This window comes from Ambystoma mexicanum, chromosome 6q, assembly GCF_040938575.1.
Source record: "Ambystoma mexicanum isolate Mex_15411 chromosome 6q, UKY_AmexF1_1, whole genome shotgun sequence".
NCBI lineage: Eukaryota > Metazoa > Chordata > Amphibia > Caudata > Ambystomatidae > Ambystoma > Ambystoma mexicanum.
In genome coordinates this window covers 153,367,941-154,430,745 of record NC_090937.1, presented here as the reverse complement: position 1 = coordinate 154,430,745, position 1,062,805 = coordinate 153,367,941, and the positions used below count along the sequence as shown (strand labels likewise).

General features: G+C 46.1%; 2 protein-coding genes and 2 pseudogenes across 3 annotated transcripts; 3 read left to right on the top strand and 1 right to left on the bottom strand.

Moving 5' to 3' along the window:
* Positions 1-248,017: 248,017 nt before the first annotated feature.
* On the top strand, positions 248,018-758,997 carry CDKL2 (cyclin dependent kinase like 2). 2 transcript variants are annotated; one of them, XM_069630571.1, is made up of 13 exons: positions 248,018-248,341; positions 363,995-364,185; positions 554,517-554,711; positions 586,352-586,530; positions 595,235-595,347; positions 615,093-615,232; positions 646,211-646,299; positions 699,734-699,863; positions 702,839-703,128; positions 718,927-719,020; positions 748,598-748,715; positions 748,954-749,060; positions 758,282-758,997. In XM_069630571.1, exons 2-13 carry the CDS (start codon positions 364,018-364,020, stop codon positions 758,339-758,341), a joined length of 1,683 nt encoding a protein of 560 aa, XP_069486672.1. In that variant the 5' UTR covers positions 248,018-248,341; positions 363,995-364,017; the 3' UTR covers positions 758,342-758,997. The 2 variants fall into 2 exon arrangements, with proteins under 2 accessions (XP_069486672.1, XP_069486673.1); XM_069630572.1 differs by having other exon boundaries at positions 248,021-248,341; positions 702,839-703,122.
* On the top strand, positions 665,516-665,988 carry LOC138515689 (jupiter microtubule associated homolog 1 pseudogene; annotated as a pseudogene).
* A 62,413-nt stretch (positions 758,998-821,410) lies between the features above and the next one.
* Positions 821,411-829,274, top strand: LOC138515180 (zinc finger protein 280D pseudogene; annotated as a pseudogene).
* A 30,773-nt stretch (positions 829,275-860,047) lies between these two features.
* Positions 860,048-931,311, bottom strand: LOC138515463 (uncharacterized). The gene is made up of 3 exons (XM_069630290.1): positions 930,966-931,311; positions 880,734-880,829; positions 860,048-861,116 (listed from the first exon to the last, which is right to left on the bottom strand). The coding sequence occupies exons 1-3, from the start codon at positions 931,036-931,038 to the stop codon at positions 860,422-860,424; spliced, it is 864 nt and encodes a 287-aa protein (XP_069486391.1). The 5' UTR covers positions 931,039-931,311; the 3' UTR covers positions 860,048-860,421.
* Positions 931,312-1,062,805: the final 131,494 nt, after the last annotated feature.

The window sequence follows — 1,062,805 nt, the reverse complement described above, 5'->3', positions numbered from 1 at the left end:
ATTAGTGACCTGTGTTAACTCACATAGGCATAATACGTTCCACACAAATACAGTGCTGGCACATGCACATTACACGCTCTCAAAGCTTTTAGTTCCCAACAGCGTGTCTCAGAACATGTGGCTCAAGTTCGCCGCACGTGGCCGAAAACATGTTAATAACAAACGCTGCGTGCGTTAATGGTAATGGGTCTTGGTAGCCAAAAGTCAGGCTGGTTATATGCGGGGGGAGCGCTGCTAAGCACTTAGCTTTTGTCCCTTGCAGGGGACGTAATATGGTTGGGCGGTGCCCCCTGCGCGAGCCCCTCAGCGAACTGGATGTCCCAATGCTCCTCTGCTTGTTTTGCGCTCTCCCCCCGCTGCTGCGCTTCAGATTCCCATGTAGGGAGTAGCCGCAATGGTTTGGCCGCACTTATCTGTTGTGAGCGAGGGGCCGGAATGCTGGTTCCTTGGGGCGTGGCCCCTCGCGTAATCCCCGTCGGCAGGTGCTCTGCTGGATGCGTCCGTTCTGGTCAGGAGCTTAAGCACAAGCCCTGTGCCTTCATTCTGCGTGCATGCGCGAGCCCCTCCCAACCTGGGAGTGGAAAAGTATTTCCTGGCCCGGAGGCTGCTGGGAGTTGTGGTCCGGCGAGCCTTCTGCCTGCAGAAGGGACGGAGAAGCCTCCTGTAAGGCTGGAGGCTGTTCCTTTGGGCTTGTTTTGTGTCTGATTCCTCTGTGCCCTGGGCCTCTCACTAAGCCCTGACTCCCCCTTACAACTCCCTGTACCCTGACAGTACTCCCCCGCGCACGGAAGAGCTCGGGTTTGGGTTTCTCAGGATGATTTTTGTGGAATTGCCTTACTAGTCTAGGGGCATGCACATTGTGTGCAGGCTCCCAGGAACGTTCCTCAGGCCCATACCCAACCCAGTCCACCAAATAGTATAACCCATCTGGGCGACGCTGTGCATTCAGAATTCCCTGGACCTCCATATTCAGGATGCCCCTGAACTATGATTGGCGGTGGTTTTTCAGTGCGAATGGATGGCCGGGCTGGTTTCAATAAGGACACATGAAAAGTGGGATGAATTTTCATTTGTGGGGGTAATGCCAGCCTCACTGCCACCAGGTTAATCACATCCAAAATAGTAAAAGGACCTAAAAACCTTGGTTGTAATTTACAAGGTCCAGACAACTTAATATTTCGGGTTGACAACCAGACCCTGTCGCCCTGTTGGTACCGGGGACTTAATTGTGCTCCTTTTGTCAGCATAATGCTTATATGATGTCTTTGCGGTGTCCAGATTTACCTGAATATCCTTCCAGACCTGCTGCGCATAAACCTGACGCCCCAATAGAGTGGGTAGATTTGTAGACTGATCACCAGATCTGGTTGGCAATACTCTAGGATGGTATCCATATGCACCAAAGAAGGGCGTATGCTTGGTAGAACTATGCACAGTGTTGTAAGCTATTTCTCCCAATCAGACATATTGGACCCACGACACTTCGGTATTGGCTGCATAACAGCAGAGGTATTGTTCTAGACCTTGATTCATCCGTTCGGTTTGGCCGTCCGTTTCCGGGTGATAACCGGATGATAGGCTGACCTCCATCCCGATTAATTGGCGAAACGCTCGCCAAAATCGGGAAGTAAATTGAGGACCTCTGTCCGTGATAACACGTGTGGGTAGACTGTGTAGGCGAACCACATGATGTAGAAACAAGTCTGCTAGCTCACATGCGGTGGGAACTCCAATACATGGAATGAAGTCCCTCATCTTGGTGAGGGAGTCCACAACCACCAGGATAGAGGTGTATTTTTGTACTGGTGGCAAATCTACAATCAAGTCCATAGTGATTGTAGGCCATGGAGCCGGTGGCGTTGGCAATGGTTGGAGTAAGCCAACTGGTTTCTGGTGACTGGCTTTTTGTCTGCTACAAGTGCTGCATTCCGTCACGTAAACCCGCACATCACGAAGTAACGTAGGCCACCAAAAGTGTCTGGAAACGTTCTGCTGGGTTTTAGCAATACCAGGATGTCCGGCTAATGTAGTGTCATGACACCAATGTATCACTTCCTTTCTGAGTGCTGACGTAGGTAAATATAAGGCCTTAGCGTAATATGGTACACCATCTACCAATGTATGTTTCGGGCCTCTTGAACACCACTTTTGCAACTCTTGAGCAGACATGGCCTTCAACACGTCGTCAAAGATGTTCGGTCTACCCACTAGTCCGACTATCCGGGTGGGCGGAATTATAGAACGAGCCTCACCTACGCTTTTTGTCTCTGGCTCCGGATATCGAGATAGGATATCTGCCTTCATATTGTTTGCTCCTGGGCGATATGTAATTAGAAAGTCAAAACTAGAGAAAAACATTGCCCAGCGTAATTGGCGGGGGCTTAGTGTTTTTGCAGTTTTAATGAATTGTAAGTTCCTATGGTCTGTCATGACAATGACCGTATGGCGGGCTCCCAACAGGTAATGTCGCCATTCGTCGAACGCTGCCTTTACTGCCAATAATTCTCGGTCGGCTATGGTATAATTAATCTCAGCCGGTAACAGTTTTCTAGAGTAGTATGCCACAGGGTGTAATAACCCTGTTTTGGGGTCTCGTTGAGATAAGACCGCTCTTAAGGCATAGCTTGTTGCGTCGGTTTCAACTATTTATTTATTTGCATTTGCTAAGCGCACTTGCAGCCCATGAGGCATCGAGGCGCTGCTACAGAGGAGAAACAGATTTAAGATTACATTCGGGTGCAGGAGGCTCTTAGTTACAAGTTAGCAGGCATAAAGGCAGAAACAGGTTAAAGTCACACAAAGAGTCTAGTTTTGATAGCCTTACGAAAGGCAAGGTGGGACTCGATGAGTCTGAGGTGAGGTGGCAGGGCGTTCCAGTGCGTGGCTGCAAGGGTGGGGAAACTGGAGCCACCAGCACGCACTTTCCGAGAGGTAGGCCTGACAATGGTGTTGGCGTAGAAAGATCTAAGGAATGGCTGGCTGAGGTCAGGATGGCGTAGTATTGGTACGGATGTAAAGGCAGACTTCAATTGCTGAAAACTTTGTTCAGCGGCTTTATCCCATACAAACGTCTTTCCTTTCCTAAGCAACGTTGTAATGGGCGTCACCAGTTGCGAGAAGTTCTTAATAAATCGCTGGTAGAAATTGGCGAAACCCAAGAACAATTGTACTTCCTTCACGGATGTAGGAGCCGCCCAGTCGATCACTGCTTGCACCTTTTTCTGGTCCATCTGTACCCCAGATGGTGTCAAAGTATCCCAGGAACTCCACGGTGGTACGGTGAAATTTGCATTTCTCAAGTTTAGCATATAGGTGGTGTTCCTGAAGCCGCTGTAATACTGCCCTGACATGTTTAACGTGTTCCTGCATGCTGGTGGAATATATCAAGGTATCATCGATATAAACCACAGCAAACGCATCTAGATACTCCCGTAACACTTCATCTAAGAAGTGTTGGAACGCTGCTGGAGCATTACACAACCCGAAAGGCATCACCTGGTACTCTTACAGACCGAATTTGGTTCTGAATTCGGTCTTCCACTCATCTCCAGCCCGCACTCGCACCAGGTGATAAGCCCCCCCGAAGATCCAATTTTGGGTATATTGTTGCGTTCCAAACTTGATCGAGCAATACTAGAATTAGCGGCAAGGGGTACCGATTTTTAATCTTAATACGATTGATTCCTCTATAATCGATACAAGTTCTCAGGTCACCCGTTTTCTTGGGCACGAAGAATAACGGCGACGAGACTGGTGAGTTGGAATGTCTGATAAAACCACTTTTCAAATTGGCATCAATATATTCTTTTAGGTGCGCTGTTTCTGCCTCCGTTAGGGCATACACCAGACTACAAGGTAGTACCGCCCCGGGTTCTAAGTCTATACGGCAATCAAAAGGCCGATGGGGTGGCAGTGTCTCAGCCGATTTTTATTTATTTATTTTATTTATTATTTTTTTTTTACTGAACACATCTTTGAACCCCTGGTATTCTGGCAGTAAGTTGTAAGTGATATTCAATCAACACTACAGCCAAGTCAATGCCTAGTCTGGGATGCTGAGGAAAACCCTTATTAATGTATTTTTATGTCTAGTTCAGTACTCTGGATGACCAACCTTGTATAACACCCCCCTCTTAGAATCCCCCTGACCCCACTGAGCCAAGAAGTAGGTTTGTTTTGCAAATTAAAAGGTTTATTTGAGATTTAAACAATATATCTATATCACACTTTATAATAAATTAATATCTGATAGTACACTTAGACATATGATGATCAACAATGGGTAATCTGGCACTAACACTTCTTTACAATCAATGAGGAGTTAGTATAGGATGGATAAAGTAGCAAAAATACTTTTATGATTTCAAGGGAAAAGCAATGAGGAATAAAATGCAGTACAGAAATACTTGATATGATTTTAGCAAAAGATAAGAGAATCACTTTTTCTCTGGCAATTCACCCCCCTCCCTTATGCAATGTAAGACATGGAAGGAGATGGAAAGAGGAGCACACAGTTCTCAGTAATGCAATCAAATACAATACGAAATTCAGTCCCCCCCCCCCCCCCCAGCAAGCTTAGAGGAAACAGGTAGGAGTTTGAAACACAAGCCCAAAATGCTTTTTAAATGTAGCAATGGATGGGAAAAGGTGCCAATGATTTTAATTCCCTCTAGAGATTCAGGGTGTGTGGGAGATGCGTGTTGGTATTAGTTCAGGCTCACTTTAGCAATGCTCTGAGTTATTACCAGGTTGCAAACGGATTTTAACAAAAGAAAGAATGGAGCTGCTATTTTGACAAGTGGAGAAATTGAGCCCAAATTGTGGTAAATTTCGCGAGTGCGTGTCTCGCGATTGCGGTAAAAGTATGAGTAGCAAGGTTCTAGGCTTGTTGGAAAGCTTCGATCCTAAGCTTTCAGAGGAAAGTTAAATCTTGTTCCTAGCCCAAACGGTTCCAGAGATACGGACGATTAAGAAAGGTAGATTTTCGGATTTAAAGTAAAACTCAAAATGACAGGTGATAGCTTGCAGCTGCAGAATTGACAGGTGACCGTTGTGCAGCTTTAAAAATAACAGATGACACGATTTCTCGGAGGCAGTTCTACTTAGGTTAAAATAGTTTGGATTAGATTATTTTAACTAAGAGATTGGTTCTGCTAGGTACTCACAATATAAATGTGAACTAGGCCTCGTCACGGATCTGGTCAACACGTCCGGCTGCGGTTCTGTCTGCTCGGCGGGTCAATCAGGCACTGGTTCTGCTCACAGCGATCTGGGTCTGCTCTGCCGGTCTAGCCTCTCTGGATTCAGCGGCATCTGGTTCTGGATACTGCTCTGCTTTCCGGTCCGGATCAAGTGGATTCTGGATGTAACACTGCTTTCTGGGTACTGGCAAGAGTTCTTGGCAAAAGAATTCAAACAGCTCGCCCGGCTGTGGAATAGTTTGCAAATGATTTTAAGGTTGCTGAGAAGAGTTCTCAGTTTAGGCCCTTGCTTTAAGTTCTGAAATAAAGTTCTGGTCTTTGGAGATTGATGGATTTGAAGTCTGGATCTCTGGATGTGAAGTTGTCGGTCAGCATGCTCCGCAGCAAATGGAATTGAATCTCTCTACCTGTCCCAGCAGTCTCTTTTTATGTGTTTTGAAAATGGGTGTGTGCCTGGGCCTAGCTAAGCCTGCCCCTCTCTACTTGTCATTGGCCCAATTCTCCCCTCTCCCATGATTGGGGGAAGGAATGGATTGTCGGAGTGATGCTGTAGATTTTATGGTCGGAGGAACCGCCCCTGGTCAGTTTGCCCACAAATCTATATCTGATTCAAATACATCTTTCCCAGATATACAATTTGTTGAAATTACATGTGCACATTATATATTCCTTATGGTCCATGCTTGTCCGCCTCTTATCTTCCTGGGGGGTTGCATTCAAAAATGACATGTCGCGCTTTTTAACTGGTTTTGCAATATCGGACATTTACCCAAAATTACACACATGTGCGCAAGGAGTATGGACATTAATTGATGAAGTGTCAGATTTTTAACATGTAGACATTTGGAGTGAGACCCTATTTTCCGCTAGCAACCCCCCAGAATACACCACAGGGTCCTAACGCCTCTCAAAATGTTCACAGAAATATCACAAAAATAATATTACTTATAATTCTGACAAGTCCGCACTATGAGTTATCTATCTTTTTAAAATTATGCCCTGGTCAAAAAGGGGTGTGGCTTCCCACATCACAGGGTGGAATAACTGGTTTATCCACTTCCCCCAAGCTCAGCTGCTAGCAGAGGCACTGCCCCTCCCAGTTTCCCCTAAGAGGAAGCCACTTTACGACGCCCCCAATATAACATTTGCCTGAGTCAAGGGAGTTGCATTGTTCTGTTCCTTCCAGTTCCCAGGTGCTCCACGCCTAATCTAATCAGAGAGGTGACGACTCCTTTTGGCAAGGGGCAGCAGGATGCAGCTAGGCCTGGAAAGAGTGGCTGAACAGGTTTCTCCTGTCGGGGGTAGTTGTCAGGCAGCATCCAGTTTCACTAAGCCAGGTTTCAGCTAAATGTCACTTTTTGTTCCCAGTTTTCTACATTCAAATCAAACTGACAATTTGTACCTATACATTGAATAATTACTTCCTTCAAGTCATTTCAGAATATGGTTTTAAATTCTTCCACCTCTTAGCAAGTCTTTCCTTGGTCTGGTTTTGTTCCATTTGTGCAGTTTTATTTTAAAACGCCGGCTTTCTGATAGTGGTGAGTACTGGTAATGCAACCATTTTTGGGATTAAGAAAATGAATTCCCCACAGTTCTGGGTTGCTTTTGACAATCAGCATTGCCATTCCCAATGGTTTCAAGCTACTGTGTGTGTGTGTGTAGCCCAATGGTGGTTAGGCAGTGCCCTCCTGTGCTCACAACATAGGCAAAAATGGGTGGCAGCCTATTCTTCATGTTTTCCCTGTGCACTCTCTGGGGAGTTCTGCCCATCATGATGTTTTCCATGCCAGTACTGCAGAGTTTTCTGCACAGTTTTTGTGGTCGGGCTCGGATGCATGGGTAAAAACATCCCACAAAGTTACTGGGATCTGATGCCTCTGGCGGCTATAGTGGGCTCCTGAACTAAGGGCAAGGACAGGACCACCTTAGCGCAATGTGTACGGCAGTATGGAGAGGACATGGATATCTTACCCTTGGACCCAATCCACCAGGGGGTTATGTTTTGTGAACCAGGGCAGACCCAGTAGAACACCAAACTGTGGTGCTGCTATCAGGTCAAATTGGATGGCCTCGCTGTGATTCTGTTGGCTACAAAGTGTCAAGGGTTGAGTGCAGTGTTATGGGACCTGAACTCAAAGCTATCATATCCACCGCCCTTACTGGTTCCGGTACCCTCTTCCTACACAAGGGCACTCCCAACTTAGCCGCATATGAAACGTCCATGAAGTTACCCTTGGCACCAGTGTCTAAGAGTAAATTCACCTTAACTTTGTGCGCCCGGAATTGCAAGACTCCTGACAGTGATGTGGGGGGCATAATTCACAAAACCTGAAACTGGGCTAACTTTTTTTTCAGGGCTCGGCTGTAGTACCCCTACAACCGCCGAGGCGTTTCCCTGCGCTTTAGGTTTCGTTGGGCAATCTTTGACAATGTCCTGTGATCCCACAGTACAAACATAGGCCCTCCTTACGCCGTCGTTCTTTCTCGTCTTTAGTGAGAGGACCCCGGACTGACCCAATTTGCATTGGCTCATCCCCGCTTGATTTCTCCGGGGCCCGGGTCAAATGGGTATGATCAAGCCTGACTACTGGACGAGAGTCCCCCCGTTTCCTATCTCCCCGTCGTTCCGCTTGACGATGATCTAGACGCAATGCTAGGTCTATCATTGCTGGACAGTCTCGGGGTTGGGGGTCGACCTGTGCTATCAGGTCCTTCAGGTCGTCACGAAGACCCTGATAAAAGAGTGACATCGTTTTATCTCGGGGCCACTCTGTCTCCGCCACCAGTCTGTTGAATTGAGTTACATATGTGACTAACTCCTTATTGCCTTGACGTAGGGTAAGTAACTCCCTGTCTTTACACATAGAGGCAGCTTGACGATTAAAGATCTTACCGAACTCATTTTGGAATTCAACCCAGCTGTAAAGAACTGCGTCATCCCTTTGCACTAAAGGATTCGCCCAAGCCGCTGCATCTCCTGTAAGGTAGGAGATCACAAAGGCTGTCCTAGCCTGGGTTGAGCGAAATGCTGAGGGCTTGGTAAGGAAATGAAGATGCCATTGAGTCAGGAAGCTTTGGTATTTCTGTGGATCACCGGAGTATCTTTCTGGGGGAGCTAATGGAACTATGGACTCTGGAGTTACTTACTTGGACAGGAGTGGGTGCAGTAGCACCACCCGGAAGGCTCGCAGTCTGGGCAGCTAAAGAACATACTTGGACGGCCAGGGTAGCATAGTCCTGTCTAGTGGCAGTGAGCTCAGCTTGTAGGTCCTGTAGGACCTTGGTTAATTCTGCCATAACCTAGCTGGGTCTTGCCACTCGGGCACCTGTCACACTTGGGCTTGTGCTTCTGTCCCGGCTCCAAAGTCCAGGTGCAGGAGTGGCGCGAACCAACTACCCCCACTGCGGTCTGAGCACCTGCAAGACGAGCTTACACAGGCCGCCGAGACCCCAGCAGGGAAAGAGGGTTATGATCTCGTTGGTTGGATGGGTCTCAAACAGAGGGTAACCGGAGTGAGGGTTAGGAGAGGGGAAGTGGACAGGCAAGGGGACATATAGGAAAAAACAACAGTAATATATGCACTATCACACCAACACACTGTTTTACAATAACTTTTGATGCAAAAGGCACTTAGCTCTGTGGTTGAGTGCTGGCCTGCCTCCTGCCTGCGCACTCTCAGGTCCGGAGTTCGGAGCAGTTCCAATGCTGCAAGAGTTTTAGCATTAGTGACGTGTGTTAACTCACATAGGCATAATACGTTCCACACACATACAGTGCTGGCACATGCACATTACATGCTCTCAAAGCTTTTAATTCCCAACAACAGCGTGTGTCTCAGAACATGTGGCTCAAGTTCGCCGCACGTGGCTTAAAAGGAGCTAGATCCATCGTGCCGCCAAAGTTTTGCCGCACGTGGCCTATATCAAGCACTACGTGCTGCCAAAGTTCGCCGCACGTGGCCGAAAACATGTTAATAACAAACGCTGCATGTGTTAATGGTAATGGGTCTTGGTAGCCAAAAGTCAGGCTGGTTATATGCGGGGGAGCGCTGCTTAGCACTTCGCTTTTGTCCTTTGCAGGGGATGTAATATGCCTGGGCGGTGCCCCCCTTCGCGAGCCCCTCAGCGAACTCGATGTCCCAATGCTCCTCTTCTTGTTTTGCGCTCTCCCCCCGCTGCTGCGCTTCAGATTCCCACGTAGGGAGTAGCCGCTCGTTCGCAATGGTTTGGCCGCACTTATCTGTTGTGAGCGAGGGGCCGGAATGCTGGTTCCTTGGGGCGTGGCCCCTCGCGTAATCCCGTCGGCAGGAGCTCTGCTGGATGCGTCCGTTGCGGTCGAGAGCTTAAGCACAAGCCCTGTGCCTTTGTTCTGCACGCGTGCGCGAGCCCCTCCCAACCTGGGAGTGGAAAAGTAGTTCCTGGCCCGGAGGCTGCTGGGAGTTGTGGTCTGGCGAGCCTTCTGCCTGCAGAAGGGACAGAGCAGCCTCCTGTAAGGCTGGAGGCTGTTCCTTTGGGCTTGTTTTGTTTTGTGTCTGGTTCCTCTGTGCCCTGGGCCTCTCACTAAGCCCCGACTCCCCCTTACAACTCCCTGTACCCTGACATGGGCGATGCGCGTGGCAGAGCCGAGATGGGCGGGGTTGCGGCTGCGTGCCGGGCCCCATGCAGAAAGAGGAAGGGCTAAAATGTTTGAAAAATTTTTGGATGCTTTTTACAAAATGCTCCGGTCCCATCCAACAGGACGGAGGAATGTCCCAGAAGTATGAACGAAAGGGGACTATGGACTAGGAGTAAGGTGGTCGCTACGGTGAGTAACCTGGTTAGTCATCGCCTTAGTGATCGTGGCCAGATACGACCGGGATCATTGGTACAAGATGGCTCCGCTCCTGGATGTCCTCCCCGATCACACCATCACTGTGGCCCTGGACATTGCAGACACAGGTTTCCGCGCAATGGGAAACGGTTTCTCATGCTCATGAATATTCCAGTCTTCCGGCTGGGTATCCTCGGTAAAGAAAAAAGTCAGTTTGTTTCACTTCTGAACTGTCTTGCTCCTAACATCCAATCACTGGTCTCTGGGTTATACTGCCCCCAGCAAATGACTGCCCTCTACCTAAGTCCCTCCTCTGGCAGCCATCTTCAGATTTTTACCACATGTTCTAGCGGTGGGAGTCCTCGTGATTAGCTCTTGGGCTTTTTACTGCATTTTGTGCTTTTTTTTTTTTTTTTCCTCTCCATAATCTTACACTATTTTTCAGTCAATCGAGCCTCAAGCTCCATCGACACATCCGATTAACAGGGACAGTTTTTGGATTTTCCAGCGCCCCTCAAGGGCGGAATTTCTAGTTAAGATTCCAGAAGATTCTTGAGGCCTACCTTGCGTGGACATGGCAGAGAAGGCCAACTCGATGCCCATGTTCAGGATTTGCCCAGGATGCCCAGGATGCGGCCTACGGAACATCTACTCTACGATAGGTATTCCCTGTGTCTTTATTGCCTGCATTCGGACCGAACGCATGTGGAGGAGGACTGTGCTTTTTGCTAGGAGATGGTCCACTGCACCGTGAAGTATCGATGCAGGCATCTCACTGAGTGGCTCCAGGCCAAGGCCCCTGCTACGGGTGAGTCCCGGCAGCATGCCTCCCCCAGCCACAAGAAGAAAACTGAGCGGTCTTCGAAGACCTTTGAGGGCGCCCCGGCGACGGGGGCCCTACTTAAGGGTAAGCACCACGAGTCCCTGGGCACTAGTAGCACAGTTGCGATGGGTTCCCCGGTGTCCAGGGCGAGCTCAGTGTCTCCAGCACCTTCAACCACGAGCCAACGCTCAGGTTCGGCGAAGAGTAAGTCGGACCACCCGGGTAAGCTTCTAGAGAAGCCCTGGGTGAAGGCCAAGGGAGGAGAGGGGGGCGCTGACCCCACCCCCCCAAGGCGAAGGCCTCTAGCTCGACCAAGGTCGTGAAGGTCCAGATTCACCCATGAAGCCTTCCATTGAAGTGGTGGCGTCCCTAGCAAAGGCCGCAGACACAGGTTTGCAGGGTGTGGCCCCCAAGGCAAGAGTTTCCCTGCCAGGAGGGAATAGTCTTTTCAGCCCATAGATGAGACACTGGAGAAGGCGATGCCCATCTCCCTGAAACTGTCTCCCTGGTCGCAGAGAAGGGGGGGGGCATGCTAGTCCTGCAGGGCACAGACCTCTCCTATGAGGAGGAGCTTCCTACTCTCAGACCATTTTTGGAAAAGAAGTTCGTTGAGGCAAAGTCCTACGGAAAGGATCCTGATGGAGACGTCGAGACCGACTAGGAACAGGCCGTGAAGGATTTGGAGAACTCCCACACCGCTGCCTCTGTCGCTCCCACTTCCGTCACCTCAGCAACCACCTCAACCCCCAGCTGACATTTCAGTGGACATTCTCCAGGCACTTCACACCCTGTGCTCAGATTCGGACGAGGATGCCCGTTCTGCTGACGGAGGATCCTGCGGCACCAGAGGATTCCGCGGCACCAGGGCCATCGGGCGTACCCCTTACCAAGAGGAGAGTTCACCCTCCTCTGCCTTGTTGCCCCCCCTCCACCGAGGGAGGATACGGACCTGGGCACGGCGACCATGGGCACAGACGGCAGGTTAGGAGACCTCCCATCTCCGCCACCCAGAGCCTCACCGCCCAACGAGATGGGCTTGTTCCATGCCATGTTCTCTAGGGCCTCGGACCTGTTACAACTGACCCCTGAGGAAAGGAGTATTTCCTGTACCAATGCTGCAAGGCGAAGAGGAAGACCTGTGCTGTCGATCCCGCTGTTAGACGACATTTGTGACGAGGGACTGTCCCTTATGAAGAATCCGTCCTTGGCCCTGGCAAAGAGGGACTGGTACAAAAAGTACAGGGTGCCGAACTCTGCACCCAAGTGTTTGAGGTCCCAGCCTTCCCTGGATTTGGTGGTCGCAGCGGCGAGGGAGAAATCTTCTTGCTCTTCTGCGTCAACGACCCTCCTCCCCTCCCCCAGACAGTGAGGGGAAGAAGTTGGATGCCATGGGACGAGTCATCACATTGGCAGTGATGACCATCAAGGCGGCGCAACACCCTCGCCATCGTGACGCGCTACGACGGGGAGCTCTGGTTTAAAATTGTTTCCCTCCTTGACTTCCTTCCCCATGATGAGCGGAAGCGTTGGAGATCCTGCAGGAGGGCGAGGTGGCATCGGACCATGCCATCACCATGGCCACGGACCTTGCCGACACTGGGTTCCGCCAAATGGGCACCATTTGCCTTTGTCGGCAAGGTTGGTTAAGAGCTACTAACTTTCACCAGGATGTGCAGTCGTGGGTGTTGGACTTGCCCTTGGGGGACCATTTGTTTGGCAAGACCATGGACGAGTCTCTTCAGGCCATCAAGGTGGACAACGAGACGGCTCATGCCTTGGGCACGCTTCAGCAGCGCCGGCTGTCCTTTCGGATTTCCCAGGGGAAACCCCAAGGTTCCTCCAAAGGCTGTGGAAGTTCTTGGTCCAATCGTTCTGCTCTTCGGCCCAGGAGGCATACAGGAGCCGCAGGAAGTCTGGAGGAGGTCGCAGTTGTCGACAAGGCCCCCAAGGCGGCGTCTCCATGGCAAAGCAAGATTGAACCGGCTCTGACGTCGGGCCCCCAGCTACGCACCCCGGTGGGAGGTCGGCTGGCGAACTTTGTCACCGTGTGTAGCAAGTCATCTCCGACTGTTGTGTGCTGGATGCTCTGGCCCACGGACACACTCTGGAATTCCAACGAAAGTGTCCTCTCATACCACCAGTGGCCAGGCAGTAAAACCACTTCACTCAGCTTCTGCTGGAGATGCGGGCCATGCTGAGGAAGGGCACGATGGAGCTTGTTCCAAAAAGGCTCTGGAGTGTACTCTCTGTACTTCCTCGTCAAGAAGACAGGCAGTTGGAGGCCCATCCTAGACCTCTGCAGTCTGAACAAGTAGATCAGATCCCATAAGTTTCGGATGGTCACCCTTCAGCACGTGTTAGGACAGCTGGAAGAAGAGGATTTCCTATCGTCGCTAGACATGGAGAATGCCTACATTCACATCCCCATAAATAAGGGGCACCGCAAGTTTCTGCGCTTTGTGGTCCAAGGGCAACATTACCAGTTCAAGGCCCTTCCCTTCGGATTGATGTTGGTGCCAAGGGTTTTCACCAAGTGCCTGGCACCAGTGGCGGCGCGGCTGCATCTACGAGAGATCCGCGTTTACCCTTACATGGATGACTGGCTCATTGGAGTGAAATCGAGGGAGATCTCAGTCGCGCACGTAGCTAAAACCGTCCAGCTGCTGACCGAGCTGGGGTTCTCAGTTAACTATGGGAAGTCTTGCTTGGTGTCATCGTAAGACTTGCTGTTTTTGGGGTCTTGGCTCAACCGTGTCATGCCTGGCGTCTCCATCAGAGGAGGGGATAGCGGCCATTCTGGGCAAGGTACACCGGCTGTTGACCCTGAAGATCGCAAGGGTGAGGTCCATCAAGTCCCTTCTCTGCGTGATGCCGTCATGCATATACCTCATTTGGCTCTGCAGGCTGCGGATGCAGCCACTGCAAGAGTTCCTCAACGCCCGATGGATTCAGTTATCGGGAAGCTTCGAGGACAAGATCTCTAGTCAGGAATTTCCGTCGAGCGATAGTGGTGGGGAGTCTGCATCTGTCGGTGGGCGCAGGCTTCCAGACACCACCTCATCAGGAGACTGTCTCGACGGACGGCTCCCTGAAAGGATGGGGCGCGCACACCGTAAGTCTCCAAGCAAGAGGCCTGTAGCTGCAGGAGGAGAGGTTGTTGCTTATCAACATACTGGAGCTGCAGGCAGTGTTTTGGGCCCTCAAGTCTTTCCTTCCGTCCCTCAAGGGCAAGGTGATACGGGTCTTCATGGACAACACCACGACAATGTTCTACATCCGGAAGCAGGGGGGCACCAGATCCCCAGTGATCTCAGAGAGGCGCAGGACCTATGGCAGTGGCCCGTTGCCCAGTGGATGTTCCTCGTCCTGTTTGATCTGGCAGGAGTGAAGAACACCATTGCTGACTCGGCAGGGCTCTTGCCACGAGTGGGAGCTTCGGCAGGACCAAGTGGATCTTCTATTCTGTTGATGGGGCAATCCCCACCTCGATATGTTTGCGATCTGTCAAGACCGACAGACAGCCTGTGTCTTGGGCACTCTAGAACAGCACTGCATGTCCTTTTCATTACTCGGCAGGGAAGTCAAGCAGGTCTTTGAAGGGTTTTTGCAGGGGCTCATCCTCTTCCTGCCAACCCTCCCATTCCACGACCCAGGAAGCCAACAGGCGTTGCTCCAAGGACTTTGGAGGTGACCGCCGTCATCCCCAAGGCTCCCAGGGCGGCGCACTAGCCTCCAAGCAGGACTGAAGCGGCCAATATGTCGGTCTCCCATCCCCGCGCCCCAGTGGAAGGCCGGCTGGTGGATTTGGTCAGCGTGTGAGAGACCATCTCCACCGATCGATAGGTGCTGGACGCGCTCTCGCCCACGAACACACTTAGGAATTTCAACTGAAGTGTCCGCGAATACCACTGATGGCCTGACAGGAACACCATATCCCTCAGCTGGTGCTAGAAGTTTGGGCCATGTTAAGAAAAGGGGCGATGGAGCTGGTTCCAAAGCGACTGGGGCTCCAGAGTTTACTCTAGATACTTTCTAGTAAGAAAGAAGACTGGGGGGCATTCTTGATCTACGACTAGTCAAAGTACATCAAGTCCCAGAAGTTCAGGATGGTCACGTTGCAGCACGTGCTCAGCGAACTGGAGGAGGGGGGAGACTTTGTTGTTGGATCTAGAGGACACATACTTGCATGTCCCCATTCACTTAAAACATTGTAAGTTCCTGCACTTCGTCGTACAAGGGAAGCATTACCAGTTCAAGGCTCTCCCCTTCGGATATAAGTCGGCGCCCAGTGTCTTCACCAAGTGCCTTGCTCCGGTGGTGGCCCATCTATGACTCCGGGGGTGATTCATGTGTATCCTTACAACCACGACAGGCTCATCCAGGCCAAGTCAAGGGACATTACTGCCGATCACACGGCGAGGACCGTCCGGCTGCTGACGGACATGGGGTTTGTTCTCAATGAATTATGCAAAGCCCTGCTTGTCTCAATCGCAGGACGCACTGTTCCTGGGACCCAGACTTGACAGTGTCCTGCCTGGCAGCGCCATCGGAGGAGAGGATAGCGGCCATATTGGGCTCACCGCAATGCTTGTTAGCACTGAAGGTCGCCACAGGAGGACCATAAAGTCGCTGCTCGGCATGGCATGTATATACCTGATCTGGCTCTGCAGATTATGGATGTGCCTGCTACAGGAATTTCTGGATGCCCGTTGGATCCAGGGGTCCAGATGCTTCAGGACAAAATCCCACTCGATGAGTGAGTTTGGGCGATGAGTTGGTGGGGCGTGCGCTCCAACATCGCTGGAGGCACGGACTTCCAGAGCCCCCTGTACCAGGAGACGGTCACGATGGATGCTTCCCTGGAAGTATGGGAGTCCACACTGGAAAGAGGCTCAGGATGTTCCTCATTCCGTTCGACCTGGCAGGAGTACAGAACACCATCGCTGACTCTCAGCAGGGAGCTGCACTCTTGCCACGAGTGGGAGCTTCGGCTGGATCAAGTGGGCACAGATTTCCTCCAGTGGGGCAGTCCCCAAATCGATCTGGTTACGACGGCACTTGGTGTTTGTTGCTGGAGGTTCGCCAGCAGGTTTCCCCAGCTGGGGAGCATGGAGGACGCATCCTCCTTCCCTTGAAGGCCTGTTTCTGTACGCATTTCTCCTGTTACCGCTACGAGTCATCAATCAACTCAGACGGTACCAGTGCAGGATGATCCTCATCACACCAGCATGGCTGAGTCGGATATGGTATCCGGACCTTCTCAGCATGTCGGCGTCCCCTCCAGTCAAGCAGTCAGTGGTCGCCGATCTTCTGGCTCCTGCAGCATTTGAGTTTGGGGGTTATACTGCAGAGAGGTCCTCGCCAGGGCCAGAGCGTCGTCGACTTTGAAATGCTACGGATACAAATGGAAGCGTTTTGTGACTTGTTGCTGGTCGCAGAAGATGAACGCTGTGAGGGTCATGGCCCCCCCAAGTTCTTCCTTGTCATTGGCTAAATCGGGGTTGGCACACGCCTCCATCAAGGTACACCTGGCAGCTATCTCCCGCTATACCCGATCTCCAGGACGATCTTCCCTTTGGTCGCACCATTTAGTCAAGGAGTTCATCAAGGGACTGTTCCATTTGTTCCCGCCGGTGATGGCTCCGGCCCCGATGTGGGAACTCAACGTGGTATTGACTTGGCGTGCGGGAACTCCATTCGAGCCTATGCATCAAGCTCTGCTCAAGTTTCTGTCTTGGAAGAGTGCTTTCCTTTAGTCCATCGCCTCTGCCAGAAGAGTAGGCGAGATCCAGGCCCTGTCCTGCAAGCGGCCTTATTTGACTTTCCACAAGACAAGGGTTGTGCTTCGGCAGCATCCCTCCTTCATGCCCAAGGTCCAGTCGGAATTTCATCTCCACAATCCCTTGGTGTTGCCTGTGTTTTTTCTAACGCCTTTGTCGCCCGCTGAGAGGACTTTGCACTCGCTAGATGTCTCGAGCACTGAAGTTTGTGGCCCACACAGTTTCAGGAAGACTTCAGCTTTTTGTGAACTTTGGCCCTGTGAACCATGGCAAGTGCATGTCCAAGGTTTTCATTTCCAGGTGGCTCTCCGGCTCCATCACTCATTGCCACCGGTTGGCAAACCGATCGCTGCCTGGCCATCCGAGAGCCCTTTCTACCAGAACGATGACTGCAACGACGGTATTCCTGTCTGGTGTGCCCCTGCTGGACATATTCAGGGCTGCTACGTGGAGATCGATGCACACCTTCATGAAATTCTACTGCGTCGACAAGGATTCCAGGGAGGATTCCAGAGTCAGCCAAGCAGTGTTGTGCAACCTGTTCTCTTGAAGGTGAGCCTGGTGAGGAGGTAAGAGATTGCTATTGTTGAGCTTTGCCACCTCCTGTTGTGTAATTATGTACTGCTGTGTATTCTTTATTCATGAGCATGCGACAGAAGGTACAAGTTAATTACCTATAACTATTCTCCAGCATGGGTCTGCCATGGATTCACATGCAAACCCTCCAGCCTGCCCTTTTGTGGCTCTTCGGTTGGTCCTACTGCCACTTTAAGTGCTACCAAATCTCAAGATGGCTGCCAGAGTAGGTGTTTGGGGAGAGGCCAGTCATTGGTTGGGGGCAGTATGACCCAGAACTCAGTGATTTGTTTATAAACTGTCTTTCGCCTATAAAACAAAGTGAAACTTTTATTTTACTGAGGATTCCCAGCCTGACGATGAATATTCATGAGCATTTGAATCCATGCCAGACCCATGCTGGAGAACAGTTACAGGTAAGTAACGTTTTCCTTATAAAGGAAAGGACCTTTCTACATTTCCACTCTCCTAAAGTTCAGCTCAGCAAAGTGTTTTCGGGCAAAGCGCGTTGTACAGAGTTCAGTGTGATAATGGCTCGGGTCTTGAGAGCTACAGTACATTCAATCGCTCACCAGATGTTTTGAACTATGGTTTGCATGATCGCCAATGACTGAATATGCTGGCATGGGATGATGGAAGTTGTAGACCAAAACATCTTGAGAACTGAAGGTTGCAGATACCTGAGCTAAGGCATGGTGCAGCTAGCCCTTTAGTTCAGGATTCAGTTTCACTGACAGTTATCCACTGTGCTCCAGCAGTTCAAATAAGGTTATCTTTAGTTTCTCTGAGCCCCCAGTAGTCTTGTCTGTATTGAGCAATTTTAGACAACACTGTTCCTGCTGTAAATCCTTCAGGTTAGTTGGTGTTCCAGCCATAGAATGAGTTGCTCAGCCGAGTTTGAAATTAAGATTCAATCTGCAGGAGCTAAAACCAGCGCCTGGGTGTCTGGCATCACCCAGTAGGCAGGAGCTACCACTGGGGAACTAGGAGTATACCCGGCGCATTGCAAATCTAACTTCCACATGAGGTGCACACTTGAACTTTTTGTTCATTATGTCCGATGCATTAGGTTTCATTGTGTACCAGATGCAACTTAACTAGTCTTTAACAATCCTCAAATACTCAGCTAATGTCTCATATGCATGTTTGTAAGCCACCGGTTGCCTGGGAAGTGAAAAGTAGCTCTTGCTAGCTGTTGGTTTCAAGCGTACCAGGCTTTATTGGGAAAGAAGCGGGAGATGAATAGTTTCCAGCAATTTCAAACCCTGCTCAGTATCCTGTGAACTGGCTTTCGGGGAGTAGGATTCTGTATGTGGGTAACATAGCTGGCCTTATGGGGTCAATGTATGCCGTTCCTGCTGGTTGCAACGGAGGACTAAATATTGCTGAACATTAGAAACCAATCTTCAAGCGGAGTTCAGGGCATATGTCGCAGCAGAACCTTCTTCCTCATGGAAGTTTTGTTTCAGGGTGCTTTGAGAACATTCCTATCAATTGACAGTTATGATACAGAAAGCCGTGTCTTGCATCACTCGGGAGCTGAATTGTAGACATGACCACTGCTCTGCTGAAGTTACAGGTATGAGCATATATTTTTAAACTTCTACTCAGCCCCACACTTCTACTAAACCAGCAGTGATCTCAATCGTATAGGTAAAATGGGCACACCATTGAATAGCACCCCTTCACCTTTTTAAAATAGCATAGGCCAAGGGCAGGCTATACTTTTCAAGAGGGGTGTGAGTTAACATATCGCGCATCTTAAACATTACTGTGGTACCAAAATAAAATGTCTAGTGAAGGCTCTATAAAAATGAGTCTAACCTAAAAGTACAAACACTAATAGACCAGCCCAGACAATTAAGGTAAGATAAAATATGTAGCTTTTTAAATGAATTGGGCACTCTGTTGCAGAGTGAATTACATTTTTATTTAATTGATTTATAAAGCGTCAATACAGCAAGTTGTGGTTCAAGGCGCTACAAGACAAAAAAAAGGGGGTGGGGGGATGAAAGTAACAATAATGGTCCTGCTAGGCATTGTGACCTTAGGATCAAGAAGTGGAGGTGGGGAAGGATATGGCCTCTGGGGCTAGGCAAGTGCTAAGAGGGGGGGGGCAGGTGGCCAGGGAATGCAGGGAGTAAGGTTCACATGCTAAGTGTGAGGAGGGCCTGGTGCCCTGTAGGACTAAGAATGGGCCAGGCTGCCAGTCCACTGCGGGAGAGGGAAGGAAGAAAAGAACTGGGTTTTGAGGAGCTTCTGGAATTTAAGGAGGTCCGGCTCAATCCTGAGGATGACAGGAAGGCCATTCCAGAGGGAGGCTCCTGCAGAAGAGATCTAAACCCCCACCCTGCTTGAAAAAAAACACCTGGCCTGCAGAGAGTTGTAGATAGAAGATCAAAGGGCTCTAGCAGCAAGGTGTTCAGGGAGAGGGGGTTTGATGTAGCGGTGTCCCAGGCCCCAGAAAGCCTTGTGGATGATGCAGAGGGTCTTGAACATTATCTTTGCAGCAACCGGGATCCACTGGAGAGATTTGGTCCCAGGGCTTGAGGCCAAGGAGAAGTCTTCCAGTCCTATTCTGGATACTCCGCTCCGATAGCACAGCGAGTAGAGCGCTCACTTTGACATCTGTGCAGACTGCTGACGCAGGTTCGAATCCCGGCAGGGCCAAACTCAGCCTTTCATCCTTCGGAGGTCAATAAATGAGCACCACACAATGGGTAATAAGCAGCGCTCAGATACCCAAGGGTTCGTAGCCCTATATAAATGCTAAATTATTATAAGTTGAAGGGGGCGACGAAGGGAGGATAAAGGCAGATTAAGGAAGAGGCTGTTGCAGTAGTCCAGCCTAGAGACCAGAAATCTGGAGACATTGAGTTTCTGGGGGAAGGTGAGGAAAGGGAATGTCTCAGGAGGTGCAGCTGAAAGTGGGCCTTCCTGGCACGGTCTGTGATGTGAGCTGAGAAGGAGAGCGATGAGTCTAAGATGACGCCAAGGTTTTTTACCTCACAAGGGTGAGGGAAGGGGACCCATGGAGGGTAGGAGAGCTGGGATCCCAATGAGAAGGATCTTACTGGCATTAAGGCCGAGATCGTTAGCGCACCAAGACTGAATAGTAGTCAATCTGGTTTGAGGGAGGAAGAGGAGGCAGTGAAGGGAAGCTTGAAGGAGAGCTTGCCGTCTGCTTAGCACAAAGTGTGGAGCGAAGGCAGAGATAAAGTTGGTCAGAGGGCCATGGTAGATGTTGAAAAGCCTCAGCGATGGGATAGATCCTTGAGGGTTGGCCCATTTGGAGAGTGATGACTGAGAAAAAGGCCCAATTGAACCTAGGAAAGTCGGTCAGAGAGGAAGGTGGTCAACCAGTCCAGAGCCAGGTCTGTGATGCCAAGGGTATCAGAGCTGATTTAGAAGGTTGCCACGGTTGACTGTGTCAAGGGCAGAGGACAGATCGAGAAGTATGAGAATGGAAGGAGTTGGAGTCCAGATTAGAGAGAGAGTCTTCACGGGTGTTGATGAGCCCAGTTTCTGGGCCCTTGACTGCTCCTGAAGCCAGACTGATGGTTATGGAGACAACCAACTGATTGTGTGGTGGGTTAGTTGGGAGATGGCCAGCTTCTCCAAACTTTTGCTCAGGAAGGGGATAATGGAGATAGGGTGGTAGTTGGCTGGACGGAAGGGGTCAGCAGAAGGCTTTTTGAGGGGGGAGCATAAGAGTGCTTGAAGGGTAGCGGAAAGGAGCCCGTGGCAAAGGAATGATTGTAGAAATCAGCCAAGGCTTGTGCAAGGAGGGCAGTGTTTGCCTTGATGGTTCTGGAGGGAAGGACCTGTTTGGAGGAGACTCTCATAGCAAGGTCTTGTCTAGAGACCTTGTCTGGTGCTATGGGCAAGAAGGAGAAAAGGAGAGGGGGTTGGGGGGGGGGGGCAGAGGAGGCCTGTCAGCTGAGTTTTGTTTTTAAGAAGTGGGCGGCCAGTGCAGTGGAGTGGATCGGGATGGCAGAGAAGTGGGTACTGCAGTAGGATTGCTGAGTTCTTTGCAGATTTTGAACAGTTCAGCCGTGTTGGTGGCCTCAGAAATGCAGGCTTGGATATAGGCCGCCTTCTTCGAGTGGATGGAGATTGTATTGCCTTTGGAGCAGGCCAGTCTGTTGGTGTACCTGAAGCCTGCCACTTTCACTCATCAACTGGCATTTTGGAGAGGCTAGGTCTGAGTCATGTGTTGCGCTTGCAGGCAGGCTTAATGGGGATCCTCATTACCAGGGCAAGGATGCCCAAAGTGTTGGAGATGGAGAGATGACGGTTAGCAAGGGCTGTGTTTGTGTGAGTATCAGTGGCTGAAGTGGGAGCGGGGAATGAAAGTGGTAGCAAACGCAGCAACTGACACTTGCTTCATCGGTCGAATGACAGAGGATGAGACTGGCAGCGCAAGCAAAGGCTTAGAAGGGGGACCCAAGTGACAGGAGAGCATGGCCAGACCAAGAAAGAGGTGTAGTGAGGGGGTTGGATAAGGACATGTCTGAGATTAGAGCATCCAAGGTGTGGCCGGCTGAGTGTCGGAGCAGAGGGAAGAATGATGATGGAAAGAGTCGGATTCTGTGGAAGAGTCCCGTGGCCACATCAGGCGAGCCACTGTGAATATTGAAATCTCTGAGGAAGTGTTAGGCAAGAATTGATGTAGTATCCCTGTGGGAGACTACACAACACTTGGTGTTAGGTGACACACCTGTCTAATCGATTGTTTCCTCCAATGTATTACTCATCTATGACATGTAATGTCCACAGCTGTGCTGCTTTGGAAAAAAAAATCGGCAGAGGGTGCCCTGCGTTGATGGCATCAAGTCGATCTCCCTCGAAGGCCTCTGTGGAGGGTGATGTCATCGGATGTTATAAATAGCACGTACCGCACCCTTACCCTCAGTTCTGTTTTTTTTCTGGAAACGTGTTTGCTTCGTAAAACTCTGCGCGCCTTGTGGTTACTGTTAAGCTATTGTATTATGTCTTCTACCCTAACGACCGTGCGGTCTGGCTTCAAGAAATGATGGGACTGCGGCTCCAAGATGTCGATCACGGATCTGCATCAAATTTGTCTGGTGCCTGGGCGAGGGCCATGCTACGGATGACTGTTCGTAGTGACAGTCGTTGACTGCCAAGGCCTTGCGGGAACGTAAGGGGGAAATTGAAGGTAGGCAGGATGTCCAAGCCCTGTAAATCTAAGTCTGCTGGTCTTTCAACTGACGAGTTGAGGGGACTCTCCTCGTCCGAAGAAGTCCAAGAGCTCTGTCCCGCAGTGGTTCGCGCCACTCCTCTTCTTCGAGGCGGTCCAGGAAGTGACATCACCATTCGCCTTCCTCGTCATCTTTGGACAACGCCTCCCTGAAGGGGGTGACCTGCCCCCCCAAATCATTGACTCCAGAGGAGTGGGATGCTTTCCGTGTACAGATGTTGATGCTATTTCAGTCCCAGGGCACAGTTCCGTCCGCGCCTTCTGACTAAGCTGGCAGGGTATGGTCTCGGCTGGATACTTGCGCGCCTTCGGGCCTGGGTGTACGGCGTGATAAATATCTGGAGCCTTCAAGGCCCCGTTCGGACAAGGTGTTGGGTGATCGCCAGAGACATGCCAGGTTGCGGTCTTCCCTCTCCGACAAAACCGTTGAACCCTGCAAAATCTTCGCCCTTGGAGGTGTCACCACCATCAGTGCTATGCCAGTCGGGTGCACCTGTTGGGTCTTTGCCCCCGGTCAGGCCCTCGAAGCTGTTGTTGCCGTCGACGCCATCTCGGCTGAATTTACTAGTGGAGGTCCCTGTGACTGTGGACCCTCTGAGGAAGGCTACTTCTAAGTCTGTGAAGACTGTAGCTGAGAAGTGTACTCCTCTCCCAAGGAAAGACTTCTTTAAGTCTCTCCAAGACATTTATGAGGACGAAGAAAGGTCGGAGGAGGATGTTGGTCCTTTTGGTCTGCCTGGTGTTCCGGAGTGTAATTTCTGAAGTGTCGGATGGACGATCTGTGTAAGTGCTTGCATGATGCTGGTGGCCTTGACACTTCCCCCCTGAGATGAAGTTTGGTAAGCCGCATCCGGGGGAATCATGTAGACTCCTCTTATCAGAGATTAATGTTGAGAGTTGTGGAGTACCTGGGCTGGGCCAGGCCTCCGATGCAATTTGATCAAGATCTTAGACATTTTGGTCAAGGTTCGTCCACTGACCCAGTGTTGCCATTTCTTGTGGCGTTGCAAAAGAGGGTGGCTGTTACTTGTAACACCCTGGAGAGTATTCCGGCGGTGAACAAGTCGTTAAAGAAATAATGCCCATCCTGTAGCGACCCCAGCTACCTGTCCACACACCCCACTCCGGAGAGTTTGGTTGTTCAGGCGGCTATGGCCACCTCCAAGCAGGCAGCGTACCCTACCATCCTTCCTGATAGGGATAAGAAGATGGATGGATGGATGGGCACGCAAGGTATATTCTGCTGGGAGTATGGCGTTGAAATCGGCCAACTCCACCTGTGCCTTAGCAAAGTTTTCACACACTGTGGCATTGCATCTCTTTAGCGGCTGGGCATATTCCTGAAGGGGAGGAAAGGGATGGCGTTCTGGCTATTGTGAAGGATGGCAAGGATGCCATGTTTGAATCCCTCCAGTCTCTGTTGGACACTGCAGATAGTGTCAGCAGGTCCGTGGCTACGAGCACCGTGATGCGCAGGTTTGTGTGGTTGCAGAAGTTCGGGTTTGCACCAGATGTGCAGACTCATCTTCTCAACATGCCCTTTGACGGGTCTCCTTTGTTTGGCAGCAAGGCTGACAAGAGCTTTGAGGTTGCAGACCTCCAAAAGCAGTTGCCAGATCTTTGGTTCGACAACCTCAGCCTCTTTGCCTTGAGGCGCTACTGTTTCAAAACCGTTTTGTCTTCTCAATGTTCACTGGTAGGTGGCAGGCTGTCTCAACATCTAGAAGAGTGCCGAGCCATTACTTCAGATGCGTGGGGCTCTGGAAACAACAGCTACTGCCTTCCTTTTCTACGACAACCTCACGACAATCGACTGGGGAAGCGCTCTTTGAGGGTTCCGGATCCCCTCCTTGTACAGGAGATTTTAATCCTGCTATAAAAAGGCACTATGGATCCAGTGCCTGTGGCGGAGAGAAACGAGGGTTGGTATTCCCCATATTTTCTTATTCCCAAGCAGGACCGAGGACTGAGACCCATCTTGGACTTGAGATACTTGAACAAGTTCCTCAGGAAGGACAAGTTCAAGATGGTCACTCTCTCAGATCCTTCAGGCCCTCCGACTGGATTGGTTGGTGTCATTGGAACTGCAGGATGCTTATTTTCATGTGCCAATCCATCTCAAGCACAGGAGATACCCGAGGTTCACAGTTGGCGGCTCGCACTCAGTTTCTTGTCCTGCCATTCAGGTTGACCTCCACCCGAGCGTCTTCACCAAGCTCATGGTGGCGGTAGCAGCGCATCTCGGGAGAAGGGATTCACATCTACCCCTACCTGGATGATTTGCTGATCAGGGCGCGTTCTGCTGAACAAGCCTTGGATCATCTCTGCATAACCTGCCACTGCCTTCACAAGCTGGGCTTCCTCCTCCAATTTCAAGAAGTTGGATACAACGCCTTACCAACAGATCCAGTACATCGGAGCTGTGTTGGACATGGTCTTGGGGATGTGCTCGCTACCCAAGGTGAGGGCTCAACACATTCTCCATATGGTCACCAAATTTCAACAAGCCCAGAGTCTTCCGGCTTTCGAATTCTTAAGGTTGCTCGGCCTCATTGCATCCTGCATTTTTCTGATGCCAGAGACCTGGCTGAGAATGCAATCCCTTCAGTGGGCTCTCTGAACTCAATGGTCCCAGGTCTCAGGCAAGATGTTGGATCTCCTTCATGTTCCGGTCAGGGTCTCCCAGGATCTTCTGTGGTGGGCCAGCGAGTTCAATCTCATGAAGGGGGAGCCTTTTTGGCAACTGTGGCCGGAGGAACAGTAGTGACGAATGATTGCCTCACAGGGTGGGAGGGGAGGGGGCTCATGCCAACGGTCTGACCATCGACGGTCGTTGGTCTCCATCAGTCGAAACTACACATCAATCTTTTGGATCTGAGAGCAATCGGGCTAGCACTGAAGGGTTTCCTGCCGTCTGTACAGGGAAAAAATGTCCTGATAAGGACGGACAGCACTGTGGCCATGCATTACCTCAACAAGAGAGGTGGTGTAGGGTCACTCTCTCTGCAGGGAGGCAATGCAGCTCTGGTTCTGGGCAATTAAAGAAGGAATTTCCTTGACAGCCGTTCATCTGGCCGGAGAGAACATGGTGGTGGACACTCTGAGCAGGCAGGCTGCAGTCGTATATGAGTGGGAACTTGCTCTGGAAGTCCTTCAGGAGATCTTTTCCCTTTGGGGAACCCCGCAGGTGGACCTGTTTGCGACTGGTGCCAACTGGAAGTGCGATGGGTACTGCTCGAGGGAATTTCCTCCGAGGAGTTCTAGGAGACGCGTTAGTGGATTGGTTATGCCCGCTTCGCTACGAGTTGCCTCCAATCCCCATCATTCCTCTAGTTCTCAGGAGGATACAACGGTTCGGGACCCGCTTAATCTCCATTGCTCGGGATTGGACCAGGAGAGCGTGGTACCCGGACCTTCTAGACATGTCCATCTGTCCTCCAATACGTCTTCCCAAAGAGAGGATCTTCTCTCGTGATAGGAAGGTCTGGTTCTCCATCCAGAGGTCCAGACTCCACCTTCATGCATGGTTTCTGAACGGTTGAGATATAAGGATTGGGACCACCAGGATGATGTCATGGAGGTGTTGCTTTCGGCCAGGCAGCCAGCAACAAACTCCCTGTACCGTTGCCGTAAGTTTTGCGACTGGTGCAGAGGAATGAATGTTGATCCTTTTCCGTGCTCAATTCCGGAAGGACAGGGTTGTGTTGCGTGTACCTCTTTCTTACCCAAGCTTGTGTCAGAATTTCATTTGTCAGAAGGTGGTGCTCACTGCCTTCTATCCTCCGCATCCTAGTAAGGACGAGGAGAGACTCCATAGGTTGGATCCTAGGAGAGCATTGAGCTTTTATCTTTCTAGAATGTCTAAAATCAGAGTGGCCGACCAGCTCTTTGTGGGGTATACTGGACACCGATTGGGCCAGATTGTTTCTAAACAGACCTTGTATAGGTGGATCATCCTCACTATCTCGGAATGCTACACTTTGGCTGGCAAGGACCCTCCTGAGGGCTTGCAAGCTCATTCCACCCGGTGTATGGCTACATTGACAGCCCTGCAGAGGGGTGTACCGGTAAAGAACATCTGTGATGCTGCAACGTGGTCTTCCGTACAATGATTTACTAATCATTACTCTCATGATACTGCCCATGCTCAGGATGTTGCCTTTGGTAAGGCAGTGCTTTACTCTGTAATTTAATTGGGTATGTCTAAATTCTTCTCCCTCCTCCACTCATGAATACTGCTTTGGGAGTCTGTCATAGATGAGGAATATGTTGGAGGACACAATCCATTCGAAGAACAAGCTACTTACCAACTGGTAACATTCTTTCGACTGAATGTTCCTCCAACGTATTCCTCATTGCCCTCCCAGCCTACTCCTCTATAGAATTTCCCATGCCATTACAGCTTTCGTTCCAACAAGGCTAAGTGCAGTCTGCCGTATTATGGACATGTGTGCCACACGTTGAGGGGGGAAAAACATGAACTGAGGCTACGGGCACCGTGCGCACTAGTTATAACATCCTATGACGGCACACTCGACAAAGGCCTTTAAGGGACATGCAATCAACGCAGGGTGCCCTCTGCTCAATTTTTTTTCCAAAGCAACACAGCTGTGGATATTACATGTTATAGATAAGGAATACGTTGGAGGAACATCCAGTCAAAAGTACGTTACCAGTTGGTAAGAAACTTGTTCTTTGGTATAGGCCTGTACTACACACCTTGGTAGTGTGACTGAGCAGCCAGGCTGATCTCAAGAGGGGTACATTAGAGCTGTAGCAAGGAAATTCGTAAATACAAGTAACCAAGTAACACACAAGGTTTTAGTTAAAAATAGTTATTTACTTATTTAACATAGTTTTTAAATGAGAATTCTTTAAAAAGGGCACTATATGTAAGAATCAAAAATGCTTTTCCAGAATCATCACAAAGCTAGTAGGTACTCTTTAGTGATGTTTTTTTTTACACACTTCCTACACTCTGAGGTGACTTGACTGACTAGGGCAGTAATGGCATTTATATATCACCAGTACTCTTTGTAGATTCTGAGGTTTGAAAAAGGTTAAGAGAAGGAACACGATTAAACCGGTTCTCAGAGCATGTGAGAACTTGAATCTTCCAATGAAGTCTAGACAAAAACCTTCCCCAGCAATAATAGTTTAAAACCAAGTGATAGCCTCTGATGGACAGTAAATATCAATGGCAAGTGGACTAGAAGGGAGCCAGGACAGCTATAGTCAATTGGAGCACAGTCTATGGTGCTGATGCACTTCTTAGATGACCGTCTTGCACAAAGTTAGAGAGTTTGTTGAAGAAAAATCACTGTAGGGTCACAAGCTGTTACACTTGTGAAGGGTAGAGCTGAAATCAACTCTAGCAAAGTAGCTACTGCAAGTCTCAACTGAGAAGAGCGTAGCTTAAGACACTGAAGTAAGTACCTCAAGTTGGAACAGTACCTTTGGTTAGAGTGGTACAGCTGATTTCTGTCTGGTTGCAGTTATCCAGATCCTGGGTTCCTGAGCCTCAGTTGTTGGGGACAAGAGGGAGGCCGTCTGGAGGACTCCTGCAGCAGCAATTCGTAGGTTGGTGGCAGCTACAGGCTTTTGAGATCAGCAGCACATTTTCAGCGCTCTGTAAACTGCACCACCATGGATATTTGATACTGGTTGGGCTTCCTTCACTGCTTGAGCCCTGCACTCTGGCGAGGGAACTCGAGCTCTGGTTGTGCTGCTTCTGGAGAGTCCTTAGACTCCTGGATCTTCTGGCTGAATTGCAGACGTTGCACTAGACTATGGATTTCTTGACCCCTGGCACTCTGTTCCTGCAGCAGCAAAGAAGTACAGCCAGTCAAGGAAGGTGGTCCAGTGGAGCTTGTCTCTGGTTAGTTGGTCCCACTAACCCAAGGGAAGAAGTTGTCCCCTCCGGAGCTTCTTGTGTCTATCAGAAAAAGGAGTTTCAGCACAGCAGCAGGGTTTTTGCCGGGCAATTCCAAAGTCCAGGAGGATGCAGCAAGCTTAGTTCACGGTTTCTGTCAGGTGTGCTTCCCAGTGGTCTACTCGGCCTCTAGTCCCAAAACCCTCGACTTTTAAGCAGCTTTCTCCCATTCATGCACAGCCTAGACTGGCATTCAAACAGCAGGGCCAGCCAGCCAATCGGGACTAGGAGCATTCACGCATTCCTAAAGACAAAGGACAGTGGAGTTTCGGGAACCTCCCTCACTTCCTGCCCTTATAGACACATTGGAGCCACAGGCGTGTTTCAGTGCTGAGCCTGCCAAAGGCAAAATGAACAAAGGGCTCAAACCTGGCTTGGCATGCAGAGTATAACCCAAGAAAGACCTCGCAAACAGAAAATGGTAAAAAAAAGATGACTGGGCCATTTTGACAAAATGGTCACCCATGGGTGCTATACTGCAGCTGAGGATTCAGCCTGCGGTAGAAAAGCACAATGCTAGGAACAGTAAACCACTGCCACCAGCCATTTAAAGTAGTGAGGGTAACATACAAAATGTAACATGAGAATGTAGGTTAAGGGGCTACTAAGTAACCCCCCAGCACTCAACATAAGATGGTGTGTGTTGGACCTACAAAGAGAAAAGGTAAGTGAAGTCAATTTCACTTTACTATTCTTGGTAACAGTAGTTCACACAAGAAAAGGTATTTAAACCTTATGAGAAATCTAAAGTATTTCTGTGACACTGCACTGAAGGTGCTGTGTGTCACCATACAAAAAGTAGATGCCTATGGAGTTTGTCAGACTCCAAAAACAGTGGAAACACATAATCCAAATCAGGTCAAAACACATGGGGGGTGGCGGGGATGGGTTAAGGTCTCACTCACTGCAGGGTTCAAATGAAATAATCCTGAATTCCAGCAAAATAGCTGGGAGTCTCTAAGGTGGGAGGAAATGAGCACTAACGTGAAAATTCTCCCTAATAGTAGGGAGGCACGATGCGCAAGAAGTCGGGCAGCAGAGACCACATACTGTTCCGCCAATGTCTTATTCACGTGACTTGAATAGATAAAGTAAGTTATTCGCCTGGGACTGCAGCACATTGATGTATAGGATCCACTTCCTGGTCACATCTACAAAGAATCTGCTTTCTGTTCACATCAGGCAGAGAGGAGCCTCTCCTTGCTCATAACCTGTAGGTAAACCGGTTTCACTTCCAGGTTATGGAATCTACCAGAATAGCCCCAAAATTGGAACACTACATCAAATGACGAAGATCTTCTTAACCACAACTTCAAACTGAAAGGGGAATTCCAGTTGAAGCATTCCTCCATTAAAAAGGTCAAATCCGGTGCATACTCTGCACCGTCCACACCTTGTGACCTAAGATGGCAGTGTAATATTAGGTCTACAGATATAACTGTGTGGGTACCTGATTTCAATATAGCCATGTTCTACAGCTGCTCTCCAGGTCCTGGCAGTGAAAATAACACTCCTTTTGATTTTTGCACCACAGTCTGCTCCCTGAAATTAAAGGATTGCTCGTACCTTTCTGCTTATCCACTCATGGGGCACCCGTGTTAGTCCTAACTCGTAACCAGACTTCTCTGTTTGGTGGATTCCACAGATAATGCCGCCCTCTTTGAGTCCCCAGCTGCAAAGTACTGCATAGGTGGAGAGCCTGATGCACAGCTCCACATATAAATTGTCCTCATCTCGCGTCTCTGCAGCATTCTGAACTTCCCTCAGGCAGTTGCAGCAATCTGCCTGTAGTTTAAGATGGTTGTGCCCCCTGTCTTGCCTGACTATTCCTGTCTTTCGACCCAATGTTCAAGCACATTGAGGTAAGATAGTCTGTGGGTTGGCGTGCGACCCTGTCTAGGGTCTTGAATGGTAAATTAGGTTCTTCTGCCCTTCCTATCCCAGAAGTTTGCCAGAGCGTGCCTACTGGAAATGGAAGCCCCTGAAAGTAAGTCCTGATTTACGATTGGTCAAGCAGTCCTTGTCAAAAGATGTCCCTTCAAATGGAAGTGGGTGAGGGGAGGTTCTTGCGCCCTACCTTTTCTTTAGCTTTACTTCTATGGAAGAGATCTTTGTGCCGACTACCCCAATAAAGTTCCATTTGGAATCTTATTTGTGCCAATCAAGTTATGATATGGCATTTATAAAGCGCCTATACACAAGTGTTTCAAGGCGCGATGAGGCAAGGGAGGGGGAACAGGGGAAGACATAACTATCCTACTAGGCCAGGTGTCATTCAGACCGCAAGTGCATGGGAAGGGGGAAAGGGGAAAGGGAAAAGTGCGAGGGTGCAAGGGGAGGGGAAAGTGCAGTACATGGGATAGAAGGATAAGAATAATAACGGCCAGCTAGTGGCAAGTGCAAGGTAAGTGCAGGTATAAGTGCAGGTAGGGGGACTGTAGGGATACAGAAACAGTCTCCAAGTGCGGGGTTGCCATGTAACCAGTGCAGTTGAGCAACTGGCAGGGCCGGGCATGTGAGCAGAGAGGGAGGCCATGTAACCAGTGCAGTTTCATCCGGAAATCAGCAGGGGAGAGGAAGAGAGAAAACAGAAGCAAAGAGGAAGGTTTTGAGGTGCTTCCGGACTGGGGATGGTTCTCAAGTTTCAGGGAGGCAGGAAGGCTGTTCCAGAGGGAGGCCCCTGCCGAAGAGAGAGATCTACCACCAACTCGTTGCTTGGAGAAGCCACTGACCCTGAGGGAGTTGGAGGCGGATGAGCGAAGAGCTCGGAAAGGAAGATATTTAGGAAGAGAGAGTTGAAGGTATTTCGGCCCCAGCCCACAGAAGGCCTTGTGGACAATGCAGAGGGTTTTGAATTTAATCCTTGCAGCCACTGGGAGCCAGTGCAGCGATTTCAGGCCTGGACAGATACAATCCCTGGGCTTGAGGCTAAGGACAAGTCTTGCATTCCTGTTCTGGATAGGTTGCAGAGGGCGGAGAGTAGAGGCAGGCAGATTTAGATAGAGGCTGTTCCAATGGTCCAGCATAGAGAGAACCAGGGCTCTGGAGAGAGTGAGCTTCTGGGGGAAGGTGAGGAAAGGAAGAATACCTCTGAAGAGGTGCAGATGATAGTGGGACTTCTTAGAGACGTCAGAGATGTGAGGACTAAAGGAATGGGGAGTCGAAGATGACCCCAGGGTTTTTTGACTTGCGGGTGGGAGCAGGAAGAGGGCCAAGAGAGGCAGGCCAGAGAGCTGCAGGGAAGAAGGGAGTGGGTGTGCAGATGAGTAGAATCTGTTTTACAAAACACCAAAAAACACTTGCACGCCAATTTTCAATCAGAATTCCACAAAGCATGGGTAGTAGCCATTCTTAACGTAGGTTAGTAATATTTAAGGTGCAGGGGAGAAGGGCTCAGCCTTGGTATCTAGGCCGGAGTACAATAGAGAACAAGAAGAAATCCATATTATGGAGAACTGCGTCCCCTGCACACTTTCAAAAGGGCCAAAGGCCTAAATGGATTAAACGAAAAAGAATTTTTTAAAAAAATACTCAGCAATGCAATTTAGTGTCTCTTTAGGTTTCAGAGTTCCAGTGTGTAAAGGTTCAAAAAAGGAAACATTCCAGAAGTCGTTTTCTTTAGAGAAAGATGGTCTTCTCTTATTTATTGATTTTTTTTTCTAGTTGCCCAACGCGTTTCGAGATAACATTCTCTCTTCATCAGGGGCTTATGTTTCAAAATCAAATGTCACAAGCATCTACAAAAAACATATATAGAAAATAAATCCGATTCAATCATCTTATCCCAAAAAAATTTCACACCTAAATGGTAAGAACTCATTATGCCTCAAACAGCTTAACTTGTCCAAGCAGAGCTTAATTTTAAACAGTGTTTCTATTTTCAAAACCTAGGATTAGTTCAAGATGGATAACGTATCCTTTGTGTCATTGGCTGTCTAGAGATACCTTGATCTCAAACATTTAGTAATCAAACGTTGTTTATAAAGAAAATAAGTGTATTAACAAAGGCCCATCTTGTGTTAAAAAAGATGAAAAGATAACAGGGTAAGGTTTAAGTTGTACGATCTTACTTAGACTATGTGAATCTAAAGGTATTTTAGAAAAGGAGTAAGAGAGAGGAACTCGCCCTTCTTCAACAATCTAAAAAAGGGAAGCTCGGTGCCAGGGCTGGGAGCTGGTATTCTCCCTGGTGAATATGGTTCAGTGGAGACAGACAAGTCACAAGTAATGAAGGCCAGTAACTGACTCTTAAAAAAGGAGTGCGTAATTTTAAAGTGTAAGAAAGAAAGTCTGAGTGTGCAAAGATCAGTTAATGATGGAAAAAGGATAAAGGGGCATCCATATTACCCTGTGTGTACAGACGGCTGTCCCAGAGAAGCAGTCAGGAAGCGCAGCTTTCCGACTGCTTCCGCTGCGGCTCTGTTTTTATATGTTGAGTGGGTCCTGTGACCATCTTTCTCTAAAGAAAACGACTTCTGGAATGTTTCCTTCTTTTTTGAACCTTTACACACTGGAACTCTGAATACTAAAGAGACACTAAATTGCATTGCTGGGTATTTTTTGAAAAAATTCTTTTTCGTTTAATCCATTTAGGCCTTTGGCCCTTTTGAAAGTGTGCAGGGGACGCAGTTCTCCATAATTTGGATTTCTTCTTGTTCTCTATTGTACTCCGGCCTAGATACCAAGGCTGAGCCCTTCTTCCCTGCACCTTAAATATTACTAACGTACTTTAAGAATGGCTACTACCCATGCATTGTGGAATTCTGATTGAAAATTGGTGTGCAAGTGTTTTTTGGTTTCTTAGTTTTAGTTTCCCACTGAGGTGGGTTGGTATCTATATATAACACTAGCACCCAGTAGATAGAACATGTCATTTTCAAGTATCAGCACATTAACAGATAAATCAGCCACAACTTTAGCTTTCACAGAACAGGAAGCCACAAGAATTTTAGGATTGATCAAGGACACAAGCAAAGTTACATCATTGGATAATAATCCAGAACGCCTAATTCAAAAACTAGAACGCCTCATAAGAGATCTCGCAAAAACTCCACGCAACTACACTTGCCCAGTACTATAGAGCCAAACGAATCCCACGAGGTTTGAGAATCTATCTCAAAACAACCCTCTATAAATAATTCGTCAACAGATGGGAACAGATCCTTAACAAATGCTCATTGGACCTGATTTTACTTACCATAGAAGAACTGTCTAAATCGGTACTAACACTACAACAGGAAATAGAAGAAGTCACAGTACAATTGTCAAAACTCAAGACCGAAACTGAACTTAAACATATCTTGGAAGATACAAATAACAAATTGGGCGCATACAAACAAGACATAGAACAATGCAAGATCAGGAAATTTCGCTGTGACGCCTTGGATTACGCCAGAGATATTGTCTACTCATGGCAGGAGTTCTACGCAAACAGACCAAAACCAAGGAGACCACAGAGACCCCACAGTACACCAGATAGCAACACCAACAGTAGTGAAGTACTAACTGGTGAAGCTGAGGACAGAAGCCATCCTCCAGCAGCAACAACTTCGACTGGCAATTTGAACCCAGAAACCCTTGAAGACTCAAGACCAGGACCTGCAACGGACATATAATCTCGTCCTTTTTTAGGAAACGTAAAACAAGACGAGGACAGAAGAAAACTACGGCAGAAAAAGAAATAAACAAAAACTTGATCAATATTTCATCTAAGCAACTCACCACGGCACAAATTGAGACATTAAACTTAGGAATTTCCTTCATTCCAACCAACTCCACTACCTTCTTTGAAGAGGAAGTTAATTTGTTTAAATTAATAAGAAAGGTGGAGCTAAAAGTATTCTTTAACAACATTGGGGAGAATCTACAACCTAGGGAAACTCCTAGGTATTTGGAAATGAAAAACAAGAGTACCTTTCACCCTCAGGTGAACCACCCTCTTATAAATCTGTTCAAACAAAAAACAATGAAGGATCTAAAACATATCAAATATGTTCCTCCCCAAAAAGCATAACATCAGGAAACACCAACTAAAAATCATAAAACAACTAGCAGAGGACAACACTCTTACTCTTAAACAGGCGGACAAAGGGGGTGCCCTGGTACTCATGGACACCACACTTTACGACAAGGGATGCATGAAACTCCTAGAGGGTGACCGTACTTATAAACTACTTGACAATGACCCAGGATTAGGAACAATTGCCATTATTCAAACAACGGTGGATAAAGCTGAAACCATGAATTGGATCTCTGAGAAAACAGCAGACTACCTAATCCAGAAACACCCTGTTACTCCGGTCTTTTACGGACTCCCAAAAATACATAAGAATGCCAGTGATCCGCCATTCCACCCAATAGTTGCAGGAACTGACAGCATTTTCCAACCTCTAGCTATCTACCTGGATACAGCTCTTCAACCACTTGTACAATCTATAAGCACATACCTTAAGGAAACTACACATTTTTTGAGAATTCTTCAATCATTACAGTTACCAGAAGAAACTCTACTACTGTTTACAATGGATGTGAATAGTCTATATACTTCCATCCCGCACCTAGAAGGGATTGAAGCTATGGAATGGTTCTTGCTGTCCCACAGAGAAGTCAACATCCATAAAATTTTCACTTTAGAACTACTGCACATCATCCTCTACAATAATTACTTTAGGCACAATGGACAATACGATCTACAAACCTCGGGTACCTCAATGGGGTCTTCAGTGGCCCCATCCTATGCTAACGTCTTTATGTACCACTATGAGAAAACGCATGTACTGGACAACCCCAATTGGAAAAACAAAATACTAATCTGGTTAAGATATATCGATGATATATTTGGAACTTGGAAAGGTACTGAAACAGAGCTTCTTGAATTTTGGAACTGTTTGAACACTTGTAACCCCAGAATAGGGTTCACGATTGAAATTGCTAAACCTGCGGTCAACTTCCTTGATGTCACATTGGCATACACAGGCACAAACATTAAAACTAAGATTTTTCGGAAACCAACAGATGTGAATAGTTGCCTACACCACATGAGTCACCATCCGAAACACTTGAAAGATAATTTACCTTACAGCCAACTACTGCGCGTCAAAAGGATTACATCAGACACCAACACACTACAGGATGAATATAATACCATGAGAAGAAGATTCCTGGACAGAGGATTCCCTCCAGATACGATCAACAAAGCTATCGAACGAGCTGAAACTCATGACAGAAATGCTCTCATACAAGGGAAACAGAAGACGGAAGAAGAAAACAACTTAATACACACGCCCAAATTCTCAAGCCAGAGTTTTCAAGTTAAAAGAATCATTCATAAAAATTGGGAATTAATTAAATCTGACGAAACTGTCAACTATTCCCTGATCCACCCATGATGGCCTACAAACGAGTAAGGAATTTTAGAGATCAATTGATACGAGCAGAAAGAGCCAAACCAACAACACAAAGGATGTTAAACCTAAAGTTGGCACTTTTGCCTGTCTACACTGCCAGCACTGTAACAATCTGATTAAAGGTGATCACATACGTCACCCACAAACAGGCAAGAAGATTTTCCAAAAGAATTTTGCGACATGTGACGCAGAAAATGTCATTTATGCGATACAATGTCCCTGTGGAAAATACTACGTTGGGAAAACCAACAGAAGGGCCAAAGACAGGTGGACGGAGCATAAATCATGCATAAGAACTAAAAACTCAAGTTCACCCGTCTTCAGACATTTCCAAGACATGAGACATAATGTCTCTCAAATGAGACTAGCAATATTAGAAGTCATAAGTCCGTTTAGCAGAGGGGGCAATTTACCTAAATTATTGGCACAAAGGGAACTGTTCTGAATCAATAAACTTGATGCTATGACTCCCCTAGGACTAAATGAAGAATACTACTTGGGTCCATTCCTGTAGGCATACATTCATATTGCACATACAAAGTCTACCTTTAGTTTCCTTGAATCTCACCACTATGCGCTTGTGATTATGATATAAATGTTCTAAGTAGAGAAAACAAAATTTGGAACGTTATAAATGCCTATTGAGATCAACACAAGATTGTACGCCCATCTGTCTTGGGGTTAGACAATATGGAAAAATGACTTCTTCCAATTATTTTTATGTAAAACATTTTTTATGTGATTCTGCTTCTATGTGATTCCACTCATGAAGATTTTAATATGAACCCTAAAGCTTTTTTTCTGTTTCTCGAATAACCTGTCTCTACAGGCTTTCTACCTTCCCTACACGGGAAGTATTACACCCTCTTTTATCCATACACTCCTAGCTTTCATCTTTAGTACCAACATACATTCGCGAAAAAGGTCATTGACACATACTTGACATACCCTACCAGATGGGTAGCACGGGTGGCGTCACTAACTCTGACGCCAATTGAAAATGTGTGCATTTTGTAATGATCTTCCCTACAGACTTTTTTCAACAAATGAGTAATACTGGCGTCGCTCGCGCGAGTGACGTCTTCACCTCTGATGCTGCTCGCGTGTGTGGGTGATGCCGCTCGCGCGCGCGGCTGACGTCGCAGGACCCACTCAGCATATAAAAACAGAGCCGCAGCGGAAGCAGTCGGAAAGCTGCACTTCCTGACTGCTTCTCTGGGACAGCCGTCTGTACACACAAGGTAATATAGATGCCCCTTTATCCTTTTTCCATCATTAACTGATCTTTGCACACTCCGACTTTCTTTCTTACACTTTAACATTACGCACTCCCTTTTTTAGGAGTCAGTTACTGGCCTTCATTACTTGAGACTTGTCGTCTCCACTGAACCATGTTCACCAGGGAGAATACCAGCTCCCAGCCCTGGCACCGAGCTTCCCTTTTTTAGATCTTTTTTAGACCTCTCTTACTCCTTCTCTAAAATACCTTTAGATTCACATAGTCTAAGTAAGATCGTACAACTTAAACCTTACCTTATCTTTTCATCTTCTTTTTTAACACAAGATGGGCCTTTGTTAATACTTATTTTCTTTATAAACAACGTTTGATTACTAAATGTTTGAGATCAAGGTATCTCTAGACGGCCAATGACACAAAGGATACATTATCCATCTTGAACTAATCCGAGGTTTTGAAAATAGAAACACTGTTTAAAATTAAGCTCTGCTTGGACAAGTTAAGCTGTTTGAGGCATACTGAGTTCTTCTTACCATTTAGGTGTGAAATGTTTTTTGGATAAGATGATTGAATCTGATTTATTTTCTATATATGTTTTTTGTAGATGCTTGTGACATTTGATTTTAAAACATAAGCCCCCGATGAAGAGAGAATGTTATCTCGAAACGCGTTGGGCAACTAGAAAAAAATCAATAAATAAGAGAAGACCATCTTTCTCTAAAGAAAACTACTTCTGGAATGTTTCCTTCTTTTTTGAACCTTTACACACTGGAACTCTGAATCCTAAAGAGACACTAAATTGCATTGCTGAGTTTTAGTTGAATTTTTTTTTGTTTAATCCATTTAGGCCTTTGGCCCTTTTGAAAGTGTGCATGGGATGCAGTTCTCCATAATTTGGATTTCTTCTTGTTCTCTAGAATCTGTCTTACTAGCATTAAGGCAGAGGTCATTGGCTGCACACCACACCTGGATAGCAGACAGTCACAGATGAGGGAAGGAGAGGAGGAGGCCGAGGGTAGCCTGAAAATGTGCTGGGTATCATCTGCATAGCACTGAAAATTGGGGCAGAGGGCGGCGGTGCGGTGGGCAAGGAGTGCCAAGTATTGGTTGAACAGCCAGGGAGAGAGGTTAGATCCCTGCGGGACACCGCAAGTAGAGAAAAAGATATCTGAGAGGAAGGACCCAAGTTGGACCTGGGAGGGTCGATCGGAGAGGAAGGAAGTCAGCCATGCCAGAGCCTGACCAGTAATACCTAGGTTATCACGGAGGCGGTTGAGCAGGATGGCATGGTTGACCGTGTCAAAGGCAGAAGAGGTCAAGCAAGATGAGGATGCAAGGGCTGTTGGAGTTGAGGTTGGAGAGCAGGTCTTCACGAATGTTCAGGAGAGCAGTTTCCGTGCTTCTGGTGGCTCTGAAGCCAGACTGATGGTCATGGAGCCAACCAACAGATTCAGTGTGGAGATTAAGCTGGGAGATGGCCAGTTTCTCCAGGAGCTTGCCCAGGAAGGGAGTGATGGAGATTGGGCGGTAGTTAGCCGGGCAAGAGGGGTTGACAGAGGGTTTCTGTGATTTATTTGGGGAAGGAGGATTCTCCCTTAGTCATTTTCCCACAGTGCATTTGTCAATTTCAAACCTTCTGTAAAGGTTCAATCCTGGCTGCTATAAGTCATTACCTACCGATCAGTCCAGAATGCTTTGTCTGCAGGAAAGTGGAGCACAGAAATGGTCTCTTCAGCTACCTAAAGCCCCCTCTCTCCTGCCTGCCCTACGGCAGACTCCAGTCATTAGCCCCCGCTGTGTTATACCCATTGTGCTGTTCACAGCTTTCTTTGACGCTATGATTCATAGCGGCCCTCTAGGGTCAGAGCTTGTTCCTCTGGGAAGGTGTCAAGCTATCCCAGCAAGTAACAGAGGGAGACTTGGGGGCTGGGCCAAACCTCCTGTTAAGTTTTGCATATCTATCCATGGCTGGTTTACGCTGGACTGTTGCAGTACTTGCTGGAAAGCCACTTGAATAAGCACCTCAAATGGCATTGCCCATTTATAATAGTAGCTTCCCAAAGGCCATTATAGCAAGCGAGCTATAGCTTTATATGTATCCATCTCAAGGCCTTGGAGGTACAGGTCGCCAGAATTTCATAGTTTCTCATGCTTCGAATTTTTCCCGTCAGGCTGGAAATCCCTGTTACGTTAATAAAGCAGTTTCTATTGTAAGACCAGGCACTGCACTCATTTTAGTGCTCTTTTAGACTCCTTTTTCGGCCACGTGCCCTTCAACCAACAGCATTCCTCTTTGCACTACCCCTGGAGACCATCTTCAGGTTCTTTACTGCAAGTTCAGAGCTGGGAGACCCCTCAAAAGATCTCACTTTATTCTGCGTTTTCTTCATCCTGCAGCTTTCTATTGTGTAGTTTTGTAGCTTCTACATTCTTGGTACTCCCTGAAGAAGGGCACACGTTTACTCTGTGTTCCTTGAAGTATGCTGTCGCCTCACCATGACTGATCCAAAAGAAAGCCTTTTCAATACCTGCTCTACTTGCAGATTAAATAACATTTATTTAGAAGACTGTCATGAGGAATGTTGTATAGCCTTTTTCCTGACCACTCCATCGATTTCTTGTTCCATTTATCAGTCTTTGTTAACGGAGTGTTGCAAACGTAATCTAGTTTGTGCTTCTAGAGCCTGATTTGAAGTGACATTTATCTGAGCCGACTCGATTTATTTTATTTCATTATTCAAAGGTATCCTGAAATGAATGGCTTGAAGCATGGGTTGAGGCACCTTTCCCAAGAGCATGTGCCTTAGAGTAAAGAAAGAAAAAGGGTGATCGGGGCATACGGCGATCTCGTAACTGGGGCGGCTACAGAGAGACTCACTGTGCAAACCCTCCCCATCTTCCAAGTAAATTGATGGGCCCTATGACCTACGAGAGAAGCCTCAGGCTATGTGTTGGTCCCTGAAATAACCTATACGAGAGCCTAGTCTATGCTAAGGCCATGTTTGATTGCTTCCTCCATAGGAGAGTCAGTCCATGAGGAAGCCTTGATCTACCACAGGGTTGTCTATGAATGGCCTGATCTACTACAAGCAGGTCTATGGCAACTCCCTCTGAGGGGTCTAGTCTGCAGCAGCCTCCTCTGTGAGGCTTTTGTCTAACAGAGGCCTGGTCGACGACTGCTTTACCAAAGTCCAGGACTCTACCAAAGTCCTAGTCTGTGGGATATGTATTCTATGACAAACTTGTTTTTAACAAAATTGTCTGTGAGGGGTTTGGTCCCTGGCTTTTTAACATGCCTATTCTAATCTGCTAGTGGTCTATGCATGACACTCATTTGACAGTGATTTAACAAAGACCTTGTCCTCAGCAGCTTCATCTGCAAGATTCTTCATTGTCAAAAACCTTGTGTACTAGCAGCTTCATTCATTGCAGTCCTCTATGAAAGGCCTTTGTGCAGTATGACCTGGAGCGTGACAAGTGCCAGATGGAATTGCCCATAAACTATCTCAGATCCAAATAACTGGATAGACTCAAAGAATATTTCAAAATACTATATTATCAGCTCAAATAAAGTAGGGAAACCTGGTGACCAGTCAAACTGCAGCTCGGACACACTGTGAAATTTTGAATATACAAAGGCTTTATACTTCAATGTACATCAGCTATGACATCGCCTAATCCCTGATTCTCTTCAATATCTACATCTGGCCTCTTGTGTGTCTTATCCGCCACTTCGGTGTCCGGTGCTACTTGTATGCTGACGACATTCCGATCCTGATCCGCTTAGATCTAGATCAGGCTGAGATGTTGTCACGCCTGCGGGGGTGCCTGGCTTCCGTGGGGGAGAGCATGAACCGAAACTAGCTGAAGTTGAATGGGGATAAGAAGGAGGTGCTTGTGGTGGGCTCTCCCCCCGATCCTTCACTGTGGGTGTCTTCTTCCTGGCCGCCTTCTCTGGCTCCCCTTCCTGTTCCGGCTGACAAGGTGAGGAATTTGGGGGTAATAATCTCGGCTTCACTCTCTATGGAGTCCGAAGTTGCTGCTGTTTGTAAAGCAGGGCCTTTTCATCTTAGAATTCTGAGGAAGGTTCTTCCACTGTTACTTCCTCATCTTCATTCTCCAGTAGTGGCTGCCCTTGTGCTTAGTCTGCTCGACTACTGTAATTCTCGATCTATCCCAACATAAGGGTCTTATTCAGCGGCTTCAACGACTACAAAATATGGCTGCTCGGGTAGCCACTGGCTCCTCCTATGGTGCCCATATAGCCCCTGTGTTGTGTTTGCTACACTGGCTGCCGGTTGCCCAGCGCATAGTTTTTAAAGCTCTATGCCGGGTCCACCGTACTTTGCATGCTCAAGGTGCTGAATATCTGTGATGAGTTCTCCCGCTATCTTCCTACACGGTCCTTGCGTTCGGTCACAGCTGGCCTTCTTGTTCCTTTGTTTCGATGCTGATGTATTGGTGGTTGTGCTTTTTCTGTTGCCGCTGCTCGTCTCTGGAATAGCCTTCCCTTGTTTATGAAAAATTCGGTAAATTGCTTTACCTTCAGAAAGGCCTTAAAAACATATGTTTTAGTAGCTGACTGTGGGCTAGGCTGCTCTTTCCCTAGTCAGCGCCATGATGCCCTAGGGTGAACAAGGGCTTAATTAATTTCCTTTACATAACTTCTTATGTTGCAAATAGTAAAACCTATTGTGTGGAAGGATTGGTTAAGGGAACATATATACCCATTTATTGTTTAGGTGTTAGTAACATAATTTGCTGCCCCTTATATTGTAGGCATGCCTCGAACGACCTCTAAATATGTATAATGCAGAATAACAGCAGCGGGCCGGCTTCTGCAACATTGTATAGTACACTGCTACGTAGACTCTGGGGATTGGTTGGCATTCTCTCCCAACCTTGGCCTTTCGGCTTGTTGGCAGCATGTGAGCAAAACGAAACACAGGTGCGGGGAATAACGTCAGACTACCACCCACTTGGTCAATTAGCCTACCATCTCATCAGTTGAGCCCTGAGCCAAAGCTTCTTTGTAGTTGACCTTGCTGACTGTTCTCTTCTCTGGGACTTCTAAGGGAGTGTAGGTACAACATGGTCTTCAGTTAGAGCCTAATGAATAGGCCTTGTGTTTGAGTCTTGAATCACCTGTGAGGAGACTACAATTTTGTCCTTTTCATCCTCTTATTTGATGCTATTTAATTCAATTATACTGGTTGCTATTACTCCTCTTGGCCTCTGGAGACTTGGTTGTTCCATCTCACATATGCTTTCTGCGTTCTTGATTGTTCAATGTTTGGCACTTGCAGATGTTTTTTTTTTCTTTGCTTATCTAAGAGCAATATGTCATGCATATGTAGCCTATCCTCTTTGACTCCCCTTGTGCCTTGCAATTATTCCTTGATATGGCATCCTTGATCCCAGGCCAATAGACCTTCTTTATTCTTTGCAGAAAGCTGTTTTTTTCCAGCACTTTTCAGCTCTGCAGCCTTGGTCCGTCTCTGAGGTAGTTTGGTCATTCTTAACACTAGTCAGACATCCATATTTTGCTTCATGGCTGCTCTTATTGCGTTATATTTTTGTTTGCAGCAAGCTTTTATATATCTTATCTACCTTACAATTCTGCTTATATACATGTATTGAGCCTCTTCTCACTTATCTCCTCAATGAATATGATTTTTGTCTCTGCGTCAATGTTTCTCTTATTACTTCAATTACATCTTTGTTCATCAAGTATTTGCATATAGTTTCAGTGTGTCACTTTACTGTGGTCTAACTTCTTTTATAGCTCTTCTACGCCCAGTGATGCTTGCAGGCATCCTTTCATCACATCCGTGTGAGGGTACATTCGGTATGGTTGTCTGAATGCCTAACATCTCTTGTATCTTTGTGTTGTTGGAATGATGCCTGGTGTCACTTGCAGTGCTTTCTTGCTGCTATTCCAGTGTGGCGGAGGTGAGGGGGTGCGCACTAGAGATGACTTGTACATCTTCCTCTCCATTTCCCCTACTGGTCGAGTCCTCGACCACCTCTTCATCTTTTCTCCATAATTCGTAATCCATAGCTTTTGTCACCCCACCCCTCCCCCTCAGGTCACCTGCATTCTTTATATGTTCATCCACACTCCCGGTCATATGGCAACAGTCTCCAGTTGGTTGACAGAATACCCAACGGCCCACATAGTTCTTATGATCCTTGTGGTAGTAAAACTTCATTCCTTAGGGTCCCAGTGGACTTCCTTTCAGGTGCTTGCGAGTGGTGCTTTCAGTCCGTGTGCTCATCAGTCACAGCATTCACATCAATCATTATCTTCACCCAATAGCTTTCTTTGCTGTATTCTTACATTGTCCTATAATTATTCTTAGAAGACAGAATCCTAGCAATACAAACACGTATTGCTCCAAGCAGCTGGAAGTTATTTGCCAACCCACCCCTTCCTTGAAGTGATCTTAATCTTTGCTATCCTTTCTTTAAGAAATCTGCTTAACCTTTCACAAATACCATTCACCTGTGGGTTATGGGCAGAAGTGAACTTGTGCTTGATACCTAATAAAGGGGTTATTTGTTCAAATAACGAATTCATAAAATGTGGTCCATTATCAGACTGCAAGACTTTGCACATTCCCCTTCAGGAAAGTCCTCCTGCACGAGAAACCTGGTAGCACATGTTGCATCTGGGTGTGTACATCGACCTGCCTCAATCCATCTGGCAAAGGGACATACTACTAACATGTACCTATATTGATTACATGTTTGCAACATATCCAAATAATCTATATGTAGATGCTGAAAAAGGACCATTAGGTCTTGGGATTTCTCCGCTCACTGGTCTCAGTGTGTCCTTTGAATTTCTAGCATACAATGCAATTGACAATAAACTGTACTACATGTTCTAATACGTTTTGGAAAACCAATCTTCTGCGATAATGGCAGCAAGATTATCTCTAGTCGTGTGCACGGGGTAGTGAAGCTGCTCCAGCACTACCTTCAATAATGCTAGAGGCATAACTGTTTTTCCAGTGTCATCTTGTCTCCATAAAGCCTCAGGGGGGTGGAATAAAACACCCCTGTCTCATCCATAAACATTGGTCGTCTTGTGGGGCTCGTCCTTGTAATTCAATTAACTGTACAATGGATAACCTATTAAAACCTTCCTTTTCCATCATATTGCCCTGACACTTGCTTAACACTTTTTTTTTGTAATCAGAAATTATTGGGAAATATGCTGCCCTTTTGGCTCCAATGTCTGTGGCTTCATTTCTGCGAAAAATCATGTCTGCCCTTTTAGTATGGGCTGCACACGTCACCATGGTGATGGCCAGTGGGTGCTTTAGTGCCCTATTGAGTTTATCTAATTGACACATGTTGTACTGGTGTGCTGTCTGTGCGGAGGAAGCTCCTCCTCTTCCAGTGTGACAATCCTTTGTGTACAGTTGATGTCACATAAGTGCAGTCTGAGTACACTGTCACTTCCTCACCCTCATTTTTCTGGTGTGCGGCGATAAGCGCCACAAATTCTGCAACTTTTGCTGAACAATGTGAAGGCAGTCTTGCACTTGTCACTACTTCAAATTCACCACTCCTATTTAACTTTATTACTGCCGGTCCTGTATATGTCTCTCCCGTTATTTGGTCAATTTTCAAAGAACCGTCAAAGAGAATTTCCCCCCTCCCTAGAGCATTTTCCCTAACCTGGAGAATATTATCATGAATTTCAGTATATGTTCAATCATGTACATGGTTCTCCTTTCCTAATGGTTCTTCTATAAATGTGGCTGGATTCACTACTCTACATCGACCAATTTTTATTGCTGGGTTTGAAATAATTACCTTCCTAAATTTGCCACTATAGTAAGCTAATGGCAGATGTCCATGTTCTAATGTTTTCTGCATGAGAACTGCAGTCATTACTTCATTTGAATGTGAGAATAAATAACTCTTCGTTATAGTCTGGAATTCCCAATGGGTTGTACACATTGAAATATTGGAAGAGATGAAAATGGCAGTCATCTCATCTGTCCATGTTCTCTTTTGTTTACCTGTGCTTTCTTAACTCCTTTCAAAAGTGGTCCAATATGTGTAGTATAATCAAACGCAGGCCCTTCAATAATTACATATGCCTAAATGTTGTTGCGTTTCCCTCACTGCCTCTGGTTTAGGAGTCTTCATGATTGCTTCTGCTCTCTCCAGTGTCACTTTTCTCCCTTCTTGAAAGATTAGCTGTCCTATGTACAGGACCTCTTCCTGGCTATATTGTAACTTCTTATCTACTTTGTATCCTTTCTCTGCTAGTATGGTGATTAGTTGAACTGAGTCTTTTCTGCACTTTTCTTCTGTCACTGCACACTAGTATATCATCCACATACTGAATTATTAGACTCTCGAGTACATTACCCAGGTCCATCTAGAGGACCCTGTCAAAGATAGAGGGGGACTTCCAGTACCCCTGAGTAAGTCTCGTATGTTTCCAGTGTGGATTTCTACACGAAGACAAAGTCAAAACCTGTCATTTTTCATGAAGGGGGTATTGAGAGGCATTTTTTAAATCTGACAGTGAAATATTTGGCTGTGGCGGGAATATTGCACAATATCGTAGCCGGATTCGGAACCACCGGAAACTCTGCTTCAACTATATTCTCTAGCATGGGGTCTGGCATGGATTCACAAGCTCATGAATATTCCCAGTCGGGCTGGGAATCCTCAGTAAAGAAAAGATTCACTTTAAAAATGGATTTCAAATGGATTTTGTCCTCCAATGTATTACTCATCTTTGACATGTAATGTCCAGCTCTGGCTGCTTTGGAATTTATTTTTCGGCAGAGGGCGCCCTGCGTTGATGGCATTGAGTCCATGTCCCTCGAAGGCCTCTGTCGAGGTTGACATCATCCGATGTTCTAAGTAGCACGCACAGCGCCTGTTGGCCTCTGTTCTGTTTTTCCGCAAACATGCTTGCTTTGTTGAACTCTGCGCACCTCGTACTTCTCAAGTACTACTGTTATTAATATTTATCGCCATTGTCTTAGTCTTCTACCCCAACGACTCATCATTCTGGCCTTTAGATTTGTGAGGAGTGCGGCTCCAAGATGTCGATTACGGATCCGCATCGGGTCTGTCTGTGGTGCCTGGGTGAGAGCCATGAGATGGATACCTGCTCGAAGTGTCGTAGCATGACGGGGAAGGCCTTGCAGGAATGGCTGGGGAAGTTAAAGGTAGGCAAAGTGTCCAAGCCCCGTAAATCCCAGCTGGACTTTCGACTGATGAGTTGAGGGGTGACTCTCCTTGTCGGGGAAAAAAGCAAAGTGTTCAGACCCGTAGTGGTTCCCACCACTCTTCCTCCTCGTCGAGGCGTTCGAAGCGAAAGCAGTGTCGGTCGCCTTCCTCGTCTTTGCCAGGGACTACCCCAAAGACGGTGACCTGCCCGTCCAAAACATCGACTCCGGCAGAGTGGGAAGCTTTCCAGTTGAAACAGGGCAAGGCTCCGTCTGTGCCTTTGGTGGAAGCCGGCAAGGAGCAGTCCCGGCCTATACTTGCGCTCCCTCAATCCCAGGTTCATGGCACAATCCATATCGAGCGGCCTCGAGACAAGGTATCGAAGGATCACTCGAGACGGAGAGAGAGGTCAAGGTCTCTGTTGTCGTCGGAACCTTCTAAACCCTCAAAGCCATCTTTGGTGCCTATTGGGTCTTCAATGCCAGTAAAATCTTCGGTGCCGTTGTTGATGCTGACACAGTCGACACCGATGGAGCATAGTTTACCGGTCAGCTTCCAGGTCCTGTGGATCCACCCAGGAAGGCTGTGGCTAAATCGAAGTTGACACCTTCGACGCTTTCTAAGCCTCTTGGATCCATGCCAGAAAAATCTTGTCCCCCTTCCTAAAAGATTTTTTTTTTTAGGAACCTCACTTCAATTTTTGGAGGGGAGTAACATTTGGATGAGGAGGATGCCCCCTTGGGACTCCAGTATGGTACTCCTAATGTGCTGGAGTGCCTCATTTCTGAGGAGAGCAGGGTGCAGGACCTATGACACTTTGCACAATCCCAGTGGTATTGTTACCTCTCCGGAGTTGGAGTTCGGCAAGCTGGAACCTGGGACCATGCCGACTCTTCATATCAACACCTTATGTCTAAGGTGGTAGAGTACTTGGCCTGGTCCAGGCCTCCAGTGCATTATGATCGAGATGATCTTAAAGATATTTTGGATAAGGGTCCACCTACGGACCCTATTACCTTTCCATGTGTCTCTTCAAAAGAGGGTGGCCAGGAATTGGGAGACCTCGGAGACTAATCTGGCAGTGGACAAATCTCTTACACAAAAATACCGCGCCTCCAGTACCGACCCTGGCTATCTGTTCCAACACCCCACTCCCGAGAGTCTGGTGGTCCAGGCAGCTATGTCTACCTCGAAGCAGGCCGCGTACCCTACCATCGCTCCTGATAGAGACGATAAGCCAGTAGATGGATGGGCGCGGAAGGTATTTCCGGCGGGGAGTATGGCGTTGATATCGGCCAACTCCACCTGTGCACTTGCAAAATGTTCGTACACTCTGTGGGAGTGCATCTCCATGGCGGCAGAGCACATTCCAGAAGGGGATGAGAAGGATGGCTTTCTGGCTATTGTTAAAGACTGCAAGGAAGGCATGCGAGTCCCTGCAGTCTGGATTGGATTCTGCACATAGTTTCAGTAGATGCATGGCTACGAGCACTGTAATACGCAGGTTTGCGTGTTTTTGCAGAAGTCAGGTTTTGCACCTGATGTGCAGGCTGGTCTTCTCAGCATGCCATTTGATGGGTCTCATCTTTTTTGGCAGAAAGGCTGATGAGAGCCTTGATAAGTTGCAGACCTCTAAGGCAGCAGCCAAATCTTTAGGCTCCGCTGTTAGGCAACCTCAGCCTTTTCGTTCCAGCGGACAACTGTGGAGGGGTAGATCTTTTTGCTACTACTCATTTGGAAGGGCAAGAGAAATGGCCAGCGAAGTTCCCTCGTGGAGAACGAGATAGAGTTGCCAAGTCTGCTCCAGCAGCACCCTTTGTACCATCGGCCACTGCAACAGCTGCTTCAAAACTGCTCTGAAGGCTTCAGTCACAGTTATCCAGTGGTGGGCAGGCAAGCTGTCTCAGCATCTTGAAGAGTGGCAAGCCATTACTTCAGATGCGTGGGCTCTGGAAACCATAGCCCACAGACACTGACTTCCCTTTCTTCTAAAAACGCCTCGGACCAATCCACTGGGGAAACACTCTTTGAGGGTTCCAGATCTGCTCCTTGTGCAGGAGATTTTAACCCTGCTTGACAAAGGCGCTATAGAACCAGTGCCTGTGGCACAGAGGAACAAGTGTTGGTATTCCCCATATTTTTTGATTCCCAAAATGGACGGGGCACTGAGACCCATCTTGGTCTTGAGATACTTGAACAAGTTCCTCAGGAAAGACCAATTTAAGATTGTCACTAACCTGGCTAACCTCCGCCCGAGGGTTTTCAGCAAACTGATGGCGGTAGTGGCAGGAGCGGGGGAATTCACGTCTACCCCTACCTGGACAATTGGCTGATCAGGGCACGATCTCCGAAACGAGCCCTGGATCATCTGTTACTTTCCACTCCCTTCACAGATTGGGCTTCTCCCTCAATTACAAGAAGTCCCATATGACACCTTCCCAACAGTTCCAATGCAACAGGGATGTGTAACATGTCTTTGGGAAAGAGCTCGCCTCCCAAAGTGAGGGCTCAAGACATTCTTCAGATGGTATCCAAATTTCAGAATGCCCAGAATCTTCCAGCATTCGATTTGAGGTTGCCCGGCATCATGGCATCCTGCATTTTTCTGGTGCTAGAAGCCCACCTGAGAATGAGATCCCTTCAATGGGCTCTAAGAACACGATGGTCCCAATGGAAAGATGTTGGAAAGATGTTGGACACTCTTCAGATTCCAGCCAACGTCCCACAGGATCTTCTGTGGTGGGCATGTGAGGCAAATAGTCTGTGAGAACCTTTTTGGCAGCCACGGCCGGAGATTACAGTAGTGAGAGACGCATCTCTCACGGGGTGGGGAGCCCATGCCAACGATTTGACAGTCTGCGGTCGTTGGTCTCCATTGGAGTCCAAACTACATATCAATTTTTTGGAGTTGAGGGCAATTGGACTAGCTCTGAAGGCCTTCCTTCTGTATGGGGAAAGAATGTCTTGATAATGACAGACAACTCGGTGGCTATGTATTACCTCAACAAGAGAGCCGGTGTAGGGCCACTACCACTGTGCAGATAGGCAATGCAGCTTTGGTACTGGGCAATTCAAGAAGGAATGGCTATCGGCTGTTCACCTAGCCGGAGAGGAGAACACAGTGGCGGTTGCTCTGAGTAGGCAGAGCAGTCCCACACAAGTGGAAACTGGCTCAGGAAGTCCTTAAAGAAATCTTCACCTTTTGGGGTACCCCTCAAGTGGATCTGTTTGGAACCAGTGTCAACCGGAAGTTATTGCTACAGGGAATTAACTGCAGAAGAAGCTCTAGGAGACGCGTTTGTGATGCACTGGGAGTTTCCACTCTTGTACGCGTTTCCTCCAGTCCCTGTCATTCCTCACGTGATCAAGAGATTGAGAAAGTTCGGCAAACACCTGATCCTAATTGCCCCAGATTGGGCCAGGAGGACGTGGTACCCAGGACCTTCTAGACATGTCCATCTGTCCTCCAATACCTCTTCCCCAAAGAGTGTAGCTTCTCTCACAAGATGAGGGTCGGGTTCTCCATCCAGAAGTCCATATTCTCAACCTTCACGCTTGGTTTCTGAAAGGTTGCGATATAAGTATTGTGACCTCCCAGATGATATGGAGGTGTTTCTTTTGGCTAGAAGACCAGCAACAAAATCTTTGTGCTGTTGGAACAGGTTTTGCAACTGGTGCAAGGAAAAGAACGTGGATCCTTTCCTGTGTGAAACACCGGATGTACTGCCCTTAGCTAAAGGCTGTCTGATGGTGCTATCCATTTTTAAGCGTGCGTCAGAAGAATGTTCTCATTTCAAAATCCCTTAAGTGACTCAATTTCTGAAAGGATTCACTAATGTGTATCCTTCATCTCCCTTCCAGGTTCCGGTTTGGGACCTAAATTTAGTTTTTAAATTCTTTGTGTGCACCCTTTGAACCTTTGCACACGTGCCCTCTAAGGTTAGCCTTTAAAACCATTTTATTGGTTGCTCTCATCAGCACAGAGTGAGCGAGTTGCAGGTACTGTCAGTAAAGCCACCCTTTACAGCCTTCTACAAGGACAAGGTTGTCTTGAAGGTCAAACCTTCATAATGCAAATCATTTCGGATTTTCATTTGAACCAGAAAATTGTCCTGCTCTTTCTTCCTCCTTACCAGGGTGAGGTGGAAAGACTTCATAGGTTAGATCCTAGAAGAGCATTAAGCTTTTACATTTCAAGAACATCCAAAATTCGGTTTGACAATCAGTTGTTCGTAGGGTATACGGGACACAAACTAGGTCAGGCTGTTACCAAGCAGACATTATCTAGTTGGATAATGTTGGCAATTTCTGAGTGCTACAGGCTTGAAGGGAAAGACCCTCCTGAAGGCTTGCAAGCTCATTCCACTAGGGACATGGCTACATCTACAGCCCTGCAAAGGGGAGTTTCTATTAGGAATATTTGTGATGCTGCAACGTGGTCAACAATACACACGTTCATAAAACATTATGCCCTGGATGGTTCCCATTCTCAAGATCTTGCTTTTGGCAAGGCAGTCCTTTGCTCTGCCCTGGAAAATGTATAATATATAGAATTCTACTCCCTCCTCCAATTATAAACACTGCTTTGGGAGTCTGTCAAAGATGAGGAATACGTTGGAGGAACATCCAGTCGAAAGAAAGTTACCAGGGGTAAGTAACTTGTTCTTCTCTTATTACTTAAAGTACATCTTTGTTCGTCAAGTATTTGCTTATCGTTTGTGTGTCCTTGTGTCTTCTCTTCTTGATGTCACTTTGCTCTGGTCTGACTACTCTTATAGATCTTACGTCCAGTGGTATATGCTGAAATCCTTCCACCATGGTAGTACAAGGGTACATTTGATAGTTGTCTGAGTGCATAATGTCTCTTGTATTTTCGATGCAGTATTGGGATGATTCCTGGTGTCACACAGTGCTCTTTTGCTGCCATTCCAGGTGAGGGGGTGTGCACTAGAGATGACGTGTACATCTACCTCTCTGCACCTTATTTGCAAGCGTCATCGTCCATGACAAATTGATGTGTGGGATGCCTAGCATACATATGAAAAGCCTTGTCTGCGACTTAGCTGCTAAAGAAAGGAGGGCCTCTGCTAAAAAGCTTACTGCTTTGCATCAAAGGGCTAAAGGCATTCTTTGTCCACATTTTCATCTGAAAAGGATGCGTGGATTGAATGTGTAGCACCAAAGGAGATCCAGGTTGAATAACCATGTAGACATTCGCTGCAGGTTTTAGACTTTTTTTAAAAAACAAGCCGCAAACCTGTAGCCCTTGTCTCACTGCAGCAGGAGTTGAGAAGGTCTAGCCCTCCAGTAAATGTCGGATGAAAGGAAAATGCTTTTGGATATAAAATTCTAGCACCAGCAGTCACCACTATACAGATTGCAAACTCACCAGACATCTTGTCCTGATCTAACACATAGGGCATGTATTAAGTGTGCTGCTGGGCTTCCTGCATTGGGGTGACTGGATTGAGCTGTGGAGGCTGTTTTGGGCTGCATTATTCATTCATCCTTTATAATGGATTCCTTCCTCCCACAGATTCCTCATCTCCACCTCCGAGCGCAGCTGCTTTTTGGAAACTTTGTGCAGCCGTGGGATGTAGCACGGCTCTGCCTGGTGCCTCTAGACATCCTACACCGGTTAGGACTTTGAGGCTCGTTTCTGTAGAGGTGCTGTGCCCATAGTTCATTTTTTTTTTCAAGCTCTCTGCTCGATTTAGGAATATCGTGTTGAAGTTCTTAGATTTTCGTTTTCCACATCCTGCTTAAAACCTTGGGTTTTCAAACCTGTTGATTGCTGACCCGGGATGTCCATTTGGATTCTCATAAGATCTGTCTTTGTCTCAAGAGGAACAGCACTTTCAATTGTGGGTTGTGCCAGTCGATGCAAACCCAAGGCACTTTGTGAATGTATGCCAAAATTGTTCACCATTCCCCACAATGATAACTGTGACAAAGTGACTTCTTTGCAGTCACTGGGTGCAATATGCTGTACCAAAGAACAAACCCTGGTCTCCAAGGACAAGAAAAACAATCCCAGCAAGAGGTCTTTGTTGGGGAGTTTTTCAAATGTCCACTCACACTTGGGATACCAGGCTCCAACTCTTTGTATAGACCTTAACCACACACGTTTTGTTGGTAGCATTAGTTGAGCAGCCATGCTTATCTCAGGAGGGAGAAATGGCTGTAGGTGGTACAAAGAACTTATATACACAGGCCCAAAGAAACTCTGACACACTAAAGTGACATACAAATAATGGTGTATTTAATGTATACACGGTAAAGGTAAAAGTTGAGTACTAGTACACACAATAAATAATTTTAGAAAAACCAATGCATTATTCAGTGGTAAATCACTTTTATAATACCTTTAGAATTGCATACTGCCTTTCTAAAAGTAAGTAAAACTTTTGTAATAACTTTTCAGAATATCTGTTTCATGTTACAATGGATGAAACCAAGCCAACATAAGCAGGTAAATACGTGCCTTTATTTTCAGAGGCCTAACGCTTCAGAAGTGTTACGCTCACCTGGCTCCCAGAGGCGCGTCGGTCGTACCCGGACAGCTGCGGTCTCCACCCACGTGATGCGTAGTGCAGCGATGACTGACTGGATCTGCCCTCCTAATCTTGTCTGCTTAACCCGTAGAAATATTCTCCTGCGAGTGGAGAGATGGATTTAGCCACTTGTGGATTCAAGTGATGGCACCCCCACAGTCCTCCCCAACTAATCACCTCCGAAATGCCCTCACAGCAATCTCACCTTATATTCTTGAAAGATGAGCTCTCCATACTGCGTGGATTTGCAGGGGCGCGTCGATTCCAGTTACTTTACTGGTTTGAAGGCTCGGGAGAGTTCCGGAGGGTATTGACTCTGAGGTTCCTGGTGAGGACCAGTAAGTATTAAGTTCATAGAGTTCAATATGTCCGATGTTCACTCTTGTTCCCCCTTTCCTTTCTTGTCTTGCAGCTGGCTCGTGAAAAGATGCTCATGTGGCAGCTGGTGGCGCTCAGGTAAGAGTCTGTATTAACCGGCGCTGTCCGGTAAATGTTGCACGAGGAAATGTGGTGTTTTGTCTCTTTACAGATGCGCCATGTGAAAATATGGAGAGTCACAAAAGGATGCCTCCGGTGGTAAATCAGTTAAGTCTATGGTGGTAAGACTTATATTTGTTGATTCCCTCGGCTCACCTTGTGGTTTTCTTTTGTCTCCTAGGTGCTGAAGTTCGGCGAAGAAATGGAGGCAGCGCCGACCCGAAGGATGCTGTGAAGACTGGTGAGTATGGCGCGGCACTGCAGCTGGAGGTGTGGCGCATGCAGAAATGATGTTCTTTACAGGTCCGGAGACCAGATGGATCCAGAATCCGGTGTGGAATAGAAATAAGTTCGTTTTCTAACCTTGTCCCTTTCTTTCCTCTTTGTTTTAGGAGCTACGGATTTGAGGCGGGCGTGGCAGAAGACTGGATGCTGGCTGCAGGCACGGTGAGTGTTACGCTGCTGGATGCAGAATAACGCGAAGTCGGGTGTGGTTTAAATAGCCTCAAAAGTAGTTCCAGGTAAGAAGTCCCTAGAACCACACCCGAGTAAAAAAATAGTCCCTGTAGAAAAATAGTCCCTTTCAGACGTCATGTTGGATTGGAGTCATTTGCAGCATGGTCTGCCTGAGGTAAGTAATGAATATGAGCCTGGTGCCTTAAGCGCCAGGACTGATTCCTACTATGAGCCTGGCGCCAAGACTGAACCCAGATAGCCCCTAGCTGGGGCTGCTCAGGTTTTACTAAATGTCTAGATGCCTGCTCCCGGGGCTGATGGGCTTGGTCCGGATGCCTGGCGGTAGGCATCATGACAAGAAGTCCGTACTTGGCTAGTTATGAGTCTCCAGATTGCAGGCCGAAACAGATGTTCGGTATAAATTGGTGCAGTCCAACTGGTGTGGAAGTTGACAAAGTACGTCTGTTTTAATATCAGTTATCTGAAACAGGGAGTTACAATGAACATCCCATTGATCTGCTCACTCAGCGAATTTCATAAAAAAATACAACATTTATAGTAAAAACCCATCATTGACGTCAATCTACGTGGCAAACTACAAAAACCTACTTGGGGAAGTGATAGGTTTAAACGGAACATCTAGGTATGCGTTTCATACTTGTTGGGAAGGTGATTGGGTCTCTAACATCGGGTGGCGTAACTAAGCCCTCCTGTAGTGCTGGTCACTACGAACGTCATCAAATGCACAACGTCCTATTGGTTATACAAACTATAGGGCTCTTTATTACATGTTCCTCTACAATTGGTTGGCACCCTTGCACCCCTCTGCATTATTCCACACACGCTAGCAGCACACAGGCTGGAACCAAGGTGCTGGTGGGCTGGTCATAACCATAGCTTCCTACCTCATTAACCTGTCGTCTATCATCACTCTTGCCGTCTGCCAGTCAATTAGCCCTTTGAACATTGGCCTTGGAAATGTTCTCTGTGCCTTAGGGGAAAAAAAGGGAGTAGAAGCATACTGTCTCTTGGTTTCGATACAGCTCAACTCTATTTTTATCCATCCACGTGACTAAGTGACCATGTTTCAGAGCTTTTCGGTATTTGAAATACTATTAAATGATGAACCTCTGACATCTTCAATGTTCTTGCTCCTCACCTCAAACGGGAGTTTGTTCGTTTCGCACGTTTTGTAGCTACTGCATGAACATGCAAGCTCAGTGGCCTTGACTTTCTGGTGCTGGGCCAGCCAAGCTCTTCTTGAATTTACCTCTGGTATTAATAATTTTCCAACTGTGCCACACTGAAAAAGGCCTGTCTATTTACTGGGGCCAAACTCTGCTAAAGTGTGTTGTGGAACATCCATAGTCTATACATTCCTATGCATGTATGTTGGCACATCGCTGCAATCTATTCAATACGTAGCCAGCCTAATACTTTGTGCACTTGTGTTACTGCATCTGTACAATTGTAAAATGACGATGTTTTATTCATTGTTTCTGTAGCATAAGCATCTTCATCTTGAGCCCAAAATGTTGCTCATCTTTAACACCTCCTCCTTAGATCTTCATAGAATGCTTACATTCTTCAGCCTCTTGTCTCTTTCCTGGATACGTCCGCTCGGCTTCGCATGACGTCATCAATCTTCTCTTGCTTGTTTTTCACACTTCTTCCGGGATTTCATTCAAATGTCAGTCATATTCTCGGGAGTGCATATATGGCTTTCTTAATGGGTATCTTACTTCCAGGATTCTTTTTGGTATAGGTACTCTCACTGGTACGGCACGTGTCTCACACTTTGGCTCCCAACATATAGGCATCATGGGGGCAGAGCTTTGAGTGGGGCTACTTGGCTCCACCTCTACATTAGGTAACCCACCTTTTAATATAGGCCTGTACTACACAAGTTGATAGTGTGACTGAGCAGCCAGGTTTCTTTTAAGAGGGGTAATGTGAGCTGTACAATGAAATCAGTAAATACAGGTATGCAAGTAAACACTTACACACACTAGGTTATGTAATTAATATTTATACACAAATATATTTTAAACATTCTTTAAAAAGCAGTAACATTGATCCCAAGTTAGGATTAAATTCAAAAAGATAACAATAAAGCAGGTGAGTACTTCATTCATATGTTACATTTTCCAGTACCACTGGTGATGTGAGTTGAGGTCAGTATAACACTTATTTTGTATCACCTTTGCAGTATTTAGTTATTAAGGAGGGAAAGGTTAGGGTTAGATCAGAACAGAACAGACTGGTATTCTACAAAAAGTTAGATTCTCCCAAAGGGATGCAGGCAGTCATTTATCCCAGCATTAAGAGTGTTCAACAATTAAAACCTGTAAGGGTACAAGCACTGCCAAAGCCAATAGGTTCAGAAGGAGGCTGTTGGGGAGCCAGCACAGCCCAAGTCAATAGGCAAAGTCAAAGTTCTGATGCTGCTCTTAGAATAATGTTCATAAAAAAGTTGGTTAAAAAAGAAAGCACAACTCCTCAAGAGGAGTCACCTTAGGAAAGCACAAGCTGGAAGGCCAGTGCAAGTGAGTTGAGGTCAACTTTGAGTAGAGTTAAATCGCACTCCCAAAGGTAGGAAGCCCCCCCCTATCTTTTATGTCATGGGTGTTATTCTTAGCAGTGCACGGTGGTGGCGAGAGTTATGGTTGCTTAGCTTACCATAACTGGCGAATTTCAGGGGTTTTTCGGTTTTACTTGTAACCATAACGCCCCTTTAACAAAGTTTTTTCACTTAATTTGATAGGTTTTTAGTAGCACAACTTAACCATGACGTCCCCTTAAAGTTTTTTCATTGAATTTCATAGGTTTTTATTAGTGCAACTTAACCATAACGTCTACGAACATCTGACTTCATTGCGGACCTTCCGGAAGTGCCACATGACCATATGTTGGCGCGCGGCATGATGACGTGTCCGAGAACCCATCCGCACTTCACGATAAGATCCGTGCTTCGCGGACAGTTCGGATCTGCATTTTCTACTGATCTAGGAACTTTCAACTTCAAAATTTCCCTTGCACAGCTCCAACACCTATTCCTACTCGTCCATTAACAATCTAGTACACAGTACATACTTTTAGCAAAACTGCTATTTATCAAGAGACACCACCACTGCTGTAATCAAGGAGCATGAGAAACACTGCCCCCTACCTTAGAAATAACACACGCGCAACATTTTCCCCTGTCCACCTGCCCCTCCATATTAGTGTTTGATGCCTCTTCCTTCATTTCCCTCCCCCCCTTTCGTTCAAAGCTCTCCTGCCCAAAAAAAAATGCATCCGAAAACAATACAAAAAAGTTCCTTTAGGAACCACCTTTCACAGTTATATAGAACTAAAAAAAACTTGGACTCCATCTACTTTATATTTCTCAGTAAAGTCCATAGACTGAATAAGATTTTCTAACATTTCCATTTGCATTTTGTGTTATTCTAATGGCGATATTGTGGTGTTTATCCCCCGTTCCAGGGATGGAACGGTGGAGACCGGCCTGGCAGCCCAAGTTATCAGCCCAAGCGAAGCGAGGGTGGATAACGAGGTCTCCGGACCATTATCACCCCATTCTAGCCCCTCTAATGGGGGGGATGAAGGCCATTGGCACCCTAGGTTCCCAAAGTGGGAACCCGGGGTGCTAAAAAAAAAGGATTTTTCTTCCTGCACCGGGACGCCGCAGGAAGGAAAATCCTTTTCCAAGATGGCCACCATGGAAAGGGAAGGCGGGGTTCCGTACAGGGCCCCTCTCCGCTTTCCATGGCAGCCTGCAGAAGGCGAAAAGAGAACCCTGTGACCATATTACTCAAGCACATTTTTCATCCCTTTTTAAAACCTATCCCACTTTCGAATAACTTTACCACAAAGCCAGTCCCAGGTGGACATGGCCAGTAGCCTTATTGTCTGGATCATGACCTTATTCCATGACCCGGACCATCCGGCCACTGTCCATGGCCACAGGCTACACCTCAGTCAGCAAAGGTAAATCACTATTTTTTGTACCTACATTATGACACTTGTCAAAAAACAAAATGCATTCAGACTTTACGAAAACATTTATATCTAGATCTATAATCTCTTTGCAAACCTTTGTGTAGATTTGTCAAATGGCACCACATTTATAAGCCTTTACAATATTTTGGGACCCCCCTCTAATTTTGCCTCCTCTTGACAAAATCCCACCAAACTTGGCAAAAACATTTATTTCGAATGGACTGTGTCCTCCCACGTATTCCTCATCTTTTAATATTCGTGTCCTGTCAGCTTTGCTGCTTCAGAATTATTTTTTTTGGCAGAGGGTGCTGTGCACAAGGTCGTGGTGTCGATGTCCCTTGACGGGCTCTTTACCGTGTTGACGTCACCATCAATACAAATAGCTCGTGCCGCGCCCGTTGGCTTCAGTCAGTGGTCGAAGTGTATGAAAAGAAGTGGAACTTTGTTCCCTGCCGGTCTGCACCCACTCCCCACAAAGCCCATCACCACGTCCCCTCCCACACACATTACACACCCCAAACACTTGCACCTGCTATTTAAGGGAACGTTTAGTGCAGTGCACTGAAAGTGCAAGTTTCAACTTCTTCCTACACTTCCATTTTGAAACGAAACCATTCCGGAACGGTTTCTTTTCAAAATAAAAGAATAGGAGCTGTAAAAGATGATTTTAAAAAGTAGAGGAGCACCGCTCCCGCCACTTCGACCACTGACTTCAGTTCCGTTTTTCCGATTGCTTCGCTCTTGAACGGCGCACTTAGAAATTTTCTGAAGAAAATTTCATCTTCATCTACCCCTTCTACACCCAAGACGGGGTTCAAAAAATGTATCGACTGCGGTTCGAAGATGTCGATCACAGATGCTCAACCTATTTGTCTCTGGTGCCTAGGTTCAGACCATCGAACCGGCGAATGTCGCTCCTGTCAGTCGATGACGGAGGAGGCCCTTCATGAGAGGAAAGGTAAACTGGCGGTGGGGCGGGAAGCTTCTAAGGCCTCCTCGAAGGCCTTGTCTAAAAGACATAAAAAATCGAGTGATTCGAAAGAATCTGATTGTCATAGACACTCTTAAGAGGTCCCAATATTGTAGTAGATCGAGACGCTCTTCATCTTCCTCTTAAAAAAGAGTTAAAAGGAGACATAGATCTTCCTCTTCATCATCCGATACATCTACCGAATTGGTACGATGCCCGACTAAGACCCATTCCCCAAGAAAATGGGAAGATTTTAGAAGGAAGATGATGGAGGTCTTTGAGAATGCGGCCTCAACCCCCTCAAAGAAGCCTCAAAAGAGCCAGACCCCGGTCGCTCCATCGGACGACAAAGGGAAGTCAGGAATTACTGTGGTAAAACCCAGTAGTATGAGTGAAACTCGTAAAACTCGAGTCAACGCTAAGTTGTCGAAAGATTCCCTAAGAATCGAGTGTTTCCCCGACACCGTATAAAAAACAGAAGTCGTTGAAAACATCTGCGACTTCATCGGCGCCGATGGCTTCGACATTGAAGCCTAAATCGTCTTCGATGCCTTTGTCGAAGACACCATCGGTGTCCTCAAACACTCCTTCAATACCATTGAAGGTTCCTTCGATTCTTTCGACCAAAACTTATGAACAAGACAGGAGTTTTACTCCTTAACCAAAATCAGACTTCTTTAAGTCTGTCTTCTATATTTGAAGAAAGTGGCTCTGAAGATGAGGAGGTTTCTCCTTTTGGAGTACAATATGGTTACTAGAGGTCCCAGAAGAATTAATCGATCCAGAATCGAAAATGAGACCTGTGTGACACTCTTCACTCTGCTAGAGGCATTGATACATCACCTGAGCTGGAGTTTGCTAAACCTGACCCTGCAGAACATGCAGATTCAGGGTACAGGAGTTTAATGAATAGAGTGGTCGAATACATGGGCTGGGGTAGAGCCTCACCCACTTTTGATCAGGATGATACGACTGACTGACATACTAGATCGGGGCCCCCAGAAGGATCAAGTTCTACCCTTCCATAGGACACTTCAGAGAACGGTAGAAAAGAACTGGGAAGCTCCTGACAACATTGCTGCAGTAAACAGTAATTTTCTTAAGAAGTATAGAACTTCTACTTCTGATCCTGAGTATTTAAACAGGCATCCCACTCCAGAAAGTCTGGTAATTCAAGCTGCAACAACCTCAAGACAGACTGCATATGCATCTATCCCTCCGGATAAAGAGGATAAGAAGGTTGATGCTTGGTCCCGTAAAGTTTTTACTTCGGGTAGAATGGCTCTAAAGTCAACTAATGTCACCTGTACCCTGGCCAGGTTTACCCATACCCTGTGCGACTGCATTTCAGCGGCGGCTGAACATATTCCGGAAGGAGTAGAGGGAAGGCTTCCTGAATATTGTCAAAGACAGAAATAAGGCATTGGGGGAATGTCTCCAGTTTGGACTGGATACTGCTGATGGTATCAGCAGATCCATGGCTGCAAACACAGTGCTACGCAGATTTGCGTGGTTGAGGAAGTCGGGGTTTGCACCAGATGTGCATGCCAGACTTCTCAACATGTCTCGTGATGGCTTGAGGCTGTTTGGTAGTAAGGCTGATGAAAGCCTAGAAAAACTACAGACCTCAAAAGCGGCAGCTAAATCTTTTAGCACCTCTAGACAGCCTCAAACCCTATTAGGGCTCATCTTCCTGGAGGGGTCGTTCTTTTCGGTACTACTCTACCTTTTGGTAGAGCAAGAGGACCGGCCTTTCAAAGAGGCAAGAGAAATGTTGCTCGTGGTGGACGAGGAAAGACTGCAAAGCCAACCTCCGGAATGGCATCTTTGCCCTCAGCCGCTCCTGCAGCCGCCTCCAAATCACTCTAAGGCCTTATCGCACAAAATCCTGGTGGGAGGAAGAATCTCTCAGCATCTGAAAAAATGGCAGAGCATTACTTCAGATGCTTGGGCACTGGAGACAGTAGCTCAAGGTTACTGCCTTCCCTTCCTAAAAAGGCCTCGGGACCATCCACCGGGAACCAACTCTGTCAAAATTCCAGACCCGCTCCTGTTGCAGGAAATTTTAATCCTGCTAGAGAAAGGTGCAATAGCACATGTACCTGTAGTGGAGAGGAAAAATGGTTGGTACTCCCTTTACTTTTCTCATCCCAAAGAAGGACAGAGGATTGAGACCCATCTTGGACTTAAGAAACTTGAACAAGTTCCTCAGGAAGGACAAGTTCAAGATGGTAACCCTTTCTCAGATCCTTCAGGCTTTCCAACTCCAAGACTGGTTGGTATCATTGGACCTTCAGGATGCTTACTTTAATGTGCCAATCCATCCCAAGCACAGAAAGTACAAGAGGTTCGCAATTGGCGGTTCTCACTATCAGTTTCGAGTTCTGCCATTCGGGCTGACCTCCGCCCCAAGGGTTTTCACCAAACTGATGGCTGTTGTGGCAGCGAGTCTCAGGAAATGGGGGGATTCACGTCTACCCCTACCTGGACAATTGGTTGATCAGAGCACGTTCTCCTGAACAAGCTCAAACATCTGTCGATCACCTGTCACTTCCCTCAATTTCAAGAAGTCTCACATGATACCATCCCAAAAGCTCCAGTTTATCGGAGCAGTTTTGGATACTTCCTCCGGGCAAATCCTCGCCCCCTGAGGTGAGGGCTCTCCACATTCTGCAGATGGCAACACAGTTCAAGAATGCCCAGCATCTGCCGGCCTTCGATTTTCTGAGGTTGATCTGCCTCACAGCATCCTGCATTTTTCTGGTGCCAGAGGCCAGATTGAGAATATCCCTTCAATGGGCCCTCAGAACTCAGTGGTTCCAGTTCTCGGGGAGTATGTTGGATCTTCTGCAAGTCCTGAGCGCAGTGCTCAGGATCTACTATGGTGGGCTTGCAATGACAATATCCTCAAGGGAGTGTCTCTTTGGCAACCATGGCCGGAGATAACAGTAACGGACGCCTCACTCACTGGATGGGGAGCCCATACCAATGATCTGACAATCAGCAGTCGTTGGTCTCCATTGGAGTCCAAACTACACATCAACCTGTTGGAACTGAGGGCAATCGGACTAGCGCTGAAGGCCTTCCTGCCCTCTATACAGGGAAAGAATGTCCTAATAATGACGGACAACATGGTGGCCATGTACTACCTCAAACAAGAGAGGAGGCGTAGGGTCACTACCACTGTGCAGAGAGGCAATCCAGCTCTGGTTCTGGGCAATATGAGAATGAATCTCTCGATCAGCAGTTCACCTGGCCAGAGAGCAGAACACCGCGTCAGACGCTCTGAGCAGGCAGAGCACAGTCTCCCACGAGTGGGAGCTAGCTCAGGAAGTCCTTCTGGAGATCTTCACCCTTTGGGGAACCCCTCAAGTGGATCTGTTCGCCACCACGGTAAACCGGAAGTGCGAACAGTACTGCTCAAAGGAATTTCCTCAGAGGAGCTCTAGGAGATCTGTTTGTGGTGGACTGGAAGTTTCCACTTCTGTACGCGTTTCCTCAGTCCCCCTGATTCCTCAAGTAATCAGGAGGTTGAGAAAGTTCAGGAAAACCATGATCCTAATTGCCCCAGATTGGGCCAGGAGGACGTGGTACCCGGACCTACTAGACATGTCCATCTGCCCTCCAATACGTCGTCCGCAAAGTGAGGATCTTCTCTCGCAAGAGGAAGGTCGGGTTCTCCATCCAGAGGTCAAGACACTCCACCTTCACGCATGGTTTCTGAGAGGTTGAGATACAAGGATTGGGATCTTCCAGATGACGTAATGGAGAGTTTGCTTTCGGCCAGAAGTCCAGCAACAAAATCTTTGTACCCATGTCGGAACGAGTTCAGTAACTGGTGCAAAGATAAGGATGTGGACCCTTTTCAATGTGGCACCCCAATGGTGCTCTTTCCTATTGCATCTAGCCAATCTGGGGCTCCAGATCGGAACAATTAAAGGATATCTAGCTGCGCTGTCCATTTTCAAGCACTCCTTGGAAGAGGTATCTTACTTCAAAATTCCATTGATAATTCAATTCCTGAAAGGGCTTACTAACGTATACCCTCCAGTACATTTTCATGTCCCAACTTGGGATTTAAATCTAGTACTTAAGTTTCTAACTTGTATACCTTTTGAGCCTCTGCATTCTTGTCCCTTGAGGCTTTTTACATTGAAGACTGTCCTTCTTGTAGCCTTAATATCAGCCCGCACGGTTAGTGAACTACAGGCTCTCCTGTAAATCCCCATATACTACATTTTACAAGGACAAGGTAGTTCTTAAAGTTAAACCATCATTCTTACCAAAGGTAGTTTCTGACTTCCATTTGTCACAAAAAATCATACTACCAACATTCTACTCTCCTCATTTGGGCAAAGAGGAGAGGTTTCATAGACTGGACCCTAAAAGGGCTCTCAGTTTTTACATTTCAAGAACGTCAAGATGACCAACTTTTTGTGGTATATACAGATCATAAATTGGGTTTAGCAGTGACAAAACAAACAATATCCCGCTGGATCGTTCTGGCTATAATTGAGTGCTACAGATTGGCAAGGAAGGATCCCCCAAATGGACTTCGGCCCATTCCACTAGGAGGATGACTACTTCTGCGGCTCTGAAGAGGGGAGTCCCTGCAGCAGAAATTTGTTCAGCTGCAACATGGGCATCAATGCATACCTTCATCAAGCATTATTGCTTAGATGCCTCTTCCTCCAATGAGGGTTTATTTTCCAAGGCGGTATTTCATTCCGTCCATGAGAACAATAACCAGTACTCCCACCTCCAAAATTACCACTGAGGACTACGTGGGAGGAACATCCAGTCGAAAGAACGTTACAGTTGGGTAAGTAACTTGTTCATCTAGATTACGGGTGTACAACATACGGCCCGCGGGCCAAGTGCGGCCCGGCATGTTAATTTTTGCGGCCCGTGGCAATTGAGGACTTTTCTAATCGAGAGCAGCCCGCAATTAGCAACGGCCACCCTCCATCATGAAAGTCTTTGTTTGACTTTCCTTTCTCATTTGAACTCAGCAGGGCTGCCAGAATGCAGGTTCTGCTCCCTGGAGTGAGGTGTTCAAGTTGGCTAGATTGCCCAGGGCAGTTGGCTGTTGTCTCTTGTAAAGGAGTGGGAAGAGCCATAAACATGTAAATACCCAATAAAGTAGTTTGGAGCACCCATATGCGCCTGGGGTGATGGCTGCTTTCCTGCCTATAAAGAGCTTTGAGAGTCAGTCACATCCCTGTGTGTGCTGAGAAAGACGCATGCAGAATGGGCTTTTATGCAGCGCCTGCTATGGTGTCTACATGTGGTGTGCACATCACTTGGCCTCAAGTATACATAGCTAACAGCGGGACGGCTCCAGTAATTAATAAATATTCCCCTGCAATAGACATACCCCCAGCTCTGGTGTATTCCACACGATCCACGCACACACCTAAAAGCATTGTGCTTTCATTTAAAAAGGAATGCACATATATATATAACTGGGATATCTACACGATAGCGGACAGCTAGCATTATCCACGCATGTTTTCTGCATAACAGACAAACCTGCTGAACAATAGTGAATGGCACCAACAACGGATATATGTAAAAAAAGTAAACCATGTCAGAGGTCGAAGTGGACGGGAAAGGTGATCCCAAACTTTTTATTTTTAACTTTTACTGTTCCTATACTTTTATTTTAAAAGTAAACCTTTCTGGAATGGTTTAGTTTTGAAATAAACGTATAGGAAGAAGTTAAAGCTTGCACTTCAATGCACTGCACATTCCCATAAATAGCAGGTGTGTTTGGTTGGGGATTTGGATTGTGTGTGGGAGGGGGCGCAGGGAATGGGTTTGTGCGGTGCAGACCATCAGGGAACATAGTTCCACTACTTCTTTTAATACACTTCGACCACTGAACAATGTAGGATGCACAGTGCGGAGATATTTTGATGCCAATGCCATTTAGCCGACTCCCAAAGGAACAGCCATCTCTGCTTTTCTGATCTGCGTCCTTGAATTGTTTTTGCCCTAATCCCCTCACCTCTCTTGTGTGTGCACAAATGGAACAGTTCACGATTCACATCACCTGTTTTATAGCAGATCCCTCATAATCCACACTTATGTGTGTTGAGGGGTGCCACCATGGCATTCTAAGCATCCTCCTCAGTAAGAACACTTACTACCAAAGGCATGGGGATGTTTTTTTGGGGGGGTGAGGAGGCATGGGGATGGTGTTTTGTTTGTGGGTGCATAGTGTTTGCTTGAGCGGTGGGTGTCTAGGGGCATAGTGTTTGGAGAGGGGTGGGTGTTGTGGGGCATAGTGTTTGGTTGGGGGTGGGTGTCGTGGGGCATAGTGTTTGGTGAGGGGTGGGTGTCATGGGGCATAGTGTTTGCTTGAGGGGTGCATGTCATGGGGCATAGTGTTTGGTTAGGGTGGGCGTCGTGGGACATAGTGTTTGGTGAGGGGAGTGTCATGGGGCATAGTGTTTGGTTGGGGAGTGGAGGCAATGGGGCATAGTGTTTGCTTGAGGGGTGGGTTTCTTGTGGCATAGTGTTTGCTTGAGGGGTGGGTTTGCTTGAGGGTTGGTGTCTTGGGGCATAGTGTTTGCTTGAGGGATGGGTGTCTTGGGGCATTGTGTTTGCATGAGGGGTGGGTTTGCTTGAGGGGTGGGAGCCATGGGGCATAGTGTTTGGTTGAGGGGTGGGGGCTATGGGGCATAGTGTCGCACTCCAAGAGTGAACCCAAAAATAAAGCTAAAGCAGGAACAGTTAGATGTGTACATCCTTTGCTTTTTGTGTAAACCTGACTCAACGAAGGCCATACTCCTCTTGGGCAACCCAACTAGCAAAGTATAGCAGTCCAAAATAATGGAATGCCCAATCACGTGCCAATAAAATATATATAATTTATTTAAGCAGACGATATGCAATAACTAAACAAATAACAATGGAAAATGTGTAGTACAAAATAGAAGTTTGAAATACAAATAGAAATCATTACACCTCAAAAACGTATTATTTTTCCATGTGTTTAATAAAAATTGGGTTGAAGAAGCCTCCTGCCACGCCCCACCACGCCTACCGCCCCATCCACATTTACTTTTTGGCCCACTATAGCCATCATGTACGGTACTTTCGGCCCTGTCAAAATCACTTGCGCACCCCTGATCTAGATCTATTATCAGTTTGCCAAAATAAGTGTAGATTTGTCAAATTGCACCTAATTTCTAAACCTTTACATTATATTGGAACCCCCTTCTAATTTTGCCCTCCCCCTTGACAAAATCCCACCAAACTTCGCAAAAACATTAATATCTAGTTCTTTTATCAGTTTGCCAAATTAAGTGTACATTTGTCAAATGGCACCTCATTTATAAGCCTTTACGTTATTTTGAGACACCCCCTCTAATGTTTCCCCCTCTTGTCAAAATCCCACCAAACTTTGCAAACCCATTTGGAATCAGGAAGGGAATATAATTGCAAAATGTCATGCTGTTTCATTGAGTGGTGCCAAAGTTATATGCCATCCAAAAACTGCCCCAAACATCTGAAGTGTCCCCGAACTTCTCAGGACTGTTTGTGAGCATCCGAACTATTTGCGGACTTTAGCGGCAAAAAACACCGTTTTTTTTGCTTCTTGCAGCCATATTCCATCCCATCCTCATCACCCCTCACCTCCCCAGAGATTATTTGATAAATTTGACAAGTGTAATGTGTTTTTTAATGTTACCGCGATGTCCGCGGACACCGACCGATGTCCGCGAATCCAAGATGGCGGGCTTTTCCAAAAATCTGACGCACCTCACACCTCACTCCAGCCAATCAGTGAAAACGTTGCCTGTCCGCAGACATGACGCAAGCCGATTAGCCAATCTGTGTCCTGTCCGCGGACATAGATATCACACATTTTTTTTTTTTGCCTTATGTTTTGGTCATTTAAAAAAAAAAAACTACTGGGTGGATTTACACCAAATGAACAAAAAAGCATTTGTTGTCAATCCGTCCAGCGGTTTGAGCTGTAGGCGTGAGCAAAGTTTTTTCCCATTATGTCTATGGCGAGAAAAGACATTTTGGGACCTCCTATAACTTTTACCTAAACACCACCACTCCCCCCCCTCCCCCCACCCCCCTACCCCCCAGACCGAACCTCACCAAACTTTGCAAAAGAATTCAGAGTGGGCCATATACTTTTTTTGCAAAGTTTTGGTGAGGATTCGTCCAGGAGGAGCAAAGTTCTAAGCCACCCAAAAAGTGCTCTTCCTATGGGATTAGCAATTTAACCATAACTACATGGCCGCTAACTGCAGGCCATGATATTATATATAATTACACGGCCCGTCGTAGCGGCCGTATAGTTATGGTTAAGTTGCTAAACTCCCAGGAAGAGTACTTTTCCGGCGGCTTATAACTTCGCTCCCCCGGGAGGAATCCTCACCAAACTTTGCAAAGAAAGTATATGGCCGGCTCTGAATTTCTTCGCCAAGTTGGGTGTGGTTTTGTGCAGGGGGGCAAAGTTATAGGGGGTCACACTTTTTTTTTTTCTTCCATAGACTGAATGGGGGAAAAACTTTGCGCATGGCTACAGCCCGAGCGGCTGGACGGATTTTCACCAAATTTGCAGCAGGGGCTTGGGTCAGAAAGCGTGCTTTTGTGTTTGGTGTAAATCGGACCAGTACTTATGTTGCAAAGGACTGAAATGTACGTCCCAAATAATGTGTAATATCTGGGTCTGCTCCGTGTACCCATTTCCCTGTTCGCTGCGGCCTGCGGTACGCTGTGCTGTCGGTGAACAGTGGATGTGGTTGGCTGGAGGGAAGCGTGCTCTGCGTCAAATGTTTTGGGAAATGCCGCCATGGTGTATCGGAGTATAGTGCGCGGAAGGTGTTGCAAAACATGGTTTGCAGGCACTGGTGGGTGGAAGAGGGTGAAGCGAAGAAATTGCCCATATGTTGTGCTGTAGCCTAGGGCTGCCAGTGGTTATGTTGACTTTGTGCGTTTGCATTGTTTTATGGCGGTGGGTTTGTGGCGAAATGTTCCCATGCTTGGCTGCCTTGCCTTGTAGTGGTTGTGGGGAAGGGGTAGTTTTTTCAATGCATGGGCAGAGGCGTCCGGCCTCCCCTTGCACCAAAGAGCTTAGGGCTTGGCCACCACCCCCGCAATTGAATGCTTCCATGCATGCAGCTACTCGCATATACTTAATTGGTGGGTAGCTCCACAGGCGACTATCATATTTTGCTGAGTGCAGGCAGGCTGCAGTGGGGATGGGAGTGCATTGGATATACTATGAGGATATTTGCAGTCGGTTTACTCTGTTGTGTCTGCAAAGTCTCTACTGGCTTGTGTGCATGGTTAGGGGCCTTGCATGTAACAGTACGTGCAGTGGTTGGAAGTAGGTCTGAGGAAGTTGTCATGTGTGGGTCCATTAGTGTACGCACTATTGCCTTCTAGTGGATGTACAAGGGCTAGGCTTTTGGGTACATAGGTGGAGGCCCTAGGCCTCTGTACTCAAGAGGCTAGTGCTTGCTCACACCCTTGCTTCAAGGAAGTCCGTTAAGACATTGAAGGTTTTTTTTTTTTTACCAGCACACTTTTGCCATATGGACCATTCACGCAGCTACTGACATAAACTGCATCAGTGGTTAGGTGCACAACGGACTGTCATATTTTGGTCGTGCTGGGAGACTGCATTGGGGATGGTGAGTGCATTAGAGATAATGAGGATATTTGCTGTTGGTGTACTGTGTTGTGACTGCAAAGCCCCTACTGCCTTGTGTGCATGGCTACGGCCCTTGGCCCTAACAGTGGGGGCACTGGTTCGAAGTAGGTGTGAAAATGTTGTCTTGTTTGGATCAGTCGATGTTCCCATACGTACCTGTAGGCAGGAAGGCTCTGTGGCCACACATTCCCATGCATGCCTCTATTGCGTTGCAGTGGGTGTGTACTAGGACTAGGCTCTTGGAGGTATGGGAGGAGGCCGCAGGCGCCGCATGTACCCAAGAGGCTAGGGCTTGGCCACAGCCTTGCTTCAGGGAGGGCAGTAAGACATTGGCACATGGAAGAATTTTTCATCATCAGTTTTGGGATATGGACCTTTTACGCAGCTACTCACTTATACTTCATTTTGGGGGTGGGGGAGGTTAGGTGCACAGATGGCTTTAATTTTTTGGTGCGTGCAGGTAGACTCCATTGGGGTTGGGGAGTGCATTGGAGGCAATATGAGGGTATTTGCAGTGGATGTATTATGCTGTGTTGTGGCTGTAAAGGCATATTGGCTTGTGTGCATGGCTTGGGCCCTTGCACCTAACAGTGTGGCCACTGTTTGGAAGTAGGTTGGAGAATGTAGCCTTGTTCGAGTCTGTTAGTGTACCCATACGTACCGGTAGTCTGGAAAACTACGTGGCCACGTGGTAGTATGCACGCCTCTATTGCTTTCTCGTGGGTGTGTTGAAGGAGTAGCCTCTTGCGTGTGTGGGCGGAGGCTTAGGCATCTGCATGTACCCAGGAGCCTAGGGCTTGGCCACAGCATTGCTTCTGGGAGGCCAGTCAGACATTGGCACATGGAAGGAATTTTATACCGTCAGTTTTGCAATATGTACTTTTTACGCAAGTACTCGCATATACCTCCTTGGCGGGCAGCTGTAGAGGGGACTATCCTTTTTTGGTGAGTGGAGGCAGACTCCATTGGGAATGGGGGGTGCAGTACAGGCAATATGAGGATATTTCCAGTCGATGCACTATGCTGTGATGTGCCTGCAAAACCTCTACTGGCTTGTGTGCATGGCTGGGGCCCTTGGACCTAACAGGCTGGCCACTGGTTGGAAGTAGGTTTCAGAATGTTGCCTTTTTTGGGTCCATTATTATACTGATTTGTAACTCCAGCGTACGCTCTTGGAAATATGTATGTGTCCTGTGGGTGTTCACTATTACAGAATGGTTGTGGAGGACATTTTACAGTAGGTACACCAGTAGAGGTGGTGTGAAGTGCCTGCACTTGCATATGGTATGCGTCATTGGCCTTGTTGCCATTCAGCGACTGAGTTCTCACCATTTCAGTTTTGTATGGTGTGCCTCTCATAATGCCCTGTGCTTTGAGAGCGAAGGAAGATATTGCGACATGACATGAGTTAATAAGCATAGTTACGTGGCCACATGGTAGCATGCACGCCTCTATTGCCTTCTAGTGGGTGTGTTGAACGAGTAGGCTCTTGGGTGCATGGGCGGAGGCCATAGGCCTTCAAGTACCCAGGAGCATAGGGCTTGGCCACAGCCTTGCTTCAGACATTGGCACATGGAAGGAATTATTTTACCGTCGCATTTGTGCGATATGGACTTTTTACGCAGGTACTCGCATGCACTTCATTGGTGGGCAGCTGTAGAGGCGACTATCTTTTTTTGGTGAGTGCAGGAAGACTCCATTGGGGCTGGGGAGTGCATTGCAGACAATATGAGTATATTTGCAGTCGGTGCGCTATGTTGTGCGTCCAAAAACCCTATTGGCTTGTCTGCATGGCTGGGGCCATTGGACCCAACAGGCTGGCCAGTGGTTGGAAGTAGGTTTCAGAATGTTGCCTTCTTTGGGTCCGTTCTTATACTGATATGTAACTCCAGCGTACACTCTTGGAAATATGGATGTCTCCTGTGGGTGCTCACTATTACAGAATGGTTGTGGAGGACATTTTGCTGTTACACCAGTAGAGGTAGGGTGAAGTGCCTGCACTTGCATATGGTGTGTGTCATTGGCTTTGTTGCCATTCAGGAACTGAGATGCCACCATTTGTTTCGTATGGTGTGCCTCTCATAATACCCTGTGCTTTGACAGTGAAGGAAGATATTGCGATATGACACAAGTTAATAAGAATTACACATGTAAAGTATGGCTAATATACAGACCAACCACATACATTTGCAGCTGACATTATCCATGCTGTTAAGTATAGCCAAATACTGGACGGCAGGCCATCTGACTGTTAGCTTTGTTTTGCGTACTTGTTGAGATGGCCAATTAAACACGGTTGGTGCTTCTACTGTATGCAGTTGTAATGTGTGCTTTGCTTCCATTACCTATGTGTGTGTGTGGCATACACCATTGCAGCCGTCACTGACTTTACTTGTGGATAGTCGTTCCTCACGGCGTGCACTCCAGGAATTGTCTTTATGTGCGTGCCAAGCGTAGCACACTGTCATGTGAACGCCGAGCTCTGGAAAGGAACAACATAAGCAAAAGCAGACCTGCACACACAGAGCATGTGGTTCCAGAACATTCCCATAGTTTAGTAACACCACAGTGAATTGTTTGAAGTGCTTTATTTTGCTACAAAATGTTAACGACAATGTGTACGTTGGGTGCATTCACCCCTCTTTTATTTCGCAAACAAGACTCTGACCAATGCTGTCTGTGCACTTCTGCACTTCTGTACTTCTGTTCTTGTCTAGCAAAGTGGGACAAGGAGTACTTGGTGGGCTGTGTGGAACAACACATTTCATTTTCAATGAAAGGTAGACAAAGTAGCAGCTGGTGCCTCTGGGATGCCTTGCAGCATAACGTTTTGCAGGTTGGTTCGTATTGCTGGAACCGCAAATGGACATACCGGCCCATATCGGTCGGTCCAGATAATAATGATGGAAAAGAAATTGCTTATGGTAATCTTCCAGTGCCTGGTCCTCTAACAGTGTACTGGAATGTGGAAGGGGTGGCACGCGCAGTAATGTGCAAGATATCTGAGAAGAAAGAGGAATAAGAGTAGATGTAAGTAGCCGGTATTAGTGGCACCGTACAGAACAAGACTTTGCAGGAAAGATGCAGTGATAGATGGCTGCCTCATGGACCATGTACTGTGTGTTAGTGGGTAGGGTCATATAACCCCACTGTCTTGCTCTGTTTTGTAGGCGATACTGTGATTGTACGGCTCCACACAAGCAAAATGGCTTGGAAATGTGGCCACCAGATGCTCTTTTGCTGTGTTTCCTTTTTACAAAACCTAGTGGTAGCGAGTGTTGTTTGACCCATGGCACAATGTGTCTGTCTGCAAGAACTCTCATGGGGTCACCTTAGCTTGCTGGAGAATGGAGGAGCTGCTTTGCTAAGAAGTGCGTGAATGAAATGTGAACTGTCGATGTTTGTGTGCCGGTTGACCGCTGTGTGCACCTGTGGCATTTATAACGTTCAGTACACTGAGGGTGCGTAGACCTAGTAATTGTGTCAAAGGGCATAGAAAGGGCAAAATGGGGACTGTAGCACTGCACGAGTGAGCAGAAGGTGTGGTGTTTTAGTGCACGACTTGTGTTGCCTTTTCGTCTTGCCCTTTATGTCTGCATTTGCAGGGGGTGGGGAAGAATGGTACGAAAAGGAAGTACAATCACAGTTGCAATATATGGGGAATGGTGGACACATGGCACTGTAACGGCACGTCCTCAGTGCCGTCACAAAGCTCCGTACAATGTAGAGAAAGTGTGCGGTAGAGTAAATGTATAAATATCCATACAGAAGAGCAGCTTAATACTTTTTATTCCTAATACACATGTGATGTAAAGTTGTAGTAGCATAACTTTGGCAAATTCCATGCTTGTATTGGGTGGGTGAGAAATGGCAGTGTACGGCATATGGGATCCTTGCAGACTATCTTTGTGGCCCGTGGGCAGAGCAAATGCAGTGTAAGTTATGTATCCTTTTTTGGTATACTTCCATACAATGTCTGACCTTGGAGCTAAACCTGCTTTCCCCTCAAGGCTGTTTTACAATGAGCGTGTGTCCTGTTCAAGTAGAGGTATGTTAGGTTTTGCTTTCTGGAGATGATGCTGGGGAAAAAAAAGGAATCAGTTGGCAACGTGTTTCGATTTGTAGCATGCATTTACGATTGTTGGCAGTGTCATTACGGTGAAGGTAGTATGACGCACAAGTAGAGATGATGGTGCCGTACACATGATGCTGTGAATGCACAGATCGGAACATACATTAAATGTGCTTTTAAAGTGCCTAAGGACCAGTTGTATGTGCAGTATGTTACGAGGCAACGGTGGATGATGGCAGATTGTGTATTTGCTGCCTCAGAATACGTGGGTGGGTGGCCCATCGTACGCATTTTGGTGTCGTGCAGCATGAACCTGTTTGGAGCTGCCATTCAGCAAAGAAAAGGAGTTGGTGTGCACGGTCGTCACACAGTGTAAGGGGGTTATAGTGTTCAAATGGTGTTTCCTTTCCACAATAAGAAGGGGAAATAGAAGTTTGAAAACCTGAGCAGTAACGCAGTGGTTGCAATATGGCTGCCGAGCTATGACCCATGCACTGCACTGAAATATGCGTTGGATACCTTTTTTTGAAAGGGTGTACATAACAATGAAAATGACCCAAGGGGCTACAATGTGCCAGTGGAAAGCAAGGAGCCAAATGTTGCAGCAGTTACGACAGTTACATAAAATGTATGGATGCATTCATCAAGTTGTATGGTTGTGATTGTGCAGATTGTCGGGTAGGTTGCTGTAGTGTTGTTCATTCAGTGTGTCCACTTATTATAGGCTTAGGTGACCAGTGTACGTAGGAAATAGGTTATGTATTGTGTGGAAGAAATGGCAGCCAATGTCAACTGCAGTGGCTAAGGGGTAGGTGGGTGTGTTATGTGTGGGGTTAGTGGTATGTGACTCGATGTTTGTATGCATAGTTGTACAGTGCAGCAGTAATTGTGGGCAGGGTTTATAATGTTGATTGCATGGCTGGAGGCCCTACACTGTACAGGGTTCAGTGAAGCATCTAGGGCGAAGGTGCAAGCTGCGTAGTTTAATATAGGTGAGCATTGCAAATGGTGGCATTGATGTGTGTAGCAGAAATAAGTGCACACGTTGCACTGTAGAGATGAATAATACTTGTTGCAGACTTACTGTTTGGATCGAGTAGGGCCTGTACTGTGTTTTGTGTATCGAGTGTGAAATGTGGTCCTGGTTGTTGCATGATCTGTGGGAAAAGAGAACAGAACCTGTTAGCGCAGGTATTTTATTAGTTTGCAGTCCACTACATGGCATACATTTTTTACTTTGTGGACCCTCATAACTAGTACTCCCTAAGTACTATGCTTGGAACCAGTGTACTGTGCAATGAGCACTGTTCCTGTGTTCCAGTGCATAATCATTGGGACTGTGGGGAAAAAAGAAATCCATGCTGGATTAAAAAAAGTCCACATTTCATTGCTACTATGGTGAACAATGAATAATAGTCACGTTTGAGTGGTGACAGCACTTTTTAAAGTGTACTCTTGACGTAGGAGGAAATGTAAGGGTTTACGATTTGTGTCTTATATATGTTGGTAGGACAGGTGGCGTTGTATAGCAGGTGGTATTTTGTAAATGTTTACCTGCTTCCTTTTTGTACTGCTGTTTCTTTATGCGTTTGGTTGTTGTTGGTGGTTTGCAAGTATTGTGGCATTGTACTGTGCTAGTGCAGAATTCTGAAAGTAGTTACGTACCTGTTGACGTACTGTAACTGCTCATACTTTGGAAGTGTTTTACAATATGTTTGTAGCACTATAGTTGTTGAAGGTTGAGTTGGGGTGTTTGAATGCTGTGAATAACATTGTTGTATTCTTGTTGCAGTTAGATACCAAGTGGCGTATTCTAACTGTTTACAGTGTCCCATTCATAAAGGGTACGTTTAGAAGGTTGTGCATTCCTGTTGCTACCTGGACATCTGTTTACTTTCTGAAGCGGTAGTGTACCATTATGGAGTTACGTGATGATAGGTCCATATGTCTTGGAGTTCTATGACTATTCCTGGAGAACTGGTGACTGTTTTGCATACGTGATGGTTTCAGAGGATAGTTTTGAACTCTCATACTTAGCACTTTCCTTTCCATGTATCCTGTGGAAAATACTGCTACTGTGATTTGTGTACACATTGTTTGTGTATTCATTAGGTTCATTGGGGATAGAGATGTCCAACACACACTTTAGTGCATTTCGTCAATGCTCGCAGTATGCAAAGTTCCTTTAGGTAGATGGTGTGGAAGGAAACATTTTTTTGTCCACTTACAATGGTACTGGTTGGTGCTGGGGAGTAAGGTATAGTAGGTTTGTACATCAATGAGTACATTTTGGCTTCAAGAATATTAAGTAGGCATTTGCAAGATTTGCAGGTAATCTCAGCTTTGGACTGATGGAAGTATCATTGAATTCCCACCATGACCATTGCTTTCTAATGTATGCAGCCATAGTGGCCTCCATTGGTTGAGTCGCCTGTGTGGTAGATTATTGCTGCTGTTGTGAAGGTATTCTTGCCAAGTGATACCTTTCCGTGTGTGAAGGCAGTAAGTTTGCAGTTGTTTTTGGTTCCATCAGCATTGCATTTTAGGAGCATTAATATTACATATTGACTATGTGTGTATATGTAGCATCAAACGAATATCAGAATTGCACGACGTACACGTGCTATGGTTTGCATTTTGCACCAGTTGTTGAAATGGAGTGACAGTTGGGTATTGATATGTACACAAAACATTTGTTAGGGACTTGTTCCTGAATGACATTGTTGCACAGAGTGCATGTATGTTTCCACATGTAGGAAATGTGAAAGATTTCATTTGAGTGTTTTTCCTTTCCAGTATTTGTAGTAAGTACATTGGAAATTCCTGTGGATCTTCTTGTCGGTTTAAAGTGAATTTCACCATTCCAGCACTGTAGTCCAATTCTTGCCTTATTCCTGAAACACTGTAAATGGTGTCAGGATTACTTACTGCATTTCTGTGAAGTACGAGCATTTGCAAACACAACTGGTCTGCCCCATTTAAATAAAATGTTCCACAATTGCTGGTATGTGGAATAGAACATTCAATGTTAGATTTGCATAGGAATTAACACCTGTTGCATTGGGAAATTTGAATGGGCCAGGTACTTCTGTGTCTGAACACTTTGATGGAAGGGTACGTGGTTTCTTTGCAGAGGCATTTATTTTTGTAGGTGGAGTTGGGTATGGTTTCTCTTTTTGACTCCTTTTTGTATGTGCTTTTGGTAGTTGTAGTATGAGTTGCTTTCATTTTTTTTTTTTTTTCAAGTTTCATCAAACTTTATTTAAATGTAAGGATGGTGTAAGGCCTAATTTTCCCTATAACTAATTTGTGGATTTCTATATCTTAAAACGAAGGATCGTCTGATTCTGTAAGTCCAAATCAAAGTTCCGTCTGTGTCCCAAAACTTATACTTGTCCTCACATCTATAAATAAAGTGTGGGATTTCTCTTAATCAAAATAGTGATAAAAAATAGTCTTAGCTGCTCTCAGTTCAAGTTCTTCTTGGGTCTTATACTTCAGGCTTATTGTAGTTCCAATAGCTGTTGGTCTAACCAATTTTCTGTTAAATCTTGGAAGTTCCGTTCCCCAAGTTCAATTTAGTACAGTTCACAAAAAGGGAATATTGAGGTTTGCTTCCCCAAGCCGTTTCTCAGTTCTTTAAGTTCTCAGGTTTCCCTTCTCCACGATTGCACTGTAGTACTCAATGGACTTGATTGATTGGTTTGTTATTTCTTATGTGCCTATACACAAGTGTTTTTTTTTTTTAAACTTGTATTTATTAGTTTTACATAGATATTTACATGAAACGAAGCAAGAACAAAAGGAAAAACAATATAACTTTGAATCTTATAACATTCCCTTCCCCCTCCACCCTCCCTCCCCTCGGGTCGGATAGAATCATTTTGTCCAGGGTTCCTGTTATGCGTTGAATATGTCTGAGATTTTTATGTTGTGGGGGCACCATTGTTCCATAAAGTCTGACTGGAGGTATTGCAGGGTCTCTTCCCATTCTTTTACAAATTTGTCTCCTGTTCCTTGAAGTTTGTGAGTAATTTTCTCCATTGTTATATGGGCCCATACTTTCTGTAGCCAGGTATAGGTCAGTGGGGTATTTTTGTTTTTCCAGTTCTGCGCAATGGTGGTCCAAGCTGCTATGAGTAGTCCCATGAAAGATCTCCATTGCGTTTTGCTGTATTGCCTTGCTGTGTCGTCTCTGATTCCGCAGAGCCACACTTCCTCCCCCATCATCCCCACATCCGGGAATATTTTGCCCATCTCGTTTTTCACTTCTTCCCAGAAGGGTCTAATGCCTTTACAGTCCTGCCATATGTGTCTCCATGTTCCCACTTCGTCACATCCTCTCCAGCAGTGGTTGGACGTGTTGGGGTACATTGAGTGGAGCCTCTCTGGTGTGTAGTGCCACTGTGTCATAACTTTGACCCACATCTCCCTAGTTTGTGCCGACCGGGTCATTCTGGGGATCTGTTTCCATAGGTCCTCCCATTGTTTATCCGTTGGTTCCACCCCTAGTGTTCTGCCCCATTTTATTCTGTATGACCACTTAATGCTTTCCCCTTGTGAGTTTATGTATTTGTATAGAGTTGATACCCACTTTTTTTCCCCCATGTTGGATATGATGTGTGTTTCGAACCCTGTAAGGTCCCTGGTTGCTGCCTCTGTGATTATTGAAGAGTTTAGCCAGTGCTTTAGTTGTTCATACCTATATCTATCGCTCTTAGGGATTTTCGTACCTGCCAAGCACGACTCCAGGGAGACGATTTCCATGCCCTCAAACATCTCGCCTATTTTAGTAATGCCCGCCTTCTCCCAGGTGTCATATGCCCCTTGTTCCATCCCCGGTGGAAATAGTGGGTTTCTACAGATGGGTGTAAAGCGTCCAACTGCCGTGGTCATTATGCCTTTTTTCGTTTGGCTATCCCATGCTTCCAGCGTGGTTTTCATAATTTCGCTTAGCCTTAGATTTTCGTGCCTGTGCTGCCTCTGTTTCCAGAGAAGTTCTACTAGTGGGGTCCTTGCTACTGCTCTATCTTGTTTGGCCCATATCTGTTGCGGATCCTCCCCCACCCACTCCCTCAGAACTTTAAGCTGTGCTGCCTGGTAATATTTTCTAAAATGGGGGAGCGCCATTCCTCCTTCTCTGGTTGGGGCCGTGAGTATCATCCTGGCTATTCTCAGTGTTTTCCCTTTCCATATGAAGGACAATACTATTTTTGTTACGGTTTTGAAGAACGTGTCTGGGACCCCCACCGGGAGCGCCTGAAAATAATATAGTACTTTTGGGAGGATGGTCATCTTAATTGATTGTATTCTACCCCACCAGGCTATCTGTAGTGGGTTCCATCTATTTAATTCCTTTCGGATGTTTGTAATTAGCGACGGGTAGTTTTCCCTGTAGAATTGTTCTATTTTTGGGGGTATATTTATTCCCAGATATTTAATGCCTTTCTGTTCTATCTTAAGGTCCAGTTTTTTTGCCTCCCTTTCTATGTTAGTTCTATCCCCTGCCAGGATGAGGATCTCTGATTTTTTTCTATTTATTTTTAGGCCAGAGATGGCCCCATAGTTTTCCAGTTCTCTAACTGTAGCCGATAAAGTGGATTCAGGGTCTTCTATAGTTATTAGAATATCGTCCGCATACGCAATTACTTTGTGTTGCTGGCCCGCCATTTCTATCCCTTTAATGTGTATTGACTCCCGAATTTTAATTAGGAGGGGTTCTAAAAGGAGAGCGTACAGTAGTGGTGATAGGGGGCAACCCTGTTTCGTTCCTCTTCTTATCGTTACTTTGCCAGTGAGCTCGCTATTAATGGCTATTCTACTTGATGGGGAATTGTAGTTTGCTCTGATACTCGCTATATATTGTTCCCCGAACCCCATGGATTCCAGTATCTTAAACAGTATTGACCACTCCACTCTATCGAACGCCTTCTCGGCGTCTACTGACAGTAGTATCGCTGGGGTGTGGGTTATCCCTATTTTCTCGACCAGATGGGCTAGCCTCCTACTGTTATCGTGGGTTTGCCTGCCGGGAATGAAGCCTGATTGATCCTCACTTATCAGTTTAGGAAGGAGCGGGGATAACCTTGTTGCCAGGATTTTCGTATATATTTTTGCATCTAGGTTGATTAGGGAGATTGGTCTGTATGATGCGGGGTTAATTGGGTCTTTGCCTGGTTTGTGGAACACCAGCACCTTCGCTTCATTCATTGTGGGGGTCACGTTGCCAGTGTCCTTGAAGGAGTTTAGGAGTTTTGTTAGGATCGGAGTCAATATGTCTGCATATTTTTTATAAAATGGGGCCGTGAACCCATCCGGGCCTGGAGCTTTGTTACTTGGGAGTCCTTTTATGGCTTTATTGACTTCCTCTTCGCTGATAGGGGTCTCTAGTGCTTGTTTGTCTTCTTCTGAGATTTTCGGGATCTTTAGGGCCTGTAAATATGATGTTTGGGCGTTAATATCGGGGTGTTCTGTTGAGTAGAGCGTTTGATAATATTGCCTCAGTGTTTCCCCCATGTCGTGCGTAGAGGTTTGACTGACCCCTTTCGCATCGCATATGGCCTTAATCGTTGTTTAGTTTTGTTTCGCCCTCAATTGTCGCGCTAGGAGTCTGTGTGCTTTGTTCGCTCTTATATAATATCTCTGTTTCAGATAGAGTAGATTCCTTTCTGCGCCCTTCGTACGTAGCATCTCTAGTTGGCCTTGTGTATGTTTCAGTGATTTTTTAATATCTTTGTGGGTTGAATCGTCATCTTCTCTTGGATCTCCTCAATTGTTTTTTCCAGCTCTTTTTCCCACCGATCCCTTTGTTTATCTCTCGTGGTTTTCATCGCTATCATCTTCCCCCTCAAGACTGCTTTAAACGCATCCCAGACTGCGCTCATTGCTACCTCCCCTGTGTCGTTTTGTAAGAAGTATTCCTCTATCATTTCCTTTATGGCCTCCCTTGCAACTGGGTCATGGATCAACTCTTGCGGTAGCCTCCATTTCCATAGCCCACTCTTCCTCCCTGGGAGAGTCACGTCCAACCATAGAGGGGCATGGTCCGAGAGGGTTATAGAGCCCTTATCCAGCCCTTGTATCTTTCCCAGCAGTCCCACTGACACCCAGAGATAGTCGATTCTGGACATAGAGTTGTGGACATGTGAGAAATATGTGTACCCCCTCTGTTCGCCTTTCAGTTCCCTCCAGACATCATTCAGAGCCAATTGGTCCATTTGCTGTTATAGACGTTTTGATGGTGCCCCCTGTCCATGTATGTTTCCTGTGCTCCTATCCAGCTTTGGGTTCCATGCCAAGTTAAAATCCCCCCCATTATCACTTCCCCTCTAGCGAAATCTTCCAGTTTCTATAGTGCGCTTCTGAGAAAGCCATCCTGTCCCTGATTGGGTGCATATATTGTGGCGAGTGTTATGCAACATCCTTCTATTTCTACATTGGCAAAGGCGTATCTTCCTTCCTTATCGGTTATGTCTAGTAGTGTTATGTCCTTTCCTTCTTTTATCGCTATCAGGACTCCTGCTTTTTTCTCTGTTGTCGTTGCCTGTGCCCATATTTTGTATCCTTTTATCCGCATTTTGTGCTTATCCTTAGTTTTGATATGGGTTTCCTGGAGGAGTAGTACATCCGCCTTCCCACTTATGAATTGTTTCTCCAGTTTCGCTCTTTTTGTTGGGTGGTTCATGCCCTTAATATTGTAGGTCATAAGGCGTATCATCCCCATTCTATTTTGTTTGTGTGCCATTGCATCCGGTCCCCTTCTGTTCTCGATTCAACTCTTTGATTCTTCCGATCCCTTCCCCTCCCATGAACTTCCCTTCCCCCCCAACTTTGAACTTTAAACCAATTAACCTGTCCCCCGAGTAGGGCTAGGGTTCCTATTGTCGCTTGGGCGTTGCGCCCTTCGCTCCCTGCCCTCCATATCCTCGGGGGGGGGGGGGGGGTATGTTGTGGGGATTCCTAAACCCCACTGAACCATTTGTCTTCACCTGGTTCCAGACCGTTGGGTCTCGACCAGACCGCCCTCCGTGAATTGTCCGTTCCGCACCGTTCCCATACCCCCCCCCCCCCCCCCGACTGGGTCTCTGTGACAGCGTTATCGTGTCTGTCCCCCTGGCATGTTTTTCTTTTGTTTCTCATGGTACCTTTCTCCGGGTGTCTCTCCCCGTATTTGCCTTCTTCTGTCTGCTGGATTCCCAGCCCATAGGTTTTCTCGTTCGTTCTCTCCTGTGTGGCCTCCCCCTGCTCCATCTGCTCCATCTCTTCATCTTGTAGTCCCATCGTGCTGAGGCCTTCTTCCAGTGTGGTCACTCTTTTCTGTTTTCCTTCCCATGTAAACAGTAACCCAAATGGGAAGGTCCATTTGTAGCGGATTTGTTTTTCTATTAGTGCTTTCACCAGTGGGGCCATTTGCTCTTCTTTTTTGAAGGGTTATTAGTGCCAAGTCCTGATACAGTTGGATGTCTTGCCCATTCATTTTAATATGTTCCAATTCCCTGGCTCTCCTGAGGATCTGTTCTTTCTGCGGGTAGGAGGACAGCGCCACCAGGACATCAAGTGGTCCCACCCTGTGAATTCTGTCGACTCCGATATCTTCGATGTCTTGTGTTCCCAGAATGTCTCTGAACACCTCCTGCACCGCTTCTTTCAGGTCTTTGTCTAGCACTGATTCCGCCATGTTCTTTATTCGGATGTTAGAGCGTCTAGAGCGGTTCTCTAAATCCTCACATTGTAGTTCCAAGTTGTGAATGAGTGTCACCAGGTGTTCTTGCGTTTTGCTTGTTTGTCTCGTGTCTTCTTCAAGACTTTGCACCGTTCGTTCCACTATATCTGTTCTTTCTTCTAGGTTGTTTGTCAATTCTCATGTCTTGTACCGCTTGTTTCATTTTGTTCTTCATGGATGTAAATTGTATCTGGATTGTGGACATGAACTTTTCCTGGAGGTCCATGAACCAGGTTTGCATGTCCTCCCTGGTCAGTGGTTGCTGTTGTTGGGATAATGGTTCTGCCTCCCCTGTGGAGTCTCCCTGGTTTCTCCCTCTCGGTTGTGGCGTCCCCTCTGTTGACCACATTTGTAGGATATCGGCCCCTTGTTTCGCTGTTTGGGGAGTCTGCTGGATGGGGTTCCCCTTTCCTTTTGCTCTAGACATGTTAGGGTGCTCAGTCAGATAGACCACGTGGCTCCTGCGCCCTCTTGTAGCCCTCCAGTGGGGCCTCCTCGCTTCTTGTCCTCCGAGATGTTTCTCCTTCCTGGGTTTCCCCCCTTTCCTTGCCCCTGTCTTGTGGGCCTTGGGTCCAACCTGCGTGGGTGGCGGGGGGGGGGGGGGTTTGCGAGGTGAGTCCTTGTGTCCCGGGGGAAAATCTAGTTGGTGCCGGAGAGGGGTCCCCCCCCCCCCGGGGTATGTGCGCACGGGCGGGCGCCTTATTTCTGGGCCTCCCCCTGGGCCGGCTCACCTTTAGTGCCGCGTCCTCTGTGCAGGGCGGCCCCCGCGGCTCCTCTCCTGCGGTCCGCCCTGTTCGCGCTGTTTTCTCCCGGCGCCGTATCTGCTCCGCTGCACACCGCTCTCCCCTCACCTCGGGGCGGTGTGGGGTGGCGTTCTTTGGGTTCCGCTGTGTCCCCGATCCCGCTCTCTCGCTGACCGGTGCCTCTGAGTCTCCCGTCGCCGTGCTGGACGGCCCTCTGCGACGCGGGAGAGACTCCTTCGGCCCCGATGGGGGAGGGGGCGGCCTGCCTCCCTCCTCGTGTTTTCGGCGGCGCACGCTATCTCACTGCGCCTGCTTCCTCGCCGGGAGGGGTGTATGGGGGGGCAGTTTGGTATTCGGGGGGGAGCGAAGGACGGTCCGTCACGGCTTCGGTCGTGCTATTTTTGGCGCCCCGGGCGGAGCGTGGTTTAGCTGCGACTCCTCACCCCGGCGGCCATCTTGGATCTATCGCTTTCATTTTTTTTGATGGTACTGTTGCCAAATCATTTACAACTTCTGATTGAATCAGCCTTCTTTTCGAACCTATCGGTTTCTGAGGAATAGGGTACATTTTCAGATAGGGTGTGTACAGTGCACGTAGTCTATTGTACTCTATGATGCAAGGAATGTCTGCTCTGACTGCAGTTACATCTAAATTCACTAGATACAGTCCTTCCAGTGTACGTAGCTGTGACATTGCTACGTAACTCATGCCTTCTTTAAAGACTGCTGCCAATATCAATCAATGCTTGATCTAAGGTTGGCACTTGCGACATATGAATAGTTGCTGCAGAAGCTAGCAACAGCGGAAACTGTTCTCTGTGTACATGTGTGTCTTTGAAAAGAAGTAATTGTGCCGTTGTGTGTCCTATAATTTTGACTTCTGAAAGTTTGTCAAACTTGATGGTTACAAACTGAATGCTGTTGTCCCATGGGTATGTCTGGAAGCCTACAACTGTACCAAGTGCTCCATTAACTAAACCTTGCTCTGTCAATGTTGCCCTTCAACATTGTGTCAACTGTAGAGTTATGTTAAACATTTTTCCAAACCAGCTGTGTTGGAGATGGAGTTCTCTAAGGTTTGTAGTCATGCTATGCTTTGTTGACACACGGGTATTGTCATACCGTGTACATCCAGTTTGTCTGTGGCATGAATTTGCACTAGTGGTTGTTTTTGCAGCATTGTTGCATTAAATTGTGCACTGCTTGCTATAGTTGGCATTAAGGACATACAGCTGATATATTTCTGAGCTAGTTGTTCCATGACATTAGTAGCACGTGTTACGCCCGTACAGCTCATGGATGCGTCTAGTATTGAGAGTAGACTGCGCCTCCTTTGATAGTACACCAATCCGTATGTTTTTTTAAATGTTGGCGTAGGTGAGGTCTGCAGACTGACGCATTAGTTAGTTCTCTGTATTGGAAAGTTTGCCAGAGATTTACATTCCCGGTGCTTCCAAGACTTTTACGGCGCTCTTTGTGTCCTAAGGTTTTGAAGATAGGTTCACCTTTGACTGGTGTTAATTGAAGGAGATCTCCGAAAACAATCACATGTTTTCCTCCAAAGAGTTCTTCGTAGTCTGTTTTAAGGAACTCTTGCAATCAGAGGTGAATCAAAGCCTACATTAGGTTGGAAACCATGCTCACCTCATCGATTAGGAGCATTTTCATTTCTTTCAGAACTCTGCGTAGCTCCATAGCCGATTCTGCTGAAAGTTTATAGTACTGTAATTTGTTTTGGTGTTCTACTGGAAGGAGTAGCAATCGGTGTAGAGTGACTCCACTTATGTTCTAGGCAGCCAAACCTGTAGTGGCGTTTACAACAGCAGAAAGGTCGTTTGTTAATTGTTGGAGGTATTTACTGAATTTTTATTAAGAATGTTTTACCTGACCCAGCTTATCCACTTACATTCAGCAGTACAGGTTTGTAGTTGTCACAGGTGCAAGTTTTAATTTCGTGCTGTATAGCATGTTCAATGGTTTCACTTACTTCGACAAAAATGGTACACTGTTGTTTAGTTGGGATTTCAGTACTGCCAACTCTTCTGCACAGTGCTCATACTGAAGCATAGTGGTGGTTACTTCCGTCATGGCTAATTCTGCCTCATTTGCTATGAGTGGCTGTCCAAGTGGTTCTTGGCTGCCTGTTTGAGAAGGTTTACTGCTCTCAGAAGTGTCTACATTTAGTTGTGCTTGAAGTTCTTCTTGTTGACGTTGTCCAATATGGTTTTGTACCGTGTAAAGTTTTCATCTGTAATTTCACTGGCATTGAAAGCATCTTCATTGGAGGTGTAGGTGGCTAATAAATCTTCTATTCTCCATGGTTTGAAAAGCTGCAGTAGAGCCATGTAGCACAGTTGTGTTGAGTTTTTAATGACAACTTCATATGATTAATTAGGCTGCGTTTGGTAAGTTTCACCAGGCTGCCGTCACACCTTTCCACTCTGTATCTACCTTTTTCCTCATTTGGTTTAATGTTGTTTTTGAATGCAAAGTTTTGGGCTATCTGGTACAGGCACAAGGCTTCTAAAGTAATATTCCCGTTCGGGTAATATGTGGCCAATTCTTCAAAATGTCCTGTCGGGATTGCTTTTGGCTATTTGTTTGTACGTCTTTGTACGATTGAAGTACTCTTTTTCTGGATGCAGCAGGGCCAAGGCTTACTCACACTATGTCAGATTTCCTATATAAGGCGGGGCCAGTTAAATAGTCAGCGGCTTCGTAGCTGCCACATTCTCTATGGGACAGCATTTTAATGCCAAAGCTGTACAATTTCTGTGCCAGTGTTTTGTCAAAGGATATGTCATCCCAGAGGTCTTTGAGCTCTGTTTTCTCTGCTTTGGTTAAGAAGGTGGTGACATATTGTGCAACTGCAGTGGAATTGTCTGCAATGTACTGTACATCAACTTTGGCATTCCATAAAAGGGCAATAATTGCATAGTAATCAGTGATGTACCTTGATGCTTCGCTCCTTTTTATGCACTGTCTCCTTAGATTTTCCTTTCACTGTTGAACCGAAGACATGAAGCCGTTTACTTGGCCTGTTGTTGAAACTGGTCTAGGGAAAACAAAGCGGCATTTGGTGTAGTATTTGCCTCTGTTCTTATGTGCGTCGGCAATACTTGCCACACTTGTGTCTTTGGAATAGCAAAATTTGTGCTTGTAGGTCACTGTGTACTTTCCGAAGGGAATTTTCACAAGTGGCGTATTTGTGAATGAACTGCAAAACCGATTCATCACTCTCCTCACCAAATTTAGAAGCATTCTCAATGCACAAAAGCATGTGGATGTGTGGTGCATCCCTGGCTTGATATTCTTTTCTCCAAAAGAAGTGTTCCACATCTCCGAGGGGAGGAAGTGCTTTATTGCAAAGGAAGTGCAGCATGGCAAGGACGCGATGATGATGAAAGTAGCGTGAAACATTCACTGGATCGAGAGAACAAAGCACTCCTGGTGTTTTCATGTCTACACCTGTTTTGTTTTTGTTTGCTATGCATAGGAAAGTGTGCAAGTCTTCCCATGCATAATCTGCACAACTTAAAGTGACAAACCATGTGGGTGGCCCAAGGTTGCATAGCATACACCGTACATCTGCGTGCCGTCGGAACCAGTACTCTTTCGTAACGTGCATGTTTGCCAAGAGATTTGTAATGCTTCAATGTAAAACTTAATCTCTCGCATTTTTTGAAGTAGCTGTGTAGCAGACATGTTTTGAAAATGGGAACCTGTTTTTAATGTGTGGGCAACTCCATAACACAGCGTCGCCAGTTCACTTTCAAGTGCAGGTGGAATACGTACTCCACGTTCTTTCTAAATCTAGGGTCTTCAGAATACATTTGTAAACGGGCCGTTATTTGTGGGCCTCTCATCATATCTTCCACCTTTTCCAGTCGGAAACAGTAGAGGAAAGGCTTGTGCCTCCACACTCCCCCCCCCAAATACTAATTGGTGCTCCATTGCCTTGCCGCATTTGATATGTTTCTAGTGCATCGTCTATCGTGGTTTTGGAGTGCAGTGGGTGAATTGCATAGTGGTCTAAAATATTGGAGGCTGCACTAAGATCTAGATATTTAAATTGGCCAGTTATTGAGTCCTGCGTTTTTTCTGTTTCTCTCATGTTTTCTTGAACATTTATGTCCTTGTAGTATTCATTGTTTTCTTTAAGGTATTGCAACGCTTCCCTAACTTTGGTGAAGTCCACTAGTTGCTACCAATTTTTTTTTCTTTGGTAGGTACACCATTTACCAGGATAACCAAAGATGCTTGTATTTGCCTTTGCACTCATAGAGTGTCTACATTTTCTTTGAGATCTAATGGTAAATAAACGACTTTACCATGAAGGCCTCAGTAATTTGGTGGGAGGCAATTTTGCAGTTTTCAGTTGAAGTTGTATTATTGCTTGAAATAAGTGCACGGTTTGGATTATAATGGTATTATAAAAGTTAAGCTGCTGCAGTGCCTTTGGCAGTGGTAATAGTTCCAAATTATTACTAATGGCCCGTGAATCCCTTTGGTTATTGTCAAGTTTTGCAGTGCAGTATGTGCACAGCATGGAGGCGTTTGTAATTTCCTATTTGTTTTCAGCTGTAACGTACAGAGCTAATTGAAACCATTGGGATTCCTCATTGCCTTCTATTTTCTGCATTATATCTATAGTTTTGGTGTTCTTTCTATAGAAAGTTCTACGAACACACACTTGGTTTGGCATTTCAGCAGATGTGATTTTGAACTTTTGTATTTCTTTTCTGTATGTGTGATATAAAAAGTTGATAGCTGCACTGTTGTCAGTATTGTTGTCTGAAAATGCTGGAGTTTGTAAGTGCTCTTCAGTTCCACAATATTTCCTTTGGATGTGCTCTATTTCATCAAGCACTTGTTTGGCTGTACCGTGTAGGAGAATATCGTTTAAATGTTGGAGTGCTAAAGCTGGACTTTTTGCATAGTACAGTTTGTAATCTAGATGTCTGACTGTTAAATGGTGGGTTGATAACATTTTGATACAGTGGAGGGTGCTTTTGCAAGCAGGCCAGAAATACAGGCTAAGGAATGTCCTCATATTCCAGTGTAGTTGCGCACTGGACAGGAGTCCATAGTTTGTAGTATTTTTATTTTGTCGTGGCCTTTGATATACTGATTGAGGAATTGCTGCAAAGATTTGATTAAGCATTGGTGAACGTTACACATTGATGTGCAAGGCCATTTGTAGGTGAGGCGTGTTGCTTTGGTGGAATGGAGAGTGCCGTCTGAGTTTGATGGGGATATTTCTGGAAGCAGTGTTTCCTCTTCCGTCATGGCATTGTATATCTTTTCATACCCTCGTCCACTCCTAAGTAAGGCAATTCTGTTTGTTCTTGTTTGTATGATTCTTCATTGAAGTATGGCTCTGTGTTGGTGGTGTGACTCCACTCACCTGTACAGATGTGGCCAAAGGTATTGTAGGGGAGGGGTGGTCCAAGGGACCCCCCCCCTGGCCTGCATCTCCACCCCAGGTGAGGGCCATGGCTCATCAGGCGTCCCCTCCTTACCACTAGGGCCCAGGTGGTGGATGGCTCACCTGCTGAAGACATTGCCCGCACGTATTAAATTTAGCTAGGCCTCAGAAACCATTTTTTGTCTGTTAGAGATGGTGTGAGCTCAGCGCGCTGTAGCGCGGCCCCCACCTTCAGAAAGTTTGTCCTCCTTGTCTCCGCAGCACCATGGCAGATCCGCTGCAAGCCCGTTCCCACGAACAAGACGGGCATGATCTAGCGTAATACATTAACATTGTAACAGTTCACCTTCCGCAGTGTATCGCTGCTCCCACAATGACCCGGTCAGCAAGGCCTGGGCGATGGGAAGATCTGTAGAATGGGCATCTGCTGAAAGCAGACAGGTACCCGAATATGAATGTAAGGAACCACTTTTAACACATGCATCCTCTCCATACAACCACTCTTACTAAAAGAAACCTGTGAAATTGTGTAATTATCGTACATGACACCAGCCGTAAAGGACCCACACCCCTGCAGTGGTGTGCAAATGATAAAAGCATTTCCGGGGGATTATTCTTCATAAGTTTCATCGAAAGCCCTACACCCCGCGGTCCCGCGCCACAACTGAACTGATGCTGCTAGGGTACACAAGAAAACGAATGTAACCATACGACGGGCACATGTGAAGAGTGTGCGAGAATGCACTCGTCACACGTGTATGTCTAAGCCCCTCACGTGCCACCTCCGCCACGTACAGTGGCGAGCTACTTTCTATGCACCCCACCAACCCCGATACTACCTCACTCACTGCAAATGTATATGCAAATAACTAAATACTGTAGTTGTTAAAACATAGTGTACGAATAAGGTGCTCAGACTGGGTATAATCGAGACACATCCAGCAAAGTTTAAATGCATGTTTTAAAATGATTTGAATAAGTATTAAAGAGTGTTCAAATGTTTGATGTTTTTACCTAAAATCGGCAACACACGAGGGAGATACCTTTGTGAAATGCATGCAAGGCCATTCCCCCTCCCACCCTGCAAAGGCTGCCAAAGACATGAGAGCAGAGGGCCGCGCTGCGCTACTCCGCCTCCCCCAACCAGACTGGAGCCGCTTCAAAGATTTGTAGCCCCCTCTGCAGCACCCAAGGCCACGGCCCGCCACCTGCATTATTTACAGCACAGCAGTAAACCTCTGCCTGAACACCCACTTCCAAAGGCGCCCCCCTCGTAAACCCCATAACCCACCGGATCATCTTAGACCTATGGCCCTGTGCAATCAGGACACCCAACACTTTGACAACACACAGCGGCACATCCATAACAACTTCTAACAAGACAGAAAGACCTGTACCGCCCGTCCCAGGCCCTGAAGCTTAGCTCCTCGACCTATGGCCCCAGTCAACAGGACTCTGGTAACCACGTCCTGACGTATTACCGCCAGACCCCTCACAAGGTACATTCCTCCTGTGTTGCGTTAACCTGTAGAATAACCTATTGGAAGATTTACTAAAGAAGATAATACTGAAATGACTGAATGACTGCGGTGTGCATGGCCTAGGGCAAATAAGTCAGGAAAAGACATTAATCTCTGACACTGGCCGCGATGGCTCAACAACACCGCCCAGATGAACTCTGCCAACCTGCCAGGCCCTGCCCAACCCACGAAGCTGCCCAGTGACGTTCTCCAGCCACGGCCAACCACATCGCAGCAGCACCTATAGTTAGTCGTCGCCACCCAATCCCATTGAACTTGTGCCCCCTATAGTGTGTAGGTTTTTATGACGTTTTTTGTAAATATATACGCCTGTCTTTGCTATTGTCAGACGGAGCGCTCTCGGAGTTTGCAGAGTTCTTTGCATGCCGTATTCTCATTGATAAACTCCCATTTAAGCTCACCCGCACTCTGTCTTGGCCTTATTCCCGATTTGGGAGTGTCCTTCATTGTCTCTCATTGTGGGGAGGATCGTGCTGGCTGGGGACGCATGCCTTCAGTGGTGACCCCGAAAGCGTGATTATCATCATTATTATTTCCGGACCCAACATTACCGTCCCCTTTTGGCACGAGAATCTCCGGTCGAAAAAGGGATACGCACGGTGAGCCGGCTCCGGGAGGCTGCCCGCCAACGGCGACCGGTACACTAAGAAGTGTGCACTCAAACGAGAGAGGGTACGGGATCCCGGTTGAAAAATCCCCTTTGAGTACCGCTCGCCGGAGCCGGGGCTGACTGTTGAGCTGACGGTGACACTGCCTGGACGGACCCAGTTTCGGAGACTATCGGTTCAAGACGGGCACGTGAGTACTGAGTGCGAGCGATTGTAAAGGGAGTGGGGGAAGAAGTGTAGGACAGGGAACGAAGAGGGGGTACGCAGATCTACTAAGGATCATCCTTAAAATTTTCCTTGCTTTTTCTTTGCATATGGCCATTCGGATTAAGAGGTGAATAAGAGATAAAGATGACGGGAACCTAGCTCCGAAAGGGGGTGGAAGGCGGCGCCGCATAGTGCTATCTTGACTAGTACTGGGAATATATGAAGAAGTGGAATATAAGATAAAAGTGCTCAGCAAAAGGGGGCACTGAGAATATATTAGTGACCGCTTTTACTTCTTTCTTTTCTTTTTCTTTAGGGTTAGGGGGAAAATAAAAAGTGAGATTAACGCAAACTTAAGGAGAAAGTAAGAGTCCTACTAGAAAAGGGAAGAGTAGACATATATATATATATATATATATATATATATATATATATATATATATATATATATATATATATCCATAGATCCAAGTAAGACGGACAGGGACAGCCGGCTAGGGAGGAAAGGGAGGACGGCGTGAATTGTGAATAGTGTTACCAAGAGGGGTGTGCACCTCGCATGTGTCAGACGACAAGTTGATGTTGTGAATGTGTAAAACGGCTGTGAATGTATAGTAGTTAAATGGTCATGGTAAGTGTGACCGGATAGAACTTTTGAAGACAAAAATGACACGGTGAAGTGAGTGGGTACCTTTTTGATTTCCGGATTGATATTGTCACAATAAATGATGGCTTGCTCTTGTATGTGCCCCCCAAAGAGAATAGAATAGAACCTGTGTACAGCCAGTTTCGTATTGCGCAGACAAGGGGGAGAGCACAAAGGAGCCCGTTATTGATTGTGAAGCAAAAAACAAAAATAATATTGATAATACACCTACATTGTAGTTGCAGACACACAGGCACACACAAGTACTAGGAGGGCACAGGGATGGGGGCCGAAACACCCTTATCACATATTTGTAAGAATCTACCAGGGTACGCGGAGCGGATTAAGAAATATCACGACCAATGGATAACCGAATTGAAGGGAGAGGGGTTACCCCAGATATGGCCCGAGGGAGGGTCGTTTGATAAAAGTGTTCTGGATATGGTGGCCACATGTATTTGTTTGAAGTACAAGGGGAAGCAGTTGCAAAATAGGAGAGAAGTATTAGATCTCTGGAGGTTATTTGAAGAGATACCACTGCCTAAAACACCAGCATTAAATCCTGATCGCCCATCCACCACAGACAACCCACTAATGATACAGAAAGATGTTAAGGAATTGTCAAGTGTAGCGCCACCAGTAGAGGTAATAAGTTTGTACCCGATATTAAACAAGCCTGTGCCCGCAGAAGGATACAGTGACCCCACATATGTGCCTCCCCGGACAGCTACTACACCCCGCCGGCCCACGGCACCCCTGCCATATGAAAGTACAAGGGAGCGAGCCCAGGTAAGTACGCAGAGAGTGGACATAGAGAAACTCACAGATGATTTACAATCAAGGCTCTCAATAGCGAAAGATGAGCTCTCGAGGATAAAAGACATATGCGAGCAAACAGCACTCAATGCGGTTCGATCAGGGCGCACGTCTAGAGCGCCAGGTGAAAATAGAAAACCTGAAGAGGGGTGGAAAAAAGGTGAGATACTGTTCAGAATTGAAGAAGAACCGACACAAATAATTGAAATTGGGACACGAGAGGGAGATATCGACAATGAAGAAAGGCCACTGGGGGATAGAGAGGAATTAATATGTGATATAAGGGACGAGTTAGAAGAAAGCGACAGGTTGAGCGTGGCAATGGGAGGAGGAAGCGAAGGGGGGGATGGTGCATGTTCGATGAGAACCCTGGATGATGAGTGGACGGGGCGATTGAGGAACAGAGTGGGGAAAATGGCATCACTGGCGACCTCAGCAGCCAAAACGGGTCCGGATGCAACGGTAAAAGGAAGACTACAGCTCCCGTTGATACACAGGGGAGGAGGGAGGCTTAACTACATCCCATGGGTACAGATGAATAAGGCCAATTTATTGAAGCTATTGCCCCCGTTATCAGGAGGGGCAAGTAAGTGGATATATGCCTTTGAGAAACACACTGTTGGGGTACCCCTAGCAATAGGAGATGTGAAGAGCTTGCTTGTATCAGCAGTGGGGGATCAGGCTGAGAGAGTATGGGTCAAGGCCGGTTTCCCGGGAGTAACATTAGACTGCGACCGCCATGATGGGGCCTCCTTTAACACAGTGCGTGCAAGGGTGTGGGATGCCTTGCGAGAAACGTTTCCAGATACGCCAGACTTAGTCAGTAATGCAGTGTACAGTGAATGACGGGGAGGAGGCTATGGATTACATTTTCCGGGTCCAAGAGATGTGGAGAGCAGAAACGGGCACGCCCTGGTATCAATTGACATCTTTATTTTACTTCGTTATAAAAAGAGGGCTCCCCAAAGAAGTGCAAAAGGCGCTCGACAAAATAGCAGGTATTGAAGCAAAGGGATGGCCTGAGATTCATAGCATAATAGTACACCATTGTAAGCGAATAAAAGAGAGGGAGAAGGAGGTGGCGCAGAAAAGATTGGCAGACGAGGCAAAGTTAGTACAGACAAAGTTGGTGAAGGTTGCAGCAGCAGTAGCCGCGCTCCCACACAGCAGGGAGGGAGATGACGAGGAGGAGGGGCTGATAGCAATACAAGGAAGGATGGCAACTAATTGGGTTGGAGCAGGACAGCGGCAGTGGAGTGAACAGGAGCAAGGCGGAGGTCCACAGTGGCAAGAGTGGACCCCTCGAGGGGGACGAGGTGGGTACAGAGGCCGGAGAGGAGGTGGACAAGGATATGGGGGAATGGGAGGAAATGGTTGGCAGGGCCCTAGAGGCGCACAAGGGAGTTGCTGGAACTGCGGACGGTGGGGGCATTACTCTAGGGAGTGCAGAGCTAGACCCAACAGTGGGTTCCAAGAGGTAGAACAGTATGGCCACCCTCACCCGAGGAGCCCATATTGTCTTCCAATGGGACAACAACAGCTGAGAAACCCAGGCCGAGGTGATGCTGAGCAGCAACAGGGGCACCAGTATAGAACACAGAACCACCCCCAAAACAACGACAATATGCAGTATGCGCCAGGCAACCCCTTCGCGACAACAGCAAACGGGGCCCCCGTACCAGCACCTTACAACGGCATGTGGGTGGTTTCAGGAAGTGTCTTTAACCAGGGGGGAGCAATGAGACACCCCGCATAGGACAGCCCACAGAGAACACTTGCGTGTCCAGTTCTGTCTACAACCTACAATGCAGCAGAGGAACCATTGGTAGGGGCGCAGATAGGAGACAAGCAGTTCATATTCATGGTTGATTCGGGAGCGGAAAAATCATGTATCAGAGAGGGCCGGTTCCCGCTACCTAGCCGGAAGTTAGAGACGCAGGGGTTCTCTGGGGCTGTAATTGAAGTTCCTTACACAGAAGCATTGGATGTAACAGTGGGGGGTAAAACTGTAAAGGCACCCTTACTGTATTATGAACACTCACCAATAAATTTATTAGGGAGGGATCTCCTGAGTAAACTTAACATGACCATATCATTTACCGAGAGAGGAATAGTGTGTTCTACACCCGGGATATGCCCCTTGCGTGCGATGTTGGTAGTGCAAGCTTACACAACCACACAGGAGATACGAGGGCTGCCGGAAAATGAGGAAATGTTTATTGAAGGGCTAAAAACTTTGACCCACATACTTCCAGAACTAAGAAGAATGGACTGGAGGATCCCAGGGGAGTTCCTCTTCGGCCCCATAGTGTGTCCCGACACAGCACCAGGATCAGTGGTATCATTAGACTTGCATGCTGTACAGGTGTCAGCGAAAAGGATCGCTGCAATTGGAGTGGATAAGGAGGGATGCGAGTGGCGTGCAGTGCTGTGTACGAATGCCAACATCGCCCTACGAGAGATAACAGATGAGGATCTCTTTTCAGACACAGAAGGGGATGGTGAGATAGTAATGGAAATAGCGATGCCCTGTGACATTTTGATTCAAGCCAGGGAAACACCCGTCCAATTGATGGCAGTGGTGGGAGCACCGCCGTCGTTTTTTGACGACGACATGAGGCTTGTACCAAATAATTTGTGGACAGCAGGCCCCCATGATGTCGGGCTGTTGCACGGAGTACAACCTGTGGTAATAAAACTAAAGCAAGGTGCAATTTTACCCCGAGTTAAACAGTATCCACTGTCCCGCGAAGCTGAAGAAGGGATAAAAGAGACAATAAATGCATTACTAGCACAAGGGATAATAGTGCCTTCAAACTCCCCATGTAACACATGTATCTACCCAATCAAAAAGGCAAAAGGAGGGTCTTGGAGGATGATACAGGACTTACGCCCCCTAAATGATGTAATTCAGAAGGAGTTCCCTCTTGTCCCGAACCCTGCATCAATACTATGCAGCATCCCGAAAGTGGCATCACATTTCACAGTAGTAGACTTGAAAAATGCGTTTATACCCCTGGCTGAAGAGAGTAGATACCTTACAGCATTCACACTGGGGGGTAAGAGATATGAACACTGCAGACTACCACAGGGATACTGTGAGAGCCCGAGCATATTCAACCGCATATTGCATGAAGACTTGGGAAACCTATCAGCTGAGAGTACGATTATTCAGTATGTAGACGATATATTAGTATGTGCACCAGACGAGGCAACATGTAGAAAAGATTCAACAACGCTCCTGACTTTACTGGCCAACAAGGGGTACAAGGTAGACAGGGAGAAGCTACAGTACTGCCTGACTGAGGTCTTATACCTGGGACAGCTCATATCAAAAGATGGAAAAAGACTAATTCCCGACAGGGTAGAAGCAATAAGATCAGTAGGAGAACCCGCAACAGTGAAAGACATGCAGAAATTCTTGGATGTGCAATTATTGCCGCGCATGGATATTAGACTATGCAGCATACACGAAACCCCTCCTACAAGCACTCAAGGAAGCACAACAGGATAACAAAAAAATAGAATGGTCAGAAGAAATGAGTACATCATTTCAATCATTAAAAGAACTAATTTCAAGCCCTACAGTGCTAGCAAACCCTGATTATGGACGCGAATTTTACCTATTCTCACACTGCAAGGGAACACTCATGACAGCTGTACTGACACAAAAGACATCCCTAGGACACAAGCCATTGGCTTACTATAGTGGTACTTTGGATGCCGTGATGCAAGATCATCTCGCGTGCGAGCAATCACTCGCTGCAGCCGCGTTCGCGATTGAAAAAAGTGCCACAATAGTAATGGGTTGCCCTGTGACATTGTTTGTGGAACATTCATTATTTGCAATACTCGAGAGGTCAAAAAGCACACTGACAACACAGCGGGCGACAGCCTACGAGATTATATTGTCTAGCGCCAACATTCATGTGGTAAGATGTAAGACAGTGAACCCCGCCACATTCATTACAGAAGCATGAACACTAGAGGACATGCAGGACCACGATTGCGCGACCTACACAGGAGAAAGAGGGGAGGACGCAGTGGTGTGTGAGAATGCTCTGAGCGAGGGGGAAGTGTACTTCGTGGATGGGTCTGCATCTATTGACGTGGACACAGGAGAAAAACATGTCGGCATGGCAGTGGTGAGGCTAGAAGACAGTGAGTATGAAACACTAGTGCAGTACCGCCTCCCATCACACTACTCCGCACAAGCAGCAGAACTAATTGCGCTCATAGAAGCACTACATGCAGCAAAAGGTTGCGCAGTGACAATATATACAGACTCAGCTTACATGACAACGACAGTACATGGAGGACTAGCAAGATGGGGGCGTAGGGGGTTTCGACGGGCAGACGGAACACCAGTACAGCATGCAGAGTTGTTGAAAGAGTTAATTGAGGCCCTGCAAAACCCTACTGCAGTAGCAATAGTAAAGTGCCAAGCACATACATCCAACACAGACGTTGTCTTTGGGGAACGCGGCAGCGGACGCCGCCGCCAAGGAGGCTTCGTATTTTCAGAAATATGACGCAGGTGAGTACATGCTGTGGCACAAGACAACCGAAGAGCCCCCAGAAGGGTACAACATGATGCCCATATCACAAATACTCAAATTGGAGGAAGGAGCTAGCGCAGACGAAAAATTGATGTGGACTAAACGAGGGTGCAGCAGGTCGGGAACAGACTTGCTATGGCGGCAAAATAGCTCAGGGAAAGTGGTGATGCCCATCCAGTTACTAGAAATTGCGTTTCAACAACTACTCTTCCCCGCACATAATACCAAACAGCACATTGCAGCAGAAATACAGGAAGAATGGTTCGTGACCTGTCTCCAGGAGCACGTATCTCGATTAGCAATGGAATGCACAACATGTCAGATCTACAATTCAGGAATGACACTACGCATACTCCGGGGAACAATTCCTAAACCCACTGGCCCATTCAGAGAACTACACATTGACTATGCAGATATGGGGGAAAGGTGTAACGGCGCACGGTACATGATCGTGGTTGTGTGCCCATTTTCAAGGTGGGTGGAAGCTGGACCGTGTGCACGGCCTGATGCTAAAAGCGCCGCCAAGTTCCTAGTAAGGGAAATGTTCCCGCGCTGGGGAATTTGTGACGTGATTCGCTCAGACAACGGCACTCATTTTGTGAATTAACTTTTCAAGGAAGTCACTACATTATTGGGAATAAAACATAAATTGTGTTCGATTTATCACCCTCAAAGCAATGGCGTAGTGGAAAAGATGAACTGACTGTTAAAGGGCAGGTTATCGAAACTATGCTTTTCATTGAAGAAAAATTGGATATACTGTCTGCCCCTCGTGCTATTTGAGCTGAGAAATCAGCCAAGCAAAGATCACCATTTGTCCCCGCATGAAATCGTGACTGGGAGACGAATGCACACAGCGCACTCCCCACTACGCGAACACTCAGATGCACACAGGAGCGCCGCGATATTGGGAGAAGAGTTCACGGACTATCTGAAAAAATTAACAAGGGCAGCGCGCGTAATATCAAAACAGCTCTCCCCACCCTTCACTAGAGAGGAGGGAAACATAACAGGGTCTGTCACAGAGCCTGAGCAGCAGCTACAGCTAATGCCGGGCGAACTAATTTATGTCAGGAGTTTTGTGCGTCGATGGAATGCACCACGGTTCCACGGCCCATACGAGGTAGTATTTGTAACGCTCACCTGATTCTCGCAGAGGCGCCGGTCTTGACTGGGCGACTACCGTATCTTCAAAGGTGATGTGCAGCACCCAATTGGCTCTTTGGGCTGGACCTCTGTGCCATGTATGCCTGACGTGCAGAGTAAGATGTCTGCAGATAGAAAATACGGGGTTAATGAACTGGGGTTATTGGGGTGTCCCTATCTCTTTCCTCTTCTCCTCTCCTGTAGACCCCCACAGGTTAACGCTCTCACCTTAGGTAAGTGAATGCCGAGCTCTCCATCTGCCTCGGGGCAGGGTGCTGTAGCCAGTTTCTTCACTGGATAGGTAGCGCAGGCCTCTTGACTTCAGAGGACTGCTGTCCGTCGTTTACTGCACTAACGGTAAGTTTCGAGTAACTCAAATGTCTTTAAAGTCTTTAATAATGATGTCTCTTGTTTTGCAGGGTTCCGGCGATGGCGGATGACGGGCTGAAGTGAGTTGAAGATGGAGCCCGTGTGATGAATAGAAGCACCTGGAAGCACGTAAGTAAGCGCTTGTTGCCAGCTTCACAAAGCGCTCTAACTGTCTTTTTATTTTGCAGGTACAAGTTCGGAGCGGCTGCAGAGTGCCGGGATACCCACTGGGTTAGATGTGGAAAGGAGTAATGGCACGTGAGTATTAAAGTTCCCCAATGTCTTTAAACGCACCTTGTTTTGCCTTTCAGATGCGAGATGCAGCGCCGACGGCCTCCGGAGCGTGCAAAGAGTTGGTAAGCTTTTGTCTTTCAGATGCCAGAATGCAGTGTGAAGACCTCCGGAGCGCACGAAGAGTAGGTAAGCCTTTGCCTTTCAGATGCCGGAATGCTAACCTGTTCTTTCTTGTCTTTATAGGTGTTGCTGAAGACTGGATTCAGGATGGTAAGCCTTTTTCCTTAGGCCCAGGACCGGATGCAGAAGACACGATGAGCGTTCTGCTGCAGAGGGTGCAGAATAACGCAAAGCAAGATTCATCCACCGGGTGTGGTTTAAATAGCCTCCTGTAGTGCTTAGGTGTCTCCTTCCACAGTCACGCCTAAGTAAGAAAAGAGTTCCTGGTAAAAAAAAAGTTCCTGCCTTCCAGAAGAGTTCCAGTGTTCTGAATCTAGGGAGTGGCTCCAGCCCCACCCAACAGGAAAAGTAGTTCCAAACAGAAGAGGATCAGAGGCTCAACTGGCAGGCAAGTAAGCAGCATGGTCTGCTGCAGGTAAGTCCACCCAAGCATTATGAGCCCGGCGCTTCCGGCGCTGGGACTGGGCATATTTATGAGCCTGGTGCCACTGGCGCCAGGACTGGGTCCAAAAGGTCCCAATTGGGACTGGTTGGCACTCGGAACCTGGGTTATGGATCTGCTTCCAAGGGAGTTGGGAAAACCCTGACCTTTTGGAAGCAGAGATCATGACAGTATTCTGCACGCCCACAGCTGTAAAAGTGAAGGGTTTGAGGTATTGGATACACTTGACAGATGTGCGAAGAGCTTATAATAATGTGCAAGAGGCAGATGAGGAGGCACAGACAACAGCAACCGATTGAGCTGAACAGAATGTCTGAATGTTAGCTTGAGTTTGTGCGTCAGCTATGCACGTGAATGGGAAAGTGACTGATGAAGTATTGCCGCATTCTCTTCTTATACACCACTGGGAAAGAAAAAAAAAAAGGGTTTTTTTTTGTTTATATATAGTTAATGAAGTGATCGAATTATGACATGTTTACACCCTTGTCTGTGAATACCCCTCCCCGCAACCCTACCCGCTCCCATTCCCCGTCAATATATATATTGGCACTCACGGTGCCAACAGAACGTTTACATGCATGCACTTAATGCACTTTTATATCTCAAACAGGAACTACCATGGCATCTAACAGGCAGCCTGCAACGGATAGAATTAGTAGAATGAGAGAATTATTAGATGAGAGATGTAGCTATTCGTATGAGTGTGGATTATCTGTATGCATTACGATGTTTTTTATGCTAATGTTTGGTCTGATTACATATTGGTTTATAGCGTTCATCTCTATCGAGATGAACGAGGGGGGAGGGATTAACAGCACCACTAGGACCAATGTAACTGCAAGTGTCACTGTAAGGGAAGGTGATTTTCTGGTATGGGACGGAGCTAAACTTGTATGGGGATATCGTACCACACCATCCAATGTTGTCATATTAGAAAAGAAAGAGCCACAGGGTGGAACGCAAAACAACACAGCATCTCCACCAGTGATGTATAGGTATAATGCTCGCAGTTTAAATGACCGAAGCCCGTCTGCCATATCATGGTTGTATAACACCCCCACTAGCCAACCTGCCCCTACCCTAAAAATGACCTGCAAGATAACGTCAGGGACGAAAAAGAAAAGCTGCTAGCAATACACGAAATATTATATGATGCATGGGCCACAGGGGGCGGGAATGGGAAAGGGGGGGTCTATTCTATCCCTCGCCCAGGGAGTTGGGAAGTACATGAGGAACAAGAACAACAGACGGAGGAGGGAAGCAGGGAGGAGAAAGTATGATGAGTACTATGAGCTAGGTTTAGATAAGATGGAAGACCCACGACACCCCCACCAAACAAATAAATGGTATGCGGATATGAGCGCTACAGCTAAACAAACAACAAATGAGAGCTGCTATGTCTGCTCCCTCATTCCTCACGCTTCAGGTACACCAAAAGTATTGCTACCCAAAGAGTTGCCAATTATAGATGCCCAATGTCTCCTTCATCTCACGTTATGCAGGATTAAGAACACCTTCCAGGCACACGAAGTTACTTTTCAAATGCTGCAGAACGAGAAGACGTGCTACCCAAAGACGGCAGGGGTGATATGTTTGAAAGAACCGTTTTTTGTAATACAAGGGACACTTTTTTCTGATAACAAGTGGAAGGATGAAAAAATAATGTGCAAGGCGGAAGCACTGAGAGGTGTGGCACCAGAGAAATTGCAGTGGATAGAAGAAACATGCACACCATGTGGAGAGAACACATTTCGAAACTAACTTGGGTAACCGCCATTGAAAAACCCTTCAAACTACAGGGCGAAATAGACTATGAACTATGTTTTAAAGGACAGGGGAAGACCTCCATGGGAACAAACAAGAGCTGTAACAAGACCCTCACCATCCCGGATCTGAGAAAAGGGACAGCGGCCCTTATGGACACGTACTGGGTATGCGGCAACCAGGCATACCTACATGGAGTGGCAGCTGCTCAATGGCCACTCTACACTCAGCCCTAATGGTAATACCAGAGAGCCACATCGACGGGAGCAAAAAGACACAGGAACGTCTGCAACAGAGTGCAGCCCAGCCAACTGCGGAGTCGCAAATGTATGTCCTATCCTCCAGAAGCAAGGGAGAAGTGCTTACCCGCAACAGACGTGCATCAAACTACATATCAAAGGAATCATCAGAACTATTGGCCCAGATCCCAGATAAATATCGATTATTCAGCTCAGCAGAAACATTCTTTGCCTCACTGGTCTCAAGTGTTCAAGCAAGAGCAAATGCAAAATGGCTCCAGATAACACGCTGGGAACTGATTCAGCTGGCTAACAACACTGAAGAAGGGTTCAATGTAATCAAAGTGGAACTGAGGGCTTTACGATTGATGACTATGCAAAACAGGTATGTCCTGGACCTGTTGACGGCAATGGATGGAGGTGTTTGCCGAAAAATAGGAAGTGCCTGCTGCACTTTCGTACCTTCTGAAGACGCAGAAAATGGCTCCCTGTCCCATGTGATCGAGGCAGTCCACAGCCTAGGAGAAAAAATGAAAATGGAAGGTGGAGCAGAAGACAGTACATGGTTCGATAACTTCTTCTCCTGGGTCCCCTCATGGCTTGGAACAACTGTGAAATTTTTGATGCCAGCTGTGGTGTTCCTCCTTTTAATTTTTTGCCTGTGCCAGGTGGCCCTTCGATGTTGTGCTAACGCAGTACCTAATGGTGCAATGATGATGGTGACAATGGGCAACACTCGTGGGACAATACAAAACATGCAGGAAGTGCAGGTGCAAACAGGAGCAGATGACACACCAAGATATCAGCTAGTGCCTATCTATCACGACAAAGATATCATAGATAAAGCATGGCACACCACCATTAGAGAGCCCCGTGTATTAGAATGGTACCAGGAGGTGTGGGTGGATTTGGCGGGAGATGGCGGATGTATCTACCTGACTTGCACCCCAGATGAGTATGCCAGAAGAGGGGAAAGCCTACGAGGGGTGTGCAGAGCATGGATGCCCATAAAAGGCACACCTGCATGGGATGAGGCAGTGATGGAGGAAGAAGAATGTAGGAGGTTGGAGGAGTTAAAGTATTCGTTACTTAAGTAACGAAAGGGGGGAAATGTAGGGGAGGGGTGGTCCAAGGGACCCCCCCCCTTGCCTGCATCTCCACCCCAGGTGAGGGCCATGGCTCATCAGGCGTCCCCTCCTTACCACCAGGGCCCAGGTGGTGGATGGCTCACCTGCTGAAGACATTGCCCGCACGTATTAAATTTAGCTAGGCCTCAGAAACCATTTTTTGTCTGTTAGAGATGGTGTGAGCTCAGCGCGCTGTAGCGCGGCCCCCACCTTCAGAAAGTTTCAGTCCTCCTTGTCTCCGCAGCACCATGGCAGATCCGCTGCAAGCCCGTTCCCACGAACAAGACGGGCATGATCTAGCGTAATACATTAACATTGTAACAGTTCACCTTCCGCAGTGTATCGCTGCTCCCACAATGACCCGGTCAGCAAGGCCTGGGCGATGGGAAGATCTGTAGAATGGGCATCTGCTGAAAGCAGACAGGTACCCGAATATGAATGTAAGAAACCACTTTTAACACATGCATCCTCTCCATACAACCACTCTTACTAAAAGAAACCTGTGAAATTGTGTAATTATCGTACATGACACCAGCCGTAAAGGACCCACACCCCTGCAGTGGTGTGCAAATGATAAAAGCATTTCCGGGGGATTATTCTTCATAAGTATCATCGAAAGCCCTACACCCCGCGGTCCCGCGCCACAACTGAACTGATGCTGCTAGGGTACACAAGAAAACGAATGTAACCATACGACGGGCACATGTGAAGAGTGTGCGAGAATGCACTCGTCACACGTGTATGTCTAAGCCCCTCACGTGCCACCTCCACCACGTACAGTGGCGAGCTACTTTCTATGCACCCCACCAACCCCGATACTACCTCACTCACTGCAAATGTATATGCAAATAACTAAATACTGTAGTTGTTAAAACATAGTGTACGAATAAGGTGCTCAGACTGGGTATAATCGAGACACATCCAGCAAAGTTTAAATGCATGTTTTAAAATGATTTGAATAAGTATTATAGAGTGTTCAAATGTTTGATGTTTTTACCTAAAATCGGCAACACACGAGGGAGATACCTTTGTGAAATGCATGCAAGGCCATTCCCCCTCCCACCCTGCAAAGGCTGCCAAAGACATGAGAGCAGAGGGCCGCGCTGCGCTACTCCGCCTCCCCCAACCAGACTGGAGCCGCTTCAAAGATTTATAGCCCCCTCTGCAGCACCCAAGGCCACCGCCCGCCACCTGCATTATTTACAGCACAGCAGTAAACCTCTGCCTGAACACCCACTTCCAAAGGCGCCCCCCTCGTAAACCCCATAACCCACCGGATCATCTTAGACCTATGGCCCTGTGCAATCAGGACACCCAACACTTTAACAACACACAGCGGCACATCCATAACAACTTCTAACAAGACAGAAAGACCTGTACCGCCCGTCCCAGGCCCTGAAGCTTAGCTCCTCGACCTATGGCCCCGGTCAACAGGACTCTGGTAACCACGTCCTGACGTATTACCGCCAGACCCCTCACAAGGTACATTCCTCCTGTGTTGCGTTAACCTGTAGAATAACCTATTGGAAGATTTACTAAAGAAGATAATACTGAAATGACTGAATGACTGAGGTGTGCATGGCCTAGGGCAAATAAGTCAGGAAAAGACATTCATCTCTGACACTGGCCGCGATGGCTCAACAACACCACCCGGATGAACTCTGCCAACCTGCCAGGCCCTGCCCAACCCACGAGGCTGCCCAGTGACGTTCTCCAGCCACGGCCAACCACATCGCAGCAGCACCTATAGTTAGTCGTCGCCACCCAATCCCATTGAACTTGTGCCCCCTATAGTGTGTAGGTTTTTATGATGTTTTTTGTAAATATATACGCCTGTCTTTGCTATTGTCAGACGGAGCGCTCTCGGAGTTTGCAGAGTTCTTTGCATGCCGTATTCTCATTGATAAACTCCCATTTAAGCTCACCCGCACTCTGTCTTGGCCTTATTCCCGATTTGGGAGAGTCCTTCATTGTCTCTCATTGTGGGGAGGATCGTGCTGGCTGGGGACGCATGCCTTCAGTATCTATGCTGACATTGCATTTGTTTCGAAGTAGTGCTTGCAATTTACCAATTAATCTTGTTAGTGGTTTCATTCTGTTCAAAATTACTATGAACAATTTCTGTTTTACGCTCATTGTATTCTATACAAGAGCATCTAGGATGACTTTTCTTTGGTAGGTTTTGAGAGTTGAGTCTGATTGCTGCCCTCTATTTATAAGCTTCTGAAGGACTCTGTGGTTGAACATTTTTTGTAACATTACTTTTTTAGAATGCTTGCTTGTGGTTACATTACCATTTGTACGTGCTCTCTTAGCAGTAGTGTGCGTTGCATTGTAATTAGTAGTTTTCTTTTCATTTTCACATTTTGACAGATCAACTACACTGTCTTTACTGGTAGATACATCAGTTTTCCTTATTGACTGAATTGCCTCTTCTCCTTCAACTTTCTGTTCACGGTCAGCTTGCAGTGCATGGCTACTTTGTGTTTTGGGTTGCGTGGCTCTTTCTGCGTTGCTTTCTACAGAGTTGCAGTTTGGTAGGCATTGTGTAGTAGCAGTTGGTGAAGAAAGGGAAGTGTGGTTGTGCAAACATTGAAATATATATGTGTGCAATGTGCATTAGTGGGTGAATAGGAGGGTAGGCGTTTAACTGGAATTGTGTTGCTGTGCAGTGGTGTCTAACTTTCGGTTGGGGACAGTATCTTACTATGTGGGGATTAGTCTAATGGTGGTGACATGAGAACACTGAGCACCTGTAGAGGTGTCATCAGTAACAATGAAGTACATACTGGTGGATGGCTGCACATCTATGTGCTACAATACAATAGTGTACTCTTCTAGTAAGACATACAACGGGTATTGTACATACTTTGTTGCTTGCTGAGGATAGGCTTATTGCAGGCTGTAATTTGAAGTGCACACTACAGTGGCTTTCCGGAGAGAGGTGGGTACTGCACCTGTATAAAAAGTTGGTAACAACATGTTGGCTAATGGAATAGTGCTTACATTTGTGCAAAACATTCTTCAAAACTATAGGGGGATGTCTGCAGGAAGAGTGTGTGTGTGTGTGTGTGTGTGTGTGTGTGTGTGTGTGTGTGTGTGTGTGTGTGTGTGTGTGTGTGTGTGTGTGTGTGTGTGTGTGTGTGTGTGTGTGTGTGTGTGTGTGTGTGTGTGTGTGTGTGTGTGTGTGTGTGTGTGTGTGTGTGTGTGTGTGTGTGTGTGTGTGTGTGTGTGTGTGTGTGTGTGTGTGTGTGTGTGTGTGTGTGTGTGTGTGTGTGTGTGTGTGTGTGTGTGTGTGTGTGTGTGTGTGTGTGTGTGTGTGTGTGTGTGTGTGTGTGTGTGTGTGATGATATGGATGGACACTTGGGAGCCTAAGCATGTTTGTTAAGGGGTTAGGTGGATTATTTAGGAGTGTATTGTATGACTTGTTATGAAACACGTGTGAGTATTAGTGTAGGCGTATTTACTTTCAAAATGCATTACTTTCCATTGTGGCAGGATGACAAAAAGGTGCGGAAAGATGTGCAGAGCGCAAAGCAGAATGTTTTTTGTGTGCGTTTGCATGCACTTCTCTGCATATGTATGCTTGTTACATGAGTGCGGGCTTTTGGGCTTTAATTTCCTTATGCAAATTTATGACTGTTACTGTTGTGTATGCACACATTTTTTTTTTTATTGCTGAACTACTCTTATGTATAATGTGCGGAAGGAAACTGTCGTTATGCTTGCAATGTATGCACTTGGATTAGTTTGGTGAGAAAGGCTGCGTGATCATTATGTGCTTTTGTTTTAATTTTTTTGTTTTTTTACAAATTTGATAGGTGGGTTAATCGGGGAAAGCATTGTAATATTGATGGACCAAAAGAACAGAGTAACCGTTTCAATATACCAATGGCTGTTATGTGCAAATGGCAACTTTGCCACCACCTACTGCTGTAGGACCCATTTAATGGTAGCTGATGGGAGAAATAACAGTACGGATTTTGAGTACATTATGGAGATTCACTGCTAGGTACCCTGTTGCTACAAACTTATAATACATTGGCCTCTGTACTGTACAAAAAATAGTAATACCTCTAGGTGTGGTGATGGGTAGCGATGCAGAACTCGTAGATTGTTTTACAGTACCTTCCCATGCAGGAGCTTTTGATTTACAGGACATTTGACCTCTGCGTGTTTCACGGTTGGCATGGACTGTTCAATAGATGTGCTAGCGTTACATGCACAATTATTGTATGTAATTGGTGGATGGGTAAGTAATCGTTTAACAGTAGCCAATTAGGGAGTGCTGGTAAGAGTACTGGAAAGTGAAGGACTGGCCCTGCTTTCCTGAGGTGCGGCCCTCACGGTAGTTGGCCAAAGCGCATGTGCTGCATGCTGTCCTTAATATGCTTGTCATGGAAATGGAACTAACGATTAATGATTCTGGTGTATCTATGCTTTTCTGTTCCATGCTAGGATGTTCTTCTGTACCCATGAGAACCGTAGTGCTTCTAGTGTGATGTTTGTCAGTAATCCCCCCCCCTATAGAAATTAGTCCTTTGCACAATGTACGCTGCAGCCACTTGTGTAGTAATGTAAGGAGGAAAAGCGGAGAGCAATCCCTAACAAGGAGCACACAAAAAGGTGTTTCTTAGCAAAATTAGAACAAAACACTTCACACAACTTCCACCAAGACACCCATTTTCTATGACGCTTAAAATGTGTTTGTGCAGTCCCCCACACAGGGCAATATGTTTGTGAAAACCCCGCCGTTTGGAGGTGTGTACGGGCTACTTCCGGGTGTCTTCAGGGCGGCTGCAATGGAAATGGGACTGTGCAGGAGTTGGGAATGGCCAATATGATTTCCTGGGTGTGGTGTGTAGCTACAGATTGTGCCAGAACATGTGTTTGCAAATAGGAGTGGAGATGGCTACGGGTATGGTTGTGCCATTCAGTAGGCAGACTTTATGGTTTTTGGGCGACTCCTGGATATATTGGGTACAAGTTTACGCAGAACGCTGTGCACTGGCAGCACACCTTGGGTTCCATAATGTTGACATGCACTGGCACGGAATCCGTGGGATGAAGTGGGTCCATGTGGCTCCTTTTGTTCTAGTTTGGTGACTCTCGATCATCCAGATATTATTATTGTTCATTGTGGAGGGAACAGTTTAGGGCATGTTAGCGGCATTTCACTGCGGTTTGCAATGAAGGAGACATTTCGGCAACTCATGGAAATGTTTCCAATTTCACACACAATTTTTTTCTCGCATTGCCCAGAGACCGATGTGGCTGCATTCTTCCACGTGTGGGCCACAAATGGAGAAAGCGTGGCGCAATGTGAACAAGGCTGTTTGCACTTTTTTGCACGACGTTGGCATGTTCTCCTTCCACAATGAAAACATTACATTTCGTAGTACCACCATTTTTCGTTCCGATGGAGTTCATCTGACTGATGCTGGCAATAAGCTGTTTCTGCGTAATATCCAAAATGCAGTGCAGTGTGGTTGTTCACCAATTCCAAGGTTGCAAACACAAACGGCACAAAGGTTATTTTCAGAGCCACCACTTCGTTTTGCAAATGTGTACAATGCTTTTGCCCGAGTCCCGCTGCCCATTGTTGCCATCTCTGTACGCGGCGCCCATAGGCTGCACCACCGCCTGCATGCTTTCAACTTCTATTTTTCAACGGTGCAAGGTGACTCTGATATATATATATATATATATATATATATATATATATATATATACACACACACACACACACATATACCCCCCCCCCCCTTTTCTGGTTCTGTAGCATTTTTTCTGTTATAAGACACGCCACAAAAGCCAGCAATGGAAGGGAGATTTGGCAAAGGTTACCAATCACAGGGGTAGGAAATTGTACATAGAGAGTAGATGTGGGGTGCACCTCACTTGGGTAGGGGGCACTCTTTGTCATGCTCCTGGACTGAAGCCTCAAAAGCACTTTGAAAATGCCCCCCCTACACAGTACTGGGTCCCGGTATATGCACAATACAGTGACCTTTCAAAGGTACGAGTCTGTTGTGTATGTCCTCCAAGGCTTCTTGCGGGAGGCGGTGGCCCACTAGAGTGTCCCTAGTGGTGGCAGGAGCAGATGCGGAGAATGCTGTAGAGGAAAATAAATAACATACTGCCTGCTTGGAAGGGGACAACCCTCCTAACAGCTGCCTGGTGGTTTGCTTTCAGGTGCCACCGCATGGAGGTGGTGCCGTAGCTGTACAAGCCAGGTTTTCCACGACTGAGTAGTATGTTGCACTCAGTGCATTATACATGGTTTGCACAAGATTTTGCCACATCTCCAACGGTCCTAAATAGTTTCTACACCCACGACGCACCCTGGATCTAGGCAATGGGGATTCCTTATACTTTATTCTGGTTTCCTTTTTGATGGCCCTCCACTTTATGATGCCTGTTCCCTTGCTCAGGACCTTCAGAAGGAGGTGTTTGTGGTGAGGGTGTGGGTGCTCCGGAGTCGGAGGTAGTAGCCGAAGCTCTGGTGGCCGTTATTGGGAGAGGTACTTTGCAGGCACACAATTGGTGCGAAAGCAATTTCTGCATGAACCAATGTGGACTGCTGCTCTTCTCTGGAAAGCCAAACGGAAATTGCAGCACACTTGTGGGGTGTGCCCTTTTATAGAAGTGTTGTCGAGCATGTGCCACCACAAAGTGGGCCGAAGTGTTTCCCTACAATACCTACATGCAGAAGGAAGAGTGTAGGATCTCTAAGGGTGCACTCTCACTGTAACACTCCGAAACACTTCATACATTGCAGAACATTGTCCTTTTGATGTGCACGGATCTGGCTTGTGTCCCCTAAGGAATGATGCCTGTCTGCGGGACGTATATTGGCTGTGATACTTTGGCCACGTGCATAGCTCTCCTACGGATACTCTTCCCATCCCCGGACTACTTAAATGTACGGCACATGTGCATTGAACATTTCTACATAAGATTGGTATGAGCATGATACAGTAGGTGGAATGTTTATGTGCAATGGTACTCGCAGGACGTGGGTGAGCGCTTCCACCTACTACAACTACATCACATGTTTCTTCGCATATCATGATCAGGGACACTTTTACCAGGTGTCACAGGACGAGATACTCATGTGCGCAGTTGTGCGACCGAGAAACGTGTGGTCCTGCAACTACTTACAGGTGGTTCTGTGCATGCAAACGTGGCCCGTACTGGTGTCCTATGGATGCTTTCATTGTGATTGCGCATAAGGAAGCCAGGTGCAGCAGTCATACGAATCCTCCATTTTCCTCACTTGCAATCATCCTCACTAGTGCTGTGCCCTTCACACTTACAATGGCCTTCTTAAAACAAAGGAAAAAGCACATATACAATAAGTATACATTCACATATCAATGTTTATTAGCAGACATTCATAGCACTATTTGGGAAGGGAGACCGGAAACGGATACATATACTGGGGATTTTGCCATTTCAACAAGTTGCTGGTGAGGGGAAATGGAATTGAGGTCTGATCGAAGCGTCTCTCATGACATGCAATTTTCGGGGATGGGCGGCTGGCAAATGGGGAAGGCGGGCATGTGCAAGTCGGGCAGTGATATCTTATTTTCCCCATAATATGTTCTTCTACAAAAAATTTAAAGGCAGCATATTGGAGGAGCAATTCATCCATTTTGGTGCCCAGGTGGTGTTCTTTTATATGTCCAGCGTTTACTTCAGTTTCGGTGGCCGTATGTTGCTGTGCAAAAGGTGCCGCTTCTGGTCTACTACTTTGCATTCCCGTATGTTCTGTTAAATGACAACAAATGTGGTTAATTTACATGAAGCACTACATTGTACGTGTTTTACTGTTGCCACCACGTCCCCTACCTATGGGATTACTATGCTCATTCATTTCGTCATGCAGGAAATTTTCCTCCAGCTATCCTCCTTGCAGTAACTCATTCCCTTTTCACAGTGCGGCGGGTAGCAATGGGGCTATCGCCCTCACTTATGTCTTCATGTGGAAAATTCTCCTCCAGCCATTCTAGGGTGGTAGCCATTGCTGCGCACAAACAGAAAACAGCATGCTTTCCTACTATTGTACACTAACGGGCCTGTGCGTTTACAACATAAACCTTTGTGTACTCACCACGTTGCACTGAAGTTTTGCTCTCGGATGTCTCAACCTGTCTCTTCGTCCTTTGTTCGATTGTGCATCAGGTGTGCAGTAACAATGAAGAAGGCAAACACTTCTGTTGTTGCTGCTTTTCATTATGCTACATACCCTATGCCTTTGCGCTCTTTGTTGCGAAAGTACACATTTTGTACAGCTACTGCATTTTCCCTTCTCATTCACGCACTTGCTGCTGTTTCTATATGTCTTTTGTATTTGCTGCATGTTACCACTTTTTTGGACCACCCCTCCCTTTCTCGGCATGTTGGGCTCCAACCGATGTCCGCAAATATACGCAGTGTTCCCAACCACTGTGGGTATTAGTATAGAGCCACTGGCTTCCGTATGCTGCACAGTACATCTATACAAACTAATCGTATCTTGTTAAAAATTCATAGAATTTAGTGAAAGAAACATTATTAAAGGGATGCTATGGTTCAGTTGCGCTACTAAAAATGTGTCACCTTTACTGAAAAAATTAGGCTAAAGCAACATTATAGTTAGTGCCCTACTAAAAACCTATGAAATTCTCTAACAAAAAACGTTAAAGGGATGTTATGGTTAAGTTGCACTACTAAAAAAAAAACTATGAAATTCAATGGAAAAACATTGTTATAGGGGCGTTATGGTTACAGGTAAAACCAAAACCCGCCAGAAATTCTCCAGTTATGGTAAGGTACGCAACCATAACTCGCGCTACCACTGTGCACTGCACGGACTAACCCCCATGACCTCAAAGATGACATCACAAATGCACAGCAGCCTTAGATGTTGGGCCTTTGTAGGTGGGCTGGCTTTCTGCCTGTCGGAGAATCAGGTTGGTTTAAGTTGATGGCTTCAGTCAATCCACGTGCAGGCTTTGTGATGCGAGCAGACTGCAACAGAAGTAAATGCCAAAATTCATATGGTGGCCATCTTTCCATGTGGAATTCCTTGTGGTTTAATTTACAAACGGAATGTGGCTGGTGAGCGAACAATTCGCTTTGAACTTGGCGCGGCTTCAGATAGGAAATAGTATGCTGGCAACAGAAGGATTGTGTGAATCCACACAATCCACGATTATTTTAATAATAACCAGCTGCTCGAGCTAGGCGCTTCACAAAGCCTACGGTCTTAGCTCATCAGGGAGCGGGTGCTGAAAGGATGCAGGCACTGTCCCTGCAGTGTGTAGGGAGCTCTTGCTCCTAGGGCTGCTGATACTGCTGTAGAGGCTCGGGACATGAGCCTTAGAAGTTGGGCCTTTGTAGGTGAGCTGGCTTTCTGCATGTCGGCGAATCAGGTTGGTTTAAGTTGATGGCTTCAGCTGATCCATGTGCAGGCTCTGTGATGCAAGCAGACCGCAACAGAAGTAAATGCCGAAATTCATACTGCGGCCATCTTTGCATGTGGAATTCCTTGTGGTTTTCTTTACAAACGGAACGTGGCTGCTAAGCGAACAATTCACTTTGATCTTGTCTGCGGCTTCAAATAGGAAATAGTATAATTGCAACAGAAGGATTGTGTGAATCCACACAATTTGCGATTATTTCAATAATAACCAGCTGCTCGAGATGGGTGCTACACAAAGCCCACGGTTTTACCTCATCAGGGAGCGGGTGCTGAAAGGATGCAGGCACTGCTCCTACAGTGTGTAGGGAGCTCCTGCTCCTAGGGCTGCTGATACTGCTGTAGAGGCTCAGGACAGGAGCCTTAGAAGTTGGGCCTTCGTAGGTTATTCTGATTACCATGAGAAGGTACACCAAGAGCTGAGAAACATACGGATCCCAGGCCTGGGGAGATCAGTTCTAGCCAATCACAGTTCAGACTCATGAGGGTGGGTAGCAACAGGCAAGAACTAATGTTAAGGCCCTATCCCTGCAACTTTGTCTAGAGTTAGATAATTGGGGATGGACCAGGCCAGCCACCTGACATGGGAAAGCCAGTAGACGAACATGTATAGTGTTCGCTATAAGTGTACTATTACTCAATACCCAATCCCAGACTATAGGTTTTCGGTAGAGGGACCCAGATTGTAGTGTCACTCTGATGTCGGGAAGATACAAAACTGGCCTGCGAGCCAGGAGACGCTGAGCGGTCCTCAGTTTTCTTCTATCCTTGTACGGATCCCTGTTGGTTTTGGCTATAATGAACTGCAGTTTGAACTTGCTGTCTGTCTGGGTCTACGTTCCTTTTGGGGGTAGGTGTTGGGGCCTTCCACAAGTTCCTTGAATCCGCGAACTCCAATTAGCCTTCGAACATACCTGGGAGTTTGTCCCCAACAAAACTAACTGACAAGAAATGGAGAAAAAAGAAGACTGGGCCATTTTGTGGAAATGGTCCCCCTTGGATGCAGCACTGCAGCTGAGGTATCGGCCTGCAGATGTCACCAGGTAGTAAAAAAGAAACCATCGCCACCAACCATTTAAATGAGTTAGTGTAACAAAATGTTACATGAGGAATGAGTTAAAGAAGTTACTATGTAACCCCCCTGAGCACTCCATATAGTGTGGTGTGTGCTGGACCCATAAAGGTAAGTAAGACGGGGGTCATTTTACTATTCTTGGCGACAGACGTTCACCCAAGAAAATGTAGTTAAACATTAAGAGAAGTCCAAGGGATTTCTTAGTGGCACTGCACAAAAAGGTGGTTCGTGTCAAAATGCAAAAGCAGATGCCTAAGGAGTTCACCAGACTCCATAAAACAATAAAAAACATTGAAAATCATAGTCGGGAGAACACATGAGAGAGTGAAAAAAGTCCCACTCACTCAGGAGTTAAAATTAAAAAGCCCTGAGTCCAGCAAAATAGCTGGGTGTCTCGAAGGTTAAAGGGAATTGTCACAGAAATGAAAATCCTCCCTAACAGGTAGGCACAAACTGTAGAAAGTTCAAAATGTTCCATACAAAGTCTTCAGTAATAAGTAAGTACACTTTGTTGGAAAAAGGGGTCAGGGACTTTGTGCAAGACACTCCGAAGGCACACAGGTGTTAGGCCTGGGTAAAAGGGGAATGGGCATACTCCCAAACACAAGAATCAGTGCTCCAGCAACACAATCAACTCTAGGTAAGTTCTACCTAGAGTTGGTTGAGTCTCACATTACCGTACAAGTGAATAAGGGGTTGCAGCGCAATGCCCCCACGATGCAGCAGCAGACGACGACCTGGTCACCTGATTCTTGGTCAGTCAGACGAAAGAAGGAACATTGGAGTGGATCTTGCAACAGCAGTTGAGTGAATAGGCTCTCAGCATTGGATTCTTCTCGTTCTGTGGGTTTGGCAGCTTTTGGGAAGCACTAGTGAACAATTTCTGCACGGTCGATTCATCTCGCTTTCACGGTCCAGCACTCTAGTGAGAGGACGTCCAGGAGTGAAATCTTACCTCCGGTGGTCTGGAAGGAGTCCACCAAAGTTTCAGAAGGATTCGGTCTTTGGTAGACTGTGCACTGCACAGTGGCCACAGGTCCCTAGGTTTTGGCAGTTTGCAGCCTATGAAGGTCACAGATCGTCGTGGAATGGCTTGAAATGCAGGTCATCTCAAGACTGATTGGTTCCACTTTACTTTTACTTTAATATATTTATATAGCGCATCCATGGACCCGAGGGCGTTGGGACGCAAACAGAACAGAAACAAATATAGAGGCAATTCTGGCGCAGAGCCTCCTCCAACTACACTACCAAGGAAATCACATAACCATGTTTTCAGTTTTTTCTTAAAACAAGCTAAGGACTCCAGACCATGGAGATCTGCAGGGAGTGACAGAAAAAGCTCAATTTTCTGGCTTCTTAGTCTTACTTCTTGGTGAGAATCAAATAGTTTTGGGTACTGGACCTCAAAGATAGACTGTTCATTTTATTTGAGATAAGAACTTGCAAGTAAGTGGGCATTAAGCTAAGTCTACATTTAAAGGTGATCACCAAGAGATGAAAGAGGGGCCGTGCAGCTACAGGGAGCCAGTGCAAAGACCTTCTGCTGGCCGAGACATGCTTGTGGCGGGATAATCCCACCTCTCCCGCATGTTAGTGTCCGCTTTACTAAGCCCAATCAAGAGACTACTACAATAGTCTATTAGTGGTAGAAATCCAATCAAGGGTATGACCAAAAAGGTGCGTCAGAACACAAACCTTTTGTTCAAATTCCAATTCCCTAAGGGCCAGCTCCAAATCCACTGCCAAAGCATCATCCAGATGAGCCAGCCAAAACATTAAAATTGCCCATTAGGAGAAATCTCGAATTTGGCTTTAGTATGGCTAACAAGAAATTCAAGAGAGTTGATATTAAATGCTCTGTGAGAGAAGGTCTATAAATTAACAGAAGATTAAGAGTCGATTCCACGTTGAGACCCACCTTAACATGCAACAAATCTATGCCTCCCATGGTTACGCTTTTTACTTCCCATGTGCTTAGCTCAGCTTTATAAATCAGGGTGACCCCACCCCTGACCTTCCACTCTATCCTGCCGAACCATTGTGTAACCTTCAGGAATGGCTAGATTGATAGAGGGACTGGCAGCGTTCAAGCCCTAGGTTTCTGTCCATGCACAAATGTCTAAATTGTTGTGTTCAATATAAGTGCATACTTCAGGGGCGTGTTTAATAAGTGATCTTGTATTTAATAACATGCATGATAGTTGATGAACTGGGGAAATATGGCGAGCAGTGGGTGATTTCATGATAACCTCCCCCTCCTGGATTTGCTTGTTACAGTTAGCATTCCCATGAGATGTCACAACCTTGCACATCTTCCCTCTCGGTGACCCCAATTCATGTGATAAATCGCCCGACTCAGAATCTCTAGAGGTAGAGGACAACTCGGAGACCGGTAGTTGATTTAGTGTGCATGGCAGAGCTCTGCAACAAGAAGTGTTCATAAGTAGCTGGGCACATACTGTAACTTCGGCAGCAGGTGCTGTAGCTGGAGCTTTGAAAATGTTTCTAGCTGCTGAAAATGCAGCCAATGCCTCAGCAATCCCCATTGCTAGTAGGTGTACGTGGAACGAACATCCCCATCTCACACCCCTAACACGGACTTAGCTATTCGCGCGCCGGCGCTCACGCTCTACCAGTCTAAAGGGGAGCGTCATCCACTTCAGCGTTCTCCTGATACTTGGAAGAAGTGGTCGAGCAGCAGCGATTACACAGAAGGCTTCTCAGGTTCTCTGGAAGCGGATGTGGGCATCTCTGCTACTTTCTCGTCGATTCTTCTGTTCTGTTCTAGGGATCAGAATATCTTCAGCCTCAGGATCTATGCTTTTTATGCAGGAACCCAGCCAATCTGCACCGTTCTAGCTCTGGGTGGTGGCTTTCCTTTCAGGGCAGCCAGCTCCCCAGTTGGAACTGGTTCCAGATAGACATACCAGAAGACAAAGAACAGCAGAGTTTCAGAGTCTTCCCACGTTTGCTGTCCTCAAATACACTAGATCCTTGGCGGGCTTCACAAAGGATTTCTGCCGAAGACAAAAGTCCAACTAGGATCTCCCCCACCCAGTACAGCAGAAGGACCAGGAAAGGGACAAGCAAACAAGAAATGGTGAAAAAAGAAGTCACAATTTTGGGTCAAATGCTGACTCTTGCACTACCGCGGTCTTAAGTACAGCCTGGGAGTAAAAATTGTGAAAAATTAGGTAGGATAAAAGCACTGCTGCCAGCCATTCAGATTAGTTTGTCACTTGACCAAATGTTAGAGGAGCAGCGAGAAAGGGGATACAATGTAACCACTCAGCACGTCACATAGAGTGGGGTTTGCTGATCTTACAACAGAAAAGATAAGAAGGATATAACATTCCTCCCTGCCCCTGGGAACATAGGTTTGTACAGGGAAAATAACAGACAATAAAAAGATAGGTTCTCACAAGGAAAATAACATAAAATGAAAAGGGAATCACAATGAGCTCAGTCACATTGCACAGAGTGTGCTGTGTGGCAAAGGTCAATGACAGATGCCATGAAACTTGGGGCAGAGCATTTCTACAAGAAGAAGGTATAAAAAGAAATACAAAGTATCCCAATAGATGGGTACAAGAATGGAAGTGTGTGGAAAAAGGTTCCCACTCACTCAGGGGAACAGACCAAAAAATCCATAAGTTCAGCAAAAAGGGCAGGGGGGACTCTTGTGTGCCAGAGATGCTCCATAAAAATGAAACTCTACCTAAAAGTCTTGTTTCCCTGTTGGGGTCTTCAAAGCATTCATTCTTCTTGCTCATCTATACTAAAGAGTAACAGATCCAGGGACACCCGAGGATTGGGTACCTCAGGTATCTTTCCCCACTCAATCCCCCATGCTGAAGGAATGCAAAGGCTTTCAGCTCAAGATGCTCGATGTATTTGCCAAGGTGCCAGTGGCTTCGGCCCCAGCATTGACTGATTGGCTCCTTTGGTGCTGTTTAAGTCACCAAACTTAGACGAACTGGCAATGACTCCACAGGACATTGTGGCCATATGCCTTTTGGAAAAGCAGATAAGGATCCATCTACTGGCTGGACAGATCAGTCTGGCGACCATCTTCTGGCCCAGCCCTAATCTGCGGCGCTGTAGTTCCTCTCTAGTCAGCTCCACTCCCTAGGTATGCATTCCTGTCTTGCTTGAATAAAAATGTATGATAAAGGGGATCACAATTCTGGGATTGGAACCCCTACACCCATGGGAAGTTGGGGACTTTCCAGAGGAATAATATGGCGACAGTGGTGACTTGGTGGATCTCGCTAGTGAGTTACAAAGTACTCGTGGCATGATGTCAAGACTGGAGGGCAGTTATCTGTACTCCTGCCCTCTATATGGCAGAGTAGAAGCACAGAGCACCCCGGCCAAGATTCTCCAAGCGGTGCCAATGGATGAGTAATCATGGCTTAAGCTCTCAGTAGGCGATTCAGGCTGGTTCTTAAGTACAGTGTAGTCCCCATGACCCCACAAAGGAATGTCCACACACTGTTAGTGATAACATAGTTCTTTATATAAATAAGACTCAGAATATACATACACAATAACACACTTTGTGCTCACGCAATACTAAAATGATAACTGTGGTATCACAAAGATATTGTACATATTTAACTCTTGATTCCATTAAAATGCCCCAACTGCTGACAGTCCCAATGTCATACAAATCAAATAGTAAAGTGAATCAACAAGAGACACATGAAGGAAGACACGCTGGGTTAAACAAATGGCAGAGTACTTTGTCCCGTTACCCAGACAAAGTTCTGTATGAGGATCCCCCCCACCTGGGCAACCTGTAAATAATGTGTATCAACAATCCCAGTCCATATATTGTTTAATGTAGTCTTGGTTCCTTCTAAAAAGGTTCTACTACCCCAATGTACCTGGTTTAGCAGAGTTCGGGTCATTGACAGATCCTTCTTGAATGAGCACGCTCAATGCAGGAGCCACGGATTGTCAAGATTCCTCAAAGAAAAGGTGAACGATGTCGAGGCGGCAGCTTCGGTCCTTGCGGTGCTTGTCGACGATCGGTCGTGGACGTCCTACAAAGATGAGAAATGCGGGGAACCTTGATGAGTTTGTTGCCTCAATGACGAACATAGGCCCAGCAAGGGTGTCGGTTCATCAGCGTTTGGTGTCTGCGATCAGGACCCGACCACAGCTGGCTTTCGGATCTCTTTCAGTGTCTTTGTGGATTTCGGTCGTGGGAAACCCACCGGAGGATTCTCCTTGGTTCATCAGCGACCTTGTCTTTGTCCAGCGGGACAAAGCAGTTGACGGTGATGAGCAAGGGAGTCCTTGATTTCAAAGTGTTTTAGGGAATGGAACGTTGTGACTCCGGTCGACGAGGTTACAGTGGTCCTCCGAATCTCGGTCGACAGTGGCACTTCACTTCAGATTCCTCAGCGGTATCCGTCTCAGGGTGGCAGCCTTTCGATGACTGACTTCCAGGGAGCCTTGGTGAAGGTTAGCTGGTGCACAATGTTCCCTCGTAGCTCGGGAAGAGGTCTCCTAGCCAGGTCCTCTCTTGGATCAGTCCTTGAAGGCATGACCACTTTCAGTTTGTGATCAAGGAAAGCTGCAGCAATTCTTCTTCTTCCGGCTTCGAGAGTAAGCATCAAGTTTCGACTTCAGCTTCTGAACAATTCCAGTATGTGAGTGGTCCCCAAATATACTGTTCTGTCTCTCATGCATACTGCTGGGCCAAGCTCAACAGCCAATCATACAGAAGGGCATTCAGCAGGCAGGTAGCCAATCAGGTGCACAGTGCGTTCAGGCCATTCTTCTCCATCCAGACACTCACAACAAGGAATGTGGATTGGGACAAGTACCCAGCCATTCAGCACTCCAAAATGCATTCATACCAATTTCGGGCAGGGCTGTCTCATTCATTGTGTCACACCAGAAACCAGGCATCCATAACCTGAAATGTATATTGGTCACACGCTCCATTCACCCCATTCTCATCCCCAGCATGTACCCACAACATACAGTCACTGGAAAGGCTCCAGCCAGTCCGTCCTGGACTTCCCCACAATACCATATATGGAACTTGCAGCCAGTCCGGGGAAGGGACGGAGTCGGGGCTTCCCATGACTTTGGGAAAACAAGGTAACGGGCAATAGAAAGCAAGAGGCCACAGGGGCCATCTTGTCTCCTAACTGATTCCAATGGCAGGGTCTGGGTATCCCACAATGGATACTCGGAGCACCTGTAAAATTCAGCATGGAACTGCCACCAGCCCATACTCTGCTCTGTGGGCCACACACAGGTTCCCAAAAACATAAACTAGTGGTACAGGGTTGTACCCCCACCCATGGGTGCCATACAGGTTTCCCAAGGGTCTGTTCACCACAACCAAAAAGAGGAAGAGCTGCACTGCCAGGAGTCCCACATGGACCCCTGTGCAGAAAATAACACCAAACACATGATCAAAGGAGTACAGGACAAGGGCATGGAGGCCCTGTTCCTCCAATGCATTTCCAGAACTACACATGAACACACCAGAATTGGGCATGTTCCCTGCTCCCACTCCATGAAAGCCTTGGGCGACTTTTCAGTGCCTGATGGCAAAGGTTGTGGATACTTTTAGGGTTATCGGTCCACTCTAAACCGATGATGCATTATGAGCTGATGGACATTCTGGAGGAAGTTTCACAGAGACACTACTGCTCTTTAATCAGGCAGTAGAGGGGCCAGTCTTAAAATTGTGGTCTAAACTGGCCTTGCTCTTCTATGGTGGACTGGGACCTACCAAAAAGCACAGGGCAGCTCTGTCTCACTGGCAATTCCTGTATATTGCGTTCTCAGAGCTTAGTTGTCCAGGCAGCCATGGAAAACCTGAATACATCTTCTTTTCCATCTTTGCCTTTATCTGAGGGGCAAGACACTGGATGCCTGGGGAAGAAAGGTATTTGGTTCAGGCAGCCAAGGCATACGATCTATCAATGCTTCCTGCGCCATGGTAACATTTTCTTTTGACTTTGGTCCATTTCGCAGATTGCTGAACACCTCCCTGCTGGTGACGTGAGTGATGGTTTTGAAGCCTGATTGAAAGATGGCGATGACGTTTCTTGTCAGATCAACCTGTCTGGTCTGTATATCGCGGACCGCATGGCACGGACTATGGTCACTGGAACATTGTTAGAGAGACTCATGGCTGAGGACACCTGGCTGTGACCCAGATGTGCAAGCAAAACGCCTCAACATGCCATCAACCTCTTTGGGACGAAGGGCTCTGGGCCAAGCAGTCTGGCAGCAACACATGCAGATGCGGTGATTTATATCTGTTTGTGTTTTGTGCCCAAAGGGACAGAAGTCTAGCTCTCTCTGGTGAGCACAGGCAGCGTCGTCCTAACAGGGGTCAGGGCAGAGGTGCTTCTAGGGGAGGTAAATAGTCATCTGTTGAGCCTTCAGTAGCTCCCTGTCCAAAGCCCCTGTGAATCAGACTTCTACAACCATTCTCCAACGGGAGGCACATTTTCCTGCTTTTGCAAGGAATGGATTCTTATCCCCTATGATTCCTAGGCTTTACAAGTCATCCACAAGGGATACGATCTCCCTTTTGCTTAACACTCTCAATACCATCTTTTGGACAACCAGTTCTTGCCTCCTTACGCCCGCCTACTGGTAGAGGTTCATCAGCTTCTAGCGAAAGTGGCCATAGATTTGATACCCCACTCAGAACAAGGAAAGTTTTAGTACTCCACTTATTCTTTGGTGCCAAAGGAGGATTGAGGCTTATGTCGACCCTTGTATCTGCGGCTCTTGAACCTGTGCTTATGTAAAGTCAAGTTCAAAATGGTAATCCAAATCTTCAAGCATTCCGCCTGCATGATTGTTTGGTATCCCTGGATCTTTAGGATGCTTACGTCCATGTGCATATCCACAAGAAGCACAGGAAGTAACTGATTCAGTACACTACCAATCGCAATACAAGGTCCTGCTGTTCAGACTTTCTTCAGCACGCATGGCCTCCACCAAGCTACTTGCAGAATTAGCAGCTTGCCTCAGAAGGGAAGGCATCCATCCATGCCTTTGCCTATCTGGATGACTGGCTCATCCCAGCTCTAGAAGGAACAAGACTGTACTGGGCCTGACAGACAGCACAGTGGCAAAGCACTAGCTCACCAAACTGGGTGGTGTACTCCTTGCTTCTGTGCCGAGAAGCAATGCGTGGGACTGAGGTTCTGGAGAACAGATCTGTGCGGTAGCTCATCTGGCCAACAGTGAGAACGTTATTGCAGATGCCTTGATCAGATGGACATTGACCTCGCACAAGTGGAGCACTTTCAGGAAGTTGAGGTATTCTCCTGTTGGACTCCTCATTGACCTCTTGGTTTCCGGTGTGAACCGGAAGTGCAGATGGTTCTGCTCCATGGAACTTTCATTACAGGGAGCTTTGGGGGGGTCTCTTTGACAGCCGAGTTGAATTTTGCCCTGCTTTTCTTCTGATCCTTCTCATAACAGTGGTTCTCAGGATGCCACACCTGTTCAGGTCCATGATTATGATCGCTCTAGACTGGTCCCAGAGAATATGTTCCTGGCAGTTGCTAAACATGTAAATTTGCCCTTCTTTTTGCTTTCTGCAGAGTGCGGACCTCTCCCGAGCGGAGGAGCCAATCTTGAACACGAACCTCAAAAGCTTGAATCTTCATGCTTCGCTGCTGAAAAGTAGAGGTATAAGGAGTGGGATCTGTCAGAGGGCATTCTAGACATGTTGCTCTCTGCTAGGAAACCCACCACCAAATCAGTTTATGCCTGCAGATGGTCCAAGTTGTAGACTTTGTGCCGGGAGAGAGATCTGGATCCTTTTACAAGTTCCCCAACCTTGGTTCTGGATTTTCTGCTTTCTTTGGCGAGATGGGCATGCATATTGGACTGTGAAGTGGTGTCTTGCTGCTGTTTTGGTTTTCAAGCAGGGCTTCAAGTATGTAGTCACTGCAGGAATTACATGAACAAGGGGAATCATTAAAAGTTTCTCCCTGCCAGTTGTGTGTTAAATCATGGGACTTAACACTAAGGGGGTAATTCATAGAATTTAGCGCACAAGTGGCGCACGCAGCTGGCACACAGTGTGCGCGTGCAAATCTCTACACCAGCTGCGTGCGCTAAAATCCATTTCCACGCACAGCGTATTCATGGATTTTAGCTACCAAAACCAGCCGTGGCGCACAGTGGTGCAGCGACCCTGCAGCAGCGCCAGTTATGCCCCTCGTGCAGGGAAAAGCCATCGAAATCCCCAATCCAGTGCAAAGGGCTGCACTAACCCTGTACCAGTACGGCAAGCAGGGAACGTGTATTACTGGGGTTCGCGGGAAGTTTCACACGCCAAAGGGCCTGTGCGAGTGGGGTACGTGTATTACTGGGGGTCGCGGGAAGTTTCACACCGATTGGCCCTGTGCGAGTGGGATACGTGCGTTACTGGGGTTCGCGGGAAGTTTCACACGTGATTGGCCCTGTGCGAGTGGAGTACATGTATTACTGGGGTTTGCGGGAAGTACACACGCGAAAGGGCCTGTGCGAGTGGGGTACGTGTATTACTGGGGTTTGCGTGAAGTCTCACACGCAATTGTATCCGGGTACGTGTATTAGTGGGGTTCGTGGGAAGTTTCACACGCGAAAGGGCCTGTGCGAGTGGGGTACGTGTATTAGTGGGGTTTCTGGGAAGTTTCACACGCGAAAGGGCCTGTGCGAGTGGGGTACGTGTATTAGTGGGGTTCGTGGGACGTTTCAAATGTGAAAGGGCCTGTGCGAGTGGGGTACGTGTATTACTGGGGTTCGCGGGAAGTCTCACACGCGATTGGATCCGGGTACGTGTATTTCGGGGGTGCACGGGAAGTTTCACATGCGAAAGGGCCTGTGCGAGTGGGGTACGTGTATTACTGGGGTTCACGGGAAGTTTCACACGCGAAAGGGCCTGTGTGAGTGGGGTTCGTGGGAAGTTTCACACGCGAAAGGGCCTGTGTGAAGGGGGTACGTGTATTACTGGGGTTCGCGTGAAGTCTCACACGCGATTGGATCCGGGTATGTGTATTTCGGGGGTTCGTGGGAAGTTTCACACGCGAAAGGGCCTGTGTGAGTGGGGTACGTGTATTACTGGGGTTCGTGGGAAGTTTCACACGCGAAAGAGCCTGTGCGAGCGGGGTACGTGTAACTGGGGTTCGCATGACGTCTCTCTCGCGATTTGAGCAGGGTACGTGTATTTCAGGGGTGCGCGGGGAGTCCTACATGTGAATTGGCAGTGTGGGTCCTCCCAGGTGTTCCCTCTACACCCTCCACGGCCCCTGCCGGCAGCCCACACCACAGGGGACTACCCTGCACCCCTGGTCATGTCCCGCAGGCAGCCCATCCGCCATGGGCATGCCCCCCAGCCAAGCCACATGTCAGCTTGCACTACTGATCACCAACTCATGTCCCCCAGCAACCCCCCAGCAGAGTGCGGGGCACCTGCCAGCAGGCCCCCACTCATGTCCCCCTGGACCCCCACCCCCCAGCAGTGCAGGGCACCTGCCAGCAGGCCCCCACTCATGTCCCCCTGGACCCCCACCCCCCAGCAGTGCAGGGCACCTGCCAGCAGGCCCCCACTCATGTCCCCCTGCACTCCTACCCCCAGCAGTGCAGGGCACCTGCCAGCAGGCCCCCACTCATGTCCCCCTGCACCCCCCAGCAGTGCAGGGCACCTGCCAGCAGGCCCCCACTCATGTCCCCCTGCACCCCCACCACCCAGCAGTGCAGGGCACCTGCCAGCAGGCCCCCACTCATGTCCCCCTGCACTCCTACCCCCAGCAGTGCAGGGCACCTGCCAGCAGGCCCCCACTCATGTCCCCCTGCACCCGCACCCCACATCAGTGCAGGGCACCTGCCAGCAGGCCCCCACTCATGTCCCCCTGCACCCCACCCTCCAGCAGTGCGGGGCACCTGCCAGCAGGCCCCCGCTCATGCCCCCCTACACCCCCACCCCCCCAGCAGTGCGGGGCACCTGCCAGCAGGCCCCCACTCATGTCCCCTTGCCCCCAGGTCATGACGATCCTCAATCATGGCCCTTATGGCCAGTCTCCCCAGCCCAAAGACCCAACCAAGTATTGCATCCACCCACATAGAAAAGGCAATTACATGATACAACCCCAAAGGCAAGTATGTAAATGAACATATGTCCGTCACACACACACAATGGGTGTAAGTGAATGTGAAAACCCATATCATGACATGCATGAAACCAATGAGATAATACCACACATCGAAGTATGAAGAAAAAGATTTATTAATCACAACATGAATGTAATTAAAAGAAAACACACAATGGGAATAATTAAAGAAATGCTGCATGTCCGTAAAAGAATAAAAACAAGAAATCATAATCCAAAGAAATCCAAAAGAAATGGTGTCCAAAGTCAGTCCAACAAAGCAAATCCAAGGGAAAACATAGTGAAATCCATTGCTCCATGGTGAAAATTAAAAAAATGAGAATAATGCAATGGTGAACTATGTACAAATGAACAATCCAGGGTCCATGAGCCCAACTGATGAAATGAAACCTACCAAAAATACTACCTAATAAAAAACTATATACAAAAACGTGGTGCATTGTCCAAGCGCAACCAAAATAAAAATGAAAAGGAAAGGAAACCTAACACTATCTAACTATATACAATGGCGGCGGGTAAGTCCTGCGGCTCACTCTGTGGTGTCCGGGCCAGGGCATCATCGAACTCCATGTCGATGTCCCGGAGGCAGGCCTCTGCCCTGGCCCTGAGATCTCGCAGGGAGGCACTCATGGCCTGTTCCAACTACCTGTGAGTCGCCTCGAGGCACTCTGCCCGCCTCAACGCCCGACGCATGGAGAACTCCACCCTGACCATGGTGAGCCACGCCTCTTCCGCCCGCCGCCGCTCCGTATCTATGCGCTGACCCAACCGCAGCCACATGGAAGATGCCTGCCCCCCTGATGTCGATGGCCCCGAGCCATCATTGCTCCCCTTAGAGCCTGCCCTTGTCCGATGATGCCTGCACATCCTCCATCAGCTGGTCTCCAGTTGTGGTGTCCACCCCTGCTGGACCGCCGACTCCCGACTGTGGCAGGAATGGGATCTCCACCAAGCTGGCTGTGTTGGTCAGGCCAGGGCCACGGGGGGCCCTGGTGGAATCTGGGCCGGAAGACGGCAGGGAGAACGACTGGCGCATAGTCTCCACAGAGGAGGAGAGGTCCGCCAGACTGCGCGTCACATGTAGGAACCCACCAACCAGGGCCCCTCCCAACAGTGCCACGACGTTGCTCTTCGTGATGACGTGCGTTCTCTGCCCAGGAAGAACGCACGTCATCACGAATGTCACGCGTGCACAACGCGACACCAATCAGGACGGATCCCATACATTCATGGGACCCCTCGTCCGCAGGTAGTGGAGAGGCAGATGACATGGCACTCTCCCCTACCTGCGGACGGGGCCTCCCTGCTGGTGCATGGTGGTGCAGTCAGAGGGTCAAGGACAGGGACATGCACAGGCCCCTCTGCGGTGACCTGTGCTGCCTCCTGACCCTGGCCCTGGACTGCACCACTTGCACCAGTGCTACTACCCCCACCAGGCCCCATGAGAGGCTCAGTAGCGGGCTCCTCCTCCTCTGTGGAGACCACCAACCTGGATGTCTCTGTACCGTCTTCCGCCATTGCAAGCCCCTGTGGGGACTCACCTGGCCCTTCCGCCACAGCCGTAGTGGCAGATGCGGCACCAGCCCCCTCGCTCCCGGATGATGGCAAGTCCTGGGAGGGTGGCTGGGCCTTGTGTCGCCGCCCAGTGGAGGCATCCCCGCTGCTTGGCTCCACAGCGCCGTCTCCGCCCTCTTCTTCACTTGACGCTGTGTAGAGGGAGACCTAGAACACAAGCATCAAGCACAAGCATCAAGGTGCAGTACAATATTCCCCTAGACAGAAAGAAATAACACATGAGTGGCAGTGTCTAACGTCACTTCCATCCTGTCCCTCCACAACACATGGGTGAATGCACGCAACACACATGCATGAACAGGCATGGCGCCTGCAATCAACATCAGCATCCATGTACAACGGCCTCTATTAATCTAAATGTTGCCTTCAAACTCGCATGCATCCTGGCTCACACTGATCCCATGCACATACATCACCGGAGGGTCATGCATCATGCCTTGTACACCACAGACACAGTGGATAGACACAGTGCATACAACGGCGACCGCACTGCATGAGTGAATATACACATCATCACGGACATGTGTCATGAATCCATGGCGTATCGAAGTCAGGCACACTTCTCAGACACACACATGTGCACCATACATGTACATGACAGCAGCACCCATCCCTCACACCCCCACCATGTGCAAGAACAGACACTGGCATGCTTTCATGTGTGCATTTGCCATACAGCTCCCCATGTAGCATTGGAACTCATGCACCAACCATGTGGTTTGCACATTACTGGTCTCACATGCATGACCATGATGCCCCTGCACACACACATCCATACATGGCCCATGTCACACATACAGGCAAGTATCAGACTACCAGCACCCTGCAACATGCCCTGTCTCGCACACCAATGCTTGCCTATTTACCGTTCAACTCCAGACGGGTCTTCCTCTGAAGGATCTGGGCGTGGAGTGCTGGGCATACATGTTCCAGGACCCTCATCTGGATGTCACTCATGCTGACCCGGTTCCATTCCGTGAGGCGCCGGGCCTTGTGGAGGGTCCTGGACCTGAAGTCCTCCCAGCGCTTCTTGACGTCGCGGGTTGCCACCCCCTCCACGTTGATGGCAACCACTACGTCGTCCCAGATCCTCTCCCATCCTTCCTTGTTGGCGCGTGATGTTCCAAAGAGGGCATCATAATGCCCCAGGACATGCTCCACCAGGACACCAACTTCCTTCACACTGAAGCTGGTGGCCCTCTGCCTCTCTGGCTGGGGGTCGCCAGTGGTCCCAGATGGTGTTTGCCCCGACATGGCGACCCCCCGAGGCAGGCGTGGGTGGGCAACTGGGTCCTGGGGCTGGGCTGTGGAGCGATGGTATCCCAGTCGGGAGTCTTCTGTTCCAGCAGGGGTGGACACAGCAACTGGAGCCCTGGCTGACGTGCAGGCACCAAATAGCAGGGCACGTGGGCAGCAGGCAGCCCGGCAGCAGCAGATGGCAGGTGGGAGCGTGCTCGGGGCTCTGGGGGGCAGGAAAATGGCCTTCAGGGCAGGAGCGTGGTCTTCCGTGTGTGTACGCGTGGCCAGCTTTATATGGAGTGAATTGGCACGTGAAAAAAGTGCACGTCGGTGTGAAATCCGAGGAAAGGCCCTTAGCGCGTAAGCGCGTCTGTGACGTATCGCGCACGAGCGTTGCCCTGGCACGAGTTGAAGATCCCATGTGGCTTTCCATTGCTCTGTACGTGCTTTTCGTGGGGTGCGGGCGTGTGTTTTCCAGCCGTTGGGGTTCACACGCTATTACTTCACAGTGGGTGGGTGTTGGCTACGCGTTCTTCTACACACATGGCAGAAGGTGAGTGGTATCCCGCTCGTCCAGGGCCAATCGCGTGTGAAAATTCCCGCAAACCCCAGTAATACACGTACCCCACTCGCACAGGGCCAATCGCGTGTAAAACTTCCCGCAAACCCCAGTAATACACGTACCCCACTCGCACAGGGCCAATCGCGTGTAAAACTTCCCGCGAACCCCAGGAATACACGTACCCCACTCGTACAGGGCCAATCGCGTGTGAAACTTCCCGCGAACCCCAGTAATACACGTACCCCCTCGCACAGGGCCCTTTCGCGTGTAAAACTTCCCGCGAACCCCACTAATACACGTACCCCTCTCGCACAGGGCCAATCACGTGTGAAACTTCCCGCGAACCCCAGTAATACATGTACCCCACTCGCACAGGGCCAATCGCATGTAAAACTTCCCGTGAACCCGACTAATACATGTACCCCACTCGCACAGGGCCAATCACGTGTAAAACTTCCCGCGAACTCCAGGAATACACGTACCCCACTCGCACAGGGCCCTTTCGCGTGTAAAACTTCCCGCGCACCCCCGAAATACAGGCACATGCTATTTTTCACACAGTGGGTGTCGTGTTTGTCGCGTACCCCTTTTTTTTTTACGGCCATACTCGCGTACGTTTTTTTTTTTTGGCTCCTGGCTGCCACACCGTACTACGTGTCTCATTTTTGCACCCACGTGGGCTACTGGGGGGCGCTTGTCTCTTTTTCTTCTTTCTGTGGGGTGCCTGTGTGTTCCGTGCACGTCATTTATCCTAGGGGGCCACAGTATGGGACATTCATCATAGCTGTAAATACGTGCTTTTTATTTGCGCACACTTTTGTAATGCGCAGGGACGCTACCGCCTGCCTTCGTGTGGCAGACGTGTTTAGGCCTGTGTGTCTTTGCCCGTGTGCGGGTTTGCCCTATTCGATTCCATGAATACGTGTGGTTCGCGTGCGTGTGGGTGTTCCGTGTACTTCCCAGCAGTACTTCCCCAGTTACGCCTTCTTTTTCATGCGTTGTTCCCCATTCCGTGTGTTACTCCCCCGTGTCCCGCCCCCTTTTTGGTGTGTGCGCGGACGTAGAGCGCTTTACCTGTGCGCGTTGCGCACGGCGTTTGAGCTGTTGCAAAGACGTGTGCGCCCGTGTGCGCCACGCTCGGGTTTGGCGCACATCCCAAGGAAAACACGCACAGGGACTTCCATGAATCGTGCGTGTGCGCCTGTTTTTTCATGCTTGCGCCAAGATTTTCAGCGCACGTTTGTTCCATGAATCGGCCCCTCAATGTAGTGTTTCTCATGGGTGCTCTGTTTGAACTTAACAATTGAGCAGTCAAGTTTGAATATTCTTGTTGGTTAAGATTACTCACTCGTTATGGGGGTTTTGATGGTTTCCATCACTTCTGCTAGACTGATAGTGAGCTCCAAGTGTTATAAATTAATCATCCCTACTTGGTTTTCACCAAGAAAAAGCTAACTTTGGAAATGTTAAGTTGTATCGCATTTGTATAGTGCCTAATGCCACTGGTATCGCCTCAAAGCACAGTGGGAGAAAGCCCTTAGAGGACAGAGGTATGAGAATTGAGAAGAGGATTGTAGTGCATTTTAGCCACCATGAAGGAAGGTAGGGTGGCTAAGTGTTAGGGAGAATTCTCTGTTTAGGCTGAATTTCCTAACCTAGTGAGTCCCCCAGCAGCTTTGCTGGATTTCTGGAGTTTGTTTTTTTCCATCCTGCCAAGAGTGGGACTCTTTTTCTCCCACTCTTGGACATGTATGTATGTAGTTCCTTTGAATGTCAATGTGTTCTATGGGCTATGGGGTCTTTTACTCCATAGGGTCTCATATGTTTTTCTATTTGTGTTACACCGCACCCTACGTGCCGTAGCACTGGGGCGTCCTAGCGGACCCCCACCATAGACTCCATACCCGGGGACTGACTACTGTCTCCCCGGGCATGTAAAGTCACCATTGGCTTTACTAGACCTAAATTTACTAACAGAACTAGTACAAACCATCTTATTGTGGACGTACTAGTAGGAGTAATTCGATTACTCCTGGATCTGTTATTCGAGGGGGCACTGTCCCGTCCCCCCTCGTCGAGTTTTGGCTGGTGGCAGTGGAAACTACTTGTTATGTTCGACCCCGAACATAACCCTATGGGATTCGTCCCATTGTTGGAGATTGATACTTTTCCTCGTTTAATCTCTAACGTACCACCGGTCTACGTATCTTAAATAAGTTTATCGGATGGTATTTTCTGCCAGAACTCTGTTTGTAAAATGGCGTCTGTGTTCGTCTCTGACTCCTTAACCAAAGGTTGATCCCTTTGTTCCACTTTTGGCGGGCCTCTGGACAGAGACCCTCCAAAGTGGTGCCATTCTGTGTGGGTTACTACAGGGGTGTGGGAGGGGGTTTAGGCACCCTGGACCGAGTTGCCTTGCCAACTCCGGTCGCACTCTGGAGTGATTGGCCCAAGTGGTGAGCCTCCCCGCATGTGTTGATTGACAGCTAGGCTGAATGAATGGGGGTTTTCTGCATAAAAGCAGGGCTTTTGGGACTGGATCTTCAGAAGTCGCCACAGGACCTAAGAATCCGACGAGGGTAACGCTGAGCCGACCTGCACGATGACACCTCTGGTGGAGCCCTGCGGAACCGACTCACCACTTCCCGACGACAGAGGAGATCTCCCTGCCGGAGAGTCTCTTCCCCTGACTGGTGGGAACAACCAGTCCCCTTTGCTTTTTATTCGCCTCAGGACGCAGTGGTCGAATTGCCCGTGCAGAGCACCTCGGCAACCGGATAGCCATTACCCCTGTACCGCGACCAAAAGGTGGTGCCTTGTGACGGAGCACTCCGCGGCTGGTCTATTCCCTGGTGGTGCACCGGACTTCACTTTTCTTCGACGACGAGAACATCTCTACTCTTGGCAAAGACCCGACGTGCATCCACCACCAGGAACAACTGCCCCCGCCGGAGCTGCCCTCCACACCAAGGTACCGTGTCCGCCTGCCTTCCCTTTCGATCGGTTCGAGTGAGGTGTCTTAATCCTCTCCTTTCCGTTGGGTCGCCTCCAAGCTTTCTCACGTATTGTTCTGAACTGGTACAATCTGCCGATAACAATTTGCTACAACGACTCGAACGCATTTCCACTAGAGACTTTTGGGACATATCGCCTTGCCTCTCTCCGAGTGGGCCTGGCCTCTGAACTTTATGATCTATTGTGGTTCTTGTCTTCTTGCCTTGCATTTTTCCCGTGAAGTATTGAACTGTGTTGATTTCGTAACCTGCCTATTTTCTTTCCCGTCTTAACTAATATTAGAGTGCCATCTAGGTTGAGGCATACACCTCTGTCTGTAAATAAGTGGTGCCGGAAAAACCTAGACTTGTCGAAATATTGCTAGGGGGATTGATTGTTTCTTCTTCGTAGAGTAATTGTGTTTGATTTGTTTGCCGTGATAGTGCCATAGTGTTTTTGATAGATTTTTCGTTATAAATAAATACCTTAATATCTTTACACTGAGCCTCGGTGCGTGTTAGCTTGTCTTACTGTGAAGAATTGCCCTAGGTTGTATACTCCACATACTGCTTAACTCTTCTTGAGAGAGGTCTGACTGCTCAGGCACAGCTACCAACAGTGAATCTGTGTGGTAAAGACTGCTACCAAGTGGGTTTACTGCCAAACACCTGTAGTCCTAAATCTTTTGCAGTGGTCCCAGAGGGAACTGCACAGGTTTCCGCCTAACACTAAGTCCCTACTAGCGACCCATGGAGATTTGGCTAGTGGATGGGTGATGTGATAGACTGTCGGAGTAGGTGAGTCAAGGCGACTGTGCCCAGCTGGAGCAAATTTTTGTTGTGGGACTCCGCTGTAGTCTAATGGGAGAGGTGATATGCTTTATGGAGTGGAGTAGTGAATTGCTGCTGCTATATGTGGGTGATTGGCCGAGACCCAAGCGGGATACGGCTATGTCGATTGAGATTGAGTGCTATGCATACCAGAAGATACCTATACGATTAAAAATGTAGTCCTACAGCACTATCCCTGTGGGAAAGATGCTACATAGCACAAAACAGTAGCTAGGTTCAAAATATGGCTAGATTCCAAATACCGGCATATGGCACTATCCCGTGGAAAAAGATGCAAGGTAGTGACACAAAATGTAGCTAGGTTCACAATATAGGCCTACGACAGTACTACATGTACACACAAATTGGTGTTCCTTACCTCGTTGTTGCAGCAGGTGGGGGTTGTGGCATGGGTGCCCAAAGCAAATGGGTGATGGAGCTGCCCTTTGCCCAGGCCTGCAGCCGGCTGCCTAGGTAAGGCTGCCCTGGGAGGAGGGCTAAAATAGGTGTTCAGGTCTCATGACCCAGAGCCCCAATCTGAGGATGCGAGGGTGGGCTTTGTTAGGGGGCGAGAGAAGCTTGGACTCGGCCTTAGGCCCAATTATAGAAGTGCTGCAGCACTCTAAATAAAATAAAATTGAACCAGGCCCTGGGTGGGAAGCATACCTCTGGGGGTTGGAGGCCCTTGCGATGTGCATGCAGGGGCTCTCTGAGGCAGAAAAGTGTTCACACACTCTGGAGTGGGATAAAAGTAAACTCATCCCCTTGCCCACTCACGTAGCCCAACAGTTGGATCGCATAACTCTGAAAGGCCTGCTGCTTGTGAAAGGCCGGTAGCTCAGCACAGTGCGAGCATTTCATAAATGATCTACTACCACCAAAGCTGCCTTCCCCAATCCACTGTTCCCTGCCTATGCCTTTCGAGCAAGCTACCCAAGCCCTCCCCAACCAACCCTTGAAGAGCACACAAGGATTTGATAACCTTCCTTTGTAGTGGCCTTTTGAAAGGAACAAGCATCCCAGTCCCACATTTACCATCCAACTGTAACATTCCCAGTACAGAGCGATTGATTACTTCAAAATAATGCATGCATGCCACTGTCTAAACCTATTCAGCTTCCCTAGTCCTCCAACATCTTAACATAATAGAAGGGCCCAGATCGAGTCTCCCTTTTTTGGTGGTCATGAGTTAGTTCCTGGATAACCAGTGGATCAGTCTAGATCATATGCTGTGGGTCAAATCCTTTAAGCAACCTGGATCCAGATTATCCTAATTGGCAGAGACTCACTTGACACAGGGACTTTTTTCAGTGAAGGGTGCCAAAGTAGCAAGGAGCTAAAGAGTGTCATCAAGCAGAACAGTGTTAGCGGTAGAAATGCATGCTGCATGATCAGGAGGAAGCATGTGCGTATGTTTTTCAGTATATATCACTTTGGTCATTCGAATAGAGCAACTGCCTTTCCGTTTTTGCTGCCTAGTTGCTAGGTATCCGTTAAAATCAACATTGCAAAAAACAAATGCCACTGAACATGCTGGGCAGTTCAGCATTGCACCGTGGGGAGTCCCTGTAGTTCACAGTGGTCAGAGTACATGGACACACTTTGCACCAAGGAGATGAAAAACATAATTCCTTGAATGCAGCTCTTATTGCCAATAATTTGTGCTCCGTAATGGTGTAATTTTTCTCTATCACTATCAGGTGTTGGCAATACAAATCCACCGGATGTAAGGTCAGAGTGGTAGGGCATTGTTGCGATAGAACCACTTCAATGGTGACTGCCCAGGCATCAGCCTGCTCTAAGAAAAGGATAATTTTGGTTAGGACAGTTGTAAAAGCTGGTTTCAGGGTATGAAAGGCCTTTTGTATGGCTTTGGTCCATAGGAAAGGAACCAATATATGTGTCAGAGGAGCCACTATCGCTGGAAATGAGCTAATGAACCTCCTATAAAGGTTTGCAAACCCTTTCACTAGGGATTTTACTGATGTCGGAGTAGGCCACTCAAGATCCACCTTCACTTTGTTGGTGCTTATCTGTTCCCCACTTGGTGTCGACACAAATCCCAGGACTACACCTGTTTCGCATGAAACACATTTTTCGAACTTGGCATAGAGGGAATTCTCTCTGTAATACCATCCCAAAGTGTTGGACAAGTTGCTCCACTGTATCAGAATAGAAAACCATGTTGCCCATGTATATCACGACAAAGCTGTCTCATCACCTTGAATATGTCATTCATGAAAAACTGACAGTTGGCAGGAGCATTACATAAACTGAACGGCATTATGAAGTGCTCAAAAAGGCAGTACTTGGTTTTGAAGGCCGTTTTGCATTCATCCCCTTGTCTCATCCACACCAAGTTGTGAGCGCCCCTCAGGTCCAACTTTGTGAATACCACAGAAGTCTGTAATTGATCCAGTAACACTGATATTGAAGGAAGTGGATACTGTTTTTTTTTATTGTGAATGTGTTTACTACACATTAGTCCATGTAGTGCCTTACATTGCCTTTCTTCTTTGGCACGAAGAAGAGTGAGGCAGCAGGTGAACAGGAATGCCTTGGGTGTCTGTTTTGGAGGTCTTTTCTATTTATTCCTTTAGGACGTAATTTTCTTTCAAAGTAAGGTAATAAATCCTACCACTTGGAATCGTTGCCCCATGTGCTAGGTTTATGGGACAGTCGTAACGTCTATTGACGGCATCAGCAGGGGTACCTGTTCTGCTTGCATTTTTCGAACATGTCTGAAAACTCATGGTATTCTATCAGAACAGAAGTGACGGATGCTTTGGAAACCGCTGCGATTGTAGGTCACCCAGAGATCAAAACTTACCATGGGGATGTGTACCCTCCAGTGTCACATGCCTCATCTGTCCTTGTGTTTCTATCATACCAGAAGAGACTCCTGTACATGCAGCTGCTCCCGTTCATGCAAGGGTGCCTCTTACCCCACTGGAGACCAGTGAAAGGCATGGTCTCAGTCCCATCATGGCGGCAGCAGACGACATAGTGCTTCACACTTTAGATACCAGGCAACCAAGCGGGCCAGACATCTTCTGCCAGCCACCCCTTCTCTTTGGCACCACAGGGAAGGGAGGGTGGTTTGGGGGGCACCTCATGGCATATTTACATCAATGGAAATTACTACAGACAATGTGTGCTTTCCATAATGTTCTTGGGGAAGTCTTTGGAAATTGGTTGCAAATCACCAGCTATGCCCCCCGCCCCCTCCTCCCCCGACCAATCTCAGACTGGAAAACCTTCTGGACAGTCTACTACAGGAAGTCAAGATGCACTTGGGCAAGCAGGTCATAGAGCGAGTTCAAGTCAGAGAAATCGAGAAGTCTACTCTCACTATTTCTTGATGTGCAAGATGTCCGGGGATTGGAGGTCTGTTCCTGGACCCCAGATTTACAAACAAATTCCCATTGTCCCGTTTTGTACATGCAAAGGATTTTAAGCTGAATTCAAAAGGCAGGCTTCCTCTAGTCCCTAGCGATGGAAGATGTTAATTTTTAGTTCCCAATTCACCCACGAGACCACAAGTTCCTGTGCTTTGTTGTGACAGAACATCATTCAGTGCAGGGTACTTCTCTTACTTCAGCCTGAAGTCAGCAGCAAGGTTTTCACCCATTGCTTTGCTACAGCAGCTGCCCATCTCCGGAGGAAAGGGCGGTCAGTCTGTGCCTAGACAATTGGTTAATCCGAGCACCTTCTCTGCAACAGTGAGAGCACCATACTCAGCTGGTGGAGGAGTGTCTGACATTGTTGGGCTTAACCATAAACTACTGCAAGTTGTCGAAGTTTCTGTCAAGGGCTGCTGTCTTTCTGGGAGAGTCTTGGATGCTACAACCGTGCTTACAAAGCCCTCACAAGAATGCCTTGGAAACTTGAGGTACAAGGTGCAGACACTAAAAGCGAACGTCAATGCCATCCGAGTCTTCAAGCCTCTCCTTGGGCACACTTTCATCACGCATCCCCCTGGTCTGCAACTGCACTCTTCAAGCACCCACTGCACTCGTTTCAGAATGCCAGGTGCCACCAGGTGTTAGTAGGTTCAGAGGACAAGATCCGTTTGATGTGAAGAGGTACGCAATAACAAGTGCCTGCTGCCGAAGTGAAGACTCCATGCAAATGGGTGCTGTTCAGGGACGTTCCCTTATACCTGTCTGAATCTGCAACTCCATTGCAGAATCTGAGCAGGGAGGTGCAAGTCTGCCATGAGTTAAACCAAAAAGTGGGCCGCATATTTCAAGTCTGTGGTCAGCCTAGGATAGACCTGTTTTCCAGCAGATTCCCACAGCATGGCACCCTTGGAGAGATGTTCTCCATCTCATGGGCTGGCAAGCTCCGCTGTGTATTTATGCCTTTTTGTAATGCTCCCCAGTGTGCTGCAGATTGTAAGGAGGCATCCCGGCAAACTGATTTTAATTGCATTGGCTGGCCCCAGGTGATACTGGTCCTCGGACCTGCCGTTCCTGTCACGCACAGCAGATTGGTATTTGTATTTGGTTTATTTATAAAGCGCAACCAGGCCCAGGGGCATACGGGCGTGTACGTTTTTTGATCATGTTACATAAGAGTACAGTTACATTAGCAAGCAGTAGGCAACAGTTACAATGGTTGCGGTTACAAATAAATACATACATTGGTATTACAGGTACAAGCATACATGTTGCAAGTAAGGCGGTGGGCCGAAGGTAAGACAGATAGTAATATTATTTACAATATGGACAGTGGGTAGGCAGTAAATCTAAGCTCTAAGATGTTAAGCTGTCAATGTGTCCAGGTCATGAAGCCAATGTTTGGTGTTGCGTTTAAATAGGTTGAAGGCGGTTACAGACCTGATTGGACCAGGTAGAGTGTTCCATAGCTTTGAGGCTTGTACAGGGAAACTAACTCCTCCCGAGTTATGGAGTTTGAATCTTGGTATAGACATAGGGTCTCATTACACAGACGGCGGTGGGCCAAGGTACTACTAGCACCTTGGTCCATGCCGGTAAAATACCGGCACCGCCTTGGTGGAAAGGGGAATTACCGCCCTATTCCAAGGTTGGTGGGGCGGTAATTCCCCCTTCCCCCATTGCCCTTTCCCATTCCCATTTTTGCCCCATAGGGCATAATGGGAATGGGAAAGGTGCTAATTACGGCACCGCAAATTGCGGTACCGTAATTGGCTCCCTGGTCCCTTGGCGGGTTGGTTTTTAACGCCTGCAAAAAGCAGGCGTTAAATTCTCCAACCCGCAAAGGGACCTCCTAGTAAGGCGGTAAGGGTTTACCGGTACCGGTAAAATACCGGTAAACCCTTACCGCCTACCGTGTACTGAGGCCCATTGTGTTAACTTGAGCTGTTCTAAGTGGTCTTGTAGATGTGTGTGGGGTAAGTTGGTTAGAGATGTAGGATGGTGCGAGGTTAGCCCTGGCTTTGTGGCTAAGGGCAAGAGCTTTGAGGGATATTCTGTGCTCTATAGGGAGCCAATGCAGATTACGTCTAGTCTCAGAGATATGCGACTTCTTAGGGATGTTGAGGGCTGCCCTAATGGCGTTATTTTGAGTTGCTTGTAGTTTGTGAATACTTTTGCGGCTAGTGCCCAGGTAGAGGGCATTACAATAATCTACTTTGGACAAGACTAACGTTCTAGCAAGAGTAATGCAGTTGGGAGTGGAGATAAACGTCCTACATGCGGTAATAAGTTTACATGTGTAGGTCTCCTGTTGATCTTCAACCTATTGTCACGGGAAGGAATCAGGGCATTGGACCACGACGCATGGTTCCTCGACCTCAATGCTTGGCTGCTGGACATATGGAGTTTGGGTGTGTAGGTTTAGCGAGGTGTGTGCAATTATCCAACCAAACGGTGGAACAGTGTCTCCCAACAGGAAAGACCAGACTCTCCAATGTAAGCGTAGCAAAGCAGTCGGGCTTAAATTCAGGAGGGAAGAAGGTATAATTAGTCCCAACATACCCCACACAAGAACACCCTACACTGGTATACTGTTAAAATATACACTTTATTATAAGGTCATACATACAATATTTTATGGGGAAAATAAGTACTAAAGTTATACAGAACAAATGGAGCAGAGAGTAGATTAAAAACAACTAGTTGCACTAAGATCGCTCTTGGGAGTATGAAACGTCACGCACTTAGATGGATGTTTTTGGTGGTGGGAAATATATCGTATGTCAGAGGTGAGATCCTTACAATACCTGCAAGGACATGCCACAGGGCTGGGCCAAGACTTGTGGGCGGCCTGGCACTGCATCTTATTAACACACGTGGTTCATTTAGAGCATTACACCTACAAGGTTCAGCCCACGCATGATGCTCCAAGATACTTGTTGGCCCTCATAACTGCTTAGGTTAGCCATTGGAATGCACTGTGGTTACATGCTAGTATTACTTGATTTTGCGCTTATTGGACTACTTGGCTAGTGTCTGTAGAACGTGGAAGGCATGTTGTAGCTTTGTCTATTTAATTTACTTCCCTATTGCACTTTGAGAATCCATTTAGCCTGGTCCTTTCCATGGTAGCATGGCTGCACCTCCTAGAAGATTCTCTAAGACAACCACCCTATCGCCCTGGCAGACCTAGGGGTAGCCGGCCATATTGAAGAAACTCCACCTGAAATTAATGTGTGTATAAAAACCCTTTTGTGGACATCTGGCGCAGGCACAGCTTGCCATCCACGCACTCTAGAATGCAGCTACGGCTATGACAAATTCGGTCTAGCTGCTCACATAACCTTTATTTTTTGCACTGAAACACCAGCCTTGTCTCAACACCTCTGCCATTAGAATACAGCAACATCCTACGACATATCCCGTCTATCTGGGTACACATCAAGTCTCCCGCACTAGCACTCTGTCATGACCACCGTCAGCACCACCCCACATACTTGACCTCTTAGGCTGCTTACTGGAGCCTCGCCAGCATGCCTGAGTCCTAATTTCGTCCAAAAGCACACATGCAGCTTAACTCTTAGAACTTTTCCCCATACCTGGACTTTGGTCTACGCAGGCTTTCCTACCACAAAGCGCGTTGAGGCCACACAAATGGGAAAAGGCACTATATAAATGACTACAATACAATACAGTAAAGGCCGAACTCAAACCTTAACCTAAAATGTAGGCCCTATACTAGTGGTAGGAACTATGCATATAAGCTTTCAGATGCAAGTTAATAAATAGAACCCATGAGAATATCACACACAATAATGATGATCATGCTCGGGATCTGAAAGTAGCAAACAGAACGTTGTACAGGCTTCTTATTACCTTCTGCATGAAGTGTTATACTTAACACATAGGCATATGACACATTATAGCACTTAGATGTTGAGCACAGGGGAACACAAAACTCACAGGGGAACACAAAGTCAAACACAGCCAGGTTGACAACCAAAGTCCAGGATATATTTTGGATAGACAGTTCATAGGCCCACGAGCGCAGATATTGCAATCCAAGAGGGAAACTGCAACAACACATAGTGATACAATGTATATACTATGAGGGAATGTAATGTAAGGATTTACAAGTCCCTAGTTGATCAGGGGAACTTTCTACAGATCCAGGGCTTGGTGAGAAACTTCAGGGACCTTTAGGGGGGGATCCTAGAAAAATGTCCCAATCAAGGTGAGCACTGGTAAGAGTTCCAGTGTTGATAACAGTGCCCTATAGGAAAAAGCCAGGTAAGTCTGTTTCTTTCCACAGGAACCAAGAAAAAAGCAATCGACACCAGTGGAGACCCAGAAGAAGAGTTCCGGTGGAGGGGTCTAGACCCAGCAGCCCAGGAGCAGAAAAGCACAGCCGGATTCAGCCCCCAATGTTGTCCAAATGAGAAATGCCCTAGCTGGGAACCTGCAGGATCCAACGACTACAAAACACGAGGACCCCCGAGACAGTGTCCCTGGAATAACCCAAGAAGCAGAGCCCAGAGATAAGAACTTAGTGGTTGCTTCCAAAATTAGGTTTCCAGGAGAAGAAAGAACGTGGTAAGTAACAGATTATTTTTAAAGGGTGAAGTGAAGGTTCCGGTCACCCAGGGATTCGTACCCCGAGCCAACGATGGCCCAAAAGAACAATCATTTTTCAGTGGAGTGGGACCCACCATCCAGAAGTAGAATCCATGACGGAAATGGCTCCAGGAGGATGGAGGAACATGCACACTGCAGACCCTGGCGAATCAGAAGGCAAATGTGGTCAGCACACTAGCAAAAATAATCCCCTGTAGCAGGACATGGGTGATGGTGACCATAGACGACCCCTGCAGCTAGATTTGGCGGGTATGTGGAGTCCCAACACCTTTCCAGGCAGAGGCAACTTCCAAAATCAGCACGATACTCCTTGGTGGGAAACTGTGGTAAAAGGCTGTAAAACAACACAGAAAACTGCCCTAGGATGAAAGCCCTGGCCCCAGCAACGGAGGATCACCTAAAGTACGACGAGGAAATCTCAGGACTGGCACCCAGCAGCCAATGATCCAAACCAGAACTATGCCCCGATCCACTGAATCCAGCCAGTATGGTCAGAAGAAGGCCTAGAAATGCAGTAAAGTCAGGGAAATTGCCTACAATCTTCGAGCAGTAGAGCAGACCTGTTAATCCTCCAAATATCCAGCAGCTCTGACCTCTAGAACGGGGCTTCCTCTATATATCCTTTAAAATCACAGTGGATGGCTTTTGCGAGCCCACGCATTCCCATTAGAAGAATTACAACAAAGTTGTGGTGGCCAGCCATTCAGGTTGGCCTCACAAAGCACCACACACTCGGGCCCACGCCCATAGGAAGTGCAGTGGTCTGACCAGGGCCAGGAACTGGTCTAAACCATTCCAAACCACCACGGAGGCTGCCATCTTGGGCGCAATTTAAGGCTTGCATTGTGGTTTCCCTAAACAAAGGAAGTCCCCTAAAACAAAATGGCAGAGAGTAGGCCTTTAACAGATCCATTGGTACCTCAATGGCTACCATAAGGCACGTTGGGCTACTAATGCGGCTAATCGGCTTGCACCCCTGGTAAAGCGAAAACTAAATATTAGCTGCCACCAGCACTACCCCCTAAAACCAATGTAGGGTGAGAAAATCACACTGGGGCAGAAATGGTGTGCCAGAGACACCCCGTGGAACTGGACACTTTATGGGTGGCCCAATTACCTATATCTTAACTATAGAAAAAAGGGATCTAGTGGCAGAGGGACTTCTGTAGAGGGTACTTCTGTAGAGGTTCCTCTGACCACCAAAGTAAATGTACCGCCCCACCCCGAAAGTTTGGGGGGTGGCAAAAATAGTGGTTCCATAAAATGAGACAGCAAAATCAAAAACATTGAATTCTGCCCTACCATTAGACATACCTCCAGAGGGCAGGCACATACTCTCCATGGCTAGAGCTCCTCCCACTATCAAATGCTGCGACAAAAGTGGAAAATATGCAGCATGTGGTGTGCAAGAAAGCATCAATCCAATCACAGGTCAATCTTCCCAGTTGCTGCTCTACCTGTTCCATCTGGCAAAACGTGCCTTGTCCCATTTGTCTTTCGTCACATGGGAGCTTTTTCACTGTACACCTGGGCTTCAGGTGTGATATTTTTGTGCTTTACAAGTTTGTTCAAGAAGTTTGTGATAGGTCTTTTCAGGACGTTTTCACTGGTGCACAAGTTCAGTCCATTATGGAGCGCAGTACAACCCTCACTAGGTTGATGTGCCAACAGTTTGATCAAAAGTAGAAAGAGCAATACTGACCAACAATTTGTCAGAGACTGGGTGAACCTCCAAATGCTATATCTTGTTACTTTCCCAATTGTTCCCCTTGTTACTTTCACAATTACTCTCTCAAATTGTATTGTATTGTAGTATTTATATAGCACCTTTTCCTATTTGCTTGGCCTCAAAACCAAACCAGGATCTCGATTTCTTTTTTTTTTAAAAACTTTTTTTAAAATTGATTTTCATAACAGTTAAACAGTGGTCAATAGTACCATACTCCTGCAATATCCCTCCGCCCTGCCCTCCCCCCATCACTCGACGGCATTGTACACACAGTAATTATATCCTAATCCTTGCGCTTCACTGCATCTTATTTTGTTACAATTCGCAAGGCCTCAATGGTGATCTTCTATCATCATCATTCTCCAATTGTTTTCGCAGCTTGGAGATAAACTCAGTCACAGTGGGTTACACATCATTAATATCCTTCTTGTATCTCTTCCACTCCCGTTCTTTGTGTGGCTTTCCCCGCCTATCGCACTGGGGTTCATTTATGGTGAGCCCTCATCTTCCGACAGCCTGGTTCGTTTCTAGTCTGAGTAGTATTGTCGGAGAGGGGACTAATAGTCGATTGGTCGGCTACTGGGCGCTAGTCATATCTGGGTTTGGAACTCCAGCTATCTAGCAAACCCAGGTGTGTTACGCTTCCCCCATGTTCTGGCTTTGAGATACCTTGCTGTTACCGTGGCCATCCCCATAAACTTTTTCTCCCCTCGGGAGCCCTCCCCAACTAGTGTCAACAGCCATACTGCCGGTGTATAGTCCCATTTTGTCTACAACATCTCAGACATAGCTTCTTCAATCCCACCCAGAAGGGTGTTATCTGTGGGCATTCCCACACCACAGGGTAAAAGTCGGCTGCCTCTACATTGCATCTCAACCAGGAGGAGGACCTTTCAGGGTATATTCTGTGCATCTGAGCTGGGGAATAATACACTTGGTGGAGGAATTTGTAATGGATTAGTCTAAACCGATTGTTTATGGACAGGTTGCGTGTTTGCATGCAGATAAGTTTCCACTGCTCCTTGCTTATTACCTCCCCTAGAGTGCTTTCCCAGTTGGTCCTATACCTCTGTTCCCGTGTGGCCTTCTTCTCCCTAGTCAGCTTGTATATTGTGGACACCAGTTTCTTGGTTGATAAGGGTTTGAGTACGTATTACAGAATGGGATGAATGATTGGTGCCTGGGGAAATGTGGGCCATTTAGGTCTTAGTTCTTCCCATATCCTATAGTACATAAGCAGGGTCACTGCCATCCATTCCCCCTTTGTTCGTAAGTTTTCGCAGGGTATAAACTGTCCTTCATGCACCAAGTCTCCTAGTACTTGGATTCCCAGCTTTTGAAAGTGGTTCTGGAAAGATTTCTCGTGTGTGAGCGGTATCCCGTGTATAGTGTATATTTTGAGGTCCCGAGAATAAGCCACCCCTGTGCTGGTTAGGCTAACAACCTGTTCCGAGGCTTTACACGTTACCACCGTAGGCTGAACCTCTGTCCTTGGTGCCCCATAGCATTCCCACCAGGTCATCCGTGCATGCCACTGCCTTCGCCAGGAGATGGGGATCCTGTAGTATTCCAGTTCTATGCCAGTTCTTTACTTCATTACCGTGTATGGGGCACCCTGCCTACATGTGTGTGAGGGAGTGCGTGAGAGAGAATGTTTACTTTGGAAGTTAGAGAGATTGTTGGAACGTGGAGGCATGAGTGAGGAACGGGTGAACGGAGTGAGTGGGAGCAGTGCAGGGCGCCGGGTCTCGTTACAGTTTATGAAATAAACTTGGAGTTGCACTTACGTCTCGCCTGGGTTTGCACAGACACTTCAGATCCCCAATCTGCTATGTCTTGGACCTGTGCTGTTAGGTAGTACAGACATGGGTCTGGGTACTCCAGCCCACCTTGATAGTATGGCTGAGTGAGAATGTCGTAAGATATTCTGGCGTGTTGGCTTGCCCAGGCTAGTCTTATCAAGCTTTTGGTGTGGGCGCAGAGGTTTTGGGGGGGCCAGATGGGTACATTATTAAATGTATAAAGTAACTTGGGTAGTATAACCATTTTGGCTAGTGTGATGCGTGCTGCTTGGGGAGTATCCATGATTCTACTTTATGTTCCAGCTGTTCCAGTGTTTTTGTGTAGTTGCCTGTGTAGAGGCCTCCCACCGTGGTAGTTAGCAGGACTCACAGATATCGTATTCCTTGGGGGAACCATGGGAAGTCTACCCCAATGTCAGTCTGCTGTCAGGCGGTAGAACCTCGGATTCGTTCCAATTGATTCTCAGCCCTGAGAGTTGCCTGAATTTACCCATCTCTTCTGTTAGAAGTGGGAGATTTAATCTAGGATGTTTGACATACAGCAAGATATTGTCCACCTCTAGTGAGATGATATTAAGATGCGATTGTATTCGTATACCACGATGGGCATGCAATTCTCTAATGTGGCAGGCAAGCGGTTCCATCACTAGTGCAAACAATATTGGTGAGAAGGGCCAGCCCTGACGTGTTCCTCTTGTTGGGTAGCTATAATCTGACGCTATCCCATTCCTATACACTGCCACTATGGGGCTGTGTACAGGAGCCAGATCCATCGTATATATGTTAGACCAAGCCCCGAGCAGCGGAGAACCTCAGAGGAAAGGTCACTTGACGGAGTCGAAGGCCTTTTCAGCATCCAATGCTACTATAGCCATATGGACTTCGGGGTTTACATCATGCATGAGCTCAAATAATGCCTCAGGTTATGCTGTGTTGATCGGCCAGGAATGAAGCCAGCCTGGTCCGTCAGGACCAGTGCTGTACTATGTGGGAGTAGCCTGTCTGCCAGTATTTTCACAAGGATTTTATTATTGATGTCAATTAATGATAATGGCCGGTATGATGAGAATTTTTGGGGGTCTTTTTCGGGCTTGAGAAGCATGGTTACTAGAGCTGTTCTCGTGGAGTCCAGAAGGGTTCCAGTCGCTAACGCGTTCTCATACATGTCATGTAGGCTATGGAGCAGGAGGTCTAAATAAGCATTTATAAAATCCTGCTGTTATGCCATGGGCTTTGCCATTCGGAAGAGCGAGTATTACCTTACGGATCTCCTCGTCTGTTATGGGGGCATTTAGTGCTCTACCTTGCTCGGGGTCCACCCATCCAAGGGTCACCTCCTCCAGGTTCTCTATCATCGTGCCATGCCCCGATTGCCCATAGTATTCTCGAAAGACACTATTGATCCCTGCCAGATCTTTAACGAGGTGGTTGAGTTGGTCTTCAATTTCCAAGGTGGGTGTGGTTGTTCTTGTTTTATGGCCATGCTAGCGTTTTACTGGGGCGGTCCCCTTCTCCATACCTTGCTGCTGCTATCTGGTGCCCCTTGAACCTTTTCTCTCTAACTGTCAGTTGGCACAGTTCTTCTCTTTGTACTCTCAGGGATTCACGCATGTCACCCGTATCTCGTGTCCCCTGCTCATTCTCCAGTTTTTTAATAGTTCCTTCCAGCTTGTGCATGGTCCTAAGTAGGGCTTTCAGTACTACCCCCTTCCTTGGATATACAGCATCCCCTCACATATACCTTAAAAGTCTCCCAGATTATACCTGGGTCCGGACCCGGGTCTATGTTGGTTGAGAAATAAGTCTGTATGTCTTGGCTGATTTCTTCCTGGAATTCCCCGTCCTTTAAGGCCGTGGCTCTAAACCTTCAGCATAAATGTCTCAGGGGATCCATCGGGCCAGTCAACTGGGCTAGGACTGGCAAATGATCCCAGAGAGTGCAGGGAAGTATTTCCGCCTCAGTTATATTTCTAGCTATGGTGGAATTGGTCATAATGTAGTCAATTCTTGACGAGCTGCCATGGACTCCAGAAAAGAAGGTGTACTCCCTATTAGTTGAGTACATTTCTCGCCATACATCATGCAGGTCATGATCTGTTGCTATAGCTGGCCTTGTCTGTGCGGCGCGTGGAAGGGTCTGCTGTACTGTAAAGGATCTATCTTGCTCCAGTGTGAGGGCCACGTTGAAGTCTCCAAACCAGATGATATCATACCCTGGGAACTTGTGTATATGGTTGGCACATCTACGGAAGAACTTGGACGAGCAGCATTTGGTGCATAAATGTTTATCAACAGAACTTTAAACCCAAGGATTTCCCCAGCCAGTATTATACTCCAGCCTTCTTCGTCCCCTCTCTGTTCATGTAATCTAAACTCTAGGGAGTTGTGTATGTATATGGCCACCCCTCTGGAATGCGTAGTTTATGAGGAGGCGTATCTCTGTATGCTCCACCTGACCAGCCGGGGGAGGGGTGCCTCCCGGGCTAGATGAGTTTCCTGTAAGCATAGTATGTTTACATTATGGCTCTTACTGTAATTTGCAATTAGCTGGATTTTCTTCTGGTTGGTGAGGCCTTGTATGTTACAGGTCATTTTTGACAATATGCTATTCAGCTTCTCATGTGTGGTGGACATACCCTTTGTGTATATTGTAAGGTTAAGTAGTCCACTTCATTGTTCATTCGTGTCCCCACTGTGTGCTGTTCCTCTGGCCTTTCCTTGTAATCTATCGCAGTTTTAGTTGGATATCTCTTTTGTGCATGTATCATCGAGTCGACCCCCATATAACCGGTATCGCCTAACCTATGTGAATTACCCTTCATCTCAACCCCTGTTTCCATCCATCTCCACCCACACCAGAAACAATAACCTACAGGCTCCCCCCCCACAACTTCCACACAATAACATGTTTCAACCGTTGCACAGTGTATGCGAGTAGTGAGGCACCGAGAGGGGCCGGTGTACTCCTTGTGGTGATAGCCAGTGTCTAACATTCCATGCCCCGATCCAGTGCCCCAGGAGCTCTTGCAGTTAGGCCCCAGGACATTTTACTATGTTGTGTTTGCTTAAAAGGATATATCAATGACTTCATGGCGAGTGTCTCGGTGAACCCCCCCAGGTCTGGGATATTTGTGGCAAATCGTTCGGCCACTTCTAGGGAGGTGAAGAACATTGTCGAGCCATTATGTTGTACTCCTAGCATAGCCGGATACATCATTGAATACCATACTTCTTTTTTACGCAGAATATTCTTGACAGCTTTTAAGGTCTTTCGTTGTTCCTGGACTGACTGGCTGAAATCTGGAAAGAGCCGGATCGTGGACGATTCCCATTTCAGTTCTTTCTTGTCTCTTGCGACATGGAGTAGGGTATCCCTGTTCCTGTAGCTGAAGATTCTAGCGATGATGGGGCATTCCGGGGTTCCTGGAGGGGGCCTCACTGCTAATGAGCGGTCTGCCCGCTCTACCATATACATATTTGAAAGTGGGGGATTCTCTAAGATCTCAACTAGAAGCTTCTCCACAAATTTCTCCTTGTTTCTATCTGCGTTGATTCTGGTACTCCCAGGATGTGGATGTTATTCCTCATTCTTTGCTGCTATTATTTTTTTTTTGTAAACTTTTTATTGAATTTTGCAACAAGACAGAAACAGAGAAGTAAAACATTCCCTCCCACCTCCCCCCATCCCTTATAACGAGCCATCCAGACCCAAATCTTCTTTCTTCAAGCCAGTTCTTCCACCTTATTGGAGCTCAAGTAGTATCAGGAGCTGCGGGCACCACATCACTCTGTAGTCATTTTTAAGAAAGGCCATCACCTCCCCCCATTCCGCAGCAAAGTTTTGCACTTTATCCTCCATGGCGTAAGTTGCCCACTCCATAGCTACTATTTCCCAGATTTTCCGTAACCAGTCCTGAATCCGGGGGATCTCATGGCCCCTCCATCTTTGCGCTATCAACAACATTGCTGCAAGCGTCAGGATCACTTTAGCTTTCTCCCTTCCTCTGCTTTTCCCCTTTTTCAGGAGTTTCTGAAATGCCCAAAAGAATCTGCTTTGGCGTTCGTACATCGTCCTGATCAAAAGCCTGGTTCTGCTCCCTTTGTACCTCCTCCCAGAAGGGTGCAATCTTGGGGCACTTCCACCATATATGCTCTGCAGTGCCTGCCATATTGCATCCCCTCCAGCAATTACCCGATACTGTGGGGAACGTCCTATGCAGCCTGGCAGGGGTATAATGCCAGCCAAATAAAATCTTATACCATGCCTCCTGAAGCTGTGTCGCCCTAGCCAATTTAGGTATCCGTCTCCACAATCTTTCCCACTCCGCCCTACTGATGATTCTCCCTAAAACCTTTTCCCATTCCAGCATGTACGCCCACTGAGGATCCGAAGGAGAGCTATTCAAAATCTTGTAAATATTAGAGATAAGGCCTTTCGATCCATCATTGGTTAGAAGGAATTTTTCAAAAAGTGTCGGTTCCCTAGTTGCCGCCCTCCTGACTCCCGGGTGTAGTACCCATGCCTTATCTGTGCATATCTCAATCTTTCCCTCTCCTGTATAGCGAATTCACGTTTGCAATCATCAAACGACAATATTTCTCCCTCACGAAACATATCACATAACTTTGCACAGCCACCCTCCCGCCACTTCTCGAAAGCACCCCTCTCCAGGGCTGGGGTGAAGATACCATTACCAAAGAGGGGGGTAAAAGGGCATGGATACGAAGTGATACCCTTAGAGCCCACCAGCCTATCCCAAGTATCTGCCATGAGTCTAGTTATGGTACTTTCATAAAGGTGCCGTGGCCTATTCTCTTTGGGGAGCCAAAGCACTTCCGATAAAGCGCGGTGAGCAACCGCCCTATCCATTTTCACCCAGAGCTTATCTTGCTGGTTTTCGTCCCCCCATCAACCACTCTCTAATAATGCGCAGCTGAGTAGCCTCATAATCACATCGAAAGTTTGGGAGCGCTAGGCCTCCTTCACTCTTGGGAGCCATCAGCAAGTTACCACCCACCGTAGGTATCTTCCCTTCCCAAATAAATTCTTTGGTCAGTGTCCCTAATTCCTTAAAAAAACTCATGGGAACCGGTTGAGGGACCGCTTGGAATAAGTACAGAAGTCGCAGGAGTGTTACCATCTTTACCGCTGCTAATCGCCCTAACCATGAGACCCTAAGACTACTCTACCTTTGGAAATCCCGTTTAATTGCTTTGAGGAGAGGGGGAAAATTCGCTGCATACCACCCTGACAGAGTCGCCGTAATCCTTACCCCTAGATATCTGTTCCCCCCCGGACTACACATGAGATGAGTGCCCCCTTTTAGCTCGTCACGTTCCTTTGCCCTCAGGGTCAAGTTGAGGACCTCCGATTTGGTAGTGTTAACTTTTAATCCTGAGGCCTCCCCAAACTGTTCCAGCAAGGACAAACTATCTTGTAGCGATGCTCATGGGGCTGTCCGCATAAGCAGCATATTGTCCGCAAAGGCTGCAACCTTGTGCTGGTCTCGTCCAAACGGGATACACCGTATGTTCGGCGCTTCCCTAATTGCTTGCAACAACGGTTCCAAATAAATCTCATAGAGGATTGGGGATAGCGGGCAACCTTGTTTTGTTCCCCTCTGGAGATTGACCTGCCTAGTGGCTAACCCATTGACCATTATTCTAATCGAGGGAGCCTGATAATTGGCCTGCACCATGGTCAGAAATTCCCGCCTAATGCCCATCTTTTCCATTACGCGGAACAAGAAGGACCACTCCACACGGTCAAAGGCTTTTTCCGCGTCTAACGCTACCAAGACCGCAGGAGTGTTCGTTCGCTGGACCTTTTCTACCAAATGAGCCACCCGTCTGATGTTATCGGCCGTTTGCCGACCTCTGACAAAGCCCGCCTGGTCAGGGTGGATCAGAGGTGGGAGAATAGCGTCCAGTCTATTAGCCAAGGTTTTTGTATACATTTTTGCATCGACATCGATTAAGGCTATAGGTCGATAGGCCGCTATCTTCTGGGTCCTTATTTGGTTTGAGAACAAGGGTCACCTTCGCTTCCTCCATGGACGGGGCAATTCTACCCAATTGCCGAAACCAATTGAAGAGAGAGGTCAGGTGGGGGGCCAGCTGCCTGATGAACATCTTGTAAAAGGCTGCGGTAAAACTGTCCGGACCCGGGGCCTTATTTTTCGGGAGGGCTCTAATCACCCCTCGAACTTCCTCTTCTGTAATTTCTCGGTTAAGGGCGACTCTCGACTCCCTATCAATTTCCCTTAATTGTACCGACTGTAAGAACCTGTCCTGCGCATCACCAGGGGGGTTTTGGGACGCATATAGGGACTCCTAGAACCCCGCGATGGCCTCCTGTAATTCTGCCCTTTTGGTGACCCTTACCCCCGGGCCCACTTTCAGCGCAGTTATAGCGTTCTGTGCTCTTTTTCTCCTAAGGAGACGTGCCAACAGTGTATCCGTTTTATTTGCCTTTGCATAGAATTTCTGTCTTACTGCTAGCAAAGCCCCCTCAGCCTTTTTGGTAATCAGGAGTTCCAGCTGGCTTACTGCTTTCCTATATTCCCACATAGCCACCCAGGAAGGGGTCATCCCCGCCGCCTGCCTAGCCGCTTCCACCTCAGATTCAAGTTGAGCCTCTAAAGCCTTCGAATGTTTCACGCGGAGAGCAGTTGCAGCAATTAAGTCCCCCCTGATAGTGGCCTTAAACGCATCCCAGCGTACCCCTTCTCCCGTATCCTTCTTTCGATTAAAAGAGAAGGTCCCAATCCTCTCCTCTATGTCGCAGCGAACAGCAGGGTCTCTCAGGACTGACCATGGAAATTTCCAGCCCCACACTCCCCTCTCCATTCTACCCAGGTCTAGAACTGCTGAGACTATCTTATGGTCCACTATCCCTATCGGACCCACATTCACCTCTCGAATACCTCCCACCAGTCCCACTGAAACCCATATATAGTCTATTCTAGATTGCGATCCATGTACTCCCGATAAGAATGTGTAGCCCTCCTCCTCCCCCTTCAACTCTCTCCACACGTCCTTCAGACCCAACCTCCCAATCCTCTCCTTCAATTTGCTATTATTTTTTGACGGATTGGTGTATGTCAGCCATCTCATGTTGCAATATAGCCACTTTATCTTCGCCTTCTCCGGTTCTCTGTTCCGCCTCTGTCATTCGCCTGCATAGTTTGTCAATCTGTACTGCGGAAATATCCACCTTGCATGTGAGCCAGTCTATCGTTGCCCCCAAGTTGTCAGTTCTGCTTTTCAAGGCCAGTAGTGTCTGGTTCAGGGCTGACACGCCCACTTGGGCCGTTGTCTGGTTCTGTTGAGGAGGAGTGGCTGGCTGTCCTTGATCCGCTCGTGCGAACTGTTACATTTTCACCAGTTTTTTGGGGTTGACTATTATATTGCTGAGTTTGCTTCTCGGTCTTTATGTGGAGCAATATCTCGTCCACCTGATATGCTGAAGTCGGGTGTGTCTCAAACTCCAGCGGTGCTCGGGGATGTTGGCGGCACTAGCAGTAATGGTTACCGGTTCGTCTAAACTCTGTCAGCCGCCTCTGTCTCAGGAGCGCTTGCGGTCCTCGACCCGTCTTTCCCTGTCCATTCCGTGCAAATTGATGTACTTTCAGAGAGTTCTGAAGTCTCATCCGTGTTTAGTTGGCCCTATGGAGTAATTGCTGTCTCTTGTATTATCCAGGGTCTATTGGGTTGGTTCTAGGAAGGTATTGTGACTGCCCTGGGTTGTCTGTTTTACCGACTCTGTTTAGTATTCAGTGCTCGTTGCCCTGTGATCAAATGTCTGCTTGGAGTCGCTGGTGGGGTCCCCCACTTCCACCAGCCCATCCCAGCTACTGCTGCTCCCAGTCATTGCGTCCCCTCTGTCCGGGCTCTCAGCGGTGTTCCAGTGATCCCCACACAGCCCCTAGGGGATCAGCCCCGGGGTCCTGCGTGGTCCCCAAGGATTGTAAGCTATGGTGATCCTCAGTGGTTGTTACTGCAGAGGCTTTGGCCGCCTAGGTTGCCTCCCCACCCCCTGTCTCGCCAGTATGGTTGCATGTGGGGTTCTGCTGCCAGCTATTCAGCACTGCACGCTATCCTCCTTATGTTGCCCTCATTTCTATCATTGCGGCCCAGGTATGTTGTTTCAAGGCACAGATTGCTCTTCCGTGAAGTCACAGCAGCCCAGACTAACTAAGTCGGGATCTTGGGTTGCCGGGTGTCACCTCACTTTTCTGGCCTGTTAATTGTGAGGATCCCTGCGAGTGGTGTCCCTGCTGTGTATTGTTGTTTCAGGGTTCCTTCCTCTTTACGCTGCCTTTTGTATGCCTAGAGCCCTCTTGAGGTAGCCGCTCGGCCTGGTCCACCAGTTTTATGCACCGGGTGCGGGTGGGCGCATCTAGCGTGGGAGCTGTTTGGCTGTACAGGTAAGGGGACCCCCCCGCCGCGTGGTAGATATTCACTTGCTCGCGTGGCCTTACTCTGCTATATTGGGGCGGGAGGGGCTCACCTTCTTTTTCGGAGCCTTTCTGTTGGGATCATATGTTTTCTGAGTTTTCAACCTGCCATCATTTGTTGGTTCCTGGGCAGGCAGGACCAGCCGTGGTGTGAGAGGCTGTCCTCACGGCAGCTATCTGCGTGGTCCTCCTTCGCCGGTCGCATTCGCTATCTCCTGTATGTAAGATGGGATTGCACACTGCTTTTGCCACAGTCAATATTCCCTGCAAGCTGGTGTTTGCAGTTTCCACTGGTATCACTGCCAGGGGCCGGGTTGGCCCCTCCCCCACTCGCTCGTCCTGCGCTACGGAGCTTCGCCTCGACACACTTGTAGCATCTCACCGGGGGTTCGTCTCGTGTCGTCACTGCATCAGGGTGTGCTTCAATATTTCATAAAGCCGTTCTGCAGTTCCCCGGGGTGGTTGGGTCAGCTGGAGGGAGGATTTTTAGAAGGATTTCTATGCCGTTTCCGGACCTTCTCAGTCAGCGGCCATCTTACTCAGCTGCGCAACAGGGCCCCCCAGGATCTCCCCTTCTAACATATTAGCCGTAGAGGACAGAGTCTAACAACATAAGCTTGCCGGTACCGTTGTTTCCAGACCGGCAAACTACGAGTTCTGCAAGCATTTGCCTTTCAGCCCGCCAGGTCTAACCTGGCAGGCGGAATGGCACCCACGAGCAGAAATCGACAGAAGCACCGGCACCATTCACAAATGGTGCCGGTGCATCCGGACTCCCCATTCCCATTGAATCCAATGGGACTCAAATGGGAATGGGAGGTAATATTTTTTGCCACCCAGGAATGGCCAATTACCGGGTCTGCCAGGTATGTAATGCCCCGTTAATTGCTCATTCCCGGGTGCCAGAAAATTCATGACTCTGGTGGCAGCCGTGCCGGCATTTACCGCCACGGCTACCGCAAGGGTCATAATGCATCGGATCTATATACAATAAAAGCCTGTTCTCGTTCATAAAACGGTATTGTCTAAATACTTTATTGTTGACATACAGAAGTGTTTATATGATTTGAGAGAATGATTGAAGAAAAAAAAGTAGTAACAAGACCAAGGGCCTCATTAACAAGTTTGCTGGTCCGGAAACAAGGGTGCTGGTAAGCTCACCGACATCCTTGTTTCTGGACCGCCAAAATAGGAGTCTGCCTGCCGGGGCAGCTGTGCCCAACAGGTCTGTCTCTGCCAGGCGCAGCAGCCTAGGTAGGCAGACTGGTGACGGAAGCCCAGCATCGTTAACAATTGTGCCGGTGCTTTTGAGTCCCCACTCCCATAGAGTCCTATCGGAAGGGGGACTTACATTTTACCCGCGCCTGACTTCCCGGGCCGCCGGACTTGGAATCTCCCATTGGCACTGGGAAGTCAGGCGCCGGTAAAATGACTGCCAGACTCGTAATGAGACCCCAAGACTTTGGAGGTTCACCCGGTTTCTGACAAAGTGTTCGTCAGTATTTCTCTTTGCATATTCATAACCCCAGGTGCTTGAAAATGTGACGTACCTTTCAGCAGCAAAGGTACACCCACAAGCACACACACGCTGTAACTCTTTTTGCCAAAGGGTGCTGTACAAAACATCTATGTTTAATAAATAAATCACTGGGTTTACACTTAAAATATGAATATATAATTATTATATTTATCACATTTTATTGGAAGTTCTCTGGAATTGTAAGGATAATGTTTTATGAAATGTTTTTCTGCTTTCGAATTGAAATTTGTGTTTAGTTGTGGTGATATAAACTGTGATGTATTGTTGTTTCATGTTTGTGTATTATGATAATGTGTTTTAGATGCACTATGCGTTTTTAAACATTTCGGTCTTAATCTTCTACTGTTTTAATTCCTGTATTTTAAACATTAATGTCTTCTGTTGTATATACAAGGCTTCACAGCCACATGTATATGATCCAAATAAAGAAATAAATCCTTGCCTCACCTACATAAAGTCTCCAATTCCCTTATACACCAGAAACCCCATTAAATCACTTTTTTCCCCACTGACAATTAATTACATGTTTCACATTTCAACCATCTCATTTGCCCTATCTCACAAGTGTAAGCACCAGATTTTGTTTCACAAATGAAAAGGACCCGTGGCACAAGTCATCATTTGGCCTGTCACCCTACAGTCAGTGCTAAAAGGGTTGTACACTTTAACACTCTAGGTTAGTGTTCATTTTGTTTTTGCACAACACACTCCCTACCTTTGTAAATGTTTGTCACCATGACCATAACCACCTGTATTCATTCGACCAGCTAAAGTTTTGGATCTAAGATCAAAAGGTAATGATATATTTTGCTGTGTTTTCTTTCTATAGATGGAGAGTTTTAGAATAACAAACATTGTGGACATGCCTAACACCCATGGCTCAGACATCCTAAGAGAATTATACATATATGCTGTAAATGTATAATTACTGTGCGTTATTTCATTTAACCCTAAGCCGCCTGCCCCAAACGTGTTACTGTGTCACAATGCCATGAGAAACATTTACATGTATAGGAGGCTGTGTACTCATGCAGAATAATCTCTCAGCAACAGTCTGCAAAAAATGCACCCAGTTTTACGTGAAAATACTTGTAAAAGTTTTGAGTTCTCAACTTAGTTTACAGCCTAGCAAGATGAATGAGTCCTTAAAATTCCCCGAAAGGTTGGCTTTTAAAATAAAGTGCAGAAGGAACATGCCATGTGGAGGCTGCACTGTATGTATTTTGTGAGGTTGTTGGCACTTTGATAATTAAGAGACATGAACCTTTTAACCATAAAACTGGTGTTCAGTAAAACCATGTGGCCATTTCATAGGTGTGTGATCAAAAGTAAATCCCCATTAACATATTTGTATTGTGTAACCACAGGTGGCTTGTGAAAGCTTATTGGGTACAATACCTCTAAAGTAGCACATTAGCTCTTGGGGTTAAGGCGCCTGTCACTGGCATATATCTATCGGCACAAAAGTCTTGATATGATCATTTATTTTTGCCATTGTTTTATAAAGCCACCATGCCATCTACATGTCACTCCTGGTTACTTTTAGCGAAATACGTTTCAAAACAATCCATCAAGTTTTGCTTTTGTGTTTATAGCGAGCAAGTCCCTACCAAGCTTTAGAATCCTTTGCACTCATTGACACCCGATGACCAGAGTTTGACCAGAAACACAAACCTAAGTAAACATCAGAAACCTGTGTTCCTGCAGCTTAGTAGTAGCTAGATATGGATAACCCACCCCATGAACCTGCAAGACAATGCGTCACACTTAAAAACTGGTGGGGCCCCCATCACACCCTGTAGCGCCGGCTGGGGGACCCGCCCTCCATCATCCTTGGTTCTTGCTGGCCCCAAAAGCAGATGTGGTGTGTTACGTTAGATGCATCAATTGCCATAAGTCCAACAGCTGCCAGCTGACACAATTCACATCCAGAGACTCTGCCGGCTGTGCCATACATCTGTTGGGTACATGATGTCACTAAACATACAAGAAAAATATAGAAACAGAACATCTTTTCCACTGTGTGTTGCAATGTCAGCGTCAACATATGAAATCCAATGTAACAACCAAGTACAGAACCCCTAAGAAATTTAAATTTCAATCTGTTTATATAAAAGAATCATGCCTATCGCACTTCACCAGATGTGTGATCTCTTCCACATACTCAAACCCTGTCAGGGCCAGCCACCCCAACTATAAATTCTCATTGGGACTCATTACAAGTTTGGCCTGGCACGCTGCCGACAAACGTGCACATTTTTCCGGCCCCTGGCAATGGGGAAATACCGAGCCATTACAACCCTGGTGGACCCTGTATTTCCCCATTGCCAGGGGCCAGAAACTTTTATTCCCCATTCCCATTTGAACCCCCATAGGGCTCAATGGGAATGGGGAGGTCGGATGCACCAGCAACTTTCAGAATGGTGCCGGTGCATCCAACATGCTCTGCTCGCAGGTGCCGTTCCGCCCGCCAGGTCCAACCTGGCGGGTGAAAAGGCACCCGCGAGCAGAACTCGCAGTTTGACGGTCTGGTAACTACGGTACCAGCAAGCTTACTGATACCGTAGTTACCGGACCAGCAAACTTGTAATGAGGCCCATTGTCTGCATTGTCAATATTCTATAAAACACAGCGAAGGATAAAAACTAATTTAAATTGTTAGTCGCCCAATATTTTTTTACTACAGTTACCATTAAATAAATCTACAATGCCGGCAGTTTGTACAACATAAATTGTGGCACCAGCGTTTCAACCGCCTGTGTGATCTTTGACAAGGATATGAAAAACCGCCCCTTGTCAGCATTGTCAATATTGTGGAAAAGACAATGCTAAAGTTAAAAACTGTCATTTAAAATGCTAGCACCCAATAACACACATCTAACTCAGAATTAACAAAGCACACATTGCAGCTTGCTCATGTAAAAATCGAGTCCTAGCACTGATCTTCCCTGCACACACAAAATAGACACAAATGTTTATTGCTGTTTTGTAGCCAGCGCCAAAACTGTGTCAATTGTGCAGCTTGCGGGCACACAGCAAGCGCTGTCATTTATACCGCTTTGCTTCCACAAAACAAAAATGCAAGTTGTAACACACACTTAAAAATACGTAGTGCGCCCAGCACCATATACAGCACAAAAAGAGAATTTAACTCAAACTAAAAAGGAGACATCTTTTACACCAAACACTGCTTTAAGAAATATTAAGCAATAATATTGCAACTATAGCAACACACAGCGTGTTGCAAACAGACCAATTGCGTCCTAGTACCAATTTATCAAAATTAACATTTCCATCTCCTTGTGTGAAAATATCTCGGCTGCAGCACTTCACCAAATGTGTGATCTCTGACACCTACTCAAACCCTGTTGTGCCCTGTCTGCCAAACTATAAATCCACATTGTCAGCACTGTCAATGTTCTATGAAACACTGCAAAAGTTAAAAACTGTTGTTTACATTTCTAGCACACCCTATCACATATCTAACTCACAATTAACAAAGCACACATTGCAGCTTTCACATGTAGAGAACAAATCTTAACACTCTAAACCTTCCCTAGCACCCAGAGCGCTTCGTTTGCACAAAACAAAATAATTTCAACTGTAGCACTTTGTCCAAGCCCTCAGTCTAAATCACAAATATAGCTTTTATATTTTTGTGCTGGTTGATGCATCAAAACAGGCAGCAAATGCTCTCCCTCTCTAGGGTGTGAAACACCCCTCATAAAATTGCTTAAAACATAGTGCCACTCATTTAAAATGTAAAAGAGCGTTGTGACTAAATGTTACAGAAAATATTCGGAATAAACTGCACAGCATTTTAACACTGAAATCTTAAGCTCGGTTTATACCGAGTCCAACCCTAATAGCATATTTAAAATCCTAAATACATTATCACAGAATTGTACACATTCTTTTTTAAGCTACACACGTGTCTTTAAATGCCAACAGTTGTTTTAATTTGAAAGTATATACAAGACACCTTATTTTTTTTATTCCTGGGCATAATCTGCTTAAAAATGACTAGGCCTGTTTTCAGTCAATCAAAAAATGGTCCATAGGCGCCCCTCATTGAGAACGAAGACGGCTACATGACCTGTTCTTTGGGAAGGTACCCACTGAAGAGTCTGCAGCCACACTTTAACTCACTGTTCCTTTCACAGAAGGGAAATATTAATTTGCATATCAGTCTTTGTCCCGCCCACATGGGCAGTCCAGCACCGAAATGCTATGATACTCTTCTGAACAAGAGTACCAGCAGCAACCCCAGACATGTGTTTCAGCCTTGTTGAGCCTCATCAGTGAGGTGGGGATGTGCCTCTCTAAGCACAGTGAGCAAGGGGTCCACGTCTGGATGACGCTAGGAAACTTAGAGTGACTAAACCTTAGTCCCTTAAAAAATAAAAAAACAGTTAATAGGTGCCCCTCTTTGAGAACGAGCAGGGCTAAGAAAACAGTTTTTAGTCAAAAGCCTTCCAGGGGGTCCACTGGGCCAAATAATAGGTTTCCACACAAAGCTGCCGGAAGTTCAAACCAATTATCCACACTGCAGGGAATCAATCAGCAGGGCCTGGGGTTCAAAGCGATATTTCTGTTGGCTTCCAAACTCTGCTTTTAAACACTAAGGCCGTCATTCACTCTTACTGTTTCCTTATCAGCACTCCCTAGTTTGATATATTTTTGCAAAAGCATGGCCCATCCTTGTGCAAAATCCTTATCCACGAGCATATTAATATATTTGTGTTTACTTTGCAAAAATTGATCTTTATAACAATACTAAAGTTACCTAGCCAGCTCTGACTAGTCATGGATAACAATATTTTGTATTGCAGGAACCCTCCCATATCCCCCGTCCAGCCTACCATGCCTTATCAGGCCCGTCATCTGTCTGTTTGGCTGCACTGGGCGAAAATGTAAAAGTCTTGAGTTTGGCAGATAAAAACCCCCTACCCACCCTGCTTTACAGCTGATCAGCGTTGTCATTTCTCTCTGCATGCCCCTGCAGCCCTTTTAAACAGCATTCATTCTAAGAGAACCGGGCTGTGTGCACATACTGTCCAGATCAGCAGACTTGTGTGTAACTCTAGGGAAGACACTTTCTGCTCTGCCATTTATATTTTGCTATAGCAATAGTTTTGACTTTTGTATAACTGTGCTGAAGACACTTTTACTTATAAACGAACCGCTTTCATTATTTAAAATAAACATGCATTGTCAACCTAAATAGTTTGACTTTTGTGTAGACTCTGTGCTACATACTTTGTGCTCTGTCATTTGTATTTTGGGCTGCCAGTCTCTATTTTGATCATCTGGAATGCTATAACGCCATCTATACTATGTACACACTTTATGTCCAGTTCATATAACATTGACATACATTTTATATCAAAAGTGATATCAAAAACGTTTGCAATCAAAATGTTTACGGCGAGTTTATATAAAAATGTTATTCATGTTATATAAAAAATAATGTGTACATACTTTTTTATATACATTTCTATGTTAAAAATATTAATGTTTAGCTATATAAAAAAGACATCAAAATTGTTCTCATTTTCCGCTTCCTATCACAGTAAAAGCCAAACCTCTCTCTGACATCATCAGCAAGTCATGCCGCAAAACCCTAAGTTCACAGTCCCTGTCTTCAGAGCTCACTTCACCGTTCATAGTCGACCAAGCAACACAACATGCTTCTCCCCTGTTTGCATATTTTGTATATAAAATGTACATTAAATTGATATCAAAACCATAACAAAAAGGGGCAGGTCTAAAGGTACAAAGGGGGCGTGCCCACCTGTCAAAATGAGGCCCCCTTAACTACTCACTAGAAATGCCTGACTCTCCCCCATTCTCTTACAGGTATTTATTCCCAAAATGAACCTGGTCTTTAAAGAGACACACTTGAGATCTGCTTCATACAATTGTCAAGCATAATTTCTCTGATTGCTAGTATGGTGTTACGATCTGTTTTTCCTCACAGGACATGTGCAACTGACCTTAAAACAAATCCCCAATGTTTCTTTCTGAACAGACAGTGTGGAATATTTTAATAACTGAATATGCCAACTGAAATTACCTATAATCAAATGTGTCCAGCTGGTTTTTGCAATATGGAGGAATTGTAGGAGGACTCATTAAGTGTGAACCAAAAACGTGCAACTTTCTCCTGACGACGTACGCAGGTATGTTTTTTTTTTCATGGCAGATGGACAAAAGTCTAATGTAAAAACTTGGGCAAAGTACTCTCTGGTGGTCCTACACAGTGAGAGGTACTGGTTAGTATTGTAGAGCTCGTTTACTCATCTGACATTTCCACTGAGGGTGCAGATTTTGTCTTCGGTCTTAAAATACCTGGATTGTGCCAGGGTTCTTAAATTCTATAAAGTGTTGTTCGAGTTGGGATTAAACCACAGGATTAACGAAGTGGATGATAAACCAAAACAATATGGACCTGGGAATCACACATCTAAACTTCCTTGGTGGTGGGAACTTGCTTTTGGTGTTCTGAAGAGTTGCAAGTAAATTGTTCTCGCTGGTATCCCACAGAACAAAGCACGATCTACTGGTTATCCTATTTGTGATCATTCTCCCTATCCTTGCTTAAGGTACGCACTGTGGCAGTGCTCACTACTGGAAGTCACGCCACCTCTGTGACGTCTAACCTTCTCTCACCACCTTGCCTTAAAAGTTCAGTAAGAAGTACGGCCTGACGGCTTCAAGTTCCAGGTCATTTTGGAGTCTACTCCTCATCACTGACCAAATGCACTTGGCACATCCTGCTAAAGAGGCATTTGTTATGAGCGTGAAGGCAAGCTTGTGTTTCTGTTAAAAAATGTATCAGAAGGTGCCTGCCAATCCTCCACCTTGCTAGCGTTTAACTTTAAGGACACCTGCTGCGGATCAACTTCGCATCCTGCCAACTGGCGCTATTTGGCATCAGTGGTCGAAGTGAATGGGAACAGTCGGGATCGGTGGTCCACTACTTTTATTTTTTACTGTTAACAGCTCCACTACTTTTTGCAACTATTTTCACCTTCTGCAACCCTTTTTTGTGAAGTTAAAGGGGAAGTTTGCTCAGAAATTGTGTTGTCCAAATCGATCGGGCATGTATTTTTATTCATACTGAAATCAATCTTAAATGTCCTATGCATCTTACCTTAGTTCCTCACATTTACACACGCCGCCATCTTGTGCTAATCTTATCCGTTGATACATCGCCCTAAGTTCACGTGCCCTCGCGGCAAGAATATAGATTGCGCGCCCCTCAAACTGACATCACTTGTCTAAATGATATGCTCCACCTATTTTCATGACATTGGTGCCCAGCATAGCTAAACGTACCCGGTCACCACCCACATCATAATGTTACCTAATGCAGAACCAGGAAGATAAACACACATCCTCTCCCAGAGTGAAACATTTATTTCTTTCCACGAATAGAAGAAAACATTTATTTTGAAGAAAAAAATAGTCTGCAATGTAACAAGTACTTTTATTTTCACATAATGCTCAAAATAGAAGATTATGTCCAAGAAAAAATTATAACTTTAGCCAATAGAAGTTATAGCTAGCGCTTTGAATGTTTTATATAAGTTCCACATGAAATGCTGATTGCAGTCAGCGATCGATTAATCCGTGTTTCATTTCTTCTATTTTCCTTGTGTCCTTATGTTACATTGCTGATATTTCTTGAACCCACATGGTGTTCCATTAGTCAGAAGATAAGGGGTCGTTTCACTTTCAAACATAACGCCTTCACATCAGCTCGTTTTCACATCATAAACACTGACAGGTTGCTCCTTATTGCTGTTACCGCTAAAGGATAGATTGGCCCCTGGCGATCCTCCCACATAATGGTAATCAAAGAAGCCCCGTTGATGATTATTGTCCAATGTTGATTGAAGAACATCAGACGGGAGCTGGAAACTATGGCAGGCGTGGGGGGGGGGGGGGGCTGAGGGGTCTATAGCCCCGGGTCTTTTGGTTGTAGCCCCGGATAGAAGCTCAGGGGTTACAAACAAAAAGGCTAGCTAGCCCCCAGTCCTGACAGTCCCAAAACTAGCATAGCCCCAGATCTTTTCCAGACCTAGTAACACCCCTGATCTGTACCAAATAGTGTTTTTAGGCTCCCGCTAGATCGGTGCACCTTGTCGCCTTTTGCACCAAATAATGTGCCCTTGCCCGCACTCCACACATAGAATTGGCTTACTGATTCACGCAGGACAGGTCCTGTGCCCACCCTGACACTATATATCTGTTCATGATGATCGCAACACAATTAAGGAGCCCTGTCTACCACGATCAACATAAACTTCAAATGGCCACTGTACTCCCCACCTCGCATGGGACTAACCACTATGCATGCCGCCAATCCCCTCACCCTTATTCATGCCAACCCACATGCCACACCTTCTATGTCTGATCCTAACAAGGCTTCCCCCACACCCCCTGCTCCAGACATAAAACACTGTGATGTATCTCCCACACAAAAGGGAACTACCCTTGACACCAGGCCCTCTAACACTAATGCTAAACTCAGGAGGCATTCCAACAAGCTGCCCACCCAATAAAAGACCACTAGAGACAACCCCTCTAAAGCTCCTACCTCGCCCCACCAAACCTGTCAGAGCACACACCCCTCCACTCAGCTGCGCCCTCATCAATTAGGGCCTGATTGGGCAAGGCCCACCCAAAATCTGTAAATGCCCACTCAGCAGCACTGTGTGGACATTTACAGATGCTAATGTCACTACGGTGGGCCCAACTATATTAGCTAATTAGACAATCCTGGCTACGCCTCTGTTACCAGCCACAATCTAGACCTCCTCATAATTAGCGAATCCTGGCTGCACTAAGCTTCCGGCCCAGCACTAGCCCTCGCAATGCCTCCCGGCTACACAATATTTAGGCGAGACCGCCCACACCTCAAAGGAGGCTGGGTGCCACTAATAGCTAGAGATTCCATCCCAATCAGAAAGGTGGACAGTGAGATAGGAAACCACTGTGATAACTTGCTCCTCAAGCTAAGACCATCCCCCAACTGTACAATTTCCCTACACATTGTCTACCACCATCCAGGACCTACCACCAACTTCCCGGCCTCCTTACTGCACCTCATAACTGACAACCTTAAGAAAACCACCAAAGCCATTCTCTCAGGAGACCTCAATCTCTGCTTAAATGACCCCAATGACTCGTCAGCCAAATTATATGATATGGCATTTATAACGCGCCTATACCCAAGTGTTTCAAGGTGCGACAAATCCCTAGATAAGTCCTTGGCAACTCTAGAGTTCAAACAAGCCATCACGAATCCCACCGACACCAAAGGTTGCACCTTCGACTGGATAGTACACCACAACTGCCATCTCACTATTAATTCTAACTCCCCCCTTCCTTGGACTGACAACCACATCATCCTCTTCGATCTGTCACTACCAAGGCCACTCTCCAGCCAGAGTTTCCCCTTCCCCCAGCACTCACAAGGCACTCCTGCCTGCTTACCAAAGAAAAGCTCATCCCCTACCTATCAGTGCCTGCCTTTAATCCCCCTTCTTCTAATGATGCTGAATCTCTAGCACACACATTCAACAGCATCATCACCAAAGCAGTAGACTCCATCGCCCCCTCACTTCGAGGAAAGCCAAACGTACTAAGCACACCATAGCCTGGTACACCCCCGAACTCCTGGCTGTACGCACCATGAAAAGGGAAGAGCTCTCTATCTGGAAAGCCAAACCTAGTGATGCCACTAAATTAGAGTTCAATAAAATAGCCAAAGAATATAAAATGGCCATCATTGAAGCCAAAGCCACCTCCTTAAACACTAGTATAGCTAACGCCAAGTCTGACACCAAAGAGATCTTCTCTGTATTCAGAGAGTTAGAATCTCCTTCCACCCTCCCTCCTAACCCCTCACAATCCTTAACCAAAGACGAAGCCTGGTGCAATAGCATCCAATCAGCCATGCTGGACAAACTCAAAACCCTGCAGAATAAAATCCAACTATCTCTGAACCACAAAACCCCACAAACCTCAAGGGGAGTGAATATCCCCTCTTCGCCTTGCAGGCCGTCACTGAAAAGGAAGTAATTGATCTTCTTAATTCCATCAAACCAGCCAACTGCAAAAGGGACATTTGCCCCACCCATCTCATCAAAGAATGCGCATCCACTCTTGCCCCCTTTCTCACTGCATTCATCAACACTTCTTTCGCCACGGAGCAGGTTCCAACCAGTCTTGAGGAAGCCCGGGTACGCCTACTCCTAAAGAAACCCTCGCTTGACCCAACCAACCCAGGGAATTACAGACCCATCGCCACAGTTCAATTTATACTAAAGATCTTGGACAAAGCAGCATATCTCCAAGTGCAAAAGTTCCTTGAAACTAATAACCTTCTCGGTCTCCGCCAGTCTGGCTCCCCCCCCCCTGGCCACAGGACCAAAACAGCCCTGCTAGACCTAAAGAATCAAATGGATGACATTCGAGACGCAGGTAAACCAGCCCTCCTCCTAGATCTGTCGGCAGAGTTCAACCTCGCTGACCATGACACCCTTTGCCATCACTTATCCTCTGCCGCCAACTTCTCCCCTAATGCCACAGCATAGATCACTGCATTGCTCAAAGATAGAGCCATGAAGGTCTTCTCCGACCAAGCCTGCGCACACCCCAACATCATCAAATGTGGTGTTCCGCAGGGTTCCTGCTTTTCACCCCCCTGTGTACAATATATTCACCAGGCCATAATTCCTCATCCTTGACGCACTAGGCATCACCTACACAAATTACGCTGACGACACACAGGTCCTCATCCCTCTCTTAGGCGACTACGACTGACACCAAAACCCTCAACTCAATCTACGCCACCATCCAAACATTGATGGCAGAAAACTGGCTTTGTCTAAATGGGTACAAAATTGAACTTCTAATAGTTCCCTGAAACCCAATGACCAATATAATGCGTTCACCATCAACAAAGTTAAAATATCTGTCTCCCAAGCTGTTAAAAAACTTGGAGTCTACTTGGACTCCAACCTATCCATGCCAAGACAGGTCATCGCCATAGCACCCTATGCGGCATAGCACTCCAAACTACTAACTGCAGCTAGACCCTTCCTCCCTGAGCAAAACTGCCTAACCATCGCCAGAGCCATAATCTGTGCCCGCCTTGATTATTGTAATGCCCTCCTGGTAGGCTCTTCCACTAATACCATAGATAAACTCCAGGTTGTCCAAAACAATGAGCTCAGGGCTGCCATTGGCATCCCCAAAAGAGACCACATAACAGCCACAAGGAAACGAGCCCACTGGCTCCCCATCAAAGAAAGGATCATCTTCAAAACCTTGGCACTCACACACAAATGCCTACACAACAAAGCCCCCATGTATCTCTCGCAAAGAATCTCAAGACCTCACACTGCCAAACCCACCAGGAACCCTTACACCAACAGAATCGCAGTACCTAAGGTCTTTAGGACACGCGTCGGGGGCTAAAGCTTCCCCTTCATTTCCGCCTCCCCCTGGAACTCGCTACCACCTCACATAGCCTTCCGCAAAGCAATCAAGACCATGCTTTTCGTATGAACCTGCCTTCACCCTTTATGACCGGGTATTCATGGTTCCGCTCACTGTATCTATAAATAACTCCTGCAACTAAAAGGAAGTATTGTTCTGTCTGCTCGTAACTTCTACGCTTATTGTAACCAGTAGCAATCTTTGTACCATGTATCTAAGACATTTCCTTTGACCAGCACCTCGATGCCTCTGGGCTGCTAGTGCACTTTATAGATTTTTATTTTTTTAAAGTAGCCATTTTATAATGAAATATACACTTTCAAATATGTTAGCTACCAAGTTACGCTATAATTCAGTACCAAACAAAAATGATGAGCCACACCACACGGAATGAACACAGATGTGAAGATGGGGGGAGTAGGTCACACCATGTCGTGCACAGTAGTAGTCAGACCCCCGAATGGGAGGGAGACCCAGGTGCCCCCGTTTCCCATAGCAGACCCTACTTGACATTAAGGACAGAGATAGGAACGTCTTAGGTTGAACCGCAGGCAGAGGGCATTATAACTGAAATGGAAAGAGTAGTGAGCGAACAGATACCCCCGGGAGCCCAAGGGCACATGGAAAATGTTCTGCCCCCTGCCTTGATGGTGTACAGGGATGCAATGGCGGCTGCACCCCGGATATGTCATGGGGCAAAGCGGTGTAAACATCATTAGCTTGAACACAGGTTGTGGGTGCAAGTGTTGGAGGAGTAATCACCACAATATAGGCCACCTTACAACCCACAACTCTGCACAGAATATATGATTGCGAAAGGCACAACAAACCGCAAGTGCAACACTTGGGTAGTTATAGCATGCAGTATAAATATTCTTCAACATAACATAGTATGTGCATTCTTTTCATCAAAAAAGTGCATTAGTCGGTCACATAGTTAGTCATCAAGCACACATGCCATTTTCCATCGCCCAAATATTATGTAAAGTTTATGCTTACATAATTTCAGGGTGTTCCATTCTCTCGATGTCAAGAAGAACAACCGCTCCGAACAACAGATCTCAGAAATAGAAACTGAAGTTTCATATGTCCACCTTCAATATAGTCAATGTTATCAATTCTTTGTGTCTATTCGACACATTGGGCCTCATTATGACTCTGGCGGTAGCCGTGCCGGTAAATACTGGAACGGCTGCCGCCGGAGTCATTAATTTTTTGCGGCACCCGGGAATGGGCAATTATCGGAGCATTACAGTCCCAGCGGACCCGGTAATTGCCCATTCCCGGGCGCTGGAAAATATTACTCCCCATTCCCATTGTCCCATTGGACTCAATGGGAATGGGGAGGACGGATTCACCGGCAGCATTCATGAATGGTGCCAGTGCATCCGTCAAGGTCTGCAAGCGTGTGCCGTTCCGCCCACCAGGTCAGACCTGGCGGGCTGAAAGGCACCTGCTCGCAGAACTCGTAGTTTGTCGGTTCGGAAACAACAGTACCGGCAAGTTTACCGGTACTGTTTTTTCCGAACCGGCAAACTCATGAGGTCCATTGTGTCCTTCGAACTGTTACTGCGTTTCATTCAAGGACAATGCAAACCTGTATTCAGTAATTTAAGCAAGTGAGGGGTAGGTTTATGTTTTGGAGAAAGAATACCACAAACAAAGATACAACATAAGACCTTGCTTCTGACACGTGGTTTAGAAAACTAAGGCTAAAAACAGAAATTTACAATATGTGCATCTACAGGAGAGCGGTAACACACCAGAAAATGATGTATTGCTGTAACCTCTGGGGCTATCTCTGCGCTGTAAGAACAGGAGATCCTTACCCTCTTCTCAATGTGCCGCACTCTTTCATGGCCCAAAGCATACCCCTGTGCCTAGTCTCCTACAAACCTACCGACCTTCATTACTAAGTCCCTGTTCCACCCTCAATTTGCTTGTTCACCACCTACATTTCTGGCATATATTGTACGCCTCTTACTATAATTCCTGTATGTCCGTTCAAGCTCCCTTGCGCAGCTGAAGCAGCCCTGTGTACCATCAGGAGATACTGGGTGAGATTGCGTGCTCACACTACATATATATCCTGTGTGTTTATTCTCATGTCAAGTAGCCACACACCACAAGGTGGTGCTTTAGAACACTGTGTAGTCCTACCACTGGTGACTCCCAACTCATGCAGGGATGTTAGCTCCACCAGACGGGTCGACATGGTTGGGACTGGTGCACAGGGGGCACTGGCAGTATCTGGGCCGGAAGGCGCCCGTGGCAGACGACTGGCACACAGAGGAGCAAGAAGAGGAGGGGGTTGCATAAGTGGCCAGCCTATGCATCTAATTCGAGACAAGGAATGCTGCTAGCCAGTTCAGGAGATGCCAGACGTCATTGTGATGATGTGCAAGCCCACGGTTGCAAGCCTGTACATCTTCACGAATGACTGCGTACGCCTTGAAATACCGGCTAGCAGGGGTTCCACTCTGTCTCGAATGGCAACATCCGCAGGCAGTGGGGTGTTGGTGGAATCAACCGAAGCCTGCGGATGGGTCTGGCCTGAGGCATGCTGGCAGGTGCATACTGATGCAGGCGCTGGCCCGGGGATAGGATTTGGCACAGGCCCCTCCACGGTGACCTGCACTGCCTCACGCCCCTGAGTCAGGACTCCACCAGTCACACCCGCAACACCAGCCCCTCCGGGCCTCACGGACTGGGCTAATATGGCCCCCTCCTACTCCTCTTCCCCCGCCAACCTGGATGCCGACCCCAGCGTCTTCCGCCATGGATGGCACCTGTGTGTGCTTACCTGCCTCCCCTCACTGCTGACGAGTCCACATCCACCTTCGCCCTCTTGGACCTACCCTCAGCAGCTGGGACCGATGTTTGAGACGTGGCACCAGTCTCCTCGTTCGCCGACGATATCGTGTCCAGGGGGTGTGACTGGACCCTGCATCTCTGCCCGGTGGAGGCATCCCTGCTGCTTGCTCCACAGCACTTTCTCCACTTCTTCCAACGCAACTGTGGATAAGGAGACATAGAACACAAACATCAGGGTACTGCACCGATGTGTGTTTGGTACACAAAATATGCGCATGAAGTACACTGCTAAAGGGTACAACTATCATCACCATCCACAACACACAGGTACATGTAATATACATACATACACATACATGTAGGTCCTTCACACCAGAAAATCCCACCGGGGACATGGCACTTTCACAACCTATCAATTGCGCATGCTACACACACATGCATCACGGGCCATACACATGTCATGCTCACACATCACCTGACCATCCTCAAGCACTGCAATGAGCTATCACATCAGAGTCCCCTCAACAGCAATCACGCATCAAGACTAGGTCACACATTGACATGCACCTGTTACATCCATCCAGGAGTGATGGCCAGTCACACAGTCACATCTTAGACACATCCACATAAACACTATGCATGTTCATGATGTTGACAACACCACCCATCTGTGACACCTATAACACAGGCACATATCAGACACATGTGACAAAGAATGTGCACGTCGTGAAATGCTGCAGTACAACACACAATGCAAAAGTAAGACCATTGAAATTACACATGGTTCATAGAACACATGTAGAGCACTGTCTGGGACATGCACACAGACATCCGTACAAGAGGCATACTTGCTGTAAGGCCAAGGTGCACACTCCCACCATACATCAACATTCACATGCACTGTGGAGTACAGCAACACCCAACGACTCCAGACAGAGCTGCAAATCGCTGATCTGGGTGTGCAGCGCCAGGTAGGACCCGCATGTCGGTGCTGTTAACCTGGCACCTGCGCCCCCTCCCCTCCTGTTTGGCACCAGCCTGGAGGAAGCTCAGGGCCTTGCTGTGGGTCCTGGATTTGAGGTCCTCCCAGCGCTTGTGCATGTGGTGTTAGTCACAGGGCGCCACCCCCTCCGCATTGATGGCACCCACAATCTGGTCCCAGATCAGCTTCCATCCTTCCTTGCTGACTTGCGTTGGTCCGTGGAAGAGGGCATCATAATGCTCCAGGACATGCTTCACCAGGACGTCAACTTCCCTGGCTGTGAAGTTGACAGCCCTCTGCCTCGCTGCCGTGGGGTTGCTACTTACCTCTGAAGATCTTGTTTCAGACATGCCAACCTCTGAGGCAGGTGTGGGTGGGCAAGATGGTCCTGGGGATGGGCTGTGGAGTGGTGGTGATGTTCTGGCACGTTGGGAGTCTTCTGAATCAGCTGAGGTGGTCACAGGGCCAAGGACAGGATCACTGGCAATGGCTTGAGAGCAGTCACTCAAATGGCAGGGCAGGTGGGCAGCAGGCACACACAGTGGCCGGGCAGCAGCAGATGGTTTGTAGGAGGCAGCTCAGGGCAGTAGGAGGCAGGTAAAAAGGCTTGCAGGCAGGAGCGTGGGTCTTCCGTGTTTCTCGAGTGGGCAGCCGGAAACAGAGCAACGGTTACTCTGCGCATGTGAAATTAGCGCGTACATGTGAAATCAGAGTAAAGGGCCTAATCGCATAAGTTACGTGACACGCGCTGGCCGTTGGGCATTGGCGTTCAGATTCAGGATAAAGGAGTTTGTAGGAGAACATTACACCGCACGTGCAAGTTGGAGCAGACGGACGTGTGGACTTCGGAGATTTTTGGGGTGCCATGCATTTTGTTCACTACTGTGGCAGTGCAAACTTCTTATTTTGGTGGGGGATTTGCCTCTGCGCACACTCACGTATATTTTATTTTTCTGAGGTGAATGGTGAGTGGCGTACACATTATTCATACTCTGGGTGCCCCTGTGTATCGCGTACCCCCATTTTTAACATCACAGTGGCTTTCGTGTACTGCGTATGCATTTTTTTGTGTTGCTGGGTGCCACAGCTTATTGCGTAACACTTTCGTTTCACAGGAGCTACCGAGGGGTCATTTACACGCATCTTTGATATTTGGGGTGCCTGTGCGTTAAGCACCCCCTTAATTTTTTCACCAGGGGTAATATTGAGCCTTGCTGGACCACACTAGTATGTATTACATCACGTACCCTGCCCCCTCACTCCCATTGCCCAGGACAATTGCTTGTTCGGCCTCCCATTGTACAAATCCATCTGTACCATGGTTGGGAAAGGCCCCAAGAGGGAAAGGTGGCAGAGGTGACCAGGGTTGGGGACGTGCAGAGAGAGCTGTGCACCACCCCCAACAGGGTCAGGGAGCTGCAGGTGATGCTGCTGTCCCCTGCACCCAAGGTCAGGGAGCTGCAGGTGATGCTGCTCTCCCCACCACCCATGGTCCGGGAGCTACAGGGGCAGCTCCTGTCCCCAACAACCAGGGTCAGGGAGCTATAGCTTTATCTGCAGTCGCCCCCTCGCCCCCAGGTACACGGACACGGAGGGGTAGCTGATGGCCGTGTGTCCAAGGAGAAGGGACTTCCCCGCAAAAGACCTGAACCCAGCACCCTGGGTCAGTGATCTGCAGGGTCATCTGCTCTCCCAAGCACCAAGGTTGAGGCAGCTGCTTCCCCCAACCGCCAGGGTCAGGGAGCTACAGCAGTATCTGTAATCGTCCCCACCAGGTACATGGACACGCAGGGGCAGCTGATGGCCGTGTGCTCAAGGGGAAGGGACGTCCCCGCAAAACACCTGGACCCAGCTCCCAGGTTGAGGACCTGCAGGGCCAGTAACTGACCCAGGATCAGTGGGTGATGGCATGGCCCAGGCCACTAGTGATCCAGCCCCTAATGCCCTGAGTGGTCTCAGCCACACGGGGTCTGCACCACCTTCCAAGAGGCAGAAGCGTGCAGAACAGGGAAAGGCTCCATCCCAAAACACAGCAAAGGAGACCGCCACGTTGATGAAGAGGCGCTTCAATGATGAAGTAATCAATTTCCTTGTGGACTACGTGCACGCAAACCACCGTGACACGCTCACGCAGGCAGGGAGCACTCGTACCCCTGCTCAGCATATATGGTCCACTGGCAGAGAGTCACAGATGAAATTAACGCTGTGGGCAATGAGAGGTGCACTGCTCGTGAGGTCATGAAGCAGTGGAATGACCTTCACCGTTGAACCAAACACAAGCTGGGTGCCAACTTCGCCTCTGCTTTGGTGACTGGAGGTGGGTCACCACAGGAGGAGGAGCTCACTCCACAAAAAGAGGCCATGAGCAAGTTGATTCATGTGGATCAGGTGTAAGGCGTGGGAGGCCTGCCAAATTATGAGGAAACGTCTGGTGAGTGATGAAGCGTGTGCATCCTGAATATGTGTATGTAGATTGAATGAATTGGTATGATTGTGTGGCACTTCTGCCTGCATTTGTATGACTGCCATGGGTGAACCATGTCATGGTCTACTGACTCGTGCTTAGTGTACTGCAGAGCGCATACAACATATGTTCTGCACACCGGTTTAACATGGCTTTGGGACAGAAGTCATTCACAACCGTCGGATACTAAAACACATTTCCAGCGTGCCAACACAAAGTGGCATCTGGCTATGTACATCAGTGATGTTAGTGATTCAGCTATGCCAGTCAAGTGCTTGTGTCTGAAGCACGTGATATACATCATGATATGATATGATGTTTTATTTGTATCGCGCTCGTACACAAGTGTTTCACAGCGCACTGCATCTAGTAGAAATTCCATCCACACATGTCCATAGATGGTTTCATGCTACACTTACCTTCCATGAACACTGTCAGCGGGCGGTACATTGTGCCATGAGTGACATAGCATTTTACTACACTGTGCAAATTCTTGCTGCAGCTATGGCACTGACCCCCTTGTAAGAAATGTGTCTGGAGTCATCCATGTTGACCTGCCACACTCAACACCCCCCACGGGTGCATGGCCCTGTCTCTCTTGTGTGTCACTGTCCCCTCTTCCTTTCTCCCAGCACATGTCATCACTCTCTCCACATCATACACCTGGGACACCAAACATGTCTGTTGCCAATGTCTGCAGTGCTTACATGGTCAGGGACATGGGATGTGGTGGCAAGTCTGCATACGCCATGATTTCAGGGATTTTTGTACATAGTGTGTGAATGCAAATTATGGCATGTTAACATGCATGTAAATGTGTTGCAGGACAGCATTGTGTTGACAATTCATGTAGTAGATGCAATTAACATGATTCTTCTTGTCTTTATGTGTCCATGTGCAGGTGATGAGCCACCAGATTCAGGGGAGGAGGTAGAGGAGGAACGGGAGGATGAGCCCCAACAGAGCACCAGTGGAGGACGTGTTGTGGCAGCCCATGAGAATCCACTGGTGCTTCAATCCATCCGGGGCATGAATCAGTATGAGTCCACCTCCAATGATACCAGTGGCTCTGGTGGTGAACCGGATGTCCATTCCTCTATGCTGTCGTAGGTGAGTGCATCACTGGATGGTGCTGATGTAGCCCGTGCGTCTGCAGGGGGTAAAGTCCCCCCACAGGGCCAGTCAGTGTTGCCATGTCCATCTGTGGTGGTTACGGCTACAAGGCCATGCTGCACTCTATTGGCTTCCGGTCCTGAGACGGATGACCAAGGGAGAGATGCAGTCCCGCAGCCACAGACGGTGGCTTCACATCAAGGGCCATGCTCCCTTGGGTCCGACAGGCATGGGGTGCACACACGTGGTGGACGTGTCGTGGCTGGGGAGACAGTGTGGGAGCACACCATGTATAGTGTTGCACAGAAACAGGGTGCTTCCTATGAGATGTTACTAAGGGCATGGATAGGGAGGCCAATTCCATGTTCTCCTGACAAATACAGGTAGAGCACCAGCTGCAGGCATTGCAGTCCAAATGCTGCTCACACAGGCTGCACATGGATGCCAGCAACAGGAGCCGATGGGCCGAACTGAGGTATCTGCAGGCATCCCTGCTTGCAGAGGGTCGAGCCTACAGGGAAGCCCTGAGGCGAGTTTCTGGCACTCAGAGCTTCAATGGAAGTGCTAGAGGCAGCCCGCAGTACACAGTACGAACAGCAGATGCAACTGTTGACTCATACCATCTCGGAGGAGCTCTGTGCATTCCGTGAGGTGTTTCATGCGGACTTCCAAGGCTTCATGTTGCAGATGCATTCATCTGGGTCCCCCCTGGCCACTGCCATGGAGGACCAGGCCAGGCCCATACGTGGTTTACCTCCCTTATCACTACCACCTTTGCATTCTACACAGGAAGGAGGCGACGGCAGCGACAGCCCTCCCAATCCATGATAGCTGTGCGGTCCATTTACCCATGGAGGGAATAGTTTTTTTCAACATCCACACAGATGGGTATTGACATGCACCCTGCCCCACCCCTCCATTTTGGACATTTTGTTTTCCACACCCCCCCTCGGCCAGATGTTGGCAAGTAATATTTTGTTTTAGCCTTTCCTGGTTGTTGACTGTCATTTTTTGCATTGATTGCCCATGAGTTATGCCATTAACTCCTCAGGGACTATACATGTGCAGTGGTGTACGTGCAGGCAAGCCTAGTGATGCCATCTAGCATGTTTGCATGGAGGTGCACAGGATGGCATGTGCAGGTAATCATAGCTTTGTTTTTCCATGGCACGTGGGTGCTGTGTCAATTATACTGCACAATGGGTGTTTTTAATATGTTCGCCCACGTTGTTCCAGTAATCCGTGTTGTGGGGGTGACTGCTGTCCTGGCTGAGACATCCTGCACCATTTGAAGTCCACACTCCACATGCCCTCCACCAGACAATGTATTTCCTTTAACAAATCAGGAAACACTGACTGGTGAAGGTCATGTGGTATTTACAACATTCAAACAGTTATTTGGTAAGCATTTGCTCTGTCTTGCATGTTGGGCTTGCTTCATTGTTGGTCATCTTTGCTGCATGTGTTGGTTCTCTTATATGTCCTTTGCATGCTCACATGGCGTTGTGGTAATTTGATTGGAGGTCATGTCACTGTGTAAGCTACCTAGGTGGATACCTCAATGGGCGCACCGACTGTGCTGTGCAGCTTGTCATTGTACATCGGTAAACCAGATTATCAAAAAGGTAGTTAGATATTGCAACAGTGTGACCTTAGAAACAAGTTTTCCAAAAATATAACACATTTTATTTAGAGAATTATAATTAACAACACAGTAATAGCATCAATTTTAACACTACAGTGCATGCATAATCAAAACTATTATAAAAAGCAATAGTCTTGTGCCACTATGTCCTTAGTAATGGGAAACAGAGCAGTCAATAAACTCTATTAATTGCAAAACAACATCAGGGTTGTTGAATAGTTTTTGTTGTTGACAGATTTTGTTAGATAATTCACATGCCTTTCTAGTTTAATCAATACTAGAAAACGTGACTCAACATGTTTCAGTTCTCGACGTGGGTGGGGAACATTCATCAGGAGCTAAGTCACTTAGACTAAGGATACAGTAAAAACATGGTAATTCTTCTATTGATGAAGATTATTTTCAAATTTGAATATGGTCAAACTGTTGGGAAAAAACCTAGAAATAGGGTAAGCTATGATTGCAAATTTTCCTAATTACAATCTAATATTGTATAGGCTAGAGACTGGTATAATGTTACCTGTTCTAGCGAGTGGATGTAGTCCTTAATTCGGTGGTCCTTATAAATATAGGGTGCCGTCTAGAGACGAAATCGCTGGTTTTCACAGATTCAGATCTAAGAAAATACATATCCTCCTTTGTAATTTATGATCACATTTAATCATTTGTATAATCTCTAGCAGGCAGCAGTCAAATGCAATGTATTTTTGCCCCTTTAAAAGCCAATCGTCCTGCAGTACTGGAGTTTGCGAATCAATGGTGGTGGGCAATTCCCCCAAAGTAGGAATACTGAAGTTGAGATCATGAGCAGATTCATCAATGAATTGCTAAGATTCTTCATGTATTTTGGGATGTGATATTTCTACATGAATTGGAGAACCAGGAATATTTGAATATTTCGTCAGTTTACATTTTTTAGAGGGTGTAGATTGTGTCATTGTGTTTGCAAACAATTCTGATATCTTATGTGTCTTCAGTTTCATCTATGTGACGTTTTGCAATGTAGCAATGATCCGTGATTACTTTCCATGGCTCGCTGGTTACATTACATTCATATTCCGGCCACTGGACAACTGAATCAAGACTCTGAATTTTGACTCAAAAAGTAGTTGCTCCATAGTTACATCCGTTTGGCAAGCAACATAATTGGTTTCTGTTGTTGTCTGAGTCTTTATGCTCCTCTTCCTCCTCAGCCTCAAACATATTGAAATAAAAACATGCTCAATTTATAGCACACATACAGAAGATACAATTTACCAACTAAAAACTTTGAATATCAGAAACATATCCACTTAAAAACTTCTCCTAAACAAACGGGTTTGTTCTCTACCCTTGTTTTCTTTATTTGCTTTGAAACAGTGGACTTTCATGTTGAACACTTGGAACGTGTGACGTTTTCAACATATATATTTTACATTTCACCTGGTAACCTACCGAGATGTTACATGGAGTTGATGTGATATCCTGAAAAACATAGTGATTAAAATGTTGCCTCCCAAATTAGTTTGCGCTGTAATGTTTTCTTTTGAATTTATTCTGCCTTGGGTAGGAAGTTAAAAGTTTTCGTACAGTGAAATGTTACATGCAATTCAATTTCATAGTATGTTTTTGGGGAGGTTTTACTTTCATTGTTGCATGTCTATGGGCGATAAATACAACAAGGTTGTTGGTTGATTTTTTTGCACTTTTCTAACAGTATTGCACATTTTCTTTTAAACACTTATGTAAATTTCAAACCAATAAAGTAGATCCACAATTCCAATGAATTACAAATTCTAACTACGCATACTTCATACTCCGGACCATCTAAGTTCCAGCATCCCCCTATAACATAGTAATTGTTTGAATACAGATGTGAAAGCAAAATTAAAAAACATCAGATGCAGACGATGATCCATATTGAGAGACACTCCTACACAACACTTTGTGTCAACAACTAATATTATACATAATAATCTTCAATATGGTTCAATTCGAAGTAGGCCACATGCATGTATTGTTGAGTTGCATATAATGGATCAGTATAAAATAATTACTTGATAGGTGAGTGATGTTGCTGTTGACTCTTGAATAGTGATCGATGATGAATCTTGCTCCTTTCTTTTATGTATATAATCAGAAAAGAGTCCAATTGAAAAGGTACATTAGTATTATAAATGTGTCCACATCCAATGTTCAAAAACATTACTGCTTACATGTGGCTTTGTCTCACCATTGGGATAATCGACATGTCTGTGGTTTTCTCATTGGTGAAGGTATGCACTTCCATCAGTGAGCTCTATGTAAAGAAAGACATGTTAACCAACAAATTAAAAAGAATTTAGTGAAAGGGGGGATAGACAAAGTAGTCTAAAGTGAACATTTTTAAAAGTACAGTGCTTTGAGTCACTAGAGCAACTTGTATAATATAACATTGATGTAAAAATTCCCCAAAAAGTCAAAATGGTCATCATGTTACCTTTTCCCCACACTAATTCATTAGATTGCAAGATCATTTAGAAGACATATGTATAGAGGGCACTCTTTTTATATATGAACATACATAACAAATTCTTCGTCCACTACTCACCAGAACCAGCGTGTGCTAAAATTCTGTTTGAACTGCATTGGGAAGTAATTTGCTACAGTGTCTGGGGCAACTCTTTTTAGTGTAGTGGGATGCTTCGTACATATCGTCTGAGAATTGGATGCTGCAGATGCGGAATGGATTTCCCCTCAAGTCTTCCAAGACATCCTTGGCTCTGCTTTGAATCTCGGACAATGGAAATCCACTATTTGAACGCCATCTTCTTATTAAATCTAAATCCTTTGGGAATAAATGCAGGACTGTGCCAGCAGTTTTGACATGGCTCACAGTAGGGCAATCAAAAACTATACATGAAGGCATTCTTGAAATGTCCCTGAGATCTGTTAAAGAAATATAAATCATTATTAAAATGTATAAAGTATCACTTTGAGCAAAGCATTGATCACATAGCTTTGTTTGTAAACTTTGTATTCATTTAAAATAAAACACTTGTCTAATTATCACAGTGATCAAAGTAGTCAGAGCTCATTGTTATACCGCAAATTGTAACGTATTACTAGTGCTTTCAATAAACATGGCCACGAAACATTACATTCTGATACAATGCTCTGCAAAGAAATGTGCCAATTCAAGAGATAAAAATACATAAAACTTTCGATAATGGTGAACTCTTTGAGATAAATTAACCCCTTAAGTGCCAAGGACGAGTATACTCGTCCTTTTTGCATAGACTTGCATAATAGCCTGGCACTTTTAAAATGAGAATACGGTGTACATTGGGTATAAAACAATACAAACTTTCCGAGCGCGATCGATGAAACTAGAGAACTAAATAAATAGTTGACTAACCCTTACTTGGATGCACTGATGAGCTGATTGAGCAAACCTGGCAACAAGTAGATCGATGGCAATATACCTTGTGGATTGCAGAGATGTTCCCTAGTGAACTATCAAGGTGTTTAGAAAGACTTAGAAAAGTGGGTGTGTATGTGAATGTGTGACGGGTTCATTGACACCCACCAAGCCTCAATGCCAATGTTTGACATCCTCATACCCATGCACCCAGCCCCCTCACGAGCGCATGGTAATAGGTGCAAACTGCTATTGATACTGGTGGGGGATGGATGGGCATGAGGCGAGCGCAATAGGCACGGAACAACGTTCAAGGGATACATACATATGTTGATTGCGGGGATAGGGTCCTCAAAGGAGAGCCTGGAGACACTGGGTTAGGGGAGGCCATGTGGACAATGGTCACAGTGCGGTAAACCCCTTTGAGGTTTAAATGGTGTTTGGCACTTTGAGCGTCCCCATGTACCCAGCCCCCTTGGGAGAGCACGTCATAGGAGCGAACTGCCATTGATACTGGAGGGGGATGGATGGGCATGAGTTGAGCGCAAAATGCCACCAAACTTCTTTCATGAACCTCCTAGACCATTGGACGTGTTGTTGACTTACTGAAAAATTAAAACAACTATTCATTTGAATGCTTTTTTTTAATTTACTTTGGTAATATAAATGGCACAAACAAACTACAAATTGTATATTATGCGGTTGCGTTACTGTGTGTAAAAATCCCTTGCACTGTCTGCTGTCACTGGGGAATTTCACGTGAATGGCTCGAAGGACACAGGCGGGGATTACTTGTTGAAAAAGGAATCCAAGCCTTCCATTAATCCACCATGTAAACGCACGATATGCCACAAGCCTGTACCACCTGTGAGAGAGAAACACAAATATTTTACAAGAATTAACCATATAACTGTACTTATTTAGTTTGAAATGCCATTTGAAGTAATTAGAAATTAGAAGCAAGAACAGTGGGGGACCTGAGGAAATATTGTTTTTAATTTCGAAATGAAAGAAACGTAATTGTTCAGATGTTACATCTAGTGATGAATACTCTCATTTTACATTAGTACGAGAAATGTATTCAAATTACAGAAAAAACAATGTGTCTGTGATCGATGGAAGTTACAATGATGTAGGAGAACAACATCAAATGTTAGCCGTCTCAGTTGTCAAACATACATCAGATCTAGAGTAAACGTAATCATTACTTGGATTACGAGGGCAAACCTTTGCTCGAAGTTCATGCATAAGGACCATCATCATCTGCACCACAGATCTTGTGAGGCAGGTCACCCTGAGGTCATGCAGCTTGGTAATGCAGAGTTTTCTCAGCAGCAGCAGTTCTCCAGCTTGGTTGGCATAACCTTGCAACCATCGCAGGTACACCAGGTGGAAATGTCTTCCATGCGAATGGGTTCAGACTCCAGTGATTCATCATCATAACTCTGATACGATTCTGCATTGTTTCCACTTCTTTCACTTGAAATTAATTCCTCCTCTGCATATTTGGGCTTGCACTGGTATGGCTGTATTGTTGCCATAGTTCCTGATTATTGAATAAGTACAAAATCAAAAGTCAGAAAAATAAAAATGTGTTTGTTGGTGTACAAGAAGTACTGTTAAAGAAGGAGAAGAGAACACACTGCCATGTTACAAAAACCCACAGTGCAAAGACATGAAAAAAAGGCACAAACTATGACATTTCGCATTCACACACGTAAAGAATAAGCCTTGTAAAAGTACAATTTAAATATGGTTTGGCAAAGACATTTGCACATAATATAAGAAATGTTTAAACAAAGAGCAACTACTGAGTTCAATCAGTTCAGATAGTGTAAGTACCTGTTTTCAGGGTGTCGAATTAGGAAGATAGCTGAACAGAGCAGAAATAAGTCACAGAGGCTTGAAATGAAATACACTGACATGAAGGAAAAAGAAACACCAATGTTGTGTGATCAGAAAGGGGTTGTTTACAATTTTCGAGGAACGAAGTGTCTTGGCATTTCCATGTCAATAGATTGCGCACAGAGGACGTTGACATGAGACGTGTATTGGATTTGTGAAAAGGGGCGAAAGCGCCTAGTTATGTCAGTTTGAGAGGCGTGCAATCCATATTCTTGCCGCAAGGGCCCTTGAACTTAGGGCGATGTATCAACGGATAGGATTAGCACAAGATGGCAGCGCCAAACCCGTTGTTTTTGTATGAGTAAATGTGAGGAAAACTAAAGTAAGATGCATAGGACATTTTTTTTAATATCGATTAAATTATGCTTAAAAATATAAGCCTGATCAATTGCGAAAATAACATTTCTGAGCGAACCTCTCCTTTAAAGCACACTTCTCGACTTTACCAGCCGATATCAGTTACAGGTAAAGTGAAATCTGTTTCAACTCAATTGGCTGTGAACAAGCATGACTGCAACGATTGAAAAATGTGTTGCACATTGCTCCCTTCCTTCCGACTCTGACCCACACCAGAGTCGTAGTTCCATGATTCTTTCGATACACTTCTACCACTGTTTGGCATAGATGTACTCCTGCACTGATCTTCTGTGCGGCCAACAGTGTGGGACCGGGAAGACAGGAGTATGTTGGTTGTTACAGAAATATGTTTTTTTAAAACCAATGTACATGCTTTCATCTTGAAGTGGACATATGACTTGAACATTAATTGTTGTCTCTGGGAGGTATGCATAATGTGTCACCCTATAGCTGCCTGCGATTCAGTGAATACGTCATTTACATATGCCAACCTGGGTCTTTTAAAATCCTTGATTTAGCCAGCATACACACCCTTCTTGCTCCTTACCTCCTGCTTGCGCTCAATTCTGTGGCATATGCAAATCATTCCCAAATCCTCTATTTTGGTATGTTATGTTCATATCCTTCTTTAGTAAACCATTAGGATAGGCCTATTTAATGCCTTCTTTGTTTATTACTTGTAGGATGTGTTCCAAAAAGTGACGGGCCAGGGCTCTCTGTGCAGTTTTAGTTTCAAAACATAGGGTGTGTATGTGGGAATGCTTGCAAAAGTGCCTGTCAACTCTTGCTCTTCTTCTCTCACCTCGGGTCATTTTCTCTGTTGGGAGGTGTTAAGATGGATTTCCAAACTCTGGCCTGGTGGGCAGATGTTTAGGAGGCCACCCTAGTTTAGTGGAACAGGGGGTAACCTTCTGGACAAACCAGACCAATCTACAGTAGCTTGGCAGGCGGTCAAGACTAAGTCTCAGGAGGGGAGCGAATGATCGGAAGCTCACAATGAGCACACATGGTTAAACTCCAAATATTACTTTTAGGCAAGTGTATATCAAAAATACATTTATTATAGGCCTTATAACTAAACCCGAATAAACCACAGTAATAATAAACAGTTACCACACACGCCTTACTCTATTTATCATATTTACAAATGCGTTTTGCCTAATGCGGATAAGAGGGAGAACACAACCACAACCGGTAAAGGAAGAAGTAATTTAACACAAATACCACAATAGGCAGTTCTTCAGAGTCGATCTCTAACCAATGCAGTCCAGCCCTACGAAGTGGGGAGCCTTGTGCTCAAAAGTACAGCAGTGTGTTAACAACAAGCGGTCCCACGTAAGCGCAAAAACCATTCCACTTCAGAGAGCTGTAGCAGTTCAGGAAGGGGCTTGATGCGATGAAGAATAATTCCCTATTACTCGAAGAGGTTCTTCCCTTGCAGGTAGAGCAATTTTTGGATTTTGGGAATAGCTAGGGAGCGCAGGCTAGCCCAGCTAAGGGGAGTATCTTTTCAGGGATTCTCATGCGTAAACACAAATGGCTGTAAGTGATGCAAGTACTCACCAACCCTCAACACAGTCTGGGCCAAACTTCACCAGTGTAGTCCACGTCGCTTGTAGGTTCAAGCCCTGCAGTTGCACATCGCTCCGGCACTCAGCGGCTGCAGGATGGGACGATCATCCGTGATGGGACAGTAGCCTTCTCTCAGCTCTCGATGAAGAAAGGAAGACCATTCCAGTGCAGAGTGTTTCAGGGCACAGGGGGGCAAGTATGCAAGGCTCCTACAATGACCGTCACCAGAGCAGGGCGACAAAGGGACTGCAAATGCTAGCGGCGTGGTGCACTATCATGAATCGTGACCCAGAGGAGATAGGACAACAATTTGTGGTGGGAGAGGACCCAGCAGCGCAAGTTAGTGATTCCCAAAGTATTGCGTCTCAACTCAGGGCACTCTTAGACGAAACCCCGGGTTCAAGCTGCTCAGTTCACTGGTTGGCCCAGGAACACTTCCGAAGAGGCTCTTTTCGAAGGTAAGCAGGAGGTGCCAAGAGTAGTTGGTCCCACTACTCAAAAGGGTTGAAGCGCCCTTGCAGGCCTTCTGTGATCGATACTAAAGCAGGGGTTTGACATGACAAGAGGGGGGCCAGGGTGCCAAACCTTTCAGCATGTCTCCGGCGGTTCCACTGGTCTGCTCTTTTGTTTCAGGATACTTGGCTCCTTCTGTAGTTGTGAACCTCAGTTGATGGATGCAGAGCCCCTTCTCTTATCCAAGAATCGCTCTGCGCTCAAATCTGGGATAGCCAATGGAAGATCTGCTCTCATGCATTCACACCAGGTGTGGCCCAATCATGGCCCACGGTGGTTCCAGTCATTCAGGCCTACCAGACATACTGGCACCAGTAGTGTGGATTGGGACCAGACAGTCCCAACCTACTTCCTGGGCACTAGCACACGTGACATGCAGGTGCCCGTGAAAGATGCAGTTTTTGCAGGAGGCTGCATGCCCAAGTAAGGAATACCCGGGTCTTTCGACCTGGGGGTCGGCAAAGGGACAAAATGGCCAAAGAACAGAACAAAAGGCTTCATGGCACAGACATTTTCACCACTGGCCACAGTGTTGGGCTAAACGCTGTAAACGCCATATGGTCCATCAAAAAGAATTAAAAATACTTTAATAGTAAACTCCTGCTACCAGTTAGTCCTAGGCACACTTGTACAATCACCCCAAAATTCCTAGATGGTGGTTAGGGCCATAAAACAAAAGGAACCCTATGTGCGCTGCTGTAAAGTACATGGCACATAGATAAAACGTTACCAAGAAATGGCAACATAGACAAAGACTAAGGGAAACATAGTTTCCCAGTACCGACAGACTGAAGGATGTGTCAATTTCCCCATAACAAACTAGCAAAAGCCTATGGAAGTCCAGCTGAAGGCTGTGCTCCATTGGAAAGAAATCGGGTTAGGTAAGCCAAACAAAATCAAAAAGTTTGGGGTGTGCATAAATGGAGGGAAAATTGCACCTAAGGGAAATCTTTCCTAACACTCGCCCCTCCCAAACCAATGTCAGAGGGAATAAATCCACCCCTAGATGAGTCTCATGTTCAGGTCGACTAACGATTCTGGACAACCCATCAGCGTTGCTATGTTGGACTCCTGGCATGTGCTCAATGGTGAAGCCCAAACCTTGCAGGCTTATGGACCACCTGAGCAACTTCGGATTCTCTCCCTTCATGTTCACTAATAACTGCACTAATAGGCCTACAAACTGCATTGATAGGCCTCTCTCTCACTATACAGGTCTACCATGTCTAGCTGGGGTTCTGTCCCTATTTGCACTGTGTGATACTAGACTGCATTGATAGGCCTACAAACTGCATTGGATGATATTTAGACTGAGTTGATAGGCCTCTCTCCCAATATACAGGTCTCAAGTCTAGCTGGCATTCTGTCCCCAATTGCACTGTGTGATATTAGACTGCATTAATAGACCTACAAACTGCATAGTACGATATTTAGACTGCATTAATAGGCCTCTCTCCCACTATACAGGTCTCCCAGGTCTGCCTGGGGTTCTGTCCCCAATTGCACTAGGTGTTTTTTCAGATTGCATAGATAGGCCTCTCCACCACTATACAGGTCTCTCGAATTTAGCAGGGGTTCTGTCTCCAATTTGCACTGTGTGATTTAAGACCGCATTGATAGGCCTCCAAAACTGCATTGTATGGTATTTAGCTTGCATTGATAGGCCTCTCTCCCACTATACAGGTCTCTCGAATTTAGCAGGGGCTCTGTCCCCAATTGCACTATGTGATATTTAGACTGCATTGATAGGCCCCCAAACTGCATTGTATGATATTTAGATTGCATTGCTGGACCTCTCTCCCACCATACAAGTCTCTCGAATCTAGCTAGGGTTCTGTCTCCAATTGCACTATGTGAGATTGGACTGCATTGTACTATATTTAGATTACATTGCTGGGCCTCTATACCCACTATATAGGCCGCGCAAATTTGGAAGACATTCTGTGTCCAGACTGCATTGTGTGATATTTAGATTGCATTGATTGGGCCTCTGACCCACTGTGCAGATCTCCCAGATCTAGCAGGGACTCTGTCTCCATTAGCACTGCTCGAAATTAGATTACATTGATAGGCGTATCCCCCACTACAAAGATCTTTCAAATTTTGCTGACCGACTCACCCTAAAGTGAGACAAACCCACTAGTGAACTACTGTGGAGTGATACTCCAATTAGGGGCTCATGCCTCATAAGGCGTTATTCCTAGCAGCACCCCCCAACCCACTCTTCAATTAGGAGATACCCTTCTCAAACCCACATATCTAGCTCACCACAGTGAACCGCGTCCAGGGAGACGGTCACTAAAGAGAGCCACCGACTAATCCTATAACCCATAACCACCTCCCCTACCCTCTCAAGACAGCGACTGAACCAGTCGGCAACATCAACTGGAATACCACCTACAGACAAAGCCCAAACTAGTAGCGGACAGCCCTCCACACCCACTACTACACCACAAGACAACCAGACCAAAATAGAACCAACTGGACATTGCCAAACAAAGACTAAACAACTCCCAACCTTACAATGCAGCTGAAACGACCCATTCCGAGGGAAAGAACAAGAGAAGAAGAACAAACACTCCAGAGCAGCAACAAAGAAAGAAAACTACAGAACACAACCCCACAGACAAGAACAAAAATCGAGCCAACACTGAGAGAAGAGACAAATCCCTTTACTTAACTACATACCTCGCTGACAACTGGGCTCCACAGCAAACCAACCCGACGCTAGAAGCAGCAACATCAAATAACCTAACACAAGCACGTAGAAGAAGGATGAACAACACAAAATACAGCAAACGCACGACTGATGCGATAACACCCTACATCACCAAAACAAGAGGAACTTCCAATCAACAACCACAACCCCCGGAAGATGAGCCTGATGAAAACAAAAATCCAAGACAGAACCTAGAGGAACTCTTTGAAGACGCAGACACCCCAAAACCTACTGCCCAACAAGAGCTCGACCAGGAAGGAAACCTCAACACTGATCAGAAGACGACCTCTACTAGAAAGTCCAAACCAAACAACACTTCCAAACGTCACTGCAATTTAATAAACGCAAGATCCATGTCAAAACACTCAACAGAGATCTTCGACCTACTCGATGACAACGGCATTGACATCCTGTTCATCACAGAAACATGGCTGGACGACAACTACAAAATCACACTCCAAAGCTGCCTTCCAACCGACTTCAAATGCTTTCAAATAAACAGGAAAAACAAAAAAGGAGGAGCCATCGCAATAGCATTCAAAGAACACATGAAATTAAAAACGGATGAACCACTCAACATCCTCAACTGCAAAACCATGGTAATACACCTAACAACGAGCCCAAAAACCAACATTACATTCATCCTGGTGTACAGACCACCGACATATGATGCAACCTTCGTTGACAACTTCATAGAAGCCATCACCAACTTAGCCATCAACCACGAACACCTAATCATCCTAGGGGACTTCAACATCTGGTTTGAAGACAGTCACGTCAACTCCCATAACTCACTGACTGAACAACTAGCTACCATGAAACTATGATAACTAGTCAAAGGGGCAACACACTCGGCAGGACACAACCTTGATGCAATTTTCACCAATGAAAAAGTCATCACCACGGCACCGCCGATACAAATACTGTGGAGTGACCACCTCATCCCATTCATGATCACCATGCCCACCCAAGTATGCATCCAACCTCCTAAACTCACAGCCACCACAAAAAGAAACTGGAAACACGTCAAAGAAAGTAACCTATTCGAACAACTGGAATTAACCAAGCCCTCAACTACAGAACTAGAGTTAGCTGACCGAGACGGGAAAGCAGAACTACTACACAAATGGATTGCAGACACAATAGATACGATCGCCCCTGAAAAACCTTTCGCCCCATCAAAAAAAAGAGCAATAGCAAAATGGTTCACCTGTAACGCTCACCTGATTCCCACGGAGGCGCTGATCCCGGCTGGGCTGCTATTGTTTCTTCAATTGAGAAGCGTAGAGCTCGGACGACTCTCAGGACTGGGCTTCCTCTTATCGAATGTCTGACTTGCAGGGTAAGTTTTCTGCAGGTGGAAGAAAAAGGGTTAATCACCGTTTGATGGGCTTCCTTCTCCCACCAATCGCCAGTTTGTCCCACAGCCTAGCTTTCTACTTGTCACGGCGAGCTCTCACCTTAGGCGTATAAATGCTGAGCTCTCCATCCTGCGTCTGGTGCAGGGGTGCGTGGATTCCAGTTACGTCACTGGATGAGTTCAGTGTTGAGGCTCAAGTCTTTTGCGGCCTTAGTTGTGGCACTGGTGCTGGGATGCCGAAGAGCGATGCCGCCGTTACTGCACGAGCGGATGCCTGTAAGTATACTGTAGTCTTTAGGCTTTAAAAGATGGGCACCTCAATAATGTCCCTTTTCCTTTGTTTCAGGCCTCGGGATGCTGTGGGCGTAGTTTTCCGTTGCTGCTGCACGTGCCGATGCACGTAAGTATAATGTTCGTTGGCCGCTTTTAATGGCACCTCTAATAATGTCCTTTTTGTAGTTTTCAGGTGCCGGGATGCTGCGGGCTTTATATCCGTTGCCACTGCACGTGCCGATGCACGTAAGTATAATGATCGTTGGCCGCTTTTAATGGCACCTCTAATAATGTCCTTTTTCTAGTTTTCAGGTGCCGGGATGCTGAGGTTGATGCAGCCGCTTCTGCGCGTGCAAAAACTGGTAAGTTAAGATGAATGCGACTGCCTTCACCCGAACCCCTTTTTAATTATGTCCTTTGCCTTTCAGGTGCAGAGAAGCTGCCGAGGAGAAGGCCGCGGTTAGCTCCGTTGCAATCACGGATGGATCAGGTAAGCGGGCGCGGCTGCGAGCGAGTTGCACTTTTCTAACCTTATGTTTATTCTTTGCAGGTTTTGCCGGTGACTGGATTCCGGGATTTGTTAAGTATTGTTCTGTGTCTTTCTTCATCCACAGGTTGCTGCGCGGAAGCTGAAGATGACTCTGGACCTGGAATGCAGGAGCCGACTCGGTGAGCATCCTGCTGCTGCTGCAGAATAACGCAAAGCACGTGTTTTCCATCGGGCGTGGTTTAAATAGCAGAGAAGTGCTTCCAGTGTGTGTTCTTCCACCGGTTCCACCCAGGTAAGAAAATAGTTCCTGAATGGAGGGAATAGTTCCTCCCAGCCCTGATGGCTGGGGACTTCAACCAGACTGGATTGTTCTGGGTAAATATGCAGCATGGTCTGCCTCAGGTAAGTCCACCCAAGCATTATTACACTGTTTATCAATATGAGCCCGGCGCCGGGACTGAAACCCTTCATGAGCCTGGTGCCAAAGGCGCCAGGACACGGTCCAAAGGGCCCCTGTAGGGGTCTGCTGGGTCCGGATTAGTGGAAGACGGGTCTGCTTCCGAGGGCGCTGGGCCAGTCCTGGCCCCTCGGGAGTAGCGCCCATGACAGCACACCCCCCTCAAGCCCCTCCCAAACTTGTCCTCCCCGGGGGTTTTGGTTTATCGGGAAAGGTTCGGTGAAATTTCTGGACTAGACGAGGAGCATGGACGTGGTCATAGGGTTCCCATGACCTTTCCTGAGGTCCGTAGCCTTTCCAGTCGATTAGGTAGAATAGCTTCGATCTGATGATTTTAGAGTCCAAAATGTCTTTTACTTCAAATTCGGGCTCCCCATTCACTTGAATGGGCTCTGGAGGATTGGTCAATCTGGTTCCAGGTTGCATGGGTTTCAAAAGAGATACGTGAAATACAGGATGTATTCTCATATGGGTTGGCAATTCTAATTTAACGGCCACTGGATTAATTATGGCCGTAATTGGATATGGTCCCAGGTATTTGGGGTTGAAGGTGCGAGGCCCTTTAAGCGATAAATGTTTGGTGGACAGCCAGACTTGATCCCCAACCTGGTATTGAGGGGCATTGCTTCGGTGTTGATCTGCTCCTTTTTTGTACCTCTCTTTAGCTTGTTGTAGATGTGCAGTCGCTTCCTTAAAAGCTTGGGTAATAACGGTGTGCAATTGATCCACGGCGGGTGTTCCAAGATCTTGAGGTGGATCAAGGTTGGAGGTTCGAGGATGAATCCCATACAAGATGTAGAAGGGACTCTTCCTGGGACCCGAATGAACTGAATTGTTGTAAGCATATTCAGCTATCCAAAGGATGTCCTTCCAGTTACTCTCCGACTGTCGTAGCATACATCGTAAATATTGGTCGAGAGTCTGGTTTGTTCTCTCGGTTTGCCCGTCGGTCTGGGGATGATGGCTGGTCGAAAGTCTTACATCGATTTGAGCTAATCGACAACAGCTACGCCAAAAGTGGGAAATAAACTGGCTCCCCCTATCTGAGATTAGTACTGACGGGAAGCCGTGTAGCCAGACGATGTTTTCAAGAAATACTTTGGCTAGGACTGATGCTGAAGGTAAGCCTTTTAGCGGAATGAAGTGGGCCATTTTAGAAAACAGGTCCACAATAACAAGAATGGTGTTGTACCCGGAACAGGAGGGTAAGTCTGTGATGAAGTCCATGGAAAGGGTATGCCAGGGACACGGTGGGATGTCTAATGGTTGCAGAAGACCAGACGGCCTCTTCTTCTGACCCTTGTTTTGAGCGCACACACCGCAGGACATCACAAATTCCTTTATGTCTTTTTTCCACGAAGGCCACCAGAAGTGTCTCCTCACCTTTTCTGTGGTTTTGGCAATGCCAGGGTGACCCTCAATTAATGAATCATGATAGCAGGAGATTACCTGTCTTTGTAAATCGGCGTGTGGTAGAAACAATCGTCCTTGGAAATAAGGCAAGTCATTGCTTACAGTGAAATCTTTTCCTTTTTGTAACCAGTTCAGTAAGTCTGGTGAGGTTACAAGTTGTTTAGTTTTTTCTTCAATATCCTCAATGGATTGTGAAGAAATCAGACCCACGATCCTTTGTTCAGGAATTATTGGTACAGGTTCTGGATTGGCAATGTTATCTCCCATTCCAATTCGGGAAAGAGCATCTGCTTTGCCGTTTTTGTTGCCGGGGCGATAAGTGATCACGAAGCTGTCTGGAGGATTGAGCCTTGGCGGTTTTCAGATACTGCAGATTTCGATGATCGGTGATCACTGTGACGGTGTGTCTGGCCCCGAGGAGATAATGCCGCCATGCCATAAAGGCTGATTTAATCGCTAGAAGCTCTTTGTCTGTGATGGTGTAGTTGATCTCAGGCGCCGAGAACTTCCGAGACCAGAATGCCACAGGATGCAGTTGGTTAGTCTCTGGATCTCTTTGTGATAGGACTGCTCCCATTGCTAAGCTGGAGGCGTCGGTTTCAACGATGTAAGGGAGGTCCGGGCGTGGGTGTTTCAGTATTGGCGCCGAGGTGAATTTAGCCTTTAGCTCTTGGAAGGCTTGTTCTGCTTCTGCGGACCATTCAAAGCGTTTATTTTTTCTTAAGAGGGCGGTGATGGGTTGTACCACTCGTGAAAACTCTGGAATAAATCTACGGTAAAAATTGGCAAAGCCTAGCATGCTTTGAACGCCTTTCACGGAAGTAGGAGACGGCCATTTGAGGATAGCGTCTACTTTTCTCGAGTCCATGTGGACTCCTTTGGGTGTCAGAATAAATCCCAAAAATTCGACCTCAGTGACATGAAAAACACATTTTTCGAGCTTGGCAAAAAGTTTATGTTGGCGAAGTTTTTCAAGGACCGCCCTAACATGATTTCGATGGTCAGCTTCTGAAGATGAGTACACAAGAATGTCATCTATGTAGACGACAACGCAGACATCAATGAGCTCTCTGAGGACATCATTCATAAAATATTGGAAGCCTGCCGGTGCATTGCATAGTCCAAAGGGCATCACTTGGCATTCAAATAGCCCATACTTAGTGCGAAAGGCCGTCTTCCATTCATCTCCTTCCTTGACCCGTACCAAGTGATAAGCTCCCCGGAGATCAAGCTTAGTATAAATACAGGCGTTTTTTACCTGGTCAAGGAGTTCTGGGATCAGAGGTAAGGGGTACCGGTTTTTTACTGTTATCTGGTTCAGAGCACGATAATCTATACAGGTTCTGAGGTCACCTTCTTTTTTTGGTACGAAGAACAGAGCCGAGGATGCAGGGGACTTCGACGGACGGATAAAGCCATTGGCCAGGTACTGGTCTAAATACTGTCGCAGATGAAGGTTCTCAGGCTCGGTAAGGGCGTAAATCCTACTGCAAGGGGGAGTTGCACCGGGTAGCAAATCTATCTGACAATCGTATGATCTGTGGGGTGGCAAGGTGTTAGCCTGTTCCTTTTGAAAAACATCTTGGAACTCTCGATACTCTAGAGGTAATTGTGGACCGTCAGCCGTTACTGACGCTAGGCCAATGTTGGGTCGTGGATAACAAGTTGGTGTACACTCTGGGAACTTTATCGTCTTTGCTCGCCAATCAATCTGAGGATTGTGTTTCTCCAACCAAGGAATCCCTAGAATTACTTGGAATTGAGGAGCCTTGATCACGTCGAACACAATTACCTCCTGATGCCCGTCTTGGCCTAGTATCGTCACTTCAGTAGTGGTATGGGTCACTGGTCCGGAGGCGATTTCCGTCATCCACCGTGGTAATGACGTATTTAACCACCTTTGGACAAAGAGGTAAATTCATCCTGGAAGCCAATTCGCGGTCCACATAATTTCCAACTGCTCCGCTATCAATGTATGCCTTAATTGCATGCAAACGATCCGGTTGCTCTGGGTTTACGAGGACCATTGGCATTATGAAGTGCGAGGTCAAAGAACTGGTTTTTACGCTCGGCAAGTGGACCTCTACACTTGTCGGCCGAGGTCGTTTCCCGGCTCAGGCTTTTCAGAACTCTTATCAGAAGCTCCCACTGTCTTCTTAGGTGGTTTCACCGGGCAATCTCGAAGAAAATGTCCTGAATTTCCACAATAGAGACATAGTTGCATTTGTCGTCTCCTGTCGCGTTCTTTCTGGGTTAGGGGACCCTTTACAACCCCAATTTGCATAGGTTCGACGGCTTCAACTCCTTTGGTGTGACTTTGAGGCTTAGGGAACACTCGTGTTTCAAACCTGGATCGATCCGCCTTTCTGTTTTGTAGTCTGTGATCCAATTGGACCACCAAAACAATGTACTCTGAACAATCCTGAGGAGGATTCACTACCTGGGCAAGGACGTCTTTGAGTTCGCCACGCAAACCCCTGTGAAAAAGCGTGATTCTTTTGTCCTCAGGCCATCTGGTTTCCACGATTAGCCTATTGAATGATGCAATGTAGGCCAAAAGATCTTGATTGCCCTGTCGTAGGGAAAGGAGTTCGTTGTCCAGGGCCTGCCCCTGGGAATGCCTTGCAAAAAGTCTTTCCATATTTGCCTGGAATGTCGGGAAATCACGAAGGATCAGGTCATCCTGTGTAACCAGAGGGATCGACCAATCAGCGTCACTGCTGCTAAGATACGAAAGCACAAAGGCTACCTTAGTCTGGTCAGTCGGAAAGGCTGCAGGTCTACAAAGAAAGTGCAATCGGCATTGATTTATAAACACCGCAAACCTTTTAGGGTCACCAGAGAAGCGTTCAGGCGGTGCCAATGGCACATTTCCGGGTAGGTTGATTTGAACAGGATTGGCTGAAGCCGCTGGGATATAGCGCCCTCCTGAATTAGGTAGCGGGGTTTGCCCCGCTTGTGTCTGTAATAACTGTCTGGTGAGATCATCAGTTCGTTCTTTTGATATTATCAATTCCCTCCTAAGGGCATTCGTTTCCTGGCGGGCAGCATGAACTTCAGCTCTTAATTCCCCTAATAACTGGGCCAGTTGGTCTGTGTCGGAAGTTTCCATAGCGCCTGGGTAGGAGGTTATTGGTGGGCTTCGCGTTCTGTAACGCTCACCTGATTCCCACGGAGGCGCTGATCCCGGCTTGGCTGCTATCCTTTCTTCAATTGAGAAGCGTAGAGCTCGGACGACTCTCAGGACTGGGCTTCCTCTTATCGAATGTCTGACTTGCAGGGTAAGTTTTCTGCAGGTGGAAGAAAAAGGGTTAATCACCGTTTGATGGGATTCCTTCTCCCACCAATCGCCAGTTTCTCCCACAGCCTAGCTTTCTACTGTTCTCGGCGAGCTCTCACCTTAGGCGTATAAATGCTGAGCTCTCCATCCTGTGTCTGGTGCAGGGGTGCGTGGATTCCAGTTACGTCACTGGATGAGTTCAGTGTTGAGGCTCAAGTTTTTTGCGGCCTTAGTTGTGGCACTGGTGCTGGGATGCCGAAGAGCGATGCCGCCGTTACTGCACGAGCGGATGCCTGTAAGTATACTGTAGTCTTTAGGCTTTAAAAGATGGGCACCTCAATAATGTCCCTTTTCCTTTGTTTCAGGCCTCGGGATGCTGTGGGTGTAGTTTTCCGTTGCCGCTGCACGTGCCGATGCACGTAAGTATAATGTTCGTTGGCCGCTTTTAATGTCACCTCTAATAATGTCCTTTTTCTAGTTTTCAGGTGCCGGGATGCTGCGGGCTTTATATCCGTTGCCACTGCACGTGCCGATGCACGTAAGTATAATGATCGTTGGCCGCTTTTAATGGCACCTCTAATAATGTCCTTTTTCTAGTTTTCAGGTGCCGGGATGCTGCGGTTGATGCGGCCGCTTCTGCGTGTGCAAAAACTGGTAAGTTAAGATGAATGCGACTGCCTTCACCCGAACCCCTTTTTAATTATGTCCTTTGCCTTTCAGGTGCAGAGAAGCTGCCGAAGAGAAGGCCGCGGTTAGCTCCGTTGCAATCACGGATGGATCAGGTAAGCGGGCGCGGCTGCGAGCGAGTTGCACTTTTCTAACCTTATGTTTATTCTTTGCAGGTTTTGCCGGTGACTGGATTCCGGGATCTGTTAAGTATGGTTCTGTGTCTTTCTTCATCCACAGGTTGCTGCGCGGAAGCTGAAGATGACTCTGGACCTGGAATGCGGAGCCGACTCAGTGAGCGTCCTGCTGCTGCTGCAGAATAACGCGAAGCACGTGTTTTCCATCGGGCGTGGTTTAAATAGCAGAGAAGTGCTTCCAGTGTGTGTTCTTCCACCGGTTCCACCCAGGTAAGAAAAGAGTTCCTGAATCGAGGGAATAGTTCCTCCCAGCCCTGATGGCTGGGGACTTCAACCAGACTGGATTGTTCTGGGTAAATATGCAGCATGGTCTGCCTCAGGTAAGTCCACCCAAGCGTTATAACACGGTTTATCAATATGAGCCCGGCGCCTATGGCGCCGGGATTGAAACCCTTCATGAGCCTGGCGCCAAAGGCGCCAGGACACGGTCCAAAGGGCCCCTGTAGGGGTCCGGAGTGCCCCTGTAGGGGTCCGGAGTAGTGGAAGACGGGTCTGCTTCCGAGGGCGCTGGGCCAGTCCTGGCCCCTCGGGAGTAGCGCCCATGACATCACCCCACTATTAAACACCATGAAAAAGAAAAACAAAAAGATGGAACTGGAATGGAGGAATGAATACAACCCAGACAAAAAACACTGTTCCAAAAACAAATCTGCGCATACAAGATGGAAATTCAAAAGGCGAAGAAAAGGCATTATGATGACAGAATCACCAATGCCACCAACACACAAAAAGAAATGTTTAACATCATTAAAGAGATGAGAAACCCACCAGGCTGCGATAATACCCCAACCCCCTCAGAGAAACTTTGCAACGACCTGGCAGACCACTTCAAGAAAAAAAAATCAATGACATACGACAAACATACAAGAGCAACCAACCAACCACGACATACAACCAAAAGAACCTAACACAGAACCACAGCACAAACTCAAAAACTTTCCAGACATTTCTGCAGATGCATTCGCAATGCTGGTAAAACGCAGCAAGAAAGCTGGATCACCCATGGATCCCTGCCCCCCCGGACATCTACAAATCAATCCTCACACAAGGAACGCCAGCAGACTACAGAAACCTTCTAAATGTATCTCTAGCAACAGGGACATTACTGAGGATCTTCAAATCGACATATATCAAGCCACTTCTAAAAAACATTAGTGGCGATGTAGAAGACCTCTCCAACTACAGGCCAATCTCAAACATACCCTATCTGGCAAAACTCCTGGAAACCTACGTATATAAACCTACCCAAGAATGTGTTGAAAAACACCACCTGCTAGACCAAGTTCAAGTCGGATTCAGACCAGCAAGAGGAACGGAAACAGCACTTCTATCCATCTGGGACGACCTAAAAACTCAAACACAACCTCAGCCCTTATTCTGCTCGACCTCTCCGCAGCCTTTGACACAGCCATAACACCCTGACTAGAAGACATAGGCATAACAGACACGGCACTACTCTGGACTAAATCATTCCTAGCAGACAGAACGAAAACCGTATGGATTAAACCCTTCAAATCCACTCCAAGAGTTAACGACTGTGGAGTGCCACAAGGATCTTCACTATCACCACTATATTTCAACATCTACCAGACTCCAGTCATCAAAATCTTCAAAAAATACAACATTACTTGCTACAACTACACAGATGACACTGAAATCATCTACCAAATCAAAGACTCCGAAGCGGATCATTCAGCTCTAATCGACTGTCTGAAAGAAATCTTCAACTGGATGAATCCCAACAACCTGAAAATCAACCCAGGAAAGACAGAAATCATGATCATATCCAAAGACCAAGAGAACGAAACCGCCATCCCGTGGCCAACGGAATTGGGAACCGCACCAACACCATCTTAGGTAGTAAAAAATCTGGGAGTCCTGATGGACAATACCCTAACCTTAGACCCACAAATAAATGCAACAGTGAAGAAATGCTTTTTCCTCCTCCACACGGCAAGAAGAATCCTACCTTTCCTCTCCTTCACGCACAAAACACTCACTATCGTCGCACTCATGTCAAGAATCGACTATGCAAACAGCCTCTACCTCGGAATACCAGAATACCTCCTGAAGAAACTACAACGGATCCAAAATGCAGCAGAAGACTACTCCTCAAACTATCAAGAAGAGACCATATCACTCTTGCCCTAAAAACACTACACTGGCTCCCAGTAAAACATCACATCACCTTCAAAACCATGTGGATAACGCACAGGGCAATCAGCGGACAAGGAGCAGAATTCCTACAAAAGAAAATAACAATCTACAAACCAAAGAGGCCCCTCCGATCCAGCAACGAAATCCGCCTGGAACTAAAACCATACCTTAAGAAAAAGCTTGGAGGCACCTCCTTCTACCACCTAGCCATAATAACCTGGAACAACATCCCAAAAGAGATTAGAAACACCGAACATCACCACAAATTCAGGAAATTACTAAAAACCTGGCACTTCAAGACCACAGACTCAACCTGAAAATCGAAACAACAGAGAAAAAGGATGACGGGACTGGAAAGGACACTAACATCCCCAGAAATGACAGGGAAGCTCCCGCAATGCGGGTTGGTGACACCGGATACAATGAAACACAGGTGACACCCATTGAGACGGAGTCAACTATCCCAGCCAATCCCATCTTCACTCCGCCTCAGTTGCTACCATGTACCAAAATATCAATTGAATTGCAGAGACACTGGCAATCACCACACAAGCTGAGTGGTGGACATTGGCAGGTGCACTGGCCACAAGAGCAGGAAAGGAGGACAGGAGGGGTTGTGATGGAGGCTGGTTGAGGTGGGGGCCAAATGTGAAAGGGACCTTAGTGCAAGATGGGCCCAGATCAGGACAGAGGAGCATCAGGAGACACTTTGCAAACCCAGCGCCTCAATTCAGGATAGAGATGCCAACTAACCAATTCTACTAACAATTTCCACCTCTGCACACACCTCTCAAACTCCATACCAAACACAACCACAAACCTACAGCAGAACAAACCGCACAAACTTCACTACATTGCAACAACAAAACAAAAACACACATAGACTTCCACAACAGGACACGACGACTACCGGCCGCAAACACCCCAGGCCCAGCCAACGAACCCACCTGGCTGTGGCCCTCAACGGCACATCACTGCTCTCTTGCACTTTTCCTGCTTCCTTCCACTAACTCACCCTCCCTTCCTCTTCCAGAGCCGCCAGTGCGCCAGGGGACCACTTCGGTGGTGATAGTGCGTGGTACAAGGTTTATAGTGATATTATTGAAAATATTTCACCGACAATCAATTATTTAGAGAAAAAAAAATGTTGAATGTAAATATGTCGACATTACATACTTATAATTGCAATGGTCATTTTTCCGAGAAAAATACATTTGAAATAAAATTCGATAAACCAATGCCTAACTTGTCAAAAAAAATAACGTTGTCATGGGGGGTTTCCCCCCCAACCTCCCCATTACACACGTAACCCTTGCACCCTCCGCAACGATCACACAAATAATACGCATTATAAGTGACGGAAAGCACATAAAATAACGATACGAAGGGTTAAACGAGTGAGTAGAAGCCAAGAGTAAAGCACCTTACATGTACATTGACAAACAATTTTGAAACCCAAGTAGCATATGACTTTTTAGAAGCAATAGCTTATAATATAAAGTGTTAATCTACTCACCATTTCGAAAATCCACGTTACTCCATGCATCATCCAAAGTAACCGAAAATTCTTGAGAAACGATGCCAAGGTACGTATCCAAAATAATGAAAATTAATCTAGGAAGCATTGAAAAAACAAAAAAATACATTCAAAACCATTCCACGAAGAACATCCATAATCCATTCAAGGAAAAAAAGTTGAAACCAAGCAACCAATCCAGGGACAAAATCCATAATCCATTCCAGGGTAAAAAAAAAAAGTAATCCGGAGTCCATAAAAAATGAAACCAAACAAAGAAAAATGAAAAAAAAACATTCCACAGAAAAAATCCATAATCCATTCTAGTAATCCAAAAGTGCAATCCCAAAAACGCGTGGAGTACAAAAAAAAAATCAGAAAAAAGAAAAATCCAGAGAAATGGGAAGAGCAGCATCGAAGACACCCGACGGTAACAAATGGACTTTCAAAATGGCGCTTACGCACGCCTTATGCACGCCTTACGCATACGTAAGAGTTGCACAACGAACTACGTTTTCAAAAGTACTATTATTAATATACATTACAACATTTTATACAATTGCACCATCTAGTGGTGAAAAAAAATAACAGTTACATGCAATACATTTTTTACTTACCTGTTCAATAAATTATTTAATATTGTCAAATATTGTATTTCGAATTATTTGAGATAATGTTTTTTCGAAATAATATTTTCGAAATATTAAACTTTCAAAAATATTACATTCGAAAATGTAACTGGATACTGCGGTACAAATGTCCTTTAACATTAACATTCATTAGCCACTTTAAGGGCTTTTGGTCAGTTTGCACAGTGCAGTGGGTCCCATAGAGGTAGGGCCTCTGCTTCTTTAGGGCCCACACGACAGAGAAACATTCTTTCTCTACAGTGGACCACCTGAGCTCTCTGTCCTTAAGCTGGTCACTAATAAATCCAATTGGGTGTTCCTTGCCTTTCTCATCTACCTGTGATAGTACAGCACCTATCCCAGTTTCAGAGGTATATGTCTGCACAATAAAAGCATGTTTGTAGTCAGGGGCCCTGAAAACAGAGGCCTGGCACAGGGAGTCTTTTAAGCCATTGATCTTCTTGGGTTTCTTTGGAGTGGTGAGAGCAGTCTGAGGGGCAGCTGTGGTATGAGCCGCCTGCACCACTATTCCCAGGTGTTTCACATGTTCTTCCCAGGTGACACTGAAACTGCTATATCATCCAGATATGCTAAGCAGAATTCGTCCAACCCATTGAGGATATGATTCACAAACCTTTGTAAAGTGGCAGGTGCATTCTTCAATCCAAAGGGCCTTACCCTGAACTGGTAAAGGCCCTCTGGGGTTGGGAATACTGTCTTCTCCTTGGCATGTTCTGCTAGGGCTATTTGCCAATACCCTGCAGTGAGTTCAAATGTGCTTAGGTACTTGGAGGCACCCAAGGTATCCATCAGCTCATCAGTTCTAGGTAGGCAAAGGGTGATCATCTGTCCTGGTGACAGCATTCAGAGCCCTGTAGACCACACATAACCTTAGTTCAGTGGTACCGGCCTTTGGCGCCAGAACCACACAACTGGACCATGGACTACTGGAGGGGGGCTCAAACACCCCAAGATCCAACATCTAGTTGACCTCTGTTTTGATGTTGGATCTCACCTTGTCTGACATCCTGTTCCCCCTACATTTGGTAGGTAAACTATCCCTTGTGTCAACTTCATGTTTGCACCAAGGTGTCAAACCAAGAGCCAGTGATAACAAGGGGGAGAACTGCCTCAGCAAAGTTCTTACTTCCTCTTGTTGGGTTGGAGTCAGGTTAGGGGCCACTTTGACACCTTCAAATGGAGCCATCTGAAGGGCTACTTTGGAAAAAGTCAGGAAGAGGTTCTGATTCCTCCTCTTCTATGTCAGATGCCAACAGTAGTGCAGCTATTTGAACCCTAGGGATGAAAGCCTTCAGCCTATTTATGTGGAACACTTTGGGCATTTGACCTGGTCTCCAAAGGTCCACTAAATAGTTGAGCTCACCCACCTGCTCCACGAATGTGTAAGGGTATTACTACTTATCCTGTATGTCTCTAGGCCTTATAGGGTTCATAATCAGGACTTCTTGGCCTGGGGTGAAGTGAATACGTGAAGCCTTTTGGTCATACCAATGCTTTACCAATGCTTGACCTGCCTTCAGCTTATCACTGGCCTGAGCCATCAGGAGGACCACTCTCTTCCTTAACCCCTGCACATAGCCTACTACATTGGTAGTGATAGAAGGGGCAGGGAGCTCCCACCCTTCCCTATGACCAGTGGTCCCCTTACAAGGTGACCAAAAAGAAGCTCAAAGGGGCTGAAACCAACACCATCCTGAGGTACCTCTCTGTAGGCAAAGAGTAAGTATGGTAACAGGAGATCCCACTTTCTCCTTTGGGGTTCTTCCAGAGCCCCAGTCATGCTTTTGAGAGTTCTATTACACCTCTAAACCAAGCCATTTATTTGTGGATGATAAGCAGATGAAAACATATCAGTGACCCCACACTCTTTCCACATGGCTTGCATGTACTTGGACACGAAGTTGCTGCCTCTGTCAGACACAACTTCTTTAGGGAAGCCAACCCTAGTCAAAATTCCAAGTAATGCTTTTGCAACTGACTTGGCAGTCACAGTCTTCAATGGGATGGCTTCAGGATATCCGGTGGTATGATCAACCAGCACTAAGATAAACCTATTGCCAGAGGAGGTCTGAGGGTCAGGGGGACCAACAATGTCGACCCCTACCCTTTCAAATGGCACCCTCACCACAGGGAATGGCACAAATGGAGCCTGAATTGTTGAGCCACTTTTACCAGAAATCTGACAAGTGGCACTCCTCCTACAATGGCCTTCTACCTATACCCCCATTGTGGGGCAGTAGAAATGCATGGATAGCCTCTGCTTGGTTCTCTTGATCCCAAGGTGACCAGCTATAGGAACTTCATGCACCAGTTGAACGAGGAAGGGTCTTACTTCAAGGGGGACCACCAACCTTCAGTAGACTCTGTGGGCTCACTGTACAGGAGCCCACCTTCCCAATAAATCACATGTTTCCGAGACGGTTCACCCTCAAGATGGGAACAGGCCTGTCTCCTTGGGCCCTCTAAAGATGGGCACTCACGTTGGCCCTTACTAAACTCTTCCCTATCAGGACCACCTTCAACCAATAAACTTTGGAGTTCAGGATGGTCAATGGTGTTGAGAATTTCAGGCAACACATCTTCCTCGTCAGGTTCAGGTGCTTGGCCAACTACCTCCACCTCGGTGGCAGGTGAGTTAGGAGGGATATTCTCTTCCCCTCTTCTGAGTATTTTGACTCTCTTAGCCTTGGGTTTCCCCTTTGGCTTTGTCTCAGCCTTGGACTTGGCCAGGGCAGCCTTTGTTTGTGACCTTGTGCATGGTCTTTCTGCTGTGTCCCCCACAAGTCCTATGTCTCCGAGGGCAATTCCCAGCAGAACCTTTCCAGGGACCTGCCTCTGTACACTCACAGGATTTACAGGCATTACTGGGAACATGAGAGGGGGGCATCAGATAACTTGGTGGGCATCAAGGGAGCACTGTTCGGCTGGCCCCACTATCCCTAAGGGCAGGAGTGTCAACTCCATTGATGAGCACACTCTTTATAGTCCTTGGTATTATCAGGAATACTAGCATAGGCCTCTGAAACTCTAGGCACCCAGGGATACTAAGACTACTTCAGACTCTATGCCACTGGGGAAGGAGTCTGAAGAGAAGGATGCCCCTGTGACAATGTCTTCCTCCTCATAAGAGGGGAAGGCCAGACTCGCAGTGTGGACCCTCAATGTTTTGACCTTACATCTGCCCCCCCCCCCCCCTTCACATGGTCACTTGCTACACAGGCCACACACGATCCACTGGGTTTTGGGACATAGGGAGGCTTTCTGTAACCAGAGCTATGCTTGGAAGGATGACTACGACTTTTCGGAACATTCTCATGTGACTTACACTTATGCTTTTTGTGGCACTCATAGGGGGATGATTTATCAGTACCCCTGCCCTCCTTATCTTTGTATTGTTTCCCACTCCTCCTGCTTACCAGGAGCAGGTGTGTCCTTAATGGACACTCTGTGTGACACCCATACATCTGCTTCAATTGCTAACTTCTTTGGATCTATTTTCTTAGAATCAGCCGAGTGCTGCTTAAGCTCAGGGGAACAAGACACACAAATATGTTCAATCATGACTAAACAAACCATACCCTCAAAGGTGGTGACTTTATAACCTTCCACGCAGCTAGTCAAGTTTTTCAAGGAATCAGTTACACATGAGACCCAAGTATTACCTTCTTTCTTTTTGTAATCTCTGAATCTTTTCAATTATTGGGCAGGAGACTTCCCAAACTTTAAGACCAGTGTTTGCTTCAATTTCGCAAAGTCTTTTCTGTCAACTTTTGACATTTCCATAAAATGGCACTGCAGCTAGAATGGGGTAGTCGACTGAGCAACCATGCAATCCTATCAGCATCCACAACATCTTGCATTTCATATGCATACCTAATTGCAGTTAACCAGTCCTTGATGTCATTCATGTCATAATACATTCTAAGCAGATCTTTTGGAAACCTTGGATGAGAGGAGCAACCAGACCCATTACAAGATCCTCCAGCGGAGCCATTGGAAGCATGTAATTTGGCAAGCTCCAACTGGTGATCCCTGGCCTGCTGTCTCTCTGTTTTCTCCGGTTCTAGCTTAGCTATGCGGAATTGAAGCTACTTCTCTTAAACAGCAGCTCTTGTCTTTTGAATTCTAGCATGGCCTCAGCCTCAGAGCCAGCAGACGAAATATGGGACTCTACATCATGCCTACCATCATCAATCTCCTCCATGATGGCAGCTACAGTTCTCTCAGCACCTTCTGCAATGTCATATGAGGGAAAAGCTGCGATTTGGGTTTCCTGCCATTCCATGATCTTCTGGATAATTTCAGCGTTTGTGCCAGAGGCTGACGAGCCTCTTTCTGCACAGATCTTCCTTAACGTTTCGGACTTGGAAGCACTTAAAGTATATTAGCAATTACTTCCATGCTATAAGTGACGCAAGTGGCTTACAGTTACATTAACAAAGGTCACTGTGTTTCTTGGTTAAGTATAACCTGGGTATTTCATCAGTGCGCAACTGTCAAAACTACCCAAATCCTTCCTCCCTTCCTCCTCACCTTTGCCTTCGTGGGCGTCTTCCTGTAGAGTAGCCCTTCTTCTCCTGCGTGTTTCCTTAGGCTCTTTAGTTTTCTTTTTCTCGTGTAAATAAGGTCGGTCTCCACTGGAAGCCACGCTGTTGGGGAGAGAATCCCCCAGAGAGCGAGGCTCCGCAGGGAGACCGTCCTCCAACAGGGAAAAAAGCCTCCCGGCAAAAACCCTGTGCTGAATTGCTGGATTTCTGGATTGCCGGCTTGCTGGTTTGCGGGATTGCTGGATTGCGGGATTTGGAAGGAGACCTACTTCCCTCTTTGTGTAGTGCCTGGGTTCCGGACGAGAAGCCTCGAGGAATCAGACGCACTCCTTTGCCGACAACGAGGTAGCAGCCGGGGGATATAACCAACGGAATAGTCAGGGGAGGCAAGAAGGTAAGAAGCGAGGAAGCTGGAGCTGAAGAGGAAGTTCCGATACACGGGGTGTACGGACGAAGGAGAGCGGAACAGGAGAAAAACAGGTAAGAACAAGGTAGTTGAAAGTAATGAAGACAGAGCAGCAACTGAAGGGACGGTCGCGGGAGAGAAAGTCAGAAGCAAATAACGCGGAGCGTTAGCTCACAGAATGAAAATACACTAGCGTTGGCAGCACGGAGAAAGAACCGAAGGTGCAACGCGAAGAACGCCAGCACCGTCTCCAGTATAAGGAGTGGGCGGCCATCTTGAAAAAGCACTAGACCGCGCACTGCGGAACGTTGCAAGAACGTAACGACCCATTCAATGGCGTCTCCATGAGTGCCACAATTTCCATTGGGGAAGCATGACAGCAACACTGGGTACCTCCGATCTTATCCCACTGCTGTACACCAATTTGTTAAGATGGATTTCTAAACTCTGACCTGGTGGGCAGACCTCTACGAGGCAACCCTAGTTTGGTGGAACAGGGGAACCTTCTGGACAAACCAGACCAATCTACGGTAGCTTGGCAGGTGGTCAAGACTAAGGGCCTCATCACGAGTTGGGCGGTATCCGGGCACATATAACGCCGAACCACGCCTCAGCATATCTGTCCCACTCGGGGTGACTACAGTAAAACAAAAGAGGTGATGGCTGGAAGGTTTAGAATTAATCTTAACCTCTGGCACTGCTATGAGCAACACTCCAGACCATTGTTCTTTGACTGCTAACTATGCAGGTTTATTAGTGTGAATGTGCGTTACACAAGCATAAGCAAGTAAGTGAAATAGCATCAATGACAAATAATAGACATCATTTTCTGATTTTCATATCACACAGTGTCATCTCCTTGACTGCTGTCTTTGGAATCCATGTTTTTCAATTCTATGCTGTTATCTATAAAAGGTGTTGTTCTCTCGTTGCCGATGTGAAGTGAGTCCGTGTGGTAGTTTTGAAGCAGCACCAGAGACGGCATGAACAAGAGAAAATAATAACTACAATAGTAACTGGCAGGATTGTCCACGGGGTTGCATTGCATTTCATGTGAAACCTAGTGCACTGAAGGATTGTACTGTGAGCTAGATCAAATGAAGCTTTCTCCCGAATACTTTTGGCTGTTATCACCTACACATTGCTTTTGGTCGTCGGGCAGTTTTTGTACTTCTGCCAATCATTTTCTAAGTTTGGTTTTTAGCTGTTCAAAACTGTTTGTATCTGTACATTATTTCTTATTTATATATGTGAGTGTACGTATATTGATTGACGTAATGTGTTTGTGAAAAGTCAGATTAATGACTGTACCACAATAAATAATTAGAAAGAAATGTGTCTAAGTTTTCCCATCGATTGCGAACCATGGCAGTCGAAGTCTACTTGTAAATGAACTTCAGGCAGCACACTTTGTGATTCACGGTCATTCTAATTAAGGAAAACTTAACATCGAATTCAAGCTTATTTCTGGGATGCACACAACTTTCATTCTATAGAAACATTATAGTACCCTTCGGCATAAGCCCCTTGGCTATTCCCTCCCTGCAGAATTTGCCCACTATGGATAATATGTGCGCAATCTTTATTTTCGCCATACATGTTTAGTTGCTGTTGTATATAGTTGTTACATAGACCCTTGATTATATGATATTTGTAAATGTCGTACATTTTGTATCTAACTGCGCATACTTTGTGTAACTATTTTGTGTAAAATATTGTATGACCTCTATGTAACTGCGTAACTAAGCTGAAAGTATTCTAGTACCTTCTGCACCCTGATGCCCTTGGGTCTGGCGCGCATTACAAATAAAGAAACAAACAAACTTTGTAAAGTCCAGTCAGTGCCGATGGCAATCTACAAAGCCCGATTTCACCCCACTGCACTCAGTGTGTAGCTGCTCACATCGTCTGCAATCTCTGCCTCCCAGACATCTCTGTGGACAATCTAGTCCCATCTACAGCGTGTTTCTACAGAATTGCAGGCCTCTCGTTGGCCCTCGTTGTGATAATGTACATAAGATGAAACTAATGATTATTCTACTGGAACTTTTCCACAGCATCTGCTGCACGGGGTACATCCAGTTACAAAACCTGTGAGTGTCGACCATGCTAACTTTATATACTCGATTTACCCAGCATTGCACTGATGCAATATTTAAATAACCAACACACATTTGTTGTATATTATAACTTCTCTTATGCTACACCATTTATACATCAGTGTTGTGCATCAAATCCTTCGATTCTTTCATACATATATACTGATATGCAGAGTTTGTACTAGTCATACAATATATTCATAGTAACCCAACGACTTTGACATATATTTGTAAAACAAAATACATTAATCAAATCAACATTTCTGTTCATGTTCAAGCAGCTTAGTTACACATCGTTCTACGAAGAAATCCATGTTGACCCCACCAACCGACTCAAGCAACATATAGACAACAAAGTCGAGAAAGCATATAAATGAGGCTGGTTCACCAAGGGTGAGTCTAAATATCTGATCGCTACTAATCTAAGTACTCCAAATTGTACACAATACCCAAAATTCACAAAACCCTGGTAGACCCTCCAGGAAGCCCTAACATGTCCGGAACGGGTTGATTCTTGAACCCCTTTCCATATTTGTGGACTACCATCTGAACCCTTCTGTATTAGAGATGGCTTCCTATATACAAGACACTACACAAGTGATTGATCTTATAGAATGGTTTCCTTTCGAAGATAAAAATGATCTGGGCCTGGACATAGTCTCACTGTACACTAGGATCCCACAAATGGCTACCATTGACATGATCGAAGAGCTACTACTAAATGTAAATGGCATACAGGCCACCCTCCCAAATCATTCATCCTATGGTGTATGGATGTTTCCCTCACAGAGAACTACTTTAAGTTTAATAACAAGTTGTTCCACCAAACATACAGAACAGCCAGGGGTATCTCAGTCACACCAACTGTTGCCAATCTATATGTAGAACTCCTAGAAGCTAGTATTATTTTGTTAGAAATCAACCCATACCTAGGCCACATCAAGTTATGGAAACAGTACATTGATGACATTCTACTAGTATGGAATGGCGACTAAGGCTCCTCTGATGAGTTCTTCACATGGTTAAATACCCAGAACCCCTTTTTAAAATGTACTTCAAACTAAGGTGTTTCCGAAAGTCTTTTTTTTGGACAGCTCTATCGTAGTCGACCCTGTTGAAAAAATTCTGAAAGTAAGACCTTATCATAAGGCAACAGATACAAATTCTCTTTTGCTTTTCTCTAGATGCCATTGACGTCACACTAGAGAACATTTACCTTTTGGCCAGTTTTTATGGCTTAGATGTAATATCACTGCCAGATCTTCCTATGACACCGAAGCCAAGAACCTGAGCAGCAAACTGCTACAAAGAGTCATCTCAAACAGATTGTGTAGAAAGCATGTACTCATGCTAGTAACAATAACAGGGAAGTCCTTTTAGAATACAGGACCAAATCAGACACCAATGATGACATAGTATTTGACAGCACCTTTAACCATTTGTCTAACAAAATAATCAAAATCATTAATAAGATAAGAATTGGCACATTCTAGAAGGTGGCAGTAAACCTTTACGGCATCCTCGCTGTGCTCGCAAAAGACGTACAAACCTCAAGAATCTACTGACTCACAATGACATCTACGAGCCCGACAGTAGACAGCTGAGTATCACAGAAGCATGGGGACTTCCAGAACCCACTGGACATACCCCCTGCGGCTATTGTAGTTGTTGCGCTCAGACAAGCAGGACATGTGAGGTTGATATTGGTCTTCAGAGAAAATGGGCACAGAGACTATTAACTAACTGCAACACCAATATGGTTGTGTACGCTACATGGTGCCCATGTTATAAAACCTACCTTGGCAAGAAAGAACGCAAAGGTAAAGTAATAATTAGTGAACCCAAAAGTTGTGTTAGGAACCACACACTCAATGCCCTCCTTTTAGGTCACTTTACATCAATGGAACACTGATGCAAACTTTACAGTGGACAGTGCTTCTGAAAATCTGCCCCAGTGACAATATATCTGCAAACAAAAAAAGACTGTATGAACAGGAACAGCCCTTGATTGTTCTTACTAACAGATGGAAATGGTGTTAATGAGTCTATCGATTGGTTTACTATGATCTTGTTACTTGTCTTTATTCATACACTACTGCATCCTACTACCATCTGGTAACACTATTTCGAGCATCTTGGACGTTATTACTAGTCCACTGTCTTAAGCCCAAAACAACTGGCGTGCACACTCTTTTGATAAACACGCGTGCTAATGACGGTTAATTACATTTCTTCATGTCGTTAAGAATTTACAGCTCACTTTCTTCTTGAGCACCACAACTGTCACCGTAACCCTAGAATGTTCACTATGATAATCTTACACTGTAAGAGTGTATACCTACTTCGGTGCAGAAGTATCTACTCTAAGATGGCCGACTAATTACATCTCCTCACCGATTTGTGAGCTGATATTTGTCGCCTTGACAATGAGAGGCCTACACCACATGTAACTATGGCTGTTTAGAAGGTGAACCAGGGGGATAGGTTAGATTCCTGGGGGACACCACAAGTAGAGAGAGAGTGATAGCGTAGAGAAAAGAACCAAGTTCCACTTGGGAAGGACGATCAGAGAGAAAGGAGGCAAGCCAGGCCAGGGTCTGATCAATGAAGCCAAAGCGGCCCACTGGCCAGTCAGAAACAAGCACAACAATAACTATAATTGTTCTTTTATAACACGCTTAATACCAGAGATTGGTTTCTAAGCGCAGGATCGGGATTCAAACCTGCGTTGCGCTGCGTTGTCTTGCTTCCAAGACAAAAGCGTTGCCCTTGAGCTATCCCCCTCCCGTAATAAGGCACAAAAGGGAAGTTGAGCGGAAATAAAAGCAACAAGTGCCCTGCAAAAAATATAAGTGATGCCTCCTAATGTTTCAGTAATATCTTCCTCCTCCTTAGCCTCGCCTTTCTTCTCTGTCAATGCTCGTTGTTGGTATAGTTTTGCTGTCGGAGTTGGTGAAGTAAGCACCGCTCCTTTGTCCTATGTCTTTCTCTTTATTCTTTTAAATGTATTTCTCAGTCTTGCACTAGTAGCTTCTATGCCCTTAGTTCTTCATTCCCCTCTTTTCAAGCCCTCTGCAAAGCACTTTAGGAAAAGAAATTCACATTCTTGAGGCTTTACATTTTTTTTTTCGTTTGAACTCAGTGCATTTTAGCTCAAAGACTTTTATTAAATCCAATGTTCGGTCTACAAAAAGTATTATCACACATTATGAAATTCCATTTTTCCAGAACTTTACAAGACTCTTGTTGGTAATTTTTATACATAAAAGATGCTGTGCTGATCGATGTAGGGTAGTCACATCTGTTGATTGGTTTGTTCACATTTTAAATTGAGTTCTTATTCCTTGGTCCTATTTCCAATTCTTCCAATTTTCTAGCAATTTGTTCTCCAGATTCTTTGTTAGATTCCATACGCTGTTACAAGATAGGATCGTAATTAATTTGCCTGACAGCACTCTCGGCTCTTTTTCCTCCCATGTATCCCCACTCTGCACCGGTCCCACAATTATCTCTACTCATTTATAATGTATACCTATTTTATGTTGTTAATTTTTTTAAATAGATATTTATTCTGACTCTATCCCGAATCGCCATTCGTTTCCCATTTGAATTCTTTCACCCCATCTGCATTTACTGGTGCTGCCTTAATGTAAATTATGCAGGTTTTCACGCAGCCCAAGAAGAAACACCAACCTTCATGGGCAACCCTTTTAGAGGTTTCAACTAGGCCTCTTACCTATCCTCTGTGTGCACACAGTGGTTCAAAGGGAAGCTATCTGCTACTACTGTTACTGTCTAAGCTGGGCATGGCGATTTGGAAGTCTGGTGGCACCAATTGATGAATTCTGCACCACATCACCGAATAATCCAATAGGAAAACCAGCCAGCAAAGGTAGAGACAAGGTTTATTTCAATAATTTTGTGCAGAATCTGGCATGGAAACCGGCAAAGTATCCCTATCACAATATTGTGGAACATGAGCACACAAACCTCTGTTTTTTTATTATAAGGTTTTACAGAGTAACCCTTATACAGAAAAGTCAGTGTGACAAATTTACTCCGCTACATTCACAATTGCAGATCATATGTACTTCGAGATCCCAGCTTTACAGCACCATTCAGGCCCTCCAGGCCCTGTACAATTCTGGTCGGACTAGTCACATGGTTTAAACTACCACTTTTAGCAAATCTTCCATTCTCCCAATCACGGGCAGATCTGACACCTTGTGCCTGCTTGACTGTTGTTCCGGTTCTCATTCGGTATGGCCGACCTTCAGTGATGATGTTGAGCAGGGAATCTGGGTAAACCTGAGCATGGGCAGTGCCTGAGGTAACATACTCACAACCTTATGGGCGTCTGTGTGTGTACTAACCGGTTGGCCTTCTCTTTGGGCTTCTTCGCTATCATGGTTGTGGCCTCTGTGTCAGAAGCTATCACAGCTGTGGCTTTGCCCTCTCCATGGCTTATTTACATCCTTAGCTCATGCAGGGATAAAGGTAAAAAGTGTTGCTAGCCTCGACAAATCGTTGAAGGGCAAGATGGCGTCCTCCAGGTCTGTAACTTCACTCTTGATTGTTCCTTTCACAGTGACCTATGCCAGGCTGCTTTTGTGAACTTAAGAATGTGTCACAAGTCTCTCCCCTTCTCACCTGTTTCTCCTTACTTGTGACCTTCTTGGAAGTGGCTTCCTTCTTTCTTACTGTCCGGGACTTGTATAGGCCTAGACGTGGGTCTTCGGAGTCCAGCGTGAGGTTTGTTGCTTTCCACAAGGAAACGTTCAGAATCCAGGACGAGGAACCAGGAAGAAGATGAGCCGGCTCGGAAGGAGCCGAAGCGCTGACTCCGAGCAACAAGGTAATTCCAGGAATAGAACCACGAAAAGAAAGGGAAAGGGAAAGGGAAAGGGAACGAAGGAGTACCAGTAAGGAAGGAAACAAGGAATCAAAAAAGGAGCACAAAGCGAACTTCGGAAACGCTTGTCTAAATACACCAAGCAGTAGCATTGAGACGCACAGTGCTGCAGAGGCTAGGCCCTTTTCTAGGAAGCCGAACGTAGCATGGAAAGGCTGGTGTGCAGCGTTTCGGAACTGTCGGCCATGTTGGTAGAACCGCAGAGTTCACACTGCGGTGCATCATGGACCATGAAGTCCAGAATGGACGAATTCGGCGGTTCATGACAGCATGCCTCCTCCTAAGCCCTGCACCTCCGGGTTTGCCTGGGTGGATCCGATGATATCTTTGTAATAAACGTGGGGCATTCATGTTTGAGACAGGTTCCCAGGTGCGCTCACTGGGAGGGTATCCTTTCCATTCAACCAGATACTGTAGTTGGCCTCGTCTGTATCTGGAATCACATATCCTGGAGACCTTGAATTCAAGTTGATTATTGATGAGCACTGGAGGGGGTCTTCGAGCAGTTCGGGTGGATTGTACAAATGGTTTTAGCAAGGAAGTGTGGAAGACTGAATGAATCCTTTTCCAAGAATCTGGAAGCTGGAGTCGGTAGACTACTGGATTAATGATTTCTTTTATGGAGAAGGGTCCATAATACTTGGGGGCCAGTTTGTTTGGTTGTAGATGTCGAGGAAGAAGTTTTGAGGACAGCCAAACCTTGTCTCCCACCGTATAAGAAGGGCTTGGTCTTCTTTTGGTGTCTGCATAACGTTTGACATCTTTCCTGGCCTTTTCCAGTCGTTCCTTGGCGTCTTTGTGGACGTTGATTAATGTTTCGATCCAGGAATCAACCGCAGGGACTGGCGTTGGATGAGGCAGAACTAAAAGAACGGGCTGGTTTTGAGACTGAATGATCTGAATTGTTGTAAGCGAATTCAGCTACAGGTATCAGAAGCGACCAATCATCCTGGACTTTGGTGGAGAAACAGCGAAGAGACTGCTCTAGGGTCTGGTTGACTCGGTCTGTTGCTCCATTGGTTTGTGGGTGGTATCCTGAGGACAACGTGTGCTGGATCCCCAATATCTGACATAGTTGTTTCCAAAATTGGGATATGTATTGGGGTCCTCTGTCGGAGATGATTTTGGAAGGTAGTCCACAAAGCCTGAATATGTGTTCCAGGAAAATCCCAGCCAATTCAGATGAGGATGGTAGCTTGAACAAGGGTGTAAAGTGAGCCATATGTGTAAACAGATCGATGGTAACCATTATGGTCGTGTATCCTCTGGATGGGGGTAATTCCACGATAAAATCTGTGGCGATGATTTCCCAAGGTCGTGTTGGCATTGCTGGTTGGTGTAAGATACCTGCTGGGCTTCTGTTATCATGTTTATTCTGGTTACAGATTGCACAGGATTGGACATAGGTTCTTACGTCGTCTTTCATCCATGGCCACCAGAACTGTCTGTAAAAGATGGAGGGTGGTGGTGATGCCTCGATGTCCTGAATGGAGGGTATCATGGCATAGTTTTGCAATCTTACGTCTCAGTTCTTGTGTGGGTACTGCCAGCTGGGTTTCCTTGAAAAGATATCCGTCTTTCAGCTGGAGGTTCCTAGGATTGCTCCCTTCGTAATCGTTCCAGAGTTCGGAAGAAAGTGTTTTTGCACGAATGTCCTCCAGGAGAGAAATAGCTTGAGCTACAAATAAAGAGTCAGGAAACATCTTGGGAAAGGTCCGTGCTTCGAGAGGCTCGTAGTCAGGACGTCTCGACAAGGCATCAGCTATGATGTTCTGTGTTCCAGGGAAGTGAAGAATTTGAAATTGATATTGGCCAAAAAGGAAGGCCCAACGGGCGTGACGGCTGTTTCTGCACTCCAGGGATTTTAACACTTGTAAGTTCCGATCGTCCGTACGAACTTGTACTGGATGTTTGGCACCCAAAAGGAGATGATGCCAGTCAGTGAAGGCTTGTTGGATGGCTAACAACTCCTTCTCCAGGACGGAATAATGTGTTTCACTGGGAGTCAAGGTGCGGGATAAATAAGCAATGGGATGTTCCGTCTTGTCCTCAAGTTCTTGTTTTAAGACTGCTCCGATGGCATAGTCGGAGGCATCAGTCTCAACCAAGAAGGGTCGATCTATATCAGGTTGAGCTAGGATGGGAGCTCAAGTGAATTCCAGTTTCAGTTGTTGAAATCCCGACTCCTGAGCCGAGGACCATTGAAACAGAGTGTCTTTCTTTAAGAGTGTTACAATAGGGTGTACAATGTCAGAAAACGTGGGTATGAATTTTCTGTAGAAGTTAACAAGTCCCAGGAAGGACTGAATGTGTTTCACAGTAGTGGGAACAGGCCAAGACAGGATGGAATCAACCTTGGAGGGATCCATTCCGATACCCTTGGAACTCAGGATGAACCCAAGATAATGAATGGTTGATACATGGAAAAGACATTTTTCAGGTTTGGCCAGGAGCTTATGTTCACGGAAATGTTGTAAAACTGCTTTAACTTGTTCTTGATGGTTCCGAGGTTCCTTGGAGTAAATCAGTATATCGTCTAGATATACAATGATGAAAAGGAACAGCATGTCAGAAAAAACCTGCTCTATGAAGCGTTGGAATACTGCGGGGGCATTAGCGAGACCAAAAGGCGTTACCAGATACTCAAAGTGGCCAAAAGGAGTTCTGAAGGCTGTTTTCTACTCATCGCCTTCCTTTATGCGAATGAGATGGTAGGCACCCCTGAGATCGAGTTTAGTGAAGATGACAGCACCCCTCACTGCCTCCAGAATGTCTGAAATAGGAGGTAATGGATAGCGGTCCTTGAGGGTGTATTGGTTGAGGCCAGGGTAATCCAGACATGGTCGAAGTTCCTTGGAGTCTCTTTTAGGGACAAAGAAGAGAGAAGCACCGGCTGGAGACTTGGAAGGTCGAATAGTTCCGTTTGTCAAATTGGTATCCAAATATTCTCGGGGGCTTTCTTTTCCAGTTCAGACAAAATGAACATTCTTCCAACGGGAATCACTGCTGAAGGTTCTGTATCAATTGCACAATCCTCAGGTCTGTGAGGTGGAAGAGATTGAACAATGGCTGCTGAAAACACTTCTGAGTATGTTTGGTATGCCTGAGGAATTTGGATAATGTTGGAGACAGTTACGGACGGCTGCTGGGGTTCCTGGGGGTCTTTTGAAGGACTTGGCAATGTGGCAAGAGATAAACAGTGGGACATGCAATGTTCAGAACCGAGAAACAAGGATCCCGCTGCCCAATTGATCTAGGGATTGTGCTTCTGTAACCAAGGCATGCCCAAAACCAGGGTATAATGAGCCGATTTAATGATGTCAAATTTGAGTATCTCCTGATGATTGTTTATTGACAGCAGTAAGTCCTTGGTTTGGTGGGTTATGGGTCCAGAAGACAAGGATCTGCCGTCAATGGCTTTGACAGGTTGTATTATCCCTTTGGTTTCTGGTGGGATGTGATCTTTGACAACCCAATCATGGTCTATGAAAATGCCTATGGCATCACAGTCCACTAAAGCCAGGATGGGGTAGGATTCATTTTTGGAAGAGGATATGACTGTTTGTAGAATCACAAGAGTGTTCTGTCCTGGAGATTTCAAGGAGGGAATAGATGAGAAGCAAGCATCATTCACCCGAAGCTGTGCTCTGCCTAGGATCGGGAGCTGGTGTTTCCCGAACACTGAGGCGGCGCTATAGGACATTCTCTTACAAGGTGTTTATCAGAGGCACAATACATGCACAGTCCTGTATTAATCCTACGGATCCTTTCCTGGGGAGAAATAGGTTCTCGGAAGGCTCCTAGTTGCATAGGTTCAGGGTCTTAGGCTTGCGTAGCAGTTGCTTCTTTTGGGCAGGGATAGCTTGTGGCTGACTTAGGAGATGTTGATTTAGATTTACTCTTTTCCGCCTTTCTTTCCTGGATCCGGAAATCAATCTGTAGGAAGAGGTCCATAAGGGCTTGAAAGGAGCTTGGGCGAGCTACTCTAGCTAATTCATCCTTTATCTCATAATTTAAACCTCTTCGAAAGAGTGTAAAGCTGGCTTCCGGGGACCAATCAGCTTCTTTAACTAGCTGTTTAAAGCGAGTCACATAAGTAAGCATATCCTGGGTCCCTTGTTGGAATTCAAGCAATCTTTCCTGAGCACTGTAAACGAGTTCAGGGCGATCAAACATGGCCTTAAGGTCTTCCACAAACCCATCGTAATCATCCAGGAGAGCATCACCAGCATTGACTAAGGGAGTTGCCCAGGTTAAGGCATTGCCCGTGAGATGAGATATCATGAATCCAACCTTTGCTTGTGGGGTGGAAAAATAGTATGGTTTGAAAGTGAAATGTACCAAACAAGAATCTAGGAAGGCATGTAGATTTTTTGATGATCCGTTGTATTTGTCCACTACTCCCCCTAACAGGACACTTTCCTTGGCAGCAGAGTCTCGAGACAAAACCAACTGCTTTAATGCAGCATTCTCAGCCTTAAGGTTTTGAACTTCAGTGGTTAATTCTTGCATACCTCTCATGAGGTCCTTTACTGCGGCTTCCATGCCTGTCCTTGTATCAGGTTTGAGGCGTCTCAATCTGTCACAAGTCTCTCCCCTTCTCACCTGTTTCTCCTTACTTGTGACCTTCTTGGAAGTGGCTTCCTTCTTTCTTACTGTCCGGAACTTGTATAGGCCTGGACGCGGGTCTTCGGAGTCCAGCGTGAGGTTTGTTGCTTTCCACTAGGAAGCGTTCAGTATCCAGGACGAGGAACCAGGAAGAAGATGATCCGGCTCGGAAGGAGCTGAAGCGCCGACTCCGAGCACGAGGTAAATCCAGGAATAGAACCACAAAAAGAAAGGGAAAGGGAACTAAGGAGTACCAGGAAGGAAGGAAACAAGGAATCAAAAAGGAGCGTTTAGCAAACTTCGGAAATGCACGTCTAACTACACCAAGTAGTAGCTCGGTGCCGCGGAGGCGTGGCCCTTTTCTAGGAAGCCGAACGTAGCGTGGAAAGGCTGGTGTGCATCCTTTCGGAACCGTCGCCCATGTTGGTAGAACCGCAGAGTTCACACCGCGGTGCATCATGGACCATGAAGTCCAGAATGGACGAATTCAGCGGTTCATGACAGACTGGCCACAGATCTTTATGTTTGACATATATGCCTATGATAAAAGGGTTGTATGACTGAACCACTAAATATATAATGTGCATTGGGCTTGCTGCTTATTTATTAAATTGTTTGTAATCATGAACCATATATACCCACTTGGGGACAGCCTCAGAGTGTGATTGTGGGAATCTGAACCTGAGAATAAAATATCTTTGACATCTGCCATTCAATGAGGGTACAAACAAAACAGAGCTAATTGAAGCAAAGAGGCTTAGAGAGAAATCAAGTGCCACATATTCTTAGAGAATTATAAATCTGGGATGCCATCCAGACTTGCAGGTAGATCCTAAATCAAGAATATTGTGAAAAATCAAAGGATCAGCAAGGTTTACCAGTTCGGTTGACTGGTTTTCTATATGTGCTTGTTGATAGCAAATGGCTATTTTTCCATTTGGGACTATGGAGAAAAGGGAACATGCTGACCAGAGAAAGTAAACATGTAAGTCATTTTAATATTGTTGCTGAGGCAAATGTTTTGAGGAATAATCGTGACTGTGTTTAGTAGACAATGGCCCTCATTAGGGTCTGGCAGGAATGTGAAAAAAGTGGCAGTAACGGAAATGCCAAAAATGTTACCATTCTGCCAAATTATAGGTAACATAAATCAACTGTAATTCCACTGGTGCTAATTCAGCTGAATGAATTAAGAACAGAGCAATAAGCACCCAAAAAATACTGATGCAAATTCCGCCAGTGCAATTTCCTACCGCGGGATTAGCTTTAAAAAAGGCAGCGTTAATTCCACAGTATTTCAAGATGAAATACTGCAAAAATACTGCCAGAAAAGATGGTCATTCCTCCACAAAATGGGCACAGTTGCCACCACCAAGCAGGTGAGGAGAATTCAGCCAGGTGAGGAAGGGAACCCACGCGTGCACCCAATAGCATACTACGGGTTATGTAAGGGACCCACCTTTCCCAAACACACTTCCAAACACCAGGCAGTCTCTGGAAGTTGAAAATTACGACATACCGGGACTCCTACTGAACACTGACCTACAGAGGATAGTGCAACAGCAGCAACAACGAAGCCCACCAGGGCCAAGGTGTAGGATAAGTGTGGCAAGGAGGCTGTCCATTACCTGAGTCAGACCATCTCCCGGGTCCCTGATAGATGCACAGTTGATATCACCTAAACCAGCAGACATAGCAGACCTCCTCACCCTCATCCAGCCTGACATTGAGAGTGGGATAAATACATGACTAGCTATGCCACCTCTGCTCAAGGTGGTATGTGTACTGCACTCCTGTGCCACTAGCACATAGCATACTGTCGGTATGCTGCTTGGCATGTCGCAGCTGTCATTTTCCAAACTGCTGAGACAAGTGCTTGGCGCACTAATGAAACACGTGCAACATCACGTCTCTAGTCCCACCACCCCTGCAAAAGTGCATGCCACAGGGGTTAGATTCTATGCCACTGCCCACTTTCCCAATGCCATAGCAGATTTGGACTGCACACATTTGCCATTGGTGGTACCCCAGGCCTCAGGGCATGCATTTTACAATAGCAAACAGTACCATTTAATGAATGTACAGATCACATGAAATGCTGATCTCACTGTGAGCCACAGATGGGCCCGCTTCCCTCGTTCAACTTACGACGCCATGGCTTCCTTACATGGATACCCACAGAGGACAGCACACTTGGTTCCTGGGTATGTAAACACAAATGTACATGTGGAAGTGTATGTGGGTTGGGGAAGATGTGCCAAATATATACCACTCATATATAGCACAAACCTTCCTGGGGCATGATCCATATGTCCATGACAACACTCCATATCATGCCACATCCACTGACTCACATTGTAGCACTTTGGCTGAAGGGACTACATGCGCCAGAATGTGCATGGTAACAAAACAGGAATTGCATTGTATTGCTATAACCCCACCTCACACCTGCCCCCCCCCGCCCAAGATGGTAGAAGAGAGAAAAGCATCCCCTTACTCCTCATAGTACACAGCTGCATTGAGACATCCAGTACAGCAATCTAAAACACTCACATCGGCACCCATCCAAGTGTTAGGGATCACCCTTTACTCGGACAGCCTTCAGAATAAGATTGCGGTCTCTACACTTAAACAATCTTGCGATGATTGGTTGTGGTGGTAAGCCTAGTACCGCTCTTGGAACTACAGATCAGTGTGCCCGCTCAACTTTGAATTGCTGCGACAAGACCGGGCTGCTCACCAGGTCTGGTAGCATTCTCTCTAGAAATGTCTCGAGATGTCCTGTTTGAGTCGTCTCTGGGACACCCAGGTTTCGGATATTGTTGCATCGTGATCGACTCTCAAGATTCTCCAGTATTGATTTGACCTTCTTTAGTTTGTCCGCCATTGGTGGGATAGCTTCCTGCACAGCTTGCAAACCGTCTTCGAATGTACTGATTCGTTGTTTCACCTCAGTCATGTGGCTGCATAGCTGATCCAGTTTAAGGTGCGAGGCCTCCGCTTTGGTGTCTAGTGCATCCAATTTTTGGTCCATAGTAGCTAAGGAGGCCTAGAGTTGCTGCAGGATCCGTGTGATTTCATTTTCCGCTTTGGCAGTCCCAGTTGGGTCCATTGCTTGATCCAATATGAGGGTTGAGTGTGTAGGTGGGGCGGGTGACAAAGCAGCATCGCTTTTGGTAAGCCATTCCAGTTGAGAGTGTTATTTGCCTCTGCCAGTCATATTTCTTTTAGTGGGGTTGCAGATGCTTCTCCTTTGTCATGACTCGTGGAGTGAAAAGAAACAGAATGACAAAGCCCATCAGTATATATTTTTCTACAAAAATTCTTTTATCAGTACCTATTAAAGAGATTTATTTATATATATTTGTTACGGTTCTGTTTAAAAACTGTCTCTCCCTCAAGGTCACTGCTGTTGATTCACACACCAGTCTCTTAGCACCTGTACCTGTTGTGTCGTCAGACCTTAGAGAGAGGGGTAGTCAGTCTGTTATTCTGTTTCTTTTCTCCCTTTTGTTTCTTTTCTCCCCTGTTTCTTTTCTCCCCTTTATCCTCCCTGTTTACAGACTTGACCCCCCGATAACAAAAAATTTGGGAGTACCCATTATTATACCATGACTCGTGGAGTGCCTGTTGTATTTCTGCACCCACTCCTTCCTAGCACTCGTACTTCACACTGGAGACTCGCTTTTGCACCCCAGGTCTGCTCAGTAAGTGTGACAGTTCTGTTCGTATTGCATGTGGGAGCAAAGTGCAAGTGCTGTGGGGCACTGGCCACCCTTGGTTGATAGCATCTTCCCCGCACCAGTATAATTTATTTAAATGGGGTGGCGGTGGAATTGCTTATGCCCCTATAGGCGTACGGAGTGCGGCCACCATGCTCTGTTCTTCCAAGCGCCTGTGCCCGCGCTCTCTGTGAATTGTAGGGTGGGCCTGCCAGCTCTCTTCTCCTATCTTTTTTTTATGAGCAATGGCTGCAACTGCAGATTCCTCACGGGGGTCTGTTGTCAGTGTGGTCCTTGTGTCTGTGGGATGATTTTCTTCGCTCCGGTCTTGGAGGGGTGGAACGGTGCTCCGTCGACCGGGCGCCCGCCTCCATTTCTCTCGCTACAGGCTGCAGTGCTCTTGGGTTGTTCAATGGGGAATGGCGGGATTCATCTTTCCGGGCTGTTAGTCCCAGTTGCATTGTAGGTGAATCAGCGCTGTGTGGTCTATCGATTCCCTGGCTCCAGCGGACCTTACGAGTATCCAGTGCGTAATGTTTCTCACTTCTTTAAGATGTTTTCTTTATGATTTTGTATGACGTGATACGGGCAGCTCTAAATGGATGCTGCCATCTTGGACATGGCCCTCTAGCCCCCCCCTGTTCCCATAAGCACATCCAAAACGCCACAAAACCACAAACATTTCTGCAGAGGTTGCCATGCGCCAAGTACCGTGTGGGATGTGCAGGGTAGATTGAGGGTGCAGAAATGGGGGTGTATACATATGCTGCAGAGCAAGATGGGCACAACTCATTCGGCAGTGCCAGCTGCAAGGGGCTCCCACCTCGATGGCACTTGGGTGAACCCACTTTGCTTTGTGAAAGTCAAACGCCATCACCACATACTCAGGATGGATGAGCACCCCTCTAACCTATATGCCACTGAACCAGTGTCATCTCATTTTCAGGTGACTCTGGCTACCTGCAAATATCAGGAAACTGTGCCACCACAGAAGGTGACCGGCAACAAGGCACACTTGAGCACCACGGTGTGCATAGAGGGCACCTTTGAATTTTTTAAAGCAAGATTCAGTGTCTCCATTGGATCTAGAGTGGAACACTCATGTACTGTACATAGAAGGTTGTTAAGGTCGTCCTTGTGTGGAATGTTCCATATAATGCACCTCACGAGGAATGATCCAATACCTGCTGATGGGGACATGAACAAATAGGAAATCACTGATACATACCCAAGTATCAGTGACAATACACTATTCAAAAACAGGATACACCAGGGTAAATTCAATACAATTGAATAAAACAAATTAATATTAAGTGCCTCTAAAGTCAGAATAGCAAACAACAGATGAGGTAAAACAGCAGCAGCATCTGAACACACTGTGATGAAAAAATACACATCTTTAATGATATCACAACAGCCTAAATATGTCCTTTATCAAGCACAATATTCTGTAAAATTCATTGCTTGTTTCAACACCAATGTGAAAACAGAAAAAGACCTGTCACTCTTTTAACATATTGGTACAAACAAGATACATATTGAATCATTAATTACTTTATTGGCTGCCTAAACAAATACAGGGCTAGAAAATCACACAGAAGATTAAAGAATTGTTTAACTTAAAAAGGGGATCAATACCTTCCGATGCAAATTAGAGGGCAGAGGATCACACTGAAAACTGAAAAGGACCAACTAGTTATGCCACTAGACTGGAAATGTGGCCGCCTTGATCAGGATTAAGGTGCATGGATGAGCAGTCAAGGCATAGGGCCTCATTCCAAGTCAGATGGTCCGGTAATAAAGTGTCGGTATTGATGTATACCAGCATATTACCGTACCGGCCGACTACAGATTTGCCGTTCGGGCACCCGAGTTACCTCCAGCTAAAAGTGTCTCAGGAGAGTGTGACTAGGGTGAGGGGCCCTTAATGAGTCCAAACAGAATAGCACCCAATAATTTAATTTAGACAGTCAATTATGAAAATACAGTTATTTATTTTAGGCCTTTAGAACACACTGAAAAATGAAACTAGCAGGCAGTACAATCACACAATACTCTATAATACAAATATATATAATCACCATTAGGTTCACTTAATAGACATCATCAAATAACTTAATCAAGCAATGCAGGTAAATAATGTAGATGCTGTAAAACAATGGCAACCAGCCACAACTAAAATATCCTAACTTTAGAAGGGCACACCCTAAGAGGAATGGAGCCTTGTGCCCAAAGGTTACAGGGTAAGCCCAGGGTTTCTCACAGGTAGGGTTCCTCTTTAATAAAGATGCAATGGGCTTGTGGTGGTAATTATTTTCTTACTATTTAAAAGTTCAAGAGCAACTTTCCCAAGTCAACGACCAAAGGCGAGTGGAAGGCAGACAGGAGACCAAGGGACTTGTAGTCCTTCTTGCAGCTGCTTCCTTCTTCCTCTCTCGGCCCGCCTGCTAGCCCTCCCACCAACCCTGATTGGCCCATTTTCTCTTGGTATTTGTTAGCAAGACTCCAGGCCCTGCAACATCAACCCGTGCACTGACTTTAGCTTGTGGTGCCATCGGGTAAGTGCACCTTTTTCCTCTTTGCTCAAATACTAGTTTTGGTATATTTATTATTTAAATAGTATTTTCTGCGCTCTCCTGCGCCATCTCTCACCCGCCATAGTCCTTCTCCCAACCACTTCCTTCTTCCCTTCTCGGCCCTCCTGCTAGCCCTCCCACCACCCCTGATTGGCCCGTTTTCTCTGGGCAAGTGTTAGTAAGGCTCCAGGCACATCAACCCGTCCACTGGCTTTAACTTGTGGTGCCATTGGCTATGTGTGTCTTTTTCCTCTATGCTCAAAACTAGTTTTGGGGTATTTTTGATTTAAATAGCATTTTTTGCACATTCCTGTGCCATCTCTCACCCTCCGTAGTCCTTCTCCCATCTGCTTCCTTCTGCCCCTCTCGGCCCACCTGCTAGCCTTCCCACAACCCTAGAGTGGCCCACTCTTTCCTTCTAAGACACTTTCCCAGGGAAGCCCTCAGCTAAGGGTCGAAGGCAAAGGGCAGCTCCTGAATAAGCCGCTCCAGTCCGTGTTTGCCCGATGCGAGCTTCAGCAATTACTGTATTTCATTAAAGCATTACCACTATTATTGACTTACATAACATAACACACCATTGTCAGTCAGACAGACAGTAACTTCCAATCAAGGTTGTGTCTCAAATTTAGGTATTTGTCAATTTCTGCTGTGTCTCTAGTTAGGGCATTTCTCCCACTGTTGAAGGGGAGAAACGTGCAGAAGGAGAAAGATGCGAAACGCCACCTTCAATCCATACATCTCCAAAACCCAAGAGAACCTCTGGCAACAACTAGATACAGAAGAGGAGCCAGAAGAAGTCATGGACCCAATACGAAACCTAGCCAACCTGCTCAATATGAAACCGACCTAACAGAACACAACCTACATCCCAAGGATAATGAGGAAAATCACTAACAAGACCACACAAATATGCAAGCAAGAACAAAACAGAACACTCTAAAGCAATAAATACACTGCAATCTAATCAACGCAAGACACCTTTGTAGACGAAGTTATGAACCTGGCCATCAAACATGGTCACTTGATCATCTTTAGGGACTTCAACAGAATGTTCGAAGAAGAAAACATGAACTTGAAGAAATCACTTACTAAACAGCTTGAAACAATGACACAATGACAGATGGTGAAAGGAGCAACACACACAGCAGGACCCACTCTTGATGCAAACTTCGCCAATAATAAAATGTTCTCAATTGCACCACCAATACAAATACTATGGAGTGACCACCACATCATACCCATCATGATCCAATTACCATCAAAAGCATCCAAAAAGACCGACAAGAATCCCCCAATCTGGAAGAGAGACTGGAAAACCATCAAAAGCAGTAACCTGGAAGAACAACTAGAATCCTCGAAGCCATCAATCCCAACCTTGGACGCAACTGTTTTAGATGACTAATCAGTCCTAATCCAGAAATGGATCATAGAAACAATGGCTAGCATCTCCCTGGAAAAACCCTTCATCCCATCACAAAAGAAAGCAGTGGCAAGATGGTTCATGCCCCACCTCAATATAATGAAAAAAAGAAATCAAAAACAAGAACAAGAATGGAGAAAAAACTACAACCAAGCCAAAAGAATAACTTATGAAATATTAATATCAGCATACAAAAAGGAAATTCTTAAAGCAATAAAGAAATACTACGACAACCAGATCACAAAAGCAACCAACACTCAGAAATAACTATTCAACATTGTAAATTAGATGATAAATCCCCCTGAATGCAATAACACACCGGTGCCTTTGCAACAATTATGCGATGATCTCGCAGATCATTTTATGAAGAAAATCACTGACATAAACCGGATCATACAAAGTAGATCACTCAACCAGACCGTGCACCATCTGCTACCAACCCTGGGACCACAGAACACACTGAATAGCCTCACCCAAATATCAAGAGAATAACTATTCATGTGATGTATGTCATGCAAATATGCTTTATAATATCCGAAAAGGTCTTGCACTCACCTGAATCTGAAGCAGCAGTATTGAGGCTTTGAGAATCTTCCTGGTCACCCTGTTCCTAAGACCGGTTCCAGGAACACAGGGCTTCCAGGGAAACCCTCTGGGGAAGAAAACCCTGGGTCTTCTCTGGTTGGATTTGGAGCTTGTCAGCAGCTTAGGGTTGCAGCTTAGTCTTGAATGGGATGGGATCTCAATTTCCTTGTAGTCTGGAAGTGGTAAACTGGAGGAAATGACAGGAGATAGAAATAAGTAAACTAAGGCTCATAAAGGAAATACAGCAAAGCGAGCAAAGGCTGAAGAAGACTAAATACCCCTTCTGACATGGGTGGTTGTTCAAGAAGGGCTTGGTGGTTGAAGTCGGTAAAGAGAGGAACCGACGTGTGTCTAAAAGAGACAGATGTTAGGATTTGAAAGCAGTGAACAAGGTATACGGCAACAGGAAAGTGGAAAGTTCCCTGCCTACCTGTTGCTTGGCAACGGAAAGCTATGCTGGTAATGGCGGCGGACTCACCGAGAGATTTGTAAGATTTGATGCTTCTGTTGCAGGTAAGTAAACGAGGAGCTGCTTGCTTGAGCACTTGTGAGGAAGGACGCTGAATATCAGGCGTCCGGAAGATTACAAGATGCTGGAATGAAGCGTAGTGAAAGCTGTGGCGATCCGCTAGAGGAGGGAATCATGCGATCGCTATGAAATATTTCAACGCAAGAGGCTCTGTGTAGGGAATCAATATGAGCAGTTCCAGCAGACGTGGGCGGAGCCATGCCATTGCTAGAGTCCTGGACAACTGAAAGGCTACTGCAGTGCACCTGCCCCATCTTGGGAGGGTGCCATAAGGTACAGCCCTCCTGTCTCCACCTATGCCACAACGACCAGCAGAATCGATGCCTCAAGACAGTATGCCCCCTGCAAAAGGGAGACCACCCCCGGCTGCCGGGGTGAAACAGGTGAAAACGGCGGATCAGGTGGGGGGCATGCAGAGCTGAAGCCGGTTCCCATGAATGATCAGCTGGAGAATAACCCTTCTAATCAACCAAGTATTTCAATGTGCCCCACAGGTATCGGGTGTCACAAATGCCAGCAACCTCATACTCCGGGCCAGAAGTCGTGGAGATCGGAGGAGGGTGAGGAGCAGATCCACGACCAAAGCAGTCAGGCACGTTCGGCTTCGGCTAAGACACATGAACCACAGGGTGGATTCGAGACCAGGACGGTGGTAGTTGCAAAAGAAAGGCTGCCCCCCTCCCCCGACGGGCCAGGATGCAAAAAGGTCCAAAGTACCTGGGAGATAACTTGGAGGGCACAAGATGTCGGGGCAAGAACCTAGATGCCAGCCATACAGAGTCACCGAAGGATATGACGGGCATTGGAGAGCGATGACGGTCTGCATACAACTTGACACTGTCCTCGGCGACTTGAAGAGCCGACCTGGCTGATTTATGAGTCTGCTGGATACTGGTAAGTAAAGCATCCAAATCTGGAATCTGCATGGTCGGCGATGCACCAGTCGGGAAGCTGGCTGTGGAAACCGTAAGTACAATAAAAAGGACTGGACTTGAGTGAGTAATGCGTCGTATTATTGTACGCAAACTCGGCCAAGGGCAGGCGTTTGCACCAGTTAACCTGTGCCGCAGAGATGTAGCAGCGGAGGTAACCTTCCAAGGTCTGATTGAGCCATTCCGTCTGGCCATTGGTCTGGGGGTGGAAGCCAGAGCTAAGAGCCATTTTGATCTTCAAAATGGCACAAACATGTTTCCAGTAGCGTGACGTGTATTGTGAACATCTGTCTGAAATAATGGTCTGAGGTACTCCATGTCTAGAAAACATGTGTTCGATAAACACTTGAGCCATCCGAGTGGCAATGGGCACTCTAAGCAATGAAACTAATACAGCTAGCTTGGTAAAAGAATTGATCGTCACCATGATGGTGTTACAACCCCTGGAGTTTGGTAAATCCACTATACAATCTGTGGAGATAATTTGCCACAGCCTATCGGGTAGAGGCATACAAACCCGATCCCCCAACTGGGATCTTGGTCTGTAAACATATGGTACAAGATGAGACATACTCCTTGACATTGAAAAGCAATGTAGGCCACCAAAAGTGTCTTCGCAGTAGGCTGGTTGTACCAGTGATCCCACAGTGACCAGCCGCAGGAGAATCATACCACCAACTGAGCACCTTTTTTCTTAACCCATCACTGGGTAAAATGACTGTCTGCCCATGGTACCAACATTCTTGATCCACTACCAGATTGTGATCTGACTGGAATTGAGGGTTGAGGGTCTCAAACGTAGAAGTCTCCAATGCCACCTTTTGTAGAAAGTCTTGCACCAAATTAACAAATATAGCCTTGGGAAATATGGGTTCTGAATGAAAACGCAGAAGTGGGATAGGCTCCTTCTGGGGCAGGGCATCTGCTCGTAGGTTGATCTTGCCGGGAATGAAGGTAAATTCAATGTTGAATGGGGAGAAAAAGTGCACCCAACAAGCTTGATGGCTATTTCGTGTCTGTGCATACCGAAGAGCCTTCAAGTTGTGGTGGTCGGTATGAACCTCGATTGAAAACTTAGCCCCCAACAGTAGATGGCTCCATTCTTCGAATGTTCTCTTAATAGCTAACAACTCCTTTTCCAAGACAGTGGGCCTCATTACGAGGTTGGAGGTAGCCATGGAGCTATTAGCCTCCAAAACCTCCAAAACCCTTACGACTCCGCCCTGGTGAATGGAGCAATTAACGGTCCATTCCGAGGTCGGAGGGACCGGTAATTCCCCATTCACCAGTGCCATTCCCCATTCCCATTTGAGCCCCGACAGGGCTCAATGGAAATGGGGAAGGTGCTAATAACGGTAACGCAAATTGCGGTACCATTATTAGCTCTAGAGTCCCTTTGTGGGTCCCTTCCTTAACTCCTGCAAAAACCAGGCGTTAAGGAAGGACCCGCAAAGGGAACTCGTAGTAGGGAGGTAAGGGATTACCGGCACCGGCGCCCTTACCGGTGCCGGTAATCCCTTACCTCCCACCTCATAATGAGGCCCAGTGTAGTTCAACTCCGATGGAGATAGTGTCTTGGCTAAGTAGGCAACTGGACATTCGACCCTCTGGGCATTTTGCTGAAGCAGTGCATGTTGCCTCTAGTGCATGTTGTGAGGCGTTAGACTCTAAGATGAATCTTTTCGCCTGATGAGGGAATTGAAGAATGGGAGCAGAAGTGAACATTGTCTTGAGGGTCTCAAAGGCTTCTTGGGCTTCCCTGAACCATAGGAATGGAACACCTTTTTTAAGTAGTTGGGCCAGAGGCTGAACAATATCAGAGAATGCCGGGATGAAGAGTCGGTAAAAATTTGCAAAACCCAAAAAACATTGGACGTCTTTAACTGAGGTTAAAGGAGGCCAGTTCAGAACTGCAGAGACCTTCTCCAGATCCATTGAGATCCCTTCTGCAGATAGAATGTAACCTAGGTAGTACACACTAGTCTGATCAAACTCACACTTTTCGAGTTTGCAAAGGAGATGGTTGTTCTTTAGATGGCTCAATACTTCTTGCACATGTCGAGTATGGTTCTCCTGGGATGAGGAAAAGACCAATATATTGTCATGGTATACCACAACATAATGGAGAAGTATGTCAGCAAATATATGATCCATAAATTGTTAGAACACTGCAGGGGCATTGGACAGGTTGAATGGGCATCACCCGGTACTCATAGTGCCCAAATGGAGTGCGAAAGGCAGTCTTCCACTCATCCCCCCACCGTATCCTGATGAGATGATATGCCCCACGCAGGTCCAACTTGGTGAAGATTTTAGAGTCTTTTACAGTTTCGAGGATATCTGGGATTAAGGGCATAGGACACCTGTCTGGGGTTTATGGTCTTTCCAACGAAAATGTTCCATCGAAGTTAAATACCATCTAATTTTTCCATCGAAAACTGTTCCATCGAATTCCTATACATAAAGTGCCAAGTGTAAATGCATCGAAACCCTTTCATCGAATATCGTTATCTTATTCAGACCATGGAAATCTATACAAGGGCGCAGCTCAGTGGTGTTCTTTTTAGGAATAAAAAACAAAGATGCCGCCGGGGGTGATATAGACTCTGCGATCAACCCATTGCGTAGGTTTGTCTGCAAATACTCTGAGTACCTCCTTCTCTGTGGCTGAGAGGATATACATTCTGCCGAACGGCAGGGCTTGATCCGGAATTAGGCCAATAGCACAGTCATCCATGCGATGGGGAGGTAACTCTGTGTATTCTGATATAGCAAAAACATCCTGGAATGGAAGATAAGGCTCCGGAATGTCTTGTACATGGTTAAGGATCGTGGCAGGGGATGGCCCATTGTCCGCTGAGGATGGGATATGGAATCCAACGGCTTCACGGGGTAGACAATGCGATAGACAGAATTCTGACCAAAGAAAGAAGGATCCAGCGGTCCAGTTAACATACGGATTGTGTATCCACAACCAGGGCAGACCCAGAATAATGGGGTAGTGAGCAGTCTTTATCAATTCCAGAATGATTTGATCCTGGTGGGATGACATAGACATTCTTAGAGAAAGAGTATTTTCCTTGATAGGTCCGGATGTGAGCAGGCTGCCATCCACACTTTCTACAGGGACGGCCACTGACTTCAAAGCACGAGGGACCCCATGTTGTGCAGCCCACCGATCATCCATGAAACAGCCTGCGGCCCCACAGTCGATTACTGCAGGCACTTGCATTATTTCCAAGTTATCCCATGAAAACGCTACTCATACCACCATCATGATAGGGTTCGATTGATCAGAAGGGAAAGCAGATATTTTAGTAATAGGGGAACCAACAGTTTGAACCCGACCAGCGGTTCCCCTCATGGTGGGACACTGGCGTTTCCTGACTTTCGGGGTGGTGCCACTGGGCAATCGCGGAGTAAATCAGATTTATCTCTGCAATACACGCATAACCCTAAAGTTCGTCTTCGGGTTCATTCTTCAGGGTTTAAACATGCTCGGGCAGAACCCAATTGCATAGGTTCTTCCGATACTACAGGCCTCCCAGCGGGAGGGGTTCTGCTAGATGTAATGGAAGGTTCGAGAGAGGCTTGGGTGTATCTATGTTTCCGTCTTTCTGCCTGTCTCTCGTGCATACGGTAGTCTAGTTGCATTACTAATGCTATCATCTCGGCTAGATTGTGAGGTCAGGGTACCGAGAAACGTCGTCTTTCAACTCCTCGTTAAGCCCCCTACGAAACAAGGTGACTAAAGCATCATTTGGCCATGACGTATCAGTTGCCAATTGTTTAAAACTGGTTATGTAGGAGAGTAGATCCCGGGATCCTTGCTTAAAATCTAACAGACGTTCTTGAGAAGCTACAGCTATTTCCTGTCTGCCGAACATGGCTTTTAAACTATTTACAAATGCTGGAAATGAATCCAGAAGGGGGCTGTTTGTAGTCACTAATGGTGTGGCCCATGCCAAAGCTGGGCCTGCCAAATGAGCAATCATATGGCCGACTCTGTCACGATCAGTAGGGAAAAAGGCCGCCTTGAATGTAAACTGAACCGTGCAGGCTTCAATAAATTCTTTTAATTTATGTGCGTTACCGTCAAACCTACTCCCTGCAAGGGCACCTGGGGGAATCTCAGAGCTCTGGGGATAGCGAAGCATTTGCTGTCGAGGAACAGCATTTTCTTGTTTGAGAGATTGAACCTCTGAAGTGAGGGACTGCACTGCAGCCACCAACTGCTGCATTTTGTAGGTCGCATGTCGTGGTGTTTTTCTGCTTATCTTCCCTTATAAAGTCCCTTATTGTTGTGCACGTTCTGACTGGCCGAATTCTGCCCTTGGTTCCCATGTAATAACAAACACACACATGACCTCATGCTGTCCCCTCCTGTCATAGCCCCTCCAATCCGAATGTAGCTCCTGAAATCACTAATGATTCTCCATAAAGACTTATGGTTTCATGCAATACTTCCTGATTGAAGTTGTGGCAGGCCAATCACTGTGCAGCTTCTACTGCTTCTCTAAGAATCAGTGTCATCACACCACTAGGTTTAGGATCCTTCCATGACCAACTGGCTGTTTTTCCCCTGCGTGCGCCTTCCCGGAACCGGAAAGGCACTGCTGTGGGAGAAATGTGGCTGTGAGGACTCTGTTCAAACAGAACAGGCTTCTCTGGAGCATGTATGACTCCACGTTTGCAGACACTTTACTGTTGGATTGAGTGCTGTGACTCACCCTGAACTATGTGATACATTCTCAGAGATTTCATGCTCCAATAACTATCACAGACATCAAAGGCAAAGTTCCATAATGCAAACCTCTGTGTTCTCTTATGTTCTGAAAATGCTCTTTGTTATTTTATGCACAGTTGCCAGCAACCCACATTAGTGCTATTATTTTTATATAAAATAAGGGTGAATTACTCACTGATTTAATGGTTTATGTGATGGGTGAGTGCTTTATTTACAGACAGTGACTTATGTATTTACAAACCGAGCCAGAGAGGTGAATTTACAATGTGTCAGACTGGTTGCAAACAAGATCAACTGAGAGCATGCTGTGTGTTCCATAATACCTGTCTGCACAGGCCTCAAAGTGTGTTGCTTGGGCCATGTGGCCCAATTAGGCTGCACCCCAGACCTAGGCTCTACCCACTTCATAGATGTCAAGCCATTACACCTCAGTTTGAAATATTAGTTGCTATCCTTGAAGTCTATGAGCATGATGCAGCAACACATCGTTTTCTTTTATGTTGATGGCTAAATGTCCTAAACGTCATGCATAGCAGGAAACCGGAGGTTTTGGCACACACTAAAAGCAAAGGTGTAATCAGGTCATCTGGTTATGGAGATCATTCGAAACAGAAAGTGCTGAACGTATGCACATTATTCTATGCAGGCTAGAATGGTATCCTTTTGGGTTAACGTGTTTCTGTGAGGATTTTTTGCGATTTGTGTATTTTGAAAGTCATCTCTATAAGGCTGTATTACTGCAGCCTTGAAATCCAAAAGAGTAGCTCTCTCATGCAGACAATGGGGGTCCTTACGAGTGCGGCGGTAAGGGGTTAACGGCGCCAGTAAGGATGCCGGTGCCGTTAACCCCTTACCGCCGCATTACGAGGTCCCTTAGCAGGTCCCGCTAAGGACAGCTGGTTTTACCAGCCGCCCTTAGCGGGAGCCCCTAAGGGACCAAGGAGCTAATAACGGGCCCGTTATTAAAGGGCCCGTTATTAGCTCCCTCCCCATTCCCATTGAGCCCTATGGGAGCTTGAATGGGAATGGGGATGGGTATTTTGAATGGGGAATTACTAGGTCCTCCAAGGTTGGAATGATCCGGTAAGTCCCCATTCAAGGGACCCGGAAACGAGTTTGGAGGCAGCCATAGCGCTCATAGCACCATGGCTACCTCCAAACTCGTAATGGGAGGCCCAATGTGGTGGGCTGGCTCTACTATTCTTATGTACACCTGGTCTACCACGATGCATACCAGGCCCAATTGTACACCCAAGGTTCCCCCAGCTCTTTTGTTTCTGAATCATGTTTTTTGTGGGGTGTATGTAGTTTGGTGGAGGATGTAATGGATGGTAGGAATGCAATGTATATTTATGTCTCTACAGTATATCCTTGTGTCCTCAACTATTCTGGCAGCCTTCTTAGCGCCTAGTTTCCTAAGGGCTTGGTGCGCTCTATAAATAAATAAACTAAACTAAACTAAACTTCGTCCAGTCATACTTATGTTCCTCCTTCCAAACCCAGTCTTTGCCTCCCACATCACAGCCCTACTCGCTGCAAGGCACAATGAAGGGTCCTGGGTTTTATTTGAAACTTTTTTTTGTTTTGGGGGGGATGTAATTGGTGGGGGATGGCATTTTATGGTAGAGTCGTAATGAATTTTTATTTACAAGAGATCCCTGTGGCTTGGTTTGTTTAAGGTTGGGGAAGATAGGAGTTGTTATTTGAGTACAATTAACCTGATCCTACAAATTAATGTGTCTGGGCTCCTTCATTAGAATGGCAAGACTGACTCGCTGGGGGAAATACAGAAAGATGTATTGTAAGGACTGGGAGAAGACTGCAGCGCTCAAAAGCTGGACCCGGCCTGATCAGGGAGACAGACTAAAACTGCATGCAGATTCTGCAAATCGTAAAATATGTCACCGCCATGCTGACTTGATACAGCAAAGATACAGAGAAGCACAGGAAAAATGGCATGCCTTTTTATCTTCACTGCGTCACCCCAGGTTAGGCATTTCGACTGTGCACCAACCGAGGGACCCTTCCCTGCTCAAGACTGACCTTCAAATGACCTGTTTCATTGCATGCCACACAGCAATCAACTTAGTTAATCATCTGGGAGAGCTGGATGCAAGTTCATGTAAAGAAGGCATCAAGTTGCATGTACAAAGTGTACGGGCTTAACAAAGTCGTCTGACCGTGGATGCTAGAGAAACTCATTAAGGACAGTGGTAATTCTTCATATTCTCTGGTCATTGATCCGGGCAGCGGTGTAACCACACTGAAGCGGTTGCGCGTTCTTGTCCAGTACTTCAGGCAGTCAATGAACAAGATCATTTCAACCTTTCTGGGACTGGTCACTTTGGAAGATGAGACAGCAGAAGCCAAAGCACTTCTGTAGTTTCTTGGAAACATTGGCCTGAGGTTCAGCAACTGCCTGGGGATTGGAACGGATGGCTACAGTGTCAAGGACAGAAGGCACGATTCAGTGTATACACTGTGTCATTGGTGTGATTATAATGATGCTGAGTGTGTATATTTTGTGTAGAGGACAGTTACCTACTATGATTCCATTTCCTTTTTTGGTATAGGGGTATAGACTACATGTGGGTCTGTGAGCAACAACATAGTGGACTGCATCTGGGATGCTGATGGCATCAACATTGAGGACTCCATTGGAGGTGTGCGACTTCACTGGAATTGTCGACAGTGACTGATATCTCTATTGTGATAGAGTTCTGTTGTGGATTTATTCCATTGGCTAACTTGCCCTACTGTGAATAGATCATTGGGGGTGAGTAGGCATGTGTCTACAGCAATGAGACACTTTTTGACAATAGATTGTCTTGTATTAAATGAAGAGGGTTGACGCTCATCTGATGACTTCGTATGTATGTTTTTTAGAATGAACATTGGCTTTTATGGTTCCAAGAAGGGCTGAATTACTATCGGGAGCCCTACGTCCTGAAGAAGGTCTTTGTGACCGAAACACGTGTCGACGACCTACAGTGTACCTCTGGAATAATTGGAACACTAGAGTTTTTTCCTTGTTTTGACACCTGAAATTATAGGCTGGGTCATAAATATAGGAAAACAAGAGCAATAAGTATAGTTTATATTGCCGTGATATGCCAATAGGTTTTATTGTTGAAAGTATGGGGTAATGAATGAATGTGTGAGTTACGAATGTTGAATTTATAATATGCATTTGGTGGTTTTATGATTTTATATCATACATACATCATTGAAGTGAAAAATTTATATTAATGAAATAATAAACAATCTGTGTGAAAGTTAATAATTTGTTGCGTCTTCCCATTCCACTGGTCCATTTCCTTTTGACTATACAAGGCTTGGCCAACAGAACCGGCACCGCATCCTCAAAAAGTGTGTGCATGGCATTCCATTCAGCTGTGTGCAAGCAAAGCAGTTGAAATGTTACTTCTCAATTTGGAGTTTCTTGTGGGCAGTACCTACAACTGGGTTTCGTGCAGTGCACGGCAGCAAAGGAAGTACACGAAGATCAATGCTCTCATTCGTGTACTTCGACCACACACTGGCTTTCCATCTACGACTGTTGTGTGGCGGGGGTTTACAGCAGGAGGATGCACAGACTCCATTTCCAGTTGAGTGGGTACCAAGAACTGTGATTTGATGCAGAAGTTCTATATCAAATATACTGACCACATGAGCACATTATAGTTGTCCTTTCTTACACCAATTCTGCAGTTTTTATGCTTAAACTAAACTCTTCCATCTGGAATATCGCAATGGATTCAAAATGTTGGACTGTCTGCAACACTTCTAAAGGGCAATAATTGCAAGAATTCACATCTCTGAATGTACCCCTCCATCTGCTGCAGACCTGATTAATATTGATTTAGAAGATTCCAGCAATCACTTGCTGACACCTGCAATTACATGTGGCCCACTGTTCAACACTGCACTCACAGAAAGTGCCATCATCAATTAGCATGTTCTCTCAAAGGAAGATGCAAACTTCCTTCTTGAGGCTGCCAAGCAGGTACAGCAGAAACTACTCGAAACTGTGGCTGTGTGGAAGTCAAAGGCTGCATATATCCATGCTGAAGCTGTTCCATGAAGATTTTGGGCTATTGGACAACCAGTATCAAGCTGTTTCATTCCAGGACTGGAAAAAGAACGAAGACAGGTAGGCAACTGAGTCATGTGTGGACTTTTCATCTTCACAGATGCCAGTGGAAATCAGTGCTTTAAGGAACTGACCTTGTTTTTGCCCTATTATAACTAGTGATGCCACTAATGCTGACGTTGAGAGAGAGTTCTCACAAATGAAACTTGCGAAGTCCAAAGTATGGAACAAAATGAAGCAGCAATCAGTGGGCAGCATTCTGAACATTCGTTCTGGGTTACTAAGGCTAGGGATTTTCTGCTTGAACTTTAAGGGAAGCGCAGAAATGCTGAAACAATTTAGTAAGCATATGTACACAACTAGAGAGGAAACGGAGGAGGAGGAGGAGGAAGAGGAGGAAGAAAAGGAGGAAGAAGAGGAGGAAGAAGAAGAAGAGGAGGAAGAAGAAGAAGAGGAGGAAGAAGAGTAGGAAGAAGAAGAAGAGGAGGAAGAAGAGTAGGAAGAGGAGGAAGAGGAGGAAGAAGAGGAGGAGGAGGAAGAGGAGGAAGAAGAGGAGGAGGAAGAGGAGGAAGAGGCGGAAGAGGCGGAAGAGGCGGAAGAGGAGGAGGAAGAGGAGGAGGAGGAGGAGGAGGAAGAGGAGGAAGAAAAGGAGGAAGGGGAGGAGGAGGAAGAAGAGGAGGAAGAAGAAGAAGAGGAAGAAGAAGAGTAGGAAGAGTAGGAGGAGGAGGAAGAGGAGGAAGAAGAGGAGGAGGAGGAAGAGGAAGAAGAGGAAGAGGAGGAAGAGGAGGAAGAGGCAGAAGAGGCGGAAGAAGAGGAGTTAGAGGAGGAAGAAGAGGAAGAGGAGGAGGAGCGTCGCTTCCACTGACAGTTCCACCAGTAACCAGAGGGGCTGCAGTCAGGATGGGCGCAGGCTAGACGGGTTACGTAGTATTGGGCAAGAGGGCCAGCGGACCAGAGGGGTGGAAGACCAGAGGATCTGAGAGGTGGCAGACCAGAGGATCAGAGGAACGACAAATGACAGGGCTGATAGGAATAACTTGCCAAGGTGCCGCAGATCACAACTGAGCATGAGAAACTAATTGCTGTAAAAATGCTCACGGAGCAGCGGATCACAAGAACTGGACTCGAGATACTAATTGCCATAAAAATGCCCAACAAATGGCAGATCACACAAGAACGGAACTTGAGACATGTATTGCCATAAAAATGCCCCAAATGATGCAGATCACAAGAGCAGAAGAGACACTGTCAGAAAATTCAAGTGATAATTAAAGTTTTTTCGTTCTGGGCCTGATCATGAGTTGGGCGGTAGCCCTTAAATGCAGCAGTAACGGTATTACCACTGCATTTAAGGGTCCACCCAATCTCGAGTCTGGCGTGTTTACCCCGCTAGGAGCTGGGGGTAAACACACCAGAATAATGCCAATTTCCGGTGCAATTACTTCCAGCAGTGTTATGGTACAGTAATTGCACCGAACATTCCCCATTGGGTCGAAGGACTCAATGGGGAGTGGGGCGTAACAGTTAGCACCCAGCCCGTGATCCGGCAGTAATAATGCCAGATGGGTGGGTGTGAAACGCAAATAAAGTTGGGCGGTATCCCAGCCGGGATCCCACCCAAATCGTGATCAGGCCCATGTCTATAGCCTCTATATGTGCTTATGCTATTGTGTTGCGTTTCTTACTTTTGAGACCTATCCGCTGTGTCTTAAATGGGCGCTTGTTTTATTCAGCTTTCTTGCATTGCAGTTAGCTTGTTTTGGACTTGTTTTAAATGGGCATACAGCTGATTGTTTTCTTCTGACCTGGCAACACTGGGCAGAAATGGCCACGTTGATGCAAGAACATGTTATGTTATGTTATTTGGCATTTATATAGCGCTCTAAATATTATTGGTATGACCTCAAAGTGCTAGTAGGTTGAACGCCCTCCAGGACCACAGTCCAAATCAGTTGAGAGAGTAGGGTGTAATAGGGTACTTGGGTGCACCTATTATCTGTTCAGCTGATGCGAATGCCTGATGGTAGCTGCATCCTAGCATTAGGTGTGGTGGTATTTGATATCAGTTGAATGTGTGCAGTCTGGAGGGAGTTCACCAAGACTGGGGTTTGGTTGTGTTAGACCTGTGTAGGACGCTTATGTGTGCAGCTAGACCCTAATTTTGTGGGTATAGCTGCGTTTTATCAGAATGTTAAGTTGTTCATGGAGTATTTTTTGTATGTGAGTAGAGAGTGAGCATAGTGGTAGGAGAGGTGAGTGTCTGGGTCGGGTTCTGATCTAATGAGATCGGTATTCTGGATTTCAAGCGTGCGTTTTTGATTGTCACGTTTAGAGTCAACTTATTAGTGACTTAATAGGTGCTTTCGGTGGCGTCATTGCTCCTGATCTCATTGAACATTTTTCATCGGGTTGTAGGTCTCATTCGCCTTAGATGTCTTAGTCGGTTTTATGGAACTAGACAGGTTTTTAGAGCTTTGCAGAAGGTCATGTGGTCTTGGGTGTGTCGAATATGAGGGGGAAGTGAGTTCCACAGAGTTGGAGCTACGGTTGAGAAGGCGGATCCTCCGATCCTGACAGAATTAGAGTTTGGAATCACTAGAAAGAGGGCACTGCTTGATCTTAGGGTGCGCAAAGGGAGGTAGGGTTGTGCTTCTCTTGTATGTACTTTGGGCCGGCCTTGTGCACTGCTCGGTGGTTAATGCAAAGGGTCTTGAAGGTGGCTCTTTGTCCGACTGGGAGCTAGTGCAGTGTTCGGAGAGCAGGTTAGACGTGGTCTCTGTGTCCCAGGGAGAGGAGGAGTTTGGCGGCAGCGTTTTGGGCTCTTTGGAGTTTGAGTTGGTATGCTGTTGCTCCCAGGTAAAGGGAGTTGGCATAATCCAGTCTCGACATAACAATAGACATAACAGCAGCAAGTCTGTTGGGGTACGAGAGGTAAGGAAAGATGCGTCTAAGATCTTTGAGGTGGTAGTGACAGCATTTTGAAGCATTATTGATCTGGCGGGTGAGGGTTAGGCCAGAGCCCATCGTGCAGCCTAGGTTTTTGACTATATCGGAAGGAGGGGGTGGTGGGCCGATGGAGGGTGGCCATGGAAGCGGATGTGGGAGAAGGGAAGTATTGCTGCATACCATGATATCAAAGGACAAGCTAGTAAGCATTTTACCGATTACTGCTATATTATATAATTACAGAAGCTTGCTGAAGGAAATATTATATCTCACAGAGGCAGGAATCCCAATAACGAATGCCCTTTTTGTAAATACCTTATTATAATCAATAATGTTACCCAAAGAAATCTCAATCATAAAATGTGTAGCTCATGAAACCCCAGAGATACGTCAGTCCTGGGAATGCAATTGCAGGCGAAGCCGCAAAAAAGACTGCACTTTCCTTTGAGACCTTAGCAGTGAATATGATGCCACAAAGGCAAGAGCAGTAGAATAATCCACCATGTGACACACTTGAATACTTACGAGAAATACAGCTGCAAGCTTGAAAAACAGAAAAGAATGCGTGGAGCAGAGCTGGATGTTCTCTTCACAGCAATACATTTTTGCGTTTGCATGAAGAACATTAGTGTCTCCCAAGGCACACCAATATTACTTTGCCGCCCGAATGCTACATTGTGTAGCACGCGTGGCAAACGGGGGGGGGGGAAGGGGAGTGGTGATATCACAGACAAGGAAGGAATTGCATGCTTCAGATTTTTCACAAATTGCACAACAATTAGTCCGCCAGTGCTTGATCTGCCAGCAACAAAACAAAAGTGGAACGGTGGAACACCCGACTCAATGGGTGGTCTCTATATAACTGAAGTGTGAATTTATTAGTATGCCGATAGTAGCAGGCCTGCAGTTTGTGTTAGTAATTGTGGACATGACCTTGAACTGGGTTGAATCATATCCGACACATAAGGCAGGCACACAAGCTGTAGTGAAGGCATTAATGCATAATTGTATCCCCAGGTTCTGGGTGCCAGTAAGTATAAAGAGGTGCACACTTCATCTGTAAACGAATGCAGAAGCTGTGCAACGCACTACATATACTGCAGAAGCTCCATTGCTCTTATCACCCACAATCAGCGGGTTTGGTTGGCAGACACAATGGCATTCTTACAAAGTTGAAAAGATACGTGGTCAGTGCCTACATGTCAGAATGGTATAAAATCCCTCCCTCGCCACTTAACCAAACAGTGTGACCCTGAGCAAAGCTTTTAATCTCACCGTGCCATATCTGCCAACATTTGGAGTTGCTAGAAGTGATTACATTTGCAATGTAGGCCGCAGTGGATGCTATGAAAAAAAGACCAAAGAAGGCCTCACTTACAGTTTACCAGACCATTATGTAGCACTGGCAAAGCCAACAAGTATGGTTTATGCGTAGTTATGCGGTTTTCTTTGTTAAAGCATTCACCATACAAAGAAGCATTTGTGGTTTCCAAATCGGTGGGTTGCTCATATGATCCTGTTTGCATTTCCAGTTACTGATGCTTATTATTGAGATGAATTGCAGTAAATAAGAACAGATACATATATATTTATGGTCTTTAGTGGATTAAGAGCTTTCAATTGAGTCAAAAATTGACAAAAATTGATGACATAGCAATAAATGATTGCAGCAAAATCTACATGAGTATACTTTACCTAGACAATAAACATACACATGAGCTAATGAAAGTGAATTCTTTTTTGCAATATTTAGCTCAACCTTTCTGTATGTATTACTTTTGAGTACTTTAATTACAAGTTAACCAAAACAGATTTTGAACATAGTACAATGTTTTCATAATGTTGGGTGCGGGTTGTGATGCTGAGTTTGCAGTATGGGGGTTGAGGGGTGAATTTTTGTATTTCTCCCTGGGTGCTATATTGTCTAGAAACTGTGCTTGCTGTGCAGCATTGCAGCTCTCAGTGTTGTGGGACCCTGCTAAGTGTGGCAGTTCTCGTTAGGTTGTGCGGTGGGGAGTAAGTCTCTGCTTGTTGTTGGACAGTGCATATATTGTGCCGTCTGCTTTCAGAATGGCAAGACAAAGGGCTATGTAGTGGAGTTAGGCCCTACAGTGTAATAGCTTCTTACAAGTAGCTGCAGGCTGGGGTTCTTCTGGGCAGGCACTGCACGGTGACAGCACACTGCAGCGCTGGAGCTCCTTGTTGTGTGCAGCTTCCTGCTGTTTATGGGGTACGTGCTCCCTGGTGATGTTGCATGTCAGTATCCCTGCAGTGTGGCAGCTTCCTGCAATGTGGGAGGTCCCCAGTGTGCTGTTCTTTGAAGTGTAAGTGCAGCCTATGGTTGTGTGACTGTACCTGTAACATGCAGTATGGCATCCCTGAAGGGTGTGATGTAGTAGCTGAAACCTTTGGTTTCGATGTGGCAGTATGGGATGCAGTGTGCTGTGCTGTGTTCGTGCTTTTTGACGTTGCTGTGCTGCCTTCCCTGCACAAGTGACGGCCTGCTCTTTGCAGTGTGGTAGCCCTCAGCAGTGTTTCCTCTTCTTGTAGTGTGTGTATAGGTGCTGATTGGGATAACTGTGGGACAGGTTCTGCAGTATGGTATTTTCCTACAGTGTTGCTACAATCTATGGTGTAGTTGGGCAGTTCCTAGCATTATGTTATTTCCCTAGAATTGTCTGTTCAGCCGTAGTCTTGCATTGCTGTTCGGTGCCTCCCTGCAGTGTGTCCTACACTGTTAGAGCTCCTTGTACAGCGGCTGGTGCTTGCATTGCAAAGCTGACATCAGATTGCATTGTGTGAAGTCTCTTCAGTGTGTTAGTTCCTTGCGGCATGACATCACATCTTCCTACGTTTTCTGGTGCAGTCGGAGCATTGTGTTGCTGTTGGATTGCTCTGTGCACTGTTTCAATACCCTACAGTTATGTGATGTCTACGGGGACCCACTCGTGGTTTTTACGGTCCCGCCGGGCAGTCAGCAATACAGAGACATGGGCCCTCATTACAAGTCAGGCGTTAACCCTTAACGCCTGATTCACACTTTAACGCCTGCTTTTTGCAGGCGTTAAAGTCCAAGGCGCTAAGCGACCTTGGTGCTTATTACGGCACCGTAATTTACGGTGCCGTAATTAGCGCCTTCCCCATCCCCATTATGCCATATGGGGCAAAAATGGGAATGGGGAAGGGCAAATGGTGAATGGGGAATTACCGCCCCACTCACCTTGGAATGGGGCGGTAATTCCGCCATCCACCATGCCGGACTCAGGCATGGACCATGGTGCTAATAGCGCCGGACTTGTAATGAGGGCCATGGTACACAGCACATCCGTCATCCACCATTTTCTTTATTCTCCACAACTGAACTACCTATAGGAAACGTGTTTCCTGCCAGGCAGATGATGAACATAAAGAGGGGCGCGGCGCCCCGGGAACAACTAGAACATTACATCTCCCCCCCCACATAAACCATAACATACTGTTACTCATTCTATTTCTTCAATCCACCTCGTGGGTCGACGCACAACCCTCTTAGAAGGACTTTGACTACAGGGTGGCTCTGCTGCTTCATAGTTACTGCGATCAACAATGTCCACATTAGCTTCCATGTAATCGGAACAGCCGTCCAATGGATAGTCTTCACTGAGTTCGTCTTCTGATGATGTCTCCTCAGTGAAAGGCTGACCAACCTTTCTGAAAACTGATGAGTTCCGGGTGATGGAGAGAGCATCATTCTCTGCTGATGCCATTGACCTTTTGATGTCCGTCATTTGCAATGGCTTAGGGTGAAATGCAGGCATGTCCTTCTGGGTCTGTCTCTGACGCACCAGCAATGTGTCTCCTACATGGATGTCATGCTCTCGTGCTCTGCTTCTCTTGTCATCATAGTTTTTCATCTTGTGCTTTCCTGCGCTGGCACGTGAAGCAGACTTGTGCGGATCTTGCAGTTGAACGTGATTGGTCTCCAGTACGTATTTCCCGTTAGCCAACGGACAAAACAAATCAACTGCCACCTCGTCCCATACATTCAAAGGCATAGGAGTCATCCGTAAAGGTTGAGGGAACGTGCGGGGCACCACGGCTTTGCATATCAGACAGTCTTTCCAGGATCGCATGTATCTTGGGGTCCATGTTGAGAAACCACACATTGGTCCCCAATTGCTGCTTGGTGGACACAAGTCCCCTGTGACCCACATGTGCAAGTTCAATGATTCAGTCCCGTAAAGAGAGGGGAATGCTGATCCTGTTCTCTTTGAGAATTAACCCCTGTGCTGACATGGGCAGCACATACCTCATGAGCATGAAAATGCGCATCCTCTCCTGCTGGCCGTTATCAAGCACGGCTTCTCCGCACACTGTGGTGCGCAATCGTCCTGCGCGGATGTTTTCTTTAATCAGCGACAGCAGTTCTTCTCTCTCCATTTCCTTGACATTTTCTTGAATCATCAACACTGTTGGGAGAGCCTTGTTCACCAGGTAGTTGACATACTATCTGCCTTGGCGGTTTGCGCCTCAACTCCCGCCGGGAGCAGAAATCGGGAGTGGAAATCAGCAGAGTTGTTTTTCCTTGCCAGGTTTGTGCACAATGTCGAAGGAATACACTTGACAGAGGCCACACCGAATACATTTGGGAAGCATTTTGGCATTGGGCTGGCCATAGATGGTGGTGAGGGCCTGATGATCGGTTACAATGGTGAATATCTTTCCGTACAGGAACAGATGATAATGCTCACAGGCCCACACCACAGCCAAACCTTCTTTCTCTGGCTGTGAGTAGGCATGCTCAGTACTTGACGGCTCCTGCTGGCATAGGAAACAATGCGCTTTAGTGAGCTGGATCCTTTATTGTACTGCAATAGTATGACCCCTAGGACAACAGGGTTTGCGTCCACCGTGACCTCCTTCTCCAACTCCGGGTCATAGTCAGACATGCATGCAGCCCATGAGATTCGAGATTTTTTTTCTTGGAATGCATCTTCCTATTCATGGGACCAGAAGAACTCCTGTCCCTTTGCTCTGAGGAGGTGCAAAGGTGCGCTGACGGAGGCAAGGCCATTAGTGTACCTCGTGCAATAGCTGCCTATCCCGAGACAGAGGATGGTGTGAATATGTCGATCAGTGCCTGCACTTTTGCTGGGTCTGGTTGCAAACCATCACACGTGAAAATGTGGCCAAAGAATTTCAGAGTGTACTTGCTATATTCACATTTGTTGAGCTTCACAGCCAAATGTGCACGTTGTAGTGCCATGCAAACCTTTTGTAGGGTGTCACTGTGAGCTTCTTGAGTGGCCCCAAATATCAAAATTCAATCGCTGTAGTTTAAGCACTGAGGAACGTGCTTGATGACCTGGTGAATCTGATTTTGAAAAGTTTGGCCGCAGAGGACGCTCCAAAGCTTAGTCGTTTGTACCAGAACAACCCGACGTGTGTCATAAATGTGGTGATGTATCTACTGTCTGGGTGTAACTCCAGCTGATGATAGCCTTTGTTTAAGTCTAATTTGGAGAACACCTGAGCACCCTGCAGCAGGGGAATCATATCAGTCGTGCGAGGTGCCTTTTCTCATTTTAGAGCACACGTTTTAAAATAATTGGGTAAAAAGCCAAGCAGTTTGAAAATGGGTCTTGTTTGGTAACTCATCAAAGAAATCCAATAGATGTAAGTCACCAACAGTGCACAGGAGAATTTCTCCAACACATTTTCATGATGCCTTTTCCCACAATAGATGGAAGTATAAAACATTTTCAGACTGGCTCTGCCCATACATTTCCATGCTGACTGCACCATTATATCCTATTATTCCCATATAAGAACATACTTATGTTTGCTTTGTGCATAATGCCAGTAATGATACTATAAGAAAACATGTCCATGTTTGTTCAGCCAATATATGGCAGTGTCCCCACGTAAGAACATACTTCAGTTGGCCTTACCATTAAATATGCATGCCAAAGTATGAAAACATGTGCAAACTGGCTGTACTAAAATGCCAGTTGAGCTATATAATAACACTTATCATGCTTGCTTTATCAAAGATGCCCAATACAAAATATCATACCACAAGAAATGGCTAGACTTGCTGCATTGAAATGCCGGGCTAGCTACATATTAACACTTACCAGGCTTGCTTTATCAAAGATGCCCAATACAAAATGTTATGCCACAGAAAGAATAATGCCAATGAACATGCTTGCATTATCAGAGCTGCCCAATATAAAACATTATACCACAATAAGATATGGCTAGGCTGGCTGCATTAACATGCAAGTCTAGTTACATAATAATGCTTATTATGCTTGCTTTATCAACCATGCGCAGTAAATATGCCATGTCTGGTCCATGGTGCCTCGCAGTCAAACATAATCACATTTTATAGCGCATAGATGCCAAGAGAACACTGCCATGCCCTCCCCTGAAGCTCTGAGCGCCTCACAGGCAAACATTAATTGTGTGCATGCAGGGTGCTGGGGGGCCCAGTCATGGTATTTTTTACTGGTAATCTATCAGATGCCCATTAATAAATGGCATTCCCTCCCTCATTGCCCTCCAGCACCGCACATGCAAAAGAAATCAATTGTGTTTTTCCTCCGAGGCGCTTGGTGGGCTTAGAGTTCAGGCTTGACATTGCATATGAGGCGCTAGGAATCCCAGCGGACTGGGCTGCCATTTTTTACTGCGCACTGGGGGCACTGGGGTAAGGCATGTTTTTTATTACTGGACATCTGTCATAGATGCCCAGTAAAAATAATGTCAAACCTGTCCCCTGGGTCCTGTGCTCCTCACACACAATCAATGTGGTTATGTGTGTATGCCAGGCACTGGGGGTATAGGGGGCACGGATGATATTTTTTACTGGTCATTTATCATAGACGTCCAGTAAAAAAAAATACCATGCCTGTCCCCTGGGCCCACAGCGCCAAACACACACACACACACACCTACAGCATGCACACGCTGTCTCATTCACAGTCACGAGCACCCATCATGCACTCACTCATAACACAAGCATACATGCATCCACACACATATTTAAATAATAAATAAATGGACATACAAACACACATTTACACAACATACACACAGCAAGCACTCTGTCTCATTCACACAAGCACCCATCATGCACTCACTTATAACACAAACATCCATGCCTCCATACACATATTTAAATAATAAATATACAGACACGCACATGTACACAACATACACAGAGCAAACACTCTCTGTTTCATTCACACAAACTTCCATCATGCACTCACTGATAACGCAAGCATACACGCATCCATACACATATTTAAATAATAAATTAGCATACAAACACATACATTTAGACAACATACACACTGCAAGCACTCTGTCTCATTTACACGAGCGGCCATCATGCACTCACTCATAACACAAGCATACATGCATCCATACACATATTTAAATAATAAAAACATGGACATACAAACACACATTTACACAACATGCACACAGCAATCACACTCTCATGTACATCAGCATCCATCATCATACATTCATTCACTTAACAACACAAGCATGCACACATCCATACGCATAATTTAAATTAAAAAAACAGAACATAAACAAACTTACCTTCTGCCGCGGGTCTTTCCTCCCCTGCCTAGAGGGGCCTGAGCGTCGGTGACGAGATGCCCCACTCCAGCCCTCTCTGTCTGTGAGCCATGCAAGGCTGGGAAGCAAACGCCTCCAGAGATTTGTGAGTTAAGCGAGTTGCACTTGGCTATGACATGTTTGTACTGGTTAGATATCTTTTGAATTCTGCATTGGTGGATTCATTGGGTTTAGAGTGCCAGTTTGCTAGGGCGTTGCGCTTGCTGGTGCATAGAGCCTGTAGTTCATCGGTGAACAAGGAGTTGGTGGGCATGGATCGTTTTCTTTTTTGTTTTCAATGGGGGCTATGGCAGTGACAACTCTGGCGAGAGTGTCAGAGTAAATATCTGCGAGAGTGCTAGGGTCGCTTGAGAACGGGGGCTTAAGTTCAGTGACTTCAAGGAATGGGCGAAGGTTGTCCTTAGTTTATTGTTTGGAACTTCTAACCTCAGCTGGAGGAGCATAGGTAAGCATTTAAGTGGTAGGCCTGGTGGGGATGGTGAATTGGATGCAATTGCAGTCAGTCCATGGGTAAGCAACATTGGACGTAACGAACGTGGAGCAGTTATGGTCTGCTACCCAGTCTGGGGTGTGGCCTTTGCAGTGTTTTGCGCTGTAAACTTTTTGTTTGAACCCAAGGTCTTTCAATTCCTTTTATAAGGCAGATGTTGCTTTGTCATTGGGGTAGCTCAGACCTAAGTTTAGGCCGCCGAGCAAGATAGTTTTAGTAGAGTTTTTTTAGGTTGATACTTACTATGTGAAGGAGATGACGATGGAAGTTTGGTGCTGACCTTGGAGGCCTATATGTGAGGTGAATATTGATGGTGCAGTTGGGGGATAATGCTAATTTAGCTGAGAGAAGGTCCGAATTACCATCCCATGGTTGGTGGCAATGCCTGATGGACAGTGTGTCTTTGGCGATAAGAGCTACTCCCCCTCCTTTAGATATTTGTCTGCTCCGTGAATGGAGTAGCCATGTGGTAGGGCTAGAGAGATAGCTGGGCCAGATGCTTCGTGGAGCCAAGTCTCCGTGATGGCGAGTAGGTCTAGATTGTGCTTGGCGATGAGGTCATTAATTTCCAGCGCATGGGTGGAGAGCGATTGTGCATTTATGAGAGTGCATTTGATGGCGGGCGAGAGGGTGTTTTTTGATGGGGGTGTGGTGTGGGGGAGGCTGGTGGGGTGGATGAGGGGTATAGTAAGGGGGGACTGCGGGTGGACTGGGTTCTTGGTGAATGAGTTGCTCTTGTGATGTAATTTGGTGGGTGGGATAGGGGTGTTTTGTTGTGGAGTGACAGCAGTTATTACTTGTGGGAGGAGAAGTGTCTTGTTCATGATAGTGTGGGGGGTGCATGAGCCTAGCTTGAGGTTCCTCTTGGTCGTGGGGCTGGGGAGGCTGTGTGTGATATTGGGTTCAGTACGTGACCTGAGCCTGGTAAACTGGACGCTTGATTGACTGGGAGGCTGTGTGTGTGAGTGGGGCAGAGAGGGGGGCATAGCTATGTGGGAGTGTGTGTAGGTGGTGGGAGTGATGTAGGTCGGCTGTGTTGGTGGTTGGTATTAGGGACTGCATGGAGGTGGCTGCAATGAGCATTAGTGAGAGCAGGGTTTATCCCCTCAGGGTGGAGTGGTGTGTGCACTGCAGTGATGGCGTATGAGTGATCAAGTGCGTGATAGGATACATTGGAGATTTATTAATTGCGTGTGCTCGGTGAGCGATTGTGGCTAGTCTCTGCTAGTGGTCTGAGAGTGTGAGATAGAACGGGGAATTACTCTAAGTCAGCGTGTGGCTGGTGAACGTAGGTTATAAAGTGGTGGATAGAAGTGAGACCGATCAGTGGAGCACAGTACAGTGGCTGATGATCAGTAGGACCAGAATTGACAGCTGATGCAGTGGCTAGTAGTTAATGGGGAAGCAAGCAGCAGCTATTGCAGTGGCTAACCATCAGTTACAATCAAACAATGGGGCCTCATGCACCGGTTGCTACAGTGGCAGCATTCATGGGGAAGCAAATAGTGACCGGCACAGTGGCTAACAATCAATGGTAATCAGTGGGGCCTCATGCGGCGGTTAATACAGTGGCAGCATTAATGGGGCAGCAAACAGTGACAGGCACAGTGGCTAACAATCAATTGCAGTCCATAGGGCGGCATAGCCGGCTGATACAGTGCCTAGCAGGCATTATGGCAGTTATTCATTGTCTTGGGCATGAGATGCGGTAAGGAGTGATAGGATATATTGGCAACACTATTTGTGGAAACAGGTTGGGTGCACCTGAGGGAGATGCTAGGGCACTAGAGCATGTCGGGTGGGTAAAGACTTGGTGCTGTTACTGCGGATGTGAGGTTACCAGCATCTGGGAGTGCTAGGGCTGCGATGGTGCTTGGTGACGAAGGACGACACTGGGAGCAGGAAGATAACTTTCAAGGGAAAGTGCGTCGTGGCGGAATGAGGGAAGGAGTACCTTGTATCGTGTGCCTTTGATGAAGTGCCGGCTCCCACCTTCCGGCGCTGTAGTGCTCAGGAAATGGGCAGCTCAGCCAATGGAAGGCAATCACCTTCACAAGAGGTTGCTAGGCAACCAGTAAACAAATGACGTGGCAGCCATTTTCGGAAGCTCCTCGTGTTCGGACAAGATTTCGGATGCCCAAATCAGCAGATGGATCAATATGGGGGCAATTGGGTGCCGGATGACGCTTTCCAGCAGCTCAGCTCGGGATGCAGGGGGCAGGGGGCGAGCCCTAAAGCCCCAAATGGGAAAGCAGATTTAGGCAGAAACACAAAGCGGTTGTGTTTGAAAACGCTGCGGTTTTTCTTTCTAAGTTTCTCATGCTCGGAGGAGCACCGGAGACCCATAGTGAAAGCAAAGGCAGGCAGAAACACAACACGGTTGTGTTTACATGCCGCAGTGTTTCTGCCTAGATGTGCTTTCCCATTTGGGGCTTTAGGGCTCCTGACGGGGAGCCCTAGAGCCCCAAATGGGAAAGCAGATTTAGGCAGAAACACTACGCGGTTGTTTTCCGCAATGCTAAATGCTGCAGTGTTTCTGCCTAAATCTGCTTTCCCATTTGGGGCTCTAGGGCTCCCCGTGGGGAGCCCTAAAGCCCCAAATGGGAAAGCAGATTTAGGCAGCAACGCAACGCAACGCGGTTGTGTTTGAAAACGATGCGGTTTTTCTTTCTAAGTTTCTCAGGCTCAGAGGAGCCTGAGAAACTTAGAAAGAAAAACTGCAGCGTTTTCAAACACAATAACGTTGTATTTATGTTTGTGGATGCTTCAAAAGCTACCGCAAACATAAATACAACATTTTTAAAGCTGCGGTTTTATTTCTAAGTTTTCCTGGCTCCTCCAGCCCGGAAAACTTAGAAAAAAAAACGCAGCTAGTGCTTATTTTTTAAAAAAAAATAAACAGCACTTACCAAGATGCAGCTGCAGCTTTTCTGCCTGTAGTCTCCGGTCCGCGTCCTCCGAGTCCAGGCACCATTGAAGGAAAAGCCACCCAGTGGTAGCTTTTGTTTACTACAGCTGGCTGGCTTTTCCTTCATTAGTGCCGCAAAAGCAAAAGCCAGCACAGGCGGGCATCCATTTCACAAAATGGATGCGCCCATGTGCTTGCTTTTGCACATTTGTGAGCTTGAATTGCTAAAAATTTTACATAGGGACTTGGAAAAAAAAAATGGCAATCGTTTTTTTTTTTTATATTGCCTATCTATTTTTGAAATAAAACATTTTGGGTGAACCATTCCTTTAATAGTGTTGTCCAGTGGTGTGCTTTTGGGCTTTGAGGTGAAGTATGATGCCTTTCCGGGGAGCTCCTCCTGCTGCGATAGCCTATGGGGCGTAGACTTGTGACCCTCAGATTTTCTTCCTGTGTATCATCTGTTTGATTTGTACAGGATATGGGTTGTTTGACCTAAAGGAAATTACCTACTGCCGAACTGACCTATTTTCCTTGGTCGAATTTCTTTGATCTACGGTGGGGGGAGACCCCTCTCCCCTGCATAATGCAGGGGGACACCCCTGCAGCACACCCGAGAAAAAAAAACGGGGGCTGCGGGGCTGGGGCTGAGGAGGAAACCCCTGCAGCCTTCCGTAAAAATAAAAAAATAAAAAAGAAAAAGAAAAAAGAAAAGGACCCTGCGGTGCCGATTCCCGATCATGAAAGTGAAAGGGAACTGGCACCGAAGGGACACAGAAGAAAAGGTAAGTAGGGTTTGTTTAGGTTGGGGGTGTTGTGGGGTGTGGTTGTGGGTGTGTTGTGGGTGTGGGTGGGGGTTTGGTTGTGTAGGGGTTTTGAATGTGTGTTCGCATGGGAAATGTACAAACCTTTTGTGGTTCATACCTTTCACATGCAAACTTTTCCGTCGCGGGAAAATCAGCCACGGTTGGATCACGTAGATCCGTTAAATTGTCTGTTTAATTTTACAGGGAGAACTGTGGCAGTGGAGGTACATGGTGCATCCAGGCTGGAAGGGCTGTCAGAAACCACAAGTGACTGTGAAGTCACTGAAATATGACTGCGGCAGGGGTATAACTTCTGATGCGCCAAAGGGCAAGTGGAAGGTGATGGGAGGAGGGTAAAAAAAACATTTTAAAAAAGTTAAGTGATGGGGTGAAGTGAAAAGTAAAGTGAAAAGGGAAGTGATGGGAAGGGACGTGAAAGTAAGTAAAGGAAGTAAGCAGGAAGGTAAAGTGGGGGATTAGGGGAGGGGGTGGAAGTGGCTAAAAAGCAAAAAGGTAGAAGTGTGCAAGGAAACAAGTTAGTTTGGGAAGGGGCAGGGGTCTAAATGCAAGGCAAAAGGGTACGTCAGCTGGGGGAGGTTGTAGAGGACATAGAGGTTGGAAACAAAGGAAACAGGGAAAGGGGGAAGCGAGGGGGGAGACCAGGGGAACCCCAGAGAGGCGGCGGGAAGAGGGATGAAAGGCTACAACCCAAGGATCATGTGAGAGGTACAGAAACCTGGGGACGCAAGGAAAGCATCGAAGAGGACAGCGGTTCAGGGGAACGATGGGGAAGAAGGCAACGCCACGGGGGTGAAGAACCAAGCAAGAGGGAAGATTACAAGCCACCGGAGAAGCGACAAGGGGCAAGGGCAGGACACATGGGGAATATCAGGGCAGGAGCTCCTGGGGAAGAGGACAAGAATGCAGGTTAAATGGGTACTGGGGGTAAGATATCAAGGCGCCTAGGTAACCGGGTAAGGGCATAAGAGGTCGAGAGAATGGAAGATGAGTAACAAGTTAAAGCACCTCGGGATAGGAATAAGAGGAAAGAGTAAGGCACCCGGGAACAGGTAATGTGTAGGAGGTTGGAGCCTGGGGGAACTAGGAAGAGGTTAGGCACTCGGGGATAGGAGTACGGAGTAAGAGGTGTATGCGTTCAAGACACTGGGCAATGGGGATTTGTGTTATTAGACAGGAGGCCAGGGAAATGAAGGACAGTGAAAGAGGACAAAGCACCTGGGCAAAGTGTAAATGTGTCAGAATGGCTAGTAACCTGCTGGTCGCAGGAGGCAGGCCCGTTTCTTGTCCCGGGCGAGGCTGGCAGCTGCCTGGGGCACAATAGCCCCGGGGGGCGCAATTGCCCTGCTGCCTGGAGCCTCTGGGGGGGTGAAATTCCCCAGTATGTGTGGCTGCGCATTGCTTTTGGGAAAATTCAGCGGGACAGGTGCAAGCACTATCCCTTCCTACTGTAATGTCACATAGTACGCAAGTACTACGTGACATTACAGAAGTCAGAGGCGCCCTCTGACCACTTTCGCTCAACTTGGGGTGGGGGCATAAGCACAACAATTAAAACACTTCAGGTCCCCCTGCAGCTAAAATCAACCCCTCCCATCACAATGCCAGCAGGAAACTTCTAATGGTGGGCCATTAGTCACTGAATGGTTTTGTGCTGGCATTGTGATGGGGGGGAGGGGCAGTGTCGTGTGGGGAGTGGGCATGCATTGTATGCAGTTTTGCCTCTCCCAAAATAATAGTTTAAAGCAGCGCCATTTCTTTCATGCTGCTTCTTTTCCAAACTATATATCAATTCCACTTTAAATAATCAGGTCCATGTATCCTTATAACAAGTCAACAGTCAGTCAGACTCGACTGTATCAAAGCATACACTTGATTCCCATTCAAAGAATTTTAAAGTGATTGTTTATTGGGTTCAGTCAGGTGTCTCCTTGTCATTGCCACTTTGGCTTAGTTTGCCTCCAAACCCCCATCAGTATCTTGTGTTCTTTGTTGGTTGTAAATACTGCATCCTAGGTCATATTCATGGTCTCTTGGTGTGCCCAGTCCTCATTATCTGCAGCATAAGTGGGACTGAGGGCATAAAATTGTCTTGGGCACCAATGAAAAAGTGGCCCACCGTTGCAAATGGCAATTCATTACATGTGTGACGGACTGTTTAACTTTGGGTGGGAGTCCCTTAACGGTGTCGTTTGGAATAGGCGCGCAGGGTGCGGTGGGAGTGGCACGCAGGGTTCAGTGGGAGTGGCGCACGGGGTGCGGTTAGGGGGGGCGCATTCCTAGTGTTCCGCCCTGGGAAGCAAATGGATTAGAAACTGCCCTCGCAGGAGACCACCTGGGGAAAGTACACATGTATAAATAAGGGCACGAGCTCAGAGCAGAATCCTGATGCTGCACTGCTGAAACCGAACACCTGTAAGTTACCTCCTGCCTAATAAAGCAGCTGCAGCCTTCTTCCACCCACAATACGAGTCCTGTTAACATTATTGCAGGTGGGCAGGGGGCACATGGGGCCAGAACCAGGTGGAGACCAGCAAGGACGGAGAAGGAAGTGGTACTCAAACAGGGACGAGGGCCCTAACGTGGGCTGTTGCGGCCAAGAGGGGCGCGGAGCCCGGGAACAAGTTGCAGCTCCACACACAGAGGCTGACAGCTAACATCAGGCTGTATTGGAGCTTGTATTATGTGTCATTGTGGCAGCCCCCTGCAATGAGTATCTCTCCTGCACCTGGCAAAGTCCAGCATCAATGAATCACTGCGGCAGTTCCCCCGCAATGTATGGAGTCGCAATTCATGACAGTGTACTGCGTAGGTGCACCCGGCGTCTGCCGGGTGGCTGCGTGTGATAGCAGCTTCGCGCAGTCCCGTCCAGTGCGCGGTGTAGTAGCGTTAGAGTGGCTTTGCTATGGTACAGGCGCTGCACGCTTGGCTGACTCAGCAGCAGACACTCGCTTGTGTGTACACAGAGGAAGGCATCTGTTGCTCTGGGTAACCCCCGCCCCCTCCTCCCGCGGTCCCCGTAGGATTAGCCTGACTCTCACACAGAGAAAGACACTGTGCTCGCCGGAAAGCAGGCACGACAGCAGCGCATTGGAACGAAGACCTGGATTTTTTTTTTGTTAAAACCGCCGAAAAAGAAGTTTTGTTCTGTTTGCTTGCCCGGAAAGAGCAAGGAAAATGCCCCAACCCCACCAGCAGCGGACAGTGCCACTTGCCCGGCTCTGAAGTAGAGGAGACCAGCTGCCTGCCTGAGACCCAGAGGAGGGCGTGCTCGCTTCAGGTGCGATCTTGTTTATATAGCGCTCAACATGGTTGGACAATACCTTCTCGAAGCGCCGCCAAACTGCGTGCTTGTGTTCGCATCTCTTAGCGTTTGCCTCGTTGGGACGGAGACTGGGGAGGGGGGAAGTGTGCCGTTGCTCGGAGCGGGAGGAGGGGGGCGTGGAGAGACGCGTTGGTCCCATTTATATCCCAGTGAGATTTTGGGGACTCAGAAATTCAGTTAAGAGGGCAGATTTGTTTCACGAGGGCTCGGGCGGGGGATTTTTGGACTTGCCTCTCATCTTGCAGTGAATAATGTTTTTAAAGATCATTTCGAATCAGTTTCCAAGTAACACAACAGCTCTTAGGACCACACCATTATGGGAAATTGATTACTTACTAAAAGACCAACATTGAACACCCACAAAGACTACTATGCCCTATCCCAGCGGGTCCCCGACGGTTTCAGCAATGAAAGCTACATCCGATCAATGCAAATTAACTAGAGTTTCTAAACAAAGCACAGCCATAGTGCACTTTCATGGAAAGGGCACCGTGGTTGTCTTTTTAGTTTTGGCTATTAGGTGGCAAGCTAAACGACTGCATTGGAGCGCAGCTACTAGAGAGATGGCAGATGAGAAGGGGCAAACAGCTTGTGGGAGTTGCTCGGCTACTTGTCCACCCAATGACTGCCCACGCCATAGTAATTCCTATGGCCATACCCACCCACTGCCTGCCCCTCGCCGGCCACAACATATCATACCGGGATCTTTTTGGGGCTAGCTATATCAAGCAGTAACATCAAACGTTGTGCTCGAAGGACCTGCCCGTGTTCTTTCAAAGCATTCTTCTGAAATTGAATGGCTTAATCAGGGCTGTAAATGCGCTACTGATGTAATAAAATTGTCTTGACCAGGTCTGCCTTCGACCATTTAATTTTTAAGCAGTATGCATGTCCTTCACCGAAGTCCTAATAAAAACATGCCTTGGCAAAGCCAAGAGTTTTGGTTAAATTAGTGGCGTGCCACATTGTATAATATATGGCACTTTGGGGAATAGCAAACCATGTAATGTATTCCCTCCAAAGAGCTTAACACGCTTATCTGCGGCCCAGCCTCCTTCTTCCTGTGGACTGCTCGTTTATTCACTCTTTACAGTCACCTCTCCATGCATTTTTGCATGATTGCTTCTGTTCTTTACACATAATTAGAGTTTAGTGATCATGCCATCCACATGGAGATTTGTAAATATGTCAACTTCTCCTAAAGATTAGACCTGCCTAACAGGGAAGTGACCTTGGGGGAAAGCTGGATTTACAGGGTTAGGATTGCGTAACACTCAGGAGGCAGATGAACTCCCAGGGGCTGATCTGCAGACAAGGGTGGACTGGGAACCAAAAGAGGCCCTGGAAACAATGTTCAAAGTGGCCCCATATTGCACATTTTCAGCAAGCCCAACCTTTTTCCTGTAGGAAAAATGTGGAAATAAAATAGGTTAACACAGAAAAGAGGCCCAGGGTGCAGAGGCCTACGGGACCTCTTCAGAGTTCCCTATAGGCCAGTCCAGCCCTGACTGCAGAGGCGTTTTGCAGTGGGAATACCCCATTGGGAGGCTCTTTGTGAATCAGGCCCTGCGACTTTGATGCGCTCCCATAGTGTTGGTATCATACTCTATAAAGATCAGCCACATTAAAGCTATAGTGAACTATATCCATCTCACCTTCCTTGGGTTACAGGAACACAAATAATTCATATTAACCTTTAGTAAAAAAAATACGTTGGCATCTTCCGCATTCGCATTTCACTCAAATAGTTAAGACCTTTGCCTTTAACTAAGCTTCCTGTCTGTAACAAGTGCCACAATGCCTCCGGGCTGCTGCATGCTCTACAAATCTGAATGAATAAATAAATAAGACTACATCTCTATTGCACAGAGTGACTGGTAAAAGCACTTACAGGCAGCAATTGTTAGGTATTATTTCTTGTGCAATTTAGAAACATAACAGTTTATTTTATCACTGCAACAAGTAAGTGATCCTATAATGGAAATGTGTCTGCTTCTTAAGTTAAAGAAAAAAAAAACACAGACAGGCAAACTCTGCAACTGTCCAGGAATCAAACATCTATACACATGTAGTTTATTACCCCACATTTCGCTTATATAGTGGTTTCTTTCTTAGCCTTATACTTGCAAAGTGCTGTATATGGCTTTGTTGGCATTGTTTGGTTATGTATCCACCCACTAACTGTCCCTGGCCATATTAATGGGGCCATTCCCACCTCTGAGCTACCCCACCCCACCCAAACAATCCATCTTCTGGGATCTAAGCAGTAACATCCAACTTTGTACAGTATGGGGCCTGCCAGTGTTATTTCTAAGCAATCTAAATTGAGATTTAAAGTCTTAATGGCCACTGTAAATGTGCTACTAGTGTAATCAAAGCGTCTTAACCAAGTGTACATTCAGCCACTTGTTTTATAAGCAATACGTGTGCCCTTGCATCTGTTCCTTGTAATGAAGCCCTGTAAGTATTGCCAACAGATATGGCTTCTGAATAGGTATTAGCTGGGCGTTACAGTGCAGCCTTCCCACTGATCCGTGTAGCCCCCACTTTGTTTCCCCCACCTCTGTTCCCTCCTGTGTGCGCTTCTCTCGCCCCCCCATTGTCCATATTCGGGAGTGTGTTGTGTGAGCTTCTTACTTGCAGGTCCCCTGAACTGCCTTTGTACACCTTATACCTCTCCATTGCAGTCCTTCTCTGGTGAACACAAAAGAGAGAAGAGAGGACTCTTGGGTCATAGGGTATTCCGCACAGTCCACTTTTAGTAGAAGACAAAGAAAGAGGACTGCTGCCTAATTCCTGCCTTGTCACATTTTAACTTGCTCTGGCAATGTCGGAAAGGCGGTACTGCTTAAGGCATCCAGAGTGCTTGACACTGGCGCTCGGTGAGCTAGCTACCTGCAGACAACGGATATGGAAAATGCCGGGGAGTCGCTCCCAGCCGAGGCGGTACCACACAGCAGATGTAGCCAGCAATCAGAGCTGGCTGCATCTTTGTCGTCCTGGCCAACTCTTACTCTGCAGCAGCCAGATTGATCGCAAGTGCATATGAGTCGCAATGATTAGAAGCGCACTGTACACTGAGAAAGATGAAAGAATAGTGTGTGCCTTCATCAGAATCCCATCCTTTTCATGAACGATGACGCAACCCTATCAGGATATTTAGGGGTCCCTGTTTAGGAAATGCTTTCCTACAAAGAATGTTGGTGGAGTGATTTTTTTGTGAAATTGTGTTGTGCTATGTACTTTTCTAGCAGATGCTTCATTGTATGTAATGAAGAATTTTGTAAAAGGCTTTTTGTAACTTTCTAGCAACTTCGATACACTTGGAGGACAGCCAATAAAACGAGGTATTGGCCGACTGTTAAACATTTTGTAATAATCTGTATGGTAACGTATAGTTATTGTGTTTGATGTGATATGGCATTTACAACGTGCCTATTTTTTATAAATATGTTTTATAGTTTGTACACAAACTCTTAACATTTTGTCCTTTCGTATTTGTTAACATCTGAGTGTCTCTTGTAAGGCAAAATAAAAATAAAAGGAATAAAAAGCATAAATTCAGCAAATCAGTAGATGTACGGGGAGGTAGGACCAGAATCCATTCAGTGTCTATTCCCCATCGTTTCTTTTTTCCATAATTTTTGCCCAGTACTGCATAGTTCTGAAAATCAATCGGAAGCACCTTCCGCTCAGGATCTGGTCCCATTTTTCTTGCGGTTCATATCTGATCAGATCATTGGGAAGCACCTGTCCAAACATGTTCCTTGTTTCCGCGAGCTTTAGACAATCAATGAACAGGTGGTATAGTGATTCGGTTGTAGTGGCCTCTTTACAGAATCCGCAGTACCGCTCTTGCGGAGAGATTTGTCTTGTGTGGGCTAAATACTCTCTGGTTGCGAGGATGTTTAGCCTAAATCGAAGAAAAGTATCTCTTATACGTGTACAAGGGATTTTTTGTGTGTATTTTGGTGATTCGTTTGTTGCTCTGATGTCGTATCGCGAGTATAAGGCAAGTTTGTAGTTGCTTTGGGCTTCTCTTGTTTGTATCCAATCACGTTCTCGGAATTGTTTTTTTTTTTAGCTTTCATTGGTCTGTTAATCAACATCTCAGAACTTATGTCATAGTTCTCCAGAATTTCAAGGCAGAAATCTTTCCATCTCAGTACCGTTGGAGTCATTAATTCCGCTCGTGTGTTTTTCAGGATTCTAATTGCCGGGATGTCTTCCATTGTTATAGTCTTTCTATTTAGGGCAATATGCTTCCATTCGGTTAGTGATTTTAGTGACTGTGTTGCTAATTCGTGCCGAATTCGAATTGCTGGGTATGTTTGCAGAAGAGATAATACTTTCCTCCAAAATATACCCTCAAGGTTTGTCCATATTGGCCTGTGGATATTCAATAGGCTCTCACTTCCATGGGTTAGAACCAGCATGACCTTTTTAGCCTAATTCATGGAATTATTTGCGTGAAAAACGCAGATTTGTGCGCTTTCTGCCCGAAAATCCCCATACTTCAAACAGGGATTTTCGGGCAGAAAGGCGCGCAAATCTGCGTTTTTCACGCAAATAATTCCATGAATCAGGCTGATAGTTTGTAGAACATGAGGATGGGTTTGAGCGAAAACTGACCCTACTTTTTGTGGATGATGAGCCCCTGTCGAACTAGTGAAAGACTTTTGTTTTTTAGGTGCTCTGCCCATTGTGCTTCATTCTGTGACTGATCTATGCAGGTTCCGAGATATTTGATGGATTGCACTTTTTCGAGTCTTTTGTCATTTATCACAGGATGGTAAGTTTTTTTCTTGTTTTTTTCATGGTTAGTGGCATTATTTGAGTTTTTGCTGTATTGATTGCTAGCTCATTGTCCTTGACATATTCCTCAAGAGCCTTCAGTCTCCTTTGTAGGCCGGTTAAGGTTTTGTCAAATAAAACCAAATCGTCGGCATACAATATATATGGTATGGGTGTTCCATGAATTTTTGGCGGATTTGCTATAATGTTTGCTTGACTTTCTTGGATGTTGTCTATGTAGAAATTAAATAGTGTGGCAGCTAAGGGGCAGCCTTGCTTGAGGCCTCTAGCTGTTGGAAGGGAGGCTGAGACTATGCCATGGGCTGTTAATTGTACTTTCACAGAGGTGTTACTATACATATAGATGATCGGTTCTAGTATTTCGGTGGGGCATCCCCAGCTGTGTCGTTTGTTCCACAGTTTATTTCGGTCAACACTATCGAACGCCATTTGTAGATTAATAAATGGCGCATCAATATGGCTCCCAGTTCTGATGGCTTCCTGCTTTATGACATTTGGGATTGTTAGATTTATGCTTATTCCAGTATTTTTGACAAATCCCGTCTGTGGAGAGTCATAGATGTTTTCCTTAGCGGCCCAGTCAGGAGCATGGACGCAAATATCTTGCCTAAAGGGTCGAGCATAGCTAAAGGCCTATAATTAGTTGGGCGGTCTTTCCCTCCCTGTTTGTAGACTGGAATCAGTGGCGCTGTGTTCCAGGTTCTGGGGACTTTTTTCTATCCAGATATGATTTTGAATAGTTCCATGCATAGTTCTGTCCACTCTACCGTGTGCTGATTGATAGTAAAGTTGCTCAATACATCGGGTCCAGGTGCCGGTGAAGTATTCAGATGTTTAATCTGCTTCAAAATTTCTTTGTGGTCCCATAATTTAAACCACTCATGTGTTGTGTGGTGTGTAACATGAATCTTGGTTCTTGCCGTGTCGCTGTAAAGTTCGGTAAAGTGTTGAATCCATATTTTTTCTGGCACTTCAGATGATAATTGTCTTTGATTTGTCGCAATGTTATTTAGCAAATTCCAAAGTTCTCTTGTGTTTTCATTACCCAGGAGATCAAGGACTTGTTCTGCATCATTCTGAAGTAATATGGATTTCATAGATTTTATCCAATTGCAATGTTGTTGTCTCAGTCCGTGGACAATTTGAGGTGCTGTAGTTGGATCTTCTCTTTGCGCTTCCCTTATACGTTTGCGTAATATTTTTTTCTTGATGTTGATAAGTTCTAAATTGGCATGATTATGGGATGAGTGAGGTTTCACAGTCGCCCTTTGTTTAGTTTGATAGGGGAGTAATAGTCATTCGTAGTTGATTTTGCTTTCCGGTGATGTCTGTGAAAGCTGGAATTTTTTCTTCACTGTGCAAGCCTGGGATGTCGGAATTCGCAGTCTGTTAGTTGCTGCTTTGATTTCGATTTTGGTGTTTGTTTCTTTGTTTGAACATTGGAAATTGCACATCCAGGAGAGAGAGATCTTGACGTGATCACTCAGCTTCGTCAGTATTACTGTTAACTGTGTGGCTGTGATCACATATATATAATCAAGGTATGCTATTGATGTGCCTCTCGACCAGGTGGGTTTTGGTGGGATGTCTCCTTTTGTACTCTCATTTAGTAGGGTTAGATTTCGTAATTCCATCTCTCTTGTCCATAATTTAGTTCTTTTGTCGGCTCTCAGGGCTGGTGTTTTTTTTGCCTGAGGATAGATGCATGTTCATATCTCCACATATGATCACATTGGCATGAGGATATTTTGTTCTTGCTATATCTATATTGGTAGTGATTTCGTCTATAAATTCAGTATCAGATATTGCTCTAGGGTTCCAGTATACGTTCAACACTACTAATTGTTCTTTTTGTTACAACGTGCCTATACACAAATGTTACACAAGTGTCCCTGTCAATACTTCTGGAAAGTCCTCAAGGCATAGCAGGGCCATCCCCCAGTACCCCCCGCACTCCCCCATCCCCCACAAGGTTCAAGACATCATGCAATGGCTACACATACCTAAGATTCACAAGGACAGATGGTGCATATTTGGAAACACAAGATCACATTTATTAGAGTCATACACTATTTTGGGGGCGGTCCCAGCCCTAAGTAAAGTTACATCTCCTTAGATTTCTAAGGTGGCCCATTGGTATGTTTGGTTTGTCATTATCCTATAGTTCCCGGGGACACTTGTCACTTCCGGTTTGCAGAGTAGCGGACGCCCGCTTCTGATTATAAACTGTCAAGCAATAATTCTTGGGGACCACTGAATCTCGTTAATGAGGAGTCTCAGCTTTCTATAAAGGACTCAGTGCCCATTGTCTGAATTTGGCTCGCGTGTTGCCATCGGGAAACCTCCCACAGCCGAAACCGCAGCGTCAAACTCCTCCCCGGCTAGAACCGCCCGTAACTCCTCCTGTGACAGAAAAGAAAAGTTAGCAACCGTACACAACTTATGAACAAAAGAAGCTTGCGATTTACACCCTTCGAAGTCTGCTGAACAGAATAAACAATCAACAACCTCCTTAATTACATATAAATGAACCAATCCCTATACCCTACTCAGTGAATAGCAGCTACGTACTCCTACTATCCTGCCTAAAGAAGTGAATTAGGCAAGCAGCCCCCTTGCCTTATAACTACTCCCCGGATGTGGCTGGGAGGAGGCGAGGTGTAGGTACCCCCGGGGGGCAGAAGGCTGGCCCGCTATGCAGGCTGCCCCTCTAATGCCCCCTCTGGGGGTTGGTCAGCCCCTTAGTGGGGTTTTGAGGTATTATCCCAGTGTAAGTCATCATAGCACAGCACATTGATGGGAAAACCTTTTTGAACGGGACTACTCTTAATTTAGTGGTGTTGTGGGATTTAGGAGTTAGGATGATTTTTTGAGTGTTGACGAAATTCTACTCATACGCATTGGACAAAGGCAATGAGACAGATGGATTATCACTCATCAAGGCTTTTCTTAATGTTGAAAAGTTGTGTTTTAAGGCCTCTCCCAAACGTAATTAATTTTTCTTCAGTGCTTAGGTGCTGGGGGAGGGAGTTCCAGAGCATAGAACCCTGTGCAAGGAGGGTTCTGCCATCTAATCAAACATATTTGGCCTTATGCCTTATGGATGGTTTCAGGTTGTGAGAGTCGCATCCCTTGTGTCTTTTTGGCTGTTTAGGCTGGAGGACATGGAGAGGCACCCAGAGGTTTGGTCGTGTAGTACCTGGTGGGTCATGCAGAGGGTTTTCATTTAAAAACGTTTCTTCACCAGTAACCAGCGACAGGCCTTCATTGTAGAAGTCATATGGTTGAAGCACGGGAGGTTGAAGATGAGTTGTACACATGGTTTTCAATTTGGTGCTTGCGTAGTATCTTTTCAGTTCTTCTAGAATGTCTAGTTTGGGTGCTTTTCTCTACTTACTGAGGTCGGAAACTTGAATAATAGCTATTAAGAAGAATGCTCGCTTCCAGGTGATATGTGGTCCAGGAGGGCACCACTATTCCAAGGGCTTTCAAGATCCACCGGAGTCTGAAATATGGTCCCATGTTTTAATCAGATCTGAGGATGCGCGCTTGCTTTCTTTGATGGCCTGTAATGATTGCCTGATCAAGCCTTGGTGGGGCAATAGCGGCAGCAAGAGAGGCATTGTCAAGCCTGGTGATGAGCGGGGCCACGATTGGTAGACTGACTATTTTGGAATTGTGTTTTTACTGCAAACGGTATCTTTCTTTAAAAAAAAGGATCTTTCACGATTTTGTAAGTGTTAACAGAGGTAAGTACTCTGAAAGGCGTCTAGTCATCGGGCTCTGTGTTGATCTCAGAGCCTCATGTTGTGGTTTTTTCCAGTCTGGCTAAAATGAAAGCCCTGAAAAGGGACAGCAGGTTCTCATGGAGATGCTGAGTGGGAGTAGTGGCTATCCTGGACTTCTGTGGTGTCACTATTTCCCTATAAATAATGAGCGAATCTTTAGTGGTATTTGTGCATTTTGTATCACAAGCCTCGAAATAAACCGTAGCAAGTTATCTTCTGTATTTCTAAAATGCAAGCCTGGGATTTTCCAGGGGTTGGGCTTGGGTCCCAGGGATATCTGTCAAACCGAAGGGTCCCATGTACCGTACCAAATTGTCTAGGGCCATCCTCATTTCCTCTATCTTGCTGTCATCTTTCAAGGGAGTTCCATAGAAGAGTATCTGATATTTGCCTTAAGGAACTTTACATTTTCTGTTGTTGGTTCCAATGTTTCCTAGGCAGTGTGACACCGCTCCTTGATAAGCCCAGAATATGTCCTCTAAAGTCTATAAAATGTCTCACTGTCAGCAAATTTCCAAAGTGAGGCAAAGCTAGAAGTTCCCGGGTAATCTGAGGCGCTGCTGAGAGTTGAGCTTCATCAGAGGTTTGAAGGAACAGGTCTCTCAGGCTGCTCTGAAAAGTGGGTCTGGCTCAGTGCTGCGACCGGCATAGGTCACGTAACCTTGCAGTGATGCAGGATCAAGTCCAACACCAAAAACCCCTGAGGGAGTGGGGTTTCATGTTTGCCCACTGGGAGATTCTTAACAGCTATAGTAGACAGGCATCTGGGGCCCAGAAGCGCTTAATAAATCACTGCACACGCCTCATAGCCAAAGCTGCACAGCATTGCAGAGAAGGGAATCCATGGAACCTGGAAGAGAGAGAGCTCAGAAGGTAGCAATCTTTAATGCCCTGCTCTGTGATGAGTGTAAGTGGAGGGAGATGTGCCACACATTGCTGAAGTGCTCTCTGAGTGGCAGGGGGTCTGCAAAAGACAGGGCAGTGGCTGGCATTGAGAGCTTAGTCCGGAACTGGTTTGTAAAGAAATCCTACGCTGTGCTCAAAAGGCATTGCTTAATTTAGTTTATATTGTATGGGGTATATATTTACTACAAGTCTGGTCCTGAGGGGCAGTGGAGCTGTTTACATTAGACAAAGATACATGTAATGAGGCATATGGGTTGTGTAGACACCCTGCAGTATTCAGTTCAAAACTTTATTATGGTGATAAAATAAGTGATTTAGTAAAGGAAACATCCCCATTTACAACCCATTTCATGATATAGAATATGCAAAAAAAAACAAGGGTAAGGGAGAGAAGGCTGAATAATTTAGAAAATAGAGAAATGAGACACAACAGGAATCATTATAAAACTTCGGCAAACAAATAAGCTCAAGGTCAGAAATAAAAATACAATAATGATCAATAATGTATGTGTGTGAGAAGCATAACCATTTTATCATAGAATTACCTAAAATAGTGATATACTAAAACCTCAATGTTATACTAATGTGGTAAATAGGAATACATTACAAGTACATTAATACTGTAAAAAATGTTGAGAATTCAAACAACTGTTAATGATTCACATAAATTAGCACCTAGCCCATTTGTTTTGTATTGTAGTTGTTATTTATATAGCGCCTTTTCCCATTTGTGTGGCCTCAAAGTGCTTTGTGGTAGGAACGCCCTCATGGACCGAAGTCAGTTATGGGAACATTCTCAGAAAGGCTTAAAGTACGTGTATGCATTTGGCCAAGATTAGGAATTAGGTGGGCTGGCTATGCTCCAGTAAGCAACCCAGGAAGTCAGGCATGGGGATGGGTGTTGAGGGAGGTCACGGCAGAGCGGTAGTGCAGGAGACATGGTATGTGACCAGCTAGACCGAAAATTGTCATAGGTTGTTGCTATATTCGAATGGCAGAGGTGTTGAGGCAAGTCTGGTGTAAGGGTGAAGTGGTTAAGTGTCCAGCTAGACCGAATTTGTCGTAGTCGTAACTGCATTCTAAAGTGTGTGGATAGACAGCCGTGCCTGCGGCAGATGTCCACCCAAGTGGTGCATTTATACATACCTTAAGCTCAGATGCAGCTTATATTTGATGTCACAGTGTCATCTGTGGGGAGAAAACCTGTTACCCTCGTAGACTCTTCTAGGCACTATGGACAGGCTGCCCTCAAGCCTATTAGGCGCAATAGACAGGCTGTCCTAGAACATCTTCTAAGTGAGACATATAGGCTACGGTAGGATATAGGATTGTTAGGACAGATTTTCTATACTCTGGCCCCAGGCTCAGATGTATAGAAGGCCAACCTATATTGTAACAGGGACAACTCTGAGAGCTGTAGCCAAACCAGTTCAAGGTATCAGTGACAAGCCGTCTAGGTGGTGAGCTTGTAAAGGGTCCACAATGAGTACACACAATGGGAGTCATAAATTACACTAAGACAATATGTACAAAAATACAGTTATTTATTTATGGCCAAACAACACTATGAAAGATGACTAATAACAGGTAAAAGTATCACACAACACTAATAGTAGAATACATATATACAGCCACTAGAGTAGGGTATAATACAGATCAAACCCCTGTAAAGGAAAGTACAGATTAGATCATGCACTACAGGTCCACAGAGAATTAGCCCTAGCTTCAAAAGTCCTTCCCTAAATTGTCTCAGGCCTTTTGCCCAAAAGGTCAGGAAAAGTTGTGACACAGTTTGTAACACTGGAAAAAATGAAGGTAGGATCTCTGGGGTCCAGTGAATGATTCCAAGAGTTAGAGGACAAGTTATACTAATCAACAAATGTGCCCCCAACTTTCGGAAGGCTTGTGCAAGCAAGCAATGGCAAAGCCAAAGTGTTATAAAAGTTTGTAAAAGTTAGCAAAACTTTTAAAGGGAGTTTAGGGGGCAGGTAAGAATCACTGTAACTCAACCCTCACACACCGATTCTTCACACGACTTGGCATGTCAATGGAAGAAGGTCTGAGGTCACTTTTCCCGCCATCAGCCTCAGCCCTTGATTTGCAGGGGTTGCAGGTTCGAGAAGATCTCTGGTCGGTGTCTTTGGCTGGTGCAAGGACTCTCGGTGAAACAATGCAGAAAAACACAATGCAGGACCCCTCTCAGGGCTGGACTCAACACAGGGGAGCCATTTTGGATGGGGGTCACCACAGCACAGCAACGCAAAGGGACAAACTTGTCGCGGTCAGTCGTTCCCTCTCGGGTCGCCTTCAGGCTAGGACTCTGAAATTTCCCCGAGGTAAGTCTTGTAGGACAAGCTGAGGATCCCCCAATTTCCAGGCCCCAACTCAGAACAGCGACGTCGGTAGCACGGTAGCCCAGACTCAGAGCTGGTCAGCCACAGGGCAGTCCCAGGGCACTTCCAAAGGCTCTTCTTCACAAGGTACTGAGTAGACGTCAGGAATGGATGTTCCCTCCCCTCCAAGGGTCGTATCACACTCGCAGAGCTGCTGGGGATTGGCAGCAAGACAGGGCTCTTCCAGGACAGCAGCAGAAGTTGGTCGCGAGGCCTCCTTCAACCCAGCTCACTGGTCTCCTCACTGGTCTCACATCTGGACAGAAGTCTTAGATCCTTCAGGTTTCTCCAGGATCTCCCTAGAGTGGGTGCAAGGGTCCTCTTCCTATCCCAAAAGCCAGGTAAGAGCATAAACTCCCACTAGCCAATAGTAGAACCTGCCCCCGCACACAAACCCCAGCAGTGGTCCAATCAGGACCACTGGCGGGAACACTCATGCATATCACTCATGCACACTGAAACCAGTTTGTGGATTAGGACCAGACCTTCCCAGTCCACATCCCGCCAGCAAACACACATAGCCCTCCAGTAGCCTGCCAAAAGCCTCTGCTTTCCCGGTAACTGGAAGTACATATAAGGGTTTTCCTGGCCTTACATGCTAGGAAGAAGGCTATAAAACAAGATGACCAAAGGACAAGCGAAAAACCATGTGGCATGGCATGTTTGGTTACTAGCCACAGTTAGTAGCCAAACACGATAAACATGTTAAGGCTAAAACAAAAGGCACAAAAAAATAGTAAAAAGGCACTGCTGCCACCAGCTTGTCCATTTTGCACACCTAGAGTAATCAAAAATCCTCTGAGTGTAAGTCTAGGGTGAAAGAAATAGTGTGTACCCCATTGGACTGCATTGTAAGATGAATTGTATAATGACAAGTTACTAAAAATAGTGACAAAGTAACTAGACTAAGGGAAACAATGTTTCCCAGTACTGACAGCTGCCTGAAGGACATGCCAGTTCCCCCATAACAGATGAGCAAAAGACTGTGTAGTGAACTTCACGGTAAAAAGTACAGGTCAGGTATAAAAATAAAAGCAAAATGTTTTGGGGTCCATAAAAATGGAAGGGTAAGGTGCAGTAAATATAAAACTTTCCTAACAAGGATAATAGGATTCTCTAAGCGCAATAGACAGGTTACTGTTAGTCTTGCTAAATATCTTTCAATTTCTATAGACATTACCCACAGGGATCTATTCAATGTAATATCATGGATACCTGCATATAACCACTGTGCGTTACACTGGCTAACTTAAGCATCTATAAGTGCAATGGAGGGCTACTGATATATCTTCGAGCGTAATGGGCGGGCTAATATAAGGCACAACACAAGAAGTCTAGTCCCTGATTCATCTAATGCCACACACTGCCCACCCTCCGATCCATACAGCTAATACAGTTTTTCTAAGTGAAATACAAATGGCCAGCCTTCAAAGTTCTTCAAGTGCAGAAGGTGGGCTAAACCTACAGAATTTCTTCTAAATGTAGTGCATGTGCGGACCTTTCCAATTCTTTAAGGACAGTACAAATGTTAGCTTTCTCAGTTCTTCATGTGTAATGTGTGTGTCAACCTACCCAATTCCATCCACGTGCAATACAGGTGCTAGCCCACAATTACCTCTAGTTTCCTACCCCCAAAATGCAACTAAGTGCAATACGTTTTCTACCCCCAACAATCCATCTAAGCGTGTCACCTTTCCTACACCAAAATCTATCTAAATGCAATGCATTTCCTACAACCCAATAATCCATTTAAGTGTGCCACCTTTCCTACTGCCAAAATACATCTAATTCCAACACATTTCCTACCTCCAAAATACAGCTAAGTGCAATACATGTTCTACCCCCAGAATCCATCTAAGTGCGACAGCTTTCCTACTCCCAAATTACAGCATAGCACAGTTGGATCAGTACAATATCATTAGCATGCAGTAGTATTAGAGTGGTAAGGTTGTGCCTGTACACAGTAATGGCTGTGCTCACCTCCCGCATCAACCTTACCTTAGTTGTTGCTGCAGCATGCTCCAACAGGTGTCCATGGTGAAACGGGCAACAGGGTACATGAGCTGCCTACAGCAGAGCTGCCCTTAGCTGCGGCCCTTCGCTGGCTTCCCAGGCACTGCTGCCCTGGGCAGGTAAGAGAAGAGGGAATGTTGCAGACCCATGACCTGCACCCAAACCAATGGGAGCGGGAGGCAGGGAGCGGGAGAGTAGAGGAAGGCTTCAATGGGAGGAGGATGGGTCAACAAGGAGCAGCAACAGTGCTTTTTTGACCAAAACTAAAGCCAAAAAAACTAAACGAAAATGGTGATACAAGCGGCAGGGCAGCGGAGGCAACATTGAATTTACACTAAATAAAGCCAAAAAACTAAACAAAAAGGGTAGCACAGGCGGCAGGGCATGGGAGGAAACATTGATTTTAAAAAAAAATAAAGCCAAAATGAAACGAAAACGGAGACACAGGTGGCAGGGGAGGCAATATTATATTTAGACAAGATGGACCCAAAACTAAATCGAGAACGAAATCGCAGGCACCAGCAGAGACTTACTACCAGTGTCCTGGTACCTATCATCAAGGAAATGGAAAGCAAAGAGATATCAGAAGAACTCCTAACCCTTTGCCCACAACATGCCAAAATCAAACTTCTCCGGAATGACTGGATAAAAACGATCCAAACCAAAAATACCTACAAACAGACTCTCCAATGCACCAAAGACAACAGAAAAATACATGAACCACCGCCATACCTCCAAATGTTTCCAGATCAAACCATCAGAACAACATTTCTAAGAATACGTTTAAACATCTTACCGACAAACTCATACCTGGCAACAACGAGGCAGATTGCTACCACAAACAACCACTGTCGATTCTGCAATGTTGAAACAACGCCAGAAACTCTATTCCATCTGATGATGGAATGCCAATCACTCTCATGCCAACACAAACCATTTGGGGCCTTCTTTGAGCTCTCATCACAACAAATGAACACAGAAGAAAGATGGGCCGCCCTACTCAGCGGGCAAAATAACAAATACACATACACAATCACTCTCTTTCTCAGCACTATACTGGAACTCAATAGAAGAATTCCCTGACACATATTTCAATCAATACTCTTTCACACTCTAAAGAAACAGATGAAAAAGTTTATAAATAAACTAAATCATCAAAAAATAAAAATAAACTACCAGTGTCCTGTGTCCAGCACATGACAGGGCAGAACATATAGAACATGTTACTGGTGTTTTCTGTGAAGATACAAACCACCTTGTTCTGCAGCTGGGGTTTGAAAGACTTGAGGGCCCAGAACACTGCTCTTAACTCCAGCACATTGATGGGAAGGTACTTTTCCTCTGTTAATCAGATCCCTGGTCTGGAACTCTCCTGTGGGCTCCCCACCTTTCCAGGGATGCATCTGTGGTCACAGTGACTTCATGTGCTCAAAGACAAAATTGGCCCCACCATTGGTGAGATTGGCCGAAGGATGGTGTGAGGCAAATTTGGTCTTCCCAGGACTCAGATACCCGTTACCAAGGGGCATCAAGGAACTCCTGTAGATACCTCATTAGAGCCTGCAGTGAGGAATTAATGGGCATGCATGATGGCATTATTCCCAGGAGGGATTTTATTGCTTGCACCGATGCAATGTTGAGGCTCGATAGTTGTTGGACCTTGTTCAATATCATCCTCACTCTCTCCTCTGAAGGCATAGAGACACACGCAAAAGTGTTGAGATGTGAGCCCAGTTGCGAGTAGGATGCAAGCATGATTCATCAAAGTTCACTAAGAACCCTAGTGATGTTAGACACTGGATGGCACTTGTGGTTTGTTGCGATGCCAGTGGTAGAGATGGGGTTTGTGCCAACCAGTTGGCCAGATATGGGTAAACGTGGATGCATGAATGACAGAGGTGGCCCACAACTGGAGCTAAGCATTTTGTGAATACTCTTGGTGCTGATTTCAGGCTGAAAGGCAGAGCTTTGAACTGATAGTGTCTTCCCTGGACTTGAAACCGAAGGAAGAGTCTGTGTCCCTAGTAAATGGGGATATGAAAGTAAGCATCCTCTAGCTCTAGAGGGGAAAGAAAAACCCTTTTTTCCAGTTGGTCCAGCATGTGTACCAGAGTTACCATGTGAAATTTGCGACTTGAGGAATGTGATGAGTCTCCTGAAGTCTAGTATTGACCTCCATCCTCCTGACCTCTTTACCAGAAAGTATCTGGAGTATACCCTGGTGCCTCGGAGGTGCGGAGGAACAGGCTGGATTGCCCCGTTGTTTAGGAGGGACTCTACCTCCAGAAGAAGCAAATATTGATGTTTTTCTGCCTGGAGTACCACCTCCTTCCTCATTTTGAGTGCGGAACCAGCTCAATCGTGCTTTTTGCGAGAAGCGGATGGACCTCCTCCAGGATGACAGCTGGGTTTTTGTGAGGGTTTGGGCACCCATGATCAAGCTCTTAAACTTATATCTTGTTATTTCCAATACCATGTATCTCAAAAAGCAGACAATATATGCAGCATTTATGGATGTTTGATCAGCATCCGACAAAGTCAATAGGACTAAACTGTGATGTATATTAAGAGCAATGGGTTGCACGTAGGACTTGGTCAGTATATTGTTGCATTTCCACACTGATAATAAGGCTTTTGTACACTTAAGTGCAAAGTGCCACTGCACAGCATGGTTTCTGATATATTCTAGTATTCAGCAAGTCCTTTTTTCACTTTATATTAAAGAGCTATATAATCATCTCATAGACTGTAATGCTGATGTATCCCTTCTAGGTGCTATTCCTATAAGGTGTTTGCACTCGAGTCACGGAATGGTTGGGAGGTATTAAGCAACACTCTGTGAGCAGGAGCAACGTGCAGTAAATAATGGGAGCAGAGCCAGCTTACAATGCAACTGCCTTAATTGTACCTCTGCTCTAGTAGCCCCTCCTTCCTCATACCTGTGCCATGTCTTTATTCTTCCTCCTTTAAGGTTGTCCTTGGTTTAAGGAGGACTGTCCTTAATCACTCTACAACATCTCCCCCTACTTATCATCTTTGTGAGACGACTGTTCCTTCTACCTTCTGGTGGTCTTCTGGGTATTCAGCGTGTTCTTTTCCTTGCTACCTATCCTTCATTTTCTCTTCTGTCCTTACTCATGTCTCTCACTTTAGGAATGGCCTCTGTTTCCGCCTCTGCCCTTTCGTCCAACTCTTTCTCTTTCTCCTTTGCACTGTTATAATTTCTCTCTCCCTGATGCTCTTGTACATTCTTCTCTCCTGCTTCTTCACAGTGTAGCCGAGGTCTCTTCTTTTCTTTCCTGGCCCCTTTGCTCTATTCTTCCACTTTTGTCAAATGTCCCTCTCCTTCTTGTATCCTCATCTTCCTCCATTTCATTACCTCCCTCACCATCTTCTGTGATCTTTATTAGATCAGTCAGTAGACCTTATGTTTTGTCCTCTCGCGTTCTTCCTCTTGTCTCTTTTCCATTGGTGTTACTTTCCCATTGTTCCCTCTCTTCTGCAGCAGATCTCTGTTACTTCTGCCCTTGACTCTTGTTTACACTGTTTATTCTCCTTTCCTGTGCCTTTAGGAGCACCCCCATTTGCTTTAGCCTTTGCTCAGACCTTATTACCACGGTGTGAGTTGGTGCTGGTGGTACTTCACCGGGCAGTGGTGGATCAGCGGGTTGTTGTAGAGCACTGTTTGTCCTCTCTCTTGAACAGAGGTATCTGGATGGCAGAGGATCTTCCATTTCTTGGAGTGCTGCCGTAGGAAGTCCTACACACTCTGTATTTTTCACCATGTTCATCTTTCCGGATGTTCTCTGGACTAATGCTCTCTATTGTGTCTTTTGGTTGTGCTTTCTCTTTGTGTTTTCTCTTTGTGTCTACTGGGCGTGCACTTTATCTTACTTTCTGGACTTCCTTTTTCGTGTGTCTCTGTGCCCTCTTTAAATATGTGTTATCTCTTTTTATTTCTTCAATGTTTTCTGGACCAGCGAGGGCCTGGTGGTCTTTTGGAGGTGAAGGGTGAATAGACTCTTGTTGGCTAGGGACAGTGGCAAATTAGCATGGATGCAGTACTGTCTGGGTGCGGAGTCTCGAGTCCTGGGCTGCTGAAGTCACTGGAGGCCTTCAGGGGTCTTCGCAGAGCAGACCTACTGTTGCAGTATGGGACCGCTGGCTGTCTGGGCGGAATACCTGCGTCGTAGGTGATGTGGGTGCTAGATTTACCCTATTGAAGGATTGGTATCGCGCAGTCGGTGGGCTACCTTCACGTCTTCTTCTGTTGTTGGACGTCAGAGAGGCCGCAGCTACATTTGTGTATGTGGCAGACAACTTTATTTATTGCTGGCGTTGGTTGTGTGCCGTGGGAATCCCCCTTTGTTGCAGCGGTCTTCCTGCGCCTCTACTACTGCGGCGGTACATGTTAGTACATTGTGCACTGCCGTCTCCTGCTGTGCGGCGGACTGCTGTCTTATACTCCTGTGGCGGGTTGCCATTTATGGCTCATGCGGTGGACTGCCATCTGTTTTGAGGGGGATTGCCTTCTCTTATCTCTGGGCTGATTGCCCTAATAATACTCATGCATCGGCTGACTGCCCCCTCTGCATTCTTTTTCTGTCGTGGTCCTTTCCCTTCAGGGTGCGACTTCCTTTGTTATTTATATATCCCTCAGGATCGACGGAGGGCGGACTGTCACGGTCTGCCGGTTTGCAGATTGCCCCTTTCCTTATCTCTGTATGACGGATATTGGCAGAGGGCAGAGTACCTTTCCGTATATCTGCCGGCGACTTCTTTCTCTGGATGCATGCCCTGATCGCCAGATCAATTTTGGAATTTGTCTCTTCCTCGTTGCCAGTTGTTTTGATTTTTGCACTCGAGTTACGGAACGGAGGGAGGGATAAAGCAACTCTTTGTGAGCAGAAGCCCACAGCAGTAAATAATGGGAGTGGGCCAGCTTACAATGCTCTAGCAGCCCCATCTCTTCCTCCCCCATCCCTTTGCAGAGTCCTTCTTTTTCTTCCTTTAAGGTTGTCCTCAGTTTAAGGAGGACTGTTCTTAATCACTCTACAACATAAGATTCTTAATATATGCAGATGACAGCATCCTGATTGCCAGAACCCTGCCCTGCGTTCATTGCAACATCTAATCATCGCTTACATGGATTTTATGGGTCAATTGGATTTGTCAATCAACGCCTCCAAGTCAGCTAGTCTGGTCTGTCAATCAGGCAAAAAGCGATTAAAACTACCCATGTTTAGATCTGGGGAGGAAGCCATTAAAATCTGTGCAAGCTACGATTACTTCAGCTTTACCTTTACATCAAGGCTGAATGAATTGATCCACCCAGAGAACCAGAAAATCAAAATTTTACAGAGTATTGCGGGCTTGTCAAACTTTGCTGGGTCATTCAATCTCAGAGATGATATTTAGAGTTTATTTTGCAAAAGCTAAAACTGTATCAAAATATGGGGCACTATGCTTACTTGGTTTACCAACTCTGCTCCCACATTTACTGTTGATGGCGAACTTGGCACATCACATCTCGAAGATGAATTAAGAATAGAACCTGTCATACTTTGGTTTAGGGTCTGGCCAAAACCAAAGAGCAATTCTTTTGCAATTAATGTAAACCATGTTATCGCCTCAGTGGCGCAAATCACCTGTCAATCAATCCCTTGGATTATTTTGGCTCTTGCCAATGCAATCAATTGTTTCATTACCCAAACTGTTATTTCTATGGCTAACTGCAAAATGTTTCGAAAGAATATGGAGTCAGTCCTGAATCTGGAATGAAAACTGAAGGAACTGGGCAAAGTGTCTAACCGTGCACTCATTGTATTGACATCTAACACAAGTTTAGAATATTTGCTATGGACGAAGTACCAGAACGAACGTGCCTTGATAACAAGGACTAGGTGTAACCTATTACCATTAAGGGCAGTTACTTGTAAACGGCCTTTAAACTGTCTAGGCACTATGCATGATTTAAGGAAAGCTGCTTCTTATGTGATGGTATATTAGAGGACCTCACCAATTTATTTTTCTGAAATCAGAAAGGCTACCACAAAACTATTACTTCACCAAATGCACTTTAAGCAACGTAGACCAGCCTTTCTTGTTATTGTTGATTTATCCTCCTCTGGTAGCTTGGATATTGCTTTCTTATTTGCGACGTGCCTTGAAATTGAGAGATAAATTAATGAATTCCATTTTGTAATTTATATATTGTTTTAACGTGTTTGTATTTTCTGTGTGATAACTTTATGTGATTTTCACTTATTGTATATTAAAGTGTTGAAGTTTTTGCTGTTATTGGCACTTTGACGGATATCATTTATCGGGATAAAGTTTTTTGACGGACTAAAATATGTCTGTGGGCAAGCTGATGAATCCTTGGTTGGTGGTAGGGAATGACTTGGGCTGTGCTATGTGAGGAGATGGTAAGGGAGGCAATGTGGAAGAGTATGGCCAGGTGACTGTCTCTGTGTGAGGGACGTGTTGTAAGCAGCTCATACAATTAAGTCTAGTGTTGCCCCTGTGTGCTTGTGGATATGATCATGTGAGAGATGAAGTGTAGTGAGGACATTCTTGGTAGACAATCTCTTGTAAATCTGGTGCAGGTTTGTTGACTGCTTGACATGCCGAATGTAGGTGCTGCCTGTGGTTGAGCTGAAGTCTTTTGTGTAGTCTTTATTTCAGCTGCAGTCGAAGGTGATAAGTGAGTGATGCATTTGTAGCGTGGTGAGTATGTGGGAAGTTTTATAGAAGATGACGCAGTTGGATTAGAGGGTAGCACAAGGTCTTGGCAGGAGGCAAATATATCAACACTGCAACAGTCAAAGTCCTATTTAATGTTAGGACCTCCTGGAAGACCTGGCCCCTTGCACCCCTACTTCTGGGCTGACTCTGGCAACCATGGTTGACTCGTCGTTATCTGGAGGCTCTGGTCTGAGTCCACACTTTACCTCATGTCTCCTGATCACTTCCTGTTAACAGGAACCGCGAGGAAAGACATGCGCTATGGATGATATCCAAGATGGCGATCTTCTTGGGACGTTTCACCAATACCAAGATGGCTGCCACGAATTCGATGCTGCATTCAGGAGCACACAGATTCTATCACATGATAGCTCCTGCCATAAAGAACTAAACAAACAGCGTCTTGCAGTCCTGCTAAGGCAACAACAGTTATGTCTTGTCATAGATATTTAGTGTTTCTTGAATATTTTCTCTGGTTGTTTGATCATTTCTCCAGGGTACAGCGCTTTAGTGAGTTGTACAATATTTCCTGGACCTATTTTATGAACCTGGATTTACATCTGCAGTTTCTGGTTGTTCTCCCCTGGGTCCAGTGAGCATAAGGAGATGACTCCAATCATAGAAGGAGGTAGAAGTACCGGTCCTGTCATGTTCTGGTTAATCCTCCACCGTTGTCATCCCACTATAACTCTAGAGTCCTGTTGCCAGACTCACATGAGGTGCATCATATAAACCGCCTCCTTAGGTTAGCCTCCAGTGCATGTCCCCTTATTCGTCACTGGAGGTTTACCTTAATAGCGGGAGGGGGCGGGGGGCTACAGACTGATTCTTCCTTGGCTTCCAGAAGCACTGCTCAGCTCCCTTGTGAGTATTCAAATAATACACAGGTCATAACCGTTAATTCAGTTGAGAGTTGTGAACGTGATGAAATCCAGAGCCCGCTAACCCATCCTGTGGCACATGAAGAGCCTTTTCCAGTTGAACATCTAAATGTCACCAGATGCCCAGTAGAACCCTTACGGAAATCCCACTTTACTGGTGACACATATATTTGTATGGATATAGGCGCCTGCATATGGGTTTTGGAATATCCTGCTAAACATTTCATTTGCTTCAAATTGCACCTTAGTGTTGGTTACTGCGTTTGATTGCTTTGGTGATATTTTTCTTTAACCATTAGAATTCCTGTTCTTTTTTTCTCCTACACATATACTGTAACGGGCAATATCCAAAACATCTTATGCCTTCAGAGGATACAGTAAAAACTATTTGAAACTGCCTGACAAGATTTTCCAGTTAAGAGGGTGTGGCAGGCCGAGCAGTGGCGTGCAGCATCCTCATTCTTCCAGAAAGCTCCCAAACACAGGCGACCTACTCTTAGACCAGCTCTACCTGTATATGCCCCTGTAGATGCCAGCCTGGGAGGCATGCTGGGAATGCTGGAATGAGACTGTACCATTTGCGTCCTGACCTGTCCATTCGAACATGGCTGACTAGGTGTATCCCTTACCCATCTCTATGCCTCCCATATGCCTTAATTGTCTTCCATATCCAGAATCTGCATAGCAATTATTGTAGGGTAGCATCACTAGTTGGAAAATGCGCGCTTTCCCTTGAAAAGGAGGTGGGATGTGTCACCTCTCCTGGAGGGGTCTTGTAAGAACAAGCAGGCGGGGTGTGCCAAAGTGATGTCAGCGAGCTGCTTTCGAGTAAGGGGCTTTCTGCTGTCCATGTAGCTCCCATATGCAACCCTTTGCTCATGTTAATGCAAGTATCCAGTGCTCCAATTTCCCTTGTGGGCACCCTCAGCACTCCAGATGTTTTGGTCTACAACTCCCAGGATCCCTCATCCTCGACTATACTAGCTAGAGCTGATGGAAGATGTAGGCCAAACGATCTGTGCCCAATCCTGCAGTCAAATTTAGGCTTGCTGATATCTACCAGGGTCCCTTTTGTACATCCAGCCCCCCTAGTTACGATAGCATATACCTAATAATGTTTGTTAATGTGTATTCGATGTGTATCACTCACCCTGCAAACTATATTGCCTCTTGGTGGAGGTGCTTTCCAAGTATTATGGGGGCCAGAGGGCATTTACAGTGACTGGGGGGGAGTCGCTCCACGATGGAAGAGTGGGCTTAACGGAACAGTTGGGCAAATATATCGCCCTAGAAAGCAGGCAGTGAGCCTAAAGGCCTCATTTCATTTCAGGGGTTGCACATCTAACTATCAGGTTTGTGTATATGGGAACTGAAACTCTCGTATTTGTAGTGGATTGCCCAGGCTGACACAATATTGACAAGCTTCGAGCCACCCTAAAACTCAGATGTCTAGGTTCCACAGTCAACAAACAGCCTTACCTGTAGGCAGCACCAATTCCTCCAGACGTTACCAGGCGCCCCACCTTTTGCACATGACGTTGGTGAATGTCTATAAAGAACCCCATTGACTCAACAGAGCCAGAGGGCAGTTAGAAAGTGGGGATCCTAAAAGTCACTTGGATGTCTTAATATGCTAGACCTACTAGAGAGTAGGCCGCTCACCGAATGTCATTACCCTGCGACTTGACAGTGTTAAGTGTGCCTTTCTTTAAAAAACGAAGCTAGGCGTTTTCCATCGGAGCCACTTTGGTTTTTCTGTGTTTAGCGTGCCTTTCCTTAAAATCGAAGCTAGGCGTTTTCCATCTGAGCCACTTTGGTTTTACTGTGCCTTTCCTTAAAGTCGAAGCTAGGTGTTTTCCATCTGAGCCACTTTGGTTTTACTGTGTTTAGTGTGCCTTGCCTTAAAATCGAAGCTGGGCGTTTTCCATCTGAGCCACTATAGTTTTTCTGTGTTTAGTGTGCCTTTCTTTAAAAAACGAAGCTGGGCGTTTTCCATCTGAGCCACTTTGGTTTTTCTGTGTTTAGTGTGCCTTTCTTTAAAAAACGAAGCTGGACGTTTTCCATCTGAGCCACTTTTGTTTTTCTGTGTTTAGTGTGCCTTTCTTTAAAAAACGAAGCTGGGCGTTTTCCATCTGAGCCACTTTGGTTTTTCTGTGTTTAGTGTGCCTTTCCTTAAAGTCGATTGGTAACTGGAGGGATAGCCCACCAACGACAGAACAATGGGCTAGTAGTACTTGGTTAACAAGGGGGTGTCTGTTCTGACGTGTAACGTTTTAGGGGCGGGACTACTTCCTGATTCTAGTAGGCCCAAGTAATTTCTATTGTGTCCAAGGAAATACAAAAACACTGTAAATGTGAAGATGTACATGAAGTAGTTCAGACAAAAATAGGTATCATATATGCAGCTTATAAGTTTATTTTGCTGTTGGGTGCATTTAGTTAATCATGCATCAGTGTTATTAATAAAAGACTGTTTGTACCGAGAGCAAACAAATATGCAAAACAAATTTTTCATAAAGAGATACTTGGTGTGCCGGAGGTTAGAACACAGTCTTAGCCATATCCTCACACCATTATAATGGCCAAATTAATTGGCAAAAAGCAATAAAACAAAAAGTAGGGTAACCACCACCATTAGTGACAAGTGATTATCGTGTGTTCAGATGCAAGACAACCCAAGACAAAAACATTAAATCGGAGAATTCTTGGTTGTCTGTAGCCAGGCTGGAGGGTGACCTAACACGTGGTCGACGTCTAGATTTAGATCAAAAAGGATTATAGGACCAAGAGGGATATGTGGATATTGGTCCTTAAGACGTTTCGGCTGGTAGCCTTCATCTTGGGCCTGGAATAGGTCTCCCTAGGATAGAGATATGGGGACACTATTAATGTCTGAATCAGGAGTTAAAAACTATTGTTTATTTAAAAACACAATCTGTTCCAAGAATATGGTACACCACAATAAAATCAAGGACAAGGGAGATACAGAACTGACCTTGGGGGCTGCGATGCTGCTAGATTCTGTGGATTATTTGTGGCACACAAGACAAATAGGGTGCAGAGTTGAGTGAGCTTCTGGGCGTTAGTGGCAGGCCGAGAAAGGCTACAGGAGTCAGAAAAATATGCAGGAGTCAAAAACATATAGTACAGGGTAGTACAGGCTGATATATAATGACTGTGAAGCGTGAGAGTAGCGGGCGCTCACCTTACTGGGTATTTTCTGTGTCCAAAACTACTGGAGAGTCATGGGAAGCCGGTATGTAGGCCAAGGTCAGCAGAAGTCTGACTGCAACGTGAAGACTGCTGGTTAGAGCCAGGATCGTTGTCTGGTCTGCGTTAGTAAGAAAAAATAAACAAAGGGAAAAAATGGGGGGGAGTAAAAAATCCCGATTTGTTGTATAGGTAAAGTATTTCAGAAGAAAAGGGGTTCTGATTACCTAGAGTTGAATTCAAAGTGTGCTGCCGTCTGGCGAGTAAAATCGCGTGGGCAGCTTACGAACGGAGCGCCACGTTCACTTGGGGAAGCTATCAGCAGTAAATGAAGAAGAGAAAGAAAACAGCGGTGCTGGGTGCGCATGCGTGCCGCGAGTAGTATTCGGCGGTTGCGCATGCCCAAGCCTGAACTCCTGTAGCTTTGCCGAGCGGGCCTATCAAAGGATGGAAATGCTAATCGCTAACGCATGCGTGTTTGGGAAACGTGGTACACATTTCAGTATGTACACGAAGGGGACTGTGTCCTTGTTGTTTTTTATGAGTAGCAATGAAGTATGGGGACCAGTTCTTTACGGCATCCAGTTAAATGAGAGTATGGTGAGTTGCCACCAAACGTGGTCTCAACAAGAGGGCAGGAGAATTGACAGGTAACACAGGAGGAGGTGAGTATGGCTCTAGTTTGTGTGTTTATCTGCTGAAGTGTATGGGATCTATCTCATTGAGGCCGTTGGTAGTGCTTTTGAGTTTAAATATCCACCACGCTTCTTTGTGGTTAAGTGAGTTGGTAACGTTACTTGTGTTCGGTACTGTGTCTGCTATCCACCACAGGATATCGTCTGGACCATGATGGTTTTCGATGAAATGTTCTACCATTGGGGCAGATGCAGACTTACATCGGATTCGAGATCTATGTTCACCGATCCTTTAGTTGATTTGTCGGGTAGTTTGCCCCACGTAGCGAAGACCACAAGGACATTCAATAATGTAAACTACATTAGCTGTTTTGCAGTTTGTAAACTGTCTGAGTTGCCAGTCTTTTTCACCTATTCTGAATGAGGACATTTTCTTGGTGAAGCGGCAAACCGTGCAAGTGCCACAGGGGTGATGCCCCCTTATTTCCCGCATGTTCCAGAGCGTGGATCTTTGTGACTTCTTCTCTAGTCTGGCATGTGAAAGCATGTCTTTAAGATTCTTGGGTCTTTTAAGCGCCATTCGTGGAGTTTTTTCTTCAGGCAGGCTCAATTGTACCAAAGGCCAGAATTTTTTCAGTAAACCTTTGATTTTGGTTGTATCAGGGCCAAAAGTAGAGACAAATGTGAGGATATTCTCTTGCTCTAGATTTTTGACTCTGGGTGTTAGCAGGCTTTCTCTCGGTGTATATTTTGCTCTTTTTATGGTCCGCTTAACAAGTTTTTTGGGATAACCTCTTTCTTGGAGCTTACTTTGTAGTTTAATGGCATGTTCTTCAAATTTTTCCATCTCTGTGCAGTTGCGTCTTAGTCTTAAGAATTGTCCATATGGAAGGTTATCCCTAAGATTTCTTGGGTGGTGGCTGTTGTAGTGAAGCAAAGTATTCCTCTCAGTCTCTTTTGTAAAAAGATCACATTGTAGTTTGCCATTTTTGACTAGGATGGTGAGGTCCAAAAAATCGATGGCGGTATTACTCTTTTTCATGGTGAATTTTATTTCTTGGGTCTGCATGTTGATCCACTCAAAAAATGAGGTGAGGCTGTTTTCATTCCCATTCCATATTAAGATGACATCATCGATATATCTGTACCATGAGGAGATTTGATCTTGGAAAGGGTTAGAAGTGTTCATGACGTGTTGCTTTTCAAATTCTGCCATAAAGATTATCGCCAGACTCGGGGCAAAGGCGGCTCCCATTGCTGTCCCACTTGTTTGAAGATAATAGTCATCATCAAAGGTGAAGAAGTTGTTGGTTAGTGCAATTTCTAGCAATTCCACTATAAAGTTGGTTGGAACTCTTCTCTGGGTCATATAGTGGGTTAAATGGTGTCGAATGCACTCTATAGCTGCTTCTTGTGGGATGTTAGTGTAGAGGCTAACTACATCCATGGTTACTAGGATTTCCTGTTCACTGTTGAATTGACGTTCTTCAAATTTTGAGATAGTGGACATAGTATCTCTTATTCATTATTGAATGTCCTTGTGGTCTTCCCTACGTGGGGCAAACTACCCGACAAATCAACAAAAGGATCGGTGAACATAGATCTCGAATCCGATGTAAGTCTGCATCTGCCCCAATGGTAGAACATTTCATCGAAAACCATCATGGTCCAGACGATATCCTGTGGTGGATAGCAGACACAGTACCGAACACAAGTAACGTTACCAACTCACTTAACCACAAAGAAGCGTGGTGGATATTTAAACTCAAAAGCACTACCAACGGCCTCAATGAGATAGATCCCATACACTTCAGCAGATAAACACACAAACTAGAGCCATACTCACCTCCTCCTGTGTTACCTGTCAATTCTCCTGCCCTCTTGTTGAGACCACGTTTGGTGGCAACTCACCATACTCTCATTTAACTGGATGCCGTAAAGAACTGGTCCCCATACTTCATTGCTACTCATAAAAAACAACAAGGACACAGTCCCCTTCGTGTACATACTGAAATGTGTACCACGTTTCCCAAACACGCATGCGTTAGCGATTAGCATTTCCATCCTTTGATAGGCCCGCTCGGCAAAGCTACAGGAGTTCAGGCTTGGGCATGCGCAACCGCCGAATACTACTCGCGGCACGCATGCGCACCCAGCACCGCTGTTTTCTTTCTCTTCTTCATTTACTGCTGATAGCTTCCCCAAGTGAACGTGGCGCTCCGTTCGTAAGCTGCCCACGCGATTTTACTCGCCAGACGGCAGCACACTTTGAATTCAACTCTAGGTAATCAGAACCCCTTTTCTTCTGAAATACTTTACCTATACAACAAATCGGGATTTTTTACTCCCCCCCATTTTTTCCCTTTGTTTATTTTTTCTTACTAACGCAGACCAGACAACGATCCTGGCTCTAACCAGCAGTCTTCACGTTGCAGTCAGACTTCTGCTGACCTTGGCCTACATACCGGCTTCCCATGACTCTCCAGTAGTTTTGGACACAGAAAATACCCAGTAAGGTGAGCGCCCGCTACTCTCACGCTTCACAGTCATTATATATCAGCCTGTACTACCCTGTACTATATGTTTTTGACTCCTGCATATTTTTCTGACTCCTGTAGCCTTTCTCGGCCTGCCACTAACGCCCAGAAGCTCACTCAACTCTGCACCCTATTTGTCTTGTGTGCCACAAATAATCCACAGAATCTAGCAGCATCGCAGCCCCCAAGGTCAGTTCTGTATCTCCCTTGTCCTTGATTTTATTGTGGTGTACCATATTCTTGGAACAGATTGTGTTTTTAAATAAACAATAGTTTTTAACTCCTGATTCAGACATTAATAGTGTCCCCATATCTCTATCCTAGGGAGACCTATTCCAGGCCCAAGATGAAGGCTACCAGCCGAAACGTCTTAAGGACCAATATCCACATATCCCTCTTGGTCCTATAATCCTTTTTGATCTAAATCTAGACGTCGACCACGTGTTAGGTCACCCTCCAGCCTGGCTACAGACAACCAAGAATTCTCCGATTTAATGTTTTTGTCTTGGGTTGTCTTGCATCTGAACACACGATAATCACTTGTCACTAATGGTGGTGGTTACCCTACTTTTTGTTTTATTGCTTTTTGCCAATTAATTTGGCCATTATAATGGTGTGAGGATAGGGCTAAGACTGTGTTCTAACCTCCGGCACACCAAGTATCTCTTTATGAAAAATTTGTTTTGCATATTTGTTTGCTCTCGGTACAAACAGTCTTTTATTAATAACACTGATGCATGATTAACTAAATGCACCCAACAGCAAAATAAACTTATAAGCTGCATATATGATACCTATTTTTGTCTGAACTACTTCATGTACATCTTCACATTTACAGTGTTTTTGTATTTCCTTGGACACAATAGAAATTACTTGGGCCTACTAGAATCAGGAAGTAGTCCCGCCCCTAAAACGTTACACGTCAGAACAGACACCCCCTTGTTAACCAAATTTCCTTAAAGTCGAAGCTAGGCGTTTTCCATCTGAGCCACTTTGGTTTTTACTGTGTTTAGTGTGCCTTTCCTTAAAATCAAAGCTGGGCGTTTTCCATCTGAGCCACTTTGGTTTTTCTGTGTTTAGTGTGCCTTTCCTTAAAGTCGAAGCTAGGCGTTTTCCATCTGAGCCACTTTGGTTTTACTGTGTTTAGTGTGCCTTTCCTTAAAATCGAAGCTAGGCGTTTTCCATCTGAGCCACTTTGGTTTGACTGTGGCTTTCCTTAAAGTCGAAGCTAGGCGTTTTCCATCTGAGCCACTTTGGTTTTACTGTGTTTAGTGTGCCTTGCCTTAAAATCGAAGCTAGGCGTTTTCCATCTGAGCCACTTTAGTTTTCCTGTGTGTAGTGTGCCTTTCCTTAAAATTGACGCTAGGCATTTTCCATCTGAGCCACTTTGGTTTTTCTGTGTTTAGTGTGCCTTTCCTTAAAGTCGAAGCTAGGTGTTTTCCATCTGAGCCACTTTGGTTTTATTGTGTTTAGTGTGCCTTTCCTTAAAATCGAAGCTAGGCGTTTTCCATCTGAGCCACTTTGGGTTTACTGTGGCTTTCCTTAAAGTCGAAGCTAGGCGTTTTCCATCTGAGCCACTTTGGTTTTACTGTGTTTAGTGTGCCTTTCTTTAAAAATCGAAGCTAGGCGTTTTCCATCTGAGCCACTTTGGTTTTACTGTGGCTTTCCTTAAAGTCGAAGCTAGGCGTTTTCCATCTGAGCCACTTTGGTTTTACTGTGTTTAGTCTGCCTTGCCTTAAAATCGAAGCTAGGCGTTTTCCATCTGAGCCACTTTAGTTTTCCTGTGTTTAGTGTGCTTTGCCTTAAAATCGAAGCTAGGTGTTTTCCATCGCAGCCACTTTGGTTTTACTGTGTTTAGTGTGCCTTTCCTTAAAATCGAAGCTAGGCGTTTTCCATCTGAGCCACTTTGGTTTGACTGTGGCTTTCCTTAAAGTCGAAGCTAGGCGTTTTCCATCTGAGCCACTTTGGTTTTACTGTGTTTAGTGTGCCTTGCCTTAAAATCGAAGCTAGGCATTTTCCATCTGAGCCACTTTGGGTTTACTGTGGCTTTCCTTAAAGTCGAAGCTAGGCGTTTTCCATCTGAGCCACTTTGGTTTTACTGTGTTTAGTGTGCCTTGCCTTAAAATCGAAGCTAGGCGTTTTCCATCTGAGCCACTTTGGTTTTACTGTGGCTTTCCTTAAAGTCGAAGCTAGGCGTTTTCCATCTGAGCCACTTTGGTTTTACTGTGTTTAGTCTGCCTTGCCTTAAAATCGAAGCTAGGCGTTTTCCATCTGAGCCACTTTAGTTTTCCTGTGTTTAGTGTGCTTTGACTTAAAATCGAAGCTAGGCGTTTTCCATCGCAGCCACTTTAGTTTTACTGTGTTTAGTGTGCCTTGCCTTAAAATCGAAGCTGGGCGTTTTCCATCTGAGCCACTTTGGTTTTACTGTGTTTAGTGTGCCTTGCCTTAAAATCGAAGCTAGGCGTTTTCCATCTGAGCCACTTTGGTTTCACTGTGTTTAGTGTGCCTTGCCTTAAAATCGAAGCTAGGCGTTTTCCATCTGAGCCACTTGGTTTTTCTGTGTTTAGTGTGCCTTTCCTTAAAGTCGAAGCTAGGTGTTTTCCATCTGAGCCACTTTGGTTTTATTGTGTTTAGTGTGCCTTTCCTTAAAATCGAAGCTAGGCGTTTTCCATCTGAGCCACTTTGGGTTTACTGTGGCTTTCCTTAAAGTCGAAGCTAGGCGTTTTCCATCTGAGCCACTTTGGTTTTACTGTGTTTAGTGTGCCTTTCTTTAAAAATCGAAGCTAGGCGTTTTCCATCTGAGCCACTTTGGTTTTACTGTGGCTTTCCTTAAAGTCGAAGCTAGGCGTTTTCCATCTGAGCCACTTTGGTTTTACTGTGTTTAGTCTGCCTTGCCTTAAAATCGAAGCTAGGCGTTTTCCATCTGAGCCTCTTTAGTTTTCCTATGTTTAGTGTGCTTTGCCTTAAAATCGAAGCTAGGCGTTTTCCATCGCAGCCACTTTGGTTTTACTGTGTTTAGTGTGCCTTTCCTTAAAATTGAAGCTAGGCGTTTTCCATCTGAGCCACTTTGGTTTGACTGTGGCTTTCCTTAAAGTCGAAGCTAGGCGTTTTCCATCTGAGCCACTTTGGTTTTACTGTGTTTAGTGTGCCTTGCCTTAAAATCGAAGCTAGGCGTTTTCCATCTGAGCCACTTTGGGTTTACTGTGGCTTTCCTTAAAGTCGAAGCTAGGCGTTTTCCATCTGAGCCACTTTGGTTTTACTGTGTTTAGTGCGCCTTTCTTTACAAATCGAAGCTAGGCGTTTTCCATCTGAGCCACTTTGGTTTTACTGTGGCTTTCCTTAAAGTCGAAGCTAGGCGTTTTCCATCTGAGCCACTTTGGTTTTACTGTGTTTAGTCTGCCTTGCCTTAAAATCGATGCTAGGCGTTTTCCATCTGAGCCACTTTAGTTTTCCTGTGTTTAGTGTGCTTTGCCTTAAAATCGAAGCTAGGCGTTTTCCATCGCAGCCACTTTAGTTTTACTGTGTTTAGTGTGCCTTGCCTTAAAATCGAAGCTGGGCGTTTTCCATCTGAGCCACTTTGGTTTTACTGTGTTTAGTGTGCCTTGCCTTAAAATCGAAGCTAGGCGTTTTCCATCTGAGCCACTTTGGTTTCACTGTGTTTAGTGTGCCTTGCCTTAAAATCGAAGCTAGGTGTTTTCCATCTGAGCCACTTTAGTTCTCCTGTGTTTAGTGTGCCTTTCCTTAAAATTGAAGCGAGGCGTTTTCCATCTGAGCCACTTTGGTTTTTCTGTGTTTAGTGTGCCTTTCCTTAAAGTCGAAGCTAGGTGTTTTCCATTTGAGCCACTTTGGTTTTATTGTGTTTAGTGTGCCTTTCCTTAAAATCGAAGCTAGGCGTTTTCCATCTGAGCCACTTTGGGTTTACTGTGGCTTTCCTTAAAGTCGAAGCTAGGCGTTTTCCATCTGAGCCACTTTGGTTTTACTGTGTTTAGTGTGCCTTTCTTTAAAAATCGAAGCTAGGCGTTTTCCATCTGAGCCACTTTGGTTTTACTGTGGCTTTCCTTAAAGTCAAAGCTAGGCGTTTTCCATCTGAGCCACTTTGGTTTTACTGTGTTTAGTCTGCCTTGCCTTAAAATGGAAGCTAGGCGTTTTCCATCTGAGCCACTTTAGTTTTCCTGTGTTTAGTGTGCTTTGCCTTAAAATCGAAGCTAGGCGTTTTACATCGCAGCCACTTTGGTTTTATTGTGTTTAGTGTGCCTTTCCTTAAAATCGAAGCTAGGCGTTTTCCATCTGAGCCACTTTGGGTTTACTGTGGCTTTCCTTAAAGTCGAAGCTAGGCGTGTTCCATCTGAGCCACTTTGGTTTTACTGTGTTTAGTGTGCCTTTCTTTAAAAATCGAAGCTAGGCGTTTTCCATCTGAGCCACTTTGGTTTTACTGTGGCTTTCCTTAAAGTCGAAGCTAGGCGTTTTCCATCGGAGCCACTTTGGTTTTTCTGTGTTTAGTGTGCCTTTCCTTAAAATCGAAGCTAGGCGTTTTCCATCTGAGCCACTTTGGTTTTACTGTGGCTTTCCTTAAAGTCGAAGCTAGGCGTTTTCCATCTGAGCCACTTTGGTTTTACTGTGTTTAGTGTGCCTTGCCTTAAAATCGAAGCTAGGCGTTTTCCATCTGAGCCACTTGGTTTTTCTGTGTTTAGTGTGCCTTGCCTTAAAATCGAAGTTAGGCGTTTACCATCTGAGCCACTTTGTTTTTTCTGCATTTATTGTGCCTCGCCTTAAAATCGAAGTTAGGCGCTTTACACCTGCTGGCACTTTTCGTTTGGATGTGCTAAGTGTGCCTCCTTCTTTTACCCTTCTCGCCCCCTTCCTCTCCTTCTATGTGTCTCTTGCACTTATTTGCTCTTTGTTCCTCTTACCCTTCACCTTGCCCCTCTCTCCTTTCTCCATGTAAAGCTCTTGCATTATTGTAACGACCGTCAGGCACGTGCAATATTTTTTGTCTTATGTTGTAATAGTTTGTATTCCTCCTGTTCTATGCTGTACCACTAAGCGCATAGCACTTGCCCATTCTGAATTACCAATGCCTATTAAGAACGTTCATCTTTGTTCTCATCCTCCCTGCATTGGAGTGCTTTGAAACGCTTGTTAAGTGTATAGGCGCTATATAAATGACCAATAAATACATAGAAAATGTGCGAGGAAGGACAGTCGGGGATTCACCTCTCAGGGTTTGGAAGCGACACACTCAGTGCAACACTTAGCTGTGTCTATGTGCACTCCCCTTGTCCCCACCAGTGGGGTAACGTTACAGAAAATGTTAGGGGGGACATGGCATCTAAAGGAAATGGGCCCCTTCCAAATGAGGGGGACAAAATGGTGTGCCACGAAAGTTGGAGGGGGATGGACAAACACCCTTGTCCCCCCCTAAAATCATGCCCATGGTTCCCACCCATATAGCAGCTCCATTTCAGAAATATGACTCAGGTGCCCCCAGTGCCCATGGCTAGTATATGCTCAAGAAGCATAAAAAGTGCTAAAATGCAAGGAGAGTATGACAGGATCTGTCATGTGATTTCTGAGCTGGTGCAGCTAGCTTGCTCTGTGGAAGGGCCTGGAAGGCCTCTGTGGTAGGAGATCTTCCCATTGTGGGCCTGGGAGGCGGGACTGCATGCATTGGCCATGGTCTGAGGTGACTTTCCTAGATAAAGAAGGTACGCATTGTTTGAACTCCTAGTATGCTACTTGTGTTTTAAAATATGCCCTCTACGTAGAGCTATGCTCTCTTGCAACCGGGCAACAGACAGGTCCCTGGAGTTTCTCTCCGCGAGGCAGTCATTATTTTTGGAATTGTAAGTTCACCTGCTCTTTGACTGACGACTCGTGGAGTGTATAATTGAACGTTAGTGACACAAACCGTGGCTCTTCCTGGAGATGAGTGCTAATAAACAAAAGTGAGCCACCCCAACCCTCCATAGGCAAAATGTTAATCAAAGCTGAAAGGGCTTGTGAGCTGAGGGCACTAGCAGGCTGATCAAGATAAATAAATCCTTCGACAAATGTGCTTCATGAAGTTCTTTTTCCTTTGTGCGCCTCCAGCTGGTGCTTCCAACATGTTTATTATGAGCTCACTTAGCGCCCACTCTTACTGCTGGCAATGAGCACTGCCAAACATTGCAACACCATTTGGCTGGGGGGGAGGGGAATTCCGGAATGGTGACTGTTTTCCACAGAGACGTTTGAGAGGCCGTATTCAAAAGATAGAGTTTCGAATCATACACCTTTATTGGACTGTCGATTTCCTGTGCACCAATTGGTGGCTCGTGAGCTGCCTTCACAGTGACAACCTCCTCTGCCCTGGCGTGGCATGCATCACCCTTCACGTGTAAGGCACACTCAGTTTACCAAACTGAGCTCTAAGCCCCCTCTCTCCTTACTATTGTGCAGCCGGCTGTGGGAACACGGCCGCCTCACAGGTGCTGGGGGTCCAGCACCCTGTTGGGATTTCCGGGGGTCACCCGTTACTATTACTGCAGGGCGGGACCCTGAGAGGCCATAGGGACATGGCCTGGGTGCCAGGGGCACCATGGATGCCGGGAGCATCCTAGATGGAGGCGCCTGGCCTGGACCCAGGGCACCAGGCTGAGCTGGGCCGCCCAGACCAGCAGGGACCTGCACGACCGTAATCACACACTGTGGGCCTGCAGGCTAGGGCTGCAGGATCGTGACCACATGGTGTAGGCCTGCAGGCCCAAAGTGAGAGACAGAGACAACAGACCCATTCTCGGAGTCTGCAGCCGTTTTGGGGCACGTGCATGCAGGGGCTCCTTTTATTATGTCAGGCCATGACACAGTCCTGGCCCATCTTAAAAGGGCAATACACTTGGGAGGGACACACCATCTTAAAAAGCAACACACTTGCAAGGCTCACACATAACACTCCTCCTTTTTCATAACAAACACAACAAATGTTTCTGAAAAATAAATAACCTCCATCCCCAATACAGAACAACAATATTTATACCATTTGGGAATTGTAGGGTAGACTAGTCATAGGACAGACCAATGATACACACTTAGGGACTCAGGTAGTTGCAGACATAGAGCACATATTGAATACTAAACATATTCAGTGGGTGACAGTTGGGGTTGGCGAACTACTGGTGGCGTGTTGGCAGTTCTACCACATTTTACAAAACCCTTTATTAACTGGGGGTAAGTGGAACTTCAACCACTGAATGACGTCATTGTTAGCTGCTGTTACCATTTAGAGCATGCCTACAAACTACAGGAGCAGAGCTTCACATCCGTTTTACTGGGACCACTTTAAGCATATAATTTACATGTAGGCTCACAGCATGTAAACTCATGTTTACTGAGTCTTCTTCGAATATTTGTAGGACTGCAGGAGACCAGTTCACTTTACATCAGTGTCTGATTGTCACTACCAGAGGTCAAGGGGCCTCATTCCGAGATTGGAGGTAGCTGCCTCCAATAACGGTACCGAGTCCGCCCTGGTTCAATGGGGACTTACCGGTCTATTCCGACCTTTGTGGGACCGATAGGGCTCAATGGGAATGGGGAGGGCGCAAATAACGGCCCGGCGCATGACAAGGCCGTTATTTGCGCCCTGGTCCCCTAACGGGAACCGTAAGGTACGTTTGGTCCGACCATTCGTACCTTACAGGTCCCGTTGGGGGACCTAGGAATAGGGCGCAAAGGGATTATCGGCACCGGTGTCCTTACCAGTGCCCGGTATCCCTTTGCGCCAGGGTCGGAATGAGGCCCAAGGTCTGTTGATGGCACAGTTCAAAGGCCGGCAAAGCTGCACCTGGGAGTGGCAGGGGCCAAATCGGCTTAGTCCCTTAATGTTGGGGCAGGCAGAAAGACACGGGTAGCAGGGCGTCTAGGCTGCGCCCTATTCAGGCTCAGTCAGCCCCTTGATGTTGGGGCAGGCAGCAAGACGCTTAGTAGGGTGTCTAGGTTGTGCCATGTTCAGGCTCAGTCAGACCCTTGATGTTGGGGCAGGCAGCGACACGCTTAGTAGGGCGTCTAGGCTGCGTCACATTCCGGCTCAGTCCCTTGATGTTGGGGCAGGCAGCGAGACAGTTAGTAGGGTGTCTAGGTCGCGCCACGTTCAGGTTCAGTCCCTTGATGTTGGGGCAGGCAGTGAGACGCGGATAGCAGGGCGTCTAGGCAGTGCCACATTCAGGCTCAGTCCCTTCATGTTGGGGCAGGCAGAGTAACACTAGTGGCAGGGTTTGGGGTAGTGAGATAACGATGTTAAGGGTGTCGGCCATGCTCCCCCAGGCAGGAGTTGTTAGCAGGGCACTGCTGGTAGCAGAGGGAGCACAAGCACTCAATGTTGAGCTGCTAACCTCATGTGTTTCACCTTGCACATGTTCCAGTTGCCGTCTTGAGAGGTGGAACTTCAGCTGCTGTGTGCCCATTGTATGTGCTGTCAGGCGGGCGTACACTCATTTTGCTTCTCCAATGCATGAAGTGCATAGATGTTTCCACTCCATGTTGTTAATGCCACAAGTGGGTGGGAAGCTGCCTTCAAATGTTCACCAAATTCCGGTTTACAAGCATGGGGTGAGGGCTTGTGCTTAGGTGGAATGTCTGGAACTCTATCACTCTTTTAGGCAACCTCAAATACTTGTTAGCAAGCCATAGACCTGAAAGACTTGTTCTGAGCTCTGTGCATCCAGGATGTAGGGGGCATGCTGGAGGGAACAGTCACAAGCCCACTTTATTGATCACTGTCACAGGGGCTCCTTCTGCTGGATGTGTGTGCACCGCGCAACTTACTGCCTTTCCAACTTTGCCGCACATACGACCCAGGGACAGAGAGCGCTGGCACAGCAGGGTGCCCTTCAGCTCTGCCACGATGCACTGCAAGCTCCTCTTCTAGATGAGCTCAGATGACAGGAGCAGGAGCCCCGGGATCGTTAGAGGGCCATTTGCATCTTTTTTTTTCTTTGTCTCATAATGGAGCGCTGTTCAATTCACAGCTGTGCGGCCCAGGATATTTTTGTGCAGCGCCTTTTCCCACAAGCTCCAGACCGGAGCACTTAATGATGTTGACCGCCTTGACGGCCCAGGATCTTTATTCCTTTCTGTAACGGAGCTGCTGCGATATTCACTGCCGAGCTGCTCGAGATAGTCTCTCCCCCAGTGGGGCTCTGTCCCTGAGTTCCGACACGGGAGCATCATTCATCTTTCACCGCAGAGTAGCTGCGGGATGCTTCGAGGGCTCGGCACTCACCTCCATACTGTGGCAGAGGCCACTTGGTGTCTTCACAACAGCGCTCTCCTTCTTGGGGGCATATTTCTTCTCTGCGGCAACAGGCAGAGTCTCCCGCCCAGCAGGACTCCGCAAGGCAGAGTGCGGGAGATAGCGCCAGCAGTACTTCTTTCGCTTGGGGGCCTCGACCCCTGAGCAAACACCACCTTCTCCTTAGCACCGACACTCTCAGTGGGGGCATGGCTACATAAGCTGCTCACACACCCTGCTTCCCCCTTTTTCCTACCCGCTACTCTCCTCCCTGTGAGCCCGCCCCACCTGCAGCCCAAAATGAGAGGCATGACCAGTTGACTGAGTGGAAGTAAAATTGCTGCAGCAAGCTTTATTAGCGTACATAAAGTTAGGAGGTAACTTACAGGTGTTCCGTTTCGCCGCTACCCTCAGGATTCTGCGCTGAGGAATAGCATCCTAACCCCCTCACCCCTTCCGGTCCTTGCCGACTCGTCAAGGGCCCCATCCCTCCTTATCCGTCCCTCTCTACCCTTTGGCCATTTTGATTTCATTTTTCATTTTTTCTTTTTTCATTTTTCTTTTCATTTCTTTTCTTTTCCCCTTTCTATTTAACAAAACAGGAAACAAGGACAAGAGACTGAAAACACGTGCCTGAGCCCCATGTATTGGGCTCCCTGGCCAATGCTTGCGCCCCGTCGCACCTGGGTGAAGTCACCCTCATCTGGGCGGTGTGATACGTGGCCGTGAGCCCGCCTCCCGACCCCGCCGTGCCCAATGAGGGAGTCATCACTAAGGGGGGCCCCCGCCAATGCCCATTCTTCAAATGGCACGGGAGCCTGGTGTTCTTGTGGCAGGAGCTCCGACTGCTCAGCTGGGCATTTGTCTCAGTTAGCAGGAGTAAAATAAACTACTTGGCGGATGCAGGCTGACCCTCACGCTGGTCGCACAAGCAGCCTCTTCTCAAAGGGCCAGGACCATGGGGGGATCCGCCAGCAGGGTGCTGGGCATCCCCTCTTCTTCCAGGGAACGCCGCAACAGAGGCCAAGCGGGCTTTCCGTTCCCTCCTTCTTTTTTTCTTTAATATGAGGGGCAGCAGGGGAAGAGGCACATCGCGGGGGTTTCTCTCCCTTGGTGCCATTATTGTGGGTGGCTGTGGGCACCCAGCCGGCCTCACAGGTGCATACACTTACCATACTTTGATAACTGTGGTATTCCCCCTCCCTTAGGACTGGAGGTGTGAATGTGCAGGCTTCTAATCAACAAACAACAGACAATGTAAAAATGACAAACAAAAAAGATTTACTTTCCTGGGTGTTTATTCATACAGCGGATCTAACAAAAAACAGATTGTGTGTGTGTGGCACTTGGTTTAGCTCGAGATTGTGTACAGCGCTCTAACTAATCTCTATACACTTGGGCTTCTTCCTTGCTCACAGGCTTTACACGCTTAACTCGATAACCCTTTGCGTGCCTCTCCCAGATGTGAGGGCTGCACAATCACTCTGTTGAGCTACAGCCTCCTTCAACATGTTGTTTCTTTTTACTTCATCGTTTCCTCTTAGATGATAGAAGAAAAACATCTGCTTTTCCCAGGGAAGCCGCTGCTGCCCCGCTCCTCCAAAAAAAGTCCCATTGAAAGTATACGGACTCTTATGCAGATGGCCTTTCCTCACACGCAGATGACGTTTCCTGGGTTGCTGGTGGTGGGCACCGAGAACCCGTGTACTTGCCGCCCCTGGTAGGAGGCCATTTCCTTGGAATTAAGCTTTTTGGATCTATAATCGGTGTTCACCAGCACATGTTTCTGTTCTGGAGGAACTCCATCAAGTGTGCCTTTTAATTTGACACCATGCATTTCCCAGCCTTTTATCCCTTGCAAGGCATATGGCATACTTCTCTATTAATATCTCAAATCACATTCCAATGCCAGCCACCAGCATTGCTCCCACAATCTTTGTTTGATGAAGGTCATCCGTGGATCATGAGCTAGCTAGAGCAGGATGGAGAGCTTGGCCATGTGGGGAATGTGTACATCTGATTCTACTGAAAGGTCAGTTGCCAGTTTCCAGTACATTGGCAGCAAGGGCATGGTCTTTTTCTGATGACAAACCTTCTGTCATATAGGTGATGATGGCCCATAGAGCAATATCCTTTTGTAGTGAGTGTGTGTGCCCTCTGGCTTTCAGATATCCCGCTGAGGGTGACATCTGTGGCATCTTAAATGCATGTCATGAGATATTCATGTCTGCTTCCGCTGGTGGGGGTACTGTTTAGTAGTGGGAGACATGATAATCTGTTTATAGGTTTGTTCATCCCAAAACTTATTTTTTTGGTTTACATTTGTTTATTGGCATTTAAAGAGACAATATCACGACAGAAGGACAGCTATATAGATTTACAGATTTCTTCAAAGCCCTAACCAATTTACATAATGAACCCAATAACAACTTGCCTGCAACTGTCGCTGCACATATAAACCTACTACAACCTATAGCAGGAGTATCGGTTGAGGTATAGATCATCCCATCTCTACCAGTATACAAACCCTGTGTCAGACACAGCCATCTAGACCTGGTGCCCCTCACTAATCCCACATATGTCAGGAACCGCCCAGACCGCACTCCATACTCCTCAACAACTTCAGGGAATTCCAATAGGGTACCAGCGCAGACCATATCTCCCCATAAAGCAACTCCCATGGGTTCCAAGCACCTCCTGATAGTCTGAGATTCCCCCCTCACTCAAGGTGGAAACCAATGGCACATTGGGAGAGTAAGGTTCCTGCACTCCAAATAATTTCAGAGTCCTACACCAGAGTGTCTTCCCCAGTTTCAAAAGATAGGGATAGTCCATAAGCCTTCTGGCGTACAAAGACAATGGGGGTCATTACGAGGTAGGAGGTAACCATGCTGCTATTAGCGGCATGGCTACCCCCTTACCGGGTAGCGGGTCTGGGTTCCTTGAATGAGGAATTACCAGGCCATTCCAACCTTGGAGGGCCCGGTAATACCTCATACAAGGAACTCGGACCCGATACATCCCCATTCGAGCCCCCATAGGGCTCAATGGGAATGGGGATCATGTTAACAACGGGCCCATTAATAACGGGCCCGTTGTTAGCATTAACGGGCATGTTGTTAGCATGTTGGGCTGCTCGCGGGACACGCTAAGGCCGCCTGGTAAAACCAGGCGTCCTTAGCGGGTCCCGCGAGCAGAACTCGTAATGAGGCGGTAAGGGGTTGGAGGCTCCGGCACCTTTACTGGTGCTGTTAACCCCTTACCACCAGGGTTTCAATTGACCCCCAATGCATCCTTCTCTTTGAATGACTGAATAGCCAATGTCATCAAGCTTGTGTCCAAAGTTGACTCATCTGATAAACACCAAGAGACAAAATGAATCTGTCCCACTAAATAATACAATTCAAAGTGAGGTAATTTAATACCCCATCCTCATAACTCAAACAGAGAGTGTCCAATGACATTCCATTTCCTCACAGAAATTCCCATAACTTAATATTCAAGAACCAAAGGAAATTCCTAGGTATATTAAATGGAACATCCGTAGAGTGGTACGACAAATGTGTTAGGACCACCACCTTCACCAAAGCTGCTTGGCTCTTCCAGAACCCCAAAGACCTCTCTATACCATTCAATAGTTTCACAGTGTTATGTTCGTGGGAGAGCCTTATCTCCCAACATATATTTAACCCATAATATTTAAAGGCTTCAGTAGTCCTTCTCAACCCCAACTCAGTTAGTTGAGAACCCCCTCGCTCCACAAGCACTGTAAGCAGAAAAAGACATGACTTTCTGCAGTTTTTTACAGTTATCCCAGAGAGCTCAGCAAAATTGTAAAATACCTCAACGGCTTATGGCAAATTACTCTCCAGATTCCTGACATACTGCAATATATCGTCCGCATAAAGGAAAATTACATGTCTAGAGCCGCATATCACCACACCAGCCTCAGCAAACTCTTCCCTGATATACTCTGCCAATGGTTCCAATTCCAGTATAAATAGCATAGGAGTTTATAGCAAACAAGAATGGACCAGTAGATATGGATATTTTTCAAAACATAATATTACAAATTTTAATCAATAAACACATCTTTCATTGTTACATGCAATGTTTTAAAAACCATAAATAACAATTCATCATCATATATTTAATCTATACTTCTCTCATTCCCAACTCACACATTCATTCAAAATCTTTCTTAAAAAACAAACAAATTTGGCTCTTTCCAGAAAATGTATCATACACTTAATACATATATTTCTACACACAAAATTTCAGTAATTGTCTGCCCAGTTTTGCTTTCAGGTGTTGTATTTTTCTTGGTCAAATAATTAGCCCAAGTATCTTTTATAGTCGTCGACACGTGTTTCGGTCCAATATAACACAATTTGCTGTTTTTAAATCTCAAGACCTTCTTCAGGACGTGAAGTGCAGACAACTGCGTCTGCCCTTGTGTTTTGGAAATGTATGCGCCAAATGTCAAATCTAAAAAACATACATAAGATACCATCAGTGTCCAGTGTCATGCCATATTATTTAAACTTTTGTGACTGTTATTGTCATATGTATAGCATCTCAACACACAAACCTACTCACCACTATGTGTCAATTCACAAATGGGCAACTAGGTATACAGAATCAATCCTTCACGGAGTCAATGGTATAATCAAGACCTATGAAGCAAACAGAGACACGCCTTAGTTCTCTGTACCAGTAAAAATGACTTATGGAAGTAAGTAATTATATGGACATAAAAAGTCTAACTTACAATTCTTCAATGTTAATCTGCACCTCAGATAGATGTTCAATGCTTCAAAAATCTTGGCAGAAAGATGAAAAACATATTTTTTTTTCTCAAAACTTTTACTCCACAGACCTGTGAAAATTAAACAGATCTGTTGTATATGCTGTCATAAGTATATGGTGATATTTGCCTAAAATACTGGATTCACAATGGGGGAGATGTGCACTCACCGTGAAAGTTTCTACGGACTGTACAGAAGTTATAAGTGTCAAACAATTCCTCAGCAACCGGCTTCCTTGGTTAAATACACGAGGCTGTTGGGAATAGTATATAGTAGTCACAAGAGTGTTTCTCTCTGATAACATAACACAATTTATTAATTGCATTCCCTCCATATTCAAGAATTAACTGAACACCTATTAGGCTTTTATGGTTTTTACAGGCTACAAAAGTAGCCATCTCAAGACAACCAACTGTCGATGGCTAAATGGAGTATCTCTCAAAAGAGAGATACCGTCCTGAAGCAGCTCTAGCGTAAAATTAGTATCTGTTCAATGTAATCATTTTTCAAAATGCCTTTTCATGCAAACGAAAAATAATGCATTCACAGTTCAGTACCGCCTGTGCATGTAGAGCATTGCACGGGTAACAGTCCTTCTGATATATGCGCAAATTCAGGCAGGTGCCGCTAGTAAGAAAGCGGTGAATGGAACACACATTTAAAACCGCTGTGTCTGCAGCGTCCAGTCTACCCACCAGTATAGCAATAAGAATTCTACAGTCCTAATTCAACATGGATGGGGGTCTATATGACTTACAATGGTCTTGGTGCTTCCCAGGCTTGAGGATTGGCACAATCAGAGATTCTATCATTCTATATACTTAGATGGAGCACTCTACACTACATAGCCTTCTGATACACCTCTAAAAGCCTTGGGGTGACCAGCTCATTATAATCTTTATAAAATTTAGCTTGGAGTCCATCACCACCTGGATTTTTGCCAGACTGCAAAAACGAGATCACTGTCCTTATCTCTCCTTCTGTCAATGGATCTTCCAGAAGGTCAACTTTTTCTTATGACAATTGGGGCAACGTAATCTGGGATATCGTGAATTCTATCTCTGTAATATCATCTAATCTATTGTGCTTGTGTAGTATAGTATTTTAGGAAGATCCGATTAACCTCCATTTGAGACTGCCAGACCTCCCCACATATATCCACTGCCCAACATATCATAGACCAAGGTGTCTCTCTTTGGCACAATCAGGCAATCACTCTACCAGTCTTATCCACCGGCTCATGGAGTTTTTCCACATATACCTCAACGTCGTACTTGCCCAGCCTCTCCCAGGCACCAATGCATTGTTGTCCGAAGGCTATCAATTCCTCCTCTCTCCATTTTCCCATTCATTGACCCTAAGTTTTCCAGGTGACCTATCTCAGCTTCAATCGTGGGTATTTCAGTGAGTAGAGGCTTCCTGACTCCCCCAGCCTTAGCTGTGGCTTTTCCCCTCATCACCACTTTAAAGGATTCCCACAGCATGTCATTGGCCTCCACGCTGCCCACAATTATCTCCAAGAATTCATTAAATGTATCTGCCACATGGACTCTGAATGCTTCATCTGTCAGTGCCTGCTCCCTCAATGATCATATCGGAAAAGGGGCCAGAACGCTACGTGTCTGCCAGATAATAAGTAAAGGAGTATGGTCTGACAGCGATCTACTCATATAGCTTGCATTAAAAAACGTGTGAACGTGTTCCATCTCCGTGAATAAATAGTCTATGGGCCTCATTACACGGTAAGCGGAGGACCAAGGTGCTATTAGCACCTTGGTCCATGCCGGTAAAATACCGGCACCGCCTTGGAGGAAAGGGGAATTACCGCCCTATGCCAAGGTTGGCGGGGCGGTAATTCCCCCTTCCCCCATTGCCCTTCCCAATTCCCATTTTTGCCCCATAGGGCTCTATGGGAATGGGGAAGGCGCTAATTACGGTGCCGCAAATTGCGGTACCGTAATTAGCACCCTGGTCCCTTTGCGGGTTGGTTTTTAACGCCTGCTTAACAGCAGGCATTAAAGTACCAACCCGCAAAGGGACCTCGTAGTAAGGCGGTCTGGCAAGGCTTGGGTGCTTACTCGAGAGACTCTGGTTGATCCTGCGTTGCATGAAACTACTGATACCAGAAGGCCCTAGGAGAGCCGTGAAGAAAAGGTCAAAGTGGTCTTACAGAGGTCTAGCCAAACCCCCTGTCCACTTGAAAGTCTTTGCCCTGCACATAATTGGGAAGCCGAGAGAAATGCATCTCGCATAGTGAGTTCAAGAGAAAGACTGTATGATTGGCAAGAGTGGACACGTCGGAGGGATGCCAGTTGAAAGGGGCAAAGTCTAAAATTCCAGATGAACATTGTGTTGACAGGAGTGAACTCGGTAGAGGGATGTCTACAGTGAATTGTTTAAAAAGACATTAAGGCTTGTGAATGCCACAGGTGAAACTGTTTTGTGAAAAGCCGTAGTGAACCTGACGTAGGGAGGCAAACAGTCGAGAAAGTAAAACGCCATCACCCACACCCATCGACCTGTGAATGCAACAGAGAAAGTCTCTGAATACATGTCAGAGTGAACCCGACAGAGGGAGGCTGATATTCTAGAGGGGTCTGAGCCCGCAAGAGGGGACCCTGGGGTGAAGAAGTATCACCGAAGTAGAATTAGAGAAAAATGTGGAACTTTTGTTGAACTTTTATTTGTTATTTTTGAACCTGTCAGACCCTCAGAAACAAGAAACCTAACTAACAAAGGTCCCAATATCGCTAAGAACTTCTTGTGGATATGAAAAGTCATCACCCAACGTGCATACATCAGGTCCTCGGAGGCAAGAGACTTTTTGTAGAAAAGAGATGTAACCATCGAAGGTCCTGATAAGCTGAGAGCGTAACTGTTGTTTTGTGCTAAGAAAGCTCGAGCGTGTACTGTGCTCAGGAGTCCTGCTCTGTCCCGTGCTCAAAACATGGGGAAGGGAGACCCCCGGCTAACTATCATTTCTGAACACTTCTTTCTTTCTTGTGAATCCTATCACACACTCTTTTTGCTCGAGACCACTCTCTGGTGGTTTCCCTTATTGTGGAGCCATCTTGGCAGCCCAGCACAGTTTCTCCTACTCCCACAGCCCCCCCGCCTCAATCCCTGCAGATCGCTGGTCGGTAATCTGCAGGTGTACACGTCCTTAGTAGTATATCTTCAAACACCAATCAAGCATTCACGCCCTGATGCTTGTCTGGTGTTCGGCATGTAACAAAACAATATAAAACAAAATAAAATAAAATAAAAGTAGCACAAACCATGGGGAAAAAGGATCTTTATGTTGGGATCTGCAAGTAGCACCAGGAGAACACGTTCTCACGGCATGCTGGCTAGCTATGCCCTATCCAGACTTGTTTTCTACTGAATGAGAACCCTTTAAGTTTAGCGGCAAACCTGGAAAAGGTGCAACATGGCTTTCTTGGAGCATCAGAGGCGGGGAAATGAAGAAGGGACTTGTGGTTTGTAAGGAGGCCGAAACGACGACCCCAGATAATGCCAGAAAGTGTTATGTGCGCCACATGCATGCCACTATCTTTTGCTGTGACCGAGTAACGTCGAGAGGGATTTGGAGGTAAACGCTGCAGTTGACTCAGAGTCTTTGGATGTCTTAAGGAAGACTGCCTTTAATACCCATATACTAGCATTTACCATGAGTATAGTGTGCTTCTGGTGATCAAACAGTTAAAGACATGGGTAGGTGGTAAGATCAGTATTATCTTGTTGAATGCAGCTGTCATTCCCGGTAAAATGTGTCGTTTTCTTGAGAAGAGCACTGAGGGGCTTTGTTTTTTTCAGAGACTTTTTGTACATATTTTGAGTAGTACTTCACTATAAAAGAACGAATTTGATCTTTGGTCATGAGTTGGGGAGCGTATTTGATGGCTGTCACCATTCTCAACTTCAGGGGTGTGATGTTCGCTCTGATGCCCAGCCTCGGCTGGTGTGCGCGGGCGGGCCTGTTCTGTTGAAGGTTGGGTTTCGGGTGAAGTCTGTTGAATGCTGCCACTGTCATAACGTTCACTGTTGCGCCAGTGTCAATGACCACTTTTAGTGGTTCTCCATTGGAGAGAACGGTGCACGACGGTCTTTTCCTCTGTCGTGACCGATGTGGTTCTACTGCAGATATTAGGTGTATGCGATGTACTTGTCTGCTTCCCTTTTTCCGTCTTCCTTTGTCCCTCCTTTCGGGGGACGTACTGCTGTCGCTGTCGTCGCTGTCGCTCGAATCTGGGGACCTTTGGGATTCGTCGACGGCTCTGGCTTTTCCTTTGCGTGCTTGTTAGTGGGAGGATTCTCTGGGCGCAAACTTTTTCCGGCGTTCTTGCGTCTGGCGCGGGGCTGAGTCTTTGTCAGGCGGGTTGAGACAGACCGCGGCAAAGTGGTTGAGGCGATTGCATTTCCTGCAGGTGGATCCCCATGCGGGACAGGAATCGCCTTTGTGCCACGGGCCTCCGCACCATTTACAGCTCTTGTCCCGCCCTTGTGGTGGGTGGGGCTTCAGACCCTGCCTCGTGCGAATGTTCTGGTGTCTGGAGATGGCTGCTACGTCCTCTGCGGGTCCAGGGTTGTCTAGTGGTAGTCTCTGGATTGCTGGTTCCATTACCGCTACCTGGTCTTCCGTCTGCTCGCGGAGGTGCGCCATTTCGAGGAGGCGTGGCAGGCGTATGTTTCTTTCAGATAGTATGGCCCTTCTCAATTTGTCAGAGGATATTCCGTTGATGATCTGGAGACGGATGGTGAATTCTTCGTCCGGGAACTCACAGCCTACTGCCATTTCGAGAAGGCGACCGTGGAATTTGTCTACTGTCTCTTTCTCCCGCTTCCTCGCCATGCAAAAGTGGAAACGTTCGTAGTCTGGGTTGAGATCGGGTTTGAACATGTTAGTGAGTGCTGATCTCGCAGCGTCATAGTTGTCTGTGTTACCGCGGTTCGGTGTGGCGTTGAAGAGGTGCAGGGCCGCTGCTCCGATGTTGAGTAGGAGGAAAGTGCGCATCTTCTTCGGCATGGTAATGTCTCTGGCTTCGAGGTGCATCTCAAATTGTTGAAGCCAGATTTCCCACCTGATGGCAGCACCCGTGGTGAATGGGTCGATAGGCGGCATGAAAGTTGTCTGTGTTGGGTCGGGATGTTCATTGGAGAAGCTCCTCCTGGAGGATGAACTCATGCTGGTCCTCACGGGGCTGGTGCTTGGGCTGGACATGTCAGTTCTCTGCGTGTTCTTCCTAGAGTTGGGGTGTAGGCCTTGGGTGGCGCTGCTAAAAGTGTCGCTTTAATATCGCAGGGGCCAGTGCAGCCGGCATGTATTCAGCTGCGCAGTACCTGCTTTGATCCGCCAGACTTCTCCAGGAGGTGCAGGAGGAGTGTTGAATGACTTTATCCTTGCTGCGTGTGGGAGCCCCTGTCTTGATCATTTGCGGGGCTTCAACCAACTTGTGCAGACATTATGCACAGCCGCGTGACGTCCGCTGCGTGTGGCTGTGTCGGAGGTGTTGCGTTGGTGCGCGGCTCCGCGTGAGGAGGAGGCGCGGATCCGCGTCGGGTTTGGGATCGGCTTCGTCGCCAGTGTGATGTTCGCTCTGATGCCCAGCCTAGGCTGGTGTGCGCGGGCGGGCCTGTTCGGTGGCGCTGCGGGGGAAGAGCCGCAGCGCAATAAACACACGACTCGTCCGTGCGGTGCCTAAACCCGGACTGGCATTATCACGCCAGTTCCGGTGATTCCTTTATTGCCTCCGTGTCACGTGACCCTCTGCGTAGGGGCACGTGACACCACAAGGGGGATACGTCTGTGTTTTAAGTATTCGAGAGACCGTTGGAGGGAGACTCTCTTAATTAATGGTTATGCTTACATCGGGTGTTCCTGCACACCACAACATTGCACTGAAAGTATAATAGTCTGGAAATACATCTAAGACGATGAGACATCATGTGCGGAAAAACAGATGCTGCTGAAGACACATCTAATGGTATGTGGGTACATTGATTAGTTCCCTCTGGTGTAACAAATGATGTTAGGTGTTTGAAATCTGGGTGGCGATGTATCTGAAAATACTCATTCTTGAGATCAAGTTAAAAGAAATACTTGGCTTTGTCTAACTGTAGTATGAGATTTAAAGTGTTGGTAAGGGGTAATAATCAGCAATGGCATTCGCGTTGAAACTGCGCAGGCCCCCAAAGAGTTGCAACCATTTGCCATCTGTTTTTTTTGTGAGAACAGTGAGATTTACCCATTCTGTAGCTCCACCCGTTCAATCAACCCCTCCTTTTCCATGGTTCTCAGGAGGGTCTGTCACTGTTTTGTACCAGTGAGTGGTACTGGAGGCACATTGTTCCTCATTCTAAGTACTGTGGTGTGGTAAAAACGGTGGTAACATGGAAGTAATTCTGCTACTAGGGAAAAGGCTGGAGGAAAATCTGCCACCTTACCTCCATAAAATCAGCAGAATTCCCACCAGCGGAATTACCACTGGTGGGAATTCTGCAGGAATATATATGGAGTCCAATGAAAAATGGATATTTACACAACCTACCACCACATGTAATCCAGCGGTAACTCCTCTAGATCAAGTGGGCATAACGGTAATTCCATTTGGCAGTATTGTAGTGAGTTCACAAACTTGATATGATGCCTATTGTTTTGAACGGGATGGGCGCTTGTTCGTAGTTGAACCTTCTGTAGGTATGCAACATATGTTCCACTTCAGAGTGCAAGACCATGGCATATTTAGCAAGCAGTTCTTAACATGATGATTGCTGCACTACGAATACTAAGTCATGCCTGCACAGGCCACGATGAAGCGAGACTTCATCTTTTCCTCCCTAACATCGAGGGACCTTTCTTTGGCCTATAGAGTCTTCTCACTGCATATCTACTTTTACATTCGAACTTGACAGTGTGGTATCCTAGCAGTTGTATTTTCTGACCTTTGTAGGAACACAATTGAACATTTTGCGAGATAAAAAGGTACATTTTTAGCCACAAAACTGCATTTATTGCAACATTTTTGCTTCACATGTTTTATTGGCTGGAGGGTGCTAGAGAGACAGGGTGTAAGAGCACCAGGTTGCAAAAAAGAGAGAGATTAGCGCCATGGTTGCTGCCGGTATTTTACTGAGTCCGCCATGGTGAATGGCGGAATTACCGCCCTATTCCAAGGTGTGTGAGGCGGTAATTCCGCATTCACCATGGCACTTCCCCATTCCCATTTTTGCCCCCATAGGGCTCAATGGAAATGGGGAAGGTGGTAATTACGGTACCGCAAATTGCAGTACTGTAATTACCTCCGAGATCCCTTTGCCGTCCTTAACGGCTGGTAAAACCAGCCGTTAAGGTAGGGACCCACAAAGGGACCTCGTAGTAAGGCGGTAAGGGTTTACCGGCACTGGTACCCTTACCGGTACCTGTAAACCCTTACCGCCATCCGTGTAATGAGGCCCAGTGTGTGTGAGACTGCAAAAAAAACCAGATGATCACTACTTGCACCTTTTTTATGTCGTTTTTGCTATCAAATTAATAAAATCCCAGATGTCCCCACATAGAAAGAACAGTGCTTGCTTTGCTCTACTTTTTTTGTTTATTGTGCAAGCCTATGATATATCATTAATGTATTCATCCTTCTGTTCTATGTTTTCCAATTCCCCTAGGCAACTGCACTACCTCCCACTCACCAACATCCCCCACTCAAAATTCTCCATCATATCTTGCACTCCCAAACCACTGCCTGTGCCAGTCATGCGCTTACTTACTTGCTCTGTCACACTACTAACTGGCAACTCGCACTTCTCTGTCCCCACTCACACTGTTCAGATACCCCTGCAGTCCACAGTCCTTTATTCTTTCTCACTCCTCCACCTCGCACCCTTTCTCCCATCTATCGTACTCTTCCTCCAACCTTGCTCCCTACCTCCGGCCCACAGCTCCCTCTATTTCTGGCACACCACTCCCACTCTGTCTGACCAACCGCTCACCCTCTGGTTCTCCCCTCCCTCTCTATTTTCTGACCCACCCCATCATAGGTGTAGCCAGGGTAGGGCCTCAGCCGGCAAAGGCCCACACAAAATCTGTAGATGCCCACTCAGCAGCACTGTGCGGGCATTTACAGATGTTAATGTCACTGCGGTGTACCCAACTACATTAGCTTCATGCCCCACTTGTTAGACAATCCTGGCTTCGCCTCTGCCCCGCATCCATGTCTACATTCTGGCGCACTTCTAGCTCTCTGGCCCACTGCTCATTCTATGGCCGACCACTCGCTCTCATGTTCATTGCTCCCCATCTGGCCCACTGCTCTCCCCGTCTCTCCTTTCCCCCCCCCTCATATGGAGACAAATTTTACATTTTGTTAATGGAGATTTTTTCTTTTAAAGGCCTTTTAAATGCCATTTTTGTGTGTGTTTTTGCAATGAATACAGAAGAGCCAGCTTAATGCTAGATGAGCCTAAAACTGCTTTTATACTTTCTTGCTCGTATAAAATTAATTTAGTTTGGCAATAATGGCAATTGCAACAGACCATTTTGTTATTTGTGTGCGCTTTATAAAATGGTTAAAGAATCCCTCTCACCTTTTCTCCTGGCCGTTTTTGAATGTTGGCTTGGTGGGTTAATGTGCCAGCTGCCATGATTTATGTGGAACCTGCGGCTAGAGCTCTGCTGCACGTTCTTAATCCACTGAGCTATTCCAAGAATTCACTGGATTTGAAAGTTTAAAACAAGTCTTGTAGGGATATTTTTACAGCTGCTTTAAAAACTAACTTTTTCAGAAATTAAATGATCATTGTCACGCAAGATGGGCAAGTGGTTAAATACACATGTTGTTAAAATCTGAACAGCTTGACAGTTGCTGGATCCAATTTTGTTAAAACTAGCTCAGCTTTTCATCCGTTCTAGGTCAAAAAATGTATGATATATAATTGAGAAAAATGTCATTTTAGCCACGGATAATTATTTTAATATTGGAGATTGTCTTCAAAAATATGAATATAGGTCCATTAAAAAAAGAACTGCACGCATGATGTTTTTTCTCCTCTATTGCTATTGTACTACAGTTCTCATATCTATACAAAAGCCGCGTCAAGCGAGTGGGGCTTCTACAATGTGGGGCTTCAAGTCCGTTTTTTGCTTCAGATGAAGGTGGCAACCCTATTTCTGGAGTCGGTGGAGCTGGACTTGGTGATTGCACGTTCCCATCTTGTCTCCACTGTGGTATTGTCACTCTTAAGGACTGGCGGTGTGGATGTGCAGGGTCTTCTAATAAGTGAACACAAGACAATGAACACATCTTGATGCCCAAGGTGAGCCTACTCAATCACCCTCGAACCAGCTTGGAGGGAATTACCAACCTCAAGCCTCTGGAAACTGTGCTATCATGCGCAAAAGTCAATTCAGACCTGACTTTCCACAGCTGTTCCAGCACTGTTCTGGCAGAAGTCGTTCGCTTGGCCAGACCAGCCAACGCAGTGGCTGCGAACTGTCAAGTGGTTAATAACCACTGAACAGGTTATCAAGCCTTGTTCTATCGAGAGAGGGGCGCCCGCTACCTTTGTAAACCAAATTTCAAGGAACCTGGGATTGGTAACCCTAGGTCTCCTGGGGGCAACCAGACGTGGTCTCCCTCTCACTGTGCTTAGAGAGGCATCAGCTTCACCTCACTGATAATCCCCAACAAGGGTGAAACACATGTATGGGGTTGCTGGTGGTACTCTCGTTCAGGTTGGAATTGCCATTGCATTTCGGTGCTGGACTGCCCCTGGGCAGGACAAAGACTGATATGCAAATGGATATTTCCCATCTGTGAAAGGCACAGTGAGAAAAAGCAGTGGCTGCGAACTCTCAAGTGGTTAATAACCACTGAACAGGTTATCAATCCTTGTTCTATCGAGAGAGGGGCGCCCGCTACCTTTGCAAACCGCATGATTTGCCATGGTTTGCAACTCTGAGGCATGGACTCAGTCCAAGGCTCCCTTTGCATCAGAGCAGAAGTTTGACAGCAAACACATCTTGATGCCCAAGGTGAGCCTACTCAATCACCCTCGAACCAGCTTTGTGGGAATTACCAACCTCAAGCCTCTGGAAACTGTGCTATCATGCGCAAAAGTCAATTCAAACCTGACTTTCCACAGCTGTTCCAGCACTGTTCTGGCAGAAGTCGCTCGCTTGGCCAGACCAGCCAACGCCCATTTCCAGTCCCCCTTTTTCACTCCCTCCTATAGGATTCTGAAGCAGTCATCACTCCCAGACGCCTCTCAAAGTTCGTCTATAGATATCGAGTTTGGCCTAGCAGCTTCAGATACCAGACAAACAAAATCTTCAGTCTACACAGCCTGCTGATCAGCGATGGAACAATAGTTGGTTGGATGTCTTGATCAAAAATAGTCTGTAGCGTTATCATGGCTAGGGCGATAGACCAACTGCACTTGGTAATCCAACAACACCAGCATCCACTTTTCAATCCTGGAAAGTGGCTTGGACGAAGTTTCAGCCATGGTAGGAATCAGGGGCCTATGGTCCATGACCACGATTACAGGGTCACCATAAATATACAGGTGAAAATGCCAACTCCAAAATGCCGCCAGGGTCTCCCTTTTGATCTGAGAGTATCGCTGTTCAGTCACCGCCAACTCCCTGCTGGCAAACGCCAATGGCTTCACACAAGCTGACCTGTCAATCTGGGTCAACACAGCCCCCAGGCCAAACATGCTTGCATCCACAATCTCCTCCGATGTCATCTCCAGGTCGAAAAACGCCATGGTGTTGTCAGCAGTCAGCGCATTCTTCATATCCTCAAATGCTGACTGCTTGAGGGGAGACAACCTCCACAAAGTGTCCTTCTTAGTGAGGTTGCTCAAGGGCTCTGATATTTTTGCCAGATCTTTGATGAAGTGACCACAGTACGTTACCAGGAAACTCTGCACCTTGGAAACATTTTCTGGGGGGGTCTGGCTTCCTTAATGTCCTTCATCTTGGCCAGATCCGCTGCGATTCCTCCTTCCTGGAACACAAACCCGAAGAATTTGAGTTTCTTTTGCATGAACTCACACTTCCCCTTGTGCAGAGTGAGTCTTAGTGTCCAACACCTTCTCCAGCCTTTCCAGGTATTCACCATCCGACTTGGAAGGAAAACAAATTGCCACCTCTACTGTTTAGAGTGCCAGGGATGCCAGCCAGCGCGCCTCTGACAGAATTTTGAAAACTTTTGCCACGGAGGACACCCCAAAACTTAGTCTCTTAGATCTGCAGAGCCCCTCATGGGTGGTAAAAGTTGTAAAGTACCGACAATCTGGGTGTAGAACCAACTGAGGGGTACCCAGCTCTGAAGTCCAGCTTGGAGAAGAATACTGCCCCCTGTAAATCTGCCACAATATCATTTATGGTAGGTGTTACATGCCTCTCCCACTTGATGGCTTTATTGGGGAGGCGCATGTCCACACAGATGCGTACTGAGTCAGGTTGTTTCTGCTTACGAGCCACCACAATTGGGCAAACCCAAGGGGTGGGACCTTGCACCCGCTTGATGATGTCTAGCTTGACCAGTTTGTCCAGTTCCTTCTCAACCTTTTCCCTCAGATGAAATGGGACTTTTCAATGTTTAAGTGCCATAGACTGCACTGACTCTTCTATTTGTAAGCGGATTAGTTCCACTTTCAGCAGCCCAATCCGTGAAAACACATCTGTGAACTTGGTAAAACAGTGACTGTACACCTTCCTTCTAACACCCCAAATGTGAATTTTACAATTTGTAGGGATTCCGCCACAGCACAGTTGAGGAGCTTGTCTTCATTGACCTTGGTGACATAAAATCTTGCCTTGATCTTCTTCCCCTCATGCATGGCAATCGAGGCAAATATCCCCCCAGGAGAAGGGGAGTTCCGCCACTGAGTGTAAATATGCACACTTTGGAGTCGCCCAATTCAGGCAGACCATCAAGCGTATAAAGGGTTTACCACATAATATCGACAAAAAACCAGAATGCGCGTTCACTGTAGATTCGTCATTAACCCAGAAATCGAATGCCATAATGCGGAACACGGATAGCAGGGGTTGCAGGGATGTCCCCTGCTCCCCCTACTTGGCATTATGGGCTTCGGTTGGTTGCAGGGGTGTTTCCCGCTTCCATAACATTGGAAGCAGGGGACAATAAAAACATTTAAAAAATTGAAAAAAGCACCATGTGAGGCCAGCTCAGACCCACATTAGTAGGAGGGAACTGGCGCTGCAGAGGTACAGGAGAGTCAACGGCACACTTCTGTGTGTGCTGCCAAAAAAGGTAAGTGGGGAGGTTGGGGTAGGGGAATGCAGGATGGCGGATAGCGAATTACGTGATCACTGCACAATGGGATTTTGCGATTCGATATTTTTGGATTCGCAATTACCCGATGCACAGTAATCACGTAGATCCTTGTATCATACTTTGACTGGGCCACCACATTGACTGGCCACACACACCTCACATCGAGGCTGGCGTTTCCTCTTATGTTTGATGACCTTCACACTAGATATGAAGAACACATGCTTCTCATCTTTCTCCACCTTGCACAACAGCTCATTCTGCCCCTCGACTGCCTCTACCTGGCAGCCTTTTGTGGCTGTCTTGGGGCAAATGGCAGAGGTCTGGCTGGGCCTCTAGGCAGGGCAGTAGGCACAAGAGTGCGGCACACTCTTGCAAAGTGTTTGGAAATTCCCCTCCTTCCACACGGGTGGCCTTTTGCTGGACAGTCTGTGTTATGCGGCAAGTCATATCCACACTTCAGGGGAGGCAGTGTTACTTCAGCTCCTTTCTCTGTCTTGGGCCATATCTTTTTTTTTACGGGTCTAGGCGATGTTTGTCTGCCCATGGCACACACGTCTTCCAATTTGATAATCTTCATGGCAGCATCCATCTTGAATGCCCTAACATCTGCCAGCTCGTGGGACTAGCCCATCTCAAGGATGCGAGCCAACGTGATGCCAGACTCCCTCAAGATCTGCCTCCTCATCTTGCTTGAAGAACAGCCCTGTAGTAGCTGCTGGCGAATAACCTCGTCCTCATTGTTTCACCCGCAGGATGTTGCTAACTGCCTCAACTTGCCATGAAGCGCATCTAGTGACTCATCATCCCTTTTGCTTGGCCGAGCACATGACAAATCGTTCGTAATCCATATTCCCCATCGGGATGAAATACTCCCTCAGCACCCCTCTGGCCGCTAAGTATGAATCATCTATGGATCGCAAAGTCTTAGAGATCTTATGCACTATTTGACAAATATGAAGGTATTCTCACATCTAATTCCCTGGGATCCTCTGATCAGGGGGCCAGGGAAGAGCCATAGCACTTAGATCCCGACCCTGGGGGTGTTATGTTATGTTAGTAGAATTATTAAGCGCAACAATCGCCCGAGGGCATCTTGGCGCTAGGATCAAAGTAGCCTGCAAAGACAGTATCAAATCTGATTTAGAAAAGAAGAGTCTTCAGGGAGCGGCAAAAGGAGAGGTGATTATCCATTGTGCGAAGGGAGAATGGGTGAAAGTTCCAGGCCTTGGCTGCAGCAGTGGAAAATGCTGGACTACCTATCCGGGAATATTTTATCCGGGGGACCTGAGTCGTTAGCAAAGATTGAGAGCAAAGTGCCCTGGAGGGGACATAAGCACAGAATCTTTCCTGGAGATATTCAGCCCCCAGTTTATAAAAAGCTCTGTGGACAATACACAGAGATTTGAACACCACACGCTTTCCAACAGGGGGCCAGTGTAACGAGGAGTCATGTGAGAATCTAAAGGGGGGTGGAACACAGCTCTTTCAGCCATATTCTGCAAGAGCTGGAGTCGACGAATCAAATAGGCAGGTTGAGCCAGATGGAGGGCGTTAAAGCAGTCGATACAGCTCATGACTAGAGCAGATACGACAGGAGCATGGAATTGAGAGGGAATAAACAGCAGGACTTTACAGAGGGTTCATAACTTGAGATGGCCAGCTTGACAGACAGCTGCCACCTGGTCAGACATTGACAGAGATGCCGAAATTTTAACGCCAAGATCTTTCACCACAGTAGCCGGCACCGGACAGATATTGAACAAGATAGGTGATAACGCAGAGCCTTGTGAAACTCTGCATGACAGAGGCACTGGTTTGGAAGAAAAGAAAGAGCGAAAGATAGATTGAGTGCAACCAGAAAGAAAAGAAGAAAACTAGGCCAGAAAGACCTGCTGAAGACAATCGCGCAACCAGGGTGGGGTGGTCCACGGTAACAAAATGCTACTGATAGAGCTAATAGAATCAGTTCCCCTATGTCACCCTAGATGGGCAAGGTCACCTATCACAGATACAAGAACAGATTCCGTGCCCTGACGGGGCTGGAAACAAGATATAAAAGGGTAATAAAATAGAGAAGATTCACGAAAAGAACTCAGTAAAGGAGACACCAAGGATTGGAGCAGATTCATAGAGAAAGAAAGAAGTGAAATAGGATGGAAGTTACACAGAACTGCCAGATCCAAAGAGGTTTCTTTTAACAGAGGGATCACACGCGCATTCTTCAGGTAATTGGGAATAGGGCCTGAGGAGAGAGAGTCATTCACGGCTGCTGTGACTCAAGAATTGATATCAACCGAAATCTCTTTAATAATGGAAAGAGGATTGGGATCCAGAGGGGAATCAGATTTGAGCTTATTCATAGCAGACAAAACGTCTGAGGGGGAGAAAGTCAGAAAAGTGGATCCGGTTGAATTTGGAATGATATTTGAGGAGGGCACAGTAGACATAGGAAGATGAGGGCAGGACCCAGTAATCTTGCTCCGAATGGTGGGGATCTTTTCATCAAAAAAAGATTGACAAGTAGTCACAAAGATCCTGTGACGGAATAATATTTGAATGTGACTGAGCAGATGAGGATAGCGACTGAACTAGACTGAATAGCGCCTTATATTGATTAATGGCAGCTTCAACCTTCCTGCTAAAATAAACTTGTTTAGCAGAGAGCATGGCCTTCTGTTATACCCATTTGGCTTGGCGAAAGGAGGGCTTTGTCAGCTGGGCCATAGCTAATTCTCCATTTCCTTTCCGCCTGCCTGCGAGATAGCCTAAGAGATTTAAGGTCATCAGTGAACCAAGGTTCAGATGGACGGGTTTTTAATATGCAGCGCTTAATAGGAGCAATAGGGTCAGCTGCCTTAGTGAATGCAGCAGACAGAGTGTTCAAATTACACTAATCGGATAGAGCGCAGTGAGAGACAATTTGAGTTGCTAAATCTTGATGAGAGGCAGAGTGCCAGCTGTGCTTCCTGGATGGTCGTCCAGGTTGTGGTGACAGAGTTGTCGGTGACTGCACTGAGAATGGAACAGCATGATGGCCAGACCAAGAAATAGGAAGAGCCGGAGAAACAGAGATGGTAGTTACCGGGGCAACAATGATATCAATGGTATTACCCAGCCGATGGGTCGGATAGGTGACATGTTGGATTAAGCCTAAATCCAGTAAGGATGCTAAAAAATGAGATAACATATGCTTGCTAGGTTTTTAAGATAGAAGATTAAAATCGCCAGCAATGAAAAGGTTAGAGTTTTTCTACTGGAGTTCAGACACAAAAACTGGAAAGTCATTGGAGAATGCCCTGGTCAAGACCAGGAGGGCTATAGAAAGGCAAAACATACACAGTAGAACATGCAGATGTTTGAATACGTGCCAGTTGAAATTCCATTTTAATATTCCATTCAATCACAATAGGAGTAACTTTATTAGAAGTTTTAAAAATCCACACAATACCTCCCCCAGAATGGAAGCGGAGACAGTCGTAATGCAGAATGGCATAGTCTGGAGGGAGAGCTTGTATGACTGGGGGAATCAGAGTGGTTGCAAAGCCAGGTTTTGGAAAGGCAAAGCAGATACGATTTATGATCGTCCATGAGATTATAACAGTCATGAGCATGGGCTACCAGGAAACGCGTATTAAGTAAGAAAAAGGTCAGATGAGAGTCCAAAGCTCCACAGGTAAATGTCGTACTTGGTGGGGCCTTACTAAACCCTGGTAGAAAAACGGTAGAGTCAGGAGCTATGTTTAGTAGATCAGACTGGGACATATTACAAAACACATTAGGGGGTAGGCCCAAGGCCTGGTCTGCGCACAGACGAGCACAGACGGGCTTGACTTAGGTGCGACCTAGGCGTCCAAGGCTTTTGTCAGCTGCGCTTTCTACCCAGCCACTCATTATGAATGCACTTATTGCTCTAGGCAAAACCCTCCCACTGAGGGAGAGTAGACAGTGAGAACAGACCGGAAAGCAGCGTGTGTGAACAGGAAGCCAGGCCCCTTCCAGCTGACAGGCGGCAAGTACAAGGAGACAAAGTTTAAAATGCTGGTCAGACAGAAGAACAGCAATTAGGCGTCCAGCCACGCGCTTGCATGCAGAAGTGTGCTAAAAGGAAAATAAAACAAATAACCTCAAGCCGAGCTGGCCGTTCCTGATGATCTGTTCGAGTAGAGGCAGGAGGTTCTGCTAAGAGCAGAAAGATGCCAAACCCCTCCCACTGACGGGGGAGTAGACACTGAGAACAGACTGCAAAGCAGCATGTCTGAACAGGAAGCCAGGCAACTTCTAGCCGACAGACGGCAAGTACAAGGAGACACATTTTAAAATGCTGGTCAGACATAGGAACAGCAATTAGGCGCCAGTCACCCGCCTGCAAGCAGTAGCGTGCGAAAAGGAAAATAAAACAACCTCCAGCCGAGCTGGCCGTACCTGATGGTCCGCTCGAGTAGAGGCAGGAGGCAGGGATGTCATTTAGGGATTGCCACGGGTCGCAAATGCCACCTCTGACGTCTCCCTTGCTACCCCTGGGGTCTCCCTTGCTACCCCTAAAAAGAAAGTGTTATTTTTGTTTTTAATGCAAGATCCTGGGCTTTGGCCAGCACCATGTGGCTATTTGCTTCTGGTGTGGCTGGCTTTCTTGTTCGGGCCTCCTAAAAAACATTTCTTAAAAAGAACAGGGGTTCCACAAGTCTGACACTTTCAGCAGTGACCCTAAATAAGAAAGAATGGGAATACCAAATCATTTGTATTTCTGGAATTCTGTACAGTAATTGCGAGAGTCATTAAAGGTTTATTTCAGACACACTTCAGGGGGTGAGCCACTGATGTAGTCTGTACTTAAACACCCCAACTCAGCCTTTCTTCCTTCTGAGGTCGATAAATGAGTATCAACAAAGGTTAGGTGATATTGTATGTATATTTGTTCTATATAAAGCGCTTAAGATTAAGTGCTATATAATAAAACATCATTATCATTTGGTCATGGACGTCTTCTTGAATTCACTACACACTGATCTTAATGATGCATATGGTGATCCATTCTTGTATGAAATGTATATCACATTATAGTGATTTCGTAACCATATTTTTCATACTGTACTTAGGAACAATGCTATGTGATGCCACATCCTGTTTTGCAAGGGGTCAAAGGATGTGTTCTATCGCTTCCCATGATGGCACTTTGGGGTGGGGTCAAATGACATCACTTCCTGTGATGTTATCAGAGGTCAAGGGTTGTGTGATGTCACTTCCGCTACCCCATGCATTTTGGTGAAATGACGTCTCTGGCAGGAGGAGGTTTTGCTAAGAGCAGAAAGATGTCAAACCCCTCCCATTGAGGGGGAGTATACAGTGAGAACAGACCGCAAAGCAGTGTGTCTGAACAGGAAGCCATGCACCTTCCAGCCGAAAGGCGGCTAGTACAAGGAGACAATGTTTAAAATGCTGGTTGGACAGAGGAACAGCAATTAGGCGTCTGGTCTCCCGTCTGCCCACAGTAGCGCACTAAAAGAAAAAAAAACACATTACCTCCAGCCGAGCTGGACGTACCTGATGGTCTGCTCGAGTAGAGGCAGGAGGTTCTGCTAAGAGCAGAAAGATGACAAACCCCTCCCAATGAGAAGGAATAGACAGTGAGAACAGTCAGCAAAGCAGCGTGTCTGAACAGGAAACAAGGCACCTTCCAGCCGACAAGCAGCAAGTACAAGGAGACAAAGTTTAAAATGCCGTTCGGACAGAGGAACAGCAATTAGGCATCCAGTCACCTGCCTGCACGCAGTAGCATGCTAAAAGAAAATTAAAAAAAATAACCTCCAGCCGAGCTGGCCGTCCCTGTCCCTGATGGTCTGCTCGAGTAGAGGCAGGAAGTTCTGCTAAGAGCAGAAAGATGCCAAACCCCTCCCACTGAGGAGGAGTAGACATTGAGAACAGACCGCAACACAGCATGTCTGAACATAAAACCAGGGACCTTCCAGCCGACAGACGGCAAGTACAAGGAGACAAAGTTTAAAATGCTGGTAAGATAGAGGAACAGTAATTAGGTGTCCAGTCACCCGCCTGTATGCAGTAGCGTGCTGAAAGGAAAATAAAACAAATAACCTCCAGCCGAGCTGGCCATACCTGATGGTCTGCTTGAATAGAGGCAGGAGGATTTGCGTGGGGGTGGACAAGCAAGGGTGGCTCACCTGTGTGTAGGGCCCTTGGGGAGTGTAGAGAGGGTGCCTGATGGGGAGACATGGTATCCCCCCATCCTAATAATGCCCTACTCTCCCCTCCCTTATCCTTTATGGGCTATTTTCAGTCTTACTACTACATCAACCCTTTTAAATTCCCTTGAGTACTGGCAGGAAGAAGAGGCAACTAGGAGCAATCCGGATTTCCACATGTAAATACCACCTTGGTACTGTGACGAAGAAGAGAGGTTCGAGGCCTGCAGCCAGAGAGATCCGGCATGTCCTTCTAATAAGTGTACACAAGGTCAGGCAATTAAGAACAATTTGTTTCACCTGCACACCATTAACACTCAGGGAACATATAAAGGGACCTCACCACATTATACTTATAAATGCTTCTGATTGGGGGTGGTAAATATCTGATCTCATCCCTACTAATGATCTAGACATATTGGCAATCTCAAAATCTTGGCTATACAGTGCCTCCGGCCTTGCCCTTGCCATCCCACCTGTCTACACTATCCTGCGGAAAGACAGGACAGATGGCAGGGGAGGTGGCAAGGCCTTCATAGCTAAGAATTCTATTGCACTCAGAGAAATCGACCCCCCCCAACAGTGAGTTACTCTGCATCAAGGTCAACACCACTCACACAACCACATTTACCATCCACCTCCTCAATCGAGCCCCGGGATCCACCTTCGTATTCGAGGAGAATATCCTCCATCTCCTTTCTGAGGCCAAACACGCCTTAAAATACTGATATTGGGTGACTTTAACCTCAGTCTCCATGACTTAGATGACACCAACGCACTAGCCCTGGCCAACTCACTTACAGAATTAAGTTTTGTACAGCGCATACTCCACCCCACCCCACACATACTAAGGGAAGAATACTGGACTGGCTGGTAGACCTGAATTGCCATGCATCTGTCACAACCAACCAGCCCTGCCCATGGACTGACCACAACATCATCCCCTTCTTACTACCCATCACCGACCCCTGCCACACCCAAGCCTCCCATCCCCCTCCCCTCCCTAGCAACCCGCAGCACTAAAAACATGACCAAAGCCTGTTATCCTACTACTGCTGGATGAGCTACGTCATACCCCCGCACAGTAATATCTTAGTAGATAAATACATCAATAACCTTACCAATGCTATCAAAAGGATAGCCCCTCCCTTACTCAGAGAAAAGCCAAATCAATCCTCCACCATAATTTCTAGTTCTCCCCTGAGCTCAAAGCTTTGCGTCTCCTCAGGCATCAAGAGGAAGCCAAATTTGATAGCCACCCCACAGAACTAAACAAAACTAACTTCACCATGTCAGCCAAAACTTAACAAACAAGCAATAATTCTAGGGGAAAAAACGGCACACGACTCCAGCATAGAAAAAGCTAAATCAAGTTCAAGAGAGCTCTTTACTATTCTACAGGTACTTGAATCCCCTTTCCCCAAGCCAACCAACTGCTCCTAAGATAGCACTTAGTGCAGCAATATTATAAATGTCTTTCTCCAAAAAATGTACACCCTCCAAAATGATCACTGATAAAAAAAATGCCCTCAGGACGCTGACATCTAACTCCACTGGAACCACACTCCCTCAGCCCGACGCCCCTCTATTTAGCTTAAATCCGACCAAAACCCTAGAGTTTTCCCAAATCATCAAAGGCCTCAAAACCTCTCACTGCAAGGGTGACATATGCCCAGCCATGGTCATTAAAGAGTGCCTTGAAGAACTGGCACCTTTTTATAACGGCCACCATCAATACCTTCTTCGCCTCTAACATATTACCCCACAATCTCAAAGATGCCTGGGTTCTCCCGCTTTAAATAAAAAACAACTTTACATCCTAACATCCCCACTAATTACCGTCCCATTAACATAGTCCCTTTCTTGCTAAAGATAATTGACAGGGCAACTTATCTCCAGATTCAGAGCTTCCTAGACACCAACAATCTATTAGGCTTATGACAATCTGGCTTCCAGCTGGGCCACGCCGTGGAAACCACCCTACTCGACCTAAACAATCAACTTGACTAAATCAAGGATACTGGAAAGTCAGCAGTCCTCCTACCGCTAGATCTGTCCACAGCCTTCGACTTGGTTGATCACGACATTCTATGCCATCACCTTGCATCAGCTGCTCATTTAACACCAAACACCATCGCCTGGATTGCTTCCTTCCTCTCTGAAAGAACAATGAGAGTGTTCTCCTCTAATGCTACAGCCCCATCAGCCCCAGTCACTTGCGGCGTCACTCTGGGTTCCTGTGTCCCCCCCAACACTCTAAAATATTTTTAATAAGCCTCTATTTAACCTTCTAGATGGCAAAGGAATCACCTACACAAACTATGCAGACGATACACAGGTCCTGCTTCCCCTCACGGGAGACTACATGACTGACTCTCACAACCTCAGCACAATCTACCACTTCATCCAGGCCTGCATGGCTGCCCACCATCTTTGCCTGAATGACGAAAAACAGAGATATTGCTGGTTGACTCGCACCCCACACTTAAAAAACTGTGCCCCTCCTACAAAACCTTCACTTTTGACAGGAACTGCATCCAAGTCTCCACGAATGTAAAAACCCTAGGTTTTTACCTAGACTACGGTATTCCTCTATAGGCATGCCAACGCCATTGCCTCATCCGCTGGCCACGCGCACGTCAAAATTAATTAATTAATTAATGCTTGCAGGCCCTTCCTCACTGCAAAAAATTAATTATCCATCGCCAGAGCACTTATTGGATCCAAACTGAACTATTGTAATGCCTTGTTTGTCGCAACTGCCATGCACAACATAAATAAATTCAAAATTATTCAGAACAATGCCTTAGAGTTGCGCTTAACATCCCGAAGAGAGATCACATCTCAGCCGCCAGGAAAAAAGCGAACTGGCTCAATATCCAAGAGTGTATCACCTTCAAGTCACTTACCATCATGCACAGGTGTACTCTGCACCCAAGTATCTGTCTAAAAAAATCACCAAGCCCCACTCCACTAGACCAATGCTCCTTGCATATGCTAACTTACTCACTGTGCCAAGATTCAGAAGATCCAAGTCAGGGGGCTCCAGTTTCTCAGTCCTGGCCGCCAAGAACTGGAACGCTCTCCCCCTACACCTCAGTTCAGAACAATCTTATTGGTCCTTCAGGAAACACCCCAAGACCTCGCTATTTCCCAAATAAATGACTTTTTAGCCTGCCCGCCAGCCCAACTATTGATCTACCTGTAACCTGTAATTTATGCCTGCAACCTATGCCTGTAAATCTGTATTCAGCGCCTTGATGCCCCCGGGTTCAGTGCGCTCAACAAATGCAAATAAATAAAAATAAATAAATAAATAAATAAGTGGTTTCTAAACTGTCTGTTAAGAATGATCGTATGTTTTTGTGTCCAGTTTCTTTGAGTCTTTTAATTAGTGTTCTGTGGTTGATGGTGTCGAATGTAGCTGCGATGTCAAGGAGTAAAAGTGCTAAGGTAGGGTTTTTATCTGTGGATATTCTTTGGTCCTCTTAGATGGATATTAGTGCTGATTTGGTGCTTCTCATAGGTCCAAAACCGACTTGTGAATATTCTAATTGAGTGTTAACTTCCACATGCATCAACAATTGACTGTAAACATAGCTTTCTAGAATTTTGGCTCCTTGCGGAATGCTTGAGATGGGTCAGTAATTGGAGGGGTCACGTGGGTCCTCTGCTGTTTTTTTTATAAGCAGCTTGATGTAAGAAGCTTGAAATGCTCTTGGTGCGATTCCTGTTTTAAGTAAGTGTTAGGCAATAATTGATGTGGTCACACTTTGTGAGACTACACAGCACTTATCTGCTTGATATTAAGTAACCCACCTTTTTGTATGGGGCTGTACTACAAAAGTTGGTAGTGTGACTGAGCAGCCATGCCTTTCTCAAGAGGGGTGCATGTGAGCTGTAAAGCTGTAGCAATGACATTTGCAAATACAAGAAGCCAAGTAACACTTATACTCAAGGTGTCAGTTATTTATGTATTTAACATCAATTTTTAAATAAGCATTTTTTAAATAAGCATTCTTTAAAAAGGGCAAGAGATCTAACAATCAAATATACTTTAACATACTTTTCCAGAATAAGCATAAGCTTAGTAGATACTCTTTAGAGATGCTTTTTACACACCTCCTACAACCAGAGGTGACTTAATTCACATGGATAGTGATGGCTTTTATATATCACTAGTACACTTAGCAGATTGTGAGGTTGCAGAAAGGAAAGGTTAAAGGAAGTTAAAAGGTTAAACAGGATCTCAGAGCCTGTGAGTATACTTAAATCTTCCAATGAAGTCTAGACAAAACCTTTCCCAGCAATAACAGTCTAAACACAAGTTACACCTCTGAGGGACAGAAAAATATCAAAGTCAATGGACTAGAAAAGTCTGCAGGGAGCCAGGACAGCCAATTGGAGCAAAGTCTATGGAGGTGAGGCACTTCGTAGTTAATAAAAGTCTTGCACAAAGTTAGAGAGTTTTGTAGAAAATCACTGTAGAGTCACAAGCTGTTACACTTGCGGAGAGCAGAGCTGAAATCAACTCTAACAAAAGTAGCCACTGCAAGTCTCAACTGAGAAGAGCAAAGCTAAAAACACTGAGGTAAGTATTCCAAGTCTGAATAGTACCCATGGTTTGAAGAAGAGTGATCCAGCTGGATTCTGTCCTGTTGCAGCGATGCTGATCCTTGGTTCCTGAATCTCAGTTGTGGGGATAAGAGGGAGGACGTCTGGAGGACTCCTGCGGCAGCAAATTGGTGGTCGTCTGCAGCTATGGGCTCTTTTCGGATCAGCGGCACTTCACAGTTTCAGCACGCGGGAAACAGCACCACTGCAGATCTTGGATACCGGTTGGGCTTCCTTCACTCCTTGAGTCCTGCACTCTGCTGAGGGGACTCGAGCTCCGTCCGTCCTGCTTCTGGAGGGTCCTGGCGAACAGCCATGCCACTAAGTGTCTTCATCAGCATCCTTAAAACCGTGCAACGAGTGGGTTCTGTGCTGTTTTACACTCTCATTATTTTGAGGTACACATAATATTGTCTGTTGTAATAACGTATATGCAGACTAGTCTGTACTATCTACTTTAAACAGAAGTGCCGCTAACATGATGCTCTCTCTGATCCAGGGAGTGCTTCATGAATACAGCGTCTTGACTTTGTGGGACCGCTTATTTTACCTCCATTGCTATTACTGGCACAGCAGATCCTGGAGCCATGTAACACCACCCCTCGGTCTCTTTTTCCTAAAATTAAGGATTATGTAAGTGAATCTATTTCCCTTTTTCTTTTCATGTAACTCTCTACAACACTGAGCGCTGAATACAACATTCGGTTGTTGCAGCAATTATGCAACAGATCACAGATCTAGTTCAACCATAATAATGCACAAGACTAATGATATGGTTACTTTATATTTATTTTTATAGTGCCTTTCCTGTGCTCCCCTGGACGAATACACCTTGATGCACCTTGCTTCAGTTATGCTGCTCAGGGTCTTCTAGGTTTTATCGCCAGAAGTCATTCATTGACCCTATGCGTTCTCTTCACACCTGATCCTATGATTACAAGTAAGAGGTCGAACCACTTTGTGTGACACACTGTTCTGTCACCTACTTATGTCAGTCTTTGTAAAATGGTTGTTTTAACCACTTGGTGTAGACAATAAATAGATGTTACAACTGTCTCTCATTGTGAAACAAAGGTCTGTTAAATACTAAAACAGTCTGCCAATATGAGAATATTTGTTCAGCTAGTTGTTTACACAAACTGCATGGAGATGTAAAATTACAGTGAAGTGTTTTAAATCACATGTGGTAATCGCATATGTATATATGTATTTCTTTAGATCTATGATTCCAGTATCACACCACCCACAAGGCCCATTGTGAAGAAATTATCTGTCCTGAAGATGGCTACAATATCCACCCTTGTATGGACATCTGAGAAAATGTCCAATCTAACACTTGGCTGAAACATGTCGACTTTTCATATCTCAGTAAACGTCTAAAGTTAGGCGCTTCTAAAACTAGTATATAGGACTATAGGGTGCATTTATTTTACCCATCCAGTCTCTTTTTTCTTGTTTGTTTTTTCTTGTTTGTTAATTGGTCACCAATTATTTTAAGTCTACTACAGATGGAGGTTTACATCTGTTCATTGGGAGCTTGGTGAGTGGTTTCATTGCCAGGGTTTTGATTGTTCTTTCTGTACCTTACTGCTGCATTAATTGCCTACTGGTTTTGAAATGAGTGGTGATATATTTGCATAGTTTTTTGGTTGGGCTTGGTGCTGTACTGCAAGATGCAAAGTATCGCATCTCAATGATTTTGAGTTCTTTGTCTGTATGAGGGGCCTTGCTGATGCATTGGGAGTAGTACAGTTTCTTTGCTTTGAGGATTCCCAGTTTGTAGTTGCATCTCTGCCTTTGGTAGGTCATTTTGGGGCTCATTACAAGTTTGCCCGTATCCTGGCAGTAAATCTGCCAGTAGACCGGCAAACTGTATTACTATTACTGGCACTTGGTCGAGTGGAATGTCCACTGGATTCCAAATGCCCGGTGACAGTGTTACTCCGCATTCCATTTAGGACTCCATTGGGGAGTTTCAGGTATAACAGGCGCCGGTGTTGCAGGTGCCTGGAACACTGGTGTTTTTGCCCGTTAAGTGGCAAAATGGCCTCCAGATTTTAGCCGGAGGTCTTTCCAGCCACCTCAATGGCAAACTCGTAGTTGACCGGTGTGGTGACGTGCTGGTAAACGTTATCAGCGGCACGTTAATATTGCACCAGCCAACACGTAATGAGCCCCTTTGCCTTGTTTATAGTGTTTCTTCTGTGTCTTTTCTAGAATTCAAATTCCACTTCTAGTGTTTTCAGAGATGGTGTGTACCATCTTTCTGCCTTCCTTTTCTCTGAAACATGATGCGTTTTAAATGTTTTGAGGGTGTCCAGTGCATCCGTTGTCCAGTTCTGTAATTAAGGTCTGATTCATCGGGGGTTGGTTTGTGCTTTTCTATTAGTGTTCTGAGTTGTTCAAGGTTTAGTGTTTTCCAGCTTCTCCTTGCAGGGGTAATTTGGCATTTGTGTGTTGTCACTTTACGCATTAGTCTGTTGATAGTAAAAGGTATCACAGTTTTTGAATGGGCAGAGAGATGGTTGTCAGGACTTCTTCACAGAAGACAGCATCATAACTGTACTATGGTCGGTCGGCAGCACTCCCGAAATTGGCAATCCAATGCTGTTGGAGTCGGTTTCTTTACAGATCGTGGTGTGCTTCCTTGGGTTTTGTTTCTTGTCCTCAAGTTGTCCCTTGTCTGTCCAGTTTTATCAGGTCGGCTGCGGGTGGTGCCAGGGGTAAGTGGAGAGGTCACGTGAGATGTAGAGTGTTTTCGCTCTGACTTGTATCCTTGCTTATTCAGAGGCATCCATCTTATTGTTCTTGGGTGTTGAGAGGACAAGGCGTTCGGTGGATGGTTGGGAGTTGTCTGTGGTGTGAGGAGGCTGTTTATTGGATAGTTCCCTTCTGGCTCGACTATCTTTCGTTGAGCGTCTGATCTTCGAGTGCACTGTTTTACCTGTTGCATAAAATCGTGTATGCTAGTAATAATTTCCATGGACGCTAGATGAGAGACTCGTTTTCCTTGATGTTTGGGTGACGTGTTCTACTGTAAAAGAGGCTGTATTCTTGTGCAAAAGAGTGCAATATGGCTGTATAATGAGTTGTAAGGGATGGAGAGAAGCATATTGAAAAATTACTTTTTGGGTTGGATGAGATATTTCTAGCATACTATGAAATGATTTCTCTGCCAGCAGCTGTAACCTTGTCACGTTACACAGTGGATTCTCTGTAAGCAGAATAGTTTAATCCAACTAATCAGTAGTGTATCTGGTGGCTATATTAACCAAACTAAGCTATGCTTTCTCTGCCAACAGAATCGAAAGTGTTCTAGCTGAGCAATGGTTTCTAAGGCAGCAATGAGAAATCAATCTGCTTGTATTACAGACTTTCTGTCAGCAGAGTAAATTGATCAGGTTATGCAATTAAGAGATTTTACCGGGGGAACAGTTATTATAGCTATGCAGTGAGTTCTCTGGGAGCAACATCAAATTGTTTGGCTACACAATTAAAGCTATCCAACAGCTAAACAATTAATCTGAATAGGCAGTTAAAACGATCTGATACCACAACAAATTAAATTAGCTATGCAGTGGACTTTGGAAGCAACATCTAATTTGTTGCCAATACAATTACAACTCTTTGACAGCCGAACATACTAATCCAGATATTCTATGGGTAATATTGTGGCAGAACAGATTAATCTAACTGTGAAGTGGATTCTTTAATAGTACAGTAAATAATAAATGTGACTAAGCAATGGTTTCTGTGGCAGAAGGCTCAGACACGATGGCTACATAATTACGATTCTCTGGCAGCAACTGAATGTATTTGTCTACGCAAAGGTTTCTTTCGCAGCAGATTACAATAATGTAGCTATGCAGTGGAATTTCTGGTAGCAAAACAATCTGGCTAGGCAACTAAAGTTATCTGGCAGTAAAACATTTCATCTGGCTAAGAAATTAAATGTATCTGGCAGCAAAACAATGAATCTAGCAGGGTGGTGGATTCTCTGGAAGCAAAACCATTTGGCCAAGCAATTAAAATTAGCTGGCACAGAACAAATAAATCTAGCTAGTAGATATACAGTGACTTCTGTGGTAGCAAAGCAAAAAACTTCTGTGGGGCTGTTAGGCAAAGTTTGTATGCAGTCCCCTCTGGAAACACTACACACAATTATGACTACAGGTATAAGCAAACCAACCTTTGGTATAAGTCTGTACTACACAGTTTTGGTAGCGTGTTGAGCAGCCAGGCTTATCTCAAGAGGGGAAATGTGAGCTGTAGTGGAGTTACACAAATATTCACAGTTACAGGTATTCAAACAGACCCTTACACTCAAGGTTTCTTTGATAAATACTTATTAATTTATTTATGCCAGTTATAAAACATTCATTAGAAGGAGGCAATTATATAATAACACAAATATAATTTAATACTTTTCAAGAGGAGTAAAAGGCAAAGGTTATCAGAACATAAAAGACTACAATAATTCTTAGACAGTGTAGATACTTTGAGGTCACCAGAAGAGTCAATTCAATAGGCTATGCCAAAGTCAATGGGCTAAAGTCTTGGATAGGATAAAGCCGTTCTGGTAATTAAACTGAAAAGTCTCTGCACAAGTTCTTAGAAGTAGTTTGCAAAAAGAAGAATCATATGTTGGGTCACAAGCTGATTAGGCCTGCGAGTTGCAAAAGTTTCAATCACTTTCACAGTGAGAGGTACGTTCTCTCGGTCTTGTTTTACAGTACCTTACAATGAAGAAAAAGATGCAGCTGATGACTTCTCTTCCTGGCAGTTCCTGCAGATCTCGCTGTTCCTGGGCCTCAGTCGCAGGGACAGGAGGGAGGACGTCGGGGGCTCCTGCACTTGGACTGGTCAAAGCTCGCAACTGGCAAACTTCAATTTCAGTGGCTGTTTTGCGTTTCAGCTACCGCACTGGTAAGAACGCTGGTCCTGGCTGTCAAGGTGGACTGTCCTTGCTTCAGAGGTCCCACACCCAGCTGAGGGGGTCAGGCTTGGTCGGTCTGACATCGTGGGAGTCTGGAGGATCTTCCAAACGTTTTTGACCAGCTTACAAGTAACGCACACAATATGGTGTCCCTCTCCCTGGCTCTACGGAGTCCTGCGGCACTCTGAGGAAATGCAACCAGCTCAGAGATAGGTGTCCAGGTGGCTTACTTGGGAGTTGATTGGTCCTACCAACTGAAAGGGAGAAGTCGTCCTTAGCAGGGCTTCTCTGTTGATGTGAACTTGGCGATTCAGATCTGCAGCAGGGCTTCACCGGGCAAACCAACGGTCCAGGAGTTGCAGCAGCCGTCCTCTTCAAGCTCTTCTTTGGTTCCTTCGTTCCAGTGGTCGAGTCTGTCTTCCAAGCCAAGAGACTCGCCTTTTATTCAGTTCTCTCTCATTCATTCCAGCCTAGCTGCCACTCACCCAGTGTGGTGGCTGTCCTTGCTGGACAGTCACCAGCCAATCATCACAAAGTGCATTTGGGTCTCCTAGGAGACAACACACAGGAAGTTTCGGGCACATCCCACACTTCCTGCCTACCCAAAACCCTATGGAGCCAGAGGCGGTCTTCACTCCTGAAGCCCACCAAAGGCGAATGAACAAAGAGACCAAACCTGGTTTGGCACGCAGAGAAAAACTCTAGAAGGACCTTTCCATAATGACATGGTGAAAAAAGAAGACCGGTAACCATGTTAGCAACAATGGCTGGGCGTCATCTTGAAAAACATGGCTCTCGCGATTTAACATTACTGGAGCTACGAATAGTTCGCGGTCGGGAAAAATCATGGTTGATCGTTGTAAAACCACTACCACCAGCCATTCTGAGAGGAAATTGTAAAATAGGGTGTGCTGGTTCTAGACATGCACAGGGCTAAGTGAAGTCAATTTCACTCCACTTTTCTGGGAAACAATAGTTGACCCCAGATAAGCTAGTTAAACCTTGGGAAATCTAAAAGACTTCCCTGTGTCACTACACTGAAGGAGCTGTTTGACACAAATGAATACAATGATGCCTATGGAGTTGTTTAGACTCCATAACCAAAGAAAACACACGGGTAAAACACATATCAAAATACATGAGAGAGTGGGAAAAAGGGTCACACTCTCTCCAGGTAAAAAATCAAGTCCTCAAAATCCAGCAAAGTTGCTGGGGGTATCTAAGTTGGAGGGAATTAACACATTCTTTGAGAATTCTCCCTAACAGGGGCAGCAGAACAAAATAATCTCACAACAAATGAGTCGATCTTCCCAGTGAATTCTACGGTAGGAGACCAATTGATGTAGCTAAACCAATGAACCTATCTGGCAGCAGTACACATTAATCTAGGTGGGTAGTGGATTCTCTGACAGCAACACAATTAATTAATCTGGCTATTCAATTACGTATTTGACAGAAAAATAATGAATCTGGCTGAACAGTAAAATGTATCCAGTAGTGCAATAATGCTGGCCAGTGGATTCTCTGTAGGCAAAACGAAGTTTTTTTTGGGTGCAGCAGGACAACACAATCTGATTATGCAAGGAATCTATGGCATCAGAACAAATTAATCTGTCTAGTGGATGTCTAGTGGATTCTCTGGTAGGAAACCAATTGATCTAGCTAAACAATTAAACATATCTGGCAGCAGTAGGAGTTAACCTAAGTGTGTGGTGGACAGTAAATTAATCTGGCTAAGAAATTACATTTATCCATCAGGAAAACGATGAATCTGACTTGGCAGTTCAACTCATTTGGTAGAAAAACAATTATTCTGGCTAAACAGTTAAATGTACCCGGTAGCACAATACATTAATCTAGCTGTACAGTGTATTCTTTGGGACCAAAATATTTAACCTGTCTAATCATCTAAATGTATCTGGCATAAAAAAGTAATCTAGCTGTGTGGCGCATTCTCTGGAAGCAAAAAACGTTATCTGGCTCAACAAATACAATTATCTGGCCACAATATAAATTTAACTAGCTGAGAAGTAGTTTCTCTGGTGGCAAAAAATTAATCTAGTTAAGTGGTTACGTTATCTAGCAACAATACACATTAATCTAGTTTTGAATTCTGTAGCAGCAGAACAATTAATGGTCTACATTTATCTTGCAGCAAAACAAATTAATCTAGCTGTGAAGTCGATTCTCTGGCAGCAAAACAATCAACCCTGCTAAACAACTGAATTGTATCTGTCAACAAAACAATTAATCTATCTATAGAGTGTATTCTCTGGTAGTAACACGATTAATCTGGCAAAGCAACTCAAGGTAAATCAGATTTGGTACAGAGAAAAAGGTATAATGATTATGTGTACTTCATTTTAATGGATGTTGCTTTTAACTGTGTCCACTGTTAGAAAACAATGTTCACATTGATTATGACATTTCAGTCTTTTCATAGTTGGCTTTTCTGAGTGGGAGGACACTGCCGGGAAATTGCACCTTGCAAATTAGCATTTTGTTTGCCATTCGCAATGCTTTTTTCAGGTGCAAATACCAAATTGCTTACTATGTGAATGGTATTGTTTGTGATGGATAATGCTTTCACAGATTGCTTGTAGGCAAGGGCGCAACATGTGCTGATCGCAATTGGGCCCCTTTTTTTGTGGACACAAGGCAATCACACAAGACAAGACCCACCTTTCTATTGGTTTGGTCAACGCCAAATCAGCTAACAAGAATTCTACAAACATTTAAAATACAATAGATGAATTTGATCTCCCTAGCCATCCCAGAATTGTGTTTTTTAGGCAACTTCATTGCTTTGCTAGAGGTCAATCTTCCACCCGGATACAGAATCCTTTGCGAAAATAGTCATGAGAAACCAATGGGAGGTATTGCTATCATATTTCCAGTCTTCCAAACATCCGTGAGTCAAACAGCTGATCAATGGAAACTTTACCTTCACCTAACTAATATTATACTGACCACCAGATCATGCCTCCACTTTCAACGACGAATGGTCAAACCTACTTACAGCTCATTTGTTGATGGACAGAATCTGAATATTAGGAGATTTTTACCTGTCTGTCGACGGCTCCACAGGCAAACTGATGCAATATCTCATCCATATCATTAATAAAATGGGTTTCCCAAAGCTTTTAGGGCTCCACCCTTCGGCAAGTCCCACCTTGTACTTGATTGTGCTTCAGAGACTTCACAATTGAGGAAGTTAATGTGGTGAGACCATTCTGGTCGGACTACCTCCATGATTATATGACACATGACTATCCCACTCTACCGCCCCTGCAATGACACCATCACCTTTTGACCAACTGCTATATCCTACAAACCAACGAAGAAGGTCTCACAGCAGGCCTTCATTCAAGCTTTTAACCCTCTGCTAGTTAACAAAATGCTCAAAATAAGCTTGAAGGCACACTGAATATGCTACGATGGGACACCACCAGGGCCCTTAATCTCTAGGCATCTGTAGTTCACATAAAACCCAAGTTGGACCTATAAACAACAACCAACAAATGGTTCACCACTGATTTGCCAGACCTAAAAAGAAGGGGCAGAAGTCTAAACAGGTGCTGGGAATGCTCCAAAAAGACATGGTATCACTTACTTATAACTTACATGAGAAGTTATCAGAAAGCAGTCTGCCTCAGAAAGAAGGAGTATTATGTCACGAAGAAGAGCGGCTCCCACAAAAGTCAGAACATTAGAAGTGTAGTTGAGCTCTGCATGGGGCTTTGGACATGGAGGAAGTTTCAACAATAGGCAATGCATTTATTCCACTATGGTCCCTTAAAATTACCCAAAGGTCTCATGTGGTTAGGTTTTACCTCCAGGGGCTCATCCCCATATTACCCCCAGGCCCAGCATCACAAAGCGATTAGCGACACAGATTGCCCTTGGATGCCCCACCATCGATACACAAAGTCAGGCCTTTGTCACAATTACCAAAGACTGAGTCACCGAGGGCTGCACTTATTCTCGGAAGATCTTCAAGAACTTTATTGAACTGGCAAAATCAGACAAGGTGAAATCCAACATAGCACTGTTCCAAAAGTTAAACGACATATCTTCCTTGTTCAACAATAAAGTAGTAGCCATCAAGTGCAAGGTCAGCGCCCAGTATCACATCTTTAGTTGGCACTACAATAAACTGTTCTTTCACCACATTCATGCACATGGCCTGATCACAGCAGTGCAGGAGGAGAACGCTCCCCATGAAGAGGAAGACCCTTGTCCTGATGTAGCAACACATTACGACTCTTGGCCCAAAGCCTACCTCCTTTGTAGTTTCTCACTATTTGCTAGCACAGTCCAAACCTTTCTAAAGACTACAGTCACAACTCCATTCTTCTAAGCACCCAATGCTGACTGTAACGAGGTAGCCAATTTTCAAGTGATATCAAACCGCCCAATCAGAAACAAAAACGCTCGAAAATATAGTAATCTGCCAACTAAGAGTGACCAATCAGGGAAGCCCCCACTCACACATTTACCAATCCAGATGTACACCTTTGAGAGTGAGTGAAAGTCCCTCCTAAACATTAGGAAGGGGATAATGAATAATATGGATGACAATATAGCAGTTGCCCTTATAGTACTTGAGTGTCCGCTGTATGTGACACAGCCGGATACAATATCTTGCTCCATCATTGGCAGTGCTAAGTGAGAATCGCAGACACGTATTCTAATCGATAGCCTCCTTTCTTGACAGCTGCGCTGCAAAAGTATGGCCCGCCATCTGCATCTAGTGAAAAGGCTTGGAATGTTGGCATCATCCATGTTGGCAAGCAAACTTAGGAACCAGGTCCACTTGCTGTGGAAAATCCTATCCCTGCCTGACTTTCATCACAAGTGCGACGTGATTAGGTCGCTGATAGTCTCCTGCTTGTACTACTGCATCAAACTGAGCATCAGCCGAAATACAAACTATACAAATCAACTTCAGGTAATTTGATACATCACAGCTCTTTTGATAACTGGCCTGAAGAAAGTTGGCCATGTTACCCCAGGATGAACATCTTATGATTGCTCCCTAAAAAAAGGGATGACTTCAGATCTGTAACCATTATACATAGTGCCTACTGGAACTCTAGGCCTATATACCTGTAAGATCTGATCCAGCACTACAACCAGTGCTCCAGATAACATTTTTAAGTGGGTGTATTTTACTCCCTATTTTTTTTTAAATTGGGAGTAAAATGATTTTTTAGGGACAAAACATGTCCAGTTCTCAATGGGAGTGTTTTAATAGCAAGTATAAATATGTTTTAACTGGGAAATGGAAATGTTTTTATAATAATGTATTTCTTTGCACCTAGCTATGCATACAGATTAAAAGATACATGTTTACTTCTTCCAAACACGCAGTAATAGCAGTTTATTCCTGTGGTACTACGTGCACTGCTGGTCTAAATATATCCATGGAGCTGTGTGAGTGAAAGCAGGGGCATATGGTCAGATGTGTCTGTTTCCCAGGTTTTGTTGGCAGTATTTTTACTCCCAGTTTTTTTTTGGGGAGTATTGGCCTATTTTTAGGGAGTTAATGGGGCCGGTACACCACTTATCTGTAGGGCTGATTACAACCCATCAAGGAAAGTCAGGTCTGGGACAATAGAGCTAGCCGAGGCTGCCAAACCAAAGAAAATTCACTGTCAATGGAGAATTTTCCCTCATCCAGGTCCGAAGAAGTAGGATGCACTCCCACCGAACCTAAGACCAGAAAATATATTTTGCTGCTTTAAAAAGACCCTGAAATCTTTGGTAGTCCTCCAAGTCATCCCTTTCCAATCAGAGTAGATGACATCAGGAACTGCCCTGAGCTCTGAACTTCATTGTCTCTCATCAGCCTCTGCTCCCCCGCACATCTTCATGTACCCGGCCTCCCAGATCCTGATCATCCATGAAGTGCAATTCATAACCTTACCAATGTGACCATCCTGGACCTCACTATGACTAGCCTTCAGCACTTACCTGGAATGCCCTCTAGGGCTTTTAAGAGCACGTATTCTTATGTTATATGTAATGTTATGTATGTTCAATTGTATGTCCATGGCTACTGGAATGTAATCTGGGCTTCTGCAGAAGGAAGCATTTCCTCCCATACTACACTTCGTCCACATCCTGCCGTCTGGTTTCCAACTCCCCACCTCGTTCACTGTGCGCATTGAAGAGGTTATCTCTACATGTATCTGATACAAAACTCCAATAGTATGGAATGAAACGAGGAATTGAATTTGGTTTAGAATTCCACAGATCATTTGAGAAACAAGAGAAACCAAGACGCAGGCTCACGGAAGAGAGGTTCTTAGACATAATCCATGCAACGTGACGGGCGAGCATTCTCAAATGATCGCAACACAATCTAATTTCTCCCGGCAGAGCCTAAACAATATGATGTCTGGCGTTGGCATATTACTTCCTGGCATTATCTCAGACGCTTGTTAGTAAGCAGGACACCTTTGCTACCAACCACCCAAAGACTGTATGTGGGGGCGAACTGGGAACCAAAAGAGGCCCTGGAAATAATGTGGCCCCATATTACACATTTTCAGCAAGCCCAACCCTTTTTCTATGAGAACATTTGGAAATAAAATGGGTTACCACACAAAAGATGCCCAGGGTGCAGAGACCTAACGGGACATCTCCAGAGTTCCCTATAGGCCAGTCCACACCTGACTGTATGCAACAAAAGAGATTAGGTTAAACACATTTTAAGCAGCAAATCTTCCAAAATGTTAAGAGGATTTGCTACTGTAATGAAACATAGCTGCCACCTGGCCCATGTCACGAGGATGTCCATCAACCAATCCTAAAATTATGCCAACAGCACCTTGCATTCTGGGCCATGTAGACCCATACTAACTACAATTCCAAGCACTCATACTGCCTTTGGGTAAAAAAGCCAAGATTGTTATAAGGTGGCTCTCATGACAGGGCGCGTGTTGGCAACTAAGAGAAAAATCTGCTCTAATTCGGCCATCCTCGTTGTACAGCTCTAAGCAGTGCCTAGTGCTGCGTCCCTTTCCATGTGCCCTATTGATGATCACGTATGAAGCACCTAAAAACCAACTCAAGACGTTCCTTGCCATGCATGAGGTTATCCAGTCCTATTTTTTCTTGGCTCTCTGGGACTTGTAGTTTTCCTGAATCTAACATGGGAAAGAAAAAACTACAATTGCAGGGAAAAAACAAGCCTGCAGTTATTCACCAACACTACACCGTTCCCGGGAGCAAAGTAAAGCAGGACGCATAATAAACTATTTCCGCCCATGCTCACCTTAGAAACTTTATCAGGTGACCTTTTGTGGTCAGACAATGAGAGGGTTTTCAATTTCTCATGGGGATTCAAGGGAAAGAATAATGGGCATGTAATAGGAGCAAGGAATGCCAACATTGGAAACGCCAATAGTTTTCACTTTGGAAAAGTTAAAATGTTTTCTGTGTTACCATATTTTGCAATCGTATGCCCATGCAGTCATACCATTTACTGGGTACTGAAGTGATTTCCCAGGTGCTATCATCATTAACCATGTGTTGCCATCATATACTCACGTCATGTGGCAGTTATTGCCATCAAATGCTAAGGCGCTCACATGATTGCCAGGCATTGCAAGCAAGATCAGAGACTCAACAATTTCCTAGGCATTCAGGTCATGTGCCTAGTTTTGTCATCAAATGGCCAAGCACCCCATCATGGTCTTGGGAGGATAGCTCAGCAGCAACTTACTCGCCTTGGAAGCAAGATGACACGGGGCAACACAGGTTCGATCCCCGGGTCGCGCTTAGAAACCTCTGGGTATTAAGCGTGTTATAAATAACCTATCATATCATATCATTTGGCAGGCATTCGCATCATGAGACATATCACATGCCAGAGACTGCAATCAAGGTACTGCCATTATATATCCATTTACTCCCATCATTTGACAGGCATAGTCATCATATGCCCAGGTACTGCAATCATATGCCATGTATAAGTTCAAACACCATGTGCCAGGTTTTGCCACCAGATTTCCAGATACATCATATGTCAGGTATTCCTGCCATTTACCATATATATGCATCATATGCTCAGGTATTACCAGTGGTCGAAGTGTACGAAAAGAAGTAGTGGAACTATGTTCCCTACTGTCCTGCACCCATTCCCCACAGACCCCATCGCCGCGCCCCCCCCCATGCACAGTAAAAAACCCAAAACATGTGCTTGCTCTTTAAAGGCATGTTCTAGTAAAAAAATGTATTTAAAAAATAGATAGGCAACATAAAAAAAAAATACTAGCATTCTCTTTTTTAAAACTGGGAAAGCAGATTCAGGCAGAAACAACGCGGTTGTGTTGGAAAACGCTGCAGTTTTTCTTTCCGAGTTTCTCAGGCTCCTCCGAGCCGGAGGAGCCTGAGAAACTCGGAAAGAAAAACCGCAGCGTTTTCCAACACAATAACGTTGTATTTATGTTTGCGGTCGCTTCAAAAGCTGCGATTTTATTTCTAAGTTTTTCGGGCTCCGCAGCTAGTGCTTATTTTTTTTTAAATAAATAGCACTTACCGAGATTCAGCTGCAGCTTTCCTGCACTGGTCTCCGGTCCCCGTCCTCCGCAAACAGCACTAATGAAGGTAAAGCCACCCAGCGGTAGCTTTTGTTTACTACAGCTGGCTGGCTTTTCCTTCATTAGTGCCGCAAAAGCAAAAGCCAGCACAGGAGGGCATCCATTTCACAAAATGGATGCGCCCATGTGCTTGCTTTTGCGAATTTTGAGCTTGAATAGCTCAAAATTTTACATAGGAAGTTTTAAAAAAGAGAATGCTAGTATTTTTTTTTTATGTTGCCTATCTATTTTTTAATAGATTTTTTTCATGCCTTTAAGGAAGCTTCCTGTGCAGGGCACTGAAAGTGCAAGTTCCAACCTCTTCCTACACTTTTATTTTAAATTGAAACCGTTCCGGAACGGTTTCTTTTTAAAATAAAAGTATAGGAATGGTAAAACTTAATTAAAAGAAGCAGAGGAACACCACTCCAGACCACTCCCGTCCACTTCGACCACTGGGTATTACCCTCGTGTTCAGCTATCGCCATCATTTGGCACGTAACGCCAACCAGTAAAAAAGGCAAATGCTGAATGGGGTTTGCCGGAACATCCGGCGAGCAGGGACATGACGCTCTTTGAGAGTGGTTGGTAGCAGGAGACTTAGGCAATGTGTATACTCGCTGTACTGTTGGCACGTGTGCAGGGAGGAGTTTTCCCCCCAGTGCACATGTCCTGTTGTGACGTTGGCAGCGGGAGAAACGCTTCATATACAGACGTTGATGAAGATGGGCACATGGCTGTCCTCTATTTTTCTACGAAACCGTGGAAAGAGAAGATAGACTATAATACCTCCTTTGATGGTAGCACTAAAGACCAAAGTGCGGGTCAGCGGTTCTGCAGTGCGGTGCTCTGTGGAATGTAGTAGAGGCCCTGTATTGAACGGTTGAATGTCTGCTACATCCCTTGCTTTAGACTTGATGCACATCCAGACTATCCCATCAACATAATCCAGATTACCATTAACAAATGCCATGTCCTGGCTGGCTGTTGATGCACGATAATTCAGCACCCCAAAGCACAATCAGAGGCTTGCTCCCTAGCACATATGCATGCATTCATAACTTCATTTGCACCCGGGGAAGGGCTATTGGCCAACCAGGTGGCTGGAACAACAGGCGAGAATATACATTCTCCGCCACAATGTTCCATTCAACCGAAACCCTTCCTCGGGTGGCGCCATTTTTCTTTTATGTGGGGACGCATCTCCCTGTTACCTCCCACCCCCTCCAAGTCCCCCAAAACAATCCCAACCCCTTCCGCACCCCTTCCTTCTCTACCCACTTACCTGCAGGACCAGAGCTTTATGCTCCAGTCCGCTTCACCTCCTGCTCTGGCCGTCACCATAGAAATGGAAAAAGGTACTTGGTCCATTTTCCCTATGGCAGCAGCCATTTTGGGGTTCATTCATTTTTTTTCCTTTGGAGATTAGCGTTGTTTACGGCAGCCAATCTCCAGGAAAAAATAGAAAGCCATTCGCACCCCAGATGAACCCTGGGGTGCCAATGGCTTTCACGCCCCTGCAGAGGAACAGACCTACCAAGGCTTGGGCTGGTGGGCCGTTACCAGTTAACGGCCATGTCCATCCCCCACTGCAGGGGTATGAAAGTCATATTAATTTCTAGCATTCATACACACATTAATTTCTTTCACTTGCACACACATACAGCAGGCGCTCTTTCATTCGCTTGCGCACACTTACAGATACAAACACTTGCATGCTGCTTAGACACATACATATATATAAACCTACATACATACATATCTGTGGTTCCCTTATCTGGACGTTGCCTTACACGATGGCCCTCTGGCTCCTGGGTAGAACAAGTAGGATCTAGGAAGCAGAGAGAGTTTCCTGGATATGGAGCTGGAGCACCTCCTTCTCACGACCTAAGAAGGCCTAAATGTGCGGGTAGGCACAGGAGCGCACCACCTATGCACATGTAGATCTGCAGTTCCCCAGGTTGCATCCCCAATGGGCCATGCAAGTATGGGAAGAAAAAAAGCATCCAGCCTTGAATGGCTCATTAAGCATGCACGCTGTGGGGAACCTAAATTGTCAAAGGGAAGTCAATGTTCCCTTGGACAGTTAAAACCAGTCCAGAGGTGCATTGGAGCACTTTCGCTGAGCTGGCTTTGGCTCATCCATGATGGGCAAAGGTTGCAGGTTGGCACCCATTTTGGGCAAGCCGCCCCTGTGATATTTAATCCCATTTCTGAAAAACCATAATTTCAGAAAGTTTAGGATTAAGGGCTGTCTCTAATTTGGGTTTATTCCCATTTCAGAATTTGTCTAATTTTGGCCATGGCCATAGCATGTTTTCTAGGATGGCAGTTTTATGACACTTTTCCCAACAATCTGGCGAGTCTCTGAGTCTCTGAGGCTCGGACTTGTGACCATTCTCAGAGAGCTACAATCCTGTGTAGGACTTTAAACTGGATTTTCATTTTTTTGCAGGTATATTGAAACTTTGGCATCATATACCAGAATGTTACAATATCCTCTTTCTATCCTTCAAGTCTTTCTCCCAGGCAGTTGTCTTGGCATCATTTGTTATGACTTATTGACAATTAACATAGTCTAAAAGGGATTGATCCTGGGTGACTTGCCATCTACATCTCTAAAATTGTCCTCTCAGGAGGCCAATTTATGAGCGACCTACATTGATCCACCAATCTTTCTCCAAATGCCCACTGTCATAGGTGCCCCAGCCATGCCGATTTTGGAAGATGGCACCTGCAGTTTATTTATCTAAGGTTCTTATTTAGTGTGAACAAACACCATAGTGTATTAGAGTGCAGAACAGATAAAATGAGTATAGCCTTTTCAATTTTTCAATAAAATATATAAAAACAATCCCATAAAATTGCATATTAAAACAGCAAGAGAGAAACCATATGTCACAAAAAGGTTATGTGAAGCAGACATCGTGTTTTTACACAAATATCAAGAATAAATGAGAACCTCAAAAACCCCTTAAGTACCAAAGCAATTTTACTATAATCAGGACTTAACATTTCTTTTCCGAAACTGAAGCAGTTCTTGGACCTGGTGGATCCGGGGGAATAGAATGCCAGCAGGTTACTGTACACTCAGTGAATGAGCGTTTCAAAATTATGAACTACTAGAATCTATGGACTTTTAGCTGTAAAATCGCTTGGCTCTCTAAACCCTTGCTGGTGGTGGTGACTACCAGCAATAGCCAGCTCAGAAGCTAAATAACTGGGAGAAAGAAAATACATGACTTTATGAGCCAAACAGGCAATCTTAATTCTAGAACCTAGTGGGAACATTGCAAACCTTGCCATGAAGGCCCAATATCAGCTGCACCTCCTCAGAGGCATCCTTTCCTCACCTTCCCCCAGAAACTCAATGTCTCCCGCAACAGCCTCTTCCTCAATCTTCCTTTATCCTCCATTCGCCCCCTTCAACTAATCCAGAATAGGACTGCGAGACTTATCCTTGACCTCAAGCCCAGGGACCGCATCTCTCCAGCCCTTATTTCTCTCCACTGTCTCCCGGTTGTTGCTAGAATAAAATTCAAGACCCTCTGCATCACCGACAATGATGTCTGGGGCCTTGGACCCCGCTACATCCAACTCTCACTCCCTAAATACCTCCCTGCTAGAGCCATTCATTCCGCTAGCTCCAACTCTCTGCAGATCAGGCGCTTATCTAAGCAGATAATGGGGGGTAGATCTCTCTCCTCCACAGGCTTGAACCGGATCTCCTTAAGTTCCGGAAGCTCCTCAAGACCCTCCTTTTCTCCTCCTCCTTTCCTCTCCCCATCCCCTGCTTACACCCTCTTTCTGCTGCAAGTACTGTGTGCCGGGTTCCCTCTGAGTACTACAGGCCTCCAGGCCCCACTCCTCCCAGTTTTTCCCTCCACTTCCTTGCACTTTTTATGTGGACCCTCATCCCTGCAATCCCTGGCACTTGTCCTCTGGCTTCCCATTTGCACTTCCACCTCTCCCCTTCTCCCTTCCCACCCTAGCACTTCGCATATTGCGCAGACCTGCACTTCCTCCTTCTCCCTCGCACTTCATGTTCTGCACTTGCACAATCCGAATGTCACAAGCCCTAGTAGGACCGTTATTGTATCTTTCTTCCTTGTTTCCACCACCCTCTTTTTTGGTCTTGTGGCGCCTTGAAAAACCATTTGTTGTATAGGCACCTTACAAATATCCAATAAATAAATGAATAAATAAACCAGTGTAGTTGAACTAAGTTGGGGATAATATGATTGACCTTCCTAGCCCCAGCAACCAACCTAGTAACAGAATGAAGAAGTGCCTTCGGGAAAGTGAGAGTGAAGAAGGAAGTGACAACATAAGCGGTGTATAAACAAAACTGAAACGAAGAAACAAAAAGTTTAATAGATTTAAGGGAATGAAAATAGAAGTTGGGAGCCTTCCCTTTAGCATTAATGTGGGGGGAAATAAAAGGGGAGGATCAAGTGTGATTTGTGATAGGGATTTATAACACACTACAGACAAACTAAATTGCATCAAAGCGCAAACAATATATACTACACAACTAATACCAACTTCATGGAGACACCATGCGCCAAGGTATCATACTAGCAGAACAACCGAGCCTTAGTGGCCTCCCGGAATTGCACAAAACTCTCCAACTCCAACTCAATGGTAGAGCATTCCTTAATTATGGGGCAAATCAACGGTTTCCTCTTTGCACACAAATAGAGGTAGGGATGAACCAACAACATATTATCTGTCAAATGTAAATCATTGTCCAACATCCAAGTTTCTACCTCATCCAGACATTACACGAAAGCATAATTTGTTCACATTACTTAGGCAATATGACCCAAAGAAGGGGGCCATTACCAGACAGGTAATGGCCCCCTCCGAGGGTCATATTGCCATTAAAAGTCTGGCACGTTGTACCGGGGTCCTAATTGCAATTTTTTTCGAGTCGAGAAACAGTGCTGCAACTGTTTCTTGACTCAAGAAAAAAAAATCAAAAGAAGTGGCCGTCGGGGGCTTGGGAGAAGGGATTACACATAGTCCCTTCTCCCTTTCCATGTCAGCCATTGAAATTAATGGAACACGTATAAGGGACTGCAGGTAGTCCCTTCTCCCTTTCCATGGAAACGATGGTCAGGATCGGCACGAGATGCACGCTGCAACGTCGTTGGGATTACCATCAGGTAAAGGCTCCTAAACGCACCAATCGGTGTGTTTATTTTATTTACATGTTGCTGCATCGGTTACTAATGTCAGTTAGATGCAGATAAATCTGAGTGTCGTCAGTGAATGCATGAAAACCTCATTTATATTTTTCCAAAATATCAGAGTGGTCTCATATAAATGTTAAACAGCAACAGAGACAGCGGAGAGACATGAGGGACAGATAAGGGTCAAGTTTAACCTGTTGTGTTCTATCAGCCAAGAAGGATTTAAACCCTCTGGCCGCTGAGTCTGAGATTTTAGCATGTCTCTCTAAATGGGGGATCAGGATCCCATGGTCCAATGTGTCGAAAGTGGATGATAAGTGTAAAACACAAGGATTTAACAAAAGAAGCAAAAAGTCAGCACACATTGAATAGGCTCTCCAGACAACCAAGTAATTATGGAATTCCTAGGCAATTCCTGGGAAAACAAGAGAAATTCAGTCTTTGATGTATTTAGTTTAAGGAAATGTGACGACAGCCAACTCTCGATCCCCTCAAAGCAATCACATAGACAATGCACATTGCCACTAAATGTAATTCGGTGGTACAACGGGTGTCATGAGTATACTGCTGCATGGAGATGCCTCAACCAGAAACCAAATCCCTCAGCAACTGCATGTGTAAGTTGAAAAGAATGGGTTACATGATTGTAATTCGGATGGGTTATTTATAATGCGCTTAATACCCAGAGGTTTCAAAGCGCGGCCCCGGGGTTCAAACCTGTGATGCTCCATGTCATCTTGCTTCCAAGACGTGTGCGCTGCCCCTGAGCTATCCACCCGAGATAAGACCTTGAGGTCCCCAAATGACATCAGGAGCTGGTCTGAGCACTCCCAACCTATGACAAACAGCTCTTGATGGTTGTCCAAGTAGGACTGAAACCACTCAAGATCCCCTCTTGCCCTCCCTGTGTACATCTGCTGTTGAAGGATGTCCAGTACAACCCAGTGGCCAATAGTGTCAAATGCAACTGAGAGATCCAGTAACACCAGCAAAAGGAAGCTACACTGTCAAGCACATGATCGATATCGTCCAGGACCAGCAAAGTGGCCATCTCAATACTGCAACCAGGTCAGAAGCCAGATTGAGAAGGGGCACGGACATGCTACCCCCTAGCCACCTGTACAAGTGCACTTAAACTACAATTTGCCGAAACTTTCCAATGAAAGGCAGTTTTTTCAGCAGTTTTCATATTCTAGAAGAGCTTCATCCTTTTTATTGCGCTTCAAATCCTTCTAGGCCTGTAACTAGGACATGATCTTTTGGAAACATAGCCCAAAGCAATATGTGCTCCACCATGTCCACTAACCTTCAGATTTTCCCATCAAGCTCCAACAACAAAAACAACAACAACAATTACGGGATGTAATTATTTCCCCAGCTCCTCGCATTAGATGCTATGAATATCTTCACTAGATGGTTTTATCACTAAATCAACACATATTTACCCTTGCAATATAGTGAATTTTACACTCATAAATAGAAACACATGAAGAATGCTTCCAGTATCTTGTTCTACATTTATGTATGTTTATTCGCCTGTAGAGATACAATACTGGCATTAAAAAAATAGTCTAGTAAAAAATATACATGTCCCAATATTAGCAATACAGTATTTGAATAGAGACTGTGAGAAGCCTGAGGGTACTCTCACATTTTCTCCCCCGAGATCCTTTCTTCAGGTGGCCATGTAAGGGCCATCGGTTTTGGATCTTGACCCAGAGGGTGGACAAGTGAGGGAGGATCACCTCAGTGGAGGGTCCTTGGGGATTGGACAGAGGGTATATGAGGGCGAGACATGGGGCCTCATTACGAGGCTGGCAGCCGCGGAATGGACGGTGCCGGTACGGCACCGGCACTGTTCATTCCGGGCCGGCACATTACGAGTTTGCTCACGGGTGGCGGTATGCACGTCTGGGCCAGACCAGATGTGCACACCACCACCCGTGAGCAGACCAGGATGCTAACAACAGACCTGTCATTAACGGGTCCCTTGTTAGCATCCTCCCCATTCCCATTGAGACATATGGGGGCTCAAATGGGACTGGGGATGTACCAGGTCCGGGTCCAGAGAAAAGGGAATTACCGGGCCTGCAAAAGTCGGAATGGCCCGGTAATTCCCTTTTTTTGGGACCCGGGCACGAGTTTGGAGGCAGCCATGCCGCTAAGAACGGCATGGCTACCTCCAAACTCGTAATGAGCCCATGGTATCCCCCCTTTCCTGATAGTAACCTACCCTCCCCTCCTTTAGCTTTTATGGGCTATTGTCAGTCATATTCCCGAAACCCTTGTAACTCCCCTGGGAGTACTGTGAAGATTAGGAGCAATGCAGATTACCCAATGTAAAGTCCACTTTGGTACTGTGTTGAAGAATAGAGGGTTGTAATATTGTAATATATAAAATATAACATTGTAATATGTTTTGTTAGATATGAACAGCTATTTAGTTGAAATGAATTCAAAGATAGTTATTTACTTCTAAATTAATGTATCCTTGTGTTTGTAAATTGATTGTTTTCACTGGAAAATACAAATATAGAGTAAAAAATCACCTGACTCCCTGTGGCCTTCTCCAGGGATTAAACCTCTCTCTGCTCATCGTCAACATTTAACTGACCCCTTTGATGAGGATACATTTTATGGGCTCGCCTGTTACAATGCTGCAGATGATACAAATAGTATACAAAATGACAGATGACGGAAACTCCACCACCCCTCTCAGCAACTGCCTCATGTGTATAAGCAAATGGATGATAGCCAACTAACTAAAACTCAACACAGACAAAACAGAAACAATGATAGTTACACCTCGCGCCATAGCTGAAACACCTCTACCATGGCCTTTGGAAATAGCCCTAAACCCTATAAGGCGATCAAGACTTGAGGCATATTAATTACAAAGGACTGATGCTGTAACCATGCAATAGTCAAAAAGGACTTCTACCATCTCTGCTCTGTTCGACGGATTATGCCGTACCCCTCCTTCATGCACAGAGCGTTGGCTGCAACATCCTAGATTCTTTTAAAAATCACCTACTCAAATAGCATTTACCTAGGTATACCTCACAAAGAAACTTCAACAAATCCAAAACACAGGATTCCACAGGCAGAAAGCAAAAGAAAGGATACACTTTAAGGCACTTGAATTACGCATAGTGCACTTGAAGGTCAATGGGCAGAATTCCTCAAAAACAAGATTTGGCCGAGAAAGACACAGAGACTGTGCCTTGTAGTAGCTAAATCCTGGAGCATGCTACGAGGGAAACTGGCACCCTACAGGAACCCCTGAAATTCAAGAAAAGTCTAAAACCTGGAACTTCAATGCTTAACAGACAGAAAGTTTACCCTACACCTATCAAGCAGATGATATGACACTTCTGCCTAGAACACAACACGTGGCACTCAGGAAACTATAACAGCTAGAAGACGACAGATTAAGGCACAGCCAAAACCTAAAAGAAATCCTTCCCAATCTCCCAGAATATCTAAACCTCTACACAGGACATCTTCACGCAACAACCACCAGACCAAACACCTCTTCCCATAACACAACTGACAACAAGACCAATATTTGAAAGCACTAAAGGAACCCCAAGAACAATAGCCACTTTTTTACTGGCCCTTAATGTCTTTTCACCATACTCACCACAAATGCAAACCAGCCAGTTGCACAAATAAAATACCCTCCTCCTATACTTCGAACATTACAAACCTAAACCTCTGATTACAACCAACGTACTCACCCCCTGGCCAATGCATGCCACACTATAAGTGCAAGGCTACCCCTCTGCACACACAGCCTATAATGCCACCTACGTTTCCTCCCTAAAAGCTTACAAGATTCCGGCTCAGCAGGCTACCTCCGATCTGCAACCTCAGCACAAAGCACTGCAATCTTACCATTCCCTCTGCTCCCAACTAACCAAACCCACCCTCCACCAGAGTGCCTTGATACTATGCAAATTGAAGTTGTGCATGATACAAATCCTCATAACATGACATAAGTTGGTTACTGGACAGCTAGATGTCCTAGGACATCTGAGGGGCACCACAGCCCAACCCTCAGTCCCTCTAGTTGCATTATGGAAGAGGTGCACTCCTGGAAATGACTCTGCGTCTTCAGGAACTATGAATGAATACTCAAAGTGGCCAAGAGGGATAAGCCCTTATGCACCTAAAAGCACTTCTTCTGACGGTCGCCCCCCAAACACCTTCAAAGTCCTTGACTTTGATGTGCATACACGCTACAAGGCCTTACGAGATGGTAATCAATAATCATTTGGCTATGATAAAGAGTACCACAGACATCAGCTATGGCACGTATGCCTGCTACCCCAGGAGACTCATAAGAAACGATGTCCTGAAATTGATACCTATTGGAAAACTGTCTGGGAAGGTGATCTTTGAAAATGTAAGGCAACAGCTTATCCCTGACCTTACTGCCTACAAATCTCCAGAGACCTGTCCCCCGACCATATGAACCAACCCTGGAGATTGTGATTCCAATGGCCACCTGCTATCAACATGCTCTCAACAATGCAGACCAAAGGGACGTGAAACAAACAGCAAAGAAACACCAGGTCCCATTTCCTCATCTGGGACTCCATGTGAATCCCACCACAGGAACTTTCCAGTAGGTCCAACCTTCATCAAACCGAATGTTCTGACTGCTCCACCCACCAAACCAAAAAAAAAGTTTCAGAATTCCCCCTTTTCCAGTACTAGACAAGTAGGAAAATGGGGGCACGCCACAAAACGTTTCCCAATGGCATAGTGCCTCTAATCAATGGACACAAACTAGTGATTTGCAGCCGAGCAGGGTAGCGAGGAAGACACCTGCTGGTTACAACCAGATCTACAAGAGAACACAGATGACACTGGAGAAGGGAATATTTAGGACAATGACAATGGGAAGGAGCTATCATCTATCCCTCGAACTAGATGGTCAAAAGATGCTGGCTTTATTAGACTCAGAGAGACAGCTGTATGAGTGAACTTCGTTTACCCAGAGCAGTCAATGCTGAAAAAGTTAGCGCCTGTATTGTGTACTCATGGATACCAGGACCTTTATCCTAAATCCCAATTCCACTTCTGGACAAATATGCATCAGTTTAAGGCGGAAGATACCAAGTACTGATCTACACCAGTTTCATACTTGGATTCCACCAAAGTCATCCCTGCTCTGTTTAATTAAATCTTCTATTCCTGCTTCAGACATCCGCTCTGCTGTGCAAGCGCTAGTTCTTTCTAGCTTAGATGGTGGCAATGCTCTCTTGACGGGTCTGCCCACTTCCTCCTTAGCCCCTTGCAAGAAAGTGCTCCACTCAGCCGCTCGTCTGATCACTGGCCCGCAGATGTTTGAGCATATTACTCTGTGCTCGGTTTCTCTTCACTGGTTTCCTGTTCATCAACCTTCTTTGTTTAATTCTTGCTGCATTACTTATAAGTCTGTGGTGCTGGGTCAACCATCTTATTTGGCTAAAAGGTTGATTATTTGGGGTGGTTTCCAGTCGACCAGGAGTGCAGAGATGTTGTGATTGGTGATCCCCTTGTTGAGCATGCCTGTCATTCAGCCCAGGCCTTTTCTTCAGGGTCTGCCCTATCTTGAAACTCCTTTTCTCTTTCGATCAGACTCATCCAACCTTACTTGGCTTCAGGAACGCTGTGGAAACACATTTTGTTTGTATAGCTTTCCTTAACTGAATTGGTTTGACTTTGTTCTTATTCTGGTTTCTTTGTAAATTCTTGCATTTTAACTCATTTGTGTTCACTTCAGAAGCCCTGTTTAGGATTAGGCATAGATAGGATTTCTCCCAACCCCCTTATTATGTTGAGATAAATACAAGTTTATGATCAATAGTTAACATGCCACTGTGGCTGAGACTTACTCTCGATTCCTTAAACCTGTAATAAATCATTATACTTAGATCTCCAGGTGAAATGATAAGGGACAAATGTGGTCCTCGCCGAACCTCCAAAAAAAGAGCGTTAAATTATTTGGAAGAACATAGACACTTGTTTCAAATCCGACTGAAATAAAGAAAACTTATTTTTACAAAGTTGCTGTGAGACCCGAGAAGTAGTTCTAAAATATAGGTTGCATAGACATCTTTCTATGGATATCGTAGCAAAGAACGAAAGAAGAAAAGAATGCATGTTTACTGCGCGTTCGGCAGTAAACGAAAATGACGAATTCCCATTATACCATGCAATGGGAGCGGGGGATCCAGGGGTGTTCCCCGCTCCCCTTGCACGGTATAATGGGTTGAGGGGTTGCAGGGATGTCCCTGGATACATTAAATGTAAAGCGGGGGACAAATGAAGAAAATCCCAAAAGCTCGCGTTTCAAAATGTGAACAAGTCGGCGCCGCAATTTTGTAACTCGAACTTTTGGGATTTTTTTTTTAACGTATATCACTTTCTATGAACATTAGAGGTAATGATGACGTGTTAGCAAAATATTTAGCCACATTTCCAAACACATATTGGTATAGGAAATGTATCCGTTTTAGATGTAACTTATTAACAAGAGGGGAAATATGCACTTTAAGAGGCCTTCAACCCAAAGAAAACGATAACTGCCAATATTGTAAAGTAGAAAAATGAAAAGGACATTTATATCACTTGGTCATTGAGTGTCCGGCCCTAAATGAATTAAGAAATAACACATTCTATACATTTGTACATTCAGCCGAGTGGCTAACTTCAGACTATTTTTGGCATTGAGTTCTAACAGGAAATTAAGTTTCATTAACTATTGCATTGACCACATTTCTAAATACTATAACTGTATTGAAAGTATATTCTGTTTATATTTGTTGGGACTATGAAGAATCCAGGTGATTAACTAATGAATTTTCAAAGAAAAATCCACCATTTTAAAACGGTTACTTAAGGATTGGAAAATGTCATTAATTGTAAATAAGTAAAACCCAATGCAAATTTTGTAAATAGCACCTTTTTTCTTTCCTTAATCTGACTTTCTACTTTGAATATGAATACTCTGTCTCTTTAGCTATTGTGCAAGTTAAAAAAATGTATTTGTACCGATTGTCTTTTTGTCTTTTGATATGTGTGAAACATTTCTTTGTAAACTATAACATACTAATACACAATAGAAAAAGACAGACGCAATTACCATGAATATTTGTATTGATGTGATGGCTGTAAGACATAGGGCCTCATTACGACCCTGGCGCTCCCATAATGAAGGGTGCCTGTATGGGTCCGGCACCCTTCATTACTGGAGCGCCTATTACGAGGTTCCATTTGCGGGACTCGGAACAGATGTCTGGTAAAACCAGACGTCCTTTCCGGGTCCCGCGAGGGGAAGAGGGAGCTAATAACGGGACGTCAGTAACGTGCCCGTTATTAGCCACCTTTCCATTCCCATTGAGCCCTAAGGGGGCACAAATGGGAATGGGGAATGGTTCCTTCAAGGAGGAATTACCGGGTCCTCCAATGTTGGAATGACCCGGTAATTCCCCATTGAAGGAACCCAGTATTGGAGCCCGGTATGGAGGCAGCCATGGCGCTAATATCACCATGGCTACCTCCATACTCGTAATGAGGCCCATAGCCGATCCAGTATGTCTTATAGTTCAGTATTGTCCTGTGGGAGACCATATGTGACAAAGATACAGAATGAGTCCCTCGTCGAAGTGACATTTTGAGAGTTTTGCACAGAGATGGTTTCTCTCTGGGACATACACGTATGATAACAACGAAACAGTTATTTTTTTTAAACCAAAGACTTTCATTATTTCCATTGACAATGTTGTCAGAATATATTGGGTTTCTTGAACAATACTTGAACTTTTGTCATTAGTGCCAATTACATAACTCTGTTTATTAACACAACGTGGCAGTTGGGGAGGTTCTAAGATGTACCAATTCACTTAAGCAGTTGGTAACTCCCATTCCAAATTCCCACATGCATTACGTCTCTATAACCCAACTAGCCAAATAGGGCCCTTTCCTCCAGGTTCCAGCATGTGCCCATGCAGTAAAGGCTCAACCATTCTCTTTATCACAGTGTGATATTTGGGAACTTTCACTGCAAGTTCTTCTTTCTCACAATTTGACAACTGGGTACTCTTAATCCAAGTTCCAGTTTATGTTAGTTTGCTTTAATAGTTTGACAATTGTGAGCGTCCACTCTTGGGTTCTAGCATGTTCTAGCATGTATCACGTCTCTGTGTCCCCATTCGATATTGAGAAGTCTTGCTCCGAGCTTCAGCATGCATTACTCCTCTTTCTGACAGTTTCCTAAATGGGCGTTTTCAAAGTCCCAACATCATTTGTTTTATTCACAGTTTGAATTTCACTCAAAGATTCAGTGTGCTTTACTTAAGCTTTTCAGATTAGGATCGAAGGCTGTACTGGGATGTATGGGCCCGAAGACTGAGTTAAAGGAGCAAGCGTGGTAAGGGCATTTAATGAGGCATGCACAGTATGGCCCAAGGTATAGGTCTATAAAGCTATTTTAACTCTCCATCCCTCATCTGTTCAATTCCAAGTGGTTACATGTATATTGACAGTGTATTTTGTCTAATTGATTCTGTTCCCAGTGAGAAGGGAGGGTGTACTGTTTGACAGCCCATTATTCGAATTAGAGTGTAAGTAAACACTCTTGGAAGTTGGTTTTGCGGATTCATGATGGCGGCCTGCAGTCTGTTGCTAAAGTACGTAGTAATGTGCCAATGAGGAAAGCCTGTGCTGGAGTTTTTTAAAACATTATTTTAACTGTAGGAGAGCACTGCGGAGGCCCGGCGTTTGTCTGAACCATCCCGGACATGAGGGGTGTATGTGATGAGAATCTGCCAGTCCAGCAGGAAATCTGAGTGGGAAGGCTGAGTGGGCATTAGAACACCGGCATTAGTAGTGGAGCTTGGGGTGCACCGGTCAGGGGCGTGGGAGACACATACAATCTGGGGGGGATAGGGGACACCTTGGGGACTTGGCTTTCTTTATTTATTGTGTTTTAGTCAAAGAACTCGACTTTTCACAACATTACAATTAAAATAGTAGTAAGTATTAAATTACAAATATCATCACTGTATACAGGGGCGTAGGAGACACATCAAATCTGGGGGGACAGAGGACATCTTGGGGACTTTGCTTTCTTTATTTATTTATTGTGTTTTAGTCAAAGAACTCGACTTTTCACGACATTAAAATTAAAATAGCAGTACGTATTAAATTACAAATATCATCACTGTATAAAACAAGAGAAAAGAAGAAAAGAAAACAGAATAAGATTAAAGGATGCAGCAGCAAAGAACATGTCCTTTATATGTTGCATTTCTGGATTTGTCATCTGACTATGAGCTCATGGTAAGAGAGAGGAAACAACAATTACTTCCAGTGGGCCACAGCTAGGACGCCAGCTCGTTAAGAGGCAGATCACTTGTAAGTGGATTCCTGCCAAATAAAGGAGTTGCAGCCTTTTCTACCAACTGCAAGTTGCTACTTTTTTTGTGTGGGGTAAGGAGACTTGTGTGTCTCTTGGAATGGAAGGATGGCGGTTTCAAAGAAAGAGGAAATCTTGCTTGTACCTCTGAGTAAGCCCTGTTATTGGAGTAGAGGGACCAGGTGTGTGATGTTGCTGCTTTGACTGTCCTCCGGGAGGTGGGGGGTACAGCAAACAAGGAGGATTAGCGATCGCAAGCCCACCCCCTTATAAGCACTCCCCAGGTCTGCAGCCGGATGCGTCGGACCCGGGGGATGCCTAGAAAGTGGGGTGTATGTGGACCCAGGGGGTGGCCAGAGGGGCAGCCCGCTATGTGGGCTGCCTCTCTAGCGCTCCTGTGAGGGCCAGGCCAGCCTCTCACGATGAGTCTGGTCCCTCTTACTCCATTTCATTCTGGCTTTAGAGCCTAGCCTTTCTTTGCCTTTGTTATTCTGAATGCAGAGCTGGACTCTGTTTCTTTCTTGTTCAACATTTGCTACAAAGCCTGATCTATTTGATTCTCTCATATGTTACCAGGACGGCAGAGCATGGGTCCTCTGCCCTGTTACACTATTCAAAGAGCCCCTCTGACCTTTCTTTGCCTCTCCCTTGTCTCACTGCTTGCTTGCTTAATACATACATCCTTGCTTGAACATTGAACATATTCTCCCTAACACAGCAATGGCAGCTGCAGCCTGTCTTAACTGCTATTTGTTCCGTGTCTTGAATTGGCCTTTTATTTCCGCTATACTGACTGCCGGGGAAAGGCATTTGCCAGTCACTGCCATAATGGTTCTACCTGGCCATAAGAGGGCAACAGCTAGCCAATATTGGAAGAATATGGGCATAATATGCCAGAGGCTGGCAACTGCCTTCCTAATGCCTACACAAGAGACACAACTCTTGCCTTTGTTTCTAACAGTAATTCAGTGGATGAAGAAACGCGAGAAAACACATATTGCTTATGAATGAAGGGGATGATGTCACACTTGGTTAAGACATTTTGATCATGCCAGGAGCTAATTTCCAGCTGCAGTTACGCTATTACCTTTTAGACTTCTGGCTTTAAATAATGTTAGTATCACCTGGAAAACACAGAGGTTGCTCAACAGGGTTCCTGGAACACGAGGGGTACCCTACTCATGGGCATGGATGATTGGAGGGCATTCTTGCCCTGGTTTGGAGCCTGGCCCTTACAGCAATGATGGGGGGGGGCTATTACTTTTGGTCGTACGTACCCTTTGAGGGTGGGCAGGCATTGCCTCCTGCTTTAGCCCACTAACAGCTCTGCTTTGCAGCTTTATCACACATACCGGTCAGCTGGCATGTATCTCAATGCTACTAATGTTATCAGCCTCGGAAGTCTGGAATCCTTTGCCACATCAACTAGGGTACAAGCCTTGCCACCTGAGACTTACCCATGTCTGAGTCGACATCTGTCGCCCTGTGGGGAAGACACACACAGAAAGAGCAGGGCACAGTGCCCTTGTGGGTTTTTCACACTTCTTCCTCGGGGTAGCCACAATTCACTTAGCAGAGAAAGTGGCACATTCTGGGCAACATTCTCCCACTTTGACAATGTTGCCTAAAGAGCTAAATTGGCCATTTGAAATACCTCTGTCATATTATTATTGTGCAATCCACACTGATGGGTTTAAGCACCTGTTTAATGTGAGATGACAATTAAGGGCATTTGCCAACAACCTCAAGAAGCACAGGACACCCTCTTACCAGCGACATGCCATGCTCACTCATTCTGATCACGGATTGCCATTTATCTGGGGTCAGGTTAAATGTATGTATTTATTTACTACATGTGTAGCATCACGCAAAACCCACAAGCATCAAGGCGCAAAGTTAACTGCATGGAGTGGACCACTTCCATTGGCGCAAGTTTTTACTTTTCTGCCACAAAATTGAAGATTTTAGCGTAAAAGGCAGGTGAAATCACATTGCTTTTCCACTCTGGAAGAGTGTAAATACCTTGCACAATTAGCGATTGCTGGCGGAATTGACAATGGCTTCCTTTGGACTCCGCCCGCTTTTACCAGGTTTAATTTCCAAGGAGATCCCAAAGGAATCCCTTTCCTTATTTCCAGCATGAGAATCCATGCTGGCAGAAAGGCTGCATTTGTCTGGTGGAGCGGGAAATACAGGGGGTCCTGGTGTGTCCACTCGGCTCCGAAACTCCACCCAGAAAATGCACGAAAATCCGGGCAATTAGAAAAAGCGACAGTAATAGTGTTTTCCACTGCTTTTTCTGAACCAATTGACCTGGAAAATGCTGTGTTGCATCGGAAGCTGAATGCAGGCACTCCGTATATTATCCCAACGGAAGATTAAGGCAGGTGCTGAACTCAGGTAAAACATATTCCTGTGGACAATCTGCATTTGGAGCATTAACTCACTGAGCTACCTTACAAATGATATCTCTTCTGGGGCTTTACCGTCTTAACCCCTTAACTGCTATGGGTATTTCTGCCAAGGCTTTTTTGGGTGATTTCGGTATGTCGCCATTCAATCCCTTGTAACTTTTTTGTTACATAAGATATCTCTCTGGCCCTTTTTTCCCCAAATGCAGGCGGTTGTAACGTTTCAGACTTTGCATTCTGGGGCGATTCGTGCAAGTCAGACCTCTGTGGATTCCCACGGGTGTCCTCTTTTCAGAAATGCATGAGGTTCCCTGTTTTCCTTGGTGGCTTCCACACCATAGGCCCAAATCTGTATGTTGTCCACATGAGCAAAATCTGCTCTGCCGAAAGGCTTGGAGTTACCAGGATACGCAGGATGGTAGGACATGTGTTGTTGGCGGCGTGTTTCGGTGGGTGTCCAGAGTGAAATGTCTGAAAATTTTGTTTTTTTCCACCACATTTCAGAGACATTTCCCTCTGCCCACCCACCGAAACACGCCGCTAACAACAGATGTCCTATCTTCCCGCGTTCCCACAGGTGTCCCGATGAAAACGGTACCTCATATGTGTGGTTGCACCTACCTGGGAGCAAAGGGAAAAGGCTAACCCACTGATAACCCCAATCCAGCAATCTGCCCCCAGGGAGGGCTACCTGAGATGCCCCCCATCCATTTGGGGCGGGGGGAGAGGGCCACCCCCTTTCCACTAATAACATCCATGGTGGTTCAGTGGACCCCCACACCCACCCAAAACAAGTTATAATTTGTCTGCCTCCGAGGGGGGGGGGCAAAACATACTGCCCCAGGCTTGGGGGGTGGCTCTGCCAATATTTGCAGTGGCCTCTCCCCCACACCCCAAATGGATGGGGGGCATCTCATGTACCACTTCCTAGGGGCAGAAATCACCTACATAAGGTGCCCCCCCATCCACTTAGGTTGGGGGGAGAGGGCCCCCTTTCAAGCACAAAAAAGTCCTGGTGGTCTAGTGGGCCCCACCAGGCCCCCAACCCCAACCCAAAACAAGTTATAATAATGTTTTTCCCCCTTCTCTAGGGGAAAATGGACACATGCGTGTTGCTATCAGCCCCCAGGGGGGGTCAAAATGTACTGCCCCAATCTTGGGGGGGGTGGTTCTGCCAATATTTACAGTGCCCCCCACCCCAAAAGGATGGGGGGCATGTCATGTACCCCTTCCTAGGGGCAGAAATCTGCCCCCAGGGAGGGCTACATAAGGTGCCCCCATCCACTTAAGGTGGGGGGGAGAGGGCCACCCCCTTGCAAAAATCCCTGGTGGCTAGTGACCCCACCCACACCCACCCCCACCCAATACTTTTTGTTTTTGTTTGCCCCCTTCCCTGGGGGCAGATGATCACCCATCTGCCCCCAGGGTATTTCCCCCATGCTTTGGGGGACAGGGGGAGAGGGCAGTTTACATTGTAAGCAGCCCCTCCCCCCACTTCAAAAACAGATCCCTGTACGACACACCAAACATATTCTGGGGGGGATAAATGACATTACATTCCCCCACTTACAATTGTGGGGGGGATTTGTCCCCTCTGTCCCCCCATGTCCTATGCCCATGGCAGCAGTTCATAAAGCCTGCAGATTGTCCAATGAGAGAACGCCATCAATGTTCTGAGGGTTATAATATTGGTTATGATTGTCCAATGAGAGAACAGCATCAATGTTCTGAGGGTCATAATTATTGGTTATCACTGTTTAGCCCTTTGATTCCAGCATGTATTACTCCACTTGACTGTACATAGACCCTCGTATGATTTAGTAATGTTTGTTTTCTGGTTCCAGTGTATAGAATTTCTCAACCTGGCTTTACAGAGGACTGCACATGCTTTATGTCTTTGTCTCCCGGTTCCCCTGTGCAGGCCGTGCATGCTGAACTTTACAGATACGTTCATATGCTTTAGGATCTTTCTCCCCTTGGTCCACTGTATAGCGTGCTTCAACTTCAGGTTACACACACTTCTGCACGCTTTTGGATCTTTCTCACCAGCGCCACTGTGTAACTGTAGCAACTTGATTCTACAAACTCTTTCCCAGGGTTTAGGAGCTTTCTCTCCTGGCTCCATTGTGCAGTGTGTATCAATAGCTTTTCTGATCATCGACTGGATGGGTCTGGAACCACCTCTATGTTTCATGGATGCTTGTTCCTCCTCCTTTCCTTGTATTCCCCTTGGGCAGTTTCTTGAGCAACTGCTTCTCTCTCTCTTTGGTGGCGTACAGCCTTTTCCTCCCAACCACTGGCTACACTCCTTGATGCACTCTCCTTATCCCCTTTGTAAACGAGTAGTTCCCACCTAGGACGGGTCCTCTGTTTCTCCATCCTCTCTTTCTGCTGGGGTTTCACTTGTCAACTGCTGTTGCTTGTCTTTGCTCTTCCTCAGCAAATACTGATGATGGATTACAATGCAGTTGTGGACTTGCTTTAAAATATACTAAAAACATAAGGAATTCTTGTTCTGTCGGGTGGGTGGGGGTTAAGGAGCTTTGCTGTGGGTAACACCTGACTGACCCTAAAAGAATGAAGCTCGAGAATTGGATAGACAGAGTTATTAGATTGCATTGTATGACTCTTTCAGCAAGTAGAGTCTTTCATGACAAGAGGTTAACATAGCAGATCCTCTACAAAATACCATCAAATTCAAAAAAGATACAATACAAGATAAGTAAAAATACAAAATTCCCCCATAGATAAAACAATACAATCGTCTGCATTAATTTCAAAAGCATCGTCAAGTAAAAATAACCACATAATTACAGGAACTGGAAACAACTAAATAAACTCCAGTGGAGGGTTATACAAAGAGAGAAAGGCATACACTTCAGCACTCGCAGCCCCCTGGCAGATGAGCAAAGAGTCGGACAGCCTAGAGATCAGCGACCACCACTCTTGCTGGATCTTTGTCTCCAGGCCCCAAAGATGTTAATTGAGTGATTTATCTATCAAAATCCCCCAGAAGGAGAGATATTGCGGCATTAAAATTACAGAGGACACCTTCTTTCTGTAAATGCAGAGTGATGCATCTCGCCCTTAAATGCTTGTCCACCGGATAAACAAATAGGAAATGATGCACTTTTTCGTCCTCCGCCTCACACATGTTGCACATGGGCCTTGACCAACAATTCCATCTCTTCATGTTGCACAGGAATGAAAGAGTGTCTGCTCTGGCTAATTTGGGGGTTGACGAGATCTTTCAATTAAGGTTGGGACCCACCACAACCTACATGTATGGCAGAGCATCCTAGATGGGCCATCTTTGCCAACCCCCCCCCCGGCCTCCGACCCAATCTGATATCCTTATTCGCGCCAGTTTGTTAGATTTAAACTTGGCCAGTGGGGGCCTGTATGATTCATGGAGCAGGACAATATAGGCAAAGAGTGTGGTTGACACTTGCAAGCAACTCTCCTGCCTCAAATCGAGTTGGGATGGTGGATTCAAAAAGTTACTAAGTTGTTTGCGGTGCACATTTCTTGCATTTGACCCCATACATTTACAACAACTTCTCAACCCTACACAACATATCCAACTAGACCACAAACCTTCATCTGAAAAGGTTTCTCTGAAGTGGCGGGGGGGAGCTTGCCCCCCAGTGGCTCTTTCAGTAACCGGATTGGGACATTTGGGCTGGCGGCTCGACACAATTGTCCTCCTGGCAGAGGGACACCTTTCCGGTTCAGCACCCTCATCAGGGTGCTGAACGGGAAAGGTGCCCCGCTGCCAGAAGGACAATGAATCATTGTGCCCAGCCACCAGCCCAAATGTCCTGGTAGCGGGACACCTCCTGTTCGGCCACCCTCATTAACGATGAGGGTGCTGAACGGGAGGTTTCCCGCTGCCAAGACAAGGACGGTGCTGAGCAGGAGCACACCACATGGCAAGCAGGTGTCCGTGTCCCATGCCACTCTGAGCCACTGCAGCAGCTGAAGCCTGGAGCAGTGTAGGACACGGCAGTGCTCCTGTGTGCCCCTCCGGCTCCAGGTCTGAGTGCATTCACTAGTCTGACTTCAGAAATAAGTCATATAATTTCTGGAGTCGGAAAGAAATGATCTGACTTCTTTCTGAAATCGGACTAGTGAATGACTCAGGGCTGGAGCTGGAGGGGCACACAGGAGCACTGTCTGGTGACATCTTCTTCTGGGCATTTATGATAAACCGTTGGGTTTATCATACATGCCCATAAAAAAAGTCATGCCACAGTAAGAAAGGGCTAGACTGACTGCCCCCAAATGCCAGTCTAGCCAAGTAATAACGCATGGCATACTTGGTTTAAAACCGAGTATGATTTGTGTTATTACTTGGCTAGACTGCTTTTGGGGACAGCCCGGGAACGGCGCCAGGGCCTTTCAACTCTTTTAAATGAAAGGAGCCTCGAGCCTCAGGGGGACCCCCAGCAACTGCCCCCATTTGCCAGTCAATAGTCTTGTAAAACGACAATATTTCTCTATTTTCCTTCTGGGGCTTAAAATGTCTGCTTTGCAACGCTCGCATTACAAGCTGCATTCTCTCTTTTCCGACTGGATATACAGAAGTGTTATCACCTCATTGCCTTCTAACACTGGTTCCCTTACATCAGCCACTTGCTGACAAAGTAGGATTTAGAGCTCTTCATTGAGCCTTTATTGTTTACGCTGCCTGCTGGCTTGCCGTCTCGTGATAATCGGAGGCTATTAACCTGATCTTTGTCACCATTGTAATGTATGCACCCTAGGGGTGCCTCAGACTGTTTTCACTCTAAGCAGGGGGCCCCCGAGCCATCATGTTGAAATGGGCCTCCACACATCTTTAGCCCTACCTGGCGCAGCCAGTCTAGCTCTTACTGTGGCGTGAACATTTTTCTGGGCATCCATGATCAACCAAGTATGGTATGTGTTATTTATTGCCTAGTCTGCTATTTTTGGGCAGCCAGTCTAGCCCTTTCTTACCAAGGCATGACTTTTGTTCTGGGGATCAAGTATTTCTGTATGCTCCTGCACTGCACCCTCTATGCACAATAAGGAGCATAGCAGGAGCACGCTCTGTGTCCCGCTCCAGGTTGTTGACTTCACTGCAGGACCAATAAGGGGCAGATCCAAATGCAGAGCAGGAGCACACAGCTCCATGTCCCGCTCTTGTCCGAATGTTACAGGGAGAGGGTACGGAGTCAAGTCATCATATGGGGGGCAGGAACGATTGTGTGTCAGTTTAGTATAAATTTTCCAAGGTGCATTTGTGGGGAAAAGTAGCACAACCTTTTTTAAATGCTCGCCCCCTTTAGCCCCATCTTGCAATGCTGAATACTCCCCTGGTTACACAGTTATTCATCTCCATTTTCTTAAAGTCAACCTCTCCTATATTGGGAGAAAGAACAAAAATTCACAACCAAAGTAGCACATGCAAATTCAACCTACAAGGTTTATTCACGTGGAATATCTGCAAATGTATTCTGCTCGTTTAAACAATGTAAACAGCAGTCACACATCCCTCAGATAGTTTAGAGTTCATGAGCGGAAGCAGTGTGCGGCCTGCGGAGCATTCAACGTTAGCGAAGTCAGTGGTAGAAGCAGGGCCCCCAGGGGTTTTCTTGCGTCAGTGAATCTCTAAGACGGCAATTGCTTTATCCCTGAACGCCCATTAACGCAGAAAACCCTTGGGTGAGTGGTAGAAGTGTACCAAACAAAGTAGTGGCACTGTGGTCTTGGCAGGAGAGAGGGTAGGTGGAAGCATGGTGCAACATGTAACAAGGAAGGTGTTGCAGCCGGGGCATTCCAATATTATAAGTGACTAGTAACTAAGGCTCCTATTACAACTTTACACTTGCACGGGACATGAATGGACAAACCCCCTATATAGAATGGTGGATATGGTCGTAGAAAGTAGAGGAATGGAAAGCAGATTTTAAAAAAGTAGTGGAACACCGCTCCCGACCGTTCCCGCTCACTTCGATCACTGCCTTGGGCTCAGTCCAGGACGATTCCACCTCTCTTTCTTCTCTGCCCATTCATCCTGACAAAAGGCACCAGGGAATTCATGGAAGCAGTAGTAGGAATGAGTGCAACACTCCGACGAGAAGGTACTGTGATGATTAAGTTAGGACTCAAGAAAGAGTCTGGAAGCAGCTCAGATTGGCAGCACTGTGGAGAGCTGGGTAGGTGGGAGTGTTGTGTGTTTGAGTGGGAGGGTGTGAATTTGCGTGTGTCTGTGTGTGGGGGCATTTGGGTTTGTGCGGTGGGCGTGGGTCGGAGCGTTTGCATCTGTAACACCCTACTGAGAAAGGTTCAGGATGGCCTCGCCGTGGGGAGGCACGTGGGTCTAAAATGGGGTGTGGGGACTTATGATCATAATATAGGTGGAGTGTGGAACCTATGCGCATTATAGTTTTATAAGGCTGAACGTCTGTCATCTTCTATCCTCTGTCTCTTCCTGCCCCCTTTCCCTGGGCAAACAGGGAAGAGCCCTGTTTTGGATATTTGGGAGGGCCTGCTGAGAGGTGGCAGCTGGGACTTGGCACACATGCTGCACTTCCTTGGCTACAATGAGGCTTGTTCACGTTGCAGGTAACCGTGCCAGATGGGACTTCTACTGAAGGTGTCTCCAGGCCAGGATGCCTCAGGGAATCATTTAAATCAGACAGTGACAGCTAGAGCGTTGGTAGGCTGGGATAAGGCACCCTCTCTGTGTGGTATGAAAGACTTGATGTAATTGGGTGCCCAGAGTCTATTTTATCTATTTGTCAAATAGAATGAAAGGTGTATTTTGTTCTGGTCTACTCCAGGGGTCTTTGATAGGTTGGTGATAAGTGGTCAAAATTGTCATTTTTCGCCCATAGAGCAAATTTTTCCAATTAGTTGCTTTGGTTCCTGTACATATGTCTTGCATATCAGTGAACGCTGCATTTGCAGCACCCAATTACGTTCTATGTGATAATATCAGCATTGGACTACCGCCGGAAATTCAGGCTGGCGGTGCCATTCTCTTATTTTGTTGCAGGATGTCGCCCCACCACCCTTCCTACCTCCATCCATCCCCTTGCCCATTTCCCCCCTGTTTTGGGGGGCAGGAGGGAAAGCCGCCGCTGGCATTTTTGCTGGCAGTTTTTAAGTGCTGGTTTTATGACCTAATCTGGACTTTGTTTAACCAAAATCAAGAACACCCCAAGAAACATGTGCCAATTCCCATGTCATTTAAATGTTTATTGTTAAGAGTCATATGTTCTAGTAGTGGTGGTCACTGCTTTAGAACATAAAGCATAGCTCGATCAGTTTATGTGTGCAGCAACATGCATCTAGTAAACAGAACATACAAGGGCGGCAGCCAGACTTTGCAGCAGCAATGCCTATGGTGGGACTTGTTTCCTAAAGATGGTCTGAAAAGGCAGCCACAGAAAATTCCACGCAACATCCCTCACACTTATTCCATTGAGGCGTGAACCCTAGTATAGGTCAATAAGAGACTGTAATGCCTTGTGGGAACATGCTCTTACACACAGCAACACAGATGTGGCATCTGGTCGAGCTCTAGAACATAGCAATGAAGCCATCGGGCAGTAGTCATCATTGAAGCCTAATGATCTGTTTAGGGTCCCTCATCCAGTGTGATCTGGTCGGGATCCCTCATCAAGTGTGATCTGGTTGGGGTCTCTCATCGAGTGTGATCTGGTTAGGGTCCCTCATCAAGTGTGATCTGGTTAGGGTCCCTCATCGATGTGATCTGGTCAGGATCCCTCAATGAGTGTGATCTGGTTGGGATCCCTCATCAAGTGTGATCTGGTTGGGGTCCCTCATCGAGTGTGATCTGGTCGGGATCCCTCATCGAGTGTCATCTGGTTAGGGTCCCTCATCAAGTGTGATCTGGTTAAGGTCCCTTATCAAGTATGATCTGGTCGGGATCCCTCATCAAGTGTGACCTTGTTAGGGTCCCTCATCGAGTGTGATCTGGTTGGGATCCCTCATTGAGTGTGATCTGGTTAGGGTACCTCATTGAGTGTGATATGGTTGGGATCCCTCATTAAGTGCAATATGGTTGGGATCCCTCATCGAGTGTGATATGGTTGGGATCCCTCATCGAGTGTGATATGGTTGGGGTCCCTCATCGAGTGTGATCTGGTCAGGATCCCTCATTGAGTGTGATCTGGTTAGGGTACATCATCGAGTGTGATATGGTTAGGGTACCTCATTGAGTGTGATATGGTTGGGATCCCTCATCGAGTGTGATATGGTTGGGATCCCTCATCGAGTGTGATATGGTTGGGGTCCCTCATCGAGTGTGATATGGTTGGGATCCCTCATCGAGTGCGATATGGTTGGGGTCCCTCATCGAGTGTGATCTGGTCGGGATCCCTCATCGAGTGTGATCTGGTTAGGGTACCTCATCGAGTGTGATATGGTTGGGATCCCTCATCGAGTGCGATATGGTTGGGATCCCTCATCGAGTGTGATATGGTTGGGATCCCTCATCGAGTGTGATATGGTTGGGGTCCCTCATCGAGTGCGATATGGTTGGGGTACCTCATCGAGTGTGATCTGGTCGGGGTCCCTCGTCGAGTGTTTGAGCTGCTTGCATCATCACACCAGGCAATACACAATCAGCGACAAATTTCTAGAAATGTAGTTGACAGCAAAGCAGGATTAAGGACCGAAAGACAAAAGCGCCTAGAGGCTAGACTCACTGGTTTTGAAAGAAGCTGAATGGTTCTTCTTTTATGTTTTGGTGTGAAGACCATGCGGGGGTTATGTCTTAGTGTCATCACGACTTGCACCTTTCTTTTTCCCCCATCCCTTGCACTTGCACGATCTAAATGACACCTGGCCTAGTAGGATCGTTGTCTGTCTTCCCTCTGTTCCCCCTCCCTTGCCTCGTCACGTCTTGAAACACTTGTGTATAGGCGCATTATAATTGTCATATCATATCATGTCTGTGGTTGGGTCAAATGAGCGAATCCTGGGAGTCACTGGTGACAGTGGGGGGGCTCCTGCCTTGGGGCCAACTGTTCAGCAAACGCGCTTTGTCAGTGAGGTTTGGAGCAGGATTTCATCCTTCAGGAGTTTATTCCCAAAAGGTTAGTCATACTGCACGGGCTCCGGGTATTGATATGATATGATATGGCATTTATAACACGCCTATACACAAGTGTTTCAAGGCACGACGAGGCAAGGGTAGGGAAACAGAGGGAAGAGAGAGACAGGGATCCTACTAGGCCAGGAGACATTGAGAGTGCAGGGGAGGGGGGAAGGGGAAAAGTGCAGGGGGAAAGTGGAGGGGTCAGTGCAGTACATAGGATAACAGTAAAATAAATAAAGACAATAAATAAAAGTGCAGCCAGCTGGTGGCAAGTGCAAGGGTAAGTGCAGAACATCGGGTGTCAAGTGCTAGTAGGGGCTGTAGGGATACAGAAACAGTCCCCGAGTGCAAGGGTTGCCAGGGGGGCAGTGCAGGTGTGCAACTGGTGGGGGGTGGGGGTAGGTTACTTGGGCCCGAGATCAAAGGGTAGCCAGGTAACCAATGCAGATTCAGATTCAGTCTGAGCCCCTTCAATGTATCCTGCCCAAGCACCTCACCATGACCTGGGATCTATTTCAAAGCCTGTCCATCTAGCAGTTCACGGCACCGTTTTGCACCGTTTTCACATACAACCAAACAATAGTACATGTGAAGTGGCACACCTTCTGAGGTATGTGACCTAATTAGGACTGGGTCTGAGTCTGTTTGTGCTACTATTTCTCTGTTGAGCTTGTGTGCTGTAGTAAAATAATGAAAATACAATATGACCGAAGCCTGCTAAATTGATTCCCGTCTGGTAGCATGGGTCACTGTGTCCTGTGCCTGCTGTAAGAGCTATATAACTAGCACTGTAGAACCCCGATGCCTTCCAATCCCACCAATGACCCATGTCCTCTCTTTGTTTGGCCAAGAACTATGTTGACATCATGAGTAAAGCCCAGTAGTGTAGCACCTTACGCTGCCACTTCTTCCCTACCAGCATATGTTTGTTACGCAACAACACCTCTAAATATTCCAACCTGACCCCCCCACTCCGCTTTCACGAATGCACTGATCAAATATACCCAACCGTCTACCAGGATTTGACCAACCAATCCTGCAAAGAAACTGATGTATTGCTGTGAGGGCACCTACCCTCACAGCTTCCAACTTGCTCCCAAGAGATACCGAGGTGCCTCGAAAAAGCCAAGTGGGCTGGGACCGTCGGAGCTGGACAGCACAGGAGTGGGCATCTTCCTTCCAGTGTGATGCGTAGAGGCAGGAACGACTGAGGCGGCAGCAGCGCTTGGAACCAGAGGAACTCAGGAGAGATAAGGACCACTTAGCACCTGGACTTGCCCAGCGTCCTCTTACTACCCTCTCACAGACATCACATACCTCACTCCCCGCCCTCCCACAAGGCAGTCTGTTAGTTAATGACCCTGGTCAATGAAACGCTGGACTGGCACACAGGACTTGGAGTGTGACGAGAAAAACTTGGCTGATGGCAGGAGCAAGAAAAAAACACGGGAGATGAGGCTCTGGCAGACAAAGTATTTTGCGGGACTCATGGCAGGACAATGAGGTACCAATGACAAAGGATGTTGAGAGGTGAAGGGCAGGGCAGGGCAGAGAGACAGCTTTTTGTAGGCTGCTATTGAACACATAGGTGACTTGCATCTTCTGATAGGTTTGTGCAAAGATACTTAGACAGATTTATCCCACTCAGTTCCTGAAAGGAGCACTGAGACCTGTGGAGTTGGTGATCTGTGAGAAGACATGCACAGATTCCTAACACAACCCACCTATTGCTGGCCTCCCATGACTGTTCAAAATCTGCATTCAAATCATAAATTCTTCCTCTTCCTCTTCCTCTTCCTCTTCCTCTTCCTCCTCTTCCTCCTCCTTCTTCATCTTCGTCCTCCTCCTTCTTCTTCTTCTTCTTCTTCTTCTTCTTCTTCTTCTTCTTCGTCTTCTTCTTCTTCCTCCTTCTTCGTCTTCTTCTTCCTCCTCCTTCTTCGTCTTCTTCTTCATCCTCCTTCTTCGTCTTCGTCTTCTTCCCTATTCTACATTTCCAAGGCTGATGAGGATCAGAATCATTTGCCATTCTCTGAATTAAACAACAGTGTTGATTGAGGTAAGCACTAAATAGTGAATAGTGGGCTGAAGAAGGAAGGATCCGAAACAGAGTTAATTTTCCCCCTTAAAGTTGTTTTTTTAATATCACGCACCTGATACATAAAATAACACGAGAGGTATATGGTGCATCATACGCTAATCTAGCCTTGGCTTCCAGCTGTAGATGCGTCGCTGCCACCAGGAAGTCTCTGGTAGGTCTGGTTCCTCTCTCTTGAGTACCACGGTGGTGCAGATTTTCCCGCTTCTTGGCTGCTTTTAGGTGCGCACCTTCCAGCGGCGCCACTTTGGAGGTCAGGCAGGCACCAGTCCCTGGTGTGGAGCTGTGTGTTGCGTGCACAGAGAGCCACTGCTGTGCACTGGATCTCCATGCATTCTTTGTCTGCCTTTTTGCAGGCCTACTGCAGTGGTCTGGGGAGCCTTGTGTCCTTGATCTCCGCAGAGCTGGTGCTGTGCGGACAAAATGCATGCGCATGCATGCCATTTCCACACCATAGACAGATATCCTTAGAGATATATATATATATATATATATATATATATATATATATATATATATATATATATATATATGGAGATGTGTATATGTAGGGCAGGATAGGATAAATAAATCCAAACACCCTGAATGGGTAGCACTGGACTATGAACCTTTGATACTTTGGTGATGTACTCCAGAGAAATGTAAATAAAATTAATAAATATATGAATAGATTAACCCATATGTTATGTGATGTTAGGTTAGTAAGCTTTTATACTCCACAAAAGGGGCGTTGCTAGGGGGGGGCTAAGGGGCCTGTAGCCCCTGATCTTTTGGTTGTAGCCCCGGATAGAATCTCAGGAGCTACAGCCAAAAGACTAGCTAGCCCCCAGTCCCAACAGTTCCGAAATCAGCTTAGCCCTGGGTCGTTTCTAGACCTAGCAACCCTCCTGCTCCACAAATTACCTCCACGGTCTTACGTGCTGGCACCGTGTCTGGAAATTGGTTTGTGACAAACTTGGGTACGCAGACTGAGTCTTTTCACACCCCTGCATTCATTTGGGACGCACTCTTCGCTGCTTATATGCAGCTGGCCGGGAACGCCCTTAGCGATACCATGGGCCTCATTACATGGATGGCGTTGAACCATGGCGCTATTAGCGCCATGGTTCATGCCGGCAAAATACCGGCACCGCCTTGTTGGAAAGGGGAATTACCGCCCTATTCCAAGGTTGGCGGAGCGGTAATTCCCCCTTCCACCATTGCCCTTCCCCATTCCCATTTTTGCCCCAGAGGGCTCTATGGGAATGGGGAAGGCGCTAATTACGGTACCGCAAATTGCGGTACCGTAATTAGCTCCCTGGTCCCTTTGCGGGTTGGATTTTTAACGCCTGTAAAAAGCAGGCGTTAAATTCCCCAACCCGCAAAGGGACCTCGTAGTAAGGCGGTAAGGATTTACCGGTACTGGTAAAATACCGGTACCGGTAAACCCTTACCGCCATCCGTGTAATGAGGCCCCCATGTGTCCTTTTATTCAGGCGATGAAACGGGAGCGCAGCAGTCCGGTTCAGCGGGCGGGCACTCAGCACACAGAAGTTGCACCTCAGTTAAGCCTGTCTGTGATCGTTCGTGCGCAGTCGGTGCCCTGGGCCCTATGCAATGCTTTCCCTGCTATCATAGTGTGGTCTAGGCAAGATTTATTAGCGTTGGCTCCTCTAGCCATGGTACTGCCGAAAATTAGTCGCCTCATCAAACAAAGTAGTTCCCGATATGAAAGGGTTCCTGTTAATGCTTGCTCTTTGGTCGCACACGCAGCGTTTTGCCGCAATCTTCTTGTTGACTTAGCTCCGGAGGCATTCTACATTACGGAAACCTGGCTGAGGAATACTTCGGGCCGTCTGTAGTTCAGCTTTTACCGGAATCATATAACATCATTCGGTTAGACCGGGTGCCAGCCCACCCGGGTGGAGGTATTGCGGTCATTTTCAAAACTACGCTGGATGTTACCAGCGTACCAGTAATTCACTCCATTTAGATGGGAGCTCTTTTAATTAACATTTCTACTTCAGCTTCCTTAAATCTTAATATCATGCTGGTGTACTGGCCCCCTGGAATGGATACTCTCTTCTGTGATCAGTTTCTAGAATTTGCCGCCGATTTAGAACTGAAATGTCCTTATTTAATAATTGTAGGTGATTTTAATCTGCAATTTAATGCTCCACCCACTGTCTCCATGAAGCAATTTTTTGAAGCCATGAGCGATCTGGGCTTGGGTGAATAGATTAACGACCCCACTCACTCACTTGGCAACACGCTTGATCTGGTTTTTGCTAATGATTCCCTTGTGTCGACGTTTGCGCCTTTTCCCATTTTATGATCTGATCATATGGTTGTGCTTTTTTTAATACAGGCTAATAGTCCTCTTGCCAACCCTGAATGTGAATACCGACTAGGGCGCAGCTGGCATAAAACCTCAAATGTAGATATTGTTTCGAACCTTCAGGCTCAGTCTTCCACTTCTGATGCTATGGATTTTTCTGTTCTGACCCAGGTTTTTAGCTCGGGGGCCGACACACTGGCCCACTTACGTTGCGCAAAGTGGTAGGCCGGAAATGGCGGCTCTCATACTCCCGTTGTGATAAAACGGGTTTCTCACAGGCATCTAAGTCCTATCACCAAGCGGTTCATTCAGCAAAATGCATCTTCTATACTCAGAGGGTGAATCGGCCTAGAGAGCTGTTCTCACTGGTACAGTCATTTTCTTCTCGACCAGATACTACATCTAATGTTACCCACTCTCAGGCTTTTTATGATGAGTTAGCCTGCTTTTTCACCACTAAGGTCAATAATATACGGGACCAGATACCTTTGTCTGCTCCCTGTGCTGATACTAGGGATGCCACCATTCATGTCCTTATGTCTGAACACAAATGGTCTACTTTTCCCACCTTCTCTACTGAATCTTAAGGGACATCACACTGCATATGTCTAGTTGTATTACAGAAGCAGCCAATGACTCTTGCTGCTCGGGTTTTATTCCCACTGAACTCAGACAGTCAATAGTTATTCCACTCTTGAAGAAGCCATCTTTGGAGCCTTCTGTACCGGCAAATTTCCATCTTAGTTCACTTCTTCCATTTTTTATTAAGTTACTGGAATCTTTGGTTTCCCCCTTCTAATGTCTTTTCTTGAATACTCTCTTTTCCTCAACCCGTTCCAATCGGGTTTTCATCCTGGTCGAGGAACGGAGAGTGTGTTGGTCTGTGCATGATGAACTGCCCTTGGTGGCTGACCGGGGGAGAGGTGGTGTATGCCCTGATTTGATCAGATCTATCAGCAGCATTTGACACAGTTGACCATCGCGTGTTGTTAGACTGCCTCGCCCTGGCTGGCCTTTCGGGTCAGGTCCTCTCTTGGTCCACCTCTTTTTTGATGGACTGTAGCCAGACACTAACTCTCTCCTCCTTCTCCTCTGCTGCTACTTCTTTACTTTGTGGGACCCCTCAAGACTCTGCCTTGTCTCTGGCATTATACAACATATGTATACAGCCTCTTGTCTCGCTCATCCGCTCCCACATCTACCGGTGCTCAGGGGAGTTGCTAGGCCTGGAAAAGACCCGGGGCTACGCTGATGTCGGAACTGTTGGGACTGGGGGCTAGCTAGTCTTTTGGCTGTAGCTCCTGAGATTCTATCCGGGGCTACAACCAAAAGACCAGGGGCTATAGCCCCCTTAGCCCCCCGCTAGCAACGCCCCTGCCGGTGCTACTCCTGTGCTGATGCTACTCTAATCATCGTATGGCTGGACTCTACCCAGTCAGGCATAGCATCTCAGCTTAGGGGTTGCCTGGCGGCGGTGGGTAAGTGGATGGGTGACAACTGGCTGAAGCTTAACGGAGACAAGATGGAGGTCCTGGTGGTCTACTCCCCACATATCCCCAATTCTGTTCTCTCCCCTTTTGCGACAGTCTGGTGCTCAGCTTTTTGGCCTGCTGACTTTGGTCCTTGCCCCACATCTGTGCTCGAGTTAAAGAATCTGCGTTTCAAGTTCTCTTCTTCGATGTCCACTTGTGCCCAGGTATGTGCCATCTGTAAGACTGGGTTTTTTCAACTCAAAGTCCTGCGCAAAGTTCTACCTTTTCTTCCGGCCCAGGATAGGCCTGTGGTAACGGCCTCTTTGGTTTTTAGTCGATTGGACTACTGCAACTCTCTCTTTTTTTGCGCAGCCTCTATATCAATTCCGTCGACTACAGCTTCTTCAGAATCATGCTGCCCAGATTTGCACAGGCACACCATATGGTTTGCATAGTTCACCGGTTCTCCACTCGCTTCATTAGCTACCGGTACTACAGCGAGAGAGGTTTAAATAATTGTCCATTGTTTAGCAAGCCTTCTTCTGCCTGGGAGCGGAATCCCTGCAGGAAAAATTCCAGCCTTACCTACCAGCCCGCTTGCATCCTGCCGGTCCCTCATTACTGCTTCGAGCAGGTAGTGGGACAATCTTTTTCAGTGGCAGCTGAAAAATTATGGAACTCTATTCCATTCACCCTCCGTGCCACAAGTAACCATCTTGCCTTGCGGTGTGCACTGAAAACTTATCTGTTCTAATTGTTATGTGTTTCAGCCTTAGAACCCTGCTGTATTTCCTTCTTAGCACCAAGATGCCTTGACGACGAACACGCGGTTTATAAATAATAAATAACATAACATACAAACTAACAATTTTGAAAGATCTGAGGGGGTTGAGGTAGAGGGAATATTATTGTATAAGTAGGGGGTGACGTGTAGTGCGAGACCGTGGATCAGATCACATACTAAACAGAAAGAAGACATCCCATGTTAACACGCATTTTCAGTGATGGCTGTTTCTAGTACACTGGAGAGAAGAACTTCAAATTTGTGAAAATATGGTTGTGTGATGGACCCGAGATACTCTTGAGTTGTGGAGTGCAGATTGTGAGGGTGTGGAGTGCAGATTGTGAGGGAGCATTTAAGGCGCCCCCTGGAAACTCAATAGATATTATCTGGGACTGTGAGAGCAAAGAATTAGCTGTGTAAAAGGTGGATGCCGGGAACCACAGTGGAAGGTTGGGAACATGGAATGAGAAAGCGAAATCAACCCTCCCACACATGGCCTCTCAATGAGGGCAAAATCACCAATGGAACTCGTGGAAGGATTACCATGAGAAGCATGAGGGTGACTAACAGCTTGATGTGAAAAGGAGAGATTTGTAAAGCTTCTTGGTATGACTGTAATGTCAAGCGAGCCGACGACTATTACTCAGGTGATAAGGACTAATACCACCTTCTAAGGGCGTCACATGGAAAAAGGGATAAATTGAAGAAGGCTACTACCTAATGCGCAACCCAGGTACTGCAGTTGTGAATGATGGCAGATGCCGCGCCTAGACGTAGCTGTGAGTGTTGGCATGTACCTTGCTTGGATGCGGGGGTTTGTCAGCGATAGCCCGCATAAGCAGCTGGGTAGGATTGTGAATGACGACCATTGCCACATCTGTATAGACTAGCGGTTGTTGAATGAAGCCATGTCCGGACTGCATTGGGAATGCTATTGAAGCCAGATTTGGATGGAATCGCAAATACGAGCTAGCCACACACACAGACAGGTTCCAAAGGTTGGCAGGGACCGAATTTGGGCACAGTTGTGAATACTGTCGAGCGTCAGTTATGGAAGGGATAGTGAATATTGGCTGGTGCCGGAGCTAAATAGACATGCAGTGATGTTCGCGCCCCACACCTAGAAAGAACGTGGAAATGCAGCACATTGCTTCTAGAAAGCGATGCCAATAACCAATCCACTAAAAATTTCACCCTCCACATACACCTCTCAAACTCTAACCAAACACAACCCCAACCCTATACCACACCAAACCGCACAAACCTCACTACACCCCAACAACAAAACAAACCTCACATTGACTCGCACAACAGCACATGATGTCTACCGACCGGAAAAACATCCCAAGCCCAGCGAACGGTGCTAACTGGGTTGAGGCTGCCAACAAAACATCACTGCTCTCTTATACTTTTCCCGCTTACTCCCACTAACTCAACCGCCCCTTTCCTTTTCAGAGCCGCCAGAGCACCAGGGGACCACTCTGGTGGTGATAGTGCGTGGTACAAATATCCTTTAACATTAATATTAACATCTAAGTTTAATGGCCTTTGGCCTTGAACGATGTAACACAGAACAAAGGCGCGCTTCAATAGAAATACTAAACCTTCCCAGGACTTCTGCAATGAGCAGCTCATTGAAAAACAACACGATGAGGGGTCGAGTGACTTAGAGACATAGGACCTGATTCAAAAAGCTGGATTTTGCCATTGAAAAATGCTTTGTGAATCAGGCCCTCAATGTCTTAAAGTTCTCGTTTGGTAATATAATTCTAGAAACACAGAAAAAATGTGGGGTTTAGTGGCATACGGTCTGATGGTCTGATGTAATAATATAATACAAGAAGCAAGAAATGTACCGTAATGATAGATTAAATTGTGTAGGTTTTGTCTTTTCTAACGTAGTAGCTAATAGTTACATTGCAATACACTGCAAAATGGTGTGTTTGTGGCAGAGTAGCCTTGGACTCCACTATGGACAGCAAGACATGTAGGGAAACCACCCCCTGTTAGTACACAACGATATCACAATGCTTTTGACATTTCTCATAACTGGCTTGATTGATAAAGTGGTATCTAAGTTGCCATTATAGCATCTGTTTGGGACAGTGCACTGAAAATCTCACCAGGAACATAACATAATAGCATACAGCCGAGTCCCATGCTAGGTACAGCCGTGCACATAGTTTGGCTCTTTTGACTCTTCTGACTCTTTTAACAATTTATCACAGCACCTGTTCTCTCACCAGCTTCTTATGGGCTGATGTTAGGGACCTAGACACTCCCTACCTACCTTTGTTCTGGCTATACATTTCACTACTCCTTTCGTTACCGCTCAAACTCTGACTACTGTCTTCCAAAGGGCATTCATCCTCACAGCGCTTCGAGGCTATGCCAATGGTAGCAGGCGCTATACAAATACCACATAAAATAGCATAACATAACATAACATAACCAGAAGGGGGAAACATTCCTTTTCTTTATGGGTGACATTTTTCCTCCTACCCTGTGGCTGCCCTCTCTTGGCCCCCCACCTTCCCCATCCTGTGAGGCAAAAAACCTCAGGTCCTCTTCGATTCTTCTCTCTCCTTCTCCCCTCACATCTTGGACCTTGGAAGGCCCACATCCAGCTTCACCTCCTTAGATACATTATCCCTTTCCTCACTTTCCCCCTTTCAGACTTGAACTGGACCTCCTCATTATATTCTGGAAACTCCTCAAAACTCCACTTTTCCCATTTCGCTTCTTCCCTTCCTTGCTAATCACCCCACTGCCCCTGAGACTGGTGGCCTGGTCCTATGACTCACCCAGGATTCCAGGCCCTCTACCCAGTCAACACCCGCACCCTCCATTCCCACCGCACTTCCCCAGTAGGTTCCCTGCCTGGTGGCTGCACATCCCTCCTGGGGTTCATCCACCCTAGCACTTAGCCAAAGGCCTCCTCCCGGGCTCCCCATTGGCACTTCCCTCCCCCAGGCCCACCAGCACTTGTCCGTTCCCTCCCCCCATGCCCTCTATCTCCTGCACTTCTCTCCACTGCGCTTGCATGCCCAAATACCACAAGACCTAGTAGGACCACGATTGTGTTTACTGCTCTTGCCAATGTTGAAAAAATGACAAAACTAATTCCACTTAGTTCCATTAGATAAAATCAAACAAAAAAGAATGTCTCATCTACAGAGGCCACCGACAGTGTCAAGAGGCCATGCAAATGGCAAACGTGACACCATAACAACAACTGTCTGTCTCCTCCCCTTCTCTTACTTGTTTCAACCCCTCCCCCCTCCAGCATCATCTTAAATGTCGTCAGGCCTAGTACGATAGTCGCTTGTTTTGCTCCTTTCCTCCTTCCACCCCCCACCCCTGTTGTATTCTTCGGCTCTACCAGAAATGTCATTAGACCTAGTACGGTAGTTAATTTCATATTCTTGTTTTTGATGGCCATGTTAGAATGTCATTGTATTTTTTCCCTTGTTCCCTGCCTATTCCATATCATCTAGATTAAGATCTATGTAAATCATCGCAGTATGCCATACTTGGGAATACAAATCCAAGTCCTGATATTATAATTTGCCATTGTATATTATCCTTTCACCCTTGTATGCATACAAGTAAATCAACTTTTAACGTATACTAATGAAGTACAACCAGTAATCGACGTTGTTCCATATAGATTAAATGATGATATTTGCTCTCTTTGTTTCCTTTGTTATGCTCTAACAAACTGTCAGGTGCTAAATTCAAAATGCAGATTATGCTAAAGAAGGTATGGCGAAGGGCTCACTATATTTATAATCTATCTCTGATGTTGGAAGGATTGGGCTGGGCTAGTCTGTGCTTTTTGAGTTATTTGCTGTTCCTGTGGCAGCTGAGCTTGAAGAGGGAGTGAGTCAATATCTGAGTGGGGGGAATGCACTAATTTTAAGAATGAGGTCATGGACTATAATTTGATACACGTGTGTATTCTTTTATTTCCTAGTTATATTTATTTGCGCTTTATTTGTCTTGAACTTTTCCCCTTTTTGCTTCATCGACACACATTTTATGATGTAAACTATTAGCCTTGACAAAGCGCTGATACAAGTGCGAAACAAGTGTCATTGTTTCCATCATGTTTGTAAACTTGCTCAAGAAGTGCATCCCATAGCCTGACTAATTTGCTAGTAACTCTAGACTCTCATGCTGTTTTTCAGCTGCCAACTCAAAGGCCCCCGGGATGGAGAAATACGAGAACCTGGGACTAGTGGGAGAAGGGAGCTACGGCATGGTCATGAAGTGCCGGCACAAAAGCAATGGCAGGATAGTCGCTATCAAGAAATTCCTGGAGAGCGAAGATGATAAGATGGTGAAGAAGATTGCCATGCGGGAAATCAAGCTCCTGAAGGTGAGGAAATAAGGCGCATCCTGGCAGCTGCCCTTGCTGCATCACTTGGTATGGACCCTGGCTCTGTACGTAACATGTGTCTGCAAGTAGAACGGTGAAGAGTGTGTTCCCCAACTAAAGAGGTAGGCTAGATTGTCACATATAGATTTTTAAACACATATTTGAACACAATATACCCCGAAACCTATTTGCATGGAAATAACTTTTTTGCTATTTGCTCCCACGTTTAGACCAAGGCGGACAGGACCTTAAACACAAAACTTCCATTTATAAGAGTAAACACGCTGCTTAAATTACATTTAGCATCAGAAAAAGGTTCCTCAGGCTTTGAAATCTTGTTAGGCTTTCAGAAAAATACTTGTCATATTTATGATTGGTGTCTTTCAGGTAGAATGCTCTGCACCTAAAATGGACAACTTACCCAGAGTTTCTTTTCTGGTTGTACCTGATTTACGGGCATGGCTTATTTGTCACCCAGTACAACAGAGTGAACACAAGTTGTACTTGGTCATGTGCTCCTGTGTAGAGGGTATTAGCATAATTTAACTAAAAACATTTGACCTAAAACATTTGATTGAATTTTTTTGACCTTTTCTTATTTTTTTTAAATTTTTTATTTATTTGCATTTATAAAGTGCACAGAACTGCCCTGAGGCATCGTGGCGCTGTTACAGCAGGTTTAGGCTTAAACATAGCATAAGTACATAGTAAGAGAGTAAACAGTTGGTTGCAGTAGGAAGTTGAGATTAGAGGGTTATGCTTTGCTGTGGTTACAGTGCAAGCATAACTGTGCATGTGGTACAGAGTAACAGAGTTAACAGTTGATTGCAATAGAACATTGAAATTAAAGGGTTATGCTTTACTGTGGTTACAGTGCAGGCATAAATGTGCATGTGGATAGAATTTAGCAGAATAGAAAGGTTTTTAGGTTTTTTCTGAAGGTGACGTACGATTTTTCATTCCTTAGTGAGCTTGGTAAGGAATTCCAGTTTTTGGGTTCAAGGTGTTGGAAGCTGGATTCTCCAGCCCTGGATCTTTGGAATGTGGGAACATGGATCATGTTGGTGCGGTGGGCTCTAGTGGGTCTGGTGGAGGCTTTGGGGGTGATTCTTTCTGCGAGATAGGGCGGAGCATCCAGTGTGAGGCCTCTATGTGTGATGGCCATGGCATTAAAGAGTATCTGTTCCTTTACCGGTAGCCAGTTGGCATCTTTCCTTGCTTGAGAGATGTGTTCTCTTTTGGGAATGGTCAGCGCTGCCTGGAGCGCGTTGTTTTGCGTGATTTGGAGGTTTTTTATGTTAGGGGCGTAGGTGCCTAGGAAAAGGGCATTACAGTAGTCCAGTTTGGTACCTATTGTGGCTCTGGCGATGGATAGGCAGTTTTTGGTGGAAAGAAAAGGCTTAACAGCGTTTATCACCTTGGTGGTGAGCGCTGAGAAGGAAGCTATGGCGTTGACCTGTCGGGACATGGATAGTGAGGCATCTAGGTGAACACCTAAGGTTTTTACAGTCTTGGAGACTGTCATGGTGGAGTTGTCGATGTTGAAGGATTTGTATTGAGGGGAGAGTTTGTTGAGAGTTTCGCTGGTCCCTACTATGAGGATCTCAGTTTTATTCCCGTTTAAGCAGAGGCCGTTGCCAGCCATCCAGGTTTAGATGGCTGTGTACATTTTGGTTAGTGCTGTCACATCTTCCTCATAGGTCCCAGTTAGCGGGAGTAGTACCTGCGTATCGTCTGCGTAGTTGGTGTACGCTATGTTACGACAGTCAAGGTCATTGAAGAGTGGGAGGGTAAATATGTTGTAGAGAGTAGGGGCGGTACAGGAGCTTTGGGGGACGCTAGTGGGGGTTGCCGAGGCAGTGTCTGAAAAGACTTTCATGAGTCTGCCATTTAGAAATGAGGCCACCCATGTGATGGCTTCTGGGGAGAAGTGTGCTTCATTTTTTAGGTCCATGCCTAAGATTTCATGGTTGACAAGGTCAAAGGCTGCAGATAGATCCAGTAGGAGAAGGAGTGCCGGTTTGCCTTTGTCCATAATGTCTCCAAGTTGTATTTTTAAATCGAGTAGGGCTGACTCTGTCCCATGACCTGAACGGAAGCCTGACTGTCTTTTGCCAAGGATATGGTTGGTTTCAAGGTATTCCTGGATCTGCGTGTAGGTAACTTTATCCAGGATCTTGAGCAGGAAGGGCACTGTGGTGATGGGTCTATAGTTAGTAGCCACTTCAGGGTCGAGAGTAGGTTTTTTTAGAAGCGGGCGTACCCAGGCTTCTTTTAGGCTGTCTGGAACTGTGTTGGCATTGCAGGAGGCATTGATGAAAGTTTTGAGGAAGGGGGCGAGTGTTTCAGTGCAGTCTTTAATCAGACTGGCTGAGCATGGATCTCCCTTGCAATTGGATGGTTTAATCTTGTTCATTATCTCAATAACTTCGTGTTCTGTGACTTCCCTGAATTTGAAAGGGGTGGTGGGGGCTTTGGTGGGAGGGGGCCCTTTGCTGAGGGTGGGCAGGTGGTTAGTGGTGATGGTGGATTTGATGTGCTGTGATAGATTTTTGTGGTGCTCCTTAATTTGTGCTTGAAGGAGTTCGATTTTGTTTAACAGGGCTGATTGTATAGAGTTGCACCATGTTTGGTCTTTAACAATGTCTTGTGATTTGGTGGCTGGTGTGGTGAGTTCTTTGAAAATGGTGAAGAGTTCTTTGGATTTGGAGCTTGCGTTAGCAATTCTTTCATTGTAGGAGGCTGACTTTGCTGTGATTATGGCTTTTTTGTATTGGGAGGTGGTTTTATTGTAGGAGGATAGGGTGGCTGGGGAAGGAGATTTCTGCCAGGTGTTCAGTGTTTTTCTTTGCTGTGAGTGGAGTTCTTTGAGTTCAGTGGAGAACCATGTATTAGAGTGTTCCACTGTTTTGGCTTTTTTAGTCTGTAAGGGGGCGATGGCGTCAATGGCAGTGCTTATGGTGTTCTTGTAGATATCTGCCAGCTCTGACAGGTCGGAGGACTTGAGATCTGTAGACAGGATGTTAAGGTAAGGTATAATCTTATCTTTAGTAAGATTTTTGGAGCATCTTTCCAGTGCTGGGGGGATAGGGTTGGTTTTTTTTGTGTTAGATGCGATGGGGATGAGGAAGTGAATGATGTGGTGGTCTGACCAGGGAGTCGGGGTGATGGAGCTAATGTCGATGTGACAGTTGTGGTCGGCTACCCAGTCAAGAATGCAGCCTTTGTTGTGTGCGGGGGAGGACATTTTTTGGTCAAAGCCTAGTTCTTTTGAGGCTAGTGAGAAGGATTTGGCTGGCTTATCCTTTTTGTCATTGTAACCTAAGTTAAGGTCACCTAGAAGGATGCTTTTGGAAGTGAGTTTTAGGTTTTCTGTTAGGCGATGTAGAAGGTTCTCATGGAACTCCAATAGAGGGCCAGGTGGGCGGTAGACGAGGTTGAAGGTGATGGTGGAGTTGGGGTAGAGGGTGATTTTTATAGCTAGGGAGTCTATGGTGTCACCCAGGTTAGATGTGATTTGTCTGGCCTCTAGGTGATCTTTCAAGATGAGTGCTACCCCACCTCCTACTGAGGAGAGGCGGTCTTGCCTGATGATGGAGTAACCCTGTGGGACGGCAAGGTTGAGGGCTGGTCCTGCAGCGCTGTGAAGCCAGGTCTCGGTGATGGCTAGGATGTCGAGGTCCAGGTTGATTAAAAGTTCGTGAATTTCAGTGGCATGGGCAGGGATGGATCGAGCATTGATAAGGGCACACTGTAAGTTGTGTGTGTGTTGGGATGAGGAAGGTGTAGTGTTGAGTGGTGCAGGTGAAGCAGGGTTGGGGTGCGTCAAGGCAGGTGTAGGTGGGGATGGTTTGATCGTGAGGGCTAGCGTAGTTGAAGTATTGGGTGAGATGGGTGGAGCTTGGTGAGTGATACTAGGGTATCTTGAGCAGAGAACCAGGAGTTGGTTCCTGATGTTAGTGGGTCTATTGTAAGAGGTTATGCTAGGTGGAGGTGCTGTGGTGTTGCTTTTTGTGAAGAAGGAGGGTAGGAAGTATGTAGGAGGAATGTTGGAGGGAAGGTGGGTGGTGGATTGTGAACGAGGCATGGCGAGAGTAGGTAGGAGCTGAGATTATATAGTGGAGCCACTAGATACTAGGAGCGGCAGACAGCGAGGGGTGCAGCTACATGCAAAGGCAGCAAACAGTATATGGTAGGCCGTAGGGGGCGGGTGCGTCTAAGTGTGGCCAGATGCAAAAAGCATCTGCCAATGGCGGTTGGTATGGGCAGTTAAGGAGGGGTGCTGCTTGATGCAGAATGCAGCAGTGTACGGCAATCAATGCAATAGTGTGGGGGTCAAAGACTCAGGCACAGCTGGACTAGAGATGCAATTTGGCCAGCATAAATTCAGGCACAGGCTAGAAACAGATTGCAATATGGGAGTCAGTACTCAGGCACTTCTAGAATCGAGATGAAAATATTCAGGCACAAACTAGAAACAGATTGCAATATGGGGGTCAGTTCTCAAGCACTTCTAGAATCGAGATGCCAAAATTCAGGCACAAACTAGAAACAGATTGCAATATGGGGGTCAGTACTCATGCACTTCTAAAATCGAGATGCAAAAATTCAGGCACAAACTAGAAACAGATTGCAATATGGGGGTCAGTACTCAGGCACTTCTAAATCGAGATGCAGTGTGGGTGGCACAATTAAGGCACATTTAGGTATCAATAAACAAAATGGGAGTCAAAAATCAGGCATATCTAGTTTCAGGATGCAATATGCAAGGCTTGCAACACCGCGAGAGAAGTCATATTTAATTAAATATATATATGGGGGTGGGTAAGGGTATAGATTAGGTTGAGGGGAAGTGGGGAGAGAGGTTGCGGGGGTCTCCCCCCGTGCATTTTAGACCGGAAAAAAAGATCAAATAAATTTGATCAGATGTGATTAGGTCAAATGTTTTAGGGCAAATAGACCCAAACCGTTTAGATTAGTGTTCACTCCTTTGATGACATTTATTCCAGGTGTGCCTGGGTGATATGCAACTAATCCAAAAGCTTTAATACTTTGCATGAAGTACACGTCTCGATCAATTTCTGGCTAGTGTTGATGTTACTTCACTGGAATAATGCTTAAATACCGAAGGGGGCAAGCGAGGGGTTTGCTGGTGCTGTTGATTCGTTTTATTTGGAAGGTTCACCACCTAAAATGGTAACTTTGCTGGTTCTGTTTAATTATGAAAGTTAAGAACACATTACCTTATATGAAGATATTGATTTTTTCCAGACTAAAAACGGCAGCAAAAGCCAAGGGTAGTCAAAGATGTATATTGGCTATAAAGGAAAGTTAGAATGTTAATGCTAGTTTGCAGGTAAATGAAAGTATACATAGCTCTTTTGGAAAGCAAGATGCCAAATGAACACTTACAAAAAGGCTTACAAAAACAGTATGCAGTATTCAAGGAGCTTAGCCCAACATATTGCATGCGGACCGTCCAGTTATTCTGTGTGCGTGCGTTTTATCGCTGCTCATTTTGTTATATTGTGAATGTGGACACAATGTGGAATGTATCACTCACCAATGTATTCCTCTCACACTCCGCACCTTCGGAATGTAGCCGAAGGCACAGCCTCACTCCCAGAAACATCTGCTTTCACATACGGCTTTATACATCACCCGTATCATAAGAATGCAGCTACCTTTCACGACAACAAATTCAAACTGTAGCTACACACAACTGTCTATCTTCTTACAAACACCCTCCCGCTTAGCTCCTAGTATAACTCCTGCCACCCATCAGACCTGGGTGACTAGCAGGGTCTTGCCACCCTCTCATAACTGTAATGGCAGAAATGCACACACGCATAATAGCACCTCCAAACTACCCTTACCTCTGGACTTTGTTCCCGCCGAGGGTGCTCAACCACCAGCTTGTTGGTCCCATAATTATGAAAGGCGCTATATAAATGACGAACATGAATGAATTAATGAATAATGAGTCTAATTCATCATTTCCATGCGAAAGGATAACGAGATAGTCCATTTTACATACCTTTACAATGGTTCTACGTGCTTAGTTTGACAACTATTACATTCGACCTTGGTTTGGTCGAATCTTGTGGTACGCTTGAAATTCGTTTTTTTAAATGGGGGTTGCCTCATGCCCCTCTTGCCCCCCCTAGACCTCCCCGCGAGGCACACTAAACACACATATTAAGATGAGTAAGCAGAAGGTTTTATTCACTGTGAACCCACAATCAGCAATAGATGTGTCCCAAATGATTCCAGAAATCATGCCCGGCCTCATTTGACCTCCCTGAGCACTCATAGGAATCTGTCCGGTTCCGTCCAGACTTGACTGCGGTAATACAGCTATATGGGCATCCCAGAGTTCCCCAAAATACATCCACCTGACTACTGCTGTGACTGGCCAGGAGGGAGCACATCATGCCAGCACTGAAAACTCGACTATGGCTGCCTGTTAGGGCCAGGATATGCTTCCAGGCTCTGTGCACCCACTGTACCATTCACGTTAGACATTCATACCATGGAAGCCTATCAGTAGACGATAGTCTAGTAATTCAGCTCTTCTAAAGGTTCCACACTTCAAAAAGACTTGTCATGGTCGGAACGGCAAGGGAAGCTGGGGTATCCAGCAAACTAGATTATATCGGATCAAAATTATACGCAGGGTGTATTACACCAGGGCTAGGCTCTACAAGATAGAGAGAGGGCAACAGGCTCCAACTGTCTGAGATGTGGAGCAGAGGATGGCCCTTTATTTCATACCACGTGGGCCTGCCCATGGATATGGCATTTTTGGTGAGCAGTGCGGGAAGCAGCAGCGGGGGCCCTGGGGAAACCAGTGCCAGACTGCACCAAAGTTTTGTTTGCTGCATATATGGGGGTGGGGACTCAGACTTCTCTCGTAAGGCACTATGCTTGATCAAGATAGCGTTGATCGTCTCCAAGAGAGACATTGCTGCAAGCTGGGGATGCGCAGCAACCCTGGGGGTCTCCGTATGGCTAGAGGGAATGGACCACTGCTGTGACCTAGAACTGTGGGTGTATAGTGACAGGGGTTGCCCCCAGAAGCACAAGCACATTTGGGGGAAAGGGCAGGATATGAACTGATGATGAGGGGCGTACGGGAAGGGGGGACAAGCAACGTACTGTGGGTGTGGATTGTCGTGGTATCTGTGGAGGTTGTTTTGTAGCTTTTTTGTTTGAAAACTCAATAAATGGCGGCTTATCATTTTCAGTTCTGACAACCTAACTGAGGAACGCAATGCATAAATGACTTTGCACACAACTACTAGATTGTGCCACTTTTTGGACCATGCTTAAGACCAGACACTTCACCAGACCTTCACTTAATCCTGGCCTTCAACCAGACCATGCAGAGACCACTCACAATCATAACACAAACCAAAGGCGCCATCAGCACTTAACAGCTGATACCAGTCAATATCCGATGACCAAATGCCCACCGACATAAAGCATAACCCTGACCAAGGGACCACTTGCACCTGAGGCAACCAAATTGATGACCAACCTCCAGACAACAGGAAAAATGAAGTGTGGGAAAGTCACACACCAGAATGAGAAAACCATGGCAGAATCATGATTTCCTTATCAGGGCTGAAATCATAAAGCAGTTGCCCTACTGATCTTGACCAGCTGTGCCTGAGCTCCACTGCATGGGGTAGATCTTACCATCTGCCCCAATATTAGCATCCAGTTCTCAATTATGTTCCCGGTCGCCTTTGTGTCAGCTACACTGGCCCAATGTAGGGACCCCCATCCTTAGCAAACCCTACCTGCCCCACACTTCTCCAATGTGTTAGTTCACTAGCCCACTAACACCAAGCACATTCAACTTCAAGTCAACCTTTTGCTTTGCTCTTTACCTTCTTGCCAATCTCAACCCTAGCTTGACAGGTTTTGCCATGAGAGGCTTGCAGCATTGTTCAGTATTGTGCTGTGATGTAGGTGACCTAATGCTATGCTTTCAACCTGTGGCTAAGAGTTAATGCCCAACCTCACACTCTTAATGACACCTACATGGTGCTCTGCTAGCACTCACCCCCATCCCCAGCCTCATGCCAGCCAACCCTAAAATATAACAATTCCCCATGCAATATCTACACCCTGACCTTCTCCTTGACGTTCCCACTACACAGTGACTAACGGCCCTTAGCCTATCAATTCCTACGCCCATGCAGGGCGGGTTGATGTCTCGGGGCTCCTGCCTACACCAAGCAACCTAACCACACTGGAACATCATCCTGCACCACACACATTTCCCTGCATCACTTAATGCATACATCTTTTTGGTCAGTGGAACACAGATTGCTCAAACCTATTTTGCTTCCCAACAGCTGCAAGACATATTGCAAGATGTTTCTCAATTGGAAGACGCTTACTTATGTAGCCCCCGGGTTTATGTGGCACTGGTGCGTACAATTTAAACTTACCTCGATCTTGCAATGGGCCACACTGGAACCACCCACAATCCTAGACCAGCTGGTGAGGTGAGGTGCTGAGCAACCTGCAATTAAAAATTATCTTACTTCAGGAGATGGGCCACAGTTCTGGGTTCCTTGTCTCAAAAAAGGCATATTACACTGGAGGGGAGTGTTTTACCCTTTTGGCCTTATATATAAAAACAAGTAAACTGTTAATAGTTACACCTTCTTCCATCCACGGTATGCCCCCTTTCATTTATCCTTCTCATGGGTTGCCATTTACCCATTGAGGATAGAAGCTACCCTTGTCTGACAGCCTCCCTTATCAGGTGAACCTGAAGTAGGCTCCTATTCATACTTTTCTGGAACTCCCTTCCCTTCAATCCATTTTTGATTTGCAGTATTCACATAGATCCTTCCCCAGTATCTGCCAATTACTGAGCGGACCAAAATGGCGAATCCAAAAATGCTGAATTACGAGAGGCACATTCCCCCCCAATTATATGTGGGGTGGCGCGGTTTACGGTTATACAAAATATAACATGACTATGGTGGGGGGCTGTGGGTGGTCTCCCCTGCATATTTTTGCAGGTTCGGGGGGAAAAAAATCGGCATTTTTGGATTCGACATTTTGATTCACAGTAGTCACATAGATCCATATTTCCCCTTTCTCCCCATACACCTTTTTTTCTGTTGTGTTCACTTCAATAACCTTAGCAGCTGCAGTATGCTAGCCATTGTCAGCCCTAGTCCTCAAATGTCTGTCATACACTATTTACAACATCCCCACAGAACAGCATCTTCATGGTGAAACAATCAGCTGACCTCCAGCCAGGTTCCAACCCCCGCTCTGCCTTGGGTGACTGCCATGGGTTCCAGCATTGGCCTTTCAGGGGCTATGCTGGTTGAAGTACTTCTGTTGTTTCCTCAGTGGTGGTGTTTATTAGTAACAGAGCTAAACCAGCGTCACTTTCATCAGTCGCAGTGCAACACTTGGTTGGGCTGGTGGAGTTCTGTTGTTTCTTCTGTGGCAGTGTTTATTGATAAAGGAGCTAAACTAGCTACATTGTCCTCTGTAGCTGTTCGTTGGTGTCCCTGGGCTCTTAGAGCTCTTATTTCCCCTGTGGCAGTGCCTTGCTTGCCTACAGTGGGCTGGCGGTCACACTGTTGGGCTCTGGCTGGGTCCGGCCCGCCTGGGCAGAGCCAATGGCAAGCCGTCACACTTTGCTGCAGAGCCCTGGCCATGTAGGAAGCAAGGGCCGAGACGCCAGGTAAGTACTGCTTGTGCCACCCTACTCATGTGGCCCCGCGGAAGGTGTAGACCATCCCAGGTCCCCAGCAGTGCTGAAAGCCCAGCGCATGCCGCTGGTGCCATCGGGTTTCCTCATTTTCACCAGTTGCCCTGTCTGGCTCCAGGGCGGGTGGGCTTCCCCTCTGGCGACGCCACAGCCGTCTTCACCCGGGCAGCTTAGCGCCACTTGGCTAGGGACTTTTGCATCCTCCGGTCTGACCACTCTACCCCCGGCAGACTGCATCCTCACCGACCACGCCCCAGTTTGGGTATGCCTGCTCACATGCCCCGGGCTGGTGCATCACTCCACTGGGCTGCACACACTACGTGGGCTGGGCTTTCGGTTCTTCCAGGACAATCCGGTCTGGCCAATGGGTGGGCCGTGGCCTCCCAGGCCATTACATATATCTCAGGGACGCAGAACCAGGTGGGGGCATTATTTCCCCCAGCCCAGAGCCCAAACGCGGCCCGGGGCATCTGATACGCACCGGTCTTCAGCTGGCATATGCAGCCCAACCAGCCATCTCCTTGATGCTGTGCGGGGGGCGCTTCCTGTTCCTTGTTTCTCTGCTTCCTTCACCATGCTCTTACCCCCTATGATTGTTAAGAGCTCCATTGCTTTGCTAAGCCAAGTTTGCACTCAATAAGTACAATAATAATAATAATAATAATAATAATAATAATAATAATAATAATAATAATAATAATAATATAATATTGGGTTCAAATCCAGGCAGGGTTGAGACTACATTTCTGCCTTCCGAAGTTGGTAAATTGAGTACCAAGTACCATCAAGGAGATGGGTAATAGTAGCACGCAAGATGGCATTTGTCCTTAAGCACAGAAACCTGTGCACAGAATGTGTTGCTTCAGATAATCCATGCTGATGTGGGCCCATCTGGATGTGCATATCATCTGGTGTACTAGTAAGGTGATTTAGGCAACTTTTCGGATAATTTGTGACACTTCATGATCAATTGAAACATTTGAACGTGCCATTTTTGGGGCATTGTTGCAGAAACATGTTCTACTGGTATATTGTGGATGGTGCATAGGTTTGTTTGTTTGTTTGTTTATTTGATAATGCGCACAAAACCCGTGGGTAGCCAGGCGCAACAATTTACATGAAGCATAGGTAATGTGAAGGAACCCGTTTTCAAGTTGCTTTACAAATCAGTTCATAGTTCATTTTGGGGGTATTTAATCACCTATTGGGGTATTCCATGACTATTTCTAATAGTACAGTTACAAGTGGCCATTGTGTTAATTTTTATAAAATAAATGCTGGTAAGTAGCCATTTACAGCTATTCTGTTCATTAATCTAACTACAGAGAGAGCAAATTCTCCTTTGAAATTGTTCTTCAAAACCTTATCCTGTTTGACCCCTGTGATTGGCCAAATATATTTTAAAATACATGATAATCGACCGATTCGCTTAAATAGTGTTTCTTGGTGGATACTATAACCCGTTGGATTTTACTATAAGTATGCGTTTCGATTTGTATTGACACACATGTTGGCTCACAAGCAAAGCAAAACAAATTAATCAACTATTGTTTCCCTTCATTCATTAATATATGAAACACGTTTCATTTGCCATCCACCGCACCTCGTCTGGGGAGGATAGCTCAGGGGCAACATGCTCGCCTTGGAAGCAAGACGACATGGAGCAACACAGGTTCAATCCCTGGGTCTGCGCTTAGAAACCTCTGGATATTAAGCAGGTTATAAATACCCTATCATATCACCCTCATGCCACAAATATACGGTGTGGTCAATATGGAGTATTCGCCACTGGAGGTCTGTATGCCTGTGAATACATTTTTGACATTCTCAGTCTACACTTTTTTATTAACGGTGTATGACCCCCTTCAAAATGTCGACATGGATTTCCTGTCTCAATCATTCCAGAGAATTTCTCACTGCCCCATAACTCACCTTGCTAGGTCCAGTCATTTTACTAACCCAGATTGGTTACTGTCTTGGGATGCACAGGCTAGATTCCTTATTATCTTCTGGTCCTCATTTTTGTGCAGTTGCAAAATGGCCTAGATGTGGAAAAACCCACATAGACAAACACTCTTTGGGGTTTCCTGAATATGGACATTTTGGACCCTATTCCCTGCATGGATTTGGACAAAAGGCGTGAAATCTCTACTCACACTTAGCAAGGAATCTGCCAGCGTATCCTTCTGCTTCAAGATTTTGAACGACATGGGTCCTTGTGGATTGGAAGTTTTCTTTTGCACGTGCCGGGTAACTGTCTGCCCTGCTAATGACACTGGTAAATGTGCAGTAGAGATTGCAGTCACTTGTCAGTGTACACCAAAGGCTTAGTGAGTCAGCAGCCTGGAAAACACCTTTGCATCTGTGCATCCTATGCTGGATGGGTACTAGAAGAGAAAGAGGCATTGCCCGCTTGTTCCCCCACCTGCGGAGGCACAGTATCACAGAGTCGTGCAAACGGAAACACCCAGAACGTTTTTTTAAAAATGGTTGTATGGACCATTTGGCCGAATTTGACCAGTACTAAAAAATAGAAGCCCTAAATACTGAACATGTGGAGCGGGGGTGTCCTCTGCTCCCCATGTTAGGCATTATGGGCTTCAGGGCTGCGTGGATGTCCCCTGTTTCCTTGACATTGGAAGCGGGGGACAGAAAAGAAAAAAAAAAGCCGAAAAAAAAGAAAAAGGGACCCTGCCATGTCAGCTGCGACCCGCATTAGAGGGACGGAACTGGCATTGAAGGGATACAAGAGAGGCGGCGGCTGGAGAAAAGGTCAATAGGGGGGCCGAGGCTAGTGGCGCTATGATGTAAAGAGTGTTTTTTGGTTATTTGAATGCAATACGGTAAAAAGGTATTGTGAGAAAATCCACTACAGTCATTTTGCAGCTATTCTTTGGACTTCAGTAAAACAACCCAAATCTGCGCAAACAATGTGCAAGCATTACCAAACACAATGGTGCATTAACCAGTTAGCTATCTCCGGAACCACAAGTACCGGTTTGCTGCACACACCACACCTCTGAGCTGCCCACCCTGTTGCAGGAGCGTTAAGACGGCCCAGGAAAGTTCCAAATTACGCAGAGGACTTAGAGTCAATCCAAACTGGACTCAAAGACTAAGTAGACAAAGTGCAAGGCAAAATCCAGCTTTAGTATCTTGGTTCTCTGGGCGCGTCCATTACAAACAATGATTTAAGTAGTACAACTTTGTCATAAATGACGCCATCACATATTATCAGTTTACAAAAACTTACGGGGAGTTGAGATTGGTTGGTGGTGGTGGCTACATATACACTGAATAGGCTTCAAACATCTAATGGGGTTATACTTGTCTGATGGCTCTTCCTGAGACCACCCCTATATTGATAAAGGTTAAACTATGTCATCTCAACAATAGGTAATTGTTGGCAACTTACTTCATGGGTGGCATAACATTGGGGTTTATAATTGGTTGGCTTCTTGCTAACCAACCTTGGACAATTGACAGGTCATCAGGAAATGAGCCAGACAGATAGCGGGGGAGTGAGGCCCGTGGACTGCTCTTAAGTTACCATCCCTCATTCCTAGGTCATGACAACAGGCAATCTCTTTGTATTTGACCTTGTGTGGTGACTCGTGTGTGTGTGTGTGTACGTATAAGGAGTACAGCAGGTGACCGATTTGTGTTCATTTCTAATGAATAGGCAGTGTTCTTCAATTATTGGTCACGTCGATGGGACCATGTATGAAATGGAATTATCTCCTATTTATTGGGATTTCAGCTACTACTGATGTGTCTGCTGTGTTTTCTGTTGCCACTGGGGACACTCTTGAGTTATTCTTCATGGTGTCTTTTGACTTGCCGTGTTACTGCACCTGGTCTACAAAGGCTGGTTGTGCTCTTATAAATCTTTTATTAATCTGGGAGTATCCAGCCAACGCCCTGGGAGTTATTATCTTGTGCCTTCGGTCTTCCGCTCCGACCCTCCCTCATTTTCTTATAACCTTGGCACTAGTTGCCAACTCCTGTCTGAGCTCTGCACGGATATGTTTCTTGTGGATTCAGAGTTTCGAGTTCTCTTGAAGTCTTGAGGCCTCTTGTTTAATTAAAAGCATGCTGCTGCTTCCATTTTAAAGAAGAAGGCTGCCCCATTACCCTCTTGTCAGTAGGTGAGTGAGCTATATTTGCATATTGTGTATGTTGCATTCGCCTTATACATTAACGTTAGGCATGTTAGTATTGTTCATTTCCAGTGGATGCTATGTTAATATTCTTGATGTATAAATGCACATTTTGCCTAGTGTCTGTGTTTCTTCACATGGAGTGCATTGTGCTTCGTGTCTAATGCATGCACTTGTTACTGTCACACCGTTAGTTTCTGTTTTTGGCATCTGCAGCTTAAATGCTTTCTATGTACTGATGTACCTGCCTGGGATAAGGGCGGTACGGTTGCCTCAGTGAGTAACGTTTCTCACCTGTGCGGTATTGGGCCGGGGGAGAGGCAGAAGCTACATATGACATATTCATCTGCATTTCAACAGCAGTACTACCAGTTATTCAGTAATGGAGCAGCCACCATTGTTGACAGATTGATTGGAGCAGTGTGTGAGCATGGCCGATACGAGCGCCAGTGTTGTCACCTCACTGTTTTTTATGAAAACGTATAAGTAGCACAGAAGCACCTGCATAGCTTACCAGTTTCATGAATAACAATGAACTGGCCTCGGATGCAGAGTTGTGGCCAACTGTGCATACTACTGTTGCTTGTTGTGTTATAAAGTTGTCTGAGTCTCAGGCAATAAGCGTTAGTGTTCAGACCTGAGTCCCAGGGCTCAGCGCTGGCGAACACAGTGACAATGTAAGCATTGCTTGAGATAGTTCTGATAACTGAGAATGCAAAAAAAACGTGATGGGTGGAAACGCATGAGCTAATGCTTCTTCACCACTGGGATTTCCCCTGGGAAAACTTCCATTACCGTGTAGCTTATGTAAGTCTCAACGCAAGTGGATCAAGCAGGTGCAAATCAGTCTCGGCCTCCCTCCCCCACAAGGAGCAGTTCAGTCACAACCTCTAGACCATGTTCAGCCAAGACAGGAGCACACACAGTCACAGGCATATTTCATCCTAATCGGCCCTCAATGTTGTGGTTCAGCTGGAGCTCCAAGGTCCATCAAGCTCGAGACCCACGTCTTTTTCACGTAAGGAAATGCACGAAGAAAAATAAAATAGTGAAAACGCTTGATCTAACACTTCCCAACAATCGGGAATTCCTCTAGATAGAATTCCGTTCGATTATTTTTCGTTTGGCCTGTACCATTGCAGAAGGGGACCAACCAATCTCAAATCTGAACCCAATACCAACTTGTAATAAGATGTACATTCACTTTTAACTCTATTCAATCAACATTTCTGTATTTGAGGTTTTGGTGCGGATTTAAGGAGGCTCCAGTAAGTTCCGACAAACAATGATCATCTGAACTTCACCTTGCTTTATTTTTTATAAAGGTAAGATTTTATTAAGATCATGCCGGCCCTTGTCATCAAAATACAACACAATCTGAACATAGCATTGTTTGCCAGGAAGTTTAAGTGTTAGGCTGTTTCCCATTGAACACGTCATTGATTACACTACTTCGGTGATGCAGGATTGCAAGGGTATATTGTAACCGGCTGTCTTCATCTCTGTGTCTTGAATGGCATCACTCATTTATCAATCATTGGGTTGATTTCCATAATATGTACTTATTACATCCCTGTAAGCCATAATAATTTCATTTTCAAAAGAGGACTATTTTGGGTGCGAAAGAGTTTTCTGTTTGCACGCCTGATCGGTTGACCAAGGTTGATTTGTAGTCAAGGCACAACAGGTCAATTGTGGGCCCGACACTTGTCCTTTCCAAAGATTGACAGCCGGACGGCACACCTTCCCTGGAATCATTATCCAGAACGACAGCCAAAGACTTGCCTAAACATATATTGCCAAATGATATTTCCTTTGAGAGCAGCAGCCAAGTGGAGAGAAAGAATCTAAGTGATCCAGCCGCGGCTGACTTTACCACAGCCGGAACGTTTGCATGAGAAAGGTGCGAACTACCAAAGGTTTGCACCTTTCTCATGCGAACACACATACATGCTCACAACCACACACACAACACACCCACAACACACCAATAACACACCCCCCACCCACACCCTCAGCACATCCCCACCCACACCCCAACATAAACATACCTTACTTACCTTCTTCTTCACACTGGTTTCCTGCAGCGCCAGTTCCCTTTCACTTCCGTGATTAGGAACCAGCGCCTCAGGGTCCTTTTCTTTTTTCTTTTTTTTTTTTACGGGGGATGCTCTGGTTTCCCCCACAACCCCCGGTCACTATACTGTAGTCCCTGTTTTTTTGGTTTTTTCGCGGGTGTGCTGCCGGGGTGTACCCCGCAACACCTAACTCACTATACCACATATAGTGAGCGGGGTGTTGGGGGGACAACCCACAGCCCCCGCAGTCTTTTTTTTTATACTTACCTATAATGCTACCACCAAAGGTTCAAACATTTGGTGGTTCGAACCTTTGGTGATAGCATTTTTCGGACTTTAAGTCCAATGGAACTTTTGGATGTGGCCCGTTCACCGCATCCGGAGAGAAAGGCCATCCTCGTCTACGGATCGATTCTTCGTCTAATGTGATCTGACGGATGCGGTGCCTGTAAGAACAGCTTCGCCTTCCCAGCACAGCACTCATCCCTTTTAAGAGAAGTTCAGGGCAAAGCACGCGTCGAGGTGGGTGACCTGGGGTAAATCACTTCAATAATAAGTCTACTGAGTCTGCTAATGGTGGTTGCTGGTCTGTTAGCTCGGGACAGCAACAGAGGACCATTGTCTCAGGCTGAGGGACGGCTTTTCTATGTGGCAGCAAGTGGGCATTTGTTTTCAGAGGGCATTTGTTTTCAGAGGGCATTTTGGTTTTGACAGGTGCTTAGCGCAAGCCTCTGGATGTCTGTGGTGCAGAAAATCGGGTTTGGCGTGTGCCCAAGAAAACGCTGAGTTTCAGCCAAAACAGAGCTCTTTTGTTCCTTGAGGTGTAAGATAGTTGGAATTTGTAACTTTGCTGCAATGCGAACAGGGCTCTCATGCCAACTTGTTTGTATGGGTTAGTCCTCATAAGGGATTATTCTTGCAATAATTAATGCATGTACCATTTAAACTTGATGCACGTTTTGAGTCTGCAGTGGATAATTGTGATGTATAGTCATCTTTAGTCTTCTCCTCTACTGGCAACCCAAGTTGGAACTTGGGGTTTCCGAAAGTCTCACCATTTGCAGAATTCATTTATCCCAACGTTTTATTCAGTGCTTCGAAGCCTGGTTATTTTATGCATACCACCTGTATGGCAAGTTAGTGGTTCTTAATATGCATGGTTTAAACTCGTTGTATATCCGGCTAGTTTCTGATTAGTTCTAGAAACATCCACATATAGATTCATCAATCCATATGGCAGACCTCTAAGCTTATAAAACGTGATGGATTCAGGGGCGTCATTTCACCAAAATGCCAGGGGTAGAGGAAGTGGCATCACAATACCCTTGACCTCTGATGACATCACGGGAAGTGACTTCATTTGATGAACCCCGAAGTGACATCACCGGAAATGATGGAACACAACCTTTCACCCCTTGACAAAACAGGACGTGGCATCACATAGCATTGTTCCTAAGTACACTAGGGAAAATATGGTTATGATATTACTGTAATATGATATACATTTCATAAAAGAATGGATCACCATATGGATCGTTAATATCAGTGTGTATAGGCCCATATTACCAAATTACTGTTAATTCAAGCAGACGTCCAAGGCCAAAGGATAATAATGTGTTATTATATAGCACTTAACAAGCTTTATTTAGAACAAATATGCATACAATATCACCCAACCTGTGTTGGTACTGATTTATCAACCTCAGAAGGATGAAAGGCTGAGTTGGCCTTACCAGGATTCAAACCTACTACCTGCAGATCACACACACATCGCTGCAGCGAGCGCTCAACATACTAAGCTATATTATCAGCTATAGCTATTTTAATGGCTATAGTAAAATTAGCAATTGTATGTCTGAATGTTCTCAAAGTCAGAAAGCAAATTACACTGTGTAGTGGATACCATTAAACTGGTAACTGAGATTTAACAGTAGGCCAGATCATCTGCAGGTCTGGTGCAAAAAGTTGGCCACATGTCAACCCGCGTGGATCTACTTTTCAGGCTTCAGAGGCTGGCCTTACACGGCACCCCGTACTCTGGGCACTCATTACCTCATACATGCAAACAAACATCATGAACAGCATGCCATGGACAAAGGAAAGATAGACACAGTACAGCAAGGCATTCATTGAGGGACAATGAATTCAAGGGCCACTTTATGTGCCATGGTGAAACATTTCTACACAGTACACAAGTTTTTAGGAACAAAGATTTTGTCAAGTGACCGAGGACACCGAGATGGAAAGTCTTGTGATGATCGTAACAGAGACAACGGCGCAAAAAAACAATCTATAACTGCAACTTGTGAAAAGCAAAATTCATAGTCCAAAATGGATGCTTATTCTGCTCTAAATGCTTTTTGCATGTTGTTGTCTACATTGTGAATTTGAGGTGTTTAAGAACAGACTAAATCAGTGACTCACCCCAGTGACGTCATTTCACCAAAATGCCAGGGGTAGCGGAAGTGACATCACATAGACCTTGACCCCTGATGACATCACATGAAGTGATGTAATTTGATCCCACCCCCAAGTGACATCACAGAAAGTGATGGCAAACGATCTTCAGATTTTTTTTAGATGCATCTAGCATCTGTGTTTCCAGGTGCTCTAATTTCAGCCAGATATAAGAACCGAGGCACAAAGGGAAGCATGATTTGTCCACAATTACACATTTGTGGAATGCCATTTTCCAGATACGACGTGGGGTCTATATGTAAAACATACATAATGCAGTATTTCTAACAGGGTAACCGAAATCTGTAACGCAGGCTACAGCTAATGTATGAAACATCTATAGATCAGTTGACACAGAAGTATGTGTTATCTGTGGCATTGCTGTGTTAAAGAAGCAAAAAAAGCACTGACCTGAGGAGGAGTGCGCTGCTGTTTAACCAGGAGAAAAAGGCGGCACGAGTAAGGCCTGAAAATTAAATAATTGACCAGGATTTAGAATGAACAAAATTCCCTGGTTATAAATGTATATATGATTCAGCTACCACTACGATAGAATAAACCTATTAGACTGGTCTGCGTGCAGAGAGGGGAGTGCACCTGATAATGTTATCTTTGCTGCAGTATAATACCTGGAAATGTTTCTTTCAATATACCCAAGAGATCCCCATAGTTTTTATTATCTAAGCGTAATACTGGGTGCCAGAGGACTTTAAAAATAACACCATTTAATGTAATATCATTTCTGCACACATACATTCACAGCACATATTTAAAATAGAACACACCCACGAGTTGCTTCTCACTGGTAGACTTCAAGGTGCGCACTGCACACTACCCCTTTGGCACACCCAGAAGTGCCCTATGGCGTAGCACACAATTTGGCAGCTCCCCTGCGAGCCATGCTGTGTGCCCCTGTCTCCCCCCCAAGCTCTTTAACAAAGCACATGGCACGCCACACCCCATACCCAGCCCGGTCCGGACCACCACATTTGCGGAATGTCCATGATGATTATGCCGCTGCAGGGGAATGGACTACTTACTGCAAGTGAAAGACGTAAATATACTTTTCAATCAAAGCTTAAATCTTTAACGTAACATAGAGAGAAGGGGTTGGTACCTGGCCCACAAACATACCAGCCACCAGTAGTGGCTGGGGAGTTGTTTTTTTGGAGCGTGTAAATATTTGCCATAAGTATGTAATTGTGAATGAGCATAGTGAGGGAGCCCGAACTAACGAAAATGGGTTGGAGGGTGGAGGGGCCGGGGGGACTCACCAGAGTAAATGTTTTGAATAATGGGTTAAAATGGTGCATTACAAAGCACATCTGGGAAAATGTGTGTAACAGGCCAACAATCGGTTTTGTAGGGTGTAGGGTAAATCATGAAACAAGTACAATAGATGCAAGTCACCAAAAGTGCACAGGGCATTTCCCAATGCATTATCATGCTGGTCCCTGCAATATATGCCAGTATAAAAACATTTGTATGCTGGCTGTGCCCATACATTTCCATGCTGGTTCCACCAACATATATTAGTTTCCCCAAATAAGACCATACTTATGTCCGCTTTAAGACATTTTTCTATAGTGTAATTAATGGCACTGGGCACAAAACTGGCTCTGCCAATAGTACATACTCCCGTTGGTTTGGCCATTAAAAGTGACATGTCACAATAGGAAAACCTGTCCAAACTGGTTCCAATGTAAGCCAATCTAGACCCATAAGAACACTTATCTTGCTTGATTCATCATAGATGCTCAGTTAATAAAAAGTCATGCTACAGTGAAGAATATACAGCCACTATGCCAAAACATCAGTCTAGCGAGGTAACACTAGTTATCATGCTTGCTTTTTGAAAGATGCAAAGTGATAAATGTCATGCCACAGTAAGCAATTGCTACACTGACTGCACCAAAATGCCAGTCTAGCCAGGGAATGGCCCACATGAACTTGCCCAAAAATACCAGTAAAACATGCAAAGTCAATAAAGGATGTGGCAAAAATGCTCAAGTGATCTGCTCTCCCAGGGCCTTACACACACATGCATCCCCTTTCACCCACCGGTCACTGACCCATACATCTCCTCTTGCACTTGCTCACATTGGATTCACCACAGAGGCACACACCGAACCCCACTCAGAACATTCAAACAAAGACTACCACATGCATGCTCATTCACCCACTAGTCACTCACTCACACCTTCCCTTACATGCACTCATTGCATTCTCTACACAGGCACACCCACCCAGAACATTCAGAAACACACATCACATCACTTCTCATTCACCCACCAGTCACTCAAACTTTCTCTTGCATCCACGTATTGCATTCTCTACACAGGCACACACCTACCCACCCAGAACATTCAAAAACACACATCACTTCTCATTCACCCACCAGTCACTCACACCTTCTCTTACATCCACTCATTTCATTCTCTACACAGGCATACACCCACCCACCCAGAACATTAAAAAACACACATCACCTCAATTCTCATTTATCCACCAGTCACTCACACCTTCTCTTACATTCACTCATTGCATCCTCTACATAGGCACACATCCACCCACACAGGACACTCAAAAACACACATCACATCACATCACTTCTCATTCACCCACCCACCAGTCACTCACAGCGTCTCTTACATCAACTCATTACATTGTCTACAAAGGCACACATCAACCCACCAACCCAGAACATTCAAAAACACACATCACATCACTTCTCATTCACCCACCAGTCACTCACACCTTCTCTTACATTTACTCATTGCATTCTCTACACAGGCACACACACGTCCACCCACCCACCCAGAACACTCAAAAACCCACATCACATCACTTCTTATTCACCCACCCACCAGTCACTCACACCGTCTCTTACATCCACTCATTACATTGTCTACACAGGCACACACCCACCCACCCAGAACACTCAAAAACACACATCACATCACTTCTCATTCACAAGACCACCAGTCACTCACACCTTCTCTTACATCCACTCATTACATTGTCTACACAGGCACACACCCACCCACCCAGAACATTCAAAAACACACGACACATCACTTCCCATTCACCCACCATTCATTCACACTTTCTCTTACGTGCACTCATTATATACTCTGTGCACAGGTACACACCCACCCACCCAGAACATTCAAAAACTCACATCACATCACTTCTCATTCACCCACCAGTCACTCACACCTTCTCTGAAATCCACTAATTGCATTCTATACACTGGCAAGAACATTCAAAAACACACATCACATCACTTCTCATTCACCCACCATTCACATACATACATCTGACACACACTTCACACATGCAAAACACACATCATATTACAAAAAAAAGTCTCCTTATCTTTTTCTTGCAGCTTCGGTCTGTCCTTCCAGGCCCCCTCGGCGATCCGTGCTGCTCACAATCAGGAACCAGGAAGCTGCAAGAGCTTCCTGGTTCATGTAGCAGCCTCCTGGTTCCTGCATGTGAGCTGCAGGGAAGTTGAGGGAGAAGGGGTTGGAGCTGAACGTGGCATGTGCCACATGTCACAGTCAGCTCCAACCCTTACTGAGTGCCACCTGATGGGTGAGGACTGGGCCGGGGACCCACCAGACCTGGTGTGGCGGGGCCCCCCAAGCCACGGGAGGGCCCACTATACCTAGAGCACCTGTTTTTTTTGGCAAAAAAAATCTTTTTTTTAAAGATTTTTTTTAAAGTTGGGGTCGCAAAGGAGTCCCACGGTTTGCAACTGTGGCTCCCAGGAGTCGCAGTTGCGACCACTGTTGACTCCCAAATGATGTCCCTGACTCACACCCATTGGTGTGCCTGAAATAAACCTTTAATGAGTCTAGCAATTATTGTATAGAATTCCAGAAAGACAAATTATTTGTTATTCCTATTCTTTATTATTTAGGGTCACAGCTCAAGGAACCCGCTGCTTTTTTTAAGAGGCCTGAACAGGAAAGACATCCACTCCAGAAACAAGGAGCCACATGGCGCTGGCCACAGCCCAGGAGCTTCCATTTTATTTATTTTTAAAGGTAGCAAGGGAGACCACAGGGGTAGCAAGGAAGACCTCACGGGGCGCAGGTGCGACCCCTGGCAACCCCTAAATGACATCTCTGGATGGATTGACATCACATGCCACAACTCCAACGCCCTCTCTGAAGCTTTGCCATCGCTCTGTCGTTATACCGCAGTGTTCTGTTGAATGCTGTCATTATTTTACTCCAGATTGGACTCCAGCCATTAAGAAGATTGACCAATTTTGAGATGGGGCTCCAGGAGGAGTTTGGTTGTATGTCTGGGTATTTGCGGCTGTATGCTTGTGCTTTGCAGTATATATCACAGGGCTGTTATTATCACAGCGGTCCGTTTATTTCATGCTTCAACTAATAGGTTTATGCATCAGGGCCTGATGGATGAAACCTTTGCAGCCGATCACCCTGCTGTCTTTACAGGGTGTTATTGGAACTAACATGTCTTTAATGACCACATTTAATTCTCCCAATGCTCCTTATTTGTATGGCAGTCTATGGTACTTTTCGAGTATTTTTTAAATAATTTTTTTACTACTTTTTCTTGTTTCTCCCTCTCACATGTCATCCCTTCCTTACGCGTGAACGAGACATCATGAAGTCTCCACATGAAACGGCCCCGATGGAGTTCTAAAATGACTATAAACTTTTTCTAGAATCCCACAGAAACATACTTGACTTTGACTTAATCCCATTACGCAAAGTAATAAACATATAGCTTGCAGTTCTGTAACTGCGTTTTGCCAAGTTGATATTTTAAATTTACAAATAATACTTTTTTTGAAGTGATATCTTTTAGGGATGCAGGTGATTGGACCGAATCCATGTTTTTGAAAGAATTAAGTGACCACATTTTTTTTTACTGCGGGGGAAGCCTCCTACCTTTATTAATATCACTTACCCCACCCCCACAAATATTTTATTACAAAAGTGTTTTTTCGGTGAAAAATTAAAAAAACTGGTCACTTTTTCGTCGAAAACATTGGATTGGGTCACTTCGATTTTTTATATTATACAAATCAGTCCATATTCGATTTCAGATGTCTATGAATGTGGAACAATAATTTGGCAGATCCGGATTTTTTTTTAAATGGAAGTGTCATGTTACTCAATCAATTTCTGTTCAGTGTTAGTGAAAATAATGCATTGTAGATGAATAGGTATCACCAATGGAGATGTTTTCCACCCAGGGTTTCCAAGTGACATCATATACAACATATTATGGGCCCGATTCATGGAACTTTTTGTTCAACTTAAGGTTCAACTTGACTTTGCACTGCTGAAAAGTGGCTTGGCCCTGCCGACACAAACCCTGATCCATGGAACTGGGCAAAGTGTATTTTTGAAGTGCAAAGTCAGTGCATAGTAATTTTTGGAGTACAAAATAACTGCACTGACTTTCCACTGCAAAAATACACTTTGCATAGTTCCACGAATCAGAGCTAGTCTCTGCAGTGCAAAGTCACTTTGAACTGTGGAAAAAATTCCATGAATCGGGCACTATGTATTTATACAAAAAATATATGTAGCGCGAACATGGCTGACAAGAGCATCCGAGCACTTCACAAGAAACATGTACGATCTAGCAATTAACACGATATAACACGACAATTAAAACAATCCACAGAACATAAGCGAGGTTTGACCTGTCCATGATGGCAAGAAAAATGCAATAAATAACTGCTTTGCCAAGGCATTTCACTGCCACCCTAATGTCAGCCCCCATTAAAACACAAGTTCCCTTGTCTCCTGCAACCCCACATCAACTCCCTCAACGTTTATTTCTTCAAACTCCCGGTGCAAGATTGATCTTTGACAGAGCGAGAGCCGTAGACCTGTCACAGTGACAGGACTAGTGCTCCCTCCTGCCATGCAGAGACCTTACATGTCTGTCACGGTTGGCGATAGACCTGTCACGGTAATAGGCCTGCTGGCAAGAAGCCACTTCTCTGGCTGTCTCGGGCAATGGTGCCTCAGTCAGTAGCAGGCCTCTGACCAGTGACAGGCTCGTTGCCAAGCAAATATGTGGCAGTGATCTGTCTGATCCCGAGCGTGGCATCGGACTGGGAGCAGGGCCCGCAATCACCTCTGCTTTCCTCAGTCCTGAATAGAATGGTGGAGGCAACAACATATTTACTTGTGGTCTTAACATCAGGCCAGTGAGGTGTGATGCTTGTGTTTCACTGGTGTGACATCATACCCTTGGTATACAGCATTTGGAAATCTTTCCTGTGTATATTGGCCTTGTATGGGAGCCATATAGTACACAACAGAGTAACTCAATTGCTCAAGAAGCCGACTATTAGGCTTGCATACCTCCAGCTAACGCCCAATTTCAAATCGTCCATGGTTTAGAAAGATTAAGAAAAAGCTGGCTAAATTAAACATTGTTTTGAAAGTGGAAATGTCATCAACAACTTTAAAATCCAACTCAAGGCCCCCTAAGGAACCGAATTCACCTAGTTGACTAACTTAATGATCAACCCGCTGTTCTTAGCATCTTCAGTCTCTCTACAGTGTTGGTTACCTAGCAACCCAGAGGCTAATTTGGCATCACAGTCCTCCTCTGGCCTGGCTGACTTCCTTCCTCTCCAGCGGTTCCCAACCAGTCAAAGCAAGTCCTTCCTTATCACCCAACCCCACTCTTGACTGTTGAGACCCAACTGCTCCTCAGTAAGCCTCCTCTCTTTAATTCTTGTATGAGGCTGCTAGCAGATATTATCAGATTATTTCATCGGGAATTTCAAATGTGCACTGATGGCACACAGTTGGCACTCACCGCCAAACAAAACTCTGCTATGAACTATGGTAAACAAATGTTTCCTTTCATCTCTCTCCCCAGCTGCCTCAACTCACTGCAAGCATGGATGAATCTTTGCTATCACTGGAGATGGGTGACTCTTGCGCTAGGGCCTTTAACCACCCCCAAGCAAGTCAGTCCATAACCAAGGCATCCTCTTTGATGAAATCCTCACATTTCGCAGCCACATTAACCCGGCTCATCAAGTTATGTAATCTGCACCCAACGTTGGCATGCAGCATAACCCTTACATATCTTCCCTGCCAGGGGCCTCTCTCAGCAGAGTACCCATTCTTCAATTCTCAAACATGCCAATTGCCTGTACACTGATCTACTTTAGTCTGATTTAGCGCAAATCCAGGCCGTCCTAAACAAAGCTTCAGGACTGGTTTACAACACGAAAACCTATGATCACAACTCCCCAGTGTATGCTCCCATATCAAGTTCAAAGCCTTTTGATTCAGCCACATAATCAATGGCCATAATACCTAGGGAGTCCCATCAGGATTTGGCATGGAAAGACCACCCAGATCTTCAGGCTCAGCCATTTTATCCACCACTACATTTTCCAAACAATGCCTTGGGCAGAGGATCTGCAGGCTCTCACATAGGCAGTCTCCTGCATACAGGCGTGCAGGGCCTCAGTCCTTGCGGTCACTAAGATGAGCAAGGGATACTGGTCCATGTAAGGGACTCTCTTCATATCCTTTCTGTGTGCCAGGTGGACGCAGGACTGCGAGAGGGAAGTGCCGCTCAATGGGGAAGAGATGATCCAGAGCTGAGAAACCAGGCACAAAAAGGGCAAGTTTAGAGACTGGTTGTGTTTGCATACATGAGTGTTATGTGAATGCCGGTCTCTGTGTGCACGTGTGTGCACGTGCATAAATGTACACTCATGTTTATTTTTGTGTGAGTGCATTCAGGGGTCAGGCCTAGGCACCATGAAAACGTGGAGGTTCATGGCATATATTGGGTGAACCCTGCATGACAATGTGTTTACAAGGGAAATACTGGCAGGTGAGCACCTGGAGACCATGCAGTCGGCAGATCCAAAGACCATAACATATACTAGGCACAGCCAGCAAATAATGTGTTTGTACAATGGCTTGCTGCTGCCATGCATTGTAAACAACCAGCATAAACACATTTTTATAGTGGCAACACTGGCATACATTTAACACAGCTAGCATGAAGTGCTTTTTACAATGGCATGATGCGCTAATATTTTGGGTACCCCAGCATGGACATATTTGTGTAGTGGAAGTACTGGCATATATTGGGGAAAGACAACTTAATTTGTTTTTTACAGTGACATGCTGCATTTCTATGCTGGGCACAGACAGCATGGGCATCATTTTTACAGTCGCAATACTAGCATATATTCACACATCCAGCATGACGAGTTTCTTTTATACAGTGGAATGCTGCTGGCAAATATTGCACACAGCCAGTATGAAAACGTTTTAAAAGTGACAATACTATCGTATATTGGGCACAACCAGCATAATGTGTTTTTGCAATGGCATGCTACTGGCACATATTGGTCACAACACCATAGCAAGAACATGTTTTTACAGTGGCAATCCTGTAATATATTGGGTGCTGTATATATGACAACCTGCGTACAGGGAAATGTTACTATACATTGCAAACTGGCTGCATAACAATGTTTTTTCAGGGCAATCCTGGTATAAATTGGGCACAACTAGCATAAACATTATTTTACAGTGGTAATACTGACATATCTTTAACATTGGGATGAAGTTTATAAGGCAATCCTAACATACGTTGGGAACAGCCAGATTTAAAATATTTTCAAACATTGCCTATACAGCCTGCAAGAAGATGTTTTTATAGTGGCAGAGTGCTGTTATGTGTTAGGTACAGCCATCATGAAAACATAATGCAAACAAAATACTGATATACATTGGAAATACGCAGCATAATAATTTGATTTCATGCTTGAATGGTGTACTGTGCACAGCTAGCATTAACACACTTTTAGAGTGCCAATACTGTATTGATACAGGGAACAGTGATCATGAACATTTATGTTTACAGTGGCATGATAGCATATGTTGGACACAGCCAGCATGAAGATGCGTTTTTGCAGTGATATGCTGATGGTATATTTTGGGAACAGCCAGGATGAAAACGATTTTACAGTGGTAACAATGGCATAAATAGCATTGCAATTCTTTCTACAGGCAAAAAAGTCCTATTTCCGGCACACAGAGCATGAATATGTTTTTACAGTGACAATACTGAACAGAATTGGGCACACAAATCATGAAAATATTGTACAGTGACAGTACTCACATATGCTGTGTACTGGCAGCATACACATGTGTAACTGGGCAATGCTTACATATATTGTTCAGACATGCATCATGGAAATAACCTATTGTAAATTGTTTGTTTTGGTATACCCAATTGTTCAGAAATTGGCGTTGTAAAATGCCCCATTTGAGCCATTGTTTAAACAAAATGTTGGCTGGAGATCCCCGCCCCCCCCCAAATCCCCTAAATGTATTGGGATTGCTTGCGCCAATTCAGGGAAATATTACCCCCACTCTACTTGAAAAATTCACCAGCTGTAACTGTCTGTTTCACAAACGAATCCACAAATTATAAATGCTGAAAAGATGTCAACAAATGTATATGGACTGTGTGAATTATGCAGTGCTGATTATCTAATCTCTGCATGGTTCAGTCGATCACTGGTCGATGTAGGGACTTCTTCAGGAGGTACACTAGATGGTGGTGGCTTGTGTCAGCATTCACACCTAAAAGAATGTAGATATTTGAGAAGGGGGTTCGGTGGTGCAAAAGGAGGGGTTGTGTAATAGGTAGGGGAAGGGAAAATAACATGTAGTTCACTCTCTTAACTTTTAATGAAAAATGCTAGAAAAAGCCATAGGGGGCGCGTCAGAGGTGATTTTGCAGAGAGACATAACGGTTATAATACCAGTTCTAACTAATATGCAAAAGTTACTATCTGAGAGTGAACCACAAGGTATCCTCAATAAGCTTCTATGTTGTGACCTGTGTGCTTTTTGTTGTTATTCTGATTGCTAATGTCTGGGGCCTGGTATGGATCCTGTGCGTGACAGAAATGTTTGTTCAGGAATCAGTAAATCAGTCTTCGGACATATCCTATTGTAGAATATCATGTTTTTTTTCCACAGTGGGAGGCAGCCCATTTGTTTCAGGTTTTTAGGATTGTTTAGCTGCGCATTGCTGTCTGTGAATTCCAGCAAATAAACACCCACGTGAAGTGATCATGACATAACGGGTAGTGTAGAGGGCAGCTTTTCATAATGGGGTTTTCTTTGACCTGTTCTTGTTGTGGGATGCTCCTTAGCTGGGAATCTATGATACATGTGGAGCAGCTCCTGAGCGACGTCCTTGCTCTTGCAAGGCAGCATGCACTCCAGGGGCCAGGTTACAGAAACTTCACACCGGTGCAAGTGCAAAACTGCACGACATTAGCACAAGAGCAAAGTTTCACCTATTTCTAAAAAAACAGAGTCAGATTAGAAAACCATTGCACCATGACAAGTGCAGTTTGTCATGGTGTAAGCACGCGCCCTGCCCGCATCTTTGAGGAGGATCTGCGAATGTATTTACTATTTTTACAAGTCTATTTTCAAGTGATTGTTTAACTTTTTTCAAGGTATTGGGTTTAGACTTGTAAAAAAAAGTAAATACATTTGCAGATCCTCGTCAAACATTGTTAGGTACAACTTCACTTACTGCTATTTTACCTCTATATTTGTGGACCCCCAACTTTTTGCTTTTGTTTCAGCCTCCTGTCCTGACTTTTTGCCAGGGAAGCACAGCCTTCAGCTGCGCTCCACTGGGCTTCTGCTCATTGTTCTGGGGAATCTGATTTGTCCTTCTGACAGTCAGTACTGCAAAACATTGTTTCCCTTGGTTTTATGACTCTGTTGCCACTTTTGTCAATTGTATTTCAGTGCGCAAATTACATTATAGTACCTCACACTGGGGTCTTTGTATTTGCAGGCCCTAGACATCCCTTAAGGATTTTTTGGTAACTGGACAATGTACCTAGGAGTAGACTGGTGGCAGCAGAAGCCTTTTCATGTATTTTTATTAACTTTTACCGAGCCATACCGTGATTACCGCGTGTGGCTCATGTCTGTGGCTAATGTCCGTCCTGGCCCTGCCACAAGGTCTTTTGTCTTCTCCTATGGCCATTTGGCCCGTTGGCCTTCCCCTTGCTCTTTGTGACCCTGGGAGTCCTTATTTGGGCATGCATTTGCTTGCGAAAGCCAGTGCTTTTGCGGGCTAATGCATGTCACGTGTGTGGGTACCCAGGAAGTGGGCTGGGACTGTCTGGTTCCAATCCACACTACTGGTTCCAGGATGTCTGGTGTGCACGAGAGCATGAGAGCTGCAGTGGTCCCTGATTGGACCCCTTCTGACATGTATGTGTGGGGCAGATCTCCTCATTGGCCAGCTGGGTGCGAGCACTCACTGGACTTTAGGATATGAGGAGGGGCTTTGAGTGCAGACGTGCAGATCACCCTTAGTTCCAAATCGACCTACAAAGAGACAAGTATCCTGACAAGCGAAGCAGATTCAAGGACTTTCCGGAACCATGCAGAGAAGGTTTGGCACCCTGAGCCCACTGTTGTCCTGGTAGAGCCCTGCTTTGCGTTCGATCTCCGAAGACCTGCAAAGGTGCTTCAACCCTTTTGAGTGGTGGGACCAATCACTCTCAACATCTCCTTGGTGTCCTGCAAACAAGCCTTCTCGGAAGTGCCCTGGGCCCTCCAGTGGGCTGATCAGCTTGTACCTTGGCACCCGTGCTGGAGAGTTGCTATGTGGAGTTTTGGCTCAAGCTCACTGCAAAGCATCTTCTTGCCAAATCCTGTCATCCCTACTGCTTTGGGCCGCAAGAGTGCATCAGTCTGCGAGACTTGGGTGCGCCTGTGCACTTTGAAGCGTAACCAAAGAGGGGACTTCATATTCCAGGCCATCTTCTTCAAACCTGCCAAGTTTGAACTCGGACTGAGCTACGGGCGGTGAATAATCATACCACTTACCGGTGGCCCCTAGTTCATCCATACCATTTTTACACCCTAAGGATCCCTTATGGTCCTTGCATTGACTTGGGTGGCTCTTGCTTCCTATAGTCGTCCGAAAGGTCGGGACAGCTTTGTTGTTCATAGCAGACCTGCCTCCGACTCTTGGAACCGAATTCCTCACACTACAGTGTCCTTTTCTACCTTTTCCTTCCCAATGAATGTTGTCCTTTGTGAGCTTTACGCATCCACAAGCACTTTTACGCACAAACATAACATTGAGCACAAGGCTCCAATCTTCGTAGGGCTGGACCTCTTCAGTTAGGAATATCCATTTCTGAATTTGGCCATTGTGATAAATTTTGTTTGCTTTCCCTCCTCACAGGTTTTGGCGGGACTCTGCACTGACCAAAAAAGAACAGTGTACATATTTTACATGTATTACTGTGTTCTTCATTCTTCACTTGTGTTAGTTCTGGGCCTAATAAATTGTCTATTTTTGATAAACTACTGTTTTAGGGTAATTCTTGTCGTCCTACTGTGAGTCTTCATTCAAGACCTCACATCACCCCCACTACTCCTGAGATTTAGCCTTGACTGCTTTTCAAGCGACCTTGAATTGTCCTGGCTAACTTTGCAGAAGTGTTCCTTGTTTCACTAAACAAGGATGGCCTCCTGAACATCTGTTCACCAGAGCAGAGTTCAGAAATCCATTCTAACAGTCATTGCATAGGTTGGAGTGGGCAGGCTCAATCCAATGGGACAGAGGGGGGAGTAGCGTGGGCCGATGCTTGGGGTAGGGGGAATACTGTGTTAATTGGAGTGGGCACCATTGTCGAAGGGTTGCATAGTTTGAGATGGGCACTGCACCTCCATTGTTTGGGTAGAAGCAGGCAGGGACGCTTTGGGCCAGACAGTCAGACTGCATGTGCAAGCACTGAGATCCCATCCTATATGCTATTGCTGCCACAGCCACTCTGAGGAGCTCTGCTCTAGGCCGTAACCTAACACACCAGGTCCGTGCCCACCGACCGTCGAGCATTAAGCAATCTATCTATCCCCACCACTCCTCTCTCTCCACCGCAGCACAGCCTCTCCGATCTCCTCCTAAGTAACACCCTGCTGCCATGCTACCCTCTATTAAAGCAATCAATTTGCACACACCTTAACATGCTGCCCAGCTGCTCGTCTCGCCAGTCATCATTGTCGTCGGCACAGAGGAGCACTCAGTAATCAGAGCAATGCACTCTGAGGCCAGCCGGCAGCGGCTGCAGCCTGCTGGCCCCTGCACCTGAGAAGATATGTGTGCAGTGCATCATGTGATGCAAGTGAGGCAGGCAGGCAGTGAGCACACATAGACAGAAGGGCTGCAGTTCCACCACAGGTGGTGCCCCTCAGAATGCAGAGGCACGAGCCTGTACTGTCACTGGCCCGCCCAAGGCATAAAAGTAAGGTGCAGCCAGTGTGATGCAAACCACCCAGTGTTATACTTCGCACTGGCTGCCCTCGACTTTGGAAGCTATCCAGCCGAGTGTCCCTATGGAAATGATGGAGGATCGGATCCCATTCCTAGATGGCGGTTAACTACACACGGAGCTCAGTGATGTCATCGCACTTAAGTCCCGATCCAAAACTCTCAATCAGGAAACAAGAGGGGTTCGGGACAGGTAAGCATTGCGTTGCATTTGTCTTCGGTTGCTGAATGCTGTGTTCGTTCCTTACTTTCCGGCTCTTCCGCCATTGTTTACTGGCACTCTCGCCTCCCCTTGCTTCTCCCATGGTTTCCCTGCTCTGCTCTAGGCTCTCTGTCTCCCAGGATTCTTATTGCTTCCTGGTGTTCCCTCCTCCCGTGGCTCCTTGGTTCGCTCTTGGGCTGCTTGCTATTCGCTGCCCTGGACCAACCTTAGTGTTTGTTCACTGATGGCATCTCCCGCAGCTGCATCATCATTCCTCATTCACAGAGCCTCATACTCGGCAGTTGTTGCCAGAAGTCCTCCACTTGAAGTTACCAACGACATTCATTGAGACTTACCATGGCTCAGGGTTTTTTCCGCTGGAGTGGTTTTTTCCCTTTAGACCTGGCTCTCTCGGTGGCCCCTGCACCCCCTGATTCATACATTTCGGTTGCACAATGGCGACTTGGAAGGACAGCCCTTACCTCTTCACACCGAAGGATACCAAACTGAAGGAGATAAGGACTGCCACTGACACCCAGGCTGGCGCTGGATGTTCGTTTCATTCTCATAATTTTATGTATCCTTCTGCTCAAAACCAAAGAGGCCCTATACCGCGAGGCCTACCGAGGAAAGTCCTGGTGGCCCGGTGGCTAGTCCAACCCTGCCCTCTGCCTTCAGAATTATTTATACACAAAGTGTCCTGGTGTCAGGCTGCATGCCCCTGCTGCCCTCTAGCAATTCTTAGTGATCTCAACCCATTTCAGCTGGCAGGGGAAGGCATGGTCCCACAGTGTGTGGTCACAGCCATGCAGTCAATGCACTGATGACTTTTCCAAATACTCCAGGTGAAGTGTACTTTATGGCCCTCAGACTGATCTTGTGTCTGCCCAACTGCATAAAGTACCCCATTTAACAACCCTAGGACAGTGGTGATGGACTTTACTCATGCACCAATGGAAACCTTTTTTTCCGACAAAGGGCCATCAGTGCCAAGAGATTATAAGTGAGCACAGATCCTCTGTCGTGCATCCTGTAATGTTTTTTTCCATTCTGAAACACCTCCATCGCACTGCACTGATGCATAAAGCCAGCATCACTGTGAGAATCGTAGCTGGGGCTTGCATTTGGATCATTGTTGACACACCAATAATAGTTTCTGGGTTGAAAGTAGGGGTTTGGGGGGAAATACTTATTGGCTACTGGGAGGATGCCTATAGTTGAGGTCAGTTCTGTTATTCTGCTGCTGTTCAATGCGGCATGTATTTAATCCAGCTCTGTGAACACAATTTTACATTTTTTAATGGCTTTTCCCTGTCCTCCAACCTGCTTACTTGCCCACTTTGATTCTCATTGGGGTTCTCTCCAAACACATCTTTTCTGTGCCTGTGCCTCCACGCCCACCCATGCCTTTAATTATTGAGGGGCTCTCAAACCACTGCACTTCTTTTCCAGCACCTGCGGCGAACCCACACCTTCACTGGGCTGACACTATGCCAGCTTATATTTTCTGGGGCCCACATCCAAGCCCCCCACTAGCTCTGCTGGCCCCAGAAGTCTTTGCCCATTGTCCCCTTACTGTGCCTACTGCAGTGTACTATTTGGGAGTGACAGGATGCGCTGAACCCTAGCATCCAGCTCGCCCCTTGTCCAGCTCCCTATGCCCACGATAGGGGCTACACCCAGCATAGCATGCATAGGGAGTAGTGCTCTCCTTGCAACATTTCTTATGTGCGGCATCTACAGCATGCACATAAGACCTGAAATAATTGAAGTCATGTTAATCCCACTCCTTTGCAAAGTGCCATATAATGTGGGAATGCAAATATGTGTAATCGAAGTTGCCCACTGGCTTCCCCTGTGTTAAGTTTTCTTTGCCAAAGTCCTGTCTGTGACAATTCTTTAGAAGGCCCATCTGAGATAAACAGGTTTACACGTTTTGCCTCAAGTACCAAAGGTTTAGTAGCTGTGGACGAGCAGAAGCAACCAAGCTTAGATGAAGAAGGAGTAGGGCTGTGATGAGGCACACAGTAATCAGAGCATCCATTTAGTTCAAGGAAACTCATACACACTAGGAGTTACATAAAATAGGTATTTCTTTATATATACTAAAGCATGTAGCATTCAAATAAGGTAAATAGTATCACCTTATAGGAGAAATGTTGCAATATTGACAGAGTTAAATACTTTAGAATAGCAATAATGGCAATAAATCACATAATCCGACTTCCTTAAACATATATGCAAGCATTTAGAAACTTTTGATAACTTTTTATAACTTCAGTTTAGCCTATTTTAGGAAGTCCAACCATGTCTTAGATGAGTCTCACAATGCCAGAGGGGACACTGGGGCACCAGTGACCAAGGGCTGATGAATACAAGGCAAGAAAGCAGAGTGTAGGGATAAAAGTAGCAGAGTTTGGCAGAAACTCTTCAGGTTTGCAGGCTGTAATCAGTCACGTTTTACTTTATCAAGGCAATTAACATTTTCCCTAGCCTGGTTGCCCCAAGAACAATTGTCCTGAGGCAAGGTAGAGCACACTGTTGTAGCTCAAGGTACAGCTATCTGCAGCCACCAGAAGCACGGGATCAACAAAGCAATGTTCCAGGTAAGTAACTAGGAGCAGGACAGTACCTTCAAGTAGTGAAGCTGATGCAGCAGCACGATCCCCATGCTGCGGTGACCGCAGCCCCTGATTCAGGTTTCTCAGTCTTGGCGACAGGAATGAAGAACTTGGAGTGGATTTGGTGGTTGCTCTCATGTGGTCGGATGCCCAGCCAAGGACCACTGCAGTACTGGCTCGTTGTCGTCTTTTTCACAGCTCGGTTGAAGGACGGTTGTCATGGGGTAGACTTTGCTCTGCGTCTCTGTCCTCGTCTTGGCTGAGGTGACTTTTAGGAGCGGGATCTATTCTCTGTAGTTCCAGAAGGATGTGTGCAAAGTTTCAGATGAAACCACGCTTTGGAAGATGTTGCAATGCAAAATGGCATAGGACCCTGGGCCTTGGCGAATTGTGGGCATTGGAGGTTGCAGCTCTTCCAGGGATGGCGCAAAATACAGTTCGGCCCATTAGTCCAAGGGAGGAAGTCATCCACTTCGGGGCTTCCTTGTCACACAGAAATTGAGGTCGGAACAGCAGCGGTTACTCAGACAGCTCTGGCAGTCGCTGCAAGTGGCTTTGGACGTCCTTCTACTGCTTATTCATGGGAATCTTGGTTCCAGTGCTCGACTCTGAGTTCAAGCTCAAGGACCCTCAGATTTATCCCAGAACACCGGCTTAGTCCACCAATCACTATTCATGCACCATTCAAACTTGGGGGGTGACTGTCCAATGGGGGCATCCAGCATCCCAGTGCAAACTGGTACGAGGCAGGCACACTACTGCAGGACAAAGACCAGGGGACTTTCGGTCACCTCTCCCACTTCCTGTCCTCTCAGGCACTCAGAGAGTCTTTGCAGGCTTTCCAAGGGAAGCAAGCAAAAGACCCATCAATACCTCCCCACCATCTATTTACAAGAAGGATCAAGGAAGGACAAGTCATCGAGAACAGGGCTTAAAAAGTACAGCCACCATTTTAGGCAAATGGGGACCCTTGTGTCCCTTACTGCAGCTGTGAAGACAGCCTGCGACAAAAGTCCACAAAACGTTGTGTAAATAGGTACAGTACCACCAGCCTTCTAGATGTTTTTGTCACAGTAACTAAAACGTTACTGGAGAGATGAGAAAAGGGAGACATTGTTTCCCCTCAACATTCCAATGAAGGTGGAGTCGGTTGAGTATTCAAAATAAAATAAATGTGGGACAAAAGTGTTAAAATAAAAACATTTTATTGGAATCTCTAGGAACTCGCAGCAACACTGCACAGAAAGTGCTGTTTACTGCAATAGAAAAAGGTAGGTGCCAGAAAAATTGTAGGACATCATAAATCCATTAAAAAGTACAAAAAAGAGGTAAAAAGGGTTCCAAGGGTCAGAGTAAAAGGATGAGTGAGTGTGCACAAACGTTAGCACTCACTTGGGAGAATCAGTCCGAAAATCCATTAGTCCAGCAAAAATTCTGGGTAACTCATAAAGTAGGTAGAATTTCACTCTAGAAGGAAAATCTATCCAACACCCTGGTAAACAATTGTCTTGCACACAGAGCACATAGCAAAATGTTGTTGATCTTTCTCCTGATGAAAAACAATTCACACTTTTGATTTTTGTTGTTGACTATGACATGGCCTAGTAAGCACATCTGACAACAAGGGTGATAGTTGTGGTGTGTGCTCAGGTTGTCTGGCTATCACACACTGATAGTTTGCACTCTTAGATCTCACATTTTGTGTTTGAATTACATTGTATACAGCTGGGCGAGTAACATTGTTGTATCCTCCCGACTGTCTCATTGGAATCAGTGGTTTCCAAAATCATGTATTGCCACTGCCTGTAACCGTATGGCTCAGCATCTTTAACTTTATTGTTAGACTCACTTGATATGATGTTCCCATACCCTGTGCCTCTACGCTGTGTACTATTTCTACTGGCTCCCCATCCTCCACTAGACTGTGTTTTTTCCTATCTCATCATGTTCCTGTAAACTGTGTACCCTGTCTCTTGGCTCATCATGCTCCTCTATACTGTGTGTCGTGTCGCCTGCCTTATCACGCTCCTCTATACTGTGTGTTGTTGATCCTTGCCCATCATGCTCTTCTCCACTACGTGTTGTGTCTATTGGCTCATCATGCTCCTCTCCACTATGTGTCGTGTCGCCTGCCTTATCACGCTCCTCTATACTGTGTGTTGTTTGTCCCAGCTCATCAATAGAGGCAACATGCACACCTTCCCATTCTGCCCCTGAGAGAGTAAACTGAACCTCTGACCGCAATACCCGACGATATCCTACTACGAATCGTGCAACCAATGGTGATGAATGCAACATTGGTGCCTTCAATTTGCTATGAACATTTCTGGCTTCCCCAGTACCGGCAGCAGCTGGAGTGGCTGATGTAAAACGCTATCCACTGCATGCCTCCCACTTCACCATACATGATTAGGTGCTTCAGACATGATGTTGTCACTCAAGATCGTCATAACATAATTCTTTCCTGCTTCCAAAGAATTCAAAGACTTTTCTATGCAGACAAAAGTTATGTGGACTGGCCACAAAAAAATCAACCCTCACAGTGTAGTCATTGAATGCACTCTCTTGCCTATAACACTTTCTAATACTTTTCATTGGAAAAAAGATTACTTAGACTGTCATTAATAAAGAGAGTTCAAGGACTTTTCTTGGCATGCAGCAAGTGTGTGGATGACACACTTGGGAGAATAGTCACCCTATTCACCTTAATCTTACAAGCAAAGGCATGCGCGTTCTGGGGTTCTTTCCTCCCTGGGGTTGAGATGGTGGACTCAGTTACAACCATTGACTATAATGCCTCTTACCGCCCAGTAAGTCTAAGACGTTTCTACTCACGCAGAGAGCATGTGGACTGGCCACACAAGGAGGGCACTGCCAGTCAAAGCCACTTAAAGCCCTCTGTTGCCTACAACGATTTCTAAGGCTTATCATTGGCAAAAAGGTTTTCAAGACTTTTCATTCACAAAGAGATTTGGAAGATTCAGTGCCATGTGTTTTAGCATAAGCCTACATGATAAAATGACGCATGCGACGAGCAACTATCTTAGGTTGGCTTACAATGGAAGCATGTCTACGCCAAATGAACCTGACAGAAAAAGATGGGAAATCGGTGTGTACCACAAAGGAGTAAAGTACAGCAGTCTGGCAAAGGGCAAGCAGGTACACCTTCCCTAAGGCAACACACGAGACGCCTCCGGGGCAAGAGAGGAGAAAATAGATGTTGTGTGCTCGGGTCAGTTATCATGGGAGATGACCAAGAGCACGGAACTACACATGTTTTTGTATTATTAACAAGTGCTGTCTCTAGAGAAGAGTACTACTTGTGTTGCTATGACTATATTTATGAGCAGGGGACACAATAACCTACAGTGCTACATGCAATACGGGCACGAAACTATTGCAGAGTGTGTGTGTGTGGGTGTGTGCGCGCGCGCTGTAAGGCCAACGATTTATGGAGTTTGATTTGCGGCTGCATCTCTGCATTCTTTTGAATGTTCTTACTTGGTCGGATGTGTTTTCGAGTTCAATGGCCACCAGAGCTCAAAAGAGACCAATTCCTAATGTGCAAAACAAAGGGGGGGGGCTGAGAGTCTCTCTGCCCACACGAACAAAAAAGTATGGTTGAGACTCTATCGGGGGAAATCCACCCAAGAACAGGTCAATGGGCCGTGTTCGTACCGGTAGAGGGTTTCCCAGACCTATTCATGCAAATTGTGGGTACTTTGGGTTCTCACCCCAAGTTACCAGGGTAATCCAGACGCCGACCTCTTGCTCACTGTGCTAAGAGAGGCACAGCTCCACCTCACTGATGAGGCCCGACTAGGCCGAAACACGTGCCTGGGGTTGCTGTTGGTACTCTTGTTCATAGGAGATTTGCCTACCATTTCAGTGCTGGACTACCTATGGGTGGGACAAAGACTGATATGTGTATGGACATTTCTCCTCTGTGGAAAGCATAGTGAGCTAAAGTGTGATTGATACTCTCCCGGGGGCCCTGGGTTCTTCTTTTTTGGAGTACCCTTGTGTGGCGGTATGTGAGTAAACAACAGCTGTTTGGTAGGTACTTCTGTCTTTTTCATGGATTATAGCACCAGTGCACTGTATGGGTTTGCCTACAGGGTCATTCTGGGTGAGCATATTTGCCTATAAACAGAACCACACACATTTTTGGCTTTTTTCTTTTACAAAACAAGCTGAACTTTGTGGGTGTTTCCGGCAGTGATTCGGTAGGTTTGTTCAGAGAGGAATTGCCATAGCATTTCGGTGCTGGACTGCCCCTGTGGGCGGGACAAAGACTGATATGAAAATGGATATTTCCCATCTGTGAAAGGTACAGTGAGCAAAAAGCGTGTGCTGCAAACTCTCACCTCAGAACCGGTTATCATGCCATGTTCTCTCTGGAGAGGAGCGCCTGCTACCTTTTCTGAAATAGGTTTAGCTAAATAGTATGACCAGAGCTGCATAATTTGAATTTAGAATCAGTCTTTTGTAGGCAGAGGCATGCCATTGCACAGGAGCTGTGAATAGAATTTAGTTGCTGGGTGGGAAGAGCATGTATAGGATTTAAACATGTGCCATTAATTAAAAGCTCTGAGATCTGCCTTTAAACCCATTATCAACCATTGTGAAATTGTGATCATCAACTGTATTTCCATGCTATGTAAATGGAGGTTTTGGCGAGACGCTCACCAAGCGAACACCTGCGGTGCCCATGCATGTAATATCCAGCCTAGTTCCTAGATCCAAGCTGTGCTTGCTCTAAACCAAATTTGACTGTTTTCATAAAAATGTAAGTATAAAGGGTAGGCCAACATTTTTCTTTGCTGCATAATGAAAGCCATTTGACCCCGAGGCTTTAGTTATTTGACTCACCTCAGCCAGGGTCAGACTGGGACTTTACATTGGCCTAGGAACCAATGCAAACGCGGCACACAAGCCCAAATTGTGATTCGTACTTGTTCAGATAGGCTGTTTGAGTATTACTGAAGGAGGGGGTTTTAGTAATATATGTTGCAAATAGTGCATTTGAAAGCATTTTAGTAACATTGGTAAAACTAGTGCAGTAAACTGTCCCACTTTGGCCCAAAAAATTGCTCACACTAGAATGTTGAGACAGACAGCCATTTGGGCATTGCCGTGTTGCCATATAACCCATCCAAGCCTAGCCTCAGCTGGTTTCCTACTTAGGCTTAGTGATAGAAATCTCCTTTACAATTACTTTGAAAGTAGCCACTGCAAATGCTCTAAGAGATGCTAACTGATACCAACGTGTAAATAAAAGAGGGGAGTGAAGAGTTTGGAGGAGGACTTGGTATCTTCTGGAAAGGCAGAGATTGTGGAAGCTGGAGGTGAAGGATCATCTAGAGTGATGGAGGATTGGAGGGTGGAGGAAAGAGACCCAATACTATTGTGTCAGGAGGATGGAGGACATCTACAGATGGAGATCAAATGACAACGCCTGAAGAGGCAGGAGGATGACAGTTACCATAGTAGTAAATACGCTCAGGGAGTTTCTAGTGGACCAGGTAGGTACAGGGAAGACTTCAGGTGTAGGTATGGAATGCTGCAACCTCACTGGCAGTGAGGACGTTTTTTTACATGGATACTTAGGATGAAGGTGTCCCCAGAGCTCAGACCCCAGAGCAGGGAGGCCACCAGACGACTATAGGGACCCAGAGCCCAGTGCACCGACCTCGAAGTGGCAGGTCTCTGTGGCAGAAGCTATGCCAGTACGTCAGTCTTTTTGAGGATACCATCAGACTTATCTCTTTCCGAGGACTGTGGGCCTGGCCAGTCTATAATGCCAGATTCACTGAAAGAGGTCTAAGGACCCCCAAAAACCTGCAATCCACGGACACAAGGCAAGGGATATCGCTTGGACTTTGAAACTGGACAAGTTTCAGCCGAACCTGGAACCATGTAAGAGGCTCTTTCTTTTGAACCCAATTTGCTTTTAGAAGAATTATCTGGACTTTCTGTTGTTTGTTCTTGTAAATAAATCTTTAATAACTTTATAATTGTGTCAGATTCTTTGTGCTCCTGCTCGTGTTGGCCCATGGCAGTGTGTAGATGGGTGTTTCTGTATAGGTATGAACGTGTGTGTTTGTGTATGTGTGTGTGTATTGCCAATGGTGGTGTGTGTATCCCTGCAGTGCTGGGATGGTCTGTATATACAGTGTGGTGTGGGGTCATAGTATTTGTATGCAGGGCTGGAGTGGTGTGCTTCGGCAGTGTGGTGCTGAGGGCTGAGTGTTCTCTGGTAGAACCATTGTGTGTGTGTTGATCTCTTTTCCAGGGAGGTCTGCCTGCAATTGCCCATTTTGACCTATGGCTTTCTAATGCCCTCAGACCACTCACCACTTCCAGAGCTTATTCCCACCAACAAGTCCATACCCTCTGATGGATCAATCCTTCCTTAAAATCCCTCAAAACACTTAACCACTCTATGGAGCGCAAATGGTGGGTCAACCCTTCACCTCAGAACAGAGCCACCCATGCCAGGTTGATCAAGGCCTACAGGGCACAAATGAGGAAAGCATAAAAAAAAATCCTTCTACTGGAACCGAATCGCTAAGACCCATAACTCCAGTAAGGAATTACACAGGATCTTTGCAGAATTCAGCACTCTCTGCTCTACTCCCCATCCCCCATCTCCCTAACACTCTGCGATGCCATCTCGGACCACTTTTACACCATCGCTATAGAAAGAAACCACACCATCAGCACTGAACTAGCAGCGCTTACACCCATCTTGACTGTTCCCCTACCTGACACTCCTTCCCCCCTCTAAAGACTGGAGGGGGGTATCTATGGCACTACCTACTATATGGTTGGGGTAGAGGCACAGAGGCACCCCAGCCAAGGCTCTCAAAGGATAGCAATGGATGAGCAACCAAGGTTGAGACTCAAGGGAGGTGATGCAGGCTGCTTCTTAGGTACAGGGAATCCCCAAGGCCCCCACAATGGAATGTCCACACACTATGTTATGTGCTAACACAGTTCTTTCATTAGATACAATTAGGTTTAGGTGAATATATACATTTTATTAAAACTCACTTTGTACTCAGGAAACTCTATTTCAACAGTCAACACACGATATACAGTACTATGTGGTACCACAGTTATTCTTCGCTTCAGCAATAATGCACTAACTGGTAATTCTAGTAGCATGCACCAAAATTACTAAGCACTGTTTTAACTTCCAACCACAAAAGTGGGAATGCAGGCATATTATTCTAGAATACTGGCAGAATACTTTTGAGGATAGAAATGCAATTCTGTGTTGGGATCTCCCCACCTGGGCAACCTGCAATAAAAGGTAAGTCATACTTTCCTTTTATATTAATGCCCATTTATTATATGTTCATAAATTGTCTGCTTTTCTCTTTACAGGTGCCACCACCTCAAAGTACCTGGGAAACAACAGGGGAGCCGGGCCCAGGATGAATCTGGGACCCTTGGATGGACCATGAGGGAAGAAGCCCATCATCCTCGTCACAGTACCTTGGGTACCTTGGAAGGCGAAGAGTCCCTAAGCTTTAATAAATGATGCACCTCGTGGATGGACCCTCTCTAGAAGAAGAAGTCACTGGGTCAGTGCTGTCGAGCAGGAGAAGGGAATCACACAGCATCAGAGAGGCAACTGTGATGGTCTGTCGTGGTGGTCTCCTTGGTCGGGTTTCTACACCGGCTGTGGATGTCCAAAGAAGCTGAAACTCACTGTGGACCTCGCCAAGGCTTGGGATCTCCCAAGCCTTGTTGAGGTCCACAGTGAGTCCTTTGGCATTCATCAATGACCTTCAGTGGCAACAGATGCAGTGGCAGAAATAGGTGTCGTATTTCGGTAATTTGCAGTTGGCCGTCATTCGGTTCTTCGGTGCTGCAGCCGCAGCACGAATGACAGGATGGCTTCTGGCAGCTTGAACTCAAGCACTGGACTTCTCTGTGAGCAACCACCAAGTTTGGACATTCAGGATTCGTTCCTCGATTCGGAATGGGGTGGAAACCCACCAGCGGGTACTTCTAAGCAGGCAGAGACACTGGACTTCCCCAGTTGGATCATCCCTCATCTCCATTTGGGGTGACCTGAAAGGAACCCCAGACTCAGAATGCTGTCCTGCTCTTATTCTCCTTGACCTGACAGCAGCCTTTGACAGTATCGATCACAGCATCCTCATGAGCAGACACCACTCTCTTGGAGCCAGACGAATACCGTCAACCCGCACGTCAGACGTGTGTTTCAGAAAGAGGAAAATCAACATCAGAGTGCTAGCGACATACTTTGAAGTCTGCAGCACCAAAGAAGGGCTATATTACCCAGTACAGACAACGTGCGGAAGTACATGCATACTAACCACCCAGTCGCATGACGAAGTATTCCAATTTTTAAGAACACAGAGTTTCTTAAAACACTAAAATGGATGTCTACTTAGAAGACACATCTACTTAACCGACGAGGTTGAGAAGATCTTTAAGCCTTGGAACCTTTTGTCAGACTTCGAGTCGGTAACACCACTAGTACTCTTCTCTTCCTCCCCCTCCTCCTCACCTGTGTGGTCGCTGAGGTCTGGACTGATGGATCTCCGAGTCCAGTAGTCTTTTTCTTTCTTTGCAGGTCGTCCGTGTCTCCCACGAGACAAAGCCACAGCGGAGGCCAGATAAAAAGGCACCCCGCTGAGACCCTGGTCCCGGGAGGGACAAATAGGGGAAAAAGCCGCAAGCGGCAGAAAAAACCCCTGCTGAAGGCACCAGAGTCCTCGTGGAAACTGGGCTCCGTGGGAAGTAGATCCAGAGGAAACGCTGACAACCGGGAGGTGTAAAGAAGAAAGAAGATCGAAGCCAAGAGATTAGCGAAGCCGACCGAGAAGGGGAAGAGAAAAGCAGGCTTCACGGCAGGGTGGAGGAAAACATAGCCGAAGGAGGCAGGAAGCAGAGAATAGAAATTCAGAGCAGAGGAAAAAACTGTAGAGAAAATAGAGCGTACGCAACGGCGGCAGCGAGGAGAACAGCTGACGGAAAGGTTGCAACGCGAGACGCTGACGGGAGGCGGGGCCTAAATAGGAAGCGTGAACTGCGTGAAAAGACTAGACCAGGCAAAGGCGCTCGGCCATCTAAGCACGATATGGTGCTGAACCCGGGTCCTTGGCCACAGACGCCAGGAAGGGACGCGGCGCGTGACAGTATGCCCCCCCCTAAACTGAGAACCCCCGGGCTTCCCTGGAAGCCCTCTATGAAAGCTCCAGAGGAGAATGGGGGCATGGATATGAGAAACAGGCTCCCAGGAATCTTCAGCACTGGAGTAACCCTTCCAATGGACAAGGTATTCTAAGCGACCCCTGTGATACCTGGAATCACGAATACTAGAGACCTCGTATTCCTCGTTTATAGTCCCAGATGCAGGAATGGGGGAGGTACGGGCAACCCGGAATTATCCGCACTCCTCAATAAGGAGGCATGAAAAACGGGGTGAACCCACTTCAAGGAAGGAGGTAGGTTAAGGCAAAAGGTCACTGGGTTTATTTTGGCTGCGATGGAAAAGGGGCCCACGAACCGTGGAGATAATTTGGAGGGGCGAGACCAGCGTGAGAGGAATTTGGTGGAGAGCCACACCATGGAGCCCACCTTCCAATCGGGGACATCCCGACGGTGCCTATCAGCTTGTTGTTTGTACCCCCAGAGACTCTCAGATAAGCTCAATGTAGCTGTTCTTTGGGCTTCCTTCATCCGAAACAACACATCCTCCACGAGTGGCAGGGAGGAGTGAACTGGAGAGCGAAGGATTATAGATCGAGGGTGATAACCATAGGAACAGAAGAAAGGTGACATCTTGATGGCCGAATGTCTGGAATTATTATATGCAAACTCCGCCGTGGGCAGCAGAGCCACCCAATTGTCTTGTTCAGCATTTACATAAGCCAGCAGATATTGTTCCAGAGTAGAATTTAACCTCTCCATTTGCTCATTCGTCTGCGGGTGGTAACCCGATGACAAAGCCCTCTCGATGCCTAGGTTCTGACATAAAGACTTCCAGAACCGGGAAACAAATTGGTTCCCGCGATCAGACACAATCTTGTCAGGAGACCATGAAGTCGAAAAATGTCCCTGACAAAAACCTGAGCCATGGCTTCTGCTGTGGGTAGACCAGAGAGTGGTGAAAAATGAGCCATTTTGGTGAAAGAGTCCATGGTGACAAGGATACAGGAACAGCCTTGTGAGAGTGGTAGGTCCACAATGAAGTCGGTTGTGATATGGCTCCATGGATGAGTGGGAACTTCTTCTTGTTGCAAGAGGCCCACCGGTTTTTTAGTACAATATTTACTTTGTTTACAAATGGCGCAGGTCTGAACGAATTGTCTGACATCCTTAGTAAGACGGGGCCAGTAGAAAGTCCTTTGGACTAGCTCCAGAGTGCTAGTTAGCCCCCTGTGTCCGGCTGTTTCGTGATCATGGCACCACGAAAGGACTTTGTTCTGTAGTTCCTTAGAAGGTATCCACAGTTGGTGTCCCTTAAACATTAGACCATCCCTCTTGATTAGACCAATAGGTTATTGGTGACTAACTGTTGCTTCTTTGACTTGTTGTAAGAAAGAAGAAAAGGAAACCACGATCTTGTTTCAAGGAAACATCCTCTCCGGAGTGCAGGTGAGTTGCTTGGAGCCATAAGTTTTCCTGGAGAGGGCATCTGCAATGTGTTTTGACTACCAGGTATGTAAGTAATCAGGAAATCATATTGAGAGAAAAAGTGTGCCCAACGGGCCTGTCTGGAGTTAATACAATCCATAGATTGTAGCACCTGTAGGTTTTTATGGTCGGTCCTTATGATAAAAGGGTAGGTATTTCCTTGGAGCAGATGTCTCCATTCTTCACACGCCTTTTTCATAGCCAATAGCTCTCTCTCTATAACTGAATAATTGCGCTGGTTCTCAGTGAGTGTCTTTGACAGATAGGCCACCGGATGTTCTATGCCTTGGTGATCTTGAAGGAGAACTGCCCCTATGGCAGCGGACGATGCATCGGTCTCTAGAATGAATTGCTTAGTCTGATCGGGCTGTCGTAGAATGGGTGCCTGACAGAACTGCTCCTTGAGATGGCGAAAACTATCCTCTGCCTTTGAATTCCAGGTGAACGTTCCAGAGGATTTTTTCAAGAGGTTGGTAATGGGTAAAACAATGTTCGAGAATCCTGCTATGAATCGCCGGTAAAAATTGGCTAGACCTTGCTCTTATATATCTGTACCCCATGAGGTGACAGAATGAATCCCAAATAGGGAACAGAAGAAACCCCAAAAAGGCACTTCTCTCTCTTAGCCAAAAGATGGTTATTCTTGAATCTGGACAGCACTTCAGTAAGGTGTTTGGTATGGTCGAGCATGTTGTTGGAGAATACCAAGATATCGTCGAGGTAAATGACAACTGAAATAAACAAGAGGTCGGAGAAAATGTGGTCCATAAATCTTTGGAAGACAGCTGGTGCATTTACGAGCCCAAATGGCATTACATGGTATTCGAAGAGGCCGAAAGGTGTCCTGAACGCAGTCTTCCATTCGTCACCCTTCTTGATGCGGAGCAGGTGGTAGGCGTTCCGCAGATCTAGTTTGGAGAATATTGCGGCACCTTGGACGGCTGCTAGTATATCTGGGATCAGAGGCATGGGGTAGCAGTCCTTTTTGGTAACTTTATTAAGACCTCTGTAGTCGATACAAGGTCGCAGATCTGTGGAATCCCTCTTGGGGATAAAAAACAGTGGGGCTTCAGCAGGTGATTTGGACGGCCAGATGAGACCGTTGCAAAGATTGTCATCCAAATATTTCCTCAGGACATCTTTCTCCTTTCCCGACAGTGCAAATATTTTGCCGAAGGGTACCAAAGCGTTGGGTGTCAGGTCTGTGGAACAGTCTTCAGGTCTATGTGGGGATAATTCCAAAGGAGAAGAGTTGGCGAAAACTGCATCAAAGTCCTCAAGGATCTGCAAGATCGTATGGACTCCGACTGTGGCAGCAGGCTTACTAGAAGACGTCTTCACTGTCTGGTAGTTGACGCCCTGCAAACAATGTCTTTGGCAGTAAGTAGAGCTGAAATCAAGACGGTTGGAGGCCCAATCAATGTATGGATTGTGCTGACAGAGCCAAGTAATACCCAAAATGAGAGGAAAATGGGCTGCTCGAATGATGTCAAATGTTATATTTTCAGAGTGTTGGTGGATGGTGAGCAATAGTGGTTCTGTAGATTGGGTAATAAGTCCGGAGCTCAGAGGTTTACCATCCACGCCCTCCACCTTCTGTCCCTTTCCGGCGGCTCCACAATCCAGGAGAGCCAAAGCCTCAATCTGGTTCTCCCCGGTGGTGATTTGTACAGTGATGACCATGAGGCGAGAGTCTTCGGAGGAGTTAGAAGAATCGATTGACATGGAAACATAGGGACTATACAGCACCCCTCGACATCCCGTCCCTTCTAGGATCGAGGGTGTTCGTTTTCCGACTGCTTACAAGATAATTCAGGGAAATTCCTTACAGAGTGTCGGTCTGATCCGCAAATAGGCACATAGGCCCTGCTCCCTCCTTCTCTTCCTCTCTTCGGGAGTAAGGGAACGGCGTGTAGCACCTATTTGCATTGGTTCTTCAGTTTGTTTGAATGAAGCAGGAGGAAGAGGGGGTCTGCTAGGGAAGAAGGATCGGCTTCGCCGTTTCTCTTGTCTCCTTTCTGTCATTCGGAATTCGATCTGAAGAGCAGCTGTCATTAGACCAGCTAGTGATTCTGGACGAGGAGATCGGGCCAATTCATCTTTTAGATCTTCTCTAAGGCCACGCCGGAATAAGATGATCTGAGACTGTTCCGACCAGCCTGTTTCCAAGGCCAGCCTTTTAAATGTTGAGATATATGACATCACATCAGACTGTCCCTGTTGAACATCCAGCAGGTCTTCCCCTGCTGACATGGCGACTTCGGGTCTTTCAAAAGTACTCTTGAGAAGACCCAAAAAAAAAACATAGTCCTGTAGCACAGGGTCAGAGTTGGTTACCAGGGGAGTAGCCCAGGCCAATGCATTTCCTGACATATTGGAAATCATGAAGCCGACCTTGGCCTGGTTGGAGGTGTAGGTGCGGGGCCTAAAAGTAAAATATACTTTGCAGGCATCTAGAAATTCTCTCAACTTCTTCGGTGAGCCTTCAAACTTGCCTGAAGAGAGGGCCATGGGAGGTAAATCTGTGGAAGGTGGTTCCTGGGAGGCTATCATCTGTTTCAAAAGGGTGTTCTCGACTTTCATATTTTGCATCTCCAATGAGAGATTCTGGACCGCGACCACCAGTTCCTGTACATGCTCAGGGGTGGCCATTGTGGATAGTGGGCGTTGCAAACTTTCAGACTTCGAGTCGGCAACACCACTAGTACTCTTCTCTTCCTCCCCCTCCTCCTCACCTGTGTGGTCGCTGTGGTCTGGACTGATGGATCTCCGGGTCCAGTAGTCTTTTTCTTTCTTTGCAGGTCGTCCGTGTCTCCCACGAGATGAAGCCACAGCGGAGGCCAGATAAAAAGGCACCCTGCTGAGACCCCGGTCCCGGGAGGGACAAATAGGGGAAAAAGCCGCAAGCGGCAGAAAAAAACCCTGCTGAAGGCACCAGAGTCCTCGTGAAAACTGGGCTCCGTGGGAAGTAGATCCAGAGGAAACGCTGACAACCGGGAGGTGTAAAGAAGAAAGAAGATCGAAGCCAAGAGATTAGCGAAGCCGACCAAGAAGGGGACGAGAAAAGCAGGCCAGGAGGGGTGCCGTGAAGGCACGGCAGGTTGGAGGAAAACAGAGCCGAAGCAGGCGGGAAGCAGAGAATAGAAATTCAGAGCAGAGGAAAAAACTGTAGAGAAAGTAGAGCATAAGCAACGGCGGCAGCGAGGAGAACAGCTGACGGAAAGGTTGCAACGCAAGATGCTGACAGGAGGTGGGGCCTAAATAGGAAGCGTGAACTGCGTGAAAAGACTAGAACGCGCAAAGGCGCTCGGCCATGTAAGCACGATATGGTGCTAAACCCGGGTCCTTGGCCACAGACGCCAGGAAGGGACGCTGCGCGTGACACCTTTCAAGATCAGAAAGAAAGTTTCAATCTTTTATCTGCTGTGTCAAGTTTACCCTGAAGAAGTTCTCGCTGAAATCAGAATGATTATGATAGAACGAAAAATGTTGGGTATGAGAACTCTGTAAAATAAACAGCGTATAGAATCGTTGCAAACCAGCAATACTAGTACCTAGCAGGACTAACCAGTAGGATTCATGAAATAAGCTCAATCAATTATGTTTTTGCGATCTACCCTTGAAATAAGGGGGTCGTTTATTTATTTATACCTGACTGCGGAATTTAAGATGTTTTTTATAAATTTAAAAAAAACTGAACTATATAAATGTTAGACTTGCACTTTATATCACTTTGCTAAATCAATAATGAAAATTAATTCACTGCATTTCTACTTTTCTTAGATTCGTTTTAAGTAATTGCTGTATGTTTTTTTAACAAAATATTGTCTTTATGACCTAATAAAATTGTGTTATTTTAATAATTGTTTCTGTATGCACTCTAACAGTCTTGTACTCGTTGAGAGATTGTGGCTTGATATTCTATCGACAAGTAGGTATCACAACACACAGGCTTATGAGATTCCTTTAGTTGAGAAACATACGTAAGTTACCTAATGGGGATGAATCTTATCATCTTTAAACTAACCCCATAGTCTTCACTTGTGAAATGTTGCCACTCTCTTGGCATCATGGACTCTGCACCAAGATGGACCTCTTCTTTCCTTGCTAACCGATCACAAATCACCCTCCTCCCTCCCTACTCCTCTTCTCTCCACCCTGTCAGCAATGGGGTCCCAGAGGGTGCCTCCCTATCCCCCCTACTTGGCAACCTCTATCTGAGCCCCCCTGCTCTTATTCGCTCACATGACCTTACCCGCTACAGCTATGCTGATGACACCCAGATCATATTCAAGATCCCCAAATCCTCATTTTTCACTCGTCCTGACCTCGCCTCGTGCCTCTCAGAAATTGACCACTGGATGACAGCTAACCACCTCCTCCTTAACCCAGGTAAAAAAGAAATCATGATCTACGGCAAGATGACAATCCTTCCCAACCCACCAACTTGCTGTCCTACATAGCCCCCCCCCCACACCATCCAATTCTGTAAAGAACCTGGGATGCACCATGGGCGCCTATCTAACACTCTCTCACCACATCAACATTGTATATAGATCGTGCCATCTACACCTCCGCTTTTTCAGGTGCATCTTCCCCTACCTCTCACAGAGTCACAGCAATCGTGGCTATCATTCTCTCCCACCCAGACTACGCCAACTCTCTTTACGTGGGTACCCCAGCCTTTCAACTCAGAAAGCTCCAATGGGTCCGAAACTCTTCAGCCAGGCTCCTCCTTGCCCTCGCCCTGAGAGAACACATCACACCTGCCCTCCGGGTGTTGCACTGGCTACCCATAAGCCGACGGGCTACTTTCACAGCCAAGTGCATCACTCACTGTGCCCTCCACAAGACAGGCCCTGAATACCTTCAACACAAACGTACCCACTACCAACCCAATAGAAATCTGAGATTGGACACCGTACTCCTTGTGATCCCTCCTTTCAAAACCACTAGAATAGAGGGATCCTCTTTCTCCATCCAAGCTCCCACACTCTGGAACTAAATTCCATTTAGCATATGCCGCTTAGAGGACCACCTTGCCTTCTGAAAAGCCCTCAAGACCTGGCTCTTCACACCTGCAACCTGACAAACCCCTGCCTCACTTGGGATTTACCCATATATCAATTAGGCCATCGATGTATTGTTTCTCCGCAGGATCTCTCCAAGCAAGGTAGAAAATAAAACCCAGCATACCCCAGGACCTAACCCTGTGCCACATCAACGAGAACAATGAACCAGCTGGGGTTCAAGGGTCTGCATCGCACTCCATGCTCATGAATTCTAGCAGCAGGCACGGCCACCTACCTGCACACATCCTCTACCATACACCACTGTAAAACACAACACACACCGCTTCTGCCATCAGAATGCAGCTAAATTCCATTGAAGGTGCCCCTGAGGGACCCTCAAATGTGGAAACAAGGCACCACACACGAATAGATACGCCAAACACGGGGTTCTGTTCCCAAACTCTAGGGTTTATTGCAATACAAATAGTTCCAATTGGCCAAGTGGTCCCACGCCCCGCGACGTGTGTCTAACAGACCTCGGGGGACGCAAGCAAAAAAGAGTCGTACATCAGTTACATATATACAAAAGGAGCACCTTACAATCAGCAATGACACAATTGATACCGCCCCCAATTCATTTCCCTTTGAATTAGAGGCGATGATTGGCCATCATGACAAATATGACACTTCAGACCACCATATTTAGTAACGGGTTGCAATCTCCATTTTTACAGACACCATTCTTTTTTTGCGAGAACACAGCGTTTCTGTTTTTCATAGTCAAGCTGTGCGTAGGAGACTGGCACATACCAGGCCTTCCTATCTCTAAGTTTCGATTCTCGCTCTAGAAGTCAGCCCCCTCTCCGGGGCTTCACTGGGCTCAGGAAGGGGGGCCATAAAGAAGAACATAATTCAACTCTTTAAATGCTAGTTTCGTACATTGCTATTTTTTCAAGAGACTCGCTGGCATTCATGTACTGATTAAATACCTCGCTCCCTGTCCTCAAGGATATATGAGGGAGGGAATCGGGCATTTCTGTCTGGCTCTCCAGCGTGATGTTTCAACATGTTTTCGTAGCCTTGGACCATTGAAGCGAAATAATATCTACAGCAAAGCAGTTTTACATGAGGCAAAGTGGCAACGTTAGAGAGAGCAGAGAGAGAAAACAAAATGGCGATTCTGGTCATCTTAAAATGGCTTCACTCTAGTTAAACTAATAGCTATGTAATAACTAATGAATATATATTCTTACACTGTAAATGAGGCGGTTGGTCTTCGACCAAGCAATTATCATTCATTTCCGGACCCTCAAGGGGTACTTAGTTTTTCTGGACTGACAAACCCTCCTCTTGGCCGTAAGCCAAACGTCTCATCCATACATTGCATCCTCCTCCGACCAAGTATTTGGATTAGATTCAAAATCTGATTCAACTTCGGAATCATGTACTGTATTAATAAGAATATCAATTGCCATGAATTCTTTAATGGTTTCAGATTTGTTACTATGGCGAGTGCTTAGTTTAGTAATGCTCTTTTGTTTCATCATTTGTACACACTCTTCGCTAATTTCAGTACATATTATGGGGAGACAATGTATGCAACAACAACATGTCACAAATATTCCTAGGATTGCTACTAGGATTGCAAATAGTTTCCATCCCCAGGATCGCAACACTTCCCAGAACCAGGAGCTTCTGTTCAATTGCCAACCACCTTCAGGGGGATGAAGATCGGAACTCAACACATGCAATTTTCTTATCGCCTCAAAAATCGTGGGGGAGGAGTCACTTACAAATACGCAGCACGCTGATCCCACGATTTTGCAAACACTGCCGCGATCAACTAAGATTATATCAAGGGCCATTCTATTATGTAGTGTCATTAATGTAATTCCTTTTACTTCAAGAGTCATATTATATAATATACCAGTGGTTCCATTTATTGTTTCTTCTAATATCCTAGACAGTCGTCTTATGTTATAAGAGTTTATCGCCTGGCCCCAAAACGGCATGAATGATTTTGCTATGTCCTCTACAATCAACCCGTCTTCAATATTCAATATTCAATTTGGTTATGTCTGATGTTTTTAAAAGAAACACCCCATGGAACCGAAATCCCAAATAACACGTACCTCCCCAGTTCCTAGGTAACCAAGGATATGCTTTTTCTCCACATATGAAATAAACAGGATCTCCCACATATATTGGTTACACTTCTTTATCAAGGAATGCTATATTCCTGCATCTGGTAAATGTTCCTACCTGGAAAGAACCCTTTTTCTTTAGACAGAATGGGACAGAATGAGGGTTATAATTCACTGTATATGAAGGGGGTTCCGCATCCTTATTCCCATGTGGGTTCATGTGGAACGTGATCACAGAAGTTTTATAAGGTACAGACAATCTATCATGTGGCATTCTTGCTGGTGTAATTAATCGTCTTTTTTGGAACATGGAGAAACCCACCGGTTTCATAATTACTTCCTCGAATTCATTCATATTTGTTTTATCTAGTTCACCAGTTTCACTTTTGTTCCATTTCCCATAATATAGGGCACTCAGAGAAGCATAACATGCAGAAGTTAAGGGCAGGGGGTGTACATACCATCCTATTCCCTGACCACCATGCTGTGGCAGGTGGGCACAAACCCAACAATTATTTTTTCTTAGGATTGAGTGTGTTATATTCATTATTAACAGCAATGTTTTGTTCCCAAATCATTCCCTATGTTTCTCTTCCATTGGGGACAAGGTATAGGAAATCATATGGACTGGGCTTTCCATTGTGGAAATGTTCATCATGGGCAAAAGTACTTCAAGAGGGTGCATTTCCTCTAGGTACCATAACACTGTTATGGTCAACACTGGGGCTAATATACTCATTATGCACATTACTATGGTTAGACCCAACATACAATTCTTTCGACCATGTCCTTTTTTCACCTTATTATGTACTATGTTTAACTCGCTATGAGCATTGGTGCAAGAGGAGGCATTTGCAGGTTCCGACATTCTTCTCTCGTCCTTCTTCTTCCGCTGTGCTCGTTGTGAATATTGTTTGCTCTTGTGCTTCTCCGGATGTTGAAATAGTTCAATCAATGTCTACAATCCTTTAATGCCAGTTTTCTGTCTGCCTGGATTGCCTATTCATCTGGCAAAGCCTCCGTGCATTTTGCACATTGCTCTAGAATTTCAGAGCAGCTTCCTTTGTACCACGTGCACCCCGCTTGTTCACTCGGGTTCCTGACACATGGATTTAGCACTGAGGAGTTGCGTTTCGTGAGCTGTCTAATTTGCACAACTCTTACGCCACCCTCCTCTAGGCCTCCGGTTCCCACTTCATCCAAAAATAGGAAACAGAGGCAAGAAATTCACCAAGAGATGAAAAATGTGATCACTCCTTCTTTCTGCTCCGCAGGTTGTACCGATTTGCTCCTGGTAGCGTGTGATCAACAAATAGTGCGGGTGCACTTCCGGTCTCGAGCTTGGAGTCAGCCTGGGGCACAGTGGCAGATGATGATGGGTGCCCAGGTGACAATGCAGGCTGTGGCCCAACAGAAGATGGTGGGCGCCACAGAGGTATGCGTTTGAAGTCGGCCAGCAGTGATGCAGAATCTGCTGGACAATGTTGAGGCACTCTTTGCTCTTCCGTTTTTATGGCAATCTCATCAGGCTCTGTTCCAGGAGAAGGTAACTTCCGTGGCAAAGGACTGGTAATGGCATTTTCCGTTTCTGGAACCGCTGTTGTCTCTTTCTGGTCTTTGTCCCGATCAGTTGACGTATCGAATGGCGATGGGACTTTCTTGGCGTGCGTGGCATGAATCCACGCCTTGCGTCCATCCACGCGTAGTGCTGTCTGCGTGGTTAATAGTACCTAATACGGCCCACGCCACCTGGGTGCTAGCGATGTTTTCCGTTTGAAGTTCCTTATCAGCACCCAGGTGCCTGGCTCCAATGCATGTCCTGGGCCAGTATACCGCACCGGTAATGCCTCCTGCACCTGCTGATGAATCAAACGCAGTTTTTTTACTAACAAATTACAGTAAATGCTGAGTACGGGGTATTCGATCTCGCTCATTTTCCTCGGCTGAGGTGCGCACCACACATTCGCTGGTCCCCCCATTATGATCTCATAAGGGGAGAGCCCAGTTCTGGCCTGCACTGACGTTCGCATGCATAGTAACACTATTGGCAATGCATCTACCCAACTCAATTTGCTGCCTGCACAGATTTTACTGATCTTGGACTTTAGAATTCCGTTATGCCGTTCAATAAGACCGGCCGAACTCGAATGTCTTGAACTGTGGAATCTCTTATCGATCTGTAATCCTGCACAAATCTGTAATATCACTGCAGCCACAAAGTGCGGACCATTGTCCGACCATATGACACAGGGCAGACCAAAGCGAGAGAAATACTCTTTTAGCATTACTTTCGCCGTGCTCATTGCTGTGCAATCTTTCATCCCTGTATTTCGTCGGCGGTAGCTTCCGCCTGCATTTCTCTAACAGTTACAATTCCATTTTCTATCATGCAGGGCACTTCCTCCGATTGTACTGTCAACATTTTCGTATTCAAGTTAGTCGCAGTCTGTTTTGCAATTTTGTCTGCAAATGCGTTTCCTTTTCCCACGTTGCATGTCACCTTTTTATGCGCCTCGCATTTCATTATTGCCAGGTGCTTTGGACACGTAAGTGCAGACAGTAATCGCACAATCAGAGGGCCATGTTGGATTCTGGTCCCATGGGATGTTAGGAAACCTCTCTCGGCCCATAATCGGCCAATGTTATGAACTACGCCAAAGGCGTACTGGCTATCAGTATAGATATTTACACTCAAGTTCTCTGAAATTTCACAAGCTCTTGTTAAGGCAATTATCTCTGCTGCTTGGGCCGAGTTGTAAGGAATTCTATTACTCTCCACAATGCTTTTTAATGTGGTGACAGCGTATGCGGCAGTTGATGTGCCGTCAGGTAATTTAAAACAAGAGCCGTCACAAAACAGTTCCCCTTCTGGTTCTTTTAGAGGTGTATCACTCAAATCAATTCTCCCTTTTGTTTCTTAAACAATCATGGGGAGGTGATTCAGTCCCACCACTGTTTTCCCCGGGCATTGGCATTAATTCTGCTGGATTCAAAGCACTACACCTCATAATTTGGTTGTGGGCGCGAACAATACAATTTCATATCTAGTCAATCTAGCAGAGGTGAGGTGTTGCGTCTGCGTTCTATTGAGTAGACCATCTATGGCATGTGGCACTATCAAGATTAAGAGGCCGATTCATGGAATAATTAGCGCGGCGCAAGTGGGCAAAAACGTGCGAATCGCAGTGGAATAGCGAAAATCGCAGTGAACGTGCGAAAATCGCACGAAAAGCAGCGCACGTCGATTCATGGAAGGCCGTGCGCGAGAAAACCAGCGGATGTGCGATAAAAAGTGCGCGGCGCACGTTAGCGCACAGGCCATCTAACAGCGTGCGCCAGGTCACAGCGAAAATCGCACAGGCCACAGCGAAAATCGCACATAGCGCGGCGCACGCAATAAAAGTAGGCGGAACACGGGCGTAACACTCGGAATGGGGAACAACTTGCCAAAACGTGGGCGTCACGGGGGAAGTACAGGGCACAAGTGCGCGGAACGCCCACACGCTCGCCTACAACACGTATTCATGGAATAGAATAGGGGAAATAAGCGCACGCTCAAACCAGCGCACAGGCACAAACACGACCGCCACAAGAAAGGAGGCGGTAGCGTCTCTGCGGCTGTAAGAAATGTGCGCCAAAAGGTGCGCCAACAAATAGCACCTATATACTGCCATGATGAATGTCCCATACTGTGGCCCTCCAGGAAAAATGACGTGCAAAGGGGTACCCACAAACACGGACACCCGCTGACAAAAAATACGTGTGCATGTATACCGGGGTGCGCGGGAAGTGTCACACGCGATTTGCAGGGTACGTGCATCACAGGGGTTCGCGTGAAGTTATTCACGCGCGATCGGGCCTGGGGGAGCGGGCTTCGTGTATTACAGGGGTTCGCGTGAAGTTCCTCACGCGATCGGGCCTGGGGGAGCGGGCTACGTGTATAACAGGGGTCCGCGTGAAGTTCCTCACGCGATCGGGCCTGGGGGAGCGGGCTACGTGTATTACAGGGGTTCGCGTGAAGTTCCTCACGCGATCGGGCCTGGGGGAGCGGGCTTCGTGTATTACAGGGGTTTGCGTGAAGTTCCTCACGCGATCGGGCCTGGGGGAGCGGGCTTCGTGTATTACAGGGTTTCGCGGGAAGTTCCTCACGCGATCGGGCCTGGGGGAGCGGGCTTCGTGTATTACAGGGGTTCGCGTGAAGTTCCTCACGCGATCGGGCCTGGGGGAGCGGGCTACGTGTATTACAGGGGTTCGCGTGAAGTTCCTCACGCGATCGGGCCTGGGGGAGCGGGCTTCGTGTATTACAGGGGTTCGCGTGAAGTTCCTCACGCGATCGGGCCTGGGGGAGCGGGCTACGTGTATTACAGGGGTTCGCGTGAAGTTCCTCACGCGATCGGGCCTGGGGGAGCGGGCTTCGTGTATTACAGGGGTTCGCGTGAAGTCCCACACGCGATCGGGCCTGGGGGAGCGGGCTACGTGTATTACAGGGGTTCGCGGGAAGTTCCACACGCGAATAGCCTGGGCGCGTGTATTTCAGGGGTGCGCGGGAAGTTCCACACGCGAATAGCCTGGGCGCGTGAATTTGAGGGGTGCGCGGGAAGTTCCACACGCGAATAGCCTGGGCGCGTGTATTTCAGGGGTTCGCGGGAAGTTCCACACGCGAATAGCCTGGGCGCGTGTATTCCAGGGGTTCGCGGGAAGTTCCACACGCGAATAGCCTGGGCGCGTGTATTTCAGGGGTTCGCGGGAAGTTCCACACGCGAATAGCCTGGGCGCGTGTATTTCAGGGGTTCGCGGGAAGTTCCACACGCGAATAGCCTGGGCGCGTGTATTTCAGGGGTTCGCGGGAAGTTCCACACGCGAATAGCCTGGGCGCGTGCATTTCAGGGGTGCGCGGGAAGTTCCACACGCGAATAGCCTGGGCGCGTGTATTTCAGGGGTGCGCGGGAAGTTCCACACGCGAATAGCCTGGGCGCGTGAATTTCAGGGGTGCGCGGGAAGTTCCACACGCGAATACCCTGGGCGCGTGTATTTCAGGGGTGCGCGTGAAGTTCCACATGTGATTTGACAGTGTGGCTCCTCCCAGGTGTACCCTGTACACCCTCCACGGCCCCTGCAGGCAGCCCACACCACAGGGGACTACCCTGCATCCCTGGTCATGTCCCGCAGGCAGCCCACCCAACATGGGCATGCCCCCCAGCAAAGGCACATGTCTCCTTGAACTAATGAACACCAACACATGTCCCCTTGCACCCCCACCCCCCAGCACTGTGGGGCACCTGCCAGCAGGCCCCCACCCATGTCCAACTCATGTCTCCCACCACCCCCAAACCCCAGCCACCAGGGTCACCCTCCACCAGGGCCCCACTCATGTCTCCCACCACCCCCACCCCCCAGCACTGTGGGGCACCTGCCAGCAGGCCCCCACCCATGTCCAACTCATGTCTCCCACCACCCCCAAACCCCAGCCACCAGGGTCACCCTCCACCAGGGCCCCACTCATGTCTCCCACCACCCCCCAGCACTGTGGGGCACCTGCCAGCAGGCCCCCACCCATGTCCAACTCATGTCTCCCACCACCCCCAAACCCCAGCCACCAGGGTCACCCTCCATCAGGGCCCCACTCATGTCTCCCACCACCCCCACCCCCCAGCACTGTGGGGCACCTGCCAGCAGGCCCCCACCCATGTCCACCTCATGTCTCCCACCACCCCCAAACCCCAGCCACCAGGGTCACCCTCCATCAGGGCCCCACTCATGTCTCCCACCACCCCCACCCCCCAGCACTGTGGGGCACCTGCCAGCAGGCCCCCACCCATGTCCAACTCATGTCTCCCACCACCCCCAAACCCCAGCCACCAGGGTCACCCTCCACCAGGGCCCCACTCATGTCTCCCACCACCCCCACCCCCCAGCACTGTGGGGCACCTGCCAGCAGGCCCCCACCCATGTCCAACTCATGTCTCCCACCACCCCCAAACCCCAGCCACCAGGGTCACCCTCCACCAGGGCCCCACTCATGTCTCCCACCACCCCCACCCCCCAGCACTGTGGGGCACCTGCCAGCAGGCCCCCACCCATGTCCAACTCATGTCTCCCACCACCCCCAAACCCCAGCCACCAGGGTCACCCTCCACCAGGGCCCCACTCATGTCTCCCACCACCCCCACCCCCCAGCACTGTGGGGCACCTGCCAGCAGGCCCCCACCCATGTCCAATCCATGCCCCCCTGCACCTGGGTCCCAACATTCCCCAATCATATCCGTAATGCCCATCCTCCCCTGCCAAAAGGCCCAACCAACTATCACACCCACCCACATATCAAAGGCAATTACATGTTACACCCCCAATGTAAATAATGCAATTCAACACATGTCTGTCACACACAATGGCTGCAAGTGAATGACAAAACACCCAACATGACATGCCTGAAAGCAATGAGATGATACGACACATTGAAGATTAAAAAAATAATATGTATTGAACAGCAAATAAGAAAAAACACAAAGCAAATCAAACAAAACAAGATGAATGTCCAAGAAAAAATTATGAAAAATTAAAAGAAGCCAATCAAGAAGATAATCCTGGGTCCATGAGCCCTACCAAATTAAACCTAACTGACTACTAACTAAAAAGGGAACTATATACAAAAAAGTGGTGCATTGTCCAATCGCAACCCAAAAAAATAATCAAAAAAACAAAGGAAACCTAACCCTAACTATACAACTATATACAAAGGCAGCGGGCTATTTGGACGGCTCACTGGTTGTTGTCATGGGCCAGGGCATCCTCGAACTCCTGGTCAATGGCTTGGAGGCGGGCATGTTCCCTGGCCCCGAGGTCCCGCAGGGATAACGCAGTGTCAAGCTCAAACTCCCTGCGAAGACCCTCGAGGCACTCAGCCCGCCTCAGCGCCCTCCGCATGGAGTCCTCCGCCCTGACCATCGTGAGCCGTTCCTCCTCTGCCCGCTGCCGCTCCGCACCTATCCGCTGGCACAACCTCTCCCACACGGAAGCCACTCCCATTCCAGGGTTCTCCTGCCCTCCGGCCGATGCCTGCACCCCTGATGTTGATGGCCCCGAGCCATGATGCCTCCCACGTTGAGCCTGCTGCTGCCTCCGACGCAACTGCCTGTGCCAGCACGACGGCATCCCGGCTGATGGAAACCACCGACGCCGTCGTGCACGTGCCCTGCCCGATGATGCCGTCACATCCTCCATCTGCTGGGGTCCAGGTGCTCTGGTGTCCACCCCTGCTGGATCTCTGACTCCCGACTGTGGCAGGGATGGGATCCCCACCGAGCTGGCTGCATTGGTCGGGGCAGGTCCACAGGGGGCCCTGGTGGCATCTGGGCTGGAAGACGGCAAGGAGAACGACTGGTGGATAGCCTGCACAGAGGAGGAGAGGGCCGCCACATTGGCCAACACATGCAGGAAACCCCCGAACATGGCCGATCCCAATTGGGCCACGTCGGCACGGTGCACTTCGTGATGACGTGCGTGCTCCTCCCGGGAAGCACGCACGGCATCACGAATCGCAGCCGTGCGCAACGCGACCCCAATCAGGACCTTCTCCGCACGGCCAGGGGTTCCCACGTCCGCAGGTGGAGGGGAGTCAGGTGACATGGACATCCCCTCTACCTGCGGACAGGCCTGGGACGGGGCATCCCTGCTGGTGCATGGTGGTGCACTCACAGGGTCAGGGACAGCGACATGCACAGGCCCCTCCACGGTGACCTGTGCTGCCTCCTGCCCCTGGCCCTGGACTGCACCACTTGCACCAGCAGGGATGCCCCCACCAGGCCCCATGTGTGCCCCAGTGGCAGCCTCCTCCTCCTCTGTGCAAACCACCAACCTGGATGGCTCCTCACCGTCTCCCACCGTAGCAGGCCCCTGTGGGGGCTCACCCACCCCTTCCGCTGCAGCCGTGGGGGCATCCCCGCCGCCTTGCTCCACAGCGCCGTCTCCGCCCTCTTCTTCACTAGCCGCTGCGTAGAGGGAGACAAAGAACACAAGCATCAGGGCACTGTACAATGGTCCCCTAGACAGGAAGCAATAGCAGATGAGCACCACTGTCAAAGTACACTTCCATCATGTCCCTCCACAACACATGGGCCAGTCCAGGCAAAACACACACAGTAACAGGCATGGTGCATGCCATGGACATTTCCATGCATGTCCAATGGACTCTTGAAACATTCAATGATATGTAACTCACATGCATCATGCCTCATGCCCATCACATGCACACACATCACCTCAGTCACATCCATCTGGCCCCAAACACACCAAACACAGCGGATACAAGGGTAATTTTGCTGCTTTACTGAATCTCTGCATTGTCACACACATGTGTCATGCATCCATGGCATGCACAAGTCACAGACACGCAGGTCAGGCACACAGACATGGCTACCATATATGTACCTGGCATCAGCACCCATCCCTCACCCCCACCCATGTTCAGGTACAGAGACTGGCATGCTCTCATGTTCATAATCTGATTAGGGCTCCCCATGCGGCATTTCAACACATGCAACAACCATGTGCATCACACATCACTGGTCGCACATGCATTACCATGATGTCCCTGCACACATACATGCATACATGGGCTATGGCACACATACAGGCAAGTATCATAGAACCAGCACACCGCAACATGCCCTGTCTCACACAGTAATGCATGGACACTTACCGCTCAACTCCAGACGGGCCTCCCTCTCAAGGATCTGGGCGTGGAGCGCTGGGCGTACGCGTTCCAGGACCCTCATCTGGATGGTACTCATGCGGCCCCGGCCCCCCTCCACGAGGCGCCGGGCCTTCACAAGGGTCCTGGACCTCAAGTCCTCCCAGCGCTTCTTGATCTTCAGGACGTCGCGGGTTGCCACCCCCTCCGCGTTGATGGCAACCACACAGTCGGCCCAGATCCTCTGCCGTCCTTCCTTGCTGGCGCGGGACGATCCAAAGAGGGCATCATACTGCCCCAGGACATGCTCCACCAGGACACCAACTTCGGTGACAGTGAAGCTGGTGCCCCTCTGCCCCTCTGGCCTGGGGTTGCCACTGGTGCCAGATGTGGAAGTGCCCGACATGGCAACCCCAGAGGCAGGTGTGGGTGGGCAACTGGGTCCTGGGGCTGGGCTGTGGAGCGATGTAATACCAGTCGGGAGTCTTCAGTTCCAGCAGGGGTGGACACAGCAACTGGACCCCTGCAGATGGCTGATGTGCAGGCACCAAATGGCAGGGCACGGTGGCAGCAGGCAGGCAGGCAGGCAGGCAGGCAGCAGCAGATGGCACGTGGGAGGCTGCTCGGGGCACTGGGGGGCAGTAACTCGGCCTTCTGGGCAGGAGCGTGGGCTTCCGTGTGTTTTCGCGTGGCCAGCTTGATACGGAGTGATTTGGCACGTGAAAATCCTGCACGTCAGCGTGAAATCCGAGGAAAGGCCCTTAGCGCGTAAGCGCGTCAGCACGCATACGCGATTCTATTGGTCCAGAGTCCCTCAGCGCGTAAGCGCGTCTGTGACGTGACCCGCACGGGTGTTCCCCACTCAGGACGTGATGACGGGGCACACGTGGAGATACTGCACGTCAGAGTGTCATCGCGTGTAATTGGACAAAAGTGCACGTACACGCGATTGGCCTATGTACGTGTATTTAATGGGTGCGCGGCCACTTACACACGCAAGTACGTCAGCGAACCTGTATCCCGTGGTGCGTGTGAATTTCCACACGCTATTGGACTGGGAACAGGATTCCAGGGCTGCGCGGGTCACACGCTGTATCCCGTGGTGCGTGTGAATTTCCACACGCTATTGGACTGGGAACAGGATTCCAGTGCTGCGCGGGTCACACGCTGTATCCCGTGGTGCGTGTGAATTTCCACACGCTATTGGACTGGGAACAGGATTCCAGGGCTGCGCGGGTCACACGCTGTATCCCGTGGTGCGTGTGAATTTCCACACGCTATTGGACTGGGAACAGGATTCCAGGGCTGCGCGGGTCACACGCTCGCCTAGAACACGCGCTAAGCATAAATTGCGGACTTCAACAATAACAAGCTCAGACGCCAGGATGAACATACCGTTCCTAGCAGCAGTGGCAGTGGGCTACCAAAGGAGGAGGAGGAGGATAGTCAGGGCCAGAATATTCACACCCAGAACCAGCCTTTTCGGGATGCCTGATGACCAGGTGTATGGGAGGTACAGGTTTCCACCACACATCATACTGGACCTGGTGACTGAGTGGGAGGATGACCTCACATCACCCACCCTGTGCTCCCAAGCACTGAGCCCCCTGGAGAAGGTCCTCAATGTACTGCACTTCTTAGCCACTGGATCATTTCAGCGGACAAGTGCCATAGTGGGTGGGGTGTCACAGGCCACCCAGTCACGCTGCCTACACCAGGTCTTGAACATCATGACTGCACGCCCATCAGTCCGCAGGCACATATACCTGCCCAGAACACCTGCAGAAAGGCATGCTGCCGCCCTGGATTTTTACGCAGTGGCACGATTCCCCAAAGTGCTAGGTGCCATCGACTGCACCCATGTGGCTCTACGTCCCCCCAGGGCATCTGAGCACATCTATAGGAACCGCAAGCACTGGCATTCCATCAACGTGCAGGTAGCATGTAATGCCAAGGGAATCATCACCTCAGTATATGCCAACTATCCCGGCTCCACCCACGACAGCTTCATTTACCGAATGTCCACCCTAAGCCGGGACCTAGAAGCTGGGCGGCATGGCGATACATGGCTGCTTGGTGAGTATGTATGCCACTGCACATGCATGCATGTTGGATACTGAGCAAGGTCACAACCTCACCAATGATACCAATCCCCACCTCCACAGGGGACAGTGCCTACCCTCTCAGCCCCCACATGATGACGCCAATTCGGAACCCCACCACGCCACCCCAGGTAAGATTTAACACAGCCCACATTACAACCAGGGGCATAGTGGAGCGCACATTCGGAGTGCTGAAGTCACGCTTTCGCTCCCTTGACCGTTCTGGCGGGCAGCTGTTATACGCTCCCCCAGTAGTGTGCAGGATCATAGTGGCAGCATGTGTCCTGCACAACGTTGCAACACGCCGGGGCCTGGCCGTGGACATGGTGGTGGCCCCACATCCCCAACCACATGCACAGCCGCTGCGCATGGGAGGGGAAAGGGCACGGGGGGAGGCAGCCCGTACACAGCTAGTGGCTAATTACTTCACATAGAAATCACACCCCTGTGGAGTGCACACTGCCCTGGCACATTCCATCTGACAATCAATGATGACTCAACCTGACACTGATCCTGAATGTGTGGAGAATGAACCGGGAATTCCATGTCAGCCTGAGATTGTTCACCTGGAAGTGTCACAATGTGTGCATCCCTACCCACACAGACACCACCAATGCAGTTTTGTGAAGTTACACATTGAAGCAGCTAAAATGAATACCCACTTGCAAAATGCAACAAGAGGACAGTGCCATGTCAGCCAACCCCACCCCAGCACTGCCACACGACACACCGTGCCATGTCATGCTAATTGCAGGTAAACAAAGTAATCCCCACAACATGACATCACTCTCACTATGTACAGTGGCACTATTAGAAACCTGCAACACCTGAAATGCTCACAGCAATGCCGGACCAACAACATACTTGAGCACGTAGTACCATTAACATGACATCAAAAATGTAACATATTAGTAGTCTCACCACCTGGAAATGCCTGCACTCCCACCACTACCAACTGTGCAGTGTTGGCGCCATGTAGAGTTGTAGGTGCACTGCTGCCAACATGGTCCCCATCGCCAGACTAGAGGTCCTTGTGTGGACTTGAGGAAGGGACCTGCAAATTGGGAGGCAGACACAGAAGAAGAGTTACACATCAATGCAACATGCAGTGTACAACACAACAGCAATATGCACTAGGAATGTATACACAGTATTGACTACAGACTGGCCACACAGCTCATGGGAGTCCAACGTCACTGTGTAATTCACTGTCACTTGGGCACACCCTTTGCAAGCCCATGGAAACGGGAAGCAGGAGGGGTGTGTGTGACTCAAACCCAAGCATCTGAACCAAATACATTACAAGCCTGCATGTGCCCAGCCACAATGCAGCGTATGCCCACAGGAACCACGGAAGCCGACAGATCGGAGCCAACAGATCGGAGCCAACGGATCGGAGCCAACGGATCGGAGCCAACGGATCGGAGCCAACAGATCGGAGCCAACAGATCGGAGCCAACGGATCGGAGCCAACGGATCGGAGCCAACAGATCGGAGCCAACAGATCGGAGCCAACAGATCGGAGCCAACAGATCGGAGCCAACAGATCGGAGCCAACAGATCGGAGCCAACAGATCGGAGCCAACAGATCCTCCCAAAAAAATTGGGAATAAAAGAAATCAAAATAAAAATAAAAATAATAAACAATCAAAAATGGCCATTGATGGGCCCGGGGGGGTTGGGGAGGCCACCCAGGAGGTCCGAGGACAGGATGCACACCAGAACCCACCTGCGTGGATCCTGGGAAAATAAAACACCTCCATGGGCTCATGGCCCACACGGCTACCCTATTGTGGGAGTGTCACTGCTGTCGCTATTATCACCCTGTGCAGCTGCATCCGGAGGTGGTTGCACTATGGGAGGCAGCCCACGCAAGGCCCTAGTCTGCTCCTCCATGGCTGCAAGCATGCGGGTGTGGTAGGTCTGGTTCTGGAGGATGAGTGTGCGGAGGTCCCCATGCAACAACTCACGGGATGCCCGGACCTCCGCCCTCGTTGCCTGCATCTCAGCTGAGAGCGTACGGGTGAGACGCTCCAGCTGCTGTTCTGTCCTTTGGTGTGTTGAAGCCTCAAGCTCAACAAGAGTCGTCCTGAGGTGTAGGAGCTCCTGCCTCAGGGCTTCCCTGTGGCCCTGGGACTCAATGGAGATGGCCTCCTGCAGAGTCGCCAGTGCTGCCCGCCTGTCCCTGTTGGACCCCAACATGTCCTCCCTGTGTGACTGGCAGATGGAGTCAGTTGCCTGCTCTAGTTGCTCCATCAGCCTTTCTGGGGGGACAATGGAAGTGGCCACCCTATCCATGGCCTGAGCCATCATCTCGGATGATGCAGCCTGTTGGGTAGCCATACCGTAAATGGATTGCTCCCATGCGGTATTGCCAGGTGGCGTACGGCCACCACGTCGGCGGGCACCACACCTGTCTGGGGCAAGGCGAACTGCGCCTTGCTGTGCCGGCACTGCCTGAGGCTGCAGGACTGCATTCCCCCTCTGATCTGCTGGCCCAGGAACAGGATCAGATGTCGCGGAGTGTGACCCTGCATCCGTAACCACCGAAGGCGTAGCTGCCAACACTGACATCCCCATGGAGGGTACTGACCCTGGTGCAGGTGGGTGAGACAGAACAGAATCCCTCCCTGGAACACTCACCTGCGACGGCACGTAGGTCTCATCCGAATCAACACCTGAGTACAGCTCGGGGGAGGTGCAGCCAGAGACACCCCTTGAGAGCACGACCTGCAGCACTTGTGGGTTCTCCCCCACCACCACACCACGTCCCTCACTGGTGGTTGGTCGGCCCTGGGACACCTCCTGGGTCTGCACCATCTCCACAACCCCAGCAGTATCAGGTGCATCTTCCCCTGCAAAGACATGAAAACAAAGTAATGGAAACAGGCATTAGCACCATGGCACACATTGAGGGCTGAGAAGCAAGAGAACCAGTACTTGATTGACATGTCCCACATGACTAAAACCCTCCCATGCATGCACCCTCACTGCGTATGAAGTGCAGGCAAACGGCACACACTGATGACACCAAGATGGAAGATGAACAAATTTTCTGCATGCTGCCTGGCAGTGGCATCACACATTGGCCTGTGATTGGCAGGTGAAACACACATGCCATCACACAGATGGCATGTACCATTGCTATTGAGTGAAGATGGAGAGGAGGGCAGCACCTATTCATTCAGTCCAGTTCCCGCATGTAATAGCTTTTCTGATTCTAACAGGTCAGATTTTTCACCTGGAGCTGCCAGTCTGTAATGGTCAAATTGCACAGGGACATGTGTGTACAAATGATATGCAGGTAACAAAGTCACTCCCCTTTACCATACCCATGTCAGACATGTGACTAGTGGACAGCGACATGCCTAGTGAAAGTGGTGGAATGCAAACAAACTGACTGAATGAACAGTGAAAAATAAGCAAATCTGTTGTGTCAAGGTGACACTTCAAGGGCAACTGGCGTGCAGTTGTGCTAGATGTCTACTGTTGGCAGGAGGGATACTGCTATGGCCAAATGCAGCTGCGCAGGAAGTATTGCATGAAGCACATGGCTGACCCATACGACTGAGGCGCACACACTCTCTCCTGGCACCCAAACAGAAGCCCTCACACACACACCATGCACATGTATGACACACACATGCATGTGCACTCACCGGACAATGCCTCGTAATCAGCCAGATCTCCCACGCCTTGGATCTGTTCCTCCGTGACGTAGGTCCCAGCGACTGACTCATGTGGAGTGAGTTCCATGTCTACTACTGGAGACCCACCTCCAGTCACTAGAGTTGCGGCATGACTTGAGGCCAGCTTACTCTTTGCCCTGCGCTTTAGGTCATTCCAGCGCTTATAGCAATCATTGGCTGTGCGCCTCACGATTCCAAGGGCACTTACGATGTCCGCAACGGTCTGCCAGTGTGCCTGGCGTTGTGCAGGTGTGGTCTTGGATCCTGCAACAATGACCATCTCGTTGTCATGTCCGGACACATACTCGACAAGTGCATTCAGTTCGTCATCCGTGAAGCTGGGCTTCCTAGACGGGCCGGACTGTGTAGCCGTGTCTGGGGCATCAGCCTGTGCCGGACGAGCACTCTTCCTCTTCCGCTTGGAAGGTGGTGGTGATCCTGAGTGTCCTGCGCCGCTCTGGACACTAGGGGCAGGAGCCCTGGTGGACTCTGTATCAGGAGTGTGGGATTGCACACTCAGCATGGGAGTTGGTGCAGGCATTGGCTCGAGTGTGATGGTGTCAGGGGGAATGTCAGCAGCATGGACTAGGACCGACACTGTCCTGGCTGGGTGTGTGAGGGCTGGGGTGGATGGAGCCACAGCTGCCCCTGCAGCCACTCCGCCCTGCCTCCTTGGTGCAGCAGATGACCTTGCTGCCCCAGATCCACGTGGCATGATGGCATCAACGTGCACCAGCGCACGTGTCGTAGCCCTGCTGACCTGGAAGTCAGCCATGGAGTCAGCCAGGTCTGGTGCCACAATGGGCTGGTCCAACAGGGGCTGAGCATGGATGGTGTCAGCCACTTCAGCCTCAACGGGAGGGGGGGAGGGGGGGGAGGGGGGGGGGGTGATGGGTGCCCTTGACTGGTCCTCCACACATGGGGGGACAGGCTCACCCTGCAAGTTACGACCACGTCCCCTACCGGATCCACCACGGCCACCACTTGTGGCTCTTCCACCTTTGCCACCCTTACGGAATCCTCGCCTCCCAGCCATGGCACTGATATTAATGTGCGTATGGGAGTGGCTGTAGACAATTGTCCTGGGCAATTGGGGGTCAAAGGGGTTGGGTACCAGATGGTAATTGTACCCTAGTGCTCTAGCACGGCTGATTGTAACCCCTGGGGAAAGATGACGGGTCACGCAACGCACAGGAGGCCCAAAAAAGGGAGATGACGTGCACGCAACCCCTCCTAGACCACGTGTGCAGAAAGAAAAACCTGCACTACGCTGTGGCACCCAGTAACACAAGAATGAACGTATGCGTGTCACACGCAGCCTAGAATGACCTCTGAAGGGGTAGGCAACACACGGGGCAAGCACAGAAGTTGGATACGTGCGTGACTCACCGTCTGCCAGGTAAAAGAGCGTGAAGAATGAGCGCGTTTGGCTGGCTAAACCCCCGCCAAAAGAAGATGTGTACGCTGTCTGAGAAGACAGGACAACAGTAGAAGGGGACACTGTTTGAGGGAACAGGCCCAGGTAAACCAGTAAAAGAGAATAAAGAGAAAAAGCTGTCAGAGGTAACAGGGAATACGAACTGGAAACGCCGTGAAGTAAATCGCGTGTGAAACGACAAGAAGTACAGATTTCACCCACTCGCTCTCCACGAAAAGCACGTACAAGGAAATGGTGTTCTACATGTACCTTATATACAGGCCCACACGTACAGCGTCACTTACGCGGCGTGTACGTTCACCAATCACACGCTTTGTCACTCCTGCGTGTAGATCCATTTTCACCAATCACACGCTTTGTCACTTCTACGTGTACATCCATTTTCACCAATCACACGCTTTGACACTGGGACGTGTCACGCAACAATTTCCTGCACGTGCAGGTGACTATAGGCGCGCATATGCTGTTGACGGGTTTACGCGCTAAGGGCCTTTGCTGACGTGTGGGATTTCACTACCTATCAGGCTGTCCACGCGTTCACACACGAGAGACCACGCTCCTGGCCAGGAGGCGAAATTACTGCCCCCCAGAGCCCTGAGCACGCTCCCACCTGCCATCTGCTGCTGCCTGACTGCCTGCTGGCCACGTGCCCCACAGTGCTGGTGGGTGGGGGTGTTGGGAGACATGGGTGGGGGCCTGGTGGAGGGTGCCCCTGCACTGGTGGGGGTGGTGGGAGACATGGGTGGGGGCTTGGTGGAGAGTGCCCCTGGTGGCGGGGGGTGGTGGGAGACATGGGTGGGGGCCTGGTGGAGGCTGCCCCTGGTGGCGGGAGGGTGGGGGTGGTGGGAGACATGAGTGGGGGCCTGGTGGAGGCTGCCCCTGCACTGCTGGGGGGGTGGGGGTGCAGGGGGACATGAGCAGGTGTGCAGGGTAGTGCCCTGTTTTGTAGGCTGCCTGCAGGGGCCGTGGAGGGTGTACAGGGAACACCTGTGAGGACCCACCCAGCCTAATCGCGTGTGTAACTTCCCACGCACCCCTGTAATACACGTACCAAGCCAAATCGCGTGTGAGAATTCCAGCGCACCCCTGGAATACACGTACCCTGCTGAAATCGCGTGTAAAACTTCCCGCGCACCCCTGTAATACATGCGCACAGGCTATTCGCGTGTGGAACTTCCCGCGCACCCCTGAAATACACGCGCCCAGGCTATTCGCGTGTGGAACTTCCCGCGCACCCCTGAAATACACGCGCCCAGGCTATTCGCGTGTGGAACTTCCCGCGCACCCCTGTAATACATGCGCACAGGCTATTCGCGTGTGGAACTTCCCGCGCACCCCTGAAATACACGCGCCCAGGCTATTCGCGTGTGGAACTTCCCGCGCACCCCTGAAATACACGCGCCCAGGCTATTCGCGTGTGGAACTTCACGCGCACCCCTGAAATACACGCGCCCAGGCTATTCGCGTGTGGAACTTCACGCGCACCCCTGAAATACACGTAGCACGCTGGGAGACATGAGTGGGGGCCTGGTGGGGGCTGCCCCTGCACTGCTGGGGGGTGGGGGTGGTGGGAGACATGAGTGGGGGCCTGGTGGAGGGTACCCCTGCACTGCTGGGGGGTGGGGGTGGTGGGAGACATGATTGGGGGCCTGGTGGAGGGTGCCCCTGGTGGCTGGGGGGGTGGGGGTGGTGGTAGACATGAGTGGGGGCCTGGTGGGGGCTGCCCCTGCACTGCTGGGGGGTGGGGGTGGTGGGAGACATGAGTGGGGGCCTGGTGGAGGGTACCCCTGCACTGCTGGGGGGTGGGGGTGGTGGGAGACATGATTGGGGGCCTGGTGGAGGGTGCCCCTGGTGGCTGGGGGGGTGGGGGTGGTGGTAGACATGAGTGGGGGCCTGGTGGGGGCTGCCCCTGCACTGCTGGGGGGTGGGGGTGGTGGGAGACATGAGTGGGGGCCTGGTGGAGGGTGCCCCTGGTGGCTGGGGGGGTGGGGGTGGTGGGAGACATGAGTGGGGGCCTGGTGGAGGGTGCACCTGCACTGCTGGGGGGTGGGGGTGGTGGGAGACATGATTGGGGGCCTGGTGGAGGGTGCCCCTGGTGGCTGGGGGGGTGGGGGTGGTAGTAGACATGAGTAGGGGCCTGGTGGGGGCTGCCCCTGCACTGCTGGGGGGTGGGGGTGGTGGGAGACATGTGTGGGGGCCTGGTGGAGGGTGCCCCTGGTGGCTGGGGGGGTGGGGGTGGTGGGAGACATGAGTGGGGGCCTGGTGGAGGGTGCACCTGCACTGCTGGGGGGTGGGGGTGGTGGGAGACATGAGTGGGGGCCTGGTGGAGGGTGCCCCTGCACTGCTGGGGGGTGGGGGTGGTGGGAGACATGAGTGGGGCCTGGTGGAGGGTGCCCCTGCACTGCTGGGGGGTGGGGGTGGTGGGAGACATGAGTGGGGGCCTGGTGGAGGGTGCCCCTGGTGGCTGGGGGGGTGGGGGTGGTGGGAGACATGAGTGGGGGCCTGGTGGAGGGTGCCCCTGCACTGCTGGGGGGTGGGGGTGGTGGGAGACATGAGTGGGGGCCTGGTGGAGGGTGCCCTGCACTGCTGGGGGGTGGGGGTGGTGGGAGACATGAGTGGGGCCTGGTGGAGGGTGCCCCTGGTGGCTGGGGGGGTGGGGGTGGTGGGAGACATGAGTGGGGGCCTGGTGGAGGGTGCACCTGCACTGCTGGGGGGTGGGGGTGGTGGGAGACATGAGTGGGGGCCTGGTGGAGGGTGCCCCTGCACTGCTGGGGGGTGGGGGTGGTGGGAGACATGAGTGGGGCCTGGTGGAGGGTGCCCCTGCACTGCTGGGGGGTGGGGGTGGTGGGAGACATGAGTGGGGGCCTGGTGGAGGGTGCCCCTGGTGGCTGGGGGGGTGGGGGTGGTGGTAGACATGTGTGGGGGCCTGGTGGGGGCTGCCCCTGCACTGCTGGGGGGTGGGGGTGGTGGGAGACATGAGTGGGGGCCTGGTGGAGGGTGCCCCTGGTGGCTGGGGGGGTGGGGGTGGTGGGAGACATGAGTGGGGGCCTGGTGGAGGGTGCCCCTGGTGGCTGGGGGGGTGGGGGTGGTGGTAGACATGAGTGGGGGCCTGGTGGGGGCTGCCCCTGCACTGCTGGGGGGTGGGGGTGGTGGGAGACATGAGTGGGGGCCTGGTGGAGGGTGCCCCTGGTGGCTGGGGGGGTGGGGGTGGTGGGAGACATGAGTGGGGGCCTGGTGGAGGGTGCCCCTGCACTGCTGGGGGGTGGGGGTGGTGGGAGACATGAGTGGGGCCTGGTGGAGGGTGCCCCTGCACTGCTGGGGGGTGGGGGTGGTGGGAGACATGAGTGGGGGCCTGGTGGAGGGTGCCCCTGCACTGCTGGGGGGTGGGGGTGGTGGGAGACATGAGTGGGGCCTGGTGGAGGGTGCCCCTGCACTGCTGGGGGGTGGGGGTGGTGGGAGACATGAGTGGGGGCCTGGTGGAGGGTGCCCCTGCACTGCTGGGGGGTGGGGGTGGTGGGAAACATGAGTGGGGCCTGGTGGAGGGTGCCCCTGCACTGCTGGGGGGTGGGGGTGGTGGGAGACATGAGTGGGGGCCTGGTGGAGGGTGCCCCTGGTGGCTGGGGGGGTGGGGGTGGTGGGAGACATGAGTGGGGGCCTGGTGGAGGGTGCACCTGCACTGCTGGGGGGTGGGGGTGGTGGGAGACATGAGTGGGGGCCTGGTGGAGGGTGCCCCTGCACTGCTGGGGGGTGGGGGTGGTGGGAGACATGAGTGGGGCCTGGTGGAGGGTGCCCCTGCACTGCTGGGGGGTGGGGGTGGTGGGAGACATGAGTGGGGGCCTGGTGGAGGGTGCCCCTGGTGGCTGGGGGGGTGGGGGTGGTGGTAGACATGAGTGGGGGCCTGGTGGGGGCTGCCCCTGCACTGCTGGGGGGTGGGGGTGGTGGGAGACATGAGTGGGGGCCTGGTGGAGGGTGCCCCTGCACTGCTGGGGGGTGGGGGTGGTGGGAGACATGAGTGGGGCCTGGTGGAGGGTGCCCCTGCACTGCTGGGGGGTGGGGGTGGTGGGAGACATGAGTGGGGGCCTGGTGGAGGGTGCCCCTGCACTGCTGGGGGGTGGGGGTGGTGGGAGACATGAGTGGGGCCTGGTGGAGGGTGCCCCTGCACTGCTGGGGGGTGGGGGTGGTGGGAGACATGAGTGGGGGCCTGGTGGAGGGTGCCCCTGGTGGCTGGGGGGGTGGGGGTGGTGGGAGACATGAGTGGGGGCCTGGTGGAGGGTGCCCCTGCACTGCTGGGGGGTGGGGGTGGTGGGAGACATGAGTGGGGGCCTGGTGGAGGGTGCCCCTGCACTGCTGGGGGGTGGGGGTGGTGGGAGACATGATTGGGGGCCTGGTGGAGGGTGCCCCTGGTGGCTGGGGGGGTGGGGGTGGTGGTAGACATGAGTGGGGGCCTGGTGGGGGCTGCCCCTGCACTGCTGGGGGGTGGGGGTGGTGGGAGACATGAGTGGGGGCCTGGTGGAGGGTGCCCCTGGTGGCTGGGGGGGTGGGGGTGGTGGGAGACATGAGTGGGGGCCTGGTGGAGGGTGCACCTGCACTGCTGGGGGGTGGGGGTGGTGGGAGACATGAGTGGGGGCCTGGTGGGGGCTGCCCCTGCACTGCTGGGGGGTGGGGGTGGTGGGAGACATGAGTGGGGGCCTGGTGGAGGGTGCCCCTGCACTGCTGGGGGGTGGGGGTGGTGGGAGACATGATTGGGGGCCTGGTGGAGGGTGCCCCTGGTGGCTGGGGGGGTGGGGGTGGTGGTAGACATGAGTGGGGGCCTGGTGGGGGCTGCCCCTGCACTGCTGGGGGGTGGGGGTGGTGGGAGACATGAGTGGGGGCCTGGTGGAGGGTGCCCCTGGTGGCTGGGGGGGTGGGGGTGGTGGGAGACATGTGTGGGGGCCTGGTGGAGGGTGCCCCTGGTGGCTGGGGGGGTGGGGGTGGTGGTAGACATGAGTGGGGGCCTGGTGGGGGCTGCCCCTGCACTGCTGGGGGGTGGGGGTGCAGGGGGACATGAGCAGGTGTGCAGGGTAGTCCCCTGTTTTGTGGGCTGCCTGCAGGGGCCGTCGAGGGTGTACAGGGAACACCTGTGAGGACCCACCCAGCCTAATCGCGTGTGTAACTTCCCACGCACCCCTGTAATACACGTACCAAGCCAAATCGCGTGTGAGAATTCCCGCGCACCCCTGAAATACACGTACCCTGCTGAAATCGCGTGTAAAACTTCCCGCGCACCCCTGTAATACATGCGCACAGGCTATTCGCGTGTGGAACTTCCCGCGCACCCCTGAAATACACGCGCCCAGGCTATTCGCGTGTGGAACTTCCCGCGCACCCCTGTAATACACGTACCTGGCCAAATCGCATGTGAGAATTCACGCGCACCCCTGTAATACACGTAGCCAGGCTAATCGCGTGTATGACTTCCCGCGTACCCCTGATATGCACGTTACCCGCTTTGCGTTCCTTGTTTGGCAGCCCTGTAAACTGGTCCAGGGTTAGCGCAGCCCTTTGCGATGATTTAGCGATTTTGATGGCTTTTCCTTGCGCGAGGGCGTTCTTGGGGGCGTTACTGGCGCTGCTGCAGGGTCGCTGCGATACTCTGCGCCACGGCTGGTTTGGGAGCCTAGAATCCATGAATACGCTGTGCGCGGAAATCGGTTTTAGCGCACGTGCCTGGCGCACACAATCGCACGCGGACACTCTGCGCCAGCCGCTTGCGACACTTTTCTGCGAAATTCTATGAATTACCCTGCAACAAGTTGTGCTCCAATACCATCCCTTCAGTTTGTTTCACCGACGCAGCAGCCGCTGCAACAGCACACAAACATCGTGGTAGTGCGAGCGCTACAGGGTCCAGCGCAGAAGAAAAATAGCCGCACGGCCTATTTCTTCCACCTTGTTCCTGTGTTAAGACAGACAACGCGCCTCCTTCGTTCTCATGCACAAATAGCCTAAAAACCTTTTCATAATTCAGTGTGCCCAAAACTGGAGCAGAACTCAAAATGGTTTTTAGCGAATCAAATGCTTTCTGACACTCTTCATTCCACTGCAAAGGTACCACAGCATTTTTCTTTGTTAACTCCACCATTGGCTTCACAATCAAAGCAAAGTTCACAATCCACTGACGACAATATGAAGCCATGCCTATTATAGCTCTCACACCTTTCTGTGTCGTTGGGATAGGCATACCAGAAATGCTCTTTATTCTTTCAGGCGTTAATCTTCTCCCTTCCTTGGAAAGTAAGTAACCCAAGTAAGCTACTTCTTTCTGACAGTATTGGAATTTCTTTAGGCTCGCTTTATGGCCATGTGCAGCTAGATGGGTCAAATAGTAAAATAGTACCTTTTTTACACATCTCTTCCGTGTCAGCAGCGATTAATAATTTGTCAATGTATTGTAGCAATACACAGTCTGCTGGTAATTCTAACATGTCCAACTGCTCTTTCAATGCTCTACTATATATGCTCGGACTTTCAGTATAGCCTTGTGGTATGCGTGTAAATGTGAATGATCGTCCTCCTAAAGTGAAAGCGAATAAATACCTGCTTTCTTTGTGTACTGGAATGCTGAATAAGGCATTTTTTAAATCAACAACACTAAAATATTCTGCTGATGCAGGGATCATTGTCAAGATCGTAGTGACGTCTGGCACTAACAGGAATTGGGGATCTACCACTTAGTTCAGTGCACGGAGATCAAAAATAAAACGGTACGGTACCTCATTACCCCCTTTCTTGTACACCGGAAGAATGGGGCTGTTACACACGCTACCTGTAATTTCTTCAATCACTCCCAGTTTCACCAAATCAAAAACAATACTTTTCAATCCTTTTTCTGCTTCTGCTGAAATTTTATACTGCGGAATACGCGGTAGCATTATTCCTTCTTTCAATGTGATTTTTACTGGCTCTATTTTCAAACATCCCACATGATTGTCATTCACGGCCCAAATACAAGTTGGCACTGTACTTAATTCTCCTGTTAAAGGTTCCGTCATAAATACAGAAGTCGGCATAATCTGGGGAGAAATAGTCAATAATACCCCATCTGGTGTACAATGGATAACTGTACTCAGTTTTTTCAATAGATTTAATCCTAAAAGATTCACTCTACAATGCTCTGTTAAAAGAAATTGACAATGTTCAGTAAAAGGCCCTATTGTCACTGCTACTGATTTTGACTCGGGGTTCATTACTGGGGTACCTGCGAACCCTACTGAGATATTCTGTCGCCCTGACAGAGGTATGTCTGGAACCAAATGATGATCTATCGAGCACTTTTGTGCCCCCGTATATACGAGGAATCTATGCTCTTCATTCCCGATCTTCATTTCTACATAGGGTCCTTTCTGATTCACGGGAATAGACACTGGTTCCGACTCCTGTCCTGGGCTGTCCTATTGGGGTAACAACATGTCATCTGATGTGTAATCACCACTGTTATTATAGTATGCACCTGTCTGAGTATCAAAAATGTTCCCCCTTCTTCCTCTATTTCCCATTTGTGCACCTTGCTGATTTTGATTCTGTATATTTTGATTCGGAGCCTGGCCTTGATTTTGTGCACATTCCCTTGATCATTCTGATGCTGCTGCATATGATGTCTGTTATGACCATTTGTTCCTCCGTGCCCTCTATGAGGCCTTCTTTGACCATTTCCGCCTCTATTTTGCAAGTGCGGACATTGTGCCCGCCAGTGTCCTTCCTCTCTGCAATATGCACATTGGTTTAATCCCAAAGGCCCTTCATGCATACTCAAATTTCCCCTGTTCTGTGCATTTCCGCTTCCCCTGTTGTGTCCTGCTACCTGTTGGAGCAACACCCGTGTTTTTAAGTTTATTCTATCCTTCGCTTCTCTTTCTTTCTCAGTATTTACCCTGTTTTCATAATATTGAGCCATGTGTAATACTTCTCCTAAAGTTTTCGCTTGCCATGCGCTTTCTGATGTCATTATCAAATTTTGAATTGGAAGTATTAATCCCCTCACATATTTATCACAAATAACCTTTTCCCTGCTTCTGTACTGACATCCTGTCCACTGAAATCTGTAAATACTTCTGCGAATCTATTGAAATAATCTGTGGACAACTCGTCTTTACCTTGCACACACATCGTCATCTTGTCCCATTGGATTCTTTTCTCTGGGACCAGTTCTTTTAACTTCTGTATTATCCTTGCCGGTAGTGCTAACATATTTGCCCCTGGCTCTGCTCCCACTGCTTTATTTTTATCCTGCAATATTAAAATCGCCCACGTGGCACCATAGGCTGTCTCATCATCTACCTTTCTTATTCGTTTCCATATCTCTGCTGGCAAAATTACGGGGAATATTAGATCTATATCACCCATTGTGAACACTGATGACTGCAATAAGGACTCCACTTCTTTATAAAACCCTGGTGGATTTTTCCGTATGTCCGGGATTGTCTGTTTTATATTATTTACTTCCTGCCTGGAAAAGGGAACATGCACATATTGGGCTGTGTAATGTGCTGGGATTACCTGAGCTGGCGCATTGCCTATTCTGGGAGTCTCTACCTTTGGTACAAAAGTAGGGGGCACTTCTCTCATGTGGAAGGCCACACTCACTATTCCTCCCCCTTCCCTCTTATGCAACAATATTCCCAGATCGAGGGATAAGGCTGTCTCTCCTGTTCCCCGTTCCATCGCTCTCTTATATACCGCCAACACTTCCGGGATGCTCACTTTTCCCTTGCTTCTATCTTTATTCATTAAATACTCAACCATCGTTTGTAACGCTCTCCTTTTCATTGCTAAAGTGTATTCATCAAATATTCCATGTATTTCCATTGTGGGAATACTGGGATCTGAAATCCATTTTTGTGCCTCCCGCACACATACTTTTAGTGCTGCACTACCTTGGGCCGCTGGTAACGAAAATCGCCAGTCTCTACCCCGCTCAATATTTTTTTCTCTTATTCCCCGGTGTGGCGAATACTTCAGAATATTCTTCATCAAGTTCATTCTTCAATTCAAACAGTCTATCTACATGCTCTTTTATCTCCTCATCTCTCCCTCTACAACGGGCTAATGCATTCAAATCCAACAATCGTTGCGGTGCTAACTTTCCAATTAACTTTTTCCATTGTCCCGCCAAATATTCCCCCATGCATTCCAACAATACCTGCATTTCATTGTTCCTTCTGAAGTCACACAGTGACACTAGCGTGGATCCCTCATCATGCTTGTCTATATATATCTCTGCTTGTTCTTGCAGCTCACGCTTTCTTTCCTTGCTGATTGCGCTACGAGTTACTCTCATACATTCATTCTGCTCAATTCCACTCATGGGAGGGGCAGTCGAACAGTGGCACCCTCTTGATCGGAAGGTGTGAAGGGGCAGTGAGAGGGGGGCTCGTCTGTTGGGGCTGTGGTAATTGCAAAACACTCTGGGCTGGCTGGCTAGTGGGCAGTGCAGTGTCTGATGCAGCATGTGGTTGTGCTGGCGTTGTGAGGAGCTGAGCAACGGGCGGGGGTTGAGTGACAGCTACTGTCATAGTCTGTTTCGTTTCACTCCTCGGGCCCTGTTTTGTTTCAGTTACAATTCTGTTTATCAATTTGTCTGATGTGCCTAGCTCTCTTTATGGATATATGTTTTCTATGTTTAATTCATCGTGCCGCCTTGCCTTTCTCAAGCTGTTACTCCACTCCTCCTCCTCCTTCTCCTCAGCTTTCTCCATCTTTGATTTATGCCAACGCGCATGTTTCTCTCTACTTCTGTATCTGAGCATTGCTTCCCTTATCCAGTCCCTAAGGGTGTCAAGTGCCCCAGGGCATGCTCTTTTACTTATCAACACCTTTTCCAGGTTATCTATACGTCCCATCTCAAAACTCCCATCAATCGGTCACTGAAGATTTTCCTGTTTTCTGGTTTGCTTATGCCAAGTCTCACACAACATTATCGCTCCCATACCATACTTTATGTACATCTCATAAGCCGGCGTTCCTCCCGGTGGTGCTTCCTGGCCAGTTTCCAAAGATTGTTCACCGCAGCGGAAAAATCCCGCTAACGTGGACAATACCCCAGGCATGTTTTAACCTCACCCTTGGCTAATCAAACTTACCCTGGGTGTTTGAGTTTGCAAATTCAACTCTCAACCAATATCAGGATTACTTACAAATCGGGGTAAGACTCACCTGATCAACCAATTTGTCTTTCCAAGACACAATTCGTCAGTATACCAACCAATGATGTTGTGTCTGCGTATCTCGGCTCTGCCTTGTTTCGGGACCCTCGCCTCCTTGTTCGCTGGCCGGGGACGTGGATCAGGGATCAGCGGTGTGCAGATCTGCAGAAAGGAGTCTCATCACTTACGCAGGGCGCCCCGAACATCTCTCGATCCCGGTTCGATCGCTCCCGTCCTCGCCCTTCTTGTCGCCTTCCTTATTTTGCAACGTACACGATGGAACAAGTGGGGGAGGGTCCCTATTCGGGCGCCCTCTTGAAGGTGCCCCTGAGGGATCCTCGAATGTGGAAACAAGGCACAGTCATCACACACGAATAGATACGCCAAACATGAGGTTCTGTTCCCAAAATCTAGGGTTTATTGCAATACAAATAGTTCCAATTGGCCAAGTGGTCCCACGCCCCGCAACGTGTGCCTAACAGACCTTGGGGGACGCAAGCAAAAAAGAGTCCTTCATCAGTTACATATATACAAAAGGAGCACCTTACAATCAGCAATGACACAATTGATGCCGCCCCCAATTCATTTCCCTTTGAATTAGAGGTGATGATTGACCATCATGACAAATATGACACTTCAGACCACCATATTTAGTAACAGGTTGCAATCTCCATTTTTACAGACACCATTCTTTGATTGTGAGAACACAGCGTTTCTGTTTTTCATAGGCAAGCTGTGCGTAGGAGACTGGCACATACCAGGCCTTCCTATCTCTAAGTTTCGATTCTCGCTCTAGAAGTCAGCCCCCTGTCCGGGGCTTCACTGGGCTCAGGAAGGGGGGCCATAAAGAAGAACATAATTCAACTCTTTAAATGCTAGTTTCATACATTGCTATTCTTTCAAGAGACTCGCTGGCATTCATATACTGATTAAATACCTTGCTCCCTGTCCTCAAGGATATATGAGGGAGGGAATCGGGCATTTCTGTCTGGCTCTCCAGTGTGATGTTTCAACATGTTTTAGTAGCCTTGGACCATTGAAGCGAAATAATATCTACAGCAAAGCAGTTTTACATGAGGCAAAGTGGCAACGTTAGAGAGAGCAGAGAGAGAAAACAAAATGGAGATTCTGGTCATCTTAAAATGGCTTCACTCTAGTTAAACTAATAGCTACATAATAACTAATGACTAATGAATATATATTCTTACACTGTAAATGAGGCGGTTGGTCTTCGGCCAACCAATTATCATTCCTTTCCGGACCCTCAAGGGGTGCTTAGTTTTTCTGGACTGACACCATGACAAAAATGTGGTCTAGCTGGACACATAACAAGTCTCTTTCACTCACCCACACCCGACTACCTCACAGCAGCCATCCACATGCCTGCTCAACATGGGTTGCTAACTGGGACCTTGGCCTTCACCACCCAAGTTCGTATTGGCCACAGTGCACACATGCATTCTAAGCTTCTCTGGAAATTCTTTCCCATACCCTGGATTTCGATCCCCCAAGGGTGTTCCCTCACAGCACTTTGAGGCCATATTAATGGGATAAAGGAGCTATACAAATGACAAATTACATTAGATTACATTACACTGCTGTAGGTGATGTGTGAGTATAGCGCTACTGGTATGCTATGCTGGGGCAGTCTGTGTGTGTGTGCAGTGCAGTAGTAGAGGTAATGTGTGTGTACATGCTGCAACTGAACTTTATGTTAGGATAAATAGGCTAAATGATAATACTCTTGCCAACACAAATTCGTTTTTTGTGTTAGAATCCCCCATTGGATTAGGCTGGGAAAGTCGCCATTCAAAACTATTTACTACAGTCAAACAACACTTTGTATCCCTCCTCATATCCATCTCCCATCTATCTACATTCTCCTGCCCTTAGTTTTGCCACCACACATGGTGTAGCATATTAAACACAGACTCCACCCAGTCTAGCTGCTGTCAACACCCTCACTGCACCCATTGCAGCTTTCTCAACCTAGTGGCCTCCCTTGCGGTTAACCCCTCCCCCCCACAGCACCTCGACTCACTGGGTAAGCAGGGGCCCTCACATCCTACAGTACAGGGTGCCCCGCACATGTCCTGGGAGGCAGGCCCTCAGAGTAAAAAAAAAATAAATACATGTTTTTAAAATTAAAAAGCAGAAAAAAAGAAATAGTTTCTTTTTGAAGTTATTCTGCCTTCATACATTGTACCAGAAACCATTTCTTTATGAAGGCAGAGTGACTAGAACAAGTTACTATGGACCTGATTCACAGAAGCGTTTTATAATGGTGCAATTCCATTGGAAAACGCTTTGTGAATCAGGCCCTATTTCTGTATGAAGTCTGAGGGCTCCCTCACCCCATGACAAGGAAGCCTACAGGCTGGAGGCCTCCATGTTATGGAGCAGGGGCAGCCCTATGACTTCAAAAAGAAATAGTTTTTGTTTGAAGTCACTCTGCCTTCATAAAGAAATGATGTCTGTTCCCAGTTCGGTCCTTTAACGAAAATAATTTCTTTATGAAGTCAGAGTGACTTCAAAAAGAACGCATTTCTTTTTGAAGTAATGGGGCTCCCGTCCACCCCATGACATGGAGGCCTCCAGATCCTCTGCATATGACGAGACCAAGCATTCCTGGCTGCTGCAGGGAGCTGAAGGTCTCCTTCCCTGGACAAACAAATTAAAGGTAAGAAAATGTATTTTCTTAAATTGTCTGTGCATGCATTTAAGTGTGTGTATATATATTTAATGTAATGTGCATTAATGAGTGCATGATGCGGCCTGGGTATGCCTTTGTGTGTGTATGGTAAAAGGGTGCATACTTAAGTGTATGAGTGGATGGGTGTGTGTGTGTTTGCGTGTATGTGTATGGTGAATGGTGTGTGTGCTTGTGTTCAGGGGCTCAACAAAAACTACATTTTGTGGAGGGGGTTACCCTTCTAATGTTGGGAGAGGTGCTAACTTCACAGGTGGTGGGAGAGGGGCAAACGTATTTGTGTGGGGGCATCTAACTTCTTTACACATTCTAATGAGACTATTCTAGTGCAGCGTCAATGTTACAAGCGGTTAACTCTCTCCTTTAAGTATGAACGCACCCATGTATGGACTGCTGTGAGAATGAGTGGTCTCCTGTTCCCTTTCTACCCTTCCAATCACTCCCATGGCATACAAGTACTAAACCCACATCACGATTTCAACAACTAACAGTGACATGCTTTACGTGTGTTATCACCGGGCCTTTGTTGGGTTTACAGTTTTTATTTTCAACATATAGATTAATAACATAACACAGCAACATTCAATCAAATGTTCAACACTAGAATAATACATAAGTATACCAAACAATTGTTCAATAACAAAAGAAGAAGAAAGAGCAGTTGAAGTTCACAAATGATGAACCCGAATTAATCAATTTCAAAGTCAATCAGAAGAACTATGAAAGTATTACACATTAACTCGGGAATAATGCATGTAATCCTATTGCTATGGTAGCGCCAATTACCAAAGACATTACTTTGTTAATGGCTAAACCCAGGCACTGTTTAGCATCTGTGTCCTATTCTGTCCGGCAATGGCTTGGTAGGTCAGCCAGGTCCATCAACATAGCCCAATGTTTCAGGGGCTGGGAGAGAGGACTGAAGCCCAGTCAGATCAATTGTGATGTGCCACGCTTGTGTTTAATGCCATGATTACGTATTGGTAATCTTCATAACTCGTAGTCCCATTCCTCGTCCCAGTACTTGTTTATGAGGCACTCTGCCTCAAACACTCAGTGACTTTAATATATTAGTTGGTTTGCTCAGTGACATGAAGTCATTCTTTGCTCAGTCTAATGAAATCAGTGGGGTTTTTTCCAAATGGCAAAACAATGGCCCTCATTACAAGTCAGGCGTTAAGGGTTTAATGGCGCCGTCGGCGCTGTTAACCCTTAACGCCTGCTTTTTGCAGGCGTTAAAGTCCAAGGCGCTAAGCGACCTTGGTGCTAATTACGGCACCGTAATTTACGGTGCTGTAATTAGCGCCTTCCCCATCCCCATTATGCCCTATGGGGCAAAAATGGGAATGGGGAAGGGCAAATGGTGAATGGGGAATTATCGCACCACTCACCTTGGAATGGGGCAGTAATTCCGCCATCCACCATGGCGGAATCCGGCATGGACCATGGTGCTAATAGCACCATGGTCCACCTCCTGACTTGTAATGAGGGCCAACGTATTTTGTTGTGTTATGTTAAATGATTTATAGAGCTCATGATCGTCCAAGAGCATCTTGGCGCTAGACCAAAGCAAGGACTAAAAAGCAAGAACAATTTAAAACAGCGAGGTTTTCAGTAGGCGTCAGAACTGATAATTTATTTCTTTAAATAATGATTTTCAATGCTCCTGGGCGAAAGAGGCAGGTCATTGCACAGCTTGCCAGCAGCAATTGAGAAAGCACGTGCACCAACCCGAGATAGATGTAACCGAGGGACTGTGTTAAGACGGGCATCCATGGAACGAAGGGAGCGGCTAGGAACATAGGGAGCAAACTTCTCTCGTGAGTATTCCAGATCCTGTATTTTGCTAGTCATACACTTCATGATATTTGCTGCATCATCCTTTACCTGAATGAGCCCACAACATGTTCATGGTCTGTCTGGGCAGGGCTTAAGTATGCTTAGAGTGGTTGAAACCTTTGAAGGTGTGAGGTACGCTGTTTCCACATCCCAGCAGCTCCTTCTTGCAGTGCCTCTGAGGTTCTGGAGAAAGAAAAAGCCGAATTCATGTTCTTTTGTCTGCAATTTGTCACCCTACAGAGTTCCGTGCTTGCTTGTTCTGGCCCAGCTAAGCAATTCCACGTAGTTGATTTCAAACTATTAGGGCCACATTCATGGATTTTTTTTGCACGGTTGAAAGTGACTTTGCATTGCCGGCACAAACCCTGAATCATGGAACTGTACATTTTTGCAGTGCAGTCAGTGGAAAGTTATTTTTGCAGTACAAAATGAACTCTGCACTAACTTTGCCCTGCAAAAATACACTTTGCACAGTTCCATGAATCAGGGGTTGTGTCTGCAATGCAAAGTCACTTTTCAGCAGGGCAAAGTCACTTTGAACCGTGCAAAGAATTCCATGAATCAGACCCTTAATGTGCAATTCTGAAAAATAATCATGCAACTAAAAAAGCACATAGTGCAACTGTGTGATTTTTAAGAAATGCACACCTAACCGTATTCACAAAAGTGACCTGTGCATTTCTAGGGAGCTGCGCACCAGCGCTGGGCAGCAGATTTGCATACATTAGTGTCGGGAGCGCTTGCATGAAGCTAATGTGTAAATGGCTCCCAGCACTCACAGGGCCCATTTGCCTTTGAATATCTATTATTGTGAAATGCCAAAAATGAACAAAGCATGTCCCTGTTGGAGGATATAAAAGCAAGGGAAACAGCAGCAGTTCATACCGTTGCTCCACTTAAACTAAACACGTGAAAGAGTCAGAAATGATCCTCTCATGCATTGCGCATTCCCCTGCTCCTGTTTCAAAAATTCAGAGGGGAATGTTTTTGTTTTCTGTGTATGCCAAGTAGACCCCAAATGCGATTTTACAATGGCCTTTGAAATGTGCAGCAATGGTCTCTGATTTGCACATTTACATACAGGCATGTGATTCAGCGCCCTTTGTGAATTTGGCAGAAGGGCGATACACTAGCTCATTCATTCAAACACATGCTTCAAGAAAGTTTACAGAATCGTCCCCTTATTTTCGTCAGGAACGCTGCTGAGTCTGTTTTTTCCACATCTTAAATCTTTCTTTCTCTTTCCCCAAACCATGTAGTTTTAATATCTATTAAAGCCGCGTGTTGTGGGGACTGCAGCCTACCTAAAGAAACAGTCTTTGTTGCTATATTGTCATGCTGAGGCGGTGAAGCCTGTCCTGTCTTGAATTGCTTTACTCTGAGGGCAACTTAAGAGGGCTCTTTGTGTTTCGATACTTTTATAAGCCCTTAATGTATTTTATTAAGTGTCTCGTTTCAAATCCGTGGCATATTGTAATCGTTTTCATAATGAATTTGGTTAATGGTTAACTTCCGGAAGCAATGAATGTGAACTCGCTCCTTCTCAGGTCCTCATACTGCTCCTCTGTGGTTGACATTTAGCAACCCTTGCACAGCATGGCGGGGAGGGAAATCTTGTTTGCACGTGCCCTCTTATTACCAAAGGCTATTTTCAGGACTAAAATCAGAAGCGGTAGCAATAGCCTTGCATGCACAGCGATCGCGCCAAGAAAATAGCGCGTGAGGCATCGAAAGCAGACTCCCAGGCATTGCCTTGATCATAAGAAACTTTTGGATCAAATCTCACCTGTTAAAAACAAGGTAGGTTAAGATGCTTGATTTGTTCCTACTGGCTCTCTTCTAAAATTGTAGGTGTGGCTGAAAATGTAGTGAACACAGTCAGCCATCAAAGGGATACATTGGCCTGCCTGGTCCACTTTCTGGCATATGACGGGTCCATGGCCTAGCCAAGAAGGTCAAAATAATATCGGTGCAAATGCAATCTCTTCCTCTATGAAGAACCCTTCTGGGTCCTTCTCAGTGGCCAAAGAACTACATAGGCAATATTATCTGATCTATTCAGGGAGCGCAGTCTCTGGGCAACGCAACCCACCACAGTCATTTCCTGCTCTACTGACATATGCCCTTTCCGGACCTGATAAAGCCCTCTGTACATCAAATGACCTACATTGCTTCTCCTTTGGGACACATGAAGCCAGGGGCAATTCAGCCTCGGATCCACCCCAACACCACAGTCATGTGACCTTAATCTTGAGGGGTTCATGTGACTAGGCGAACACCAGCAACTCTTTGCACCTACAGAAAAGCCTTGTCAACCTGCTTCCGGCCAAGAACGCTCTCCTAAAGGTGATGTCTTCTCACAGCTGACATCAGCAATCCAGGTCTCAGGAAAAAGCTGCTCACCATGCACATGTTATGTTCTGCTGATGGTCCCAACACTACCCCCCAAGCATCACGTGACCTACGCCGCCAAGCATCATGTGACACAAAAAGCAATCCAGCCTTCACACTCGACAATGTGGTCCATCACCTGACTACCATCATGGTCATGTGACCTTGGCCTGAGGGGAATATGTGCTAAGCCCCCTTTCTAGGACCCTCACAGTGTATCATCGCCTGCATCTTTAGATAAGGTCATTTATAGCTAACGGTGCCTTAAACTTAGGGCATCTCTAGTCACAAGCAGCTGAGACAAGGGCAAACAGAGTGACTTCTGTTGGTCTTGTTAGGCACTGGTAAGGGACAGCAATCCTAGCCCAATCCATCCTGGTAAGAAAATACAATGTGCTTCAGGTCACTCTCCCAGTTCTATATCCCCTCCATCACCTGTTCACAAAAACACCCCCACACACTCAAGCATGTTATGGTATGTTGATTTATACTGAGAACCGCTACCACCCAAGGGCAGTCTCCAGATGCTCACTTGGCTCTGCAAGAGAAGATGGCGGGGTGTGTTAGTGAGGATATAATGATAGGATAGGTTCAGAACCAGGAGGAACGGGCATCTGTGAACATTGTCTTGCATGTGGTAGTAGGTTCGAGAGGCCCCGCATGTTGTAAATGTATGGGTAGGACTCAGTGCCTCAGATGTGTTCTAGTGTTTGTGTTGGGTGTGTTTCCTATGATGTTGCGGTGGGGTTTGCGGTTGTGCGCACCGGTTAGTTGTATACATAAGGGGTCCAGAGTGGCAGATGACTGTTAGGTGTTTGATTGGATTGTGGTAGTGTGCATTTCTATATATGTATATAATATATATAATGTATATATATATATATATATATATATATATATATATATATATATATATATATATATATATATATATATATATATATATATTACGCTTACAACCGTCCACCCACAAACCATGAAAAACTCACACAGTTTACTGATCATCAAGCCATGCTCCACACCTACCTGTCATCATCATCTCTCAATCTTCACCATTCTTCATTAACCATTTCCTGAACACACATTGCCAGACTTTCACATTGCACGAAATCAACAAAAATCCCCATTCCAATACGGCCATCTTTATCGATGAACTGACAGACCTCAACATGAAAGTATCATCAATTACAGTACCCTCTGAGGAGAACTTAACCCACCAGCAGCCCCTCCAATGACAACACAAGGAAAGAACGTCTTGGCACCCACAGTTCTTCCAACATGAAATAACTCATCAAAGAAGCAATTGACTTCAAGAGACGAACCACGCTCCACTTAGTCCTCACAGCCTCAGATGACATCAAATGCCTCACTGCCTTTCCTGTGAATTGGACAGAGCACTTCACAGTGCTATCCTGGTCAACCAAACAGCACCTCAATCCCCTTAAACAACGTTTCTGCTCCTTCAGAAATGGCCACATTAGTATTCCCGGATAATGCCTAGTCTGGTCAAAAGCCAACTCAAGGCCATCATCCAATGTAAGCACTCCTCTACTTTCTCGGAACATTACTTCAACATACACTGTCAACATCCATGTTAATTTGAAATCAAACATCAACAGGCCCAATATATCAGCGCCATCTTAAGAGCTGACCAATAGCAAGCTTGCCATCTGACACCAAGAAAATAAACAGGGTGAAAGATAATGCACTCTAAGATCTTGCTGTTGCACGGCACACAACACACTCATGCACATTTAGCCTAGTAGCACACAAAAGCAAGAACCTCTTCAAAACATTCAAGTCCTGCATCATTACATTCCTGAATATTCATCACCTGAATCAGTCGAGGAATGACAAGACTGATCAAATCAGACAAAACATCAACAATAGCAATCACATTAACAGGCATCTCGCTGCACAAAGTAGCTTAACGGATACACTTCAATCCCATAGCACAAGAAGCGCTCAGCTCCCCCATGCTACCTCCTGCAAACATATTAACTTCCCAGCCACCTTCATCAACACCCTGTTAGGGGAAGCCCTCAAATCCCACACTCTCATTGTCAATGCCTCCCTCCTTAAGGGATTTTGCATGACTCATTGAAGACAGGCTTGATGCTTCCTCTATGAAAGAAACCCAAACTTGACCCACACGATCGCGCAAAATATGAACTCATGCCATATCCCCCTCCATAACCCCCCAAAATTCTGCATAGAGCTAAACAAGAGACTCACCAAATTCCACCTCTTGGAGGATTATCCACCAGGATTCCTTTCAAGTTGTTGCACTAAAAAAGCCACCCTCCAACTCATCTACAATGCACTCCACATCATGCACCAAGGGGATCCTGTCCCACTGGTTCTGCTTCATCTCTCTTCCCAATATCCTCACCACAAGCATGTACTTGGACCTTGCCAGCCAGGCACAGCTGCAATATTGTGGAAATTAAGACGAATGCCCCAACTCATCTACATAGAAACCTAGCCGGCGTTGTTTCGAGGCAGGCTGGATTCTGATGGACTTTCTCTTTTTCCATGATCTTTTTACGTATTGCAGCCCTGAGTCAGGGAAAAAACAATCCAGTGAGTCTTGGGGTCAATTGCCCCTTGTCTGCCTTCCCAGGCCACCCTTGGTTGCTCTTTAAACAGCACGCTAATAATGACCATTTTTATATTCTGCAGCATAAAGTTATTTGTCACTTGGTTTTCTCATGTCACTTTCTTGTAATCTAGTTTCAAAGACTCATTTTACTCACTATGATGTCCTCATTTTCTGTGATGCCTCTTCCAGAGGAGGTATTAATACATGACAATCACAGGGCGGCGTACCTCCTTTACTACGACCAGCTTTTCAAATCCTAGAACCGGGGTCATAACGTAAACCTATTCTCGTACAATGAATACATGTTTTGGGATAATGCAAACATAAAGAGGAACTTGTTCATATTATTTCTATGTGCATGTGGGCAAGTCAGTGTTGGCGCAAGGATTTATGCTGCATCAGACGAGGAGCTTTTTTGGCACTGTCTCCTTCAGAATGGGACCAGATTCGATGTTTTCAGATGACACAATGGTGCCCTCGGGTTTTCCCCTGGTAGTGGCACCCTGGCAGCTGCCTGGAATGCCTTCCTTTTATCACTGCCTTTGGGTTCATGACTACAAGGAGCTCTAGAAATATTTGTTTTTGTCTTTGAAGTCTTGCATTCTTGATCTGATATCCGGGTTAATGAATCAGGAAAGCAGTGTTGAGACCTGTTCTTTTTTAATAAAGGCAGTGTGGCAGGCCAGAACAAGTCCCGACAAGCCCCAAGAAGCAGGCTTGGGCTTTGCATGTTCCTCACTTACTAAACCTGAACTTTACAAAAGGATGCCGAAACTCCAAAAAAAGAACAACAACATTTTGTTACTATGTTGTATGCCTGGAAGGCAACCTTTGTATAAAAGTAATTGTTTTTTATTCTGTTTCATTATTTTTATTGAGTATTATTCAACAGTACACAAACCTCAGACATCGACATTACAGCATCATCCAGCGAGTATTAGCTGTTATTACAATTCATTGTACATATCAGTAATCATTACAAGTCAGCATTTCCATTATAATTTGTTTTTTTAATAAAATGAATTATTTATGGCAGGGGAGTGCAACCTTTGGCTCTCCAGATGTTTTGGACTACAACTGCCATCAGCCTTAGACAGCATAGTGAATGGTGAGGGTTACTGTGGGGCATGTGGTGGGCACACAGCCGGTCTCACAGGTCGTGGGGTGCCCAGCACCCTGCTGGGTTGCCGGGTCAACCGGACTAAGTCGTTGCCGGGTGAGACCCTGATAGGCCATGGGGACACGGCCTGGGTGCTGGAGCACCATGGATCCCTGGAGCATCCGAGATGGAGGGTGCCTGGGGTGGATCCAGGGAACTAGGCTGATCTGGGGGGCCCAGGCCAGCAGGCACCTGCAGGACCGTGATCACATGGTGTGGGCCTGCAAGCCAGGGCTGCAGGACCGTGGTCACATGGTGTGGGCCTGCAGGCCTAAAGTGAGAGACAGAGACAGGACCTCGATTGTTGGAGTCTGCAGCCGTTCTGAGGCACGTGCATGCAGGAGCTCCTTTTATTAGGTTGGGCCATGACACAGTCATGGCCATCTTAAAAGGGCAATACACTCGGGAGGGTCATACATAACACTTCTCCTTAAAAGGGCAATACACTCGGGAGGGCCACACATAATACTCCTCCTTTTTCATAACGAACAAAAGAAATGTTATGAAACATAAATGATTCCCCTGTTACAAAACGACAATAATTATACCACTTGGGAATTGTAGGGTAGACAAATCATGGTATTAACCAATGATACATACATAGGGACTCAGGTAGTTGCAGACATACAACACATATCGAACACTCTATACATATTCTGCGGGTGACAGTCCTGGTTGGCAAACTGCTGGTGGTTTGTTGGCAGTTCTACCACCTTTTGAGAGACCCTTTATTAACCTGCGTTAAGTGGAACTTCAACCACTGAATGACGCAATTATTCGCTGCTGGCACCATTTAGAGCATGCCTACAAACTACGGGAGCACAGCTTCACATCCATTTAACTGGGACCACTTTAAGCATATCATTTACATGCAGGCTCACAGCATCTAAACGCGTGTTTACTGAGTCCTCTTCGAGCTCTTGCAGGACTGCAGGGGACTAGTTCACTTTGCATAATTGTCCGTTCAGGATAGTCACTACCGCGGGTCAAGGTCCGTTGATGACACAGTTGGAAGGCCACACCTAGGATCACCAGGGGCCACATCGGGTTTGCCCCTTGATGTTGGAGCAAGCAGCGAGACACGGGTAGCAGACTGTCTAGGCTGTGCCACATTCCGGCTCAGTCCCTTGATGTTGAGCAGGCAGCGAGTCACTGTTAGGAGGGTGTCTAGGCTGCGCCCAATTCAGGCTCCCCCAGGCAGGAATACCTCTGCATGTTGACAGGGCATGGAGTGGCAGCATGTTACTCACCCCGCTCTTCTGGTCGCACAAGCATCCTCTGCTTGGAGGGCTGCGTCAAGGTCAGTTTCACCTCGGCAGGAGATGTTCACTTTACTGCGGCAGGTGCAGTCTGTTGGGGGATGATCTGTGTGCTGCATTCACTTCAGCCTCCCCCAGTCAGGAGTGTTGACCCAGGCAGTAGTGGTATCTTAGTGCAAAATACCTTCAGCTATCCCTCCGCAAATACCTCCCCTCTCGAGCTCTTTGCTTCTCTACCTCTAACTCCCTCAGGGTCAGTCGTTTTTCAAAGAAACGAGCTGTGGGTAGATCTCTGTCTTCGACTGGGGCCTCCCCCTGGAACAGCCTCCCTGCCACTCTAAAACTTGAGGAGAGCCATCTCCGGTTCCGGAAGCACCAGAAGACCTTCCTCTGATCTGTTCTCTCTTGGCACTGTGCACCTGGCCACCCTCTGTCCTCCGTTCCCAGGTACCTGCTCACCCTGCCACCCTCCCGCACTGCCTCCGGGCCACCCCTTGCACTGGGGTCTGTATCTGTACCAATACAGCCCCCCACTCCCTTTTTCTTCCTGCACTTATCAGACCTACCCTGTCTGCTGCCTTAAACCTAGCACTTACAAATTGCTGGCTGCACTACCACTGTTTGTTGCCTTTATTATTTATTTATTTATTATTATTTATCTGTTTCTCCTCTGCTTCGCACTTTCCACTTCTCCCCCCTTCCATGCACTTTTCCCCTCCCCTCTCCCATGCACTTGCGCGTTCTCAATGTCATTGGGCCTAGTAAGATCGCTGTTTTGTTCTTCCCTGTTCCCCTGCCTTGCCTCGCTCTGAAACACTTGTGTACAAGCGCAATAGAAATAAAATATCAATATCAATGGAGTGGCACCATCCACCCTCCTCCGCCAGGCAGGAGTGCTACATGCACTTATGGTGCCAGGATGTGCCGTACCTACCCTTCTCTCAATTAATGGTGACTTCAGAAATGTCAGCCAGAATGGCAGAGTGCGTGCTTGTGCTCTTTTCACTCCCCAGGCACAGTTAGTGAACATGATACAGAAAACAATTGTACCATATATCAAGCTCCGATCCTGGAGCACTTTGTATTCCACCAGTTTGTGGGGCCAAGGAAGTTCAAAAGGGACATTTACTTTATTTAACAACACTTCGCCAACAGAGTGCTGCCTTTTTCCTTGTTGGTGTGGCAGTGGTGTTTTCTTAAGTTTTCCATTCTTTGTGATCACAATTAAGGTCACCGCTGTTGGCCCTGGGATCTTCCGATGGCCTTTTCCATTCTCAGCGCCTTCATGGAGCGCTTCTGCTGTTCACCACCAGCTGGCCCAGGATCACACAGGGGGCTGCGGCACAGCACACTGCTGGCAGGCACGGCCCCGTATTGCCGCGGGGTGCGGGACGCCTCTTCCTTCACTCTGAACCAGAGCATGCATTAATCACCACCCAGCGGCCGGGATTTCAATGGGGGCTCCGGCAGCACAGCGAAACACATGCTGACCCTGCCGTTGTTCTGGGAGCCCAGCAGTCGCCTCCTCTGATGCCGGGCGAGGTATCTCACTCGCTGGCAGAGGAGGGAGTCATTTAGTAATTGAAGTGGGCTGCCTCTTCACTCCGCAAGCGGGAGCCACTTTATCTCTCCTCGCTCCGGGGCACATCAACTTATCTGGACAGCTCCAACCCGGAGCATGGATACTTCACTACAGGCAGTGCCTTAAGTGGCACTACAAATCGAGCCGGGGCTCATCCAGGGGGCGTGGCCTAACGACGGGGTCCTGCTGGGCCATTAGGCCACGCCCCCTTGACAAGCCCCAGCTCAATGGGCTACTGGCACCCCTGCCAGGCAGCCTTTTGCAGAGATTAGCATCCTCTCCCCCTATGGGGGAGAGGATGCTAATCTCTGCATTTATTTTGTATAGGCTTGCCTGGCAGGGGACTGCGCCTCGCCTATTCAGCCTTAATGGTGGTGCTGCCCCTCGCCAGCTGGGGAGGGGCAGCGTCACCGATGTGACGTCCCGAGTGTGCAATGGGCATGAGCGAGCCTCGTTTGGGCCCGCGCATGCGCAATGGAATAAAGTAAGTCCGTGCGGCAGTTGCCGCCGGGTGATGCAACCGGCAACATCGTGTCTGACTCCTCTGTGCATGCGTGTGAGTGTGTGCGCATGTGTTTGGCCACCCACACCCGGCTGGGCCACACAACAACTGGCGACGAGGCGGGATGCCGCACGAGCGCTCGTGAAGCACATAGCACGTTGTAGCAGCGACGTCACGGCAGATGAGTCACGAACCCGGCGGGTGCATTCCGGTGACGTTTAGAAGCAGGAGCACAGTGGTAGCGGCCTGAGAAGGTGCTCGTGCGCCACTAACTCCATTTCGACCAATTTTTGGAATTTCTGGCTATCCTCCACGCCCAGAAGATGACCCATTGAAGGCAGGCACCACACGAAGGGGACCTGAGAGCAGCAAAATGCAACAAGGGGGCCACCACACGCAGTAAGAGAAGTGAAGGTACTTACAAGACCCTCCAGAGTCAGGTTTGCGGCCTCCAGCCCAGCAGGAGGTGCCTGTGCGACCTGTGATCATGTCAGACAGTGATGGAGAGACAGAAACTGCAGCGGTGGCGGCGAGAGCACAACAGGGAGCCCTGTTGCCCATGCAAGAATTTGATGTGTCAGGACCCCCTTCGAAATTGGGCCCAAGATGGCGGCTTTGGATTAAAAAACTGGATATGTACTTTACAGCAACGGGGATTAACGATGACAATGCAAAGAGGGCCACTTTGTTATACTCGGCAGGCTTAGAGGTCTTACGCATTTACGAGTCCCTCAACTTGCAGGTAGGCACATACGCCGAGGTGAAGAAGGCGCTGGAGAACTATTTCATACCGCTCTCGAATGTCGATTACCCGGCCCGGCTTCGAATGATGGCCACCTCTTGTCGATGGGACAATGATGAGTGCATGATACGTAATCAGGTTCTACAGGGTTGCAGTTCCAGCAAACTGCGGAGACAAGTGTTAAGAGAACCAGGCTGGTCCCTGCAGCAGATATTGGACAGTGGCAGAACATTTGAGCTGGCCGAGTCCAGAGGTGCGAAAATGGATGCGGCGGTGCGTCCAGGAGCATCGGAGGAAGCATTCGCCATGGGGAAACGTCGATGTCTAGAGACAAGTGGGGGCAGAGAAAGCAGGAAAGTCGCTCGACTGCGGGGTCCGACAGCATTTGCCAGCAATGCGGCTATGATCTGCCCCACTCAGAGGAATGCCCTGCCAAGGACAGGTCATGTGGCAGATGCGATAGACCTGGCCATTATGCCCGAATGTTTCGCGCCCCCGCCCCGGTGTAAGTGCAGAGAGGCCCGGCCAGAGCACGTGGCGGTGGTTCAAGAAAATTGCGAAGCATCGCGGCGTTGGAGCAGGAGATACAGAGGCTGCACATGGCAGAAGAGGAGGAGGAGGAAGAAGAAGTATTCTTCATCTCAAACATTGCTTCAGGTGCCAAGAACAAGAGACAGCCTAAATGCGTAGTCGACATCCAAGGGGTGCCGACGCAAGTGCTCATCGATACAGGTGCATCGGTCTGTGTGCTGGCCGCAGACCACTATAGGCGGATTCCGGGACCTCCGGCGCTAAGCACATCAACTGCCAAGATTTTGACGTTTGGAGGGGGCACCCCCCTGCCCATTGATGGCGTGTTTATAGCGCCGTGTCCAAGGACGGTATGACCATAAGGGCACGTTTCTTCGTTACCGATGTGAGCCATCACTCGTTGCTCAGCTGCGCAGCGTCCGAGGCCCTGAATTTTGTCCATTTCACGATGGCAGTTTATCAAATGGACATCGAGGTACTGCTAAACAAATTTACAGTCATTTTTGAAGGGGATGGAAAGTTGAAAGCACCACCAGTGCGGCTGCACATTGATAATACGATCAGGCCGACCGCCCTGAAGCACAGGCGGATTCCGTTCCACCTGAGAGAAAAGGTGGAAGAGGAGCTTCGCTCGCTGGTCAACAATGACATTATTGAGAGGGTGGAAGGGCCGACACCCTGGGTATCCCCCATAGTAGTGGCGCCAAAGCCGAAGCAGCCAGGGGCGGTGAGGATTTGTGTGGACATGCGTCTCCCCAATGCCGCCATTAAGAGGGAGAGGCACCTCACGCCAACGCTGGACGATATTATTGGCGAATTACAGGGAGCGAAAGTATTTTCGAAATTGGACCTACGAGCGGGCTATCACCAGCTTGAGCTCCACCAAGACTCTAGGTTCATCACCGTCTTCACGATGCACGAGGGGCTTTATCAATTTAAACGCCTGAGTTTTGGTATCTCCTCAGCGGTGGAGGTTTTTCAGAACACTATTAGAGGCGCACTCGCAGGCCTAAAAGGGGTGTTGAACATAAGTGACGATATCTTGGTGTTTGCGGACACAGAAGCCGAGCACATGAGAAGGCTCGAGAGCACACTCAAGAGATTGCACGACCTAGGCCTCACCTTGCACCGCCAGAAATGTGAGTTCCTCAAAGATCGGATTGGGTTTTTTGGGTTCATATTTCACGCAGCGGGAGTGTCACCGGACCCGGAGAAGATCAGGGACATTCGAGAGGCAGCGGCGCCAACATCCCCCACGGAGGTAAGAAGCTTCCTGGGGATGGTGAACTATTGCGGATGCTTCATCAAGGGCCTTGCTCCTTATCAGAACCCCTCAGAGCACTGACCAGAAGTGATGCGGTGTGGAAGTGGGAAGGTAAAGAGCAGGAGGCGTTTCAGGCACTCAAGAATGCCCTGTCGGATGGGGACACTATGGCCTACTTTAACCCCGCCGTGGAGTCGGAGATTGTCGTCGATGCCAGTCCGGTGGGAGTGGGGGCAGTGCTCTTGCAGCCGGACGGAAGAGGAGACATGAGACCTGTCGCGTACGCCAGCAAGGCCCTCTCTGATACTGAAATGCGATACTCGCAAATTGAGAGGGAGGCGCTCGCCATTTTGTGGGGCTGCCACCATTTTCGCCTGTATATTCTGGGAAAGCCGGTGATAGTGGTAACAGACCACAAGCCCCTACTACTAATACTGGCGGGTCTATCTTCGAAGCCGCCACCAAGGATTGAGAGGTGGATGCTGGCCCTGATGGAGTACGGGGTGCGACTAACGTACAGGCCAGGCACCAACAATCCGGCGGACTACCTGTCACGTCACCCCAACGCTGGAGGTACCAACAAAGGCGGAGAGGTGTCAGACTGCCAGGGTCTACTCTGTAATGTGGTGGATGGGGCACTCCCCGTAGCGTTGTCGAGAGCAACCATTGCCTCTGAGTCATCCAAGGATGAAGTTTTTGACATCACTAAAGAAGCCATTAGAAGTGGAGACTGGAAGGAAATGCTGCGCAACAACTCCCGGCGCCAGCAGGAGGCCCAGAGAGATCTTCAGGCACTCTGGCGGGTGAAGGAGGAGCTCTCAATCTCCGACGATGGTCTGCTACTGAGAGGGAGGCAAATTGTAATCCCGCAGACACTAAGGAAGCGGGTGCTTGAACTGGCACACATCGGACATCAAGGGGTGGTCAAAACGAAAGCGAGACTACGACCAAAGGTGTGGTTTCCGGATCTAGAAGAAAAGGTCGAGGGCTTCGTGAAGAGGTGTTTGGCTTGCCAGGCGGTGACCCCGGGTGAAAGGGCTCCCCCTATAAGCTCGATGGAACGGAGTGAGAAGCCGAGGGGGACAATCCATGTAGACTTTGGTTCGACGGGTCGGGGCATGTATTTCCTGGTGGCCGTTGACCAATGGTCGAGATACCCGGAGGTGGAGGTGGTAGAATCAACGGCAACAGAATTCACCACGAGGGCGTTCGACAGAATGTTTGCGGCACACGGTTTTCCAGAGATGCTCTGCTCCGACAACGGACCGCCATTTACCGGCAACCAATTTGCGCAATACCTCCGTGATAGGGGAATACAGCACCGCAGAGTCTCACCACTGTGGCCTCGCGCTAACGGAGAAGCGGAAAGAATGATGCGCACGCTGAATAAAGTGCTGAGGATCTCGGCCAACGGAGGTGACGACCTGCAGAAGAAGCTAGTGGAGTTCTTGAGGGAATATCGGACCACACCCCATCAGTCCACGGGTGTCGCCCCGGCGGAGGCCCTGTTTGGGCGCTGCCCCAGAGGAATGATACCTGAAATGGAGGGGAGGAGTCCGGGCGTCATAGACAATGAAAAGGTACGACAAGAGCGGGCCATACACAACCAGAAGGAAAGTGACAGACGAGGTCTGCAGGGCAAGGAGATCCGTGTCGGAGATTCAGTGCTAGTCAAGAACCGTCACCCCGAAGGAAAGCTAGCTCTACCGTTTGAACCGCACCCTTGGAAGGTCACCCATGTAAAGGGGACCATGGTGACAGCCGCCTGTGAGCGCGGTGGTCACGCGTAATGTATCTTTCTTCAAGAAGGTGGACACATCAACAGGAGTGTCCAGTGCCCAAGCCGTGCCCGCCCCGGCAGAAGGCCCTGAAGAGCTGGGCGAGGAACCCATAAACATCGGCGCCCCAGCGGCGGAGGCGAGCACGGAGACCCCAACAGTCACGTCTAGTTATCCCTCAAGAGTGTCCAGGAGACCGCCTGCCCGTCTCAAGGACTATGTGTTGGACTCAGGGGACTGAGGTCAGGAGATCCGTGGCTGTCAGTAAGTGACGGGAATAGACCTGCTCCCAGGTCGCTCCAGTTAATGTTCACGAAGTTTGCTTCATGTTGTTGTTTGTTGTTAAAGAAAAAAAGGGATGTGACGTACCCGAGTGTGCACTGGGCATGCGCGAGCCTCGTTTGGGCCCGCGCATGCGCAATGGAATAAAGTAAGTCCGTGCGGCAGTTGCCGCCGGGTGATGCAACCGGCAACATCGTGTCTGACTCCTCTGTGCATGCGTGTGAGTGTGTGCGAGTGTGTTTGGCCACCCACACCCGCTGGGCCACACAACAACCATTAAGGCTAAAAGGGTGAGGCCACTGGAAGCAGAGGCCTTTTTCCTAAAGACTGAAACGCCCGCGAATCCGCGGGAGATTCAGTATTTAGAAAGCAAGGCCTCTGCTTCCAGCGGCCTCACGTTTTCTCCATAATGGTGGCGCCGGCCCACGAGCATCCCTTGATTAAAGGGATGTCTCGCAGTTGCGGCACCACCATTACGGCTGAAAGGCCTTTTTTTCTGAAGCCTGATGCTCTCGCACACGAGCGAGAGCTTCAGGCTGTAGAAAAAAATGCCTTTTCGTGTAGTGACCGGGGCTGCCAGGGGAGATTAGTGGGCCCCGGCAAGGCCCCGCCTCAAAACGAAATTTCGGAGCCTGCCGGGGCCCAGCCCCAGCAGGCCCCGGCCCACTTGAAGCCCTGACTACAGGGGTATTTTATTCCTCAATCACGGCGGATGCCTCTCCCTCTTCATTTTACTTTGGAGCTCCGATCTCGGAGCTAGGCGCTTTCTCCTTCTGGTACAAGCAAACCAGATGACGTGGCGGCGGATGCCGCAGGGGCTATGTGTGCCGCAGGGGCTGGGGGTTCACATCCACCCCAGCCACATGACCACCCTCTTGACTGATGGCCGCGGCCAGGGTGACATTGCCGGCAGCGTGCTGGGGCCTCTTCTCCTGCCTTTCCATGCGAGGGTGGATGGCCCTTTCACCTTTTTCATGCAGTGGTAGATGCTGCTTACCTATCTTCCACCTCGGGCAGGTGATCACACCACAGGGCTCCTTCTTCCGCGTCGCCATTATTGTGGGGATCACCCAGACTTAAAGTCATTGCTGGGCAGGACACTGATAGGCCATGGGGATACGGCCATGGGGATCCGAGATGGAGGCTGCCTGGGGTGGACCCAGGGCACTAGGCTGATCTGGGGGGCTCAGACCAGGAGGAACCTGTAGGACTGTGGTCACACGTTGTGGGCCTGCAGGCCCAAAATGAGAGACGGACACAGGACTTCCATTATTGGAGTCTGCAGCCGTTCTGAGGCACGTGCCTGCCGGAGCTCCGTTTATTAGGTCATGGCCCATCTTAAAAGGGCAATACACTCGGGAAGGTCACAGATAACACTTCTGCTTAAAAGGGCAATACACTTGGGAGGGTCACACATAACAGGGGGAAAAGGGAGTCGTAGTACAAGACATCAGGAGATCTGCAGGTTGCAGACCCTTGTTTATGATGTCATCTGATGTTTTATCTCTATTAATTGACGCCCTAGTCTTTCTTTTTTTACTTTTTTATTTACATGTTTATTGATTTTAAATATAATACAACACAAAATATACAACCATTAAATGAGCATAAAACATAAAAACCAGGATCATCACATTAATGAATACACATTCCCTATAGGAAAATTACGGATTTGATACAAATCAGGAAACAACAGTCTTATAAATTTAAAAATCTGCCCCAGATTTGATCAAACAAGTTCATTTTCTTATCCCTGTATAAAATCAATCTCTCCATTCTGGATACTTGTTTCAGATCATCCATCCATTCTGAAATTGTCGGTCTATCATCACTTTTCCATTTTCTCAATAATAACGCCCTAGTCTTTCTAAAGGGAAATTGTGGTCCCTATGGATCTCGTGTGTTCCTTTCAGTGCAGTGTGCACGTTGGTCAACAGACCTAAGAACATGGGAGATATTGCAAATCCCCCTGTGCTATAAACACAATATGCGGTTCATTTGGTGTCCATGGCAATGTGTGTCTGGGTATTGAATAGCAATTCCTCCTTCTTACGTTCAATGAGTATAGATGTGTGCCAGCTTGAGGGGGTGGTGGCTTGGATAATCTGGAGCACCTGCATCTTGAATAGATTGACCTGCTCAAATCTTCTCCCCACAGAAGGAGTGGTGTATCTGCGAGCATCTCAGATTTGCACCTAGTACCTTATACCTGACTCACAAGGAATACAACTGGAGCGAAACTGGTGACTCCTGGAGCATCTATGAGATGAATTTCGGCAAAGCCATATGCATGTAATTTGCATCTGGGCATCTAAATAATGCTTCAGGCATCTCCAAGTGTGCTCTTTTTTTAGGCTTTGTGATTGAGGTATGTGACCGTAGGTGGACATCTGAGATGCTCATGGGTATCTCATTTTGTCCAGTGCAAATCTGCATGTTTTTCTTGCTCTTTCTAGTTCTCCTGTCAATCAACAAGCTTGGAATGGAGGCTCTAACCACCTGTAAATGCTATATTACAAACTTCCCAATCTCATGTGTACATTCTGGCCACTGCGTAAGGAGACATGGACAAGCTCGATCAAAGTACTCCCTCAGATGAGGCTTCCCTTGTATCCTGCGGCACAAGCTCTAATAGCATTGGAGCCCTTACCTTCAGGCGCTATTGTGTGCTAGATGAACTTTGCCTTGTTACATGCCGATGCCTTCGACTTGGGACTAATTGTGCAGTGTTCACCTACCACACAATAGAGCCCGCTGTGTCAGTCTCTAATGCTTTATTGTACACCTAAAGTGAAGGTTTCGTGATGGACAAACAGAGAACTGGATTTAGAGGGATGAAGCTCCGAAAGATCAGTGTCTCCATAAGGGCCAGGGCAACTAACATGGCTATGGAGTCCTCATTTTCCCCCATAAAACCAGGCATATTAGAGCATGGTTTCTTCACCTTAGACAATCAAGAAATGTAGAATCCAGACGGTATCCGGTCATTGCATCGACAACCAAAGCATTGACAGCCATACCATCTAAGAAAATGCATATAAAAAAAAAACGAATGCATTTTTTTTAGATGGTAAAGGGTTTAGTTTAATAAAAATGGGTTTTAAAGGTTAAAAAAAGGGGGTGAGAGGGTACCCCCCAAAGGTTAAAAAAAAAGGGGATGGGGGACCCCCCATAAAAAAAATGAAATAAAATGCATTAGATGCTTTTTTTTTCGATGCTTTTTTTTAAGATGGTTTAGCTTTAGATGCTTTGGCTGTCGATGGAATGACTATAAACCATCCAGACAGCTTCTCCTTTGCTCTTCTCACTGTTTCCAGCACCCTAGCTAATCAGCAAGCTTGCAATTAAGGTGCTGACCACACGTCTGCATTCCACACTTCTTTTTGTGATGTGTACTCTCTGAGCAAGGAGACATGGAAAAGCTCTGTGCCAGGAAGCCCCAATTGAGGTGTTCCATTTTCCCCTGCACAATCTCCGATAGCTTCAGAACCCTTGCCATCCGGCTCTACTATGTGCCAGCAGACCTTCTCCCTCGTTAGAGTCAGGAGCGCCAACTTGAGCTGCGGCCACCTATCACACAATAGAGCCTCTGGTGCAGGCTCTAATGCTTCAATAAACGCCTACATACATTCCATGCATTTTCCTTGCTCTTCTCACTGTGCTGTTTTCAGCTCTTCAGACAGTCAGCAACCATGGGATGGAGGCTCTAACCTCCTGTGAAGGCTGCATTGCAGGCTCCCCTTAGTGATGTACACACATTGGGCAAGGAGACATGGACATGCTCTGTCATGGGAAGCCCCCGTTGGTGCTTTACTTTTTCTCCTCTACACAAGCATGATAGCGTTAAACCATTATCATCAGGCTCTCTTGTCGGGTAAGTGACCTTCTGCCTTATTAGAGGCCCTCACCTTTGGCTCCGATCATTAACTTGGATGGTGGATACCACCACATTATTGTGTCCTCTGATGTGGGCTTTAACGCTTCAGTAATCAATCAAATACACTCACTCAAATCTGCAGAGGTTGGAACAGGAGCACTCTCCCCTTGTATGCATTAGAAAGGGAAAGGAGGTGAAGGCCGAGTCAATGATAGATGCTAGAGAATGCTCACAACAGTGTAAAACACAGTAAGTAGCACACGCCACTGCACTTACATACACAGAGAGGCTCTTCTTTGATACACATGTATGAGTGCAGGGCCATTTAAAAGGAAATAGATCTTCATGTCCCCCCTACTCCGAACACAGGACTGTAAACTGACAGTTGCTCGGAGCAGCGCCAAATCATGTTGGCTCTGCTATTGGGTGTTGCCAGTGAAATACTTCCTACTGCTGCAATTGGTTGCTGGGCTCTGCTTGCTGCCATATCTCTCATTATTGAAAGACGAGGCATCACAACTAATGAGAAAAAATAGCCGCTAACATCCATAAATTATATATAGATATATATATCTATATATAAGTGAATATCTGTGGGTTTGTTGGTTTGTGGCTTTGCGTATGTACCTTATACAATTCCACACTGTTTCACCAATCTTCACTAAATTGTGCACAGCCACCTGTTAGGACCCTCTGGACATTAATGGCTAAATGACATTTGGGCACCCCACCCCTTCCCCCTGGAGTTCAGCAAAAGTGAAAATGTGGGTTTGTAGGTTTGTGGCTTTGCGTATGCTGCCTATAAAATTCCACACTATTTCACCAATCTGCACCATGGGTTGCACAGTCAACTGTAAGGACCCTCCACACATTACTGGCTACATGATATCTGGACACCTCACCCTTTTCCCCCGGAGTTCAGCAAAAGTGAAAATGTGGTTTGTGGGTTTGTAGTTGCTTATGCGCCCTATACAATTCCACACTGTTTCACCAATCTGCACCAAATTCTGCACAGTCACCTGTTAGGACCCTCTGGAAATAACTGGCTACATGACATTTGGACATCCCACCCTTTTCCCTGATTTCAGCAAAAGTCTCTGGGTTTGTGGTTTTGGTTATATTTCCTATACAATTCCACACCGTTTCACCAATATGCACCAATTGGTGCACAGTCACCTGTGAGGACCCTCCGCACATTACTGGCCACATGACATCTGAACACCCCACCCCTTTCCCTGGATTTTAGAAAAAGTGAACATGTGGGTGTGGGTTTGTAGCTTTGCATATGTTCCCTATTCAATTTCACACTGTTTTACCAATATGCACCAATTGGTCCACAGTCACCTGTTAGGACCCTCCGAACATTATTGGCTACATGACATTTGGACACCCCACCCCTTTCCCCGGATTTCAGCAAAAGTGAAAATGTGTGTGTCACTTTGCATATGTTCCCGATACAATTCAACACCATTCCACCAATCTGCACTATATTGTGCCCAATCACCTATTAGGACCCTCCGGACATTACTGGCTACATGACATTTGGATAACCCACCCCTTTCCCTGGATTTCAGCAAAAGTCAAAATCGGTTTGTGGGTTTGTGGCTTTGCGGAGCGTTGTTCCTTATACAATTCCGCACCGGTCCACCTATCTGCACCAAATTTTGGACAGTTACATTATCAATGAGCATGCTTGTAGAATTATAGTTGTTCACTTTTTTGAACTATCACTTCCATAGGAATCCTTCATTTTAAGCATTCTACTATTTATTGGTAAGCCTGAATTATTGGTTTAATGGCTATATGTGTTTCCCGTTTGTGAAGTTTGAGTCATTACGGTTCTGCAATGTTTTTCAATTACAGGCTGAAACAAGCATTGGCAATGCCAATAGCTTTGGTTTTTGTGTAGGCATGGGAAAAGCAATTGCCGGGCATTGCCATAGGGGCATTAGCAGGCCATTGATGGTGGCAGCTGCAAGATGGTGCGAGTACTTGTCCATATAATCGCAGTGCTTGGCAAATGTCTAATGCTTATACACAAGCCAAAACTGTTGGCTTTGCTAATGCTTGTTTTTAACAGGACTTCAAAGAAAGACACACATAGTGCTTATACATTGAGTGGCTGAAGGCAGACCTGGTTTAGCCATTAGTATCACACCGTCGCACAGTTACCGCTCCAATTAAGTCATTAACTCTCAGAAGACTGCTTTAAAAACACTGTCAGGGACTTTGAGCACAAAGTTTGATGGTAAGGCTTAAAAAAGCAAGCTGAAAGAGATCCCAGGAGGATGTATTTTGGGCGGGCAGGGGCAGGAAGAGGGTGGGAATGGCCATAGGGATTAGAATCGCCATTGGCAGTGAATGGGTGGGTAAATAACCAAACAACACCGACCAGCTTTGTGTCCTTCCTCTTATGCCATTCCTCCATAGCTGCACTCTAATGCAATGGTTTTGGTGTATAGGTGGCACACAATCACCACTTAATAGATACAACTGAAAAGAGATGGTTCGGAAATACAACCAAACTGAATTTTGACCACATGCAGTAACTTGAAGGGTCCACATGATTCTGACCCATGGGGACTGTTCAGTTATTCCTCATTTTGGAGAGTCATTGAGCTCCATGGGGACATACCAGATTTTCAACGCGCAATTGAAGAGTTTCCCGTCTGATACTTGGAATTTGGCGGAGTGCTAAAACAGGATGTATTCCCAAATAACACATGTTTCAACGCCACAAAACTTGTGATCAGGACGTCATTGGGAACATGCAGCCCAAAGTGAAGCCATTGGCTCATGCCACTGCCAGGACCACAATGGTGATTCCGGAGCACAGGCCTCAGCAATAAGTAGAAGAAGGAACACATTGTGGACGTGACATTTTGCTGCCTCTTAAAATCAAAGTCTCATATAAGAAATCTGTTTATTGCGATTGGCTCTCATACTAACTTGCCCCCTGCGCCGTTGCCTACCATGTTTGAAGGGTTGCATCCTTGCTTCATGCACAGGGTGCATTTTACACTGCACTGATACTTGAATTAAAAAAAAAATCAACTACAACTTGGCCTTGAGCCTAGGTGGCATCGTCAGAGTTCATGTCATCTGTTACTCAAATATTTGTGGACCCAGCTGGTCTCTATGATAACCTGGATGCCAGTCTCAATTTCTACCAGGTGTGTATGTGACCTTTCCACCATCCACCTGCGCCAATTGTATTTTGTATGCCAGCATCCGGCGATCTCAGTGTTACTGTTCAAAAGCGGAAGATATTATCTCAGTTCTATCAGAGAGCTACTGTACACAAAGCTTAATGGTTAACAGGAAAGCTACCCAGTAATCGGTGGGACGCACAAGCCATTTTCTCATGCATTTATAAGTGTAGCGTTGCCTTTGTTCTTGGGCATACTGCCCAATTCCAGCAGGCATTTGGCAAACAACAGCAGGAAGCTAAGACGAGGTGGTATTGCCCAACAACTAAACCCATTCTGTGACCTACATAGCTCAAATTGTGTAAAATGAATCTCAGATTACGACATTTTTTTATACATCTGAACTAAACTACCATAAGGCTTCAAATGTTACAATTAGTATGTGCTGTAAGTGTTGTGTCAGCCACACAGAAAACGTTACGGCGGGTGCACCTACTTCGTTCTGACCTGACACGATATCACCCTGTTGACTTTTCAGTAGAAACTCATGAACATGTGTGCACTAATTCATTGCAACTAGGTTTGCTTTGGGCTTCTTTGTTCCTCATTACGAGTTCGGCAGTGGGAGTAAAAATCGCGGTAAAGTGGCAGTAATTCTGTTGCAGCCACTGTAGAGGAGTGGCAGGGGCTCTATAGCAGTCACCCCAATTACCCGCAGAGAGACACCCAGGGTCATCAAAAAAACCCTGCCGCATGAACGGAAGACTCAGCCATAGGGCAAAACTACTGTCTTTATTATCTAACAAAATGACAGGGATCACACTAGAAAAACATAAATTATCCAGAGCTCTTATCTCCTAAATGTGTGTCACCCAGTTTTATCCAGGCGTGACATCACAAAACCAAGTTCCTTCCCCGAAACCTATCAGGCGCTCACATTGGTCAGCTTAGGCGAACCACATATGTATACTATAAGGGTTAATTCTACTATTGGGTAGCCATATCTGGTGGCTCCTCCTGGGACCACCTCTACATTCTACAAAATACAAAGTTGCAAGACCGTAGGGAGACTGTTGGCTCCTGCAACATATTATACCCTCACGTGAAAGGTGACTCTGGATTGGATAGAGTGGGTCCTCCCAGCCTGGGACCCTGGACGGTTATCAGGTGGAGTTTACCTTTTGAAGGCACTGACAATGAACATGGAGGTGCTGTGTGTTCCCTAATGTTGGCATCTGTGATCACCTTAGCCTGGGAGAGTTTATTCAGTTGTTAGTTCGTGAGCAACACTTGCATCTTTCCACCTCTGGTGCGATTGGAACAGCTTCTCTCTGTCTACCTTGATTCAAAGGGCATGGTCTCCGAAGAGACATAAAAGAAAGATGTCTTCAAAGGACAGCTGCCTTAATCAGTGCCAGTGTTTTGAAACAAGCAAATAGATCTCATTTCGAACTCTGAGGACTTTGATACCTAAACATTTTTCAAAGTTCCTCTTGAGGAGCTCTTTGGGACTCCAGTAAGGCCCAAAACACTTGGGATTTGTCCTCAGTTTTCCCCTGATACCGAGGAGATCCTGTCAGAACCAGGTCAACCTACACCACAATTGGTGTTGACCAATATACAGGTACCCAGACCTGTTGTGTTTAATATATATAACCCAACCCAACAGCTGTCCAAAATAGATTCTTCCACATCCATTTCCTTTGAGACAAGAGGATATCCAAGGGAAACCTTTGGATATGGCTAAGGAGATTACATCTACTGTTTTGGAGACCATGTTGCCTGAACCTTTTCTTGAGGTTTTCACACAATCTATTAAGGACAAAATAGGAGCGCATGAGGTCCCTCAAAATGTGGGTTGCACGTAAGCACCACCTGTAAGTTACTCCAGTTACGAATGAAAGAGAGGAAACTGTCCCTCCTAATAAAAACCAGAAAGTGTCTAAGGACACAGACACAGATTCTGAGGCTGAAGATTCGGCGGTTTCACCGTCAAAAATGGTCAATGACATAGTTGCAAAGGCTATGAAAGCCTTGGAAATTGTATTAAAATGCAAACCTGAGACCAAGGGTGTTTTGGGGAAACTGCCTTCTCAACAAACAAAGTCCTGGTTACCCATGGAAGTTTCTGTCTTGGTGCAAGCTTTGAGCCATTGGGCTAAGCCCCATTCGGATCCTCGTCTCCAAAGCTCTGGGCACTAAACATAGAAGAAACACCATTTGTATTGATGGGGAATTTGCCTGCAAAATCTTCCATAGTCTCGGCTGCATTAAGAACAAAGGGTAAAGGACCTGCACCTTCGCCTTCTGCAGTGTTGGACAAAAAGACAAAGGCTTGCAAAGCACAATGTAAACATTCATACTCTAATGCTTCCTTGCAGCACAGGCAATTTAATACAGCCACGGTTCTGGTCGGGTTTTAATATTCTGAACTGGGAGAACCTGGATCGGTTCTCGGAATTTCTTCCTCAGGAAGCAGCAGAAGAATTCTCTTTCTGGGTCTCAGAAGGGAGAGAGGCTGCAATTCAACAACTGCAGGTCATAAAAGATTTGACGGGCACTACATCAAGGGCCATGATGGGTATGTTATGTATTTGTAGACATGCATATTTGTCAGCAACGTCCTTAATTTTGTTTATTTATTTTATTGGGCATTTATAATGCGCCTATATACAATATGTTTCATGACATACAGGATAAGGTACTAGATCTACCATTTGATGGTAAAGTATTATTGGATCCGTCCTCTGATGAAGTGCTTCAGAATTGTAAGGCTACTGAACCGCAGGTAAATCTCTGTGTAGCAGCCTTACCAACAAAATGTTAGATCGTTCAAAGCTTGTTCTACCACGAGTAATAACACAACACCCTCAGACAAGTCTTCTTATTCCTCAACAAAGAAGAGGAGATACAGGCCAAAGGTTAAGTCTGAGGATTCCTCTTCTTCTACCACACAAGATAAGAAAAAGTCTGTTTGACTTCCATCTGGGGGTGTACTTTGCACCAGCTCCAATCTACATCAAGGAGCATACATCCCTGGTAGCAGGAAGAATTGCAAAATTCCTACATCAGTGGGAGAACATCACGCAAGAGGATTGGGTATTGGACATCATTCCTCTAGGTTACCCTCTAGCGCTTTCTGCTATGTCTCCATCTTAGTTTAGTTTATTTATTTGTAGAGCGCGCCAAGCCCTGAGGCATCTGGCGCTAGTCTTACAAGTTACATATTTGGAAACATTTATATTACAATGTTGATAATAGCATACTTACATATTAGTTATATACATTTTCCAGCCTGAGCCTCTGCAGGTGAGTGTGTGATGCCAGCAACCCTCCTGGACTTGGCTTTGGGCATTTTTGGCCTTTGTTTCCTGGCATGGACCCGACCCGCTCCACCTGCACTCTCCGAGACCTCGTTCCACTCTGCCTCCCTCCTCCCTCCTCCTGGCCGGCCCCCGAACCCTGATTGGGTGAATCCATGTAGCATGCCTGGTGTAATCACCGGCGTTTCCCTGCAGGCTCCTTTCCAGCCTGAGCCTCTGCAGGTGAGTGTGTGATGCCAGCGACCCTCCTGCGCTTGGCTTTGGGCATTTTTGGCCTTTGTTTCCTGGCACAGACCCGACCCGCTCCACCCGTACTCCCTGAGACTTCGTTCCACTGTCCCTCTCTCCTCCTGCCTCCTGGCTGGCCCCTGAGCCCTAATTGGGTGAATCCATGTAGCATGCATGGTGTAATCACCGGCATTTCCCTGCAGGCTCCTTTTCAGCCTGAGCCTCTGCAGGTGAGTGTGTGATGCCAGCGACCCACCTGGGCTTGGCTTTGGGCATTTTTGGCCTTTGTTTCCTGGCGCAGACCTGACCCTCTCCAGCCACACTCCCCGAGACCTTGTTCCACTCTCCCCCCCTCCTCCCGCCTCCCGGCCGTCTCCCGAGCCCTGATTGGGTGAATCCATGTTGCATGCCTGGTGTAATCACTGGCGTTTCCCTGCAGGCTCCTTTCCAGCCTGAGCCTCTGCAGGTGAGTGTGTGATGCCAGCGACCCTCGTGGGCTTGGATTTGGGCCATTTAGGCTTTTCTTTCCTGGTGCGGCCCCGACCCGCTCCACCTGTACTCCCCGAGACCTTGTTCCACTCTCCCTCCCGCCTCCCGCCCCACCCCAGAGCACTGATTGGCAAGGTCAGTTCTTCATACACACGTCCCCAGGGCAGCCCTCTGCCTGGCAGCCCCTTCGGCTAAGGGCCCCGAGGCAAAGGGCAGCACCTACAATGGCGGCTCCATAGAAGTGTCTGCAGGTGTCCGCAGGGGAAGCCAATGAAGCCAGCAATTAACAGACACCAACAAAAACTGTAAGTGTGGCATGGGTGGGGTGTAGAGCAATTACTCTACACCAGAATGCCCCCGCCACCCTACCTTACCATCACATATCATAGACTGCCATAGACTTAACCCATGCACACTTAGAAAGATTTGTGACCACCAGCCGGATGTCATCCATGACAGTATTTGAAATGTTGCCTTGCACTGCAACCTAGCATACTAGCCAATGTTAACAAGTGTCACACCTGGAGGGAATTGTGGATGATAGTCTTGCATTGCATCTAGATAGGTTTGTGAATGTTGGCATCTGCCTACTTAGATGGATTTAGGAAGGTTTAGCATACACCACACTTGACAGAACTCCAATCGAAATGTTAGAAATGTGAATGTTGGCATGCGCCGCACTTAGTTAGAATTCTTAGCTTTGGCCTTCCTCACATCTAGATGGGATTATGAGTGTTAGCAAGCACCATACTTAGATGAAACTGTAAATGTTAGCATGTGCAACACTTAGACGGAATTCCTAACTTTGGCCTGCATCGCATCTAGATAATATTGTGAAGGTTAGTGAGTGCCACGCCTAGACGGAATTATGAAGATTACCAAGTGCAACACTTAAAAGGAATTGAGAATGTTAGCATGTCCTACACTTATATAGAATTGTGAACATTAGCCCACGCCGTATCTAGATAGGATTGTGAATGTTAGCATATGCCACACCTAGATGGAAATTGGATGTTAGCATGTGACACACTTAGAATTGAGAACAGTAACCTGCGCTGTATCTAGATAGGATTGTGAATGTTAGCATGTGCCACACTTAGACGGAATTCCTAACTTTGGCCTGCGTCGCATCTAGATAGAATTGTGAATGTTAGCATATGCCACACCTAGATGGAACTTGAATGTCAGCATGTGCCACACTTCGAATTGAGAACATCAGCCCGTGCTGTAGCTAGATTGGTTTGTCAATGTTAGCATGTGCCACACTTAGACGGAATTCCTAACTTTGGCCTACGTTGCATCTAGATAGAATTGTGAATGTTAGCATATGCCACACCTAGATGGAACTTGAATGTCAGCATGTGCCACATTTAGAATTGAGAACATTAGCCCGTGCTGTAGCTTGATAGGATTGTGAATGTTAGCATACGCCACACCTAGATGGTACTTGGATGTTAGCATGTGCCACACTTAGAATTGAGAACATTAGCCTGCGCCGTATCTAGATAGGATTGTGAATGTTAGCATGTGCCACACTTAGACGGAATTCCTAACTTTGGCCTGCGCCGCATCTAGATAATATTATGAAGGTTAGCGAGTGCCACACCTAGACGGAATTATGAAGATTACCAAGCACAACACTTAAAAGGAATTGAGAATGTTAGCATGTCCCACACTTAGATAGAATTGTGAACATTAGCCTGCGCCGCATCTAGATAGGACTGTGAATGTTAGCACCTGCCACACTTAGACGGAACTTGAATGTTAACATGTGCCACACTTAGAATTGAGAACATCGTCCTGCACGGTATCTAGATAATATTGTGAAGGTTAGCGAGTGCCACACTTAGACAGAACTGTGAATGCTCGCATGTTAAATGTCTTATAACCCACTAACCAATATAAACTCAAACTCTCTGCATACTTATCCATCTCTCGCACAACAAGCCGCTCGCACATCACCACACTGCAACAACACATAAGCCGCACCAACAGCACATGCGGACTGACACCGATCCAATACTCACACCAAAGCTCAGCACCCGGTGTCTACAGAGTTGAAGCTGCCAACAGTACACCACTCCTCTCACTATCCTACTCCCTCTTCACCTTACTAACCCATCCCACCTTCTCGTTTACAGATCTGCCAGAGCGCCTGGGGACCAATTCCGTTGGTGACGGTGCGCTATATAAGTACCTTTAACATAACATAACATAACATAACATAACATAACATAACATAACAATGGCAAAGATAGGTACATTAAGAAGAAGGCTAATTTACATAGATTACATATTTGCATAGATAGGTGCAGTTGTAATGTAAGAACATGACTAACAGATATATGTTACATACATATTTACAGATGTTGAGATCTAGAAGGTCAGTGAAAGACCTTGTTCCCTGTCAGAGTGGAGGAGATCAGAAGTGGGGCTGCTAATGGGAGCTGCTTCTATCAGTCTCATGGAGCCAAAGTTTTACGTGCTTCCTGAACAGGTGGAAGGAGGGTTCAGCTCTAAGTGCTATTCGGGAAAGCGTTCCACCTTTTTGCTGCTAGTACTAGGAAGCTGATCCCTCCAGCCCTTTGTAGGTTGAACCTGGGGATCTTGAGGCAATGGCCATCATTACGATAATGGCGCTAAACCATGGCGCTATTAGCACCATGGTTGGTGCCGGTATCGTAATGAGTCCGCCAATGTTCAATGGGGAATTACCACCCCATTCCAAGGTTGGCGGGGCGGTAACATTGGCCCTTCCCCATTCCCATTTTTGCCCCATAAGGCTCAATGGGACTGGGGAAGGCGCTAAGTACGGTACCGCAAATTGCGGTACCGTACTTAGCACCAAGGTCCCTTTGGGGGTCCCTACTTTAACAGCTGGTCTAGACCAGCCGTTCAGGTCGGGTCCCGCAAAGGGACCTCGTAGTAAGGCGCTAATGGGTTAACAGCGCCGTTAACCCATTAGCGCCAGGGTCATAATGAGGCCCAATGAGTCTGGGCAGATCTGGTGGGGCAGATGGTAAATTGCGCACAATGTTATTTGTCAGATATTTGGGAGCTTGGTTGGCCGGGCACTTATGAGTCAGTGACAAGGTTTTGAGTTTGATTCTTTGATTAACGGATAGCCATTTCAGTTTGCGTCGGGTTTCAGGGATGTGCTGGAATGTCGGAATGTTTAATGCTTTGCGGATGGCATTATTTTGAATGACTTGCATTTTGCTTATGTTCTGTTGGGTTGTTCCAAGATAGAGCCTGTGCTCTAGTCGAGTTTTGATAGAACTAAGGCTCTGGCCATTGTGATACAAACATCTTTGGTACATGTGTCTGGAGGTTAGGCAAGGATTCTAGGTCTGTGATGATGTTAAAAAGTTCCTTGGTACTAGATTTGGCTTTGGTGATGCATCGTTATAACCGTCTTGTTTGGCCTGAACTATAGCTTCTTTGTAATTAAGGGAGGCTAGTCAGAAATGATCCTTATTGGCTATAGATAGTATACTATTACAAAGAGCTTCAGCAGTTCTTTTTAGTTTGCGTATGGATATGAGGTGCGGGTGAACCAAGAGTCTACGTGCGCGCAGGGTTTAGATTTGCGCAGTTTTAGAGGTGCTAGTGTGTTAATGGCATTGAGCACAGTGCGATTGTAGAGATCAACTAAAGCGGTGGGGTCAGCAGGTGTTGTTGCAGTATTCATGATTGGTTGAAGTAAAGGCAATAGTTTCTCGGTAGTAATACTGCTTTTGTTTCGAGTGCTCATAGGTGGAGCAAGATTCTGTGGTTTAGGTTGGTGATCTGCATTTATGGTAAAGGAGATCGTGTGGTGGTCTCTACATGCACAAGGTGAATTGGACATTATTTTAATGTCGCAATTTAGATCGGCTATCCAATCTAGGGTTCTACCTTTGATATGTGTTGGTTCAGTTATGTGGTGTAAGAATCCTAATTCTGAGATTGAGTTAGCAAGTACGAGTGCCTTGGAGTCTTTATGGTTCTGAAAGCCTACGTTCAAATCACCCATAAGGATAACTTGAGAGTTAGTCTTGATGTTGGTTGATAGAAGTAGCGAGATGTTCTCTTCGAATATTGAAGTGAGGCCAGGAGGTCTGTAGATGAGATGGATGGTGCGCGATGGAGATATGGGTAACTTAATGGATAGTAGTTCTGCTGATAGTATGGTTTGGTTGGCCATAATTCTTAGCCCTAGTGAGGTTTTTGAGATAAGGCTGATGCCCCCACCTTTGCTTAGGTTAGAATCTCTGTCATGACGGATGATGGATTAATTAACCGAGATAGCAAGAGAGAGTAAAGGGCCTGACGCAGTATGGAGCGACGTCTCTGTGACAGCAAGGAAGTCGAGGTTGTGTGTCGTTATATAGTCAGCAATGTCTAGGGCATGGGCAGGCAAGGATCTGGTGTTGATGAGGGCCCCTTTGATCACGGGGGAGGAGTTGTTTAGTTTGTGTTTGGATTGTGTGTTGCTAAGAACAGGTCTGGGTGCGTTGCTAGTTAGTTTATTAGGTGAGTTAACTGCAGGGGTGGAAGCAGCCCTCCAGATAAGGTGCGTATTGCTCCATTTTACGCATGTAATTATGGCCATTTCGGAGCTATTCATTTTCTTCTGCGTACCGTTTACGCTGTATTTATTTTCATTAAAAAGCATACTTTCCTCCACTAGATGGCACTAGAGTGCAACAGGTGTCTTGGATCGGCACTAGTGTGCCGTGCTGGGTCTTGGAGTTTATGGAACAAGCCCCTAAAAATGAACTACAGGCCATAGGTGTCCTCCAGGGAATATCTCCAGGGAATGTTTTGCTGCAGTCCCTGTCTTCTGCGAAGATTCCCACGCAGGCCAGGAGCTCCGCATGAGAGGAGTAAAACCTATAAAAGGGAAACAAAGAATTCACCCATTTCATAAGAACAGTAATCGTCTGTGGGGAGGGCATTCATGGATCAATAATGTCTCGCTTGGTCAAGGGCTCGAAGAGGAGCCTTTATTTATTTGATTGGCCAGAGTAAGCCAGGGACATGGAGGCAAAAATTCAATAGCAGCATGAACAGTGAATAGCAGTCTGGACACCCACCGGGAAGGGAAGCCTTAAACTTAAAGTACAAGGTGAAACCAGGCTCACTACCAATCATGCTGTGCCAAGTTGCGAACGCATTCTCCACACCTTCGGCCTTCATGCAGAGCTAACACATGTGCATTATGTGGCATAATAAGTGCATTGCTCTGCCCCGCTCGCCCCTTCCCTTCCCGGTCTCTCTGAGACATGTAACCAGGGCTTGCCCTCGCCCCCTCCCCTCCGCAAGACATTTCCTGCGCAAGTGTCCTTCGCTCCACAGTACTGCTGCATACCTTTATAGGAAGAGTAGCCTTGGGTTTGCAGCTGAGACAGGAGGCCTTGCAGCTGAGCCAGGAGGTTCAAACACACAGGGGTGGTCACGCCAGGAGACACCAGCCAGGTGAGCATCCTGCCCTTTTGCTGCTGCTATCTCACCTGCGTTGGGATGCTTTTTCTTTCTCTCCGAGCCAGTTCTAGAATTGGCTCGGGCCGACATTCAAGCACTGACAGTTTACCAGGTCTCACTAGGCAGACACACGGCTCTGCAGGTTGTTAAGTGCCCAGGTTGCAAACACATTTCTTTTGTCAGTGGCAGAGCCTTTCATATCCATGATAGTTAAAGTGAGAAACCCAAAGCACCATTTAATTATGTGTTTATATTAACACATCATTAAATGGGCGCTTTATATATCTATGCTGTCTACTAGCTTGACACGCAAAAAAAATAAAGTTGCTTTAAGTCACTAATTAAATGTTTTCAACACCATGAATTACAATGAGCTGGAGGTTTGTTGCAAAGAATCTCCATATCTCAGTTTATTATACACCATCTTTTATTACATGTCTTAAATCACTGAAAGTACTGTGGGGTTAACTAGATCTTTCAGGTTGACATTATCTTGCATTCTGGGACTTATAGTACCATTCAGGACGAACATTAAAGCCACAATGATATTCTTTTGGTTTAACATGTAGCTGTAAGGATTTACATGTTGTCATGTTGCGTTATTATGCAATTTGTGTTTTTTGTAAGTAAACTCTATAAGACATCATTACTGTTGGCCTTGAAATCCAAACTATTTGTGGCAAGTAAAGCTTGGAAGCGATGTGGTCAAATTTGCAGAGTGGATTAAAATCCCTGCTTCACAGTTCAGGCAAGGTTTGTGATCCTGCTCCCGTCCCGCGCTCCCCCCTTGCCTACCCACCCCATCTGTCTGGCCACCCCACTCCCTCCTTTTTGGATGCAGCCAGAGTACCAGTAGTTCCTTTTTTTCCACTTCCACCACTGTTTAATCCCTCTGATGTGATTAGCGATTACGGGCTAAATCGTCATGCCAGAGATGCAGATTCTTGACTATCTTGGAAGAAACCTATCGGACAATAAAGACTGCTCACCTATGATGGAAGTACAAGATGGGGGAGGGAACAGCCAAGTTTTTAATACTCGAGGAGTTCATGTGAATTTATATTAAAGAAGCAGCAAGGAGTAAGCCACAAGACATATACACTTCGGGCCTAATTCACAGAAACCTTTTATAATGGCAACACCCCATTGGAAAACACTCAATGAATTAGGCCCTTTGTCGTGTGCATTATATAAATGGTCACTACTATTAATGGTATAATTCAAACAGTGGAAAAGGGGTCAGTCAGGCATTTTTGAGTAGTAACTAGTTGGCAATAAATCACTTGTTATAGACATTTCTGTCATTGCTAAACGGGCATAGTGGCATAATGAGTTGCCCAGGATCACACACTTTAGTGTTGAAGCAGGGATGTTGTCTGCATTTCTTCCCAACTGTAATTGCCAGAATCATGTTTTTGGTTTTGTACATAATGTGGGGATCCACATTAATTTCCTGCAGCAGACAGCAGGGAAGGTAGCTTAGCAGGTTGTGACTGTTGCTGAGGAAGTTCCTGTAAGTAAATCATATGCTAACACTTGCTTACTCACACTCCCTCTGCAAGCAATACATTAGTTTCTATCTATAGTAGTTCTTAACAGAGTTTCTAGGGTCCAGAATTTTGAAAATGAAGTTATGTATGTAGCATGTATTTACACGTTATTATGGCAGAATATTTTCCACAAGTGTAATAAAATGGTTAAAGGCAAGCCAGATAACTTTGATCTACAACTCTTTTGGTCTACAGGTCTGATTTTACGGGTCTCATTTTACATATGCATTGGGTGTATGTTGGATACGTTTTACTCTCTTGCAGAGGAGAAAACTAATTTTTACTCTCTTGAAATTGCATTTACTCTCTAATTTGAAAAATCATGCGTAAAATACTCCCACCTCAAAATATTATCTGGAGCACTTGGTGGAAGTATGTCTAGACAGGAATCTAGAGCTTAGTCTGAGATTTCTATTTTTTAATGGACATTGGAGGTTGGGTCTGGGAGTGGTGATGGATAGATTGTGTTTTTGGGTTGGTGTGAGAGGAATAGGGTTATCTATCAATGGTGGAATTTCAAAAGTTTTGGGTGTCGTTTGGAGACAATGTTGTAAGACTCTTGAAGTGGGTTTGATATCCAGGGGTGGAAGACTCGAGGGGGTGTTCGCTCTGAGATTGGATGTTGATAGAAGACTCCACCAAAGCACCAAACATCATTCCCAGAGCTTCTCAAAAGAATTCAGTAAACTTCTCTCTCTGGGGGCGATAGAATTGGTTCCTGAAACAGAAAAAAGGTCTGGGGTTTTACTCCCTCTATGTTATCATTCCAAAAAAGACAGGTGGGATTCGGCCTATATTAGATCTTTCGGATCTTAACCAATTTCTATTAGTGGAGGCTTGTCACATGGTAACAGTATCTCAGATTCTGACGGCACTCCAGCACAACTACTGGAGGGCATCTCTGGGTATTCAAGATGCCTATTTCCACATACCCATTTTGAAAGAACACAGTCAATACATGAGGTTTACCATAGGAAAGGTACACTACCAGTACACCTGTCTCCCATTCGGGCTAAACTCAGCCCCCAGAGTTTTAACCAAAGTTCCGGTAGCAGGGGCATATCACCTGTGGTTGAGAAAGTTTAACCTCTGCCCTTACCTAGACGATTGACTGTTAAAGGCCCAATCCCCAGAAGAAGTGTTGCAGAATGTGCAGTTGACATGCAACACACTGTACAATCTAAGCTTCTCGATAAATGTAGCCTAATCCCTTCTCAGAGGATTCAGTATATCAGTGCAGTTATGAATACTACTCGAATAAAAGCCTTTGCCCCTTTGGGGGAACGCACATTGGCGACAACATGTATAGGGCACAGAATGCCAGAAATGCTTTAGTCCTAAAACTTCTCTTATCCAGCATGAACAAATGCACACTGGAGAAAAACCATATCAGAAAACATTCATTAGGAAAAAATCTTAATCATGATGAGAGAATGCACATTGGAGAAAAACATGTATCGGTGTCCTGGCTGCTAGAAAGGCTTCAGTTGGAAAACCAGTCTTATCCAGCGTGAGCTAACACATACTGGAAAAAAATCTGACTGTCCTTGAGAGATCACATACGAGAGAAAAGAACCTCAGTGCACCGAATGTCAGAAGTGTTTTGTGTGGCGGATTAGAAGGAGCCCATAAATGCAGTAGGCAGTGTTACTGTATAGTTTATTTAAAGTAAAATAAGGCTTATCTTTCCCTATGACTGCAGGGTGTTCCCTACCTATTTTACTAACTAAGGACCTCGTCAGTCATTGTGAATGTCAAAAACAAGTCTGTCCACTGTCCAAATCTAACTTAGCTGACCCTACCACTACTATAACTAAGGCCAGGAGAATGACTCCCTTCTTCTGGCTTCTGTAGTCCATCACAGGGTTTTCTTGATTCAATTGTTCCATTCAATACATCACACATAAATCGTCTCTCGTTATCTTCTTAGTTAGGTTCTGCAGTTCTTTTAGAGGACTGACAGTTTCCCTGTCCTCTCTCTTGCAGATTCTCTTAGTTCTGTGCAGGATCCTTCTCACTCCCTTATAGGGTTTGCCTCCTCTTGGGTATTTTGGTTGCTCAATTTATACTTATAGTGCACCTCTTCCCAGAGTGTTGTTTCCTGACTTTTCATGTCTCTTCTCCCCAAGTGCCTTTCTCTGTTATTCTCGCTTTCTTATTGTCAGGATATGGATTGACTTTTCCCTTTTCCCAGGAAACAAGTTTCCAAGTGTATTTCTCTCCCACTTTTGGTGACACCTGACTTAAGGACAGCAAGACCCTCCTGGGCCTCCTTCCCTCACTCCCCTGCCCACCCTACCCCCTCACTGGTTGGTCCTGACTTTGGTCACGGGATCAGAACAATAACACAGCCTTAGAATACACCTAAGTGGGCAGCGTGGCCTCGGTTTTTACGACCCTTGACTCCAGGACAGAAGGACCGTCGTGGTGAGTGCCTCTGCCTCCCCGAGCCTTGCTGTAATCCTCTCCATCCCTTGCTTGGTAAGGCTCACTGCTGAGACCTTTCAAAAAATGGTTGGAGCAAATCTAGGGCAAAGAGAGTGACATGGGTCAGAATTGGGCTAATAAGAGATACTGGGGCAGAGGTGGGGCGAGGAGAGTGACAGAGTATTGAGACTGTAAACAGGAAAAAAAGGGGCCCTGCCTGTCAACTTTCTATTCAATTGCAACTCATTCAGATGCAAGTTTAGTTAAATATATGGCAAACTGGCAGCATTCTATTTACTGTCATGTAGTGGACTGCTGTGTGAAATACAACTAGACACTCAGTACAGTTGGTGTAGGTCAGTTTTTGCATATTGCTGACACTTTTTAAAAATTTTTAGAACATAGACATAAGTATAAAAGGCTGTGAACAACATAAGCAAAGACAAGAAAGGGTTCACAGATCACATGCAAACTGTCTCGTGGTTGAACAAAGTACAGACAATTACAATGTAGTCCCAACAGTGTAGGTTATTTACACAAGAAAGAAAATTCCCCCAAAAACATTACTTCATGCAGATTGGTCATTCAGTGTAAAACAATGTAAATGCATACAAAGCAAAATTGCAAGTATCAGAATCAAGGGGGTGCGCACATATCTACACCTCACATTAGGAAATGGATATTATGTAGTGGTGTCTTTGATCGACACTTTGTATAGTTTTTGTTTTCTTGTGTCTTCCTAGTAAGGATATAATCAATATAGTACATCTAGGAGACTGGACCTTGGGGAGGTCTATTAGAGCCAGGCTAAAGGGTGACCTTGTAATGTGTCGATGTCAAGAAGTTGAATCAAAGGCCCCAAGCGGGGTGGAACCGAAGCACAGCAAAATGGTGCCATGGTTCACAGACGTTTCGGCATATGTGGTTAAAGAGCCTTTTTCTGGAGCCAAGGCGCAGAGTCCCCTGCAAGAAGCGGAGGGGAGGGTAAGTAAAACAAAGGAGCAAAGTGTAAAAGTATTCTAATGAGTACTTATAATTACAGAAGTGACAAAGAAGTATGTACACAGACTTAAAAAGGGTTAAAAATAGTGTCTAGAAAACACAATTGCGTTCCTACACTGACCTTAACAGTGGTAGCAACAGGTGTAGTTGCCTTCTTGCTTAGTAAATGAAATGGGGGTAGAGGGAGCCCATTGTAGAAAAACTGCTACAGGTCCTTCAAACCCAACGGTAGGAGTGGGGCACTAAAAAGTGACAGAGAGAGAAAACAGTGCCTAGATAAGCAACGTGAGAATAAATAGGAATATGGTAGATTGGCTACTTGGTGACACAGTTGTGTAAATGCTGTCAAAGTATATGAATTATATACCTTAATGTCCAATATCAAGTGAGAGCCGAGAATAGGTTGGCCATTATCAGTATTGAGACTGACATGAGGCAAACCTTGGGCAATGTCGGTGACATTGAGGGAAAACCAACTGGCATCTGAACTATAGGAATGTTTATTCTGTTTCCCTACAGGACTGCTTATACATCCTCTGGCTTGCTTTAAATCTAATTTCATCCGAAATAATCAGCTGTAACATTTTTACTTTTTCATAAAACACATTCTTCAGGGGTTATTCACAAAAATTCTTACTTGGGCAAAATCGAAGACAACAATTTCCTCCCACCACTTTAAAAATCTGCCAGCTGCCCCTGCATTGCATTTCATGACAATGCTGTGTTTATTCTAGTGTAAATATGGCCCTTGAAGTCCCAGCATGCAACGCACACTTGGCTAAAAAAATACATATTTGCCTCAAAGGACATTTAGATGACACTTGACAGCTATGTGTCCCCATCCCTCGTTTCTGTGCATTGCTTTCCCTTTTCATGCTTTAGGGCAGTGTTGACAATTTTAGTTGTCCTCCAATGTGTAATTAATTAATCTTTTATAATCCACTTAATACCGGAGACCAGTCTCTAAGCGCAGGGCTGGGATTTGGACCTTTCTTGCTCTGCTCAGCATTGTTTTGCTTCCAAGACAATTGCGTTGCCCCATATCTATCCCCCCCAGCCCAGTTTGCAAGAGCTACCATAGCAGTTATACATTTGCCAAGGTATCGACTTCGGATGAACGAAAGGCTTTACCAGCCTTTCTTGCTGAGATTCAAACCTGTGCCGGCAGATCATTTCAAAAACTGTGAAACAAACCCACTTGGGCTATGTTGTCTGTTACTATTTTCTTATTGTTCTGTCTCAGTGATAACCTCGGGCCATGTACTGCTAGCCAGACATGGGCCTAGTATAGATACTACATACTCCTTTAGCTTACACCAGTGGTCGAATTGAGCATTAACGCTAGAGAGTGGAGTTCCACTACTTTTATTTTTTACTGTTAACAGTTCCGCTACTTTTTGCAACTATTTTCACCATTCGCGGAGCTGCTTTTTATGAATTTAAAGCACACTTCTCCACTTTACCAACAAATAGCAGTTACAGATAAACTGAAATATGTTTCAACTCAATTGGCTGTTAACCAGCATGACCGCAACCCTTGTAAAATGTGTTGGACGTTGCTCCCCTCCTGCCTATCGTTCTGCGCCAGGATCACAGTTCCACTACTTATTTGGTACACTTCTACCACTGGTTTAAACGAAGTCTTAGCCACGTTTATAAATATATGTATATCATTAGAAAGCAATGACAGATATTTTAGTTATGTCCTCCCTGTGTCAGAGTGACCCCGACCTGCAGTTCAGACTGCAATAATACCTCAAAAGCACAGGTTCAAATTCATACTGTAGGAGAAAGTAGAAGCGACACTTATGCTTTCCCTACCTAGCGGCTGACTTGGCACAGGCGCAAAGCCCATTGGCATTATATCAGGTCTGTGTACAATTCTCAACATCTGTTACCACAGGCTTTAGTGAATGTCAATGTGGTGCAGTGCTATTCACAATCTGTTTGCCATCGCAACCACATTCTCAAACATGGCTATGGTTACTACCGGCGTAGAGAAGCCATCAGCCTTTCACAATGAGGAAGTGGCCTCCCTCTGGTCGCTGTCCATTTGATATAGTGTTACCCAAGTCTGTTTACGAGATGCTGGGTCATGATACATGTCTATGTGGATTGGACATAAAATGCATAACCTTAGTACTGGGCATAGAGGAACGAAGATTTGTCGGCAAAATGATTGAACCGCGATTCCAGCAACAGATGCAGGTCTTTCCATGCAGGCCTCCAGGGGTGTTGCTAGGTCTGTAAAAGATCTGGTGCTAAGCTAATGTCGGGACTCTCGGGACTCCTGGCTAGTTAGCCCTTTAGCTTCTATCCGGGGCTACAACCAAAAGACCCAGGGCTATAGCCCCGCCAGCCCTCCACTAGCGAGGCCTCTGCAGGCCTCCATCACTGCAGTTTCCTCTGGGCAGAAGGTGATATGCAGCTCTGACTTGTGTCATGAATGCCGGCGAGAGTGCCGCACGTTAGCGGCCTGGGCAGTTGCTAATATTAACGGTGGGGTCCACTTCTACTGGAGAGGTTTTGAAAATGCGCAGGATGAGTTGGGTTGTGGGAAGGGATCGAGGTAAGGATGTTTTTGGTAGAGGGCAGACCACAAGGCCACTTTAAAAGTGGGGGGCAGAATCAGCTTCCTTTTTGTGCAGTTCTCTATCACGCCCCCAACCTAAAACGGTTCCAGTGAACAGCAATGTGGTAACTTGGAGAGTCCTTATACTACTTATAACAACTCGTGTCTCTCTGTTCTCCTGTTTTAGGACTGTCGCAGCAGAGGTACAGGATGCATCCAACAAGAAAGTGCTGCCAAGAACCACAAGGGTGCAGCACAGCCACTAGCTTAGTCAAGGGCGCTCTGGGGCACAAGACCTCCGTAAGACCATGGGATCTTGATGGGGGCAAGGGGGCTTAGGAGGCCCTGGAACTCTTTCCAGCTCGATATTTGTGGGAGAGAAATTAGGCAGAAGTGTCAAAGAAAACATACGTGTGACAGTAAAGTGACAAAAGAAAGACAAAAGGGAAAGTTGAAATACATGTGATGTTTAAGTGAAGTAAATAAAGTGACGTATAGAGATGGATGGTTGGGGGTTATTTAGATCAAAGAGACCCCTTGCGAGAAATAGGAACGTATTCCTGGCTCGGGGTGCAGCTAGTATGCCAGCTCAGCATTGAACACTGAAGCTGCGACATCAAGTTACGGATCACCCCAGAAGGCAAGTCCTGTCTAATGCAGCTTTGGCCCACATTCGATCTACTTTAATAATAGTGTGTCTCCATTCTAGTTCACAGGCGGGTTAGGAATCTGTGTAAGTGGCAGGGGAGACGGCCTGTGATGGCCGTTTAAGTATTGGATGCTACATTTGCATACTTGCCAACCCTACCGATTTAGGCGGTAGGATACCGCTTTTTAAGCAGTCCTACCGCCTACCGATTTTTTGACATCAAATACCGATTTTTTTTTGTAAAAAAAAAAAAAAAAAAATTTTTTTACATTTTTTTTTTTTGCCCACGCCAGCTCGGGGAGTCTTTCAAGGGCTCCCCCGAGCTGGCGTACCGGGAGAATGCCCGGCATGCAGGCTTTTAATGTCAAAGGCACCCACGGCGGTGGGCTAAAAGCACCCTTCCGCCGCGGGTGCCTTTGGCAAAAGGCGCCATTAGCCCCCCACCACGCCAACTCGGGGAGTCTTTCAAGGACTTCCCCGAGCTGGTGTAGCGGGAGAAGGCGCGGCATGCAGGCTGTTAATGTCAAAGGCACCCACGGCGGTGGGCTAAAAGCGCCCTTCCGCCGCGGGTGCCTTTGGCAAAAGGTGCCATTAGCCCCCCACCACGCCAACTCGGGGAGTCTTTCAAGGACTTCCCCGAGCTGGCGTAGCGGGAGAAGGCGCAGCATGCAGGCTTTTAATGTCAAAGGCACCCACGGCGGTGGGCTAAAAGCGCCCCTCCACCGCGGGTGCCTTTTGGTCAAAGGCCCCATTAGCCCCCCACCACGCCAGCTCGGGGGAGTCTTTCAAGGACTTCCCCGAGCTGGCGTAGCGGGAGAAGGCACAGCATGCAGGCCTTTGATGTAAAAGGCGTCCACGGTGGTGGGCTAAAGGCGCCCCTCCGCCGCGAGTGCCTTTCACAAAAGGCGCCATTAGCCCCCCACCACGTCAACTCTGGTGAGTCTTTCAAGGGCTCCCCGAGCTGGCGTGATGGCAGAAGGCGTGGCAGGCGCCTCATTGTCATTGAATGCACCCGCGGAGGCGGGCTCATTCAATGACAATGGGCTGCTGACGCGCCCTATTCCTATCATTACCTCCTCGCCTGACTATTTTTGAAACTTTAAGATTCCTACAGATTTTTGGTCACAGAATGTTGGCATGTACGCATTTGCAGGTGTTGTGTATTGCCGGAAGTACAGGGTTGAGTTGTCACGCTTTTATCTGTCCGCAATTGATTTCCGTCCTCCTTTAATGTGGACATGTCCAATATGCTGTCAACAATCCTTTGCTTTTGCCAAGAAGGGCATCGTGAGGCAGACTGCCACCATGGCACCACAATAAATGAAGAACTGCTTATTTTTCCTATTTTTCCTACTGGGTATATTGTAAATGTTCTGGCTGTAATAATGCAGTCATTGAAAAGAGCTTTTTTTGCAGTCCAAGAAACCCTAATAACAGCACTTCCACACTGTGTTCCTCGGTGTGGGCTCACCTCTTTACAGGTTACGAGCTGGTTTTGCTTGACAGGAAGCCAGAGGCTTTAATCAGTACCTCTGCGACTTCCGCTCTTGGCTCTGAAGCAGTGCATTGATGACTGCCGAGCGCGCGCCCCCTTCCACGTGCGTGGTTTCCCGATGGCCGCCAAGTGCAGGTGCAGTTTGAAGGCCTGCGCTGCGTCGAGGGATTTGTTGTTTGCACGCCGGGTTGCTATGGCATTAGCGAGGACGTCCCTTTGTTTGATAGCTTGCTCCGGGGTTGTTTTGGAAGAGGAAGTGATGACAGGCGTGCGAATTAGAACCGCCAAACCTGTCATCCAACACTTGCCCATGGCAGGTATGGAATTGTACCTTGTAAGACAACCACTTTTTAAAATAATTGGGTTCGGAAATGGATTCAATGGTCAGTGACCTCTTTGCTCCTGATCCAATAACCATTCAGAAAACTGTACCACAAATAATATAGAGGAATGTTTCTGACGTCCCAATTAAAGGGAATGTTACTACATTGATTAATCAATAATATGGCAACCACCACAAACATTTTTTCCAGTAAAGGTTACTTCGTTTTTTTATGTAGCTTTGGCACCAGTACTTCATTTGTAATTACAGATCAACATAACATAACATGAAACATGACATACTATTTGTTATTTTTAGTACTTCCATTATCTTTTGTTTATGATGCTTAAATGTTATGTTTTCCTTTTTCTTTCTATTGACAATAATTGTTTGGTAGTTGATATGTATTGTAAAGTTTTTTTTTAAAAACCGTATACAATTAATCCAAAAAAGAAAAAAAAAAATAACATACTAGTTATGTCTGGAAATAGGATACATCTTTAAATGCTGGCTTGAACAAATCATCGTTAACATTTGGCCTGATTCTAAAGGTCGCAAGTTGAGCATATTGACCAATCTGCAGAGGAAGAAAAAGAGCAAACATGCTTTTTCCTCTTACGGTAAATGGATGGACACATGCAGGCAAAGTTATTACTGAACTGATGAACTTACCTGTCAAACACTGTAGCATGCAGGCCCGGGCTGTCCTATAGGGCATTAGGGCAATGCCTGAAGTTCCAGCCCATGATTCACCTGTGGTATCCCCCAGGTCTCTATCCTCTCGCCTTGGCTCTTTAACATCTACCTTGCTCAGCTGGCCTCCTCATCTCCTCCTTCTCCCCCAACTTCCAGTGTTATGCAGATGACACACAACTCTTCTTCAAACTTCCTGCTGACCCTCTTGCACCTTCCATCACCCCTGACTGCCTTTCTGCCATCTAGACTGGTGCACTTCCAATGATCTCTGCCTCAATGCCATCAAAACGGAGATCCTTCCCATTGTGACCCCTGCACCCGACTTCTTCCCTTCACTCTGGCCTTCCTCCATGGGCTTTCCACCGGCTCCTTCTTATGAGGCCAGAAACCCTGGAGTCATCTTCGACTCCTTTTGCTCCTTCCTCCCTCACACTCAGGACATTGCCAAGAAGTCCCACTTTTAGCTCTTCCTTCTCAAAGGAATTCTATCTTTTCTTACCGTCCGGCAGAAGCTCAATGTTGCCCGAGCCCTGGTTCTCTCGGATTGACTATTGCAATAGCCTCTATTTGAATCTTCCTTCTTCCACTCTGCGACCCCTCCAGCTAATCCAAAGTAGGGCAGCAAGACTTATTCTTTGCCTCAAGCCCAGGGACTGCATCTCTCCTGCCCTAAAAAAGTCTTCACTGGCTCCCGGTTGCTTCATGTATTAAATTATATTCCCTCTGTATCATCCACAAGGCTGTCTGGGGATGGGGACCACACCATCTACAACTCTATCTTACTAAATATTCCCCCTCTAGACCTCTGCGCTCCTCTGCACCAAATACTTGTGTGTAAAGCATTTAGCTAAACAGAGGGTGGGAGGTTGATGGCTTTCCTCATCTGGCTCCCTTCTCTGGAGCAGCCTCCCTCTTCGTCTTGAGCAAGATTTTCTAAAATTCCAGAAGCTCCTCAAAACTTTCCTCTTTACCTCCTCCTTCCCCACTTCTCTCCTCTGCTAATCTCACAGTAGCTTGTTTGTTGTCTAGGACCCTTATGCATCCTCGGGGCCCTGACCTCCAACACTAAATCGCCCCCAGCTTCTGTCTATCCTCAGCACTTGCCTTGGCACACCCTACACCCTGAAGGCTCGCACTTACCATGCATTGCACTTCACCGGTTGCTCACCCTCGACCACCCCAGCACCTATCCAATTCCCTCTCCCTCCTGTACTTGCACATTCTGAACACACACAAGGCATAATAGGTTTGGTTCCGCCCTCACTGTATTTAATATTTGTATGTATTTTAATGCTTCTCATCCCCATGTCCTCTCCCTGTTGCCCTGTGAGCGCTTTGAAACAGAATTCACTTGCTGTATAAGTGCCTAAAAAGCAAACAATAAATAAAAATAAATAAATAGATGGGCCATTTTTTTTTTGGCAGAATGGACCACTTTTTTTGGCCAGAGTAGGCCAGTTTCATAAATTACTATACTATTCTTAACCAACGTTACTAAGCAAATGTATTTTAAAATGGATTATTTGCTATTTAATTTTATCAAAAGCAACCCCCCTTGGATAGTACTCAAACAGTCTGTTCTGGATAGTAAGAATTGTAATGTGTGATTGTAGGCCACTTTTTCATTGGTGCCTGGATGGATTTTGTGCCTCAGTCCGACCCTGGTAGCAAGATCTCCTTGGATAGGATAGCAACCTTGTCAGGCACTCCTTTTCGACAGAGCCCTTTTCAATTGCCTTGCCCATGTGTTGGTGCTACTGGTTGGTGACGTTCCTGTTTTTGTGTACCCAGCTTTCTGTGGCCGTGCTGCGTGTTATTACAGTAGTAGAGCTGCACCAATGTCATGCAGACTGACTGGTGCATTGAGCAGGCATGGCCAGCGCATGCACCAGCATTGCCACCTTCAAACTCATTGCTATTCATGTAAATGGGTAACTAGTACTGCCCTGCCTGCCTGGGTCATCAGGCACATGGCAAATAATGAGCTGGGCCAGGACGCAGCTACCTTGGCCACACTGTTGTTTGTTTTGTGAGCACGACAGACAGTTCAAATAATAAAGTTGCCAAAACGTCAAATCATAATCAAACTGCGTCTGAGACAGTAAGTGCCGGGGCTCAAAAATAAGTGCCGGGGCTTAGCTCTGGAAAACATTGTCACAAACTAAGCACTAGATGGCACATGGCAGGAAAAGGGATGGGGGTGAATCCACATAAGCGTGATCAATTTTAACATAAAAACGATAAATAAATTCAAGAAAAATATCTGGCCACCCAAACATGGACTTTTTCTACAAACCCATGCCACATTGTAACTGTAAAATGTTCCCTTTTTTCTCTGAAATAATGTTTGTAAAATAGGAGCAATGTTGTGGAATGTGCATGTCTGTCTGGCCTACTTTTTTGCTGTGAGCGAGGAGATTTGTAATAATGCATGGCGAACTGAACGACCTCTGGGCACTTTCTGCCAGACAGTGGGCTGATTGGTCTTGGCAGATTAGATTTTAAAGATAAATAATTTGGTCAGGGTGGTTGTTTTCTCAAAGGAATTGTAATGCATAAAGCCAGATTTTTATTATTCAAGGTTATATTGGTTGGAAAGCCCCAAGATAGAGGATGGTTCAATGTAGAATGTAAACAGGTCAGAAGGGAACTTCTTTCTATTTGAAAGTCATGGGAGCCACCAAAAGGGATATAATTCAAGCCATGGCAAAAGATAGGCAGCAATAGAGAAATGTGAACTGGTACTTGATCAGCAGGCTTGGGAATCTTTGGTTGAAGCTGCCTCTAGCAACGATACAAAACATTTTTGGGAATTTGTCGCATTATTATTATTATTATTGTATTTATTGAGTGCAGACCTAGCTTCAAGAAGCAACGGTGTGGTTTACAGAGGTATACACCAGGACAGGTACATAACAGAGCTCTTTACAGAGGTGTACAACCTTACAAATGCATAATGGAGCACTCTTCAGTGGTAACAAGAGAACAGATATGCAGCAGGGGTAGAATACAAAGGGGGACAGAGGAGGGGTACAGCTGTACCGGGTGGTGGAGAGGAGAGGGGCGACGTGATGGCCTAGATGTTGAGGAGGAGAGACTCCCTGAAGAGGTGGGTCTTGAGCTCTTTTCGGAATTGTACCAGCGTGGGGACGAGTCTGATGCTGATGGGTGGGGGAGGGAGAGGTGGGTTCCATAGTCTTGGCGCGTAGGCAGAGAAGGCTTGTTTTCTGGTCCTTTCCTTTTTGCAGCCAGGGCTTTCAAGTCAGCACATGTCCTGGCTTTTGGTGGTGCGCTGTCTGCCAGATATGCAGTTTCTCTGTGAGGTAACTGGGTGACTTGTGAGCAACTGCCTTATAGATGATGCACCAAGACTGGAAGGTGATTTGTGCGTGCAGTGGGAGCCAGTGAAGGTCGATGAGGACCGGGATGATGTGGTCATATCTTCGTAGATCCTTGATAAGGCGTGCAACCACGTGTAGGACACTTCTGAGGTGCCCAAGGAAGGATGACAGGAGGCCTTCGAGGAGTGCATTGCCCCCATCCAGGTGGGATAGGAGCAGTGCTTGAACAGTGGATATAAAGCTGTCCAAAGGGAGGAAGGGCTTGACTTTCCACAGGAGGGAGAGCTGATATCAAGATGTCTGAATCTTCTTAGCTCTATTGTGTCTTGAAGGAGAGGCATTTGTCGATGTGGAACCAGAGGGACTTGGCGCATGAGGTCAGCTTGGATGCGAAGCACTCCGAGTTCATAGTTGATAGCCAGGTCTGTATGTCTGGGTGTTCGGTGTTGTTGGTGAGGAGTAGGAATTCGGTCTTGGAGGGGTTGAGCTTCAAGTATGCACTAGACATCCAAGTATGGATCAGCGCGAGGCAGGTTTTGAGCCTATGGATGTCCTTCATGGAGTCGATTTTCAGGTATAGCTGTGTGTCGTCGGTGTATTGGTCAATGTGGATATTGTATGCAGCTATGAGGGCTCCCAGTGGCTCCATGGATAGATTGAAGATTACTGGGGAGAGGATGGAACCCAGTGGGGCCCCACAGGTGACGGATAGCATTGGCGATCTAGAGCAGTCAATCTGAACACATTGCATGCGGTTGGCGAGGTAGGACTTTAACCAGCTGATCCCCATGCACTTATGTAGAGAGTCTGTACGCGCCTGGTGATTTTCTGTGTTGAAAGCGACCAAGAGGTCAAGTAGAACCAGGAGGCAGGGGTGGCCATCTTGAAGTATGTTAAGGGTGTCATCGACCACCTGTACGGTTGCTGTCTCCATGCTGCATATTGGTCTGAGTCCGGATTGGTAGGTTTGGAGCAGATTGTTGGTGTCAATGTGTTGCTGCAGTTGTGCAGCTACTGAGTTTTCAATGATCTTCCCTAGAAAGGGAAGATGGGTGATGGGGCTATAGTCACCTAGGTTGTCACGATCCAGACTGGGTGTCTTTAGAAGAGGGCGGATTTGTCCTGTTTTTAGGATTGATGGGATGGTGCCTTGAGTTAGGGAGCTGTTGATGATCTTCAGGTAGGGAAGGAGAGCTTCTGTGGGGAGGGTCTCCAGGATAGATGCTGGGAGAATGTCATCTGATTTCGATGTGGCTTTGAGGGCGGCAAGGGTTTCTACCAGGTCCTCTGTCGAGAGTGTCTTGAATGTTGTCCATGGTGTGGAGATATTGCGAGGAGGGACGTGAGATAGGTCTATGGATGTAGAGCTGGCGTCTATGTGCTGGTGAATCTTGCTGATTTTGTTGATGGCAGTGGATTTTTCGATGGAGTGTGGTATGGCAGGGTTGGGTAGCAGGTTGAGGCATTGCTTAACCGCTTTGAAGAGGGTTCTGCTTTGGGTGTCTGCTTCTGCTATTATATTCTGATAGTAGGAGGCATTGGGTGTGTTGATTAGTTGCCGGCGGGTTGCTCAGAGTTCCTTGAGGAGTGCCAGGTCGAATGCAGTCCTGGAGCTGCGCCAGGTTTTCTTTTGTTTCCTGATGACTCTTTTGCTGAGGTTGAGTACCAGTGTGCTGGCGGTTTTAGTTTGCAGGTGCATTGTTTCAGAGGAATGTGTTGGTCGATAGAGGCTTATAGAGTGACGTTGAGTGCTTCCACTAGAGAGTCGCAGTTCGGTCGGGGGTGTTCGGTCCATGTAAGGTGTAGGTTGGTGAGGTCTTCTGTGAGGGCTTCCACTGGGAAGTACTTGAAGGACCTGAAGGTTTGTCTGCTGGGTTTGTGCTGGGAATGCTTAACTGGGGTGGTGTGCAGGATGTTGAAAGGCATGGCTATGTGTTCAGACTAGTCAAGCGGGAAAGGAGAGCTGTAGTGGAGAGAAGACATTGCAGTGTTGATTAGGTTGATGATGTTACCTTTCTCGTGCGTTGGTTCTTTCATGTGCGGTGTGAGGCTGAGGGTGTCGAGAAGGCTGAGGAGTGCTTCCTACATCGTATTGTGGCATTACCATAAACGTGTGTCAAAGGGGTTAGAGACGACAGTGGAAGCCGGGGTCTGGGTTGACAATTTTTCAGATCTATACCATGGTCAAGCAGAGTCATCTGTAATTAAAAGTTAAGATGTACTGATGAATTTGTCTCTAAAAGAGGTGACTCTTGCCATTCTAAATGAAGATTATAACTGGGTTCCGGACCCGGATGCAGTCCCTGTAGATCTGTTTCAGGATCTACCTGATTTGTGGGCTCCACTTTTAACAATTAGCTATGAAATTTCAAAATCGGTTATGATTCCTTTGTTGTGGAAAGATGCAACAATTTTCCCAATTTTCAATAAGGGAGATCGCATGAGTCCCTTATCATATAGACCCATTTCCCTTCTGGACACTACATTTAAAATCTTCTGAAGGGTTGTGTTAGGGCATCTGGAAGACTGAATGTTAACAAAATCGATACTTTCGGATTTCCAGCTTGGCGTTAGACCTGTTGAAATGAAATTATATTTTATTTATATCGCGTTCGTACACAAGTGTTTCAGAGCGTAACCAGGGAAAGGGAGGGGAACAGGGTAGAACAGAAACAACGGTCTTACTAGGCCCAGTGACATTGGGAATGCGCAAGTGCATGGGAAAGGAACTGGTGATCATACTCTTAACCTGTATTTATTGGTGACTCAATCTTTATATATTAGGAAGCAGACCATTTTTCTGACATTCATGGACCTGAGCACTGCTTTTGACAGTGTCAATGGGGCAAAGCTGAGGAGGATGATCATGTCCATGGAATGTCCAGTGGAATTGCTGACTGTGCTTGAGGCCGTTCACAAGGATAATCATGCTTATGTGCATTATGGTGAGATGGGCCAATTTACACAGCACTTTGATGTCAAGAAGGGTTTGTGACAAGGCTGTGTTTTGGCCCCAGTCTTGTTCACCATTTACATTAATGCTCTAGAAAAAGTGCTGTTAGACACCAATACGGTGTACCTGAGAATGGGACATAGGGCCTTTCCTATCTTGGCTTATGCAGATGAAACCTTTTTATTCTCCCGCACCCCAATCGCACTTCAGAAACGGATAAATGCTTATACATAATTTATGAATGACCTGGATTTAAAGGTCAATTCTGCAAAATATGCTCTTATGGCGTGTGCGCAAGGTAAAAAAGCCATATAAATGACCAAAATGTTAAGTGATGTGGCAGTTATACCTAGAGTGTCTGAATTTGATTACTGGCGTATAAGTTTTTCATCTTCAATGACTAGTAAAGCCCATGTTACTACACACAAAAAATGGATGACCCAATCCTTGGAGGGAGTTGCACGCTTCATGGAAATGTGTCAGGGCCACCCTCTGCAAATGATTCTCAAGGTCAATGAGATCCAGAAAAAGGCAGCAATTACTTATGATCCTCAATATGGGGATATGCAAAAGCAGCGAAGTTGCAAACCTTGGAGAACACATTTATAAAAAGACTTTTGGGCCTCCTTGGCTCTGCAGCTAATTTTGCAGTCCATCTGGATTTGGGTGCATACTTTTTGGAAGATGATTGGTGTTTGGCCTCACTCCTCCATTGACTACATATATGGGCTAACCCTGAGGTGGCCCTTACTCAATATATAATTAAGGAACTTTTGTCTAGAGAAGGCCTGATTAGTATCGCTTGGTTATTTCATATTACATCGAGCCTGACGCAGATGAATACACAAGATTAGATACAACCATACCTCACTTTAAGCCCCAAAAAACGAAACCATTGGCTGATCGCTAGGCTGCGCTTTGATAGTTTTTTGGTTGAAAGCAAATGCAGCTAAGTGGCAAGGTTTCCCAGTGGATACTAGTTGTCCTTTGTGTAGTGCAGGCCTGGAAGATCTATTACTATCTGTTTTCTTCTGTCCGGCATATTCACAAATTCGAAAACTGACTGTTATTCCTGCCCTAAGACAACATTAATTTGTACAATGTTAACCGGCTCTTTACTATCATTTGATGGCTAACTCATGCTATATTGCCTGGGCGTTATTGTCTTTTCTTAGGGGGGCAAACAAAGTGAGGAGCTTATTTCCAGAACAAATGTCTTGACATTGTATTCTTGTGCTTTAATCCTCTTTTATATGTTGTTTCACAAGCTGGTTCATAGCTTGTGTTTTAGTGTTATAAAGTAAATCTTTCTGAATATTTAGCTTTTTGCACTTGGCACTTTGATTGGTTTTTAGATGAAGCAAGCACCTGCTTTTATTTGACTGATTGGTATATTGTCATTATATTGTTACTACTGCATGTTCCTCTTTGTGAATTTGTATTATTGTACTTTATATTGTGATCTTTGATGGCTTTTTAGCCGAATAAAGTTTTACTGAACTGAACTATTCATTAGAAACATGTATCATACAATCTGCCACCAGTAGCATAAAACCAGGAGTCCATCCATTTCAGACATTGGAGTTGCAACAAGCAGGCTTGAGTCCTTTCTCCATCATGTATGACCATATACAGGTCTGGAAAATCTGCTGCAGGAATGAAAAATCAATAGAATGAATCCTCGCTCCACAACAGTAAAAACAAACGTAGAACACATGAAAGGCGTAAACATAAACTAATGATGCATCTAAGTATCTGACATTTTTCTATGACAAATATATTAATTAAGAAACATATATGTCTTCTGCAGTTTCCCACCGTTCACTGTGTCCACCCACCCCACCACAAATGTGAACATAAGCCACCTACTTCACTGAGTAGGCACACATACCAATGTCATCAGTGGATTTTTCAAATAAACCCATCATAAACTTCCCATAATATTTCCACAATTTTTGTCAATATTATTTTTGACAGACCATCTCTGCATTTGTATTTATTTGAAGGACAGGGATGTTAATTTCTATCAGAAATGACTTACAATAACGCATTTGCAAATGGCTGATGCAATCCTTCTAAGGGTGCTGGTAAAATAGCACAAAGTTGAGAGCAAGTGGTGAGACAGTTTATGAGATTGTAAAAAAGTGGGACATGAACAAGGGACAAACCAAAATGAGCAAAACAAAATATATAAGAACACAGGTGACTTACAAAGGTAACAATAAGATAAGGAGGCAAGTTCTTCAAATTAAAGAGTGGTACTATATCAATATCCAAAATTACATAACTAAGCGTCACTGGAGGCAGTGGTGAGGTCAGGTAGGGAGGATGAGGGAGAGAGCAGGATGCGCTCCCTCTTTAGCAGCTAGATGTACAGTAGATGCCAGAGCCAAGTGTTTGGGAGTAGGTGTCAGGAACTATGAATGGAAGCTTTGGAAGCGATGGAAGCGTTGACTTGCGCGTGCTCTAGTCCTCGCCCAATATGGTGGCCGTGCCTTTAAATGCTGGCTCCTCCCACAAACTGATGCGTTGTATCTGTTACACTACGCTCCAGTTCGTGTGGAAACTTCGTTCGTGATTTCCTCCTTACAAACCCTCCTCTTCTGCTGCCTTTGCCTTCCCTGTGTCTACCTTCTGTCCTCGCTTCCAGTATTTCCTGGTGTTCCTGTTTTCTGGGCTTTTTGCAGCTTCTACCTTGTTTATACTTTTTCCTCCTCGCCCATTCTGACGGCTCCGCCTTGCCTGAGCGACTTCCTCCTCTGTCTCTTTGTTTTCTGCCGTAGCATTCTATTTCAGTGGCTCCGGCACTTTCAGGCTTTCGGCTACTCAGCGCTGCCACGCTTCTCGCTTGCAAGCATACTCTCGCTCAGCATGCATCTTCCTTTTCCTTTCTACTTGTATCCTGGGTATTTTCTTGCGCACTAATTTCTATACTTCCTCTTTTCCAGTCATCCTCTCACTGTTATTTACGGGCATTCCTGTCTGTTCTTTCATTCCTTTCCTTGAACTTATTATTTGTTATTTTAGTTTCCTGACCCATTCATCTGTGTGTCACTATTGTGAATAGCATTTTGAAAAGGAACCTCCATACTTTTTGCTCCGGAAGCCTGCACTAGCTCTATTGTAACTGTCGAGCTTAAAAGACTTTCACCATCGGAGTTGGAAACCGACTTCCTTCGGTTTAAGCTGAAAATAGACCTCCATGCATTGTGAAGGGAACAGACTGCCCCCAAATTGAACCCATCTGGAAACAGGGTTTTTTCTGCCTTCGTGCTTTTTCCCTGGAACTAGGTCTGGCCCCCTGGGTCCCCGCAGACAGGGTTCCATCTCTGCCAAGGTGGCCTCCGGAGGGGCCAGACCCTATCTACACGAAAAGAAAGTCAAAACACCAAAGGACAAGACTCCTACAAGGAGGAAGGACCGTAAGAAGACAGAGTCTAATCCTAAGGAATCCGCCTCTGAAGATTCAGGTGAGGAGGAAGGGGAGAAGGCCTCGAATCTTGACAGCAGGTCTCTCCCAAAGGGAACAATGAAAGCATAATGTTATTTACTTTAATGGTAGTTGCGGAAACTAACACCAGATATTCAGTCATTGAAAGAGAATACGTGGCCTACAGTTGGGGCACATAATATTTTAGGCAATATACCTCCTTGCAGTCTGCATTGACCAAAAATTCCTAGGTGGATGTATGTTCAGTTAAGGGGAGGATTTTAAGCACCCTATATATTGCCTGATTAAGCATATGGTTAAAAGAGTACAACTATTCAGTCGAATACCACCCAAACAAGAAGAATTAAAATGCACATTGTCTGTCCTGAATGCCAGCTAAAAAAAGTGTCCATGTTATGAGGGATAATAGGAAGATAATTTAGCCTAAGTAGGCTATAAGCCTTACCGAAAGAACAGGAGCCATTCACCAGGATCCCATGATTACATTAGTGAGGGAGTGGCTTGCCAAGGGTTGGATAGATAGAGGGGAATTAGAAATAAAGGCACAGGGATTCTGCGATGTCCCCAAGGAACTTACTGTACAAGAAATGCTGTTGCTGAGAGGTTACCACCCAGTTCCACCTGAAACCATTAAACAGGATAATTCACATAGCCCACGTAGACTATACTGGGATTATGATAACCAAAGAGAGTTAAGGAGCAATTACGGCTGGTTGTTGGGGTACTGATAGTCCTGCCAAGATTCTTTGCGATTCTTTTCATCTCATTGATGTCAGGGATGAGCCCCCCACATCCTCGGTGATAGAAGCCGATATACATCTGTGAGTTTGTAGATATGAGAGCCCCTCCTGTGGGTCTTCAAAGTTATTTCATGATTTTTGTAGATTCAGAAAAAAGACTGCTGGGAATTTCAAATAGTATTGCACAGCATCAAAAACATCGTTAAAGTCTTGTTGCTGCTTCATTACTTCCTTGGAGTTGCCGTTAAACGTTTTTTCATGATATGGTCCATCTAGCTTCAGGTACTATCTTGAAGGCCCTCACATTAATTATTTTATGTTGGTAAAACAGAATCTTTTTACTGATCGGTCTAGGTTGTTCACCTTTTGCAGGTTTAGGGCCTCATGTCATATAAGCTTAATCTATTACTACTTTGTTTACATGCACTATTTCGAGGACTTTTTTCGGAACAGGGCCTTGGCCTTTTTCACACTTGAGCAGCTTGTTCAGTCAAAGGTTGTGGAACATAGCACAATTTTCTTGGTCCTCGAGTTTAGGGCAGAGGCACTGGATTACTTGGATAGCCATGTCTTGGTCATTGTTAAGGTCGTCATAAGTGTCTTCTGATATCGTGCTCAAGGTCTTTAATAGGTACTGCTTGCTCTAAACTTTGGCATTGATGTCTTTGAGTATGTGCACCATCTCATAGTCGTCTTTGTGTTAGATCTTTATTCTATCATTTATCCTGTGCATTGCTTTGAGAAGTTTGGCTGATTTTGGCTGTTACTTGGAGGCTGACATTGCCACCGATTGGGTTTCATCATATGTCTGTTGAGAGGATTTGCCCTTGGGAGTGGCTTTGCCAGGCTTCAGCTGCTTCTGCCCCTAGGAAAGCCATCAGGTGCGATCCAGCAGTTCGAGTCTGAATGGAGATATCACAATCAGTGGGTCCCTTCAGGTGGGTCTTTATCTCCGGGCGGGGTGTCACCTCAATAAGTAGAGTGTGACATTGCCCTACAGGAGGATGGAATGGTGTGCATTTCAAGCATTCTGTTCCTTAAAGAAATGCCCTGGCAACAGCAGAGTTAACCATAGGGTTTTTTCACTGCAAAAAGCCCTCTCCCGTGTCCATCAGATATTCCCCATTGCTATCTTCCCAAGGTTGAAAATCTCTGCCTAATACTGATGATTCAGTGGTACCGTAGAGTGTGCTTGCTGACACCTATGACTGCTGTGTGAGGTTGGGGTTCAAGTGCTGGTGTTATGACCGTGAAGGACAAATCCCATTGTCTCTCCTTTATTTCAGCATCAGTCCCCAACGAGCACCAGCACGGCTCCTCCAATTCCAGCATTTGTGACTACAAGTCTCCCACATCCAATCCCGGGGACGTACTCTATTCTCAACTGCTCCACCTCTTATCATTCACAGCGTGATTCTACTGCTACTGAACAAGTGCACGGAACACATATGCACTGCAAATGGAACATTTTTAAAATGTATTTTTAACTGTTTTATGGTTTTGCAAGTAACACATTTTCCAAACAGCATTATACAGAATATAATGTACAATACAAAATACATACATATGATGGCAAAAAAGGAAAAAAGCAAAAACTTTATTTATACATTATTAGTAATTATAACATAATTACATAATTCATCAAACTCATGCTACAATCATAGATATAAAATGTAAAGCAGCTACGATTGAATGAGATGTGATTACCCATTAAAATACAATTCCAAAGGTCTGTAGTCGACAAAATAGATTCCTTATATCCAAAACAATTTTTAAAAAAAATGTTTTGACCGGAGCTGAAGGCATGCCCTAAATAAATGCCTAGGATTTTCCACTGTACCTGGCAACATAGACAATCTACAGATACACTTGGCTCTAAGTATACTCATTGTTGCACCCAGAGCTTCAAGCATAGTAAAAAGGTTGAATCTTATTATTGTACCATGCAACCTCCACCAAAGGTAACTCCAAGGAAAAAAAAGTAATCCATAAAACAGAGCGCACACCAAGCACGAAGTAACACAAATGTATTGGACCCAAACAGCTGGGAAGCACGGTTCAGACAGCCCCATGGAAGTGAACTGAATTAAATGAGCTATCAACGCCGCTTACTGCGGCTAAACATTTGAAACCCAAATTACAGAATTATCATACATCATATTTGTTACATTTTCAGGGCACGTCACAGAAGCTGATTAGTGGAACTATGTCAGTCCCCTATACGAATGTATATGTACAGTGACCCTGATTGGGCGGACCATTTCTTGAACGAAAATCACATTAACACCCCTTGTGACGTCACAAACCTCTCACACCGCCCCTCAATTATGTGATTGGGCTGATCAGTCAGAAACACTTGTCTGCCATTGGTTGGCAATGCCCAATATATAAATGGATAAACTGCTACATACTGATTGAACATAACATCTTGAGATGGCAAGGGGCAAGACATTCACACTGAGTCCGACCAATGATGTGCCCACGGACATCAGCGCGGACACCGTACAATGTTGCACCATCGGGACACCAGAACCTCTCTCTGCTGATTGGCTCCCTGTCACGCACCCCATAAACCCTACCAAAATTCTCTGGCCCCCCCAGCTCCCATCTCACACCTTGCTGCCAAGTGTAGTCTGAAAAAACGTTACCACACCGTGGCTGGATTTAAATTAATTGTATTTGATTTCTATTTCTTTGCCAATTCTGCACACTGTTTCTGCTAAATGTTCATGAAATACATACTGCTGTCACAAACGCCTGTATCCCTTTTATTATGAGCTGTCTGCGAGAAATGCTTCCCTAACATGGGCCTAGACAAACATGGCTTTGCCACAGTTGCTATATTGCTCAAAAGCCATGCTCCCATGTTGCTCACCAAGGCCCCTGCACTCCCACCCATTGCCTGCACTATACAACTACCCATTACTATGCCCAAATCACCAACCCTTCATTGCGTTCCCCCGTGGGACGTCTCGCACTGCACCTGATTCTGTGTCCCCATATGCAAGCAGAGCCATGTTCAATTATCTCCCCACTCCTGATGTCACCCACTGCGTCACTCTTGACATCACCACGTTACTTTCACAACTGGTATGTGCACCCCCCCTTGGCAAAGTTGAACCTGGACCTTTACAACATTCCCCCCCTCGATCGATCTTTCGATCGACACATCGTTTGCCAGCAGCTCACTTCTCTTTTCCATTGATATCCATATCCTAGTTACCATGCGTAGGCTCCCTCCTTGTGCCTCATGCTCCTCCAGGGAGCAATCCAATATCAAACAGGCCTCTCCAACTGCTGAGAAATGTACCCAAAAGGCCTTGTAGTTATCTATATCCAGGGGTGGCATTGTAAACATTCCCAGGGGACCACATTCAGGCACATCTGTTTGTGTTTGTGTGTGGCTTTCATGGTTTGTCGCTTCCCTTGCCCCATCAACATTCAGGGGTAACAAATATGTCCCCTCTCCCTTGTTTCCCTCTCTTAACCCTAATTGACATGCACAAAAGGGGAAGAGCACCAAAACGGAGATTGGGACAGCGATCTTAAACATTTTTGTCAACCACATGGAAACCCAGGTGAATATGCTATCGAGCTAGCTGTCAGTTGTTGCTGGGCTCGTTTCTTTTTCGTAGTCTTATGGAGTGTTTCAAAATTCCATTGGCTGCATCGTTTACAGGCACGAAAGTGCAGCAGCTGCTGCTGATTTTTTTGTAGACACCACCTTCCATTGCTGTTAACAAATCCAAAATGTACTGGTTCTGATGCGCAACCAGTTTTATCGCCCTTACCAGTCCATCACATCGTTTAACCCCTTTTCCATTGAATTTGCCAACTGTAATAGTTCATATCTTGTTATTTTAACCCATTTAGAGTTCACTGCTGCATGGACTCCTGAAAGCATCAGTAATGCGAAGAAGGTAGACGCCTTATTAAAAGGCAAAATTCTGGTAGAATAGTGGCCAGTCTGTTGGACGATTTCTGGGACCGGTAATTACTGTGCCTGCGAATTCTGTTCAAGTTCACAGATTGGGCTGATTGTGCATGCACCCCCTTCTCAAATCTTCATTAGTGTGTACATCTTTATTCAATAGTGCAGGATGATTGGTAAACTGAATGAGTTCTGAGGGTGGCACCATGAGGGCAGGGTTGTGTAGGGTGAAGAGGGAGCACATGCCTCTCCAATCTGGAGAAATCTGGGCGTATTCTGGGTCCCGCATGCCCACCATCTGTCCTTAATAACTGCAGTCCCGCACCTCAGCGATGGGACACTCATCACTTTTGTGCAACCAATGTTGTTTCTCAAATATATTGAGCCTGGTTGATCTAAAACACAAAGATAGGTGTGCAAGTTCCCTTATGTGCCACAGTTGTTTTTTCTCATCACTCTACGTTAGAGCGTGAACATGATTGTTCCAAATTATGTGACAGCTATCGTTCATCTTTTTCACTACTTTTTTTTCAAATCCTTCCAGTCCATCTGTTCTACATTGCAACATTCCCCACTCCCATACCCCATCATGGAAAATCAACCCCTCAATGCGCATCAATGGTCTTGTATGGCACTATGGAATACTGTGCTCTGTGGCATTGTAACACTCTAATCTTGTGTGGGTTGTGAACAGTTGCTCACAGCTTCAAGCCCCTTCTATAACATATATACTAATATAATGTGTTTTGTTGCTTCTACATTTGCCATCTTTGCGAGTTTCATATAACTGTCAGTGTACACCTTCTCCCTCTCATCTATCCATTGGACAGTAACCGATTGTCCTTGAAACAAACCACTTATTTTACATAACCCCAAGTGCATCAAACACCCACTCTCTTCAGCTGACACCCCTTGAGGGAGAAAGAGCTTGGGCATCCTTGCAATGTGTGGAATGATGGAGCACACATAACATGTGTCATTGGCCCTCTCTCACCCCCACCCGTCTCATATAATCATACCATATGATGCCAGATGCAGTGCCATAACTGCCCCATATGCCATTTTTGAACAACTCAGAATTAAATACTTCTCGTTTGTTGCATACTCCTTTATTATTACTCCTACTAGGGGCAAACTGTCCCCTTTCAACTAAAAAACAAACAACAAAAACACTACACTACAACAACATAGATTATACAAGGTCCTTTCCCCTTCTGCTCCTTCAACTTGCTGCAACTCCATCAGACTGCTCACTGGTTGTCTGAAAAGCAGAAGGAAGATAAAAATGTGATATTTAATTGGTGTATGCTTCCCATCAGTCAACCACCTCTCTTCTCCTTCGAGGGGAGTGCCGGCCTTGTCCCGGTGGACGTCTGTAAGATGAATCCATGGGTGCCTCTTTGCTACCTTCACTGCTGTTGGGGTGCAGTACGCTATTGTGTTGGGTCCGGTGAAGCAGGGTCCCTTCCAAGATCTTGTGAAGTTGCATATTAGTATCTTGTCACCTGAATAAAGAGAAGGCTGGGCTGTGAACATCTCTGTTTTCTGTGCTGCTGCCTGGTCAACATGCCAGCCTTGACGTGGTTGAACCTGACGTGAGATGTATTTGAGAATTTTTGTGAGCGCACTTAAGTATACTTTGAATTCATTTCCCAGACATTGCGCAGCACTATAAGCATCTAAAATTGTACGCGCAGAGTAAGAGGCACATGCATTCTCTTACATGTGACAATTTCATGTGCAGTAAAATGATGATCTGCGCCTGGGGAATTGCATAATGCAAATAAACCAAGCAGCTGACAATAGAGCCAATTCTTGCCAAGTGTCACTGACAGTTTGGCAAGGCACTCTTTAAGCAGTCCATTGAGGTGCTGATCAAGTCTGTTGCCTCAGGGATGGTACACCGAGCACAGTTTGTGTGTGCGTGATGCCCAGTAAAGAGGTTATCTCCTTGAAAAGATAATTGGCGAAGTATTGTCCATTGTCAGACACATCACATACACCCCACCTTGGGAATACTTTGCGTACAAAAAATGCGGTTGCAGATTTTACATCGTTGTGAGCACATGGGCCAGCTTCAAACCAACGTGAAAAAGGACATGCGACTACGATCATGTACCTGTAGGAGCTCCATCGACCCTGCATATCGGCATAGTCAATATGCACATTTTGGAAGTGCCCTTCTGTGTGTGCTAATGTTGCCTTAACAGTTTAAAGTGTGTGCCCTGCTGTAAATTTCTGGCATGTTTCACAATTATTTACAAACTCAGTTACCGGTTCTTGCAAGTTAGGCACACACCATTGTTCGTTAATATCTGCAGCAACATTTTGACACATGTGCTGGGTAACATAGTTGATCATGTTGGTTTGGAGCATTCCCTGGGGCATCACTAGTTTTCTTGTACTGTTCTGTCTCCACACCAGGTCTGTGGGTTACAGTGAGCAATCCCTCTTTTTCATGACTCCTGTTCTTGTTGGAATGCCCCCCTGCAACTCTATCACTTGGACAATGCGTTGAATGGCCAGCGAGTGTGGGATGCTGCTTTTGCAGCAATGCCATCAAGAGCATTTGATCGTTCTTAACGGGCATCAACAGTGCTGTATGTAGTGGCAAATATGCTGCTTCTTTAGCTGCAGATTTGGCCCTGTTGTTGCCATGTGAAATTGCACCGTCGATGTGACATATGCTGATTCTGAGAAAATGTTGACAGCATAGCCTTTTGACATATCTATGACCATTATCAGTGCTGTCAGCTCAGTCGCTTGTGCTGAAAAGTGTAGTGGCAACCACATCTGAGCCCACACCTTAAATTCTCCTTCCTGATAACAAACCACCGCAAACTTGTATATCAACAACCCATGCTCAAATTTATTGTTGATGGCTCATCAACAGAGAACATGTCTTTCCGTCTATGGGTTCTTTCTGTACTTTGGTGTCGCCCCCATCCTGTCCATATATGAGACACAGTTGTGCACATACTCCCCTACCTCGACAGTCTGTGCTATGGATGTTGCTGGGTTGACAACTTGATACCTCACAACCTCAATTGCTGGATTGCACAAAATTACCTTGTGCCCGATGCTCTCTGAGTTGTTAACGTGGACTTTGATTTTTCTGGTATTGTAGAAAGTGAATGCTCCACATAGAGTGTGACTGCTGTAAAGGTCCAGGTTCAACTCTTTGGCAATGCCAACAGGAGCAATCTCTTATGTGGGGGTACTGGCATATATTGGCAGAGCCAGCTTGGGCATGTTTTCTTACAGTATCATTATTGGCATTGCGCGCAAGGCAAACATGCCTATGTTCTTATATGGGAACACTGGCATATACTAGAGCAACCAGCATGGAAATGTATGGGCACAGCGAGATTGAAAATATTCTTTATGCTTTATGCGTCTGTTGTATTTTTTCATGAGTTACCCAACAAAACTAGCACATCATCCATTATGTGCAATGTTGTGGTTTCAATGCTGCAACCCTCCGGGAAAACTTATTTGAACATAGCTAATATGTTGTGCCTTTTTATCCAATCGTTCAATTGTATAGCCACAGCTTTCTCGAAAAATGTTCTGAAAAATGGGAGGGAGGTAACTGGTTGAAAATGTGCCAATTGATTTACATCTAGATGAGGTTTCTTCAATAATGGATGTACATGGCCAATTTTTTGTGAATCTAGAAAGTACCCCTGTTCTAAGGATAAATGTGTCAATTGAGTAAACATTCTTATATTTTTGATGTCAGATAAGGATCATCTGCAAAATATGTTGGCTTTCTGTTTGCTATCAATGAAGATATTTTCTCGCAATCTGGTAGTTCAAACACATTCCATTGTTGGCTATCCCACCCGAAATGTGCCACATTTTTGGGGAAACAGACAAATTCCCTTCTGTATAACAGCAATTGTTTTATTAAAGAATTTCATGGTAATTCAATGTAGTGGGAGGTATAGACCTAGAGCCCTGAGGGTTTATTATTACTTTCAACAGAGAAAAGTAAAGATCTGGATGTATTCATAGCCCAATCAATGGTTGTAGAATGGAACAACCTTTTGCTTTCTGCACCCGTTTCAGGGCTTCAGAACATAGCTGCCTTCCTCTTTAACGCTCTAACATTGATTCATAAACCAACACTGCTTTACTACTCCACAAGTCCCATGGACCCACTGAAAAACAGGAACTGGGAAATGTTACTCTGAAAGAGGGATCAGATCTCAGAGACCACGAGGAAATGTGCTAGAAAAAGGGTCTGGCTACAGAGCTCTCTTGCAAGTGAGCTGGTTTTCATACACAACACTCCCATTTGGCTGTCTCCTGCCTTCTGGACAAAGTAGGTCTGAGATGGCATACATGTATTTTGCAGTGGTTCCTCCACAGTCAAAGGATGTGGAACAAGTGATTTTTAAGTAACCATTGCTGCTTGGGCTTCTGCCATAATTGACCAGTGCTGTGTGCTCTCTGAAACAGATGGCATGCTGCAAGATATTCTGTTCCATGTGACAAAATGATTAGTGAGCCAGGGAGGAGAGTAATTTGCATCATTGGAAGGGCAAGCTAAGTTCTTGCTGGATCCTAGCCTCCTTACCCTCATAACTTGTTAAACAAAAGTGGAACCTGGCTCCTTACAAGCTTTTTTCCAAGTGATGGGAACTATGGGTATAAACCACACTGACCCGTAAAGTAGATATTAACAAAAATTGGGGAAAGAAGACAATGTGTTACTCCACATTCAGGCAACATTGAGAATATTCGTCTAGGAAAAGAATTGCTGCTTTGACATCATTTCTTTTGTCAGAAGTAGTCTTTATCTTTGTAACAAGTAATGCATAGAACCAGCCAACACGTGTTTTGACCCTCTGGGTCGTTATCAAGGCTGTGCAGTAATTAAAATCAAGTGTCAACCTAAAACAGGGTCATAATCATATAATAAATGACATAATGTAACACAAATTGGAACGAATTGACACAGTGTAATGAGAGAAATAAAGTACCATGATTCAGTGGTTGAATGATTTAAGTCATACAAGAGTGATCATAGCGGCGGACATGAGAATAGAAAAAGCAAAGTCATACAATAACGTTAATCACCTCAAACACTTGGATACAAATCTGCATTAAGCCCAAAAAAATGTGGAGAATAAAAGCAGTTAAAAAGGCATGGATAAAGGAAGTCTAAGAACAGGAAATCCGAAAAGGGAAAAGAAGAGAGAGGGGAAAGGGAACATCTCATGGGCTAAAGATGGATAATATATGAATTTGTGTAGCAAAAGTGAGTTCAGCACCAAAGAGCCTGGAGTAATGATGTCACCCGTGTGGAAAGAGACTAAATTGTGACTATAAATAACTTGAGTGAGATATGATGTTGAAGAAAAGGTCACATGTTAAATAATTGATAGATTTCAAAGGCAAACAGACCGTGTATCTGCATAAGATCATATAGATATGTTGGAAGGGTGGTTGTTGATGCACAGATATAAGGCCACCTGAATAAAATGGGACATTTAATTCTAAGTGGTAAAAATAGAGGTGGTATCCATAATGAAATGCGAAGCCTTGGGCCCAAACGGCTTGACTGAAAATTGTTAGGTGCTTCTGATAAAACTCGCCAACTCCTTCATGCAAGTCTTTGGTGCTTGATGGGTTGCTGGAGCTCTCTCTTACTCGATTAATGTGGCTACTGGCTATCACTACAATGATCAAGAACCAAGGAAGGGACACCACACTCTGTTCCTCCTAACACCCCATCATGATATTTAATTGTGATTCCAAATGTTATGCTGAATCCTGGGAAAGAGATTGGCAGGCTTACTTGCTCGAATCATAGATCTGACCAATTGGAATTCATAAGGGCAATCGAAGAAACCGACAGGGTGAGGAGGGTAGCACAACTCATTAACATTGTAAGGATGCAGAACACTGCCACGGTTCTTGCCTTGCTCGATCCTGAAAAGGCCCGCAACAGCACCAGTTTGCCTTTTCTGATGTGGGTGTTGCTTACTTTTGCGATTTGCCTGAGATTTCCTAGGGAGATAATGGTGGAGGGCTCCGACCCCAAGGCCAAAATTCAAGTGAATAGTCTCAGCCATTTCACTCAATGAGGCTTCCAAGATAGGGCCTTCAGCACCCAACCTTACTGTACACACTGTTAGTTGAAAGTTTGGGCTGCCAAATTAGGGGCCCAAACTACATAAGAGGGACCAGGTATGGTGAGGCATAGCATAAGGTAGAGGTCTTTCACAGATGATTAACTAATTACACTGTTACATGCCCTGAAATTGCTTGTGGTTTTACACAAAACACTCACAACCGGTTTGAAGCGATGTCTGACTTTAAAGTAAAGCTGGCCTATACAGCTTTGTTTCAAAGAGAAGGTATTTGTTTGTAGCAAAACAGATTGATCTGTTGGATGAGGATAATGGCTGCATTAAAGCATTTACAATGAACCTCGAACGGAGGGTTCTATGCCAATTCCTGATGCTGCCGGTACAGATGGCAACTCTGGCAGTGAAAGCGTTTTTTAAATTTAATTTATTTATTTTATTTATTCTATTTATTTGCATATGGTTAATAAAATAATCTTTGCAAAACAAAAAGAAAGAAAATATAAAATTCTATTACATTACAATCAATTAATATCAATCCACTAACACACATAATATACCTTACCTTCATTACACATCAAACAAAAAATGTCATTTAGAAAAATACATTGCCTTCATTACATAGCAAAGTATAAAACATTTCATTCCACACAATGCTAATTTAAAAACTTTAAAAAAGAACATCCAATGAAGGCTCACAGCTATTTAGAATTCTTTGCAAGAATCACTCAGTATTGAACGAATCTACACCTAAATCAAAACGCCCAATGAGATCAACAGAGATTTCAGACAAAGCGGGGCATTCTACTAGCAAATGTCGAATTGATTCAATTTGCAGGGTACAAAATCTACAATGCTGCAAAGGTCGATTAGTGCCTTGTCTGGCACCCATAGCTTCCCTAGTGGGGAATACATTCAGTTTAAAATGTATCATTTCACATCGATGTTTCCTTGATGGATGCTGTTTCAAATAAAAAGGCATCTCATTAAATGCTCTTACTTCATACTCCAAGTGATAGAACAAAAGATACTCCAATGCTATCGCTCTATTCCTGATCCAGTCAAGTTCAAAGATAATCATCTTTTTATCTATGTATAAAGCGAGTAGCTTCTCAAAGTCCAAATCATATTCAGCCAAAAGTTTTAAACATGCTTGAAACCATTCTATCAGGTCTCTAGAGGAGTTACAAAACAATACTGTGCGCAGTTTTGACAATACGCAGTTAGCTGGGAGGAGCGGAAGCGATCTCAAAAGTTGTCTCTGCTTCCCGTCTACACGCGCTTGCATCAACAGCAGGTCCCCCTCATATCTAATGACAGGCATTTGGGTCCCTTTTGGAAGGATTAGTAACCTTTTCCATGCTAATGACTCCACTCTCCCCCAAATATTAGGCAATAAACCTGTTTCAGCACTGTACAACCGGTGGAGAACCATTTTCTGGTGATAGTACTTGACCAAGGAAATTGCTGAAAATCTGCCAAACCTCCTGACAAAATTAATTCTGTTTTTCTTAATTAAGCGATCACAGTCAACTCACTTAGGTTTCTTTGCACTGATCTCTATACCCAAGTATTTAAAACTTCGGACAACTTCCAAACGCTGTTTTGCATCAAACCATTTACACTTTGGTACACGTTTTTTGGCATAGGTTATCATTAAGATTTTTAATTTTTGTATGTTCCGTTGTAAATCCAATGCTGCAAAATATGCATTGGTCGCTGTCAGGGCACTTTGCAGGCCGGTAGGGGTGAGATCAAATAAGTCTATGTCATCAGCGTATGCCAGGTAACAGATTGGCAGATTTCCTAGCTTAGGAGGGACATTACGGGTATTATTAAAGATTTCATCAAAATCACTGATGGATAAGCTAAAATAAAATGGCACCAGAACACATCCCTGCCGCAGCCTGCAGCAACTATATATCCACCTCGTATATTTCCCTTTTTGGTCGAGATAAACCCTCACCTTAGTGTCAGTATGCAAGGCAATCAGAATGTCTACCAATCCAGGACGACATTATATCTCCTTTAACTTATCCCAAAGGCACTGACGATTGACTTGGTCAAAAGCCTGAGATATATCCATGAACGTGCAGTATAATACCCTTTTCTCCTTTATGGCCTGATATTTTTATAAAAAGTTGATTACAAAGCAATTATGGGCAGTATTCAAGCCTGGCCACAAAACAGACAGGTATTTATCTATAATGCCATTCCTATCTGCCCAAGCACGTAGATGCTCCAAGATAATAGCCACAAAGATGCTACTAGAGGTATCAAGGAGAGAGATTGAATGGTTATTTGATGGATTAGACCTATCTCCCTTCTTATAGATCACTAAGATATTTGCTTTCTTCCAGGATGCCGGTAAATTATTAGCCATCACAATTTCACAAAATAAGACATACAAAGTAGCTGCCAGCGGTTCGGATTTCGACTTGTAGCATTTGCCAAACCATCTAGGCCCGGAGCATTTGAGGCCTTACCTTTTTGATAATCTCCCTTATTACCCGCAGGTCAATCTCAACCTGTTCTTACCACTCTCTGTTGTGCTTAAGTGGCCCCTACACCCCCTCTTTTTCACTATGAAGGGCAGAGAAGTGTTTCTCCCACATGCCCGAGGCAACAGGTTGGCATTGAAGGGAGCATTGATAAGTTGCCTCTGACACCTTACTGCAAATGTTTGCCAAAAAAAGTCTATGGGCCTCATTACACGGAAGGCGGTAACCATGGCGCTATTAGCGCCATGGTTCCCGCCGATAATTTACCGATCCCGCCATTGTGAATGGTGGAATTACCGCCCCATTCCAAGGTTGGCGGGCCGTAATTCCCCATTCACCATTGGCCCTTCCCCATTCCCATTTGAGCCCCCATAGGACTCAATGGGAATGGGGAAGGCGGCAATTACGGTACCGCAAATTGCGGTACCGTAATTGCCTCCAAGCTCCCTTTGCGGGTCCCGTCCTTAACGGCTGGTAAAACCAGCCTTTAAGGTAGGGACCAGCAAAGGGACCTCGTAGTATGATGGTAAGGGATTACCGGCACCGGTGCCCTTACCAATGCCGGTAATCCCTTACCGCCATCCGTGTAACGAGGCCCATATGTGTAATACACTATCAATGTCATGTTCTACCATGTGTTTGTAAACCTCTATTGTACTTATATTGTATTTCTAAGCAATGCGCCCAGATACCTCCAGGTTATGTGCGCTTTACAAATAAACAAATAAATAAATTAATAAATGTATAAAATGAAGCTGGACAATACTGCTGTATTTCATAGAGAAGGTATGTGTTTGTAGCAACATAGATTGATCTGTTGGATGAGGATAATGGCTGCATTCAAGCATTCCCAATGAACCTCGAACTGAGGGTTCTATACCAATTCCTGATGTTGCCCGTACAGATGGCCACTCTGACATTGAAAGCTTTTTAAAGAATGTTATTTCTTTATTTTATTTATTTGCATATGGTTAATAAAATAACCTTTGCAAAACAAAAATAAGAAAGAAAATCTAAAATTCAATTACATTACAATCAATTCATATCAATCCACTAAGACACACAATATAAATTACCTTCATTACATATCAAATAAAACATTTCATCTCCACTCTCCCCCAAATATTAGGCAATAAACCTGTTTCAGCACTGTGCAACCGGTGGAGAACCATTGTCTGGTGATAGTACTTGAACAAGGGAATTGCTGAAAATCTGCCAAACCTCCTGACAAAATTCATTCTGGTTTTCTTAATTAAGCGATCACAGTCAACTCACTTAGTTTTCTTTGCACTGATCTCTATACCCAAGTATTTAAAGCTTCGGACAACTTCCAAACGCTCTTTTGCAACAAACCAGTTACACTTTGGTACACGTTTTTTGGCATTGGTTATCATTAAGATTTTTAATTTTTGTATGTTCCGTTGTAAATCCAATGCTGCAAAATATGCATTGGTCGCTGTCAGGGCCCTTTGCAGGCCGGTAGGGGTGAGATCAGTCTATGTCATCAGCGTATGCCAGGTAACTGATTGGAAGATTTCCTAGCTTAGGAAGGACATTTCACGTATTATTAAAGGATAGTTCCGGGACTTTTTTTTTATTGTCCCTACGGGTCGGCCATGTGTTTGTAAGCATAAATCGGTAGATCGTAGGAAACTTTCCTATGGACCTTAGCCGACTTTTCGCCCATTATCGCACTCGAAATCAGCCTCCATTTTGTGATAATCCTATCATTTCGCCCCATCGACCTGGCTCACCTGCCTTTGCGGCACTAAATCAAATCCCCCGCCCCTGAGCCTGACATCAGCAGACGCGTACTGCCCATTTCAAGCACGTCTCGTGTCAACAATCGCTGCGCCTCAGCTATTGACGTGTTGCCATGGAAATGGCAGGACGCCTCTTTCCCCAATAAGTATAAACAGACCGTTTCACAACATACAGCAGCAGATTTTCGATTCCATTCCTCTCTCTGTGTTACTTTGAGTATTCTGTGACTCGTTTCAGTGCTCTGGTCAGCTACCTTCGCCGCTTGTAGCCCGTGTGAACACCTGTACCATCTCTGTAAATTATTTTACTATCTTTACCGCACAATGGCCACAATAATGCCGTATATGTACGAGCCCGAGTACACCGAGGAGGAACTACTGGAAAGGCAAGCACGCGAAAACGATGGGGATTCGGACGGCAGTTGGGAGGACCAGTCAACGGATGAAGAGCCTGGACCATGTCGCATGGACGGCGTCTCCACCTGGTGCACGTGCAATCGGTGCGAGCTAATGCCAACTGAGGAGGAGAACTGCTGCTGCCGTGAAAATTCCGGGTGCTTGGCCTACATTTCGGAAAGCGAGCAAAGTCTGCAGGAAGGCGAGCAAAGTCCGCAATGCATCACCGAGCTGCCAGAGTTCAGGGAAGCCTGCCTCTCACGGACCGTGTTGAGGATGATGATGGTGCTTATGCACGAACTTCGTGGCACTGTTCGTCCGCGTAATCCGAGTAACGAGTAAGTATACTCTGTTTGTGATGTCAGTGATGCCACTACTATTTCATGGTCGTCTCCCACATATAAAATTACATTTACATATCATTCGAACGCATGTAAATTGGTTCCATATAGTGCATTTTCTAGATATAATTTTTTTCTAAGAAAAATGACATGTGTTACCTGAATCGACATTGATAAGAAAGTTTGGTCAGTTTAATACAGTTTGCATCTTTTTTTTTCACAGGTGGTACAGGCTGGTGGCCTATCGTTGCTTCACTTGGTGGCTTCACGGGAGGCTCGGACACCGCGTTCGGAGAGTAATACCTGCCTGTGCGGTACTTGCCATTAGACAACATTTCCCCAGTGACAGTGGACAATACCGCGGATTTTCCCTCGATGTGCTGCAACCTCAACTTTACAATGTGTAATGTTTATTATTTATGTTTAATTAAAATCTAAAATAAAGCCCAACATATATTTTAACAATGGTTGTTTTGATTTTTTAAATGAATCTAGTGTGTCTCCGTTGAATAGCCTTCCAGTGCCTTGTCTTGTCACACCACATGTCTCCGGCCAGCATCCTCCCTCACGCTGGCCGCACACCTTCAATCCACATAACCGTTGAACCCATATATGCAGCAGTCATACATATATTATTTTGTGGGTTGGCATCAAGCGTTGGCAATAAAAAGCTGTTGGATTTTATTGATACAAAACATGGTTATAGGTAAATAATAAATATGGTTGATCATAATAAATCCTCTTTTTGGGCACCGGGTACAGAGATGACCCCCATATATTCTCCTGGGAGGGTGAGGTATTTATAAACTCACCCCCCTGCCTTCCATGTAGTAGATCCTGCAGCCATCCTCTTACATTCAGTTAGATGGCCTCTCCTTGGTGAGGCCCTGCGGCAAACGGGTCTTGTCTGCACGACCACCGCCCCGATCCACCCCCCGCCCTATCAAAGGCAGTTCGCACCAGGGTACTTGCGCTGCTGGCAAGTGGAGCTGTCAGGGAGCGATAAAGGCCAAGAGGTGCCAAAGACCATGTACACTTCAAAGTGGTCTATAGAGCATGGGTTGTTGTTCCCATGTCTACCTCCAGACCCCGTGTCTCCTGCCAAGCATCCCCCCTCACGCTGGACGCCCCCCTGCAATCCACATAAGTGTGTCTCCATTCACGAGTCTTCCTGTGTCTTGTCTGCACGACCACCGCCCCGATCCACCCCCCGCCCTATCAAAGGCAGTTCGCACCAGGGTACTTGCGCTGCTGGCAAGTGGAGCTGTCAGGGAGCGATAAAGGCCAAGAGGTGCCAAAGACCATGTACACTTCAAAGTGGTCTATAGAGCATGGGTTGTTGTTCCCATGTCTACCTCCAGACCCCGTGTCTCCTGCCAAGCATCCCCCCTCACGCTGGACGCCCCCCTGCAATCCACATAAGTGTGTCTCCATTCACGAGTCTTCCTGTGTCTTGTCTGCACGACCACCGCCCCGATCCACCCCCCGCCCTATCAAAGGCAGTTCGCACGAGGGTACTTGCGCTGCTGGCAAGTGGAGCTGTCAGGGAGCGATAAAGGCCAAGAGGTGCCAAAGACCATGTACACTTCAAAGTGGTCTATAGAGCATGGGTTGTTGTTCCCATGTCTACCTCCAGACCCCGTGTCTCCTGCCAAGCATCCCCCCTCACGCTGGACGCCCCCCTGCAATCCACATAAGTGTGTCTCCATTCACGAGTCTTCCTGTGTCTTGTCTGCACGACCACCGCCCCGATCCACCCCCCGCCCTATCAAAGGCAGTTCGCACCAGGGTACTTGCGCTGCTGGCAAGTGGAGCTGTCAGGGAGCGATAAAGGCCAAGAGGTGCCAAAGACCATGTACACTTCAAAGTGGTCTATAGAGCATGGGTTGTTGTTCCCATGTCTACCTCCAGACCCCGTGTCTCCTGCCAAGCATCCCCCCTCACGCTGGACGCCCCCCTGCAATCCACATAAGTGTGTCTCCATTCACGAGTCTTCCTGTGTCTTGTCTGCACGACCACCGCCCCGATCCACCCCCCGCCCTATCAAAGGCAGTTCGCACCAGGGTACTTGCGCTGCTGGCAAGTGGAGCTGTCAGGGAGCGATAAAGGCCAAGAGGTGCCAAAGACCATGTACACTTCAAAGTGGTCTATAGAGCATGGGTTGTTGTTCCCATGTCTACCTCCAGACCCCGTGTCTCCTGCCAAGCATCCCCCCTCACGCTGGACGCCCCCCTGCAATCCGCATAATGCCACGACATATACACGTCATTCATTCACAAACACACCCCTGTTTCGAATTCTTTATAACCCACTTCATATTTCTAATGAGAACTTCTTTGCGCTTTGCTAGTCAACCCGTGAAGGTGCTGGTTATCTGCTCTTCGTCTCTGTGAACTTCCGTGACCACTTTGAGCAAACTCGTCAGTTTGCAACCTGTGAACTGCTCCCTGTTCTACGACAAGAAACTACTCTGATCCCTGCATCTAACTGTTTGTTCGTCAAGGTAAGTCCATGTACCATAATCATTTTGCGTCCAATTTTTTAATTTATATCTATTTGCTAGTAGTCATCAAATTGCATCCATGTTTTCTTTTCGTTCACGACAGTACATGCAAGGAACTAGTCACATGTTCTGAGTTTAGTCAAATTACTTTTTCTATTTTTTGAAAGTTATTGAAATACTTATCCGCATGTGAATAACGTGTATAGTTCCAAGAACCAAAACGGACCTTGCATTGAACCTTTTATGTGTCATTTAATGTTTTAACACATTGGTATTCATAGAGAATTGTTGATCTTTACTTTTCAGAACTTTCCATAATGCCTGCCTGTTCCATTGGCGGTTGCCCTTCGAAGACCCATAACAAATCTGAAGGTACTATAATGCATGTTTTCCCTAAGACAATAGATCAGATAAGAGAATGGGTCCGATATTGCGGATATCCAGCCTCTGAGCTAGAAAGTAGAGTCCTAGAAGTCTTTGCGGACAAGAGGGGTGATCGATACCGCATCTGCAGCAGGCACTTTAGCCCAGACATGTACTCCACATCATTGCTAATAAAGAAGAAAACACCGCGAGCGAGGCGAAAATTGCTCTCAACCGCTATTCCCACTCTATTCGTCCACATCCCTCCACTGGTGAGTCAAGTTTACGTATTTATCTCTCGGCATTGCGGTAGTGTGTAGCATTAGCTAACAATAATTTCCCCATTTATGTATCCACTCAATATGAAGGCGGAAGATTCTCCATCCGTGTCGTTATTGCAGTCATCAGCCACTTCAAGCGCCTATCGGGTAATCTTACTTAGCTATTCTGACACTGACTTGTTTTAGGCATGTAAATCAATAGTTTTAATTGATCGTGTAATTATTTTACCTAATGGTACACCACAGTACTCGTCCTCTAGTCTTTGTTTTCAGTTATAATTATTGTTAACCAAAATAATGCAAGTACTGTCTTTCAGGGAGATGCTGAGGAGTCCAACGCATTGACGACAACCGTAGATGTCACTCAGATGCTCGAGGTACGTTTCCGGACAGTTCCATCGATGGAGATCATCAGATCTTGCATTCTTGTAGCGTGATTGTTACACACAATGTTTCTTTCGTTTTTAGCCATTGGTATGTCCTTCTGTCGTCGCCCTCCTATGTGTCTTCAATATTGTGTTCATTACTAATGAAAGTCCTATGTTTCAGGGAGTCGATGGAGCATTAGTCCAAGAAGAAGGGGGAGCATGCAGTTACGGGTCGGCGCAACAGCTTGCAGAAGTGTGCACCGCAGTTACAGCGTCCCTTGATGTTCTTATGCATTTCGAGGTATGGATACTGACAGATCAATCATGCGAGATCAAATGACGTGATTACATCCGCTATACTTCCTTCTTTATTAACGCAAGTACTATGTTTCAGGGAGCTGACGGAGCTTCTTCAACAAGAACATCACCCCTAGTAGTTGATGCAGATCTCTGGGTGGTGACACTTCCAACGATGGAGCAAATCGAATAATATTTAGATATCCATTATTTATTTTAGACAACTGATCATTTGTGCAGGTCTATTTAGATGAGCCGTTGACGCCTGCAGAAAGTTTATGTTCTTTTAAACAAAATAGAAAACCATACTAATGCAATTACTGTGTTTCAGGGAGTTGCTGAAGCGTCATCTTCAATAATATCATCAATGGAAGTCTATGCGGAGCCCGAGGTATGGATCTTGACAGTTCAATCTAACTAGATCAACAATGCGTGAACTATTGTCGTTTGAATGTTCTACACAATGCGTTCATTCGTGTTTTGCTATTGAGATGTACGTATGGGTATTGGTTCCCAAGTACATTTTGTGTTTTCAATATTATTATACATACTAATGAAAGTTCTATGTTTCAGGGAGTCGATGGAGCCTCAGTGAGTGATGGATGTGCTTATCATGAAAATATAGTCGTTGCAGCGCGAGAGGAAGTGGAGACATGCACACACGAGTCGGAGCAACAGCGTCCAGATGTTGAAGTTCGAGGCAAGAAAGTTTCAAAGAAAAGAAAGCAAAAGAAGGTTAGTGTCCTGTTCACTATATTATGTTGTCTTTCACTGTCAATAGTTCAATACTGTAAGTTGTGTTTAAACTGAACATCCCTTTTCTAATCTGTCCTCTAGTTGCGAGTGGGTGTAAGAACTAGATCTACACAGACAGTGAAGCGAACGAGAGATGTTGCTTGTCAAACCTTTTGGCAGGGACTTGAGACTGGAGATGCATCGTGCCAATGGGAAGAATATGAAGTGATTGACAACGGAGCTATACCACCACCAGCCATTGATAGTGAATGTCCTCCTGGTAGTTTGGATGCAGTCGGAGATCAATTCACAGAATCCACACCCGCAAAAAATAAGAGCGCGCGAAAGTTGAAGACATTGTTTTTTTCTCCCATCTCCGGACAAGGAACAGTTGTTGCAGTGGAAGAGAATGACATGGACGACAATGAAACACCATCAATATCACTCAGCATAGCGGAAGACGATATCAGAGATTGTACCTTTCATGCGAGTGACATGTCCTCAACGTTACAGGCCGAACCAGCTGGGATGCAGAGTGACAGTATAAGGAAAGAGGCCAAATTCATTGTATTCGATAGCTGTTTGATGGATATTATTATGATGATGAAATGTGGGCATTGGGTTGGTGGGGAAGTATGTGGGGAGCCATTGATTAATGTGACTGTCAGGATCGGTGGTTGGAAGGTATGGAATTACTGGCGGCTTTAATTCTACTCTGAATAGCGCTCTAGTCCTCATCCAACATGGCGGACTATACTATAAATGCCGGCTCCTCCCCTTCTGCCGGCGCGTTGTATCTGTTTTCTCTCGCTACTTCGCTTGCATTTCGGTGCCACTCTTGTGATTCTACTGATTCTTGTGATTACTCTATTGCATCTAGAAAACTCCTCCCCGGGGTCTATTCTGTTTGGTATCTGTGATTTCACTTCTTTCTTTTCCTTCTGTACGTTTACCTACCTGTTTATTATCTTTACCCTCTGTCTGTTCGCCCTCTGTAACTATACTTTCTTTCTTGGCTTGCATTTCTCAGCTTGCATTCACGGCTTGCATTCACGACTTGCATTCACGGCGTCTTGCCAAACGAAACCAGCCGCTTGTAACACACGCAAACGGCGGTGTTACTTTCTGTATGCGAACAGCTTTCGCGACTTTCATTTCATTTTTCTTACTTACTCCCGGCGACCCTCTGTCTGTCCGCCTTCTGTAACTATACTTTCTTTCTTGGCTTGCATTTCACCGCTTGCATTCACGGCTTGCATTCAAGGCGTCTTGCCAAACGAAACCAGCCGCTTGTAACACACGCAAGACGGCGGTGTTTACTTTCTGTATGCGAACAGCTTTCGCGACTTTCATTTCATTTTCTTACTTACTCCCAGCGATTTTCTTCGGTGTTAAGGGATCTTTTGCTATATATATAATACGTTTCCCTATATGTTTTGTTCGTTACATTCTTCTGTGTGAATTGAGCCATTCTCAGCTTACAGTACTACATTCAGTACTAGATTTGGTCTTTGGAAACAACTCTCACTTACTTTGGAACCAGGGTTTTTTCTGCCTTCCGGCTTTTTCCCTGGGGCGAGGCTGGCCCTCCTGGGGGCCTCCCTGGGCAGTTTCTCATCTCTGTCACGGTGGCCTCTGGAGGGGCCAGACCTTATTTACACGAAAGAAAAGGTCGGAAACTAAGGGATAACCATCCCAAGGAAAGGAAGAAGGACAGTAAGAAATCCGAAAAGGTACTTAAAGACCGTTTTTCTGAGGATTCAGGTGAGGAGAAGGGGGATTTTGAACCAGAACCTGACAGCATACAACGCCCTATTCACACTATGGCATCATTGGAGCAATACCAAGAGCTATTTGCGGCTATGCAGAATTTAACAGTTGAGGTTCAAGCCCTGAGAACGGAAAATGTTGCACTTCGACAACAGGTAGTGGTACGTCAGGAAGGTCATGGTGACTTACCCACTATGCCACTCTCTTTCGGCAAGTACAACGGGTACCCTGGAGGTCTAAAGGACTTTCTAGATGCTTGTAAGGTGTACTTTGCCTTCAGGACCCATGCATATGAAACGGCCAGATCAAGGGTCGGTTTCATCATCGCAAACCTTTCAGGAAACGCATTATCCTGGGTCACACCATTGGTCACTAATAATGACCCATCCCTAAATGATTATGACCGTTTCATAGAACTGTTCAAGGAAAGATTCGACAGACCGGAGGTCTTCTACTCCTCCTTGGAAGCCATTCTGGATGTTTATCAAGGTAACTCTGATCTTCAAACCTACATTTCCCGCTTTCAGAGTTTAGCTGCTAAAACAGACTGGCCAGACTCGGCCCAACAGACCATTTTTAGACGAGGTCTTCACGACGAGATCAAGGACGAGCTTGCTAGAGTTGCCAGACCAGCATCCTTCAGAGAGTTGGTAACATTATCACTCCAGATCGAATTTCGCCTACAGGAAAGGCGACAAGAAAGAAGACGACCCAGAGGAACTCCTCTAACCATGAGGCTCCCATCCCCTTCTCCTCCAGCAAGACCCTCAGCCAGGACGGAAGAACCCATGCAGATAGGAGCCACTCGAGGTCCCCTGACTCCAGACGAACGAAGAAGACGACGGGACACAGGATTATGCATGTACTGTGGTTCTTCCAAACATTTACTGAGAGACTGCCCGGAGGTACCTCTTCGACGGAAGGGAAACTTCAGCCCCCGCTCTGCTGCAAGGGAAGTGTCGGGGGACTTGACAAATACCCTTGCAACAACTCAAGAACCTTAGACAACAAGGAAGAAAACAGCCTGATGGTATTCAAGGTGAAACTGTGGCTGTCCGATACTGCCCCCACGGAGGTATTAGCAATGTTGGATTGCGGAGCAGCAGGCAATTTTATGGACCTTAATTGGGCCACTGAACATCAGGTGGCTACCAGACTCAAGTCATCTCCCATTCCAGTAGAAGGTGTTGACGGCAGGCCATTATCCTCTGGACCCATCACCTCAGAGACTTTCCCACTGAAGATGGAGATGGGCCAACATAAAGAGATTTTAGTGTTTGATCAGATCAGGGCCGCCCATTTTCCGGTTGTGATAGGTATCCCATGGTTAAGAAGGCATAACCCGCACATTAACTGGACAGACAATAAGGTGAGCTTTGATTCTCTGTTTTGTAAAACCAACTGTATGGACTTTCCTACTACCCAAATCACCAAGGCCAGATTGGAAGAAGGAAGATCTACTCACAATTCCATGATCATTTCTTCTGTCCCTCTTCAATATCAGGCATTTTCCGAAGTATTTCTGGATACTATACCCAAGATACTGCCTCCTCATAGGGCAGAGGACTGCAGCATCGACTTGATACCTGAAGCCATAGTTCCCTTTGGTCGCATGTATCCATTATCGCTTCTGGAACGCAATTCTCTTAGAGAATATCTAAATGCAAATCTACAGAATGGACTTATCCGTGAATCTAGGTCTTCTTGTGGGGCTTCTTTATTCTTTATCCCTAAGAAAGATTCAGTAGAGTTACGTCCTTGTATCGACTATCGAGGATTGAATAAAGTTACCATCCGTGACAGATATCCCATGCCACTTATAAGGGATATATTAGAAGCGGTACAAGGAGCGGTATATTTCACTAAGCTCGACCTAAGAGGTGCCTATCACCTTCTGCGGATAAGACAAGGAGACGAGTGGAAAACGGCATTCCGCACCCCATTTGGTCTATATGAATATAGGGTCATGCCGTTCGGACTGGTAAACGCTCCAGCAATATTCCAAAGATACATGGATAAGGTGTTTTCAGATATGTTGTTCATAACAGTAGTGGTTTATCTTGATGACATCTTGATATTTTCCAAGACACTTTCAGAACACAGAAGACTTGTTGTACAGGTTTTGCAACGCCTTAAGTCCCATCAGTTGCTGATCAAACCAGAAAAGTGCAAGTTTGAAGCTACGTCAGTATCCTATTTGGGATTTATCCTAACTAAGGAGGGCATAGAGATGGACCCAATCAAGATCGAGGCTATCCGGAGCTGGAAGGAACCTACTAATATAAGGGAGCTACAAAGTTTCCTGGGTTTAGCTAACTTTTATCGGAGATTTATATCCAATTTTTCTAAAACGGTGCTTCCACTAACTACTCTGTTAAAGAAGGGTGTAAAGTTCATCTTTGATGAGGATCCCAGAAGAGCCTTTATAACACTCAAGGAATGCTTTTCTAAGGCACCCATACTGATCCAACCAGATCAAACTAAACCATTCATTATGGAAACGGATGCCTCCATTGGTGCAGTAGGGGCTATCCTACTACAGAAGTCTGAGGACGAGGTGGAACATCCAGTGGCCTATTTTTCAAGGACTCTTACTGCTAGTGAGCGCAACTATTCAGTACTGGAAAGGGAACTTTTGGCAATCAAGTTAGCCTGTCAAGAGTGGCGCCATCTGTTGCAAGGGGCCGCTCACAGCTTTGACATCAGAACGGACCATCGTAATCTTCGGGTTTTACAACAAATGGAATGCACCAATGCACGCCATGCCAGGTGGGCCTATTTCTTCCTGCAATATGATTTTAATATCACCTACATTCCGGGCACAGAAAATTCGAAGGCGGATGCCCTGTCTCGTAGTTTGGGGGAAGGCTCTGGAATCTACAGGGGACACGAATTGGTCTTCCCAGGGCTTAAGATTGTTGCGTCCACTCTATCCTTTCTTCGAGATTTGATACCTCAATATCAAACGGGCTCTGATCCTCCATCCTCTATCATCCAAGGCAAGGATGGGTTATATTATCATGATGAGGCCTTGTTCATTCCTACCAAGAAACTTCAGACTCTAGTCTTGTCCTGGTGCCACGATTCCCCTTTAACAGGACACCCAGGAGTCAGGAAGACTTATGACTTGCTACGCAGGGGTTTTTGGTGGCCTACCCTACGGAACGATGTTTGCCAATATGTTTCCACATGTTCGGTTTGTGCCTCTAACAAACATCGAACTGGAAGACCGCTAGGTCTACTTCAGCAGGACTCCTTACCTAAACGTCCCTGGGAACATATTTCCACTGATTTTATTGTGGATCTCCCTCCTTCGGGTGATATGTCTGTGATCATGGTAACGGTTGATACTTTCAGTAAGTTAGCTCACTTCTCCGCCTTCAAGCATGTTCCATCAGCCTCAGAGACAGCAGCCGTATTCCTTCGGGATATAGTCCGCTTACATGGGTTGCCTCGGACTGTGGTTTCAGATCGAGGACCTCAATTTACTTCGAAATTTTGGGCATCTCTTTGCCAGGCACTAGGAATTCACAGGGCTCTCTCATCGGGTTACCATCCTCAGAGTAACGGACAGACCGAGAGGTTGAATGCCAGTCTGGAACAATATCTGAGATGCTTTTGTAGTCCACAGCAGGAAGGATGGTATCGCTTCCTTCCACAAGCAGAGTTCGCCTACAACAATGCAGTTCATACGTCCATCCAGATGAGTCCTTTTTTTTGTACCTACGGGTATAATCCCCAACATCTGCCCTGGCTCAGTACCCCTTCCACTAAGATTCCTGCTGTGGACGGGGTTCTGAAGAACTTACATGAGGTACATGAACTTGCACAAAAGGCACACCTGGCCAGCCAACAGGCTCAAAAGAAATGGGCAGACAAGAATAGAAGCCCCAACCCTACGTGGCAGGTGGGCCAATTGGTCTGGTTGTCTACCCGTTTCCTGCCCAGGTGGGTTCATTCTGGTAAATTCTCCCCCAGGTTCCTCGGACCTTTTCCCATTGTGCAACGGATTAACCCGGTTGCCTTTAAGATCAAGCTCCCTGATTACCTCAAGAGGGTGCATCCGGTCTTCCATGTCTCCTTACTCAAGGAATACAAGGAAGATCCTTTCCAAAGACCAGTCCGCAAGGTACGTACACAGGTGAAACCAACACCTGAAGAATATGAAGTGGCTTATTTAGTTGATTCCCGGTACCACCGGGGTAGGTTGCAATACCTAGTGCATTGGAAAGGTTATCCGTTGGATGAGAGATCCTGGGAACCAGTGAGTCATATCAAGGCACCCCGATTGGTTCGGAGATTTCACCACTTCCACCCGGGCAAACCGGGGGGTCCCCGGAGGAGAAGGGGGTATACTGTCAGGATCGGTGGTTGGAAGGTATGGAATTACTGGCGGCTTTAATTCTACTCTGAATAGCGCTCTAGTCCTCATCCAACATGGCGGACTATACTATAAATGCCGGCTCCTCCCCTTCTGCCGGCGCGTTGTATCTGTTTTCTCTCGCTACTTCGCTTGCATTTCGGTGCCACTCTTGTGATTCTAGTGATTCTTGTGATTACTCTATTGCATCTAGAAAACCCCTCCCCGGGGTCTATTCTGTTTGGTATCTGTGATTTCACTTCTTTCTTTTCCTTCTGTACGTTTACCTACCTGTTTATTATCTTTACCCTCTGTCTGTTCGCCCTCTGTAACTATACTTTCTTTCTTGGCTTGCATTTCTCAGCTTGCATTCACGGCTTGCATTCACGACTTGCATTCACGGCGTCTTGCCAAACGAAACCAGCCGCTTGTAACACACGCAAACGGCGGTGTTACTTTCTGTATGCGAACAGCTTTCGCGACTTTCATTTCATTTTTCTTACTTACTCCCGGCGACCCTCTGTCTGTCCGCCTTCTGTAACTATACTTTCTTTCTTGGCTTGCATTTCACCGCTTGCATTCACGGCTTGCATTCAAGGCGTCTTGCCAAACGAAACCAGCCGCTTGTAACACACGCAAGACGGCGGTGTTTACTTTCTGTATGCGAACAGCTTTCGCGACTTTCATTTCATTTTCTTACTTACTCCCAGCGATTTTCTTCGGTGTTAAGGGATCTTTTGCTATATATATAATACGTTTCCCTATATGTTTTGTTCGTTACATTCTTCTGTGTGAATTGAGCCATTCTCAGCTTACAGTACTACATTCAGTACTAGATTTGGTCTTTGGAAACAACTCTCACTTACTTTGGAACCAGGGTTTTTTCTGCCTTCCGGCTTTTTCCCTGGGGCGAGGCTGGCCCTCCTGGGGGCCTCCCTGGGCAGTTTCTCATCTCTGTCACGGTGGCCTCTGGAGGGGCCAGACCTTATTTACACGAAAGAAAAGGTCGGAAACTAAGGGATAACCATCCCAAGGAAAGGAAGAAGGACAGTAAGAAATCCGAAAAGGTACTTAAAGACCGTTTTTCTGAGGATTCAGGTGAGGAGAAGGGGGATTTTGAAACAGAACCTGACAGTGACTCGTGCAATTCGAGGCACTAACCTTAAAATACATGCCACCTGTACACAATATCATCCGTTCGCATGGTCTGCACAACCCATGCTGGGGCAACTGCCAGCAGGCAATCTACTTTGTGCAGCGGCCGCACTTTTTAGTGGTTCAAGTTTTAAAAAGTTACAGTATTTCTTTCAGTTTGTGGGAATCCATTTCATTGCGAAAACTCAGTTCTACAAATACCAAACCGATTATCTATTTCCAGCCATCAGCGAAGCTTGGAGAATGGAAAAAATGTCAATGGAAAGTACATTCGCGGGCAAACGCTTCAGGCTAGCCGGTGATGGACAGTGCGACAGCCCAGGATTTTCAGCCAAGTACTGCACCTACCACTTTCAGGACATGGAAAGTAAGAAAATTGTGAGTTCGGTGGTCGTGCAGGTGTCACAAAGTACATCCTCAGTGGCCATGGAGAAAGTTGGCTTTGTAGCATCATTGCAAGAACTACAATCGCGGGGAATGGTGATCGACCTGTTAGCCACGGACAGACACGTTTCAATTGCCAAGACAATGAGAGAAGAGTACAAAAATATAAATCACCAATTTGACGTATGGCATCTTGCAAAAACAATCAATAAAAAATTGTCGGCTGCAGGAAAAAAAAAAGATATGCAAGGTATTTCACAGTGGTCCAAGTCAATCAGCAACCATCTTTGGTGGAGCTCAAAAACATGTGAAGGGTCGTTGGAAATTCTACTGGAAAAATGGCGGTCAGTAATGTTGCACTGTAGCAACGTACATCGATGGTCGACAAATGAACATTTCCACAAATGTGAACATGGCCATTTGTCCACAGAGGAGGCACGGAAGAAGAAGTGGTTGATTCCTTCATCACCCACTCACAAGGCCATTGAAAAGATTGTATTTGATAAAACTATAACAAGAGATTTGAGGGGACTCACGGAATTCTGCCACACAGGAGATTTGGAGGTGTTCCACAATATGTGCCTAAAGTACAGGCCCAAAAGATTGCATTTTGGCATGGAAGGCATGATAAATCGGACTCTTCTAGCGGTCTTGGCACATAACCATAATGTTGGCCGTCAACAAAGTAGGACGACCGGAACTTTAGGGACGCTTCGCTACAATAAGGCCTTCACTAAAAGAAGTAAACAATGGGTGATCAAACCAGTGTTTGAGGATATGCAATATGAGTTTATTGAGAGACTTATCGTAGATGTCCTCGATAGGCACATACATGGAGTGGTGAACGAACCTATGCAGGGGACAACTGCATTGCCACCCAACATTGCCTCTGTTCCATGTCCACCTAAAGCAGAGCTCATTGAGAAATACACATCACGGTTTAAATGATTGTAATTTGATTGTCTGTTCTCTCGAGTCTCCTCATGTTGCAGGCCCAAACTAGAAATGTGTGCTCGCTCAAAGTGAAGGTCAGCTGCTTTGATGTTTTGCTCGGGTGGCGGAACGGCCCACGACCCAGTATAAGGTTCTATTGTGATTTGACCTTGACAGGCCGGGACCATCCCGAAAGACTAAGAAAAGATAATGAATAAAATTTCAGAAACGAAACGATGAGCCACGTTCATTAGAAGAAGTAACGTCGGCAAAGAAGGAGTGGTGTTTCGGGTCTGCCCTACACAGAGACACAATGGAAAATGCAAATATAATGTAAGTAACTTTTGATGAGTTTATACCGCAATTTCATTACTATACAGTGGCTTTAAAGACGGGTTCAGTTGTACTTGTTCGTTCTATGTGGCATATTGTTTTCTACCGCGCACTATCTTGAGGAGAAACATCTGCTTTTACTGAAGTACCTCAAAACCTTCCTCTTTGCTTCTGCTTTCTCTCTCCCTCTCCCCTGCTACAACTGGTCCACTGTCTGCGACCTCGGTCCTGGGCCCTTCCACTCTCCACCTGCACTGCCTCCCTGTCAACCCCTGCACTGGGGGACTGTCTCAGTATCCTACAGCCCCCCCCTTCCCAGCACTTGTTCTGCACTTACCTTGCACTTGCCACCAGCTGGCCCTATTTATTTATTATTTTATGCTACTTACCTTGTACTCCACTCCCCCCCCCCCCTCCATGCCTCGCCACGCCTTTAAACACTTGTGTACACCCAGTAGCGCTGTCCTCGCTATGAAATGAATAATTTTAATAAGGATCTGATGGTGAGACTAATTTCATTTTTTATGTTTTTAGGTACATCATTCACTACTGTCTGTGTCACGAGTACCAGACACCGGCGGACGGCTTCTACAGCCGCCAGTTGCTTCTCCGCGTGAACAACGTTACCACCCTGACCATTTTATGGGACGATCGCCAAGTACAAGTATGCCCTTACGCGGTACTAACGGTTAGATGCAACATACCTACCGTTGTGGTGGCCTAGTGCCTCGTTGTTGGAACAGCCATGCGATTATCAGTGCGACCGAAGAGCTTATTTTTATCGTAAACCAACACCCTGTGTACTGCACACGAACATCGCTTCCCTCAATACGAACTTTTTGGAACATGAGCAAATAAAAATGCAAATCGCTGAATATTCTCTAAACATTTGATGTCAAATAAATGTACTTTACCACATTTACAATCTTGCGGTTTGATTTCAAAGTACAGTTTCATATTCCGAATTGTGGTGCGCTGTATTGTGAGCTGATCTGTGTTGATTTCCGGGGTCTGTGTGGAGTCGCGTAGAAGACGCCTGGGCGCGTTTGCCTACGCAGCTCAGTCACGTCACGGATAGAGGCGGGGAATATGAATGTTTTGATAAAGTCTGTTTCAGGGGCGGGGGATTTGATTTAGTGCCGCAAAGGCAGGTGAGCCAGGTCGATGGGGCGAAATGATAGGATTATCACAAAATGGAGGCTGATTTCGAGTGCGATAATGGGCGAAAAGTCGGGTAAGGTCCATAGGAAAGTTTCCTACGATCTACCGATTTATGCTTACAAACACATGGCCGACCCGTAGGGACAATAAAAAAAAAGTCCCGGAACTATCCTTTAAAGATTTCATCAAAATCACTGATGTATAAGCTAAAATAAAATGGCACCAGAATACATCCCTGGTGCAGCCTGCAACAACTATATATCCACCTCGTATATTTCCCTTTTTGGTCGAGATACACCCTCACCTTAGTGTCAGTATGCAAGGCAATCAGAATTTCTACCAATCCAGTCCAGGAGGTGTTAAGGTGAGAATCACGAGAGTGAAGCGTACCTGTAGACTTGGATGAAGATCTTGACGTGGCAGCCAGACTGACAACTGTTTTCTGATGAGTAAATGACGCGGGGTACCGGCCTCTCCACCACCCAAGGTTGATACAGGGTGGAAGATGGACCGACTCCCAACGCCACGGGACGCGACCTGCCCCTGATCGAAGCTCGTTTTATGGGATGGCCGGCACCCGAGAGGCTTGAAACGCAAACCGTCTCGTTGCCGGGTGCCGGCGCATCCAAAGCGAGGCTTGAAGCGCAGGCTCTCGCCATGGTGAGGGCCCAATCTACTGCGCATGCGCGGAACCGAGACTGTGGTCTCCCGTGCATGCGCAGAGGACTCCTGACGGGAGCCCTAGAAGCTCTCCCCATGGCGGATCCCCGCAAGCGAAAACACGGGTAGATCCGCCAAGAGGGAGGGGAGCGAGCAGGTGCGGAGAACCCCGGTCTCCAGGTAAGTGGCGTGACAGGAGGAAATTCTATCTCCTTTAACTTATCGCAAAGGCAATGACGATTGACTCGGTCAAAAGCCTGAGATATATCCAAGAATGCGCAATATAATACCCTTTTCTCCTTCATGGCCTGATATTTTTACAAAAAAGTTGATTACAAAGCAATTATGGGCAGTATTGAAGCCTGGCCAAAAAACAGACAGGTATTTATCTATAATGCCATTCCTATCTGCCCAAGCACGTAGATGATCCAAGATAATAGCCACAAAGGTTTTACTAGAGGTATCAAGGAGGGAGATTGCTCTAGGGGTTCTTTAATCAATCTCCAAAAAGAAGAAAAGTGTTTACAGACTATAGAGCAGAGCATTGATTCTGCCTCATTAATATACAACTGGAGCCGATGGCCCTTGACACAATTTTTATAATGGAGTCTCAAGAGTTTTGCTTTTGCCTCATAGTTAGTTGGAGATTTTCTCAATTGTCTCAAAGCTTTATTAAACTCCTCTTTTTTCTACAAGACGGGTGTCATATTTGTGCCTATAGCTTCGATTCTTGGCAAGCTTCTTTCCAATCCCTACATTAGGGGTTTATAGGCTACTCAAAGCCCTTTGAATTGCCTTTTCATAAGTCGCTGAATTTAGAAGATCGAAATCTTCGTTGGCCCCCATATAGAAAATATGTTAATTGAAGTGTAAGGATAGTACGGCTACCAAGTCAGTCCTTTATTTCACAGATTTTTTTCCACAGCCACCAGGCTGTTTATGCTTTGTTGATGGCCCCATCTACGCTTCAAGGTCAGTACAAGCATATGGTGGTCACTCGATTTCATGGGTATCACTTTTAAGCTGTTACATTTTCAAAATAAGGATTTAGATAGAAATACATAGTCGAAAGTGGATCTCAAAAGGCCATTTACCAAGTAAAATCAGGGGATTATCATCCATAAGGTTTCCATTGGCTAGGATTAAACCTTTGTTTTTTATTCTGATCTTATTAGCCTCCCTCTTTTTCGTGCCAAAGAAGACACTCCAATCCTGTTATTTTTACAATACCATTTGGGGTCCAAGCATTCACTATATAAATCCTCCAATACGACAATTTCTACATCCTCATTTACTAAAACGTTCGAGACAAGAACAGAAAGGGCTTTCAGGAAGGTTTCAATCCCTTCAGATTTGGGATGGAAGTACACATTGCAAACATAACAACAGAAGTTGATTGGATTCTCACATCCACCAACCACTTTTACCATTTGAATGCCCTTCGGTACTAAGTATTTTAAGGCCAATACCATTTTTAAGGGCACAAAAGAGACACCCCCATAGGCCAGCCGCATGCACCCTGCGCCGCTTCCCCTGTTAAGACAACATAACCATCTGTTATGGGACTAGAGGTTAACCATGATTCCTGCAAGCATAGCAAAGAGTATTGCGGCAAGGAGATAAGATCTGTTTCTAAAAACATATGACCTCTATAGTTCCAAGAAGCCAAACAAAGTTGGTCTATTCATTTAGAGGTATTCTAAGTGGATCCCCCTCCATGTTAAACAAACAGAACTGTCCAGTCCAGTCATAAACCAGTGGCACTCTTGTCCAATTTTCATCGTAAATATTTCGCTGGCCTGGATCTTGGGTATTAATGTTAATTGAAAGCGCATAACAAGATATCAAATCATGAATAGACATGGGAGGAAAGGAATTTCCAGTGGAAGGGCCCTCAGTCAACAGAGCTGCTGGCTCAACTAACTAGTGCCTGCAACACATCGTATCCCAGTGTCAGAAGGCAATCATACTCAGACAAAACCAAAACCTTTACCATTCATGAGGAAAAGTATGACTTTTCCAAATGTATTATGCCCTTCACTGGAAACTGGACCAGAGCAATAGCACCAGAGGAGATCAATCTTAAGCTAGGTATTTCTAAAAACAAGGCCAAGATTTAGCACCGATTAAGCCGGAGATAATCCCTATGCGGGAATACCTCGCTCAACAACAATGTGAGTTCCTCTGAGAAAGTTATTTTCCCATCTGCTCTTTGGCTTTTTTTTCAAGTTGGTTTTCTTTGGACCCCTGCTCATAGCGTGAGAGAAGATGACAATTGCCATTTCACTCCTCACAGACATTTTTACTTTGAGCACCCCAGCCAACTTTCTGATATACAATTTCGGCTGGATCTACAATCTCCCCCAACCCACTTGGTGCCGACCTCAAAGAAATTGATCTCTTGTTGGTTGTCCCCAAGGGACAAAGAGGGGTTAACGTACAAACCTGTGCAGGATCCACTGAGATTGACTCAGCCTTAGTTGCCACCAACAACCTTAGTCTTCTTTCATCTAATGTGAGAAAGGGTGGTTGCTCGCATAGATGAACCCCTCTAGAAAAGCCATCTAAAATGACATGGCATTCAGGAGGGCATGTTGTCCGTGGAACTCTTCTGCAATTAAGTCATACGAATTTGAACTTTAGAAGAGGGTAAAGTGGAGGCCATGAAGGGCTGACCCCAGGGTATTTGCGACCTTGTGTAGTGTTGTGTGCAATGGAGGAAAACTGCCCTCGTCCTGCGTAAAGTCCCGCAAGGAAAGATTCAATGATGATGTCAGGATTTCATACCCTGGGGACACAGATGTAAATAGCGAGGGTGATTGCAAACAGTTTGTTTATATGTTTGATCGAGGTCCAGAGGAAAAAGAAATGTGGCAGACGTCTAGTGCAATCGCTGCTTATTGATGCAATGAGCTGTCACCTTTATCGTTGATAATTGTGCATCTTGAAGGTAAATCTGACACTGTTCTTTTTAAGTTTTTCTTTTTAATACCAAATAGAACTGAGTGTCGGAAACCGTTGTCTCTTGCTGATGATATATATCACACGTGGTTCTCTAGCAATGCCTGTCCATCAAGCCAGCAAATAATGATGGCAGGTTTTAAAGGTAATACATAAGGCACTTGTAAAATCGTTAAAAAAATTCAAGCAAGTAACTTTATGTGGCCTTGCTTGAAGTAAGAAAATATACTTTACAGTGAGAATGTGGCATATATTGTGGACGGAATAATCATGAAAATTTGTTGTAAAATGTTCTTACATACTGTTACATACTGTTGGCGACATTGGCATCTATTGGACCTTGTCTTGTGTTACCCTACAGAACTGATTATACATTATTTGGCGTTCTTTTACCATTTGTTTGGCAATAAAATGTGCTTTAAAGCTGCACCATGTTAACCGATTATTTATACATTTTCTCAGAACCCTTACACCTGAACTACCTGCAAGCGCTTGGCCGCTGGTAAAACATTGTGGTAAATATCTATGCCATGCCCTTGAAAAATTCAATTGGCTGCCACTTGGTGGCAACATGCAATCTTATCCTCTCCTCGTGCTACTTGCCTTCTGTTAGATGTAGGGAGAGAGAAAATAAATCTTGTCTGCCCAATGCTTGAGGATGTGGCAATGTGGTTCTTCAGTCACCTCTGTCATATTGCTGTTAAAGAAGTGCGTAGCAGAAACAAATTGCCCTTGTCATATACTCCTTCTTTTGCCATATATTCCAGAGTATGTGACTCTATGTAAACAGGATCTTTTTAAAGAGCATCTACCTACTTTAATGACTTTTCTTTTAGCCACATGAGTTCGGAAATACGCTTGCTTATTGAAATACAGGCTGAATTACAAGAAAATATTTCCTCATGAGAACACTACATGAAGCCCGCCCACTGACACATCCATTATTCTCCACCTTTATAATATCATTATTGGAAGGAGACTCTCTTCAGCCTTACCTAGGCGATATGAGCCCAGGGAGATCACTGATCTTTCAGGTAATGGCCCACACTCAAGTTAAGGGCCTGAGAAAGGCAAGGTGTGAGGGGTGGTAATTTGAGTTTCCAGGAGCAAAGAGACAGGGAAGCACGCTGGCTCGCGTGCTCTTGGCATGTAGGCTCTACATCAGTAAATAATGCCTGTGTTCTGGGCATCCTGATGGCTGTTAAAGCCATCACAGGTGCTAATTGTTAATATACAAGTCAGTGCGTAGTTTAAAAGGTTTAGGTCTACTTGGTCGAAAATATTTGACCTTTTCACATTAGACAGAATTTTCTTTGGTCGTTTTTTTGTCAAAAATGCGGGGGTAGACCCCCCACAACCCTCCCTCTAGTCTCTTACCCCACCCCATATATATATTTAGTTAAATTTGACCGAATTTAGACCAAGAAAACGATCAAAAAATTCTGTCAAAAGTAAAAGGTCAAATGTTTTTGGAATAATTAGGCTAATACCGTTTAAAAGGCATTTACTTACAATTCCTAAAAAAAGCTTTAAAGCAGTTCTCTCGCCTGATCCAGTTATTTTTACATATATGCAAAAGCTAGAGAATGGCTTGTCCCCGGCACCAATGCAAATGCTAGATAGTGTGGTGAGCCAGATGCGCTCACCATCCTTTATATGGTGGAAAATGCGTCAGAGTAGGACTCCCTCGGCTCAACGTTCCCTCAGAGATGCTGAACAACCCTGACGACCAAGAAGAACCCTGCATTCACATGTCCCAGTAGCCCCACTGCAGAAACAGCAAGGACCATGCCCACACGTTTGCTTGAGCAGACAAAAATCCCATGTTTGCTTACCTCATGAAAATGCTAACAATCCGCTGGCACACAATGGAAGGCAGCCGGCAGGCTCAGAATGACGCCGATCTGCGATCAAACACAGCAGAGATTGCAACAATGGTGCCTAGAACGGTACCGCAAAAACATGTAAAGCCCCGCCTTCTTCTAACAAGGGAACATTGACGTACGCATGCTCCCTTTACTGATGGGGAGAGACACAAATTTAATAAAAGAAAGCAGATAAGTGAATCCTTATTACTCAAGGCCCAATCAGAAAGGGGACCATGAGAGGTTCCATGACAAGGCCAATCAGAAGTGGACTTACAAGACAGGCCACAGTCTTTTAATGTAAAAGTGGCTGCAGACCGTTCTTTCTTGTCTTGGACCTGGAGAACGTAGATTACTTGTTTGCTGTTCCTTGTTAGAAGGTGAGAATGCTGCCTGATGTAAGGAAGAATTAGAGCACTGTACACCAGGAGTGTGGAGACTATGCTCCACCCTGGAGGAAGGGGAACACTCCACCTGTAGGATGTGGTTATGCTGTGAAGCAGATAAAAGAAAGACACCGGCAGTAGTAAAGGGCTGGGGGACATAAGCCTAATGGAACTGCCTATACAGAGTTTCATGGGGACACTGAACCCCGGTAATCAGGGAAAGAAGCCATAGGAAAGAGTGCTGCCAGGAGGGGCAAGGTCCTTATATCATTCCTGCGGATTTACATTTTGTTTGTAGCATAGAGTTGGACCATATCAGAGCATGCTGTGTATTTTCATTGCTCAGAACATATTTGAACTTTCTGTTGATTAGATTAGATCAGAACTGTAAATGTTAGAAATGCCTCACCCAATTAGATTTGTGAACATTAGCCTGCACCAGACCAGACAGGATTGTGAATGTTAGCAATGCCTCAGCTAGTTAGAACTGTGAACATTAGCCTGCATCACATCTAGGTAGGATTGTGAATGTTAGCAATGCTGCACCTCATCTGAATTGTGAACATTAGCCTGCACCAGACCAGACAGGATTGTGAATGTTAGCAATGCCTCACCTAATTAGAATTGTGAATATTATCCTGCACCAGACCAGACAGGATTGTGAATGTTAGCAATGCCGCACCTAATCTTAATTGTGAACATTAGCCTGCACCAGACCAGACAGGATTGTGAATGCTAGCAATGCCACACGTAGTTAGAATTGTGAACATTAGCCTGCATCACATCTAAATAGGATTGTGAATGTTATCAATGCTGCACTTAGTTAGAATTGTTAACATTAGCCTGTGCCAGACCCAGACAGGATTGTGAATGTTAGTAATGCCAAACTTAGTTAGAATTGTTAACATTAGCCTGCGCCAAACCCAGACAGAATTTTGAATGCTAGCAATGCCACACGTAGTTAGAATTGTGAACATTAGCCTGCACCACTCCCAGACAGGATTGTTAGCAATGCTGCACCTAATTAGAATTGTGAAGATTGAGGACTGGCCACCAGGGGGCGCACGGATGAGCGTCCTCTCTGTGTGAGCACCGCCCCCATGGTCCCAAAATAGCGGCATGAGCCCCCGCTGACGGCCCCCCCACTGCGAAAGTGCGATATCCTATGGTCTGAGGAGACCCCCCTGCAGAGGAGAAGAAACCCGACGAAAATCGGGCCCGTTTTCGTTGAGAACGAGGTGTTTTAAGGAGCGCCCGCCCGCTGCACTACAGGAGACTCGAGTGCGGCGGCCTCTGTGACGGGCCTCTCTGGCGGTGACGGTCCGCGCCCCAGGCCCATGGAGAAGACCAGACGCGGGACCCCAGAAAGCTGACGCCCCCCGGGACCGGCATATGAGCACGGGGTGAGTGGGGACCCCCACCGCGAGACTCCGCGGCGCCAGGGCCCGTGCCCCGGCGGCGCCGCGTGACACGCGTGCCTTCCTCACTGCGGACGGCGCGTGTGGTGAGTTGTGCCCCGGGAACCGGACACGCTCTGGACAAAGCAGGGCGTCGACCCCTGCAGCTGTTGCCTGCTGGACCCGGACCCCTATACTTGTGCTGCTGCCCCCGGCTCCACCGGGGGTAGCGAGGTGCCTCTATACGCCGGGCTGCGCCAGATCCCGACGGTGAGCCCTGAACCACGGCGCACGGCCCCAGGTCCTCCCTCCTTGCTGTAGAGGTGGGGAACACCCCCCCGAAGGCCGAGAAGGCCGCGAGACGCCGCATTCAGTGAAGGACACAGCCTACAACACGGTCCGAATAAAAGACTGATTTCCATATGACCATTGCCCCTAACTGCTGACTGCCCTGGCATACGCTCCTTGCGCCAAACGCCATACTGAAGGGACAAGGGTAACCCGCTAGCACAGCACTACATACGGGGCAACCCCCGCCTGGGCACACTTCTGGACCATGTAAACCCTGCGTTGGGGACACCGAACACTGCCCAAACGTCGCGCTCCACGTGCAACGGATTCCCAGCAATCTGGCAGGGAGGGTCTCAACAGAAGTCGCCTAGAACGCACAGGTGACCCCAATCCTGGGCGAGCATAGCAGCAATACCCTACCCCGTGACCCCCCGCTGACCTGACCCGAGGAATCGGCCCACATCACACGAAGTGCCGAGAACAAATGACAACACTGAGCCCGCCACCCGTGCATCCTCCCAGAGGGTAGGGCCCCCTATCCAGGGGCGTGTGCCTCCTCTAACCCGGGATTTGGCGCATGGACCCGCGCCACAAACTAGCCAAATTTGCCTACGGTCCATCCCCCGCACGCTCTAGGACCATAGACACCATGGCCACGGACCCATCGGAGGCAAGTGCTGCGGCCACCAAAGGAGACATTGCCACTCTATTGTCTGAAATAAAAAACATGGGTACCAGCCTTGGCGGCAAAATCGACAAAATCACCCAGAGAATGGACAGCTTCGAGGAACGATTGGAAAGCGTGGAGAACAATCAGACTTCAATTGACACCCTCGAAACTCAGATGGATGTACGAATCCGCAACATCGAGAAAAGGGAGATCGAGGCAAGGCTTAAGATGGATGACCTGGAAAAAAGGGAAAGGAGAAATAACCTTCGCTTTTTCGGCATTCCGGAACGTGATGGTGAAACTGAGAAAGACCTCAGAGACGCCATTCACGACATCATCAAAATACTTACAGCTGATGAAGACATTGATGAACCCAAGACTGAACGCATACACAGAGCTGGAGCGCTAGAGCGGCCCACGCTCTGTACTGGCCAAATTCCACCGATATCAAGACAAAACCAGAATTCTTGAAAAAGCCAGGTCTGGTGGCCCGCTCACGATGGGGGGCGCGCAAATCACCATCTTTCAAGACTTATCTTCGCTGACGTTAGCCCTAAGACGCCTTTGCAGCCCCCTGACGAAATGGCTGAAAGACCAAAACATAAGGTACAGATGGGGATACCCTTTCTCGCTTACCTTCGAGCATGGCAGCAGGAAATTGATCCTACGCTCCGAAGAAGAAATCAAAGATTGCATCGCCGATCTCCTTGGAGCAAACCAGGGAAGCAAGGAAGGTGACGACGGCGAGCGCCCGGGAATGCAGTGGGAACTCCAGGGCCCTAGGCGCAAGAGGGTAAAGGGATCAAGAAAATATAGGCGCCCCAACAACACTCCCGAGCAGACCTGAGCCATGGAACCCAGGCGAAATTTGAGCTGACCACAGCCATAGCCACAATAAGCGGCGCTGTCTCCCGCGGAGATCGTTACATGGCGGACCCCGCCGAACGGATGCCGCCGCTGGCGGGGCATCCCTCTGGATCGAAAAGTGATGTGAACTCCCGCGGAGAGACCAGTAAACCACACGTAACGTTGGAATTTTTCACCTGTTTGTTGTTACTGTTGTTGAAACTGTATAATGTTTGGGGGAGGGGGAAAGGAGATGGGGGCTCACCCTTAAGTAGCGATGGGTAATCGGATTCGGACCGTGGGACGACGGTTCCCACTGATGGTCCGCCAACGGACCATACGTTTCCACCTAGTCCGTTCCGGACGCCGTCAACGGCTGCCGACGCAGCACACCCTGTTCCTACGCTCAAACGAACGCCACCAACTATGGTGGGACACGAGAGAAGGGGAGAGAGGTAATGAACACTTGGGAAATGTACAAATAACACTGCACTCGCTTCAAGATGTCGTATTTGCGATGACACAGGGTATCTGCAGGTCTTTCCGGACTCTGGTGGCGAAGGATTCCAGACTACAAACCGCCAATGGCATCACATGAGAAGGTCAAGGGCAAGGGTCTTCTCAGAATTGGGTCAATCAATGTGAAGGGACTGAACTCTCCTACCAAGAGGTCACTGGTACATAGAGAATTTCGAAGGTCTGGCATAGACATTCTCCTCATACAGGAGACGAAATTTGCGAGAGGTGAGGAGCGGACAGTTCTGGGGACTAGGGGAGGCATGGAATTTTGGGGCTCTGGTCCGCTTAGAAAGGGAGGGGTTGGAATCCTCATTAAGAAAGGAGTTGGGTTTGAATTAGAGAAGTCCTGGTCAGATGTGAGCGGACGAGCCCTCTTGATTGTGGGGAAAATTGCGAGGATCCAGGTCACGATTGCCACAGTGTACTCGCCCAATACCGGACAGACTGCATTCCTCAGGAAAACGATTCCCAAAATAGTGCTGGAAACTGCAGGCCATCTCGTGGTGGGAGGCGACTTCAACCAGTGGATGGACCCATCTGTAGACTGGAGACCAGGCAACCCCGACACGCGAAACCAGCACAGAGGGGCCCGCACTGAATTCGCAGCCCTGATGGAGTTATACGATCTACGTGACGTATGGAGAGCACAGCATCATGACGAAAAGGGCTTCACTTTCTACTCGAACCCTCATGGCACATTCACGCGCATAGACTATATATTCCTCTCGCCTGATCTTGCGAAGTCCACAAGCCACTCCAGTATAGTTCCGATTACATGGACAGACCACGATATGGTACTGGCAGACGTCGACTGGGCTGATCTGCCGGTCGCCGGAGGATCTTGGCGCTGCAACGAGTCCCTTTGGACTGATGTGGTTTTCAGGGGAGAAATGGAGACCGAGATTGAAGAATATTTCAGGACAAATGACAATGGAGAGGTCTCCAAACAAGTGATCTGGGAAGCTGGGAAAGCTACGTGGAGAGGCGTGCTAATACGCAAGGGCTCCTCTAAAAAGAGAGAGCGGAGGATTGTCGAAAACAAGTTACGCAGTGAAATACACCAACTCGAGAGCGAATTGAGAGATGAAACAGAAATGGATTCCGCCAAACTGGACATGGCCCACCGCAAAAGAGAAGAGCTACGATTGGTGGAACATGGCCAGGTGGTGCGGAAATTGCAATTTCTGAAACAGACATACTATGAAAAAGGTGACAAGGCCGATGCACTCTTAGCTGCCAGGCTCAGGGAACGGAGAGAGGAACGCAAGGTTAAGGAGATATCAGAACCCACTAGCCCCACGACTCACCTACCCTGCTCAATACCCGAGCGTTTTGCCACCTTCTATGAAAACCTATATACCTCCGTGCTCCTATCGGCTCACTCTGACATAGCGTCCTATCTGACCCCAATTACCATCCCCACAGTAACGCAAACGGAAGCCGAACTCCTTGATAGTCCCATAACTGAAAGCGAAACGAGAGATGCAATCAAACGACTTAAAATAGGGAAGTCGCCGGGCGAAGATGGCTACACGGCCGGTTTCTAGAAGACCTTCGCCAATCAATTGTCACCCTTCCTTACGGAACTCTTTAACGAGATAGTGAGCTCTGGGACCGCCCCAGATTCCTTTAAGAAAGCCCTCATATCTGTCATCCCTAAAGAAGGTAGAGACCCCAAATTATGTGGATCGTATCGCCCCATTTCCCTCCTCAATCCGGACGCGAAGATTTATGCCAGGGTATTGACTGCCAGACTAGAAACTTTAATGCCCAAACTAGTCCACTCCGACCAGCTCGGATTCATTCTCGGCAGGCAGGGTGCCGACACCATGCGTAAGACTCTGCACCTTGTCCACGCCGGACACAGTCTTCAAAATGACCAGGCCCTCCTGTCGATTGACGCGGAAAAGGCTTTTGACAGGGTGGAATGGGACTTCCTGGATGCAGTCCTCCAGAAAGTAGGAATAGGCCCCAAATTCTGCGATGGGATACGAGCACTATATGCTTCTCCCACAGCGTCAATCTTCGTTAACGGAGAATACTCCAGGTGGTTTGAACTGCAAAGGGGGACCAGACAGGGATGCCCGCTCTCAGCGATCCTGTTCGCACTTTCCCTGGAGCCTCTGGCACAAAAGCTCAGAGACGACTCCCGAATAGAGGGAATACGGCTGGGAGGGACCGAATACAAAGCAGCGTTGTACGCTGATGACATCCTCCTACATCTAACCAGACCTATGACCTCAATCCCTCATGCCATAGCCCTAATAGAAGAATACGGTCGGTTCTCCGGATTCAAAGTGAATATGTCTAAGTCCATCCTCTTTCCCCTCCAAGGTGCCCCGGTTGAAAATGAGGCAAAGTTCCTCTCCCTTGGGCTCAAAATAGAACACGAGACACTACAATACCTAGGTATAAAGATTACTAGAACCCTAGATGACCTCTACGAGGCCAACTTCCCCCCGCTTCTCCGAAGCTTTGAAAGAGACCTCGAGAAATGGAGTAAACTGACGATCTCATGGCTGGGGCGTATTAACGCCGTCAAGATGGTGTGCCTCCCTCGCTTTCTATATCCCTTCCAGATGTTACCGATCGTGATACCCAACCAATTCTTTGTCGAGGCCCGGAGGACCATGCTGGGGTTCATCTGGCAGGGGAAGAGACCGAGGGTCTCATACGACACGCTTATTCTCCCCACAGAAAAAGGAGGGGTGGGTCTTCCTGACTTAAGGAATTATTATAAAGCTGCCCAGTTGCGTGTCCTAATCCCACACCTTAGGGACCACAAACACCTGCAATGGGTCCAGATGGATAACCACTATATGTCCCCCGCCACAGTAGCAGAATGGCTTTGGTCCCCTTACCAACGGGTGCAGAGGAAAATCAGACAACATCCCATATTGACTACTATATGGAGCATATGGCGCACCGGGAAAGAGATGCGAGAAGTCACCACCTGGCCATCCCCGCTCAGTCACCTATGGTCTCCTGGCGTAAATGACCATATTCCGAACCTGGAACGATTCCAGTCATGGTATGAAGCGGGCCTTGAAAGGGTAGGACAACTTCAGAGAAAAGATTTGTTCATTACACTACCGGACCTGACAACGGCGCTGGGGATAGGTACCTTATCGACATTTCACTTTATCCAGCTAAAAGGGGTGTTGACAAAACCTGAATGGAGAGTAAAATTGAGAAGAGACCTCACCGCCTTTGAAAAACTTCTGGACTCCAGATCAGAAATGAAAGGCCTCATATCCGTGATGTACCAAACACTTTTAGCAGCAGGAGGAGGCAACACGGAACCCCTCAAAGCCAGATGGGAAAAAGACTTAGGTGAAGAGATACTCCCCGACCAATGGGACCTGATGTGCAAAGCCGCACCCAAATCCTCCATATCCAGCCAGTACAAACTCCATGCAATAAAGCTCCTACATAGATGGCATTATGACCCACTCCGACTCTCTAAAATGTCCCAATCCATGAGCCCGAAATGCTGGAGGAGGTGTGGAGAAAATGCCAACTATTGGCACATGTGGTGGAGCTGTCCGCGCATCAAGGTGTTCTGGACTGAGGTTCTGGGATGGATTAAGGAGATAGATGATATTCACAGAGAACCCGACCCACACCTTGTTTTGTTTGGCCTTGAAAGAGACGAGGAAGAGTGGCTCCGGGTGAAAGGCCTGGCCCCCCAGCTGTTGTTGGCGGCAAGGGCCCTCATAGCGACCAAATGGAAGTCTCACCTGATCCCAGGGAAGGCCGAGTGGATCAAAATCGCTACAAATATTTATGTGATGGAAACAATCACCGCCTCCTTGCACAACAAATCTGCGAAATGTGAAACCCTATGGATGGACTTAAAGAACACGTATATCTCACCCCCTTCTGCCTCCCAATCAGAGGAGCCTCAAAACCCGACCGAATGATGCCACGTCCAAAGGACGATACGAAATACAAGAAGCGAGTCACCCAAGTCCGGCTGCCAATATCTTGCAATGCTTAGCCCTGCGCCAACCGCACGATACCGATACTAATGTTAGATGATTGCATTTGTGATGTACAACAAACCAAGTGGGGGGGGGGGTGGGGAGGAAGTACGGCAAACAGCCAACGAAGCATACTCAGGTAACTGGGACTGTCGCACGACTAAGAGACTCTTGGCATATCGTTCTAATTTGCATCTCGTGCCTGACTTGCCCTCCTGAGGGACGTACAACTGTGTTTAAACATTGTTTGCATTTTTCTGTTCTTTGTAAAACCAATAAATATAAAATTTAAAAAAAAAAAAAGAATTGTGAAGATTAGCCTGAGCCAGACCAAGACAGGATTGTAAATGCTAGCAATGTCTCACCTAATTAGAATTGTGAACATTAGCCTGTGCCAGACCCAGACAGGATTGTGAATGTTAGCAATGTCACACATAGTTAGAACTGTGAGCATTAGCCTGTGCCACACCCAGACAGGATTGTAAATGCTAGCAATGTCTCACCTAATTAGACTTGTGAATATTAGCCTGCACCAGACCAGACAGGATTGTGAATGTTAGTGTTGCCAAACTTAGTTAGAATTGTTAACATTAGCCTGGGCCAAACCCAGACAGAATTGTAAATGCTAGCAATGTCTCACCTAATTAGACTTGTGAATATTAGCCTGCACCAGGCCAGACAGGATTGTGAATGTTAGTAATGCCAAACTTAGTTAGAATTGTTAACATTAGCCTGCGCCAAACCCAGACAGAATTGTGAATGCTAGCAATGCCACACGTTAGAATTGTGAACATTAGCCTGCACCACTCCCAGACAGGATTGTTAGCAATGCTGCACCTAATTAGAATTGTGAAGATTAGCCTGAGCCAGACCAAGACAGGATTGTTAGCAGTGCCGCACCTGGTTAGAGTTGTGAACATTGGCTTGTGTCGCATCTGGATAGGATTGTAAATGTCAAGTAGTCCAACATTGAGAGATAATTGTGAACATTGGCCTGCGCCGGACCCGCACAGAATTATACATGATGGCGACTGCCTCATTTGGTTAAAATTGTGAACATTAGCCTGCGTCACACCTTGATGAGATTGTGAATGTTGGCAAGTGCCACCTTAGTAAGAATTGTGAACGTTGGCCTGCGTCACAATAGGATTGGATTGTGAATGTTGGCAATGCCACACCTAGTTAGAACTCTGAATCTTGGCCTGCGCCAGTCCCGGACAGAATTCTGATTGTTGGTAATACCAAACCTGATTAGAATTGTCAACATTGGCCTGCGCCGGACCCTGACGGACCTGTGAATGTTAGCTGTGCCACACTTAGCAAGAATTATGAACATTAGTCTGCGCCAGACCCAAACAGAATTGGAAATGCTGGTAATGCCAAACCTCGTTAGAATTGTGAACATTGGCCTCCATCACATCTAGACAGGATGGTGAATGTCAGCGAGTGCCACACTTAGATAGAAGAACAAATATTATCAGTAATTTCAACCTAGAAATTGATCCTGCTGCATTGGTTCATAAACCCACGCAAACACTTCCATCCCATACCATTATGCTACTCTACACCATCACACAATTAGAATGCAGATATACCCCTGATCAACTCGGCCTAGCTGTTCACATACGAACATTACCCCATGAAACACCTCATCACTCTAATTAAATGCAGCTATCCCATGACAATGCGGCCTAGCTGCTCTCATAAGCGTCCTACAGGCCTAATGCAGCTAGAACCCAGCCTGGGTGTCCACCCACCAGACTGCATGCATCCAACTGATATCTTCACCACACCCAACACTAGGATGCAGCTACGATCTGGCAATTACATCAGCTGCACACATAAATGGTGCACCCACGCACCCTACAACACATTCTCTCTCTACTGACCTGGACTGCGGTCCCCAAGGGAGTTCAACCTACCAGCGCTTTGAGATCATACCAATGATATATAGAGCGCTATATAAATGCCAAATAACATAACATAACATAACATTAAGGTTAGCCTGTGTTAAATAAGCATCTAACACATTAAGGTGTTTTAAATGGAAATCTGCTCAACATTCTAGAACTCTAACAGAGTACACATTGTCACACATAGTCTCGGGCGGATAGCTCAGGGGGCAACACCCTTGCTTTGAAAGCAAGACGATGCGGAGCAACAGAGATTTGATCCCTGGGTCCGGGCTTAGAAACCTCTGGGTATTAAGCGTGTTACAAATAATCAATTACAATTACAATTCAAGCAGTCAAGAACTCCAGTCAGGCCAGTAAACTTTAACTGGATGGGTGTTAAAGGATAGTTCCGGGACTTTTTTTTTATTGTCCCTACGGTTCGGCCATGTGTTTTTAAGCATAAATCGGTAGATCGTAGAAAACTTTCCTATGGACCATACCCGACTTTTCGTCCATTAACGCACTCGAAATCAGCCGCCATTTTCTGATAATCCTCTCACTTGCCGCATCGCCCTGGCTCACCTGCTTTTGCGGCACTAAATCAAATCCCCCGCCCCTGAGCCTGACATCAGCAGACGCGTACCGCCCATTTCCCAACGCCAAAGCACGTTTCGTGTCAACAATCGCTGCGCCTCAGCTAATGACGTGTCGCCATGGAAATGGCAGGACGCCTCTTTCCTCAATAAGTATAAACACACCGTTTCACAACACACAGCAGCAGATTTTCGATTCCATTATTCTCTCTGTGTTACTTTGAGTATTCTGTGACTCGTTTCTGTGCTCTGGTCAGCTACCTTCGCCACTTCTAGGCCTTGTGAACACCTGTACCATCTCTGTAAATTATTTTACTTTCTTTACCACACAATGGCTACAATAATGCCGTATATGTACGAGCCCGAGTACACCGAGGAAGAACTACTGGAAAGGCAAGCACGCGAAAACGATGGGGATTCGGACGGCAGTTGGGAGGACCAGTCAACGGATGAAGAGCCTGGACCATGTCGCATGGACGGCGTCTCCACCTGGTGCACGTGCAATCGGTGCGAGCTAATGCCAACTGAGGAGGAGAACTGCTGCTGCCGTGAAAATTCCGGGTGCTTGGCCTACATTTCGGAAGGCGAGCCAAGTCCGCAATGCATCACCGAGCTGCCAGAGTTCAGGGAAGCCTGCCTCTCACGGACCGTGTTGAGGATGATGATGGTGCTTATGCACGAACTTCGCGGCACTGTTCGTCCGCGTAATCCGAGTAACGAGTAAGTATACTCTGGTTGTGATGTCAGTGATGCCACTACTATGTCATGGTCGTCTCCCACATATAAAATTACATCTACATATCATTCGAATGCATGTAAATTGGGTCCATATTGTGCATTTTCTAGAAAGAATTTTTTTCAAAGCAGAATGATAAGAAAGTTTTGTCATTTTAATACAGTTTGCATCTTTCATTTTCACAGGTGCTACAGGGTGGTGGCCTATCGTTGCTTCACTTGGTGGCTTCACGGGAGGCTCGGACACCGCGTTCGGAGAGTAATACCTGCCTGTGCGGTACTTGCCATTAGACAACATTTCCCAAGCGACAGTGGACAATACCGCGGATTTTCCCTGGATGTGCTGCAACCGGAACTTTACAATGTGTAATGTTTATTATTTATGTTCAATTGAAATTAAGATCTAAAATAAAACCCAACATATATTTTAACAATGGTTGTTTTCATTTTTTAAATGAATCTAGTGTGTCTCCATTGAATAGTCTTCCTGTGCCTTGTCTTGTCACACCACATGTCTCCGACCAGCATCCTCCCTCACGCTGGCCGCCCACCTTCAATCCACATAACCTTTGCACCCATATATTCTCCTGGGAGGGTGAGGTATTTATAAAGTCACCCCCCTGCCTTCCATGTACTAGATCCTGCAGCCTGCCTCTTACATGCAGTTAGATGGCCTCTCCTTGGTGAGGCCCTGCGGCAAACGAGTCTTGTCTGCACGACCACCGCCCCAATCCACCCCCCCGCCCTATCAAAGGCAGTTCGCACCGGGGTACTTGTGCTGCCAAGTGGAGCTGTCAGGGAGCGATAAAGGCCAAGAGGTGCCAAAGACCATGTACACTTCAAAGTGGTCTATAGAGCATGGGTTGTTCTTCCCATGTCTACCTCCAGACCCCGTGTCTCCTGCCAAGCATCCCCCCTCACGCTGGACGGCCCCCTGCAATCCACATAAGTGTGTCTCCATTCACGAGTCTTCCTGTGTCTTGTCTGCACGACCAGCGCCCCAATCCACCCCCCGCCCTATCAAAGGCAGTTCGCACCGGGGTACTTGTGCTGCCAAGTGGAGCTGTCAGGGAGCGATAAAGGCCAAGAGGTGCCAAAGACCATGTACACTTCAAAGTGGTCTATAGAGCATGGGTTGTTCTTCCCATGTCTACCTCCAGACCCCGTGTCTCCTGCCAAGCATCCCCCCTCACGCTGGACGGCCCCCTGCAATCCGCATAATGCCACGACATATGGACGTCATTCATTCACAAACACACCCCTGTTTCGAATTCTTTATAACCCACTTCATATTTCTAATGAGCACTTCTTTGCGCTTTGCTAGTCAACCCGTGAAGGTGCTGGTTATCTGCTCTTCGTCTCTGTGAACTTCCGTGACCACTCCGAGGAAACTCCTCAGTTTGCAACCGGTGAACTGCTCCCTGTTGTACGACAAGAAAGTACTCTGATCCCTGCATCTAACTGTTTGTTCGTCAAGGTAAGGCCATGTACCATAATCATTTTGCGTCCAATTTCTTTTTGTTCAAGACAGTACATGCAAGGAACTAGTCACATGTTCTGAGTTTACATTGGTATTCATAGAGAATTGTTGATCTTTACTTTTCAGAACTTTCCACAATGCCTGCCTGTTCCATTGGCGGTTGCCCTTCGAAGACCCATAATAAATCTGAAGGTACTATAATGCATGTTTTCCCTAAGACAATAGATCAGATACGAGAATGGGTCCGATATTGCGGATATCCACCGTCTGAGCTTGAAAGTAGAGTCCTAGAAGTCTTTGCGGACAAGAGGGGTGATCGATACCGCATCTGCAGCAGGCACTTTAGCTCAGACATGTACTCCACATCATTGCTAATAAAGAAGAACACACCGCGAGCGAGGCGAAAATTGCTCTCAAACGCTATTCCCACTCTATTCGTCCACATCCCTCCACTGGTGAGTCAAGTTTACGTATTTATCTCTCGGCCTTGCGGTAGTGTGTAGCATTAGCTAACAATAATTTCCCCATTTATGTATCCACTCAATATGAAGGCGGAAGATTCTCCATCCGTGTCGTTATTGCAGTCATCAGCCACTTCAAGCGCCTATCGGGTAATCTTACTTGGCTATTCTGCCACTGACTTTTTTTAGGCATGTAAATCAATAGTTTTAATTTATCGTGTAATTATCTTACCTAATGGTACACCCTTATACTCGTCTTCTAGTCTTTGTTTTCAGTTATAATTATTGTTATCCAAAATAATGCAAGTACTGTCTTTCAGGGAGATGCTGAGGAGTCCAACGTATTGACGACAACCGTTGATGTCACTCAGATGCTCGAGGTACGTTTCCGGACAGTTCCATCGATGGAGATCATCAGATCTTGCATTCTTGTAGCGTGATTGTTACACACAATGTTTCTTTCGTTTTTAGCCATTGATATGTCCTTCTGTCGTCGCCCTCCTATGTGTCTTCTTTTTTCAATATTGTGTTCATTACTAATGAAAGTCCTACGTTTCAGGGAGTCGATGGAGCATTAGTCCAAGAAGAAGGGGGAGCATGCAGTTACGGGTCGGCGCAACAGCTTGCAGAAGTGTGCACCGCAGTTACATCGTCCCTTGATGTTCTTATGCATTTCGAGGTATGGATACTGACAGTTCGATCAAGCGAAATCATATGACGTGATTACATCCGCTATACTTCCTTCTTTATTAATGCAAGTACTATGTTTCAGGGAGATGACGGACCTTCTTCTACAAGAACATCACCCCTAGTAGTTGATGCAGATCTCTGGGTGGTGACACTTCCAACGATCGAGCAAATCGAATCATATTTACATATCCATTATTTATTTTAGACAACTGATCGTTTGTGCAGGTCTATTTAGATGAGCCGTTGACGCCTGCACAAAGTTTCTGTTCTTTTTATCAAAATAGAAAACCATACTAATGCAATTTCTGTGTTTCAGAGAGTCACAGAAGCATCATCTTCAATAATATCATCAATGGAAGTCTATGAGGAGCCCGAGGTATGGATCTTGACAGTTCCATCTAACTAGATCAACAATGCGTGAATAATTGTCGTTTGAATGTTCTACACAAAGCGTTCATTCGTGTTTTGCTATTGAGATGTACGTGGGTATTGGTCCCCAAGTACATTTTGTGTGTTCGATATTATTATACATACTAATGAAAGTTCTATGTTTCAGGGAGTCGATGGAGCGTCAGTGCGTGATGGATGTGCTTATCATGAAAATATAGTCGTTGCAGCGCAAGAGGAAGTGGAGACATGCACACACGAGTCGGAGCAACAGCGTCCTGATGTTGAAGTTCAAGGCAAGAAAGTTTCAACGAAAAGAAAGCAAAAGAAGGTTAGTGTCCTGGTCACTATATTATGTTGTTTTTCACTGTAAATAGTTCAATACTGTAGTTGTGTTTAAACTGAACATCCCTTTTCCAATCTGTCCTCTAGTTGCGAGTGGGTGTACGAACTAGATCTACACAGACAGTGAAACGAACGAGAGATGTTGCTTGTCAAACCTTTTGGCAGGGACTTGAGACTGGAGATGCATCGTGCCAATGGGAAGAATATGAAGTGATTGACGACGGAGCTATACCACCACCAGCCATTGATAGTGAATGTCCTCCTGGTAGTTCGAATGCAGTCGGAGATCAATTCACAGAATCCACACCCGCAAAAACTAAGACCGCGAGAAAGTTGAAGAAATTGTTTTATTCACCCATCGCCGGAGAAGGAACAGATGTTGCAATGGAAGAGAATGAAGTGGACGACAATGAAACACCATCAATATCACTGAACATAGCGGAAGACGATATCAGAGATTCTACCTTTCATGTGAGTGACATGTCCTCAACGTTACAGGCAGAACCAGCTGGGATGCAGAGTGACAGTATAAGGAAAGAGGCCAAATTCATTGTATTCGATAGTTGTTTGATTGATATTATTATTCGGATGAAAAGTGGGCATTCGGTTGGTGGGGAAGTATGTGGGGAGCCATTGATTAATGTGACTCGTGCAATTCGAGGCACTAACCTTAAAATACATGCCACCTGTACAAAATATCATCCTTTCTCATGGTCTGCACAACCCATGCTGGGGCAACTGCCAGCATGCAATCTACTTTGTGCAGCGGCTGCACTTTTTAGTGGTTCAAGTTTTAAAAAGTTAGAGTCTTTCTTTCAGTTTGTGGGAATCCATTTCATTGCGAAAACTCAGTTCTACAAATACCAAACCGATTATCTATTTCCAGCCATTAGCGAAGCTTGGAGAATGGAAAAAATGTCTATTGATAGTACATTCGCGGGCAAACGGTTCAGGCTAGCCGGTGACGGACAGTGCGACAGCCCAGGATTTTCAGCCAAGTACTGCACCTACCACTTTCAGGACATGGAAAGTAAGAAAATTGTGAGTTCGGTGGTCGTGCAGGTGTCACAAAGTACATCCTCAGTGGCCATGGAGAAAGTTGGCTTTGTAGCATCATTGCAAGAACTACAATCGCGGGGAATGGTGATCGACCTGATAGCCACGGACAGACACGTTTCAATTGCCAAGACAATGAGAGAAGAGTACAAAAATATAAATCACCAATTTGACGTTTGGCATCTTGCAAAAACAATCAATAAAAAAATGTCTGCTGCAGGTAAAAAAAAAGAAACGCAAGGTATTTCACAGTGGTCCAAGTCAATCAGCAACCATCTTTGGTGGAGCTCAAAAACATGTGGAGGGTCGTTGGAAATTCTACTGGAAAAATGGCGGTCAGTAATGCCACACTGCACAAACGTTCACCGTTGGAACACAAACCAACATTTCCACAATTGTGAACATGGCCATTTGTCCACAGAGGAGGCACGGAAGAAGAAGTGGTTGATTCCTTCATCACCCACTCACAAAGCCATTGAAAAGATTGTATTTGATAAAACTATAACAAGAGATTTGAGGGGACTCACGGAATTCTGCCACACAGGAGATTTGGAGGTGTTCCACAATATGTGCCTAAAGTACAGGCCAAAACGATTGCATTTTGGCATGGAGGGCATGATAAATCGGACTCTTCTAGCGGTCTTGGCACATAACCATAATGTTGGACGTCAACAAAGTAGGACGACCGGAACTTTAGGGACGCTTCGCTACAATAAGGCCTTCACTAAAAGAAGTAAACAATGGGTGATCAAACCAGTGTTTGAGGATATGCAATATGAGTTTATTGAGAGACTTATTGTTGACGTCCTAGATAGGCACATAAATGGAGTTGTGAACGAACCTGTGCAGGGGACAACTGCATTGCCACCCAACATTGCCTCTGTTCCATGTCCACCTAAAGAAGAGCTCATTGAGAAATACACATCACGGTTTAAATGATTGTAATTTGATTGTCTGTTCTCTCGAGTCTCCTCATGTCGCAGGCCCATTGAATATGTGTATCTATGTAATGTGTAAATTAAAGTGATTGCTCAGTGTACATGCAATGTGTCTATCCAACCTTGTTCATCTGCGCATTAAATTAAACCAAACAGTATTATAAATCATTTTTCAAAAAATATAGAATGTCTCCGTATTTATGGTTCTCTGGGGCTGCAAAGCACGCAGACAAAATGCAAAAATGGAGTGTAAATTTCAAGTCCTGTGAGATGGCCTTACACTGAATGTTGCTAAATAGGAATGTGCGCTCGTTCAAAGTGAAGGTCAGCTGCTTTGATTTTTTGATCGGGTGCCGGAATGGCCCACGACTCAGTATAAGGTTGTATGTTATTTGACCTTGACAGGCCGGGACCATCACGAAAGACTTCTTTTTGGGGTTGTGGGGCAATAACGTAAGAAACGATAATGAAGCCATTTCATGTTCGTTCATTAGAAGAAATAACGTCGGCATAGAAGGAGTGGTATTTCGGGGCTGCCCTACGCACAGACACAATGGAAAATGCTAATATAATGTAAGTAACTCTTTAGATGAGTTTATACCGCAATGTAATTACTATACAGTAGCTTTAAAGACGGGTTAAGTTGTACTTGTTCGTTCTATGTGGCATATTGTTTTGTACCGCCACTATCTTGAGGAGAACCATCTCCTTTTACGGAAGCACCTCAAAACCTTCCTCTTTGCTTCTGCTTTCTCTCTCCCTCTCCCCTGCTACAACTGGTCCACTGTCTGCGACCTCGGTCCTGGGCCCTTCCACTCTCCACCTGCACTGCCTCCCTGTCAACCCCTGCACTGGGGGACTGTCTCAGTATCCTACAGCCACCCCTTGATGTATAATACCCAGTTGCACTGTCCTAGCTATGAAATAATTTCCCGACCTAATATATAAAATGAATAATTTTAATAAAGATCTGATGGTGAGACTAATTTCATTTTTTATGTTTTTCAAACAGGTACATCATGCATTACTGCATGTGTCACGAGTACCAGACACCGGCGGACGGTTTTTTTAACCGCCAGTTGCTTCTCCGCGTGAACAACGTTACCACCCTGACCATTTTATGGGACGATCGCCAAGTACAAGTATGCCCTTACGCGGTACTAATGGCTAGATGCAACATACATACCGTTGTGGTGGCCTAGTGCCTCGTTGTTGGAACAGCCATGCGATTATCAGTGCGACCGAAGAGCTTATTTTATCGTAAACCAACACCCTGTGTACTGCACACGAACATCGCTTGCCTCAAGACGAACTATTTTGGATCGAGAGCAAAGAAAAATGCAAATCCCAGAATATTCTCTAAACATTTGATGTCGAATAAATGTACTTTGCCAAATGTACAATCTTGCTGTTTGCTTTTAAACCACAGTTTCATATTCCGAATTGTGGCGCTGTATTGTGAGATGATCTAAGACCCTGTGTACAGCAAAGGAACATCGCGTGCCTCAAAACGAACTTTTTGGAACGTGAGCAAATAAAAATGAAAATCGCTAAATATTCTCAAAACATTTGATGTCAAATAAATGAACTTTACCAAATTTACAATCTTGAAGTTTAATTTAAAAGTACAGTTTCATATTCCCGATTGTGGCGCGCTGTGTTGTGTGAGCTCATCTGTGTTGATTTCCGGGTTCTGTGTGGAGTCGCGTAGAAGACGCCTGGGCGCGTTTGCCTACGCAGCTCAGTCACGTCACGGATAGAGGCGGGGAATATGAATGTTTTGATAAAGTCTGTTTCAGGGGCGGGGGATTTGATTTAGTGCCGCAAAAGCAGGTGAGCCAGGGCGATGCGGCAGGTGAGAGGATTATCAGAAAATGGCGGCTGATTTCGAGTGCGTTAATGGACGAAAAGTCGGGTATGGTCCATAGGAAAGTTTTCTACGATCTACCGATTTATGCTTAAAAACACATGGCCGAACCGTAGGGACAATAAAAAAAAAGTCCCGGAACTATCCTTTAATATAATGAGCACGATCAACCAAATGTAGTGAGGGAGCCCTAAGCAACATTGGTGGTCTCTGGGGATTCTCCCTTTGCAATTTCTTTTCAAATAATGGGTTGAAATAGAGCATTAAACAGCACATTTCTGGGGGGCTATGGGAGGGGGAATGGGGCCCAAAAGCCATACAATTTACAAAATGAAGAGCCTGCTTTTTTGGGCTTCTCTCCTGGGCAGTGCAATTGGCAGCAGGAAGGGATTCAGCAGGCAGAGCTGCAACAGATGTTAACTGTTTGATACCCTTGGTCACATAAGTGGAGAGCGTATTTTGATATGGTGTAGCAATGCTCTGGCCAGAATAAACCTGAAGAGGCCCTGGCCCACAGTATTTCACAGACCACAAACACTGCTGACTGCTGAAGTGCCCCTCCCACTGTTGGCAGTACCCACCTAAAATGAGTGCAGAGGCACGGCTGTCACAATAGTCGCAATCTTAGAATGCTGCTGATTAGGCTGTTTCCCTCTCTGTCACCACTCAAATGCCATGGTTCCATCAATAGTAGGTAGCCTGACGTTTATGGGTGGTGACATTGCTTGCTTTTTTGTTAGCCTTCCAATTAGAACTCTGTCGTGTTTGTGTGTGTAAATGCAAAATGGCAGATACATGATTGCACAGACAATGGAGAAATGTCCTAAATTACAGACTACCTGTGGTAAATACGTACGGGTAGCGTCCCTCTGCTTTGCCTTCCTCCCCACCCTTCGTCTCTTCCCCTCAATGCGTCTTTGCCATTTCTCCTTTCCTGCGTCACTGTTCTAAACCACTGAGCCTTTTCCTGGATGCATCTACTATGCCGTCTAACACGAGAAGACCTCTGCCCCCCATTTTGAGATGCTTGTCCCTATGCTCTTTTTCATGCTATTGATACTCATGTGAACCCCATTTATTTTTGTTTTCCTCTCCAGCGTGGGCACCGCTGTGACCGCTGTTTTTTCTCCTTATCCCATTTATGTATTTTCTATGTGCGGTGGCCAGCAACCCCAACCCGAGGCCCTTACTACTACTTGTACCTGCAGTGCACTTTATAGGCAAAACGATGGACTTGTGGTGGCGTGTGGTGACAGTGCAGGCCATCAATTATGGGCGCAAGTCTAGGACATGGCCAGCTACACCCTTCATAGTTGAGAGATGGGCAAATTATCTCAGAGTGCCAATCAATTTGCTTGAACCGTAACTTCGGTTTGGCAAAAATGTTCCTTGTTAATACACTATATTAGGGATGAAGGGAAGAAAATAACATAAAGACGTCTATGATAATTAAGATGTTCCTACATAAACATTCTTGCGCCTTGAAACACTTGTGTATAGGCGCATGATAAATAACAAATCAATGAATCAATTATGAATTCGAAAATAAATCATTTAAAGGGGTATCATGGTGTGGATTGCCGCTCAATATATTGGAACGAAACCGATGTGCCACCGTATCTCTTTCCTTTTTGCTCATGATTGCTGTTTTCATTGAAGGATGTCATTCTATTTCTGACAGCAACTGAGGCACGAGAATCTGGTGAATCTGCTGGAAGTCTGCAAGAAGAAGAAGCGCTGGTACTTGGTCTTTGAGTTTGTGGACCACACGATCCTGGATGACCTGGAGCAGTTCCCAAATGGCCTGGACACCAGCCGAGTTCGCAAATATCTGTTTCAGATCATCAAGGGCATTGGATTTTGCCACAGTCACAATGTAAGTTGTACACAGTCAATGAGTCGATGCAACCAGACGTGTTCCAAATCCTCTATTGTGTTTATTCCGAGTATAGGGTTTTCACCCAGAAACATAACGCAACAGTCAATAAGGCAATCCTTAATCAGGTGCTGTACATTAGCTTGAACAATGGGCCAGTGGGTGATGGGGAATACAGGGAAGAGGAACCGATGGCAGGACAGGTACATACAGAGAGTAGTCTGAGAGGCTCATTATATACTGTGCGGTGTGTACAAATGAATTCGGTGCACAGTAGTGAGGCTTGGGGAGTAATGTGTGAGTAATTAGAGAGTGCCCCTTCTTGGTTGAGGAGGTGGAGATTTAATGTATGTTTGAAGAAGTGGATGATAGCCACATTTGTGAAATGGGGAGGAAGGGAATTGCAGTGGTGCAAAGCAAAAAGGGAGAAGGACCGAAAGCAAGAAAAAAGGGTTCCATGTGTTAATATCCCCGCAAAAATATCGCCATACAAATATTTTGCCATATTTTTGTGGCAATTTTAAGCCATGGAACCTGCGGGGGCCACCCCTGCAACCCTGATCCCATTTACCCCATAAATTATCCCTACCAATAATATCGCCCATAAATATGGCAATATTACTGGTGGGGATAATATTACCTGATACCGAAAAAAGCACACAGCAGTGAGAAATGGAGAGAATAGGGAGTGTGATAGAGTGGAGAGGATGCAATGGAGGAAAATAGCTGGAGACAATTTGAGATAGGTGGGGTACAAGCTCCTGCATTCAGGGATTTGAAAGCAAGAAGTAACAACTTAAAACAGATATTTCATAAAAAGCCATCCAGCATTGGGTTTGTGTTTGGAGGTGGGAAAAAAGCAGGAACGTTTTTAGAGCATATGGGTGGCAAGATTGGGCACTTTTTCAAGCGGGGAGATAGAGCAGAGGGGGAGGCCAAGGAGGGAGCTGCCAGAGAAGCCATGGGATATAAGAAGCCAGGTCAGTATGAGTGTTTGGTAGAGTTGCAAGTGAGATGGGGATATATTTTCCTGATGTTAAGCAGGATCATCCTGGTTGCATTTTAGCTAGAAGTCATAGGCCCTCATTACGACCCTGGCGGAGGTCCATGGTGCAATTTGCACCATGGACCATGGCGCAGAGCTGCCAACTCCGCCATGGGGGTTGGCGGACTTACCGCCCCATTCCGACCTTGGCGGGGCGGTAAGTCCCCAATCCCCATTTACCCTTCCCCATTCCCATTTTTGCCCCATAGGGTATAATGGGAGTGGGGAAGGCGTTAATTACGCCACCGTAGAATACGGTGGCGTAATTAACGAGGGGACCCGTAGCGCCATGGATTTTTCCGCCCGGAAAATCCGGCCGTAAAAATCGCCATGGCGCTACGGAAAGTCCTAATCTGGCGGAGAGGTACGCCATGCATTACGCTGGCGTAAACCCCTCTCCGCCAGGGTCGTAATGAGGGCCATAATGTGGTAAAGGTTAAGGTCAATGTCTAAAGGACTTTAATGTTGCATGCTTAGGTAGTGGTAGGCATTGGATGCAGGAGGGTAGATTACTTTGCTCTTGAAGGAACTAAGCATAAGGTAACAAAGTGCCATTCACAGCGAGACAAGCAGATATGTGAGCAGAGCGGTCAGGAGTAAAAGTGGGAAAGAAAAAGAGTTCCATGCCGATCACAAAGAGGTGGATGGAGAACACAAATAAGATCAGTTAAGCGAGGGAGGAGGTGTAGAGGGCGAATACTAATGTACCAAGGACAGAGGGATGCCAACAGGGAAGGCCATTGGATCAGAGATGCCCGTTTTACATGAGATGGAGAAGGACTGTATGAGAAAGTTAGGAGAAAGCACATTCTAGAGTGATGTCCTGGATAGGGTGGTCTGCAAGGGTCCTAAGAAGAGAGGAGTAGTTCACCAAATCAATAGCAGCTTAGTGGTCCAGTAGGATTAGAATAGATGGTAGTTTACAGTGGTGATCAGAGTTCAGAAAGTTAGGAATCTGGTTGAAGGCCCGACTCCTTACAATGATGATTTTCAAATTCAGAATGGAGGCTGCCCCAGAGGTCATTAGTGACCGGTTAGGAGGGCTTCTTTAGGTAGGGGAGTTGTTATCTTGAAGCAGGCTGCAAAGGTTCCAAAAGAAAGAGAGAATATGACGAGAGAGGAGATGCAGGTGAGAGGTGTCAGCTAATTGGCCGTTTGCAAGACAAACAGGTTTTTACATGCCCAGGAGGGGTCCTTAGGATTAGTCAAATCTACAGGGCACAGTTGAGGTGAAGTAGTGTAGAAAGGGGGTTGTTGGGAAAGGTGGTGTGGGAGAATAAAAGCAGTGAGTGAGGAACAGGAGGGTGGCGGAGGGTGGTGAGGGTCTCTTGATTTTTGTAATGTGCAAAGTTGTTAGTGGATACGGAAGAATTGATAGCATGAGTGTGAGTGGGAGCATGTCTTGCAGTGTGGCAGAGAGTTTGCAGGGTGGGATTGAAGACTAGTTATTAGGGTTGTGAAGTAGGATGATTTGGCAGAGTCAAGGGCCTTGGTGAAGGAAAGGAGGGCATTCTTTAAAAGCATGGCGAAAGGGGGCACCCAGCCCTTGAAACACTTTCAAAGGTATGTCTCTTTGGAGGTGGCAGATATGAGGGGGTTTGGGGACATAGGTAGAAAGGGTAAATGATGAAAGGGATAGCAATGGGTAAAGTGAGAGCAGAGACCCATGAGTCTGAGAGGGCATGCTCAATAAATTAAGCTTGAGGAGGAGCAAGAGAGAGAACAGAACAACTGACTTCAGTTAAGTAGGGGCTAAGAAGCCAGGTTTGAGTTTACATTTGGAGATGCGAGGGAGGGAAAGAGAGACAGTGGGGTCAGCAATGCTAGAATGGATGATTACGTGTCCAGAAGGGGGACCAACAGTGGGATTAGACGTGGGTAAAAAAGAAGAAAAGAAGATAAGGTCAAGGGAGTCCCCTTGGGAGTGAGTGGGTAGGTTGTGAAGTGAGGTTAGGGAGTGGCCAGAGGAGAGAATCAAAAAAGTTTGAGGGTGGGTGACATACTTTGAAGAGTTTGAAGTCAGTGCAAATGGGGCTTCTGTGGGAATGGAGTTGTGGAAGAGGAGATCCAGATCAGAGAAAAATTAGTTGACAGAATCCGGGTGCCTATATTTTCGGCGGCTGGTATGACGTTTTGGCAGGAAGAGTTGGATGCCAATGAATTCTGAGGAGAGTGATTCAAAGTTGAATGGTGAAAGTGAGGGAAGAGGGATAGACCTTGTTGATCCAGAGGCCAACTGAGCCTCATCTTTTAGGAGAGTTGAATGTGTGGAAAAAAGTTGTGGAGCCAGTGTGAAGGGCAGTAGCGGTAGTGTAGTCAAGAGGGGTGGTCAAAGTCTTGGTTACTTCCAGGGCTGCCAGAGGGGCTTGAGAGGAGGTTTTATTACAGGTAGAGTGGGTATTCCATATCAAAGATAGATGGGACTAGATAAGGTAGGTCGGCTAGGAGGCCTTTTGTAGGTTGTGCGAAGAGCAGGGACATGAAAGGTTAAGGGAGAGAATGTGGGGAGAAATGAGGTGGCTAGGTAAGGGAGAGAGTGGAAGTAGTAACAGGACGAATGAGGGATGCATTGTAGGGAGAGGGGTATGAGGAGAGAGGTAATGGAGGGCGAGGTAAGCGAGAGGAGTGTGGTCAGGGGGAGCAGTGAACCAGAAAGCAGAGAGGAAGTGGTTGGCCGGAAAGAGGCAGTGAGCTGCAGATTGTGAAAAAGGATGAGTGAAGAGTACGATAGAATGGGAGAAAGAATACAAGATGCAGAAGCAGCACAAAAGAATGAAGGACTGTATATTGAGGGAGGAATTGTAGAGTGTAAGTTGGGAGTATGATTTGGAGTTTGGCAGGGGCGGGGGAGTGCAAATTGTGACTTGACAGTGGGACATAGCACGTAAGTATTTGTATGACAGAGTGAGAGGTTCAGGAATGCAAGTTATAATGTAGCCAAAGCAAAAACTGTTCTGTCAAGCCAGAGACATCTGCGACTCTTCCAATTAAATTAATACAAAGGATACATGATAATGACACCCTGGCTCTCTTGTAGCCTTGCACACTGCCTCTTCCCTACAATGTGGCAAGCCCATTTGGCCCAGGTGCCCTTCAATCCTTAAGGTTCCGTATTACCTTTTCAATATCATCTGCCCCTGTTTGCAGGCACCACCCTTTTAGAAAAAAGCTTGGGCGACCAGCATCTACTTGTACACCCCCTCTTTCCCTGATATATTCCATCCACCTGCCTTCTTGTATAGGGTTTAGTGTCTTAGTACTGGTGCCGGCTCTTGCCCTAGATAGCTCCGCCCATTTTTTCTTGGAATCGCCCTCACACAACAACATAAACACGTGTTGCCATTGCTTATTTAGTGTGGAGCGTTTCCAGCTTCTCAGCCAGCATTTGTAGTCCCTTTTAATCAATTTCGGCATAGAAGCCCTCTCCATAATAGGGGTCTGGGAATGGCGAGTCTGCCTATGTTTACACTGCATCACACGTTTTGTATCTCTAATACCGCTGTCAAACTTGTGAATAGGTTTAGCGCAACTAGAAATGGGGACCCTGGCACAGGAGCCAGTCTTCTCTGCTATATCCATTATCTATGCCTCAATTTTGTTGTGTCCGATCGGAGCCAATCTTTCAACTACTTCCTAAGGGAGATCACTAATGTTCTCACCCACCTTACGAATTTTTCTGGTGGCCCAGTGAATGCGATTGCCTCTGTGGTTAGTCTTGATCCCTGTGCCTCCCTTCAACTCTGCATAGTGAGTGGAAATATTAAGGTTAATGGGCAAAATGTCATGGTCACTGTGATCATTATGGATCACCCTAAGTTCTGTAGCAGCCATATGGCACTGGTTATTCCCAAAGTGATAATCTAACGTGGATCGGCAATGGTTCTCTTCCACGTAAACCTCCCCGGGATATCGCCTTTAGTCCGTCCATTCGGCATTGTCAAATCACAGGATCTTAGGAACTTGATCCACCTCTTGCCCCTTTCATTGCCCCTATCTTGGAGCATAGCACACTGCCCAACCACATTTGTACAAGGGGCAAACAGTATTTCATTTGGCATTAAAGTCTCCTCCCAGCAGCACAATATTGTCCCCACGTGCCCTGCTGCCTTCAGAAAAGACCTCTTCAAGCTGTTCAAACACTGTTCCTGTGGTGCCCAAGCCTGGTGGGGCATATGTATTCATAACGAGCATCTTCCACTTACTACCACAGGAGTCCGACCATTGTTATTGTTATTGTTATTTTGCATTTATATAGCGCCTTATATACCATTGGTATGGTCTGAAGGCACTGGTAGGTTGAACGCTCTTGGGAACCGAGGATCAGATCAGTAGAGAGAGTAGAGGGAGTCAAAGGTGCATGTGAGCACCGGACATGTGTGCAGCTCATGCGGTGTATGTGTAATAGCTGCTTCTTAGCTGTAGGTGAGGTGGTTGAGAGATCAGGAGGATGTGTTTGTTCCGACCGGATTTATCCAGACCGGATGTGGCTGCGTTAGGCCTGAGGAGAACGCCTGGCTGGGGGTGTGTAGCCAGCAGTGTTTACTTAGAGTGATGTGGAGTGAGCGGCGGATGTTGGTATGAGAACAGTTATACCGAACGGTTTCATAGTATCTCTGTGTTCTAGTTGAGTGGTGATGGTGGGTTATATGCTCTTTCGAACGTTCTCTGTATTCTAAACCATACTATATGCATCTATATATGCAATTCTATGCGTTTGTTTGATCCAGGCCCTCATTCGCTTTATGCCCTCAGCCCGCTCTATGCACTCAGCCCGCTCTATGCACTCAGCCCGCTCTACGCACTCAGCCAGCTCTACGCACTCAGCCCGCTCTATGCACTCGTCTGCTCTACGCACACGTCCGCTCTACGCACACGTCCGCTCTATACATTCATCCGCTCTATACATTCATCCGCTCTGTACATTCATTCGTTCTATACATTCATCTTCTCCAGCGATCTACATACTCGCCGCACATCTGAATTCATCTGCTACCCACACTCATGCGTTTTACTTGTTTCTCCTGCGGATACCTGCAGATACGACCTGGAGCTGTCATATGCTCATGCTCTACCTACTCATCTGCTCCACATATTCATCTGTTCTACATACTCATCCGATTAAGCTCCTCTGTTTTCCTGTCATTCATCTGTTTTACACACTCCTGAGATCTATTTGTTTTACTGTATTTATGCACTCATCCGCGCTACACACTCGTCCGCTCTACAAACCCATCCGCTCTACATACTCATACGTTCGAGATGTTCATCCATTCTATACACTCATCCAATTTACTTATTCATTCGATTTCCACACTCATTTGAACAATGTAGTTATCTGTTCTTCTATGAATTTCCCAACTAATACTTACTACTCGCTTACACATTACAATTTACTCATTTGTATTTGCTGCGGAATGTTGCGCACAGTTTTGTTTTGCGTTCCACCTCTCTTGCTCCTACCTACACTTGGTCTATGAACTAAGGGTGTGGACTCAACCCAGTGCCAATATTTCTTGTACAAATATTCCCCTTGCCAATCTTTTTGTGCAACACAATTCAGAAATATACCCACCTGAAAGTCCACCAGTTCGGGCGTTGGCAGAGGTGGCAACCTGCTCACTGCCTTGTCAGCCTTGCCTTCCTTCCCCTCTCTGTACTTGTGCGATTTCAGTCTCACTGGTCCTAGTAAGATCATTGTCTTATTTCCCCGCTTGTTCACTTCATATGCCTCGTCGCACCTCAAACACTTGTGTAGAGGCGTGCTATAGATAGCATATCCTATGCAAGTGCCAAGGAGCGAGGAAGAGAGAATCTGCCTTGGTGCTATTAGTCCCCTTCCCTTTTTCCTCCTTGCCAGGTACGCCTACCCCTTTGTCCCCCCAGTTGCACCCGCCAAGCACTCCCCTCCCCCTCAATTTCTTGCCTTAGGGAGACGGGGATCCAACTTGCGTGCCCTACCTTAACATTGTTTGCCCAGCCCTTGTGTGCCTTGCGTGTTACCCTAGCTGTTTGAGTACACTGCGCCACTGCAATCTTTCCGGTCTGTTGCCTCCTTTGTCTTCACCATCCTATATGTCTACTAACTCTTTGCTCAAACACTCTATTAACTCGCTGTACCCAAGTCAATTTGCAAATTTGTACCAGGAACAGCTGTCTTGGAAGCTGTGTGCCCCCTTTTCCCTTTGTTGCCCCCACAAACGTGGCCACCTTGAAAACAACTGCCAGAACATTTGCCCCTGCTGTCGCTGTAGACAGTCTACGAGAGCAAATATTGTGGCTCACTCCAATGACAAGTTCCCCAAACGGCCGGCCCCCAGGCCCTTTGTCTGTGAGAACTTGATACACATAAAAACAATCCACCAATAGGCCACAGTCTAACCAGGTTTCCTGGAGCATGAATATATCATATTCCATCAACATCTTACCAGACCCCTCTTCAGCCAGTAGGTGATTAAATCCCCGGGTATTGCAGCTAAAAATCTTCAGAGGTCAGTGCAACCTTATCTGGCCTTTCTCCTGGGTTACCTTTTTATAGAGCAACATAGACCACTGTACCGCATGAAAACATGCAAGTGGGTGTGCTGGGGAAATGTAGGGCAAGGTAGTACTACCACATTTATTTGCTGCCCTACGTTCTTGCTATCCAACTTTCCCTACAGTGTATATGGTCTCCCTAGGAGGTTCAATAAACGCAGGGGGAGTGGGCACTTCCTTATATATAGTTAATTTCAAGCAAAGGGAGAGCAAGACCCCGGCATTTGCTTTTTTCAGCAACACAATAGATGAGGAAACAAATATAATCAAAACCCAATTAGTAGGGGTCCCCCATTTGGGTAATCCCATTTGAGCCATGTCTGCAGAAGAAATTGCAGATAGCCGTGCTATAGTTTCCCAAAGTCGGAGGAGTGTTGTCCTGTTCAAGAAAGGGCTTCTATCTGTGGGCTGCATCTCTTCCAACTTTACAGAGCTTCCGGGCCTAATCAGACACAGCACCCTATTTCCGGTAGTCATACTGACAGGGCTGCATACTCTGTTAGTTCCCCCACCCCAGGGCTCTGAGTCGATTATAGGTTTAGCTCCCCAAGCCCTTTCACTGTCTAAGGTAGTATCCCCTCTCGGTTTAGCTGCCAGTGGGCCATAGTGAAGGCCTTTGATGGACTCTGGATACCTTGGTCCAAACCAGGGAGGAGAGAAAAGTCTGATTTACTACCTGCAGCTTCACTAGCTGCTATCTTTACGCTTTCTTTTCCTGAAGCAGGTTTAGAGTACATATGGGGTAAATGTGGTAAGGCGTCATTATTAGATACTGTCCAGTGATCCAGGGTGCCCTTTAAAGTCACTGTGCGCTTAGTCGCATCTGCCCGCAGACTGGTCACTTTCCGTCCCTTATCAGACATAGAGCCTCATTCCGAGGTTGGCGGTAAGTATTGGTTTTTACCGGCATGGCGGAAAGAGCGAGTCCGATCTGGTACCACGCCGCTATTTACAGGCTATTCCGACCTTGCGGGCACAAGCTTTCCGCCATGCTGGTAAATCCCCTAGCGGCATACCGCTAAAGGGCCCGTTAAACCCCTTAGCGGCATGAAGCGAGACGTTCTTTACAACACTGCCATCGAAGCTTCGCCGTCCGTAATTAGCGGTGACCGTAATTTACGGATACCGTAAATTACGGTCACCGCTAATTAACGGATACGGAAATTACGTCATCGCACAGGAACGGGAAGGAGCGCGGCGGCCATCTTTAAAAACACAATCCATTGCCATCCTCTTCATACAGGACCCGGAGGCATATTTGGATCAGAAAAATAGCCATTAGAGACCAGCATCATGCCGAAAACACTGAAAAAGGGTGCCGCCCGCATAAGGAAGGAGCACTTTACAAAGGACAAGCTCCAAGTACTGGTGGACACTGCACGAACATGCAGAGATAGTATTCAGCAGTGACATGCGTAGGCCCACCGTCGTCAGGAAGAAGGAGATCTGGGACTTGGTTGCACAGAGGGTGAGCGCCGTAGGAAACACCCCCGCACCACGAAGGACTGCAGGAAACGGTGGGATGACCTCCGTCTCAGGGTGCGGGCCATCCTATCGGCCAACCGAAGTCAGGCCCTGGAGACAGGAGGAGGCCCAGCTTCTCCCATCAAAATGATGCCCTGGGAGCAAACGTGTGCGGACATGATGGACACATAAGCCATAGAAGGGGTTGGCGAAATGGAGTGCGGTGCTCCGTCATCCGCTGATGGAGGTGAGTGTCATGAGTCAAGACAGTAAATGCCTTCCTAATGTAAGGCACCGCCAAGGGCTGGGCAAGCTGTCACATCATGTATGGGAACCCCCCCTACCCCCCAATGAAATCATGCCGTAACAAGTGGGACCCAGGCTGATGTCAGGTGCAAGGCTGCAACCCATATTGGCCATACCACACAAAGAGGCTGTCAATGTGAGTCACCACAGTACTCCGCCAACATGAGTGACCCAGACATCTGCATGCATTTTCCATTCAAGCCCAGATCACTGTCCCACTCACCACCCAAATGTCAACAAAATGCTGCAATCCCATTGTTATACCATAGGCTTGAAGAAATGCTGACCCCCAAATCATTGCTCATGCAGTCTCTCTTCCCCCCCACAGGCAGCGGGCATGAAAGTGAGGACCAGGAAGCCACCCAGGCCAGGACCTCCAGGGGCAGAGCCAGGGGACACCGTATACCTGCAAGCAGGAAGAAAACACATGCAACACCACCTGCCCCAACAGCCCCCATGGAGGGTGCACAACCCCCACCCGCAGCCCTACCCATGCCTGCAGTGCCGCCGGACACATGCCCCACGGTGGACTCTGAGGAGTCCAGTGTGGCAGGAGAGAATGCTGCCATGTGCCTCCTCGATGTGCCAGATAGCCCAACATCAATTTCCGTGGCCAACATGGAGGACCCCAATGACATTGGACATAGCCCAGACACTCTATCATACAGCCAGGTGGCACACAGCGACTCCGGGGAGAGTGACACCCCAGGGCTCACAGGCCAAGGAATACCACCTGCCTGTCTTGGATCCACTTCCCCTGCAGAAAGTCCCGAAAGGGCTGCAGGCTCAATACCAAGCCTGCCAAGCACATCGGCCACACCGGCCATGGATGCAGTGCGCTCCCAGCACTTCACGGGCCTGATTGAGGAGTTCATCCGGGACAACCGCGAATCAAGGTTGGAGTGCACAATGACCTTCAGGCTCTGGGCGAGGTGATCACTGCGAGCACAAACCGGCTCTGTGAGGTGCTGGGCCGGATCGCAGATGCCCTGGAGGCAGCACCCCCCAGACCACAGCCCCAGTGGGAGTACCCACCCTCCCAAAGCTCCTCCACGCAGACCAGCCCTGTCCGTAGGTCACTGCGTACATTGTGCTGCCACGACATGGATCCCCCTGGCTCTGGGAGTGCACATTGACCATACTGCCACACACATGTGGCCTATGTTGCACTGATGGGACTATTGTGGGGTTGTTGTGGGGGGAGGTGAAGGGGGGTGAGGGTGTGTGTGGGAGTTGGGGGGGAGGGGGAGGGGGTGAGGGTGTGTGTGGGAGTTGGGGGGGAGGTGGAGGGGGGTGAGGGTGTGTGTGGGAGTTGGGGGAGGGGGAGGGGGTGAGGGTGGAGGTTTTGTTGTACACGTTTCTACATTATTATTCAATACACTGGTTGATCATCCCTAAAAAACAGAGTGGACATTGATCATTGTGCATGTGTCTTTTAATGTCGCACAGTGCATGGTGTACATGTATCCCCACACCCAGTGCCCAATGTCCTGTCATCCTCACACCCTCAGCTGACTTGTGAGTCAGAAATATTGTCCGATCAATGATTGCCGCACGGAACGTCCCTCCTGTGCATCGGCGCCGTGATGCTGTCCTGCCATTCCTTCCTCCTCCCCCTCATCATCATCTGGTGGTAGCAGTTCCACGTCAGGGGGCAGTGGCCCGTTCCGACGGATGCACATGTTGTGCAGCATTACACATGCCATGGTGATCTTGGACACCTTCTCGTGGCTGTGGATGAGTGCCCCACTCGACCGGCTGAGGCAACGAAATGGTGCCTTCAACAGGCCGACGGTCTGCTCTATCACCACCCGTGTACGGGTATGGGATCTATTGTAGTCCTCCTCGTGCCTGTTCTGTGGGTTGCGGACCGGGGTCATGAGCCACGGCTTCAAAGGGTAGCCAGCATCACCTGCATGTGAGTGTAATGAAGGTAAGTGTTTGTGCATTCATGGTGGAGATCTGTACTACTCTTACATGGCCGCAGGTGATTACTGGCCATACACACATGTCCCAGGATACAGTCACCCCATTACTGGCCCGGCTATGTGTCATGTGCAATGGAATGATGGAGGGGGTAGCTTCTCCCTGATGGGTCATGGTGTGCACTCACGTCTTGTTGCATGTGCATCATATATGCATGCAGCAGTGTTGGATTGCATTCATTGATGTCTTGCGCAAGACTTGGTGAAAGGGGGTGTTGGCTGTAGTTGGTAGCATACTCGTCATTCTGCACAGATCCCTACCATGGTGACTTGCAGCAATCCTATGGGGGTGCAGGACCAGTGACACGCTGTAGGATCCCTGTTAGACTCACTTCTATGCACTCCCAGGGATGACTGTCCTGTGTGTTGAGATGCAGGAGTCAGCGACTTGGTGCTATTGCACTGCATGGTTCAGGATGCCGCTACGGTGTGTAAGGTCCGCCGATGAGTGGTGCATGTGTTGTGGTATCTGGCCAGGTTTCCTGTTAGTCATGTAGTGTTAGTGTCAAAAATGGCCAAAAGTTTTTGTTTCACCTCACATTGGTCTGAAGCCATTACTGAGCATAGGGCCATCAGAGCATCCAATTGGAAGTCAACTCGTTTAGGAAAGGTAAATGTCTGTCAACCTTCACCGCCAAGCCAATTTCAGCCCCCAGCCCTGCACTTACAAGTTCGTAGTCGAGCGCTCCCGCATCATCCATTTCAGTAGCCAAATCAGACAGATTGGGGTTAGCTGACAAATTTGTCAAATTTCCAGTCCTGTCAGAGAAAGGCTTACTTTGGGTATTACCCTGTAGAGTCCTGCACAGGTTAAGCAGTGACCCATTATTATCCAATACCTGCAGGGAACAAGAGAGCAAGAAACAAGTGTCACCCTCCCCACCCTGTGTAGAAGCCTGTGGGATCTTTTCCAGTACCTGATCTTCAGATGGTAGGGGCCCCCGTAATTTGAGGGCTCAACGTCAGGTGAAGTAAGGTATGACCAACAAGCTGGGTAAAAGTATTACCAGCACCTGAGAAAAATTCAGAGATCCTGGGTTGGCAGCTTAAGAGGTTCCCCTCATTACTCCTTGATTGTGTCGGGCTGCGTACCCTCTTCCCTCTTCTCAGCATATCACTGCGTAGGCCCTGCCGCCTGTCTGTTTTTAGTTTCATGGTCCAGCCGTGGGGCCTCAGGTTGGCGTGTTTCCAACAACAACGGAGTGTACAGCAGATCTTTACAGGCACCGTTTATAGTGCTTTAGCTTTGACACTCCGAATGATTTTACTTATTGTTGCCAAAAACAACCGCCCGCAAACAGGGTGCAGTCCAGATCGAAATATCCACAGCTCTACTCTAAGTCTCATCAATCAAGTTCCCCAAGAAGTGTCTTAATAAGGGACGCCTGTTCTAGACAACCTTGGGCCTGTGTACTATGGTAGCAAAAAGCAGGGGTCGGGGGGAGGTTCGACAACCTGTTTCCCCACTTTCACCAGCTCCCTTAGTATAGTCAGAAGGGGGTGGCATTAGAGACACAAACACTTATGGGGTCGGGCTCACCTGCAGTAAGATATATGGCAATGGCCCCGAGATCTTCTGGGTGACTCAAACAGCCTCATCCTCCTCAGTTCGTCACCCCCATATAACAGGCACCAGGGAGAGGCTTTGCCGTTGTGGTGGGTGAATCGAATCCGTTCCAAGGAGCTGGGAGTAGCCAAGTCGCCACAGCCCGCACCCAGACACAGAGACACTCTTCTGCACTCCTCCAGCGGCTCCACCTCACTTTTGCTGCTTTTGAAGTCTGCTTCCAAAGGAAAGCAAAAACAGACTCTGGTTCTCCAACATGTCTAACGTGTCGACTGAGATACTCTGCCGCAGTCCGCCAGCATCTGTGCCTCACTGTTTGCTGCCTTTGAAGTGTGCTTCCAAAGGAAAGCAAAAACAGACTCTGGTTGTTCAACGTGTCCAACGTGCCTACTGAGACACTTGGCCGCACTCCGACAGCAGCTCCGGCTCACTGTTCCTGTGCCTTAATTCCAGGAGGTTGTGGAGGCTTATGTGCAGGGTACAGTAAGTTGACATGTGTCACAAATCTTTCTAACTTAGTAAATAAAATCATACTTTTGTGCTAAGGCATCCATTGTTTATCTAATGCCCAGCAAATGCATTTTAGATTTGCAAATACAATGCAACTTTTCAGTAGTGCTGCATTGTGGGGCTCCTCCACTTCTAAGTGCTCTCATTGTGGTACCCAGTGAAATGATATTCAATGTATCAATCCTGTAATGATGATGGGTGTAATCCATGCAAAAATTCGAGGGAAAAAAACGAATGGTAGGTTTCATTGAATTTCGGCTGAACGAAAATTTCAAACAGCCAAAAATGTTGATTAAATCTACTATTTGATGCGATTTCAGTGAACAAAGGGAGCAGGGGTTGTGGGGGTGTCCCCTGCACCCTTGTTCACTACAGTCGCATTGGGGGATCCAGGGCTGTCCCCCGCGACCTACATAATAACTGGGCAGGAAAAAAAAGGACCCGCCGTAGCAGAGGGATGGCGGAGTGGGCGGCACAGAAGTTAAGTAAGGAGGCGGAGGAGCGGGTTGCAAGAAATGTCAGCGGGAGACAATACCAAAAGTTCTTTTTGGTAAAATAACTTTCGTTTTTTTCTCCCTCTGCAATTTCAAATTCGCCCAATTCATGGTAAACCATGATGGGCTGAGGGTCCATCATATCACTTGAGGCAGGGCACATACCTCCGAGGCAAGTGCTTAACTCACAGAACTCTCTCCCTTTCTGGTGTGGGAAGCTGGACTTTTTCAAAAAAATGAAACAATAATATTACATATTTGCTATTGGACCATCTTAAAAAATCTTTTGTTTTTTGGAACGAACATACTTACTAAATCATTCGTCAAGAAGAAAATATGCCAGACATCCTGTTGTTGTGCCATGTCATGCGTGGACAGTTTGTCACATCTTCGTTTCTTTCTGTGCGTTCTGGTATATTATAAATGCACAAGTGAAAGTGCTAGTACACAATGGGGGTCATTACAAGCTTGGAGGTAGCCATGCTGCTATTAACGACATGGCTACCCCCTTACCGGCTACCGGGTCCCTCGAATGAGGAATTACCGGGCCATTCCAACATTGGAGGACCCGGTAATTCCTCATTCAAGGAACCCGGACCCGGTACATCCCCATTTCCATTCGAGCCCCCATAGGGCTCAATGGGAATGGTGAGGGTGCTAACAACGGGCCCGTTAATAACGGGCCTTTTGTTAGCACCCTGGTCTGCTCGCGGGACCCGATAAGGATGCCTGGTTTTACCAGGTGGCCTTAGCAGGTCTCGTGAGCTGAACTCGTAATTAGGCGGTAAGGGGTTGACGGCTCTGACACATTTACCGGCACCGTTAACCCCTTACCGCCTAACTCGTAATGAACCCCAATGACTAAAGTAGATGAGAGACATAGGGGTCCTCATTCCGAGTTTGGAGGTAGCCATGGCGCTATTTGCGCCATGGCTCCCTCCAAAACCGGGTCTGGCACCGTTCTGGTTGAATTGAGACTTACCGGGTCATTCCGACCCTGGAGGACGCGGTAAGTCCCCATTCAACCAACGATTCCCCATTCCCATTTGAGCCCCCATAGAGCTCAATGGGAATGGGGAAGGCGCTAATAACGGGCCCACGAATAGGAGGCCCGTTATTAGCGCCCTGGTTCCTTAGCGGGACCCGTAAAGGACGTGTGGTCAGACCACATGTCCTTTACGGTTCCCGCTAAGGGACCTCGGAATTGGGCGATAATGGATTGCCGGCACTGGTCTCCTTACCGGTGCCCGGTCTCCCTTACCAGCCAACTAAGAATGACCCCCAGGGACTCATTACAACCCTTGCGCTCCCGTAATGAAGGGGGCCGGTACGGGACCGGCCCCCTTCATTACGGGAGCGCTGATTACGAGGTTCCCTTTTCGGGACCCTGTAAGGATGCCTGATAAAACCAGGCGTCCTTTCCGGGTCCCGCGAGGGGAAGAGGGAGGTAATAACGGTGCAGTTGTTATGTGCCCATTATTACCTCCCTCCCCATTCCCATTGAGCTCTACAGGGGCTCAAATGGGAATGGGGAATGGTTCCTGCAAGGAGGAATTACCGGGTCCTCCTATGTCGGAATGACCCGGTAAATCCTCATTGCAGGAACCCGGTAATGGAGCTCGGTTAGGAGGCAGCCATTGTACTAATAGCACCATGGCTACCCCCCAACTCGTAATGAGGCCCATAATGTGATCCCTTTGTCAATACCATTAAAAGCATTTTCCTAACTCCTGTACATGAACAGTGAAGTAATTTAATTGTTGTATTACAAAAACTCAATCTGAAAATGAAGATTGCCCCACTATCATGTTAAAACAGAAACAATTATCTGGAGAAAATTCACAGAGATTGTCTGCTCCAAAATTAAGACGCTTACGCCGGCGTTTCCTTTGAAATCATACAGATTTCCCACAAAGCAGCATGTTATAATAGCATTTAGTGTTTCATGCATTGTTTTTTATAAAACAGGTTTGACATCTTTCTGGTTTCTGTCGACATTAAATTGAGTGCTTCCAAGATGCACACTTTTAAAACTGCTACTAACTTCCTTCTTAACCGGGGTTGCAATTGCAAGAAGTTTGACAGAGTTATCTTTAAAATTGTATTGGTTTTTGATCAGGTTTTGTTCTTGTGCAAACTCTGATGAAATGTTGTTCCACAGTGCTTGTTATTGCACTACGAGGTCTCCATTGAGTGTGTTTTTACCTAAAGGTGACATGTTCCATTTTCATGTTGCGAAAGGACCTCAGTGTTCGGCTTAGGATGTAGTACTTGTGGCAAAGGTTGGAGCGGTTTACAGACTTTAAAGTTTGATGTGTTTCCACAGTGGAAGACATTTTAGGGATGTAGAGACTGAGAAATGTGGTCTTATTTGCGATGGTCAAATGTGAAATGTGTGCTTGGCTGCCCTATTCTGTATTCTGTAAAAAACAAGGGGGGTTCTGGGAATCCCTCTGCCGGCCATTTGTCCCGGTTACAAGAGCCTTACCCAGATTCTTTAGTTCACTATCTTTCACAGAGGAGAAATATCCAAAGCATCTCTGTCTTTGTCCTGCCCTGCCCTGGGGCAGTCCAGCACCGAAATGCTAAGCAATTCTCCTCTGAACAAGAGTACCAAGAGCAACCCCAGACACATATTTCGGTCTGGTTGTACCTCATCAGTAGGGTGCAGCTGTGCCTCTCTAAGAATAGTGAGCAAGGGGTCTACGTCTGGTTTCCCCTAGTAATTTAGGGTAAGACCCAAAGTTACTTACATTATGCAAAAAACAAGGGGGGTCCTGGGAGTCCCTTTGCGGGACATTTGTCACGGTTACGAGAGCCTTACCCAGGTTCTTTAGCTCGCTATCTTTCACAAAGAAGAAATATCCAAAACCTATCAGTCTTTGTCCTGCCCTGTGGCAGTCCAGCACCATAATGCTAGGCAATTCTCCACTGAACAAGAGTACTAACAGCAACCACAGACACGTGTGCCCTATTCTGTACCAGATGCTTTTGTTTGATGAGCTGTTTGGGAAGGCTTCCATACAGGGCATTGCAGTGGTCTAGTTTGCTCAGAATAAGGGTCTGCATTAGTTGTGTCTTAGGTTTGCAGCAAATAGTGGGGGAATATTCTTTATGGTTTGGAGTCCAATGTGTGATTTTTGGTGAGCGTCACAAATTTTAAGATGTCAAATGTGATTCTCAGGTGTTTGGCAGTTTCAGAGAGAACCCAGATTATTTGGGAATGTGAAGGGAATTTGCTAAATTGGGTTGTTGTCTAGGCTTAGGATCCTAGTTTTATCAGCAATGGAGCAGTTTATTTCAACTATGTTTGGGTGGCTAAGAGGCACTCAGAGATTTTACAGGCAATTTGCGAATTACTGCGTAGCATAAGAGTGTGGCAGGAAAATTGGTACTGCCTGGTTACCAACCCATTTCATGTTGTGATGGATTTTGAATCATTTGGCAGGCAATCTATTAAGCTTAGGCTGGGTATGGGTATTTTACAGGTTGCAAAGGTAACAAGTGATCAGTATCAGGACAGTTCAGTGGATTGTCAAAGTTGTCCAGGTATTCCGTTAACTATATAGCATTTTGTATTTCTATGCCGTTGTTTTGCAGATCTCGCAAACACTATTTCAATAAATACCATAAACACATTAAAATTATTATTATTATGGTATTTATTGAGCGCAGACCTAAGCAACAGAGCCCTATACTGAGGTGTACAACAGTAAAGCTACATAGCAGAGTGCTTTTCAGAGGTAACAACAGTACAGATGCATAAAAGAGCACTTTTTTAGAAAAAACAGAACAGATGTACAGCGGGGGTAGGATACAGAGGGGCACAGAGGAGGGGTACAGCTGTAGCAGGTGGCAGGGAGCAGAGGCGTGGGCGACGTCTATCGAGTCAGGTGGCGCAAGAGGCGACATGATGGCTTAAGTGCTGAGGATGAGACACTCCTTGAAGAGGTGGGTCTTTTATTTTTTTCGGAATTGTAGGAGTGTTGGGGCGAGTCTGATTCTGATGGGGAAGAGGTTCCATAGTCTTGGGATGTAGGCAGAGAAGGCTTGTTTTCTGGTAATTTCCTTTCTGAAGCAGCAGATTTCAAGTCTGCATCTGTCCTGGATTTTGGTGGTGTGCTGTCCGCTGGAGACGCTGAGTTTCTTCGCTGGGTGACTTATGGGTGACTTCCTTACAGATGATGCAGCAAGACTTGAAGGTGTTTCGTGCATGCAGTGGGATCAGGTCTTTGGGTGAAGTTGGTAATTAAAATTCGCAATGGGGCTCATAGAAGTGTAACAGATCCATAGGGGAATGGGGGATCCTTGTGGGAAACCACATTGTACTGTTGTGGTCTCAGAAAGGAATTAGTCAATTTGCAGATGGGTAGTGCTTTGTTGATTTATAGACGACAGTCCTTCAAGTCCCCTTACTCCAGTTCCTTGGTTGTTTTGCTGCCTGTCTAGTAGGGTTTCATATTGAATCATATCATGCGGTCCTGACAGGTTTAAGAGGATCAGAATCTCATTGCTGTGTGTCCAAAATATTTAGGATATCCTCCTTTATGTTCAGCAGGGTGGTCTCCGTGTTCCAGTTGGGTCGGATGCCTGATTGTCTGTCATGGAGGAAGTTGGAGATTTCACTCTGCTCTTGGAGTTGGGAGGACACTAAACTCACCAGGACATTTGCTAAGAAGGAGATTTTGGCTATGGGTCGATAGTTCAACAAAGTCTCATGCTCACTAATGCTTTTCTTGAAGAGCGGTCAGATTATAGCCTTCGTTAGGTGTCACTTCAGATTGCAGTTATGCATTACAGATGCTGGGGTGAGGATTTGTCCCTCGACTAGTCAATCCTTGCACGGGTGCTTATCATTGCCATTTAAATCTCCCAGTATTATAATTGTATTGTTTCTATTTTGTAGGATGCTAATGTGTTCCATCTAGTTTTCCAGGAACTGTAAGTTGAGGGTCTGTAAATGGTCAGTATGAAAATCTTTTTGTAGGATTCATTTGCATTTATTTGAGGCATGCTTAAAGGAAGGGTATTGTGTTGTGAATAGGGTAGTACATTTCCCTATGGTTTGGAAAGTGTGGCTACACCCCACTCACTTTGTTTCCCCTAATCTTTGTAATCAGATTATACCCAGACAGCCAGAGGGTGTCCACTATTGTGCTATAGTTGCTAAAGAACCATGTTTCTGATGTCCCTAGTGCATCTATACTATATTCTGTGATCATGTTACAGATGTTAGCTGCGTTTTTGTTCACTGATCTGGTGTTGATGGTTCCTATTTTTGGATTCTCTGTCCTATTATTGACTATTAGTACCCGTCGAGAGGGGTGTGGTGGTCTCCAAGCCAGTAAGGAGGCTCAGAACGGGGTCTTGACCACATGGTACAGACGGCTCTCTGAGACTCGTAGGAGTGGGAGGACGCAATCTTCCCTCGCTGAGAATCAAATAAGTGTGCTCTCCCTCACATTCCTTTACCTTTCCCCCAGACCCATTCCCCTTTTCCACATACCCAATCCCCGCTCAACCCCGCCCCACTTACCTTGCGCTTCCTTGTTCCTTGCTGGCACCAGTAACAGCAGTGCTCGCGGCATGTCTCTGACTCCCAAACGACCGCCATGGAAAGGGAAAAGGGGCTATGTGTAGTTCCATTCTCCCGATCCATGGCGGCCATCTTTTTGTATTTTTTTCTCGAGTTGAGAAACGGTTAACATGCTGTTTCTAATATCGAGAAAAATACACTATTAGTCCTCCCATACAACGTGCTGGGGTACTAAAGCAATATGGCCCTCGCAGGGGGCATTACTGGGGCAGGTAATTCCCCTGGCTATTGTTAAAACCCTCGCTTTGCTGTGGCTTCTAACTGGCCAGGGGCATTACCTGGCCCGATAACGTCCCCCCCCTGCTCAGGTAATATTGCTTAATGGTGTTTTTTCCAATACAGTCTGGGGCTCTTTTTTGCCTCATTTTATGGTATGTCCTCAAAGCCACCCTTAGGTAATTTGGTAATTGTCTGCAAAGGTTGTGTTGTAATCAGATGGAAGCAGTCCTCAGTTGTTACATGGCTATTATGGTCATGGCTATGTACTTACTCAGTGCAAGGCTTTTGTGGCCCACCTGCTTTAACCCTTACTACTTTGCTCATTAGTGGCAAAACAGGTGCAACTATGTTAGTGAGGCATGCCTCTGTATTGATTAGTATCATATACATCTCTATAATTTGGGTGGTAGGGAGTTGGTTGCAAGCAACGACAGGAGGGAAACAAATTTCTTAACAACTGAGCTCTCGCTTGAGTGTACATTATATCGCTAATGGATGTGTTCATGGTGAGTTTGTAAATCTGTGGTATGGGATGGTTAGTGATACGTTCCCATCCTTGCAATAGGGTTTCAGCTAGAGTTGTTTTTAGACCACTTAAGCCATCTCTCTGTGGGGAGGATTGTGTCAGTTGCAATCTGTTTAGATGTGTCTTGTTGATAAGCGTCTCCAATAGTGTGTTCCTGGTGGAAGAAGAGCCTGTGGGTTCCTATTTAATAGGAGTTCTGATGCTCATTAGAATTAACTTTGAGGTTCTACTGCCCTGGGAGAATATTTGGGTGCTGGCGCTCATTTGGATAGAAGGGGTGTTGCTGAGGGTCTTGTGTAGAAAGTTATTGGCCCTTCTAGGAGTCACCTCAGGGACACTGTCTCACCCAGCTGTACACGGTATGGTCAGCTTTAAAAAAAAAAGGGATACAAGTATCCATGTGCAGCTTAAGCCACAAAATGCATGATCATTGTTTACATTGAAGCAAAGAATAGACGGACGGTCACGTGTGTCTACGTACATTCCTAGTATGTCTGCGTGCGGGCACATACAATAATCGTACACTAGCAGGCAGATGTACATTAGGCAATGGCCCACCTTTCAGGTTACCAGTCTTAGGAATATAGTGTTGGGGCACTATGGAGGTTCTTGATCACAAAATGACAAAATTACTGGATAGGTATAAGGGCAGGTAGGAAATGACTTAATTTGAAGGGCGAGACTGGTGAAGAAGCAAAGAGGTGTTTCCATTTGCCATCCTGCCTTCCAGCGGTGGGAGGTGAATTTCTTCTTTGGTGGTGTAAATACTTCCCATGAATAGGTGTGAACACCCATGCTTAGCTAGGGCGCCCAAACCAAGTAAGGGGCGTTGAGTTGAATTTCTCCTCAGAAATTCTTTTTAAATAATGGATTAAAATGGTGCATTTTACAGCCCCCTTTTTTGAAAAAGTGGGTAAAAAGCTATACAACGTACAACTGGTTTTGTGGGGTGACACGTGAAAATAACCAATAGATGCCAGATACATAATAGTAAACAGAAGCATTTTCAAATTCATTTTCTTGATGCCTTTGCACAAACTATATTCCAGTATAACACAACATTTTAATGCTGCTTGTGCCAATATATGCTAGTATTCTGACAAACGAACATACTCATGTTGGTTTTGCCCAAAATGCCAGTTATGCTACTGTAAGAAAATGGACATTCTTGTTGTGCCAATATAGGGCAGTATGTAAACATAAGACCACTCAGCTGGCTTTGCCAATATTGTCAGTAATGTTTCCATAGCACTGCATGAAAACATGTCCATTCTGGCTGTGCTAACATAGGCCATTATCCCAATGTATGAACACTCACATTGGCTTTGCCCATAATGCCATTAATAATGCATGCCACTGTATGCCAACATGTCCATACTGGCTGTGCCATTATAGGGCAGAAACCCCATTTGGAACATTCACATTTCCTATGTCCATAATACTAGTAATATTTCCATGCCACTGTGTAAAAGCATGTTCATGTAGGCTCTGCCACTATAGGCCAGCACCTCCACTTAAGAATGCTCACTTTGACTTTTCCCACAATCGCAGTAATATTGCCTTGGCAGTGTATGAAAACAGGTCCACTGAGGATTTTCTACTATAGGCCGTTAGCCGAAGTAAGAACGCTCACTATGACTATGCCCATTCTGCCAGGGCCTGGGTCCAAAATACCTTCAGCTATCCCACCGCAAATACCTCACCTCTCAAGCTCTTTGCTCCTCTACCTCCAACTCCCTCAGGGCCAGTCGTTTTTCAAAGAAACAAGCTGGGGGTAGATCTCTGTCTTTGGCTGGGGCCTCAGTCTGGAACAACCTCCCTGCCACTCTAAAACTTGAGGAGAACCATCTCCGGTTCCGGAAGCATCTCAAGACCTTCCTCTTTTCTTCTGCCTTCGCTCCCCCTCTCCTCTGCTGATCTGTTCTCTCTTGGCACTGCGCACCTGGCCACCCTCTGTCCTCCGGGCCCAGGTACCTGCTCACCCTGCCACCCTCCCGCACTGCCTCCGGGCCACCCCTTGCACTGGTGTCTGTATCTGTACCCATACAGACCCCCTTTTTCTTCCTGCACTTATCAGACCTACCCTGTCTGCTGCCTTAAACTTAGCACTTGCAAATTGCTGGCTGCACTAAAACTGTTTGTTGCCTTCATTATTTATTTATTGTTATTGATCTCCAATGCACTTGCACATTCTCAATGTCACTGGGCCTAGTAAGATTGCTGTTTTGTTCTCCCCTGATCCCCTCCCTCACCTTGTCGCGCTCTGAAACACTTGTGTACAAGCGCGATAGAAATAAAATATCAATATCAATCTTGTCATTGCAATGCCACTATATAAACACACATTAAGGAAGGCTGTTCCAACGTTGGCCAGTATTCCTACGAAGAATGCTTAAATAGTTTTTGCCCATAATGTCAGTAATATTGCCTTGCTAAACCATCTCCATGCTGGTGTGTTCCTGTGACCAGTGCATCCCCACATCAGCCCTGCACCCGCTCTGCTCTTCACTATCCCCCAGCGCCTCTTACACAGACTCAATCTTACTCAATCCTTCATTCACGCACTCATCACAAATACATACATGCGTGCTTGCACGTGCAAATCAACACACACGCTAGCATGCAAATAATCAGACACACATGCTCACATCACACTTTCACACACTGTTCCAACGCTTGCACATAAACATTCCCGTATGAGTTGGGCCAGTACTGGCAGTGATATTTTCCCCTAAGGACTCCATTCAGGCATATACTGCCTGTACGCAGGTCAGAGGTCAGGCACCTCCTTTCTTCACTCTTTCTCCCTGATCCAAATCAGGCTGGAGAAGGGGCAGCATTCTGACCCTGCCCCAGCGTGAGAGAGGTGGGGTGAGGGAGTAAAAATGCATTTTGTTTCCCTGGAAGGGTTGGATTTCCAGTGCCCAATCAGGGAACTAAATACCATAATGTCAGGCAAGGTCGTCCCAATATCTTTCATAGTGGCACATGAAGCAGTGACCTGTCAGTCACGGCCTCCATCCCTGGCCCACATACAGCGCTTGCATTTTCAAAGAATCTAAACACTTTTAGATCCCTTACAAATGCAACAACTACATGCAAATTCATTTTTATTTTTTTAATTATTTTTGCTAGGTTAATTTTGCTAGATTAATTTCCAGGTCCTGAAAATTAGGGGTGAGGCCACCTGTCTGTCAGCGGCATTCGACACATTCGACCACTCCATCCTGTTAACCAGCCTCGCCCCGTTGGGCATATCGGGCCAAGTACTGGCCCGGTTCACTTAATTCCTGGCATATCGGACACAGACACAGTTGTGGAGTCCCTCAAGGCTCCTCTTTGTCTCCTATTCTGTTTAATATCTACATCTGGTCCCTTGTTTGTTTGATAAGCTCCTTCGGCATCAGATGCTACTCGTTCGCTGACGACACCCAGATCCTGATCCATCTAGACCTTGACCGGACTGAGGTGTCGTCGCACCTCCAGGAGTGTATGTCTGCCATGGGTGAGTGGATGAACTTCAATTGGCTTAAACTGAATGGAAACAAAACTGAGGTCATGGTGGTGGGTTGCCCCCCTGATCCCACTCACTGGGTGTCCTTTTTCTGTCCATCATTCCTGGGCTCTCTCCCGGTACCGGTTGATAAGGTTAAAAATCTTGGAGTAATTCTATCTGCTTCACTATCAATGAATAAGCAAGTTACTGCAGTTTGTCAAGCCGGTCACTTTCAGTTGAAGATCTTAAGGAAAGTGTTACCCATGATTCCTACCCCACTACGTCCACCAGTGGTGACAGCTATGGTTTTATCATGCCTAGATTACTGCAACTCCCAGTATTTGGCTCAACCTAAAGGATTGACTAAGCGATTGCAACGGGTGCAGAACCTAGCTGCACGTGTCGCTACTGGCACCCTCTATGGTGCTCATATTTCCATTGTGCTTCGAGCCCTTCATTGGCTTCCAGTGTCCCAACGGGTCGACTTTAAAGCTCTCTGCATAGTCCATCGTGCCCTCCACGATCAGGGCGCTGAATATCTCCAAGCTAAGTTTACCCGTTATTATCCTAAGTGTATCTTACGCTCTGCCTCGGCCAACCATTTGGTTGTTCCTATCTATAAACAGGTACGAGTGGGAGGCCGTGCCTTTTCCATGGCTGCTGCCATCCTATGGAGTGATCTCCCCCTTTTCATCAGGAAAATCACTTACTTTTTAGCGTTCAGGAAGGCCGTGAAAACCCACCTTTTCTAGGCTTGTTGCTCGCAGCTTATTTTGTCTCCCTCTTCTAGCGCCAAGAGGCCTCTGGACGACCGTGCGCTCTATAAGTATTGTTAACATAATATAACATAACATAACATAACGTGGTGCATTTCTACCCAATCAGGGTTCGGATGGGTTCTACATGAACCAGGTGTCTTCTGGGTGCCTTGATGGTTTTGAGGCAGTTTTTTCTTCTGGGTGCAGAGGCCAGCAATGTTTTTAAAATACAGTGAAAAGCACAGGGCTTTAGGCAACCAAACTGCACACAGCCTTAAGGGACCAAAATCCAACTGAAGATTAGAATACTGGGATCATGTTTATGGGGGACACAGAAAAGGTATAGAAAATACTATGGGTACTTCCCACCTTTTTCGATATCGGGGAAAGGGGCCTTTATCGTGAGGGGAAGAGACAATATAACTAAAGACAAAAAAGGATACAGGCTACCCCTCCCTTTTCCAAAAATTCAATAATCTTAAACTATGCCATGTGCTATAGTTAGAGAATACACTGCACACTACCAGAAATCTGTCAAAAAACAGTTTAATATTTCATCAAATGTTTTTATAAAACAGTTCATATTACACAAAAACGAACACCAAAGGTACCGTCCCTTTGTGAAATATCATGGACACCCCCTAGAATTTTTTTTATAAAAACGTTGTCACACTTTGGCACACTGTGGGTTGGCATACACAAGTGACACGTGTGTTTGATTGTTCTAGGTTGAACGTGTACCAAAACTAGTTTTGTTTAATGTTGTTGTGGTATAAAATATTGTCACTTTTGCATACTAACCCCACAGTGTGACAAAGTTTTTATTAAAAAAGTCTAGGTCCATCCATGATATTTGACAAAGGGACGGCACCGTTGGCGTCCGATTTTGTGTAATATGAACTGTTTTTTAAAAAAAGTTTGAAACAATATTATACGTTTTTTAATGGACTTCTGCTAGTGTGCAGTGGATTCTCTAACCATAGCACATAACATGGCTTAAGACTATTAAAATACGTGGAAAAGGGAGGGGTAGCTTGTATCCATTCTTGTCTTTGGAACAGAAAAGGACCACACAGGCGTCTCCCAATAGTCAGTGTACATGCATATGGAGAGAGAGAGACTCGCATTGCAATTCTCTGTATTGGATCGGTGGTGAAACAGGGCAGAAAGCCAACCCCTAAGACTTTGCATTTGCCTTTGCTGCCCTTAGCTGTGAGGCAAGGCGATCGGATGCCTGAGTGAGGGAGACATGTTCTTACCACATGGGCAGTCTGGCCCAAATAGGCCTCTGCCTGCCTCAAAGGCCAGGGTCAGGAGGAATTGGCATCATTGGCTCTGTATTAGCTCCAGACAGGAGGGTGGCTGACTTGAAAGATTGATTGGAAGGGTTCTACGTTGTTATATCAACCTCTGTTTATAAGTCTACATTTTGGCCGACTCAATTTGATTTACCTACTTTTGACCTTTTTTGTTTGTTACAGGGGGTCCCAACAATATCCCCCTTCCCACTCTAATCCTTCCCAATCCCTACCCCTACAAGTGTATATTTTCTCAATGGTGTCCGAGTTTCTCTCATAACCTAGGTTCTCCTCAAGTTCCTACTTCTACTGCTTAACACAATTCTGTCTTCAAGATTAAGTGCTTCAAATGTGGACTTCACCGTTGGTTTACATTTTTCATCTACACTTGCAGGATTCCCCTACAAATACTCCATAACACAGGATTCCCCTACAAATACTCCATAACAAGACCGGTTGCCTTATTCCTGAAATGAGTAAACCACAGAGAGACCACCCACCTCTTGTATCCATCACATCTACTGCACACTTTTTATACTCCACCAGGTGGGGCGCATTTGCAGTCGCACCAAATGCACCATCAGTTTCAAATAATTTGTAGTATCTGTTTCTAAGCAGACCACTCACTTAATTTGGCCCACTAGATGGCAAGGCCAAGACTTTCTTTAAAACGCATTCCCGGTTCTCCTTAAATTCTTAGCTTCCCAATGGCTCCAGATCTCATCACTGTAAGCTGAAGGAGATACCGAGTGCCCTATAAACTTCTCATGTTGATTTTATAGTTCTGCTAGCTGGGGTACCCGGTGCTGCCCGTGTCCTAATCAAGTGGTGTCTCATGTGGCTTGGAGGATGTTGCTCTTGTCCTCTTGTCAGCAAGTTTTGCTTCAGTTTGCTCTGGTGTCTCATGTGCCCTCGAGGATGTTGCTCTTGTCCTCATGTCAGCAAGTCTTGCTTCAGTTTGCTCTTGCATCTCATTTGCCCCAGAGAAAGTTGCTCTTGTCCTCTTGTCGGCAAGTCGTGCTTCTGTTTGTTGTTGTGTTTCAGAAGCTCTTGATATTGTTTTTCGCTTTGCATCAGATGGAGCTTTTCCAAGTGAAGTTTCTTTTTTTTGCGGCATGTTTCAATCAATGAATGGCTTTAGCACATTTGAGAAAATGTCCAAGAAAGATTGATTGATTGTGCTCTCTTCTCGTGAATGAACTTAAGTAAACTGTAACCTTGCCATTGCCCATATTTGGAGTGTGGTGATAAAAAAAATCATTCTTTTTTTTCATTCCCTTTAAACATTCTTTAATAAACAGTTTCAAACTGTATACAGTAGTAATACATTTTAAAAGAATAACCATCATATTGAACATTTTGCTTCAGACACTTCTCCAAACTTTGCCTCCTTCTAATACCTACTATAGTGAATCGGGGTGAGCATCAGTAAATGAGGGTGTCTACCGAGCACATTTTTTGCAACAAAACATAGACTACAACATTTGGGAGCAGTGGGTTCAACAGTGTGGATTTTTGTAGCCGGACAAACATACACACACAAATTTATTTTGCATATAAGATTTTTGCCTTCAGACATAGACTACGATCTTGCCCCAGACAAAAGATCAACCATGCACAATGTGGTAGACGTGGGTTCAACGGTGCGGATTTGTATAGCCGGACAAACATACACACATACATACATTCAGCTTTATATATAAAGATTTCCATTTGTTGTCCTAAATCTACATATAGCTTGGCTGCTTCGTGCCAAATTAGAGTTACTTTTCTCTGCTTGTGCTTTCCAAAACACTGCCATAAGTAACCAAATGTGCTCCCTTTCTCTATAGTGTTTTATTTTATCTAGTCTGTGTGGCACAGAGATTGTTTCAGATTACTCAACGTCTCTTGCCCATCACAGACTCTCAAAACGTAGTCTTAGCCATCACACAAGAGAGTTCAGACCTAAGATGTCTATCCAGGCTGTACCAGTTGACTTTCCCACTAAGGTAGAAGGAGCATGCTAAGTCCGTCATGCCAACATAAACAGAATCCTGGTTTCCAGTGCTGTTCTCAGCTTAGAGCAGCCTTGTGATCTCTTTTCCTCGGTCCCCTTACTAGTTTCCCAGTCCGTTCTTTGTCAGATGTAGACAACTTAAAGAGTTTGCCAGCAGACTGGTAATGTAACTGTGTTAACAAACCAAATAATCGTTTGATGCCCCTTACAGTATTCTATCCTCCGGTTGGGCCAGAGGGGGGAAGCTGGTGAAATAAAAAGAAAATGAGCCTGCCTCTCTATCCTGAAGGATATTTATTTTATTTTCTCTGTTACATCGAGGGGTTTCTCTCCCCGATGTCTTGGCCAGAGGCTTCAATGTGTGTCTATAGGGATAACATTGGCCTTGGAGCCATTGGGTTGTAAACATCTATCTGTCATTTGGACCGCAATCCAGATGCGGCAGACAGAGAGAGGTTAATGTTACCTTGATTATCTGGCGACAGGCACTTAAATGTGGATGCCATCATTGTAGTCTTCTATGATTATGGCAGTGTAAATTACTAAATCGTTACATCTAGAATATTAAATAAGTGTCAGCAAGAACCTATTGGAACCTAACAATTCTGGCAAAAGAGACCAGGGCTGCACAATTACCAGTACCACTGAGTGAGCTCTGGTGTTGAAGAAAATACAAAACTGATGACACTCTGTCTCAAGTGGACAGGGGGTCAAGAAAGAAGTAGAGCAAGATATTGAAAGCTGCAGAAAGGTCCAAGAGGACGACGAAAGAGATGTTCTCATAATCTACAGTAGCAAAGATGTCCTCTCTTTCCAGCGCTGGCTGCATCCTCTATGAAGGACAGAACCTAACCTGCCATGGCGCAGAAGGCAATGTTTATCTAGATGGTTTTGCAACTGGGAGAGAAGGACTTTCAACACAAACTTTGCTAAATTAATCTGGATGACAAAGAGGTGAATGTCAGCCAGTCCCTTGGTAAATAAACAAGGAGGGGTCTATGAAGACAATTGTTGGCATTTCTCAAGTAGCCTGGCAGAACCTGGGCTGATTGATATTTGTTTAACTTGTCATGGGCATGTGAGGAGACAGACATACGTAAACGTTGGGAAATGATGCAAGACTAAATGTACAGAAGGACGTGGGGTTCACTGAGTTGGTCCCTCTGGGGTGTTACATGATAAAGAAGCAGCGATTTGAAGGACACCATAGGTTACTGCCATGGGAGGGGAGATGTGGTCTCCACGTCCCATACTTTGTTGTCTGTAAGGCAGAAAACAAATAAAGCTTTTTAAGGCATGCTTTGCTAGTCCTCCCATGGTTTGGAGACATTGCAGTAGAATAGTATGGGGCACAATGACCGAGGCAGCAGACAGCACAAGTAGGGTGACAATGCCATTATCAGTGGTTCCTGGAAAATTGCCCGACTGTGAGCAGGTGAGACTTGGTTCCATGGTGGGAGAAGGGGAGAGGGGGAGAGGAGGACGCTTGATGAAAAATGCTCTAGGAGCCATTGTTTTTCCAAGTGGGTTGGATCGGTGCAGTGACTTCTTTCTCCAGTGTTTTAGACAGCCCTGGGTAGGATGCATGCAGGGAGTAATAATGAGCTCCTTATGGCCTAATGCAGCATTTTCAGCAGAGGGTGGTGAGGGACTGGGATATGAGTCAAAGGAAAAGGAGATGTTGAAAGGTGTCCTAGGTTGGGCCAGGAACTCTGAGTGGGCAACTGTAAGGGATTCCAGCTGGGATTGGCTGAGTCACTGGCTGGTCTGAGGGAAGAGAGTGCAAGGGGAGGATAGTTCATGTCTCCATCTGGGTGAAGCAGAATATTGCTGCAACCCTTCCACATGGGATATGACAATAATTAGTGATGGTGCAAAATGGTACAAAACAGAGGTTGCGCAGCACAATCAACATCTCTATGTGAGACAAGATGTTATGGTTAGCTTCAGGGGTTCAGAACAACAGCACTGTTACCTTGACAGAGGGCAGACCCCCAATTCAGTGTGAAGGATTGATGGAGAAAGGAAAGAGTAGGAATAACAGGCACTGTCACAAGGCCAGAGCTTGTGGATGCTCTGAATAAGAGACCGCATATGGGAGAGAGTAAGACGGGAAAGCAAGCAACAGAAATTGTGTTAAAGAAAATGTCATGTCTGGAAATCTGTATTACAGTCACATGGACTTCTCATGTGTTTTTGAATACGATCAAACTCAAAAAGCATGGGGAAAATAATCTCACTTACAACCAGTGCCCTATTTTAACAGAAGCAATACCATGGTGTTAATTGAAAAGCATGTTAAGGTTTTACATAAAAATCAAGCAAAGTAGTTACATCTCCCATCCTCTCTTTCTCCCACCTGCGAATTAGTGCTAACTCCTAGATTCTGATGGATAGTTCTAGGGTGTTTATTTTCAAAATGGTATAAAAACATTGTTTTTATTCTGTCAGGGTGCGAGCAGCTTACGCTAATGGAGTTCCCTCTCTCAGCCTCCATTGGGCTCCTTCCACACTAACCTAGGCGTCCCTAACCCCAGGTCGTCCAGCTAGTGATCGGCAGCACTTACTGGCTAAGACTAGCTGTAGATGAGGGCCTACAGGCAAAACGCCGTACCTATTTGGTTGCCTCTGCGGTCCTTCTAGGGGTGCCCTAAACTACCATTCCCCAAGTTTCTCAACAGGAAATGATGTTCTTGTGGCACCCTGGACGATTCTCTCATGAACATGTTCTCTTTCTCTCTCTTCTCCTTTCACAGCTCCGACAATTCTGCCTCACCCTCTTCTCTATTCTCACTCATCCGCTCCCTTCCATCCACACTCTGTAGCTCATTCATTCCCCCTTTACCCTTATATGTTGTTATCTTCCTGGTTCTACCTCCCACCCATCCGCTTCCATTGGTTCAAGCGCACGCCAGACTTTGTTAACCTACATGTAGCTATTCTTTTTCTCAGGGTGAGGTTACATAGGTGCAAAGCTTTAAAAAAAACTTTCGCCCTGTCCCCTTTTATATCTCTATTGGTAGGGTAGTAGCCAGGTGCTCAGGCTGCTTGTTTTCCTTGTGCCTTTCCTAATGTGCTGGTGAGTTTTGCTTCCTTTGTGGTTTGGGGAGGATTTCTGTGTCTCCCCTGCAGTCTCTTCTCACTTTTGGTTTGTTTACTGTTTCCTGACCATTCGCTTGTTGTCCATCTGGGGTTGGTAGGCTGGGTGTTGCGTGTGTCATCTCTGGTGAGAAAAATACCACTCCTTTCCATTTCTGTTTTTGATTCCAGTCCCCTGGTTCCGGTCCGGTTTTTTTTGTTGTACCCAGTTGCACTCTGGGAGTTGATATCTTCAACAAGAAAAAAGAGAATTCTGGCCTGAACAAGTACTGGGAGGCATCATGTGACAGAGGGTGGTACCCACATTAGCATTCAAGACACGTGAGGGGGTTTAAAGGTGTGCTCTGTCCACCAATTGACCCTCCCTACCTCTGGGACAGGGCTAGTTCTGGCTTTCACCTGTGTACTCCCCATGCCCCAGGTCTGGAGGGGTCCCTGTTCCACCCTAAAAGATCGAGTCCTGGGCCCTGTTACATAACATAGTGGGTTCCAAACGATTTGTGATATTGTGTGCTATGTGGCCCTCTGAAGAGCTATGTTTTTCATGTAGCATGCTATAAAACTCCTTACGTTAATAGACTTGCTAGTTATGTGCAAGATATAAACCCAGTTAAGCCACCAGCCAACATTAACCACTTTTGCTTGAGATTCTATGCTGATGCCCGAACATTGCAGCATATTATATATAAAATTCACATGAGAATATATCCTAATGGCTAACTCCTTGTTCTGCTTTCTTCATAGATCATACACAGAGACATTAAACCAGAAAACATATTGGTGTCCCAGTCTGGAGTAGTGAAATTATGTGACTTTGGTTTTGCAAGGGCGTTGGCCACTCCGGGTGAGGAGTACACAGAGTATGTTGCTACGAGGTGGTACAGAGCACCAGAACTGTTGGTCGGTGACATCAAGTATGGGAAGTACGTACTGCCAGATATTTCTTTTCATGTAATGAATATGGCTGGGCTTGTAACCCACCATAAAGGTATCTATGCATTTATGTATGTATGTATGTAGGGTTGTATGTGTCTTTGTACTGTGACGAGTCACCGTGCAGGGATAGGTCATGTGTTACGCCACACACAGTTAACCGACTGAATTTGCTAAAAGCAAGCTTCTGTGTTGTTGGTTTTACAGCTGCAGTTCAGGTGAGGCTTAATAAAAAAAGGACCTACATCTTTGCAACGGGTGTGCGGAGGGGGAGTGCTCAAGAAGGAGAGTGGGACGCTGCAGCAGAAAATCTTTGAAGACACAGGTGCACGTTAACAGGAGATGCTCTGCAGTTCAAGCATCTGGCACTCCAGTGAGAGGCAGTGTTAGATTATGTGAGACTGCAGGTAATGAGGTGGTTGTAAAAAAGCCAGAAGGATAACCCTTTGAGACGCTATTGCTGCGTCAAGTGAAGTTGTGAAGGAGAGCAACCTGGCATATTGCTTGGGATTCGAATGCGATTCTGTGAGACCTATGCAGCAAATATGCCGAGGAACAGATCGAGATGGTCGCTACTGAGCATTTAAGTGAGAGATGGCAAGGCCCATGTGCCGAATATCCCAGTAAAGCGCTGCAAAAGATGCTGCAAGCCTTGCACGCTGCTGGGAATAGCGGGCTAGCCCCTACTAAGCCCCCCTTGAGTCCTGTACCCTAAATAAATTACCTACAGTTGTTTATAGTGGATTGAACAGAAACAGGTCATTTTATTCAGAGTCAACTTACAGGCGACCACTTCCGGTCCTGGCAGCCTCTGCCCCCTTGTTTCCTGTCTCTCCTCCCGAAGAGTGGAGGCGGCCAGAGGGGCAGCCCACTATGCCCACTGCCCCTCTATCGCCCCCTCTGGGGGCTGGTACAGCTATTTATCACAGAGCTAGAACCAGAGACAGACCTTAGAGAGGGCTAAACCACCGGAATACCGGGAAGCCTATAGAGTTGAAAGCAGATAGAACACAACAACTCGGCATTCTGGGAACTGGAGGAGAAGTCACAGAGCATTCTGTAAGTGTGAAAGGAATTGCATGTGATAAGAAAGTGCTGCATTCCGGGAATTGAAGGCAAAGTAAGAAAGCATTCTGCGAATGAGAAAATGATTACCAAGAGAATGCCACATTTTGATAATTGGAGACAACGTTCCATGGCGTCCTGTAAATTGGAAATTCATTTCATATAAAAAGACAACGCTGAATTATAAGATTTGAAGGCAAAGTTCCAATGCGTTCTGAAAGAGATTGCTTATAATAATACTGCCCTGTATTCTGGGATTTGGAGGCAAAGTCACAAAGCGTACTGTGAAGAAGAAAGAAGCTATATACAAGTTAGCAATATATTCTGGGAACTGTAGTGAAGTACCCCGAGCATTCTGTGAATGATAACGAAATTACATGCAATACAGTTGCACTGCATACTGAGTACTGGGGTCAAAATCCAAAGCATTACATCATTGATATTAACAATTAGAAACCATAGCAGGAGTTATGGGAACTTATCAGATTTGTAAAACCCAGGAATCCCCGCTACGCTTGAGGTTCCTGGACAGAGTTTTAAAAGGTTAGAAAAACACCCCTCAGCCAGCGAGTAGTAGGAAGGAGGAAAACGTGCAACTCATATGCTGGTAACTCTGGGACATGGAGCAGATAAGTCAGATGATGCTGGAAAGGAAATAGCCCAATGAACTCACACTCAAGAGGAGTGGAGGGAAGAATAATACTGCAACTGCAAAGTTATATGAAGGTGCACAAGCAAGATGTAGCTCCTAAGGAGAAATAGGGCCTCATTATGAGTCAGCCGGTCCGGAAAGAACGGTGGTGGTAAAACCGCCACCACCGTTCTTTCCAGACCGGCTGATTGCGAGTCCTTCAGGCGGGAGGTGTCACTCCCGCCAGGTCTGACCTGGCGGGTTTAACACCACCCGCCTGCAGGCGGAAATGGAAACACTGGCTCCGTCATAGACGGAACCAGTGTTTCCATTGTCCCCATCCCCATGGAATCCTATGGGACTCCATGGGAATGGGGACTTACACAATTCCGCCTCTGGAATTCCCGGGTCACCGGGGTCGTAATGCCCCGGTAATTCTGGGAATCACAGAGGCGGAATGGTAATACGAGTCCGGCGGTAACCTGCCAGTTTTTCCAGCTCGGTTACCGCCGGACTCGTAATGAGGCCCATAGTCTTAAAACGCATTCATTCATGGGATCCCTGAACCTGACGAGAAATGAAACAGCCTATTTGAAAATAAATAGAGTTTGAATTCAACCCTATTTCAGTCATTTGAGTTTAATTAAAGCCATCTACCACAATACTTTTCTTGTCTATAGCACTTAGTGTTGCCATCAAGCCAATTCAAAGTGATGTAGAGGAAGAGGAGAAAGGAAATGGGGCAATGAATACATGTTTCAGAATGACCAAGACATAGGTAAAATATCTCCACTGAATTCTGGCTATCATGCAAGTTAATTATCGATATCCTGAAAACCTGGTTATATTTTATATGTGGGGGACCGACGAGGAGTGGAGTGACTGGTGATGACATCATTTGCAGCACTAACAGATGTAACATGACACAACCTAACAAATGGACATAGTATGGCAACCAATGACAATGATGCTAGAATCTGAGCATATGATGAACATGCCTGATAAAAGTCTTCATCAATGCTTGTTTTAAGTGCATAATGAGGTTTCCATACATCATACATCTTCCTATTTAACAGGCTAGAAAGGTACATGCTTTAGATGCCTTTTAAGGTGCCCGAGAGGTCCCTTTAGCATTATAGGGTTCCTCTATTGAATAATTGCCTGAATGAATAGTGTCACAGTTCACTCTCTGTGTATCTCTTGATTACCCTATGTTTCTACACAAGCAGCTGCTAGTTTTCCCAGCTATCCTTAAAAAGCATTCCCAGATTCTGCAAAACTAGGCCTAGATTCTCTGAAGAGACGTTTGGGATTCAGAGCGGCTAAACAGAGAGCCAATGCTTTTCTGGCTAATCTGTATGCAGTCTAATCGCATTTGGGTCCATCAACACTTTCCCCAGCAGGCCTTGCGTCATGCTGAAAATGGGCAGCCATGCTAACCGCATCTGCACACAAAGCAGAGGACCAATGCGTCTCATGGAAACCACAACAGAAACAGTGAGGGTTTTATGCAAAGCAGGGTCTCTTTTTATAAACGCCCTTACAGGGGAAACATTTTGAGTAACCTCAATAGATATTGCCTCTCGATGCGTGAGTTTTGAAAAGCAGGCCTTCTGAACCCTGGCCACTACTCTGACTGGCAAGAGAGCATTATTTTTCATTTGCCTTTTATTATCCCCTCTGCCCCCCAAGTAATTACAACAGTAAGGAATGGCTCCTCCCTAACATCTAGGTCCACACACTCTCCCCTCCCCGCCATACCTTGGACTGGGTGATCTAATCCCCACTGTTTCCTCCCCTGGTTGCTTGTAGATCCCTTGCTGCCCAATTGCCTGCCCTCTGTGATGAATCCTGCGGAGTCATCACCAAACCCCAGCCTAAAGTCTCCTCCCATGTGGCCAGGGGAAGGCAGCTGCTACCTGATCCTTACCATGGGGTGGTATCAGGGGGAGGAATCACATGGGAGGAGACAGCTATCTAGGGGAAATGGTGACACCACTAGGAGAGATGCTGTATTCATCTTCTTCTGAGGATGAAAGTGAAATCATTCCCAGATACCTAATGGCCTGCTATCAATGTACCACTCCCTCCAATATCAATGCCCAAAGAACCTGCCATGACAAGTCATCTAAACAGAACATAGTTGGTGCCTCTAGGGTTCAGGAAATAAAGGTGAATACTTTGAATTATCATAATTCTACCTCAATGAGAAATCCTCACTCTTATGTGGAATTACAAACTCTTTCCACTGCCTCACTCTAACAACTCTCAGTTCATAGAGCAGTCTGAATTAACTGAAAGTAACATGGAACAAGCTAATGTCACACATCCTTCTATGGACTTCAGTTCCCAAAATGCTAAAAGTACTAGGACGAGGATTAAGGGCTCAGAGGTAATGAGGACTCAGAATGCTGTTTATTCATAGGTGCGGTCTAGTTGCTGCCACTCAAGGCCCCTGAGCGGCAATTCCAACTGTGGAATGAAGGTAAAGCAGAGGAAGAAGGCGAAGGAGCATTGGAAGGCTGTGCAGGAGGCACAGCTGAGGAAGCCGAAGCCATCCACGGCGCAGGAGCAACCCCGGAAAGAAGCCCACCAGCAGAAGTCACCGTGAAGGGTGAGAGTGAGCAGAATTGCAGAGTACGTGCAGCGGGAAGTGGCATACTAAGAAGAAGCTCAGCTGAATGGGAGACCTGCTCCCAGAGCAAGGAAAGTCAAGTCAGTGAAGTAGCGGAAGATCAACAGAGCTGTCATCGCTCCTGAAGACTGATGCTTCACATATCGGCAGGTTCGCAGAAGTGGGAGAGAAAGCAGACTGAATACTGAATGACCGCCGCGAAGTTTGATAGCAAAAAGGAGCCGCCACAGAGAACCAGTGTGTTGGCTGAATGTGAATGCTGACCCCGGTACACTCCATACAAGAACAATGTTACAATATAACAATTTGGAATACCAAACAATTGATGAATCGAAGCAGAAACTATTTTCTGAATATGAGGTAGAGAAACTGAAGGAACGCAGCAAAGACGAAAGTTTCCTTTTAAGGGATTAAAAAAGGGGAACGTTTATGACCAGCATTATAAACCACTAAGATGCCATCAAAAGAAAATTATGAGTGGGGAAAGCCTCTAACTAGTACTACCCACAGCCAAGAGGCTACGAGAAAACCATACTAAGACAACCACTGGGAAAAGCTCATATCCAGCATTACCATCAGCCAAGAAGTGCCTACATAAAGCAACCAAAGCAAAAATCCCCTTATAAGAGATATACTTTTGGGAAAGCTTACATCTCATCTTGCCAACAACCAAGAGACTGTGATACAATACCGCAGTGACAAGGACGCAACTCTTTCTTTTTAAGATATCAACTGGAGGAGACTTGTAACCCAAACTGCTATTAGTCAAGAAGCTGTCTAGAAGCTACTGAAAAGCCCCTTGAGCATAATTCTTCTATATTTCTGTCTCAGTTTTGGGGAAAACTGGAACACAAGTTGTCAAGAGTCAAGAGACTAGAAGAAAAGGCAGTTATTGTTCAACCCTCCTTCCAAGAGAGAATGGTGTGGAGAGTACTGTTATCAATATTGCCATCAAGTTTGAAAGTAGTTGAAGGAGTTTTTCTTCCTTGCACGTGAGCATACCAGGAAAGGGCTTATAGTGGTAAATCGAGGCAGGCGAGTGGACCAGGAAAGAAGATGGTGGTTTGATAAAATATCTTTGTGGCAAAAGATGTATTGAAAGAACCTTTGTGGAATTAAGAGAATCCATTCACAATATAATTTGTTTGACAAGCAGTTGTATCACTTAGACATGTTGATTTGCTCTCCCGACAAAAGTATTCAATTTGAAGGAAATATATGAAGAAAGGTTGAAGTGCTATCTTGACAAATAGTAGTTCCTTTGAAGAGGGTGTAACATGATAACAGAACAATTGCATTGGTTTGAACATGTGTTTGTCAAAGAAAGTCTGTTATCCTTTCAAGAGGGGTATTGTGGAAAATATCAAGTTGTTTTGAACTATCAACCAATGGTGGTGGAAACAACATTTGTGGTATCACAGAAAAACACACATTGGTTAAAATAGACTTTTCTATTACCTTTAACAGAACCTTGTTGGATCTGAACTGTAATCAAAGTATTCCTGCATTGATCCAGAGGACCTTGTTCGCAAGGATTGCTTCCGAGAACTTTACATTTGAATTACAAAATTGTTTTTTGTTGAACTAAAGAATACCATGTTTTCCTTGTATCATTTTGTTGTGTGTATTAGTGTGAGGGACACTAGGTCACTTTTCTTTAGTTTTAGTTTGCTAGGCAAGGACCTCTATTAGGATAGGGAAAGTTAGGCGTTCATCAAACACCTTTTTATTTGAATGCATGGCAAACCCTGATAAAAACTTTACCTTTAGGGCCGTCCCACATTTCTGACTCCCCTGCTGTTAGCTCCCTGCTCCCTTGTTTCTCTACTTCTTTCACTGGGTTCTTCCCCCTAAGATTGTAAAGCGCTCTGTTGCTTCTTGAAGCTAGGTCTGCGCTCAATAACTACCGTAATATTAAAAATCTTAAAAGTAACCTCCAGCAGTAACTTTAAGTATTGCGGCATGGGGCATCCACGGGAAGCAAAGGATATCCCTGAATGCACAAAGCTGTACACATGATGTGAAATAACGAAGGCATTCCGTAATACATCAATTACTCTAACTTTCAGTCTGAATCGAAAGCAACACCCATGCTGTATCCAACTCAAATAGCTCTTAGGACATACTTCGGCACACCGCCCCAAAGTGAAGGGGCACCTGGTTGGACATACTGCTGGAGAGACACATGAGTTGTACATTTGGCCCAACTTGTGTTTTATGACAAAGGTTTTAACCAGTCAAGCTGATCTCGGAGGGATAGTCTGGTCGACCATTTATTAGCAATGATTATGAACAAAATGAATATACGCACAGGCTTTACATAGCCGCACTGCATGTATTATCCAGCCTCAAAAACATGGGTGATCAAAGTGGTCAGTAAGGGGTAGTTAATAACCCTAGGAAATGTTCCTTTACTTTTGCTCATAAATCATCTACTCAGACCTTCCTTGTACAGTCGCTCACTCCAATCCCCTGCTAAACCCATATAGACAGACAGAGGGATCATTATTGTTGGATAATGACCCAGTCCCGAGATCTATAAGGCTATTACCACATAAAGGTTTTAGTCATGTAGGGTTTGGATACATGCCAGTGATTTATAAAATGTTGTTTTAATAGTGAGTAAAGTAAAAATGCCAAATGTGCTAGGAAATTAAATGTGGTTTAATATTGTAGTATTTAAATAACAAGGTTGCATTTAAATTGTAAGCTCAGTGTAACTGCCACCGTTTTTAACTGAGCATTCATTAGGTGACTGAAAAGTAAAAGGCTTTCCTATTTGAAAGCAAAAGCATGTTTCCATGTTTCAGCAGGTGTGCGTTAAATTGTATGATGTCTGTCATTTTGAAGGTTCAGTGAAAAAACATCCTCCCAAATCTTTCTGAAGGTAATCTTATTGGGAAATTACATTACTGTTTCTTGAATGCAGAGAAATTGTTTCTGCTGTTTCCTTGTCTGCTTTTCAAGCCATACTATTTGGTATGCAGTCACTACCGGTACTTATTGACTGCCTTCCATGCATTTTAATTGGCTCAGAGGAGGTCAATCATGGCAACCACATGCTAATACTGAATAATGCTCTGTTCTCCAAATTGTTTATTCATCAGCATTTTGATTGTAGGTTTTACTGAACTGCAACTGTTTAAACTTGATTATGCATTAGGTGTAACAGAAAAGGTACATGTTTTTGTATACGAAGATGAAAGCACATTTCCATGTTAAATGAATGCTGTTTGTCATTTTGAGTGCGCCAGGAAAAGAAAATACTCGCATAGTCTTGCTGAAACCAATCTTACTGGGAAATAGCATTGCTTTCCGCTGCTTCTCTGCCAGCTTCTAGAGACAGAATATTTAGAATGCAGTCACTACCAGTAGTTATTAACTGTATTCTGTGTATTTTAATTAGCTCAGAGAAGATCAGTAATGGCACACATGTGCTAATTAAGCAATAAGCCCCTCGCCGGGGAGCATTACCACCTCAGCTAATGGTCCTTGGCCCCTAGTTAACAAAGGCACTGGGGCATTACCTGAGGCGGTAATGCCCCCCCGCCCTCCTGGTGAGGGGCTTATTGCTATTAGTACCCTGGCCCCTTGGACTTGGATTAGTACCCCAGCAACTGTTTTCAGTTGCGAGATGCTCCAGCATTTCGCAACTGAAAAATACCAAATAATGGCCGCCAACGAAGGGAAAACTAAGTCCTCTCTCCCTTTCCATGGTGGCCATTGAAAATAGTTAAAAAAAATAGTAAACAAACAAAATAGCCAACATGGAAACGGAGAAGAGGCTACATGTAGTCAGTTCTCCCTTTCCATGGCGGCCCATACAAAAATAGGAAAAAGAGTAAACAAAAAAAATGGCCGCCATGGAAAGGAGAGAAGGGACTAGACATAGTCCCTTCTTCCTTTCCATGGTGGTGTGTCACAGATCAGGAGCCGACGTGCTGGGGACAGAAGTGTTCCCAGTGCGTCCGCCCCAAAAAAAGAACCAAAAATAAGGTAAGTGGTTGGGCGGAAGAAAACTCTGTGGATGGGTCAAGGGGGAGAATGTGAAGCACTTAACTTGTACCACAGCGATGAAGATGGCAGACTCCAGCCCTAAGGAGGCTCAGAGTGGTGGGATTACCATGTGATAATGTCCCCCTTCTGAGCCTCCTCATTGGCTGTGAAACTGCCACCCCATTTCCCCAACCCGGTACTAATACGGAATAATGCACTGTTCTCCAATTTGTGTACTCATCAAATTCAGTGTGGCCTAACTCTGCTGCCTTTTGAACCTAGGGCCCTACCATCAAGAAAAACGAAAATAACAAGTACAAAAAGATTTATGCATTGATAATGCAAATTGTGCTCTTCTTTCAATCAGGGCAGTTGATCTGTGGGCCATCGGCTGTCTGGTGACGGAAATGCTTACTGGGGAGCCCCTGTTCCCAGGAGACTCGGACATTGATCAGTTGTACCATATCATGAAATGTTTGGGTAAGAGCCTGCCTTTCTTTATCTCTTCAAGACTTGATTAAAAAAAATCATAAGCTAATATTTAATGCACCCTATTTTTCTGTCCAAACCTTAAAAGAAATCCATTGGCCTACTACGTCACATGCTTGATGTCCTTCAACATTCTCTTTGATAAGAGCAGAGGCCAATGAGAGTTAACGGACGAGTTCTTTCTGTATGGATGCCAGAGGAACGAGGGCGTCCTTTCACACCTTAAAAGACAAAACTGCTGTGGGGCCGCCTACTGAATATTTTGAAAGCATCGGTGGGGCTTACAATAACCTTTGAAAAAGCTTTTGTGTCTGTGCTGTATCTGCCACTATGCTTTATGAGTGACATAGCATAACGCCTAGCCCAGCGCATAACGCCTAGCCCAGCAGTCGTCCCACTCTCCATAATTCATGCCAGAGGAGGCAACGCAATCCTCTTTATCCTATTGCTGAGAAAAAGCTGTATTTCTACAGACAGTCTTCAGTTATGATCTTGAGGCGTGAGTATTTTACTCCCTACTTTTGGAATTTGGGAGCACATTCCCTTTTCAGGGAGTAAACAAATGTCCTCATGGTTGACTGGAGAATAGTTAGGCAAATAAAAATACATTAACATTATTTAAAATTGCCATTTCTGTTGTAACAGATAACACAATAGTAGGGCTCCTCTGTGTGGCAGATGCTGCTTCAATGACTGGTCTGAACACATAAACATAGCAGTGCAGGCCGCAACAAGGCTGGACCCCGGCTTATCTGTAATTCTTTCTTGGGAGAATCTGTCTAATTTTAAAAATGGACAGGCACACATACCTCTCATCTGTAGGGGTGCTGGAAGACTATGCTAACTTCATACATTAGGTATGAAAGAAATCTGTTTAGCTACACAGACAGATCAGTTTACCCAAAGTGAGGGACATAGGATCTTTAAAAACTGCAGAAGAACATTTTCAAGGTAGGGCAGTACTGTTAAAAATAGACAGAATTTGCAAATGCTGGGCCTCATTACAGGTCGGGCGGTCCGGAATTAACAGTGGCGGTAAACCTGCCGCCACTGTTAATTCTGGACCGCCCGATCTCGAGTCCTGCAGGTGGGAGATGATGTTCCCGCCAGGTCTGACCTGGCGGATTTAACACTGCCCGCCTGCAGGCGGACGAGGAAACACCGGCAGCATTACGAGATGCTGCCGGTGTTTCCATGATCCCCATTCCCATTGAATCCTATAGGACTCAATGGGAATGGGGATTTACCGAATTCCGCCTCTGGAATTCCCGGGACACCGGGGTCGTAATGCCCCAGTAATTCCGGGAATCACAGAGGCGGAATGGTAATACGAGTCCGGCCGTAACTGAGGTGGTAAAACCGCCTGGTTAGGGCCGGACTCGTAATGAGGCCCACTGTCTGGTTTATTGCCTGCCTCATTTCAGGCATGGAGGTATTTTCTGCTGACAGTATTCCAATGGAATACAGTATGCAGTAAACACCGCCTGATTACAAGTTTGGATACCCTAGGATAGCCCCCATCCCCCATTGTTATCTCCACTGAGGAGAAGCCCCTGGGTGTTAATAAAAAGGCCTACAATGTTAGATGCATTTTGGACAGTGAATCCAGCATTGAGAAGGGATCACAGAAGGGCCAGGGAGGCGGGAGAGGTAGACATTGGGGTGTACAAGGACCCCAATGGTTCAGAGGGGGAAGCGCGGAATGCTCCTTCAGTGCTTAATTTGTAAAGAAATAAGTGCCGGGGCTCAAATATTTTCTAAGATGGCCATGATACGTCAGGATGGGCAGCTCCCCGCCCCCTGTTGTCACCACTCAGAACTGCTCCCCATGCGGTCAACATATGTGGGCTTACCGCTGCAACACCAAACTTTTGGTTGATGGATGTACTCCCTACTGCAGATGTGTGATTTACAAATGCCAATCAATATATGTATAAAATAACATAACACGTTTCAGTGTGTCTTTAAACACCATCATAATGTACATGTTGCTCTGATTCTATAGGTGTTTATCAGTGACTGGAGGTTAAAATAATAAAGTTGCCAAAACACCACATCATCATCAAACTCTGTCTCAGACAATAAGTGCTGGGGCTCCAAATTAGGTGCCGGGGCTGAACCCTGGCAAGCCCGTCCACAAATTAAGCACTGTCTGTACCTGAGAATATAGCCATATCGAACTGCAGAGGTTGTGGAGTCTGAGAGGCCAAATTGTGATTTATTTTTTGTGTAAAGCAGGCTTGCTTTTGTGATTATCATGCGATGGTAGGGTTGCCTGTAAGTTGTGGATGGATTGCTCTGGAATTTTAACCTCTTTGAGATAGCCCTTGCAAACCAATGTTCCCTTTTTTATTTTATGCAGAAAATTGGCCAAGCCAATTTGGAAAAATATTCCTGTGTGGTGTGTGCTGTGGGATTCGTATAAAGAGGCAGCATACTTCAGTTTTCCTTTTATTTCCTGTAGAGCATTCTTCCAATCAGGGTTTTAAGTGACTCTTACATGACAGTCGGCCTCATTACGAGTTGGGTGGTGCGGGTTAAATGCGGCTGTATCACTGTGTACAGCTGTATTACTGCACCACTCCAAGGTGTGTGGGGGCGGTAATTCCCCATTCACCATGGCCCTTCCCCATTCCCATTTTTGCCCCCATAGGGCTCAATGGGAATGGGGAAGGCGGTAATTACGGTACCGCAAATTGCGGTACCGTAATTACCTCCTAGGTTCCTTTGTGGGTCCTGTCCTTAATGGCTGGTAAAACCAGCCGTTAAGGTAGGGTCCCACAAAGGGACCTCGTAGTAAGGCGGTAAGGGTTTACCGGCACTGGTACCCTTACCGGTACCGGTAAACCCTTACCACCGTCCGTGTAATGAGGCCCAAAGAGTAGACACATTGGTTTTCCATTTCCTGCAATAATGTAAGTCAATGGGCTTCATTACGAGGTGGGAGGTAAGGGATTACCGGCACCGGTAAGGGCACCGGTTCCGGTAATCTCTTACCTCCCTACTATGAGTTCCCTTTGCGGGTCCTTCTTTAACGCCTGCTTTTTGCAATTTGCGGTACTGTTATTAGCGCCTTCCCCATTCTCATTGAGCCCTGTGGGGGCTCAAATGGGAATGGGGAAGGGCCCTGGCGAATGGGAAATTACCGGTCCCTCCGACCTCGGAATGGACCGGTAATTGCTCCATTCACCAGGGCGGAGTCGGAAGGGTTTTGGAGGCAGCCATGGCGCTATTAGCGCCATGGTTACCTCCTACCGTGTAATGAGGCCCAGTGATTTTGTTTTGCGATGTTAAGAGCCAGGCCAATATTCTTACAGAAGTTCACAAATATCCCTAACTTCTTGCACACGCCGGTCGGTGTTAACAATAGTAAAACTGCATCACTGGCAAACAGTAGGGCCAGGATCTTGTCTCCTGCTAATGAAGGGGTTTCAGACTGGGAATCCAACAACTCGTCCAGTACACCATTTATAAAAATTCAGAATAACTTGGGGGAAGAACGCACCCTTTTCAGACTCCCTTTTCAATCTTAAATTACCTTAAGGTATTTCCATCTGTGCCCCAACGCACTACAGCTGCATTAGCCGAGTATAAATTCTGAATGGCGTCTAACAAATGCGGGGGAATATTTAGTGCACAGAGAACCTCCCACAGCTGGCTCCTGGGCACTGTGTCTAATGCTGTTCCAAGTCGGCAAATATCGCATGGACACTCATTTTCCTAAGGACATCATATTTGTTTGATTTGATTTTATTTTATTTATAAAGCGCAAAAAACCAGGCCCAGGGGCAACTGGGCGCATACTCTTAAACATGTTACAAAAAGCAGTAGTTACAGAAGTTACAAAAATATACAGCATATATACATGTACATACTCTTAAACATGTTACAAAAAGAAGTAGTTACAGTGAGTTACAAAAATATACAGCATATATACATGTACCGAAGGGTACCATTAACAGCGTATAATACAGGGACAGAGCAGAGTGAAAATGTATATTCAGTCCTGTACCCCACATGGAGTCTGGACTGTGTCAAGGTCTCATGAGTCTTGGGAGAGCAGCCATGTTTTAGCATTGTTCTTGAAGGAGTGGAATGATGGTTCAATTCTGATAGGTGTGTGCAAGGTGTTCCAGAGTTTGGAGGCCAGGATGGGGAAGCTCACCCCACCAGCTTTTTGGAGTTTGCATCTAGGCACGATGAGGCTGTGAGTTTGGGCTGCTCTGGAAGGTCGAGTGGAGGTGTGGCGTGAGAAGCGAGCGGACAGGTAAGGTGGGGCGTTGTTGTTCAGACATTTGTGAGTCAAAGCTAGGGTTTTCAGGGCAATTCTCTGCTTTACCGGGAGCCAGCGTAAGTCCGATCTGACGGAGGAGATATGAGAGCGTCTCGGGATGTTTAAGGCTGCCCTTAAGGCATTATTTTGTACAGTTTGCAATTTATTAAGGTTAGACTGACTGGTCCATAGGTAGAGAGCACTAAAGTAGTCGATTTTGGCCATAACAAGAGTTCTGGCGAGTGTGATACAGTTGGTGGAGTTTAGGAAGGGTCTACAGGCAGTGATAAGTTTGCAGGTATAGGCCGAAGCTGACCTAACTGCATTTATTTGTCTGTTCAGAGAAAGCGAGGAGTCAAGATAGACCCCTAGCGTCTTAGTATCTTTGGAGACTTTAATGTCATTGCCGTCAATAATGAAGGACTTGTAGGTTTGGTCTAGTTTGTTGAGTCAATGATTTGATCCTAAAAGTAAGAGCTCAGTCTTATCATCGTTAAGGCAAAGTTCGTGCTGTGCCATCCAGGCCTGGATGACCGAGTAAACATCGTTAAGGGCTTTGGTGTCAGCTGTGTAGTCTCCTGTGATAGGGATGAGTATCTGGGTGTCGTCCGCGTAGTTAGTGTAGGAGACACCCAGATAGTCAAGCACATCGAAGAGGGGCTTGGTGAATACGTTATACAACGTAGGGGATACACACGAGCCTTGAGGAACACCACAGTGAATAGGGGAGGGATCCGTTGATGCCAGCGGTGAGAAGACCCTCATGGATCTATTGCTCAGGAATGAGTGGATCCAGGCATTGGCAGAGTCGGAGAAGTGGGCTGCGGATTTGAGATGCTGGCAGAGTATTTGGTGGTTGACCAGATCAAAAGCCGCGGAGAGATCGAGGAGAAGGAGAAGAGCTAGCTTCCCATTGTCCTTCAGTGACTCCATCTGAGTTTTCAAGTCGATCAGAGCTGACTCCGTGCCATGTTTAGGGGGGAACTCTGATTGTCTTAAACCCAGGAGATTGTTTAGTTCGAGGTAATCCTGAATCTGCAGGTAGGCTGCGTGGTCCAGGATCTTGAGCAGGAATGGGACTGTAGTGATAGGTCTGAAGTTAGTTGGGATATTATGGTCAAGGGAGGGTTTTTTGAGGAGTGGGATAACCCATGCATCCTTTAGGTTGTCGGGGACAGTACCCGTCTTGAAAGAAGCATTTATGAATGCTGTAATGAACTGGGCTAGCTCATGAGATGCTTCCTTGATAATAGGTGCTGGGCAGGGGTCGCCTTTGCAATTGGAAGGTTTTAAATTGTTTATGATGTTTTCTACTTCGAGAGTGGTGAGTGGGGAGAAGGAGAAAGGTTTATGCGGATAGGTTAAATGTGTATTAAGTGTAGGTGTGGTCGGTGGTTGGTCAAGCTGTAGGGATTTCTGTTTGTCCTTGATTTTAGATTGGAGGGTAGCAATTTTACCCAGGAGTGCTGACTGAATATTGGTGCACCAAGTGTTGTCTTTGGAGCAAGAGTCAGGGGGGGCTGCAGGTGTCTTGAGTTCCTTAAGGATATTAAAGAGTTCCTTAGTATTGGACTGGGCTGACATAATGCGGTTATTATAAGAATCTTTTTTTGCCTGGAGTACAGCTTCTTTATAGTTAAGGGTGGCTATCCGAAGACTGTCCTTGTGGGCGTCGGAGTGGTGACTTCTCCAGCGTGACTCTGCTGTGCGTTTCTCTTTGCGTAACACTCTAGGCTGGGGAGTAAACCATGAGTTAAGGTGTGCTCGTTGTTTGGGTTTCCTCAGTTTGAGCGGGGCAATAGAGTTGATGGCTGCAAGCAGTGACTGGTTATACATGTCGGCTAGGTTGGTGGGGTCTGAGCTGATGTTGCATATCAATCTCAGCTGTAGGATTGGATCGACTGCTCAGGCCCCCACAGAACCCAGCTTGATGATGTGGTTGTCAGAGATCCAGGATTCGTGATGGTTGAGATTCGCTCTGGCATAGACTTTACCCCCTATGTCCAATAACGATAATTTGAGGGAGACTTTTTATAGATGGGAACTATCTCGGCCTGGGTCCATGAGGAGGCAACAACATTATGTTTTAGGACTGCATTGAATAGCTTGGTAATCCAAATATCAGGCGCTGTGGCATATACATCTATTGGGAACCTATCTGGACCCGGAGCCCTCCCCAGCTTTTGACTGTGAAGAGCTCTAGCAACTTCTTCACAAATGAGGGCAAACAGTGGACGGTCGCATGCCACCACCTTCATTCCATAACCATCTTCTCTGACATTTCCCTGGATAACAGCTCTATTCTTCTTATAAAGCCCAGGGAAGTGCTCTAAGTTAGAGGAGCCCCTTATTTGATGTATTTTTAGCCTCATTAATTACCAGGCCTTTGTCCTCCCTGCACTCTATATTATACCATGGGGTCCTAGCTTACGTCAGTTTGCACACCAGTTAATGAGGTTTAGAAAACATGGGCCCCAGCTTCGAAGTCAATATCTCATGGAGTCAGACTATTGCAGCGTGGTGTTCAAAATCAACATGGCAAATTCCTCCAGTCGGGGGAATATGTCAGAATATGCCTTAGGCAGAATTGTTTCCAAATCAAGATTTCCCCATCTGATGTCACGTCCTGCATGACCTGATATTGTCAATGGCACATTGGCTTCTATTGCATTGGGTGCCCTATCATTGTTCAGGCCCATGAAGGACTCCTTCACCACCAGCACCAATGGATGATGGTCACTTTCATTCCTGCGTTGATTGGAAAAGCTATTTATGCATGACCATGCTTCTACATTTACGAAAATGTAGCCAATTCTAGTTCGGGCCACATCATTGTCATAGGACGGTGTAGCCGACACATCCCCAGGAAACCAGCTATTAAACGCCCAGGAAACCAGTTATTACACACCCTGAGGGTGGCCAAAAATAGGAGAATAGCTACCTCTTTAGTATACCTCTATTGCCTTTTCGATTTAACAGGATTAAGGTTACCAATTCGCCAGCAGTTATCTTCGTCATCCATTATTTCGGCCATACTATCCAAAGGCTTGAAGTGGAGGTTGAGGTTCCCATAACCATCATCCTCATGCATTTGAGCAGACTAGCTCTCCAAGGGTCAATTCACTCAATCACCTTCTGGATGAGGTCAAAACCAGCCCCGGGTTCGCCCCTGTTATAGAGATTCATGAATATCGTGTTGGCGTCATCAATACATTTCAAGTGCAGTTCGAGTATGTCAGGGGATTCACAATCATGGACTTGTATGGACTTCAATAAGGTGACATCTGTCCACGTCACCAGTCCACCACTTAGGTGGCCCTTTTTTCCTTTCCTATCTGGAATTGCAAAAGCACATACCCTTGGATGTGAGGGGTGTTGGTGGCCCAGGTTTCTTGGAGGCTAAAGATCCCATGTCCCCGAATGAAATGGTGCCATTTGTGGTCTGCAAGATACTTATTTACCCCAGCAATGTTCCATAATAGGGCACGCACCACAGGCCGCTTCTGGTCCGGAGTTCCCGTAGGATTAAGGGGTCCATCGTCCCCCATGCCTACGTGCTCCGGTTACCCTGTAATCATTACAGGTGCCTGTCCCTGGCCAGGGTGCCCAACCCATCAGTCGGTATTATGTCCAATGCACCCCTGACTCATTTCCATCAGCCTGTACTGGAACCTCAACAGACCCTCCTCAATACTTCGTAAATGCTCGGTACCCCAAGTATGTTCCTCTGTACCAACTGCTCCCAATGATCTCACCTGGGGGGGCTGAAATGGGCATTTACTGCTCACTGGACCCTATGGCCATCGCAGGGAAAGGGACTGGTATGGCCACTATAACTCCGCTGTGTGCATGAAATAAAGCTATCAGTTGCCATGATGTATTTTTTGCTGAAAAAAATCATCAAAATGTATATGGGAGAGTGGGGGGATAAGGATTCACCCACACACACTCAGAAAAATGTAGCCTCTGAACACTGTTTTGTAAACTGCACTTCCCGCACATGCCATGCTGCCTGTTTGACTGGGGCTTCTTCTTTATCATAATCGTTGTTGCTGTCTTGTGGAATTTTGACACATTATGTTGTAAGCACAGAGTGGGCAGCATGCAACATGTCATTATGATTTGGCCAACCTTATTGGGGGCATACATCAGTGCACCACCAGTCCTCTGAAGGCAACAGAACCTGGCTTTTAGTATTCCGAAGGACTGCTCCATGAGGCAGCATGTTCAGATGTGTGCCGCATTCTAATCCGACTCTGCAGAGGTTTTGGTATGAGGTCATTAGCCATGACTGGATTGTATAGGTGGCTTCACCTGTAAGGATGTGGCGATACATTACTCAATGCATGCATTTTGTTTTTATAAACAGCCACATATAGGGATGTTGAGTACCATGGGGGATGAGTGTGGATGTGTGAGATGACGTGGTTGTACATTTGGGGCTGTGCGTGGCTGCTTTAGGTCCTCTATGAACACACCAACCCTTTGGAGTGGGACAAGACACCATTGTTGTGCTTACCTAGAACCCATGTCCTTTGTTCTCTTTGTGTGTCAAAGTACAGAGCGGGGGGGGGGGTTACTATTGCACAGTCCCATGGAGTCATGTGTGGAGCCAGGAAACCTTACACAGCAGTGTTATGGTCATGTCAACGTCACTTGTAATTTGCTCTTTCAGTGCATGCTGCTGCTTTCTGTTCCTGTGCTCTTGCTGTGTCGCAGTGGGGCACAGTGGCACATATAAATTGGGCAACATCATAGAGGCATACTTTCATTGCATTTATGCTCTCTTGGGTTCTTTGTAGGGAATTGTGTGCTGCTGCTGCATGGTGCAGTAGAGCAGCCAACACTTGCTTCAGGTTTCTCGAAAATGTGAGCTGGGCCATGGCATGCAAGCTTGCCAGCAGTGTGATGCTATGAAAATGGAATACAACCACTAACTTCGGTATAGGGGGTATTCCTGTTCGTATGCCAATGTGGCCCGCAAGTTCATTCTGAATGAGCTGCAGTACATGAATTACGGTTGTCCTGTACAGCCAATAAGTCCTCAGGATTTGTGTTTCTGTTGGTGCCAACGGGGTGTTTCTGATCCTGGGAATTAGGGGCATCTGCCTCCCCCTCTGTCCTAGTTGGCCCATTTGCTGCATGATTGCTGCATTCTTCCGGCCATCAAATCGGAGGTACAACTCCCCTAGGTATTTTGGCTGCGCTCTACTAGGCTGCATATTGCTGATGGTCTTGGGAGAGGTCTGGTGTTGGCTTCTCATCTTAGGAGGGGCTGAATATGTGCACCTGTGACTGATTTTGCTACAACTGCCCTTCATTTCCACCTGCTTTTTCATGCTGGTAATTTCTTGTGGCGTTTCATGTGTTATTTTTCCTAGTAATTTTTGTTGATATTATGTGGTACATATTGCATCAGGTAATGGCCACTCACCGCCTCTGGTGTTATGTTGTTGATGTGGTGAGGCATGGATACCACATCAGTTCTTTTCAAAGGATTTGTGTTTTCGTATGCAGTAACTGGCTTGTACAGTGCAGTACATCATCCTGTATTTGCCGATACAGCATGTTTTATGTTGCATTACGTAGTAATTATCTAGGTTATTCATGTTGCCAAGGCATTGTGGCATCCCTGCCTGCACGAGAGTTTGATGGAATGTTTGGGTTTGAGTTGTCTGGGATTCGGATCGGGGAGTTTGAGAGTGAGAGGACGGAGCTGCAGGGTGAGAGCGGCAGTGCAGGGCGCCGGGCTCTGCACAAGTAAATAAACTTGATTTACTTACCTTCGGTCTCCGGTGTATATACCTCAATTGGTGACGAGGATTACCCGGCGTCCTACGAACCTACGGAAGGAAGGGGAAAGACAAGAGCAGTTGCTGCGAACGAACGCATACTTCATGTTTCTTTGTGCCGGCTTTCCGTTTGCTGCTGAAAGGGGAAAGAAGAAGCTGTAATTGGACAGTGGATGATGATAAGGGAGTGGAATTTCACACGAGAAATCGTAGAGTCGTTTATGCGTCCATAGTAGCACGTTTGAGTAAAGGACCCTTCAAAGAGCATCACAATCACGTGGTATGATCCTGGATACCATCAGGGAGCCAGGCAGAGATGAAGGGGATATGATAATCTCTTCATCTTCGTCCCAGTGAAAAAACAATTAAAAAAATAAACATTTTTAACCTAATTGCTGGAGCTGATCTTGTAGGAAATTACAAGCAGTTTGAACAAAGAAGTTGCACAATTAGCAGTGGAAGTATACAATTTGGCATCCTGCACTTGGAGCTGATCTTGTAGGAAATTACAAGCAGATTGAACAAGGAAGTTGTACAGTTAGCAGTGGAAGTACACAATTTGGCATCCTGCATTTGATGTAATAACCTGTATACATTAAAGATGCAAGGCATCAGCATTCAACCACCGGCGAAGTTCCTTCCAACCCCAAGTCAGCCAGTTGTTGTTTGGTCAGAGTGGAAAGAATTCTGGTTGAATAGTGTTCAAACAGTTGAGCAAGAAGGTCTCACCTCTCATAAGAAAACGTTACTGCTACTTCATGCTTTGGGGCTGGAAGGCAAAAGGAAGTTCAGAGAGTTGCCAGAGTTACCAAGAGAAGAAGCTGGTGATGCTGATGAGCATGAAAAGGCCACAAAACAATTGGACAAATACTATACTCCGGAGACAAATGTAGCTATAAACAGGTATAATTTCTATACAAGGATTCAAAGGGAGCATAAGTCTATTGAAGAATATGTGTCGGCACTGAGAGTTTTGTCATGCACATGTCATTTTGGCAATGGTATCACTCTGGATGAACTAATCAGAGACCAAATTATTATCCATTCAAAGGACAGTTTGGTCCAGGAGAGGTTGTGGATGGTAGGTAACCCATCCCTGCCAGAGACTATTGTCATAGCCAAACAAATAGAACACAGTCAATTGTGCTCCAAGGAAATGAAGAATAAAAAACAGGAGGCTGCTCATAATGTGCAACAACAAAACAGTAAAGTCGCATCGGAAACAGAGGAACAAAGCATGGTCAACACGCTGAGAACCAAGGAACGGGCGGATGCTACTATGGTCAAAACTAACAGATCTAGGGTATTTGAAAGTAAAGGAAACTCATATAGAGGAAGGAATTGGGTGAACAATGAACCCAGATTGATGAATACGCAATCTAGGGAAGGGGACAGATGCTATAATTGTGGCAGGTTTGGCCATTACGCATATTCTAAAAAGTGCCCAGGTGTACGGCAGAAGTGTGGAAATTGTGGAGTGAAGGGCCATTTTGCTGTCACCTGCAGACGAAAGAAAAGAATTTCAGTTATTCAGGATGAAGAAGAAGAATCAGATGAAGAGGGAGTGTTTATGATTCATGAACCACCAGGAGGTGAATTCAAATGCCCAAGTTGTGATGTAATATTTGACAATCGGAAACTCAAAGTGAAAGTGGATAATTGTTCTCCATGGACGATCATCACAAAGAAAACTTGGAGAAACTTAGTAGCATGTGGTTTTAAGAGTAAATTAAAAGCATCTGATATAAAGAATCCCGACTGATTTGAAGGGTCAAAGATCAAGATGATTGGTTGGTTCTCATGCATCATTCAATTCAAGGACAGGCGAGCACAAGTGAAAGTCTATGGGCCTCATTACACGGTAGGCGGTAGGGATTTACCGGTACCGGTAAAATACCGGTGCCGGTAAATCCCTGCCGCCTTACTACGAGGTCCCTTAGCGGGTTGGAGTTTTAACGCCTGCTTTTTGCAGGCGTTAAATGCCAACCCGCTAAGGGACCTCGGAGCTAATTACGGCACCGCTAAATTGCGGTGCCGTAATTAGCGCCTTCCCCATTCCCATTGAGCCCTATGGGGCAGAAATGGGAATGGGGAAGGGCAATGGCGGAAGGGGGATTTACCGCCCCTCCAACCTTGGGATGGGGCGGTAAATCCCCTTACCGCCAAGGCGGTGCCGGTATTTTACCGGCATGAGCCATGGCGCTAATTGCGCCATGGCTCACCGCGTACCGTGTAATGAGGCCCTATGTGGCCGAAAAGGGAGTAAATATAATTGGTTGGAGGGATCAAGCTGGGTTAAGGATCAGATTGGATCCATGTGAAGAAGAGCAAATTCTAATTGTTAATAGTAGTTGAGGACAAGGAGAGAAAATGATGACAAAAAGGAGTGAAGCACAGGAGAAATTGGGTTTGATAAAGGATTGAAAGGATAACTGATATCTTTCCTCTTACGATAATATCTGAAATGTTAAATCGCATTGGAAATGCAGATTTATTTTCTACACTAGATCTTTCAAGTGCGTATCATCAGATATCCCTCACGGAAGACTGTAGAGACATCAAAGCATTCATACTCCACATGGGTTGTACAGATACAAACGCATGCCGTTTGGTTTGGCATCCGCGGCAGCGGTATTTCAAAGGATTATGATGCATGTTCTTAAGGGTTTAAGTGGGACACTTGTTTATCAAGATGAGATCATTGTATTTGGCAAGAGCTCTGAAGAACATGATAGGAGGTTGAGAGAAGTATTGACAAAACTGGACAATGTGGGGTTGAAGATTGAGCAGAGTAAATGTAAGTTCGGAATGGAAGAAGTTGAGTATTTGGGGCACACAGTAAACGGTAGAGGATACAAACCAAAGGGTGATGCAATGAAGGCTATCAGAGACTCGCCTAATCCCAGTAATAAGGATGAATTTAGATCATTCCTGGGATTATGTGAATATTACAACAGATTTGTAGAAAATTTTGCCAGTGTAACAGAACCCTTGAGAAAATTGTTGAAAAAAGATACCAGGTTTGACTGGAGTGACGAATGTAATGAAGCAGTGAATTGCATTAAGAAGGAGATTTGTAGTTCTCCAGAATTAGGGGCGTTTGTGTTTGGAAGATTGACCAAGGTCACGGTGGATGCCAGTGGGAGTGGTGTGGGAGCAGTGTTATCCCAAATTGATGAATGTGGCAAGGAGACAATAATCAGTTATGCCTCCAGAGCTATTTCAGACACAGAAAGCAGATATTCAGTAATCGAGAAATAATTGTTAGCTTGTTCCTGGGCTGTGAATTACTTTAGAAAATATCTGTGGGGTAGTAGGTTCATCATACAGACTGATCACAAACCCCTTATAGTGGTTCTTACAGTGAAGGGAATGTGTAAAGCTTCACCTAGGTTAGCCAGGTTAAGTATCAAGCTGCAAGGCTACCATTTTATGGTGAGGTACGTCCCAGGGAAGAGAAATGTTATTGCTGACTATTTGTCACGTTTACCTTTAAAGAATTATGAGACGGAGACAGAAAGTAATGAAGAAATGGTGGCAGTTGTTCTTGAAATAACCTCTAAAGAAATGTGGTTAAATGAATTTGGTAAAGATGAAGTTTTGCAAGAAATCAGAAATTATACTGAATTGGGATGGCCTGAGAAGAGATTGGTTGGTGAAGGATGCATGAAGTTCTGGGAAGTAAGGGATGAGTTGTCCATGGAAGATGTATTTTTAATGAGGGGGGACAAATTAATCCCTCCACAAGTGTTGTGTAATGAACTCATAGAAAAAGCACAACAAGGACATCCAGGAATCACTGGAACTAAAAGCAATGCGAGGTCCAAATACTGGTGGCCAGGAATGGATTTGATGATCGAGAGATTTGTTAGAAATTGTTGGCCATGTCAGAACAGCGACAAAAGTTGCAAAAGTTTTAAGTCAGACACCAATCAATATAGCAAAAGGGGAGGCACCATGGGAGAAGTTAGGCATTGATATTGTTGGGCCCTATGCTAAGTTGATGTGTTAAAAGGGATTTTTGATAGTCTTGGTTGACTATTATTCAGGTTGGCTAGAGGTAAAAGCTGTTAACAAAGTTGACTCGGTTAAAATAATTATATTTTTTAAGCAAATCTTCAGGAGAGAGGGGTTTCCTAAGATAATCATAAGTGATAATGGTGTTCAGTTTAAAAGTAGAGAAGTTAAGGAGTTTGCCAAAGTGTCGGGAATTGAATGGGGATTTTCTGCACTATATCATCCCCAGACTAATGGGTTAGTTGAGAGGTGCAACATGATGGTTGTAGAGACAGTAGAGTTAGCATTGAGAAACAACATGCCAGTTGATGAGGCTCTTATGGAGAAGCTATGGAGTGTGAGAATGTCGGTCAAAAGAGGGATGGAGGTATCTCCTTTTGAATTGAAGAGAGGGAGAGCTCCCAACACTTTACTTAATCCTGAATGGGTTAATCGTAGAAGGAGTTTAGAAGCTAAAGTAGAGAGAGTTTGTGAGCACCAGCAAAATAGATCTAGCTTGTCTCTAGGAGATTCTAAGTACAAAACTGAGATTTCACCAGGTGATTATGTGAGGATAAAGTTAGGGTGCAATGTGAGGAAAGGTGAATCCAAATACAGCAGCCCGGTCAATGTGTTACAAGTGTTCAAAAGGGCGATTGAAGTTCGTGGTGGTTCAGTGTGGAATTTAGATTGGGTGAGTAAATGGGTTTGGAATGGGGAGTGAGGTAGAGATAGACGTTTGAAACATGACAGAAGAGCAGTCGATTGGTTTGGAGATGACGTCCGTATTCAAAATGGTGATGAGAATGTAAATGTCGATTCTGGGTTACAAACTGATGAAGTTGACATGCAACAGAGAGGCAATTTTGGTGCTATTGCTGAAAACAGAGATGATGATAACATACATCAGAGAAACAATTTTGGTGTTATTGCTGGAAATAGAATTTCACGTAACTCGAGAGAGAAGAGATTACAGTTTTGGTCCAGAGACTGTGTCATGGAGAATTTAGATCGTAGACTGTTTCATCTTTGACCCAGGACCATATCCAGGATCACTCATTTTTATAACTCTGTTTTTTGGTTTGAGTTTGGGACTTAAGACAAATTCAAATTTGTTATATATTTGCTTATTGTTGTTCGTTTGTTTTTTTTAAATGTTTTTTTTCAAATTGTTCTAGGTTCTGTATAGGGGGGGTGATGTTGTATTACGTAGTAATTATCTAGGTTGGTCATGTTGCCAAGGCATGTTGCTGGTCAAGTGGCACAGCGAGTAGAGCACTTGCTTTGACATGGGTGCAGAGCCTGCTAACACAGGTTCGAATCCCGGCAGGGCCAAACTCAGCCTTTCATCCTTCTGAGGTCGATAAATGAGCACCACACACCGTGGGTAATGTTAAGCAGCGCTCAGATACCTGAGGGTTCGTAGCGCTATATAAAATGCCAAATTATTATTATTATTATTATTATTATTGTGGCGTCCCTGCCTGCACGAGAGTTTGATGGAATGTTTGGGTTTGAGTTGTGTGGGATTCGGATCGAGGAGTTTGAGAGTGAGAGGAAGGAGCTGCAGGGTGACAGCGGCAGTGCAGGGCGCCGGGGTTTGCACAAGTAAATAAACTTGATTTATTTACCTTCGGTCTCCGGTGTATATACCTCATTTTACCGTTGCCGCCACACTTGTAATCAGGCCCATTGAGATTTGTCATAGTAATTCACCATTGAATATTTATTGATAATCCTCCAGATTAATTGTAATGGTTTCATCATTAAAATCCTGTTTCAGTGTTTCTTTTCATTTTTATCTGATTTTATCTTGTGAGTATGTCATTGTGTTTGGGAACAGTGTGCAATAGTAGGATATGTGCTTTTTTGGTATTATTAAGTAGATTTGTCTCTATGCGTTGTCCATTCTCGAAGGTTGTATCATCTGAATATTTGGTTCATGTGGGAAGTTAAATAAAGAAGAGTACATCATAGAGTAGGATCAGGGTCAGATCTTTAAATACAGTGAAGTATTCCAGATAAACCCCTGCGTATAAGTTGCCCAATTTCCTGACTTCTGATTGGTTCAGCTTGTCATTTGGGATTTAGCAACGTGTATTACAAAGTTGATTTTTATTCTCAATGGGTGTATGTATTGCCAGCGCTGAAATATTAACCCCAGCTAGATTCCCTTTTACAGTGATATCGATTTCAACCCCATGTTCACTTGAAATAGATGTCCCTCTTATAAAACATGTGATTGCCTCCCACTCAGTTGATTTGGAAGAAGCTTTAGTATCAGTAATAAGAAGGGTCTCACCATCTCTTGTCTTGAAGATTGTCTGTAGGGCACATCACACTTGTGGAGTATTGGAACCTCCAGGATGAGACATTTGTACGATATAGTGCTATTCCAAATAGAAGGAAGAGCGGTGAGCGGACTGATATCTGATATCCTGTCCTAATCATCAAAGACTGATTTTTTATGCTTATTTTTTCAGTATTCTGTAACATACATTATTTTAATAGATTCCTTTGTTATATCAATTGCATTGTCATTTTTTTAATCGAACAGGGCCTGCATCCTTAGTATGCTAAAATACTTATTTGTGTTTCATACTCTTTGAACGGGGACCTGTAGGAGCCCTTTTGTATCCTCTCATCAACACAGGTCAGCTTGACACTTAGTTGGTCGTATCATTGTGAAAATGAAAGAAAGGGTTGACCAGGTGCGACTGAAGCTAGCATGTCATAACAGAGAAAGGAATAAGAAAAAAAGACTAAGATCAATTATAAAACATTCCAAAATGGTGGCTGCATTGAGTCCAGCTGCCTGTGATTATAGCAGACATTTTATGGTGAGGCAATTAAACAAAGGGTACCAATGTTTCTCCAGCATTGGATCTTTCATATATTCATATGCTGTTGAATATTCCCACTTATCAGGCTGGGAATCTTCACTATATCAATAGCAGTGTGTATTGCAGAAACAATTAACTGCCTTCACTCCAGTGGCCTATCAGAGTCATTTTTAGTTATTTTTCCCTCAAGTCAGTTTCCTTTAACTCCTCCCATGGAGCCCATGGCTCCAAATCTTCAGATTTCTTACCGAACTTTCAGAGTTGGGAGTACTTTATAATGTACATTTTTTCAATTATTTCTCAAACATATTTTCATCTACAACTTCTTGTTACATATGTTTTTAAAGACAGAGATAAGTCCCTTCCTTTCTGAGGAGTTTGGGAGCCTTTGCACTCAGGGAAAGCTCTACATGGAGGGGATTAATAGCGCCCTATTCCCCTCAGCATTGCGCCCCTGAAGTGTCCCACTTACTTACCATGACTGATATTAAAGCAAAGAAAAGCCTTTTGAGAAGTTGCTCCAATTGCAACCTAAAAACATCTATGTGGACGATAAGCATGAGGAGTGTGTGTGCTATTTATATCCTGACCATGAAATGGGATCCTGTCCCATTTGCAAGTCTTTTTTAAAAGTAAAATGCAGAGATCAGCACATGAGACTGGTGGCCTGGATTGATGAACAGACAATTACCTCAGGCACTGGCTATATCATGAGCTCTGTGTCTGCTCGCACAAGCAGACCCATGGAAAGGGCCTTTTTGTCAAAAAGGGTGAGATCACATGAGCAGTCCTCTAGATAGAAATGGGTGAGGATGGGTGAGGATAGAAGATCCTACCTCAAATGCCCTTCCTTGTAGATAAATCATATTTCGCTAGGCTAAAGACTCATCAGAACATTTGTCTGAAAGTCCGTCCATGAGCCCTGATCTACGACTTCAAAATCCAAATCATTGAAGATGTCATTGACAGCAAAACAATGTATGACACAGTCAACGACTCTTTCATCAACAGTCTGCCCCACCACAACATGGGCCATCTTGTCCATGACTACCTTGTCGATGACCACCCTGAAGACAGTTACCGGATCTTTGACAACAGCCTTGTTAACGATCAGAGGCCCTTCAAGATCCACTCCGTTGATGGCTCTGCCGACAACTCTGTCGATGACCTTGTTAATGAGGCCACAAAGAGTGCATGTTTTACCCCTATGACAGAATCTGCCATGCTTTTGGTGCCCTCTCTGTCCATAAGCGCTCACCAAAAGCAGGGTGTGCTTATTATAAAGCCAAATGTCATACCCATTAAGTCTGAACCTGCTGCCATTCTTCAGGAATATATTATGGAGTATCAAATCGATTCAGACATTGACAGTATGGCGGTTATCCTTTCAGGACAGCCAGCCGATTCTGTCACTTATCCCCCATGTGACACTCCAGCGCTCAGAGCAGCCAGGCATGCCAGAGCAACTAAATCCCCAAACCTCTTCTAAAGGCACACCACCTATCAGTGGACATTCTACCTATGCTGAAATCCTAAGCTTTGATCACAGAACTGCTACTCGAGTACCAGACCATCATAGGAGGCATGTGTTCCAACAAGACACACTGCCACAGCATCTGAAAGATCTGCTGCACCCGGAAAGACTGGGCCTCATTACAAGTTGGCCGGTCTAGAATTAACATGCCAGTGATTACGTTTACTGGCACGTTTCTGTAATGGCAAACTAAATGTTTGCCATGGGGTGGCCTTATTTACCTACAGCCAAGAGCTGGAGATAAATCAGGTACCCCACTGGCAAAAACAGCTGGTATTACTGATGCCAGTAATACCGGCAATCCCCCATGGAGTCATATGGGATGGTGTATGAACCTAGGTGTTAGGGAGGAGCCATTCCTTGAACAGGAGGGTCTTGACCTCCGTCCTGAACTGAAGAAGGGAGGGGGCGAGTCGGATATTGATTGAGAGGAGGTTCCAGAGACCTGGGGCATAGACAGAGAAGGCCTGTCTTCTGTTAGTTTCCTTTCTGCACAAGCAGAGCTTAAGTCTGCACGTCTTTACATCTGGTGGATGCTGAGTATCTCAATGAGGTAGCTTGGGAACTTGTATATGATGCAGCAGGATTTTAAAATGATATGGGCATGCAACAGTAGTTGTTTCTTATCAAGAGTGTGAAAATAATTCTAGTATATTAACAATACAGGCTCTTTACGATTAGAAAAGAGCACAGCCATTGGTATGATCAGGCATGTGTGAAAATAATTTCTCACTGGCCAATGAAAGAAATAAGGATGTCCTAATTTTCTGCTTATTAGAACAATTGTTTTGTCCTGATAAAGGTATACCAAAAATGAGGAAGCATTTTGCTGAAACATGGTGAGATGTTCGATAAAATATTGTATTATATGCATTTGCCAAAACCTTGAAAAAGTGGAGAGGAAAGGTAGTCATGTATATTGGATGCAGGTTAGATAAGTAGACAACTTGCTAGAAAGGTATTCATTTATGAGGGATTTATACAGTCGATTGGTGCAATTGGTGGCGCACATGATACCTGTTTTGTTTGTATTTACAATTATTTGTATTTACAAATCATATGCTTTTACAATGATCCAAAAATCCAAGCTATCTCAGTTACAATTCATTGTATGCAGATTTTTCTCATGCAAAAACATTGTTGAATTTTCTAAAATCCGGACTAGATTGTACTATTCTGTCCCGAACCTACCAGATATTCCGTGTCTGTCCAGTTGATAATTATAGGGTAGCGCAGTCTGACTCTGTATGATTTCACCTTTTTGACTGTGTCTTGATGCCATGTTTTATCTGTTGCAGGTAATTTAACGCTTCGTCACACAGAGCTCTTCTATAAGAATCCTCTTTTTGTTGGTGTGAGGTTGCCTGAAATTAGAGAAGTGGAACCTCTCGAAAGGCGATACCCGAAACTACCTAGCCTGGTCTTAGACGTAGCCAAGGTACAGTCTCCAAAATACCAGATTTTGAATTTGAAAAACAATTTTGTCTCTTGGTCATGTACCTGTCATTTAACTTCCTTATGGTGTATTCTTTATGATTGATCTTTGGATTTATCAAGTTGATACCAATAGGATTGCTTGTGGGTGCTTCCGTTTGAAGATAACCATTTAAGAAAATTAAATTCCCATGGTGCTATTCAACTTCATCTGACACCCACTGCACTGTGACTCCCATTACAGTGTGTGAGCATTTTTTTGCACTTCATCGCTAGTGTTAATTGCCATTACCATTGGCAGTGATCCTGAAAATCTTCTCCATTACAGCAATATTGCCATAACTGAGGTATTTTGGTGAATAAACATGTTTATTTCTAATTGGCCATTTCCACCTTCATGTCGAAGATGAGATTAAGTATGTGCTTTAGTAGATTAAACCGCAACTGTACACATTTTATAAATGCACAAAAGGGTTACATCTTACCCCTTTGCGCATTATATGGTGAATGTGGTGGAGAGATGAGTATCAGTGATGCCGCTTTTACATCCCCTTCTAAACTCTCTATTGAAAACCTTTTTCCCTGTACAGGAAAACAAATAATTCTGTGGGAGGGGTGGAGGTACATATTGGTGGATTCTAAGGCAAGTAGTATTTTTTCTGTAAAGGACTATAATATGGTTGTGCTAAAACAGGGGAGTAGTAGATGGAGCCCCTTTTGTGTCATGTTACATTTTGACAGGTGGACATGCCCCCTGTTTCCAGTCTTAGTCCCGCCCCCTTTTAATGTGCTTTGATATAAACTTAATATACATTTGATATAAAAATGATATAAAAAAGTTTGATATTGATATTATATCAAATGTATATTTTTATAGGAAGTGTTTTCTAATTTATATCAGTTTTGATATAAGTGAATATACATTCGATATCAAATCTATATAAAGATGGGAACAGTTCTCGACGATGTTGCTTGGTCGAGCTCCGAGAGCGAAGTGAGCTCTGAAGATGGGGACTGTGAATCTAGGGTTTTGCAGAGTGATGCATTGCTGACGTCACAGAGTGGTTCTGCCCCGGGGTGTTAGGAAGCGGATATACATTTTATATCAAATTGATAAGCCCCCCAAAGTTTTTTATAGCAACTTTATTGAACCCCAATCATTTGTATATAAACTTTATATGAAGCAGAAAAGAGTATCAAACTATTTTGATATATTTTTGATATAAAATATATATACAAATATGAACATATTTTTTATATATACATTTATATAAAAATCTATATAACAATCACATTTTTGGATATACAAATGTATATACAAAATTATATAAAAAATCATATTTTGTATATGAGAATGTATATAAAAATTAATATTAATAATCATATTTCTATATGGAAATGTATTTAAAAATGTATGTATTTGATATGAAATATTTGTTAACATTTTTAATATAAACTTCCCCAAAAAATGTTGATACCATTAAATGTGTATATCAATTTTGATATAAAAATAGATACCAATCTTATATGAACTGGCTTTGATACAGAGTGTAAATAATGAAAAGCAATTTACTTTATAAGTAAAGTGTGCTTCCCACAGCCTGAGCAAAATTCAAACTATTGTTTCTAAGGGGTCTACAGCACCTTGTGCGTGGCATACATGTGTCCCACTTTGACCCACCAAAGAGCTGTGAATCAACACTGCAGGGGTTTTATATCTACGACAAGGTCTGGGGAATCTTAGGAATGTGCTGACACACAGAGGGAATTCTATCCACATCAGCAGAAAGCACACATGGGCTTTATATTTAGCTTGCCGGAATACAGGGTATTTGTGCCAGCTGTATAAACAAACTACCCATGTAAATACCCATGAACAATGTTTATCAACTAAAACCAATGCTAGTTGGCAAGGCTATTTTTAACTTATGACTGAAGGCCAGCACAGGCTGAACTTAATTTTAGATGTTGTTATAAGGATACAGGTAGCTAACTATTTACAATCTACAGTGACACTCGCTAATTATTGCCGAGTATGCAGGAAATAGAATGCTGTGCTTCTGTTAATAAGAAACATGGCATTGGCCCAAGTAAGCATCTGCAGGGGTGAGGTTATTTTTAGATGTTGCTATAACACATAGTAAGCTGTATGAATGAAATAGAATGCTGTGTTTTGTTGATAAGAAACCCATTTCTGCAAACTAAACAGAAACATATACATCTGTGCATTGCTGATAATGAAACATGTGGAAACCTGAGGGCGTTCTCACAAATAATCCCTGAGGATCCATTGTTCAGGTGGCATGGGGAGGGCCATCGCTCTTGGATCCCAACCCTGGGGGCGGACAAGCGAGGATCACCTGGCCAAGGGGTCCTTAGGGACTGAGGGAAGAGCGCTTGAAGGCGATACATGGTACTCCCCCAATCCATCCTACCCTCCCTCTACTTTCAGGGGATATTGTCATCCAGACTCTGTCTTACCCCATGACTTTCCCTCAAAAGGAAGGAAGATAGAGAAACCCAGATCTAAAGATAAGCCAAACCTTTCTCCCAAACATGACACTAACCTTTTCTCTTTTTCCTCAAAACCTAGAGGGTGTTCTGTAAACCAACTTTCTCCTTCCCGGTCATCTTCCATTAATAAGACTCTAAGACTAGGGAAACTATAACAAACACCCATTCATTAAAACTACTCCAATACTCCCAATCAGAAGAAAACCGAAACACCACTCATTCGATATCATACATCATCACACTCTCCATCAGCCTTTAGGGGATATTTTCAATCTCATCACGTTTCCGCCTCCCCATTTCCAACATGTACGAGTACGAGGAAGAGGCAATCGGGAGCAATGAAGATTACCCATAAGAACTACATGGAGATTTAAAAAGAGGACTACTACATACCACCATTAGGCTGTCCCACTTGATAACAACTGTGCACACCTGACTCTACTTGACTCTCTCCTACAGAATATCAGAAAGAAAGAGCAGGGAAGGAAAAGGTACACTGCACCTTTAAGAACTCACTTATTCAGGACCGAAGGACAAGCATGTCCTGTTAATTGGAGTATTGGAGGGCAGGCTTACCCAGCCCTGCCCACACACCTGCAGCTCATTGATACAACACAGGTGTATAAAAGGAGACTGCTGAGAGGACAGAGGGAGAAGCCGTTGGGAGAGCAGAAGGGAGGCTGCATGGCTGAGTCCAGCAGTGGATCCCTTCTCAGTCCCAAGTCAGGTTCTGCCAGATGCAGTGAGTGAGCTGGGGATGCTGTCTGGACTAGAGAAGCCAAGGAACAGAGAGGGGCAGGAGCTGAAGGCTGGAAGAGAATGGCATGCAGATACGCTGGCCCTCTTCTGTGAGGGGCAGCAGCGTTGCGAGGGAGTCATGACTCCAAGGAGCCGGAGTGAGGCTGCCTGCATCCTGCTGGCAGCGTTCAGTGGAATGCTCATTCCCTTGGGACCTGTGCCGGCCCCAATGGCTTCTGAGGGGCAGGTGGTGAGACCCTGACCTCAATGAGAGAGACATTCAGGAGCATGCATGGGACTGCAGTGGAGTGGGAGGAATGCACAAACTCTAAAGCGGCACAAATGAAAAGAAAGTGACAGATTGCAAAGCGGCATGAAACAGAAAGCAAGTGAAAAGATTGTAAAGTGACACGAAGCAGGAAAGCGAGAGAAAATAATCCTTTTGTGAACTTAAAGTCCACTATTGTCCATAGGAAGATGGGCATTGTGGGACTTGTAGTGAGAAGCCAAGTTATACAAAAAAGCCAAAGGGGTTTGAGGTTCGCATATATGAGAAAGCTAAAGGGGTCTGGGACCCATGTAATAAAGAAGAAGAAATACTTGAAACATAAGCATTTCCTTAGCTTAAAGGAAGCCTGTATATTTTCAAGGAAAGGCATTATGGTAAATAGAAGGGTCCGAGTGACCTGAAAGTAAAGTAAAGCTGCAAGAGCAACATAAGTGTGCAAGAAGCACAATATAAAGAAGAGGACAGGTGCAAGGGTACATGAAAGTAAAGTGAATCAAAGGAAGTTCCCAGGGGCACAACAAGGTGATAGAAGAAAAAGCCAAAGAAGGTGCCAGTGGGCACAACGAAGTGAAGGATAACAATGGGGTGCAGGAAGGACCTAAAGATGAAAGGATAGAAGAAAAGCAAGTACAGGAAATACAGAGAGGGGCCTGAGCTTGGGCAAGGGAACCCTAAGAGGCCTAACCAAGCAGAACTTGTGTTTGAAACTGAAGGGGCCTAAGCTTGGGGAAGGGAACCCTGAGAGCCTTACCAATTTTGATATTGAAGGAATTGAAGCTTGGGGAAGGGTACCCCGAGAAGTTGTAAGAGGAACTGTGTTATATTTTTTGTTCTGTTGAACCTGGACAAGTTGAAGCTTGGGGGAAGGGAATCCCAAGGAACTAAAGACATTGAAAGTATTTGAGAATGCTGCAAGGGCCCTGTGGAGAAGGTCTTACAAACAGATCTTTGTGATTGAACTCATTTTTGTGACATTGACTAAACTGCACCTGGTGAGAAGACCACCTGAAACCAACCTTGGTTTCCTATTTTCTGTTGAACACTATTTTTTCCTTTTTAAAGACTTCCTAACACATTTTTGTGAAGAGTGAAGGTAAGCATAGGTTTAGACCCAGACGGATGATTGTTTTCGATTTTCAGACATCAATGGCCCTTAGAAATATCAGTTATGGGAATCATCCCTTTGGAGTTAGGACCAGTTAGGCATTACACCCACCCAGGAACCTTAGTAAATAAAGGTTTTGAAACTTAACATCTTTGAGTTTGTGTCTCTCTTGATACCATGCCTGTCTCACAAACAACATTGCACTTTCACCCCTTAAAAGGACCCTTCTGACTCCAGCAGGGCTACTGACGACCACACTGAGAGATCGCCAGCCTGAGGCACCCCTGTGGACACTGGCTAATTGACCTAGGGCACTTGATTGCAACTCTGCAGGATACCATGCTTTATGGCTGGATTTGATCGTGGGCCTTTAAAGCCTTATAAATGGAAGTTGGGCCCGCTGTTTATTCAGAGTTTTATTTCAACAACAGCAAAAAGGTGAGTTTTGGGGGGTATTTCAATACTTTAATGGATTGTTTTTGTATTTTCCTAACCTTTCTGACACATTCCATGAGACAGGCCCTTTCTGAGAAAGGCTGTGTTTTTTTAACTAAACTAAACAGTTGTGTGCTTTTAATGACGTGTTTGAAAATGTACAGTTTACTTGGAATGCTCTGTAGTTATGCATGCCGGCTAGGATAGCGCATAGATGTCAGTAGCCCCAGATTATATTTCTGTCTGTGTGATTCTATTTATATGTGTGTGTGTGTGTGTTTGTGTGTGTGTGTTTGTGTGTTTGTTGTTTTTGAGATTTTGACTAAAATACATTGGAAGAAGTTGAAAATGTGTAAATGGTTTTGTAAGTGTTTAGTGTTTATAGCGTCGCTACACAATCGGAAACTCACACAATCAATCAGACACTCACACAATCAATCAGACACTTATACAATCAATTAGACAACTCAATTTTAAAGCTTGGACCATTTCCACTTATAACCATTCCAAACATTAAATTAAACATTAACTAAACCCTGACTGTACTTTTGGGGCACTCATCTTTTTGTGATGCAGCATATTTGCACGTGCACAATGCAGTGTTTTAGCTTCAGAGCGCCAATAAAGTTGATGAAATATTTCAAATATGTGCAATGTAATGCTAGTATTTGAGTATTAGAGTTTTCACCAAAGATCACAAATGTTGTGCAAACGGTATAGCTGCGATTTATTGGGACAACGTACTAGAGTTTATGACATCTTTAAGGGTGGTGAATGTCAGGGTGCTACATATTACTTGAGGTGTGTGTGTGTGTGTGTGTGTGTGTGTGTGTTAAACCCTAATAGCACTTTTGGGGCACTTGTCATTTTGTGATGCTACATATAATCGGATGCACACAATGCCCTGTTTTAGTTTCACAGCACCGATAAAATATTTGCAGTGTGCAAAATTTTTTCAACACAGAGATATCAGTATGCACCAATGATCACACATGTTTCGCAAATGGTATAGCCAAGATTTATTTTGCACAATCTGTCGGCATGACATATTTTTTAGGAATCATTAGCCATAAATTAGCCACTTGTTGGTTGCCACAATCAACATCCAGAGAATCTGCCGGCTGTTCCATCCATCTGTTGGTGCGTACGATGCCACTAAAAATACAAGAAAAATATAGATTCATTATAAAGCATCTTTTATACAGTGAGCATCAGCACCTTACAATATTCACCAACAATATTACCGCTGTAGCACCGCACAGTGTGTTGCAATGTCAGCATCAACATATTAAAGCCAATGTTACAACCAGGTACAGGGCCCCTAAAAAATTGAAATTTCAATCCATTTATATAAAAGAATCTCTGCTACACCACTTCATCAAAGGTGTGATCTTTGGCATAAATTCGAGTCCCACAGTGCCCGATCTGCCAAAATTGGGCCTTTGCATTGGATGCATTGTCAAGATTGTGCAAAACATTGCAAAAGTTAGAACCATATTTTAAAAGTCCTGGCACATTTCTACTTCACAATTGTGTTTTAAAGCAGACTGTGCAGTTTTCACATGTTAGGATGTGGTGCAACTCTCTGCACTTCCCTTGCAGACAGAGATTGCACACATTTTGTTTTGTGCCACTTTTGCGCACAGAATAAAATCAAATGTAGCGCCTTACTTGGAAGCACAAAATGATTCCGGCACAATCTAAAACATGCACTGGTACAGTCAATCAATACGTAACACATCCTCAAACATATCAAGTAAGAGTTAGCACCCTGATGCTTGTAACCCTTAAGAAATCTGTCATGCTGACACATTGTACAAAATGTATCTCGGTTGTACCATTTGTGCAACATGTGTGGTCTTTGGTGCATACTGATACCTCTGTTTGGAATATTTTATGCACTTCAAATATTTTATCGGTGCTGTGAAACTAAAACAAGTACTTTGTCCCAATAAATCACTGCTATGCTGCTAGTGCAGCATGTGTGATCTTTGGCGAAAACTCAAATACTAGCCTCGCATTGCACAGATTTTAAATATTTCATCAACTTTATCGGTGCTCAGAAGCTAAAACACTGCATTGTCTGCATGCATATATGCCACATCACTAAAAGACAAGTGCTCCAAAAGTGCAGTTGGGGTTTATTTAATGTTTAATTTAATGACTGGAATGGCTATGCGGCGATGGGGTCCAAGCTTTAATATTGAACTGTCTGATTGATTTTGTGAGTGTCTGATTGATTGCAGTAAGGGTTTATTTAATGTTTAATTTAATGTTTGGAACAGCTTTACGGGCAACGGGGTCCAAGCTTTAATAATGAAGTGTCTGAATGATTATTTGAGTGTCTGATTGATTGTGTGAGTGTCTGATTGATTGTATGAGTGTCTGATTGATTGTGTGAGTGACTGATTAATTGTGTGAGTGTCTGATTGATTGAGTGTCTGATTGTGTGAGTGTCTGATTGATTCGGTGGCAGCGCTATGAACACTAAACACTTAAAAAACCTTTTACACATTTTCAACTTCTTCCAAAGTGTTGTAGTCAAAATCTCAAAAAAAACACACACACACAGAAATAGAATCCGGCGGTCCCGACAACTATGCGCTATCCTAGCTGACATACATAACCACAGAGCATTCTAAGTGAACTGTATATTTTCAAACACATCATTAAAAGCACACTGCAGTTTAGTTAAACATGCACAGCGTGTCTCAGAAAGGGCCTGTCTCATGGCATGTGTCAGAAAGGTCAATAAAATACAAAACTATACATTCAAGTATTGAAATATCCCCATAACTCACCTTTTTGCTATTGTTGAAATCAAAATCTGAATAAACAGTAGGCCCAGCTTCTAATTAAAAGGCTTTGCAGGGGTTCTCCCAGTGTCCACAGGCCGACGATCAAATCCAGCCAAGAAGCAAGCTACCCCGCTGATTTGCAATCAAGTGCTCCAGGTCAATTATCCAGTGTCCGCAGGAGTGCATCCGGCTGCCGCTCCGACACTATGGTCAACAGTAGCCCTGTTGCAGTCAGAAGGGTTCCTTTTAAGGGTCGAAAGTTCAATGTTGTTTCATTATCAAGAATGCACAGATTTATGTATTTCTGTTTAGTTTGCAGAAATGGATTTCTTAATAAAACGCAGCATTCTATTTCATGCATACTGCTACCTATATGCTATAGCAACATCTAAAAATAACCTCACCCCTGCAGATGCTTCCTGGGGCCATGCAATTTTTCTTATTAACAGAAGCACAACATTCTATTTCCTGCATACTCGGCAAGAATTAGCGAGTCTCACTGTAGCTTGTAAATGGTTAGCTTCCTGTATCCTTATAACAACGTCTAAAATTAAGTTCAGCCTGCAGCTGCCTCCTGTGTTGGCCTTCAATAACAAGTTAAAAAAAGCCTTGCTAACTACCATTAGTTTTAGTTGGTAAACATTGTTCATGTGTATTTACATGGGTGGTTTATTTATACAGCTGGCACAAACACCCTGTAGTCTGGTGAGATAAATATAAAGCCCATCTGTGCTTTTTACTGATGTGGAGAGAATGCTGCTCTGTGGGTCAGCACATTCATAGGATTCCCCAGGCCTTATCATAGATATAAAACCTGCTGCAGTGTTGATTCATAGCTATTTGGTGGGTCGCAGAGTGCACATGTATGCCGCCCACGAGATTCTGTGGACACCTTAGAAACAATAGTTAGACTTTTGTACAGGCTCTGGGAAGCACACTTTACTTATAAAGTAAACCGTTTTTAATTATTTACACTCTGCATCGAAGCCAGTTCGTATAAGATTGGTATACATTTTTATATCAAAATTGAGAACATTTTCTGGAATTTTATTCAAAAAATGTAAAGGAGTAATGTATATAAAAAAATAGGAATTTGTGTATTCATTTCGATGTCAAATTTTATTTTTAAAATTCTTTTTTATATTCATTTCTATGTCAAAAAATGATGTTTTCATATCATTTTTATATACATTCATATATGATTTTTAATATTGATTTTTATATAAATGTATACATCAAAATATATTCTATTTTTATACACATTTTTATATCAAAAAGATATTAACATTGTTTGATATCATTTTCCGCTTCCTTTAAAGTTTATATAAAAATTATTGGGGTTCAATAAAATTGCTATCAAAAACTTTGGGGAGGCTTATCAATTTGATATAAAATGCATATCCGTTTCCTATCACCCAGGGGCGGAACCCCTCTGTGACGTCAGCAAGGTATCACTCTACAAAACATTATATTCTCAGTGCCCGTCTTCAGAGCTCACTTCACTCTCAGCACTCGACAGAGCAATATCGTCGAGCGCTGCTCCCAACTTTATATAAAACTTATATTCACTTATTTCAAAACTAATATAAATTAGAAAACACTTCCTATAAAAACATACATTTGATAAAAAATCGATATCAAACATTTTTTTAAACTCTTTTTGTTCATTCTTTTCATATAATGAACATTACATTGTGTAACCTCAGTAACTTCCCTCCCCCACCCCTCCAAACAAACCCTGGTGCACATTGCATGAAGATATACGTCACATAGTACATTTAAGGAGGAAAAGAATAAAGGGGAACAAAGAAACAAAAAACAAGACCATTGTTCTCTTGTAAACATTGAAACGAGACAACCGCTCACTTAAGTCATTTCCTAGGGGAAGTGATAGACCATCTCGGTATATTCCCTTTACCTGGGGGGCGTCTCATAATACAGACATGTTGTCAGTACGTATGGTTGCTAAGCAACTGACTTCTGAGAGATGGGAGAGCTGATACTGAGAGCGGTGTTGCTGAATCTCACAGGGGACTGGGCCAGGATTACCTAAGCATCTGCAGAATTCACTCTTATCCACAATATACAAACGAAAACATGCCAAATAGTCAGCTGGTCTAGTACTAGGGGGGAGTCTGGATGCAAAGGAGGATTCACGAGTTTCACACATCTACATCTGATTCAGCCATTCCGTAACAGTGGGTGATCTCTGTCTCATCCAGGATTTCACAATCACTGCTCTTGCAACTAAGGAAGCTGTGGCTAACAGTTTGCTTTCAGGTTTGGTTGGAGCAGTAAATAACACCAAGAGCCAGGCTGCTGGTGAGTCACGCGGACATCCAGGGACCATTGAGTTCATTGCGCCAGATACCCCTTCCCAAAAAGTCTGCATGTGGGGGCAGTTCCATACCATATGTACAAAGTCTGAATCGTTACCATTGTACCTTGGGCAGGACACGCTTCTCTCTGGGTACAATTTGTGCAATCATGTAGCGGACAGGTAGGATTGATGAAGCAACTTGAAATGGATGAGGTGGAACCTGGCATTCAGAGAGATGTCCTTTGTCATTTTACAGACAGATAGCCATTGCTCCTCCTGAAGGGGAGCCCCCAATGTTTCATCCCACCTAGCCCTGTACAGCGCCCGGGGATCAGGATGCAATGATTTAACCAGTTTGTACAGGGCAGACACCATGTTTGCAAGAGTAGGAGGGTTAGTAATGAAATGTGTCAGAGGGAATGGGTCAGGTGCCACTGGAATGTTTGTCCACACTCCCCAAAGTGTTTCCCTCAGTCTGTAATAGAATAAGAGAGAAATCACGTTCCAAGGACCCCGGTTCTTAAGGCAATCCCACTGAATGAATTGTCTGTCGTGCACAATAGCGCCCAGAGAAGGAACCCCAAGTTTCTGTAGTTGTACCTTAGTGAACTTCTCGGAAGTAAGGAGGAAGCCATGAATCTCTTAATATTGCAAAATCTGTGTGATAGTTGCAGGGGGTACGGGCCAACTCGTTCACACTGTCCCATGCCCAACAAGTGACTTCCAAAGGTTGAATTACAACTTTTGGGACACGCTTCTGAGTCCCTCAGAGTAGGCCTTTCAGTTCCAGTGGTTGAGCTGTTGCTTTTTCCAGTTTAATATGGGGGAAGTCTGTAGAAGGGTACCACCACCAGACTGCATATTGAAGTTGGGTGGCCAAGTAATAGGCATATAGGACCAGATAATCCAGCCCCCCGTATTCATAGAACTTAGAGCGCATACGTCTCCAAAACCATGATGGGGAACAAGTGGGATGTTGTTGAATATATATAGGTTTTTTGGGCACCATCTTGGCTAAGGCTAGACGGGCAGCCTGGGACAGGGGCAATCAGAGCCGGAACTCAACCTTGCCTTCCAATTGAGAAAGAGTTGCTATGTAGTTGTTTTCAAGTAGTCGGGACTGTGATGTGGAGACAGCAATCCCCAAGTATCTCACACCGGTGGGGGACCAGCGAAAGTCTGTGCCGACATCGGCAGGGGCAACAGAGGGGGTTAACAGTAGGATATCAGACTTGGTCCACTTAATGCGCAGGCCAGAGAAGGCCCCAAATTCGGTAATGTCCTACATCAGTGGTTGAGATTCTGTTTGGGCTGTTTAATGTACAGTAACATATCGTCCGCATAAAGGATATGATGGAGATATGCAAGCATAGATGTACTCCCCTATGCAAGTGGAATTCCCTAATAGCGCAGGTGAGGGGTTCAATTGCCAGAGCGAAGAGGATGGGAGAGAATGGACATCCCAGTCATGTCCCCTTAGTGGGATATATCGTCTCCGATGTCTGTTGGTTTGTAAGGATGAATGCCTGTGGGCAGCAGTATAACAGGCAGATCCATTCTATGTATTGTAATCCCAGTCCCGACCTGCGAAGCACTTCGAATAAAAATGGCCACTCGACAGAGTCGAAAGGCCTTCTCTGCATCTAGGGCCGCGACTACTTTAGGGACCTCCTCGTTGATGTTCTGTATTATAGAGAAGAGGCGTCGTAGATTATTCTGTGTGGACCTGCCCGGAATGAAGCCCACCTGGTCCGACAGGACCAGAGCGCCCATATGAGGGAGAAGCCTGTTCACCAGGAGTTTAGCCAATATCTTGTTCTCCGTATTAATCAACAAGAGGTGCCTATATGAGGCACATTTTTGGGAATCTTTATTGGGTTTGAGCAACAACATGACTACTGGTGGATTCAGATAGGAGACCAGTGGACAGGGATGCCTTGAATATACTACACAAGTGCAGGGTGAGAATCCCTGTGTATTCCTTATAAAACTCGGCGGAGATACCATCCTGACCTGGGGTCTTACCTTTGGTAAGGTCCTGTATAACCTTATATAACCGTATATTTTGGCAGAGTCGCAGAGAAGTGCCCCCTTGGAGTCTGCAATCTGTTGTATACCCCCCTGTGCCTTCTCCTTACGTATCGGCCATTGTAGGGTGCGACCAGGACCAAAAAATGTTTATATCATTTTTATATCAAATTTATATTAAGTTTATATCAAAGCACATAAAAAGGGGGCAGGACTAAGATCGGAAACAGGGAGCATGTCCACATGTCAAAATTTAACATGAGACAAAAGGGGGCTCCTTCTACTACCCCTGGGGTATTTGTAAACCCCAGCCAGTTTTTTACATTACAGAGATAGATGTAATCAGAGCCGGTGTAGGAGGTCATCTGCCTTCAATGTTTGTGAGGTCCTCATCCTGATTCTTCCCTGATATGCTTCTGACGCAGAACTCTAATATAAGATTGCCCTCACCATGTCATTTTAGGTACTTGTGCGGTTAGCAAGAAACAGGATTGATAAAGTGTGTAATCGCTGTAGTTGTGATTCTAAAAGTATAGAATTTTGGTAGGCACCTGACGGGATCCAAATGCCTAAATACAAATAGTTCTGTTCCATGAGCTTCTGGCTCAGATTGTGTGCCGTTCGTGCAGAGCTTCTTTAAATATTAGCCCTTGTACCTACTACGTGGATAAAGAGCAACAGTTGAATGCTTTTAGGTCCAGGCCCAATGGCTGTCAAACTAATAGTATCTGGTCATCTTTTTTTTGTTCCCCGGCACTGTGTAACACCCTTTGGGACAGAATGTTGGAGCATTTTTCAATGGGGTTGCACAATTATGAATTGCTTCTGTGAATCAGGCTGTTTGTGTAATCCCTCAGGCTCTTTGTGTAATCCCTTGGTACCTTATTGTGGTGTAGCATTTGAGAGCTATTCGACCTGATTTACAAAGCGTTTTCCAATGGGATTTTCTACATGGAAACATTATTTTATAAATTAGGCCCATTGTGTTGTACCTACCTCGAGGAGGTTTATTGAAGAGCACAGTGGACATTTTATAGGCTAATGTAGCCTAAATCACCTTATGTTCAAATAATTTTTCATTTTCAGCAAGGGGTTCTGATTCTTAGGGTGACAGCACAGGTTTCCCAAAATTGCAATGCTCCATTTTTTTATTCTTGATTATGTTTCAGAGTCTTAGGTAGAACTATTGTTCATACCTAAACCAGTACATGTATTTAACTAACACCCCAGACTAATATAACACACGTGTATAATTCATAAAACTACAGCCGAGAGAATCTTTACTCAGAGTAAGTGATGACAAACGACTAGTGCTAATGCACACTCACATTTATTTTACAATGTGCCTTTCTTCAAAGGGATTCAGTAGAGAGGAGTGAATATTGTTCACTGTGCCTGCCTCATGTCCTGATTTATTAGTGAGTCATTTGTGTTGCTTGGCCGCAGAAACCTAGCAATGACTGATATTCACTAGTCAGTCAGTTAATACAGTAACATATTGTGTGGGTTGGTAGGTAAGTGTTCTGTGCCTTTGATCTAAATCCATTAAAAAAATCAACCTTTAAACCTGGTTTATTATTGGCTTATTACAAATGTTGTTTGGCCTATCATGTATTTTAAGATGTGCCAACATTCTCCATTTAGAGGCACGTGCTATTGTTTCGCCTGTACCCAGGCTTTCTCAAGGCCCAATGAGTTATACACAGATAACAAATTTGTTTAAACTATTGTGAATTCAGTATGTTCTTGCACACTTATCTCACATACACATATTTATCATGCATGGTGTTCAATTTTTCCTTAAAATCCAATACAATAGTTGTCCCTATTGTCATAACATTGTATTGTATTGTATTGTAACGGAATCAAGGCACTAACAGAGAGAGTGTGGCTGCATGTTAGAGACTAAAATAAGAGAGTTTTTTTGCTGGTTTCGAAAAGAGATAAAGTCAGCGATATGTTGAATCTGAGGAGGAAGGGCCTTCCACAGTGAAGGAGCAAGTACAGAGAAGGGTCTTCCTCCCGCTCGAGCGTGCCAAAATCGAGGAACTACCAGCAGAGATGGATTGGCTGATCGAAGAGACCTGTTACGATGTTAAGGTATAAGTCTTGATTGAAGAAATTCAGCCCCGGGATGTTGGATAGCACAATGGGCAATACACATTATCTTGAACTTCACTCGGCTCCTAACAGGGAGCCAGTGCAGGCGGCGAAGTAGAACGTGAGAATGAGCCGTTCTAGGTGCATTTAAGGCAAGCATGACTGGTGAGTTTTGAAGGATCTGGAGACGTTGGAGCAAAGCTTCTGGTTGACCAAGGTAGATGCCATTACAATAGTCAATTGACCCCATAAAGGCAGCACCCCCAATTTTTGATCTAGAATTGCTTGGGAAAGAAAGGGAGAACTTTCTTAAGCACTTTGAGCTTAGCGACACCTGTCTGAAAAACTGTGGAGATTTGAGCTTCTCTGGACCCTGGTGACATGATTCCTAAGCTCTTGACTAATGGAGAAGGTTCAGGGCATGGACCAAAAGATGTAGGCCTTTTCTTTTCTGCTCTTAACTCTTACATACAGGGTATCTCTCGCCCAGGCGTTCAAAGTTAAGGGCAGACAAAGAAAAGGGCAATTCCTGTTTGGACCTGTTCAGACTGGGGGGACCCAGGGCCCAAATCCCTGCTCAGAAAACAGGTAAGCAAGTGCCATCATGTGCTTTCTCCCCCTGTCCCCACAGGCCATCCCCACCATCACCATGCAACGCCAACATCAACGACATTGCCCCTCCTCTAAGACATAGACTCCGCAATGCAGCAACTTCACACATATCAACCTCAAGCCCATCAACACCCCCTCACAGTCCACAACACAGAAGTTGATGCTCGCCAACGTCCACTCAGCTATCACCCATGCAACAGACATTGCCAACCTCATCACTACACATGGCCTTGATGCCATCACCAAGACCTGGCTGACACCCACCTTCACCCACATCTTAGACATCCTTCTCCCTGATGGCTACATCCCCGCCGAACAAGACAGGCGGAGGCCTTACACTCATACACAAGACCTTGTGGTGCTGCACCAGACTTGGCGTCAACAACAGTGGCTCCTTCCAAGTCATCTCATGCCACTTCCTGCTCTACCCGACAGACACTGCCATTTTCCATCTCATCTACAGACCACCCAAACTCAACATCGCCTTCATCGGAAAACTTTACCGACCTGGTCACCACCATGTCCCTCACACACACCAACCACATCTTCCTAGGCAACTTCAACCTCCCAGGCAACAAGGCCACCAAACCGATGAAGGAAGTTCTTATCAGGCTTCTCGACACCCTCTGCCTCACACAGCACATGAAAGACCCAACATACGAGAAAGATAATGTCCTTGACCTAATCATCTCCGCACTGTCTTCCCTCCACTACAGCTGTCCTCTCCCGCTTGACTGGTCTGACCACCTAGCCGTGCCTTTCAACAACCTGCAGACCATCCCAGTCAAGTACTTCAAGCAGAAACCCAGCAGACAAACCTTCAGGTCCTTCAAGAACTTCCCAGTGGAAACCCTCACAGAAGACCTCGCCAACCTACACCTTACATGGACCGAACACCTCCAACCGAACTGCAACTCTCTACTGGAAGCACTCAATGCCACCCTCTCAGCCTCCATCAACCGACAGGTGCCTCTGAAACAATGCACCTGCAAACCGAAACCATAGGCACCCTGGTACAGGCAAGAACTCGGCAAAAGAATCATCTGGAAACAGAAAACCTGGTGCTGCTCCAGGACTGCATTCAACCTTGTGCTCCTCAAGGAACACCAAGCAACCCACCAACAACTAATCAACACAGCCAAGGCCTCCTACTATCAGAATACTATAGCAGAAGCTGACAACAAAAGCAGAGCTCTCCTCAAAGCAGGCAAGCAGTGCACCAACCCGTGACCCAATCCTGCCATACCACACTCCATCAAAAAATCCACCACCATCAACACCTTCTTCATCGACAAAATCAGCAAGATTCGCCAGCACACAGACGCCAGCTCTGCATCCACAGACCCACCTCACGTCCTTCCTCGCAATATCTCAAAATTCAAGGCACTCTAGACAGAGAACCTGGTAGAAACCCTTGCCACCCTCAAAGCCACATTGTATACAGATGACATCCTCCCAGCATCCATCCTCACGACTCTCCCCACAGAAGCTTTCATTCCCTACCTGGACATCATCAATATCTCACTAACTCAAGGCACCTTCCCATCGACCCTAGAAACAGGACAAATCCTGCAGCTACTAAGGAAGCCCACTCTGGACCCTGACAACCCAGGGAACTATCGCCCCATCACCCATCTTCCCTTCCTAGGTAAGATCATCGAGAAAGTGTTAGCCCCACAAAAGCTTTCATTCCCTACCTGGACATCATCAATATCTCACTAACTCAAGGCACCTTCCCATTGACCCTAGAAACAGGACAAATACTGCAGTTACTAAGGAAACCCACTCTGGACCCTGACAACCTAGGGAACTATCACCCCTTCCTAGGTAAGATCATCGAGAAAGTGGTAGCCGCACAAATGCAGCAATACATCAACACCAACAATCTCCTCCAAACCTACAAATCCGGATTCAGACCCAGATGCAGCATGGAGACAGTAATCAACACAGGTGGTCGACAACGCCCTTAATATCCTTGAAGACGGCCACCCCTGCCTCCTGTTTCTACTCGACCTCTCGGCCGCTTTCGACACAGTAGACCACCAGGCGCTTACAGACCCCCTAAATCAGTGCATGGGGCTCAGCAACCTTGTAAAACGCTGGTTCAAGTCCTACCTCGCCAACCGCAAGACGTTTGTTCAGATGGACTCTTCCAGATGGAATTACCCAATTTGTTTGTTCACTTTTGTTCGTTAGGTCTTTTTGACCTCTTCCCTTTTGACCTACTTACCTGAACATGAGCAGCGAGGGTTGCAGGGATGTCCCCCGCTCCTCATGCACAGGTAAGTAGGTCAAAAAGGGTTTGTGGGGGTGTCCCCTGCATCGTTAACATTGGAGGTGTGGGACAAAAATTGCTTGGGCCCCCGTTTTCAATGAACGTCAAAACGGGGGCCTGAGCAGCTTTAATGCGGGCCGTATGTATGGAGCCGCTGGGAGCCCTCCTAGCGGTTTGGTGGTGTTTGATTGTATGAGAAGTGATCACAGCAAACTTTCGGAAAAAAACAACTCGCATCTGATCACTTCTCAGATGATCAAAAGCACTCACACCAAACTACCTCCCACCATCCCCCTTACCTACTTACCTCTTTGCTCGCCGCCTAGTCCACTTCAACCCTGTGGCGTCAGACCCGTCCCTCTAACGCATGTTGGATCTGACGCGGCAGGGTCCCTTTTCTTTCTTTTTTTTTTCGCCCCCCCCGCCTCCAATATTGAGGAAGCGGGGGACACCCCTGCAGCCCGCCAAGGCTAATACATACTGAACATAGGGAGTGGGGGGCACCCCCACAACCGCTGCTCGACATGTTTGGTATGTATTAGCCTAATTGTTCGGTTTTATTTGTTCCTATGTTACTGGCCAAATTCGCTCAAATGTAACATTTGATCAAATAAAACTGAACAATTATACTAATACCCTCCTAGCCACATACAACATCCACATCCACATCCAACAATACGCAGACGACACACAGCTATACCTCAAGATCGACTCCATCAAGGACATCCATAGGCTCAAAACCTGCCTCTCGCTGATTTAGTCTTGGTTGTCCAGTGCATACTTGAAGCTCAAACCCTCCAATACCGAGTTTCTACTCCACACCAACAACACTAAACACCCAGCCATACAGACCTGGCTATCAACCATGAACTCTCAGGGCTTCACAGCCGAGCTCACCTCCTGCGCCAAGTCCCTTGGTTTCCACATCGACAAACACCTCTCCTTAAAGACACACAGAGCTAAGAATACTCCTGCGAAAAGGTCAAGCCCTTCCTTCATCCGGGCTGCTTTAGATTCACTGTTCAAGCACCAGTCCTATCCCACCTGGATGGGGGCAATGCACTCCTCGAATTCCTCCCGTCATCCTCCCTTGTGCCCATGAAAAGTGTCCTACATGCGGCCACCTGCCTAATCAAGGGACTATACAGATACGATCACATCACCCCGGCCCTTGTCGACCTTCACTGGCTCCCACTGCACGCACAAATCACCTTCAAGTCTTGTTGCATCATCTGTGAGGCAGTCGCCCTCAAGTCACCCAGGTACCTTGTGGAGCAACTCGTCATCTCCAGCAGACAGCACACCACCAGAAGCCAGGACACGTGCAGACTTGAAATGTGCCATTGGAAAAGGAAAGGACCAGAAAACAAGCCTTCTCTGCCTACGCCCCAAGACTATGGAACCTCCTCCTCATTGGCATTAGGCTCACCCCCATGCTCCTACAATTCAGAAAAGAACTCAAGACCTACCTCTTCAAAGAGTGTCTCCTCCGCAACACCTAGGCCATCACTTTGCCCCTTATGCCACCTGACTCGCTAGACCCCGCTCGCCCCTCTCCTCCCCGCCACCCGGTATTGCTGTACCCCTCCTCTGTCCCCCTTTGTTTCCTACCCCCGCTGTATATCTGTTCTGTTGTTACCACTGAAAAGTGTTCCATTATTCATCTGTAATGTTGTATACCTCTGTAAAGCGCTCCTTTATGTATCTGTATTGGTGTATACCTCTGTAAAGCGCTCTGCTGCTTCTCGAAGCTTTGTCTGCACTCAATAAATACCATAATAATAATAATAATAATAATAATAATAATAATAATAATAATAATAATAATAACAATAATAACAATAATAATACTAATAATACTAATAATAATAAAACCGACAAATTTCTCTTTCCAAATATTTTGTGCAATATCCCCTAGTCAACATACCTGCCCTTCCTGGAACGGCTGCTAAACCCGTCCCCCAGGATCGTCTTGCTTGTTTTGCCTGGTGAGGACCATGACACTGCATCACTACTTGTTGTTACAGTGTCTCTCCCCGTCAGATCAATTGCTGCATCTACCCTTTACTTGTTTACTAGAGGTACCTGAGTTGCTGGTATCGCAGGCCCTGCCTGGCCTGCAGCAGAGGGGATCAGAGCGCTGATCCCTTGAGGACCAATCTCTGCTCCCCTTAATCTGTGAAAACTGGGTTCCCACATGCCAAAGGGTGGGCCCACTGATTCCATGGGGAGGCCCACGCGGGCAAAAGCCAGTAACGCTATGGCAGTGCGGGCCCCCAGGATGCCCCGCCTCATACTGAGATGGTGCCAATGTAGGTGCTAAATTGTAGCCGCTTGCACCCTTTGTCGCCGTAGGGACTGAAACCGGAGCCAATCTTATGAATGTAGCCAGTTGTGGGTCCTCTTCTACAAATAGCTCCACCTTCATCCCTGTGGGGATGGGCGGAATGCAGGCTTCTGATATGCCCCCTATAGGAGTTGTATCCATTGAGGATACCATTTCACCCGCTCCCTGCATTCCTCCCTCCCCCACTACCACTACTGCTTTACCAGTTATTTTTTCACTCGTTTGGGGCGGGGGAGGCAAGACTGCTCTGAGTGCTCAATTTTTTCACTGAGGCCTGGTTGGCGGGATATCCGCAGAGTCGACCTGCTCCACGCTCTGTTCCCGTGCTTCCCCGGCCAACTCGAGCTGTACTAGGACTGCTCCACTCCTCGTTCCTGTATGAGCACTAATAGTACACTCAGCTGCCCATCTGCCTCCATCATAGCGCCCCACAAGCCTCTCCTCCAAAACCTGACATGCAAAGCCCTCAGCCATGTGGCCTTCACCACCCCCACCCAGGCTCAACCGCACGGTGGCAAACTTTTTGAATATCCTTTGGCGGGACACTTGCCCACAAGGCGGTGATGACGTCACAGCGTAATTCTCGTTTGGCCCGCCCCATTTATAATTTAAATTCGTTAATGGCACTTAACACCTGTCTTAATTGAAATGCAAATGGTTTGTCCTTGGCAGATGATGGTCACGTTTTTTAACTGCAAACATGACCATCACGACCCCAGGAACAAAGCATTAGCATTTGAATGAAGCCAGGTGTCAGAGCGTTAGCAGCTCGACCTGCATGCTCAAAAGGAGCCGGGGCTGCGAAGCCGCCCAGAGAAAGAAAGCAGCAGGTGGAAGCGCCGGGCTGTGTACATGGCCACTTCAGTTTGCAGAGTGGCTGTGCTGGAGGTCAGACTCCAGGGAAAAAAGCAAGTCGGGACAACCTGCGTCCCGCACAGCCACTGTACAAGCTGCATGACAGAGTCCCCAATTACGGGACAACCCTGCAAAATACGGGACAGTTGACCACCCTAACTTTAGCTCAGATTGTTGTTCTTCCCGCCCTGGGTGGACCGCAGCATGCTGCATGCCGCCTGGTCAGGATATGCCGTTCAGATGGATGCCACAGTATACGTCCACCACGCTCGTAAGAACCATCGTGACCAAGCCTGGAGACGAAATTGGAAACCTGGAAAGAAATCCTCATGAGGCGCAGCATTGGAGCGAGCAGGCGACCGGCAGGACCAGGAAGAAATAGAGGCAGCTGGTAACTCATTGTTTCTCTTGCCCCTCTTTTAAAGTCAATTCTCCTGCTGCTGCCTGCCAGTACCATCCCCTTACTGCCTGAAAATTCTATCTCCTGCTCCCTTTGACACGCCCCCTGCCTTTGTTGGATGCCTGGCCAGGTAAGCACTGAGACACAGAGACCCCCCAACTCTCACCCCTGTTTCCTGTCAGCCTGTCCCTAAAACCCCCTCCCCCACGCTGGTTGCCCTGGTGAATATACCAGGCTTCCTGGCTGGAACTCTGGAGATTTCCCAGTAGGCCTCTGCACCATGGCCTCTTTTGTGTGGTAACCTATTTTATTTCCACATTTTCTCATAGGACAAGAGTTGGGCTTGCTAAAAATGTGTAATATGTGGCTACTTTGAAAATTATTTCCAGGGCCTCTTTTGGTTCCCAGTTCACCCCTGGGAGTTATTTGTATGGCGGAGAGGAAGGGAGGGCGGAAATGTAAAAATGGGGCGTGATGTTGATGGAAGGCAAAAAAGCCTTATGCAAGACTTTTACATCTTCCATTCAAATTAAGCACCCATAGCAAATGAGCGCTTACACTTAAAAACGTGGGCTTTCCTAATGTACGTATTAGCTAGGCATCAGCTACGTATACATATACAATTATAGTTCCCTTCTTGTGTTTTTTATATGAATGTTATATGAATTTGTTTAACCTTGTGATGTATATATATTTGTAACTATGATAATGTTTTATTTGTGTAAAGGTTTTATAACTGTATACACAATGAAGATTACCCCTGCTAACTGCGCAGGGAGTATTGATTCTATTAAAGACTAGGAGGCGAGCATTATGCTTCAACTTCTTTTATTACTACTCCTCAGCAGTTTCAACAAACCAATAACAAATACAGAAAAAATGTCCAAAGTGACTTTTCTCTTCTCAGAACTACAATCACCATAGTCTCTGTAGTCCATCTCTCTCTCTGCTCAGGTAGGACCACTTCCTGTCCCTGAACGCCACCTCTCTTTTACATGCTCTGAGCTGTCACTTGCCAACTCCACAATATGTCCTGCCAACAGGGCGAAGACTTTAACCACTTTAAACTGGAGCGCCGATCTTCTTCGACTTCCAAAAGACTACTGCTGCTAGTCTGACTCCTCAGTTGTTCTTCTTCTCTTCCCCTATGGATGATACACAGTAAGACAATCAGGGTGGTGTCCATGTATTGCTATCAGCTTATGTCACATTATCATTAACAATACAACCACCTTATGCAATATTATTTCTTAAATGCAATAATGACCATAATCAATATATGAATGGGAGGCAAATTAATGCTCACCTCCTAGTCTTTGATAGAATTAATTCTACCTGCACAGTTAGCAAGGGTAATCTTCATTCTATGGCATGAATGGAGGCAAGCATTATGCTTGTTCAAAGATTCCCAACACAGCAACTGCTAAACCTTCAGTTGGCTTAAAGTAAAACTCCTTAAAGGTACAATCGCTGCCCAATCTGCTGCTAGCATAATCTTTCTCAATGACACTCCTGTTGTAAAAGCTTTAGAAGCCATCCCTCCCCGTACTGAATGCGCCCTGTATTTCCCCAAATCAATATTTGCTGCCTGCATAATCTCTTTTACCCATCTAGCAATGGTAGCTGTAGTTATGGCCTGAAAAGGCTTCCTTCAAGCTATGAGTAATTGCGTGGTACCAGCTGCTCTATGCTCTGCTGTCCTGAGCTCGTACTCTTTGATGCAGCTCGCTACGCACCACTTGTTCCTGTTCGGAAAGTACGGGTAATGTACTGAAGAGGTTCCTATCTTTGTCCTCTTCACTATCGAGAAGGTGACTCCTTCCGGACCAAAATATCTCCTGTTTATCTCTAACACTTTGACGTCTGATATGTGCTTACAAGACACTAGACATAATTCCACTCACCTGGCCTGCAATCGTTACAGATGGCGAGGTAGCGAGGCAGCCGGTGGCTGGGCTGCACTCGCTCCGTGGGCAGCAGTGCCTTAAGTGGCACTACAAATCGAGCCGGGGCCCATCGAGGGGGCGTGGCCTAACAACAGGCTCTTGATGGGCCGTTAGGCCACGCCTCCTTGACGAGACCCGGCTCAATCGGCTACTGGCACCCCTGCCAGGCAGCATTTTGTAGAGATTAGCACCCTCTCCCCTACAGGGGAGAGGGTGCTGATCTCTGCATTTATTTTGTATAGGCTTGCCTGGCAGGGGACAGCGCCTCGCCTATTCAGCCTTGATGGTGGTGCTGCCCCTCGCCAGCTGGGGAGGGGCAGCGTCACCATTAAGGCTGAAAGGGTGAGGCCACTGGAAGCAGAGGCCTTTTTCCTAAAGACTGAAACTCCCGCGAATCCGCGGGAGCTTCAGTATTTAGAAAGCAAGGCTTCTGCTTCCAGCGGCCTCACGTTTCTCCATAATGGTGGCGCCGGCCCACGTGGCATCCCTTGATTAAAGGGATGCCTCGCAGGTGTGGCGCCACCATTATAGCTGAAAGGCATTTTTTCTGAAGCCTGAAGCTCTCGCAGACGAGCGAGAGCTTCAGGCTGTAGAGAAAAATGCCTTTTCGTGTAGTGGCCGGGGCTGCCAGGGGAGATTAGTGGGCCCCGGCAGGGCCCCGCCTCAAAACGAAATTTCGGAGCCTGCCGGGGCCCAGCCCCGGCAGGCCCCGGCCCACTTAAAGCCCTGGTGGGCAGTAGCCAATCACGGGGGTTGGGGGCGGGTTGGGAGGCGGGAAACAACACGGGAGGCTGGTCGGGAGGGGGAGAGGGAACAACGCTGCTCGCGGGCAGCTGGGGCCAAATAGATATGTAAAAGGGCCCAAAGCTGGTCCCAAGAGCTTCCACTCACCTGGCCTCTACCTCGCTACCTCGCCATCTGTAACGATTGCAGGCCAGGTGAGTGGAAGCTCTTGGGACCAGCTTTGGGCCCTTTTACATATCTATTTGGCCCCAGCTGCCCGCGAGCAGCGTTGTTCCCTCTCCCCCTCCCGACCAGCCTCCCGTGTTGTTTCCCGCCTCCCAACCCGCCCCCAACCCCCGTGATTGGCTACTGCCCACGGAGCGAGTGCAGCCCAGCCACCGGCTGCCTCGCTACCTCGCCATCTGTAACGATTGCAGGCCAGGTGAGTGGAAGCTCTTGGGACCAGCTTTGGGCCCTTTTACATATCTATTTGGCCCCAGCTGCCCGCGAGCAGCGCTGTTCCCTCTCCCCCTCCCGACCAGCCTCCCGTGTTGTTTCCCGCCTCCCAACCCGCCCCCAACCCCCGTGATTGGCCACCTGACAGACAAGTCTGGAACCCCCAGGGCAGCCCTCTGCCCGGCAGCCCTTCGGCTAAGGGCCCCAAGGCCAAGGGCGGCTCCGACTTCAGCGGCTCCAAGATGTGTCTGCAGGTGTCCGCAGGGGACGCCAAGGAAGCCAGCAGCCAACAGACACCAACAAAACCGTGAGTGTGGTACGGGTGGGGAATAGAGCAATCACTCTACTCCAGAAAACCCCCACCACTCTATCTTACCTACCAAGAACATAGACTGCCATAATACTTATATGTCCACTCTTTATAGAATTGTGATTGTTAACACATCCACTCTTTATAGAACTTTAAATGTCAGCATGTCCACTCTTAGATAGAAGCACCAAAATGTGATTGTTGGCATGTGCCACACTTAGATGGAATCCTCAAGCTTAGTTTGCGCCAAATCTAGGCAGAAATGTGATTGTTAACATGTGCCACACTTGCATGGAATTCTCAAGCTTAGCCCGCGTCGCATCTAGATAGAAATATGATAGTTAGCATATGCCACACTTAGATGGAATTTCAGAAATGTGATTGTTAGCATATGCCACACTTAGATGGAATTCTCAAGCTTAGTTTGCGCCAAATCTAGGCAGAAATGTGATTGTTAACATGTGCCACACTTGCATGGAATTCTCAAGCTTAGCCCGCGTCGCATCTAGATAGAAATACGATGGTTAGCATATGCCACACTTAGATGGAATTTCAGAAATGCGATTGTTAGCATATGCCACACTTAGATGGAATTCTCAAGCTTAGTTTGCGCCAAATCTAGGCAGTAACATGATTGTTGGCATGTGCCACACTTAGACGGAATTCTCAAACTTAGCCCGCGTTGCACCTAAATAGAAATATGATTGTTAGCAAATACCACACCTAGATAGAATTTCAGAAATGTGACTATTAGCATATGTGACTCTTAGCATGCACCACACTTAGAATTATGAACCTAGCTTGCGCGGCATCTAGATGGAAATGTGACTGTTAGCATATGCCACACTTAGATGGAATTTCAGAAATGTGATTGTTAGCATATGCCACACTTAGATGGAATTTCTCAAGTTTGGTCTGCGCCAAATCTAGACAGAAACGTGATTGTTAGCATGTGCCACACTTGCATGGAATTCTCAAGCTTAGCCCGCGTCGCATCTAGATAGAAATACGATGGTTAGCATATGCCACACTTAGATGGAATTTCTCAAGTTTAGTCTGCGCCAAATCTAGACAGAAATATGACTGTTAGCATATGCCACACTTAGATGGAATTTCAGAAATGTGATTGTTAGCATATGCCACACTTAGATGGGATTTCAGAAATGTGACTTAGCATATACCACACCTAGATGGAATTCGCAAGCTTAGTTTGCGCCAAATCTAGGCAGTAACATGATTGTTGGCATGTGCCACACTTAGACGGAATTCTCAAACTTAGCCCGCGTTGCATCTAAATAAAAATATGATTGTTAGCAAATACCACACCTAGATAGAATTTCAGAAATGTGACTATTAGCATATGTGACTCTTAGCATGCACCACACTTAGAACTATGAACCTAGCCTGCGCGGCATCTAGATAGAAATGTGACTGTTAGCATGTACCGGACCTAGATGGAATGCCACAATTGCAAGGACAGCAATGCCAACTAACCAACCAACTAACAATTCCATCCCTCTGCATACACCTCTCAAACTATAACAAATACAACCACAAGCCTTAAACGCAGCAATCCGCACAAACTTCACAACAATGCAACAACAAAACAAACCACACATAAACCTGCACAACAGCACACGACGACTACGGACCATAAAACACCCCAAGCCCAGCCGACGGACCCACCGGGCTGAGGCTGCCAACAGCACATCACTGCTCTCTTGCACTTTTCCAGCCTATTCCTACTAACCCACCCCCCCTCCTCCCCTTTTCAGAGCCGCCAGAGCGCCAGGGGACCACTTCGGTGGTGATAGTGCGCGGTACAAATGACCTTTAACATTAACATTAACATTAACATTAACATAATAGCATCGCTAGCTTGCCTGACAGCTGCTTAAGGGATAAATATCTGTTTGACGGCCAGTCTTCTAAAAGCCTAAGGACTGTCGTCACATCCCATACTGCATTATACCGTGGCTCTGGAGGGATCTTAAATCTGGCACTCTTATAAGCCTCACAACAGCTCGGTGTTCCCCAGCTGGTACGCCTTCGATCAGCAAATGACCCGCTGAGATCACGGATCTGTACACACCTATCGTGCAGAACTCTCTTCCGTCCTGCAATAGCTGTGCTAGGAAGTTCAGGATAACTACTACAGGGGCTGAAATGGGATGAACACCTCTCCCTTTGCACCAGCTACTCCACTTGGCCCAAGCCACATCATAGCTCCTCCTAGTGGAGGGAGCCCAGGATTCTGCGATAAGCTCCGCAGCTTGTGTCGAAATGCCTGGCAGCGCCCAACGTCTCCTGATATCCTGCACGCGATGAATGGGAGTGTCCCTCTCACTCTCAGAGGATGATACCACCCAATTGGGTCCGTGAGCAGTTGTTCTCCATCTGGCAGAACTCTCAGCATGTCCACCGCTAGTTCTATTAGAGGCAGGAACCACACTTGTGACTTCCGCAGAGGTGGTATTAATAGCAGTTCTGCTCTCTCCCTCCGACATTTCGCTACAAACTCTGTTCAGCATCATGAAGTGGGGGAAAAGCGTAGTGCAGCCCGCCTGACCATTCCTGTAGAAAGGCATCTGTTCCTTTCGCTCCTGGATCTAGCCTCCAGCTGAAGTACTTGGCTGTTTGTGTGTTGAGGCGAGATGCAAAAAGGTCTATGTGTAATGGGCCCCACCTGTGATCCAGCGTCCGAAACACTGTCGGATCCAGGTTCCAATCGCTGGAGTCCATGAGGTAGCGAGAATTCCTGTCTGCTATTACATTCATCGCCCTGGGTAGATAATATGCCGTCACTGACGTCTCCGACTGGAGGCAAAAATGCCCAAAATCTTTCACTAGTTCTGCTAGCATCTTGGACTACGTGCCACCTAGGGGATTTATGTATCAAACAGCTGAAATGTTGTCGGTCTTCAACAACACACATGATTTAATTTTTCCTTTCATGAAGGCTTTGATCGTGAAGGACCCTGCCAACAGCTCCAGAGAGTTTATGTGAAGGCGAAGTTCTTCCTTGCTCCATTTCCCTCCTGTCTGCAGATCCCCGCAACGAGCTCCCCAGCCTAGACGACTGGCATCTGACTCTATGATCAGGTGTAGTTGGTCTCTGAAAATGGCTCACCCATTCCAGGCATCCATATTCTTCAACCACCATTCCAGTTCTGTCTTGGATTCTTGATCCAAAGGTACTAATTGATGATATCTCAAGCCTTGCTGCAAGTGCTTCATCTTCAGCCTCTGCAGTGCCCGTTAATGTAGGGGCCCTGGGAATATGGCTTGAATGGAGGCTGCTAGTAGCCCCACGATCCTTGCTAGGACTCTGAGAGACACTACCTGCTTCTGCAGACACCCTCCAATTTCTCTCTTGATGTCTCGCATTTTCCGCGCTGGTAGCTCCAGTGTGGCTTTCCTGGTGTCTAGGATGAAACCTAGGAAGTCTTATCTCTGAGCTGGGGTGGTGTCCGATTTCTCGACATTCACCAGAAATCCCAGGGACAAGAGTAAACCCTGGACCCAATCTGTCTGGTAAACCAGCGTCTCTCGGTCTTCGACTAACAGCAGCAGGTCGTCTAGGTACATGATCAACCTTATTCCTTTCTCTCGGATCACTGCTGCTACTGGCTTCATCAGCTTGTTAAAGGCCCAGGGAGCTGATGCAAGACCGAAGGGCAACGTCTTGAATTGCCAATACTGTCCTTTCCAGTGAAAAGCCAGGAATGTCCTGAACTCCTCTAAGACTGGGGCCGTCAGGTAGGCGTCCTTCAGGTCTAGCCTTGTCAGCCAGTCTCCCTCTCTGAGGGAGTCTTGGAGCTGGTGTATGCCTTCCATCTTCAAAAATCGGTAGACTACCCAGCCGGTTAGTTCCTTCAGGTTTATTACTGGCCTGATGTTCTCTTTCCTGTGTACTAGGAATATATTGCTCACTAAACTGAGTGTCCTCGGACATCTCTCTATGGCATTCTTCCGGACGAGCTGTGCCAGTTCGTGGTCTAAGCAGCTCTGCTCTGCACGTGCTAGGCACTGCTGGTGTGGTCTGCGCGTTTGAACTGGTGGTTCTATACATTCTTGCTGCAGACCTCTCACGGTTTGCAAAATCCACGCATCGCTGGAAAGCGCGTGCCAGTTTTGCCAACACATACCAGTCCTCCCGCCCACCAGAGGGTAATGAATCATTCTCACCTTGTGTGAATCCTTGGCCTCTGCCGGATCCTCTCCCTCTGCATCCTCTGGGGAAACGTCCCCTGGCCGGGAAGAAGAAATCCTGCTGCCTGTTCTCCCAGTATTGGGCTCTGGGATTCTGGGGTCTTCTACCTCCTTCATTCCGACCAGCCGCGTGACCCTTGTGGTGACCGGTCCCGGCAAAAACTCTGTTCGGGAAAATCTTCCGGATTGAAGCATTAGCCTTCTCCAATGAGGTGTAGGTACTGACGAAACGGCCTATTTCCTTCCCGAAGGTCTCTCCGAACCAGAAACCTTGTGCTGGTTCTCCTGCCTCGTAAGAGGCTAGGTCGCTAAACTTGGGCTCTATCTTCAGCAGTAGGCCTCTTCTTCTTTCTGATGCAATCGCGCAGTTGGCATTGCCTAGTAAGCAGACTGCTCTCTGTGCCCAACCTACTAGAGCATCGGGGTCTACTTCTTCCCCCGTGTCTTTAGCTCTCTCCGCTAAGTCCATGATCTTAACCAGAGGCCCTGCTAGGTCCAGGACTTTCTCTTGGCAACTCTTCCATGATCTATCTATTCCCTTCCGGGGGTCCTTATTGGTCTTGAAAACAAAGGTTAGCATCTTGGGGTCGAGTTTGGGAGTTTCCGGTACTTTACCCGGAAGGTCCGGCCTTGGGCATTCTGCGCGAAGATGCTGTCTAACCTCTTTGTCGAGGGCTTTTCTCAGTCTTATAGTCATATACTATGACACTCTGGGTGATGGCTGCCAGTCAGAAGACCTTGGGTTCCGGATGCTGTCCGGATCGAACATGTCTTCCTGCACCTCCTCGAGGTGTTTCTCCTTACGGGCTTCCTTTCCCCCCCTGGGCTTAGCCCAGTCTTCTACTGTCTCTACCTCATCTTGTGAGGACGGATCTCCTTCTGATGGCTCCTCTTCCGAGCCTGGGTCATCTCCTTCATCAATGTCTTCCCCAGGAGTGGGGGTACTGAGGGTTGGCACTGCCTGCCATTGCAAATAGGCTTCTCGAAGGCATCGGCAGCCTCCGGGGCCTTCTCTTTCACCCCATCCGATGGGCCCTGGGGGTCCTGAGAGGGTTTCCTCTTCCGGGCCTTATTGCTCCCCTTAGATCCTGCTTCTGAGGGTTCGGTGGGCTTGTGTTCCATCCCTGTGGTGCCATCTGTAGGCTGGCTTAGGAATACTTCCAGCGTCTCTAGCCTTTCCTGCAGGGGCCTCACCCCCTGAGCCACTGCATTGACCAGTGAACTATCTAGCACCTCCGTAAAGCTGGCTGCGAGGTCTAGGGATTGCGCCTCCTCGCTCCATTCGAACTCCAACATGCTTAGGGTGTGCTTTTTGCCTGTTACCTGTGAAGGTGTCTGGGCATGCCCACGTCGCTGGTCTGATGCTTGTATGTTTTTCTTTTTTTTTTCTTTATGCTGTGGCTGCACCGGACTGTTTATTCTTCACTGCCTAATCAGGCTGTATGTCTTTACAATGCCTCTTATATGAGGGTTCTTGAGCCTTAACTAGGCTTAATTGACTCCGTTGGTAATATGTGGTGGAGCTCTGCTCCCCCAATACGCTCCACTTCTCAGGAGCTTCTGTCTGAGTCTTGCTGCTGCTGCGGGGTTCACTGCGGAGGATTATGATCCTTTTGAGTGTTTATTTTCAATATTCAAATCACCACCGTGGCCCGGCTCCTTTGTCTCCGAGATATACGTATGAATGCGCCCTATGCGCTTCCACTTCTCGGAAAGGGTTTTGGCTCCGCCTTCCCAAGGGAGGGGGCCATAGTGCTGTCGTAAGGGCACTCTCAGCTCTGAAGAGGCTTCGGCTCTGCCTCCCAAAGGGTGGGGGCCAGAGCTCTTTGCTCGATGAGCCTCCGTAATACAGCTCCAGTGAGGGTCCGCAGCGGCTAATGTGCCGGGAATACGGCACAGGGTCGCCCGGTGCGGATCTTATACCTACGTCTATAATAGTCACTTAACGGGCACGCGGCTCTGAGTTCGCTTTAGCTGTCTACAAAACGAAGCCAACGTACGAGCATATCTAGAAATCTAAAACACTCTTAGTTTATCACTCAGTCTGCGCTGCGCCACAATCCTATTTATACTTCTGCAATCTATCTGCGCTAAAACTAATTTAGCTCGCCATTCATCCAAACCTATCCATTTAGCATCGAAACATAAGAGGTGGTAAAATTTGGTACTTATCTGCTTGAAGAGCAGTAAAAGAAGAGGAGGAGCTCAGGGACAGGAAGTGGTTATAGCTGAGCAGAGAGAGAGATGGACTACAGAGACTATGGGGATTGTAGTTCTAAGAAGAGAAAAGTCACTTTGGACATTTTTTCTGTATTTGTTATTGGTTTGTTGAAACTGCTGAGGAGTAGTAATAAAAGAAGTTGAAGCATACTGCTTGCCTCCAGTCTTGCCATAGAATTGAAAAATAAAAAAATTAAAAAATATAGATGTTTTAAAATATTCCTGACGCTTGCTTCCAGAACATATCAGGACGTTGGTAAACTAGTGATGCCTAGTAAATGTTATTCTTGTTCTTCCAGAGATGTCTCCAGATTGATCCTGACAGGAGGCCTCCATGTGCAGAACTGCTTCAGCACGATTTATTTAGCAAAGACGGATTTGCTGACAGGTACACTTTTATTAGACCGGCAGTGAGGAAGTCTATCATGGCTGTGTGTGTCATCACTGGTATTCATTAACATGATGCTTGCTTGTCAGGACAGTGTAAGAAAGAGCAGTGCTACCAAGGCAGGAGCTCGAAGATTAGCCAAAGAATGAAGTCTGCTAACGATGCTGTAAACAATCTGTGTAAAAAATGATATTTCTTTGCTCCTATTTTGAGCTATTCCCTGCTTTGCTGAGTCACAGCCGTAAATAAAACAAGTGATACCAAAAAACTGCAACTCCCATCATACCGTGGGAGAATGCAATCATAGGGCCGTTTCTGAGTTGTGTGCTAATGTACACCATATTCAGATGAAGAAAGAATGTGGTGCAGGGACATGAAAACTTTGGCTTTTGCATGTGCCAGATTTACGGCTTGACAACAGCCCTAGCAACCATCAGGAACGCAAGGCAGCCACATGAGTAAAAATACGGTACCTTTGATGTGCCGTTAAACTCCACTACACACCTTTTTCCTTTATAAACAATGCATTTCTTAGACTGCACCACCACTTGTCTAGTGTAGTTTAAGAAAACATTCTTAAAACTAGAAAAGTGGCAGTCTATTAAGAAAAGCTCACAATGTCACTGGAGCATGTTTCCCCCACAAGGTGAGATTTTAGCACCTTTTGCTGCTTGAAAGCCCGACATCTCCCCTCCAATATTTCCACCCACCTCAGAATGATGGCGCTGGAACATGGAGGGGTGAATGTCGTATTTCCACACACTTTTCATCACAAGCTCAGAATCAGGCCCCCAGAGGCAATCAACCAGTTGCTGCCATAATCCATTTAAGGCTTCTTTTACCCCACTTGCTCTCTTTCTTGGTTTCTTCCCAGCCTAGGCGTGTGCTTTTTTCTTCCAGTCTAGTGTGTTAGTCTGGGAGAGGACTGTCTCTGTTTTTGTCCTTTTCTTTGGCAATATTTTATTTCTTGTCCATGGTTTCTAAAACCTACCAGGAGCCATCAATTCAGATAAAAGGAAGTATAACAATGGCACAACTGCCCTTAAATGGCGACGGTGAGCGCTCACTAAAAGGCACGCACTGTGAGTAGGCTTTGGGAAAATCTATTTTGAGGTTGGCCACCTGTATGGAGAGTTTAGAGAGCCACTAAAGCGTAGACATTCTCTCTACTGTGGCTTCTGTTGACATTTACTTACACATTTGTGGTGTCAAATGTGATGTCATGACTGTTATGATGATTTGTGATGTCATCTGTGATGTTGAGTGGCATCATGAGCAGTGCAAGGTTGGGAGCGAGTTTTGGTTACTTTAGGAAACATAACTGGCGGATTTATGTTTTTTCTTTGTTTTGCACTGCAACCGTAACATCACTTTAACCAGAGTTTTTTCACTGGATGTCAAAGTTTAATTTAAGATAAATGTAACCCTAATGCCCCCTCAGCCAGCAACCATGCCAGTGGACATGTGTCCAGGGCACGGGTGGTGCACAATGAAGGTGCCTGGGGCTTAGCTACATGCCAGACCCAAGCAAATTGGTTGCTGGTCATGGCCAATGGCAGTGGCGTAACACAAAATGTAGGGGCTCCCCTGCGAGCCATGCTGAGGAGGCCCCCGAACTCGGCAACAAATCACGGGTCACGCCACAGTCTGATCTAGCCTATATTACCACGCTTGCGCAACACGCATGAAGGTGATGCTGCAGGGGTACGCCACACACTGCACTAGGAGTAAGATCTAAATATGTGTTTTAATGCATCATACAGCACACTTTCTGAGAACAATTGTCTAAAAGGCTGGAGCGTTTGCAATTGTTTTGTAGGGTAACACAAATCTAAAAATCCATTAAATGCAAATCACCAACAGTGCACATGAACATTAATGCTTTAATTAATATAATGCTTTGCTATTAAAAATGCCATGCCACAATGAAAACATGTCCAACTGGCTGCACAATGTAGACCAGTCTAGACACATAATAACATATTACAGTAAAGCATGCCAGACCACATTTAGACATACCTAGACTGGTTGCACCAAAATGCCAGTCGAAGCAATAACACTTACCATGGTTATTTTATCAGAAATGGCCAGAAAAATATACAACGCTGCAGTAAGAAATGGCTAGACTGGCAGCACACAAATGCCAGTCTAGCCAGGTAATTACACTCAGCAAGACTACTTTATCAGAGATGCCCAGTTAAAATAATGTCAAGCCAAACTAAGAAATTACTAGACTGGCTGCACCAAAATGCCTCTCTAGCCACTAATACCACATAGCAAGCCTGCTTAGCTGGACATGGTTGACCATTACGACTTATCGCACAATCCCCATCCCATCCCACCTGCCCAACCCCCCACACATGCCCTCTCCCTCTAACCCCCTGCCCCAACCCCCAAAATCAGCTTCTTGACCCAGAATTACCTCCACGTCCCTTTTTCTTGTCCAGTGCTTACGTATGAAACCCCTTGCCTCATAGATAAGTACCGGTATGAGGAAGAGTGGGACTTGGAGTAATGAAGATTACAGGTAACTAAGCCAGGCATTACCTCCATGTCCCTCAACCTCATCCCAGTACTTGTGTATGAGTCAAAGTGCCTCATACACAAGTACTGGGATGAGGAAGAATAGGGCTATGAGTAATGAAGATTACCAATAAGTAACATAGGGATTTAACACAAATAGTGGCGCAACACTGCCCCCCTTAACATTTTGGGCTATTTTGACTTGACCTGGCTGACCTACTGAGCCATTGCCGGACAGAATAGGACACAGATGTTAAACGGCACCTGGGTTTTGCTGTTAACAAAGGCCCAGCAATTACTAACGTAAAACATTTCCATGTTAGTACCTGGATTCAAATGCATAATTCTTTAGGCATTTGAAATCTTGACGTGGTTTAGTACTTGCATGCCAGGGAAGTGATTGGAAGAGTAGAGAGGGGACAGGAGACAGCTTATTCTCACAACAGTCCATAAATGGGTGTTTTCAGACTTAAAGGGGAGGGTTAACTTGTAACATTGAAGCTGCGCTAGAATAGTTTCATTAGAATGCATAAAAAAGTTAGATGTCCCACACAAATAAGTTTGCCCCTCCCCCACCGCCCGTGCAGTTAGCACCTCTCCCAACATTTGAAGTGTTAGCACCCGCCCCCTGAAATGTAGGTTTGGTTGCGCCCCTGAACACAAGCACACACACCATTCATCATACACACACACACGCACACCCAGCCACCCATACATTTAAGGGTGTATCCTTTCACCATACAGGCACACCCAGGCAGCCACCCATACATTTAAGTGTGGACCCTTTCACCATGCAAACACACAGGCAGCCACTTATATATTTAAGTGTGCACCCTTTTGCCATACACTTACACAGGCATCCACCTATACATTTAACTGTGCACCCTTTCAGCATTCAGGCACACCCATGCAGCCACCCAAAAATGTAAGCACACCCAGAGACCCATACATTTAATTGTGCATGCTTTAACCTTACACTTACAAGGGCAGCCACCTCTACATTTAAGTGTGCACTCTTTCACCATACACTCATGCAGGCAGCCATCTATACATTTAAGTGTGCACCCTTTCACCATACACTCACACAGGCAGCCACCTAAACATTTAAGTGTGCACACTTTCATCATACAGGCACACCCAGCCAGCCACCCATACATTTAATTGTGCACTATTTCACCATACACTCACACAGGCAGCCACCTATACATTTAAGTGTGCACCCTTTCACCATAGACATTCACTCACACACGCACACATCATGGGGTGAGGGGAGCCCTATTACTTAAAAAAGAAATGGTTTCTTTTTGAAGTCACCCCGACTTCATAAAGAAACTATTTTGGTTAAGGACCAAACCATAATGTTAATAATTTCTTTATGAAGACAGAATGACTTCAAAAAGAAACTATTTCTTTTTGAAGTCATAGTGCTCCCCCACCCCATGACATCGAGGCCTCCGGCCTAGAGGCTTCCATGTCATGGGGTGGGCGGAGCCTTGAGACTTTAAAAATAAATGATTTATTTTTGTAGTCACTCTGCCTTCACAAAGCAATTCTTTCTGTTACCATATAACAGAAATAATTTCTTCTTGAAGGCAGAGTGACAAAAAGAAATGATGTCAGTGGCCAATGGGTACACTGGGGCACTTGAATGGGTGCATGGGGCTCGTGAAGGAGCACAGGGCGTGGCTCATGTTGTTTGTCCTGGTGGAAATACCACTTGACAATTACGTTTCTACTGTATCCAGTTCCTAGCATATGAGTATTTGTGCATCTTTTGAACTCCTGTGAAAATGTTTCTGTGGTGATGTTGCTTCCTAGTGGTGCACTGCACCACCTTCTGTCCCTGTTTCCAGACAGGACTATACACGCTCCACACTTTCTCTTTGTCCTCCATCTTTGCCCTTCTTTTCCCTACTACTCACAAACCTCCCCCTTCCCTTGGTCACTTGTTTATATTGCAGCAACCTGCTGCTTCTGCTGCTGCTGCTGCTTTGGGAATGCTACAAAGTGCTCTGTCACAGCAATGATGGAGGAAGTAAGAAGAGGATCAGAGGGAAGTTTGAAGAAGAGTTGTGTGTCATCTGCATAACACTGGAAGATTGGGGAGAAGGTGAAAATGAGGTGTGCAAGAGGAGCAAGATAGTTGTTAAAGAGCCAGGGAGAAAAGGTTACAGCCCTGGGGACGCCGCAGGTGGAGATACAGGTGGGGAAGGAGAAAGAGCCCAGAAAACCTGGGACGGACGGTAACAGAGGAAGATAGTCAGCCAGTCCATTGCTCACTCCAAGATACGTAGGGTATCATGGAGTTGTTTTATGAGGATGGAGTGGTTGACCATGTCAAATGCAGAGGAGAGATCATGTAGACTAAGGACAGCTGTAGAGTTGGAATCAAGAGATGCAAGGTGTTCAGAAGAGCAGTTTCCGTGCCTCTGGATGCTGGGAATCAAGATTGATGTTCGTGGAGGCAACCAACAAGTTCAGTGTGCTGGGTCAGTTGGGAGACGACCAGCTTCTCCAAGAGTTTCACAAGGAATCGGGTGATAGATATGGGGTGGTAGTTGGATGGACAAGACAGGTCTGCAGAAGGAGTTTTCAGGAGGGCGCGCACAAAGGAGTTCTTGAGGGAGGAAGGGAAAGATCCAGTAGAAAAAGAATGATTGCAGAAATCAGCAAGTGCAGGGGCAAGGGAGACAATATTGTCCTTAATGGTTCTGGAGGAGCAGGGGGAAACCTGTTTGGAGGAGGGGTGGTGAAGGTGGATGTTAAGGCAGCAACTGACACTTGTTTCATGGGACGGATGTTCATCAACGAGGTTGGCAGGGCTGGGGGGGTTGCAGTCAGAGGGCCAACAGGAGCCAGGTGAGATGAGAGGAGAGAGTGGTCTGACCAGGAGAGAGGGGTGATCAGTGGGGAGGAGAGTGAAAGATCAGTGTTAATGAAGGAATCAAAAGTGTGTCAGGCCAAGTGGGTAGGACCAGAAGGGAGAATGGAGAGGGAGAGCAAGGTGCAAAGGTCACGGAAGAGAGTGGATGGTGTGATTGAGGAGTCAAGGTGGATGCTGAAATCGCCCAAGAGAAGGAGTTTAGAGGTGGTTGTGAGGAGAGAGGAGGAGAAATCGTCCCATTCAGAGAGGAACAGGGTGGTGGAGCCAGGTGGCCTGTAGATAGTGGCAATGGTTAGAGAGGAGGTGGGAGAGATGACCAGCTTACAGACCAGGTTCTCAAAGGAAAAGGAAGACTGGGTGGGCATGAGGGAAGAAGGAACCCACTCAGGGAAGATCAGAGCAACCCCACCGCCAGCACGGTTAGGACAAGTCTTGCAGATGATCTTATAGTCATAAGGTACAAGGGAGTCAAAAGCAGCAACTGAACTGGCATTGAACCACGTCTCGGTATGGGCAAGGATATCAAGGCCAATGTCTTCAAGGAGGAGGCAGATGCCAGTGGAGTGTTTTATGGCATAACGGGCATTGAGTGGCTAGATGCAAGAAATCTCCACCTTTGAAGGTTTTCGAGGAGGGATACAGGGGCGTGGTACACCAGTCTGGCTGGGGGGGGGTAGAGAGGATGAAGGAGTAGCAGGTTTGGGAAGGAAGTTAATGAGGGACGGCAGGCGCTGGTCAAAGAGGAGGATGTTGGGTTGAGGACCCTGAACCAAGATACTGCCAGTGTGATAGACATTAAGGGTACACCTGGATAAAGAGAAGCCCGCCAAGAGGACTTTGTGAAAGGAGAGAGAGTAGAGATGAGATCAGGAGTCCATAGGTCAGGAGAGGGGACAGAGAAGAAGATGTCAGTGAAGATATGTTTGAAAGATGCGCTGACGTAGGTGCCTGCGATAGGTAGGCCGGGGTTGCTGGTTAGAATGTCTGTTTTGAGTTTTTTCTTTCCAGACTTTATAAGGGAGGGAGGATAGGTGATAGTGTATCAGTAAGAGAAGATATGGGTGTTGGTAAATGCCATGGGGCAGCTGAAGATAGTAGGAAGAAAGAAGAGGAGTTACAATGCATAGTTCGAGCACAACCTCATCAGGCGGCCAAGTAGGCGAAGCACATAGGACAGCAAGTGCACTTGTGATACTTTAGTACTGCCGATGGGTCCCAATATGTTAAAAGCACACACACCAGGCTTCGATTTTCAAAAAAGACACAATAATGCAGTGCAATAAAGGTGTGCTAAGATGTTAAAAGCACATACACCAGGCTTCTATTTTGAAAAAAGACACAGCAATGCAATGCAATAAAGGGGTACCAAGATGTTAAAAGCACACACACCAGGCTTCGATTTTCAAAAAAGACAATGCAATGCAATAAAGGCTGCCAAGATATTAAAAGCACAAACAGCAGGCTTCGATTTTCGAAAAAGACACAGCAGTGCAATGCAATAAAGGGGTGCCAAGATGTTAAAAGCATTCACACCAGGCTTCGATTTTCCAAAAAGACACTGCAATTCAATAAATGGGTGCCAAGATGTTAAAAGCACACACACAGCAGGCTTCGATTTAGGTGGGAATAGGTGAGGTAGTGGAATGAGAGTGATGTAGACACACCTTGGTTTTGTAGATGTTATGTTTATAGAGGAAGGTCATTATAACGTCCAGCTGTTACTCACAGGTACCAAGCAGGGTGCAAGGAGTTGCAGTGACCGAGTTTGAGGGGGTACTAGCTGCTTCTCTGGAGACAGTTCCATACTTCATTGCAGGTTGCAATGGGGCACCTTCTTTGCCCACACAGGCACAGACAGAGGCCTTAGATGTGGGCCTTTGTGCTGGGGCTGGCTTCCTTGCTTGCCAGCTTCCTATTGGTCAGGAAAAAAGGTGCACCCAGCCAATCAGGTGCAGCATGACAACATTGCCAAGGTTACCTCCGAAGGCACTCTGGTGCCGAGCAGGGCAGGCATCTTGGTATGGAGTGAATGCCCACGGCCTCGATGTATGCAGCTTTGTAAATTCAGCGCTGCTCCAGCGCAATGCTGCACAAAGAGTGGAAGTACTCACTGTGGGCTCTGCTCGCTGTGGATGAATAAACTCCCAAGTGGGAATTAAAAAGCATATATGGCTCTTTTATCGTTGCTGCACATTTTACAGAGGGAGACAGTGGCTGGATACCCTCGCGCCTCAGTGCGGGCTGGTGAATGGAAGGGGCTCACTGCTGGCAGGGTCTGATGTGGGCCTTTGTGCTGGGGCCAGCTTCCTCTCCTGCCGGTTTCCTATTGGGCAGGAAAAAAGATGTGTCCATCCGATCAGGCGCAGAGCAACAACGTTGGCAAGGTTAGCTCCGGAGGCACTCTGGTGCTGAGCTGAGCAGCCATCTTGGCCAGGAGTGAATGTCCACGGCCTTATTGTATGCAGCTTTTTGAATTCAGCACCGGTCAAGCACAACGCTGCACAATGAGTGGAAGTACTCACTGTGGGCTCCGCTCGCCATGGATGAATAAACTCCCAAGTGGGAATTAAACCATTTATGGCTCTGTTATGCCTCACGAGCCCCCCATCATTGCTGCACGTTTTGCAGATGAAGATAGTGGCTAGATGCCCTCGCCCCTCAGTGCGGGCTCCTCTTCACTTCTCCTCACTCCATGGGTTTCGCAAAACTGCACTTGCCTGGATCCCCTCCTACCTAGAAGCATGCTCCTTTAAGATGTCCTTTAACTCTCAAACAACTGACCCCACCCCTGTCCCACTCATCATCCCCGAAGGAACAGTCCTTGGACCTCTGCTCTTCAGCCTCTATACCTCTGCCCTCAGAAGACTTATCTCACACTTTGGTTTACACTATCACCTCTTTGCTGATGACACTCTAATATTGTTCTCATGTCCCTCCTTAATCCCAGAAATTGTGAAACAGATTACCAACTATCACACTGCAATCCATCCCAATATGGCTCTCCACTGCTTCATGCTGAGCTCTTAAAGATTTGAAGTGATCTTCCTGGCTTCCATTGACATCCTTCTCCTCCCTTCGCCTATCTTCCATCTGCTTGAACTTCATGCTCCCTCACCCAAGACTCGAAATCTTGCGGTCCTCTTTGATAGTGAACTCAGACTGCAACAATTCATCACTGCTGCTCGTATTAACCTGCTCAACATTTGCAAAAATGTGTCCAATTCTTACTCACCACTCTAGAAAACCCCATGCTCAGGAAATTCGACTACTGCTCAGCCTACATCTTGGCCTTCCTCTCTACACCTTCCTCCCTTTAGACAAATCCCTCACCTTTGCTACCTGCATTCTGTACAACCTACCCAGACCCGCCATCACTTCGGCCTACTGACACCATGTTGAGTGGCACTCCATGAACAACCGCTCGCTTTTCAAGTTTATTTTCCTAGTCTACAAAGCTCACAATGGTCTTGTGCCTCAGTGTCTGTCTAATTGGATCTCTAACTACTCACCATCTCGTTCCCTCTGCTACGTCTTACTGTCCCATGCATCCTCTCACTTCTGCCCTTTCTCCTTTCTCAACCAACTCCATTAGAACCTGCTGGTCATCACAATAAAAAAACAGCCTAGCTGTGGATCTCTTCAAGGCTCAGCTTACATTTCACTTACTTGCCAAAGAGGTAGCTCCCCTCCCCTCTCCCCAACTTCCCTACCTGACCTAGCACTCCTTTTTAGTTTTAAGCACTTCTATGCCCTATGTTAAAGTTACCTTTGTAAGTCACATTCTTCTTAGGTATTTTTGTTGCTTTATTTTGTTTTGTCCTTGGTCTAAATCCCACTTTTTTCACACCATCATGAAGTGGCTCAACACTCTCGTTCTCACTGTCTGCTTTTGTACATGCACCCATCTAGGGAATGCCTCTACAATCTGCAAATTGTTATTGTAAGTAATCCATGTTCTTCAAATAAATACAATTAAAAATACAAAATACAAATACACCGCTGCTGAGCATTCACCCTAACCACCTGACCCCCAACACATAAACATGCGTACTTTGTAAAAAAGACCACCACAGTCACAATAAGGGGCGCCTCTCACGCTCATGGTCACCTAAGTAACATTGCAGCTGTACATGCCAACTCCCCTTCGGCCAGGGACACCCCTGATTTTAAAGAATCCAAGTTGAAATGTCACTACTTTTTGTGCTTTTCTCCTCTAAAGTAGCCCTCATTGCAAAATTGGTCAACTGGAAAATATCCCACATTGTAAGTAATCTCCCTCTTCAGTGTCCCTATATATATATATATATATATATATATATATATATATATATAAACACACACGCCTCACCCCACCCAGCCACTGTTGCCCGATGCTCCAAAATGTTAACAAAAATAGAAAAAGAAGAAATCCTTCAGAATCTAGCCTGCCACAGAGGAACTGAGTCCTGCAAAGCCTGCTCAGCTTCTGTGTAAATGGGACAAAGCCTTCATCTTGATTTCAGCGAAGTTGTAGATGTGCCTGGATGGGCCCACACATGGGCTTCCACAGTGAGTGACAGGGAGGGGGTTCTAGTCTGCAGAGGCCTGTTCATACTGCCCAGTGACAATGTATGCATTTAAATGTATAGATTTTGTGCCCCTGGATGGTAATGTTGGCACCACTGCTCCCCATACACCTTTGGTCTGTTACAATCCACAGCATCTTATCACAACTCCAATTTACCGAGGGAGTAAGGGTCCATATCTTATTAGAGTTTGTCCTCGGTTTAATTCTGTACAAATGCTTCCCTTATGCCCTGGTGAATTACTTGATGAACAGCCTGATGATACAAAAAGAGTTTAATAGCATTCTGAGTGGCACCCATGGATATTACACTTATAGTGATTATAGAAATGGTGGTTGGACTGTTAGTGGTACTTACTTTTGGACATAGTTGAAAACCACACATAAAAAGATTTAATATTCAAGTATTAATTATTATAAGACTACAAACGAAGGGGGTCATTCAGAGTTGTGCCGTTTTTCTTATGCCTCTTTGTGCAGATTTATTTTTTAAACTCTTTCTATTAATTAACAGTGGTCTCAACAGCTACAGCAGGTTCATTCCCATAATATAACCAAGTCATCTACCAGATTCATATCGTACATACATTATTACATGGATGTTTCGTCATCAGAAAGCATTTCACACAGATACATGCGGAAGGGACCCCAAATGTCCTTTGGTCGACTTGCCCCGGGCTGGGTCAAAAGACACACATGCAAAACATCACCAGATTCAGAAACATAGATCTAAAGTCACATGAATACAGATACATCATTCCACCTATACTTTACACTGTCTCAAATATGTTCAAACACATTAACCCAGTTGCAAAAAACACACATTCCACTTTATTTGAAAGCACACATAAATATGATAGGCCGCTTTTGCACCCTCTCCATCACCACACCCAATGCATATTCCTCTTGTATTCCCCCTGCAGTTCTCTCTAAATCTGTGAGTTGAAATATGCAGCTGACTTTCTAAAAAAGTACAACTTGGGAGCACAAAAAAGCGATGTCTCCTTGCCATTTTTCACTCTGCATTATCTAAGTGAAGACCTCATAGCCAGTATTAACAGCAAGACCCCGACCACGGCTTCTTGTCGTGTGTGGCAGAGGCTGACTGGAAAATCAAGGTGGACTACTGTCTGACTGTAAGCCAGATCACCATAAGGTGGTGAGGGGAAATGAATGGTCATGGTCTGATGGGCAATTAAAGAGTGTGAGAGGCAAGCGATTTGGTGACTGAACAATGTGGCAAGGGAAGGAGGTGCGTGCAAGGTAAGAGAAGGGGAATGAGATAATAGTTAAAGGATGCAGCAAAAGGAGGAATGAGGCCTGAAAGTTAATTGTAAGAAACAGGGACCTTGAGAATGTGGTGCAAGGGAAGAACACCAGAGCATGATGGGTAAGGAAAATGGGGTAAATGAGACAGAAGTACAAATCTGGAATGGTAGGTCAGCAGGATGACTGTTACTTAGATTTATGTCGGACCTGCATGCCACTACAGCCGATCGTGGGACTGCCTTGATCCCCTTTCTTTTTTCTGAATAAGTGATGCATACTTTTTGAACATATATTTCAAATACTACTCTTATATTTTTTCAGGTTGCTTTTATCATGTGACTTGGTGCATTGGAAGTACACACAATTGTACAGACTAAGATGATGATTATAGTACATTTTCATTATGATTGTAATCTGTTTGTCTGATGTCTTTGCCACAGGATACAGAAGATTAATAGGCTTCCCCATTATGATATGGTATGATATGGTATTTGTAACGCGCCTATACACAAGTGTTTTGGAAACTAGATTGATTTAACAGTATACTAGTTTAGCCCTTAAATACAACTTTACAGAAAACATCGTTTTTGTTTCTAATATTGAAGCTAGAGCAGGAGAAGATAATGTCCCCCCTGCTTTTTGAATTGGAAACATCATACATTATGTGACCCTGAGCAAATCACTTTTCGTCACTCTGCCTTATTTTCCTTAACTATCTGTAGAGAAAGCTTCACTCATATGGGTTTATACTCTATAGTGTTACTCTTTATTATTGTTAAATTTTAACAATTTATGTTAAGCATACTGGTCAGGAGACAGGATGACAATTGGGGATTTTTTGTTGTGGGAGTGGGTGCACAGGGTGCAGGTATCGGTTTTGTGTTGTGAGTTGGGGGGGCAGGAAGCCAGGTATGGTCTTCTGCCATAGCAGCTCATGTTTGACTCTGAGAGCAAACCCAGACCCCCTAGTACAGCAATGGATCTGCTCTACCAATGAATTCTCTACCTTCGCTACCTCTGTACCTTCTAAAAATAAAGATGGGATGGGGGAAGATGTAGCCTGTGGTCAAATTACAAACTGTAACGGATTGAAAACTGGGCTACAATCTCTGTTTTTCAATTCCACCAGTTTTTTTAACCTGGTGAAATAAAGTTACTATGTTTGGTAAGTGATTGAATTTCCAGTGATCCTGGTCTAAGAGAAACCACAAACGTAAGTGAACAATATGTTGAATGCAAGGACAGTTAATGTCCACTATATTTACTTGAGAATGTGTGGGGTGGGGAGAGGTTGGTGTTGAATTTACTTGTTCTGGAAGTTGGGGCAGCTGTGGGCGTGGCCCATTGCACTATGGCCCAGAAAAATAAATTAGACCCCCAGGCCAACTAGAGTGTTTTAAAATGCACCCTGGTAGATGTTCCACATTCCCTTATTGGCCAGCCCATCAGCCAATACACCATCATTAAATTTTTTTATTTTGTACTGACGGTAAATATTCATGTTTTCCAGACTCAAGTTCAACATATTATCACATTACCTCATAGTGCAATACAGTGCAGCAGAGCAAATCAAATCACAACCCCACACATCATGTGCTAGACACCACAACAAATACAACTTCCAATACCAAGCTTACTGTTTAACTCCTACTACGCATGCAAAGTGGAGTTCAGTGGTGTGGGAAGGTTTTACCATCCCCCCTTATTAATTAATATCTAATATCTGCCCCTCAATTACACAATTACAGCAAGATCATCAAGGCGCAACTGTGACGAAAATTGTTGCATCTTTTCAGTTCTGCCAATTAAATTGGAAGCATGATGACACGGAGCAACTCCGGTTTGATCCCTGGCTTTGTGCTTAGAAACCTCTGCGTATTAGGCGTGTTCTAAATAACCTATCATATCATTCAAGCAACTTCGATTTCTGATTATAACTTGAATTTCAATTGGAATACAGCACCGGGTCATTTGGCCCCTGCCATTCTTTCAACGTTTACCAGTGAGGAGCCAGCCCCCCAAAAAGGAGGAAGAGCAGCAAGTTCATCATGAGCAGAAGGAACAGAGGGCCTAGAGTAAGCCACAAAGACAATGTCCTTGAGCAAGAAAATACCAATAATATATGAATCTTTTTTTTTTATAAAGCTGCTTAATAATAAGCGCAGGAGGGATTCAAACATGTATTGCTCCGAGTTGTTTTGCTTACAAGTCGAACGCGTTACCCCTGAGCTATCTCCAAGGTTCTGCAATCTTAGGCTCTCCAGATGTGTTGGACTACAGCTCGAATCAGCCCTCGCCTGCATATTCTATGGCAAGGGAACATGGGAATCTTAGTCTAAAGCATCTGGAGAGCCACAGTTGGCAGACCCCTGGTAGTCGAAGTCCATACCTGTTGTTTCTGGCATACGGCTACAGTTTATGTATAACCTGCATTGAAAATCTCTTTCCCTTAGTTTAAAACATGAGCTTTGGGATTTATTGGGCTATTGTTGTTATGGCAACACGTGTCATGTCATTATGTCCCTTTCTGCTTAATGCATGCTAATTCTGTTATTGATACTCTAAGGGTTTGCACATCCCTTCTAGCTGAGTATTTTTTTCATGTCTTTGACACTGGTGTTTAGAATTTGAACGCTCGAATGTAGACTACACATGGCCCTCTCCCTGCTCCCACTTGCGAGGCTAAGAACCTCAGGGTCATCTTTGACTCCATGCTTTCCTTTTCTCCCCACATATCTGACGTCTCAAAAAAGTCTCCTTCTCACTGTCTCCAGAGCTCTGGTTCTTTCTAGGCTGGACTATTGCAACAGCCTCTTTCTAAATCTGCTGGCAACCACTCTCTGTCCTCTGCAGCTCATCCAGAACAGGGCTGCAAAACTTGTCCTTGGCCTCAAGCCCTGGGATCATATCTCTCCATCCCTGAAATCTCTTCATTGGCTCCCAGTGGCTGCAATGATTACATTCAAGACCCTTTGCTTTGTCCACAAGGCTTTTTGGGGCTTGGGTCCACAATACCGTCAACTCTCCCTCTGTAAATACATTCCTACTCGAGCTCTTCGCTTCTTCACCTCCAACTCCCTCAGTGTCAGTCGCTTCTCCAAGAAACGTGTTGGGGGTAGATTCCTTTCCTCGGCTGCGGCCTCCCTCTGGAACAGCCTCCCTGCGTCTCTGAAATTTGAGGAGTTACCTGGTTACCTTCTGATTTCGGGCCCAGATTCCTGCCCCCAGCCACTCACCCGCACAGTCTCCTGGCAACCCCTGCACTTGGGTCTGTATCTGCAACTCTACAGTCCCCTTCCAGCACTTATCACACACCTGTTGTCTACACCTTATTCTTGCACTTTCCACCTGCTGGCCGCACTACCTGTCATTGTTCCATCACTTGTTCAGCACTTTCCACTCCCCCCTGCCCTCTTCCCTGCACTTGCACCTTTTCAATGTCACTGGGCCTAGTAAGATAGTTGTTTTGTCCTCCCTTGTTTCCCCTCCCTTGCCTTGTCGCCAGTGGCGGCTGCTATCTTAGGGCGGGGGGGGGCGCCGCCCACCCAGAAAGCAGAGCAGACAAAGAGCAGAAGCAGTATAAAGATTTAAAGATTCAGAAGAATCTCTTATGAATCTTCTTGCATTTAACAGCGCGGGCCGCGGGGGCGCTGTGGCAACAATACACTATTACATTGTTGTCCATATTAAAACATCTATGGGCGTCGGGCTGGCTGCCACAGCGGGGTGCGTCACATTTTACGCTGCTTTTTCACTATAGTAGAGTGCGTGGACTCGTAGCTCCACGCACTCTACGTAAACCATTCAATTAGTCAGCTGGCGGGGCGCTTAAGGGGTGGCTCCGCCAGTATCAAATGTACGCAAACAGCGCACTGAAGAGTCCCTCCCTACAGTAATGTCATTGGCTGTTTGCCAGCCAATGACAAACCTTACATCGGCTGGCAAACAGCCAATGACATTACTGTATTGGTCAACGCTGTTCTCCCACTTCCGTTCCTCGTGGGACGGGCTGGGCACGGGGGGCGAGGAGGATATGGGACCCCGAGGCGCCAGTGCCCCCTACCCCTGCGTCAAGGAGCTGTGGGATGATGAGGGCTACCAGGGCTCAGAGACTGCTCAGAGCGGGCCCGCATGCCGGCGGCAGCGAGACCTGGTGGCTGTGGCGTAGGGGTGAAGGTGGGCCACAGGAAGGGGGCTGTGGCAGCCTCTCAAGCTCTTTGCCTATTCGCAGATCACATCGCTGGTGCGGAGAGGCCAAAGACCGACAACCACTGGAACTACGAGAAGGGGCACAGCTTTAAGGTAAGGGCCGGAGCTGGGTGCATGGGCGCCATAGCTGGCAAGGCATGTTATTATGCTGTGCTACTTACTGTGCTGCTGAGCTGCTGCTGAATTCTCCGTTTCCACTGAGACGTTTAATTGACGCGCACCCTTCTAGAAGGCCTGTCACTCACAACTTTAAAAAGTTGAGAGGCACGCATTTTATCAACTGTTGCTAGCTTACAGTAAGAAAGGGGGCACTGAAATGCGTGTCAGCGATTTGAGGGGGTGGAGGTGCCTTTAGTTGTCACATACCCCTACTAATATGTCAATTTTGTTTAGATTTGCATTCCAGGGAAGAGCCTGGAGGTGCGCTTTAGACGCTTCCCGTGTTCGAGTTTTCTCTTGTTGTTCGAGTGTTCTCTAGTACTACAGTTGAACAGTGTCCTCTGCGGAGGGCATTTCCCAACCTTATTTACCTTCGGCTGCTGATGATATGGAGATTAATTTAGGCGCGCGCGTTGTATTTTTTTTTTTTTTGCATCACAACGCTGCTCCTGCGTGGTAGATAGTAGAGCCCTTTGGGGCAGGGAATGTGTGCATTTGGGGGTCCTCCCATGCCTCCCATATACTCTCGCGGGTGATTTCAACATCCAATAAGCGTAGTTTCTTTTACTCAAACTCTATTGGCCAGATAAATTGGGAGACTTCAAAACACGAGACACCATTGCTGCCTGCCCCTGCTTTTAGGGCAGATTTCAACCCACGATAGTAAGAATATTCAGTTAATTGAGTGATGGTATTCCGGGTAATTTGCGGCAGAAACAGAGCTTGTGTAGGGCCATAGCTTTGATCTGAGCGGGCATCCCGGCCAGGAACAAGGGAAAAACAACGGGGCTTACTGCACACCTGCAAGATTCTCACCTGTTTTTAATTTGATAGCTTTTAAAAGCAGAGACCCCCTCTTTCTACGAAGTCTGCATGTTTGGAGATCACTTGATGTAAACACAGACACATTGACCCTTCTGTCCAAGATCACACTGTTTGCTCAGTTTGTGTAGCGGGATTAGAATTTAGTCCTGATTTCACAGCCCACAACTGCTAGACCGCACATATTACAGCTTTTTTAAATATTGTGTGTCTTGATTTTCAGCAAACCTTTCACTCGAAACAGGAAAGAGTTAACTTCACAGTATGACAATAAGTTAGAAACAGGAATGACGGTTTTTAAGTTCAATTCACCATTTTCAGACATTGTTGCTTCTTTATAATAAAATCGCACAGCCTAGCCGTATTGCTGTCCCCTTAATTGTTAATACAATCTGACCAAAGGACTATTTGCCAAAAATGCATCTTTCTTGCAAAACTCCCAAAGTGGGCCTACCTCAGTACCATAGTACCAGCTATTCTCAATACAAGCTGCTGTAAAATACACCATAACACTTGCACACGTAAGAATAATGTACCACCATTAGTATGTAAAACCTAATGCTTTGTCATATTTTCGGTGCACATTTTGGAGGCCATTTCCCCAAAAATGTCCCGGGGGGAGAACCCCCCACAACTCTATTGGGTGGTGTGGGCTCGCGCAGTGTGCGCGCTCGCTCAAACATTCCCCTTGGGAAATGTACGCCCCACCAGCTTTCAAACTCACCAGCCTCCACTGCTCGTCGCGCTCTGAAACACTTGTGTATGGGCGTGAAATGAATAAAATATCATATCATAGCTTCAAATCAATGTGTTATGCAAGGTGCACACGTGTAACTCATGCTCTGGCAGCAATGGTTTAGACAAGTTTAGACAGGGTGTGGAATGCGGGGCAATGGGTGGCAAGGGCCACTTGCATTGCACTCAGGGTGGAACCTGCCGTTCCAGACACAGTAAAGCTGTTTCCAGACCTCTTGCTGAATGCTGATGAGGATGCATGTTTGCATACTGAACAAAAATGGCTTAACAATGTTTGTGGAATTGCAATGTTTACTGTATGTGTGCTATGTATAACAAGTAGAACTACCATACTGTTTTCTTTCTCTGCCTGTTACATTTTTCATTCTGTATGTCATGTAACCTGTAACTAACTAAGAAGCCTAAGGGCGCTTGAATCTGTATGTCAAACCTCTTACATATTCCTGTAACAGTGCTTCGATGCCCCTGGGCTGCAAGTTGCGCGATACAAATGCAATTAAATTAATAAATAAAGATTGATGATTGTGCCAAACAATGACTGCGAGCATGTAACTATCACACAGGGTCTTCGGAGGTGTGTTTCAGTCTTCAAAGTAGTAGGAAACAACGTTGCCAGTATCTAAAGTTGTCCACTGGCAGGTGTGAAGCAATCAACAAGTTTCAGCTTTTAAGCCCACATCATATTGCATTCTGGCACTTCAGTCTATATGCATAAACTGCATAGAAGTGCAACAAGTCTCCTGGTAGCTTCTTTTTGCAAAGTAGAAGTCCCTCTAGTAGCTTATAAGCAGTGAGTGCTAGGTGTCCCATTGCAATTCATTGATGCTTGTATTTGCCAGTTGATAGCTGGGTGCACGACCGCTTTCTATTGGCATAACCAACAATGTGCAGTTTGTTAATAGTGTTTTGGCAATGTCTATTGGGAATCACAATGGTGCATTTATACATAATAATTTGCCAGCTCGGTGCAAAAATAGTTACTTAGTGCCAGTTTAAAGTACATGCCATAGATCTTGCTCTGGTGCTCTGAGTTATTAATCCACAGGTTTGGGCCTCTAGGCACCTGCTCAAACGAGTGCCTCCTGTTGTTTGTACACAACCAACCCATCTCAGTTGGGCTATTGAAGCCAGTTATACCATGTGGCTTTTCACAGCACCAGTTTCCTTCCATGGTTCAACACAACAACATGGCAAAGTGATACACTGTTGTTCTGTGGTTGGCACCAGGTGATCGTGCCCCTCTACGTCAGCCTTAAGATGGCGTCTGAGATAAGCAGTACCCTGGAAACGTATAGGTAAGGGCTAAAACCTGAGGAAGCTACCTAATTTAGTTAGCCACTATGAATCCTTCCAAGAGACGGTCATCCTGATGTCTGGACGGTCTTTCAACAAGGGGCTGCTTTTGTGCTCGCTCACCCTCTCGGATACGCATTTTCCCTGATTTCACAGTCACAGAAACAGAAGGTCTCAACGCCATGGGGTTAATGAAGGCTAATGACGATGAACCGCAAGGCGGTTCCACTTTGTTTTTCTTTGTGGCGCACATTCTTAAACCACTTGTGCTGGAAGCCGCACCCGCTTGCCGCTGCGAACACTTATGGTTTTGGTGTCAAGGTCAAGAGATTAGCTGCTGTCAAACAGAATGCCTATCTGTGGGCTCATTTGGGAGCAGAGCCCTGATGCAAGGTGCTGCTTTGCAGCTATTGTTACACAATAAGTCTTCTTTCGTGGCGACCTCCCTAGACAACACCGTACATACATTTTCTTTTAGGTTTTTTTTAAACAATTTTATTGATTTATTAACAACAGTGTAACTTACAAACTCACATATGCGTTCACATATGTTCAATAGAGTGAGCGAAGGGTGGCGGTTTGAACAGTCCAATAAGGGCATGCGACGACAGTCTATGTAAGTGCTGGCTGTGCGCATTTCCTTTACTGCTGCCACCGGTTTAGTCTGAAAAGCTGATTGCAGAAGTCTTATCCAATCACTTACTGCTTCTACAGACTTTGCTGTCTAAGCTCTTACTCTGCAGTCTCACTCCGTGGCACTATGACTACCACCACCACATTTTCCGGCATGGACCCCAGCGGAAGGAATAGCTCAAGGGTTTCCCAGCCTCCCGGAGGAGCATCCAACCTCTCCTTTGGGAACAGCGAGCAGCCTAATCAACCTGTAAGAAAGCAGAAGATGGCATCCAACATCTTCGGCCCACCAGATGACCTCCCCAACAAACCCGGGTTAAAGGGCAACAGTATTTCCGGTGATTCAGAGCCTTCCGTACTGCAGAGGAGACCGCTTCCGGGTGGAGAGTGTGGTGTCGCGAAAGCGCACACAAGGGACTCCAAGGAGTATGCAAATGTTCAAACAGATGATGTAGCACCACTGGACGGTGATGCCCCTTCTGACCCTGCTCCTGCAGACTCTGCTCCCGAAGTCCCAGCACCAGTACCAAGCAGAAGAAAGCCTCCTGGTGGCCAGTCCACACTTGTGCTTGGTTAAATCTTTGTGTCTTCGTCTGTCTTTTTTTTCCATGTGTCTGAACTGATCTTGCACCTGGACTACATCTCAATTTCTTTTTAAGATGCACTTTGTGTACCCATGTCCTTTCTTTGAGTTTCTACATATTGCAGCAATCGCAGAAGAATGAATGGCTAAGTTTGCTCCACCAGGACCTGACTGTATGATCTGCAGGTTACACACAGATCTCGCCAATAGGTGTTGAACCCACCGAGCTATCTATTCATGCAGAACTGCAGCACTCCGTTGCATTTCTGCTTCATTCAAATCACCTCATGCACATTTGCAAGACACGTAAATCTGTTACGCTCCATAACATGAAGCATCAGAACTAAGGGTGGTAACAGGGTTTGGGTAAAACCCCCAGCATAGTTCCATTCATTCGGCTTACAGTGATTTTAGCACTAGACAAAGTGGCTCCCTTCATTTCGCTTGAAGCCTAGCTCGTTGATGCTCTTGGACTACATAGACGCCTCCTAGGTTTTCCGGTTTGGTCTGATAGAACTGAGGGCCTGCTGCACAATTGATGAGACTGGATTACTTTTGTTGTCAGCACATCAGAACTTTGCGCATTGCAGCAGCAGTATAGGAATGCTGACATGCACAGGGTAGTCTAGTATACTCTGCTGATATGCTATTCTGCATGCACTTTACTCTGAAAGCCCATTTCAAAGTATAAAAGTGTCAAATGCTTCCCATTCTGTAATGAAATCTATTATCCAATGTCATTTACAATTAGACACTGGTGGAGCAGTTAGAGGTACGGTGCCCATTGAATGCACCCTGTGGCACAGCCTCACCCAAACCCAATACAGCAAGCAAGTAACTATTCAGCCTCCAAACCTGGAACCACATCCCTCCACAAAACCATGCTCCTGAAAGACTGAATGCCAAACACCCTTGATCACAACCTCAAAGCACATGGCATGCATGCATGAACCCAATAGGCTCAACACACTTACTCGCGTTTGATACCAAACATACCCACCGCTGGGTATGCCAAATCTGGGCCTCACTGGACACTGCTTCTCCAAAAACAACCAGAAATGCATGCTCACACAGAGCCCATGTTATGCCATTTTGCACATGGCAACATTGCAGCAACAGTTTCCTCGTGCTCCTCTCCCTACACCCAGTGCACTCTTACTCCAACCAAACCCATCTTTTGCAGGTCCATTAGCTCCAAGTGGCCATGAAAGCAGCAGAGTTTATCATAACATGACATTTTACTTATTTTATTATGACTTTTTTCTATGACAGGACTGATTGACCCCCTGAATGTTAGAATCCAGTTAGGTTGTTAGGACATCCACAATAAATATGGATAAGAACAAACAATATGTAATGGATTTCAGTACTGTTTTTTAAATATTTGTGGTCATTCTGAAATCTGGACTCAATTTTATTATCGCGTGGGTCAACGGGCCTAGCCCTAACACATCACCTTTTATTTCTTAGAAATACCCCGAATATATACTATCAAAGGCTCTTTTTAGAGTCACATTATTCTCTTGGAACACAAATTGCAAAATTAGTCTCTTGCACCTAAAGTTATCAAAACATGTCCTTGAGCTAATACCCACTGGTTTGATTTCCCAACCCGCCCACTGTAACAATCGCTAAGGAGAAATCCCTTTAAGTGTACTTGTTATGTTGTTATGTTATTAGAGCTTAGTATAGAGCAGCTATCACCCAAAGGTATCTTGGTGCTGTAGGCGGAAAACACCCTACAGAGTCGAGAATGAGGACAGAAGGAAATAACTAGAAGTAGAAAGAAAAGGCAACTTAACTATTGAGGAAAGAGAAAAGTCTTTAAAGACTTACAAAACTTAAAATAATCATCAATGAGCCTCATGGCCAAACAAAGGAGTTCCAGAGTAAGGGGCCTACCACAGAGAAAGCTCGACCCCAATAGTTAATTTCTTGATCTGCCGTACAGAGAGAATATGGAGGCCAGACAAGCGAAGATCTCTGTTAGGTACATACAGAACATGCTTCTCACACAGAGGTACAGGGCCCCTTGGCCATGTAGCACCCGATATTTCAGGCAGCGGGCCTTAAACTTGACTGTGCCCTCAACTGGGAGCCAGTGAAGTGCATGTTGGGGAAGACCAGCCGCCAACCATGCTGCAGAGTTTTGTACAGCCAGCAGTCTTTTTAGGTGATATTTAGGATGGGCCAGTAAAGTGGCATTACAGTAATCCAAAATACCCATGACAATAGATGACACTACAGGACCTCTCAAGTGAGGGTGTGGGGGGGTACAAAAAGGCATCCATTTTGTTTGAAGTACTTAGCTTGATAAAACCTGAGCTACATCTGGTGTTGCTTAGTGTATGCAGGCCTGCCACACTATCCATGTTAGGCTACAGTTTATCTCTGTTGGAGGCTTCCTGTCTTCACTAGTTGGAGACCTTTCCATTTGCTTCCATTCAAGGGTAGGACTACTTTGAAAATGACCTGCCCTGCATTTACATGAGGGACTGCCACAAAATGGGATTGGCAATGGTCCAAACACCTATAGCATGTAAGTTAGCGACACAGAAGCATTTTGTTGCCCTAATTTCCAACTTTTACATATGTAAAAAATAGAGACTTGCCCTGAGAGCAATGACCTCTGGAGGGCTCAATAGGCACACAGCCTTAATTGAGGCTGCATGTGCTACCACTGTAGATAAACATCTAACAAACCCCTAAAAAAAACCTTAGAGATGTCTGTGCCTAACTCATTATGTAGACACCTGGGATCTGAAGAGTGATTTATGCACCCCCTGTGAGTTGACCCAAAGTGTCTCTATCCCATTGAGTGATTGATGGACTGATTATTGCCATAGCTCCTACCTCTATTCTAAAGTCCAGTAGGGAATTGTAAATTAAACTTCCTGTGTATGAAACACACACATGAAGCATCAGTAATCAAACTACTTCGGATTTGATTTTGCTTTTTACTCCTGGAACTCTGCTTTAGAGTGATGTGCAAAATAAATATATAACCTTAGCCGTACCAACATACTATACGCTGCTCCAGTCCCATTGAGCCGGGGGAGTGGTTGCTGGAAGGCTCCTGTTGTCCATGGTGAGGGCTGCGCTGGATGTCCTGAGGTGGTATGGTCCATGCCGCCTTAGTTCTAAGGGCAAAGTTTTGCTGGGAAGCTCCTGTCCATGGCAGGGGGTGCTCTGGATGGCATTGTGGTGACTGCACTCGTTGTCCCGAGGAAGCAGGGCTTTGCTGTGTTCTGGGAGACTCAGGCTGACCTGTCCATGAAGAGGCCCTCCCTGGATGTCTTGAGGTGGCGTTCCCATGGTGGGGATAGAACTATGTGTATATGTTTTTGAGTGGTATGGTGTGATAGTAATAGTTATATAGTGTGACGTTCGCCCAAGGGCATCTCGGCGCTAAGCAGCACTGGAAGGAAGAGCTACCAAAAACAGCACAGGATCTGAACAAGGGGGTTTTCAGAGAGTACCTAAAGGAGAGGTGGTCCTTGGTGGTGTTGATTGTCGGGGGGAGGGAATTTCTAATTTTTGCGGCGGCAATAAAGAACACTCGACCGCCAATACGTGCAAACTTAGCGCAGGGGAGCAGGGGATTACAACTAGCCAAGACTATGCTGAGCTCAGGGCCCAGGGAGGGGCATAATGACAGAATTTCTGTTGCTGGTATTCTGCGCCTATGCCGTAATAAGCATGGAGAAGCAAGCAGAGAGGTCTGCTTGGCCACCGGAAGCCAGTGCAAGTGGTGGAGGGTATGGGGTGACATGAGAATAACGGGGAGACAGAATAGCCACTGTGGCTGCAGAGTTCTGTGAATGAGGTAAGCAGGTTACCCCAGATACAATACAATGCATTGCATTAATCCATGGCGCTAAGCACTATAGAGGCCACCATTAGGGTCCTAAATTGCATGGTTATAAAAGGAAGAAAGAACCTTCCTGGGAATTGTTTACTGAAATTGGCCTTGCTGGCACACCGCTCTAATCTGTTTATTAGCAGATAGGGTGGCAGAGGTTTTAACTCCAAGATCCTTCACCGCTGAGACGGGGGTGGGAAAAGGTCCAAGAGAAGGGGGTCAAAACATAGGGGCCCACAGGGTAGCTGCAGATGAAGGGCCCACCACTAACACATCAGATTTTTCGCCATTCAACATTAGCCAATTTATACTCATCCAATCCCCGACAGCTGCCAAGCATGCCCCAAAACGGGATACAGTCTCCACTGAGGAGAGCTCCAAGCGCACGATGATTTGGGTATCATTGGCGTAGGAGTAACAGTGGAAGCCGTGGGAGGATGTGAGTTTGAACAGAGACTGAATTTAGATTTTAACAAAATAGGTGGGATGGCAGGCCTTTGAGGGACACTGCAGCGTGGAAGGGGCAGACCAACATGCAGGAAGTGAAAGTGACGGAGTCCCGTCGACAGAAAAGAGCAGACCCAGGCTAAAATGGCACAAGTGATGCCTGTCCCGACAAGATGCTCCAGCAGGACCGAGTGATTGATGGTATCAAAGGTATCAGATGGTATCTGTGTGTACCCGTCCTGTGAGAAATGGACTGCATTTAGGGACGTCATTTAGGGGTCGCCAGAGGTCGCAACTGCGACCTCTGAGGTCTCCCTTGCAACCTCTGTTAAAAAAAAATGACATTTATTTTTGTTTTTTTTGTAATGCAGCCTCCTGGGCTGCGGCCAGCACCCTGTGGCTCTTTACTTCTTTACTTCTAGGGTGGCTGGCTTTTCTTTGCAGGCCCCCTAAAATAAAATAAGTACAGGAGTGCCACACGTCTAACACTTTCAGCACTGGCCCTAAATAAGAAAGAATAGGAATACAAAATAATGTGTCTTTGTGGAATGCTATACAATAATTGCTAGGCTCATTAAAGGTTTATTTCAGGCCCACTTCAGGAGGTGAGTCACTGATTTAGTCTGTTCTTAAACGCCTCAACTCAGCCTTTCATCCTTCCGAGGTTGATAAATGAGTACCAACACAGGTTGGGTGAAATTGGGTGTATATTTTTTCTATATAAAGGGCTTAAGCGTAAGTGCTATATAATAACACATAATTATCATTTTGTCATTTGGTAATATGGGCCTATACACATTGATCTTAATGATACATATGGCGATCCATTCCTGTATGAAATGTATATCACATTATAGTGATATCGTAACCATACTTTTCGTGGTGTACAATGCTTTGTGATGCCACGCCCTGATTTGTCAACGGGTGAAACGTCGTGTTCAATAGCTTCCCGCGATATCACTTTGGGGTGGGTCTAATGACATCACTTTCTGTGATGTCAGGGGTCAAGGGTCGTGTGATGTCACTTCCGCTGCCCCTGGCATTTTGGTGAAATGACGTCCCTGACTGCATTGTTCGCGAGGTGGATTCACAGTTGTGCTATAGCCATGCCATGAGAGCGGTGAGCAGTGCGTGGGGGCAGATCTTGCATTGACATCCTTAGTCTTTTATATAAATGAGATAGGATGGTGATATAGAAAAATAAAAGGCACATATATTCTCACACATGATGGAAACATAAAAAGATTTACGGCAAATGAATCAAGTGCATCAATGTTTTCTACAGCGTAGGAAATAACAGATCTATACAGCTTGCAGAGTGATTATCAGTAAGTTTGGTGCCAAAGCCACGTTTTAAGTAACTGCGCTGGCAAAGAGTCACAGGAAGGGTGAGGCCAGACAGGAAATTGCTGCATTTATAAAAGACTGCTTTAACATAGCGGGATGCTCAAATTGGGGGACATCACTTCATAAGAAACAAGCAATTTTAAGCTGTACTAGTGAATCAAAAGCCAACCAGTGAAATAGCTTGAGGATTGTTAAGGTGATATTTCAGTTTAGTGCTAGATTCCTTCCTCGTTAGAGACCCCCAGCTCTTTTGCTGAACTTTGGTACTTTGTACTTTTAATTCTATGCGTTTTCTGTGTTTCTTTTGGTTATGGAGTCTGACAAATTCCATAGGCATAATCTTTTTACATTGTGACGCATAGCACCTTCATTGCATTGATACAGGGAAGTCTCTTAGATTTCCCAAAGCGTTAAATACCTTCTCTTGGATAAACTACTGTTTGCAAGAGCAGTGAAGTGACATTGACTTTACGTACATTTGTAGCTTTCTAGACCCAGCAAACACTATCTTACAATAGGGTGCTGTAGCAGTTACTTAGTATCCTCTTTGTCTAGTTTCTCATGTAACATTTTTATGTTACCCTGTCTACGCTGGCAGTGGTTTACTTTTAACTACCATTGGGATGTTTTACTGCGGGCTGCGTTCGCAGCTGCAGTAAAGCACCCATGGGTGCCCATTTTAGCAAATGGGCCGGTCTTCTTTTTTCGCCATTTCTTGCTAGAAAGGTCTTTCTTGAGATTTACTTTGCATGCCAAACAAGGTTTGGGCCCTTTGTTCGCTTTGTCTTTGGCAGGATTCCTGAGTAAAGCCCGACTCTGGCTCCAGTATGTCTGGCAGGGGCTGGAAGTGAGGGAGGTGCCAGAAACTCCCTGTGCTGAATCCCCTTGGTTACAGGAATGCACCCAAAGGTGATTGGCTGACTGGCTTTCCGGCAAGGACATCCACCCTGCTATGTGATTGACAGCTTGGCTGGAATGAATGGGAGAAACCTGCATAAAAGGCAAGTCTTTTTGGCTTGGAAGGCAGAGTCGACCACTGGACGAAGGAATCCGAAGAAGAACTTGGAATAGATGCCTGCTGCAACTCCTGGACCGTTGGTTTGCCCGGTGAAGCCCTGCTGCTGTGCTGAAGCTCCAAATTCGCCTTGACTATAGAAGCCCTGCAAGGACGACTTCTCCCCTTGAGTTGGTGGGACCAATCAACTCCAAAGTGAACTTGTTTGGACATCCTCTTGGAACTGGCTGTACTTCCACACTGCTGCTATTGCTGGAACCGAAGTGCCAGGGAGAGGAACACCAAACGGAGTGCAGCACTTTTAAGTCCGACCCAAGCTTGTGGAAGATCCTACGGACTCCCAGTAAGCAGGAATGACCAAGCCTGAACCACCTCAACAGAGTGCTGGACCCTAGATGCAAGGAAAATCCAGAGTGGTACCTGAGAGTCCACAGTGGTGCTATTTGCTGAGACGTGAGGAGCTGAAACCGCAAAGTACCGCTGAATTGCAGTTTGTCCTTTTTGGCTGCTGACCGTCCCATTCCAGTGCAGGAGTCCCCAGACGTCCTCCCTCTTGTCCCCATGACAGAGGCCCAGGAACAAAAGGATCTGCAGAGCTGCACAGGAACAGAAGCCAGCTGGAACCATTTCTTCTAACCAAAGGTACTGTAAAACAAGGGGACTTACCTCTTGTTGTGTAGCCTTACTGGTTCTCAGTTGAGACTGGTTGTGGTTGCTCCTGTAGAGTTGCTTGGATCTTCTACCCCTCACAAGCCTCCCAGCTTGCGACCCTACATTGATTCTACTTTTTCTACAAAGACTTCTAAACCATTGTGCAAGACTTTTACTTACCTGCAAGAAGTGCTTCAACTCACCTAGACTTCTGCCCAATCGACATTGGCGGGATGACTCCCTGAATGACTCTTCTCTCCTCTGCTTGTGTCTTACCTTCCCTCCAGGAAAGGGTTAACTTACTTTGCATTGAGGGGTTCAAAAGTACTTAACTGCTTCAGAATATTTGTGTGATCTCTTGTCTTATTCTGAAACCTCTTTACTTTAACACTCATCGCAGTATTGCTCTCAATGTACCAGTTATATATTAATGTCCACTGTGTCCTGGCTATTGAAGTCACCTGAGGGTGTAGGAAGTGTCTGTGTTCCATCCCAAATGGGTATTTGCCGATTTAGAGAAACTAAGAGTGTGTATTTTGGAGTGTATTTGTGTGTTACTATTATATTGCCCCTTCTGAAGAAGGCTTATTCAAACTGACTTTAAATAAATTAATAATTGTTTAATCAAGAAACCTTGAGTGTAAGTGTTTATTTGGATACTTGTCACTGTGAATCTCTGTATAACCACCCTACTGCTCACATTGCCCCCTCTTGAGATAAGCCTGGCTGCTCAGCCACACTTCCAACCTGTGTAGTACAGACTTGTACCAAAGGTTGGGTTCCTATTGCCAGGAGGTCAAGGCTGTTGTAGTGCACCCAAAGGATACTGCCCCAAATCTTGCCTAACAAAGATACGGGCATTCCTTTCAAATATTCTGCTTCTGACAACCAGCCTATCTGCAGAATTAAGGGCTGCCCCTCAGAAGAGCAATGGTGGCTTGGGGAAGATCGACAAAACCAGAGTTCCCAATGTCAGTATGAAAAATGGGCAAACTCTTAACCAACAGTTGCAAGCATTATGAGACACTGGATTAATTTGTAACAACATCTTGAAATTGTGACAATGTATATTAGCTATTTGGAGAACCGTTGTACAAACAAACAGATGGAAACAGCAAACTAATATTGTAGAACACTTTGCTTTATTGTGCACTTATTATCGTAATTGCCCATTTGTTAAATATACATCTTTTTAAGCTATAATCTAGTTTGTTAAAATGTATAGAGGTTTTGATGAGTTGAACATATGTGGTGCTCGGGCAATTACTGATTAACAACTTCCACGGATTGTAGCTTAGAGAATTTAGTAATGATCTACCCCAGTGTGTTCGAAAATATAGTCTCTGGGATCCAACAATTGGTTAAAACAGTGTAGAGGAGAGGGGTAGTTAGGTTTGCTTAATACTTGGGGTCTGATGCAAATGTAGTTGGGCCCAAACCTAAAAAGGAGAGCCCGCATGGGGAATGGCTTTGTTCTCCCTGAGAGTTATTTTTGGAACAATCATGGATTTAACTTCAAATTATATCTAAGATAATGGATCGAAAATGGTATGAATTCTATATAACTAATAACAGGAGTGAGCAAATAGTAAGCTACACAATTCATATTTACAAACCACATCAAAATCTTACTATAACAATGATTAGATGGGCATGTTTTGTAATTAGACAATATCCTCTGCAAATAGGACTGTGAACCTTTGCTGGATAAGTAACAATTCTGTCTTGATATCTATATGCCCTAACAAGCATAGCATTAACATTTAACGCAAACATCTCCCAGAAATATCTACCACCTACTATGCTATGAACATATACACCTAATTGGACTCTGCAGCCAATGTTACAGTGTGTACATAATTGAGAGGGGAGATATAGTGAGCAGTCTCTACCAAACAAAAGAAAACATGGATGGTGTGTGCATTTGGAGACATATATACATTATATATAGTTCTGTATTAGAGTTGTGTTAGGATGATGATTTGTGTGGAAGGTGTATATGTGTGACAACATATTGACAATATCATGTTTTACCAAATATTGTTTTGTTTTTAATAAAGTCACAAAAACAACAATTCTACATATTTCAGTTGATTATTTGTCCATCCAAAGGATCACCTTCCCTCTAACATGTCCATTGCGTTCCTTCTATTACATTCCTCAGAGCCATAATAATTCCTGTCCTTTTCTTGCTACCTCCACCCCTCTGATAACATTCTTTGTTCTCAATGTACAACATGCTCCAGCCATCTGACCAATTACTCTATTATTAATTTGCCACTTCTCCAATGGTCTGATCACATTATATGTCCTTCTTTCACTACATCCTGCAACCCTCTGAATACATTTTTCCTTCCTCCGCTACATCCTCCAAACCTCTGATCACATTCTGTACTTCCTCCACTACATTCCCCAAACCTCTGATCACATTCTGTGCTTCCTTCACTACATTACATCCTCTGAGCAGATACTCTTCCCTCCCTTCTCTATATCCGCCAACCAACTGATAACATACATGTGATTAGTGGATTAAGGGATGCAATGAAGGAAGGCCAGGAGCGAAGTTGATCAGAGGTGATCAGAGGGTTAGATGATATAGTGAAGGAAGGAGAGAGTATGTGAGAAGAAGGTTGGAGTATTGGGGAAGGACGGAGTATGTCGCATAATCGGTCCTCCCTTCCTACAGCCTTCAGCTCCTGTCTCGCATACTCTGTACTTTCTTCACTGCGTTCTCCAAAGAACATTCAACGTTCTTACAAATTGATTCTCCTTATTTTTCTTTGTAGGTATCGACAATAGTTCAGTAATAGCTCAGTAATGAAAACAATTTCCTCCCAACAGACAGGTCACGTAATGATGGCAGCCTTTTTTCTGCTATCTGTAATCTTAACCTAGTTTTAACAAGTTGTAATGTACTAAAAGTATGTTTACACAATATTGACATATTTACACATGTACATGCCACTGTAAGCATTTAACACACGTTTGGAAATTGTGCTTTTAGACCATCAACCTTTTTTTAGAGAAACATAAGCATCTGGGATACTTCTTAGTTGCTATTGTAAATTGTGCAAAATCATGTTTTCCAGTGTCAGTTTCACCTCGCTTGGTAGGAAACTTAAAGCAGACTTGTTTGTACGTCTTGAGCAAAGGCTGATGGGTAGTGCCATCAATGAATTAAAAACCAGCTGGGAAACATGTTTACGTAGCCCCAACCGTTTCACACTTTAAACAGGAATATTTATTTTCTCGCTCATCAATAATACTTTGGCAAGTTTGAGAAACAAGGATTTCTGTTCTATTAATGTGGAAAAACTTGCATTCATTCTTTTTCACTACTCCTGAGCTTCCCAATTTGGACATCACAAGAAGCTTTTTTGGAATAGTCATAATGGCGTGGGTATGCATCTGTATGTGGTTCTGAGACTTTTATGGATTCAGACATTTTCCTGGCTGCAGTAATGATATCTGCACTATTTAATTTACAATTTCACAGATTTGATTTCACTGCATCAACAGGTGCCACACTGAGACAGTTCAAGATCTTTTGCCTGTAACGGATCAGATGTCTCGTTGTACACATTATTTTATACACTTACAGTGAACTAACACAGTTCAATCTGGTTACTTGAACTAACAGCCCTCCAGCAGTCCCAGCCTGCATTTTATGTTTCTCTTCATGCAATCCAAAGTAGACATAACAGCTGTTAGCCTGTAGTTAATAGCTGCAATGCTGCCATTCCTACATGCATTTACCGTTGGTTAACTAAGGTAACACATTAAATCATCCAGTGGTTGCCATAATTCACAGTCAGGCAGGGATGATGAATCTTTTAAGTGGAGGGGCCTGTATATTTACCACAATTAGTATGAGCATAGCCAGGGAGCTAATGTAAATGGACACAGTGGTGCGGGTACTGTCCCCCTGAGAAAGGTTTGAAAATAATGTGTTCGGATGGTGCATTGTACAGCACAATATTTAAGACAAAATGTGGTAAAACGCCATACAATATATATATATATAATTGTTCTGTAGGGTAACACAGCAATTTCCTGAAATGCCATTTCACCAATGGTACACAGGAGCATTTTGCAACATTTCAATAAGGCTCTGGCCACAGCCTATCTATTCCAGCAATAATTATCACTGTAAACCACTTGCCTGAGAATGCAGACACAATGTATCTATGCCAGTAATAATTGGCACTTTAAAAAGTTGCATGAGCCTTCAGCCACAATCTGCCTATGCCAATAATGGTCACTGTACATCACTTGCATGAGGCTGCGTCCACAATCTACCTATGCCACTCATAAATTACCACTGTGAACCAGTTGCATGTGGCTGAAGCCACTATCTGTGCAAGTAAACATTTTCACTCTTAACCAGTTGCATAAGCCACAATCTATCAGTGCCAGAAATACATATCAATGTAAATCAGTTGCATTAGGCTACACCCACAGTTTATCTGTGGCATTAATAACGGTCACTCTAAGTCAGTGGCAAATGGCTGCAGACACAATCTATTTATGCCAATTATAATGGTCACTGTGAACCAGGTGCCTGAAGCTGCAGTTGCAATCAGTCTATGCTAATAACAATGGGAACTGCAGATAATTTTAATGAGGCGGAGGCCAAATACTATATAGGCCCATAATATTTGTCCTTGTAAATCACTTGCATGAGGCAACAGCCACAATACATTTATAGCAATATTTGTGGTCACTGTAAATCACTTGGATTTAAATTTGTACAGGCGCATTTTTTTGGCATATCCACATTTCTCTGTAATACAATGCTAAGCTGGGGTTTGCCTAGTTGTGCCATCCATCACCTGCAGCTGCCAAGTACGGTCTAAGTGCTGTCTCTATCCATTTCTTGGGCCATATTGCCCAGTTACCTGGTATACCCTGCCCCTTCCTATTTAACTGTAGTCTCCTCACTCTCAAAGGTAGCTGTGAATTTCCCGGGGGCTGTACACCAGTGAAAATGATGCGCATGCCAGCCCCCTTGCAAACATTAGCAATGGGAGCACCCTCCTGACACCAATGTGTAATTGACTCTTTGCACCCCGGGTCGGTGTTGTGAGCACAATTCACAGTGACGGACCGTTAAAGTGCCCATCATTGTGAAATATATTCGAAAGCAAAGATCAAGCTGCAGTATATTTCTTTTCTGAATTTGGTCCAACCATGCAGGCACTTGAAAACTGTATGCAAGATCTTACAAACAATCCTTTGCTGGACTCCTAACCACTGCAAGGTCCGCCGATACTCAGACACTTTGCCAAATACAGCTATTTTCAAAATGAATCTAACAGCTGTATTTTGAGCAATCTGGAGATGATGAATTTGTTTATCTGGTAAGCTGGTCAGCTGACCATTAGCATGGCTGAATTTATAATTCTTATATGCGGCGGGCAACTTTATTATTGTTTCACTATGTTTTATCACAGTAGTTTTTTTGTATTTAACATCAATTGGGCACAGTTCAGTAATTTGAGATACCAGGAATAGTCTCCTTCCTTACTTGTGAGTCTGTCTTCCTGCACCATTGAAGCAGGAAAAAGAGGCAGGCATAAAAATAGCACTGATGGACAGGCCGCACACCTGAAGTATAACCTCGCGGCAGAGCAGTTACTTGCTGCCGCGCTTTTTATCATTTTTTCACTATGTTTTTACAGAGTCAATTTTATTTGTATTTAATAACGTTTAGGGATAGTGCAATGATTTGCAATAGCAAAGATGTTCTCCTTTACTCGTGACTGTGTCGTCTGTCTTCCTATTGCTTTGAAGTAGGAATACTATGCAGTATAAAAACAGCACCTTTGTGCCAGCCGTACATCTGAAGGATAATGCGGCGGAAGGGGCGTTGCTAGATCTGGAAACGATCCGAGACTATGCTAATGTCGGGACTGTCGGGACTCAGGCCTAACTAGCCCTTTGGTTGTAGCCCCTGAGCTTCTATCCGGGGCTACACCCAAAAGACCCGGGGCTATAGCCTTTCTGCCGCCCCCACCCCCTAGCAACGCCTGTGTGCAGCGGCAAACCACTATTTCTAATGGACGATGAGAAATCTTTTATCATTGTTCTGCTATGTTTTAGATGAGTCCATTTTAGTTGCATTGGAACATATTTCGGGACAGTATGGTCATGTTACATATCAGGGACAATTTCCTTCTTTACTCATGAATGTGCAGTCTGTCTTCCAGTTCCATTAAAAATGGCAATTATGTGATGGCCGTCCAGTTGGCACACCAGTGATGCACGTTTGTGTCCACCCATGGCAACACATATGTGAGCATCTTGGTAATTATTGTAAATTCATCTACCCTACCGATTTTCTCTTAAGTTTATGGGATCCTACTAGATGTATCTCAAGGGAAAGACCTCCAGTGATCAAACAAGGCCTTTGGCAGTAAACAAGCTCTTCTATTAGTCTGACACCCTCCTCTTGTTTTCTTAATGGCAAAACGGTGACTCGACATATGAAAGCGGCTTTGCTTAACACTAGGCCAGCCCTAAAACACTGCTTTGAGATTAAAGGTATTCTTGACACCTTGAGCTTTAGCACAGGACCTGGTTTACAATATAAGCTTTTGTGTCATTTAACAATCTTTTTACCTTCTCATTATTCACTTTTCACCTGCAATGGAGACTGTAAGCAAGGTGGCGGTTTGGGGTTTATATTCAACAAATTATTTGAAGAGCACAGTTATTAAGTTCCCTCCTATAAATCTCTGCATGTGCACGTTGATTCAATGTCTGATCAACCCTTGAATGACATTGTAGTTTTTGCATATATATCGCCTCACCGGCGCACTGACTGCATTTGCCGACGGATTTCACTGATAATTTGGCCCCCTTTTGACTTCATATCCATCATTAACGATCTTCAGAGACTTTGATGCTTGACCAGAATCATATGGCCATGTTAGGGCCAACCATCTGATTAACAATCTAGATCTTTTAAACATTACACTACGCCTATGACTTAGACAGGCCATTTTATCATACCAGTATCATATCAATTCCCATTTACAGGACAGTACTGTATCCCCCAATGCAGATACACAATTGAAGAGAAATGCATCCCGCTTTGATCCCATAGATTTTGCCTCTCTCCTTCATCTATTCTACATTATCAGTCACTGACTCATGGTATATGCAGTTCTAAATATTTTTAAATCATAGAACCATGCTTTAAATCTCTCTTATCCGCAAACCTTTCAAAAAGTTAGAAAAGGCAAACCATTAGATGCACTGGTGTTCTTCTGAACATAAAGAGGCAAAGAAAGTCCATGGTAAATTGGAGCACAAATGATGTCTAGACTATTAAGATGAAGATAGAGTAGTCCTACGCCTACATATTCCTTGTTATTAATGAATGATACAGCAAACAAAATGTTTTCTTCTTCTGTACTCGATCATTCCGAGGAAAAGCAGGAAACCCCTTTTTAACTAAATGCATAGATGTCAGAATCCATCCTCTTAGTATTGCAGTTACTCCGAGCACTGCACTCTGTGTTCAATTACTAAACCATTTCAAATTGTGCCCGTTGCTGTTGATCTTACTGTAATGTGGAATGATTTGATTTCTTAATCCACTTTTACTGGAAGGCGTGCAAGCTCTTATTACATTTAGTAAAACCACAGGTTACCCGCTGGACCATTCCGTGTGGGGCTATTTACATGCCTGCTTCAAGTACAACAGATCCCACCTGTGATCCAGAACATGAGTCACACCTTGCTTATATAGGGTTTACTGCCTCTTGATTGCAAAAAGGCAGTTCTTACTCCGCTACTTGAAAAGCCACCTGTGGACCCTGAAGACTATGGAAAAGATCCTCCTATTGCCAACCTTCTTTATGCGGCAAAACCTCTTGAACAAGCAGTAATAGTTAACTCCAGTCTTTCATAGAGAATAATCATCTTCTGTGTGAAATGCAGGTGGGCTTTCACTCTGGCTCAGGTGCAGCAGCTGTCATGGAAGAAGTCTGGCATTAGCTTAAACCAATCAGAGACAGAGGTGGAAGGCGACTCCTGGTGCTAGTGGATCCTTCTTTTGGATTTGACGCCACATGATCTTAATTAATATACTGAGGGCACTAGGCAAATGCAGTTCTGTCCTAAACTGGATTCATTCCTATCTGAGTGATTGCAAACAGATCATTGCCCTGTCATCCTTTACGTTTCCCTCTGTAAAGGTGTGTCACACGTGGGAAAGGATTCTCGAATACCCAGAGGATTATCCGCCATTTCCAAGGGATTCGTCAGTGATGGTTATGAGATGTGTTAGCCTATGAAGGTGACTCCACAACAAGATTGTAATGTTCATAGCTCTCATAATCTATGCAAGCAGGGTTTCTGAGTTTCTGAGTGTGGTGTGTAACCCGTATTCTCCACCTCAGCTTCTTCACTTTGATGGGGGCTTGTCAAATTTCAAGGCACATCTTATGCACATTGAAATACAATCCTCTAAACCTAAACTTAAGACAGAAAAGCACTAGAAGTTAGGGGGTAGCTGTTTTGACGAATAATGCATTAACAAATGTGGTCTCCAAAAATTATATGAAAATTCATCGTTCTCCAAGTTGTGTGGAAACGAACTAGCACAATAACTAAAGAACTATTATAATAAGTCAACTTGCACTTTCTGATAGGTCCAGTAAGTCACTGACCTCGCCTGCAAAGTCATTGGTGGAGATTGACGTGTGCACAGAGGTATTAGAAGTTAATGGCATGGACGGGCGTGTCTAAAACCCTGCACATACGTTCTTCCCCGCAGCCCATTAATTGTGTCTTCACCTCTCTGGCAAAGGACTTCAGAATAGACTTTCTCCCCAACAGAGTTCTAGGTGAATTCTTCTTCTCATAAAGTTCAAAGATGAATCAACTAAAGCAAAGTGCTGCAGTGGATTGGTCCAGAAGAGTCTGTTATTAAGAATTCAATCCTGGCTGGTGCAGCAAGTGTCCTTGGCCTTCTGGTGCCATACCCAGAATGCCTTGGCTGAAGGAAGCAGGGACGGGGCAGGATGTTTGGGGAGCCCTAGCAAAATCCAAGGTGGTGGAAGCCCTTTGTGGACTTAACCTCTCCTTTGCGATACTCTACTCCACCCTTTTACTCTGTCAGCCTACATCAAAAGAACTCCAGTAATCAGCACCAGGCTGTGAGAGGCCATTTACCATGTCAGGACTGTCTGTGAGGCACTGGTACCCAGGGGACCTTCTAGGGAATGTTCCTGTGTCCTGGTGGGAGGTGTTGACCTTTGTCAGAGTGATCTATAGAGAAGCTTCCCGGGCAGGGTCCTGCATGGTTATTGCAGGTACACCGAGACCAGTTAGATAATACACACCAGTTACCTAATACACTGCAGTCTCCTGTCATGAATGAGTCACCTCACCAAGCTCACAATATGACTTCAAAATGTTTGTGTATTTGGACTTGTGTAATCTCAGTAGCCACCATGTCATCACCAGATATAGCTTCTATTTAGATATTAATACACCACCAGGCCGCTGGGGTTTACACAAAACTTTGAACCAAATGAGCAGACATCTAAAAAGTCACCCTCTGGTGTAACACTTTGTTCCAGCAGCTGTGTGGGAATGCATGTGACCTTTGAACTTGACATGCTGTGACCTTTGAACTTGACATGCTCTGCAGGGAAGCGGCTGGGGATGTCAGCACACAGTTACAGCTAAGGTGCATGGAGCCTTATAAAAGGGTGTGGGAAGGGGTCTGATTAGCCTCCCTCCCATTCAGAATGAGGCTTAATTAATAGCCTCATTTTAAAGCTAAAAATAAAAAAAGTCAGGCCATCTGGCCCGAACCAAATGGCATTCTGTCACAGTTCTTAATATCCTAGGTTAACAAAGCTACAGGAGTGACATGATGGCCAGACACAGCTTTGTGCTGTTTTCCTTTGAGCCCCCGGTGCATTATAAATGATTACATAAATAAATAAATAAATGAAATAAGGAACGTTAGTAAAAAACAGATTTCTATTTGGCAGCTATCCATATAATTTGTTAAGTAGTGTAGCTCATTACCATGACTTCTGGTGAAACTTCTCTTTCAGAAAAATAACAGGTTTCTGTTCAGCTTCAATTTGTGGCTGTGTTACAAAGATGTTATTCACAGCAGATTTTTGGCAGATGAGCTTGCATTCTCCTACTAGACCCATGCAGAGGAGTATGCATATATTGGAGAGAAAGAATTGTAGGGGTGCAGCAGCAGACTCCAGATTGAATAGATCTAGTTTCTTTCCTTGTACCTAGTTGTTTAGAAAAGACTAGATCTATTAGCTGTAGTGCCGGCTGCCTTTCCTATTACCAGTGGACTGCAAGATATGGTGTTAAATATGGCTGAGTGGCAGGAACGTCATTTCACCAAAATGCCAGGGGTGGTGGAAGTGATTTCACACAACGCTTGACCTCTGATGACATCACACGAAGTGATGTGATTTGACCCCCATCCCCAATTGACATCACAGGAAGCAATGGAACATGACCTTTTACCCTTTTACAAAACAGGAAGTGGCATCACATAGCATTGTTCCTAAGTACAATACGAAAAATATGGTTACGATATGCCTATAATGTGATATCCATTTCATACAAGAATGGATGACCATATGTATCATTAATATCAGTGTATATAGGCCCATATTACCAAATTACTGTGAGTCCAAGCAGACGTCCAAGGCCAAATGATAATGATGTGTTATTATATAGCACTTACGCTTAGGTGTTTTATATAGAGCAAATATAATTATATACAAGATCACCCAACCTGTGTTGGTACTCATTTATCAACATCAGAAGCATGAAAAGCTGAGTTGGCCTTGCTGGTATGCGAACCTGCAGCCTGCAGGTCACACACACATCGCAGCAGTATGCGCCCAACCCACTGAGCTATCTTCCCGGCTATAGTAAAATGAGCAATTACATTTCTGAAAACCCTCAAAGTCAGAAAGCAAAGTACACTTTGTAGTCGATACCATTAAACTGGTAACTGAGATTTTAGAGTAGGCCAGTTCATCTGCAGGTCCAGTGCAAAGTTGGCCACATGTCAAGCCAGACTTCAGAAGCTGTCAAAATACATACCATTGGGAGGGTTCATAACTATGTATTAAGGAATTTAGAGCAGCGCAGGGGAAGCAGCGCACTCACATGGCATCCTTACTCTGGGCACTCGTCACCTCATACATGAAAACATCCTGAACAGCATGCCAGGGAGATAGAAAAGATAGACACATTAAAACAAAACATTAATTGTGGCACAATGTAATCAAAGACCACTTTATGTGCTATGGTCAAACATTTCTACACTGTACAAAATCTTTTAGGCACAGGGATTTTGTCAAGTGACAGAGGACACAGAGATGGAATGTCTTGTGATGATCGTAACAGAGACAGCAGTAGAAAAAAACATGCTATAACTGCAACTTGCGAAAAACAAAATATATAGTCCAAAATGGATGCTTATTCTACTCTAAGGGCCTGATTCATGGAACGTTTTCCTATGGGATTGTGCCATTATAAAACACTTGCATGAATCAGGCCCTAAATGCTTTGTGGAAGTATTTGCCTGCTTTGTGAATTTGAGCTGTTTAAGAACAGACTAAATCAGTAACTCAACCCCTGAAGTGAGCCTGAAATAAACCTTTAAGGAGTCTAGCAAATATTGTATAAAATTCCAGAAAGACAAATTATTTATTCCTACTCTTCTTATTTAGGGTCACTGCTCAAAGTGTTACACATCTGGAACCCCCTGTTTTTTTTATAAGAGGCCTGAACAAGAAAGCCAGCCACTCCAGAAACAAAAGGCCACATGGCACTGGCCACTTTTTCGGGGTAGCAAGGGAGACCAAAGGGGTAGCAAAGGAGACCTAAGGGGTCGCACCTGCAACACCTGGCGACCCCCAAATGATGTCCCTGCTGAGTGGTCTGGGAGGATTCACAGGGCCAGGAAATTGTTGTCAGCTGGGGTCAAGATGTTCCAGAGTTTCCTGATACAAATGTGAAGCATGCTGGGTACTGTCATGTAGCTAGGTAGGAGGGATGCATTTCTTGCAAAACATGTTTGTATTTGCATCTATTTTATATTTATATCGAGCTTTACACCAAAGCACCTTACAGATAAAATATTTTACATGAAGTATGGACAGTGGAGAAAAGAATCAAAACTAATAACGTAGAAAGCAGATGTTGTTTGAGAAGGGTACTGTAAAATCAAGCAAATATTGAGGCTTGGTACCACCAAAAAATAGATCTGCCAGTCACAAAGTCAAAGATTTATTCTGTACAGATTCAAATATCAAAGCAGATAGCTATCTGGTACACAGCACCTCAGAATGAAACACTGTGAGGGGAGTGAGTGCTGGTCATCACAACACATGCAGTATTTATACACAGTCCTGGTCATAGCTCAGCCCATCTCCAAACTAATAGGTTACAAATTTGGGTTTGTGCCCAGTTCACATGGCAAATACAACAATATGGTCTTTACATACTTCAAGTGTTTTCCAGTTTTCAAAATACAATGGTTACAACTTTGTTCTGTCTGGTCATGTTGGATATCAAACTTAGGCTGATCCTAGTTTCAAGAAACAAATTCAATAGCTTATTGTTAAGGTACACAGTTCTAGTTTGTCTAACATTCAGTTCTCATGTTTGAATATGGATGAGGCTATTGATACAGAAAACACTTTAAATTGGAGTTCACTTTAGCTCCAAGGTTCCTTAAACATAGTGACAAACTTTGTTGCCGTCAGCTGTGTGGATCTTTAGCTTTCTAAAGTAATTCTATTTCCAGAAATGTACACAGGATTCCTTCAAAAACATGCAGCATTAATTTACATTCATTGTATAACACTGTTTGTGGGAGGATGAGTTTTGTAGACATATATAACACTTTGAATGAGAGTTCGTTCTGACTACAAAGTCTTGTTTGCACAGGACAAATAGTCTGCTCTGCCAGCCGTAGTGCTGACATAGGCTCAAAGGTCGATTCTGCACTAGCAGCTGAAAACATAGCTAATCATTACTGAAGAGTGAGCAGAAGTTAAAACCAAGATGGAGGACGTTTTCCAAGATGGTGCTTGAAGTCAATTCTAATTCAGAACTTTGCAACACAGTTTTCCCCCTGGAGCAACTAGGCTTAGGCCAATATAAATCAAAAGGAGGCATAATATGATTTCCGTTTAACAAACCCTCGTTTTGGCCTAAGCCAAGTGCTATACTAAAAACTAGTCGCTTTACGAGTAACTCCACGTCCCAATGTCCATACATCCTGAATCACATTCATCAGGTATATCAATTGCCATAAGATCTGCGGCATAAATTTCCTTCATCACAAATTTGTTGGTCATTCTTTCCGGGGCCTGTACCTTTGGCCCTAACGTTCCCATAGTCTGTGCACAACATCCCCCTAACATTGAACATATGGCAGGAAGGCATTGTATACAGCGACAGCAAAACAATAGAATACCCAGAATTATCAAGAAGACTGAGAGAAGCTTTCATCCCCAAGATCGTAAGAAGTCCCAGAACCAAGCACTAACATCCCAGTTTCCCTTGGGAACATGCACTTCTGAACTTAGGACATATAGATTTTGTATTGCCCTAAAGACGAAAACGCAGGAAGGGGACCCCACTAATTTGCATACTCCACCACGCTCAGCCAAGATGACGTCTAATACCATCCGGTTTTGTAGCGCCACTAATCTAATTGCCTTTTGCTCTAAAGTCATGTTATAGAGTATGTCAGTGGACCAGTTGATGGTTTTCTCCAGTACTCTTGCTAGTCTCCTGATATCCTCGGAATTGATAATCTGCCCCCAAAAAGGTACAAAGGATTTGGCTACATCGCCCAGAACTTGTGACGAAGTATCGCCATTCTCGTCCCGCCTAGGACGAGCCCTAGAGATTTCAGTGGTACGGGCTACATATACCCCAGGTAGCAGAATTCCCAAATAACAAGTTCCCTGACAATCCCTAGGTAGCCATGGATAAGCTTCATTACCGCAAACAAAGTAGACAGGTTCGCATACAAACAAAGGTCTGTCCTCACTGGTCAAGTTTGCAACACTAGTGCAACCCTCAAAATCACCCATTGAGTGAGTACCATTCCTCTGTATGCAGAAAGAAACTGAGTTGGGGCTATGGTTAACAGTGTAAGAAGGTGGCGTGCCATCCCTATTACATATAGGAGCCATCTTAAAAGAAATCAAAGATTGAAAAGGTCGGGACAATCTATCAGAAGGCCTAATAGAAGCAACATTAAGCTTGCTCCTATTTGTGAAGAGTGAGCATCCCAGAGGTGTTAGAACTCGCCTTTCAAACTCGTTCAAATTAGTTCCATCAAAGTTCCCTGAGATGCTACCATTCCATCGGCCAAAGAATAGTGCCCTTAGAGAAGCATAACATGCAGTAGTTAAAGGCAAAGCGTGAATATACCAGCCCAACCCTTTTTCCCCATGTTGCGGTAAATGGGAGCAGATCCAACAATTTGTCCTATTCAAAATGGCATGAGTTGCGTTCATTATAAGCAGTAATGTATTGTTATGATAGCTCTGTCTATGTTGAGAGTCTCTAGGAGATAGAGTGTGCAGGTGCACGAAAGGTGTAGATACAGTAGGAACATTCTCAGTAGGTAAGAATGTTTCAAGCGGATGTACTTCTTCCATATACCAAAATCCTAAGGCAACTACTATTGTGAAACCGGTTAACATGATTATAAGAAACAATACGTTTTAAAAGACCATGTATTTGATCGTCCATTGTCATTGTGGGCCACACAATCACATGTTTGTTCCGTACTAGTAGGGTCTATAACAGGCATTGTTCCTTTGAAATGAAAACTCTGTAGTCCGTTTGCTGGTGATCTCCTGATCACGCGTTTTCTTAGTCTTTCCCTATCCCCAGCCAACTACTTTCCTTCAGATGCAAAAGATGGGGCAAAGGACAAGCCCTGTGATTATTTTCCTGCGGGCACAGCCGAACCGTGCAGTAAGTCTAGCTCCGTGGACGCAGATTGTACCTTGTGACTCCTGGTACAGTGTGATCTGCGAACAGCATGTCCTTGCTTCCTGATGGAAGTAATGAATTTGCAGCAGAACCTAACAAGGATGCAGAAGGATCTGAAGGAGAGTGTGGAGATGAAGCAGCTGTTTTCCCAGGCCCTGCGGGCTCAGGGAGTGTCTCCGAAGCACTGTCAGTACTGCTCAATGCTGAATGATTGCTGGGAGCAGAGCAAGTACGTTTCTCCTTATCTTCTTCGTCGTGTGGCAAAGGGAAAGGTATCCTCTTGACATGCGACACATGTATCCAGTGTTTTCTCGCAGTTACTCGTACTGCCGTCTGTGTGGCCAGGAGGACCTGGTGGGGCCCTCTCCACCTTGGTACGAAACAGGATGCTCTCTCAAACAATTTAGTAAGCACCCAGTCACCAGGTCGGATGCTGTGACCTGGTCCCTCGTATTTAGCTGGGAGGGCTTCTCACACCTGTTGATTAATCAAATACAGATTTTGAGTTAACCGTTCACAATATTCAGAAAGAAGTACATGCTCAATATCCCTCAATGCCCTAGGTTTCAGAAGATTCCAAATGTTAGCTGGCCTACCCATTACCACCTCATATGGGGAGAGCCCAGTCCTAGTCTGTGGGGTGGTGCGCAACGAGAGTAACACTATCGGTAAGGTGTCCGGCCATTTCAAATTGGTGCCGGCACACGTCTTGGCGAGCTTGTTCTTCAAGATTCCATTGTGTCTCTTACCAATGAAAGCACTCTGAGCATGTCTGGCCGAAGGGAACCGTTTATCGATCTGTAATCCTGCGCATATCTGTAAAATTACAGCAGCGATAAAATGTGGACCATTGTCCGACCAGATGACCCTTGGCAAACCAAACCTAGGAAAATATTCCTTAAGCATGGTTTTCGCCGATGTCATTGCTGTGGCATCTTTTACAGGAAAGGCTTCAACCCATTTAATAAAAGCACAAATAACTACCAAAACACATTTGAAATTATTACAACGCTCCATTTCAATAAAGTCAAAGTGGATCACTTCGAAAGGGAGAGAAGGTGGACCAAAACTACCCCTTGGTGTTGATGTACCCTTCCCCAGCCCTACAGATAAGGTGCGTATCTTGCCTTTATACGCATGTAATTATAGCCATTACGGAGCATTTAATTTTCTTCTGCGTACCGTTTACGCTGTATTTATTTTCATTAAAAAGCATACTTTCCTCCACTAGATGGCAGTAGAGGGCAATAATCTGCATATCTGAGTGTATTACACAACTTCTTTTATTAAATCACTGAAAGTACAGTGGGGTTAACTAGATTTTTGGGACTTCTAGTTTACCATTCAGACTTAACATGTTGATGTAAGGTTTTACATGTTGCCATGTGGTGTTATTATGCAATTTGTGTTTTTGAAAGTAAACTCTTTAGGACATCATTACTGTAGGCCTTGAAATCCAAACTATTTGTACTGAGTAACGCTTGGAAGGTATGTGGTCAAATTTGCAGAGTGGATTAAAATCCCATCTTCACTGTTCAGCCAAGTTTTGTGATCCTGGTCCCCTGTCCCCATACTCCACCCTGCCTTCCACCTCATCTGTCCGGCCATCCTACTCCCTCCTTTTTGGATGCAACCAGATGACCACTAGTTCCTTCTTTCCACGTCCACCACTGATGTGATTAGTGGTCATGGGCTGAATTTGCTGTGATGCGTGTTATGTCCGTGATACAGATTCTTGGCTATCTAGGAGGAAACCTATCAGGCAATCAAGACTGCTCTCCTAGGGTGAAAGTAGAAGATGGGGGAAGGTACAGACAAGTCTTTACTACTCGAGGAGTTCATGTGAAGTTATATGAAACAAGCAACAAGGAGTAAGCCAAGAGACATAAACTTTGTCATGCGCATTATATAAATGGTCACTACTATTAATGCTACAGGTCAAACAGTGGAACAGAGGCCAGTCAGGCTTTTTTTTTAGTACTAACTAGTTGGAAAAAAATCACTTGTAGTAACAATTTCTATTTTTGCTAAAAAGGCACAGTGGCAAAAGTATTTGTCCAGGATCACACACTTTAGTGTTGAAGTAGGGCTTTGGGACCAGTCTTCAATTTATGCACTTGCCTGCATTTCTTCCTAACTGTAATTGCCAGAATTATGGTTTTTGGCTTTGTACACAAACAATAAACCAGAAAAACTAAAAATATGCCTACCACAATACAATTCAGCTTGCATGCACTTTTTGGTTATTTGAAGTGATATTGTTAACTAGTGTCTGGCGATCCACATTAATTTCCTGCACCAGACAGCGGTAAAGGTAGATTAGCAGTTTGTGACTTTTGCTAAGATTATGGGTGCGAATTCCTTTAAGTAAATCATATGCCAACTACTGCTTACCCACACTCCCTATGCAGGCAATACATCAGTCTCAATCTATAGTAGTTCTTAACAGAGTTTCTAGGCTCTAGAATTTGAAAATGAAGCTGTGTAAGTACTAGGTACTTGTAATTTATTTTATGGCAGAATATTTTCCACAAGTGTAATAAAATGGTTAAAGCCAAGCCAGACAACTTTGATCTACAACTCTTTTGGGCTACGGGTCTGATTTTACATATGCATTGGGTGTATGTTGGATACGTTTTACTCTCTTGCAGAGGAGAAAACTCATTTTTACTCTCTTGAAATTGCATTTACGCTCTAATTTGAAAATTCATGTGTAAAATACTCCCACCTCAAAATCTTATCTGGAGCACTGCCCTTCCCTATATTGTGCTGTAGACAGACCATGCAACTCTGGACAAAACGCTCAGCAGTTTTTCGGGATATTAACATTTACCCAGACAGTTTCTAACATTTTGCAAATTTTCCTAGCGCAGATGTGAGTGGGACCATGAGCCATTGAAACCATCATAGTAATGTACGCATCTGGCAGTATCCATTTTCCCTCTAGGTTTATCCACCCAACACCCATCATCATCCAACCTCGCCAAGCCCTCAGCCCATTGCTTAGTTTCTTCTAGAGTGGCATCGGCTTGGATATTCTTTACAGACTCAATTCCTTCATCAATAGGACAGACATTTGCGGCTTCCCTTGCAGTGTACATATCTGAATAAAGATCAGTAGCAGTCTGTTTGGCTATCTGGTCAGCGAAAGCATTCCCTTTTCCTACATCATTTATGATTTTCTGATGTGCCGTGCACTTCATATCTGCTAACTGAGTGGGAAGTGCAAGCGCTGAGAGTAGCTGAACTATCAAGGTGCCATATTGGATCTTTGTTCCATGTGAGGTCAAGAAACCTCGTTCTGCCCAAAGTCTACCGAAGTTGTGAACCACCCCAAAAGCATACTGACTATCTGTATATATGTTTACTCGAAGCCCTTCGGAAAGTTCACAAGCTCGAGTCAATGCAATAATCTCTGCGGCCTGCGTGGAGTTATGCAAAATTATTTTGGTCTCCACAATCGTGCTTAGTGTAGTGATGGCATAAGCAGCAGTGGATGTACCATCCAGTAGTTTGAAACAGCAGCGATTGCAAAACAGCTCCCCTTGTGGATCGTTCAAAGGAGTATCTTTCAGATCAATCCTGCCTTTAGTTTCTTGTTCTGTGGTATAAAGGCAGTCATGTGACATTTCGTCACTGCAAGCAATATCTTGCGGGAGAGGAAATAATTCAGCCGGATTCAATACACAACACCTCTGAATTTTTATATGCGGTGCAAACAAGATCAATTCATATCTCGTTAATCGTGAGATGTTGTGTTTGCGTTCTATTTAATAGAACGTCTACAGAGTGAGGTGCCAACAAGGTTAAAGCATGACCTAGGACCATACCCTCGCTCTGTTTTACAGACGCAGCAGCAGCGACAGCTCTCAGACATCTCGGCAAAGCGCATGCTACAGGATCAAGGGTGGAAGAAAAGTAACCGCACGGCCTATTCTTCCCCCATGTTCCTGCGTTAACACAGCCAAAGCACATCCATCACTTTCATGCATATACAACTTGAAGGCCTTTTCATAATTTGGTGTGCCCAAAACTGGTGCTGAACACAGTGCAGTCTTGAGCAAATCAAAAGCTTTCTGGTGTTCCAAGTTCCACGGCAATGGCAAAGAAATGCCCTTCTTTGTCAAAGCCAACATTGGTTTGATCACTAGTGAGAAGTTCGGGATCCACTGTCTACAGTAAGAAGCCATTCCTATCAAGGCTCTGACTTCCTTCTGTGTATTTGTGACAGACATGCTAGAAATTATTTTAATCCATTCAGGCGTCAATCCTCTTCCCTCCTTTGACAGGAGATAGCCTAAATGGGCGACCTCCTGTCGACAATATTGAAACTTTTTCAGTGAAGCTTTATGTCCATGCTTTGCTAGGTGAATAAGCAACAACACAGTGCCCTCCTTACAGTCACTTTCTGAATCTGCAGCTAAAAGAAGGTCGTCGACATACTGAAGCAATGTACAAGTAGTAAGCAACTCAAGTGTATCAAGCTGCTCTTTCAAAGCCCTACTGTAAATGCTCTGACTTTCCGTGTACCCTTGTGGCGCACGGGTGAATGTAAACAAGCGTCCCCCTAAGGTGAACGCGAACAGGTATCTGCTATCCTTGTGCATAGGAATGCTAAAAAGGCATTCTTAAGATCTACAACACTAAAATGAGTAGCAGAAGCTGGAATCATTGTTAAAATCCTTGTTACATCATGCACAATAGGAAATTGTGGACCAACAATCTTGTTGATAGCGCTTAAATCAATAACAAAACGAAAAGGAATTGCATTATCACCTTTCTTATACACCGGTAAAATTGGACTATTGCACAAACTACCTGCAATTTCTTCAATTACCCCACGGTGCACAAAATCAGAAACTATGCACTTCAAAGCTTGCTCATCATCAACCGAAATCTTATACTGTGGAATACATGGCAACTTTACTCCTGGTTTCAAAATGATTTTAACAGGCTCAATCTGTAAAACACCGACATCATTATCATCAATCGGCCATAAACACTCCGGAACGTCACTAATTTCCGGTGGCAAGGGTCTAGTCAGAAACTGTGAGACAGAAAATTGCTGTGGTGAAATTGTCAAATGCACTCCATCTGAAGGACAATGAATTACCGCATTTAATTCCTTCAACAGATTCAACCCCAGCAAATTCTCACCACAGTTTGATGTCAAAAGAAACAGAGAGTGATCCGTGAATGGACCCAGTGAAATCGGTACCGGCAGAGAAACCGGACTAAGCACTGGCGTACCAGAAAACCCTACAGAAACATTAGTTTGCCCTGACAGTGGAATGTCTGGAACCCGTCAATGGTCAATTGAACATTTCTGTGCTCCTGTATCTATCAAAAATAGATGTTTCCTATTTTCCACTATCATTTCAACATAGGGACCTTTCTGATTAACGGGAATAAGCTTCGTTTCCACACCCTGCATCGGTCAATCCTAGCGAAACAATATATCATATAAGGGAAGGTCTTCAGAAAGATAAGCAGTAGAAGGATGATCAAAAATATTTCTATTATCCACACTCGGTGACTGATTGTCTTGCGAAAAAGACTGTGAGTTCTGAGAAAACTGGCTTCTACCAGGACCCCCTACCCCAGGGCGGCCTCTGGATCATCTATCCATGATCCCAAATGTGTTATTTGACCTCTGCTGGAGGATCGGGCATTGCGCTCGCCAATGACCCTCTTGTCTGCAATAAGCACATTGGTTTGCGTGTACAGGACCCAACGGCATATTACCTTGGGGAACATACTGTCCCCTAAACTGTGTACTACCCCCTCTAGGACCTCTAACAATCTGTTGCAACACACCTTAGTTTTCAAGTCTCCCTTTTTCTTTTGAATCCTTTCCTTCTCATTATTGACTCGGTTTTCATAATATTGAGCCATATGCAATACTTCAGACTGAGACTTAGCTTGCCAAGCGCTCTCAGAAGTCATAATTTGTCACTGGATGTCAGGTAACAATCCACGCACACATTTGTCCACAGATAATTGTTTTCTAGACTTAAATCTTGTCCACTAAAATCTGAAAATACTTGTTCAAACCGATTTAAGAATTCGGTAGCACCCTCAGAAATTCCTTGGACGCAAGCAGTAAGTTTGTCCCAAACAATCCTTCTCTCAGGAATGAAGGCTTTCAATTTTGTCCCATGTGTCCCCTAACCCTGCTACATCATCTACTGTCCTAATCTGTTTCCACAAATCGGCAGGTAGGAGCACAGGAAATAACAAATCTATGTCACCCAGAGTAACTACTGATGACTGCAAGACAGATTCCATTTCTTTATAGAACCCTGTCAGATTCTTTCTAATATCTGGGATAGATTGTCTAATAGTATTTACCTCCTGTCTTGAGAACGGGACGTGAACAAACTGTGATACATAATGTGCATCAATGACATAGGCAGCTACACCCGTTGCGGGGTTAGCCGGGACCTCAACTTTAGGGACAAATGTTGGAGGAACCTCTCTCATAGGCAACTGAGAAGTAGGCAACTCCGAATGCTTACTAAGCAACAGAGCTAAATCGAGCGCTAAAGCAGCTGTAGGAGTGTCAGACAAAAAAGCTCTCTTATAGATATTCAATAATTCTGCGGGACAACAAATCTTTCTTTTTATACATTCATCCTGTAAGTATTCTACCATAACCTGTATCACTTTCCTCTGCATTTCTGGCGTATACTGACTATACGTGTCATATACTTCTACAGGAGATATCGACATGTCTGAAATCCATCTAAGTGCATCTCTTGTGCAAATTCGTGTTTCTTCACTCATCAATTTACAAAGAGGAAGGAACCGTTTCTGTACAAACATAGCGCCCAAACTATCACCATCTATTTCATCATTCCGTAACCTTTCTAACTCCCTTCTATACTCAAAAACCCCCTCGACGTGCTCATATACTTTCTCTGCAGTATCTCTTGAATATTCTAAAACATTCAGATCCCTCAACCCTTGTGGGAGATCTACATCATTCAGTATGTTCCACATTACGGATAAATGAATTCCCAACCCTTCAATAAAGACATTTTTCTCAGGAAAAGCTTCTAGATTAGCGAGTGTAGCAAAAACATCAGATTGTTCACCCTTCTCCATGCACTGTCTAGCTCATGCATTCAGATCTCACTTTCTCAAGTTACAATTTTCAATTCCGCTCCCTTATCAACTACAAGCAGAATAGAACCACTTGGAAGAGAAAGAGTAGAAAAATCTTGTACACTAGGTAGCGAAGGTGCTATCACTGGTGGAAAAGACGAATCTACCAAACCCATAGCAGCAGGTAAAGGTGGGGGTACAGGTGGAGGAGCAACAATAAGAGGAGGAACAACAGCAGGAAGAGGTAAAACAACAGGAATAGCTACATAAGGAGGTGGTGCAGTGGCACCAGGCCTCCGTTCATTTAAAAGCTTGTCAATTAATTCATCTGACGCATGAAAATCTTTAGATGGGTATATTTTCTGAATGCCAAGTTGGAAAGCCCTATCCATATTTCTAACTGACTCTGACCGTTTTTGTTGATCATACAATAACGCTTTCTCGGCGTTTGACATATGTCCAGCAAAAATACCCGCCTCGATATGGGGACCCTCATCAAGATGCCGTCTCGGACCGCGAGCTCACCGTCCAGGAATCGGGCCGTTCAGTACTGTTGAGGTGTCGCGTCTCATCCAAGAACGTGCCCCCTTTCTCACCGTCCGATCCCGGTCCAATAGCCGCGTCAAATCTTCAACGAGATGGCATCAATCTTGAGGGTGCCTATTTGGGTGCCATCTTGTAAAATCAAGCAAATATCGAGGCTTGGTACCACCAAAAATTAGATCTGCCAGTCACGAAGTCAAAGATTTATTCTGTACAGATTCAAATATCTAAGCAGATAGCTATCTGGTTCACAGCACCTCGCAGTGCGTACCAGAAACACTGTGAGGGGAGTGAGTGCTGGTCATCACAAAACATGCAGTATTTATACACAGTCCTGGTTATAGTTCAGCCCATCTCCAAACGAATAGGTTACAGATTTGGGTTTGTGCCCAGCACATGGCAAATAGAGCAATACTGTCTTTACATACTTCAAGTGTTTTTCAAAATACAATGGTTACAACTTTGTTCTATCTGGTCATGTTGGTTATCCAGCTTAGGCTGATCCTAGTTTCAAGAAACAAATTCAATAGCTTATTATTAAGGTACACAGTTCTAGTTTGTCTAACATTCAATTCTTATGTTTTAATATGGCTGAGGCTATTGATACACAAAACACTTTAAATTGGAGTTCACTTTAGCTCCAAGGTTCCTTAAACATACTGACAAACTTTGTTGCCGTCAGCTGTGTGGATCTTTAGCTTTCTAAAGTAATTCTATTTCCAGAAATGTACACCGGAATCCTTCAAAAACATGCAGCATTAGTAATCATTACTGAAGAGTGAGCAGAAGTTAAAATCAAGATGGAGGACTTTTTCCAAGATGGCGCTTGAAGTCAATTCTAGTTCAGAACTTTGCAACGCGGTTTTCCCCATGGAGCAACTAGGCTTAGGCCAATATAAATCAAAAGGATTCATAATATGATTTCCGTTTAACAGTACGAAAGAGAGAGTTGGAGTAACGGGATCGAATGAGGAGCAAAAAGGCGTTCCAGTGCAGTGGGGCCAATAAAGTAAAAGAGCGAAACCGTACTTCTGCACATGGTGGGCGGGGGACCGCGAGAAGAAATAGGCAACTGGAGCAAAGAGCCGGGGAGTAGAAAGACGCACGCAAAGAAAAATAGGCTGGAAAGAGATTATGGAGTGTTTAAAAGACTAAACAAAGAAAGTTAAATTTAAGGCGAGAGTGAAAGGGGAGCCAGTGCAGAGAAGAAATTGCAGGTGAAATGGAATCATGGGGAGACTGAGGGAAACATAATAGAAGAATGATATATAGATTTTAGAGGGCTTGAAGCAAAAGTGGAAGACCAAAGAGCAGATAAGAGCAATAAAAGAGACATGAATATATGAGTGAAAATACAAGCAGTTTAGTGACATGAAAAGAAAGACAGAGCCGAGCTTTGAGAATATTGTAAAAATGTGCACGACATGAGCGGGAAATAGAAGAGATGTGATGCACAAAAAAGAGAGAGAAGAATCAGGGTAAACACCAAGATTTCGAGCAATATGGGAAATAGTTAAGGTGTAGGGACGAAAAGAGATTGAGGCGGTGGGAGAGGGGTAGGAAATGTGAGAGCGGGAAAGAAAAGAACTTCAGTTTTAGAAGAGTTAAGGACTAAGAAATGGTCAGACATCCAAGATTGGATAACCAGCAAGCAAGAAGAAATGTAAGCGTGAATCACAGGCAAGAAAAAGGAGAATGATAGAAAGAGTGAGTATCATCAGCATAAAAGTGATGTGCGAGACTGAAGGAAGAAATAATTTAATCAAGAGGACACGTATAGAGGGAAAAGAGGAGAGGACCGAGGACAGAACCCTGAGGGACACCATGGTGAGGGCGTATGGTCGAGGAGGTACAGCCAACTCAAGAAACTGAGTAATTTCGTTTAGACAAGTACGATTTAAACCAGTTCAGAAGACAACCAGAGAAACCAAGATGAGAGAGAGAAGAACACAGGAGAAGGTGATCACCAGTAGTAAATACTGCTGATAAATCACAAAGTATTAAGAGAGAAGAGTGTTTAGTGTAGTGAGCAGATAGTAGGGAATTACACACCGACTGAAGAGCAGTTTTGGTAGAATGGCAGGTGCGAAAACCAGATTGGAAGGGGTGAAGCAAAGAAGTAGAGGTAATAAAGAGAAAGCAATGACTTGTATGCCACTTAGTGAATGTCAGTAGCGCTTGGAAGCACTTGTTCTGCTAGGGAAAATAGATCGGATGCACAAAGATTTGCCGTGGAACAAAACATCTCAGATGTGAGCCTGGTTCACAAATCCTAAAACTGGAGCAAATCTGGAGCTGCCTGGAGCACGTGTGAGAGGCTCCTGTGCAAATGTGATTCTCAGATATTTGCTCCAGGCATCTTCTCGTTTGCTCCAGCGTCAGGCTTTGGGAATCACGTATACAAAGGTAGCAGTTGCAAATCTAAGATTCTCACAGGGATTCTCTTGTTTGCTCCAGTGCCTTTTTTGTGAATCAGATTCAAAATGTCTGCTTTTTTTTGCATGAATGTTAAGTTGATTTAGTCACGGAACTCACTTTTTGAAACACATTTGCTCTCCATTATTTTACATTATGTGTGGTTATGCATATAGGAGCTATGCATGGAAAAGGGCTAGTTTATTGATTAATTATTTGTTATTTGTACGGCATTAGCTGCGAACAACTGCGTGGCAAACGCCAAAAGGATTGCAGTTCAATTACATATATAAAGAGCAACGTTCACTACCCAATTATTTTTCCAAAGCGTTCCTTGTAATTGTAGCATAGATTTTGGCAAACCATGTCTTTAAGGATAGAGGCTTTATATCTAAATTCACAAAGAGGGAGCATTAGGGGGGCCTGTACATCCACAATTTTTATTATTTTCAAAACATCTAATACAAAGATGACTCACACTTCCACATACCACCTCTGCATTGAAATGTGTGATAGTTAACAAACATGTGAGTGCTGGGCTTTTATCTGCAAGCGTCAGTTCCACGAGGCAATGCAGGTAGTATGGTCAATGCAATTCAGCACATTAACCAGCTGCCGATGTGTTTCATATAACTGGACATTTGTTGGTTCTATGAGAAAGGACCTCATTATTAAGACCTCATGAGAAAAAGACACTTTTTTATTGGCCGTTTTTCTTTTGATCGTGCATCATTTGACCTTAATAATGAGGTATTTTCCCGTAGAAGCAAAAAAGTGGTCACGAAGCGGTCTTTCTAAATCGAATTTTTGGGGAAAAGATCTTTGCACCTAGTACCCATTTTTTCACACCCATTACCATTCCCCTGGACAATTAAAGAGTACCAGGGCCTGATTTTATGGCTGTGGGTACGGTGATCCTCTACATTTTTTTTATTACTGTTCCTATATTTTTATTTTAAAAAGAAAACCGTTCCGGAATGGTTTCTTTTTAAAATAAAAGTGTAGGAAGAAGTTCAAACTTGCACTTCAGTGCACTGCACTGACCATTCCCTTAAACGGCAGATGCATTTGTTTGGGGATTTGTATTGTGCATGGGAGGGGGGCCTGACGATGTGGTTTATGAGTAGCAGAGGGGAGGTTTAGGGGGGGTGCAGGCGAGCAGAGAACATAGTTCTTATTTTCATACACGTCGACCACTGGGTGGTGCCTGACCGCCACTGCAAACTATCAAAATGTAACTGGCAAAAAGGTGTGGCACAAGGTCTTGCTCTTGCCCTGGCTAGATGGACTGCTAATGGAAACCTTTCTTTATGTTTACATAGATTTCCTCAAGAACTGAGCGTGAAAATTCAGAAAGATGCAAGAGACAATCATTACTTGCCCAAAAAATCCAAACTCAACAAAAAGGACAAAGAAGATTTCCCGGAAGACAGACAGATGCTGGGTGCACAGGTTAGTGAACCATATACATTATAAGTAAAAGAAGACTGTGGTTCAATAAAGCTGCGCTGCACGATGAAGGTGCATCCCCTCACCGCCTGGCACACTATCATCCGAACATTGCAACCCCTACCTTCTCCTTGGTCAGGACTCTGTAACATTTGGCCCTCTAGATGTTTGGGACTTCCACCTCCATCAGCCATAACCGGCATAGCCAATGGTCAGAGACCACTGGAGTGGTGGTCCAAAACATCTTGAGAGTCACAAGTGGCAGTCCCTTGTCCTCAGTAATCACCTGAAACACCAGTCGCTGCTACAAAGTGAAGAAGGCCAAAATGTAGACACTGTAGCAATTAGCCCAGGTGTGCAACGCTTGCCTTTAGCCAAGGTTTGAGAGTGGGCAGGGTTCCCATTCCCTGCCCTTTCAATATGATACATTGTGCCCTTCTGATCTTACCCCACGCGTGAAGCCATAAAGTGGCAGCTCCAAAATGTGAGTAGAAGCTCAGCATTGTCACCACTGCCGCTCCGCTGAATCCCCACCTTTTAATACCCAGTGTTGTCACCAGCAAGGGACTAGCCAGCAGCATCAGATGGGCACACTGACCTGTTGTGGATCGCAAAGGGACCCAATGTCAGAGGCCATCCCTCCCCTCTGCGAAGAGGACAGGATGCATGGCCAGCGGCATCCCAGAGAAAGCTAAATACAAGCAGCCTTATTTCTTAAGCAATGTTAATGGCATGCTGGGACCACCACCGTCATGGCCTATCTGCTGTGGGGGTTCCATAGCAGAAGGGAAGAGCAGGGTGGACTGCCTCTATTAAAGCACCGCCCCTCTGAGAATGAGGCCATCAGTGTCATTTTATACAACATCTGCATTCCAGGCCGAGTACCAACAACTTTAGCGCTTACGTGCTGTTGAGTCGCATGCATGCAATGTTACATCTTCAGGAGGCGGAGGGGGAGAAGGAAAGAGTGGCAGCCAGAGATCTTACCTCCACTCTGTTCCTCTCCTCCGCCTCGTCACTGCCTGCCTTAGAATGCTGCCCCATTTAAAATGGGACCCTCTATTACCACAAACTTGATTATTTAAACAACTTTTGAAAAATGTTTTTCATGTGGTCCCCAAAGACCTCAGGTCAGTGGAACCTCCCTGAATAATTACCACAAACTAGCTATCTCCCAGGTTTTCTCCCTTTTGAGAGTGTCAGGTGCCAAGCTAAGCTGATCAAAAACCTAGGGGGGCATATTCTAACATACCAAGGGGTCCCTTTCTATACATCGTGAACCGGCACCGAGGGGACACTTGTATTTGCACTTAAGTCCAAACAGGTCTTCTCTGTGCACTGTTCATCATTCCTGAATGGTAGTCTGAAGGAAGAATGTTAAATTTGCGTTAACAGGTTTAACACATTTCTTTTGTGCTACGATGAAGATAATTTTAAATGCCTGCAATTTTAGTCACCTTGCAAACCCACCCTCATCGCACGCATCAATAAAAGAGATGGGGGAAATGGTAGTAGTGGTTACCGACACTTTTCCTGACAGTTATTGCCAATGCTAGGGTTTACAAAAGGACCCCTATGAATTGGTAAGGAAGGGAGGAAAAGGGAGGTAGCAGGGAAGGGAAAAAGGTGGAAACATTAGAGGGAGGTAGGAAGGAAGGAAGGAAGGAAGGAAGGAAGGAAGGAAGGAAGGAAGGAAGGAAGGAAGGAAGGAAGGAAGGAAGGAAGGAAGGAAGGAAGGAAGGAAGGAAGGAAGGAAGGAAGGAAGGAAGGAAGGAAGGAAGGAAGGAAGGAAGGAAGGAAGGAAGGAGAGAGAGAGATGGGATGAGGAAGGGAGGAAGGAAGGAAGGCAGGAAGGAAGGAAGGAAGGAGAGATGGGATGAGGAAGGGAAGAAAGAAAGAAAGAAAGAAAGGAGAAACGAGAGATGGTGATGAATGAAGGGAGGAAGGGAGGGAGGGAGGCAGGGAGGAAGGGAGGGCGGAAGGAAGGAAGGGAGGGCGGAAGGAAGGAATGGGGGATGGGATGAGGAAGGGAAGAAAGAAAGAAAGAAAGAAAGGAGAAAAGAGATATGGGTGAGGAATCAAGAGGAAGGAAGGAAGGAAGGAAGGAAGGAAGGAAGGAAGGAAGGGAGGGCGGAAGGAAAGGAGGGAAGGAAGGGAGGGCGGGAAGGAAGGAAGGAAGGAAGGAAGGAAGGAAGGAAGGAAGGAAGGAAGGAAGGAAGGAAGGAAGGAAGGAAGGAAGGAAGGAAGGAAGGAAGGAAGGAAAAGGCAAATATGAAGGAAAGATGGAGTGTAGGGAAAAGAAAATGAAATGAGAAGAAAGAAAGAAAGAAAGAAATAAAGAAAGAAAGAAAGAAAGAAAGAAAGAAAGAAAGAATTAAATAAAATAGACGTATTTTAGTGTTTTTTTGACAAGCTACACATTAACTTTGCGGTCATAAAAGATTAAAGCAGGGAAAGCTCTCTTCCTGTCTTTCCCTGGATGGGCGGCTCGCCACCTCGAGCTAGGGACATATACTAGATGCACAGGGACCGTTAGTAGCTGGTAGGGACATCTAGTCTAGGATTTCCAGCAGACATTAGTGGTTTGCCTCCCTTCTTTGTGTTGCCAGATATTTGATTGGTTGCTAGAGAGGAACTCCAAACAGGTCCTCATTGTGAATTTTGAATGAAAAGGGAGGCAGGAAGGAATGAAGCATGGATGAGGCGGAAGGAAGGAAGGAAGGAAGGAAGCAAGGAAGGAAGGAATGGAGGAAGGGAGAAAGGGAGGAAGAGAAGGAAGGGAGGAAGGAAGGGAGGGAGGAAGGAAGGAAGCAAGGAAAGAAGGAAGGAAGGAAGGTAGTTAGGTAGGTAGGTAGGTAGGTTGGTTTTCACATTGTTAAGTCACTGGTGAAATGTTATCTTATGTTTCTTGGATTGTATGTTGCCCACTGTGTGTAGTGTTTTCAGATAACTGTAAATTAAATTTTGTTTTCTGAAAGGATTTCAACAGTGACCCAAAAATCAAAGAAGCCAAGCCCTTTAAAATGAAACTTTTGAAAAGTGACTCCGAGAAGACAGGAACGCATGAGCGATCGTCCCATTTCAACAGTCTCTTCGACGGCGGAGGTGGTTCAACGAAGACCATGCCTCAGGGCCCGCTCAAAGAATCCAGTAGCAGTTTGGATTACCCTAAGAACCCGGCCATGCAGATCCCGCCCATCGCCCACAACCTCTCGGCCATCGCTTCCAGCATGAGCGTGACTTCGGGGATCCACAGCTACAGGTGCGGGTGAGCAATGGCCGCCTCTGTCGTCGCCTTCTCTTTGTGTGGAAGCTGTCAGTGGCGGCCCAGCATTAGCGATGTTGTTACACCGAGGGCGATTGTAATGCGAGGGCAGGGGGAACCGGATACGGGAGACAAGGTATTGGTAACCTGTGTCAAGAACCCTCGTGAGGAGTACGCACAGTGACACCTACACCCGGCCAAAAGTGAGCTGTGCCAGAGTGATATGTCTTTGTCCATTAGACAGTGTAAAATAAGCAGTGCCTCTCTTTGTTAATGCTGTTTCTGGCTGATTCATGTTATCACAATGGAGGAGCAAGAAGCTCAAGTTGTACCTACAGTAAGTCCAAGATCTCAAATTCTAGGTCAGGACCCGAGTCAGCTCACCGGAAAGCCAGAATCTGACCGCAAGACCTGTTCAGCACCGAGCAGCGCCTTTTCCAGACAGCCAATGCACTACACAGGCGGTTCCATAGACCACGGTTCTCTGTGCTTTATGGAACCTCTCTTTGTTAACACCCCCCACTGTTGCTGATGTTGACCGCCAATCACCCAGAACTAAAAATAAGAACAAGAAACATTTATAACCACCACACTTTACAAAAGGACACCAAAGATCAATTCAACAGATGAGCATTTTTGCATGCACGGTCCAATGAATAACATAGGTGGGTTCATGAGCCAGATGTTCATGTCAAGTTCAAAATTAAGGTTTAGATAAAGTAAAATCCCACAGTATTTAGAATCAAGCAGGTAGATTTGTGTACACTTCCCCTCTTCTTCTTCTGAACCTGAGTCAGAGGCTGTGGACCGTCATTAACCATATGGCAATCAAATATATGACTTACCTACTTTGACAGGTAGATCACAGAGCCATGTAAGATATTAAGGTGACCAATGGATGGACTCAGGCACCTCTGCATTAGTCCAGGCTGATAGTTAATATTGATTCTGATCCTTATGTAGCACAGGTGAATGCAGTGGCCACATAATACTTTTACCATTAAAATAAACGTCTTGTAATTCTCCCATAAGTCACTGCAGTGGTTAAAGGAACACACTACCAGCTCAGCCTGCTTGGGAATGTCCTCACACTACTTACAAGCTAACCACTGAGTTCAACTAATTGAGGCAGTAATACTTCCATGCCTAGCCTACTGAATCTCTGACTGTGTTGGCCTACAACATTTCAGAGATTATGAATTAAAAATATTATGTTATGTTAAAACCATTTATAAGGGCAATTTACACACAAAGGTATCATGGTCTAAGACAAACTGGAGAAGATGAGAGCAAGACATTTAGAAATTACTGAAATAAGGGTGTGAGATGGCGCGAAAAGTCAAATGGTTGTAAACAATCAAACTTTAGTTTACGCCCGAGATCCACATAGTTCCCATCCTGAAGTTGTGCCTTTGGGTCCCAAAGCAGATATGATCAATTTAAACGTCAGTTTATCCTACACAAGGCATAGCCGGCAGTGGCCCAACACATCTGCACAGATTTCTTCCCCACCAAACCTGGGACAGAAACTTGAGATCAAGGTGCTCTGCCTTGGTCCTCCAACCTTTGGCCAGACAGAAAAACCTGGGCCGAAATCTTTTAGGTTGCAATGTTCAGAATTGTAGAAAAATATGAACCAATCAAATGTGGTCCAAGTAAAGTACTACAGGTTCATGCAAGAACTAAAACAACTTTTTTGTTCCAGGCAACCCTTCAGCTAGCAAACTCGTTCAGCTAAACCCTAATTACCCAATCTCTTCTTGTACCAAGGCTCACCATACACTGCAGCATTCTGATGTCTTGATGAAACATAACTCTCAGTGACCCACAGTGATCCCCTGCTCATTAGATTCTCTGAATCAACATCACTCATCTTGGCCAACTGAAATGCCACACTCCTCCCAGAGATCGCGTGCAGACAAAACCGAACTTGGACGGCATAACCAAACAACCATCTAGCCTAAAAAACTATAGCGCCCTGACATAGCTGTAGGCAACATTTTATCACTTTATAAAAACAGTGAAATGAATATCCTGAACTCAACATTTACTGTGATTATATATTACACTAATTTCCTTTTGTTATTTCAAAATTCTAAATATATATATAATTATCCAAGGCTTTCTCTCTTCTAAAATTCTGGGAAACTCCCACACCCAGCAGAGTAACAGATGTCACAACCATGTTATTGTCCCATCCAAAACATGAGATTGTCCGACTTAGTATATATGGTTCATAGTTTCAAACTTATTGTTAGAGCGAGCGCTGTGTAAAATGAAATGAGCATGAAGACCAGTGTGCGTTATCTACTTAGCGATTTAAGCATACATCTCTTTTATCAGATAGATATTTGTAAAATATAAGGACATGTGGTTATTCTCATGTTCCCAAAAGGCTCCTTGATTTTATGCAAAGCAGCCAGGAAACTTAATTGGTCCTATTGGTCCCATTCTTTATGTTCAAAGGTGTATTTCCAAAGAGTAATAGTAGTGTACAAGACTGCCCATTGTGGAATGATAACCTTCTATCAGCAGGAAATCATTTATATGGCTAGTTCTAAGTTTTGGTAGTGTGCTGTGCAAGTGTAACATTCTTATGTCCGAAATATATACTGGTAGTGATAAACAAAAATGAAGAATACCATTTTGGACCAATTAAATTGTTAGTACAATTAAATACTTTCCTTTTCTAAAATCCTTGATTTGCAGCGCATAGACACAGTTTTGTCTCTCATAATGTCTTTTCTGCTTGGAATGGGTTATGCAAAGATAGAAAAAACAAAAAAACTGTTCCTACTTTGATCACCATGGCAATGTTTAGTTTTATGAGCTGGCAACTGATTGGTTAGCAGTGCTGCTGAACCTACACATTTATTACAAAACGAACAAATACTATCACTTAACAGAGATTCCTGGTTCTCTGTCCCCTTACAAGGTCTGTCAGAACCCCACCACTTCCAACAGAGACTATCTGCTTCCCCTTCAGGTCCCCTGTATGGACAATTTGCCCTCAGTGTGTTGGTGGCATTTGTAAGGAAGGCATGGTATCAACAGTAAGGCAGACACAAGTGATCACAGTTCAAGGGTGTTTATTGAACTTAAAAAAGGGTTTGAAAAACGCCTATCTAATCCTAAATGTACATATTGGAGCAAGCTACGACCATCAAATATTAATTACGCAGTCCTAGTAGTGTCTGGTCAAAATAAAGGGGGCTATACTAATAAACCTATTGCCAATCCTTACCTCTAAATACAAATAGGAAGTCCCCAAAGGAATATGAAAGAGAGCAAGAAAAGGAGCTGGTGACATCACAAGAAGCGAGCAATCAGCAATGAACACATTTTAAGGCATGGCTCTGAATCTGTTTTGGACCACGACTAACAAGACCCCTCACCATTCATTATGCTGGCTATCTAGAAATTCAAAGGTTTCGGTCCTCGTCTGTTTAAGCGGAGCCTGTAACTCAGTGGAGAGTCAATGCAGCCTATGTAAAACCATACTGATGTGATTGTTTCTACCATCTCTTGTTAAAAATCAAGTATCATATGCTGATCTCTCTTTCTCGTTCTTTCTCTCTATCTACCTCTCCCTCTCAACCTCACTTTCTCAGCCTGATGGTGTCTCACCCACTAGCCCCTGGGCATCTGTCATCCAGGTGGCCAGGACACGGCCATCGCTTTTGGATCCAGTTCCTGGGGGTGGACCAGTGTGGGAAGATAACCTGGGTGAGGGGTTTTCAGTGATTGGAAGTGGGACACCAGATGGCGAGATGCAGTATCCCCTTCCCTAACACCTTCACCCCATCCTGCAAGGTAGGATATTTAGGAACTCAAACCCCCTCCCCTTTCCCAACACGAACACTTTCTCATAGACAGCTCACTATAACAGAAAACAACACCCAAGCTGTATACCTGACATGTCCCAATACAATGGTCAGGCAGCGTCAGGCAATTATTGACCAATACACACACCTGACTTCCATCACACTTCCCCACACGGATAAAAGTGGGAGCACGAAAGCAGACTCTGAGCAAGACAAAGCACACGGGGAAGCAGCAGTTCCAAGAGGTCAGTTTAATACAAGGCGAAAGACGGCAAATCCGAAGAGGATTGTAAGGAGGGAAGTGCCCTTGACCTTTTCAACGAAAGACAGTTACTTTCATGAACCTTTGAGAATAGGATACGTAAAACCAGGAATCAAGGTAGAAGAAACCTGCATTGTGTGTCAGAGGTACCCGGGGATCTCCCGCGTCGATAGTCAAGGCGGGGAGAATTGTTTGCCGCCATGGTACTGTCCTTGGCTCCTACAACAAAGCAGCACCAGTGAAGTCAACACAGCCAGTGAGTTGGGGAGACTGATAACAGACTTGTCTGTGTTGAAGCCAAGGTTGCAAGCAGCAACATTGTATGGTGAAAACTGAAGAGAACAGTGTATGAAGCGTATGTGGCAAGCGACGCAAACACAATTAAACAGCAGATGAGTGATTGAACTTTGAAGCCAAGATACGATAACCTAGACAGAGTGGTCCGGCACTACATGGGTGCTCATGCCAAAGTCTCTGTTAGCTATCCAGCTGAAAGGTGGCAAATGTAAAGAGTGATAAAGAATTGTGAAATCAAAGTTGTCCTGCAACGGTTCAAGCTAAACCCTGTGCACATTCGAAAGTCTTCACTAGTTGATGAAAAATTATATGGAATTAGTCCGAGCCCAGCACAGGGAGACTAATTGAACATTATGTTAAAGGGTATCTGAGCCCAACTGAAAGGGATCTGAGATCTGAGCGCGACTGAAGGGGATCCAAGATCTGTCCCTGACTGAGGGGGATCTGGGATGAACCGTGAGTCACCCGAGAATGAATATCCTACGGGAAATTGGATGCATAAATAATTTACGAACATTGTGTTGGGAGGATCTGAGCCCAGCTGAGGGGGATCCGAGGTGAATAGTGAATCGCCTAAGAAATTGAGTACTTGTGAAAATCTGAAAGAGGAAAAGAACTTATTGTTTGTTTGTTGCATCAGGCCCTCTGAATGAAGAGACTTTGAAAAGCAAAGAGGCTTTGGCACGGAAGACCCTGATGCTAATGTTTGAACGGTATCCTGATGCTAGAGAAGCCGGAGACTGTGCTAAACTCAAGTGTACCGCCTTGTCCCATGCTAAAAACATGGGAAAAGGAGGCCAACGGCGTGAACATCCTGACATATCATTTTGTGATCACTTCTTTCTTTTTCCTAACATTGTTTCCCCACACTATTGTCATCTCTTTAGGAGTATGTCTGATAGGGTTTTCTTAGTGGATACCTTTGCTCGAAGATTTGTCTCAGAATAGTCAAAACTGCTGGTGTCAAGCATGGCACAATCTCAGGCCTCCAACATATAGGTGGGAGGGGGCGGGACTTCCTGCAGAGGCATTCGGTCACTCCTCTACAACAGTATTTGGTCACATCCTCTCAAAAACAAGTTCATGAACAATTTATGGGTGTGCATATAGTTGCCCTATTTTGAAACATTTGTTTTTGCCAATTCTACAATATTAACTTTAAACTAATTCAGAGACTTTTATAAAGTATATAACTCTATTTGGTGCTGACCTATAAGTGTTTTAAGATTAATCAGCTGTCATTTCCGAGGGATTAACAAATTAGTCTGGACTCTGGAAAATCGGATTTATTCTGCAACACAAATATCCCAGGGTTAGAGTAGGCAGAATAAATGTTATGGCGACTTCAATAGTGAAACCAAAAAGGAGCAGCTCCAGCTTGTTTGAGGACCAGAGTCCATTACTGCATTTCCCACTTCCCTGGGTATCCACCTCCTGATGGTCAAACAGAAGTCACACGCAGTCAATGGGGATTCGACTGTTCCCTGCGCTTCTCTTATGTTTTTTTTTCGATCGTTCTTGCTTTAGTCCGGTTTCTGTCATTGTTGCTGTAGTTAGGATACTAGGCCTTTTTTAGGTGGTCCGCAGTTGTTGCTTTTGTCAGGATGCTGAGCCTTCTTTACTTGGTGTTCTCTATGTACTAGACTTGCAGGTTCTCTGAGTGCGTTCCAGGCCTGGCTACAGTTGGGAACCCTTCTCCAAATTTTATTGGTCCCTCGGAGCTCTGGCATTGTGCCCTGGAATACTGACACATGGCCCCGCCACAATCCTCACCAGCACAGGTGAACCGGTGCTCTCTTTTTAGCTATGGTATACTTACTTTGTCAACTTCCTGTACTACTTCCCTTTGCTTCCTACATCCTACAACTTCTTTCTCCTTAATGCTCCACAGCGATCTGGCCAGTTTCACCTCCCCTCTGGCTTCTCGCCCTTCAGGAAACTTTCATTCTCTATATTGATATTTTTAATACTCTTCCTCTCTTACTCTTATTATGTTCTCTCTTAGTCCTGTCACATTGTCTCCCCTCTTTAACTCCTCTGCATATATTCCCCTATGTTCGTTTAATCACTGATGCCTTCTAGCGACATATTTATCTTTCCTTCTCATTCTTTAAACTTTAGCACTTTCATTCACTACTTCTGCCCAGTATCTCTGTTTCTCAGTCTTCACCGCTTTCTCTTGCCTGCTCCACTCGTTTACTATCCCCTGCTTTGCTGTTTTCTTTGGCTTGTGCCTCTCCTTCTGCCTTCCCCATTCTCTCTGGTTTGAAATGCTTCCTTTCTCTCCACCTTCCCTTTCCTCCCATTTTTGTTCCCATCTCCCGCTCTCCATCTCCGATATCCCCTCCTGACTGCACCTCTTGCTCTCTTCTCCTATCTGCTTTGCTGACTTGTTCTCTCCACTTCCACTATCCTCTCATGCCTACTGCACCCATCTATGCCCACCACCATTCACTGCCTTGCATTGCCCGTCACTACCGGCACCACACCATTTTGATTCCCTGCACAGCATTTATGGGACAGTGGACCTACACCTTGTACCGTCAAATAAACAGTTCCTTTCAGTATGGTGCATGTTCCTTTTGGCAACAGGATGGGTTGAGCTAACTCATACTTCAGGCCTCAGCTGGTTGGGCTGATAACGGCATGCAGCCGGATGCAGTTGCATATACGGAGTCCACCTTCCACCACTTCTTTTCCTCTGCCAACAGTCCTCTATGAACGGGCTTCACATATTGGGATCCTGCTGTCATGGGCGTTCCATCTGACATTCCTCCTCTGACTCTCGCTCTTGGTACTTCTCAGCAGAGGCCACATGTTCCTGCTGTCAGGCCATGCATGCCTACATGTCCTCCCAGCATTCTCCGGCAGTGTAGTTTGTTTCCGGCTTCTTTTCTCTCTGCCTTCACCATTATTTTTCTGTCCTACACTGCCACAGTCTGTATCACCTGGCACTCGGAAGCCAGAAACATTGAAGTCATCTTCCACTCCTCTATCTCCTTCCTCTCGCACACTCAGGACATTGCCAAGAAGTCCCACTTTCAGCTCTTCCTTCTCAAAGGAATTCTCCCTTCTCTCACTTTCACCCAGAGGCTCAATGTTACCCGAGCCCTGGTTCTCTCTTGGCTTGACTATTGCAATAGCTTCCTCCTGAATCTATCTTCTTCCACTCTGCGACCCCTGCAGCTAATCCAGAATAGGGCAGCCAGACTTATCATTGGCCTTCAGCCCAGGGACCGCATCTCTCCTGACCTAAAAAGTCTTCACTGGCTCCCGGTTGCTGCACGGATTACATTTCAAATCCTTCTGCATCATGCACAAAGCTGTCTGGGCCGGTGGACCACACTATCTTCAACTTTATCTCACTAAATACTCTCCCTCTAGACCTCTGCGTTCCACTGGCACCAACTCTTTGTGTGTAAAGTCTTTCGCTAAATAGAGGGTAGGTGGTCAATCGCTCTCCTCCGCTGGCTCCCTCCTATGGTATAGCCTGCCCTTCCCTCTGTGCCTTGAGCAGGACTTTCTTAAATTCCGGAAGCTCCTGAAGTCTTTGCTCTTTACCTCCTCCTTCCTTTCTTCTCTCCTCTGCTAATTTCACAGTTGCTGTGATTGGTGTCCTGGGCCCTCATGCATCCTCTGGGCCCCTGACATCCCACACCCAATCGTCCCAGCTCCTGTCTACCCTCAGCACTTGCCCTGGCACTCCCTCCGCCTTGGAGGCTTGTACTTATACTCATCGCGGCTCCAGGTCGTGTAGCACTCTCCACACTTGTCGTGTAGCACTTCTACCATGCACTTATCTGTGCCTCACCCACGAGCACGGACACTCCAGCACTTCCCCCATCTTCCCTCTTCCTTGCTGCACTTGCATGTTCTGAATACTCACAAGGCATATTAGGTTTGTCCTTTCTCCTTTTTCCCTCCACTATTTTTAATATTTTTGTGTTTTGTAGTGTGTTTCACTCCCTTGTGAAACAGTATTTACTTGCTGTATAGGCATCTAACAAGTAAACAATAAACAATGAATATATAAGAAGTTTCCATTCAATTTCTCCACATTTTATCACAGTGTCATTAATATACATCCTTGTGATAGCAGCCTGATATGTCCCTGTCTTTGAAAGTTCAGGTCCTATTTGCGAAGCCTATTTAGATGTGTTGTGCTCAAATATGTTGTACATTCAGAACTAACTGTGCTGGCCTTCTGTGACCTTTGGGTAAGTTGAGTAAGACCACTGGGGGCAGAAGAGAGCCTTGGAATGTTGAAGCACCGGTTCCAGCCACCTGAGAATATGCCAGAGTCCTGTTTGTGGCAGTATTAGATTACAAGAGTAATAAAGTGCATGCTTTGAAAGTGCCTGGGTCCAACATCACATTCGAACTTGAGATTCCATCTCTCCCCATCTTCAGCCCAGCAAGGATCCGGTTGACCGTTGGTGAGATGCAGGGCCCCACACTCGCATTTGAGTCTCTTCTTCAAAAGTCTCCAGTATCATCTGACAGGTGACCACCAAGGATTGGCACTTCAGTGCTTTTTTGACTCTGCACTTTTGAGACTCTGGAATCTGCCATCTGTTACCATGCCGTGTCCCTTTAAGACGAGGACCGAGTCACTTGGCCCATGACGTGGGAAGGAGGAGGGGCAAACGGGAGGAGGAAAGTTCAGTTTCTGTTTGTACGGCAATAAAGAAAGACGTGTGCATTCCTCCCTGGTATGTGTCCTTATTCCTGAAGGCCCCAGGGCCTTAACAACTGGCAATGAGGCGGACTCCGTCGCACACCAGGGTCCTCCTACAGTGACACGTGAGTGATCACGCTCCACATGCCCGTTCCAACGGCCATCCACAAGCTGCATCCACGGCTACTCCCGCGATTCCAGGCCACAGCGAGACCCGCTCCTGGGTCCCTCGCCCTCCTCCTCCTCGTGCAGCCAGCACAAATCTCCTCCTTCCGGACAACGCAGACGAGGAAAACACTCCTGTGCGGCAATCCGCCAGTGGTCTAGGTCCTCACACGTGTCGGAGCACGTACATCTTCCTGGTGCGAGGCCCACCTCCCCTCAGCCGGCGAGGCCTCACTAAGCAGCTACAGGCCCTAAGACACATGCTGCTACTCCACTGCCCATATTTGCAAGCTGGGCCCAGCCAGCCCCTCCTTTCCAAGGTCTCAGGACTGGAGTAAGCTCCACTGGCTGCCTCCACACAGTTTTCTCCACTACCAGCCGCCACCAGGAGGGGGTGCTAACACCCATAACCGACGGAGAGCCATATTCCAGGCGGCGTAGACACCCAAACACCCTGTGTGCCACTGTGAGCTCACCGCCTGCTCCCGCTCTACAACCACAAGCCATACCTCACACACCTACTAGTTCTACATCCACTGCATGGCGCAGGCCACCCCCATTTTCCATGGCACCGCAGGGAGAGAAAGGCCCGCAGTGGGTGGTATGGTTAGGAGATTTCAATAACTTTATTACAGCAGTGGGTGAGGAAAACTCTCCAATACTACGCAGTATGCTCCTCAACATGGCTGGAAATGACATCAAGACACTCATTAAGACTAAACCCACAGAGGAGCAGCCCGGTTTCGCAGCACTAATCACAGCTCTTAACAAAGGACTAATAATTGAGCCCAACATAGACTATGATTGATACGTGTTTAATCAATGCACCCAGAGTGCGGATGAAACAGTTGACGAGTTGGTCACCCACTTGAGAATTAAAGGGGCGCACTGCCAGTTCCACGCCTTCCCGTTCGATGAAGCCATTCGTCTAAGGGTTATTGAGGGATGCCTATCACAGTCTCTTAAGAAGCAATTACTCAAGAAACCGCAGTCCATCGAAGAAGTCAGTGAAATGGCCAGAATCTTCGAGAGGGTGGACATTCAATCAACCCAAATGTCAGGTAACATCACATTCAGGAAAGACAAAGGTGAGTTTATTGCCGTGGTCTATCCAGGCAACCCAAGATCTGGGGTTAAGAACACTGGAGTGTGTACCAAACAGCCCCCAGAATACAGAGGCAATGTTACCGCTGTGGGCATTTTCCCCACTCAGGAACATGCCCCACACTCACCCAGAGGTGTGGAAACTGTGGCAGAGAATGCCACTTCCAATCAGTCTGTAGGGAAGGCAGGCCCTTCCCCACACCGTGCATGCCACAGCCACCAAAGTACAGGTCATACAACCGGACCCTGCAAACCTCGACATACCAGATGCGCCCATATCAACAAGGGCCAAGATAATACGTGAGCGTAATAGAGGACCACTACCCCGAAGACGACTCTCAAGAACTCGAGATATATGAACAGAACCCACAAATTCAAGATGAATGACGGACCATCACAGCCACACCAAAGCCAGAATGTAGCGGCACCCCAAAGTCTGGGATATGAGAGCGACCAGTACGATCATTATTCTCAAGACGAATATGTAAACCTCATCATGGATGAGAGAGAATCCAGAGAGGCACCGAGAGCCCCAGTGGAGATATGCTGCAGACATACCTGTTTCCTGGTTGACTCAGGGGCCACCGTGAACATCATGGGAGAGAAAGAATTCCTCCAAATCCCTGACAAGCCGCCACTGGCCCAAACCATATCCAAGATCTTCCAATGGGGGGCCGGCCTCCCCCTACACTCCATTTGATATTTCAAGCTCTGGCTCATCGATAAAGAGCTGTCAACCACCACAATCATTCACATGATCCGAAGCCCGACCAAAGGAAGAAGTCTACTCAGTTATCGCACGGCATCCTGCCTAGGACTCATTGACATTCACATCCAGGAAGGTGACACCATCCGTTTGACTGCTCCTACCAGTGTTGTGAAGGGCCAAGTCTGCAACATGCGGGAAGATCAGTCATCCGGATGCCCCGTCATGAAAGACATGATCATGAAACAATTCCCGCTCCTGTGCAAAGGTCTGCGCATGATGAAAGGTCCCCCTGTCAAACTGTACATAGACATGTCAGTCCGACCTATTCCCCAGCACCCGAGGAGAGTAGGTTTTCATTTGCAAGCTGCTGTGTCAAACGAGCTCAACCAGTTACTGGAGGATGACATTATCGAACCGGCCACAGGCCCGACCCGTGGATCTCACCATTAGTAATTGTGCCAAATGAAGGGGGTCGCCTGAGACTCTGTGTGGACATGAGGATGGCCAACACTGCCATCCAGCGAGAGCGGTATCGAGGACCACGCATTGAAGACATGATCGTCCAGTTAAACAAGTCGGTGCTCTTCTCCAAACTTGACCTCAACTAGGGGTATCATCAGATGGTGCTTCATCCTGAATCAAGAGGCATTACCACCTTTGCAACCCACAATGGCCTTTTCCGGTACAAATGCCTAAATTTCAGAATCTCGTCGGCAGCCGAAATTTTCCAGGATGCCATCAGGCAAGTCATCAGGCCAGTGCGGGGGGCACTAAACTACAGTGACCATATCCTTGTTTTTGGGAGGTCAAAGGAAGAACACGTCACAGACCTGCGTGCAAGGTGTGCCGCCGTCCAAGGAGCATGTGTCGATTCAGCAAGACCAAGCTGAAGTTCTTCTGAGATATTTTCTCTGTGGATGGCATGACGCCAGATCCCGACAAAGTCTCCTCCATCTTCAAACTGCACGAGCCATGCTAAGCTGCTGACGTGCAATCATTTCTAGGAATGGCAGGCTACTGTGCCAGATATATCCCACAATCAACCTCTATCACCGAGCCGCTACGACGACTATTACAAAAGGATGTCCCATTTGCATGGTCAGCTAAATGCCAAGGAGCCTTTGACACCATCAAACAGGCCCTGGCGGAAGCCCGACGACTTGCCTACTTTGATCCAGACTGGCACACCGAAATCATAGTAGATGCAAGCCCTGTGAGGCTAGGAGCCATACTAGCTCAGACAAATGGGACAGAAGTTCACCCCAGGCACGTAGTGGCCTATGCCAGCAGAGCTTTGGCCCCGCCCTAGTTGGCCTACTCAAAGCCCGTGAAAGAGAGCCTGGCAGCCGTGGGGGCATGCAAGCATTTCCACAACTGCATAATAGCAAAGAGGTTCACCCTCATCACGGATCACCAAACTTTGCTGTCACTATTTGGAAACCCCAGGACCAATATTCCTCCCAGGATTGAATGGCGGGGCATCAGGCTTCAAGAATATGACTTTGAAACCATCCACAGGCCTGGGGGTGAGAACAACCCAGCAGACTACCCATCGAGACATACAGCGTGCAAACCCCCACCGAGGCCGGGTGATACAGAGTACATAAACTACGTGACCTTGAATGCACTTCCACTGGCTATCTCGCTCAAGACCGTAGCCTCGACTTCACGGGCAGATCCATCCATGGTCTTGGCGATCAGCCTGACAGAGAACAATAGGTGGAGAGACTACCGCTGCGCAGTTATGAACCATCTGGGGGTGTGTAGAGATGAATTGGAAAGGCTAGCCTAAGTACAAACGGAATTGGGCGAAAAGGACAAAACGATACTCCTGGGAGGGTGCAGACTAGTCATCCTAGTGACCCTCCGGTCCAAAGTTATCAAAACAGCCCATGAGGGTTACGAAGGCGCGGACAACACAAAAAGGCAACTCTGGTGCCATGTCGGTTTCCCATTCCTGGATGCCATGGTTGACCGGTGGATGAAAAATTGCATAGAGTGCCAGTGCACAGCGAGGGCCGAAGCCCCGATCCCGTTCCAACCAACGCAGATCCCCGAACACCCGTGGGAAAAGGTGGCCGTGGACTTCGGGAGAATATCTGTTACTCTTCATAGATGAACATTCGAGATTCCCAATAGTGAAGAAGTCATCATTCACAGCGTTTGCTCAGGTGGCAGCGATCTTCGATGAGGTTGTAAGCGAATGGGGAATCCCCAACACAATCAAGTCCGATAATGGCCTGCCATTCAGTGGCCACAAGTTTGCAACCTTTGCGAAACATATGGGCTTTACCCATCAGAAGATCACACCCTGCTGGCCCCAGGCCAATGGAATGGCTGAGAGATTCATGGCCTCCATCAAAAAGACCCTACAAAGAGCCTGCATCAAAGGCGCGTATCCCCATCAAGCACTGTGTCGACGGCTGTGGGACTACCGCAGTACACCTCATCAGGCCATCAACAAGACCCCTGCGTAGCTGATGATGAGATATCCAGTTTGTACCCGCATTGTGAGGCACCCGTTGGGCCAGCCAGAAGCAGACCAAGAAGTCATCAGGAGAGACACCGAGCAGAAAGAAAAAGCTCGGGGGGAGACAGACGAAAGGAGAGGAGCTTGCCCAAAAGAGTTTCATGTAGGGGATGAAGTGCTGGTGCAGCAAGCCATGTCCAGAAAGACCAACTCCCCAAACCCCCTTCATGTCACCTCTGTGAAAGGGACTATGGTGACAGCCGCAGACTTCACGAAAGAGATAACATGGAATAGTTTATTGTTCAAACAAGCAAACATTTTGTTAAGAGAGAGGATGAAAGACCTCCGCCTCTTGATCCTGGGCCAGAACCTCGCGAACTCAGAGACGATCTGTGGGTTCCTCCCGGACCACTGAGTCGTCACTTAGGAGGGGCGAACAATGGGCCAGAGGTGTCCCTCAATGGGGACATCACTACCCGTCCGCAAAGAACCATCAGGAGGCCTCTCCGCCTGGTCGAAGAATGCTGAAGGGAAGTAAGGACATTTGTCCGGGGGTGTTGTTACCATGCCTGTGTCCCTTTAAGACAAGGACCGAGTCACGTGGCCCATGACGTGGGAAGGAGGAGGGGGCCCACGAGAGGAGGAAAGTTCAGTTTCTGTTTGTACGGCAATAAAGAAAAACGTGTGCATTCCTCCCTGGTGTGTGTCCTTATTCCTGAAGGCCACAGGGCCTTAACACCATCTAGCTCCTCTGAGGTTCTGGCACTTAAGCAGCTTTTCCATCTGCCCAACTTCAGACCCAGATCTACGTTAACATAGCGAATTTAAAAAAACAAGGCTGAAAATGCCAAATTTGTTTTAGTCGAATTTCGAATGGGTTTTTCTGCAATTCTTTTCGATTATTAATGCAGGGGAGACCTCCCGCCCTCCTGCAATAGCCCCCTTTCTTATTTTATTCCATAACCCAACATCCATCTATTGCAAATAAAATGCAAAAATACAACAAAATTCGATTAAATAAATTCTGCATTTTCAGCCTCGTTGTTTTGTCATTCGTTTTTTCGAGGCGATCGCACGTGTGAACGTGCCCTAGAGACGGACAGGCATATGTTTTTCCACCTAGCACCCTCATTTGCTATGTGAAGCTTTCCCGCTGTAGGGTGCAATCGCTTACACATGCCAGCATGACACTTTCATGAAGCCAGAGGTATGTGCGTTGGGAGTATGTTACGTGATTTGCCTGGATATCATCTGTTGCATTGTATTCTATAGTAATAAATAGCAGTCTGCCAAATGGCAGGACACTTCTTTACCTGCTTGCAGGCCGTGTTGTTATTGACATGAGCCAGTATATTAAGCATGCATGTTTTGCAGGGATGTCATTTAGGGGTCGCTATAGGTCACAACTGTGACCTCTGAAGTCTCCCTTGCGACCTCTGTGGTCTCTCATGCCGCAACTAAAAACAAAAAAAAATGTTTTGTCTTTTTTTTTTTTACTGCCAGCCCCTGGGCTGTGGCCAGCACCATATGGCGCTTTACTTGAGGAGTGGCTGGCTTTCTTGGTCAGGCCCCTTAAAAAACAGAAGAAAAATAACAACAGGAGTGCCACAAGTCTAACACTTTCCGCACTGACCATAAATAAGAAAGAATAGGAATACAAAATAATGTGTCTTTCTGGAATTCTATACAATAATTTCTAGACTCATTAAAGGTTTATTTCAGGCACACTTCAGGGAGTGAGTCACTGAATTACTCTGTTATTAAACGCCTCAACTCAGCCTTTCATCCTTCTGAGGTCGATAATGAATACCAACACAGGTTGGGTGATATTGGGCGTATATTTTTTCTATATAAAGCGCTTAACCGTAAGTGCTATATAATAACACATCATTATCACTGGTCATGGACGCCTGCTTGCATTCACAGTAATTTGGTAATATGGGCCTATACACACTGATCTCAACGATACATATGGCGATCCATTTTTGTATGAAATGTCCATCACATTATAGTGATATCGTAACCATATTTTGCGTAGTGTACAATGCTATGTGATGCCACATTCCTGTTTTGTCAACGGGTGAAAGGTCGTGTTCCATTGCTTCCCGCGATATCACTTCTGTTGGGGTCAAATGACATCACTTCCTGTGATGTCATGGGGTCCAGGGTCGTGTGATGTCACTTGCGCTAGCCCTGGCATTTTGGTGAAATGACGTCCCTGATGTTTTGCAACCTTGCAGACCAGTATGGCTATGTGTTTTTTATTCTAACTGCCTATGTTTTTCCATTCAGACCGGAAGAAAAACCCAAAAAGTATATCAGCCCTTTCAAAAAACACGGACAGCTTTCTCCAGCAAGCCATTATAATTTAAACGTGGCAACATCGGTAAGTTGTTCTTTCAATCAAATATTTAAGTGAGGCTAAAGTGTGAGTTGTAGAGTGTTCTCTGACTGTGCAGTTCATGTTTCGCCACACCATCATTATTCACATCGGCTGTATATTCTGTTTTCACTTTGGAGAAAAAGACCGAGATTTGGACTGCTAAGGGCAAGCGTGCTTCAAAACAAAGTGCAGTGCCATTCCCCACCGTATGAGTATACGGCCACAAGCACATTCACGTTGGTATTCAGAATTGAGATGGGGATGGACACACCATCCCTTGTTTGGACCGAGGGCAAAATTGTTGTTTTTCTGGTTGTTGTGTTATGCTGACGCTCTAGTTCCTGAGTATCAGCGATGTTCGGGCGACAGGTACTTCGAGTTGGGGTGGAGTATAGGGAGGGGGGGAAGACGTTTGTATTGTTCTCTATTGTTTTTATATCACTACATACTTACATAGCAGACATACCACATACCTACAAGGCTAATCAATCACACCATTTGCTATACAATGTCGCATGCTACCCCCTACCGGCAGCACATCCCTGTAGCGACCAATAGCTGTACACTGTTTCTATTCCTGGACCACATAGATCCTTTGAACCCTGTATCCCATGCTATGCATGGCACTCACACAATCCAGACCATCACCTGTTGAATGCCCTAGAACCCTCAAACTACTCACGTGGAAGGTGAACAGGATGGGCTCCCGGATTAAGCAGTGGCTTGTCACGCAGTTCTTGAATAGGCAATCCCCTGATCTTGCCCTGTAAACCGAGACAAATTTAGCAGGGTCCAACTGCACCTTCTTTCGAAGAACCAATTATCGTTCCGCTCTACACGTGGGATACACAATGGGATCCAGGGGTACTCTGATCCTGGTACACAAACGCGTTCCATTCATACCACTGACAGTGGAACAAGATCCTAGGGGTCGTTATGTGTTGGTCCTTGGTACACTTTGGGGAGAAACGCTATCCATTGCTTTGGTGTACTCTCCGCCGGGCCTGGGAGAGGCACTCTTAGACGAGCTAACTGCCCTTATGGTGAAGCATCAACCTGACATGTGGATTCTGGGGGGCGATTTCAATGATGTCATGTGTAACAATATGGATAGCACTCACATCAGGCATCGTAACCAGATTACCCCAACAGAATTAGCTAAATTCGTGTCAGCCCTGGGCCTCCCGGATGTATGGAAAAATTAAACATTCCGCAAAAATGGGACGCTGCAGACTCTCTGACATTGGATCAATGGGCTGCCGATATGGGCACATGTGCAATGGTTGAGCATAGGATTTACAATGCAAGAGGCTGCCCCGCCAAAGCCTCCAAAGTGTGGAGGAGATGGGAGGAGCAAAGGACTTAGTAGCTCCTGACATACCAAGGGAGGTAATTGAGCAATATAATGATGTGTGCGCATGTAGGACTCTTGTGATGGTAGCCATGTTCAAGTCATATGTCTATTGTTAGTAAGATGCATGCCTTTATTTTGTTTTGTTTATTGTGATTGTTGCTTAAACCAATAAAAAATGTATTTATCAAAAAAAAATTTAAATGTGATTGTGGTAATACCATTGGATGGTTGAAGGGTAATAATTACACTGCGTTATTTATTATGAGTTGGGCAGACATTTTTGTTGAATACAGCCATCGGCAGTTATTACCGGGAGCTGTGGTATTTTAAAAAATCCACCCAAATCAGGGTTTTCACCAGCAGCGGTGTTATTTCTGAAATACCCCTGGACATATTCCAGAAATTGCCCCTGTCACAATCGTAACCGTAAAAGGTACTTTTAAAATATTGCTTCGATCCATTGCCACCTTCAATATGTATACCACATTTTTATTTGTTAAAGATTCTGCCGTCAGCGCAGAATTGGCTGAAATGTACCCTGTGTAGTTTGGGCCATCCTTGCTTCAAACACCCTGCCATAAAAGAGAAGCTCAACAGTTTTATCCCTACTTTGCAGAGTTTGTCTGTAAATTATTGGTTTAAGACTGGCAAAGTTGCAGGATGATTGACAGTCCTTACTGTCTGGCAGCCATTAGGCGCAGGGAAAATGGTAGTCTCTTGGCCAATATGTTTTAGATGTCTGTGCGCCGCCTTTTGGCCTTATCTAGAATTCTTTCCCTCTGTAAAGCCAGCCAAGATCAAAATTAAAGGTCTACCTTTACCTGAAATGAAAGATGGGGGCTTCTGAGCTAACATGCCCTCGCACAGGATAACATGTACCATTTGATCTGTAAAAACCCTAGGGGTCTATCTCAAAGCCGACATAAATATGAAACAACCGGTTAATGGGCTTGCCTCATCCAGTACCTCTAGCATTGATCCTCTCCAAACTCGATTATTGCAACGTCTTGCTCACGAACACCTCCAAAACCAACATGCTCAAACTCCAACTACTCCAAACCAACATGCTGAAACTCCAACTTCTCACCGATCTGACCATATCGCCACAGCTAGATGTGGAGCTCATTGGTTGCCCATCAAAGCCCAGGTAGAATTCAAAACACTCTCCATCACTCATCACTGTGGGCACAAAGATGCCCCAGTATCTCACCAACTGCATTACTGTAAAGCCTCCCACGCGCTCGCTTACATCTAACTCTAGTATCTCACTGTTTACCTCGCACTTTAAGAAAAAAAGAGCTGGAGGAGTACGTTTCAGTGTTAGCGCTCCCGCCGTCTGGAATACTCTTCCTGTTCATATCCGCAATGAGCAATCCTTCACTACCTTCAAAAAACGAACCAAAACATGGCTGTTTGACAAGTCTCAATAAGAACTATCTCTGTATCGACCTCTTATTGTACCTGCCTTCCCACAATTATGCTGTACTAATGCTGTGATACCCCTGGGTTTGGGAGTTGTCAAAAATGTAAAAATAAATAAAAAATAAATAAGCACAGACAGGCTGCTGGACTTTCAAGACAGCACAGTGAGTTAAACTGTGATCTGATGTTCCAGTTTAAAAAACACACACCACTAGTAATTGTGCTTTAGTATGGAACTCAGCGACATCAAAATATCTCACAAAACTGGAGCAGGCCTTTATACCCTGCTGAAAGTCATAATAGTACATACAATTTTTAAAATAGTTTCCTAAACAGATTTCTGGTGTGTCTAAGATGTATATTTGTACCCATCCAATGCCAGTTGTGTTTCTGGCATCTCAAAGTAGGCCTGTTCTCACCCTGCAATGACTTAGTATATGTTAGACTTGTTTGTTCTTCAGAACACTACAGTGGACTGTTACTTTTGGAGGGGAGGTGCTCACTTTGACACAGGACAACTCCCAAAAGACCTCCTATTATAGCCTCACTGCCATTGGTAGCTGGAGAATGGGAGGCCAGTGTAGAAGTGGGCACTTTTTCATCGGTTGGATTTAATCTCCCTTTTAGATTAAAAAAAAGATGGTGGTACATGATCTTTCAGAACAGGCTCTTATGGGGCTTGAAAGCTGCACGAATTAGAAACCTCTTAAGCCTACAAAACTACAAACTACAAGCTGTGAGAACAAGTAATTTGAACACCATTTCCAGACAAGAACCATGCCAAAATGTCCTATTTGGGGATAATATAAGCTTTCACTGTGGCTGCCTACCTCTTGACCAAAGATTGTGGCAATATGCCGACATTTTGAGAGGCTGCTGACGAACACCAGTTGCTAAGCTCCAAGAAATTGTGGATTTTTGCCTCAGAATCCTTTATCCCGGAATGCAGAAGAAGCTACAGGTTGGCACAAATCGTATAGGCTGTGGTACAACTACATAAGCCAGTTCAAGCGCAGATTTGCCCTATCAAATACCTGGACTATTTGAGCCTGTCAGAGCTAGAAGAGGCTGTGCTGGCCAACCCCTGCCATCAGTGATTTTTTTAAGCACTGAACACATTTAGTGCTACACCATCTGTAGTGGAGTAAAGGAGAAATGCTTGATTATCTCTTGAGTACTTTGCAGGTGTACTTTTGCACCTTTGTTCTTATCACCTAATTAATGCAGATGCAAGCAGGCTTATTCTAAGGTCACTCCTTGCACCTAAGGGTCTGTTGCACACTAGTGGCATTCCCTCTACTAAATGCTGGCGGGCTCAAGGGATTGGGTACTATTGGTCTTACCTAACCTACACAGTGCTTTCAAGAAGACTCCATTTCAATTTGATCTAACATTGTTACTGAAATTTACAAAGAAACACATGTGTTCCCTTGATCTAGTCCGGTTTGGCAAACTGTACAGGCTCACCAGTATGTGACACTAAAATGGTTAGCCCAACTGGGAATAGAATGTCTGAGGTTCACACCTGTTGGCTATTGGCAAGTCCCAAGATGTCAGTTTCAATATGAATGCTGGAAGTTTGACTTTCAGGGGAAAGAAGTTGAGTGCCCAATTTTGGGCTCTGCTTCGGGACTTCTGTATCCGGGAGAAGCAGGGACAAGAAACGAAGCCAAGGCGAAAATAGAAAGAAAACATCTATTCCCTGGGGCGGCTGTGGCTCCAACCGGGCCCCAAGGGTCTGAAGAAAATGCTGCACCAGGCCGTGTGACAATCTGGCGTGTGAACCATGAGGTCAACGATGTGTCCAGAGCTGACTCACATGGCTTTGACGGGTGTCAGACTGGACAGGCTCCTGAACAGTAAAGGACCTGTGCAGCGTGCGCAGTGTTCCCCATGGTAGAGCAAGCAGAGCTGCACAGTCCTGGGGTGGCCCAAACCGGGTAACCCGTCAATCCACCATATTGGGCCACCTCGTAGCCAGCCGGTGGGCTCTGCATTAATGTCCTCCCGGGCCACACATGCCAGGTGGCCCGGGAGTTGAAAAAAATAAAAGCCTGCTTCGCTCCAGAGGGCAGAGCACAGTGAAGGGAGGTCATGCCGGGTGAAGCACATGAGGCCGGCAATGTCCCGGGCTGCCTTGTCATGACAACCCTGGGTGAAGAGAAGCCCCAGGCTCACACGGGAAAGCAGAACAGGTGAAGGGAAGCAGCCTGGTCCCAGTGTCCCTCTGATGCAATGCAGCAGGAGCGGGCTGCGAGGATGCCATAATGGTCACGGGTGCGGCAGTGCGGCAGTGAGTACGGCAGTATTGGCCATGAGCTCCAGAAGTGACGTCAAGTGGCCCCTCAGGCCATGGGGGTCACCAAAACGTCCAATCAGTGCTGCAGAGCAGAGGTGAGCCCCAGGGCTTGCTCCCTAGGCTACGGGGCCATGGGTCATGGCTGTGAGGTTGGACGCCCACCAGGGCAGGCGATCCAGAGAGTGGGCTGTGCACAGTGCTTTAGGGTGGCCTCAAGTGGTGGACGGGGCCACCCACAAGAGAGACCAGTGGGGCCAGGCCCAACATCAAGGGACAGACACCGCACCCAGCCAAACAGAGACAGCCCAATAAGGTACTAAAAAGCAGTGGCTGACTGCAGCAGCAAACCGAGTGTAAAATAAAATGTAATATATGTTTTGTATTTTTTGTTTGTCATTTACATAATTATGTATGTAAATGCATATATATCATTATAATTATGTATACAATAAGTTAGTATTAAGCAGGGGGCTAGGTGGCAGAAATTGTTATGTAGGTGCCGGATTTGAGGATTAGGTGAAAGGGGTTAGAGGAATGTGAACCCTGACATGGCGTAGGTGACGGAAGTGGCGGCCTGCCTTCAGCCGCCATCTTGTGTGACAGCGATGAAGTCTGCTTCATCAGTCTCCTCTGATGGGTCTCCCTGTGACATCTCCAAGGAAGAGTGGGCTGACGGAGCAGATCCCATTTAAGAACAAATTCCCAGCAGGAGAATTTGAAACAGAAATCATTAAGTGAGTGGATAGGAATGCTTATTTCAAAAAGCTTTAAGTGTTTTTATAAATAAAGAGGGATTCCTGTTGGGATCCATTAAAAATCCACCTTTTGTCTGTGTCCAACTGACGTAAGGTAGGAATTCAGGGTGAAGCCCATCTCCTGTTAATAGTAACTTTATTTTGCAGATGCAGCAGCCATTCCTATCAGCCTGGCCTGGTGGGTGGGGTGGTGTTTCCATGGGGACTGCCCCTGATCTCGGGCAAGGGAGGTGCACGCCTTTGCCCCGGACCATTGCCGGAAATCAATGGCTCAAGTAGGCAAAGCATGTTACTCAGTGGTTCCTCCTGGTTCTTAGGGAAGGCACTGTTGCGGGGTCCTTGTCTGTGTCAAAAAGTACTGGTCTTCACAGACATGGGAAGAGCTTCTCCTTCTGCAATGTTCTTTGATGGGATGCAAACCTGTTAACCTTGGAGTACTCCTTTCCTTTGACTATAATCAGGTACTCTGTCACTGGCCATTTGTGCGGGGATACTCACCCCGGGCATTCCAGCCTCTCAGGGGCACATCAACCACATGTGCACCCCTGATGAGGCCTTAGACAAGGTCCCATGGGGGAATGTTCGAAGATCTGACAGGAAACATTTTAAAATGAAATGTTTCTCTTGCCAGTCACAGTTTAGAACTTGTGAGGGATCCTAGATTGATCAATTGGGAAAAGTCCTCAGTGCACTAACAATGGAGGCTGCTTGGCTGACCAACTTTAATCAGCATTTGAGGGACATTCCCTGTGTCTGACCTGGAGTTTTTATGTGCAAACACATGTACATCAGCCACATAGGACATGGCAATTTGCACATTTTTAAATTGCCTCATTTAAGTGTGGATGAACACACGTTTGCTATGATATTAGTGTTCCTTGTACACATGGCTATATGTTAATATTTTTGGATGCAGCATTATTTTATGCACTGCCTTTCTAATTTGCGTGTAGACTTTGCCTTCACCTCCCAGAATGCAGCATTGCTTTCTGGATCCAATCACTTTCTCAGTCACACAAAGATGTGGCCTTCAATTTCCCAAAAGCAGTTTTGTCTTATTGTATGCGCCCTCACTGGACGCTTTAGGACTGTGCTTTCACTTCCCAGACTGGATTTCTGTATTCTTATACACAGTTTCTTTCTCCGTCCCACTTCACAGACAGCTTTGGGTTTTACCTTCAATTCCTGGGATTTTAGTATTTTTATATATAGTCTGATTCTCATTCACACTATGCTCTGGGACTTTGCCTTGAATTCCAGGAGTCAGTGCCTTCGTCATATATAACACTTTTTTCACTCACACACATTTCCTCCAAGTCCCAGAATGCAGCATTTTATTTTTATACCAATCGTTTTCTCAGTCATAAAACACTTTGGACTTCCCCTCCAATTCCCAGGATGCAGCATTTTTCTCATATGAATTCTCCTAGTCCTTCATACATTGTTTGCTTGTTTCGCAATACCCTGAATTATACATATGCGTGTTAACCTCACAAAACCCTGGAGTTCTCGGTCTTCTAATGGTCAACCCTCTTCCTGGGTTTTGTCCCTAGTTCTCCCTCTCTCTGTCCTCTGTGGCTGCGAGTGTTTCGTATTTCCAGTGGAGTCTCAGCCTTTCCATGTCCCTCTCAATTCCCCACTGGTTTCTTTGTGGAATAGGCCTAGCCACATCTGTCTCTGTCCCAGCTTCCCTTGTTGCTGCTCATTGAGGTATTAGAAGATGCATGAGCCATGCAGCTTTTCACTCAGGTCCACAGCAGTGTGTCAGGCTCACAGCTTCCTTCTTGGCTGTTCACTTGGGTGCTACCTGCATGATGAGTCTGACAGGGTCTCACTCAGATCACCAGCATTGTGTAGGGCGCCTCTTTCTCAGTAGATTGCCGGATATTTCTACTTCGCAGCATCTGCCTCTCTCACTTACCAGAGACTTCAAAGTGGTTCCACACAGAGGCGTAGTCAGGATTGTCTAATAAGTGGGGCCTGAAGCTAATGTAGTTGGGCTCACCGCAGTGACATTAACATCTGTACATGTCCACACCACGCTGCTGAGTGGGCATTTACAGATTTTAGATGGGCCTTTCCTGCTCAGACCTTCCCCTGTCTATGCCGCCGGTTCCATGTATTTTCACCACGGCTACTTTACACGTTTGCAGTTTGAACATGCAGTCTTCAAGGTTGGCGTTTTGGTCAATTTCCTTAAATCGAGTTCCTCCCCCATTCCACCATCTAACCCACCCCTAAACCCTCACCCTGATACCCAACCCCCCAATTCCCCACCCAAAAACACAACACATATTTATTTTTCTTTAAAAGATTCACAAAAACGACTGCAGTGAAAACTGCACGTTTAAAATGCAAACGTGTAAAATAGCCATTGTGAAAATACGGCATATGTTCAAAGCTTCTCTTCAGCAGCCTCTAGCTCCATTTAACTGCGCGACCTACCACACCTCCACTTCTGATTCCTTTTCTTCATGCTCACTTCCCAGCACTATCTTCGTGGTACACATATGTAGGGCCTTCAATTTTCAGGCTTCATGTGGGCCACAGTGGCGAGACTATTCACAGAAAAGACAGCTTATGGCACTTTCAGTGTGTTTTCTGCACTCAATACCAGCCTCCTCCCCACTGATGTTTGCACGTCCTGCCGCCTTGCCTCTAGGGTGCCTAGACAGATAGTCTGCAGCGTTATTACTGCCCTGCTGATACACCAACGAGACCCCATATTCCAGGAGGGCCAGCATCCACCTCTCAATCCGTTCTGGAGGCTTGGAAGATGAGCCAGCCATGATCGGCAGCAGGGGCTTGTGGTCAGTTACCACCTTCACCGGCCATCCCAGCACATACAAGCGAAAGTGCCAACACCTTGACAAGACTGCAATGGCCTCTCTCTCGATTTGCGAGTATCGCTGCTCTGTGGCTTGCTCATGTAGGCGATTGGCCCAATCTCCACGTTAGCGTCCGTCTGGGTGAGAACTGCACCCAGACCAAACGGGCCGGCGTCCACCATGATCTCTGATGTCAGGGATGGATCGAAAAAAAAAGCCATGGTGTCCTCTGCCGTCAGTGCTCTCTTCTCATCTTCTAACGCGGCCTGCTCGAGCGGACCCCACTGCCATGTTTCCTCTTTCTTGGTGAGACTTCTCAGGGGCTAAGACCTGGAGGCTAGGTTTTGGATGAACCAGCCACAGTTGTGACCATCCCCAGGAAGCTTTGGACCTCAGACACATTGTCCGGGGGCCTTGCCTCCACAATGTCTTTGACCTTTCGGGGTCAGGTGACATGCCTCCCTCCTTGAATATGAACCTAAAAAACGTAACGTTTTTCTTGAGGAATTCGCATTTTTCCTTATGAGAGGTCAGTCCAAGTGCCTGCAGCCGTTCCAGAGTTTTCACTAGCTTCACCATGTTTTCCGCCTCCATCTTCGCAAACACCAGTATGTCGTCACTGATGTTGAGGACTCCATTCAAATCAGCCAAGGCCCCACAAATGATGTTTTGGAACACCTCTGCCATGGAAGCCCCCCCGAAGCTCAGACGCTTGTATCTGTAGAGGCCTCAGTGCGTGATAAAGGTGTTTATGTACCTTGAATCCGAATGCAACACCACTTGATGGTATCCCACCCATAGGTCAAGCTTTGAAAAGAAACACGCCCCTTGAAATTCAGCAATGATTTCATCGATCGTGGGGGTGATGTGACTTTCACTCTTGATGGCCTTGTTCAGGCTCCTCATGTCCACACAAATCCACGCCGACTCTGGTTGCTTTGGTTTCCTTGCGATGAAAATTGGAGACACCCACGGGGTCGGTCCATCCACCTTATCAATGATGTCTAGTGCCACTAAACTGTCCAGTTCTTTGTGGACCACGTCCCGCGGATGGAATGGGACTCGGCAGTGCTTGAGCGTGATTGGTTGTATTGACTCGTCAATGTGCGGCCATGCTGCCGATTTCCTCAAAGAGCTGGCTGTGCTTCGCGAGCAGCCCCTGCTTGTCTTCCACATACACTGAATAGGCGAAGCTCAAAATGGCCAACGCTTTTGCTGCCGCACAGCTCAAGAGCATTTTGCTGCTGATGCTCGTTACATAGAATCGGCCTTGATGGATGACCATGCATGCTGAACATTTGCCACAAATGCCCTGGCCAATGGGATTGGCTGCTCACCACCAAAAGTGAATATGTGCGGCCGAGGCTTTTGTAATGTGGCGGCGCCACCATGGCATCATAGTGCACCTTGGCCATTACATTTACTGATGCCCCTGTGTCCACCAACACCGGTTTCATCGACTCATTGACTTTCATGAGGCACCGTGGCTGCCTTCTGGCGGTGGCACATAGCGCACAGACACTCGAGATAAAGAAGATATTGTCCTCCTTGTCCTCCTCTTCCTCTTCGTGATGTACACCACCCTCCCCTTGGTCTACTTGGGAGACATTGGCCGGGCACTGAGGCCTAAAGAACCCTGCCCGTATCCACCCCTTTGGTACCACCACCGGCAACGGAGCCCTGCACATACGGGCATAATGGTCAAGAGCCCCAAAACGTCCACAGGCTTTCCCCTGTGCTGAGCACTCTGCAGGGTACGGAAGATCGTACCCACACTTTATACAGTTAGAGAGCTCTAACACCTCTGTCATGCTGGCCACCACTAGGACATCAGGCCCCTCTTCCGCCATGACCGTGGCACACAGCACATACCTCCTCCATCTTCCCTAGATGCTCTTCTGCATCCATTTTCGAGGCGTGCACCTCCGACACCTCCTGGCAATAGCCGAGCTCCAATATACAGGGTAGTCGTGGTTCCCGCAACACTGTCTATGCAGTTTACCAGATGAACAGCCCAATATGAGTTGGTTCCAGATCATTGTTTGGGAATTCTCCCAGGCACACGACAGGGACATCCGGCGTAGCAGTCCATAGAAAGTGTCCAGAGTCTCATCGTCCTTCTGTCTGGCACTGCACATCACGAAGCGTTCATAATCCGCGTTGGCCAGCAGCATTCTTGGCCGCCATGTATGATGCATCCGCAAGTGTCAGGGACTGAAAGACTTCATGCACCGCTGGTCCTCCTGAGTAGAGAAGTGTGGCCCCTTTACTGTCCTCGTCAGTCTCATCAGTGGTCCGGAAGTACATGTCGAGATGATCTATCCAGAGCCTCAACCTTGGTCCAAGGGTTGACAGGGCCCCCAAAATATCAAACTCGGGCATTGGTGTGAGCGTCTCCTGCTGTCTCTGCGCATGCGCTCCCACTGGGCCTGATGGTCCTGCCACTGGTGCTTAGGCTTCTGCACCACCATCCTGGTCATTCATGATGGTGAGCGCACAAGCACCCCACCAGAGCACTGGGGCCGCAACTAACAGATGGCCTCCTCCAGGAAAACTGCGTTGAAATATTGAGCGTGATGATGTTGGCCAAATACTCCCCTTCCGGCTAATTCTGATGATTGTTCTCTACCAAACCACACAGTCTCGAAAATGCCTCGCCTGGCATCCAGTCCAGAATGTCCAAAAATTGGGCGTGTACCCACTTGCCACTACTCCACCATAGGGCTTGTAATCTTAGTAGCCCCCTCCACCAATGTCCAAACAGCCAGGAACAATGGGACAGTTCCCCTAGTCCAAAGACAAGAGATCCTAAATATTGAGTGGGGTGGACTCAGGGGACAAAGAGTAACAAACTGCAGCCCTCCCCTTTCTCCTCACCTCACACTTGACGCTTGAAAAGTGTTGAAAACACGCCAGAAGTGATGAATGTGCAGCACAATGCTGTCCCCTGTAGAGGGGTACCATAAATTCCACATGGGAGGCGCACAAGCACTCCTAGCAGGAGCCACAACGCGTGGGACAAAATGGCAGCCGAATGCATGGACTCTGCCGGCTCTGCGGCATGAAAACTGGAGAAAATGCCTTCACATTCTTTCACTCCCTATGCCCGAGTCCACGTCGGATCAATCCCCCGGCTCGTCGCCACCCTTTGTGTGTGGCCAGAATGCCCCTATGGCCCCTGTGTACCCCCCAGCCACAGAGCACACTCAGAGACGTACTTGCTGTCCGGGCTCCATGGTCGCTCTGCTGCGACTGTGCAAATGCCCTGTTTATTCCAAGCACCCCGCAGAGTTCCGTCACTCCACTGGTGTGTGCCCTTGAAGGGGCAGACACCACACTAGTCTCAGCGAGTTGGGTTGCTCCGTATCTAAGAAATATCACTAAGCTGAAGGTGCGGCTATCAGTTGCTGCATGTATAAAGGCTGCCAGCTGCATTTCGGCTCTGGGGCAGACCCTGCAAAACGAGCAGTTTTCACCAGCACTTAAAAACTTGCATTTAATGGGGTTTATGTCTTCTCACATGTCCTGAATCTCACAGAATCAACACAAGCTGTCATTTTATTTACTGGTAACAAACTCACTTTGATATTTTTATGGAGTTTAATTAATGGAACATTACTTGTGGATTTTTAAAGGAGTTATAATCATTGGAATATTATTTGCAAAACCTGTGCCATTTTACGGAATCAACTACAGAAAGTGGACTGTGCTTCCTTTTCTCATGGAATGTAGCGCGTGGGGAGTCGGACTCTGGCATCCCCTCTAGCCAGTTCCATGTAATAATGCCGCCACAAAAATCTCGCCATGCAAAGATATCGCCGAAAAATGGCCGTTTTTTGTGGCGACATTATTGCATGGAACATGCAGGGGACACCCCCGCAACCCCCAAACTTTTATTTATTTATTTATTTTGTTTTTATTGGCCCCTGTCCCCATATATATGGTCACCCATATAATATTGCTGCGACCTTTTCCTGGCGATATTATTTACGGCGACCATATATATGGGGATAATATTACCTGATACCCTCTAGCCAGTCCGGCATCCCCTGCCCATATTGATAATTGTATTGTTCGATTTTTTATAGTATTGTATTGTCACTGTTTCAATCTAATTGCTATTGTAAGATCTGGTTTGATCTGCTCAGATTTTCAGATTTTAACCATGGTTAAAAGGAAAGCCGAATTACCTGTTTCCTCATGAGTTAGAAATAATAGAGTATCCAGAATATTGAGACCTATTAATGAGGTTCACATTCTAATCACTGAAATAGAAGATCTCTTATTGGACATTGATGGTCTTGGTGAGTCGCAGGTTAACACTCACAGTTGCAATGGAACTATTAAGGGGGTTAATGGAGCTAACAGGCTAATTCATAAACAGTGACTATAATGCCTAAGGCAACTTGCTCTAACTGTGCAGTATTAAATAGCAATTATATTTTTGCTGCTTCAAATGAATCTCAGGCCTGAGCAGTCCCCACTAGAATAAGTATGAAGCCCAGAAGACCCAAAGAGGTTCCTCTTGTGCCCTTTAAGATTAGTCATCGGCCGGGGCAAGAAGGGGAACAAAATTACACCATCCTAGTAAAGGGCACTGATTGTTGGGCAGGGGCACCAACAGCCAACATAATAGACATCTATCCTGGAAAACGAGTTCTTCCTCAGACGGACTTGGGAAATTACCTTGGAACTTCATCAAAGGTGACGAGTCCCAAGGCCAGCGGATGATCTAAAGGAAAGCAGCATAGTAGACCATTGGACACAAGATGTGCTCCACATCCCGACGCCCGAAAGATTTGAACTGTTGGCCAACTTAAATGAGGTTGAAGTGCCCATCTTGGAAGAGGGACATTGTTAGGAAAAGCATGAGATCAAATTTGAAAAAAATACCAGCAGCAAGAATGAACCCCAAAGTCTCTCGTATAACACAAGTCCAACCAGCTACTTTTGTCCCAGCAGTTCTCCAGCTTCAGAAGTATTTGAACTAACTTTAGGAAGCAATGCTACTCTTTGTGAGATTAAAGAACTAATCAATAACATAACTGGCAGTAAGCTGAAAGAGTTAGTTGACATGGTAAAGGAAATTAAAGGCAGGGTGGATCTGTTGGCTACTGATGTAATAATTTTGCCAAACACTGACCCCATGGTCTATGTGAGTAATAAAGCCCAACAGGTTATTATTCAGAAAGATAACGCGGTTAAACCTAAAGCAAACAAACGAACGACTCAATCTCGGGCAGTTGACACGGTTCCTAATCTTGACCCCTCTGCAGATAATGTGGCCGGCAGTTATAATAGGCTCCGATGGGGAGCAGAGCAAAACCCTTTACGTCAACAATTTATTGAACAGTGTGGCTTGGATTCTTTCAATAAATACAATGCTAACACACACTCTCAACCACATAGTGTTCCCCTTATTAGAACCATTCCCGCCCTCACAGGCCCGAACCTCACACCTCTAGGGAGACCTGTTTTGGTTCCAAGAATCAGGAGTGTGTTAAACAAGGTGGGAGGGCGAGGTGCTCCATCTGTAATTGTGACAAATGTCCCACGCGTGCGTCCTGGTTCCTATGAAAATCATGAAACTCTCATTAACAAACATATTCACTGGATTCGCCATACTAAGGGTTGCCTGTCCTTAATAAGAGAAGTGATTACCAAAACCAGGTAAATTCCCAAGCTTTTTTCTCGGGGGATCAGAACTCAAAGGGAATTCATTCAAATAAGAAATAAAAGAGGGTGAGTCTGTTTACCCCTCTTTCCGTTGCCCTGATGTGTCAGCGTGACGCTCAATGACAGACTAAACACATCCCATCTTACTACTAAAGGACATCATGAACCCAATACAGGCACCGAATTTAGAAAAAAAAATGTTTTTAATATTTGTGTGGATAAAACAAAGGGCGACAAATGCCCTACAGACAACATTACACGATTAAACAATTAAACGAGACATAGTTTGTTTAAAAAAAACCTTGTTTCACTATGACAAAGCAAGGTACAAATGTACTCATGGAACACAGGGGTGCAAACAAATACAAAAATGCTTTGTTAGTATATGAATCCCACAGTTAAATCATGAGGGTATTGCAGATAGATATCGACATGTTTTGGCCTTTTTTTGTTTCAGACACTATCTCTAGTGTCTTAGATCTCTCTTTTCTTAGGCCATCTTCAGGACGCGATTCCTTCAAAAGGTCAACAAAGACCTTATACCCCAGAGTTGATCAGCATGACCACTTTCTACAGAAAATATGTAAAAACACATACCACATGTGAGTGCTCAATTATTGCAAGGGTTCAAGCAAATTCATAGACATTAAAATACATTACAAAATATGCGTATCGATGCCTTCGCGATACTGATATTAAAACCATACTACACAGACAAACAAGAATGTACAGGCGTCATTGCGACAAGAAATATAACATCAGGGCAACGTAAGCAAGCTATTCTAAATTTAGCTCTTTTATTTAATTAGGTGCTCAGTAGTAGCAGAGACTTTACGAATACTCCTCTGATCAAGAGTATTCAGAACAAGGCCAAAATACTGTTCCTATCTAAAGAAACTCTCATCATGTCACATGTATCACATTTAACTTGTGAGCAAGAGCTAGGTGAGTCAAAAAACCCAGCCCTGAACACCCAGAATATATAGGGTAAGAGAAAAAAGGGGGGACGGGGAGGGAGGGAGGAGAGGGAAAGGAGAGGAAAGGGGACAAGGAGAAAGAAGAACATAGCTATATTTCATCAAGCATATCATTATTACATGTCAAATCATTAACTGGACTTTCAATAACTCGAGAGTCTACGCTTTCAATTACAAATAATTACATCAACTTTTCAATGTCGCACCACTCTCCACAAACTGTGGTAGGGTGTTTCAAAAATTACTTAGGTGATATAAAGACAAATTACATATTGGTCCCAAACCCAGGTGTGCCAACTACCACTAGGGACCTTGTGTCTTTTGCATTTATTTAACACACGTTTCACAACCGGGACAGTCGCCTGGCACTGATATGCAAGAGTCCTGTAGGAAAAAGATAGAATGTCTATCACCGAAGGGTTTATTTGTCAACATGTTTAACACCACATTGATCTACATAGCATTCCCGTTTGCGGGCTATACTCTAACCAGACTCATCCTCTTTTATTCCTTAATAAGAGAAGACATCACAGGTTGTCGTAGGGATCCAACTCATAAGCCCATTTTTCATCACATCCAGGTGTTTTTGAACTCACAGCTCTTGGTGGAGGGGGTCCTTGACATCAATCTCCGCACTGACCCTCCAAATAATGTTAACATAATTTTGAAATCCTACAAATCTTTTGCTAACAGTGTACGGCTTGAGTTACTGTCAGAGTGAAAGGGGAGGGATTTGCATCATGAATCCATCAAGCAAAGTAATAGCACACACCGATGGACCACTCAGCCCTCTAGAGTTACCAGGGAGTATTCGCCATGGTGAAAAAGTTCACACCTACAAAATTCTATCTTGAAATGTGGCAGGCCTTTCCCGTCACATTGATGATCCAGACTGGTGTAAATTCATCTGAGGTCACCAGGTGATCTTTTTCCAAAAAACTTGGCCATTGGAGTCTACTATGTTCGAAGGGTTTAAAATGTTCACTATCCCAGCTGTCAAGGGTTAAAAAGGGAGACCAAGGGGTGGCCTACAAATTTGTCTGGATGTCAATTTGGAGTGGGATATAACTGACATGTGTACAAATTTTCCCGATTTACAAATGTTGTATATCAAAACTAAAGCGGGAGAAAATATGCTGTTCTGTAATCTGTGCAATAGGCCGCAGGGTAGCCAAAGAATGTTAACTTTACATAATCTTCGAAGTCTGGTAAAAACAAAAAATGTCTCTAATTGTCATGTAGTTTTCTATTAGTGGTCATCCACTAACATTGGAATCACTTGGCCTTCTGCTATCTTTCAATTTGAGGGTGTATAATGGCCGGTTCCCAAATGATCAGCCAGCTAAATAAACATTTAGAGGTGGATTTGGGCCATCCTTAATTGATTACATTATGAATTCCGGTAATAGATGAGAAAATTTTCAGGATTTTGAGGTCAAAGCCAAACCAGAAAATAACCTCTACTCATTGATTATTACCGTCTTGCCATCAGGTGTGGCCATAGAAGCAGACTGTTCCCTTATGGGACAGCAATCCATCTCTCTATCAGGTCATGCACGCAAATCAATAAAGTGGTAAAGAATAGTAGAACAGGAAGATAAACCCTTGTTATACAGCGCAATTTTGAAAAATCTAGAGATTATTTGTAACAGCAAGGCCACAGGTCCAGAGAAAGTGGCAGAGTTTGAGTTATTGGAAAATACCTGCCACCGTATGTTTCCTTGCCTATAGTGGCTGTAAAAAAGAAAGCCCTGCAAATAACTGGCTGGTATGACAATGTTTGTGCCAAAGCCAAAAAGAGACTAGTGAGTTGTGTGAGTTCAGATTCAGGGGTGGCTAAAACTGAGTTACAATCCCTACGATGGGAGTAAAAAAATGTTGTCACTCTGAAGAAGAGAGATTTTGCAGTTAGTCACTGGAGAACCCTTACAAAAGCATTACATGAACAAGATTATGTTGTATTCTGGAAAATGGTTACTGCAAATGAATTAAATGGGGTCCCATAAGAACATTCCACAATACCTGCTGATCTTTGGCACTCCCACTTCTCTGTTCTATATAAGGATTGGGGAGGAAATGATGATCCAGACCAACAAGTCCCCTGTAGCAGTGAACATGGAACTCCCGGGTCTCTTACTATCTATTACAGACGTAGAAAGGGCATTGATCAAACAGAAAAGCAGACGAGCTGCAGGTCCAGATCTTATTTCACTGGACCTTGGTAAGGATAAGGTGGCAATCTGGGCCCCAGCATTAACTAACATTGTTAATGCTGTACTCAGATCAGGGTCTATTCCTGTCTCCTGGCTGAGTGCAGTAATTGTCCCAATCTATAAAAAGGGGGACGGGGAGTTTCCGGGAAACTATCGACTGCGCAGGAAAAACGTTTGGCAAGGTTATCCTCAAACATCTGCAAGAATGGGTAGAAAACAATAAAGTGCTAAGTGATTTGTGAGTAGGTTTTCGTACCAATAGGAGCAGAATAGACCATTGTTTTTTGCTGTTTGCAGTTATCCAGAAATACATTGTACTCCGTAAAATGAAAACAGCATTCGACACAGTCTCACGAAACAAATTGTGGCAAATTTGATTGAATCGCAATATTCCCTTCCAACTGTTGACACCCAGAATGCTGCTTTATGGTGAGAATCGTGCTACTGTACGATATGGTTTAGGTGTTGAGCAGACCCAGCCATTAATTGTAAACAAAGGGGTGAGACAAGGATGTGTATTGGCCTCCTCTTCTTTTCTGTATATATATTCAGGAAGTAATAAATGCCCGTGCTAGTGATTCTTTTGATCACCCGAAGATGGCATCCTTGAAGATTCTTTTATGCAGACGACACAGTTATTTTGGCAACCAACCCAATGGGTCTAAAAAACGAATTGAATATTTTTCGGGCAAAGCGTAAGAACTTGCACCTGGAACTAAATGCAGAAAGACCAAAAGTAATGGTGTTCAAGCCACAGTCTGTCAAATACTGCCCTCTGCTGATGAAGGTAAATGACGTTAAATTAGAGCATGTAAAATATTTTGGTTACTTGGGTGTCCGATTCCAAGACACTGACATATGATCTCAGCAAGTACTAAAAGCAGCAATCAATTTGGAGAAATATAATGGAGCAATACAATCATTTTTTATTAGACATTGCAGTGGCGCAATATCTCAGACACTGGACCTGTACAACAAGCAGGCTTTGCCGACAGCCACCTATGGAGCTGAACTGTGGGGATATGCCAACAGTGGGAAACCAGCTGCAATAGAACATACACTTTTGAAAAAGATAATTATTTTGCCAAGCAACGCACCCTCCGCACTGTTACAAATTGAATTCAATGTTATACCGACAGGTGACCAAATTGGGTATAAACCAGCCTTATGCTGGGAACGTCTGTGGTATACAAAGGATCTGACCATCTATCGTGAAGCTGCAAAACACTTGATATCATTGAATGGGGCTTACAGTATTAAATGGATTTCACACTTGAAAAACACTCTTGGCACAATGGCACATAAGAGTTTGTGACCCAAGAGAATATATAAGAGTTTGTCTTGGATCTAGGGCCTCCAATCAAGGGAGAGGCTAGAACGTTAAGCTGCACTGTTAACGTTGAGTTCATATTATCTATCCCTGCAGCCAGCGGGTGGTGATCACACTTATTTTGATTTTATCTCTCCGCCCTTTGAACGTTCACTATATGTTTGTGTGAAATTGGGGACTTTGTAGACTGCTTTCTTTACCAGATTGTGGCATGAAAATGATTCCGGATTATGCCCCATGTGCATAACCGTTATTGATACTTTAACTCATTAGCTACTGATTTGCCTTTATAGACCTGACCTGAGATGTCGTTACCTGAAACATGTAATAAATGAAATGGGGATTCGCTGTGTAGGCGATGCCATAAAGTTTTTAAGACAATCCTCATAACCCCATGTCATTTTTGCATCTGCGGGGTATACACACAGAGTGTGGTTATACAGATCAAAGATTCTAAAGACTATCTCTGAGGGAACCTAATGCACTGTGTTCTATAATAGTCACATGTATGTGTGTTTGTACAGATTTGTACTTATTGGGACTTCTGTTGGAAAATCAGAAGGACATTTCTGACTGACTTAAAAACTGATACTGGTGGCAATCGGTGGAGTTCATTAGAATCTGTTTACTCAATGTATGAAACTGAATAATGCTGGAGATAAATGAGGCTGTCTCTTTGATTATTTGATTTAGAAACTGTAGGGGCTGCGAGCTAACTCTCCCCATCAGTATTTTTGCAATTGTTTTTTGTCTCTGCCCTATGATTCAGGTTCCGTTTATATGCTATTATTCTTTTATTCCATACAAATGCGTATAATCATTTTATTTAAGTTGTTGGTAATTCTATGAATTTTATGATGAAAAATGTTTTAGGATGTTTTTTATCATTGTACTACTTGACGGTTTGTATACGGAATAAAAGTGTGTTTGACTGACTGTAAATACTTTAAAGGAACTTAAGAGCAACTTACCTGGAAGGTCATAGAGCGCACTTCATAACAAAATGCCCTTCTTCTCTATCTCATCTAGAGTTGGGTGTCACCTTCCTAACCCAGGAGTCCCTCGACTCTGGGATTGTCGTTAGAGATCGGTAACCCTTACTATCTACCAAAATGTTTAGCTAAGTGTGATGGCCTAAAGGCAATTGACTTATCTCTATGTGACTCCTTCAGGGAACAATGTAGGTGGTCCATGTTCTAATTTCCCCAATGTGATGTAGGTTATGGGTTTGTGCCAATCAGACGCTCAACCCTAACTTAGTCTTATACTTTCACAACTACTGCTCCTTTTCCTAGAACTATCTGTCTCTCTCCCTTGACTCCTCCTACTCTCGACCCTCCTACTCTCTCATGGTCTCTCCTTGTTCTCCCTGACAATTCCTCATCTGCTCCTCTGATGTTCCTCTCTCTATTATCTAGTTCCACCCTTTGATCTTACTCCCTGGTACTCTATCCCTCTTTCCTCCACATGACTGCTCCCCTCTCCACCCACCTCTCCACACTACTGCTACTACTACTCTCATCTCCACACTACTACTCCTCCTCTCTCCACACTAGTATTGCTCTCATGTCCACACTACAACCATGCTCCTCTTCACAGTACTACTACTCTCCTCTCCATACTACACTCCTCTCTTCTCCACCCAAACCTACCACAGTCACCCTCCTTTCACCTTTTCATTAACACCCTATTCCCCCACCATCAATCTCATGCACCTTTCACAGACACTTAAAACCGAGTACCACTCTCTCCCACCAACCAATACCTCCCCTTGCACATTCATTAAGCAATTGTCCTCCACACTCCTCTGCCCCATCATTCCTCCACTTGGTCTCTTGGTCCTACTGCTCCTCCCTTTGACCTACCCTGATAAACCACACCTTCTTGCTTCCTGCCCTTCTTTGTATTCTCCCCCACACCCTTCCCATGGCTCTCTCCCTCAGCTGGTTCTCCAAGCCAACCACTGTCTTTCCTTTCCCAAGTGGAGTTCCTACAATCAGAGAACATTCAAAGGAATGCTAAGCCTCACCCTTTGGGATGCATGGTGCTGCCGGTCTCCAGCAATGGCGGACTGCAGAAGTCAACGTCCCAGTTTGTTTGAGGGCTTTCTAGCTGGTGAAGGCCGGCTCGATGAGGGTGCAGTTCTGCAACACTCACACAGGTGGGTGTAATGTTCTCTGTGCCCTGACTCACGCTGGCATTGTGCTGGTGTGGGTTGCTCTTCCTGAGCGGGAGGATCTGGCTGGAGCACAGTGTGCTTTGAATTGTGCCAATATTTAAGCTGAAGTGGGTTATGTAACTGTGCTTCATTCAGACTGCCTCTTCCTCGCTTGCCCGGCTCTCTCTTTTCCTGGTTGCTTGCTGGCCTCCCTGTTGTCAAGGCTTCTGACATTGGAGAGCCTAAGAGAAAAAGAGAAGGGCGCTGGGCAAAATGTTGGTGTGCAGGCATGGGGTGATTGACACTGGTACCTTTTTCAAGCAAACAGGCACAGTGGCTTGGATAGGGATTGGAGCTCTCCCTACCAACACACCCCAACCTCTGTGGCAGGACTGACCCTGGTAAAGCACTGATGGCGTACCACCCTGTCAGGTCCCTGTCCCTGCCATACAAGGTCATGCTGTGGTTACTCTTTGCATGCCAATCAAGCTTACCAGGCCCAAGCATTTGATTTCAGGCAACCCTCTGCCTCCAGGAAAAGTCACATGGGGTGGGCTACAATGAGAGTTTTCCAAATAGATGAGAGCTTGGACAGGCATAACAGGCTAACACTAATAGTTAATTGTGAATTGTGTCTTCTTTAATATACTAATATACTCAATATAGGTATTGCTGTGGTGGCCATTTTGATTAAGAACACACTTGAATAAGAATTGATTGGAGCACAATTATTCCCATCTGGTAAAATATAACTTAACTGTACTGGGTTTTAGGTATCTAATTTCTGATGCTGCAGATTAAATGTGTCATTATAGATTTGAAGATCACAGCTTATGTTGCCGGACATTTTTTCTTATAAAAAAACAGGAATGTCAGCACCAAAATTCTTCACAGTTTAAAGGTAATCGTTCAGTCAATTTGATATCGAGTGTTGTTCTACAGCCTTCTGTGGAGAGGAATTAAACAATCAACTGTTACATATGTGCACCCTGAGTGCATGAACCAGCCAACCAGGTTGCTCCAAACCTGGACTGAATCTCAGAATCTACTTTCAGAGCAAGGTATGAGCTGCACACAACCCCACCTCCTCCTTACCCGCATCACTGGTTGGCCTCCCCGCTGCTCCACCACCGCCAACCCACCAACCCCCAAACCAAACACCACAAACCACCTCAGAGTTTCCGCTCACTATGGCAGGCGTTGCTCGCCATGGAAATGGAAGAGGGGCTTTGCACGGGATCCGACTTCCATTTCCATGGTGCCCATGTTTTGTGTGTTGTTTTCTTTTGTCTGAAATACTGCTTTGCACGCTGGCCGCAGCCTGTTTTGTCAGACAAAATGATCTCTCTGAACAACCCAGTTACAAACCGGAGGTGCTAATAACAATGATACTCCATTCCATGGGCTTCACTGGATTTTTACAGTGCCATGGTCCATCGTTAAGGCCCTTGGTTTGATCGGCCTATAACCTGAGCCCTGGGCTTTTATAGCCGGTGTGGCCTTTGGAATGGGGTATTCATTAGGGCATGCTGTCTTCTCTTTAGACAATCGGAAAGTGAAACATGCAGGTTCTAACCACCAGTTGACGTCTGCATTCCAAGTTTTCCTTTGTTCTAGTCAATCAGCAAGTTTGTAATGGAGGCTCCTACTGCCTTTAAAGGATCACTTTCAAACTTCCCTTTGTGATATATGCACACTGACTACTGGGCAAAGAAATATAGCCAAGCTCTCTCACAGGCACTCCCACGTGAGGCTTCCGTTTTTTTTCTCCCTGCACAAGCACACCGACCATTGGAGAGCTTCTCATCAGGCTCTTTCGTGTGCTCAGTGACCATTGCCCTGATTAGAGGACATCGACTTCGTCTCTGGACCACTAACTTTGAGCATCTGTAACCTATCACTCAGTAGAGCCCGCTGGTCTGGGCTCTAATGTGTGAGTATTGTTCCACCTGTAGGCATAACTTTGTGCCTAAAACGAATGAGCTGCAATTAGATAAGGCAACAACACCATCCTCTCTTAACCAGAATATACTGGTCTAGTCATAACTGCATTGATTGAACCTTTTTTCCTTCAAGTCAAAAACCTTTCTCCCTAATCCCTTACTAAAAGAATACGAAAATAGGCTTTTTTCCCCAAAACAAGCTATTGCTCATAAAGTAGTTCACACCAGTCTAAATGGAACCTTTATGTCTGAGTATTTATAGATTATGGTGACACCCATAGGGAAGATATCAGCCATTATGCTAACTTCTGCAATTAACATTATGTCTCACTGAAAAAACTCAACACAGGGGGAAATCAAAATGCTAGCACCATTGAAGCAGCAACAATTTAAAACACTAATTTTATTGAAGCGCTGGACTAGTCAAAGGCAATTTCGAATGCCCAGACAGTATAACGTGTAGCGGGGAGAAATGAAAGTCTGAAACTTACAGGGACATTCGCACCACAACATTCCACATGCATACATTCCACCAGGCATTCTTTCAAGCAAGCATCCATGCAGGACCAAGGCAGGAACACAAGACTCAACACAACTCCCTCCTCAATGGAAACCAAGATCAAGGTATGGAAAGAAGCACAAGGGAAATACAAGGAATTGGACAATACTGCTGCAATCCTACTGTAACCTCTTACTCTCCTGCACCCACTCAGGCCCTTTGCTCAGCCGTTGCTACACATTTCACTACTAAAACACAGGACATCCTGTCCTCTCTCTCGCCCGCACCCCCTCCAGCACCCACATCTCTTGAGCCCCCCTTGGGCAACCCTCCTCTTCTCTCCTATCCCTCCCCTGTCACACCTGAGGAGGTCTCTAGACAAGTCCGGTCCATGAAAGCCTCCTCCAAACAGGTTGACCCATGCACTTCTAAAACCATCAAGGACAACATTGATTCTCTTGCTCCAGCCTTGGCCGACCTCTGCAACCTCTCGTTCACCACTGGAGTTTTCCCCACTTCTCTCAAGCACTCTCTTGTGCATTCTCTGTTCATACAACCCTCTGCTGACCCTTCTGTCCCCACAAAATATCGCCCAATCTCTATCGCTGCTTTCCTGGGCAAACCTCTGGAGAAATTAGCTATCTCAAAACGTACCCTCCACTCTGAATCTGTTGGTTGTCTCCATGACCATCAGTCTAATTGTAGAGCATCCAGAGGCACGGAAACTGCTCTTCTGAACACCTGTGAAGACCTGCTCTCTACCTTCACCTCTAACTTTCAGTGCTTTGCAGATGACACACAGCTCTCCTTCAGGCTACCCTCAGCCTCTTCCTCCTCCTCGCTCATTCCTGACTGTCGTTCCACAATTCAGTCTTGGTGTGCTGCTAATGATCTCTGCCTCAATGCCAGTAAGACAGAGGTCGTCCTCTTTGGGACCCCTGCTCCCGCTTTCCCAATTTCTCACTGGCCAGCCGCCCTTGGTCCTGCGCATCCACCTACTAACGAGGCTAAAAATGTAGGGGTCATCTTTGACTCTACTCTCTCCTTCTCTTCTCACATCTCAGACATCTCCAAAACGTCCCACTACCAGCTGAATCTCCTCAGAGGTATTCTAACTTTTCTGACTTCCCCCCAATGGCTCACCATCTCCAGAGCCCTGGTTCTCTCTAGGCTAGATACTGCAACAGTCTCTTTTTCAGTCTTCCTACTTCTTCTCTCGTCCAGAACAAAACCTCAATCTTAGGGACCGCATCTCTCCGGCACTGAAATCCCTTCACTGGCTCTCCGTGGCTGCTAGGGTCAAGTTCAAGACCCTCTGCATAGTCCACAAGGCTTTCTGGGGTCGGAGCCTGCTCTATCTTCAATGCTCTCTTCCTAAAAACTCCCCTTCTAGAGCCCACCACTCATCTTCCTCCAACTCTTTGCGAGTGAGCCGTTTTTCTAAGCAGAGATTTGAAGGTAGATCTTAATCCTCTGCAGGTGCCTCCCTCTGGAACAGCCTCCCTGCCTTTCTCCCCCTTGAGCCGCCGCTCCTTAAGTTCCGGAAACTCCTCTTTGCTTCCTCCTTCTCTCTCACTCTCCCTTGCTAACCTCCTATCCTTTCTCTCCTGCCTCACTCCTCCTTCCCTTGCTAACTCTGTGCAGTTTTTACCAACTGGTCGCCTGGTTCACCCTAAGAGCCTCACAGGTCCCAGGCTACCCCACCAGTCTTTGCACTTGCCTCCGGACCTCTGCACTGTGCTCAGACTACTGCACTTGCAGCATGTGCTCTTAACTCAGGGCCTTGCTGGACTGGCTGCACTTACCCGCCCACACAACCCCACCCTCCCACATCTGTCTGTTCACTTTCATAACCCGAATTTACTATGACTAGTAAGATCTGCCTTGTCCCTTTCCTTTATTTTCCCTCCTTAGATTAGTTCCAACTGAAACACTGCATGCGCATACACTAGGAGAAATGTTGTTAGGCCTAGTACGCTAGTTACTCTTTTGTTAGATCATTCAGAACTTCAAGGCCTAAGAATGACTACTGTATTCCCTTGCTGCCTTCCCGCCGGGAAGCGTTTTGAAGCACTTCACTTGTGTATAGGCGCTGTACAAATAAACAATAAATAAAATAAATAAATACACAGGGTAAAGCAACCAAAGTATAAACCAACAACACTCTGGCCACCTCCATTCCAAACTCCAATCAAAATCCCAGTCACTCCATTCCGAAGAACAAGGAGACATGCTCCCACCTACCTCGTCCCTTTAACGATCTACGATGAGGTCAAGCAACCATACGAAAAACTCAAAGCCCGTTGCAAGCCTAACAACAGACACTCAAACAAAGGACCCAGCCCTAACTCTCAATACACCACCATGCCACACAATCCCAAAACAACACCCTCATTCATCCCGGTGCCAACAACTAAGGTGCACTGAAACACAGCACATCCTTCATCTTCTACTCTTCTAATACAGAACAAATGGTCAAGGTTCAAAAGGCACAGAGCACAGGCACACTCTGCTGTGTACAAGCACACACACAATATGAGCCATCACAAACCCAAACCAGCGGTTTGCTAAGACAACAGGCTGGGTTTACAACACAAAACAAACTCTAAACACAGCTTCAACACACAAGCATTGCCAAAATTCCATTTAAGGTATTGCAAGTGAAAAAACTAAAACTCTACTCTAACGTAGTCCAACCCTCATCGCCAGTGTAGCGGGGTGAAATGAAAGTCTAATATTGCAGGTAAGGGAAGTGAAAAAGGTATATACATCAGGTAAGTCCAAGGATAAGTAAGTAGGAAGGTACACAGGAGACATCCACCGGCCTCCACTCTCACAGGCTGCTTCACTGCAACTGACATCCATGGAACTCACAGGGGCACTCACACCACAACATCCACAGGCATACATTCCACCGGGCATTCTCTCAAGCAAGCATCCATGCATGACCAAGGCAGGGAACAGAAGACTCAACTTTTGCATCGTTAGTACCAGGCATGGGGGGGCAGCCTCTCAGCCAATGAGAAGGCTCGGAATGGAGGCATTACCAGAGGTAATCCCCCTCTCCGAGCAGCCTCACGGCTGGAGGCCACCATCTTCCTCCACCGTGTAATAAGGTAAGTGGTGTCCCACTTCCCCTCTCCCCTCCCTCCTGTCCCCAGCCACAGAATTCCCTCCCTGCCCCCCATCCCCACTTACCTTAGTTGAAGTCCATCTCAGGAGCGGACACTTTGGGAACACTTCTGTCCCCAGCACGTCTGCTACAGGCCATTATGGAAAGGAAGAAGGGACTACACGTAGTCCCTTCTATCCTTTACATGGCAGCCATGTTTTGTTTACTTTTTTAATGGACGCCATGGAAAGATAGAAGGGACTACATCTAGTCCCTTCTCCCATTTCCATAGCGGCCATTTTTCTGTTTACTTATTTCAGTTTTTTTCAATGGCCACCATGGAAAGGGAAAACAGACTTTGTTTCCCTTCCACGGCGGCCATTTATTTTGCATTTTTTTTCTTTCTGTTCCAAAACCTGTAGCTTTTCGGAACAAAAAAGAAATACTTTTAGTACCCCTGTCTTATGGGCCAGGGTAGTAATAGCAATAGGCCTTGAGCAGGGGGGGCATTGGGGCATTACTACTTCAGGTAATGCCCCGGGAACCATAGTTACAGGCACGAGTGAAACAAAGGCCTTAACAAAGGTCCCGGGGCATTACCTGAAGTGGTAATGCCTCCCCCCTGCGAGGGGCCTATTGCTTAATTAGCACCCGGGCAGGGGGAGTGAAATAATGAAAGTGGGGTTCTTCTCTCAAGTATCGTACAGGACACCAGGAAAGTTATATGTAAGATTTGTTGTCCAGTTGTACACTTAGCCCAAGTGTAATGCAGGAAGAAACACTGGCCCATCCACTCCAGCTCACTCTCTCTCCCTAACTGTCCTCTTAGAATCCCCAACACTAAAAGCACAACATTCCAGCCGAACATTCCACACAGCGAACATGAACCACTTGTGGATAGGCACGTTATAAATGCCTTATCATATCATATCATATCACATATCATAGCGTCATAGTTCCACAAGGCACCAGCACATTACTACAGGCAGCAACCACTCAGGTGCCTTGGATCGTGGGCTGAATACCACGATCCAAGCCCACGTTCCAAGCAACCTGAAGGCTGTTTCTCCCACCCCACATCTTCCCCCACCCTCCCTTCCCTTCTCCTTCATTTCCCCGTCCCTCCCACCCCCACTTACCTGATGGCTTCATCGGCAGCAAAATGATCTGCACCTGCATTGGACCGTATGCTAGCATGTACTGTCATCTAGTTATCTATACATGTGTGGTTCTGTAGAGCTATTTGTGACACTTTTTCATAAACAATCTCCAGGCAGGCATCGAAATCACGGAGGACCTTTGGGCAATACGGAAGGAACAACCATACTGTTTTAAAGATGTTTAAAAAAAATCACATTCCCTACGAAATGACTGTTCTGGTTGAGTGGGGGCATGTAAAGATGCAAACCCAGGGAATGTACTCACCAGGAATGTATCTAGCATTTCTGGTGAAGGGCACATACCCGTAAGTGGCCATTTGGTGATGAAATAAAGAGCAAAAAGCAACTCACCCGTTGCTTTATATGCCCACTTAAGAGCAAAGTCTTTAAGGCTTCAGGGTGGCTAGTGCGAGTATACACGGGTATACACCAGGGTCTCGTATGTTTACTAAGAGCAGGAAAAAACATATAAGGGACACACAATTCTTAATTTGAGCCAGATGGCTAACAGAATCATCTCTTAAAAGTATTCGGTAAGTTAATTTGAAACATACTGGAGAACAAACCTCCTGCTCAGCTGCAATAGATTATCTTAAACTGCAACCTAATATCATATTTACACATTTATTTTTATATAACTCAAGACGTGAATATTACATTAATAAACTAAAATACACAGATAGAGCCACGTAAATAACAGTATCAACAAAGAGAGGCCATCAAGTGCAAATAATGCAAACAATTAGACAAACAAATTTGACAGATACACCCATCACTGATCATACATTTACTGCGAATGAAAAAATGTTGAATTTCAACATCCCAATGCAACCCCATATATATGTGGTGGGTGGGGTAAAGTGAACAATATATGTGTATGGGGTAGGGGTGGGCTCCGGGGGTCTCCCGCCGCACATATATGAGGTGAAAAGGGGGGCATACACGAAATTCAACATTTTTGTCATTCACAGTAAAATATTTGCAGTGATCACATAGATCCCAAATTTGATACGTGCATACAAAATTAAGAACAGTCATGCTCAACTAGTGTCTATAGTCCAAAGTGCATAGGTGCTTTGCAAAGTGCATAATGAAAAAATCCGTAAATGACTAATCCGGCACGCAATCACAAGGATGGCGTATCAGTATAATCATAGAAAGACCAGACCTTGTATAATTGTTTGCATTATTTACACTTGATGACATCTATTTGTTGATACTGTTATTTACATGGTTCTATCTGTGTATTTTATGTTGTTCATATAAGATTCAAATGTGTTGATTCATACAAAAATAAACATCTAAATCACATGTACGGGTGTTGTTTAAGATAATCTATTTCAGCTGATGTAGGTGTTTGTTCCCCAATATGCTCCCAATTAGCATACCGAATAGTTTTTAGCGATGATTCTGTTAGCCATCTGGCTGAAGTTGCAAAGAGTTGCGTGTCCCTTATATGTGGATGGCTGGTGCTGCACGTGTTCAGGTGGGGCTTCTTGCATACGGACTTGCACCTTGCCTCAGGTTGGGTGAACATTTGTGCCTGAAATCGAAATAGCCAGAATTAAGTATTCCAAATGAGCTGCCCAGCTATAACATTAAGTTTTGAGTTATCCTGGAGGCCCTAGACCTTAACATAGATATTCTGCTTTTTTCAGATGTTAGGATGCTGCATATGTTTCTTCTCTGGTATGACAAGTCTAAAGCTGTACAACATACTTAGTTAGACACGTATGTATGAGGGCGGCTGCCTAGCTTTATATGCTGAGCACTTTCAAAATGTCTGTCAGGGGTGCAACCTCGTGTTAAACTGAGGCTCATTAATAACAATGTCATTAAACCCCTTGGTATTAGGTTGCAAACGACAAAAATCTCCTCCAGACGAGCAAGAAGAAATGGGACTTCTCGAGGACGGACGTTCGATTGCCCGAGTTGAGCCACAGCCACCTTCCGGAACTGAAAGGGGCAGACAGTATGTTCATGTTTTTGCTTTATAATATTTCTTTCTCAATCATTTTTATTTATTTTTTCATCCATCCAAATATATTTAAAGTGCCAGTAAACTCTAGCTTCAGTAGTGCAGGGTAAGGTGGCGCTTTTCTAAAGTTAAACAAACTCTGCTATAGGAAGTGGGGACAATTAGAAACACACCAGAACAATTCTCTTTTCAGTGGCTTATCTGTCGATAGATGCATATTCTTTTCTTGCAGTTCGAAATATGAAATTGTTAAAGAAGGAGAACAGACTAGCGTCAGAATCCCGGATCCCTTCCCTGGCTGCTCTTGACCTTCACAACGCCAGCATGGCATTACAGCAGGTAAGAATGTTTTGTAGAGCGCAGGTTAAAAGAAGGCTTGAAGCGACCAGCCACAGACAGGTATGAGTGAAGATGAGCCTGGCTCCTCCCCATTCTCACAATGAACACATGAGAAGGATAATTTACAACATCTCTTGTCCCAGTCATTCCCAAGCACTTCTGGCACTGCTTTTTCAAATAGAAAAGATGCTTGAACCTAACAATATTGCAAGTCAAACCTCCTCATGTAGAAGAGTAGGTGAGTTTTGCCAACTAGCTTGCTTCAATGTCTAACTTGTAGGACCCTGCTCTTCCAATGTGTGGGCCCAGAAGCTGCTATTTATAGATGTTTTTCTTATAAAGTCGTCACATGCAGGTACTGTGTGTGTGCTGTGGTCCAGGTGATGTGGTATGCTATCCCCTGTACCTGCTATGTGCACACACCTCAGTGCCTTGTTGTTGGTCACTGCCCCCCTCTCCCCCCACGAGGTACTGAACAGGAAGCCCAGATGCAGGGGTGATTTGTTCTGCATTGGCCCCAGTGCCTGAGGAATTCTGGGTGTTTCTCTTTGTTTTCTTTAATGCAAGCATCTCCAGACCATGTGAACACACACAAAATAATCTACTTGAATGGTTCAGTGGTCTTGCAACATGCCTCTGTTACTCTGTTGCTGTTGTTGGCAATTCCTGTAGCTGAGGTCTGTGACACCTGCTTTGAAAATAGTCATCTATTGAGTACTGGTCTATTGTGAATTGGTATCACTCTACCATTCTTCAGTAGGTCACAGGAGAGCAGGTGCATTCGGGACAAACCTGTTGCTGTGGCTGGCCAATACTAGTAGTTATTGACTGTAGTCTAAACATTCTGATTGGCTGGGAGGAGGTCAATAATGATCTCCATGTGCAAATATGCCCTTAACACGCTGCTATTAAGAGAAAGGTGTGCCGATTAGCTCCTCCAAGAAGTGCATGTCTGCCATTAGGAAAAATGAAAATGTACCCCTTGCATAATTGTCTGTATTTAGAGGTGATTACATATTAAATGTCATGCTTATGATCTGCATGTCAGTGCCCAGTTCAAAAGAAGGGGCACCCGCACAAAAGTAAGGTTTTCATATTGTACTGAGCTTTGCACCTATGCAAGACTTGGAGGTGAAGCTCCTTACTTTGATGCGCCTTCCTGAGGTTTCTTACTGTACTTGAAAGGTATTTTTTTCTCTCAAATGAATAGCTGTTTCAGAGACACATATCAACACTGCTTTGGTCCTAAAATACCGGTACTGTAGTCTGTAGCGCTAGGCACCTTATATTATTTTGCCACTTGTTATCTCCTTGCTTTCCAACAAGCCACCATGTATGTGCATGTATGCTCTATCCACAATGTGTGTGGGTGTCTAGGCCTGAAAGTAGTTCTATTTGTCCCCAGGCACACGTCATTGCTAGAGCATTGATGTACTGGAGGTTATACAACTTTACTGGGAAATGAGCAGCGGCAGAAGCTGTTCTTTTGATCATCCCCATCATTGATTTCATATAGCGGATTTTCCTCCACCCTTTATAAATTATAATACTTTTTTGTGCAGTACAAACAACATTTTACTTTTTCAGCATGCCCCAATTATTTCTTGAGCTGGTTAGCCAAGAAAACTTGAAAAAAAACAGAGAATTCTCAGAAATGTGCTAATTACCTTCTACCTTAGAGACCCCTAGCTCTTTTTTCTGGACTTTAAGACTTTTCATGTTTACCCTGGAGAGAGTGAGACCTTTTTCATACTCTCTCATGTATTTTACATTGATTTGAACTCTGTTTTTCTTTTGACTTTGGAGTATGACAAACTCCACAGGCATCATCTTTTTACATTTGGTCCCTTTGTTTGTTTTGTCCTTGGCGGGATTCACTGGTGAAGCCCGCTATGGCTCCAGCATGTCTGGCAGGGCAGGAAGTGAGGGAGGTGCCTGAAACTCCCTGTACTTAATCCCCTGGGTTACAGGAATGCACCTAAAGGTGATTGGCCTGCTGTTTGAGTGACAGCTAGGCTGCGATTGAATGGGAGAAACCTGCATAAAAGGCAAGGCTTTTGGCTTGAAAGGCAGAGTCGACCACTGGATGAAGGAATCCAAAGAAGAACTTGGAAGAGACACTTGCTGCAACTCCTGGACCGTTGGTTTGCCCGGTGAAGCCCTGCTGCATTGCTGAAGCTCCGAATTCACCGGAACTAGAGAAGCCCTGCAGAGGACGACTTCTCCCCTTGGGTTGGTGGGACCAATCGACCCCAAGACTAACTCGTCTGGAAATCCTCTCAGAGCTGGCTGTACATTTCTGCTGCAGGAACCGATTGCCAGGGAGAGGAATACCAGGATCGAGTGTGTCATCTTTAAGTCAGATCCGAGCTCCAGGAAGATCCTCCGGACTCCCAGGAAGTAGGACTGACCGAGCAAGAGCCACCTCAACAGAGTGCTGGACCCCAGATGTGAGGAAAGTCCGTTAGGTATCCGAGAACCGCGGTGCTGCTATTCGTGAGAAGCTGAAACCGTGAAGTGCCACTGATCTGAAGTTTGCCCATTGCTGCCACCGACCTTCAATCCGTAGTGCAGGAGTCCCCAGACATCCTCCCTCTTGTCCCCACGACTGAGGCCGAGGAACAACAGGATCTGCAAGACCTACAAAAGGAACAGAAGCCAGCTGGAACCAATTTCTTCAGACCTAAGGTACTGTGAACTAAGGTGTACTTACCTCTTGTTGTGTAGCCCCGCTAGCTCTCAGTTGAGACTTGCCTTGGTTGCTTTTGAAGAGTTGCTTGCACCTATGCCCCTCACAAGCCTCCCAGCATGTGGCCCAACAGTGATTTCATTTTCTACAAAGACTTCTAAGACATTGTGCAAGACTTTTTACTTAACTTCAAAAAGTGCCTCAGCTCCCCTTGACTTTTGCTCAATTGACATTGGCTGTCCTGGATCCCTGAAAGACTCTTCTCACCTCTGACTTTGTGCTTGAACTATCCCTTCAAAGAGTCACACATTCTATAACTTGTGTAGCTGGGAAAGGGTTAATTTTCTTTGCATTGGAGGATTCAAAAGTACTTACCTGCTTAAGAATATTTGTTAACCATTGTTTTATTCCCTAAACATTTCCTTTTGACACCTAACTCAGTATTGCTCTCAAATGTGGCAGTGATGTTTTAATGTCCACAGTGTCCTAGTTATTTAAGTCCCCTCAGGGTGTAGGAAGTATCTGTGTGCCATTCCAAATGGGTATCTACTGATTTATTGAAACTGAGAGTGTGTATTTTTGAAGGATATTTTTGTGTAACATATATTGCCCCCTTATAAAGGAAGTCTTATTCAACTGACTGTTAAATTAATAAATCATTGTTTAATCAAGAAACCTTGAGTGTAAGTGTTTATTTGAATACTTGTCACTGTGAAACTCTGTGTTACGACGCTACAGCTCACATTGACCCCTCTTGAGATAAGCCTGGCTGCTCAGTCACTCTACCAACTTGTGTAGTACATGCTTTTACCAAAGGTTGGGTTAACTAGTGCCAAGAGGACAAGGCTGGTGCAGTCTCCCACAGGGTACTGCATACAATCTTGCCTAACACGCATCATCACCGGAAAAAATAAATGTACATGATAAGGACTTTTGTTTCGAGCTCAGCCATTTAACAAGATATACAAGGGCTCCATTAAACTGAAGATCTATACAAGAAATGTTATTTTTACAAGTACAAAAACTATACAGTAGGTGCTTAAAGCTTGACCTAAATACTTGGGCAGGACAACTATGCACGTTGCTCATTGGGAACTCAGGACCTGCAATCCCCACATCAGTCAAGTATCACCTCCCACCCCTTAAATAGTCACATCTCCTTTCTAGTGTCACTTTCAGTTCCCCTTAAATATCACATTAAGCCTCCCCCTAAATGATCCATGCAATTTTCCTGTGATTCTGTGTAACACTGCCTCCATGCCCAGTATTATCATAATATATCCTTTTATAATGTAAAGAGATCTTCAGGGAAAGTGCTTAGTGAACAGTCCAATAGATATCAACCACCCACCAACACCAGTTCTAGCACCCGTAGTCCTGCATTTTCAATGGGTGAATCATGAGTACCATGTGATGCTGGATAAGACTCTCTAGAATGTAAGAGAACATGTTGGCATTTTTGAGAGTGTAGGTTGATGGCAGGTCAAAAGAATTTGCATAATAGAGCCTTTCTTTTTCTAGTGCACCTTATAATACGATGTAATGAAAAAGAAATTGAAAAGGAGTCAAGCATTTGTGTGGTTCTGGAAGCAGCCACGCAGATACTTCGGCTTCTCGTTCTCTTGTTCACTTCCCTCCGGTGGTGGACCCCTACTCAGGCAAGACACTGGTTTGTGCTCCTGGCCTCCACTTCTCTCCCCACGGATCTTCTCTCTTTCGCCAAGTGCATCAATCCTGTGGCACAGGGCGCTGATGCTTTTCTCACTGCTGAAATTTCTTCTTCTGGGTCAGGAATTAGGTCCCTTCCAACTGCTACTGATTCCTTGCAGGGTAGGACTAGCACTGGAGGCCTCCCTGGTAGGCCTCCCACCTCAGGCTGAGAGCAGTTCTCCTCCCCTCTTGACACTGGCATGACACTGGGGGGTCATAACTTTTTCGCAGTAATACGTCTGGAATTCCACCCAACGGAAAAACGTTACTGCTGTGGTGTGCAGCAGAATTTCCGCTGCCTCACAACCTGTCAGGAACATGCACACACACTTGACGGTAATGGTAATACTAAACAGGACCCTGGCTGTAAATCCACTGATATCTGGCAGAATTACCATTACTGACGGCCAATCGACACTCATTTTGCAGGAGGAATTACCGCTAGCGGAAATAGCATCATCGCCGGACAGGAAGCATGGTGGTGGCCATTTTGAAAAAGTAATTCCACCCTGAATCTCCCACGACTTGTAGCCACCCGGAAACACAAGTCACAGAAAACATGTCCCAAGAGAAGGCCAGAGGGAAGGTGCCAGAACATTGGGTATAAGCCAAAATTCAGCAAAGGAGAGCTCCATGTCCTCACTGATGAGTTGGTTGCCCATTGCGAGGAACTGTACAGCACCCGCCAGAGAAAAACATCTATGTAGCGGAAGTCAGCAATCTGGACATCCATCCGCTAGAAAGTGACGGCCGTAGGCATGGTCCCCCAGGATGGGGAGGACTGCCGTAAAAGATGGAATTACCTCAGGGTCAAAGTGCGCAGAATCCTCTCTCAACACTGAGAGGAGGCACTGACCAGAGGCGGCAGCACCATGGATCCCCTTGCCCTGTCCCCCTGGGAGGAGAAGCCAAGCTCCATCCTCGACATGGCAGTGATTGAGGGAGTTAGTTGAGCGGAGGCTGGTGTCAGCAGCCAAGAGGCAGGAGGTGAGTGTGTCGTCCCACGTGGACAATGCATAGGGCAAATGACCAACCAAAGAATGTGTCCCTTAGCTCAGATGGGCCCTATGGACAAGCTTAGATGCCAGCATGTTGGCCATAAGTATACGCCACCCAATCTATGTCCATGCAGAGCCAGTTGCAGGCATGGGTGTTCCAGCCAGTTGCCCAGGGTGCCACATCAGCCCCACAAACATGCCAGGGGTCGCAGAACAACATAGGTCCCTGTGTACTGCCTGGCCAACACTGTTACTGCATGCATGGGTGGTGTGTAAACTGTGCATGTAACAATGAACAGTAGCATAAAACTGCAATTGCAGCACCCATGTGTGCTATGAAGGGCCAAGTGCTAAAGTGGATAGTCAGGCTGCCTTGGCACCACAAGGGGCAAAGAGCACCTGCCCATTGGCTGAACACACTCAACAGCGACCATACCCACCTTGCTGTGGTCACATGCAATGGTCCCTGAACAACCATACCCATATGCCTACATGTGTGGGATGTCCATCAAACAATTAGCAGGTGTGACTCGCAAGCCAACCTACAGGAATGCACAATGACTGACCACATGTCATTTGTCTCTGTACAGAGTCTCAGCTGACTAAGAATGAGGAAGAGGAGAAGGAGGGTGAAAGCCTGTTGACAGCATATGGCCGGGCCTCCAGGACGACAACCTCAACCACCACCCCTGTAGGGCTAACCGATGGGAAGGGCAGATTTAAGGGATGCCATTGGATACCAGAGTCCAGCAGCAACACACCTGCCAGTGCCAGCGCAGGCACTGAACCCATTCCACTTGATGCAGACATGGCAACATCCAACTGCTTCCCAACAGCTGGCCAAAGTGGTCATGACAGGGGAGCCAGCTGCTGGCAGGCTGCTGAAGCCACCTTGGTTTCACCCACCCGACAGGCATATGACGCACCCATATCACCTTGGCAGGCCAATCTTCATCCTGGGCAGCAGGGCCAGTTATCTGAGGGTGACTCAGACATCCCTTCCTACGGTTCACATTGTTTCAGCCCCAGCCCTCCCATAGCCCTCAACCCATTCCCCAGGCCTCACTGGATGAAACGTTAATGCAAAGGCTTGAGGCGATGGAAAGGTGCCAGGTGCACCTGGAGGCAGTTGCTGACATGCAGTCCCTCAACCTCCAGGCCATCCGGGACTACATTGAGGGTGCCACACAGCAGATTATGCGGTCAATGGAGCATGGCCGAGCTCAGGTGGCTGCTAGATCTGCCGCCTTTGCTGTCTACAGGCAGAGGGTATGTGAGCTGACTGAAGGCATCTCAGCCTTTGGCAAGGCCATGTAGCAGAACATGGAGCTCACAATGCAACACCTCCAGGGGCAGGAAGGATCCAGTTGTGTGACCCCAATCGAGGGTTAATTGCCAACCACCCCAAGGCAACATTCTGGGTGCATTCTGGCCCCAAAGGTGTGGGGGAAACCACTAAGGGGAAAAGGCCACACAAGTGACTTTGAACTTGATGATAGACACATGGTTGTGTTAGGAATGGTGCTGTGGGGAGGTGAAGGGGGATGGTGTGTTGGAGGTGGTGTTGTGGGGAGGGGTATGGGGGATGGTGTGTTGGGGATAGTGTTGTGAGGAGGGCAAGGGGAGGAGGATGTGCTGAGGATGGTGTTGTTGGGAGGGGAAGGGTGTGTGTGACAGCAATGCCAGGACATTTATGTTTGTGTACATCTGTTTAATCATTAATGTGACATTATATACAGTGGTGCATGGCATGTAGAAAGAAATGTGCTCAGAAAAAATTGTCCATGTGTTCCTAATGAACCATACTGGCTATGTGTACAGCGGCTCATGCCGTCAAGGAGCCCGTGAGGTCTCCACCCTCCACGGGGCTGGACGGGAAGGGCATCAGAGACACTTAGCTGGAGCCCTAGCAGATGCAGCCAGGGCACGATGGAGTAAAGCAGTTGGAGGCTCAGCCCAGGTAGGCATGGACCTGGGTATGGCCAAGCGAGGATTTACATGCTGGGGCTCACCTACTTGGAACAATACCTGGGTTATGGAAACATTCCCACAGAAGAAACATGGGCTGTTGCTCTTAAAGCGAACTAAGCACTGTGATGGAGGAGATGTGGGCTGCAGTTGCTCAAGAATTATAAGACCACTGCTGCAGAGGAAAAACAGGGCCAATTTATCAGCTATGCCCAGCCCCTGAGGGGCAGATTAATTATCACATGGATGCCACATCATAGCAGGGGTTTGCAGCCATTGAAAGGAGCGTGTTACCAGAACAAGATCATGAAGGTACTGTATTCTGGATATTCGTTTGTAGGCGAGGACTAAGACATTAAAACATAGACCTATACTTAACGGAGACTGCAGCTGCCAATGTTATTCAGAAAAGAATGTGCTGTGGGGTCAAAGGGGAAAGAAAGAAAGAAAGAAAGAAAGAAAGAAAGAAAGAAAGAAAGAAAGAAAGAAAGAAAGAAAGAAAGAAAGAAAGAAAGAAAGAAAGAAAGAAAGAAAGAAAGAAAGAAAGAAAGAAAGAAAGGAAGAAAGGAGCCCAGGTGAAGATGTGATTAGGGGCCATTGGAGTGGGGGGTGGAGGGTGGCCCTGAAGAGGTATTAATTCGTTTTATTAATAAAGGGGGCAACCACTGAGTGGGGAAATGTAGAGGGCTGACCGTGCTATGCAGGATGGTTTCAATTATTGTGCTGTGTTTTCTTATATATGTACCGTAAGGGCTAAAAACTCCCCCAGCACCCCGGTCTACTGCACCTTATTTTCCCATCAGGAGCTCAGATTTATGGCCCATCTCCTGTTTGTATTAATATCTTCATGTTGCAGGTTGGTCAGCATCCCTTCCTATCTGTGCTGGTCTGGGAGGGTGGGGATGCTTTCCAGTGTGGTCCATCCCTGGTCTGGGGTAAGGAAGGCCTGTCCTTTCCCCGGCCCAAGGCCTGAAAACCTAGGGGCTACATGTCCTTTATCCTTACGTAGCTCGTGCTGTTTTCTCAAGCATCTACCAGCCTGTTTTCTCAAGCATCTATCAGGCTGAGGCATGAATAAGATCTCGTGCAAACGGGATGTGACCTAGGACTTCGGGGTGGACAGCCCCTTTTGGGGTGGGACCAAGCCTGAGTTGCATATGATCTTTCCCCTTTTGTAATGACTTAGCAGGCTGAAAAACGATGGTCTGGGGGCTTGGTCAGAGCTGTGCCTGTGGTTATGATTGATTAACTTTCCAGCCATCTCCTTTTGGTTTTACATGAATAAGAGAAAACTATCATGGAGAAAAAAAACTAAATATGTGGCAGAAGGGTACAAGGCACATGGTGGCTGGAGTGCTAATTCATTTTTTCACCCTTCCTCTGGGCAGTGGAGGGTTCAGAGAGTATTACTCATCTCTTAGCCAAGCCCCAGCAGAAGCTATCCCCTGCAAACCGTCTGACTGTCAAGGCCTAGTTCTGGTCGAGTCTCCTTTTACCTCAGACACAATTTACTGCTGAAGGGTTTAAAAGGAAGTATCTTAGCCAGGAAGTATTCTCCTTGCTCGGGATCACATGAGCTGAAGGGGCATACAACCTTTCTACCATATTAGGGCCACTGCATATTAAAGAAAGACACAGAATAAAGTTGCCATTAATATCAAGAGGCATACCCAAAATACACTGTGTAATGGGGCACACTTGACAAAATGATCATTGTATTTCAGACTACACGCTACTGTAGGGATAACTTGTCCATTACTCTTCATCTGTGTCAGATGTGGACATGTGCTTTTTGTGAGTTTTGCTCGTAAACAAATAGGTTAACTGGAAAAGTAACTTTTCTTTCTCCATTGCAGATATCAGGGAACGCTTTGCAAGATGCTTCCGATGCCAACTTTCCTCGAGTGGAACATTGACCCTCAAACTGGAGGAGCATCAGTGCTCCACCCTCCATGCCCCCTGTTTTTGAACAATCCTGCTGCTATCGAGCAGTCCATTTGCAAGTCAGGCATTTGTTGCTCTTTTGGTGAACCACAAGAACTATTACAAGACTTGAATTTTGCCGAAGGCTCACAAGGGCAGCACACCCTCCTCCATGGCAAGACAGTGTAAGCCAGAAGAGGTGTGGCTGTAAATATAGGACCACGTTTGATAATATAAACAGACATCTTTTTCTAATGACCCAATTCATGTAATGACACACTTTTTGCAAGCATGTCTCGACAGCGCAACTCAATTCTATACAGATGAATGCCCTGGAATGAGGTCAACTAGACACCGCGTTCTTCAACCTCTGGCTATCCAGAGGTTTTGGACTACAATTCCCACGGTACTCACTATTGACAATTCCGGCTAGGGCTGATGGTAGATGTGGTCCAAAACACATGGAGAGCCAAAGGGTGCAGACTGCTGAGAGACACAAGGGTTGCATTGATGATTTTTTTTAAGGTACAAGATGCAATGCTCATAGGAGTTTTCGAGATGGAGGTAAAGTACCATGTAAACTGCAAATCTTACAGCCAGACGTTCATGATAAACGAAGAAATAAAGTTCATAAAAACAAAAGCTTGAAGGTTGGTGTGAGAAAGCCTGCACTTTTGGGTCGGTCATACTGGCCTATTTCGAAGCTTAAATGAAAACTCTTATTACCTCAGAACCTCAAACTACTGTCCTGTTGCCCCACCCCCACCACACAAAATTACTGGAATTCAAAATTAGGGGGTATTTCATTATTTACTGTGCAGTGAGTACATTGGCTCTCAATGTTTTTTGGGGTCATGCTAAGAAACGTCACAGTGCTCTGGAGCCATGTGCACACTGGACTACTTCTGGTATACACATATACACAATACAAGTACAAATGCATTGAAATTCCACTTTTAATAGGTACTTGGCGGAGGTTCAGCTCAACAAAAGCTATTTGTTTCTGGGAAAATAATGTATTTCTATTCGGCTTCAACCAAGTACCTCCTGGTCTTCTCATCCGAATACGACAGTTCCGAGAAGCAGAGATGCAGTGATATAAAGGAGGTAAGCGAACTTTCTCTTTCAACGTTCTTAATTGAATAAGTGCATGCAATGGTGTGGTGTAGAGAATGGTGAGGAAAAGCAGGAGTTGTGAAGGCTTTGAGCCTGTGTGAGAGGCTTATGGGACATTTGGAAAACCTCACAACCGGCATTCTATTCTATTCTTATTTATTTTTATATAGCGCTAACTAACCCGCAGGCTTCAAATAAGAGAGTCTTAAGAACTTTCCTAAATTGAACCAGAGACAGCACTTCTCTAGTCTGCAAAGGGAGATATCCCAGATTCTGGGTCCCCAAGCATCAAAGCTCAGGTCCCCATAAATCCTCAACTTAAAGCTGGGTTGATTTAACAGATTCTTACAATTAGATCGTTAGGCTCATTGTTTTCGTAAGGCTCATGAATTGTTGCTTCATAATCTGTGACTTAAGATACCTTGGGGCAGTGCCTGCAAGGCACTTATAGACAAGACATGAAGCCTTGAAATGAATTCTTTCACGGACAGGAAGCCAATGTAGCTTCCGCCATGCATGAGGAACATGCTCTCTACGCCTCAAACCATACTTCAATTTGGCCGTAGTGCCAACAATCATGATCTCTATTTTATTGTCATTCAGTACCAGAAAATGATCATGCATCCAGGTTTTGATAGCATCGTACACTTTCGTAACCAGGAGTAAACCTGCCTCGTGTGAACCTGTAAATTCCAAGATGATCTGGGTGTCATCCGCATAATTGGTGAAATTGACACCCAGATCGTCTAATACATCATATGGAAGTTAGAGATGGGATGAAGTCAGTTACGTGCCATGCAGAGCAACATGTAGCCAACTCTGCCTGTCCAACTGGCCTCTTAGGGGATCTTCAATTTCCCAGTGATTCATGAGAATGTTCCATCTGGGTGGGATGCAGTAAAAGAGGATGCTGCATTTATACTGGCAGCAATTTCATGAATGGCCCAAGATGGTACCAGGATACTCATGTGGGCGTCTTGAAAGTTTACCAAATCCTGCAGAAAGATACTATTCACAAGATTTGTCTCAACTGCTGCAGGTGGCAATCGCAGTCTGCCTTCAGTTACCATGTCAAACTATACAGAAGCAGGTGAGGGGGCAAAGCCCACTTTTGTGGAGACAGCTAATGGGTGCACGAGGTGGAGGAATGGAGGTTAGGAGGGGATGGCCACTGTACAGTTGAGAGGTGCACGGTGAGTCTGATGAATGTGAGTGCCAGGGAAATGACAGGGAAATGTGATGCAGAGCTGTATGCCAAGGAATGTGTCTCTGGCAGCTTGCTTGCCTGTCTGTTAACACTTGCTACACCGCCTCGCTGGAAGGAGGAGCCATCATTTCAAAAACCCCAGTGGAACTTGGAGCGTTCGCGGAGCTGTTTGCTGAGGTATTAGTCTCTGACAGTCTCCGGCAGACGGTTGGCAGCAGATTCACTTACTTCTGTGCCTTACTTCGCGTGAACGCTATTGTACTCTGTTTTTTGTTCATTCCTAACTGTTTGAAATAAACAGGGAAATGTTTGTGCTTAGAAGCCTGGCCAAAACGGGCTTACCCAGAATTGAGGACCAAATGTTTGAAATGGGCCATGCTTTACCCCTGCCATTATCCCCCAAGGATACATTTTGTGGCAATGAACAAACAATGCTCGTAATGACTTTACCACAGAGGTTTTTGGTAGAAGGCGCCCTTAAGGCACCAAGACTTAGGGCCTGAATCATGGAATTTATTGCGTGGTTCAAAGTGACTTTGCACTGCCGACACAAACCCTGATTCATGGAACTGTGCAAAGTATATTTTTGCATTGCAAAGTCAGTGCAAAGTTAATTTAGTACTGCAACAATGACTTTGCACTGACTTTGCACTGCAAAAATACACTTTGCACAGTTCCATGAATCAGGATTTGTGTCGGCAGTGCAAAGTCACTTTGAACCGGGCACAAAATTCCATGAATCGGGCCCTTAATCCACTATCATTAGCCACACGAAGATTACACATTTTGCCTATATCACGGTTCCGAACCAAGAATTAGCCGTGCCTGGAGTATTAATATCCCCAAGTCATTTAAGCTGTAGGGCCTGAGATTACATCTTCAGTCACAAACGCAGAACTGCTGAAGCCTACAAACACATATCTTGAGCAAAGGGAACTATCCTTGCACAAGTTGCTGATTCACCGCCTATATACTCGGACGATCTAGATGAAGCTTACTCTTCATACATTTCTACTCCATGTCCACGATCGGTGCGACCTGTAGAGATTTGAACCAATGATATTTGAAAATGTATATAAACCCTGCAGACCTAATGCTTATCAGCTCACTTCCCCGTTCTCTTAAGGACGCTGAAGTCATGCCCTTCTGCGGAAGACTGACAAATAAACCTTTGTGACTTGACCAGCCGTCTGAGTCTTTTTGGAGTGGGGTCCCCTTTGACGGAAGTGGGGTGAGCGAAAGTGTACCCCCATTTACTGGCGACCGCGAAGGGACCCAAAGGTGTGGCAGCCCTTCACTGGGTGAGGCCTTCCAGGGCGAGGCTGGAGGAGTAATGGTATCGGGGCCCCAACAAATGAAGAAGCACCATTGACTGCACAAACGCATTACCTTTCCTCTGTCAGCCCCACCGGATGACAGGACAGCAGGCTGCCGCCCTTTGGGTCAGCAGACTTTGAGGCAAAGACCCCACAGGAGGTGAGTGATTTAGGGATACGGTTGGTAAGGCCGTTAAAGAAAGGAGTATCAGTTATATGGTACGTATTAGTCTGAGATCTGTTATGTAGATCGTTCATGAAAAGGCTAATTAATGTATGAAATGAAAATGTTTAAGTAAGGACCGGTCCGTTAAAAGAAATTAGTAGCATATATCTTGATTGTTTAAGGTTTAAGGATCATGGGAAACTTGACTTCCTGCGGAAGGGGAATAGCAAAGCCACACTACGCCCTTCTCGAGGGAACTCCGGCATTTGAAATGCTGATCAAATATGTGCTGAATTCGAATTTGTTCCTAAAACAATGGGTAGAATACACAAAAGGGTTGCTTGAACACAAGTGGATGGAACATGGAACATTTGACTTGGACGCTATAGCGACCGTAGAAATAGAACTGGCAAAACAAAGAGTCCGTCCGGCTCAGTTTGAGGCTATAAGATTGTGGCAGGTAGAGGCGATTAGGAGGAAGAATGCACAGAATAAATATGAGAGAAAGCAGCAGAAGCGGTCTGCAAATCAGAAGGCGAGGGAGTTAGACAATAAGGAACTACAGGAGAAGTGTGAACTCCTCGCACATAGTTACGCTCATGAAAAATCCTCCTGTATTATGTAAACAATCAGTTTCTGTTCAAACCGGTGAATAAGAAAGTATCAAAAGTATGGAAGATGTAAGTAGGGCCATGGCAAATCATACACATTTTGGTAATTGCACGAATAGTGGAGTTGCTTCTACTCAGCCTCCACCGGATGTGCCATGGTCGTCTCATGTTGTAATGGCTGCGAACAATGGCCATCCGGTGCCACAGTCAGGCACCAGCGGGAATTTACCAGACACAGCAGCGGCTATTCAGCTAGAGGTTGGATTTCAAGAGGGGGTAAACACACTAATTAAGTCCTGCCCAGAATTTCTATGTAATTCCCGTAATTGCTGATCCTTATCGGGCCCAATTGCTTTAGTGAAATCATGTGCCTGGGGGCACTGTGGGTGTGGAAAGAATGTTGAGTTATGGCAAGATCAGAGGTACATCCAGTCAATGGTGGAAGCGGGCACGATTCAAAATAGAGTTGGACTGATGGATCCGTTAAGATGTAGCGGGGTGCTTGTCTAGGGTGATGCCAGTGGTCAGTTTCTTGAGGGGGGCACTTGGGGCAGAAACATCTTTGAAAAACAGCAGTGATATCGGATTCGTAGGCAAGCCTACTGGACCTATATACTGTTCATTGGGCTCAACTAAAAAGGGACAGGAGCCACGCCCCCATAGCCTTATATTGGAATGATGTGGATGGGACAGTGAGCCCTTCATTTTGAACTATTCCTGTATTCTGGCAATGTTCACCGAGGTTGCCAATCCGAGGACCATATTGACAAAAGTCATTGATAGGGTGGAGTTTTTTTTACCATGAGCGGACGGATCATGTAAAAGTCTATACAGTGTCCAGATTTGTTATGGAGAACATAATCAGAGAATCGGGCTCGTTCAAGACTATGGCTTTCAGGTACAAGAAGCATGCCTTGAATTATATAGTGCAATGTGTACTATCGTCAATTAATAACAACAAACTGTATACATAATGCCAATGTAAAAGCTTCTAGGTGTGTCACAGGGTGTGGGACATGGGGCACCTTAAGGCAGGAATTTCCCCCAATGGAGTCCAGGGACTGGTCCTGGATATCCGAGGCATTGGTCAAGAGTGAGTATTCCAAGGATTGAAATGAAAAACATAATTGTTCTAAACTGTCCTATTATTCAAGTGGTCATTCCCATCTTTTCAGGGAACCTTTGTTGGGATCAATTCTAAAGGACCACTCACTTATGTTATTCCAAGAAACTTGGCTTCTTTCATGCCCTACCTCTCAAGGGTATAGTATTTACCTTCAGGCTGCAACTGGGGGGATGCCGGACGACCGGTAGGAGGTTTGATGTGTGTCATTAAAACTTGTCTCCTGTTTTCAAACATCAAAGTGTCTGATCCGCGGGGGTGGGGCGGACTCAGTCCATTGAATTGTGGCTCTTTGGCCCAGTAGCCAGGAAGGTATTTCTTTTAAATGTCTCCTGGCACACCGGTGTAGCTGGGATACGGTCCTATCTTGCAATCATAAGTGAATATGTAATCAATTGGAAATGTCAAAATGTTGGGGGAGGTGATTTACATTCCTTATGCTTAGGAGAGGTGGACATTGATGCATGGTGGTAATGTGAGTTATTGTGTTCCAAGATCTACAAAGGAGTGAAATGGCTTAATATGGTTGGAGTCTATGCATGCTCTTGGATTGTTTAAACTAAATGATAAGATCAATGGGGATATTCCAAGGAAGTATTTTATTTTAAAGTGCTTTTATTGGCCTTTATAGTGTACATGAACAGTTTGCTTCATAATTAACCATCATTGTCATGTGCATATACAGGTAAGTTAACAACAACAAATAACTTTATAACAACAATCAGTCTTCATTGCTAACTTCACTCGTAGGGGTACTCTCCACTCCATTTAAAGGAGGCCTTGACACACAGGGTGAGAACAAGGTTGTTGGGAGCCAGAGGGTGACTATTTGGGTTTCCCCGTTACAGTAGTCCTGCTTTCAGCGAGTTGCAGACATCTCAAGTATGGGCGCAGGTCATTCATGGGGGTTTATCGTCTCATGGATGAAACATGTCCCAAGTTAGTGTTTTCCAGGCTTCGTATAGAGAGCTCGCCTCGTCTCCTGTTTTAGCCACCCCTTCACCCCATACCCTTGTTTCTGCCTCAGTCCAGTGTTCCAACTCACTGTACCATCTGGCGTAGTGCGGGCCCCCAGGCCATTTCCACACAATTGCTATGGACCTTTTGGCCAGCACACATATCATGTCGATAAACTTAATTACATGTCTGATCTTGCATATTCTTGGGTAGGCTCCCAGAAGGCACTCCTTCGGCATCCATTCATACCGAGCCACCCCAGCCTTTCTGCAGGCTTGTTCTATTTTGAACCAAAAGCCTTGTGTCTTCGAACATCCCCAGAACTTATGCATCATTCCTGCTCCCTCCGCCCCGCACCAGGGACACAGTGGGTTTGTGTTGCTACTAAATTTGGCTACTCTGCTCGGTGTCATATAGATCCTGTGAGGGACATTTAGTTGGATCAATCTTAATCGGGCGTTTCTCGACACTTCCCGGGGGTACAGTAGGCTCCTTTCCCATTTCTTCTCTGTTATGCCGGTTCCCAGGTCCACCTCCCACTACTGCTTCAGCTTATCGCTTTTGGGGTTGGGTCTGTCTGCCAGCAGACTATATATCCTGGCTTCCATCCATCACCCAAGTTGTGGAGTAGGGTTAGTATTGGGTCTGTCTCCGTCTCCTTCAGCCATTCTTTCCACTTCCTCTTTGCTACCTTCCTAATCTTGCGATACCATAGGAACTGACCGTTGGGCAGTCTCTTTTTCTCTCCCATGTATTCAAATTCCCTGAAAACGCCCTCCTCATATGCGTCCCCCCAGGGTGTAAATGCCGTACCTTTCCCACTGCCTTACAGTTGCCAGACCCAGTGCAAATGCACAGACATCAGCTGCGATTGGGGTCTTGGGTGAGTAGGTATGCTCGCGTCCTATCAGTTTCAGGGCCCTGCCCCAAACTCTCCTGCCTAATCATAGAATCATTGGGGTGTTGCCCTCAGGCCCCAGTGTGACCCACTGTGTTTCTTTTATTCGCACAGGCGCTATTAGTTGCCTTATCAGCTTAGTGTTCGAGGTGGCCTCATCTGCCAGCCACTTGGCCATGAAGCTGAGTTGTGCAGCCAAATACTATCTCTCTAAATCTGGCAGTTGGACCCCACCCTCCTTGTATGGCAGCATAAATGTAGTGAGAGATAACCTGTGTCTGGCAGGACCCCAAAGCAACTGTCTCAGCAGCTTTTCCAGTAGCTGAAAGAAAGTGGCCGGAATGTAGCAATGGACATTATGGAAGAAGTATAGGAACCTCGGTAGGGCTATCATCTTGATAATGGCTACCCTGCCCATCACTGATAGCAGGAGTTTAGACCAGAACCTCATGGATTTCCTGAGCCCTATTCCAAGGAAGTAAACATTGCATAGGGGTATAAGCAGATCAGTTATTGATGACATCTTTTCTGACCCACTGATGTTTTCCTGTTGTAAAGAGCTAGAGAGCGCTGCTAATCACTGGAAGGACCATTGTTTTTTAAATATTAAAGTTCACTTTGGTCTATCAGTTGAAACCCCATGTGGGCCAAAGAATCTACTGATTAGTGCGGGATGGAACCGCATAACATGGAATAAGGGGACCATCTTGAAATACAATGACTCTCTAGTTGAGACAATTAATAGGACAGCTTTCGAATGGAAAATGTCCACATTCTCATAAGTGAACTTTGAGAAGAAAACAGATGATCACACTCGTTAAATACTCCCATGTGTGTGATGTTAAGGTATCAAATGCTCAACGTACCATAAGGCAAAAAATGTAAAACATCCTAAAAGGCAATATTGTGGTGAAGGAGCCAGGTGAAGAAATTAGGCATATCACACAACATCATAAGTAATGGTGTTAACAACAGCAAGCCAGGTTGAAACAAAATGACGCAAAACTTATGTTCAAATTGCTTAGACATAATGATGTCTGCAATTTTTTGATGGTTGTAAACTTATTGGAAGGTTGCCAAGTGGTGGTGCAGTCAAATGCGGTTGAGGAAGCCACTTGGGCCAGACACTGCTAGTCTTTCCTCTCGATCAAAAATAGTTACCTTTCTCCTGTTCGAGATTGATTGGGTGAGGAGAGCTTGGATAGTTTACTTAAAATTGATCCCCAGTTAATAGAGGACATTATTGTGAAATCCAGTAGTTCAGGGCCTCTTGGTCTGAATAATTTATCAAACCTTTTATACTTACACCACTCTTTAAGGATATCATTGAAAAGGCCACCTACCCGCCCTCATGGCGTACATCACATATTTTGCTGATTTACAAAATGAACAGCCTAACATCAGACCCTTGCTGATATTGTCCGATAAAGGTATCGGATGCAGAAAGCAAGAGTTTTGCAAGTAAACTGCTCCTACATTTGGAGGACTGGACTATAGCCACTTTGAGAATCTGGAAAGAACAAACTGGACTCAGGAGAATGCATGCCACCAGTCTTAATGGCTTTGTCCTGAAATGTTTTCAGGATAAGGTCTGAAATGGTTCATACAAAAAGGTCTATGTGGCATCCATAGTCCTAAATTCTGCTTTCGACCTGGTGAACAGGAATACGTTGTGGAACAAATGACTGGATTAGGGTAGTCCCTCGAATCTGCTTGTATCTATACTGGGGCTACATGAGCAGACTAAGGTCTGAGTTAGATTCGATCAATGGGAACCCCATCAAGGGTCATTGAAACTTGTACAGGACTGAGGCGGGGTGCATTCTTGCCCCCTGCCTCTTTAATCTGTACATGTTCAACATAGGAGATTATCTGAAAAATGAATCATTGGTTCCCCCAAGAATCAATAATACACATATAACATACCTCTCATAGGCAGATGATTTTTTGCTTTTTGTTTTGACCCCCATAGATCTGCAGAGAGTAATCATAGCGTTTGCTGAATATGCAGTTGCTAACTCCCTAAAAATCAATGTCTCCAAAACCAAGATATTGATTATAGTCAAGCAAAGTGGCGGGAAGTCCTTCTCCTGGTACTTGAATTCAAAAGTTTTGGAGGCAGTAGGCAGTATCGTATATTTGGGTTTTCCAATCTTAAGCAACCTTTGCAAGAGGCAACACTATGATTGGTTATTGCATACAGCCACACTCATGGCCTCACAGATGCTGAGAATAAAATTGAAATACTGCAGATAATCATTGATTCCCTGCTCAAATTCTATGATGTTATGTTACTTTGCATTTATGTAGTGCCTTATGTACCATTGGTATGGTCTGAAGGCGCTGGTAGGTTGAACGCCCTTGGGAACCGGAGTTCAGGTCAGTAGAGGGAGTAGAGAGAGACAAAGGTGCGTGTGAGCACCGGATATGTGTGTAGCTGGTGTGGCATTCGTGTAATAGCTGCTTCTTAACGGTTGGCGTGGTGGTTGAGAGATCAGGAGTATGTGTTCATTCTGGCAGGATTTATCCAGACCGAATGTGGCTGCGTTAGGCCTGAGGAGAATGCCTGGCTGGGGAGGAGGGGGTGTAACCAGCAGTATTTACTTAGAGTGATAGGGAGTATGCGGTAGATGTTAGTATGAGAACAGTTATACCGAATGGTGTCATAGTATCTCTGTGTTCTAGTTGAATGGTGGTGTAAAGAAGAGAGTAAGCGTGGTGATGTGATATGATGGGTTACATGCTCTTTCAAACGTTCCATGCACTCCAAAACGTTCCATGTAAGTCACGCAATTCTATGCACTCCAGTCCGCTCCATGCACTCCAGTCTGCTCTGTGCACTCCAGTCCACTCCGTGCACTCCAGACTGCCCCACGCACTCCAGATCGCCCCACGCACTCCAGACCGCCCCACGCACTCCAGTTCGCTCCGCGCACTCCAGTCCGCTCCACGCACTTAGTCCGCTCCATGCACTCCAGTCCGCTCCACACACTCCAGTCCGCTCCACACACTCCAATCTGCTCCACACATTCCAATCTGCTCCACACCTTTCAATCTGCTCCACGCACTCCAATCCGTTCCACGCACTCCAATCCGTTCCACGCACTCCAATCTGTTCCACGCACTCAATCTGTTCCACGCACTCCAATCCGTTTCATGCATTCGAATCTGTTCTATTTACTCCGATCCGTTCCGTGTATTCTAAGTTGTTTTATGCACTTCACCCGTACCATCTACATGGTATACTTCATTCGTTCCATCCATATTTTTCACACCTTCCATCCACATACGTCACCCGTTTCATCCATATACGTCGCCCGTTCCATCCACATACGTCGCCCGTTCCATCCACATATGTCACCCGTTCCATCCACATACGTCACCCGTTTCATCCACATACGTCACCCGTTCGATCCACATATGCCATTCGTTACGTCAGCTCTATGCATTCGGCGGCTCTATGTACTCATCCGCTCTACGCATTCTTTTGCTCTAAGCACTCATCCGCTATGCATGCACTCCGCACTCATCCGTTCTAGGCACTCTTCTGCTCTACGCACACATCCGCTCTACGCAACTCATCCGCTCTACGCAACTCAAAGTGGTGCCTAAACTTCCTTAAGGCATAGAAGTGATACAACCTTGGGCATTGGATTCTCTGCACAAACTAGAAAGTTACATCTGGCACAGTCTTAAAAGTGCTGAATGTGGCACTTACTGCTGCCATTATCTTTGAGTTTGGAGTCAACTCATTGGCTTTTAGAGCCCAATAGAATTACCTGCAGCTTCTGTATAGGAACGGTTTACGGGGGTTCGCACGCAGATTATTTGAGATTTCAACCAAGTTATGATTTTTCATACGCATGTTGTCGGGGTGTCGGATACAGTTACGGAGAACCCCGCACAGGGTCCCCGAGATGCAGGCATGCTTGCGGGGGACCCCGCGCACTGTTTGAAGGATGCTTGTATTCATGCCCGGGGGAGCATGCAAAGGTAGCTGCTCTGGCTGATTTTGCTTTGTGTGGGGGTGTGTCAGGGGTGATCTGGGCGCGACTTGGGAATACAGATACTTTGCACAGTAAATTCCATGAATATGCAGGGGGCACATTTTTTTAATCTTCAGCAGGCTCACGCCGAGTCCTTCTCGGCGTGTGGCCCCTGCAGGATTTTTGCACACATTTCCATGAATCGGGCCCTTAATCTTTTTCCATGTCCTAAAGCAAGGTTGGAATTTTGTAGATTCAGATGGAACCTATTCTCAGCGGGCAGAAAAATTAGATGGAACAATGCAGGTTTGACAGGCGTGGGGCACTGCAGGTTCTATAATAACTTGGAAGCACTCGAAACTCTGAAGCATTCACTTGGAAGCGCTGGAAACTCTGAAGCATCACATAATATACTGTCCATCATTACGGTCCACCCGGGGTGTCAGCATTTAAGAAATGTGTGCATTTCCAGTCATTCGTGGGAAGGGAATACTTGTGGCAGAGATGTCTAGTAGGGAATTCTATTTCTTTATCCTTGGCAGTGATTCATTTTCTGAGAATTTTAAACTTGGGGGATTGAAAAAAGAAAAAGAAAAAAGCAGTTAAGTATGTGTATGAAATTCTATAACTGTATTTGTCATGCTAAGTGATATGTTTTATTTATCGCTATTTATGTTTTAGTGATTTTTTTTTGTTCTTCTCCATCTTATGTTTTTACTTTTATTCTTGTTATTTGTATGTTTGAAATGAATGTTATGTAAAATGTTTTTACTTTTTAAGGTTGAATTTTCTGACCCAAAATACAATAAAAAGAAAAAAAGAGATGCAAGCGAGATCATCGGTCGTCAATACAACACTTTCTTATGGATTTTCTTATAAGGATCTTGTCAGAATCTTATAAAATCTTACATAAATCCTACATATGATTTTATAAAATTCAATAGGTATTTCGGTGCCATACAACTTCTTATACATTTCTCATTATTGTCTCCAAAATCCTACTAGTTTCTCTGAAGTTCTTATGAGTTCACTAAAAGAATCTTATTAAGGCATTGCTGTAATGACAGGGATGGTTTGGATTGATTCCCCTCTTTTGAGCTGTGGGACAGCGAGGGAGAAAGGGAATCAGGGGACTGAAAACAGTGCTTGTCAGCAGAGTTTGGAAAAAAAGCAGTCAAATGACAAACGGGCAAGAAATTGCAAATGAGAAGCAGGGCTAACCATGAACATGTTGGTGAGGTTTAGGCAGTGGAGGGGTGGCCAATACGTGAGGAGGATTGTCTAGATCCAGTAAGAGAGCCCTGCTCAATGGTACAATAGGAAGGAAGAGTGGTAGGCAGAGATGGGCTGCCTTATTGTAATTCTTTCTGTTGGGAGGCAGATGAAAACATCATCCATAGCTTCTCCTCCTCCCACGCATCAATACCGCAATGGTGAGAGATGTCACTCACCATGAGCCGTTCTGCCCTTATACTCCAACAGGTACAGCATGGTTTGGGAACAATGTGAATTGAATATGGCAAAAGCATTAAAACTAATGTTTTAACAGTAGAAAAGCATGCACCAAACAGGAAGCAAATATGCACTCCACATGGAGAACATGAACAATAGGTAATATATGGATTTAGACATGAAAACAATTTACATAGCATCCACAGATATGAAGAAAACTAACATGACCAATGTGTAAGGTGAATACAACATGAACGACATCCAAATAAAGCTGGTAACATAGAATTGAGAGTGTAGTTGGGCAGCCATTTTATTAAAAATGGAAGCCACAGCACGTCTCTGAATGAGCACAGGGCTCAAAGCCTCAGGAAAACTCAAAAGTTTGAATCCACAGTAATACTTATCCGTGCAGAGGTCAGACAGTGGCTAACAACGAATGCCAGGGTTAAAGTGAACTTAGGGGTATTAGTACGGCTGAATGAAGGTATGAGATAGCATTGCCAATACTCAAGCAGTATACTCCCAGATTAACTAAAAGTTGAATAAGAGCACAGCCAGCCTCTGTTAGCCAGGTGCAACAAACGAGTAAGCCAAAAGACTCCATGAAAGGTAACTGAAGAGTGTGCCGAGTGGTAATAGAGACCATGACACACACATTAATATTTGCTGAAATCTCAACAAATAGAAGGAAAATCTATTCCAAACATGATCCCATTGCACGTGACCTATAATTGGAAAACACTGGCCATTCCTTAGAAGCAAACACAGATAGGACACCTGCCGTATTCCCCAAATGCACACAGACATGAGGTGCCACACAAGGCCAAGTACAAATGAATCACCCAGTCTCGTGGCCTGAGAATGAGGGATGGTTACTTTTAATTGAAGGAAGAATGCTCCATGGGCCTCTCTCCCCCTACTGTATCTGTGACTCATATTTTGACGACTTGTCAAGTGTCCAAGGTTGGTAAGAAATTTGCCAAGCTATCAAAATCCTTAGAGACATGCTGCTCATCAAGTAGTGTTAGGCAAGATTGTATGCAGTACCCTGTGGGAGACTGCACCAGCCTTGTCCTCTTGACAATAGTTAACCCAACCTTTGGTATAAGCATGTACTACACAAGTTGGTAGTGTGACTGAGAAGCCACGCCTATTTAAAGAGGGGTCAATGTGAGCAGTAGGGTTGCAACATAGAGTTTCACAGTGCCAAGTATCCAAATAACACTTACACTTAAGGTTTCTTGATTAAACAATTATGTATTATTTTAACAGTCAGTTTGAATAAGCCTTCTTTAGAAGGGAGCAAATATGTAACACTTTAAAATACCTCAAAATACACACTCTCAGTTTCAGTAAATCAGTAGATACCCTTTTGGGATGACACACAGACACTTCCTACAACATCAGGTGACTTCAATAACTAGGACACTGTGGACATTGATATATCACTGGTACATTTAGAGCAATACTGAGTTTGGTGCAAAAAAGGAAAAGGTTAGGGAAGGAAACAATGGTTAACAAGTTTCTCAAACAAATAAGTACTTTTGAAACCCCCAAATCCCCCCAGCCAAAGTAGATTAACCCTTTCCCAGCTATACAAGTAAGGTATGTATGACTTTTTGGCGGGACATATCAAAACACAAAGTCAGAGGTTAGAAGAGTCTTCAGGGAGCCAGGACAGCCAATGTCAATTAAGCAAAGTCTAGGGAAGCTGAGACACTTCTTGAAGGTAAGTAAAAAGTCTTGCACAATGTTATAGAGAGTTTTTGTTGCAAAATAAATCACTGTTGGGCCACAAGCTGGGAAGTTTGTGATGGGCAAAGCTGCAAGAAACTCTGCGAAAGGCAGCAAATGCAAGTCTCAACTGAGAGCTAGCAAGCTACATGACAAGAGGTAAGTACCCCTTAGTTTACAGTACCTTAGGTCTGAAGAAATTGGTTCCAGCTGGCTTCTGTTCCTGTTGTAGTATGGCAGATACTTTTGTTCCTGGTCCTCAGTTGTGGGGATAAGATCGAGGATGTCTCCAGACTCCTGGACTATGATTTGAAGGTCGGCGGCAGCAATGGGCAAAGTTCAGATCAGCAGTACTTCGCGGTTTCAGCTTCTCGCGAATAGCACCACCGCGGTTCTTGGATATCTTCTGGGCTTTCCTTGCTTCTGGGGTCCAGCACTCTGTTGAGGTGGCACAGGCTTGGTTAGTCCTGCTTCAAGGGAGTCCAGAGGATCTTCCGGGAGCTCGGTCTGACTTAAAAATGAAGCACTCGATTCTGGTGTTCCTCTGCCTGGCACTCGGTTCCTGCAGCAGAAAATGGAAGTACAGCCAGCAATGAGAGGATTTCAAGATGAGTTCGTCATGGGGTCGATTGATCCCACCAACCCAAGGGGAGAAGTCGTCCTTTGCAGGTCTTCTCTAGCCAAGGCGAATTCAGAGTTTCAGCCTGCAGCAGGGCTTCACCGGGCAAACCAATGGTCCAGGAGTTGCAGCAAGCATCTCTTCCAAGTTCTTATTCAGATTCCTTCATCCAGTGGTTGACTCTGCCTTCTTTGCAAAAGACCCTCACCTTTTATGTATTTCTCTCCTATTCATTCGTAGCCTAGCTGTTACTCACCCAGCAGGGTGGCTGTCCTCCAAGGAAAGCCAGCTGGCCAATCACCTTTGGGTGCATTCCTGTAACCAAGGGGACTAAGCACAGGGAGTTTCCTGCCCTGCCAGACACGCTGGAGCCAGAGGCAGGTTTCAGCACTGAAGCACACCAAAGACAAAATGAACAAAGGACCAAACCTGGTTTGGCGCACAGAGTGCACCTCAGGAAGAACCTTTCAAACAAGAAATGGTGAGAAAAGAAGACATGGCCCATTTTGACAAAATGGGCACTCATGGGTGCTATACTGCAGCTGCGAACGCAGCCCGCAGTAAAAACACACACTGGTCGAAAAAAGCAAACCAATGCCACCAGCCATTAATTGTAGAAAAGGTAACATACAATTGTTACATGAGCTACTAGACCCAGGGGATACTAAGTAACCCCTCCAGCACCCTATTGTAAGATAGTGTGTGCTGGGTCTGGAAAGTTACAAATGTAAGTAAAGTAAATTTCACTGCACTGCTCTTGAAAACAGTATTTTTTCCCAGAGAAGGTATTTAAACGTTTGGGAAATCTGAAAGACTTCCCTGTGCCACTGCACTGAAGGTGCTGTGTGTCACAATGTAAAAAGATGATGCCTATGGAGTTTGTCAGACTCCAAAATACCCAAAAAACACAGAGTTGAAATCACAGAAACATACATGAGAGTGGGAAAAAGGTCTCACTCTCACCAGGGTAAAAATTAAAAGTCCTACAGTCCAGCAAAAGTGCTGGGAGACTATAAGGTAGAAGGGAAGCTTAACCTTTATCAACATATGGGTGGTTCCAGGTGGACCCATCAGATATGTGTAAACCAATGAAAATGTTTAACACTTATGAAATCTATAGATAGCCATACCCCCTAACCTATTCCCCTTCCCCATAGGTTTTGTGAACTGAGATTATGTTATGACATCATTGATGAAAAGTTTGAAGTACTTAAGCAATTGTTTTTTTAAGTATGTCAAGAGAAACAAGATTTTAATGCTTGCATGCTGTTCCAGCTTTGTTTTAATGCGTATAAAGTTGGGTTCTGCCTTGCACTTTGTCTACTCCATCATTTAGTCTAGTTTGGATTGACTCAGTTGCCTCTGGGATTACCTGGGATATTTGGGCCACCTGAGCATTTGGTAGCAGAGAATGTTCGGCTATGTGTCATCAGACGGTCGAAGAGTCCCTGCTGTGTCCCGAGATTGCGGAGGCGACCTGTGGAGCGCGGGATTACATGCAACAGAGCGAGGTCAACAGGAGCACATTTGAAGAAAAGTCCTGTCTGGTCCCTGCAGGACGTCCTATAGGGTGTGGAGGACAGAAGGCTAGTAGCGGAGACTCTACACTAAAGACCTTCAGCCGATCCATGGATGTAAGTATGACATAGGCATGGCAAAACAAGAGAGGAGGTTTGTTGTAAATTATGTTTTTTTTGTAGAAATAAGAAAGTGAAGAAGAGATATATTCTGACAAAGGTTGGGAAAGATCACGTGGTAAGCCTTGTTAAATGGTCAATAATAAAAGAGACGCTACCTCTCAGAGAGTTGAGAAGATAACTATATTTTATTGGTGTAATCATTACTGGTGCCAGCCTTATGTTGTAAGATAGCTTGGATCTTGTTGAAGCGTTGTTTTGTATATTTGTGGAGGAGCTGAAGTGGTGGTGTGGACCGAGGAGAGTGGCCTGGTGCAGGAGCAGTGAGGTGGGGCTGCTTGGAGTGTGAGTGGCATTTGTGGAGACATTCTGAAGGGTTGAGAGACACAAAAGACACAAAAGGCATGCTCCCGGAGAGAGACAAATGTTGTGCTAATTGGTGGGGAAATCTTGTGGGGAGGGGTGTGTAAAGGAGGAAAAATGGTGAAAACTCTTCCCACGTGAGAAGAATTATTCTGTGTTAGAATTAGAGGCCCTTGCCATCAAATGGGCAATCATCCACCTAATGTACTATCTTTTAGAGGATCACCTGGTGAGGGGTCTTTGGGAAGTGGGGGTATTCCCCCCTTTTTTGTTCATCTCCCCCATACCCTTTTTTACACTAACACTGGGCCGAGGCAGTGGGTGACTGAGAATAACCAGACTAACTCTTTCACATTGTACTGGATATGTCCCGTTAATTGGGTCAGGCAAAGTCAGGAACTTTACCCTAAGTGCATTCACCTGATACCAGTTAGCTCTCACCACTCGAATAAAAGGCAACACATAAAGACACACTCTGAGCAAGGTGGATGAGAACAAGCAGAACTTCCAGGATGAAGGCACACCTACTGGAGCAGAGCAACAGACCAAGGGATGAGAGCAGCAGGCCAAAATCCCTAAGGCTTCGCTACTGGAGGTTGTTGCCTCCGAAAGACCGCAAAAGACACTTGCAGAAGGCCAGATCCCTCCCGGGTGAATGGCGGAATTGGCGAGGTGAGGTCGAGCCTATGGTACTAACCTTGATTCGAAAATCGTAAAACGCAAAACAAAAAAGAACTGCACTCAGCCGATGAGTTGGAAAGCGACCTGAGAAACCGTTGTGTGTTAAAGTGAATGAAGTAGCAAAATAATTTCATAAGTAGCCCGGAAGAGAGGGACCTTGTGAATGTTTTGGTTGAAGCATTATTTTGGAAATTAGAGAAATGGAACTTTGAGCATGGAAGGCCAGGCGGGCCATCAATCTACGGTTGTGAGCTGTGTACTGTATTGGAAGCCGAGCCAGAGTGTGTCATCCTGCCTATAAGGATCACCTTGCCCCGTGAAGCCTAATATGGGGAGGAGAGCTGGTTCAGCCACATTATCATTTGAACACTGACTTTTCCTTTTACATACATTTTCTCCTTTTCACACGTTTTGTACAAGAGATAGGGCAGGCATGAGGTTTTTGTAAGCATAGACCATTTTGATTTGACAGACTCCACTAGGACTTTTTTATTTATCGTTTGATGGTCGAGGCTACTCCCATCTTAGTTATAGGGCAGAATAGGAGTTTCTCCAACACCAACATTTTCAACAAAGGTTTTGCAAATTGTATCCATTGGGCCTCATTATAGGTTTGGTGGTAGCCTTGTCGGTAAAACCGGCAGGCTGTCGCCAAACTTCTGAAAATTTCCGGCACCCGTGAATGGGCAGTTGCCGGGGCATTCCGGCCCCGCCGGACTCGGTGTTTGCCCATTTGCGGGAGCTGGAAAAAAGATGCTCCCCATTCCCATTCGGCCCTAGTGCCGAATGGGAATGGAGAGGTCAGATGCACTGGCACCATTTATAACAGAGCCGGTGATTCCGACATGCAGTGCTTGTAGTTTGCAGGCCCGGGAACTACAGTACCAGCAAGTTTACCAGTACCGTAGTTCCCAGACCGACAAACTTATGATGAGGCCCATTGTGTGAGAAACTTGAGGGTGTTCTTCCGAGTAGAGGCCTGGAAACCCTTATTCAGGTGGCCAGGACACGGCCATTGCTGTTGGATCCAGTTCCTCGCGGTGGACCAGTGGGGGAGGATCACCTGGTTAGGGGAACCCGGGGTTATGCTCGGGGAATACCCCAAGTGAGACGCAGTATCATCACAGGGAGGGTAGTGAGGGGAATGAAGTTCCTGAAGCTTTTATAAGTTAGCCCTGGTCATTATCCCCTTTACCCAGTGAATCTTCCTTACCCAAAGGTAAAGCCAACAACTCATTCACATCTGGTAAAACCATGAAAAACCACAACTCCAAGAATCCCTGCTACGCTGTCTTTTACTCAGATATTCCCAATCATTCTACTTCATACTAATAATTCATTTCTGAACATCCAATCTCCCTTGACAAAACATTACCCTGTCACAATCCCCTCTGTTCAGTCCACGATTCCGACTATCCCCAGCTGCTTCATAATTCCTACCAATCCCGTCGCTCTAATTATCACTTTCTGAACTCTCCATCAAATATAACTAACAATTACAATTCCCGCACACCCTCCTGTTTATTTTATGATAAAAATCCCAGTCATTTTCGTTTGTCTCACATAAACACTTCCTTAAAATATGACAGTAAACGGACTAATGTTAAAACTGTGCACCTGACATGTCCCAATACAAGGGCTAGGCAAAGTCAGGCAATTGACCTTAATCGCACACACCTGACGGACCTTACTTTTCCCCGGTTGGGATAAAAGCTGGAACAAAAGAGTGTAGTACGAGCAAGTCAAGCACGGCAGAAAGCACGATGAGGCAGCTACCACACGCAGTTCAGGAGAAGGAGAAAGGCAGCTGGAATCGAGAGGGTGGCGAGGAGAGAAGTGACCTTGCCCTTTTCGTCCCAGACCCACAGAACCTTCAAGGAAGGGAGCCGAAGACCACGAACAATAGCACAAGTGTCCTGCAGCAGATGTCAACGATACACAGGGCAACCCTATGCCGATAAGCAGGATCTAGGGAAGCTCCCATGCCCGTGGTACCGGCCTTGTCTCCAGAGAAGCCAAAAGCCAAGTGGTTCATCACAACCGGTGAGTCGAGGGGAGAACCGATAAGAACCGGGCTGTGTTGAATGAGAATCGCAGGAGTGGCAAGTTTGAACCATGTTCAAAAAACTTTGAATGAACTGCAACAGTGTAAAAGGGGCGACCAGATGCAGAGGGAAACCGGTACCATGTGTGTGCTAACTCAAGAGACTCTGTTCGATTCCCATCTGAGCAAAATTACCAAAAGGCCATAGGAGGGCCAGTGAAATAGGTCAAAGTGGTCATACAGAGGGTCAAGCAAAATCTCTGTACAAAGACTTTGATCTACAAGCAGTGTGAAAGAAAGGGAGGCGACTCCTGCAAACATTGAACTGTGTAAAAAGAGAACATTGAAGGTAAAGAGGGGTCAGCGCCCAGAAGAGGGGGACTCAGGGGTGAGCCACTATCACCCTGATCGAGAGCCACAGTAAACCCAGTGAAGGGAGGCTAAGAATCAAGAGGGATCAAAGCCCAGCACAGGGTGAACCAAGGGTGAAAGGTTGTCTCCCCAAGGTTGAGAAAAGTGAAAGCAAACGTTAAGAAATGGCAAGAGTGAACCTGAAGGAGGGATGCCAGAGAAGAAGTGTCTGAGCCTGGCAGAGGGTGGTCCAGAGATGAAGGTATCACCCAAGTGCTAGCAGTCAAGAGAGGTCTGAGCCCGGCAGAGGTAAATCCATGGGTGAAGCCATCACCCGAGTATTGACAGTCAAGATGGAGATTTGGGAGGACGCTATGATCCAAACGTCAAGTAAGAAAATAACTGGCATATAAAATAAGGAATGCGATACATGAAGGATCAGCGACTGGAAGAGGGGGACCCCGAGGTGAAACAATCACCCTATCTGAAATGTGGATTACAATCAAGAAAGGTCATCGCCCAAAAGAGGGGGATCCACAGGGTGAATCATTATCACTGTAACAAATTTTCATTTGTTAAAGAAACTTTTGTTTTGTTATTTGAACACGTCAGGTCCTCGAATGCAAGAGACTTTTAAGTGAAACAAGACTTGGCCATTGACGGCCCTGACAGCTTAAACCTCGAGAGTGTGTCCTTAGAGCAACAATTAGAACGGTTGTCTCGTGCTGGAGAAGCCCGAGACTGTACTGTGCTCCAAGCTCCCATCTTACCCCGTGTCCAAAATGTGGGGAAGGGAGACCAAGGCTACCGCATCCTGACATATTATTTGAGAACACTTCTTTCTTTTCTTGAGAACTATTCCACACTCCTTTTTGTATTAGTTGTGAGGTCTGGCAATAGGATTGTTAGTATAGGCCCTTTTTTTGTTTTGACACAACGTCACTACACTAGGACTGCTTGCTCCAATGTTAGATTTAGGTTTAGATTAGGCATTTTTCTAACCTGCATACAGCATTTATTGTTCAATAAACACCCTTGAACTGTGATCACTTGTGTCTGTCTTGCTTGTTGCCACCATGAATTTCTCACAATTGAGTGCTTTCCTACAACACACATACAAACATCTGTTTTGTAGTACGGTGGGGAGGAGGCAACCAAGAGTAATATAGAACTTCCAAACAAGCAAAGATCGGTCTAGTCTTTTTTTACCAATAAGCCTGGCGGGAACTTTAAAAGCCGGAAGAATGAAGAACATAGAGTCAGCTGTGGAAGCAGGTCTCTGGACTGCTGGATGAGAGAAGACCTCTCCAGGAAGGCGGCATGGCAGACAGAGTGCTCGAGGAACCAGAGAAGATGCAGAGTGTATGCAGTGGGAAGTGCAGCTAAAGGAAGCTGGAGTCCGGTGACAGAGTAAAGAAAAGGAACCATTTTGAGCAATGTGAGAAACCTCAGGGTATTCTCACTGCTAGACCCCTTGGATCCTCTGCGCAGGCGGCCAGGGAAAGGCCCTGACTATTGGATCCCAACGCTGTGGGTGGAGAAGCGGGCAAGGGTCACCTGGGTTGAGGGTTCCTGGGGGACTGGGAGTGGGGTGCCTTTGGGCGAGACACGGTATCCCTCTTTTCCTAGTGACAACCAACCCAACTCTTCCCCACTGTTTATGGGATTCGCTCAGTTCTCCACAATTGACAGTTGACAATACTGGGACAAAGAGAAGGCAACTAAGAACAATTGAGACTAAGTTCTTTTACCACTCTAGTACAGGACGAGGAAGATGCCTGCTAAGAACAGTAAAGGTCAGGCATGTCCCTTTTAATTATGACCTGTCAAGAGGCTGCAGGTGTATAAATGGAGCCCTGCCCAGTGGCAGAGAGGGAAGACAGGAGAAAGACCAGGAGGTCAGAGCATTCAGCAGAGGAACGTATAACACGGTGCAGGTGGTATGACTCCTTGTAGCAGATTGGGAAACATGAAGGGGAGCCATACAGGAAGGTTGTCCCTTTCCCTTCTACTTGACATTCTCGTTCACCTGTGGTAGAGGACCACCTCAGTAGTGTCTGAGGGACAGGAACTGAAGCCCCAACGCTATAGGAAGAAGGCTGTGCAATCCGCGCAGCAGCACAACCTCCTAAAAGCAACCAGTGAGTTTCTAATGTCTGAGAAACCGTTGCGCTGTTGTAAACTCTTTATTTTTTCAATACTTTGTATCAGAGTGATCATGTGCTTTAGAGTAGCACATGTCCGAATGTCTTTGATTCCTTTCATTTCCAATAATTAAACCGGCAAGGATATTTATTATCAGAGTGGTTGTATGCTTTGGAAAAGCACGTTTTCGAAAATCTATGATCCCTTTCATTTCACTTAACCAACAAATGTGAATACTTTGTATCAGTGTGGTCGCTTGTGATGAATAACAAGTTTTCGAAGGTCTCAGAGCAATGAACTTTGCAATTTAAGCTAAACGAACAAATACTGAGTTACAAGTAAAGCGGGAATGGATCATAAAACAGAGGCTAATAATTGAATACTGAACTGAATGTAAAACCTTGCTACTAAAAAGAATTAAAATGTTTGAAACCCAGAAGAAGGGAGAAACCTTCAAACCTAAACAAACCATTATGTGTTAAACAACAACAGTATGCTGAAACCTAACCAACAGTGGAATTTCCAACCTGTATGCCAGTTGCAAATTATCTGAACCACCATTTAAACCAGCATTAACTGAATCCTGGAAACAGGGATATTTTGTGTTTCTTTTGAACTGTATCACTTGCATCTTGGGGAAGGGAGCCCTGAGTTCAAACAAGGAACATATCATCTGAAGGTTGTTTGAACTATGTCATTTGAAACTTGGGCAAGGGAACCCTGAGTTCTAACAAGGAACATTTAATTTGAAGGTTGCTTGAATTATATTATTTGAAACTTGGAGAAGGGAACCCTTAATCCTAACCAGGAATATTCATTTCCAAGATTGTTTGAACTGTATATCTTGGAGAAAAGGAATCCCAGAGACCTGAATAAGACTATTGCATCCTACATTTGGGAAAAAGGGAACTTTGGGACTTCTTTTTGGGAGCTGTTTTATACTTGGGGAAGGAAGGTGAAAGGAAGCTTTGAGCTGGAAGAAGCTCTGAACTTTATGTCTAACACTGTTTTCTTTTGGTTTCTGACATTGTATAAATAAAATGTGAGGGCAAGCATAGGATTTGGACACAGACGTATTCCTAAATTGAACTCTTTGACTCAGACCTTCCTTAGTTTTATTTAGGTAGGGAAATCCCACCTTAGCATGGTGCAAGTTAGGCCTTTTTCCATCTGGACATTTTAGTTAATAAAAATGACTTGTTTGAATCAGAAATATCTTGTCTGTGTCCTCCTTCATGATGCCTTCACAGCAGGAGAAGCTGCCGGGTGAGGTCCGAGCTGCGCAAAGCGCATCATAGATGGGACTGAAGCCACAAAGAGCTGCTACAGAGATGTAGTGATGAGCTGTATGAGAGAGGACTCATGACAGACGGAAGCCTCGCTGGAACGCCGTAAGCAATGACCGGGGAGTCAGCCTACAAAAGGGGACACCGGGACAGCACGCGAGCATGTAAGATTTATAAGAAAGTTAATGAATGCCAATTTAAATGAAAGCAAACACTTTGATGAAAACAAGTATTTTGAACACTGCTTTATATGAAAGCAAGCACTTTGAACTTTGAATACTGAGTTGAATGAAAGCAAGCATGGTTGAATATCGTTATGCATGAAAGTTATTTTGTGGAATCACACGAGTTAAAGGAACTGTGCAAGCATTGACCACAAGGATATAATTGCAAACTGTGCAGATTAAAGAGAACAGGTATTGGCAAGAGCCATAAGAGTACAAATGAACTGAGCAGCTGAAAGAACAAGCATTGGCAAGAACCACAAAGGAACTGTGTAACTTGAAAGAACAGGCATTGGCAAGAGCCTTGAGAGTATGTGAAAGTGCAACAACCAAATGGTGGCAAAACAAGCAATGGCAAAGCATTGTAAGGATGTGGAATGAGAATAAGCCAAATAACACTTTAGAGATGAAACAGTGGCCATGTGCATATGAAGAAAGCAAAAGTAAGATATGGTGGTTGCCTGACCTGTAATGGGTCGACCGTGTGGTCCAACAACTGTGCCTAGACCAAGTACACCCCTTTATGGAAAAGCCACTTAAAGCACCACAATGAAGATTGTGATTGATTAAAAAGGGATATCTTGTGTCATTTGTGAGTAAGGAATTGAACTCTATGAAATTTGTGAAAGATAATCAAGACTTAAAAGCTGGGAAGGATCCCTAGGAATTGTATTGTGTTGGAACTGTTGAAAGACTTGAAAGATTGGGGAAGGGAACCCCTTTTTGTACTGTGAACTATTTGAAACTTGGAGAAGGGAAACCTTTTGACCAAGAGCTGGGTGAAGCTCTGAACGTTTATTTGAAAACTTATCATTTTGAGGCTGACATCCCTACACATTGTATAACACTAGATGTGAGGGCAAGTATAGGTTTTGGACACAGACAGACATTTGCTTTGGACTTCCTGACACAAACTATCCTTAGTTTTATTACGGTAGGGGACTCCCACCTTGGCATAGGGCAAATTAGGCCTTTTTCCAACCTTCTTTATTTTAATGAAAGTTTGTAGCCCAAACTTTCAGTGCGTTGCCTGTGTCTCATTCATGATGCCTTCACAAATGGTGTTAAGAGTGGGATGCAACTCAACCGATACAAGTTGGGGAACCCTAAAGTTTGAAAGGTTAAGCCCCAAAGTGTAAGATACCTCAGTAGCTACAGATGGTTCTATTGGGTTTGATATCTGCAGCAGTAGGGAAGAAATCATTCACCCAGTAGAAAGAAGCCTAATACCCACTGATCTGGTTTTAATTCCACCCCCAAATACCTACATTAGATTGGCATTTGGAATCTATGTGTTAGCAGGGGTCATAGATCCAGACTTCAGGGGAGATATAAAGGTGTTCTATAGAACCATGGGAAAGACCCTTCCAGATCTGGCAGGGGTATAACATTGTACAAGATGTGCTCCCACCTTAGTATAGGGCACGTTAGGCCTTTTTCTAATCTTCTTTATTTTAATAAAGGTCTGTAGCCCAATCTTTCAGTGCATTGTCTATGTCTTATTGGATGCCTTCACATCTCTTAGATCCAGTAATGAGAGGCCATTACCCATGTGAGCAAGCATTGGCTGCCACAGCTTTTGCAATTGAAAAATCAGCACACATAACTATGGGTTGTTGAGTTACAATATATGTTGAACATGCTCTTTTTGCTGTCCTTAAAAAGCCTAAAAGTACGTTGAAGACAAAGAGAGATTCAGGCTATGAGGTGATAATATTAAATTCATCAATCAAAGTTGTTAGGTTTCGAGTAGTGAACCCAGCTAAATTCATAGCAGAAACAGTAACAGAGGGAGATTATGTGCATGATTGTACTACCTACATTGATTATTATGATGATATACCGCATGTTAAAGAAAGTGCCCTAGGAGAGGGAACAATTCTCTTTGTTGGTAGCTCATTGACGATAAATCGGAGCTCTGGTGAAAAGCACCTTGGAACAGCAGTAGTAAAAGCAGGGGAGAATGACAGCTTATAAATAGTAACCAGTGAGTGATTGCCAGAACATTTTTCAGCACTACCAGCAGGGTTGGTAGCTTTGATTTTGGTGCTTGAAGTGCATGAGGATGAGGCGGTAAAGGTGTATTCTGACTCCGCCTAGGTGGCGTCTACAGTACACACAGGAATGCCATGTTGGAAAAGGAGGGGCTTCCTGTAGGCAGACAGCACACCAGTACAGCATGCACCATTGTTAGGAAGGCTCATAAATGCACTTGAACTACCATCGGGTATCACCGTGGTGAAGTGTACAGCAAACACTAGAGGTGCAGATCTGATCTCTCGTGGCAATGAGGCCACTGCTTTAGAAGCAAAAAGGGAAGCATATTTCTCAGAAATATTTGCAACTGCCCCAAACAAATATACACGTGCACACAACATGGTGATGTAGAGTTTTAATACACTACCCATAGACAAATGTATTGAATTGCAGGGGCGGGCACCACCAAAAGAACAGGAATTGTGGAAAAGGAGGGGGCCTAATTGTCCCCCACAGAAGCAATGTGGCCGCGGGACAGTACTGGGAAGCCTATTATGCCCCCAGGTCTGCTTACAGTAGCACTAGAACAGTTGCATTATCCAACACACATAATTAGGAATGTCTTGCATTACTGCTTTCAGAGGAGTAGTTTGTCTCTAACTTAAATGAAAACATCGCAAATTTCATTATGAATTGTCTTGTCTGTCAAAAGTTCACTGCTGACCACATTTCAAGAATGGCGAGAGGAGTAATACCCTGTCCTACTGCACCATTTCAGCATTTTCATATCTACTATGTGGGTGTGCTCCAAGTTTTTGATGGCTATAGTAGTCGTATGCCCTTTTTCTCACTGGATCAAAGCTGGTCCATGCACCCATCCATTCACCACATCAGATTTGAAATCCCTTGTATGGGAGACTTTTCCAAGGTGGGGAGTGTGCAAAGTGCTACACTCGGACAGTGGACCACACTTTGTAAATGAAGTGTTTGAGCACATCACTATCCTTTTAGGGATAAAGCACACATTCTCATTGCTTATCATCCACAAGTAAACAACGTTTGTAAGCAACTAAATGGCCTCTTAAAAGAATGGATCACCAAAATAAAGACACTCTTAAAACGGGTTGGCTACACTGCCCTCTTTAGGCACTATTTGCCTTATGTAATCAGCCAGGCTCCGCCCATCACCTGACTCCACATGAGCTAGTGATGGGGCACTGAAAGCATACTCCCATTGCTCCTCCCACACACAGGCCCATACTGACTCTGGGAATGCTTCAACTGTGTTGGGGGAGGAAATGCATGATTATTTGACGGCTGTGATGGAATCTCTTCAATGTACGTCTCTACATATGCAAATGCAGCAGGAGGGCTCGAAGACAACACAAGAAAAACGTGAACCACCTGACCTTGACAGTTTGTTTTAAAGCCCCTTTCATCATACCCCAGAGATGGGGTGCAGTGCCGTAACTTCATCAGACAGTGGCACAAGCCCCGTTTCCAGGGCCCTTTTACTGTAGAAGCTGTCACTCCATCTGCAGTTAAGGTGGAAGGCAGATGCACGTGGATCCACCTCAGTGACGTTAAACCATAAAGATGTGTGACCCCCTGTCCGTGAATACTGAGCCCGAAGGCAAAGAAGAAGTGAGAAGACCTCAGACAACATCGATAACAAGAGTCAATCTGCTACCAGAACAATAAAAGATGCATCATTTTGATAACACATGACACTTTTAATGTAAAAGAGAGATAACAAATATTCCCTATAGCCATCCTATTGTTCCTGGTCTTGTCATTTTTTATGAAAACTTATCCCTAGGAGCCTGGAACATCTGTCTGACAGTGATGTTATTTAACATCAAGACATATATTGTTCTAGAAAGAAACTTCCTCTCACTTTTAACCAGGCTCTTCTTGTAAACACTTGCTCTTTTTAAACAACAAAATAAACATTTTCCTTGACAGAAAGATGCACCCATTGAATGAGATGAGGCATTTTATTTTAACGCCTAGAAGATCATATACCCAGAGCTATCTGCAAAAGGTAGATACTCTAGCAATCATGATGGGGCAACATTCTTTTCAATGTTGTGTCTGTACTTTATTTACTGGTTCGCAGTGCAACACAATAGCTCGTATAGGCAGGCAGGACCAGTCTTTCATGTTCTCCATGATGTTAACACCAGTACTATACGTATAGTAATCCCAACTGAAACAAACCCAGAGATATATCCCAAGCATAGCACTCTAGAGAGGAGAGAAAAAAGAAGTCTAATTGATGATCAACGCTTTATGGAACACAATTTTGATAATATTGCTAATGTCTCGAATAAAATGTTGTATCGGCATATGAGCCAAGTGGGGAGAGAGATGTCTGATGAGAGCTGTTTTGTGTGTTCCCTCATACCCTATGCCATAACTTCCTCCAGAACATTCATAGCCACTGAAGTACTTGCACAAATAACACACTGCCTGACACACCTTGCAGCATGTATGAGCAGAGGACAATTTCTGGGCAGAAGTGCCTCCATACACTGGTTAACAAAAGAAGATTCTCCACGCGAGGATAACTTTATAAAATAAGTGTCAGTGATGAGCGATATTGACATGCAACATGAGGTAATATGTTACATATTGTCAGGCCCGAGAAGAGGGGAAATAATAACAGAAGTCCACCAATATTTGAAATGTACTGATAAACAAGGATGAGAAATACCTTGATGTTGGGAGAGAGGCCAGTTTACAAATAAAAGGACAGGTATTCACCACAGAAGGCTGGGCCGAAGGACTGATCAGCTATAAAGCAAATGTGCTTCTAGAGCAACCGCAAGAGTTTGTTCAAAAAGTGAATAAGGAGTGACTTACATCATGTAAAAAATACACTCAAATACTAACATGGTTAGAAGATGAAGCAGGGCCACTACACATACTCCCCTTGAGAAATGACTCTCTCTTAAAGCTAGGGGAAAATACAGGGTGCAAAAACATTTTTGATGTGCCTGGAATGAAAGTAGGCCCTATTGAGCTTGTGGTTTCATAGCCTACATGCAGCTCCCGCTGAACTGGGAGGCATTTTCTCCCTAGTGGTAATACATGCACCTACCTCAGTAGTGCCCCAGAGTGAGGTGTAGTTTTATGATTTCCCCCAAATGAATGCACACATGAGACATAAGAGGGCCCTCAACCTTAAATACACATAGATGGATAATTATTCCTCGGCAAAAGTAGCAAATGCATAAAACGCCATACCAGAGGAGCATAAATTGTTCGGCAGAACAGAAATGTTCTTTGTTTCATTCTTTACTTCCAGATTGCAAGCGTCAGCGAATGCCAAATGTTTGCAAATAATCTGATGGGAATTGCTGCACAAAATAAATGCAAGTGTGAAGAGCTTTAATGCAATAAGGGAAGAGCTGAGAGCAGTTTGTTTCATGACTCTCCAAAACAGGTATGTCATTGACCTTATTATGGCATAGAAGGTTGTGTGTGCGCAGAAATTGGACTGTCTTGCTGCACGTACACACATGCCCACGATGAGGAAAATGGGACAGTCACAGAAGCAATAGCCACCTTGAAAGTAGTGCACACGAAATCTTTGGAAGAGGTGAAAGACATTCTGGATTATAGCTCACTCTTCCTCATCACAGTCCCCATTGCACCCACCTCACTTGTCCTCATCACAGTCCACCACTACCCTGCCTCACTCTTCCTCATCACAGTCCTCATTAATGCCACCTCACTCTTCCTCAACTCAGTCCACCACTACTCCGCCTCACTCTTCCTCATCACAGTCCCCCATTACTCCCATCTCACTCCTCCTCAACACAGTCCCTTACTACTCCAACCTCACTCCTCCTCCTCAGAGTCCCCTGCTACTTGCTCCTCATTCTCCCTCATCACAGTCCCCCATTACTCATCTCACTCTTCCTTGTCACAGTACCCTATTACTCTCACTTCACTCTTCCTTGTATCAGTTCCCCATTACTCCCACCCCACTCCTTCGCATCACAGTCCCCCACTACTCCCACCTCACTCTTTCCCATCACAGTCCCCCATGACTCCTATTCTAAAATAAACCTCTGCCAACCCTCTTGTTGTCTCTAATTTCTGCCCCATTTCTCTTCTTCTCTACTTATCTAAGAACCTCGAGCGTCTTGTCTATTCCAAAATCTCTTCTTTTGTTAATGACTTATCTCTTCTTACTTATTTTCAGTCCGTATTTTTCGGCCCTGTCACTCCACCGATACTGCACTAATGTGTGTTCTTAATTCTCTTCTGTCTGCTCGCCACTCTAAACATTCCTCTTGTCTTATTCTTCTTGATTTATCAGCTGCTTTCGACACTCTGGATCACTCTTTACTTCTTGATTCTATTTCCTCTTTTGGTTTTAAGGCTTCTGTTCTGTCCTGGTTTTCTTCTTACCTCTCTAACCGAACTTTTTCAGTTTCGTGGGATGAGACAACTTCTTCACCTCTTTCCCTTGAACACAGTGTTCCCCAAGGATCTGTCTTGGGTCCATTTCTATTTTCACTTTATACTTCATTATCTGCTCCTGTGATTACTTCCTTTGGAATTTCTCATCACTTTTACGCTGATGACACTCAACTTTTCCTATCTTTCTCTTCTTTTACACCTGAAATTCACCACACTCTCTCTTCCTGTCTCTCCGCTATTCAATATTGGATGTCACTGCTCTTTCTTACCTTGAATGCTGGGAAAACTGAAGTTCTCTTTTTCCCTGCCAATTCCTTTTCACTGCCTCCATCTATTTCTTTTCCACCCTCTACCCTTTCCATTTCCCCTACTGCACGAAATCTTGCTCTTTATTTGGATTCTAATCTTTCTTTTATCCATCATATCTCTCTTACATCCCGGTCTTGCCGTTTTCATTCCCATAACATCCGTAAAGTTCGCTCCTTTCTCACCTTCCATACAACTAAACTGCTTATTTCTTCTCGATTTTTCTATTGTTCTGCCACGCTTTTTAGGCTCCCTTCATCTCATCTGGCTCCTCTGAAATCTATTTATCATTTCTCTCTTCATCTACTTTGTCTTCTTTACTATCGGGATTCTATTTCAGCATCACTTGCCTCTCTTGGCTGGCTACCTTTTCACTCTCAACTTAAATTTCGTTTTCTTTGCCTCATCTTCAAATCTCTGTATGGGTTAGCCCCTCATTATCTTGGCGCCTCCTGTCCTTTTACACCCTCTCTCATTCATTCTCTTTGTTCTTTGTGTCTATTCCAGTTGTCGGTTCCTTGTCGTCCTTGTGCTCAGTCCCGCTTTCACTCTTTTCCGCTTCTCGCTCCTCTCCACTGGAACACTCTTCCTCTTTCTCTTTAATAAATTACTGTATTTTCTCTTTTCAAGGTCTCATTAAAAAATCATCTTCTATGTCCTTGACTGCCTGCTTTCAGAATCGATATTTGAATCCCTTCACCCTTTCATATTTTTTGTACTGTTGTTTTTGATACTCTGTGCAGCGCTTTGAATAAAAGCACTAAATATGCTCTAATAAAATACAAAATACAAATACCTCAGTCTTCTTCCTCACAGTCCCCTACTACCTGCACCCAATTCTTCCTCATCACAGTCCCCTATTACTCCCAACTCACTCTTCCTCATCAGAGACCCCCACCTCACTCTTCCACCTCACAATCCCCTATTACACCCATCCCACTCCTCCTCATCACAATCCCCCGTCACCCCACCTCACGGTTCCTTGCCAAAATTTCCAGCTACCCCATCTCACTGTTCCAAGTCAGTCCCTCACTACCCCACCTCACTATTCCTCATCATAGCCCACCAAGTCCCCGCCTCACTCTTACTCATCACAGTCTGCCACTAGCCCATCTCACTTTTCCTCATCACAGCACCTACTTTGTAATTCTACCTGAACTACTTCATCCCCCTTCCTTGTCCCATTACTCAATAGTAATCTTACCTATAGCCCCACATCCTTCTTACAAATCGCAATACCCAATGGTATTCTTACCTTTACTCCCACATCCCTCTTCCACATTGCAGTACCCAATAGTTATCTTACCTTTACCTCCACATCCCTTTCCTCATCACAGTACCCATGTTAATCTTACCTTTACCCCACATCCCTCTTCCCAAGGTTAATCTTACCTTTACCCCCACATCTCTCTTCCTTATCACAGCCCCCAGCAACCCCACCTCACTCTTTCTCTTCATAGTTCCCCACTAACTCCACCTAACATTTCTTAACCACAGTCCCCAACTATCCCACCCCACTCTTCCTCATTACAGTCCCTCACTAACTCACCCCACTCTTCCTCATCACAGTCCCTCACTAACCCACCTCACTCTTCCTCATCACAGTCCCTCACTCTTCCTCCTCGGTGTTCCCCACCACCCCACCTCAATGTTCTTCATCACAGTCCCCCACTATTTCCACCTCACTCTTGCTTGCCACAGGCTCCCACTATATCCACCTCACTCTTGCTTGCCACAGGCCCCCATTACTTCCACCTCACTCTTCCTCATCACAGTCCCCAACTACACCCCCTAACTCGTCCTCATCACAGTACCCCACCAACTCCACCAAAGTCTTCCTCATCACAGTCCCCAACCAGTCCCACCATACTTTTCCTTATCACAGCCCCCAACATCCCCATCTCGCTGTTTCTCATCACAGGTGGTGTAGCTTCCAGCACCTACTGAATTTCTGGGATTCTGTTGCATTAAATCAGCACCTTAATGTCACTCCATCTAACGTTTCTTCACAGAATTTCAAGGGTTTTGTTATTAGTTATTGTACATCCTGTCAACTTGTTTATTTGTATTAGACTCTCAGTCTGTTCCAATAAGTTTTGTTTAACCAGTCATTCATTGATATTGGTTTAAAAAGTTTGAACTATAGTTCACTGTCTAGAATTTTGTATGATTTCGTCATTGTGTATTTGAGGGAATCCATCTGCCATAATTGCATTGACATACTAATGTCAGAGCAATGATTTGTGCCAGGTATTTCCAGTTTTCTTCTGTGACAGGGGAGTCAGCTGTGACTAATTCATATTTGTCAATGGTGGTTCCAATAGATGAGCACTCCTGCCGTTTTCTTGGCACAATGGATATATGGGGCCTCATTACGAGGTTGGAGGTAGCCTTGCTGGTTTTACTGGCATGGCTACCCCCAAACTCGCACCCGGCTCCGGCATCTGCGAAAGAGGAGTCACCGGACCATTCGGACCTCAGCAAACCCGGTAATTCCCCTTGCGCGGGTGCCGGAGCCGGTACGTCCCCATTCACATTTGAGCGCCCATCATGTTCTGCTTGCGGGTGCCGGTACGGCTTCCTGGTTAGACCAGGTGGCTGCAAGGGCACCCGTGAGCAGAAGTCCTAGTATGGCGGTACGGTAGCAACAGTGCCAGTAGCGATACCGGCGCCATTGTTGCCTTACCACCATACTCCTAATGAGGCCCATGGTCTTTCCTTTCCTACAGCCACTTTGTTGTCCCTGTCAGTCACACCGGGAGCATGATAGTAACAAGAAGTCTTGACGCAAAAGAAGAAACCAGCAGAATGGTAAAGCCAGAATGTAGGAAATCCTACAAGGCATGTGAATCCAGAGCCAGAAGCAAAAAGGATCGGGAACAAAAAGAAAGAAAATGAGTCACTCGGAAACGTGGAAAAAGGTGAGGCTTGAGAGGTGTAGAACATGAAAAACGAAAGGTCCACAAATATGTTGCAATGCATGTTGCCCTCTATTAGCTTCATGCTTATAATATGACATATTACAGGTTGACCAGAAAAAAGGAAATGGTCAGATGACAGGAAAAGAAAACAAATAAGGTTGCCACATTAAATAGCATACCGTGGCGCGTGACACAGGCTAGATGGTGGTGTGGTTACCATCCTTGAAAGGGGTGGTCTGCTAAAAATATATGCCAAATGGATGGTAGCCACCTTGGTGTTGGATTTTTGACAAATGTTTTGGGAGACAAGGTAAATTGTGTTGATTCCAGGAGTAAATGAAACTGAAGACGTGCATGGAGGAACTGCAACCGCCTGACCACATGAAACCCTGGTGTGGTCTCCTGCGTATGTCCCGAAGGCCAGATACATCCCCTGGACCCCAAGTGTAGCTGAACACGTAGACAGCAGACTCAAACAGAACGGCAGGAGGCATGAGTCACAACATTTCAGCAGTTACATGACCACAGAGACTCCAGTGTGATCATACAAAACGAATAAGAAAAAGGCTGTAAGTAATAACAGGGGTGATATATATATATATATCCTGAACTGGAGTGCACCCCTCTGCTCTTTTTCGTCATATTTCCAGGATTTTTGAAGGGTGGAATCTTCAGAATCTGATAGGGTGCTGCACCGGGGTGACACATGCCCTGCTTTGGAGTGTCTCACTGTAGGCTACTCCCCCCTTTACCCACTGTGGGATTGGGTGTGAGCTTGTTCCTTACAAACCTGATGACTACAGCTACCAGAAGTCCTTGCAGCAGAATCATCATTGATTGTTAGCAACCTGCACTTGCTGTGAGTTGCAAGCTAAGACTGCCTCCCTGATGATGTGAAGAGCACAGAAACCGGTAGGAGGAGAACACCAGTGGCTGAGTGGGTTTACTGTGCAGGGAACTAGAGTGCGCCCCTCTCCTCTTTTTCGTCATATTTCCAGGATTTTCGAAGGGTGGAATCTTTAGAATCTAATAGGGTGCTGCACTGGGGTGACACATGCCCTGCTTTGGAGTAGCTCACTGTAGGCTATTCCCCCCCTTTCTGCACTGTGCGATTGGGTGTGAGCTTGTTCCTTACAAACCTGATGACTACAGCTACCAGAGGTCCTTGCAGCAGAATCATCATTGATTGTTAACACCTGCACTTGCTGTGAGCTGCAAGCTAACACTAGAATTTAGACACTGGTGCACACGTATGTGTACAGAGAGATATTTCAGTAATGTCAAGTATATCACTTGTATATATTTTAGGTGCGGGGGAGGAACTGGGATCTTGGCACAAAAATCCCTACACACAACAGACGAGAAAAAGAAGATTCAACCAAGGAATCCTCCCGTCCCCTGCACACTTTCCAATGTATTCCACCAATATGGCGGATACTGTGCATAGACATTCTTAATCCTTTTTTTATTATTAGTACCCCGGTACTATAAAACTGTCTACAAAATGCCGCTGACCGTCTCCTTGGCAACCGGTGCGGACGTGAACATTCAACACTGATATTCCACTTCACGCTCATTTGAGCCGAAGGTACGTCTCTGCTTGTAATCTGATGTATCCACCTAGGGATCATCTACAAACTACCAGGCACCCATCTATGCTTTATGTATCTATTCTAGATCATTTGGATTAAGATCTACCGTTACAGCACGTCAGACATAGTTACAGCCTTGTCTCCTCAGGGACGTTGCTCTCCACATGTTGAACGTAGCGTGCTCTGCGTTTTATTTTTTGATATGTAAGTACCTTCTCACCTCTCTTACCTTCTTTAATTTTTTAATTTTTCACATGATACTACCGCTCATCAGATCTAGCAAATCTACTATTCGTTAGTCTAGTATTCTGATTGGTTATATTTACCTCCTCAGCCGGGAGTTGACACATGGAATCTTTTATGTGACCATTTCTGGATCTATCATCCCTTTACCTGGATGTAATTGTTCACTTTAGATATTCTACATTAAGCGTGCACAGACCACGATTTCTATTTCGCAGCATCTATGGTAATTATGGATATTTCCTATCATGATACATTCTGGTTTCACCATCACCGTCTTGTGGCCAATGCTGGATTTTACTTTTATGGACTTCATGCGTCACCCTTTCTCAACTCTCCTGCTGGACTTCCTATACATCTTGTACTCATGGTGGCCCTGAATCATGCAGTTCCATCTTCATCTTGTATCCTGGCTTGCAACATTATGTGTAATTGTATTCGCTCTCCTCTCTTGCTTCCCCACCCTTTTGACTGCTTACTCTCTGTTCTCTCCTCCCCTCCCCTCTCCCTTTTCCCATCTCCTCCCCTCCTCCCCTTACTTTCTTCTATGCACTTACTCTATCAGAATTGTCCCTGGACCTACTATGATAGCAACCTTGTCTGTCGCTCCCATATCCCCTTACTGTTGCCCCCCCTCCCTCCAGCACTATCTGAGACATTGTCAGGCCTAGTACGATAGTCACTTGTTTTGTTCCTCCCCTCCCTTTCTGCACCCCTCTCCCTCACCTTTTGTTTTCCTCTGGCTCTACCAGAAATGTCGTCAGGCCTAGTACGGTAGTCACCTGTCTGTTTCCATTTCCTTCCCACTCTCCCCCTCCCTTCCTTATCTATGTCTTAGCACTTGTACTATCTGAAATGTCGTCAGGCCGAGTACGATAGTTAATTTCACATCCTTACTGTTCATGGCCTGTAAGAATGTCGTTGTATTTTCCCTTGTTCCCTTCCTTGCCTTGAAGCGCTTTGAAACACATTGGTTATAGGCGCTATATAAAAAAACTATCATATCATCACTTTTTTCCATTACTTTTTCTGATTCCTCCTTCCTCTCTTTAAACTGAAACTAGGTATACTTGAGATTGAGACTGCGGTTCTCATCTAGCAGCACTCATTTTGGCGGTATTAACCCCTTCCCTTTAGTACTTCTTTCTCCTATTCACGATTCATTGACTTCATTTTATATGAGCATAATAGTTCTTAACCTGCTTATGCACTGATTTACCAACACCATGGGGTAATGAATTTATGTGATTACCACTACACTACTTTATGTTAATTTTGGGCGGTTGCCTTTATCCTTGATTCAGCATTATACCTGAGGTTCAACAGATGAGTAGATGAGTTATCATTATGATACTAAGGAGAATCTGCCAGGCTGCACTGGCATTTAATTCATGTTAAACTGTATGATCAAATTGCATTACTGTATAAACTATTTTGAGTACATTATTATACACTATTGTTTTTTCCTTTTCTTTCTAAGAGTCTTTGTTGGCCATTTGAAGAAGAGGATACTTACCTCGAAACGCTTTGCCGAAACATTATAAACTCCATTTTCATGTTACTATTCTTTTATGTACCCTATGATGCTACATTTTATTCTTCTTTGTAAAGTAACAATCTTTTTGTTGATATTGAATTATATACTTGATTTATAAAAACAATCCTTTTGCAAGATCTTGTTCTTTACCTATACATAATTGAATGTATTTATACATTATTTCACTTTTTTACTAACTATAGTAGTGGACTTTTGTCCAAACATTTGAAAGAGTGCAGGGGATGGGAGGATTCCGTGGTTGAATCTTCTTTTTCTCATCTGCAAGCTAACACTGCCTCCCTGGCGATTTGAAGAACACAGAAACCGGTAGGAGGAGAACACCAGTGGCTGAGTGGGTTTACTGTGCAGGGAACTGGAGTGCGCCCCTCTCCTCTTTTTTGATATATATATATATATATATATATATAGATGCCTTTAATGAGGAGGTTTTCATGAGGTTATTAATTAACGTGAGATAAAGGTAGTTATAGACTCATTCTCAGCTAATTAGTTTATGGCAAGTGGGCAACATGGAGAAGTGTAACTAATGTCGTTCTCCTGACCTCGCCACTATTATATGCCACCTGTGCAGGATTTTAATACAAATGTTATCCAGCAGGTTACATATGTTAACTGCCCACTGAAGATGGCATTTCAAATGGCTATCGATTATTGTAAATTGCAAAGTTAAAAACGTTTTCTTGCTTCCTATGGAAACTGCTAGATCTGCGTCTAATTGTGTTCATGTCCTAAAAACCTTTCCACTCTTTTTTGAAGGTCCCTAGTCTTGCAATATGGAAAAACTCATAGCACAACAAGCTACTTTGCTCACATTTTCCTATTCCAGGAATTCAAAGTTTCCCTTCCAAAATAATTGGCCTACTTTCTCCAATGACATGTATAGCCATATCTGGAATCTATGCGTATCTAATACATGAAATTCAATATGTGGACTGATACGAAACCAAAGGGTGATACCCAGCTTGACTCCATTTCACACTTATTTTTGTCTGGCGCATGTTTGAGGAGAGGATATCACCACTTTAGAAAGGCACATCATTCTGTACGTGCTTACAAACACTGAGGTTAGCCTTACTTATTCCAGGATTTGGGGATTACCTATAATAAGCAAGGAAACAGTTATGCTGACTGAATCATTTCAATTTTCATCATATTGTGGTTTCCACACATTTCTCAAACAAATTGAAAAACTGCATGTAGTCTTCCCTGTTTATAACTTTTCATTAAATGTGTTAAATCTAAGCAACCCACACACACACACATATACATATTTGTATCTGCAAAAAACGTTTGAGGGCTCCTCCCTTTATTAGGATCCCACTGGAATTTCACTTTTCCACTGGGAGCCTAATAAAGATGTTTGTGTACCTTTCATAACGGACTGAGCTTAACTTTCAGTCTGGACTGAGTGCTGCTGAATTGTTGCAGCTCGGAGGCGGATGGGGGGCGACCCTGCAGAATTTATTTGCATATTCTAACATAGACCGGTCACGGACTGTGGCAGGCATCTGTGTGTACACACACAAACACACACACACACACACATGCGCGCGCGTGCGGTTGGAGCATTTACAATACAAAACCAGAAATACAATAACAAATCCATTGGAAGATATGTTTCATCTAGCTAAAATGTGGTAGGGGATTGTATTCCTCCCCCTCGACTTTTTCCTGGTCCTTTACTTCATATGTATTTGTTTATATATCCAGTAAAAAACTTTAGTTAAGCGAGAGTTGAAATGAGCCAATTTATTGCAACAAACCCAAGGAAATTCGAATGGTCTGGGCAGTGACGACTATCTTAACCATAGATGTCCCCAATGATGTAATTTTTCATGTCATTGTGGATCCCTAGTGGGATTACACAGCCACGATAGTGGCTGTGTAGTTATGGTTAAGTTGCTGTTTCGATAGGAAGAGCACTTTTTGGCCGGCTAATAACTCCGCTCCCCCTGGACGAATCCTCACCAAACTTTGCAAAAATAAGTATATGGCCCACTCTGAATTTTTATGCAAAGTTTGGTGACGTTTGGTCCAGGGGGGGAAAAGTTATAGGGGGGGTCCCAAAACATCTTTTTTCCCATAGACTGAATGGGGGAAAAACTTTGCGCACGCCTACAGCCCAAACCGCTGGACAGATTTTCACCAAATTTGCGGCAGGAGCAGCAGCTTGGTCCCGAAAGCGTGCTTTTTTAAATTTGATAAAAATCCATCCAGTAGTTTTCTTTAAAACGACCAAAAAGTAGGTCTTAAAATAATTAGTGATATCTATGTCTGCTCCGCGGAGACACTTCCCTGTTCACTCCGTGGGCAGGACACCGATTGGGTAATGGGCTGGCGGCATGTCCGCGGATATGTGACGTGTCCGCCAATTGGCTGGAGTGAGGCTTGATGTGCGTCAGATTGTTCCAATCCGCCCGCCATCTTGGATCCGCCGACAGCGCGGCGGCGAACAGAGGCGAAATGCAGTTTTGGGGAGTGTTTTGGTGTGCAAGAGTGCTTGGGGAGGTTTAGGGAGGAAGAGATGGGTGAAATACTGCATTTGTTTAGCTGGCAGGCACTACTGATGTATTAGCCATGCCGCGCTGTCCGGGATGTTCGTAATTACTGAAAATGAAGGGTGTCCTAAGGATAGTATTGCCGTCCGTGCTGTGCGCAGGCAAGTTGAAACTGTTCTAAGGAAATGCGTGGTGTCAGTGGACTTTAAAATTTAGTATATGCTGCAGTTAAAATGTTTGATTCTATGGGTGTGATAATGAGTTATAAGCCACCATGGTTGTGATATGCTGCAGTGGTTATGGCCAGGCCGTAGAGTCTTGGGTGCATGGCCACATAGCTGTAGGCAATATACCCAACACTCTAGGCCCTGGCCACAACCACCGCAGCATATCAAAGCCATAGATACACCCATAGAATCGAATATCTATCAGGTGGTTGTGGGGAGGACCTAGGCCATGCACCCAAGACCAAAGTTATAAGTAGCAAAGTTATAAGCCACAATGGGTGTGATATGCTGCGGTGGTTGTGGCCAGGACCTAGAGTCTTGGGTGCATGGCCAAAGGCCATGCACCCAAGACCAAAGTTATAAGCACTGACGTTATAAGCCACCATGGGTTTCATATACTGCGGTGGTTGTGTTCAGGACCTAGAGTCTTGGCCCAAGACCAAAGTTATAAGTAGTGAAGTTATAAGCCACAATGGGTGTGATATGCTGTAGTGGTTGTGGCCAGGACCCAGAGTCTTGGGTGCATGGGCAAAGGCCATGCACCCAAAACCAAAGTTATAAGCACTGAAGTTATAAGCCACCATGGGTTTCATATACTGCGGTGGTTGTGGGCAGGACGTAGAGTCTTGGGTGCATGCATGGCCAAAGTCCATGCACCATAGACCAAAGTTATAAGTACTGAAGCTATAAGCCACTGTGGGTGTGATATACTATAAGCAGTGAAGTTATAAGCCACCATGGTTTTGATATACTGTGGTGATTGTTACCAGGATATAGACCAAAGTTATAAGTAGTGAAGTTATAAGCCACCATGGGTTTCATATACTGTGGTGGTTGTGGGCAGGACGTAAAGTTTTGGGTACATGGGCGCAGGCCAAACACCCAAGATTCTACGCCCTGGCCACAACCACCGCAGCACATCACAACCATAGATCACACCCATAGAATTGCATATCTATCAGGTGGTTGTGGGAAGGGCCTAGAGTCTTGGGTGCAAATTGAGTATATGCCTCAGTTAAAATGTTTGCCGTTTTGTTACGTTTAACCATTACTCTACAGTTTAAGGATAATTTTAATATTTTCTCCAACCCAGCTGTGTTGGAGATAGAATTATCTAAGGTATTTAGTCTTGTTGTGGCTTGTTGACACATGGGTAGTGTCATACCATGTACGTCCAGTTTGTTTGTGGAGCAAATTTCAATTATTGGTTGCATTTCTTTTTTCAACATTGTTTCATTGAATTTGGAACAGCTTGCAAGAGTTGGCATTAAGGCCCTACAATTGACATTTTTGTGCGCTAATTGTTCCATAACATCAGTAGCACATGCAATTTCGCCATGAAGTGCATGGATGTGTCGGTTTTCAATATTGCTTGTGCTTCTTGAGAGTACACCAACTCTAATACTTTTTAAAATGCTGGCATAAGTGAGGTCTGCAGATTGGCGCATGTTTTCTGTTAATTCTCTGTATTGGAAATGTTGCCAAAGGTTGACATTCCTATGCTTCCAACAGTTTTACGGCAGAGTTTGTGTCCTAAGGTTTTAAAAATAGGTTCATCTTTCACAGTGTCAATTGAAGAAGATCTCCGAAAACAATAATGTGTTTTCCTCCAAAGAGTTCTTCATAGTTTTTTTTAAGTACTTCTTGCAATCTGAGGTGAATCAAAGCCAACATTAAGTTGGAGACCATGCTCACTTCATCTATTAGTAGCATTTTCATTTGTTTTAATACTCTGCATAGTTCCATTGCAGCTTCTGTAGAAAGTTTGTAATAGTCTAATTTTTTTGGTGTTCTACTGCAATTAGTAGTAATCGGTATAAAGTGACACTGCCTATTTGTAGGCAGCTAAACCTGTGGGGGCAGTTCCAACAGCTGACAGTTTGTTGTTTGTCAATTGTTGAAGGAACTTGCTGATGATTTTGATTAAGAATGTTTTGCCTGAACCAGCTTCACCACTGACGTATAGCAGTATAGGTTTGTAATTTTGGCAGGTACATTCTTTATTTTCGTGTTGTACACCATGTGCAATTCCTTTTGTTACGTCTTCAAAAATGGTGCGCTGCTCTTTGTTAAGATTTGATTGTAGTACAGTTAAGTCTTCTGTATCATCGTCATAGTGACACATGGTTTTCTACTTCTGTCATAGCTAATTCTGCCTCATTTGTTATTAGTGGCTTTCCCAGTGGTTCTTGGCTTCCTGTTACAGAAGGTTGACTACTGTCAGAAGTGTCCTTATCTAGTTGGGCCTGGAGTTCTTCTTCGTATTGCTGTTCATTGTGCAACATTGTTTTGTATTGCGTAAAGTTTACATCGGTGATAGTGCTTTCATTTGCTTTGAAAGCATCTTCATAGCAGTCATAGTTATCTAGTATCACTTCTTCTTTTCTCCATGGTTTAAGAAGTTGTAGCAGGGACATGTAATATAGTTCTTTCTGTTGAGGAGTTTATAATGACAATTTGACATGATTAATTAAGCTTTGTTTGGTAAGTTTCACGAAGCTCCCTTCACAATCTGTTACTCTAAATCTACCTTTGTTTTCATCGGGTTTTATATTATTTTTGTATGCAAAATTTTGGGCTATGTGGTATAGACACATGGTTTCCAAAGTGGTACTCCTGTTCCGGTAGTATGTGTCTAGTAAATTGTTTTTCAAAATGTCTTGGCTGTTGGGATCATTTTTAGCTATTGTTTCTATGTCCTCATATGATTTGAGAACTCTTTTTCTAGATTTAGCAGGACCAAGACAAAGCCATATTATATTCTCAGATTTTCCATACAAAACAGTAGCGGTTAAACGATCTGCAGCTTCATAGGGGCCGCATTCTCTATGAGAGAGCATTTTTATGCCTACGCTGTACAATTTCTGAGATAGTGTTTTGTCTGATGATAGGTCATTCCAGAGGTCTTGAACCTCTGTTTTTTCTGCTTTTGTTAAGTAGGCTGTAACATATCATGCAACTGCAGTGGAATTGTCTGCAGTGTACTGCACATCTATGTTTGCATTCCATAAGAGGGCAATAATTGCATTGTAATCATTGATATATTTTGATTCTTCTGTTCTTTTTATGTAATATGTGTTCTTAGGTGATTTACCTTTAACACTATGTCTAACTGAAGACCTGAAGTTGTTCACTTCACCTGTTTCTGTAACTGGTCTAGGGAAACCAAAGTGGCATTTGGTGTAGTATTTCCCTTTGTTTTTGCATTTGTGACGACAATATATGCCACATTTATGTCTTTGAAATTGTACAATTTGTGCTTGAAGGTCACTATGTCTCATTTACATGAAATGCAAAACAGTAGCATCACTGTCCTGACCAAATTTTGGAGCACCCTTTATCCATAAAAGCATGTGGATATGTGGTGCTCCTCTGGCTTGGTATTCTTTTCTCCAAAAGAAGTGTTGCACTTCTCCGAGGGGAGGAACAGTTTTATTACAAATAAAGTGTAGCATAGCAGTGAAACAATGGTGGAAATATCTTGACACATTAACAGGATCTAGAGAGCAAAGTTCTCCAGGTGTTAGTATATCTATGTTTGTTTTGTTTTTGTTTGCTATGCATAGGAAATCATGTAAATTTTCCCATGCATATTCTGCACACCTTAATGTAACAAACCCAGTGCGTGGTCCAAGGTTTCTGATCATACAACGTACATCTCCGTGACGTCGGAACAGGTATTCTTTCGTACCATGCATGTTTGCAAACAGATTTGTTATGCTTGATTGTAAAACCTCATCTTTTTCTTGCACTTTTTGTATTAATTGCATAGCTGACATATTTTGAAAATGGGTTCCCGATTTCAATATGTGTGCAACTCCGTAAAATAGAGTTGCTAGTTCACTTTCAAAGAGAAGGTGGAATATGTATTCCACATTTTGTCTAAATCTGGGATCTTCAGAATACATTTGTAATGAGCTGTATTCTGATGCTGTTATCTGAATTGCTCTATCATTGTACCTTCCTCCTTTGCCAGTAGGAAATAGTAGAGGAAAAGCACGTGCCTCTATACTTTTTTCCCATATGCTCGTTGGTGAACCTTTGGTTTGTCGCATTTGGTACGTTTCTAGTGCATAATCTATGCTGTCATTAGAGTGCAATGGATGAATTGTATAATGGTCTAAAATAATGGTCTAAAATATTGGATACTGCAGCAGGATCCAGAAGTTCAAATTGACCAGTTTCTGGTGACTCTTGAATTATTTCAGTAGTTGTTTCTCTTAAGCTTTCTTCAATATTTATTTCTTTGTAGTATTAATTATTGTCTTTCAGATATTGCAAGGCTTGTCTAACTTTATGTAAATCCACGAGTTGTTGCCAAATTTATTTGTCTTTTGTTGGTACACCATTTACTAAGACAATTAAAGATTGCTCTATTGGACGTTGGACTCCTAGAGTGTGCACATTTTCTGTCAGATCTAATGGTAAATAAACTACTTTGCCATGAATGCCTTTCACCAATTCAGAGGGAGGTAATTTTGCTGTTTTTGGTTGAAGGCGTATTATTGCTTGAAATGGGTGTACTGTTTGAATTATGATGCTCTCATACAAATTGAGTTGTTGCAGGGGTTTTGGTAGTGGGAATAATTCCAAGTTATTTGTGATAGCATGTGTAGTGCAGTAACTGCAAACTATTAAGGGTTCACTTATTTCGTATTTGTTTTCTGCTAAATGGTAGAGAGCTAATTCAAACCAGTTTGAATCTTCATTGTCTTCTATTTTGTATGTTATGTCTATAGTTTTTGTATTACTTTTGTAAAAAGTTATGCGGCAACACACACACACATGGTTTGGTACTTCAGCAGATGTACTTTTAAATTTTAGTATTTCTTTTTGTATGTGTGTAGTAGAAGGTTGCCATGTGCAGAATTGTTGCTAGTCTGTTCTAAAGCTTTTGCATTTTGTAAGTGGCTTTCACTTCCAAAATATTTTCTCTGGATACGGTCGATTTCTTCTTGTAGGTATTTGGGTTTACCATGCAGAAGAGTGTTATTAAATTGGCTAGTTCTAAAGCAGGACTTTTAGCATAGTACAGTTTATACACTAGATGTCTGACATTTGAATGATGTGTTGATATCATTTTGATATCATGGAAGGTGCTTTTGCAAATAGGTCCTGAAATACAGGCTAATGAATGTCCTTGTAGTCCTGTGAATTTGCGCACTGGAAAGGTATCCATATTTTGCAGCACTTTCATTTTGATTTTGTCTTTACCTTTCACATACTGATTGAGGAACTGGCGAAAAGATTTGAAAGATTTGTTGGGAATGTTACACATTGAGGTGCATGGCGATTGTGTTTGTTTGGTTTTGTTTGTATGCTTCTTCATTATAATATGGCTCTGTGGTCGTGGAGGGACTCCATTCACCTCCACAGATATTTAAGAAGTTATTTTTGTTGACATTCCGTTTGTTGAGAAGTTTTTTTGTAGTTTAGTACTTAGTTTTATTAGTGGTTTCATCCTGTTTAAAACTAAAATAAATAACCTCCTTTTGAGAAGGATTGCACTGTCTACGAAAGCTTCTAGGATCAATTTTCTATGGGAGGTTTTCGCTCCAGTTTTTCTAAGATTCTGAAGGACTCTGTGGCAGAACATTTTAGCTAAAGTACTTTTTTTAGTATGGTTACTTGCTAGTATATGAAGATTTATAGGAACAGTTTTAGCAGTAGTGGTAGCCGAATTCTTGTTAAGCATTTTCTGTTTCGTTTTACATTTTGATAGAGGAGGTAAAGTTTCTGTACTAGAAGCCTCTTTTGTTTCGCTAAATGACGGCATTAGCTGTTCTGTTTGAACGTTTTCTACAAACTCTGGTAGTGATGGATGCTTATTTTGTACGCTTTTATTTTCATTTGCTCTATTTCTGCATTGCTCTCTATGGACTTGCTTTTTGGTAGGCATTCTTTGGGGTCTGTTGAAAAAAAAGAAGGTATGGGTTGGTCTGTTTTGCAATGTATGTGTGGTGTGCATGCGTGTATGAGTTTGATGGGGAAGATGTATGTGGTGGTGTGTTAATGTGCATTGGGGAGTTACAATGAGTTGGGAAGGCTATTCTTCAGTTTGTATGTTACTACACTGAGGTTCAGATGAAAGTAGAAAGGGAGCTAGTGGTGAGGAGAAGCACTAATAGTAAACGTAATGGTATAAAATTAAAACAGTTCTTTGTTTTGTAGTATTGACATTCTAAGGGTTGAATATGTTATTTGTGTTCCAAAAAAACGGGGATTTGTGTGCCATTCTGCCTGCTAATCTTTGTTTAATAAATGAGGATTTGTGGGCAGAATGGTTCAGAAATCAATGTTTTTTTTGGTGCGCAAATTACATGAATCAACGACACAGTGTCTTTGAGGAACATTAAGAATATAAAGGTAGTATTATACTTACTTTATTTTTGTGGATTGAGCAGGTTTCTTCGGATATGTTGTTTGTAGTTGCGATGCTGCTGATTTTCAGGAGAGTGGTCGTCACTGCAATTGTAAAAGGAATAAGTTAGTAATTTTGTGTGTTTATAGCACTGATGTTAATGTACACGTTGATTTTTATGTTTTTGTGGTGGTATTCTTGTTTGATATCTGAACATAGTGTATGCATGCATTTCATTTGACTATGTGCAGCCTTTATATGTTATTTACAGTATGTTAGTTCAACATGCCTCGCAGATTAGTAGAATTTTAAGTTCATTAAATTCACTTCTTTTTTTACAGCTGTGTTGTAGATAGCAGACAGGTTTGGAAGTGATAGTTCATTATAGTAGATGGGAAACATTGGAATAATTTCATATTGTAACTAGACATGCGAACAATCGGGAGTGCCTGAGAGGGAGATTTCACCACAGCAATTGGGAACATTTATTTTTCGCATACGATTGCATTGGGAGTAGCATTAATTTAGGCGGGAGACAGTAAAACATTGTGACATTTTTCAATGAAAAATCAAGTCTCGCGCTTAAATCGGGAGCGATGACATGTATGTATTGGCTATGCAGATTTAGTGGCATTACTCTGTTTACATGGAATCATAAGAGTTGTACATGTACTGTGACTAAAGTATGCATACCTGTACTTTGTAATCATGCATGTGGATATGCATGGAGCTGTAAGTAGAAATCTTCGAGACTTGTCCAGTAGTTTTTGTAGTAGGTGTTTCCGATGATATGAGACTTGTATTCAGAGTGATCAACAGTACATTTCAAGTGCAGAACTCTGATGATGGAGTTAGATGTAGAGGTCTTGGATGTGATTGGTGGATGGTTGTGTGACTGCTTAGCTGTATCCAGTGAGGGCATGGAATCGAGAGTGATGTGGAAAGTGTAGAAGGGCTGGCTAAGAGTTACGTGCCGCACGGACACCGCGCCTGTCCGTGGGTAGGGCGTGCCACATACAGGGTTTTCTAGCAAATCCATCATTGAAAGGGGACTGTAGGGATCTGCCAGTCAGATGGTGACGTTGTGGATTTGTGTAGAAAGAGAGTGTGTGTAATGAAGATGGCAGAGGTGGAGAAAGTCAGGGTGTTGGTGCTCTGTGATATGTTTGTCCATGGTTTACAGCAGTATTCTCAATGTAGGCATGTGGCAAACAATTCCAATGTTAGAGGAGTGGAGGTGGTGTGGAGCGCTGTGACTGACTGCAATGTAGAGGCAATTCTCCAAGTTTGTAGAGATATGCGTAGGATGAACAGTCCCCATGTGGTAGTTTTGCACTATGGTGCTTTCCATTTGGGCTACGTGAGTTCCTCTACTTTGTTGGCAGATTTGGAACAGTTGGTTCAAGCAGTAATCAACATCCTTCCAAATGCGAAAGTAATTTCTTCTGGATTACTACCTAGAGCAATATGGGACAACAGTTCTGTTTTTGTCCTCAGCAAAACATTGCTAGATGTGCAATCAATCGAGGCATGCATGCTTTCATGCTAAGAGCTGGTATGTTTTTCTGTAACAACGAGAATATTGTTTCGAGTAATGCGGCTTATTTTGAAGTAGATGGTGTTTCTTTATCTTTTTGGGAAATGCCATGTTCTTTTGGAATGTAAGGGTTGCTTTGGAACAGGTTATGTGAAAATATTAGTTGTAAAAAAAGAAGAAAACCCCCCCAAAAAATACAAAATAACAGGTGGCTGTCAAACATCTGCAAAAAAAACTTACAAAAAAGGCTCTTTTCAGAGTCCACCTTAAAGGGGAAATAGGGAACACTATTTAAATGTACATTCGCCACGTTCAGATCTTCTACATGTCCGCGGCCATGGCGGTAGTCTGCGGACAGCGCATATTACATGCAGGGATTCTGGGGTGGAGAGGCATGCAAATGAGAATGAGCGGAGCTAGGGATTGGTCAGTAAAGTTTAGTGGGTGTGTTGTCAGAGAGATTTAGTGAGGACGTCTTTTTCCTAAGCGAAGAACAGATAGCTATGGCTTTGTGTTCTCGAAAACAGATTATCTGGATTTTGGGAGACTCATGGATACATTGGTTGGAGGTGCATGCAGAACGTTGTGGTGTATCTGCAGATCTTGGATTCCCTCATGTGGAAGTGTACTGGCATGCAGTGCATGGTATGAAGTGGCTGGACTTGGTACCTGTGTGTGCTACTTTACAGACAGAGCGTCATCCTGACATAATTATAATTCACTGGAAGTGGCCAATGTCAAATTGGAACAAAAATACTGGCAAATAGCAACGACCAGGGTTAGCCCGACTCAACAACAACATCTGCAAGAGAGAAATTGAGCGACCCGTAAAGGAAAAGTATAGTCTGGGCTCATGGAATACGAGAGCACATGTTCACCTCACAACAGCTGGAGACATCAATCTGGGTCTTTTCGACATAGTTTGTCTGCAAGAGACCTGGTTGTTGAACCAACCGGCTCTCGATGGCTTCACAGTGACGATATCACCAGCAGTGAAAGGCCTGTTAGGTAGACCATCATTGGGTCTTTTAACTGCTATCAAAACAGGAACGGGTCTGAGTGAACCCATAAAGTGGAAAGAGTCCTATGAAATGCTGGTCATTCTGACCTCGCAGCCAGAATTGAACGACAAGAACCAAAATGGTCTGCGAAATCCCTTGGCTATAGCTAATTGCTATTGGAATCCACAGCAGATGTCGATAAAAACATTCTGTTCCAACATGAGTGCAATGATGGACTAGCTTTACGTTGAATTTGACAAAATTGAGCTTATCATCTGTGGTGATTTCAATGCCAAATGCTCGGTGACGGCGGTCGACCAACAAAGACCCGTCCAACCACTCGGAGACTCTGATCGTACCATCGAGAGAGGCAAGGCGTGGAACGAAGTTATTGCCTCAAGAAACATCCAAAATGTCGCCTCCTTGTTCCCAAACCAAGTGAACATCCCGTCATGGGAGCGTGATTCTTCAAAAGCAACTCGATTATATTTTTGTCTCTAACGGGTTGATTCAAGACCTGATGGGCTTCAAGATGCAAAAAACGGCGCACAGTGATCATAACTTATTGATGTGTACGTGGCAAACAAGAATTTTGAAGCCAAGCTCTTACGATCTGGCCATTGAAACAAATCTCCAACAGACCCGGCTACGATTGACTGAACAAGATATCATGCTAATTAAACAGGCCTGGGAGCAGAGGGTCAACGGCGACGTCTTGAACACAACGAAGGATAGACCGAACTACCTGCCTCTACTATTGTCATTCCAAGTAAGGGGCAAGAAGAAATTAACGAAACCTGAGCATACGAACCATACCTATGACAAAGACTTGGCTGCGAAAAGAAAGGGGGGCCGCAGATTGAAAAGAATAGCAAAGAAATCAAATGCCCCTGAGGATTGGGAAAAATGGCAACTGGAAATGAAAAGCTATAACACCTGGCGCAAACAACGCAGAGCAGCTCATATCAAAATGATGCCGAGAACATGATGAGCAAACTTCAAACAAAAAAATCCAACGAATTTTGGACTCTGATAAAAGCAAAGGATAGCCCTCAAAGTGCAGTCCAGTGTAATGCCGTGGCGGAAGTAAGGTGGATCAACTATCTTACAATGGAATTTGAAGGCGTAAATCAAGACCCAGCAATGATCCACCAGGTTTTCAACACACCCTGGTAAGACCTCTCGAACGCAGAAAACATCTAAGCAGCCATAAGGAAACTTAAAACATCGAGAGCCCCAGGTCCTGATGGGTTTACGAATGTGGACTTAAAAATGTTCCCAAAGCAATGGTCGGAAATGATCAGCAAGATTTTCGCCGAATGCGGTAGAACAAAGATGATCCCTGGCAGAAAGCGGTGATAGTCCTGATTTACAGAAAAGGAGCTAGAAACGAACCTGAGCGTTACAGGCCAATAGCCCTATTGGACATAATAGGGAAAATCTATGCAACCCTCCTGCTAGCTCACTTCCGAATTTGGGAAAAAGACGGCCCTTCAAAAGACCATCTACAAGTGGGCTTTCGAAAAAATGGCTGTACAACAATCAACCTAATGATAATAAACATCTTGAAAGCCAAAGTCAAAGAAGGTGCACCAAAGATCTTCTTGGCTTTTGTTGACCTTTAGATAGCTTTTGATAGTATCGACAGGAACAGACTGTGGTTGAAACTTCAAAGTTGGAATTGTCTGAAAAAAATACTCAACCCCATAAAAGCTCTTCATTCGCACACGAAAATCAGAGTTAAACTAAACCTCCAAGGCGCACTTTCCAAGGAGATAGTGGTGAATAGAGGGGTCAAGTAGGGGTGCCCTTTGGCCCCGGCCTTGTTCATAGCGTTTCTAGGCGATTACCAGCTCTCAGAAAGTAAAATAAGATATTTTCCTCCTAAAATCGCGAAAATGGAAATTCCACGTCTTCTGTACGCCGATGACGTCATCTTAATAGATCAAACCAAAGTGGGACTTCAAAGAAAACAAGCAAACCTGGAGAAATACATTGCTGAAAACCAATTGGAGATAAATAAAACAAAGACCAACATTTTGGTAATTGAAAAAGTAACCAACAAAGCAACGAAAAAACTAAATTGGTTTCTCGACAAGACCAAAATTGAAATTGTCAAAAATATCAAATATCTAGGGGTCCAGATGGACAGTTCAAGAACAGACATGAGTGCGCAAAACCAACTGTGGGAAAAGGTGAGATGTCTAACCTCCCAGACAAGAGTGGTTGACTCCAAGTTTGAAAAGTTCTCCTTAATACCAGCGATAACCTTATACAAGGCTAAAGTCATTCCCGCGATGACATATGGAATGGAAGTTTCTCTGTATATACCAAGCCATCTCTGGAGCAAACTAGAGGGCTATGTTTGGAAAACACTTTTGGTCCTTCCGAAATCAACTGCAATGCCGGCCATCAGGAGAGAGCTGGGGCTAGTCTCACTAGCGTCAATGGTAGATCAAAGCGCCATGAGACTGTACAGGAGAATAATCATATCGGATACATTACCCATTTTTAACTTCATGAAGAAGGAAATTGAAACAGGCAATTATGAGGCTTTGAAAAAATGGGTCAAGGCCAGAAAGGCCGATCTAGCACTAATAGCATATACAGAAGTAGAGCTGAAGGAAAACCTAGATCGAATCAAAAGAAAAATGGAAGAGATGGACTGGATCCTGACAATAGAGAAAGCGGTGGGGAACAAACTCTTAAGCCACCTGCCACCGGCTTTTAATAAACTGAGAAAACCGATGAACTACTGCCAAAAATGTCCAGATGAGAATATATGCCATGAAAGCAGGATTGAACCTTTTGTTGACCCGAGAGATCATAGCAACTCGAGGAACCACAACCGACAAGAGATGTTGCCTATGTAAGGAGGATTCATCTGTTGAAACACTTAAACACCTGGTGATTGATTGTTCTAAAACCAAGGCAAACAGAAACATCTACCTCCCATCGCTGGTGGAAAACCTATGGATATTCAAATCTGATGATATGTGGAACAGACTGATCTCTGGCGAAAAAACGAGATGGACCATTGCACTGGTCAAACTACTCAGACTCGCATTCGAACAGATAAATCGCCAAGGGCCCGAGGGTGGTGTGGGGTAGGGCGTCGATTTCAAAAGGCTATTTTTTAGTTCCTTGTTCTCATATAATAGCCACTGCTATGTACCAGTTAGTGTGGGAGGTTTATGTAGTTGGTGAAGTTTTTTCTCTTTTCTTTCGGCTGCAGATGAGGCAAAATTTTGATAAAACTTATTGTAAATAAGTAAACGTTCAAATAAAAATATAATTATAATTAATTGTGGAGGGAACAGTTTAGGACATGTGCCTGGAATTTCTTTGCAATTTGCAATGAAAGAAGAACTTGAGAAGGTCATGGACATGTTTCCAAATTCCCAAGTAATTTTTTCTCGTATTGCGCAAAGACAAATGTGGCTGCGTTCTTCTTCCTTTGGTCCACAAATTGAGGAAGCGAGGCGCAATGTCAATAAGGTTGTTTGTGCCTTTCTAAGAGATGTTGGCATGTCCTCTTTCCACAATGAAAATATTATGTTTGTAGCACATTCATTTTTCGCAGAGATGGAGTCCATCTTACATATGCTGGCAATCAGATTTTTCTTACAAATGTACAAAATGCATTGCGACCTTTCTTGGAATTATAGTCACCTATTTTGCATTAGATGTTGACGAATCCAAGTTTTTCAAACACACAAAACACCACCAAAAGGCTCTTTTGAGAGCCACCACTTACTCCCACAGAAAGGTGCATTGGTTTTGCTAGGGCAGCACCTCAAAATTTTATCTGTTCTAGGACTGTCCGTGGACTTTTAAAAAATGCGTAGGGGCCTGCACTGTTTATTTGTTAGTTCTATTTTTAAAGTGAGAAAGGCTGCTCTGGAAAGAGCCTTTTTGTTTGTGGATTTTTGTTCTTTTATATTTTTTTGGGGCTTTTTTACACACGACACACTAGGAGAGGAGGAGAAAGGAGGGTAAGGAAGAGACACCAACCACAGGGATAAGAAAGGGCAGGTGGAGAGAGGAAGATGTAGGGTGGGCCTTATTTAGGTAGGTAGCAGGTCTTCTGGTGGTCCATGACCGTAGTCTCGAAAGCACTTTCGAAGACTCTCCCCCCTGCAGAGTACTGCATCGCAAGTACATAGACAATATTGTGACCCTCGAAAGGTAAGGGTCAACAGCATTGCAAATGGCTTGTGAAGCAGCTGGAGGGATGCGCTCTCCCACAGGAGTGTCTCTTGTGGTGAGAGGATCAGAAACGGAGGATGCTGTGGAGAAACTCAACCTACTATGTTCTTCACAAGGTACGACCTTGAGAATGTCCGCACCGTGGAAACGAGTTAGGTGTTGCTTCATGGATGTCGTACCAAAGCTGTCAAACTACTTTTCCCACAATTCAGCACCAATTTGCACTTGTTACAGGTGACCCTGTCTGCACGTGCTTTTGGTACGTTACCATAAACGGTAAACAACCGCCACACCCAAGACTCCCGGCGAGTGCTGGTAGTAGGGAGTTCCTCCAACTCATTCTCTTCATCCTCTTCATCCTCGCTTTCTACATCCTCACGCGTGTTCCCCTCTGCAGGCCCTTGGGGAGGTGGTGGTAGTGGAGGGTTTGGGGTTGGTGCTGAGACTGATGTAGTAACAGCAGCCATGGATGCCATTAGGGTTGATGCGGTAATCTCAACTAGAGCACTAAAGGCAGCAAAAGTCAATCTGCAATAGCCAGAAGTACAATGAAGATCAGCTCGAGATGTGGCCTTTTATAGGGGTGGAGGGATGCGCCTCCCGACCATATCGAACACTCAAAAGCCTTCCAAAAGTTACAAAAAATATGTGGAAAGCCAGGGCCATTATCTGGGACATGTGAAATGGTGATTTTTTACAGTACAATATTTAGGATTGTCTGGATAAATTATTTTAAAATGTTGGGCATCCGGACAGAGTCCGCAAATTAGGACACATCCTCAGCGTGGGTGCGGTCACATGATGACATTGGGAACACGTCCGTGAAGAGAACGGATGTCCGTAGGCCAGCAAATGCATAGGAGCGGTCGTGCGCATGTGCACGAGTGGTCTACGGACAGTGTTTGGGTCCTGAAACTAATTAAAAGTGTGACATAAGCGAGACGGACAGTTACGGACAGCCGCGATGTTCGCAGGACTTACGGGTATGGTGCACATGTGCGTAGATGTTCTGCAGACTGTACTGCCAGTTATGGTGTCCTTAGGACACCTCCAATTTGTTTCACCACAGACATCCCGCACACCACGCCTGTTCTACAGACAGTTCTATCTTTGTTGCGAACGGTACGGACAGGTATAGTGTCCTTAGGACACTTCCATTTTATTCATTTACGGACAACCCGGACACCTGGTGTGTTCTAAGAACAGTTTCATCTTGGTTGCGAACGGTGCAGAGAGGTATAGTGTCCTTAGGACACTTCCATTTTGTTGATTTATGGACCTCCTTAACAGCTGGTTTGTTCTAAGAACAGTTCCATCTTGGTTGTGAATGGTACGGAGAGGTGTAGTGTCCTTAGGACATCTACATTTTGTTAATTACGGACAGGCCCGACAGGCACGCTGTCCGCAGACATTTTAACTGCTTTTAAAAAAAGAAATAAGACACAAAGAATTTCTTCACAAGAAACATAACATTTTTTTAATTATATACATATATACAAATTATGAAAAAGAGGGGGGAGTAGAAACTGATACAAAAATAGGGGATTTAAGGGTTTGGAGAGGATGGATGGGAGGGGATGAAGGGTTGAAAGTCTCATCAAAACGTCTATTTTGTTGTTCACGGTTTGGGGATACTTCACTAGGACATGGAGAGGGGGCACAGTTACAGGTGGGACAATGGTACTTAATTTTTTCTTTGATGTGGTCCTCTACTAACTGTTTCAAACTATTGAAATTTTCCTTTAGCATGTCTACTTTCTGTTCAATGCATTCGAGAGTCATTTCCATTGTATCTTTTGGAGTCACATTTTCAATGTTTGTATGGTCTGTAAAAAATAAACATGTATATGTTAAGTACACATTAGGTAATGATTATTAATTTCCTTGTATAGACAAGTGTCTACCATTATTATCACTGTCTTCAGACATTTCCCTGTGTGGAAAATGTTCTTCCAGCCACTCCAAAGTACTGCACATTTCTGTGTGAAAAACAAAAATATATTAATTATACTGTACCTCACACACAAAGCTATCTACACAAAAAATGAAGTTTACTTACTAGTTTCTGGTAAGTTGTATTTGTTGTGTTGTTTAGGTGTACTGTTGCTTCTAGCTCTGTAGTTTCTGCGAGGTAATTATGTTGGAGGTATGTCTTTTTTGTTATGATATAATTCATTTTATTACATATCATATTTCAATGGCTGGTTGATGTGTTAAATATGTAGGTTCCACTGCTTATTTAATAATATTTATAATGTGTATATGTGCTGATTTTCCAACTTATTTATTTATTTATTTTAATTCTTGTAATGCGCCAACATGCCCGTAGGCCTCAGGGCGCACATAAAACTGGACAAAACAAACAGACACACATGGCAGAGAAAGAAGAAGGGTCAAGGAGTTATTCCAGATTGAAGAAGTGGGTTTTTACAGCACGTTTGAATATAGTGTAGTCCTGGATCTGCCGCATCCTGGTTGGGAGTTTGTTCCATAGAAGGGGACCTTGAGCGTCAAGAGTGGTACCTCCAAATTTGGCTGTCCTGTGTTTTGGATGCTTGAGAATAGTGGCAGAGGATGAACGAAGGTTCCTCGCGTTGGATTTAGTGCTAATGCGGGCTGACAAGTAAGTAGGGCTACAGAGGCTGAGGCATTTGTGGGTCGTGGTCAATATCTTGTGCGTTATCCGATGTTTAACGGGAAGCCAGTGAAGTTTTTTCCTAAAAGTGGAGATGTGTGTACGACAGGACTGATTGAAGATATTACATACAGCATTATTCTGAGCCACTTGTAGTGATTGGATGTTGGAGGCTGTGGTGCCCGCTAGGAGGCTGTTGCAATAATCCAATCTAGAATTGATCAATGCAGTGGACAGAAGGGCACAGTTTTCTTCCAAAATAAATGGTCAAATATAGCCTGCTCTTTTATTTATAAAACCGCAGCTAGATTTAATGCTGGAAACATGGGACTTCATAGAGAGTTCTTCGTCAAGAACGACGCCCAGGGTCTTGACTTTCTTCTGGACGAGTATAGTATTGTCGGCAATATGGAAGCTAGCATAGTTGGAGTCAAGTTTCGCCCGAGTGTTTTTTGATGCCACTTGCGTACTGTTTATATGATATGATAGAACAATTTCAGATACACCCTGCATGTTTGGGTAGTGTTGATGTCGTCCGTGACTGTCCGCGGACATCAAAATCATTGGCGGCGTGTTTGGTATGTTCTAGGTTATTTGTACATAAAGTAAGGGAACCCTAGTACACATCTATCACATTTACACTATGAAAATGTATATTCAGTAAAAACACTTTCTTAAAGAAATGTTATGATTAAGTTGCACTACTAAAAACCTAAGAAATTCAGTAAAAAAAACTTTGTTAAAGGGACGCTATGGTTAAGTTGCGCTACTAAAAAAACCTATCCAATGCAGTAAAAAAACTTTGTTACGGGGAAGTTATGGTTCCAAGTAAAACCGAAAAACCCTTGAAATTCGCCAGTTATGGTAAGCTAAGCAACCATAACTCGCGACACCACCATGCACTGCTAAGGCTAACACCCAGGACATCAAAGATGACATCATAAATATCATTGATGACATCACTGATGACATCACATGTCTAGCCCCTTCTTTTTTGTTCACTGGCATATCTAGGGCAGGTGGTTTTATTTACTGACAGTCAGAAACTTAACTTTCAAAAGGTATTACATTTATAGATATTACTATTCTCACATGTTCTTACACTACTTTCGTTAGAATTTAATTGCATATTATGATGTACAGATATAGGGGAAGAAGCAGGACTGAAACACAGCAATCCTTTTTGTGCGTGAATACAATCATGTAGATTATACACAGCTGCTAATGATACTGCCTCTTGTTTCCTTACTTTACTCTCCATATGTAAGCCCCATATGTGTATGCATTGTAGTCTATTTATGTTTTGTGTGTATTAGTAGAAATATGTAGTAAGTGATGCATTATTAGCTAATTAGTACATGTTTCACAGTACGGAAAAGTCTGATACAGAAGTATTCACCGTTCCTTTATATAACTTTGGAAAATTAACAGCCAATACCTACATTTCTGTATGAGTAGGTTCCTGTACTAGAAAGCGCACTGCAATGGAATGTTCTATAGAACACTATATTGTGTAATGAAGTATGTAGTTTATTACACATCTCCCGATAATCTCGGATACTTTTTTGTCAAGATTACATTCACAACCCCTTGTATGAAAGCTAAATGCACATGTGATGTCATCAGTGATGTCCTCAATGATATTTGTGATGTCATTTTTGATGTCCTGGGTGTTAGTCTTAGCAGTGCATGGTGGTGGCCGAGTTATAGTTGCTTAGCTTACCATAACTGGCAAATTTCAAGGGTTTTTCGGTTTTACTTGGAACCATAACGTCCCTGTAACAAAGTTTTTTTACTGAATTGGATAGGTTTTTAGTAGCGCAACTTAACCATAACGTCCCTTTAACAAAGTTTTTTTACTGAATCTCATATGTATTCTCATGGGCTGATCAATGGAGGTGACTGAGTTAAGATTGTTGTCACGTCCCACACCCATCGTATTTTATAGGTTTTTCTGTGATATCTTGGTTGATCTTAATCCTCTCTTAACAAAAGATTTCTCACTGAATTTCAAGGGTTTTACTATGCTATATATTCTCCAATGCCCATAGTCATGGCCACTACTGTCTACTCTGCAACAATTAGGATAAAAGACTGTGGCTCACTAGCTATAGCCCCAGGCCATAGTCGGTGACAGGGGCTCCTCTCCTCCTCACAAGTAAATAATCTGATCCCACCGGCTATGGCATTCAGCCATAGCCACTGCCCATGCTGAAACAATTAACCAGATTCCACCGGCCATGGCCGTTGTCCACTTTGCACTAATTAGGCTAAAAGACCAGGCTATTGCTGTGGGCAATGTGCCCCTCGCTAGTAAATAACCCGAACCCACCAACAATATCCACAATCCTCATTGCCACAATTAGGCTGAAAGAGCATAGTTCAATGGTCTATCAGCAAAGGCCTTCGGAATGGTCATTCGTCAATGCCGCCCGCCTTCTTTATTTATTTTTAATTTATTTTATTGTTTTTTTTATAACGCGCTTAATACCTGAGTTCGGTTTCTAAGCTTTCATTTCCATGATAGTTTTCTATGGCAATTTCCTGCATTAACAGGCAATTGATCACCACAGTTGATCACCATGATGGCGGCTTGTGTTGCCATAAAAATCATTCCTGCTGTAATGTAGCATGTTGCAGTTACTTCAATCCATGTGCAATCCTGCTGCGTTTTAGGTCTTCCCAGCCTCACCCCCATTGTATATATCCCTCCTGACCCTTTCCTATTATCCAATTTCCCTCGCTCTTTCCGATTATGCGCTTTTTGTTCTAACTGCGTCTTTCGGTGTTTCTGTGGTAAAATGAAAAGGATCTGACTCAAATCAGGCTCTCCTGCCGTCAGCAAAGAAGTCACATAACTATTCGGTCCTCTTTCCCTCTACCACTCTGTACCCTGATGTGGAACCATGCCTTTCCCTCCTCAAAATATCATTTTATGCCCTTGTTGTTTTCAGGTTCCCATGGGAATTGCTTGCATCGAACAAAAAAATTGCAGATTTTGTTTCTGAAAAGCCTCAGTGTTCCACTGCACTAGTCGAGATATATAAAAGTTGCATTTGGGTTTGAGGGCACTGCCTTCTCTCAAATGTGTTCAAAATTACTGGATGGGTTTACATCAAAATAGAAAAAGGAATATCTGCAACATTTTGTGACCAACTTATTTTTTATAATGTTCAAATTCATCTAGCGATATTCGCAGTGTATGTGTGAGGCCCATGCCAGACATTTGTTTTGGAAAATGTCAGCCAGATACATACAGCGAGTCAAGAGTTATTAGCAATGGAATTTTGGGAAATGTCAATGCAAATTGGGTTTATCTTAACCATACGAGGCACTGCCAGAATACAGTCCCACACAAAAGGCTATGTTCCTTTTACCTCAATGTTAAGTGGAGGTGCCAAGAGAAAAATAATTTCAGCAAGGTGTGGGACCCTTAAAAGCAGGTGCTGGACATGAGCCACTTTTTGACGATGCACAAAGGCCCTTCAAACTTTGAATTTGCTCAGAAACACAGTTGTCAAACTTGTATTTTGGTACAAGGTTGTAAAACAAGGGTTGTATTTCATGTGAGAGCGGCTGGACATTTTAATTGTAGGTGTTGTTGATGAGGCAATTATTGTAAGCTGATAATGAAACTTGTTTGACTGCTTTCAACAGGGCGAGTCTTGCTGATAACCACAAGCAGATGCAAATACTATGCATTAACATGTTCTAAGGCGAAGTCAGCAGTAATTTAAAATGCTATGGTAAAACCCTTAAAATGTAATCTTTTGATGGAATCGATCTTTATTTTGCTGACAAATTGATACAAAGCTAGCTTTATTTATTTATTTATTGGGCATTTCTTAGGCGCTTATACAACTAATACATTGTGTTTCAAAGCACCCACAGGGAACATAAAGACAACCCTACTAGGCCTTGTGAGCATACAGAGCCTGCAAGTGCAGAGAGAGGAGAGGGGAAAAGGGACAGGTGGAGTAAGTGCTGGGGTGCCCATGCTCGTGAGGGAGCAGCAGGTGTAAGTGCCCAGAGTAGGAAGTGCTAGGGAACTTTCATCCATAAAAAATAAAAAGAGAATGGGTAAGTGCAGGCCTACAGTGGCAAAGGTTGGTAAGTGCCAAGGCCTTCTAAGCTCAGTCTAACCACCCCCAACTGTATCCAATACTCCCCTTGTCTAGCTAATTGGCCCATTAGGGTGCCCCTGAGCCTGGCTTTGATACTTGACACTTCCAACTGCCTTCCGTAGTATAGCTGATGACCTTGGAATGAGAGGAGCTGTGCTCTGGTTAACCATTCTCTATATTTGCTGGTACTTTTGTTTTTTGCTGTGAACTTGATTCAAACGTAAATTTTGCCTGGTTTAGCCATCCCTGCCAACCCCCTCCCACACTTTCTTGCACCTCTACTAGCCCACTGGCCCAATATAGTCATGGGCTGGGAGGTTAGTTGAGGAGCAACGCTTTTGTCTTACAAGTAAGACAGCACTAGTTTCTCGGGTAAGACAATGCAGAGTGTCATGAATTTGAATCCCGGTGCTGCGCTTAGAGGCTGGTCTCTGGCATGAAGTGTGCAATAAAGCCATGATTTTTTTAAATGTAATTGCAGCCCTAACCTTGGGCACATGCCTCTGCTTTCCTAAATTGTGCCGACTTTGGGTGAAAGGAGCTGTACACCTATCCATGCTTCTCTGTATTTGTTGGTAATTTTGGCACCCATCGTTATACTGATAAAATACGCTAGTTAACGTAAAACATACATATCAAAATAAAGTTTTAACAAATACATATCTTTCATGGTAAAATGGCTGACATGTTACACATTCATGGGTAAGGTGTTAAAACAAATATTGCATCATGGAATGCAAAGTTCTTCTTTCATTAATATTACTCAAAATAATTAAAGGGGAACATGGGAAGCCTTTTTGCTTTTTCACGTCTCTATATACAGGAATGGTTTCATATAAACTATAGAGCAAACAGTCTCCAAATTACGCCCATCGTGCACCCACTCAATACTTATTTTTTGGACCACACAGCTCCAGGCATAAATATTGCTGCTCGCATAAAAGCTATATTTTACTACAATATACACATTAATTATAGTTGCTGTTGCGCTGTTTTGTACGCAAGTACAGACGAAAGACATGCATCCGTACTACCACACACATTCCCCTTACCATTCCTCTATTGAACTGCTTCTGCGCCATATAACGCATCATTCTCTTCTATGTCTCTCTTTCCCTCTCATCTACACTTACCATCCGCAGCCTGAAAGCAACAATTAGGAAAAACCTTTGCACTTGGCAAAGATCTAGAAGCTCCTTGGATCTCCGACTATGCCTGACTGCTCTTCAAAACTACTCCTTGCTCTCGACTCTCTCACACATGACTTCCATCTCTCTCATTGTGTCTCAATCCTCTCAACCTAGGCGCCTTCACACATCTCCTAACTCAATTCTTTCACCTACTAAACCCTCCTCTATGCTCGTTATTGTTTCTGCTAATGACCTAGCTCCTTACTTTGTTCAAAAGAATTCCAACATTCAAAATACCCCCACAAATTACATTCTATCCCCCACCAGCTCACTTTTCTCCACCGTCTCTACCATCCTCTCCTGCGACAATGTCTTCCTTTGCCCCACTTATCTTGATGAGGTTCTTCACCTTATTCTCAGAGCTAACTTTTCATGTGACCCCATTGACCCTATATCCCCACAGAGAGTGAGACCGATAGCTTGCAGTGTTGTTCCACACCTTACTTCCCTCTTCAACTCTCCTCTCTTGACATTGCCACTTTTCCATCATCCTACAAGCCCGCTACTGTCATCCCTATCCTTAAGAAACCTGGCCTAAATCCTAACTGTCGTGCCAAATTTCATCCTGACTCTCTTCTACCTCACTATTCCAAAACCCTACAGCATGTAGTTTTCAACCTACTCACTTAGTTCCTTTACACCCACAACCTGCAGGATCCTTTCAAATCTGGCTGCCGACCTCTGCACTCTACTGAGTCAGCTCGCCTCAATGTCAGCAACTAAATCACTTCCACTTGTCATGCTAACGATTCATCCATTCTTATTCTTCTCAACCTCTCTGCTGCCTTCAATACCGTCAATAATTCTGGCTTTCTCTCAACACTATGTCTCCTAGACTTCAGGGTCAAGGTCCTTGCTTGGTTTACTTCATATCTCTCCCTGAAACTTCCAGGTGTCCTGGAACAGCCTCACCTTCCCACTCACCCCCACTTACTGTTGGTGTTCCCTAAGGGTCAGTGCTCGGTCCACTTCTCTTCATTCTCTATACCTCGGCTCTTGACACCTTATCTCCACCTACGGCTTCTCTTATCAACTCTTCATTTATGACGCTCAGGTCTTCTCCTTTCCCTCCTTATTTGACAAGCTATGGTAAAAAATGTCTAACTTTCTCTACGTCATCAAATACCGGATGGCATCTCACTTGCTCATGCTCAATTCCATGAAGACTGAAGTTCTCAACTTCCCAACCAAACAAGCTATTTCTTCCTCTTCCCCTGTTTTATTCCTTTCTCCTAACTACCTTTCGTATTCTGCTTCTGCTCACAACCTTGTTGTCATCTTCGACCCATCTCACAACTTCTCGCTCTTCATCTCCAAAACTGTCACTGCAACCAGACTTGGGGCTTCAATACAGTTTCCTTGGTCCAGTAAAATTGCTGGTAAACTTGCTGGTAATTCTGGCACCAGCAATTTTACTGGATTGGGGAAACACAAGTTTGCCGGTGTGGACCTTGACTTACTTCCAGGCATGACCTTCTGATAAATCAGGCCCCCAACAGCAAACAAATGCTGCAATTACTGGTATTACCGGTGCCGGTAATTGTGCAATCCCCTCCATGGTGTCCTACGTAAACAGAGTTAATCTTGGCTCCTCGTCGAGAGGGTCATGCAGAATTTCGAGAGGGTCATGCAGAATGGCTCACCGGGCAAAGGTACGATACCCACATTTAAGGCTGCCAGTACAGAGTACAAGCCTCTTCCCACAAATGCTAGCACTATGGCAGTTTCTTCCGTTTATCAAGCCACAGACAAACCAATGAAAAGCTCTGTGGCTGTTCAGCCAGTGTCCCGTAGGGTGAAGTCCGCGGGTCAAGTGTGCAGGTGTTGTGCTCCCGCAGGGTGTTTGGCTCTTTGTGGGAGAAGGAGCAGAACGTTAATCCCCTGCATCTATGATTTACCAAGCAGTGCAGTGAGGCTAAGACTCGCCAGTTCCCTAGCACCTATCCAGGTGAGAAGTCGAAACGGGAGGAGGGCCCTGTCGAGCTGTGATCTGCTTTGAACTGTGGACCATTACCTATTAACCCCTTTCAAGGGCTTCTTCATTGTTTTTGTGACTGCCTCCCTGACCTTCTCTGACTCAAATCCGATATGGCAGCAGTGCTGGCCCCTCAGGCGGAGGTCGGCTCACCATGCACCCCGCCATGTAGACCTTTGGCATTTGATAAAACAAGACGAAAAATTGTCAAAGTGAAATGCAAAATGCTAATCCCGTCCCAGGCACAAGGTACCCTCTGTGACCCCTGCAATATCAACCTGCAGCCCGTAGTTCTATCATGTTTACTGTCAAGGCTTGCAGACTTATCAGCGAAATAAATCATTTCCTTGGGAGCGACATGATGCCCCTGAACGGCAAACTTGCTATCGACAAAGCAGAAGTCATCCTACCAAAAAATGATTTTGCAAGTGGAAGCAAGGAACTCACTTATAGCCCACAGAGCAACCCACTGAGCACACTGAGTGGTGGGTCAAGGAAGATGGTATCCAGCACTGTTACGTATAGCACTAGATTTGAGGGGTTGTCACAGCAGAGCTCGGAGGAGACCAGGAGACCATGCACTGATGGTTCCCACTTTCACTGTAATAGAACCGAATATCTATACTGAAAATGAGATTGTGATGAAATTTACTGATGGCCCTCAAATGGTCCCAGCGTCTGTAGTGGAGAGTTCAGATCTTGGTGTTGAAGAAGCAGTCCAAAATGTAGTATGTATCTTCTCATCTGAAATGGAGCAGTAAAATTGAACTGTCTAGATCCTCCGAAATTGGGGCATCCGCTTTGCGGATGATGCTGTCTTGCTATCAACGTCCGTAAGGGGCCTCAAAACTACACTGGAGGCCTTTGTGATGAAATGCAGAGATCAATATGGCTAAAACCAAAACATTGGTCTTTAGACCCAGACATAAAAGGTTGATTCCAGTGTCGCTGACTATGAATGGGTCACTAATTGAAAACGTACATAACTATGATTACCTGGGTGTCAGACTCAATGATACTGGAGAATGGACTGGAGACTGGACCCCCCAGCTATTAAAATCTAGTCTGACCATGGAGAAATGTGGTGGAGGCATCATAAGGTTTTTCTACTCGCATGGCCAGGGTGCGGTTTCGCCAGTAATTAAGATGTTCTTGACGGAAAAAACAGCAGCCACTTATGGGGCAAAAATATGGGGCTGCCCAAAATGTTACAACGTAGGCCTGGCTTAGAGAACATGTCTGAAGAAGCTACTCGGACTTGCAACAAGTTGTCCCTTTGCTCCCATTTATTATGAATTCAAAAAGAGGTCCAGTATCGGCCTGTGTTATTTTGGCTTAGATTATGGCTGACCCCCGAATTACAGATTTTCCGAGAGGGGGTATCTCATATGTTGGACTCAGAGGGTGGGAAGTCCTTACCCTGGTTCCAACATGTAAAGAAACTTTTGATTTGTATGGACATGGTTGACCTATGGTTATGCCCACAGAGAATAACTCAGAGTGATGCTGGGAAGGCCAAGGTGGCCTTGCGAAGGCAGCTCGAGATTGACCTGGCTAGCGACTGTTTAGAGGTGGCTGCTGGCAGACTTTACCTGAACTCCAAATTAACATCTGGGTTTGAAGCATACCTCAATTATGTTGTTCCCCCATTGCCTCGTAACCTTTACTTGAGGTTTAGATTGTCGCAATTGAACCTGTCTTACTGTACATCAAAATGGTATCCTAGTGAGAATGACCTTTGCCCAGTTTGTGGTTTATCCAAGGCGATGGTGCTCCATTTCTTGTTAGTTTGCCAAGGTTATAGGGTGGAACGAGGCAAATACCTAAAAACAATATGCAACAATTATGGTATCTGCAGTACAGGCCAGGCGCTGCATCCATTTAGGAACAATGAAAATATAAGTGTGTATTACTGTGTTGCAAGCTACTTAGACTTGCCATGGAGAGTAAGGGGCAACATTATAAAGGAAGGAAGAGGACTGTGATTGTGTTCACGAAAGCATATACGTTTCCAACAAAAATTAATGAACTTTATATAACTGGACTTCACATTCTTTTACGATGGTAAACTATGCCATGTGACAATTGGAAGTAGTTGGAAGGGTAGACTTGCCAAATATCGCTGCAAGTCACATATTTCCTTGTGCATTTATTTCTGTTGATTCTGGTTGTATCTATGTGATATATGAAATGAAAATGTGCCTCTTTGCTGTTTTTAATGCATAACTATGTAATTAACTGGTCTTTTTATTATATTTTTGTACTTTTATGGTATTCATGTACAGTGGCGTCGCCAGGAATCAAATTTAGGAGGGGCACAGAGGGGGGCAAAGACAAAAGTAGGGGGAACAGACAAAAGTAGGGGGAGAACATGGTCACTGCTCGTTTTAGGTAGTGGGGGGCACAAAGGGGGAGCACAGGGTTTCACAGGGGGGCCCCAGCCCCCCCCATCCCTCCTCTAGCAACGCCACTGTTCATGTTAAAATAAAGATGAATGATGATGAGAAATGGAGCAGGGAGTGGTGCTGTCACATTAAAGCACCACTCCAGATGGAGCGCAGGTCGCTAGTCGACCAGGGTACTCAAGTGAAAACTCCAAGCCACCAGTCAAAATTCTCAAAAATGTCAAAGCAGGCCATAGGTTGGCAAGCCGATGGGGACCACAGTTCTACACACTCAGATGGTAAACAAGCTGGAGGGGCAGCTCAAGTAGACCTTAAACTACCCCCATTGAACCCATTTACCAGAGCCCTAAATTACACAATTGGTAATGTGTGAAATACCGAAATAAGGGAGGGTTCCATAAAGGGGGACTTATATTTCTTCACAGAGTACCCAAAGGTAACACTGCCCATCAAGAGTCCCGGGAGTCACTAACTAATAAATGTACCCACTGGCTTAGAGTGGTGTATGGTTGTTCATCTCTAACTCGGGATGACATTACAAAGTGCAGAAGATTACCCTGTGATGGGGGCGGGGGGGTAGGAGGTCCGTCCTTGACTCTATATGTATTGAACTAAGAGAAAAAAGAAAGATAGTCCAGCGGTATTTTCGGTATTTGGAACAAGACGCGGTGCAGCAGCTAGTAGTACGATGAACTCAGTGCCTCTCCCCATCACAGCAATGCTCGCCCTATGTGAACTGGGATTCAGTACCCATTGCTCTCTGGCCCAAATGCGATAGCACTGGGGAAAAGATCTTGCGGTACTGTTAATGGGTGAGGAAAGCTTCCTTACCCTGGCAACTCGCAGAAAACGACTTGGACAATGGGTTACTAACAATAGCAAAGGCCATAGGGTTAAAATTATTATTTGTACTACTCTGGGAAGGTTGGATGGAAAAATGAGTTATTGCAATTGTATATATGTTTTCTATTGTGTTTCGTATTAGTTTGTACTTTGAGGGCCCTATGGCCGAATAATGTTATTAATGATTATATCCACAATGTGTGGTGTGCAACAAAAAGAAATAAAGCAAAATCTGAGCGGACCAAACGCTTTCTCTAACTGCTGATGCAAGTCTAAAGGAGAATACTTTCGTAAATAAGTGCCCGGGTATAAACTAAGTAAGCCTTGTTGCCCCGAAAATGTAAAAACTCGTTGAGGCAGTCAACAGAAGCAATTCCCCCTCTACGTTGCCTGCTGTGAAACTAGGCACGCCCCAATCAACATTACCCTCCCCCAAAAGTTCAAGTGCTGTTTTAAGCCATTTGAAAATCGGACCCCTTTGCCTAAAGCGTATCCAAATATATTTATTTATATCTATTTTAATTCTTCATAACGCGCCAAATCGCCTGCAGGCCTCAATTACAATGTAATGATATGATATGATATGATATGGCATTTGTAAAGCGCCTATACACAAGTGTTTCAAGGCGCGAAGAGGCGGGGGGAGGAACAGAGGGAGACAGACAACGATCCTAATAGGCCGGGTGTCATTCAGATCGGGCAAGTGCAAGGGTAGGGGGACTGGGAAAAAGTGCAGGGGAAGGGGAGAGGGGAAGTGCAGTACATGGTTAGTAGAATACAAGATAAATAATAGGGCCAGCTGGTGGCAAGTGCAAGGAAAGTGTGGTACATGGTTAATAGAATACGAGATAAATAATAGGGCCAGCTGGTGGCAAGTGCAAAGGTAAGTGCCAGGAGAAGGGGCTGTAGGATACAGAGACAGTCCCGTAGTGCATGTAGGCAGTGCAAGGAAGAGTGGCTGGGCCAGGATATGAGATCGGTGAGTGGCCCAGTTGCAGATTTAGTGCAGGTTCAGTGATTTTAGCAGGGGAGAGAGGGAGAGAAAGCGGAGGCAAAGAGGAAGGTTTTGAGGTGCTTCCGGAACCGGAGATGGTTCTCCTAAAGTTTCAGGGAGGCAGGAAGGCTGTTCCAGAGGGAGGCCCCTGCTGCGGCGAGAGATCTACCACCAGCTCGTTGCTTGGAGAAGCGGCTGACCCTGAGGTAGTTGGAGGTGGATGAGCGAAGGGCTCGAGAAGGAAGATATTTAGGAAGAGAGAGTTGAAGGTATTTCGGCCCAAGGGCCCAGAAGGCCTTATGGACAATGCAGAGGGTTTTGAACTTAATCCTTGCAGCCACTGGGAGCCATTGTAGTGATTTCAGTTGTGGAGAGATACGGTCCCTGGGCTTGAGGCCAAGGACAAGTCTTGCAGTCCTGTTCTGGATGAGTTGCAAAGGGCGGAGAGTAGAGGCAGGAAGATTTAGATAGAGACTGTTACAGTAGTCCAGCCTAGAGAGAACCAGAGCTCTGGAGAGAGTGAGCTTCTGGGGGAAGGAGAGAAAAGGAAGGATACCTCTGAGGAGGTGTAGCTGGTAGTGTGACTTCTTAGAGACGTCAGAGATGTGAGGAGAGAAGGAGAGTGTGGAGTCGAAGATGACCCCGAGGTTTTTTGCCGTGCAGGTAGGAGCAGGAAGAGGGCCAAGGGAGGCCGGCCAGAGAGCTGCAGGGAAGGAGGGAGTGGGTGTGCCGATAAGTAGAATCTCAGTCTTACTGGCATTAAGGCAGAGGTCGTTGGCGGCACACCATTCCTGGATAGCAGAAAGACAGTCAGAGATGAGGGAAGTGGAAGAGAAGGCAGAGGGTAGCCTGAAAATGAGCTGGGTATCATCCGCGTAGCACTGAAAGTTGGGACAGAGAGCGGCTATGTGGTGAGCAAGAAGTGCAAGATACTGATTGAACAGCCAGGGGGAGAGGTTAGATCCCTGGGGGACACCACAGGTAGAGAAAAAGATGTCAGAGAGGAAGGAACCCAGTTGGACCTGTGAGGGTCGATTGGAGAGGAAGGAGGACAGCCATGCCAGAGCTTGACCAGTGATACCCAGGTTATCACAGAGACAGTTGAACAGGATGGTGTAGTTAACAGTGTCAAAGGCAGAGGAGAGGTCGAGCAAGATGAGAACACAAGGGGTATTAGAGTCAAGGTTTGAGAGCAGGTCCTCACGGATGTTCAGGAGAGCAGTTTCCGTGCTTCTGGCAGCTCTGAAGCCAGACTGATGGTCATGAAGACTACCAACAGATTCAGCATGGAGATTAAGCTGGGAGGTGGCCAGTTTCTCCAGGAGCTTGCCCAGGAAGGGAGTGATAGAGATTGGGCGATAGTTAGCTGGGCAGGAGAGGTCGGAGGAGGGTTTCTTAAGAAGGGGGTGCACAAGGGAGTGCTTGAGGGGGGATGGGAAGACTCCAGAGGCGAAGGAGTGATTGTAGAAGAAGGCCAAGGCAGGCGCCAGGGAGTCGATGTGGTCCTTGATAGTTTTGGAGGAACAGGGGTGGACCTGTTTTGACGAGACTTTCATAGATCGGACTTGTCTCAAAACCTCGTCAGCAGAAAAAAGGGGAAAGGCAGAGAAGGAGGGAGGATGCTGGCTGCCGAAAGGCCAGAGGGAGAGCAGGGAATAGGTGAGGGGAGGTGATAGGAGGAGAGTGAGGACAGGATGTCTTGAGTTTTTGAAATGAAGTGAGAGGCCAGTGCTGTGCAGAGGGCCTGGGAGGGGACAGGAGAGGTGGAGACTTCAGCAGGGTTGGCCAGCTCCTTGCAGATTTTAAAGAGTTCGGCCGAATTGTTAGATGCCGCAGAGATGCGGCCTTGGATAAGGGCTCTCTTCTTAGTGAGAACGGAGAGCCGGTATTGCCTTTGGAGCAGGCGGCAGGCCAGTTTGTCAGAGGATGAACATGAAGCACGCCATTTCCTCTCTGCCACCCTGCACTTGCGTTTAAGGTTGACAAGATCTGAGTCATACCAGGAGTTACATTTGGCTTTGGGCTTCAGGCGGATTCTCATGACAGGGGCAAGGATATCAAGAGTATCAGATATAGCAGAGTGGAGAGTGGAGAGGGCTATGTCAGGGTGGGAGTCAGCCGAAGGGGGAGGGGGGGCGAGAAGGTGGTAGCGAAAGCCTCAACTGACTCGCGCTTCATGGGTCGAATGACCGCGAAGGTGGGTGGCAGTGATGAGGGTGTCTTTGCCTGTGGGGTAGGGAGGGTGAGGTGGGAGGAAAGGAGAGAGTGATCACTCCAGGAGAGAGGAGTAGAGAGAGACAGAGAGGGGAAGGTCAGAAGAGATCAGAGCATCAAGAGTGTGCCCTGCAGAATGGGTCGGCCCAGACGGGAGAACAGAGAGTGAGAGAGAGTCGCAGAGGTCGCAAAAGAGTCTAGAGGGAGGACAGGAGGCTTCAAGGTGGATATTGAAGTCTCCAAGAAAGAGGAGTTGAGTGGTTAAGGACAGGAGTGAGAAGGAGAGGTCAGCTCACTCAGAGAGGAAGGGGGAAATTTGACCAGGTGGCCGATAGATAGTAGCCACGGTAAGGTAATGGCTAGGAGAGAGAGAGAATCGGCAGACAAGGCATTCAAAGGAGGAGTAGGTCTGCGTAGGAGTGACAGTGGAAGGAATCCACTCAGGGAAGATAAGGGCCACACCCCCCTAGCACAGTTGGGCCTGGGCAAGGAGAGGATCTTGCAACCGTCAGGTAGGAGTGTGTCAAAGCTGGCGACAGAGCTGGCCGTGAATCATGTCTCAGTGAGACCGAGGATGTCAAGGTCCAGTTCCTCAAGAAGGCGACAGATATCAGAGGAATGTTTGGCGGCAGAGCGAGAGTTAAGAGTGGCAATGTGGAGTAGGTTGCCATCCTTGAAGGACTTCCGGGGAGGGGCGCAGATCAGAGGTACGCCCTGTGGAGGTGAAGAAGAAGGAGTCAGAGAGAGGGCAGGGTGAGAGGGTGGATGCAAGGTAGCCGAGGACAGAGAAGAGGGGACAGCAGGAGAGGAAAGGAAGTTGATGAGGCGCGGGAAGCGTCTATCAAAGAGGTGGAGGTTGGCCTGAGGCCTAATATCCACTTCAATCTCCTGGATCCTTTAAAGAACCATATTAAGTACTGTTGTCCAGATATGATGAATGCCTTCTTCACTGGAGTGGTTAAAACTGAAATTCCAAGTTCCCCAACATATAAAGAAGGAAAACGAATCATGTGAGTTAGCGACTTTTATCATGTTGAAAACGATGGCTTTTATCATGGTAAACGCAATGGGGACCTGGAGCTGGTAAAGCAGGAGCAGAAGACACACACTACTTTCAAATGCTTCCGTTGCGCCGAAGTGCTCAACAATAATCTGAGGTTCATGAACCATATGAGACATCCTCTGGAACTTGAAAAGAAGAACAGTGAGAGCTGGGAAGGCCACGCGACGTGCCGCCATTGCTGTAGGCAGTTGCCTACTCCTTTTCAGCTTCAGTGTCACATTGAAAGCTCCCATACCCTTTGTGAATCATCTAAAATTTGTAAAATGTGTGAGCTATCTTATGAAAATGAACAAGTGTTGTTGCAACACTTGAAGGATAATCCTAAACCAGAAGAAATGCCCTTTGCTTGTCAGGTGTGTAGCTGTCGTTCATCATTGTTCTTGGAGGAAGAAAGCCACTTTCGATCAGTTCATGAGAACACAAAAGCCTTGCTTTGTCCATTTTGCCTGAAAGTTAGCAGAATTGGAACACCTTATAGGTATGCAGCATTATATGAAGCATCAGAAAAAGGGTATATATCTGTGTTCCAAATGTGGACTGCAGTTTTAGATTAGTAAAGAAACATAGATCACAGAACTCAACATTATCGAACATTTAAAAACCTGAGCAGCTGGACGGATTGCCTCCTGGGACAAAGGTTACAATTCGAGCTACTCTTGGATCTTTGCATGCTGAATCATTTGCCACATCTCCTGAAATGTAGCCTCTTCCTTGACCTTTTTTAGAACTCGATAATGAAGGACACAAACTCAAAACCTCAGACTGCTACTGTCAAATCCAATTCTTCAAAGTCACATCCTAGTGCAAGCAGTGCAAAGCTGCTGCCTGGGGCAAGCAGTGCACAGCCGCTGCCTGGGGCAAGCAGCGCAAAGTCGCTGCCTGGGGCAAGCAGTGCAAAGCCGCTGCCTGGGGAAAGCAGTGCAAGTCTGCCCCCGGGGAAAGCAGTGCAAAGCTGCTGCCTAGGGCAAGCAGCGCAAAGCTGATGCCTGGGGTAAGCAGTGCAAAGCCGCTGCTTGGGGCAAGCAGTGCAACGCCGCTGCCTAGTGCAAGCAGTGCAAAGCTGCTGCCTGGGGCAAACAGTGCAAATCCACCACTTGGGGCAAGCAGTGCAAAGCCGCTGCCTGGGGCAAGCAGTGCAAATCTGCCGCTTAGGGCAAGCAGTGCAAAGCTGCTGCTTGGGGCAAGCAGTGCCAAGCTGCTGCCTTGGGCAAGCAGTGCAAAGCCGCCACCTGGGGCAAGCAGTGCAAAGCCACCCCCTAGGGCAAGCAGTGCAAAGCCACAGTCTATAGCAGTGCAATGAAAATGCAACCCAGTCCAAGCCAATTGAAAGCTCAGCCTACTCCTCTGAAGAAACAGAATAACCCCACCAGTGTAAAAAAAAAAAAGAAAATTCCCAACACCTCTTTAAAGAAATTAAGGAATCAGTTTGGACCTCGGAAGTGCATTGAATGTTACTCTGTTTTCAAAGATTTTCCAACTTATGTTAATTGCAGTTTATGCAGATACAGCACTAGCTGTGTTAAGGCCTACGAAAATAATATGGTGAGTCTTCACAGTAGTAGCCGTCCAATTAAGAGATTTTGGATTTTTAAGAATCAAACGAAAGAAAGGAGAAGTCTTACATCAGTTTGCCTTAATTTAGATTTCCTGAATGGCTTGGATGCTATGTCCAGGCATATGAGTGAACACCCTCATTCATTTCCTTTGTTTTTACAATGTGGTTAGGAGATAAGAATGATGTGCATTGTAAACAGTAGTAGCTTGCTTTGAGATAACACATTTAATTGAAAATGCTCACATCAAATACAGTAGACTGTGGCTTTGGTTCATGTATGATAATGAGATTTTAATGAATGTCAGATGTTTTAAAACTGCTGTAGGTAATTATTGCTTTTTTTTAGTAAATATTTGCCATGAAAAAATCTCAACATCAGAAAAATAAGCTATATTCTTCTCTTCAACACTGCTAAGCACCTAATCTCCTCTTTAGTACTCTCTTCATCTGACTACTGTACCAGTCTACTCTACGACCTTCTCAACTATGCGTTTTCCCCTCTCGATAAAGTCCTCTAATTTGCTGTCCGTACATTCCTCGAACTTCCCTGCTTCACCTAGTTAGGCTTGGTATCCATGAGACAGAGGGCAAAGCATAAACTCCTTCTCATCAACCTCAAAAATATACACAGACTTCCCCCACCCTACCTATCCGCCAATCTCTCTCCCTACTCTCCCCCTCGCTCCCGATGATCATCCTTGGCTCACCTCCTTGCCACCTCTCGTGCCCCTTACGCTCTGGCTCGTACTGCTCTCTTTCTATCCTCGCTCCTTTATTCTGGAATGCTCTTCCTCTCCATACTACTGCCACTCTATCTCGATTTAAATCCAACCTCCTAGCTCTCCTCCTTTCTGAAGAACCACCTGCTTAGCATTCTACACGGCCACATCTCCCTGTTCTCCTCTCACCCTAACACTCTACGACAACCCCACATCGTTTATTCCTCACCCCTTCATCCTAAATGTAGCACTTCCTGTGTGTCTCATTCCTATACCATGCTCTTCTGTCCTTGTTCCTGGTTCATGTTTCTACCGCCCCATCATCATTTGGTCTTATATCCACATCCTCTCACCCATTGTTAAGACGCAGGTCCTCCACTCTGTAAGTAAATGTTAAAAAGCTTTGGAAGCATTTTTTGTCAAAAATGCATTGTTTCTCTGTATTTTTGACTAAATAAATATATATATTCCTTACTACCAACAGGCTACAGTGTGCACACACCCTAACAAGGTCACACAACACTGATACCAAGACAAAGTTAGGTACCGTAAGACAACTATGGTGGTGATGGGCACAGTATAAATATATCTTAACATAATATAGCTTCCACAAAACAAGTAAGCAGGTACATAGCAAGACCATGTTCCTCTAACTTTTTTAAGCCAGTTAGTAAGATCATCACTTAGGTCTGGCTACATGCGTGAGCAGGAGAAGAATGGGCACTGAAATGGCAACTGGGTATGGGATGGGGAAGGGGAGGTTTAAGAGGCACTTCCCTGAGGTACGACATAAAGGAGGAAACAAGCAGCTGCTTGGGGATGGGTTGCTGCCTAGTAATGGATCACCATGGACAATGCCCTGTACTAACAAATATATATTGGATAAAATACAAATTCTTCAAAATAACGCTGTGAGAAGTGCCTTGAACATCCCCACCAGAGAACATGTCTCCAAAATCAGAAAGGAACACCACTGGTTAAAGATCAACAATAGAATCCTACTTAAAGCAGTCTCCTTGACGCACAAATGCCTAAATAACACTGCACCTCCATACCTAACAGAGAGAATTGTCAGGAGGACATCTACTCATCCGTCTAAATCGGCTAACGCCTTCTGTCTGGAAATACCCAGATATAAACTAGAAAAATCCAGAGCTTCCTGGTGAAAGCTGCCCAGTCCTGGAACGCACTACCCCTTGCACTTAAAGTTGGTCAATCCTACCTTAGCTTTAGGTGCAATGCTCTGAGTTGGTTGCGATCTAACGACATATGATCCACCCAGATCCCTAAACTTCAATGCACATACCTGCATATATGTACTTTATGTATCCCTTTGTGCCACCTTGCTGCACAATGTCATATTTTCTACTGTAATTATGTTCCTTTTCTTGTGTAGCCTAAGTCATAAGTAACACTGTACTATGGCTTTCTTTCTACTGTATCTATTTGTATTGTGTAACCTAAGCCTAAAGTAATCCTGTACCATGTTTGCGCCCAGTTACCTTTGGGTTCGGTGTGCCCTACAAACAAACAAACAAACAAACAAAAAAACATGATGCAAGCAGGGTCAGGTGAGGAGTCAGAAGTGCCTGGTACCAGTGCTCAGTCTCTTATATGGAAATAAAGAAGTACACATACTCCCGGGTATGCTTTAAATTGGTCGGGGAAGAGCCCCGCCAGGCTCTTCATATTGCTCTTGTGCCTGGCCTACTTGATCAACCTTTTTTAACCTCTTACTGTGTGTCCACCTCTATTTGTGTAAGTCTCTATTTGTTTCACTTTTAAAGTGTGTCTCACCCTTTATTTGTGAACTGTTTGTCTTGCTCACTCAATCCCACTCCACACCAGTCATGTTCTCACTCTCTTGTGCAATCTCTGTTTCAGCCCTTTTTTTCCAGAGTCGGGTCCATGGGACAGTGCCATATGGAAACGTCTCAGGTACATGTAACAGTTAGCAGATAGGTGTCAAGGTTGCCTTCAAACCTAGTCATCCTAACAAATATGGTTGGCCAGAATTAGGACTCACATGAACAGATGTTTTTTCAAGGGTTTTATTTTTGTCAACTCCAAATAATCGTTCCTTACATCTACAAGCATAGGACATATTCTATAACAAAAGGAAGTCAAAAAGGTGCTCGGCAGGATACCTAAAAGTAATTAAAAGTCCCACATCCGGAATCCTACTAATTACATTCCCTTTCTTCCAAAAGAAAACAATAAACAAAACAAAGAAAGACTTTGTGGAACTCTAGAAGGGATGGCTGCAGGCTTCTGACCATGTCCTTTTTTTTTAGTAAAGGCCTTTTCCCAGTTCAAGTTAAACAAAGAAATGTCTTTAGTAGACTGGACGGTTATCCAAATCTCCCAGTCCAGATCTCTCTCTGTCTCTTTCTACTCTGGGATTCTTTCAGTCTTTCTCTTCTCTAGGATTCTTTTAATTTTTCATCCTCCCTTCACTGGGGTTCTCCCCGTCACCACTCCCCACTGTGATGTTTTCTCAGTGTTTCACCACTCTGGGTCTCTTCTTACTCTCACTCCCCATTCTGGGTGTTCTCACGCTCTCCCCACTTTGGGGCTATTTTCTTTTCAGTCCCCACTCTGGGGTGTTCTCATGCTTTCCTCACTCTGAGGTGTGCTCAGTCTCAATCCCCTGCTCTGGGGAATGCTTCTCATATCTCCCTCTCCAGTTAAGCCACATGCAACTGACTGCCTCGAGCGGTGCTCCTCGGAACGGGCGTTGAGTCTGGTCTACTCTCCTCTCACCACTGAGTCACTTCTGCCATCTTTAGCTGGGTTCTGTGTCTTGCCGTTTCCCCTTCATTTGCGTGGCTTGGTTGGTGCAGAGTCGCTTATGCGATGTTCACAGGAGGGCTGCGCTTTAGCCTTCTGAGGGCCTTCTCCCTCATTCTCGCAGTTTCTCTGGGATTCATCCTCCTGGTGGCCATCGCAGTGCTGCCTGCCAACACAGGCATTCACTCTCTCTCCGGTGACACCTCGTTTGGTGTCTTTGGAGCAGTTAAGCTCTGCAGCGCCTGCCCAGCCGCCTCCGTGATTGGCTGTTCCAGAGAAGCTCCTCCAGATGCCTGACTCACTCCTCTCTCCTTAGTCTTGACAGGAGATTGGCATACCTAGGGTCAGAAGCCAAGTCAGCCATTAGTAAAGGATATACATCTTCATTGCAAATTCCAACCCCTATATACCCTACGCAGGTGTTACTGTCTCGGGACGGGGATAGTGACTTACACCATTGCAGGATTTTAAATCTTATAAATAAGGGGGGTCACCTTCTGAGGGATCCCGCTTGCGCAGTGCCCTTAGGTGGTGTTTAGCATAGTAAGCTCACCTCCCTAGTCCTAAATGCGGTGCTTTCCCCTTTTGGAGAGGTGGTGATCACCTTGGAGTCATCACAAGTTGCTCTCCAGATTTTAATAAAGGGCAACATAACATGCCCTGGCTTGACTGGTAAATTCGAATATTATCATAGACCAAGTAAGGGCGGTGCCAGAAAGTTAATGTCTCCAATGCAGCTCGATGCAGATGTGAGTCAGAGAAAAAGCTATGAACATGGATTGCTGAAATGGCATGAAACACACTCAAACACAAATTTAAGTGAAGGTAAACTACCAATTGAATGAACGTAATAATACTGCCAATTCTCAACAACTTGTACAGCTGCAATGGAAACACCCCATATGATTCCCTTACAGAACTACATAAACTGAGCTCTAAACTTTCGTGATGCAATTTTCTCAGAGTTCTGGGAATGTTAGTTTTCTCTTTTCCATTTTAAATGTCGAAGTATAGATCACAGAATGACAACAAAAAACAAGCCTGGATGACTTATTCATGCATGTCATTTGGAAACTAGAACTGTTTGCATAAAAACATGCACACTGGAACTTTTGCGAGTATGACAATTGTATCTGGGGCTTACACACTTCCTTTTAATGCTCTTACGTGCAGTCGTTTATGGAAATACAATTCGAGTAGGCCGTAAAAAGAAAATAACAGACTTCGGTTCTCTGTTGCCATAGCCCTTGTGTGGAGTTTCCATCAGATCAGAAGTCTATGCACAGAATTGAATTCACTCACAATTGCTTACTGTGTGTTTGCTTCAGGAGCGGGTCGTCCAGAGTGGGAGAGCGGGCGCCGACCCACCCGAACCCTCACCCGCCAGGATGAGCAAAGCCAGTCCAGGAGCGCTCCCTCAGCTGTTTGCAGCTGAGCGAGCGCTCTTTGGCTGGCTTGTACTGTCAAAGGAAAATGTGGTTTCCATTTCACAGTTCGTACCCCAGCTGCCCATGCCCAATGAGCTTTGTGGGGATGGGGTGTTGCATGGGTCATTGAGGTACAGGCTGGGGTGCTGCACATTTGTATGTGCGAGGCGGTGCTCCAGCACCTCCCAACACATATAAACAGAGCAGGGCACTGCATTTTCAGCGCTCCTGCTCCTGTGTCATGTTGACACTGTGTGCTTCCGGGTTCCTGTTCCTGCTATGCAGGGAGCTGGAGGCCTTTCTGGAGGTATCGGTGGAGCTGAGGATCTGTGCAGTGTGCAGGTAAGATTTTTTTTTTAATGTATTATATTTGTGTGAATGATGTAGTATATGATGTATGGATACCCATGTGAATGAGTGAGTGAATGCCGTCTGTGAATGTGCATAAATGTGTGTGTTTGTGCTGGGCCGGGAAGTGTGTAGGGGTGGGGGCACAGCAACAACACATTTTTTACTGGGCATCTATAAGAGATGCCCAGTAAAAAATCATCCTCCATCGTTTTATCAACCAGCATATAATAAAAGAAAGGATGATATGTTATTACGTGGCTAGACCGGCATTTTGGAGATGCTTGTCTAGCCATTTCTTACTGTGGCATGGCATTTTGTTACTGGATATCTATGGTAAACGAAGCATGATAAGTATTATTACTTGACCAGATTGGCATTTGAGGGTAACTAGTCTAGTCCTTTCTTCCAGTGGATGATATGTCTTACTGGGCATCTATGATAAACTAAGCATTGTATATGTTATTTAGCTAGATTTGCATTTAGGGACAGCCTGTCTGCCCTTTCTTACTGTGGCATGGCATTTTATTCTGGGCATTTATGATATAGTAAGCATGATAAGTGTCATTACATAGCTAGACTGTCTTTTTGTTGCAGTCAGTCTAGCTATTACATACTGTGACATGGCACTTTTACTAGGCATCAAGAATAAAAGGGAACATGATAACATCACCCTTGTGATACCCTCGGCTTGATGGCACCAATATAGCACTTGCTCTGTCTGAACCACTGTTATTTGCTCCTGTTTACCTCCTTGTGATGCTTGCTTCTTGATGAGACCCTGGTGATATCTGCTGTATGATGGCAACCCTGTGCTACCTGTTCCTTGATTAAACTCTTATGGTATTTGCTGCCTTGGGTGCACCGTTGTGGTAGTAGCATCACTGTGACATATGCTGCTTTGTGGCACTCTGGCAACGACTGCTGCTTGATTGCACATGGTCATATCTGCACCTCTCAGATATGTTTTCCAGATTTAGCCTCTGTGATGCTTGCTTCTTGGTTGCACACTTGTGATATTTTCTCCTACATCGTACCATTACTCCCCTAACCTTGACTGCACCTTTGTCATAACAGCGGCATTCAGATATTTTGATGAATTGCATCTTGTGATAGCTGCATAACTATGTTATTTTGCTCTTGATAGACCTCTTGTGATCCTTGATTCTTGACCTCCCCCTAGTACTATCTGCTGCTCTATTGCAGCTGTGTGATTTCTGCTTCTTCGTTGCACCCTTGTTATATTTGACCATTGAGTGTATCCTGTGATACTTGCACCACTGTGATTATTTCCTCCCTATTACATCACTGTCTCGTGATGAATGAGACATCTTCTCCTTGACTGCTCGCTTGTGATATTTTCTCCTAAACGGCACATTTGTGATAGTAGCAGAGCTGTCATATGTGCTCATTGATTGCACCCTTGTGATATTTGCTCCCAAATTGCACCTTTGTCATAGCAACATCACAGTGATATCTGCTCATTGATTGCACCCTTGTGATATTGGCTCCATGAGTGAACCCCATTGATATTTGCTAATGATGACACCACTGTGATATCTTCTACTTGAATGCTAGGTGTTGATTTAATGCATCATTGTGAAAATTGCTCCTTGATTGCATCAGTGATATTTCCTCCTCATTCAACCATCATGAAAACTGGGTCTTGACTGCATCCTTTCATTGTCAGCTACTATGATTGTACTCTTGTCATATTTTCTCCTAACTGCACCCCTATATTGTTTGCTGCTAAGTGCACTCATTAGATCTGCGGCATATGATATTTGCTGCTTATTAATACCTTTACGTCATTTGTGGCCTAATTGCACGCATTTGAGATGTTGCTCCTGACTGCACCCTCATGAGATCTGTTCCTCGCCTATAGTGTAACATATTGTGCTACTACTTTGAAAATGTATGTTAAGTGCGCCCTGATGTCATTCCTGTGATCATTTGTTCCAGACTGCACCCACATGATATTTCCTCCTTGAATGTTGCTTAGGATATTGAGTCTTAGTTTCACTGACATAATTAGCTACCTCAGTTCTGCTCTAAAGTATTGACTTTTTGACTGCTACTTCAATCAGCCCTGAGCCCACCTAAGCTCCAAGTTGTAACCTACCTCACCAATACAGTGGTATTTGATAGTACTCAATAAGCATCACTTTCCATGGGGGACCCCGTCACCCGACGCTCCTTGCATTTGGACCAATCAACTAAGGCTGCCCCCTGCCTGGAAATGCACATCTGGTAGAAACCTCCCTCATTGTCATGATCCATAAAACATCTATGGAATGTGCTGTTTTGCTGGTTTCATGTCTCTGCATCTCGGCACTTACATGTTCATGTCTTGCCATCACTGCACGTACATCGGTGCATTTGCTTCATTTATTTTTTTATAAATGGGTGCATTCCCCCCAAACCCATCCCCCTTTTTTAATGTATGTGCCCTTCATTATCCCTCTCCTGCTTGCTCCCTGAAAAAGAGCAAACCCGAAGCAAAGACATGTAGAAATGTGTTCAGCAATGTAAAGACATGTCATAGTTTCCTAGATACATTTGTAATGGGCTCTGTCATGTGCCCTACAATTCTCTGGAGTGACATCTTGGTAGGGGTGCCAGGTGCATTTTCAGCAGTAATGCTCCTCTATTAGACGCCTATTCATGTTAGTAGAATACAATTCTGTCATTCCATGGGCTCAGGAGTACTCTCTATGCAACATCTATTTCTATCCTGGAAGTGCAGCATCTTGTGTTCCGCAACGAGTGTTTGCTGCTGATGCATCACTTTCAAACATCTTCATTTAATTAAAAGTCTTCAAATGTAGCTTTCTTCATGGTTGACTACCCACTTCTCTGCCTGATCGTAGGCACCATTTACATGCTGCATGTTGCTGACTACAGTTTTACCTCACAGAGTATTTTGCCTTATCCTTTAATCTGTTCTGTTCCACTGGCAGATTTTCATCCTCTACTTCAGTTCCAGAACTGGCCATCAGCTATCACTTTAACTTACCGGGTTTCAACAGGATCATGTGTCTTCCTGCGGCAGAATCTGACCTCAATCAACAGACTCAGAACTTTCCATCACCAGCTGCCAGGTTACTTTGAACTTGGACATTCTGCCACATCTTCCTACCCACATCCTCATTTCCTTTGGTGGTCCAGCTCCTGGGGACCTTTCTTTATGGATCTAGGTTTCCCATGAGAGTAGGGTGTTCAGATGTTCAAATCGAAAACCGAGACATGTCACATGGATGCAGGCCTGCAATTTGGCAGTCAACTCACTTGAAAGAGAGACATGAAACCAAATCCAAAAGGAGAGCACACTAAATGTGCAATGTAAAACAGGATGTCCAAAGTCAAAGAAGAGCAAAGTCGAGCACAAAACATGGATGGGCACAGGATGGGGAAGCAAGTGAACAGAGGGAATGGGAATGAAAACAAGACAGAAATTAAAGGGATGAAGAGAGACTAACAGAGTGACTGACAAATACAGAGAAGAACAGTGAGGGAAACTGGGAGAGTTGGAAAGAGAGAAACAGAGAAAGAGAGCGAGAGAGAGAAAGAGAGCGAGAGAGAGAGAGAAAGAGAGAGAGAGAGAGAGAGAGAGAGAGAGAGAAAGTGAGAGGCAGAGAGAGCATGCGAGTGGCAGTGAAGAAGACTGAGATATGTTGAGAGGGAGAGACTGACAGAGAGAGAAGGTCAGACAGGGGGCAAAACTGAGTCAGAGAGTGAGGCAGACAGAGGAAACTGAGATGGTGTCATGTTATGAGGCACTGAAGGGAGAAACGGGATGTGATGCAAGGATGGGGTGTGGGACGGAAGGGGAGGGCAGTACGGGGAAGACCCAGAAAGAATAAAGATGTGTTCCTTCTATATCTGGTGTCCGTGTCTTGTACATGAAGGCGCTGTGTGGGAGAAATGTCTAACAGCGGTCCCGCTAGGACCTAAAATTGCAGACGAGTGGCGATTGACTCTCACATTTCACCGTCACCGCGGCAACAGCAGTGAAACTGGGAGTGCGCAGTGAGGTCTGTGAGTCCAAGGAGTGACACCTCCCGGCGACATCGATGCAGGGGGCGCAGGTGCAGTGGTGAAGAGAGTGAGGTCCAGCAAACAGAGGCTGGGGATCCACGGGGCACCAAGGGCAGGAGCTGACAAGGAGGAGCCATGCAAAGGTTCCATCATATGGATGTGAAGAAAGGTCAAGCACATGCTGCCAGATTCAATCTGGTGTATATATATATATATATATATATAGCTTGTGCATGGGTGTCCGGTCAAATGGTCGAAAATAAAAGATCGAATGACCATTTGATCGAAAGTCAAATGGTCGGAAAAAAAATGGTCGAATTTTTGTATTTATTAAATTTATATATTTTTTTAGTTTTGTTTGGTAAAAAAAAAATATATAGAAAAAAGGGGGTTGGGGGAACCCCCCCATAAATTTTTTTTTTAAAAAAAATTAAAAAAAAATAAAATAAAAAATTCAACCATTTTTTCGACCATTTGACTCTCGATCAAATGGCATTTGAGCATTTGGTTTTCGACCAAATGACTGGTAACCTTGTGCATGCACATCAAGGACAAAAGGCAAACATAACCAAACATCAAGGCCTGTGATACTACCTTAACACGCTCAGGTCACCTCATGTCAGATGAGGACATACCAGCCACCGTTGTGGCAACACCATCAAATCCATTCCAGGTGAGGCTACAAGAGTCAACATCATTAAATCTCCGGGGAGCATTTGATCTGGCAGAAACAAGGAACATGGTGCCCAGATGGCCAGTTGGATAAGAGATTTTGAGGTATAGATTGGCAGGCTGGGTCCCCTCGACGACCATAGAAAGAAATATCTCCTCACCCTGGCAGTGGGAACGGTCATGCGAGACATTTTATATGAACTATCGGAAAACACGGCGACAAATTCAGGGACATAAAAGCAGCCCTCACAGACTATTTTACATCCCACACAAGTGTCGACTATGAAAGGCACGTGTTTCACACCATGACACAAAGGTGAGACCATGGACACGCTTGGTATGCACTTGAGACACTGAAACACTGTGCAGTTCACAACTACTCCAACAAGGACGCCCCACAATCTCAAATCATAGCAGGTGTGAGTCCATGAACTTCAGGAAGAAGTTATTACAAAAACCACTGTAGCTGGAGCAAATCCTGATGCTGGCTCACTCCGAAATGGCAGTAGAACAGCAAGTGGAATCCATGAGCAAGTTAAAGATGCACCCGGCATTCCCAACTACAAGAAAATAAACCTCACCATTTCCACCCTTGCAGACCTAGACATATAAATTCTGCTTTAGATGCAGATACGAATTCCCACATGAGGGGACATGAACCGCCATTGGCCAGGTGTGCTCGGCCTGTGGGGTGAAAATCAAAGCAGTGTGTTGGATGTCCCAGATTGTAGAGAAAGTGGCTATGCCAGGCCTATCTCCCGTGAGGACCAAAGAGAGACTGAAGGTGGCTTTGTCTTCTCGACTGTGGGAAACCATACCTGAACATACAGCGAGCTATAGAAAGGAAGAGAGGTCCATGGAGGGCCAAAGAGCACTGGAAAGGAGGACGTCCCTCTTATCGTTCACTAGGCAACCCAGGAGAGCGAGGAGGCATGTCTGATACTTGGTGGAGCGATCACCCACAGTGAGCAAGTCGAGCTCCTCTCTGGAAGACCAGAGACGCAAGGGATACTTACATGCGCTAGGGAATCAGCAGGCAATAGACCATAGACCAAAGCTGCTACTGCAAGTCATTAACTTATGAGCAGAATCCCTGGTAGATATGGGGGCCACAGTCAATGTGATCAGTGAAGAGATTACAATAGCATTCTGAAAGCTCCCTCACTAAGACCATCAGAGGTTGACATATATCCGTATGGGTCCAAGACTCCACTGCCATGGAAGGAATTCTTTGAGGCCATTTGCAGCTATAAAACACAATCAAGAAAACTACAGATACACGCACTACAAGCACGACCAACAGTGGCTGTATCCTGTGTTTTAAATCAGCCCTAGAGATGGTTTTAACAGAGGTGTTCTATCAACTGATGGCACACAAGTACACAGACACTGTAGAGGGAATGGAACAATTATTTCCATAATTTTTCAAAGGACTGCGCAATATGAAAAATAAGTAAATTCAACTGCACAATGAACCAACAATCTGGTAAACATACAGTGACAGGTTGAAGATGAGTTACACAAGTTACTCGAGCAGGACATCATAGAACCCGTCTCAGGGGCCCACTCCATGGGTATCCCCTATTGTGCCCATACGAAAAAAGGATTTTAGCACCGGCTCTATTCGGTCTTTACATCTGAGACCTAAAACATGTGTTAAACGATACTTCAATTTGCCCGCCGAGAATGAACAAAGAGCCCTTGGGCAAGATGATCTATGCTGATGACATTGTTCTACTTGCCAAACCCCGGTAGGCCTACAAAGAGGGTTGGAAACCTTGCAAAAATACACTGAGCTGAATGATTTAAAAATCAATGTAGAGAAATCTGAAATTTTAGTGCTTCAAAACCTGCAAGGAAAGAAAAAGAAGCTGTTCCGCTGGGGCCTTGGAAAAGAACTAATGCGAGTAGTGAAGGTCACGAAATACCTAGGCATGTTCATTAATTCTAATAGATATGATAATCCCAGGATTATGGAATTAAGAAGGAAAACGAAAAGCCTGAGGGTGCAGGCCCAAATAATTCATAAGAAATATGGGAAATTCTCTCTATCACCTGTTATCCAATTTTACAAGCTAAAGGCTATCCCGGTTTTGACATACGGCGCAGAGTCGGCCATCACTACGTCATGGGAAACATGGGACTTGTTAGAGGGCCACTTCTGGAAAAAGACTCTGGGTCTTCCTAGCTCGTTATCAATTGCTGCAATTAGATGGTAGTTGGGCCTAGTTTCCATGTATGGGAAGGTCATGTGGAACTCCCTCAGTCTTTTTAGGAAATCAATAATGGAAGACAGTCCGGCACAATTTGAGATCTTTAAAGATAAGCAAGGCCTCACTCAGGATGAGGTATTGAGATCATGGTCCTCAAACTGTAAAGAAATACTAAACCTTATAGACTCAAGCGAAAAACAGCTGAAGAATAATCTGGGAAAAACAAAGCAAAAACTGTGGCGCATGGACTGCAATCATACAGAATGCCTCACAGGCCGGTCCAAACTGGGATCACTGTCAAACACAAGATCGCTGAACATAGTGACTAAATATCTGATACAATTTCCCAGTACAGCTCAGAGAAATGTATTTCTCAGATTTAGGCTGAACATCATCCACACGAAAGAAGTCCTCCTTGCAGGGTGTCAGGAGGGAATCTTTTTGGGGGCCCTTCTAACAAATGCTCCATGGATTGACGTGGAAGAGTGGTGGGAGCGATTTTATTGCAGACACGATTTTAAGTTAATTTTTGGTTTAACAAATTTTATAGGAGAAGTTTTGCCAGATTCAAAGTATTTTTAAAGGACTAGAAAGAAGGAGAGAAAGGAGAGAAAAATTAAGGAGAAAAAATCGTTTATTGTACATTTGCCTTTTCTTTTTCTTTCTCATAACCACTCTTCAGGGGCTGATATTCATATTTAATCTGTTTGATATGTAAGTGCTAGGTTGAAGTTTGTAATAAACTATATACCAATAAATAAAAATATAAAAAACGATTTGGATACCTTCAGACTATGCGTGGATATGAGGCGCCCTAACTGAGCGATTCTAAGATAACAACACCAAGTCCCACGCATCACGGAAATTATACATCTACTGAATGAGGCGAAAGTATTCTGTAAATTGGACGTCAATAAAGACTATCATCAGCTGGAGCTGGCCCAGGAGTCCCAGTATATCACCACCTTCATAACCCACTTGGGATTATACTGATACAAACATTTTAGCTTCAGGGTGTCATCCGAAGCTGAGATTTTTCAAGCAGAAATACAAAATGTCATCAATCACATACCAAAATGTTTAAACTACAGTGATGACATTGTGGTGTCTAGCACGGATACAGAGAAACACGACAACACACTAGCAAGAGTCTGCATGGCTCTAGAGGCAGCCAATTTATCGTTCAACAAAGAGAATTGTGAATTTCGAAAAGGCACCCTGAGGTTCTTCGAGCACGTCCTCTCCACCCAAGGAATAACACCTGACCTGGAGAAAGTGGCTGCTCTGAACTATGCCCCTAAGCCTACAAATGGGTCTGAGCTGCGGTCGTTCCTAGGACTTGCCAGTTATTGCAGTAGGTACATAAGAGACTTTGCGACTGTCAGTGCTCCCTTGAGAGCTCTCACAAAACAGCATGTTCCTGTATTGTGGTCCGAGGAGTGTCAAATAGCATTTGCAGTTATTTGGGCGAGAATCACAGCAGCAAAAAACATGGCCTAGTTTAATGCTGACTGATGCACAAGGATGCCTCCAAAAATACCCAGATGGGGCTTAAGGTTACAAGATTATGCCTTCTACATTATAAATCGCCTGGGAAAGCAGGAGAATCTGGCTGATTTTCTATCAAGACATTCCCGGGAATCTACAACCTCCGAGCCATTGGTTGCAGACTGCTACTCAATTATGTGGTGCATCAGGCAACACCAAAGGGAGTAGACATGTTACTATTCCAGCAGGAGGCTGAACAAGATCCAGCATATCATTGCTGACTGTCTCAAGACAGGGTGATCGAAACATGTTATGTTATGTTACTTTGCATTTATATAGCGCCTTATGTACCATTGGTATGGTCTGAAGGTGCTGGTAAGTTGAACGCCCTTGGGAACCGAAGTTCAGGTCAGTAGAGAGAGTAGAGAGAGTCAAAGGTGCATATGAGCACCGGGTATGTGTGCAGCTATTGTGACATTCGTGTAATAGCTGCTTCTTAGCGGTAGGTGTGGTGGTTGAGAGATCAGGAGTATGTGTTCGTTCTGGCAGGATTTATCCAGATAGAAAATGGCTGCGTTAGGCCTGAGGAGAAACGCCTGGCTGTGGGGTGTGGAACCAGCGGTGTTTACTTAGGGTGATGGGAAGTATGCAGCAGATGTTGGTATGAGAACAGCTATACTGAATGGTGTCATAGTATCTCTGTGTTCTAGTTGAGTGGTGGTGTAAAGAAGAGAGTAAGCATGGTGATGTGATATGATGGGTTTTGCGCTCTTCCAATCGTTCCATGTACTTTTATGTAAGTCACGCAATTCTATGTGCTCCAATCTGTTCCATGCACTCCAATCCGTTCCATGCACTCTGATCCATTCCATGCACTCCAGTCCGTTCCATGCACTCCAGTCCGCTCCATGCACTCCAGTCCGCTCCATGCACTCCAGTCCGCTCCATGCACACCAGTCTGCTCCATGCACTACAGACCGCTCCAGTCCGCTCGATGCGCTCCATGCACTCCAGGCGTTCGAGTCTGCTCCAGGTGGCACAAGGTGCTCCAGTTTGCCGCACGCACTCCAGTCCGCCCAACGCACTCCAGTCCGCCCAACGCACTCTAGTCCGCCAAACGCACTCTAGTCTGCCCAACGCACTCTAGTCCCCCCCACGCACTCTAGTCCGCCCCACGCACTCCAGTCTGGCCTATGCACTCCAGTCCGCCCTAGGCACTCCAGTCTGCCCCACGCACTCCAGTCTGCCCCACGCTCTCCAGTCCGCCCTACGCACTCCAGTCCGCTCTATGCACTCCAATCCGTTCCACTCACTCCAATCCGCTCCACGCACTCAAATCCACTCCAAGCACTCCAATCTGTTCCACGCACTTCAATCCGTTCATGCACTCCAATCCGTTTCATGCATTCGGATCTGTTCTATGTACTCCGATCTGTTCCGTTTATTCTAAGTTGTTTTGTGCACTTCATCCACTTACTTCACCCGTACCATCTACATACTTCATCCTTTCCATCCACATATTTCACACGTTCCATCCACATACGTCGCCAGTTCCATCCACATATGTCGCCAGTCCCATCAACATACGTCACCCATTCCATCCACACACGTCACCCGTTCCATCAACATACTTGATTCGTTCCATCCACATACGTCAACATACGTCATCTGTTCTATTCACATACATCACTCGTTCTTATGCATACTTCGTTCATCCGCTCAACATACCCATCCGTTCTATACACTCATCCGATCTACACACTAATCTGCTCAACGCATTCATCGGCTCAGCGCATTCATCCATTCCACACGCTTCATCCATTCTGACCATTTCATCCACTCCATTCACTTCGTTCATTCATCATGCATTACATCCATTTCATTAGTTTAAATTTCGTTACTGTTTTTGTACGATTTATTCTTATTGTCCACTTCACTCCTTTGATCTACTTTATTCATTCTATTCTGTTTGTCCTTTTAGTTTATATTAGCGGTTATTAGATGTCGATTTCTCGCATGGATCCTGATGTTGTATTGTTATTTCTCTTATTGTTATTCAAGATCTAGTAGTTTGTTGGAATGGTGTCATTGAGATGCTGTTATTCTGTTTGGGTTAGTTTGCGTACGGGTTGGTTTAAGGGGAAGAGCCAGGTTTTCAGTAGTTTGCGGAAAGACATTATATCTTCAGTTAGGCGGATGTGGGGCGGGAGTGCGTTCCACAGCGTGGGGGCTAAGGCTGAGAATGATGATCCGCCTAATCTGACTGAGTTTGTCTTAGGTATGATTAGGAGGCCGGCAGAGCTTGATCTTAGAGTACATGGAGGGTGATATGGTTTTAGCTTGTCTTGAAGATATTGAGGTCCAGTTTTATGCAATGCTCGATGAGAGATGCATAAGGTTTTGAAAGTCACCCTTCGGGCCACTGGAAGCCAGTGCAGAGTCTTAAGGGCTGGGGAGATGTGGTCTCTTGGGCCAAGCGCAAGTAGCAGTTTGGCTGCAGCGTTTTGTGCTCTTTGAAGTTTTTTCAGTTGGTAAGCGTGGACTCCGAGGTAGAGGGGGTTTGCATAGTCCAGTCTTGACATAACAATTGATTGGATCGCGGATAGTCTGTTGGGAAAGGAGAGATATGGAAAGATGTGCCTAAGGGTTTTAAGGTGGTAGTGGCAGGATTTTGAGACGTTGTTGACTTGGCGCAAGAGTGTTAGGTCGGAGTCAAGGGTGTATCCAAGCTTTTTTACTGAGTTGGAGGGGGTCGTTGAGTTGCCCATGGCGGATGGCCTGGGTAGTGGGTGTGGAAGAAGTTCGGAGTTGCCACATTCCATGATTTCAGTTTGGAGGGGTTTAACAAGAGGTGGCTTTGGGTAATCCGGAGCTCTATGTCGAGAAGGCAGGAGGCGAGGTCAGGTCAGCAGTTGGGTTTTGAGTTCAAGAGTTTTAGAATTTTTTGAGTGTCATCAGCGTAGTTGTAACACAGGATGTTGTGTGAACGAATTATTGGTGAGAGGGTGATCAAGTAGAGATTGAACAGAAAGGCAGATAGGCATGCTCCTTGTGGGACTCCCGTGTCGAGTGGTCGGGTTTGGGAGGAATAGGTGGAGAGTATCGTTATTTGGTATCTATCTTTGAGGAATGAAGCTATCCATTTAAGCGTGGTTCCACAAATTCCTAGGGAATGGAGGCGGTCAAGGAGGATTGAGTGGTTGATTGTGTTGAAGGCGGTGGATAGGTCAAGAAGGATTAATGCAGCGCATCCGGAGGATTCTGCCGTCATTTTAAGGTCATCCCAGATTGAGGTTAGGGTGGTTTCAGTTCCGTGCCGGGCTCTGAAACCTGATTGTGCGGGGTCTAGGAGATTGTTGGCTTCGACAAAGGCATTTAGTTGGGAGTAGGCGGTTCGGTCAATGAGTTTGGCAAGGAACCTTTTGTTTGAGATGGGGTGGTAGTTTTTGGGCTCGTGAGGGTCGAGGGAAGTTTTTTTTATTAGAGGTTTGACATGAACCGTTTTGAAAGCGTCGGGAAAGATACCAGAGGAAAGGGAGTCATTTATGATGGATCTTGCGTGTTCTCCTGCGCTGGTGGAAGCGAACATTTCTTTGAGGGTTGTGGCTGGGCAAGGGTCTAGGGGAGAGCCAGAAGGTTTGCTGGCAGAGAGAAGTTTGAGGAATTGGTCTGGTGATATTGGGCTAAAGGATTCGAACATTGGTTGCGTAGTGGTCGCAGGCGGTAGGTTGGCCAGTATGGCGGGATAGTTGCCTGGTGGATGTAAGAGAGCCAGTTTGGTGGTTAGAGCATTTGTTCTTTTGAGAGCCGTGGCGTAAAAGTGGAGAGAGAGTGAGTCGCACAGTGACTATGAGGGGTCGGGATGGTCGTAGTGCATGCTGGTTTGGTGAATTCAGAGATGATTTTGTGAAGTTCTTTGCTGGGGTTTTTGCAGTTTAGGATTCGGGAGTTGGAGAGGGCTTTTTTTTGCTTTCCGGATTTCGGCCTTGTACTGATGAAGGTGTCGGGCCAAGGTGGCACTGTTCTCCTGGGTTTTGTCTTTCTGCCATTTGCGTTCTAGGTATTTATATAGTTGTTTAGTAGTTTTCAAATCAGGTGTGAACCATCTAGGGAACGGGCCATGGCGGGCTGATGGTTTGCAAGAGGGTGTGAACCGCATTAGTGAGGTGTTGAGCCATGAGTCAAAGGCGTTGGTGGTTAGTTGTTTATTGAGTTGGCAGGTAGGTGGTGGAGACTGGAGGAGTGCGTCGGCTAGGTCCGGAATGCTTAGTATTTTCCAGCATTTGCGTAGATTCGGGGGTTCGGATTCGAGTACGGGAAGGGGGTCGGGTGTGCGAATGGCGAAAGAGACAATGAAGTGATCGGACCCGATGATAGGGGTGGGGGGGGTTAGATGTATCAGGCTGTGGGAGCTAAAGATGGCATCAAGAGTGTGTCCTTGATAGTGAGTCGGGCCGTTTATGTGGGGTTGGAGATTAATTGCATCTAGACCGTCAACCAGAGAGTGTGTCATAGGGTTGGTGGGGTTGTCGAGCCATATGTTGAAGTCTCCAAGAAGGGTGAGGTTGGGATGGTTTCGTTGAATGGTGGCAATAGAGTCGCAGATGTTGTTTGAGAATTGTCTATCGTAGCCAGGGGGTCTGTAGATTATTAGGAAGGTGTGAGAGAACAACAGGGAGATGGATAGTTTAACGAGGAGTGATTCGCAGCAAGGAATGGAAGGTTGGTTGTCGATGATTGAGGCATGGAAGTGAGACTTGAAGACAAATGCTAATCCCCCACCTCTAGAGGGATGGTTCAGTGGGATGAGGGAGTAGTCAGGGGGAAGGCTTCATTGGCGATTGGGGCGAAGTCGTCAGAGAACCAAGTTTCAGTGATGAAAACCAGGTCTGGTTTGTCAGAGGCGAGGAGGTCAAAGATGCAGTGTCTGTTTTTTGCTAGGGATCGGGCATTAAATAGGATGCAGTTCACTTTGGTGGGTGGGGTTGCTGTCGGAGCTGGAGCGGAAGGGTTTGGGGGAAAGAGGGTGGAAGTTGGAGAGGGAGATGGGTAGGGTTGTTGATGATCGATGGGAACAGTGGGCAAGCAGAAAAGTTGGCAGGTTTCGGTCGGGAGTGGATGGATGCGTGTGTTGGTGTGATAAAGTTTGGCCTGGGGGATTTGAAGGTGGGGTGTGGGCTGTTAGGAGTCCCAGTTGTTGTTGATGAGAAATCAAGGGCGAGGGGTTTCAGGAAGGGTGGAGCGAGGGGGGACGGTGGCGATTGGGTGAAGGAGGCGGAGGGTCGAGACAGGGGAGGTGAAGAGTGCTGAGAGATTGAAGGGGACCAGGTACGTTTCCTCTTTAGTGTCTTTGTTGCGATTGGTGTGTGAGAGAGGGTAGGGGGGTCGGAGGGGGAGAGCGATGAGGCTTCTGTTCTTGCTAGGGCTAGGCGTGCAGTTTTTAGAGAGGGGAAAGGGTGTGGTCGCGGGGGGAAGATGGTGGGGGTTTGTGGGAAAGGCAGGGGTTGGATGCTTGTGGGGCGGGGTGTGCCCGGTATGATGGTGAGGGGAGCGGGCATGATCAACATAGGCTGGTCGGTAGGGGTGTTCGGGGGAGCAGCGGTCTTAGGGTGGTAGGTTCGCCATTGTGCCCCTCTGGCTTGGTGTTTGGAAAGGGGAAGGGTAGGGGATAAGAAGGACGCGAGATGATCTGGGAAGGGGGTGGCGGGAGGCAAGGCAGACCGGAGAGTTGAGGCAGTCCACGTCGATCCTTTCCGGCAAACCCTGGTGGGGTGGGTGCACTCATGGTTAGTACGAGCTATTAGGTGTAGTTTCAGGTGCAACTTACACTTTATTGGACTTTACAAGTTCGGCTATATCACTGGGTGATATTAGTCTTGGTTTCAGGGATATTATGTAGAAGAGAGGATTTTAGGTATACCTCCAAGTTCAATTTGCACAGAGATGGTATTAGGGAGTATTAGGGATACTTATGACTTCAACTAGGGCACGTTATTAGGCACACTTCTAAATTCGGTCAAGATGCGCTTTTAGGTCCACTTCTAAATTTAGCTTTGCACAGAGAGGATATTTAGGGCACCACTAAATTCAGCTTTGGGCAAAGGGGATATTTAGGGACACTTCTAAATTCAAGTTTTGCACAGAGATGCTTATAGGCACAGTTCTAGATTCAACTTTCACAGAGGGGCTATGGAGCGCACTTCTAAGTTCGGCTTTCTCAGAGAGGTTATTGGGTGCACTTCTAAATTCAACTTTCGACAGAGAGGATATTGGGTACACTTCTAAATTCAACTTTCATTGAGAGGCTATTGGGCACACTTCTAAATTCGGCCAAGGTGCGCTATTAGGTCCACTTCTAAATTTAGCTTTGCACAGAGAGGATATTTAGGGCACCACTAAATTCAGCTTTGGGCAGAGGGGTTATTTAGGGACACTTCTAAATTCAGGTTTTGCACAGAGATGCTTTTAGGCACAGTTCTAGATTCAACTTTCACAGAGAGGCTATGGGGCGCACTTCTAAATTCGGCTTTCTCAGAGAGGTTATTGGGTGCACTTCTAAATTCAACTTTTGACAGAGAGGATATTGGGTACACTTCTAAATTCAACTTTCACAGAGAGGCTATTGGGCGCACCTCTAAAATCACATTTTCACATACGAGCTATTGGGTGCACTTCTAAATTCAAATTTTCACATAGGAGCCATTGGGTACACTTCTAAATTAAACTTTCACAGAGAGGCTATTGGGCACACTTTAAATCCAACTTTCAACTGTTGGGCACACTTCTAAATTCAACTTTTCACATAGGGGCTATTGGGTACACTTCTAAATTCAACTTTCACAGAGAGGCTATTGGGCGCACTTCTAAATTCAGCTTTTTACAGAGAGGCTTTTTGGCGCACTTCTGAATTCAACTTTTCACATAGGAGCCATTGGGCACACTTCTAAATTCAACTTTCACAGAGAGGCTATTGGGCGCACTTCAAATTCAACTTTTCACATAGGAGCTACTGGGCACACTTCTAAATTGAGCTTTTCACATAGGAGCTATTGGGTACACTTCTAAATTCAATTCAACTTTTCACAGAGAGGCAATTGGGCGTACTTATAAATTCAACTTTTCACATAGGAGCTGTTGGTCGCACTTATAAATTCAACTTTCACAGAGAGGCTATTGGGCGCACTTCAAATTCAACTTTCAACTATTGGGCACCCTTCTAAATTCAACTTTCCAGATAGGAGCTATTGGGTACACTTTTAAATGCAACTTTCCCAGAGAGGCTATTGGGCGCACTTCTAAATTCAGTTTTTCACAGAGAGGCTATTGGGCGCACTTCTGAATTCAACTTTTCACATAGGAGCCATTGGGTACACTTCTAAATTCAGCTTTCACAGAGAGGCTATTGGGTACACTTTTAAATTCAACTTTCACAGAGAGGCTATTAGGCGCACTTCTAAATTCAGCTTTTCTCAGAGAGGCTATTGGGTGCACTTCTAAATTCAGCTTTTCACATAGGAGCTATTGGGCACACTTCTAAATTGAGCTTTTCACACAGGAGCTATTGGGTACACTTCTAAATTCAACTTTTCACAGAGAGGCAATTGGGCACACTTCTAAATTCAACTTTTCTCATAGGAGCTATTGGGCACACTTCTAAATTGAGCTTTTCACATACGAGCTATTGGGTACACTTCTAAATTCAACTTTTCACAGAGAGACAAGCACATGGGCACACTTCTAAATTCAACGTTTCACAGAGAGGCAATTGGGCGCACTTCTATATTCAACTTCTCACAGAGAGGCTATTGGGCGCACTTCAAATTCAACTTTTCACATAGGAGCTATTAGGCACACTTCTACATTGAGCTTTTCACATAGGAGCTATTGGGTACACTTCTAAATTCAACTTTTCACAGAGAGGCAATTGGGCGCACTTATAAATTCAACTTTTCACATAGGAGCTGTTGGTCGCACTTCTAAATTCAACTTTCACAGATAGGCTATTGGGCGCACTTCAAATTCAACTTTCAACTATTGGGCACCCTTCTAAATTCAACTTTCCACATAGGAGCTATTCGGTACACTTTTAAATGCAACTTTCCCAGAGAGGCTATTGGGCGCACTTCTGAATTCAACTTTTCACATAGGAGCCATTGGGTACACTTCTAAATTCAACATTCACAGAGAGGCTATTGGGTACACCTTTAAATTCAACTTTCACAGAGAGGCTATTGGGCGCACTTCTAAATTCAGCTTTTCTCAGAGAGGCTATTGGGCACACTTCTGAATTCAACTTTTCACATAGGAGCCATTGGGTACACTTCTAAATTCAGCTTTCACAGAGAGGCTATTGGGTACACTTTTAAATTCAACTTTCACAGAGAGGCTATTAGGCGCACTTCTAAATTCAGCTTTTCTCAGAGAGGCTAATGGGTGCACTTCTAAATTCAGCTTTTCACATAGGAGCTATTGGGCACACTTCTAAATTGAGCTTTTCACACAGGAGCTATTGGGTACACTTCTAAATTCAACTTTTCTCTTAAGAGCTATTGGGCACACTTCTAAATTGAGCTTTCCACATAGGAGCTATTGGGTACACTTCTAAATTCAACGTTTCACAGAGAGGCAAATGGGCACACTTCTAAATTCAACTTTTCACAGAGAGGCAATTGGGCGCACTTCTATATTCAACTTCTCACAGAGAGGCAATTGGGCACACTTCTAAATTCAACTTCTCACAGAGAGGCAATTGGGTGCACTTCTAAATTCAACTTTCAACTATTGGGCACACTTCTAGCTTAAACGGTTAGTTTCATGCTTTATGAATGCTAATATTTCACAGACATGTTTGCAAATGCAAACTTCTAAATGTAATGCTATCACAATATGAAGATTTTACAATGGTTTAGTTTCAAGGGTGAGTGGTAGGGTAGTGTGATGGGAAGTAGTTGCTTCTTACCCTGCCGTTGCCACACTTACTTATTGTCGGTTTCTTGCTTCTCCTGCTGATACCTGCAGATACGACATGGAGCCGTCACTGTAGGAGCCGTCCTTTGCCTTGGGTCCTTAGTCGGCAGCAGAGGGCTGCCCAGGGAGGACTGTCAATGAATGCTGATCTTCTTGTTGGGACCAATCAGGGCACAGAGGCGGGTCGGGAGGTGGGATTGGAGAGCACCAGGAAGCGGGAGGCAGCGAGGGTTACACGGGCGGAATTCGGGGCCTGGGGCTGTCGGATTGCACTTTTTGGTGCGGGTGCACCCTAAATCAAAGTAAATTCGAGCAGAAATGGGGGCAAACTCACCTAGGGAGAGCTGGAACACAAAGGGGACACGGATGCCAAGAAGATGGGGGCTGCTGAGTCACCAACTACTCAAAATTACATCAGGAACCTACTTTAGATCAAGGAAGAATTAGCCTTGTCCAAAGATGGACTATTGCTCAAAGGCACCAAGCTGGTCATGCCTGCAGCCTTGAGACACCAGCTGGTGGACTTGGCACATGAAGGACAGAAGGGCATTGTGTCAAAAAAATTATTGCTAAGACAGAAAGTCTGGTTTCAGCAACTCGATGCACAAGTAAAAGAAAATCTCAAACAATTCCCTACCTGTTACATCATGACAATACAAATATACCAGGAGCCCCTTCAGATGACTCAACTACCAGCTGAAGCTTGGTAGGAGGTGGCTGTTGACATTTTCAGGCCAATGGAAGGTGGATATTATCTATTGGCGGCCATGGATCAATACTCAAGGTTCCCTGAAGTACAGATAGTGGCGTCCACATCTGCCAATCATGTCATGCCAGCCTTAGGCTGGACATTCAAGACATATGACATCCCACAAACAGTCAAGTCAGGCAATGGACCCCCATTTACCAGCCAAGACTTTATAGTGTTTGCTGAAGAATACATGGGGTTCAATTAGCACTGAGTCACGCCACTCTGGCTACAAGCAAATAGAACTGTGCAGAGGTTCATGGATAGCCTAAAAAAGAGTGCTTCCGATTGCACGTCTTACAAACAAGCCACTCAAGCAGGTACTAGATCAACTACTGCAGGATTACCAGAACAGGCCACACAAAACCACAAGAAAATGTCAGTCAGAAGTGATGTTGGGCCAGAAGATAAGAACTGAATACCCTACGTCACGATGCCAAAGGAGTTCTACATGGAAGATGAGAGCATGAGAATGAAAGATGGAAAAGAAAAAGCCTAAATGAAAACATATGCGAATGCCAGAAGACATGCAAAGAATTCAGCTATAGAGATGGGTGATACCGTACTGGTTCGTCAACCCAAAACTCACAAGCACACCACAGCATTTCATCCTGATCCCATGTTGTTCATCCAGAAGAAAGGATCCATGCTGACTGCAAACAATGGCGATGGCTAGTTGACTAGGAACTCCTCTCATTTGAAAAGATTGGAAGGGAGGGCATGGAAGAAGGACAAACTAAATGACAGCGAGCTGGAAGAATATGATTCTGATACTTCATAGCATGGTGATGGTGAAGAGTAAGAGAATGAGGTGGGCGAAACCTGCAACGGAGGATCTCCCAGGGCTGAAGTCACTATGAGATTTGACAGACTGCCGATGGTGAGAACTCGCCCACACAGACATATTGAAGAAATGGGTTGAGTGAGGCCAGTGATTTAAAAAGGGGGCGGGGGGTTGTTATGTTGTGAGGCCATTCACATTGTTATGCAAAGGCAGGGCTTAAGGGAGAAATGGAATGTGATGCAGCAAGGGGTTTCGGGGGATAGAAGGGGAAGGCAGTATCGGGAAGACACCGAAAGAATAAAGATGTGTTCTTTCTGTCGCTGGTGTCTGCGTCTTCTTATGCGAGAAGTGCTGTGTGGGAGAAATGTCTAGCTTTGGGGCTTTTGTTCACCACATGTAGCAGGCTTGGCCTTGTTTAAAGTAAAGTTGTGCATTAACTGTGTGTATGGAGACATTTTATTTCAAGATGTTTTGGTGTGTTTTGAAGATGGCAGCATTAAGCTATTGCTACTGAAGATTCCCCTTCCATTAGCTTTATAGTTGAGCGCTGCCCTCTTTTTGTCATCAGGTGGTAGTAACGCAGTAGCAGCTGATGACGCAATGGAGGTGCATCTCAAATCATCCATCTTCTGCTTGATGCATTTTGTCTGCTGAAGAATGTATGCGTTCCTTGATGTGGACCTCCACTTGCCTCAGACTGATGCAATGTTTTTTTCCAGCTAAAGGGTTTTCGACCCTATTGGAGACTATACTCAGTACTTCCCTGATTAATTATCTGCATGGATGAAGTGACTTGAGGGTTTTCATCCTTTTCCGCTAACATGAAATTGATGCCCCAAAGCCTAACACTCAGGGAGACGCGTACCTGCAGGAGGACCATGTTACCTCAGATCTGATGCGGCATCATGGGATGTTCTGACGCTCCCTGGAAGTCTGTGTATCCGCCCCCACTCCCATATGGGGGCCATAAAGTAATCTACAGATGATACCAAGGTGCCAATATAATGTTATATAAGTGGGTCAGGAAATTGTTTTGGTTCATTCAATGAATCATCTGTTTTTTTTAAGTTACCCGTTTAGGCTCCAGAGGCATCTTGCTGTTCTCCTCCAGACAGATATTGCTGGGTTATAAACTCCAGTTGCCATATTCCATGAATCCCTTTTAAATAATCGAGTCTGATTATATTTCCACTGGCCATGATTGGAGCCTTTGGGGGTGGTGGAGTAGCGCTGATAAAGTTTTCCACAGGATTCCCTGCTCCTAACATCTGCTAGCTCACAGGAACAGGGGCTAATAAAGACTGTGAAAGAGGCCCACTGGTCTTTTTCCCCTTTTGCCGCTTGTCTCACTCCCTTGTTTGCTGGAGTTATTGCAGCCACCCCTGGTTGTTACAGAATATTATCTTACAGACTTGCATCCTTAATTGTTTTTTGGGGGAACCACCCCACATGATTGTGTTGCTCCTCCAACACTTTTCTTCGGTAATATTTTTATATGTTACTTCCTATCACCCTGCTTATAGCTGAGTCCTGTTCCTCCCTTAATCCAGTGTGATCTCTGATTCCCACTCAGTACATACAGTGGGCTATCGTTAAGTGGAGCAGTGTCACAAATGTACGCATCATATAATTATGGGGTTCATAGTTGGCCACTTAGTTCTCCATCTAACTTAACACATTGCCCCCACAGAAATGTCCTAATAACACCCAACAAGCCACGGGAAGCACTGGACTGGAACTCTCAACCTCTATATATAAGACATACAATTGTGGCATGGGGAAGTCTAAACTTAAGTGTGGACAGGGACACAAATTTGAAATGGGAGGTGAAAAAGGGCAAGAGGAGAGGAATGGAACATTGAGATGGAAAATTGAGTTGTAATGAAGTTGAGAATATACACAGGTTTGGTTGGGTTCTACGCTGTTTTGCCGAAGTAAAATACTCTATGGTCATTTACTTTGACAACAATACTTCGATTCTTTTTTGATGGGGGGCCCATACCTTCCTCTCCCACCACTACCATCTCTACTCCCACCACCCTAACCCCCATACCCGTTAACCCTTAAACAAATGTATTTACTTCCCCAACAGTTTTTATGTCGAAGTAAATTACCACTGAGTCATTTACTATTGAAAAAGTACAGCACATGGTTTGGTTGTTGCACTGTCTGGATTGTGCTCCTGTGAGTGTATTTAAGCCAATTCATCAAACCAGCTTCAAGGGCTAAGCTTGCCCTAGAGTATCCTTGCATCTTTTACTGGTATTCCGGTTGTCACATCAACAAAGCTTGGAACATTATTTAGGTCAGCTGCTTTATTTTTCCTATATGTCCTCTATTTCCTGGCTCAACTCCCTTGCCTCACAGCAAACCCAGGGTGGCAGAGCCACATTTCCTAACCACCCAGCCACACCTCAATTTAGCACAGAAGCAGCACGGTGGACGCTCCCTCCATACAGCATAGTGCAGGATCACTCCGAAGGGTCCTTTTTATCCCGAGGCACTGTTGGCAGCATCCACTGCTCTCATGAACCTTCCCTGGAATATTTTTCAGCGGTATTTGTTATACCTTGGATCTCGGTACAAAAAGCAGTGTAATGCTGCGCAAACAGCATTTTATTGTAATAGGAGCATGTTTACATGTAAGCAGCTGTCCACAGTATGGCGCTGTCTCTGGATTGCAGAAACCATGATGTGATATGGAGAGTGAGTGAGAGGAGGAAATATTATTGAGACAACATGGCAACTTCCTTTTTAATTAACACTAGGCATATTTAAAATTTTAGGCATAGACATACAGTGTAATTTGGCCAGAATCAATTTTTTTTGTCAAAAGCCAAGACCAGAATTGCTTCCCATGCCACCAGGTTCTAATGTCAGCAATTCAGTTACTAATCTGTATCTTCTTCCTGCGAACTGAGATATTACAGAAAAATATATCCTGCATGTTTTTGTTTCTAGGGGACAGTAAGAACTGAACTTTCAAAATTGCTGACATAAATTTGTAGCTGGATATTGTAGGTTGTTTTATTCTTTGAGGGAAAGTCTATCAACGGGCATCATTGGTGAATGAAAAGTAGACACTATATGGGTATTTGGAATTATGTCTACAGAACGTGGTGGTTGCCATTCACATTTGGCTTGTAACCTAGGTCGCACAAAGATGTTTTTCCCTAAATGTTATGCTGTTTATTGAATCCAGGCTGGATAATGTAGAGATGTTGCTTTTCAATCAATTTTCCAACTTCAATGAAGCCGAGTAGCTGAATTGAAAACTTGAATGCAAAGAACATTTTTGTTGAGTTCTCAATTGCAAAATAGACAAGTGGTTGCTCTTCGCATGAACAGGACAGATTTTGTTTACAAAAAATACTTTTTACAAAGGATCTGCACAAGATAAGTGTGGCTTTGTTCAATTTCTGGTGCATTTGACAACTTCAGAGAGACGTATACATTTGTATGTTTGCTGTGCAGCAATGCAAAACTGAACTACTGAAATGAAAGATCTATAACCCAAGGAAGGAAGAGTATTTTCCTGGAGTTTATAGAAGTTTAAAGTGGATTTTAACACCTGGCAGTTCAGGAGTGTGGAGGGATTATCAAATCCAAATTTCCTTTAGATTCTATTAATTGAGATCATTAAATTCGATGTAGTGCATTCTATGCCAGTGGATGAAGGCTGAATTACCCCGCCCCCCGGAGTGAATCTAAACACTAGGAACAAATTAAATACGCTTCTAGGCTGAACAAATGTGCTTGCTCTGTTATTGAAGGATTATACCTATGTTTAGTAATTGCATTTAAATGCCAATGCACATTCTTTGTTGATAAGAAAAGTAGTATTTCCTAATGAAAATTGTTTACGTTATTATTCTTATTTAACTTTTTATTGTGTTTTGTGAATGCAATTCTGAAAGTAACATCCATAATTTGAACAAGAATCATGTACAAGATAAAACATAGAATTGAGAAGAGAACTTTAATAATGCTAATGCATGTTTTCATTTGTAGTATTGATAGTCCGAACATACATGGAAGATGTAGTGACTAGCATAGCGATCTAGTCCCACTGACTGCATATTTGAATGGATTTTTGTGGGCATCCTCCTGATTTATATAATCTCGCTTCTAAAAATATACAATTATCAAGGTCTTCCTTCCTTTTCGAAAGATTTAGGGAAATCTTCTTCTCGCCATTTCAAAGTTGTTTAATTTTTTTAATCCAGTATTTGTAAAGTGATCTGTGTACACACAATACGCACACATGGGATGAAACTTGAATTGCGTAGCTCATTCGTTCACTTGGCATATTCTTTTAATCATTTCATCCAAAACTTGATCAAACGTGATAATTGCATGCAGAGGACAGCAAATGTTAGCACTTATGCACCGTTGAGTCCCGCCTAGGCAGCGTTCAACTCTGAATGCAAAAATAAAGAGTAAATCAAGCGAAATCGCCTTTATGTTTTGGGTTTATGCTGCGTTTAGTCAAAACTGAAATGCCACCTGCAAATGAAGCAACGCTGATGGCATTTACAATAGATTCCTGTTGAATCTGCCTTCTTTTAGCAGGTGTTAAATGGAGGAGGAATCTATGAGAATCCATTTGTTTTGCACCTGCTTGACAATCTCATGCAGGCGCAAAACGAAGTACACTTGGGAGCTGGAGGAGGAAATCACAGCAGGAAACTTATTCCAAACCCTACCATTTATCCAACTTCAAAAGGATTGAAGGGGGTCATTTTCAAATGAGTGGTGTGCAAAATGAAAGTGTAAAAATGCATTTACGCTTTCATTTCTGTGCCTTTCCAAGGCGTAGGAGCGCAGCACATACTCTCGACTTTGCTTTCCTCTTTGAAGGAGCACACAGTTGTACTCCTCCATGAGATTTTCATGCAGTCGTAAACCCGATGGATTCCAATGGCATATGCCTTTCTATTGTACCTGCTCAATAGCATGCGTATTTTAATGGAATCCATTATAAAACGCCACCTGCAAAGCAAGATTTACAGACAAGAGCTCATTTTGCTGCATGGCATAACGTGAATGAAAGGCGTAAAAGCCTTGTGTAATGCTTGTATGCCTCCCATTCACACCACGCCACATTTTTGTTATTTTTTTTATACTGTAGAGGAGGGGTAGAACGCATCTTGCGTTTCGGTCGCTTCCTTCCTCACCATCATACTAATGTGCCAGCATTTGCGCCTGCATGCATTTTCATATAATGAAACCCTGCGAGCATGTCGGGCACGGTTTAATTGTAATTGTGAATGCTACCTGGCATGTGCGCATGGAAAAGGTGGTCACAATTAAAATTAAACGCTGCTGTCGGTCAGGGTTTAATTGTAAGTAGCAGCGTTTACAATTACAAGTAAACGCTGCCTGGCATGGGTGCATGTCAGGCATGTTTACTCACTTTGCACAGAGGAGTGCAAAAGTGCAGAGCAAAAGGCAGTGTACATGTGTGTATGCCGCCTTTTGCCCTGCACATTTGGACTCGCCATGCAAATGATAAAAATGTGGAGGCGCCGACTTGGCTACACCTGAGTGAAAACGTACCAGGCCTCCAACGTCAAATTATGAATAGGAGCAAAATGAGTGTATAAAATGAATGTAACAGAAAGAGGGTCCTAAACATGGCCCTTAAAGTTGCATATGTAAAACCTGTGATTATTTAGTTTGTCAGGAACACAGATAAAAGCTCAATAAAATCAGGCACCAACGCAACTCATTCAATATTGATTTATTTAAAAAAAGTGCCTTGCTTAAAATAAATATGTTTTACAATGCATTTGTGAAACGAAGTTCTTAAAAAATCTGCTTTGCAAAGCAGGCAATCTATTGTAAGCTTAGATGCAATTGCATGGGTGTCACCTGTAAGCTGTTGGGCCACATAACTGCTGTGTGGGTTTGGCACCTGGTTCTTGTTCTCTTGACTTCCCAGGCAACTTAAGAAAGCAAAGTAATTTAATACAAATAAGCGGACATAGTGCGTGAATATTTAGCAAGCAACACACAAGTGACACACAACGCCATCTGAACTCAATGTCTTCTCAAGGCTAGCTTATCTGAGAATGATTTGCAAATTGGCAGGCAACATTTTAAATGGCGGTCTCTTCTTTCTCCTTTACTCTAATTTTTCCAAGAACTCTATTTGATTTGAAGACTGAGTGGCCATATGAATGTGGGTAGACCTTGCGTCGAAATATCTGAAGGCCTGGGGTGATATCCACACGCCTGCTGTTTAGTGGAGTAACCCTGTGAGAGAACAAATTCTCTATAAATCCTTTTTTATGCTTTGCTGCCATTCTTGGGGAGGTATTTTTGAGCAAGTATGAAGCCTCTCTTTTCCACCGCCCCTCTTCTTCAGAGGAGCCGTCCCTTAGCATTTTGCCAAACATAAGTAGATTGTAGTAGGCGTCTGCCCCAAGTGGAGGATAATAGCCCCCGCCATAAAACGGGACGTAGGAGCCATACTGATGGGTGTAATATGTGACGTCCTGATACCTGACGGTCGGGATGTAGCCGCTGAACGGAACAAAAGGCGCCAGGTAGAAGAGCCTAGATTCTTCCTCTGGCCCAGCAACCAGTGGGTTTGTGGGGCCAACTTTGACATCTGTTGCTTTTTGCCTGGTTGTTGCTGCTGCTTTGACTGTGGTTCTGCTGCCTGCTTTGGTTGATGGTTGCGTGTTGACGGTGGGCACTGGAGGAGTGAGCTCTATAATTTGGCAGTTCAACTCGGTTGGTTCAAAGCCAGTCAGCCATGCATCATAAGGGCTGGACCTTTTTCTTAAGGCTGGAAGAAAGAAAAGCAATGTTAAGCACATACAGGTTTTTGAAAACACTTCAGAGCATTCTCCTGTTTGCATAGACACTTTAGATACATTTACTTATCTCTTTTCTTCGTAGAAGAATTTTAAATATGAGCTTCATGTCTATGATACAATGGGCCTCATTACGGGTCGTACCCTTACCACCATGGTGTAAACTATGTTTAAACTATGTTTACACCATGGCGGATGGCGTATTTACCGCCCCATTCCAAGGTGAGTGGGGCGGTAAATCCCCATTTCCCATTTTACCCTTCCCCATTCCCATTTTTGCCCCATAGGGCATAATGGGAGTGGGGAAGGTGCTAATTACACCACCGTAAATTACGGTGGCGTAATTAGCACCATGGTCCCTTAGCGCCATGGATTTTAACGCCTGGAAAAAGCAGGCGTTAAACTCACCATGGCGCAAAGGGACCTTGGAATCAGGCGTTAAGGGTCGGCGCCGTTTACGGCACCGTTAACCCCTTAACGGCTGACTCGTAATGAGGCCCAATGTCCTTTGTCTCCCCCCTTTTCCCACTAAAAGGGTAATTTACAAAGTCTCCAGAGTACAAAACTGGTGATAAAGCCAGGCTTAAAAGGGTCACACCTAGGTTAAAACCTATTTTTGTGGTCTGTGGGATTTTCCATGTTTTTGCTAGTGAAGTAGGGGACGGACTGGAGTCGCCAGTTCTGCATCCCTTTCTCGCTCGGCCTGCAAGAAATTAATGGTTTTCCACCAGCATGTCATTTTCCCTCTTGGATTCTTGTTGACCCCCTTTGTATTTCATGCTATCTTTGGTTTGCTTAAACAATGAATTTCCTTTTCCCAGTATAATTTTGCTGTTTTTTTGGTGCTGTGTGTTAAGTAAAATGTCACTTACTCACTTTGTTTCAGCCTCCTGTCCTGACTTTCTGCCAGTGAAGCACAGCCTTCACCTGCACTCCACTGGGCTTTCGCTCATTGTTATGGGGAACTGATTTGTCCTTCAGGTATAAGTACTGAACAAATGTGTTTCTCTTAGTCTTATGGCTTTTTTACCACTTTTGGCACGTGTATTTCAGTGCGCAAAGTACATTACTGTACTGCACACTGGGGTCCTTGTTTTTTTGGGCCCTAGATACCCCTTAAGGGTTTTTTGGTAACTGGACAATGCGCCTAGGAGTAGACTGGTGGCAGCAGAAGCTTTTTCGTGTGTTTTTACATTTCTTTACCGAGCCATACCGTGCTTACCGAGTTTGGCTCATGACTGTGGCTAGTGCCCGTCATGGGTGTGCCACAAGGTCTTTTGTCTTCTCCTTTGGCCATTTTGTCCGTTGGCCTTCCTCCTGGTTATTGTGCCCCGTGGAGTCCTTATTTGGGCATTCATTCACCCACGAAAGCTGGCGCTTTTCGCGGGCTGATGCATGTCACGTGTGTGGGTACTGTGAGAAACCTGACGGTGTTCTCCCACCTACTCCCCCCGAAATCCTCTAGTCAGGTGGCCAGGGGAGGGCCATCGCTTTTGGATCCCGACCCTGGGGGTGTATAAGTGAGGGAGGATCACCTGAGTGGAGGGTCACGGGGGATTGGGAGGAGAACATCCGAGTGTGAGATATCCAAGGGTTTTTAAATTCCACCTCAGAACCCTTTCCCTCAGCTTTCATGGGTTATTTCCAAACCCATTCCATCTCCCCCTCCCCACTTCCAACAAAGATTGGGACTAGGAAGAGGTAACCGGGAGTAGGGACGATTTCCCATAGGAATAACATGGGGGTGTAAGGGAAACCGGCTGTAGAAAGAACTTAAGTTGTCCCATTGATAGAGTCAGGCAGAGTCAGGCATTTACTAATTAACACTCACACCTGACAGAGCGAGCTGGGGACATTGTTTGGACCAGAGAAGTCAAGGAGCAGAGAGCAGCAGGATCGATGGCCCAGAGGAGAACGGCATGCAGAGACGTTGGCCTGGCGTTTGTGAGGGGCTGCAGTATGGCTAGGGAGCCGTGTCTCCAGAGAGCCAGAGCGAAGAACCCTGCAGGCTATGTTCTAGGTCAAAAGACCTTTTAATAAAAACCGATAAAAAAACGATTTAGAAAGACCGCTCCTAGAAAGCTCAGAGCGGTCTTTCTAAATCGGTTCTGTCATGCCCATGCCACACACAAGTGTGTGCAGGGGCTGACAGGCTGACCGAGATAGGCAGGGGAAGACAGGTTACAGGTAAGTGTGTGTTTGCGTGCGTGTGTGTATGAAAGGGGACAGTGTTTGTGGTGGGGAGGGGGGTGGGGGGGAAGGAGTGCATATGTGTGTGTGTGTGTGTGTGTGTGTGTGTTTTTCTGCGTGTTTTTGCTGTTTTTGCATGTAAGGTGGAGCTAGGAAAAGGTGTGTCTGAGTATAAGGCAGGGTTGGGGTGGGGGAGAGGTTGAAGGGAGGTTCGGGTGAAACCCCTGATTTCAAAAGGCAGAGAGGGAGGAATTCAAGTATTCCGAATATCAAAGGCTGCCCAAAATCGGCTGAAAGAAATCAGTCTTTTTTTGGTGCAGCCTTTAATATTCGAGATAATGACTTAGAACCGCTATTGGCGGTCAGAACATTTCTCGTTCCTTTGGGACCTGCGCTGGCCTCAATGGTATCTGAGGGGCAGGTGGTGAGACCCTGACCTTAGGCCTGCACGGCCAGAAGGGAACGTATGCCACTGCGCTTTTGCCCAGGTGAATCTCGTTAAAGTAAGAGAGAGACAGAGAGAGAGAGTCTCGGGAGAATGCCGGTGCCTGAAACGGAGCGGGCGAAAGGAATGCATGAAGCGGCAAGGAGCGGAAAAGAGGAATGAAATGAAAGGAAACTAGTAAAGCAAGATAGATTGAAAGAAGATTCACAAGACCAAGAGAAAGTAAGAAAAGCAGAGCGCGCAAGGGGTGTGAAGTGAGAGAACTGTAAAAAGAAGGGGCAAGCAACCCAAAACAACAGAGAAGCGTGTAAGCAACCCAGCGGAGTGGAAAGTGTATAAGTGTGCACAGGAAAGCAGAAAAAAGGTCCCAGTGGGCATGGAAAGGTAAAGAGATTTTAAGTGTGCACGAGAAAGCTGGAGAAAGTGCCAGGGGGCACAAAAGGACAAAGAAGGTGCAAGTGTGCACGGAGGAAGTTAAAGAAGGTGCAAGTGGGCACAAGAAGGAGAGGAAGCTGCAAGTGTGCAGGAGAAGGAAAGAAAGTTGCCAGTGGGCATGAGAAAGAAGTCAAGGGAACAAAGGGGAACAAGAAGGGGTGCAGAAAGCCCCTGGAGACAAAATGTTAAGAGCCGTAAATAAAAGAGAGGGTTTAAAGCTTGGAGTGGTCACGCTTAGAAGGAGCAAAGAACCTGGTGTTTTCTAAAGTCCCTCATGCTACCCCTTGAAAGAATTGTATATGAAAGAAAGGTACATCCTGACAAACTGAACTTGTGTTTTCAAACCCAAGAGGGGCCTGAGCTTGGGGAAGGCAACCCTGAGAGGCCTAAGAGCTGAACTTGTATTTGAACTTGGAAGAGGCCTAAGCTTGGGGAAGGGAACCCTAAGAGGCCAGTCAAAGTGGAATCTATATTATTGGTGTTACTGAAGGAATTGAAGCTTGGGGAAGGGAACCCCAAGGCATTTAGAACATTGACATTGTTTGAACTATGAAGGTCCTATGAACAGTCCCTTTTGACTGAACTCATTCTGTTGAAGCTGACCAACCTACTCCTGGTGAGAAGACCACCTGAAACCAATCCTGGTTTCCTATTTTCCTTGAACCACCACTTTTTTGCTTTTGAAAGACTTCCTAACACATTTTTGTTAAAGAGTGAGGGCAAGCATAGGTTTAGACACAGGCAGATTTTTATTTTGGACTTCCAGACCTCGACGGCCCTTAGAAACATCAGTTAAGGGAGCCAGTTAGGGCTAGTTAGGCATTACACCAACCCAGGAACTTTAGTAAATAAAGGTTTTTAAATTATCATATTTGATTCTGTGCCTCTCTTGATAACCTGCCTGTCTCACAGTACATAGAAAGTGGGCTGGGACTGTCTGGGCCCAATCCACTGGACTTTGGGATATGAGGAGGGGCCCCAGTGCAGACCTGCAGATCACGCATAGGCCCATATAAACCTATACACAGAGCCAAGTATTCAGAGAAGCAAGGACTATCCTGAATGCGCAGAGAGGGTTTGGGACCCTAAGCCCGCTGTTGTCGCGGTAGAGCCCTGCTTCGCACCTGATCTCCGAAGACCTGCAAGGGTGCTTCAACGCCTTGGAGTGGTGGGACCAATCAATCTCACAAGCCTTCTCGGAAGTGTTCCTGGGTCCTCCAGTGGACTGACCAGTTTGTACCTTGGCACCTGCATTGGAGCGTTGCTACATCATGTTTTGTCTAGAGCTTTGGGGAAATCCTAGTTCGCACTGCAAAGCATTTCTTTGCCAAATTTCGTTGACCCAGCTGCTTTGGCTGTGAGAGAGGAGCGTGCATCAGACCTTGAGACTTGGGTGCCCCTGGGCCACTGTGCGACAGTGGTGGTCGCTGCTGGTGACTTTCCCGCCTTTCTTCAAGTGTCCTGAGACCAGCGGCATCAGTGCTTTCTGTGTCTTGCATTCGTGACGAGAGATCCAGCTCCAATTGTAAACCAGATCTGCATCTGCGCCTGCAGCGCCTGTGCAGTTTGAAGCTCAACCAAGGACAGATTTCATACTGCAGTCGACCATCTCCAAACCTGCCATGTTTGGACCCAGAGTGAGCTAAGGGCAGTGAGTAATCATGCCCCTTACTGGTGGCCCCTAGTTCAGCCAACCTGTTTTTATGCACAAAGGATCCCTTGTGGTCCTTGCCTTGGCTTGAGTGGCTGTTGCTTCCTAAAACCGTCTGAAAGTTGGAGACAGCTTGTTCTCCACAGCAGATCCTCCTCTGCCTCTCAGAACCGAATTTCCACACTCCAGAATCCTCTTGCTAACTTTTCCTTCCCGTTAAATACTGCACTTTGTAAACTATGCGCATCACGAAGCATGTTTGCGCACAAACTTGACACTTAGCTCAAGGCTCCAATCTTCATACGGTGGGACTTTTTAGGTTAGGGTCATTCATCTCTGGAGTTGGCCAATGTATTAAAGTTTGTCTGCTTTTCCCCTCGACAGGTTTGACATTATTCACTTGTGTTTGTTCTGGACATAGTCAACTGTATATTCTTGATATGATACTGTCTAAGGGTCATTCTTATCCTACGGTGTGTGCTCATCCAAGACCTCAAATCATACCCACTACTCCTGCGACTTAGCCTTGGCTGCTCTCCAAGCTACCTTGAATTGTCTTGGCTAAATTCAAAGAAGTGTTCCCTATTTCACTAACAAGGGGGGACTGCAAAACATCTGTTCACCAGAGCAGAGATTAGAAGTCCATTCTAACACTGTGCCAAACATGAATGATCCTAAACTGTACACCCTTCTGCTGGTCCACGGATTACACTGATATTGCTTTGATTGTTATGAGGGTAATTCCCAGCCTCAGTTTTGACACTGAGGGGTTAATTACAGGCTTGGATGTATTACCTCTGGGAATAACACCAAGCTCGTTTACTGTTAACACATCTTGTTAGTGCGTATTTACTTGAAGGGTCTGCATTATTCTCAGTCATGCGACCCTTTGGCCCTTCCCCATTTTTGAGTCCCTTAGGAATCCTTGTGGAAATGTCATATTACTGCACACAGGACTAATCATGTGGTAATAATGCACGCAGTACCGCTATTGTGTGGAGAACATTTCCTCCACAGAAAAACAGGTGTAAAAGAAGACATTTAGTGATTAAACCCATAGCTTCGGGGATCGGTGAATCTTGCAGCCGGGAGTAACGTTAATGAAAGATGTAAACGCCTTGCATACAGCTTTTACATCTTTCATTAACTTTACTCCCTATTTTTATTAATTTGTATGGTGGAGAAGAGGGGTGTATTCATTTGTATGGTGGAGAAGAGGGGCGGAACGCAACACATGTTTCAGCCACCTTCTTCCTCTCTTCCATACATTCACGCTGTGAATTTTCATTCCGCTGCAAATGCTGGAGATCCCTATGGGGTCTGCTTGCTTTAAGCATCAGCATAAAGCAGGAGGACCCCATATAGATCCATTATACATGCTCTCTGCCATCTGAGTATAGCAGGGAGCATGTATAATTACAATGAATCCCTGCCCAACATGCTGGCATGTCGGGCACGGTTTAATTTCAATTGTGAGTGCCACTTGACATGCGAGCATGGCAAGCAGCGTTCACAATGAAAATATAACATTGCCTGGCATGCAATCATGCCTGGAGGTGTTTACTCACTTTGCACTGCTAAGTGCAAATGTGAAGGGCAAAAGACGGCATACAAGCATGTACACCGTCTTTTGTCCTTTATATTTGCACCCCACAGTGGAAATAATGAAAAAATGGGCGCCGGGGACCTGGGTACGAAATTACGTTTCCTTATAAAATGAGCTCCTATATGGTTAACCACTACCACCACATTTATACTCACTCCCTTAAACTGGCTGCAGAGCAATTCAATTATACAACTGTCCCAAACCTCTGCAGAATTATTCCAGCATAAAAAAGTACAAGTTACTGCAGAAGAAAGAAGAGGTGCTGAGGAGACATAAATAAACTACTTTCTCAGTTCACTCTGGAACGTAGGACACAGCTTCACAGCAAGCAGCAATTCCACAGAGAAGTGTGGTAAATTACCCCTTTCTGAAGAGCGATGCCAGCAACAAGGAAGTATGTTATTGGCATGTTTATTGCTATTATATAAAACCGGTTGTGGAGTCAGCAATTGGTACCAAAGAGAATCAGTGGATTCACTGGAGTGGCAACTCCATTAGTAATCATTCAAGGTCAGTAGCGGCTGGTGATTTTTTTGAGTGGAGGGACTGTAAAATGTGACAATCTAGGATTCGTGAGGCCAGCGTTCCGCAAAACCAATAATGACATTGTTGCAACACCACAATGAAGGAAAGGCACTTCCAGCTTTGCTTGCGGGACTTGTGCAGATACATTCTATGCCTTCTATTGTTTGACTATCACAATGAATGCAATGCGAGACACAAAGAGTAATTTCTCCTGTGACTAACGTTTTACAGGGAATGAAGGCTTACATAGAAATTGACTGCCTCATGATGTCTGAAAGTCTGCTGAAAAGAAACAGACAAACGTACCAAAGTCTCCAGGAGAAGTAGAGGGCAACTATCACACAGTGAACGACAGTTTGAAATCCAAGATGGTGGCCGGCCTCAAAATAACCTTAAACCCATATCCTGACAGACCACCTGACCCTAACCGCATGAGCCAGTCCGAGCCCTAGTCAGCCCAAGCCACACAGGTGCAGCAAGTAACCCTAGTCTCCTCGTGGGAAGGGGGGGTGAGAAACATGAAGGTACTCTCACATCTATTCCCCAGGATGCTTCTGTTCAGGGGGCCAGGTAAGGGCCATCGCTTTTGGATCCCAACCCTGGGGGTGGACAAGTGAGGGATGATCACCTGAGTGGAGGGTCCTTGGGTATTGGAGAGAGGGTACCCAAAGAGGAGGCATGCTGGTCCGGAAACAACGGTTGTTACCGGATCGGCACACTCAGGACTGACCCTGTCGGACACAGCGGCCACGGCAGGCAAGCCGTCACGGAAGCACCGGCACCGTTAATAATGGTGCCGGTGCTTCCGTGCTCCCCATTCCCCTAGAGTCCCATGGGAATGGGGAATTACTATTTACCAGTGCCTGACTTCCCGGACTGCCGGAGACGTAATCCCCCAGTGTTACCGGAAAGTCAGGCGCCAGTAAATATTTATGGGTCTGGCGGCAACCCGCCGATATTACCGGCACGGTTACCGCCTGACTTGTAATGAGGCCCATGGTATCCCTGATTTCCTGATATTGATCTACACTCCCTTCCCTTAGCCTTCATGGGCTATTGCCAATTTCATCTCATCCACCCCTATTGTTTTCCCTTAAGTACTGAGAAGAAGAAGATGCAACTAGGAGTAGTGCGGATGTCCTATTCTAAACACCACTTTGGTACTGAGACGAAAAAGAGTGGTCTGAAGGCATGCGGCCATGAAGATCAAGCATGTCACACTAATAGACTCAAGGAGGGGCAGGCAATTGAGGATACCTCATCTCATCTGCAGCCTGTTAGTAATAGAGGAGAGTATAAAAGGTGGAATCCCAAAGCACATGGGAGGTGCAGTCACGGATGGAAAAGAGAACTACGGAATTTCTGTGCTGAGGCGTGAGAAGCCGAGATGCTGACACGCCAGTGAGGATCCTGAGAGCCTTGCTGAGGTGACTGTGCAGGACTGAGACCCCTGTGAGGGAAAGCATACAGTAGGCGCTGCTAGGGAGCAGTGACGGAGCGAAGCACGAAGGCCAGCGTGTGCTGAATGGAGTACCCGGCTAACTGACAAGTTGATTTTCTGCCAAGCAGAGCTACAGAGACCCAGTAAGTGTCGTGAGACAATAGGAATGCCAGAGCACTTAAAGTGACCTTGGAATTGGTAACGGTCCACGGAAGTAGAGAAAACTGCATTTATTGAATACCAAACAGCATGTAAGGTGCTTCTTAAGTGCACACAAGTAAAAACTGCATTTATTGAAAACAAAACTGCCTGAACTGTATTTCTAGAGTGCACACATGTGAAACCTGCATTTAGTGAATACCAAACTGCATGAAAGGTGCTGCTTAAGCCCACACAAGCATTCTGGGACAATCGAGTATATCAAATGCCTAGTACCAGAAATGCGCTTTGAAGAAAATGTGAAAGCAAAGAGTTGTCTTGAATATTACTGAACAACAGCTTTGGGGAAACGTATGATTGCGTAACCTGTGATGGGTAAACCGTGTGGTCTGACAATTGCGCCTAGACCAGGACGTTTTCTAACACTCACATTACCAACATCAAGAGTCAAATCACAGACAAGACATGTAGTTGCTGGTTGCGTTAACTGTAATGGGTGGACCGTGGGGTCTGTAAACTGCGCCAAGAATAGAAACCACTACCTATTGGGAAAGCAGCAAAGAAGTGTTTTTCCTTGGAGAAGCTAACTAAAGGATGGATCAAACAGACCAGGTATTCTCTTAAGTACTTGTGAACAGAGGAAGCAAGTTAACTGTTCAGTATAGATCTTGGGGAAGGGAACCCTGAGAACCAAAGAACTGGCGTGTGTTTATCTTGGGGAAGGGAGTCCCAAGATCACAGTGTTGTATGAACCTGATTACATTTGAACTTGGGGAGGGGGAAACCCAAGACCTTCTTTTGATGCGAACTGTGATGTCAGTGAACCTACAGAAGGTAACTTTATAACGGATCAAACCTCCTTGAAACAAAGTTACATTGGAACTATATTGACCTGGAGTACTTATATTTGGTTGAGAACATCTTCCCACTAGAATGTGTTGTAGTTGAGAGGACGGACATAGGTTGTGACACAGACAGACTTAACACAGACTTTCCTTAGATTTCTTTGGGCAGGGAAAAGCTTTGTTTAGAAATATGTATATGTTGCCTGTGTCATCTCTCTTGATACCATGTCTGTCTCACAGGGGTCCGAGTATAAAGGCACCCTTGGAAAGACTCCTGGTGTGGGTTATTTGAGTAAGAGCTGGTGAGGAGTGTTTGGAGGAGAGTGGCAAGCTATAAGCATATTGAGAAGGCAATGAGCTAAAGGTAAACATTGAAAGACGTGGGAAGGAGGTTGTGCTGGAGGAGGTGGACTATCTAAGAGGAAGTTGTCTGTTGGGGGAGGGTTACCATCTGTGAAGGGAATTCCTAGAAGGAATGCTGACTGTGCTGGACAACATCAACCACTAGGCAGAAGGAGAAGCAAATTTCCAGAGTTGGAGATACTTACATCAAATCTGAGGAGGAAGGAGGAGATCAAGTTACACACTTATCCATTATAAGTGGTTAAAGGAATGAGTTGGCGCAGTAACACCCAGGGGCTGGGAAGACCTGTTATACCATCCCAGATGTGGGTGACCCCTGGGTCAAAGCCCCTAGACCAGGGAGGAGGAGAGGGGCCTGACCAATGCCCCCCTCTGGCCCTGGCAGCACTTGTGCCTGCTCTAGAGACTTGGCAATTGTCTCGACAATCTAGGCCATATCCTGATACTGTGCCAGGGGCTGGAGCGTCAATCCAAGGACGATCCTGGAGCAACTCCTGGAGCGTCAATCCAAGGATGTTCCAGGACCCCTTTGTCTTTGGATTACAGGTTCCCAGGAAACCCTGGGAACCTGAAACCCAAACCTATGATCAGGGTTCTTCTATGCAATGTGGACAAAGCTTGCACGTGAGCCTCCCAGAGAAAATTGTAAGAGACATGTTTGTACATGCAGATCTACCTGGAAGAGGTCTATTAACTTGTGGGATGGAATACATTCGTGTTTTGTTAAAGAGAGCAATCTTTTTTTTGCATCCCGCACATGGCCATTCTGCGACAGTAAATGTATGTGTAGGTTTGTGTCAGTGTGTGAGACTGACTGAGTGTGACTGAGCATGCGCGTGTGTGTGTGTCTGTGCACCCACGCCCAAGTGTTTGCTTGGCGTGCCAGTGCACATCATGAACATTATTTACAGTTGCACTGCTGCTGCACATTGCATGTGTGGCATCACAAAAGTGATCATTTCCACTACCTTTTGCAGATTGGAGACTTGGCCTAACTCCTACTCCAGGTAAAGCCTTTTCACCAAAGCAGGAAGCGGACCCCGTCCTTTCCTCTGTGTGGGTTTTTTCAAACGGTTGTGATGCCCAGAGAACCTAACATCTGAGATTCTCACAGGCTGTTGAGTGAGATGGTGATTCATCACAATAGTTCTAATGACTCATCACCAATGTGCATGTTGCATGAGCGACCTAAATGATATTGTATCCACTTCCCCTGCTTTCTCTATGCATGGTCATTTGCATTGCTAGGTGTTAGGGCTCCACTTGCTGGTAGCAGCCAGTTTCTAATTTCAGGGGCTAAATCCTATAGAATTAGGTGCACCTCCAGGCAACCTCCAGCCGAAATCCAGTGCAGAATTATGCACCGAGACTTCATTCATTTGTGGAGGGAATCCCTCGAAGATGTGGCCATAGATGGCAATGTCGCTGTTGAAACTGAAGAGCTAGGGGCACAGACTTAACCACAGCTGCAGAGACCAAAACATGAGTTTGGTCAGTTGACTGTCATAGGGGGCTGTGAGAAATATGATTGCAATGGACTGGACACCGGCTACCACAGGCTACCATGCAGGAGCTACAAAACCTGACCATGGTAATTCCATGAGTCGTGAAGGACTCAGCCTCACATTCAGCAAATCATCACCTCATTACCATAAATCTTAGTACTGTGGTAGCTCTGCATCCTTGTTGAACCACGTGTGGTTGAGTATCACCCAACTTTACTCCTTCATTAAACATTAACTATACTGAACCTCGGTAAGCCCCAATACCAATTGCGACCTCAGAGTTGATCCTGACCTCAAAAGTCAAAAGCTAATGAATGCATATACATATAAAGATAAGTCACTTTACCATTGACATTACTCTGAGCTACATATATTTGTACTTGTCTGCAATTAGATGTAAATTATATCTATTATACCACTGCATTTGGACGTTTCTTCATTATAACATTACCCTGTATTCTTGTCCACCATTCCCCTCTCCCGAGCACCATGCCGTGATTTCTGGACCACTGTGGGTTATACCATTAAGTAAGCCGGTGAAAGACAAAGCAACCCCTGTCAGATGTATGTCTTTATTTTTTCACTATTCACTTTGCTATACATCCATATTGTCACATTTACCTCGCCATACGTTTACTTCTTCTGTCTTTCACTTCGTCATTACCGGGGATACCCTTAAAAACCCTTCTTTTCTAACCCATATTCTTCCCCCTAACTCCTCCTTGACTCCAACCCTAACCTTACGGCTACCTTACAGCTATTCTTACCATATAAATTCCTACCAACTGTAGACCAAGTAAAGGTAAGAAGTAAATGCACAAAGAAGTAAATGCCTGATGAAGTCAACGCAGAAAAAGTAAGTGTTGAAGAATTTTTTCTGGTGAAGTGTAGGGGGATACCCCCTCTGTCCTGCCAATGTCTGAAGTCTATTGGGACTCACCACCTGGGTTCGGCAAAAACGTACAAGCCAGGACACCAATGCACGCATTATGTCAGCATGATCAATATATATCTCCGTTGTGATGAGGCAGATGTGTTTATCTGTGGTTATGAATATTCTGAGGTGGAAGGGATAAGTCTGGAACTTCAAATAGCACTGAAAATGTGGACCCCCCTTTGCTTGGTGAAACTCTCCGAGGAGTTAACCAACATTGAGAGGGCAGAGTTGAAATTAGTGCAATGCATATTTGACATCACTTTCTCCAGCAAGCCTATAGTTGCGAAGGTGTGGACAAACATAAGGCGGTGCTGCTCCGCTCGTATTCATAAAGGGTCTGACCAGCTGCCCTTTTGGACATCAAACAGGAATTGGAAGAGATGTTTGCAGTGGGAGTGATCACCAAGTCAAGTGATAACTGGGCCAGTCCCATAGGTGTGGAGCATAATCTGGATTGCTCATTTAATCCTTGCATGGATTGTCAGGGTGATGCATACCTGACATCCACATTAAATGATGACCGGAGAAAACTGGGACCCTTTCTATATATGACCACCATGGGCTTGACATTGGATGACTGGCAGGCAAAGCCCACTGATTGAGCACTGGTCAGATTGGCTTTCGCCTGTTTCCTGGCAACCTGCAAGCACCAGGTGGTGCCCTTTGACATCAGGAATGTCCACCGGATGTTAAAGCCCTTGATCAATTAGAGTAAACTGAAAAAAATATTATCCTCCGCTTTCTGCGCTCTCCAACTGAGTTCTGTTTAGTACTGAAAAAAAGGGAAGGACGGTACAGGTATAGATTTTCTGCCAGTGTGGCTCTATTTATTGGTGATGGACTTCTTATCAAAACAAAGATTTTCCCAGGTTTGCTGGACGAACCAATGATTTTTGGCCTGTTATACTGGACGTTCAAAACCTTTAGGTTATAATAAATTGGCAAATTCTGCCACAAAGAGTCGGCAGTGATACAGATAAATTCAAACAAAATTGGAGATACTGGTAACTTTCCCAGTTTGGATTCCAACCGTAATGTTTGCAAAAGAGGGAAACAAAATTTTTGATAACTGCCGACACGTGTTTCAACCCTGTAGGGTCGTCATCAGGGCTGCACATATGAAAGCACCATTTTTGTGAAATCCAATGCATTAAAGGAGCTTGTTTTTATTCATTCATGTTGTCAGTCCCATTCAATCTAATAAAGATGATTGATGCGTAGTTAGCCAGTGCATTGTTTTGATGTGAAATCTCACTGGTGTATCTTTTTTATTATTTTTTATTTAAAGCGTGGACCTAACTCGAGATCAGTGGAGTGCTGTACAGAGTGTGGGTAGCCAGCATTTGGGCTGGCATCTTTTAACAGTAGAACAGTACTGTGAGTTGAGGGTTGTGCGTTGGCATGTGTGTCCACTGGAATTCGTTCTAATTCTATCAGTCAAGTAGTCACAGTTCTGCCATTCCTCTGTTGTTTACGCTACTGTGTGCTTATTACAAAGAAGTCATTATTAAAAGTGTCAACATGTAAAGTGTGGTGTGCATGAAGGAAGGAGATGTGTGGCATTCCATCCCATGGAATGCAGCCAATGGGGTTGATGCAGGGAATGCTGTTGGGGCCGTATTGTGATACTGGAATAAAGGAAGAGCAAGAAGTGCATATACGAGTGTCTGGCGTATTACGTATGGTACATACTTACATCCAAATCTTTAGGCATCATGTTAAATGCCACTCTATCTCTTGGTACCCATATTAATTCTATTCTTAGTTCAATCAACAAGTAATGCTGTGAGACAGCTGGTCTTCTCCACTCAGAGGAAAACTGTCAGTATTGCCATTATTGGCTCTAAGCTAGAGTAGAGTACGCCTAAGTGCGCGACTCAGTGCCTTTAGGCGTTACAGACTGCAGCGGACCACATTGCAATGGGAGTACTTAGAAATGCACACACTACCCCAGTTTTGCAGAGCGTTCACTGGCTCTTTGCCAGGTGCAAGAATTATGTTGAAATGTCTCACTGTCGCTCATTCGCTCTACATGGCAGCCTACCTAAATAAATAAAATAGATATCTGAAGCAGTCTTTACTATAAGACATCTCTTTGTGGCCGCAGAGACCCCTCGACAACATTAAACTCGATATCTCACGCTGGAAATGCACACAAGTCTTGGGAGGACCTTTCTGACCTTCACTGCTAGGGTATGGAACTCCCATCCTACGGAAGTGCATATCACTAAAGACGTCCTTCATTTCTGGAAGAAGAGTAAGGCCTTCTCATTCTAGATCAGGCGTCTGCAACATGCGGCTCTCCCGTTGTTTAGGACTATGACTCCCATGATTCCTCGGCGTTGACTCTGCTGGCTCGAGGGGCATTCGGGTCCAAAACGTCTAGAGAGACAAAAGATTCATTCCCTTGTTCCAGATACATGGCTCTTCTTATTGCCCAATATAAGAGGGTTTTAGGAGCAGTGGTTATATACAACTGTGGTTATAGCACAAATCCTTCACTAAATAAAATAATTATATATAGCTGGTCAGATAGCATGGTGAGCTAAGCTCTCGCCCCTGATATCTATGCGCAGCCTGCTGTGGCAGGTTTGAATCCCGGCAGGATCAATTCAGCCTTTCATCCTTCTGAGGTCGATATATTGAGTACCACTCTGTGGGATAGTAATGTCTTCTGTTAGTTGTGCGCTCTGAGACCTATGGGTGTGTAGCGCAATATAAGGAATATATTATCACTATTATATCTGTGTTTAAGCTGCAGGACACAAGTTTGAATGACATTCTGGCCAATTTAGCACTTTTTCCTTTTTAACGTCAATACATTGAGTATAATGAAATTGGGCAATAGTAAGACATGCTATGAAACCACAAAACGGTGGTAGCGAATACTATATTAAAATCAAGTTATTATAACTATTGCTATTTACCTTGAACATGCATTCATTTGTATTCTCCATTAACAAGGTCGTAATATAGACTTTAATGGAACACTTGCAAATTAACTGAGGTGGTTCTGCCGTTTGCGGTCTGTAGGCCGGCCCCCTAAAAAGGCCTACGTACGAAAGGCTGCATTTATAAGGCCACCATCTGCAGGTAGATATGTAGGGGATGCAGCCTACAGACTGCAAATGGTAGAGGTTTGGGGAATATAGGGTGGTGACAGAAGGCCATCCTTGCGGATTCCAGGCAGAGATGGCCACATCTGCAAGGACAGCCTTTTGTCCTCAGCCCTCTCCTTTTGTCCTCAGCCCTGCCAAATCACTTTTTTGGCAGTATTGATCTAGGTATTGAAACTTATGCCCATATCCCACATTACACCAATGTTTCACACTTTGATCGGATGGACACTTTTACTTCACAGAAGGTGTGTGCTGGGCAGAGGGTTTGATTCCATTTTTAGGCAGAGAGTTATTTCCATGACAAGGATTTCCATCATGATATGATATGATATGGCTTTTATAACGTGTCTATACACAAGTGTTTCAAGGCGCGACGAGGGAAGGGAAACAGAGGGAAGACAGAGATGATGCTTCTAGGCCAGGTGACATTATGATCGCGCAAGTGCAGGGGTTGGGGGAAGGGGAAACGTGCAGGGGGAAGGGGAAAAGTGCGAGGGCAAAGGGGAAGGGGCAGTGCAGTACATAGGATAACAGTAAAATAAAAAAAGACAATAAATAGAAGTGCGGACAGCTGGTGGAAGTGCAAGGGTAAGTGCAGACATCAGGTGTCAAGTGCTAGTAGGGGCTGTAGGGGTACAGAAACAGTCCCCAAGTGCAAGGGTTGCCAGGGGGGCTGTGCAGGTGTGCAACTGGCGGGCGAGCACCTGGGCCCGAGATCAGAGGGTAGCCAGGTAAACAGTGCAGTTTTGGATTCAGCCAGGAGATCAGCAGGGGTGGGTGGGAGAGAAAGCAGATGCAAAGAGGAAGTTCTTGAGGTGCTTCTGGAACCGGAGATGGTTCTCCGCAAGTTTCAGAGAGGTAGGGAGGCTGTTCCAGAGGGAGGCCCCAGCAGAAGAAAAAGATCTACCACCAACTCGCTGCTTGGAGAAGCGACTAACTCTGAGGGAGTCGGAGGCGAATGAGCGAAGAGCTTGAGATGTAAGATATTTAGGAAGAGAGAGTTGGAGGTATTGAGGCCCCAGGCCCCAGAAGGCCTTGTGGACAATGCAGGGGGTTTTGAACATAATCCTCGCCGCAACTGGGAGCCAGTGAAGAGATTTCAGTCCTGGAGAGATAAAATCCCTGGGTTTGAGGCCAAGGACAAGTCACGCAGTCCTGTTTTGGATGAGTTGCAGAGGACGGAGAATAGAAGCAGGCAGATTTAGAAAGATGCTGTTGCAGTAGTCAAGACTTGAGAGAACCAGAGCTCTGGAGACAGTGTGCTTCTGGGGGAAGGAGAGGAAAGGAAGAATACCTCTGAGGAGGTGCAGCTGGTAATGTGACTTCTTAGAGACGTCAGAGATGTGAGGAGAGAAGGAAAGCGTGGAGTTGAAAATGACCCTGAGGTTTTTAGCCTCACAGGTGGGAGCAGGAAGAGGGCTAAGAGAGGCCGGCCATCAAGTGACAGGAAAGGAGGGGGCAGGTGTGCTGATGAGTTGAATCTTGGTCTTACTGGCATTAAGGTAGAGATCATTGGTGGCACACCACTCCTGGATGGCGGACAGACAGTCAGAGATGAGAGAAGGAGAAGAGGTGGCAGAGGGGAGCTTGAAAATGAGTTGAGTGTCATCCACATAGCACTGAAGTTGGGCCAGAGAGCGGCAATGCGGTGGGCAAGAAGTGCCAGATATTGGTTGAACAGCCAGGTAGAGAGGTTAAACCCCTGGGGAACATCACATGTAGAGATAGAGATAGAGGAGAGGAAGGACCCAAGTTGGACCTTGAAGGGTTGATCAAAGAGGAAGGAGGTCAGCCGAGCCAGGGCCTAATCAGTGATACCCAGGTTATCACAGAGACGGTTGAGCAGGATGGCAGGGTTGACCGTGTCAAAAGCAGAAGAGAGATCAAGTAAGATGAGGACACAGGGGGTGTTGGAATCGAGGTTGGAGAGCAGGTCTTCACAGATGTTCAAGAGAGCAGTTGCCATGCTTCTGTCAGCTCTGAAGTCAGACTGATAGTCATGGAGACAACCAACAGATTCAGAGTGAAGATTAAGCTGGGAGATGGCCAGCTTTTCCAGGAGTTTGCCCAGGAAAGGAGTGATGGAGATTGGACGATAGTTAGGAGGGCAGGAAGGATCGGCAGAGGGTTTCATAAGAAGAGGGTGCACAAGGGAGTGCTTCGGGCAGAGTGGAAGACTCCAAAGGCAAAGGGGTGGTTGCAGAAGTCAGCCAGAGCAGGAGCCAGGGTGTCAATGTGGTCTTTGATGGTTTTGGAGGAACATGGTTGAACCTATTTTGACAAGACTTTCATAGATCGGACTTGTCTAGAAACCTCATCTGAGGAGAACAGGGGAAAGGCAGACAAGGACGGAGGAGAGGAGGCCAGAGAAGGGCCAGAGCAGGGCGTAGAGGGAGGAGGGGGAGAGGAAGAGAGAGAGGACAGGATGTCCTGAGTTTTAGAGATGAAATGAGAAGCCAGGGCTGTGCAGAGGGCCTGCAAAGGGACAGGAGAGGTAGAGACTGCAGCAGGATTGGCCAGCTCCTTGCATATTGTAAAGAGTTCAGCCGAGTTGTTAGATGCCACGGAGACGCAGGCTTGGATGTGGGCTCTCTTCTTGGTGTGGATGGATAGTCGGTATTGCCTTTGGAGCAGGCGGCAGGCCAGTTTGTCAGAGGATGTACCGGAAGCACGCCATTTCCTCTCAGCCACCCTGCACTTGTGTTTAAGGGTGACGAGGTCTGAGTCCTACCAAGTGTTGCACATGGCTTTGGGCTTCAAGCGGATCCTCATGATAGGGGCAAGAACATCAAGAGTATCAGATACAGCAGGGTGGAGCATGGAAAGGGCTGTGTCAGGGAGTGAGTCAGTTAAGAAGGGCTGGGGGAGGGGGAGAAAGTGGCAGCGAAAGCCGTTGAGTGTCAAGCTGTTACAGTGTCCATGGATCCGTTGAGTGTCAAGCTGTTAGAGCTCATCCTGGGATCAGTAGCTTCCATGCCCTTTGAGACTGTGGAGCAGTAGCTGTCTCTGCCTTTGTCCCACAAATAGACCTGCCTGTCACCCACAAAGGAGTGGAAAAGGACGTGGTGTACTCTGAGGAGGTCCATCAATTACTTCCTATAGATTAAGAAGCAATGGAGACAAGGACAAGGCCTGTGGACCGCCCAGTTAACTGTTCTGGGTAGTAAAATGACATTGTTCTAAGAACTTGACTTCTACAGCTAAAGTTATGCTTTTTATTCGGGCATCTGGATTATTTGGGTATTTAAGTGGAATCTTTTATGCAGGTATTTTTATATTTCTAGAACGCAGTGTCAAATGCAGTGGCTCACATCTACCTTTGCACAGCTTCCCAGCTCCTTCTACATCCCACATCTGCAACTACTGCTGAGACAGAGCCAGGTTTCCTTCTTCAGGACCTTAGAGTGAAGGCACATGGCTAATGTTGTTTCAGTGGTGCACTACTTGCTTGTATTGAAATAAATGTGCAGTGAAGGATTTTACTTTTCCAACCAATACTCAGGAATTAATTGGTATGAGTCTTATAGCAGGGTGACGAGCGGGAATGGGCTCATTTATCTCAATAGAGCTTGTTTATCCACTGAATAGTTAGTTCCATTTTAGCTGTCAGGACATGTATAAGGGTATGCACCCACAATGGGCCTGATCCACAGAGACTTTCACTGGAGCATCTCTGAGTAGAGGCGTAGATGGGGTAGGGCCAGACTGGGCAAGGCCCACCCACAATCTGTAAATGCCTACTTGGCTGCGCTGTGTGGGCATTTACAGATGTCAATGTCGTGGTGGGGGGGGGGGGCACCTACATTAGCTTAAGGCCCCACTTGTTATTGAATCCTGGCTACGGCTTTGTCTCTGAGATGCCCTTGATCAATTCTTTGTGAATCCCATTTGCAAGGGTGCATCACAACTATGCACAGGGCATCACAGGGTCTGCTCCAGTTTTAGGCTTTGCAAATCAGGTGCTCATATGCATCTCCTGATTTGCCCAAGTGTAAATCGATGTGAAAAGGTTTCAATGAATTTAGTGTCAAAAATGTGCACACTTGTTGGCCATTCTGAAAAACAGACTGCATTTTGCTTGCTATTTAATAGGTCAACAAACCTATAATTGAAGTAAAATCAGACACGATTGACATATTCGGTACAAATGCAGAGCACAACATTTTGAAATGTAACAAATATGTTGGCTGCTGTAAGTAGTAACATTTGTATTGGTGTACCAAAGGTTTTACCAAAATATTATACATATACAAAGAAATGTTCGCAGTAGTACATTCCCATGCAAAATATTGAATTAATGATAACATAATATCGGGAAAATGACCACATATGTTGTGTGTAAGTCGTAGCACATACTGGAACACTTACTTTTGCTGCCACATTTGTAATCGGGCACGTTCAATTTCTTCTGCCTTTGTGTGATTTTAAATGTTTTCATCGTCCGCAGGGAGTTCACATTGACACCTGACGAGAAACAAAGTAATTATTTGTTTATTTATTAAGTTGTTTATTTGGTTGTTCATTTGTCATGGTATGGTCACAAATTACTCATTCGGCCTCATTACGAGTTTGGGGGTAGCCATGCCGTTTTTAGCCTCATGGCTACCTCTAAACTCGGGTCCCGCAAAAGGGGACTTACCAGGCCATTCCGACCTTGGAGGGCCCGGTAATTCCCTTTTGCGGGACCCGGACCCTGTACATCCCCATTCCCATTTGATGGGAATGGGAAGGATGCTAACAATGGGCCCGTTAATGACGGACCCGTTGTTAGCATCCTGGCCTGCTAGCGTTTCCCGCTCTTCACGTCTGGGCTGACCAGGCGTGAAAAGCAGGACCTGCTGCAAACCTCGTAATCTGGCAGCCTAGAATGAACGGTGCCAGTCCAGTACCGGCACCGTTCATTCCGCGGCCGCCAGCCTCGTAATCAGGCCCATTGACAATTCATCACAATAATCAAAATTAAACCAATTTATACCAATTGACATTTTTAATCATCTAGAAAAAGAGATTAAAACGCATCAAGACCACTTATTTGCAAAATGTCACCTAAAAATATAGAAATATGTACACAAAATGTGACCAATGTTATAATTAATGAGGTATGTAGTTCCATCAGAAGTCTACCCCAAATGCTTCTGTGCAGAGAATATCTGGGTTGTTGACAAATCGTCCAAAAAATGTGATGCACTTTTGTTGCAGACCAGAACAATAAATTACGAGATGTTTTATAGTATCCTTCAGCTTTTCTTTGTCCCAATGGCAACAGGTTTGTACGTCTTTGGATATTAAACGTCTGGGGCCCTTTTTCCCCAACGTGAGCAATACATTAAACTTTAACCTCATATAGTTTGCTCTATAATTCGGACAGGGGAATGATACTTAGGGGTCCTAATATTCTTGGAAAACATATATATTCTTGATGCGTTATGTACCTTCTATTCACACATGTGTTTCTTATTCAATGTAAATCACAAATGTATTCTTTAATATGGATTGATTTAGCATCTTGGTTACATCAAAATTGCACTCTACTAAAAATATGTTTCACATAATCTCATAAATTAGTTAATATTGGCACATTGTCCCCTTTAAAAAAAAAATACAAGATCATAATGACGATACCCAGGGAAAGATCAAATTATCCTGCAGTAAATCTGCAGTTTTGCCACTGTATTAAACCTTCCTATGAAATTAAACCAAGCTCATAACCTATTACTGCTGCTGGAAAAGAAAACAGTAGTTTTGATACACGTTTCCTAATTCTCCGGTCCATACTAGCCATTATTCATTTGCGGCAAACTCAATTTTAAGACGATGTAGAATACACAGAATAATATTCATTTTATAGAAATTGATAAATGGGTCATAGAAAATCTCCCAAATGTTCATACATTGTTTGACATTTGACAAATAAAAGGGCACAATTGTCTTTCCGCCAAGGCCGTGATCTGCACCTTTCTATTTCGATAATACATGTAAACACCTAGTTAGCGTGGTTCATGAATACTTCAAGATTAGTATTATTTGACTTCCAATTCAAATGTCTATATTGTTTAGATTGCGTACAATGTATGATCTTTGATATATTTATATTTACAATCAGATTGCTCGCCTCTAGGCTCGTCAACTTTCAAAGTCCTTTGGAGGCCTATTGGAGTCGTCTCCAGTATATTTTTTATTTTAAACTGAAGCATTTATATATGTACAATTAACTTTTAGCATTGCCAAATTATTAGCATCACATCAATAAAAGCAGTTACATAACAAAACAACCAACCAAAATAAGAATTTACTTAAACAAGTGACCAATATTGAATCAGAGTGGCTGCCATGGGGAGACATCAGGGAACAGTATCTTCAGCTGCACTTCCAAATACCAACCCTTGCAAAAGCTCTTTATTTCTTTATTTAAGGCTGAGTCTTGGGAGGCTTTAAATGCAGCTGGAGTGCTGCTGGAAAGCTCCCATCCCATAGGAACCATGTAGGGAAATCAACCCATTTGTATAGAGTAAAGGGGACTGGACTTTGGAGTACAATAGTTACCACATGAAACAATAATTAGTGAAATACCACCAAATGTATAATAAGCCTCTTAGTGTGGGTGGGGTCCAATCTTGGGGAAGGCACTGCAGATTTCCTGATTCCCTATTTAGGTTTAAGACATACAGTACATCATTTGGAAACACCATGGTCCATGTTTTGTAAAGTGGGGCATCCCTACTGACTAGGTGGGGCTACCAATGGGCTGAAAGGATTACTCAGTATACAAACCAGGGGTCAGGGGCAGAGGCTCCCATTGACAAGGATTCTCTGTCCGTTGGAGCATTTGCCTTTCACCCCAGGGAGACTGTGGATGGGCAGTGTCGTATCTGGCTGGTGGTGTGGCCAATGCAAATATGGCAGGTATGCAGTTTGTGCCAGCTTCAATCACCTTATCAGAGCCAGCTAAGATAATGCAAAAACTACAAAGACTAAGGCCACCTTTTAGCTGGCCTTATTTTGAATAAATGCTGTTGTGGATACCAAGGGTTCCTGGGAACTTGTTGTGCCAGGTATTTCTAGGGGAACCCCAAAAAAGGTGATCGAGCTATGGAGGAATGAAGCTTCCCCTCCACCAGCAAAAGCATTTTCTGGAAGCAGAGAAAGAAAAAATTGCCTGCTCTGTTCTTTTTTCCACAAGCCTGCATGGTGTCGGGTGATGTAATTCTAGTTCCACCTGGGCATCGCCATCTGGTGGAATAATTTATTGCCCATCCAGGTGGAAAGTAACGGTTTTATAGAATGGCCCTGAGGGTCTAGTTTTGTGTGAAGACTGAAAGACCATTAGACCAACCATTCAGGGCATCTACTAGTGGATAAAGCAATGCAGTGAGAGCAGGGTCAGTTCTTGGGGCTGGCAAAGCAATTCCTGCTCCAGACACTATAGCTTAGGGGGGAGTAATGGATAGTGGCATTAACAGTGCCGAGCATCGGCCGCTGCAGAGCGTTTGTGGACTGGCCAAAATCCTTCTCTGTTGCTTTTTGCAGCTTGGAATGCTATGTTGACTCCACCCTGTGCCTAATAGCCCCCATCAAACCCATAGCAGAGGAAATGGCAGGCTCAAAGCAGGAGCATCAAGAGGGCTGCCACCCTCGGGGCCTAGATTGGCTCGGGCAGTTCTGCTGCTGGCAAAATCAGGGTCAAATATAGTTCAGTCCTCAGTCCATTGCAGCTGTTTTACTAGTGGCTGAGGCCGAGAACCTAAACGATGAGCTATTCTCTTATAGTCTCCACATCTATCAAGTGTCAATAGTGTTAATAGCTGTGTCAATTCTCCTGGGTTGGGCCATCTGAGTTGTGAAGCTATCAGGATTCCCAATCTGCGTGTACTCCTATGTAGGTTGAATCACAAAGTAAAAACAATTATTAAGCTGCTTGGTACATGCTGTCTGCTTGTTGCACAAAGAAATTGTCCACTTTTTATGGAACTGTAAACGTTATGCACATTAAGCATACCAACAAACAGCATGGATGTGCCAAACAATGACTACAAGCCCGTGCCCTTATCATATAGAGTCAATAGTTATGTTGTTAGGCTTGGGTTGGGCTTTTCTGAATTGTAACGCTCACATGATTCCTAATCTGTGTGTACTCCTAAGTAGGCTGAATCGCAAATTAAAACAATAATTAACCTGCTTAGTACATGATGTGTGGTTGTTTGATGCATAAAACAAATGTTCACTTTCCATGGCACTGTAAACGTTATGCACATTGTGCATAACAACAAGCTGTAGTCAAGCTGTCACTACTAGCAGGGGCCCTTCTCATACCGGATCTTATGGGCTATGGCTATGTCTTGTAATTAGTACAGCATCCAGAACAGTTTGCAAAGATTGCACGTTATCCAATGTTTTGTGTAAAATAGTCAACCAATCCAGGCATTTATGCGGACATTAGGATGCATTTTTGATACTTGTAGACCTGTATTTAATACCTATGTGTACGGAAATAGAAATGACATGCACTAAATACACCTGTGTAATATATATATATATATATATATATATATATATATATATATATATATATATATATATATTTAAACAAGAGCATGAATTAAAAAGTTATGAGAGGCGAACAATGTGGCCAGTGGTTTGTCTGCATTACAATGTTCATACTCAGCAATTACTTTGCATGCTGATTACTGTTTTGCTTCAGAAGAGAAAACATTTACCACTGAGAATTTAATGGGTTCATCCCATGGAGACATATACACATATTTTTAGATATTCATAGTTTTATGCAACCTCTATGTCTATATTCGAAATCTGGCTGGACTCACTCTGCCTTTCCTTATGCAGTCAATACAATGAAAACCATTTTGTTAGGTGATAATTGCATCTATTATTTACAAAGCTGTGAAGCTCCCGGCACTCATTGTGGGTTTGTATGATGTATTTATGGGATTTTTAGAGTGCAACTTCGTCTCGGCAGAATAGCTCAGGGGCAACGCGCTCGCCTTGGAAGCAAGATGACACAGAGCAACCCATGTTCGATCCCCGGGTCTGCACTTAGAAACCGTGGAGAGTTAAGCGCGTTATAAATAAACTATTGCAAATTACAAAATTACAAACATAGTTAGTAAGCAATGGTTCAGTGTAAAAAAAGGGGAGAAAAAGACAGGGACAGATGGCAGAGGGGTTGGGGTTCAGTGGCATAACACAAAGGTTGGGGGCCCACCTGAGAGCCATGCTGAAGTCCCCCCCTCCCCAACGCAGCAACAAATCACGGGTTGTGCCACACTCTGGGCTGGCTTACATTAATACGCTTGTGCAATACCCACGAAATGTACTGCTGCAGGGTTGGCCGCACACATTAGGAGAAAGCACACTTTCTGAGAAAAACTGGCTAAAAGGCCAGAGCGTTTGCAATTGTTGTGTAGGGTAAAACCAATCCAAAAATCCAATACATGCAAGTCACAGTGCATAGGAACATTAATGTTTCAATTAATATAATGCTTTGCTATTAAAAATGACATGCCACAACAAAAACATGTCTAACTGGCTGCACAATGACACGTAATAGCATATTACAGTAAGGCATGCTGGGCCACATTTAGACATACCTAAACTGGTTATACAAACTTGCCAGTCAAGCACTTGTCATGGTTATTTTATCACAGATGTCTGGAAAAATATACAATGCCGCAGTAAGAAATTGCTAGACTGGCACCCAAATGCCAGTCTAGCCAGTAAATTACACTTAGCAATACTGCTTTATCAGAGATGCCCAGTTAAAAAAAAGTCAAGCCAAACTAAGAAAGGACTAGACTGGCTGCATCAAAATGCCTCTCTAGCCACTGATACCACATATCATGCATGCTTAGCCTGGACATGGATGATCATTATGATGTATCCCACACATCCCCTCTCACTCCCACCCCCTGCTCCAACCCGCAAAATCAGTTTCTCACCCAGAATTACCTCCACGTCCCTTTACCTTGTCCCAGTGCTGATGAATGAGGCTCCTTGCCTCATAGGTAAGTACTGGGATGAGGAAGAGTGGGACTAGGAGTGATGACGATTACAAGTAACTAAGCCAGGCATTACCTCAATATCCCTCTGCCTCATCCCACTGCTTGTGAATGAGGCAAAGTTCCTCGTGCACAAGTACTGGAACAAAGAAGAATAGGGCTATGAGCAATTAAGATTATCAATAAGTAACCAAGGAATTAAATACAAGTAGTGGCCCAACACCATTGAGCTGACTGGGCTTCAGCCCCCACCCCTGAAAATGTGGGCTATGTTAGCATGGCAAAAAGCACCCGACCCGCCAATATTGGTATATTTAAAAATAGATATAGCAATTTGGGCAAAATCATCATCTCGATCATGGCCAATCTGCCGGCCAGTGACAATGGAATGTGCTTCCATTTGCTTAATTAGGCTGCCTCAATATACCCTGCATATATACCATAGTTGTGTTCATAGAGGGATTCCTTGTTACTAGAAATTGTAGCTCCCAGGTATTGGAAGCTGACTTGTGCCTAATTTAGGTTATATCTAAACTGGGGTTTAGTGGTTTTTCCCGCTAGGGGAAACATCTCTGACCTGGTGTAGTTTTCCGTCAATCCGCAGAACTCTCCAAATTGTGTGACATCCTCCATAATTGGGTCCAGATTGCCTTGCTAGTTTCTTTTAAAAAGTAGTATATCATCCGCATACAGTGTGACGATTCCCAGCGTGTCAGCCATGCTTATCCCACGACAGGCATGTCTGTTCTGATCAGGTCAGCTAGGGGTTCTATTGCTATTGCAAACAATGGGGGCGGGGGGTGTAGGGGACAGCCTTGGCATTTTCTGCTCCCTAGCGCAACAGGCTTGGATAGTGTCCTGTTTCCTAGCACTTTGGGGGTGGGTTCAGTGCCCAATATTTTTATAAATGTTATGAACTGGGTGCCAAATCCGCCCCTGGCCAATGTTATGAATAGACCATGTCAAATGCCTCTAGTCATCTAATGGGACTGCTTCCACGGTCGCTACCGGGGAGATCTGCGACATAATATTGAATACACGTTTAGGGCCGTTGATCTTCCATGGAGGAAGCCAGCGTAATCATGATGAGTTATATAGGGAACCAAAGGGAGTAACCTTTTGGCTATAACCTAGGCATACATTTTGGTGTCAACATTAATAAGGGAGATCGGCCTAGATAATCGGCAGACTTCTGCAGGCTTCCAGGCTTGAGAAGCAGCATTATAGTTGTTTCTCAGAGGGAAGCATTCCATTTTGTAGTTTGCAGCGATTCCTCCCAAATCCTCAGCAGATGCGGGGCAAGGATAGCGCCACATGCATTGCAAAATTCTGCACTAAGGCCATCTGGTCTATGGGCCGTTTTTCTAGGCAGAGCCTCTTTGGCTTTGTATATTTCCTCGATGCTGGTTGGGAGGTTGACCTGGTCTCTTGCCGTTCTAGAGAGAGTAGTTATCGGACTTCTATCTATTTGCTTATTCATTTCATCAGTCCTTTTGCTAACCTGGGCTCCTATAGATACTGTAGAAGTCTTTAAGTGTGGCGCTGATCTAATTGTCATTATGATGTATATTCCCCGCCTCATCCTGTATGATTGGTATACAGTTTGCTCTCCTTTCTAGTCGTATCATGTGGGACAGCCCCCTGCCCGGCTGATCCCTCTCGCCATGTTTCCTGGTGGCCATCGGCCTAGAAAAATATTTTATCTCCCTGTCTGCATTTTCGCTAAACGAGTCGAGCACCATTTTATTGTCCGTCAATGTGTTATTACTTGGGAATATTGCATATTTCTTTTCTAATGCCCGAATGTTTCGCGGGCATCATTATCCCTCCTGATGGTTTACAGTAACCCTAGTTCTGTGCACATTGTGATGCTTCTAATGTAGTCCTTGGATGCTTGTTAGACATTCCCTACTATGTTTGCATGTGGTCTCTGATGCTTGCTTCAATGACAATATCTTGCAACGCTTCTGATTTGAACCTCCGCACGACATGACTTCTGTTTGAGTCCCCCCAGTGCCATTTCTAGCCTAATAGGCAAGTGGTCTTAATAGGTGCAGGGGAGTATCCTAATTTGACTTATGTGCCTTAAGAGCTGTCGTGTTATGAGTATCAGGTCTATTCTGGAGGCATTGTCATATACCGTAGAATAATATGTGTATTCCCGTGCTATGGGATGTAGAGCCTCCACGCATCACAAAGTTGAATGTGCTCCATGCCCCTTAGTATGCTGCTTGCCGCTTTGGTCAACGGCCTAGTCACAGTGCCAGTGCAGTCAGCATTTAAATCTTGGATGGTGTTCATGTCCCCACCTTAGATGGTCGGTACTTGTGGATATGCCTCAAGCAAACCATACATTTTAGGATCGTCTATGTTGGGGCCATATGTATTTACAAGGAGGACTTCCACACCCTGGAGCCTACAGTGCACCACCACGTACCTCCCGTCTGGGTCTATATGTCGGCCAATACAGAGGAATTTGAGGAATGTGTGGATTATAACTGATACCCCCCGGAATTGTGTCGAATAGCTGGTGAAATACCAATTGCTGCCCCCTGCCACATGTGTCTCTAGGAGAAAGAGGATGCTCGCCCTGTGTTTATTTACATAGGCCACAAACCTACGTTATCATGCAAATTTCATTAATTGTCTAATGGTATGGGGGCATAACAGCATTGTCTTCCTGCAATGTGTATTGTCACATCTTTTAACAGTTTGGAATTGGCCATCATAGTTAATATCATTGTCAAGCACAACTTTTGAAAACTTGTATCCCCCCTGACCCTCCCCAACCAACCATCATCGCCTTCCCAATCAGGGCAATGACATCCCTGCTTGCAACATGCATTGAAACCCCTAACAACAGACAGCAACTTAGTGTGGGGGAAAATCGATGTAGATAGAAATGACCGCCTTGTGTTACCTTTGTTGTCCGCTCATGACAGGTTTAGTTCTTGACTGATTATTCTGGTTGTGACCTCTTAGGAGATGCCCAGTCTTTGATATTACTGGGTAGTGTCCTATATCAGTCGTTTCCAAGGCTAGTTTAGGTGTTCCCAAATCCTAGATGGGGCTCATTAGTGACCGTCGCCCACCTCTTCTGCCGTGATATTGCGCACGGATGTGCCAGTCGTTCGCTGTACTTGGTATGTTTGCCTCAATAAAACTAACTGCCTCTTCTGGTATTGTGAAAAAGAAGAGTTTATCTTTGAATTGTATCTGCAGCCTCACCAGAAAGAGCATAGCGTATTGGATGGGTCGTTCTCGTAGTAATTTCGGATCTATGTGATGACTGCGACCCCCATAATTACGAAGGCCGAAAATGCAGACATTTGTTTTTTAAACCCCCTTTACACCACATACATATGCGCAAGGAGACCCCCCTGCAGCCCTCCCATATTACCATTATATCACATACCCCCTCCACATATATATGTGGTGTAAGGGGGGGGTCTAGAAAAAGAATTGGAATTTTGGCCTTCGGAATTATGATGGTGATATTTTGGGCCATTAGCATAATTTCTTCACTACAGCGAAGGACTAACATTCAGCCTGCAGTGCCGTTGAGAAACCAGGGTTTATATGAAGTTTTATTTTTAAAACTTTAGTTTTATTAGCATTTTCTTAGTATAACAAACGGGCTCAATGCATGTTCAAAGGATAAACATTCGACCGGCCCAATAACCCCTGCCCCACCTCCCCTCCACCCCAATACTAACCCACCTCCCTAGTAACATAATCCAACTTGAACCATAATTTTGGGAGTATCCTTAAAGGCTCAATGTGTCCGGAGCTTGGGTGTAAATGTGATCGTTGACTTCTTTTATGGCTGTATTTCGTCCACCGTCCCCCAGGCCGTGGGCGCCCGGTCCATCTTTCGTCCATCCCTGGCCCCATCCCCATCAGCCCCCGCCGGGGCCCCTGCCAGACTTCAGTGAACGTCCCATCCCCAGGTCTGCTGCACCCCATACCAGTTTGCTTGGAATGAGCCAGAGTCATTGTTCATCATTGCCGTTAGTTTGTCCATTAAGAACATATTCTTAACCTTTTTCAGCCAGTCCTCCTTTGAGGGGGTCTCCGGGCTCTTCCATTTCTGCGCTGGAGCCACCCTTCCCGCCCTCAGCCTTGTTTCCCACATTCTAGGCTACCTGTAAATATCCGTGTTCTCCGGAGGGAGACCCAGCAACATCGTCAGAGGGTTCTGGGGGAGTAATTCCTCGGAGACTTCAGCGATCCAACCCCTTACCTTCTCCCAATACGCCTGTACTTTTGGGCAGTGCCACCACATGTGGCCCCTCGTTCCGGCCTGGTCACAACCCCTTGGGCATTCTGGGGACACTCCCGAGAACATTTTTGACAACTTCACGGGGTCTCTGTGCCACCCCTCCAAAATATTGAAGTTGGGTTCCATGTCTGCTGTGAATAAATTCCCGTGGAATGCTATTTTAAATATCCTTGACCATGCCTGCTCCAAGATCACCTCTCCTGCTAAATCATTCCAAAATGTGCGAAAGCCCCTCCTCTTCACTAGGTTAATAGTGTTCAGGATTTTGTACATCCCGGATACCGCCCCCTTCCTTGAGGTCGCTGTGTCAAGTAGTTTCTCAAAGGGGGTCAGCTGTCTCTTCAAGTTTTGGCTCCATGACTGTTCGCAAAGGATACCCTTCAGGCGGAGGTATTCGAATATGGGGAGGGACCACTGTCCAAGAGCGTCTCTCAGTTTCTCATATGCTAGGAATTCCTCTTCCCTGAACATCTGCCCCGCCCATTCCATTCCTGAGTCGGACCAGGCCTGTGCATTGCGGAACCCCTTACTTCACAGTTTGAGGGGCTGTCCCCAGAGTGAGGACATCAGGGACGGCCACGACGTTAAGTATGCAGTAAGAGGGTGGGCGTCCATGTCTTCCAAGAAGGACCAATAGGTTCCCATCCCCTCTTTCATGTGTTCTAGGAGGACGCGCAACTGGGAGGCACGAAAGTAAAGTTGAAAATCTGGCAACCCAAACCCTCCCTCTTCTCTTGGTAAGGTCAGGACAGCCCTCGCGGTGCTCGGGGTCCTACCCTGCCATACAAACTCCTGCACCGCATTCTGTAGAACCCTAAAGATTTGGTCAGGGATGCTGGTTGGGAGAGCAGTTAAGAGATACAGTAAATGCGGTAGTATATTCATCTTTACTGCCGTCATGCGGCAGTACCAGGACAGAATCATTGAGCCCCATCTCCTTAGGTCTGCAGTGATCCCTGCCATGACGGGGTCATATTTGGTAGGGGCAAGTTTTGATAGAACCTGGTGAGGAGGATGCCCAGGTATCGGATAGAGACCTTCCCCACTGTTATCCCATTGAGCCTGTCCAGGGGATCTAAGCCCGGGTCCCGTGTTCTCATGGGCAGCAGAACTGATTTAGATGCGTTAATCTTTAACCCCGAGAAATGCCCAAATGCGGCCATCAGGGACAAGAGGGGGGGGGGGGCGAGGAGCCAGGATCCACCAGGTAAGCCAGAATGTCATCCGCGAGCAAGGAAAGCTTGAATTCTACTTCACCTCTCCTAACTCCCTTGATGTCCGGGTGTGCTTTAACTGCTATGGCCATGGGTTCCATTGTAAGGACATAGATCAGGGGAGAGAGTGGGCATCCCTGCCTTGTTCCCCGTGAGAGGGGGAATGGTTCTGACAACCTGCCATTCACTTGTACCCTTGCCCTCGGGGCTCTGTACAGCGCAGCCACCCATTCCATAATGTGTACCCCAAAACCCATTTTCTGGAGGAGGAGTTCCATGTATCTCCACTCGACCCTGTCGAACGCCTTTTCCGAGTCTAGGGAGAGGACACTCGCGTCGAGGTCCGACCCCTGGGCATAATAGAACAAATCAATAGTTTTGCGGATGTTGTCTGAGCCCTATCTTCCCCTTATGAACCCCACCTGGACCCCGTGGATCAGTTTCGGCAGTATCTCCTCCATCCACCTCCCAACTACCTTAGCTAGGATCTTTACGTCAATGTTCAACAGAGATATTGGGCGGTAGGAGGAGCACTCCGTGGGGTCCTTGCCGTCCTTGGGCAGCACTACAATTATGGCCTCCATCATGGAATCCGGGAGAGTCCACCCTCCAGCACCGCATTGAACACCTTTACTAAGTGCGGGGCTAGAGTCGAGCGAAACCTTTTATAGAAGTACACTGTGAAGCCGTCCTCGCCCGGGGAAGTGCCCACCTTCATCCCGCTGATCATGTGTTCCACCTCGTCCTCGGTTACCGGACCCGCCAACCTCTCCGCCATCTCCCTAGTCAGGGCCGGGATTTGTATAGAGTTCAAGAATCCTTCAATCTCTGCCTCGCCCCCGTTGTATTCTGATGAGTATAATTTTTCATAGTATCGGCGGAAGGCCTCTCCTATGTGGGGCGTGTCATGGCCTATCGACCCCTTTTCGTTCTTCACTGCTTTCACCATTCTACTTCTCTGTACCTCCTTCAGTTTCCATGCTAGAATCCTATCCGCCCTGTCCCCCGTTTTCGTAATACTTTTGCTTAACCAGTTGAAGACTCCTTTCTGTTTTGTGTAGGAAGAGGTCCTTCAACTGGAGCCTATAGTCGTCCAGGGCGGCTACCTGATCGCGATCTAAGGGTTCTACTGGGGGGCCCCACGGCTGGAGTTGGGCTATTTTCTCTCTCAGAGACCTCTCCTGGGCTTCACTTTCTCTTTTGTTCTGGGCTCCCTTTTTGATGAGGACTCCCCTTAAGGTTGCCTTGAAGGTGTCCCATAGGGTGTGTGAGCCTACCTCCCCATTGTCGTTAAGCTCGAAGAATTCCGTTCCGGCGTCTAGTACCTCCTGAGCATGGACCTCATCCTTCAACAAGGAGTCGTTACATTTCCATCGCCCCCTACGGTCGCTTAGCCATCCCTTTGCTATGGTGACTCGGACCAGGTCATGGTCCGACCAGGGAATAGGGTCGACCCTGTGGCCGGTGACGAATGGGTGCAGGGTCTCATCCACTAAGATGTAGTCTATTCTGGAAAAAGACGTGTGGATGGCTGAGTAATATGTGAAAGAGAGGGCGCCTGTCCTGGGGGTCGGGACCGTGTCCACTAGGCCTAATTCTGAGTTAACCCTTCGGAGGTTCCGTGCCATGGTCTCGTCTGCTGCCCTGGAGATCTGGGGACCAACGCGTTTCCTATCCTGGGTTGGGTCCAGGACCATGTTGAAGTCCCCCCCACCACCACCGTGCCTTGAACAAATAGCTTGAGTCTATCCCTCACCTCTTCCCAGAAATGAGTTTGACCTTCATTTGGAACGTATACTATGGCAAGAGTAAGTGGGGCGCCCTGCAGGGCCCCCCCCACCAGCAAGTAGCGGCCCTCTGGGTCTTTCACTATGGCCTCTTTTTCGAAGCCAACATTTCTTGCTAAGAAAATGGCCACCCCTCTTTTTTTGGCCTTGTGGGATGCACAAAAAAACCTCCCCAATTCCTCCCCCCCGCATTTCGAGCTCCTTCCCCCGTGCCCAGTGAGTCTCTTGCAAAAATAGAAGGTCAAGGTTCGCCCTTCTAAATTCCCTACAGACCAGGGACCTCTTTGTGGGGGTGTTCAGGCCCCGTACGTTGAGGAAACCCACTCCCAGGGCCGGCAGACTATCAGCCATAATCTAGGTTTTCTTCTCTCTCGGTCAACCTCATCACATTACCCTTCCTTGCGCGCTCCCTTAATTTTGTTTTGTGCTCCACCTCTCCCCCCACGGTGAGCCTGAAACGTTTCCCAAACTGCCCCCCATTCCCAACCCCTAACTGAACAACCCCAACTTTCGTGTGCCCCTCCTACCCCCGCCCCGGCATCCAGCCAGTTAGTTCTGCCATTGCTGGCTTTTGGCCGAACCACCAGCCTGCCCACCTCGGCCAGGCGATCCCTGTAAAGCTTGTCGTTTTGAGCCCCCCTGCCCACCTGCTACATCATCCCCTCAATGGACCCCTTATACTTGCTGTTTTGGGGACGTTGTTAGTGGTAGAACCTCTGAGTCATCTCTCCTCTATCCAGAACTTGACGGGTCGCCCCCGTCCTCAGTCCTCAGAGTCAGTGCCAGTTTTCCTTCTCCTGTCTCCCGACGGGCCAGGGCCACTTGGTCTGCCCATCTCTGGACCCGATGGGCCCCTCCGGGGGTTCGATTCTACCACGTAATCTTGGATGGCTCCCCGTATGTCATCTTCTGTGATCAAAGTTGACCGTTGACCCATATATTCGAAGACCAGGGAGAAGGGGTAGCCCCACCTTTAGCGCACTCCCTTCTCCTTAATCAGTTGTGTTAGGGGGCGGCACATTCTGTGTTTGGCCAATGTATAGGCGGAGAGATCCTGGTAAATTGAAATCTGGGCATTATTGTAAGAGATCTCCCGGGCCTTTCTGGCCTCCTCCAGCACTTTTGTCTTTTCCAAGTAGTAGTGGAACCAGACCAAAATCGACCGGGGCCCCCTGCTCTACCTCCTGCCCTGTGCACCCTATCGAATGTGAGTTCCGTTGTCATCTCTTCTGCAAACAGGAGGGTGATGATATCTCTCTCCGTTCGGGTGATGTCTCTCTCCGTTTCTCCTTCTAATTCAGGCACCCCAAAGATTCTGAGGTTGTTCCTCCTTTCCCTGTTTTCAAAGTCATCCATCTGCCTGGCCCATTCCTCGTCCCTTTTCTCCAGGTCGGCTAGCCTCATGCCTATTTGTAAGCCTTGGGACGCTGATGTTGATTGGTTGGTCTCCACCTGTAACAGTCTGTCCTCGACCTTGTCCACCCTTTGGTCCATCTTTTCGAATTTCTGGGCGATGTCGGAGCGCATGTCCCTGATTTCCTGCAGGATTGAGGCAAAGCCCCTTTCCATTGCCGCTGTGGAATGTGCTGGGGACTCCGACTGGGCCATGTCTCTATTGATGCTCGCACCTTTGTTACTACTTGCTGCCTCCTGGAAGCGATATTCCTGCAAGGTTTCCCGCCAGTTCATCTGGTCACCCCCTGTGTCTTGCCGCCGAGACCTCCGCGGCCCCGGCAGGGACTGGGGAACCCCTCCTGGGTCGGCCAGTGATTTCCTTCTTGGGGTACCCAGAGGGAACTCACGAGGAGGGTGGGGGCCGGGATAAGGTCTCCCCCCACTTGACTGTAATATGCTTTGCTGCTGCAGGGGTGTTGCTATTGGGCGGGCACACGCCCCACCACCACCGGGCGGGGGCCTCTCACCCAGTCCAGCTTCGCCGTGGCAGTCGGGGACTTCTTTTGGACTCCTCGTGGAGGTCGGTGTGGTCAGCTGAGTCTGTTTGACCAGGCCCGTAAGGCCTTTTCCACAGGGCAGGGGGGCAGGGCACCGAGGTCCTTGCCCTCCACTTAATGTCAATCGTGGGCATTGTGGTCCCGGGGGGGTAACAGGGTTGTTTCCAGGCGGGCACACACCCCACCACCCCCGGGACTAACAGTGATTTCTCTGTGTCCCAAGGTGGGGATGAAATGTTCAACTGTGGCCGCAGGCACTAGCCCCAGGGGCTCTCGCTTTAGGTGAAAGGCCCAGCAGCGCCGACTCGCCGTCCCCACCGTGTCTTGCGCAATCTTCAATGGGCCCCTATGGCCAGCGCCGAGGATTCTTGCGGGGGGCCTCTGTGCCAGAGCCCGCCCTGCTTCTTCACTCCGTCTCGGCAGGCTCCGGGGGACGTTGGGCCCCGGCACCTTCGCCCCAGTCTCCCGGGCGCCGGCCCCCAGTCAGCGTGCCCTTGCTGTCTGCCGAATCGAGCCTCTGGCGTATTATGCCCCGTCTCGGCGAGGGGGGGCGGGGCCCACCTCCCGCTCTGTGGCCGCTCCCCCATTCTGTTGGGGACACTGTCCAATGCATCCAAGCCGCTCCAGAGGGATGCTTCACCTCCATCCGATGCCGCGGCCGCCGAGGCCTCGCTTCGCTTTTCCCTCGGAAGCCTCGGGTCTCGTTCTCGGGCTCCCCGGGGTTCTCGAGCTTCTCTCTTTTGCGCACGGGGTGCCCGGTGGGGTCACCACACCAATTCGCCAAGTTGAGTCCGCCTGGTGGGGTTCGGGGGGCTCAATCCTCTGTAACTACCTGGCTTCGGCGGGAGCAGTACACTCAGGCAGCCATTGCCTGTGCGCCCCCTGGTGGCCTCCATTTATATGAAGTTTACTCGATTTATACTGCAGTGATCCTTTGCCCTGAGCCAGCTGCAGGATTGTATCTCTATCTCTGTAATTTAGCAGACGAGCTATGATGGGCACAGAGTTCTCAGCTGAGCTGTGTCTCCCACCTGGCCCGCTGACCAGTTAATGTGCTCTGGTTCCCTCATTTCTGATTCACCCCGGGATCTCTGTGGCATGCCACATTGCGCCGCTCTGCTGCAGGATCTTGGGCCGTCACCCCTGGGATTTCTTTGTCTCAGGCATGTTTGATGTCTTCGGATGACGAAGATGGAAGCTTAGTGAAAAGCAGCCATTTACAGGTAGCACAGCAGCGTGCCCCAATTTAGTTATCATTGTTGAATTAGTTAATAAAAGATGATACAAACAATATAAGTCTCTTTACCATCTCAGGCTTCTGCAGAGAGTTTTCAGGCAATTGTATGTAGCAAAGTATGCCTGTCCTATTGGAGGTCGACATTGCAACCTTTTACACTTGCTCCACAGGAGAAAGTGGGAACATTTGATCATTAGAAGCTGCTTTGGAAATAAGAAAATAACCTCCTAGGCCTGCGACAATCCTGCTTTAGACCTAGGCACGGGACAGACACCGCCCTCCTGGATCTAAAAATTAAAATGGATGAAGCCAAAGACAAGGGTAATCTGGCCATTTTGTTCTTGTTGGATCTTTCAACTGCCTTTGATGTGGTGGACCACCAGATCCTTACTCAACACCTATCATCGGCTGCCGCATTCTCAAGAATGCCACCAATTGGATTCAGTCATTTCTGGCTGATAGGTCGACTAGGGTCTTCGCCCCATCAGCGGTGGCTGACCCTATACCAATCCAATATGGAGTCCCCCAAGGCTCCTGCATATCGCCCACACTTTACAACATTTTCACTAAGCTTCTCTTTGATCACCTTGACGATCTGGGTGTCAGCTACACCAATTACGCAGATGACACTCAGGTCCTCATCACACTCACTGGCTGCTATGAAGAAGATGTTGCAAAGCTTAACGAAATTTACCTAGAAATTCAAGCCTGGATGGCCACACACAGTCTTTGCCTCAACGACGATAAGACGGAACTACGTATCGTAGGATCCTAGGCACGCCTCAATAAATTGGATTCCAGGTACCAATCCTTCACCATTGATGGCAACATTATTAAAGTTTCCAAAGAGGTCAAAACACTAGGTGTGTACCTCGACTCCACTCTATAACTGAAAAAACAAATAAATGCCACCATTTCATCTACCACCTATACTAATAAACTTATCAATGCCTGCAGACCTTTTCTATCCTCCGCCAGTTGTCTCACCTTAGCCAGAGCACTGATATTGTCTAAATTAGACTATTGTGACACACTCTTCCTGGGCTCCACAACAAAAAAATTGAACAGACTCCAGATTCTACAAAACAACGCCTTAAGATGCGCTCTTAACCTCCCGCGTAAGGCTCACATCTCTACGGCCAGCAAAGAAGCCCATTGGCAATCCATCCGTGACAGAATTAAGCTAAAAACCCTTTTCATTACACACAAGTGCCTGTCACTGACTGCCCCACGCTACCTATCTGACAAATTCTCCAGACACAGCACTTCCAGACCGACCAGAACTCCCTATCTGCACCAATTAAAGATTTCCAAATTCAATCTAAAAACAGCAGGAGGCTCCAGCTTCTCTGTTCTTGCAGCTCTATGTTGGAATACTCTCCCTCTCGCTATCAGATCAGAAGTTTCCTTCTGGCCATTTAGAGCTATGGGGAAATCCTGGCTTTCTACCTAATACATTGTCACTCACTACACACCTGCCTGCCTCCACCCATTCCTACCGTATGACCTAATCATATCCTGAAACGGACCACCTTGTAACCCGGTCCTTACGCATTATTGCATATACGACTCTTACTGTACATTTTTTGTAACTTTGAATATATGTAACCTTGTGTGTTTCGCGCAACGATATGTAACTATGTTGTCCACATGATTATGCGCCCAGCTACCCGAGGGTTCGGCTGCGCTCTACAAATAAACAAACTAAACTAAACTAAAAGCAGGAGTTAAAGCATGGGAGTTCTGGTACCCATCAGGACTAAGTGGCCAAGAATATTATGCCACTGGAAATCCCCTGGGGGAGCTTCTTGAAGAGCTTCAGGTGCCCGCTGGAAGGCTAGCGCTGTTGTTACAAGCGAGGGTGAGGCACACAATTTACAGAATTAAAATTGAGAGACGTAATGGCTGGCCATGGGTAGAGGTGGATCAATCACAGAGAGGGCAGGCTCAGATATAGCCAGAGTCAGGGGTGTTGCTAGGTCTGGAAAAGAACCGAGGCTATGCTGATGTCGGACTGTGAGGACTTGGTGCTAGCTAACCTTTTGGTTTTAGCCCCTGAGCTTCCATCCTGGGCTACAACCAAAAGACCCAGGCTATCGCTCCCTCAGACCCCCCTCATAGCAACTCCTCTAGTCAGCTGTCAAAGTCAATGCAATGGGAATCAGCCATGATGTGGACATTTTATGATCATATGTATATCTATCTCTCTATATACAAAAGGGAAGGGATGTGTGTGTGTGTGCGTGCGTGCGTGTGTGTGTGTGTTCCAAGTGTTCAGCATCTTCCCAACATGCTACAAACCTGAAATGTGCCATGTGGCTAGGTTCCATGGTGTAGACAATATAAAAAGTATCAAATATACATTTTTCTAATGTTTGCAGTTTGCAGTGCTTGGATATGTGTGTGTGCCTGTTCGAAATGGTCAGCATACTTCTCAACAAGCTACACACCTGTAAATTGGCATGCAGGTATGTTCCATGATGTAGACAAAGGAAAATGTATAAAATATGAATATACCTTTGTGTATTTATTTTTTAGTAGGACTTACCAATTTAGAACTGCTAGTTGGAAATGTGATAAGGCATGCCAACTGGGAATAAACACAACTGGCAATGATATTCTTCATGGGCATAAGATCATTTGATAACTGGGCATACTGTTAACTAGTAATTGTTACTTTGCTGGAAGCAGCAATAATGCGCTAACTAGGCTGAATGTAAACTGACAATGATGTGCTAGCTATTTTAAGATATCCATACATTTAAAATAGAGAGAATAATAGCCATAAACATTTTTTTGCAAGTGTGGAGACAAAGGAAATCTTCCTTTCCAGGGGAATCTTATTCACCACACTCCCAAAGGTCTTTCTAATTGGTGAGGTAGTGTTATGGAGCCTTGTGAACCTCATGGCTAATATTGTGTGAAGCAAGTGTACGTATAAAGCTTAATGAAAAAAGCAGGAAAAGGTTAATTTAAAACACAGAGATCAATTATATTTTGAAGTAATTTCTGACAAGGCACATGGATGTAATTTGTTCACAGATGTGATGCTTCCCCGAGGAAAGCGGCCGTGCAGCATTGTAGGTGCTAGTGTGGATGAACCGTGCGTTGAGCTGGCCAGCAGGGGGCGTGCCACAGATGCACAGATCTATAAAAGGGCATGCCCGTGTTAGATCCTGCAGTCTGGCATTCAAAGTGCGCCCACCTATGTCTGACCCATGATTGATCATTCTTCATCCAGCCATATTTAAGACAATGCCACAATTGAATGTCAATGGGAAAGCCAATGGGTCTGTCTTTGTAGAGGTAGAGGTTTTGACATTTTGTAAAAATACCAATGGGCACACAAGCTTTTTCCACATTAGCAAAGCCTGACAGATTGGCTTTTTCCAGTACTGTTTTCCCCATGTCACTGGAAAATTAACTCTCCAGGCTCTAAATAACTTTGTAATCCATACATTAGGCCAGATGAATAGCTCTCTTCTCCAAGCCGAGGAAATCGGGCCTCATTATGACCCTGCCGGTCCCGAAACAACGGTGGCAGTAAATTTGCTGCCACTGTTGTTTCCGGACCGGCTGATTCTGAGTTCTGCAGGCGGGAGGTGTCACTCCCGCCAGGTCTAACCTGGCGGGAGTACGCCACCCGCCTGCAGGCGGAAATGGAAACACCGGCTCTGTCATAGATGGAACCAGTGTTTCCATTGTCCCCATCCTCCTGGAGTCATGGGAATGGGGATTTACGGAATTCCGCCTCCGGAATTACGGGGTCACCGGGGTTGTAACGCCCCAGTGATTCGAGCAATCACGGAGGCAGAATCATATTCCTGCCGGTTTTTCAGGCACGGCTACCGCCGGACTCGTAATGAGGCCCATTGTATTTTTGATCAGAAATAGAATAAGGTCTAATGAGAAATGTAAACGATGTTAAATCAGAAGTACTCCAAAATACACTTTTTAAAATAAATTGTGAACCTTAATTATAACTAAAGTGATGACTCTTGTGGCTTTTTTCCTATCATAATATTACTGTTCCAAGGACACCTTGCGAAGTACATGTGTTAAAGTCTTTCAAATGACTGCATTATGCTAATGGACCAACAAGCACCTCTTTCATTGTGCAGCTTGTGCTCACTTCGGTGATATTGCACGCAGAGTTAATCATGCTATGATGAATACTGAACATGCTAGCGGCATTGGGAATGGCATAATGTGCATGGGCTTACATGCTTTACCATGAGTGCACTCATGTAAGACATTCTGGCAATTACAAGAAGAGATGCCAGAAAAAGGTGAGCTACCACAGTGATCTGGTACATATCGTTTACAATGCCTGAACTCGAGTACTGTGTACATTTCTGGTGTCCACATTTTAAGACAGAGGAAAATGTACTATATTGGAGTATGCACATGGGAGAATTGCACCAATATGTATCAATCACAACTACACAAGTATTAAAAAGTGATGCACGGAAAACACACATCCACCGGATGAAACAACAGAGAGGGGTATGATACATACATAAACATTTCTTTAAAAAATACCATGGCACATGAGTCAACCAATGTCTAGTAGAAGGCTGCTCTTGGAATTTAACTTGAAGATGCTATTACAACCGGTTGAAGGAGCATTGGAGGCTGGAAACTCTTGGCTTTTGGGCAAGTACAACTTTCTGGCACTTAGTGCAATGGACCAAGCCCCACAATACAGTGTCGCCAACCGGTTGCAGGTTCGAATCCCGGCAAGGCCAACTCAGCCTTTCATCCTTCTGAGGTCGATAAATGAGTACCAATTTTGGTTGGGCAATATTGCATGTAAATATGTGCTCTGTAAAGCGCTTTGGATTAAGGCACTATATAAATAACACATCATTATCATTATTTGTGTGCCCCTCTGTGTTTTAGCACAAGTTATATTTATAAAGATGTTATATGCTTGTCAAACTGGTTAATCACAAATAAATGCTTCTGTTATGCTGACAGCAGTTTTTAGGAAATTAAACTGTGGGTTCATGGGTGCCAACTTTTGATTTTCACTACAGGAGCAGAAATATTCCCCACCTCAGCCCTGAATATAAGCAAGCAACCAGCCCAACCCATACCCTGGCAAACACATTGTATAGCACTTTTTTTTATAAGGCATTGCAAAATGTCATACGATTAACAACCTGTAGTTTTGAATATATAACATCTCAGCATCGGTCTGTCAACCTGCTGAGCTACCCTGGTAGGCTTCTACTGTACAGCGTGTGTATGGATCGCTTAATGTACTAAAAGTGGGTGAACCTGTGTCATGGAAGTGATTTAAATTGGAAATGTACAGTGTGGAATTTGGAAAGAAGCCACATGAAGGAAATTGCACCATTTTATAAATATTATTTTGAACATTTCCAGGCGAGCGGCAGTGCTACTGTGATATTTTCATTACGTGGTCCCAATGATCCTGATCCTGCCCCAGCCCCTCCAACATCTCTGGCAAACAAGAACAGCTTGCTTAAGCAAGACAGTGTCGTGGGGGCGCACAAGGCCAACTGTGGTACTACAGGCGGCCTGCAGAAGCAGAACGTGATACTGACATCTGTCAGTGGATTTACAAGCAGCTCCAAGTGGCACAGCAGCAAAGCTCTCTGCCCGCAATTGGGACGACCAGGGTGAACACGGAAAATAACTGCAAAGCGCACCATTAAATAATATAATTTAGGAAAATGTTTATTTTTCGGTATCTTCAGCGCGGGTGACTGAAAAGGCTCAGGCGAGCTACTAGTCGCCCGCGATCGACTGTTTGGCGACCTCTGATCTATAGATTTTAAACCCATATGAGGGACACTTTCCCTACAGAGAATTAAGGAAAATAAGGCACTCTGATGAGAAGTGATTTGCTCAGGATTGCATAATGTGTACATTTTTCTGAAGGCAGAGAATTGAGTCCCAGCCTCTTGGTTCCACAGTTTCAAATTTAGACATGAGAAAAGATGGCATCTTCTTCCTGTTCCATTTTCAATATTAGAACCAACAAAACGCTTTCTACAAAGTTATTATTCAAAGTCTAACCTAGTACACTGGCCAATAAATCATGCTTTCAAATCACCAAGTCACATGAAAAAGCAACATGGCAAAATATAAGAAAGGTCTTTATTATAGCATATGTTCATAAAGCAACTATGCATCAAGTCATCAGAAAAAAAATTGTTATGCCAGTCTGACAATTGATTGCAGTGGCATGCAGGTCAGGCATAGATCTCAGCAAAAATGACTCAATCCGCTGACCTACAGTTTCAGATGTGTCCCTCTGTCGCATTTACTCTATTTTCCCATACTCTGGTGACCTTCCTTTGCACCACATCCTCAATGTCCCTTTCCCCACTCCCTTACAATTACTTTTCAGACTAATGTTCCCCTTTTGCTCCATCCCTTAGCCCAATTCCCTTCCCTTACCTCACACACACACACCCTTCCCTTGCCCACATTGGTCAGTCGCCTATTAATTGTCACTCACCCGGTTCCATTGCCCTTACTCACATGTAGATGTAAACCACCTTGATTTGCTAGTCAGCCTCTACCAGCCATGACAAGAAGTTGTGGTCAGGTCTTGCTGGGATTTGTGGCCATGGGGTCTGCACTTGGACAATGCAGGGTGAAAGGCACCCAGTGTACTTGGCTATTATTGTGCTCCCAACATGTGCATTCTTGGAAGGTTGGCTGCACATTTCAGTTCGCCTGGGATCTGGTGCTGGACACTAAGTAAGAGCAACCTAACAAATTGATTTGTGCTTTCAAAGGAGGTGGTGGCTGGGGTGTGTGTGTGTGGTTTGTGTTACTGTAGTGATGTGTTTGAGAGTGTGTAAAGTATATGTGGAAGGATGTATCAGAGTTCATGTAACTATGTATCTAAATATGTGACTATGTTGTTGATTTGCATGTGTGTATTTTGTCGATTAGATAACAGTGGTCTTGACAATCCAAATCAGTGACCGAGATGACTCCAGAAGGACAGAGGAACCTGCACGTGTTAGACCTCAGCAGGCACACGTGGATGGTACATCAGCAAAAGCGGCCCTGCAGCAGAACAACAGTGGTGCTGACCAGGTACAGCCCATGACAAATAGATTTGGAGGGGGGATGGAATCCCAAAACCTTTTAAGACAACATCAGTTTACAAAACCAAAATGGCAGACCATGGCAGGAAACAGCGTTAAAATGCATTAAAATCGCTGGAAAAACAGTCCAGGATGGAAGGCATGAACCCGGGTGGATGGGGAGGAATAGTAGCAGTATGAGGAAAACACAGGCACTCAGCAGCCAAAAACCCTCCAGGAGAGATGCCCAGACTAATGCATTCATCCAGCATGGCCAGATGTATTGCCAGATGGGAGCCAAACGATGCAGCAACTATGAGAAACAGCAGGAAACCCTTGTCCAGTGAAGCAGACCGGCTCATCCAGCAGCACTGAGCTCAGGAAGAGGGTTTCCCCTATCAGTACCTTCACTCATGCCAGCCTGCCAATACCATTGGGGGATTTAAAACAAAGGTTTTTGTGGGCAGACAATCAGGTTGGCCTCAAAACTCTCAAACACTCAGGCCTACACTCAGAGGAAGTGTTGTGGAATGCCAAAGGCCAGGAACAGGTAATTTCAAATCACTACGGAGGCTGCCATTTTGGGGTCAAAAAGAGGCCACATGGCCAGAACGGCCATTTTAAGCCCTCCGTCGCAGTTTCCCTGAAAAAAACGGGAGTCCCTGAAACAAAATGGCTGAGAGTGGGAATTAGAAAAATCCATTAGTACTGCAATGTCTGCGATAACGGTACATTGGGCTACTAATGCAGTAAATCTGCTTTCAACCCTGGTAAATTTCAAACTAAATAATAGCTGACACCAGCCTACTCTCTAAAACCAATGTACAGTGAAAAAATCACCCTAGTGCAAAAATGGAGTGATTAGAGGCACCCCTTGGCATCTTAGGGGTGACCCAATACTATGGTGCTCATTCTGAGTTTGTCTGTAAATATGGGCATAATTGCACTAGGCAGAATTAGCACCTGCTGAATTACCACCAATTGTTTCTACTTCTAATTTGGTGATGCAGTAAAAGTGCCAGTAACAGAATTATCGCCACTTTTTTTAATGCACCGCCAAAGTCGGAATGCACCCTATTTACCTTAAGTAAGGTAAAAAGGGCAGCAGTGGCAGGGGGGCTTAAGCAGAAGTCCCTCTGAAAAGCAAAATAAATTTTAAACAAACGAGACCTCAGGGGAAGCATTCTTACAGAATGAAACTGAGGACAAACTCTGATAAAGTATGGACCCTTACTTCCCTGACAAGTAGGTGTAGTGATACGCTGCCGAGCACCGTAACAGACCAATGATGTATGGGCCACAGTGGTGCCAACATTTCCAACAAGGCTAACAGGATCTGTCATTTAAATGCGTACATTCCCAGTGGGCGGTATGAACATGTGCCTGCTGGCCAGGGTCCTCTTCTTCACACTCACTCGTTCAGGCTGCTCAGGGACATCTGCAACATTGCTGAAATCAAGACTAGTGTCTCGCCACATCTACACAGAGGCCGAGCAGGCCATGCAGCACTCAGTTTCTTCAAGGAAGGGTTGATCCTGAAAGATTTTATATTGTTCAGTTATTTCTTTACATATTGCATCTCTAGCCCACGGAGCTACAGCCCAACCCACTCAGGAGGCAATTGCCCTCTTTCCCCCCTTGCCAGCCCGGCCCTGTGGAGAAGATGGATGCCTTGTGAGAAACGGTGGACACAGTAAGGAAAGTGAGGAATAGCTAATATTCAAGCATAAATATTGGTGCTAAGCCAGTGAGATCATTCGATAAGAGGGAGATAGACACTTCAGAGCAACAGTAGCAGAAATCAAGTGAAAAGCTAGAGACCAAGTAGGGTATATTTCGTAAGGGGCGGCAGAGTCATTGACACAGTTCCTAAATGCTGAGGAAAGAATACAGAGTCTCATGACACACATGGGTGGACAGAGCTATGGAGCAATTGGCCATTTCTCTTTTTGTTACCTTTCCCTACCAGTCAAATCCACTGCTTGCTTTAAGAAACTGCCAACCATTACTTACTTGTTGACTATTTGTGCATGTGCTTTTTTATTAATTTTGTTTAACTTTTTAAAAAATAAAATGAAATCAGTTCTCTATTGAACACACAAGTGAACATTGGAAGTTGCAGTTGCTCAAACCATCTCCAGTGCAAAAAGCAGAGTGGCATTGAAGTTACCTGCGTAATAGTGCAGCATGCATAAAAGAGTGATAGCAAGGTATGCTATTTGACAACACAGGAAGACACACGGAGCTAGTCAAGGATATGGTCCGGTGAGTAAAGAGCCCCTCCACGGCCCTGCGCCAATGTAGGGTCATGATGTCTGGCCCATTCCGCATATCAATCCATCAGACATAACATCAGAGTAGCTACCTTCTTATTAGGAGCAACCCCTGCCCCAACCCTGGAATTAGGGAGGCCACTTCAATAGGCTCTGGAGTGAGCTGTCCAGCAGGGGGAACCAAACGCAAGAACATTGAGCATGAGCCAATGCAATGCTTAGAGAGGGAGAAAAGCTCTGCTTCTCTGCTTTTCACTGGAGCAGTGCTGGCACTCCTTGTATTGAACAATGATGGACTGGGAGCCTCATAAAGGGTCATTTTGCAATGCTTCTCATCAATCATGGCCGCTATTATGAAACTGCTGCCTAAGCAAAATTGTCTGCAACTCGTGGCAGACATTATGGATTGGGAATCTTTTTATATTCTTTAAGCACACACAGTGGCAGCCAGAGGCAACAATAAGTAGAATAACAACCCACCAACACATTGTAATGCAGCACAAAAGTGGAAACACATTCATGCACAAAGTAACATGGAAATAACACAGGTTCTTATAAGCAACTTTTAACACATCTCTCTGTTCATCTTAAACACTCCCAGTCCCTCCCACGCACTGTGTGGCACTATAGAAGAGCTCTCGCCAGGACTCACTCTTTCTGCATCACTGGGCAGCGGATCGACACTAAGATCCCTATAGTATGTACTTTGAGGGTTCTGTCAGAAAGCTAAAACTCTGGGTAGCCAAATCTAATAAAAAAAAGAATAGACAGAAAGGATAGAACCAATGGCTGCTTCCTTTTCTAAGTCTGTTGTTCAAACTGCTACACTAGCAATGCTGTGCTCAGGAAGCACCTACACGCATATAGAAGCTCAAGCTAAGCACAGTGCCATCCTGGAGATGGGATTGGATACCCACCCTTCAGGGGAGCGTATAATGGGACAGGATGAGTAGGGCTAAAATATTGTGCATGGACATTTTGGTTTGGCGTAACACCACATAGTGGCGAGAGTAGATTGGTGCGTTTAGTTTCCTTTAAGGCTATGGGTAGTGGAAAAAAGAAAGAAATATATGGGAGGCTGCTCGCTGAAATGTAGGTTACTGTATCGTGGCAAAGAGTGCATTGTGTGTCACGCAGTCAATATTACAAAGTTAGATGTCAAGTGCTATTTACAAGTGAAATGATCACTTCTGTGGGTGCGGGATCTCAACCTAATCATCACACTCCGGAATTGAGTAAGAATGAGTGGGGTTAAGCGACACACAAGCATGTCAATTGTGTTGTGCTTTGTGCGTGATCTTGACATGTTCCTCTGGTGGAGCCTCTCAAATGGCCAAGAGCCTTCTCTGCTCTGGACACAACTTAAAGGCAAAATATAGTTTTAACGTTTTCAGTAGTCTCCCAAAACGAAACTTGATGGTGCCATCAGTTTTCCATTAATAATGTAGACTTAAAACATTTTTAACATGCATCTTTGTAAATCCAGTGCAACATAGCAAACGTATTAAATATTAATTGACCCATAGGTGTGAGTCAGGTTGGCTTTTCCATTTTGAAACATCTGATCCAATCATAGACAATGGTGTGTGTGTGAGCAATGTGAATAACAATGACTTACAAGTGCTCTGACACTTTCACTGTGCTCAAAGAATGCATCATCAGGCCACTCATTCTCTCACAATGTCTGTTGTGCACTTTGGCACTTTCAATACATTTCCCACAAGGCAGTGAGTGTCCAGTCGTCTCTTTCTCTGACAATGTTTTATAGGCGCTGTTGGCGCGTTGACTATGTTTCCCAGAAAGCAGCATCATGGCTCTCTGTATTTCATAGGGCCTCATTACGAGGTCGGCGGTAACCCGCCGGTGCTACCGGTGGGTTGCCGCCAAGCTCGTAACAGCGTTTCTGGCACCTAGCTTCCCGGTGCCACCAGGACATTACAAGTCCCGGCGCATCGGGAAGCTAGGTGCCGTAAAATGTTAGTCCCCATCCCCATGGGTTCACGGGAGCACCAGCACCGTTTCTAATGGTGCTTGCGCTTCTGTTAAATGTCTGCGTGCAGGGGCTGTTGCGCCCGGCAGGTCTGAAACTGCCGGGTGCAGCGGCCCCTTGTTTCCGGACCGCACTATTGTAATGAGGCCCATAGTCTTTCTTAGACTCTTTGATATTTTTAATATAATTTACAATATGCAGTATTTTTGTTTTCCTTCTCTCACAGTCATTAAGAGATGCCTCACATCCAACTCATATGCTCATGCGTCCAGGGTCTCTCTTTTGCTTCACCTGTTCTCATTCTTCTTCTCATACCTTCTCAGGTTTGACCAAAGACTCACGAAGTCGGTGGCTTTTCTGGCCTCGAACTGCACACTGCTCTGCTCTCCAGATATCAGTTCCGACTCTCTAGCTCTTGCAGGACCTCTCACTGCTCTTGTGGCAGTGTCTCCAGAATCCTTTACTCCTCAGGCATCACTCTCTCCTGAATGTTTTACTGACTCTCCTCTACAGCTTTGAAGTCTCTCAGCACCCATACAACAACCTGGGTTCTTTAGTACAGTCTACTACCTGCGTCCGGACCAACCAAAGTCACAGGGCCTTCTGCTTGGAGCCTCCCTCTGGGCATCTCCTCTAGGCTTTAGGAGCTGCTGTTTCCTTGTCACCTCTTGCAGGTCTCCACAGATTCCCCTCTCATGTGTTCACCCCATTGGTGGGGTAACCCATCACATGTTCTCCTTGCTCTAGTGGTCTTTGGCTCCTCCTCATTCCCAGCAGTCTCCAACTCTGACCTCTAGCGGCATAGCCCAGGAAAATTGGAGTGTATTAAAGCACAGCCCAGCATCTTGGGTTTCATTGCAATTTCTCTATGAAGCGGTCAATGTTCTCTGTTCTTTTAGTTTATCAAGGGTAGCTAGCCGTGTTTCTACTGATATCTGCACTTAGATGGAGGTACTTGTCACAATGCACCCCCATCAGAAAACTCTTGCTGCTGTTGTACTTGACAATACCAAATCTGTTTGTGTGTTGGCAGGACTGAGGGATTGTCACCAAACTCAAGGCTCAATAAATAGTACTGGTGTGGTGTACCGTCACCTCAAATGATGGATTGAAGGGGTGCACTGGGATAGCTGAAAAACTTCAGGCAGTAGGTGCCTCATGGACTTGCATGAAAATGGGTATCTTCTGTCATTCAGGTGTGCCAGAGGTTTCTATAATCACTCAAGCATTGAGCTCTGGAAGCGTCTCCTTCTGGCAGACATAAAGCTTGAGGGGCATAGCACTGAAAAGGGACTCAGGTGATGATGATCTACTCACCTGCATGTTTGTGGAGGCAACTCACCTGACAGCCTTGGCTCTGTTCAAAATCTCATCTTCAGACTCAGCCTGCCCATGTGGCAAACAGCACTCAGACTGGGGAATGCAGCTGAGCATGCAGACGGCATCTTAGCTATGGGAAATATGATTTACCGCGATTCCTCAAACTAACAAGACAGTATGAAATGTCTCCATGCAACTGAAACTATCACTCAGGCTGTATTGGACACCACTAAAGACTGCACAGTTAGGTCTCCGGGACACAGATGAATGTTGGTGGTGCAACACCCCCAGGAGAAGGACTGCCTCTCTGGACTGCCCCAAGGTACACAAGTACTGGCACCAGAGGCGTTGCTAGGGGGGCGGGGATCAAGGGGGCTATAGCCCCGGGACTTTTGGCTGTAGCCCTGGATAGAATATCAGGTGCTACAACCAAAATGCTAGCTAACCCCGAGTCCTGCCAGTCCCGACATTAGGGTAGCCCCAGATCTTTTCCAGACCTAGCAACACCCCTGACTGGGACATTGTACCCAAACAACCGGCTTTCATTTCCAAACACAAAATCACCATGGACTCCCAATATATTCTGTAGAACGATCTATCCAGATTGTCCTATTTAGTAAAAGGGCTTCGTCTTTGGGTGATATGATAGGTTATTTATAACGTGCTTAATACCCAGAGGTTTCTAAGCGCGGACCTGGGGATTGAACCTGTGGTGCTCCGTGTCGTCTTGCTGCCAAGGCGAGCACGTTGCCCCTGAGCTATCCTCCCAAGGGTGATGAAAGCCTTGTCTGTTAGTAAGTTGTACTTTATGCTTTTGAAAAATGAAATAAATACATTATTTAAAAAAAGAAAAATTGGTTTCAAGACGAAATAGGTTGTAAGGATCAAGCTCTGATGGAGGAGATGGCTAATCTGGAATTGATCACTTTTAAGATCCAGGATACCACGGAACGGCTTGTCGGGCTTTGGGGGATGTTGCTAGAACTCTATAATGTTGACTATCTTTGCTTTGCTCTCAGGGTCCCTCTTCTCCTTCTTGTTTTTGTGTGTTTGCCTATCGCTCGAACTTCTCCCTACCCTGCCCCCACCTTCCAGTCTCTTACGTTGTTCTTATCTTTATCTACTTCGGTCTTACTTCCCATTTTGGCGCTTTGATCCTCAGTCAATGTATGAGCACCTCGTTGCATCACAGAGACACTGGCAGTGCACCCCGGCTAACCAATTCACTTATCGATGAAGATAGGATTCTTTTGGAGGCCTCATGAATTGTGAGATATGAGACAAGGCTTATTCTACTTGCATATCTGCTGCGTGAATATGGCATACCACCCTTGTCTTCCCCCTTCCTGCACCGATGTCTGTTGTTATTGCTTGCTCTTGCAATAAAAGGGTGGAAGATGGTAAACGTTTTAAACAGGTTTATTTTTACACCAGGAATAGGGCCAGGGATAAGGTTGGACAGGTAGAGGAACAGAGGGTACACAGGGGACTCAAAGAAAGCAGGAGGGTGCAATTCCGGCTTACCAGAGAACCACAGTCCATCAGTCCATCCCTCACTTCCCGGGGCTCTCAGTCCATGGGGTTTGAAGTGTCCTTGCACATCTTTCTTGAATTGGTAGTTTTTTTGTCATTGTAGTCATGATTCTGTATGCTGAGGTCTCTACAGGTGGTTCTCCCCACCTGATCGACTCATGGCATGGGGATCTGAGTTAGGTGTTGCCTTTCCTGAGTCACACTTTGCCAGAACTCGCTGGGTCCAAGGATCAATGCGTGTGCACCGCAGAATACTGGCCCTGAACTCTGACACAGTTGTTACCAGCACAAGATTGACAAGGGTTCTTTCCACACCACCTACTTTATCCCCTCCTCACTCTTCTGGTATTAAGTGTCTGTGATACTGTCTTTCCTTTTCACCTCCCTGCCAAGCCTCTCTTCTTCACCGCAAGGGTGATCTCCATTTTTCCTCGTTCTGGCTTTTCCCCTTCATCTTCTCTCCGTGATCTTCACTGCCACTCACTACTCTTTTTGTTTTGTTCCTTACACTCTCTGCTCCTCTCTGAAGCTTTCCTCACTCTGTATCATCGCCGCGCTTCTCTGCCTTTCACGTTAGGACTGTTCCACCTTATTTGCTCTTCTACGCCCTCTAGGTCTGCTCCATCTCTTTTGCTGTTTCCACTCCTCTCTGGGGCTATTCCACCTCTTTCACTTGTTCTTCTCCTTTCCAGATCTGTCTGTTCTCTTCCCCCTCCTCCACCTGTTTCTTGCATTCTTACTTTCTGCATTTCTGCTGTTCTCTCTCCACCCACCTTCTGCACGTTCTTCTCTCTAGGTCCTGCTCATTTGCCCCGGCACAGAGCTCTGCAATCGCTGCTCGCCTTCCCCGCACAGTGCCCACAAAACCTGGCATGTACTGGGGCTGGTTCTCTACCGGCAAATAGATCCCCTCAGGTTTGCAAGTGTCAGCTGCTCCTCAGATGTGGGAATGGTTTACCGGAATCTGAATTTGCTTCCCCAGGTGTGTTGCATCACTCTGTGATTGCCATTGCAGCTCTTTGGAGTAAGCTGTCAAAAAGGGCATCAACCATCTTGCGTTTCATTCCTCTTCAGCAGCCGCGCCAGTTTCCTTTTTCATTGGTGGCATGCTGTGGGCTGGCCCAGCATTTTTCCGGAGCAGTGAGCTGACATCCTGCAGCTCTGCCAGTCACAGAATGGAAATACCCCATGTTTTGTCTCACAACAGACGTGTCTGTTGCAATAGAGATGCTTGTCGATGAATGGCCAGTTTGCAGGTGCATCCCAGAACACTTCCAATATCCACCAATGGCAGAATAATGATGCAAGACACACAACTAATGTATCCCACAAGTCCAGGGGTGAAAGGCACAGACAAGGCTCTTCCATAGCCACACAGGAAGGCTTTGAGAGGCTCTGGTGGCTGGATTGGGTAATACTTGCCCCCACTGCAGCAATCCTCATGTCTGTCTCTGTGTTATTTTCTTTCTGCAGATCCTTGGTTTCTGCAGGCAATTTCCTGAATGGTTCCAGACTCTCTCCTCTTACCTGACATTCGGGCAGTGGGCTGCCCGAGCCCTGCAATCAGAAGGATCTTCACCAATCAAACAGGTAAGGGCTCTTAAGTCATGGACAGCCACCTACCCCACATCTGCCCAGCAAAAGACATACTCTGGCTGGAATGTGTTCTAGGACCTGTGATTGACTGACATTTGCGAGGGTGTGAGAGCCCTAAATATAAAATGATGCAGGTCATTCTGTCTCTGAAAAGGAGGTCGACTAATCAGTACCCCCACCCCCTTTCATTATTGCTCCATACCAAAATTATAGTGCACCCGTGTCCCTTTGCTGAGACAGCCTCCTGGTGTCCTCATCACCAGCCCTGCAGTGGAACAGGGCAGGTTGAAAGGTTGCATATGCCTTTCTGACAGCTGCTAGAACACAGAACACAAAGTGACAACAGGCAGAGATAGATTTTTGGTTTGGGTGAATTTGTGCGGCACGTGTGCCACAAAATTGCAGATACCATTGTTACAGAAGAGAGAGAGAGAGATGGAGGAAAAGGGGGCTCTGAACTGAGAATACGTGGTTGGCATAGCAACCATCAATGCCAGGGAATGAAATGGGCAACTCGCTAAAATGTTATTTTTTACGAACTCCTCTGCCGTACTACCCAATGAGGAGCTCCCTAGCAAGAGTTTGCTTCAATCAGCAGCTTTGTAAATGAGCAAGTCTGCCGGGCTTTCCATTTCCCAGCTGCAAAGTGATTTGCCTAATTGGGCTATGTTGGGCTACTTTCAGTTTTGGTCCGTTTTGTTTGGTGGCAGCAGGCAGCAGGAGTGGTGAGTATACACCACTGACATGTATCCCTGGGCCTTTTCCTTACACCCCGTTGCCTGCCTCCCCTCAGCTCCCATGAACCATTCCTGACTCGCTTTGATTACTTGGGCTTTGCCCCAGATCTATGGGAGTGGGGAGTCTGTGGAGTGACTCCCCTGTTCTTGCCAGCAAAGGGCATAAAAGTGTAAAATGGTTAGTAATGAATGCCCTGTTTCTGCGCCGCAAGCTCGGTATAGTACTGTACAATGCCGAGGATGGGGCTCCTTGCCAGCGCTGCTCTGAGGGTGGTCTCGAGCGAGTGACTGATGCTCGAGTCAAACGTGGTGCTGCAGACGAGCACCCTGTACGGGTTCCGGCTGATTCCGTCCTTGGTGTGGCAAGGATTCGGTATCAGCAGAGCTGGGTTTCACGCTGGTGCGGTGACCGATCTGTGGGGGAGGGGTGTTGGGTGTTTACATTGTGGTAAGCAACTCTATTGCCTGCTTTAATTCAAATCATTGAGGTCTTGGAATATCAATTTAGGTTGCCCTGCGCCTGTAATAGTGTTGCATGCTTATGAAGATACGGAGAGTAGCCCTTGCTCCGTGCTGATAAACACATGAAAGCACCTTCTTCCCTTGTGTAGCAGCACCACAGTAAATGATACACAATACTGATATAATTGTTCATTTATTTTGATATGACTTTGTAACCCTTTGTGAGACACGTGTTTCGGCAAGTGCTATGCCTTTTTCAATCAGGGCTATTGATACATTTAAAAATAAAATACACAATGGATGTGCCCATTATCAAATAATAATACATTTAGTAAATGTCAAACATGCATCCATTTTCCAAATCATTATTGTTATTTGTCACAGGGAGAAGGGGAGGGGGGATGCGGGTGGATGATTGGGTAAAAATGATAAAAATGATAAGAAACGTAGAGAACATACACATGTACAGGGGAGAAAAACAAAATGATTTGTATTAGTAAGGTTCCAGACTAATTTCTTCAAGTTCTATTTCTCTGCAGTACTTTTTTATTTGACAACAGCAAAACATCCTTACCAATTAGCTGTTGCATTTATGTCAAATTTGTCTGAAGTCGTTGGTTGCACACATATAAAGGGTTCAATCCCATCTAGGAAACAATATGATGTCATTCCATAATAAATTACAGAATACCAGATCTCGCCAATACTATGTATACTCGTTGCAAGCCTTTATATTTCTATCATCTACAATACATTGCTAGAAGCATTATTTGCCTGGAATTAATGGCATTCCACTATTGCGTGCTTTAGTCTGGAGCATGTCCCTTCTTATTGTTTCTTGGGGGGGGGGGTTGCACTCTTGGGTGGGTCTTCAGCCGAAGTTTGCTTATTTGACAGGTACTTACGTCCATGCTATCGGCAGCTGCTCTTAATTCCTGGGTCCGCTTCTGTCCTCGTTTTGAGCCGAGACCAAACGTCCTCGAGTCTGTACTCTGATAAAGTTGCACTTTTAATGTCATATTTAAGAGAGTCTTCTTTTAAAATCAGTCATTCCTGACATCTTTCAATGAGTTACCTGTACCCTTCTCTAGAGGTGTTTTACTTGGGGAGTGCCTCTTGGCAATGCAACCTGTGTGGGCACTTCACATACCTGCGCTGGGCGAGCAATTTCAATACATGACTGCAAAATGGCTGTACGAGTGACTGTAAAATCACGTGTGCACAAGATGGCAGACACAGCCCCATCAATCAATGCCCCGCAAGAACTGAACTCGTGTGCTATGCAGCAAATCAATGCAATCCATGAATAAGTGGCACGTTGCATTCACACCTTTTTAGGATGCTAATGGCACATTTAAGCAATTAGTAAACATTACAACTTGTACCAGGCTCGGACTGACCAATAGGCGCATGGCCGAACCAAAAGTGCAAAATGCTGGTGTGGGGCCGTTTTTTTGGTCAAAGTTGCCCACTTTTTGGGCCAATGTGGGCCAGTTTGATGAGTTACTTCACTTTGTGGCTAGTAGTTCTGACAAGTGTTGCTGAATAAATATTCTTTAAAATGCACAATTTGCATCGCATTTCATCATAAACTCCCCCTTGGGTACTACTCTAACAGTGTCCGAAAAGGAATGAATTGTCATTTGCAACTGTGGGCCACTTTTTCATTCATGCCCAAGTCCATTTTATGGCCCAGTCCGACCCTGACTTGTACAGACTTCTTGATGAAAACACGGAAAAGATGTTCAACACTGAGCACTACAAAGCCAGCAAGGAAATGTAAAGTGTGATTACAAGATTTGTAAAAATGTAAACGAGCCTGTGTGGGTCAGGGTGAAAATGTCAGGGAAAGGCATTCACCAACGTGCTGAGCTGTTTTTCCCTCTTATTGCAAAGTCGGTACTTTTTGGAGTTGGAAATAAAACTGAAGCTGCGCTTTCTCGTTGTGTTGCACCCCTACTGCTATGGCATACTTTCATGAGGATCATGTTTGGGATTTTCTTTTCACAGGCTTCTATCTCTTTGTGGCCGACTTTCAGTGTATGTATTCATTTGCATTTTGCCAAAGAGCTTTAGTAAACATGCACATATATAAGGCTCAGGGGTGTTGCTAGGTCTGGAAAAGACCTGGGGCTAAGCTGATGTCGGAACTGTTGGGACTGGGGGCTAGCTAGTCTTTTGGCTGTAGCTCCTGAGATTCTATCCGGGGCTACAACCAAAAGATCAGGGTCTAAAGCCCCCTTAGCCACCACTAGCAACGCCTCTGATAAGGCTTATTTGAGAGGAGGGAAAACTAGATTTTGGGGAAGAATAATGAATATAGACATCAGGAGAGCATTCCAAGGTGTATGTACCTTGTTATTTTTATTTTTTATTTATTTATTGGGTATTTATAATGCACCTAGACAGAAAATGGTGTTTCAACGCGCAACAAGACAAAAGAGGGGGGAAGTGGGACAGGGATGAAGATAAACAAAAAAACGGTTCTACTAGGCCTTGTGTCATTCGGCTCTTGCAAGTGCAGTGACAAGAAGCGCGAGGGAGAGGGGAGGGGGAAGCGCCGGTCTGAGTGGCGAGCGTGCAATTGCTGGGGAGGGAGCAAGGGGGAGAGGAAACAAGGGAGAGGGCCCAGGGGGAAGGGCCTATGGGTTAGGCAAGTGCGTGCGGAGGCCAGGTGGACAAGTGCCAGGGGAATGCAGAGAGTGCAAGGGGAGAAGGTCCATGTGCTAAGTGCGAGGAAAAGAGCTGGATGGGTTCAAAAAGGGTGGCGGCCCAGCCAGGCTAGTGCAGGGGGAGGGAGCCCGGAAGGGCAAGTGGAGGTATGGGGCAGGAGGGATCAGGGGAGACCAAGTGCAGGGGTAGACAGATCAAGGGGGCTGCGTGCCCTGTATAAATCAGAAGGAACCAGGCAGCCAGTCGAAATGAGGCATAGGGGGACATTAGCAGCAGGGGAGAGGGAATAGAGGAAGAGAAAAGGAGGGTATTGAGAAGCTATCCGGAACTTAAGGAGATCTGGCTCAAGTCTGAGAGGGGCAGGGAGGACATTCCAGAGGGAGGCAGGCACCTGCGGAAGAGAGAAATCTACCCCTCACTCTCTGCTTGGAAAGGCATTTGATCTGCAGAGAGTTGGAGCTAGAAGACCAAAGGGCTCTAGCCGGGAGGTATTTAGGGAGAGGGAGTTGGATGTAGTGCAGTCTCAGGCCTCATAAAGCCTTGTGGATGATGCACAGGGTCTTGAACTTGATCCTCGCAGCAATCGGGAGCCACTTACATCTCTCATGTCTGTTATGTTGTGACATTTTGTGAAGTGTTTAACTACAATTGTTATTCAGTGGTCGAAGTGTGCGAAAAGAAGTAGTGGAACTATGTTCCCTGTTGGCCTGCACCCACTCCCCACAAACCCCATCGCCATGCCCTCCCCACACCCACGTGCAATCCAAACCCCCAAACACACCTGCTGTTTAAGGGAATGTTCAGTGCAGTGCACTTAAGTGTCAGTTTCAACTTCTTCCTACACTTTTATTTTAAAGCAAAACCATTCCGGAACAGATTCTTTTAAAAATAAAAGTAAAGGGACAGTAAAACTTTTATTTTAAAGTAGAGGAGCACCGCTCCCAGCCGATCCCGCTCACTTCAACCACTGTTATTATTGTTCCCAAGATCTTTGTCTGGGAATTTGGTAACTGAAGTCTGCCCATTACATGATATTTGCACTGGGGGTCAGGGTAAGGAAGGGGCTGTGCTGCAGGGTAAGTCTTGCACAGCACTGCATCTGGCAAGAGTGCTGATTACAATAGGCCGCCCTAACCCCAATCGCTCTACACCCACCCACCCAATCCCAACAGGGTCGAACTACGGCAGAAAATTGTCTCGGGCTCCAATTAAAAAGTGGCCCACAATTGCAATTGTCAATTCATTCCTTGTGTGACAGACTGGTTTATTAGTAACTAAGGGGGAGATTATTTGATCACTTGATGCAAATTGTGCATTTTAAAGAATATGTTTTCAGTTACAATGGTCAAAACTACTAGCCACATGATGAATTAACTCATCAAACTGGGCCACTTTAGCCAAAAAAACGGGCCCACGTTGTCCCAAAAAACAGGCCCACACAAGCTTTTTGCATTTTGGGTTCAGGCATTGCCCTATTGTCCTATATGCCAGTCCGAGCCTGAACTACACTCTCTACCCACCCTACCTCCAATCTCTCTACCCCCACCCACCCACCCTACCAACTCTCTCTACCCCCACCCACCCACCCTACCAACTCTCTCTACTGCCACCATCTCTACACTCCCATCCTCTCTACCCCCAACCACCCACCCTACCACCACTCTCTCTATCCCCACCAACCCTACCCCCACCCACACTCCCCCACTCTCTCTACCCAAACCAAACTACCCTAGGCTCACTCTCTCTACCCCACCCACCTCCTCTCTCTACCCCATCCACCCACCCTACCCTCTTTCTCTATCCCCTCCCAACCTCCCCTTCTCTCTACCGCCACCCACGCACCCTACCCCTTCTAGCTCTCTAGTCCCACCCAACCTATACCCTCTATTCCCTCACTCACCTTACCTCCTCTCTCTACCCCTCTCACCCTTCTTCTCACACTCTCGCTTTATTTCTTACCCTGTCACTCTTGCCCTTTCTTGATCATATTTCCTCTTGCTCATTATCAATGCGACCTTCTTTCAATGGCTTCATCCCTTGGTCTAGTCCCCCTCTCATTCTATTGCACACAAGGGTGTTGTTAGGTCTGAAAAAGATCTGGGGCTACACTAATGTCGAGACTGTCGGGAGTCATGGCTAGTTAGCCTTTTGTGTGTAGCGCCTGAGTTTCTATCCGGGGCTACAACCAAAATACCCCGGTCTATATCCCCCCATCCATCTTTAGCAACATCTCTGCTTGCACGGCTGCACCCCTTATTGCATCCTTCTTTGAAACTTTGCACACTCCTCCTAGCAAAATACAAAGAATATCAGTAAACTCCAAATCTATTGGCATTGCCAATGCTTGTTAATCATCTGCACCTATGTTTCCAAACGTATTAACTGCATGCCCTAGTCTATCTAGTGGCATATGCATCTTTAAATATAAGCCATGACTAGTTGGGGAATGGTGACTACTTAGAGCAAACAATTGTGCATCCAAACCAATTTAATATAACACTAGTGTCCACTCTGTGAGCAGGGCCCAGCTATGACAGGATCAATGTGTATTAGTGTCTGGTTTGACGGTCTCTGCAGCTGCCTTTTGATCCTCAATTTGAAGGGCCACAGTTCATGATGTTGTTTGGAGTGTCCTGGTCTGGAAGGGCAGTAAGATGGCCAAAGCAAGATGGCCAAAATACAGCACTTAAACCACAAAAAGAAGCAATTTTGAATATATGTTATTCAAAACTGCATTTTGCCCTAAAAACAATGCTCTCCGGTGGTGCACCAGAAAAAGTTAGAAAACCATGACTTGCTGTCACCAGCCCTTTCCCAGGCACATCAAAAAGGAATAATGTTGCCAGACTAAAAGGAAAAAGGTACACAAAGTGTCGTGTAACACTCCACTTAAGGGTTTGTGTATTACAGACACATAACAGAGTAAATGAGAGATGCCTGTTTCCTGCACTGGGAGCTTTAGCGACTGACCAGGGCCCACAAAAAATGATAGATGAGCAGGTGAGTGAGGCTAAATGACCTCACTTATCCCAAAAGTCAGCAGGTACAATTTGAAAAGCCAGCAGTAAAAAGCAAAAATGTAGCTGATGTCAAAAAGGGTCATGGGGTCCCATTAATTGAATTCTACCCTTAACCTACTGTCTATATTTACCCGATACATATTGCTGCCAGATGGCATTATCCTGATCTTATGATACAAAATTAACCAGACACCTAAGCCAACAGAAAACTCCCCTCTTATTACAAAGGTAATACATGTGGTGTTACTAGCTTTCAATTATTGTGGTTGGTTTATTAACACACTTTTCACAAAATATGAATTGACAGGAAATGACAAAATCCATATCATATCAAATACATAAGAATACATAATATCAAATACATTATCGATAATTCAGAATGTATGTTAAAACATCATCAAATCGTAGAAAAATGTCATGGAATATACACAGTCAATACAAATAAAAGTTCCATCGTGACAATAGTATACAAGCTAAATAGCATTATATTGCCTATTGCCCAGTAGAAGAAGCAGCAATGGTGAGGTCTGACAACATTTCATATAATTTGTCCAAGAATCGTAATAAGGCTAATAGTAAACCTGTATGGACACCTGTCATCATCCTATCCAATAAAGCTTTGGCAGAGACTATTGACCACTCATGAATATATTTTGTAAAAAACATGTGTCTCAATTCCTTTAATGTAGGGCAAGTGATCAAGAAATGTTGGGGGCGTGGCCAACGGGCTAAGCATGGAGACGTGATCTCTCGGTGCTCCTGGGCCGCCAGCAGTATCCTGATAAAATCCTGCGAAAACTATGAGTGAAAATATAAAACGGCACCTGCCGAAAGAGCGAATCTCCTGCAACAGATCGCTGAAGGAAGAAGGTGAATCGGCAACCAGATCCGGAGAAATCTAATGAAGAAAATACTGCGGCCGGCATCGTAGCGAACCTAAGATGGCCGCCGTGCACCGAGAAGGAGGGGAAAAAGCAGCGCAGACGATCAGCTGCTGAAGCGGGAGGTGAAGAAGTGAAACCAAGCACTTTGGAAGTCAGCAAACACAGAAACACACCGACCCCTTTGCGGCGCTGCAGCATCGCTGAGACGGCCAGCGGGCACCAAAAGGAGGACCCTCCCCCACACCCGGACACCCTCGAGAAGGACGGAGCGAGGCGAGGGAGAGGTGCCGGTGCTCCGACGTGGTGGGACAGAACAACACAGGGTGAAGGCAGATACGTACAAGCCGGCTATCACGCTGTACTCCGCACCCGAGAATCAAACAAAATCGAGGTGACTTCAAGTGGAAGGTGTTTCCCCTGGAGACGAACCATGCTACGGCCTGCCGCACCCTGATCCTGGCAAGACGCAATCAATCGTGGGCGCTCTGTACAATGTTGAGCGCCCGTTGACTGCCAACAACCTTCTGTAACCGAGAAACACCTGACGGTGCAACAACGAACCGTTAAGGAGAAAGGGAAGGGGGGAACGAGCACCGGACACTGAGCCAGGCGGATTAAACAACACGAGGGGAGGGAAGAACCCCCCCCTGCCTGCACCAAGGACTAGGCTGGCATAACCCATGGGCTAACATACCGGGCAGAGGGCTGCCACAGTGAGGGGAGAGGACATGGGAGATCCCACAAACGGGCAGACAGTAGCCACCAAGCAACATCCACAAAACGCTCCAGGAAAGCAGGGGACAAGCTGAGCTAATAAACCCAGGCTGTGGCACGAAGAGTGCAAAGTGGGCCAAACAGGCCCGAAATTGAAAGGCCAGAAACAGGAAGAGGCACAGGGGCAGGAAAAGCAAGAGCTTACATCCAACCCCAACAATGGAGGGGAAGTAATTAGCACCCACCACCAGAGAAAGGACTTAAGCAATCCCCATAAGCAACCCACTGCAACAAGTCTGTCCACAAGGGGACGGGAAGAGTGGACACTTCGGTCCTGTTACCAATCCTACAGACAGAGCCACTCAAGCTGCGCGCGCCGTGCCAAACAAGATTATTCAAGTACAACAGAACCCCAAATAGACAAGAAAGCAAAGGCACTAACGAACAACATTGTTGGGAAACCACGAACACAAAAGCACAGGGTGAACCACACTTGCACTCCGAACCGTGCCAATAAACCCTGTACTTTAAAGCAGCAACGGGCCAACACACAATTGTTGAAATGGGCAAAGAAAGGGCTAAGAAAGCAGCCAATCAAAGCACAATGGAGCAGTATACTACCTCCACCCCAGCTCCGACAGCGGAACCAAACAGGCCTGATGACAATCAAAACCCTGACGAGAATATATCCCTAAGAGACGTGATGAACGCCATCTCCAACTCGCGAGCCTCCATGGAAGTCAAAATGGATGGCATCAGCGCAGAGATCTCCCTGCTGCACCATGATCTCCAGAAGCTCTCGTCACACACCGGAGAAGCTGAGAAACGGATATCTGTTGCGGAAGACGAACTGAGGGGCATGAACCAACAAATGAACAGAGTACTGGCACGTATCAAAGTGCTGGAGCATAGGGTGGAAGAGGGAGAAGGCAGGTCAAGAAGAAACAACATCCGTATTCTTGGCCTGCCAGAAAGACTGAGGGGGCAAGCATGGAGCTTTTCCTGGAGCAGTGGCTTGCAGACTTATTTTCTCCCAAAACCTTATCAAAATTTTTCTCAATAGAAAGAGCGCATCGGGTCCCAACTGGCAAACCACTTCCCGGAGGACAACCGCGGACAGTGATAGCTAAGAGCCTCAATTACAGAGATCGAGACGCAGTGCTACATATGGCCAGGACAAAAGGAGCGATAACATATAATGGCTCCAAGATAGGCTTCTTTCCGGACTTCACCAGAGAAGTGTAGAAGATGAGACAATCCTTCGATCATCTCAAGAGGCGCCTCCAAGCACTGAACTTGAAATACGGTCTACTCTTCCCGGCACAACTAAAAATATTTCATAATGGCAAGACGATACACTTCACAGACCCTAAAGAAGCATGGGCCTGGGCAGAGCGTAAGCTGGAGGGGGACTGGGGCCCGTGGAAACGACCAGAAGCCTGAAGAAATAGACAACGACCCAATCAACCACCAGAAGACCCACCACAACAAAAAATTGAGGCAATCAATGGACAAAGAAAGGAACAAAGTTCCACTGTGCAGAATCAAGTGAAAGCCGCCTGAGAAGCCCACCAAACGGGGGAAAATGCATCTCATAAGGAAGCTGGCAGCCCACGACCCGCCTCAATACAAACCCCCCACAGCACCAAGTGCACACTGCAGTATCCCTAACACCAAAGTGACAAGAAGCATGCATCATCAGTTAGTTTAGTTAAACTTTTGTTCAATGGGTGACAGGTGCTTCAGTTGGGGTTGGAGTATAGGGAGGGGGAGCTGGGAGTTGAACAAGTTATCAGTTGGCACTCGAACCAACACGGCTCGACCGATCACAGCGAACATAATTAGACAACAAGGCATCTCAAATTGGATTCGTAAAAATGATCTCCTATGGAAGCAATGGCTGCCCGCACAAAGAACTGCACCAAAAGAGCAATGAACTCAATAGGGACCAACACTAAGAAACTTACCTTCATGACATGGAACGTGAACGGGCTAGGAACCAGCATCAAGAGAAGGCTAGTTATACAGTATATAAATAGGCATAATCCAGACATAGTGCTACTCACCGAAACGCATTTGGCAGGCACAGTGTGCCAATTCTTCAAGAGAACCAAATATCGGACGGCAATCCATGCAGGTTTCTCCATGGGCTCGAGAGGGGTACTAATACTGATAAACAAAAGAACCCTGATTGATATAACTAATGTAAACCAGGACCCCGGAGGCAGATATGCGTTCATACAAGGCACACTGTGGAACCAATCCATTGCCATATTGGCGGTCTATTCACCCCCAGCACTCATGACAGCCTTAATAGAAGATATTACACCGATCATAGTTAATAATACAGCAGAAACTCTGGTAATAGGTGGAGACTTCAATGAGGTAATGAACGTCAGAGAGGATCGCACACATATAAGGGGAAGAAGCCCAATGATACCAACCAAGCTTGCGACCTTCACGACAGCACTGGGCCTGAAGGATGCTTGGAGAGACCTCAACCCAGCAAAGAGACAATACTTATTCCACTCAGGCGTACATGCGTCACTGTCTAGACTAGACTACTTCTTTCTCCCTGGCGAAAATATACACAAGGTAATGGATGCAACTCTGCACCCCCGTGGGATATCAGACCACTCCCCACTGACGATGATGCTTGAGACAGAAAGACCCCAACACCCGCCGAACTGGCGGCTGAACGCATACTACCTAGGATTTCCAGAACTGACGGAGAAGATCCAGGAAGCGTCTGCAACATACTTCGAATTAAATCAGGACTCAATTAGTGATGTAGGGATAGAATGGGACGCATATAAGGCAACCTTGCGAGGCAAAGTGCTGAGCTGGACGGCTGCACACAAAAAGGCACACAGGCAAGAAGTCGAAGATGCGGAAGCAGAGGTGAAGCACGCAGAGGCGAAATACACAAACACCGGAGCAGCGGAGGACAACACATCCCTACTAGTGGCACAAAAGAAACTGCACAATGTTGCGCTGACCTGTGCAAAACAGGCGCACAGAACCATGAGAGCCAAGCTATATGAGACAGGAGACAAGGCTGGCAAGATGTTAGCATGGCTGGAGAGGAGAGATGAAGGTCACCGCCAAGTGCGCCGCATTGCTATCACAAACACAGAATGGACAACAACTGACCCAGGCATTGCGGAAGCCTTCGCAACATATTATGAGGCGCTATACGCTCCTCTGATGTCCCCGACAGATCCGAGTATACTGGACACAATGAATATCCCAGCACTGACTGCTGCACAGAGTATACGTCTGGAAGCAGACATAACAGAGGAAGAACTGACAGCAGCCATCTCCCAGCTCCACAATGGAAAAGCCCCGGGACCCAATGGCTTCCCGGTGGAAACATGGAAGAAAATTGGTACCGGAGAAATAGCGCCTTACATGCTAAAAATGTTCCTCCATTCAAAAGGGAAAGGAATTCTCCCTCCAGACTTTTGAAAGGCCAATATAGTGGTGATACACAAGGAAGGCAAACCGCCAGATGCATGCAGCTCCTACAGGCCGATCTCACTCATAAACACAGAAGCCAAGATATTGGCGAAAATACTAGCCAACAGACTACAACCAGTGATAAGCTCTCTTGTCCACCCGGACCAGTGTGGCTTTATGCCACAGAGATCCATGCGAATGAACATTCACAGACTCCACACCGCCATTGAAAGGGCACCATCCCTACAAGATTCATTAGCTCTCCTCACTATCGATTTTGAGAAGGCCTTCGGCTCGATACACTGGGAGGCACTATGGCACATAATGGGTAAAATGGGATTTGGCAACCATTTCACAAGCTGGGTCAAACTCCTATATAATGCACCGACAGCTGAGATCAGGGTGAACGGATGGTCCTCACGCAGCATTAAATTGGGTAAAGAAACCAGACAGTGTTGCCCCCTCTCAGCGATACTATTCGCACTAGCAATTGAACCACTGGCGATAATGCTGAGAGAGTCACAGTCCTGGAGGGGGTTTCACTGGGCGCAGGACTGGGAGGATAGAGTGTCCCTGTATGCTGACGATCTACTGATCTATCTAAGTGATCCAGCAGTCTCATGTCCCATGGTCACGAATATATTAAACAGCTTTGGAGCATTTAGTGGACTAAGAGTGAATTACAATAAATCCTTGCTATTCCCGATCAAGAACCCTGATGCAATAGCTATAGATGATTGCCCGTATAAAATTTTAAAAGAACAATTCGGATACCTCGGGATACAGAGCACGACAGATCTCACACAATACGCAGCCAAAAACTTGTATCCGATTAGAGATAGATTTGTGAATGACGTGAAGCACTGGATGACCCTTCCACTCACTCTACTGGAAAGAGCTGCCCTGTTTAAAATGCTGGCCCTACCCCGGATCCTATACATCCTGCAGAACGCACCATTATATATACCAAAAATGGAATTCCGCAAAATAGATGAGACACTCAGGAAACTGCTGTGGAGAGGAGGACACCCTCGAATCGCACTAAAAACCCTGCAACGCTCCGTAGGGCAGGGTGGTATCAGGCTTCCCCATTTACAAACCTATTACTGGGGATCCCAGATGTCAGTGGTAAATGACACCCTACATAATGACCCAGCATTACCACACATCAGAGCAGACAGCCAGAGGGAACAGGGGATTACTCCACTAGAGAGTCTCTACCAAAGGAAAACACGACCAGCCCCGAGCACAACAATCGGCCAAAGAACACAGATCTGGATAGATGCACACAGACACTTGGGATGGGAAGGTCACACTCAAACAACCCCTGTGGTGCAAAAGGCACCTACCAGAGCTTAGGGAACTCACCAAATGGGCAACCTGGGAAGCAGCCGGGATAGGAAAACTGGAAGACATGATACAGCAGGGGGAAATAATAACATTCCAAGATCTATGCGACAAATACAACCTAGCAGCCACAGAACATTTTCACTATAGATAGATGAGACACACACTCCTCACAAGCGAGATAGACTTCCATAGCGTGCCAGAGTGCACTCCGTTTGAGAGGAACATAGTCATGGAGCGAATTGACATAAAAATAACCTCTACAATGTATAATGCGATTACCTCATTCGCCACAATAGAACTCACAAATCTTAAAGAGAAATGGGAAAGAGATGTGGGCCCAATACAGCCAGAGGACTGGACCACTGCACTCATGTTCCCCAGAGAAGCAGCAATATCGGCCAGAATCAGACTGGTCCAACTAAAGATCCTACACAGGGTATATTACCCAAGGGAGTCCCTACACCGGTGGGGGAGAGCGACAGATCCCAACTGTTTACGATGCCACCGAATGAGAGGAACATTCTTCCATATCCTATGGGAATGCCCACAAATCCAAAACTTTTGGCAGAAATGCTGTGATAGGCTCTCAACATTAATTGGACGAGTGATTCCAATAGTAAACTCCTAATATTGGGGATAGACGCAGCCATAGAGATATCCCGATTTGAGAAGCTTATGCTTGCAACAGCCACATGGCTTGCCAAAAGGAATCTGGCCCAGCTATGGGGCTCCGCCTCGACTCCACAATACGAGCGATGGGTAACAGATGTTGACATGTGTGTCCCAATGGAGACAAGAGTGTATACCACCAGGGGATGCCCAGGGAAAGCGAGTAAGATATGGCAAAGATGGGAGGACAACTGAAGACGACGAGGAAAGAGTGGGACGCCTGATGAACTGATGTAATCTTAATGAACCAGGCGACTGATAGGAACCCATAGACTTAATATGCCAAACATGTTATTTTATATGTGAGAGAGCCGATCATCGAAAACGTGTGAATATCTGTGGGATTGACCGTGTCAACTAAGTTTTAGTTTCTTATGTCTTGTTTGTATTTTTATAAAATAATAAAATTTGTTATAAAAAAAGAAATAAAAAAAAGAAATGTTTTACATTCTTCTGATTAGTAGCTGAGTTGCAAAGTCTAAAATTACAGTGAGATCTGGCTAGGTCAATTCGGGGACCCAAGTCTTCAAGGGTTGGAGCAATATTAAAGCGGACGCGCATATTTTGCAGTCTTTGGGCAGGGAATTTAATTACGCATTTTGGATAGTCATCTCTATGCCAATGAGGAGTAGCATATTCTTTCAAAAGTGTCAAATTTGAAAATTGATCCTGCGTATGACACCAATCTCTATGGAATAGCTTGGCTTTAATCAATATTGGATTGGTAGCAAGCGTATCCTTTTCATACCCCAAATGCTTAGGTAAATGGAATTTGATGTCAGCAAAATTGTTCTAGGCTGGAATGGATATTCTTTGTAGACTCAAATTAAGATGCTCAAATAAGGAATTTGCCTGGGGAGGTAGAATTTTTGCTAGAGCTGGGGTGCATATCTGACTCTCTGCACCACCTCTTGATTTTGGCGCCCTTTAGGTTTGGCTTGGACCAATGCTAGTTTTCTGCTTGGACCTCTGTGTCTACTTCCTGCTTCTCTCTAACCCAAACCCCCCGACCCCCACCCCTGCATCTCAAAGCTTCCCCTGCCTCCTATGTTCTCCTCCTCACTCTATCTGTATTTCTATCCTCCAACCATTGGTGTTGCTAGGTCTGGAAAAGATCCGGGGCTATGTTAGTGTCGGAATTGTCAGGACTCATGGCTAGCTAGCCTTTTGGTTGTAGTCCCTGAGCTTCTATCAGGGGCTACAACCAAAAGACCCAGGGCTACCGCCCCTCTGCCCCCCCAGCAACGCCTCTGCCTCCATCCACCTCCTGTTCGAACGCCCTCCATCTTGCACTGCCCCAGCTCTGTCCTCTCTCTTACTGTCTCTCCCTCCTCCTTTCTGGCTCGCTGCCTATACCTGCTCTACTTCTACCTGCTTTCAAACATTCTCACTTTGGGCGTACCTCTGCTCCCTTTTGATCCATGCTCATGATGGGTCTGACCGGTGACACTTGAGTCCTATTGGGGTGGAGGCCCTAGATTTAATGGTGGACCCTGGGCCCTCTCTCTGCCCTGGTGTCTTCACTAATGTGTGGGGTGGTTCTCGGGGCTTTCTGGCTCTGCCTGAAAGGCGCCCTCTTGGAATCAGTTGGCCCCCTTTTTCCACCATGGTACGACCTGGTGAGGGCGAGGGTCTCGGTGCTCCCAAAATCAATGCCTCTAGTTTCTCTGTCTGGCAATGGCTTCCCCATTTGGCAATGCTGAAGCGACTGCCCAGTAAAACTGCTATTGCGTCCTCTATCTGACTGAAGTGCTGCACTCACTTGCAGTCTTTCCCTCAAGAATCATGTGTTATGATTGTAGTCTGGGCTACTAGAGTATCGTTGTTGCTCGTCATAGCCTGAATCAGTCACATTGGCAATGATTGGCTGGATGTAGGTGTCTGGGGGGGAGGTGTGGATGGGTGAGAGACCCTGGGTGTCCTCAATATGCACCTCTGCATTAGCAAGCAGCTTTCCCTGCTATCCTGAGTCCCTTTCACCACATTCCGCAATCTCTCATCTTCGACTTCATCAAACAGCACTTTTTTGTTATATAGAACTCATAGTGATATTCTCGGGCCTTTGTTATGCTCTAGATCAGTGGTCTGCAAACTGTGGCCTTCCAGATGTTTTGGACTACGACTCCCATGATCCCTCGAATTGACGATACTGGCTAAGACTGGTGTGATTTGTAGTGCAAAACATCTGGAGAGACATAGGTTGCAGATGCCTGCTCTAGATAATAGGTGTTATTATTACCTAACCTAATTATTCTCTTTCCTGTTCCTCAGAAAGCGTGTCTTCGATCCTGGCCGGGAGCTTACGTAAATATCCCGTCAGTGGTAAGATGGGTCGTATTTTACAGGCTAAAATCACATCTCAAAGCCATAGTCCAATGGCAGACATTCATCAATTTGAACACACCGTTGCCACTTGAAGAACCACCAAACATGAACCCGTACCATTATACCACGTGTGGTACCAAAGGCATAAGTTAGTGGGAAATACTTCTCAGAGCAGTCACTAGGTAAAGTAAGGAACCGCAAAATATCACACTGATTCTCACAAGCACACTTAACAGCAGGGAGGGAGATATTGTTCTGATCTCCTGATACAATAATAACATGAAACATGTCCCAATACAGGGAAAACCACCCCCCCCCCAGATAATTCTTGGATCACACTACTCCACAATGTTTCCTTTCGATCCCTCGGGTGAAAGGGCTCTTTAAGCCTCTGCGTGTTAATGGGAGGCACTGGATTGTGTGTCTCCACGAAGAACAACTCCAGTGACTGTAGACAGAGTCCACTTAACACTGCAAGTGCACAGCCCCTCCTCACCCTCATTCAAATACGTCATCCGATCCGACAACATGTCTACTAGCCGACACTTCTTCAAGCAATGTGAACGTCAAGCACATTTTGGGCCCTCGGGCTACTAAACACACCGTTCGGACGCAGACAACGTGTCTGCCTAAACCACTGTTTAACAGCTTCCTCAGACCCAGACAATTTGCCACTGTAATTAGGCGTACATAAAGCAGGTGTTTAATTAAAAAAAATTCAGATGCTGAGTTTTCTTTGCTAAATGTGCAACGTGCTTGCCTTCGCCTTAATAAGAAATACAAATAGTTTAGCAGTTTAAAGTAAATGGCAGATTAATGTATGCCCCCTCCCCCCAATTGAGAGGGAATATAGGCAGTGGGAGACTCATAAAGAATCCTGGGATCTGGGGGCGCGGGGCCAGGCTGATCCCAATGCATGGCCCTCACAGGAAGTTGGAAGCATGTCCTACTTGGGCACGTTTCAGAACAGTAGCACACACTGGCGGAAAGACGACTTTTCCGGGCACTGGCCTCTCATTGGCCCTTCTCCAAGTCCTCACAAATTCTGGTGACAGCTACCGTTTCTGTTGTTTTCTGTGGTTTTTAGACCCCAGGCAACTCTTCCTCTACACCGAAAAGTACATGACCCCCAGAGCCTTACCACGTCACTTAAGGTAAGGACTCCCCGTCACCTCCCTCCCCTCATCTGCCATGTCCTGGTCCTCGTTGCACAACGTGAACAATGCAGCTATTTGGAAGCGAGAAAGAGGGGGAAGGAGAACGAGAGAGAGACAGCGCTTGGCAGAGGCACAGTGTTAGAGGTGTGGGGAGGGCCGGGACGTGCTTTGCTGCGACTTTTAATGCCTTGCGATGCTGTTTGATAGTTTGTCGCGCCTTTTCGAGCCTGACTTTACCACACTGAGCCTGGCTGTGTGTGGTATCTGACTGCGCAACTCACTAACGTATTTCCTATTCTACGTCCCACTGCGTGCTGTGCATATCGACTAGCCCCTCACCCACTGCAGGTGAACACCCCCGGGAACCGTCCATCCCCTGCACACACCACCACCCTCCAAACTCTGCACCCCTCTCACCGGCTTGCCACAGTCCTCCAGCAATCCTTGGCTCTCAAGGACACCTCAATCTGGGGGCCCCCTTCCCAATACACCTACTCGAGGATCCCACTTCCCAGCACGCAGAAAGCACACCAGCACTCATTAGCACTCCAGGTCCCACCTCTCGCCTCTCCTCCCAATAACTTCCCCCACAACCTTTCGCACAGGACCTAGTGCCAAGAGGCCTCCCAAAGGGCAGAAGTTGTGCTACACAAGCCCACGTAACATTACATATCACAATTCCGAACAACACAGTTATAACGCCATGTCTTCAAAAAAATACACCTGACTGATGCCGCTGAATACTTGCAAACTATCATGTCTGCACAGGAATCGGATTTGACGCTACATCATGTTTAGCAAGCCGCATACTGGATTTGAGTGTTTCATTTGCAACCTATGTGTGTGCCCTGAGAGAACAAACATGCAATTGCAACCTCACCTCGTTGTGCCAGGGTCAGGAGCCAGAAGCTGAGTAAAATGCAGCAGTGAAGAGCTGGGGGCCTGAGGTCCATTGCTTGCAAGCAGTTAAACCCTCTGGGGAAATGAAGAGCCTTGGCGCGCAGGAGACCGCGCGAGTGCGTCACGGCGGCCCGCTCCCGCCGCCCGCCAGGCACTGTACTTAGCGCGCGCTTGCACGATGAACCGCAGAGGAGAGAGAAACCAGCAGTGGCAAGTTGCTCCTCCACCGAGTAATCCACAAAGCTACCATGTGGGCGAGCGTCCTGCGGCTCTCGGATCCTACTCTGAATAGTTCCCCAAACCGACCAGAGCGTCAGAAGTCCTGTACATCCATCCCTTTAAATGGAAAAAAAGTGCAGATCCTCACCAAGCTGCAGAGCCGGACATTCCGGCGCAGTGCATTCGGCGCCGGCCGTTTCGGCGCGGCACCTTGGGCACAGGTCCCTTTTAGGCACGCCCTGTTGTGCGCCGGTAATGCCCAGTGAGATTACATTATGTGCCAAGGATCACCTACTTTGGCAAAGCAGTGTATCTGAGATCCTTTGACACAAACTTCCAGTTCGTTGATATGCGTTGTGTTTGACTATCTCTATTAAATGGAATGTTATGTTTTGCATATCAAGCTAGCACATATCATAGTTGTAATCTCAGCTTTAGAAGCAGAGTTTTACTGTGTCTCGCTTTCATTGCCTAATAAGACATTCGGTAGGTAACTGGAGCTGTGTGCGAGTTTTCAGTCGAAAATGTTCCATCACAACTCCAATTGCTTAACCATTTACATATTAGACGAGGCACTGCTAATAATAAAGACACATCTTTATTAATAAAGAAACATCTTAAAATGTAATCTCCCAGGCTTTCTAAATCAATCCCTGCTCCGTCAAAGGACACCAATGGTAACAGGTGAAGCCCACTTAGTGAAACAGGGTTCTGCGCCTGGTGTGCTGAGAGCGCAGTAGATGCCCGTTTGCCTCTCCTTTCGTTCTGCAGGGTGGGCACTGAAGGAGACATGATGGGCACTGCAGAGAGGAGGAGGGAAAGGGCGCTGCTTTCCCCGGCAAAGATTGCAGAAGTTTTAGTCCTTTAAATTGCTATAAACCGAAATTAAAAGCTTTCATTTTCACCTAGTGGAGTACTGGTACTCTCTGTCAGGCGCTGAGAAGCGCAGGTACTCAAATACTCCAAAATAAAAAGTGCAGGTACTGACACCTTGATAGGAATGGCCAATTCAAAGCACCATCCCTAATACCAGAAATTCCAATCCAAGACATTTGTGCAGAGAAAACACAGTATCAAGAGCCACATTTTCTTCAGGATTTGGGGATGAACTCGTGAGAGTGCCAAGGGTCTGCCAAAATGGCAGTGTCGCGTTATACCACACCACTTTACAATACCTGGCATTATATTTATCTGTGTACTCCTGCAGTCATGTCAGAGGACACACTTATGTTTTTGTCATTATGCCACTGAAGATGCGCATATAGTACAGTGAGAGTGTTTATGACTTCAGAAGGAAGTCCAATGGAGTTACAGATGGTAAAGAAAATCTGTTGAGTTCTACTTCTTTCTTTACTTTTTTGTGTGTTATACGTTTGTCATAGTTTTGTTTGCCATTGCCATAAGCCCATGAATATATACAAAGAAATATGGATAATTACAAGCTGCATACGTTTTAATAACAAAGTGATGTGTCCAATGTATACAGATATATAGGGCAACAATGGTCTAGCACTCCAGGCAATAAACACCGGTTGTTGTATGGCAGCAAATAGTAACATGTTTAATATAACCCAGTACCAAAGTGGTATTTGCATGTTTACAAATATAGCACAAAACAAATTCCTCGAGCTCAATTACAAAATTACAATTAGCGCCTTGATGACCCTGGGCTTAGTGCGCTATACAAATGCCAACATTAAATAAATAAAGAAATGAACTAGCTAACAACCCTATCTTCAAACCGTATAAACAGGACCATTTGTACTCACAGTGCAGTACAGAAAATCAAGAATGATTCCATAAATATGTCCAACTATTGGCACATATGCCACAGCATTGGTCTCAGTCTTACATACAGTATTAAAGTGAGACATAGCAGCACAGTAATTTAACATAAAATGATGATAATTGCATCACGTTTGCTTAGCAGCCCAATAGCAAAATATTTGTGATGATGGCAACTTACTTAATCCTAAAACAATGCCAGAGTAAAACAGGAGGATTTCCCTTGCTTGTATGTTTATGTTGGAGCCCCAAATCGACCGAGAACTCGTAAAGTCTTGCTCACTGTTGCTCCATCAAGGAATACCCTAATCACTTCTGCCATGCTGATTTTTCGCATCACGTACATGTTTTTTTTAAACTACTGTATTCAGTTTAGCAACATACAGACATATTATGACTTAAGTTCCACATCTACAATTTAATCATACTAAATCCAATATATATAAAAATATAAATAGTTCCACACCCCCACACCCCCATTACCACAATCAGAGATACAAAATTGAAACAAAGGAACGGGGAAGAGAGAGAAGGGGAAAAAATAAAAAGCGTTCCCTTGATGGTTTATAAATGGGGCAAAGCAATAAGAAAGGGATTATTGTTTCATCATGCAATGGGCAGAGTTGCCACTTCACAGATCTGTGCCCCTCCAGCTTGCTGCAAAAACTTGGATTGGAAAAGTCCCCACCCGGAGTTTTAACAGCTGGGCCTGATCCTTTGTATCCAATCTGTCTGGATGATTTCCAAAGCCCGTTGAGCTTTTTACCTCAAGGTAATCTTTAATAAGCGGGTGCCATCCCTGATAGACCAAACCTCTCACATTGGCCACTCCTTGTAAGGCTTTTGCAGTAAGGATTTTGCATGCATGCCATAGCAGCAAGGATTGCCCCACACCTCTGAGAGTCGCAGAGTTCATAGCATAGATTTAATATATGTAAACCATGCTTGTTGCCCACACCTGCTATTGAAAAAAGATCTTTAAGAGAATAGGGTACGTATGAGAACATATTCAAGAATTTTTTTTTTCTTTTTTGTGTTTTCCTTATCCTTCTTTGTTTATGTGAAGTATTATATGATATTATACATGATATTTGTAGTTTGATGTTTTTCTTATTTCGCTTTTTTTAAACCCTTTTTAATTTGTAAATTGATAAAAATTGCGAAATTGTGTACATGTAATCTATAGAATGAACCGAATGAACTAAATATTACAAAGATGTAAAGATGTTTATTGGATGTAATTTTTATGAACGATGCTATAATTTTGTAAAGATGCGTATGCATCAAAAACAAAATTTTGATCAATAAACTTTTAAAAAAAAAACATATTCAAGAAATCTGTTGTGTTGTTCATTTTATTTAATCTTATCCTTGTGCTAACACGTGTTTCGAGCTCTGCGCCTTTCTTCAGGTATTATTTGAACATTGTTCAATAATAGCGAATGTTAGCACATGTGCATTTAAAAACAAAAGTTGATTAAGCTTGAAACACATGTTGGCACACGTATATGATTAAATTAAATTAACAACACACCAGATCTACAGATCTTTTGGATATGTTCTCATATGGTTGATAGTTGGTTTAATCAGAAACCCAAGATACCTTATTCTTTTGCATAAAATGTACATTGAGGTGTGTAGAGAAGTGTCTCATTTCTGGTTTTGGTGCATTTGCGTGGCATAGCCACCAACATATCACCAAAACCATTGCTACACAGAAAAGAGGGAGAGTATAGGAGTGCCAGAAAGTTGACTTTGTGGTTGGCATGACAACTAAAATGCTGTGGCATAACTGACCAATACACTAAATGTTATTCCTTGTTCTTTTACACCCATGCAATGTCATCGTGGCTTGTTTAACTAATTTTCTCCCAATTAAACTACTATCTCACGTCCCATGTCAGTGTCACTTTAAAAGGCAAGGCTACACAGTTTCAATCACAGCACTACCTGTCTGCGTGCAGGGTTATTAGATTGGGCTCCTCAAAACCATGTGTGTCGGAAATCAGGAGTGTGTGTACATTTTTGAGCTATTATGGGCTGCCTTAGGTGCAGATCTATCTAAAAATTAACAGGGTAATTCATAGAATTCAGCGCACAAGTAGCGCACGCGGCTGGCGCACAGCGTGCGCGTGCGATAGTCTGCGCCAGCCGCGTGCGCCAAAACCGAATCCGGCGCACAGCGTATTCATGGATTTTAGGCTCCCAAACCAGCCGTGGCGCAGAGTATCGCAGCGACCCTGCAGCAGCGCCAGTAACGCCCCCAAGAACGCCCTCGCGCAAGGAAAAGCCATCAAAATCGCTAAATCATCGCAAAGGGCTGCGCTAACCCTGGACCAGTTTACAGGGCTGCCAAACAAGGAACGCAAAGCGGGTAACGTGCATATCAGGGGTACGCGTGAAGTTATACACGCGATTAGCCAGGGTACGTGTATTACAGGGGTACGCGGGAAGTATAACACGCGATTAGCCAGGGTACGTGTATTACAGGGGTATGCGGTAAGTTTAACATGCGATTAGCCAGGGTACGTGTATTACAGGGGTACGCGGGAAGTTTAACACGCGATTAGCCAGGGTACGTGTATTACAGGGGTATGCGGGAAGTTTAACATGCGATTAGCCAGGGTACGTGTATTACAGGGGTACGCGGGAAGTTTAACACGCGATTAGCCAGGGTACGTGTATTACAGGGGTACGCGGGAAGTTTAACACGCGATTAGCCAGGGTACGTGTATTACAGGGTTATGCGGGAAGTTTAACACGCGATTAGCCAGGGTACGTGTATTACAGGGGTATGCGGGAAGTTTAACATGCGATTAGCCAGGGTACGTGTATTACAGGGGTACGCGGGAAGTTTAACACGCGATTAGCCAGGGTACGTGTATTACAGGGGTACGCGGGAAGTTTAACACGCGATTGGGCAGGGTACGTGTATTACAGGGGTATGCGGGAAGTTTAACACGCGATTAGCCAGGGTACGTGTATTACAGGGGTGCGCAGGAATTATCACACGCGATTTGGCTGGGTACGTGTATTACAGGGGTGCGTGGGAATCATCACACGCGATTTGGCTGGGTACGTGTATTACAGGGGTGCGTGGGAAGTCACACGCGATTAGGCTGGGTGGGTCCTCACAGGTGTTCCCTGTACACCCTCCACGGCCCCTGCAGGCAGCCTACAAAACAGGGGACTACCCTGCACACCTGCTCATGTCCCCCTGCACCCCCACCCCCCAGCAGTGCAGGGGCAGCCTCCACCAGGCCCCCACCCATGCCTCCCACCACCCCCAACCCCCAGCAGTGCAGGGGCAGCCTCCACCAGGCCCCCACCCATGCCTCCCACCACCCCCAACCCCCAGCAGTGCAGGGGCAGCCTCCACCAGGCCCCCACCCATGTCTCCCACCACCCACACCCCCCCGCCACCAGGGGCAGCCTCCACCAGGCCCACACCCATGCCTCCCACCACCCCCAACCCCCAGCAGTGCAGGGGCAGCCTCCACCAGGCCCCCACCCATGCCTCCCACCACCCCCAACCCCCAGCAGTGCAGGGGCAGCCTCCACCAGGCCCCCACCCATTTCTCCCACCACCCCCACCCCCCCGCCACCAGGGGCACCCTCCACCAGGCCCCCACCCATGTCTCCCACCACCCCCAACCCCCAGCAGTGCACGGGCAGCCTCCACCAGGCCCCCACCCATGTCTCCCACCACCCCCACCCCCCCGCCACCAGGGGCAGCCTCCACCAGGCCCCCACCCATGCCTCCCACCACCCCCAACCCCCAGCAGTGCAGGGGCAGCCTCCACCAGGCCCCCACCCATGTCTCCCACCACCCCCACCCCCCCGCCACCAGGGGCAGCCTCCACCAGGCCCCCACCCATGCCTCCCACCACCCCCAACCCCCAGCAGTGCACGGGCAGCCTCCACCAGGCCCCCACCCATGTCTCCCACCACCCCCACCCCCCCGCCACCAGGGGCACCCTCCACCAGGCCCCCACCCATGTCTCCCACCACCCCCAACCCCCAGCAGTGCAGGGGCAGCCTCCACCAGGCCCCCACCCATGTCTCCCACCACCCCCACCCCCCCGCCACCAGGGGCAGCCTCCACCAGGCCCCCACCCATGCCTCCCACCACCCCCACCCCCCCGCCACCAGGGGCACTCTCCACCAGGCCCCCACCCATGTCTCCCACCACCCCCACCCCCCCCCGCCACCAGGGGCAGCCTCCACCAGGCCCCCACCCATGTCTCCCACCACCCCCACCCCCCCGCCACCAGGGGCAGCCTCCACCAGGCCCCCACCCATGCCTCCCACCACCCCCACCCCCCCGCCACCAGGGGCACTCTCCACCAGGCCCCCACCCATGTCTCCCACCACCCCCACCCCCCCCCCGCCACCAGGGGCACTCTCCACCAGGCCCCCACCCATGTCTCCCACCACCCCCACCCCCCCGCCACCAGGGGCAGCCTCCACCAGGCCCCCACCCATGCCTCCCACCACCCCCAACCCCCAGCAGTGCAGGGGCAGCCTCCACCAGGCCCCCACCCATGCCTCCCACCACCCCCAACCCCCAGCAGTGCAGGGGCAGCCTCCACCAGGCCCCCACCCATTTCTCCCACCACCCCCACCCCCCCGCCACCAGGGGCACCCTCCACCAGGCCCCCACCCATGTCTCCCACCACCCCCAACCCCCAGCAGTGCACGGGCAGCCTCCACCAGGCCCCCACCCATGTCTCCCACCACCCCCACCCCCCCGCCACCAGGGGCAGCCTCCACCAGGCCCCCACCCATGCCTCCCACCACCCCCAACCCCCAGCAGTGCAGGGGCAGCCTCCACCAGGCCCCCACCCATGTCTCCCACCACCCCCACCCCCCCGCCACCAGGGGCAGCCTCCACCAGGCCCCCACCCATGCCTCCCACCACCCCCAACCCCCAGCAGTGCACGGGCAGCCTCCACCAGGCCCCCACCCATGTCTCCCACCACCCCCACCCCCTGCCACCAGGGGCAGCCTCCACCAGGCCCACACCCATGCCTCCCACCACCCCCAACCCCCAGCAGTGCACGGGCAGCCTCCACCAGGCCCCCACCCATGTCTCCCACCACCCCCACCCCCCCGCCACCAGGGGCAGCCTCCACCAGGCCCACACCCATGCCTCCCACCACCCCCAACCCCCAGCAGTGCAGGGGCAGCCTCCACCAGGCCCCCACCCATGCCTCCCACCACCCCCAACCCCCAGCAGTGCAGGGGCAGTCTCCACCAGGCCCCCACCCATGCCTCCCACCACCCCCAACCCCCAGCAGTGCAGGGGCAGCCTCCACCAGGCCCCCACCCATGTCTACCACCACCCCCACCCCCCCGCCACCAGGGGCAGCCTCCACCAGGCCCCCACCCATGCCTCCCACCACCCCCAACCCCCAGCAGTGCACGGGCAGCCTCCACCAGGCCCCCACCCATGTCTCCCACCACCCCCACCCCCCCGCCACCAGGGGCACCCTCCACCAGGCCCCCACCCATGTCTCCCACCACCCCCACCCACCAGCACTGTGGGGCACGTGGCCAGCAGGCAGTCAGGCAGCAGCAGATGGCAGGTGGGAGCGTGCTCAGGGCTCTGGGGGGCAGTAATTTGGCCTCCTGGCCAGGAGCGTGGTCTCTCGTGTGTGAACGCGTGGACAGCCTGATAGGGAGTGAAATCCCACACGTCAGCAAAGGCCCTTAGCGCGTAAACCCGTCAACAGCATATGCGCGCCTATAGTCACCTGCACGTGCAGGAAATTGTTGCGTGACACGTCCCAGTGTCAAAGCGTGTGATTGGTGAAAATGGATCTACACGCAGAAGTGACAAAGCGTGTGATTGGTGAAAATGGATCTACACGCAGGAGTGACAAAGCGTGTGATTGGTGAACGTACACGCCGCGTAAGTGACGCTGAACGTGTGGGCCTGTATATAAGGTACATGTAGAACACCATTTCCTTGTACGTGCTTTTCGTGGAGAGCGAGTGGGTGAATTCTGTACTTCTTGTCGTTTCACACGCGATTTACTTCACGGCGTTTCCAGTTCGTATTCCCTGTTACCTCTGACAGCTATTTCTCTTTTTTCTCTTTTACTGGTTTACCTGGGCCTGTTCCCTCAAACAGTGTCCCCTTCTACTGTTGTCCTGTCTTCTCAGACAGCGTACACATCTTCTTTTGGCGGGGGTTCAGCCGGCCAAACGCGCTCATTTTTCACGCTCTTTTACCTGGCAGACGGTGAGTCACGCACGTATCCAACTTCTGTGCTTGCCCCGTGTGTAGCCTACCCCTTCAGAGGTCATTCTAGGCTGCGTGTGACACGCATACGTTCATTCTTGTGTTACTGGGTGCCACAGCGTAGTGCAGGTTTTTCTTTCTGCACACGTGGTCTAGGAGGGGTTGCGTGCACGTCATCTCCCTTTTTTGGGCCTCCTGTGCGTTGCGTGACCCGTCATCTTTCCCCAGGGGTTACAATCAGCCGTGCTAGAGCACTAGGGTACAATTACCATCTGGTACCCAACCCCTTTGACCCCCAATTGCCCAGGACAATTGTCTACAGCCACTCCCATACGCACATTAATATCAGTGCCATGGCTGGGAGGCGAGGATTCCGTAAGGGTGGCAAAGGTGGAAGAGCCACAAGTGGTGGCCGTGGTGGATTCGGTAGGGGACGTGGTCGTAACTTGCAGGGTGAGCCTGTCCCCCCATGTGTGGAGGACCAGTCAAGGGCACCCATCATCCCCCCCCCTCCCCCCCTCCCGTTGAGGCTGAAGTGGCTGACGCCACCCATGCTCAGCCCTTGTTGGACCAGCCCATTGTGGCACCAGACCTGGCTGACTCCATGGCTGACTTCCAGGTCAGCAGGGCTACGACACGTGCGCTGGTGCACGTTGATGCCATCATGCCACGTGGATCTGGGGCAGCAAGGTCATCTGCTGCACCAAGGAGGCAGGGCGGAGAGGCTGCAGGGGCAGCTGCGGCTCCATCCACCCCAGCCCTCACACACCCAGCCAGGACAGTGTCGGTCCTAGTCCATGCTGCTGACATTCCCCCTGACACCATCACACTAGAGCCAATGCCTGCACCAACTCCCATGCTGAGTGTGCAATCCCACACTCCTGATACAGAGTCCACCAGGGCTCCTGCCCCTAGTGTCCAGAGCGGCGCAGGACACTCAGGATCACCACCACCTTCCAAGCGGAAGAGGAAGAGTGCTCGTCCGGCACAGGCTGATGCCCCAGACACGGCTACACAGTCCGGCCCATCCAGGAAGCCCAGCTTCACGGATGACGAACTGAATGCACTTGTCGAGTATGTGTCCGGACATGACAACGAGATGGTCATTGTTGCAGGATCCAAGACCACACCTGCACAACGCCAGGCACACTGGCAGACCGTTGCGGACATCGTAAGTGCCCTTGGAATCGTGAGGCGCACAGCCAATGATTGCTATAAGCGCTGGAATGACCTAAAGCGCAGGGCAAAGAGTAAGCTGGCCTCAAGTCATGCCGCAACTCTAGTGACTGGAGGTGGGTCTCCAGTAGTAGACATGGAACTCACTCCACATGAGTCAGTCGCTGGGACCTACGTCACGGAGGAACAGATCCAAGGCGTGGGAGATCTGGCTGATTACGAGGCATTGTCCGGTGAGTGCACATGCATGTGTGTGTCATCCATGTGCATGGTGTGTGTGTGAGGGCTTCTGTTCGGGTGCCAGGTGAGAGTGTGTGCGCCTGAGTCGTATGGGTCAGCCATGTGCTTCATGCAATCCTTCCTGCGCAGCTGCATTTGGCCATAGCAGTATCCCTTCTGCCAACAGTAGACATCTAGCACAACTGCACGCCAGTTTCCCTTGAAGTGTCACCTTGACACAACATATTTGCTTCTTTTTCACTGTTCATTCAGTCAGTTTGTTTGCATTCCACCACTTTCACTAGGCATGTCGCTGTCCACTAGTCACATGTCTGACATGGGTATGGTAAAGTGGAGTGACTTTGTTACCTGGATATCATTTGTACACACATGTCCCTGTGCAATTTGACCATTTCAGACTGGCAGCTCCAGGTGAAAAATCTGACCTGTTAGAATTAGAAAAGCTATTACATGCGGGAACTGGACTGAATGAATAGGTGCTGCCCTCCTCTCCATCTTCACTCAATAGCAATGGTACATGCCATCTGTGTGATGGCATGTGTGTTTCACCTGCCAATCACAGGCCAATGTGTGATGCCACTGCCAGGCAGCATGCAGAAAATTTGTTCATCTTCCATCTTGGTGTCATCAGTGTGTGCCATTTGCCTGCACTTCATACGCAGTGAGGGTGCATGCATGGGAGGGTTTTAGTCATGTGGGACATGTGTCAATCAAGTACTGGTTCTCTTGCTTCTCAGCCCTCAATGTGTGCCATGGTGCTAATGCCTGTTTCTATTTCTTTGTTTTCATGTCTTTGCAGGGGAAGACGCACCTGATACTGCTGGGGTTGTGGAGATGGTGCAGACCCAGGAGGTGTCCCAGGGCCGACCAACCACCAGTGAGGGACGTGGTGTGGTGGTGGGGGAGAACCCACAAGTGCTGCAGGTCGTGCTCTCAAGGGGTGTCTCTGGCTGCACCTCCCCCGAGCTGTACTCAGGTGTTGATTCGGATGAGACCTACGTGCCGTCGCAGGTGAGTGTTCCAGGGAGGGATTCTGTTCTGTCTCACCCACCTGCACCAGGGTCAGTACCCTCCATGGGGATGTCAGTGTTGGCAGCTACGCCTTCGGTGGTTACGGATGCAGGGTCACACTCCGCGACATCTGATCCTGTTCCTGGGCCAGCAGATCAGAGGGGGAATGCAGTCCTGCAGCCTCAGGCAGTGCCGGCACAGCAAGGCGCAGTTCGCCTTGCCCCAGACAGGTGTGGTGCCCGCCGACGTGGTGGCCGTACGCCACCCGGCAATACCGCATGGGAGCAATCCATTTACGGTATGGCTACCCAACAGGCTGCATCATCCGAGATGATGGCTCAGGCCATGGATAGGGTGGCCACTTCCATTGTCCCCCCAGAAAGGCTGATGGAGCGACTAGAGCAGGCAACCGACTCCATCTGCCAGTCACACAGGGAGGACATGTTGGGGTCCAACAGGGACAGGCGGGCGGCACTGGCGACTCTGCAGGAGGCCATCTCCATTGAGTCCCAGGGCCACAGGGAAGCCCTGAGGCAGGAGCTCCTTCACCTCAGGACGACTCTTGTTGAGCTTGAGGCTTCAACACACCAAACGACAGAACAGCAGCTGGAGCGTCTCACCCGTACGCTCTCAGCTGAGATGCAGGCAACGAGGGCGGAGGTCCGGGCATCCCGTGAGTTGTTGCATGGGGACCTCCGCACACTCATCCTCCAGAACCAGACCTACCACACCCGCATGCTTGCAGCCATGGAGGAGCAGACTAGGGCCTTGCGTGGGCTGCCTCCCATAGTGCAACCACCTCCGGATGCAGCTGCACAGGGTGATAATAGCGACAGCAGTGATACTCCCACAATAGGGTAGCCGTGTGGGCCATGAGCCCATGGAGGTGTTTTATCTTCCCAGGATCCACGCAGGTGGGTTCTGGTGTGCATCCTGTCCTCGGACCTCCTGGGTGGCCTCCCCAACCCCCCCGGGCCCATCAATGGCCATTTTTGATTGTTTCTTATTTTTATTTTGATTTTGATTTCTTTTATTCCCAATTTTTTTGGGACGATCTGTTGGCTTCCGTGGTTCCTGTGGGCATACGCTGCATTGTGGCTGGGCACATGCAGGCTTGTAATGTATTTGGTTCAGATGCTTGGGTTTGAGTCACACACACCCCTCCTGCTTCCCGTTTCCATGGGCTTGCAAAGGGTGTGCCCAAGTGACAGTGAATTACACAGTGACGTTGGACTCCCATGAGCTGTGTGGCCAGTCTGTAGTCAATACTGTGTATACATTCATAGTGCATATAGCTGTTGTGTTGTACACTGCATGTTGCATTGATGTGTAACTCTTCTTCTGTGTCTACCTCCCAATTTGCAGGTCCCTTCCTCATGTCCACACAAGGACCTCTAGTCTGGAGATGGGGACCATGTTGGCAGCAGTGCACCTACAACTCTACATGGCGACAACACTGCACAGTTGGTAGTGGTGGGAGTGCAGGCATTTCCAGGTGGTGAGACTACTAATATGTAACATTTGTGATGTCATGTTAATGGTACTACGTGCTCAAGTATGTTGTTGGTCCGGCATTGCTGTGAGCATTTCAGGTGTTGCAGGTTTCTAATAGTGCCACTGTACATAGTGAGACTGATGTCATGTTGTGGGGATTACTTTGTTTACCTGCAATTAGCATGACATGGCACGGTGTGTCGTGTGGCGGTGCTGGGGTTGGGTTGGCTGACATGGCACTGTCCTCTTGTTGCATTTTGCAAGTGGGTATTCATTTTAGCTGCTTCAATGTGTAACTTCACAAAACTGCATTGGTGGTGTCTGTGTGGGTAGGGATGCACACATTGTGACACTTCCAGGTGAACAATCTCAGGCTGACATGGTATTCCCGGTTCATTCTCCAGACATTCAGGATCAGTGTCAGGTTGAGTCATCATTGATTGTCAGATGGAATGTGCCAGGGCAGTGTGCACTCCACAGGGGTGTGATTTCTATGTGAAGTAATTAGCCACTAGCTGTGTACGGGCTGCCTCCCCCCGTGCCCTTTCCCCTCCCATGCGCAGCGGCTGTGCATGTGGTTGGGGATGTGGGGCCACCACCATGTCCACGGCCAGGCCCCGGCGTGTTGCAACGTTGTGCAGGACACATGCTGCCACTATGATCCTGCACACTACTGGGGGAGCGTATAACAGCTGCCCGCCAGAACGGTCAAGGGAGCGAAAGCGTGACTTTAGCACTCCGAATGTGCGCTCCACTATGCCCCTGGTTGTAATGTGGGCTGTGTTATATCTTACCTGGGGTGGCGTGGTGGGGTTCCGAATTGGCGTCATCATGTGGGGGCTGAGAGGGTAGGCACTGTCCCCTGTGGAGGTGGTGATTGGTATCATTGGTGGGGTTGTGACCTTGCTCAGTATCCAACATGCATGCATGTGCAGTGGCATACATACTCACCAAGCAGCCATGTATCGCCATGCCGCCCAGCATCTATGTCCCGGCATAGGGTGGACATTCGGTAAATGAAGCTGTCGTGGGTGGACCCGGGATAGTTGGCATATACTGAGGTGATGATTCCCTTGGCATTACATACTACCTGCACGTTGATGGAATGCCAGTGCTTGCGGTTCCTATAGATGTGCTCTGATGCCCTGGGGGGACGTAGAGCCACATGGGTGCAGTCGATGGCACCTAGCACTTTGGGGAATCGTGCCACTCCGTAAAAATCCAGGGCGGCAGCATGCCTTTCTGCAGGTGTTCTGGGCAGGTATATGTGCCTGCGGAATGATGGGCGTGCAGTCATGATGTTCAAGACCTGGTGTAGGCAGCGTGACTGGGTGGCCTGTGACACCCCACCCACTATGGCACTTGTCCGCTGAAATGATCCAGTGGCTAAGAAGTGCAGTACATTGAGGACTTTCTCCAGGGGGCTGAGTGCTTGGGAGCACAGGGTGGGTGATGTGAGGTCATCCTCCCACTCAGTCACCAGGTCCAGTATGATGTGTGGTGGAAACCTGTACCTCCCATACACCTGGTCATCAGGCATCCCGAAAAGGCTGGTTCTGGGTGTGAATATTCTGGCCCTGACTATCCTCCTCCTCCTCCTTTGGTAGCCCACTGCCACTGCTGCTAGGAACGGTATGTTCATCCTGGCGTCTGAGCTTGTTATTGTTAAAGTCCGCAATTTTATGCTTTGCGCGTGTTCTAGGCGAGCGTGTGACCCGCGCACCCCTGGAATCCAGTTCCCAGTCCAATAGCGTGTGGAAATTCACACGCACCACGGGATACAGCGTGTGACCCGCGCACCCCTGGAATCCAGTTCCCAGTCCAATAGCGTGTGGAAATTCACACGCACCACGGGATACAGCGTGTGACCCGCGCACCCCTGGAATCCAGTTCCCAGTCCAATAGCGTGTGGAAATTCACACGCACCACGGGATACAGGTTCGCTGACGTACTTGCGTGTGTAAGTGGCCGCGCACCCATTAAATACACGTACATAGGCCAATCGCGTGTACGCGCACTTTTGTCCAATTACACGCAATGAAATACACGTACATAGGCCAATCACGCGATGACACTCTGACGTGCAGTATTTCCACGTGTGTTCCGTCATCACGTGCTGAGTGGGGAACGCCCGTGCGGGTCACGTCAGACGCGCTTACGCGCTGAGGGACTCTGGTCCAATAGAATAGCGTATGCGTGCTGACGCGCTTACGCGCTAAGGGCCTTTCCTCGGATTTCACGCTGACGTGCAGGATTTTCACGTGCCAAATCACTCCGTATCAAGCTGGCCACCCGAAAACACACGGAACACCACGCTCCTGCCCAGAAGGCCGAGTTACTGCCCCCCAGTGCCCCGAGCAGCCTCCCACGTGCTATCTGCTGCTGCCTGCCTGCCTGCCTGCTGCCACCGTGCCCTGCCATTTGGTGCCTGCACATCAGCCATCTGCAGGGGTCCAGTTGCTGTGTCCACCCCTGCTGGAACTGAAGACTCCCAACTGGGATTACATCGCTCCACAGCCCAGCCCCAGGACCCAGTTGCCCACCCACACCTGCCTCTGGGGTTGCCATGTCGGGCACTTCCACATCTGGCACCAGTGGCAACCCCAGGCCAGAGGGGCAGAGGGGCACCAGCTTCACTGCCACCGAAGTTGGTGTCCTGGTGGAGCATGTCCTGGGGCAGTATGATGCCCTCTTTGGATCGTCCCGCGCCAGCAAGGAAGGACGGGAGAGGATCTGGGCCGACTGTGTGGTTGCCATCAACGCGGAGGGGGTGGCAACCCGCAACGTCCAGAAGATCAATAAGCGCTGGGAGGACTTGAGGTCCAGGACCCTTGTGAAGGCCCGGCGCCTCGTGGAGGGGGGCCGGGGCCGCATGAGTTCCATCCAGAAGAGGGTCCTGGAACGCGTACGCCCAGCGCTCCACGCCCAGGTCCTTGAGAGGGAGGCCCGTCTGGAGTTGAGCGGTATGTGTCCAAGCATTACTGTGTGAGACAGGGCATGTTGCGGTTTGCTGGTTCTATGATACTTGCCTGTATGTGTGCCATGGGCCATGTATGCATGTATGTGTGCAGGGACATCATGGTAATGCATGTGCGACCAGTGATGTGTGACCCACATGGTTGTTGCATGTGTTGAAATGCGGCATGGGGAGCCCTATGCAGATTTTGGACATGAGAGCATGCCAGTCTCTGTACCTGGACATGGATGGGGGTGAAGGATGGGTGCTGATGCCAGGTACATATATGGTAGCCATGTCTGTGTGCCTGACCTGCGTGTCTGTGACTTGTGCATGCCATGGATGCATGACACATGTGTGTGACAATGCACAGATTCAGTGACGCACCCAACTTACCCTTGTTTCGCCTGTGTTCGGTGTGTTTGGGGCCAGATGGATGTGACTGAGGTGAAGTGTGTGCATGTGATATGCATGAGCCATGATGCATGTGAGTTACATATCATTGAATGTTTCTAGAGTCCATTGGACATGCATGGAAATGTCCATGGCATGCACCATGCCTGTTACTGTGTGTGTTTTGCCTGGACTGACCCATGTGTTGTGGAGGGACATGATGGAAGTGTACTTTGACAGTGGTGCTCATCTGCTATTGCTTCCTGTCTAGGGGACCATTGTACAGTAGCCTGATGCTTGTGTCCTTTGTCTCCCTCTACGCAGCGGCTAGTGAAGAAGAGGGCGGAGACGGCGCTGTGGAGCAAGGCGGCGGGGATGCCCCCACGGCTGCAGCGGAAGGGGTGGGTGAGCCCCCACAGGGGCCTGCTACGGCGGGAGACGGTGAGGAGCCATCCAGGGTGGTGGTTTGCACAGAGGAGGAGGAGGCCGACACTGGTGCACACATGGGGCCTGGTGGGAGGATCCCTGCTGGTGCAAGTGGTGCAGTCCAGGGCCAGGGGCAGGAGGCAGCACAGGTCACCGTGGAGGGGCCTGTGCATGTCACTGTCCCTGACCCTGTGAGTGCACCACCATGCACCAGCAGGGATGCCCCGTCCCAGGCCCGTCCGCAGGTAGAGGGGATGTCCATGTCACCTGACTCCCCTCCACCTGCGGACGTGGTAACCCCTGGCCGCGTGGAGAAGGTCCTGATTGGGGTCGCGATGCGCACGGCTGTGATTCGTGATGACGTGCGTGCTTCCCGGGAGGAGGACGCACGTCATCACGAAGTGCACCGTGCCGACGTGGCCCAATTGGGATCGGCCATGTTCGGGGGTTTCCTGCATGTGTTGGCCAATCTGACGGCCCTCTCCTCCTCTGTGCAGGCTATCCACCGGTCGTTCTCCTTGCCGTCTTCCGGCCCAGATGCCACCAGGGCCCCCTGTGGACCTGCCCCGACCAATGCAGCCAGCTCGGTGGGGATCCCATCCCTGCCACAGTTGGGAGTCGGAGGTCCAGCAGGGGTGGACAACACAGCAAGTGGACCCCAGCAGATGGAAGATGTGACGGCATCATCGGGCAGGGCACGTGCACGACGGCGTCGGTGGTTTCCATCAGCCTGGATGCCGTCGTGCTGGCAGAGGCAGTGGCGTCGGAGGCAGCAGCGGGCTCGACGTGGGAGGCATCATGGCTCGGGGCCATCAAGATCCGAGGGGCAGGCATCGGCCGGAGGGCAGGGCAACCCTGGGATGGTGGTGTGTTCCGTGTGGGAGGAGTTTGGCCAGCGGATAGGTGCGGAGCGGCAGCGGGCGGAAGAGGAGCGGCTCGCCATGGTCAGGGCGGAGTTCTCCATGCGTCGGGCATTGAGGCGGGCTGAGTGCCTCGAGGAAGCTCGCAGGGAGTTTGAGGTGGACATGGGGTTGTCCCTGCGAGACCTCGGGGCCAGGACAGAGTCCCGCCTCCAGGACATCGACATGGAGTTCGATGATGCCCTGGCCAGCAACATCACCAAGTGAGCCGCAGGACTTGCCCGCTGCCTTTGTATATAGTTATTTAGTTAGTTAGTGCTAGGTTTCCTTTATTTATTTTTATTATTTTGGACCGCTCGGACAATGGCCACTTTTTTGTACATATATTTTTCATTAGTTAGTGGTAGGTTTCATTTTTGGTGTTGGGCTCATGGACCCTGGAACATTCCTGTATATAGTTTGTTTTTTTGGGAGATACATTTTTTTAATTTCTTATTGTTTTCACCATGACGTAATGGTTTTTCATTAATTTCCTATTACATGATATTGCTTTGGACAAATTCATTTTAATTTTTTTTTCCTTTGTTTTTTTGTTTATCACTTTTGTTCTCGGACATGGACCATTTATTTTCTTAGCCACATCGTTGTATGTTTGAAAATTTCACTTATTTTTGGTATTTAATAAATTTTTTATATTTTCTTACACGTGTGTTATTTTCTCATTGGTTTGTTACATGTCATGATATGGGTTTTGACATTCACTTGCACCCATTGTGTATGTGTGTGTGACGGACATGTGTTCTTTTGCATACTTGGCATTGGGGTTGTGTCATGTGATTGCATTCACTATGTGGGTGGATGCAATCCTTGCCTGGGTGTTTGTGCTGGGTATGCTGGCCATTACTGCCATGATTGTGTATCGTCAGGACCTGGGGCCAGGGGGACATGTGTGGGGGCCTGCTGGCAGGTTCCCCACAGTGCTGGGGGGTGGGGGTGGTGGGAGACATGAGTGGGGGCCTGGTGGAGGGTGCCCCTGGTGGCGGGGGGGTGGGGGTGGTGGGTGACATGAGTGGGGGCCTGGTGGAGGGTGCCCCTGGTGACTGGGGGGGTGGGGGTGGTGGGAGACATGAGTGTGGGCCTGGTGGAGGCTGCCCCTGCACTGCTGGGGGTTGGGGGTGGTGGGAGGCATGGGTGGGGGCCTGGTGGAGGCTGCCCCTGCACTGCTGGGGGTTGGGGGTGGTGGGAGGCATGGGTGGGGGCCTGGTGGAGGCTGCCCCTGGTGGCGGGGGGGTGGGGGTGGTGGGAGACATGGGTGGGGGCCTGGTGGAGGCTGCCCCTGGTGGCGGGGGGGGTGGGGGTGGTGGGAGACATGGGTGGGGGCCTGGTGGAGAGTGCCCCTGGTGGCGGGGGGGTGGGGGTGGTGGGAGGCATGGGTGGGGGCCTGGTGGAGGCTGCCCCTGGTGGCGGGGGGGTGGGGGTGGTGGGAGACATGGGTGGGGGCCTGGTGGAGGGTGCCCCTAGATGGTGGGGGGTGGGGGTGGTGGGAGGCATGGGTGGGGGCCTGGTGGAGGGTGCCCCTGGTGGCGGGGGGGTGGGGGTGGTGGGTGACATGAGTGGGGGCCTGGTGGAGGGTGCCCCTGGTGGTGGGGGGGTGGGGGTGGTGGGAGGCATGGGTGGGGGCCTGGTGGAGCCTGCCCCTGCACTGCTGGGGGGTGGGGGTGGTGGGAGACATGAGTGGGGGCCTGGTGGAGGGTGCCCCTGGTGGCGGAGGGGTGGGGGTGGTGGGAGGCATGGGTGGGGGCCTGGTGGAGCCTGCCCCTGCACTGCTGGGGGGTGGGGGTGGTGGGAGACATGAGTGGGGGCCTGGTGGAGGGTGCCCCTGGATGGTGGGGGGTGGGGGTGGTGGGAGACATGGTTGGGGGCCTGGTGGAGGGTGCCCCTGGTGACTGGGGGGGTGAGGGTGGTGGGTGACATGAGTGGGGGCCTGGTGGAGGGTGCCCCTGGTGGCGGGGGGGTGGGGGTGGTGGGAGGCATGGGTGGGGGCCTGGTGGAGGGTGCCCCTGGTGACTGGGGGGGTGGGGGTGGTGGGAGACATGAGTGTGGGCCTGGTGGAGGCTGCCCCTGCACTGCTGGGGGGTGGGGGTGGTGGGTGACATGAGTGGGGGCCTGGTGGAGGGTGCCCCTAGATGGTGGGGGGTGGGGGTGGTGGGAGGCATGGGTGGGGGCCTGGTGGAGGGTGCCCCTGGTGGCGGGGGGGTGGGGGTGGTGGGTGACATGAGTGGGGGCCTGGTGGAGGGTGCCCCTGGTGGCGGGGGGGTGGGGGTGGTGGGAGGCATGGGTGGGGGCCTGGTGGAGCCTGCCCCTGCACTGCTGGGGGGTGGGGGTGGTGGGAGACATGAGTGGGGGCCTGGTGGAGGGTGCCCCTGGATGGTGGGGGGTGGGGGTGGTGGGAGACATGGTTGGGGGCCTGGTGGAGGGTGCCCCTGGTGACTGGGGGGGTGGGGGTGGTGGGTGACATGAGTGGGGGCCTGGTGGAGGGTGCCCCTGGTGACTGGGGGGGTGGGGGTGGTGGGAGACATGAGCAGGTGTGCAGGGTAGTCCCCTGTTTTGTGGGCTGCCTGCAGGGGCCGTCGAGGGTGACAGGACCCACCCAGCCTAATTGCGTGTGTAACTTCGCACGCACCCCTGTAATACACGTACCAAGCCAAATCGCGTGTGTTATTTCCCGCGCACCCCTGAAATACATGCGCCCAGCCTATTCGCGTGTGGAAATTCCCGCGCACCCCTGAAATACACGCGCCCAGGCTATTCGCGTGTGGAACTTCCCGCGCACCCCTGAAATACACGCGCCCAGGCTATTCGCGTGTGGAACTTCCCGCGCACCCCTGAAATACACGCGCCCAGCCTATTCGCGTGTGGAAATTCCCGCGCACCCCTGAAATACACGCGCCCAGGCTATTCGCGTGTGGAACTTCCCGCGCACCCCTGAAATACACGCGGCCAGGCTATTCGCGTGTGGAAATTCCCGCGCACCCCTGAAATACACGTACCCTGCTGTAATCGCGTGTGGGACTTCCCGCGCACCCCTGTAATACACGCGCCCAGCCTATTCGCGTGTGGAACTTCCCGCGCACCCCTGAAATACACGCGGCCAGGCTATTCGCGTGTGGAAATTCCCGCGCACCCCTGAAATACACGTACCCTGCTGTAATCGCGTGTGGGACTTCCCGCGCACCCCTGTAATACACGCGCCCAGCCTATTCGCGTGTGGAAATTCCCGCGCACCCCTGAAATACACGCGGCCAGGCTATTCGCGTGTGGAAATTCCCGCGCACCCCTGAAATACATGTACCCTGCTGTAATCGCGTGTGGGACTTCCCGCGCACCCCTGTAATACACGCGCCCAGCCTATTCGCGTGTGGAAATTCCCGCGCACCCCTGAAATACACGCGCCCAGGCTATTCGCGTGTGGAACTTCCCGCGCACCCCTGAAATACATGCGGCCAGGCTATTCGCGTGTGGAACTTCCCGCGCACCCCTGAAATACACGTACCCTGCTGTAATCGCGTGTGGGACTTCCCGCGCACCCCTGTAAATGACGTACCCTAGTTTTTCGCGTGTAGGATTTCACGCGCACCCCTGGAATTCCCGTAGCCTAGCTTTTCGCGTGTGAAACTTCCCGCGCACCCCTGTAAATGACGTACCCTGGCTTTTCGCATGTGGAACTTCACACGCACCCCTGGTATCGACGTGGCCAGGGCAATCGCGTGTGGGACTTCCCCGCACCCCGGGATACACGTACCCAGGGCAATCGCGCGAGTGACTTCTCGCGCAACCCATTGTACACACACGCGCGAATTTTTGAACAGTGGGTGTCCGTGTAAATGGCGTACACCTTTGCACATCATTAGTCCTTTGGGGTCACGGTATGGCCCATTGCTGTATGTGGGTGGTATTTGTTGGCGCAGGTTTTGGCGCACTTTCGTTGAGTGCGTCGGGACGCTACCGCCTGCTTACTTGTGGCGTACGTTTTTGGGCCTGTGCGCTGGTTTGATCGAGCGCTGTTTTGCCCTGTTCGAATCCATGAATACGTGTTGCCGGAGAGCGTGTGGGCGTTCCGCGCACTTGCCTCCTGTACTTCCCCGTGCCGCCCACATTCTTCCCCATTCCGAGTGTTGTGCCCCATTTTATTCCCCATTCCGAGTGTCCCGCCCTGTGTTCCGCCTACTTTAGAGCTGTGCGCTGCGCTCGGAGTGATAGCGCAGTGGCCGTGGCGCACGCCGTTGGTTGACCTGTGCGCCGGCGTGCGCCGCGCACTTTTTCAGCGCACGTCCTATGCTTTTCTTACGCACGGACTTCCATGAATCGACGTGCGCTGGTTTCCCTGCGCTTTTCGCTATTTTTCGGCGCAGCGCACGTATAGGCCCCTCTGCGCCGGAATTTTCGGCGCACATTTATTCCATGAATCGGCCTCTAAATGTTTGCTCATTCATACATCACACATTCTGCCAGGGGTTAGAAAGCAGCCAAAATGGCGAGCCAGCTGGGAGCTGAAACACTAGGTGCACTGAAAAGCTATTAATACTGTTTTGTCAGCAAGAGACTAATGTCGAAAAAACAGCCAGATGGAGTTGGGCTTTATTTGTGCTACTTTCCGGGCCTCTTTGGGATACACGTAGGTTTCCCTTTCTGTATACTATTTTTTTGAGAGGTGCAGTACCATTACCAACATACAGATGTCCTCATAGGAAATCTCAGTTTGATTTCCTATGAGGACATGTGTATGTTGTCAGTGGTAATGCACCTCTCCAATAAAATAAGTTGTGAAGACATCTGGAGGTTGTAGTTCATTGGAGAGGTGCAATACCACTGACAACATACAGGTGTCCTTGTAGGAAATCACATTGAAAACAAAACTACAGTATTGGACAACTATGACCAAAGGCTGCAATTATACAGATAACCAACAGATGTCACTGCCCACTTGGGCTGTCGCTCCTCTTCCTTGTGCTGTCCCTCCTTCCCCCTTGCGCTGCTGCACTTCCCCTTGTACTGTGCCTCCTTTTCCTTGCGCTGTCGCTCCTTCCCCCTTGCGCTGTCGATATTCCTCTCTTGTGCGGAAAATATTGCCCCTTGCTCTGTTGCTCCTTTCCCCTTGTACTGTCACTTCGTCCACCTTTTGCGCTGTCGCTCCTTCCCCCCTTTTGCTGTTGCTCCGCCCTCTTTGTGCTGTTGCTCTGCCCCCCTCACCCCTTTTGCACTGACGCGTTCCGGCCCTCTCTTTGCACTGTCACTCCTTCCTTTGAATGCTGTACAGTGCTCCTGTGAACTGTAGCTGGCCTAGCTTTCACCTACTGGATTTTTGTATTACCCCTCGTGTTGCTATTTATTTCTTATTCCTCCCCCACAGTGCTTTCCTAACTCCTGGTACTGACCTTCGTTCCCTCCCGTGCTGTCATTTTTTCCTCCCTGTGCTGTCATTCCTCATTCCTTCCCTCCATGCTTAATGTAAAATGCAATAAACAACTACAAGCCCCAAAACGATTTGCTTTGCCAAAGCTTGTTTCAGGTAGGTTGCAACATTGCACACACACATGATTTGCCCAGTGCAGGAGCTTCATACAGCCTTCTCTTCATTATTATCCAAGAATTTTAAGATTCACAGCTGGCCTCAAAGTTCTCGCAATTCCAGACCTTTATCCAATAAATAAGAGGCTTTAATCGTGACGTATCAGGCGTGCAACGCCATTGAGCTGGCCGGGCTTCATCCCCCTCAAATTTGAGCTGAGGGCTGGGGCTTTTTGTTACTCAGAGAGGGGAGAGATGCCTATCCTAAAACCGGCGGCTTTAAAGTGTTACTGTGTTCGTGCAAAAACATTTATTTGCACAAACGCATCTACACTTAAAGCTGCTAGTTTCAGGAAAGGCTTCCATCACTGCACTTCCTTACAAAAATGAAATGCACACCTCAGCCTCCTCCCCATTGTTGCAAGCGAACATATAACACCGTTATGTGTTCTTTCACATAAGAGGGGGCGGGGAGGGGGGCTGATGTGCACACTTGCTTTTTGTTAGGCAGGGAGGCGAGGGAAGTCTTTTCCGAATTAAGCTGTGTGAAAGGGTGTTGCATGTTAGCTCCTTAAATATGTATGTATGTGTGCGAGGAGTGTGTATGTAATGTATGTATGAATGAGTGCATGATGTATGGGGGCCTGGGTGCACATGTAAATGAGCAAGTGTATGGTCAATGGGATGTTTAAATGAGTGAGTGAATGTGTAATTGTGCGTGTGTGTGTATATATATGTGTTCTCTTGTGTAATGCTGCACAGAGGAGCTGATTCTGGTGTGTAGAGGCTGGGTGGTGTGGTGGTTGGTAGGAGGAGATGGGTGGGGAAAGGGGGATAGGATATATGGGCTCCCCGCCAGACAACCCTTGTGGTGGAACAGAGGGGGCGGAGCCTCTAAGTTTGCCCCGCCCCGTTTCTAATGTGTCCCCCCCATAACCAGTTAGTCCCCCCTGAAATGTAGGTTTCGCTGCACTCCTGTGATGGATAAGCTATTTCTTTTAATCCCAAATCCATCTTGCTTGGTAATGATAGGGTACTACACAGAAGCTGCAACAATCTCTTTAGGATCTTGTTTTCTTTTGTTTCCACAGTTATTGTTGCCCCCATAATTCAGAGCCATGAATTGTGGTGGCAAGCGCTTGAGATTTATAGATCTCCAGGACACTTGATACCAACATATCCCTGTACTGCCTCGAGCATTTTGACATTGCCCCACCTCTTCTGCTTAAGATATCACTACTTTGGGATTTCCAATCAATTAAGCTATCAATTCTGATGCCTAAATAATTAAAGTGTTCATAGTCTCTTTAATAATACCCTTTATTACAAATCGGGGCCGAGCGACTTTCTTTTTCTCGGTGGTTGACATATGTTGGGTGTCCTGACCCACGTTTGAGCTATCATGCTGCAACATTTGGTGCTGTGGGCTTAGAAAATCCAAGAGGGCCAAAAAGCCCACATGTGCGCCAAAATCCAGGAGAACCACGCAGTTTGTGCACACTAAAATGGTTGCCTAACTTGCCACCCACCAGTGCGAGCAGGATGGGCCGGGGTGCCATGAGTGAAATGTGTGCCAACTGAAAAACCGCGCTTTAAAACTACCTTTGGTTTCTCTGAATGCCAGCTCAAAATGCCTATTTTCAAACATTGCAACACATCCAAAAATCTCACTGAACATCTGGCAGAATGAAGTATGTGTGCATACTAAATCTGGGAAGTTGAAGAGCCCCAAAACAATGTTCATAACAAGACTGGCTGAGCTCTGCAGGTCTGCAGCAGCCTAACTGAAACTGGATTTAAAACTACCAAAAATCGAAAATGTTTAAATTAACTGAGTGACCTACTTTTGAGTGTCACATAGTTTGTAACTGTTGAAATGTCATAGTTTTGAACTTAGAATCAGAATTCTAGCTGCATATGTAAAAGTTTTCTTGACTTAAACTGGGGAACAAAAAGTGACATTTTACCTGAAACCTGGCTTAAGGAAACTGGAATTCTGCCAGACAGCTACCCCCGACAGGAGTGGGGGCTTGCCCAACAAATGCATTCCCAGGCCCGGCTGCATTCTGTTGCTCCTGCCAAAAGGAGGTCACACACTCTCTGATTGAATTACCAGGGGATTGCAAGAAACTAAAGAAAGGGCCCAGGCAGATGGTTTATTGGGGTGATCGTAAATGGCTTCCTTTTGAACAAAGCCCTGCCTTGACTCAGGCAGATGGTTTATTGGGGGGACCGTAAAATAGCTTCCTCTTGGCAGAAGCCGGGAGGGGCAGGGTCTCTGAGCTTGGCAGAAACTGGATAAACTGGTTTCTACACCATGTGACCTGAAAAGACACACCCCTGTTGGCCAGAATATGATTCTAAGAAAGATGTATAACTCACAGTGCGGACTTGTCAAAATTATTTAAATGATACCATAATTCTTGTGATTTTTCTGTGCACGTTTTAAGACGCGTTGGGAATTTGTGTGATGTTCTGGGGCAAAACCCCGCTATTTATTGACAACACATACTCTGTGTTTAAGCTAGCGACCTGGAAAGTTACTGAGATATGTGTGGGAGGGGGGTGTATATGTGTATAAATCTGGAGAAAAATCCGATGTTGCAAAACCCACTAAAAAGCACAAAATGTTGCCATTTCTGAATGCAAGCCTCCAGGAAGAGCAAAGTTTGATCAGAGTATACCTCATGTGATATGTGATGGGTGCATGTAATTTTAAACAAAGGGGTACCTGTGCAAATATGTATTTGGGTCAAATATAGATTTGTGTGCCATTTGACAGGGGAGTATCCTTTCTGCAGACCATAAAACAGCATCACCATGACACACATTTCCTTCCCCCAATCAAAGCAGTGCGGAAAGCTTGACCAATGGGCAATTGAGAGAGGGACTGGCTAGTGATGCTGCACACACACCCACTTTCAAAACACATAAAAAGAGACTGCTGGGACAGGTAGAGAGATTCAATTCCATTTGCTGCGGAGCATGCTGACCGACGACTTCACATCCAGAGATCCTACACTTAGACTTCCAAGCTAAACAGAGACTACAGAACTTTGAACCAAGAAGGCCCACTGCAAGCAAAAGTATTTGTCAGCATGCCCAAAAATTATTTGCAGACTATTCACTGACTATTCACAGCCGGACCCAGCTGTTGATTCTGGCCTAAAACCCTGTGCCAGAAAGATCCAGAAGCAGTGCTGTACCCAGAGAAAGCAGAGCAGTATCCAGAACCAGAGGCCAGAGATCCAGAGTGACCCAGACCGCTGATAGCAGAACCAGAGAGCTGACCCAGATCACTGTGAAGTGCCGAGACCAGAACCGGAGTCCAGTCCAAAACCTGACCAGATCCGTGGCAAGGCCTATTTCAAAAATATATTGTGAGTACCTAGCAGAACTGTGCAGAACCAATCTCTTAGTTAAAATAATCTAATCCAAACTATTTTAATCTAACCAGAACTGCCTCCTAACTGTCACCTGTCATTTTTCAAAGCTGTCACCTGTCATTTTCTAGCTGCAAAGCTGTAACTTGTCGCTTTGAACTTTTAAAATTTCAAATCCAAAAAACAACCTTCACCAAATCGTTCATAACTCTGTAACCGTTTGTGCTAGAAACTTGGTTTAACTTTCCTCTGAAAGCTTAGAATCTTACCTTTCCTAGAACCGACTTCCTACTCCTTATACTTTCTCCGCGATCACGATTCACGCATTTGCGAATTTTGCCGCGATTTGCGATTTGGCCCGATTTCTTTACTTGTAAAAAGACTGCTAAATTTCGTTTGCCTCTTAAGAACCATCCCTGAATCATTGCTAGAGTGAGCCTGAACTCATATTAACTAGATACCACTCACCCTGAACCTCCTGAAGGGAATTCAAACCATTTTCAGCATATTCCTCACTTCATTCCCAGCACATATAAAAGCATTTTGGGCCTGTGTTTCAAACTTCTGTAGTCTAAGCTTGCTGGGGTGAACTGAATTACATTTGATTGCATTTCTAAGAACTGTGTGCTCTCCTCTTCATTTCCTTACATTGCATAAGGGGGAGGGGAGTGGATTGCCATAGAAAAGTGATTACATTGTTTTGTTGAAATCATATTGAGTATTTTCTGTATTGCATTTTCATTCAACATTGCATCCATCTGAAACTAGATAAAGCATTCTCTACCACCTTATTCTTCTGTTCCTATTCCCAAGCGTGCTACCTCATCCTTTATACTACTTCTGAGTAACCCAATCAGTTTGTTAGTAGAACATTACCCATTGTTGTTAACTGCTCATGTTCTGAAGTGTGATATTAATTATTAATTTATCATAAAAGTGTGATATATATATATTGTTTCATTTTTTTTCAAATAAACCTTTTAAACTTGCAAAACAGAACTACTTCTTGGCTCAGTGGGGTCAGGGGGATTCCAAGAGAGGGGTGTTATATAGGGGTAGTCATCCAGAACTCATGAACTGGACATAAAGATATATCAATAAGGGTTTCCATTCAGTATCCCAGACTAGGCATTGACTTAGCTGTAGTGTTGAATTGAATCCTCTTAGAAATTGAGGGCTCGAGCCGGACGTTTGGGTTAGATCTATCACTTGTGCAGCTTAATACAGCGTGCTAACTGACGGGATACATACATCCGGTCGGATCACCACGCTGTTTTACGCTGTAAAGCACTCTTCAAAGGGACACTCTAAGGAAAAGGTCTGTTTTGCAAAAATAAAATACTAATTTCTGTAAGTCAGGACAGAGACCAATCTCTAGAATGACGACCTTAGTAGACATGAAAATAGCCAGAGAGCACTTCTTACATAAGTTATTTGTGAGAGGTGAGTGGACTCATCAGGACCAAACGGTCTCACTGAAACAGGGTCAGATATATGGGGAGATCAGGGTCCCCTACATGTGGCCTTGAGTGAACTATATATGGCCCCTAAGGCCAAGGATGAGCACCACAAGATTGCCAGGGTAGCGGCATATTTATATTTACATATGGGAGCCATGCAGGACAAATGTGCTGAAGGCCAAGATCTGGCGAGTAGGCAACTGCTGGCATTACAGAAGGCCCAATCTGATCTGGACTCTTCTGAGCAGAGGCTGCACAGAAGCCAGGAGTCCGAAAATGAGAGTAGACAGTACATCATTAAAATAAAGAATGATATGGATATCCTGCAACAGGAAAAGGCTGACCAGGATACCAGAATTCTGGCTTTGCAGAAGGAACGCCAAGACAGTTTGGACTCCCTACTGCAGAGCCAGAAAAAGCTGGAGCAACAGATCAATTTCAACAGGGCATGCACAGAGCAGGTATCCACCCTGCAAATCCAACTAGACAGAGAGAAAGAGGAGAGCAATAAACTGATCCTGAAAGACCTGGATACCCAGGCAGAGTTTGATCAGGAGCGCCAGAAAGCTGGTTCCCTCCAAAGGCAAAGGGACGACCTGGCGTCACAAATTCAAGCTCTTGGTCAGGAAAGGGACACCTTAGGCCAGGAAGTCTGCCACTTAAGAAGAAAAATGGAAGAAAATCACCTGGCCCACCAGGGACTGGGTGACCTCCAAAAAGAACACCAGGACTTGCTAGAGCACACCAGGAGGGTGGAGGAGGCTCTGGCAAGACAGGAGCAGGCCAATAGGGACACAGCTCAGGAGGTAACCCTCCTGCAGCAAAGACTGGCCCAGTGCTCCAGGACCAATCAGGAAACGCAGAGAGGGAATGAGGCTCTCTGCCAGCACAACGATAGGCTCCAACAACAGGTAGCGATGCAGGAGAGACTGATAGAGTCTAGTAAGGCCTTAACTGAGGAACTAAAGGCGCAGGCTCTTGCATTGCAACAGGGAGCAGGGGCGGATAGAGACCAGGTTCGCTGGGAAAGGGAAACTCCTGAGCTTAACCTCAGGAGCCCTAGTACCAGAGGCCTTTATCTCTCTCAGTCCCTGGACTCTGCCACCCCCATGTCCCCTGGCGCACATGAGCACCGGGCCATAGGGATGGCAGATTACTATCCAGCCAAAAGCATGGGGCTCATAGGCCAGTACCACCCAGGTATGGAGGGGCGGGCATCCGGGTATGGGCACCCAAGCACAGTGCAATTTAGTGGGGAACCCCAGGAGAATAGGCCCATTAAGGGCATCCTGAAAACTTCTGCCCAGGTAGGTCAGTGGGGGGGGTACCCATCAAATCCTGGCAGCAAGGAGGAATCTGAAGACTCCTCTGAACGGCGCAGGACACAGGAGACCAGGTCCCCACATTCTCCCAGCCATTCCCAGGCTCGCAGAATCCGGGAAAACCTGGAAGATCAGACAGGAACCTCTGGGAGCAGTGCCTCTGAGTCAGAGGATGAATGGACCAGGGTTACCCGAACCAAAAAGGCCAATAAGGCAAAAAGGGCCTTGCTTAAGGACCCATTGAAGCAAATAAAGGCAATAAGGAGTGTCATCAGGCCTTATCACAAGAACGCCAAGTATTCCGTTTGGGAGCACTTGGAGCTCTATGAGCAAATGATGGAGACTTTTCATTTGAAGGACAGCCAAAGCTGTATTCAATATGTAAAGTGGACATTCTCCCCTGAATACTCCAGTTTCTTTGCGGGGCTGGAGGACCAAAATCATTTAAGATGGTCCACCTATAAGGCGGCCATCTTGAAACATTTTTCTGTTCACAGAAATCCTCAAGAGGCTCGCAAGGCAGCCTACAATTTGCAATGTGGGGAGGATCAGGCCCCACAAGAGTTTGTGCAAGAATTAAAGTGTGCTTTTGCGCAGACCCCCAGAAGGGTGCGCACAGACAGCAAAGAGTTTGTCAATACATTTTTCCATGCTCTCCCTAAATATATAATGACCCAGCTCGTGAGAGATTTTCATGAGAAAAGATCTTTAGACTGGGTCATTGAACAGGCTACCCGGATCTATGAGGGGCAGAAGCCTATCGAAAATAAAAATAACGCGCCGAAAAACCCCAAAACCAACAGCACCCCTGCTGCTGCCAAGGTGGCAGAGGTAAAGGTTGCCCCCGTTTTAGATTTGGAGATGGGGGGGCCTAAAAACCTGCCTGCACCAAATAATTCACAGCCCAGAAGGCCCTCGGGCCAGTCACAGACAGGGAGTCGAGGAGGTAGTCCCACAAATGGGGTCCCCCGCTCCCCTGACTATGTAAGTCCCCACTATAAGGGAAACCGACCAATCCTGGGTTATGTGTGGACTCCTCCAGCCCAAGGGGGGGATCCAGCCAAGCACCTAACCCAGGGGACTTCCCTCCCAACTTCCCACAGGAGGGCAGAAATTCTCCAAATCCTGGGCAGAACTTTTTCCCCAGGTATCCACCCAATTTCCAACCCCAAAACCATCCATCCTTCTTTCCCCAATTCCCTGAGCCCAGACAACCTAATCCGGGAGAGGGGAGGCCAAGGGTGGAGGGGTACCAAAATCTTCCCAACCAGGGGTACCAAAGAAGTAATAGCTACCCTTCCCGGGATCAGCCCAGGGGAGAAAATAGAGCCCCGTATCAGCCTGAGCGGGTTTCCCAGTTAGAGCGCCAGGTCCAAAATATGGCACGGGATCTGGGTCACATACTGAGGGCTCAACAGAACCCTCAGATGAGCATGCCACCGCAGAATGCCCCAAACTCTGGACCTGGTGCTCCAGAACAATGACGGGGGCAGCACCCCGATAACACACCGGCTCCCAGGGAGGAGGCACAAGGGGAACGGGGGTGTAAAACCTTGGAGGAAGCTTCCTTCCCAACTTGTAAACAGCCCCTGGAAAACCAGGAACCAGAAACAAAATCTCCTGCCCCTGAAAGCCTGCCTCCCAAGGAGCAGAGGGGGGGTAGGAGAAACAAAGGACCCAAACAGACCCACTTTGTGGAGGAGGTACAGGTCTTCCAATTTGAGGTAGAGCGATCCTCAGAAGATCCTTGGAAAAGGATCTTCTCCTTCAGAGATGGGGGAACTCTTCCCAAGGAAAAATGGGTCCCAAGGGAGGCCAATTCAGACTGGGGAGATGTGGAGACTGAGCTACCGCCGCCCATCATCTCATCCCAGAACCGACAATACCAAAATCCCCTGGTTCAAACCCATCCTGGTGACTGCCTCCAAAAAGGGGGGGGGCAGCCCAGAACCGGAACCAGGGGAACCCACAATGGCTCTGATCTCCAGTTGCCAACTTTTTCTTTCCGATTCTCGAGACTCTCCACAGAATTCTGCCCAAATCTCTTCTCTAGCAATGTCCAAAACCAGAAAGTTAGCCCACCAGTTGTCCAAAAATGTGCATTATCTGTGCCCCCTTGAGGAGAAGGAGGGAAGATACTATGCCCCGGTACAAGTACAGGGGCAGGGTACCATTTTGGCACTGGTGGACACTGGATCCCAAGCTACCCTTCTGTCCAAAAGGGCCTTTGAGGAACTAAATGCAGGAAGGGGGGAGAATTACCGTATTCCTCTCACCTCTCTTCCTGGACAACTGCAGAACTTTGACGGGAAGGAGATTCCTGTTGAGGGGACTGCAGACTTGGACATTAAAATTGGGCGACACAAGGTGAAACACCCGGTCATAGTAGTGACTCCAGAGGGCACCCCTTGTTTACTAGGGAATGACCTCCTGAGAAGGTTGTCACCCCTAATAGATTGTGTAAACAAGGTCCTCTGGACCCAGACTAGCCGACCAATAAAATTAAAACAGAGTGTCAACCATGTTAGTTTAAACGGCACCTGCCACATGGTTGAACAAAAATCTGACCAAGTAGAATTTCACTTCCAGAACAACCAAATTCCAGACGTGACAGTAATAGCAGTAGGACAACAGACTGGTGATGGGGGGTCCTCTCTATTTCTGAAAATCAACCTTCCTTCCAGTTTAAGGTGGTATTCCACACTGGAAGGAAACACCCTGAAATTCTTTACTAATCCACAATCAGAAACTCCCACTCCTATAGTCCAGAAAGATGTGAAATCAGCTCAGAGCCTGGCTGATATTCAGCAAATTGGAGAGCAGTTGTTCATCCCTGTTCAGTTAAATGATGGGAAGGACTCTGTTCTCGCTCGAGTGTGTGTGAACAACGGTAAGAGCTTCATCAGCGAAGCCATGTTCCGCCAACTCCCAAAAGATCCAGCCATTCCCACATTCAAATTGATAGACAAATGGGAAATGGACCTGGAAGCACCTAATTCCAAACATCTCCTGCCAAGCAGGTGTATGCTCAAAATCTCCATTGGCAACAAGAGCATAGTCCATAATTGTTGGGTCGTGCGAGACGTCACTGCCGCCTTTTACTTAGGCAGTGACATTCTCAATCGCTTTGCCATTAGTTTGGACCTAATAAACTTCAAAGCTTGGTCCCGATTAGCGGATAATCCCATGGGCTTTGATGATCCAGAAAAAGCATTTAGGTCAGCTCAATTGCTACCTTACGCAGTTGAAATTCAGATCAAAGAGGAAGTCACCATCCCAGAAAGGACCCGACAATTCTCCCTGGAAGTGAAAGTTAAAAGAGGACAAAAATTGCAAAACCTTGATGCTTATATTCATCTAAATGCTTCTCTCCAACAGCAAGGGTTAGGGGTAAACCCAACACCATTAGTCAACATAGAACATGACACCATTCCAATAGAGGTGGATAACAGCGACTTAAAGAGTATTACTCTAGCCGCAGGCACCATTATTGGAATGGCGGTTGATGACCGACATTTTTCCATTGATCTAGGAAATGAACTGTTAGGACCAATCCCCAAGGACTGTTTTGACAGTGACAGTGAGGACAATACAACACCAGACAGGATTTTTTCCCGGCATGGGGGGAACTTCCTGGTGTACACTTCCTGCCCCTATGGTAAGGAAGATGTGACTTGTGACTTCAGGAGGGATGAGGTGATTTTCCAGGTCCATGAGGGCTGCCTTTCCCACCTGAAGCCTCCAGTCCAAGTCAGCACTCTGACCAGGGACTTCTCCACCCAGCTGGAGGAGGCCGCTGAGATAGCCAAACCAGAAGTCTTTCCAGGCTTCAGGCAGATGGTGGAAGAGAGAGTCAACCTAGCTGATGCCTGTGTGACTCTGGAACAGAAGCAAAAGTTGGAACAAGTTTTCTTGGATTTCCAAGATCTCTTTGCGGTAGACTCATATGACTGTGGTCGCACCAACATCCACACCACCACAATTCCCACGGACCCTGGAATGACTCCAGTGTTTGTGAAGCAATATCGCTTGCCTCTCGCATCCATGGAGTCCCTTACTGAAATAATTAAGAACCTGGAGTCCCGGGGAATAATCCGTCCAGTTCACAGCACCTTCAATAACCCGGTGCTGGGAATATTGAAGCCAAACGGCCAGTGGAGACTCTGCGCCGACCTCAGGGAGCTCAACAAACGGGTCCATACTTCCCGATGGCCTCTGCCCTACATTGACCAAGGGCTGGCCCAGATCCAGGGGTCACAGGTATTCACTGCAATAGACCTGACCAATGGATACTGGACTGTGCCTGTCAATAGGGAGGACCAATACAAGCTGGCTTTTACCTTTGGGGGCCAGCAGTACACATGGACCCGGACTCCCTTCGGATACCTCAACTCCGGCAATTAATTCAACATTTTCCTACACAAGGCCATGCCCGACCTGGGTTCAAGGGGTAACCTGGCTTATGTAGATGATGTCCTCATCAAAAGTTCATCTGCGGAGGAACACATAGCGGAGATCCGTTATGTTCTGACCCAGTTGAGGGCCGCCGGAGCAAAACTTTCCTTTCAGAAAGCACAGTGGTGTAGAACCCGTGTTAATTTCTTGGGGCATGAGATTACTCCTCAGGGTCTCTGTCCCCAGGAAAAGAAGGTGGAAGCACTCCAAAAACTGAAAGACCCCACAACTCTGCGGGAACTAAGGAGCCTCCTTGGACTGACTAATTACAGCAGAAAGTTCATTGAGGGCTACGCAGAGATCACCAGACCCCTGATTCATCTCCTGAAGGGGGGGGGGGTCAAGTGGGAATGGGGTCCAGAACAAGCCGAGGCGGTAAAACAACTCAAATGAAGCCTCTCACAAGCGCCTTGCCTAGCTTACCCTGTCAGAAACAAGGAGTTCTTCCTGGAGACGGGATTCTCTAATACGTGCTTGACGGCAGTATTATACCAAAAGCATGACAAGGTCAATAAAGTAATCTCCTATGCGAGCAAAACTTTGTCCTCTGTGGAGGAAAAATTCAACGATTGTGAGAAGGCACTCCTGGCAACGGTGTGGGCATTGAAGAATTACCGTCTGTTTATCCAGGGGGAACACATCATAGTGGAGACTCCACACCAGCCTCTGCAATATCTCCAAAGTGACAGAATCCGGGCCGGAAATGTGAGTAATTCCCGAATTACTTCCTGGATTCTGTCAATGCAAGGCTTTCCTGTGGAGGTCAGATATGGCCAAAACAAGAAGAGTCACCTCGCGCAAAATCTGGCTGACTTGCATGATTGTGCCAAAGAAAACTGTCTCAAGGACGAAAGTCTAAAAATCAAGGACAACACGGAGGCATACCTTAATTCCCCACACAAAGTCTTTGAAGAAGACAAGTGTAAGGGAATGCCCACTGTATATGTGGATGGATGCTCTTACCATGTTGACAACAACGGGGAGAAAGAACTGGTGGCCGGCGTAGGGAATGCATGGGTGAATGAGTCCCCAGAACCCTCCGCTGGATACAAAATTGGTCCCCGAAGTAGTCAGGTGGCAGAATTGATGGCTGTGCATCAAGCCATCCTCACTGCTGTCCAACATCAACTCCAGGTTAATTGGAAAACCAGAGGCATGTTATGTGCTAACAACAAACCCGTGAAACATGGGAAGTTGATCCAAAACATTGATGATCTGGTCACCTCGAATGAGATGACCATCTATTGGAAAAAGATCAAGGGTCATTCCAAAGTAGAGGGACCAGACAAAACTGGAAATGACTTAGCTGATCAGCTGGCCAAAACTGGGGCCATCCAAGGGGATCTAATTGAGATTGAGTCCCTGTTGGGGGAAATCCAGGTCACTGCTATCACTAGGTCCCAGACAAATGCTCACAATGATCTTTCAATTGCACAATGGAGTAAGGAGACCCCTGATGCTGATTTGATTACCGCTCAGAAGGGGGATCCAATAATTGGTAAATTTTACCAACACATTGAGGACCCTGAGAACTTTCCCCTGACGGATACCGATTACAACGGGAAAGAGGACCTTAGAGTGTTGATGAAATGTCCAAAAATGTTCCGGATCCAAGACGGTTTGTTGGTAAGGAAATCCCAAGCTGGCCATGATCAGTGGGTGGTTCCTACCTCCTTCCGAAGCCTGATGTTAAGTCACGCCCATGATGCGGCTACCGCCGGTCATAGGGGGTTTCATACAACACTTGAGATCTTAAGAGAGGTTGCCTACTGGCCACACATGGGCCAGGACCTCAACCAATATTTGAAGGGTTGTCTTGTGTGTGCACAATTTCAGCCAACATCTCTCACACACCGGGCGCCTCTCCAAAAGAGGGGAATGACACTCCCATGGTCAGATTTACAAATCGACTTTGTAGGCCCCGTGATTCGCTCGTCTAGAGGAAACAAGTACATGTTGACCGTTACATGCTTGTTTACCAAGTGGGTGGAATGTCTCCCAGCCCCAAACTGCAAGGCAGAAACTGCAGCTGCCCTGATGATCAACCACATCTTTTCCCGTTTTGGTCTACCTCAAAGGATTGAGTCAAACAGAGGTAGCCACTTCACCAGTGAAGTAATGACAAAGATGTGGGAGATACTGGGGGTCAAGAGAAAGCTACACATTGCTTACAGGCCAGCTTCTTCTGGAGCAGTGGAACGCTAAAACCGGACAATTGTGAGCATCTTAAAAAAGTATGTGGCAGATTCTGGGCCAAGTTGGGATATCCGATTACCTCTGGTCCTAATGGCCATCAGATCTACCCCTTCATCTGCAACCAAAATGTCACCATTCGAGTTGATGACTGGACGCAAGATGGTGGTTCCGCAGCATTTGCTCTACAGGACCCAAGAGCAGACACTAATAAATGCCTCCACAACTCACGAGTATGTGGAGAATTTAAGGAAACACCTTCAACATGCTTTTGCTTATGCTCAGCGGAATCTAGAAAGATCAGCTGAGAGTATGAAGACCCACTATGCCCTGAAAACCTCCAGGAAGGAATATCAGGTGGGAGACCGGGTCTATTTATACAATTTCCAAGGGAACCAGGCCAAACAGCGAACATTTTTGCCTACATGGAAGGGACCGTTTGAAATTATAGACAAAATCTCCCCTGTGGCCTACAAGATCCGCATCCCCAAAGGCGGTTTGGCAGAGGGGGAAGACAAGTGGGTCCACATAAACCAGTTGAAGTGTTGCCATCCCAGGCACACTTTGCAGCAACTGGAGGAGTCCTCTGCAATCCCAGAGGGTACCGCTCCAGAGTAATTCAATTCCAACCCTAAAAGATCCTACATATAGCCTATCAAATTCTGTGTTTCTCAAGTTTATGTGTTCCTGTAGCTTAATTTTAAAAAATGTGCATGTTCATATCTGTTGAGTTCTAAAAAATATATGCCACCCCACTATATCAATGGTGGGGGAGAAATGTCCATGAATAGGTATTGCCGCTTTTCCTTTGTCGTCCTAGGAAAAAGAAAACCTGGAGACTGGCCAAGGAGGACGATCCGGAGACCGGGAGCAGAGACCCAAGGGGCCCGGGGTACCGCCCAATATTCCCATCAGGACCGGCGAGGAGAACCGATCGATCAGTACCGGATGGAGGAAAGGATGCTGAACTGTGCCATTTGCAGAATTGGAAGAAGATTATGCGGACATACCAGTGCGTGGGTCATCACCTTCTGTGCATCCGACTGCCCATCGACTCAAATTCAAAGTGCAGTCGCGTGGGGGGGCTTTGTTGGGTGTCCTGACCCACGTTTGAGCTATCATGCTGCAACATTTGGTGCTGTGGGCTTAGAAAATCCAAGATGGCCAAAAAGCCCACATGTGCGCCAAAATCCAGGAGAACCACGCAGTTTGTGCACACTAAAATTGTTGCCTAACTTGCCACCCACCAGTGCGAGCAGGATGGGCCGGGGTGCCATGAGTGAAATGTGTGCCAAAGGAAAAACCGCGCTTTAAAACTACCTTTGGTTTCTCTGAATGCCAGCTCAAAATGCCTATTTTCAAACATTGCAACACATCCAAAAATGTCACTGAACACCAGCGGACATCTGGCAGAATGAAGTATGTGTGCATACTAAATCTGGGAAGTTGAAGAGCCCCAAAACAATGTTCATAACAAGACTGGCTGAGCTCTGCAGGTCTGCAGCAGCCTAACTGAAACTGGATTTAAAACTACCAAAAATCGAAAATGTTTAAATTAACTGAGTGACCTACTTTTGAGTGTCACATAGTTTGTAACTGTTGAAATGTCATAGTTTTGAACTTAGAATCAGCATTCTAGCTGCATGTGTAAAAATTGTCTTGACTTAAGCTGGGGAACAAAAAGTGACATTTTACCTGAAACCTGGCTTAAGGAAACTGGAATTCTGCCAGACAGCTACCCCCGACAGGAGTGGGGGCTTGCCCAACAAATGCATTCCCAGGCCTGGCTGCATTCTGTTGCTCCTGCCAAAAGGAGGTCACACACTCTCTGATTGAAGTACCAGGGGATTGCAAGAAACTAAAGAAAGGGCCCAGGCAGATGGTTTATTGGGGTGATCGTAAATGGCTTCCTTTTGAACAAAGCCCTGCCTTGACTCAGGCAGTGGTTTATTGGGAGGACCGTAAAATAGCTTCCTCTTGGCAGAAGCTGGGAGGGGCAGGGTCTCTGAGCTTGGCAGAAACTGGATAAACTGGTTTCTACACCATGTGACCTGAAAAGACACACCCCTGTTGGCCAGAATATGATTCTAAGAAAGATGTATAACTCACAGTGCGGACTTGTCAAAATTATTTAAATGATACCATAATTCTTGTGATTTTTCTGTGCACGTTTTAAGACGCGTTGGGAATTTGTGTGATGTTCTGGGGCAAAACCCCGCTATTTATTGACACCACATACTCTGTGTTTAAGCTAGTGACCTGGAAAGTTACTGAGATATGTGTGGGAGGGGGGTGTATATGTGTATAAATCTGGAGAAAAATCCGATGTTGCAAAACCCACTAAAAAGCACAAAATGTTGCCATTTCTGAATGCAAGCCTCCAGGAAGAGCAGAGTTTGATCAGAGTATACCTCATGTGATATGTGATGGGTGCATGTAATTGTAAACAAAGGGGTACCTGTGCAAATATGTATTTGGGTCAAATATAGATTTGTGTGCCATTTGACAGGGGAGTATCCTTTCTGCAGACCATAAAACAGCATCACCATGACACACATTTCCTTCCCCCAATCAAAGCAGTGCGGAAAGCTTGACCAATGGGCAATTGAGAAAGGGGCTGGCTAGTGATGCTGCACACACACCCACTTTCAAAACACATAAAAAGAGACTGCTGGGACAGGTAGAGAGTTTCAATTCCATTTGCTGCGGAGCATGCTGACCGACGACTTCACATCCAGAGATCCTACACTTAGACTTCCAAGCTAAACAGAGAATACAGAACTTTGAACCAAGAAAGCCCACTGCAAGCAAAAGTATTTGTCAGCAGGCCAAAAATCATTTGCAGACTATTCACAGCTGGACCCAGCTGTTGATTCTGGCCTAAAACCCTGTGCCAGAAAGATCCAGAAGCAGTGCTGTACCCAGAGAAAGCAGAGCAGTATCCAGAACCAGAGGCCAGAGATCCAGAGTGACCCAGACCGCTGTTAGCAGAACCAGAGAGCTGACTCAGATCACTGTGAAGTGCTGAGACCAGAACCGGAGTCCAGTCCAAAACCTGACCAGATCCGTGGCAAGGCCTATTTCAAAAATATATTGTGAGTACCTAGCCGAACTGTGCAGAACCAATCTCTTAGTTAAAATAATATAATCCAAACTATTTTAATCTAACCAGAACTGCCTCCTAACTGTCACCTGTCATTTTTCAAAGCTGTCACCTGTCATTTTCTAGCTGCAAAGCTGTAACCTGGCGCTTTGAACTTTTAAAATTTCAAATCCAAAAAACAACCTTCACCAAATCGTTCATAACTCCGTAACCTTTCCAACAAGCCTAGAACCGACTTCCTACTCCTTATACTTTCACCACGATCACGATTCACGCATTCGCGAATTTTGCCGCGATTTGCGATTTGGCCCCATTTCTTTACTTGTAAAAAGATAGCTGCTTTTGCCTGAACTGCTAAATTTCGTTTGACTCTTAAGAACCATCCCTGAATCATTGCTAGAGTGAGCCTGAACTCATATTAACTAGATACCACTCACCCTGAACCTCCTGAAGGGAATTCAAACCATTTTCAGCATATTACTCACTTCATTGCCAGCACATATAAAAGCATTTTGGGCCTGTGTTTCAAACTTCTGTAGTCTAAGCTTGCTGAGGTGAACTGAATTACATTTGATTGCATTTCTAAGAACTGTGTGCTCTCCTCTTCATTTCCTTACATTGCATAAGGGGGGGGGGAGTGGATTGCCAGAGAAAAGTGATTACATTGTTTTGTTGAAATCATATTGAGTATTTTCTGTATTGCATTTTCATTCAACATTGCATCCATCTGAAACTAGATAAAGCATTCTCTACCACCTTATTTTTCTGTTCCTATTCCCAAGCGTGCTACCTCATCCTTTATACTACTTCTGAGTAACCCAATCAGTTTGTTAGTAGAACATTACCCATTGTTGTTAACTGCTCATGTTCTGAAGTGTGATATTAATTATTAATTTATCATAAAAGTGTGATATATATATATTGTTTAATTTTTTTTCAAATAAACCTTTTAAACTTGCAAAACAGAACTACTTCTTGGCTCAGTGGGGTCAGGGGGATTCCAAGAGAGGGGTGTTATATAGGGGTAGTCATCCAGAACTCATGAACTGGACATAAAGATATATCAATAACGGTTTCCATTCAGTATCCCAGACTAGGCATTGACTCAGCTGTAGTGTTGAATTGAATCCTCTTACACATACTATTATGATCTTTGTTTTGGCTGTGTTTAAAGCCCTGTTCCTAAACTGAGCTATTGGAAGTTGTTATTTGCCTTTGGAGACCCATCTGGGTTTTAGATATTAAAACAGCATTGTCAGAAGAGGGCCGCCGACCTTTGTCCTCCAAAGCTCGGGGCATCAGCATCTAATTCTACAATGATATGAATCAGTTTGTTTATGTATAGAGAAAACAGCAAGGGCACACCCTGCCTAACCCCAACCTTTATGTGGAGCGGTGGGGAATAGTCCTTATTTTGTTCGCCAGAGTAGATAGGTGCTGCAACGGCAGCCCTAACTTGTAACCAGAGACCAGGCCAAAGGCAGTTCAGAGATTTAAGGCTAGATAGATGGTTGACCTTTTTAGAAGTCCTAACTTATACACTTTGAGTAGAAGCTTGAACAATTGGTCAATAGTTGAGACGTCTTTCCTAAAGCCCGCTCGCAGGGGGCATCCCCATCTGTGATTGGTGCACCAGTCCTCAACTCTATTCCTTAAAACCTTACCAAAGACCTTTCCAGAAGAATCTAGCAGTGAGATAGGGAAATACTTTTGCTGGAGATTACATGCCACTTTTTTATAGATTGCAACCAAACTTCCCCTGCCAGCTGCGTGCTACAAGCCCAATAAAAAGGAGCTCAGTAGACAATTGTGTTAAAAAAAGGGTCCATATCTGGGGTTGTTCTTTGAAAATGTATACTGGGGCAAAATGCAGCCCTGATGTCTTTCCTAAAGTGCTCTTGAAGCCTCCATTATTGTGAAGGGGTCAGTTACTGACACCACTGTGTCAACATTTAAACTGCAAGTGCAGGCAGATCAATCCTCTCGGATATCTTTGTTATACACCTTTGCATAATAGTCCAGCCACTGTTTTTCAGTTATACTACTGTTGGATAAAGCGTCATCCTCGTCCATACCCGTCTGTACTTGTTTCCATAAATCTTTCTCTGTGTATGTTCTTGATGCCTTCAAAAGGAACCAATAGGGCTGGCTAAACCCACCTTTTTTTCTGAGCGAATGGGGTTTTATAGGTCATCCTTAGTCTGGCAATGGATTGCTTTTCCCTCCCCGTAGTCTCTTTAACTTCAGTAAGTAAAGTCTTCTTTGCTGCTCTACATTCTGTGGCAAACCAGGTCTTTTTGCTGATTGTGTTCCTTCTAGGCCACAAAGGTATTCACAGAACGCGTTGCAAATGGTTGTATTCCATCAGCAATCTTATTATAATAATCTAGAGGATTACTTGGCAAGGTGGTCTGAGCAGAACTTGTCACAGTGGGTAACCATTTCAATCTTCTCATGGTGGTTAAACACTTGTTGATGTCTGCTCATGGATGCATGTGACTAGCTTCAAGGTGGAGATAGGTGTAGAGAGTGGTCATGACCCGCTTCCTGCATCCTGATTAATCCATGTAGCAACAGAATGAATGGAGTAAAAAAAAAGGTGCAGCAATGCCCAAAATGGTCCAATGGCCTCAATAAACAAATGTTCAGGATGTATAAGCTTTGTATAATGGATTGTGTTCTATAGGTTGTACACCCTGGGATATTTGGGGTTATATATTTTGCCACCCGCATTAAGTATCTCTCCAGCGCACTTGGGTGAGAAAACTACTATAGGAATAAAGATTTGCCTACATTGTCCAACCCAGAAAAAAGAAGTGCCTGTGTGGAAGCTTGGTGTTCTCCTTCTATTGAGAGGGAGGGCATGTGCTTAGAATAGGAACCCCATCATTTGGATGTCTGCTTCGTAGGGGAATGGCTAATGATTGTGTAACACTTGTTCCCTGTGAAATATCTTGTCACGATTGTCAGAACATGAGCCAGGCTCCGGCATGGAAAAGGATGCTAACTGGCTCTGTCGGTAGACAGTGCTGAAAATGAAAAAAGAAATAGCGGTTCCACTAGTGGTCTGGGCGGCCAGAAGGATGGGGCCGTTCAGGGGGTGGAGCCTTGTCAGGCAATGGGGTAGGCTTGTAAAAAGGGGAAAAAAAATATCACAGCGCTAAAATAATGCTCATTTTTATAGAGGTTACCTCAAATGCATGCAAATCACATAATAAATGAATCTGACAATATAAACCTCACGATAGTAACACATTGACCAAAACGAGTCTAATGTTAGCCAGGATGCCAGATAATATTTTAAAGTGGGAGTATTTTATTCCTTATTCCTTAAAGTTGATAGTAAAATGATTTTTAGACAGTAAAAAACTAATTCCCTTTCCCAAAGTTGCTATTTTTTAGTCGAGTAACAATATATTTTAACTCTAAAACAGTCATATTTTTGTAATTCATACTTCTTTGCTCGAATAATTTATGAAAATTAAATTATGCATTTTTATCAGAAAGTTCCACTTCAGATAAGACAGTAATAAGTTCTCCTTCTATGATTTCTGTGACACTGCTCTGCTGGTACTACTTATCGGAACAGGTCTGTGAAGCTGTGTGGGTGGAAGTAGAGGGTATCACCTTCCGTGTTTGTTTCCTTTTTTGTGTTGGGACATTTTTGTACTCCCTATTATTTATGTTGGGAAAAGGCACATGTTTCAGTGGAGTAAAAGTTGCTGGTAAGCTACTTATCTGCAGGGCTGATTGTCGTTTTATTTTTCTCATCACGAATGGGTGCCTACATTTATTTACCAGCATGCAAAGGAATGTTATTATAAAAATCTCTGTTTTACAACTCGCTTAACAAGAAGAAACAAAGAAAATGCATTGTATGATCACCCGCTTGTAGCCATTGATCTCCAATGCTTTTTTATCTTTGTAGATCACTGCACTTTCTAATGAGACCCCATTCACACCTCTTAAGGGACATGTCACAGGCCATAGACACCCCCATTACACTCACACTTGTAGAGGAGGTGCCAAGCTGGATTCTCACTTCAACCGCCCATTTTGAAGTACCAGTAACATTCACGCCGAAATATGTGACATATGATGAGCAAATAAACCAGAAGAGAGCCGCAGTTGGACGCTGTTGAAGTACCGACACTGAAGAAAACCTGGACAGTAAGGTACCCATTGAGAAAACCATATCGACAAGTGAGACAGAATGACGATTGTCAGAATGCAATACCTGAGGAAGCCAAGAAGATGCTAAAGGAAGACGAATGGTGACGTCATAAGAACCCAGACTGACTCACATATAGAAGATATAACGACCTGAGAATGATGACAAATGAGATGAAACACAATGGATAAGTGACATCCTAAGCCTAAAGTGAAACAATTGATGTCAAAATGTCAGAAACGTATGCTATAAGCACGATGAAGATATTCAGTTGTTTAAATGTGTACATATGCAAAGTAACCGCAAGAAGCACAGAAATCGTGAGGCTTGCTTATGCTTAGTAGTAAGATAGATTGCAGCAAGCGCCACTTACACATATCTACCTCAAAAAGAGCACTTTATATAAGTATACTTCCACTGCTCACAAGAGCAGAATCAACCAAAGGTTACTAAAGGTCTCAAGCGGAGAGTTTCACAGCAAACAAACCGAAAATTAAAGACAGAGAGAAACTCAGACGGAGGTAACCATGCCAAGAAGCCAAGTTCGTATCAGCTGAAATAGACTAACAGTGGATACAATTAATGAGAAGAAGAACAGAGTATCCTGTTCAGAAAGGTCAAGATAAGCCACAGATGGCAGACAACTGGCAGAATTAAATCAAATACACTAAATTGCACGAACGAAAGGCCGATTTCACGGTGTCAGAATCACGTGACCAGACTAGCATGAAGGGATGAAACTTTCACACCTACGCATGGACCTTTGCCATGCCTAGACGCCTTAACTTTCCCAGACCAAGAAGCAGACTTGAGGCCAACCACAAAGAAATAATTGACACATGACCACTGAGGTGATGATTGATTGTAACAATAATTGGAGGGAAGCTGGGGTGCAGACGAACTGCCTGCACCTGGCCGGCTATTCTGCACGCTGCTATGCGCAAGTGGAAAAGTATGAGTGGAATTGATGCCAACCCAATCATAGTGGACTGTGTAATCTAGGGTCCTATAGTTAGCAGAACCAATGAGACGTCGTACTTTTAGTGACATATACAGTAGCCATTTTGAAGGAAGAGCTTAGATGCCCCACCTGACATTGGGCCTCATTACGAGGTTGGCGAGATGGGTTTACCGGCACCGGTAATGGTGCCGGTGCCAGTAAACCCATTCCGCCCTATTACGAGGTTCCGTTGCGGGACCCGCTCAGAACGTCTGGTCAGACCAGACGTCCTTGACGGGTCCCGCAAGGGGACCAGGGAGCTAATAACGGGCCCGTCATTAACAGGCCCATTATTAGCTCCATCCCCATTCCCATTGAGTCCTATAGGGACTCAATGGGAATGGGGATTGTTTTTTTGAATGAGGAATTACCGGGTCCTCCAAGATTGGAATAACCCGGTAATTCCTCATTCAAGGAACCCGAACCCGTAGCACCATGGCTACCTCCAAACTCGTAATGATGCCCATTGTCTATCCAATCCCCTCTCCCCGTTACCAAACACAGATATTGTGCCTATATTAAAGTTACCTTCCTAAAACCAATCAAGCTGCATACTAACTTTTAAAGAGTTACAAGTCAGTGATGATGAGCTTTTGGTATAAATGTTATGTTTTTTCTGAAATTAATTATAGTTGAAGCGAGAAGGAAAATCGAGCAATTGTTGATATTCATTGAACTCCCTGGTTTTTGTACTTGCCATTAAACAGACTCTCTTTGCCAAACTATTGAGTTGCCATTATTGATTTGGTGCAAGAGTACAAATCTGCATCCCCATCCATCTCAAGGGTGCTGCTGCTCATCTTAAAGTGCTGTTTGGAAACCCCCAGTCCTAATGGCCGACTGGGGTCCATACAGTACACTTGGTAGCAGAGATTAATGGTTATCCATTAGAATCGATTAGATAACACACCCATTGGCTGTCGACATAAGTAACTCCGGGTCCTCTGCAATATCACGAGTCCTTTGCCATCCTGCTGAGTAGAACGAGAGGATCCTCGTAGATAGTGGTTAGTTTAAGTAAAAACCCTGCAGGTTAGGTCTTAAGGAACCTTTTCTTTCCCCCATAAACCCCTTCCCACTTCTATGAGCAGCTAATCAGACGAACGGCAAGGAGAGGCGGTAACGAAGGCAGTGATCCTGAGCATTCGGAGAGGAAAAACATGCAAAAGGTGAGTGAAAAAGACTGAATACTTTGGCAAATAGTTGCATGACTTAGATCAAGTAAGGGAAGGTAACGGAGGGAGGTGGGACAAAAATAGCGACAGAGTAAGAGTATAATATATATATAAGGGAAAAATATTGACTCGATGGTGGCCGAGCAATAGAGAGATACCGGGAGGATACCCGAGCAATAGAGAGAGGATATTCTGGGAGGGTACCCGGGAGAATAGAGGAGATACCGTGAGGATACCCAAGAGATAGAGAGAGGAGTATACGCCCAGATACCTAGGTTTTAATATAGCGCTAGAAGAAGCCTGCATTTAAAGTCCTGAATTAATAGGACGACGTAGACGACCAGAATCGATTAAAAAGGCGATCTGAAAGAAATGGGCTTACATTCCATGTCGGAATAATAATAGGGGCAGAAAATGCATCTGAGGAAGCAGATGGCATGAGATTTATGTAGCCGGCCGGAGTCTGTCTAGTCTGTTGTGTCTGTCTTGTGTTTTTCTTTTTTCTGATGTCACGAGGTAAGAACATTTTTGTGGGGAAATAGCATGAAAATTGTGCGATTCAATAGACAAAATGTTGTATGACATGAATTGATGGTTGTTGTTTGAAAAAGTAAAAGAACATTTTTGTGTGAAAAAAATGGGATTGGAGCTTGCGACGATTGGTGCTCGCTCATATTGTTGATCTTGTTTGTGAAACGTAAAGCATAACAAAGTGTTATACATAAGGAGAGGATAAACAGATTTAAGCATGGAAGACGTTACCCAGTTAGTACACTCGTGCAAACAGTTGCCAAAACATGCACCTAAGCTGAAGAAGTACAATGCAGAATGGTTTAAAGGAACCGCAAACAAAATGTTTATGCCATGGTGCCAAGGCGGATCACTATCTAAAATGGTCCTGCAACACATGACAACATATTTGCACGTCACGTATACTGGCAAAAAGTTAGATAAATGCCCAGCTAGTTTAGAGCTTTGGAAGATGTACCAAGAGGAAAAGGAGGAGAAGCCACCGGTAGATTGGATACTCAACATGTGCACAGAGGGGGGTGAAACGCCTTCTGTGCCACTCCCCGTCTGAAACAAAAAGCGAAGCCAGTAAAGGCGAAGGATTATACCCGTTGAGGGAGTTTAAAGTAGCCACGGGATATAGCAACCCGTCATAGGAGTCACCTACGCAAAGTAGTGACGAAAGCCCAGACAAGGACAGAGACAGAGATATTACCTCCAAAGTCTCGTGGGACAAGGAGAGACGCGAAAAGGAAAAAGGAGACCAAGCACAAGCAAGTACATCTCTAGATACAGGTAGAGAGGGAAAGAGATGGAAAGGAGATGAGGATAGGACTGATGAGATTGCATTTACACAGAACGAATGGATGGGAGGTCAGATTTTATTGAAACTCAATGGTAAAGACATTGAGTCCGTGAGACAAAAGGGAGAGCCAGACGATTCAAAGAGGAAAGAGAAGGGAAAGGAAAAAGGATTGAGAGATGAAGGAATCAGAAAAAAGGACAGACAGAAACAAGAGCAGTTATATTGTGAGGAGCAAGAAAGAAAACGCAACCATAAGCAAAGAACAGCTAATGATCAGGACAGGCAGGAACAAAGGAGAATAGAAGAAGAAGAACAAAAGATACAGCAGAAGAGAATAAAAAGACGAACGGATGAGGAAATACGAAGGGCAAATGAACGTAGAGATGCAAGGAAACAGGAAGAAGATAAGGTCATAGGGGAAGTGTTACGCTCACCTGGTCTCTGCGGGGGCGTTGGGGCACGGTTGGAGCCCTCCCTAGGCTTGGCTCCCCTGTATCGGCTGTCTTTCCCTGCTGCTGTGGAGTATGTTGTTCTGGATGCTGGTGTTGCCCCTGGGAGAAGAGGAGAGGCAATGACGATGGCGCAGAGGTGTTACGAATTCCCTCGCCCCTTTCGTGCCAAAACGGAGTGCGTAAGAGTCCTCCCATGCAAGCTCACCTGTTATTTGTAATACTGTGCTCTCCGTCCTGCTTCCTTCAGCAGGGGTGCGTAGAATGGGCCTAGTTGCTTCACTGGCCCGCAAAGTGGTGATCCAGACCGGCTGCGACCAATCCACTTGGAGGGTAAGTCTTTGGTTATGGTTATTGTTCGTTTTTTAATAATGTCTTTAGCAATGAGTCTTGACTTGATGGTAAATTATAATGATTTCTTACAATTCCTCTGCTCTTCCCTTTAGGTGTAAGATGGTAGATCGGAAGCGTGGAGTGGATCCGGGGATTCACCTGAGGATGATGGACTCTCAAGGTCAACAGGTAAGCTGGCCGTTATAACAGAAGTCAAGACTCAGGTATGATGCGGCCAATAGTTCATTATTAAGAGGTTTCTAACCTGTTGTGTTCTTTTCCCCCTGTAGGAGCGGTCCAACGGCGTGGAGCAGAGTCCGGATGCTTGTAGACAGTTCAGCGACTCCGGAGGAAGATACCGCGTTGAAGCGGAGAAGAAGCGAAGGCTCCTGCGTTGCTTGAAGTTCGAATTGGGTGAGAAAAGGCCCCGACCCCGATGGAAAGCGGGAGGGGTGCACGCACAGTGATGGAGGGGCTGGAATCAGGTAGGAGCGCCTTCAGTGATTAAGTGGCTGGAATCAGGTAGGTGCGCCTTCAGAGATGGAGCGGCTGGAATCAGGTAGGTGTGCCTTCAGAGATGGAGCGGCTGGAATCAGGTAGGTGCGCCTTCAGTAATGGAGAAGCTGGAATCAGGTAGGTGCGCCTTCAGCGATAGAGCGGCTGGAATAAGGTAGGTAAGATGGTCTTCAGAGATGGAGTAATCGGAAGCAAGGTGAGAAACAGCGGTAGCCGTCATGCTGCAAAGCAGAGTAACGCGAACGAGGGCATGTGGTTGGGTTGCCCTAATATAGGCTGGCTCCGGCACCTCCCTTTAGCCACGCCCTGTGGCTCCACCTTGCCCCACCCAAGGACTTAGGCACAGAGTGTGCAAAGCACACATTTCCATGAGCCTGGCACCAGAGGCGCCAGGACTGGGTCCATGTGGACCCTGAGGGTGATGAAGGCCTGGGCCCTTGCCCAATGGCCATGACTGCACTCCCCCGCAAGGCCCCCTCACGAGCGCCCTTCTCCCGGGTCCTGGTTTGATGGGATTGTCACGGTGAAACCACCTGATTAGTCGAGGTGCATGGACGAATTCCACTGGTTCCCAAGTGCGATCTTGAGGTCCATAGCCTTCCCAATCAATTAAATAGTATAGTTTTCCCTGTACCATTTTCGAGTCCAGGATGTCTTTAACCTCGTACTCAGGTTCTCCTTTGATAATTTCTGGCTCCGGAGGTCTTTTGATCCTAGTTCTGGGCTTCACAGGCTTCAGGTGAGAAATGTGAAACACTGGATTAATTCGCATATTGGCAGGTAGATCAAGTTTTACTGCGACGGGGTTGATAATGGCCTTGATGGGATAAGGTCTGAGATACCTGGGATGGAAGACTCGAGGTCCTTTTAGTGGTATATTTCTGGCAGCCAACCATACTTTATCCCCAATATGGTAATGTGGAGCTTCTCTTCTATGTCTGTCAGCAAACTTCTTTTATTGCTCCTTGGCTTTGGTTAAATTCCTGGTTGCTTCCTTCAGAGTTTGAGTAATTGTCTTATGTAAGGAGGTTATTGCTGGCATTTCTAACTCATCAAGCGGGACAATGAAGGATGTCCGGGGATGCCGACCATTCATAATATAAAATGGGGTTTGTCCAGTACTGGTGTGGATGGAGTGATTGTATGCAAATTTAGTTAACCAAAGAATGTCCTTCCAGGGTCTTTCGATTTGCTGCAGCATGCATCTCAGGTATTGTTCTAGCGTCTGGCTAGTTCTTTCCATTTGACCATCGGTTTGGGGTTGGTGACTGGTGGAGAGGCGAAGGTCAATTTGCGCTAACTTACAACAACTCCATAATGCTGAGACAACTTGCGTTCATCGGTCAGAAACCAATACTGAAGGAAAACCATGTAGCTTGACTATCTGTTCTAGGAATACAGTTGCCAGAGCTCCAGCGGTCGGAAGTCCTTTAAGGGAAATAATGTGTGCCATCTTGGAGAATAAATCTACCACTAAGATTGTGCTGAAGCCGTCGCAGGGAGGTAAATCTGTAATAAAGTCCATGCATAATGTGTGCCAAGGGACCGGTGGTATAGCTAGTGGATGCAATAATCCTGCGGGACTTGACTTTTGGGATTTTTGTTGTGCACAAACTCTGCAGGTGGTAATAAATTGTGCCACGTCTTTTCTCCAGGGTGGCCACCAATAATTATTTCTGACCTTGGCTTGGGTCTTAGTAATTCTGAGGTGCCCCTCTAGCAAAGATTCGTGGTAGTTTGCAATTATCTTGGTTTGAGCTTCTTTGTCTTTAATGTATAGTCTCCCCTGGAAATAGGGTAAGTTGTCCTTAATGGAGTACTGGTTCCCCTTCCGTAACCATTCTTGTTGGGTGGCTTGGTCCATTTGAGACTAGAGGTCAATCTTCAAATCTTCCCAGCAGGCGGTTACTGCGATCTGATTTTGGATTCGGTCTTCTGGGATGATAGATACTGTTCTGATGGCATAAACGCGTCTTTCTCCTCTCCCATTCGTGACAGAGCATCTTCATTTCAGTTACGCACTCCCGGCCGATACGTGATCATAAAATCGTACTCCGCGAAGAAGAGAGCCCAGCAAAGCTGACGAGAAGATTGGGCCTTGGCAGTTTTCAAATATTGCAGATTACGGTGATCCATAATAATGGTGACAGTATGTCTAGCTCCTAGGAGATAGTGTCTCCAGGTTTTAAGAGCTCCTTTGATCGCCAGTAATTCCTTGTCGGTTATGGCATAGTTATTTTCTGGCGCTGTAAACTCACGAGACCAAAATGCTATGGGGTGTAACTGTCCCGTGTCTGGATCCTTTTGCGATAATACTGCCCCTATGGCCACACTGGAGGTACAGGTGTGAAGATGGTAGATCGGAAGCGTGGAGTGGATTCCGGGATTCCCCTGAGGATGATGGACTCTCAAGGTCAACAGGTAAGCTGGCTGTTATAACGGAAGTCAAGACTCAGGTACGATGCAGCCAAGAGTTCATTATTAAGAAGTTTCTAACCTGTTGTGTTCTTTTCCCCCTGTAGGAGCGGTCCAACAGCGTGGAGCAGAGTCCGGATGCTTGTAGACAGTTCATCGACTCATGCGTTGAAGCGGAGAAGAAGCAAAGGTTCCCGCGTTGCTGGAAGTTCAAATCGGGTGAGAAAAGGCCCCGACCCCGATGGAAAGCGGGAGGGGTGCACGCACAGCTATGGAGTGGCTGGAATCAGGTAAGCACGCCTTCAGCAATGGAGCGGCTCGAATCAGGTAGGAGCGCCTTCAGCAATGAAGCGGCTGGAATCAGATAGGTGCGCCTTCAGCGATAGAGCGGCTGGAATCAGGTAGGTGCACCTACAGCGATGGAGCGGCTGGAATCAGGTAGGTGCGCCTTCAGCGATGGAGCGGCTGGAATCAGGTAGGTAAAATGGTCTTCAGAGATGGAGTAACTCAAGGTGAGGAACAGCGGTAAGCATCACACTGCAAAGCAGAGTAACGCGAAGCGAGGGCATGTGGTTGGGTTGGCTTTATATAGGCTGGCTATGGCTCCTCCCTTTAGCCACGCCTTGTGGCTCCACATTGCCCCACCCAAGCGCCCAAGGACTTTGGCACGTGCCTCCCAATGCTGATTAATGGCCACGCCTGGCCCTGATGAACGTGCCTTAGGCACAGAGAGTGCAAAGTACACATTTCCATGAGCCTGGCACCAGAGGCGCCAAGACTGGGTCCATATGGACCCTGAGGATGATGAAGGCCTAGGCCCTTGCCCAATGGTCATGACAGGAAGTGAGGAATCGCAGAGAGTTTGATGACGACATAGAACGCAAGCGAAGACAGAGAGCACGGGATCTTGAATATCTGTAAAGAGAGGTTAAAAAACCCAAGCCAGTAATAGACTGGGAAGACATAGAAGAATTATTTCCTGAGTACGACTCAATACTAGGCATGTCTAGGGCAAATATGATAGATGACTTCGACACCAGAAGCATCAGAGAGACGATCGATAGAATATATGATGAAATGGGGCTAGAACAGGTAGCCCAAGGGAGAGGAGAGGATGAGCGTCTGGAGAACACTCAGTTGTACGACACTGAGGACGCAGAAATAGAGAGCTGTCCCTAAATAGGTTGACGCTAAAAAGGAATGAGGAGGATGAGAGAAGTTGCACGAGTTGGGCACAGACAATATTAGACTCAGAAAGAGAGGAATGTGAGGAAAGAGAAGATGAGAGAAAACACGAAAAACGCTTCTCTAGAGGAAAGGGAATAAGATGGTCAGATTCTAGTGGGTCTGCACCTAAAGCATCAGAGTCAGCCATACAATCAGGCCGTCACGAAGGAGTATCTTACGGTCAGAGGGGGGTGTCTCCACCACCCATTGTGAGCAGACTAAGGACATTGCCAGGTAGACAGTGAGGCGGGAATATTACCCCTGCAGTGGATAGAAAAATGATGAGAGAAGAGAAGGAGTGCCATGTGTTACAATTCTTGTTACTCGAAAAGGGAGGAACAAGGCCACAGTATATACCCTGGCCACACATGGATCGAGAAAATCTGAAAAATAAGCTTCCAATGTTAACATCCAGAGCCGGAAAATGGATACACGAGTTAGAAAAAATGACGAGAGGGAACACGTTAGCTATCGGGGATATTAAGGGTCTTTTAATTGCCATACTTGGTGATAGAGCTGATGATGTGTAGACACGTGCAGGTTTCCCTGGCGTGACTTCAGTTAATACTGCGCATGATGGAGTGCCATTTAACAATTGCAGAGCCGCGGTATGTAAAGCATTACGATTGCTATACCCGGACACTTCCGACATGGTAGCTTTAATGACACATAAAATGAAGGAGTCAGAAGATCCTTTTCTTTACATCCAGAATTTCGAAGACACGTGAGTGTTGGAAACTCGTGAATTTTGGGGGAAATCCATACCTGTGTTTTACCATAAATCATGCCAAGGGCTGCCAGATCAGGTACAGAAGCAATTCAAGAAATTGGTAAGAATAGAGGCCAAACCGTGGTCTGAAATACAATTGACCATAGTACACTATTTCAGGCTGCTGCAAGAGAAAAATCACAAAAAAGAAGCTGTACGAAAAGCTGAAGAGGCAAAATTAGTGCAGAAGAAATTGGAAAAATATGCCATTGAAGGGGCAATGATAACTAACACAGACAGATCGAACATACAGCAGGTCAATAATCAAAGGCAGGTTGATCAAGGCAATAACGGGTTTTACCCAAGAGGGAGAGACTTTCGAGGAAGAGGATGGCAGAGTAATCAGGGAAGTTTCCAAGGTAACCAGGGAGGTTTTCAAAACATGCAAAATGGCAATCAGGATATGTCAAATGGGCAAACATTCAGACCACCTCCAATGTGTTGGACGTGTGGGATGACAGGGCATCTAGCATGCACATGCAGAAGTCAAGGCATGGTGCAAAACGACCAAGGAACAAGAATCTACCTGTGTTTTTAAAGCAGGGAGGAAATGGAGTTGCACAAAATCACAAGGTGCAACAGCAAGCGCTGGGAGCACAGCAAAGCTTGCAACCTCAGAATATAACAAATGTTCTGCAAGGACAGTCTCAAAAGTCACCGATGCAATTGTTACAAACAACAAGTCACGGTGATTGACTTGAAAAACGCATTTTTCTCAATCCCATTGCACAAAGACTCGCAAGATTTGACATCATTCACGTTCAGACAAATGCGTCTGAAAAGCACAAGGTTAGCACAGGGGTACTGCGAGTCTCCTTCGATTTTCAACAGAGTCATGCATATGTCCGTAAGCAATATTGCATTAGAGAGTGTTGTCTTGCAATATGTGGATGACATCTTAATTTGCAGCACTACAGAGGAAACGTGCAGACACAATTCTATTCAGCTATTGACTGCATTGGCTGAGAAAGGATATAAAGTTGACAAAGAGAAGTTACAGTATTGCCAACAAGAAGTGCTGTCCATAGGCCAGCCAATCTCACATGAGGGGAAAAGGGTTACCCTTGAAAGGGCTGAAGCTATATTAAACACATCCAAGCCACACACGATAAAACAAATGCAGTGTTTTCTAGGATTATGCAATTATGTCAGAGAATGGCTCTTTGACTACAGCTTTTATACCAAGCCCTTGTTACAAGCCCTAAAGAAGGCACAGGTGACGAAAGAAAAATGGAGAGGACCGAGTCTATGGAAGAAGGGTGTGTTGAACTAAAAAAGGCTATTTGCACTGCACCAGTTTTAGGAATTCCCAATTATGCTGTGGAATTCTACCTGTTTTCACACACAATTGGCAGTGTTATGACAGCAGTAATCACACAGATAACCAAGTTAGGGTACAAGCCCCTGGCGGCATACTACAGTGGGAATTTGGATTCAGTAATGAGAGGTCACATTCCGTGCAAACAAAGTTTAGCTGCTGCATCGTTCGCCATAGACAAGGCTTCAACCATTGTGATGGGATGCTCAATGATATTGTTCATCGAGCATGCACTATTTGCCATCTTAGAGAAACCAAAAGGCACATTGACATCTCAGAGAGCTTCTGCTTATGAAGTGATCATATCAAATCCATCGATTAAAATTATTCGATGTAAAATAGTGAACCCAGCTATGTTTATAGCAGAGCCAGTCACTAACGGAGAGCCAATCCATGACTGCGCGAACTATGAAGAATTTTATAATGAGATTCCCAGAGTGAAATAAAATGCATTGGCAGAAGGAGAAATCGTCTTCATTGACGGTTGTTCGAGGATTGATCAAAATGATGGGCAGAGATATCCAGGCACCACTGTGATGAAGCACACGGCAAATAGAGAATTTCGAGTATTCATTTGTGCACAATTACCATCTCATTATTCAGCACAAGCTGCAGAATTATTGGCATTGATACTGGCACTCGAGAATCACACAGACCAGAAAGTGACGGTGTACAGTGACTCCGCCTATGTGACCTCAACAGTGCACGCAGGCCTAGCACGCTGGAAAAGGAGGGGCTACCTTAGAGCGGATGGCACGCCAGTGCAACACGCAGCCTTATTGGATAGGCTCATTAAGGCACTACAACTCCCAGTGGGCATAGCGGTCATGAAATGCGCCGCCCACACGAAAGGGACAGATTTGATCTCACAAGGAAATCAACCAGCAGACATGGAAGCCAAACATGTGGCGACCAAAGACAAAATAATAATGAATGTGGAATTAACTGATGTGCATGAGAGAATGATTGTTGAACGAAGTGAACCTGAAGGTTATAGTAATATGGAGAAAACCCAGTTATTGGAGCTCCAAGGGGAGGCACCACAGGAAGAGAAAACCCTCTGGAAGAGGCGAGGGTGTTCTTTAAACCCCTCCGAGAGCTTGTGACAACAGGACAGCAATGGTAAACCGGTGATGCCTATAGCCTTATTGAAAATAGCACTGGAACAGTTACACTATGTGTCACGGCTCGCTCCCTTCGTTCCCGTCCCCGCCACTTGGGGGCATGTTCTGGGGTTTATTCCTTACTGGACATTTCCTTCGAACCCTATGCTACAGTGCTCTGATGAATTGGGAGCGTTTAAACCTGATTTTCCAAGTTACTTCCCTTCCGGATCCATTCCAGGTTTTTGGCAGCCAGCATGCTACTTAAATCAAATGACTATGTTTCCCAGAATGCCTTGGCTCACTGCTTCACCTCCTACTTTCCAGAATGCCTGGCTCACTGCTTCATCTCCTCCCTGGCAGCCAGCATGTTACTCAAATCAAAGGACTACGCTTCCCAGAATGCCTTGGCTCACTGCTTCACCTCTTGCTTCCCAGAATGCCTGGCTCACTGCTTCACCTCTTGCTTCCCAGAATGCCTGGCTCACTGCATCATCTCCTCCCTTGCAGCACAAGGCTGGGAGGAGGATAGGCAACACCTGTGGCTCCAGGTGCAGCAGGCAACACGCCTGGGGGTGTGCTCGTTAAGCAGCTTTAAAAACCTCAGTTTGCTTCAGTCCGGCGCTGGTCATTGTAGCAGTGTTCCTGTTGTGACTAGTCCCTGTTTCCTGTACTTAGTTTCTGTGCCTTGTACCTAGTTCCAGTACCCTGTTCATAGATTTTGAGCCAAGTATCTATTTCCAGTTCCTTGTTCCTAGTTTCTGTGCCTTGTATCTAGTTCCAGTTCCTTGTTCCTAGTTCCATGCCTTGTACCTATTCCTGTTCCTAGCTTTCTGCCCAGTTACTAGTTCCTGTATCTTGTTCCTCTGTCCTGGATTGCGGATTTATGCGCTTATTTGATATATGCTTTCTGAATTTCCCTTTCTGTCTTTCTCTGTCTGCAGACAGCCTTTCTCTGTACTTTACTAATTGATGCAGCCCAGTTTGCCGGTGTTTTCTGTCCCTTTATGCTGCCCTGGTTACTGAAAAGCATGATGTATTATTATTTACTTTCGTAGAATTAGTTACTGCCTTTTCTCCTTGGATTGGGTGGGAAAGGTTTCCTTTTGTGATATCATTTTCCCTGCTCCTGATCCAATTTATTGAGATTCCACTCCATGTTTTCCATTGCACTTCTACATTCATTTTCCATTGATTATTAGGTGTGGGTTTGTTGTTACAAGTTCTAGAGTGTTCCCCTTTTAGTTTTCCTCACGATTTTTCCATTGCACTTCTGCATTCATTTTCCATTGATTATTAGGTGTGGGTTTGTTGTTACAAGTTCCAGAGTGTTCCCCTTTTAGTTATCCTCACGATTTATCCCTTGCATTTCTGCATTCATTTTCCATTGATTATTAGGTGTGGGTTTGTTGTTACAAGTTCCAGAGTGTTCCCCTTTTGTTTTCCTCACGATTTATTATCACAATTCAGACTTGCCTTTTACTAGGGTTTATGTATTTTGTTATCTTTAACCCTTTGCTTTTACAGCCTTCTGGGTCCCTGTTTGATCTACAGGGTTCGTGTAATCACTGACATTCAAGTGGTCTTTCCGGTCCTCGTGAGTACTGTTTATAATTGCCTTATTCAGTATTCTACAGATTGTCAGTTCACAGAATCTGTCCTTGCTTGCCCGCTACGTGGGTTTAGCGCTGTCAGTATCTGTAAGAGCATAGTGGGTAAAGAGTTTGCCGACTTTTCCTTTCAACCATAAGGAGGTCCTAAGTGTTTACCCTACATCCCTTTTCCTAGATTGGTAATACTGTTTTACCTTATTGACATTCCTGGGTTTACATATATACACAAGACTTGGGTATTATATACACGTTGTTAGATTCAGAGTTGTTCACAGTGCAACTGTGTGCATTTTCCCTTTTGCCATAGTATGCCTTCTTCCTTTCTTACCAAAATGACCAGCCCTTATTCCCGTTTGTATACGGCCAGATTAAGAAAGAAAGGCAGCAAGGCTACTAAAAAATGTGTACATAAAGCTTTGACTACGTTTGCCTGTGATAATCAAATCACTGATCCTGATTTAAATGAACTCCTCGACACAAATGGGTATTTACGTGCAAAATATTTTTCCCACAGCCTGGCCCATCATACATTGCCTGATCCTAGTTCTGTCTTTAATTTTGATTCAGATATGTCCGCACAAGCCTTAGCAGCGGAAAATAAAACACTGTTAGATTTACTAAATACGAGTACATCTGTTGTTGAACCCCATGATTCCGGTTGTGCTTTACCTCAGATTGAACAGTTTCATGATTCAAACATAAAGAATGAAGGGGTTCATTACATAACTTCTGTTTTCAGCCCTCAGTCAACTGCTTACTCCTCTGCACAAGTACTTACTGTAGTCCCTAATGTCAAGAGGTCTGATGTCAGATTACTTAAGGGTAACACAGACCAAGTCGGTAAGCGAGAGTATAGATCGCAAGACCTGCAAGCAGTAAATGACGATGTACAATCAGTACACGTCCAGATGACTAGGGCAGGTTCCAGCCCCGATGCCACCATGCCTTCCCTTGTGACTACTGATAGGGATGTACAGTTAAGCCTGGGCATGTTAAGAGTTGAACTTGAGGAATTAAGACGAGAATACATCAGTTTACTAGAGGAGAATAAAACTTTACGATTGTTTCTGACTACACCTCAAACTTTATCCGTTGATGAAGTGAATACTGTTCAATCTCTGAGTGAGGAGGTTTTAGTAGGTCATGATACTTGTCAATATGAAAAACCTATTGGGAGTGAGAGTCCTCTTTCTTGCACAGCACTTATACAGAGCACAGATTCTGACAATTGTTCTACCGTTTGTCAGGAATTGCTGTTAGTAGAAGATTTACAAGTCACTCCTTTGCCTAAGAATTCCTCTGTAGCAGTCAGTCATAATTCAGAGTTTGAACACATACATGCTTCTGTATTCCGAACACAATCCACAATGGATGCGTACACAGAATCAGTCATTACTGTAGGCTTAGGTTCAGCCCTTGATCCAGCTGCTGAGACTGAAGTAAACATTCAAGCTGATGTGGAAAACGATGCTACCTCTGTGTTCACTCCTCCTTCTGCCAAATATTGTCACAATGAACAATCAAAGACAGTACATATTTCTTGTTTTGATGGACTCATTCCACAGTATACTAAAACAAGGACCAGGCAAGCGATTCCTGAACTGTTGATAGATAATCTGCCACCTTCAGAAGTTAAGACAAAGGAATGGACACTTGACGGAATCCTGATTAACAGAGACTTTGGAAATGACTCTATGTCATCCACTAAGGAAAGGTGCGGCATGGGTCCAGCTCAGTCTTTGGTTAATGGTGTCATGGAGTCAACCGCCCTAAAGGTGCTTTCCATTCCTGATTCACAAATATGTCTGTCGACTTCTGGGACTTCAGTCTGTCCTTCTACAACTATTGACTCTTCGACTACCCAGTCCACGGCTCTGCAGTCATCATTGTCAAACGTGTTTTCAATCAATGAACAATTGCTATATCTGCCAGTCACTCAAGAGTCTTCACCATGTACGTGGTCAGAGCCAAAGACCTTGACAAGTTTGTCTTCTGCTAACGAGACGGCTCCAGCTTGCATGCCCTCAGCCTCTGAATTTCCTCTGGCATGCCTGTTTTCAGATACAGTGACTCATCCAGCAGTTTATCCTTCAACCATGAAGCCTCTGGTAGCACATCCTGAGTGCCTGTCTCCGGTCCCAGAGCCTACTGCTAGTTTGGCTTCAGTTCATGAAAGACCTGTATCCTGCTCAGCCTCCCTGCCAATATCGGAGGTGAACCTGTCTGCTCTGTTTGATCATGTTGCAGATTCATCTACTTCAGAGCTACCTCCTAAATCCCAGCCATTTATTACGGATGAACATCCAATCTGCCCATCCTATGCTTCAGGAGGATCACCAGAAGGCCTGCCTTTTACACAAGCTAATTCTCCCAACTGCTTGTCTGTAGAATTAGCACCTCCCGCATATGCTACATCTGAGTCTGAGACTTCTGCCAGCTCTCCCTTCAGAAACATCAAGCCGGCTCACGACTCGGGAGGGCCTTACATGCGAGGCCGCTGGACTTGCCTGGAGTATTACGAGAGAGAAACGGATGCCATCCACCACAGCCCAGTCACCGAACGAGTAGCCGACCAAGATAGCGGGCTGGACGGTCCGCGTTTGGAGTCCGGTTTTGATCAACCGCTTGACAACCCTTTTGTTGCCGGATCCCACATGAGCCTGAGGGAAGGGACGGGCACGGCCCTCCAGCTGCAGCGCCAGTTGGGTACTAGTAGCCGAAGGAGGGGAAAGTCTGCTGCAGTTCAAGATGTGCCTGTTTTTGCTCCCGCTGCTAGTATGCCTGATGTTCCAAGTACTGTGTCTAACACTCCTATCAGTATGCCAAACGTTCCTGCGGTTGTATCCCACGTGCAACAAGGTGGCTACTTGACTGGCTACATGACTGTCAATGGGAGTGCCAGCCTCGTACAACCCATTGGATCTCCAGACCTCCAAGGCATGGAACTTATGCAGGCGAATCTTTGTCACTTTCAACCACAAACTTTTACCCAGATGGATGACAGAGTATCCGAACCTCTACCTCAGCCGCCAGCTTCCTCTTCCGAACATAAACATTTCCTGAAACCTGCTGTTTCCTCACCTCCTGTGTGTCCACTCTCGGCAGTGAGGCTAACAGAACTTCTACCGTTGTCTAAGGCATGTAGCACCAGCCTGCCTCTCTCCCCAAAGATGTATGCATATCCTCTTCCAGTGACTAAGCTTCCCGGACCTTCCGACTCTGCTTCGGGTCCTGCCAGTCCTTCATGCCTTTCTTCAACCCATGAGTCCTTTCCTTACCGAAAACCTGCCTATGACTCTTATAGACTGCAGCCTGATTCTATTCATTCCAGTCCTTCTGCTTCTGCCCGTGGATCATTGTTTTCGTCTGTGCCACCTCCGAAGACGAAGCGCTCCAGTCATGGAAGGAAGATGTTTTGTGCGAGTAACGGCCGCCTGGAGTCGGCCGTGGAAGGGGGTATAGTGTCACGGCTCGCTCCCTTCGTTCCCGTCCCCGCCACTTGGGGGCATGTTCTGGGGTTTATTCCTTACTGGACATTTCCTTCGAACCCTATGCTACAGTGCTCTGATGAATTGGGAGCGTTTAAACCTGATTTTCCAAGTTACTTCCCTTCCGGATCCATTCCAGGTTTTTGGCAGCCAGCATGCTACTTAAATCAAATGACTATGTTTCCCAGAATGCCTTGGCTCACTGCTTCACCTCCTACTTTCCAGAATGCCTGGCTCACTGCTTCATCTCCTCCCTGGCAGCCAGCATGTTACTCAAATCAAAGGACTACGCTTCCCAGAATGCCTTGGCTCACTGCTTCACCTCTTGCTTCCCAGAATGCCTGGCTCACTGCTTCACCTTTTGCTTCCCAGAATGCCTGGCTCACTGCATCATCTCCTCCCTTGCAGCACAAGGCTGGGAGGAGGATAGGCAACACCTGTGGCTCCAGGTGCAGCAGGCAACACGCCTGGGGGTGTGCTCGTTAAGCAGCTTTAAAAACCTCAGTTTGCTTCAGTCCGGCGCTGGTCATTGTAGCAGTGTTCCTGTTGTGACTAGTCCCTGTTTCCTGTACTTAGTTTCTGTGCCTTGTACCTAGTTCCAGTACCCTGTTCATAGATTTTGAGCCAAGTATCTATTTCCAGTTCCTTGTTCCTAGTTTCTGTGCCTTGTATCTAGTTCCAGTTCCTTGTTCCTAGTTCCATGCCTTGTACCTATTCCTGTTCCTAGCTTTCTGCCCAGTTACTAGTTCCTGTATCTTGTTCCTCTGTCCTGGATTGCGGATTTATGCGCTTATTTGATATATGCTTTCTGAATTTCCCTTTCTGTCTTTCTCTGTCTGCAGACAGCCTTTCTCTGTACTTTACTAATTGATGCAGCCCAGTTTGCCGGTGTTTTCTGTCCCTTTATGCTGCCCTGGTTACTGAAAAGCATGATGTATTATTATTTACTTTCGTAGAATTAGTTACTGCCTTTTCTCCTTGGATTGGGTGGGAAAGGTTTCCTTTTGTGATATCATTTTCCCTGCTCCTGATCCAATTTATTGAGATTCCACTCCATGTTTTCCATTGCACTTCTACATTCATTTTCCATTGATTATTAGGTGTGGGTTTGTTGTTACAAGTTCTAGAGTGTTCCCCTTTTAGTTTTCCTCACGATTTTTCCATTGCACTTCTGCATTCATTTTCCATTGATTATTAGGTGTGGGTTTGTTGTTACAAGTTCCAGAGTGTTCCCCTTTTAGTTATCCTCACGATTTATCCCTTGCATTTCTGCATTCATTTTCCATTGATTATTAGGTGTGGGTTTGTTGTTACAAGTTCCAGAGTGTTCCCCTTTTGTTTTCCTCACGATTTATTATCACAATTCAGACTTGCCTTTTACTAGGGTTTATGTATTTTGTTATCTTTAACCCTTTGCTTTTACAGCCTTCTGGGTCCCTGTTTGATCTACAGGGTTCGTGTAATCACTGACATTCAAGTGGTCTTTCCGGTCCTCGTGAGTACTGTTTATAATTGCCTTATTCAGTATTCTACAGATTGTCAGTTCACAGAATCTGTCCTTGCTTGCCCGCTACGTGGGTTTAGCGCTGTCAGTATCTGTAAGAGCATAGTGGGTAAAGAGTTTGCCGACTTTTCCTTTCAACCATAAGGAGGTCCTAAGTGTTTACCCTACATCCCTTTTCCTAGATTGGTAATACTGTTTTACCTTATTGACATTCCTGGGTTTACATATATACACAAGACTTGGGTATTATATACACGTTGTTAGATTCAGAGTTGTTCACAGTGCAACTGTGTGCATTTTCCCTTTTGCCATAGTATGCCTTCTTCCTTTCTTAACACTATGCAGCTCACATGACAAAAGAGAAACTAGCAGTGACAGTTGCCGAAGACTGGTTCATACCGAACTTGGCAGAGCATGTTGCATTTTTTATAGTGAACTGTATAATCTGCCAACCGTTCACGGCTGGGCATACAGTATGTGTAATTCGAGGAGTCATCCCAAGGCCCAAGGGACCTTTTCAGTACTTGCATGTCGATTATGTCGATATGATCCAAGTATGTAACGGTACAGGTACCTAATTGTGGTGGTGTGTCCATTCTCTAGATGGATAGAAGCAGGTCCATGCACACACCCAGACTCTACCTGTGCGGCCAAATTTCTGGTGAGGGAAGTATTTCCCAGATGGGGAATATGTGAGGTCATGAGGTCAGACAATGGACCTCACTTTATTAATGCAGTATTTGAACAGATTAGCTTGTTGCTTGGTATAAACCACAGGTTTTCTTTGGCGTATCATCCTCAAGGAAATGGAATATGCGAGAAGCTGAACGGCTTATTGTTAAAGGAAAGTATAGCCAAGTTGAAACTTACTCTAAAGAAGGGATGGCAACACTGCCTTCCACTGGCACTGTAGGCGCTCAGAAACCAGCCTGGTTCTGACCACCATCTCACGCCGCATGAAATCGTAACAGGCAGAAGGATGCACACGCCACTAACACCCCGCGATAGAGCTAGATTTGTTGCTCAGCCAACAGGGGAAGTGTTAGGATCCAAAATGCAAAATTACTTGAATTGCATGACATCTTGTCTTACTGTAATTTCGGGACAGTTGCAGCGACAACAAAAAGGGTACAGGCCAGCACAAAACACAGAAGGAGATACTACAACAGACCAAGTTCAGGGTTTACGTGTACCACAATTGTTCCCTGGGGACACAGTCCTGGTGAGAAATCACACAAGAAAAAAGTGGGACGAGCCAAGTTTCAACGGTCCCTTCAGAGTGGAGGACGTCCCTTCCTCTGCAGTCAAGTTACAGGGAAGAAGAGCTTGGATCTTTTTAGGTGACATCAAGCCATACATCGGAGAAGACCCTCTACCCTCACCCCAACGCGTAGAGACTACAGACAGCAGGGAAGAACCACAGAACGTGCAGACTAGATCCATGACGAGGAAGAAGGACGCATGATCAGCAAAGTTAAGGCAAAGAACTTTTGTGCAAATTTGTGGCTTAATTTTGGACATTTCCTCTGAGCAAAATAAGGGAATAAGGACAAAAACACAGGCACTCTGTGCATCCTAGTTGCAGGGTGAAGAAGAACATTACACGTATAAGCCACAACATAGTCTGTTGACTTTGACCTTTGGACTGAGGCACACTGAAGCCTTGATAAGAAAAGGATATGCCAAATTTTGATCGAGGACACATAACTTGGAAGAAAATACAGTATCCAGACTCTTTTAACACAGAAGCTTTATTTGGACCCACTTATGGTGTCACGCAGTAGTGAGATCACTAAAGACGTTTTGATTTATTTTGAGTTAGTACTGAGGTCATACCCGTCATTAGTGTGAAGGCTCACTAACATCACCGAATTTCTTCAGGATCCTGAAAACGAAAAGACAATAAGGAGGCTGCTCATCGTAATTGCTGAGCAGTTCCTTTTGCTCCCAAAGTACAGGAAAGACAAGACAAATGTCCCTGTCACCAGAAGATAGCAGACTCGCAAGCAATGTGTTTTTTTGCCTTATTGAGGACTTTCCAGAGCTTGTGGGGAGACCTGCCAGTGTTGATGTCCTCACTTTCATCAGAGACCCAGCAAACCCTACACAGAGGAGTCTGCTCCTGCATGGTATTGTAATGCAAGTCGAACATTCTAATCATCATCAGAATTATCGGAGAAGATTGTAAACTTTCCACCGAGGGACAGATCGAGAAAGTGTTGCCAGAGGACTTCACTCCTGCTTATGCTGACAACGAAACAACATGTCATCTGGAGTGAAACAGATAAGAGGCATTGACTGGGAGCTTGTTTATTTTGAACACGCAAATTAAAGACTTGCTGAACTTATTACCTTATTGAACATTTTCGTATACAGAAAAGAGAACTGTTTCTAGAGACAAGAGACAATCTATGATTCAGGCAAAGAGAACAATCGTTCCAGTATCTGCAACCTACAAGCAGAACCAACAGAACCCAGTTATCACACTACCTTGAATGTATTAAGGAGTTCGTTTTTTCTTTAGATGATCGGAATGTGCAACCAAAATAGTAATCTTGTCCTCCCTCAGGAGGAGAGACGCTCGTATTGGTCCGGAAATAAGTGCTGTAAGTTGACCTCCAGAGGAATCATTTACCTTAGCATAGTGTTCATTATTGTTTTATTGTCATTGAGGATTCGACCTGCATTTTTTATTGGTGCACAAAGAGTTCCCATTGCAGTGCACCCACCTAATGATGTACGCATGAAACCCACGAAGGTACCCAGACCTTACATAGTCATTCCAGTCCCTAGAAGGTCTGATAGAGGAATGAGTGAACTTGAAATGGATGTGATGAGCATTAATACACACACACTTGTGGTAACAAACAAATTAAACCACCAGAGACAGGGTCGGCAGAGCAAGCATGAGAGGGGGTTAATGAAAAACACACACACACAAACGAAGAGTGCACATACACCTGGTCTCGTGTCAATAACTAAAGAACCACAGTCCAAAGAATGGCAGAAGTTTGGACAACCTATGATGAGAAGTTCCACGCCAAGTGAAGTCAAAAGACAAATGGAGAAAGCTGAACTTTTAATGAAACAAAAGGAGTTGGAGAATAAACGAACAGAGACAGCAGTGACAAACACCCCCAATCCAGTGGTCGAAGTGGGCGGGAGCAGTGCTCCTCTACTTCTTTTCCTTAAGTTTTACCGTTCCTATACTTTTATTTTAAAAAGAAACCGTTCCAGAATGGTTTCGTTTTAAAATAAAAGTGTAGGAAGAAGTTGAAACGTGCACTTTCAGTGCAATGCACATGATGTTTCCTTAAAGAGCAGCCACATGTTTTTTGGGAGTTTTATTGTGCATGGAAGGGTGTGCGGTGATGAGGTCTGTGGAGAGTGGTGCAGGCCAGTAGGGAACATAGTTCCACTACTTCTTTTCGTACACTTCGACCACTGCCCCAATCAATGAAAGGGGCAAATACAAATCCTATAAAACTATCACATGCAGAGATAATAGCAGAATCAATACGGCCGTTCATAGCCAAAGCCAGGAAAAGACACAGAGATAAAGAAGGACTAACAGAGCTTTCTAGTAGTCAAGGAGCACGGATGGAGATACCTGAGAATCCTCCAGCGAGAAGAAGCTATATGGATGCGATTAAGGATGTGATGATAGAAAACTACAGAAAAACCTTAAGAATCAGGAGAAGCACACAAGAAGACAATAACAAACTAAACAACTACCTGGGCAGCACAGCACACTTGGGAAATAACATATGTTACCAACATATGAAAGAAGTTGGAAGACGAACTTCAGAGGAAGAATGCTTTGTTTTTGCACTCTTACCTTACTGCATGGGAAAGTCAAAAATCTTTGTAGCTGTTGAAATAGATGTGCAGGTAGCACACTGTTTATCACATATAGCAATGTGCAAGACAAGAGGCCAGTTCATGGGAAGTTATGCTTCACTCAAATGGGCAACTGAAGCAACTGATCCAAATGAAGACGATTATGTCCAGGACATAAAGACAAGAAACAATGGAAAAACAAAGAACATTGTGATCAGATATGAGAAGCCTGGAGTTAAAGGAGCAGAGATCAGAAGAGAAACAAACCAAAGGCTGAACGTTCAAGGAAAAACTCCAGAAGAAGCTCGGAGTTGGAAGAACAGAGGTCAAATTCACATTTGGGGAACAGTGCTTTCAGCAGACGGATGGGAGAAAGGAGTAGTGATCTTCAGAACATGGGTAGTGAATGGACGTTAGCAGGCTGCTAGTGACCTGGCAAAACTGCTAACATTGGTCGAAGACAGAGGAGGACCCCTGCAGATAGTGCCATTGGAAGATCCAAAATTCAGTTTAAGAAACAATGGTACAAAAAAAATGGGAGAAAATCAGAACTGTGGACGCATCTTTGACGCTCCACGAATGGTGCATGGAACTGCAGTGATCATGGATCATTATTGGGCATGTGGATCCAAAGCATATATCAGACTGCCAGAGAATTGGGGAGATATATGCACATTAGTAAATGTCCATGTCCCAGCATTGGTGATTCCAAAGCATGATCTGAATATTGACAGTTTCCCAAAAGCAGATGCTCACCTGAGAAAGAAGAGATCTATAGAACTGATGAGCCGAATGAAGAGAGAGAATTACTTTTCTGCTAAATCAGAAGAAGCCTTTCATGCAATCCCGTATGAACACAAGTTGTTCAGCATAACCTCATCAGTGTTCCGACAATTCTGATGCCAAGAGTTCAGGTTGGAGCAAATACTAAATGGTTGCAGATAACAAGATGGGAGTTACTGCAGACCATTAACATGACCATAAAAGGATTCAATGCAATCAAGGAATAGTTAAGGGCAATTCGACTAATGACTCTCCAGAACAGATATGTACTTGACATGATCACTCACAGCTATGGATGGAGGTGTTTGTGCAAAAATTGGAGAATCATTTGCACATTCATACCTTCGCACAATGATGAGAATGGAACTTTAACAGAAGCCATAGGTATGCTGACAAACCTACAGAATCAGAGGATAGATGAAGTTGACGAAGTTGATGTCGACGTTGGTTTGGATCACTGTTCTCATGGGTTCCGCAATGGATGGCAGATGCATTCAAATTCCTAGGAGCCCTGCTAGAGATGATATTGCTTGGATTCTGTGTTATCAAGATAATAATCAGTCAGTCAAACAAGTTTATTCGGATTTGAAGAATCCATCAAACAACATAAAATGAATACATACAGCCAAAGAATTACACAATTCATATATTGTTTTTAAAATCCTATACGAAGAACAATTAAAACATACTAAAACGGGGCACAATGGGGTAAAAACAGTAATTGTTGCATGTTCACTGATCCATAAAATCCAGGTTTTTACAGGAACTCAATTAAATCATTGTAGACAGAGTAATACAACCCATGTTATACTTTTCATAATTGGCTTCCATCACCCTGAAGCCTCGTCAGATTTTTTCTAAAATGCATTGCTCTTTTTAAAAAAGTGAGCAAAGCCCAAGCTGTAAAGACAGTATCTGCACTCAAAAGGAAGGCGAGTGCAGATTTATAAGGATGTAGCTAAGACTTCTTTAGGAATGGTAACAGAGTTGCTTTGCAAATACCTGCATAACCAGTACAAAAAAACATTAGGTGAGCCAAGTCTTCCAACTGATGGCCGCAAACCGGACAGCCAGCCGCATCAGGAAATCCTTTGCAACTGGCTGTATTTGCTTGCAAGAGGAGGTAATCAAACTGTGCCCTCGTTATTAACCACCTATCTTTTTTGTAGGGACTCCAAGTTAAATAAGGTTGGATCCCAGAGGGCCTACTTATTGTGAAATGGAATTCATCAGATTTATTGCCATATTCCAAAAGTATTATTTTCCTCACTTACCACAGATTTATGGCTGGACCCCTCGGTCTTGGTTATAAGTAAGGCTGGCGGGAACAGAGCACTGAGGTTGACCTCCCTAAGGGCATCAGAAATGTAGGCAAGCCATGGAATTTTTTGCCACCTTTTTTGCCACCCCACTCTGCCCAACACAGTCCGGATAATAAAATGGCACAGGGAAGCAAATTCTTGGCCCACAGTCAGACCCAAAATAAAATCGGGGCCAACGCCCACTGGTCCTCCCAAAACTCCATTACCAGTTCTCTATGTATTGATATGCAGGCTGCTGAGTTCAGGAGCCCCAACTGTTGTCTAAAAATGTGTTCTCTTTAGTTGGATTTCTACAGCCCTTTGAAAGCCCCATATAGGGGCACCATACATAGTGACAGCCAAAGTTTGGGCACCGTAAATCTTGGTAATCACTTCCAGAGGCTGGCCCTTACACCTTGACATAAATCGGAAAATGCCCCCAATTTGCTGGCTCATTTTGGCCGATTGTTTAGCCACATGTGCCTAGCAGTCAAGGCTTCCGAAAAGCTAATTCCCAAATAGTCAAAAGCCTTGACTCGGGGTATAATTTCTCCAGCACAGAGCATCGGTTTCATAGCCACTGGCCGTTTTCTGCCCACACATGCCATCACTGCCGATTTATTAGTATTGATTTTTAAACCCAATTCACACATGAAGGTTGTGTAGGCATTAATCAAGGCCTGTAAAGCAATTGGGGTTCTTGCTAGCAAAACTGTGTCATCAGCATATGCTAAAACTGGGAAACCCCGTCCCCCCAGGACTAAAAAGTCAGCCAGGATATTAGTGAGATCCAGTGAGAGGCCATTCAGGTAAAGGCAAAAGCAGATGGGAGCTAGCACAAAGCCCTGCCGTACACCACACCCCACCCTAAAACAGGCCGTACAGTGTCCCCCTGGACCACTACGCACACACGCCTCATTATCTGTGTGTAGATCAACCAGTACCCTCAGGATATCCCCCGGGCACCCCAAGGACCCGAGCACGGCCCAGAGCTTTGCCCTGTTCAACTTATCAAAGGCCGTGCTCAGGTCCATAAATGCCAGATAAACTGCCTCTTCCCTACAAAAAAACGAGTATAGGTTAAGTCTCTGTTCCATTGTGCCAACCCCAGGACGGAAATCAAATTGAATATCCGCAAGAATCGATTGTTCCCCCAACCAAGATTCAATGCGAGCCAATAAAATTCTCCCAAAGATTTTAAAGGAAGAGTCCAGCAGAGAAATTGGTCTGTATGCACTGGGGCTGGCCATATCCCCTTTTTTAAAGATTGGGAAAATGATAGCCCTTTTCTACGAGGGGGGGTAATTCCCTGATTGCATACAGGCATTGAACACACAACCGTTAATAGTGGTGCCCACACTTCCAGTGGATCTTCAAACAGGTCTGAGGGGATCATGTCCGGTCCCGGTGCCTGATTATGGGCTTGCAGGGTAATGGCCTTTCTAACCTCCTCCACCTCAAATTTTGGACAAGACGCAGCAGTTTCTACACAGTCCTCAGTATTCACCACCCCAAACAGGCTCCCAAAATGTTTTAACCAGGCCCCTTCCTCCACGTGTGTCTCACTGCCAACGTTAGACCAGCATCCTTCTGAATCACCCTTTACAAATTCCCAGAATGCCTTCTGGTCTCTTCTGTTGGCAGCGTTTAGGAAACCCTCCCAGGCCACCCCTTCTATTTCTTGTTTTCTTCTCTTTAACTCCCGCTGGTAGACAGTTCTGGCTTGAGCTATCGCTCTTCTACTAGATGTTGGGTCCTTGAGTAACAACAACAGGGCTCGGTTGGCCCCTTTACAGGCCACATCGAACCACCCACCCCCTCTGCAGTGATCTCCCCTTGACCTTAAATGTAAGAGCACCCACCAGTTCTACAAATTTGTCAATGACCACCATTGTGGGTAGACTATTCCCCAATATGTCAGCCAAAAGGGGTTTGTTCTCCCTGATTGCATTAACATGTAGTTCCTCTTCTAGCAACATTGGGCAAGGCGCAATGACCTTGTAGACCCCCATCCCCAACAGACCCTTCAACGACAAACAGATAGGGTGGTGATCACTATGTACATCGGCGATCACCTCAAAACTCACAGTGCGTTCCCATAAGCTTGCAGAAATACAAAAATAATCAATTGTAGAGGAGCCCAAGTGGTTGTTAAAGGTCACCTCCCCCAGTATATCCAGAGCTAGGCGACCATTTACAGAATGTAAACCCAATTCAATCAGCCACAAGCTCATTTGCAGGCCCTTGGGACACACTCTCACATCCTTCATACTCGGAGCCTCAATAAACCCCTTAACTTTTGATAATCTGTCTGACTCTGAAACATGCGGACTGTTATAGAAATGAATAATGCATATTGACTCTCCCTTTGCTAAGGACAAAAGAAACACCTGTAAAAAATCCATGCCTGTGGAAATCACCTCAGTCCTATATTCGAGTGAGGACTTAACAGAATACACAGACCCCCAAAGCATCTACCCCTCAGTTCTTTCTTGGCCAGGATGCCATATGAGGTGAAACCGTCTAGTTGTGGGGGTTCCAAGGCCCACGGTTCCTGAAGTAGGACCACTGCATTGGCTTGCAAAAGCTCAATCACAGGCCCAAGATTCATCTTCCTGGTTGAGCCAGCAATGTTCCATGAGAGTAGATGAAATTCTGTAGTCGTACTCACCGGAGTACTGCGAGTTGGGGTGGGAACCAACGACTGCTCTCCCAAGCTAACCACCCGGGGTTCACTGCACCCTGGAACAGCCTGTTGTCAATCTACATCCTCACAGGACGTTAAGATCTCATACTGATTAACCAGGAGCAATGAGCCCGATGGGTTCTTTTCCATCGCGATATTGGGCCCCCTCTTCGTGGGTATCCTACTCCAGCCATCCACCAGGTCATTATTTAAGGTTGGCCGGACTGGAATGGTGCCTTTCACCCCAGTACCCCCCTACCCTTCTACCAGGCGGCTGACCGCAGTGCACCTGCCCCCCCGTTCTCACATAAAAATAGTCCAGAGGGAGCAACTTGCTAATAAGTCTGTTTCCATTAGGCTTAAGGCCTCGAGCTAAATTAGTGTTCAAAAGGTAATCTGCTATTAATGCATCTGAGAAGGTCACCACGACATAGTCCCCTGACAGATTTTTAGGCCTGGTGCCAACCCAACCCACTCTTCTTGCCATGCGGATGATTGTAGGGTCGATCCTTGGCCTCATTCGGGTAGAATTGGTCCAATGCGACACCTTGTTAATTAGGGAGAGTGTCGATTCAAAACTGCCCTTGGTGAGCCCTGGGAGACCCGTGATAACCCCCACATATGGGACCGCTTCTGGCAGTAGGTTCAAGATTGTCTGGTTCCGTTGCCCTTGTGAGGAGGCTGTTTCCTCAGTGTCCTCAATCACTATCCTACTCCAATACTTCCTGAAGCAGTTAACCCCTTCAGGGAACGGGGAAATCTCGGCAGCGAAACAAGGACGCCAAAGACTCTGCGGGACTCCGCGCGGCCCGCGTGGCAAAGATAATAATCTCTCAGTGCCAGAAAATTGCAAAAAAGGCCAAAGGGATGAAGATCATGATTGATGTCGAGTCAGGATGGAAGCCTAAGGATCTGACTGATGAAGAAATTAGAGACTTTGTGAAAGCCAGCATTTATGCAACAGAAGGAACAAAGTTTTGATATCCAAGGAAACATAAAAAATATGTGGGAAGATGGATCTATTGCAAAGTGGAGAATGTCAATTAATGACATGGAACAAAGATGAGCATGTGAGAACAGCAGTAAACTTGAAGGGAGTCATAAAGATATGGACCCCGAAGAGATATTTCTTCAGACCTCTATGTGTGGATCCAGAGGATGAAGTAAAGGTGGATACAAAGGAAGAAGTGAAAGTGGTCGATGAATCGCCCAGAGGGGGGAGTGTAGAGGAGGTGCCAAGCTCGATTTGCACTCCAACCGCCCATTTTGAAGTACCAGGAACGTTCACACCCAAATATGTGACATATGATGAGAAAATAAACCAGCAGAGAGTCACAGTTGGGCTTTGTCCAGTACCTATCAGAATAACAGCACCTGTTGAAGTACCGACACCTAAGAAAACCTGGACAGTAAGGTACCCATTGAGAAAACCATATCGCCAAGTGATACAGAATCACAATTGTCAGAATGCAATACCTGATATAACGACCTGAGAATGATGACAAATGAGATGAAACACAATGGATAAGTGAAATCCTAAACCTAAAGTGAAACAATTGATGTCAAGATGTCAGAAACGTATGCCATAAGCACGATGAAGATATTCAGTTAGTTTAAACGTGTACATATGCAAATTAACCACAAGAAGCACAGAAATTGTGAGGCTTGCTTATGCTTAGTAGTAAGATAGATTGCAGAAAGCGCCACTTACACATATCTACCTCAAAAAGAGCACTTTATATAAGTATACTTCCACTACGCACAAGAGCATAATCAACCAAAGTTTACTAAAGGTCTCAAAAGGAGAGTTTCGCAGCAAACAAATCGAGAATCTCAGACAAAGGTAACCATGCCAAGAAGCCAAGGTCGTATCAGCTGAAATAGACCAACAGTGGATACAATTAATGAGAAGAACTGAGTATCCTGTTCAGAAAGGTCAAGATAAGCCACAGATGGCAGACGATTGGCAGAATTAAATTAGAATCACGTGACCAGACCAGCAGGAAGGGATGAAACTTTCACACCTACACATGGACCTTTGCCATGCCTAGATTCCTTAACTTTCCCAGACCAAGAAGCAGATTCGAGGCCAACCAAAAACAAATAATTGACACATCACCACTGAGGTGATGATTGATTGTAACAATAATTGTAGGGAAGCTGGGGTGCAGACGGACTTCCTGCACCTGGCTGGCTATTCTGCACGCTGCTAAGCGCAAGTGGAAATGTATGAGTGGGGTTGATGCCAACCCAATCATAGTGGACCGTGTAATCTAGGATCCTATAGTTAGTAGAACCAATGAGACGTCGTACTTTTAGTGACGTTTACAGTAGCCATTTTGAAGGAAGGGCTTAGATGCCCCACCTGACATTGTCTATCCAATCCCCTCTCCCCGTTACCACATACAGATATAGTGCCTATATTAAAATTACCTTCCTAGAAACAATCAAGTTGCATGCTAAGTTTTAATGAGTTACACATCAGTGATGACAAGTTTTTTGTATAAATGTGATGTTTTTTCTGAAATTAATTGGAGTTGAAGCGAGAAGGAAGATTAAGCAATTGCTGATATTCATTGAACTCCCCGTTTTCTGTACTTGTCATTAAACAGACTCCCTTTGTAAAACCATTGAGTTGTCATTATTGATTTGGTGCAAGAGTACGAATCTGCATCCCCATCCATCTCAAGGGTGCTGTTGCTCATCTTAAAGTGCTGTTTGGAAACCCCCAGTCCTATGGGCCGGCTGGGGTCCATACAGTACACACTTCTGTGTCTTCATAAAAGAAACATTAATTATACTTAAAAGCAAAAGCACAAACAAAGACAAACTGAAGCAGAGTACGTCTGAGCTCATAAAATAGATTTTTGAGCACTGGGACCTGGCGATCACGGTGGGTGCAGTGCTGTACAGCAGCTCGGCTGTGGGCTTTTGGTTTACCCAGATGCAGGATTACTGAGAGCCAATATTTCCTAGAATTCGAATCCGAGGAAATCTGACCCAATTGCAACACTGCTGGTGGACAGGTAACCAATGAGAAATGTTCGCTACAATCAGTTCCCGGCATGAAAAAAGCTATCCTATTCCCTAGCGGCTATAACTAATACGTCAGGTACTCAAGCCCACCAATTTACAGAGAAGTATCAAAGCAAAGGCGAGTTGAAAATGCACCAATCACAATATGTATTTATTTATTTGTTTATTTGTTGTGCATTTGTAAGTTGCTTATACATAAAGAAATGGTGTTTCAAAGTCCCACAGGCAGGGCTTTAAGTGGGGTAAGAAATCGAGGGGGGCCCTCATTTGGGGGCCTGGCTTGTGGGAGGGGCGTGGCCTAAAAACTAGGCAAATCGTAGGGTACACACACAAATATTATATACATGTTATGTTTGTGTGTGTACCTTACTATGGTTTGTGTACTATGCAAGCCATCTTTTCTAAACATAGAAATATGTAACATATTTCTACGTTTATAAAAGATGGCTTGCAAAGTACACAAACCATAGTAAGGTACGCACACAAATATATAACATTTAATATATATGTGTGCATACCCTACGGTTTGCCTAGTTTTCAGGCCATCTCTTTTTAAACATTTCAGGTTTATAAAAGATGGATTTGAAAGTACACAATTCAAGCCATCTTTTATAAAGCTTTGACTACGGACAAAATTGTCCGTCGGCAAAGCTTTATAAAAGATGGCTTGAAATGTGTACTTTCAAAGCCATCTTTTATAAACCTCGAAATATGTTGAGGAATCCCCAGGTTCGCCGAGGGTTAAAGACGCCTCGGCGACCTGGGGAAACAAAGGGACAGTAACTGTAACTGCCTCTGGTGACCTCTCGCGCGAGGGGTCACCAGATGCAGTTACTATGACTGACCGAAGTGGCAGCCAGTCACAGCATCGCTGTGGCTGGCTGCCACTTCTGTCAGCTTTCCTGACTTCATTGCAGGTGCATCATCCCGTCGCGGCTGCAGCCGCGACGGGATAATGCATCCCGCCAATGTTGCGGTAGGACGGGGCCCCGGCAGGGCCCCGGCTCAGTCCCTCTTTTTGGAGACTGCCGGGGCCCGGCCCCGGCAGGCCCCGGCCCACTTTAAGCACTGCCCACAGGGCAAAGATGAGGGGATATGGGAATAAAGGCAAATAGAATAAATTGATGAACAGGAAAGGGGCGGTCCTACTAGGCCTTGTGAGCATTCAGAATGAGCAATTGCAGAAAATGAACTAGAAAATCAGTGGGGTGGGGTGGAAGGATTCTGCAGTGCACCCATATTTGTAAAAGCAAAACAGTGACCAACGCAGATAAGTGGAGTTCCATTTTGAAGTCGAGAGCTTGATGCACCATTATCAGGTGAGGAAAGGAGCCCATCTCATCTTTGAGGGCAATGAATGTTTGTCCACAGTTTAACAATATCAACCACAACGCTTTATTCTATTTTTATCAACGTTTATCTTGAGCTAGTGAACTGCCACCCACTCCCTAGGGTGGCATTATAGCCCAGGGACAAGGGGCTATATCAATATTCTTTCTGCCCACACCGAGTTTTGGACCAAGGTGAAGCTTAGGTGAAGTTACCGAGGGTAAGGTGAGCTAACACCAGTTACAGCCCACACTCCTATGCCTGTTTTGCTATTATAATATGCAAAATCACAAAAAATCTATCAAACCTTGAAGAAAACATGTTGAGAAATTGTTTGGGACCTTAAAATTAGCATCGTCCAGCAAAGGAAGACACTGCACATTTTTGGGAATGAAGCATCCGGCCCTATAACAGTGATTAAGGCCCTCTGATGATCCATTGTTTAAAACGCCCCTTTCAGTGTTCTATTGTTATAGAGCCTGAATTCCAGTGGCAGCTGGGGAATTGTTTAAATGGAGGGGTGTAAACATTTAACCCAAATATTCCCGAGCGACTGACTGAGCGTGGCGAGGGAGCCCGAAAACAACTACGAGTGGATTGGGGGCTTCTCTCCCCTGAGAAAATGTTTTGAATAATGTGTTAAAATGGTGCATTTTACAACACACTTTAAGTGAAAAATTGGGTAAAAAGCCAGACAGTTTCCAATGGGTTTTGTAGGCAAACTCACAAACAGCTCCAGTAGATGCAAGTCACCAACATTGCACAGAAGCATTTCCCAATTCATTTTCATGATGCCTTTGCCCCCAATATATGGCAGTATAAAAATATTTTCATGCAGGGTACACCCATACCTTTCAATGCTGACTGCACCAATATATGCCAGTATTCACATATAAGAAGAACACACTCATTTTTGCTTTGCTCATGATGCCAGTAATGATACCATGCTGCATCTGCCAATTCATGCCCACTTAAGAACATACTGCAGTTGGCATTGTCATTAGCAAGCCATGCCACCATATGAAAACATGTCCAAACTGGCTGAACCAAAATGCCAGATAACCACATAATAACACATCATGCTTGTTTTATAGTAGATGCTCAGTAGAAAATGGCATGCCAAATAACTAGTTTGACTGGCTGCACCATAATGCCAGTCTAGCCAGGTTATAACACTTATGAAGGTTGTTTTATCACAGATGCCTAGTAAAAAGTGCCATTCCACAGCAGGGCATGGCTAGTTTTGCTAACCCAAAATGCCAGTCTAGCCATGTAATAACACTAAACATGCTGGCTTTATCCTAGATGCCTAGTAAAAAATGTCATGCCACAGTAAGAAATGGCTAGAGTGGCTGCCCCCAAAATGCCAGTCTAGCCACATAATAAAATATCATCATTTTTTATGTTAACACCATTTTTTACTGGGCATCTATAAGAGATGCCCACCAAAAAATGTTGTTGTTTCTGTGCCCCAGCCCCCACCCTCCACACCTATACCCACCCCCCAACCCTCTCCCTGACCTTGAACAAACATACAAGCACATACATGAATACAGCATTCACTTGCTCATTCAAATGTGCACCCATACATTACATACTCACTCATTCACACACACATTATAATATATTAAAAATAAAAATCGAACCTGCACAGAGCCCCATTCCAGACGCAGCTCCACTGCTACCTTCAGAGAGTCCTCCCGCACCCGCATAGCAGGGACAGGAACCAGGAAGCAATGAGCGATTCCTGGTTCCTGCACATGCGCATGCAGGAGCCGGAGCACTCCATTGAGAGTGCCCTGCTCAGTTTGGGGGGGTGCAGGAGTGCCCCCATGCATATACAAACATTCAGTACCTAAGCCTGCATCCCCAATGGGCAATGGAAACTGGGGAAGCAAAACACCCCTGCCTTGCAAAAGAACAATCCAGGATCCCTATCAATAGTGAGCCGACTACTTGTCTTAGAGATTCTGGGGCAAGCAAGACAGCAATGGAAAAGACTCTGATCCAGCCTGCGGACCGATAGAGCCACAGATCACGAAACCTGCTGATTGGCATCCTAGAAAATTACCTATTGCCCAAGTAACTGTAGAGGGTATGTCGATTCTCTTCTTTTATGAAAGTGAGTGTCCATTAAAATGTCCCTGCAAATGTTTGCTTGGAAATTAACTGGAATAACTTGATGTGGTGAGACCAGGTCCCCACATCTGCTGGAGTAGTCACTAGATCACATGCACAACAGGGGCAAGCTGAAAGGTCTGTACCCATACAAAAAGCATCAATCTTCTAAGGTATCAAAGAAGGTGAAGGGGAAACCTAAAGCCACCAGGAGAAGTAAGGAAACCTCACCTCCTGTAGCTAAACCAGTGCCCGAGAAAGCAACTACGTAGGGTGTATTCCCCTAATGGAAGATCCTGTGGATGTGTAACTCTTACCTCTGGGGCTCTGCAGGAGTGCTTGGTCCGGTCTCTGGGCGAACTCTGGTCCGGTCTGTTGATGGTCACTTGTTCTTGCTGTTGCCCAAAACACTCTCTCCACCCTGCCCACTGCAGGTTTAGTCACCTAGTGATCAGGTTGGTGGGATTGGCCTGGATGGATAAGGTTCCGGGGGGCGTCCTTGTATTGCCAAGTCTCTGAGGAGCCTTCCGGGTTTGTAGTAAATGTAAATACCCAGTTCCTTCACTGGGCCACAGCGGCTCTACGGTCTCTATCCAGTTCCCTCACTGGACCCAGTTCCTTCACTGGATTATGATGGCCCAGGCACGCTGTGGCGCACCAGTCCGCCTTTAGATTATCTTTCTTCGGAGGCACAAAGTGTCTTTTGGTATAGAGGCACCAGAGTATTTGTTATGCAGACACCAGAGTCTCTGAAGTCTCTGTTAAGTAGGCACTAGGGTCTTTGTTATGTAGGCACAAGCCGCTCTGTAGATGCCTCCGCCTCCTGGTTCTGTTGTTCAAGGACTAATTCCCCCCCTTGTCTTGATTTTCTCCTAGATTTGAATATATGCCGTTGGAAGCCCTGCAGCTGTACACGGATAGCCGCGGGATCCGCTGCGCGGAGATGCAAGGTGTTGCAGTAAGTAGAACGAGGTTGGCGGGAGGGATATGGGAGGCGTGTGCAGTCGTAACTTACCCCCGTGTTCTTTTGTGTTTCAGGAGCAGCGGGTGTTCCTGGATGCAGATCCGCAGCTGCCGTACGATGCTGATCCAGTGAAGGAGGCGGGGTTCCAGGAAGTGTACAGAGTTCCAGGGAGCACAGTAAGTATCAGATAAAACACCAGTTTCTTTGGGTTCTTGACTCGTAGTGAAGCGCTGATCAGGGACATGGGATACATGCAGGGAGCGCCAGGACTGTGACAGGTAAGCGTCACGCTGATCCCAGCCAGAGAAAACGCTAAGCACTGGTTGTGGCCTAGGGCAGGGTTTATATAGCCCTGGGCCCACCCAGCACCACTAGACCACCATGGATGCTTGTACTGTGGCCCTTTGGGGGCCATGTTGGATCTTGTTGAGCAATCCAACCCGGGGGCCATTTTGGAAGGGGCAATCTGCCTAAAATACCGGCAGTGGCCTATTCCTACGTCATAAAGCCACTCTCTCTGACCAAGTCCCTCCAATGTTACTCCCTGGGATTTTGATGGTCGTGACAGGATGCTGCACCGGCAGGACTACTTGACCTTGGAAGCCACCCTGAGATACAACATTTTCTAGCACAAGGGGGACCTTCCAGGCAAGAAATCTGTCATGGCCAGCAAGAGTGTCCTATCCTAGAAGGCCTGAAAAAACAGGCTGCTTCCCAGGCTAAAGGCCAAGCCCCTGGGAAACACAACATTTTCTAGGAGGATGGGCTCATTTATAGTGAGTCTGTTCACCCTGAACCTGGTTCCCACAATATGTGGTACCCCTGGCTGTCCTTCCTACTCCAGTTAGCCCAGGAGGTGCCTCTGTCTAGGCACCTTGGGGTGAAAAGAACAAAGAGAGTTTGACTCTTCCCTTCTGTTGGCTCAAGTAGCGAGTGGAGTTATTATTTGCCTTATTACTTACTCTTACTGGTTTACACATCAGAAACGAGTGCCAAAGAAAAATATACCAGTGAAAAAGAGGTTATTAACTATGCACTTTAAGAAGGTTTGTGAATCTCCTGAACTAATGAAGAAGAGTAACAGAATGCACATTTCCTGTTCATCTTATGCTACAATTGAACGTTATTTGCTGTTGATAGCAGTGCAATGAAGAAATGGTTTGTATGTTTTACTTTTTTCTTTTCTTTCCATATCTTGCATTTTAGCAGTCAATGAATATACTTGATTCCCCTCTTTTCTCTTTTATGTTCATTTTGTCCTCATATTGATGCACTTTTTGCCCTTTTGCACAAAATGCTAACACATTTTCTGAACAACCATTCTGCCTATTTTGTGGACAAGGGTATTTGCACAATGTTGCTCAAACTTCTTTCGACTTCACCATATCACTGACCCTGCAGTCTCTTGAAAATTTAGTTGTTCCCATGTTCAGCCCTGGAAATTAGAGATTTTAATACGTTTCTGTAGTGATGTGGGCAATGTTCGTCTCATTCTGTTTAATCCACAGAATTATTTTGAAAACAGCGTATAACTCTACAATATTAGCAGGGAGCATTTTATTATACTTTTATCTTGTTGTTGGCACAAATTGATCTTTGATGCCCTGGGTGTTGGTGTGAGCAGTGCATGGCAGGGGCACAAGTTATGGTTGCGCAGATTACCATAACTGCTGAATTTCTTTGTTTTGTCGTTTTTGCCTTGCAACCATAATGTCCCTTTAACAGAGTTTTTCACTGAATTTGATAGTTTGTTTAGTGTAACTTAACCATAACCTCTAACTAGGTTCTTTCACCGAATTTCATAGATGTTTACCAGTGCAACTTAATTTACCATCAACTAAGTTCTCTTTACAAACTATGCACTTAACAATTGTGTGGAAGGGAAGGTCATTTTTGACCCCCCCTTCCCTGCATTCACTCTATGCTCGCCCCACGGCTGACCACGCGCCTCTGGCCAGAGGTAGCGGGCAGCCTTGTGTCAACATATAGGTGCAGCATCTGTAAAAGGACTAAGAACCGACTCCCATTTTGTAACGAACCCAGACTCCATTTTGAATGTGCCCAGGCAGCCCTCAAAGCAAAGCCAGTTTACAGGCCTGCTGCTCTCCACTAGAGCCACGCACAGTTAACCAGCTACTCCCCCCACCTCCTCCCCTCTGGTGTCTCTGAAGCTGCCCTGTACTCAAGGAAGACTGGGCACGAACGGCTACAAACTAAACACTGTATCTCTTGCCTTCCTCCTTACATCACTGCCCTGTGAATGACCGGGCTAGAGCCTGGTCCTGGAAAAACCATTCCTCTCCACAAATCTGCCCATAAGACATATGACCCACACAACCCCTAACCTCGTACCTTTTTTGATGTTGCAGATGTATGCCCCGCGATTGTGTACCACCCTGTTTCACCCACAATACTAATCTCATTTGTGAACCTACATTCTCTCCTGTGTTAATGTATGATGAAGCTGTCCCTATGAGATGTAACAGAACGATTGATAAATAATACACCAAACAAATTGAAATTAATATGATATTTAGAACCCACATGCTCTTGTTCTATGATGTAGGTTAATTGTTTTTTAGTACTGTGTATACTCGCAAATGTGTTGTAATACTAGGAGACTCATGTGTGTGATGTAAAAGGTGCGTCCTACGGGGCCAATGTACAGAGAGCAATTATGTAGCACGGTGACCATGGTATATGTGAAGATATAGCCCACGATATAATCAGAAACTCCTTTTTAATGGTGATAAATGAAGTCACAGAAAATATGTTCGAACCCCATTCCAATGGTTTACTTATAACTCCACTAATCGAACTAGGCCAAACTTGAAGAGTCAAAGGGCCTTCTCTCCCCTCTCCAGGAGCATCGCGCACAACGATCGCTCAGGCCCCCATCTTTTTTCCTCCTTATGATAGTGCTGCGGCCAAAGGCCCATTTCTCACTGATGCCTTAATGCAACAAATGTATCCTCTCATCCTTCCACTGGGCCCGCACAGAGTGTTCACCCCCATTCCCCCTGACACAAGATGACCCCCATACATTCCTGCCTTTCAGGGATACAAGACAAATGTATGTATATACAACATGTGAAATATATGATTCTCCCCCAACTGTCATGATGTCAATGGTTATTTTTTATGGGTGTCTTTTATTGCGTACTTTGAAGTGGTGTTTAGATTAGAGAGTTAGTATCAATCACCTTATCCGGAGCCACATAACCTTCACCTCACACTTACCCGCCTTGCTGATGCATGTGATGTCCGCCTTCCCGCCAAGCAACTATCCAATCATCTGGAGGCGGTGCCTATGAAGCTATACTGGATCTGCGGCTCCTCCAATGAAATGTAACTTCTGTACCTTATACAATTTCGTCATTAATGATGCTGTAACCCTTTTTAAAGTAATGTTGGGCATAGCGCTTTCTAAGTTTGCAGAGTCCTGGCTGGTCATTGAGTGCGGGCCGTGCTTTGACAGACCGGGCCTGGAGGGTCTCGGATCAAGACAGACACGTGAGTATCAAGTGCGAGCGACATTAAAAGACAGTAGGAGGGGAAAGAAAATGTAGTTCAAGGAGTCAGATAAAGGGACATTGGTGATTGAACAAAGTTTAGTTTAGTTTAGTTTAGTTTAGTTTAGTTTAGTTTAGTTTAGTTTATTTACTTGTATAGCGCACCCCACCCAAGGGTATCTGGGCGCTTTTGTCATAGGTATAAGGATACATGGTTACAGAAAAAGTACACAGAGCACACAAAGTAAGGAGGAGGTGTGTTTCAGTTCACCTTCCTTACAGATAAAGGTACTGGAGGTGTGTTACAAATCACCTTGTAGATATGGATATAGAAGGAGGCAGTGAGTCATAGAGCACAAAAGCATACAGCAATTGGCTGAACACAACAAGAAAGTAAGCAATCCAGGGGTGTCATTTATATAATTACAAAGTTGCAGGTACAAGGCAGTATATCACATATATATATATATATATATATATATATATATATATATATATATATATATATATATATATATATATATATATATATATATATATATATTTACAAAGTTCACAAGGCAGTATATCGCACAATCTAGGTGTGTGTGTTCTCCAGGATGGGATTATGCTCCGGAGTGATTTGAACTGAGGAGCCAGGCTTTAGTTTTGGCTCTGACGGTCCAGAAGGTGGTCTCTGCTCTAATGTCAGAGGGGAGGGAGTTCCAGTGTTTTGCTGCTAGCACTGGGAAGCTGGAGCCTCCTTCTGTTTTTAGGTTGAATTTGGGGATAGAGAGTTGGTTGAGGTAGCTGGATCTGGTGGGTCTATTGGTCTGGTGTCTCGCAAATTTAGCTGTCAAGTACGAGGGGGCCGTGTTGGCTAGGCACTTATGTGTGATGACTGTAACTCTGTCACAAATGGTTAGCCTTTGAGCCTCTCTTCTGTGGGAAGAGATTTGACTGGCGCGCAGGATATTTAGGGCCGATCTTAGTGCATTATTTTGCAAGACTTGGAGATTGTTTAAATTCCGCACAGTGGTCCCGATGAAAAGTGTGTTACAATAGTCAAGCTTAGAAATAATGAGTGCTCTTGCTAGTGTAATGCAGATAGTGGTAGATAAGAAGGGCTTGCACACATTGATCAGTTTATTGATGTATGCTGTTGAGGAGGCTAAGGAGTTGACTTGTTTATTTAGTGTCAGAGTGGAATCAAGGTATATGCCCAGTGTTTTGACTTCCCTTGAGACTTTAATGACATTACCATCAATGTTGAAGGACTCATAGCATGTGTCTAATTTATTTAAACAAGTTTGGGATCCAATGATAAGTAGTTCAGTTTTATCATCGTTTAAACAAAGGATGGATCTCTAGATAGATGTCATTGATCAGCTTAGTGTCTTGAGTGTAGCAACCAGTAAGTGTGACCAGGATCTGGGTGTCATCCGCATAGTTGGTATATGTGACTCCCAGATTGTCGAGGCAGTCGAATAGGAGTTTTGTGAATATATTGTATAGCGTGGGCGATACACATGATCCCTGCGGGACTTCACAGGTGATGGGCACAGGTGGTACTGAGGCTGTAGGTGAGAAGACCCTTGTTGTTCTATTTGAAAGGAAGGATTTGATCCAACTGGCTGCATTAGATGAGAAGGCGGCTGCTGAGGTTAGGTGTTGAGTCAGGATTTCATGGTCTACCAAGTCGAAGGCCGCTGAAAGATCCAAGAGCAAGAGGATGGCGAGTTTGCCCCTGTCTTTGAGCTCATCCATCTGGATCTTGAGATCCAGCAGTGCCGTCTTGGTACCATGCCTAGGTCTAAATCTGGATTGCCGGAGGCCTAATAGGTTGTTGTCTTCGAGGTGTCTTTGAATTTGTATATAGGCAGCACGGTCCAGGATCTTTAAGAGAAACAGGATGGGCCTATAATTTGTGGGTAGTTTGGGGTCTAGATTAGGCTTTCTTAATAGTGACATGACCCAAGCTTCCTTGAGGTTGTCGGGTACTGAGCAATTTTTGAATGATGCATTTATCAGGGTTGTGATAAATGGGGCTAATTCTCTAGCATTGTCCTTGATGATCACTGCTGGGCATATGTCACCCTGACAGTTAGAAGGTTTAACTGCTAGAATGATATTTTCCACATCTTTGACGGAGACTTGGGAGAACTGGAAGGGGTTACATGGTGGGATTTTGACACTAGTTCTTTTGGAGGAATGCAAGTTAGGTGATAGGTTGTTTTTTTGGTGTTGATTTTTGATTGTAAGAGAGCTATTTTGTCTGGAAGAGACTTCTGGATGTTTGCGCTCTCACTATAGAGACTTTGGCATGCATCATGCGCCTCAGACACATACACTGAGGTTTGCGCATGATGGGTCCGACACACATCATCTCACTTTATGCTGACGATTCATTACTATACATTAGTAATCCAGCTACGAACCTTGGCCGATCCTGGATGAGGTCAGTAAATTTGCTACTTATTCTGGATACTACATCAATGAAACCAAGTCGGAACTGTTTCCTTTGAATGAGGCCACCCCCTACACCCCGACACAGCAGGATTTAGATGGGTCCAAGATACATTAAAATATTTGGGCATTATGGTCACACGCCAACACCACCCATTGCTACTCGAGAACCATAAAAAGTATATGCACGTACTCAGAGACAAATTGAACCTGCGGACTAAGCTTCCAATCTCACTATCGGTAGATTGTCCCTTCTAAAGATGATTGTAGTCCCTAGTAATTCTATTGAAGATTGTATTTGAGGATTTATGTCTTGCACTGCGCTACAAATAAAGTTTTAAGAAAATATACTAATTGTTATGGGTCCAGTACAGGAACAGTAATATGGAATTTGAGTTGGTCTAAGGTGCCTTTTAATTTGACTAAGATATTGTTCCAATTTTTATCTATGATTAAATTGGTGGAATAGTGATGGCGACAACAATTGAAAAAAGGAATTATGCATTTTGGATCAAATTGTTTTAACTGTATTAGATGAATGATGAGAATGTTATTGTATGATTTTAAGAAAATGTATTAATTGTTTATGATGCAGTATGATGGATCTGTGTAAGGTTTTAACTTGTTTTAGAGCTGAAGGCACAATAAAGAAAAAATATATATGCAATCTGTCATTATAAATGTTCTATCAGAGCTTCTTATTGAGTTTATTTGAAAGCTACAAGTCATGGACACTGCTAGCTGTCTGTGCTTTCAGTTATCTGATGGCCTCGACTTCTTGGGTCAGTTTCCACTCTGTAATCACAGCTAGATGTCTTAGGGCAGGGCTCTGGGGGGCCTCTGGCGCGGCTGGTACCAGTGGGTCAAGAAAAGGTTTTGTGCTTGATCTTTTTCTGGGTGATGGAAGAATGTCAGACACCAATAGAACTTTGCCGTAAGATTATGAATTGGAATGATGCAAGGTCCATCAGGGCTTCATCATGACTCCTTTTCAGGTTGGCTTCCCCTTCTTTGAATGAGGACCCGCCCCCTGGTTTAACGACTAAAGATGCAGATCGTTGGTTTAAGTAAACACCTTGATGGCTATCTGCAAACAAAGCTCCCAATGCCATGCACGCACACATTCAAAACTTTGGTGGCCACTCATTCACTAGGGGCCGCTGCCCTATTAACGCATTGATTCAAAGTTAAATCCAGACAAGACAACGTTCACACACCGTGACATACCAACTTCTAGCAACAGTAGCTGTCTCACTCCAAGACAGGAAGATCCCACTTGCTGTTTCACAGACATGTAAGGCCATTTGACGCGGTGCTGGATATACACAAAGGTTCCTGGTAGTGACACAACCGGGATACAGCAGGATGCACTCCACTACATTCCAAAAAGGTACCATCAACGAGTGGTATCCACACAGCCAGCTTCGAAACCTGACTCACACAGAGCCACATTCCTGATTTCCGTACCTCATAAGGCTTTGGAGGGAAGCTCATGAGAAGAAAATGTTTTGTAAACAAATCAGGAACAATAAAAATGCACTGTTCCCTCTTGCCAAAGTTGCAGTTTTGGACTCTTGGCTTCATGAGTTGTGTGTCGCAGATGGCCTCAATAACACTCTCCCAGAGATGGTTCAAGGCTATTTTATTTTTATTTCATCTGCGGGCGAAGTTGCTGTCCATCTCTCTCTAACCTAGAAAGGGGCAGTCCCAACTTACCCAAGGCATCCCTCAATCCCAGACTGGCACAGGAGATCGGTAACCATTACTGCCTAAACATTATCTATTCTTTGGTGATGGCCTAAAGGCTAATGCCTTTTCTACCTAAGCTTCCTCTGGCAACAAGCTCTGGGTTCCTATCCATTGGTTTTCCCCACAGGAATGACTTAAAGGTTGGGCCTTTCATACACTCGGGTATTTACCATCGCTGTTCCTTCCACACCCTGACAGTCCTCTCCTGAATTGCTTTACCACTTGCCCTCTGCTCCTTCTGCTATCCTACTGCACTCACTCGCTCTCTTCACTGTCTCTCCGCTGGTCCTCTTTCCACTCTTCCTCCTGGCTACTTCCCTCCACTATTCAATCTTACCTATCCGCACTAATCTCCACACTACTACTACTCAACCCTCTCCACACTACAGATACATTTGCCTATCTCCACCACTACTACATGGCTACTACTCTCGCCTCTACACACCACTGCTACCACGCCCACCCTTTTCTTGCATTCAGTTGTTCCTTGCAATTCCCCACTCACCTACTCATTAACTCACTGCCCTCTCCTACCACTCTACTCAAACACACACACATTCACTTCCAGTACCACTTACTCTCACAAACCAACACAAATAGCTTACTTTGTATACCACCTGTATAATCCTCCCAGCTTCTCTGCACCATCCTTCCACCGCCTGGTCTCTTGGTCCACTTCTGACTCCTCTGACCTCACCTGAAGAACCCACAGCTTCCTTTCTTCCCATGGGCTATCTTTCCATACTGGTTCCCCGACGCCGATCTTTCTTTTTTCTGCCATGCTGAACGTTGGTAAACACATCAAATGATACAAACGGGGGTCTAAAACCTGACCCCTTTCTCATGTGCGGGGCCACTGGGGTTCTGGAATGTCGGCCCCTTATTGGTGCGTTATGGTGCTTATATCCCAGTTCGTGTGAGGGCCTTGTCAGTCTGTCAGTCCAATCTCTCCCCATGTAAGCACAATGTATTTGGAGTGCTCTGTGTGCATGCAGTGCTCCGCTGTCTCTGGGTCGAGCAGGGGCTCCTCTGTATTACATTGTTAGTTGCAGTTCTCCAGGTCACGAAACGGTCTGTGTCCAGCCTGTAAACCACAACCGACATCCTGTAAATTACCGGATCCTGTTCGCCCGAGTTAACTTCGGTTCATTCTCGCATGGGGAATACTGGGAAATGCCGTTTTTTCAGAAAAGATAGAGAAAGACTGGCCAGCATCATGCAAGAAAGGGATTGGGTTATTGTCAGTGGCACTGCATGCAGGCAAACTAGCATTGCAAGAAAGGGCAGGGATCGGTGCCCTTACAACTGCCACCTCGCCCCTATGGGGTAGGACTGGCTCTGGCTTTCACCCTGGTATGCCTCTCACCACGGGATGGGCTGTCTCCCCATCCCCTCCTGGCAAGGTCACATGTCATTTCTGATTATTTCCTGGCTCGAGAATATTCAATTTAATCCGGGAGTGTAGAGTGGACACCATAATGATGGGAGCATCCTTTTACTAAGTGATTCTACTTTGAGGTGCTCCACTTGAATTTTAGGTCAGTTCCGAAAGAACTTGCCAGAGATTCTGGGGGTACATGTTTAGAGGGACTCAGAATGACAAGTGCCTCCTGCTCAAAGCTCAGTTCCAGTGGCACTTAGGGTCTAGTGGAGCTTCCCAAGTTGGGCAGAACTTTGTGAATCATGCCTTTCAAAGCATGTTTTCTTTCCTTGTTGCTTGGTACACTGGTGTGCTTGTTTGTATTTTTGTCAAGGTCGAATATAGCGGAAAGTAAGCATCTCACATTGAACAATAACTCTCCGGCCTAGTCAGCACCCTATGCTCACCCCTATCGACAGCAAAGAAGCCAGGGTGTATTGTCAACATACAGTAGATGAACGCACGTGTGATTAAGTACACATGCGTCATCAGTGGTCGAAGTGTACAAGAAGAAGTAGTGAAACTATGTTCCTCACTGGTCTGCCTGCACTCCAAACAAACCCCGCACGCCCGCTCCCACACACAATACAAACCCCCTAAACAAATGCACCTGCTATTTAAGGGAACGTTCAATGCAGTGCAGATTTCAACTTCTTCCTACACTTATTTTCAAACGAAACCATTTCGGAACGGTTAATTTTTAAAATAAAAGTATAGCAACAGTAAAACCTAATTTACAAAAAGTAGAGGAGCGCCACTCCCAGCCGCTGCTGCCCACTTCGAACACTGTGGTGTCATCAGACACGTTGCATAATCCTTGAAGTTGTTTTTCCCCAGTAAAGCATGATAGAAATCTCCCTTGGTCTGTTCCTTTCAACTTCTGAAATATTCTACATGATTGTGTGCAAAAATAGATGAGATTTTGAAGCGATGGCGCCATCTTCTGGTTATTTTGCACTCAAAAAACAATGTTTCATCATGACATGCTATCGTCCTGTTCGAAGGTCGATTGGAGACACAAGTTAATGCATTCCGGTTAATGGAATATGGAAGTTTCAGTGTTTCTTCACGTATAACGCTTCTCACTTTCTCCATTGAAAACTGGCTAATATGTTTGAAAGTCTCTTTATTAAATCGTTCACTGTTTGTGTATCCTTATTAAATGCAAGAATTGTCAATATTATAGAGAAAGATTAGGATTGTTGGGATGTAACATACCGTTAGGGAGATATTTCTTAAAGCCCATGGCCAGGGTCCCCTGGTATATCTTCCTGACTCAGGTACTATTAGTGACTCCCTTAAGCTCGTCCCGCTCTCCAATGTGTAGTCGTGGCAGAGCAGCCCAGGCCTAACTCAAAGGTGGGGAGGGGAGAGGTTCTCGGATAAAGTGCAAACTTTGTGTTAGACACCAAATAAGGGAAGTTCCACACACTATATGTGTATCAAACATATAATCTTTATATTAAGAAAAGGTGAAGAGAAAATATTACACAAACAAAACTTTGTAAGTCAGAGAGAACACAATGTAGCAAGCAAGTATCACTTTTAAATACAGTTTCTTTCAGAGTCAATAGAAACGTCCTTTACGAAAGAGAACCAGCAATACCAGGCAAGAAAATGCTTTTAGATTCAAATAGGCATGTTCTCCGAGTCCAAAAGGGACCAGTATTGCAGATAGGGGTTGTTAGGGGGTGAGGAAGGCGGAAAGAGGGTGCCTGGGCTTCCTGGGCTAGGCGAGTGCTAACGGAAGGCCAGGTGGACAAGTGCCAGCGGAATGCAGAGGGTGCAGGGGAATTAACGTCCACGTGCTTAGTGCAAGGAAGGGGCTGAATGGGCTCAATAGGGGTGCAAGCCCAGCCAGGTTAGTGCAAGGGAAAGAAGCATGGAAGGGCAAGTCCATGTTAGGGGGGAGGGGTCAGGAGAGATCAAGGTGCAGGGGTACTGGTGCCCTGTATGAATCAGAAGGAACCACGCAGCTAGTCATATGCGGCAGAAGGGGACATTAGCCAGTGAGGGGGAGAGGGAAGGAAGAACAAAAAAGGAGCGTCTTGAGAAGCTTCCGGAACTTAATGAGATTGAGCTAAAGTCTAAGAGGGGCAGGGAGGCCATTCCAGAGTGAGGCTCCTGCAGAAGAGAGAAATCTGCCCCCCGCTCTCTGCTTGGAAAAGCGTCTGATCTGCAGAGAGTTGGAGCTAGAAGACCGAAGGACTCTAGAAGGAGGTATTTAGGGAGAGGGCACTGCATGTAGTGGGGTCCTAAGCCCCAGAAAGCCTTGCGGACAATGTAGAGCGTCTTGAACTTGATCCTTGCAGCAACCGGGAGCCAGTGTAGAGATTTTAGGGCTGGAAAAATGTGGTCCCTGGGCTTGAGGCCAAGGATAAGTCTTGCAGTTCTATTCTGGATTCGCTGAAGGGGGTTAAGGGAGAATTTAGGCAAATTGAGGCAGAGGCTTTTGCAGTAGTTCAGCTTAGAGAGGACCAGAGCTCTGGAGACATTGAGTTTCTGGGGGAAGATGAGAAAAGGGAGAATGCCTCTGAGGAGGTGCAGCTGAAAGTGGGCCTTCTTAGCAAGGTCCGTGATGTGAGGAGAGAAGGAGAGAGAGGAGTCGAATATGACACCAAGGTTTTTTGCCTCACAAGAGGGCGAGGGGAGGCCATGAAGGGTGGCAAGAGAGTAGATGGGAAGGAGGGAGCTGGGGTCCCAATGAGAAGGATCTCAGTCTTACTGGTATTAAGGCAGAGCACATTAGCAGCACACCATCCCTGACTAGCAGTCAGACAGTCAGGAATGAGAGAGGAATAAGAGGAAGCAGTGGAGGGAAGCTTGAAGGAGAGCTGCGTGCCATCTGCAGAACACTGGAAGTGAGGGGAGAAGGCAAAGATCAAATGGGCTAGAGGGGCAAGGTAGATGTTGAAGAGCCACAGCGAGAGGATAGAGCCCTGAGGGACGCCACAGGTGGAGAGTGTGATGGAGTAGAGAAAAGGGCCCAGTTGAACCTGGGATGGTCGGTCAGAGAGGAAAGAGGTCAACCAGTCCAGTGCCTGGTCAGTGATGCCAAGGATATCACAGAGCCAATTCATAAGGGTGACATGATTGACTGTATCAAAAGCAGACGAAATGTCAAGAAGGATGAGAACGGAAGGAAGAGTTGGAATCGAGATTTGAGAGCAAGTCTTCATGCCACATCATAGCATATCATAGGTGTTCAGGAGCGCAGTTTCCGTGCCTCTGGATGCTATGAAGCCTTACTGGTGGCCGTGGAGACAAACACCAGATTCAGTGTGGTGAATCATTTGGGAGATGACCAGCTTCCCCAAGAGTTTGCCAGGAAGGTGGTAATGGAGATAGGGCAGTAGTTAGCCAGGCAGGAGAGGTCCGCAGAAGGCTTTTTGAGGAGACAGTGCAAAAGAGAGTGCTTGAGGAGTAATTGGAAGGAGTCAGTGGAAAAGGAGTGATTGCAGAAATTAGCCAAGGCTGGAGCAAGGGAGGCAATGTTGTCCTGGATAGTTCTGGAGGAGCAGGGGAGCACCTATTTGGAGGAGACTTTCATAGAGAGGACTTGTCTAGAGACCTCATCTGGTGATATGGGTGAGAAAGAGGAGAGTGGGGACAGGATGTTTTGGTTATGAAGTGAGAGGCCAGTGCAGTGCAGAGAGTCAGGGATGGCAGAGGAGAAGTAGAGACTGCATTGGGATTGGCAAGTTCCTGGCAGATTTGAACAGTTCAGCCATGTTGTTAGTGGCCCCGGAGATGCAGGCTTGGATATAGGCCTTCTTCTTTGAGTGGATGGAGAGTCTGCATTGCCTTTGGAGTAGGTGGCAGGCCAGTCTGTCAGAGGATGTGCTCGAAGCCTGCCACCTCCGCTCAGTAGCTCTGCACTTGCATTTCAGAGAGCCTAGGTTGGAACCATACCAGGTGTTGAGATTGGAGGCAGGCTTCATGCAAATCCTCATGACAGGGGCAAGGATGTCCAGAGTGTTGGAGATGGAGAGTTGAAGGTTAGCACGGGCAGCGTCAGTGTGAGAGTTAGTGGCTGGAGTGGGAGGGGGAATGAAAGTGGCAGCAAAAGCAGCAACCGACACTCGCTTCATTGGTCAAATGACAGAGAAGGAGACTGGCAGTGAGGCTAGAGGCTTAGCCGGGGGACCCAAGAGATCCAGGTGAGAGGACAGGAGAGCGTAATCAGACATAATCAGACCAGGGGAGAGGTGTAGTGAGAGGGTTGGAGATGGGGGTGTCTGCTGAGATGAGAGAATCCAATGTGTGCCTGGCTGAGTGTGTCAGACCGTAGGGAAGAATGGTGAGGGAAGAGAATCACATAGGCTGTGAAAGAGTTCAGAGGCCGCATCAGGGGAGTATAGGTGAATATTGAAGTCTCTGAGGAAGAGAAGCTTGGAGGTGGAGGCCAAGAGAGAAGAGGTGAGGTCAGACCACTCCAAGAGGAAGAGGGAGACTGGACCAGGGTTCCTGTACATGGTGGCAAGAGGCAGCGAGAGGATTGGAGAGACACCAAGCCTGTAGGCGTGGCATTTGAAGGAGTAGGACTGAGTGGGTATGATAGTAGCAGGGACCCATTCAGAGAGGATCAGGGCCACTCCGCGCCTAGACCGGTTAGGACTGGGTTTATAGAGGGTCTTGTAGCCCTTCTGGGAGGAGTGTATCAAAAATAGTGACAGAGCTGGCCGGGAACCTCATCTCAGTGAGAGCGAGAACGTCAAGGTCGAAGTCTTCAAGGAGGTGGCAGATGTCAAAGCAGTGTTTGATGGCAGAGCAAGAATTGAGGGTAGCTAATTGAAGCTGGTTGCCACCTTTGAATGTCTTCCGAGGAGGGGTAAAGAAATGTGGTACGCCCTTCGGTGGTGGCGAAGCGGTCAGAGGGGTGGCAAAAGGAGGAGTGGCAGGAGAAGGGAGGAAGTTGATGAGAGATGGAAGACGCCTATCAGGAAGGAGGAGGCTGGGCTGAGAGCCCTGGACCATGACAATGCCATTCTGGTAGACATTTGTTGTGACTCCCCGTCTTAGTGGTCGTCAATACCTCGAGAACGCTGTAAGCGTCCAAATGCCGGAGGTAGGACTGGACGTACTTCTCAAGTAGAGGAAGAGTTATTCCTATCAATGTACCCCAATGATTGTTTATGTGTACAACCAGAGGAATCAATCAATTGGAAGGTACAGGAACACGCCACTCGAAAACCACCAGCTGTAATATTGAAAGGACAGCGTGGTTAGTAAGACATACCAATAGTTTCCCCCAATACCACCTGAGAAGGTAGGAATGAGCTAACCTCTATGGTAAGTATGGATGCCCCAAGTCGAGCCAGTAATGCATGTGGTCAGGAGTCGCAGGGGTCCCTCTGTGTTCCCAATTCGACCAAGGATATCTAAAGATACAGGATTGTAAGTGAGACAGAAACATGGGAGGATTGGTAGAAGAATAAAATACAGAGCATAAGGTCTTATCAGGCATGAACAGCCGTGAAGCAATGTCAAACAGAAGTTTCAGAATCCAAGGCAGAACGTACGAAAAGGGAAGAGGTTTGTTATTGGGACCTGTCCCGAAGGCACGAGGACACCTGAGCATACGAGGTGGTGCAGTACAGCAAGCGTCTCTAGTCCGTGCACAGTAAACGTAGGTGAAAACAAGTAACAATCCAGAGTAATCCGTGCAGATGCAATGATCAGCAGAACGTCTCTAATGAAATGTCATGAAGGAAAACAGCAGCATGGGAATCCAAAGGACAGAAGCAGGTTGGCAACGTGCAGGCAGAAATGAGGCAAAAAGCAGCAAGCAAAACAATCCAGGGACGAAGCAGAAGTCGGCGTTGATCAGGCAGCGTGAAACAATACTTGTGACAAAAGGCAGTCTGTAAAGCACTCTGAGTTGGAAAAACACCTGGGTCAAACAGGTCCAGGGATGAAACAGGGGACGAGTCAGGGAATCAGAAAATCGGGTCAGTAATGTTGTATCCAGCAGAAACAAGGAAGGCGTAGAGTCACAGAAACAACTCTAATCAGAAGCGCTGCGTTGTCAGCGACGGCAATACTTATTTCCTGGGTCACGCAATGTTCTGCGCATCATGTGACCATGAGGGCCAGTCTTCTTATTGGATGCCGTACGTACGGCTATACGACTACGTGTATGCAGAGGCTCCCAACGTTGCCATGGCAACCTCCATGGCAGGAAGGGTTGTGCTCTCTGTATATGTGTGGAATGCTTGGCAAAGGAGTGGAGTTGAGGAGCTCTATGAAAAGAACCTTTCTTAGTATGTGGAGACTGCATAGAGCGTGTATGTAAAACCCTGGGCTCATGATTATGTGGATTTATGACAGCATCCTCCCCCAAAGGGCCCACCACACCCCGGGAAGCGTGGAATCGCCGTAGGAGCTGGGGGCGTTGATGTTAGCCAGAGGTTCCCGCGTTCTGTTCTCCGGACCATAACCCTTCCAGTCAAGTAGATAGTGAGGTACCCCCCTATGAATCTTGAGGTCGAGTATATCCTTGACCTAGTATATATCTGAACCAAGCACAGACACAGGGATGGATGGGATGAGAGGCAAGTGCCTGGAAGACGAGGCTTAAGCAAGGGGATGTGGAAGACAGGGTGTACTTTCCAGTGAAAAGGTAAGGGTAGGCATACCGCTAGAGGTTTAATGATCTCAGTGATCTCAAAAGGTCCCACAAAGCGTGGCAGCAATGCTTTGCAACCCAGAATATGGAGGTTCCTGGTAGCGAGCCAGACACACATTCCTATTTGGTAATCCGGGGCAGGCGCACGATGATGATCTGCGAAGGTCTTGGCGCGTTCTTGGGCCTTCGTCAGATGTTGCATGATCTCTTGATGTAGCCCAGTTAATTCCCTGACACAGGCCCGAGCAGCAGGATTGTCCAGGGGGAGAGCGGGATCCATGGGGAAAGCACGAGGGTGCTGTCCGTAGAGGGCAAAGAAAGGTGAAGAACCTGTGGAGGTATGAACCTGCGAATTCCGCAGACACTAACACGGAGAGCTAGGTTTCCTGATGCTGGAGAATGAGGCATCAGAGGTATTGTTCCAAAGTGGCATTGAGTCTCTCCATCTGGCGGTCTGTCTGTGGGTGGTAATCGCTAGAATACCGCTCATCAATACCAAAAGAGGACGTGAGTGTCCTCCAGAAGTGCAACGTAAATTGTGACACCCTATCGGTAATGATTATGGACGGCAACCCAAAGAAGCAACAAATCAGCGAGCACTGGGGGAGGGGGAAGACCACGACATGGTATAAAGAGGGCCATCTTTGTAAAGTAATCGACTATGACCCATATGGTGTTGTAGGCCCTCATTACGAACTCGGCGGTACCCATGCCGCTATGGCGGCATGGCTGCCGCCGAAATCGCATCCGGGTCCGGGTCCTCAGAATGAGGAATTACCGGGCCATTCCGAATTCGGAAGGCCCGGTAATTCCTCCCTCCAAGGACCCGGACCCGGTCCTTCCCCATTCCCATTTCAGCCCCCATAGGGCTGAAAGGGAAATCTGAGAGGGAGCAAACAACGGGCCATTACGAGTTGGCCCATTGTTTGCGCCCTCTTCCCCTCGTGGGACCCGGTAAGCACGCCTGGTTTGACCAGGCGTTACTTCCTGGGTCCCTCGAGGGGACCTCGTAATGAGGCGGTATGGGGTAAACGGCGCCGGCACCTTTTACGGAGCGTTAACCCCGTACCGCCAGGGTCGTAATGAGGCCCATAGTCTTGAATGTACAGGAGCTCCACGATAAAGTCCATGGACAACATAGAGCAGGGGCCCTGTAGTATTGGGAGAGGCCGCAGTACCCCCATCGGTTTGCCTGGAGAGCTTTGGCTCTGCGCACAGATAGCTCAGGATGAGATTTAGACTGCAGCATCTCGTTGCATGGAAGACTACCCGCAACACCTGCGCAACAGGTCTAGGGTTTTTCCGCTGCCTGGGTGGGCAGCGAGCTCAGAATCATGGCACCAGTGTAAAGCAGTTTGCCGGGATGCAACATTGGGAATATAGATCCTGCCTTGACTGTAAGGCAGCGAATGTACACCGTCCATATTGTACTCAGATAATTCGGGCGGTTTCACTGAAACCCATTTCTGGATGGAGGACTGGAGACAGGACTGTGGTGTACAACCACATACCACCTGATTGGGGAGCAGGAGGGAACCATGCAATGCATCCGAGAATAGAGCCACTTGCATGCCAGAAAGAGGATCAGCCTTTGAGTGTAGCCGCCACAGACAGTAAGTGATGGTTAAGTCGAACATGGAAAAGAATTTGTGCCACCTAGCGTGTCAGGCTGTCAAACACTTTATGGATTTGAGCGCGAAGAGATTTCGGTGGTCTGTAAACACCTTTACAGGATGGGTCACGCCCATCAGCTGATGCCGCCATTCCATGAAGATATTGCGTATTGCCAGGAGTTCCCTTGCCATGATTGTATAATTCTTTTCATATGATGTAAGTTTCCTGCAATGGAAGGCAACAGGATGTAAGACGCTAGTGTCAGGGCATTCCTGTGACAAGATAGTACCCACGGCCACACCGGAAGCATCTACCTCAACAATGAAGGGCAATGCAGGATTAGGGTGTTGTAAAACCGGTGCCGGGGTGAACGCAGTCTTCAGTGCTTCAAAAGCGTTCTTGGTTTCGGTATTCCAAGAAAAGGGAATCTTGTTGCTAGTAAGAGCCATCAGGGGGGCAACCATGGGAGAGAAAGACCGGATAAACCTCCTGTAAAAGTTGGCGAAGACGAGAAATTATTGTAACACCTTCAAGGTGGTCGGGGTAGGCCATTCGAGCACGGCCTTGACCTTGGATTGGTTCATCCTGAAACCTGAGCTAGTCCGGTCATATCCAAGAAATTCTGCTTCTGTTGCGTGGAAGATGCACTTCTCAGCCTTGGCGTACAGTTTGTCCTCCCTGAGGCATTGCAGAACAGAAGAGACGTGTGAGACATGTTGCTCGTAGGTGGAGGAGTATATCAAAATGTCATCGATATATAAAATGACAAATTGGTCTAGTATGTCCCGAAACATGTCGTTCATAAAATTCTGGAACGAGGCTGGGGCATTGCAAAGCCCAAAGGGCAGGACACAGTATTCGAATAGACCGTAACGGGTCTTGAAGGCGGTCTTCCTTACGTCTCCCACTCTGATTTTCATGAGGTTGTATGCCCCACGGAGGTCCAGCTCGTGAACAAGACAGATTAACCCAAATGGTCCAACAAAACATATATTAGAGGCAGAGGGTACTGGTTGCGTACTGTGATGCCGTTGAAACCCCGATAGTAAATGCAAGGCCTTAAGTCAACCCCCTTCTTTGGGATGAAAAATAAGGGTGAAGCAGTGGGAGAACGCGATGGGCGGATGAAACCCATGTGTAATGCCTTGTCTATGTATTCCTTAAGGATATTATTTTCTTCCTGCGTAAGGGAGTATACATGACAATTGGGTACTATAGCTACTGGGATAAGGCCTATGGGACAGTCGTATGGCCTATATGGCGATAACTTCTCAGCCACACCGTTGTGAAAAACATACTTGAAACACTCGTATTCAGTGGGAAGGACTGTGAGTGGGTTAGCCGAAACAGCCCCAACAACCAGGGCTGCCCCAAGAAAGGGACGACAAGGACCGGTAGGTGGAGCGATGACATAACCAAACCAATGGGAAATGCAGTAGTCTGAAGGGAAACAGACCTCCTGACCTTGCCAGTCTATGGCAGGATTGTTCTGGGAGACCCATGGAAGGCCTAGGAAAACCTTGAACTTAGGTGTGGTAATTAAATAAAAGGATACAGACTCAGAATATCTGCATTCAGTTGACATGCCCAACTTGGTGATGCGTTCCGTCACCAGTCCAGAAAGTAAGGACGTCCCATCCACAGCATTCACGCCCTCAGGTAGATGCTTATTGATGACAGGGATCCCCATCTCACGGGCGTCCTGCAAGTCAGTGTAATTGCCTGTAGCCACTAAATCGATAACTGCTCAAATCTTCCAGGGCTTGCCTGAAGGGAACTAAAGGACAACAGCGACTGTGAATGGGTTCATAACACCAGGAGACGGGGAGTCCATAGGCAAGGCACTTGACAATTGGAGTCCTACTATTGTGAGCTTTGGAGTTTCCCCGCTTCTTATTCGGTTTCTTAGGGCATGACCGCAGAAAATGTTCAGGAGAACCGCAATTTAAACAGAGGTTGTTCTTTCTCCTGTTTTCTCTCTCGGCTGGTGTAAGGGGGCCACACACAGCACTGATCTGCATGGGTTCATTGTCCCCTCTCAATGTTGTTTCAGCGCGTGTGGGGACTTGTGGATTCAGTCTTCTTTCTCCCTTTCTCTCAGCCTTTCAGGCATCAATCTGAAGCACAAGGTCAAGAAGATTCGGGAAGGTTGTAGGAACAATAGGAACAGTGGCCAAGGTATCCTTTAAGGAATCAGAAATACCTTTATAGAAAACAGCCGCTTTCTTATCCTCAGGCCATCCTGTTTCAGGCACCAGCTGATTAAACTTGGACAAGTAGGCAAGCAGGGGTGTATCACCCTGTTGAAGACTCAATAACTTGAGGTCTGTGGCCTGTGATTTGTATCTTGTGTCAAAGACACGACTCATGGCGGTGATCAATGCGTTGCAGTCATAAAGCATATAACTGTGGTTTTTCAGTAGTGGGTTTGGCCAGGTAGTGGCCATACCCCCTAGATAGGATAATACAAAGGCGGCCTTTGTGGTAGAATCAGAGAAATTGGCAGGTCTGCACAAGAAATGAAACTTGCACTGATTAATGAAGGTCCTATACTGTTTAGGGTCTCCATTGAACCTCTTCCGGGGGGTCAAAGGGAACTGGGCGAACAAAAGCATGGGAACAGGATCCTGCCTGGGCAACGGATATCCAGACCCAGAAGCCAGTGCTGGTGTTGGGGCCTCCGCTCGGGGTGGATGTGCCAGCTCCTGGTATGTGTCAATGTGGCGATGCATGGCTTCATGGGCCACCGTCATGTCTGCCCTGAGTTCAGAGACCAGCTGAACAATGGTGGCCAAAGTATCAGAAGTGTCAATTTTTGAGGCTTCTGATTCTGTTGTGACTCACCGCCTTAGTGGACGTCAGTATCCGAGAACGCTGTAAGCCTCCGGAGGCCGGAAGTAGGACTGGACGTACTTCGCAAGTAGAGGAAGAGTTCTTCCTATTAATGTACCTCACTGATTGTTTATGCATACAACCAGAGGAATCAATTAATTGGAAGATACAGGAATATGCCACTCAAAAACCACCAGCTGTAATATAGAAAGGACAGCGTGGTTAGTAAACCAGACCAATAGTTTCCCCCAATACCACCTGAGAAGGTACGCATGAGCTAACCTCTATGGTAAGTATGGATGCCCCAAGTTGAGCCAGTATTGCGTGTGGTATGGAGTAGCAGGGATCCCTTTGTGTTCCCAATACAGCCAAGGATATCTAGGGATACAGGGTCTAGGGTAAGTGAGACAGAAACGTGGGAGGATTGGTAGAAGAATAAAGTACAGAGGATAAGGTTTTACCAGGCGTTAACAGCCGTGAAGCAATGGACAACAGGAGTTGCAGAATCCGAGGCAGAACATACGAAAAGGTAAGAGGTTGGTTAGTGGGACCTGTCCCGAAGGCATGAGGATGCCTGAGTGTATGAGGTGGTGCAGCACAGCAAGCGTCTCTAGTCCTTGCACAGTAAACATAGGTGAAAACAAGGAACAATCCAGAGTAATCCATGCAGATGCGATGATCAACAGAGCGTCTCCAATGAAAAGTCACGAAGGAAAACATCAGCATGGGAATCCAAAGGACAGAAGCAGGTTTGCAACGTGCGGGCAGAAATGAGGCAAAAAGCAGCAAGCAAAACAATCCAGGGACGAAGCAGAAGTCGGCGTTGATCAGGCAGCGTGAAACAAGGCATGTGACAAAAGGCAGTTTGTAAAGAACTCCGAGTGGGAAAAACACCAGGGTCAAACAGGTCCAGGGATGGAGCAGGGGACGACTCCGGGAATCAGAAAATCAGGTAAGTAAAATTGTATCCAGTAGAAACAAGAAAGGTGTAGAGTCACAGAAACAACTCTAATCAGAAGCGCTGCGTTGTCAGCAACGGCAATACTTATTTCCTGGGTCATGCAACGTTCTGCGCGTCATGTGACCGCAAGGGCCGGTCTTTCCATTGGATGCCGTACGTACGACTACACGACTATGTGTATGCAGAGGCTTCCAACATCGCCATGGCAACCTCCACGGCAGGAAGGTCTGTATACGTGTGGAATGCATGGCAAAGGAGTGGTGTTGAGGAGCCCTATTCAAAGTACTTTTTTAGTATGTGGAGACTGCACAGTGCGTGTATGTAAACCCCTGGGCTTACGATTACATGGATTCCTGACAACATTAATGATGCCTCTAGAGGATGGGAAATATGCCAAGAGTACTTCCCATCTGGCTCCACCATTAATGGGTGAAAAAGAGAAAGGGGAGAGCACTCACATCAAATGAGGAATCCAAATGTCCGGAGAGGGAACAACGAGGATGTCAGTGACAGTCTGCCTGGAAGAAGCGCTGACATAGGTGTCAGCGATCAGTAGGCCTGGATTGGAGACCAGGAAATCTTTCTTGAACATTTTCCTTCCAGACTTCGAAAGAAAGACGGAATAGATGATAGAGTAGCAGTTAAAGAAGAGAGGGGAGATGGAAAGCACCATGGAGGGAGAAAGCAGAGAGCTGGAAGAGAGAGAAAGAGTGGGAGGGAGAAACTGCACAATGCACAACAAACTCACCAGGGGGCCTAGAAGCAAGCCATGTGCAGTCCAATCAGGTACATGAGAAAGGAAGTCCTGACCAGTGAACAGAGTCCTGCGGCAGGCATAGGGCGAGCTCGGCAAAGAGGCTAAGAGACCAGATAATCCCTTGCCAGCCTTCCTTCACCAGCGGCAGGAGAATTACTATGCAGAGACTTAGTTCTGCATTTGTTTCACTCAGAGAAAAGCTGTAACGCTAGCGTGCAGCATGGGCTGACCCAGTAGAGGCGGTTGAACACCTAAGTTGGGAGCACCGTGCTGGATGGAGGTGAGGATGTCTAGATTTCTGGATGGAGGGAGGAATGCCCAAACTTTAAACCCAACAGCAAATGCAAAAACCTAGATTCTAGATTCCTGGATAGAGGGAAGGAAGCCTACATTTCAAAAGACAGCAGAAAATGCAAACACTTAGATTCGAATTTCCTGGATAGTGCTAAAAAAGCCAACATTTTAAAACACAGCAGAAAATGCAAAAACGCCCAGAATCAGGATTCCTGGATAGAGGCCTAAATGCCAGATATGGATAACATACAACTGTGGGCAATGTGCAGCACACTACAATCTTTTTGGTAATAGGAGTAATAAGAGAGGTGGGACCTTTTAATAGGGACATGGATAACATACAACTGTGGGCGACGTGCAGCACACTACACCAGGGCCAATCAGGGCACAGTGGGCGGGTGGGAGGTGGGAATAAGGGCAAAGGCCAGGAAGCAGGTAGAGGCGAGGAAGGGGAATGGGATAGAGATCGCTGATGTACTGTTAAGCAAAATTAAAATCCAAAATACCGAAATGCGGGTGCAAGAACCACTGCACACAAACTTACCACCATGATTGCTAAAATGGAGTAAAAGGCACAAAGAACGAAGGACCTAGATCCTCGTTTCACACAGTAGTTTAGGCTGGCCAATCGGGGCACGGTGGGCGGGTGGGAGGCGGGAATAAGGGCAAAGACCAGGAAGCAGGCACACGCAAGGAAGGGGAAGGATAGAGAGAGAGAGCGCTGATACGCTGTTAAGCCAAATTTAAATCAAAAATACCCAATGCGGAGGCAAGCAGCACTGCACACACACTTACCACAAGGATTGCTAAAATTGAGTCTTTTGCAGAAGAGAGCTACCTCAGTGCAAAATGTCCCCAAGAAGCAATTGTTTGAGTCCTGTTGGAGGTAGTCCCTGAAGAGTCGTTTGAGACGAAGAAGAGGCCCAGGGATGAAGAAAGAGATGAAGATTTTGCCCGCCAGCAGTGTGTAAAGGAGCTTGTAGAGGCACTCGAGCAGTCACCCTGATTACCAGCAGAGAGATCCTCGGGCCCATCAAAACTCCCCACCACAATAACGGAAGACACAGCGATAGGGCAAGGTTACTTGTCTTTATTATGTAACAAATGACAGGGATCACACTAGAAAAACATACATTCTCCAGAGCTCTTGTCGTCTCAGCATGTGTCACCCTGTTTTATCCAGGAGTGATGTCTCAAAACCAAGTTCCACCCACAAAACCTATTGGGCATGCAGATTGGTCAGTTTAAGCGAAACATATATATATTCTATAAGGGTTAGTTCTACTTTTAGGTAGCCAGATCTGGTGGCTTCTCCTGGGACCACCTTCACCTGTAACAAATACAAAGTTGCAGGGTTGTGAGGAAACTGGTGGCTCCTGCAACATATGGTGTCTTCACGTGAAAGATGGGCATTACTTGTATCCTTCCACCTCTGGTTCGATGGAAACAGCTCCTCTCTGTCTACCTTGAGGGAATAGGCATTGTCCTGCTCTTCTAGGTCATATGTCGAGACCGTGAAATGGAGCTCTCCTGTTTGCAATTATACGTTTTTTAGCATTCATTTCTTGCAGGTGGCTTATTGTCTTGGTAGCTGGAACTTTCTGTCTCCACTTGTCCTTGGCTAGGAATACATCATGTCTGTCTGCCTCTGGCTGCAGCGATCTTGCCAGCCCTTCCATGTATTTGAAGTCTGTCTCCCCTTCCTCATTCACTTCAGTACGCCTATAGCCTCCATATTTGTCCTTATAGATTCCAAATGTTAATGGCAATCAAGAATGCGCAAGATAGGTATACGTATACTAGGCGTCTTGCGATTTGGATTTAGCAAATGACATAGAGATATGTAAGTGTATCCGTCATCTACCTGCGTGAGTCATAAGCAAGTGTTTTGTGTTTATATGCAATGAACTGATGTATATTTGTGTAACTTTGTGAATGGATACCTATGTGCTTCATGTCTACGGGCACCTACGTCATGATGTCAATGATGATGTCATTGACTTATTGATTTGCTGTCAGTCGACTTGTTCAATTGATGACATCTCCATCTCCTCCATGAGCCTCATTCCGCGTCCGGTGGTAACCTGCCGGTGCTACCGGTGGGTGGCCGCCGGACTCGTAACACTTTTCCGGCACCTGATATCCTGATGCCACTGGGACATTACAAATCCTGGCAGATTGGGAAGTTAGGCACCAGAAAATGTTGTTTCCCATTTCGGAGGAGTGCCATAGGACTCTATGGGAGTGGGGGGATGGAAGCACTGGCACTGTTGCTAGCAGTGCCAGTGCTTCTGTAACAAGTCTGGCTACCGGGACTGTTGCGCCCGGCAGGTCAGATGTGCTGTGCGCAAGGGCCCCTGTAGGCAGACTTGTATTGTGGCAGTCGGAATGGGTGCCAGTACATTGTTCCGGCACCCTTATTTCCAGACCACCACACTTGTAATGAGGACCTTACATTGATTGGGTATGGCTTGAATGGCTGTCTGAGAGAGTAACGTTTCTCACATCTGCGATACATTGATGATGACGATGAAGGGCCTAAGAATGAGGTGCATCTGGCATTGCTTTGTCTTCAGGCCGAGAGTTGTGTGGGGGTCATGAACTTCATATACTTGGGCCTCCATCATCAATGGCCCTCTGGTCGATGAGTCAAACATACTACTTACACAACTCTCTCTGTTCACGTGCAACTTCAGGAGCCAAACCTTTGTTATCCCTACGAGATGTCCATGGTACTTCGCTTGGTCGTCCAAGCTTCATGTCAGGTAACTGCAGTTTCCAACAGAGTGGCACTAGATTTTCCCCAATAGTCATGGGTGTTGAATTGGAACTTGAATACCGTTCATGGCGGGAACAGCGGACACTGTGTCAGCTGTGATTTTATTGCATTTTGTGTCTTTGTCTCTTCATCTTCTCTAGTCTCTACGGCTACCAGAACATTAATTCCTATGGTCTTTTCAGTGGTCTTTCTGCATTCCAAAATGGCTACTCTGATGACACAGAAGGCAAATAACACTAGTATCAATGCACCTACCAATACTTTCAGTCCGTTGGCCATCCATGTTGGTATCCATGAGAATATGCATGACAACCAGTCATCGTCCTTTCCTACAGTGTTCGTCTCTGCCTCCACCTTAGCATGCAGCTCTGTTAACTGGGTAATGTCCTGTGTCAGGGTCCCATTCTCTTCATCATGGGCAAAGAGGAATGTACAGCAAGAAGACCTGATCTTGGCACAAACACCCCCCTCCATAGCTGTAAAGAGGTCTAGGACATATCTGTTCTGGAGAGCCATCAACCTGACTACTATCAGCTCTTCCTTGATAGCGTTAAAACCTTTGATGGTTGAATTTATCATCTGCATCAGCTCCCAGCGTGTTATCTGAAGCCATTTGGTGTTCGTGGTTTCTTGGACTGCTAGAACGATGGACGCAAAGAACATTTCAGTTCTGCTAAACAGTCTGTGTTCTGGTGGTATTGCATCCAATGCCTCTTCCATTTTTGATGATGCCCAGCTTCGTTTTCCATACATGTGAGCAGTTTCGTACTTGTTTCCCATTCCTTGAGGCAATTGTCCTTTTTCTTCTGCACTGTTTCCACTCCTTCTTTCCACCCATCTACTGGGTACACTTGCCTTTACACTATCATCTATTGTTTTTCCCAGCATCCTGGAATTCCCCCATCCCCCTCTGTCCGGTTTTAGGACACTGTAATTCCTTTTATGTCACTATCTTTGCTTGTCATTTGTGCAGAACTTCAGTGATATATTCTATTGTTTTGTCTGTGCCCCAGTAGTCATCCATCATTTCTTGAGTCTTTATGTAACTATCTTCATACCGGAATGTCTTTCTGGACATTCACCTAAGTGTGGCTCGCCTCCCTTGAAATCATACTCTTGTGGTGCAGAGTGATAGATGCATGAGGCATTGTGCTCTGCCCGTTGGAATCTCAGTTGCTATGAATGCCCTGGTTGCACTCATGGCGCAGGGCTGGATCGGTTAAATCTGAATTTACCTGGCAGAAATCTATGTCTGCACTGCGTCTAAGTCTCTTTACTTCTTTAGTAGCGCTTGTCACCTGCCCAGATATGGCTTCCATAACATCATGGATAGGGGTTACGTTAGTGGGGGTCGAAGCTTGTGCATGCGAAAATAAGATTCTTCGTAATGAAAGGAGGGAAAAGAGGTTGAGACAGCAGAAGGCACAACATTTTATCACAACATTTCAAATTAGGCTTCCCATTGTGTGATTAACAAGTGTTCTCTTGTGTCTGTAAAACTGACAGGAAAAGTCTCAAAATGCATAATTATGATGTTAGTGTGTTAGGTTAAGCTCTGCGTCCGTAGTACTGTGTAAGTGTGGCAAAAAAAATCGTTCCCAGACTATACGGATTCTCAAATCAAATCACTGAGTAAAACACTGATTGATGGGTCTCTGTGGGTCAACTGTGGGTAGGTCTGATCTACATGAAGCAAAAAGGTATGTAAAAACAATTAAGGAAGAATCATTCGCTAGGTCTCCGATTATATCACAAATCTAATAAAGTACTCTTGAAAGATAGAGAACCATGTACATAGGACAGTCTGTACGTTCTCAATGAATACCTAATGTAAGGGGTAGATAGTGTGTCTTATCTAGTTGTGTTTATTGTCCTTCCCTAACTCTTTGGTCATGGACCGAGTCAATCGTGATTGTCGTGCTTCTTCTTCATCTTGTCTTCTCCTTGCATCAAATCGTCTTCGTTGTGGCCGGAGGAGGTCTCACCTCGGCAGGACGTAATGTCTCCAATGTAATTCCAGACCTTCTTGCTACTTAACTTTACTGCACGGTCTGTGGCCTGCTCGACAACATACAGCCCCTCAAATCTGGGCTTGTACCAGGGCGTGCCAAAACTATGCAAAAACACTGTGTCCTTGGGGTAAAGCATGGTGGCTTTAAATGTTCCTCGTTCGTTTCTGGGGTGTTGTCTTCTTCGCTGTTCTTCAACTGCTCCCGCCATGCCTGCAGTTGAAGAGAAATAAAAGAGGCCTTAGCCATCAAAGAAGAAATATACTTGTGCACTTTATTTCCAAATACATCAGAGGTGGCATGGGCATCTGTCAATGCCCTAGTGGAGGAGTCACTGGCAGTCGCTTGCGTCACCCAGTCACCACCTCATGGGGAGTTAAGTGGTGGTCAGATCCAGAATGATTGCACAATGCGAAAAGGGCTAAGGGCAAACCCCATTTGCTTGTGGGGCGTTAGGCACAGAAGAATTTGTGCTGTATCCCAAAAAGATGTTCAAAATTTCATTTACAAAATGAAGTCCATTGTCAGACCGCAGGAACTAACACAACCCCATTGTGGGAGCATCTCTCTAGCAAGGAATGTTGCTGCTATCGTTGGGGTGCGAGCAGGGACCGGCTTCGATCCACTTGGAAAATGGGCATACAACCACTATCATGTAGTGGGTGCCCTGGCATACTTGGAGCATATTGACATCGGGCCTCATTACACGGTATGCGGTAAGGGATTACCGGCACCGGTAAGGGCACCGGTGCCGGTAATCCCTTACCGCCCTACTACGAGGTCCCTTAGCGGGTCCCTTCCTTAACGCCTGGTTTTACCAGGCGTTAAGGAAGGGACCCGTTGAGGGACTTCAGAGCTAATAACGGGACTGCTAATAGCGGGCCCGTTATTAGCTCCTTCCCCATTCCCATTGAGCCCTTTATGGGCTCAATGAGAATGGGGAATGGTTCCCAGAATGGGGACTTACCGGTCCTGCCAAGGTCGGAATGACCTGGTAAGTCCCCATTCCGGGAACACGGACTCGGAATGCGGTAAGGGGGTAGCCATGGCGCTAATAGCTAATAGCGCCATGGCTACCGCCTACCGTGTAATGAGTCCCATAGTCTATGTGGAGGTGTGGGAAAGGCCGGATTGGGCGGGGTATGGCTCCTCTCACTGCACGTAAAGTATGACCAGCTGTAAACTTCTTACAAGTAACACACTTCTCCATGAATGCAGCTATTTGCTCCACCATATTTGGACAAAACCACTCTTTCCCAATGTGTGCGGCAAGTACGTCCCTACCCAGATGGGTAGGGTAGTGCAATCGCATGAGTGCAATCTGCAATAGTGCTGTTGGAATTGCTAGCTTGCCTGTGCTCTCCTGTCACCAAAAAGCATCCGTGGGAGAGATTGAACATCCCCTTCTCATCCATAATTCCTTCTCTTCCACCGGTGCCCTTCCCTGGAATTCCATTATTTTGGTGACTGGTAGAGTATTATACCCTTCCTTTAGAATCATATTGTGCATATGGATACATGGGTTCAATGGGATATCAAACTCAGTTATTTCAGGGAAATATGCTGCATACATTGCTTCTGTGACTGCTGCGTTGTTGCTCCGGGAGACTCAGTGCCTCCCCTCATGTGTGCCTGGCAATTCACGATCACTAAGGCAGATGGGAGTTGGAGCATGGCTATGAGCCTGCGCAATAGGCCGGAAGCCCCTCCTCTACCATTGTGACAGCCCAGAGTGTACTGTAGAAGTCACATCGGCCGAGTCTGAATATACCATAACTTATTGGTCCCTGCGCGCTTCTAATGCCATTATGAGTCCCATTAAATCTGCTGCTTGTGTGGAAAAATGTGAAGGCAACCTCGCTCTTGCTGCTAATTCAGCTGTCCCGTCTTACTTCATCCTCAGCACTGCCGTTACAGTATATTTTTCCCCCGTTGCCTGGTCTATCGTCGAGGATCCATCAATATAAATTACTTCTCCCCCCTCAAGTGCCTTCTCCCCCACCTTGGGAATGTTTTCATACTGTTCCATATATATAGAGCAATTGTGTACATATTCTCCCTCTTCCACTGGTTCTGCTAAAATGTGGTGCTGCATCCTATCGTAATACTCGCTGACTTTTCTACCGCGAATGCGGCAGCAACCAGAGCTTGTTCTCAAAGGCAATGTCCTCTCATTACTTGGTCTAGAAGTCCACTATAGTATGACAATGGCTTGTGCCCTAAGCTAGTCTTCTGTGTGAGTATTGCAGTCATCACTACTGCATTGGAGTGTGAGAACAAATAGAATTCGTCACGGTAGTCTGGGATCCCTAACACTGGGGCTGTGCATATCGCTTTCTTCAACTCCTGGAATGCTTCACTAATCTTGTGTGTCCATAGTAACTAGCCGTACCCTATCTGTGCCAAATTAGCAAGTGTCAAGATGTACGTCCCTGGGACATGGCGTAGCTGAATATCCAGGAGATATTCGTTGAGGCGATGCCAGGCTGTCGGTTGGTTGGTAGTCCGAAGAAAGATGGCGCCAAAAGTCAGCCCCAATCCCGCCCTAATGGCACAGGGCTGAAGGGGAACCAACTCCTGACGTCACAAATGAGGCACTTCCCTGGATCTTAATGTGGCGCCAGAACAGTGCAAGCACTGACAGGGAAGGCCGTTCCAACGGTGGTACTGGGCTGGTAGATGTCAGGTCCAGCAGTAGGAACCAGGAAGAAGGACGATGATGCAGGCAACTTGCTAGACAGGGCCCCAAGCCAAGGGCAAACAGCAGACAGGATCAGGCAGAGGAACTGGAGGGGGACCCCAAGGCAGGGCCACTAGGAGGTAGGAGCAGACAAGGAGCAGGACCCAAGGCAAGGAGGGGGCACAAGGAGTAGAACAGGACCTGGGAAGGAAGGAAGGAATCGGGAGCAGGGCAGAACCAGGGCAGGAGCAACAGGAGCAGGGAACAACCCCTAACAAGACAGGAGGGGAAGGCAGGACAGGGGCCCTACCCAACAGGGCAGGGGAAAAGCAGAGTACTGAGCAGGTCAGGACTCACAAGGAGCGATGCGGCGGGTCAGGAACCAAACCACGTTGAGACGAGACTAGTTCCTGACACGACCGCATAATAAGGAAGTCCCCGCCAGAACGAGCCCAGACACGCAACGCCTCCTCGCGCGCGCCCACGGCGCGAAAGCGAGGCTTGCAACGAAAGCTCTGCGTCGCTGCCTGACTGCGCATGCGCAGAGGTCCGGAGTCGGCGAGATTCGCCCGCGCAAGGCGGTGCCCCATGCAGCCGTGAACCCCCCCCCAGCGGTAACGGGGGTATAATCTCCAAGGTCGTCCAAGACCAGGGGAACCCCTCAAGGACTGCCTGCAGGTAGGTGGCGGTGTCCTAACAGCAAGGGTCTCGTGTATGTGCTATAATCAAAGACCCAGGACCTGCAATACTTGCAGAGACCCAAGAACTGCTGCGTTTCTCTCACTGTCTTTGGCATTAGCGTTCTGTGGATCGCCTCCGCCCTTTCTGGAGTCACATTTCGGCCTTCCTGCAATATCAGTTGTCCAATGTATAGCACTTCCTTTAGGCAATATTGTAATTTGGCCTTGTCCACTTTGTAACCTTTCTCTGCCAGCACTACCAACAAGTATACTAAGTCAGTTCAATACTGTTCCTCTGACTTGCTACAAATCAGAAGGCCATCTACATACTGTTAGATGGTGCTCCCCCTCTGTATGTTGCCAAGATCCATCTGGAGGACCCTATTTAAGATAGAAGGTGATTAACAGTACCCCTGAGCGAGTCTTGTGTGTTTCTGCTTCTGATTTCCATATAGAAACAAGGTTGAGTCCTGTGACTCTTGATGGAGCGGTATAGAGAAGAAGGTGTTCTTCAACTCTATTACTGTGAAATGGGTAGCTTCTGTCAGGATGCTACATGGGATTGCCGCTGGATTAGGAAATAACAGAAATTCTGCTTCAATAATTTGGTTCAAGGGGCGCACATTCTAAATAAAATGCCACGAACCTCCGGTCACCTTTTTTTACTGGGTACACAGGGGTGTACCAGAATGCCTTGCTTCACTAACATGGAAATCATCTCATAAATACCTTTGTCTGCTTCCTTTGATAGGGGATACTGTCTTGCCCTTGGTAAAAATAGTCCCTGGTTTAAGCTTTAAGCTAAGTCACCTTAGCATTGGGTCTGCCCGCTGCTTTCCCTTGCCTCGATCTATAATCCTGTGTTTCCCCCTCAATGAGGACCCAATGACACTCTTATCCACCCGTAGGGTAGCCACACTGTCTCTCCTACTCCTGTAAAGTTCCCCTAACCTTCTTCCTATTCCTTCCCCATCCTCATCATCTAAACGTGTCCAGTCTGTCTTAATCTCCACCGTCTTTGAAGAACGTCTCTCTCTGCTTTCATCCCTTTGCCGCTCATGTCTACGCACCTCTTCATCCCTGCATCAGCACTCTTTAACGAGTCGCTCGACTTCTAACCTCCTTTACTCCTTCTTTATTTGCAATTGCATTTCCTGCTCTTCTCCTGCTTTCCTCCTTGCAATCACCTCCAGCTCTCTCTCTCTGTTTCATCTTCTCCTTTTCCTCTCTCCTCTCTCTCTCTCTCTCTCTCTTTCTTCTGCTCGCTCCTTTCGCACCCTCTCGTATCCCTCCTTCTGTGTACTTCCTCGATTATTTCCGCCCATTCCTTAGCTTCCTCCTCCATGTCTTTACGACTTGGAGCTTCCTTATCCGCATGCCCTGTCTCACTTGCAACCTTCGCATCCAATTTGAGCAATATCTGTCCGCCTACCCATTCATTTTGGACTATGGATTGCTGGCCCCCGCTAAGCATTGGCCTCTCAAAGTCATCTTCCTTTAATTTTGCATGCAGCTTGCTGTGTTCCTTACATTTGCCGCTGGTTTCCTGCGCTCTGTTACTCACTTGCTTTACACCACTAAGCGTATCTTTGCTAGTATATGCCAGAGGTGTGAAAGTGGGATTGGTATATCCCGTCGATGCTTTCAACTCCAGGGTAAAATCCTTTACTCTCTGCTGCTGGACCTATGTCTGCAGTTTGAGGAGGAGGAGAAGGAGGAGCTGAAGACAGTTCACCTTCGATATCGCGTTGACTCAGCAACCATTGCTTTTTGATCACGTCCCCTTCCTCGTTCTGAAACATTTTCCAAAACTCTAATATGGCCAACCGCTTACTTGATCTGTTCTCCTTATAGGCTGCATGTAAATAAGTGGTTATATGTTGCTGCACACATTTGGAAAAGCTTCCGTCTTTGGGCCATGCCCTTGCCAACTTGCTTTTGGTATCGCAAGTCCATTCTGCCCTATACTTGCATATTCTGTCTTGATACCACAGGAGGGACTTACATAAGTGTTGACGGGGTGTATCCCTCATTTCATCACTTTAATTAACACTTGTCAATACTTACTTGAACTCAAAGCAGATTTTCAAGACATCCAATTTAACTTACACTTTTGTAATTCACTTATTAGACACCATCTTTTAATCCCATTCCTCCAAATCGTAACAGTTGTTGCAGTGTCACGATTTCAACAGCCTCTCTGGCTCACTGTGATGCTGGAAATGCATCAAAGGGACAGGGCCTCCGTATCCTTGTCCTTTACTGCCTTTTTATCGTATGTTCTGTTGTATTTTCCGCGCATGTGGGACTCCTGGCGGTGCAGCTCTCTCTCTTTTGGTTTGGTGAACAGACCCGTGGGATACCCTTACGGCACCCATGGGTGGGGGGTACAACCCTGTGTCCCTAGTGTATGTTTTTGGGCACCTGTGGGTGGCCCGCAGAGCAGGGTATGGGCTGGTGGCAGCTCCATGCTGAATTTGACAGGTGCGCTGAGTATCCTCCATTTTGGGATCCCCAGGCCCTGCCATTGGAATCAGTTGATTTCTGATGGAAAACAAGATGGCCCCTGTGGTCTCTTGCTTTCTATTACCTATTAACTTGTTTTCCCAAAGTCCTGGGAAGCCCTGACTCTGTCCCTTCCCCCTGACTGGCTGTTGGGTGGAAGTCCCATATATGGTGTTGTTGTGAAGTCCAGTCCAGACTGACTGGAGCCTTCCCAGTGACTGTACGTTGTGGGTACGCCCTGTGCGTGGGACCTGGGTGAATGGAGTGTGTGACCAATAAGCACTTCTTGTTGTGGCTGTCTGGTTTCTGGTAAGAGAGAGACAAAGACTGAGACAGCCCTGCCCGAAACTGGCCTGAATGCAGTGTGTAGTGTTGAATGGCTGAGTACTTGTCCCAATTCACATTCCTTGTTGTGAGTGTCTGAGAGGGAGGAGGATGGCCTGAATGCACTGTGTGCCTGATTGGCTGACTGACTGCATGAATGCCCTTCTGTATGATTGGCTGCTGAGAGTGACCCAGCAGTGTGGATGAGAGACAAGATAGTATATCTGGGGACCTCTCACCACTGGAAGTTGTTCAGAAGCGTTCAGAAGCTGTGTCTACACTTTAAGAGTAACTGGAACTGCTGATCCTCGACGTCCAGCTGGAAGAAGAAGACTTGCTGTTGCATTTGCTTCGACCTGATCTGAAAGCTGCCGAACTCGTCAAGGACTGATCCGAGAGAGGACCTGGTAAGGCACCCTCTTCCCGTGCTCCGAGGGACCATCGAGCACCGCTAACCTTTGCCGAAGCTCCCTGGAGGTCAGACCCTCAAAAGGCTACTGACCCGAGACGGGACCGCTGAGGAGAACGAAGCAAAGCACCCGGACTTCGCCGCAGTCAAAGTTTGTTGCCGTCAACCAGGGTTTGCAGGTTTGTGTAACCGCTGGAGGCCCGTCGAAGTTGTGTTGCCCAGCCCTGGGGACCACTTGACGCCGTGCCGCTGACCACCGGAGCCGCCCGCTCCTTTGCCTAAGAACATTTGAATCCAAGGACTCCCTTGTCTGCAACATCGACCACGTTGTCCCGCCGGAGAAAGTCGAGGACGACAAACGCGCCGAGGAGAATCCGCCGGTGGGTTTCCCGCCACCTGAAGGTCACAAAGACTTCGACGACTCGACGCCCTTGTTGGGCCACAGTTCTTCTGAAACTCTTTGCGGTCCTGAACAATACATCGCCGAAGTGCCCCGCACACCTCATCCTCGCAGGACGTCACTGACGAGCACCGCCTGGATCGATGTCGTGGTCTCGGCACCCTTGAACTTCTCATCGCCGCCGTCGACGCCAGGTTCACCCTCTTCGACGCCTCTCGATGATCCGTGGCTCCTGCTTTAAAGGGAGTCACTCAAGAAGGATCCTTCGACGCGTCTTCGAAGAACTCTACTCCACCAGGTACATTGGGGGGGTAAAACATTAATAGGAGGAAATAAGACTAGTGAACAATATATGGACTGGGCTTGTGCTATATATCTTTATTTTACAGGTTGCCCAGGTGGGGGGATCTCCACACAGAACTGTGCCTAGTGGTAGGGGCCAGTATTCTGCCTATTGTTTCAACCATCTTGCGTTCTTTCCTATCTCTATTGCTGGTTTCCGCGTTATTGATCTGTGTGACATTTTAACCGTACAGTTGATGCACTTTAATGAGATTCGATAACATTGGTGGTACCATTTTAGAATTGTATATATTTATCATTGTCGATTTCCGAGTACAAAGTGCATTATTGTGATCGTGTACATACCTTTGTATATTAATTATATAAAGACTGTGTTTTCAGTAATACAGGGTGTGGACATTCCTTTGTGGGGGTTCGGGGCCTACACTGTACTTAAGAACCAGCCTGCATCACCTCCTGAGAAGCTAGGCCTTGATTGCTCGTCCATTGCTACTGAATAGAGAATCTTGGCTGGGGTCCTCTGTGCCTCTCCTCTACCAGATAGAGAGCAGAAGTACAAACACCCCCCTCCAGTCTTCACACTCACCACCATCAACACGGGCATGCTCCATGCACTGCCCTCACCGCGTCTTCCACCCTCAAGGCTCAAACCACAAATCCACTCCTTTGCTTCACAAGCTCTGCCCCAATGGCACAACACTGGTCATCAACTCCCTTAACAACCCAACAACTGAAATCTACCACCTCCGATACACCTCAAGTCCTATTGAACAATCTCTACGAGATAAACTAGAAAACCACCTTCCATCATATAAGCTAGCTTCTTCCGCTAACACCTGTACACAGGTAACCATATATAATCATCCATGAACCAAGCTGAATTGCCTAACTCACAGGAAACCGTTTTTTGTTTTTTTCCAATTCTTTTTTTGTTTATTTTTTCATCTGCAAGCTAAGCTGACCGTTTAAGCTAACCGTCCAAACTGACCACCTAAAGTAAGGGCACCATTTACACAAAACAACATCAAGTGAGACATTTACTTCTCCCCACATTTGCCATATAGCTGACTCTATACTTACACTCTGTGGTCCGCTGAAGCCCCTCAGAAACAGAATCTGCCACTCTGCTGTCTGGTCTGCTAGGTGTCCCACGGGAAGCAGGCAGGAATTTCCTCTGAAGGTGGCCCTTGTCGGCCTCTTCTCTTTTTCCCAGGCGTGGATTTGGTTTTCGGTTCTCGGCGGTCACTGCGCAGTCCTTCGGACATGCAGCGGGATGAGGCGGGTTTAGTGCCGAAAAGTCGTAGTGTCCATCCTTCTGCTACCACTTGTAAAGGAGCGGCAGGGGCTCTCTAGCAGTCACCACAATTACCAGCAGAGAGATCCACGGGCCCATCAAAACACTCTGTCGCAAGAACGGAATACACAGCCATAGGCCAAGGTTTACTGTCTTTATTATCTAACAAATGACAGGGATCACACTAGAAAACATAAATTATCCAGAGCTCTCATCTTCAGTGCGTGTATCTCCTTGTTTTATCCAGGAGTGATGTCACAAAACCAAGTTCCATCCCTGAAACCTATCGGGCATGCAGATTGGCCAGTTTAGGCAAAACATATACATATTCTATCAGGGTTAGTTCTACTATTGGGTAGTGTGAGAAACCTGACGGTAGTCTCGCACCTGCTCCCTCGGGATCTTCCATTCAGGTGGCCAGTGAAGGGCCATCGAATTGGATCCTGACCCTGGAGGTGGACCAGCAAGGGAGGATCACCTGAGTGGAGGCTCACAAGGGATTGGGAGGAGGATACCCAAGGGCAAGACATGCTATTCCCCCAGTCCCAATAATACCCCAGCCTACTATCCCTCAGTCTTCACGAGGTATTTTCAATCTCACCCAATCCCCCCCTCCCCATTTACAACAAATACTGAGATGAAGAGGAGGCAACTAAGAGCAGTAAAGATTACCCATAGAAACAACATGGGGAAAGTAAGGGAAACCAACCATAGAACAAACTCAAGTTGTCTCACTAATAGAGTCAGGCAGAGTCAGGCATTTAATAATGACCACTCACACCTGACTCCACTTGACTATTTTTTTCACTATAAAAGGTGTGGTTTCACAAAATGAAGTGAGCGAGCTGGGGATGCTGTCTAGATCTGAGAAGCGGGGAAGCGGAGAGCAGCAGGAGAAACAGCCTGGAGGAGAACAGCATGCCGAGACGCTGGCCCAGTGTTTGAGAGGGGCTGCAGCGTGGCTAGGGGGCCATGCCTCCAAGGAGCCGGACGAAGGCAGCCTGTATCCTGCTGGCGGTGTTTTGGAAAGTGCTTGTTCCCCTGGGACTTGTGCTGGTTCCAAGGGTAACTTAGGGGCCGACGGTGAGACCCTGACCTCAACCCTGTCTATCCAGTGTAACTGCTTGTCAATGCGATGCTGCCTGGTGAGTGAGAAAGAGAAACTAAGGAGCGTGCATTTGACTGAAGCCGGAGCGCGAGACAGAAACAATTTGAAAGCAGTGCGAAGTGGAAAGGTTTGAAAGTGTGCAAAGGACAGAAAGTATCAGCAATAAGCCGAAGAAAAGAAATAGTGGGCGTGGAAGAGGAGAAAAGCGAAAGGAAAGACATGTGAAGAGTTTAAAGAGTGTGAAGCATGTACAATGAAGAGAAATGCAAAACGGACACGGCGAAGAAAGGACAGTGTGTTAGGCATGCAGGAGAAGCAGAAGAAAGAAACGGATAGTACAAGAGTGCATGGGGATGCAAAAAGATGAGAGGTGTGCAAGGGGAACGACAAGAAAGAAAAGGAAAGTGCAAGAGGGCACAGTGAAACAAGTGCAAGAGTGCACAGTGAATAGAAAGGAACAGAAAAGGAAAGGTGAAAGTGTGCACAGGTAGGAAGCCAAAACAAGAAGGAGTGCAGGAAGCACCTGAAGGTGAAGGGTCAAAGAAAAGTAAGAAATAAAGAAAGGGGTTGCAGATCAGAGTGGTCACTCCTAGAAGGAGCAAAGAACCAGGCGGTTTCGAAAGTCTCTGATTGTACCCCACAAGTGAAGTGTGTGTGAAAGAACTGTGTTCAAAAGGAAAGGTACATCCTGACAAGCTGGATTGGTGTTTGAAACTGAAAGGGGCCTGAGCTTGGGGAAGGGCGCCTGAGAGGCCTAACAAAGCAAGCAAAGTTCCTTTTGACAAAACTGAATTTGTGTTGAAAGCTGAAAGGGGCCTGAGCTTGGTGAACGGGAACCCTGAGAGGCCCAAGTTGGAGAATTATTGTTTTTGTAGTGTTTAAAGGATTGAAGCTTGGGGAAGGGAACCCTGAGAAGCTTAAAAAGGAACAGTGTCATATTTCTTTTGCAGTGTTTGGAACTTGAACAAGTTGAAGCTTGGGGAAGTGAACCCCAAGGAAACCAAAGACACTGAAGGTATTTGAAATCACTGCAAGAGCTTTGTGGAGAAGGTCTTACGAACTGCCCTTTTGATTGAACTAATTTTTGTGACATTGACCAAACTACAAGTGGTGAGAAGACCACCTGAAACCAACTTTGGTTTCCAATTTTCGGCTGAACCACTATTTTCCATTTTAAAGACTTCCTATCACATTTTTGGAAAGAGTGAGGGCAAGCATAGGTTTAGACACAGACTGACTTTTATTTTGGACTATTAGACATCGATGGCCTTTAGATACATCAGTTAAGGGAACCATCCCTTTAGAGTAAGGGCCAGTCAGGCATTACACCAACCCAGGGACCTTGGTGTTTTAAAATGAACACCTTTGAGTCTGTGTCTCTCTTGATACCATGCCTGTCTCACAGTTGCCATATCTGGTGGCTCCTCCTGGGACCACCCCCACCTATAACAAATACAAAGTTGCAGTGTTGGGGAAACTATTTGCTCCTGCAACATATTGTGTCTTCACGTGAAAGGTGACTCTGGATTGGGCAGAATGTGTCCTCCCAGCACTGTGACCCTGGACGGTTACCAGGCTGAGTGTACCTTTTCAAGGCGATGGGAAAGAACATGGAGGTGCTGTGTGTTACCTAATGTTGCCATCTCTAATCACCTAAGCATAAGAGAGTGCCGTCAGTTGTTAATTCTTGAGCAACACTTGTATCCTTCCACCTCTTGTTCGATGGGAACAGCTTCTCTCCATCTACCTTGTGTGAATAGGCATTGTCCTGCTCTTCTAGGTCTTGTGTAGAGACCACAAAATGGAGCTCTCCTGTTTTCAATTATAAGGATTTTAGCCCGAATCTCCAGTCGTCCTTGGCTGAGAATGCATTGTGTCTGTTTGCCTCTGGCTGCAGAGATCTTGTCAGCCCATCTATGTATTCGAAGTCTGTATCCCATTCCTCATTCACTTCAGTATTTCTATAGCCTCTATATTTGTCCTTATGGCTTCCCATGTTAGTGGCAATCAAGCATGCACAAGCTAGGTATGCGTATAGTTGGCATCTTCCGGTTTGGCTTTAGCAAAGGATATGTAAGTGTATCCGTTATTACCTGCGTGAGTCATAAGTATGTGTTTCATGTCTATATGCAATAAACTAATGTATATTTGTGTAACTTCGTGAAAGGATGCCTATCAGCTGCATGTCCACGGGCACCTACGTTGTGATGTCAGTGATGACATAATTCACTCCTCCATTTGTGGTCAGTTGACTTGTTCAATTGATGACATCTCCATCTCCTCCATATGATCGATTGGGTATGGCTTGAATGGCTGTCTGAGAGAGAAACGTTTCTCACATCTGCGATACATTGATGATGGCGATGAAGGGTCTAAGAGAGAGGTGCATCTGTCATTTCTCTGTCTTCAGGCCGAGAGTCATGTGGCGGTCATGAGGGCCATGCTTGGACCTCCGTCTTCAAGTGCTCGGGTGCAATACCCTGGGACCAGGTAAGCAGTTCTGGGGATGCAGTTGGTGATTTCCAGAGGTGGTTGCTCTGCACATTGTTCAGCAACTACTGAGGGTTCCAGTGATGGTGCACTGTTGTGGATGGGACTCCCAAACCCTTGGTAACAGTGATTATTCGAGATTTGGAGATTCCCAGGTCAGTGGTAGAAGCCAGAGGAACTTACAGTTGACGTGTTTGTAGTCAGCGCTGGTCAGTGATGCAGAATTTCTGCATCATCCTCGTGCACAGGATCCACCTTCAGTGGATGCAGTCAACTTGGCAAGACCTCAAGGAAGAACATAGAATGATGATACGTTTAAGAAAACACAGCAGGGGAAGAGCCAGCCGTAGAAGAATAAGTGTTCCCTATTGATTTCCCTATTGATACACGTTCAATGTATAATGTGATGGCTGCTGGCTTGCAAGAGGCTCGTTATGGTCAGCATGAGTGAACCATGTGAGAAGAATGTGATGCATCACTATAGCTCTGATCCACAATTGTGGCTGTGAGTATTGTCCCATGATGCTAATCGCAAAAGAGGCAAGATAAAATGTCAGTAAATCATCCCAGAGGAACATATCTGTTGATCGTGCAACTATGCTGCATCCTGCGGTTAAGAAAGACAAACCTGCAAGGAGCTTGGACATAATTACCAAATTTTCACAGGATGCACCGCTATTGTACAAACGTGTGTGTAAACATTGAAATCTACTAATTTTGGATAATGATGTACGTCCTTTCTTGGCAGACAAACCTAAGTTTGTTTTTCCTAAATCACAGACTATTAGGAATAAACTGAGCCCTTCATTCTTGGTTATGGGTACCATGTGGCAACCGCATGGGAGTAATTGGTTAAAAAGTGCGCAAGGCTTTCACAGGTGCGGCACATGCATCATGTGCAAGCATGCACATGGGGACTGTGCCGAATTTACTGATCCCAATGGAACGAAAGTTATGATCAAGGATTTTTTTAACTGTCAAACCACTTTGGTTGTTTATGCACTCATCTGTGTTTGTGGCAAACTGTATGTGGGCAGTTCAATTAGGCAGCTACATGTCAGAATAAGGGAACACATGGCCAACCTTAGTAGCCAGGACCAGAAGGTCCCACTTGCTGTCCATTGGCAACATAATAACCAGCTTGCAGACAAATCAGGCCTACGATTCATTGGGTTAATGAAAGAAAAGAGGGGAAAGAGGTGCGGAAACTGAAATTAAGACAGATGGAATCGAAATGCATCTGCTACTTACACTGTAATCAAGTCGGTTTAAATACAGACCATCAGATGAATGTTTTTCTGTAATTCACCTTTAGCTGTTTATGTATGAGGACGAATGACATACAAGTGGACCTCTGGGCCATTTAACACATATGTATAATGACGTTTTTAATCTATTAACCATTCGTACAAGACACACAAACAGGTGTTCTCTTGTGTGAAAACAGTATGTGTCATGCACCTCAGCTGTATCTACATGGCTACTGTACTCTCAGGCTTGACATTTTGTCTTGCCTCTTTCACGATTAGCATCACGGGACAATACTCACAGCCACAATTGTGGATCAGAGCTATAGTGATGCATCACATTATATTTACATTGTTCACTCATCCTGACCATAACGATCCTTTTGCAAGCCAGCAGCCATCACATTATACATTGAACGTTCATTAATAGAGAAATCAATTAGGAACACTTATTTCAACTCCCCTACTGATTGGAGACCACTGCATGTAACATTAAATATAGGGATGTGGCACTTGCGGATGTCATACTTCCTAAAGATTGAACACTACATATAACTCAAGTTTCATCAAGTAAGAGAAATATATCCAGATTACTTGGGATCCTTCCCACCAAGTGTGCATATTTTGGATGCTATTTATAACCAGGAGTCTTTGACCCTTGGGTATATTCAACAATCGCTAACAAACAACTGTGGGCATAATATGGGTGATGTCATGTGCGTCGGGCGTGTGACGTTGTGCACACCGGCACCGCTGTGTGCGTGATGTCACCCGTACGACCGTGCTTTAGCAATAACAAATATGGTACCAGGCAACTCGGTCACACACGGGGCATCAGGGATTTAACCTGTGGACTCTTATTTTTCAGAACGCAATTAAGGTAAGCTGTACAATTAAAGATACCGTTTGAGGACTATTCATTCTCAGCATGGGTTTTTCCCCTGTGCTAACGCATGGGACACTTCTACACTTATTTTTTATGGCCCGCAGGTACCCAAAATGGCATAGGAACATCGATTTGGGGATTCAACCCAGGATGACTGAGCACCTTTAAAGACTTATCATCAGAATGCGCCAATTATTGGTAAGGGACATACGTCAAACAGACGTTATAATAATTATCAGAGCATGCAGGGCTCCCAAGTTCACAGTTATCATTACTCTCCACACACAGGTATTTTGGGACATAACCCTGCATCATCGAGTACTATCAGAGTTTCTTTTGCAAGATATCACCATAATCAACTTTAACGTCCAATTCTAGAAGGCAAAATTCTCGTTTTAGATATGAATACCATGATCTCATTGGTAGAGGCATTATTCCAATTTAAGAAAATGTTCAACTTTTATCATTTCTTTAGGTTATCGTACCAACTATTGAATACTGAGGGTGAATTTGTAGAAATCCCCTCAGATACCTACACCTATTGGGTGATGACTAAGATTGGCGAAGAGTTTACCATGGACACATGATGCACCAATTGTACAAATATTGGTCCAGCCCATTCCACGACTCCAGATAACCACATGTTTATTATGAACACTTTGCTCCAATTACCTATTGCCGCGTACCACGGCCAATACACTTTTTATTAATTCTGCAAACAATTTCACGGTATTGGGTCACTCAGTGGCCATGTGCAGATGAGGTGCATCCATCTACTGATTAATCAACTAACGAAAGGTTCATTTATTCATTAATATCTGTGACAATATGTCTTTCTCTGTTTTCTTGCCGCCAAATAACCCTCCTTCAGTGACTTCACCTTGGGTATGTAACTCTTGGTTCAACTTTTTCATCATCTGATCAATCATTTTGCATTTATACTCGTGCTTTGTAACAAATATATCCAAATTCCCTATTTTATTTTCGTCATTTTGCTTTGATCTTCTATATACTCTCACCATCTATGGGACATACCAGTGTTATGTCTGTTGTACATGCACATACACAAACGATAATAGTTAATAGTTCTATGGTTTCTATGTCAGCCTTGAGGACGACTCAGATCGAAACACGTTTTGACTGACTTTATGGGAATTAAATCACCAACAGATGAAAAAAATTGACGATATTGTTTTGATTTCATATTTATAGGCTGTGCATCTAACTTTAGGAGGCAGAGCGCGAATCACCAATACCAACCCATTCTCTGTCTTATTCAGTCAAGGTCTTTATGGGTAGACTTTGCGGAATTAGTGACGAAACTCGCCTTTGTTTATATTTATAGTGGTCAAAGTGCACTCTCAAGGGTATGAACCCATACACATTTTTACCTGGTTTCAGGCCGGCTACAGCTCCCAGTCCTAGGACGGACCGACAGACACACACACACACACCGCAGTAGCCAAAGATGTCCACATACAAAGAGGGACATGTGACCCCTCATGACTTTGAGGCTACAACTACAACTTCTTTAGAGTGCATGGATGAGGGGGTCAAAAAATACCCAACCATATAAAATGAAGTCCACCCAGTTAAATCATGTTCAACTGATGAAAAGGTCGTAAGTGGTAGAGAAAGTGGTCTGCAGTGGAGTACTTGGAGACCAGTATTTATTCCAGTTTTACTTTTTGAAGGTGGAATGTTGGAGTGTTCACCTGTGCAACTCCTTCTTGTATTTGTATTTTATTTGTGTTTTATAAAGCGCCTTAAGCCAAGGCGCTGTACAGAGAACTAGGAACGGTACAATAAAATGAGCAAACAAAAATTCGGAAAAACAATCAATCAAGGATGTTGCAGCAAGTGAGACTTCAGTGACCTACGGAATAAAGAATAGACAGAGATAGAACCAAGAGAGTAAGGAATAGCATTCCAGTAAATAGGGGAAAAAAAGCATAAAAGTCTTAATACCAGTCTGAGCACGGTGCGGAAGTGGTAGAGAAAGTGGTCTGCAGTGGTCCACTGGGAGCTGCGTGCCGTGGCCTTTTGACATTGAAGATTTTAGTTAAGTGGTGGAAGTCTGTGGAAGTCTCCTAGTTAGTGTTGTCATCAAACTCTTTGAGCCTCTTGGAACCTCCAATTGATTTCTGACTTGAGACTTTGCCCAGCTTTTTTCTAGCACGGCACATGCAGTTTGTGCGGCCGGTGCTCAGTACTGTGCGGTTTATCATCTAACAACTCACTCTTTCGGTAACACATTGTGTTCGATCCTCCACACTGCGAAAGATACAGTTTTGCTGAGTTTGCGGAAAGTTCATGCCTGATCTAAGTAGTGGGAAAATGCTCAAAATTCCCTCTCAGTTAATACCCATTATATATTTAATGCGGAGATGCTGGTAGCTGTGAACTTACCTCTTCCGCCTTCACTGGACATAATTATCTCTGTGTCAGCCTCTCCCCTGGTTGGTACTGGAAGGAAAGTGGCAAAGGGGAGTGTAAAGGAGTCAGACTTAATATATGCTAAACATGGGTCTTCTACTTTCCCATGTCCCGAGGAAAAAAAACTAAAGACAATTACTTCTTTCTTTCCACGTAAGGTCAGGGTGAACTGTCCTGTGAAAGTGGACACAGAGAATGCCCCTTTGGCAGGATCATCTGGGGTCATTCTATCTATGATTGTCCATGGTCGGACAGTGATAAATGATGTAGCTGAATACTCAGATGTTGAATGGCATGTTGGGCGGGCACGATGTGCGGGCATGATGTGACGTCCCAAGTTCCGTCTGAGGATAGTATGGATGATACCCTTCTGACCATTGACAGAAGGTATGCTCCCGATTTTGATTCATCACCTTGTTCGATAGCTTCTACTCCTGAGTTCCCTCCTTCCAGACAGCGTTCCTCATTTCCTCCTGTGGTTACAGGCAATGTAAAGATCTGCAACTTACCTGCGTTATCTGACATAAACCAGACCCTCAGCATCCTGCTTCCTTCATATGATAAAATACAGACAGAGGTGAAATCGAATTCCATTTTATTAGATTCACTACTTTTCAAATTTGAGAATGTAAAACTATATATGGCTACCCAAGAAACTGTATGTACATGGTCTGTAAAGACTCAGGAAAGGGGGATTTCTTCAGTAAACTTCAAAGGTTCAGCTGTAGATACAAGGGAAGTCCATCAACCTATTATCATCGATCCTATTCCAAATATGACTGCCTGTCAGAATGAGATAGTATCAATTGATCTGGGATGTGTGGGCATTCCTGTAATGACTTGAATGACTGAGCCGATTCTCTTGAATGACACCATGAACATCATTGATCCGTTGACGGAGGCAAATGGTCCATTGAATGCCCCTGGCTCGTCTCAAACTCTCACTATGCCAGTACTGATAAAGAGAGCATCATCCAAAGGGGCTCCTTTGAAGAAAACAAAAAAACGACCGGTGTTTAAGAGGAAACTTTTTTCATAATGTATTTGCACAATCATCTGTAAAAGTAGCAATCTTTACAACCTCTATGGCAGATTTAACACCCTCCGTTCGGATTGCGCCTAATGCTACCTGTGATATGCAGCTTCAAATGGAGCTGCTTTGTCTAATGTGATACCAGCTGATGTTGTTTTGTTTGACCTCCACTTAGCGGATCAAGCTCTTCATGAGGGTGTGCGTGCAGTGTTGTCAGGGAGGGGCTGGCTGCTCCGATGCTCCTGTGAGGGTGATCCCCACACTGGACACAGTTAATCAGGGAGGAAGGAAAACTGTCACAGTTTGTTCTAGGGATGAGTGTCCACTGTATTCTACCCAAGGGTGGCCTCTCCCTCTCTGTTATGAGGGGGCACCTAAGCGAGATGTTGAAAGGTAAGAGTACAGAGGTACTGTGCTGTGGGAACTCTCTCAAGGGGGGTTGAGAGGCACTTTGCCCCCTATGAACACCAATGGTAGCTCCAGCACGGTACCACAGTCCTAGGGTGGGGCAAGAAGGGCGACCACTGGAATGAGCCCCAATGGGACCTGTGTACTTCTCTACTAAGAGAGATTAAACTGTTCCTGGGGCCTCATACTTGCCTCCAAGGGAAGCTTATATGGTACTGAGTGATCGTGATTGCCCCAATGCAATACTGTTTGAAAGTGTACTACCCGATAATAGCTCTGTAGTTCTTAGACGGACTACAATATTGCGTCTCCTCTCTGAGATCCTGAGTCTAACTGGTATCTCCTTGGGGGACATACAGAGGGTGGTCTTCCCAAATAGACTCTGAATGGATCTCTCTTTGGTGTATTTTACATCAGGATTGGTTTTTAATGCAGTAATGAAAGAGAGAGATAATCTTGGGGTGCTTGGTTATGATCTTTCCCGAATGCAAATAGGCTTACTGATGGGTAAGAGTGTAGAGGGAAAAGATAAAGACTGCCCCATGCGGGGTGAGATTGAATGTCTGAGAGAAAAAATTAAGCGTTCGTAGGCAACCCAAGACTCGTCTTGGCTGCTGAATGCAATGCGTCTTTAACACTGGCCCTAACAAATGTAAAAACATGACCTTTAATTGTCAACTTTCCATTCTTTTATGGAACTCAAGGGGTCATGTACAGCTTTTCTCTAACCCTGCTTTGGGCTGGTTGTTTCAGTCCTTTATGATTGTCACACTTCAGGAGACATGGTTCTCAACAGCTCCAGTCTTCGATGGATTTGTAATTTTTGCTCAATCCGCAAAGCAAGGTTTGGGGGGATGCCCTTCTGGTGACCTATTAACCACGATTACATCATGTAAAACACTTTAGACTGTGGGCTGTGATGGTTCTTGCTTAGGTATTTTGGCCACCCATAGTATATCTGTGGATAAACCATGTTGGGACCTGATAATTCTTAATGTATATTGGCACGATGGGATACAAAATGTAAGGGAGTCCCTAGAATGGTTCTTGTGTTTTGCGATCATCTGGTTGGATCTTTTCCCCCAGGGTTATCATCTGCTGGCCGGGGATTTAAACTCTGATTGTGTCACTCCTGATGTACGGGCTACCGTTTTACCCACTAATTTTTGTGCCAGTAAACTTAGGAATGGTCATATTTGAAGGGGGGGGTTTGATGGGTTTGGGAATGTCACCACTACATGACATTTTGGGGCAAGAGGTTGCCACACTTCCGAACTGGTCTAAAGGAGTTTATCAATCAATTATTGATTATATCTTTATGTGTAATTGGCTTCTATCTAGATGTTTGGATTTTATCATGCTTCCAACTGAAAATAGTGACCACTCCATGTTGGTGGCTCAGTTTGAAGTGACATTGGGAAATTATGGGGAAACAGTGAAAGAATGTACTGATTTATCTGTGAATGTGGAGGGCAATAGAATAAAGTGGAATGATAAGAATGTTCTCTGAGTAAATGAATGCTTACAGAACTGTTTAGATAAAATGTCTGATGTCTGGATGCTTGATACATTCACTGTGAATAACTTTGGGGATTTTGTCGACTTCCTTCTTTTGCTTAATAAAATGAAGGGGCAGAAGAGGATGGGTGAGCAGAAGATTGCTCATCCGCATACCTATAATAAGGAGGTGATATTGCGATGTAGGAATATGAGGTGCTCTGTGAGGGTCGCATTGAACAGGGTTGATTTGTCATCCGAAGTGAGGGCTAACAAGGTGAAAAGTCAACAACAGTCCTATGGCAATTGGCTTTGGCAAACTAGAGTAATTAGACTGCAGCAGGATACCAAGGGCATATTAGAGGCACTTAGGAATAATAATTCCAGTAATTAATGCAGTCTCCGAATCAGCATGGGTGGTGCATTTTGTTTCCCTATATGCCCAGACAGAGGGGTCGATGTTGACTCAAGAACCTAGTCGGGATCTTATATCTTATTCTCCTGCTTTTACGATCGATTATGAGGAGGTCTATAGTATGGAAAATAAATTTCTTCCTCTTGAGCAGTTGGCCCAAATTGTCTCTCAAATGTTTTGTTTAAGGGAGATCCTACTGACTGGGCCAAGAACTTACTCCACTTGATTCAGAGTATTATAACCTTGAAATTGTTTCCCTCATCATGGTCTACGGCTTACATTGTCCCAATTTTTAAAAAGGTGATAAGTCCAATCCTTTGAATTATAGAACCATAGCCATTCTCAATACGGATATCAAGGTCTTTGCCTCGATCTTGTTATCCCATCTCGAGCGGTGGGCTATGGATTCTTCTTTTTTGAAGAAATGGCAGATGGGATTCCGTAGGAACATGGGGACCTTTAAATAGATCTTTATTGAATTGTGTTCAGAACTTGGCATGGTGCCAGAAATATGAGTCTATCTATGTCGCATCAGTGGACTTGTCGTCAGCCTTTGACGCCGTTGACCAGAATCTTCTTTGGACGAAATTACGCTCATGGGGAATTCCGCTGGGAATCCTAAGATTGATCATCAGGCTTTATGCGACAACTGATATCTGTGTCCGGCTTAATCATACTGGATTGTTCTCACACCCCATATGTACTTATCAGGGTGTTAGGCGAGGGTGGGTCCGGGTGGCGTGCCTTTTCAATTTCTATATAGCAGATATTGGCAAGTACCTGGAACCTGCCTCATTTATTTCACCTAAACCTTCCAAGTTAAGAACATGCTCGCTATTTATCCCGATGATTTTCTTTTATTAGATTGCACTCCCTTAGGTTTGCAAAATTTGTTGGATGCCTCTTTCAAGATGTACTCAACTAAAATGAAGGTTCTTCACTGTACGAAGGGAAGGAGAGATTCTAAATTTACTTGGCATATTGATAATGAGCCTGTAGGAAAGGTTAGCTCCATGATCTACCTAGGTTTTCGGGTGACCTCTAAAGCCAGTATAGGAAGATATCATTGTTGGCTTCTTGTTAGAGCATCAGCGATGGCTAACCAGTTACAAAGGGTTGATTCTAAATTCAGTAAATTCTCTATTAAACCTGCAATCCGTTATTATTTGGGAAAAAAATGTCCCTAACATATTATATGGAATTGAGTGTTATGCCCTGCAAACACTGGAATCCCTCCCAACTCTTAAAGCACTAATATGGAAATCGACTCTTAAAGTGCTGCATTCTGTACCAAGTGATGTCATTCGTTATGATCTGGGAATTGTCTCTCTTAAGGCCAGAGCATTCTGGAAAAAAAAGTTATTTTCTACGTAAAATTATTTGCCCATTATTTGCCCTGTGGTAACTCCCTGTTTGTCGAATTGCAATATCTGCTTGAAGAAGGGGAAACTGTGTGGATTAAATAAATGTATAACTTCTCTAAGAAGATTTTGATGGAGTTTGGTAGCTCTACTGAAGAACTGGTTGAGCGTCCTGACTCCACTAAGCGTCTTCTTTATATTTTCGATTGGATCTGCACTATGGAGAATGTGCATTCTTATTCCTCACTGAGGCATCTGGGAGGGGAACACAAACAACTTGGAGTTCTTGCTCCCTTTCTTACACTTTATCCAGATAAAAGCACACGCTCTCTGTTTTTGCGATTTCGCTGGGGTCTGATTCTAACTAAAGAAACACTGGTACAATACAGAATGTTAACAGAAGAGTTAGCTACATGTCGGTTATCTATGATGAAAGGTATGCTGGAAACCCTCGAACATCTCTTATTACTTTGTTCAGCAACTCAGTCTATGCGTTTTAATCCTTTTAGGAGGGTTCATGAATTGTTTTCCATGACGCAAGCTGACCTAATATGGGCCATTTTTCTTGTTGGTCGCTCTAACTCTGTAATAATTCATGTCACTGGTTTTATCACGGCCTTACATCTGTCTGAAAGTGTTCATTGGTAGTCAACTGTTTCCTCTATTTTCTTTTTTGGATGTTCTATGAAATTAGTTTTAGTCTGTTTCAATATGAATCTTATGATACGTGGCTTTTATTATGATTGTTATAATAATGTGCAGTGTTTTGTCTTCTATTTTATTCTATAATGTGAATGTTAAAGGTTATTTATTAACCAACAACAATAAAAAAAAGAAAAGGTCACCACCAGCCTAGCCACATCACCAACAGAGAGAGCATACTCTCTCTAGGAGACCATGAGCTATAATTGCCTACCCGTCCCTTAGGAGTCATACGGTCTCTTAAGGCAGGGTACAACACACAGAGCAACGCTCTCATTCAGGCTTGAGATTAACCCTCGTCTGGAGAAACACAAGCCAAAATGCCCAAAAGTACAGGAGGATACTATTTTTAAAAATGTCTGTCTAACAGACATTATATACGGATTTATCAGAGGGGGAGGGGGTGCTGCAAGAGCTCCTGGTTTCTAATACTTCCACTGATTGTGAACAAAGCAGTCCCCAAATTATTCATATTTAAACGATTAATGTTATGCTATATTCATATTTAAACGATTAATGTTATGCTAATCAGCTTTATATAGTGGAACTTCTGCAAGTTGGATGGGGTCCTGAAACTTCGAAATCTGCGGTAAGTAAATATGGCAATATGTCTGGTCTAAGAAATGTACAGCCGAAGACTTTTTTGTCCTATTGGGGGCTTTACGAAAATCATTTACAACGCTAGACCTACTGGCTTTTTTGTGACTGTTGCATTTTTCATAAACTACAAGCACAAGCAGGTCTGAGCAAAAGCTAACAGGAACTATACCAGACAGCTTGTGGTCAAATGAAACCTGTGGAAACAGACCTGATGTTGCTGTTTTGTTCGGTTACTACGATTAACTGTCAATGCAATAATTTTTTAGGATCCTTTTTTCTTATTTTAAAACACTTTAAATTAGACATTGAAATATAATAAAGAGAAACTCAAAGTATGGAGCCCTCTAGCAAAACAGTTTGTCTATAAAAAAATCAGCATTTGTTTTCTAGATTGGTTAAAGTGCATTAGTGTTTCAGGGCATTTATTTAGGGAAAGAGAGGTTAAAGACCAAACAATGGGAGCCTGTGATTGTCAGGCGGCAGCCACATCGAAAACGTGTTCTTCCAGGCGGCTTAGCATGAAATGGCGTCGCTGATATTTGCAGAATTGGTGCTGATGGTAGTGATGAAGATGATACTTTTCGATTTTCATGATTCCGATCTGGACGTCAGAAGCCATTGCTGTTCTAGTCACATGTGCCCGTGGATTTAGGAGGAGCTTTTTTTCTGAATGCATGAGATTCACACCCTCACAACACATTTATGGGAGACCAGAGGTAATGTTTACATTGACCTCTTGTGAACAACCCTCTACAAAAACACTTGTTTAACAATATAATATGTTCACAGGGTCACTTGCTTCCCCAGGACCATTCGGGTTTTCCATTTTATTTATATGATTAATATTCATTAAATTCTCATATACCACTCAATTTTATATCAAAAATAATTATTAATTTTTTATAGCACATCTTCAGTAAAAAAAAACTGAGATTCACACCCTGCCATCACTTGTGACTTTAGTGCTTCTTCATTGTAATAGAGATGGAAGTCACAATATTTGACACACGAGTGTAATATCATTACAAAGGTATCCATTGACTGGCCTTACCTTTGCATTGTGTTGTGGAATGTATGACATGCATAATCTACGTTCTTGTGTGGAGGGAAGTAATCTGTAAGATTGTTCTTGGGGATCATTGAAAGTGGCCATGCCGCATTTTGGTAGCTCGCAAATGATGTTGCGCATTGTGGGCCTGATTTTTTCTGTCCTCCTGTGGGCCTATGGCATCACTGTACACTTGAAGTCCAGCATCCAGCATGTTCACATGGGACCCAGAGTGCTGGTATCACTTGTATGAAACGGCTGTGCTCAGGGCTAGACTGGCCTACAGGCAGGGGTGTTGCTAGGTCTGGAAAAGATCTGGGGCTACGCTAATGTCAGGACTGTCAGGACTCGGGGCTAGCTAGCCTTTTGGTTGTAGCCCCAGAGCTTTTATCCTGGCTACAATCTAAATACCCGGGGCTAGAGTCCCTCTGCCCCGCCCTAGCAACGCCTCTGCCTACAGGGTACTCTGGAGATTTCCTGGTGGGCCTCTGCACCCTGGGCCTCTTTTGCATTTTATTTTCACATTCTCTCATAGGAAAAGGGTTGAGATACCTCAAAATGTGTAATATGGGGCCTCTTTGAAAATTATTTCCAGGGCCTCTTTTGGTCCCCAGTCCACCCCTGGCTGTGCTGCTTCGAGTGGGAAATGTTCAATGGCAAGGGTTGCACTAATGCGGAATCACTAGGGGAGGAGACTTCCTTTTCAGACATGGTGCATAGAATTAATTGCTTAATTTGGCACTCTTATACATTCATAGATTTTATATCTATGGAAATGTCCATACCAGGCAGGTATACCAGGCATACCAAGGCAGGGCCTTGTAACTATGTGGCCCTGCGACTGTGTATCGTGTAGAACATATGCAATGGTCCAGGGTGGTAAAGTGAAGACTGTGAGGCACATGCAATATATATGTATATTTTTTATTTTCATTGGCTATTGAACAAGCCTTAAACAATATTTAAGAGAAATAAGCAAAAGTACAAAAAGCAAGAAAGAGAAAGAAACAATGAGCAAGGTAAATAGAATAAGAATACATACTATGGGCCTCATTACGACCCTGGCGCTAATGGGTTAACGGCGCCGTAAAAGGCTGCGGCGCCGTTAACCCATTAGCGCCTAACTACGAGGTCCCTTTGCGGGACCCGACATTAACGGCTGGTCTAGACCAGTGTATTGCTCTCCCAAAGTGCACGTACAGTCATAAATCATCAGTACAATTACGGAGCCAATACTTTGAACGCAGGAAGACGCAATAACTGGTAACCACACACTCTTAGATAATAATGAGCACTTATACGGCTATTTATTCAAAGCTTAGAAACAACCAGTGATAATATAGAAATAAATCACAGAAGAAACAGAGAATTCAAAAGAAAATACATCACCGTGAGCGTAACTTGATTCCTCATCTCGCCAGAAGCGGCTGGAAGACCCCGATAACAGCCAGGCCGAGAGCACAACAGCCCACAGGTATGCAGGACAGAAGCGTCCCCCTCCGGTTGAAGTCTCACCTGACCGCTCAGGGGTTCCGCATATATGCACCCTTCAAAAAGGGGTGGCGATTTCTCGAACCTTCTTGCAAAGCACTTGCGCATTGATGAGCAGCCGTTGGTTGCCAGCTGGGTCAACCGACAGTACCCTCAAGGAGCAAAGTGCCTCCCTCCTCTAAAAACAAGCACCACGGAAAACAGTGCCATAGCTCATAGCAAGACATAACAAAGTTAGCTTTCCCAGCAGAAATGTCCTTGACTGCATACCAGGTTTGGAAAGCATGTTTTCTTCAGCATCATGAATCTAGCTCTCAGCAAAATGAGTGCAGCTTTTCACTGCGGCATGAAGTAAATATCCATCATGGCTCCGAGCGCACCCAGAATGCACTGCGCACCAGCGCCATGTTTTAGCTCAAGCATAACAACCAGCCGTTAAAGTAGGGACCCGCAAAGGGACCTTCGCCGTAAGTATGGTACCGCAATTTGCGGTACCGTACTTAGCGCCTTCGCCATTCCCATTATGCCCTATGGGGCAAAAATGGGAATGGGGAAGGGCCATGTGGAATTGGGGAAATACCGCCCCGCCAACCTTGGAATGGTGCGGTATTTCACCATGGCAGACACGTTACGATACCGGCACCAACCATGGTGCTAATAGCGCCATGGTTTAGCGCCGGTATCGTAATGAGTGCCTATATGTGACATTGCGGGTCATTACGACCATGGCGCTAAGGGGTTAACGGCGCTGTAAAAGGCTGCGGCGCCGTTAACCCCATAGCGCCTAATTACAAGGTCCCTTTGCGGGACCCGACCTTAACGGCTGGTCTGGACCAGCCGTTAAAGTAGGGAGCCGCAAAGGGACCTTCGAGGTAATTACGGTACCGCAATTTGCGGTACCGTAATTACCGCCTTCCCCAGTCCCATTGAGCCCTATGGGGCAAAAATGGGAATGGGGAAGGGCCAATGTTCAATGGGGAATTACCGCCCCGCCAACCTTGGAATGGGGTGGTAATTCCCCATTGAACATTGGCGGACTCGTTACAACACCGGCAGCAACCATGGTACTAATAGTGCCATGGGTTACCGCCAGTGTTGTAATGAGGGCAATTATCATCCAAACATTACAATGCATAATTATTTGTTTAAAATCCATGATATAAAATATCCATATACAATCTAAATGAGCTAGGTCATTATTTTACAAATGCATTGTTTATTCTCTAGTATATGGATGTGGCCAAAGCAATTTGTGGGGAGAATGTTTATTCTCAGATATATTATAAAGCGCTCCTAAGCCAGAGAGTATAACTTGGTGAAATAATTACAAAGTACATTGGGCGTAAATCCTTGTGCCGAGTACTCTGAATATCTTGAGAGTTTCTCAACGTTAGACATAATGATCCTTTCCCTAGCTTCCCTTTTTATGATGATTGCTGCACTGGTCGTATTAACCAGCTGATCGTTTGAGACATCTATTTCAACAAGGAAATTCAGAGTAGAACTGCACAGTTCCACCAGAAATGTGTTCTTAGTTTCCTTGTCATAACCTTTCCCAATCAGTTTCATCAGTTCATTATGGAACTCTTAGTCAGTCCTTAGCCTTAAATAAAGCAGAGTCCTTTGGACTAGCCATAAGGACTCTGATGACATGAGGCCGTATTTCGTTTGTAGGGCCTCTATCGGGACTGATTGAGGCCGATGTATTATTGACCACAGAATTCTGCCCTATATTTTCTTTAGCCATTGTATATGCATTCGCTCCAAGATGAACAGGCCATAAAGTAAGCTGGGAATAATTTTTACTTTATATATCTCCAATAGTGCAGCGATGTTATAGCTCCCTTTCTTAATTATGTAATGCTTAATTGCGGAATATTCAGCCATATCTCGGGGAGTATGATCTCCCCGTAATAGGTATTAGGAGGTGTAGCAGCTATGGGGAAACCCAAATAGAGATATTCCTTTGTCACCTGTAATGGGGTACCATTTATGCGCCAGGTGAATCGTTGGCTCCCTTTCCATTTCGTGACATCTCCAAGGCGCATCACTTTAGTCTTAGAGATGTTTAATGTTATAGAATTAATGTACGCATAGGAAGACAAAGCTGCAATGGATCATTAAAGGCCTATGGGTGTCTTATCCAAAAGAATGGTATCATCTGCGTAGGCCAGCCACCCGACTGGTCTACCATTTATTTTTGGTGGAAAATGTCTTACATTCTCAAGGTGGCTTGCTAGGTCTGCCATATATAAATTATAAAGCATTATTGATAATACACAGCCTTGTTGGAGTCCGCAATTTGTCTGTAGCTGGAATATTCCCCAGAAGAGCTCAAATGCACAGTGACTGCTGTATTTGTGTAGAGGGATTTCATTAAGTACAATAATTGTGGGTCAATTCCCCATTTTGTGAGCTTTTCCCAAAGCAAGGCCCACAACACCTGGTCGAAGGCCTTCCTATAGTCCACAAAACAGCAGTATAATCTGTGTTCCCGAGCTGTGTCTGCTATCAAATGGTGCATAGCACAGACATTATTGAGGGTGGAGTAACCCTTTCTGAAACTTGTCTGGAAAGTAGGAATTACCTTCTTGTCCTGCGTCCAGAGAGTCAATTTCCTAAGCAATATGGATGTAAACATTTTTTGCGAAGTGTCCATCATTGCTATAGTTTGTCGGGTCAAGTCTATCCCCTCTTTTGAAGATGGGGATCAGTATCGATTTTAACCAGCTCTTAGGGGTGCCTCCACTTCTTTCAAT

What these genes read in the sequence shown, in the direction of transcription:
- LOC138515463 (XM_069630290.1), bottom strand. Translation starts at nt 931,038, where the DNA reads ATGGACCTCAGGCCCCCAGCTCTTCACTGCTGCATTTTACTCAGCTTC. An exon ending in CCTGACCCTGGCACAACGAG is followed by an intron (nt 880,830 to 930,965) that starts GTGAGGTTGCAA and finishes GTTTCTCGTCAG; the next exon opens with GTGTCAATGTGAACTCCCTG. An exon ending in TTACAAATGTGGCAGCAAAA is followed by an intron (nt 861,117 to 880,733) that starts GTAAGTGTTCCA and finishes TCTTTCTTCCAG; the next exon opens with CCTTAAGAAAAAGGTCCAGC.
- CDKL2 (XM_069630571.1), top strand. Translation starts at nt 364,018, where the DNA reads ATGGAGAAATACGAGAACCTGGGACTAGTGGGAGAAGGGAGCTACGGC. An exon ending in GGGAAATCAAGCTCCTGAAG is followed by an intron (nt 364,186 to 554,516) that starts GTGAGGAAATAA and finishes TATTTCTGACAG; the next exon opens with CAACTGAGGCACGAGAATCT. An exon ending in GATTTTGCCACAGTCACAAT is followed by an intron (nt 554,712 to 586,351) that starts GTAAGTTGTACA and finishes CTTTCTTCATAG; the next exon opens with ATCATACACAGAGACATTAA.